Genomic DNA, 1153433 nt, shown 5'->3' on the forward strand with positions numbered 1-1153433 from the left:
GCCTATATGCGTAATGTGTTTACATTAAGGTGTCTAAAAACAATTTAAACAAGCAAAAAAAAAAAAAAAAAAAAAAAAAAGTACCCCAGGGTGGGCGAGAACCATCAACCTTTGTATTACAAGCCGCGTTCTCCTCCGACTTTTTTTTATTGCAACTTAATGTCAGTACAAGTCAATGAACAAAATAAGGGTGATACGAATGGGCAGATACAGGAAAACGTATATTATGCAGATAGAACTCTTAAAACAATTTGCAAATAACCTATTGCGCATGGCAAAAGGAATTTGGTTTAGCTGGGCATATAAAAACATAATATAGGAAGTATGAACAAGTTTCTGAGATTCTGCTAAGAAATATAAAACAGTGTTGCCAATCAACCAATTAACAGCTTGGTACTTTGTTCTCGGGAAAAAAGTAAAGTCGGAAAAAAGTATTAAGTCTATTGAAATAGCCGTGGGAGTAGTGCGGCACATGTGGGCCTTATAGCGACAGAACTGGGGCCACACCACTGTTGCTTCACCACATTCTGTAAGACGATGTTGAATAGTGTCCTTTACATTGCAAGAAGCACAAAGATCAGAGTCACTAAATCCAAGTTAATGTCGTCGGGCGACAGTATCAACAATTTGATGCACCAAAATAAACAATACGGATCTTGCACGGTAGTTAAATAAGGTCCGTACTTGTGTCTCATTACAATGATTGTATATCTATGCGATAAATTTCTTCCATTTTCGCATCCTGATTTTGAGCAACGGTGTGTAAAAGTACTCAATCTGTTGAGTAGAAGAAGAAGAAGAAAAGAGATAATAAGTTGTTGATTCTAAAATATAAAGAAATAGGATTTAATCATAGTAGCTGAAAATCTATGTTGGTTATAAGTGTATAAACCGTACTCCTAGTTACCGTCACAGTATATAGTTGTTTAAACGTTGCTATGACGACCGAAAACGATTATTATTAATGGAGTTGTGAAAAGAATAATAAAAAGGTAATAGAGATATAAGTGACGTGTCTGATTTAGAGTAATTTAATTGTGTTGACAATTTAAAATCTACACGAACTGTGGGCTAAATGTAACGTGTAAGAATAATAAGTTAATAATCCTTACATTATAATTAACACCCACTAGATTAAGTGAAAATATAAAACAGATTTGATGGCTGTCAAATTCACGCAATCTTGGTAGGTCATTATTTTTTAATATTTAGTAATATTAAATTAGATTATAGTTTAGCGTCCTTTTTAGGAGCAAAGCTCTATAAGACCTGAACCTACAGCTTAACGTGTGATTTGCAACACGGGAGCTTCTACCGGGAATCAAATCCCGGTCTCCCGCCCCGAAGACGAGTACTTTAACCACATAGCAACGGGGGAGCTCAATATTTAGTAATATGTATATTAAGTTGTAAAATTACATTTGCGTAACTTTCATTATTATAATCTTCACAATATAAAGACTCAGCAATGCGAATTACATTTATATATATATATATATATATATATATATATATATATATATATATATATATATATATATATATATATATATATAACCAGAAATCCCATCTCCTGTGTTTCAGTCTTAAGTTGGATTGCGGGATAATAGAAATTCGAATGAAATGTTTCTATTCTATTCTGTACAGTAGATCCGTTCCTTCATAATCTCCGTGTTTGATAAGAATAAGTACGAATAGAAATTTAAGTCACATTCAATATATTAAATGTTTGATTAAACTAGGGATGGTTGAGAAATGAAGTGTACTTGAAGGTACGCTATTTCGCAACTCAGTGGATGCAATGTGAATGTATTGAAAGTCTAATGATTTACACATCAAATTTAAAGTTTGTAAAAATATTCTCTGTGAGCAATATATATTTTTTTTAATTCGATCGCTAAAGAAGTTACTTTCTCTGTTCACCAGGTCTCAGTAATCGTTCAACATTAAGTAGTTTGCACAAATGTTCTCTCACTCTGTCAAGGCAAGTTTTTTTCCCTTCAGTTTAATTCCTGAGTTTATTTGTTTCATATATATATATATATATATATATATATATATATATATATATATATATATATATCGGGTGTTCTATACGCTGTTTGCTAATTTATTTCATTATCATTCCTGACAGCATAATTTTAGTTGTGTACATGATTACAATTAAAACACTTCATTAAAATAATGAATATAAGTAGGAGCTGGTCTTCAAAATTAGTTCATAAAAATAATTTGAAAATCTGGCATAATATAAGCCCGTGTTTGGCAAAATCGCGAGTCTCAACTGTGGCAACCCTAATTAATGGTGTCCACTGTTGCCACAGTCCTAGCTCCGGAGTGGGCTGAAAAATAGTACCAAATTGAAACAAAAAGGGCTGAATTCATTATTTTATACCAGTGTAATACATGGCTCTATAACACGAAACTAAAAGAGGTAAAGTTCTAGAACACTCCCCTCCCCTCTGCCACGAGTCCAAATCAAGAAATTCTTCGTCAATATGGCGTCACTAGTAAACAACTTATCTCGGTAAGCCGGCAACTACGTCAATGTATTTTTTCATTGCTATTATTTTTTGGTGTAGAATCTTTGCAACGGTACATAAATTGTAGACTTACTTGAGCACACGCTGGTCTTCTTCAGAATTTTCAACATTTCATTCAACGTTTTTTTTTCCTTTTTTTTAAGATTTCAAGCTAAAGTTTTCAGCACACTGCTTCTTTCTCATCTCCTTCGTGCGTCCATCTAGCGTCATTTATTTCCCGGTATAGTTCGAATTACGAATTTTCCACACAAAGTTCGTAGTATTATGCGGTTCAACGTTACTGAATGAATGTTCAACAGCATTTTAAGATTCCAACACACAATATGAGTAACGTGAGGTGTAGGAAAAGTCTTACTGAAACTTTTGAAAATGTGACAAGTATTTGTTAAATGGTGCTGAATTGGGGAGAATTGTACCAACTTTTTCACAAAAGGTGCTGAAAATGCCAACGTGGTACCAACGGGCCGATGAATGACAAAAAGGGCTGAATTTGGTACAATTGTACCAACAGTGGGTGTCACAAAATACCTAAAAGGGAATACTGAAAATCAAGAAAGCAAGGGCATAAAACACCCATAGCTTGCTTTCTCCAAAAAAAATTTCTTTATCTATGACGAAAATGAGTGAAATCCTTACATATTCTTTTTTTTTTTTTTTTTTTTTTTTTTTGTTCGTCGTCCCGTTTAAAGGGTTGTGCCCTTTCTTCGGGTAAGTGCTGTAATGTAGATCAATTGTCTCTATGTAAATGTAGGTGGTCTAAGGGTTGCCAGGTTTATTATTTCTTTATTCATCACATTAATATTAAACATACATGGATTGAAATGATTCCAGGAGAGAAAAAACATATATATATAACACAAACATTAATAGGTTAATGGCAAGAAGACAATATTGGCATTTATTACATAAACACTAATTAAAAGGAAAAAGTTGAGGGCTGCAGTAATATAATGAACAACTGTAATGAATGGATGAAATGCAGTGCTTTGGACGTCACATCACAAGGTTATGTTAGTTCAGACGAATGAGGTTATCTTCTGTTCCTGGGGCGATTCAGGAACTGATGAAGACGAAGGAGGCCCTTGTTAATAGGTATTACTGTGCATATGATGGATAGATGTGAGATGAAAGTTCGTGCGGTCGGTAGATTGTATAGATTTCGGGGTCCAAGATGTCATCATCTAACTGTAAATGATATAATGTCATGAAGTGTTGGAGAGGGGTGTCAATGAAAGTTGGTGGTGCATCGTTGTCACGGTCGTAGCGGAGTATATCAAGTATCATAGGATGGGGCTGTGCCATACGTTTGCTGATGTAACGTATACGAAGTTGTTCAAGATGCGTTAATAATGGCGGAAAATCGATCATCTCATAAAGTAAACGTGTTGGATGCGGTAGGCTTATGCGGTATGCTAGGCGTATAGCATGGCGTTCTAGTATAGCAAGTTTTTGATAGAATTTTAATGGCGCAGATGCCCAGGCTGTATGTCCGTAGGTTAATGTACTCCGCATGAAGGTTTTATAGGTATTGAGAACGGTACGTGCCCTTAATCCCCAGGTTGTGCCCACTAATCTTTTGAGAAGATTAAGTCGATTTTGCGCTTGACCTATGAGTTTGGTGAGGTGTGGAGTCCAGGTAAGATGAGTGTCAAAAATGACACCGAGATACGTAATAGTACTTGAAACTGGAATAGGCGTAAGATCAACCTGAAGGCGAAGTAGATTCGGGTTTCGATGCACTCGTGAACGGCGTCGACGTGGTAAGAAAACTATGGTTTGTGTTTTGGAAGAGTTAATATTTAACCTCCAAACATGACACCATCGCACAAATGAATCAATGGCTACTTGCATGGTTTTATTAAGTGATTGTACGGTGCGGCCAGATGTGAAAAAAGCAGTGTCGTCAGCAAACTGAAATATTGTGGTGTTATTAGGAATAACAAGATCAGCGACGTACAGTAAGTATAATAAAGGAGACAATGATGAACCTTGTGGTACACCTGATTGCAGCAAGATAGGATGAGATAGCGTTCCATTGATTGAGATGTAAGCTAGTCGTCCTATTAAGAAGGAGTGTATGAAGCGGATGTATGAAGTTGGCAGGAGATAGTTACGAAGTTTATATAGTAAGCCAGGGTGCCAAACTTTGTCAAAAGCCTTTTCCAAATCAAATGTTACAAGGCAAGAAGGAAAACCTGTATTGTATTGATTGTAAATAGCTGTGGTGAGACGGAATAATTGATCTTGAGTACTAAAATTTGGTCGAAATCCAGCTTGGTGTATTGGAAGAAGATTATGTGAGTGAAGATGGTCGTGCATGCGACGGACAAGGATTCTTTCCAAGATTTTGCATAGACAACTAGTGAGGTGAATAGGGCGATAGGATGTGACTTCTGATGGAGGTTTCTTTGGTTTAGGAAAGAGAAGCACTTTTGAGTATTTCCAGTCGAGTGGAATATATCCAGTGCGCAGAATAAATGTATAAATGGTGCTAAGAAAGAGTAGAAAAGAATGAGGCGCTTGTCTGATGAGTACATATGTAACAGAGTCAAATCCTGGTGCAGTATTCCGTTTACCTTTAAGTGTATTGCTAATAGTTTCGGGTTGAATCGGCCTGGTTAGAGGATTGTTTGGTTCTAAATCATGATCAGCAGACGGACGAAAGAAAGGAGAAGTTGCATCGGTATGGCGGTTTATAGTTGATTGCAAGCGATCTGGTGTATGCCAACCGGGTAGAGGTGTAAAGATATCTTGAAAATAGGAAGCAAAAATATTAGCCTTTTCTGCATCCGTGAGGACTGCTTGATGATTATGAACAATGGGGTAAGGCGTACGAGAAACTCTACCTGTTAATTGATGGAATTTGCGCCAATATTTGGTAGGATGTGTTTCATTAGCTAGTGTGTTGCAAGTTTGAATCCAGTGGCGTCTCTTGAACGCAACGATATAATTATGCGTGATCCTTAGGTACTGGCGATGAAGCCGAAGCGCTTCAAGGTTACCCGTAGCGAGATATTCACGGAAAGCTCTCCGGGATGCTGAAATAAATGGTAAATATTGCGGAGGTAACTTAGGTTTTTGTAGCTGAACTTCGATTGTTGGAATGGAACGTTGTGCTGCGTCTTGAAGGGCTGTAGTAAGTCCAGTGATTGTTCGATCGAGTTCGTATTGCGTACTAGGCATTGTGAGCGTAGTTACGGCAGTGTCTAAATCGGTGCGATATTGTTCCCAATTTGCCTTTTGATAGCAGTAGACCTTCTGAGGAGGAGGCTTCGGCTGAGTGTTGGGAGAACAATGAAGTTCGACTTTGATGGGGACATGGTCGCTACCTATGGAGTCAAGTACAGATATGTGAATATACTGAGATAGTGAAGATGAAGTTATGACTACGTCAGGAGTAGTGCGACTGATAGGACGTGTAGGTTTCGGTAAAGTATGAAATTCAGCTCGTGTTTCATTCCGAACAAAATCGAGAAAGTTGTCTTTGTCACGTTGGGAACGGCTATGAAAATTGAGGTCGGCCATGATAATGTAATGCCGGAAGTTGGTATCAATATAGCGGAAGAAATCATAGCTGATAACTCTGCCTGGACGATAGTAAATAGTAATAAAGGTAACCGTTTTGCCTCTAAAATAAATTGTCGTGATGTTATGTTCAGGAAGGTGAAGAGCAGGTGGAACAGTAACTGCACGATAAGGAAGACTTTGCCGAATGCCAATAGCTGTGCCTCCGTAGAGACGTGGTCCAGTTGGAGCGTCGTGTCGAAGTAAATTATACTTCGGTATATAGCATGTTAAATATGGTGCAAGGTAAGTTTCATTAAGAGCGAATGCGGCAATTTGTTCCTCCTTGAGGAGCTGTGTAAAGAGCAGTTGGTGCGTCAACAGTGATCGTATGTTAAGGAAAAGTAAATTGTAACTCATAATGAAAGTGAATATAAGTCCGTAGGTAGAGTTGTCCATATCAAACATAAACTTCAAGTGGTTGGATTTGGAAATGCACTGTTGGTCCGGAATACGTTGCATGTAGTTGTAGATTAAATAACAGTTTGGCTGCGTGCATGATTTGAGTTAGAATATGGTTGCGAAGAAATGGGTGGATGTTCTGTAGTGAAATAGTGAGAAAACGGAGTAGATCTTCGACGGTAACTGGATGCCGCAATGAATTTGCTGGTGGAGTTGGTGCATCGACCGAACGTATTGGAACAACTAGTTCAGGCTTTGCTGGATCAGGCTGAGGCTTAGCTTTACATTTATAGCTGTACGTTGGGTGACGTTCAGAACAGCGATCACAACGTGGTGGTTCTTGAAGGTTTGGACAGCTTTTTGTAGGATGTTCGCGGGAACAATAGCCACATTTGGTGCTGTTTGTGCATTCAGCTGTTGGGTGTGAGTTATATTGTTGACATTTCTCGCAGCGAACAGGTAGTGGTGCTGGCGTGCGAGATGGCTCAACCTTATATTTGCGTCTATAGATATATGCGCCCTTGGATAGAAGTTGATCAATCAGCTGTTGTTGATCAGTCAGCACTCGAACGAGATAAGTTGGTCCCTGGTTGTTCTTTATCCTAATACAACGCTTTATAGGTAGCCCTTCCTGATGGAGTTCAGCAAGAATTTCGTCATCAGTAAGATCAGGCTCTACACCACGAATAACTACAGACAGCATAGGAGGTCGCCGTGGTGGAGGAGGAGTTTTGCGTGTACTCGGCTGTAAAGTAGAAATCTTTGCTTTCGTCCCAAAAATTTCATAAGTTGCCTTGTTGCGAACATGCGTGGCGAAATTTGGGTTAGTGGATTTCAAAATGATGCCACGGCGTGTCTTAACAATTTCACGGATCTCAGGCCGAGGGACGTACTTGACTAACTGCTGGAAGACAGCACGAACAGTGTCATATTTCTGATCGTAGTCGGTTAACAAGAAGTTGTACACGGGATCTGACTGGTATTGCTGATGATGATTATCGGCAAAAGTGGATGCCCAATCCATACAATGGCTGTCAGTTGTAGTCTGATGAACATTGGGAGTAATTCGTTGCTTCTTTGAATCTAGCGCTTGTTCGCCATCAGAGAAAGATCGAGAACGAATTCTATGTCCTTTAGTGATGCAGTCAGCGTAGGTAGTCGAAGGAATAGAGTTACGGTCTGAACGAGGTGTTCCCGTAACAATCCTTGGCTGCGTCTTTTGGCGACCGTTAGGCCCGATGTTAAGTGGTGGAGGTTGTAATCCTAAATCCTGACCGATATTCGTAGGTCCGTTAGGTTTGCCAGTGTCTGTCATCGTGATAGAGTAGCCGAGGGCCGAAGCCCAGATGAAGATGAAAAAAAAAAAAATGAAAAGAATGTTAGATGAAGTTCAAAAAACAAGACACCCTCCGAAAGTGAAAACTTTCGTCAGACCCCTAAGTGCTGTAATTGTGCTATGCTCGCAAGTACGTATGCTATACTTGGTCCTCGCTGGCACAGTAACTGACACAAGAGAGGTTAGGTTTCTTGGTAAGGTATGCTTACATATTCCCTGGCTCTAACTCCAATCCAAGAAATAAAATAAGTTCCCAGCGGTTACTTGTAATTTTACGTTTAGTAAATGCAAATGTTTTGAAATCAGTCTAGTTTGAGGAAATTACTTTATTTCGCCATTTATATGTATTGAACTGCTTGCAATTATTGTACAAGATATGTACACCTTTAATTAGAGTTTACCAAAATAATTAACCAATTTGAGTGCTGCCATCTCTGGACATCTTTTAAACTATACAAATTTTGATGAATCTGACCACGCTCCCTAGTAAGGTACTTTCTATTATATTTTTGTATCTTTTCTTCTTTTTCCATCAACTACATGCATACAGAAACTAAGATGAAACTTTAAGTGCAACTGTGGGAGTCCTCTATTGTCAATTTTACAAACCAAAGTCAATATTGTTCTTTATTATTCTCCTAAATTTATCAGGGGTTCTCCAGGTGGGTATTGGGGCGCTGGAACCGTCTATTGGAAAATATTAAGTGCTAGCCATAGGCTACCTTCCTTTTAGAGGGCTCTCTTAGGTGGGAGAAGTGAAGGTATTATGGTAGAGAATCATGGGTATTAGAGGCATGGGTCGGCTAAGAGTAATTTATTTATTTATTTATTTATTTATTATTAGGGTCTACTAGAACTAGGATATTATGATCTTTTCGATCATAATCATACTTGAATGGTAGGTGCAGTTTTAATAACTTAAGAGCAGTAACATAATAACGAGTATAATTGAACACAACATAAACATAAATATAAATATGGTAATTGTAGAAATATATATATAAGTGAGAAAATAAAGCAAAACATGAGAACAATAGAAGTGCGAAAGGTAAGATGAGATAGATTATATAAATAGATGAAAGAAACGTTACATTACATACACATGATTGTTATGAATAGAAAAGAAATAAGGAAATAATCAGACAGTATATTATAAGCAAAGAACATTAATGATCAGAACGAATGATTAGGTATACCATGCACGATACGTATGATATAGTAATGGGCGTGAATGATATGGCAAGGAGCATCCACAGGACAACACGTGGGTGATATTAGTTAGACAAATGAGCTTATATTCAGCCTAGAGGCTGCTCTAGGCAATGATGAAAACGAATGAGGCCCATGTTAGTAAATAATGGTAATCACCAGGGCCCGGATCTTGTTGACAAGTCAACTTTTTTCTGTTACGCATAGGATAAGGCAAGTTCAAATAAAAACATTATCCATCAACTCTTGGTTCTAAAAATATATCTTTTTAGGGTCAACTTTTGGTCACTTTTTGCCGTTTTGAAGTTTCAGGTCAATTTTTAATATTTTAAGGTAACTTTTAGATCATTTATCGTCTTTTTATTTTTTTTCTTCTACATAAGGAAATCTTAAAATGAAAAATGTTTACGGATTTAAAAACAAGAAGTAAATGATCTTTTTTCCTGCTTCCTGATTATTGGAGTAGAAAAAACTGCATTCCTAACAAGTTAATGAACACTAAGCTGTAGCTGGTTGACGAGGGCTGGGAGTTCGTAAGTGGCCAAAGCAGATGGTTGTAGGTTGTTTACCACAAAGGATATGACTACGTGAATAACTAAAAATAGATTAGAAGACGTTCAAAGATTTTAAACAGGGTTTTTATCTATTACTAGCAGCGTTCACCCCGCTTCGCTGCGGTCACCCCGGAACGCAATAAACTTTGTTACTTAGATAATTTTTACTTTTTCGCTTTCAAGTGATATGATAAAAACCATAGAAGATTGCAGTAAATCTTAACATTATATCGCCTGTCATTTATGTTAACCCGCCCCGCTTCGCTGCGGTCATCCCGGTGCTGGCATATTGTAAAAGTGTCTGTAAAAATAAGCAAATCAATTAAAAAATTTTTAAACAGAAGATTCAAGCTATTTTCCGCTGTATATCGCCTGTCATTTATGTTAACCCGCCGAGTGACACGGTCATGCGGGTTGCATATAAATACGTTTATTTTTACCTATGATGAACTAATAACAAAGGATTTGTACGTTATGGACACTTGAATGGTCAATTATCTCAAGACACTGGTAATTAAAAATTAAAGTGATATGATAAAAACCATCTAGGGTCCAAATCCTAATAACCCCCCAAAAATAAAAGAAATTGGTTCAGCCGTATTAGCGTGATGAGGGAACAAAGGATTTTGTACGTTCTCTTTTATATATAAGATTATGGTATATACAATCTACACTTGCGAACTTTTATTCTTTAAGTGTGCTTCCTAGTTTCAACTCGAGAGTGAATTGATGCTTTCAGTATGTAGAATGCCGAGGTCTAAACCATCTATAGCTTCTCATTTAAGACAGATTGTTTCTGAATTTGGTGAGGATGATTTTAGTACTGACGGTACAGTATTGTTTTGCAAGGCATGTGAAGTAAAAGTGGCAGCAGAGAAAAGAGACACTGTACAAAAGCATATCAGGAGCGAAAAACATTTACGCGCAGTTGAAAACAAACATAAAACCAAATGTTCGCAGTTGTTACTTGTGGAGAGTGCTTCGAATAGTAAAGGCAAATCCTCAGTTTTCAAAAGAGTTGTGTAAAGTTTTTGTGTCTTCAAATATTCCTCCTTGGAAACTCAACAATGTGAAATTGCGGGATTTTCTGGAACGTCATACAGGTTGTTCCATTCCAGACGAAACGAATCTTAGAAAAAAATACATGCCAATGTGTAACGAGGACACAATAAGAAAAATAAGAGAGGAACTTTGGACTCAAATAATTTTTGTTTCTATAGACAGACTAGTGATGTGAAGGAACGCTATATAGTCAATATTATTGTTGAGGCAGTGAAAGCCGACGAACTTAGCAAAATATTTTTGCTAACTGACAAGTGTTGGAATTTGTCAACCATTTTACAATATGTAAACTTTTCGATAAATCGATATCCCTACTTTGGCCTGAAAGTGTCCAACATGACCATGTTGTTTTTGTAACAGATGCTGCTCAGTTCAATAAAATCGTAACAATGTTTACAGTTATCTACTGCAATGCTGTATGAGGTATGAACTAAATTTTCTGACGATTACAAAGTTCCTGAGTTAGTTTGTTGTATCACAGCTTATAAAATGTTTATATGTTACTTAACTGGATACAGACCTATATATTTGTAATTCAAATATGAAATGCTTAGCTATTTACTAAATTATTTAAAGTTTAGTTTTAATATTATTGCTTTTTTAAACCAAAGACACAAATGATCAATGGACTGCAACTAACTGAAACAAAACTTTTGAAAATTAGTGAGAAATGGTAATTAAAATCCAATAGATATTCAAAAAATATCAATGTTTTAATGAAATAAACGTTTAAAAAACTGCAAGTTTTAAGGTCAACTTTTGTGAATTTTAGGGTCATTTTACAGGAATTTTAGGGTCATTTTATAGGTCACTTTTTAGAAAATTTTAGGTCAACAAAATCCGGGCCCTGGTAATCACTGTGCTGGAAATGATGGGTGAATGAGAGGAAGATGTTCATGAATGACGTAATCGGCGATGATAAGTAAAGCTGGATCTAGTGGTGGTAGAGTATAATGATATAATGTGAAGAGAAGCGAATTTGGAGGATGATAGTAACGGTGAGGTGTTGGTGCATCCTGAAGTAAAGGATGACGATTTTCGAAGCGCTTGCTGATATAAGTGAGCCGCAGTTTTTCAATGTAGTAATTTAAGGTCGGAAAGGTAATTAGACGATACAGATCTCGTTTGAGACCAGGTAACATAATACGGAATGCCGTACGAAAGCATGGCGTTCTAGGATTAAGAGTTTATTGTAAAACTTTGGCGGAGCAGCTAACCAAGCAGTAAAGCCGTACGTGAGGAGTGACCACCTTTTGAACCGAGCACTTCGGTTTTCGGCTTTCGTCTGCTACTTGCAGAGGACTCTCTGAAAATCCCAGCGCTGTTTCACGACAGTGTATCCAAGGCAGCAACTTTTCTTTCAAGTCATCTCACGTTCACTGTGAGTCATGACATGAGTTTTCGAAAACTTATGTTTGTGACACAACAATTTGTAAATAGATTAAGGATATTATTGATTAACCTTCTATTATTGAAAATAATAAATACGTAAATTAAGGGGATTGTTGCTTCGCCATTTTTCTTTTCTGTAATTAAAACATATTTTCTAGTATTTATAGTTGCAAATAAGAAGGTACATAATATTATGATTTTTATAATTGATTTTTTTTAAATATGATAAATAATTGCAAGATAATTAATAATTTAACTTTTTACTTTGAAGCCCAATGAAGGAAATGCAATCAACCAACCCTGCAAATAATGACTAAGTTACTTTTCCTCTATAGGATTAAATAATTTACAAAGCATCATTTACACACAGTCTCTTAATAATTAATTGAATTAATATAATTTTTAGGGGATCAAGGAATTAAAATGAAATATAGCGTGTTTATTGGTAAATGAAGCTTTGCAAACTATTTTATCGTATACAGGAAAAGTAATTAATCGTTTCCTGCAGGGATGGTGCTTTGAATTTCCTTCCTTGGGCCGAAAAGTATAAACTTTAATTAGTGATTAATTATCTTTTAATTAATTAGCGCGTTTTAAAAAAATCAATTACAAAATTAATATTATGTTTCTTTATACTCAACTATAAATACTAGAAAACGTGTTTTAATTACGGACAAAGAGAAAATCAAAATGGCATGGCAAAAATTCCTTTAAGCTGCTCAGTGTTGTCGATTCCATTTCCATGGGTGTCAGCGGATCTGCTCTTTCGAAGTTTGTACAAGTCTGTACAATTACGGTATATTTAGTAAATCTGGTCAAGAATACCCTTTGCGTAGTAAGCTCAGGGGTGTAGCCAGCAGGTTTATGTTGGAGGGGCCCGTCATTTTTGAGGGGGGGCACCTACAATGTACAAAGCCAAAAACATTGTGTTGCAGCTAGTGTCTTGAGGTCTGAAAAACATGAATTTTGTGTGTTCCTTCCGTTTTTTAGCTAGTTTTCTTCTTCTTCTTCTTCTTCTTCTTTATTTATTTATTTATTTTACTTTTTCTCCATAAATTATATTCCAGATAGTTTTTACTATGTTTAACCCTAGAAATGGCAAGGTGAGTCTTTCAGCCTCATGACCACCATTTTTATTAAAAAGCTGCTTAATGAAAGTTAAAGATTTTAAATATTTTATGAATTCTCACAGCGCCTTCTGTATATTCATTCGTGATTGTCTCATTCAGCTTGAATGGTATTTTAATTACGTGTTTCATCTTTTTGTTTTTCATACCTAATCATGACAAAGTGAGCTTCTGAAGCTAAAATGAAAGGTCAGTACTTTTCTTTTAAATTCTTCATTATTACAATATTCAGTGGTCACTATACTGGATTCCACCTTTTCATCAGAGCACTTCGTGCCTCGATGCCGTTCCTCTTCCCCGACTCGACAACTTGCTGCGTTGCCACTTCGTCATAAACGCAGAATTAGTCAATTCGTGTAGTTACTCGTGCGAGGACGACCTGGCTGAGGCTCTGCTGTGCATAGAGTGATCGAGTTCGATTCAACTGTAATTTATTGAGCGCAATGATTTGAAACCCACTTTTTAGAAAAGTGCAGGTACTTTTCTTATGAAATGCTATGTAATGTTCGATAAGAAATTTAATTCAGTTACGCAAAATAAGACGCTATAAGGAGAATTAATTTTGGTTCTGAGAGCAAAAGCGAACGAATAAATAAAGCACCTTTTTGGGTATACCCACATAAAAGCCAATTTATAAAGTGTATATGTAAAGTGTTTATATGTAAAGTGTATATGGCAATCAGACTACTACAGTCAGTATATGGGAATCAGACACCGGGGAAAAGAGCGGTGTCCAGAAGGAATGGGGTAGACTCGTAGCGCGTCATGAGTAATTGAAAAGGGCATAAATATTTCACCTGATTTAATTTTCCGCCTAAAGTTACAAATATATATATATATATATATATATATATATATATATATATATATATATATATATATATATATATATATATATATATATATATATATATATATATATATTGCACGTTCATATTACAGTAACTGGTAAGAATAATGCAGCTGAACTACCTCAGCCATTACCATGGCGAGTGATTACAAATATTCAGAAATATAACGTTTGATTATTGAGGGGATGGCTCCAGGTGTGTAATAATATCAAGAGGTTAAGATAACGCTGTTGTTAAATTTTAAGAATCTATGGTTTTGCGATCTAAATAAAGATGTGTTATGCTACTCTCTTTCGCTCCAATAATAATAATAATAATAATAATAATAATAATAATAATAATAATAATAATAATAATAATAATAATAATAATAATAATAATAATAATAATATATCTACCCTAAATTCCTCTTAAAAATTCATGTACTTTCCGCCTTATAGTTTCCCGGGTAAAATTGTCATAAATGTCAGCACCAGGCCGGTAGCCAGCCCAAAAATGTAGGGGGGCCCGATCTAACCATATTATAGTTTATCACCATATTATAGTTCATTTGCAAGCCTACCGTGAAAATTTTAGGTGGACAGCGAAAATTTTGGGGGGCGCCCCAATAGACCCCGTGGATACGGGCCTGGTCGACACCTGTCATTCGCTTTTCACTTTTTCTGTCTTTGCGTGGGGTTTCTAATCATATACTGTAGATTTCGCAACGAGAGTGGCCGCAGCAGTTTTATCCACAGCCTCCCGTACGGAAGTTTTTCTTCCCCTTCCTGTTCTTGTGAGCGGAAATACAAATAAATGTTAAGAATAATTTGTCGCTCTCCACTTTTAAGAATAAGCTTTTTTTCCCCCTCCAATCCTATAACATTCGGGTGACTGCACAGATGTTGATGGTTCCATCATTTACAATTAACTTTACAAAAAAAAACAATACTATATACAAGAAGCACAAAAGGGGGATGAAACACAAACACGAACGCAAACACACACACACACAGCAAATCTTGAGACGATACACCAATAACCTAAACTCTGCAAATAGAACTTCCGCACTAAAAACAATAAATAATGTATATATACAGTACAATTGATATATTTACATAAATATTACTAAATATTTTCCACGGATATACGCAAAATAACGAGGCAATAGATCGTTTTCTCTAGAACAGTAAAGTGGCTCTTCAGCGGTCGTTGACGTTTGGCAACAAAGGTTGTCATCCTCCCACTGGGGGTGGATGAGTTGTAGTGTTGCTTACTCCTCTTCTTGAGATTTCGTATCTATGACCAATGAATCGAACGGGAGCCCCAAATGAATACAAGAAAAGATACAATTCTACTGTTCTTAGACATTTGGAATCGTATCATCAATTCCAAAATTTGAAAACAACGCTAACGGTAAGTTTATTACTCTCATAGCGCTAAATGAAATTCATATAGCAAATTCTTTATAAGACAACAATTCTCATGATAAGCATGCCACGAGGGAATACACTCTAAGGGAAAATTCGTTTGTTAGGTTTTTAAACGTCTTTACCCAACAGCAAGACTATATAGAGACTGGACTTACGGGTTAAAGTGCAACCCGCGGGCCGGACTCAGGCCTACAAAACATATATCACTTCGAACCCGGACCGGGCCGTAAATTTTTAAATATACAATAATATTTCTCGGGCCTCTTGGGGTCTAACTTTGTAAATGTACTGTACAACGATATTTATTGGACGTTTGGACCATTCTTTCTTAAGAACTTTTAAAGCAGAACTGCAAAATTAAACTCCTAATTGCTTTAAATTTAAAAAAAAAAAATACAATTTTGAGTAAATTATAAAGTTTATGCAATTCGGGTTTATTTCGGGCTCATTTGATTACCACAAGAGCTCGGGCCTAAATGCTAAAACATATTTTGGACTTGGGTGGGACCTCACATTATAAACTCACGAGCCGGGCCGGGCCCGGGTTAAAAATTCCGGCCCGTGCGCGCAGACCTCTACCACGTACACCAAAGGCGAGTGCTCTGAAGTAACGGGGTTCCCTTAGATGAGTTATTTTATTTCCTTATTTAAAAATGACAGAGTTATGGAATGACATTTTCTTTCACAACCGTTTCCACAATTTTTATTTATTTATTTATTTTACAAATTCATTCTCAAAGTAAACAATGATTTTTCACCGGGGGGGAATGGACACATAAGAGAAACAAGAGAACATGTTATAGATGTAAAACTATAGAAAGAGGAAAAGAGAAAATAATTAAAGAAATACGTCTCTTTCATATATAAAGCTTGTGCTGTGAAACATCGTGTTGACGTTGACTTCAGTAAAAATCTTGGTTTGAAGACGTCCGATCAAAAAGCACTTGAGCATCAGACAAAACTCTTCAAGAAAGAAAAAAAAAAAAAAAACTACAAGTTGAATCAATGCTTTCTTATGTAAACGCGATAGTGTAGATGCGTTTTTCGAACTGAAAGAACATTTTCATAACCAAAAGGACTTGATAAAAAAAATAAGACTTGAACAGCAAGGTGGTATTTCCTTTGAAGAGGGTATTAGCCAATAAGTATCTCTAAGAAATTTAAATTTAGAAAATAGGTAAGTAGGTTTATTAGATTTAAGTTATTTTGTATAAAATGATAAGAGCGTGAATACGAAGACAATATTTTTGCTGTGGATAACAGTGGATCTCGGAGCAAAAGGTTTCTTTATAAAGTGCGAAAAGTTCTGCAGAAAAATAAGAACATTCTCACGATAAAATCCCTTATCTGCTGAAAACCTGAAAACACGTGCAAAAAGGGGGAAAAAACGAATGGGAAGTCCAGGTGCATACTAATAATGAAACTATAAATGGAGTACAAATTAATTTTTCGTTGCTCAGTTGGTATAGCGGGCTCCCGTTGCTTCGCTGGTATAGCGGGCTCCCACGAGAGGTCGCGGGATCAATTTCCACCGGGCGCTCACCTTGAACGGAGTGGTTCGGATCGCACTTTCAACTGTAGGTCCATGTCTCTATATAGCCCCGCTGTTGAAAAAGGACGTAAAACCCTTAACAATTTTACATTTTAGCTGGTATAGCATTGGCTTAGCACTCAGAAGATCATGGAATTAAATCACGCGCCAGGACATCATGCATGAGGTTTTACTCACTCAGTCAATGGATTTATCTTGTGTCATTCATTCTGCACCCTTTGAAACCACATATGCTGCCGAAAAGTTAAATAATTTTAACTTCGTTGTTGTAATTTGAAAAGACGCGGAGAATAAGTGCTCTAAATTTGTCTGAGCTCTTAGTATTTTCGAATGTGCTGAACGAAAATTCAACCAGATGTTTTCCTCAGTAGTGGATATTGAGACAATCATGTTTGTCAACAGACGGAGATGCAAAGCTTTGTGTTAAAAAAAAGGCCAAACAAAATAAGAAACACATTTCCTTCAGGGTTCTATTTTCTGTAAAATTTGTTTTCTAACAAGCTTACTCAGGGGTGTAGCCATGGGGGGGCCATCGGGGCCAGGCCCCCCCAAACGATTTCCTGCCCCCCCCAAATGACCAGGTTTTAGAACATAATCGTAAGATTACCTCGCTTCAGTCATTTAAAAATAACAAAGTTTACATATAATTAATAATTCACGGTAAAATAGTATAGAGATATAAATTTTACCATATCGATCGAAAAATAATATGGTATGTCTTCCTTATACTGATCGGAAAATAGCATGGTAGATTTTTTTTTGACAGCAGATTACACAATTTACTGCGATTTAAATTTGACAGTTTGAAGACAAAGAATGTACTATAAATAATAACATAAACAATGCTGCTAAACTAATTTGTAAGTACATTACTTTTTTATATACTGTAACGAGTGTTTTTTAAAAACATTTTTATCAGATGGAAAATCTGATGAAAAACAACGTTCTTATTCAGTTTTTCAGTTTGGATTTCTTTCACTTTTTTCTACTTCGTGTAAAACAGGAAATGAGATATAGCTGTTATTAAAATAATTGTTTTCTTAGTCACGAATAATTAATATTTTTGTCAAGAAATCTTAAAGAAATTAAGTGCAATTTCAAAGAAAATCAATCATGCAAATAGGTTGTGCACAAGAGCTTAAACTGAAATAGTTATGCACAAAGGTATAACGTTTGGTCCGGGACAGTAGTTCTAGGCTAACCCTCGAAATGACAAGCTTATTTCATAACAAGTAAGCTTGCGATATTTTACGGTATAATGACAAGGTGAGGCTATGAGGCTTGTATGTATTTTCATTTACTATGCACTCGGATACTTGCAGGTAAATGTTTCTGTTTTATTATAATTGTGCGTACGTACTTGTTAATAACTCTATTCCTGATTACCACTGTTATAAATAGTGTTTACTCGTTTCTTTGATTAAACTTCACTTTTAATGGTAAATGATAAAAGTTAGCAATACATTACATAAATAATGTATAATGTTTTGATAGTATACATGTTTTTGGTATATATAGTTTAGAAGAACCTAAAGTTAATCACTCAGAGAGAGCGGTTCACTTCTTTTGTCAACCTACACAAATTCTACTCATCTTGCTGAGCTGTTTACAGACATTTTTCTCAGATATATCGAATGTTTGTTGATGCATTCTTGACTTTTTTTCGGATCACACACATGACAACTTCTATGCTTCTCTACCTTCGCTTGATTGTGACTTATCTGGCCACTCCTGTAAATTACGACAGAGTTCCATAGCCAATTTTGCATCATTATGTAAGCTAATGTACTACGTCAATGATCTGTTTTATCAATGTTTCTGCTACTGAAGTCAAAAACAGACACCTTTAGTCGGTGGTAGTTACATTCAGTTTTTGTGGCTGTTAGTCCAAATCATGTATGGTGCCACTCCAAAAACATCCAGAAGATTCATAAAATAAGCAAAATGACTTCTATACGTTTTCCCCCTGCATGTATAGTTGTGAACCAGTGTTGGGCAAATTTCAATTGAATTAACAATTAACAAATTTAATTTAATTGTTAATTGCAATTAACAATTGAAGTAAGTAATGGTTAATTGTTAATTGCAATTGGCCATTAATAATGGAGAATCAATTGCAATTGATCAATTGATTGAAAGTAATTGCAGTGGAAAGTAATTGCAATTGAATTCGGTGATCCAATTGCAATTGAAATTAATTGGCAATTAATTCAATTGCAATTGATTTCCACAGCAATTACTTTCAATTGATTGATCAATTGCGATTGATTTTCACTGATTAATTCTCAACACTGTAGTTCAGAGAGGGCGTGGGGCAATGAAAACTTTAGCCATGACCAATTGACTCACCACCCATCGTGACCCATGAGCCACCCTGACCCACTCTGACCCACCAGAACCACTCACCCACTATGACCCACAGACCCACCAAAACCCATTGTCGTCAACTCTGACCCATGATTCACGCCCTCTTCTCTACTGACTAAAGAGTTTAAACTTGTAATAAAACAAGCCTATGAAATTATCACTCATCGGAGTTTAAATTTCTACGATCAATCGCTCAAGCACCGCTCTTTTACTATAACGGCAGATCTGACCTTTCTAATACAAATAAAATAAAGAGTTTGTTTGTGTCTGTTTGTCTATCTGTGTGCGGCCTGAAGACCAGACGAGTGGACAGAAAGTTTTCAAAATTTGGTCACGGGTAGCTTGGTCTAGGCCCCAGATCAAGACGAAGAGTTTTCTTTTAAATTTCGAACTAGGGGGTCTCAGGGGGACGTTTACCGGGACCGGCCTGGGGACCAGACAAATTGACCGAGAGTAACCAAATTTTGGTCACGGGTACCTTGGTCCAGGTCCCAGACCAAGGCGAAGCGTTTTTGACAAAATTCGAACCAGGGGGTTTCAGGGGGCGTTTACCGGGTAAATGTAGTAGCAAATGACCGATATTAATGTTGATTTCATATTTTTCGCGGTCGCTGAGATCAATGGTGAAACTTCGATTGCATTAACTTTCAAATTCGCCCTATTCGGCTGCGGGTCGGGGAACAATGGGGGGTGGGAGGACACCGAAACGTAAAAGTAATCCAAAATGACCGATATGAGAGTCAAATCCATAGTTTTCGCGGTCGCTGAGATCAATGGTGACACTACCATTAGCGATGACTTCCAAATTCATCCACCGTTGTATGCGGGCCTTGGGTCACCAAAGGGGGGAATTCCGAGACATGTAAAAATAATCGAAAATGACCGGTATTAGTGTCAAATCCATAGTTTTCGGGGTCGCTGAGCTCAATGGTGAAACTCAAGACCGCGTTTACTTTCACATTTAGCTCCCATCAGCTAAGGAACGAGGGCATTATACAGGGGATCACGAGACATGTAAAAATAATAAAAAATGACCGATATTAGTGTCAAATCCGTAGTTTTCGCGGTTGCTGAGATCAATGTTGATATTTTCATTAGCGATGATTTTCAAATTTAGCCACCATTGTATGCGGGCCGGTAGTCACCAGGGGTGGAGAATTGCGAGACATGTAAAAATAATTGAAAATGACCGATATTATTGTCAAATGCATAGTTTTCGCTGTCGCTGAGATGAATGGTGATAATTCCACAGGCGTTGACTTCCAAATACAGCTCCCATCGGCTGCGGGCCAGAGGCGTTGTTTTTCCAAAATTGGAACCAGAGGATCATAGGGGCTTTTACCGGGATATGTAAAAAGTAGTAGAAAATGGCAGATGTTAGTGTCACATTCATAATTTTCGCGGTATCGGCTGGAGGCCAGAGATTTTTTTCACAATTCGAACCAAGGGTGTCTGAAGGGGCGTTCACCGGGACATGTAGTAGTAGTAGAAAATGACCAATATTTGTGTCGAATACATATTTATCGGGGTTGCTCAGATGTATAGTGACACCCCCGATAGTGTTTACGTTCAAATTCAGCCCCCATCGGCCTTCCCAAAGAAAACACATATACGTTGTTGGATATATATTCACACAAAATATATCCAATTTTAGAAATGTTTCTTAGTTGTTCTCTCGTTGTTCAGTTTGTTTACATTGATATTTTATCTGATCCGTGCGAAGAACGCGCACAACATCTAGTACGAAATGGTAAAGTGTTTTGTCATGGACCAAATTACAACGAATTCAATTATATAGGTAATTATTATAATTATCATTGATAATTATTTCCTTGTAGAATTATAGATACTTTTCAGTGGAAAAAAGAATAAAATTTGAAAGTCCCAAATCAACGTAAAGTAGACCAACGTAAAGGAAAAATGTATAAAATTTTCCATATAATTAAGCGTATCGTACAAACTTAAAATTTCCATGTAATTAAGCTAAATTTCCATTTTTGTGTCGTTTTGTGCGCCTACTTCCACGTTTTGTGCGTCACCGGAAATGGGTCAATGTTATCCTACAAATATGGCGGAACAAGTTAATGCTGTTCCGTCAGGGACGATTTCGAGGTCGTTTCCTTCACATCGTCTTGTGCGTGTTCTCTACCGTTTTGTAAGCCTATTTCCACGTTTTGTGAATCAATGGTAGTGGGTTAAAATGGGCATTCAATGTGGGAAGAAAAATGACCCACTCTCCCACCAGTATCGAATTTCGAGATCGCTATTTTCACATTGTTTAGTGCATGTTTTGTACCGTTTCTGCGTATATTTTCACGTTTTGTGCGCCACCGAAAGTGGGTCAAAGACGACCTACAAATATGGGAGAAAAAGACATTCATCCCACTTTCAAGGCCCATTTTGACCAACTTCCACTGATGCACAAAGCGACAAAAATCATGCATAAAAATGTGAAGGAAACGACTTCGACATTCGATGGTGACGGAACAACTTATTCCGCTATACTTGTAGGCCATTTTAACCCATTGTCGCTGTCGCACTAAAGTGGAAATAGGAGCACAAAACGGTACAAAACAGGCACTATACGATGCGAAAGAAACGACCTCGAAATTCAATAGTGGCGGAACAATGCTCTTTTTCCTCACACCTTGATGGACCATTTTGACGCACTTCTGGTGATGCTCAAAACGTGGAAGTAAGCGAACAGAACGGTACAAAATACATACTAAACGATGTGAAGGAAACGTCCTCCAAATTCGTTGGTGGCGGAACAGCATTAACTTCTTTCGTTATATTTGTAGGTCCATTTTGACCCACTTCCGGTGTCGCACAAAACGTACAAAACAGGCACTAAACGATGCGAGAAAAACGACCCCGAAATTCGATAGTGGCGGAACAGTGAGCCATTTAACTCCCACTTTAAAGGCCCGTTTAACTCACCTCGGGTGACGCACAAGACGAGGAAGTAGGCACAGAAAATTTTAAAAAAATAGGTACTAAACGATGCGAAAGAAACGACCTAGAAATTCTATAGTGGCGGAACAGTGGGTCATTTTCGTCACACTTTAGAGGCCCATTTTCACACACTTCTGGTGAAGCACAAAACGTGGAAATAGGGACACGAAACAGCACAAAACATTCACTAGTTAATGCGAAAGGAAGGACCTCAAAATTCGGTAGTGGCGGAGCAGTGGATCATTTTCGTCCCACCTTCGAGGCCCATTTTGACCGTCTTCCAGTGACGCACAAAACGTCGAAATAAGCGCACAAAAGGGTACGCGATGTGAAATTAACGATCTCGAAATTTGATAGTGGCGGACAAGGGTGCCGATCCTAAAGAGCCGAGGGAGCCCGGCCCCCCAAATCTCAAGTGGGCCCCCGCATTTTATTTATGTATATACAATATTTGGCATAATTGGAATTCAATTTGTCTTAAAATCTTCATATATGTCTCTTGCATCTGAATGCCTCCCCCCTCAAAGTTACAGAGAAATTGGCGCCCTTGGTGGCGGAACTCTTGGTCATTTTCGTCCCATCTTGGAAGCCCATTTTGACTCACTTCCGGTGACGCACAAAACGTGAAAATACGCGCTCAAAACGCCAAGAAACTGGCACTAAACGATGCAAAAGAAGCGACCTCGAAATTCGTTGGTGACGGAACAGTGATTCATTTTCGTCCCACCTTGGAGACTCATTTTAACCCACTTCTCATGACGCATAAAACGTGGAAGTAGACGCACAAAATGGCACAAAACGATATGAAGGAAACAACCTCAAAATTATTGGTGGCGGAATAGCAATAACTTGTTTCGCCATATTTGTAGGCCCATTTTGACCCACTTCCGGTGGCGCACAAGATGTCGGAATAGGCGCACAAAGCGACACAAGCACGCACAAAAGATGCGAAACAAAGTACCTCGAAATTCGTTGGTGGCGGAACAAGTTAATGACGCCGTGAGCACCAATATAAGTATATATTGTAGTTCTTATCACCAAGGCTGAGAACTGCACGGTCCAATTTTTTTAGCCAAAGAAGAAGCCCAACCGTGATAGTGATGTCAACCGGCTCGGCTCGGTTCAACTGAGCGAAAGCTTGAGCTGGCTTGGTTGGGATGACCCATCGACTGGGCTCAAATGAGCGGATGGCTTGAGCCGGCTTGGTAGGGATGAGTCATCGACTTGGCTCGATTGGAGCAAATGACTCGAACCAGCTCCGTTGAAACGAGTCCATAGGCTGGGTTCGAGTCAACTGAGCCGATGGCTCGAATCGGCTAGGTTGGGGTAATCAATCAGCTCGGTTCGGTTCGGCTCGATAAGTGAATGAGCTATGAGCGAACCGCTTGAGTCGTTGACAACCCTAAACCCAGGTCGAGCAGTTTTGAACATGTTTGGCTGGAGTCCTATAACTTTTAACAATTTTTGGCTCGAGCCCGAATACTTGCTCCTCCTGAATTCAAACCTAGAACCTCGTGATCGATGTCCTTTCCTCCTGGAAATTTCTTCACGACCGAGATCGACAGTCAACTAACTTTTTGTATTCAGATACAAACGGCCTATATTTCATGTTTATACAAGGTATTATAATAATAATTAGTTATAGTAGCAGTAGTAGTATTATTGATAATAATTATATTGTCTATGTAGAATACTTGAAGAGAGTAGTACTTGGAACCACACAAAGGATTTAGCTAGAATTGGCTCATTTTGGCTCCACTCGACTGGAAACTCGATCCGAATTCGAGTCGAGTTGGGGGAAATTTTTCGAGCCGAGTTCTCGAGTCGAGCTCTAAGATTTCTGCTTCGAGTCGAGTCGAGTTTTAAAGAAAACTCGCTTGAACTCGCTCGTGCCCATCCCTATTGCATGCATGACGGGCATATAGAGAGTAGGTGAGCCTGAACTTCTACACCCGAAAGGAAGAATGTTAACGGTACTTTACGTAATAATGATGTTCTAACATGGTTCTATAATGGATGTTGTCAGAGGGGGGCGTGAATTTGAATTGGTTTGATTTGAATTAAATCTGTTGATACGTCATTTTGTATCACGTACTTTCGCAGTAGTGATTAAATTAATATTTATATTCTCCTAATAAATTAGTCGGAACAAATAAGATGATTGAACAATATGTGAGAGAATAAAAGATATTCTAATATATTTAACGGTTCGGTTTTTATTAATTTAACCTCTCGTAATAAATTAGTCGGAACAAATAAGATGATCGAGCAATATGTGAGAGAATAAAAAAGATATTATACAAATGGATTTGACTAATAGAAACTTACATTGAGAAATATATATAACTTGGAAAAATGAAATATTTGAGTCCCACCTGTTACGCTAAAGGAGATGGTGATTATTTTATTTGTTAAAAAATAAGATGTTCGAACAATATGTGGAGAGAGAGAGAATAAAAGATGTGTAAAAGTTTATGTGATACGTACTGGGATCGAACCCGGGACCCTTAACACTATTGGTGAACGTTGCATTGTACGGGGATTGAATATGGGATTTCCAAGCACAAGAGGTGAACGTTGTATTGTACTGAAAATGAGCCTGGTACCCTTAGTACAAGAGATGAATGCTGTATTGTACTGGGATCGAACCCGGGACCCTTAACACTATTGGTGAGCGTTGCATTGTACGGGGATTGAATATGGGACCCTTAGCACCAGAGGTGAACGTTGCATTGTACGAGGATTGAATATGGGAGCCTTAGCAACAGAGATGAATGTTGCATTGTACGGGAATTGAATATGGGACCCTTAGCACCAGAGGTGAACGTTGTATTGTACGGGACTGAACTTGGGACCCCCAAGCACTAGAGGTGAACGCTGTATTGTACTGAGAATTATTGCAATCCTTACATGTAAATTGGCGAAAAAAAAACATATGGGAAATACGAAATGTGTGGTGTGTGTGTGTGTATGATTTGAATGGATTATTTATTTATTTATCGTTTTATTGATTTGTTTATTCATTATAGTTAAGTCCGTGTTTACAGCCAAGTTTGAAATACGGAGCGAGTGAATTGTTCTTCCGTCTCTGAGAGAAGGCGAGCTTAGAATGAACACAATTTTATTTTTGTAAATGCAATTACTTCCGGGTTGATGCCTTACACGCTTTCCCCTTGCTTTCGTTAGAACATTGAGTGGTGAGACAGATATAGAATGTCAATGCACTTTCTACTTTTATTTCCGCTTGTACTGAAATAACCTCAGACGCTTTCTCCTTGACGTTAGAAGTTTGACTGGTGACGTACTGAAATGTTTTTCCATTAACTATGATTGTCACTGCAATACTTATCGGCAGTGATGAAGAAGACAGATAGAAATTTTATGTTTCTTCCCCCTTTAGAAGATGTATTTTTGTGGCAATATCTGATTTTGGCAGAATATCTAATATCTGATGAACATGTAAGCATTTTCCTTAATTAGATGAGAACCGTACATAGCTACAAGGCTCATACCCTGTCTGAATGAGATTTCTCCAGCGGTTGACGAACTTGTAAATAAGAAATTTTTAGATGTCTTGCTGTAGCGGACATGATGCCTTTATTTATAATTAATGAAATCGGGTTGAAAACCTGATGCTTGGGGGAGGGACATAATGAAATCCTTATATATATATATATAGTATTGAAATAAAGTTTGTTATTATTGTTTTTACACAGCTCCATAGTGTGTGTGTGTGTTGATTTTTTGTGTGTTGAACTTTTTTTCGTCAGTGATTTTAACAGAGCGAACTCTGATTTTTTAAGGTGAGAACTTTTTAAATGCCATGTATTATTCACTTAATTATAATGAAAGTTTTTTGAATAATTATTGGAAAACTACACGATTTGCTTTTGAGAAACATTATCGGAGGAATAAACCTACGACCATTTGTAATCATGCAAGAGGGACATTATTATTATTATTATTATTATTATTATTATTATTATTATTATTATTATTATTATTAGAAGCTCATTCTTATTTGCATTTTTCATGCTTGGTACACAAGCTAATAGTAGCTACGCTGCGAACTATTAAAATATTTTATTGCTTCTTATTTTTATTGGATCGTATGCCAGAGCATACTCGTAATAGCAGCTACGCTGCGAACTATTAAAATATTTTATTTGTTCGTGTTATTTAAAATAACACTCGTTTTTAAAATAAGAAGCTCAGAACACTTGCAGTGTGAACCTACAAATAAAAGGCCTAAAGACGGGTCATTTACTTGTAGAGTTTTATTTGCTTAATTATAGGATGCTTAATTACAATATGTTTGATTCATTTGTTACGATTTTTAACTGTTATACCGAGCACTTTAAAATCAGTTATACCTAATATATATATATATATATATATATATATATATATATATATATATATATATATGTACGTTGTACAGATGGGACTTGAACTGTTTAAGTAAGCTCATTTGCCAATAGATGGCATAAAAGTACGCTTTGGCAACACAACTGATAATTTTTTAGGAAGGCAAATGTTTGAACTAAGACTAGTATTTGCAGAAAGAAATGTTTTAATCTTGGGGGAGCGCTTTTTTCCCAACATTACCGTGTTTTAATAGTAAATATTACTGAATGTTAGTTATTGGCCTGGATGCTAGCCACATAACACATACATTAGCTTTAATGTTAAGAAAGAAAATTTTACGGAACCCCTAAATACATTAGTTATTGAACACTGTCTTTTGATTTGAAAACTTGTTGTGTATCCTCGAAGCAAAATGAAATGATGTCCCTCCAACTAACTGGCTTTTGCATCTTAGATAGATTGCCTAGATTTTAGCAATATTATAGCAAAAAGAGAATTACGTACGACTATTGTAACACATAGCTATAACTGGCGGGGGCCATTTTCCTTAGTTATAGGTGACCCTAGATTTAAACAGTATTGTATTACAAGGAAGAAAAAAAAGAGAGAATTATGTACGCCTATTGTAGCACGTACCTATAACTGGCGGGTCCCTTCCCCATTAGTCACAGGCTTACTTAGAAAAAAAAATGAAATGAAATTTTTGAGTTTTACGTCCCACGGTTATGCCGGTTAGGCTAAAGGAGATGGTGAAGATGTGAGATGAATCTTTTATATTGCTTCGCTTTACAAAGAAAGCTCTTAAAAGTATATAGAAAGTGGGAGAAAACGGGAGAACCCCGAGAAAACCCACGCACACGGTGTTTGTTCACCACAATTTATAAAAAAAAATAAATCCAAACAATGTTTGTCATGAAAAATGTTGAAATATTTGGTGCGAGCTGGTATTGAACCCGAAACCCCTCCCTCTAGCACCAGAGGTGAACGCTCTACCACCGAGCCACCGCGGCCCCCAGGTTTACTTAGATTTTAACAGTATTATATTAGAGCAAAAGGAAAATCACGTACGACTATTGTAGCACCTAGCTATAACTGGCGGGGTCCATTAGTTACAGGTGACCCGAGATTTTAGCAGTATTATATTATAGCAAAAAGAGAATTATGTGGGGCTATTTTTTACCGGTTGAGGGCATGTTCCCCCATTAGTTAATTCCTACAATTGCGGTTTTTTCTGAATAGGTAATAACATGATGATAATTATGTTCAACTGAAGGGTCATATGTGTTGGTGGGTCCCCCTTAAGGATTTGTAATATAATGAACGTTTGGTGGTTTACTGATAGAAGAAGCAGTTATGCCCTCACAAACTATGTTTTATTAACAGAACACAACTGTTTTTGGTACTTATTTAATGCTATCAGTAGTATTTAATGGATAAAAAGAAATATATATCATACTGTACCTTTAAAATATAAATATATATTCAGGACAAATAATAAATACGTTAACACAGCACACGGTAGTAAACCAAACTAAAGTTAATTTAAAAGTTCTCCGACAGATGTCACTGTTAGTGGTGGGAGGGGGGAACACTTGATAGAACATGATATAACATGTATTTGATGTGTACGCTTATCATTTTTTCTTACGTCGGCGTGCGTTAAAGATCACAGAGAAAGCTTTCCTGATTATTAAACCTATTTTAATAGTATTAAATAAAGTATACAGGATTATCACTATATTTATTGAAGCCTGTTTTATTACAGACATTGAAGCTGTGCTAAGCGTTGTGGTGCTAGCAATTAATTAAAAGTACCGACTATCCCAGCTGAGATTTCTTCTTTTTCTTTTTTGTGGATTGTGAACGGAGAACTAAGCCTTGAAAGGTATGTATTTCTTATGGTTATTATGATTTTTTTTAAAAAAGAAAGAAATTATATATAGTTTTTTAATTGTACTTGACTTGTATTTAACCAATATTAATGAACAAAGAGAGACTCTCTCTCTCTCTCTCTCTCTCTCTGTGTGTGTGTGTGTGTGTGTGTGGATATTTTTAATAGAATAGTTTATAATTCAATATAAGTGAATATATTTACTGATTTTTCATAAAGTAACTTCATTGATTTCTATTTACATATTACTAATTAACTAAAGATGATTAATTTTTCTTTTATATGATATTATTATGTGAGCGTTGCTTAAAAGAATTATTTATTTGATCTTTTTTATTAAAGTGGTGTTGATTACTCAAAATAGTTTTTCTTTGTTTTATTTTTTAGATGGATTTCTTCTGCCCGACTGAAGAAATAAACCTTATTGATGAAATCTACCTGCAAGAGGTTTTGCGCGGTCTCAACGAGTACCCTAGGGTTTTTAGTACGTGGAAAGCCATTATGGAATTAAGCAGACTTGGCCATAGGGGAACGGTGAGATGCGAAGCCATATTGCGGACCCTTCGTGTCTTTGAAGGTAATGATATATTACTTCTCCAGCACTGTGTAAGCAGTGCTGACGTACTGGATTTGTTTGTGTACGGTTTTTTCCGTAGTAAAGAATCATATGAATTGGCTCTAGATAAAGTTATGTATTTATTAGCTTGTGGGGAAGGTCAGGTAGATAGGATAAATGATACAGAGTTATCTGAGTTTTCTGATTTTGGCTAGCGATTTGTTTTGGAACCATGCTTAATCCCATCTGAAAATAATAATAATGCCATAGTCATGACCCCTCAAGAAACTCATAACTTGAGTCCTAATAATTTATATTTGTTATCAAATGAAGATTTAGCTTTCCTAAAAGATAAAGCAGATGGGATTGGCAATCTAAATTCCCTTGAATTACCAATTGAAGAAGAAATGAGGAGATTGGTTGAAAATGCGGACAATGCTGTGGTTATACCAACGCAACAGGTCCAGGGAGAAAATCCTGTATACAACCCAGCTCAATATTGTGTACAGGATAATCATGACTATGGGAACCAAATGATTTTTTTCCTCAACCTGGACCGTCATCTGCTAGTGTCCCACCAATGGTTGTACATGGCAACATAAATAAGAATAGTGCAAGTAGTACTACTGGTAGTCATAATAGTGGTAGTACAAGTGGTAGTAGTAGTGATAATAGTCATGGCGGGGATAATCAAAGAAATAGTAATTTCGAAGTTGTAAGACAAAGCAGACAAAGGTTTCGTAAGTTTCATCTTACGGGCCATGAAATTGTCGTCAGACCTGTGGGTGATGAAAGGAATATTAATAACCCAGAGGCCTATATCGAAAGTTTAATTGATTTTGCGTTGGAACATGTGATCTCCAATGCACGCCCCATGGACTACATTGGTTTATACGTTGAAAGTAGTAATAGTACTAATAACAAACCAGTGTATGTGCCGTTTAGAAGAAAGGACAATTTCACTGCTAGAACAGTCCTCACTTCAATCGAACGAGTACTAAATTCGAATGAAGTGTTCCTTTTAGGGGAAGAAGTATTGTTTCGATTCCATATAGCAGAGAATTTGCACGGACAAGGAAGACCTAATGCAATGAGTGCTGTCCAAAAATATTGCAAATACCAAGATTACTTGGAAAAGCGATTAATTCGCATTGAAAATAAGAATATGTACTGCCTCCCCATGGCCATAATATATGGAATAACAAAGCATACCGCAAGTAGTCAAGTTTTATGTAATTTAAAAACAAGAGACTATGATAGTTGGATTCTTAAAGCAGAAGTTCTCTGCGAAATGGCAGGAGTTAACGTTCAAAGTAAGCAAGGTTGTGACATCTCTGATTTGGACCTCTTTCAAGCATATTTGAAAGGGGAATATCAAATCGTTGTTTATGAGGAGGTTGAAAAGAATAATCGGGAATATATAGTACGGTACCCGGGAGAACACGCAGAAAATAAGATTTTTATCCTATATCAAAGAGGTAACACTATTGGCCATTTCGAACCAATTCGCAATATTAGAAGTTTTCTCAAGGCACGGAAGTATTGTTATTATTGTTTGGAAGCTTATGATGAAAGATATTGGGTACATAAGTGTAAAACTCGTTGTACTTTTTGCGAACATACTCATGAACGGGACTATACTGCAAACAGAATTAAATGTAATGCATGCAATAGAGAGTTTGCTGAGGGTATTTGTTTTAACAGCCATCTGACATGTAATAAAGCGGCTAAATCCGTATGTGATAATGTAAAGCTCTGCATCGATTGTGGTATCATCTTTGATAAGAGGGGGCGAAAATCTGAACACATGTGTGGTGAACATTTTTGTTCAACATGCCGCGCGTATGTTGATACAAATCATACATGTTTTGTTCAGAAACAGCAACCTGTTCATACGAAAAGGTTTATGTACATTACCTATGATGTAGAGACGATGTTGAAGGCGCCGAATGAGCGCGGTGAAAGGGAACATGAAGTTGTACTGGTGTGTTGTCATCATGTATGTCACGTCTGTATAAGGAAAGGTATCGATGAGCCTTGTAAAACGTGCGGTGACAATATTGGAAATCGTTCGTTTTCTTTTAAGACAATGACGGATTTTATTAACCACGTGTTAGTAAAACGTCCTGTCTTTCAGAAAATCCTGGTGATCGCTCATAATGCATCCAGATACGATGGTCTCTTCTGTCTTAGAACTCTAATAGATGACCAGCATATTGTACCTAGTGTTCTTATTCAGGGTCAAAAGATTTTTAATATTAACATAGGTAACCGTATCTTTTTTCGCGATTTTTTCCTCTATATTGGTGCTAAATTATCCAAATTACCGAAAACGTTAGGCCTTAGTCAAAATTTAAAGAAGGGAGATTTCCCATATTTGTTTAATACTGAAGAGAATCAAAATTATGTCGGTCCCTACCCTCCGCTTAAGTACTATGACCCTGAGGGACGAAGCACAGAAGAAAGAAAACAACTGGAGGCCTGGCACCAAGAACGTGCGGAAAGTGGCGAGGAGTTTAACCTGCAGAAGGATATGTTGGCTTATTGTAAAAATGATGTTAGAATTCTAACAGAAGCGGTCATCAAATTTAGCGATATTATTGAAGAGAAAACGGAGGGTTTGCAATGTTTCATAACATCATCAACCATTGCAAGTCTTGCAATGCGTACATATCGTACCTTGCACTTACCGGAAAATACTATTCCTATCATTCCCGCGTTGGGATTTCATCATAAGACCAAGTATAGTACAAAAGCTATGCAATGGCTTATGTATATGGAAGACCAATTAGGGATAGAAATCCAGCATGCTAGGAGAGGTGGGGAAAAGTATATTGGTAGGTACAAGGTCGATGGATGGCACGAAGGACTCAACGCTGCCTTCGAGTATTACGGATGTTTTTTCCACGCCTGCCGCCTTTGTTTTCCCTTTAATCGTGACGCGGTTTTGCACGATGCACAAGATTCGTACAATACGATGGAAAAACGATATGAGCAAACCATGCGCCGCCGTAAGTACCTGAAAAGTATAGGTGTAAACCTATATGAAATATGGGAATGTTCTTGGGATAATAAGGTAAAGACGGACAAGGAAGTGCAAAAGTTTGTTCAAGAACGTTGTACTAATCTACCTGATTTTCTTATTCCTAAGAACTGTTACAACGGTGGTCGCACGGAGGTCTTTCGTTCTTACGTCAATTGTACGAGTGATGAGCGTATTTATTATGCCGATGTAATTAGCCTTTACCCTTGGGTAATGGCGCGTAAACCTATGCCGGTTAAATCACCTAAGATTCACACGGGACCGGACTTTCCAGATGTGGAAAGTATTCACGGTGTAGTCAAATGCACAATTGTCCCTGCAAAGGACCTCTATTTTTCGATCTTACCATACGTTGCGGGAGGTCGATTACTTTTCGGCCTTTGCCGCACATGTATGGAAGAAGAAAACACTAATGAATGTACTCATAGTGATGCTGAGTGTGCTCTCACAGGAACATTTTGCACTCCAGAGTTACACCTTGCTCTTAAAAAAGGTTACAAAATAATCGATATACGTGAGATATGGGAATTTGAACTCTTAGATCCTGAAGAGGGGAATTCAGGTGGGCTGTTCGGGACCTATGTGAATTCCTTTCTTCAGATGAAGCTGGAAGCCTCTGGTTTTCCTGCTTACTTTACCACTGAAGAAGACAAACATAAATATATCGAAGAATATTATGCTCATGAAGGCATACGATTAAATTATGATAATATTAGGACGAACCCTGGATTGAGGCAATGTGCGAAACTATACCTCAATTCATTGTATGGAAAGTGGGGGCAACGCACAGACATGTCACAGAGTATAATCGTTAGTGATGAGGTCACATTTCTTAGGTATTTAACTACGGCAAGGTATGAAATTCAAAGTGTGATACCAATTGATGATGACCATCTCATTGTCACATACAGAGACATTGAAAACGCAAACGTTCCGTTAGCGTTTTCTAATGTGATACTAGCCGCATTTATTACTTCGTGGGCTAGACTTAGACTTTACGAACTACTGACGACTGTAGGACCTGACAGAGCAATCTACTGTGACACTGACAGTATCATGTACCTACAGAAAAAAGATGAGGAACCCTTGTTACCACTCGGAAACTATTTGGGAGATCTTACAAATGAAATTCCTGAAGGTTGGGAGTTTACAACCTTTATAGGTCTTGGCTGTAAAAACTACGCAATGCGGCTAACAAATGCCCAAGGGGATGTTCGCGATATATTCAAAATTAGGGGGATAACACTAAACGATAGAACCTCTCAAAAAATTAACTTTGAGAGTTTCTATAAATTAGTGTCTGGACAATTAGAGTCCACAGTAATAGAAAACACAAACAGTATCGTTCGTAGACCGGGGTTCCGTATCTTTAGCTGTAGAGAGACAAAGACACACCGTGAGGTCAACAAAAACGAAAACGTATTGACGAACCTGACGTAACTGACGATGAACCAGTACAAAAACGTGCAAGTGTACCTTACGGTTATAGACCCACGAATGAATGAATGTGAGTTGTATGAATGTCTCTTTTTTTTAAACCAGCTCGTATGCACAGCATAACCGTTCTTAAAAATATTTAATTTATTCCTAATTTATTTTAATTTATTCATAATTTATTTTTTTTTTCATTTCAAGCTTTAATTTCATATACCAGTGATTTTTTTATTGGTTCGTATGCCAGAGCAGCTACGCTGTAAACTTGTAAATAATTCGTTTGCTGTGCAATTTTAGTTGGTACGCTTCTTGTAGAAGCTCATTTTATTTAAATTTTCGTTTCGAAATTCAAGCTTTAATTTTATCTTTTTTATTTCCTCACATGTTTGAAAATATGTGAATGTATGAGTGTGAGTGTGTATATAAAGCAGAGTCTTTATTGTATGCATTCATTTGATTACAAGATGTTAAAGTTTCAACATCCCTCTACTATTTTAATTGCTGGTCCTTCAAGGGCTGGTAAAACTTGTTTTGTAAATCGTTTACTTAATGAATGTGATCAAATGTTTAGTATAAAATTTAATGATATTGTTTGGTGTTATGGTGCAGTAATACCAAAATTAGATGCAAATGCAAAAATACGTTTTGTAGAGGGAATACCTGACATGAATAATTTTGAAATTAAAGAAAATTCATTATTAATACTTGATGATTTAATGTCGGAAACTAATGGCGATGTTGCTAATTTATTTACAAAGTATGCACATCATAAAAAGTTAACTGTAATATTTATTATTCAAAATTTATTTCCAAAAGGAAAACATGCACGTGATATTAGTTTAAATGCACATTATATTATAGTATTTAAAAATCCACGTGATAAATTACAAATACAATATTTAGCAAGGCAAATTATGCCTCGGTATAGTAAAGAAGTCGTGAGTGTGTTCGAAGAAGTAACACGGGAGCCTCACACTTATTTATTATTTGACTTGACACAAAAAACAAACGATGCATTGCGAATACGTACAAATATTTTTCCGAATGAAATCATGCATGTGTACGCTAACGTAAAAGACATGCATACAGAAATTTTTGTTTAGTCAGCATCAAGATGTTGAAGGTGAAACAACACTACAGCACGCTCCGTGCTCTGTGCAAATGCAAAAATGCAAAACGAAAACAAATTTTACAAAATGCTTCTGGGGATTTAATAAGAACAATATCTCAAGTAGCTAAAAACACAATAAAAGGAAACATTCCTTTAAATTCTCGTCAGAAGCAACGTTTACGTAGACATAAAAAGATTTTACGTGCTCTATCTCAGCAGCGTACTGCATTGAATAAAAAGAAGAAGTTGTTACTACAAAAAGGTGGTGCGCTTTTACCGTTAATCTTGGGACCACTTCTTGCAGCAGTAGGAAGTAGTATTTTCAGTCGTTAAATATGTCAGAGTTACGTAAAATGATTTTATTTCCTGAAAATGCTGTACATGAAATTCAATCATCTTAAATCCATAGATTCACATCAGTCACGTTTAGATGAAGAAATGAATAATATCTTAAAACGCCGTGATCTTAGTGTACAACAAAAGTGGAAATTATATCAACAAGCTTTGCATCGTTATTTACAGTATACATCTTCTTCTTCACATAAGCCTATTACTTTACCTATCATTCAAGAAGAAGAAAAAGAAGAAAAATTATCATCAAGTTCCAAACAAGATAGCAATACTTCTATTTTACCATTTGTATCAGACATTTTACAATCAGTACCGAAAACACTTCGTAGGAAAACAGATCTATTATTAAAACAGTTGACAAGTTCTGATAAAATTCAGTGGGATAAGTCTGGCATTGTACGTATTCAAGGAAAAACAATACCAGGTTCAAATATTATAGATTTAGTAAATGATGTTGTTCGTACAAGAAAATATTCAAGAAATCCTTTAGGTATTCATGAATTTAAAAATTTATTAGAAGATCTTAATGTTCCTAAAGAATTTATTGGTACACCTATTAGCACACCAGCATCAAAAGTGAATAGTAGTAGTAGTAGTAGTAGTAGTATTAGTAGTAGTAGACAACGTATTCGTAAAGTAAGAAAATCTACTAGTCCTGCAGTAGTTGCTAATTTATTTAAACAGTGGAAAGAGTATAGTATGTAAAAATGACAAAATTATCAAAAATATATTATGATTATTCAAATCCTGATTCTTTATCAAGTATACAAACATTACAACGCAAAACAAAGTTATCTAAAAAGAAAATTAAAAATTGGTTAGCTTCTCAAGATGCTTATACATTACATGCACCAGCTCGTAAAGTTTTTGAACGTAAAAAGTATTATGTTAGTGCACCAAATGAAACATTACAAATGGATTTAGCAGATATGCAAAATATTGCAAAGTATAATAATAATTATAAATATATATTATGTTGTATTGATATTTTTTCACGTTACGCATATTGTGTTCCGTTAAAAACAAAGAAAGGTCCTGAAATGGTAAAAGCAATAACAAAAATTTTTAAAAATTTCAAGTTACCCGTGTTTAACGTACAAACAGATTTAGGCGGTGAATTTTATAATCGTCATGTAAAACAATTGTTTAAAGAATATGAAATTAATCATTATAGTGTTCATTCTGAAATTAAATGCGCGTTAGCAGAACGTTTTATACGTACATTAAAAGAAAGATTGTATCGTTATTTTACTGCAAAGAATACTTATCGTTATATTAATGTATTAGATCAAATTGTAAAAAATTATAATCATTCATACCATTCAAGTATTAAAATGGCACCTACACAAGTAAATGATTCCAATGTAAATCAAGTGTGGGAAACATTATACGGAAATAAAAATAATAAAAAGAATATAACATGTAAATTTAATGAGGGTGATTATGTACGTGTTAGTAAGTATAAACATGTATTAGAAAAAGGATATTTACCTAAATGGTCACAAGAAATATTTATTGTTGACAAATGTATTAAGTCAGATCCTGTCACTTACAAATTAAAAGATTGGAACGGTGAAGAAATTAAAGGAATATTTTATGCACAAGAATTACAAAAAGTAATTATAAATTCAAAGAAAACATATCTCATTGAAAAAGTATTAAAACGTAAAAAAGGGTGGATGTATGTAAAATGGTTAGGATATCCATCAAGTATGAATTCGTGGATTAGATCAGATTCTATTCAGTCTGCAAAATGAATTCGAACTTTACACACGACTTTTACGTTACTCTTCCTTCAAATGCAAGTAGCAATCCTTTTGATAATAATACCACATCATCATTTCGAGTTAAATTGGCACAACCTATTGATTTAAGTGATGGGGAATGGGGTGTTGCATTAACACAAATTAATATTCCGTGGAGTTTTTACAATGTTGGTGAAAATGAAGAAATTATAATTACTAGTGTTATCGATGATAAAGTTGAACGCTTCCATGTTCGAATAACACCTGGATATTATTCATCAATTGAATCAATTCTACAATTAATTCCTGAAAATGTTCGTATGTTACACTATTTACAAAATAAAAATCAAGTTGTTATTAAACATTCTTTAAAATTAGAAGATCAATGTATGATTGGTGTTACACCAGGTTTACAACAGATTTTTGGATTTATTAATGAAAATACGCTTGATGTTAAAAATGTTATATACACAAAAGTTAAAAATGTTGATTTAATATTAGCACGTGGAAAATTTCCATGTGATTTAGATTATAATATTCCCAATACAATTAATGTTTGCATTGATATTGTAAAACAACAACAAAATATAGGTCCATTAGTTCGAAAACTTAGTGTATATAATGTACAACACGGTCATGTAAAATCTTTTGTGTTTCACACACCACATTATGGTAAAGTTGAAAAGAAATATTTTGATACAATAGAAGTAAACTTAAAAGATGAACACGGGTTAAAATTACCATTTCGTTTTGGAACTTCAAACCTAACACTTCACTTTAAACGAAAATGATTTCTGAAAGTATTGATGATAGTTTTTACATTACATTAGTTTCAAATGCTAGTGCTGATGTATATCCTACAAATAGTCCAACACATTTTATTAATCAATTAAAAAATAATATTCGTTTATCAAAATCCGATTGGTATGTAGGATTAAGTGAAGTACATATTCCATTAACATGTTATAATGTTACCGCAGGTGAAAATGTTATATGGTACAAATTTAAAAATGCAGAACCTATGAAAAGTAAAATTCTTGTTGGATATTATCCATCCATTCATCATTTACTAGAAGAATTAAACGCAATATCGAGTTTTATAAGATTTAGTTTTTCAAATGTTGTACATGTTGAATGTGATGAACATGTAGAATCAGTTACATTGTCGCCTACATTAGCTTTACAATTAGGTTTTTCTGAAAAATCAGATCTTGTAAAAGAATCTCATGGATTCAAACAACCATACATAGATATCGGATATCCACATCAAATTTTTATTTATACAGATATTATACAATATCAATTTTTAGGTGATACAAAAGCACCATTATTACGTATAGCAACAATCTCTGATATTAAATATGGAAAAGTTCAAACAATAACATTTGAAGATATTCATTATATGCCAATTGCAAAATTTTGTTTTAATACAATTGAAATACTATTAAAAGATCATGCAGGTCGAAATTTGCCATTTCGTTCTGGGACACTGACCGTAACACTACATTTTAAACGCTCTCCGGCATCTTCTAAATAATAATAATAATAATAAAAATGAGAGCAAGACGTGTTACTTATCATCGTGGGCGCGGAATTCCATATTTTTCAGGACCTGTATATCAAAGGGGACATGGTATAGGTAGTTTCTTTAAAGGATTATTTCGTTTTGCTTTACCATTTCTTAAACAAGGTGCAAAAACTGTAGGACGTCAAGCATTACAAACCGGTATGCAAGTTGCGGGTGATGTATTAGAAAATCGCCCATTTAAAGAATCGGTTCGTGCACGTGTAAAAGAAGCTGGTAATAGTTTAAAGACAAAAGCAATTAATAAAGTTGGGCAGTTGCTAACTGGTAACGGCAAGAGACGGTCACGCAAGAGGAAAGCTCCTGCAATTGTAAAGTTTGGACCACCAACAAAACGTAAACATATACAGGACATCTTTTCATAATGGCGTTCCTAAATTCAAATAGTTTTGAATGTTGTACCAATGAATTTGATTTCTTTTCTATACCAATGACACAAACAGCTATTGAAGCAACTACAAATGCTGAATATCGTCCTATTTCCACATTAACCTCAGAAGGACCTATTGAATTTGTTATTCCGGGAGAAACAGGTGAATTTATTCATCCTGCATATCTATATCTTTATGTACGTTGTAAAATTACTAAAGCTGATGGTACAACTTTAGCTAACGATGATGTTGTCGCACCCGTAAATAATTTCTTACATTCTTTATTTAGTCAAATTGATATTTCGTTAAATGATAAATTAATTAGTTCTTCATCAGGATCTTATCCTTATCGTGCATACATTGAAACATTATTAAATTATTCTCATGATGCTTCTCAAACACATTTAGCATGTGCCATGTGGCATAAAAATACTGCAAAAAATTTTAATAAATTAGATAATACAAATGCTGGTTTTCAAAAACGTGCTAATAAGGTGAAAAATAGTAAATCTTTTGAAATGTATGGCCGTCTTCATACGGATATTGTAAGTTTAGATCGTATGCTTCCTAACAAAGTAAGTTTGCGTGTAAAACTACATCGTAGTAAAGATAATTTTTGCTTAATGTCTGCTGAAAATACAAGTTATAAAGTTGCACTTGAGGAAATTATTCTTCATGTACGTCGTATTGATGTAGCTGCAGATTTAGCTATGCAATTAAATACACGAATGGGTTCGGAAACAGCCAAGTTACCTCTGATGAGAGTGGAAACAAGATCTTATACTATACCTGCACAAGTAAAGTCTTACAGCCTTGATAATCTTTTCCTGGGTAATGTTCCTAAAGGCCTGATTATTGGTTTCATCTCCAACACAGCCTTCAATGGGAAATCACATCTTAATCCCTTTGAATTTCGAAACTTTAACGTTAACAAACTGCAATTACAAGTCGGTTCAAAATCATTTCCTCCCAACCCCCTCACACCTGATTTTAATAATAATTTATACCTTCTAAGTTACTATACTTTGATTTCAGGTACTGGTATATATTATCAAAATTATTCACATACTGTTACTCTTGATGAGTATCCAAACGGATATGCTCTGTATGCATTTATTCTATCTCCAACAGGAACTTTAGATGATAACACGTGGGATGTAGTACGCGATTCCCCTGTAAATTTAAAAGTATCATTTTCAGAAACTTTAACTGAACCTGTTACATGCATTGTGTACGCACAATTCGATTCTTTAGCACAAATAGACAAAGACAGAAATATTTATACTGATAACACCTTCTAATTTATTTAGTTGAGTACAATGCGGGTTGTTGTTCACTTCTCGGCGTATCATGATAACGAAGATGAGTTTATTATAAAAGAGCTAGCCATTGTAAATCCTGACGTTCCCTTTTTTCAAAATTGGGTTTTTAAACCACCATTTCCTTTAAATAACTTATCTGAGCCAATCATAAGCACAAACAAATATCTAGGTGAGAATGTGTATGGCATTACCTGGCACGAAGGGGATGTAGAATATTCACATCTTAAGGAAATACTTCAAACATATTGTTCAAATACTACAACCATATACACATACGGAATAAATAGAAAGTGTTTTTTCTTCAAGAAATTCTTCAAAGAGAAGTTACAAATTTGGAAGAAATAAACTGTCCAAAGTATACTGCATTAAGTTTTCACGTTCATCGGTGTGCACATAATAAGCATCGTTTCGGACAATATAGATGTACTGTTCATGAAGCATTACTGTATAGTGAATATGTGAAAGTGTATGATTATGTGTTACATGTGAATAACTGTGATAATTACATACCTACTACAATTAAAAAAATAATCTTCATCATGTATAGTGATGAATTATTAAAAGTGTTAGTAACTGATAAAGTGACTGGTGCAAGTGTTACTGGAATTTACCCTATTGACAAACTTCCTGTAACGGTAAAACCTCCTGCAGCACTTGTGATTAATCTTGATACATCTGATTCTGCTGGTTCCCACTGGGTTGCAGTGTACATCAATAAGAAAAAACATGGGTACTACTTCGATAGTCTTGCTATGGACATTCCCAAGGAAATAAAAAACTTTTTGTCGAAAAATACTAAAATGTACTTTACAAATATTCAACAATATCAACATGATAATTCTGTGTTATGTGGTTATTTTGTCTTATATTTTCTGCATCATATTATTCGCACTCAATCATTTGAAAAGTGTTTAAAATTGTTTAACAAGAAAATTTTGAAAAAGAATGATGCTATTGTTTATAAACATGTAAACAAATTTTTAAAAAGAAAACACAAATAATTTTTTTTAATTTTTTTATTTATTTTTTTAATTTACATTTTTAATTTACAATAATTTTTTTAAACTTACACCCATGCATTTTATTTACAATTCCTCATTACAATCTTGATAATGCATTAGTTAATGCTGTTGATCTTTCATATTTCCACCAATAATTCAACTGTTGTGCATTACGATATGCACATCCTGATTTCTTTACAATACTTGTGTGAAAAGAACAATATTCATTAAATGTATTTCCACATAATGCATTTAATGAAGGACAATGTTTTGTTTCTAAATCAATGACATTATCTAATGCAAATATTCTTTTAATCCAAAGAGATTTCTCTAAACCTTTACAATAAAAGGTTGAATTCTTTGTGCATAATTGATATACAAGGTTTCGTATGCATGATACAGTATATCCAGTTTTGCTATCCCATTTCAATCCATGCAAATTTAATGTTAACCAGTCAATTTGTTTTTGACATCCTAGTGATAATAAATTATATTCAACTGGTGATTTTACCAAGCAATGGAAATTTACTGTATCATCGCATGCAGTTAAACAAAACTCACGAATAATAAATTCGTTATCAGACATTTTAAAACCTTGAATATCGATAATATACTGATTTACGCATGGTTAAATTTCATTTGTATGAAAAATAAAAAACGGAATTATCTGTCCAACAAATTCTGTATTTTGTAAAAGATCACAAGTTTTATGCATAAAGCATAGAAATGAAATTTCACTATGTTCTTGTTCAAACACTTCAAAGAGTTCACTAAGAGTTTTGTCAAGAGATAAATACTTCACTGCAAATGATCCAGTATTATGAAAATGTCTACATTCATGAGGAAGATGTAACTTGCATTCCACGCATTCCATTGGATTATTGTTGTGTAAGTATACTTTTATAGTTTTTAATACACAGTTCACATTAATGTTTTCACCATTACATAACACACATGAAACACTAGCACTATTCGAATACATTTTTTCAATCTGAAATATTCGCTTTCCGTTTGTCTTTTCTTATGAAGATCTCTAGTAATTCCGGTAAATAGTCTGTATCACTTAATAATTCCACATAGGCGTCATAAAATTTTTCTCTTGTTAATAGTCCGATAATATGGGTGTTTGCGTACAAATAAAACACATCATCTTCAACACTAGGACTTGCTATAATACTCCAAGCGCGGGTTTCCAATAATTCTGGACGCGTCGTCATACAATCATGATCAAAATCATGATTAGATCCTGTCGTACATCCCTCACATATTAGTGTTTCATTAAAATTCCATTTTTCAATAGCCTTCTTTATACATTCGCGATCCACTTTTTCACTATTACAGCAACAATCTAAAGCCCAAAATCGTGATGTTCTTGATAATACAATTGGAGATGATGGCGGTGTTGGTGAAACTGTTAGCGCTGGTGAATCTATTGCATCAAAATCAAATTCTTCATCTGACGATGATTCGTATATTTCTGTTTCAGCATCAGATATTGCTTCAATATTGCTATTGCAAAGATCCTTCTTCTCATACGACTGCATGATGTATCTTTATATATTTTGTCTCTTATAACATGTCTTTAAAGTATTTTCATAACCGCAAGGTAATCACGTGTTCGGCATTCCCAACATTAAAGTTATTTTTATTAGTTTGTCTCCAATTTGTGATGTTCTACGTCCGCAATCTTCCTTTTGTTCACCTACCGTGGCGCCAAAGTTATTTCTATTAGTCTGGCGGTATTCTGTAATGTTTACCAAACGTGTCAACGGTCTTCCTTTGTATTTAAATTCAAGTTTTAGCAACGCCCTGCAAGCACACATCATCACTCCTACCCAACCGGTTTTCCAAAAGCGCGCGAAAAGTTCAGTTCATGTCTTAAGTTCATCAGCAACAAGTGTACAAAAACCACGCTCTGTATATGTACCGGCATTACATATCATACCAAAGTATACATATTTTATACACGATGTCTTTCAGATTATTACCAACGAGTAATATTTTACATATTACGAATGAGTGAAAAAGTCCCGCATGAATAAATATTTCCCTCCCATCATACAGTGTTCACCAATAGTGTTAAGGGTCCCGGGTTCAATCCCAGTACGTATCACACACTGTAAGTGTTCTCACCTTCTTATTTTAAAAACGAGTGTTATTTTAAATAACACGAACGAATAAAATAATCACACTACAAGTGTTCTGAGCTTTTTATTTTTAAAATATTTTCGAAATTATTTGTAGGTTCCCATTTATAACATGTTCGCAAATACAATTTGCTCCGACTAATTTATTAGGAGAATATCTTTTTTTATTCTCTCTCCACAATTGTTCGATCATCTTATTTGTTCCGACTAATTTATTACGAGAGGTTAAATTAATAAAAACCGAACCGTTAAATATATTAGGAAAATATCTTTTATTCTCTCACATATTGTTCAATCATCTTATTTGTTCCGACTAATTTATTAGGAGAATATAAATATTAATTTAATCACTACTGCGAAAGTACGTGATACAAAATGACGTATCAACAGATTTAATTGAAATCAAACCAATTCAAATTTCCATTATTATTTTTAAAAATAGCCAGTATAAAGTCTCTACAGACACGCATACACACTCAAAAAAAGAGCACATGACCTTTCCATGTCAGCACAACTAAAAACAGAAATATAACAACTTTCCAACACACGTAAGCAGGTCATCAACCCATAATGACATACACGCCCCCCTCTGACAACATCCATTATAGAACCATGTTAGAACATCATTATTACGTAAAGTACCGTTAACATTCTTCCTTTCGGGTGTAGAAGTTCAGGCTCACCTACTATAGAGTTCTTTCGAGGGGGATAGAACCATAAACATAATATATTTAAAAAATACTTAGTTTCACGGGTTTCTTCCCAGGGGGGCGAAGGGATGGTAGTTATCGAGCATTTCTTATGAGTACCTTATTTGAAATATGCAAAACAGTAACAAGTGGACAGCACAATATACATACATCTTGCTATCTTCAGTTTTAATTGCTGATTTCAATTGCAATTATCAATTACAATTAACAATTACAAGTTTCAATTGTCAATTGCAATTAACAATTAAATGTTTCAATTGCACCCTTTGCAATTGACAATTAACAATTAAAAGTTTCAATTGCCTGGTGACCAATTAACAATTAACAATTGACGAAAATTTAATTTTATGATTGAATTCAATTGCAATTGAAATTAATTGTCAATTAGAAATTGAAATCAATTGCAATTAATTTTCAGAGCAATTACTTTCAATTGATTGATCAATTGCAATTGATTTCAATTGATTTTGCCCAACACTTTTGTGAACTATATAATTGAAGGAATCAACCTTTTTGTTTCGTTGTAATATACAGGGTATTTCAAAACAACACAAACGACGTTCAGGAAGTGATTCCTGACACCAAGATAAGACAAAAAGCAGACCAACCTGGGTGCATAATGCTTCCTTTCGGAGTTATAGGCTGCCGAAAACGTGAAAAAATGAGCTCTAAAGCTCCATAGCTCCAACACTATAGGATCTACCGTAGTCGGGTTAAGATTTCATTTAGGAACTACTTTGTGCCCTATCCAGATATCCATGTTTCAGAATCCTGCGGTATTTCCGCAGCAATTTTTATAGAGGTAGTTGGTGAGTGCTTCAAATTATATGCCCGTAGCCAAACTGCCTCTATAAAAATTGTTGCATGAGTACCGCAAGATTTTGAAACATGTATTTTTGGATAGCACACATTTTAGTTCCTAAATGAAATCTTAACCCGACTACAGTAAATCCCATAGTGTTGGAGCTATGGAGCTTTAAAGCGTATTTTTTCACGTTTTCGGCAACCTATAACTCCGAAAGGAAGCATTTATGCACCCAGGTTGGTCTGCTTTTCGTCTTATCTTGGTGTCAGGAATCACTTCCTGAACGTCGTTTGTGTTGTTTTGAAACACCCTGTATATTACAACGAAACAAAAAGGTTGGTTGATTCCTTCAATTATATAGTTCACAACTATACATGCAGGGGGAAAAAGTATAGATGTCATTTTGCTTATTTTATGAATCTTCTGGATGTTTTTGGAGTGGCACCATACATGATTTGGACTAACAGCCACCCAAACTGAATGTAACTACCACCGACTAAGGGTGTCTGTTTTTGATTACAGTAGTAGGGAGCATGTAAAACACGCCAGATACGTTGTCAATTATGATGGGGATGCTTAGTAACAATAGTAAGAGCAAGAGTCCAAGATTGGCGAAGAGCCGAATACATTTTTTTTTGACAGAGGGCACTTCGTCTAAATTATGATTTAACAATCGATAACAAGCCTCATACAAAACCAGTTTCAGATAAGTATATTGAGGTGGGAGATGTCCAAGATAGAAGGGGGCTTCTAATGGAACACGGTGTAATAAGTTCATGAGAAGCTGAGTGGTAGGATGCTCATGGAGTAAACGTAAACATCATTAGTCTGCAATTCGACATCTTTCAAATTTAATCCGCCGTTCTGGAAATCATTGCTCAAGATTTGGTAGGAAACACGAAAAATCATAGGTTTCCACAGAAAATTACCCACAATTGTCTTAACTTTTGCAAGATGACAGGTAGAAAAAGGCAGGACTTGGGCAATGTAATATAATTGAGATAACCCATACAAACGCACAAATTCTAAGCGAGATAAGAGGCTAAGGTTCCGAAATCGATGTTGGTCAAGAACATAAGAGCCGATTTACTGTAAGGCCAACATGGTAAGTAATAATGTAAATAATAATGTCCACCACACTAGAACTGAAGTCACTCCCAAGATTTTAACTGACTGTTGTAGCTGTCCAATGGAAGTAGTAGTAATATTGGTTGACTTACTCAGAAGCATTAAGTACGTTTTATTAGGGTTAAGCTTGGCTCCGGATACTGATTCGTAGAGCCGTACATGCTGTAGTAAAACGTTGAAGTTGGCGTGACCAGTCGTGAAACATGTTACATCGTCTATGAATGAGTAAACTCGCACAGAAGTATTACATATAGTGACACCATGAAGGGCATGTCGGATATTATATAGAAATGGCCCTAAACTTAGAATAAAAAAGCTGACTGCTCAAGGGAGCAAACTGTTGGATGCCATTACTAATGCGAAAGGCAGACCTGAGGTATCCATTAATTTTGAATTTAATTGTCCAATTACAATATAGCAGCTTAATCCAATTACAGAAGTCAGCGCCAAATCCATAGGCTTGAAGACAAGAAAATAAATACCTATGGTTCACTCGATCAAAAGCATTAGAATAGTCCAAGGCAACTAAGACCGCATCACATTGGTCAATATCTTGATGGTAGGTGATGACGTCACGCATAGCAGAAAGAATATCTTGAGCACGTTTATGTGGTAGGCCACTATGTTGGAGAGGCCGAACAAGCTGTGCAATAACAGGTTGTAATTGGGTACTAACACATCGACTAATAATTTTATAATCGCAGGTGAGTAAAGATTTTATAATCGCAGGTCTATAGTCCGCAACTGTACGGGGATGAGCCTTCTTCGGAATTAATACAATGACAACAGTCCGAGAGGATTCTCCCAAAATGCCTACTTGCAGTACATAATTCACCCATCCAGTAAGCATGGGCTCTATTGAATGAAAAGAAGTCTTATATAACTCTACCCCTAGTCCATCTATGCCAGGCGTTTTAGAATTCGGAGCTGTGAGGTCTTTCTTCACTTCCTCCTGAGAAAATGGTCGAGTGAGCGCTTGTCGTTGTTCCGCCGTTAATCTATGCGGTAGATGGGCAAAGTAGTCAATGGGGGGGTGCTGCAACAATATCCTGCAAACAAAAAACAATCTATCATGGACGAGCTTGTATGCGTGAAACAGGTAAAACCTGGGGAAGCTGGATGTAACGTAAGCCAACAGTCTTTTAAACCAAGGCCTGTTACAAACCTGTGCAGAGTAGCACAATAATTGTAGCCCGGAATTTGCTGTGATTGATGTATGACACAATTAAAATCACCCCCGATAATAAGACCAACATAATTTCCGGCACATTCCTGGGCAACCACTGTTTGGAAAAATTCGTTGCGGACAGCCCTTTGATTATTCCCCGAAGGTGAGTACAAGTTCAAAATTTTGACATCTCCTATCATACCACTAATTAAGCTACCAGATAGATGGTAAAACACATTGTCAAGACACCTGGACAAATACCTTGACGAACAAGAATGGTTGTACCTGTAGCGTTGTAAGGTGAAATTATTATAAACATTGTAACCGTGAATATTCACAAAGGATGCAGTACCAATTTCTTGTAAGAAGCAAATATCAATGGAATGACAATGTAAAAAGTTCTGTAAAGCAGTAAATTTAAAAATCCTGATAGATTTGTTAAATTTACGTGTTGCAAAATGAAAGGGAAACATAAGATACGGAGCAAAAAAGCTAGGGGAATGCACAAACACCAATATGTAAACAATATCTTGGGGAACGAGGAACAGAAAAGTCACTCGTATCAATACGAAAACAAAACACCAAAAACGTAAACACTATGGTTGAGTAGGAACTGTTGAAGTAACCTTGGGAGGCAATTGACCTTCACTTGGTGCTTCTGAAGAAGACTTGACACCGTCTGAAGTAAATACACGAGGATCACTTGACGGTTGGTTGGCTGTCGATACTTTTCGTTTCTTGTTTCGACCACCTGTGTCTTCGACGATAGGCAGCAATAGCGAATCAGCACAATGTTCACTTATAGAGTTGTCAAGGAAAACCTTGAGTTAGCAGACACATTACCACTAGTGAGGAGTAGACTTGATGAAGTAATAGGGAGGGGAGACACAGAAGCAGGCAGGGAACTCTCCGAAACTTCTGTAGGAGTGACACTGGTATGAATATCTGAACGTGGGATGATAGCACTAGTAATAACAGGGGATAACGCTTGTGAATCTGGTGGTCGTAAAGAGGATAAAAGTTGCACATCTTGTATGTTAGGAACACCTGGTTCAAGTTCGGTCATATCCACAGCTTCTGACGAGGTAGTGGTGGGACAAGACGAAGTAGAACTTGAGTACTGAGGAGTTTAGGGTAAAGGTCCGACGAACAACTCAGTCATCTGCAAAGTACCAGACGAATGTCGGCGAGGTAATTACGAGGCTGCCGTTTATTACAATGACTAAACATGCGAACTACTGCTACAATAGAAGCAAGAGGAGGCTGACCAGGATACATAACTGTAGCACGATGACTTTGAAGTGTCACTTTAGACGGAATATGCTTTTTAGAGTAATATAAACAACACGAACTCCATTAGGCACTGGAAAATGTAATTTATCAGATCATGGTTCATTGATTACTTTAGAAATAGATCCATAAGGACTAAATGTTGCGTGAATAACTTCGGGACCGAGTTCAATGGGCAACTATAAAACCCGCACTCGTGTGACATCTTCACTTTCGCTGGAAATATGGACGAAACTTTTTGTCCCATCGGAATGAGTAAAAATCAGCTTTTCAGGTGTTGAACGAAAAAAAAATTATCATAAGTACTAAGGGCACTAAACTTAACCTAAAGACAATAATGTTCGTTGTGCAATTGAATGGCTTCAACCTGGTCCAAGGTGAGCTTTACTTTCTCGGCAAGCCAGGTATGAACCTCAAGTGGGTCGGTCGTAAATGGCGTAAACCCTTATCAAACTCAAATTTGAATGTAATTATTTTTACGTATGGTATTCATAATTCACTGATTAACAAAACACCAACAGAGAACGATACGTCCTCGAGCAAATAGCTCGCTAGAGAATACTATAGAAACACACTCACAGAGTACTTTTCTCACGTCCCGCACAGTAAGACTGCTAGCACTCGAATCACTTGGCCACGGAGGCGATTTAGAGAACGTCGCTTGTAGAGGGATAAATTGTTGATGTCTTTTAAATTTGGCTAATCAGAGTGCTCCTTTAACCGCGTATATTCGAGGATAACCGTTTCGGATCAGATAAAATCTGCTCACCATGTAATTTTATAACAAAATGACGAGTGTCTATTTATTTTATTTCATGGTTTTTCCATATGCACTTTCAAATGATCGGCGACAGTTGTCATCTAATAAAGTTGATGCGTTTGTTGCTTCTAGTACACAATCGCTTAGAAAAAGAAGCAACAAATGCATCAAATGTGGGAGATGAATTTAGAACGCATGCACATGCCTAGCATATCTTGTGCTGTTATAGTATCTGAAATACTATGCACCTAAAGGACGTACCTAAAACATGACAGATATATGTCCCAAGTGACGACATAAAACAAATGACCGTTAGAGTGCGAAACTGAGCCAGTTATATAAATGCTAAATTTGTGGTACATAGTTGTAAATATCAATTAGGTGTAACAAGTACCTAAAGCTGTAGGTAGCTGAAGTACATACTTAGCACATGAATATCATATATGCCAAGTGTCGGGTACCTAAAAAGTAGCTGGGACATCTAAATGGCACATGCCTAGCACATCTTGTGCTGTTAGAGAATAACCCTCACAACTATACTGATGTAATCGAAATTCCCATTCTTGATATCTGAGCATTTGAGATTAAGAAATAAGCGCTTATACCTTGTTCTGACTGATCATATGTTTAACCCTGTAGCTGTAAGAGGTTCTAAATACAAAGATAGTTAAACAAAAATTCACTGTTTCTGGGTAAGGGAGACCGGGGCACGGTTTTTATAGGGACATGTTTTCCAACTGGCTTTAGTTCTGAAAGGATCCTGTAGATCGCTCCCGCGGATGGACTGGCTGAAGCAGCAATGCTTGGCACGCCATCTACGCAAGTTTCAGTTGAGTAGCTGTGTTGACGCAGGCAGATCTAGTGAAATCATTTTTTCGAAGATGAATAAAGTATCAGGTCTACATTAAAACTTAAAATAAATGTACTAGCGTTAAACGTACTACCTTGACATTGCGTATACTAAAGATGGTATTCTTCCTTTACGTAATGATGTGTTTGTTTTGGAAATAATATACACCATTACTCGTCAAAGTTATGTTGAAGTTCAAAAATGGCGATGGGGCAGGTTTACCAACAACATACGGGGCACGTATTCCAATATTTGTTCCGGTCTCAGTCAGTTTCTCTAATTGTAGTAGGACAATAGCAAATGCATGTAGAGCCTACTGTGTAAAAAAATCTTCGAAATAACGTATGGTACAAAATACGTAGCCCTTGACCAGGCTAAAACCCGGGGGGGTTGTAAAAAAAGTTAATATTATTCTATGTTCACTTTTTTGTTTTCTTTTTTTTTTTTTTTTTTTGCAAAAATGACGTCCGAACAATCTCCTCGAAATATCGAAATGGCTGTGGCCCTATCCCTCCCCCCCAAAAATACTGAATACGCTTGCCATTGATCATATAGTCCATTGTGAAAGAAACTTTAATTCTAATGATGAAGATGGTGAAGATTGTTTATGCATTTATTGCTTTGAACCTTTCTCCAACTCTCAGACAAAGGAAAAGTGGGTGAGGTGCAGAAAATGCAACAACTGGGCACACGAAAACTGTACAAGGGAAATGTTTTGTTGGAGTTTATTGCGATTCAGACAATGATGACTTATTGTTAACTTGTTGATTAGGACTACCATAATCTCACTTCCGTATCCTGTCCAAGCAATAAACAAAAGGTACATTTTCGGTAAAAATAACGATTTATTACCTGTGTTTTTAGCATGGAAGTAGTTGAAACACTTGCCTCTGTGTAGTTTTAGTAGGTTGGCCAACTTGCCCCGCATACGGGGCACATTTTCCAACGTCACATGATCACACTTCACCATTCATTGGTAGTGAAAATCAGTATTCATTTTGTGAAAAAATGCCTGTTCCACTTCGTTCATAAAGGTATAAGGAATATAATTATATCCTGTTTACTTCTAAATAGGTTTCAGATAAAATACCACACATGCAATTAAAAACAGTTGGCAAATGTACGCCGGTCTCCCCCTATAACTAGGTAATATTTACTGTTGTCTGGGTTTAACAAACGGTTCTGCGAACTGAAAATATTTTAAAAACCGGTTCTAGCGAACCGGCTGGATAGCGCCACCGGATCGCGGGGAATTCAATCGTAATAGTTAGAGTGCTCATTTTCGGCACAGGAGACCCGGGATCGATTCCTAGTGGGAGCTTATGTGGTTCAGATTCCACGTTAAGATATAGGTCCACGTCTTAAATTGCCTCGGCGCTGCACAGAATACTAGACTCCAAATCAATCCACCACCTAACCAATCGACGTCGGAATCGGGAGCGCCTTTCCGTCATAATTAGAGTATAGTGCATGGTGGCCATAGACATCCTGTTTTAGCCGGGACAGTCCCTTATTTTCAACCGTTGTCCCGTTTTTACTAATTCTCAAACGGGACGCCTAAATGTTCCGTTTTTAAGCGAACATGACCCAGGTGTCCCGTAATTAATATTCAAAATATAAATGGTTAATGCTAATTCTACACTCTTCCGTACCAACACGCATTGGGAAGGTTCAGCCGTGCCTAGAACTTCTGAATATTCAAATGAGAATTGAGTGTTCTGTGGTTCAAGTGGGAATTGAGTGGGAATTCTGAGTGTTGAAGTAGTTAAAAGTATTGTTGGGTAGTACTTAAGTTAGAAACGGTGTGTTATCATTCTCATTGTGTATTTTGTAAATTGAAAACACTGCTGAGTCCCAAAATGCAGCTACCTACAGTTTTAGGTACTTGTTACACTTAATTGATATTTGCAACTATATATCACAAATATAGCATATATATACCTGGCTCAGTTTCGCACTCTTACAGTCATTTGTTTTTATGTCGTCACTTGGGACATACAGGGGATTAACAAAAAATCTAAAAACACTTCATACAGGACACGTAAGTTTGGCCCTCTACTGTACAACACATGTCGCGGTTGCCGATCGTTTTTTGCTTTCAATGTGTCATGTGGACCTTCCTCTTCCGTTAACAGTAATCATTTCACCTGTGAGTGTCGTGGTGTGAAAGTGGTGAGGTAAAATGGGCGATCTGACAAACTTTCAAAGAGGCATGATCGTTGGTGCCCGTCTGGTTGGAGCTTCAGTGGCAACAGTGGCGAACATTGTGGATGTATCGAAAGGCACTGTGTCCAAGGTCACGAGGATGGGCAAACGACGTCTGCAAAGCACAACAGTGGTAGAAAGACAATCCTGTCAGATAGGGACCGGAGGGCATTAAAACGGATTGCAGCAGCTAAAAAGAAGACCACTGCAATGAAAATTACGTCTGAACTCAATTCCGGCCTACAGAACCCGGTTTCATCGAAAACAGTGCAACAGGAACTTCATAAAATAAAAATTTATGGCAGAGCCGCTATCGCCAAATCCCTGGTCACAGCAGTAAATGCGAAGAGGAGTATCCTGTGGTGCAAGGACACAAGGCGTGGACTCATGAGCAGTGGAAACACATAATGTGGTTCGATGAATCGACCTTCACCTTGTTTTCAACAACCGGTCGTGTTTACGTATGGAGAACACCATCGCATGCCTATGATACAGACTGTCTGCTCCCAACGGTAAAGCATGGGGGTTAGGGCGGGGCAAAAAAATTAATTGATGCAAATTTAATGAAGATCGCTGCTCTTGCATGTGCTAAGCACACTTTCAGTATGATTTCTAAAAAAATCACACTTCTACTGGTCGCAACTGGAATTTGATTCAGTAATTTTATTATTTTGTAATTTTCCAATTCCTCGCTAGATGACACCACAAATGTCAGTGTATTTTTGTAAAACAAAAGGTTCTGCGTGTAGTTGCAGAATTTCCTTACCACATATTTTAATTATAGTTTATACATATTTTCATTTTTCTCTTGTTTTGCTTAAAATAAATGTTTGTTCGATACAATTAACGCAGTTTTATCATAAAACTTGCAACAATCTTTTATCCTAAAACTTGTCAGTATCTGGAACAAAGCTAGCATTCCATCTTTACCTTTGAGCAGAACACAGCCTCTCTTATAGCTATTAATCTATTAGCGAGGATCAGGTGTAGCATACGCACTTGTGAGCATCACAGACATACGCTATTTAGGGGATTGACGAAAGTTGACACTTTCGGAGGGTAGCTTGCATTTTTGGAATATCATCATTGTCATCTTCATTATTATTTTCATCACTACTCTTGTCAAATCACACGGTTAGGTTGTGCTGGTCCTTGGACCAATGCACAGGAACCTACCCCAATTCGTGGGGCCGCCGGCTCCTAGCTCTTCTGCAGTAGAGCGTGAAACTGTATCTCGCTCCGGTCGTACTAGGCATCTTTCGTGGGGCAGTCAACCCAATTTACGAACAACTAGACCCAGAGATCGTAACGATTCTGGTGATTCTGTTCAATCAAGTAAGCGACCTCGTGATAGATCTCGGTCTCCTTTTCTGCCTACTAACTTGGACTCGGCTATGGATACTGGTTCTGGCAATTTATCTTTTTATACAGCCAAAGAAACAATCTATTCTTTTCTGGTCACAGACTTCGATACCAAATATACTCATCCTAAAATGGTGTTCTTACAAATAATCAAGTATCTGCCTCGAGCAAGTATGGAAAACATTGTTAAAACTAGAAATGGATTCATAATTCGCTCTAAAGACTCGAATTTTGGCATAACACTCCGAAACAAAGCATCCTACGAAATCTTTCGTAAAACAGCTAAATTAACGAAACAAGCAGATCGGAAGACAAAACAACCATCCCCTCCTCGAAAACCACCCATGTTTTCTGTTGTTATCCGGGGAGTGATACCAGAAATTAGCGATGAAGAAGTTCTTGAAGATCTCAAACTAGAAGGAATCGAGGTTCACAAATGCATTCGCATTAAAAATAGTACTGGCCCTACTTATATGGTACGCGTTTTGTCGCAAATCAGACCTCTCTTGACTATCTGTTAGCTCATGGTGCTCCTATTTATAAGAAACTTCATCGTGTCGAGCCTTCCAAGACATCAGGGCCGTTACCACTTCAGTGTGAAAAATGCCAAACTTATAACGCTCATTTTACAAACCAATGCCCTAATCCATCTAAATGTGGCTATTGCGGTCAACCTCACGACACAAAATCATGTAAAAATCAACAACAACCACCAAACTGTTCTACCTATAACGAAAATCACCCAACATACAGCTACCGCTGTAAGGGAAAACCTCGCGCAGAACCGGAACGACCAGAATTAACAGTGTCAGTACAAAGCTTTGACAAAGCAACTCCACCCTCACAGTCTTTCGCACAACCTCTCTCTGTCGAAGATCTTCTTCGTTACATCACAATTGTGTTACAAAATGTTTTTCCTTTTCAGCGTGAGCACATACTTCGTGTTGCCCTTTCATAAGCCAAATCTCTCTTTAATCTTAACTTTACTGCAACATATTCTGGACCTTTCGTTAACTTTCACATCGCACCTCTAGAAACAGCAGTCTAAAACCAATATGGCAGTACATATTATGGCTCTGACTTTACTTTTTCTCAACATCAGATCTTTCCATCAGCATAAAGTACTTCTAGAGCCTCTTCTGTTAGAAGAACAAATCGATATCGTAGCCCTTAACGAAACAGCTTTAAAACCAGGCTCTTTAGCACGACTTTCTGGCTACCAACTTCAACGATGTGATTACCACGATATACACGCACGTGCTCAAGGAAGAGTGTTAATTGGTTTTTCTCCCAAACGTCCTTATCGCCAGTACAATCCTACTGTATTTGCACACCTTCCTGAAAAACCTATTATTCTCCATATATTATCCTTCTCTTACAGTCAATGTAGCTACTATATATATACGCCCTGGTCATCCAATACCATTTACTTTCTTCGATTATATAGCCCATAATTTTAAAAATATAATCATCATGGCTGACATAAATATTCATAGCAGAAGCGCTAGAGAAAAACAACGTTTTACGGACTTTGTTTCCAATACATTACAACTTCACATTCATAATCTTCCTGCTCCCACTCGACCAGCTAGCCAAACAACCCCGAATGTAGTAATTACATCCCTCCCGCTTATGAACGACTGTGAGGTGAAGGTTCTTGACACGATCCGGAGCGATCACTGTCCCATCAAAGTCACCATCAAAAATATTCGTCCATCTCTACAAAAACTAGAATCTCATATTATCCACCGATATGATAAAGCTGATTGGCCTCAATTTCGACACACTGTCAACACCCGTGTCTCCACTTTTCAACCACCAACTTCAGAAACTGAAATGTATAATGTTGTCAACCATATCACAGACGCCGTACGTAGCGGTGCTCAACAAGCTATACCTGTAGAGAAAATTTATCCGTCTAAGCCAAAATTGCCTCCACATTATCCCTCTCTAATACACAAATCACGACAACAGTTTCGAGAATATAAACGCACGGGCAACGAAGAATGTCTTCATCAACACAGAAAATGGCAACGCACTGTTACAAATTATCTCACAGCATACAAACGTCGTACTTGGATCAGTGCCTGTAATAAACTCAACGATAAAGCCTCACCAAGCCGTTATTGGAAAACCTTCCATAGACTAACGGGCAAAAGCACTAAAATATCGTATCCTCTTTTGTACAAAACTGTTCCTTTATTTACAGACCAAGATAAGGCTAATGCTTTTCAACACAATTACAGTCAGTCTTTACGCCTGCAATATCACACAATCCTCGTCAACGCACATACTTGTCTTCTATTTTAGCTTTACAACCATCACTCTCACACATCATCGATATCGACCATCCTCTTACAGCACCTATTACTACCCATGAACTTCAACATGCACTTCATAAGAAGCGAAATACTGCACCCGGCATCGATCATATTTCGTACCGGCTAATTAAAGAAGCTCCTCTCTCTTTACTTGTACTACTTGTTGCACTCTACAACTTTATCCTCCGTACAGGCTTTTACCCTGTGGATTGGAAAGTATCCAAAATCTGTATGTTTCTTAAGCCTCAAAAGCCTGCACACGCCGTGACGTCTTACCGACCAATACAACTGACATCAGTCTTCAGTAAGCTGTTTGAGAAAATTCTTGTCCAGCGACTCCATTTACATATCCAAGAGCATGACTTACTACCCATACACCAAGCAGGTTTTCGACCGGGCTTTTCAATTAATGATCAGTTACTTCGGCTCTCTACAATAATCACAAATCAATATAACAAGGCTTTTCCATCTTGCCTAGTTTTAATGGATCTTGAAAAGGCTTTCGATAAAGTATGGCATTATGGCCTTATTCAAAAGTTACAGAAGCTTAACCTCCCGATATGCTACTTACGCTTTATATATTCCTTTTTAACTAATCGTATAGGATATGTTTACATAGGATCTGCTATTTCACACCCTATATTTCCATATTGTGGCGTTCCACAGGGTTCTGTCCTCAGTCCGCTCTTATATATCTGTATGCTTCTGATATACCTAAACCAATGCAAAACGTGTTTTTATTTCAATATGCCGACGACACGGCCTTTCTAGCTCTCGGCAAGACTATGCATCAGATCAGCACGATATTGCAATCCACTCTCAACGACTTTATGCAGTGGTAAAAAATTGGAAGCTTACTGTCAATAGCGAGAAAACACAAGCATTGGTCTTCTTACCCCCGAAGCGCCGCTCCAAGGTTCATCGCAATCCGCGAAACCTCAAAATTACACTAAATGATAATCATCTTCAACCTACCTCAACGGCTACATACCTTGGGGTTGTATTCGACTCCAAACTAAATTGGAAGGCTCATCTTGAGAAAATATCCCAAAAGGCTACTATCCGGCTCAATCTTCTACGTCGCCTAACTGGAACTACATGGGGCCTAAACGCGCCATTGCTACTAAATACATATAAAATGTTCCTTCGGCCCATCTTAACTTTTGGACACATAGCTTGGTGCAACGCTCCCACGAAATTCTATGACCGATTGTCAATACTCGAACGTCATGCCATTCGACTTGCGCATCGCATAAGGCTGCCATATCCAAACTTTCTCACTTATGAGCATATCGATTTTCCTCAACTGCCTCAACATCTCGCAGATATCCGTTTGAAATACATACTCTCTCGTCTGACTGTCTCACATCCATTTTTCTTGATACTTTACAGGCTGATGCTGAAACTGACGCCCCGTATAGGTACTTACACACACCATTAAATATCCTTCTTACGTTGTATCTCAATACTGAGCATCCTACCGCCGATGAGCGCGATATCTTTCAAATTTATCATATACCAGATCATCTTCCTCATTTGTTTCCATCTTTGCACAATATATAATTTCATCACTAACACTAGGCTTTCCCCCTGTCACCATCAGTCTCGAGCCGCCCCGAGACAGAAGAACTAATCTGCATTTGTCTTCTTAACACTGTGTCTGTGATTGTGGCGTGCATGCACTTCATTTCATCTTTCATCTGCATTATATTTATTCATCAAAACACAACTCTATACACTCTTTTCTCTACATAGTCATTAAAAAAAAGTAGCAACCTTTATATATGTATGTTTATTGTATATGCATTTCTTTTTTCTGCACTTATATTTAATGTTTTCTACACGATTTCATGTTTAGATATGTATATATTTTTTCTTTCAACCTTTTCATTTCACAATTGCACATAGTCCATCAACAAATGCAATGAAACTAATGTGTAATAACACCTGTGCCAAAGAGAGGGCGTAGCCCCCTAGTGGCTAGGGTTAGGAATATTATCACAATGACAACAAATGATGAATAAAGAATTCTCTAAATCCCTAACCCTTTACTATTACAATAAAAGCTAGCATTCCAACTGCTGTTTAAAGCCATGCATATGTTACTTTACATCATGGGGATTACTTTCCTTTTCGTTAATATTCGATCCTTTTCACAACATAAGCTGCTATTCGAAACATTATTATATGAGGAACATATTAATGTATTTGCACTTAACGAAACCGCCTTAAGACCGAACTTGTTAACCCATATTTCTGGTTATCAACTGCAGCGCCACGATTATCCCAATCATATGGCACGTGCTCAAGGCGGAGTTGCAATAGGTTATTTTTCCAAATATCCAGTAAGAGCATACACTCCTCAAGTTTTTGTCGATATGCCGGAATACTTATTTTATTCTATATATTTTCCATCATTAATAGTTAATTTTAGCACTATCTATATTCGACCACGCCAACCCATACCATTACAGTATTTTGAATACATAGCCCATAACTTTCGTAATATTATCATCATGGCGGATATTAATATCCATAGTCGTAGTGCTCGCGAAAAGGCAAATTTTCAGCAGTTCTTAACTAAAAATCTACAGCTGCATCTTCATGTCCTTCCTAGTCATACTAAACCAATCAGTCAGACTACACCAGATGTCGTCATCACATCTATAAATCTTATTAATGACTGCCAGCTTGAAGTTCTCGATTCCATCGGAAGCGATCATCATCCAATTAAATTAACATTAACTCGAGGACAACCGCAACGACCGGTAATAGCCCCGCGTAGTGTTCCTAGATTTGACAAAGCGAATTGGCCTCATTTTCGGCAAGACATCGAACACTCTCTTTCAAGTGTAACAGCACCAGCTACCGAGCCTGAGTTGGCTTCGTGTCTTACTACTCTCACTGAGACAATACGAACCAGTGCTCATCATAATGTTCCAACTGTTCAAGTAACTCTCCATAAGCCAAAATTACCACCGACGTATGTCACTCTAATACACAAGGCTCGTCAACATCTCCGTGAATACTATCGAACAGGGAATGATGTCTATCTTCATCAACATCGCCAATGGCAACGAGCGGTTCGCAACTATCTTGCTACATATAAACGTCGCAGTTGGATTAAGACTTGTAATACCTTATCCGAAGAAGCACACCCATCTCGCTATTGGAAGAGGTTTAATCAACTAACTGGCAAGAATACGTCAACAACTTATCCTCTAATTGCAGATGGCACTCCTCTCTTCTCCGACGAAGAGAAAGCTACCGCATTTGCTAGTCAGCTACAGAGCGTTTTTACTCCGACAGCTGCCTCTAAGATCTCTGAACGGATAGACATCTTTTGCATTCCTGCTTTACAACCTTCTGCCGATCATGCCATTGATCTGGAACATCCACTCCCCGCACCCATTACTACAGATGAACTCCACATAGCCCTCAAGCGGAAAAAGAACACAGCTCCTGGGGTTGATAGCATATGTTATCGACATATAAAAGAAGCCCCGCAATCACTTCTACTGCTACTGGTGGCGATATATAATTTTATTCTCAGAACTGGTTTCTATCCTCCAGATTGGAAAGTCTCAAAAATTTGCATGTTCCATAAACCAAACAAGCCAGTGCATTTTGTTTCCTCTTACAGACCAATTCAACTGACATCAGTATTCAGTAAAATATTTGAGAAAATTCTTGTCTGCCGTCTTCATAAGTATCTTGAGACAACTACTCTACTACCCATCCATCAAGCAGGCTTTCGGCCTAATTTCTCCATAAATGACCAGCTACTTCGTCTCAGCTCCATAATTACTAACCAGTATAATAAAGCCTTCCCTTCTTGCCTCATTCTTATGGATTTAGAAAAGGCTTTCGATAAAGTTTGGCATTACGGCTTAATTAAAAAATTACAATCATTTAAGTTTCCACTTTGCTATTTGAGGATAGTATATTCTTTCCTTACAAATCGCATTGCTTATGTTAAAGTGGGTAATGCTCTATCTTGGCCTATCTTTCCGTTTACTGGAGTTCCTCAGGGTTCGGCTCTCAGCCCTTTATTATATCCTTTATGCTTCTGACATCCCTGCAGTTCCACGTGATGTTTTACTTTTCAATACGCAGACGACACAGCTTTTCTCGCTCTTGGTAAAACTATCCAACAACTTAATACTCTTTTACAACGAACTCTCGATAATTACATCAGGTGGTGCAAGAGATGGCATTTAACTATTAATACAGAAAAGACGCAAGCAATCGTGTTCTTACCTCCGAACAGGCGTTCCATAGTTTACAGAAATCCAAATCTCTTGAAAGTAAATGTGGATGGGTACCGAGTACGCCCTTCCTCTACAGCTACCTACTTAGGCGTGGTCTTTCACTCAAAGCTCACTTGGAATGCTCACCTGAAAAAGTTAACAGCTAAGGCTAAAATTCGTTTAAATCTATTGCGTCGTCTCACAGGCACAACTTGGGGTTTGAAAGCTGAAGTGCTACTTCATACCTATAAAGCGTTCCTCCGTCCCATCCTCACTTATGAACACACCGCCTGAAGCAATGCTTCTGCGTCACATTACGAAAAACTCTGCATAATGGAGCGACATGCTATTCGGCTGGCGAATCGTATTAAGTTTCCTTACCCTACATGGCTTACATATGAGTATATCGACTTCTCAAAAGTCACAAAACACCTCGCAGAACTACGAATAAGGTACATAACTTCCCGTATACAAACAGGTCATCCGTTATTCTTGGACATTCTGCAGACTGATGCTCTTACTGATGCTACATTTCGGTATAAACCCTCACCTTTAAACATCTTAGTATCTCTGTTTGTTCAAAATGCACATCTGACTGCTGATGAACGGGAAATATATGATATTTACCTCATTAATGATCATCTTCCTCATATTTTTTCATATTAGCACAGTAATTCTCATTATTAACAAGGGCTTCCCCCTGTCCTCATCAGTCCCGAGTCGCCCCGGGACAGAAGATTTAACACTGCATCTGTCTTTCTAATACAACTATGTTTGTGTCGTCTCTGCACTTCATCTCATCCCTCATCATCATCGCTCTAAATTCTATTACTTTAGTTATACATTTTGTTTTCCATCATCTTAATACCTTAGCACCTCGTATACATATACAGATGGTGATCAGAAAAATGGAAACACCTGTAGTTGGCAACACGTCAGATGTATGGGTTGGCAGTGGTGTCGTGGCGCCAGCAGCGCCGGACCGCTGGTGGTGGTGTGTTAGGTCGGTCTCCATACTACGTCAGGCGCAGTGGAAAAGTAGTGTCCAGTGGTTGCAGCAGACGGAGATAGTGTAAAATGGGAGACCGCTCAGATTTTCAAAGAGGGCAAATTGTTGGTGCGCGGTTATGTGGAGTGAGTGTGACGGCAGTGGCTACTGTGTTGGGTGTGTCGCGTGGGACAGTGTCGAAGGTGATGACGGCCTACACAACGCATGAGAAAACCACATCGGGGAAGCGGAACAGTGGCCGGAAGAAAATCATGAGTGACAGGTCACGCCGGGTATTAAAGCGCATTGCCACGCAGAACCGTCGTGCCACTGCGGAGCAAGTGACGGAGGAACTCAATCAGCACCTCCTCCAGCCTGTTTCGACAATCACAGTCCACCGCGAATTACATGATATGAACTTACGGGGTTGTGTTGCACGGGCCAAACCGCTCATCAGGGACCATAACGCTTTCGCACGCCGCAAATGGTGCCGCGACCATGCAACTTGGACCGCTGAGGACTGGAAACGTGTGATATGGTCGGATGAGTCATCTTTCATCCTATTCCCAACCACGGGCCGTGTTTATGTGTGGAGAACGCCCAAAGAAGCTTATGATCTGTAGTGTCTTTGCCCAACTGTGAAACATGGCGGCGGCTCGGTAATGTTTTGGGCCGCCATATTATGGTTTTCATTGGGTCCTGTGGTCACACTTAGCGGACGAATCAATGCCAACGATTGTCCTAATTTTAGGAGACCATTTGCATCCTATGGTCCGGATGTTGTTCCCGGACAATGACGCCATCTTCCAGGATGATAATGCACCCATTCACACAGCTGCGTTGTTGCAGCGTGGTTTGAGGAACATCGGGATGAAGTTCAACACCTTCCCTGGCCCGCCCAATCCCCAGATCTCAACATAATTGAACATCTGTGGTCCGTCTTGGAAACACGACTCCGGCGACAATTTCCACCTCCATCCTCTCTCACAGAACTGGCCGATGCCCTGCACGAGGAATGGTGTAAAATTCCACTTGCTACAATTCACGTCCTGTATGCTTCCATCCCGCGTCGCATCAAGGCTGTTCTGAAGGCGAAAGGTGGCCTGACACCATATTAATCTGGTAAGTTGCAATTTCCTTAAGGTGTTTCCATTTTTCTGATCACCATCTGTATATTTTTCACATATTTATTCTACTTTTGATTTATTGTTATTATTGCTATTATTATTATTATTATTTATCAGTATACCTAGTTTTATATACTCACTTTTTCTCATGTTTATATAATTGCACTTTGACCATCTCACAATGTTTAACAATCAATGTATATCTACTGACACCTATGCCAAAGAGAGGGCGTAACCCTCTAATAGCTGGGAGTAAGAGTACCATCTTTACCAAAGCAGTACATAATTGATGAATAAAGATTTATCCAGTTCACTTCTTACCTGATTCCCATACCCCCCCCCAAAAAAAAATGCTAGCATTCCAGTCATTGTATATTCCAGCATTTTGGGCAAACTTTCAAAGCTCATACGACTTGCCCAACAGCTCCAAAAATATCCACCAGCAAAGCGCACATCACTTACATTCAAAGCGGACTTCAGTAATTTCAAACAAGTATTTGATATCTGTACTTGCAAGTGTGTTAGAAACAAAATAATGGACAGGCAGTTGTGTAAATGCGCCACAAAAGTACCACAAATTGAGTGGAATTTCTGGGTAGATCAGACTTCGGGGCGGAAAATGGTAATCGGTTCGATTGACAAGATTGTTTCGAGTTCACTTCAGAAAAAAGCAGAGAGGAAGGACCAGGAAATCGGTTTAGGAAAAAGCATTTGCAAAGCCTAACTACGACTAAAACTACTGCCTGTCAGTTCAACTTTATAGAAGAAAATGAAGCAAGTGATGCCTTGGAAGATGAATCACCTTATGAAGCAAACACATTCGAGTCTGAATATACAGATTCCGAAAAACGGTCAGCACAAAATAGGCATCAGTACCCAAACTTAAGCCAAATGATGGAAAGAACTGGCGTTAGTAACCGAGATGCTATCAAATTAATTAATCATTCCTGGAAGACCTGAAACGGATAAACCGGAAAATATACTAGAACCAACAAAGTTGCAGAGACAGCGAATTTATTGGAGAGACAAGGGAGCAGAATCTCGTTCGTTTGACTTGCGCAGGCTAATTTGTGTTGGTTTTGATGGGCGCATAGATAAAACCAGACCAGATGGAGGGCAACTAACAAAGAAGGAGGATCACTACGTTATTATTGCATATCCTAGTGAGCAATACGTAGATCATATTGCTCCACAAAGTGGCAAAGAAGAAGATATTTCAAATGAAATACTCTCTGTTATACGTGACACGGATTCGACAGCTACTTTGCGTGCTGTGGTATGTGATGGAACAAATACAAACACCGGCGAACATTCTGGAATTATACGTCGACTGGAAACAGCTTTAAATCGACCTTTACAGTGGTTCATTTGTATATTGCATCTGAATGAGCTTCCACTAAGAGAAATTTTTAAAAATATTGATGGCAAAACAACTGGTCCAAAGGGATTTTCGGGGCATATCGGAAAGATGCTAAGTTTTGATCCACGGGATGTTCCAATAGTTGATTTCCAGCCCGTCACTGGAAATCTCAAGGAATTTTGTGTGAATATCACAAAAGATTTTAGCGCTGATCAAAAGTATTTGCTGAAGGCTTGCATCGCAGTACAAAAGGGAAAGGACAACGCTGATGCTGCTGTTATAAAATTTTTACAAACTGCTTCTCCAGGTGCCCTTAATCACGCCAGGTGGTTGACGCTCGTCAATCGAACCCTTCGTTTGTTCATGAGCACACGAAATCCATCCAAAAACCTATTGCATCTTGTAACCTACATCGTTAGAGTGTATGCTCCAAGTTGGTTCGAGATAAAAACCCATTCCAACTGCACTGATGGATCACGTAGCTTCTATTTTATTTTGGAGAAAGTTAGAAATTTACCCGATAGTGAGATGAAGGAAGCTGCAATAAGATCTCTAAAGTTAAATTGTTATTTTGCCCACAGTGAAAATATTCTTCTTGCAGCTCTTGCAGATCCAGACATTGAAGTAAGAAAAGATACAGTAAAGAAGATTGTTGTTGCAAGAACGACCAATCAAGCTGGAGTGAGAAAATTTTGTAAATCAAATATTATGATTCATCTCGAAGCAGAAAACTACTACAAGATGATTGATTGGGATGCTTCCGTCACAACACCACCTTCACTTGTAAACTCAATGTCAGATGAAGAATTGCTGGCAAAGATTGAAATAGGACCACTGGAATTTACAGGAATTCAATGTCATTCACAAGCAGTTGAACGAGTCGTAAAAGAAGTTTCCAGGGTTTCCACAAAAGTTTTTGGTCATAAAGCCAGACATGGAATGATTGCTTCATCCGAGGAATCAAGAAGGAAATTTGGAAACTAAGCATGCGTTTCTGAAAGCAGATAATTAAGTAATACTTCTTTAGAAAAATAATGCATGTTTTAGAACAATAAACCTACTGAACAGAAAAAACTACTTTTTATCATATGCCAATAATAGCTTCATTGTTAACTCAAAGTTGGGACCCTTAAATCAAAAGATAAAAATCTGAAATTTTACATACGAAATTATCTTTACCTGTATCAACTTTTAGAACTAGAGACAAAAGCTTCTGTTTACATTTCTTGAAGTTCGCCCCGCCCTAATGGGAGTGGTTCTGTTGCAGTATGGGCAGTGATATCGTGGTTTTCTGCAGGTCCCATCATAGCCCTGTATGGAATGATGAATGCTAAGGCCTATGAGGTCATTTTGGGGGACCAGATTCTACTCATGGCTCAAATATTGTTCCCTGATGGTGACGGCATCTACCAAGATGATTTGGCACCCTGTCACCTGCAAAAACGGTGAAATCATGGTTTGAGGAGCATGACCAAGAGCTATCACACCTCCCCTGGGTCCCACAATCACCAGATCTGAACATCATTGAGCCATTGTGGTCTGGGTTAGAAAGGTGTGTTCGGTCTCATTACCCTCACCAGCATCCCTTAAGAAACTGAAGCATGTTTTGGAGGAACAATGGTACAAACTTTCACACACCACGATTCAGGAGCTGTATACGTCCATTCCACATCGGATCCAAGCTGTTTTGGACGCGAAACGAGGCCCCACAGCATACTAAATATGATTTACACACTTTTGCAAACGTTTTCGATTTTTTTGTCCATCCCCTGTATATCTGTCATGTTCTAGGCACGTCCATTAGGTATATACAATGCGTTATAACTCTCCTATTTGAGCTTTTTCGTGCGGTTTGTTTATGTTTTTCAAGTCCAGAGGCATTGTAGAAGACATTATGTATGGTTTCACACTTTCCTGCGTCGAGACATAGGAGGTGATGGCGTCAGAACTTTAAACAATATGTTTTCTTTTATTAAGCCTATGTTCATTATTTTTGCACGTAGAAGATTGAAATTTTGCGCAAACATTCAGTTCACCGAGTAGTATTTATCAGATTTTTTCCAGATTTCTGCTTTAGCAAAAGAGGGGTCAAGGGGGGGGGTAAAAAGGTTAAAAATAAAAGGGATATTTTTTTAACCAAAAGTTCCTTTTTCACTATTTTTACGCCTGATACATGATGGAGACACGTACATGGTACCGTCTGAAAGGCAGTTCTATTCTGAAGAGAATAATGTGCATACTATAATCCTAGGGTAATTAGGGATGTCTCAGGGAATTTTTACAAAATATGCTTCTGTATACGTTAATATGGGGCATTGTCGGTATATATATTTGGCGGGCTTACTTTTGCACCTAGAAGATTGAAATTGTGCGCAAACATTCAGTCCACCGAGTAGTATTTAACAGGTTTTTTCAGATCTCTACGTCTAAACAGGGGAGGGGGTCCAGAGGGACAAAAAGTTGAAAAAAGGAATATTTTTACCAAAAATTCCCTTTCTTCGGGATTTTCTCGCCTCTGATACATGATGGAGACATGTGAATGGTACCACCTGAAAGGAAGTTCTATTCTGAAGAGAATGATTGGCGGATTATAATCCTATGGTAAATAGAGATGTCTCAGGAAATTTTATACCTGAGATCAGGGTCTTTTGCGGTAATCTGGGGCATTGTAGGGATTCTTGATAAAATTTCTCCCGCCCTTACTATTCAAGATAGAAACTTGAAATTTATCACACACATTCAGTCTACCGAGTAGTATTTATCAGATTTTTTGAGATCCCTACGTTTACACAGGGCCGTTCCAGATGAGCGCTAAGTGTGAAAAAATGTTTCCCCCCGAAATTTTCCCTTTGACATCACTTTTCCCTCTCCTGGTATATGGTATGGGAATGTAAGTGGTACCATTTGAAAGCCTGCTCTATTCTAAAGAGAATGAGGTATGAACTATGATCCTCGGATAAATAGCGACGATGCAGTAGGTGCTTGACTGAAAGTCTAAAAAATACCCCAAAAACCCAAGATCCTAAAAAGGTTACGCATATAGACGATTTAACATATTTTGGGGAACTAATTTTGTGGTTCATTGACGCTTACGTCATGGGGACATAACTAGAAGATACTAGGCACGTTCCCCAGGTACATGTCAGGCATGTGCCTAGGGGCGGACATAGACTGTGACTATCACTTGCCATCCATGTGATTTCTCTCTGAGGTACATAAGGCACATACTGGACACATTCCCATGCACCTGAGGGAACATGATAGGCACATGCCTGCTATGTGATTGTGCTGTTAGCGTATAGAGCGCTAACTTTTGGTTTCAAGATCATAGGCTCATACTGTATAATTATCTGTCCAAATCTGAACCTTTTCTATACAACAGTTACGTTGGGTGTTGACACATAAGTCAGTGAATTACTTTAATCTTAAATGTGTTCCTTTGGGACTATTTGATCATACTTTACAATGGTCAGAGACATACATGAATATATTAAACAAATTATGCATCCAGGCCTAACACTTTCATACATACATAAATATTTTTCTGATTCCCTCTATGATACCAAAAAGTTAGATTCTTGAAATACGTCCCTTTAAGTAAGAAATTTTCAGTGTTCAAGGTTCATTATCGCCCTTCCCCTACCTACATAGTATGCGATTTACTTCAATTCGCTGTGGGGCCGCGGTGGCTCAGTGGTATAGCGTTCACCTCTGGTGCTATGGGTCCCGGGTTCGATCCCAGCCCCCGCCAAGTGAACTTTGTGGTGGACAAACTCCGTGTGCGTGAATTTTCTCGGGGTTCTCCTGTTTCCCCCCACTTTCTTCATTCCACCGTTTCATTCATTACTCATCATCACCGTCTAACCGGCATAACCGTGGGACGTAAAACTCAAAGATTTCATTTCATTTCAATTCGCTGTTATCGCAGTAAACCTTGAAAATTGCAACTACTACGCTTTTGAACATGTTTGCAGTTTTTGCGTCTTTCATATCCATTGCAGAATGAAATGACATCTTAATACATATATTTTGCTGTCTATAAGAATATGTATATACAAATGAATTTTTATATATAAAACCTATTTCTAACTCATACTTTTGTAATGTATATCCAAGTAAACCTTGCTGCATGATGTATATTTATAAAATAATAATGTGCAAACAACAACAACAACAACAACAATAATAATAATAATAATAATAATAATAATAATAATAATAATAATAATAATAATAATAATAATGTATCATCCCTTTGTTTTACGTACTTTGGAAGCGGCAGACAATATCTCGCAAGCAGCCAATTCAGTTTGATGGTCCTGATTTTAAACGAAAAATGTTGAATTTACTTGCGTGCATTTACAGTGTGCAAGTATTTTACGCTGTCAGATTGGATAATGTGCTTGATTGATAATACAATACTGTATTGTTGCTCTTTCTTTTTTTTTCGTAATGTAATTGTTGATGTTAGCTGCTGCAGACAGCGAAATTAATTTAACGCTAATTTTAGTCTTTTTCTGTAATATCTTGAAAACAAATAAAAATATTCGAAAAACAGATTTGCAACTGTAAAGCGTTTTTCACAGTTCTTTGCTCCCTTCAAAAACAAACCGCGTAACTTGATGTTGTATCACTGCGCGCACGACTATTTGCTGATTGGTGAAGAGGAAATTGTTTCGTCTTTTTCCCGCAATATTTCTGCTGCAGCACGTGCATGCATTTCTGTTACTGCGATGTGCATTACTCGTCTCACTCTCACACCATTGCCGTGATATAGGGTAAAATACCCAATACTATATAATTCCCCCTCCTTTAAGAGCAACTGAACATTGTTATTATTCTCCAAACTGTAATTATAGATGAAATTACAATGAGTTATGTCAAATCATCAACTGAACGATAAAGAGATGGCACTGATATGTAACAGCAAGCATATTTATCATGGAGATTATTTCTTTTTTTTTTATCTATTACCTAAATTATTACACATTTCCATGAAAAACAAATGGTACTGTTCCCCCTTAAATCCAATATATTGATGTGCTTTCTTACATTGTATAGCATACGAATGTACAAATATTAACTTCAGTACTACAAAGTAAGTAAATAAATATTATATGAGAACATGAAAATGAGCTATTATAGGTCTTAATTTTCTTTAAGTGCATTGAACAATGTTGATACCGTTCGATAAAGTATTTGCTTTTCTTCTCCAGTTACGGGTTTGCCTTGTTTATGTTTAACAGAATAACTCGGAGCAGCAAGTAACCTGCTGGCTTCCTTGGGCGACATCTTTAAATTATAATGCGCCCTTCGCGTGTTTTGTCATTTGTTGTAACAGTTTTTTCTTATAAATTCGATTTTGGTTCAAGATTTCGATCCCATATAGATACATACTTTGAGTCGGATCCTAAATGTTCTTACTGTGCCTTAACAATACATTAATTACCATAATACATTGCATTTGTTTTGTACTATTTGCTCATGGAAGAATAAACTGTTATTAGTCTCATTTTCAATGTTGCTAACTCAGTTATTTTTCAGTTTTTCACAAAGAATGGTTGTCAAACAGTGGTCATTCCATGAAAATGGGCTAAGAAAATAAAAAAGAGAAATCTAGTGTACTACCTGTTCTTATTGAACATAATAAGTTCTTTATAGTATTTCAGATTTTTGTTTGACCTTTCATTAGAGATGAGGAAATAGTCAATTAAAAAAGGAGAGAGAGAGAGAGAGAAAGAGAGTGAGGGGGATAAGAGAAGTTAAAGAGGATAAAATCTGTTCTAGTGGTTCATTACGAAGTAATATGAAGCTAATTTTTTCAGTTATAATTTGTGTATCGCCTTTTTAAAATGCGATCAGAATAAATTACCATTTAAAAGATACAAAAACCAAATATTCGGTGCTTGAAATGAAATAATATACAAAGGAATCTTCAATATTTAAGAACTTTATAATTTTCGATAGGAATGTTCATAACTTTTGAGTCTTATTTTTTTCTGGCTACAGTGAAATTAAGAGAAGGTACTATATGCATGTTAAATAATGTGTCTTTATTCTATGTACAATCCAAAAGGTTTCTTGGAAGATGTGGATAGTCTTCATACTCTGATGGCGTAACTTTCCTGTCAGATATCAAATGAAAGGATATGTCACGAGGATTCAAAATATATATTTTATAGGTATTTTATTACATACAACAAAGGAAATAAAATAATAAATTCTCTATTCAATAAATAAGTAAACTCAGTAGTTTTCAAGTTCTTGTAGAATGAACAATTGCTTGTTTCAAACACTCGTTCGCCTGTAATGGAAACGTACAAGGAGTTCAATTTTGAAATGAAATGAAATGAAATCTTTTGAGTTTTACGTCCAACGGTTTGATGATGAAAACATGAATGAAATGGTGGATTGAAGAAAGTGTGAAGAAACTGAAGAGCCCAGAGGAAACCCACGTACATGGTGTTTGTCCACCACAAGGTTCACTTGGCGCGAGCTGGAATCGAACCAGGAATCCCATGTGCCAGAGGTGAACGCTCTACCACTGAGCCCCCGTGGCCCCCAAGAGCTCAATTTTGAAGATAAGTCATGAGTACAACTGCACATGTTTCTAGATCTGATAATTAACTCTTTTGTGGCAATATTATCCGCGTACTCGTCATCGGGCGGGAGACCCGCCTTCGATTTCCGGAGGAAATTCATGTAGTTCGGATCACTCGTTCGGCTGTAGGTCCAAATCTCATAGAACCTTGTTGTTGAAGGGGATGATAAACTTTAATCCATCCATCCAACCATAGATCTGCTAGTAGGACCACTAAGTCATCATGTAGGACCACAAAGTCTGAATCAAAACATTTTAGGTAGATTCTTAGCTAGAGGAAACGTTAGGAGTGGGGATAGTAAGTTTTAGTTGAAATTTACACTGGTAGAAGAAATGCAACGTTCTGCCCTTCTTCCTCCTGGAGCGTGTCTGTGTTTACATAGTAGTTCAAAGATTCAAGAGAGCAGTGCGTACGCCACTGCAAACGAGAGAAAATTGTTCCTGATTCTCCTATCACAAGCCCACGCAATTTCATTTTTAATCTACGAGGGCTATCCAGAAAGTAGATTACGTTTTGGAATAAAAAATCAACAAAGTATAGGAAACAAATTTTATTATATACAGATGAAAGCCACACACAAATACTACTTTTCGACATAGTCACCATTCAAATTAAGGCATTTATCGTAGCGATGTACGAGCTTGGAAATTCCTTCGTCGAAAAATTCGGCCGCCTGCGACTTCAACCACTTTGTTACCTCTTCTTGCAGCTGTTCGTCGTCATCAAAACGCTGCATAGCCAGCCACTTCTTCATTGCTGGGAATAGGTGGAAGTCGCTCGGTGCCAGGTCGGGACTGTACGGCGGATGAGGAAACAACTCCCACTGAAAAGATTCAAGAACTTCACGCGTGACATTTGCCGTGTGGGGCCGGGCGTTGTCGTGAATCAACAAGATCTTACAGCTCAACATTCCTCTGCGCTTGTTTTGAATTGCTCTTCTGAGGTTTTGCAGAGTTTGGCAATACCTTTGAGCGTTTATTGTAGTGCCTCTTTCCAGGAAGTCCACCAAAATCACACCTTTTCTGTCCCAAAAAACAGTCGCCATCATCTTCCTTGCCGACATTGTTTGCATGCATTTCTTGGGTTTTTGGGGAGAACCTGTGTGCCCCCACTGCATTGATTGCAATTTCGTTTCACAGTTCACGTGTTTCACCCATGTTTCTTCACCAGTAACGATGCGATCGAGTAAAGAGTCACCATCCTTATTGTAGGCGTCCAAAAAGTGCAACGCTGCAGCCATTCGCTGATTTTTGTGGTCCTCTGTCAAGATTTTTGGAATCCATCTTGCACAAAACTTGTGGTAACCAAGCTTTTCGCTGATGATTTCGTGCAACAAACTTCGCGAAATTTGTGGAAAACTCAAAGAAAGTTCCGTTATTGTGAACTTTCGATTTTCACGGACTTTAACATCGACTTTTTCGACAAGTTCGGCAGTCACTTTGCTGGGTCTCCCACTTCAATCTTCGTCGTGAACATTGGTTCGGCCATTTTTAAATCTTATGACCCACTGTCGCACTCCACCTTCAGTGATAATGTTGTCCCCATACACTTCACACAGCTGCCGATAGATTTCTATCGGTTTACAGTTTTTTGCTGTCAGAAACCTTATTACTGCACGCACCTCGCAGCTCGCGGGATTTTCAATTAACGCAGGCATTTCAAACCGTCACAGTATCTTAACGGAGCACAGCACGAACCTCTCACTAGCACGGCTAGATGCCGACTGAGCTGCGCAACGCTCTGACCCCAAGATGGCCGCGCTAGCCCCGCCCCTAGCGGACACAGACGAAAACGTAATCTACTTTCTGGATAGCCCTCGTATTTGTTTTCCCCCCCTTCAGTTTGTTTATTCATTTCTTAGCACAAAATTACATATAATATTTTTTGTTTAATTAATTGGCAACATTTCTGCACTGCAGTCTGCATTGTTTACAAGGGGTACAAAGCTTCGTGAAAATCAGATTAGAGGGATTTAGAATATTTTGCGGGTTCTGTAAATAGCAGCATACCGAAAGCAAATAGGTGAATTGTAATAAAGGCATCACGTGCAAAATCGTATTGTCTAGTGCACTACGTTTCTGCTTTTCGAATATTTTTATTTGTTTTGAATAATTACATTACAGAAAAACTATAAAATTAGCGGTAGCTTAATTTCACTGTAGTGAAGACCCTTAAAGTCAAAACACGATCAATCGTTGACATCGGACCGTATTATCCCTTCTTTGACCGTTGAAACGAGGGATGAGTATACATGTTGCAGTTTTTTACGAAGTTGCACTTGCACTTAGTAATGTACAATTTAAGTTACTTACGTAAAATTCAAGTTAGTCTATGAAAAGGTTTACTAAGTCAGGAGTGTTATTACAGTGAAACATCTACTAACGGACACCTCTATAAAGCGGATACCTCGCTTAACGGACATATTTTGTAATCCCCAAACACAGTAATAGGAAAAAATATATTGGCAAACCTCTCTAAAGCGGACACTCTCTAGTACGGACACGGACAGTCTTTTCTGTCTCTTATAGTTATTATTTACCTCCGTATTACGGACACTTTCTCTAGAAATAAGTTGAAAAGTGTAGTAAAAATACATTTTTAGTAATTCATACACGTGTCACCAAGGAAGCATTGTGACAACATTTTGCCTCCTCAACTGTCTGCTCAGCAACCCAGATGAAGCATCTCTATTTAACAACACTCTTATGTCCTTTGCTTGCATCCCACTCTCAGCCAAGTTTAGACACAAGAGTGATTGACAGTTGCCCACCGTTAGGGATGACACGTTATGCTACTGTCCCGTTGGAGTCTCTAACCAACCAGAACACAAGTTTAGTATTTTTTGATCTCTGGTATATATATTGTCTCAAAAAGGACACTTCAGCACTACAATTACCCAACAAATTTAAGCGCCGTACTTTAAACGAAGGAAGTACTGATAAGTGTAAAGTGCAGAGAACTATAACATGTTATTTCCATGTGCCTCGAACATAGAGTATTGGATGATAGAGGATATTGCAGGTAATATTCGTAAATACGTGATTCATGCAAAATATTTTTTTCTAATTGTATATTATCTTGCTCACTAATTTACATAACAAAATACTGAAACATCTTGAAGGCGGACACCTCTCTATAGCGGACAATTTTTTATTCCCCACGGCTGTTCGTTTTAGAGAGGTTCCACTGTATTACTATTATAAAGTATTCTGCCTGTTGCCAGGTTCTGTGTAGGGTTGCCAGACGTCCGGTTTTTGGACAGAAATTGATGTCCGGCTTTGTACCCAAGCCGGACGCGCTTTTGTCCTCCTTTTCGAGTTTGGAGACTACTTAATGAAAGAGGTCAACAAAGTTTCAAGATGCATAAAATCTTTCCAGAATGGAGGTAAGATAAATAAGTTGTTAATACCATGACTTTATTAAATACCATGACTTACAGTATCATTAGTATTGCTGCCTGCTAGTGGGTCATCATTTTGTAGTTGTACTTTTCGTATTAGTTTACTTTAATAATGTATTGATTTCTATAATATTTTTTTCTTTTTGTTTAAAATGTGCTGTTTGTTATAATCCGGAAGCAAACTTGTTTCGGTAAAAACAATTTCTTAGTGAACTTTTTAAGTCAATGTTTCCTCCTTTTGGGTATGTCCACGGAAATAGGGACAAAAATTCATGAAAGAAATATAGTTATAATTTTTAGTCAAGTTGTTCTTTTGATAAAAAATATAGTTGCATGTAGCTGGCATAATTAATTTTTTTTCAGAGAATTACTATTTTCTTATTTTCCCCGTAGGTTACCTTTTATCTACTAAGTTTTAATGTTGCCTTATTTATTATTACATAGGTCTTACTTTTTTTCTGTCGGTATCCCAAGTAAAATTTCATATAACTGATGAAACCTTTTCTTAAAGTAAAGTTCAATGTTCAACTAAATTAAACTGTGCTTATTTCAAATTATTATAAATGTATGTTGCTTATACTTAATAATAAAAGACCGTTGACAAATGTAATGTGAGTTACCGTAACGTGAGTTACCCGATTCTGTGCGTATTCCACTAAAATAAGTAGTCATAAAATGTAAATAAAAATTTAATATTTTTTCCATAATTAAATTATGTGTGTCACTATTTTCACATAGTAATTCCATGCACATAGCTATGACAGAACAAAAGAAAATGTACTAAAAAATCACAGGTTCTGAATGTAGGGGAAAAATTTGTAACGTGAGTTACTGTAGTATTTTCTTTTCTTCTAGGTTTGCTCCAAATATAAAATGACGATATTTGATAATTATCTGTATAAATATGACAGCTTTCCTTTTTTCAAAAAAAAAAAAAAAAAAAAAGAGCTTTTAAGTTTATTGTGGTTAGTATCCTTTAAAATATACGTCATTACGTAACGTGAGTTACCATGGACATACCCTTTTTGATTTTACAAATCTGGCAACCCTAGTTCTTGCAAATCTTCCACGTTGCTCAACCTTCAACTTTCTCTTAACTCTCAATTTTTCTTCTATTTTTCAAATAATCGATCAGTTGTGTTCTTCCTACTCCTCGCTTTCTTTCCAACTATTTCTTTCTTCGCAAGATGCACAAAAGCAGCTTTATATTCTGATTCAAAATTTGGCTTCATATACATTGCTTACACAATCCAAATGATTGATCAATATCAATGATTATAATTGTAAATAAGAAGACATAGTAAGGTTATGAAATAACAAAAAAGTAGTCTAATAAAATATCGTAAATTTTTGTATTAATCATTTAAAAAAGAGAACATTACAGGGTTAGAATTACATATCTGAACCAACAGTAATGCAGTCAATGAGCTATTTTCTTAATAATAATATAGTCACTTTTATAAATGAACATTTCATAGAAAACAAGAATTAAAAATCTTTATATATTACTTTTTGGACTGATAAACAGTATAATTGTACATAACGTAGAACCCGTAAATCAACCACAGATCACCAATCATCATCACCAACAACATTCGCATTCATTTATATCACAAATCATTCGCTCCACAAATCACAAAAAAGTGTTTATTTTTCACTGTCTTGATAATGATTATGTTGTCACTCACTGGTTATGGAAAGTACTGTGTTATGTAATAGATGTACGTAATAGAATTTTATAGTTAAGAATTTTCCCTGAGGGCTGTATTGTTGAGCAATAACAAAAAGTCTAATGTTGTGAATTGTTTTCACCTCATCACAAATACTGCGATTGCCAGCAACGTCCACAGCGACAATTTTGCAATTCTTCCTACGGATGACGTTTTTCTTCTTTGTATCGCTGCGATTTTGTCACCTGAAAAAGTTAATATTAGAAAAGCCATGTACTATGCAAGCATCCCCTCCCTCGGGATGTTTATTTTCTATACACACACACAGGTTGAAGTTAGAGAAACAACGTCTAGGGTTAAGATATTGTTTATACGGTGTGTGATTTGAGGTTGAGTAACCCGTACCAGCAGTGTCCGTAGTGTAGGTGCCTTGTTACCGAATTACAAGAAAGCAACGTACTGCGTTCAGTAACAAAACACATGAAATTCCTTTTTTTAGTTACCTCTGAGTGCTACAACTTGACAACTCAGCACTTCCATGATTTGCTGTTTCATGCAGACTTTCAAAAGTGGTGTGAAATTTCAAAGTTAAGGCAGATCAAGTATTAATGGGCGCGTTGACCAATTACTCAACTGAAAAATCACACACGTGAAATAATGTGTTCAGATATTAATCCACTTCAGACGTTATTTCTGCAACCAACCCCTAACATTTTATGCATAACACAGTATGATTGAGACTTATACTAAATATTTTGGCAGATGTTAGTATTATTCCGAGTGAACAAGTACTGTAACAAAATATATCACTCTCAGAAAATATAAGAGTAACTGAATTTGAATTTCATCTACCATGCAAGAATTTATCTCAAGTCACAACTCATCGCAAAACTAATTCTCAAGAGCTTCCTGTACATTATATTCTTTCATACCTCTTTAAACACAAGCAATTCGTACATTTTTGAGGAAAAGTCATAATTATATATTTTTTCTTCTGGGTATATTGTAAGTTTATCTTTAACTAAAGTAAAAATTCTCATCACGTGCTTCCACCATCTATTTGGAATACTTTTGTAGTACAGTGTGTCCGTAAAATTGCGCAACCTAAAGTTTGATTGCGTATATCTTTTAATCGAAGAATGATAAATTCCTGAGACATATCGCAAATTTAACAGAAATTTTTGCATAAAAGCTCATGCTGTCAATTATGTGCAAATTCTCATTGCTTATCATTAATTAATCTAAAACACACCTGTTGCAGTAATTTTACAACAACAGTGTTGGCAAGGACCGCGTTTTTGTCAAAAACACCCATTTTACGGACTTGCATTAAATAGTCATTTTACATGGCAACATTGCATCAACTTTGTCACATTTTCGCACCAATTGATAAATGTTGATGCATACTGTACATATACACAGGAATTCACCCACAGGAAATCAGTTTTCTGCGACTGATTATTGATTTTCCTCATTTTGTACATTTTTTTTAAATTTTACAATTTCGGTAATTTCTTTCGTTACTACACAAAAACGTTACAAATTCCAGCATTGGTCATGATCTCGAAAATATCTATATAGAACATGCTTACATTTGTTTCAAGTCTCAGGTCTTTATCATTCTTGGATCAAAAGAGATACGTAATCAAACTTTGGGTTGCGCAACTTTACGGACACACTGTAGTTACATTACTGATAGAGGATATAAATTCGAATCTAGTATGTCAAAAGGCTATATTTTGAGATATTTCATTATGAATTTAATATTTGCTTTCTGTTGATACCTCGTACAATGCAAAATGCAAGTGACAAATAGAACACATATACAAAATTAGCAAATGATATTGCCCGAGTATAAAATTCATGCGTAGTTTTCGAGAAAAATGGAGAAAAAAACAATTAGTTTGTAAACCTAAGAATTGATTCTGTACAAGAACTATGCCACTTATTGTCATGAAATTGATACTAAAACATACCCTCATTAAACGTTTCATTGTGACACTAGTAGGACTCCAGTAATGAAATACAGGGTTTGTCCAAGAAGTAATGCGACTCAGTCTATAAACAGCCCGAATTTATTCATCCGATTTTAACAACTCCTCAAAATTCTTCAAAATAGTCTCCTTGGGCGTCGATGCACCGCTGCCAGAGCGATTTCCATGATCCATACCCTTCCTGGAATTCAGCTTCCGAAATGGATTTTAAAGATTTGGTTACGGCCTTCTGGATGGCGGCAATGTCATCAAAACGGCAACCCTTCAGGACGGTTTTCACTTCGGGGAACAGGAAAAAAGGCTGTTTTACTTTCTACGACCTCCACCATTTCACGGCACATGTCAACTCGTCGTTGCTTTTGTTCATCACTTTTGGTACCAATTTTGCACAAACTTTTCTCATGTTCAAATTGTCCGTTACAATGTTATGTACTGTTGATTTGCACATGTTAAGTTCTTCCGCTATTAATCGCAGAGTCAACCGACGGTCAGAGTCCAAGAGTTCTTTCATCTTTGACACGTTCTCATCCGAAGAACTCGTCGAAAGGCGTCCAGATCGATCTTTGTCTTCAACTGTCTCCCGCCTGTCTTTGATGTCCTTATGCCAGAGACAAACCTGGGCTTTCGACATGGCATTATCTCCGTAGGCCTGCTCAATCAAAGCAAGAGTCTTTGAAGCAGTTTTCCCCAAGCGAACGCAGAATTAGATGGCGTATCGCTGCTTTATCGTAAGTTCCATTTTTCGCTTTTTATCCCGTGACCAAAATAAAATAAACACTTTGCGCAACGATCGATCCCCATTCTCTCACTGCTCACAAGCGACTGCCTCGCGGTGCGATGCTTAGGTAAGAATCCCACAACCTATTGAGAACGCTCTGGTGGCGACTAGAGCGCTGCTGAGCGGCTAGTCTACTTCTTGGGCAAACCCTGTATAGCCGATAATTATCGTTAACTTTTAAATTTAAATTTCTGTTTAATTAAAACAATGACCACATGTAAAACATATATCAGTTGATGGATTACATCGAACTGAACAAAATAGCATTCTCATTTGTAGTTTCAATGAGATAAAAGACAGATAAAAGTAACAATTGTGTCGCTAAAAAATTACGTCGTTGCTAAAAAGTAATTGTGGGTTTTTACTAGTATTTTGCTGGAAGAAATGTTTACTTATTTATCTCCCGCATGTGTAAAAAAATACAGTATTAAATGGAAGATTCTTGTTTGTCTTTTCCTAACAGCAACACAAATATTCTTTACGAAAGCGCGTCGATTCTGAGAAAAGTATCCACGTGCCAAGTTAAAAGAACAAATCTTAAAACAAACAGCACGTGAGGTATTCCACAACGAGAGGGAACGACGCCTCCAACTCGAAAACAAAGACACTCCACCAAAGTCTGCTAAGGCTACTACTATCACCGCCGAGAAACCAACCATGTCTATTACGAGGGATTCCCGCTCTTCAAATAGTGATGTACAGATACTGCATCAAGATAAAACGAGCAATTTTCAAGAAGAACAGCACATCAATGACATTTTTACCGGAATTGAAGAAATTCTTGTTATTTAAAGGACTCAACCTTGCCAATATGATTCAAAAATCCAGAAAAGACATTCAACGCTTGAAAAAGAGCCACGGACGCTTTCGTCAAATTCCAGATATATGGACGTCATCGCCTACATTTTTTTAATGATGGCTCCGAATAATCGCATACTCCACCGCCTCATTCGCTTACTGTTCTGGAATGCCAATGGTACGTGATGACTCTATTTAAAGGAAGTCAAGTGGGCATAGAACTAATTCATGAAAGAAACTGAAGGCAGGGAAACTCTTCAAAATCAGGAATTAAGATGTGCTCCGGCTTGATCGACCCACACCTGGAGCAGGACTGGCCATCACAATTAAAAACATCTCCCCTACACACTACTGCTTTTACCACCTCTACATTTATTAGAAGCTCTTGGCATAGTTCTTCTAGCATTTAATTCTGCAATTAACATTATCTTAGCCTACAATCAATCGTTCAAGTTCTAAATCCGGATGATATTCTTACCCTCTGGAGTTTAAATTCAAGAACCATCATTGCCGGGAATCTCAGTGCGAACCATGTTCAGTGTAACTCCCGCAGTGGAAACCGATCTGGGCAGATGATAACCTCGAGGTGAGAAGATAGTGTTCAGCTTTAACGACTAGGCACATACTCTTGTGTCTTCGTAGATGTGGCTAAGGAATTTGACAGTGCGTGGCACGAGGTTATCATTTAAAAAGTGCACATGCAACAATCTCATATCCTTTCTTCATCATGGCACCTTCAAAATGAAAGTGAATCTATCCTTTATTTCTTGTTCCTTTCAAAGGATGAAATAACTTATGAAAGACAAAATAACTTCCTCAGCTAGCTTGCCTATTTTGTAGAATGTGTACCTTTTTCAATTGACTTATTCAATCTGCATTCTTAAGAACCAGGTTAACACCTTTAGCACCAGTGAAACCTACATATATCCCTCGTGCGAAAGATCTTCCGGACGTTTAGAACATGTTACTCTATAATGACGTACACTTGAGCACTCCACCCGAGTCAGTGAACACTTTATACTCAGACTACAATCCGGTGTACATCAAGTTTCAGCATGACCATACTATCAAAGTTCCCTTGTTATCTTGCATTCTGGATACAGAACGGGATTAGAACAGGACCATCATACTCGACATACTGAAACTTCGCATCCAACTGAATAATCCCGTCGAGCTAGATACTGCAACTGAAGATTAACGACCAGCATAAAAAGTGTACATCTCCTTGCTGTCACCAAGTTACAGCGATCCCAACCACCATCCATTGCTGAAGCCTGCCGTACTCATTTCCTGATAAACCTCAAACGCTGGATTTCCAAATTATGACTGGAAACGAGACACTCCTGTCTGAAAACATTATACAACTACTTCATGTCACAAGTCAGGAAACACATTTACCGCCTTAGGTAACTTCAATGGAACAACAAACTTGCAGGCCTCACAACCTTTACCTACGAGTTTTAGGCCTTGATCAAAACTTTCAATGGATCTAATGCCACCAAACTATAACCTCTCTATGGTCCACACCATTTGTTCTACATGCATGACAACAAAGCTGCAGTGTTCGCCGTGAGGTTGGAGGAACAATTTAATGTCAATTGCCATAATAAAGTTGTTAATGCCGTAATCAAGTGAGACACTTCCCCTCAAGCTGGGTGGAGGCCTGCATAATCATGCTGCCAAAGCCGGGAAGGGATAGCAAGTTTCCGCAACATCATAGACCTATCAGTTTCCTCTCATCCGAACAAAGTACTGGAGAGGATTCTGGAGCATCGCATCATTTCCTATTTTAACGACCATTCGATCTTGTCTGACCATAAATTTTGCCTTCAGCAAAGATTTCCGCTATGTGTTTCACCTCATCAGAATTGTAGAGAAAATAGTGTTCAGCTTTAACGACAAGGCATATACTCTTGTGTCTTCGTAGATGTGGCTAAGGCGTTTGACAGTGCGTGGCACGAGATTACCATCTAAAAAATACGCATGCAACATTTCCCAGCGAGATCAATAATCTCATATCCTTTATTATCGCACCCTCAAGATGAAAGTGAATGTATTCTTATTCGTTGTTCCTTTCAAAGGATGTAAGTACTTATAAAGAACAAAATAACTACTTCAGCTTGGTTGCCTATTTTCTAGAATGTGTACCTTTTTCAACTCACTTATTCAATTTCATCAACAATAGTTAAAATTAAAATACATATATTTAAATACAGTAATCATTATGTTGAAGGAATTGATTGTTCCATCCACTCTGCTATTATTGATTGTGATGAGAAAGCCGCTGAAATCTGAAAAGTTTCTGCTAAGATTTTAACTTTTAAAAATATTTAGAATATTATAGAATTTTCATTAATGCTGGCAATTAATACAATGTTTTTTAAACTAAAGAAGAAGAATTGTTAAAATGATAAAGTGAGTATTTCTTGTAAATGATGCATATGCTGTTTTTATTTACTCAAAGTGCTATTAGAAACTGAACCCATTAATCCATATTCGATTATTAACCTTGTGCACCAAACGTTGGAATAGCCATTAATAATAATAAACCAAGAAAAATTCGTTGTGTACTTTTCAACATACCCACAGTCACAGAGAAACTCCTCAAGTTTGGTTATATTCTACTTAGAACACAAAACGGATTGAAGAAAATTTTATTTATCAACGTGATGCAATTTCATGTGTAAACTGTAGTGATTATTTTCAAAGTTTGACATTAGACTACATCAGTGGCTTATTTAGGGGGGGCTTCCGGGCTTAAGCACCCCGAAATTTTATTTACTGTATTAATGTAAATGAAATATCTTGCAAGTTTTTCACATTTCCAGGAATAAAGTTAGCAAAGCCTCCCTCCTGAAACAAAATCGTAAAATACGCCACTGGACTACATTATTCTCGATAATATTAAAATATACACTAAAGTGTTTCGAAGTATTGGATATATCACGAAATGATTCACGAAATAGATTCTATTCAGGAGCTTTGCATTTTTTTGCACATGTTTATGTTATGCATTAACGTTATTTAACAAGTTCAATGCTTTTCGTCTTTCTCTCAGTGTTTTATTATACCCCTGAAGGCACTTCTGTTGTAGATTGCAATGGAATACTTTCAGAGGGAGGAAGTGCATATTGTTTTCAGCGTGATGATTTAACGTCTGCCGAAACCATAGAATAAAATAACTTATTGATTAACCAATAAAAAGAATTCTCTCTGAATTACAAAAAAATTTCAGTTTATTTTTGTAATAGTGTCGGTTTTGATATTTCTGTTTCACTGTTTGACCAAAATACTGCAAATTTATGAGATTTGATCCAGTTTCGAAAATTTTATAAAATTTTAGTTTCAAATTTCATATATTGAAACTACTAATTAGGTCATATTTGTAACGTAAAATGTTAACTATGGCTATCAAAATAGCGTCATTGTTTATAGTAACAGAAATATATTATTAGTGAACCTGGTTTCTTCTTTATGAAATATTGATACACTAGTTTCTTCTTTATGCGATATTGGTACACATCGAAAAATAAAAAAAAGTGGGGTTAATTGAACATAATTTTAACACAGGCCAGTAGTCCCAGCGTGCCTCCTACTTTTGCATGTTATTTCAACTCCAAGGTTTCGATATTGCGATTCACGCAGGCTGATTAGTGTTACAATTTGACAAAGAGACAGTTTTGGAGCAGTGTTACAGAACTAGCTGAATGAGCGAAGGAAGCGGAAATAGGAACAACGAAACAGTGTTCTTTTTATATACACACACACATCATGTGTTGTTAGTATTATTTCAATTTGCATAGTAAGCAAAACCCAAAATATACTTTTATTAATGACTGCATTTCACAGCTACCTCAAAAGTCTGCATTAGATATCGTACATCGATACGTAATTTTAAGCGTTCACATGGCATTCTCTTGATATCATATCTCGTAATGTGATTTGGGGTTTAGCGTCTCTTTTAGCAGCAAGGCTATATGAGACGTGGACCTGCAGCTTAACATATGGGACCGAACTAAATGTGTTCCTGCAACAAATTATGCCCTGAGCTCCCATGCTGTGCGTGCCTTTGGCGTCAGAGACCGGGGTTCGATTGCCGGTGGAAGTACATTTGGTTCGGATTCCACGTTAAGCTGAGATTGACGTCTCATATAGCCTTGCATCTCAAAGAGATGCTACCCCAACTGACAGTGAGACTTTGTATCACTTCTAAGCTTTTGCTATGACCAAAGCTTTGCTTGTGTACTTGACATTTATGCCAAGTAACGAACAACTTATTATAATCGTTCACAAAAACAGTTACGTGAACGTATGAATTTTCTGACATTATTTATGTGAGTTGAAAAGCTACCATCTATTGTTTCTATGTGCACTATGTTATTCTTCGATGCCAACTGTATATATTATTCCTCGTAACCACTTATAAATAACTTATGCCAAACTTTATTATCCCTTATAACAGTCATATACGTTTAATAAGATATATATATATATATATATATATATATATATATATATATATATATATATATATATATATATATTTGTAAAAGTAGTGTTTGGCAACTGCATATAAAATAACACTCAACAGTGTGTTATTACAAAGATTCCTCATTATGTCAGGTGGTGAATTTTATCAACTACCATTGTGAACTCTTTACTTCAAAGTGTGAGGCAGTTGAAGTAACAACAGGCTAGTATCAAAGTTTAAGACAAATCGGGTAACACAGAGCCATTGTGTTGAATTGACACAGCCATTTTTACTGTATACACTCCTATTGCATAACACAAATATAAACGTGCATCATATGTACAATGATGGAGATACATATAACAACACACAGTAAAAATTAACATTTCTGTCCAATGTTGGTACACAACGTTAGGCGATAGTGGTCTCAACATGTCATCCGTGAAGCATTCCGAACATGTTATACACGGCGTTAAAAATATTAGAGTTTATCTTAATAACACACGTAACCACTCCAATCGACCACACATCATAATGTTTCGCTGTAGATCTTGTGTAGGTCGACGATGATTTTTGCTGAATTGGCTGGCAGGTAGTCGCTGTGTGTCACTATGGTCTACACGTGCTCAATATGACTTAGGTCTGGAGGCCTAGCAGGACAAAGTAGAAGGCATACACCGAATAGATCACGCTGGGTTGCTTTGCCGATATACGGAGGCGCGTTTCCTGCAGGAGAATGAGGTTTCTCAAAGTGTCTGGATAAGGTCAGTCATATTATACGATGCATTATTCACACTCTGCTGAATGGGGGCCAGGTACAAACAGGAAATATTTATTATTGCCACTACATCCATTAAGTTCTATACAGTCAGTGCAAACATACGTTTGTTTGTTTCGTACTCTCACGTTTACGAACATGTACACGGATGTCACTATTTTAAAGACAGAAACTATTCTCATCGCTGAATACCACGATCCTCTGTTTATCATGCTGCTGAAATTCCTCCAGAGAGACTTAACAGAAGATGTACTCGGTGAAAAGTAGGTGTTAGAACTAATCGTGTGAGGGGAACACGGGGAAAACCTACCTACAACAACCGTAGTTTAGTTATCGTGTGCTCACAGGTTCTGCAGATGTTCATCGTTCGGTCAGCTAGGATAGCCAGAATGATCCATCTGTTTAGATGCTTCCGGTGCCTCGCAGGGATACTGGTGTGTATGCTCTGTTGTAGGAACATTCTGTCTTCTATCATATATATATATATATATTTATATATATATATACATATATTACTGATTGGTCATTGACACATTACGACTCACACGAGCGAGAATTCAGCGGAACGACCAGCTGAAATCTCGCAGTCTCACTATGAGGTTACGCTCGAAGTAATTCAACTCACAATAGGAGCACGATGTTCTCGATTCACAATAAATCGATTCACACATGCAATTACACTCATCCGTTGTATTATAATAATTATTCACGGTGAATAATTATTCACCGATTTGAAACAACTAGCAGCGTACCCTTTATACACACAACGACCAGCCTGCTCTCTACAGTGGAAGCGAGGTGGGAAGTTGAAACTAAGATTAGCCTGAGAGACACATTCTGTACGGAGAATTTTGTTCTAATCTGACGATGTATATGGGTGATTTCAAATGTTTCTACTAGTGTATAAGCCCTTATAGGGGACCATCATAAAAGTTACCTTATCTTTAACTCGAAAGTAATGAAGATCAAAATTTGGCAGTGTTACATTTAATTACAGTCCTTCATCAGGGGTTCATTTTTAAGTTAAGCATGTTACAATACTTCAATATATATACTGTATTTCTGTACAAATCATAAACGGAATTTTCATTTTCTTGGAGCAGCGCATTGTACTAACTTAGGACACCTTCCAATGAAGCACATATTAATTCAACGCTAGGCTCATTGAAGTAATGTAAAATAAAACAGTGAACTGCAAATTAACCAACACATAAGTAACAGACAAAAATGTAACATTTTTACTTACAAAGATAAACTATTTAAATAGTATTGAAAGCGATTGTTTTAAAATTTAAATAGTATTTTTGTCGTTTTTACTTGAATTCTAAACGATATTTTACGTACTAGAATGTTCTAGTTTATGAATGAAAATTTAGTATCTTTACCTGCAAATGAACCAAAGAAGGGCTGTTGCCTTTTGAAAATATTTTAAAATAATAAAACATTCTAAGACCGACGCTATTTGCGACAACATGTATCGAAAATATTTCATGTTTAAAAGAATGTACAACAATAGAATGTATCAGTGGCGTAGCACAATTTTGCGGGCTCCCGCAAAGTATAGAGAAGGGGCCCTAGTTGTAAAGCCGATAGAAGTAAGGTTGAAGTTCTACTTTATTCGTCGCAAGACTTCGGGGACCCCTATACCTAAGGGCCCCCCCGCACTGCGGGGGTTGCGGGGGCAGTTGCTACGCCACTGGAATGTATAATAAAATACATATAATTAGATAATTTGTAATAACAAATTGTGTGAAGAAAACGCGTAAATGAATAAACTGCCGTTTCTGAATTTTAAAAGAAAAAACTAAAATAGTAATTTATATTTTTCGGTATATAAATAGCAATTTATATATCTAAGGTAAAACAGAGAAAAAGTAAAATTCTTTGAAAAATTCTCTAAAACTTTAAATATTGGTCTCGATTTATTTAAAACTCTAGTGTCTTGGTTTCTTACATACAAACGGGCAAATATATAGAAATATCTTTCATGTTATTTTGAGATAACGGTAGTGTAAATCTGTTAAAATCTTGAGTTCGAGCGTTTCACCCTAACGAAATTTTCTTCATTCTTATGATCTATTGAAAATAAATAAATATATATGTATTTTGCAATATGAATTTCTTGCTTATATCAATCTGAAAGTTTGGGTAGGCTTTTGGTTTAAAGTGGCCTCACCTTCCGATACAAATACATAAATGGAAGCAGGCTCGGCATTGGCTGCTATGCATGTGTAGTTGCCTGAGTCCGTGTACTGAGCATTTTGTATCATCAGTCGGCTATGAGTTTTAGGTCCTGGCTCGGTCGCCACTTCTATCCCTCTGTGGTTATCATAATTGATCATTCGATTATTGTGATACCAAAACACATATTGAGGAGGAGTTGGGCTCTGAAACAGAATAAATTTAAATTCAATAAATGTACTATTGTAAGAAAAATCGTATACTTAGTGATTTACCTCACAATCAACTTTTAAAATTGTGTGTTCAGTGAATCAATAATGTCACTGAAGTATAAGTGTTGCTGCATTACACTAACTGTGGCTTGTTGACATTCTTAGTAAGTCGGTCACCATTTTTTTTTTTTTTTGCAAAGTATAAACTTTCTATGTACAATCATGTTCAGAAAACCTGATCATTAACTTCTCTTTGGAAAATCCTATATTGTCATACATACAAGGATTTGTATCAATCGAACAATAATTTTTCTAATCTTCATTCAGAAGTTCAATGTAGCTCTATAATTCAAATACTGTATCTATCATTCTGATATACATTATTTCGCTAAGAGAAGCGAGTGGGTCTTTTCTAACATGATTGTACACTACAACAGACTTAAAATTTGATATACCTTATAACAGGGGCGGATCCAGGGGGGCGATCGGGGCGATCGCCCCCAGAAGAGGAAGCTTTATTTTATATATATATAATCCATCCCAAAGTTTGGTGCTCTTAAAAGTAGCAGTATGACAACCCACCGCCCCCCAGAAGTCGGTCCTGGATCCGCCCCTGCTTTATAATTGTACTTAGCTTGTCTTTACGATGTTGTATATATATCAAATATAAATCTCAAATTTGATTCATACTAGTGATCGATTTCGCTTCAAGAACTCAACTTCCAACGCTGATTGGCCTATAGTTTCAATTTATTGCTTCAACAGAGAGATTTGTTGAGGTAAGAAATTAGTTTATTTCCCTTCCTGTTCTTATTATTTGAATGGAAGTAAGAAGCATCATGATGGCTTAATATTTAAGTCGGTGGTTTTTATAAGAATTTTCCTTGACGAAAAAGAAAATTGAAGGAATGGGAAATATTTAAACATTTTGGCACATTAACACAATACCTTCAGATGGAATAGTTGAAGAAACGTGAGAATTAAACTAATGTAGGGGAAAAAAGAAGGATAATTAACATTGAAGGATATATCGCTAGCAGTAAGAAACATAATAATCAAGAATGGATCTCGATATGAAACGAGAGTTTCTGAGTTCTTGAGAAAACTTGAAGAAAAGTGAGACTGGAGAAGAACCTTTGCTTTCCATGGATAGAAAGAAGAAACACAGATGTATTAACAATTCTTATTTTTCAGTTCTCTTTTCTTTGAAACTAATAGTGACTTTAATGTTTTGATTTTGCTGATTTATTCTTCAATTCTAAGTAAATATCTTTCCTTTGTCCAAATGCATTTGCGCTAAAGATACGAGAAGTGTTCATTATATCTAAGCCCAACGGTGGTGCAATAATCGTGGTATGATGAAACTTAGTGAAACTTGAATCATTCTTCCTTAGCATAAACACGAAAGTAGAAGGCGCTGCCATCTATCGTTCGGTTTTAGTAAAATATGGAACACAGATATTCCAGCAATGTATACGATACTTACAAGGGACCATTCCGATTTGGTGAATTCAAGTGCTGAAAATGGTTGCTAGCACTGGATTCAGCACTAAATGAAACAGAGAAAACGATGTTGTTTAGTGGCAGACCGTATACAGGGTGGGAGGGAAATGAGGGAAGTGCAAACATAGAACGTAGAAAATGTCTGGAAATGCCATGTTAATTTTGAAACGAGTATAAGGATTGAGATCAAATTTTGGATATGAAGAATGCATGTAGAGCTCCACTGAATAGGCGTAATGTGAACAGTCTTTTAACTGCCAATTGTATGTAACTGGTTGTGAGAAGAGTCATCAGTGTTACAACCGGCACGTTTTGTTGGAGGGGGTCAGTAATATATCAGAACCCTGAATGGTACAGGTGTCTTTGTGCAAGGTACCACACCAGCATTCATCCAGTGGAACTACTTCTCATTCCGTTACACGTTGCAAACATTCTTCTTGATGCTCCAGGATTCGATTCTATCTCTTTCTACCCCTCATGCGTACAACGTGTTCATGGACCGTAGTACAGGATCTCTAGTTCCTCATTCACATCACCTTTACGACAGTATTGATACATTGTCATAGCGTGGAACGCCTCTTGTTACAGAGGTCTCAATGTATTGGCCACTATCGATTTCAATAGACGGTGTGCGTCAAGAGCCATATGTCACATGACTCCTTTCCCGTATATTTTTCTTGCGCTAATTTCAATATGGCGGATATTTAGATGTCCCCTATGATTCACATTACGTCTATTCAGTGGATCTCTACATACATTCCTCATATCCAACATTTGACCTCAATCCCTATACTCGTTTCAAAATTAACATGGCATTTCTAGACATTTTCTTCGTTCTATCCTCACACTTTGTCCTCATTTATCTCCCATCATGTATACCAGCGTTTCCCAACCTTTTTCAACTTGCGGCACACTGCGGGACTAACGTGAATTCTCGCGGCACACTCATATATTATTATTATTATTATTATTATTATTATTATTATTATTATTATTATTATTATTATTATTATTATTATTATTATTATTATTATTATTATTATTATTATTATTATTTGCAAATATAAAATACCATAGTATTTTTTTCTGTGATTACTGATCTCACAAAGATGAAAGCTCGATCACTAGTTTTCCCCTATGCTAATTCATTATGCTGATTTTGTTTTATCTAATTTTAAAATAGAAAACAATTGCAGTGAAATATAGGACTCGGATTTTTTTTTTAATACGCTTTCTTTTTCGAAAACTGTATCCAACCTTTCACTAAGAACGAAGATCACTAAATAACGAACGAACAAACAAATGTCCTGTACTTTTAACTTTGCTGTTTTAACCAAAACCGGTGCATATTATTGCAATCATACAGTTTGCGATGCGTCGAAATCAAAACACACCTGTTGAACAAAGTGTTGTTCTGTCATTCACATGCGAATGAGTGTTCTACAAACGTTCACTTGACGCGTACCGTACAGGTGCTTCCATTTCTCGGTGTTAGCATGGCTCTCAATTGAAGCGTAACATAGCAGCTAACCGTGGAAATGTGTACGAGCCGAAATATTGTCTGCTACATAGTAATAGATGTACAATAATATATTACAATTACAGTAAGTTTTTCCATGGTAGAAATTCATAGTAATGTGAAATACAAAAATATACATTTTTTTCTGTCTTGCAATTTGCTTGCTATAGGATTAATAATTTTGTTTCGATTTCCTCGCGGCACACCAGCGGTTCATTGGCGGCACACCAGTGTGCCGCGGCACACCGGTTGGGAAACACTGATGTATACGGTCTGCCACTAAACATCTTCTTTTTTTCTGTTTCTTTTGCTGCTGAATCCAGTGTTAGCAATCATTTTCAGCAATTGAATTCTCCAAATAGCAAGCTGCTATTTTCAAAGCTGCTATTCAACAATGCGGATTCTGGCTTTCCTATTCTCCAGAATTTACCTCAAGTGACTTAATGTTTCAAAAACAAAAGAAACGCATGGTTCACGTTACAGCGACGACGATGAGTTAATATTAGTTATTATGCTGTCCAAGTCTGGTTTGATGAGAGTGGCAGAACAGTTTCTTATTGCTGGTATTCGACATTTTAGTCATCGCTGTGGTAAGTGCATTGAGATCAGGGAAGTGATGTAGAAATCTAAGTAAATATTTTCAAACATTCATCTACTCTTTATATGTTAGGCTTAGAATTTATCGAACGTTCCTCGTAAATTTAATATTACTCAAATTAAATTCGATTTATAAATATTAAAATTTATACGTAACCATAATTTGATTTTCACAAAGAAAGGAACATTTAATTGAAATTTTAGAAGAAATAAGTAAAATCAAAACATTAAAATGGGAGAATAATTTTGGAAAAAATAACAATAATAAAAAAAAAGGATAGGATAAGAAATGAACGCAAGAGCTTGCGGAGAAAAGATTAAGAGAAATAATTGGGAAATCCAAACTACAATGCTTCGAATACCTCAGAAGAATAGAGATTAACAGGATACCAAGGATCACCGAAGAATTATAAATGACAGACAACGAAGAAGAGGAACACTAAGAGCAACGTGGAAGGACCAAGTTATAAGAGTTGTACAGTAAAAGCAAGAGGTATAATGTGGCAACAAGTAGAAAATAAAAAGTAGTATGCAGTGGAAAAATATAAGATGGAGAAGCCTTACGAGTACCCAGACCCGGCGAGATACTGGAACGGAAGACCTTGAAATGAAATGAAATTTTTGAGTTTTACGTCCCACAGTTATGCCGGCTAGGCTAAAGGAGACGGTAATGATAAGAAATAAATGAAATGGTGGAATGAAGAAAATGGGAGGAAACAGGAGAACCACTAGGAAGCCCACGCACACGGTGTTTGTCCGCCACAAAGTTTACTTGGCGGGAACAGGGTTTGAACGCTGGACGCCATGCACCAGAGGTGAACGCTCTACCACTGAGCCACCATGGCCCCACGGAAGACCTTGAGTTTAAGTATTAATGTTAATGAAGCCAGCCTGAAATATGAAAGTAAACACCACCACATCATATAACGTATATCACATTTCGAATGTGTTTTCAGGTGAATCCAAAGAGCAGTCACTGGGCCAGAAGCATTCATGATACTAATGCTAATACTAGGCCTACTATTAATAATATTAAACTTCAGAAACACAATGCACTTAGTTTTCTTTGCATTCACAAGGTTCCTCTGAGTTTTTTTAAGAAGGAATTTGTAAATATTAGTATTGTTTGCAAACAGAATAATTGTTAATTAAATATACGTAGAATTATATAAGTAATAAATATACTTGCTATTATTTTCATTTATCTCTTACCTTTTCTATGATACAGACGAGATTAATGGTGCTACCCTTATCCACGTGGTATTCACCATTACCGAGAATAAAAGCCTCCGGAACAACAACGTGTATATTGACAAATAGCGATAATGTTCCCATTGGAGTGGTCACCTGAAAAAAGAACATAAGTAATAGGTAACAAAATACCAGGGAACATACGTATATTCTAAAAATAAATTGAATATTGCATAGATTATGTATTTCTTATTGTCAATACAGAGTCAGACATAAAAAGAAATGAAAATGTTCGTTTTCCCTTGAACTAGAGGTTTCCCAAAGAACAAACGGTAATGCCACGTGTATAACACGTGGAGAAATTTGGTTTGTATGGCGTGATAGTTTCTTAATTTATATTGAAACCGGAAGTGATAGTATAATTCTACCACTTCCTATTTTAATATAGTTAAGGATGGAGAAGAAATGTATTCTTGGGACGCTTAATCGTTTGCAAAAAAAAAAAAAAAAAAAAAAAAAAACACTTCTTGCTATCTGTTAAAGATTTTGCTCTAGAATAATCAACGTTAAAACCGAAAAGGTTGATTTCTACCCCTTTTGGTTCGAATATCGGGTCCAACAAAGAACTCGGTTCTTAAACTTTGATCTACATTCTATCCAAATTTGGTGACGATCCTTCAAGTAGCTCTAGAGATATTTTGTCTTCCGGATGAACGGACACAGAGATACGGTAGATGTGTAAAGGAGTTTCAGTAAACCAAACACCAAATAGATTACGCGAATATTTTTTTAAAAAATGTTGCTTGAGACCGGAAAATGTTGAAGGATTATTTTCCTTTATTGCTGGATTATATGTTATCCTGATGCCAGTAGACAGATATATTTATAACGGAAGTATTCTGTACGTGGATAAAAAAAATACTCTTTCATTTGAGAACAAAACTTATTTTGATCTGGAAATTCGTTAATTATGATGCAAAGAAGTTAATTGTCTGCACCATGGAATATATGTTGGAGGTTCAAAATTGCAATCGTGGATGATGGCTTAAAAATTCGATTTGAAGCTGGATTAATTTTTTCGTTATTTACCTTTGGATCAGTTTATTTTCTCTAATTTGATTTTATAAATATTACTTAATACAAGAAATTGACACATTCAAAATAAGTGATAAAACATTTATATAATTGGATGGTGAAACATCTAATAGTTTAGATTTTTATTATTATTATGATAATTATCAAATAATCTTCTACAAGACTAAAACAAATGCTTCAACATTAACTATCTGATATAGAATACAATTTTAAACATTAATGTGTGGTAAAATATAACCACTACAAATTATGTAATAAATGTCCAGCATATATAGGACTGTAAAAAGTGAAGTGCTAAAATGACAAAGAAAATGGATAATTACAAATCAAGCAACATTTAAAGAATAAGACAATTGTCAAGTAAAACAAAACTATGTAAGACACCTGGGTATAAATACATTTGTCATATTTTATGCCTTATGAATCTAATCAGGGAAAAAGTTCTGAAACACCTAGTATATCATCAGCTAAATACAATAGTTAGTTTTAAACATTTATAAGTTATTAGTGAATCAGATAAGTGGTGTGTACAGTTCAGTATTGCCCATCCCCCAATGGCTCATGACGCATTCCCTCAACTTTTCTGATATGTCTCCCAAATCAAGTAATAGTTTAATAAATGCTTCTGTCTTCTTTACTGTTAATATCTCCCCTTTGCTTGCAACCCATAATGAACGAAAATCATTCTTTTACTGATAATTATCCAGTAAATATTTCTGTCCTTCTTCCCCCTCCCTTTCAAATAATTTACGGGAGAATGCTTTGAAGCTTTCAGCAGAATTCACCAAACCTTTGTGGTATTTCGGAAAGAAAAACTAGAAAAGAAATACGGATGGAAGTTACCAACCATGCTCCCTACAAATCTCACTATCTCCCTCGGAATACTTTTAATCATTTTCAAGAAAAGAGTATGGACTGTTCTCAGTGAATTACTGTTAGTATTAGGTGGAAAGACAGATCAGGTTTTGATGAAAAGGTAAGTTAGATTAAATATTTTTGCCCTCTGGCCTCCAAATTGCAGATGTTGCTGAACATGAAAAACTTCTGTGGTTATCCAGCACCACATGGGTTCTCCTTAACCCTCAGCAATTCGCATAGTACCCGTGGATAGTTTCTACCATTCAGAGGACAAAATAAAATATTTCACGCCCTAATCGAATAATCATATTTTTATTAAATTATTAGTGAATATTTCTGTCCCCATGCAGACTGTTCCCCACATCTCATTTACGTAAGGTTCGAGGTGAATGATTCATTACTTTCTAATAAAATTTAACAGTGCTTTGGAACCCAGAATTTGAGAGAATGTTGGAAGTAATGACTTTAACCCCACTTCAAATCAAACATTATGAACGTTATGAATCACCTCTATCTTATATTTTCTCTGATAAAGGTGATTATAAAACATAACACACTGAGCAAGACTATGTGAGAATATGTAAAAAAAAAAAAAAATAAAAAAAAGAAAAGAAAAGAAAAAGAAAAAAATCACGTAACAGTTTCGACATAATAACTGTGTCTTCGTCAGACTTCCATTCCTTCTCTTGGAAGAGTGGAAATCTGATGAAAACACAGTTATTGTGTTGAAACTGTTACGTGACTGTGTGTGTGTGTTTTTAAACATATCACATAGCCTTGCTCAGTGTGTTGTGTTTTAGTACAAAATGGAAGCAAGGCTTGATAGAATAGTTATAGATGATTATAACTTCTATCAAAGAAAATATGAGGTAGTTCCAATGCTTTATTCTTAGTTTCAGATGAAATTATAACATAATTTTAGACAGAATATCAAATTAATTGAAATATTTCTCTCTCCAATAAAAATTACTCCTGACACTGCGCACTATGGTACTCCTCTCTGAGCACCTCTGGCCCAGTTGTGATATACCTCTCCAAGGAGATGTGAAAGTAACGTAAGTGATATTTTTTCGCATGAAGGATAGAGCAGAAACTTAATAAAGTTATATATAAAGGACGTGTAGGGGAAGATGTCCATACCGATGTATAATATCAGTGTATGGCGCTCTGGGAAGTATCACTCAACCAACTTATATGGTGGACACGCTGGTGGTATAAATGTATATTGTGATTGTGCGGAGAGCAAACTAAAGCAGTGTTGAGAACGAGATCCTGTAAAAGCACACAAGTTGTGTGTTCTATTTTTTTCAATGATTCAGAACAATATAATTAACACTACATCACTGTTGAATTTAACATTTTATTTTCAACAGAGGGTAATGTATGATCAAACAAATATCTCTATACCTAAATTCCTATACCTATGGTTACTGTAGAATGAAGAAATAGTCGATATTATAAGGATTATCTGTAAAATGACACTTTACAATTACGGACAGAAAGCGAGTATTTAATTGATGTTTTAAAGTGGATGAGAAATCAAAATCATGCTTTATTTAACAACGGTTTTGTAGAACAAAATTGACTAAATGATTTTCCTTTCCCTGTAAAGCAATATATATATATATATATATATATATATATATATATATATATATATATATATATATAGATAGATAGATAGATAGATATAGATATAGTTATAGATATATATATTGAATAAGCTTACCTAAAAAAAGAAACAGCCAATCTTCACTTTTTATATACAGGAGATATTGGCCAGCAACATAACAATGGCGGCTGAGACAGAGAAGACAAACATAATCTGTGCTTTAGCACCGATAGATTACGGCATATATTTCTCTTACATTATATTAAAAAAGAAAATAATACACCTACTGTTTGTTGAGAACAAATAAATTTATAGAATTTCTCTTTGATCATAACTCTTATTGAAGTTACGGATGTTATTCGTGAGAAAGGGAGAGAAAATAACAGAGGATAGAGACCCATTTTCCTGTGAATGTTTACTTTCCTCGTGTTTTATTGTGCTGGCGGTTTTTGCGGTGTTACAGCCATCCCATTCACTCTAAATTGTTTGCCATACTTGTTTTTTCCCTATTTCTTCTCCTACGATTAACTGCTCGATCTATTTCCTCTCATCCATCTAAATGTTGGGGAGGATTCATGCTTTTCCGAAGCGCCTTTGTGTGTGAGGGATCCCAACATGCTTTTGATAGCCCATTGTTACCATGTGGCATGTATCGTGGTGGGTTTTTATTCCCTTGTGTGCTATCTTTAAACATTTATAATGTGTTGTTTTCCTATTCTTTTATGTACAAAGAGGACATTTTTGATTTTTCGTTCAGCTGTACTATCTTTATAACAGCGCCAATCGTGTTTTGTTGCTTTTTTTTTGGAGGCGTTTTATACTACAGCTTTATTTGTTACAGTTTGATCAAACTTGTTTTCCTTCTGACATAGGGATTGCAATGATTTATTGCCTATTAAATCAAAGACAGAAAGTTGAAGTTGATATTGCTGACTACAGTAATCTATCATTTATTTAGACTCCTAAAAATAAGAACGTAATAGTTTATGTTTTCTTCTTTCGCATAATACCCAGAAGATCTAATAAAATATATCAGATAGTCAAAAAAAGCAGTGAGCCTTTTGCGTACAAATTAATGTAAATATTCCAAATCTCAAGGCTGGAGCGTACCCACATGGGGATCCACCGGGTTCGTACCGCCCCCCCCCCACAAAACTTGGTAACGCATTTGTGCACTTTCTCAATAAAACTATACTTGTTTAACAGGGAAGTGATTGATGTAGCATGAAAATTTGATTTTAGATTTCATCTGTATTCTTTCTCTTATAAAAGTTATCAAGTTCTATCATTGTTTTCTGAAAATATAAGTGGAAGTGTTTTAGAATTACTTATAGTTTTTTTCAGGAGACGTAGTGGCTTGCAGTATTGGATCCCCTCAAACCTTAGACCCCTCTCAACAAGAAATTCTGGATGCGCGTCTATCTCAGGGTATGTGAGTCACAGCTGGGTAGGCCTTGACAAATGATAGCTGATGCTATAGTTTACAAAAACTTAATGGGTTTCTTATAATCAGGCGCAAAGTATTACACCGTGAAGACGAGTGAACTGCGCTACACACTACAATTTTATTTTGATAAAGGTACACATCCTGCACAGACATTTGTTCTGTTTATGGGCAAAACACATTATCAAAAGCACCAGCAAAACATGGTTCAGTCGCTTTCGTTCTGTAAACTTCCATGTACAAGATGCTCCTTGTAATGGGTGACCAATCACAGCAAAAGTGGATTATATTCTTGCAAAAGTCGAGCAATACAGGCATGTAAGCAGCCATGACATAGCCATAGCCAATGACCTAAATATGCCAATGAGCTACAAAAAAAGCTCACATTTGGATGCCACATAATCTGATTCGAAACATTTAGTCGATCGAATTTCTATCTGCGAATCTCTACTGAAACGTAACGAACTCGAGCCATTTTTAAAGCTATTGATCATAAGTTGTGGAGAGTCGATAACCTCGTACAACAACAACGTGCGAAAAAGATCATGGTCAAAGCGAGGAGAAGCCCCACAGTCTGTGACAAAGACCATACTGACGCTCATGAAGGTTATGCTGTGCGTTTCGTCGGATTGGAAGGGCTTTATGAATTATGAGCTGCTGCAGCTGGGCAGAATGATAGACTCGGACCTGACTGTCGAGAATTAGCTCGAATGAACCTAACAATTAAAAAGAAACGATCAGAATGATTAACAGGAAGGGTACTATATGCCACGCTGACAACGCCAGACCTCATACATCTTTAACAATCCGCCAAAATCGAGAGAACTTGGCTGGGAGGTTTTAATGCATCAACCATATAGCACGAACCTGGCATTGTCAGAGTATTATTTGTTTCAGAAATCTCTGAATGGTATTAAGTTAGTTTCAAAGGAGGTCTATGAAAACCACATGCCATAATTTTTTTTACTATAAATCACAGAAGTTCCATAGCGACAATATTATGGCGTAACGGAAAAAATGAAAGATTATCAAACAAACTAATCCACGTATGGTTTCACAATTTTATTTTTTAATCCATAAATGTATTCTTAATTTTGTCTTTTTAAGGCTCAATAGCTCTATTTTTTTTAGACAACGTGGTATAAAACATGAGACTATACGAACTGGTATATTATATTAACTGTACAAATGCAAGAATGCTAATCACACTGATTGAGTTTTAAACGCTGTCACCTTTCTGGGTGAAAACACAATCTAAAACATGTTTTGCCAATTTTCCAGTGACAGAATTATAGGGAAAACATGCACCTCTAATCTAAAACTTGGTACTACTGTGAAAGCCATGTTACTACTAAATATTTGTAAGATACTGAAAACGTATTACAGGTCCAGAAATATTTTATGCTGTCAAACATTTAAAACTACTTCCTTATCCAATAGTAACTAGGGATAATCCTTGAAGTTCCAAACTTTGTGCTGGAATGGTTTGTCCGTGGTAGAGGGCTTACCTCTGGTATGTGGGGTCCTCTGGTTTGATCCGCGGCCAAGCAAGTTTGTAGTAGGTAACATCGTGTCTGTGGGTTTTTTGTGTTAATCCTGTTTCCTCCCACATTTTCATTTCACTTATTATTCCATCAATATTCACTTGTCTTAATCATCCTTTTCCCTTAGCCTAACAGGCATAATCGTGGGACGTTAAAATAGAAGATTTAATTTAACTTTTTCCAGTCTTTACGTTGATCACTAGAAGAAATCGTTTACTATGATGAGTCTGGAGTGTAATATTCGTTATAAAAGTATATTGACAACACAACATTGCTGCACGTCTTGCAAATAAGAACAGAAATAAAACACTGAACTCCTGAACAAGACTGTAATATTCATAAAAATAAATACTTTACATGTTACGTTTTGATCTTCTAACCAAGATCCTCATCAGACATACACTAAATCAGTATATAATGCAACCATACTAATATACTTGCACCTAAAACCTATCTGCTCCCTCATTTGTCGGAACAACTAGTCAATCAACAACACCCGTTGAAGACAGCCTAAGCCAATCATAGACACCCAAATCTATGACGACTTGACCAACGAGAGAACATCTCAAAATAACAAGAAAAACATCATGAAGCAGCATTAACATATAATTCCATGTGTTTGTCAATAAGCTTTTTCCATTCTTTATTAATACTCAAGCTTTCACTCCAGTTCATTAAGTTCTTATCTCCTTCTTTTCTTATCCACCATGCGTTCTTCCATTTCCTAGGCAACATACAAAAGTATATTGTGATAATTTTTATTTATATACGTCTACTTTCGCGTTAAAAATAATTTTTACTTTACTTAAATGAAGTAAAGGCCACGTCTGTATTGTTTAGGCCTGTACTGTATACGAACATATTGGGCTCCTAGACGTTCCGATTTACTTGGGATAGTCGCAGATTTACTTCTGTCCTTCAAAAATTGTCCGGGACTCCATATGTACCAGTTTCCCTCCAAAATATACGTCAACATCATTCGTGAGACATTTAAAAGAACCTCGCTTTTATTAAAGGTCATCGGTAATCAAGTGAAAGTATCAAGTGAAAGTGAATAATCTACCGTCTGCCTACTTCTGGTGAACCTATTACATAATTATTTCTCATATATTAGCAAAAAAAAGTTTCTTAGTTATCGTCTAACGATTATATCCTTTAGGCTAAAAGAGACGGATCATTAATGAACGTGAATAACCATGAGATTAAATTATTGTACCCTCTCACAGGGAATCGAACCCAGGACAACATGTATCACTAGGCCATTGGGGAGAGTTCCAGAAAAAGCAATATACTGTAGATTTGTCATAGAGTGTCCCGGATTTTTAGTATAGAAATATGTGATCCGTCCGTACATATAACATAACATGTCCACAGGACCTTCTCTAGACGTCAAACTGCTCCCTTAGAAGCTTTGAGGATAATTGAAATATCACAATTAAATATGATATTTCCCTTGGATTTCAATGACGTCTCCCTATCACCGGATAATACACGAATTTGGATGCCCAAAAGTTGTACTAGCCTCCAAGTAGCCAAAAAAAAAAAAAAAAATACCGCACAGAAATCCCTTTGCTTATAGATTAGCACAATATTTGGGAAAGAGGCTGAAAGTTAACTTTCTGTAATTTTAGAATCTTATCAAATTCTACCAAAATTTAGTTTAATAAGCACGAACACTAGAATATTTTATCTAAGATCTGGGGACCAGAGATGGTGTAGGTCAATGAAAACTTAACCCATGACCAACTGACCCATCTCTCATCGTGACCCACGACCCACCATGACCATTCTGACCCATGATCCACGCTTTCCTCTCCACTGACTAAAGTGTTTACACTTGTAGTAAAACAAGGCGGTAAAATTATCAGTAATCGTCGTTTAAATTTATATGGTCAATCGCTCAGCACCGTTCTGTTACAATACCGGTGGACCTGACCTTTACGATATAAAATGATAGAGTATTTGTTATGGACATATTACCATGAATTTCAATTTAATTATCACATATAATACTTTTTCCTTGTTGAATTATAGATACTTTTCAGCGGAAAATAGGGTGAAATTTGAGTATCAAATCAAGGTAAAGTGTAAAATTTGACTGTGTCTCCAAAGTGAAGTAATAAGTCTTATTGCTATTATTGCAGTTACAAATATCAATAAACAAAAATGCCTGAAATTGTTTTTTCATTCAGATATACTCATCTCAGATTAGTAAATAGAAATAAATGAAAAAGGACGAAAAATGGAGGGCTTGAAAGTAAAACGTAGACAAATTCACCGGTGTTCAGAAGATGCTGTGTACAACGCACTGAGCAAAGTGCGTCGGTGGGTCAGAGATGAGTCATGTTGGATCGGTTGTTCAAAGTGGGTCACGGTGGGTGGTAGGTCGCAGTGAGTTACGCTCTGTTGACCTACAACCCACTCACAAATCTTGACCCACGACCCACTGACCTACTCCATCTATGCTAGGGACTTGATATCCCTGAGTACGCTGGCTTTACCACTCCTCTAAGTAATATTAGACACCCCAGTGTCTAAAATCTGTTGAACACTCTGCCACAGAGCATGTATGTAGACATTATATTAAACACTTCATTCCAGTTTCCAAACGATTTCTTTTTTAAATAACCCTGTGCTGTCAGGAGATTTAAAAAAGCGAAAAATAATATACCAATTTCTATTACAACTCACTACTACTTATGATGACATTAATCGAATCTCATAACTCCACTGAGTTTGAAAATTTCGTAGTAATTATTTAAAAATGTTGACTTAACCAATGGATTCCGTCATGTTCTTTTGCAGGTAGAATTAATTGACGTGGTGTTAAACTGTGTGAAAAAAGGAGGCATCGCACACCACACCTTTCCACGAGATAAAACTCTTAAGTGCTATTCGCTGTCCACCAAAAAGATTGACTGTTTCTAATTGAAAGTTTCTCTATCTCTCTTTCCTTTCTTTGCTTTGGGATGGAACACGTAGAGATGGAAAGAGAGACTGAGCGAGAGAGCGTTAACACCAGAGGCAAATAGGCCGCGTTTCACTGTCTCGGACAGTGTTCTGTTTCTAGTTTCCATTAGGGACATTTTTACCCTTGAGGCATCAGATTGTTTTGATGTTAAATAGGAATTGATTGAAGTATGAATAAAAATGTTTTGGTTATAAATGAATGAAAAGGTATTATACACGTTTCCATGACATCTAAAAAAAAATACTTCCAGTACCGTCATTTAATCCTTTATACAAATGAGAATCTGCGGGTGATTTTTGTTTGGTTTCCAATTACATTACACGGAAATTTAATTTAAATACCTTTATCCATGAGGAAACATATTACCTACCTTAACAATAAACAAAATCAGAAAGCAGGGACACCTGCTGTTTTAGATGAGATGGCGTGCAAGTACCTATTTTAAAACCTGAAATAACCTTTTTAAAGTCTTAGAGTAGTATTTGGTTAAAAATAAATCTTTTTCCTTTCCAGTACACGACAATATCGATGCATCTAGCCAAGATTCATATAAAAAAAAAAAAGGTGAAAGAAAGAGAGCAATTTACGTTTATGGTTGCATGTGTGCTGCAACTACATCCAGTGACATAGAGCATATGTCAAAGAGCTTCTATTTCTTAAGATGGAAAAGCAAATTCCCATCTAAATGGTTCCTATCTTTCTGTATTGTCAGCAAGTAGTGGTAGTCACTCGAAAAACATCAACAGTTTACTCCCACAATATATAGTTTTTCAACTTAGCAACGCTTGACCCAAGTTTTATTTTTTTTTAATTCCTTGTGATCAAGTAAGGGAAACGTGGAAAGAGAGGAATGGTTAACAAAAATAAACACATTTTGCGAAAACAGCAAATATGAATGTGATGATGTTGGATACAATTTAATCAGATTATTAGATTATTTTCACGAGGGCAGAGGGAGTGCAGCCTAAAATATTCCATAATATATATACAGGGTCCACTATGAAAGTAATGCGCATCATTTTATTGTGATACGACTATCCATGGCAACGCGGTAAAATCGGTCGGGCAATGTGGTGGGGATCTGCCCTTCCAACGCAGTCGGTCGCCAGTTTGCTCCGAGCAGTGTGAGCGGAAACACGTGCCTCAGCGTGAAGTGTTTTTTCGACTTTGTAACACGGCGCGATGGCGAGTTCGCTTGAACAGCGATACGCCATCAAGTTTTGCGTGAAGCTCGGAAAGAATGCAACCGAAACTTTCAGATGCTTCAAGAGGCCTTCAAGGACGACTGCATTTCAAGGTCACACTCCGGGAGGTGACGGCGTTCAAGGAGGGTCAGGAGTAGGTCGCCGACGAACCCCGTTCTGGACGCTCAACAACGGCCAGAACCGACGAAAACGTGGATCGTGTGAGAGGACTTTTGCATTCCGACTGTCGATTGAGCATCCAGCAAATTGCTGACACCCAACGCATGCCCACATTTGCGGTACATGTGATCAAAGACACGGTCAAGCTCCACCATGACAATGCCCCGAGCTACACGTCCTTCATCGGTACCAACTTTCTGGCCCGGAGCAACACCCCGGTGGTCCCCCAACCCCCTTACAGTCCCGACTTGGCTCCGTGCGGCTTTTTTGTTTCTCCGACTGAAGAGAGAGCTGAAAGGGAAACATTGGGAGACCGTGGAAAACATCCAAAAGCATGTTACAACGTTCCTGAGAGACATTCCTGTTGAGAACTTTCAGAGTGCCCTCTATTCGTGGCAGACACGTCTCCGCAAGTGTATTGCTGCAGGAGGAGAGTATTTTGAAGAATTTTAAGCATTTGTACAGATCCGATCAATAAATCTATCTTTCCCAGAAAATGCGCATTACTTTTATAATGAACCCTGTATATATAATCCTTCTATAACAAGTCATTGTCTTAATTTATCGGAAGTGTACTCATTGCTTAAAAAAAAAAAAAAAAAAAAAGATTCTTTACCTCTACACACAGCCTTTGAGACTGTATGGCCTGTTCATTAAGAGGGAGATCTTTACTTTACTTGTGCTTTTAGGGTTTTACTTGGGCATTTCTTTTATTTTAACTATAAGCGGCACTCTTCTACTAATAATGAATATTACATAAAGTACCTGGTTTCTAGACATCGTTTTCCACCTGGAATTTATATGAATCTAATACTGATTCAAATGTTTTTTATATTGATTCATATTGAACATTGATTTGTCGCTATAATAAAATTGATCGAGTCAAATGATTCAGAAATATTGGGCAATAGTAATCATACTGAAAACATTTTAGGAAGGCATAACTAATTGCACAGATTGATCTCATTGATTGATCCAGTTTAAAATATTCTTACCCTATATCAAGAATGTTGATTGTGAAATAATAATGAATGACATACGTCATAATTGATTGAAGCAAATGTTGCTTCTAATCTGGAATTGCTAATTACGGTACGCAAATTATACTACTAATTACGCTTCATTTCTTCACTTTTCTATTTTTTCTGTAAAAAAAAAAAAAAAAAAAAAAAAAAACTTTAAACTTTTATATCACATCTTTTATGACATTATTCAGTATTAGGATTACAATTTTAGATTTCTGGGCTATCGACATTGATAGCCATGTTAGCCCGTCACGTTTTGAAGGGATGACGTCCCTCGGCGAGCACACTATTCGGGGAAAGGAAAGGAAGAAAGGATTAGGGAAGGAAGAAAGCGGCCTGGGACCTATATGTTAGGTACCACGCCCGCATTTGCCTGGTGTGAATGAGGAAAACCCAGGGAAATTTCATTCAGTATTACACTTTTTCGACCGAGTGCTCCACCGGGAATCGAACCCGGGACCCCTCGCATCGAAGTTGAGAGCGTTAGTGACTACGCTAGGCGAGGCCACAACATTATTCATATAATTTTATAATAAGTTTTTATTGAGTTTATTTTCCACTTTTAATTATTTAAGAACTTTTTTTTCCTAACAAATTTTCTAATACTTCCTCATTAGGTTTCCGTCCTATACAAATAAATGCATCCATTCTTTGTCACATATACATTTGGTATGCTTTCTCTCCTTTTTCTTTCTTTTTTTAAATACTGTACATAGTTGAGAATTTAGAAGGTAAAAACTGGGGGGCGTCAACCAGAACCCAGGCTATCATAGGTATATCAGAAGTTTACTATAAAGTTTCAACTTAAATTATTTTTGTCACCCAAAACTGGGAGAGGGGCCTAACCCCCCCGGCCCTGGGTTAGATCTGCCATTGACTGTCTATGTTTGTTTAAAAATACACAAAACTATTTTACTTGTGGAATAATATTTGTATAAGGGAGTAAAACACAAGAACTCAACCCAAACTTAAATACATTAATCCAACGACTTATGTTAATTCACAGAAATTACAATATGTCCGTATGTCAAATGTCATTTTAATATAGTTAATATATACTTCTATAGTTTATATCCGAGTAAAAACTTTGTGTGATGCATATATATAATATTGCAGTTTCGTAACGAAGTATAAAATTCAAGTTATTGTAAAAGTTTAGGGAATTTGTTACTTAAAGTAAGTCGGGTTTTTTATTTCTTGTTCAGGCGCAATCGTTTACTGAACTGTTAGACAAAGAAATGATAAAGTTAAAGGAAATCGATAAAACAACTAAAAATTTAGTAAAAAAAACTGTAAAATAGTAATATTAAATAACTGATGTTATATATTTATTTGTAAGCAACACAACAGGCAAAGCCCAGTGCCGGTGTATTGCAAAATAAATTTACAATAATTTTCTTGAACATATCATAGTTCATATTACAGATGTCAATTTTTTGTGTTCGATACATAATTTGTTATAAGAAGAACATATTTTCCAGATTAGTAATTTCAATAATACTTTGGTCTTTGCTTTTTTTTTTTTTTTTTCAATAGAACATGTCGGAGTTGTTAACACGAATTTTAAGTGTCGGGACATGAAAATTTAGTGTCGATATCAGATCCACACAGTTAAACTCGTTTTGTATTATCTTACGGAGAAAAAACAAATCTATCACATTTCGCCTTTATTCAAGCGTAGGGATACAGAAATTGTCTATTAATGTAAGATAGTTTTCGTAAGATGGCATATATAAGTTATCTTTGTCCTGTCGTTGAGTAATATCTGACCTCATGTAATTACGCTGTAATCAACATGTCCTCTTCCTCATGAGGATTTGCAAATGTTCTATTGTTATTAATAATTACACGCTATATTAATGTTAAATCTCTATGCCAAGTTTAGGAAAAAAATCACATGATTAGTGACACCAAGAGTGTTGTAATTGTTAATTTGCTTGCAGTTAATTATGGATTTACGACCACCTCGAAGCGTAGAAAATTCTGCTCCTGTTACAAACTTTGTATACTAATTAATGTTGCTTTCTGTATATTTCCCTTAGGATGAATGGCGAAGAGATCCCTTCAATAGGATAAGTCCAAAATTTATTCACGAAGTACGTAATATTAAATTTAAAAATAAAGCCTTTCTATATATGCTGTATAGTTATGTTCAAAAAAATACTAACCACCACCACTTAAAAACATTTTTGCAACAGTATGTACGTTACTTTTAAACAAGTGTCGTCACCATACGCACCATTTGGAGGAGTTCGTGGTAAATGTTTTTGGTAAATTATTGTCCTTAAAAAAGCTAAATGGTACCAAACCTAGGCTTAAAAATAGCATTTAATCTCAAAATAAAATACGAATACTTCAAGATGAATGAATACTTGAAAATAGAAAATATGTACCAAAGTCTTTAGATTTGTCAAAAGTAGAAAATCATTAGCTTTATTTTACCGTTACATTTCACGGATAGATTATAAATTTGGATCCTCAGAATTATATTAACATGCTAGATTCAATAGCACTGCGGGATGTCTATCAAGCAAGGATAATGTCCGTGATTATTCCCATAGGAATATATGGGGAACTAATTTTTGATTATCCATATTTTGGGATCAACCGGATGGATCACCTCTACCAACTAACTCGTTCCTAACTTTCAATCTTCTACACCTTGGCTAAAATTGATGGTGACCCATCAAGTAGTGCTTGAGATTTTGTCTCACAGATGGACACAGGGACAGACAGAGAAGTTTTATATACATTAATATAAACCTCTTGCTCTCCTCTAGCCAGGGGCGCCCGAAGAAAATTTTCTAGGGAGGGGTCCATCTTCATGGTTGCTATATTACGTCTGGAACTTAATATACGTGGTTTGCTATATTACATATACATTTTTGTGAGCCAGTGGGGTTCCCGAGCCCCACCCTGCTCTCCCCTTCGGGGGCCCATGCCTCTAGTGTCATTACTGGGGCAGGCAGGAGACCTGTTTTTCTATCTGGTACCTCTCTTTGAGGGACTAAAGTTTCTGAAACAAGTTGTGTTTCAATATGTCAACGGCTCGAAGGAACATCTATTTTATGTGGAAGGATATGTTGCATCTAATTGGGAAATTTCATGGCTTTGGACGGGAAATTTGCTATTACGTGGAATACAGACAACTGCTTCATCTACAAGATTCGTGGAGACACGGTGGATCAGTGGTGCCAGTCTGATGTAGTCGAGGAGTCTGAAGCGTTAAGGTGGCAATCGTGAGGTGAAGCCCATCGGGAATTTTTTTTAACTATCCTCGAAGCTTCTATGTGTGCATGTCCCTGTCGAGTTCGGTAGAAATGTAACAGTTGAATAAACAAAAAAGAAGTAGAACGCTCACCTTTGGCGCGGGAGGATCTTAGTTCGCTCTCCGGTCACGCAGATTTGTGGTGAACAACATCGTGTACATGAGATACCTCGGAGTTCCCACGTTCCTCCCACATTCTCATTCCACTTACTGCTTCACAATTATTCATTTTGACAATCATCTGTCTCCTTTAACCAAATGGAAAGAGCATAGGACGTAAAACTGGAGATTTCATGTTTTCAAGATTCGTAATATACACACAACACATCCAGTTAAAGCATGAAAGGAAGAAAATATTTTCGTAACCAGTATTGTAAAAGTTTGGTTATAAAATCAAGTCTTATTGCTATGTTATTAAGAAATTTTTCGAATAATAAATCTTTTTGCGAAATCTAAAAATTTCTCTATTTAAAAGTCTGTCGTAATTACAATAATAATAATAATACGAACAAAGGTGGACTGGTTCCCTGGGCAACCGGTCAAACGTCCGGTACATTAAAAGTACGATTATGGAGATCCCTAAAACCCTCTTATGATAATGAAAATAAGATGAATGAACTTTCCTGTAATATTCATACTATTTTTCTAGCAAAGTACACGTAATAATTCGGGCATTTTCTAAATCTTGGTTGGTAATAACCAAGGCTCGTGTGACGTTAGGTAACCTGAAGTTACAGTATAGCTCGTACTGCTGCGGTGCCTCGACTATATTCTGCAATCAAACGTCAAGCTAAAACAGCAGTTTTGTTTTAAGTGTCGTGGTTCAGAATTGTTTTATGGTTAAAAACTTATGTGTACAGTAAAAAAAAATGACTTTGTCAATTCAACATAACGGCTCCGAGTTATCCGAATTGTATTAAATGTTGGCACAGAAGTAGCGCTCACTTCCAGTACGATGGGTTACAGGTTCAATCCCAGCCCATGTATGTGGGTGTGGTATAATACTTAGTGTCTGTGGTGGGTTTTCTGAGGGCTGTCGTTTCCTCATTTTGTAATTTTAATTTCATTTTGTAATTTTAAAACATTCCAAGTGAACATTGTAAACATAATGTATATCTACGTCAATGTAACTTCTTATAAACAAATTTTATATATATTTAGCCGCGTCATTTTAGGTGTCAATTGCATCCCTCTCTTGAGTTTGAGAAATTATACATTTTAATCAATGTGATAATGTATCAACGAAAAACGTGAAACTTTACGTATAATGGAAGATCTGCCCCCCCCCCCCATAGACAAAATCTGAAATGACGCTGCTGCTTGAGACCAATTCAAAAGAGTATCAATTTTTTTCTTTGTATTTTAAAGTTCTGGGTTGACATTTCCACATTTATAGTAGCAGTGGCGTTTGGTACTAGCTTAAACTTTATATTCTTTGGGAATAAACCGTTTATTTTACTAGTCTCTTGCCACGGCTCTAATTGTTTAATGAAATGAATTACAATTAAGTAGTATTTCAGCTTTACTCGAATCAATTACAGGGAACAATGACAGAAATGCTCCCATCTTCAGAAGGGAATCTACCTTTTGATATTGTTTTTAGCTAAAAATTGAAAATATGTCTCCATTGCGAATCGAAATTGGGTTCATGTGTACTGCACGTTCGACAATGACTGATATAAACTAACAACCTCCCTTATAAATAAATTCTTCACTTGCTTCCATCATTTAAAAATACACGTTGAGCTTCCTCGTGGTTATGCGATTAGAGTATGCGCCTTTGGCATGGGAGATTTGGGTTCGATTTCTGGCAGGAGCTCATATGGTTCTGGTTTTCACGTTAAGCTGTAGGTCCGCGACTCATATAGCCTCTCTGCTGAAAGAGACGCTAAACTAAAAATCAAATCAAATAAAAAAAATATGCGTTATTTTCCAAAACAATTCCAAGAAATGAACTTGCTAATAAAGTAAGTCACTGTTGAGAAAGAAAGGAAAAAATGAAAAAAATATTCTCAGGAACTTTATTTCTCAATCATGGGAACAAAATTCACTTTACAAGTAAATTGTCGTCTATAGAGTCTTTAAAAAAGAGAGAGAAACAAGAAGAAAGATTAATACAATTTGTTTATCAAGTAAGTAGGACTGCATTTGAGTTTAAGGTCCCTTTCAGCAGCAAGGCTATATGAAATATAAGCATACAGCTTGACATCGGATCCGAACCAGATGAGATCACACCAGAAAACGAACCCGGGTCTCACACGTCGAAGATATATGCGTTAGCTATATAGTTAAAAAGGAGCTTTTTTCATCTATAAAATATCAACAAATTAGCTGGGTCGAGCGGAAAACGAATGTGAGGGCATTAGAAATGATGAGGGAAAAAAAGAACATTTTTAGATATGAAAAAAAGGAAGAGAAACTGGTTGAGACATTGGCTAAGAAGGAATTGTATTATGAGGGACTTCATAGAGGTTATGGTAACAGGAAAGAGAGCAAGAGGGCGAAGGAGGCTACAATTAATGGACGATATCAAAACGGAATAATCGCACGTGAAAAGGAAGAGATTAGCTGAAGAACGTGGAGCATGGAAGCTTTTCAGTTGCGGCAAATGACCTGCCAATAATAGCAGAATACCTATGTTGATCAAATGTCAACAAAATCGTTATAGTTGTTTCTGTGAACAATACGTATGTAGAGACCTGCACGGGTCGGGCTTGGGCGGGCCGACAGTGTTATTTCTTTGGGCCGGGCCGGGCTTGGGCTGGCCGACACTGATTTCTCTTGAGGTCGGGCCAGGATGGAGACGATCAATTGTAATTCTTTAATAATTATTGACTTTCGTTAAACTATAATTGGAATAAAGCCAAACGTTGAAGAAGTGTGTCCGTGAAAAATGTTACAAAGAATGCAATAGCTATTTACAGTTTGTGTTGCTTAGCGGCTCCTCTTTCACTATAGACGATTGCAAGCATTATGCGGTACATTGAGCTCTGACCTTGTCCTTCACTGAACTCAAAATATAAAAAGAAGGCGTGGGAATGTTTTGCCTGTCGCTAAACCATATTGCCATCTTCACTTTATGCTAAAAATCAATTAAGTTAGATTTTTGTTACAGGGAATGGAGTTTTTGTTCTCTCGATGACAGGCAAAGTTCTAGGAGGCAATGGCACCATTCGGGAGGCAAGCGTCAGGTTGTGAACCAAAGTTTAGAAAATGTTTCTGAGGGTTACGTCAAATCTACTACTAAATTTTGAGAAAGATTGGGGCTCGAGCTAATTTAAAAAAAAAAATTATCGGGCCGGGGTCGGGCCAAAAACTTTTAAAATTTATCGGGCCCGGGCGGGCTTGGGACAAGAATTTTGAAAAACTTATCGGGCCGGGCGGGCTCGGGCCGAAACTCTCCAAAACTTTTCGGGCCCGGGCTGGGCCTGGCCTAGGTACGTTCGGGCTGGATTGGGCTCGGGCCGAAAAATTCGGCCCGTGCAGGTCTCTATACGTATGTTCAAATTTTAATATATTAGAAAATTTTTCAGTATTTGAGTGTAGGGGAAAAGTACGATAAATTCTCCTCGGGAGTTAATCCTTTTTAGTGTAAGAACTCTGAAATTAATATTTCGTTTCATTACTTGAACGATGTTGTTTTGGAATGAGCCTCCTCGTGCCTATATAGTTAGCGTACGCGCCTTTGGTGTGGGAGATCCGGGTTTGATTCCCGACGGGACATCATATGATTTGGATTCCACGTTAAGGTGTAGAGCCACGTCTCATAAAGCCTCATTACTGAACAAGAAGCTAAACTCATATCCAATCGATCAAACGATTTTGTGAGGCTGTTGCACACAGAGACGAACAAATAAAAGTGTGGGCATTCAGGAAAACACATTTTCGGCTCGTAGAGGTCATGAAGTGTATAAAACCATTGACATCTAAAATTCGATTTCCTCGATCACAAGAAACATCATTCCTATGGCGACTTAAAAGTTGAAGAACCTTGTACGAATTTCTTTCCTGTGGCGACTTTCAACTATTTTTTTCCTGTTCTTTCTTTCTTGAAGAAGGGACGCTGCATGTAGGAAGAGCACCAGAAGTAGAGAATTAAACCAATAGGCTTACGTTCCGGACAGCTAAAACACTGCGAGCTTTCGCGTGTTAGAAAGAAAAAAAGAAGAAAAAGTCGCCCTCTACACGGACACATACACATAGAGAGAGAAAGAGGAAGACAGAGAGAATGAAAGAAAGAATTATTGCTGGTAGCGCGGGAAAGGTCATAATCGTATCAAAGGATCAAGGGTCGGAAGAAAAAGGAAAGAGCAAAAGAGGAAACGAATCTCCTTTCGTAAGACAACTAACTTGTTGACAAAGGTGTGCAAAGTCTGATAAGATCCACAACAGGTCAAAACCTCTCTCTTTTTTTTCTTTCTTTTGTTCCATTCACTAAGACTGTGGGTAGTAAATATAATATAACGGATCAGGTCAAATCAATACCAGTATAAAGGCAAACAAAAGAGTAAACGAGCTTCTATCGTTTATTGTTCTCATATGAGAAAGAAGTCTATCAAACTTTGTATTCTTCCTTTCTTTGTTTCCATAAACACATCAATTTCAGTGTTAAACACAGAAATTGGTTTTAATAATTCCCCTTTGCCATTGTCAATCTTAGAATACAGTAGTGTCGTTGTGGACATTTGTAAATCCTAGCTGCACTGGAATACCGCTTTTCAGTGGATCAACGAAGCCGAACAGTGCTGGGTTCGGTCAAAGAAAAGGTGGGTACTCACTAGATGGTGTTAACCTCGCGGCGTCCGTTGTGAGGACAATTGGGGAACTAATTGAAGGAAAGAAGTATTGAACTCCGCTCTAGGAAGCCAGCATTAACGTTGTACTGACCACACATCACTACAAAGGCATCAGTGTCACAAACCGTTTAGTAAACATTCGCTTCCTAAGGATTCTTGAGCCAGGAGTTTAATTTATAGAGTTGAAGGCATTTAACCTTGGTTGGTGTCTAGGATTTTATATTGTGAAATAAGCTTTGAAACTAAAAGGTTAAGTGCCTTCATATATATATATATATGCAGGCGCGGATCCAAAGGGAGGGCTATATGGGCTATAGCCTTCCCGTTGACGCTCAGTTATATACTGGATAAAATGGGCTTCAATCTACCTTCTTTACACTGAATAAAGCGGCAAATTATGATTTAGCCCCTTCCTTGATCCGCGGTTGCATTTATATAAAGCGGAAAAAGAATGAGATGGTGTTAGAGAGGGTGGGGGAGAAAAGAACAGTTTTAGATATTATTTGAAAAAAAGGAAGAGAAGCTAGTTGGGACATTGGCTAAGAAGGAATTGTATCATGAGTGACGTGTAGAGAATATGGTGTCAGGAAAGAGAGTGACGGAGCGACCGAGGCTACAATTGATGGACGATATCAAAACACAAAAATGGTACTTGAAGACGAAGAGGTTAGCGGAAAACGGTGGAGCATGGAAGCTTTTCAGTTGTGGCAAATGACCTGTCAATAATGGCAGAATACCTATGATAATGATGAACAAATGTAGTCCTGTTGGAGTTATTTTGAAATGTCACTATCTCATTTTTTAATTAGTCTAATCAGATGAAAGAAAAAGTAAACTACGAAAAATAGATAAGAGATTGAGAACAGTTTGATTTTCACTGAACATGCACTTTTACTGAACTGCAGCTTCAGAAGGGCAGGGCAAAGAAAACCCAAAATACACATATTTTTGTACACAAATATGGGACTTGTTGCTCTATCACGTGGAAATTATGTACACAACGCACGAGAAATCCACATAAATATATTTCTTGAGACACTGTAATAAGCTAATCGTACTACTGTTATATGATCAACAAACTTCTCTAGTAACCTATGACTTGAATGTGATAGTGCCGAGTCAGTGTCTAGGAAAGAGCAAACTTTCATATAATCATACCTATACCTGTATTTCGATTCGTAATTACCCTAGGCACATGAAATAACGTGCAGGATACTCAGAATAGAGCAGAGCTTTGGAACATGTATAACTTAATGAACATTTAACAAATCTCATGAATGTAAAGGAAATTGGAAATTTACATATTTTGGACAAAAATACGAGATTTGTCCCGCTATTACTGCAAAACTATGTGCACAACGCAAAGAAAATCAACATAAATACATTCCTTCAGAAGTTGCAATAGGATTTTAATTGTATTATTATCATATGATCAACAAAACTATGATAGTAGGATACAACTACAATATACTGGCGCTGGGTCAATTCAGAGAAAGAAGCACAGCTTCATACAGTTATGTATGTACCATTGAACCTATATAAGATATTAGCTTTTTGGAGTTGAACATGAAATCTCAATCACCGAGAATAAGCATAGTCTCCCGTACCAAAGAAGACAAGGTTAACCATTTTACCACAAGGTAACTGTACTGATTGAATTATTATGTTGCAAAGTTGTGTACAGTAATTTCAAATTCATGGTACCACACTCTTTAATTTTTTTAAAAAATGAAACCTTTCTTATTTTGTTTAAATGCTGAACAGTGTAATGAGCAAAGTTAATACAGTGCGTCCCATTAGCTTTCGAACCCGAAAAAAAAAAAAAAAAAACGTTATAATATCCGAACAAATGTAGATAAGAAAATAAATTCACAATACACGTACCTTGTTTCGTGCTAAACACGAGAAAGGGTTGAACAGAAGCGCACACGTCAAAACAAAGACGATAGGTGACGCCAGGGGAAGTGCTGCTTGGCGTAGTGCGCGTGCGTTAGTGTGACTCGAGTCGCTGCATCGCGAGGATGGTTCTGTACACCGTACAGGAACGCGTGTTCATTGTTAAAAAATATTGGATATCGGGATCGTATCAGACCGTTCAACGTGAATTTGGATGCCGTAAAGGACCATCGAAATCATCAATACATCATTTGGTGAACAAGTTCGAACAGGAACGTTACTTACGGGACATGGAGACGCGCGTCCACGGATGTCCGAGGAGACAGTACAGAATGTGCGACAACGTCTTTTGCAGTCCCCTAAGAAGAGCCTGCGTCGATTATCACAAGAGTCAACTGTACAAAGAGCCGCCAAATATTAAAGAATAAGTAGAGATAGTCAACATTGTTTGAGCAGGAGTCAAAATGTAGTTTGAAATGAAATCTTTGAGTTTTACGTCCCATGATTATGCCGGTTACGCTAAAGGAGACGGTAATGATAGGAATGAATGAAATGGTGGAATGAAGAAAGTGGGAGGAAACGGGAATACCCCGAGGAAACCTACGCACACGGTGTTTGTGCACCACAAAGTTCACTTGGCGCGAACTGGGATTGAACCAGAGACCCCATGCACTAGAGGTGAACGCTCTACCACTGAACCACTGCGGCCCCAAAATGTAGTTAGGAATTACATGAGTCATTATAGAAAACCTTTTCCTCGACGACTTTTATAAGTGTAAACGTTTGATGATTTTATATGTGATATGAGTATTTCTTACTCTTAAAATGTTTAAACTTTTAAAGGGTGTTCTCAGCTTTAACTCAACAAAATCATCACTTCATTCTTTAAATGGGAGAAAATACGACACCCAAAATAAACTAGAAGTGGTATTAAAACATTAAGGTATTAGAAGCATTTTAAATTTATTTTCTTCCCTAAGATTAATAAGTAACCAAACTAAAGTAAATTGAGCGAAGTAAAATTGAAAATTTTAACGCTTTGCCTAGACTATAATTTAGAATGTTTTGGTGTGCCAATATATATGATTCGCGAATCTAAGGTCGGCCACCGTTCAAGTAGAGGACAGTATGGACTTCAACAGGTTGACTGTACATATAATAATGCTTAGAAAAACCAAGACATAAAATTAAAGCAAGTGGTTTCCGTATATACGTTATGTTATCAGTAACTTTGGAATTTGTGTAGGGTTCTTTAGTATTTTATACAGAATTAAAATACTGTTTTCTACTTCAGGCAATTTGAGTACAATTTTCTCTTGCACGTTCTATGTGTTGTTACTATTCTTAATAAAATTTTAAATTATTTACTCAAAAGCTGATAATTACATAACAGGTATACACTTTTATTGACAACCTTTCCTCTTTAATGTAACTAACGGAAGGGAATACATTTATATGTATATAAGTATTTATATATATATAAGTGACTACCATGCACTTTGAACAAAACCATTACTTAATACAATAATCATGATAGTAAAAAGAAAATAAAAATGATTTAATTTTTAAACAAATTGTGACAAGTAATTACAGATTCTATATGATAGATATATCATTTTTTTTTGGAAAAAGTATTTGACATCAGTCAAAGATATACATTTTTGATTAGAAATTTGCATATATATTTTAAAATGATGAATGCACGTAATGTACGCACGTATCATTCAATCTTTCCTTACATGACAGGAACTATTTAATATAAGCGATGCAATGAAGATCGATAAACGCAGCTGGAAATAAGCACTGGCACCACTACTACCACTGAGATATAAAAAGGTCGTTCATTTGTCGATAATAAGTACTTAACGAGTTTTATTGAATGTGCACCGGCAGGAGTCGGATAACTTACTAAGCTCTTCTGCATTTCATCAATAAAACTCTCCCTCTCTCCCGTCGGACGTACATAAAAGTCAATACAGTGGTGTTGCTGCACTTTGACACAACATGCTTTTCAATCAACAGTCTTGTGCAAATGTCAAGCTTCATCAAAAATTATGATGTTGTTGACTCTATGATGAGAGCAATATAAATGTGCCTTTCAGTTTCATCATTTCCAACACTCATATATTAAAAAAATACAAAAAAAAAAAAACTATTAAATCCAACCACTCTCAATAGTTATGCATCCCAAAATACGTAACGTCATGTTTGGTTGCCTATATGGATAGGGGTTTCAATGTTTTTTTTTTTTTTTTGCTTAAAAGGTTATTTTTACTGAAAGTTCTACTACTCAAAGATCTTTAATAACCTTTTCAAGCCAACTAAATGTTACAAGTATAAACGATTATATTCTCTTTACCAAACTGCTATTATAACCAATATTCATAATAGCAGATAAGCATATTCTATTCTCCAATATTTTATTACACTATGATGTAACATAGGCTCGAACAATTGTAAACTCAATTTTAGGTGTTTTATAATGATGGAGACCATCTGTCTATTTTACCAATACTACTAATAGTGTTTTAATATGTGGTTAAATATTTCGTGTGGTTAAATATCCAAGTCTGTTAGTTATTCATGTTTGAGTTTCAGTAACTCTTATCCATTATATTATAGTTTAACTGAGAATGTAATATTAATAGGTCTGTGTACCACTTCATCACACCATTTCGGAGACACAATACATAAAATACACAATGATAATTAATAATAAATAGTATGTAAAGAGAATGTTTGAAGTAAATTGTATTAGTACACGTAGTTTGTTCAAATACTTTGATCCCGTCATCAAGAATGTTTTTAATATATTGTTCCACATTTAAGATTTACTTAACCTTTTACTTGCATAAAAACGTTTTCACAACTGAGTCAATCCATTCTAAGTGATCAAGCATGTGCCGCTTGACCATCTCCATAAGAATCTAATTTTTTCATGAATGTTTATCCTATATCAGACTACTTCCAAACCACAATTAATTATTTTTTACAACATCCCATGGTGATACAGGGGCTGGCGCCATTTTGCGTTTTGCTTTCGATTTTAGGCCTTTACGTTGTTTTCAATATCTCAGCATGTATTTGTCCTAACAAATAGAAACTTGCTGGACGTCTCCAACTCGAGCAGAGTTAAAAGTTTGATCTCTTAACATTTTTACCTGAAACAATTAAGGAAACTGAAAGTCCAAATATAATCCTAACTATCCATTATTATAATCTCGATCATCCAGAACGTAAGTTAGCTTCTTGATCAACAACATACGACATGTTATAGTTTTGTCTTTTCAACTGTCCATTTGCAAATTTATTTGTACTCCTTGCACATTTCATAGTAATACCCTATTGCTATTCTATTAACAATTTCAGAAAATAACCTATATTTTCGGCACATTTTCACAGTCCATGAGATATTGTATATTAATTAACTAAAAATTGTCAAAACTTATTGTAACTCAATTGTAAGATCCCTAATTTCCGTTATGTAACATCATGAGTTCAATCCTAGGGTGCTTCACCTGAGATTCATGAATAAAGAGTACGCGAATGATGTTTCTAAAAAGTATCCCTTTTACCCCATTTTATAATATTACCAATATCCTCATTGTCTTCCACTGGGATTTATTATTTTCTTTCATACATTGTTACTGATTTTCCACTACAACTTAACAATGAAATAAATATGATGTAATAGCATTGTGCGAAGTAGTGAGCAACGGATTTCGATATACACAAATGATATATGCAAATTTCAATTAAAATGAGTAAAACATTTCCCATTGCCAGTGATACTGAGATCCAAGTGAAGACATAGACACCTACTTTCACTTACATCTAAGAACACTGAATTCAAATGAATATAAGACATTTCATTATATGAATGTAAGTACTGCAAAATCACACTGCCAATTATATCCTGAATATTTAAACTTAAGATAAGTATAAGATTACATTTAAGATTGTCATTAAGTATTACATACTACGATCATCTTTAATATTTTATTTCATCAAAATTCTCTGTGGTCATAAACATCTAAAAATATTGGTAAGTTATTATAACAGTTAGATTATTTTCATATTAGGATCAAAATATAAAACATATTTGTTAGTGACATTGGGGAATAATTTTTACTTTTGAATTATTTCCATCTTTCTAAGCCACTGTTTTGTACTTCTTTATCAAATGGGCCCTCAATTGCCTCATGATAGTGGATAAAAACCGGCAAAATTATGATGCATTCTAATTATACGGCTTCGGAATTGAAAATTAATATTTCGTAGGCAGAGAGTGGTTAAGAATTCCTCTTATGAGTCATAACTACGGGAAATTAAGCATGAAATTTTACATTTTTTTTAAACTCCTACCCTCAATAAATGTACAAGAGATCGAAATATGTAATTGTACAGGAAATAATAATAGTTATTTAGGAAAATAAATAACTGATTCAATATTTACAATGAAATAACTCACTCTACATGTTTGGGCAAACTTATAAGTAATTAATAAATTTATTAAAAATATAATCAATATATAATTAATTTAATTCCTATGATAATGGCTATTTTATGCCAGTACTAAAATATTGAAACAAATTTAGCTGTATTTGTCTTATAGTATATAGTTTCCATAAAAAGAAAGAATTTAACTAACAACTTCCTTACAAATTGTAATTTTACATTATTTGTCTCGACTAAAATTGTATATAATAAATATGTATGAGAAGTATAAGAATGACATTATTATTTCGAGTATTTTACAATTTACACATATAAAAGTCAAAATTCTTTGATTTTACCGAATTTGTTTCCATAATAATAATAATAATAATAATAATAATAATAATAATAATAATAATAATAATAATAATAATAATAATAATAATAATAATAATGTGAGCAAGTATAAAGAAATTCCGAAAATTTAGATTTATTATATAAATTCCTTAAAGTACTTTATTCAAAATTTCTAAGTCATGTTAGAGACAGAACACGCGATAACTTGGACTGATAAGTAGTTGAAAAAATTAGGACGTAAGAGATATTTGAAATTCTACAACGTTAGCTTCTGCAATCTGTAGACCGGCCATACTTTATTACGATAACACAATCTTCAACATATTTTTTTCTACTTCTGATGAATCGAGTAAATGTCATCATTTTTGCAATTTTGAAGTGTTACGTTGAACTCTTCAAAAGACATAGAGAGCATATGCCCTGGTCATTGGAATTCAAAGAAACAGAACACAACTGCCAGAGAGGATCACTATAAGTTTAAGAGAAACAGACCGTAGAGAGTTATAGATGCATCGGTACACCGAAAACCTCATAATAGACTGAGTTTGAGTCTGAGGATAGAGTTTTCCGTCAGACCGGATGATGACCAGTTCAGGAAGTTGGGCCTTGTTCAACCACTGTTTTAGTACATTCAGATTTCGGAAAAGCACCCACTTTTGGTCGCATGTGACAATGCGTTTTAGAAACCGTACACAACGTGGATTTTGCAACAACCGTCTGCACGCATCTACATGTACTCTCCTCTGTGGCTGAGCTGAGATCAACTCATATGGCACAATGGAGCAGCTCCCGATGATTTTTCCGAGCTCGTGAAGGTGACGCACCACAATGCACTGGGATATATCGAGTTGGTTTAGCATAAATTGTGTTGGTGGATGGATTTTTCTCAATGTCGTATGATCTCAGAATCTCTTACCCTGGGGTGGCCAAATCTTGGCTGATCTGATACATTTTTACAACCTGCACGAAATTTCTGGAACCAACGAGTTTCTGTACTATGGTTTACTTACCTTCCTCTTTCGTACGACAAATGTTTTGAGTTGCTGCCGCAGTGTTATGCCCAACTTGGAATTCATACAGTAACAGTTCACGTATCAGAAGTTGTTGTGCACTCATCGTCACTACCATTAAAATATGACTGAAGATACTGACGGAGTAGCGGTCTCGGTGTTAAATAGTCCACTTGTCACACTATCTGTTGTGCAAATTTGATCTGCTTATGGTAGAATTGTAGAAATATTGCAAGATTTATGATTAATGCTTGTAATTGTATTTATATTTGTATAATAATAATAATAATAATAATACGCTTTATTTACGGTTCTAAGAACAGCGACCAGCCCCTGTACAGCAGTTGTCAAAAATCATGTATAAAATTTTTAAGAAAAAGAGGAGAAAAAATTGTTCGTATAATTATTACAACTTAGAATCTATCATACTTTAGAAATTGCCCTCTTATTATATAAACCGTGGATTCTTGTAAATTCATGAAATAAAATTAGTTTCATAGTAATCTACCTAAAATAGACCTACTATGCCTGTTAACATACTTTCATTCCTTGTCTTGTGTTAACATTGGAAACTTTCAATCCCAAGGAAGATCTTTGTGGTACCCCTGTTTGAATTGAGAATGTTGTATCTATCTTTACTTTAAACGTTCTTGTATTATATAAGTGCCAGACAATTTATTGTTTTCAAAGTTTGGTACTAATATCTGATCGTATAACATGCATCTGTTTTCAAATAAGTCACGTTTTAAAAGTATTACCGTACCTATTGCTTGTAATTATAAGCGTTAAATTTCTATCTATTTTTTAAGTATAAGTATTTGATAAACCTACTTTTTATTCGTTCAATTTTATTTCGAATGAACTTGGGCTATGGAGTCTATACTCTTGTTTTGGTCTTCACAAAAACTTGTACAAAGAAATATATATGTCAATATTACTAAAACTTTTGTATTGAGTTCATAGAAGTTTAGTGGAATCTCTGGCATGAAACAAAAGTTTTTCGTCAAATATTACTCCTTAGTCTTTTATATTTCTAACTTTTTCTAAGTTTTCTGGTCACCATATAGTTTATTTTTCTTGCTCGTGTATTTTTGTCTTTTTTACATTCATAGACATTTTGTTTTCATCAACCCAGTTTACTTCAACATCTACGTCATGCTGGAGACTCTGTATCATTATAATCTCTAATAATCTTGTGTGGTTGAATGTCGTCCACGTACAGTACATAACTATATCTTAGTTTTTAATTAGTTCCGGTAAGAATAAATATTAAGAATAGCAAAGGCCTAAAGAAGATCTTTGTGGTATCCCTCTTTGCATTGCTTCAGCATTAGAGAATATTAATTATATCTATCTTTACTCTAAACGTTCTTACTAACAGAAAATTCTGGAACCATTATTGAAGTCTTGTTGACAATTCTATATCTGATAATTTGTCTGGTAAAAGGGGAGATGTGACACAGAATCAACAAATATAAATATATCACATAAATTAATATAATAATAATAATAATAATAATAATAATAATAATAATAATAATAATAATAATAATAATAATAATAATAATAATAATAATAATAATAATAATATACCTGACATTCATAAGTTCCATTGTCTCTCCTTTGGACATACTTAATTTGGAGCGTCCAATCACCTTCTTCGGAATGTAACACAGTAAACCTTTCATCATTGGTGAAGGTGGCCAAACCAGATGTTAGAATATGCCAGTCACGTCTTCGAATCCAAGTTATCTGAAATGACAAAAGAGCAAGACTTTGGTTTTATTTTAGAAAAGAAAGTATCAAATGAATTAACCAATAGAATATAATTACGTAAACTTCATAAGAAATCAAATTCGGTGAAAGTCATAATAAATATAAGATTTTTAAAAAAGATTTTCAAGTTATGCTATGGTTAGCATGGAAAGTCTCACAGAAGGATATGTACCAATGTTTATCGACAAGTAAAAGCAAAAACGCTAAAACCTAGCATAAAATGATTTTCCTATGTAAATTCAGCATCTCGGGAAGAGATTCTTTCCCTGATCTTATTACTTTACTAAAACGGCCATGTGATAAAACGGGAAACTGTATGCGCACAATCATACTTACCATATCACAGTTCTTTCACCACTGACTTTACTCAACTGTATTCGCGCCAGATTAGGGCTACGTCTTCCTCCTCCACTCCTGCGCAGTTCCGTCTCGCCCTGAGCACTTGCGACATCTTGCGAGCACTTTCGAAACTTACTTTCTCGGTACACCTCTTAAATACAGTACTTACAGTATGTAATTGAATAAATGTCAATTTAAATGCCAGCTGAAGGGTTAACAAAACGAAGTAAAATTAACAAATATGGTAAATCAAAAATATAGAATTTCAATTTATTTCAAGATCGTACGAAGTAGAAGAAAACAATTTTGAAATGTTTAGGAATTGGAAGGTACTTCACATAAACTATTGTCGTACAAAGTTGATCAGAAGCGAGAAATTTAGCCATCTGATAAAAAAATGAATAAATAAAAGATATAAGTTGAAGGATAATAATATATATTTGAAGTGCATAACTATGTTGAGTTATTCTAGATAATCTTGTGTGTTGCATAAATATTTAGGATCAGGGAATATGTAACGTAGCTGACGAAAGCATTAACGTTACATTATTAACGAAGTGTTATTCGAACAATTATTCAGTAACCAAGACTTATTCACTAACGAAGAAATATTCGAACAATTATTCATTAACGAAGAAATTTTTGCACAATTATTCAGTAACGAAGAGATATTCGAACAATTATTCAGTTACGAAGAAATATTCCAACAATTATTCCATAACGAAGGACTGTACAACTTTTTACTAACAGTGTTACTCGAAAAATTAACCATAACAAAAATTTCCCAACAGTTATTTAGTAACGAAGAATTACTCGAACAATTATTCAGCAACGACGTATTATTCGAACAATTATTCAGTAACGAAGAACTGTTTGTACAATTATTTATTAACGTTTATTTGAAAAATTAATCAGTAATTAAAATTTTTCGAACAGTTATTTAGTAACGAAGAATTATTCGATTAATTATTCATTAACGAAAATTTATTCCGAGAATTATTCAATAATGAAGAATTATTCGAACAAGTATTCAGTAACGAAGAATATTCGAACAATTATTCAATAACGAAGAAATATTTGCACAATTATTCAGTAACGAAGGAATATTCGAACAATTATTTAGTAACGAAGGACTGGTTGTACAATTATTTATTAATGAAATGTTATTCGAAAAATTAACCGCTAGTAAAACAATATTCGAACATTTATTTAGTAACGAAGAATTATTCGATCAATTATTCAGTAACGAAGAATTATTCAAAGAATTATTCAGTAACGAAGAATTATTCGAACAATTATTCAGTAACAAAGAAGAAATTCAAAGAATTATTCAGTAACGAAGAAAAATTCGAACAATTATTCAATAACGAAGAAATACTCGAACAATTATTCAGTAACGAAGAACTATTTGTACAATTATGTATTAACAAAGTGTTATTCGAAAAATTAATCGGTAATAAAATAATATTTTAACAGTTATTTAGTAAGGAAGAATTATTCAAAAATTGTTCATTAACAAAGATTAATTCAAAAAATTATCCAACAACGAAGAATTATTCAGTAACGAAGAAAAATCCCAACGATTATTCAGTAAGGAAGAAATATTTGAACAACTATTCAGTAACGGAGAAATATTCGATCAATTATTCAGTAACCAAGACTTATTCAGTAACGAAGAAATATTCGAACAATTATTCAGTAACGAAGAATTTTTGCACAATTATTCAGTAACGAAGAGATATTCGAGCAATTATTCAGTTACGAAGAAATATTCCAACAATTATTGCATAGCGAAGGACTGTACAGTTATTTACTAACAAAGTGTTATTCGAAAAATTAACCAGTAACAAAAATTTCCGAATATTTATTTAGTAACGAAGAATTATTCAATTATTCAGTAACAAAGAATTATTCGATCAATTATTCAGAACGAAGAAGTATTCAAAGAATTATTCAGTAACGAAGAATTATTCGAACAATTATTCAGTAACGAAGAAGTACTTCGAACAATTATTCAGTAACGAAGACAAAATCGAACAATTATTCAATAACGAAGAAAAAATCGAACAATTATTCACTAACGAAGAAATACTCGAACAATTGTTCACTAACGAAGCAATATTAGTACAATTATTTATTAACGAAGTGTTATTCGAAAAATTAAACTATAATAAAAATATTCGAATATTTACTTAGTAACGAAGAATTATTCAATTATTCAGTAACCAAGAATTATTCGATCAATTATTCAGCAACGAAGAAGTATTCAAAGAATTATTCAGTAACGAAGGCATATTATATTTTTCTTTCCATTGGAAAACAAACAAGTTTATGAAAATAAGATTTGTAGCTTGTATCAGAATTTAACAAAGAAAGAAAAATCGTAGAGAACCTATGCAGCTTGCTTATCAATACCATGCATTAATAAGATTATACATGCAATATACTCGGTTATTTTTGAACTTTCCGAACAACGAATTGATGTTAGATTAGTTTCCGTCTCATCGCTCTCAGACACAGAAAACCGTTTCACGTGATTATAACGTATTAACATCTCATTGTTGGTGAAAACTAGCGATTAACGCATCTGACATTATACGAACTCAGCACTTTTGTTATGCATTTTTGTTCCGAGTGAAAAAAAAAAAAAATAAACGAAAAAAATGCATAGCTGTTTCAATCTGAATTTTATGTATATTCATAAGAACTTGTTTCATATGTAGATGAAGAGAATTTTTATTCTCGCGGTTGGTGTGATGTATATATCCGTTACATCTCCAGCTGGTATTTTTTTACCAGGGAAAAAGAAGGCAGCATACAAAATATCGTTAGCCGTAAGTAATTGATTTCGTGTCTATGTGTGAGTTTTTAACAGAGTGCTTTATCAAAAGACATAACAACTGAATTACAAAGTTTATCGTTTCACTTTTAAACAGTAACATTTCCCACTGTGTGCTGTTATTATTACTATTATTATTATCTTAAAACTTAGTCGGATTTGAAATGTTACCGGAGGGTAGATCTATGAACAGGATGTTCAGAAATAAAAACTTACAAAATCTTCGAAACATAATAAGGTGACTTTAAGTTCTCTTTATTATAACAGTCTCTGTTAGGATTATGTGCATATGTGTCACAGTTAGGAGTCTCTGTGTTATTGTTAGGGGTATTTATGTAAATGTTGGGTGTGTATGTCACTCTTAGGAGTATATGTATCACTGTTAGAAGTGTATGTGTCACTATTAGAAGTACATGTGTCAGTGTTAGGAGTATGTGTGTGTCACTGTTAGGAGTATGTGTGTCATTTAGAAGTATATGTGTCACTGTTAGAGTACGTGTGTGCTTAGGAGTATGTGTGTCACTGTTAGGAGTATGTGTGTCACTTAGGAGTATATGTGTTACTGTTAGAAGTATGTCTGTCACTGTTAGGAGTATTGTGGCACTTAGGAGTATCTGTCACTGTTAGGAGTAGCCTATGTGTGTCACTGTTAGGAGTATGTATGTCACTGTTAGGAGTATGTATGTCACTGTGAGGAGTATGTGTCACTATTAGGTGTATGTGTGTCACTGTTAGGAGTATGTATGCCGCCTTTAGGAGTATGTGTGTCACTGTTAGGAGTATGTGTATCACTTAGGAGTATTTCTTTCACTGTTAGGAGTATGTATGTCACTTAGGAGTATTTGTGTCACTGTTAGGAGTATGTGTGTCACTTAGGAGTATATGTGTCACTGTTAGGAGTATGTGTGTCACTGTTAGGAGTATGTGTACTTAGGAGTATGTGTATCACTGTTAGAAGTATGTGTGTCATTGTTAGGGGTATGTGTGTCACTAAGGATTATATGTATCATTGTTAGAAGTATGTCTGTTACTGTTAGGAGTGTGTCACTTAGGAGTATGTGTCACTGTTAGGAGTATGTATGTCACTCTGAGAAGTATGTGTGTCACTTAGGAGTATGTGTCACTGTTAGGAGTATGTATGTCACTGTGAGAAGTATGTGTGTCACTATTAGCTGTATGAGTGTCACTGTTAGGAGTATGTATGCCGCCTTTAGGAGTGTGTGCACTTAGGAGTATATATGTGTCATTGTTAGGAGTATGTGTGTCACCGTTAGCAGTATGTCTGTCGCTCTTAGGACTGTATGTGTCACTATTAGGAGTATATGTGTCACTGTCAGGAGTATATATGCCGTCTTTAGGAGTATGTGTGTCACTGTTAGGAGTATGTGTCACTGTTAGGTGTATGTATATCACTGTGAGGAGTATGTGTGTCACTATTAGCTGTATGTGTGTACATAGGAGTATATGTGTAATTGTTACGTAGAAGTATGTCATTGTTAGGAGTATGTGTGTCACTGTTAGGAGTATGTATGTCACTATTAGAAGTATATGTGTTACTGCTAGGAGTATGTATGCCGCCTTTAGGAGTATATGTGTCACTATTAGAAGTATGTGTGTTATTGTTAAGAGTGTGTGTGCCACCTTTAGGAGTATGTGTGTCACTGTTAGGAGTATGTGTGTACATAGGAGTATATGTGTAATTGTTAGAAGTATGTAATTGTTAGGAGTATGTGTGTCACTGTTAGGAGTATGTATGTCACTATTAGAAGTATATGTGTTACTGCTAGGAGTATGTATGCCGCCTTTAGGAGTATTTGTGTCACTATTAGGAGTATGTATGTCACTGTTAGGAGTGTATGTGTCACTATTAGGGGTATATGTGTTACTGTTAGGAGTATGTATGCCGCCTTTAGGAGTATGTGTGTCACTGTTAGGACTACATGTATCACTGTTAAGAGTATGTTTGTCACTGTTATGAATATATGTGTGAGTTAGCTGTATGTGTATCCTTGTTAGAAGTATGCGTGTTACTGTTAGGAGTATGTGTGTCACTCAGAGGTATATGTGTCCCTGTTAGAAGTATGTCTGTTACTGTTAGGAGTGTGTCACTTAGGAGTATGTGTCACTGTTAGGAGTATGTGTGTCACTGTGAGGAGTATGTGTGTCACTATTAGGTGTATGAGTGTCACTGTTAGGAGTATGTATGTCACTATTAGGAGGAATCAAATAATAGATACCTAGGTGTAATCTGCTGCTTAATAGTGTACATAGTTTCCAAAAACGAAAATGAAATTCAGTTTAACGTCCAGCAATTGTGTTCTTTATGGCTAAGGGAGACGAATGATTAAAGCAAGTGAATGATGGTTGAAAGTTTGGTAGAATGAGGAGGTGAGAGAAAACGGGAGTGCACCGAGAAAACTCACGAACACAATTTTGTCCACCAGAAACTTACGTGACCGGGGATTGAACCAGGGCTTCCACGCCCCAGAAGTAAGCGCTCTAACACTGACCCGCCATGTCGACCCCTTTTTATATAGCTTTCATATACACTAAATAACTAGATGAATGATCGACTAAAGCTGAATAAAATGCATCAACTCTCCTTAATTCACATTGATTTACTCTAGTCGTTAACATTACGTTGATTTAGTATAATCTTTGACACCACGTTGACTTACTCTAGTTTTTAACATCAAGGTGGCTTACTCTGGTCTTTAACATCACGTTGATTTACTCTAGTCTTTGACATTACGTTGATTTACTATAGTCTTTGATATCACGTTGATTTACTCTAGTCTTTAACATCACGTTGATTTACTCTAGTCTTTAACATCACGTTCATTTACTATAGTCTTTAACATCACGTTAACTTACTATGGTGTTTAACATCACGTTGACTTACTCTAGTCTTTAACGTCACGTTGACTTTCTCTGTCTTCAACATCACGTTGATTTATTATAGTTTTTGATATGTTTATTTACGATCTTATGGTACGATTTGAATCATACGGGTGTTTTCTGGAACTTTGCGTTATAACTCTCCTATTTGAGCTTTTTAGTCCGAGTGTTTTTGTTTTCCGGGTACAGAAGGATCACAGACTGTTTCTTTACGTTTTAGAGCGAATGCGTATGCCGCGTAGGTGTAGTGACTTCATATACGTCATCAATATAATATATTGTTTTTACTACACGGGAACTTTGCGTTATAATTCTCCTATTTAAGCTTTTTCGTCCGGGTTTGTTCTGTTTTCCCAGTCACAGAAGCATTGAAAAATAAGTTTCTTTGTTTTAGAGCGAATACGTACGACCCGTAGGTGTAGTGACGTCATATGGTCATCAATATGATATATTGTTTTTACTATCCGCAAAAGGGATTTTTTTCAGAAAATTTTCCATTTCGCCTTAAATTTCCCCTTTCTGGTATATGGTATGGATATGTTAGTAGCACCATTTGAAAGGGCTGCTCTATTCTGAAAAGAATGAGGTATGAGCCATTGTTCTAGGGCAAATAGCGACTTATTAGAAATTTTTACATTATGTTCTTAGTTTGGGGAAATTTTAGGCTTATTTTCTTATATGTGTAGTACGGAGGTAAGTATTTTCCCCGTTCTTTATTTTCAAGACATCGAATTGAGTTTTTGTATAAGTATCCAGTACATCTCGTAGTATTTTTCAAGAGATTTTGGGACCTCTACGTTTACACAGAACCAGTACAGAGGGGTCCAAACTTCGCGAAAGGGATTTTTTATCATACAATTTTCCATTTCCCTTTTGCGGTATATGGTATGGACATGTTAGTGGCACCATTTGAAAGGGTGCTCTACTCTAAAGGGAATGAGGCATGAACTATGATCCTAGGATAAATAGTAATTTGTCAGGAAATTTTTACATTACGTCCTTTGTTTGGGAACCTTAGGCTTATAATTTCATATGCATTTTACAGTGGTAAATGAAATGAGTTGCTCATTTTAACACACACACACACACACACACACACATATATATATATATATATATATATATATATATATATATATTGGAATGTAGTAAACTTATTCCATGCTACATTTATACATCCATGTTGAAATACTGTCATATTAAGAAAATTTCATTTTGAAGTTGAGGGCAGTCCTCCTCCACAAAATACAATTATTTCAATTATTTTTACAAGTTCAATTGAAAAATTCAAACGGAAAAAATTAGGTAAGGCAGTGTTGGCAACATAAATAGTTTTCTACTTCTTGAATATGGATTCTTCCTTCTTTGTGCAGAGTAAAGTATTTCAATTAAGGCTCAGTAATTCTGTATGTAAGATATATCCTGGATATACAAAAGAAAAAAATCATTGGAGGCCCCCAAAGCTGGAAGGTGCAAAATCTGTTTCGTTGCAACTGGTAATATGACTTCTCTCTTATAGAATTCTGAAGCCACCACTGACTTAAGCAATTTTTAAAATTTGAGTCACGTAAAATTCAAATTGCGTAAAGATTTACGGAACCACTGCTTACTGTAGAAGTTAATTAAAGCCGAATTTCCACTTAATCAGAAACGTATATTAGCTATGTGATTCTGTGAAAATTCAAGAGCCACGGTGTCTCAGTAGTTGAGCGTTCACCTCTGGTGCATGAGATTCCTGGTTCGATCTCAGCTCGCGCCAAATTAACTTTGTGGTGGACAACCACTGTGTGCATGGGTTTTTTCGGGTTCTCCCGTTTCCTCTCACTTCATTAATTTCTCATCACCGTCTCCTTTAGCCTAGCCAGTATAACCGTGTAAAACTCAAATATTTCATTTCATTTTTTGTGTCTATTCAAATAAAGCTAATTTTGAATGCCGTTAAAAATAAAATAAAATTAGCAAGAGCAAACATGTTTTACTCAACAAAAAGCGAATTTACACATGGACTGTTCAGTGTTCATGTATTATGTACAGATATATATATATATATATATATATATATATATATATATATATATATATATATATATATATATATATATATATATATATATATATATATATATATATCATAATACATAATATATGAACATTTTAACAATATATATGGTTTAATTACAGCAGGAGGAAATGCATTGCTTCAAAAATTCAAGATTAATTTGTTGTTGTGGTATTACGTGAAGCTTATTTTTGTGTGAAAAACGAATGGGATTTAAAAAGGCAGAAAAAGGATAACAACACAACAGAACACTCACGCACAACAGAGAACTAATTACGTAGAATATAAAATAGCAGTATGCATTCATAATGAGATAATTTGTTATAATACACCGGAGTTTAGCTCCATAGTAACGAAAAAATCTAAACTGCAGTAATATCAGAGTAACCCACATAAACTATATTGATCCATATTCCCAGTAAAACTATATAGACCCTGCTACAAGGTTATTTTCATTTCGGTGTTAAAACGATGCAACTAGGATTTCAAATGGCAGTAACTTGTGCATTATCTCTAGGGATTAGATTAGTTAATTCTCATTGAAAATTCTATTTGTAAATAAATATAGTGATCTTTCCTTTTTTAAAACTAAAATATTCACCTCTCTGTTGTATGATTTATTAAATTTATGGGCCAGATGAGAACAATATCTATTTCGAGGACAGTATTTGGAGCAAATGTTGAACATTAATAGCCTCGGGCACTCATGTCCTCAGTAAACACTTTAATCAATCAACCAATCAAAGTGTTCAACATGAGGATTCAAAATCCTCCGGGATCGTCTCGTGGCTATCGTGCGGGTCTTTGCTGCTCGTGGTTCCAGGTTCGATTCCTGGTGGGAGAGCATTGAAAAACATTAAGGAGGTTCCAATTCCACTTTAAACTGTTGATCAATTTCTCATATAGTTATAATACTGAAAGGAGCTTCAATCAATCATGAAAATTCAATATTTTAATATTCGTTAAAAAAAAACTCTAGTGTAATAATTTCTACAATAACTTATGTGAATGTGTTAGGTGGAGAGAAGATGTAAGTGGTTAGGATTTTAGCTTCCTAATTAGAAAAAAAACAGACTCATGTACTGCGTTCAGCTAGTCTGAAGTTTTTTCAGGTTTTACCCCAGTCTGCCAGCTAAATACCGTACAGTACATCTCATACAAATAACTTTTCTTGACGTCCAAGATTGATTTTCAACACTCAGAACCATAAAAGTAATCCCATCTTATTGAAAGCGTCGGGCAACCAAAAGATTAAATGACAATGTAAAGCTAAGAAAGTTAAGAATAACCCCATTCGGTTGGTTGGATTTGAATTTAACCTTCCTTTCAGTGCCGACGCTATGTGAGACGTGGACCTACAGTTTAAGATGGGATCCGCACGATTGTAATAAGTTCAAAGTTCAAGGCTCTTCCACCGGGAGTCAAAACAGGAACCATATGCAGAAAAGACACGTGTGGTCCGCTATACCAGCGGACAGGAGTTTACCTATCGTGCCCAGTTGCCGCAAGAGCTTGGTGGAGGCAATGGTTGTAATTTTCTACACTTTCGCACGTACAGGAGGTGACTTCTCTATTTTCTTTTTATTACGTTTCTGTTTATGAATCAAATCCATATTAGCCTAGTCATTAAGTATCAATATCATTCAATGTCGTTTTTACTTCCGAGCGACCAAAGGAGACAAGAAGGTACGGTAATCGTGAAAAAAAAAATCGATTTCGAGATTTCAAAGGATTTACACATTTCAAGGCCCATACATACCGAAAAGTGATTTTTCGACATTTGTCTGTGTATTCGTCCATTCGTTCTGATGTACCAAATTTAAAGTTAAGGCTTTTATGTGGTTCCCCAGAGGGGTTTTCGAATTTTCTTTCTACCCCTTAAACAAGGGTAATTTACTGAAGGGTGAAAATTAAAAAAAAAAAACAATTTTCTTGGAAAACTGCTCTAACGATTGTGTCTATATTTTAGAAATTAATTTTTCAATAAAAATACCATACTGCGATATAAGTCATTTCTCTGAGAAATACAGAGAAGGGGAAGTTTAATCTTGAGGGCGTTTTTTGGACGATATTCTCAAAAACGACTCACGTGATTTTGTTCATATTTCATAAATACATATTTTATTAATTACCTGACAATGTACAGTAGCATAACGCATTTTTCTTGACAAAATGTACGAAAAGTAGTTAATTTAGTTTATTCTTGGGATGTTTTTTTCGGACTTTTTTTTTTTCAGAAACTACTCAAGTGATTTTATTCGTATTTCATAATTATTTTTTTAAAATTACATTCGATCAGCCGCGTTACTGTCAGCCGGTGACTCGAGCATTCAAAACCGGCGGATTATCATCATTGCGATTTTTTTTCTTTATTTGGGATTCTTTATTTCTTAATTTGGAAGTAAAAACAGGAATACTGTTCATCATTAAATATTTTATTAACAACCTGATATGACGTAACTCGTTTGCAGTGCCGTGCCGTGGGGAGGGGGGTGAGCGGGGCAACAGCCCCGGGCACGAAGTAAGGGGGCGAAAAATTCGTGAGAAAAAAAGAAAAGATAAATATAAAATGAATGGAGAAAGTAATAAAAAGTGTTCAAAATTAAGGAAAAGCAGTGTTTATTTTTGAAAAGTTTCTTACGCTTCGCGCCAATCATGATGGTGCGTCGCGGCTGGTCTGTCAATCTCACTCATATGTACGGGGGAGCCGTCGTATACTCTCACCCTGGGCGCTGATTTTCCACGGCACAGCACTGATCGTTTATAAATTTGTATGTATCATATAACTCGTTTGTACGTTAAAACTTTAAGGTGCAGAATTGTGTACTGGTATATTTCGCCGATACTTAAAATTGATATTCATTGATCATCATTACAATAAAAAATTTACAACTTAACAAATAATTAAAGAGAAATTGTAAGAAAGAAATTCAATAAATTAAACAATAAAACTTCGTTTTAAAAGCTTGTAATGTCATTGCGAAACGCGGTCATTACAGGCTGTCTCTAGAATTTGGTCACGTGAACAATATCACCTTTACAAAAGACGTTTGTGTACAAGAGTTAAATGAATATAACAGATAGAAGATCAGAGTTCTGTGAATGATTTCAGAAGACACGAACACAGCATCCTAAACTAGAGGCTGATGTTTGATTCAGCGAAGAAGCTACTTTCCGTTTAATGGTACAGCCAACAGAGACATTGCTGTATACTGGTCTATTGATAACTCCCATATATTTGTATAACTCACCATTAAACTCACCTTCTAGTGAATGTGTGGTGTCGGATACATGGCAACGTTTGATTAGGCCCAGTTTTCCTGCCTGAAATGTTAACATCAGACAATACCTACATTATCTGGAGACCACACTGCAGCCGTATCTGCTTGAGATTCTCACGCAGCTGTATCTGGAGCACCGCCACGTTCCGGTCATACAGTACGACAGTGACTAAACGAAGTTCTTCCTGGTCGATGGATTGGTTGCACGGGTCATGTGGAATGGCCACTCAAATCACCTGACCTACGCTATTAGTAGGGGCATCTAAAGTCAGCTGTGTATCGAACCATACTCAGAATCATGGATCACCCGAAGGTGAATATCAGGCACGTACATAGGGAAATAATAACTGAAACACTGCAGTGTGTGAGTGTTAGTGTAAGACACATATCCACCTATGCTACTAGCAGGAGGGAAATCAATTTGAACATTTGTTGTAGTAGTGCCTAGGAGTGATGGATCTAGAAGGGTGTATCGTGCGATCATGAGATACGTAAATTTATTTTCAGTAACGTGCACAGTCTGTCCAACAAATTCGTAAGCAACAGTACCAGATGTAGTAATTTAACTGCATTTTGTACTTTGCACCTGAAATGATTTTCAGAACCAACTTTCAACTCGTTACGAATTTCATTCCTTTTATCCCCGTCCGCCTCTGCAACCCAAGATGCTAATGACTGTAATCGAGATTTGTAGTATTCTTGTTTCTTCCCTGCAACATAAATTTTACTTGTTTTCCGTTTACTTAATACGTGAACTAACGCTGCTATTGTATGTAACATTATGACTGGTAACGTAGCTTTCTCAATTACCAATGGGACGATTACCAATGTAGAGTCAAAACTGTTTGTTTGAGTTGAAGAATTCTAAGACTAAACTAGAAACATATCGTTTCCAGCAACTTTGCTCTTTTTACGTTTTTTCGTATCTGCACTCATAACAAATTGACCTATGGCAAGGGATTCTTGTTACTCCCTGTATATAAACAAAGTATACGTGGTTGGTTCACTAGTGGTTCTCTCGTTTCTCACCATTTTCTTTATTGAACCATTTCGTTAATTATAGAACTATCTCGTTGCTTATGATTAGTGTACTCGCCTTTGCGCAGGAAATCTAGGTTCAATTACTGGTGATAGCTCACGTATTCGGATCCCACACGTTTCCTATATCCTCGATGTTGAACTGGATGCTAAAGTGAAAATCAATCCGCCAACCAATTTCGTTAATTATCACCATCATTACCAACACCCCTTAGCCTAAGTACATAAAAGTAGGGCGTTGTATATATGCTAGAACGTAAAACCAAATGAAAACTTGTGATCAAGAACCTTCGTGTCTCGAGAACGTTCGTAGAAATTGCAGATAATGTAACGTCAGGGGCATACCGAGTTCATCTTTATAAAATAACTCTACTGTTATATTTGCTGCATGTAGCAAAGGTTGACACGGTACCGTAAATTAAACTACATAGAAACCGCAACAACCCAGAGGCAAAATTAATTTTGAAATGATTTGCGCTTAGCACTTATCATAATAGACTATTTAAGAAGATGCATTATATCACGTATCCTCAAAAAGCATTTAGTACCTAAGAAACTGCTATCAATTCATAGAAAATTATTTATATATTCTCAGTAGTTACTTGACACGAATAATGTTACTTCATGACTGTAAAGTTTTTTTTAGCGATGTTAAAGGAATTTTAATAACAGAATGAACAATTTTTCTAAGAATTTAATAATACCAATGAGTAGTAGTAGTACAAACCACAATGCAAATTTACAAGAATAATAGGGTCCCTTAAGTAACAAAACTGCTTTATTATTTTATATGTTATAATATTCCGTATTTGGAAGAGTAGTTATCCAAGCTAGTCTTCTGTTAGTTTCTTTACTCTCTTTGCAGGCCATAAAGACATGAGTCAGCAGGCGTTCTACGATTCCCACAGGAGTTAGCCAAATCTGTAGCTGTAGTTCAGAAGTTTCGTTCCTGATTTCCAAAAGAAACCAATCATGCGAAAGGTAAATTCTTAGTCATACGTAGCATCATAACTCACATTTCCTTATGATCTTGGTGGTGCAGCTAGAAATATCATCCAATATGATTGCAGGAATTCTATTATTTATATAATAACTTTGCATATCATTGCGCATATCCTCGAAAAATGTAAATTTTATGCTGGCGATTGAATATAGGTACATCAATGGTGGCACAATTTACAACAAATTTTACTTAAAATACACTAGTTTATTTAACCTGCCTTGCTTTTCCATGTTCTTTTCCCTTGCTTGCTTTTGCATCTTTTCTCGATATATTTCCCTTGCTTTCCGTCTTTGGCGCGGAAGACCGGGGTTCGATTTCCGGTGAGACCTTATATGTTTCGGATCCCACGTTAAGGTATAGATCCACGTTTCATATAGACTCGCTGCTAAATGGGAAGGTGAACTTCCAAACCAACCAATCTCGTCTGCTTTACTTCATACAACTATGCTAAAGTAGAATTCTTTTACTTTTTCTCAGTAATTACATATATTGATTACAATTCATATGGTCTTTCAGTATTATTCCACTTTCGTACTTTGCAAATATTAAGATACGAAATAATAATGATTCCGAAAAAAGATTTATGTAAAACAATATGGTCCTTGATTTGTTATGGAAGACTTCAACATAGACTTAACTTTTATTTCTGTCACATTTTCCTCTTCAAATATTACGCAAAAGACTCTCTCTAAGTATGGGTGTGGGAAATAATGGAAAAATTGACTAGGTCGAAGAAAAACCAATGAATAAGGGATAGAAACGGTGTATAAGCAAACAAATGTTGGATTGGATAAGTCATTGTTTAAGAAAGAACACACTGTGAAAAATCCGTTCTCCGGACAGCGATATATTTTACAAATATACGAAATCCTCTTGTTTACTATATAAATCAGTACTTAGCATACGTTATCCATATGCTACATACGCACTTCCCTTAGGTGTTACATCATTTCGTTGCAGGATGTCTGACATCTAACAGTTTTTCGTATATCACATACATATACTTATGTTACATTTCTCAGTCGTATGTTATATACGTCCATTTGTATGTAAGATCCTGACCGATTATATTGTTTCATACGGAAAGTACGTATAGATGGAACACTTATACGGAAAGTATTATAAAACGCGTTTTCAATCATAAGTCTGCTGTACGTTAACTCCAAAAACTACAGGAATTACGCATGTAACCTACAATTTTTTTCTTAGTACAGTATCCTGAGAAACATGATATAAAGAATATATGTGGGAAATAGAGGGATAGTAGAATAAGACCACAAATACTAGACAAAATTGAAACCAATAATTGCTACATCAAAATGACATCATTAGATGGAGACTTCAGTGCATAGAAACTGGTCGAAGTTCCTAGAAAACAGATCTCAAATGTGGAAGTTAAATAAATATAGAACCCTACTGAGGTCCTTTTTTCTCGTGACCCCATAAACAGACATGTTTAAAAATAATTCCATTGGAATCAGGATCCTTAAATTAGTATAGAAATCACAATTAGAAATTTATCCAATTGTGAGCGCTTTTTACTAATGGTATAATCAGGGTGCAAAATCCTATGGTAGATGATGGGGAATACCACCTTTATTAATAGTTTTGGACAAATTTACCTTTCATTAAACACTCAGTGGATAGAGAAATACAAATATTTAGAGCCGAGACATCACTTTTACGGCACCATTTTCGAAACGAGACAACCTCAAATCTTGTCTCTTGCGCATCAGTACGCATCGAGGGCACTTTGACGCAGACAAGGGCTACGAAAGAAGTAATTAATAACTAGACAACATTCATAGTGCCCGTTGATTGTAATAATACTTCGTTTTTATTCGATCGAAGGTATCCTCAGGTAGTCAGAGGCAACGAAAGGAATTAGTGATAGGTACATTTACAGCACCACTTGATTGTAACATTACTTTCTCCTTTATGCTATCGAGTAGGATGAACACGAGACGAGACAGAATTTTCTTGAAAAAATTCGAGTCGAGACATAGCTCTTCCAATAGAGACATATATATTTTTCGAATCGAAACATCACTTCTACAGCACATTTTCGAGACGAGACAGCCTGAAGTCTTGTCTCGTACGCATCCCTATTGACCTCAACAAGAAGCATGGTATTCATACAGCATCAATTTTTGGATTTACAAAGAAGTTATTTTTCCCCTTTTCTCAAGTACGTACTACGTATACTTACGCATATATTTTTGTTCAGTTTAATCAGATCTATCAATTAGTATGTCTCATCTTTTTTCGTTAAACTCTAGTGATACTCTAGAATTGTATTTGTAGTTAATGTAATTGAAGTGATATTGGTTTCTTTTTCTTCCCTTTTTCTTAAAAAAAAAAAAAAAAAAACTTTCAATAGTTCTTTGTAAGCATAATGCTTTCACAGTGATATTTAAACCCTTACATCTCGATCAATAAAACGAAAAAAAAACTAACAAAAAAGTGTGAACTGACACTTGCTAAAAGATTCTTCTTAGAATATTCGTTTTTTTTTCTTGTTCAAAGTTTGAAGGTATTCTTCTGGACGACAGATATGCTGGTACTGCTTCAATATTGAATGCTTTAGCTAAGGCGCAGAGAAATTACGTAAGACGTAGGTATATTAGAGATCATTTTATTTTATTTTATTCTTATAATTTTTAATTGATCTTCAAAATGTTATAGCATAATATCAAACTAATTATCGTATTTCTAACTATAGAATTCCAAGAACTTGTTAACGACTGAATAGAGGTACTACAATTTCTACGAAGTATCTTCGAAATTTTCGAACAATAGACAAAGTTTGGAAATCTCAAGTTCTAGCAAAGCTGTTAAACTTCTAAACTTTCACTAAAAGTTGCCCATATTAGCTATGAAAGAAATTCCTTGTGCACGATCGACTTCTGCAAAGTTATGACTACATACATGTATGCGTCTTAAAGTTGTTAGATGTTCTAGGAAAACAGGAAATCTATGAAAGCTCACATTAAACATCTCTTTTCCTAGACATTATTGAACACTAACAGCCATATGCTCACTAGTTGTTGTATACTTTTAGGAGTAGTTTTCTCCATTTACTCTTATGTAATTTTTTTCCTTCGGCGATTATTTCTCTATTGAAAGTATTACTCGATACTTTCGATTTCCCTAAAGCTGTCCACTGATGGTTAGAGTTCAGTGAAACCGTTTAGAAGAATGAAGGTGCAAAACCGAAAGTATCGAACTTTATTAACTCTTCCTTGTTTCTCTCGGAAAATAACATGTGCTTAGATCTATATGGCTACTCATATTTGCATTTCTTATAGTGTTATAATGGTGACGGGTAATTTGATTGGCCACAAATGACTGAACATTTCCGCGCAGTGTAATATAGTCATATGAAGAAACAAAGAAGAAAAGGATCGAGATTCACCCGCCATATTTCATCGTCATCAACGATTCTCAGCAATATTTTACACTTTGCTATACATAAGTTTGGGAAGGATTTACGATTTAGGATGTTAGATTTCTGGGCTTTCGGCACCTAAGGCCATTTTGCCTGTCACGTTTTGAGTGATGATGTCCCTCGGCGAGCACACTATTCTAGGAAAGGGAAGGAAGGAAGCGGCCTGGGACCTATAAGTTAGGTACCACCCCGGCCTTTGCCTGGTATGAATGAGGAAAACCCAGGAAAACCTCATTCAGGGTGGCTGGGCTGAAAAAGTGTTGTACACTTTTTCGACCGTGTGGCCCCACCGAGAATCGAACCCGGGAACAAAAGTTTCGAAAGTCTTATAGAATGGCTATGTCTCTCAACAGTTATCAGAGCAAAAGCGGTAAAAAAAATTATCGAAAAGCGGTTTCATGGAATCGATTCAGTATCCCTGGAATAGGTTCCATCTCTGTTTATCTATTCAAATTAGAAGTGGTAGATAACGGTTTCAACGTTATTCATCGTAGAACAAAAACGGTAAATTCAGCAACAAGCAGTTTTTCTGGAATAAATTGAGCGTCTGAAGAAAATACAATATCTTCACCCGCAATAATAAATCTACTACTACTTCCGGTTTCAATATTGATCACCATAGAGCAAAAACGGTAAGAGATGGTGACAAGTGGATTCATGGAATCGATTCAGGATCCGAAGAATATGTTCCATCTCAACATTATTCTGTAATGTGACCGAAAGTTGTAGAAATCAACTACTACTTCCATATTAATCTTCTTATATCAAAACCGGAAGAAATGACTTTTGATGTGTCTTCATTGTCTCAAGAATACATCTCGGACCTTATTCTTGCATTACAACTGGAAGTTATAGATCCAGTACGACCAGTTACAACATTGAGTTCGCATAGTGGAGTAAACTCCCGTAGTTTCACAATATTTCTACAGTAATTAAAAATACTATATTATAAAATAATCATTTAAGGAAAACTCAGGGATGTGGACGATTGGGATCTGAGTCTGCACCTAAAGATACAAAAACTCACTTGAAGTTAAAAAGTAATGAAAAAGACAACTTTATGTGAATAATACCTTACAATTGTTATTGTGATGTGTGTTTGGTATAATTACAAAACAATTATATTTCCACAAACTAAATACAACTTTCTTACAAGGCTGTCTATAATCTTTATTATAAATTAATTAGAAATGGGATATAGTATACAACAGTTCCTCATCGTTTACCGAGGACTCACAAAGTTCAGTCTTTTACGGATTATTCATTGAGTTTCTAGGAACTTGAAAATGGGGTAACAAAGCGACTTTCATTTACTTACCGACTGAAACTTGTACATGACATACCACCATTTCTGTGCTTGGTGCAAGAGTTAGAACTATTCTCGAGTACGGTGCACTTTATGTGCGCCTCTGTAGTGCCCTTGTACTTTATATTTCACTATGTGTGTGTAGGGAGGGGGGGGGACGAACGCATATTGCATGTCTTGTGCTCATGGATAGTTCTTACTGTTGCATTACGTACAAACGTGATGGTATTTCATGTAGAAGTTGTAATAGCGCACATATGAAACGCAGATCACAGTGTACTCATACTGCATATTCCAGTGTGAGTACAACATGATCTGGGTATCTTATATGTTCTATTACCACTTGTACATGACATACCACCATTTCTGTACGTGGTGCAAGAGTAAAAACTATCCTCGAGTACGGAACACGATGAGGAACTGTTGTATACTATTACCTAGAAATGTTACAGTTTCGGAAGTATATCACTTCCTTCTTCAGACTACTATTCCCTTAGTCTGTAGTCCGAAGAAGGAAGTGATATACTTCCGAAACTGTAGCATTTCTAATTAATTTATAATAAAGATTATAGATATCCTTGTAAGAAAGTTGTACTTAGTTTGTGTTTAAGATGGACACAAGCCGCCTTATGCAGAGTCGTTTTGACGTATGATTAGCATCATGCTAAATGCCTGAGTACTGCAGGAATCATATGTTAGTCGAACTCCTTAGTATGGCACTAATAACGCTTCAGAACGACTCTGCATATGGCCCAAGGCCTTTTTTTTTTATCATAATTATATTTCATTCGAGGTTCCTTGACAAAGCTTGATTGATTATTATCTTGCAGAACGTTTTAAGTATTTCCAACATTGGACTCTATATTATTAATGAACATACGTGTGTATCAAACATACATAATTTTATCAATGATACTAGTAATAATAAATTAATAATATCCATAATAATAAAATATTATCCTCATAAAGCGTACATGGTGCGTAAATATTCCACCATTTCTGGGCAATCAAATAACCAGTTACCATCACAGTGTTGATGAATGTAAAAATAAATAACGCAGCTTATCTGACTTTAGACGAACCCTTCGCTTTAGCTGTGAACTTGGAACAATCAAACCTATCTTCAGAGAATACAATATTCAAAATTTGATTTTCAAGCATAATATAATTTCATACATTAATCAAATGGGATGGCATTTAGTATCTCCCCCAACTCGTTTCATGATTCCAGAACCTAGTACCTTGTTTTTGACTAAATTGTGATAAAGGTAGAAGTACAAGGGCCCTGGGGGCTTCTAAGTCGCTTCGCTAGCTGTCCCTAGCTCAGCTATATTTTGTAAAGTAAGTAACACACTGTAAATCTTATATATGCAAGATTAAGGGAGATACTAAATATCAGCCATCAAATGCGCAAAATATTATGCTAAGAACTGTATAATTGTAATTATGATTACTTTTAGTTTAACGTCCTACTATTATGTTCCAATGATAAGGAAAACGGTAACAATGAACAAAATGGTGGAATGAAGAAAGTGGGAGGATTGGCGTTGAGCTGGAGTAGGATCATGGACCACACGCACCAGAAGTGAGCAACTAAAAAGTGCGTGTGTAGGTAGGGTTAGAAAGGCAGCAAAAGTCTGTATCCGAAGACTTTGCTCTGTTATCTTACTTATATAAGTTTGCACACAAATAGACCAATTTTTCCTTGAAGCCAAGACCTACGAAAGCAATTATTCAAGGGAAGAGAGTAGGCCAACTCTGGCAAATGGATAAGTGTAATGGCTGCAAAATTAGACTTATTCACAATTTGTATGTGACCCTAATGCCCTTAAAAAGTTTTATTACTTGTATGAAAAGTTGGTTTAGTTTACGAATACCTTTTAGCAAAAGCCGATTAACTATTTTTTTTTTTTGTAAACTAATATTTTATGAACGCAATTATTTGACTCTATGAAACTGTTTCTTACTCTCAACACGTTCGCCTCATGCTAGAACAGAGCACGAGGTCAAAAAGAGATGTGTAAATAAACGAAATATATCGGTCTGTCAAAAAAGCATATTTTATATTTACATAACTGAATGAAATGAACAATATTTTTCTATATAGTTTCAAAAGGATAAAGCAGTGAACGTAATAAAAAAATGGCTAGAGTACGTGCTTTCCCTTGAATGTGAAAGTGTTTAACAACAGAGCAAAAAACCTCATGTCAAACAAATAAATATTGCGGAAACCTAAAAACAGCTGCTAGACATTCTCTCCGGCTTATTTTTAACCTTCTTCATGTTTTATTAGAGAGAACAGAGAATAAGGGAAGGACTGGTGTGGAGGGGGAGAGGAAGAAGTTTTGATGTCATTTGGTTGCGTGCCAAATAGTGTTGAATATGGTTGAGATATGTTTCAACAGCAAGACATGTTCACTGCAATTCCTATTCGCTCTTGGTAAAGAAACACACACACAGACACACACACATGCTTTGGTTACAACAACAACGAAGAGCGGCCGGCATAAACTGGAAGCAAAGTGTGGTAAACATCATAGAAAAAATATATAGGTTAATGACCTTGATCTATGCGTATTTTCAGATAATGAAATTTAGAAGTTGATTTTTAACCAATAATATTCTACTTTAACATATGCGAGGCAGTATCAAAAATTTTCACATGTTAATGTAATAGATACTATACTGTAACAGAAGAAGAGATACTAAAAAAAGAGTTATAGAAATAATTAATGACAATTAATAACCACATTTTGCTAAGTTTCTGATAGTGAATTTTGATCCCAGATGACATAATGATAGAGAAATAACTCTAATCCGGGGTTAAGGATAGATGTATTAGATTTATACACCCAGTTCTATTGAGCATTATTGATCATTTAGGTACATGGAACTAATAATTATACCAGTCAGGAATTAAAACGATATTAAGTTATTGACTGAAACATTAGTGAAACCACTCAAGGTTTGAACCTGATGCTATATTGCACATTGCAATATTTATATGAATGTTGAGAATGCTAATCATCTTTTTGCTTGCTAATTAACTATAAAGCACTCCATACCTGTCGTCAAGTGGACACGACTACCAGTCCCCTCACACTGTATTTTGCACTCAGAGCAATATGTGAAAGTTAACGAATGTCACTAAGGCTATGAAAGAGTCTCCTCGCAGAAAGATCTCGACTGACAAATGAGTATTACATTGACGTGAACCACCCTTTACCTCTGTACGGGTTTCTTTTTATATCTATAAATATTCCAGTTTCTTGTTGATTATTGAGTACACTTTGTTTGTCATTTGTGCATTCTCTTCCTGCTTTCGTATTCTTGTTTTACGTGTCACTAGAGGATTGTTTTGGAACTAAGTTGAGTTTCTAATACGAGAATAGGCTTTTGGTATCGTAATTCGTTGTGTGATTTTGCAAAATTTCTTCATTAATTACTATTTTTATAAAATTTTCTATTCAATTCATGATCATGTTAAAATATCTTTTGATGTATTCGCATCGAAACAAAAACGCTGTAGTTTTGCTGAAATTTTTGTCAAAATGCTTCAAACAATAGAAGGTAGCAATTGCGCTTATCTGCTATACCTTATATTCCTCCTTACTTTAAAATTTATTAAAGTGAATTCAATATGGAAACAAAACACTGAACTCCTGAACAAAACTGTACTATTCATAAAAATAAATACTTTACTTGTTACGTTTCGATCTTCTAACCAAGATCCTCATCTGACATACATTAAATCAGTATACAATGCAACCATACTAATATACTTGCCACAAACACCTAGCTGCTCCCTCATTGGTCGGGACAAATAGCCAATCAATGACGCCCGTTGAAGACAGGCAAAGCCAATCATAGACGCCCAAATCTATGACGACTTGATCAATGATAGAACATCTCAAAATAACAAGAAAAACATCATGAAGCAGCATTAACATATACTGTAATTCCTTGTGTTTGTCAATAAGCATTTTCCATTCTTTATTAATACTCAAGCTTTCACTCCAGTTTATTAAGTTCTTATCTTATTTTTCTATCCACCATGCCTCCTTCCGTTTCCTAGGCAACATACTTTCTTCATATTCTAACACAATAACTTTTCCCAGTCCACCTTATGACCTTTTTCCTTGACATGTTTGAATATAGCATTCATTACTTTCACTACTATATTTTACATCATTCTTATGTTGTTTACATCTCTCTTTCAACAATTTACCCGTTTCTCCAATATATTTCATATCACAATCTAGACATTTTATACAATATATAACATCTTTTTCTCCTTTTTCTTTTTATCTCTTCCTTTACTTCTTACTAACTCTAACAACTTCCTACTGCCTTTTCTGTATACTCTCACACCCTGCTTCCTTAACATCTTTTTAAGAACTTCTGTCTTCTTCCCTCACCCAATAATACCTTTCCATATTAACCCTTTACCTTCCTCCACTTCATCTTTCCTGGAACCCATAGAAGCTTTAAAAATATCCTTTCTACTATAAACATTCTCATATAACTGTTTTTAAAACATTTCAATGTTCTTCTCTACCTTTTTGTTACTAATTTTGGTAATTCTTGTCATCATATTTCTTATAAAGTTAGATTTTGTGCTTTTGTCCACATTACTCTTCTTATTATTACAATGGAGAAGGGGAGAATAGGTACTTGTGTTGATGACTGTTTTGGGATTTGGGAAGGGTCTAAAGAAGAGTTGTTCGATTTTGTAAAAAGCATTGAGGATAAGGAAACAGGCATAGAGTTATAGCTTGAAATACAGAAGGGAGGTAACCTTTGTTATCTGAATATTTTGATGAGTAAAGAAGGGAGAAGAATTAGAACACAATGGTACCAGAAAGAATGCAATGTGGGTATTTATTGTAATAAGAAGTAATGTGGACAAAAGCACAAAATCTAACTTTGTCAAATCTAATCTATGCATTAGCATTAGTTCATTTTTCATAAATAACATATATAAGGTTTGACGACAAATTTCCAGGATTGATGCTGGTACTCTGTAACTGCTAATGACAAGAGAATTGTTTATCACGTTTAAGATTTTGATATTTTTCTTTTACAGGACATGTACAGATTTTTTAGAGAGAATATCTGAATCCTTATAAACATCGGTCATCGAAGACACTCTGATTTTCACTGTGATGAACTCTTAGAAATTCAGTGCCCCGACTCTACGGACTTAATTATCTCTGTACAGCACTAGACTATATGTGGGTTTCGCCCTTCAACCAAAGAATGAGGTACAAAATTTACATAAATTTGCCTTTTTCCCAGATTTTCTTTCGCGATCTGCCGGATCGTTAAATGGTTGATGTGCAGCACATCCTCCATCATGCGATGGTGCAGATGTTGACGGGCTCTACACCTAGGATCATCAGGTACGCCTCTACGTCCATCACTAAATAAGCCATACCATTCAAATACACGACCACGTGACAAGGCATTCTCGCAAAATATGTCTCATCATTTCGTGCTAATTTCCCTAACTAAAACCAAAATATAATGTTCGCCCTTTGTTCCATATAAGGATCCATGAGGACATGGACTAGAGTGCTTTTGACGACCGATGTCTAGAAGGACACAGATGATATCTTTACCAAATCTCCACATGCCCTGCAAAACAAGAACATAATGTATATCTCATATGATGAACAATTTTCCGTATTCTTCCAACTGGTGACCTACCCTACATTTATCTTCTATTATGAGCATAAATCATGTGATTTTGCTTCCTCATATCAGAGTGATTCAGTCCCCACTCTCATAACATCCGGGCCCGTCCGGAAAAAACAATCGGTGAAAGCGATCAGTCACTTGCTAATTGCGAGTGGTGCTATTAAGATTAGAACAGCTGAATTCTATCGTATAATTGCAACTGAGGAGCCTGCAATACAGTATGTTCGTATTCAAGGTCTACTACCCGACTAAATAATCTACCAGTATGTAGTAACTATAGTAGTGAAATGAAGGAAGTTACTAGACGAAAACGAGTAGCCAACGGGTAGCATAAAGAATATAGGAGTTTTGAAATGCAGAAAGTAAGCCATTCCAAACATATCAGTTTTTGCAGAAGACAAATCGATTTTTCACATACGCGGATCTAAATGGTAGATGTAATAGCCGCCTATCCATACAAGAAATTTTGGAGTTGGTTTATTATTGGTCATTTGAAGAAAGTAAGGTTAGAACAACACAATACACAGACAGAGCAGGTAGCACGGTGTACGACTGGTTTAATTTATGTAGAGATGTGTGTATTTCAATGTTTGATCGTCGTCCTCAAATGAATGGTGTGGGATAACGAATAGAGATTGATGAGACATTGCTTCGTAGGAAACGCAAGGCCAATTGTAAACGGTTGCTTCTGGAAGATATACCAGCAGAGAAATTATCATTCTCTGACTCAGATGGAAAGAACATATAAAACAATCGAAACCACGGACATGGCATTGAGCTCCTTAGGTTTTCGGTCTCTCATGGCATCATATTGTCAACGGTAATAATGTTGTAGAGAGACGATATTTCGTAGTTGAACGGAGAGATAGACAGACGCTACTTCTCATCATACAGATAGAAGTGGCACAAGAAACAAGTATTTACAGTGACGAGTGGCCAGCTTTTCAATAATACCAGCTTTACGGGACTCCAGACTATCACGGATACACACACCTGACGGTAAATCAGATAAATTTTGTTAATCGTACGATTGGTGCCAAAGTTCAGACAATAGAATGTCTATGAGATCATCTTTAAAAAATGAACGGAATGTGACAGGAACACCACCCGCGATACTGCCTTGTCACCTTGCTGAATTATGGTGGCGATCTGTCAACAATGGGGACAAATTTCTGGCCACCTTGAGGGATATCAGGACAGTGTTAGTGTGAATGAAAAATGGGGATGCCTATCAGAGCTGTGTTAATTGTGATTATAGTAGTAAAATTAAAACTACTGACAATGTGAAATTGGCTTGCTTTAATAGGCAAATGCCAAACAGGATCGCTTGAACTGCTCTTTTAATATATGTTTAAATTTCAGTGACGACCACCGAGGGATAATGATAGGTCCTCTTTAGGGCTACATCAATAAATTCTTCTGGTAATGTATAATTTTATCTACATTCCTATTGAACATATTGTGTTTGGTCTGGAAAATCATCTGGAGTAGGTCACCAGGCGGCTGCCAATAATCATAATCATATGCGCTAGATGTTGAAAAGTAAGTACGTATAATTTCTTTGTATTTCTTTATTTATTTATGTATTGCTGCTTTTCGTGAAGTTTAATACGGGAATGTTATCAGATGGTTCACGGTTCACGGGCGTTAGGTCATGTGTTAGAAGGATACCTAATTTTTTGTCATTAGCATTTACAGAGTACGAGCATCAGCACTGGATTTTAATTGTTAAATCTTGTAGTATTATTTCCGTAATTTATTAAAACATTGCATGTAATAAACATGTATCTCGATTTCTATTCGCGTATTACGAGTTAAATGTAAATTCAACATGCCAATTACCTACAAAATGCTACGATCATTATTCTTTTCTCCCTTTTTCCAATGATGTCAGATGCAGATACGATCTTTAATTCCAGGAAACAGAACATCCATTCTGTTCCGAGCGCCTCTAAACAGAGGAACAACAACGACGCCTTTAGTTGTGGATTCACAAACTTTCTTTCATTCAACCTGCTAATGTCGGTTGAATAGCAAGCTGTGGGATAAAGCAAGGAATTTTGTCGTTTTTTCTTTTCTTTTTCTAAAACTTAACAGTATTAGCTCTTTCTTCTGCAAGTGATTCCCAAAAGGAAATGCATCAAGTACGTGATACAAATAAAGGACAACTGCAACTCCAGAAGTGCGTGTGTATTGGACTACTAGATAAATGTCTTGAAATAGTAGGATGATATTTTGCGTTCTCTCCAACCTTAAGAGATTTCAAGATACGGAAATCTTATTATAATAATTACACTATCTACCCCGTTTCTTGCAAGAAGAGAGAGAACTACTTTCCTTTCGAGATATCTATTGCAAGTACGATGTTGCCATTAAGTAATCAAGTGTTCACACAGAAATGTATGTTTTTAAACAAATATATAATGTATTGCTCAAATTCATCAGTTTTGCCAATTTATAGATTCACTGCACATTTATACTGTTCCAGTCTCGTTTCTGATGTCCGAGAAAATCGCTCATCAGACATATTGGACTAAAATTTCTCTTCACAAGTTATACGGAATCATAAGTCTTGCAATATTTTGACAACTCAAACAGTAGGTACGTGTATACTAAGTGATCTACCGTAAGTACAAGGTCAAAGAGGCCCAAGAGCTACTGTGACAAGAGAACTATTTAACACTTCATCAGTATCTTTAGACAGTTTTTAGTAGCAGTGATGAGTGATCAACGTTTGATACGTGAACTGTTAATTTATGCGTTCGGACTCTGGCACACATCAACTCAAAACATTTATCATGTCAAAAGGGGAAGGTGCAATGGACCACAGCACAGCAACTCGTTGATTCCAGATATTTCGTGCAGGTTTCGAAGTTCAGTCAAGATCCGGCCAATCAAGGGTAACAAACTGAGGTCATAGGACACGCCATTGAGGAACACCTATGGCAAGGACCAACTTGCAGAACAGATCATCAAACAGGGCCGTTTCGACGTAAATCATATTCTATGTGTTTGGTAGAGCTTCAAGGGGGTAATTCACTTCGACTTCGTTTCTAATAGCCGTGCCGACCTTTATTTCGAACAGTTGAAGCGGATGTATGTTGTTGGTGAATCGGAAACGCGCCCTGCTGCAAAAGGCTAACGCGACTCGGCTCAAAAAAATGCAAGAAAAAATTCAGGAACTTGATGACATTGAATTGATGGCGATAATTATGAATTTGAGTCTTCAGATTGCTACCTGTTTCAGTCAAAGGTTTCCCCACAGTGGGTGCATCTGTACCCACATTAACTGAAGTCTTCATTTTTCCTACAACAAGTCATTCAGTTTAGAATATCTATTCTTTTCTCAACATCATCCTCTTTGTTCAAAAGTCGATTTCTATTAACATAAAGTTTGAAGATGTCATTTAAGAATTTAAGGCCATGGTTCCATTCAACAGAAAAATGTCGTTGTAAAATCTCTTCTTTTTGTACTGAAGTAGTTTCTATTGTGAAACGTGTACTCTTATATATATATATATATATATATATATATATATATATATATATATATATATATATATATATATATATATATATATGCATAAACGTATTTATTACGTACATTTAGTATTTTTGTCCTACTATGTCTCATCCATGTCCAACTTGCACCCAAATTGCCAAAATTCTGCATTTGTTACTGGTTTCGGTCCATGGCGCACTTCCTGAAGTCACGATTTGTCAGTAAGCAGCAGGAGCTGGAAACAGCAGTAAGTGACTTCTTAGCTCCTAAGGACAAGACGCCGTGGAATCGAGGAACCGGCAGGAAGACTGCTGCAGATAGTCCAACACGAGAAGCTATACTTTGAATGTTCAATTGTTTTTATTGCACTGTAATAAATACAGGTATGTTGTGTGTAAGAACATTGCATGACTTATGGCTCATTCTTGTACTTAGTATTGAACAGGATACGGTAGGAAATGCAGGTTTAAAAAATAGTGGATGAAAATAAAGGAAAACTAGCTGAACCTGCGCTCTCTACACAACGCATCATTCACATATGAGGATGAATCTCCTTGTCATTCCTCACAACATCTGTACATGTCCCTTTACAGACACAAGTGAAAGACGTCTTGATAAAAAAAATCGGCAAAGGGCACCATAAAGGAGAGATTTCTTCAATATCTCACACCGTTTGCAATATTTGAGCCTACTTCCGCTTGTAGTTTCTAATTCATGTATGACCAGTGCTTCCTTTCTTCAGGCAAAACACTCCAAACAATGAAGATTTGTCTTAGCCTGGAGAAATGGTCGTCCTACGTTTTTCATTATTTGACCATGAAACAAATACCTGAGAGATATACAACCCTGTATACAACTATGTTGTGTTGGAAAGTATAACTCATAGCATATAAAGTTTTTCTTAAAAAAATCAAAACTTCCAGTGTGCCCTTAAAAATGTAATAAATAAATAACGGCCAGTTTTGTGAACATTCAATTAGAACTGGACAATCTACATAAAATTTGGAATTGACCAGCAAGAACGGCATGTTTTTAACACTTGTGGTTTTCGAGATCCTATTGTCGAAAGGATTGGGGACAAACATATAAACTTTTCTTTGGAGACAAACATATAAACCTAGGATTTTAATATATGTATTAGCCATTATACTGGTAATACATTGTATTATTGGTCAACATCACTGTGTTTCAGTTTATCCTGACAAATTGTAATTGTGCCTGAGATACCAACCCTGCTTTCGATCAATTCAGATTCTAACTTGCGAAAAAAGAAATAAAAATGTCGGAGAATTTGAGGTGAATGTAACGAATTTCCTCTATTTTGAGTGAATCTAAAACAAAGAAGAGAAACAAAAATCGAGTCAGAACTTTCTAATTCACGTTTCGTTATGAATTCCTTTCTGAAGACACAAGAAAAAGACCATTGAACTCTTGACATAAAGACTCAGCACATATCTTTCCATAACTAAAGTATTATAACGGTTTGATATAATGGTTTTCCGCGAGATACGATGCCAGTGGTACTGGAAAAGATCTCTATGTGAAATACAAGCATGCCTGTAAGTGTTTCCATAAAACATAATGGACAAGAAACTTCAGGATACATAAAGAATTTCTGGCGAGTAAAAGTGCATGCATATGTGTTCAGTAGCAGAGTTGCGTATGCTTGCTTCATAAGTTTATGGGACAGAGTTACGTATAATGACATTTGTACTGCATGATGATACGAGGGTCAGTCGAAATGTTCCCGGAATTCTGTTCTAGCTCTTTGTTACCGCAATATACGTACACATTTATGTAAGGGCCTTCGAAGTTGGTATCTTCGGAACACACACATACACTTGCTCCACCGCTCCTGGGATTGATGGCAACACTGACGAAAGACTTCTTTTGGTATATTCCAAAGTTCAGCCATCATTTAGTTTTGATCTCTTCTACGTTGGTGAAACGGAAAAGGTTCATTTTTAACTTTGGATAGAGCCAAACATCCGATGGCACTAAACTGTTTTTAAGGCTATCAAAGTCTCTGAATAAAATTTTCTCCAAATTTGCACATGAACTTGATGTTTGCGCGTTGCTCGATCTGTGAAATTTCGCCGACTGATCACTACACACTCTTCCGTTCAAGTACTCTATTCATACATTGCCTGTTATGACCTGTTCACACTTGTCAGTTACATAACTAAGCAACCTATGGACTGCACTGTACAAGATTCATTGTTGCTAATAAAACTCCAACTGACCAAAGCAGTATATATATATATATTAAGATTATATATTTGTGTTACAGTTTCGGCCACGTAACATAGTCTTCCTCAGACACATTATGAGAGAAATATCCAAGTAAATATACTTTAAAGCAATAGCGGCAGTAGAATATTTTGACAGCTTATATACAATTTGAATGTAAGACACGCCCACTTTCTCTTTTTGCGCACGTGTTATGAAACTCTTAATTAGGTGTTTGCCACTTACACTTTCTATTCGCTATTCCCCATCTGCTGTTCTCCGTATTACACCTGCTCCAACAGCTTGTGTTGATCCTTTTAATTTTTTCTTTCTATTTTGTCTATCATCTTTTCCCATTATTCAAGTCCACTAGACCAATTCATCAACTTCTCCTCCCATATTTCTTAATCCACTGGGCTTCTTTTCATTTTCTTCATAGGTTTCATAGATTTTCTTCATAGAGTTTCTTCATAGGTGCACAAAAAGAGAAAGTGACTACACTAATTAAATTTTTCCTTTTTAGAGCCAATTAAAAGTTTACGTTTTGTAAAGAGAAAGTGGGCGTGTCATGCATTCAGATTGTATATAAGCTGTCAAAATTGGATATTTCTCTCATAATGTCTGAGGAAGGTTATGTTACACAGCCGAAACTGTAACACAAATATATAATCTTAAAATATATATACTGCTTTGGTCAGTTGGAGTTTTATTACGAATCTTGAATTTTCCAAAGCTGCAATGAATAATTTACAAGATTCATTGTAATTGTATCAGAAATGCTAAAACTACAACAGCATTCAGGGAACTTTTTGCCTGCTCTTCGTGTATCCAGTGTTAATATTTCTTTAAATTTCCCGTAGGGACTCTTTAGTGAAAAACAGATTTTAACTTACTTGTATGGAATTAGCGAAAATACTATTGACTACACTGTGTCATACATTGGTCAGTTGGAAATGACGGCTATGAAGTGTACTAACGCGGTTTTATTGAAACATGATTTAAAAAAAAAAAAAAAGAATTTGAATGTGTTATTTAAACTATGGCCATTATTAAAATAAATCTGGACACTAAAATGTAAACCCACATTCATTGTTCAAATAAATTTGATCAATTAGCACAGTTCTAATAAACATATAAATATCTTTGCATTTTCCTTCGAAATAAAATTTCAATTAATGCGATGATTTTAATTATGTATTCTTCAGAAGGTCAACAACTTCTTTTTATGAGCCAAATAAGCACATATTCAAAGCAAGATTGCAGGAATTTGTAGGTTTAAATAAAATTATTTAAAGTGCTCTTAATTTTTGTTTATAGCATCAAGAAAAACTAACGCCCATATTCACATACTTTGAAACGTAGCGTACATGTAATTTCATCAAGGGGGTCAAGCATATTAATATGTTTAAAAAAAAGAAATTGTAATATCTTGTACACTGAGGCGAAATTAAAACTCGAAACTTCCTTATGTACGCTACTGGTTTAAAATATATTTAATAGAACTAAAAAAGTTAAAGTCTCTGTTTTCTTAAATGTAAATTAACACCATAGTAACTCAAAAGTGTAAAATTTCATTTTTGACACAAAGGATCAGTCATCATTTGTAACTGGATACAGCGGTGGTCTTATATACGAATGACTCGGCGAGTCACACAATATCTGAAAAGAATGAATTGGTTTATATATGGTATTAAATTGTGAAATGCTATATATTATTTTGCCATTGAATACTCATCAAATAAAATTAACCACATGTTAAAATCTTAACTAAAGGCATCACTGATTCTTTTACTGCTTAAGTTTCAAACGACGACTTTATCTTTCCAAGCGTACGATAATCGATTCATTTCAGATGTTGCACGAAGATGGGAAGTGGAAGATTTAGAACTTGTCGTGATAAAGACAACTTCATACGTTTGGAGATTCTGGAATTTGGATAATATTACAAAAGATTCTGCATTTCTATTGAAAAATCAGTGTTGCCAGTTTAATTCTCGACATTATTATAAGACAATTCCTAAGGAAAGTATTCTTTAGACACTAGATATAAATCTAGTCGTTTGAGCTACTCTATGTTGTCATTTGTCCATCATTATAGTCTATATTATAGATTCCCTGGAATAAAGGCCTTTTGAATTTTATTCTCTTTACATACGCTACTTAAAAATACTCAAAAGCTGGAAACATTTGATATAAGTGAAAGGCAAGTGTGTAATTTTAAAGTTGAATTTCAATTTCATTTACGAATTTTCTTGACAGAAACTTATTCCTTTTCCACTGGGTTATAGTCCACTTGCAATACTTGTGTATTTAAACGAGAAATTAATATATATATTTAAAATTATCAATTCTCAACCTATGGCTCACAACTCACTAGTAAGCGTTGGGTAACGAAATTTTTGTATCAAATTAAACTACTTCATATAGTTTAATAATTTTTAAGATTGTGAGGAATTGACATTTTGAAATTTCATATAAAAATCACTTTTCAATATGTGATGGTGAAACAGGATTATGTTTTTTTTTTTTTTTTGGATTCAAGTGAAAACGCATTTTTTAGCATTAAGACTTAAGTAAATCGTCACTGAGGGGGTTTGCAAAGAAAAAGAAACTCGTATCATATTTGGCATATTTATTCTGTAAGTATAAAAATGTTTGTTGTGTGTCTAAAATCTCATAATAATTTTCGTTATTATTCTGGGTTTCGTGAAGCTTGAGCGGGTCTTGACTTGGGTGCCAATTCTAGCGGTCCCCTCCAGATGTTCCTTCTGCCCTCAGAATTTGGATATATGCATCTCGATCTTTCCTTGAATATATGACAAATACATACACACGCCTGAACGTTACTCCACCATACTCACAAAGTAATACAGAAATCGTCGCTACTAGTCACCCCCCCAAAAAAGTGAGAAATTCCGATATACTGGGTTGTAGTGAAACTAATAAAGAATTTTGAACAATAAGTGTAAGCTGTATAAGTTACTTGAAGCTGATCAGAATTAAATGAACCAGAAACCATAAACAGCACAGGGCTGTCTACTATAGAATCCCAGTAATATATATAAAAAAAAGCTGCGGTTCTGGCTGATACAGTTTGCATCATTGCAACTATCTTAGTTATTGCAGACGTGTCTCTACAATAACATTTCCAGACGATGGAAAAGGTGCAAGCCAGTCATGAGGTGACGGATGATGGATAGGGCAATGTTTCGTATTGCAATGGGGGTCTACATATCTTTTGCAGTGCTGTTTATTCATATTATCGTCATATAACTTAATTAGGTATCTGCTGTTGAGCAAAGAGTGGCATAGGAATTGTAATTTTTGGTATATTCCCACAATTTCATAAATTCGCCTGTGTTGAGCAAGCTGTAGAAGATTAATGCAGCCACGAAAAACACGAAACATCTCACAATCACTATAAAGTAATATTGAATGCAGCGTCGGCGTTGGAAATGTTTGAGAAGCAGAAGCGCGATCCAACAACTGATAGAATGTATCGATTGCCAAATAAGATTAAGTTTCTCTGGCATATGCACATATGTGAAATTCACAACTTTTCTTTCGCAGGAGCAACAGTGGAGTAGAGGAAAATTCAAAACGCTTCTTGTGTGCTTGTTCAATTTATCTATATTTTCACTTCTTTCAGTTTCTCCAAATGGTTGAATCATTAATGCTGAGTCCCTCTGTAACCCGTCGTGTCATTTTCCGCGAATCTACTTCGGTAATCACTTTTAATTCATAGTCGCCAACAACAGAACGACTCCCTTGACCATCGTTATCTTCCAGGCATGAGATTCCACTAAAGAATTTTCGGAACGACGTTGCAATATATATTCGCTCACAATGTCTTAAGTTAATCCACGCATTCGTTAATGTTTCGAACAGTTTGGGCTCCTCTGCGACCGAGTTTAAATACACGGAGCAAGTAGATTTTCCGAAAATCATGTTTTGGGGTACTATTCTCTAAGGCCTGAAAGTACAGAGATATTTCCTATAATGTACAAAACATGCGAACATAAGCTTTCGAATTATATAAATAAGCTATGGTGACGTGATGTTTTGCGGCCACAATTATGCATCAAAGTGAAAGAACCCAAATTCCTACATTAAAGTTTTCCAACTCAAACTAGCAGTAGACGGCAATATCCTATTATTTATGCAGTCCACCAGAAAATTAAATCCTGGCAAGCCCGAAGAAAAAGGGTAACTTTCTTGTGCATTGCGCAAGTCATGCTGGGTTTAGTCGCGGCCCACCAGTGATTGGATGTTAATTTGAAGGGTAAAAGGAAATACCTCAAATGGACTTCGAGCTACGAATCTGTGTGACATATAGGTTACATAATTTTCACAGTCCAAAGTCCTTTTCCCACCTGAGCAGTAGCGTGATTTCAAGTTTTGACAGGAGGGAGCAAGATCATTGTTACCGGACCAGGTCGTATTTTGCAGGAAATGTCCGTATTTATAAGGATCGTCCTGATGTCGGAACCTTTTTTTTTTCAACTTTTTAGAATGTCCATATTTTTGATCTACAAAAAAAAATTCTTTTAGTATGTCTTCTCGCTTATGCGAGGTCGACATTTTTGATTTGCTTCCATCTTGCTCGGTTCCAAACGCCAAACGCCATTAATTCCTTTTCTTCCAAGTTTGTAGTCACGCAATCTCTAAATGACATTTATATAATCTTATACTTCAACATTGCTTCTGGGTGTTTCCTCTTGTGCCAACTTCTTAAGATTTCACATGTAGTCAATTTTATGAATACCCAGGGGTGTATGCGCGGGAAGAATACCATGACAAACAATACGCTACCTCAAAATCCGTATCAACTGCAAATAATAATAATAATAATAATAATAATAATAATAATAATAATAATAATAATAATAATAATAATAATAATAATAATAATAATAATAGATATATATGTAAATGAGGTCTAGTGTGGTATGTTATTAATGCTTTCTCATCCTGAAACAGCACTTTCGGTTCACTTCTAGTAAGTAAAAGTCAGCCCCCTGTGAAAAGATCTTGGATCCCGAAGAAAAACTTGCTGAGTACACCCCTGTAAATATCGTTTGGAGAGGAAGGACTTACTGAATATGGCTGACTCGTCATAAAAGTACAAATAAGAAAGCACTATGAGAGTGATCACTGTATTTAATTTTGCACATACTACTGTGTGTTAATGGCTTCATATATTGGTAATGTATTATTTTGTCAATATTGCTGGATAAATGTGGTTGTCATGGTTTCTTAAATCTGCCCTATTTTCTGAATGTATTTGTGTTGCTTTATACTCATCAAAATATGGTAACCCTAGGGAAGATTGCCTACTGACATAAGAATTTTACGTTTTTTATTAGTATATAATTTATTAAAATGCATGCATTTCTCGATTTCAGGGGGGTACTTCCTTTTGCTTTCCCCAAATGACCCCTGCTCCTGAGTGTACACCGGCTGCCGCAATATCACGACATCTGTAGTTGCTCCTCTTAGGTATTGATTAATACCAATATCGTCTCTCTATAACTTATCGTTCACTAGATATTGGCCAAAAAATAGTTCCGATTTCACGTCCGTCAAGCTGGCCCGCACAAATTTCATATTCAAACTAAAACAGTGCCAAAAATGTGTACCCAATATGTACCAATTTGTACCACTAAAATTAGAATTTGTACCCCCACCAATTTCGAAAAAATTGAATTTCTGATGGTGAGTCAGCTTGACGTTAAGCTGGCCCGCACAATTTATTTTTTTTTCAATTCGAACAAAAACGGCACCAAAAATTTGTACCGAATATGTACCGAAATGACGAAATGGTTTCGAGGGCCGGATTTTGTCAGGGGCCTGCTTTTAACCGTAATTAAAACCTAAAGTGTATCTACAATAGTTGTAATAATTTTAACTAGATACTTAGTGTCCCCCGGAACTCTGATATGTTTTTAGTGGCTGACATGTTTTCCAGACATGTTTTTAGAGGCTTTTGGACCCCGGAGCTCTGTGAGTGCCTCCGGAGGAGACCAGAATAATACGTCTAATATAATAATAAATAGAACAGTACCATGTGAAAATAATAAGTGTTCCTCCGAATACCGTTGAGCCTCCCCCCCGAACATTATTTTCTGAAATAAACACTGCTCAGTGTCTATTAGTATGTCCGAATGTTCTTACATAGACTGGTGTCTGTACTACTAATAATTATGTATTCTGCGCATAACTTCGCATGTTCTATTGAACGTATCATTTAACTTGGGAAAATAACTGAGTTAAAAATAATAATTTCGCTCTATTATAAGGCCAGTCAGGAACAAAAAGAAAGAAAATACATCTACCACGTCTAAACTACTAAACAGATTGATTAAAGAATGGAAACAATACTCTGGGTGTAGACGAAATTCCTTCCGCATTAATTTTAGTTGGGGGGCAAATTGTGAAACGAGTTACAGAAACTCATTTTCCTCATCTGGAAAAAGGGAGGAATTGCCACAAGATTAGAAGGGATCAATCATCGAAAAAATTAAATGAACTCTTTAGCTTCAAGTTCCACGTTTATGCAAGCTAAGTGCTAAAGGAGACGGATGAAATTGTAAGTGAATGATGGAAGAAATGGTGGAATGAGAAACAAGGAAAAAACGAGAGAATCCCAAGAAAACCCACGCATACGATTTCAGCCACCACGAATCAATCATTGTTCCGATTCACAAGAAAGGCGACAAGATCGACTGTAATGATTATCAAGGCCAGTGGCGTATTTACGATTTTCTTTCGGGGGGCTCTTCGAACTGTACTGTTCACTGTACTTTCGGTACTGTTCACTACCTCCTGGTTTGTCCAAGAGAAGGTATAGTTTTAAAAATTAGATAAATCCAAATTTCTCGAAATGGGTGGAGGAACAAATTCTACTTTTCATGGTACAAATTGGTACATGTTGGATACAAATTTTTGGTACAGTTTTCATTCGAATTGGAAAGAAAAATGTGTTGAGCAGGGCAGATTGACGTCAAGCTGGCCCACCATCAAAAATTCATATTTTCGAAATCGGTTGGGGTACAAATTCTAATTTTGGTGAGGGGGGCGCGGTGGCTCAGTGGTAGAGCGTTCACCTCTGGTGCTTGGGCTCCTGGGTTCGATCCCAGCCCCCGCCAAGTGAACTTTGTGGTGGACAAACACCGTGCTCGTGGGTTTTCTCGGGGTTCTCCCGTTTCCTCCCACTTTCTTCATTCCACCATTTCACTCATCTCTCATCATCACCGTCTCCTTTAGCCTAACCGGCATAACCGTGGGACGTAAAACTTAAAGATTTCATTTCATTTTTTCTAATTTTGGTGGTACATATTGTTACATATTGGGTACAAATTTTTGGTAACGTTCTTGTTCGAATTGGAAAGAAAAATAAATTGTGTGGGCCAGCTTGACGTCAAGCTGGCCCGCCATAAAAGATTCAATTTTTTCGAAATTTGTGGGGGTACAAATTCTAATTTTAGTGGTACAAATTGGTACATATTGGGTACAAATTTTTGGTGCCGTTTTTGTTCGAATTGGCAAGAAAAATAAATTATGCGGGCCAGCTTGACGTCAAGCTGGCCCGCCATCAAAAGTTCAATTTTTTCGAAATTGGTGGGGGTACAAATTCTAATTTTAGTGGTACAAATTGGTACATATTGGGTACAAATTTTTCGTATCGTTTTTGTTCGAATTGGAAAGAAAAATAAATTGTGCGGGCCAGCTTAACGTCAAGCTGACTCACCATCAGAAATTCACTTTTTCGAAATTGGGGGGTACAAATTCTAATTTTAGTGGTACAAATTGGTACATATTGGGTACAAATTTTTGATACCGTTTTTGTTCAAATTGGAAAGAAAAATAAATTGTGCGGGCCAGCTTGACGTCAAGCTGACTCACCATCAGAAATTCACTTTTTCGAAATTGGGGGGTACAAATTCTAATTTTAGTGGTACAAATTGGTACATATTGGGTACAAATTTTTGGCTTTGTTTTTGTTCGAATTGGAAAGAAAAATAAATTGTGCGGGCGAGCTTGACGTCAAGCTGGCCCGCCATCAAAAGTTCAATTTTTTCGAAATTAGTAGGGGTACAAATTCTAATTTTAGTGGTACAAATTGGTACATATTGGGTACAAATTTTTGGTGCCGTTTTTCTTCGAATTGGAAAGAAAAATAAATTATGCGGGCCAGCTTGACGTCAAGCTGGCCCGCAATCAAAAATTCAATTTTTTCGAAATTGGCGTGGGTACAAATTCTAATTTTAGTGGTACAAATTGGTACATATTGGGTACAAATTTTTGGTACTGTTTTAGTTTGAATATGAAATTTGTGCGGGCCAGCTTGACGGACGTCCGATTTCGGGAGATTTAAGGAGTCATATCTCGGGAACCGTGTCATAGAGTGATGATGTTTTGCGAATTTTTGCGAGAAACAGAAGAAGGTGCGGGTAAAAAGATTTACTTTTACATGTAGAAACAATCACAGTTATACTTCCTGTTCTATATCTCCATTCTAAGTTCGTTCTGGCAATGCTCTTGAAGCATTCTCAACCGGTATTTTATGATGCAATCTGTGTCAAAAGGAAAAACTAACATTGAGGAAAACATTACAATTTTCCTTAGTTAAAACTATTTTTTAGAAGTTATTAACTAAGAACACTTCTTACTCGTATTATTCATTTTACGTTACTTGGTAAATAAATAAACAAAGAAAAAGTGGCGATTAAATTAAAAATTATATTTATTATTATTATTATTATTATTATTATTATTATTATTATTATTATTATTATTATTATTGTACAATGCTTCAAAAAGTTTTTCTCTAAAGCATAGTATAATAAAAATAATTGTTTATAGCATAGAAAATATTCTCTTTTTTTTTGTTTGATCGACAATCGCTTTCAATAGAGACATTCAAGCGTTGTATGAAATTGGTGGAAATTATATTCTGCTATATATCAATTTTATGACATGTCAACTGTTTCATTAGTTTCTTTGACACAGGTAAATAACATTATCGAGATGTACATCGAACAGGGTCAAATTATCTGTCCACTGTTTGTTATCAATCTAATATTGTTTCCAATCTACACATCATCAGCATTTTGCTATCGTACATCATATCCATGTAGCTCAAATTACAAGAAATTCATTGTGATGCGTTTCAATTCTGTTTATTTTTTCTCCCAGTGACAACTGTGTTCCACGAGTGGTTGTTCTCAGTTATTACTGCATCATCTGGAGGTACGTAAATACAATGCAAAATGTTCCAGTAATGTTAGAACAATTATTGACAGTTCTTATTGTTGAGAGTTATTGTAGTAAAAATTACTGTTGTTTAAAAGAGATGCTACACTCGAGACTTAATTGGGAGGACAACAATTAGGTTATTTAACTATTTCTTGATGAGACGAGCGGATAAAAGAAAAACTGTCTAGAGACTAACTTATAAAACTTGGAATTATACGTGGTATTGCGTGTACAGCACGTGATCAAGTTTCGTCGTATGGCACGATATTATCTCAATATTTAAACCGGAAGTGGCGCGATATTTTCTACAACGTCTGGTTTTCGTTTTAGTGGAGATGTAGCAGAGTGAAGATGTAACTGTCCTTACTCTATAACGATCAATGTTTAAACCGGGAATAGTTGATTTCCGCTACTTCTGATTTAATACACACAGAGCCCGAAGTATGTTAATATGGTATAAAAATATATGTCAAACCTGTCCGTAATAGGGCACACACACACACATGTCGGAATGATACTAAACACACTGCTAACAACGTGAATAATACTGTCACTAAATACACTGCAAGAAAACGCTAGAAATATTAAATTTAGTGGAAATAATGCTAGTTTAGTCACTAGACAACATTTAAAAGGTGCTAAATTTCTATTCTAACAATGATAAATGAACCAATTGTTTTTGATTAAAATATCCTTAAAAACTTCTAGATCAAGCGACAAAGTGCTACATTGGTAACACTGATAACAAGGGACAAATGACAACCGCCTCACGTTTCCGCGCATGTGTATACATTTTTGACGTACAAGTATATCATCTCAAACATTTCCCCAATGATCAAAACATAACATATTAAACCGTCAAAACTAATGAAAACAAGGCAGTAGATCATTTTGACATGCTATAGCTGCTCACATTTTTTATGTTCATGGCGGACATATCCGTAATGTCAAAAAATCGACATATTTTTGAGACGTTTCGGGCTCTGGGTGTAGAGGGATAAAAAGAAGGATAGTATCTATTCTTGGAACGATATCGATTTAAACAAAAACACTTCTCATTATCCCCTTATCTATTTTACTTTCTACAGACAAAGGTTGAAACCGGAAGTTGTAGTGAATTTATCACTTCCGGTCATAGGCGCCCGAAGGTGGGGGCAGGGTAGGGCCCGGGCCCCCCTCTGGCTCACGAAAACAACTTAAATTTCTTAAGATTTTCTTAATACAAATAAAAAATATCAAACGTAATATAGCAAGAAGGTAGATGGGCTCTTGCCTAGAAAATTTTCTCCTGCCTCCCATGCTTCCAGTTTTAGTAAAATGTTAAGGGTGGAGATGGAATATAGTCGTGAGGACGTTTAATCGATTGCAGAAAACCATTTTTCGCTATCTGTTGCCGTTTTTGTTCTATAGTAATCAATGTTAAAATTAGAAATGTTTATTATTACTTCCGGTAGTCGAATCGTCTTCATCAACCAACTCCATTGGTAGCTTTTCACCCTCTTCAATCTGGCCAAAATCGAAGGTGATATTGTTCAACTAGTCCTTAAGATTTTTCTTCCGGACGGACAGACAGACATTTTAGTCTCCCGGACAGACGGGCACCGGATGTCTGACATCTAACAGTATTCCGTATACGTATGCTATGTTACATACATCAGCTATATGTTACATACGTTTATCTGTATATGAGATCTTTAAGCCGCTATATACAGTTCTTTCTTTCGAGCGGAAAGTATGTTTGTTCGGATCACTAGTAGTAGAATTGAGGCTGGATAGACGGCCGAGTCAGCAAAAAAATATCTTGTTTTCCTAGAAATCGATACCATTTCCTGGAATTGGGAGGCAAGTTTCGACAAGCCTTTAGTTGCTATGGTCATAGCCTTTTACGGCTACCACAGAAGTGCGTGGGAAAATTTTGGTTTATTTGACCCCCCGTCACCCACTACTCCTCCTGGAAAGCCAAAGAGCATAAGCGATTTAGCCCCTTGATCCTATTCCCACGAGATGACTGTAGAATATGAACTGATAACATGATATTCAAATGATCGAAGCTTCTCAGCAGACTGTATGAAATTGGTCTTAGTTGCTAAGGTAAATATTATATGTCATGATTTTTTTTAAAAGCGTGAGATGAGACACACTATATGAGTCTCATAACGAAACACATACTCATGCAAAATCGTGTTGATTAGCCCCCTTGGCCCTATTCCCACAAAGTGTCTGTAGAAGACGTGATAGTCAAATGATCAAAGCTTCTCACGAAATTGGCTTAGTTGCTAAGGTAAATATTGTATTTCACAATTTTTTTAAAGACGTGAGACATGAAACCAGATATAAGTCTCATAACGAAACACATACCTATACACTCCTTTCCCCAGACCTCCTGCGAATGGATTCCAATGATTGAGCAAATTCTAATAATGGAAACTTCTCATAGCATATCATATTGTTTAAAACGTAGGGTGTGAAGTATGTTATATGAATATTCACATGACGATGTCTGCTATGATAAGTAAATCGATATCACTTCCTGTTTAGTTGTTATGTTCATAGCCTTTGAGAACATCATGTTGCTAGAAACAAGATGAAACATGCCTTTTAGGGTTACCATCAGCTATAGGTTCATGAAAAAACATGCCTTTTCTAGTCGTCTTGTATTGGTTAGCTAATTTGAATTCCCAAGCCCCGCCCCTCCCGTAAAGACTCTTGAACGTCTACCGGATCTTCATCAGAGTCCTTTCAGTTATCACGATTGAAACCTGCCAATTGATTGTGTTTTCAGCTTAAACTGTAGTGAGTGTTTTGTGCTTTAAGTTCTTACGAATAAATCCTATCAATTGATTGTGTTTTCAACCTAAAACTGAAGTGTATGTGTGTTTTGTGATACCGCTCGTTCTTATTAAAATAGGTAAGTAAAATATATATATATATATATGTTCTTTCTTCATTTAGTTATAAAGGCAGTTGAAAGAACAAGTGTATTTATTCAAAGTTCCGTTCATGTTCTAACATTTAAAAAAAAAAACACAGACATATGTGAATGTCTGTTTTGTTAGTCTCTTTCTTCCTCTGTTTTGTTAGTACATTGAACTACATCTTAAAATGGTTTAGTTTCAAGAGCAACAGATAAGATGCTATTCTCAAATGTTTTGATGATACGTACTACAACGAGATAACAAGACTGCCCTAGTTAAAAACAGATAAGTGAACTTCTATGAGGCTTCTAAGAAAAATGATAAGATGTAATTCTTGAATGTTTTCTGGTTCGCATTGCAATTGACGCAAGAAGTGTCTGTAGACTTGGTATTTTAATTTTGATAATATGATGTATACGTCTGTCTTTCTGTCTGTAAATGAAATCTTTTAAACAATGAAGAGTTTTACGTCCAACAATAAAGCCAACAAGGTCTGTCTGTCTTTCTATGTCGGCTATGCTAATGGAGGCGATGGTAATGAGTTGAGTTGATTTTAGTTCAGCGTCCCTTTCAGCAGCGAGGCTATATGAGACGTGGACCTACTGATTAACGTGGAATCTGAACCACTAAGTTTTACGTCTTACAGTTATGTCGGCTATGCTAATGCAGGCGGTGATGATGAGTTGTTGAGTTGAGTTGATTTTAGTTTAGCGTCCCTTTCAGCAGTGAGGCTATATGAGACGTTGACCTAATGATTAACGTGGAATCAGAATCACATGAGCTCCAGCCGGGACGATGGTAATGAGAAATGAATGAATGAAATGTTGCATTAAATTCACGTACACGGTGTTTGTCCACCGAGTTTTACGTCCTACGGTTACGTCTACTAGGCTAATGAAGGAGAGGTGATAATGAAAAAATGAATGAAATGATGTAATGAAGAAAGTGGAAGGAAACTGGTGAACTCCGAAGGGAAATCCACGCATACGATGTTTGTCCACCACAAAGTTCATAGGGCACGAACTGGGATCGAATCATGGACCCAAGCACTTGAGGTGAACGCTCTACCACTGAGTCCACCGTGCCCTCTGGAACGTGAAAATGAAATGATAAGGACGGTTTTCCGGGGACAGTCAATAGCATCTTTTCGTTAAGTTGTAAAGGAAGCAGGGGATTTGTGGTCACTAAAATTAATGACAAGTATATAGAAAAAAGACATGTGATTTGAACACGGGACCTCATGCACCAGAGGTAAACACTCTACCACTGAGGCACTCAAGTTAATTTCATAATTTTCTAATGTTAATAAGAGTGAAATCTAACGTTAAATACACATACATAAGTCAACGAACTGAGAGAGAGTTTCTGTATTGAACACGGGACCTCATGCACCAGCGGTGAACACTCTACCACTGAGGCACTGAAGTTAATTTCATAATTTTCTAATGTTAATAAGAGTGAAACCTAACGTTAAATACACATACATAAGTCAACGAACTGAGAGAGAGTTTCTGTATCTGCAATGTCTACTTGCAAAGAGCAGAAAAATAAGATAACAGAACATGTTTTGTATTTCAATGTTATTCTCCAGCTGTCGCGTCAACATTATCTTAGGTCATGGTTTCAGACAACACGAAGCGAAGATATGTATGTGTGTGTGTGTGTGTGTGTGTGTGTTTTAGGTAATATTAAAACAGTGTTTGAGATCTAATACTTGACAAAACTAGTGTTGCTTATACATCTCGGATGTCGTTACCTATGTACACATGATGTTGATTGATTTTTGAGTTTAACGTTCCGTTCAGCAGCGAGGCTATATGCACCACAAAGTTCACACGGTAAGAGTTAGGATCGAACCAGGGACCCCAATCACAGAAGGTGAACGCTTTACCACTGATCCACAGCACCCCCCGATTTCATCATGGGGCACAAATCTTCAAGTTAAAACAATTGTCTATTCTCAAATAAGAGAACATTTCTCCATTTCTTTAAGTTGATCTAGGAAGTTGAACTTTATACAGTTTTCTCCATATTATAGTCTAAGCTGTATGTGATATTACTTTAAAAGGACGAAAGTAGTTAAAATATTCCCTATTATTATCATCATTTCTTCTAAAATGCTCAGATTCCCGTCATAGAATTCGTATACTAGCTATGTACACAGGCGTGCATTAAGAAATTTTTTGTTGGGAGAGGTCCAAGCTTTGGGCGACGGAGCTCAAATACTACAAGCCTCTGTGTAGTATTGAACGCGTATTATTTTGCACTCGAAAAGACAATAAGTACTTGTAAAATACTTTCATCTATATTGTCATAGCGTCCCTTTCAGCAGCGAGGCTATATGAGACGTGGACACTAAATCACCAAGGCCCCCTATCGCATCACAAGTGAACGCTTTACCATTGATTCACCGAGGCCCCCCTAGTACTTGTAAAAATTCTTTCATCTATATTGTCATAGCGTCCCTTTCAGCATCGAGGCTATATGAGACGTGGGCACTAAATCACCAAGGCCTCCTATCGCATCACAAGTGAACGCTTTACCATTGATTCACCGAGTCCCCTTAGTTCAAAGTACAGTACTCATGTAATAATATTATCTAACATAAAGTTCACTTGTCGAGGGGCTCCCTGGTGGTAATATTCATACACGTAAAATATTTTAAAATAAACAATATTAGTACCGATTCCATAGTTTTCGAAGGTGCTGTATTCAATAAAGACACTTTGAAAATAGTAATATGCCATCTAAGGGGTAAAAAAAGTGGTGAGCTCACGGGGTCTCCCTGGGGGGTAATATTCATACATGTAAAATATTTTAAAATAAACAATATTAGTACCGATTCCATAGTTTTCGAAGGTGTTGTATTCAATAAAGACACTTTGAAATCAGTAACGTGACATCTAAGGGGTAAAAAGTGTTGAGCTCCCGGGGGTGATATTCATACACGTAAAATAAACAACATTAGTATCGATTCTATAGTTTTCGAAGGTGTTGTATTCAATAAAGACACTTTGAAATCAGTAACATGACATCTAAGGGGTAAAAAGTGTTGAGCTCCCGGGGGTGATATTCATACACGTAAAATAAACAACATTAGTATCGATTCTATAGTTTTCGAAGGTGTTGTATTCAATAAAGACACTTTGAAATCAGTAACATGACATCTAAGGGGTAAAAAGTTGTGGGCTCCCGGGGGTGGTATTCTTACACGTAAAAATAATATAAAATAAACAATATTAGTATCGATTCCATAGTTTTCCTACTGTTGATTCCATATCGTGACAGGATTCCAATCTGTGACTTCCCGTGCACTAAAGATGAACGCTGTATCACGTAAGAAAAAGAGATGAAATCTTTTAGTTTAAAATGTCTTCCCTCCCTCATTCACATGTTAAGGGGAGCATATGAATAAGACACATGTAGGAACGGTTTTCCGGGGAAAGTCAATAGCATCTTTTCGTTAAGTTGTAAAGAAGATAGCATTGAATTTGTGGTCGCTAAAATTAATGACAGTATAAAAGAAAGACGTGTAGAGAGGAGGAGGAGGAAATACGGATTTCGCGTTCACTAAAATTAACGATAAAATTCTAAAACAGAATAAGTATAAAAGGCCGTGTAATCTACATATCTTCATTAGTCAATACATTTGAAAGAGATTGTGAGCATACATTTGTTTCACTCCTCATCCCATGGAATAGGAAGAAAAGTTAAAAATATTTAAAAGGTATGATGAGAGATTATTTCATTGACATCATAAAGTTCTGTCTTATATAGTATATATTTATATATCTAATATATATTGATTTATAAGTAACAAAATTCATTTCTTTTTTATTTTAGGTTGCATACAAATAAAGATAAGTGTAATCCTTTTTCCTATTCCCGTTGATATTATTATTATTATTCCTTTTTAATTACTTATATATTACATTTTACTTATTCGTATATTCTTTTAAACACTTATATATCCTTTCAAAATATTTATATACATATATATATATATTCCATTTAAATAAGATTTATATATCCTATTATATATCATATTCATATACCGTTTACACATATTGCATTACGTATATACATCTGAGGAAGAAAAATGGCAAAAGAGAGTACGCAAGATTTACTGAAGGAGATTACGGTCTTCATTAATGACATTGAAGAAGAAGAAGAAGAGGTAGTGGGCGTAAATAACGAAACGCAAGTTCTTTTAAGTGAAATAAATGCCATAATCGGGATAGAAGAAGAAGAAGAAGAAGAAGAAATGCAAGAAGAAGAAGAAGAAGAAGAAGAAGAAGAAGAAGAAGACGCAAAAGAAGAAATGGAAATAGATCATCATGAAAAAATGCAAGAAGAAGAAGACGGAGAAGAACAAATGAAAATAGAAGAAAGAATAGAAGAAGCAGCAACAGCAACAGCATCAGCAACAGAAGAAGAAGAAGAAGAAAGAGAAAGAGAAACTAATGAAATTCAAATTCCAGTAGAAAAAGAAGAAGAATATGATGAAGAAGAACTATTACAAATATTGAACAGTGCTAGCAATAGAACGATAACAGAAGAAGCATCAGGCCGTATTAAAGAAATTATAAAGTGGTTACAAGAAGGAACAGAAGAAGACGTCGAAGAAAGGAGAAATGAAGAAGAAGAGCTGCTAAATTTCACGTTTTCCCAAATAATAGGAGAGGATTACAACAACGAAGAGATGAAGATAGAAGAAGAAGATGATAAGTTTTACACGAATGAACTAGAAAATTGGATTAACAATTTGTTTCCCGATCCCAGAAAAGAAGAAGAAGAAGTAATATATCCCTCAATTATGGAAATATTAGCAGAGGCTAGTGCAGAACAGGAAGAAATGGAAGTCGATTTAGACGACATAGAAAAAAGAATGGACGAGTTGCTAGTCGTATTTCAAGCACAACGAAATTCAAATATACAAGTAGGATTCGGAAATAACAACCGTAATGATGGACACAATAGATTTCGTATAATAGAAGAACGAAGAAGACAATACAGAAGATACAATATGGAGGGTAGAATGCTACGATTCCGTCTAGCCCCCGTGCGTGCAGATGAAAACCCTTTTACGGCAATTGAAGCAAGTCTACGGGCACTAATAGATTATTTGCTACGTAATGTGGACCAGCATGATTACGTAGGAATAACAATTACAAATGAGAGAGAAGGACACCGACCATTTTGGTTGTCATTCAGAGAAGCAAGAAATCTCTCAGCAGAAGTTCTATGGATAAGTTATGAGAAAGTACTGCAAAGTAATGCGGCTTTTCTTATAAATGAAGATTGCATCGTGAATTTTCATCATGTACGTATGCCAAGAGGACAAGGTGGATTAAAACAACATGTTATGAATACTGAAGAATATGTAAAGGCAAAACGTGGTATTATCACAATTAAGAATAAAGGCACAAGATGTTTAGCACATGCAATCGTCGTTGCCATAGGACTGAAAAAATACAAGGGAAGAAATCAAACTGAATATAATAGATATGTAAAACATCAAAGTAAATATATCATAGAAAAAGAAGCAGAAGATCTGTGTGAAGCTGCCGATGTAGATCTTAGTCATGGTGGTGGAATTCCTGAAATTCGTAAATTTCAGGAATATTTAAAGGATTATAAAATTACAGTGTATAGGGGCTTTTCAGGAAGTGATGTCATGTTTGAAGCACCACCAAGTGATAATGAAAGAACACCTTTAAACTTAATCTTTGTAGATAACCATTACAACGTCATTGAAAGCTTGACATCATGTTTTAGCTGTAGTTATTATTGCGAAAGCTGTCATAAGAAATATGAAAACAAGCATGCACATTTGAAACATTGTACAGCTGTATGTTTTCGTTGTCATCAGAAGCCACCATGTGATTTTAAAGAAACCCATATTACATGCAATGATTGTAATCGAGAATTTTATGGACAGTCATGCTATGACTATCACAAGTCAGCTCCGTATCAAAATGGAAAGCCTTTATGTTCCATTGTGAAATGTTGTGCCCAGTGTTTGAAAATTTATGTAGTAAAAGAGAAAGGTTCTCACGTGTGTGGAGAAACTTATTGCAACATTTGCTATGCTATAGTACCACCCAATCATGAGTGTTACATGAAAGTGAATGAAAGAAGAAAATCGAAAAAAGTCAATGAAAAAATCATCATGGAGAAGAAAGCTATGATTCTGTTTTATGATATTGAATGCACACAAGATACGAAAATAGAAGACGAGGACGCAAACATATATGAACACATACCTAATGTCTTGGTTAGTCAACATGTATGTTACCAGTGTTATGAAGATAACAACATCAAGAATGGTTGTGTCATTTGTGGAAAGCGAGAAAATATTTTTGACGGAGAAAATGTAATAGAAGATTTTCTAAAACATCTTCAACAACGTCGACCAAACATTAAATCAGTAATCTGTGTTGCCCATAATTCAAAGGGATATGACGCACATTTCATCATTAAGACCATGGTTGAGAAGATGAATTGGACTCCAGAAGTAATCATGAATGGAGCAAAAATTCTCTCTCTTAAAATAGGAAACATAACCTTCATCGATTCACTAAGCTTTCTTCCTATGCCCTTAAGTAAATTAAGTGGTGCATTTGGGCTTCAATCGTTCAAAGGATATTTCCCACACTTCTTTAATCGACGTGAGAACCAAACCTATGAAGGGCCGCTTCCAGACATTAAATATTATGGAGCAGATACTATGAAAGTAGACGAAAGACGCAAGTTTCTCCAATGGTATACCGAACATCAAAACGACACATTTAAAATGAAAGAAGAACTCATCAAGTATTGTGTACAGGATGTCGAGGTATTACGTCAAGCCTGTATTTCATTTATGAATACATTTGAATCTGAAACTAATGTCAATCCCTTACTTGAATGTATTACAATTGCCAGTGCATGTAATTTGGTATATCGTAGAAATTTCTTAAAGGAAAATACAATTGGTATCATACCAAAGAACGGATATCGATGGAGAGATGTACAATCAGTTGAAGCAGTACAATGGATAGCTTGGGAAGAAAAAACCAGAAACATCCAAATTACCAATGCTGCACGTAGTAAGGAAAAACGAATAGCATCAATGAAAGTAGATGGTGTATGGACAGATCCCAACACAGGAAGAATACACGTCTGGGAGTATGAAGGCGATTTCACACATGGTTGTATCTACTGCTACCCTAACGACAGAGATAAACCCATCTATAACAATGCTACAGATACCATGGAATTTCGATATGAAGCAACAAAGAAGAAAATCCAAAAATTAAAAGATTTTGGCTGTGAAGTGCATGAAATATGGGGTTGTGAATTTAAAAAACAATTGGCAGGAAATGAAGAGATGAAGAAGTATGTTAGTAATCATCCGTATACAAAGAAAACATCACTAAAACCTCGTGACGCTTTTTATGGAGGACGTGTGAATGCCATACGTCTGTATCATAAAGCACAAGAATCTGAAGGAGAGACCATAAAATACAAAGATGTTATTTCATTGTACCCATTTATCTCTAAGACTAAGAAGTTTCCAATTCGTCATCCTACTATCTACCTGCCTGGAGATTCAAATATTCCCACCATTGAAGAAGTAGAAGGATTAGTTAAGCTCAGTATTTTGCCTCCAAAACAACTGTTTCATCCTGTCCTCCCTTATAAATCAAATGATAGATTGATGTTTCCACTCTGCCGTACATGTTGTGATGAATTAAACCAAGCACCTTGTAATCACAACGATGAAGACCGAGTGCTACATGGAACATGGGTAGCAGATGAAGTAAGAAAGGCATTAGAAAAAGGATATAAAATAATAGATATTCATGAAATATGGGCATATGACGTTGTTCAATATGATGAAAAAACAAAAAGTGGTGGTTTATTTGCAGAATACATAAACACCTTCCTGAAAGCAAAAACAGAAGCTAGTGGATGGCCGTCATGGTGTGAAACAGATGAATTAAAGAAGAAGTACATTCAGCAATTTTATGAAAAGGAAGGAATACGTCTCGATGAGAACAAAATTAAACATAATCCAGCACTTAGAAGTTTAGCTAAATTAATGCTAAATTCATTTTGGGGAAAATTTGGTCAACGTGAGAACATGGGTCATGTCAGCATTATTAATGAACCCAAGGAATTATATGAAAAATTAACATCTCATGATATAGATGTTCATCAAATATTTCCAGTAAATGATGACATGTTATATGTATATTGGCAATACACCGATGACGTTCCTGTTTCACTACCAACAGTAAATGTTGTCATAGCCGCATACACAACAGCACAAGCAAGATTAGAATTGTACAAATATTTAGATCAACTACAAGAAAGAGTATTATTTTTGATACTGATTCCGTCATTTATACGCAAAAACCTGGTGAAAGTACAATTCCAACTGGTGACTTTTTAGGCGATTTAACAAATGAAGTCCTCGAATATGGTAAAGAAGCCTATATTTCAGAATATGTATCGGCGGGCCCGAAGAATTACAGCTTACGTATTTTTGATCCCAGCACGAAGAAGGAGTTTCAAGTATGCAAGATACGGGGCTTTTCATTAAACTATGAATCTTCAAAACACCTAAATTTTGATGTAATGAAGAAAATGATAGTAGATAGTGAAGAGGATGCAGAAGAAGAGGAAGAATCTCGTCCCACGGAAGTCAAAATTACCAATGAGAAAAAAATTTGCCGCAGGAAAGACCATACTATCGTCAGCATGCCCGAAACAAAAATTTATAAGATAAATTATATTAAACGACGTAGAATACCAAATTCATATGATACTCTTCCATATGGCTACACTACTTCCAACAAAAGAAGAAGAGAAATGTAATAAGGCCCTTTATAAATAAACGTATAAGGAAAGAATGATCATACTCTTTAACATGGACACGACGTGGAAACATCCCTTTTCATGTATTGTTGCTGGACCAAGTGGATGTGGAAAAACTTCCTTTGTAATACGTTTCCTGTCCAATTTATCACGTGTGGTTAATACATCGTTTCGTCATATTTATTGGTACTATGCAGAATGGCAAAATGCATACAGAGAAATTTCGACAAAAGTACAATTTATTGAAGGATTACCTCGAACAAAAGACTTTTTACCTGAAACTGGACCACATCTTATTATTATTGATGATCAAATGTGTGAAGTGAACCGCAATATAGTTGATTTCTTTACAAAGGGTTCTCATCATAGAAATCTTAGTGTACTATTTATTACACAAAACATATTTCATCAGGGAAAAGGAAGCAGAGATATGAGTTTGAATTGTTCTTATCTCGTATTATTTAAAAATCCAAGAGATAAATCACAAATTAAACATTTGAGTTATCAATTAACTCCTGAGAATCCAAAATTTCTTCAAGAAAGTTTCAACGACGCAACAAAGTTACCATATGGATATTTCTTTATTGATTTAAAACAGGATACGCCAGATGAACTTCGTTTTCAAACAAATATCTTTCCTGATGATATTTATCATTACGTTTATGTTCCATCGAAATAGAAGAAGATGTGTTTATAATGATTGTTTTAAACTGTGTTTCTTCATTCTGACAATATGTCTCCAAGAGTAAAACACGGAGATCTTCTTCGTACGCTGAGCAAAGCAAATCCTAAATTACGTAAAGCTATACTGGCCAATGCAGACTCTTCAGTGATTCGAAGTATTTGTGAATGTTGTTATAATGTATTAAAAGGGAATGTACCTCTTACAAAGACACAGAAAGCAAGATTAAAGCGATACAAGAGGACGCTTCGATATCTTGTGAAGAAAGGAAACTCCATCCAAAAGAAGAAGAAGCATTTATTAGTACAGCAGCAGGGTGGATTCCTACCGGCATTATTAGCTCCTATTTTAACTGGTGCATTATCAAGTTTACTATTCCGTTAGTACAATGGAACACGCAAAGAAGATGATTTTAGTTCCACCTGAAGTTCTGAATCGTATACAAACACCAACATCATCATCATCATCAGCCCTGGAGAAACGTGAATCTAATTTGGATCAAGAAATGCAAGAGATTTTACAGTTATCATCGCTTAGTGATGAAGAAAAGTGGAATCAGTATAACAATATTCTTCAAAAATATTTACATTTAATACGAAAACAAGAAGAACCTGTGACACTTTCAATTACGTCAACTAAATCAGAGAAGCCTGAAGTAGAAGAAGAAATATTATTATCTATACCCAAAATGTTTCGTAAAAGAGCTGAATTACTACTACATAGAATGAAACATGATGATAATATCACGTGGGATAATAAAGGAACTGTTTACATCAGAGGTGATAAACTAGAAGGATCTCACATTGTAGATTTAATTTCTGATGTGTCGCGACCCCGGAAACACACAAATCCACCGGGATGGGAGAAATTTTGTAATTATTTATCTTCTAATAACACACCTCAAGAACTTATTGGAAATCCAAAACGTTTGTCATATATTTTACGACGAACTAAAGCATCGCCAACAGCATCATCGTCAAGGGAAAAAATACCTCTGAAATCGTTTGCAGAAGACGACGAAGAAGCAGAAGAAGAAGAAGAAAAGGAAAAAGTAATATCTACTATAAGGAAAAGGAAACGTGCCTGTAAACGACCAGTATGGTCAAGGTGGAAACCGTAAACAAACAGTTAAGCAAGATTTACTACAACCCTTCACATCCTGCCTCGTTTTCAACTGTTAAAAAATTGTGGATAGCTACAAAGAAGAAAATTCCTATACATTATATAAGAAGATGGTTACTGCAACAAACAACATATACGTTACACAAACCTGTACGTCATCGTTTTAAAAGAGATTTCTATGTAGTGAATAACATTGATGATGAGTGGGAAAGTGATATTAATGATCTTCAATCTCTTCATAAATTTAATGATGGATATCGTTATATTCTTACAGTGATAGATGTGTTCAGTCGATATGCATGGGCTGTGCCATTAAAATCTAAAAGTACAAATGATGTCTTAAAAGCATTGCAAAATGTGTTCAAAGACAGAAAACCAATTACATTCCGAACAGATAAAGGAAGTGAGTTTACTAATAAAACAATACAGAAGTACTTAGTGCACAACAAAATAAAACATATTACAACTAAAAATCCTGATATAAAAGCTAGTATTGTAGAACGTTTTAACAGAACTCTAAAAGAAAAAATGTGGAAGTATTTTACAAAGTATCAAACGTATAATTATTTAAATGTATTACCTCTTCTTGTGAAATCATACAATGAAGGTTATCATTCAAGTATAAAGATGTCACCTGCAAATGTTTCTCAAAATAACCTATTACAAGTATGGCATAATCAATATGATAATAAAATAAAGAAGAAGAAGAAGAAGAATCCAAATTTCTCAAAACATCTTAAGATTGGTGATACAGTACGAATTAGTAAAACTAAACGTACATTTGATAAAGGATATATGCAAAATTGGACTTGGGAAATATTTAAAGTGAAGAAGATAATACCAAGAGATCCACCTGTTTATGAAATTGAAGATTTAAACAAGGAACCACTGGATGGATTATTTTACAGAGAGGAATTACAACCTGTGACGTTATCAAAGACATTTTACATAGATAAAATCATACGTACAAGAAGAAAAGGCAGCAGAAAAGAATATCTTGTTCATTGGAAAGGATATCCTTCTTCTTTCGATTCCTGGATACCTGCATCATCCGTAAAGAAGATCGAGAAGTACAATGGAACCTGATGGAGATTTTTACGTTACGCTTCCCAGTAATAGTTCTATGGAATATTTTCCTGACAACACCTTAACATCATACACTACGAAACTTCATCAAAGAATGGAATTCCATGAAAAGTGGGAAGTGGCTATTGTTGAAATTCATTATCCTCATTCAATATTAAATATTAATGACGAAAATAATAAAATTTTTTACAAACCTGCAAAAAGTGATGAATGGAAATTTATAACTATTCCTGTACGTTATTACACTGACATATCAGAACTGATAAAGATAATAAATACGTACAACAGATTCACAAATTTACATATTTCTTATACTCGTGAGAGTAATACCTGTTTTATACGACGTCTTCATAAAGACATAGATGTAGACGTTGCATTATCACCAAGTGTTAGTGCGATGTTGGGGTTTGATCCAAGCGTTGATTTAAAGGATATGCATCAAGGCCAAAGCATTCCAAATTTACGTTTAGGACTTCCATCTACAATGTATGTGTATTGTGATATAATTCAATCTGTATTTGTTGGAGATACAGTAGCACCATTATTACGTATCATAAATATGAATCCTGTGAATCATACATTTGGAAGTAGTGTTATAGAAATTTTTAATCCTCCACATTATGTGCCTATAGAGAAGATGCATTTTGAACACATCAAAATAGATATAAGAGATAGTACAGGCTCTCCACTGGCATTCACTTTCGGAACTGTATGCGTTAAACTACATTTTCGACCAGTGCGTCAACATCGACAAATATGAATAATCCATATTTACAATATTATCAAAAACAAGCTCTTTCTGGAACTGGAAACGTTTATGTTGGCTCCCCTTATCAAGTTGGACATGGTATTGGAAGTTTCCTTGGAGGATTATTTCGTTCTGTCATGCCACTAGTAAAACAAGGAGCTAAAACAGTAGGAAAGGAATTATTAAAATCTGGAGCAAACGTTATTACTGATGTCATCATCGACAATCAACCTATTAACGAATCCTTTCATCAACGAATGGGTGAAGCGAGATCCGTCTTGCAAGACAAAGCAAAAAATAAACTGAAATCTATGCTAGGATCTGGATATCAACGAAGGAAAAGAAGAATTACACATCATTCCATCTTTAACCCTTCACCATTACACATCATCAAGCGCAAGAAGAAGAAGGGCAAGAGGAAACGTACACAGAAAACAAAGAAAAATCAGTCTTATAAGAAGAGGAAGTTATCACACGATATCTTTGATTAAATCATCACCATTATGGCTTTCTTACATCATCAATCCTGCGAGTGTGTAAAAAGTGAACTAGATATTTTTTCTACAAAACCAACGCAAACCAGTATATGTCGTTACATACAAACCAATCAGTTCACTAGCTGATAATGCTCCTATAGAGTTTGTCATCCCAGGAACAAGTGATGAATACATAGATCTACCACATACTCTTCTTTACATCGAAGCTCAAATCGTTAAGCCTGATGGATCAGCATTTGGTGAAAGTGATAAAGCTGTGGCTCCTATTAATGACTTTTTAAATTCTATGTTCAGTGAAGTGGAAGTGTATTTAAATAACAAACTGATTTCATTTCCACCTCATAATCATCCATATCGATCATACATTGAAAAACTGTTAAATTATGATGATTCTGCTAAAAATACTCATCTTCAATGTGCATTCTGGTTTCAAGATACTGCTGGACATATGGATGCAACATCTAGTGGTAATAAAGGATTTCAACAACGTTATGAATTAACAAAAAAAAGTGCAAAATTCGACATGCTTGGACATCTTCATTGTGATATTTTTAATCAAGATAAATTTTTAATCCAAGGAGTAGAATTACGTCTCAAGTTAATTCCTGCAAAGCCAAACTTTTGTCTCATCGCTAGTGATGCGTCTGTTGAGGCTAAAGTGAACATTTTAGACGCTGCTTTACATATTAAAAAGATTAATGTTAGTCCTACAATAAAACTAGCACATAACAAGCTTCTACAATCAACAACAGCCAAATATCCTCTCACAAGAGTGCAAATGAAGTCGTTCGTCATTCCAAAGGATCTTCAATCAAAAACAATTGATAATTTATTTATGGGAGTATTACCAACTCGTGTGATTGTGGCGTTCACACAAAATGATGCCTATACAGGAACAATAACTTCAAATCCATTTCATTTCAAACATTTTGACATCAATTTCTTCTCTCTATACATTGATGGAAAACCTGTACCTTCAAAACCATTACAACCAATTTTCGAAAACAACCTCTATGTTTCCTCATATCATACCTTATTCTGTGGATCAGGCATTCACTTTTCCAATCATGGCAACAATATTCCTCGCCTTGACTTTCCTCAAGGATACACTATCTTTGTTTTCGACATTACTCAAGATGGAGAAGCCAGCGCTGTGCAGCATTGGAATCTTATACGTCATGGGTGTGTTCGTCTGGAAGTTCATTTTACGAAGCCTCTACCAGCACCTATCTCCTGCATTGTGTATGGAGAATTCCAATCTCTCTTAGAAGTGGATCATCAGAGGAACATCATCATGGATTTTTAAAGGTACGTTATTTAAATATCATATCATATATGTACATGTCTGCATTTTTATACATGATGTCCTCTACACTAGATTTATTGAATGCTTTGCAAACAAATTCTTTATTTCACAATCATTTCGTTGGCGTATATGCAGCCAATGAATTACCAGCACATGTTCCACTACCTGCAGCTATCATCATAAATACAGATCCCTCGAACAAACTTGGCACACACTGGATTTCCGTATATATTCATACTGATGGCCGTGCCCACTACTTCGATACATTTGGATTTCCTCCATATGTAATGCAACATATTCAATTTCTACGTAGAAATTCCACTTCTTATACATTTAATAATAAACAAATTCAAAGTGTAAAATCATCCCTATGTGGACATTATTCATATCTTTTCCTATGCTTCAAAGCTAAAGGAAAGTCCTTAAATGAATTTCATTACACTTTCTCATCAACTCCAGAAAAAAATGATCGTCGTTTGCTGTATTTACTTCTACAGGTAATCATATCTTCATTCTTCTTCTTCGTTTGTTTTGATTACTTTCTTTTCATATTATTGCAGGTAGCCATTTCTTCTTCTTCTTCTTCTTTATTATAATGTGTTTGTATGTATTATTATATGTTCATGATTATAGGTAAAATAAATTTTAAGTTTGTTTTTCAATTTTTTTCATTTCAGAGAGTAAAAGATCGTCATCGTGTGTATGGACATCATCTTCAATGTAAAGATTGACTTCTATCTACGTTTCATCATCAACATCAACAGCAGTAGTATCATCAGTGAACAGTATATGGCAGTTGTGAAGTTATCAACACGTGAACAATGGAAACAAAATCTAACGTTCTTTTTAAAATGTACTATACTTACCGTCGTTTTAATTGTGTAAATATTTTCATCAACAATAAACACTTTGTATTATTTTTTCTCTTTGAAAACAAATGTTTTATTTCTTATTTTCTCCGTTTCCTAATAAATAAATATGTTTTATGATCAGCTATGTAATTAAATACACATATCATAAAACATATTTTTAAGTCATTGAATGAAAGAATTTTAAAAAAAAGATTCTAAAACTGATTTTTAATTCAATGATGTAATCATATAACTACATAATAATAATAATGAATTCAAATACTTAATCAGTTATTCTTTCGTAAATTAAATCAAGTATGTGAATTCAATATTATTATTATTATGATAGGACTTTTGTTTTTTAAAATTTTAATATTAATTATTTTAGTTCCTTTTTTAAAATTAAAAAAAAAAGTCCTATCATACTTAAGACAAAGTTGTATAATAATAATAATAATAATAATAATTTCAAATACTAATTTTTATTTTAACATTCATTTCAAGAATTTGAATTCATTATGATTATTATTATTATTATTATACGTATCACTTATAATATACGAGGAAAAAATATGTTAGGATTTTTTTCTTATAAAAAACTTTAAAATCCTATCATATTGAGGTGTATGAAACGAACACAAAACACACACACAAATAAAACATTTCACTTTCCACTATATATATATTTTATTACATTTGATATTACGTTGTTTCGTATACATGAAAAAACAAATTAACTTTCTTCTTCTTTATGAAGAGTCGTTCACTTCATTGATACCCTCCGAAGGATGAGTTTCGGTTTCCCCCCACCATGGCTGTGTCGATACACTATCAAATAAATCAGCCATTATTGAATCTATAAGTTTTTGTTTGCAAAATACTTTCGTTTCCAATTTTAATCGTTCACCATCAATGTTCACATCACTGTTCTTATCAAGAGAGACACTTGGAAAACTGATGTTCATACCATTAATAATACTCTGTTCATCTACACAGGTATGGATTCCGGCAAGTCCTCTGCATGTAAGACACTGTAATTGTACATGATTACGAATAGTATCTGTACACAAGTCAAAATATTCACGTAGCACAACACTACAAACTTTACTGTTTTTCACAGCATGTTCAATACACGGTAATATTTCCAAGAAATAAAGCCAATCACTTGAAGATAAGTACACAGTGTTTCGAGGAGCATGAAGTGTTCCTTTCTTCTCTAACATCACTAATTTTTCACCCATTAGTTTTCGTACCACCAGTTCGTTTTTTCGACCAAGAGATTTTATAAATGTAATTTCCACTTGAGAATTTAAATAGTCCGTAACAAATGGGGTTAAATGTACAAGTTTCTCCCACTCTGCCAAATTTAACTCCACTCCAAACACAAGTCCTTTGCCAACACGAATCACTGGTTCAAATGTATCACTATCCAGTCCGATACAAATTAATTTGGTTTTCATTGAATTAAGTCCATATTCAACATTTAACAAGTACTCTTTCTTGGTATCCATAGTTGACGCACAAGCACTCAAAGACATGTTACTCCAGTCGCTGGTCAGCACAGAATAACGACACTATGCCTACAGATGACTGCGCATGCACGAAGAGGAGGGGCGAAGAGGAAAATTCATGTTTCATCTTGTTTGTACATGGTATCATACACTTACGATGAGTAAACCAGTTCAGTAAATTCAAGATCGTGCATGTTACGTCCAGATACATTAATCTTCATTCCTTTATATATTAAACAGACATTCCCACTTTGTAAATACGTTAATAATGCACCATTATCTGCTTCCAATTTTTCAGTACAACGTCCAGGTAAAATCACTTTTTCACCTCCTTCAAATGTCACACAGGCCTTCCTACCATATACCGTTGTAATTATCTCACAGTTTACAATACGAAATGGTACTCCAATCTCCAAATCTCGCATTTTTGTAAAGGGTACCATTGATGGCTTATTAAGCTTATCTAATAAACTCATTGACGATGACATCTTTAAATTTTTGACGTTTCTTCCTTTGCAACAGCTGCTAACAGAATGATCTACACAAGCACATACGTTCCGCTTACGCTCTTCGCAGGAGGGGTGAGGGGTTTGGGGATTCAAATTATTAACCAATAAACGACAAGAACACGAAAATTCATGTTTTATCTTGTTTTCTACATCTAGCAGGCGTCCAAGACTATGAGCATAGCAACAGCAAACCAACATTTTCCCACGGGCTTCTGTGGTAACCGTAAAAGGCTATGAACATAGCAACTAAAGAGGAGTAGGGGGTGACGGGGGGTCAAATAAACCAAAATTTTCCCACGCACTTCTGTGGTAGCCGTAAAAGGCTATGACCATAGCAACTAAAGGCTTGTCGAAACTTGCCTCCCAATTCCAGGAAATGGTATCGATTTCTAGGAAAACAAGATATTTTTTTGCTGACTCGGCCGTCTATCCAGCCTCAATTCTACTTCACTTATATGGAAAGTGCGTATAAAATATACATTTTCAGTTATACGTTTGCTGTACGTTAAGTCCAAAAACTAGGAGGGTTTACACACGTAACCTACGTTTTTACGTACGCCACATATTTTTTCTCAGTGTAGTCAACTGACCCATTATTTAATTTTTTATGCCTTAAATTAACGTTTAACAGGTTTCTTCCATGTACAGTGGACTTTTTTTTTAATTCGAAGTCCAAGGGGACACAAAAAAACTTCGAATTATCCAAAATTCGAATTATCCAACAACATTCATTTTCACATATATAACAACAAACAAACCAAAGTACTGTGCATCAAAAACATATTCATATAGTGTAGACTTTACCTTTAAAGCAGCTTATTATTTGCGTGATTGAATACCGAAAACTAATAAACGATATTGATTCCACATAATTCAAACTACGTGTACAATGGAAAATATATTTACGTAAAACACTACAACACACATTGAAGAGCCCAGACAATTAAACACCAGTAACAATTTGAATATTCTGTTCTCACTTTTAAGAAGTCGTAAACCTCATTTGCTTAACTTTGATTGTTTTTGTACGGTCAATAAATCTTGAATTTCATGTATTGCGTGGAATACGATATTAATAACATTTGGTTGACTTTATCAATAATTCATCTTAAATTTTCAACCAATTCTGAAACAAGATGAGATTGGCACACGTTCTCTATCTTTACTTCTTCCCCAACTCACCTTCATCTTTATCATTACATAGATTTTCTGTTTATCTTTTGTATTACTCTTTCCTATGGCTGCATCTGGATAACTGAAAACACGTTAAAACTCTATTTCTCTGTTTACATCTGTCCAACATCAAAAATTTTGAACTGTATTTACTTCGAATTATCCAAAACATAGGTTCAAAAGTTCGATTTATCCACGATTTTTTACTATTGTTTTCAATATACTTTTCAAGCGGAATTGACTTCTATTCGAATTATCCAATATTTCGAATTATCCAAGTTCGAATTAACGAGACTCCACTGTATTTCGTTGTGCTGAAAACTTATTAAAGATTTTTGTCTGTTAGGATTAACCTGAGTCTAAACAACTACTTCGATGGCTTATGATTAGAAAACAAAATGAAATTCCTAGTTTTACATCCCATATTTATGCCCTTTAGCTAAAGAAGACGTATGGTTAATGAAAGTGAATGACTAGAAATCAATTGGTGCAATGCCTCAGGAAGCGGAAGAATCCTGGAAAAAACTCATGAACACAGTGTTGTTCACCACAAACTTACATGGCCGGGAATCGAAACACAGAAACCTCGCTCCAGAGGAAAGTTCCCTATCAGTGAGACACTATTCCCCTAATCTGGGAAGAAAAGACCTCTGCACCATAATATTTGTTATACGTAATAAAGTTGTCAGGGTCCATTACCATACCAAGTTTAATCCAGATCGGATGTACTCGGTTGAAATCGTACGAAGTGTTACTGTACGTGACTAAACAAAAACATCAAATGAGGGATGAAAACCGGTCTTGAATTGAAGGGTTGAATGCAAGAACCAGGTAGGTCCATTTTTTTTTTTTTAGCGAATTTGAAATTTTCAATATTACAGTAGGAAAACAAAATCACTCTACATTGTGCGCAAGAATCATGTGGATCCGATTATTATATTTAGTGTTATGATGTTAAATGAGGTACCTACATACAGTGTTCATCGTGAAGTTAGAGCAAGAAGCAGGAAGCTCCGTAAGAATTTCTAAAAGTGAACATACCTTGTTCTTGCATCCAAAACTTCAATTTCCCAATTTTTACAATTTTGAATGACGAAGAAATAAAAATTGTCCCTCAAAGTTTTCTACTAGTTTAGTGCCCGGGTCTATACTAGGGAAATAAGCCAGTTATCATCTTCAAACAGAGTATTCGGACTGATAAGGACAGTGTTATAGTCCTAAAGTTTTCACAGGGTATATCTGTTTTGTCAACTTTCAATGATTGGCATATGACAATAGAGAAGATATTAAAAATACAATGTAAAATGCACATATTATCATTAAAATATAAAGGCTACGATTTTGTTTTATAGTCTAAAAGCATTTTGTACTATTTTCTCGATGATAATTCTTAGATAAATCATTCTATTAATAACATAAACTATAGTGCTGCCAAAATGTCGTGAGCCGTGGCAAAAATGTGAACTAAAGCTCACATCCTGGCTTTGAGCCAATAAGGGTTCAGCTGTTGCTAAGAGGGAGAGCCTTGCAGTCGTCTACGCCAAACGGAGTGGAATTCTTTCAGCTGATAGCAGTGCTTGGAATGGAAGACTAGGTGTAAGTCAATGTGGTATATTTTTAGTATAGATTCGCAGAAGGAACTAACATACTGCGGGAAGAAACAGAGAAAATCTAACCTGAAGCACCAGAAATAATTTTTAAAACATGCGATGAGCCATAGGGTGGAAACACGAATATCACATTTAAACAAAGCTTCCTTATTAATATTCACTGACCAAAACACAATAAACTTGAACGTAATCTTTCCAGTTTTCTTTCTCAATCTACCTGTCTCCCTTCTGTGATCTTCCCTGATGGTTTTATGGTTAGAGTATGCTTCTTTAGCACGGGAGAACAGGGTTCCATTCACTGTGATATCTCATGTGGCTTGGACTCCACCTTAAGTTTAGGTCGATGTCTCATTTAGCCTCAATACTGAAAGAGACACTAAACTTTAATCCTCTTTCGTGATCGCAGAGTAGTAAGAAAATACTGTTTTTTCGCATAATCAATATACTTGAACAGCTACTAAGAACAGGCTAGAAAAAAAGTTATTTAGATACTTTCTCATTGAAGCCAAGACCCGATTAAATACATACTGTAAGTAAACAAATATTAATGAAACAGAAATACTATACGCCTTGAAACAGAGAGTACACTCTAATGGCTAAAAGTAAGCAGAGAGACCCTCAACTACAGCCTTGGATAAGAGCAAATATTGAAATTGAGTACAAAATAACTACAGAGGAGAAAGAGTGACTTAATGGAAATTCAGAATTGTATCATGAATGGCTGTAGGATCTACGAATGAATTTCACACTTTTTTTCACTTCCGAGTGAAGAAAAGTGAGAAGGAAGTATGGTGATTATGAAAAAAAAAATGAATTCGACATTTCATAGTCCCTACATGCCTAATAAAGATATTTTTGGACGTCTGTCCGCCACTTCGTCCGTTTCATACGATGGTGACTCGCTAGAAGCTAAGCCGTTCAATGTATCGAAAAAATTTCTAAGCTTATTTTCTGTAAGGTTCTCAAGATTTTGCTTTTGATTTTTTTTCTACCTCCCAAAATAGGGATAATTTATTGATGAAAGAAAAATCAAGCTCTGCGATTTTCTTGAAAATAGCTTTAGCAATGTTGGTTGTATTTCATAAATTAATATACCATGAACAACCCCAAGTCAATTTTCAAGAAAAATTCTGAAGGGGTACTTTACTCTTGGAATGAGTTGTTCTTTGGACGATTTCCTTGAAAATGACTCTAATGATTTTGTTTATATTCCATCCAACTCTAGCAAAAGATAATTTACTCCTGAGGCTGAGTTTGCGCATATAGTTTTATAATATATAAAAGTTCGCAATTTATATAAAGGTAAACATAACGCTATTTTTTATTTGTTTAGATAATTTAAGAAGGAAAACTTTTATGTGTGTGAAAATTGATGAAATTAAATTTTTGATTTTCATTTTTATGTTTGAAGCTTGCAATATAGATATAGATAACGTTATAAATAAATATATAATATATAACTGTAATGTTGCATTAGTGGTTTCTGATTAAACGATGTGTTAGTTTACCGAAATTTACCGGATACAATCTAAAATCTTAAATTCTTTTGTATCTTTACTCTTAATCTGTGCCGTTCTATAATACATCTATCTCAATGATACTCCATAAGTACACTCATCTTGTTGCACATCAATCTAAAACTCTGTCTATCTGTTCATAAACTATCTCATAATCACTACAATTATAATCTGACTTCTATTATAATCTGACTCTTATTCTAACTTCCAACATAATCTAATTATTTTCAGATGCTATATTACTTAACTACCATAACAGCCTGTGTTTTATTTTTAACACTTTAAAAGAAACATAGGTCTCTGAAACCCAGTGGTAAATTTTAAAACACAATGGTGGCACTGGGTGCTTGTGAAAGTTTATTAAGCTCATGAAAGTATAAAATATAAGAGTCAAATACAATTAAACTTTCACGAGCAACCAGGGGTGCCATTTGTGTTTTAAAATTTATCACTGAGGTCTCAGACACTCATGTTTCGGTTAAAGTGTTAAACACTTTGTGCCCTATTTTCATATCCTACACTATGCACAAGAAGTAGTTTGAATAAGTAATACTTTTCTGACCAGAGTATATATTTATTTATTAAAGATAAAATAAGTCCTAACAGTTTCAATAATTTAACGTTGTCTTCATCAGACGGTAATAGACAGAAATATCTTCAGAACATTAAATTATTCTTTTGTATAATACGAAGAATAATTTAATGTTATCAAGATCTTTCTGCGTGTTACCGTCTGATGAAGACAACCTTAAGTTATTGAAACTGTTAGGACTTATTTTAGCTTTAATAAATAAATATATATACTCTGATCAGAAAAGTATTAATTATTTAAGTAATGGTTCTAGAATCAATATGGATGAAGTTAAAAAAAGGAGTAGTTTGCTCTTTGGGCTAGTTTTTTCGGATGATTTTCTTTAAAAAAACTATTCAACCAATTTTATTCATATTTTATAATTTAAAATTCTGTAAACAATCTATACTACGGCCTAAGCTATTTCTTCTTAAATACTCACGTGGAATAGTTCATACTAGTAGGGTGAGTTTTTCGGACAATTTTCTCAAAAAACTGATCAATCGATGCGGTTCATAATTTCATAAATGAACATTTCAATAACAACTCTATAATATGACATATGTTAGTCAGAAGAAGTAGAAGGGGTAGTTTCTTTGAACTATTCCGAAACTGCCTATTATAATTTTCTTCATATTACATAGATAAATTTGTATTAGATTTAAGAAATAAAAGTGATAAAGTTGAATACAGTGTTCCGTGCTTTTTATTTCTGTTTCTTTCTATGTATAGAATGTTTTTTCCCCGCAGATTTAAGATAAATATTGATCATGTTGATATGATATGTGTGGAACTAGTTTACTTTAAAAGTCACAGTTACATTGATTGGTATCCATGAATGACGTTCTGCAACATTCCGAAAGTAATTAAAAAGCAAAAAAACTGCTTTATTTTAGGAAACTCAATGCCATTCGCTACATTAATTGATTTTCCCCGTTTAATTTTGAACTGAATTCCTAGGCTTAATTGGCTCCAAGAGAACACGACATTCTGTTCATTTCCGGTAATTACACAATTCTGAAAGGGCTATAGCATTAGAAAATTGTGGAAATAACGGAGTTAGGCAGCCTTCATACGACTTTCTATTCAAGAGATATTTTATTTCTTAGTACAACTTTAATTGTTAATCATACGTCACCGTTGACCCTGGTGGAACAAAATGTACGCCACATGGAGTCGCTACAGTCGGGAGTAAACGTAAATAGTTCATTTTCCGTTAGATTCCAATAGAAGTGGCGAGGCCCTGTAATCTAACTCTTTTAGTGGCAAAATAGTGAGGTGAGGATCGATCCATACTTTGAAGGTTAATCTACTATGATAATCTGTGCACCGAGCAGGTTCAGCGAATTCAAGCCACGGCCATCGTTTAGAGCACACATTACGCCCTATGTTTGTAGCTTCTGTCCTCCATAACTTCGACGGTGCATAAGGACGTAAAATACTAAATCCAACTCCAAATATAAAGTCGTTTGTTTGTATCCAATAACACAGATAGTTATGAGTAGAGTTAGTAATTTAAACACAATTCAAGGGTACACGGGAATAACTATCTAAGTCCATTGTTTTGCGAATTTGAGCTGTTACTGTCGTTTTATACAACGAATAGTGATCTTAGATTTTAGTTCCTGGAATTTAGTTTTGAAAGGTTCGTGTACTTTGGAAAAATGAGCAAAGTCCACAAGTTCATCGGGAAAACGATCGAAGTCCCCAGTTTCATAGTCCCAGTGATTCAATGCAAACACGAGTTGATACACTGGATACTCTACTTCACTTTCGAAAGTCATACTGTGGTCCATGTAAAACAGAAAATCATAGAAACCCCTCAACTTTGATAATTGAAAGCAGATCCATTGCCTCCAATAAAGCAGGGACAATCGATTGGAATTTTCCGTACAAAATTTGAAAACTTCCAATCCTTAAAGCAATTCTGCGGCCAAGAAGCCCAGCAGTACTTCAGTTTATTAAGAACACTAGAAAATGAGGTGGACGAAGACAGTGAGCAAGTTCAGTAAAGACATCCTCAACAAACAAGAGACAAAGTGGAATATTATCTCTATGCAAGTATTGTTTATTCAAGAAAGGCTCTGTATTTTTGTTCTGTAACTGTAATTTTTTATTTGTAACTGTTAATTATTGTAATCTACACGAATGTAGAATTCAATAAGAAACGAAAACACATTCCATTCCTAGTAGCAGAGACAACTTGCACACCACTTGCTGTAAGCTTGCATTGGAAGTTGGCAAGATTGCATCCAGCTTGAATGAAATTCAAGCATGCCGCAAGCTGGATTCCAGTAACGAAGTTACATGGGGGCCTTGCATTCAGTGTTCCATTCAAGCTTGACGCAAGCGTTTTACGCTGGCGGTAAGTCAATAGCAAGTGGATCGCCAGCGATGCTATGACGCTCTGCGAAGGATCTAAAGTATCGTTTGCAAGTACAACAACAGGCAGATTGTATGAAAACACGCGTTGAAAGGGCAATAGTAGAAAGCCAAAAGGCAAGCACACGCCAACTGGTCGAAAGTTTTCTTGCTACTTGGAATAAGACAAAAGTCTCAAGGTGAAATATTATCTCTATGCATGTATTGTTCACTCAAGAAAGGTTCTGTATTTTTTGTTCTGTAACTGAATTTTTTATTTGTATCTGTTATCATTGTAATCGAAATGACTGTGGAATTCAATAAAACTGTCTATTACTGACACTTTAAAAAATAAAACAGCATTTAAACACTTTTAGTACTGATGTTGAGGGGGAAATATATCAAGTGCGTGTTTATAAAGTGTGCTTCGCGTGTTCAAAATAAGCGTTCATTCTCCGAAAACAGTATCTAGTGTGACAAATTTAAAACACTTATTGTCGGCAAACAGTTTGAAAACAAAGTAATGACATACATTTTGCACATTTTGTACATACATCTGGGACATACTTGGACAACACAGTATCTACAAGGAGTGGATATGTGTCATCTGGAGGTGTTCAAAGAGCGTTGGTAATTTGTACAGTGTCCTACTGTGTCTAAAAGTAGTTTCTGTAATTTTTTGCAGTGTAAGAACAGAAAATCCTGACGTAATAATTGTCGAAAACAAGCTGAAATTGGTCGTTACACTTTTAAAACGCTTTTTTCCCCCTCAAAATGTTTAAAAACGGATCTCAACCACTTTTCCTATGCACCCTTAAATTCGTATACACTGCAAAAAAACAAATCAGTTTTTGAATATGCTTTCGACATTTTTTAGAAACAACTTTTGGTTAGTGTTCAACATGTTCGAAAATGTATTGAAGTGTTCTAACAGTGAACAACAAATGTCAGGAATAAGTGTTCTAACAGTGATTAGTAGGAACACCCTAAGAGTATGCAAAAAACGTAACTGAAGTTCTGATTTGTCCAATGAGTATACAAGCACAGAAACTACCTGTAAATGTGTATAGTGCCCTGGCACATTGTTTAAAAGTCGTTCCAAGCCTGCATACTCATTGCAAAACATTCTAATGTGATGTCTATGTACATATATTGTATTAAAGCTAAGGTACCTCTAGTTACATACTGGGGCTACTATACATTAGTATAAGTTGAAAATATCATTCCCAAACATTCACATAAAGCAATTCCCTTAGGTCGTTTTTGATGCAAATTATACTTCCTGGGAAAGAGGAAATATGATATTGTATTATGCAAGTATCTTAAATATCTTTCACTTCTTTATTAGAACCAGAGTCCTCGTGAAGGAGTTCCGAAATCCGATCAGCAGTTGAATTGCTTGACTCCATTTTCAATAGCGTAATTGTGAACGTGACACGTATTCAAGTAAGCTTCACGTATGACTGTAATTATTTTTCAGCATAAGTATAAACGAAACATAATATTAACATTTAAAGAATATAGGCCATAGACAATAGTACTATTTAATTGTGTGGTAAAGGTTTTGAACTTCGAATTATCATCTGAGAAATATGACGTGTATCGCTATGCATATATGACATATTCCTTGAACAAAAGTAGAAGGGTCGTGACATATTTCCTAACTGAAAAGGAAAAAAAAGAAGAATCATGCATATTCTTTAGCTGAAAATAAAATGATCGTAACATATTCTGAAGCTGAAAATTGAATGATCATAGGACATTTGTCAGCTAAAGATACGATCGCAACATATTCCTTAGTTGAAAACAGAATGATCGTGGCTATTTCTTAGCTGAAAATAGCATGTCCGAGGCTCCTCTTTCGTAGCAATTTTTACATCATATGATGAAAAAGAATATTCAACTAATTTCAATACTGCCTTTTGTTTCACAGTTATTTTTTTTAAAAAATCCACTGATATTCTTTAAAAACAGTGCTTGCTATATCTTTTTTTAATTTATAAGGATTAAATTAAAGACTATATGTTAATTCACAACTATATTTGCTTAGTTGAGATAAACGTTTCTTTTTAGCAGTAAGACTATAAGACGTGAGTCCGATGTACAGATGGTGATCAGAAAAATGGAAACACCTGTAGTTGGCAACACCTCAGATGTATGGGTTGGCAGTGGTGTCGTGGCGCCCGCAGCGCCGGACCGCTGGTGGTGGTGTGTTAGGTCGGTCTCCATACTACGTCAGGCGCAGTTATGTGGAGTGAGTGTGACGGCAGTGGCTACTGTGTTAGGTGTGTCGCGTGGGACAGTGTTGAAGGTGATGACGGCCTACACAACACACGGGAAAACCACATCGGGGAAGCGGAACAGTGGGCGGAAGAAAATTATGAGTGACAGGTCGCGCCGGGTATTAAAGCGCATTGTCACGCAGAACCGTCGTGCCACTGCGGAGCAAGTGACGGAGGAACTTAATCAGCACCTCCCCCACCCTGTTTCGTCAATCACAGTCCGCCGCGAATTACATGGCATGAACTTACGGGGTCGTGTTGCAGGGGCCAAACCGCTCATCAGGGACCATAACGCTTTCGCACGCCGCAAATGGTGCTGCGACCATGCAACTTGGATCGCTGAGGACTGGAAACGTGTGATATGGTCGGATGAGTCATCCTTCACCCTATTCCCAACCATGGACCGTGTTTATGTGTGGAGAACGCCCAAAGAAGCTTATGATCTGCAGTGTCTCCGCCCAACTGTGAAACATGGCGGCGGCTCGGTGATGCTGTGGGCCGCCATATCATGGTTTTCATTGGGTTCTGTGGTCACACTTAGCGGACGAATCACTGCCAACGATTATGTCGCAATTTTAGGAGACCACTTGCATCCTATGGTCCGAATGTTGTTCCCGGAGAATGACGCCATCTTCCAGGATGATAATGCACCCATTCACACAGCTGGCGTTGTTGCAGCGTGGTTTGAGGAACATCGGGATGAATTTCAACACCTTCCCTGGCCCGCCCAATCCCCAGATCTCAACATAATTGAACATCTGTGGCCCGTCTTGGAAACACGACTCCGGCGACGATTTCCACCTCCAACCTCTCTCACAGAACTGGCCGATGCCCTGCACGAGGAATGATGTAAAATTCCACTTGCTACCATTCACGACCTCTATGCCTTCATCCCACGTCGCATCAAGGCTGTTCTGAAGGCGAAAGGTGGCCCGACACCATATTAATCTGGTAAGTTGCAATTTCGTTCAGGTGTTTCCATTTTTCTGATCATCATCTGTAGTCCCTCAGGGATCAAACTCGTGAACCATACACCAAACGCAAGAATGCTAACGACATGTCCAGGAGGGAAATATTTTAATTAAATTTATGTAGAAACAATACTTCCTGCAATGATGAAGGCTATTTCAAACTTTACTTAATTATAGCAAAATATATCTTATAAACTCATACTAAGATGTTTCTATTAATCACTCTAATTGATTGGCTACTATATTTCAATTATATATATAGTAACATTGGAATACATAAACTAAATATAATAAATTCTACTAACATAGTATTCTGCAAGAACGTATATCTTGAGTATAACTGATATTAGAAATATATGTAGGATTCGGTTTATTACACACACACACACACACACACACACACACACATATATATATATATATATATATATATATATATATATATATATATATATATATATATATTAAAATATCTAGTTTTTCTTGCAATAAACTATATATCTCATGGTTATGCAACAGCTTCAACACGTGCGCATACAGTATTGATCCATCTATCTAGACCCATTGTGCATGATATACAATGGCTGAACTAAATCTTCGTTCTTGTTTTCTTTTTCCTATCGTACGATGTGGGTTATCGTCAAGAGGTCTTTCTTTTTTTCTTTTAAAACTCTTTTTTCCTTTTTTTTAAAAAAGAATTTTTTTTCTCCTTCAGCAAATCGTTTCAGGTTATATTTTTCGGGCAATCGTCTACACAGAAAATAAGAATGAAGTGCTTGTTCTAAAAAGTATCTCGCTCATCGACTCTTCTTCTATTGCACAAACTTCACTATACTTCAAATGTATTGGAAGAGAACATCTCCTGAAGTAGATGTTCGTTTCTAAGAAGATAAACAAGAAGAGCGAGCAATAAATATATGCCCTAATACATTGCCAATTTAAAATCTGAAAATGAACAATGTAGATAATTATCTGAGTGGAACTAAAATAAATGAACAAGTATTGGAAAAACTAAGAATTAAGAGTACTATTGACGATAACAAAAGTGAGTAGAAAAAAAAGTAGTATTATTTAGAACTCTATATGAGAATTATTGTCTTTTAAGAGAAGTTTAAAAAATTTCAAGTTTTTATGAAACCCGAGTTTAATTATAAGCCAAGATGAAAGAAGTTTGGTTAATGTTTTTTAACAGACAACTTTGTTTATTTGTTTGTAATTTATCGTTTATTTTTTTTTAGCATTGAAGCTATATAAGAACAACTTTACAGTTTAATGAAATCCGAAACAATAACTAATCAGGCATATACACAGGAATTTATTTCGGTAGGGGTCCAAACCTTTTCGAAGGGTCCAAATTCAATGAAAGAAGAAATTATATTAACATCTATAAAATCACGCCTAAAATTAGACTAAATTTACAAAAAGTCTGGATTTCAGGGGAGTCCCGGACGCCTAGGACTCACTCTCTGCATACGTTTCTGCTAAATAAAGATCGTAAACAAAAATGAGAACGCTAGCTACCTAACTATGATGAAGCTTGCATTTTGAGCTATGTATAAACCATGACAAAATGAACAAATAAATGTTTGCGGAACGGGGTGATATTCAGATAACAAATTTTAGAAAAGTGAGTTACACAACTGCCGAAAAGGTGTCGTCCTACTTGCGACAGTCTTATGTGCGACAGGAACTGTTAACTATCCTATGAGCGACCGATTCGATCTTTTAACTGCCCTATGACTCACTGATTCGTTCATACTAAGATAATGGAAGAAGATTCCCTCTTCTTTAACTTGTTTCACGCAAGTGTATTAAAACGTACTATGAAAAATTAATGTTCCTAGAGGCCTCATTTCTTCCTGACGTTTTACAATTACAAGGGAACACACACTTAATAATTAACAATTTAAAAAATTAAACTTTAAAGAGATACCTATAAGAGAAGCTTCATTCGCTTCCGTTACTTTACATACCTTTAGAAATAAACAACATCTGGTTATAAACAATTTGTTAACAAACACCCTTAACATTAATCAGATATAAACTTACAGTTCATTAGTTTTCCTTCCACATTTTTTTAAAAATTTTTCTTACTTAATCATAAATTTCAGATGTAACCTTATCCTTATCATAAGTACAGGTATAAAGCTTTCTTGAATAAGCATTGCATGCATTTATGAATAACAAGCTATTAAAGAATATAATGTATATTTTTCCTTATGTACTTCTCAAGGCTTGGGACTGCCAACGTCATGACATTGGCATGTTTAAAAGTTGCGAAGAAGCAGAATTTGTCAGAATAAATAATCTCTTTAATGTATACACACACACATGAGCAACTGTCTTTTTCATACTTAAGAATTTATACTGACAAGAAACGGATATGAACATGTCATCCGGACATCCGAATCAAACCTAGTCCATTCGATAAACATAACAAAGATATGTGTTCATGCACAAAAAATTAGGTGCCATGAATACGGAGTAAGTCCCTTGGGACCATTAACCCTGTTAGTATAAAGAAAATCGTAGACTCGCAGTGAAATAGCTATTTCATCAACACTGTTCATTGGAAAGTCATAGTTTATGCTTTATTCTCTTCGGCATGAAACAAACTTTCCAGAGGTACTATGTATTGCGGCCCATAACGTATTTGAGCAAGGAAAATTGGAAGAATGTGGGGAAAATTCCCTCCAGATATCCATACCATCAATTTTGAACGCCTCTGGAGTGGCCCCGGGTAAAAGCACACAATTCAAATGTATTTCGAAAAATACTATAGGGGATAAGAAATGTGTGTACCAAATTTTGTATTGATGTATGAGGGAAAAGCTTGTATACCAATACGCACTTTCCCCTCATACCTGGGGCCGCGGTGGCTCAGTGGTAGAGCGTTCACCTCTGGTGCTTGGGGTCCCGGGTTCGATCCCAGCCCCCGCCAAGTGAACTTTGTGGTGGACAAACACCGTGTGCGTGGGTTTTCTCGGGGTTCTCCCGTTTCCTCCCACTTTCTTCATTCCACCATTTCATTCATTACTCATCATCACCGTCTCCTTTAGCCTAACCGGCATAACCGTGGGACGTAAAACTCAAAGATTTCATTTTCATTTTTTCCCCTCATACCTATTCTACTATCAATTCTAAACTTAGTACACCTATTTCTTATCCCCTATAGTATTTTTCAAGATACATTTGAATTGTGTGCTTTTATCCGGGTCACTCCAGAGGGATCCAAATTAGATGAGAGGGATTTTTGGAGGGAATTTTCCGCACATTCTCCCAATTTTCCCTGTTCAAGTACGTTATGGGCCGCAATTCATAGCCCCTCTGGAAAGCTTGTTTCATGCTGATGAGAATAAACTATAAACTATGACTTTCCAATGAACAGAATTGATGCAATAGCTATTTCACTGAGAGTCTATGATTTTCTTTATACTAACATAGTTAATGGGCCGCAGGCACTTAATCCCTTGACTATGGCACCTAATTTTTTGTGCACGAACATATCTTTGTTATGTTTATCGAATGGACTAGGTTTGATTCGGATGTCCGGATGACAGGTTCATGCCCGATCTTTGTGAGCAGTCTTCTGTCAAAATCACTTCTACATACATATGCCACCTTTGTGAAAATTATTAACTTATAGTAAGGAGTTTTTATCTAAAACATATCTTACAATACTGTGCACTGTACAGTTAACTTTTCACACTTAGAAAACTGCGGTAAGCAGTCTTTGTAAAAACTGTGGAATATATACACAGATAGTTTTCCCCGAAACGAGGGTACTCACCACTTGGGGATATAAAAGAAATCTAAAAACACGGAGTATCAGAAGAAATTATTACATAAGGATTTAACAGTTCATCTAGCTATAAGGAATTCTATCAGATTGCTATACGAGAAGCTTTTATGTATGAGTCAAAACAAGGGAGGAAGGCGAACTAAGCAATTAGTTTACGTTTAGGTAGCTTAGAACTGGGGGGGAGGTAATTTGAAGAGTTTTTTTTACGTCGTGGAGGGAATAGCCAATGAGATATAAGGAATCTCAAAAGCATTTTTTTTGTTATTGAAACGTTTTTCTCATTTTATTCATAGTTTTAGGAAGTCTAAAAAATAGATAGTTGGCAAACTTACAACACATTTAAGTTTTCTAAAATAAAATATATTGTTTTGCTTAATAAGTAAGTAGATTTGAATTAAATTAAATACATAAAACAAAGCTTCCGAAGAAAGGGGATATTACAATTGGATTTTCAATAATTACTTACATAGGAATATACTTTTCATGGAAATATCCCTGTTGTTAAGTTATTTGATATGGCGTGTGTCAAATCTAACTCAAAGTTAAGATAAGTTTTATTTGAACTCACAGTAGAGGGAAAATGTATTTGACGAACAGTATCAGTGGCACGTACATTTTTCATAGCAAGGTTGTTCGGATACTAATAATGCCAGAGGCAAACATATTTTATAAGAGAGAATCATATCATCTTCCATCATCTCAATGTAAATGGATCGGTCGCTCATAGGACAGATAACAGTTCCTGTCGCTAATAGGACTGTCGCTTCTAGAACTAAATCGCCGAGAATCCTTTCGATTTCTTTGGAATGTTACATAAGCACCATGTAAATTAGAAATATGGGTATTCAAAAAAATATTGTTTAAAATACTTCATGGGGCTTTAACTTGCTAAAAACCATAGTTTTCGGGTTATGATGCTTTAAATGTTTTTTAAAATAACTTTTCTGCAATTCTTAGGGCACTTTCTTGACATACGTTCGTAAAACTTTATTTTTATTTCATGTGAAATAATAAAAATTACTTCCAAAAATTTTGAGTGGTTTTACTGTACCCTATATGTACTACGTATTAATTGTAAATATATGTCTTGATTATTTTTCTTTTTTTTAAAAACTTTTTCTCTATAAATAACTGAATTTTCTTCTGCTATAATTTTATCTCAAAAAACGGAATCAATATACGCAAGAATATATTGTATATCGTATTTCAGAGCAGCGTGCAAAACGAATATGTGCTACACGGGGCTGCAACCAAAACAACATTGGATGGCATAGTGTTGCCTAGTTACTAGGCGTTTATCTCCATTAACGGCATGTTCTCTCATTGACTACCTAATTTATAGGTGTTAGTTTGCCTCTACGACCACATATTTCAAGCTATTTTCTTGTGTATTGTTTCCACATGCAGATCTCAACGCATCCAATACGTACACGTGCGAAATACGGAGGTGATAGTGATAAGTTATACTTTTATGTTACAGCGATTTACATAATAAAAAAAAGTGAATTACATTTAAAGAATGTTTTATTTTCAGAGTAGCAAGATTTTGCATACAAACATCCTCCTTTATTGGCTTTTATATTATATATTAAATCTATCTTCAAAGTCCACGCTCCACTTACAACATGGTTTCCCAAACCGACTTATCACTCACCTTCTTGAGCCTCAGATTAACTTTTATTATAGTGATCGCAAGGAATCGTGAAGCTTGACCTAGATCTACAAATTTCAGTACCCAATAGAACATGAGGTTGTGTTACAGTCGTAAACCTCATCCCATGAAATTTTGCCAATGTTGTCTCTAGCGCTATACGGAGAGCATCTCCTGAGGTACAGTGTTGTTGGATGCCCCTAACTTTCGTTTTGTTGTTGTTATTGTCGTCGTTATTTTAAAGTTTGCTATTATTATCCTTAAAGTTTAAATCGAATAATTGTTAGTGTTTGTGTTACAGCCTTTAAATGTTGTTTTATTTGCCACTCATTCACCATGTCTTTTAAATTCGGAAACATTGTTGATGCATTTCTGGTGTCTCACGTTTCCTCAAGTGTCCGTTCGGAAGGCAGCTCCACGAATTATACCGAACTCTTATCACATGTTAGGTAAAGCAGTTCTATGATTGGTGTAGAGTCCAAGCTTCACGATTCGTAGCGGTCACTATAACAGGATTGGTCCACGCAATTGGAGATGATGATGATGATGATGATGATTATTATTATTATTATTATTATTATTATTATTATTATTATTATTATTATTATTATTATTATTATTATTATTATTATTATTATTATTATTATTATTATTATGCGAACATTTGACTAAATCCAAAGTTTCATGCTCAATAACTCGGAAATCAAAGACCTGCATACCATAATGTGATATTTTATATGCGCGCAAAATCTACCACCATGCCAAGTTTGGTCAAGATCGTATGAATTTCGTCAATCACGTGCGATACATTACCAAGAGCTTAATTTACCAAAAAAAAAAAAAAACCTTTATAATATTTACTCTGCCTGTCCGCGTGACCAAAAGACATTAAAATGTCCAAAATCATTTGATGGATCATTATTAATTTTGGTCACAATATAGAGGGTCAGAAGTTAGGAATCGAGTTTGATGATCGAGGTGATCCATCCTGAAATACGGATAAAAAAAGTCTCTCTCTATCCTTCCTTGATAGACAACCCTCAGTGCGGTTCAGATTAGCGGGTTAGTATAATGCCCAGGATGTTAAACTCTAATCTGTCTGTGGAAGACAACGCTAAAATGAATCTAAAACCTTAAATATTTCAATTTTCAAATATTCATTTACCTTAAAGCACATTTCATTTAATTTGAGATAAAATTGTATATTTAAGTCTAAGCTTTGGAAAATTTACTTTTAAGAAGTTTGGTTTACCGAAAAATAAACCAAATTTCTTTAAGTGATCTACACTGTGACACTATTGCTTTTTTTCTTTCAAAAATTGAATGAAATACGAAAATACAATGTGACGAAAGAAGTAATAAATGGAATGACAATGTGTAAGATAACGGAAGAGTCCCGAGAAATTCTGGTAGATGACATCGTGGCCTGGATTTTTCGGAAAATTTTCTGTTTTCCCTCTTTTAAACATTATTCCCAATCTTTCACTTACATTTATATCTGACCTCATTTGATTTATTGGGCATAACCATGTGATTTAATTTCACTGGGTTCACAATAAAGATTAAAATCAAAATTGAACTAAAACCATCATATTTTGCTGTGTAGGTCAAGACCCACAATTTAAAGCGGCAGATACCATTAGTTCTCAAGTTATCTCACAGCCATCTATTGTAGTCCATTGATTGATTGATTGGAAAATAATTGGAATGTAAGTTCCTATAGTTTAGTGCTAGAGAGTGTGTCTTTAATATTGCCTGGCCAGCATAACGCGTTCAAATAAATAATGCTCTCTCACCAGAAATCGCAGCCGGGACACTGTGCCCGAAAGGCGCGCGCTATAACCACTAGATCAATAGGAAGTCCTAATGATAAAATTTATATGTTTATTATTATTATTACGTAGACTGCCTAAGAGGAGTTTTGCGTGTAACATCTAAACCTTTATCAAAGTTTTTTAACTTCTAAATATGACATTATATAGAGAAACGAAAATAAGTATTAACTATTTCTTTGTTTTAGCTGCTTTTGTTACACTAAAATCTTCAGTATTCCTTACGATATAATGAACTGTTATGTTAGAGTCAAGAAAAACTGACTTAGTTGAGGCTACAAGAAAATGTTAGGACTATGAAAATCTCCTGAAATCCTTCTCGTTGGCAATCTTTCGAAACATTCTCCAGTCTTGTCTTCAGCTATTGTCTTTTTTCTTCCTGTCTCCCTTTCTCTTCTTTGTAGCTCGCAAAAGACAGAGATTCGATCCAAACATCCTTCTTTTCTCCTACTACAAGGAAAATTGGGATGTTTCCTTCTAGGATGTGTCTGTTTTTTGAGAATTTGGAAACCTTGATATACAATTTGGCTCATCGCATAAAAATTTTAAGTTTAATTTTCCCTATATTTGTAGTGATGAAACATTTAAGAACAGAACAGAGAGGAAATCTCCTCAATAACGTGATTCACAGTCTCTCGTGTAATTGGTTAGAAAGTCTAGGTTATTGATTTCAGACTAATCTTAAGGCTATTACCTATAAATGCTTAAGGCAGAACTCTTGTAACCGTCTTAAAAATAATGGAAAGAAGAAGTTAAGACGAAGAAGGGATAGTTAACTAGTAAACACAAATATTTCAATAAGCTTTTATGGTAAAATTACAACTGTAAGATTATTAGACAAAATAAATAAACAAATATAATAATTTTAGGTGAGTGGGTATGTATGAATGCGTGTATTATTATTATTATTATTATTATTATTATTATTATTATTATTATTATTATTATTATTATTATTATTATTATTATTATTATTATTATTATTGTTACAGTGTCTCAAAAGTTCCCTGACATAGAGTAACTCTCTTATTATCAGAGTTACAACAAAATGTAAGAGGGGAAACCTTCTCTAAATATGATGTTTTCAATCTAAAGTGAAGGACTTTTTAAACCGGACGAGCCATTTGGGCTGTACACTCTTTATGCTCCCAATATTAAATGAAAATGCAACGTTGCCATTTACCTGGACCCACACCATAAGAGAATGAAGTTACTGTCTTTTACGCTAACGTGTAGCTGGCCAGCTCCCATTTGGAACATACCCCCATTCACCATACTCTTTCAAAATTTATCCATCTCCCGCCCAGCTCTGCCCTCCCTAGCCCCTCTATTAATGGCAACGTTGTATTTTCATTTAACATTGGGCGCATAACTTTAGATTGAAAACATCTTATTTAGAAAAGGTTTCTTCTCTTACATTTTTAAGGATTAGGATTAGGATTTAGATTTCTGGGCTTTCGGCATCTAAGGCCATTTAGGCCTTCACGATTGAGGGATGACGTCCTTCGGCGAGCACACAATCCGAAGAAAGGGAAGGAAGAAAGGATTGGGCAAGGAAGGAAACGGCCTTGGACCTATAAGTTAGGTACCACCCTGGCATTTGCCTGGTGTGAATGAGGAAAACCCAGGAAAACCTCATTCAGGGTGGCTGGCCTGAAAAAGCGTGTTACACTTTTTCGACCGAGTGGCCCCACCGGGAATCGAACCCAGGACTGCTCGCACCTAAGGAGAGAGCGCCCTCTTACATTTTGTTGTAATTCTTATAATAACAGAGTTACCCTATGCCAGGGAACTTTTGAGACACCCTGTATTTTACTGTTTTATGTGGATAGTAAATAATACACAAAACATCACAAACAGTAATAATAATGAAAAGCAACGCAAAGAAAATGTAACATCACTTGTATTTTTATTGTATAAATTGTCTAAGCAAGTAGCTGGTTTTAAATGTGTCCATACGGAGTTTTCTATGAAGTGCTGAACTTGTAGTGCTATCACAAAATAATTATAGTTATGAAATCTATACAGCCTTCATTTTTACGATAAAGATACAATAAGTTAATTTCACAAAAAATGTTCATTTCCTAACTAATATTGAACCCGAATGCTATACTCGAATCCAGTTCATTTCCCTACTTTTCTAAATGTTCTAAACCAAACTCTAATTTTCTTTCTCCATATTCAACGTAAAAGACTTAGCAAAAAAGAATATTATGTTAACCAATGCTATGTAACAATCAGATGCATTATTTACGAACTCCTTATTAGAGCTTGGAACAACTATGAAAACATAGAGGGGCAGTGAAGAAGGTACTGCTGAAGACGCGTGTGTTTGCTAGTGAATCTTTTTTCGAAACGTAAGATTGCCTATAGCAACTCGAAATCTTATCAAGAAACTATATTTCCAGAGTCAATGTAATGTCGCAATACACAAGGCATCTCTTTCGTAAATTCTATGACCAATTTCCAGTAATATGGTGTGTAGTCCGTAGTAGATGGTTTGCATTATTGAGACCCTAAAATGTACCTAAAGGGGAGAGGTTGGGTTTTCGAGTGCAGGGATATTTATTACCGAACGTGTACAATTATGTGCGACATGGAAAGAATCCTTCTGTGTTGAAGAAAAAAATAATGAAATGTTATTTTTTATTGCAAAAGTAGCTCACTTTGGTAATAAATTATAATCAAAAGTGTATCGGATTTTGCGATGCAATATTTCGCTTGCATTGCATTTTCATGATCATGTATCGTAAACTGCAATGCGATACCGCTTTTTAAAAAGACGCTGGTACGTAGGTATCCGTGATCTGTGTACTCACAATCTGTACCTCCAATATCCATTTACTATAATTCATAATTGAGTCCCCTCACATCTCCAGGAATACATACCTTACTCTTAATTAGGTCTAATCAATTATATAAAGCCAAACAATCATACATTTAATTCCAGATATATTTGCTAATTGCTTCCAGATATATTATCACTAATATAATGTACTATGTCAATAATACTCAACTATTTCACACATACATATTATCCAATATGAGATATCCCTTCCAAATCCATAAAATAACATGATATTATCCGGATTACTAAACCAACTTGCTATATAAACGATTTAACTTATTTGCACAGACTATATCCTAACAAAACATAATCAAAATACAGGCATGTATCATTATTTCGTAACACAACGATCTTAACAGCCTCATTCCATGCATGATCATTAACAAAAACAACGAATACATGATAACATACCAAGAAACCGTCGTAAAGTTACAGTGTAGCAAAACACGACGCATATATATATATATATATATATATATATATATATATATATATATATATATATATATATATATATATATATATATATATATATATATATATATATATACGTTCTACAATTATACACCGAGGCTAAGGGTGAAAGTAATGATAAGATGGATGATATTGGTGGAATGAAGGAAGTAGGAGGAAAGTAGAGAATCCCGAGGAAAATCCACGCACACGTTGTTTGTTCACCGTAAAATTCAGTTGGCGCGGTCTGGAATTGAATCAGAGATTCCTGTTAGGGATATGAACAATAATAAAATCAATATTATTCCTATTGATCTGATGTACTACATAATCGAATAAGCTCTACCCATGTTGACGTTGACTACGTGCGTAGTTCTTCTACTGCAAAGGCCATACCAGTGAAAACACACTGCCGACATCTTCACATTTTTGTAACTACTACTTGCGAAGCAGCACCAAGGTCATTCAGACCAGAGTTCTACCGCATGGCGTTACTATTATCGATTGATAGCAAGTAAAATATTATTTATCAGATTTTGTAATTCTTAGTATTGTTACAGTTTTGTATTCTTACTTAAATACAGCCACGGGTTAGCGCCTAGACAGTGTTCGTAGTTTGAGGGAAATTTCCTTAATCCAGAGAAATTTCGAAGGCAAATTTAACAAAAAGGGGAAAAAGGGGGATTTTTTTCGATAAAACGTGAAAAGCCAGGGAAATATTTGCGCTGAATAATAGACAATATAAATCCTTAAATTTTTCTTTGTTCTTGGGAATTAAACCAATACAATAGCACTAGTGTGTGTATTTGTGTCTGTTCAAAGTAGGATAGTTTGTACCTATTGTTGGTTGGGTGTATTTGTGTGTAGTTTTTGTAAAAAGAAGTGAAGGAAAAGGTGAAAATAATAGAAGCAAAAAGTAAATGAATAAAATAAATGTAGTTGGTACTTCCTTTAATACAGCTACATTAATCTTATCACGAGGGTCCGGATCTTGTTGACAAGTCAACTTTTTTTCTGTTACGCATAGGACAAGGCAAGTTCAAATAAAAACATTATCCATCAACTCTAAGTTCTAAAAATATATATTTTTAGGGTCAACTTCCGGTTACTTTTTGCCGTTTTGAAGTTTCAGGTAATCTTTTAATATTTTAAAGTAACTCTTAGGTCACTTATGGTCTTTTTATTCTTTTTCTTCTACATAAGAAAATCTTAAAATGAACAGTGTTTACGGATTTGAAAAAGATGGAGTTAAATCCATGCTTCCTGACTATTGGGGTGGAAAAACTGCATTGCTAGCAAGCTAATGAAAACTAAGCTGTAGCTGGTTAACGAAAGGTGGGGGTTGGTAGGTGGCCAAACCGGTAGTTTTGGGTTGTTGACCACAAAGGATGTGATCACGTGAATAACTAAAAATGGATTAGAAGGAGTACAAAGATTTTAAACAGGGTTTTTATCTATTATTCTCATCTAGTCTAAACTTGCGAACTTCTATTGTTTAAAGAGTGCTTCCTAGTTTCAACTCGGGAGTGAATTGATGCTTTCAGTATGTACAATGCCGTACAATGGGCATAAATGATCAATGGAGTGCAACTAACTGAAACAAAACTTTTTTAATATGAGTGAGAGACGTTAATTAAAACCCAATAGATATATATTTTTTAAATGTGAATGTTTAACGAAATAAACGTTTAAAAACACGCAAGTTTTAAGGTCAATTTTTCGCGAATTTTAGGGTCATTTTACAGGGATTTTAGTGTCATTTTATAGGTCACTTTTTAGAAAATTTTAGGTCAACAAGATCAGGGCCCTGCTTATCACATAACTTCTGACATAGGAATTGGATACTAAACAAACTAGGGGAAATTTGATAAGAAAAGGGAAAAAAAATGTGTCAGTTGAGGGAAATATTTTAAAGAAAATCTACAAACACTGCGCCTAGATTGCGAAGACTGGAACTTAGAGAGGTAGAATTTGGCTACCTTACGCTCACCTATATTACAGAAAAATTGATTTATTGTATTAGAAATTTAATATGTAGGCATTTCTTCATTACAGGTTAAAAAAAAATATTTTTCCCTTTTCGAGTAATCCTGTCATATAAACGTCCCACATAGCACACTACGTCCCTGGGATGTCCCATTTTGATCCCAATCATCCCATTCGGTTCCCGGGATTATCGGGACAAAGAGAAGACATCGCATGGACGTCCTGAAGGATTCCCATGTAGGATGTCCACGGGACGTCCCAGATGGGACAGGAGGTCCGAGGGAAAACAAATAGACATCCCTTCGTGGTCCCGTTGAATATTCCGTATCCCGGGATATTAGCGGACATCTGGATCTCCCGCGGATATCCTCTGGATGTCCCGGGAGCACATTCGGATATCACGGGATGTCCCGTCGTCCATTGCGGGCTCAGTCTCGGACATCCCGTGGACGTACTTGTGCTATGTGGGGTGTATTGAAGAATGAGATTTTGTGCAGCTGCGACTGAATGCTGGTTTCACTACCGGGGACAATTTGGTCATTGTAATTTACAACACAAGAATTACACTTTTTCTAAAAGATGAAATGTAAAGAGAAGGTCTGAAAGTATAGCATATTGCGTTAATTCTGGGCTGTTAAAATAATTGAATAAATTGAAAGAAAAAAATATGAACAATAAATTAGTTGCACAATCTTTTTAAAAATTTCGTATTAAAACTAAATTAGAATTGTGTCCACTTTCAACTAGAATTTATAGCTTTGCATTTACTGAAGAACTGGATTTTTTTTTTAAAGAAAGAAGAAAAATTCCGTAGTTACTAATGAGAATCGCCGAGGGCGGTGATAGTTTCGTCCATTAGGCACCAGAGTCTTTCCAGTGATTTTAATAGATACTGCATTTTTCGTATTAATTACTGGTTCATTATAATTTCACAAGGATGAAAATTTTTCACACTCGTATGTAGTTAGTTTCTTGGAAATGCTATAATGTAGATTAATGTAAATAGGTTGTTAGACTAATTTTACTCTGTCTCTGTATCAGTAAATTGGATAACTTTATTGTGTTGCCTACAATAGATGTATTTCTGTTACACAAACTATAATTCTGAGTAGTGATTTGATATCTTTCATAATATCTTGTCGAGAGGTTATCAAAGGAGCTAAAGAAGTGTCAACTCTTACAATTATATTACTCTCCTGTAAGTATTTCTGTTTTATGAAGGATGCCATCATAAATATGTCAAAAACTGATTTGTTGAAAGGCTACTAGTATCAATTATATTTCGGGAATGAAGAAATGAAGCAAGAATTTCTCTTCTTTGTGAAGAATTGAAACACTCTTTTTTCCTATTAGAATACACATTCCAAACAAAATCTAATGATAAAATCTCAGATCGACTCAAGTAACTATTTTCAATAAAAAGTTATTTTAAATAGTGTAGAGGCTCGTGGGGTACTCTAATTGTGGGATAAACGTTTGACACTCTCCCCGTATGGGAATTCCTCCTTCTCCTTTTAGAAGCCGAATTTTTCACACAATACTTAGAGAAAAAATATGTTGCGTACGTAAAAACATAGGTTGCATGCGTAAATCATGTAGTTTTTGGACTGAAAGTACGACTATATATAACGTCCTTCAGGAAACGTGTAACTGAAAACGTATGTTTTATAATATTGTCCGTATAACTGTTCCTTCTATAGGCACTTTCCGTATGACTGTATATAGACGATAATGATCTCATATACAGATAGACATATATATATATATATATATATATATATATATATATATAACACTACCTGACGTATGTAACGTACGTAATATACGGAAAGTTGTTAAATGTCAGACATCTTGCAGCTTCTTGATGTAACACCTAAGCGGGAAAAAAGTAGTACGCGTGTTGCATATGGATAACGTATGCTCCGTACAGATTTCCGTAGTAAACATATGGATACGTATATTTGTACAACATATCGCTGTCCGGATAACGGACTTTCCTCAGTGTGGGATACGTGGCAACTTTTTTTTTTTTTAAAGGAGCAGTTTTTGTACCGAGTTTTATTTCCCTAACTTTAGGATGCGTGTGACAGATTCTGTTTTCACCGTAAATTTTAAACCTATCCTTAGAATACATATTTTAAAAGAAAGCAACGTGATAAAGTCCTGTCCTGAGGCAAATTATTAATTCAGAAATTCCCTTCCAACGGAGACACTGTGTGGATATGTATTAAGCACAACTAAACAAATATGCAAACGTTCACTTTAATACGTAAGAAGCTTATAATATATCGCTTATTGAGTAAACCGGAAGTGGTCAAAGTAAAATGAAAATCATAATTGCATACAGAGAACCAGCATATCAATAAGAAACTTTAATAAATATTGTCCCCTAAAAATGATTGAGTCTAATGTTTCACAATAATCCGCAGCCATTTCAGTTTTGTGGCCTTCCTGATAATATTGCCATTAAGATTTTTTTCATTTTAAAGCTTTCTTTTGTTTGTCATTTTACATAGTTGAAATACATGAGAAGGATACATTTTAGAGTACCTATATGTTTTTGCCTTTTATCTCTTAAAAAAAAAGGTTTAACGAATTTCTAAGTTGTAGTCATTAAGAGAAAAAAGATAGTTCATTATTATTTATAGTACGGCCTCACAAAACTAAAAAATGTAATACCGTAACGTGTTAGTAGCAGGGATGTAAGCAGAGGGTGAAACCTACGGGTCTGTACCACCAAAATTCCCGACTTTTCTCTAAATGTAGTAAACTTTTAAGGGCAATTTTACCAATTTTAATGTAATTTATCCTCAATCAAACTGTAATTAATATAATTTATCCTCATATTGAATTTGAACTTCCCCAAAAAGATTTGGACCCCTCAATCAAATAAATTTCTGCATGTGTGCCTGGTTTGTTAGTTAGTATCGATATGGACTTCCAATATTTTTTTAAAAATCAAGGAATTTTATACAAACTTGTATACATACCTTATTATTTTAACCCTTTTAGGATATTTGGTAACTTTTGTTACCATGACGTAGTATCGTCTTTGACCGATTATTTAGATTCTATAACAGGTATTTAAGCCAGGCGCTTTTTATTAGTCAAGTCAAGGATGGACCAAAGAACACCCCAGATGCGTTTTGGAACCGGATGTTCAACTTTGCGGCGCCGAGTGGGGGCGGAGGGGCGTGGCTTTTTTTATTTTTTCTAAAGGCAAATTTCAAAAATTTTCACGCCTTTAGTTACACGATATCAAATTGAAACTTTGCACACAATTTGTATGTACCTTCAGGTATCTCTAAAAAATTATATGAGATTCCTATGTGAAACCGGGTTTGAGCACGATGGGCGCAAGTTTTCCGAGGGTGTTTTGTTTTTCAGAAAAAATCCGGTTATTTCCGATTTTTCCAGTTCAGATGTATGATACATACATGTAAGTGGTACCGTTAGAAAGAGTTTTTTATACTAAAGAAAATAACGTTTGAATCATGATTCTAGGCAAAACAGTAATGACGCAGTAAATTTTTATAATGTATAGAGAGCCCAAATTCAGACTTTCAACAATTTTTTCTGCCATTTATTTCTAATATACAAGATTGAAATTTTGTACACATATTATGTACATAACAATGTATTTTTAGAAAAAAGTTCAGATCCCTACGTTAACCCAGGCTTAGGCCAGAAGGGCAAAACATTTTGGTTGGATTTTCAAAAATACTTCCGTGTTTTCCCCTAATTATCCGGTTCAGGTGTATGATACGGACATGTGAGTAATACCATAGGAAAGGCCTTATTATACTAAATAAAATGTCATTTGAGCCATAACTCTAGGTCAAATAGGAATGAACGCAGTACATTTTTGAAGTATTACATATATATATATATATATATATATATATATGTTTGTATGTATATACATATTTGAAAAGTGGGTCACCTTCAGACTTTCAGAAATTTCTCCCGATCTTAGTTTTCAAGATAAAAACACGAAATTTTGCACACATATTATATATGAGGCGTATAGTTTCTAAATCCGCCATCTCCTTCATAAAAGATTTCGAGAAAAACTGGGAAAACTGATAACTCAGAGATTATGTGAGAAAAATTTTCTTTTTAAAAATAATTTCCTGCTTTCTGGACATTCATTATAACTACCAAATGACAAAAATCTCTCTCATCGTGTCGGGAATGGAAACGAATACCAGTAAATCTACTTATCTAATTTATTTTCGAAATTGGAGATGGCGGATTTAGAAACTATACGCCTGATATATAACAACGTGTTTTTTTTTTAAATTCAGATTACTACGTGAACTAAGGCCCGGACCAGAGGGGCACAAAAAATTCAAAAAGAATTTTTCGTAAAATCTACTAGTTTTTTTTTTTTTTTCAATTTTCTTGTTTCTGATGTATAATACGGGCAACAGAGTGGTCTTGTTGGAAAGCATGATCTATCCTTTTAAAAAAAAAGCGAGCTATGAACCATGATCCTACGATAAATAGTAAGAAAGCAGTAGCTGTTTGAGTGAAAGTCTAAAGTTTACCTCAAAAACTGGAAATCCTAAAATGGTTAAGAGAACTTTTCTTATACTTAATCATCATTATTTTCTAAATATTTCCATTAAAAACTATTCTATAAAGATAGCTACTCTTTATTCTCTTACGTTAAGACAAAGACTCATAAAATGTTTTACGTAGAGTCTTTTACTTTATATAACATGAACATGAACATTACGCAAAAGCGATGAAAAAAAGATTAATTTGCGTAATGTGGGTGTGGAGAAGAATGGGAAAATTAGCTGGTTCGAAGTAAAAACTAATGGAAAATGTATAAGGAGAAAGAACAATTTGAAATGTAATTGAAAAAAGTGAAAAAATATTGGAACATTGCTTGAGAGGGAATTTTATCATGAGGGACGTGGTAGAGGACACGGTCGTAGGAAAAAGAAAGAAATGCAAGAGATACACTACGAAAATAGAAAATTCTTACATGATGATGAAGAGGTTAGCTAAACACTGTGGTGCATAAAAGCTTCTTAGTTTGAAATAAGTGCATGCTAATAATGGCAGATTATCTATGAGGATGTTAGTGATGCTATTCTCTTAAGATGAAATTTCTTATATAAATGGTCTGTATATTTCTAGGGAAAAATTATTTCATAATATATATTTCTGTTCTGTTTCTGTTCTGTTTTGTAGCATAATTGGTCCTGTTATTTTAAGTAGCTGGTACTGTCAGCAACAACAGTTCTTTTCGTTTGATAAAATTAGTTTCATAAATAACTTCAGAATGGAAGGACAATTTGAGTACAGTTTTCAGTAAATTAAAAAAAAAAAAAATGAAATTTTCTGTAAGTTACATCCATACCACCATTATTTCCAAAATAAATTTTACCAACCGGAATTAACATTTATCGGTGACTGTACAATTCTTTCAAGAGAGTTTTTTTTTTTTTTAACTGGCTCATTCTTTTATGATAAGATTTCGTGCATAATAACTTGCTAGTTGAAAGTACATTTTAATAGTATTTCACTAACATCAATATTTTATTAAATCTATTAAATTTGTATAAGCAGTCCTTACTACACGTTTTCTTTTAATTTTTATTTTCAAATGTATTATTAACCACAATATTTTCATTCAAAGTACAGTTACTTAGAGGCAACCGATGTGGTGCAATAAACAGTGGTCTAATTTTTTATCCACCGTGAAGCAAAACCTATTAGGATTTGATTGAATTGGAGTTGAGCATCCCTTGCACCACCGAGTTTCATGAGAAGTGAACCTCAGTTTGAAGTGAAATTCAAACCACCATAATGCGTTCAAATTTTAAGGGTCTCTTACGAGTTGAACCTGGGACTTCGGGTAACAAAAGTTAGTCATTAGACAGCAGGAAAGAATGAAATCCATTACAGGTTTGAGACCGTCTAAAGAGCATGGACGCATTTAACTGTCCTCAATGTTTCTGTGTTTCTGTCCCCATTGAGTCTAATAGTCATGAAAAGTGTCCGAGAGAGTTTTTTCTTTTCTTTTTTTTTTTTTTAAATAAAAGTGGTGGAGCAGTCACCTCTAGTAGAAGGAGTCCCTGATTTAATCCTAAACGATGTCAGTTTGTAGTGAACAATATTGTTTTGTGCGTTTGCTTGGGGTTTTCCTGTTTCCTGCATCTCTTTCATAATCATTCTACCTTCTTTAAACTAAATAGTTTAACTGTCGGACATTATTTTCAGCGCTTTCATGTTCGTTACTACGAGCTCGTCTACTAAGAAAGATAAATTATTCATAATTAACAGGCCTCCATTTATATTTATCTCTGACCCTTGAATAACCTTTCTGTGGTACGAAAATAGCCTTTGAAGAAACTATATTAAAGTAGGTCGAGTAGAAGATACGAGATATCGAGTGCTTTGTATATAATAGATTATTCCGTTTTACCTCTCCATGTTCTCTGTGGAGGTAGATGCTTCACAGCGTGTGAGGGTTATGTTAAGAAACATCATTTCCTGTATGTTGATGGGAAGCCTGGATAGATTACCTTGCTTTTGATCTATTGTTTGTTTTCACTTTGTAACATCATAAAAATATCACAAGAAAAGAAGAAAAAATATATCATAACATAACATCATATCAAAGTACATACTAGCAACCACCAAGTTTGTCAAACAACTTTGATTATGCTTAAGTAAATAGACATTACTGAACAAGGAAATGACAGATATATTGGAAGGTAAACATTAAATAAAATAAACGGGAAACAGAAGGAAATATAGTATCTGAATTACATTTTCTATGGGAAACATATATGTTTTATTCTGAAATGCATATTCGAAACTGTCCAAAGTTTAGAAGGTAATTCATTACACCAAAAGTTGAAATAAACATGGTCCAAAGAACCACCGCTTAAGCTGCAGAAACTTTTAATTCAAAATGTATGCTCATACGGGATGTTATAGAAACTAAAAGAAAAAGCAAACTCTCTGTTGAATATACAGGGTGACTTTCTTTAAAACTCACGGATTTCATTTGGGTCTAGAATTTCGAGACCGTCTTGAGAAAAACAGTAAATATTCGCCAGAGTTTACCTTGCGGGATGGGAATGATGTGCGGTACGGTGCGGAGGTTTGAGTTTTCTCCGTTAGACAACAACCACACCAAGGTCAATACGGTGTACTCTTTGGAGCAAAATGTGTTTATCGTTAAAAGTTTCTGGAGAACGGAATCTGTTGTTGCTATGCAAATGGCATTTAGAAACAAAATTGTCTCACGTTCTGCCCTAGACAGGAACACAATATTGTCGCTAGTGAATAAATTGGAAGAAACAAGATCGCTTCTGAATGAAACAGGAAAATATCGGATCCCGTAGGCGGGTGTTGTAAAAGATATCAGTTATCGACTACTTAGATCGCCCAAGAAATCTTTCCGTCACCTAAGGAATATTTTTTACGTTTATGGGTGTTACCACTTCTCACTAACACTAACACTAACACTAACACAATTTGTGTTCTCACTAACACTTAATTTGTATTTGGGGTCCCGGGTTCGATCCCAGCCCCCGCCAAGTGAACTTTGTGGTGGACAAACACCGTGTGCGTGGGTTTTCTCGGGGTTCTCCCGTTTCCTCCCACTTTCTTCATTCCACCAATTCATTCATCACTTATCATCACCGTCTCCTTTAGCCTAACCGGCATAACCGTGGGACGTAAAACTAAAGATTTCATTTTTTAAATTTGTATTCTGCAATTCTGCTTCAAAAATCCAAAATCTCATTCCAATTGTAAGGTACACTGTGGATACTGTTGCCAGTGATTTACTGTTTTTCTTGGGGCGTGGCCGATATTACCCGCGATTTATTTAAACTAGTAAAAATAGTCCCATGAATCTCCCATTCCTCCTTGGACTTGTGCCAAAAAACCGCAAGAAAATCGGACTTCAGTTAGAAATTCTAGACCCAAATGAAATGCGTGAGTGTTTTCTTTTAAATATCCTGTATTATTACGAATATATATATATATATATATATATATATATATATATATATTTGTTGATGGTCATTGCAAGAATTCCATATAGAGCTCCTCGTGGCTAAGCGGTTAGCGTACGCGCCTTCGGCGTGGGAGACCCGGGTTCGATTCCCGGCGGGAGCTCATGTGGTTCGGATTCCACGTTAATCAGTAGGTCCACGTCTCATATAGCCTCGCTGCTGAACGGGACGCTAAACTAAAATCAACTCAAATCAACTCAAGAATTCCATAACAAAATTGTTATATATTTTAAGGAGTTTTGTTTTCCAACTGAGACTTCTTTTTATATTTATCGTGTCTGCCCGTATGTCCGTCCGTCCGCGAGATAATAATCTCAAGAACTACTTGATGGCTCACCATCAATTTTGGCTGGAATTTAGGTCAAAAGTTGATAGGTGATATTCAAAACGGAAGTGGTTGAAATTGACCACTTCCGGTTTTAATGAGGATCACGATAGAGCATAAATGATAGTACATAGCGAGAAGCGATTTTCTTGCAATCGATTAAGAGACTCAAGAATACATTTCATCTCTATTTCTTACTTCTCTACTACAACCGGAAGTCATAAAATCCACTACAACTTCCGGTTTCCATATTGATCTAAATACATCAAGAACGATAGGAGATGATGAAAAGTGGTTTTTGGAATCAATTTAGCTTGCTAAGAATATGTACCATTTTCTGTCTTAACTTTCTATTTAAACCGGAAGTGGATTTCCAGTTTATCCTTGATTGCTAAAGAGTAAAACTATAATAAAGAGCGAAAAGCTGTTTTTTTTTTTAAAAAAAATCAATTAAGATTCCAAGAGTACATTTGATCTCCACTCTACTAAAACCGGAACTAGTAGAAATCTACTACCATTTCGGATTCCAATATTGAGAATATATCGCGTCATGAAAACCAAACTTCATTACGTGGTGTACACGTGACGTTGCCAGTTATTTTTGGATTTCCAAACTAAGCTATGGATAAGTATGGGAAGACTTATAAAACGTCTATGTCCTTCCATCTGTCTGTCGATAGATATCAGAGCGAAAACAGTAAGAAATTGAAACAAGAATCGGAACGAAATCATTCCGTTTAAGGTCCCATGCCCTTTAGGCTAAGGGAGACGGATGATTAAGGGATGGAAGAATTGGTGGAATGAGAATGTGAGACGCTCCGAGAAAACCCATGGACATGATGTTGTCCACCACAAACTTACTTGCCCGAAAATCGGTAAGAAATAGAAAGAAAAGATATCTTTTTATATAAATTAAGCTCATCCTAAATAGGTATCATCTACGTTCTTTTCCCATCATTCTAACTGGAAATGGTATAAATTTATACTTCCGGTTTCAACGTTAATCGCAATAGACCAAAGCGCAAAAATATTGTGAGAGACGGTTTTTGGAATTTCAAAAATATGCCGTGCATACGTGTCGGAAGTCTTACACAACACCCGATATGTATATTAGGGTGAAGCAAAAAAACAGATTTTCAAGTATCGAATTCTAATAGGGCTCAAAAATTGCGTATTCGCTTGGTAATCAATGGGAAAATAATGAAAAATATCACGTTTGGGGGCTTCAATTCGCGCAAACGGTTTAAAGTTTGACAAAAAATGACAAAAAACACCAAAATTTACCTTTACATGAAAAAATCAGAATTTCGACTCTCGAATTTTAATAGAACTCAAAAGTTGCGATATGCACGCTAATCAATGGGAAAATAAACAAAATCACACTTTGGATCTTCAGTTCGCACAAACGTCCTAAACTTTGGAAAAAATAAAGAACATCAAAATTTACCTTTATACAAGAAATATACAGATTACTTCTTTTTCCATTTCTTTAGCATCTAAGTATTTTAGTTGTGTGAGGTCATGTTTGTTAATAATTCATTATTGTGAGTGATTTTACACGTTTCATTTTTTTAAATGATTTTCCAACTTTTCGCCCATTTCTCAACGGTTTTTTTAAAATTATGAAATGGCCCAGAACTCACCACGAGGAGGTGAACACAATTCCAGTTCCACCCACACCCTACCCAACCATCCTACTAATTTCAAGTTGAAAGATGTGTCAAATTTATCACAGAGTCTGCAGGAAACAATGTATAGACAAGAAAACAGAGATAGCTACATTAGAGAAACTTTGCTCTCAAGACTCACAATGCAAAAATTTGATAAAAAAAATCTGAATTCAAGGCAATGTCCTCGACTAAATCAACATAATTTAGCACACCCTAATTAATAGAATGGTTTGATACGGTGTAGGTGTAACTCAAATTGGCTCCACCTCCTTGTGATGAGTTCTGGACCATTTCATAAAAAAACCGTTGAGAAATGGGCGAAGAGCTGCAAAATCATTATGAAAATAAAACGTATAAAATCACTCACATTAACGAATTATTAAGAAACATGATCTTACAGAACTAAAACAAAGTATTTAGACGCTATAGAACTGAAAAAAAGTAATCTTTATATTTCTTGCGTAAAGGTAAATTTTGGTGTTTTTCATCGTTTTTTTCTTCAAATTTTAGGGCATTTGCGCCAAAGTGTGATTTTGTTTGTTATTTTCCCATTATTTAGCATGCATATACACAACTTTTGAACTATATTAGAATTCGATATTCGAATTTTTTCACTCCACCCAAATGTATATATATATATATATATATATATATATATATATATATATATATATATATATATATATATATATATATATATATATATATATATATATAGTGTGTGTGTGTGTGTGTGTGTGAACCTGTTCCATGCTTCATTTACATTCGTTTAGTATAGTATGAAATAAGAAAGTTTTGTCAGAGTTTAAATGAAAAAGCAGTTGCCCCTGTTACTTCACTATTGTGCTGTCAACATGTCTTGAGCCGTGGCAAAAATGCGAACTAAAGCTCACACCCTTACACACCCACGCGTTGAGCCAATAAGGGTTCAGCTGTTGCTAAGCGAGAGAAAGGGATTGGAATTCCTTCAGCCGATAGCAGCGCTTGCAACGGAAGATTGGGAAATCAAGTCAATGTGGTATATCTTTAGTTTCAGCACATTGATTTCAACTCTGATTTAACGTAAGTATACACTTAACAGTAGAAATAGTAGGTGGGTATGCATCGTACACTCCCAATACACCCTATTAAATCCCTGGAGGAAACTAACTATTTTGAGGCAATAGCTATATGAATATATATGTCCGACAACAACACCGTAAAATTCACTTTAATTTTTTCAGAATGGAGCTCTTATTGAAAATCCTTTTAATGTTGGAGCAGAAACAAACAGTATTAGCTTTACCTGTTTAATTGCTGCTTTTGCATGAAGAGTTAATTCATTTGAACGTTAAATTACAAAGAGCATTGCTTTTGCTTTTAATATTGGATTAGAATTAAATAGAGAAAATGAATTCAATGTTTCAACACTAATAACAACATTTGTAAACGGAAAGGTAATGACCTACAATTATGAACAGTGGAAATAGTTAATGTAATTGGCTTTGAATTGACTGCCAACTTCCTGATTCAACTCTTTCATAGAAACTTGTAGCACAAAAATTACCACAGGGTGTTTATAAATTCTAGATCCAGAATGGATGAACTACGAAACCGCAAAGTTATTTTCATGAAAAACTTTAATACACATGTCTATCACGCTTCTCAACATACTGTCTCCAATAATGTAACTTAGCAGGTAAAATATTGCCATATGGCTGTCATGCTTCTCAACGTACATTTTCCAACAATATTCTATAACTTAGTGGGAAAAGTATTATTACATGGGTGCTACGCTTCTGGACGTACTTTCTCCGACAATGTAACTTAACAGGAAAAGCACTAGTTTACACATGTCACGCTTCTCAGCGTACTTTCTCTAGCAATTTAACTTAACGAAAAAGTATTACCACTTGATTACCTCACTTCTTATCGTACTTTCTCCAGCAATATAACTTAACAGGAAAAGTATTCCAACATGGCGGCCATGCTTCTAAACGTACCTTTTCCAACAATAATATGAAGATGTGTCCAGCATGATGAATGATGTGATTTGAACAATAATAATAAGTTTTGGACATGTGATATATATTGGACTGTAATACTATGAAAACGACAAACATTATTTATTTGAAATCATCGATAGTCAATTTTCTTTATCAGCTCGATCTTAAAATTTTATTTTAATTTCTTTTTTTTTTCAGCGCAACTTACAGATGATTTATACGTTTTAAACATAAAATATTTTTTATGTTGTTTTGACGCTTTCCTTTCATGTATTTATTACAGATTGTTCCTTTGTCCGCGTTCCTAACGATTGCTTTATCTGATGTCAACTTACACGTACTTCATTTCATCAGCATGCCTTCGACCCATTGAACTAGGAATTCAATGAACGATGCCCTCAAACAAAATCACAGGGAACACGTTGTACAACAGAGTTGACCACCGACGACAATGTAGATAGGAACTCTCCGCGACCGCGACACTTTATTTTCTGCGCATAGACCTTACTCATGTTAATAGGGGTAACGCACATAAGTTGCGTATTCTTTTATAAATAGCAACAATAATTTTGTTACTTGGAGGCGAATGTATTCGAAGTTATTTCGCACTATAAGCTGATCTTGATTTTGTTGCCTCAGCGCTGAGTTTTATACAGACCTGTCTGGTCGTCCATAGCACAGACTCCATGTTCCATAGAAAAATGACAATACACCGAGAGGATAATCGATGAAGGATCGCCGGCTGTTCCTGGCAAATTCTATGTAGACTTTTACCTATCGAACATTTATTCTTTCTCTTTTCCCCTCTTTTCACCCTCTTTCATCACAATCAGTTTCCTTTTGAAAAGTGTTCAATTTTATTTTGTTAACACTTTACCTGCCATGGGGGTCATCTGGGACCGGCATAGAGCTTTCTACTCAAGCCGCGTCTGTCATATGTGACCGGCGTTTGAAGAATTATAATTGAAGGTTTCATTTGGATACATGTATAAGACCGGTGGTCATAGTTGTAGGCCGTATTTTCCGTTCAGGTAGACCGGCCGGTTGTGGAGCATGACTGCATCACGCATGGCCCGGAGAAAAAACTATAGGTACTTTTTAAGCTGAGAACTTTCATACGCTAAACGTTTTATTAATTTTAATTTTAACATGCATGGCGTGAATGACAAAATTTCAAAATTAGGGATGGCGGTCAAAAGCAACCCATGTCTCAATCCCATTACCTTTGCTCTAAAGATGTTAGTTTACAAAATCCTGGGATACGCCTGCCAGTTCTAAATCCCCAAACTCCTGATTTAACTTTTGTTACATTGAACTACAAGAACTGACGAGGCCATACTGTACTATATAACTTAGTGGGAAAAATATTACTAGAAGTCTGCCATACTCCTGAAAGTACTTTCTCCAATTAAAGTATCTTAATGAGAAAAATATTGCCATATAATTGTCACACTTCTCAAGTATTTTCTCCTACAGTGCAACTTAACGGAACAAGTATTGTATGCTTTGGATTCCCGTAACTTTTCTTTTTCTATTTCTTACCCAGCATTTCTCTTCCTACTGAGCTATAAGATTCCCCTCTACTTTCCCTTTTCTTTCTACATCAGAGTTTTAAAACAAAGGATGTCTAAAAAAGAAGTATCAAAGGCGAGCAACCTCACCGGGAATCAAATCATAGAGACTTTCCACCGACCTAGTACTTTCCTATTCTGCCATTCCCATTACTTGTTTCCTTTCTATATTATGCTTTTAGAATTCTGTTCAAGGCATCAACTATTATCTACACATCAGAATTTTGAAGCATAACATTAGATTTCAAAATTAATGTTGCAATGACTATGGGGTTTAAGTCAGGTAACATTGATGCCAATTCTACAAACCCCTTTCCCCAATGCAGCGTCTGGGAAACAAACCGTTAACCAAGGGAGTAAAGATTAAGTAAAGTAAAGTAAAAATAAATGGCGTTCTATGTTCGGGACAAGCTATAGAACGCTTAAGTGCTGAGTAGATGCAAGATTCCACACTATTGTGATTTCAACACATACAAGAGTAGAGCAAACAGAAGTTGTACGAGTACTGACAACCCAACCTCCAACGGAGAATGGAGTGATTAATCGAGAATACTGAAAATGACGATTAACCAATCAAGATGTCCAAAACAATTCTGAGATATCCCAGAATGGCTGTTATGTCATACAACTTCCATTTACTCTGATATAATGAGGCCATGTAAACACCATGCTCCAGACGCTTTAGCCTCCGATTTCCCCAAATACTCCCTGAACCGCATTGGAACTAGGGAAGAACGAGAAGAATTACTACTGCCACTGGGAATCGACCCGGGCCGTTCAACTGGTAGATAGACCATTACTAAATACATCACCACGGTTCAAGGCTCCCCAATGGGGCCCTTGCACATATAACGAAAAAAAAGAAAACAATATTGTTAGTAGTACCAGACTTTTATAGCCTTACGGTAAATTAAAATCATAGTGTCTTTCAATGGTTTTAGAGTATATAAATATTAAAATGTAAATAAATGTCCTACCATCTTTAAGTTTGTACACATTCGTTTAAAAATAAAAGTGATAGAACTACTATTATGTAATTTTCCTTTTTCACATGCTAAAAGGATTATAGTAGAAAACTCCCGCATGCAGACTATGAATTTTTAGTTGTTGAAAGTTCGTAACATTTGAAGTTACATTTCAACAAGTAATAAGAGGAGATAAGAAACGTAACTTTTATCTTTTAAATCTGAAATCTGTGACATCGTAACATTTTCATAAAATGTCTGGAAACTACTGGTACAAATCCTTTCTACATGGATAATAAAACGAAAAATAAAAACACTACAAGAAAATATTCAGCGAGTCGTATATATCTTTCAAACAATTCCCAGCTTGATGATTTAAAAAAATATATATGTATAAGTGGACTTACCGGCCTTTCGCCCAGATTAAGTACACGACAATGAAGGAACGCGGTGCCTCCAAGCTGAACCGTTATGTTCGTCACAGTGTAGTTACTTTTATCTGCAAAAGATGGCTCTGGGGGTTTAGGCGTTGTACGTAGGTAATGAACATGATCCCAATGTGCTCGCCAGCTCATACTTCCCTTGTGACCTGCGAAAATAGACAAGAAAAAATATTTGTTTTAATACCTTTACATCTACAAGTATAATGTATTTAAAGCAGGCTCTAGTTTTCGTTTACTGCCCCATTTCATGAATAGAGGAAGATGGGGAAACGTAGGGACTGCTTCCAGCTTTCCGTAACGAACAAAAGATGGCAGTGACATCGCTGTAACAACACAAGTGTTGATTTTTTGGTTCTTGTTTTCGTGCTGGAAAAGCGAGAGGGGGTGAAAATGTTTGTCTTGTGCAGACGTGTTAAAACTTCTACGTGTCGGGTACCAAATGACGATAGCAGAGAACATCTAGGCTGGACGAAATATAAACAGGAGGTGCTTCCCTCTGTTGGCGAGTTAGAAATGGACAATTGCCAGCTCTTCAAATTATAGTCGGTTCGTCCCTTTTGTTTGCCTTGCCCAGAGCGTAATAAAGTACATTACTTCATATGAATGTCTAAGTTTATTAGTGTACTATTATATGTAATTTTCAAGTCTATTTTGTGCTTACTAGACCAATACAAACCCTAACACAATATCAGAAATACTAAGAGCCCGCCTATTACGTCATTTAGATCTAAACATTTATTCACTCATTTGCTATAACTGCTATGTCAATGTAGGTTTTAGCTCCATACAGACGGAATTGACTTTTCTTGACTGACTTCAAATAACTCGTATTTATGGAACACTCAGAGATCTATAATTACAACCATGCTTGAGAAGAATTATTCACGAAGAATCCCTAACGTTCTACCCTAGCTATAATGAAACTTGAATATAAGGAAAACATAATAGCAGAAACTTGATATAATGGTGCTTAAAAGAATTATCGCAGCATACAATCTCGTCAATGTTAGTTTTATCGCATTAGATAATACCCAATAATATGAAGAAAATATATTTATACAATGTTATTATTGTTTGACTGTATTGTCGAATTAACTTCAAAAATAAGTAGATTGGAATTATAAAATATAAAATAAAATTGGGAAATTATAATTGTTCACAATTTTCCAGCATTTACAACACAAAATTTGGAAATCATTGTTGTCCACATTTTTTTTTAAAGTATTATGAACCATCCGAATTTGATTAATTGTATCATGTAATAACTAGGAAAGGTCATAATAATGAAAATTAGATCTAGCATTTAAAAAATTAGTCATTTTCTTTTTCTTTCTTTTTTTTTAACAATTTTTCCCACTTGATATACCTTTATGATTTCCAAATTTGATTTTTCGCAATATTGAAAACAGTTTAAGATGCATGTTTTGTATCTTCTATTAATGAACTTTTGAGGTCCATTTCATAAAATGTAAAACTTTACAAGGTATCTTTACATTTAATCAGTCTTATGAAATAGAAGGATTAAAAGATAATAAGAATCATTTGTAGATACATGTGCTGTTGCTTGTAACTGACATGTTCTTGTTTATTAGGGCCTATATATGCAAGTTCTACGCTATTATTACAAGATTCGTATCTTTTACTACACAGGCTCTTTAGGGTTGCCAGATCTGATGTTTTTCTGGCAAGTTTTACGTTATTCATTTTTATTATCCCCCATAAAACAATTTCTTCCGGTTTTTAAAATATATACAAGAAATAATAGTCCTGGATAGTTTTAAAATGTTTTTATAAGCTAGTGAAAATATAATAATTAGAATGATTTCTCATTGTTAGCAACGTAACCCAACAACGTATCTAAGCATTTAGACAAGTTGTGCTTTTTCTTTTTTTCTTTCTTTTTCTTTTTGCTATCTAACAGGAAACGACAACCTTATATTGAAGAAAAGACTTGATTTTAATAGCTTAGCCTTCGTCTGTTAACACTATTTTGATCATTTGGCAACTGATGCCAGGAACATAAGCTACTGTGAATTAAAAGCAAAACTCCAACTGGATGTGAATTTCGATATACCTTGCAAGGACCCTTTGAATGTATAAAAGGGGATATGGGACTATTACGAGGTGCAAAGTCTTCTTTAAAATACAATTAAAAGGTAATAAAATTCATTTAATATGTTTGGTTGGTGGATTTGTGTTTAACATGCCTTTCAACACCGAGGCTATATGAGAAGAGGACGTACAGCTTAATGTGGGATCCGACCCATGTGTGCCCCCCCCTGGAAATTGTAATATACTTCTTTGTGTTTTATAGTTGCAGTGAAACTGACCCAGTTTCCAAGTAAAATTATTCTAAGCTACTATGTAAAACTATATACGAGGAAGGACCCAATAAAACCGCAATCGTACTAATGCGCAACTTGTACTTGTAGTACGAGGTTGCGCCGCTACAGCGCTGTGGCAGGACTCCTCCTGAGTCAGTATGTCAAGTGGTTTCTCTGGCAGTCCTATGTTTGTATGCCTGTAATGCACTCGTGACACGATGAAATGGCAGATTCTCACGAACAACGTGCGGCTGTGAAGTTTTGTTTTTTACTCGGCAAGAATGCTGCAGAAATTGTTGTGATAATGCAAACATCTTATAAACAAAATGCTCTCAGTAAAACGCAAGTGAATGAACGGTTTGCTTGGTTTAAAAAGAGGGAAATGATCATTGAATATCAGCCCCGTTCCAATTGTCCTTCAAGTGCGCGAACCGAGGACAACATCGCCAAAATCCGTGATCTTATTAATACTATTATGGGATTAGTTTGAGGGTGATAAAAGTTGTATTTGAAACAAAGTTGTATTAAAAAATAAAATCCATTCTTTTTTCATGAAATTCCGGTAACTTTGCTCCCCTCTCATTTGTGTCTGTTCTATGCAAATTCTGAATATCATACATCTTACGTTTTTCTAAAAATCGTGAAATTTTCTGTTTTTCTTTGAGAAAAATTTGGCAACCCCAAGGCTTTCTTTCAATGATTGTCGAACTTTTATTCTCTTTCCATTCCATGTAGTTAGACTGAACTTCATTGTAAGAGAGTGGCCGGGGGCATCAGCTCTCTTGAAACGTTCCGTTGTTTGTTGATATATGAGTGAATGTAAAATTAACTCGATTTTTATTTGATTAGATTTGAGTTATCGTGCCTTTCCACAGAAAGGCTATATAAGATGTGGATCTAGAGCTTAACGTGGGACCCGAACCATATTAGCTTCCGCCATTAATCAAACGCAGATCTCCCGCACCAAAGACGCTTACGCTGTCTAAATAACCACGACGGAGTTCAAGATTAACTCAAGTTAGCCCTCTCCCCAAAAAGTTATCTCGCTCCCCTTGTCTTGAAGTTCTAGCTACGAGCCTGCTGTGCCGTGGGCCTTCAGCGCGTCTTTCTTGGAGGTAAAATAATATTGTGGTGAACAGCATGCTCTAAGCAAAGTGGTATTGTATGATGGCATGTACGTACAACCGCCAACTGCGACGGATTCAAGCCCCGACATAGACATACTTTGTAGCGCATGTAAATAGTAATACCTTCCTTCATATTCTCTATTGCATAAGAACGTAAAGCATATACTGTAAGGACGGTACATGGCGCATAAGAACGTAAAGCACAAAGCAATCAATCAATAATTAATTGTTTAGATAAAAGATGGCAAAAATGAGAGAGGTAATTACAATGGTTTTCTATCACAGTGTATATTTTCACGATAAATATAGGGGGTCTAAAAGTGTAGAAACACCCAAATAAAAGGCAGAATTACTAAAGTGACACTGTAGATTAGCAGCGCAGGTAAGGGAAAAAAATAGTACCTGTGATGTTGATTTGAGTCATTTTGAAATTCACCATTTTGAATCCACAAATTTCTGAAATGGAAACCATACATTGTGATATTTTGTTTTCATCTGAAATTTTCTTAAGAATTCAATGCTGTATTTGTTTTTTGTACATAAAATATATGTACATGGCGCTTCAAGTATCAAAATATATAAAGAGTAAATATTATTATAGTAACTAGTTATGAAGTACAGGTATGAAGCAAACACTAACAGTAATAGCAATGACAATAAAGAACATCCAAGAAGAAAATAATATTTTATAAACCACTATTTTATGATTACGAAACAAGATCTTCAGATATTTTGTATGAAGCATTATATTATGCGAGACAAAACAATGGTTCTGTATAATACAAACAAGAAAACCAGAAAATAAGAAAAATAAGAAAAACATACTACTAGATTAAAATTGTAGACATGGAAAAGAATGCAAAAATAAACAAATAAATAAATAAATGAAAGAAACAAATAATGAGAAAGGAATGGGTGAGTTGTAACAGAGAACAGTGTTGCAAATTTAAAAGGAAAGCAAATGAGTTTCATTTCAAAGAGTAAATTACAGTAGACTTCCAAACTATGCGGATTTAATACTCAAACTTGAAGTAGTGTATCCATAACAACTGATTGCAATAAAGGATTAAGGTAAAATATAGGACTGTTCTTTTAGCGCTGAATCCATGTAAAAGGCCATTATTCGCTATCCCCCACTTTTTTTTTTTGTTTTGGTGACAAAAATTGAAGCCAGAAGTCGTTAATTTGAAGCACTTTCGGTTTGAATAAAAGGTTAACGAAGTAGATGGAGCGTATTCTTTTGACACTGAATTGATTGGAAAAAACGAATCTCGATATTTGTTACCATTTTTGCTGTATGAAAATCAATATTGAAACCGGAAGTAGTAGATAATATCAAGCACTTCCGGTTTTGATAGAGTGTTGCGGGGTTTGATGATATGTTCTTTCGAAACTCTGAATCGATTGAAGAAATCGATTACAAGTTTTTTTTTCTATGGTAATAAATGTTGAAACCGGAAATGGTTAATTTGAAACACTTTCTGTTTAAACAGAGGTTTCATGGAGGATAAGGATCTATTGCTGGGCAACTGAATCAATTTGCTAAAAATAGCATCTCAATATCTCTTACCGTTTTTGTTCTAAGTTTGAAACATTTCTAGTTTTAGTAGTGGATAGTCATGAGGTGTTGTCTTGCAAAAAAAAAAAAAAAAAAAAAAAAAGCTTCTCGCTATCTAATATCATTTTTGTTCTATGGTATTGAATGTTGAAATGAGAAATGGTTAATTAGAACCACTTTCGGGTTGAATAGAGGGTTAGTGGAAGGGATGAAATCTATTCTTGGTACGTTGAATCGATTACAAACAAAAATACTTCTCGATATCTCTTACTAATTTTGCTCTGATAACTGTCAACAGACAGACGGACGGACGGACAAAGCCGTACTATAAGACTTCCGTCACTTGCGATTAAGGTTACTACAATATCGAGAATAAATTGTATTAGCAGGAATAAATAGAAACAGGAGACGGATTAGGATATTGTATGAGAGGAACTGAAGAATGTAATAAAAACAAAAGTGAAAGAAAAGTAAAGAAAAGGACTACGTTTTGCGAATAATAAATCATTTGTCACTGCCAGTGTTGGGCAAAATCAATTGAAATCAATTGCAATTGATCAATCAATTGAAAGTAATTGCTCTGAAAATCAATTGCAATTGATTTCAATCATAAAATTTGCAATTAAATTTTCATCAATTGTTAATTGTTAATTGGTCACCAGGCAATTGAATCTTTTAATTGTTAATTGTCAATTGCAAAGGGTGCAATTGAAACATTCAATTGTTAATTGCAATTGACAATTGAAACTTGTAATTGTAATTGACTGTTCATGGTGTAACTGAACCGTCACAACCAGTTAATGTGTTGGATATACTCACACCAACAATTGACCTTCACCTTATCTCCATTCGCATTCAATTCATGGTGTGAGGGCCCAATGGAACACAGACCTCCACAAAAAGAGACAGAACTTTCTTGGTTACCTTTATAACTATTTGAATATTCATCACATCATGAATATTCGAATATTCATTGTTCGAGGAATGATAATGAATAAAATTATTCGATTATTGAAAATGAATATTCAGATATTTGAATTACAGAGAAAAAATATTCTAATAATTTTAACATCACTAATTTAAACTACTACAATAATTAATACCAGTGTAGTCTAAGTATCTTTGAAGAAGTATAGCTAAAGTATTCTTAGAATAGTAAATTTTGTATTCGAAGCGTACACTTGTTTAATTTTCTCGTTATCCAGAAGAATTTGACGACGATTATTCGTGTCAAGTGAAGAGACTCAAGTGTTCTTTTCTAATTTACAAAAAGGAGAAAAATTGGTGCTTACTTAAAAATACCATGCATCAAAGAGATGTTTGTTTTCACTCATATTTAAAGCACCTATTTAAAAACCAACCTTCGTGACAAACATAATATAGTTATCTCTTACCTGCAAGCTAACCATTTGCAACATAGCTACATTGGAGAATATTTTCAGGCGATTTCTTTGTTCTCTATCAAGAGAGAGAGAGAGAGAGAGAGAGAGAGAAAGAAAGAAAGAAAGAAAGAACATGTGTTGGATTTTGAAGGAGAAAGAATATAAGTGAAAAAAAAGATAAAAATATCCGACCTAGCCTGGAGGGAGAGGTTAGCGAGTTTGCATGTTGTCGGCAAAAGGCGTGTCTCGGAAGTTGGTCGGTTTTCCCGGACTGACGCTGCGTGTTAGTTGCAATTAATGTTGAGCGGCTCTTATCCACGTGATCTCCTGCGAATGAGCATCATGAAACCGTTAGTTAAAGAGTCACTTTTACTAATTCGTTCGTTTGTCTTCGATTCTTACCGGGAATGTTTAATTAATTAATATTGCTCAGTAACAGCTTTAAGTGTTGTTATCAAACAATTGGTTTAGAGTGATATGTATCCCTCTGGGATGAGAAATCTATCGACAAAAGAAAGTCTCATTAAGGCCCATTCAAATAAAATTAGCCTTACGTTTCTATTTCTCAAAATAACTGAAAAGCAAAAGGCAAAACTGAAACTTGAAATAAAACTTCGAGCAGTAACAATGTCATAACCTCAAGCAAAGCTGCTGTTCAACACAGTCCCAATGTTGCCAACATTGAACTTGTTTTATCGCTAGGTCATCGTATGTTAACACTTAATAGTTGATAGATTTGTTGTTAAAGAAGAAAACACGACAACTCTACTAATTGGTTGATTGTTGTATAATATTCCATTTTAGCATTGAGGCTACATCAGATGAGATGTACTGCCTAAAGAGGAATTCTAACCTTTAAACGGGATTTTATGCGAGACAAATATTCCCACTAGGGTTTGAATCTAGGACCATGTGCAAAGAAAGCATGTACCTTACCCACACTGGTAAGGGTTACGCATGAGAGGAGATGAGACAGAATTTTCATGACAAGAGACTAGACAGCTATTCCAATAAACACAAATGCATTTTTCGAGACCAGATAGAATTTTCGCGGCAAGACATGGGACGAGACAGCTCATTCAATAGAAACATGTACATTTTTCGAGACGATACAGAATTTTAATTGTAATATCTGATACGAGACTGCTTCTCCAGTAGAAATAGATATTCTTTAAACGAGGCAGAATTTTCATGACGAGTTTACGAGAGAGAGCTATTCCAACAGAAACAAAATCATTTTTGGGGGACGAGACGGAATTTTCATGACGAAATTCGAAATCGAGACTAGACAGAGCTCTTCCAATAGAAACATATTTTTATTTGAGACGAGACATCATTTTCACAAAATATTTTCGAGACGAGACACCCTCATCTCTTATCTAGTGTATATCGCTAATTTAGCCACAAAATATCTATCAAAATTTGTAATTAGCGGGACACTTAATGAGTTAGTTTTACGATATTCTAATTTAATTATTTTGTATTCACATCTGTGAAAAAGTTAAGCGTGTATAGACCGGAGTTTGCAACAGAAGTTTCGAGGATAACCCAGTATTATGAGACAACTAAGTTTATACCTGCTGGAATTCACTTCTAACATCCAAGGTCAGCAGATAAGAGCCCTATTTATGTCATGTTCATATCTTATGCAGTACAATTATATATTACGAATTTATTAAATGTCAATGCTATAAACATGTCATACATTGCACAGTAGGAAGTGCGATAAAAGTTAATTTAATGGCTTAAGACGCTATGTTGGAAACAGTGATACAGGCATTTCAGAGAACAATATAAGAAATAAACAAATATTCCTCAGTGTAGCACGAGGACGCAATCAGATTTGTCGGCTACTCGTTTTGCAAACATCGTAGTCGTGTTAACGTTAGACTGGGACTGTTTTGCGTGTTAAAGATTAATACTTAACACACACGAAAATTAGAATGAAATTGATATACTGTAATACTCTAGTTTTTGACATGATATTTACAACTGTAAAATACGTTATATGTCATAAAATTATCGTAACGTATTTATTAGTTGTGCACATGTTGGAAAATGTTATAAATAGTACAGTAAAAGTATCCACATAATTTAGAGACTTCCGAAATTAATTTACTAAAGTAAAAGTACAATATCAAGAAATAGCCTGTTATATCCACTGCAAAGAATATGAAATGTGTAATAAAACAATGAAAACGTAAATCAGATGAACGGTAATCGCTGAGCATTTATAACTAAACTTATTCTATGGCATATGGAACCCGGACATTCAATGCCACATTCACAAACGATTTCCGTTGATTTGTGTTCGTAGCTAACTGAACCTAGTTTCTACTTTGTATTTCTATTTCTGCGAGATCCATCTTAATATTGTCCTCGAACCTGATCCTAATTCTTCCTTTTGACCTATTTTTGCTTAGGCTTCCAGTTGACATTTAAGAAATATTCTTACTTTTTTTCCATTCTGGCTACATAACCTGCCCACCTGAGCCTACTAGACTTCATGACCCTAACAATATTAGGTTAAACGGCATAAATTATGCAGTTTCTCATTATGAAGCTTTCACCCTTCACATTTTCCGTCCCTTTTGAGTCCGAATATTCGTCTCAGGATTTAGTAATCTATTTATTGTGAAACTGTTTGTTTTTCATGAAACAATATGCTAAATAATTCTTAAGGGGTAATGTGACGTTAAAATAAACATGTTGATAACTGAAACAAATTCTTAATAATTATAGTTAATAGTTAATATTTTGTAATAAGAGAAAAATCTATCTTGGTTATGACATAGTTTCTTGGTCCTTGCATTGGAATATGTGCAAAACTTATTTAATGATGTTTTCACATGTACAAGGTGGCCAGAAAGTCCCTTTACATCCAAACTAAATTCGTGTAACAACGTAAGATGTTAAGATATTTAAAATTTGAACCTCCTTTATAATCATTGATATGGCAACAGTGCTCCTCACGTGAATTGCCACGTGACAAGAGGTTTCAGCTGGTTTTCCCGCTGAAACTGTGGCGCCGCCACTCAAGGAAGTTGGGTACTACGAACTACTAAAAGTAAGAACGAATCAAATCATTCAGAACGTGTGAGTCGTGACAGAATTAGCCAATGATATACTTAGCTACTACCAGTAGCAGACGATGCAGTTTGTTACAGTTCTAGCCGGTAGTGTCGCCGAGTCACTTTTGTTGCATTGTGGGAACGATTTGAATTTCCATTAGGAATATAGGGAATAGTTCATCAGGGTAATCAGAGCATGCGACTGCCCGCGAAGGAAAGAGGATAAAATCTGTGCGTTGACCAGTTCATTGTCTCGCCTGTCCGTAGTTTGGTGAACAACAATGGCAGATACCAGTGACTTCTTTGGAGGAACGTTTAGTGTAAATTGTATGAGTTCATGAACAGAAGAACAACCACGAAAATATACCACAGGTGATGGATAGGTTTCGTTAATGGTTCGGTAAGGAGCCACCAATTTGTCAGACTTTGATCACGTGGGAGAAGAAAGCTTTTCGCCTGAGAAAAGTCTTGGATGCCCCTCGTTCTGGTCGTCAGTCAACACAAAACAAAACGTGTGCAGAAGTTAGTGCACCAGTGATGCATTGAGTTGAGTTGATTTTGATTTTAACTTTCTTTTCAGCAGTGAGGCTATACGAGATGGGACCTACTAATTAACGTGGAATCCGAACCATATGAGCTCCCGCCGGGAATTGAACCCGGGCCTCCCACGCCAAAGGCTGCGCCAGTGATGCGTTCACAGTGCAAGTCGACCAAAAGCATTCTACAGACTATATTAATAATGTAGAGATGAAATAAGTACAGGTGTAAAGGGACTTTCTGATGGCCACTCTCACAGGTATTTCGAAAGCCTGAACCCCCTTCGAAAATCCCATCACTTCTGTAGGCGGCCATTCTGTTAATCATTCAAATTATACTCATGCGAATGTACAAGGTATTTATTTCAACGTGAAATTCAAAAGATGATTAGTTTAATATCAATATGTATGTTATAAATGCACGTTATATGTTTTGTAAATTATAGCGGAATTGAGTAAATAATGTTACGTAACTTTATTGTAGTACAAGCCACAACTCTGCATTCGATTCCCATTCAGCTATTTTTCCTTTAAATTGGAGTTAAGACTCTGTGCTGAATTACCACCTAAGTTGTTCTCACATGATTGAAAGTGGAGTCATGCACAAGAGAGATGTGTGTCTAAACATTTTAGTTACACATGAAAAATACGAAATAGAATATTATCAAATAATCATTTAGCCTAGCGTATCTCAAACTGTAGTCTGGGGGCCCCAAATGGTCGTCGAGGTGTGTCCTTGTGATTATCCTAGATTAAACATTAGCCCAAGAAATAAAAAAAAAAGATGAAATGTGTACCACACGCTGCGAATTAAGAATCTTAAATAAATAGATATTATACTAATAACACTAGTTAACAAATTTAAACATTTTGTTTGTTACATGAGAAAAATCACCTGATCTTAAAGGAACTTTTTGCGCTGAATTCGAATATGCACTCGGTTTCTCTCCATCACGCACAGTTTTCCCGTAACAGAGGGATTTTCGGGAAATTCCCTGAAAAATTTCTCTTTTTCAGATATTTTATTCCCCTAGCTCCTGTCCCCTTACATATAGTAACATAGAAATTATACCTAAGTATACCTTGATTTATATTTAATAAACCCTAAAAGTTTCGTAAAAATCGCTTTGTTCTTTCTAGAGAAATAAATATATTTGTATGTATACTGTGTGCACTGTTTATTGCACCTGATAGTAATGCTTTCAGATCTCCTGAGTTGGGGTAAAAACGAATTGCTTTATTACTACAAACACAGACATAAAAATGAATATTTACAATAGTCAACAACACAACAACACACTTGTATTGCTCTCTGTAAATTAGAAACGTGTATAAAAATAGAATGTACTTCCAACGTATATTTTTTTTAAACGTACAGTATATGTATATCTTAATACATATATATACAATTCTCCAAGTTTTTTCGTTTTGTTCATGAAATGGTTATCAATATTTGTTATCAAATGTAACAGAATGCAAAAGAAAGAAAGAATGGAATACAGACTGGATGATTGTTATTTTTGTCTCACAGTAGTTAAGGGACATTCTAAAAAAAGCAAATACACAATAAGTTATCCCAACGTTAAATCCGCAATTAGACCTATTCCGCACGGGGATGAACTTCCACTTCCCGAGCCCCCTACCAACTGGGAAGAGATATGGCCAAAAGACTCTGATGATGATCATAACCTTGATGAACCATCGACATCAACATGTACATCCAAGGATCCAACGTTCATCCCTGACTGTGTTCGCGAGCCACATTTCATCCGGCAATGTGAACTTAATGACCTAGCCCGTGATTTGCACCTGACAAAACAAGAGGGGGAACTTCTGGGATCAAGGCTCCAGCAGTGGAACTTATTGAATGCAGAAACGAACATATCAGTGTACAGGAAAAGGCATGTTCAATTTTCAAGCTATTTCTCAATGCAAGATAATGTGTGCGTATGTACGGATATAAATGGGTTGATGGCGGAGCTAGGAATTCCTTACGTTCCAGAAGAATGGAGGTTATTTATCGACGCGTCAAAAGTCAGCCTTAAAGCTGTCCTTTTACATAATGGAAATAAAAAAACCTTCTATACCACTTGCGCACTCAGTGAAGATTAAGGAATCCTATGACACCATGTCAACTTTGCTAAATCTTATAAATTACAAGAACCATTGTTGGCAAATATGTTGTGATCTCAAGGTAGTTGGTATTTTATTAGGACTGCAGTGTGGTTACACGAAGTACCAATGTTTTTTATGTTTATGGGATAGCCGAGTTGATGACAAACATTATGAAGTGAAGGAATGGGAACCTATAGTGAATTACGTACCTGGAGAATGCAACGTCAAATACGCTCCTTTGGTAGATCCTAATAAGATATTACTACCGCCACTTCATATCAAGTTAGGACTTATGAAAAACTTTGTCAAAGCCATGGGCACATCTGGTGAAGGTTTCAAGTATTTGCGAGTTAAGTTCCCTAACCTGAGTGATGCTAAGATTTCAGCGGGAGTGTTTATTGGTCCTCAAATTAGGAAATTAATGCTTGATGATAGCTTTGACAGCAAGTTAAACAGTGCTGAGCTACCTGCCTGGACAGCATTTAAGTGTGTTGTGCGCAACTTTCTGGGCAATAACAAAGCTGTGAGTTACACAGAAATCGTACAGGACATGATACAGAAATACAAAGAGTTGGGTTGTAGGATGTCTTTAAAAATCCACTTTTTGCACTCCCACCTCAGCTTCTTTCCTGCTAACCTAGGTGCTCTCAGCAACGAACAGGGGGAAAGATTCCACCAAGATATAATGGCAATGGAGAAAAGGTACCAGGGACGATGGGATCCTTCAATGGTGGGGGACTATTGTTGGGGTCTTGTTAGAGAATGCAACATTTCTTACAAAAGAAGGAAGTAGTGTACGTTTTTGTAACTCAATGGAAGTTTCATATATTGTGATAGTTTTGATTGTCTTTTCATGACCTTTTGGTACATTTGTATTATTGTTTATTGTAAATTGTCACACTTGTAAATTATATTGTATTATATTTTATATATGTGTTTGTGGTAATAAAGCAAAACGTTTTACCTCAACTTAAGAGATCTGAAAGCATTACTATAAGGTGCAATAAACAGTACACACAGTATACATACAAACATATTTATTTCTCTAGAAAGAATAAAGCGATTATTACGAAACTTGGAGGGTTTGTTAAATATGAATCAAAGTATACTTAGGTACAATTTCTATGTTAGTATATGTAAGGGGACAAGATCTTGGGGTGTAAAATAAACGAAAAGGGAAATTTTTGAGGGATTTTCCCGAAAATCCCTCTGTTACGGGAAAATCGTACGTGATGGAGAAAAACCGAGTGCATATTCGAATTCAGCGCAAAAAGTTCCTTTAAGAACAGGTATTTCCTTTTATGTAACAAAACCTTTGTTAACTAGTGTAATAGATTAAAGTACTATTCTATAAGGTAAATAATATACACATTCTAATAGCTTATATAAATGTGTTACTATTAAAAATTCTTGATTACTTTAAATTATTTTTTAAAAAATAATATGCATTTTCTTACTTGTATGTTCATATCAATATAAAATAAAGGGAATTTTATTTAATGTTATTTTAAACATATAAAATTGTATATGTTCAAAATATTTAAAAAAAACGATAAATTTACTTTCAAAATGTCAAGAGTAGGGTAATCCATAGAACATTCTGACTAGTTAAATAGTCCCAACTTGAGAAAAGTTTGTGATAATTTGATTTAATCCATCGAATTGCATGTCAACGCTTGAAGATGTAAAATCTAAAAGACATTGACTCTGATGAATATCGAAAAGTTACTATATTGGTAACAAAATTAAGCTTTCTTAGTTATTTTTCAGCACAATTTGCCGCAATGGTTCCCAGTATATCACAAGTAAGCAAGAAATAGTCACGAAATTATTAAAATTGTGCCATATTTTATATTTATATTTATTGCATTGTAAATAAATCCCTAAAAAACATGCTTTTCAGCTTAACGTCCATGATAAACATTAGCTGAGAAGATATCCAGCCAAGTAGGGAAGCAATTCATGTTCTCTCTCGACTATCTTGTTAATATCCATCTGCTACTTCGTTTCGGCAAGCTAAGAAGTCACCTTGTCTACGGTTTCATCACGGTTTATACGACGACAATAGCGCAATAAAACCAACGTATCTTTAGTTTCGAAGAACGGAGGAAGAAAAAAAAACATCTCCCTCTTTGAAGTTCTTTCACAGCCATAGCTGCCAACTTATGTTAGCAATTTTCTTTCTTCTTAATATTACAGCAAAATCCTCACAGCATCAAATGGGATATAATACAACGTTTGACAATAAAGTTTCGGGACTGGTGCTAGTATTCTGTAGCTGCTAATGACAAAGATTTGATTATCATGTGAGGTTAATGCTATGATATTCTTGTTTTGCAGAACATGTGGAAATTTGGTAAACAGAGCAATACACTACTCTAAACATCAGTCATAAGACAACATGGTTCCCAGTGTTATAGATTTTTACATGGAAGAAAAGGCCAAACATTTAGTTTTCCATAAGTTTGCGAAGTCAGCAACAGAGGCTTACAAGATGATCGGAACTATTTATCGGGTGAACGCCCTATCTTGTCATGCGTTGAATGGTGTGACCAATTTTATGAAGAACTTGAAGAGGTCTCAGATTAGTTCAGAAGTTGGTATTTGTCAATAAGTCGTTCAGAAGATAATGTGGAGAGTGTTTGCGACCTGCTGCAACCGAACCGTCACATGACTATGCATCTGATGGATAATGTAACTGCACATCATCCGTAAGATGATCTGGTATATCAAGAAGGAAGATATGGGAAGAATAAGATTTGTGCATCGTTTGTACCTCATTTTTAGATTGAAGAACAAAAGCTTCAGACAATCGAGTGCTACACGGATTTGATTACGTACTTGGAGTTAGATCTTTCAGACGTCTCCCTATTCCCCCAAATTCAAACTGACACTGAAAGGGTAGCATTTTAGACTGTTCAGAATATTAGACATCCGTAATGGTACAACTCAATCCTATTGCAGAGAATGACTCCAAAATCAGTTTTAGAGACGTCGCGAACCTTGAATTGAGAAAAAGAGAAACTACTGTCCATAATGTATACTACAGTGTGTCCAGTAACTTCAATCTTCCAAATATCAGCACCAGTACTCGAATTTTGTTTTCCAACCTTGTATTATTACTAAGAAATCAGTTGATAACACTTGAAATCTTTTCAGTTATGTACATTTTCGTATTATACTTTGTATTTTCACCAGCAAATATGATTACGCACCCTGTACATATGTTTTCAATAACAGTAAAGGAAAATTGAATTAACATTAGTTTCTCATTAGGAAAATAATTGACAAATGAACATGAAAGGAATGTACACTATGGTTGCCAACAAGAGAAGAATTGAGGCTGTCTCTGCCCGAAAAGGTGTAATAAAAAGTACTGTGTAGTCTCGGAATATTGGAAAAGCTCTACACATATTTTTGCTGGAATCTGTATATTTACATATAGTAAGGGGGTAAACGGATTGGTGACTAGATTGTCAGGCTTCACTTCAGATCTGCTAGTAATATATACGTACTTTTCTGTTTTGACTCATGCTAATTCTATTGTTTTAAATTCACCTCAATTTTAAAGAATTGTTCGCTAGTACGCAAACAACTGGTTAGCTATACCAAGTCCACACACAAAGAAGAAATGAAACTACAATTTCGTGAAATTCGTCCTCGTTTCGTTTGTAAAGTCTCGATGAAGAATGAAAATATATATATTAAAAGTAAAACACAACGGAAAACGTAAAATTAAATGTGGTACTTTTCTGGTATATTAAAGAATTTTATGAAGGTAGTTTACTTTAGTGGAGCTAGCAGATTGACATGTCATGTTTTGAACCTAAAATGTCGCCTATAAATGTAACCTTGACTTAATGTTTCGCTGACCACCAAAAGTTTTCGTAGTTTGGTGAAGCATAGAATTCCTGGCTTTTGTTATATGTTTATGTACACGTATATAATAACCAGGAAACTGCTTTCTGTAGTAATCAAATATCTGTGCTGAAATAAGAAATGTGGTCTCAGTAGTGAATCCTGGGAGCGAGAGAAAAAATATCATATCCCCGTGAGAAGACGACTAGCCGTTCTGCTTAAGTTACAGGGCAGAAGAAACTGTCGTGTCCTTCTGGTTGTTCCAGAAACTCCTTAAGCGCATCACTCAAAAATGCCACTAGAATTTCTTGAAGGGGAAAAACCTGGTGTTGATTAAAAAAGTGGAAGATTTGGACCTTTGCCACAACTGGAGGAAGGTCTGCCATCATCTTCGCTTCGTTGCAGAAGCAGAAGAGGCGGATGCTCGCTCACTCATGATAAAACTTGTTTCGTACCATTTCCGTGACTTGGCCTGGAAAGCAAAATGGCAAAATAAAAATCCTGACTCCTTAAAACTGGAAGCACTAAAACTTGCATCTTCCAAGAGGGGAGTTCTTCATAAACAATCGCTGGAAATAAAACTAAAAAGTAGTATATATTTGTGTGAATAAAGTTTTGTCAAATGGCAGTTTTTTAAAACCCCATTTGCTTGTTACAACTAGGTGGAGCTTTAAGGACAATAACTCGAGGATAGAGTGTTCAGTTCATTTTCCTAGTGAATTAAGGAAATCATTGGAACTCTAACATTGAAACAGGGGGTGGTTAAATATAAAGAAGCTTGAATAAAGAGATAAAGGAGCAGATGAATCTATTCTGGGGAAGCTGAATCGATATCGAAAATCATTGCTAGTTATCTATTATTGTGTTTCCTCTGTTCAGATCCAATGTTCAAATCGTAAGTAATATATTTAAAACTTGCAGTTTCAATAAGGTATAATGACAGAGATGGAACCTATTTTCGGGACGCTGAATCCATGTCATAAGAAACAGTTTCTCGTTATTTCTTACTGTTACTGTCAGATAGACGGCCAGAGCTTTTCTTCAGCGTTTCCCACCCTGGAAGATATCATAGTTTGTAAGTATTAAGAAAACACTAACTTAAATAGGATAAATTGAGAATTATTATTTAAAATACTACGACGTGTACAAAAACTAAACAATTTGAGCTCCAACTAGACATATAACCACTTGCAAACGTCAATATGTTTCTGCAATACACGAAGCTTCGATAAGTCAGTCAACAAAATTTTTTAAAGAGATATAAGAACAGTAAGCTTACATACAGAAGAACAAATTTTAATCAAATAAGAAAACCTCCAACACACGAGTTTTTGATTTAGTCAATCAACGACATTCTTTAAAGAGATATCAGAACAATAAGCTCACATACAGAAGAACAAATGTTAATCAAATTTTAAAAAAAGACACCCAACTCATGAGTTTTTGATACAGTCAAACAACTCAATTCTTTAAAGAGATATCAGAACAGTAAGATTAAATATAGAAGAACAAATTTTTGTCAAATGAAAAAGAAACTCCAATAACGAGTCTTTGATACAATCAATCAACGAAGTTCTTTAGAGTCATAATAACAGTAAGCTTACATGTAGAAGAACAAATGTTAATCAAATACAAAAATCTGCAATAGACGAGTCTTTGATAAAGTCAATCAACGAAATCTTTAAAGAGATATAAGAACAGTAAACTTACATATAGAAGAACAAATTTTAATAAAATAAAATAAAAAAAACAATACACAATTCTTTAATATAGTCAATCAACAAAATTATTTAAAGAGATATAAGAACAGTAAGCTTACGTATAAAAACAAATGTTAATCAAATAAAAAGGAAACTGCTTTCCTTGTGTGTGTTTTTTTTTTAAGTATAGACACTTATTAGCACTCACGTTTATCATAACAAAATCAATATTGCTTAGTATTTTCATTCACAAACTAACAATGAAAGCACCCCCCCCCCACATTGTATCGGTACATTGTGATTGCTTCAGTTATTCCGATTCCAATTACCTCTTTAATTTTGATTTCCCAGTTTATTGTTTGGAAAACACGAGAGTGACTAATTAGTAAATATTAGTTGGTGAGAGAGAGAAAATTAATTTATAATTCACATGGCTTTAAGTTCGGTATGAGATGGAGTATTGGCAAGCTGTTTAGCAGAAAAAAAATTACACATATACAAGTTTTCAACAGCCGATGAGAAACTAGTACTGGTTCGAATCGTAGTAGAAAAATCAACACTTAAAAACTGCTTGATTTGAAGGTTTGTTGGGTTTGAACAATTTTTCATTCTTTTGTTGGTTTGCAATTATTACAAGAATGAAATCTGATATGGCATTCTTCTTTACTTCATTATAGATAATTAATCACTAGTATACAATGTGTGTCAATTAAGAAACGAAATGGTCTAAAAATAAATGAATAACAAATGCAGTCATGAAATTATCTCTGGGAGTAATATACTATAATGGTATTCAAGATCCTTGTCTCTGGTTTCTGGATGGCGGAAACATGGTAAAAAAGTCAACCTGTCAGAGATACTTTTATGTTTAAAGACAAAGAAAGTAATCACAGGGGGAAGATATGGTAAGTACGCAGCGTGCGTTCACACACAAATATTTTTTTAATCCAAAACTCAAGATAATTCACTGCATTGGGCACTGTGTGCCTGGCAAGGATAGACTCCTTTCAGTTTCAGTTTCTTCATTAAGGAATGGGGCATGAAACCTGCACACAGCTTCAGTTTCTTTAAATTCTTCGTTAATATGTGATGAACAATCTTCTTATTCACTTCCACGTAGTTTGATATTACCCTGGGTCTTAAATTTTTGTCATTCAAAATGATATCTCAAACTTTGCCAATCATTTCAGTTGTTCTGTCAGATCTACTTGTACTTATATGTTAGACCTGGACGTTTGGTATTTTCCACAGACTCTCTACCAGTACTGAATCTTTTCTAACATTCAGGAATACAGCAACGAAGAAATGCAATTGCCCCCATAAGTCTTTTTAACACCTCAGATGTTTCCATTGATATTTACTGTTTCATTGTTGAAATGACAATGAGATAATACAACACAAGTCTACACTTAGCCACATCACATGCCAAGTAGGTCAAACTGTAAATTTGAAATGAGTTCCTGTTTCGCAGAAAGAGTTTCAAACTGGTTTTTCACGCTCAGCGTTGTCATGTTTCGAAGAACAGAAAAAATCCAACGCGTGTGTTCCTGTTTCGCAGAAAGAGAAATTTTACTTTTTATATAAGTTTGTGGAAAGCCTGTACTGCACCAGAAGCACGCCGATATTTGTATTACATGTTGAGAAATTGATTCCATCGTAATATTGTAATCACATATACAAATTGTAACAAAAAAATTATTTCATAAATTATTGTCAAAGTCATATCGTATCTGAAAGGAACAAAAAGATAGTGACAATGGAACTTATAAAATTTATCCACATCTATTTCCATAGTTATATACATTGCACGGAAAGTATTTCGGCCATTTTTTCGACTCTCTTCTGCTAAATTTCAAAGCAAAACTCAGTCATTGTAACACTCATGCTTTAACAAATCAAGGAAGAAGCTGAAGATTGTTGCTTTCAGTTTCGTTGTAAGAATTTATGAATGACTTTGAACAAGCGGCAATAAACGCTACAAGAGAAACATTCCAGCAAGCGACATTACACGTTTGTTTCATTTTACCCAATCCATATGGAGAAAAGTACAAGATATTCGATTAGTTCTACTTTACAAGGCTGATAACGATATGAGGAAATAGGTTAGGAGAGCAGATGCACTTCCACTCGCTCCTCTTGAACACATTCCTGATTCATTTCCATATATACACGACATCCCAGAGGCAGGTTTTCCTAGACTATTTGGCGGACACCTATGTTGACCTGAATGCAACCTTCTACCCGTCAATACAGGAATATTTGAAATTTTACTTTTTTATATTGGATTGTTATTTGATTCCTTACGTTGTACTAATTATATTTTGATTAATGTTTCATGGCAATAAGAAACCAAATTGATAACAGCGATAAAAGCACGAACCATGCCAAGGTTTAGAATTTCAAGTTTGATAGAAAGTAGACATAAATCATCCCTATATATACACACACAGATTCATTCAACTTTTGGAGCAAGAATTTTGCGATAATGCGGCGGCTGGAAGCAGGCAATTTAACTTTTCGGAGAGGATTGTGGAGACGTTTAGACAGTCGTACTCGGGTTCTTAACAGTAGGTTTAGGTTTAGCGAGGTTGGCCTTATTCCGTACTTTAATGCAATACCTCATCGCATCCATTCGGATAATTGAAATTACAACCCAATAAAAAGAGGTGATATAAAGAGTCTCACCAGTATACTAAATTTATTAGGTAAGGTTCATGCTATTATTATTCATTGCAAAATATTTTTTATTTATGTGTGTGTGCGTTTGTAATTCGTTTTTGTTACAGTTAATCACAATTGCACTTGTGCGACAAGGTTTTATTGCGAGCCGCACCTCTTTGGATTTATGTTGGTATTTTGTTCATTTCATCAAATATTTCTAATATTGGGGTTCTATCAAAACTTTCCATGCGATTCTGCGAAACAGGAATGGGTAAACTTGACAACGTTGCATAGTTTTAAAGCATTCTGCGAAACAGGAGGTAGCAGGTGTTCACAAGGAAAATTCATTACCATGGAGAATTTGGGTGCCAAAACTAACTTCGCAGAAAAAACACAGTTTCATTTCTTAATTGCCGCATTTGTGTATAAATCTTTATCTGGGTTAGATTCTAAGTTATTAGTGTTCAATCTTAATGCCTTCATATTCGTAGAGGTTAATTTCCACTAAACTTGCACTTCCAAGTTATTTTAAATTTTACATGTGTAACGTATTTGTGATTTACGGTTAGGTACCAATTAGTTAGGTAGAACAAAACTGCAAAAAGTTCAACTAATGATGTCATTCCATAAAGATCTTTACTCACATGAAACATTCTTTTTAAATGAAGTCATAAACTTTAACCTTTAGTAACGTCGCACGTGGATGTCTTGTAAATTAAAGAAGATACACTGGAAAAACGACAAAAGAATTAATGGGCAGTAAAGTGGGAAAACTCCAAGAAAATTCACGAAAAAGATGCTGTCTATAACAAACCCAGACGGTCTAGGATTGAATTAGAATTACTTTGTTTTAAAAGTGAAAGTAAGTTTTGTTGAGAAATGCAACATCTCATGATTTATATACGCCTGGTTTACGATAAATTTAACTTTAAGATAATGTATAAATGCTTTAACACGGTGCTGGAAAGACTCAAGTAGGACTGGAAATAGCTTGAACGTAAGACAACCAAAAATCGTTGTCAGAAACTGAACATTTTTGTGAAATTACCATTAGATTCTTGATGTTACACCCTCTTTAAATCCTGTTAAACGCGCTACTGAACTTTCAAGGTCGTATTGGAATTCGCCGAAGAGATGATGCACGTATCTATCAGTTCCTTCTTTTGTTCTTTCTTTTTTCCCGATGCTCTTCCTCTGAACAGAAAGAAAGAGAGAGAGAGAGAAATGAAACTCTTTCAGCGTACGATGGAGGTTTCATCTCAATGTTTTGGCATCATCCAAAATGACATCCCTTCTTCTTCCCTTAGCTGAAGCTCATCAACCAAGTCGTGCATGGAAAGACGTCTGCTCGGGTGAAAGCACACCCACCTCTTCACTGCTACATTGTAATCCGCTCTGCTCAACGACGCGCACCTTCAAAGTTCTGCATCTTCATCAACCACTCTGTGATTTCACTCCTGTTATGTATTAATAGAACATTTGGAAATTATAGATTCTTTCTGACTCTGTTCTACTGTCTCATTACTTCGATTTTTTCTTTCTTTTACTTTTCGTTTGTTGCTATTTAATTACAACCATCAACAATATACTAGTCATACTCTCTTTTTTCTGGAAATAGTTTCCGTCCTTCGTTTGAGTTCTCTTTTCAAAATCAATCACAAGGGCAGAATCTATCCTACGCGATCTACAGAACTTATCTGAGGCAATGTTCGTAGGTTTCGTTAAAAAAATTCCCTCGACTGACAAAACATTTTCCATTTTCTTATCAATTTTTCCTAGTTTGTTCAATGTCTAATTCCTATGACAAAAGTTATGTCATAAGATTAATTTGGCTATATTAAAGGAAGAGCCAACCACATTTCATTTATTTATCTTCTTTTTGCTTGTATTTTCTTACCTTTTTCTTTTAAAACGTACACACAGATACACCCAGCAAACAGTTGATATAAATTGTGATACTTTGAACAGACCCCACCGCCCACACACACACGCAAACAATTGTTATCGTATTAGTTTATTTCTGAAGAACGAAGAAAAATTTAAACATTTATATTGATCACTCAGTCAGCATGAGAATTTCCTTGGATTTTCTAATCTTATCAAAAAATTCCCCTTTTCTCTTTTAGCTAAATTTACCTATGAAATTTCCTTAAATTAGGGAAATTTCTCTCAAATTACGAGCACTGATCTGAGAAGTCTGAAGCTAAAAGGAACTATTTTTTTCTCGTGCTGTAGAAAATTAGCCCTTATGGAAACAGTGAAAACTTGACACGAACTGCTGTCATTGGGAAAGGACATCACATGATTGTTCCATCAATTTCTATACTTCATTGTAAGACACACGAAACTTAAATGATTTCATGCTTAAACTCAGAAATCGAAGAAAATGTAGTTAGTGCAATCTGGTTTGCGTTGAGTTCAGTTTATCATCACTTTCACAATCGAGGTTGAGATGTGGACCTACTAAGTAACATGGAATCCAAACCGCATGAGCTCCAGTCGGGAATCGAAGCCGGGTCTCCGAGACTAAGGTGCGTACGCTAACCGCTTAGTCACAAAAGAGGGCTGCAATCTGGTTTCAAATAGCACAAACAATAATAGTATTATCGAGTATTATTATTATTATTATTATTATTATTATTATTATTATTATTATTATTATTATTTGTTTTCCTGCTTTACCTGCATATGAAATAACAAATAAAATCGTTTTTATGTATAATATTTATTTTGGCAGCAGTTAGTGTCAAGTTAACACTATTTCCGTAAGTGTTAATTTTCCTCAGCACAAAAAATATTGTTAGTTCAGACTGGCTTTATACAACTCATCCAATCTTGAACAAACTCGGAATGGGAGCAGATATTGTAATATTGTAATATCTGGCTTAATATTGTAATACCCAGAGCCTCCACCATGTAATATTCTGTAGGAAGAGTCAATAAAGTAAACGGGATTTAGCCCTGGACTTTTAATACAAAATGTCGTATATAATTATTATACAAAATCTCGATTAAAAATCTTCTCCAATTCTATAATTACTTTAAAATAAGCGTTTTCGTTACAGATAAAATGAGGCCCCTCTGCATACTATATTCCCTCGGATTGGTAGAATAGTGTCCTAGCCCAAAGCGGCCTCAGACAGTATCGGTATCTCCTTAGCCCAAAGCGGCCTTGAGAGTAGGTATTGTAGGATATGATCAGCACAAGAAACTGATGACTTCTCGGTCTCAAAGTGCTCTTTTATAGCCATCCTTTTGGAGGGAGAACCTGTGACGGAGTTGTCGGAGTCCTTCGTGGTTCTCCATGTCCTCTTCGTCTTTTCCAGAAGATGTGGTTTTCTTCTATCGTCTGCTACTATTTATTTAGAAATCGTGAAAAAACGTGTTGATAGTATGTGTGGGTGTACGGAACCTTGCAATATTATATTAAATATTTTTTTTTGTTTCCAAATTATTCATTAATGAAAGTTGCTGTTTGTACTTAGTCAAAATTTTGCAACAGCCCTCCTCACTTGTCAAGTGGTCAGTGCACATACCTCAATGGAAGTAATCCTGGGCTCGTTTGCTGGTACGATTCCGTCTTAAACTGTAGGTCCATCTGTTATATAGCGTCGATGCTGAAAAGGGATGCTAAATCTAAACTAAACCATAGACAAACAAAACAAACAAATTTTGGCAACAAGCTTCATTTAGTTGCTATTTAAAACTAATTAGAATAAATACAACAAAGTTGTTAAAGTGAATTTGAGGTTAAACTTTAGCCTGTTAAAATACACTGTGTACTTATAGACTGATAAAGATTGTCTTAAATTAATGAAAGACAGATTGTTTCCGCAACCTACCAACTCAATATTAGTTGTATTGATAGATATATTACAGAGATTTCAATCTTTTAACAACAATTGTCTAACTAACTAACTAACTTTATGGCCTATGGAACCCGGAGGTTCAATGCAGAGTTCACAAAAGTTCTCCACCGACTTCTATCCTTAGCCGACTGGATCCAGTTTCTATTTTGTATTCCTATTTCTGCGAGATCCATCGTAATATTATCCTCTCATCTGCTCCTAGGTCTTCCGATTGGACTTCCAGTTAAAACTTTGAAAGTGTTCCTACTTTTTTCCATTCTGGCTACATAGCCTGCCCACCTGAGCCTCTTATTGGTAACAACAATCGTCACAACTTGAAATATTGTTTGCTTTTTACCTTATAAATTGGTATATGAGGTGATACCAAAGTATGAAAATTCGAGTCTCCTTTCGAAGTTAATTATAGTTCGGGCCTTTACTGCTACTTGATTCATCGTGTACATATTGTATGAAGCTTGCAAAGTTCTTGTTCTGAGTAAACATGCCTCAAAATTTGAGCCATCCGACGGTAGCATCATATGGTTCTGATTTTGTCAAAATGACTCTAGACAATTCTATTCCCAAATTCATCAAACGCTAAAACGATTTTGATGATCGAAGGTTAAGACAATAAGACTTGAGTAATTTAAACAATTTTATAGAGGGATAAGAACCTCTCAGGGGTGACAAACGGTGAAACAGGCTAATAGGCAACCCAAAAATTTAGGGGGAGAGAGCGGTAGAAATTAGGGGGCCGATCCAACCATATTGTAGTTCATTTGCAAGCCTTCAGTGGGAAGTTAGGGAGCGCCCCTCATTCCCTCCGTGGATATGGGCCTGCAGTGAGGTCGATTATATATATACGGGCTCCTGAAACAATTATAAATAATGTGTGCAATTATTCTTTAAGATAAAAGTCACAGATGATTGAAAGTATTCATAAAGACATTGCTGAAATATTTTGGCTGTGTAAGTCCAATATGATTACAATATGAAGTATATTTCTACCAAAAAATATGTTAACAGAACATAACAGTTTCAGCCTGATTATGGCAACTCCATTGTTTTACCATGGTTTAACTTTCGTCTCGAAGTATGTGTGGAGCTTTAGAGGAAGTGTTATAGATGGCTCTAAGAATTCTTTTCGAAAGTACTGTGCGAAATGGAGTGTTTTAGGCTTGATTGAAGAGATTCAGAAAGAAATACGAGACGTTTTCAAAGAGGCAGCCACAATATTAAGCTTTGCATTGTGGTTCCATCACAACAATATCATTGAAAGCAAAGGTCTTCGAAGACAAGAAGTAAAACCAGAGTTTAGGATATTTTTCTGTAAGCTAACTTATTATTTTTGGTAGCAATCTGTATTACGTAAACAAGAGTAGAAAAAGTTAAGATATTAATTATAATACGTAAAACTTGTTAATAGATATTAGATAAAAGAGTTTAACTATGTTAACAAGTGTAATTGTACTTTTGTTTATATATTTTCCTGTAAATATTTTCTATTCTTCAGATATTCTTGAACTGACAAATGTTAAATATCGTTGAAGATGTTCTCCCGAGCCGCACCTAGTTTCCACAATAAAAAAAGTAGAAAGAAAGAAAAGTGTAAGCCAGTCTCGAACAGGAATAGAATTTGGCAAATCCCAATAAGATGTTATTGATTTTCAATATCATTTTGGTTTTTCGTTTCATTTATAGGAGTAAAATGTTTTCAAAACTCTTACTACAGCAACTGACAAAACTGAATCTCCAATGGTGATGCTTTTTCGCAAATTTTAGAAATATTTCCAATAACACAGGAATAGAAAGAAATGTAAGAAAGAAATAGGCACTGAAAAAATACAAAATATAAATTACTATCCGTAACGTGTCAATGAAAACTTTATTTTAGAATCGCAAATTACTTTCTATCTCTTGATTGTAAATTAAAACACATTCATTATGTTGCAGTGTTTTCTTAAGAATTCACAATTTTTATTGAATTAAAATCTCCTTTCTATGCAAATACATTTTGAAGGCTGTTTCAGCTAAGTAGGATTATTTAAAAAAAAAAGACTGAAAGCAGTTCTTTTTACGTAAATGATCTCAATTCAACTTGAGTCAAAATCAAAGAATTTCTAATGCAACATCACACATATAGGTTATATATATATATATTTTAAATGTGTTAAATGTTTTGAACAAGAATATAATTAATTTTGTATTTTTACCTCGGCGGATTGGAATATATTTCTACTCCCGAGTTTGCACTTTCATTACGAAATGTACTCCTTGGATAAAAATGTTAAAAAGGCGAATTTAGATAATAAATTTAGATGGAATTACATTGAGTGTTTAAGGCAATATATGAATTGACTAGGTGAAACTCCATATTGGAAATCTCACCGAAAAAGAACTTCAGTGGTATAATAAATTGTCTCTAATAAATAATTACTATTGAATTAAAATCCAATAGTAGTGAATTACTATTGAATTACTATGGAGAATCTTCTACCCTAGAAAAATATCTTGAAAACCACTCATTCTAAAACTTGTCTCTGTAAGAAGTGTATTTTATATAACACCAGAAATTTAAGATAATTTGAAATGATAATCTTGGGTAAGATTAGTCACTAATAACCATGCCTTAGTGTTGTTTGAGCAAGTGGTTCAATTTTCGGTAGAATACAACACGTTTCAGACTGGTTCAGTTCTTGAGGGAAATGGGACCTAAGACACTAGAATAACGTCATTACGGCAATAAGCGAAGAGTAATGGTTGGTAGAAAACCTGGAAAATAAAGAAGTTAATTTGTTAGAATTACTGAATTACTATCATTCTAGTAATACATTAACCTGCATATTAGAGTTGGTCAAACTAGGAAAAAATCAAATACCAAGTTCTAATAGTGGAAAAGATACGCGTTCCGATGCTAATAAAGGGAAGAATATTGAAAAATTCCTATAATTTATCTTCAGTTAGTGCCAAGAGCCTAAAGTTTGAGAAGAAAGTGACCAAGAGTACCAATTGTAGCTTTAATGCTCAAATTTTAAAGATTTTTGACTTCTAATAGCACGAAATTACTTTATTTCATGTGCTTATTAATGGTAAAAAGTATTTTTAAAGTTACAGCTGTACATTTAGGGTTCGCGTATGTGGCCTAATGTTAGTGAATTTCGATGCAAAACTGAACTTTTTAACAGTATTACAAACAGACATACTCTTGAATGAACAATATACACAAAGCTGTTTTATTACTTATTTGTTCTAGAGACTGTATTATTCAAATTTAATATGAAATTTAGCTTACAGCTTTTTGTCCATATGACTCAGATTGCACCATGTGCAGGTGGCTGCAATTCGAGTTCAATCCATGCCCTACCCAATCATCCAACCATTTAGAGCATGGTAAATTATATTCTTTCACTACTATCAGACAAGCAAGAAATCGGATTTCCGAGATTAATTTAGGCATCAAAGATTCCAATATTGCTCTAATATAGCCATCTCTGTTATCTTGCCCGTACACTTTTTCGGCGGATTTTGTCATGAGTTCAACACATTTTCGCATTTTTTGAGTGTGAAAGAGTAAGTTTATGACTTCAAAAGTCGGCAGAGCTTTATTTTACATAAATTATAAAATATTTTATTTTGTCAAGCTTTTCATAATTGGAGAAGAAGACAGCTTACATTTCGTCCAATTAATCAGTTCAATGGAATCTTTGACATCAAAATGTATTGAGGAAGGCATGGGGTCAAGGGGGATCCGGATCCCCCTTCGAAACCAGAAATTAAAAAAAGAAACTAAGGAAGGATGAAACAAAAAGAAACGAAAAAAAGGAGAATCAGAGTTAAAAATAAAAAGCTACAGCAAACGTTTGGTTACTCTTTCTTATGGGGAGATTTATATTACTTGCAATACGTGGTGGCGAATGAGCGGGATATCCTGGGAAAGTCAGAGGATTTGAAATTTCTAGAAAAGTTCTGCTACTAGTCAGGGAAATTTCAAGCATTCAAAAGCATAGTACCTTTCTGTAACATTGTAGACATTTTGTATCATAATTTTTCGTCATCACTTTTCAGCAGTATCAAACATGTGATTTCAGAAACAGTTTCCTACTGTTCCTTTAACCTGTTATTTGGAACATACAGTAGTTAACGGAATAATAAAAGCAAAACATTATGTGGAAAGAAAGTTCTGTTAACATTTGACTCAGCAGAGAAAGGAACGCAGATATTGTAAAATATTTTACAAGACATTATTGAATATGTACTTTTTATAATAGTTGAGGTCATAATGAAAGAAAAATTGTTATATTTGAATGAACAGAGGAGGGAACGTAAATGTTGTAAAATCTTTTTCAATAGATATTTTTTTATTCTTTTATTCGAGATTTCTTCATAGTTGTTATTAAAATACTTACTAACATATCCTCATTTTATTGTCCTAACAAACCAATATATGTTGCCAGTAAAGTAGTTTAGATTGACCGAGCTCCTTTCATATAACGGACCACCCCCTTTACTAAATCCTGGCTACGTGCTTGCATTGAGGGAGTCACAAAAGTTCTAATAGAGTTTCCCTTCATCTGTTAATTCCTACTTTTCAGTATTTTCTTGTAAACCAACTCTTGTATATGTTGTCCCTCAGTCACTATTATCGCCAAAAACATGTTCTCAGGATTAAAGGAGATCGCGTTTCTCTGAATCACTTGATCGATTATTTTACTAAAAATGTTTGGAAAATGTTTCACTTTTTGCTAGACCTCAAAGACGTTTTTTTTTCTACCGTATTTCACTGAGTGGTACCTCTTAACCTCTCAAGCTGGTATACAAATAATATAGATATACAGTAAAACCCCTCAAATCCGAACTAATTGGGGCTGAAGCCTGTTCGGATTTCGGGGGGTTCGGATTACCCGGGAAATAATATTACGTACTTATTTCGTCACTGAATTGGCGGTAAAATAACGACTGAGGTTAGACAGGGTGGCCCAGTGGTCGAAAGGGCAGTGACCTTAACTGGCGGGTGTACACTCATGTCCAAAATGATTGTCGCATATCTATAACTGTCTTCTTGTAAGAATATAATTAGATAATGATTTAGAATAAGCATTAAGTCTAAAAATGTTAAAACTAAATTTGTATGATTAAATCTATTTTTTTCATTTTCCAGCTGTAGTTATTTTTTCTCCTGAGAACGTGTTCGGATTTGCCGGGTTTTCGGATTTCCGGGGTTCGGATTTAATGGGTTGTACTGTACCACATTGACTTGATATTTAGTCTTCCGTTCCAAGCGCTGCTATCGGCTGAAGGAATTCCACTCTCTTTCGCTAAGGATCTCTCATTGAGCAACAGCTGAACCCTTATTGGCTCAACGCGTTGGTGTGTCGAGGGTGAGAGCTTTAGTTCGCAATGTTTGCCATAGCTCAAGACATTTTGGCAGCACTTAACTTCCCTATACTGCTGGCAGTATTGCAAACAGCTGCAAGTGAGACTTTAGAAATTTCGCTTTAAAGCATAACGAACAATTCAAAGATGCCAGAGAGCAATGCTGAATTGTTTACTACTCTGCATTTAGGGAGTGCGTGCTCGGAATCCCACCTAGACATTTAAATGACAATTTGATTCGATTTGATTTAATATCGAATCAGACAGAGGCACACATCTTTATAATGTAAGCGGCAAGTATCTTTAGCTCATTCTTAGAACTAGTTTGAGAAATAAATCATTGTAGGACCTGGTACAAATATCAACCATCGCAACAACTTACGCCATCAGTTCAAAAGAGAAACGCGTTTTTCTGTCATCCTGAAAACATGTTGTTTGCGATGATAAGGCTGAGAGACTATACATACAAGAGTTGGCTTACAGGAAAATGCTGAAAGCAAAGAATCACTGACGAAGGAGAAATCAGAACTTATATACCTTCCATAATACATTTTGATGGTAAGGATTGCACTAACGAGGAAAGGGCGCGATGTAACTCAGAGATAATTGCACTAAATTTGGTGTAGGATTAGGTAATGAGAATAGAAAAGAACGGGTGGAAGCATTTGTTTCGCAGGCGTTCGGAATCAGAAATAATGGGCCTACAGTTCGGAAGAAGTATGGGCTGTCAATCAGACATTGATGGAACGGAGCCTTTGCTTGCTGTTGTGACTAATGCAGAAGTTAAATAAAGTAGAATGAAAACAGAAAAGATGGGCTGAACAAAATATGCGTCATTGTCCGCCCTCAGTCCCACCAGGCGAGTACCGGGGTACTAAATCATCAATTGCCCTCGCCATTACCTACCTTTTCTCCATAAAGAGGAATTGATTAAAAAAAACAGTCCTATCTGTTTCAGACTGAACGTGCGTTAGTTTTCTTTTAGCATATTTATTTTTGAATATAGTTCCTGACACTATGTGTGCCTGTTATATCTTTTAATGCTTCTGTTAACAACTGTTTCATGGTTTTAAAAAATCAGTATATAACTCACTGTACGGTATATTAAGGTTAACTACGGTATTTTCTAATCCTGTTGAGACCATTTTGGAAGTTAACTTTACGAACATGTCATGTGTGAAGACAGTGAAAACGTTCTGTCTCATGTGTGCTAGGCAACAGAAGTGAAAAGCTCATGTTCATTTTGTGTTCACGCTATTAAGCTGCAGTGTTTGTGAAACATACCTGAGTTATATTTGGAGTCTTGAATGCCATTGTTATGAGGCTGTATCTGTCCAATACATTTTTGCTGCTTTCTAGTGGTGAGTAGATTAAATTCAAATATTTCCTTTATCCTTTGCGTTAACATAGTTGTGTTAATGCACAGTCTTGTATGTATTCAAATGGTTATTTTTTTAATGATCGTCCACAGTCGTTCCCATTTTAAACATTACCAAACTTGGCATGATGTTAGGCCTTATGGTGTGTTGATTTTTGGTTCCTCTATTATGGACTCTCAAATTTTGGGTTACATTTTCCAAAAAAAGAAGCAATCAACGGAAGTCGTCCAATCTTAATAGTCTTTGTCCTCCTATACATAGTTAAAAGTCACTCAAGATACCAATTTGATTACAAACGATCTCAAGAAGTTGGTGAAGATTGCTGTGATGGCCAGACTTCTTGTTTAGAAGTTGATTTTCAATACCTTCTGCACATCATTCCTCACAATTCTATTAAAGGTAAATGATTGACTTCCACAACATTCAAAATCATGTACAGTTACTAACTTTACGTAAAAATCAAAATCAAACGATGCGTAATTTACTTGGCTTTTGAGTTTGTGATAAGATGGCTCATACTTCTACGTCAGTGACCTTTGTTTCACCTTATGATCTGAACAGATGTGCATAATAATTATATTGTGTAAAATCATTGGACGGATACAGCATTATGAACCTGGTAATATTCTTGTCAGAAATTTGTATTTTGGAGGGCCTTAAATAGTTATGTATTTTCCACTACTTTCTTAATTTATGTCTGGACGGATTTAATTGGATTTTGGTTAGCGTAGTTACATACAATCGGAGAGGACCTGGTTAATTATTGAATTTAATCGATATCGTATTAGGAAGGTAATTATTTACTTAGGTACAATCATTACGTTAAAAAAAAGTTGTTCAAATCATAATTGATATAGAAAAAAGAAACTGCCATTATTACAGATGCGAGTCCGGATGAGATATTTTTATGTATTACGATCAACCATGACAGTTATCCACCTATCTAAGGTGGCAACCGTGTTTTCATACGTTTTACAAGCAAATGCTGATGTGATGTTCATTTGAGGTGACAAAAATGAGAAACAATCTTTAAGAAAGTTTTAAGACAATATTTTGATTGACGTAGTAAACTACAGGTTACAGTTTTTGTTTTATGTAATAAAAAGGCTGGATGCTATTGTTATTAGTGTTTCTTCTTGCACCTAGCGTAATCAATCAACCAGGGGACATGCAAGAGTTAAGCGTCATTCCGCTGAGACATGCATTGTCACCTTCTGTAAGGCACAGCTCCGAGGGGTAAAACCGAAAGGTCTCTCGGAATCTTTTATTGCCTCTTGAGGAACTTGTAAAGTATGTGTGGGTGTGGAGGACATGTGGAACAGAGAGACATTCCAATAGTGGGTTTGTATGTATGTGTATGTGTGTGTTCGGTGAGTGAAGTAGAGTTAAGTTTTTTTTCTGCTTTTCCTCAGGGAGTAAAGTGCCTTCGACCTTTCTTTCCTTCTCTTTTTTCATTCTTTGCTATTGCCTGTTGTTCCCCTTTTTCCTTCTGAAACCCGTGGAAAACAGATTCACCGAGTAAATCTTGTTTGCCTGGCCTGCTTCTGTTCGATCGGGAGACAACAAAACTTACGGGGATCTCTCATCCTTCCTTCCGTTGGTGACGGCCGAAAGGGAAGTTGATGGCAAAGGCGAAGAACCGTTCGATATGAAGAGGACAAGAAACGGAAAGGAAAGAAAAAGGAAAGATAGATAGAAGAAAAGTAGGACAAATGCATAAGTGGCATCCACTTGTGTTCAGTGCTCTTTGTTTGTTTTTGGACCTTTCGTGGTTATTTCACATACAGAGTCCTTTGATGGCATTTTTGATTCATGAAAGAACTGTTGAAAAAGAGGCTCATATCTACTTGAATATACTGAATTGAGATCATATGTATATATAATATTATGACAACACAATTTCGACGCAGATTTTTTGATCTCTTTTTCATTATTATAGTAAATACTTACATCTGTGAAAATATTAGCTAAAATATATTTATAAAAAAGTTTCAGAACTAATGTTAGTTTTAGGTCCTTATTTCTCATTAACCATAACACGTACGTTCTTTTGACTATGCCAAAATGAAAGATTTAATAAACTTTTATTGTTGACCGCGAACAAATGCGCTGCCCCTTTCCTGCACAGAAACTTTACTTTGTATCGTCATATGCGGAACAGTTCTTGCATCATTCTGTACCACTGAACACATTACGTACACAATAGAAGAAAGGGTCCGTTTCGGTCACCACCAAGCCAATCGACTTGGACTTCAGGTCCGTGACAGCAAAGGGATGTTTTCCGAAAGACAACTAAATGAATTACATTAAACCATAAACTATTACTTTTACACACCATTAATTTGACTATGTAATATAATTGAAAAGACATGTAGAAGAATACAATTAGACAACACATATAATGTTTCAGGAGGAAAGTAATAAATATTACATTCAATTACAACCTATAGTCCGCGTCACTCGAATTGGCGTGTGGCATCAGCCAATAAGCTCGCAGTGCGCTGTTACTAAACCTTAAGGGAGAAATTTAATCATTCATAATTGTCCACAAATACGAACAAAATCAATTATGAATGATTAGATTCCTTCTTGAAGGCTTAGTAACAGCGCACTGCGAGCTTATTGGCTGATGCCACATGCCAATTCGGGTGACGCGGACTATAGTTATGAAATTGTTAAGTCAACTGCGAAACAAATCAGTTCGATCAAAATATATTTCCTTATTAATTTTTTTTTCTTTTCAGATGCAGGAATTCCACGTTGAGACTACTGATATCAGCTACACGTAAACGTTTCTGCTCATTTCAGTTAAGTGTTAGTAGAATCTAGAATGTCGCTGAATCTGTTAGATGTGTAGGTAGTGTAGTGCTTTAGTATGTGTAGTTGGTAGTGATAGTCTCGTTGTAGCAGTAGTAATAGATAATAGGTTTGTAGTAGATTATAGTAGAATTCTAGTATTGTGTGAATTCACATTAATGTCTAGACTTCAAATTTAAAATTGCTTCCGGTTTATCAGAAACATTTGAATTGATAATTGTTCTAGTTTTTTACTTCTTCCGGTATTAGTAGAAAATGAGTTTAGGTGAAATCTATTCTTGACATACGTATTGAAAAAAACATTCCTTGCCTCCAAGTACAAGTTTCTCTCTATGGGTACCAACATTGGAAACGAAAGAGGAATGAACTAGAAAATGCTAACTACTCTTGTAGTATTGAATATATATATATATAAGTTGCTTCTCGTTATTGCTCACCATAACACCTTACATTTAAAAGAAAGAAATGTTGAGAAGAAACTTATCCTTGGAACGCTGAATCGATTCTTAAATGTTTTCACTCTCTCTCTTACCGTATTATTCTAATATCTGACAATATACAGAGGAACGAATGGACGGAAGGACAGTCAGACGGGCATAGGTGCGCTATAAGATTTCCTATTCTTATGCATAGCATAGTATAGATGTCTATAAAAATAAGAAATGAAGAGAAAGAAAGGAAAATGAATCAAAAATACAAAGAATGAAGAGCACACAGCAGAGATAAAGGATAAAGAAAATAAGGAGGATAGAGACAAGAGTTGAAATTAACGATGATAAAGAGAAAAGGGAAAAAGTTAAGTAAGAGATACGTTAGATAGTAAATGAAGGTGAAAGAAAGGAAAAAAAAATATGAAAATTTTCAGTTTAACATCCCACGATTATGTCCGTTAAACTAAGGGGAAGAAAGAGGGAATAGTTGAAGAAATTAAAAAGAACGAAAGAACTGAAGGTGGAGAAATGAAGAAGGAACGAGAAAGTTAAAAATTAAGATGATTGAAAAAGAGAAACAGAGAAGTTAAGGATGAAGAAAATAAAAAAAAACTAAAAGAGAGAAGAGTTGAAAGTGGGAGGAATGAAACGAAGAAACAAAAGTTGAAGCTGAAGGGAGTAAAGAAGAGAAACTATGACGAGTGAAGAAAGAAACAAGTGAGTGTTTTTTTTTTTTACAATGTAAAAGTACGGTAGACTTACAAATCATGTGAATTTAACAGTGAAACCCGAAAGTAATAGATCTTTAACTTTCAATAGAGAGATAAAGTCACAGATAGAACCTGTACTTACGGTACTGAACATATCTCAATAACGGCTAATTTAGGTATGTTGTCTTGAGACGGTAAATAAAAAAAAAAAAAAAAAAAAAACTACTTCTCTGTATCTATTACTGTTTTCGTTCTACGGGGAGAAAGGTTGAAACCGGAAATGATTGATTTTTTATCACTTTCAATCTGACTAAAACGTTAACGAAGATGATAGAGCCTACTCTTGGGATACTGACTCGATTGCAAAGAAACGCTTTCGTTATCTTCTACCGTTATCTCTTTATAAAAATCAGTATTGAAACTGGAAGTAATAGTCAATTTCAACCATTTTCGGTTTTGATGTGTGTGTATGGTATAGATATGTCATCTCGAGATGCTGAATCGTTTGCGAAAAACAATTTTTTTTTTCGCTATTTGTTACCGTTTTCGTTCTACGGTGAGAAACGTTGAAACCAGAAATGGCTAATTTGAACCACTTTCGGTTTGAGTAGGTAGTTAACGAATGAGATGGAACTTATTCTTGGGGCACTGAATCAATGCAAGAAATCGCTTCTCGATATATCTTACCGTTCCTGCTTTGATAGCTGTCAACAGACAGGCTGACGGACAGATAAAGCCGTTCTATAATACTTCCCAATCTTGTGCACAACATAGTTCTGAAGTCTTAAAAAGTGAGCATCATGGGGAGACAGAGGATAAAAAGTTATGTATACTAATAAGAAGAAAAGATTCGGAATGAAAATGGATTTTTTTCCTCTTTTAAAACCTTGTTTCAAATGAGGATAAATCTGGATAACACTCTGATATTTGATGAATCTCATTTGTGGATTGATCATTGTTTAATTTTGACTTCTATCATACTTCTATGATAATCTCGTTTTGATAGTGAATTATATTGACATTTGCCAGTTATATTGATCTAATAGCTCCACAATGTAGGAAGATAATTATTTGGCTTTTAAACTAAATGGTCATTTAGCGCACATTGAGAGGTAATGAAGATTCTTATCTTCTAATTGACAATTTACGGATTGGAACCATTTTCGTATTCAGAGAGACAACCGTTTAAATTCTCTGAGAGCATTACGTCGTAGTTACCTTTAATGGTTTGCCCAAATTGGGGAGGGGAGGGGTGGAGGATGAGATGAGATAATGCAGCAGAGATGACATTATTACACTTTTCTCAAGCAGCTTAATTAAGAGTTTTCACACAGTACTTTTTAAAATTTTTTTTAATTAAAAAAAGAACAGAGCTATAAAAGGCTATTTAGCCTTCGGCTAAGTACACTGAGAGGGAATTTTAGAGATAATTTTCCCTGTAGTTACCCATTGAGGGATTAAACTATCAGGTCAGTTGCATGATTAACCTGATGCTGTACCAGCTGATGAGAGAGAGGAAGTATCTCTCTGATTTTGAGCTCCTATGGGATGCTCTCTCTGGTCATCCACTTTGATGGATGCATAACTAACACAATTCTATTACCAGCTGAAAGGGGGAACGGCAAAAGGAAAGGATTGTAGTATGCCATTGATTGATTGATGAACAATTATCGAAATAGCTTACTGGAATTCCATTAGAGCAATACAAGAAGAGTCAAAATCATTAGATATTAAAAGTACAGAAAAATCCAGCTAATTAAATTATGTTGTTTTCATAATAGTTAACAGATATTCTTTAAACGAAAGCATGCTTTATGTAGGAGTAAAGTGATTTGAATTTCACGATAAGCTACATGTTGACATCTCATCACTTTATTGTTGAATAGAGACGTAAAATTCAAACCATTAAATGACTAGTGTAATCGATATCCTCTTTCTTTAGTATTTGGTAAAATAAAAGCAAATTCGGTCATAAATTCAAATTAAAATCATAATACAATCGTAAAATCAAAGTAAAATCAAAATTCAATAATAAATTCAAAAACAAAAATATTGAATCATAAATTCAAAGTAAAATCAAAATTGAATCATAAATTCAAAGTGAAAGCAAAATTCAATCATAAATTCAAATTAAAAGCAAAATTCAATAATAAATTCAAAGTAAAAGTAAAGTCAATCACTCAAAGTAAAACGAAAATTCAATTATATATTCTCGTAAATAAAAGGAACATTCTTTTTTGAAAAAAAAAATATTTTTGCACAAAAAATCCTTCAAAATTCGAGGGTACTCTTCCTCAGTTTGAGCAAACCCTGGGATAATAAAGATAAAGATAAATTCTACACATTTGTGTCAGGCCAATGGCTTACAGGTGGCGTGCAGTTAAGCCTCCATACTTCCATAGCTTGAACATATAAGATAGAGATGGGATAGGATGATGGATCGGCTGCCTGAGATTTCTCCAGGATTTATTTAACAATAGCTGAGAGAGTGTCAAACTCACCCATAGACGAGAGAAGAACTAGAGTATGAATGCCGATCCAATTGGTAATCAAACCTGGGCTGTCTGACTGGGATGTGGACCTCTTACCATTTATACCAGCGTTTCACAACCTTTTTCAACTTGCGGCACACTCATAGATATTATTATTATTATTATTTGTCAATATAAAATACCGAGGTATTTATTTTCTATGATTACTGACCTCCTCCTAACAGAGAAGAAAGCTCGATCATTGGTTTTCCATCGTGGTAAATCATTATGCTTATTTTTCATTCTAATTTAAAAATAGAAAACAATTGCAATGAAATATAGAACTCACGTTTTTAAAAATACACTTTCTTTTCCAAAGACTGTATCCAATCTTTCTCTAAGAAGGAAGAAAACTAAATAACGAACGAACAAACAAATCTCTTGTACTTTAGAACACAAATGTACGCAATTTGTGTGCATGTTTGCTTTATCGAAAGGATTGAATGATATTTCAAGTTACGAAATAGTCTGTAGCAATAAAGAAGCAATAATGGTCATAACAATGATAACACTTTTTATTTCAACATTAAAAATGTACAGAAAAGTAACACAGTATGAAACTTATAATTTCTTAACATGGTTAATATAACTAACTAACTAACTCTATGGCCTATGGAACCCGGAGGTTCAGTGCCGCGTTCACAAAAGCTCTCCACTGACTTCTATCCTTAGCTAACTGGATCCAGTTTCTACTTTGTATTCCTATCTCTGCGAGATCCATCTTAATGTTATCCTCCCATCTGCGCCTAGGTCTTCCTAATGGTCGTTTTCCTATGGGTCTACATGGTTAATATACTTTACAATTTTTAAATATTATATGAAGGTTAGAATTGCACAATAATATTAGTAGTGTAACAATTCTTCAATAATATCTATTGAAGGTTACGGAGACATCCAGTTCCAAACCGTCTCTTGACCATTACAGAAAATCTGAGAAAAACTGCAGGATCCGCATGTTTTGTAGAACTGAAAATACTTCAGTGTGTTCATGTCAATCACCTGAGCACCCTGTATATCGGCAAGAAAAGCAACTTTATCCACCAGGAATCATTGCTAAGGAAATCGGCATACTCACTTTCTTCTGACAGAAAGAATAGAAGTTGTTCTTTAATTGCATACAATCTTGACAATATGCGACCACGAGACAACCACTTTGATTTCCTCGCGGTACACCGGTTGGTAAACGCTGATCTATACTATCACAGCTCTGAATGGACAGGTAGATCTAGATGATCAGTTCGCTGCTAAGATGAGTTTGTTCGCATGAGTTTCTCGAAATAGCGCTAACAACTTTGTATGTATTTCGAAAATAAATACTTCTTTAATATCTCTAGAAGAGAATTATTTTAGGACTAAATTTTACTAAGCGCAGTTAATTGTAGGATTAATTTACCTTTTTAAAATAATATTTTAAATTTATTTTTAATAGTATTTTACATTTAAATAATTTATCCAAGAACTGCATGTTAATGCACCCTTAAGCATGTTACTTTTTTGAATTGAATGACATATGTGAATTTATAAATGTTTCTTTTTGGATTAGGATGAGGAATTAGATTTCTGGGCTTTTAGCATCTATGGCCATGTTAGCCCGTCATGCATGGGGAATGACGTTCTTCAGCGTTCACACTATCCGGAGAATTAAGCAGGAAGAAAGGAATGGGGAAGGAAGGAAGCAGCCTGGGATCATTATATCAGGTACCATCCCGGCATTTGCCTGGTGTGAATGAGGAAAACAAAAGAAAACCTCAGTCAGGATGATGGCTGGCCTGAAAAAAAGCTTTCACGCTTTTCCGATCGATACGAGTGTCCCCACCAGGAATCGACTCCGAGACCTCTCACACCAAAGGCTAGAGCGTTAGCTACTACGCTACGCGGGACCACCTCTTTTCATTAGAGAATCTCATTGTTAAACAAAATTAAAGTTTACGAGCTAATTATAATTTTGAGCTGTATGTCCTTAACCGTACCGTCTTGTATTGCCATTTCGTTATGAAAGGTTTTTTGAGGATATTCTTCAGCATCAGTTTGATTTTAATCAGTATGGCGGTTATCGTACAACATCAATGTTTAGATTTTGTAACTTTTTTTTTTTATCAGTTTGCATTTTCAACAAATTCATACTAAAGTGAAGCATTAGAGAGAATAGTTTTAACTACAGTGACTCGTGTAATGTTAATGGTTCTATAGAGAATTACAGAAAACAATAATATATATATATATATATATATATATATATATATATAATCATATCATATTGGTTTCCTAAAAGTTCATTGACAAGTTCTGGCAACTCGGTGAGAAACCGTGCAGTTGAAGTCTCATATCATATAAGTAGTAGATTTTACCGTTGGTGGAAGATATAAAACAGAGCTAAACCATGCAAATAGAAATTAAGCAATAAAATGTATTTTGTAGTTGTTTATGACGCGTACTGGAAACGTTATAAATGATTTAATTACATAAAATCATTGCTTTTAGGTGTAGGAACTCTAGCGTCAAAGTATCAGTATAATGGTTATATTGTGATTACAATAAAAAAAAATAAAAAAAACACACGCATTAATTTGAAAATTAGAATAGTTCTCTCCCTTTGTACAAACAACACCCGCAGTAACATATGTAGTGGGCAATTTGCGGATAAATATATCGTTTCCTCAACATTCCATTTACACGAATTGCTCATTTTGAGTGAAAGCCAAAAAAATAATAAAAAACATCAATTAAAACAAAATCGCAAATAGAAACAAAGTAGAGTTGCCATAGCAATAGGGGTTACAAAAAAACAAACATTTTTATTACTTTCTGATTTTGACATGTACTCTGTTCGCAATTGACATGTTAATATCCCACATATGTAATATATTTGATAATTATGTTTTAATTCTCTTCTCTTCAAGTTGTGCTGAGAGTGAGATCAACGAAAAATATAGAATATAATTAATCTCTCTCTACTTATCATTTAATAGTTTAGTACGTACTTGAAATATTGATTTTTAAAATGAAGAAAGAAATCAATAAAACACATGTTTTTAATAAGCACAGTCGATAATAAAAGGGTAGAATTGCTTGTGATACTATATTAGATGTATTTGCAATTAGTTTTCGCGAATTTGATGAAAGAGCTTGATTATTTGACTATTCACGCATACCTATATGTGTTTTCATAGGTACATTCATGTATTGACAAGATTATTAACAAAGAGTAAAGTGCTTAAACAAAATGAGATAGTGAGTACAAGACTGCAGCACTAACTTTCTCGCGAAAGCTCCTGATGACTTACTAAATTCAAATCACTCGTGAGACGCAGCTATTTAATTCCATGTAGTGTTAAAACTAGGTCAGTAAGCAACAAGAAAAATGAGAAAACATTGACTGTGTGAAAAGGGAGATCAAATAATAAATAACTGTCACTTTCACATCAAGGAGAAACTCATATCCCGTTCATAATCAACTAACAAAGTAGTACCAGAAATTCACAAGAAGACATTGAGAAAAATAAAACCACAAATAAATTAGTTATACATATAACTAAACAGAACAAAACCGAACTATCACAGAATAGATAAGATATTTAGGATAAAATGGTAGGAATTAGTGGCTATTCTTTTCAAGTTGATAAACCGTGAATGTTAAAATACCATCTCTGACAACGTGTCAACTCAAATTTGTTACATGTTTCACTTACAACAGATATATAAATTAAAAGACGTGTATAATAATTACAACTAATTGAAAAAAGCAGGTCAAGTTAAGGTTTAAAAGTAAATTTAAAAGTTGATATTGAGGTCTTTCTAGTATGATTCCAGGCCTTTGTATATATATACAGTATATATAATGAATTAAGTTTTTACTAGGACAATATTCAGAATTGTGACAAGTGATATCTACGAACCAAATTCTAAAAAGAAACTTGGATAAATCATCAGTGTTCATTGCTACAAACAAGTATTAATAAAAAACAAAAAGTGTCGGAGCTGATACGGATGTAAGTCTGCACATTCGTTATACTGTAGAACCGCAATTGATGTTGAAAAGAAAGGCACGTCATTTTCCTTTTTTTGTATATGTAGTCATGAAATGGTAGTGCCGTAAAGTTAATAGAATCCAAGTCAAACTGATGGATTCGATTTCAGAAATTTAATTCTGAAGTATAATAGACACATGTTATTGTGAGACATGTGCAAGAAAGGTAAGCTGTCAAAATCTTCTTCAAACATATCACAAATGTCCTACGTGGGCACCTGACGTAATAAGACACACATCAAGCCAATAGGCACATATGTCGTGCCTAACCTTTTGTAACATGTTCTGGTTAATATCAGGAAAGACTGCTGTGATGTAGGCGCCCAGGTTATCCAATGTAGTTGGAAGTAGTGGTACGTAAACACGATCCTTTACAAAACTTCAAATGAAGTAATCACATGAAGTCAAGTAATGTGCACACTAATCACACACGTATTTAGATGATAATCAAGCACACAAAAACATTTCTGCTCGCTTCTGACTCTTAGCGGAAGAAAGTGGAAACACTATATACAAACTGAACTTTGAAACTTAACCTTTAGAAGCACATGTCTCACAATAGTATATATTTATTACATTTCACAGAATGCATTTCTAAAATCGGGTCCATCATTTTGACTTGTCCTGTATATTAGAGGCTATCAACATAAGATCCACAAAGTGTACAGCAAGGAAAAATAACTGTGTTTTGAATGATATACGGAGGTTACGTAGATACATGACTATATGTGAAAAAAATGTGTGACCATAAACATAATAACAGGCTTCAAGAGTTATTATAGTGATACTAGTTCGCTAGCGTTAAAAATAGTTAAGAAATAATTAATTGCGGAGGCATCCCACTATCCAATCCCACCATGTTATCACTGAGGACCCTACTGTGTGGAAACTTCCCAGTTTGCAGCTAATGACCTTCGATGGTAAACTTCTTATGATGATGACGATGGGCTTGTAAAGAGAGAAACGATGTGTTAATAAACGGTTTACGTATATCTCCTCAAAAGGTAATGGTCCAATCCGTAGGCTTAATTGAATAGGATTAAATGAAGATTCTTCAGCTTGACTGGTCGCCATGTTGATTTACATACTGTTAACTAATATGATTCTAGTCTCGAGTCTCATTAATATTTTCAGCGCGTAATCCTTAATCGTTCGTTCGGAGTAGGTTTTAGGGCTTCTTACACGACGTTTTTTTATTGCTTCATAAAACAGCAATTTCAAAGAAAGAAAAAAAAGGAATCGTAGCATAAGAAAGAATTGATAGAAGAAAGCATCTTTTAAAAACAGACGAGATAAAGTGGGTAATCAGAAGCAATTTTATTTTTCATGTGATATCTACACGGCACACGTAATGAGCTTCGGCATTAAAATCAAAGGAAGAGGCGAAACTGAATTTAAAAGAAAAGATCTCGGTGTGATGCAGGTCTTAGGTATTTGCATGATGATGAGGTGATTACCAACAAGTATAATGAATAATAATGCAATTGCAAAGTTATTATTGGCATTCCAAACCAGTTTATGTTCCTGTTTTCCTAAAAAAAAAATCTACCTTTAATTTAAGGGAAGTACAGGAATTTTTCTTCTTAAAATTTTATATTTATTGAACAAATTCTCAGATACATCATATTTTTACATAGGGAAATGTTAACAAGGAGGATAAAAGAAAAACACAAAAAATAAAAATATACATCAATATCAAGAACACCAATAATGTCAACAAAGAGTGCAAAAATAATATTATTTGGTCAATATGCGTTTCATTGATCTGTCAAACACCGGGTAACTCGAAAAAATGTCCACATCTGTTGCTAGATGATTATAATAGTTTGGTATTTTATGAAAAAGAGACTTCTGTATAAGTATCATTATCGACTAGTGCTATTTTGTGAAAAGATGGATGTAGGATGCATTTGTGGTGAAAAACAGGTAAAGTGCTTTTTAAAATTGATTTTGGTGTGTTCAACTGGAATAGTTGTTTACCACGCTGGTGTTTGCCCTTTTCATGTTGTGGTGAGAAAAACAAAATGGCGGCTAAAATGTGAGAAAATTCCTTCTGTACGCATATGAAGAACTTAATTACTTATGATTTATCCAAAACAACGTTCTTACATTAATTTATAGTTATTCTTTACATTATAATAAGTATAGAAATAAGGTTTTCCAATATACAAAGTTTTCAGACTAGAAATACGTATCCTGCAGGTACATTTTAGATTATAAAGATGAAAACCGTTACAGCCATGGACTATTAATTGCATAAACATTTCATTACGTCTTCTTTACACCTTAAATCCATAACCACCCTTACAAATTAATTTAGTGCTCGAAGATCTACATTAATAATTCATACAATCACTTTCAGTAATTCTACAATTAACATATAGAAATAAACTTTAATTTTCCTTTCTTGCAGCTGCAGTTATTACATTTACATCTAGTAGAACAGCCACATGCATTCACTGAAACTTGGTATTGAAGCAAGGACAGTTATCTCGATTCAAGTTTTCCACCTTCCTTGGTCCAACCCATTTTCTCAGGTGAAGGCAAGTTGGGAATGTTGGATGCCGCCTGCTTCCAAACCATAGTTTGGTAATGTGCTCTTTGTATGTGGAATGTTATGCCGTCAGTTGATGGAGAAAGGGCTTTAGGAGCTTGGCATTTATGAAACAAATTTGCTCTTGCCTCATCACAATCTCTTGTTTTTGAAGATTATAAATTCTACATACAAACTTTTCAGACGATTTGATTGTTTCTACCCAGCTCGCGCCGTGTGGACTTTGTGGGGGACAAACACCGTGGTCGTGGGTTTTCTCGGGGTTCTCCCGTTTCCTCCCACTTTCTTCATTCCACCATTTCATTCATTTCTCATAATCACCGTCTCCTTTAGCCTAATCGGCATAAACGTGGAACGTAAAACTAAAGATTTCATTTCATTTTTTTGATTGTTTTTGCCTGAAGTGCAGCTTTATCAAGATTTTGCAGAAGATGGTAATTTTGACAGACTGTTATCCACGTTTTCTTCTTACCATGACCATCTATGTGGGAAACAGCATCACAGCCGTGTAGTGCCCTTTCTTACACCGTTCTGGTACGGCGCAGGCAATCCCACAATATGTGTTGCTTATTGTATGATCAGCTAGAAATATCGCTCGGTTAACATTAGAGCATCGGACTTCCGAGAGCTGGTTCGTTGCCAACGTAGGACAGGCTAACAAGGAAAAGAAACAGGAAACTAGAATTGAATAAAGTACATCAGGAATGAATACACAGTGCGTTCCATAAGATAAAGATGGAAATCAAATACAACCACGGATTATTGGGCTGCTTTTATTACCGTCACTGTATATAGCAAACTATTGTCTCATCACATCGGCTACAGTTGACATGGTTATACCAATACGATCATAATGATGCAAACATTTATACATGTATCCAAATTTCTCCACATTAAGTTACATAACAGCATTCCTGTTCTCGATATGAGTCATCCACCAATACATATAATTAATATTTTTTTCAGTATATGTCATCAATTGATCCTTTAAATCATCGTGTTTCATCATATACATACACTAATATACATTTATATTATATTTATACTAACTTCGTCGCAGAAGGATGATCATTTAGTACAGGAAGCAAATTTCATTCAACATGGCAAGCACAGTAATATATTAAACAAATGTACAGGCATCCGATTTGTTATTTGTGATGAACCAAAAATATATTTTTCCCTGATGTTATTTGTAAACAGAAGAGATACAATCCAGTTGCAGAATCCTCACGGATTCTAGACTATTTAAACCACTACGACAAATTCATGTTTTCTTCTCTTGATCAACACTACTATATATAAAGTTATTTCTATTTCAATCACTAATTGCGAAAACAAAACAGAAAATCTCAATTTAACAGAGGAAAAAGAAGATAGCTGGCTATAATTTCTCGGCCATTAACGCCAATACACCGGTGGCGCAGATTAAATATAACCCAACATTAACTTATATAACAAAATAACATAAATAATGGCATGAATGTAATATTAACAATAACTAATATGCCCTTGCAAATGGTAAAGGTAAACAATAAGGGCACATACAAAGAAAAATAATCTTATACTGTAATGGAGACCAAACGGGTCCATTACAGTTTGCCCCGTCTTCAAATAAAAAAAATATATACATATTTTTTTTTCTGATTGTCTAGTGCAAGGTACTTAAATAACCGGGTACACTAAAATCACAACACAAGACAAATACACATTAAACAATAATAGAGAAACAAGGAACGAGTGAGCAAAATTTACATGAACTAGGCTTCATTCACTACTCTTAACTTTCTTTCGGAATTTCCAATTCATCTCTTCTTTTCCTTTCTTCTGTTGCCGTTGGTCAATTTTCCGTTTCATCTTAAACCATACACTCACATTTACAAGCCTGATTTTCTTTCGTTTCTTCCTTCTATGACGGTTCTTCTTTTCCTCTTTTCCAAGCTTCCGTTTCCATGCTTTAGGTTTCCTTTTGTATTTCCAAGTCAAGATATCTCTATTCAAGTTTCTCCTCAGTTTACGGATCCCTTTTCGAATTTCATATACTTTTCTTCTCTTCTTTCGATGCACATTCAGGATCATTTCTTTCACTTTCTTTCCGTTGTTCTTCTTCCTAGTTTTGTAATTCATACAATTATTTGAAGTAGACCTGTGTTTCAATCTTTGTTTAATTTCGCTTTCAGCCTTAAGGTAATCGAAGTCTTCATCCTGTGACCCTTTCCATAGCTTTCGTACTTTTCTTACAATATTTGACACACATTTATTTTCTTTATTTTCTCCGAGTACTATTTTCTGTTGCAGGGTCTTAGTTGTCTTCCACCGTTGATTACTCTCATCATAATTCTTTTCAGATTCTGGCGAATAATCAGAGTTTGATGGTTCTTTCTTAAGCCTCCGATACTTATGTTCCCTACTACACTTGTGAACGAATTCTGAAAGCTTTTCATTTTCTTCTTGCAGCTTGGAGTTCTCTGCTTCCAAAGTCTCAATATGGACTTCCTTTGGTGTACTCTTGGATAGCACATCCCTAAGAGCTTGAACCTCCTGCTTCTCTCGGTCTAGTTCCTCTTCTTTTTGTTTCAAACTCACTTCAAACTGTGACAACTGGCCACGATTTGTCTTTAATGAAACCATTTCCGTTTCCTTCAAATCTAAAGCCTCTTTAATCTGTATTTGTAATTTTTTGATTTCAGCATCTTTTTCCCTTATAGCAACAGAATTATTACGTATAACAACTTCAGCACGTTCCAATTTTTCAGAATACATATTAATCTCTGCATTCCTTTCTTCTCTTTCTTTTGATTTTTGAGAAAGCATTTCCTTCAGTGAATGTTGTAATGAAGTTATCTCGTTTTCCTTCTTAGATATTTCTTTATGTATCGTATTTTCCTTTTCATGTAGCGTCTTTCGTAACTTTTCAACTTCCACATGCACATTTTCTTGAAGCTGCTGATTCTTTTTAAACTGCTTTTTCTGTTCTTCTAAATTATTTTCAAGGCTCTGAATCTTTTCGTTCTTCTCTTGCACAAGGGATTCCAAATCCTCCATTCGTGTTTGCAAAGATTCAATCTCACATTTGTGCTGTGAGGTCATATTGCAGTTAGCTTCTTCAAGAGCGTTACATCTTTTTTCCAGAGTGTTTTTATCTGCACGTAACGTTTCAATCTCTTGTTCATAATTATTCACTGACGACAGTAACTCATTCACTCTATCTGTACACATTTCAGTTTTACGTTTTAGCTTATTGTGTTCTGCATATTCGACTTCGAGAAGTCGCTGGTGCTCACATAGTTTTTCACTAATCACACCGAGTTCACTGTCTTTAGCACCAATAATACTTTTATAATCCGCTACACGCTCCTCATAAGATTTGATTTGATTCAATAAAGATTGTTGTGCATTTGTTACTTTTGTTAGTTTTGATTCCAGCTCTGTCACTTTATTATTAAGAGTGGAACACTTACACGCTTGAGTTCGTTCTTCAAGAGCTTTAATATTTTTCACCTTTTCAGCTATTTCTTTGTCCTTTTGTTTTAACCTGTTCATGACAGAATATTGGTCCGCTTCCATATCACTCATTCTTTTCTTCATCTCTTCAGACTTTGTTTTCTGTTGATCCAGAGAGAGTAAACAGTCTTGAAGCTTCTGTTGTAAACGATTATTCTCTTCGCGAAGACACTTCATCTCGTTCAGTTGAGAACTCGTTTCAGTTTTGATGTTCTCTTTCATTTCATCCAAAGCGTTAACATACACAGCTGCCTTGTGAGTATTTGGTGGCTGTGGTTCTTTCCTTGTGGCTTCTATATTCTGGCGTGATGCCTCTTCTCGCAAGCTAGATACCTTCTTCTGTTTACTTTGGCAACGGTCGCAAATCCAAATTTCTCCAGTAAAACTCATTTGTACACAGCTTTCAAATGTCATGTTAATACACCTAAAGTGATAGTAGCATTTACATTTTTCACATATAATTGAAGCCACTATTTTGCGTCCTTCCTTAGGCGATACTTTTCTGTTTATGCAGCAGGCATATTGCCAGTCCTTGCCTAAGTCTTTCTTCTCACTATTTTCTTCCATCATTTTCATATTGTCCAAAATCCAGTGATTCATCCGCATCTGGTCATCTTCTCATGTATGTATCCTCTCGTGTTTCTCTTCTTGTTACCTAGTCACCACGTCGTGCTTCAGTAAAACCAGACTTTACTGTGTCCTGGATAAACGGTCGCCAATTTTGTAGTGCCCTTTCTTACACCGTTCTGGTACGGCGCAGGCAATCCCACAATATGTGTTGCTTATTGTATGATCAGCTAGAAATATCGCTCGGTTAACATTAGAGCATCGGACTTCCGAGAGCTGGTTCGTTGCCAACGTAGGACAGGCTAACAAGGAAAAGAAACAGGAAACTAGAATTGAATAAAGTACATCAGGAACGAATACACAGTGCGTTCCATAAGATAAAGATGGAAATCAAATACAACCACGGATTATTGGGCTGCTTTTATTACCGTCACTGTATATAGCAAACTATTGTCTCATCACATCGGCTACAGTTGACATGGTTATACCAATACGATCATAATGATGCAAACATTTATACATGTATCCAAATTTCTCCACATTAAGTTACATAACAGCATTCCTGTTCTCGATATGAGTCATCCACCAATACATATAATTAATATTTTTTTCAGTATATGTCATCAATTGATCCTTTAAATCATCGTGTTTCATCATATACATACACTAATATACATTTATATTATATTTATACTAACTTCGTCGCAGAAGGATGATCATTTAGTACAGGAAGCAAATTTCATTCAACATGGCAAGCACAGTAATATATTAAACAAATGTACAGGCATCCGATTTGTTATTTGTGATGAACCAAAAATATATTTTTCCCTGATGTTATTTGTAAACAGAAGAGATACAATCCAGTTGCAGAATCCTCACGGATTCTAGACTATTTAAACCACTACGACAAATTCATGTTTTCTTCTCTTGATCAACACTACTATATATAAAGTTATTTCTATTTCAATCACTAATTGCGAAAACAAAACAGAAAATCTCAATTTAACAGAGGAAAAAGAAGATAGCTGGCTATAATTTCTCGGCCATTAACGCCAATACACCGGTGGCGCAGATTAAATATAACCCAACATTAACTTATATAACAAAATAACATAAATAATGGCATGAATGTAATATTAACAATAACTAATATGCCCTTGCAAATGGTAAAGGTAAACAATAAGGGCACATACAAAGAAAAATAATCTTATACTGTAATGGAGACCAAACGGGTCCATTACAGCCGGTAATGGCATGAAATTGAATTATAGAACTCAGATCTTTTATCACAATGGACAACTTCGCACTAAGTATGTGAATAGGTATACATTTTGGTTTTGCTGCTGTGCCCATTTTTAGCTACGGTTCTTTGCAATTTAGACGACTGTAATGTGCTATTAAAAGTACCAAAATATTAGTATATTATGCTAAAACAACATTAACAGCTTGAATACGTAGACAACGTAAAACAATTCTCATATATGCTTCTTCATGTTTGGCAACTAAGGAAGGGTCTGAAGATTTCACCATGTCTTTTTTTTTTTTTTTTAATTCTTCAGAAACAATTATGGTTTTGATTCCAGGAGCTGAAATAATTACCCGCCCCCTCTGGCAAGTGGAAAAGGTCAGTCTTATTTTCTGGAAGTGTCAAAAATATTTGCCAATTATTTGGTAAAGAAACGTCTCTGTTTCAAATCGATCTTCTAACGGGTTTAAGTCCTTTGAAGCGTTTCTGTCTTGTTCTTTCTTTTATGGATTGTGATTCTATGACGATCAAATTCAATGTCCATTCTGTCGAAACTGTCAACAAGATGAAGCTCCTAATTTACAAAACAGCCCGCCACATCATCGAAAGTTTTGGCACTACCCGGTTTCCCTATACTCAATAAAGAAGCTACACCATCAGGCCATAAGACACAAGTTACCTTCTAAAGTCACATTTGGGAAGCAGATTGTATATTTTGTTAATATATATGCAAGAGCTGCTTATTTCCAGTTCTGAGATTTTCATTTAATTCTGCTATGGAAATGGGCACTGACAATAATTCATGCTGTAATATTTTATTCATATTCATTACCCTTCCTGCTTGATACACTACAATTAAGCTATGCAAAATAGTTCTATCTATTTTTAAGACAACGTTCTTAACTTTCGGTTGTTTAACGGTATAAAAAATATCGACAAATGTTAGTGCTTTGTTCTTCTTTAGTGGAGAGTAGAAACTCTCATGAGAGGGGTTTTCTTTCGGTAGTATTAATTTTTTATAACAAATTTTAATGTTTGATCTTGAGTAATTTCTCGGTGTTGAGTAATGAATCTTCAATGTCAGACTTGCCATGTCCATTGTTGCAAGTACATGAAGATCCGATATTGCTTTCCATCGTTTAAACAATATCTACTTTCATCGGAATGATCTTTCATATGCCTTGCTTTAGCAATTCGTTTCTAGCCATTTGATCATCAAGTTAAGGAGAAAGCATTTCCCTTGTCTGAGATGCAAATTGTGCACGTAAATGGCACGATAGAGACCACTTACACAGTGCTGAATATGATTTTGTAATTCCAAAAATGCCTCCTCCTCTCTTCTCTGTTGCATTAAGCCATTCTTGGCTGTGATCTGGACCAATTTCATTGAAGGTTCCATTTGGTAAAAGTTTGAGCATGCCCTTAACAAGTGTCCAGTTCATTTATGATAGTGTTTGTTTCACATCTTATTGCATTAACATAGTATAATGTACTAGCTCATTTGCCCGTGTATTTACTTATACCAACCTTCGGTTCGACAGGAAAGGAAATGTCTTAATTCTATGTCTTTGGGACTGCCATCACTCAACTTAGCGACCCCAAAAACTATGGATTTGACTTAATATTGGTCGATGTAGATTATTGGTACGTGTCACCCCTTCCCATCCTCACTTCTCTCACCACCTTAGCTCATGTGGGTTAAACTTAGACTTCAAAGACATATGGAGTTTCACTATTTATCTCAGAGATCCCGAAAACTATGGGTTCGTCGTTTTTGCTTAGTTTTACTTGAAACCTCTTTCCGCTACAACCCGTAGGGGTGCTAGTAGTGTCTTACAGTATACGTTTCCAGATTGTATGACATTTGTGTATCAAGTACGGTTGTAATTGCTCAGGTTACGCTCCAGCGTTAAGCTGCAACACACAAACTCTTCCTGCCGTTTTAGTACTATTAAAATAGCGTTGTTTTCTCCTTCCACCCATCCCTCTAAAGAAAGGGGCTTAGGTAGGGATGACTAACCCCGACAGTATTCATTGTCTGGTAGTAAGGAATTCTTATGGCAAATTTTAATCAAAATAGGTTGTGTAGTTTAGGAGGAGATGTAGAACGTAACCATTTATATTAACATTGATTTCATGTTTGCTACCAATTTGTCTGAAAATTTTAACTATAATTTAGAAGGTTTCAAAGTAAAATTTCAGCTTGGTAAACAAAATATTCGAATTCAGCATGGTATAATTATGTTAAAAAACCTATTTACCTGCTTTTCACCAAAAATGCCTCCTAATCGATTAATATGCATCTTTTTGAAAATTGGCACCAGTCTATTATGACTAGCAGAACGTGTTATAGGGTAATCGTTAACATGGTATTTTGAAATAGGAGACTTTTTCAGAATAATTGTAATACTGTTAGATTTCCTGCTGTTAAGTTTCAATTGCCATATTTCACACCAGTGTGCAAGGTAATTTTTATGTCTTCCTGCAGGGCAATTGTATCATGGAAGCACGATATTTCTCTATATAATTTGCAATCGTCAGCAAAAAGTAAAAGGCCGCAAGGGTTAGCTGATAAGTACAAGTAGAGGTCTTCCATATACAGGACAAGTAGCAAGGGCCAAAGTAGTCTCCCCTGAGGCACCCCCGAGTCACAGGTTGGGGATTAGAAGTCGCCCCTGAAAGAACAACCTTCTGTTTAGGGCCTTCAAGTAGCTGGTGATTAAAGAGAGAAATTTACCATGTACATTAAACCTATTGGAAAGCTTATGGAGAAGAAGAAAATGACTGACAGAATTTTTCATTTAAATTAACTATAATGTTAGAAAAATAAAAAAACATGGTGATTGAAACGAAGGGATGGGTGTCTAACATGAAAGGGGAGAAAATAGAACAGGTGACTAGTTTTCGATACATGGGTAGTATTATTAGTGATGATATGGAAGTGTGAACGTGAAATAAAAGCAAGGATAGGAACGGTGAGAGAAGCCTTTAGGAGAGAGAAAATACTATTTTCTGCGATCTTGAATAAAGAGGTGAGGGAAAGACTTATAAAATGCTTCGTGTGGAGTATTCTGCTACATGGGTCAGAAACATGAACTTACGCAAAAAGGATGGAAAAAGACTGGAAGCTTTCTAAATGTGGGTGTGGAGAAGAATAGAGAGAATTAGCTGGGTCGAGCTGAAAACGAATGACAGGGTGTTAGAAATGGTGGGGGAGAAAAGAACAATTTTAGATATTATTAAGAAGGGGAAGAGAAATTGGTTGCGACACTGAATAAGAAGGAACTGTATCATGAGGAACGTGCTAGAGGAACGTGGTGGCAGGATAGAGAGGGAAAGGGCGAAGGAGACTACGATTAATGGACGGTTAAACGGAGAAATCTTACGTGAAGACCAAAGGGTTAGCGAAATACCGTGGAGCATGGAAGCTTTTAAGTTGCAGCAAGTGACCTGCCAATAATGGCAGAATACCTATGATGATGCTGATATCTACTGAACAACAGACGTTAGGTTTAATCCGCTTTAGTTTGCAACCTTCGCTCCATCACCCACTAACAAAAAAAAAAAAAAAGGTCGTTTGTAAATTGATTTTCTGAAAGGCGAAACATCATTCTAAAAATTAAGTCTATCTATGATTCCACAGTGTGTTCACGTTCAAGATTCACGCCAGTGCATTTACCATAAATGGGACAATTGATTTTCCGTAATATTGTCCCTCTATTGAAGCAACAGATTTGTGATTGTCAACCTCTATGCATCTATTAGAATTGCATTCCTAGCTTCAGAAATAGGTCTATACGAATACCAACAATAAATTTGATTGCAATGAGGCTGTTGATGAAGCTTCAAGCACGATGGGGATCTTATAGCATTATGAAGCCTCTAGATAGATGTATTTATGAACGTACTGAAAGAACCTGATTATTAGACTTCGAAACTGTAGTATGTGTACGTAATGGGAGTCTTAGGTGTGAAACGAAAATAATAAGAGACAGCGAAAAAGTACAGGGCGACCCAGTTTCTGTTTTCTACTTTTGATTTAACAACATTGGCAAGAAACGGAAGAACCAATAAATAATCAGCGTTGTCAATCCAACACAAGGTCATATTTTTAAAATAACATTCGCACTTCAAGTGAACATGTTAAAGAAAAACTTAGAATACCATATTTATTGTTTTTGTAGTAAACTAAGAACTCTAAAATATCACAAACATCAAAATTTTGAACACTCGATCGAAAAATAAAAAAAAATGTAAAAGCTTTTTCAGTTCATTCATCCTGAATGAGGTTTTCCTGGGTTTCCTTCATTCACAGTAGACAAATGCTGGGATGGTGTCTAACATACAGGTCTCAGGCCGCTTCCTTCCTTCCCCAACCTTTCCTTCCTCCCCTTTTCTAGGATAATGTGATCGCCGAGGATGTCGTCTCTCATACGTGACAGGCTAACATGGCAATAGATGCCGAAATGCAATTCCTAATTCTAATTCTAATAAAATTTTAGAGGCATATATCACCTTAACAGCACAACTATGATGGACAGGCAATGCACATTCAAAGCACTTTAGTGTTGGTAGCATGAGCATAATATGATGCACCTGTATTTCGAACGAATAGTGTGGTAACGAAGTTACATGGAGTTGAAGGTTTGTCTTTTTGGAGGCTTTATTTCGAAAAAAAAATGCTTACATGTAGCCCGTATGCTATCTACGTACTTACATAGTTTTTAATATAGAAACAAATCATTTTTCTGTAATTTGGTATTTTAAACAGTTCCGGAGATATGATTGAACATTGTTAAATTAAGGCTTAGATATGATACTTAAGTAAACAATTCTTAAGAATAAGGCTCTTCGAAAAAAAATCTTCAACCCCATGTAGAGTTGTCAACTGTCCAGTATTTTACCGGCAGATCTATATTTTTATCAGGCTCAACCATATATTTCAAGATTTAAAACACAATTATTCTTCATCTGTTTTGAGCATTATTATGAGTGTTCGCCAGTAATTTTATTTTTTCAGAGTTGGAAACCCTAACTCCAAGTATATTCGTTTTCCCATTTTTTAAATATATCATATTGTACTCATGATATCCAACACTAAGTTATTTTGTGTGTTGCATTAACCCGCCCATCTCGTCTTCCAAACTTATAACATTTATACCATTGCCCTAAGTTTGTTATTTTATAACTGGAACTAAGTAAAACGTAGTTTACTCACTAAATGTTCAATAATAATATTCAAGATAAAATATATTTAAACTGATGTATTCTTCGAAGTTTTTCTGTGTTTACCCTTTTATTTTTTACAAAATTCCTTCTTTTATAATTGATAATTCATCCACCATTAATGACTGCTTTACGTATTATATCAAAACTATCTAGAAAAACATGTTTATACATATTTGGCCACAAAACTTATTAAGTTAAATGTTCAGGTTTGGCCATACAGAAAAAGGATATACGGTACGGACTGTTGTCCATCTCAGCATATACATATTTATAAATATTATTTGTATAAACTTTGAATGTTTGTGATTCTCTAACATCCTTATTTTAAAATACTGAACAATGTGGTTTTTTAAACGTGCAGATTTGAAGCATGTAATAATCTGACTAGTGCCATTATAAATATTACTTCGTGTTGGGTTGGCAACACTGTTCATCTGTAGGTACTGTGGCATATACCAAAGAATTTCCCCTCTTGTTCGTAGCTTCGTACAAAATTTCAGCGTTTTTTATCTATTGGTTTAGAAGTTATACGGTTGTCTGTAGTTAAAAAACTCACCATGTAGTTTCACGAACTTTCCTGACGTCTTAACTCCATTCGTGCTCAATGTGGATCACTAGAACTTCGATATTGTGTCCTTCAATTGTCATGAAAATGTGTGTCTTAAAATCGACAACTTATACTTCTAAAAGTTAAAGAGAATAAAACTTGCTGTATTATGCTACAAATGAGCATTAGGTTTTAAAATATAATAATTTTTCAGTGAATTTTACTCAGTGTTTCCGGGTTCGATAATGGATTATGTCTCTTCGCCAGCTGCTGAGAATTTTGGCTAGTATTGCTATATGACAATGATTTTTTATACAATGATAGTGTATCGAAAGTTGCTCCTTCCTAGAGGAAAATCTACTGACATGTACAGAAGTCAAATTTCAAAATAAACCTACTAGATAGAAATGAAATGAAATCTTTAATTTTTACGTCCTACCGTTATGCCGGCTAGGCTAAAGGAGGTGATGGTGATGAGAAATGAATGCAACGATGGAATGAAGAAAGTGGGAGGAAACGGGAGAATCCAGACAGAACTCAGGCACATCACGTGTTTGCTCACCACAAAGTTCACTTGGAGCGAGCTGGGATAGCACGTAGAAAATGGAAACGTTTATGAGCGAGGCTATTATATGTAATAACAGTTCTTCTACAATTGTTTACTATAAAAATAACATTGTCTAACAGAAACATAGACACAATCAAATATTATGTGTATACAGAGTTAGCTGGGAAGTAATAACAAAAGCATATCCATCTCTCTCTCGATATATATATATATATATATATATATATATATATATATATATATATATATATATATATATATATATATATTAATTATACGTCTCGTCGAGTGAGTATTGAGCGGGAAATAGTCATGCAGTGTACAGAGCTCAATTACTGAAGATAGATAAATTAAATATACATATCGTCACACACATTACATGTGTTAAGACCACCTAACAAACATGGAATGTATTACTAGACATAAAAACAAACACATAACTGGGAAACGTTTTAGTACACTTTGCGTTCATAAATAACATATGCTATAATTCCCAGAGATCTTATTAATGTAATGAATGGTGCTTATGTAACACTTAGTTAAAATTGGCTCTAGAATAATTAACGTTAATTATTTCCTCAAGCATGTCTAGCATAACAATTATCTTTTTACTCATATATTCGTTTATTGGGGGAGGGGAAGGAAGTGGAGGAGGAGGAGGAAGTGTTGAAATATAATCAAACTGATTAATTAATTATATAACATTTACTCCTGTTATTTTCATTACTCTACTAGCTTCATTCAACCGACTTCGCTGAGATCGGCTTAAAAAGATAAAATTATAGCTGAAAATTTGAGAAGTCTATAATGAACATTAATGAAAATGCCTTAAACTGGTAAGAAAACAAAGATGAAATAAAAAGAATTGTCAGTAATAATGCAATAACGAAAAATTTTAGCATAGTGCGTGGCTCAATACGTGTCTCTTATAACGTTCGTGCGATTTCTAGGCAATTATAATAAATGCAAATGCGCAGTGATTATTTGCCAACCAACTAACTCTATGGTCCATGAAACTCGGAGGTTCAATGCTGCGTTCACAAAAGCTCTCCATTGACTTCTATCCTTAGCCAACTGGATCCAGTTTCTACTTTGTATTCTTATTTCTACGAGACCCATCTTAATATTGCCCTCTCATCTGCGCCTAGGTCTTCCTAATGGTCGTTTCCCGTCTGGATTTCCAGTAAAAACTTTAAAAGTATTCCTACTTCCTTCCATTCTGCCCATCTGAGCCTCCTAGATTTGAGACTTTAACAATGTTTGGTAAACCGTATAAATTATGTAGTTCCTTGTCATGAAGTTTCTTCCATTCCTCATTCCCGTTCCTCTTGGGTCCGAATACTCGTTTCAGGATCTCGTTCTTAGATACTTTGTCTACGTTCTTCTCTCAGAGTAAGCGACCGTGTTTCGCAAGCATATAGAACAGCAGGCATGATTATCATTTTATGTGTTTTAAGCTTCAAATTCCTCGACAGAATTCGCAACGACAAGAGTTTTTGAACTGAATAATACCATGAATTCTCTGCTTTTAGTCGATATTTAATTTCTTCGTGAAAATGGTTTTCGTCTGTTAATATTGATCCTAGATATTTGAATGTACTTACTTTATCAAAAGTAATATCTGAACAAAAACACCAGAGGTGCAACAAGTGCAGCCAGGTTCGTCAGCCTCAAAAAGTGTTGAGATGAGGATGGGTGAGCCAGGTTCCTTGACCATTGCATCAGAAACGAACATTGCAACTTGGTGCAAGGCGTCTAACATATTGGAATACACTAAGATGTCTGTTCCTAGTTTACGGCCGGGACATTTCAGCCCTAAGGTTGGTGGTCGCCCCAAACCCACCACGCCCACCACCAGTATCCCTAAGGCTCTTTAACATCATGTTCCTTGACACCTCACGCCAAGTTCCAGTGTTCGTTTCAGATGCAGGACCTTGGAACTTGGCTCATTCATCCTCATTTCAACACTTTTTGAGGCTGACGAACTTGGCTGCACTTTTTGCACCTCTGGTGGTTTTGTTCAGATTTCACTCTTTTTGTAGTTCATCATACCAGTATTGTATATTGGGATTCTCATTGTGGCATATTGTTGCATTGAAATTTAGAATCGTGCATTTTTAAAGGAGTCATAATGTGCCACATGCAACATCAGTTCCCAAAGGCTCTCTCACCGCAGAACCCTGTACAGCAAAGGTGCACATGCTAGCCACTAGACCAGCGGGGAGGGTTTCTTCTATTAAATATTTTTCAGAGAGTTATGTCCAATTGAAGTTCTAATTCAATTACCTGAGCTACAAAATCACGATCGCTAACATCTCATTTTTTATTATCTAAATACAAAGAGTATCAACAGGACCTCAAAACCCTTGATGCTGAATCCTTGATGCTACATCACTGGACATGACTCGTGTTTCAACATGCTTAGTTGTTCTCTACCCTTCCATATTGCAAAAATTCGGAGTTCATTAGGTGACGCGCATATTGCTGTTTCATACTTTTATACTTCTAGTGATACACCTTTTAAACAGCTTGTAAACTTGATTATATTTTCCACCAACATATCTCATATAAAAGTCGAACAATTGGATTTCTCATTTGTTGGAAAACTTGATTAATTCTAAATATCCCCACCTCTGCATTCTATTACTTATTAATTTAATTTCAATATCTATTTAATACCTATGACTGCAATAAAGGAAAGATATTCACCGAAAAAATAAAAAAATAGCTTTCCTTATCTGGGTTTCCAACCACCAAATTTACGGCAGTATGTACGCACCTTAGCTCCTCGACCACTCGGACGATTGACAACATTATCACGATGCATATCATGTGTTGAATAACGGAGTCGTTCCCGATTTCTGATTGTAAGGACAGTTTTTCGCCCATTAAAATTTCCCATAGTGAATTCCTCAAATTTCATACTCAATCCGTTATGAGGTACCTTTATGGAGAGTTTCACATCTTTATCTCATTAAGAAGCACCTAATGGCTACGGACAATTTATCGCCCACAAAAAACTCCCATAGTACATTCCTAAAATTTCGAACGTTTTCCATACTCAAGTCATTATAAAGTAGGTTCCTTTATGCATAGTTTTACGTCTGTATCTCATTGGGAAGTACCTAATCATTGATAAGTGAGTGAATGAACTGACCTCTCTTTGAGTAAAACGGTTTTTCATATAAAATCCATAGCACATTCCTCAAATTTCAGATACTTTTCATACTCAGGCCATTATTAGGCACCTGTATACAGAGTTTTACATCTTTATCTCATTGGGAAGTACCTAATGGCTACAGACAATTTTTCGTATATAAACAATTTCCATAGAATATTTCTCACATTTCGGACTTTTTCGTATTTAAGTCATTATAAGGCACCTTTAAATAAAGTTTGACATCTCTATCACATTGGGAATTAGCTAATCAATGTAGTGAGTGAAACGATTTTTGCTTGGCTAATGACAGTTTTTCGTCCAAAAACATTCCCATAGCATATTCCGCACATTTTGTACTTTTTCCATATTCAGGTCACTATGAAGTACCTTTAAGCAGAATTTCACATCTCTGTCTCATTTTCAAGTACCTAATTAATGCGATGAGTGAGCGAATAAACCGATTTCAGCTTGGCTAAGGACAGTTTTCACCTATGAAAAAAATCCCATAGTACATTCCTCACATTTTGGACTTTTTTCATACTCAAGTCATTATAAGGTGCCTTTATACAGAGTTTCACGTCTCTGTGTCATTTGCAAGTACCTAATCAATGTGATGAGTGAGTGAGTGAAACGATTTCAGCTTGCTAAGGACAGATGTTTGCCCATTAAAAAATTCCCATAGCACATTCCTCTCATTATGGACTTTTTTCATACTCAAGTCATTATAAGGTACCTTTATGCAGAGATTCACGTCTCTGTCTCACTGGATATTACCTAATCAATTTAATGAGTGAGTCAGTGAATCAGTGAGCTTGAAAACTGCATAATTTAGGGGTCCAGTATTCGAATATTCTTGAAGGTAGGAATGTGAGATTTGATGAGCATATCTCTCGGTTATATTCTTAAATTCTAAACCTCCCATTTCTACCCTTAATAGAATCGTTTCTACAGAGCCTCGAAATCGGCGATTTTACCCAAAACTCTTCTTCGTGTGTAACATGCTTATGGCAGTGCAGGACAGTTTTCATTTCCGACGAATTTTCTTCACGGAGCTTGGCTGCCATGCACTGCCGTGCGTGTTGATTTGACATTTTAACGTGTCCATAATTTGCCGTATTACGATCCCAACGAACTTCGTGTATTTAGTTTTCTCTGCATTTACTTCCTGCAATTGATACTACTTTTGCTTTCTGACAGTTGGCTGCGTGCACGTGGTGCTCAATGCTTTGTTGACAGCTTTTGCGTCGGATATTGAAACACGAAATTATTCACTGCAAGTAAATCTTAGTTTTATAAAATTAAATCACACAAAAGAGAACTAAAAAGAATGCTCTCAATAACCAGCAGGTTCACTACGCAATTTGACATTCAACTAAAACAATGTGCATTTGTTTATATTCAAATTGGCAACGTATGGAAAAGGTGGAATGCTTACCATTGCAGAACGAGAGAAATGAGCCACTATAATTGGCTGAACGTGCTGTTGCTATAGAAATAGATCTTCTTGGTTGATTGTTATGACCAAGCAACTGTCAGAAAGGATATATATATATATATATATATATATATATATATATATATATATATATATATATATATATATATATATATATATATATATATATATATCCTCCCCTCCCCTACATAGTACCGTCAGAATGAAATGATAAAAACCATCTCTCTATGTTCAAAATTTTATCCAGATAGTTCGGGGGTTTCAAGTGGTGCGAAGTTACAAACATAGTAACTTTCATTATATATATGTATAATAGTAGCAGGGTAGTACAGGCCACTTTCGCTAGACGTCATCCATTACCACCGCTGCAACACTGGTATTCTACATTACCTGATTCCCCCCCCCCCCCTCTCTCTCTCTCTATCTATCTATCTATGCACATGGTGTATCTTTAATAGTGGGTCAAACTTCAAGGGATAATGGAGAATTACGAAAGAAGTGATTTAAGATAAGAAGTTGTTATCCGAAAATGCGTCAGTTCTGAGCTATAGCCCGTCGAAAATGTACCCAAATAGAACCAACCCCAGTATACCCAAGCTTTCTCCAGCAATTCGTTCTCTCGTTCTCACTCGTTCGTATTAATCAATAGCAGTTTCGGCGGGCTATAGCTCGGGATTGCTGCATTTTCGAAATAGGGATCCGTCCCTCGAATTGCTTTCTGTGTCCTTTTCCATCCTCCCAGTAAGTTTTACCCAATGTTTTCGATCCCAACCAATGCTGTCATATGAGCCCCCTCCCCTGCGCCGACACTGTCTTTATCGATTTGTACCTGCATCGAATCTCCAGGTCAAATAATGCATTATTTCCTTTGATCCGACCTTTCTCTGACAATTCGTTCTCTAGCTAGTCCTATTCATTTTTGTTCTATTTGGGTACATTATATATAATTATGTTTGTGACTTAATAACTATCTAACCACCTGGCGGATCTCGATCAAATTTGTCACACAGATGAGGTTCGGGCCTAGGATGGATTCTATCATTTTACTCTGACGATGCAACTTACGAGAGGAGAGTGGGAAGATATTTAAAAATGATCGAAAATGACTAATATTAATGTCGTATTCATAGTTTTCGGGTTTGCTGATATGAACAGTGACACTTTCGATGCCGTTTATATCCAAATTTTAGCCCCGCAACTAGAGGGAGGGGCAGATACATAAAAATGATCGAGAATGGCCAATATTAGTGTCGAATTCATAGTTTCCGAGATTGCTGATATGAACAGTGACGCTTCCGATGCCGTTTAAATAAAAATTAAGCCCTTTATGTCTAAAATGAAACATATTCTCCCCGTGCGAAGAACGCGTATTTTGCTAGTTTTTAATGTTGTTGTGCATGAAGAAACAATTTCATTTGTATATACACACAACGTATTCGTGGGTAAACCAAAAAAGAAATTTTCTACGAATGAACACAAATTGTTTAAATTCGTGAGTAAATATATATATAAGAAAATAAATTTTCTACAAAGCGACACAAAATTGTTTAAGACGAAAAGAAAGTTCGTGTTTCACATCAGTAAATATATGAATAATACTAATATCCAGGTTATCGTACACAAATCAATTTTAGCGTATGCAATCAATAGTGGTGTAGATCTGTCAGCAAGAGATGTATTTCATGTTTGTAATAGAATGTGAATACCTTTTGCAGTAAAACAATTGATAGGCAACACGCAAACTATACACATATGTCGCTCCTTTACATTTACATATCACACGCAAAAGCACACGCATATGAAATACTATCAGATATTGGAAAAAATATTTGTTTTTATCATTCTCAGAGCTTCGAAGAAAACTTAACCGTTTTGAAAATTGTTTGCTAAAGGTAAATCAGTACTAAAAACAAAATAGATAGACGATTCTTTCGCTGCAAAACAATTTCAAAGTCGCTGCAAAACAATTTCCAATTAACTACGAAACCTCAAAGAAAGAAAAATGACTATTTCGTAAAAACTATAATATTAGTGAATAATTGTGTTTTGTAGTGCGACAGTGAAGCTAACACATGTAACGATCTGCGTAGCTCCAGAACATTTACTAAGGTTGGAGAAGCAAAATTCAATTTTGCCAATGCAAACTATACTTAATACAAATGGAAATGTTTCTATTTATTTTTAAATTTCCAATGCAACATTTGTCCATTTTTAACGGACTTGAAGAAAGAAAAAGAGCACGAAGAAATTTGCAATTCAACCCGTTTATACATATGCTCTGGATATGTTCACGCATATCTTCCACGTAGGTGCACCAATCTTGATGTTTTCCTTTTATTTGAAAGAGTATACTTTCCCAGTGGTGCCATCTTTTTATGATCTAATGGTAATTTTTGGAACTAGACTATGAAACATTTCATGAGGATGAGGATTGTTCTGTTAATTACGGTAAAGTTGCATGTTTATAGGCAACCATACATTCTTTGATGTGATTATGGTTACATAGCAGCACAGGAGTTGTACTGCAAAGTTTCGGATTTCTTTCATAGTACATTATACTGTTTTCGTTTGAAGTCTGTTAAGATTTTTTTTTTGTTTTGACAAAATGTTTTATAATTATACATCGAAGCTTTCAATGACCTAATAAATATTGTGTATAAATATATCTTTAACAGTGTTGACTACCTACACTATTTTCGTTCTTTATTTCATTTAGATGAGTAATTTCAATACTTTATTTTTTTTATGAAATGAATCGCAGTTTTAATAGTGTGAGTTTACTTTTTTTCTATTTCAAGTATAGTTAAATATTCTCTGCTTATTCGTATAAAAATAGTATCATATGTAAATTTAATATTGCTGTGTAACTCTCAATTACTTGAACTCCAGTTATCCACATTACCAAACATCTGGATTGAGTTTAGGATATATATTCTGAAATATTCTGTATTTTGTTCATTGTTTGATGTAGAAGTGTAGTAAAAGTAGTGTTGGAATATTCACAACTTAACTACGTGTACTGCCTATTAAACAAAAGCGATTTTAGAGATTTTTGACATCACAATATAACCTTTTTCTATTACCCCCTCAATTAACCAAATTCTTGCATATTCGGAGTACATTCAAAACTCACTAATCCGAATAATTGGAGTTTCACTGTAGTTAAATTATGAGGTCTTTTTTTTTCAACGTCCGTTTAACCAGCAGAGAGGAAACACATGAGGTTACGAAACAAAGATAAGACAAAGCTGTTCATTGGATGTTGCTCCCCTTCTCACCCAAATAGACAGAATCTTCCATTCAATCATTGTGCATACATATCTAGTGCAATCGGAACGCCCACTAAGTATGTACTAGATGATGTAATTCAATTGCTCCAGGCGAAAGGGTATAATACGACCGCAATTCATTGTCGAGTGAGTAAGGATTACGGCAGGAACTTTATAAATGATGGCTGTGTGGACGACTGCTGCAGAGACTTTAAAGGACTTACTAATGTCCACGATGAGAGTAACCAAAGATGAAAATCAGTGGCGGCAAACAATCTTGATAAACACGTGAATTATGTGGTTTGTAAAAGATGTAGATTACCATTTCTGAAGTCTCTATTGAGCTGCTTGGAATTTCCAGATTAGTGCCTTGAGAAATCAAATTATATTTGGCGGACACTTTGATTGTTATCGGTATGTTTTAAATTTTTCTACTCCACAATGGTTGAACGGCATAGTCTGTCGTCTATCGGTGTGGGGTGTAGGCGACATCCAATGAATAGTTTCGTCTTATCCCCGCTTCTTCATTTCACGCAACCCTTGTCTGGCGGCTTAGCGGAAGTTTAAAGAAATAACCCTCGTAAATTTAATTGCTAATTATTAAAATTAAATGTAGCAAAATTAATTTTCAAGAACTAAGCCACATCCAAATAGATTTGATGAACAAAAAAGTAAACTCAAACCGTTAATATTCTAGTTTGAAAGAAGACAATTCATATAAATCAACGGACTTACAAACAAAAGATGCAGATATTCAAGCAACACTTAAGCCAATTCCTTATGGTCAAAGTGGAAAAAAGGAATACGTACACAAATATTTTTAAAATTGTTCAGTTGGTTTTTTATAAAGTTACTAATCTGGTAACTGCCTGAGGTAGTTTGAAGTATGTGGTATAGGAAACAATATGGTCGAGGGATGTAAATTTGGTTTATGTTTCGTGTACTGTGGTTCGGGAACAGTGATGATTTCATAAAGTGACCCCGGAGCTACGAAGTTCCCCCCCTGGAGCAAATATTATATCGTGCTCAATAAGGATTACTAATATTTTTGCAGTATTATTTTAACCCGCTATATATTGAGATTACTCCTAGAAAAAATGTCTGAAATGATCAGTATTCAGGAATGTCTTGAAGAGTGTATAAAGAGAGGAGATTGCCATTGTTAGTGTATGTACAATCACATCAACAACTGTGTTCTGAAAATAGACGTTATGCTCCAGTCAATCCAATCAGCAACAGAACAATATGTGGTGCAATGTTGTGAATTTTTGATAAGTTTGTTATTATTGAAAAGATTAACGTCAATATTTTTATATCAGTTAAATTAAAATATATATACTATTAATAATTTTATAAATGCTTTCTTGTAACAAAAGTATTCTCGAGCTTAGAAGTAGCTAATTATGCTATTTCCAATATTACACGAATACCTTTCTGATCTCATAATTCTTATCTGAGCTTATGTCGCTATTTACGTATTTAAAAATATAATACGTGAAACGCTTGGTTGGAGTATAATATCCCTTTCAGCAACGAGGCTATATGAGACGTGGACTTAAGGTTTAAGGTGAAATTCGAACTGCCCCAATGCGTTCAAAGTTTTGAAGTATCGTGCTGGGAGTTGATTCCGGGACGCCGTATATCAAAATTTGAGCGCGCTAACCACTAGATTAGCGGGAAGGGCAGCATGTGTATCGAAGTGAAATGACCGGTACATCACTCAAATTGGTCTAGCACCGCAAACAGTAGGCCCCTCAGTAAAAAGGTCGGCCCTAAGTTGTAATTCATCATTTAGCCGAGGGTTCGCCAACGAAGCCAATTAGCAATGAACATTTATCGGAAAGTAAAATTACGATTGGGAGTGCGATATCGAAAGTGTCGGCTAAATCACGGAGAATTGATGGTTGGCCAAGAACACTTTAACTACATTCGGCCAACGTACTTTTCAACTTATTTTTTGGAATTTCCAATTTCAAACCATGCCGACTTTACGTCGGTAAGGCCCACAAAATGAGATGGTAGGGTGGCTATTGGCCTTCTCTCCGCAGAATAGTAATTTCAAAGAAAAGTTCTTACTATGGGGTTGCCAGAGTTTTACGGTTTTTCGTAAGTTTCTCTTTATCTAGCATGTTTTACTTTATAAGTTTTTATATTTTTCCCCTGAAAGGATTTCTTCCGTTTATTGATAAATAAAAAAAGTCATAGACCGAATATTTTATAAATGATTTTATAAGATTTTGATGATGTGATTTTTTTTTTTAATTACAGGAAGTGATTTCTCACAAACTGTTAAAAATGCAACTCAACGATGTACCTTAGTATTCAAAGAAAAGATACAAAAGGTTGCGTTTCTACCTCCTATCTAACCGGCATCCTAACATTAAGATTAAGAATAATATGGTTCTAGAATTTTAGTCTTTGATAACATCGTCTTGATCATATCTCAATTTCAATCGATTGTGATATACTGATATCAGGAACACAAGCTTCTGTCAACTAATAAAAGCAGAACTTCAAGTGTTTCTGAATTTCGATATGTCCTGCAAATATTTTTGAACATACAAGAAAGGATACGAGACTTTCGAGATGCGATCTTCATTAAAATACAATTCAAAGACAACAATGATTTATGTAATATACTGAGTTGGTTGGATTTTTGAGTATAGCGTCTCTTCCAGCACCAAGATTACATGAGACGAGGATATACGGCTTAACGTGCAATTAGGAGTACGGTGGCTCAGAGGTACAGCGCTTGCCTCTCGTGCGTGGGTCCCTGGTTCGATCCCAGTGCAAATAAGTTATGTGGTGGACAACGTCGTGCCCGTGGGTTTTCCAGGGGTACTACCGTTTCCTCCCACTTTCTAATTCCACCAATTCTTTCATTATCATTCACTTGCCTTAATCATCGTCTCTCTTAGCCTAATGGGCATAATCGTGGGACGTTAAACTGGAAGGTTTCATTTCATTTTTTTTTATTTCCGAGCTACATGATCTTCCACCGGGAATTGCATTTTTTTTTTGTTTCATACGTTACAATTGCTCTCAATGAAACTGGCTCAGTTTCCAGTCAAAGTTATTGTGTGTTAGTTGATTTAAGTTGATTTTAGTTTAGCGTCCCTTTCAGCAGCGATGCTATATGAGACGTGGACCTACTGATTAACGTGGAATTCGAACCACATGAGCTCCCGCCGGGAATCGAACCCGCGTCTTCCACGCCAAAGGCGCATATGCTAACCGCTTAGCCACGAAGCAGCTCATTATTCTGCGTTAATTCGTGAAAACATGTTTGTCATATGTGAATACTCAATGTCACATAGCGTCCGTCTCCCCCTTAAAATCATAAGATTTCCTTTTTTCCTCTTTAAAAAAAATCTGGTAGCAGCCCTACTTCTCAACTTTTTTCCTCTTGTTTTGTCATGTAATACAGACAAGAATACAAAATTTTGATGTATAGTAAAAGCTGTTTCGCATAAGCTAATCCAAGTTGTTTCTAGTTCCAAGTAAAGTACTATAAATGGATTGGTTTACCAAATATATCAATGAAATATGATGTGACAGCTACGTGATTATGATGGTAGAGCACAGGTGAATTTTGACGAGAACAAATGATTTGTAAACGAAACGTGGCATATGTGGGATGGAGCCTAAAACAGGAAACTACTTTTTTCGTTTCCGACTTCAGACACGAATGCAGAATATTAATTTAAGCATACGTGTATGCAGTTTGTAGTGTGTACCTACTATAATGATGCACGTTCATTATATATATAGAAAAACTGAAAGAAAAGGAGCAACTCTGAAAATTGTAGTTTGTTCAATGGTTCTTAAAGCATGTCGAGCAAAGGTTAAAGTGACTAATGCAGTTGAAAATGGAAATAATATTAGAACAAATAGCATAAGCGTAACTATTAGGAAACTGGACTGACACACCCAAAAATTTTCGTCCGTGGGGTGTGTGTGTCCAATGTTCTGGATGGGTCCAACACTACAAGACATTATGTCCATGAACTATTGAAGTGTTGTTATTCGACAGCCGAAAAAACGATAAGTAATTTTTTACTACTATTATCTATATTCTCTAAAAGTTGTAGATCTGAATTGTTTTTTTAGAAAAAAAATAATACAAATGGAGAGTAACATGAATTAATTAGACTACATCAATCATTTCTCTGCTAAAGCTAATACAGTAAAACATGTGTTTAGCGGATTCGAACGAGACTTGCAATTTCCGTTACAGGCAGGTTTCTGGTTAAGGAAGATAGACTATACAAAAATAAATAAATAAATAAATAAATAAATGCATATAATGGACATACTGAGATAAAAAAATGAGATGCTGTACATAGCTTAGTCAATTTCCAGTACGAATTAATACACACAAAACACAATGAACAGAAAAATACTGTGCACACACTAACTTAATTTTACCAATACTCTAGGAAAGTTTTCTATACACATCGCTGTTAATAAAGTTCCTATTATTATTATAATGTTAATAAAGAACGCTAGGAAAGTGTGTTCGACTTTCCACAAAGATTTTAGCCTTAAAAAACAAATTAATCATATCCGTGTCATTTTGAAGTAAGGTAGATGTTTCACTTCCTTTAAACAGTTAACAGAATCTTGATAAGCTTTTAGCCTACACTCTTCTTCCAACTCAATGCCATATTTCATTTCTTCCTCCACTTCCTCTTTCCCACTCAGACTTTTGGAGCATGTATATCCGTTGTGTCTGCTTCGGTTTGCACATCACTATCTGTTTTGCTAATATATATATAATATCTTAATGTTGCATTTCGAAACTTGAAATTTTCAGTTAGGCTTGTTTTGATTTCCGTTGTCCGCGCATAACGAAGGCAATTTAACACAATTTTCGCCAGTAAATTCATGGGACTCTGAAATATTTCCGTTTAATAAAGGGGTTCGTTCGAAGACAGGTTTTACTGAATTTATTAAGATAGTGATCAAATGTTTGTCGGGTTACGAAATTTAGGGGAGTACGTGGGGAAGCACCTAAATATGTGTGTCACCCTAAGAACAAAAACAAGAAGCGATACAATGTGCTATTTATTTTTATATATGAGTAGGACATAAATAAATAAACATTTTTTCAAATCGAAAAGAAAAAATACTATAAATTATTATCGTCAACGAACGACATACTTCGTAAGCACCATAAAAGTTTCTTTTTCTGCATTTCCTGTCTAATTACCGATGAGAACTTACTCTCAAGAAAGTGATTTTGTTCAGCTCGTTCTGATCTATCGATTGGCATGCTGTAGCTCTAATCCTTGGAGATAATAATTAACAAGAAATTGAAATTTAAAGAATTAAAATCATAATTTTAAGCTACAACTCGTTTACCACACTTTTAACTTTGTCATGCTCGTGTCTTAATGAAAGCTTGTCAAGTTATATCTCACAAGTCAGTATCAGGTTTATGTTAATAGGTTAGATGGCTATCGTAAAGCATCATGTTTTAGGTTTACGAAAAAAATAGTTTTTCCCGATTATCTTGAAAACTACACATAAGAATTTATATTCATCTCCATGGGCTCCATTGATAGGTATAATATGGCTCCTCTTTTAAGATTTGTTTTCAACATATCTTAATAGTATTTTTGAATTTTCATTTTATATATAATTTACTCACAGAAATGATCAGATTGGTACAGGAAGAATAGTAATATTTGAAAATAACGAAGCTGACTAGAAGAAAGTCTATAGCAGTGCTTCTGTCCTTCGCTGGGCAACTAACATGATGCGCGTTCGGGAACTAAACGTGGGCTTAAATGTTATCGGAACTGTCTCCAATCAGCTTGGTGACTCTGAAAACAATGAACACTAATCTATATCATTATGAACATTTTAAATTTTCATCTCTTCTCATCCTCATTCCGATCGAGGCTGAACTTGGACATTTTTATATGCAAGATTACTCTACAACTCTATCTATTATCTGCCTTAGACTGCAATTTTCAAGTTTCTTCTTACTCCTGCAAGCTCCTGAAATGTAACAGCTTTGGTTCGAAATTCATTGTTATACCCTCACTTTGAGTTACTCTGTAAGCTTATTTCTGCTAGACTATAGTGATCACGAGGAGTCGTGAAGCTGGACCTAATTTACCAACTTGACCACCGAATAGAACGCGAAGGTGTATCCCGGTCGTCAACCTGCACTAATAAGATTTTGCCAGTGTCGTCTCTTGCACTATACGGAGAGCATCTCCTGAGTTGGCAGTGTTATCGGATTGCCGCTAAGATTCGTTTCGTTATTGTTGTTGTGATTATTTTATATTTTTGCTATTATTATGGCTATCTCTTAATTTGAATAATTGTTAGTATTCGTGTTACAGTTCTTTAAGTGCTGTCTTTTTACACTCGTTTTCCAAGTCTTCTAAGTTTGCAAACGTTGTTGGTACACTTTTGCTTATTTTACTTCTTCTCAAGTGTGGGTTCGGAAGCCAGGTCCACGAATCGTACCGAATTCTTCCGATGCATCACACATGAGGGAAAGCAGTTCCATGATTCTTGTAGAGTCCAGGCTTCACGCGTCGTTGCGGTCACTGTAACATAAAAAATAACCAAAAATGTTCAGATTGATAATGGCTGTGGAGCAAATATTTTGAAAGTGAGATGTTTGATGTTCGATGATGTCCTTGAGAAAAAGTGAGTGTAAAAATTAAAAATAGCCATGTAGACATAATTGGAGTTATCAAGAAATCATTTCAATGAAAGTAGAAAGTGTTTAATGAGAAAATGCTAGCTTAAACTGAAATAATTGTTTTACAGTGAACGCTTACTTGGTGTTATAAAAATATGAATGGGAGACAATGGGAAATTGGTCGTAGAGTTGGGAGACATCTGTGTACCACACAGCAAAAATAAACAAGTAAATAAGTGGACATTTTTATAAACCACTTTTGGTCATTGTATAACATGACCAAAAATGTCCTCAAATGTTCTAAGGGTGAACAAGAAAAGTCTAGAATGCTTCCTAATAGTGATAAACATAACTTATCCAAAGAGTGTTGGCAATATTACTCATATCAAGATGAAACTGATAATCAAGTTCTCATCAAGCTTTTCTTAATGACATGACAGTACACAGTGTGGGTAAGGAGATATAGTCCAAATTATAATTAACTCTTAGAGACATATTTCAATCAATAGATCGAGCTGGAACAATATGAGATTATTGAGAACAATCAGATAACTTTTGGGAAAATTAAAATTTTGAATGACGAATTTTAGTGGCGCTAAAATGTATGACGTTCATTATCAATAATACAGGATATCCCATAAAAAAAATCAACTTTTGAATTGCTCGTCATTTCTGTTCTAGTAAGTTGGTAGCACTGAACGTTACACGATTTTCATTTGTTGTCTTTGTGGTTAGCATTAGTGGTCACGAAGAGAGACGAATAACGCATGGTCTGAGTTTTCGAACAGTCTCTGCACAACATTCACCACATTTGTAACAAGTTTTGACTATGACGACACGCTGTTCCGTCGTGAAGCGCTCCATTCCTACCCAGATAGAAAGCAGATAATGATCTGAGTTTTCGAACAGTCTCTGCACAAGATTCACCACATTTGTAACAAGTTTTGGCCATGACGACACGCTGTTCAGTCGTGAAGCGCTCCATTTCTACCCGTATAGAAAGCAGATAATGATCTGAGTTTTCGAACAATCTCTGCACAAGATTCACCACATTTGTAACAAGTTTTGACCATGGCGACACGCTGTTCCATCGTGAAGCGCTCCATTCCTACCCGTATAGAAAGCAGGTAACGATCATGTGCTAGACGGTGCTCCGTGACTACTAACAATAAAACCAACAGATGAAAATCGTGTAATGTTCAGTGCTGCCAACCTACTAGACCAGAAATGGCGGAAATTTCCAAAGTTGCGTTCTTTAAGGGAGACCATTTAATTAGTAATTATTTTGATGGAACACCCTTTTATTTATTTATTTATATTCTGTACACATAAACCAGCAGATTATATCTATATTTATTTGTCTTCTAATAGCAACATATATTCCTAATACTAACGCTTATACTACGTACTTGAAAGTAATTATAATAAAAGTGTAAAAGTGATTTTTATAATGTCTACCACGCACAATTTGACTGCTAATACATCATGGTTGTAAAAGAACGATTTGAGCTATAATATCCTATTAGCAATTCCAAGTTCCTATGTATGTGTTTTTTTTTCAGACGTAAAGGGTGGCATTAGCACTAGACTTCAATTACTCTCAGCCCAGTACTACTATCGCGAACATTGGCACCATTTGCACACGCCATTATCGAAAATGAGAGCCAAATTCCCTCCTCTTTGATTTTGCTCCTCGCTTTTAATCTATGATTTAATGTAGCACATGAATCACTTTGCGGACTATTTCTACCTCATTGCATTTTTTGAGTAACAAAAATAATCACAAAAAGGTAATGAAAAAAAAGAATCACATTATCTCCTTTAATCTTCGAAAATTAAGGACGAATTCTTGCGAGAAACGGAACGACAGATGGCGACACAGTAGATATTTGATTTTTCACAAGCCAGTCTTTATACCTGTTCCGGTGGTTAGCTAGACAATAGGCGGCATCTATTACCGAAAGGGACGAATAGATTATATATTTTTTGTTTTATTTTTGCCCCCATTCTCTCTCTCTCTCTTTTTTCTCTTGCTATGTGTGTGTGAGAGAGAAAGAGAGAGAGAAAGTACAATTTATCTCTGAAATAAGGACGTAAAAGGAAAAGTTTTTCAGGGAAGGGTATTAACAATGAACATGAGCTTATGTGAATCAATATATCGGATATTCTATAGGGAAACGAATAGTACAGCTTCAACCATGCAAAAGAGTCCGTTTGTGAAATAACCTTTTGATGTTTAAAGTTTATGAGAAGATTAAAAACACATTTTTAGTTTCCTTTTCTTCGCTTTTTCGGAACAACCTAGAGGGAGGGAGGGACAGAAATTTACCCCAGTTTCAACAAAAGAATTTCCACAAAGGAATGGTGAAAAAAAAATCTATTATGCACTTTTATTTTTTTTTTAATGCGCTTTATTCAGTTCAACCAGTGTACAGTTAAAATATTCTATAATGCCCATTTAACAATAGCTTCATAAGCAAGGATTACATTGAACGGTTTCATACTTTTTTTTAAAAAAGCATATAAGACCAACATTTATTGTGTCCAAGAGCATTATAGCTAAATAAATGCGTGTAAGCACAGTAATATATATATATACAGAGAGAGAGAGAGAGTTCATATATTAAATATTCATTATTATTACACTGCATCATATTAGGGATACCGCTAACCATTAGTTTCCCCATTAATTGTATACGAAATACATGTAATTATGTATGAATTGTTGTAATTAATTTGCAAACTTGTGACAGTAGTGTCACAGACTTTATTCACCCTCAAATAAGTTATTAGTAAGGAAATTCTTCTCCGTGCCAACAGGATTTTGTATCTTGTATATATAGAATATTTTAAATCGTTGCGACGTTCATATGCGTCTGAAAATGTTAAATAAAGACGACATTTCTCTTTCACGTTTTCATTTTTTTGAAATATCGAAAATTAATACCGCAAAAATAAACTATATTCTCTACCAAAACCGGAAGTGGTAGAGAATCTATCGGTATATTATAACTTACGATTTCAATATTGATTTTCGTAGAAGGAAAAACGGCCACAGAGGGAAATGGATTTCTGATCCGGATTTACCATCCCTGGACAATCTTATATAACAGCTATATCCGGCTACTCATCCATCTGTCGACAATAGGCTACTATCAGAGCGAACCGAAATTTCAAATACATGTTTGAAATTCTTAGTGACGCAGAAATTTATCATTTATCATCAAAGCCTAAGAACGGACCATTCCAGTCCATCCACCTGGAAGGCAGGCTTATCACTTCTTCATCTTTAGGTTTGTCCATAGATTTCATGGGGACGCAGACAAATTTTACGGCCCCCCACTATTACCAACTCCGTTTTTATGAAACTAGCCAAGTAACAATTCAAGACTTACTAAATTTCTGTATTGACAATGGACTAAACTGTATTCTTGTTACCTGAAAAGTGTTTAGAAAGTCGCTAAATCAATATTGTATTTTTTTTAAAAAAGGGTAAGGCTAAAAGATGGTACACGGAAATTTTGAATTTTTCCCAATCACCTTTTATTATAAACGTTTTTCCTTATATACAGCAGTAATAAATATTACAGATAAAATACCAGTTCCTTTTAGATATTTTGATGGTTTGTTCATGGGTTTGTAGGAATGAGACCAAGCGTTTTAGGACGATAGGAATCAAGGATCTTCTGGCCAAAGTTTGTGAAGGTACCTCTTAAAGGCAGGCGTACAAGAGAGAGGGATGAAAATCCAGAGGCTAGCATCTTAGGGAGTGGTGAGTTGTTTGCAGAGACCAGGCATGCTAACAAAATGAATTCTCAGAGACCAGACGTCCTAGAGAATGGTAAGGATAAAGGAGCTCTCAGAGATCAGGCGTCATGAAGGGTGGAGGTGATGATGAATAGGTGGAGATTGATGTCCTCTGCGGTGTGTTGGTTTCTTTCAGCAGAAATCTCGCTAATTTGATTAATCTTCATCATTTGCAATCGTGTACGATATGCAAAGTTTGGTTAAGATTGATGAGTTCTATAGATCGTCTACAATGTGCCAAGTTTGATCAAGATTGGATGAGTTCTGTAGATCGTCTATGATGTGAGAAGTTTGATCAAGATTGGATGAGTTCTGTGGATCGTCTACGATGTGAGAAGTTTGATCAAGATTGGATGAGTTCTGTAGATCGTCTACGGTGTGAAAAGTTTGATCAGGATTGGGTGATTTCTGTAGATCGTCTACGATGTGAAAAGTTTGATCAAGTTGAGTTGATTTTGAGTTTACGTCCCCTTTCAGCAGCGAGACTATATGAGACGTGGACCTACTGACTAACGTGGAATCCGAACCACATGAGCTTCCGCCGGGAATCAAACCAGGGTCTCAGGCGCCAAAGGCGCGTACGCTAACCGCTTAGCAATGGAGGAGCTCTAAAAGTTTGATCAAGATTGGATGAGTTTTGTAAATCGTCTACGATGTGAGAGGTTTGATCAAGATTGGATGAGTTTTGTAAATCGTCTACGATGTGAGAAGTTTGATCAAGATTGGATGAGTTCTGTAAATCGTCTATGATGTGAGAAGTTTGGTCAAGATTGGATGAGTTCTGTAGATGTAACTGTCCTTTATGATTCACTTTTTTTTTAAAAACTTTGGAGTTACTATGAAAGAAACTATGGTGATAGTGAGATTTCAATAGATTTCCATTGTTCCATGCATTGGCGGATCCAGGGCGAACTTCTGGGGGGGGCGTGGGTTGTAATACTGCTACTCAGAGCTACTTTTAAGAGCTTCAAACTCTGGGATGGGTTTTATTTATATATAAAATAAGAAAGTTTCATCTTCTGGGGAAGGGGGGGGGGCGATTGTCCCTGGTTCCATGATCCTACACACAGAAAAAGATATTTTTGAATGTTCCATTGTCCTTATGTAAATGTGATCAGTCACCTAGAAGGTGTACCATTGAAAGTATCCACATCAAATATTTTATAAGATTCCTTAGAGGAGCTTTTTGAATTTTCTCCCTCCTTTGCAAATTAAGGGTAGTTTACTGGAGGTTCAAAATTAATTAAATGCGACTTTCTCAAAACCGGCCCTAACGACTTCGTTTATATTTCAAACATCAATATTCCGCTAACAAAGTTATACCGTGGTATAGGCCTTTTCTCTTTTAAAAATCCAGAAAGGCACGGATACTACTCTTGTAGTGATTTCTTTTCGAATAGTTTTCTCGAAAACGATTTCTGCAATTTTGTTCAAGTTTCATAAAAGATATTTTGTTAATAACCTGCTAACATGGCATAACTCATTTGTTCTAAAAAAATCCACAAGGGATAGTTTTCTCTAGAAATGACATTTATTTGAATACTTTTCTGAAGAACAACTAAAGTGATTTTGTTCCGCAATTCATACTGTACATGATTCATTAATACCGCTACAAGGTGGGATATACATTATTTGTCATGAAAAAATCTGCTAGGAATAATACACTCTTGGGTTAATTCTTTTCGGACGATTTTCTTAAAAGCGACTCAGGCACCTTTGCTCATATTTCGTATATGCATGTTTCATTAATAACATTATAATACGGTAAAAATCTTTTCTCATTAAAAATCCACTAGAGGTATTTTACTCTTGGGGACGGGGTCACAATTGCTCAATGGTAGAGCGTTCACCTCTGGCACATGTGGTCTGTGGTTCGATCCCAGCTCACGCCAAGTGAACTTTGTGGTGGACAAACACCGTGTGCGTGGATTTTCTCGAGGTTCTCCCGTTTCCTCCCACTTTCATCATTCCACTATTTCATTCATTTCTTATCATCCTCGCCGGTATAACCATGGAACTTAAAACTCAAAGATTTCATTTCGTTTGTACTTATGGGGATAAGTTACTTTTTGGATGATTTTCACAGAAACGCTTAGGCATTTTTCTTCATATTTCAATAAATAAATATTTCAATACTAAACCCATAATATTACGTTAATCTCTTCTCATAAACATATGCACAAAGAACAAATTTACTCTTGGGGCTGATTTCTCTTCTTAAATTTCACGAAATGCGATTCCAAGGATTTTGTTGGTATTTCATAAACGAATATTTCATGAATAATCCTAATAATATTTCTCATCAACAAATCTACACAGGGGAGAGCTTTCCTGAGACGATGTTTTCCAAAAAAACGTCTTTTAATTTTATTCGTACTTCACAAATAAGCAAGGGCGCCTATCAGGGGGGCAATGTGGGGTGCTTGCCCCCTCCTAGAGGAAATTGTACTTGGGAATATCGAAAACCCAATAGAATTTTTACATTAGTTGCAGCAAAATTTGAAACTATATTTGAAACGTCGCTTATACTTGCCCCCTTGGAAACCACAACATGGGCGCCCTTGCAAATAAATATTCAGTAATAACTGTAGCATAATATGATTTACTTTGAGAACTCAGAGCGAGAAAGTTTAGTGCAGTGGCATGTACTTTTTTTTTTTAAAGGAAACCAAATGGAAGGCAGAAATAAAACTACAAAGATAAATAAAAAAGTAATCACTTGTTTATAGTGAATTACAAACTAAACTCATTTTTCTTCTCAGCAAACTGTTAAAAGAGCATTAGGGACGTCATTTGGGGAGGGCAGGAGGGGACAATATCTCCCTGAGTTTGAGAAGTATACATGTTTTTAATCTTTGTATAATAATAGACTAATAAAAAACGTGAAATTAGTATATCAGTGGATAATCTTGCCCCCTTCCCCTAGTAAAATCTGAAGTGACGTACCGGTAGCTAAAGAGCATTAAGCAACCATTTTTTTTTTTTTTTTTTGCAATATCAACTAATCGAAATACTACATTTGGCGGGTCACTATTCTTTGAATTATAAAAAAACCTTTATTATTATTATTATTATTATTATTATTATTATTATTATTATTATTATTATTATTATTATTATTATTATTATTATTATTATTATTATTATATTACAAAACAGATTATACAATCACTATTTACTAAATAAAATCTTATTCAGACTTCTAAGTTATGGAATGAAGTAAATAATCCATTGTAAATAATCCATAGCACAAAGCATTAACTTATAAGTACCCTGCTTAGTGCTTTCAACACCATTCGAACAGAATGCTAGAGATTAGGTTTACGGTTATTATGATAATTTGTTGTTTTAGCCTGTTGTAACAAACAATTGATACATGGTTCTCCTTTATGTACCCTGTTTATATTCGTATTTATATATTAATATTAGACAAATTTAAACCTAATGATTAGAGCTATTTTAGAACTTATTAAAAATTGTTATATTTTACTTTATATGAATCTGTTCTTACACTATAATATTTTTTATTGTACACTCATGTCCAAAATTATTGTCGCATGTCTATAAATATGTTGTTGTACGAATATAATTTGACAACGTATTTCTTATAATGGTAAAATGTATAAAATCAGCAAAGACATGTATGTGATAAATTTCATGTCGAAAGAGCAGTAAATAAAAACAATAAAGCGAAAATAAAACTACCTTGTCCATTTATGAACATTTTGTTTTAGTTATTCTATTTTTCATATTTATAATTCTTTTCCTATGAAATTTACCAAAATATACATTTCCCGATTATTGACATAGTATCAGTATTAGAACTACCCTACAAAACCATTATCAAATTATATTTTTTACAAGAAGACAGTTAGAGATATGCGACAATCATTTTGGACATGAGTGTACTTGTGTATGATACTTAACACAACATATTGAAATAAAATGAAATCTTTAAGTTTTACGTCTCACGGTTACGCTGACCAGGCTAAAGGAGACGGCGGTGATGAGAAATAAATGAAATGATGGAATGTAGAAAGTGGGAAGAAACGGGAGAACCTCGAGAAAATTCACGCACATGGTGTTTATCCACCACAAAACTCTCTTGGCGCAGGTAAATTCTCTACCACTGAGCCATTGCGTCTCCCTTAACATAGAATATTATACAACTTATACTTTATACTGGCATTGGGAACAAATGCATTTAATTAGTTTGTGTATAACAGTGCTATTCTGGCCAATACTGTTCATAGCACTTCAAATATATAATTGTATTTATTATTATTATTATTATTATTATTATTATTATTATTATTAAAATTTAATTTTATCGTAAATATCTCATAAAATTATATCGCTTGCACTTAGTTTCTAGACAACGTAACATCAATGGAGAATAAAGGAACAATAAAAATAAAATACGATTTCCGATCATAACTTCCAGTCGATGCATACGCGTATGTGAAGACGGAAACGCTGCCGAATCCACTAGTAACGCCATTACGGGAATGCGAATTATATTGATCATGATTTCTGGCAGAATGGGCTTCCAGGAGTGGGTATAGAATTTGCCAGAAGCGATTGCGAACATTATCTAGCTATTCATTTTCAATACGCAAGTGGTGGTAATCTAATATACATTTATTTACAGCACATATTGTGATCGTTTTACAATACATATGTAGTTCCGCTGGTAACTTTTTAACTGGTACATGTAATTATCCCTACCGCATTGGATGGTAGCCAATATACTTCAAATGTTCAAATTGTAATGGTTTTACGGCTAAATCAAGATTCTTCTCTTGATTTTTATATTATATGGGAGATGATATGTGATTAAATCTATTTCGTTTCATATTGCACTGACGACACTAAGTTCAGAGCTTTTCCTTTAAATATAAAAACTTTTTGAAGAGAGCCACAAATGAGGAAAGACGTTCTAGTGTCAAGTAAATCTATTTTTTATAGCTTAGTAATATGACACAATCGTTGTACAAGAGAAAAATTAGTGTTAGGCTAGGCTTGGAAGTTGAAGCTCTATGCAGTTTTGTGCGAATTAGCTGAAAGTACTACAGAAATTGATACTAGCCTTTGTTTTTTTTATATTTAGAAATGTTTTGTCTTTATCATCGCTGTAGAAAAATTGAGACTAGATGTCGTGAAGAGCTGTGTAAATAATCATGAAAAAAGGGAAACATATCTCTATAAAACACGAAACACGAAGAAACTTCACGAACAGTATTTCGCAATCTGTGGTCCCTGGGTTCTCCTGGGGGACGGTGAGAAATTTGAAAGGAGTCCCTACGATATTTTGTTTTCATTAAACTTCGTCTTATGAAGCTGATCACATCTAGGAAATCTTAGTGTAAATTACATAGGTTTCAACCAATTGACAAGAATAAAATACAAATAAAGATAAAAGAAATAACAAAATTACCAACTAAGACTAAAAGATACATGCAAAACACATCTCAACATTAAGACATAGGCTGCTAATATTCAAGCGGTAACAAGTACAACACATTCTTTCAGATTAATAAACTAGGTTAACTACATGCCGTATACCGTTCAAAATGAAAATCGTTCTTGCCTAGACAGTAAAAATGGTCAATTTTGTTAGGGTCCGTTCTCTAACGGCCTATTATTTTCTGCTCTTTGTAATAAACTGGGAAGTAATGAGGAAAATTCATTATTATATTGAGGAAATTGCTGCCTGTCCCGGCATGGAGTTCTGGCGCAGTTGTTTGAGCTACGGGACGAAATAAGTTTGTCCTTCATAAATTCTAAATTTGAGTTAACACAAATTTAAATATGGCTCTCGTCTCTTGCGTATTTGATGGACATTTTTATCATCTTAAATGCTTTTAATTTGAGCTTTCAAAATACATCTGTCAATGTGTTACATTTTATGAACATTAGGCAGAATGATCAATAATAAGAACGCCACTTAAAAATGTAATCACCCCAGTGCTTTAAATCTTACTTCCTTTTCTTCATTTTACCCTATATTTTACTAATAAGTTTTTTTTAGATAGTTATTAGTATATGGTGATATTAGGGAACGTACTATCAGTAGAAGGAATCATGAGAACGTTAGAAAGAGGATGTTTGAGGTAAAGGTATAATAATAATAAGATAGTGAATGTGAAGTGATGCAAACTATTGTTATTAGAAGTACATGGTGGGATTTTTTTTAGGTAATATTATACCTTTAATACTTTCGTAAGTCATTTCACATGAAACTTATAAGCGAAAGTGAACTTTTAATTTTTTTTCAATAGACAACTGGAATGATTATCTCGACCGACTACGTTAATGGAGTCAATGCCTTAAGGTCTTCACGGATAACGGGGACTATTCATATCCCGTTTAAAATCTATAACAAGAAAATAGAGAAGTTGATTAAAACAGTATTTGAGAAGCTAATAGGACGTTATATCTCCATTGTCTTATAAGGAAAGTGATCGAAGATATGGTGAAAAGTAGTAATGACGTTAATGCTTCCATAGTCAAATGGAGAGAAAAGGGGGTTGTACTATTTATTCTATCTATGTTGAGAGGAATACAAGTAAGTTATGAAAATGACGAATATTTTTTCTACAAAATAGTTTCTCCAAGAATCACATATCTCCAGTCATCGCTCAATAAATAAGTTGAGTAAATTTTAGTAATTTATTTATGTATAATCTTGATCAACGTGTTAAAAATTTGGATTTGGAATTGGGATCTGAAAATGTCATTTGTAATAATTTTTTGTGTAATCAATTTTTATGAAAAAGATTAGTACACTAAAAAGGTTCTTAGTTTGAAATAAGGGTCTCCTAGAATTTACTCAATACTTCTAATGATTAAAATAGGCACGTTTGTTACAAACAATTCCTCCCATTTTAAATACGAGTATTTTATGTACATGATGAAACATTTTCTCTTTTTAAATCTTGATTCAAAAAAATAAGTATATATTATACCAACTTCTATATGTATTTGCAAGAGAACTAAAGAATCAATATGATATATTGCAATAGCTAAGCTTTGTGACTTAAACCATGCAGCAGAAACTAAGATGCGATATGAAATTTAACGTCAATCAAAATAAGCGTATGAAAGAAAACGAACTGGCGATATCATATTTTGTTGAAATTTATTGTACATGAAAAAGCAATAATATTGAGGTGTGATAAATTTAGTCGTTTATAAGAGATAACGTCTTTTTGACACTTTTGATGCATATATATATATACGTAGTATATATAGTAAATATATCTCTATGGACAACATGCAGAAAACGGTTGGTTCTTATATATATATATATATATATTCCTTTCTTTTCACATTACTGTAGTTGCATACAAAGGGCTGACGTCATAACATTCCAGCCAAATCCGCAGTTTTAGCGGAAATGCGGTTTTAGAGAAGCGATTCCACCTCTGCCCTGCTTTTGCCTGGCTCTTTTTTTTAAACCCACCGGAATCCTTTTCTGCCTTGCCTTATTTGCAGTACCATTCTACCCCTCTTTGCCCCGCGCCCAACCTCTATATGCAGTGCCAAGAGATCTTCTGTCATAAAAAATTAACTTTAAAGAATACCAGCCTACTCGGGTATCATCATGCTTTTTGACCTTGATTTTTTTTTACTTTTATTTTATTGGTTATTCTTATTTCCCTCCTTTTCTCTAGATGGCTCTCACATCACCTATAGGGGATGAAAATAACAACAACAACAAAAAAAAAATGCATGCTACTTTTCAGATTACATATTGCAGAACGCGGCCAAATGTACTGATACGATTGCTTCTCCAGCGTTGTTGTGTCGGGGTTTTTACGGCTTTTTTAGTATCCAATTCGAATCGTCAATAGCGGTTTTTCGGAGCAACCAATCTCTTATCGTTGGTGTCAATATTCACTTGTTCTTTCTCGTGCTCCTTTATATATATATATATATATATATATATATATATATATATATATATATATATATATATATATATATATACTTTTATTCATAATGCAAATGCATGTAGACAAATGAAAACTGAATCTAATTCCCATCCCAAGAGTGAAATATGATTTTTTTTTAAAAAAAACGTGTTTTATTGCTTTTTTTCTGGTTACATATTTCACAGATTTGCACTGCGTAATTTAGTCTGCTAACGGAATACAATTATAATTTGTGTTTCGTAACAGATTTTCTTTCTAGTTAGCTTACATGAAATGAAATGAAATTTCTAATTTTAACATACCCTCGGTATAACCTTTTTGGTAAAGGACACAGGTGATTAATGAAAGTAAGTGATTATAAAAGCATTGGTGGAATGAAAATGTGGAGGAAATAGAAGAACGCCCAAAAAAACTCGCCGATACGATTTTAATTACCACATAGGGATTATTCGGTTTGCCACAAGCACCAGATTATGTCACGTGATAAGATCAAGAGTGTCGTTGTGTGCTAAATCGAGCCTGGAGATTCCAAATCAAGACGTGAGATATTTCAAACACTTAAACTCCACGTGGGGCGCCCTGAGTAATTTGCAGAAGATACACATACTTTATCTTTATTATTAATTTTACTCAAACAACGACTTTTGACATTGTTCTATCCATATTTACCTTAAGTGCTATACATCGTTTTCAAGCTCTTTATTATGCCTTTGCAAACAGTTTTCAATTAGCCATCTCCTTATTATAGCTTTTGAGATATGTAGATCAGTTCACTTTTTTTTTTTTTTTTAACTAATTTTCCATTGATTTTAATGTTCATGATTTGTGATATTTTTGGCTATGTTTCATCCATTTTAGGACAATGTGCTTTTCGAATATACAGCGTGCCCCACAAAGAAGCAGGGAATTTGGATTTTCTCCAATAAGAGCTATTGTATGTGCAATGTGTGTTATGTGAATTTTTGTATAGTTTTGTGCTGTAGAGACGAAATATGCACCCAGATGTCCCAAGACATTAACACAGTTATGGGTGATCACGAATGGACATGGCAACAAGACGGTGCGAAGGCAATACAGCAATTGATACTGTGACATGGATAAGAATTAATACTCCTGACTTCATCGAACCTAACGACTGGCCGTCTAAAAGTCCAGATCTCAACGTGATGGATTATTGCATTTGGGGTATACTGTTACAGAAGGTTCAAGAACACAGGAGAGACATCACAAACATTGATGGCCTGAAAGCTGTACTGACAGACGCCTGGAATAACGTTACACTTCAAACTATCCAGAATGCCACCGGAAATTGGTTACAACGTCTACGCTGCTGTGTGGAAGCCAAAGGGAATCATTTTGAGCACTTGCATTGATTATGAACGTTCAAGTGACAGTGTCAGTAAAATATAAATGAAAATATGTGTGTCCACCTCATATTACAGAATGTATAATAAATTTCCTGCTTTTTGTGGGGCAGCCCGTAGAATCCACATAGTTTGTTTTATATTTAAGTTGAATTTCAGCCATCTTCCTCATTCGGTTTTTGAGAAAAGTGGAGGAATTATTTGTTTTTCATTGATTTTCCATAGACATTAATGTTAATGTTTCGTGCTTTTTGACTATGTTCCATCCATTTTAGAACAATTTGCTTTTCAAATATAGAAAGTACATAGTTTGTTTTATATTTAAGCTGAATTTCAGCCATCTTCCCCAAAGTCTTCACATCATTGCAGACCCTTTGAGTGGCCAGTGGTCAAACCAGAGACATCTCTCACCAGTGGTGAAAGTTCTTGCACCGAACCACTAAATCATCCAATTAATTTATATGTTTTATTTACAAGAATCTTCTCAAATATCATAAATTGCTGTCTTGACAAACTGACACGTTTGCTGTTTTCTCGATCGAAAATTGAAGTTTTAATTGCCTTTCAAATTGCTCACAATTAAAAATTAACTTTACTGACTTTAGTGTGGTTTTCCAGAAAGAGTTTTGTGGAACGTATTTCTTGAAACGTTATACTGTCTTTTATACAGTATAATGATGCAGTAAAAGCTAAATTGATTGTGGTTTAACATTTGTTTTCAGCATCGAGATCATTTGAGACGGAATTGACTATTTAAAAAGGAATATAAACCACTATTGGGATTTATATAAGAAACAAGTACTTCCCCTGGAAATCGAAACAGGAATCACATACAACAATGAGTATGAGCCACAAGGGAGTACGATGGAATAAAATACAGAATGGCTAAAGGTTAATAAAACAAAAAAAGTAATGCAGATAGAAAAGTTGTTTATTCAAAAATATAAAATGGTATTAATGCAGTTTGTTTTCCTGTTTTGTTTTGTTCTTATGCTCTCCGTAAGAAGCTCAAAAGCTGCAGCGTGCTTCTTTGCAGAACGTTTTGAGGAGATTGCAAAACAGACTGTCTCACAGCCTCAATACTCTTAGGATTACGAGAACTTTTAGGTGGACTAGGATGGAAAATAACTAGTTTGAAAGTTGCCCCCTTTCTCCTTTTTACGAACAGAATTTGAAAATGTTAAAACTGATATCGTCTTATCTTGAGTTAAAAAATTTTAAATATCGAATATTACACATTCCAGTTAAACGAATTTTTACATATTCTGAATAAATAGCCGAAAATTTTCATATTTTTAGAAATTGCATACTTCCCTTTTTAAGAAGTGATATTTTCAGAAACGCTAAAACACGTCTTCCATTACTTTTAATTGAGAGTTTAAATACCAAATTTCACACCTCCAAAGTAAGCAAATCCAAAAATTTCATATTCTCTGAATACATAATATTTGGAAGTTTCAATATTGTAGAAATTGCTCCATTCTTCCCTTTAGTTTACGGAATTTTCAAAAAACTTTGAAGAACGTGTTCTATTATTTTTAGTGGGAAGTTTATATACACAGAGTTTCATTTTCTTAATTTCACAGATTCGTGAGATATTCTATTATAGACAAAAATAATGAAAAATAAGTAATAAAAATAAATGAAAGACCCCTTTATTCTCTTAGGACACATGATTCCAAAATTTCTCTCTTATCGCTATCTTTCGTGACAAGTGGAGTGTTCCGTTCAAATTTCAACAGACATGTACGCATGAGTTTGTTTCGGGGAGGGGAGCAAATTCAATATAAGAGTAAATTTTATTAGAATTTCTAAAAATCCTCCCTAAAAGTAGACTAAATTTCGGAAGGGGGTCCGGAGTTCCTGGACCGACTCCTGCATGTGTCCCTGACTTCAACCGTTTTGTATAATAGAGTATAATAATTTCTCATTCGATATATATATATATATATATATATATATATATATATATATATATATATATATATATATATATATATATATATATATATATTAGTCTTTCTTTATAAAATACCAAATTCACATTGCTTCTCTTTGAACAACTTATTTTATATATATATATATATATATATATATATATATATATATATATATATATTTGCAGAAATTATTCTTTTTAGCACATTATATATGTACAGTATATATAACATTACTGAAAAAGAAGTAGTGTGAATTTGTATTCCAACACGAAAAGTAGTATTTTTCCCTTCTATGTCCAATGGCCACACAATGAACGAAAACTAAAACTTTTTTTCGGGAAAAATATTATTTAAATTTAATTTAACGAAGTGTAAATATGTTATGTAAAACTTTTACAACAAACATTTCTTTTTGTTCATTGGACAAAGAAGCAAAGAATAATATTATTTCTTTTTGAAGATGCCAAATCTACAGTACTCCTATTTCAGCAACATTTTCTTTTTATCTTTTCAGAAATTATTATTTTTTTAGTTACTTAGGAAATATATATTGCTAGTTTCGTATTCATTCTCGCTGAAAAGGAGGAAAAAATGATGCGCTAGATGAGAACGAAATAAATCGAATTCCCAATGCTTACTGATATTTTCCTTATTTGCCTTTAGAGTTCTCTTTTTTTTCTAACTCGAAAAGGATGGAAATTAGATTTTTATTCAATAAGCACGGTATGTGCATTGATTTCCTATTTCGTTCTTTAGAACGCTGGGGAACGGTGTGGAATTTCATGTTCAAGATAATATTAAAGTGATATGTTTTTTTTTTTTTAATGTCGAACAAAATGATCACTAAGCAAATATAGTTAATATTTGCTACATGTTTTAATTATACCAAAGGGTTATCTATTCATAAATAGTTCTTAGTTGTGGAGGACATTAACTAACGATGCTGTGCACCGTAGAAGTGAGCATTAGGACATTAACTAACGATGCTATGCACCGTAGAAGTGAGCATTAGAACATTAACTGATGATGCTATGGATTGTAGAAGTGAGCATTAGGACATTAACTAATGATGCTATGCATTGTAGGAGTGAGCATTAGGACACTAAGTAATGATATTGTGCATTGTAGAAGTGAGCATTAGGACATTAACTACTGATGCTATACACTTAACTACTGATGCTATACACTGTAGAAGTGAGCATTAGGACATTAACTAATGTTGCTATGCATTGTAGAAGTGAGCATTAGGACATTAACTAATTATGCTATGCATTGTAGAAGTGAGCATTAGGACACTAACTAATGATTCTATGCATGGTAGAAGTGGGCATTCTTTTATTTATTGAAGATTTCCATCGTCATATCCTTTACCACTTCCTCCTTTTCCATAAAAATCACAGAAGTCCCACAATTTTGTGGATCATACATGTACAGAATCCATATGTTTACTACGGAAATCTCTACGGAGCATGCGTTATCCATATATGTTACATATGTACTGCCTTTCCCTCCGCTTAGATATTACATCATGTCGCTGCAGGATGTCTGAGATCTAACAGTCTTCCGTATATTACATACGTATACTTATGTTACATACGTCAGCTATATGTTATACAGGGTGTTAATGAACTAAACCGACAAACTGTAAGAAGTTATTCCTTACATCAAAATAAGAGAAAATGTTCATATGGACCTGTGGGGAAAAGTGCATAGTTTCAGAGCTAAGGCTGTCCAAAATCCCGAAAAGACCAAATTTCAACAGGCTCTATTTAAAATTTGAGAAACTGTGGACGGTGGTCTTTATCAGTGTAAAGGAAGTTATGCATATGCAATTCAAAACTGCACATTTTATTAATGTTCAATGGATGTACAGAGTATTCCCTGCAGGGCGAAATTCCCAGACATGCCATCAATAGAATTTTGAGATATGCTCTGACTTTAAGATTGGTCCAAGGTAGGTAAATGATAAGTGTTGATACCAGTGAACACGGAATTCTTTGGCACGACGTAGGAAGTGTTAAGGATCGTCAGCAGCACGATCTCTCATATTCGGGAAAACGTATGCTGCGATGTTTTCTTTTACGCTTATAAGTGAAGAAAACGTGAAATATACCTTGACAAATACTTCGCATCACACGCTATTTTGAATACAAAAAAGCATCGAGCTAGCTTTTCCTAACACTTCTGACTTCCCTCCAAAACATTGGATTCGATTGTTGTCAAGGCTTACCTCCGGCCTACTTTGGATCCTCCTTGAAATCAGGGTATATCTGAAAAATACTATTGAGAGCATATCTGGGAATTACACCCTGTAGGGAATACGATACACACCTATTAAGAATTCACGAAATATGCATTTTTGGATTGTGTATGCGTGGCTTCCATTACACTGATAAGGACCACCATCCACAGTTTCTGGAATTCGAAATAGGGTCTGTTGAAATTTCGCTTTTTCGCGAGTTTGGACAGCCCTAGCTGCGAAAATGTGCGCTTTTCGACATAAGTCCATATGAACGTTTACTCTTATTTTAATGCGAGGAATCACCTGTTACAGTTTATCGGTTTAGTTCATTAACACACTGTATATGTCCATCTGTATGTGAGATCCTGACCGCCTACACGCAATTCTTTGTTTCGTACGAAAAGTACGTATAGATAGAACGCTTATACGGAAAGTATTATAAAACATACGTTTCTAGTTATACGTTTGGTGCAGGATCTTACATAGGATTGTGCGTTAAGTCCAAAAACTACAAGATTTACGCATGTAACCTACGTTTTTACGTACGCCACATATTTTCTTTTCCATGACTTCCTCATTATTGGTCTTTTCAAGCATAAGCAATAGGAATTGTGGGGAAAGCCTCATAGACCATATAGCCTAAGTCATATAGTATCAAAATCGGCAATCCTCAGAGCAACTAAATATCTCCCCAACGCCACATCTACAATCATGCTCAATGTGTGTTACCAATACTTTGACAGTACTACCCTTCAACCTTGTATATTGAAAATCCCGCGGGAAATGTTTTGAAATCACCAATGTTTATACTAGATAAAATATTACTTATGACTTTTTATCTTACTGGACGAAAAATAATGTTTAACCCCTTTTACCAAATATGTATACAGAGTTGAGCTCCCTCGTGGCTAAGCGGTTAGCGTATGCGCCTTTGGCGTAGGAGACCCGGGTTCAATTCCCGGCGGGAGCTCATGTAGTTCGGATTCCACGTTAATCAGTAGGTCCACGTCTCATATAGCCTCGCTGCTGAACGGGCCGCTAAACTAAAATCACCTCACCTCACCAAATATGTATACAGAGAAATATTGCTCAGAAGTATGGACATATTACATTCTTTCTTTACCGAAAGTTTGAAACTTAACACAACGACATAATGAAGATTATGCTTCTTTAAAACTTAAAAAACTCTTTTAGAATTGTATAATAACTGATACTTTTCATGTGTGGATCCATAACGAATTGCGCAAAAAAAAAAAATTAAACATGTATCTAAGTTAAGACTTATTGTTTAATACATTACGTATATATTCCCATTCTTTCTGAAAATCTCAAAAGAATTTTTATAATTTCTTTTCAGCCTTATGAAAAACATCAATATATCTTAAGGCATCTTTTCCCATCTGTGAGCTTTTTCATCTATAAAATCTTGTATACATTTCTTTCCCCTTGAGTCAATCTCTGCTATTGATAGACTCATGAGTAAATCTAAAACCATCTTGTTGTTGTTGATAAAATAAGAAAAAGAGAAAGTTCAGTTCTAAATTTAGCTGCCGGCAACAGTGTTTTTGAAGGTGACAGTTCGGAATTTGTTCTACGGATTTCTGTTTGGTTTTACGATCTCGCTTTAAGGAAAGACTTGACCTAATTTGAGCTTCTTTAGTTATCACCGTTGGATTGGGTTCTGTAAACCAGTGTGGCATTAGGTTTAGAATTAATCTGTAAATAGATCCGAAAACATTCTATTTCTTCACTACTTCATAGCTTCCCCCTAGTACACTGAGAAAAATACTATATCCGGACAGCGGTATATTGTACAAATATACAGATTCCAGATGTTTAGTACTGAAATCTGTACGAAGCATGCATTATCCATATGCTACGTACGTGTTGTCTTTTTCCTCGCTTAGATGTTACACCATGCTACTGCAGGATGTTTGACATCTAACAGTATTCCGTATATTACATACGTATACGTATGTTACATATGTTAGCTACATTATATATACGTCCATCTGCAGTGTTTCTTCCAAACATGTTTTTTGGGAGACACTGCCCTCCCGGAGCTCTGAAAGTGCTTTTAGGAGGAGATCGAAATAATACGTCTATAATATAATAATAAAGAGCATAGTACCAGCAGTGCTCCCTGGATACTAAGTCCTCGGATCATTGTTTCTGAAAAAAAAAAACAAAAAAAAAAAAAAAAAAAACACTGTCCATCTGTATGTGAGATCCTGAGCACTATATACAGAGTTTTATCTTCGTACGGAAAGCAAGTTTGTTCAAAACACTTATACGGAACGTACGTATAAAACATACGTTTTCAGTTATACGTTATGCAATCCATTTATATAGCAGAATGTTACATAGGATTTACGCATGTATCCATCGTTTTTACGTGCACTACACACGTTTTTCTCTCAGTTTCCACACATTTAAAACAAACTTAGAAGATAATGCTGGGAGTTGGAGGTGAAGATGAACGAAATAAAAAAAACAAGAGGATTTTTCCCTTTCTAAAACTCACACAAGTACACAATATTTGATCTCTTCAAAATTTAAAATTCCATATAAAAATTTGAAAAGAGGTTCAACATTAAAAGTATATGTATTAGTAATGTATTGCATGTATAGTAATTTTGACATATTAATTCTAAAATGTATTTAGCTTAATTTATTGATTGAGAAGTAGGATTACTAAATGCTTCTTTTATCCGAGCATGCCATTTTTTTACAAGTAAATAAGTGTCCGGGGAGATTTTCTCTGAGAATGAGATTTTTCCAGGTTTCCTAACAATTTGAGAAAAATGGAAAGTTGAACTAAATAGCTCTATTTCGATGTTTGCAAATATTTGTATCTATTGGCCACAAAGAAACTGCTAATACTGCGCAAGAAAGAGACAGCGATATTTAAATTTGCTCAGCACTAACATCAGTAAACATATAACGGAAATTGATGTTCTTCCTTAAAATACGTATATTTGAAGTTGTATAAACCAGTAAAGGAGAGGTTATTCAAAAGATAAGAACAACAACGTACGAAGGAATTTATTTCGGAAGCGGTTCAAAAAATTTTGGGGTCTAATTTGAATACGAGGATAAATTATATTAAACTTTTTAGAATCACCCCTAAAGTTACAGTAAACTTAGAGAAGAATAGGAATTTTGTGCGGAAATGGACTCTCAGGACCCCTTCCCTACGTACGTCCTTATTTATACTGTTGACAATTCATAAATAAATGTTGTTTTAGATGCATCTGTAAAAGGATTTAATGAAGATGCCAACTTCGAGATTTTTTGTCCCCGTTGTGGAAAGCGCAATGGCCAGTATAATATACAGTAATTGTCCTAACACAGGAACAATCATAAGAAAACATAACTTTTAAACGAATGATAAGGAAACAAAAATTCGATAATGTATACAATAAAACAAAATAAGGGGCCCGGTGGCTCAGTGGTAGAGCGTTCACCTCTGGTGCTTTGGGTCCCGGGTTCGATCAGACCCCCCGCCAAGTGAACTTTGTGGTGGACAAACACGGTGCTCGTGGGTTTTCTCGGGATTCTCCCGTTTTCTCCCACTTTCTTCATTCCACCATTTCACTCATCTCTCATCATCACCGTCTCCTTTAGCCTAACCGGCATAACCGTGGGATGTAAAACTCAAAGATTTCATTTCATTTCATTTTTAAAACAAAATAAAAAGGATCAAAGAAGAAAGAACACAAATTGTGAACGAACAAATAACAAAATAGAAAACAATATAACAATAAACAACTAAAAATAGTAATAAAATTAAATAAAGCAAAACAGATAAGGCTTGAAATGTGTAATTTTTAATTTTTAGTGGTACAAATGAAAGCAAGAATATAGTCAGTAAACACAGCGTTATCCTCTCAAATATATCTGAAAGTATTTTCTGTTTTTCTATTCTGCTGATACGGAGCATTTGAAAAGTACTTTCAATTTTAGAAATGTCCTTGAATGACAGCTGATAGTACTAGAGGCAGCATGACGTGATAACTTGTACAGTTGTGTTCTAAATAACTGGTTAAGTGGGCGTGATAATTTAAAATACTGGAATTTGTAACTAGCGCAGTGAGTTTCTCACAAACAGTTTTTTTACAAGGTGACATCGGTTTACTCCTACGAAAAGGCATAGTAACTTCTGTGTATTTCTTAATTTAATAGTTTGTTAAATGCGCAGTGTGTTCCAAAAAATTAGAGAAATAAAGCTACATAAGAGATGAGTATTACAAAAATGAAATGAAATTAATTGTTTGAGTTTACGTCCCACGACTATGGTGTGTGGGCTAGACGAGACGGTGATGATGGGAATGAATGAAATAATGGAATGAAAAAGTGGGAGGAAACGGGAGAACCCAGATAGAACACGGACTTTGTCCACCACAAAGTTCACTTGGCACAAGCTAGGGTCGAACCAAGATGAATACTCTCGCACTGAGCCACCGCGGCTCCATGGGTATTATAATATAATTTGAAAACTTCGAGGAAATTGAAATCTTGGAGATTTATCGTGTAGTTGTAAGTTTGCAGCCAGCATGGAAATGCAATACATACAGTATACACAAATAAAGAATATGGAAAGGAAATACCGTATAACAAGTTTCTGATGGAATTACCCCGCTTAGCTTCCAGGATTCATCATGCACACTAAAACCGAATGTACTTGCTATTAGAGTGTTATAAATATATTACATTAGTTTCGTTCTACCTACTTTGCTGGAATCAGCTGAAATAAATAGTAGTCTAACTAAAATTTGCAATTTTTTAAAAATTGAAATTAACAGAAAAGCTGTAAAACGATAAGAAAATAAAGAAAAGTCTTCACTAGAAGAATAAATCCTGATGGATTAGCACCTAGGCCAAATCATTTAAAGCTAGAAATTTGAAATTTGGACATAATATAGGATCTGTGATGTAAGTTCCCACTAAGAAAGACTGTTTGAGAATTGTATAGGAAAAGAGAGGGGGCAATTATTATTTTAAAATGTCAATATCTCGGAATCTCTGAAGGTTAGAGACAAAAAAAAAAAGTTGGTGTATGGGCTTGTCATTTAAAATAATTAAACACGTCTTTCAGTGTTTCTTGATATTTGATCTAGAGGGAAAGAAAATGGATAGTAAGGGAAAAAGATGTCCGGAATTGCAATTATTGTAACAAGATGTTCATATTTTGGAATCTCTAAAGGTTAGAGACAGAAAATTTGGTATTTCGACTTCTTATTTTAAATAGTTGGACACTCTTTCCAACTGTTTTTGATGTTTGCCCTAAAAGGGAAAAATGGTGGGAAGAAAAAAGGGCAGTGTTAGAATCGTTATACTTGGATGGCCATGTCTTGAAATTCATTAAGGATAGAAACATGGACATTGGTATTTAGGCTCTTAATTACAAATAATTAAAGATGGGTTACAGCGTTTTTTGATGTTTCCCGGAAAGAAAAAAGGGTGGGAGTTGTAATTGTTAAAATAAGATGGAAAAATCTCGAAATCCCTTAAGAGCAGAGACATGTTAATCAAAGACGTGTTTCAGCGTTTTTGAAATTTTCTTCAGATGGGAAGAGAAAAAGGCGGGAGTTGAAATTGTTATAAATAGATGACTGTATCTCAAAATCCGTTAAGATTAGTGATATGTTATGAATATTAGAAGTCCTAAGCTGTAAGCCTAGCAAATTGGATAGTCTGGGGGCGAAGTCCCCAGCTAACCGAAGGCTAGTTCAGCAGACTGCAAAATGAAAAGAAAATAAATTAGTGGTTGGGCCAGTCGGTGAACCGAACTCCAAAGCTCCCGGCTTGCAAAGCTGCAGCCGAGCAGAGCCTGTCCGTGACCAAGCTAGGCCACCAAATATAGCGATATTTATTCTTCACACCATGGTTTTCATCTACCACGAAATTGAGTTCAAATCCAGTAGTTACCGAGAAATAAAGTTCCATACACACACAAGCACACACACACACACACACACACACACACACACACACACACACACACATATATATATATATATATATATATATATATATATATATATATATATATATATATAGATAGATAGATAGATAGATAGATAGATAGATAACACTCGGAGCAAAAATACAAACTCCCATATGCTTACGCCGGGAGTTAACAATAGAGAAAAATGTACACAGAGAAGATGAGCTAATGGTTGTTTCTTACAAGGTAGTGCAGTTTATTTCTTCTTCTTCATCATCTTCTTCATCATCTTTGGGTTTTACGTCCCACAATTATGCCGGTTAGGCTAAAGGAGACGGTGATGATTGAGTAATGAATGAAATGGTGGAATGAAGAAAGTAGGAGGAAACAGGAGAACTCCGAGAAAACCCACGCACACGGTGTTTGTCCACCACAAAGATCACTTGGCGGGGGCTGGGATCGAACCCGGGACCCCAAGCACCAGAGGTGAACGCTCTACTACTGAGCCACCGCGGCCTCTTCTTCATCATCATTATCATCATCATCATCATAGGTATTCTGCCATTATTGACAGGTCATTTGCCGCAACTGAGAAGCGTCCATGCTCCTCCGCTAACCTCTTCGTCCTCACGTAGTATTTTTCACTTTTGATATCGTCCATTAATTGTAGTCTCCTTCCTCTGTTTCCTGCCACCATACCCTCTAGCACTTCCTCATGATACAGTTCCTTCTTTGCCAGTGTTCAACCAGTTTCTCTTCCTCTTCTTAATAATATTTAAAATTGTCTATTTTCTCCACCATTTCTAATATCCTCTCATTCGTTTTCTACTCGACTCAGCTAATTCTCTCCATTCTTCTCCACACCTATATTTCGCAAGCTTCCAGTTGTTTTTAATGATTGTGTAATGTCCATGTTTCTGACCCATACAGTACAACACTCCACACGAAGCATTTTATGAGTCTTTTTCTCAACTCTTTATTCAAGGTTCCACAAAATATTCTTTTATTCTCCCTAAAGGCTTCTTTTGCCAATCCTATCCTTGCTTTTATCTCATGTTCACATTTAATATCACTACTGTAATACTACCCAAGTAACAAAAACTAGTCACTTGTTCCATTTTGTCCCATCAAAACTTATTGGAAATTAAAATAAATTGCAAATGCATAGGCGCCAGCCTCAACAACGAGAATTAGCTCTGTTGCAATACTATCACACATTAATAAATTACTTCAAGTTGTGGATAGTTGAAAGCGATAAGTCTAATAGAAACAGATCTCAACCCAATGTTAAGTATATTCAAAAATTAATTTCAAATGGTTGAATCATTTTATCGTGAAAAACCGATCGTATCAATCTGCATTTTGAAAGCAATATTAGCAGTTACGACTGGGTTATTATTGAATATAAGCAGACTATTTTTAAATGGTAGACATTCACAGTTAACCATGTACACCATAAAAGAATAAAATATTACGCCAATGTTATCACACTGAGAGAAATGCATAATCCAGTCGGCATGTAAATGCTGTTTTTACCAGGTTACGCGCTTCACCTCATTAAGTAATGTTGTTTCATCCGTAGTACTGTCTACACCACCGTCCAGCGAAAATTTTGTATTGTAGGACCACCATTTCAAATCTAGAATTAACGCCATACCCATTCCGACGGTGGTAACTTACGTATATAATGTTGTTACCACCTTCCTACGATTGTCCCCTCCTGCTTCTTTCTAAATCTGTGACTCCCTACCTTACGAGAGTAATAGTTTTCAACACGAAACCAATCATGTGAATAAAATTATCCAATCACAGCGAGTCTAGTTCGACGCCGAACTCCAGACTTGGCATGGTGTTCCCACTTGCTGTACTTTTATACATGAAATTACATTACTTAAGGAGTGCACCCGCGTAAATACGATGTATCCACACGGAAATCCTAGTCCTTTTTTTCTCAGTGCAGAAAAGTAACAGTGAACCTGAGCGTATGCCTGGCATGCCACGCTATGTCCGAGTACTTACGAACGCATTATTGATTACACACTGAGAAAAATCCGTTCTCCGGACAGCGGTATATTGTACAAATATACGGTATCCTCTTGCTTACTATAGAAATCAATACGGAGCATACGTTATCCGTATGATACATAGGCACTGCCGTTTGATGTTACATCATGCCGTTGCAGGATGTATGACATCTAACAGTTTTCCGTATATCACATGTATATACTTATGTTACCTTCGTCAGCTATATGCTATATACGTCCATTTGTATGTGAGATCCTGACCGCCTACATTGTTTCATACAGAAAGTACGTATAGATGGAACACTTATACAGAAAGTATTATAAAACATGCGTTTTCAGTTATACGTCTGGTGTACGTTAAGTCCAAAAACTACAGGAATTACGCATGTAACCTATCTTTTTAAGTATGCCACCTACAATTTTTTTTCTCAGTGCACATAAATGTATACGTTTTGTGTATGTGTTCATGTGGTGGTGTCATATATAATGTGTACACATGCCTTGCGGCAAACCTAGTTCCACAACTTTCATGTGAAAATGTGAATAAATTACTAAATTCACTTTCACTTGCCAAATATGTGTTGGTGTGTGTGTTTTACTTACATTTTGTTTGTTGAATGTTATCTACAGGATAGCCATGAATGATAATAAAAGAGACAATTCTATTGCAATTAATATTTGATTTGTCATGTTGTCTTGACAAAACAAGTTCGTTTGTTCACTCTCAGGCAACAACTACAATAATAATAATAAAAATAATAGATAAATTTTTCTCAGTAACATGCATTTTAATAATAAATTAGTAAGTAATTCAGAATGTACCTGATCTCATAGTCGATAACTGGAAATTAACATTCAACACAAAATATCATACAGAATACAGTAATTTTACTGTTTGAATGACATTGTGATATCAAGTAATTACACTTGAATGCGTGCAGTAAGTGTATGCAGTTCATTTGTAAATAATCTGATAGTTCACGTTTTCTACACATACAATAATCCAGCGTTATCAGGAAACTATTGGCCTATGATATTGAAACTATTTTCAACGCAGGTTGGCGTAAAATGGCAGAAGATAGAAATTATTCTCATGTTAGGACTAAGATACCTGTAATGATAATATTTATGTACATATACAGTCAAGTAAATTAAGTTATTTTAGGGATAAATACGATGTTTATAGATTTAACTCTATTTAAATGCAAAAGTATAGGAAGCTAATGAAAGATATATTGTGCAATAATACTCAACAGACAAACAAAATTAAAATGGAAAACGAAGGAATATTGAAAATGGTAAAGAAAAATCGAAATATGTTTTTCTTTGCTACCTCAGTTAACTATTCCACTAAATTTTGTTATTAATAGTTGTTTTCTAGGTAATCATATAAATTAATAGTTTACCCAAGTCCCTTGTTGGTAATAGTTTCAAAATTTAACTTATCATAAACTTGAAAATTGTTCTAGTCGAGATTGTTTCACTCTACACAGTCTAACTGTTCATTATTCCTAATCGTAAGAGATATAGATGAGGTAAATAACGTTCTCCGTGTTTAAACACTGTTTTTAATATTATATTGCATTACTTGTTATAATAATTAATGTTGTAAGAAATAATTGAATTAGTGAGTGCAATGGTAACAGAAAAGTCTTTCATAGTTTCCTTAATAAATAATTCTTTCTATTACATTCATCAAACAAATGAAATTAGTTAATTTATGTATCAATTTTTTGTGTTAAATAGCACGTTGAATTTATAAACATATTATATATTAAAGTTATAACAAATAAAAACATCCACTACTGGTACAATACCTATTGATTTTGTTTGATTTTTACACACTTAATAAGCCCAATAAAATGAACACATGAGAATGTTATGGTGAGAGAATTGATCTCGCTCGTATGAATAGTTGTAACTAAGCTTATAAGTGCCCTGGGATTGAACCAAGGATCCCTCGCATATCAGATGTGAGCACTTTACATTCTTACCTATGTCAATTAATATTTAACCGAGATTATTTGTGTGATGTAGTCAGGAAACCAGATCCTTTGAAAAGGTTCTTTAGAATCAACCAAATTTTTCCTTTAAATCACAGAAACCTTTGAATATATTAAATTTATAGTTAATATTGCTTTTCTCAACTACCAGAAAGTGGGTTATAATGGGAGACACTCAATAAAAACATGAAGAAGTGAAGAATGTCCTTCTCTATAGGATTTCCATGCATTTTATTATTGGTGTCCTACTTTCACAAGTACTTGCTAAACGATTTATAGTTACTGAATTGGAAATTGTCATTACTTTATAGCTCTTTCCTTAAAATTGATTACTGAGAGGTAATAAAATGAAAAAAGTGGAATTTTTAAATTCAGATTGACTAATAAAAGACGGTAATAAAAATAGGGAAAGCGTAAAGTATTGTATAAAAAAGAAAAAATGAATTCTTTATATTTTCATCAACCAAAACTTAATAAGATTTAACTTTTTTAACATTTTGTTCTATACAACGGGATAAACTCTTTATACTTTTGCATTGATCCAGTGTTGTGGAGCAGGGTGAATACAGAAATAGCATAATACAGGTCAACAAAGTCGAAAGTAGAGGCGTTAGAAGTCTTCTATTACGCTGACCACATGTCATTTCGTTCAACTTGTGCCAGTTGGCTGTTCAGTCTTTTAATTGGTTCGGAAACTACAATTTATTATTATTATTAGCTACAATACTCACTCTTTGTATAGGAAGAACAGGTTTATGGAATGTATTTGAACCACCTTCCTTTTCCTTAGGATTTGTATTTAAATCAAGGCGATAAAAAGTTCAGTTCCACCAAACTGGTAAATATGTTCAAATATTTATTTCAAACACTGTCGTTATTTTTTAAATAAAAAAAATTGATCCCCTCTCTCTTAGGATATGTATTTCAATCCAAGAGTAATGAAGATCTCATTCGTGGCTAAGCGGTTAGCGTACGCGTCTTTGGCATGGGAAAAGCGGGTTCGATTTCCGGCAGGAGCTTATGTGGTTCGGATCCCATGTTAAGCTGTAAGTCCATGTCTCATAGAGCTCTGTTATTTGAAAAGGGACGCTAAACTGAAAAATCAAATCAAATCAACCAAGAGTAATGATAAAGAAAACCCAAGTCGACTCAAGTGTTAACTATATAAAAATACACCTTATTGAAACCACGTTGAAACGTTTCCTAACATCGTCATCTTATGTATACAAAACGATACTAAAATGCTATAGAAATTGCCTTCCTTCCCCTTTAGAAGCAAAGTTATCGAAAAGGCTGGGACACGCTTTCGATTACTTTCAGTGAGAAGTTTAGAGACTGAGTTTCATCTCTCTAACTTGAAACGTTCTTGAGATACTGCGTTTTGGGCATAAATTCTAATTCTTCCTTTCCCCTTAAGAGAAGCACTTTATCATATGACATGATATAACCTCAATTACTTTTGTTTCAAAATTCATTTCAAATCGTTCAACAGTGTGGACACGTAAGTTCAGCTTTATAGTAACATACAAAATTGGTTTGCAATGATATAAATGATAGTAAACATAGACTTCAGTAGGCATCAGTAGGCGCTTTTGCTGTCTGAAAATTCTGTTGTGTTTAAGGAACATTTTCTGACATTATCACACCAAATGAGTAAATTGAATATACAATCAATCCCGGAATACTAAGATCGTTTGCATCGCTAGTAAAGCCAGAATTTGATAAATTTTGATTTGACCCATAACAAATGATACTATTTTCAAGAATAGAGGTAACACATGTCATTTTTAAGTATTAAGCTGTACACGTTCACTGGGCCGGGAGTATTAGGCTCCCAATTTTTTTTTTGAGTGACATAATTTAAGCTATTATTTATATATTTTTGGAAATTTATAGCAAACTCTTGATACACCTATCATAGCCTGATTCTGGCTGCCCCCTTCCCGTTTTTACCTTTTAGATCGCTACTGTACATGCTTACTTCGACTAATTCATCACATGCTACTTCCTTGACAAGTAACGCCATCTAACTGCAATATTTAGAATTGATAAACCGCGACTGAAAAAGAGAATACTCTTTTTTTGTTTACTTTGTAAATATTTTATTAAAACAAGTAAGTTTTCCGATTGAGAAAAAGTCCCGGTGGCTCAATGGTAGAGCTCATACCTCTGGTATGTGAGATCCTTAGATCGATACCCGGCTAAGTAAGTTTATGGTTCACAACATCGTCTTCATGGGTTTCTTGGGTGTTTATTCCACCAATATTTCTTATTCCACCAATATATCTTTCCTAATTTACTTGCCTTAATCATCTGTCTTCCTTGGCAAAAAACGTAATAATTGTGGGATGTTAAACTGTACGATTTTAGCAAATCTTTGCTCTAAGCAAACACCACGTTCATAACATAATTAATGAACGGCTTCATTATTTACTTTCCTAGGCTTCATATTGACGTCTAATAACAGGTTTATTTTATGTATTGTTTGTTCTATCTACAATATTTTTTCCCCTTTGAAACTTTGATTAAGTTTAAATCACAACTTTGACTACGAATAACTCGGGAACAAATGTTCTGAACAGTAAAATACATGGGCACTACTGGGAGGATGAAGTTTTCCCACTAATGCTAAGTTTGATGAAGAACGGATGAATTCGATACACACGTTCTTGTGTTATTAAGGAGATTGGTTTATACATTTACTCTTTCAGTTCTTGTGCTGTGGGGACACAAAATATGAATAGCAACTAGATGGATCACCATCAGTTTTGGTCAGGATGTACACTCATGTCCAAAATTATTGTCGCATGTCTATAAATATGTTGTAGGAATATAATTTGATAACGAATTCGCCCGTTAGTATGTGTATAACGACAAGGACATGGATGTGGTAAATTTAATGTCAAAAGAGCAGTAAATAAGAACAACAAAACGAAAATAAAACTTTCTTGTCCATTTAGCAACATTTTGTTTTACTCATTCTAATTTTCGTATTTATAATTCTTCTCCTATGAAATTTACCACAAATATACATTTCCCGATTATACACATAGTATCAGTATTAAAATTACCCTGCAAAATCATTATCATATTATATTTTTACAAGAAGACAATTATAGATATGCGACAATCATTTTGTACATGAGTGTACAAGGTCATAAGTTAGAACTTGAGTTTGTTGATGCAGGTAATCCATCCAGTTGATCCAAAGACATGGACAACTAGCAATCGGTTCCCTATATATTTCTATGGGGAAAATTACAGATATCACCTTCGCTTGATAGAGTACCTAAAAGCAACCCAAACAAACCACTTGTAACAATTAGGGATGGCCAGAACCGGTTTTCGGGTCTGAATGGATCCGGTTCTAGAAGATTCGGTTCCGGAACCGGTTTTTCGGATCCAGGTCTGGAACCGGTTCTTCAGATCCAGGTCTGGAACTGGTTCTGAAAACCAGATCTCCAAGAACCGGTTCCTCGCGAACCGGTTCCGCTGGAACCTAAACTTTGTGACCATCCCTACGCAAAACCCGAGCTGCTGGCAGGTTTTGAACGGTGTGCTAGATGAAATGGAAGCGACAGGCTGGCGCCCAGGCGGCGGCCGCTTGTCTCATTTGACTAAATAAACTGGGTAACTGGCAAACTCATTGGCTAAACAGGCAAACTGGCCAACAGCAACTGGTGGACCAAAATTTTTTTCTGGGTGCACAAGCCGGTCCGGGCGGGGAGGGCACAAGCGCATGGTCCTCGTTGCATTTTTTTGAAGGTGAACTTTGTGCCTCCTTTACGGGACTTTGGGGGCTTGATCCGGTTCTGGAACCGGGTTTTCGGATCCAGGTCTGGAATCGGTTCCTAAGATCCGGTTCTGGAACCGGGTTTTCGGATATCCGAGAACCGGAACTTTGTGACCATCCCTAGTAACAATCCTTTCTTCAGGACCTGAGTCGCTCCAACACCATCTGTTAACGACCGGCCGACCTATGTCTAGCCTAGCAATGGACACGTGGTCAACATGCCGTGTCGCTTTGTCTCTAATAGCCGTATCAGGATCCCTCTAGACTAGTAGCTATCACGTCTTTTAATCACGTAATTCCCCGGTTTGCCGCACAACGTTGGGTGGACGCTGAAAATTTGGAAAGCACCGGCCGGGAATCGAACCCGGGAGCACGCGGATGTGAGTCCAACGCTCTAGATTACGGTGTGCCCGGTGATAGACTACCTGCATTGATTTTATGATTAGCGGGTTAGTATAATACTCAGCATGAAAAATACTAATCAGTCTGTGGAATAAAACGCTAAAATGAAACTAAATAACTTTTATTCGACAAATGTAAAGACTTTTTCTATTTTCAAATATTTATTCATCTTACTATTTTTTTGAGTAGGAAACTGAGAATGGGGGAAGTGAAGAAATTCACACTTCAATTTTTCACGTTACGTATACTGTGAGAAACCAAACTTCTTCACGTGGTGTACACTATCAGACTGCTACTTGTTGCTTTTTATAAACGAAAAGTCCAGTGACGCATAAAAAAAATGTAACGCACGAATAAAGAAAATACAGTAAAGAAGTTAGTGTATTTATGTAAATCATAATTATTTAGATATCTGCACTGAGAATAAAAATTGTAGGTGACGTACTTAAAAAGGTAGGTTACATGCGTAATTCATGTAGTTTTTGGACTTAACGTACAGCAGACGTATAACTGAAAACGCATGTTTTATAATACTTTCCGTATAAGTGTCCCATCTATACGCACTTTCCGTATGAAATAATATAGGCGGCCAGGATCTCACCTACAAATGGACGTATATAACATATAGCTGACGAAGGTAACATACATATAAGTATGTAATATAAGGAATACTGTTAAATATCAGACATCCTGAAACGACATGATGTAACATCTAAGGGGCAGTGCTTATCAGGGCCGTGCCATGGGGGAAGCGAGCGGGGCGAAGGCCCCGGGCGTCGAAGTAAGGGGGCGAAAAATTCGGGAGAAAAAAGGAAAAAAGATAGGAAAAATTGCTTGGAATATATTTATGGGGGCGCCGTCGTATACTCTCGCCCCGGGCTCTGATTTTCCACGGCACGACCCTGGTGCGTATGTAGCATACGGATAACGTATGCTCCATACTGATTTCTGTAGTGCTCAAGAGGATTCCGTACCGGAAAACGGATTTTTCTCAGTTTGGGCAGATACATTAAGAGCACATGGAACTTTAGATGTGTAGTTACTAGAGCCGTATACGAAATTAAAGTTTTTAGTTTCTGGATCATTTTGACACAATCTTGTCGTCCAAAAGATGAAAGAATTTGTATTATACTGTTTTTAAGGAGAAATACTTAGACTTAAAAAACAACTGATTAATTTGTGTGTAACACACATAAATAAATGAATTGAACAAATTACTTTGATATAGAGAAATATACAATAAGTTATTGTTAATATTTTATACAACTGTATTAATAAAATCAAAAGCCTTTTACTGACTGTGAGCTACATTATATGGCAATATTATAAAAGCAAAGATAAGTTTAAGCTTTCAGCATAGATGATAACGATATAACGATAATGTTATGAGGAAGAAAATTTTTGAATATGCATGACGGAACTACACAACGTTAGCTCAGTTCATTTTCTGGAAACGAATTTTAAAAAAAAAAAAAGTTAGCATACAGGATGACATTAAGGACGGATCTTGTGAGAAAAAAAAAAGAACGAAATAGCTAAGTTGATAAGAGTAAATGTGATGTAAGAAGATGATATGCATGTAATATTGGTAAAGGAAAATTTAATAGATGGTGGGAAAGAAAGGAATGTGAAAAGAACTTGCGGGAATTGAGAAACGTTGTAAAGAAAAAAAAAGATGTTAGAATATGAAAACGTTTGCGCTTTTCATTTTTTTTTTTTTTTTGGGTGCGAAATAAAATATTCTAAAAAGCTTCCTTTTGCCTGGAGAGTTCATTTGAAAGTTATAAGGAAGATGCAGAAATCTCTCCAGGAAGATAATTTTTAAAAAAAAAAAAAAATCGAAAGAAATTTTCTGATCGAAATTCTGAGCTTCTTTCTGTCGTGTATAAACTGCAGTCCTTCCACGTTCTGGCGCTGTAAGTGTAACATGACTTCTGTATTCTACGACGTCCTTCTCTGGAGGTGTTCGTTGTCCTTCTACGGGAGCTGTTCACGCCTCAAACTCTTCTTCCTTCTTCTTTCGCAGTCGAAGCTATTTCAGGACATCTTTTCTCTTCTTCATTCCTGTCGGTAGTTGAGATTCTTCCTCCTTCCTCTGCGTACTCATTGCCATTTTTACGTTCCTTTCTTCGTAGGTATTTCTACTTTCGATCTGTCGTACCATGAAAAAAAGTAATCCAGTTGTAACGTAAGATCATGCACTACTTTGAGAATTGTAGTACGTAGGAAACCATCGTGCATTCTATGTACCCTATTCTATGCATGTATGTATTTTATCTATTCTATATATGTATGTATGTATTCTTTGTATGCATATAAGTATTCTATGTATGTATTTTATGCATGTATTATATCTATATATGTATGTACTCTATGCATGTATTCTATGTATGTATTTTACGTTTTCTATATATGTATTCTATACATGTATTGTATGTATATAGACTATGGATCTATTTTATGCACGTATTCTATGTATGTATTCTATGCATGCATTTACGCATGTATTTTATGTATGTATTCTATATGTGTATTTTATGTACGTATTCTACACGTATTCTATGTAGGTATTCTATGCATGTATTCTATGTGTGTATTCTACGCATATATTTTATGGTGTATTTTATGTATGTATTCTACACATGTATTCTATGTACGTATTCTATGCATCTATTCTATGCATGAATTCTATTTATGTATTCTACGCACGTTTTCTATGTATGTATCCTACACATGTATTCTATGTATATAGTCTATGCATCTATTCTATGCACGTATTCTATGTATGTATTCTATGCATGCATTCAGGACCGGATCCAGGATTTTCTAAGGGGGGGTGTACCAATAACTATCAGTACATCTGAATCAAATTTAATTTTTTTTTAAATGCCTTTAGGCATCTGCGATGTGTATGAGGAACTGACTTAAACTATTGTGTTTACCAAAACCACTTTCTTTTAAGCCAGAAACGCAAACATGACATGAAATTTTAGGAAAGTATTGCTATTTCCACTGCCAGTTTCTCACTTTCGATAGTGTATATTCAGAACGGAGGGAGGTGCACGTGCTCCGGTGCACCCCTAAATCCGGCCATGCATGCATTTACACATGTATTATATGTGCGTATTTTATGTACACTCATGTCCAAAATGATTGTCGCATATCTATAACCGTCTTCTTGTAAGAATATAATTTGATAATGATGTTGCAGGGCACTTTTAACACAGATACTATGTGTATAATCGGGAAATGTATATTTGTGGTAAATTTCATAGAGAAAGAATTATAAATAGGAAAATTAGAATGAGTAAAACAAAATGTTGCTAAAAGGACAAAAACTTTTATTTTCGTTTTATTGTTTTTATTTATTGCTCTTTTGACATGAAATTTGCCGCATACATGTCTTTGCCGATTATACACACACTAACATTATAAGAAACACCGGGCGTACTCGTTATCAAGATATATTCCTACAAGAACATATTTATAGACATGCGACAATAATTTTGGACATGAGTGTACGTATTCTATACATGTATTCTATGTACGTATTCTATGCATCTATTCTATGCATATATTCTATGTGTGTATTCTACGCATGTATTCTATGTGTGTATTTTATGTATGCATTCTATACATGTATTCTATGTACGTATTCTATGCATCTATTCTATACATGTATTCTATGTGTATATTCTACGCATATATTCTTTTGTGTATTTTATGTATGTATTCTACACATGTATTCTATGTACGTATTCTACGCATATAATCTATGGTGTATTCTACGGATTGAATAAATTGTTAAGGGAGGAGATGAAACCTACTCTTGGGAAACTGGATCTATTATTTTAAAAAAACAATATCTCGTATCTTTTACCACTTTTGTTCTACAGGAATCAGCATTAGAATGAGAGAAGTATAAAAAATATTAGTAGATTTGAACCACTTCCGGTTTTTAGTAGACTGTTGCGGGTTGTCCTGTATGTACTCTTGAAAGCCTGAATCAATTGTAGGAAAACACTTGTAACTATCTATAACTATTTTATATTATGGTGATAAATGTTAAAACCAGAAATGGTTAATTTGAACCACTTCCGGTTTTAATGCAAGGTTAGAGGAGGAGATGGAACCTATTCTTGAGATGCTGAATGAATTGAAAAATAAACTGTATCTCAATATCTCTTACTATTTTTGCTCTATGAAAATCCGTATTGAAAACAAAAGTAGTAGTAAATTTCAACCAGTTCCGGTTTGAATACAGGGTTAACGGAAGATATGGAAGCTATTCTTGGGATGCTGAATCAACTGCAAGAAAACGTATCTCGATATCTCTTTGTTCTATAGAAATTATTATTCAAAGCGGTAGTAGTAATAGTAAATTGCAGTCACTTCTTGTTTTGGTAGAAGTATTGTGGGTTGTGACGATATGCTATTTTGAACACTGAATCAATTGAAAAAAAAAAAAAAAAACGCTTGCCACTATCTGTGATCATTTTTGTTCTATGGCGATAAGTGTTGAAACGGAAAATACCTAATTAGACCACACTCGGTTTGAGTCGACCGGAAACTCGGTTTGACGGACGGACAAAGCTGTTTTATAAGAATTCCGACACTTATGGACAGCATAGTATGGAAATATAATAATAATAATAATAATAATAATAATAATAATAATAATAATGATAATGATAATGATAAAAATAAATTCTGAATAGATTAAGTTTAAAGCTCTAATGTCAAGGTAAACATTGTGAATGTAATATTTATGTGACACATATGTAAAATGTGTAAACTCTATTTACTTCAACTTAAAGAATATGTATCTCATATTGCTCAGAGCAAAATATAAAATTTACTTGGAATAAAAATTATGCCTTTAAAACTTAAAAAAATCACACATAGATGAAGACATAAAAAAAGCAAATATTGTAACACGTGTCTTGTGAAAACACCGTCTCTCTGCATTGTTGTTTAGTCTGTAGTGAATGTTTACCGTTCAACCTTCAAACGTTTAACCAACCACTTTGTCAGTAAAGCTTGCGGGAACCCATGGAGGTTTGCAATTACCACTTCCTCAACATTTCATGTGTCAAAATCTGCTTATTCGTTTGTGGTGGGACGGAGGTAATCTCGTAACACGAATTTCCATCCGAGCGGTGTAAAGCGTTTGAGGTGTTACTGTCTGCAAAAATTTATTAAAATTTGCAAGAATAGCAGTTTCAATAACAAAATTGCGTTATGTATTCAAAAGTTCTAAAAAATAAATAATGATTTGTAAAACGATAAAATCGACTTCTTTACGTTAATTGAAATGAGAAAAATGAGGGTGTGTGGTTTAGAATAAAGAGAATTTTCCTAATTGATGATTAAAAAATTGAAGGAGTGGGGATGTTTAAAAAATGTGGATCTTGTATGTCACTCGTGAACGTATAGTTCTTTTCTTCTTGTTCTCGTCAGATTTAGGTTCAGTCAGCTGCTGTTCTAGAGATGTGAGATTGTTGGTTGCCATTTCTTATTAAGCAGCTCTTTAGTTCAGTTCAGTAAGTGCATATGCTAACCTAAAAGAGCTCAAAATATGAATACAATACACAGGGGTATCTAAAAATATTTTACAACTTTGAAAAATCATACTGATTTATTAATTTATCTTAGAGACGTGGTTTTGGTGTCATTTTGTAGCAAAATACATCAAGGTTTGACAGAAACAGTAGTTCAGGAACCAGTCACTGCAAGAGCTAGCAGCAGTTGCAGCAAAGGTGGCTACCTTTGCGGGTCCCGAGCGTGCTAGCTGTGTGTTTCGGTTTGAAGACTCCAAGTTTGCGACAACTGTTCAACTTAATTTTCGTACAAAGCTTGGTAAAGATCCTCCCAATAGACTTACTATTTATCAGTGGCATAAATGTTTTATTGAAACTGGATGTTCGGTAAGACACATCAAATCTTCAGGTCGTTCCTGTACGTCTGAAGACGTTATAGAGCACATGAGACTTCATGGAAGCTACATTGAAGCCGCATCACCAATGGGAGCTATATTGAAGCTCTTTAGGTATAAGTTAAAAAACGTGATGCATTTTGCTAAAAAAAAGTGACACCAAAACTATGTCTGTAAGCTAAAAAAAATATATATCAATATGAGTTTTCAAAGTTGTAAAATCCTTCTTGTAACACCCTGTATAAGTAATTTCTTATTTTGTGTGATATAAATGTCATAACATTGGGGGTCAGATATGGAACATATGAATAACGTATTTATTGTTCATATGTTTAGAAATCTGCTTTCCTTTTCTTGGTGGGGGATGGAAATCCGCGTTCTACGTATATTTACAATGAAGAAATAAAGCAATCTTATTTCTATACAGATGTTAAATTCCTGAATTATGGGCTATGGAATTAAGGTTTGGATTTAGTCAAATTTGTAGCAAAAAATGCATTTATTGCTATTGTGTATGTACTTATAATAAAGATTTGCTAACATCTTTAAGTGCAACGAAGGACAAATTTTTTCAGCAATCGAAAACGTCTAGTCATAAGTTTTTACAGATATTACTTAACAGTGTCGGTTATATTAACATATACCCATTTTAAGGTATACCATAATATAGACATAACTCGAAAAATATACCAATAGAACTTGATGAAAAACAATGTTTTCAATTTTATGCATAATAAAGTTGTAAAAATACAATAATAACAACAGGAATTGTGATTAACTTTTACTATTTTAGTCAGTGACGCCGCCAGCTTTTATTTCTTGGGGAGCAATTGGAGGAGCAGGAACACGTTTTGGGGGGGTCAGTTATTTTTTTATACCACCGAAAATATTAGTTTTATGTGACTTAAAACACAACATGTCTGGGGGTGGTCTGGAGGGCGGATGATGCCACTTGGGGAGGACGCCCAACCGCTTCTCCTCTGGTGAAGTCAGAGATTGTAGTACGGTTTTATTTGTAAAAATCACTTGTAAACTTGTAAGTTTTTATGCAATTAGTCCAGTGATGAAATAAGCGTCTTATAAGCACAAGGATCTTATAAAATACAGGATCTGCCCTTACAACAAAATCTTGAAGCCATTCGTCACAGTTTCGCCACCCCTACTCTAGCCACTCCGCCCAATAGGATCGCAATGTTTTGAGCCAACAATCATGGCAGAAACGAGAGTAGCCAATCAGACGTGCCGATGCTCGGTTGTTTTTCTGGCTTCATCAATTTAATAGGATGAAGATACATATGGGCAAAGCCTCTATTTATAACATCCTTGTATAAGCATGATAAATCATAAATAGACACATTGATTCAAAATTGTGATGAAAGATATCATTGGTAAAATGACAAAGGATTAATCAAAATTTTTAATACCGTTAGTTCAAAAAAGTTTGTTGTAAGTAGGTTTTGTATATTACAAAGGTGGTATATATATATATATATATATATATATATATATATATATATATATATATATATATATATATATATATATATATATATATAATTTAAATTTATTATACATTTTATAATTTAGAACTGATTTCAAATACTTCTGAAAACCATCACGTTACAAGAAAACACGGTGGCTCACAAGTAAAATGTTTACCATTGATGCGATAGATCCCTAGTTCGAATCTAAACCATGTGAGATTACGGTGTCTCACATCATATTCATGAATTTTCTCTTGTTTTTCCGTCACATCACAACTCCACTAATTCTTTCATCATAGTTTTGTTTCATTAATTATCTATCTCCTTTGGTCCCAAGAACATGAGATGTTAAATTGATGATTTTATCTCATTTTCTTCCATGTGAGATCCAAAGCAAGTACCCTCAGCGAGAAGACATCCTTTTATTTCTATGACGATGAACTTTCTCTTCTTAATCCGTAGAATTATGTTAAACTAGAAAGAAATCTAGAAACAAGTAAGTTCTGCAGTGTGTCCATATTTACAGCCTTCTCAACATGTAAAAATAAGATTTAAAAAAAACTGTTTTAACTTTAGTCCCTTTTCTTGTTCTTTATATCTGTCACCCTATTTGCTATGCATGAATACACACACACACACACACACACACATATATATATATATATATATATATATATATATAGTGATCCAGATCACGATATGATATAGTAGAGGGTAGAAAAATCTCACATATTCTTCTCTTGCAAAAAAGAATCTGTGGGACAGTGAATCTCAACTAAGTGGGTCATAAAACGCCGAGCACATACTTTAAGGCTCTGCAGTGTTTGGGTAAGTTCATTGTGGTCAAATGCAATGCACCAGAGAAGAATATTGCCTCACCCAGTAGGTTCATGAACCTTAATTTCAAAGGCATGTTTTATAAATAGTAATTACATTCCTTCCTGCCTTTCCTCTTTTTCCGCCACAACTTGCATTGAATCAATAACACTGCAGAGCATGAGTATGTGCATAAAGGGACATTATCATTTCATGTGAAAGCTCCGCGAAATATGTAATACATCATCTTTAATTGGTTTCAAGGGGATTGTTTTTTTTAAAGTCACTTTTTCTTGAAAAAGAGCTAACGATTTTATGAATATTTTACACCTGTTTCTCAAAACAAAGAGCTAAAGTTCAAAATATTTACAAAAGGAATTTAAAAAAATGTTCTTAAACTTTAATGATCCTTTTTACAAGTATTTTTTTCTTCTATAATCTTCTGTCAATTTGTTCTGATGCTTGACCTCAGCTAAATCCTTCTACTTAAAAATAGCATTGTAGGAACATTTTCAAATCTTCGTACAGTATCAATATACGTCCCGTGAAAAGAAAAATCAATAACTACTTCCATGCTATATCACAAAACCGGATTCCGGTTTTTAACGTTACACACATACGAAGGATACAAAACAGTAACAGAATGGGGTATAAACTTCTTGACCTGGAGAGATAAAGAGTGACTCATACAGACTTAGTGTCCCGTGACCAGAACAAGCCCAGAGACTTTGAAAGATCATCATACACATTGTCATCATATGAAATGGAAAATATTATTATTATTATTTAACTAATAATAATAATTAGTTAAAAATTCCATTTGTTTTGTTTTTCAGTCAGAGGGACAAATATTTTTATGTATAGAGAATAAAGGAAATATGTCAAGGAGTTAATCCATTATGCCATTAGTTGTTGTATACAACATAAGTCTTTCAAGTAATTTAATTAGTTTTCACTTCCTCATTTCTGATGGGAAATTGTGCCATTAAGTTGAATAGCATGCGTAATCTTTGTTAATCTAATTTGGAAACAAAGTAATGTTTTTAGCAGATTATCATATGTTCGGAATCCCGGATTATAAACTATCTTGAAAAGCACCGAACATAAAGCACCCGGAAAACTTTGGTACACAGCAATTAGAGACCAGTTAGAGAGAGAGAGATGTTCATATACAGTTGAAAGGAATGGCTACTGATAAAGGATGCCACTGTATTCTTTGTTTATTTTATTCCTATCATGATAAACTAGTTTAACATTCGTCTACTAGCAAATAAGTTCTGCTAGATTAATTCTAAACTAAGATCTTTACAGCAATGAAAAGTTAAGTAAAAGTTTTTTAAATGAAAGTTGTAGAAATTTATTTAAAGACACTTTATTAATCTGAGTTTGGTATTTGTTATTGCTGAAACTGTCCTCGAACTAACGTAAGATTAAAGAGTATTAATATGGATACCATAATATGGCTAATATAATTCTAGTAATCACGATTCTACTTTCCTATTAGAGAGTCATTTAATTCTGTCTTCTTGTGTGTGTGTGTGTGTGTGTGTATTAAACAATTGCACTGTAAGATAACTGCAAGTGTATCAAAATGAAATTACGTGAGAATCACAGAATCGAAAATTACTTACTTTTCTTCTTGTAAGTGATGTCAAAGTGTAATCGAGGGAGCATATAAAAACTGTCATGTAGTATATAATAGATACCACTAAGTCAAAACAGTATTATGTTAAGTATTTTTATAATCCGTGTTTAAAGCCACTGTATTATTTTTTTTTAGCTATAGTATGTATGTCTATTCAGCTGAAGTGTGGAAAGATGAATAAAACATGAAGTTATATTTGAAATATTCAAGACTTGGTGCCTTGATAAAGAAATATTACGACCTGTATTATTACTAATACACAGAAAAAAAATATTGGGATAAAATCTTCCAGTCTAACGTCTCACAATTATGCTTGTTAGGCTGAGATAGACACATAATTTACACAAGTGAATGATGATGATGATGAAGGAAGAATTGGTGGAGTGAGAAACTGGGAGGAAATGGTAGTACCCCGAGAAAATTTACCAAAACTACTTGGCCGGGGATCAAGTCAAGGACCCCGTGCACCAGAGGTAAGCACTCTACCACGGTTCCCTCACTGATACATAGGAAGTAAAGTAACCTATGTTCCTGTAATTCTTATAATAATTATTGGAAATGCCCTCTAAAACCACACAGATATCGATGTGAATTTTATCGAGTGCTTCTGGGCATTTTATTTTCATAGGCTAATTTTTCTCTTAGTATCCATAACGAATTATGTTGTTCTCGATTTCCTATAAATACTGATGGAAAAATATAAAGTTTTGTTTCTTTTCATTTGCACCATGAAACATTCAAATATATTCCGATGTTTTGTTTAATTGGCTTCTGTTCTGAGAACAAAATTAACAAAGGTATCATTTAATGTTTTCTATTACAAATTGCAAACGTTTCCAATCGACATTTTTATTTGCGTAGTTAAGTAAAGTCGATAAACCTAATAAACCCTTTGAAAGCTTGTAAATTAATTGAAATAATAAAAACAAATAAATAGACATAATAGTGATGTTTATTCTGGTTTAAACATTCTTCCATAATTAGAAGTATGACATGAAATTACTGGAAGACAATTTATTTCATTACTTGTACAAGCGCAATCATTGTGTTTACTTTTTTAATAGATGAGACATAATAATATGTAGGTAAATTTCCACTCTTCGAATTTCTTAATTACAGGGAGTCTTACGTAAGAAATGAGTGCACAAATTTCTTTTAAAAAATCGTAAATAAATGTAATTATATATTAAATATCTGAAGCTTAATGACTGTAAATTTTCTTTTTGGAACTACAATGAAATTTGTGCTCTTATTACTAATATTTATTTCTCTTTGATAAACCAAAAGAAAACAATTTTAATATGAATTAATATCCGATCCATCTCATTACTTCATGCTATCTTTTTTAAAAAAAGTAGATTCAATAAAGGTGTATGGCTGATTTGGATAAGGACTCCTGTAACAATTTTGAAATTTTACGGAAAAAGTATTATTATTATTATTATTATTATTATTATTATTATTATTATTATTATTATTATTATTATTATTATTATTATTATTATTATAGTTTTTGTCTCCTCTTTAGCAAATACAGTTTTTTTTACTTAATTTGAATGAATATAGGCATATTCTTATTATATTCTATACTTTGGTAAGAAAATATACTTCTGTATGACTGTAATGGATACATTAATCCGTAATTATTTATCGTAAAACTGCTAACAGCAATAACTCTCAAATGCCACATGGAAGCTCAGTTGAGCATTCTAAGGTAGTATTTAAAAACTACTTGCAAATATGAGGAATCAGAAAGGCTTGAAAAGTGTAGCCGTGTCTCATATGCAACCCTTTTTGCATCTGAGGTAAATGGGTTGCATATGTGACAGATTTTAGACGACAAGTTTTCAGCTACTGTTAATCAGTTTAAGAATGAATTAGAATGCCCCTTTATTATAGCTTAATTGTAGGAGTTACTTTACCATTACAGTTGCTTTGTAACTTTAAAAAAAAAAGAAAAAAGAAAATCTATTATATCTAATGCACACGTTCTTCTGATGTTATTCTGCATTCAATTTAGTTTGTTATGATGAAATGCGTGAGCTTGAGTCTTCTATAACTATCTTGTTTCTCTGAGTTTCAGAGCTATTTTCGAGCGTTACTAATATTATTCAACTTTAGGTAGAAATATCTGGCTACTTGAGATTCCATATTTAAATTGTTAATGTTATCAACAATAAAATATTTTTCACAAAATACGAAAGACGTACATATAGAGAATGTACTAAGTTGTGTTACTAATTTTTCAAACGACTCTTATTTCCCATATACATGTAATAGTTCCTGAAAGATTTTAAAAATACAATTTATTTTACAAATTGTATTTTACGCTAATTCTGGATCCATCACTACTGATATGCTAGTTGTGGATCCATAACTAATGATACGCTAATTGTGGATCCATGACTACTGATACGCAAATTGTGGATACATAACTACTGATATGCTAATTGTGAATCCATGACTACTGATACGCAAATTGTAGATACATAACTACTGATATGCTAATTGCGGATCCATGACTACTGATATGCTAATTGTGGATACGTAACTACTGATATGCTAATTGTAGATCCATGACTACTGGTACACTTGTTTATTTCGTTCTCCTACGTCGGACTTTCATCTTCTTAAAGCTCGTACTTGTTTCTCACTGCCATTTCTCTGATTGTAAAACTATGCTTCTAAGCCATATATCAATCAGTTCGAGATATTATTATTCTAAAACAAAGCTTGGATTTGTTTTATGCGTGTAACTTCGGAACTATCTCAATACGATGTGTCGACATTAAAGTATCACAAATCGAATCTGAAACCACGAACACCAAAAGCATGCGTTAGCCGTCTGTTACAAACGGAAGGTTCCGGCATCGTCATTTCATATACGTAACAAAATATTTCCATAAATGAAGGTAGGTTTTGTCCTAAAATATCCAATTGATTTGTTGAAAGACTTTAACAGTTGTTTAAAAAATCATGAAAATAAATAATCTTTCAAAATGTTTCACATTTTGATATTTTATCGCTAATTTCTTGTTAATATCTTCAAGCTTCCCTTTTGTTTCTTTTAACGCTTCATCATTTATTGAAAATATAACGAGCCATTTTCTTCAAGAAGACGGATACATCTTGTATACACTTGAGTAGCAGTAATTTGTAACATAATGACCCTTTTTTCTCCCCTCTTTTCTACGCTTACAAATAGATTCAGTTAAAAAAAGATAGAATGGGAAGTGGTGATAATTTTCAAAGGCAATTTTGGTTTGTTTCTGAAGTTTCTCAAACATCAACACAAAAGCAAACAGAACTAACAATATAATACGGGCTTCTTCTTCTTCACTTTAACACAAAAGGGAAACAACTTCTTTGATAGTTATAAGGACTTGAAGGGTGTACTTAACCTCAACGCGGTGCCTCCTTATGTTTTAATATCATTGCTCGCTGTCACGTAATACAATCCGTGGCCACCGGGAAAAAACTTTAAAAAAGAAAAAATGAACGGTGATAAATGTATTCGCAACTTCTTTCTAGATTTTTTCGTGGCAGGATTGTTTTCTTTTCCATTCTTTCTTTATTATTTTTTTCCTAACCAACTGTAGGTCGGTTCTAGAAGAGATTGTGCGTCGTCATAGCAACCACATTGAATAAACAAAAGTCTGTGCTGTAAGCGACGAGAAAGAATTTTCGTCCTCTGACTACTCATAAACCACACTAAGGTTTCTCACACCATACGATCTCTGCCTTTTTTAAACTTTTTTTTTTAAATATACTATGCTTGCTTTTTATATACGCTATTTTCTCTATTCTATTTCCTCTTTATGTCTTTGTAAAAAAGGATAAAAAACAAGCAAGCATCAACACGCAATGCATTTTGTTGAGAACAAATTTCCGTTGAATAATATAGTTTGTGTACGGATTAAAAAATATAACACTACATACAATAGTTGTGTTTAAGTCCACTTTCCCAAAAGAAGTCTACGATTGACTTAACAAGAAACGAGGAGGCTTAGAGTAGAGAAAAACCACAACAAAAGAATCCACACAAAGAAAGAAAAAGAGAGGACAAGAAAAAGGGGAAAAAGAAAAGTGAAATAACGAAGGAAAACGAGTGTCATTTAATGAAGAGAAATAGTATATATTTTTAAGAGACATGAATGAACACTCAACCAATATAACAAATCACAATAAGAAATAAATCAAACAAAAATACCTTTACTGTTACACTTTGTTGTTACTTTTTATGTTATGCAGCTAGTAATTTTGTTTTTTGTATTACGTTAAAACTGTTGCTAGTTTTTCAATTCAATGGTGAAAAACAAAATACTGACATTTTTGGATTAACTCAATATGATATAACCAAATGAAGATAATATTTACAATAACGAAAAAGATATATAGAGAAGTACTTTCAGTGATTCACTAGTGAGACAAAGATACAATTTCAGATTTTATGCGATTTCAGTTTTTACACATCTATTGATTGGTCTATTGAAGAAATTGCAATGAATAAAACAAAATGGCATCTTTTATTTCATATTTCGCATTTATTTGTTTGACTTAAAATGAACATTAAAGATTTCTATTTTCTAAAGATATTACTTTCAGATTTTTTTAAAACTCTAGCGTAGAAATAATCTTTTATGAGTGTAAAGAGGATGTAAAATAATTTAACATGATACATATCAGTTTTTCAACTCTTACATGTTTTATCCGTTGAAATTTACCCTCTTCTGATAGAATTTAATAGATTTAATATGTGTTCTTACCATTCAAGCTCTAGCTATGTAAAAGGTGAATATGTAATTGAACACTGATCTAATCTGTAAATATTATAAAATATTAAATGGAAGATGTCGAGTTATAAACTCATTCAGCATGCATTACGTATCAGTTCATTCACAAGCAATTTGCCGACGTACTTTCTCAGGATTAATCCTTTCTTCGAGGATGAGACACATACTTGTAAGAAAGAAAAAAACGTAATTTTGTTTTATTATTAGTTAGCGACCCCGCAATGATTCGTATACTCTTACCGGAAGTCGAAGTCCGGATCACATACAGAAATTACGATTACTAATCCACTTACTAACAGAACCATTTCAAATGATAATTAGAAATTAAGATTTCTTTATGATTTATTTTTTTGCGTAATTTGATGGAGATATTCTCAGCCTATTTCATATAATTATCTTTATCACGTTCTCTTATCAGTGACCTGACACAAGTAACTTCCAGTTTGTACTAAGTTTTTTGTTACCTATCACTTATAGTCGTATTTTTATATTTTTAATGCATTTCAATATCCGGTTCTTCATCATTGTAATTTCTCTTTTATTATAATTTTGTTTAAAATTCTGTTTAATAAATTCTTTGCTGCATTTGACAATATACACTATATGGAAATGAACATATGCCTATCAAAATAGAAAATTAAAAAAAAATAAATATCTTTTTTCGCTACTAGGCTCTAATTACATTTGTTTTTAACCTTCCTTTACAATACCATGTATTTCTCTTGCAATCCTGCAGGGATATCGATCCCTAGCAGGGCCGGATTAAGGAGGCCTTAGAGGGGGCTATAGCCCTGCGCCTCCAGATGGACAGAAGCCTCCACTCTGATCAAATTTTAACTGGCAATCTAAAGAGAATCATGAAAATACAATCATCATCATAGAATAAAATATGACCAAAAATATGAAACATATTCCCTTAACTATGCTACTGTATTTCTACAGAAAAGTATTAGGTAAAGTTAGCAGGGACCACATATTTTTTCTAGCCCCGGACCTTCAGATGGGATAATCCAGCCCTGATTTCTAGCTTATGGAACACCGATATAATGTAATTTTTTGTGTATTAATGACAAGCTTTAATATAAAAAATATCTTTTTACTATTAACGAATGCGAATTGGTATTAAAATCCCATTAATTTCACCGTGCAATGTTAATTTTATCAGAACATTATTTTATAATGAATTCCTTACTTAAATAGTGTGCATTTTCATATTAATTTCTGTTATCTGCTCTGACAAGTAAACCTTACGTTTGGGTGAATCGAGTTGCTGACTGAGACACATATGAAAAAGTAGTACTAAATGTGGTCAGTATTTCAGTGAAATTGTAGGTGCGAAGCTCCAGGGGTTTAGGAGATACAGCTACCAGAACATCACATGGAAGTACAGAATAGTCTTCATACAGTTGGAGGTAAAAGCTCTGTAAGACCTCTTGTAACGACAAAAGGTGAATAACAAATATATGGGTACATATTAGGACTAGGGAGAAGTTATATAGTAAGGGTATACCTGACGGCGGCCATCTTGAAATCCGCCATTTTGAATTAAGGTTAAGTTTTTAAAATAGGAATAGGGCCATGTGATACACGATTTAAGGCTCAAATTTAATCAGAAGAACAATGGTGACGTTAATTTTGATTTACGCGCAATTGGTAAAAAGTTACAGGGAAATTAAATATTGTTGCAGCATACGTATTAGTCCTTTACCCCACCTTGTAAATTTTGTCTTAATGATAATAATTAAATAAAAAGCAGGTGGATAAATATTAGGTCTATGGTAAGAGTTGCCTTAATGGCGGCCATGTTCAAATCCGCCATTTTGAATCACACAAAAGTTTTAAACAAAACGCATAACATTCACACCTTATTAATAGCAAATTTTACCATAAATCCAACGGTATAACCATTTTTGCTTTATCATTAACCAGCATTTATTATCGCATCAACAAGTTTCTAATTTAAGGAAAAAATTCCAAAGTGGAATTGAGTCATAATTGAACTTGGGTCTTTCTTCCAGAAAAGTCCTCAATTAGTACAATCAATATGTAGTTCAGAAAAGAGTGCATGACTTGCACAAATGCTCTGCTCACAGTGAGCACACCTGACAAATTCAATCGAGTTACACTTGACATTTGTCGTTAACAATTTCGTCAAAGCAGCAGTCATAAGGAGCGATCCATTTAATTTTGTGCTGGTTAATGATAAAGCAAAATGGTTATACCGTTGGAGTTGTGGTAAAATTTGCTATTGATAAGGTGTCACTGTTATGCGCTTTGTTTAAAACTTTTGTCTGATTCAAAATGGCGGATTTGAACATGGCCGCCATTAAGGCAACTCTTACCATAGACCTAATATTTATCCACCTGCTTTTTATTTAATTATTATCATTAAGACAAAATTTACAAGGTGGGGTAAAGGACTAATACGTATGCTGCAACAATATTTAATTTCCCTGTAACTTTTTACCAATTGCGCGTAAATCAAAATTAACGTCACCATTGTTCTTCTGATTAAATTTGAGCCTTAAATCGTGTATCACATGGCCCTATTCCTATTTTAAAAACTTAACCTTAATTCAAAATGGCGGATTTCAAGATGGCCGCCGTCAGGTATACCCTTACTGTATAACTTCTCCCTAGTCCTAATATGTACCCATATATTTGGTATTCACCTTTTGTCGTTACATGAGATCTTACAGAGCTTTTACCTCCAACTGTATGAAGACTATTCTGTACTTCCATGCGATGTTCTGGTAGCTGTATCTCCTAAACCCCTGGAGCTTCGCACCTACAACTTCACTGAAATACTGACCACATTTAGTACTACTTTCTTATATGTGTCTCAGTCAGGAACTCGATTCACCCAAACGTAAGGTTTACTTGTGAGTACACTTCAATTTAGTTATTAGTTATTGTTTTAAATTTCACCTTTTAAAAATACATCCAATAAGATAGGAAATGATTTTTAATACTTGTGAAGTATTGGCATAATTAGGGGTCGTTCAAATATTTTGTGGTCTTTAATCTAAAAAATCCAATATATTTCATTCAATCAAACATTTTCTTGTAAGACTCATATATGGAGAACTACATATAGTGTAGCCAAACCCAAACTATGAATAACCTCAGTATGATGTGCTTATTTCGTAAAAAAAAATACGAAACCTCGATTTAGGGGTCGTTCAAAACTTTTATGGCCCCTAATCTAAAAACTTCAATAAATTTCATTCAATCAAACATTTTTTGTACGCCCCATACATGGAGAACGAAATATAGTGCATCCAAACCCAAACTATGAATTAACTCAGTATGATGTGCTTATTCCGTAAAAATACCAAAACTCGATTTAGGGACCGTTCAAAAATTTTCTGGCTCTGATCTAAAAACTGATTATTGGCCAAGATCACAATCTTTTGATTCAATTTTTTGGATCATTCCTAAAATTCTTGTTCTTCCCTTCTAAGGGAAACTTTAAAAAAAGTGACAAAACGCATATTTAATTATCTTAAATGGAAAGTCGAAATACCAAATTCTATGTCTCTAACCCTAACCAATTTTGAGATATGGCAATACAAATATAACAGTTGTAAACCTACCCTTTTTGTTCCCTCCTTATTATGCCATTCTAGGGCAAATGTAAAAAAAAAAATTGTGAAATACGTGTTTCATTATTTTAAATGAGAATTCCAAATACCGAATTTCATGTTTCTGACTTTAAGAGATTCCAAAAGTTGAACATCTTATTATAATAATTATAAATCTCAGCCACTTTTCTTTCACACCCCATTTTCTTCTAGCTCAAATATAAAAAACGCTGAAATATGCGTCTAATTATTTTAAACGAAAAGTCTAAATACCAAATTTCATGTCTCTAACCATCAGAGACTCCGAGATATGGTTATTTTAAGGTAATAATTAACACCCCTCTTTCCCTCTTCGGCGTAGAATTTTGAAAAATTCTTCCTTAATGGGTACTTACATCACAAATCCCATACCCTTTCTAAATTTCAATTTTATAGCTCGAGCGGTTTAATGTGGGCGTCGATTAATAGTCAATGAGTCAGGACTTCCTCTCTTGCATATATATATATATATATATATAAGGGTGTATATAAAAGTTCCAGGGCTGAATCTGTAAAGTGAAAGTTTCTTACCTTTGATGTTAAATTCCTCCATCATCTTCAAAATACTCCCATTTTGCATTAATACTTGGAAGCATTTCTGGAAGTCCTTTTTTGGAATAGTGTCAAGTATCCACTGCGATTCTTCTTGAATTTCTGGAATGGTGTCGAATATTCACCCCTTCATCCGAAGCTTCAGCTTGGGGAAAAGAAAAATGTCACAGGGGCCAGGTCAGGTGAGTATAGGAATGGGGAACCACTGTCATGTTGCTCTTGGCCAAAAACTGCGCCACTTTAAAGGACCAGTGTGCAGGTGCATTGTCGTGGTGGAGAATGAGGTTACCGTTATGCCATTTCTGTGTCCTTTTGCGACGCACATTTTCACGCAACCTTCTTTGGACATCACAGTAGAAGTCTGCATTGACTGTGCTCCCATGTGGGACAAATTCATGGTGTACGATCCCCTCTTGGTCAAAGAAACAAATGAGCATCGTCTTCAATGAGCATCATCAGCAGTCGATGTTCTGCCTTTCTTGAAACGTCCAAATCACTCAAATGTTCGGCTACGGCTCATGCACGAATCACCAAAAGCGTGTTTCAACATTTCATAAGTTCCACTTCTCGTTTTATCCAATGCCACACAGAATTTGATGCACACCCTTTGTTCTTCAACTTTGGCCATACCGCCGAGATAAGAAAAATCGCAGACGGCTAATACAACACACACCAAAACACGTGCAACATTCAAATGCTTCCACTTCAAACCACGCTACTCGGCACATTGGCTCACAAGGCACTACCGCAATACATCCTAGCGGGAAACTCGTGAACTGCAAGCGGTTTGCATGTTATGAGCACTGTCCTGGAATTTATGGATATATATTTGCTAATGATATACATATTTTCTCGATTTTCATAGTGTTTAAAGATCTTCTATCTGTGTAAGTCAACAAACGTGTTAATTTGTGAGTGGTAATTAAAAAGTATTAGTAGAAACACACGCTGTGTTTGCGACACAAAATCGAAGGGCAAGGACCAAACTAAAGCTTTTCACATCAATATGTATAAGCTTTTACACCTCGTTATGTATAAGATTTTACATTTCAACATGTATGAGCTTTTACATTTCAATACGTATGAGCTTTTACACCTCATTATGTATGAGCTTTTACATTCCAATATGTATGAGCTTTAAAATCAATCGGTAGATCATGTTGTTCACCTCATTATGACCTACCGATTGATATACGTTGTATGTCCCATTTTTGGACTAATTCTCCCACCCCCCGCATGAGCTTTTCGTGGTAAAGATGTGAATAGAGTTTTCCACGTGACGAGACGAAACAGAGCTCTTCCAATAGAAACATATACACTTCACATGATGAGATATTACTTTCTTCCAAGATACCTTTTCGAGACGGGGCAACACGTGAAAATGAATTGTGAATATTGTCGATAGAAGTTAATACAGGACAATTTTAATGATATGTGGAAGTCGTAACTCGTAAAACTGTCATTTATACGGTGTATCGTCTGATAGCAATAATTCCAGTGTCTTTTTCGTACACTGTGAGTGTAACAGAATCCCGTTTTGTAATAAGAGGCCAAAAGAGATCCTTTGTTTTAAAGAAACTAGATTTTATTAAAGTGTTTGGGACAGACACTGGCGACATTACTACTGGAAACGCATTGCGAAATCGAGCGTTAATTCTTTTTAGTGTGCAAGAGAATTTGTAATGGCGAGTTTAAAGTACTTTCATGCTGAAGGAAAGAAATCCTAATCAAAGATTTAGAAGCATAGTTAAAATATATTTTTCTTCCAGCCATTAAAGAGAACTGTTTGGCCAAAAACTAAACATACAGTTTTAAATGGAAAGCTTTATAAATAACAATATTTTAAATTAACCTCTAAATTAAAGGTATTTCTTGATTGCTAGACATTTCTCTCATTGTATAGTATTAGAAGTTACGACTTCTCCGTTGGCAGATCCTTTATTGATTTTAACAATATTTGCGTCACTGTTAGAAGTATGCACGTGTCATCGTTAGGAAAACAAATGTCAAATAGACACAATCTACTAGTAAACACTCTATTTTGCTCCATAAATAACAATTCTTCCAGTCAAATGGGAAAATCTACGTAAGTTATTATTGGCATAGGACAACAGACCTTTTAGCACCAAAATTGTTCATTGTTTTTTTATTTTTCGAAGACTACACATGATAATTTACCCTTAAGTATGTCGGTCTTGTTCAACTCGATATGATCTTACCGACTGACATATGTCTTATCATTCGACAATACTTCAAAGTAGGGTTTTGTCGTTTTTGCGAGAAAAGGGTTGCAGGGGCGATGCCCCCTTCGAAATGACAAAAGATCCCGCACAATCCTTACGGAAATTAGATTTCGGTGAAATTGCTTAAAACCGTGATATGTTGTAGAAATGGTATTCCTGAGAATAAGTCTCAATTGGCACAACCAAAAATCACTGACCGTTTGGTCACTATAGGGCCCCTCTTTTGAAAACAGCCGAAGATAACAACATTCTGGATTTCGTTAAAAATGACTGAAATCGTGATACGTTGTGGATATTGTGATCCTGAGAAAGGTCTTAATGGGAATAACCACCAATCACTGATCGTTTGGTCATTACGAGGCAACTTTTTTGGAAGCAGCTGAAGATAGTGATATTCTGGATTTCGACGAAAATTACTGAAACTGTGATATGTTGTAGATGTTGTGATCCTGTGAAAAAGTCTGAACAGGCACAACCATCCATCACTGACCGTTTGGCCACTATAGGGCCACTTTTTTAAACGCGCAGGAGGTAACGCTATTCTGGATTTCGGTGTAACTGCTTGAAATTGTGATGTGTTGTAGATATTGTGATCCTGAGAAAAAGTCGGCAACTATGGGGCCACATTTTTTAAAACAGCAGAAGGTAAGGATACTCTGGAATTTTGGTAGAATTGTATGAAACCCTGAAAAGTCCTATCCCACAACCCGGAAAACGGATGACGAGAGTAGTGGCCAACATCATTTAAGCATAGACAACATTCCGATGTTCATCTCGTGAGATGAAGGAAAACTCTGGAAAGACCTAGACAATTTTTTCTCAGAACCACGACATCTACAACATATCACAGTTTCATTCATTTACACCGGAATCAAAAATATCGTTATACCCCGCTGTTTTAAAAAGTCTGGACCTGTAGTGACCAAACGGTTATTATTCGATGGTTGTGTCAATTAACACTTTTTCTCATATCTTCAACATATCTTAGTTTTACTCAATCTTACCGAAATCCGAACATCGTTATACTCGACTGTTTTGAAGAAAGTAGCCCTGTAGTCACCAAACGATTAGTAATTTGTGGTTGTGTTCATTGAGACAAATATTACTGTTGAATTGAACCAAGGAAGATGTGTAAAATGTCCTCTCTCCAGGGACAGAAAGGTTCGAGCAAAATGTGATGTTTATGGCAGTTTTTTTTTTTTATTTGCAAAGATCACCCAACGAAGAAGATTGTATGCGAAGACTGCTAGTATATGCAATGATAAGAATAATCTTACATGTTTATGTATTCGAATATATAACTGGCAAGCCATTTTGTAACAAAATTAGAATATTGAATGTTTGCAGAGAAATATTAACCTGTATTTTCCACCAAATTCAAACTATACTGTATTTGTTAGAAAATATACGAATACATGTCTTAACATTAACTATGCCATAAAAGTTCCATTCTAACATTTATATAATATAATAATTAAACATTTTATCAAAAACAGCAATTTATGTGTGGGTTCATTTGTACCCCACTGGTAAGTTGGTAAAAAGAAAGTTAACTAGAAAATGAGTAAGTTTTTATTAATAGTGGTATTTTTCACTTTGCACATTGATGAGTATTTCTATATAACTATTTCTATCTACCTAATGTCTGTTTCTGGCCTAAATGTATGGTTACATTTTACATTTTAGTCGTCTATGCCTCCACATTTTCCATTAATACGTAAATTATATTGTAAGACAGAGGTAGGAATGTTGAAGCAGATGGGTATCTCGAAAGATGTATTGTACAGATAAGTATTCCCTCAACCCATTCTTCTCTTTAACGACAGTTTATCATCTCTTCCCTCTCTCTGTCTCTTCCCACATAGAACACCTTCAAAATCGAAATCAGCCATCTTTCCTCCCACGGTGAGCGACCTCCTATTTTCGCTCCGAAAATTCTTCTCCTCCTCCCCTTTCCCTCTGTTTCAACTCCCTTCCCTGTTCTCTTAACTCAGGCAGTCAACCGTGGAGACCTCTTCTTCTTCCTGTAATTGCTGTGCTTTCATCGCCACAGTCTAGCACCATGCTTCTTCCATCAACACTCGCTTGAAATTATCGCTTCCGAAATAGAATATCATTACTACCTAGCAGCTATCCTAACAGGTTAAACAAGGAAAGAAAATTAAAATATATATTTTTAACTCTTTTTCTTCTCTTTTCTAAAGTGCAAACACACTATGTGACAGCCTTAACCTTAGCCATTTTCCTGGAAATTTAACACTCTACGGAAGACATTAAACATAACTTGAAAATTTAAAACGTTGCTACATAGCAATCAAAATGAGCAACGGTTTGCAATTTGAATGACAGTATTACAAGATACGATAGGGCCAGCTTCCGTTTACCCGAAATCCCAAATTTACATTAAATTAAGTAGTGTTGCAATCCACTTTAAAGAGGGTTTTTTACTTTTAGGCAATAACATCTTCACTATTTTCTGGATACATTCGTTCATTGAAAATATTTAATTACAATTGTGGTTTACGAAATAAAACGTAATTTAATTGGCTTGAATCAAGCGCATCATTTAGGAGAGCAGAGCGGAAATTGTTGTACCCCTAAGTCTGAGGTTAATCAATAGCTTAGGAATTTACTAATGAAAAATGAGAAAATCTAATATATCAGCGTAGAACTTTATCGTCCCAAGCAAAAACTGAAATGATACTACTGGTTGAAATGTAATATTCGTTTTCTAACACCGTGCTCGTGGGTTTTCTCGGGGTTCTCCCGTTTCCTCACACTTTCTTCATTCCACCAATTCACTCATCTCTCATCATCACCGTCTCCTTTAGCCTAACTGGCATAACCGTGGGACGTAAAACTTAAAGATTTCATTTCATTTTCGTTTTCTAACGTCGAAGCTGTCATATTTTAAACAAAGAACAGCAATTTAACATTAAACCTTAACCACATGGTTTCCCATCAGGAACCAAATGCAGAGGCTTTACTGTTAAAAGAAATAAAAAATGAGATACATTGCAATGTTCTGTAGGCAGAGTCTTCACATTTTTGTTATGAAAAGAATGTCTTATACAAATTTTTACAAAGCTCTTGTTTGTTCCTTTTCTCTAAGCCTTTAAAGTTTCCAGTGTAGAATAAGTACAAAGTTCCCCGGCACACGATCTGGCCTCGGAATAAAGGATATTTGTTTTAGCCCACAGCGGCCTTAGACGGGGATCGGTTATACTCCGTAGCTCATAGCAGCCCCAGGAGTAGGTATTAAAGGAAGTCTCCGTAGCCCATTGATGCCTTAGAGGGGGATCGGTTATCTCTGTAACTCATAGCAGCCTCAGGAGTAGGTATTAAAGGAAGTCTCCGTAGCCCACAGTGGCCTTAGACGGAGATCTGTTATACTCCGTAGATCATAGCAGCTCCAGGTGTAGGTATTAAAGGAAGTCTCCGTAGCCCATGGCGGCCTTAGACGGGGATCGTTTATACTCTGTAGGAGAAGTTTCTGGCAGGTGAGCGATCAGTACTGGTGTGATAAATTTTTGGTACCGTCATCCTCTTTTTATAGCCATCTTCTTGGAGGAAGGATCTGTCGGTCTGTATTTTTGCAATTACGAACTACCAACTATGCAGACTATTAATCTACTCTTGGATAAATGAAGAAAAATTGTTGGTTGACCAACATACGATTTAAGTACGTTGGTCCCACGTACTTTAGAACTTTATTTTTGCAATTACACCATACTGACCATTAGTCTACTGTTGGGCAAATAGCGGGAAATTGTTGGTTGGCCAACATGGACTCAACGCTAAGTTGGGCAAGGTACCAATTGCCAACTATGTCGACCATTACCCTACTCGTTCTTACAAAGTATGCTGTTAAGAAGAGAATGGATTATTTCTTTTATCGAAAAGGAAAACAAAGGCTAAACTTTTCATTGTTATACATGTCAGGAGCGGAAACGAGAAGGGAAAATCTCAAAATCGATAGTTTAGACGCTTTTCATTTGACAAGTTAGGTCTGGAGACAGTGAGTAAGTAGCAAGTTGCCGTAACTTATACTGAAACTGGTACGGTCCTAAGATGTTTGTTCTTAGTATCCTCAATCGATTTTAAAATTTTAATGCTGATATTCGTTTTTCACTACTGTAATAAAATCTGGAAAAGATAATTCATTTGTCGCTCACCTTTATAAAAGGACCATTATACAAGAATAGAACTATACTTGACTACATAGTGCAGTGTCTTTTGCCCGGTGGTGGGATGGGTGTACATTGTACAACATAAGCTACCACCTTATCACTTTAATCTGGCTTGGGATTGAATTTCGCGTTGATTGCTTCGTTCAAGTTGACACTGAAGTAAAGAATGCGGCAGGAAGAACTCTATTGGGGAAGCTAACAAATTCAAATCCAAAGAAGATATAGCAATTGTCTTCTTATTTCTGGAAAGTACACATAATGATACTGTATATACGTGTTTAAAAATATATATAGATTCAAGTGGATACCTCTGTTAATGATATAAAGCGCGAAGCAGATGAAAAACGCATGCTGCTTTCCTATTGGCGAGCGACCATTTTTAATAAACTCCCCGACAAAAAAGGCACGATGTTCTCCCGAGTACTACACAATGGTCGGGACCAGTGGGGGCGGTTGGACGTTAAAAGTGAGGGGGCAAGACATGATCTGAATATTTGTATATAAATGTTAGTTTTCCTGGTTGTTTCTAACATTTTGTTTGACGCAAGGTTGTATAACTAATAGGATACTATGTTTTCAGTTAAAATACCGTATATCGTATATAATAGTTTATTAAGTAAATTGAGAAGAACAACGCAAGTAGATGCTAGCCCTTTGTACTCTTAAACAACGAAAGTGTAAGAAGAGATTTGATTCCTTGCTCATGAATATCTTAAAATTCTGTCTGGAAAATTGTGTGATCAGATTATTTAATAAATTTGCAAAACAAATAAATAGAAAGGATAATATTAATCATAGTAATGAATAATGATGCTTGTTTTGCAAAAGTTATATTGAAACTGAGGATTAATGAAAAACTTAATATTTAATTCTACACATGCTATTAAATGTATGTTATTACTCTTAGAAAATGAAAGACAGTAAATACTACAAGCATATGCTACGACATTTAAAGAAATATTTGCTTTTGCAACTTCTTGAAATATGTTCGTTGCCATTAGGTGCAGATTTCACTTTCTTGGAACACATCAAAACACAACAATACTTACAATCCACACTTCAGTTATACAAAATAAACTTAAAACCTAGAATTATGTTCAATTTGCTAAATTTTATTGTATATACACTCGTACATCCTTAAACACAACACTTCACTCGTATATTACACTACAAAACAATGGAAAAGGTAGAAGTTGTTTCTTATCACGCTCTTTTTAATCGATATTCCTTACTTTAGAAAGAAGAAAAGACATTTTAGGAACTGTCAATTTTTGAGCAATTAAAGAATAACTTGTGAAATAGGCCCTACTTTTTTGCATAATGTTCTTTCGATTAGCTTCAAAGCGGCTCACTAACATATCGAGCCCTTGTAAGAAGAAATGAAAGTATGCTGAAATTGTGCTCCAATAGGTTATTTTTTGGGGTTATTTTCTGTGGCGATTAAAACGCAATTACTGTAGCTTTCTTTACTCCACGGGAACACAACCAATACGTTCACGCAACAGCAAATATTATATGGCAGCATTTTTTCCCATTAATCAGTAACACATACAAAATCGTTACATTTCCAAATGAAACTATATACATTAATTGGTTACTTACAAAAAGTGCGGGGGCAACTGCACCCCTTTGCCCCCCTAATCGCCGCCCATGGTCGGGACAACATCGTAACTTTGTTGAAAAGGACATTTGTGATTTTAGATTCTCCCCAGGGGCACTTTCAATACACAGGGGTGAAAGTAGTACTGTGAAAATACCAATAGTCCATGTTGAGTACGACCATATATATATATATATATATATATATATATATATATATATATATATATATATATATATATATATATATATATATATATATATATATATCGCGGGCCACCCTCTGAAATCATCACTGGTTGAAGAGTTTATATAAAAAGGGTGGGTTGGAGGGTAGTAATACATGGTGCATTTCACGTCCGCTTCGTGTCTTTTATCAACGGTGAAGGTTATCGCATTAGTAATGTTTCCTCGAAATCTTGTTGATATAAAGTGGCAGTATAAGTACTTTTCAGAAGTAAGAAAATAATTGCGTGTTTTGTTAGGGGGAGGGGATTTGAATTTATGAGCCTTCAAAATAGATGAGTACTTCCTACCGCAATCTTTATGAAGTCTTCAAGAGAAAGGGGATAGGATACCACAGTTACATCCACTGACAGAGGGAACTCTCCTAGCAAATGGAGGCTTGTCTGCAGCTCCAGTGTCGATTCTGGAGAGTTAAAGATAGCTAACTTTCCTCATTTGGTGCAAAGGGAATTCTATAGCACATCGTACCGAATCCTACGATATGAACACAGCTTTGTATGGTCCAAGTCATGATCTGGATACTCCCTGGAATTCAGGGAGGTGTTCTAATCCCAGATTTGCATACTCAGACTACGACTGAGGTACCACGTGTAATACTGAAACGAATGACCCGAGAAATCCATCCATTCGAGAGTGGTCCGAAATTCTTCTTCCCCAGAAGATGTCTCTTTACTATTGTCTAACCGTGTTTAATAGAAATAAAGATGTTAACAGTATAGAATTTAATAGCAGAGAGCCTGACGACTGAAAGCACTACGAAGCTTTTCTTCTATCTTTACAATCTTCAGCTAACCTCGTCATCTTCACGTTCGATTTTTCTGTTTCGATATTGTCCATCAATTATATTCTCCTTTAACCCTCTCTCTTTTCCTGTCACCATACCCTCTAGTACGTCTTTCATGATACACTTCCTTCTCAGCCAATGTCCCAACCAGTTATTTCTCCTTTTCTCAATAATATCTAGGACTGTTCTTTTCTTCTCAGTTGCAACAAACGACCTGCCAATAATGGAACAATACTTATGATGATGATGATTATTATTATATCAGAAATAAGTAAGTAGAGGGAGTTTTCGCCCCGCTCGACCGTTTTAACAAGATGTTGATTCTGACTGGGTACAAGACACATTACACCAGACATACAACAAATATTTGGACAGTGATGTGCAGTTTACCGAGTATTCCAGAAATTTGTAACATATGTAGATGTCGCTAGTGTGAAACTATTTTCCTCCAATAGTATTATTCTGATGATCTATTATACTTTAGAATTTTCTACATATGAATTTCAAAATATCAAAACAATTGAATTTATAAAGAATAAATAAAACTGTCAGTCCATAACTGCTAGTACTAACCATTATTTATATGCTTTGACACTAACGCCATCTTTATGTAAATTCTATGAAGTATTTGAAGCTTGCACATCGCTGTTTCAACAGACTTTCCTCATTTGTAATATTGATGTAGACTGTAATTAACAGAGGAAAGTTTTGTAATTAAACTTCACAGAATATGTTTCACTGAAGATGTGAGAGGAAATTCTCTGACCAAGACAGCTTTATTTCGAGTTGACAATGAGTAGCTTAAGGGCATTCGAAGAATGCGTTTAGTCACTGATTACTGTTCTCTGCATTGATTTCTCTTAGGTATGTGTTTGGCACATACATAGGTACGTACCATTGCTATTTGCTGCAACAAGTTAACTAAGCTTTACCGTCAAACATAATATACATACTACAAACACCATAATGAACATACTCAGCATAACGACAACAGATGTCTACCTGTATTATTGTAACTTACTTTGAAATTCAGGCATCTATATTTAGAAAAAAAGTGTCTGTATTACACATTCTTTTCTATCATACTTTGGAAGTTCTTATCGGAAGCTTGTATTTATAGTTTAAGCAAGAATCTCTAGTCGGAATATTTTAAAACATTGTTGGGAAGTCATTATATCTATATTTCAAAGGGGAGGATTTCTAATATATATACGCTTACAAAAAGGCTTATCAGGATGTATACGGACGACTTGAATCGCGTGCTGCACCCAGGTACCGGATGTAGCGTGCTACTGTATGTTTTCCAACAGCAGGATCCGGAGTGAAGTTCCATGTGGCAGTTAAATAGCGCCAATACTAAACAGATATTATAAGAAGAGTAAGCCTATATACTTTTCTATACACAATTCAGCCAATAGTGATTTCCGAATATTTCTCCCGGGGAGAAGAAATTTCGGGAAACTTTCAATTCACAGGGTATAAAAAGAGGGAAAGTAGTATTTCGAAAATATAGTAACCCACATTGAGCATAATCGGACATAAGCCTCGAAGTGAGGAGGATTAGTGTTTTCACGGGAAATTTCCTTCCCTGGCCACACTGAAATCATCACTTAAGTTCAGCTATGAAAGAACTGTAACACAATGTAAAGATAACGGATTTAATATTTTAAAGACGTAGAGTAATTCGGGGGGAAGTGAACATAATAAGCATGAAAGTGAAAAACTCTTACACAGAAATGGTAGCACGGCTGACTGACAATTATATATGAATAGGACAGACCTTCTGCATTCTGAAAATAAAGTAAGGTTCATATCGTGTCTGAAGTAACGTGCACTGAAAGAAATGAATCATGCAAGGTAAATGATTCATTTCACCCCACACACGGGGGTGAAGGGTGAATATACATATGGGATGAAGTGGTGTGAGAAGAAGTGTCGTATTGACATAATATAAATAACAAGATATAAACTGCTAAATAATGAGTATACAGCTAACGAAGAACACCTATATGATGTATAGGTACATAAGCTATTTTGTTGTAGAAATGCTTAAGAAGCGAATAGACGTACCAACCCGAGATAGTGTCCAAAGTACAGTCTGGGGAGCATTGAGTTGTTTGACCTTACAAGAAAGAGCACAATATTTGACTTCCCAAAGGTCTTGAACTCAGGTTTCTCCTATACGAGACTGTGGTTTGGAAGACAGACAATAAATAGTTAGATGTAAATATGTTCTTTGGTCCATATTGTATACATGGAATGATTAATGATAAATGGAATGATTAACAGGACTATTCACATCACCTCAAAATATGTTAGTCACTTGACTCCACCTCGTCGTCTTTTTTTAAAAAAACATATTTTATATCTTTATGTTTGCAATATATTGTGTCTATCTATATACATGCGTACCTAATAATCGCCTAATGCTGCTGTGGAAGTATTGGGTACAACAGGATTACTTCAAGAAAGAAATGCCCTAGTTTCTTAGTGTTCCATATTGAAATGAAATAGTGTTCCATAGTGAAGTGAAATAGCGACAAAACTACAAATCTACTCACTTTTCCTGCTGTCCGTGCTCGCTGCATTCAATAGTTCGCTTCTTTCCTCTGTACACCACATTTTTCGTTAGTCCCAAACTCAATACTACACATACAGGGGCTTTGCTAAGTCAGCGTCGATCATGGTTTGTTGTCACATATCATTAACCTTAGCCCTATTCACTTCGCCCCTATGGTCACTTCCCCCCGAATTACTCTATGCACAGGTCATCGTGAAGCATGATTCACAACCAAGGCCAGTAGTTAAATATTCACCGACATAACACACCCAGAATAGAAATGGTCAAAGTGACGAATTGCAATATACGTCGGAGGAGGGATCAAGAAAATCCCGAACCAGTGCCGTCATTTGGGAAGGGTATGTATATTATAAAAATGAAATGAAATGAATCTGTCTGTTTAATGTCCTACGTTTAAATTATGTCCTATAGGCTAAGGGAGATGGATGATTAAGGCTAGTAAATAATGATGAGGAATTGGTGGACGGAGTATATGGGAGGAAACGGGAAAAGCAGATTGCAGCACAGGGTTACCGTGCAGTTTCCTACAAACAAATGGATAATCCGCACAATTCTCCATCTGTGTGAATCACCATTTTGCGGCGACCGCTCTACCCTTATATGAATACTATTGCCATTGTCGGATGCTACTTCCTGTCATCTATTGACTCATAAGTCATATCTTTCCGTGTCCGTGAGATTGTTGGGATTATATCAGCACTTCTTGAACGTCCCTGACGGTAAAATAGTGTAGCTCTCGATTCATGTTCATTAAACTTGTTTTCTTAATTTCATATCTATAATCACCTCCTTCATTTTGTCGGTGTATTGTTGTACCACCCCGTATAGGAGGTAAATATTCCTGACAGGACAACGCGCACAGAAAGCTTGCTTGGTAGTCACCTTGGGGAAAGAGGAACGTATAATACGTTAAACGATAATGAAAGCAACGATACATTCGTAATGATTATAATTGTTAATCATAATCACTAAGCTAGTTAGTTCCCTTGTGTGAATATAATATTTTTTCCATAAGAGAGGGTTCACAACACACTCTAATTGCGTTTTTGCTGATCTAGTGGTTAGCGCATATGTGGTGTATGTGCACGGAGTTACAAATTCGATTCTTGCTGGGAAAGAACTGAAATTTGAACGCATCGTGGCGGTTCGGATTTCTCCTTAAATTGTAGGTCTATGTCTCAGACAGCCTCGGCACTGAAAGGAATGCTAGACTCCAATGCAAGCAACTCATATATTGAAATACAATTAAACATTGTTAATCCGGACACCGATAAGCCGGATTTCGCTTAATCTGGTCAGATAAATAAAGACAGAATGCAATGTTTTAAATGTAGCCTGCAGTCAACAATCGCATTCGTGACATAGCCCCGTGACGGTCAAGAATACGAGTAATGTATTGTACTTTCCCACTGTTGGCAAATGCATATACCTCATACAGTTGGTAGTATACTGCATTACAGTAGTGGTGTATGTATTTAACCACATGTTTTTCAAATACTGACCATATATGTCCTCTAACTACAATGATTAAATTCTTACAAAATAGTGTGTTGATATAAACAGTTTAAACGCAGCGGAGCAAATCTGTCTTCAACATTGGGGGACGGGTAAGACCGTTCCCATGATCTACATTTTAAACGATGTTCAAGATTTATATACGAAGTTGAAAAACAATGCTGGGGAGCATCAGGGGGGCAGAGTTGTCTTCAACATGGGGAGGCAGCAGATATGAGGCTTATTCTGGGAGGAAGTTAATTTCATCTCATTTTCCTTTGTGGCAATCTGACACAAATCACCATATTTCTCCCTCAAAAAAACACATTCCAAATTGGATTATTGAGGGGACAGTTTCCCTAGTTCAAGATTGGTGTTGACATGTCCCCATCAAACCTTCAAGATTTGCATTCTACTGTTCTTTTCGGTTATTTCTGTTAACCCGGTCAACTTACACTACCAATTAATGCCGATTAAAGAGGTTTTACTCTAATTTCAGTTCAAAGTTCTAGAATATTAATTCAACTTTTCTGTTTTTAATTTCCTATGTTTTGAGAGCCAACTTTAATATTAAAAATGAATTCACTATTTATTGTTATCATGAAACTTTGTATTATTCTCCAAAAGACCCAAGAAAAGTAAGATTCATAACCTAAGGACAAGTTTATTGTATATTTAGTTCTCTTTATGTTTTCATTGAACATTCAGAGCTATTTATGCCTTGCAGTCACACAAAAATAACGGTATTATTCTTTATCATGCAAGAACAGTTTCTGAGATATGACTAATTTAAGTATTTTACAGTAGCAGCAGCAGCAGCACCAACATTAAATAACTAAAATTTAAATTTAAAATTTCCTTCCACAGATATTATCTTTTCTTTTTATAAATCGTACTTCTTTTGTTTTCTCTCTGAAAATACTACTCATTCTGAATTATTGTTTTTAATGTTTATATCAATGACCTTGTGAAGAAGTATACATAAAATATTTTAACATGTCAGATCAGAATAAGATATATATCAATAAATTATACGTTATGAGTTTTCCCCTGAAAAGATTAATGATATTAATTCTCTTATTGTTATATTTAGAGTATGCTTTTGTGCACATTAAAGATCTTTATATTTTTAAATTTAGAATACCATAAATTAAGAAAAATATTGATTTTCTTTTCTGATTAACTAATCCTTTCTTAGTATTTTGTGTAAAATAATAAAATATAACAAATTTTTAACCCCTTGCGTACCAGCGACATCAATGTGGATGTCATGAAAATGTATCCATTCTTTAGGATCGTATTAATCCTGGAGATGCTGATATTTGTTAGTGGATGCAAGGCAAGACTTAGTTCTACAGGGTGTCCAATATTCAATGCAACCCGGAGTTTGAGATAGTAGAACTTTTGACCCTGAGACGATACACAAATAATGGTTATAACAAAATGAAGCTTTGTTCATGCACATATTTTTTAAACTAAGAAGCAATGATTGAAGTACACTAGAAACCACACAGTGTTGCCTGATGTAACCAAAGGTGTAAATAATTTTTTTTACAAAACACATAAATTACTCATAACTCATACGTATGGATGTTCTGTAGTTAATTTTCAGTTTGTTTAGTTGGAGTAGCTTAGAAACTATGGAGCAGATAAGAGAAATTTTCATTTCCACTGATAACTAATCGGATGAGGCCTCTGTAAGACGGAACTAAGGAAATCGTAATTTTCATAAGTTAACACTCTAAATTGGCAACACTGCTGATGTTTGAGTACATCAAAAGGTGTGTTAAGTATGTGCGTACATTATGTAATTTCTGAAAACGATGAAAAATAAACTTTGAAATTATCATGATAAAACTTTCACTTAGATGCACCCGGCAACACTGCTATTAATACGAAATGAGTTATCAGCTCTACAGCAGATGCTAGATGTATCGTCTGTTTAGATTCAACACTGGTTCACCGTTTAATCATGTTGGCAACAACTTTACGAAGAGTAGAACTGTTAATGTTCTCAGTGCCATTGCGAATGTTTGTTTCCAGGTCTTGTATAGTTCGAGGATTGTTCTTTTATAGTCTACTTATTGATTTAAGCAACCCCTATAGAAATGAATAACAGTGGTCCCGGGTGTATGTAAGTAAAAGTTTTATCATGATAATTTCAAAGTTTATTTTTCATCGTTTTCATGAATTACATAATGTAGACAGATCCTTAACACACCTTTTGATGCACTCAAACATCAGCAGTGTTGCCAATTCAGAGTGTTCATTGATGAAAACTACGATTTCTCTAGTTCCCTCTCACAGAAGTCTCATCCGATTAGTTATCAGTGGAAATGAAAATTTCTTTTTTCTGTTCCCTAGTTTCTAAGCTACTCCAACTAAACAAACTGAAAATTAACTACAGAACATCAATACGTATGAGTTATGAGTCAATTTACATGTTTTGCAAAGAAATTGATTTACACCTTTGGTTACATCTGGCAACACTGTGTGGTTCCTAGTGTACTTCAATCGTTCATTCCTAGTTTAAAAATATATGCATGAACAAGGCTTTATTTTGATATAACCATTATTTGTGTATCGCTTCAGGTTCAAAACTTCTACTATCCGAAACTCCGGGTTGCATTCTATATTGGATAGCTTGTAGTATCCTTATGTGGCAACCCTTTGCTGACAGAAAAGACAAAAAAAAAAAAAAAAAAAAAAGTTTTGTCTTAGTAAATGTCAGGCCTAAGGGAGCATTCAATTGCAACACACATGTGTTTGTTTTGACGATAAATAATTTGCAACTTCGAGATCTATTTCGAGATTGGAAAGAGAAAAATTCTGTTTTTGATCTCCGGTTAGTGTTGCCAACACGAAGCAGCATAAAATCCCTTCAGAACAGAATTTCCCTTTTTCAGTCCAAATGTTCCACAATGCAAATAATAGTTTTTATCAGTAACGTGAATACTTTTCTCACACGCAAATAACAACTATACCCTATATAACGATCTAGACAGTATTTTAACAGTAAATGAAAACTAGTATTACAGCACGCACTGGTAGAAAAAATGACACCTTTCTTTTTAGTTCATCCTCCACAATTATGCATCGGAGCTAAGGGAGATGGTATTGATGAGGTGGATGATAATGATTGAATGACAAATTGGGAGGAAACAAGAGAATCCTGAGAAATCCCACGCACCATAGGTGATCGATCCAGCGCACTAGCTGATCTATCCACCTGGCAATACTGAGTCAGCGCTACTTTATGCCTGTAGTATGTAAGTATTAAGCAGATAGAAAATCCTTAGTTTCTTTTTTTCTTTTTCTTTTCTTTTTTTTTTAGAAAATTAAACATCTTCCTAAGTTTGTTTGTTTCATGGGATGTTTAATGGATGTGATGAATAAATTATTAATTTCTAATGGAAGGAACAGAGACAGAAAACTTTTCTCGTAGCTGATTCTGAAGCTGAGTTCTCATATTTTATTTTTTTTACAACCTTTTACAGATAAATAAATACAAGTGAAAATTAATATTATCTAACCTGTGCTTTTTAAATGTATTCACTGTATTCTTAGCCTGGAAGGAAGTTATACTTCCTCTAACGTATACGTGTAATATTCTTACCTAATGGATTGTTGTATTTAAAATAAATTGCCTATTTAAAAAAGAATTATATCTTATATTATTGAATAAAATGCGTATGTAATCCTAGATGTTTCTTAATATTGGAATTTCTGGTAGGAAACAATTTACTTATATATACTGTATAATTTGATTCATTAGTTCCACAAACAAATAGGCTTTAGTTTTCCTTAAAGTGCATTGGACCTAAAATAGAATAAAACATTCACCAAACCCTCACCTCAATTATATAGGGCTAGGATGAGCCAAAAGTCCCAATACGCTGTATAGATTAAATATAACACTGTTGCTATTTCAGATATTAGTTTGCACCTCGAAACTCACGCCAGTAAATCACCATTATTATTATTATTATTATTATTATTATTATTATTATTATTATTATTATTATTATTATTATTATTATAATTTGAGAGGATCCATCAAATAGAGGGTAACTCGCATCCATCATAATACCACTGAAAACACTGAAGCAGCTGATGTATGTAAATTTGTCTCAATCATGGTAGCAATATTACAGAGAATCATCTATCGCATTTGGAAGCTCATAATCATGCTATAAAAATAGTTGACATACATGTTTACTGTCTAGTGTATTTATTCGTAAGTTTCGTTAATACTTAATTCTTGATTACATCTGTTTATTAGTTCCTGCATTTTTACTTGTAAGATTTTGCATCATGATAGTCGTAGTGGTGTTTTCGGCTTACCCTGTGTATTGAATTTAGGTTATTTGTCACCTAGGTTGTACAATTTTCTATTTCGTAACTCAAGTAAAATAAAAGGGTTGAAATGTGATATTAGGCAACTCTGAAGAGCTCTGGAACATCTGATATATGACTATCTATCTATGAAGACAGTTGGAGTCACGAAAAATAATTTTAAAAAATAAAACAACGAAACCTCTTGTGTTGTTCCCCGTTAGCTTAAGAGAAAATGTCCAACTTTCATGAGTGCCTAACTTACTGAATAACAATATTTACATACGTCTTCGTGCTTCCACATATGTAGAATCTAATTATACCATACATCATTTTATGTATGTTGTCAATATTTCTATTTGAACGTTCACTAACCAACTCATTACAACCTACGACACCTCGAACGGCTTCAGTCTATTCTTTTGTGTTAAAGGAAACTTAGTGTGACCGTTACCAAGTTTAAATATGCTTGTTTTTTTAAAATAAGTGAAGTACTAGTTATTACTTGTAGTTTTCTGATTAGTCTTTGTGTATGGGACAGAGAAAGTATTCAAGAATCTTATCTATGTATTTTCTTTTGTCTGTATGTGTCTGCGTATGTGTTACAAAGACCAAATTTGCAAACACCATTAGTGACATTTGACAGTTTCAAGTTCGCGTTAGATCGTTTTCGTTTTAAGTTTCTGCTTTAACATGAAGTCGTCTAAAATAGATGGCAGAGAGTGATTGTGCTGTTTCTATTTTTTTTTTCGGATTAAGATTCTAAACTTGTTCTCAGCAAAATTTACTTGAAGAAGGTAGCCACGTAACAGACATAGCTAATTCAGCAAATTGCAGTGTACATATTCGAGGATGTTAAAAGTATTTATTGCCGATGAATATTTTACTACTAATAGAAAATTGTAGAAGTATCTATTGTGTTGTACATATTTCACGAAGTCACCAAAGAATCAGGGTTTCCAACAGCGTTCTTCAGAAAGTAGCTAAATGACTTAAAATATAGCTTAAACTGGCTAAACTCTTCTAATATTATGGCAAAATTTACAGTCAAGATAATTTAACAATGAAGAAAGCAGAACATTTCATTATTTTACTATACATTTCTAAAGTATGCTGGAATATTCTTCCAAATTCTGAAATCAAACATTTTACCCATCACTCAATTTAAAGTATTTGCAGAGCACTTTCTTACTTCATTGATCAGGGATACTAAATATCTTAATTTGAAATGTCTATAAATATAAATCCTCGATTAATTTAAGCACAACATTAAAAGTATACAGCAGCCTTAGCAAAAAATACTGTCGGAGCACTAACATGCAATTTAACCACGCATTTTTTCAGCTCCTTTAGCTTAAAAGGGATATCCGTAGGAGATTAAATTAAACAATTTCAAAATTTCATAACCAGGCCCTGAAATTAATTACTAGAAGAAAAAAATATCTGAAATCACTATTTACCGTTATAATGTGCTACGTAAATGAGAATAATACACGGCTGAAAAGCCCGCAGAATTTTTTTCCCAAGGGAAAAGAGCAAAAGATAGACATACAAGTGAAGTCGCGAAAATACACATCTCATTGCACATAATACTAGTATTGCATGTAAAATAATTGAAAATTACAAGGGGAAAAGGAGGCAAGTCAATTTTTTCTTATAAATTTACACAATTGCCCTGTTTTTCACTGACTTACTTACTTCTTCCTTGTAGGCAAACTCTTTAGCATTAAATTTCTTAGTGACTAACCTTCTTCTTACTGTGGGACACTTTTCAGGCTACATTACTCTGCTGTTAACTCATTTTTGATCATTTCTTGGCTTACCTCCTTTTTCCCCTGTGGTCTTCAATTATTATTGACACACAGTGCATTACTTTATATTTACGATCTGTATCTGGAAATTTGTGGTATTGAATATTTTAGTGGACGAATAAGCATATCTAATACGTTTTGACATGTACTTCGAAGAACCGAACGCGTTTTTAAAATCTAGTGGTGGGCAATTTTGCCCTCTTGCTCCCCACGGCAGACGCCCATGGTTACATGTAAGGTACATAAAATGCACTGTAGACTAGCAATTTAAGCAAGCACTACTATACGCAGAAGGAAGTATTGTATTTCTTTTTGTATTTTTAAACGAAATTTTGATTGATAAACCTGTATAATTATCGCTAAAGACAAATGACTAGAAATTGGCAATGATTTGTAAAATTGGCCAATATTATAGCGAATAGCTAAAGTATGTACATTTTTACTGCCTACATATCATGTGAAAATGGCTAAATATAGCCACAAAATGGCCCAATTGGCAACACTCCAAATAATAGAAGAAAGATTCAAAAATGCTTCGATTTCGCAATAACACCCGCAAACTTGCTTTTGCACACGCTGAATAGAAAGAAGACTTAAATGTTTCCTGTGATAACCCACATTGTCTTGTCCTAACGGTTATTTTGTTTTGCCTGACAAGCAACATTGAAATAAAAAAGCCCACTTTAATCTGGTATGAGTAATCACTTACCTTTGTCGTTGGTCCACGTAAGAAGTACAGGAGGCAGCAGAAGGATAACGAGCAGAACATGCTGCCTCGTCACGTGATCCATACTGGAAAATACAAACAAAGGTTTACGATTAATTAAATGTTATCAAGGTTTACATTGTTTAGCTTTATCAAAAATTTAAACATAAATATAGTCGTTATAAATTTCTTTATAGCCATCCATATTTGGAGGTTTGTGATGTTGAGAATGATCTCTTTAACTATGCTCCATTTAACACATTTCTTATTAACAAGTAAAGTTCCCTCGTGGTTAAGTGGTTAGCGTACGCGATTTCCGGCAGAAGCTTATGTGGTTCGGATCCCATGTTAAGCTGTAGGTCCACGTCTCGTGAAGCTACTCTCCTAAAAGGGACACTAAACTCAAAATCAACTGAAATGAAATGAAATCAAATCAAATGAAATCAAATCAAATCAAATGAAGTGAAATCAAATCAAATCAAATCAAATGAAGTGAAATCAAATCAAATGAAGTGAAATCAAATCAAATGAAGTGAAATCAAATCAAATCAAATGAAGTGAGATCAAATCAAATCAAATGAAGTGAAATCAAATCAAATCAAATCAAATGAAGTGAAATCAAATTAAATCAAATCAAATGAAGTGAGATCAAATCAAACGAAATAAAATGAAATAAAATCAAATGAAACCAAATCAAATGAAACCAAATCAAATGAAATCAAATCAAATGAAATCTTGTTAACAATTTTAGATTTAGTGTCTTAGAACTTAGGCTTCTTATGATCCAAACTTAACATTTGATACACACAATTATCATATACATAATAGGGATAGAAGTTCTGATATACCATTTCTGTTCTCATAGTCAGTGTTGTGTTGTTACCTTGATGTCTACAGTTAATAGTTGTAGTATATAAGGTATAAATACTACGGTAAGGATCGATGTTTTACCAGAATTTTGCACTTGTACATAAAGCAAAGATAGCTCAAAATGTTTTCGAGAAGGTATTTCTTTTTCTTTTCTATCTTTTTAGTTTAACGTCTCACGATTATAATCCGGGGATAAGAGAGACTGAATTGATTATGAGAAATGAAATGGCGGTATAAAAAAGTGCGAGGAAAAGGTAAACCCCGGGAAAACCCACAGTAAGTTGCCTACAACACAAGAATTTAGACTGTTTCCTCTGGAAACGGTGTCTTAAAAGTGATGTCTTGTCTTAGGGAATGTACCTGTCTCAATTGAAAGTATTGGAGGGGTTCTGTCTTCTATGCTATATCGTCAAGTAAATTCTGTCTTGTTTCTTCTCGTCTCATTGGCATCAGAGTTTAACACATTACACTATCTCAGAGTATGACGCATCAGACCAATGGCGGACTGGTGGCATCGAACTTCTAGATTGTTTCATTGTTTGAAGGTCAAAGTCCGATATAATCAGCATCCTAGCATTGCTTTCATAAAACGCATTCCGGAAGTACAATAGTAGTGACAGAAATTTCTCTTGATACTATGCGTCCTGGCCATTTAAAGAGTAGACATAGTACTCTTAGTCCTCTGTTGAAGAAAGTGGACAGTTTGAAGAAAATTACTATATTGTATACATTTATTTTTTCCTCTTGCTTCTGAGAGTTATCCATAACCATATGTATTGTACGAATAATGATTATCATTACTAAATAATCAGTAACAAAAACATACATAAATTTAACTTTTACCTTTATTATATAACATAAATGTACCTGCGAGTTACGCTAATTTTAATAGTTAACAATCGCCGCTCCGTTACGTTTGCTGCCTGATTTCCTTTGCCATGTTGCAATTACTTATATATTACCAACAATCATTTATTCCATGTCAGCCACAATATAATTTATTAACTAAACAACATGAACATGGTACATAAACTACAGACAATTTTTACCGTCTACTGTACCTTTAGGAAAATGCAATATTTAACAAGCTTTAACACCAACCGACATGTTTTAACGCACATTACGTCAAGCTTTAACACCAGTAGTACTATTAACACACTGTAACCATAATAAGATTTAAGCATTAATATTTGTGTAACTACATTTAGTTTGTGAGCAAACGAAAGAAAAAAAGTTAATTGTAAACAAAGACAACTTTTAATTAAGCAAACTTTTAACCTACAGCATACAACGAGCCAAAGGCTTTGGGGGATCAACAAGTATTTATAATTTGAAAAAAAAGGATAAAACTCTGCGCAAACCAAGTAACTTCACTGTTCAATCAAACTTTGAGTCTAATCTCAAATGGTATCCTAACATCAAATGTAACACGTTTAAATTAGAATGAATTCAGGAAGAAATATTTAAAAATTACTTTCATATAAAAGCAGTATATCCACAGACAGAAAGAATTACATTAAATGTTAATTTATCCTAGAACGCATGTGAAAGTTTACAAAATATGTAGTTATTCCACAAGCTAGTCAATAACAAAGTAGCGCGGTTGCACACAATTAGTGACAAATTCAAGTTGATCTTGGGAATCATGAATTTTCCTTTACAGATAAACCACAAACAAATATAATGATAAAAAGTTATTAACTGGAAGCTTAGACTATTCTACAATATCATGAAGAGAAGAATTGAAGGCGTGTCTAAAGTCTAGACATAAATTTTATAAGGGTTTTAATAACATAGTGCTGTATTTTTGCCAATGAACTGTTCACAGTACTAGAAATAAAGTTATTATTATTATTATTATTATTATTATTATTATTATTATTATTATTATTATTATTATTATTATTATTATTATTATCACCGTCTTCCTTAGCCTCGGTGGACAAACCATGGAACGTTAAACTCAAAGACTGTTCTAATTATAACCTTTTCTTTCCTCCATCCTTTTTCGTTTCATCTTACCTTGTACGACATCCCTTGGAATTAATTATCTTTTCAAAAACTATGCTGAACAAAATATTATGTTTTAGTGGCCTTCCATATTGTTTCTCCACCTCTACTATCTCCTCTATCTCTATTATCTTTTCATTTCTTCTATCCACTTGTCTTCTGTACTACTTACAAGTAACATTTCCGAAGTTTAACACTCCGATTTTGATCAAATTTGGCAGGTAGATACTACACATGAAATAAACGAATACGTGTTTCTTTTATTTTCTGCGGAAAATCGGTTTTAGGGGGCAAAAGTCCCCACCCAAAATTTTGAAAGTTGAGACCCGAAAGTCCAGAGGAAGTGAACGGAAGTGAATGAAATTGAGCACAATGGGTTCAAACACGAATATGGGTTTCGTATTTTCCTGCAAAAAAGAAAACCGTTTTGGTGGGACAAAGACCCCTCCAAAACATTTATAGTGATATATCAAAGGTGCTAATAACAGTATGTCAAAAGTGCTTAAAGGACATGAAGAATTGGAACGACACATTGTGTAGGAGCAATACGCAAAAAATAAACGAATACGGTTCTTTTTTATTTTCTGTGGAAAAACGGTTTTAGGGGGGCAAAATCCCCCACCCAAAATGTTGAAATTTGAGTCCCAAAAGGCAAGAAGAAGTGCACTAAATAGAATGAAATTGTGCACAGATATTGTAGACGTAAAATTAGGTAATTGGGTTTCCTATTTTACTGGAAAAAAGATGTTGAGTGAGGCACGGACCTTCTAAACCGTTGATTACGAAATATCAAAAGTACAAATAAGCATACGTCAGAAGTTCCTAAAGAATATGGAGAATTGCAACGAAACTTCGTATAGCGACAATTTGGAAAACAGTAAATGAAACTTGTTTTATTTTGTGCGGAAAAACAATGTTGGGGGCTAGGCACCATCCGAAAAAAGTAAATATTACCGTAACAGCGCAGGAAGGAGTGTACAGAAGCAAATGAAATTGTGTAGATATTGTATAGACCCTATGTAAAATAAGGCCTTTCGTGTTTCTCAAGTGTCCCTATCCGTTTTGCTTCAAATTTGGCACATCAACAGTAAACAGGAAATAAATCGACACGTGTTTTTGTTTATGCGGAAAAACATTGTAAGGGTTAAAGGTGCCTCCTTAAACACTATAAAATACACTATATACTCTTTGTGCTTGTTGTTGATCTGCCAAATTTCAAGAAATCGGATGAAGACACTTGTAGAACTTATTTTACATATGAAATATTTACATACAACTTCATTCACTTCGGTTCGCTCCTTCCGCCACTCAACGCCTCGGTCCACTCAAAAGTCTTTTTCTTTTTAGGAAAATACGAAACACGTATTTCCTCATCTTACCTCTTCAATATTTGTGCCCTTTTCATTCATTTCGGTCCACTTCTTTTGACTTTGGGTCGTCAAATTCTAAACTTTTGGACGGGGGCTTTTGCCCCCTAAAACCGTTTGCTCCCGAAAATAAAAAAAAACCGTATTCGTTTATTTTTTGCTTATTGTCCTTCACAAATTTTTGTTCTAATTCTTCATGCCCTTTTTGCTCATCTGACACATTGTTACTAGCACTTTTGATATTTCATGATCAAAAGTTTGGAGGGGGCCGTGTCCAACTCAACCATTTTTCCCAGGAAAATACGAAACCCGTATTTCCTCATTTTATTTCTACAATATCTATGCACAATTTCATTTACTTCGGTTCAGTTCTTCTTGCCTTTTGGGAGTCAACTTTCAAACTTTTGTGTGGGGGCTTTTGCCCCTTAAAACCGTTTTTCCGCAGAAAATAAAGAAAACACGTATTCGTTTATTTTATGTGTAGTATCTACCTGCCAAATTTTATCAAAATCGGAGTGTTACACTTTGGAAGTGTTACTTGTTGACTTTCTGCATCCTTTTTCATACCCACATTCCGACGAAGTTCCCGTTCTTTACCGTGATATCCATACGGTTCTCCGCAGTGCAATATACTACCTACATTAAACATTTGGTGAGTCTGTAACAACATCCGGAAACTTACTATGGAAAACATATCTGACTATTGAACTTTGTCTCTCTAAGAGATAAAAAATAAGAAGTGTTCGTTGTCTTTAGGGATCCTTAAATAACCCACAACAGTGTGATACGACTATTTTTTTGTTTTCTGGGCTTCAACTAAAGTGTGCAGATTTACAGTCGCTAATATTAAGAATGAGTATTGTTTTATGCACTAAAAATGTTTTTATCCATCTAAACTTAGTACACTTAAAACAATTGCACTGTTTCTGCTGTTGTTAGTTTTATATCCAGAACTTAGGAATTTACGTCTCCTAAATACGTGTTGTAAATTACACCAAGTAACAATGTAAAACATATGGTGTACTATTCTAAACTTTACATTCTCTCTCTCCTAATGCTTCTGTTGGCTGCAGGCCTGGATAGAGGATGTGACTAGGACTGAATGTTGTAAGTTTTCTTTTTATTTGCGGAAACTGGGAGAAGGGGAAGGGGGAAACAGCATTCTTTTTCTTAGAACTTCCGACACTGAGAAATAAAAAATTGGCGTGACTGAACGGAAGTGATTATTGATTTCTTCTGGCATTTAACTGCTGTTTTTCATTTGTTCATCTTGAAGGTGTATCTCTTCAGAAATGTTTGACTACAAAATATATTGCATGCTTCTTGACGTTTAACTTTGTTGATTTTTAACAAAGTCTTTTTTCTCCACTAATTTAATGTAAAAATATGACTTCAATTTACATTATTGAAATTCACAAGTAGTATGTGGATAAAGGCGTGTGCATGTCACCGATAGTAGAACACAAAGAACAATACGAATAATCTGCATGGGTGCCACAGTATTCTGAATTTTGCTGCATATACGCAGTATTCATAGATTCCCTTAAGAAAGTTCCCTCGATTGGCACAAAAGTTTCCGTTTTCTTGTCAAAATTTCCCTAGTTTATTGAGTGTCCAATTGCCCCCAAGGAAGCTCCCCGCCGTTTGAGGGGAAAACATTTTAAGACAAAAATGAGTCGTGGGCCCATTTCAGTAAGAAAAAGCCTAGGCTACTATTAGGGGCCCTAGAAATAATATTTATTCATATGGCTTTGAGATTTGTGAATATTGTCCCCTTAATTAATTTGTCATGTATGGAATGATCCCAGAGGCGTAACTAACGACCCCGCAGACTTTGCCGTGTGGGACGCCCACAGGCTCTGGGGAAACAACAAGAGTAAGATGTAAAGAGGGGGTCCAAGAATTACGAAAACAACTTTTTCTAGGGGTCCAAATATGCGTATTAATGCTTTTTCCCAGAGAAAAATCTAAGATACCTCGCTGAATTTAGCAATATTAAACGAAATGCCAACCGCATTCGTTTCATTCATTTGCTTTTTGCTTCTTTTTTACTTTTTCCTTCATCTTTTAACAACAAAAACAAAAATTACACAGAAATATACCTAAAAAAATAATGAGTGCAAATTATGCTACTTTAAATACACTTACACACAGACACACACTATTCCTATTGTATTGGTTTATTTCTGAACAACAAAGTAAAATTTCAGCATTTATATTTTTCAATTAGTTAACCCGAGAATTTCTCTGGATTTTCAAATTTTATCGAAAAATTATCTTTTCCGCTTTATGTAAAATTTACTTATGAAATTTTCCTTGATTAAGAGATTTACCTATGAAATTTACCTAGATTAGGGAAATTCCCCACAAACTACAAAGACTGCATATCTATATATATAAAAGAGAACGCACAAATCCTTTGTGAACTCATCACGCTAATACGGCTGAACCAATTTCTTTCATTTTTGGGGGGTTATTAGGATTTGGACCCTAGATGGTTTTTATCATATCACTTTAATTTTTAATTACCAGTGTCTTGAGATAATTGACCATTCAAGTGTCCATACGTACAAATCCTTTGTTATTAGTTCATCATAGGTAAAAATAAACGTATTTATATGCAACCCGCATGACCATGTGACTCGGCGGGTTAACATAAATGACAGGCGCTATAATGTTAACATTTACTGCAATTTGAAAGCGAAAAAGTAAAAATTATCTAAGTAACAAAGTTTATTGCGTTCCGGGGTGACCGCAGCGAAGCGGGGTGAACGCTGCTAGTACAGTATATAAATAAATAACAACTACTTCCAGCAACATAAAAATTGTCAGTTTTTTAAAAGCGTTTTTTCAATTTTCTGGAAAAACACAAGTGAAAATTTACCCCCAACCAATATTTTGTCTAGCTTAGCGTGGTGTATCGACTAGGTATAAAATATATTTGGACAATATTTTACTTAAACACAATTTAAAATTTAAGAGTTTATGATGATTTTAGGCTATATTTCAATAACTAATAATGGGACGTATAGTGCACAAAGGAAACAAGTCCACTTTTTCGGTGTGTGGGAGGGGTCATTTTGGACATATTTCACCTTTCAAGATCTCTATCTGAAACTTTTTTCCAGAGTTTCAAAGATTCAGGCCCGGATATTGTAAATAACTCTTTTGAGCAGAAACAGTGTAAGCTTTTTCCTGTAATTACGTATTCCGTACAAAATTTTTTCTCTCATCTTTGTTAATGTGACATGATTCTCTTGTGCTCTGAATGTCCCCCACATATACTGTCATCTTTCTAGTATCATAATGAATAGCTTAATGAGGATATCATGGAGGCACGGTGGCTCAGTGGTAGAGCGCTTACCTGTGGTGCATAAGGTCCCTGGTGCGATCCGCGAGCAAGTAAGTATGTGGTGGACAACATCGTGTCCGTGGGGTTTCTTGTTTCCTCCCACTTTATAATTCCACCAATTTTTCCATCATAATTGACTTGCCTTAATCGTCGTTTTCCTTAGCCAAAAGAGCATAATCGTGTGACGTTAAACTGAATTATTTCATTTCAGTTTCTTAATGAGGTTATCAGTTTTAGCTCAGTAAGTGTTGTTGTTCTCTACAACTATTTATGTTTAGATTTATAAAGAAATCAATTTTTCAAAGTTTCCTGAAAACTACGCATGAGGTTTCATACCCCACACACATTGTTTGGTTCAAGAAGATTTATTGATATATATATATCAATAACAAATACAGACAAAAATCATTCCACATTGATATTTCGCGCGTGTAACAAGTGATTCATAGCTTCAGTTGACATCAGCTGTTGATTTTTCAAACGTAACATTTGTTAAATTGAGATGCGAGCGTGGTTTGGTGAATGAATAAATTCCGTTTTTGTTTACATGTACTTGAAGCGAACACTGGAAAGAGGTTGGTAAATGTTTGAAAGAGAAGTCGAGCGGGCTCATTTGCTTACCTGACTTAACGAATAAAAGGCACATACTTTATCAAAGAAAATAGGACGGTTATTTTTATCTTTTTTTCTAAACGTTCATCTTCTGAATTCTGTATCTGACATAATTAGTACCATGTTAATTTAATTATGTGACCTCAAATTACTCTAATTTCTATACTTGTAGAATGAAGTTTGTTTGTACATTACGACACATAACATCGTAACTTCAACACTAATATTTACAAGCAGTTAATTTTATAGTAGTTGGTTATTTCTGAGAAATATACTGTTTGTGTTATTTTGCCACACAATTTCAAACTCTTAGTAGCAGCAATGCTACAAAATAGCTTTACTGTTGTAGATTTGTCGTCCTCTCCGTTGGTCTAGTGGTTAGCGTGAACTGTTTTGGTACACGGGTTCTGGGATTCGATTCGCGGTGAGAGAGCATTGAACCAGGGTCACACTCACATGCGAGGTTCACCGGGTCCGACCCACCCGAAATAACTTGGTAACTCGGCATATATTTGTATGGTATACTTTATTAGTAGAACTGTATTTGTTTAGTAGAGAAACGATTGATGTAGCCTACAGATTTTGACCTTACACTTCATTTGTACTCTCTTTTTCCTTATAAAAGCAATCCAGTTCTATTATTCTTTGCTGAGGATATAGGTGACTACTGCACAACTACTTACCACCTTATTGGGTGTAGAATAACACGGGTTCAATACTACATGGACGTAGTGTCTCGTAATTTTACTCCCCAAATTTGGACCCCTTCCAAGAAAAAAAAATTCTGGGTGCACACCTGCACTGGGTGCACATGTGCGTCTCACATAAATTCGATGTGCGTTTCACATTGAAATAAACAAACAAATAAGTAGGTTTGTAATGGCTGCCTGTACATAGTATCATGCTCAAAAGCTTAATAATCCGGCATAAATGTTGTTTCATCTATAAGTTCGGAAAGATTTGATCAGTGTGAGAACAGATTTTTTAAATTATTCTTTTAAAAATTAGATCAATTCTATAGTATTTCTATATTAACAGATTCAATAAATTATTTTCAAACTTGCGTACAAAAGAAAAGGCATGAGACGTTAATACATTTAGGAGTCTGATGATATATCCTTTGGTTCCATCGTATGCAACTAACCAATCTTGAAAGCAATATGTTGGCCCAAAAGTATATTTGGAACAATTTAATTTCATTTCACACTGTGAAGCTTTAAAAGCTACCCGAATTCATTACTAAAACCGGAAGTAGTAAATGTATAACTAATAGAGGAACACAATCAGAGGTAGCACCTGCCCTTCGGATGTTAAATTCATATTAAAAAACAGTCTCTCGGCATCTCTTTAGTATATTAGAACCAGTATTGAAACCGGAAGTTTTACTAGTTTCTACTACTTCCGGTTTCTGTAGAAGAATAAAAACTGAGGTGAAACTTATGCTTGGCATATTGGATGCATATCGTAAAAATGTTTCTTGTTATCTCCTACTCCAAGTGGTATTTAGGATCTAAAGATTAAAATTAAAACCGGAAGTAGTAGTATATTTTGACTACTTCCGGTTTGAATGGTGGATACGGAATCTATTCTTGGATACTAAATGAATTGAAGAAAACCGATTCTCGTTGTCTATTACTGTTTTTTGCTTTTTGGTGATCAACGTTAAAACTGAAAATTGTCTACTTAAACCACTTACGGTTGACGGAAGGAAAAGTAAGTATAATATTGTAGAGCAATTGTATTGTATTGAATGTCTGATGACGATTCACCGCACCTGAATTTCTAAGGAATATGCTCTCTCAGATTGATTATTACAGTAACAATTATCTCTATCAATAATTTTGAACAGTAGAGCGCTTACTTCTAGTGCATGGAGTAGATGGTTCAATTCTCCATAAGCGTTAAAAAAAAAAAAAAAAAAAAAGATTACGTCTAAAATACGTTATCACTTGAATTTTTAATATATATTCTGTACTGTACGTGAGTAGTGCCAACTTTTCTTTGGTTCATTTAATGGCTTTAGATTTGTGAAGAGGATAGCACCACATAACAGCTGCCAGATAACCCGTACGTGCAACAATCTACGCGATTGGGGAATTCGTAGAGGTACAAATGTCGTTGAGGACTGTGTCTTCATTCAATTTGCACGACCTGTGGGGCTGAATCCACTTTATGTGATACGACATCTATCTGGCACATTTCCCATGTCTCCTACAGTTGATTTCTTCATGAATTAGTGATGGTTAGCAATGCAAAATATCAGATAGAGTGAGTGGAATGTATATCTCCTAGAATATTCAAACTGTCAGTTATGATAGGGAAATATCTTGTAATTAATTGAATTGTGCTCACTTAAAGCTTTAAGTAAATCTAATGGTCCTGACTAGACTAGTGATAATGTTTATATGAATTTCAAGTTTGATCTTGTTTTAAGTACGGATATTTCTTACTACACGCTGTCGTGTTAGTATGAATGTACACTGGTCTCTTAAATATTGTTACTTCTATGGAGTTGGGAGTTTTTACTTTTTTTCATTCTTATAAAGGACGCGAGGTACAATTAACATGTGCTCAAATCCGGTGAAGTTGGCGGGTGCAAAATCAATCCTCAGAGTACAGGTATAAGTCGTTCCTCACCACTTCGCCTCTAAGAAAGAGATGGATTACGAGACCATACCACCGACTCAGGCTACATTTAATATAAAGTCAAATTTTCAAGTCAGACTCAGGGGCCCACGAACGGGTGGGCACCAGGTCCGGATCACCCAATTTCCTAACTCAACATACATTTGTGCACTTTCTCAACAAAATTATACTTGTTTAACAGGTAAATAATTGATGTTTGATGTAGCATGAAAATTTGATCTTCCATTTCATCTGTACCCCTTTCCTTATAAAAACAATCTATTCGTATCGTTTTCTCTGAAAATATAGGTAGAAGTATTTTATAATTAGTTATCGTATTTTCGGGTTCAGAATAATACCCGTTTAGTAGACTTAGTGGCTTGTAATATTGGACCCTCTAAGCTTAGACCCCTCCCAATAGAAATTTCTTTCTGAGCGCCTGGTCAGAATAAATATCTTTCCTGGAGCTCGGTGTTGGCGAAGTAAAATAATTTCAATCTCTATTTGTCATTTCGAATAAACAGTTTTCAAGGATTGGAATCATGTATAGGGTGGACGAAAAGTCCATTTACATACTAAAGTATGACGAGTTATTTTTCTCATTAGTATCTTTATCAATATTATTATTATTATTATTGGCGTGTTAATGTTTACATTAATGTTTATTCATTTATTATTAATAATAATTACTATTCTTATTGTTAATATTTTGTTATTATCTTGTTTCAATTAAGATAATGCCATGTTGACAGTGGTACTTGGGGAAGATATATCAGGAGAGAAGGCCTAACACAATGGCGGATACAATTGATTTCAGTGTGTTAAGGAACATTTGATGGTTTGGGTGCGAGTTCACGAACAGAGAAACGTCAATGACAGACATTATGAGGAACTGAAACTTGTAATATTTTTCTGTGTAAAGGGACTTTAAGCCAGTGTTATGAAGAAAGCCTGTTAGGATCTAGCTATTCATTCAGGCGAATTTCTACATTCACGCCAGATAAATTAAGCTATAATACATGTAAAGAGAGACTCGGCTGTTCATGTTCAAACTCGCAAGTTCGAAACTCGCTCAACCGGATTAACTTTTAAATTGTTGAGCCCCAGTTTCAGTGAGCCTTTCGAACACGAGTTGCAGTTAAGTTAATGCGAATTTGACATCTTTGTTCTTTAGCGCGTTTGTTTCACTAGGAGAGTGATATTCTTAAAATGACGCATCGACTTAGGATGGCTTTATCCAAAACATAATATGTTCTATTAAAGATATTTTCTAAAACGTGTGTGATAGATGGAGTTAGTATAAGACAGACATAATTAATTTCAAGAAAGCTCAATAATACATACATTTGTATATTGCAATAATACATAATACAATAATACAATAATACATACATTTGTATTTGAGGGTTTTCACCAGTCGCTAAATAGCCAGGATATCCCGAATTTTAAGAAAAGTTTCAGCTTCATGATTTACGCCTAAGAGGGACATGTTATACTGCGGGACCCAAAATTATCCTAAATATTTACAAAATATGTGAGTGACATTTGTAATTTTCGACTCACAATGTGTACCTACGGCTAAGGTTATCAGGCGTCTTTTGTTACACAGACATGTTCTCTTTATCGAGCTATAAAATTGAACAGGGCGGGTTTTAAGAAAAATGGGAATATTGGTGACAAAATAGGAAAATGAGTCTTCTTTTTAGGGGTATATACCACTCCCCGTATATTTGTAAATTATTGTTAATGTTAATGTTCATGGAATGTTCATTTTCCAATTAACTAAAATGCATCTAGCTGTAGGTGCGAAGCAAATATTATTTAACAGTTTCATAATTGTGTAGTGTAGGGTTATCAGACGTTTCTTATTATCCAGATATATCCTCTTTTTCAAGTTCTAATAATTGTCCGTATGACTGTCCTTTTTGTTTTGAATGGGAGTGTATATACAACTGCGTCAACTTCAAGATTTGTTAACGAACCTCGGGAAGTGATTCCTGACACCGAGATAAGGAAAAAGGCTTCTATGAACATATACCATGTTGGCAGAGTTAGCGAGGGCCAAAAGCATGGGAATATTAAGTTCGAAGCGGTAGATATCAAGGTGCAGAGAGACACAAATGTACGTTGGTCGGGCACATCATAGGAGACATTCAAAATGTCTATCATTGGCAAAAATGCATGTATGACAACATCGGAGCATGGATTGGAGAACCCGTTCGAAGATAACTGGGCAGTGGCGAACAGTTGCACAAGCGTCATGGTTACACTGCTCTAAGTCGTTGACACCGTTGACAAGAGTAGAATATACCACACTTTTAATATGTCCCCACAGATAAAAATCCAGTGGATTCAGGTCCGGAGACCGGGCAGGCCAATACACTGAACCGTCACGCTCGATCTTGGGAAGTTAGTGTTCAATTACAGGTAAACATTCACATTGAATTGCGCGGGAGCCCCTTCATGTATGCATCACATGTTGAGATGAATCGCTTGTGGAACATTTTCTAATAATTCTGTCATTGTGCTCTGCAGGAAGGTAAAGTATTGTGCTCCATTCAGTCTTAGGGATAGTATTGTGGGGCGATCAGTTGATTATTGATAATATCACACCATACATTGAGTTCAAATTGCTGTTGATGAGTGACAACCGTACTAAGGGGATGTGCATGTGCCCACGTGTGCGTGTGCTTTGCATGTTGGTGATACCATCCCTTCCAAATGTGGTCTCGTCAGTGAACAGTGCTGATATCTGAAACAGGATAATGGTTGTGGTCTGTTGAATGAACCACTGGCAGAATGCTTCATATAGTTGAAAATCTGCTTCTCAGTCCTTGCACCCTTTGCAGTTAGTATGTGTACATGGCTTTTCATGACGTATGCCACACAGTCATGTGATTAACATGCATTTGACGGCTAAGTTCCCTCATATTTTATCTTGCTTATTGTCCATAGATTCAAACACACGTTCGTCCATAACAGTTGTTCGTACACATCGGGGTAGACCAATATCAACATGGCCAGGTTGTACGGTCCCTGTTTTACACATGCGCCGATAAATTGCTGCAAACATACTGCTTGATGATTGGCGTCAGTTAGGGAAACGCTATTGATAGAATCGTACTGCTTCAAACCAGCTGCCATCTGCACGACCATACATGAATAGCGTGTCTTCCTTTTCGTGGTTTGAAATGCAAGATATTTTAGCCGAATACTGCTACTTGTCCTATTCAACGCAACACAATAGCCTCACTCCTGTACTGTAGAGTCTTGATGTGTGTATGATGTTTGTTACAATTATTAAGTTACACCCTTCTTAATTGTTGAACCTCTCATATTGCATGGAAGGCATCTATATTTCATGGAAGCTTGGACTTAAAGTTTTAACCGGAAATTTGTAACTAAACAGTTAAGCTTAAAGAATTCTAAATGATTTTGGGACATGACGGATCAGTGGTAGATTTCTCACCTTTGTTGCGACGATTCTCTTGTTTGATATCAGGCCATGCGATTTTGTGATAGACAACAATGTGTGTGTGTAGGGGGGGAGTTCTCAAGGTTTCCTTGTTTCCCCTCTAATTCTTATCCCAACAATACTTGTATACTTATTTACTTTCTATGCTCTTTTGCATACAAGACATAAACGTAGAACATTAAAATAATCAATGATTACATTTCTACAATTATTTTTTCGAAAAAATATGTATTTTATTTGTATATCCACTTTTTACAGTATATGTTTGGCATCCCCAATTGGCATATTTTCACCTTAAAAGTTACGATGCTTGTTCTAATTTACATGGTATACATTGTATATTTAGAACTATCACAGTACGTACTAAATCATGCTCAATAATCCTTAAACTCTGTTCACCAAGACTGAAAGTAATATTTCAACAATAAGTACTATAAATATCTTAAATGTTCTGAAAAAGAAAGAGTGAATGAATGAAATTTTTAACGCGCTGCTTTAATTTTCTTTTACCTTGAGATGGACTTGAAAAAATCTTGGTCTTGAGTAACGAATATAAGAACCGTTAGTATGTAATTCGAAAAGACATAAAATCAATATGTTATCCAGAAAGATTAAAAGAAAGAAAAATATAGTGTAATTTTATGTCCTTGAACTTAATATATCAATTACACGTCGAGTGATAACTAGTTAATTGGGATTTTCACAAGTTAATTGAATTCTCCTAAGATTTCGCTTACAAACAAGGATCTAATTTCACGTCAGCGTCATTTTCGGTAACGTTGAATGGCAAAAGCCAAGGTTTCTACGGTTTATTTATGATACGTATAATACTAGTAATATATTCGTGTTTGTAAAATAGTCTGCAAACAATATATCTCTATGTATAATAACATTAAACACTACAATATTATTACCTAGTAATATGTAATGGAAAAATTGTCCAAAGGTGGGACATGTACCAATTAATAGCTTTCATTGAGCTGAACACAATTATATGTGCGAGTGTAAATCCTTATGCGTAGTTTTTGAGAAAAACGGCATTTCTTATAAAGAGAAGAATGATTCTTTACGTTAACTACTCCATCTATTAACATGAAACTGATACTAAAGTATTCACTAACTTATCTTTTCATTATGACACTAGCAAGATGATACTATACAGCAGTTTTGAGCACTAATCAAGTAAAGTCAATTGCAATTAATCAATCTATTGAAAGTAATTGCTGTGAAAATTAATTGCAATTTTGAATTAATTGTAAATTACATTCAATTGCAATTGAATGACTGAATTTAATTACTTTCCACAACCATTACTTTCAATTGATTGATTAATTGAAATTGATTCTCATTGATTAATGGCCAGCTATAATTAACAATTGATCATTAATTATTTCAATTGTTAATTACAGCTAACAATTAAACTTACAGATTAATTGTTAGTTGTTAATATAATTGAAATTTGGTCAACATTGCTATTGCCAGTTAATGGGATATTTCCGGTAATTTTGATTAATTCTATAAAGTTTATTTAATTGCAATATTGTCTAACGATAAGGTACACATCAGTTAATTGATCATATTGAGCTTAACAAAATTCATACCTAAATTTGAATTCTCATGTATAGTTTTCGAGAAAATTGGGAGAAAAATTCAATTTCTTGGAGTAAAAAGGAAATGTCGTTAGTTGCCAATCTGGTGGAATTGATTGTATCCAGGCGCGCACCCAGAAATATTTGCTGGGAGGAGTCCACAGTATTTTTGGTGGGTCCAATACGCCTGTGCAATATTGAATCTACCTATTTTGCACCTGAAAAGACAATAAGTAATTGCTAATTACTACCACCTACATTTTGAGAAAAACATGATATAACTAGATTATTTTTATAAGAAAAGAAAGAGTACAGATGACGTGAAAAAATCAAATCTTTAGCCAAAACCGACCATTTCTCTGACAAACAAGTATAGTTCTGTTAAGAAAGTCTATAAATGTTAGTCGAGTTACAAAATTTTGGGAGTTTCGGGCCCAGTGGGTCCGCCCCTGATTGTATCTATTGTTGTTTCATTTTCCTAACATTGATACTTATATTCTCAAGAATGAAACACACAGTCCAAACAGCAACGGACACATTACTATAATAACGCAATAATCTTAAAGGTAACATACGTATTATTTTTATAAAATATAGCAGGGTATCAGCTTCATGTGTGACTTTACATTTGAAAACGTTGAGGGCGCAGGATCGATTCTATACACTATACTAGTAGCTCAAGATGTGTAAATCACCAAGTGAGCATTTGCTAATCTAAATTTACATTTCTTCAATATGAGGTTCTCAAGAAACGAGATTCTTAATATAAGTTAATAATAATAATAAAAAAAAGAAAGTAAGATTTGTGCCGCATCATGAAACTACAAGACTTCCAAAGTAAATTGTATCCCATAAGGAACGCAACTTTCGAAATGTTTGCCATTTCAGTTTCAATAAGTTGGCAGCACTGGACGTTATCTATGTGATTTCGCTTGTTATCTATGTGATTAGTAGTCACAGAGTGCCGAATAGCACATAATCGTTATTTGTCTTCTGTACGGGTAGGAATGGTGTGCTTCACGACGGAACAGCGTGTTGTTATAATAAAAAAATTTACTATAAATATGGTGTGTGTTCCATTGTTACCCGTACAGAAGACAAATAACGATTATGTGCTATTCGGCGCTCCGTGACTACTAATCACATAGATAACAATCGAAATCATATAGATAATGTCCAGTGCTGCCAACTTACTGGAACTGAAATTGCGGGCATTTCGAAAGTTGCGTTCTTAATGGGAAGTTATTTATAAAGATACAATATTAAAATCGCCAGTGATGGATCTCTTACCTACCACAAGGGCAACAGATGAAATTCGTATAGCGTTCAGTGGTGTAGGTTTCATTAGAGGAACTAGAGCTGGTATGCAATCAATTCTTTGAATCTATAAATAATCTCCCTCTATTGTAATGTTCTCGCACAATGGAAATAAAATGTTGAACCCGGTTTGAATAGAGGATAGAAATGACATGTTGAATCTATGTAAAAAAAAAAAAAAAAAAAAAATCTACTTTTTCCGCTTTTGCTCTAGGAAGATCCAACTCTTAAACCGGAAAAAGTACATTTATATCACTTCCGGTATTAATAGAGGAGTAGGAGTGCACACGGAATCTATCTATGGAACATTTAATTTGTAGTGTTTTTTTTTTTTTTTTTTGCTATTTCTTATAGAGTAACTTTCAATTATTGGCGGTCTTCTTTTTTGTGACGATAAATTACGGTATTAAAACTATCTTGTTAAAAAGCTTCAATCACACATAAAAAAGAGTTTTGCTTGTTTAATCTGAATTTAGTGTCCTTTGCAAAATCGAGGCTACATGAGAATATGAGCCTAGCGCTTAACGTGGAATCCCAACACATAAGATCCCACCGAGTTTTAACCCGGATCTCCTGAGCCGATGGTACATATGCTTACCAATAAAGAAGAGGGATTTTAAGACGAAAAAGCAAAAGCAGTGACGATTTTTTTTTTTTTTTTGTGAAAAAGTAAACCTTATAAACTTGTAAGTACAGAAAGCTATTATGTCCTTTATCGGCCATTTTGCGGATTATCCGCGATTACTGAGCTGCGAGTAATCGCGAGTTTACTATAGTTTTTTTTTCTATATGCACCTGTTTGCAACCTGAAGTAGCAGATTTATACTACTTCTGATCACATGTTTTTCTAGAAAATGTTAGGAGGAGGAGGGGCAAAATAAAAATATGAAGGAGATGTACCGGGATGATATTTGCTAAAGGGCATGTCCAGCATAAGAATGAGATATAATGGCAATATATATATACAGGTTGTTAATGCACTATACCGACAAACAGTAGGAGGTGATTCCTTATATCAAAATAAGAGAAAAAAGTTCATATGGAGTTGTGGCTGTTGGCTTTCTTTACGCTGATAAGGACCACCATCCACAGTTTATGGAATTCGAAATAGGTCCTATTGAAACTTAGGTTTTTCGCGATTTTGGACTGCCCTAGCTCTGAAACTATGCACTCTTCGCCATGAACTATTATGATCCTCATGAACTATTTCTATTATTTTGAAGTGAGGAATCATCTCTTTCAGTTTGTCAGTATGATTCATTAACACCCTGTATATATCTTTGCTTCGGGGGACGGTTGGCTAACGACGGAGGGGGGATTGAAACGGATGTGTACTTCGAAGAAAACTGCATTCACTTGAATTGAGTTATAGTGACGGAGATAGATAGTATCCTTATGACGCTGAATCCACGTAAAAGCGATCTCACTATCTGATAACAGTTTTTGCTCTGACATCTCTTGATGGACAGACGGTATCGTCCCATACTTAAGAATAGAATTGTTTGAAAGTCTAAGAACACAGTAAAATCGATGTTATTGTAATTTTTACAATGTTAGTATTCAAAAAATAAAACATGATAATTCAAGTGAAGTAGATAAATCTGCAATTCATTTATGAAAAAAAAAATCTTCACAAAAATCTCCTGAAGCTTTGCTATCATAAATATGTAATGTGTAGTACAAACCGGAATTTACAACCCCCACTCCAAAAATAGCACTTCTCTGAGTAACGTAATACAGACATTTAAAAAAAAAAAAGAGAGAGAGAGAGAGAGATCGATAAGAAGTTACATTTTGTACCTAGACACTACACGACACGGCTAGTTCTTGTCAATTCGTTGTCGAGTTGAAGACAATGTAGAAAACTGTCTTTTTGAAATAAAACAGAAGAACAACTTTGAACCAGAGGTCGTGCAAGTTATCAAGGGAAAACAAAACTCAGTCACACAGTTAGAAAGAAACAAAGAAAGTTTTCTAACAAAAAAAAAGTTTATTTGAAAAGAAACAGTATCTATCCATCCTTACTATTCCTTTCACTTCTCTTTTGGATATCCTTTCCCTACAGTATAACCTACGAAGAAAGGAGACAGAGAAGAAGTGAAGAAAAAGCAGGAAAGAGAGTGAAGAAAAAGAATCATGGAAAGTGGCAGACACACAGGCACGGAAAGGAAGACAACACCCTGACAAATTGTATTTCGACGTGATACTTTCAACGCGTTCTTGCAGCCACCTCAACTTTGCTGGTACCTTGTTGCCAATTTTCCTTTTATTCCTTCCTTCCAAACCGAGCAGGAGCTAAGGTAAGAAACACATCTAGCTAGCTTGATGTTGATGATGAGCGAGACTTTTTTCAATAAGAAAAAAAAAAAGATTCAACAAAATGGCGCAGTCGAAAATGGAAGAAAAACTTGTTGCAAACGTCCTATCTTTTTTTCTTTCTTCCTTTTTCCTCTCTCCAGCTTTTATATACCTTGAATGTTTCCGAATTCTCTTTTCGCAATCTGAGAAGAACGAAAGAAAGAAGTGACTGAGTGCACGTATGAGACTAATGACATTCTCACTGTTAGACAGTAAGACGAAAAACAGCCTTCTCGCTGCTTGATTTTCTTCCTTCCATCCGGAAGTCTTTTTCTTTGTTTACTTTTTTTTTTTTTTGCTGTTGTTGGCCTTCCATCGAGGACGTTTGCTTCGTCTGGGTAACATCAACTACATAAGAACTATACACAACAAAAAAAATAACACAAGCAAACAAACAAATAAACAAGAGAAAATAATAAGAAAAAAGACGGTAAGAGATAAAGAAAGGAAAGAAGATGATAGACAAAGTAAGAGAAAATGATGCAGAAGAATATTTTTGTTGCAGATGGCGAATGAAGAGGATGATTCTGTTAAAAGAACTGTGTTTCGTCTTTGGGGAATTTATTCAAGAAATCGATCCTTAACTTTGTTTTGCTTCTTTTCACTTGAAGGAAACAATCTTCAATTGTTTCAATTCTCTTTTATTTATCCAAGATCTTTCCTTGTTCTTATTACAACTGGTTGACTAGAGGAAAATAATAGGTCAATAAAGAGATTTGAGAAGAACGAATGTACCTAATGCAAAATGCATGACAAAATAAAGATCTGTTCTTACGATGCACAAAGTTAACGGAACGTAACCGTACTTTTAGTCTTTCAGGAACAAATGACATACTTGCCATGTCATGTGATAGAACCTATATTTTCAACGAACTTACAAAGTTTGATACTGAATTCTCTATATGTGAATGTCTGTTATTTGCGAATTTTTCAATTTTGAGCCCTCCATTCGATAGAGCCACTCTTACCATTCCCGAGATGTTGGCCAAAAAAGTTACGATTTTGGGAGATTTAAGAAGCCACATGTCGGGAACCCTGATTCATAGAGAGATCATATTGGTGTTGGTCACTACCTAAGAGGATGGTAAACATTTTGGTACAAATAGTAACCGGTGGCCACTGGCCAAATCAATGGCCAGTTGCACAGTGGCCACCGGTTACTATTTGTACCAAAATGTTTACATTCCCCTTAGGTATTGATCAACACCAATATTATCATCTTTCTATGACTTCTTGTTCCCAAAATATTGGCCAAAAAAGTTCCGAATTCGGGAGATTTAAGGAGCCATATCTCTGGAACCGTATTTCATAGAGAGACGATATTTTGCGATTGTTTCAATTTTGAGCCCTCCATTTTGAGCATGTGTCTTCGTAAAACAACATATAGTAGAACATTTTAACAGAACTGTTAAACAAAACATGTGGAAAAAATTAGTACTCAAGGAAATTATAAATGGGCAGATATATTACAAGAATTGCTTAATGAGTATAATAATAAAGTACATTGAACAATCGGTATAAAGCATGTAGAAGTTACTAAGAAAAAATCTTTTTAAGTTCATTCTGGCAATGCACTTGGAGCATTTTCAACTGTTGTTTCTCTATATCTCAAATGATTAATTGTATTCTAGAAATTATTTTCTAACTTCAATACAGTATAAGCTCCGGCTTGGCCATAAGATTACGTCCGTACAGTACCTTGGGAACAGGATTTCTGGTGAGAACTTATGTGGTTGAGATTCTAGGTCCAGTCGTAGCCTAGCTTCTAACAAAGGACGTGAATACGAACCGAACAATAAACCAATTAATTGAGTACTACACTATACGAGATCATCATCATCATCATCATCAAAAGCAATTTCATTCCCATCCGGAGATGGGCGGGCCACGGAAGGTTACGCCTTCCCTTCGGCCAGAGTAAATACAAAACTTATGGAAACAAGATAAGAGAGATGGTGAAAAAGGATGTGATTAAAGTGTTTGGCGTGTGTTATTCAGCCTTTGTGCCCAGCCGGAGTGAAATAGTTGATTATGTTTGTGACGCTAGACGAGGAAATATTTAAGGAAGTGCAGTTATGAGGGATAGATGGACAGATGGCTGCGATAGATGCGCCGAGCAGGGTTGTAATCAGCGGCATTGGTTTCCCGTTCATATATTGGTAGTAGGTGGTCCAGGGGTGGGTACGCTCTGCGTGGTATTGCCGGGGTTTGCTCCAATAACTCTGCGATGATGGGATGATTGCCGAGTATGTGTTGCACAATATAACGGGTGCGCAGGCGGTAGATATGAGCCAGAAGAAGAGTCATAGATGTATGATTGTATACAACGGCAGTGGATGTTCGTTCTGGTAAGGAGTAGGCGATGCGAATAGCTCGGCGTTCAAGGACTTGGAGGCGGTCATAAAAGTATTTATTTGCTGAGAGCCAGGCAAGATGTCCGTAGGTGAGGGCAGGACGGACGAAGACCTTGTACGTATATAACAATAATGAAGAATTTAGGCCCCATGTAGTCCCTTTAAGTCGACTCAGCAAATAAAGACGCCGGTGGATGTTTGTCTCTAGAGTTGTTAGGTGAGGTCTCCAAGTAAGGTGGCTATCGAATTGAACGCCGAGGTAGGTAGTACTGCTGCGGATAGGGATGGTGGAACCCATAACAGAGATGCAGAGACGGTCCGGATTGCGTGACTGACAGTACTTATTTTTCTTAGGCCCAAAGAGTGTCATTTGAGTTTTGAGCGGGTTGATTTTCAATTTCCACCGAAGGCACCAGGCAAGCAGAGTATCAATGGCAGATTGGAGCTGGATAGAAATTCGGTCAACAGAGGACCCCAAGGCAAGGTAGGCTGTATCGTCGGCGTATTGCAGGGCGTGGACCGGTGGTGGTGGTAAGGGCATGTCCGCGACGTACAGGATATACAAAAGAGGAGATAGAACGGACCCCTGAGGTACTCCAGCTCGCAACGTGAATTAGAAAAGAGGATATGTAGTGGTTTCATTCCCTGCGGTCTTGGATTCATGATTCCGGATCACAGTGAAAATGGAAATAAGTAGATAATCCGGAGTAGGTAGCAGCCATGTGAAGGTGGAATATGTCTATGGCGGCCTTAGTTGCATGGGTGAGAATGGCCTCCCGCTGATACGGAAACGTATTCTGCAGCACTAGGGTGACAAATTGTAAGACCTGTTCAACCGTCGGGGGCGGAAGGAGAGAGGTCTGCGTGCCCGTCGATACTTGTGTTGCAGGGTGAAGACGGAGTGGGACAACTGTTTCCGGCTTATCTGGTAGAGGTGCTGGTTTCTTAGTGCAGCGGTATGAGTAGGTAGGATGGGGCCCATCACAGGTGTTACAAGTGGCTGGCTGTTGAAGATTCGGGCAGTTCTTGACCTTATGTGACCCTTTGCAGTGAGGACAGATAGTGGGCAGGGTGCACTTATTTGTGGGGTGCGTATTATAGGACAAGCAGTTTTCGCATCGCAACGGAACTGGTGGTGGAGTGCGGGAAGGTTCCACGCGATGGTGACATCGATAGATATACACTCCGTTGCGAAGAAGATTGTCTATCAGTTGCTGGTCGTCGGTAAGGACACGCACCATGTGCGTAGGTCCGTTGGCGTTTTTGATACGTATAGCTCGTTTGGGATGAAGTCCCTCCTCTTTCAGCTCTTCTAGGATTTCTTGTTCCGTTAGTGTAGGCTCGACACCGCGAATTACCGCCGAAAGAAGAGAAGTGCGGCGTGGAGACGGCAGTGTTTTCTGATGAGAGGACGACAAGAGTTGGATTTTAGCAGTAGGGCCAAACATAGTAGGACCCACCTTGTTGACGAGATGGGAATATAGTTGGGCGTTTGTGGACTTCAGGATGATACCATTCTGGGTTTTAACAAGCTGCTTCAAATCCAGTCGGGTGCAATAGCGCATTAGGTGTTGGTAGAAGGCTTTGATAGTATTATAGGTTGGATTGAGGTTCGTAAAGAGGATATTGTAGACAGTGGTGGTGTCGGCGCCTTCGTCCATAAGATTCTCAACAGATGAGGCCGGGGTTACTTGATTGGAATTGGAGACGGATGGACGCTGTGATTGTTTCGGCGGACTCTTGAGGGCCTCCGTATAGGAGAGCTTAGGTGGTGAGTGAGATCGATTTCTGTCTCGAGGGGGTGAGCCCTCGGAAGATTGAGATGTGCTGAGGGGTTTGGTACGCTTTTGAGACCTAGGAGCCTCACGGCGTGCTTCACGTGGAGGTCCCATGACAGTTGACGGAAGGCCTTGATGTTTGCCTTTAGACGAGGAAAAATCCGGGGTCTTAGGCATTTGGTCGTCGTTAGAGTGACGTCGGAAAGGCAGAGCCTTTCGTCAGTCGAGCGCTACCCGAAAAGATGAAAGAGACCACTGAAGACGTAAAATGGATGTTATATATAACTCGACGTATCGCTAACACCGGAGTGTTACGTCACCAACTAGGGGAAAATTAGTATAATGCCTGACGTTTCGCAAAACACTAAGTACTGCGACCCGTGCAGGGTATAAGTGGACTGTCAAACCAAAGTTAGTAATCAGCAAGCCCTAACTATCTTGTGCGGCTCGGACCCGAAGGACGATGTCGATTGGAACAATCCTCCGCACAAGAGAACAACGAACTAAACTAACGAACAATTAGCCTAATATTAATCGCACGACTTATAGACTTTCGACTATAGTCGCCAGGTGAGTATGTATACGAGATTAGTTATTTAAATTAAATGGAGATATCTGCTAAAATTGTCCATTGTTGCTAATGTTCATTGACTAAATACCCGGCTTAAGCAACACTAGTAAAAAGTGTCTTTTTTGATTTTGTCGTCTTCATTTTTTCCCTTTTGGCCATTGGCCATTTTAGAGTACTTACTTCGCTTAGATATTGTTAACTTAATCAGAATAAGAAATAAACGTTTTGTATAAAGAAAGAACAGAGGGAAATGGATTAAAAAAATAATGTAAATGAACTAGAGAAAATCGAAGTTTTTTTCAGAAGAACAGAAAACCCTAATAAACGGCAGACATCTGAGTCTGTGTGTCAAGCTAATCCTAATAAGCTAATCCTAATCCTAAACAGTGATGTCAATAGATGTCACTACTTGAGCTATCACTTGCCTATTTGAAAGTTATGTTTTATGTTATAGTTAAAATCATATGTGGTTATAAACATAACATGAATGTCTATAAAAATAAGTATCTATAAATAATATAATATCTTGCTCTACGACCAATTGGTATGATTAGAGTTACCAACTAATCGATTTTCACCTGCCTGGTTCTGAAATATTAAAGCCGTGACCGGTACAAACTTCTTACCAGCTCCTTTCTGACCGCTTTTTTCAAACTTGTGTCTAGTTTGAAATATAGATTTGAAAAGTAACTTTCATATTGTAAATCCAAAACTATCACCTTTCTCATCTATCAATGTTTAATACTATATTTTGCTCATGTGTTTAGATAATTTTAAAGAGATGACAGAGACTGTATCAGGGAAAATTTGAAGTTTACTTATAAGGAATTTTATGCATTTATTCAGAGTAAAAAAGGACTCCTTAAAGCAATTTCCTATGCTCGAAGTATAAGTTTAACGAATAAATTTCATTTTCCAATTGTCAGGTAAAGATTAATATACTTTTGTTCATCTGTTCGATAATTTTAAAGAAGTGGCAGTTAATACAATAAAATGATCAATGCCGATTTCAGTTTCTCATTTATAGCACAATGTATCAATTAAGCTTATTAGTGAATTACCAAGGATATGCAGAATATAGGTGCTAGTACACTTTTGTTCACGATAGTATATTTCCTTCCTCCTGGATGGGTCCGAACAGAGATACTTCACACTTAGACCTATATCATAGGGAATTTTGAAAGGGGTGCCGGTTTTCTTTATTTTCCAGGGTTGGCAACCCTAGGAATGATACCTTCCCGATATCTATCTACCACCCCTTTCATGGAGTCCACCCAGGGTGACATGTACATACTTCTACATTTGATAACCATTTCTTCTGCTACTTTGTTATCTCCTATTTCAATATGACAATCCATCACTTACATCATCACTAACGCATGCAACTGTTTTCTTTAAGGTTTGAGCCACTTTTGAGGAAGATGACTAACATGTAAGAAACTTATTACAAACAGTAATGACAACAGTAATACACTAATAGTGAGAAACTTCTTTTGATCATGATTATCGTGTAATAGATATATTTTAATATTACAATCCCTCTGGCATTGTAGTTCTTTTCAAATAGGGAAACAGTCTAGGAAATATATGACGTAAAATGTGAGGCGCTTGGTTTATAATATCAGAACATAGTTTAAATAAATGATGGATATAAAACCAAAATAATTATATTATTCAAAATAACTATCTTTCTCTTCTAACATATATAACTATGAATCCATAATTATATATCTCTATTTTTATTTCAATTAATTTCTGTTAATAATAATGGTAGAGTATTATGTTCATTGTTATATGTTGGTTTATGGCAGGAGCGGATCCAGGGGGCAATCTGGGCGATCGCTCCCTCCAGAAGAGGAAACTTTTAAAATTTTATATATAAATAAAATTCAACCCAGAGTTTGGAGCTGTTAAAAGTAACTCTAAGTAGCAGTATTACAACCCCTCGCAGAAGTCAGTCCTGGATCCGCCCCTGGTTTATGTTCATAACAGTACAACATATTTGTCGTTGCATGACTAACGAAGAATAGACAAGATGGTGGCAAATCTCACCGTGTCTGAGATTTGAGTTGCATCGTGGAATGAAGTGTGACAATCACCAATACTAGTTTAAAGATGGCGGAGACAAGGCAAGAAAAGACACAACACTGGATGGGAAAAGAAATAAGAGACAACTCGTAAACTTGCTGCTCACTGTACTGGGCAAAAGTACCTTCATTTTGTGGGGTGATACTCTTCTTGGGGTGTACATTCTCTGTGACACGAGGAACACTGAAACGTAAGTGGATGTCTTAGAAACATTCATCTTATCGTTCTTTAAATTGGAAGGATGTGAACAATATGAACTCTATGCATGACGAAGCACTGCCCCAATTTCACTCTAAAATCGCGAGTTTAAGAATGCTTTTCCAAGAGAAGTGTTCGAGCGTCGGTGGGAGGCAAAGTGGTCAGTAAGAATCCCACACCTGACACGTTTGGGATTTCATTTGACGATACCTTAAATTAATATTTTGCACTATAGAACATATGTTATGAATAATTTGGAAACTATGGTTAAGAAAATGCGTGCATGGGTGCCAAGTGACATGTTGTAACGAGCTTCAACAACGCTAATCCCCTCCTGAAAAAATTTGTTGCTAACCGTTGTGCTTGAGTGAAAAACTGAAATGCCAAGGCTCATTGTAAACTCTACAAATGAAAGGAAATCTGTACTGCAATTGGCAATAGAATCATGCGACAGCAAAAATAGAGATATATCCATGGATCAATCTATACAATATACACAGGAAATGCAATCGAGCATTTCAATAAATTGAATAATCCAAGTCCTGGAATCCCATAACACTAGCCTAGTATAACAGCGAAATATACAGACAATTGCTTCTAAGTTTTCAAAGCAATAATAAAAGATCTAAACAGGTATACATTGAACTTTAGAAATGTGAGTCTTCCTATAGAGAAGTTGATCATAACATATACTGCATTCAAAATTATGTGCTGTTTGGAGAAAAATGTCAGCATTTGAATTGGATTCTCGAATAAACGTTTAACTTCTCGGATCATGGTAATGTTCCAATTCAGCTTGGCAACTGATTCGTGATGGACATTCATCTGAATTGAACGGAGAATGGAGACACATTTTTTGTCTCATTAAACCAAAGCGTACAATATGAATCTAGTGGAGCGATCATCTGTGTTCAAAGCGCATCTGGAACATAATGGGCAGGAAAGACATTATCACCAACCTGTTAACTTTTCGAACATCAAAGAGCGTATGTTATGCAATGTCAGAAGTCTATTAATACATTAAAATATACAAAAATATGTAAATAAATATTGATTTGATGTTTCAAAATCGAATTTACAATCGTTTTATTAACTATAGCATTTAGTTCTAGTGTTTAAGGTCCCTGGCCTTTGAGCTTGGTATTTGAGCTTTATTAAGATTCTTTCATTCCATTTATCATCTTTATTTCGCCATCAACCCTCACATGTTCAGTCTGTAACCCTCCCTGCTTCGTCTACTCTGCCAGAGGCAATAGCCGAGTGATGTTCGGCTTCGAATCACGAGGCATAGTCTATTGGGGGTTCGAATCTCTCTAAATAACTGGGTGTTTTTAACTGTCCTCGATATTTCTGTGTTTACATTTCTTTCGAGTCCGGTCGTCCTAAACAGTGGGGGAAAAAAGATAATGGAAGTTAGGAACGTAGATCCAGGGTTCAATTTCCGGTGAAGGAGCATTGAAAATTAGAATGAATTACGGTCGTTCGGATTCCACCTTAAACTGTAGGTCCACATTTCATATAGCCTTGGCGATAAAGAGGATGCTATACTCTACTGCAACCAACCAATCAATCTTTACTCTACAGGGATTCATCGTAGGATGTTAAGTATCTAATTTTATTCCTTCTAATGTTCATTCGGAATTGTCCGACTTCGACGTTAACTTCCGGTTTCCTTTAATGGGAATCGCGGTAACCATAGCGGTTCATCTCGCCACACAAACCCACATTGTACTTCATACAAGGAACTTGATCTCAAACTATATATGTCAGAGATAAGCATTTTTTCAAGTGTATTGTGTACGGACATTCTGATTGGTAGGTTACCTGGACCCTCGTTCGCGCGCTATCGTCAAAGCAGTATTGCTATCTATCTTCTTGTCATGTTGCTCGAAGAACCTTGAAAAACGAGTAGTCTTTTCCTGCTTGCTGAGTATTCATCACGTTCTCGTAGACCTAGAATATTCAATCCTTATTGGACATTTAGAACTGCCTAATAATCTTAACCTGGCATTTGGGAATAATGCTATTTTAAGGGATGGAATCCTGCCTTTATTCATGCTATTAAAGTAGTTAATGTTTTCTAAGATTTTTTCCTTTTAGCTTTTACCTGTCTTATTTTTATTATTACTATTCTTTTAGGCGGGAGCTCGTATGATTCGAATCTTACATCAAGCTCTAGGTTCATGTCTCATATGTCCTTCCTGCTGAAAGGGACGTTAAATTCAAAATCCATTCATCCGACTATTCCTTTAGTTGTTTTTTCTTGTTATTTGTTTTCCATTTTGTCATTGATTGTTTTCGATTTTTCACTACCTCCGTTTTAACTTTTATCTTTCATAGTTTATTAAAAAAAATATATATATATATATATATATATATTACGTTGTTTGATTTTATAATAGCCTTTGGCCAGCAGGGGACTTCAAGCCAAACAGTCGCACTTTATATTTCGGTGTTTTCCCCCGTTCTTCGCACTGCAAAAATACGTTTATAGTTTTAATCTTTGCGAAAAATTTACCGCAATCCTCTTTCCCCCTTAGAGTAGCCTACGTATTTCAACCAAAGTGAACTGTTAAAAATACATGTCAGATCAAGTACTATCTGTGCTTAAAAGAATCATTTCAAATGACTCAATTGTTTCCCAATTCTTTTTTCTTTTATTTTCAATTCTAATGAAAACAAAAAAATGCTGAAAGACGTCTTTAATTATTGTAAATGAATAGTTTAAATAAAAAATAATGTTTCTAACCTTAAAAGATATCGGGAGATGGCCTTTCTATTATAACAATTGTAACCTTACTCTTTTTCTTTTCCCGTCTCTTCCCTTCCCTTCTAGTGAAGTATTAAAAAAAAAACGCTGAAAGACGTATCTAATTATTAGTAATGAAAAGTCCATATACCAAATGTTATGTCTAATCTTCAGAGTTTCCGAGATATGGACATTTTACTATAATAATTGCCATCTCTATTTCCTTCCTTTGTCGTCAAATTTACAAAAAAATCTTCCTTTGTGGTACCTTACGTCACAAAGCCTATGCAATATCAAAATTTTAAGTTTGTAGCTTAAACGGTTTGGCCTAAGTGTCTATCAGTCAGTCACTCACTTACTTAGAACTTCTTTTATAAATAGATTTCATCAAGTATGTATTTGATTTTCCCTCTTTTAAAAGTCACGCTTTAATAATTATTTTATGTTGGCTCTTCTATGATATCAGCATGTATCGGTCACTGACCTTTTCGTGACGGGGACAAATAATTTTTGCCATTGACGTTCCTGTTAAACCTATAATTAATCAATCAATCAATCAAAACAATCAAGCATTAAAAATCATTTATATTGAATAAACAATGAATCTTAATGGGGATAGATACTTACAAATTCATTTTGTACATCAAGTTTAAAATAGCTTCCATTTTATTCTTGTAACAATGAAAAGGGAAAGAAGAAAATAATTTTTTGATGGAAGTCAGTCAATGCTTATATTGCTTGCTTGAAACAAAAATCAGGCACAAGTACTTACTTGGTCAATTTAGTAAAGTTATGTAGACATTGTCTTTTTTAAATATGATGAAACATTTCACATTGTGCATGACAGATAATATTTAGCAAACTCTAAGTAGTCATTGCACTTTCTAATTTCGAGCATGTGTTACGCAAATGCATAAATTAGAAAATGGTCTCTCATGGTTAGTATGGGTAACATTTTGCATCTTTAGTATAGATTTCGACTGAACTCGAAGTCTTTTACTAAATTTGAACACCTCGTATGGACATCTTAATGAACGACCTCACCCTTTTTCCCTTCTTATTTACATCAAATATCACAAAGCACATGTTTAATAATACCAAATTTCATGTCTATAACCATAAGAGTTTCCGAGGTATGGATATCATTATCTCCATTTACTCCTTTCCACGTCGAATTTCGTAAACTCCTTCCTTGGCGGTACCTTAGTCACACTGTCTAAATTTCAGGTCTCTAGCTTATTCAGTTTGGTCTAGACGTTGGTCAGTCAGTTAGGACTTCTTCTATTATACATAGAAAGATATATATACTTGTACATGCAACGTTCTCATTTAAGTAAATAGTACACTATCCTAACATTCGACTGGTTCACTGAAGAGAATTCTGTTCAAAAATAATTAGGATGTTACATGACCTCTTGATCGTGAAGTAAGAAATTAACTTTATATAAGATAAGTTGTTAAGGAGAAATTAACTTTTTTAAATTAACTTTTATAAATCAGTATAATAAGAGGGTTACGATGACTCAGTGGTGAAGCGGTTACCTGCAATATATGGTTTACCTGGGTTGGTTCAGCTTGTGCCTACTAGGCTTTGTAATAGACAAATATCGTATAAGTGGTTTTTGTCGCGGTTCTCCCGTTTACTCCTACGCATTTCATTCATTCTCACCATTACCTTTGTTTTAGCCTCGGTGCATAATCGTGGGACGTTAAACTGGGAATTTTATTTCATTTTTACTCGCTGAGTATTATTGCTTCGTTTTCCTCTTATTAATACTATAACTTCACAACACACTATAAAACCATTACGAAACGATTGCAACAGAATTTCCACGTTTCAATAAAGCATGTTTGCAACCTGAGCATGTGATTTTTGAATTCTGAGTTGATTAGGACAGTAACTACATGTGACAGCCCAAATTGAGTCTCGTTATGAGGTTTGGGTTTCGGTCGCTGTAGTAGTCCAGAGTTAATGAGGAGGTGAAGCTTGACTCCACGGAGCTCCGGGTCCCACGACAATGAAGAATTAAGTTAGGATGAGGCAATTACTGACAAATGCATCTCTTGAGATGCTGGTATGAAAGCAACATCAATGCCACAACACGCAAAGCGGGCTTTAAAATTGAATGAAACACGCAGCAGCTCACATTCATTTTGAATATTAAACATAAACGGAACAATGCGATCTTTTGATGAAGGTTTAAAATATGCTAGTACAAGATATAAATAAATTATACGGGGTGTTTCAGATAAAATGTATAGTGATTATAAATCATAAACTATTTCATATAAGGAATAAAAGAAAAAATAAATAGCGAATGTAATAAGAAACATCAACTTGAGTGATACGTTTGCACCACAAGTCCTCTTTCATAGGGCACTTGGTGGGAGGCATGAGTCACCCTTAAATGTTGAATGTGAAGATATGTAATGTTTTAGATCATGGATAAGGTCATGAATAAAAAAAAAACAGCAAAATGTTTTGCGTGCGGAGCGCCGCTTATGAAATGGCAATGATTTAATTGTAATTTTCATCTGGTTCTGAAAAAAGTGGACATTTCATAACTGGAGCCCAAACAAAGTTGTTCTTTATATTAAGGTATGAATTCACTAAAAATTAACAAGGCACCAACAAGAAATCGAGTTCATTTAAAAAAACTAAATAGGGTTTTCGAAAACCAAGATTTGATCTAAATTGCGCTTTTCTCTTATCGGCTCAAATAATGAACACTAATGGATAAAGGTCTGATCATTGAATTAAAAGAATGAATTGTATTGGAAGAATTCAGATAGAGAAAATATTAACTTTATACTTTTCAATGTGAAATACTACATTTGGCAGGTGACCATATAAAACACTTTTAGGAGACACTTCGTAGTTCGGGGTAATCTTCTAAAAAAGAAATCTATGTTCACAGCCGAAATAAAGGCGACATATGAGTAAATGCTTTAGTTCCGGGGTTATTCAATACTTGAACTCCCTCCTTCATATTTTTTGTAACCTTTATTTCCTTATTAGCTGGAAGTAGTTATGTAGAAAAAGCAACTGTCACAGTTTTCCATTCTGTATTTAGTTAGGAGTATTATGCTATAATGCATTCTAATACTCAGGTAAAATGTTTTAGCTTACTTGACTTAACATCTCTCTGGTGTAGGTCTTTTTGCTTCATATTCTGTGGTTTTTAGAACACTGCGTTATCATTGGCTAGGTTTGACCTGGATTATTGTGATCCTATTGATCCTTCATTTGTATGGTATATTTTATTATTAAAGAAATAATAAACACTTCTGACCAGAGTATATACACTTGTTTATTAAAAAGTAAATTAAAGTGTAACGGTTTCGACAACTTAACGTTGTCTTCATCAGACACTAACTCTCAGACAGAGTTAGTATCTGATGAAGAAAACTTTAAGTTGTCGAAACCGTTACACTGTAATTTAGTTTCTAATAAACAAGGTATATACTCTGGTCACAAGTGCTTATTATTTCATTAGTGAGTTCCAGAGTCGTGATGGATAGAGTTTATTATTCAATGGTAGTTTTGAGCGAATGTCGCCTTAGTTTCTCCTTATTTTTTATATTTCGAAAATTCTCTGTACATTGTTGACATTAGTTTCCAGTGATTTCGTGGTTTATTAACTTTTACCGGTAATTAACCGGTAGGAAATGTTTTTTCGCTAATTTTCTTTCATATAGTGCACGATTTCAAAACTTTTTACCCTGTGTCTTTCCCATTAGTAGTCATTATCACTGTGACAAATTGGGTCAGAATTGATTGAGCCGTGCAAGTGTGATTCCTATACAACTAATGCACGTTAATCGGGGACTGAACTAAGATCGCTAATGCTTGATTCGCTTCAATAACCAAGAAAATTTGATTTAGATATTTATTTATGTTGGTTGAAATAATACAGCTTTGTTCTTTTCAAACAGTCATGTTTTCTTAAACATGGCAATAATATTTGGTCATACGTTTAATAGGAATGAGCGTAAGTTTGGAAATTGATATATAAAAAAATAAGTATATCCAACATACCACTAGTTTGGACAATTTAGCAACATAATCATGTCTATTAAGAATCCTCTGCCTGTGAATTTAACCATGAACAAGGCATAGCAAATTCGAATAATGAAAAATGCAATTATTATTGCGAAATATGGTCGCTTCCTCTGAGGGTAAAACGCAGACTGAAAGTGTTTCAGAATTAAATTCTGAGACGAATATTCGGATCCAAGAGAAATGGGAATGAGGAATAGCGGAAACTTTACACGATTTACGAGGAACTATAATACATAATTTATTACCAAACATTGTTAGGGTCATCAAGTCTCGGAGACTCAAGTGGGCAAGTCATGTAGCCAGATGGAAGAAAGTAGAAACGTTTTCAAAAGTTTAACTGGATACCCAATCGTAAATAAAGCCCATTAGGAAAATGTAGACGTAGGTGAGAGGAAAATATTAAGATGGATCTCGCAGAAATATGAATATCAAGTGGAAACTGGATCCAGTTGGCTAAGAGCAAAAGTCAATGGAGAGCTTTGTGAACACGGCAGTGAATCTCCGGGTTCCATAGGCAATAGAGAGAGTTAGTTAGTTAGCAATCATGATTATGTCCTTTAGACTAAAGGAGACGTCTGAATAAATGAAATAAATGCTTATAAAATAGTTGATAGAATCAGTATTTAAAAGAAAAAAAAAACAGTAGAACTACAAGGAAATTCTTGAACCCACAAACTCTAATAGCTTGCGATAGAACCAGGGACCCCTAGCATCAGAAGTGACCGTTGTACTACTGAGGGAACGTGGATCGAAGTCGAACGGCTTATATATTACTATATTCGTTATGTATTTCTTTTAAACATGTTTCACTGTTAGAAGTATCTCTGCCACTATTACGAGAAGACAATAGATACAATGTACTACTTAGCAACATTTTTATATATGCGATACATAAATAAATAAACACTCTGCTCTAGCAGAAAAAAAAGGTTCTGTTATTAATGGTGACAAATGATAAATCTTTTAGAGCCAAAAACAATTCATTTTTCTCGGAACTACGCATTGACAATTTATACCCAAAAATATGTCATTTTGTTCATTTTACATGTCGTTTATCGATTGATATACGCTTCATCTTTCCATAATTTATAATTAAAGAAAAATTAAAGCTTAGGACTTAAATGATAATTGTGAATTATGTTTCATTATGTATCCCGTATACTGTTGTCTCGCTAGTGTCATAATGAAAAGCTTTATGGTCAGTATCAGTTTCCTCTTAGTAATTACGTGGTTATCATATTTAACCAAGTTCAATTCGTATTGATTTATATAGGTTTACAAAAAAAAAAAAAAAAAAAATCTGGATTTTGTCGAAAACTTAGCCTTGAGGATTTACACTCACCATAAGACTTTGTATATATTCTTTAGACATTTTTTTCCGTTACGAGCTAATAACATTCTAGAACTTGATCATAATTATTTTACTCTAAATCCATGTTACGTTGTGAAAAGATGGCACATAGAATGCTTGTACGAGGGACAGTCAAAATGCTTCTGCAATTTTGCTGTAGCTCTTTATTACCACTATATATATATTTACTTAAACGCTTTCAAAATGGACACTTTCGGAACATACAGTTGTTCCACCGCTCCTGCGATTGTTGGAAACAGCGACGAAAGACCTCTTTTCGTATCTTCGGAAGTTCAACCGCCATGTTGGTTTTGACCTCTTCTACGTTGATGAAACGAAAAGGTCCATTTTTAGCTTTAGGAAGAGCCAACATTCGATAGTGTTAAACTGATTTAAGGCTATTAAAGTTTCTGAAGTAGATTTTCCACAATTTTGCACATGAACTTGACATTTATCGTTGGTCGATCTGTGACATCATACCTACTGATCAACACACATTCCTCCGTTCAGCTACGTTACTCGTACACTGCCTGTTATAAACCTGTTCACAATTGTCAATTTCATAATTACGCAACCTAAGGATTGTACAGTACACGATTCCTTGGAATTGCATCAGAAATACCAAAACTATAACAACATTTCGTGAACGTTTAGACTGCTCCTCGTGTATACTAAGTACATTGAGTTACCAATACAATTGAAAAGTTCCGGATTCGATTCTCGGTGGAAGCTCATGTGGTTTGGATGTGAAGTTAAGCTGTAGATTTACATCTTACATAACCTTGCTATTGAAAAGGAGGCTAAACTCAAAATCAAATCAAATTGACAATTATTTTTAAAAAGAAGAAGAAAAAGTGGGATGTGCCTCTTTACAACTGGGTCTCTTACTTCTACTTTATCTGTGATTGAACTTCCTCTGTTTGTCGTTTATCCAGCTTTACTACCTCCACCTAATTTGAACGTATAGATTTTACGAGAAGTCTCACCAGCTCGTACTTTCCTCTGCAAGATAACGAGTTCCTAAAGTCATTGTTATTACTAGAACTTGTTGTTTGTTCCATTTTCTTATGTATGACTTACTTCGTAAAGAGTTCCCTCTTTGCAATTTCTATATATATATATATGTACGTATCATGTTTAGACAGTGATCCTCCCAAAGTTGAATAATACTATATTAAAACTGTAAGAGAATAACATGATCAGAGAGAGAAAGGAATAAGACAAGACATATTTTTCGACTTTTGTTTGGTTTTTGATAACAGTTTTTAAAAAAAATGGAAAACTGTTTTCTTCCGTCTGGAAAATATCATAACGATAAGAGATGCAAAAACGACGCACAAAGAAACAACAGACACAGTGAAGCAGAAGAAACACTAGAAGGAAGGAATTTTTGCATATGCTGAATGAAGTGGATGATGTTCAGCAAAGAGAAGAGAATATTCTTTTATTTTTACTCTGAACTTTATGAACAAAAATACTTTCCTTCGAGGAAAACGACTTAGAGCGTTGTGTTCGTTTTGCTCATTTTGCCATGTGGAAAAAGAAAATGTTGCAAAGTTTTACAGTTTATTTTTCTCTTCTTTGTTTCAAATGCTCTTTGAACAGTGAAAGCTTGGATAGTGAAGATTGAGATAATGATAAGTGAAGAAATATGGGAACGTAGTGAAAAGAAAGTGGAAATAATACTCTCTGCACATGCTGCACTGGCAACAGAGTAAGAATATACCATGACATAACAATCTGTCAATCAGATGGAAAAGATTGGAGATTTAAAGTTATGAAACAGTGAATGAAAGTAAATAAAATTTAACTTTGGTCTTTCTGCTAGCCCTTTCTGTTTCGATATTGATTCTCATAGAGCAGAAATGGTGAACTTTTTTTTTTAAATCAGGATTGTAAGAATATACTCCATTACAGATCCTATTCTTCTATTGAAACCAGAAGTGATGATAACAATAAAAAGTGTACGAGATAGCAAGAAACGGATTATGATGTGGATTTGACATCTAAAGTGCAAATTACACCTCTCTATAGAAACCGTAGGTGATAAATCTACCGTCTTCAATATTGAATTACCATAGTTCCCAACTCTACCGTACTTCCACAATGTGACACAAAACCCACTTTTTATTATACAATTACACTGATTAAAGATAGGTGAAAAATAACTTCAGATTCATAGTTCTGGTGAAATTCTACCCTAAAATCATGTGTCATATGACCCTTTCCCATTTGAAATATTGGATCCGAATTCAAAATGGCCGCTATGACGCAAAATAGCACCATCTAGTGCACTCCCACTCCAATTACCCACATCCAAATCTTCATCATTTTTGCCTCAAGCCGTTTCAAAAATACAAGGATAGTGCTGGATATTTGTCTTACCCTGTATTAGTACACAACCGAGAACGAACCAAAATTTATTCACAATTGTCTTGTAATTTTAAGAGGGTTGTTGAGAAATCTACTTTGAAGATCTAATATGTGTGTTTGTACAACCTTCGTACAACTGTCTTGAGTAGCAAAAGGTGCATCTTAAGTTTACTGAAATTATTTTGTATTATTAAAGCGAATAGCAAAGTCTTTTATCAGTCGATAGGACTCCCTGGTTCGATCCGAGATCCAGCAAAATGAGTTTTATGATGCACAAACACTCTGTGCGTGGGCTGTCTCTTAAGTTTTCATGTTTCCTCTCACTTCCTTTCATTCCACAATTTCCTTTGTTATTATCATCACCGTCCTCCTTAGGCTCAGAGAATAAATAGCAAGTTGAACTCAAAAGTAGGTAGTATGTATGTCCATCCTTATTTTACAAAAACGTCTCAGTCTTCGTATAATGCTTCTAGTTCACAGTCGGCATAATAGGTGTCTCTATTTGTACTGTCTTTAACTGCTTGCCTCATGGCAATAGATGGCGCAACTTTGCAGATAATTTGCAGATTGAAGTACAACTTGAAAACTGCATCATTCAATTTCATTATTTCTAAGTAGGACAAAGCATGATTTTAGCCTGTACTGTTCAAGGCTCCGAAGGTTTGGTGAGAAAAAATAGTCCATATTGCAATATTCCACATGGATCTGTTTACAAATAATCAACACATGTTTTTATTTATTTATAAACATCACCATATGCGTCCTACTACGAACTACTACAGTGGTAGCCGAGAGGGACACCAACAACACCGCCACACTCGAACCTCTATAAAACCAGGAGGACTTCCACATTTGGTATTAGTCCATGGCTGGTCACCTCCACTCCCTTAGCTTGCTTGGAGTTCTGGGAACTACCTAACCCAAAAGCCTCTAGCTTGCTCGGAGCTCTAGGCCTCCTATCCTGCCACTTAGTTTGCTCGGAACTTTGTGGAGATCTTTCCGTAGGCTGCTCGGGCCTTGGCATACTTTTCTCTGCCCAGTTATTAGAACATTATTTATACTATATTGATTTTGTATCATACTGTTTATAACAAGAAGAGTTTTATAATAAAATTCGACAATGGGAGAAAGCGTTCCCGTGTATAATTTGCTCTATCTATGCTCAAACCTAAGAACTTTACAATATAATCAAGATGAAGTGTAAGTTTGTGTGCTATTATCATCAAACAAGATGGCTAAACCGATCTTGATGAAATTTTATGTAAAGAGAGACTTCGGATCGTAGAATGTTTGGAGTACTTTATCTTTAATGAGCCAACTTTTACTTATAAACTAAAGTAAGTGATCATCAGTGTCCATTGAGTTTCTTAAGTTAAACATTTAGTTCCTGAGAAATCCTACTTATAAACGACAAACGTCTCAGTGTGTCATGCTAATTCATAATAATAAATAATCAGGTTAATAGATGTTGTTATCTAAACGATCAATTTACTACTTAGCACTAATAGATGTCGCTAGTGTGCAGGGAATAGTAACGATTCAATTGCAACTTAAAAACTGTATTGTTTCATTATTTATAATTATTTGCAAATGGATAGTGATGATATTGGACATAGACGTGCTTTTATGCTTACTATTAGAACATTGGTCTTAAATCAATTAATTAAGGGCGATTTTAACTAATAGAGTACAGCAGTCCGAAGGCTCAGGCACAACTACTTCCTAGTTAAGTTAAACGTTTATTAACTGGCAAACAAGCTACCCACAGTACAAAGTTGAATTGATGGTTGCATAACGTTCTAGGGAAAGTTTCCACTAGAGTTGAATCATCGTCAATTTTCTTAAAATTAACAATTACATAAAACGGAAATTTGAAAAGATTAGGAATTAGGATTAGGAATTAGATTTCTAGGCTTTCAGCATCTGTGCCCATGTTAACCCGACACGTATGAGGTATAATGCCTCTCGGATCACACTATCTGAGGAAAGGAAAGGGAGAAAGGATTGGGGAAGGAAGGAAGCGACCTGGGGCTTGTATGTTAGGTACTATACCGGTAGTTGCCTGGTGCGAATTAGGAAAATCCAGGAAAAACACACTCAGGATGGCTGGTCTGAAAAAGCTTTTGGTTTATTTTGACCAAGTGTTCCCACAGGGAATCGAACCGGGGATTGCTCGCACCAAAATTTGAAAAGATATACACAAGATTGGAACGCAGAGCTATAATATGATGTACTATACCTAGTGTGCCTTTAAACATTCGCTTGTTGGGAGTAAAAAATAATGAGATAAAAACAGATTTAGGTTCCAAACTTCTGAACTAATTGAATCCCATTATGGACGTGAGCCCAGACTGGGGTTCTTGGGGTTCTAGGTGACAATCTTTTCTCGATTCTTGAAGTTGGAGTTTGGCTTGATGGTGGTGTTAACCCTTTATTCGAGCTCGACTATGTTTGTACCTTCACGCCTTTGACTATCAGGTGGTTAAGCATAGACTACTTGTTCATGATTCGGAAAATTTTAAAGAAATTCATTCTGATCTCTCGGTGTTTGTGTACGAATTATAACAATGTAGTTGAATAGATCATGGTTTTTCTAATTTGGTTTAGAAGGATAAATAGAATCTCTCTATGTTTTCTTTCCTTTTCTTCTTGGTTTGCATGATACGAAACCAGAAAGCATATACCTTTCCAGGAGGAGAAAGCCTTCAACTTACAGTAATATATTTTTCGAAAATAAATAAATAAATAAAATAAAATAAAACTAATATTGCTGCTATACCAAAAACAATATTTAGATGATCCATAATTGTTATTTTTTCTCGAAAGCCATGTGAAATGAATCTTTTTATAAAGCATATATAAATATGATAAATTAATATATTGTTATGTTTTCTTCGTTAATTATTTTGAACTTCTGTGCATAAAAATTCTGTAGTTACATTTTACTGATTATTACACTGTATTTCATTTAAACATAAGTGAATAGAAGGAAACATGTAAAATAAATAAAAAAATTTAAAAAAAATAAAAAATAAAACTAATTGTTACAATTTTATTCAAATTATTGTATTTTTCTGTTATTCTGTTAGCAATTATTGTTCCATTCCTCATTTATGCCTGTTGTTATTTTAGTTGAATGTCGAATAATTTTGAATTGTAATAAATTTGTTGGTAAATTTAAACTAATTGATGAATAAATGACGAATTTCGTTAGTTTTATTTTATATTCGTAGCAATATGCCACTAACTACAGGAATGACTTCTCCTGAAAAATCCTTGAAAAATAGTTTACTGATAAGTGAAAGTTTAGTCTGCAAGTAATTTCTATCTTGATAATGACATGAGAATAATTATCCAATGGAAAATTAAAAATAACACAATTTTTAACAATTTTTAGCAATTTGATTGACATTTAGTAAACAAATGCCATTGTCTACTACATCATATTATTTATGGGTCTGAAAAAAAAGGTGTATTAGTTTTGTTTAATACTATAATCTGTGGAGGATGTGGTTCGTTTAGGAGTTTGTTTGAATCCAATAACAAATGCCACAATTTGTAGACTGGGAAACATAACCATTATTATTTATTAAACTATTGATCTGATGATTGACTTTGTTTGCATTTAAAATAAGGCAATATTTGCTTTTCTTATTGAGTGTGTTCTATTTTAGCAGACTTCAATTTTACAAAGCAAATAACAAAGAAAGCTGTACACACTTCTATGGAACTGTGGAAATCAGTTGATGGAAAAGTATTAAATAATTTACATTATTTGGAGAGAAAGAAAACACCAATGAAGAATTTTTTTGCCTTTCGTCTCTCCTTCTTGGCAGAAAGTGACTTTTGTCATGCATGTAGAGAGAGAGAGAGAGAGGTTGATCGCAAACGACACTCACGTGAATCATGCCTCATAAATATGGAATAGAGAGCTATTGATTTCTAAACATTTCGACAACAAAAAATTATTTTCCAAGAACCAAAAAGAGTGGTTTTCCTTGAGCAAATATGTCACAATGACAGGATCTCTACAGTAGAAATATAAAATCATAACGTGCACATAATGATTACTTAAGACAAGTGGATGTCAATATATTATATACGTATACGTATATATGTATGTGTCTACTATATTGTCTTCACTGAGGAAACTATGGAAACATGTCATAACGTTCAAAATATCTCCCTTTAGTCTGAGGTGAGGAATTATTCAGAAGAGTTAGACTTTAGCGGATATCTTATTGGGAGAAGTTGAAGATGAAGACGATATCATGACAGAACGAAATCAATACTGAATTAATTTGATTTCTTTTAACCTACTTTCTGTGAATAATAGGAAATGAAATTAAGATCTTAATGTATTACTCTTTCATTTTATGACTATTTGTCTGAGCTTCCTTATTGCATACGCCGTTGTATGTATTATGTGAAATTGATATGTGATACATATAATATATTGTTGTAACATATGATGCATAGATTATATAGTATATAAGTGTAAGAGGTAAATATAATATACTGCACTTACTACACACATAAGAGTAGAAATTATTGTTCACAGTTACATTTATAGGCTTGTAGCTAGGAAATAATAGGCTGAACTCCTTTTCTTTGAAACTTTTATTTGTATGTTAAGATCAATGTACGCTGGAAAAGATAAGCAATTAACAAACTCTTATTTTGTTGCACACAAAAGAGGTTCAATTTGATTAAGGTGTGAAATAAAGAACTCAATTTAAAATATTGGTATTTCTGGCCCATTGTTTTCTCAACAAAAAAGTAACATTGTATTGTTTTAACTTAACTGTCCTTCTACAATGAAAGTTTCATCTTTAATTAACTTGAGAACAATTCTTTGAATCGTTGAAAGAGGGTTAAATTTAAGTCAGTTTTTATTTTCACGAATCCAGACAGTTTTCAGAAGCTGTTTATAGTCACTCTTAACTGTGCTAATCGATTAATATAAATGTATTTCAAATGCTCTTGTTCCTCAGTATCTCATTAAGGAAAATCGTATTTCATAATAGATTTGATGGGCTTATATACTATCCTGCAGGGTCAGCCAAGATGAACTCAAGTTAGCCTCGCAAAAATTTATCTCGGCCCCCTCTGTTCTGACTATAGTCCGGTTTCCATATTCATGTTATATATATCACACGGGTCACAAGTTTACTCACAACTTTAAAAAAAATACTGATAAATACATATGCACCCACTATATAGGAGTTTCGGGGCTTAAGCGCCCATTGGAGGTTTTTAATGTGTTCTGAGCACTCATTGAACTTTTACGTTGGAGCTTCGAAATTACTTTTTGATGCCGTAGAGAAATACTATAGTGCATACGACTCCAGGATAAATTTCAATTAGGGATCCATATGTGTTAAATAGTCATTTATCAGTGCCTATTTTACACTCTTCCGGTTTATGGCATATCAAGAATCGAGCGATATAACATTACAACGATAATAATCATCCGTATTCACAAGCGAGTGTAATTTTGTATAGTTATTTCTTTAAAGAACTTGGAGTTTGATGTTTTCAATTTTATGTTTCTAAAAACGTAAAATGTCTTTTCATAAATTATAAGACAGTTGAAATATTTTCTCTTTTCACTCAAATTATCCTTAAATGTTCTAAAGGTTTGATTATAATCATTATTATTTTAATATTTTTCTATTTCCTTACTTTGACTAATATTCCAAAATATGTTTAAAATTTGCAAACAAAATCTTAATGTTCAATAATTTTGTTTAATATAAAGTTTAGGAAATCGTGCTAAAATAAATTATAATAAAATTATTTTTTTTAGGCTTTGCAAATTAAAAGTAATTTTACGGTTCATTTCATTTCAGCAAGTCTTGATAGTCTTTTTTGCCTCTCAGGAAGAATTTGGGAACTATTGGTATATTGGGTCTACTAAAATAATAATAATTAGGGACAGAATATTAAGGTGTAAAAATGTGGTAGGAAAAAGGGAATAAAAGGTGCTGAAAAATCATTCAAAAAGGTGCTAATAGTATATCTTTATTAAGTGCTATACAATAGGTTACATGAATATGGATTCCTGGTGAGAGTTCATGTGTTTCGGATTACTTGTTAATAAGTAGGTCCCGTCTCATATAACCTCTCTGCTTAAAGGGAAGTTACTCAAAATCCAATCCAATCAATCAATTTATTCATTACACCAGCAAATATTGGGTAAACCTTGACTTTAAACATTTGACATAAATTGCAAAATTGTTTTATTTTATTTTATAAGCTTGTACAACATTTAACATTCTTGTAATAAAATTGTGGTTAAACCAAGTCGGTATTGTAAAAAAAGAAAACATTAATTTAGCAATATTATGGCTTGAGAAACCCGTTACATACTACTGGATTTTCAGAAACTGGCTATACTTGATTATGCACAATTTTTCTATGTTTTCGAATGTTAATTTCTGTCGCTTGGAGCTCAAGAGATCCTTACTTTGCTCGACATCAACGGAAACCAATAGTGCATATCTTGTAAGCACATGGACAGGAAGTTCAGTTGACTTTGCAAAGGTTTCTACATCCGGATTGTTTCGCAAATTCAGTTCAAATTTGTCCTTAGCAAATATGTCAAGATTGCGTCGAAATTTATGGAATATTATGTGTAAACCAGATTGAAAATAAAACATATTGTTCTGTTTAAATCTTAAAAAGAAGAGAGAAAAAAGGACAATAAAGGTGCTGAAGGCTAAAAGAAGTAAAATAAGAGGGAAATTTCATTAATCTAGCAAAAAAGGTGCAACGTTCACGAAAAAGATGTAACAAAGTTTGTTCATTTCAGTTCGTTTTATGCCCGTAAATACATATTTTAAACTTTGGTTGTTATAACATTTTTAGAAAAGGTGCTGCACCTTAAAATAATAATAATAATAATAATAATAATAATAATAATAATAATAATAATAATAATAATAATAATAATAATAATAATAATAATAATAATAATAATAATAATAATAATAATAATGTGATGTTAGTGCTGAAGCCAGAGCTATCAACATCATTTTATATTTTCGAATAAACACATTTCTATGTGCAATATTTTTTTTTTTGTTTTATTAGCCTGTAAATTGTGGACGGTTTTATTGTGTCACCCTGTATTCTTCTTAATAAGTTATTCCATGTACTGTGCAGTCGCCCCGTGTCATTTTAAAAGCTCAGATAACATGTAAATGAATCGTGCATTGGGGATGTCATAACTGACAAGTTGCGCCCAGGATTTTGTAAATTCTGAATTTTTTAGGGCATTAAGCATGGGGTCTGACCTGGTGTTGCATTTGAATAAAATGGAACATTTACAAACAAGACAGATTGTGATGTTAAAAGGGGTTGAAATAGGTGTAAAGGGAAATAGCAATTAGGATTAGTTAATCTACTAGTACTCACTGGTACGTCTCGGCGTTCCTTCCCTGATGATTCCTTTCAGTGGGTTGACATTCGTCCATTTACCTCCTTGGTTTCCAAAGCGGTGAAGTAGTTGGGAATTAAGAGATAGCGCGATTCAAGCAGAGAAGCCAATGTTTTAGCGGTGGCTGACTTAACCAAGATTGAAGTTACTTTGTAAAAGACATTGTTACTTTTACACATTGTTATCAACAACTATACAACGTTAATGATGACAAATCCTCCTAGAGCTAGAGGAAGGTATAAATTCAGGAAAACTCAAAATCGTTGCTCGCGCTGTTACATCTTGCCTGGCTTGAAATCCAACTTCAACTTCCCCTTTTCAAAACTCTTCCAGTTGTTTTGTTCAATGTTCCTTCCAGGTTAATATCCTCCGTAGTTCATTGACAGTTTCTTCTGTCACGTTGAAAAGTGCAGACTACATAGATTAACCATAAGTGAGGTAGTGACAGGAATGCGGACAGGGAAACAATCTGCTGTTTTATTGATTAAGAAATTACACATGTAAGAGTAAGACGACAGACAGGAAGGAAAAAAGTTTGTAAAGTAAATGAACTTAGGAAAAAAGAATTGAAATGTGATTACAACAGTGATTAAACGATGATGCTTTTCATTGAGTTCAATTTAAAATAAAGTGCCCCAATGTTAGAAATAAAATAGCTCATAATGTATGTAAATACATAACAAATTCATATATCTTCACAGTACAAATTTGAGTACGAGGGGCCCCCGATATGTACTATTTGATACGGGTGTAATACTTTAGGCTTATCAAAAAGGTGGCAACCCTACACTGAATTCATGTAGAAAAGTATTTTATGTTATATCTTCCCACTTTGATGTGATACCTATCAGTTGAAAGACGGCTATTTATTCATATTATTTTTTTTAAATACTTATAAACTAGCTATCCAAAAATGTGGAAAGTAAATGAAATGAAATCTTTGAGTTTTACGTCCCCGTGTATGCCGGCTAGGCTAAAGGAGGCGGTGATGATGAGAAATGAATGAAATGGTGGAATGAAGAAAATGGGAGAACCGTGAGGAAACCCACACACACGGTGTTTGTCCACCACGAAGTTAACTTGGCGTTGTGGAAAGTATTATAGACGGTAATGTAAATAATACTTCCCACATTTTTGGATAGCTAGCTTAGAAGCCTTAAAAAATTAACATGAATAAAATTTTGAAACACCAAAGTCTGGTTATCAGTATTGAATTTTTCCGGCTATAATATTCACGTCTTCAATAGTTCGGTTACGATAAGAAAAACAGTCTAGTGTGTCTTATATCGCCAAAATATTACACTGTACGTAAAAAAGACATGCCTTTTCTTTCAATGTTTCCCTCCCATAAAATAATACCTCTTTTATACATGTAAGCCCATATATTAGCTAATGACTCCATTGAGAGGTAAAGATATTCAAAGGCAACAGGCTACAATAATGTAACAAGTCAAAATTAATATGCATGATGTGTACAAGACTGTATAATCCCATAGGAAAATTCTTCAATAAAGGATTACACAGCATGCTTAGTGAAGCTCCACGCCTATTCGTCTAATCCTATAAAATCTTTCCAACGGGGAGGAAGAACACTAATAGGGGAGGATATTAACTGTAATAGGAAAGGAAGGATTGGCTACCACTTAAACGAGATTTTAATTGGTTACTTATTATCTTAACCTATTCTGTCTTTAGTTTTTAAATCACTAATGTCACTATTTCGAATTCCAATCAGTGGCGGACTTAGGGGAAAAGATTTTGAAGATTCATTTTTTTTAAACTGTGTTTCTTTACCAAGAAATAAGGAGGGGAGTTCTTTGTTTTAGGCCTTATTTCTACAATATACTGTGGAAAAGTAAAACAAAAGAAGTTAATATATGAATACAAAATCACGTGTTTCTGGAGTGCGAATGCACTTGAAGTTTCTACTGCTGAAAATAAAATATCAGAGAATTCATGTTTTTCGAAATAATGCGATAGTGGTGCGAAGGTTAAACACAAAGCATCATAAAACGAACGAGTATTTCGCAAGATAAATGTAGAAAAGAGACCAAAAGCTGTTTAGAATTAGAGCTAAATGAAAGCTCCAGTATTTGCTTGATATACTTTTAGATAACTCTAGGGAAAAGCCAAAAGTTATTTAGAGTTAGTTATTTGTAAGGCTAAAACCGCATCTGTATTGGCTTCGCATACTTCTAGATAACTGTAGGGAAGAGGCCAAAGCTATACAGAATTAGAGCTAGAGTAAAGCTGAAACCACATCTGTAATTGGTTAGAATATTTCTGGATAACTGTTGGGACGAGACAGAAAGTTATTTAGAACTAGCATTTTTGTAAAGCTGAAACTAGGGATGGGCAAAACCGGTTTTTATAAAAACCGAAAACCGGTTCCTATAAAAACCGAAATCCGAAAAACCAACATTTCGGTTTTCTTCAAAACCGGTTCGGTTTTCTTCAAAACCGGTTCGGTTTTCACCGAAACTGGTTTAGGTGAAAACTTTTCGAAAACACATAAAACTATTTCTGTGAAAATGGATTCGGTTTCCGGAGAACAACGAAACACCATTCTGGTCAGAAATAGAACAAATTAAAAAAAAACGAAACCGGATCAGCTGAAAAACCGAACCGGTTTTGGAGAAAGCCGATAACCGGTTTCGGTGAAAAACCGAAAACCGGTTTTTTGAAAATTTTCGAAAACCGGTTTCGGTTTTTCTAAAAAAACAAAACCGAAAAATTGTTTTTTTTTTGCCCACCACTAGCTGAAACATCCATTGGCTTGCCATACTTCTAGGTAACTGTAGGGAAGAAGCCAAAAGCTTTAAACCCTCTCTCTCGAAATTCCGTGTACGGCACTGCTTGATAAAATAAAATTTATTTTAAATTCAAGCTTGTTTTACTCTATTTCTGCATTGGTATATAAGCTGCAATCTTTAATTTTTGTCTAGAGTTCTAAAGTTAAAAAAAAAAGTACTCACGTATAAGATATTACACTCTTTCACGAGCTTTCTTAAAAATCTGTTTTCTACAAGTCCTGCCTTTTGTCCTTAGAAGAAAAAAAAACATTTTCGTGTGCGTGCAGGATTTTTTAGTTATCACATGATTTACGAAAATTTATGTTTTAACAATCGACTCAACCTTTCGTTGTCGTGGTCTTTGTAGGCTCTTCTGCTACGAGAAAAATTAGCACTGACGTGATATGACATGCATAGCCCACTTCCAAATACTTATTTTTATTTTGTAAAAACATGATTTATGAATAGTCATCGTATACGATACACAAACATTGTAAAATATGAGTGGATTCCCTCCATTACAAACTAAATTAATTATTACAACTAGAATAAATGAAAATATTATGTTTGTTAGTTTCCTATGTATAGGCTTAGTGAAAATACCGATTAAGCCGGTAGATACCAGACAAAGTCGTGCCAGACTACCAAAAATAACCAGATTATAGAAAGATTATCTAAAACTCTGTTTCTCAAGCTGTGTTCCTCGAAATACAAGCAACAGTCTTCGAAGATCAATGTTTCTGTCCTCGTAGATTTGAACATTAATCGGAGGAAGGAGAAAAACAAAACTAAAATTCAAGTGAATTTGGTGTCACACACAATAGTTGAGAATCTCAAAAAGCAAGTGTATTTCATTTTCTCTCCTAGCAGTGTCATTTTATGAAACATATTACTGTATCTCCTCTATTAAACATTCTTGATAGCCTTCAGTTATTAAGGGCCACGGTGACTCAGTGGTAGAGCGTTCACCTCTGGTGCATGGGGTTCAATCCCAGCTCGCACCAAGTGAACTTTGTGGTGGACAAACACCAGGTGAGTGGGTTTTCTCGAGATTCTCCCGCTTACCCCCACTTTCTACATTCCACTATTTCATTCATTTCTCATCATCACCGTTTCCTTTAGCTTAGCCGGCATAAACGGGGGACGTAAAACTCAAAGATTTCATTTCACTTCCTCCAGTTATTAAAACAAATATGAATTTTCTTCAATTAATACCAAAATAACGTTAAGGGAATTTTACTTAATACTCATGCTTCTTCAAGATAAGTGAACTCTCTCTTAACAGTCTGTCGGGTTAACCACCCGTCTTCCAAGAAACAATTAATTTTCGTTATCAGTTATGCTTGGTGTTCCACAACAATATAGTTTTTTTTATTCGTTTAGTATACGTATTTATAAAGGAAAATACTTGGAATAAAATACTACTTTATTCAGCATTGTAGGTTAAATCTTATTATTATTATTAGTATTATTTTGTGAGTTTCCTCAATCAATACTCATACACTGTAAACAAGCGTGTGTTTGTGTAATAGTCTGGTTTGCTTTATTCAATAGTATTTCGTTCAACTGAGTGTCACTGGAGCAGTTTGCGGACTTTACTTCTGATTTTGTATTTCGTTCAACTGAGTGTCACTGGAGCAGTTTGCGGACTTTACTTCTGATTTTGTATTTCGTTCAACTGAGTGTCACTGGAGCAGTTTGCGGATTTTACTTCTGATTTTGTATTTCGTTCACCTGAGTGTTACTGGATCAGTTTGCTGACTTTACTTCTGATTTTGTATTTCGTTCAACTGAGTGTCACTGGATCAGTTTGCTGACTTTACTTCTGATTTTGTATTTCGTTCAACTGAGCGTCACTGGAACAGTTTGCGGACTTTACTTCTGATTTTGTATTTCGATCAACTGAGAATCACAGGAGCAGCTTACGGACGACACGGCTTAAATATGCACTACTTTTTATCCCGCTTAGATATTACATCCTGCTGCTGCAGAATGTCTGACATCTAATAGTCTTCCGTATATTACATACGTATACGTATATTACATACTTCAGACCACCTATATACAGTTCTTTGTTTCAAACGGAAAGTACGTATAGATAGAACACTTATACGAAAAGTATTATAAAACATACGCTTTCAGTGCAGGATGTTACAAGTAAATCCTGTAGTCGTACGTTAAGTCCAAAAACTACAGGATTTACGTATATAACCTACGTTGTTACGTACGCCTCATAAGTGTTTTTCTATGTGCTTAAAATGACAGATGCGTTTGAGAAACATCCATTGCGCATGTCATCCACATAAAAACATACACACTGAAACGATAAGCAGAGCGACTATACCCAAATTGCGGTTATTGAGTTACTGAGCTTCATGTAACTGGAATGCTGTTGTACACTGTAAGGGAGTGAAAAGAAGACATCAAACAACACAGAATAATTGACAAAACTTAAAAAGGAGTGTTGGCGTAAAAGGAGTGACTTACTTCATTATTTTTACTCATTCTCAAAGAAAGTTAGTTCTTATACGCCAGCAAATACTATGTGAAACAATGAATTTCTTCCAGGTTCTATTTTAATGAAATTTAGTGTCCCTTTTCAGCACAGAGACTACGAGATCAGATGGTAAGGGTTGCAGAACCTGCCGTGGAACGTGTATATATTATTTCATACAACCAATACTGCCAACAGATAGCACATACGGTGTACATCATGTTATTTCCGGCAGTTTTCATATCAGTTGATGCACTTGTCTCAGAGTGGGATAAGTTTGAAAATTCCCTCCTGGTAAAAATCCTGTTACATGTTCAGCCACGTTGTCACAAATTGTTTCATCTCCTCGTTTGAAGCGAAGCGACGGCCTCCTAGGTACTCCTTCAAGTGCGGGAACAGGTGAAAGTCGCTTGGAGTGAGGTCCGGGCTGTATGGAGGGTAGTTTATGATGTCCCAGGGAAACTGCTTCAACAGCATGCTAGTCTTCTGGGCTGTATGCGCTCCTCGTCGAAGACGTTTAGTCTACTAGCTGCAAACTTTCTACATCATTTTGAGACATGCTGACGAGACATTACAGTCTCTCCGTAAACCTCTACTGCCGGTAAATATCAGAAGCGGTTACATGTTTCGCCCACAAAAATTGAATAACTGAGCGGGATTCTTCGCGAGACTACTTTTCCAAACGAGTCGCTATTTGTGTTTGCCTATAAGTAACACCGTAGGTGGTGGGTGGCTGAAACTCTGCACAGTTGCTAACTCCAGATAATAAAATAACCGTACACTCCTCATTCCTCTATAATAGACGAAACTCCAGAAATATCGGTCTTGTAACCTTAGTTTCCGATCCTCCCTTGTAAATGAGATGTGGACCTAGATTTTAAGATGGAATTCGAACCATTGTAATGCTTTAGAATTTTAATGCTCTCCCACCGTGAACTGTACCTACCAGAACAATGAATATATTCACCTAAGATTAAAAAGAGTGAAATATCTTAGATTATACATAGGAAATTAAAATTTTGGTTTCGTGTCAAAAGTTTATGTCCTTTAGGATAAAGGAAAGATATATTTAAGGAAAGTGAATAATCACGAAATAATTAGTGGAATGATAAAAAGGGAGAACTCTGAGAGAAAACATACAGATACAATGTTCTCCATATATGTATATAAGATATGGAGACATTATGTACATAGTTAAATGAATTCAGCATATTTTGTGAAACTCTCATCACACACACACACACACAAACTGGAATTCTTCTCCATCCAAAAAATTCTTCTCCATCTAATTTCGATTCTTCCAAGTTATTTTTTTTTTACCGTGAAAAAATATACATTAATAATTCATATTTGCTATTTCTTCTAGAATGCATTAAAAAGAATACGATTTTCCTCTGACATTTTATATCTTTTTTTTTTTTTTTCAAGTAACCTTTTTCTTTTGTCTAACAGCTGTGTGGACCAATTTCAGCGTTAATTCTCCCGGAAAACATTTCCACTGACAATTGCTCTGGCAGGGTCTCGATGTTTCCGATTCGCAGGGACATTTCACATTCCCTATCTTCTACTCTCACCCCCCCCCTACCCTCATTCTACTATACCGATCTCGTTCAGAAACCTTTTTTCTTCACAGGCCGAGTGTCCAGTTTGAGTAGTAATAGTGTGTGTGTCCCTTGCGAATTACGTGACGTAATGTCCCTTTCACCCTGTTTTCCCCACCCACTCAATCCTGTCGACCCGTAAAAAAAAAAAAAAGAAAACTTTGTTCGTCCATTGCGGTTAAATGCAGCTAATATGACGGAACGGGTACTTGAAATGCTATCAAGGGAATGTAGAAACTGCTGTTTTCGGAATATCCCTTACGATGAGATGGAGAGAAACGTGATATTCTGGTCTGTTTTACTTGTAAAAGTTTTAACCACTTTTTTCTTCTTTCTAAATAGACATCCAACTAAAAATCATACACTTAACATTTTTTTTCTCAATTTCGTTTTCTTCAACCTTAGTACAAATTTCTTTCTTTGTATATATATATTATTGCACTTCCCTTATTCTTCGACTGTCCTGGTCTATCTCCCTGCCTGGTTGGTTTGTATATTTTCAGTCCAGAAAATTGTCTTTCTTCTGGGCAGAAACGTGAAATGTAATGAAACGACCATTTTTGGCAAAGGCAAGCCAACACAGCAAATGGAAATTTCGTGGCAAAATTCATTTCTCTCTCTCTCTCTCTCTTTCTTTCTTTCTTTCTTTCTTTCTTTCTTCCTTTTTCTCTTTGTTGCTGTATGTATATCTCTCTCTGTTATACGCACATTCGGGTTTGTTTAGTTTGCTGACTGTTTTCTCCATCAAGTGTTGCCAGAAACGCTGATATTTTATTCATACTTAACATGTATATTTACAATTTTCCTTTTGCTACGTACTTCAGTTGATGTTAGAAATTTAATTACCATAAATTGCTTGTTCATATAGACAAAAATAAGTAGCTTAGTGTAAATTACTTTCCGAAAGATTAATGAATGTAATTAAACCAAAATATTTCTGGTGAAACATATACCGCCTTATGCAGAGACGTTTTGACGTATGATTAGCATCATACTAAATGGCTGACTACTGCAGGAAGCAAATGTTAGTCGAACGCTTTAGTATGGTTCTAATCACACGTCAGAAAGACTGTGCATAAGGCCCATAGTGTCTAAAGTGGTCAAGGTTTCTGACTAGGCTATGAAAAATATTTCGCATCTCGTGAGTAACTTGATATTTATATTGAAGTATACGCGTTTTATTTACTTCAGTTTAGTTCTAACATAGTGTTGCTACATGTATAAATGGCACATTTTTTTCAAAATCACTAAACACTAAACAAAATCACTAAACACTAAACACTAATCATTAAACATTCGTGCGTCCGGTTTGACATACGAATAAGAAATACATGGTTACCCAGGATGTTAGTTCCGTTGGCCAATTAAAACTTGTAAAGGTAACAAAACACCTTATCGTTAACTGAAGTATAGATCTTGGACTGTCTTTAACCATAATTGAATCTGTGATTGCAGAAGGGGCTTAAGTCCATTTTGTGTAGCTTGGAGATATTAAAGAAAGAAAAACTGTTTAAACCCAGGACTGCAGACTTCCCTTGTGCTCGACCTACAGTTAAATGTTGCGTATTCACCGTTGTAACATCTTGCTACACTTGCTCTTCCTATACACAAAGTTGTGTGTACCGCTAGGAAACTGGAAAAGTTCATAAACCAAATTTTACTGTGACTTACGTCCTTTCTGCAGTCATCGATTCAATTCCAACCCCTGTTATGACATTTATCATAATGAGACACTGTATATTGTATCCTCATTTGGAAGAAAGATACCGGCTATATTTGGAGAGCGATGAAGAGGTTACACTTTCATGCTGTCATGTTCGCAATGTTCAGGAATTGAAGAAACTGGATAAAAATAAGCACACAATGTACAATACACGCTTTCGCTCATTTGTTGACAAAAACCACGGAATTTCAGTGTTTGATCATGTTTTCTTAACTGATGAATCGTGGTTTCACATTAGTGGCTACGTGAGCAGTTAACACACTAGAATTCAGTCAATTGAAAATTCACATGTGTTACACGAAACCCCCTCACATTCTTAGAAAATTGAAGTTTTGTGTGCCGTATCACGTCATCGTGGGCCCCGTTTGTCTTCGAAACTACCGTGAATATTGTTGTGTACTAAGATATTATTACACAGCTCATTGCATTTGTTGATTGGATGAAAATGACTGCTGGTACTACATGTTTCATATTTAACGACACCATGCATTTCTTGCACAAGTTTCTTTGCGAGCGTATTATCTAAAATATTATGGTTTTACGTTCGTCTGATTTGACGTCTCCTGATTCCTGCCTGTGAGTTACCTTAAAGGTAAAGTCTATAACAACAGGCCACACACATTGAAGGAACTAAAGATGAACATTAAAAATGAGATTAATAACATTAGTGTACGCCTGCTTCACAAACTGGCTTCAAATATGGTAAAAGAAGTTCTTATTTGCATTACTAAACGGGAAAGTCAGTTTGAGCGTGAAAATATACATTAACAAAAAATATAGAGGTGTGGAATGCCAAAGTGGTGTAACTCATTTTTTTTAAAAATAAGATTAAGTCATTTCCGTGAACTTGAAAACAATAACCTGTTGGATGACAAAGTTGCGTATCTCAGAGTTAAAAGACCAGGCCATAGACCAAAAGATGTCAGCACGAAGAACCGATTTTGTCCGTTTTTCTGTATCTATTCTAATAAAAGTCTCAACATCTCACAATATCTCAAAACTGAGTTAAGCCAGTTTGCCATCCAACGCCTCATATAATACTATATCAAATTGTATTAAGTAATATTACTTAATACTATTTGTAATATAGTTTACTTTTTCTTTGTTTATATATAAAGAAAAAGTAAACTGAATATAAACAAAATATGCAGTAGAGAATGATGTAACCTTTATTACATCTACGTCATGTGGATAATCTAACATTCCAGGTGCGTACATACAGTATTTTATTATTCTATTCAATGACTTCTTTATCGATCAAGTATCTCAACATGTGGATTGTTGATTATTATTATCAAAGAGAAATTATAAAACCCCCAGCTCGACTCAAGAGCTAATTATGATCAAATTTTGCTACGTCATAATTCTTAAACAATTGCTATTGTTTACGTTCTCCTTTTCCTATTTTGACACCGAAGAATCAGCCAATAGTAATAATTTATGGTTGAATAATGGCCCTGCGTCCCATTACTTACAGTAGGTCCACCCTTATGCCTCCTTTGCTGTTATCTTTCGTTAATTTTATTGTTTGACATACATTTTGTCCAGAAACATATTATGCAATTATAAGAGAAACTTAACAATTTTAGAATTACATTTTTCTTTATCGTGAAAAACATGGTTGTATTCGGGTGAATACGATATGATAAATTTTGGAGATGAAGCTGAATTTCATTTCACAATTCAAATAACAACACCGAAGAAAACTACAAAGGCATAACACATATAATTATTTTTTTATAGAGAGATGAAACACAGTGGTAACTGAAGACGAAAAAATAGGAAGTAACAAGACGAAAAGAGGAATTACACCAAGATTTTACAAGAGGAAAAACAGGAAGAAGTAAACGAAATAGAAAACAGATTAAACGGATCAAACAAGATCAGCTAAAGAAGATGAGATACTTCTGGAAGATTGAATTGGAAGCATTAAATTCCCTTGTAACAGAGTTTGAAAAAAAAGTTTAAATGGAGGTAAGGAAAGGAAAAAAGAGATGAAATAAAACATTAAAACATTCAAAATGAAAACGTAGAGGAAGATAAAGGAGAGAAAGAGAGAGAGAGAGAGAGAGAGAGAGGTAGGGAACAAGTACAAACAGACCCCGAAAGAGATTATTTCTCCATCAAACCGTAAAATTATACGCAAACACCAGTGGATCAGGAAAGATAGGATTGGATTGGTGCAGACGAAATTAAGTGGATATTTTTTAGCGTTGAATTGAGAAGAAAGTATTTACTGAAGCCAGAGAGACACAAATTCAGAAGCAATTTCAAAATACAAACCACCTCCTTGAAAGCAAGGCAGTTAACTATTTAGCAAGTCACTACCACGTGGTTAACCCATAGATTGTGTTCCGGTAGTTGGTTCTTTCAGAAAGTTAAGAAAGCAAAACAAAACAAAACAAAAAGAAAGAAATAAAAGTATAAAATAAACATTTTCAAAAATGAAGAACTTAATTTATTTAATACTGTATGGGAAACATTGATTTTGTGTGGGAAATGACATCGTGAAATGTTTTGACGAGATACTTTATTTAGATATTTACTGGTGACCTATCAAAACTATTTGCGTTTTATGAAGGTGAAATATTTTGAGCTAATTGTGCACATTTTTAACCTTTAACTATTAATGAATAAAAAGTAGTCTTAGCAATTTACATACAAAATGTGCAAATGCAATTATGTCACATAACAAAAAAGTGCTACACCATACCATTTAACTCTAAACCATCAACAAATTCATACTACACTTAATGTATTTTCGTAATTTTTAAATATCAAATTACTGTTAACATCAATCCATATTTTAAATCTGATATCTAATTACTGTTAATACCAATTATTCTAAGTAAATTGTTGTTAACTTCAAAATAACATCCCTATGTTTCAGGAATCAAATACGTACTCAGTCAACACACGTTCTTTCAGAAACACTTGCTCACTGGCCAACCCTCACGAATTCTGAATATAAACTTATCTATCGTTCATTGATTTTATTTTTACTCGTCATTGTATTAATGAGAGTATATATCATGTATATTCTAATAAATATATCCACCTATGACCTGTTCATTTTTACTATTAATTTCAGGATTCCATTGTAATATCTGGCCATGCCCACAAATGTACACTGTATCTGGCCCACGTATTGTTGACCTCAAAGCACATACACCAAAAACAAACATTCTCCCAATACAGCATGTGGTTCCAGCACGTGATTGATCACCTTCTGTTTCTGAATATCACTACAGTATGTATTTATAGGCTTACCTCTCAGATAAATGTGTAAAACGAACATACTATATAATCCTTGTTTCTGTGACGCATTATCTTGAATCCCCTGTCTCATGTACAAATATGTATATACAAAACCAATATCGAATACCATTTATTGAATACTACTAATGGTGACATGATTACTGCTTTATTGTAAATTGTTTTGTTATATCAACAACATCAGAAGTCATTCAACCATGTATCCGACTATGTAACAATCTATTCTAATAACGTGAAATACTAATCAATACATTTTACATATGTTGAACGTGTTTTACGCACAGCAATACAAACAACAGTTTTTATGTGTGTTCTGTTAGTTGAAGTCTATCGCATTCATAAAAAGTAATAAAAGCTACTTTTGAAAGAAATTTTGGGATCTGCAATGAGCTCATCAGGGGACTCATATTCAAACTGACGTTTGGTTTTGCGTGGTCGTAATTGTAACTCACTTGAAAATGGGGAGGGGGTAGATTTCGAGAGTCTCTGCAATTTCTCTTGCATCCACTAGTAGATCTACAAAGAACATAAATAAATAATACCATCTCCTCCTCCACTCTTTCTTCTACATGATATGTCTCCGTTTGTCGATACAGCCTACAGTGCTATGAAACTCTCCTCTTCCATGGTGAAATGGAAAAACATGATGTAATTGATGCTACTTTACAAGAATATAAACCAAAAGACGAAGGAGGCGAAGGAGACTGCAATTAATGAACGATATCAAAGTAGAAACGTCGTAAATGAAGACAAAGAGGTTAGCTAAAGACTGTGGAGCATAGAAGATTCTGAGTTGCGGCAAGTGATCTACCAATTTGCTCCTGAGTTTTACAGATAAAAGTTTGAAGAAACAAATCGATAAATAACCTTATTGAGTTGTTTCAGAACGAATTGCAATTAACGTAATTGCAAAGTATAATTTAAAGAGTGGCGACAGAGAGAATATAAAGATGTAACGGAAGAACATCAAAATATCATCCCAGAGCTGCAGGATTGCACGTGGCTAAAGCTGATAACACTGTATTTTTCCCTTGTGAAAAAAAAATCACTTTGAGACCATAGAGAAAACTCATTAGTAAGAATATCCATAGCTTTGGATTGATTATTTTAACAAAAGAAACACTGACCAAAGCTTAAAACACACTTTATTTTAAATTATAATAACAGTTTCGGATATCTAACATATCCTTCTTCAGACAATAACTATATATATGTCTGTTAAAAGAATTTAAATGTTTTGATAACAATGACTATATATATGACTGTTAAAGAATTTAAACTTTGTCATAACAATGACCATATATGTCTGTATTTTCATTTATTTTCGATATTGTCTGAAGAAGGATATGTTAGATATCCGAAACCGTTATTATAATTTAAAATAAAGTGTGTTTTAAGCTTTGGTCAGTGTTTCTTTTGTTAAAAGAAAACTCATGTTGGTTTCTGCCAGAAGAAAAGGACGAATGCATATTCAAATGGTTTAAGAAGCGATTATGTTATTATGGTCTCCATTCTCTCTCCAAAATATTTCACCATGACTGTAACGCACGTGCTGGTGCTCATGGTTTTATCGACAAACAAAAGAGCTGCCTCGTTACAAGATCCACCAAGTCTTTCTAGAGCTTACAGAGGAACTTTCCAAGATCTTACTTCCCACAATACAACATGCTTCCGGTTGAAGATTCACTACCCGTATGTTTGGGGAGTACAAAGCTTATTTAGAGAGGTTGCGAAACTCCAAAATTCTGCAAATTCTCAACAATATTATATATTTTTTTTTCTGGATGGCTTAATCCAATAGTTAGGGTTTTAACTTCAATACGTTTTCAAAAGTTTAAAACACTAATGAGTGAAAAACAGTTTGCGGGTACTAGAAGATACTGCAAACTTATTCTTAAGAAAATTTATACTAATATCACTGTAATAAAAGTCTGGGGGTGAGGTGTATAAGCATTTCATTCAACCAGCATGTAGATAAAATAACTAATGAAACCTCGGATTCGTAATTCGAAAGAGTAATGAACTTAGAAACGATATGACATTGAAGACTCCTTACTTTTCCTATGTTAGGGCTAACTGAGAATATGCGTCAGTTATCTGGAATCCATACTTAAAATCTGAATGCCAGAAAATTGAGCAATTACAAAATAAATTCTTAAGATATTTTACCTACAAAAAGACCGGCCTTTATCCAAAATTTGAGCACTATACCAATCTTATTGATAGTTTTAAATTCAGGACGTTAGAACAAAGAAGAACGCTAACTGATTTAATTTTTCTCTTTCGACTTCTGTATAATAAAATTGACTGTCCAGCGCTCAAGCCCCGTCCCTGAAAACGCGTGCAAAAAATAATAACATTTTTTTTTTTTTTTTTGCCGGAAAGCAAGTACAAACATACTGTATATGTCACCTACTTGAAGAATTGGTGCTGCTTACAATGCAATAAGTAAAGAGAACTACGCTTTGGAAGTCCTATGATTCATGGCTTATTTGTACACTTCTTGCATTTTATTTGTCTTGTCCTGTTATTATGTATTTATTTAAGTATGCATTTAAACTTATTGATCATCATTATTCTTACTGGTTAACTGGATATAAACGCTAAATGTTAACCTTCTGAAACTGGAGTTTTATACTCTGTTGAGGGTACAAATAAACAAATAAATAAAACAAATGTATGTATGGGGAATTTGATATACAGAATAGGAACATACGAAGCGTTCGGAGTAGTAAGGACAACTCAACAAAGCCTTCTTTTTCATAAATGTTATCTGAATGGTCAAAATAATCTTCCAGTTATTTTAAAATTGCACTTTCTATTGAAAAGAGGAACGACTTCCACAAACATTAGATATAGACACGAGAACTGTCTGCAATAGAACGTTTTGAGTGAAAACTCACTCACTTAGCATTCGAACATCTTAAATGTAATTTCCACCCACTCAGATTGCACGTAAAGTTTGTTGACTCTTACCACCCGCTACGCCTAATATCTTTACTTGCAACAATTTCAGAAATGAAGTTTAAAATAATAGCATAAAAGTTCAGTGAAAACAGCAGACCCGTTAATGCATCTGTATCAGTGAAATCTATATTAAAGTTATAATTTACCTTGTTATTAATCGAAAATCAAAAGGAATTGATTATTAATATAACAAGTTACAAGTTTAATATGTTCATAAAGCTTCCATCGACACAACCACATAAACGTATATGGTGTTTACACTGAACTATTGTCTTATTCCCCCCTAAGCAACTCCATAGACTCGAGATATTTATGGAACGTGGTGGCTCAGTGGTAGAGCGTTCACCTCCGGTGCTTTGGGTACCTGGTTCTTTCCCAGCTCGCGTCGTGTGGATTTTGTGGTGGACAAACACCGTGCTCGTGGATTTTCTCGGGGTTCTCCCGTTTCCTCTCACTTTCTTCATTCCACCCTTTCATTCATTTCTCATAATCACCGTCTCCTTTAGCTTAACCAGCATAAACGTGGAACGTAAAACTTAAAAATTTCATTTTTTTTCGAGATATGTAATGAACAAATTTTGTGCCTATATCAGCTGAAGCTTTTAATCCATACTAGATATGTTATGTCGCAGATACAAAGAAGTTATTCCGGAAAAGAAGGTATCTTTGCAAGTTGAAGAGATTGACTACGGGAAGTTGGAGAAGTGAACCAATATATAGGATTGTTTTGATTGAAGTTTAGCATTCATTTCAGCAGCAGGGCTATATAAGATGTAGACCCACAGCTTAACATGGAATCCGAATAATATGAACTTCCACCGGGAATCGAATCCAGATCTCCAGTCCCAAAGGCGCTTACACTAACCATATAACCACCAGGGAGCTTGTGTTGATAGAAAGAAGTACGAGTGGAACACTTACTAGCAATTCAAAGAAGGGAATATAACGTTTTCCTTTGTGAGATTTCTAAATCAAGTAGATCGCTGGCGAAACTGTTACACGTTAATAATTTTTACAGTAAATGTATTGTTTTGGTCAGCAATTAGTTTAGATCTAATTTTTTTAAAAAAATAGCACTTAACACTATTTTTACTTATTTTTTAACGAGGGCTGTGTTCATGCAGTGTAAGAATCACGACAGGCCAAAGCAATAATAATAACTTTTGCGTCCCCAATATCACAAGTAAAATAAAATATGTACATTTCTCTTCAAATCTACCAAAAGTTAATATTATTTTAAAATTCCATTAATATTTCAATAATTAATTTCGTATTACCTTATTCAGTCGTGGTATAAATTTCAGGTAAACTATGTTCAATTCCTACAAATAACTATTGATCTTATAAATAATTTATATGCAAATGTTCTAAGGTAAAATCTTGGCTACAAGCTAACTTAATCTAAAGTTTGTAACACACCCTATTGTGTTTTATCCAAGTTCGTAACACATCCTATAGTATTATTATTTGGTTTTATATGCATATTAGAACAAGATCATTTTCATCTTTAAGTGACGGCAAAAAAACGTGTATTTAAAAGTATAAAGTTAGAAGTTAGGATGCCGACTTATATGATCTTAGGTTTTACTTCCATTAGACTTAGAACCAGTGAAGAATATAAAACTGAACATCAAGAAATTATTCAAATTGTAACAAATCCAACTTCCAGTCGTTCCTCATATACGAGTAACTAGCCTATTCGTTTGTAATACCGAGGTTTTCATTACCACTTTTTCCCCTTGAAAAGATCTAAAATTCAACAAATAGCTACTTTTTAACATTATTCCGTACTTATCTGTGCACAGACAAAAGAATAGTGTCTAGACTGATCAACTGGAAAAAAAGGCATCAAATGATGCAATTACTTTTGAGTTTGCTGTTTGGAAGGTCACGCATATCTGACAGTTATGATCTCATTATTCCTATGAGCTAATGTTAAGTAGATTTATTGCAAATGACACTACTTTAAGCTCAAATGGTGTGTAATCAAGCATTTTATGTATAATAACTCCTCAGTGATAACCAAATATCATTCCCTTCTACGACATATAACACCTTCATTTATTGGAGTCTTCTATTGTTGTCTGGTGTTTATTGATGTGTTTTTGCTGTTTTGTTTCCTTATTTATATAAATCTAAATTCTGTACCAAAGTACAGGATGATTTTTGTGGTCTACATTACATACTAAATATAGGTTTAAAAGCAGCACTGTAACTTAGATATTTTTTTTTTGTGTGTGTGTGTGTGTGTGTGGAGGGGGGCAAGCATTAATACGTGTATTTGGCCCCCTACAAGAAGTTGTTTTTCTAATTATTATGTGCCCTCTTTCGATCTTTCTCTTACTCTTTGTGGGTCCCCCGGAGCCTGTGGGCCCTCCCGCACGGCAAGGTCTCCCGGGTTGTTAGTTACGCCTCTGGGCAGTTCCATACATTACAAATTGATTAAGGGGACAATATTGACAAATCTCAAATCCATACGAATAAATATTATTTCTAGGGTCCATAATAGTAAAGACTTTTTTACTGACATTTTTTGTTTTATTTACCTTTTGTGTGCTGTTTTCTTTATGTAATGTAGTAAACCTGATTTATAATTTCATGTGCGTGTCATATATGGATTAAGAGAACTTTGTCTTAAAATGCTCTCCCTCGAACGGATGGGAGCCTCCCTGGAGGCACTTGCCTCTTGCCCTCCACAAGGTACGGCCCTGTTTAAAAGAGTCAATATAAAACACAACTGAAGACCTGAATTGAAAAATGTTCCAAAGAACCGGAGGAAGAAAGAAAAAAACATTATAATGTTGAATATTTTGTGTGGAAATGCTTTTTAGTGGTATTAATTATGTACCTAATTGTCTCTCCTTAAAGTTGCAATAGCGTATATCAACGTGAAAAATATGTATATGTCTGCAAACTTGAGAAGTTTTTCAATTAAGGTTCTCAATTTGAAGTATGTTTATGTAGTTAAGTATCGTTACACGTTAAAATGTGAAAATTAGTTACACTTTAATATATTAATACAAACATGAAACTCTATTTTCCCTTCCCCAAACAAATCTTCAAATGACAGTACTGTGTTGTGATATGGTGATATCATTTATTTGTGATTGTTGTGATATTACGAATAAAAATGCACCAAAATCAAACAGCTAAAAAAGTACTGCCACACCGACTTCAAAGAGCGGCCGAAAGAGTCCAAGAATATAGTTATTAAACGTCTGAGAGGAGATTAACTTTGGTTTCTCGTTGTTTGCGATTAAGGTCAAATAAAGCCATATTATCAAATACCTAGTCATTCAAGTTTTGCATTGCAAAGACGCGATTCGTTCAAATGCAAATACTTCCCTAAATCCATCAACTGAATTGAATAATATCGCAAGTCAAAGGACTTGGGATGATGCAATTTAACAGTCCTTAGTACATAAATGAAGACGAAATAAAAAAAAAAAAACTGAAAATGGGAGGGGGCGAAAGTGGACTTAGGATGCTCTTCAATTCGGGTTCTCAATTTAGAAATTACAATTGTAAAGCCTTTCTCAAATATGAATGTACTAACATTACTTATTAACAAAACAAAACGTGTTTAAATTGGTTTCACAGGAAAATGTTCGAAGTTTATAATATAACTAGCTTTAGAGTATATTGATTAATTGATTGATTGGTTAATTATGATACTAGATGAGACAAGATGTACTGATTAAAACAAGATCCTCACCACTACGCTGGTTCATCCGAGACAAGCACTTCCATACAGATTGAATCCTCAACAAATTCACACAGGAACACTGAGCGCACAAGTCCAAGGGGGCGGAAATGTAAGCAAAGTTTCCTAGGCGACCGATTAAAGTATTTTCTGTGTCTACGGTTTCGTGTGATTCTAATCATTTTCCTCAATATGTAACGATTCCACAAATATGTAACAACATTATAGGTATTCCATGTTTTCACACCAATCACAAAAAGATATACATAATGTCATAATTTGTGTTCGACAATTTTTTTCAGAACTTTGATGTTAGAAATAAATACATAATGTTGAAAAGAACATAGCAAGGGATTTATAGGTATAACTAATATTAATTGTGTAATATAAAAATGAACAAAAAGTATTATACTCAAATTGACACAACGAACGAATTGCACGGAAACCTGACAACAGTGCATGGTAATCAGATGTCTTCCGTGCAACATAAGATATTAGATTTTGATTTAAAGTTTAGCGTTCCTTTCAACAGCAAGGCTATACGAAATGGACCTACAGCTTAAAGTGGGATCCAAAACAGTAGCTCTCACCTGTAATCGAACCTCATCTAGGGCGCGAACGCTAATATATAGTCATAAGAGAGCTATTTGGCTTGATAGAATAAGGAAAAAAAAGCACGATTCCATGTGTAATTAGCCACTTAGACTCGTCAGACGTCAGCTTTCGTCAACCGTATAGTAGTTAGAAATGCTTACTTCGGATACAAATCAGTGTCCAGACCCCAGTTTAACCATATAGCTTCAGTATTTAAAAGGTAGGCTAAACTTCTATGAATCAAGTTCACGACAGATCACCTGTTGATGTGGCCTTTGTGGTCTGGCATTTCAGGATGTCGTATGCGGTTTTCGTCACGTTCAGATAAGAGGAGATTGGTTCTGGGCTATTTCTGTCTTTTTCCTCTTTCTGTCAACCAAAGACTTACTAGTTCTATGGAAAGTGAAGAAAACAAGTTTATAAGCAAACGTTTCTGAAAGTCTGTGTTCGCAGCAGAGGGTGGTTCAAAACTTCCATTACACCTTTAATTCCTCCAAACTGATAAAGTTACGACAGATCCGACGTGTCTTGTATAAATCGAATTAGAAAGCCTATATTTTAGCGGTTTTTAAGATAGCGGTTATGATGAACCAGAAGTATCTGGAGCACTTAACTTCTAACCTGATTAACAGACATAAAATCAGATCTATCGTAATTCATCCGTTGTTTTTTTTTTAAATAAAAGAATAACTGAATAAAATCATTGATTCTCTATGCAAATATATGTAAAAAAAAATCTTGTTTAATAAATTTCAAGTTCTTCATTGACGTTGAGCAATGAGTTTCATTTTCTGGATTATTGTAAACATATGCAATAACAGTATTACGAATTATTGAAGATGAAATTATAATTATAAGTAATTCAAATAATTTGTAGGATTCCGCATCTTAGCTTTTTCAAAGAAGGTTCTGAAGATGGAAATGGTCGGGACTAGAAATTAGATAAACAAAGAATGTGTTAAAGATGTACCACATATACTCAAATGTTACGGTAATGTTATTGTTAGTCTGTACAAATATTGAAACGTCTGTTGAATAGATTTAGTAGAGGAATGTAGTAGATTGAGTATCCTCTTTGTTTGTAAGCAAAAGTTACACAGAGAGTGTGTATTCGCCTAAATTCAAAGCATACATTGGTTTCAAGAAAGTTGTGAGGAACTGTATTAGACCAGCGTTTCCCAACCGGTGTGCCGCGGCACATTGCTGTGCCGTGAATGGGCCACTGGTGTGCCCAAAAAACAAAATTATTAATTTTATAACAATCAAATTGCAAAACCTAGGGAAAAATGTATATTTGTATTTCACATTACTATGAACCTCTACTATGAATCTACAATTTTAAGTTTCATACCGTGTTACTGTTCTGTACATTTCTAATGTTGAAAAAAATGGTTATCATTGTTATGACCATTATTGCTTCTTTATTGTTGCAGACTATTTTGTAACTTGAAAATTTAAAATATCATTCAATCCTTTGGACAAATTACCTACATTTGTGTTTTAAAAGTAAGAGAAATTTGTTTGTTCGTTCTTTATTTAGTGATCTTCCTTCTTAGTAAAAGGTTGGATACAGTTTTTAAAAAGAAACCGTATTTTTAAAAACCTGAGTCCAATATTTCATTGCAATTGTTTTCTATTTTTAAATTAGAATGAAAAATAAGCATAATGATTTACCACAGGGAAAACCAGTGATTGAGCTTTCTCCTCTGTGAGAAGCAGATCAATAATCACAAAAAAAAAAAAAAACACTGTGTTTTATATTTACAAATAATAATATCTATAAGTGTGCCGCGAGAATCCAAGTAACATCCGTAGTGTGCCGCAAGTTGAAAAAGGTTGGGAAATGCTGGTATAGACCATGGATGCACCTATGGGGAGGACCGGGTCCAGATCCCTCCAATCTTCGTAAATCAACATACACCTATACACTTTCTCAATAAAACTATCTTTGTTTAACAGGGAAATGATTGATGTAGCACGAAAATTTGATCTTATACTTCATCTGTACTCTTTTTCTTATAAGAAGAATCTAGTTCTATCATTTCTTTCTGAAAATATAGGTGGAAGTATTTTACAATTACAGTATAATCCCTGTTAACCGGCCACTACGGGACCGAGCTTGGGTCGGATAACGAAAAAGTCGGTTAAAACGAAAATTGCAATTTTTTAGGCTTTCAATCATGTAATATGTTTATAATGCTTAAAAATAGGATTATACTATTAATTATGAAAATGTAACTACCAAAATCAGATACTTTAACCACAAACAGCTTCAGTACACTTGAATGAAGTACAATACTGTATAGGTATACTGTAGTACATAACTGTATTTATTAAAGCACTTGACTATCACCACTGTAAATCATAAAATACAAAATGAAATGAAATCTTTGAGTTTTACGTCCCACGGTTATGCCGGATAGGCTAAAGGAGACGGTGATGATGAGCAATTAATGAAATGGTGGAATGAAGAAAGTGGGAGGAAACGGGAGAACCCCGAGAAAACCCACGCACACGGTGTTTGTTCACCACAAAGTTCACTTGGCGGGGGCTGGGATCGAACCCGGGACCCCAAGCACCAGAGGTGAACGCTCTACCACTGAGCAACCGCGGCCCCCTAAATCATAAAATACAGTAATTTAAGGTGTGTTTGTATTGACTGAAGAAAAGTACAAAAGTGAAAAGTACGACTGAGTGAAAAATGCTGAATGGAATAAAATTAAGACAAAAACATCATTTGGTCGATTAGTTACGTATCTTTATTGTTGTACGGTACATTGTTGTTGAGCTCTGAGCGCAGCTGATAACGAAAATGAGCTAAAGAAAATTATTTATTAAAATGTTTTTCTTGGAAGATGGACGGTTAGTCCGAAGGGCGGTTAAGAGAGCGTCCACTGTACTTATCGTGTTTTGGGTAGAGACCTGTACGGGCCGGATTTTTCGGCCCGAGCCCAGCCCGTGCAGGTCTCTAGTTTTGGGTGCAGAATAATACCCGTTCAATACTACATAAACATAATGGTTTGTAGTACTGAACCCCTCCCAATAAAAATTTCTGGGTGCGCTTGAACACGCCATATTTTATACAGAAGTGGAAATAAAAGTATAAGAGAAGATATCTATCTGTTTAAGAAATAGATATACTTTTATTAGGATAGCTAGAGCGCTTATTATATCTTCTCTCTTAATATCTTCAAGAGTAATGGCGACTAACAGCAGTTACTTATATCTCATTTTCTCGTATTCGTTGAACAAAACTGTATAATTATTCTTGTCGTTAGGTGACAATACACATTCTCTAGCAGTATACATCTACTTTACAACATAGAAATAAATATACGTTTCGTTTGATGCTCATTATAGTTATTAGCACAGTTTATTAGTTACTAGTTTGTCTGATTTTGATTATTCACCTATAATAAAGTTTCAGAAATACTTGTTTATACCAGTATTAACCAGGGGTAAAAGAGGATCTGAAAAGGTAGGGGACGGTAGGTAGCGGCATGACGTCACGCCGTCTCCTGCATACTCTGCCCATTGTATTTTTTTAGAAACTGGGGTACGGCGTCCCCGCGTTCCGCCTCACTTTTACCCCTGCTCTTAACCAAAAAAAAAAAAAAGAAAGAAAGAAAGAAAGAAAAAAGTATGATAGTACTCTATCCACGATCTATCGCCACTTTCGGCATAAGAAAATTTTGAATGAAGTGCATTTAAGTTGCTGTACTGTATTAGGATAAATTATGATAACTATTCTGATCTCAATTGCAGTGGCCAGCATCTCTATTGTAATAAAACAGAAACTGTAATTCTGGACCATTTTGCTTTATTATTGACAGTAGCGACATCATGCGGCGCAGTTACAAAATTTTTGCTTTCGACGGAGTAGACAATAATACCATCAATGCTTAGGCAGTGGATCACTTCTATTAAGGAGTTCGGTGGACCAAAACTTCTTTATATTTACTCTGTCCGTTCGTAGGCGCGGGAGAGAAAATATCTCAAAAATTACTTGACGGATCACCATGAATTTTGATCAGAATGTAGAGAGTTGAAAGTTAGAAATCGAGTTCGTTTGTTGAATAGATATTCAAACCGGAAGTGGTAGAAATAAACCATTTCCGGTTTTAACATTGATCACTACAGAGCAACAATGGTCATAGAAAGCGACAAGTGGTTTCCTGCGATAGATTAGGCGTCCCATGATTACATTTGTTTGCACTATTAACTTAACTCTCTACTAAAACCGAAAGTGGTAGAAATATACAACTTCCGGTTTCAATGTTTGATATTTATATAGCAAAAATGATGAGATAGCGATATTTTTTTTTTGAATCGATTTAGTGCTGTGAGAATGGTTGCCATTTTTTCTCTTAACTATCTACTCAAACCGGAAGTGCCAGAAATCAAACACTTCCAGTTTTAGCGGTAAATCGCTAGAATGAAAATCGTAAAGATGGCAGGAAGTAGTTTTCAGCAATGAATTAAAAATACAGTACATTCTATCTCACGCTAAGGTATACTGCTTTTCTTGTGCAGTTTTGCTTTTGAGATCTTAGAATACACGAAGACAGGGTATCTGTGTGTATGCTAGTGCTGGGCACAAAAAACGGTTTTTCGGTTTTTAGAAAAACCGGTTCGATTTCCACCGAAACCAGTTATCGGTTTTCCCCAAAACCGGTTCGGTTTTTCACCGGATCCGGTTTCGGTTTTCTTCAAAACTGGTTCCGGTTTTTTTTTTAAAGTTTGTTCTATTTCTGACCAGAATAATGTTTCGTTGTTCTCCGGAAACCGAATCCGTTTCCACAGAAATAGTTTTTAAGTTTTCCAAAAGTTTTCACCGAAACCAGTTTCGATGAAAGCCGAACCGGTTTTGAAGAAAACCGAAACCGGCTTTGATGAACAATCGAACTGGTATTTGGAGAAAACCGAAATGTCGTTTTTCTAGAAACCGGTTTAAGGTTTTTTAAAAACCGGTTTTGCCCATCTCTAGTGTATTCCAGGCATCTAGTTTGCAGTCACTTAACAATTGAAACATTTTCTTAACAGGAAACAAAATGTATGCAATATGAGATGAGGCGGGTCACGTAATGCGAGATGAAGTGGGCATAGTTCGACTTCATTCATGTTGCTGGTACTAAATGAAAAGCTGTTTACATAATTTCATTGGCAAAAGTGCGCGTTGGTGATCAACATTTATTTAGAGATGAAAACGGAAATGCCTTCAAATGTTGGCTTCAAATCTTCAGCCAGAAATGTTTTCCTTAGGGAATACAATATACTCTATTTGTCGGGCAGCATTTCGTTATGCGGAATGGCTTTAAATGAAGCCTCCGTTTAACAGATAGACTTATGAAGCAGGATATTATTGTTCTCATAGTTTTCTGCGCCACTATCTAGAGCTTTCTATTTGGACATCTGTTGGATTTCACGGGCTATAACATCTGGTTTAACTCGAGAGGGTTATAGGTCGTAAAATTCATAAAAAGAACCAAATTTACAGGACAAAGTTGAATTAATTTTTGAAGTCGATCAAATCGTTTGCCCACTAATAATGAATCTGCGGGAACGATGTTATCCACTAGATAATAACGTGATGTAGTCTGCACTACGTGAAAAAAAAGCGAAAATATGACAGTGATTACCCGTTACCATGCAACTGGAATGTTTCTCTCATCCCTGTAATTTTGAAAGGTAAACGATTCAAAGTTAAATTTTTAGGTGGCTTATGATTGATTCTGGATTTGAAAACGATCCGTTCGGGTGAAATTCTTTGCAAACTTAAAACCACAAGTACTCTGTATACTTCTAATGAGCCCTACCGTAGCACGCACGACATCCTTGGAAATGATTAAGTACTACATTCAGTGTGACACAACAGCCGTCTCATTACCAAGTCATACGACTCATGCATTGCACTGTAGACAAGTTCTTTCTTTGACTTCTTAAGTATATTCTTCAACCAATGTTGCAATCAGTGAATCTTTAAACAACCAAGTGGAACAACAATAAAACACAGTTTGACTATCTACTCAGCCAAGTGTGGGGAAAAGCTGTTATTGTGGTAAACTGTGTCGCTGGCTTCATAGCCACTCGAATTCATCCACTAAACAGATTGACCATATGAGACGATAAATTTGTTGACAATCAATCTTTCTATGCAGATGAACATTAAATGCCGCCTAATGCTGTGTGGAAATAGCAGGACCCACAGATAGATGGAATTCGTCACGTCCTATCTTTGATAAAAGACAATCTTAGAGGACAAAGTGATACAATCTACGAAGGAATTAAAAATATTAACTTCCCGCGATTATGTTATGAAACACGAAACGGTTCACGTCCATCTTCAGCTGGAATCACGTGTCTAAGATACTTAGTCCGACACTAGATGTAAAGCGGGATATTCAATATTTTTTTTCTGTTTTGTTATTTAGTGTATTACATAGGCATGGAAATATATAAACTGGTCAGCCAAACATTATAGCCGTCCGCTACTTTTTGAATGAAGTCTTGAGCTGATTTAAATAATATTGGAGCACAGCAGAACCTCTCGCCAGACAGTGACAGGGATATCACTTGATCAATCAATGTGATGCTTGTGCCTAGAATAGAGAAGGCCAGAGATACGTCAGAGTTCGATAGGGGTCAAGTTGTTATGGCTAAACGCCTGGGAACGAGCATTGGAGAAACAGCGCGACTTGCTGGTGTTTATGAGCTGTCGTAGTTGGTGTCTTTCAAAGGTGGGAAAAGAACGGTGAAATCAGAACTAAACCTCATAGGGTGGGGCGGCCACACCAAGATTTCGGACATCGCTGACTGTCGGGATTGGTAGAGCAGGGTAGGGCGCAAGTGGTACAATTAAGAGCAGAATTAACCGACTTTTAAGAGTGGACAAAGCACGAATGTGTCTGAGCACACAGTTCACCGTACACTGTTAGAAATTAGCCTCCGTAGCCGACGTCCTAAGCGTGCACTAACGTTAAACGCACGGCATTGTCGACACGACTTGAATGCAAACATGCTCATTTTCATTGGGCCGTGCAACAATGGCACAACGTCTCATGACTCGATGAATCATCGCATCGACGGCCAGGTCAGAATCCATCCATCTTCCAGGGAAACAGCTCTAGAGACGTGAACAGTGGGATGACGACAGGCCGGTGATAGCTCCACTATGATTTGGGGAATCTTTAATGGTCATTCATGTGTTCAGTAGTGGATGTGGAAGGCACCATAATGGCTCCTAGCTATCGGCAAGTCTTTCCTGATTATGTGCATAGCCATATTTACATCTGATAATGGCATCTTACAGCAGGACAACGCTCCTTGTCACAAAGAAAACGTTGTGTTGCGGTTGTGGTTTCTAGGTGTGGCAATGGTGAATTTTAATTGTCGCAATGGTATTCTGACCTGGCCATCAATCTGATGATTCATCGAATCATGAGACGTTGTGCCATTGCTGCACAGTCCAATGAAAATGAGCATGTTTGCATTCAAGTCGTTATCGACAATGCCGACTTAACCGATTTTAACCCAATGGAACACCTTCAGAATATCATTGAACATCAGATCCGAGTTTAATGTACATCTCTGTAGAATTTACAGGAATTACGTAATTTATGTGTGCGGATGTTATGCGCCATGCCTGCAGCTACGTACGAAGTTCTCATTGCTTCCATGCCAAACTACATTACCAAATTATTTTGGTTACATTAAGCCAGAGGTGGACATACCGGATATTAGTTAGGTGGTCATTGTGTTCCGGATGGTCAGTGTAGATTTATTTTGTACTTGAAGTTTTAAAGTTCACGAAGTTTCTTAAGGTTCAAATATACACCAATTAGAACTTTATGCTCAAATTTCCGTGAAACTTACCCACTACACTTCCAGTGACTCTAAGCAAGAAAAATGTTCAAAGCGATAAGTCGGGATGCACGATACCTCAAGGATACAGCGTTCAACTCTGTTGCTAGGGGTCCTTGGTTGAACCTCAAGCCACATGAGTTTGTGGTGGACATTATTGCCCTAGTTTTTTTCGGATTCTCATCTTTCCTTCTACATTCTTGTTTCTCGAATTGTTTTATAAAATTTCTCGTTCATTTGTCATATGGCTGGAATTTAAATTAGAAATTTCATTATATTTCAATGGTAAATATTTTTTTGTTTTCTTTGTTAAATGTTAGCTTCTTTTTGAGCACCGAGGCTATATTAGACGTAGACTATAGTTTTCACTAGAACCTGAACCACCGTAATGTGCTCAGTGCTCTTTGAATCGAACCCGAGACAAAATACACCAAAGGCTATATTAGACCACATGCCAAAACCACATGCGCTAGTCACTAGACCAATGGGGAGATTTTCAATTTAATATTCCACGATTATGTACAGAGGCTAAGGGTGACGAAGATGATGAGATGAATGATAATGATGGAATGATGGAAGTGGGAAGAAAACGGGAGAAATCTTTGAAAATCTTCGCACACGGTCTTTGTCCACCACAAAGCCCACTTGGTAGGAGCTGAGGTCAAACCTGGAGCTCCACACGTCAGAAGTGAAAGTGCTACCACTGAGCAACTCAGTTTCCAAGTACTGATAAAGTAATAGAATATGTACAAAGCAGTTAGTATGACAAATGTGAAAAGTAAAGGTGACAATCGGATAAGACGAAACGTGGAAATTGGGAGGAAAATTCATACAATGAGATAGGGATAATTGTGCAGGCAGGCATGAGGTGAAAGTGGCAGAAAAGGGAAAACGTATAATATGAAACAGTAGGGTAAAATGGTCAGTACATATGGTCAGTACATGATTTATTTAAGTAGAGCATGTCTGTATGAGAAATGTAACTGTGTGGAAAGAGTCCTTCTTGATCCCCTTCCTCCACTTAGCACCACGTAGACACTATGTACACAAGACTATAAACCGCTTTCTGCCATAAAAGAGTCAAGGAAGGAAATTTTAATATTGAAATTTTCTTCAAAGAAACACAACGCTGGATGCAGTATGTATGTGCTTTCATGTTTCCTCTAATAAGTCTGCAGGTGTATTGAGCACTGAACAATACATTTACTATTATTGATGTAGTTCAATTTGAGAAACCTAATTTGAAAGTCTTCTTCAAGACATTGTTCGCGATAGTAATAGAACTCTCGTGAATATTATGTCTGGTTACAATGTCTTTAATTAAAACATTTTGATTAAACAACATATTGACTCCATACAGTTTCAGGATTTTAATTATCTTTAGACTACAGTACATTGGCAAAACACTATATTGGTGTTGTTCGTAAAAGCTACCGTTCGGATGTTTAATTTTCATTCTCTATAAACTCCAAGCGTCAATAGTAATTAGTTCTCGTATATAATATAACATTATTCCTAGAATTGCAACTTGAGGTTATATGTATCTTGAGGTTGATCGATTTCATAAGACGTAAATATGTAAAATATTTTCAATGAGTTTCCGTGAAGGTTTAGCTAATAGAAACTTTAAATTAATATTGTATACTCAACCTTCTACAAAAGCTAATGTAAGAAATTTATTGGGGTTTTGCTCATATACCATACTAAACTGGAACTTACAGTTAGATATAAGTTTAAGATTTGCACATAAGAAAGTATTCTAATGTCAAATTATTTCTGTCTATCTCTGAACTCTTCCACAACATATAGATGGACCTTTTGGTCCACACAATCCATACTAATATGTACACCATAATGCAACAGTACGTACTTGCATTCAAAGAGCTACTTCATAAAATACAGAGTGTCTCTAAAGTCTTCATTCGATTTCAGTGTTGTAACTTGATAACTGGTAATCGTATTTGAACATTGCAACCCCTCCAGTTCGAAAGACAATGTGTTCAAGTTGATACGTAAATTAGGATCATACATATATACACATATCATTCTATTTTCAAGTGCTGTATTGAGTTTAGAAAAGAAATACAAATTTGTTATAAATCACAAAATAATTGTAGTTACATCAAATTTTCAGTACACAATAATTTTCGATGTGGTCACATGATACACAAAGCGATAGTCGAAGTCTTCCTATACCTTGAACACTGACTGACGGGGAATTGACAAGTTGCCTGACGAATAGCAGGAGATTTCACTAGCGTGAATCGTTTCTCCATACTAATGACATCACCTGTCGCCAATAAAATGAAACTTGAACACTCCCTCCATCAAACTGTAGGCGTTTCATTCAAATATGATCAGCCGTTTTCAAGCTAACATTTGAAATCAAATGAAGACTAGAGACACTTTGCATATAAGTTTAGAAATACAAGTGTAGAATTTAATTCTTTTCTGGTTGTTTCTTTCATAAAATTAGAACTGGACTCGAAAAATTACAAGTATAGTAGTTGTAAATGTATTTCATTTCTTAATTGTGTTTGTTTTATAGTACCCGTGTTTGGTATGTTTGAAAAGGAACTTGTAAATTTTATGATAAAGGTCAACGAATCTTTCATTTACCTTCAAAACGCTCTAGTGAACCATAATTACATATATTTTGTTTCAAAGACTGTGATAAAGAAACTAGCAACATAACTTGAACATAAAAGTGAACGTAAACACATTTCTCTCATACTTTTCCTTACAAGAATTTTAAGCTCTGTTCTCCAGGCACTTTCCACCAAATGCAGCATCCAAATCGATACATGCCTGGAGACGAAGAGCAACGTTGTCGCAAGCAATTTGACAGACCCGTACTAGTATCCTGTAAAACTCTTCTGTGATAGCTTCCCGTAGTTCAACCAAATTGAGTATGTTATATTGGTACAATTTGTCCTATAATACATCCCATAAGAAAAAAGTTTGGTGGGAACAAATCGGGAGATCGAGCTGGCCATTTCACAGACCCACGTCGACCGATCCAACGTTTCGGAAAAGTTCCGTTTAGCCCTGCCATCCTTTCAGCATACACTAACGGTCCTTAGTCTAGTAACCACTATCTCCATTTTCAGGCTATACAGTGTTGCCATATAGAAATCTTTTGACCAGAATTACAAATACTACAGTCAGTCAAACATCATATACTTATTATGGGCCATCCTGTATATATATATTTCTTGTTAATGATAACATACACTAATATTAGTACAAAAGGATAAAAATTGACATTTATACACAATATAAATACACACTATTTTAACTATATATGGGATTGCCTTTTTATTCTTTAAGCTCCGGATTGTAATACTCAAGTAATGCTGTGCGAAAACTTGAAAGATAATCAATGCTTGCGATACAAAACTACAATGCTCTATATAAAAACCTCATTTTCCGAATATACTGCTTATTTTCATACTCTCAATGAATCTAACAACTAGGATCGGTCACGAGACGAGACGAGACAAAGCTTATCCAATAGAAATAGATACACTTCACGGCAGGAGACATCACTTATACGACATTTTAAGACGACACAGGCTCAAATCTTATTTCTTAGGCAACCCTATTAACAGCTTCTAGCAATAATTTTATATAGGTACTGTACTTCATTATTCTTAAGTGGAATGGAGTTGTTAAGAAGTGACGAAGGAAAATAAAAAGTGAAAGAAAAACTGAGTGTATAACGATAATAAGATGAAAAAGGAAAGAGAAAATTAGAATGCAAGTTGAGAGGAAGAACTCAAAGTAGCGGTGAGTTTTAAGTAATTGGAAAGTATAAATGGAAAAGATGGAAAATAGTAGTAGAATTAATTAGAGAGAGAGGAAGCGAATGTAATAGGAGGGGAGGATTTATCAAATAATAAGAGTCCTAATATGATTACTATAAATTCCAGAAAAATGTAAAAGATTATGCACGTTGTATGGCGGGAAACTTTTAAGGCATAATCTGCCAGTGCTTAGTAGTGGTTACTTGGGTGTTCGAAAGAGAAAACTCGTTCTGCGTTGAAAGATCATGAACACTATCACTAGTGGGTATAAAAACAGGGTTTTCTGTTCCTAAAGAAAATCGAAACCTTTCTTTTTCTGAAAACTTTCAAAAATCAGTTTTTCAAAACTGATTTGGTTTTCCATCAAAAATTGGTTTCGTTTTTTAAAACCAGTTCGGGTTCTGTAAAACTAGTTTTTGGAGAATACTGAAATCAGTTTCTGTGAAAACAACAGTTTTGTGGAGAAAATCGAAATGTTGTTTTTTCGGTTTTCTTAAAACCGGTTTCCGGTTTTTTTTTATAAAAACCGACTTTACCCATGCACAAAGGATATTTCTCCGCCTGTAGTCAGTGGAGTTTCACACCACGCTCAGATAAGAACGTGTGGACAGCTGTTCATGGATTTGTGTGCCTGTGATAATAGAGGAAACAGTTGGGCTGCGTGTGTAACTTAAATTCTGCTTTAAAACGGGAAAACCGAGGAAATATTGGTACAAATTTTAAGATCGTCAAGAAAGAAGGTTTCCAGGACTGCTCCCAAGGGTCGAAACGACGTTGGAGTCACTGTGCTCGGTCAGGAGGAGAGTATTTCCAAGAGTGCAATCCAAATAAACTGTAAGTAGGCCTACATAGTAGACTTCAAAGAACAAAGGAATAGAATGAGATACAGGCAGCAAAGTTAAAATTTCAAAGAAGTATGTTAGGAATGAACAAGGAGGTACAAAGTAAGAAATGAATCTGTGTGAAAGAGAGTGTGAGAGGATAGCTTGAAAAAAAGTTAACTTACTTTTTGATTTGCCTTCGTATATGAACATATGTGTTAACCAAATTTATAAAGCCTTTTATAATGATTCTAGATATGGTGCGGGAAAATTTAACACATTAGCGATATATGATTTTGGAAGAAGCTTATGTTCAGAAACAAACTTTGCAAATGAAACTATTTATTACCATCATAAAATTCATTTTTTTTCTTTTAGAGAGTTTCAGTCAATTACTGTCCAAACCAATTCTAATTGGACCTTTTGATTTTCCTCGAGTTCTATTTATAGAATGCTAGGAGCGACAGCTGGAACAGTAGTAGCAATTTAATAAACTAACCTAATTTTCCTGTTTATTTGAAAATAGCTGTTTTCCAACATGCCTTGCAACCCTGTTGACCCCAAGAAATAGCAGAGACAAAATACAGGACGTGCAATTTTGATGTCGCTTTTGTGGCGAACATTTGAATGCCGCCGTTAATAGCTGGGTCGGGGCACAATCAATGCACGAGGCATGAATTGTGTTTTGGACGACTCTAGGGGGTATAGAGGGAGGGAATAGGAGGTTAACTTTTTGGCGTTGCTAGTGGAACTCTGCCAGTAGGAGTCAAAGCCTGTGATGGTGGCAGCACTGCAAGAGAAAAGAGTGGGCAAAACGAAACGAAAACGTTGGCCTGGGCTGGGCGGCTCTGGGGCTTCGCCAAGGTCTCACCAGAAAGTCATTAACCATCAACCTCTTTCGGTTTCTCTCTTGCTCTCTTCATCTCTCTCTCTCTCTCTCTCTCTCTCTGGTTGCTCCTGTTGGGTAGTAGGGAGAGGAAGAGAATCTCCTTTCCATTAAGGCCACAATTCTTTCCTGCCCCGAGAAATGTAATCAAGAAAGCCAAGATTGAATCGGGAAGGCCGCACTTACACATTTGTCACTGAGCACAGCTTCTTTTGCAATATTCTCCTACTTTGGCTACATCATTTAGTTGTTCATATATATATATATATATATATATATATATATATATATATATATATATATATATATATATATATATATATATATATATATATATATATATATATATATGAAGAAAAATGAGTTGTGAGAGGTTATCAAGGTAATCAGGGATATCTTTTCCAAAACAATTGTGGCATTTTGTAATTTGTTTGTGAGATCCGGGCATTACATAAGATTTACTTTGTAATTAATGCTGCGTCATTCTTGAAATGTCCCCGTTGGGAATGAATATATGTGATTGCAGATCTAAACTGAAATGGAGATAAATTTTAAGTAATTTCTAGTTTGTTCTGCAGTTTATAAAAGTCTGGATTGAAAAGTGTGAATACAGGAAAGTTTTTATACTTATTTGTATTGTCTTAATGAATATAGAAGGCTGCACTTTTTTTTTGTTTCGCTTTAAATTCATAGCTTGTCTATATTTTAGTGTTATATTTTAGTTATATTTAAATGTATTTAGTATCTACGTGATCTAGGAAAGATAGTAAGGAAGGGTCATGATAATGAAGACAGTATTTCGGTAGGAGGTAGAATGATTAGGTGTACAATATTCGGTCGGCCAAAGGATATAACACTTGTGCCGGAGTCTGAAGAAAATTAAAAAGATATTAGTAAACTTGAAGAAAAGTTGATTTGAGTTTTAGTTTAGCATTCCTTCCAGCAGCGAGGCTATATAAGACGTGAGCCTAGAGCTAAACGTTGAATCCGAAGCACATGAGTTTCCGCTGAGAATCGAAATATGGAGTGAAAATAAAAGTTAGGGAGGCAAAAGCAATGTAGATTGGAACAAAACGGTCAGTATCAAATATAGAAATAAGAGAGAAAAATTAGAACAGGTTGGTAGATTTCAATACCTAACAAGGGAACATTCCGATTTGGTGAATTCAATTGCTGAAAATGATTGCTAGCACTGGATTAAGCACCAAAAAAAAAAAAAAAAAAAAAAGACGGTGTTTAGTTGCAGACCGTATACAGGGTGGGAGATAAATGAGGGCGAAGTGCGAAAATAGAACTTAGGAAACATCTAGAAATGACATGTTAATTTTGAAGCGAGTACAGGGGTTGAAGTCAAATGTTAGATGTGAAGAATGCCTGTAGAGTTCCACTGAATAAACGTAATGTGAATCATGGGGGCATCTGAAAAGGCATGTTGGAAATAGTGCAAGTAGAATATACTGAAAAGCGGTCATGTAACATAAGGCTTTTGACGCACACCATATATTGAAATCAATAGTGGTCAATACGGTACAGCTTGAGATCTCTGCTTAATTGCAATTGTTATGGAACTTAAGAATGATTGTGTGATTGATACAAAAATGGAGACAATAGTGGGCACATTTGAAAAACGATAAAGATGGACAAGTGGGCTCGTCACAGCTGTCTCCGGTATTGAAAGCAGTAGTCGTCAAGTGTCATGAATGCGCCAGGTGCTGTTTGCAAATATCCAGTTTTGTAAAAAGCGTATGTAATCTAGCTTGGAACCTTGGTGCTGTAAACTGGAAGTGGGTGAGCGATTGCAAGTTAATAAAGTTATCCCGTTTCATATTTTGAAGTCAGATGACGGAAAAACGGTGTATGTTATATATTTTACGAAATTCTTATAAGGATTTAAGAAGAACACATCCAACGGTTGTATGAGTGATGTGCAACCATCAAGGATAAGGAATCGGGTAAGTTCAACATTGTCCGGTTTCTGCACCAACCCTTCATCTTGATTGGTTCTCCATGAATCAACGAAGAGCATCAGTTTTATCTGCTCTATAAAAAGCCAGAAAGGGTCAGTCATGAACTCTTTCAGCTTGTCCTTGGTCACATTTGCATTTTTATCAGCATATGAACAAATATTGGGTGGATTGGGACGTTTGTTGGCTGGGAAGTGGCCTCATTCACGTTTGTGGTTGTCCCTAATTTACATTATCTTTACGACAGTACTCCTACATTGCCATAGCGTGGAACGCTTCCTGTTATAAAGATCTCAAACTGTATTGTCCACTATTGATTTCAATAGACGGTGTGCTTCAAGAGCCTCATGTCATATGACCCCTTTCCCGTATATTCTTCTTACACGAATTCCAACATGGCGGCTTTTCAGATGCTTCCATGATTCACATTACGTCTATTCAGTGGAGCTCCAGAGGAATTTCTCATATCTAACATTTGACCTCAATCCCTCTACTCGTTTCAAAATTAACATGTCATTTCTAGACATTTTTCTAAGTTTTATTTTCGCACTTCGCCCTCACTTATTTCCCACTTTGTATACGGTCTGCCACTAAACACTCTCTTTTTCTCTGTTACTTTTGATGTTGAATCCAGTGCTAGCAATCATTTTCAATAACTGAATTCACCAAATCGGCATATTCCCTTGTGAGTAGTATTGTTAGTGATGATATGAAGTGTGAATATGAAATAAAAGCAACGAAAGGAATAGCGGAAAGAGCATACGAGAAGAAGAAAAGTCTATTTCATGGATTCTTATATAACGTTAAGAAAAAGACTCATAAAATGTTTCGAATAGAGTATTGTACTCAATGAAGCAGAAATGGACATTATGAGAATCAGAGGTGGGTGGCTTAACTGGGTCAAACAGAAAGCGAATGAGAAACGGTACCGGAGTTTACACAACAGTAACGGAGAAAATAATAGTTTTAGATGTAATTGAAACAGAGCATGTAATTGAAAAAGTAGCTAATTCCTGGCCTGGTGGAGACATTGGCCAGGAAGGAACTACTTTTCTTTTTTTTTAAGTTTAAATCCCACAGTTATGATCTGAGGTTAAAGCAGAAAATAACAATGATAATGGACGAAATAGTGGAATAAAGAAAATTGTAGGGAAAGGAAGAAGCCGGAGAAAGTCCACGCACACAGTCAAGAAGGAACTGTATACCATAAGGGACGTGCTATTTACAGAAAGTAAAATAGGAGAAAAAACAGGAAGAAGGTGAAAGAGACTACCATCGAGGGACGGTGTGCAAACAGATGAAGACGAAGAGGTGAGCCGAAATCCATGGTGAATGGAAACTTTTCGGTTGCGGAAAGTGACCTTCTAATAATGGCAGAATACCTATGATGATTTTAATTACACTTCGAATTAACACCGATGAATTCGAATCTGAAGGCAAGAATTCTACCATTCATGCTTGCTTTCTCAGTATACACATTTCGGTAAAGACACGAAAAAGTTTTCCTATTTATTTATTTATTTGTTCATAATGTTGTCAGTAGATAATTGAAACTGGAAAGAGATTATTGACTGACGTAGCATGGTTCTCCTACGAGAAAGACTGGTCTGAGATAACAGTAAAACGTGGCTAGGCGGCCGGATGGACGTACCTGTGTGCTCTCAAAGGAATTTATCGTCCTTATCAATTCAAACACTATAGCTATGCTTATAATCAATTTAGTAAAACCCTCAGAAATCAAGAAGATCGACTGACGTAATCCAACAGCCTAAGGCATTAGGCTAGGAGCATATTGACCACAGGACAAGCCAGTTAAGCTGAGAAGGAGGGAGGCAGGAGAGGATGCGGAGGAAGAGGCCTAAAAGCCTGTCTCAATCACAACTTTGGAGAAGCCTGCAAGACTTGCCTGTTGCGGATTCGATTCCTTCTTAGGTCATGGGTGCTACGTGCTGCACTTTCGTCGCTTACTTCTTGTCTTAAAGGGAAAAACATGGGATGTAAAAGTTTTACCGCTTTTGCTCTATGAAGATGAGTTTTGAAACCAAAGGCAGTAGTAAATTTCAACCACTTCCAGTTTTGGTAGAGTTCTGTGAGTAGTGACGATATATTCTCTGACACGCTGAATCGATTGTAAGAAACTACTTATCGCTGCCATTTTTGTTCTATGGCAATAAACGTTGAAACCGGAAATTGTTAATTTAAACAACTTTCGGTTCGAATAGAGGTTTAACGGAGAAGATAGAACCTACTCTAGGGAAGCTGAATCGATTGCAAAAACCCACTACTCGATACCTCTTGTACCGTTTTTGTTTTATGGAAATCAGTATTGAAACCGGGAGTAGTAGTAATTTGGGATCGTTTCCGATTTCGGTACAGTGACGTGGATTGAAACGATATGCTCTTTTGAGACTCTAAATCGATTGCAGACAAGCCCTTGCCACCATCTATTAAAAGTTTTGTTCTATGGCGATAAGGGTTGAAATCGATAATAGCTGACTTCTACCACTTTCGGTTTGAGTAGAAGGTTAATGAATAAGAAGGAACCAATTCTTGTAACAGTAAATCGATCGCGGGAAACAGCATCTCTAATTTTTTACCGATCTTACTTTGTAAGAATCAGTATTGAAGCCGGAAATAATATAAAATTCCAACTACTTTTGGCTTTGGTAGAGGGTTCAAGATAGTCATAGTACGTTGCCTTGATACGTTGAACCGTTTGCAAATACCCGCTTCTAGTTATCTGTTACTGTTTCTATTCTATGTCAGTAAACGAAACAGGAAGGGATTAATTTGAGCCACTTCTGGTTTGAATAGAGAGATCGATTGCAATCCTAAATCGATTGCAAAAAGCACTACTCGATATGTCTTTCCGTTTTTAGGATTTAGGATTTTAGATTTCTGGGTTTTTGACATCTAAGGCCATTTAGACCGTCACGTTTTGAGGGATGACGTCCCTTGGTGAGCACACTATCCGGAAAAAGGCAAGAAAGAAGGGATTGGGGAAGGAAGGAAGCAGCCTGGGACCTATAAGTTAGGTATCACCCCGGCATTTGCCTGGTGTAAATGAAAACCCAGGAAAACCCAGGAAAACCTCATTCAGGGCGACTCGGACGAACATTCTTCAAAGCCGGTTCGATTTTTCACCGGATCCAGTTTCGATTTTCTTCAAAACCGTTTCCGTTTTTTTTTCTTTCCAAAATTGGTTTTATTTCTGACCAGAATAGTGTTTTGTTGTTCTCCGGAAATCGATTCCATTTCCACAGAAACAGTTTTATGTGTTTTTCAAAGGTTTGCACCGAAACCAGTTTCGGTAAAAACGAACCGGTTTTGGAGAAACCGAAATGTAGGTTTTTCGGATTTCGGTTTTTCTAAAAACCGGTTTCCGGTTTTTATAAAAAAACTGGTTTTGCCCATCCCTAGTTCAAACGTTCTATGCCTAGTTTGTATATACAATAAACTACATGTATATCTTGTGTGAGTAATATAAACAACAGAATGAAATAAATGAAGATTTTATTTAAGAAACAAAAAAAAATCATATAAAGTTCTGTGTCTGTTTTTATTGTTTGAACTATTTCCTCGCTCTTTCATCGTCCCAGCATTTCGTTGTTATCTCGCCTGGAATCGATTGAGTGACCCCGATATCCCCCTCTCTTGTCCGTTTGGTGGCGAGAGCTTTTTTTGTTTTTATTTGTACAGTCACTTCGCATTGTTACTACTTGCTGGAGCGCTGCTGAAGCAACGGGATTTTCTGCTGATGCCAAATCTGAAAGGATATATACTCAATTTCTATAAAAGTTCGTAATAAGAGAAATGAAGAGAAATAGAGAAAAAAAGAGATAGAAGCTAGAGAAGATGTCGATAAGTAATTGAATAAGAGAAGGAATGAAAAAAAAGTCCATTAGAAAGGTTGCATATTGATGTTCCGAATACATTTCGGTAATATTAAAGAAAAAAGGCATGACGCTGTTTTCTACGTAATATTCTTACATTACGTGCATGCGTAAGAGATACGAATCTGTTGGTTATTCTCGTATTTGTGTTTCGATTTAATTTTGTTTGTTATTAATTTAACGAAATTGTCCTCCAGCGATGAGGCTCAGCAGTAATAACGCCGTTTTTAATAATGAAATGAAGAGAGCTTCTACGTTCCTTATTTTTTTAGCCACTTTCTGCCTAAGGAATATATATGGTTTTCTATTATGACGCTCAGCTGTTTTCTTTTGCTTTCTTCCTTTTTCTTTCTGGTTATCTGAAATATTTCTATTAAGACGATGCATTCTTCTGCACAATTTTTTTTTTTGTTCAACTTTGTAAATTACCCTTAATTAAAATTTAATATATTGCATTATGTATATCTGCCTCTACTAGTATTAAAATTCAGAGGTGAAGTAATGGAATATTAAAGATGTATTTTTCCTTATACAAGTTGCATTATAACTATACGTAGGAACTTGCATCATTTCGTGCTTTCTCAATTTTCTTGTGACTAAGGTGGCGGTAGAGCGTTCAATTCTGGTATATAAGGTTCCTGCTTCGATTTCAGATCGCGTCGTATGCGCTTTGTGGTAGAAAAGCACCGTGTGTGTGGATTTTCTCGGGGTTCTCCTACTTCTTCTCATTTTTTTCATTTCGACATTTCATTCATCCTTATCATCACCGTCTCTTTTAGCCTACACGCAATAAACGTGGACGTAAAACCTCAAATGTTTGTAATTATTTTTTAAAGTTTTCTAGACAGGAATGAGCTTTTCTTAACTAAGCTGATTTCTCTAACGACTCACGATGATGATTCATTGTTCAAAATTCATAGCTACGTTTTAATTCGAAGAATTCCTCTTGAGATTGAAACCAGTCACGAACGAAGGGTGAATTTGTCAACTTCCGACAAAAGAAATCACTATAACTTTCGTTAAAGAATACAGTAGGACGTCGATAATCCGAACGCGGTCCCTGGAAGCTTTTTTTCACATTTTATCTTAGTGTTAGCGATAAACAAACAATAAGGTTATCCATCGGCGTTGTGTGAAGTCAGTGTCTTTACAAAAACTGATTCATATGTAATCGTTTGTCAGACATATTTTTATTTTTATTTTCCCTTAGGCCTATACAAGTTAGGTTTTAAGTGTGAGTTACAAGAACAGTGTAATTTAGTACGAGTAGGTTCTTCAGAAACATTAAATAGAAGTAGCCTTACATTACGTACGATATTGTAATTACTGTACGTACTGCATAACCACTGTATCGATATATATATATATATATATATATATATATATATATATATATATATATATATATATATATATATATATATATATATATATATAAAACATATTACCGTAAAGTATATTTAAGCAAATTCTTGGTCATTTTCGAAAATCCGAACAATTTGAAAACCTAACTGCCTGTGGTCCCAATTAGTTCGGATTTTCGACTTCCTATTATAAATCTATTTAGGTGCAATATAGCCTTGTTTGAGACCACCCAATCATCCTCATAATTTGGGGTTGAAACTTGCCTATATTGTAGGAATGTATTTACTCTTTAAAAACAAATAAGTTAACGCCAAAAGTCTGTAAAAGTTCTTCGATTTCATGAAACGATATTGTGTGTTAGGAATTAGATTTTTGGGTTTTCAGCATCTATGGTCATATTAGTTCGTGACGTATGAGAAATGACGGATTCAGCTTCCGAAAAACATGTTCCATCTCTAACCTCATCTCTGCGTGAGAGACCCAGGTTCGATTCCAAGCGGATTCTTATGTGGTTCGGATCCCACGTTAAGCTGTAGGCCCATGTCCCATACAGCTGAAAGGAAGGCTAAAGTCAAAAATCAAAACAAATCAAATCAAATCTTAAATCTCTGTTAAAATTGATTTTGTAGATCTACTACTAACTAACTCTATGGCCTATGGTACCCGGAGATCCAATGTCGCATTCACAAAAGCTCTTCATTGACTTCTGTCTTCAGCCAACTGAATCCAGTTTCTACTTTATATTCCTATTCCTGCGAGATCCATCTTAATATTCTCTCCCTATTTGCGCCTAGATCTTTTCAATGGTAGTTTCCCGATTTGATTTCAAATTAACTACTAGTGGGGGCACGGTGGCTCAGTGGTAAAGCGTTCACCTCCGGTGCTTGGGGTTCCTGGTTCGATCCCAGCTCGCGCCGTGTGGTGGACGAACACCGTGCTCGTGGGTTTTCTCGGGGTTCTCCCACTTTCTTCATTCCACCATCTCATTCATTTCTCATCATCACCGTCTCCTTTAGCCTAACCGACATAACCGTGGGACGTAAAACCGAAAGATTTCATTTCATTTTTCTCAAATTAACTACTACTTCTGGTTTTGAATATTAAACTCTTAGCTTGGAAGTCTACCAGAGTTTCATAATGAGAAATGTAACTCAACTTTCTTTACGTATACGCACAATTACTGGTGTCCTTTCACTCAAAAACAAAACCCAAAATATAAAACAAAATGTCAATTTCTAAAATTAGAAACTGAAACCCCTCGTGCTATCAACTAAAATAATGACACGACAAACATCCAAAAAAAAGTTCAATTTTTTTTTATAGTTATTGATTCAACATGTCAATCCATGTCCAAAAGAATCGATCTATGTAGGCAGTAGTTACTTTTTTGTGTGCTTATATGCGTTTACAAACAAAGAACGGACAAAACGTGAGGGATATTAAAAAAAAAAAAAGAGTGACATTGACAAGCTTTTAATCATGTGGACTGGTGTCTCCCACAAAGGGAATGTTTGACACAAGAGGTCACTGTGATAAGAGATTTATCTCCAAGGAGTACAGAAACAACACAAATCTATAATAGCAGCACGAACAAATACCTGTCACGGAGTTCCTGTGCCTCGAAAACCAATAATGACCAAAGAAAACGAAAGGAAATTAGAAAGAGTAACACAGAAAAGAAAACAATTTTTTTTGTCCTTGTTGTTGTTCAAACAAAAAAAGAATGAACACGATGTATATTTTCAAACAATATTTTGAATTAAAGTATACTATAGAAATGTGTTTAACTTTTTAAACACATTTGTTATCTAACTTTTCCAATTGACTGGTACCGTAGTCAATATTTTGCGTATCAAGTTATGCGCATTACGCATATTGAATTTAAGCAAGGGAATGGAAGATTTATATTCTCTGACATTTTTTTAAAACCTTTGTTTTAAATTTTTCATAAACTACCTTTATAAAATTAAATAATGTGAAAAATACAACCCACGATAGCTATAGTTAGGTAGCTAAAATTAAAATTAAGATATATTTGGAATTTGTTTCTCTTAATTCAATCTAGACAATTATATAAAATTGCAAGTGACTATGTTTGTGATTTCATAACTCTTAAATCACCCGGCCAATCTCTATCAAATTTTCAACATAGATGACGTTCTGGACTGGGATGATTTTTATCATTCCACTTTGACTGTACAACTTTGGGGAGGGGAGGGAGATATTTAAAAATGATCGAAAATGACAGATATTAGTGTTGAATTCATAATTTTCAGGATCACTGAGTTGAACAGTGACATTTCCGATGTCATTTAAATCCAAATTCAGCCCAGCAACTTAGGGGAGGATATATATATATAATCGAAAATGACTGATACTAGTGTCGAATCCATAGTTTTCGGGTTCTCTGAGATGAACAGTGACACTTCCGATGCCGTTTAAATCCTAATTCAGCCTGTATTGCTCTTTATGTCTGAAATGGAACTATTCTTTCCGTGCGAAGAACGAGCAATCTGCTAGTGTTTCATAAATAGGAATTTCACTTGATTTAAAGCCTATAAAGACTAGTTTTTGGTGTAATGACTTATTTATAACATTTTTACTATTAGTTTCTCTATTCTTAGCCATATTTGTATATTTACATATTTTCTTCGATTTTTTTGCTTTTGATTTTGTATTTTATTTTTGATTTGAACTATTAGATTATATGTAGTTTATGTCTGTTGACGAACTTGATGTATCGAGTTTAGAACTGGTTGGTTGGAGTTTCTTGTCCCTTTTCAGCACTGAGGTTATAAGAGATCTGGACCAGTAGAATCTAAACGAACCTTCAAATCTCAAGGTTTGCTCACCAGAACTCCGTATATCAAAGGTAGTGTAATAACCGCTAAACCAACGGAAAGAATATTCGACTCATAAGAAATTAACAAAATTATGTTGGTTTACGGCCGTGTGCACCAACGAAGTTCAACTGTTGAACGAGGATCATAGCCAAGTTCAGTGAAAATGTCTGTTGCACCAACAACGTTCAAGGATAAGTCTCGGTCAAATGGTGGATGAACTTGTTTTTAGCTTGAACGGCCGAATTTGGGGGTTTAAACTTCGTTGATCCAAGTCAGTCTGTTTACATTCAATAATGTCTTTGTATTTTCCACTAATGAAATTACAATTCTCGTGATCGGAGAAATTTTCTGCTCATGGTTTCATTATTTTTCACTTGATATAATGTATATCAATAAAATGAAATAAATGTTCTGAAGTTTAGGAATACAGTTCTTTTTAATTTTCAGGTAAAGTCTGTTAACTAGCAAAAAGAAATAAGGAGGATATGTAGCTAGAAAACCTGCGAGGCTGTAGCTTTATAATAGAGAACCCACTAGAAATAAACTACTATGCGTTTTTTTATTTTTTTATTTTATTTATTTATTTATTTATTTATTTTTTACAAAATCAGCTCAGCATTTTCGACAATGTATTTTCTAAACAATTTTCCAGTAAAGATTAACGTTAGGAGGGCATAAAGTTATGTCTATAAATACAATATTTTCTTGTCAAAATTCCATGCAAACAGCGTAGAACTTATCCAGTTATTCCTCGTAAAACTCATTATCCAGTTATTCCTAGAGTGTTATCAACCAATTGCGTACAATTGTATAAGACACACAGAAACTTAGCTACTATAGTGAAAGCCACACGTCTCAAAACCACGTACCAAACTTCGCAAGCTACTCATTACAAGCTATTTTTGAACCTATTACGGTTTACGCCAAGGTGAAGCTGCTGGGCTATATTCGAGGTGCGTTCGTAGTGAACAGGCAAATTTGCTATGGTAGGTATACGTGTAAGCAAATTAATGGTTCACTTCAGCAGGCAGTTCTACCAAATAGAAAATTTATAGGTAAAAACGACGTGAAATATTTTTCATGAAGGAATGAAAGTGTGAATATAAGTAATTACCATCTATCACAGCATATTGAAGTTAATTATTAGTGATAAAGAAGTTATAGTATGGTAAGTGTGCTCTTCCACTGTCCTCGTTTATGTGTATACCCTGTCGCTGACGCGCCTGCTCCCTATGGACGCAAACGCTCGGGCCTCCCTACTGCGCTCCTACTCTAACTAGGTTAGATAGCATTCGTGCTTTTTAGTGGCCACCTAGCATAACTTGGTTTGTGTTTTATACACAGTAGTTTTTATGCTATACGTCCACACTTTATTTATACATTACTGAGCCAACCTAAAGTAATGGAGCTCATAAGTTCTAACGACTTCAGGATGCTCTGGTAAAAGAAAGCTCTAATCTAACCTGAAAATGTAAAAAAAAAAAAAAAAAAAAAAGCGTTAAAATTCGGTAGAACCATCTGCTGAAGTTATGAGCAAATTAGTACAAAACATACGTACCAATCTGTAGTATGTGCTCACTACAAGCTAGTTTTGCATTATAATTGCATAATTATGAACAATACATTTTAACGCTGTTTCTATAATCACAGATTACTTACATGTGTAACGAATGTATTTTGAGAAATTGCACCGCAAAACAGGATATTTTAAACAGTGGTCTTTTCTTATGCCCACACCACCATCGCTAATGTGCCTGCTTTCGCGGACAAAGTCATGAGCGATCCCTCAAATTGTGCCCTGCTTCGAATCGGAATAGATACAAACTTCGGTTGTTTTGGCCATTTAGCACAGATTCGTGCGTGGTTTTTGCACTTATTGTATTTATAACATATAAAATGAAATGAAATGAAATCTTGAAGCTTAACGTCCCATGGTTATGCCGATTAGGCTAAAGGAAACGGTGATAATGAGAAATGAGTGAAATGGTGGAATGAAGAAAGTGGGAGAAAAAGGGAGAACCCCGAGAAAACGCACGAGCACGGTGTTTGTCCACCACAAAGTCCACACGGCGCGAGCTGAGATCGAACCAGGGACCCCAAGCACCGGAGGTGAACGCTCTACCACTGATCCACCGCGCCCCCTTATAACATATAAGTTTGCAAACATATTATAAATGTGTGCGTAGCTGGTGGACAGGTGAGAAACTAAAAATGCATAAGTCGTTAGATCATAAATGGAAAGAATAAATGGTAGCGCTCCTCAACTTTACCTACGCTAACTAGAAATTGTAGGCAAACACCAACAGGGAAAAGAATGTAAAAGGCATTAGAATAACATTTTCTCGATTAAATATGAATAACTGTTGAATCAATTTTCCCCATCAGTGGATTCCAGAAGTTTTTTCTTTTATTATTTTCTAGTGGTGGCGAATTTTAATATACTGGGGATGGAATGTATTAGTAACGAAAATACTAGGAATCCACATTGAGGATGATAGGATATATGGTCGATATCGAGATGATAGGATATCGGCAGCATCGTGCAGTCTTACTCTACGTATCCATAGTATAAGCAGTAGTAATAGTAGGAACGGGTTAGACATAAAATGAACAAATTAAAGACTTGCCCATATTTTTCTATACATTTTACAATCTGTGTATCCGTATAGTAAAACTGCACCGAGAACAAAACCTAACAAACCCCTGCGGGACTTCTAACCCTTTCCTACTACTACTAGTACTACTACTTATACTATGGATCCGTATAGTGAAACTACATGCTACAATCTAATCTAAAATATACTACCAATATTGCAATACCAGCTATCACTCGTTTATTTCATTACAGGTATAATTTATTAGTTCATTGTTTGATGTTGTGTTCACTCGAGATGCACACAATCTCGAAAGTCGAAAACCCCGGCACGCGGTATGCTTTCTTCATTTGTCACTTTGTTAAACGAAGGTTAGAGACAAAAGATGACAACCAATCAGAGTCGATTTTACAAAATGACCGAAGTTTACTTAAACGAGGTTTACTGAACTTCGATTTTCAATGGTGCAACAAAAGTCCGGGAACCACGTTTAAACTTGAAAGTTTAATTTTGAACGCGTTTAAGTGAACGCTCGTTTAAACTTTGTGCACACGGCTGTTAGAGTCTGTAAAATTGAGTTAGTGTAAAAAAAAAAAAAAAAAAAAAATGTAGCTGTTTACAAATTATAGACGCAAATGTTATAGAATTTTATCACAAATATCACTTATACTTAAGTATATCTTAATTTTCACTTTTGTTTTACTGTATCACGTGTAGGTGGAATATGATAGCTCAGTGGCAGAATGCTTACCTGTCGTCTGTGGGTTTCCGCAAAGGAAGCAAATTCTCCAACATTATTAGTATTTGAGGAGACAAAAATGTCCAAAGATGAGACACATACGAATCGATAGATGTTTTGAGCTGAACAAATGACATGGGTGAGAGTAAATTATCATGTGTAGTTGCCGAGAAAATGAAGATTAAGGATATACAGTAAAACTTGTCAACTTGGCTACCTCTCTAAGTTGGCCACCTGCTCATCTTGGCCTGGTTCGTCTTGAACGTGCATTTTCCCATAAGACATTGGTTTCTCATTACTCTGTAAGTTGACCACCTGTCTATCTTGGAAGTTGGCTGCACTAAATGAATGTTTACCGTATGATGATAATGATAAATTTACTTGCATATCTTGGCCACGCCAAATACCGTTTTGTTATTTTTCTTAACTCTTTCGTATTCCCATATGAGGAACAGATGTCCTGTATTTGTGACTGAAGGCAGGGAAGCATGGATTCCCATAATTTGTTCTTGGAGGTCAATGGTCAAAACACCACCCTGATAAAGAGGTGGTGGAGGAAGATGCGAATAAGAAAATACACGTACAGTAATACAGGAATAGTTATACGTATTTCTTTACCCTGTCTGTTTTGGTAAAACCATTAGTTATATCGGCTCCTTTCAACACCGAGCAGCTTTAGTAACACCGGAAAATTCTCAAGGTTAAAGCTAACCATCTCAATTGTCAACTATTGGCACCTGACGGCTTGTCGAAAGGTAGCAGAGGTTTTGAGATATGAATTCCCTCAAAAGATTTTCTCAAAACTTCTTTTGCTCCCAGGGAAACACTTGTAGCTCATTAACAGGAGGTAGATGATACTATACAAGAACTACAAAATTAGAATAAAATAGAAAAGAACATTAAAAACTAAAAGAAAAAATGGCATATAAATTGCATATAAATTATTCAATTTATAATTTTGATTTTCTTATTTTCAATCTGAATAACTCAGTGTGCTACAATATCAATTTCAATAAACTTCGTAGATATGTTTCTATTTTATGATTTTTTGTGTTATTGTGTTTTCAATCCGAACAAACTAGTTTTCAGGAAGAGAAAGGTATGTATGTATTAAACATAGTGTAGTAATTTTTCTAGTATTTTATATTGTTATGATTACTCTATATGCATTATTTAAAAAAAAACTGTCGTCATATTGAATATTAAAATTTTACAATCAAGTAATAATAGAAATCCTATTCTAAAAATATACCAATCACACTTATTTTCTGTAAGTTGGCCAATTTTCAATGGAACCAATGGTGGCCAACATAGACAGATTTCACTGTATATGTTTTTTTTGTAACCATAAAAATTGATGTGTCATGACAACCATGTCAGCCCGTTAAGATGAAATTGATAGTGGATTACACCTGCATTAAGTTTTCTTTTTATTATAACACTTAAAATAACAGTACAGTGTATGGTTAAAGTTATATAGCCCAAAACTATTGGCGTTTTTCAACTGTAATGTTTGTTAAACTATAACATTGTCCAAAGAAACTATATTAGTTGGATAAAAATACCTAATATATATTTCAATCAAACATTTTCTTGTAGGCCTTATACCTGGAGAACTATATACAGGGTTTTCATAAAGTCTGGACGGATTTAATTTGCTTATAATTTTCATAAAAATGCTCATAATGAAATCCAATTAAGTGCAAACGGTAGCGGAAGGATTACATTTTTAGTTGGCAACACTGTTAGATAAGCGGCAACTCTGAACACGTTGAGAGGGGGAGAGGGAGGGCAAGGGTCAGTTTCTTACCAAATTCCATCCATTGTTGTTTTCATTGTTGTTTCAATGTTGACTGTTAAAAGTAAGTTGTAAGCTGTATGTGTGTGTGTCTTTTAAAGAAATAAATAAATGAAAAACTCCTCTGAGATTTGTGAGGTCTGTGGCTAGCATTTCGGATCAAACACGGCGGAACGCTGTGAGTGGATTCCAGCGCCGCCTACGCGAATGTGTGGACGTAAATGGCGCCCAGTTGGAGGTGTGGTGGTGAATGAACTGAGCTGGTGCAGATTACAGGTAAAAATTTAATCCTTCCGCTACCGTTTGCACTTTATTTGATTTCAATATGAGCATTTTTATGTAAATTATAAGCGAATTAAATCCGTCCATACTTTATGAAAACCCTGTATATAAACCAAACCCAAACTATCACTTAACTTAGTATGATGTGCTTATTCCGTAGAAAATACGAAAACTCGATTTAGGGGTCGTTCGAAAAATTTTGTGATCCCTGATCCAAAAACAAATTATTGGCCAAGATCGCAATCCTTTGATGCATTTTTTGATCATTCCTAAAATTCTTGTTGATAGAACAAATGAAGGATAAGAGAAAAGAAGAAGGAATGTCACAAAACTACATTTTTGACAAAACGGCTTTTTAATATTGAAAACCGCATACAAAATGAATAGGGTTGAATTACACGAACGATCACTTAATAAAGTTAAATGTTATTGTTCATTCGTTATTGTACGTAATAAAATAGTACCAAGAGTCACCAACAGATAGGTCAAAGCACTCGTTAAAGCACACACATGGACATTCCTTGTTTTTTTCCCCTTACCTTTCAAATTGAGCTGAAGAAAATGTGATGCTTCTGGACAAATTTTTATACGTAGGTATGGGCAAAATGAAGAAAAGCAATGTTTATGACGGTACAAAGAAGGTAGTTCGTTGTCAATGTTTTTTCATTCTGCTGAAACAGATTGTTTTATTTGTTTTATTATTTATGTACTGTATATAGAATATATGGAATATACATATTAAGAAGCATATTGTGTCTATTGTTGTCTGTCCTCTTCTAACATTGACACAATACTCCTAACAGTGACGCACGATCTACTTGTAATAAAACCTATAAAAAATAGAAACTACATTTTGCCGACTTTGCAGCATGAAGATTTTTTTGCAGTTATCTTCTGAATTAGTTAAGATTCATTTCCAGGATATACAAATGGATACGTGTCACAGACATACACGTGTACGATGCATTGCTTCAAACCCTGCTGCTTCAAAGCAATGAAAGCTATTATTATTCTGTTTGGCATGTCCGCAGAATTGGTTGGCCTGTAAATATGGATAATATATGTGATTTATTCACAGTAAAAGTAGACCATACGTTTTAGATCCACAGGTCATGGAGAAAATTATTAATCCATCATGGGAGATATATATAATATTACTTTTAGGTGTTGGAAGCCTTTGCAGCGAACATAATCTGGTATATTTTGTAATGTAGACTCAAGATCACGTTCTAAAATGTTAATATTTTTCTTTGCAAAGACTATTCAAATGTTCTTTATCCTATTAGTAGGTACACTATCATGTTAGTTTATTATAAAATCATGCTCCGTCGATGTTACAAACCTACTGACATGATTGAGCAGCCTATAACGTTAGGAATCTCAAGGTCTTCCTGTCGTGGATTTGACTTCTGCTTGGGACAATGGCCTTATGTATTTGTACTTCAGTCGTCTGTTTCCCATCATCTCCTTTAATCTAAAGGGCATAACAATGAAATGTAAATCTCTGAAATAAATAAATATGCCATGCTGAGTAATGTTTCCTTTTACAATAAACTCTTATGTTATCGTTGACTCTTTTACGTTTTAGTACAAACGGTTTTAAACTAGTAAATTCGATGCTCCTTGTAGCCAGATGGTTAGCTCACATGCATTTTATAATATATAAAGCTGCATTTCCACACTGAGATTCTATTAGACGTGGATCTACTGATCAACGTCGGATCCAAATCGCATAATCTTCACTGAAAATCAGACATGGATCTCCTATGTCAAACATGCGTATGATAATCCTATAACTACAAAGAATATTTTGCATCATACTTACCGATATGCCTAGTTTCTCCTGTTTTTTTTAAACCTTTCGCCATAATATTATTAAACCACCAATTGGTAGTTGCAAGTATTGTGTTAATCCCAGAAATCTCTGAGTGCAGTTTATGCTACATTAATCACGCTCTCAAATTTATACACTTTTCGAAACATCTTGTTAAGTAGATACGATAGTCCATTTAATAGCATTTTACAAATATAATCCAAAATTGTTACATTGTCCGTTGTTATTCAGTTGATTACAACTGTACGTTAAAAAAAGATTCGATATCGCTAAGCAGGTTGCTAATGATTCATAACTACATTGGAGGAATTATATTTTATTAGAGATGCGGAAGTAATGAACCCAACAAATGCACACTATCTCAGTATTAATAAAAACATGGGCAAGTCACGTACACTCATGTCCAAAATTATTGTCGCATGTCTATAAATATGTTGTAGATATATAATTTGATAACTAATTTACCCGGTATTTCTTATAATGTTAGTGCGTGTATAGTCGGCAAAGACATATATGTGGCAAATTTCATGTCAAAAGAGCAGTAAATAAGAACAATAAGACAAAAATAAAATTTTCTTGGCCATTTAGCAACATTTTATTTTACTCATAATTATCGTATTTATAATTCTTTACCTATGAAATTAACCACAAATATACATTTCCCGATTATACACATAGTCTCGGTATTAAATGTACCCTGCAAAATCATTATAAAATTATATTCTTACAAGAAGACATTTATAGATATGCGACAATAATTTTGGACATGAGTTTACATACAGTACTCCGTGTGTAAGTAATTCCTTGTCCTGTTGATGAATATGAATGTATTTTGTGCTCTCTATATGACAGAAATGTGTTATTACTTGAATAATTTTTTTCCAATGAATTCTTTTGTCCTTACTATTGATGATAATTCTATTTTTATATAGTTCTAAAATTTGTGCAAACAGATAGTTATCAAGATATTAGAAACATCCAGATACTACAACATGTTAGCAACACTATTCGTCAGTTACTAGCACTGAATATTTGTGCATGGAGATTTTTATTATTACTTCTATATTGGGTGATAGTGAGTAGCACGCTAAGTAGTATATAGTACGGATTTGTGCGCAGTAGATCGGGCGTTGGTAGTGCAAATATCGTTCCGACTTTCAAAGAGAGCAGAATGAAGGTATGTGATTAGTTAGAGCAAGTATAACCAAGACTTCACCAGTTTATGGAGTATGCTGATGTAAATTTAATAGGGGATGATAGGAGAACAATAGAAAGAAATGCAGAGGTCTTATTAAACACTTGCAGGGACTTTAGTTTAAAAGTAAATGCAGAGAAAACTAAATACATGAAAGTTCATCGAGATCGTAATACTGCAAATTATGGATGCGTAAAAATATCAAATACTATTTTCGATAAAGTAGATACTTTCAAATATCTAGGATCAATATAAACAGACCAAAACCATATTTACGAATAAACTAAATATCGACTAAAAGCAAGGAATCAATGTTATTATTCAATTTAAAATCTTTTGTCATCGCGAATTCTGTCGAGGAATTTGAAGCTTAAAATGTAGAAAACGATAAGCATGCCTGTTGTTCTGAATGGCTGCTAAACATGGTCGCTTACTCTGAGGGAAGAACGTAGACTGAAAGTATTTGACAAAAAAGATCCTGAGACGAATATTCGGACCCAAGAGGAACGGAAACGGTAAATAGCGGAAACTTCATAATGAGAAACTACATAATTTATATTGTTCACCAAACATTGTTAGGGTAAAAAAATGGTAGGAGGCTCAGATGGGCAGGTCATGTAGCCAGAATGGAAGAAAGTAGAAACACTTACAAAGTTCTAACTAGAAATTCAATGGAAAACGACCATTAGAGAGACAGGCGCAGATGGGAGGACAATATTGAGATGAATCTCGCAGAAATAGAAATACAAAGTAGAAACTGGATCCAGTTGGATAAGAATAAAAGTGAATGGAGAGCTTGTTCGAACCTGTCATTGGACCTTTGTGTTCCATAGGCCGTAGAGTTAGTTCGTTATAACCAAAACTTATAGCGTGTTAGCTTTATCAAGAGCAACATTGTTTCAGATGTCATATTAATATCGTAGAAATAAATTGTCAGAAAAGAGGAATAGTTAATGGAAATCAAACTAGGTAAGAGGAAGGAATCACCAAATATTGAGGATACATAGAGAATTGTAGAGTGTAATGGAGATCAACTGATGGATGTGTAGCTTTAATGAAAGATATTCGCCTGGAGACTTATTCTTTTAACTGACTTCCAATTTGGTATGTATTTGTTTCGCAATCTACTGGGAAGCACACGGGCCTGAGTGAGCAAAGGCAGTTTGAGTAACAAAAGGATTAGGACAGCTAAGACACTGTGGCGGACGCTATTTGAAGTCACAGAGTCTTATACTACCTTTGACAAGCGCATATAATATAATTAAGGGTAGATAATGCTTATGTAGTACTTCTCTTGCGGACGTGTATACGATAGTCACGAGTACGTATATAATGTGTTATTTCCACATTATTACTATATACATAGTCGGTTTCGTTGTTTGCAAGAAATGAGTTCCTTAGATATTACTTTCCTTCTCTACGTAATAGATTTTCAACATAAAAATTTCCATTTTTATACTTAGTTTTTCTTAGTTTGCACCGAAGTTCTACTTTTTCTTGTTTAAATGTAATTTATTAAATTCATAAATAAAGATTATTTTTTGAGACAGTATTGGTTAGAATACGGATATTCTCGAGTCAGTGGTGATGATGCAGCTTTACAGATAGGAGTAAGCCTACTCTTCAGTGAACACACAAATCCTAAATTATGAAGAAAATGAATTTTCTCTTAATAGTATAAAATTTTTGGACATGATAATCACATTTGTCTTCTTTTTATTTTTTTAATGTAATGGGTTTCTTTCTTGTCTTCGCTCACCACAAGATTTTAATTTGAATAACGAACACCAAGTCCTCTGCTGTCACTAATCTTCAGTCCGAAAAGTGGTGTTTCTGCTCTCATAGTTCTGAGTTTCAATTATCGAAGTTCCTCTCGCCTCTTTTTTTGCTTTTCCTTTTCATTTTTTGGAGAGAGGAGTTGGCGGCCGGGGGGGAAGGTAGGCGAGTGTACTAGATAGAAGAAGAGGATATGCAGTGGAGCTCTTGGAATCTCTTGTATGATAGAGGTGTTGGATAAGGTGAAATTTCCATTATAGTCCCTATTCCTGTGATCCCAAGAGATTTGTGTCTGCGTCCTCTCTGCTATGTAGGATATCTCTTGCTCTGCAGAGATGGGTTCACTCTTTTTAGCTAGATCATTTATCGCTCCTCCTATGGTCTTTTTTGGGGGTAGGAGGAGAGGTCCAAAAAAAAGAACTCTTTTCCCTGCAGTAATCTTTGTTCACCATTAACATTCTTTTTGGCTTTAGTTTCATAAACTCGCGGGATTTAAAGAGATGCATGAATCTACGTTTATGCGTGGTGTATATGCGCTCAGACTTCTGGCTGTAAAAGACTATATGGTCCTACATGATAAGTTTTTTTTTAAGTTACGTGACATAATACTTGTATATACAATACACTTATCGTACATATAGGAAATACACAATTTGTCTTTGAGATATGAGCGGCTTGAGTGAACATAATGGTATGAGATATAAGCGGATCGAGTGAACATAATGGTAAGCTCCTCTTCCGATGAAACTGAGTTATTAGATGGAATGGGTTGTGATCGAACCACAGAGGAGTATGTAAGTAGTTTAATTTTGGAAATATACCTGCAGATGGCAGAGAAGTTTTGATATATATAGTCGTTTGTTTTTAAAAGTCTGAGAATATAGTTGATTTTCAGAATTTTCTAGACAAAATACACTGTATTTTTATAAACATCGTTTTGTTAGACTTGTTTGTCAAAATAAACATGAATGTGCACATAAGGAATCGAAATTACACTGACCTATTTTCATTGAGGCAAATTTATTGAGGATGTTTGCGGTTTTCGAATATCGAAATGCCTATTCTTAGCCTTGAGAAGAGCTTTTCGAATTTCAAACAAATGCTTGATCAATTAGTCCAACTTTTGTGAACCTATGCGAGTTCATAAGTTTTGAAGAACCTTCCAGAGGTCTTCAGTATTTGCTGTCATGGGTTTACTGTGTGTTTACGGACTGTCAAGTTAAGTTCATCTCACAAGAGCTAGATGGGTGGCAAATCCGGACACTGAACCGGTAATTCCATTTTTGTAATGATGTAAGCTTCCTTTTTCCTTAGGATATAAATATTGCATAACTTGGATGAATATTGGGATAGTTATGGTGTTGCAGTACGAAGGTACAGCCCAAAATCCACCTTTCTAATGGAATTGCATGCCTCCCTTAAATATTGATACACGTTTTTGTCTATTACTCTATTAGTTTGAACTAAATCACCGATCTGATTGCCTGTAGAACATCCCAACACAATAACACTACCTTTTCGAGTTTGACTGTAAGCATTATACAGTCGGGATAAAAGTATTTACTGAAAGGGCGACGCACAAACATTTGTCGTTGGGAATTGAAAAGTTGAAACTTAGATTCATCTGTCCAGTCTATATTTTTTCCCCAGGACTATCTTTTTACAATGTTTTCTGATCGAAAGGGTGATTTCTTTAGTGCGAGTGTACACCCAAGATCGTAAGTCTATGGGCTTCGGACCAGTGTTCTATCAGACACCGATTGAAATGTGCTCTTTATTAGCTTTGTTATTACTTGCGGAGTTCTTTAACGTCTATTTCATTTGCTTCTAGCTCATATGTACTTGTTCGTATGAAAAGCAGTTATTTCTGTATAACCAGTTTGTTTCCGTGTAGTATTTCTACCAGTTTGTGGCTGTCCTTCAAGAGTCTGAAGCACTGAACTATTTTCTGCAGAGAATATTTTTCTTGTCTTAGAACTACCACGTGAGCACGTGATTCGACATTTAGTTCACAATTTTTCTTCCGCATTTTATGGTATTCCCACGTTCTTTACACTATTCAGCTGGGCTTACGCGAATGAAAATAGCACGATCGCATGCCACAGATTCGCCCCGAATTTTATCCATATACGACACAATTGAATAGCGCCTACAATTGCATGGAAGCGAACAGACAACTCCTGATGGGGTTCATACAAACACCACTATATGTCGTTGAAACGAAGCATCACCAGGCAAGGCGTGACGTTAGTTGTCTATTCGTTAGCTATGTGTTTACTGCAAAACAGTTTTCCACAATAAATGTGTCTTAATATAAACAGGATCATGCAATTTCATATCCTTATATGAATAACCTTTTAACAAGTCCAATAAACACAGTTTTGAATACACATAATGCCCTTTATTTGGAAAATTCTGAATAACCAGTAGTGTGCTCAGACTTGTGACAATGACTGGATATATATAAAGTGTTTTTTAAAAGTGGCATCGAAACGCAGTTTGCTACACGAAATCATAGAAGTGCGATGCATCTACTTAGTTGTGATGACCATTTCCTTGAAAAGCTGACACTTCCTTTTGGGTGCCTCGCTAGTTCTCGGTAACATATACGAACCACTATGGATTACACACGATATTACTGGAGACTGGCCGAAGAATTGATAACAAACAGATCATTCGACGTATTATGACATATGGAAATAAAGCTCCTGACTGGGCTTAAAGAGTGCAAGAAAATTAGATAACTAGCTGAAACACAGGACTTTAGTAGTACACTCTTTCCTAGTGTCCTGTTGTAAGCAGTTCATAAATGACACATCTGCATTGTTACATCTTAAAGGAATATTCTTCTGCTACATTTTCTTGTTTTTTACTGAAGTGGAAAAAAAGTAGTTTTCAGTTTACAACTTTAAGAAAATGGAAAAACAAAATTGATCCGCGCATCGTCTGGCCAGATGAAATGAAGTTATTTCGTTTTTGTTATAAAAGTATAGGTTCACTTCGTGGTCAATGTAATGCTAATTCCTCGTTTCTTGACGGCATTACCGACTCAGCTCTTAGTTAAAAGTTATATGTGGACATATTTAACAAGAATTTTAGGAACGATCAAAAAATGCATCAAAAGATTGCGATCTTGGAAAATAACTAGTTTTTGGACAAGGATCTGCTCATATGTATCTTCATCCTATAAAATAAATGAAGCCAGAAAACAACCGAGCATCGGCACGTCTGATTGGCTACTCTCGTTTCCATCATCGTCTGATTGACTACTTTCGTTTCCGCCATGATTGTTGGTTCAAAACATTGCGATCCTATTGGGCGGAGTGGACAGAGTAGGGGTGGCGAAACAGTGACGTATGGCTTCAAGATTTTGTTGTAAGGGCAGATCCTCTATTTTATAAGATCCTTGTTTTTGGATCAGGGGCCACAAAATTTTTGAACGTCCCCTATATCAAGTTTTCGTATTTTTTTTACAGACTGAGTTACATCATACTGAGTTAGGTGATAGTTTGGGTTTGACTACACTATATGTAGTTCTACAGATATAAGAAATACAAGAAATAGTTTGACTGAAATATATTGGATCTTTTGATCCAAAACCAGATTCCATCTTACGAGGAAACCGATTCAAGTGTGACACGATATTGTGGACAATTTCATTCGCAAACGAAATGTTTTTGTGTACAATTAAACCTATTAGAGGAAAAATCCTCGATCTCAACCATTCCGGAGATATAGAGAAATAAGTGGAAGGCTGGTGTTCCGATATTTTGCGAATTTTTGAATATGTATCGTTAGTACAAGTAAAAGAGTCTTTTAAAAATGAACGATTGCTTCATCCAGGAAACTGTAGTAATACGTCACCTTAGACATGAGGGTTGCAAAACCGAAGAATCCATAGGCGTGTCAGGTATCTATGTTCAGGTTTCTTGGTACGCTGAATAGAATAAAGGTATAATCAGTCAAATAGGATGAAAAAAAAAAAAGGTGGCCATGCGAACTTTCCAAAACATTTATAATTTCTACAATTATTAACCGATCGGAACTGTATGTGATATACAGTATAGAGGGCGTACCGGTTTTTCCTTTTTTAAGTTGATACTATTTTTGCTTATTGATCCATACATTGTGTTTTAATATACGTCACACAACTACACACTGTCGTACTTAGTTTGCAACAATATGTGTTTATTATTCATATTATTTAATTTGTTTTTCTATAGCACTTTTGCACAGAATATAACATTGTATTTTTGTTCACACAATAACGTCTCTGTTCCTTTGGCAATGTAATTAATACATTTTTTATATCACCTTTTCTCATTTTCTACGAACTAACGACATGATAGTAATACCATACAATTTTGTTCTTCGTTTCAATGGCATTTGCTATTCCTTAAGCTCCTTCTTTTTCCGGCCCCGGGTAAAAGCTACGCCACTCACCTCAACATTCAAAACCACTTCTATTCCACCCTGGGGCATCTTTCGTAACGTTTCAATGCAATTTTCAAACATATTCCCTTGCAACATAGCCGAAAATTAGCAAAATATCGGAGCACCAACCTTGCCCTTATTCCTCTATATGTTCGGAACGATTGAGATCGAAGGTTTTTCCCTCTAATGGGTTTAATTGTACACAAAAACACTTCGTTTGCGCATAAATTCGTCCACAATTTCGTGTCACACTTGAATCGGTAGTCAATTTGTAGAATGACAGAAGTTAGTGCTTAAAATGAAAGAAAGAAAGAAAGAAAGAGGATTGTTGTTATTTGTTCATCATTTTGTGTGCTTTTTGTATTTATAAACATTGTTTATATTTATTATTATTTTATGTTCACGGGAAGTAAATTTTCATTGCCGCCGAAAATGCTATACAAAGATCAAAATTTTTGACCCAAATTTAAATTTATTTCGCAATTTTCAATGCTAATAGCAAGACGTAAAAAAACGCTTACGAAAGAGGAAATCTGCGCTAAACTTGCTGCTCGAAAACTCTCAATAGATCTTCAATACACTACAAAAAATAAATGAGTGCTAGTGTCATATTTTAGAAACGGGTTTTGGTTATTGTTTAACATGTTCAAAAATGTCCTGAAGTGTCCTATTAGTGGACAAAAGCGGTCAGCAATGCGTCCTAACAGTGGTTAATAATAACTGTCCTAACAATGATCAAAATCAGTGATCACTAAACCGCTGATCGCGAACTACTAGAGCCTTTCTGTTTAATCTGTGCCCCTTCTGGCGCTTCAGTCTATGTGTGCTTTCCAGTACCTCCCTCGAAAGAGGAGGGAGAAGTTGTTGCGGCCGAGATCTTTCAATTCTTAGATGCAGAAGCGTTGCCAAAATGAATTATTTCACGGACTTCGCTGTTCTCTATCTTGTTAGCCATTCTAAGTAGCCTACGATCTTCACTCTTCAGACCAAACGACTGAATGACAAATTGGCAACCCAGCTGAGATCATTCAGTTCTTTACCGTAAACAAAGGGAGAATTTCCTCTGCCAGAGGGTGGCGGCGGTGGGGCCGAAGTATAGTTCGCATATTTTCCGAGGGCATAGATGTAATAGACAGGCTCTAGTAGCTCACGGGGACATTTTTGGTAGATCGTGTTAACACTCCGGTTGGCTAACCTAGATTTCTCCACCGAGTTGACGCTAACGACAGGGGGTGCTGACGACAACAACTGCTTGTTTCTCCTGGGCAAATGCCATTGTCAGCCTTATCTCACAGTTGATTGTATAAGCGTAAGGTTGTGCACGTTATGTTTTTCGTATGTATATTAGACGTTTGCTAACTTGGATACTTTGATATCATAGTTACTATAAATGAAAGTTTATAGGCAATAAACAAATATAAGATTTCTTTTTTTTTTTTTTTTTAAATAAAGGAAGTTGGTAGTCCTTTTTTTGATGGTAGCTCACAGTAGAATTTAAAAACGGTATGGTAGCTCTGAAGCTTCATGAGCTTGGCGACCACTGATCAAAACGTACTTCAAGTTCTGATGTGTCCAATGAGTATACTAGCATACAAGCGACTTCTAAACAGTGTTAGGACGATGTACATATTACCACTTATATATAAGTCCATTCTACCAACATATCCTTATCAAACAAATTTACTAAATTCGTCTTCATACTAGCATATAAACTTAGCTGCAACTTATTCTTTTATTGTACCAGTGGAGTATTTACGATTTTGTTTCGGGGAGGGCTTTGCTAACTTTCGGGAGGGGGGGTTGCCTGAAAATGTAAAAATTTTGCAAGATATTTCATATACTTTACTATAGTAAGTAAGATTTCGGGGGGGGGATTAAGCCCGGAAGCACCCTCCCCTAAATACGCCACTGTATTGGACACACCAGAAGTTCAGGTACATTTTGAACTGTCTTTGAGTACATATTAATAACAACTGTTAGGATGAATTTAAGCAGTTTCTGTTCACTGATAGGACACTTCAGGACATTTATGGACATGTTAAAAAATGACCAAAAACTCTTTTTCTAAAATATGACACTAGCACTCATTTATGTTATTTCTTTTTTCCACTGCGTTGAACATATATGGAGAATATTGGAGCAGCGAGTTCAGCGCAGATTTTCTCTTTCATTATTGAGGTCGCAACTGAATAATCACAACATAAAAAAATCTTCTGTTATTTTTTCCTGTGAAAGGTGATTCACTAATTAACATACCTTAATTCCGTTACGAATCGTAGTTGTACTGCAGTCTATTCAAGCTATATTAATCAAGTTAATTTCACTTTGTTAATGTTTACAATATTTTGTTAACTACTGTGTGTACATGTGCATTTAAAAAAAAATCTTCATACGTAACTGGAAAGCCAAAAAGAAAATATTAGGAAAAACCGACAGGACTATCATAGTAATATAGAACAAAGTTAAGTAAAATAAAATAAAGAAAATAAAGATAGAAACTAATTTCGAATACGAAATGTAAAAAACGAAAAAACAAGGAAACGAAAAACAGCTAATATCCGGATATGAGAATAAATGAGCCAGAATAACATTTACAGGCGAGTGATTCTAGCAAAGTAAACAGAAAGAATGAGAATTATTCAGGAGAGAATAACAAGAATGCAAGGAAAACACGAAAAACTCTCATTAAAAGAAAAGGAAATAGTATGAGGCTACGTGGAAGAGATTGAACCGGATGAAGTAAATTACAGGAAACCACGAACAAATAAGATAAACCATAAATTGTAGGATTAAGAAAAAAAACAAATAATAAATGAAAAACGTACATATAAGCAACTGGTAATTGAATATAATGGAGCATGGAGATTGTAACAGATAATGTGGTCTTGAATAAGGTATATATACAATGATTATGCAGTAGATTTCTTTCACGCTTTCAAATTTAATCCATTTTTTTTTCTGTTAAGGATAGGCAAATATATAGACTCTCTACACTCTGCACAGCATGGTTATATTTGAGCTAAAAAATCTAATATATAAAATTGAAAGTGACTTAATAACTCTTGAACTACCCGGCCAATCTCAATCAAATTTTCAACACATATGAAGTTTGGGCCTGGGGTGGTTTTTATTTTTTCACTTTGATGGTTCAATGTAAGAGAGTGGTATGTAAAAATCAATATATTTTTGTAATAAAAAATGAAAGTGACTATGTGACTACCTAACTCTTGGACCACAAGACCGATCTCGATCAAACTTTCAACATAGATGATGTTTGGGCCTGGAACGCTTTTTATCATTTTACTTTGACGGTGCAACTTAGAGGAGGGGGAGGGGGAGATATTTAGAATTGATCAAAAATGACCGATATTAGTGTTTAATCCACAGCTTTCGGGGTCGCTAAGATGGACAGTGATACTTCCGATGCTCTTTAAATCCAAATTCAACTCCGCAACTTGGAGGATGGGGAGATATATAAAAATGATCGAAAATGACCGATGTTAGTGTTGATAACAGGTTTCGAGGTCGCCAAATCGAACAGTGACATTTCCGATCTCATTTAGATCCAAATTCAGCTCCCATTGCCCTTTATGTCCAAAATGAAACGTATTTCCCCGTGCGAAGAAAGGACAATCTGCTAGTAATAAATAAATACATAAGAAAGGGAAAGATAATGTAATATTTGATGTGAAACTCCAGCCAATGAAATTTAATGAGAACTGGAACACCCAACAAAAGATTCATAACTACATATATGGTGCTCAGTGCACAAAGCATTCAAGTCCAATTTTGATTATTTTGGACATATTTTATAATTAAGGACTCTATTTTGAAGCTCCTTTCACTGGTTACAAGAATCATCTCTTGATATTGTAAAATAACTGTTGACTTTTCCATGTATTTAAATGGAGGGTATAAACTTTATATCTCCTTCTCCTACGTTTGGCAATTGGACTTGAATCTCCTGTACTCTGAATGTCCTGTATCAGAAAAAAAGAAATGATTACTCTACAATGTCTATACATGGAGGAATATTGTTACTTAGTGTTAGACAGAAACATGACAAACAATGAATAGGTGAAGACAAGACATAAAATCTGGAATAGTACAGTCGAAGAAGGCATTTAAAGGAAAACAAATTCCTAACTGGAAATGTGGTTATTGAACTGGTGAAAGGGCTAATAGAAGGGTATGTATAGGGTGTGGCGTTATGTGGATGTATGAGGCATGGACTTAGAAAAGAAAATGAATTAGCAGTGCCATGTGTACACCACGTGAAACAGTTTGGTCTATATGCCATTATATTTTCTGCATTAACATTGAAATCGGAAGTAGTAATAAATTTTGTACCACTTTCAGTTTCAATAGAAAGATTAGAGTGGAGATGGAATATATTCGTGGAACGCTTCATTGATTGCAGAAAACCGATCATCGATATCTATTACTGCTTTTATTCTATAGAGATCAACGTTAAAACCGGAAGTAGTTGATTTCTGCCACTTATGGTTTCAATGGAGATTCTTAGGACACTTGATCGATTCGAGGAAATCAATTCTATTTGAAGGTCATGCATTAAGTAGTTGCTGAGATTCTTTTTAGTTTTCCAGATGGATAGACAGGGAATATAAAGGAACTTAGTATATGAAAATGGAAAATGTGGCTTTGAGTGGAAAGAATGAAAGCTGCGTTAAATCAGTTGAGAGATTGGATATCCAAAGAGAAGGCCCTTCTTATCTACCACATTTAGTTACGTGAGGGTAAGTGGGCTACAGCACTCAGACACGATAGAATTAATTACTTGTATTTATATACGGTATCTATCACCTGTTTATACATATCAATGACATTGGATTTGTAAATTTTAAAAGTAAAGACACCAAGAGATACAAGTCATAAGAGAAATAAGAGCCTCCTGGATCCAAGTTCCTTCTTTACTTCTGCACATATTTAAGGTGATGTAGTCAACACAACGCTCACAGATTTCCTCAGATGTTCAAAGGATAGATGAACCCCTGAGTCCCAATAGAACGAGGGTAGAACGTAACAAAATCCCCTCCGTCACCGGGAATCAATACGAGTATAGGATATGTGACATAAAATTAAAGATTTTTTTTTCTTTTGTAGATTCAGATTCTTTTGGTGCAGCTATTTATCCATTGCAACGACCCTATAAATCAAACATATGCTTTAGCTTTGGGCAGTGTCATACAGTAGTTAAACAAGTTTGAAGATTAAAAAAAATAATTTTGAGTTAAGTATCATTTTCTACAAGTGTTATAAAGAAAAGCTTAACCAGGGGCATACTCACTAGGGTCCACACGGTCCTGATTCTCCCAAAAACTTTCTAACTCAACAGAGGAATGATTGATGCAGCATGAAAATTTCATCTTACACTTCATCTATATTCTTTCTCCTATATAAAACAACCAAGTTCAGTCATTCTTTTCGAAGATAAACGTAAAAGTATTTTACAATTACTTGTCGTCTTTTATAGAGTGCAGAATAATACCCGTTCAGTACTACATAGTCATCGTGGTTTGCAGTATTGGGCCTCTCCCAACAAAAAAAAAAAAAAAAAAAAAAAATTATGGGTGGGCGACTTAGATGGATTTATTGTATACTTTAGTATCAGTTGCATCTTAATAGATGGCGTTGGTGTCGTACAGCATCATTGTTATAGTTTTTGAAAAAAAAATGGGGCATAATAATTCGAAAACTATTCATGAGATTTTCACTCACTCATATCACTCTGTTCAGCTCAAAAAGATATATATTTTTTGTTTTTGGTATGTGTGTCATCTTTGAGACAATTTTGTTCTCATTAAACATTAATAATATTGAAAAAGAAATTAATTTTGTATGAAAGCTATTTCCTACTTTCATTACTGGAAAGTGATGGAAAGAAAAAAAAATTACAAATTTCGCAAATCGACAGAAATTATATGGATTAAAGAAAGAAAGAAAGAAAATAAGAAGAAAAAGAAATAAATTCCTTTTCAAATGATAAAATTGTAGCACGTAACATTACGTACATAACAACGATAGCAATAAAAAAATATATTTTTTATTTTACTGTCACATCTGCAAATTGTTCATCAGTCTCAAAGTTATTTTCGTAATGAGTGTTGTAATCATCCTTAATGCTTTCGCTACAAAGAAAGAAAGAAAGAAAGAAAGAAAGAGAAAACGTAAAACAGAGAGAAAGAGAGAGAGGGAAAGATTCTTTCTACTTCTCAGAGAAGGTTCCGAGAACAAGCAGCCTGATTCTTTTTTTTTTTCCTCTTTGTTTCTTTGAAAGAAAAAAAGAGGAATGCAAGAAAAAGGGATAAAACATCTTTCCCTTGTCTTTTCAAGAAAGAAAGATCGATGTATCTATCCCTTCGTATCTATTCTTAATTTCTTTGAAACAGCGACATTAAAGCAATCAGTTACGATCTAAAAAAAAAAAAAAAGCAAACAAAAACTTCGCAATGAAGGGATGTGTCTCTCTAAGCAAACGAAAATTGGAAAACTAAAATATTTGCTACATAAAATGAATTATATTGGATATTTGTAAGAAGATGAAAGCGGGAGAATCATCATTTTAAGGCAATTTAATGACTAAACATATAGTCACTGTATAGTCACTGTGTGGCCCTGCGTAATGTTCGATTCACGGTGGGGGCACTCGGTCGAAAAAGTGTAACACGCTTTTTCAGGCCAGCCACCCTGAATGAGGTTTTCCTGGGTTTTCCTCATTCACACCAGGCAAATGCCTGGGTGGTACCTAACGTATAGGTCCCAGGCCGCCCCCTTTCTTCCCCAATCCGTTCTTCATTCCCTTTCGCCGGATTGTATGCTCGCCGAGGGACGTCATCCGTCAAAACGTGAAGGGCTAAATGGCCTTAGATGCCGAAAGCCCAGAAATCTAAATCCTAAATCCTGTATAGTCTCTGTGGTTAAATCGGCAATGTTCGAGCTTTTGGAGGTGGAGGCTTGGGTTCGTTTTACGGTGAAAGCTCATGTAGTTCGGAATACACACTAAGTTTCAAGTTTACATTTCATAATACACTGTTTGTCATTTAAAATGCAATACTAAGAAGGAAGACCAAATTTGCAGAATATGTAGAGCATGGAAGTGTAAACAATTGATTAGCACGACACCTCCGGGTGCGCCATCTAGTAACAGTAAAAACAAGCTGGCCAAAAATTCACAGTTCAGTGATAGACGAAAGTTAATGTGACGTAAGGATACGGTCAAAAGATGCCTTGTCGTGGCTTGAACATACCTTTGATGCCTCGTCATGTTGCAGCCGTTTTGATAGATAGTGACTGTGACCAGATCTGCCTCACTGTCACCATATTGTCACATGTCATACAGAGCAGTAAGTTTAGTCATTTACTATTGAGTTCATACAAAATTAATGAATCAAGTATGTCTGTTCATTAATTTTTCCTTGCAAGGACACTATATATATATATATATATATATATATATATATATATATATATATATATAAAGTGTTATATATAGGAGTTCAATAAAACTTACCCGATATGGTTCAAGCTTGGCATGGTGGTAAACATTAACCGAGTATGCTAACTTGTGAAATATTAGGGCATACAGACCTTTAGTTCCTATATTATACCTAAAATAAACATCAAATGAAAGATGTCTTTCTACGAGTATGCATAAGTTTTACTAATTAGTAGTATCCTGTTCTTAAGCTGTATGTAAAGGCTTGACTATCGGTAGCAAATGGCAGCACGTATTCCTTATCTTTCAAATGTGTTTTGTATCTATAATATTCAAAATAATTGCATTAACTTCGAGAGATGTATATTCAAACTTTGTTCAAAAAATATTTAGAATCATTAATGCGTGTATTTTTTGATTATTTCATTTTATTTATTGCACAGAGCACTATTTTTTTCCGTTTACCCGGTTAAAGGGTTTTGCCCTTTCTTCGGGGGGAGTGATGCATAAACATTTTGAATGTCATAATATTGTAGTGGATCTAAGTAATTTGTCTTTATTCACTAATTATTTAATAATTCAAACATACAATCAACAGTAATACAAATCTAAGGAACTATAACTGAATAACAAAAATAACAAAAAAGTAATGTGTGCAGTAAACGAGTATATAAGTGAAATGAACAACAATAATATATATGCATGAAGGCTAATGAACAGGAAAGAATGCAAGTAACGAATAGAAAACATAATATATAAACTGAAAAGAATATTATTAAGTAATAATAAATGAATTGCACTAAACGCCACTTCACTAGGTTTTGTTAGCAGACAGATGCAGTTATCTTCTGTTCCTGGGGCCACTCAGAAACTGACGAAGACAGGGGAGGCCCATATTAGTTGGTAATCACTGTGCGTATGATGGGTAAACATGAGGTGATAGATGACGTGGAGGATCCAACTTGAAATGATACAGTGTCATATAATGTTGCAGCGGAGAGTCCAAGTATCTTGGTGGTGCATCGTCGTCTCGATCGTAGAGTAGGATGTCCTGTAGCATTTCATGGTGTAACTCAAAACGTGTAGTAATGTAGCGGATTCGCAGTCGTTTCAAATGTGGGAGTAAAGACGGAAAATCAGTAAGGTTGTACAGGAGCCTAGTTGGACTTGGTAACTTGATTCGATATGCTAGCCGCAAGGCATGTCTCTCCATGATACACAACTTTTGATAATATTTGTCACAACAGAGACCGCATAATCATAAGTTAAGGTACTTCTCATGAAGGATTTGTAGGTATGGAGGACCGTAGATGGTTTTAAGCCCCAACTTGTACCAACTAGCCGTTTAAGCAAATTGACTTTATTTTCGGGTTGAGCGACAACCTTCTTAAAATGTGGGATCGAAGATAGTTTACTGTCAAAGACGATTCCAAGGTAAGTCAGAGTTGAATGAAGCGGAACAGGTGTATGTTCTACATGGAGACGAAATAAATTCGGGTTTCGGTACACGCGCCGTCCTGGTGGTAAAATACAATTGAATGTGTTTTCGCAGAGTTAATACTCAATGTCCATATATTACACAGTCGACAAATCTATCAATAGCAGGTTGCATAAGTCAATTAATTTGCTGAATAATACGGGCTGTTAAAAGAAAAGTTGTGTTGTCAGCAAACTAATAAATTTGGATGTTGTCTGGTAATCTCAGATCGGCAAAGTATAAGAGATAGAGGAAAGACGACAAAGACGAACCTTGAGGAACTCCAGAGTGTAAGAAAATCGGATGAGAAAGAGCGCTGTTTATGGATATGTATGCCAGACGTCCTGCTAGGAAGGAATTGATGAAGCGTATATAGGAAATAGGTAACATATACTGATGTAGTTTGTAAATAAGCCCAGGATGCCAAACTTTATCTAATGCTTTTTTGAGGTCAAACGTGACTAAACAGGAAAGATGGCCTCGGTTATATTGGTTATAGACGGAGGTCGTGAGACGAAATAGCTGATCTAAGGCGCTGAAATGAAGCCGGAAACCAGCTTGATGGATTGGCAGATGATTGTGACGTCGGATATGATCATGAAGTCGGTAAACAAGAATCAGTTTTAAGATTTTACAGACGCAGTTAGTTAAATGAATTGGTCGATACGACTGAACATCCGATGGTGATTTCTTTGGCTTGGGAAATAATAGAACTTTAATCAAGTGGAAAGAAACCACTTCTGAGGATAAAAGTATAAAGATAGCTGAGAAATAGGAGAAAAGTAGGAGACGCATGTTTGATTGTTGTGATACAATCAAAACTAGGTGCAGTATTGCGTTTGTTTCGTAGACTTGTGGTGATATCGTCTGTTGTTATAGGCTGCGTAAGCAGATTATTTGGTTCGAGTAGAAGATTATCCGACGGTTGTAAATGAGCTGATGTCGGATCAGTTTGGCTGTTGATGATGAATTGAAGTCGTTGTGGAGTGCCACCCAGGTAGCGGAGTGAATATATCTTGAAAAAATAATACGAATGTATTTGCCTTCTGAGTGAGTAGTGAGAGCTGAGTCAGTAGTGAGAGCTTGATTGTTGTAAATGAGCGGATATGGCGCGCGTAAAGTTGTGCCAGTAAGTTGATGAAACTTATGCCAATATTTGCTGGGATGAGTTTCGGTAGCCAGATTATTGCATGTACGGATCCACTGTAGTTTCTTGTACGCAACTACGTATTGAAGTGTTATGCGTAGGTACTCGCAATGTAATCGAAGGGCTTCCAAATTGCCGCTCAGTCGGTACTCTTGATAAGCTCTACGTGACGCTGTTATTAATGAGAGGTATTGTGGCGGTAATGTAGGCTTATGAAGATGTGCGGTGGTAGTAGGAATGGATCGATCAGGCGCATTTTGAACTGCTTCAGTTAGTGCAGTGGTTACTAGATCAAGGCCATGTTGTGAATTAGGCACAGTGAGCGGAATGATAGCATCGTCAATTGCTGAACGGTATTGATTCCAGTCAGCCTGATTGTAACAGTAGACTTTCTTGGCTGGCACTGAATGTGAGGATTGAGTTGTGCAGCGTAACTCTAACTTAATAGGAACATGATCACTGCCTATAGAGTCCAATATCGAAATGGTAATAAACTGAGTCAGAGAAGATGAGGTAATAACAACATCAGGAATAGTGTTACTAGCTGGCCGTGTAGGTTTAGGTAGAATATGAAATTCGTCGGTAGTGGTATTTTGAACAAAATCAAGAAAGTGCTGTTTGTCTCGCTGGGTACCACTATGGAAATTTATGTCTGCCATAATGATGTAATGCTTAGAGTGGGAGTCAATGAAGCGAAAGAAATCATAGTTGAGTTGTTTTCCGGGTTGAAAATAGGTCGTAGCATAGGTGACGGTACGGCCTCGAAAGTAGATAGTAGTTATGTTATAACCACCCGGGTGTTCGGGTCGCTGTTCATGGTTCGTGGTCCTACCAATAAGTATTCTCCTGAGATCTGGATTTACCTGGATAGGGCCATGAAGGACCTCTCCAAGAAGGGGTCACAAATTGTTCCCAAATCGCTCGTCGGTCTTAATAATGAGGTGAGCATTAGGTGCCGAGAGGTTCGGATGTCTCGTCTCGGAAACCTCACGGACGATCAGACGGTCATCCAGACCATAACGCACACATACATCATTCACAGAAAGAACACACTGGATTAAATAACACTATACTTATTTATTAGAATACTAATATATAAAAAAATAACGAAGAGGAATGAACACAACACTTAACACAGAATATGTATAATAATCTTCATTACTAAAATCACACTTCGCCCTTTTAATGCAATGTAGCCCTTTTTTTATCACTTTTATATATAAGATTATAATTCAGATTTCACTGTAAATGCTTCTCTCACACCATTGACGCACTTGGGGGATTAGCACTGGGAGAAAAGTTGCCTGGATAATCCCACGTAGAAATCCAGTTGTTGCGCCAAACAATCCTGAAGAGTTAAGATGAATCTTCAGTAAAATATTACAGTTTCCAAAGTGGAATGCTGATGTTGATAAAACTTTTTAGGCGCACAAGGTTTGTGAACCTGGGACTTCACTAGTTGGGGCTAGCCGTTAGAAAATGTCCTTCACCGGCTAATAGCTTGTGCCCTTTAACACAAAATCATACTTAATTCCCGACGCAACTTGCGTGGTAGCTGCACACAATTCCGGAGTCAAACTTCCCGAGCTCAAAAGTTTAAGATGCAAGCTGCAATGGTTGACTGAAGAGTGTTGGCAGTTCATTCCAAAAACCACTCAGTTAACTCACCTGTATGCACATACAAACAGAATACGGAAAATAAATTATGTTAATTTTAGTACTCTGGCCACGATGCATGAGACATTGCGATAACTCGGGCGTGAGAAAGTATAGATAAGGAACTACAAACGCAACGTGACTGGCGTCACGCTGGTCACTCGAACATTAGGTCAGCTAGTATTTCCATAAATGATTAAAGAAAGCATTTAATTCAGTTCCAAATAACTGCAGAACATATACTGTGCATAATAATAAGTCAGGGAGAAACACTGAAAAGGTTCGTAGCTTACTGAAATGTTCTCACCAAAAAGCAATGTTTTAAATATATATATATATATATATATATATATATATATATATATATATATATATATATATATATATATATATATATATGAAAAACAATAAGAGACTTCTTTGTCCAGTTGCGTGGGAAGGAAGCAATTCCCACCGAAGAAAGAACTTATTTGCGTCGCAGAAGTATAAATCGAAAATATGATCACTGTCTTTACGAAATATACAGAGCGTCCACAAAAAATACTTCTATGATTTGGTAGCGGTTATAATGTTATGTTCAGGAAGACTAATATTATGAGGTGCTGTTACGGATCGATATGGCACGCGATTGGAGATACCGATAGCCGTGCTACCATAAAGACGTGGTCCTGCAGGCGCATCGTGACGGAGTATGGTATATTTCGGCATGTACCGTAGCAATTCAGGTAAGGAGCTAGATGTGTTGCGTTCAATGCAAAAGCTCTTATTCATTCTTCTTGTAGTAATTGCGTGAAAAGCACTTTGTGCATCAGTAATGAGCGGATGTTCATAAAAAGTAAGGTGTAAGCCATAATAAATACACAGAAAAAATTAGAGATGAATTTCGCCATATTAGACATCAATTTCAAGGGGTTGGATTGGAAAGTGTATTGTGGGCCCAGAATAGGTTGCATGAAGCTAAATATTAAACAGTATTTTAGCTGCGTGAATGATTTAAATAAGTATGTGTGTCCGAAGAAACAGATGAATATTTTGTAAAGTAATGGTGAGAAAGCGTAGTAAGTCTTCAACAGTAAGTGGATGAAGTAATGAGTTGGCAGGTGGAGTCGGAGGATCAACGGAGCGAATAGGAGCAACCAGTTCCGGCTTTGAAGGTTCAGGTTGTGGTTTGGTTCTGAATTTGTAGGTGTATGTCGGATGTTTTTCAGGACATGCACTACATTGCGGGGGTGCCTTTTGATTAGGGTACTCCCTGGTAGGATGTTAAATGGAACAATAGCCACATTTAATGATATTAGTGCATTCCGACGTGGGATGTGAATTATACTGCTGGCATCGCTCACAGCGCAATGGAAGAGGTGCCAGTGTACGGGATGGCTTGATCTTATAGCGTCTGCGATAGATATACGCTCCTTTAGAGAGAAGTTGATCGATTAGTTGTGGTTGGTCTGTAAGTACTCGTACAAGATAGGTTGCTCCTAAGTTATTCTTTATTCGGATGCAACGTTTTACAGGAAACCCTTCTTGATGCAGTTCCTCGTAGATTTCTTCGTCTGTAAGATCTGGTTCTACGCCCAGGGCCGTGCTGGGATACTAATGAGGGCGGTGGACAAGTCTACTAAAAGGGCGCCGATACAAACGGGAATATATATATATATATATATATATATATATATATATATATATATATATATATATATATATATATATATACTTATATATATATATATATATACAGTGACGGATCCAAGAGAGGCTATAGCCTCCCCTTGACGCTCAGGTTTACCCTGGATAAAATGGGTTTCAATCCAGCTTTACACTGGATAAAACTGCAAACTATGGCTTAGCCCCTCCCTTATCTTGGATCCGCCACTGTATATATATATACTTTGAAAGAAAGTATGGATGCCTTTCTATATCAAAATCACCACCAAATTTGTTTTAGTATTAACGTAAATAGCTAATTTGTGAAAACCTTGAATCGACATCCTCTTTACTAGAGATTTTTTTTTTTAGTTCCTCTAATAACATCTCTGTCAAATAAAAAGAAGCTAAATGTATCAACAATTTAATATGGCTCTATGGCCTATGGACACAGAAGGCTCAGTGCCGCGTTTACAAAAGCTCTCCATTGATTTCTGTCCTTAGCCCACTGGACCCTGTTTTTACTTTATATTTCAATCTCTGCGAGAACAATTTTAATATTGTCCTCTCATCTGCGCCTAGGTCTTCTTAATTTTCGTTTTCCTATTTGGATTTCCAGTTATAACTTTGAAAGCGTTTCTAATTTCTTCCATTCTGGCTACATAACATGACCATTTGAGCCTTCTAGACTTGATGATCCTAACAATGTTTTTGTAAATGGTATAAAATTATTCAGTTCCTCGTTATGAAATTTCCGCCATTCCCCATTCCCGTTCCTCTTGGAGTTCGATAAGAATCTTGTTTTCAAATACTTTCAGTCTGCGATTTTCCCTCAGATTCAGTGACCATATTTCGCAACCATACAGCACAACTGGTATGATTATCGTTTCATATCTTAAGCTACAAATTCCTCAACAGAATTCGCGACAACAAAAGATTTTTAACTGAATAACACGAAATCCCTGCTTTCAGTTGACATCAATTTTTTTAGTGATTATGGTTTTGGTCTGCTAATAATGATTCTAGATATTTGAAAGTACCCACTTTGTCGAAAGAAAATATTATTTGCTATTTTAACGCATCCATAAAATGCAGTATTACAATCCCGACAAACTTCCATTTATTTAGTTATCTCTGCATTTGCTTTTAAGCCCATACCTCTGCAAGCGTTAAGTAAGATTTCTGCATTCCTTTCTATTGTTCTATCATTTCCTATTAAATTTACATCATCAGCATACGTCATAACCTGGTAAATACAATTCAGCTCTAGTAGCTGATTCCTGTCTTTGATTTTCCTTATAGTGTTCTCCAGAGCAAAGTTAAATAATAATGGCGACAACGCATCTCCTTCTTTGAGGCCATTCTCAACGTGAAAGCTCGTGAACAAGAATTTCTCTACTTGAACCTTACTTTGGGATTCATTTAAACATATCTTAATTAATCTACCTTTTTCGGTATTGCAAATTCTGTAAGCATGTTGTACAATGTTTCCCTCCTACCGTAGTCTAAAATCAATAATTGATGTGCCAGAATATTGTATTCCCATTTCTTTTTCAAGTATTAGTTGAATAGTAAGTATCTGGTGGATAGTTGATCGATTTTACCTACATCCGCTCTGATAATCTCCAATAATTTCATCTGCGTATGGAGGCAATCTTTCTAATAGAATGTTTAAGAGGATTTATTGGATGTTGACGGAAGAAAAATGCCTCAATAGTTATTAAATCAGTTTTGTTGCTTTTCTTCTGAACTGGAACAATGATTGATTCTTTTCACTCTTGTGGTAATTCCTCCTTGTTCCAGATAAGGAGGTTGAGTTTTGTGTATCTTGCTCTACAATTTTTCCCCTCCAGCTAAAATTAAGTCAACCAGAATTTCGTCTACACCCGGAGATGTGCGTTTCTTTAATTTTTAAATAGCAATTTCTATTTCTGTCTGGTTAGGTTCTGGAATATACGGTTATGCTGTATGCATTTTACTTTCTCCGCGCACATTGGGTTTTGGCTATGTGTTAAGCAAATCGTCAAAGAAATCTTTCCATCCATTTAAGATGCTATCGTGATCAGTGAGAACTGTTCCTTTAGATTTATTTAATATATATAAGCACGAAATTGGTAGCCTTTCTTAAGTCCGTTAATGCATTTATACATGTCCCGAATGTTTTTATTTTTACTATTATCTTCAAGTTAATTAATCTTAGCTTTCAAAACTCGCGTTTCTTTGTTCTAAAAGTTTTGAAATTTTTCTGCCAGGTGACAGTGAAATTTTATTTAGTTTTTTCGTTCGGATTGTGTAGCCAACGCTGTTTCTTCTCTTTTCCCTTCTCTGCTACTTTAGTGCATTTCTGGTTGAACCATGCTTTGTTCCTACGTATTTCTGCGTGACCCAATATTTCTTTTGCTGTAATCTTAATGTTATCTCTAATTTCAACCAAATATCCTGAACACTAGTGCACTCCGAACCTTATAAAACCGAGAATCTATTCGACACTTCAATCTGGCTCCCCTCTCCTCTGAATTTCCTATAATTTCTTTAAATTAAACCACTTCGTTTTCAAATATTGAATATTTCTTTTATTCAACGATAGTCTCTCTCTTATTATCATAATCAACTCCTCTGGACGACCAAACATCAGTTGTGCTAGACTGTTTTCTTCTATCTGCTAAAACGTGATCGATTTGATTATGTGTTTTCCCGTCTGGTGAAGTCCAAGTATATTTATGAACGTCGCGATGTGGGAATTTTGTAATCATCACGATAAGCTTTCTGGATGTTGCAAAGTTTGCGAGTCTAACGCCGTTGTCACAACCTTCCTTATGCAGACATTTATTCCCTATAATCGGTTTGAAAATACCCTCCGGTCCTACCTTCGCATTGAAACCGCCTAACAGAATTTTCATATGGTATTGCGGGAGATGATCAAATACCCGTTTTATTCTTTCGTAAAAAACTTTTTTTTATTGTCATTCTTATTTTCTGTTCGGGCATGTGCATTTAAAACAATAATATTACACCACCGACCATTAAGAGAAGTAAAAGAAAATCTATCATTAACAAATTCAACCCATGTAATTTCTAGTCCCATCCAACTAGGATTAGGACTTTTCGTTTGTGAACGAAAAGTCCTAATCCTAGTTGGTAATTTTTAATTCGTTCCCCGTAAAAGAACGTAAAATTTTCTGACTTGACTCCTCCATGTCCTTCTCATCTAACTTCCTGATATCCCATTAGGTCCATCTTCTATTTCCAAACTCATTCGTTACACATTTTAACGCGCCTGCCCTATAGAGGCTTCTTATATTCCATGTTCCAAATCTCATGTCGATTTTACTTCGCTGAGTTCGTGCCAAGTTATCAGTTCTGATCCGAGGATTCTGCGAATATATTGAACATTTTTTTTACAGGATGAGTTGTTAGCCCCACACCAAATCCCCAAGCTGGAGGATCACCCCTTGTCTGCCCGTGACTGCTTAATCAGTATATTCGCAGCTAACCTCTATATCCCAGAGGCCTTCTCCTTGATCCACAAACTGAGGACGCGCCGTGCCGTGGTGACAGGAAGACCACATTTTACGGATATAAATATAGCTATATTTTAGAATTACAATAGATACTGATTATCCGAACACTGATTTAAAACACACAATAACAATCAATATGCTCGGATATATGGATGCATATTAAGACTGTGAAAGCTTCGATGGAGTAAAAATCGTAAATTAGAGACTAGTGTCAGTGTAGTATTTCATTAATACATCGTACGTTTGACTATCCGAACTATTCTTGATGTGTTAAATTGTTTCGTTTTGTAGCTACATAACTTTATAATATTTTTGTAAGTGATTATATTCTTTACTTGTTCTGCCAATAGCAACTGTATGAATGTATAATACAAAACTGAAATACAAAACTATATCTATATCTACAGGGTGTCCGAGAAGTCCTTCCCTGATTACAGAAATTGATAACTCAGGCTAGAAATAAGATAGAAATATGAAACTGGTGTTGAATTGTTTACAAACTATAAAAGTTTTGGTCACATCAGTACACTTCCACATGAGCACCCTTGGTAGCACTAGCACATCTAGGCGATATTCAATTTCCATCCACACATTAGCCAACATCACTGGAGGGATCGATGCAATGACTGTGGTTATTCGTTGCTGCAGGGTTTCAAGATCTGGTACACGTGTTCGGTAGACCTTATCCTTGACATAACCCCTCGTCTGAGATAACCATTATCGTCCTCAATACGTGATAGCATTTCGACCGCAAAGTCATATCGACGTGTACCGTCGTCGGGCAACAAGGCCTGAACGAGTTGCACTTTGTAAGCACGAAACAATAAACGTTTGTGTAAATGTCATGGATAGAGCTTTTTGGCATCTGTAATTCACGTGAGGCCCTGCGCACCGATTTCTTAGGACTTCTCAGAAAAGACTGCCGCACAGCCTCCACCGTGTCTGCTGAGGTTCTTCGTCGACCAGACCTTGGAAGGTCAGCAACCGACCCTGTGTTCTTGAACTTCTCATACCAGGCTTTAATGCTCTTGACATCAGGTGGAGTCCTCCCAAATGTTGTCTGGAACTGTCTCTGCACCGTGGTTGGTGATCGTGTCTCATGGTACCACAGGACACACTGTGCCTTCTCCTGGTTGGTTGGCATGGCTTCTTACTTACGTACTACAAACCTAAAACAAAAAAAATTGAGACTTGGTAAAACAGAACAAACCTAACACAGACAAAAATCTTTATAGTTTGTAAACAATTCAACACCAGTTTCATATTTCTATCTTATTTCTAGCCTGAGTTATCAATTTCTGTAATCAGGGAAGGACTTCTCGGACACCCTGTATATCTATATCTATGTATGTATGTATGTATGTATGTATGTATGTATGTATCTATCTATCTATCTATCTATCTATCTATCTATCTATCTATCTATCTATCTATCTATATATATATATATATATATATATATATATATATATATATATATATATATATATATATATATATTAATGCGATATTTCACAGGGCATCTCATGGAAAGGGCGCCTTGTTCTTCACAGCTTCTTTATTAACAATCACTATTCGAATTTATTATACAAAGTTGGCACACAGGATAACTAAAACTATTTATCTATAATGTGATGTTTCGTAGGGCGCCTTATGTAGAAGGCTCACTGTACCTTTCACGGATTCTTTACCAATCAAACTGTAAGAATTTATTATTAAATCTTGTACCTTTATTTATACTATGATGTTTCGGAGGGCGCACCGGGACACGTCCCGGTGTCCCGGTGGGCCAGCACGGGCCTGTCTACGCCACGTATGACCACCGATAACATTGGTGGACGTTTAGGAGGCGGAGGTGTTTACGTGTGATAGGAGTTTAGGCATAGAATTTTGCTTTAGGGTTAAATATTTCGAAACTGGCCTTATTCCGGATATGCGTCGCAAAATTAGACCTGGTTGATTTTATGATAGTGACTTTACGTGTTTTGATTATTTCATGGATCTCAGGTCGTGGTACAAATTGGACTAACTGTTAAAAGACGACACGCACCGAATCGTATTTGGTGTCAAAATCGGTTAGAAAGAAGTTATAGATGATGCCTTGAGTAAAGGTTGTTGAGGTATCTGATCCATTACTTCTTGAAGCCCAAACCATGTTATTTGTTTGCTAGTTGTCGTCATTACTAGTGCGTGGCCGTTTTGGAGGATCAGAGGTAGAGTCACGCCCGTGTGGTGATCTAGAACGAGTTCGTTGATCTCTAGGTGAGCTGTCTCCAGTATCAGTGTTGTCACCTTTTTGTGCATTACTGCTTCCCTTAGTGCCAGTAACAATACGGGGATGAGTTTTCTGACGTCCGTTCGGTTCGATATTAATAGAAATTTGTTGATCGAGATACAGTGGTCCGGAAGCGTTGCCAAGGTCCATAATGATGAGAATAGAGCCTAGGGCCGAAGCCCAAATGAAGATAGAAGCGAGATGAAAGATGATTAAATGATGTTCAAAAAGCAAGCTTGCCCTCCGAAAATGAGAACTTTCGTCAATCCTCTAAGTGCGTAAGTATGCAATGCTCACAAGTACGTTTTGCAATGCTTGATTCTAGCTGGCACAGTAACTAACACAATAGAGGCTAGGCTTCTTGGTTGAGTGTGACAGAGCACTAGATTTTACACTTCAGAAGCATATTTCCAACAATAAAACTCTGTCAAGAACGAAAGAAACAAAATACCACAAAGGCGCCATACCATTCTCTAATTAATTTAATTTTTCTTTTGACAAAGTTTGAATATTTATCCTTTCAATGTGATTGAATTATTTTGAATATTTTTCGCTCCCTACTAAAATACATTGTGAAGATATTGGAAACGTGCTGCCATATGTTGGTGATTTGTGCACCTTTAAACTCACCTTAATAGAAAAGCCCATGCTAGACTGGATTTCTTTTTCTCATAATTTCTCATACTATTACTTTAAACCTCGCCTAGCATAGAAAATAATTCCAACACCTGATTAACGGAGTTTAATTGACCATAATGCAGTGACCCCAGTCTCTTCTAGCTATAATTTCCTAAGTACCACAATTCCTTGCGATTAGTACTAATAGAAGTATGTCATAGGATGTGTGGAAGCATGATTTGAAATATTTTAGTTTTATGTTCCATGATTATATCTTGCAACTTCTAATAATACGTTGAAGCAGAGGGATAGAAATTCCATCCCATACCTCCCTGGAGATTTTCCATTGACCAGAGTGATGGCGATGTTATAAGTGTAGTGTTAACATTCCAAATGTGTAGAAATCTGTTGAACTGGCGTCAGGGCTATTTACAGGAATATTAGAAAGGAAATAACATTGATTTCTGTTTCCTAGTTCATGTCAAGATAAATCCGGAAGGGATGACTGAACGCTTTCTTCATGTGGATTCCCGACTGATTCTTGTTGAATCTATACTAACGAGGGATGTCTTTCCGTTAGATTGGAATTACAATGGATTTTTGTAAGTTGGCAGTATTAACCGTCACGCTTTCGTTCATCGTACATACCTCCAACTTGTCCTCCTAATTATATCTAATGACAACCATGATTCTTCGCAAGAATTTTCTCGGTACAGCGGAAAAACCTCGTTACGTTCATTGCTAGGGGTGCCACGGTTTTAATTTCCTGAATAACACCATTACGAGTGAGGTAAGTGTAGGCCTGACCGAACGCGACAATTATTTTCCATTTTGACTCTGCCAAGCGTCCTTCGTACAGATTGCAGCAGTTTGTCTTACTTTCTGCAATGTGGCGCGTATTTAATCCGGTTGCTGTATACAACCGGAGGTAAAAGCGGCCACAAATGACAGGACTAACAGTAGACTGCATCACATTTATTCTCTGCCCTGTGCCACGTTGAAAGGTAGGTTCTTTTGACCTTTTCGTCGAATTCTACAAAGTACTTCAGTTGATACTTTCACTGGCAACCTCTAACCTTTTGTTGGCGAAGTTCTGTATGGGTCTTATTTATGTTCACCTGGCCACGATATCTTTAGCTGTAGTCACTCCAATGGTAAGCATTTTCTCGATACTGTTTTACTATTCGGAGGTACGAAAAAAATGCGTAAAAAGAGGCATGCTATATCCCTCCCAATCATGGTTTACTTTTAGGAGCATTTCGCTAGCAGTAACAATGGCGCTGACAATAATCCTCTTGAGTTCCTTAAGCCTTGAAATTATATTCAAATAAATGAAATGAAATATTTCAGTCTAACGTCCTAACCGTTTATGCCCTGTTACGGTAAGGGAGACGATAATTAAAGCTAATGAATGATGATGGAAGAATTGGTGAAATGAGAAACTGGGTGGAAACGGAAGTACCCCAAGAAAACCCACGGACACGATGTCGTCCATCGCAAACTTACTTGACCAGGGATCGAACCAAGGACCTCACGTATTCGAAGTAAGTGCCCTACCACTAAGCTACCATGTCCCCCTGAAGTTATTTCATAAGAGACTTACAAGGATAATCTCTTAAACATTTATCCACTATTAAACGTTGTGAGTACGATACAATCAAGTATATGTATACCAATAGATATAATATACAGGGTCTCCACATGAAACTTCCTTGATTACAAATATTAATCATCTTAAAGAGCAACTCAAACAGTTTTTGTCTATATATGCACTTCTATATGGGCCCCGTTAAGTAGTTCTCAGAATCTCCACTGCAAACCTGGTTCGTTTTGGCAGGTCCTCGTGCTATAGCGCCTGTACGATTTGCACCTTTTACGCATACAAACGCAGTCTTTTATGGAGCACCTTACGGACCGTTGAAGTGGGATATTCAGCTCGCGTGACGCTCTGTGAACTGACTTTGTTGGGCTTCTAGTGAGAGTCTCCTTGATCTCATCCACAGTTTCCTCAGACGTTCGTTCTTTGCCCGAGCCAGGCTATCGATTGACACTCTCCGCGGCCAAGAACTTCTCAAACCATGTTTTAATGATTTTGACGTCTGGTGGGTCCCGTTGGTACTTTCGTCTGACGATCCTTTGCACGGAAATTGTGATTTAGTCTCAGCCAACCACACCACATACTGCACTCTCTCTTGTGCTGTTGACATCTTTGTTTATGAACACCTGCAACAAATAACAAAAATTCAAACAAACTTTGTTCCGAACACCTGTCACAAATAACAACAATTAACAATCAACAACAAAAAATTGTTTGAGTTGCTCTTCACGATGCCGCAAACCGTTATTCTCTGGCACTAATAGTTTCCATGCAATTAATATTTGTAATCAGGGAAGTTTCATGTGAACACCTTGTATATCATAGAACATGTATTTTAAATTCCTTTTTACGAATATTCAGTATTTGCATAATAATAATGATAGGAAAACCATGAGATGGAAATACATACAGAGAATTAATATTTCAAAAGAAAAGAGAATATGGAAAAAGGAAATATGAAAAAAGTAAAGAAAACAGTAAGACCATCAAAGGAATACACACTAAGCTTCATAAAAATGAAGCAACTAAATGAAGAGCTTATGAGGAAAGATGACAGAAAAGATAAGTTTACTAATAGAAGTTTTATGACAACTCAAATGTAAAGAGAAAAGAACTTTTCGTGTATATATAAAGAAACAAATTTTTTTCAAAGAAAAAGTCAAATTTCTGAAACAGTGGTGGATAGTTTTTCCCTCTCTTTCTTCATTCCTTTCTTAGGAAACGAAAAGAAAGTAAAAAACGAAAAAAGTGAGAGAAAAGTAGAAAGTTGGTGAAGTAGGCAGTGAATGAACCGAGTTTTAAGAAACATACTAAAAAGAGAAGAAGAAGAAGAGAGAGAGAGAGAGAGACTTAAGTAAGTGACTGCAGCAGACAGATAGTTAGGCCAAAAGAAGTGAATTAAGCAGAAGGAAAGAAAGAAAGAAGGATGAAAAGGAAGAGAGAAACATGAGAAAATGAAAGAAATCTTTTTTTAAAAAAAAGCTAAGGAAAAAGTAAGAGAACAAGTATGAAGAGTTAGAAAAAGTAAGAGATTTTTTTTGGAAGGGTACCTCTTGCATCAAAAAGTGCCTTTTAAAAACGTCGTTATCTTCGTTTCTTCTTCTACTTTTTTATTTTTTCTTTATGGCGATTTTAGAGAGAGAGAGAGAAATCTTAGAAATAGGCGCAATACTCACCCAACTTCAATCATGTTGATAGCTGCATTTGGCCATTGTGAATTTTTACAACCAGGCAGTCCAGAAAATTCCACACATAGACCCTTTCCCTTCCTTTTCGCAATGCTTCTCTGTTATTTCGCAACGCATTCAGAAGTAGGACTCGATATATTGATTGTGCATTTACAATAAAAGAGCAAGACGAAAGCAAGGCGGAGAAGAGTGTGTGAGAAGGAGACTGTAGAGGAAACGACGTATAGGATTATGAATTCAAGTTCTGACTAGTTTAAACATCCACTTGAAGCTAGTATGTATGTACCTTGTGCTGATGTTGTAGTACCTACTCAGCTAGTGTTGCCTAATACATTATTAACTTAACACGAGAATATGGTTACTCAATTTTTCAAGGATGGAAATCAAACTTCCACTATGTTTAATGAAAGAGTGTTTTAATTTCATTTGTGACGCAGTAGATTTTATAGGTGATACGTCATACTATTTGACTAAAGTTTAATGTCTCTTGGAGCAGTAAAGTCTCTTCAAGACGGACTGTTCTGTTCAAAGTGCGGCGATCTGAAAGCCTTAGTTCCGACTCCAAGAATCGAACCTAGTAAAGTGAACACAAGTCACTTATTGTAAAAGGAGCACTATCATAGTTTTTGTTGAATATAATGGATGAGAATTTGGCGGAAAGATTATAATTTACCAATCAGAAACGTGAAAATTAACTTATATCGGGTGTCTTGGCTCCTCCATAGGCAAAATGTAAAATGTCACTCTAACTCATGAAGATTGTCAATTAAATCGCGAAATAGATGTTGCTAATGCATACATACAATACCTTAAGGTCTCATATAACAAATCGAAGTATGATCTTGATCCTTTATAACATCATATTTATTCAGTTTATTCTTGTATTTATTCATGTTGAAGTGGGAGAGATCATGAATACCATCAAAACTCACCACCTGACAACATCCCACCACCAAGAGTTGCTTACAATTACTAAATATCTATTACAGTCAACATATAGCAAGTTGTAACTTATAGAACAATAACAATAATCTCTGCAACGCCCATCAAAATGATTGAACTAACTTTTCAGACAAGCCAGGAAACCAAGTAACTAATCTTGCTGAGTTCTAATACGTCCCTAGCAATTGAAATTGATAATAAAAAAACTCAGTAGACACAATTTCTACAGACTTCAGTAAAGCATTTGATGTCATGTAACATGATATCTTCTTGGTGAGAATATAAATGACATCTATTGAAAGAAAATGTCATTGATTCTTCTCAGCGTGCTTGTAACATTTAATTTTTGCTATACCTTACGTGAACATTTATAGTCATATCTCCGTCAATGGAAACATCGTACACTACTGAAATGTCTTGACTTCTGAATTTATAGTTCATTCAGATGTTCCCCCAGGGTCCAAACTTTCAACCTTTGCTATTTACATTATATATTAATGGTTTATGTGATGTAATGGTGTCATAAAAGCTGCTCTATGCAGATAATTTAAAATGTTACTCTATCATATGTTCACAAAAAGTACTGCGGCAGTTTGCAAAACGAAATGATTTCACTTCCTAATTGGCGTAAAATATACAAGCCACCGTTAAACACTGAAAAGTACAGTGTAATGTCATATACAAGTGTCCGGTGAGGAACCGATAGAAGGGAACCGATAGAAGGGAACCGATAGAAGACGAGTCACCCGAAGAGGGCCTATATAAGAGGAAGCACAGAGGAAGGAGGCATCAGTTGACCACTGATCGCTAACTCAATACTGCTCTGGAGGTCGCTTTGGACTAAGGGACTCAATCTATCCTAACATCCCTGGAGGCTGCTCTGAAGCGAAGGGGATTCCTCAACACGATACCTCACGAGGCTGCTATGAGCTGAGGTTTCCTAGGACCATAATCTGAAGTCAGTATAAGACACCCCGGTGGCTGCTATGAGCAAAAGGATTTCTGTATGAAACGATATTTCCTTCAACCTTGATCATAAAAGAGATTCTGTTATAAGAACTTTGTAAACACACAGACAATTTGTATTTTTATAAATAATAAATAGATAAAAGGCTAGATTCCTCCTTCGTTATTGACTCTACCTACAAAACTTTTCAATATAAATGGGATACAAGTCTGAAGAGTTGACCATATAATCGATCTTGGATTTTGTGGGGAACAAAAACCATATATACGTTGTTTCATCCGAGTTTTTAAGTTTACTATCACTTTCTGCACTCCACTATTTTGTTCATTATCATCAAAACCGCCTCGGAGATTAGTCGTGGAATGTTAAATTACTCGTAAAACCAACTTGAACTTAGCGTGTTAAAATCAAATCTCTCGTTTAATACTTATCTCAATTAAATTTTTAATGAAGCTAACAGAACTCATACCTTTTCAAATGAGATTTGGAAGTGAATTTAAGAACACTAAAATGTTTAAAATGCTCTATACTGCATATGTATGAAACAAACTAGAATACACGTTCCTAAGATGAATCTGTAATGCAAAAAATACGTACACTAATTAGAATTTATTCAATCAAAAGTTGTGTATTAATATATCAAGACAAGTCCGTAGCCAGCCCAAAAAATGTAGTGGGGCGGTAGAAGTTAAGGGGGGGGGGTGATCCAACCATATTATAGTTCATTCACAACCGTACCATGAAAATTTTAGGGGGCAGTGCAAATTTTTAGGGGAGGTCCTGCCTCCCTAGACCCACCTGGATACGGGCCTGTATCAAGATACAGGGATATATCCTTGACATGAAAAATATGTTGCATTTCTACCAATTTATTCATTCCATTCTCTTGAGACAATAAAAGTTAATTTTCTTCATTGTTTTTGAATAAACTTATACACAATGAGATAGATTATTACTCGAAAGCCCCTTCCAAATTCTGAATAGGAAGATGTGCTTGCGGCGACGAATACTTTACAAGCCATCACAGTGTAGTAATGTATTGGATATATCTTTTATTAGAAGAATTTGTACTTTGCACAATAATGACCAAATAAAATACCCTACATTGTACATCTGTTTTAAAATTTAAAAACATATTCAAACATATAATTTAGTACAGAAGAAAGATGTAAGAATTATAACTATTTATAAGATTTGATCAAAAACAGACCGGACAAATCGTGCAATATCTAAACCTGCAGGAAATACAATCCGCAGACACCAGTAGAGCTGACTAGTGGCAACCTTCACAACCACAACACCAAGTCACGCGATGCCGTACTCTTTCTGCAGATGGAGCTGCAACTATCGAAATGAATACCGGTACGTGTATTAACTGCTTGGCGTAGTGTATGCACAGAAAGGTGAAGGATTTGGATTAACAACGGATGTGTTTGAAATTTGTTATAGACTTTTAAAACTGCGCTGGAAACGTGACAAATGCCACAGCAAGGGTTTGGCGACGATTGCATGAGTCGATTGCAGTGTTTTGAATGGTAAAACAATTCAAGACAGAAACATCATTGACTGATAAAAATCTCAACACCAGTCGCCTCAATTGATCGCCTTACATACCAACTTATAAAACTCGTATGTGTGCTGTTCGTGATTTATAAAGGTAACCAAGGATGTTCTGTTGCTTTCTGTGGAGGTCGGTGTTCAGTTGACCCTCACACCGTGAGTTGAATGCGAATGGAGATAAGGCGAAGGTCGGTTGTTGGTGTGGGTATATCCGACATACTATTTGGTTGTGGCAGTAGAGTTATATCGTGAACTTGCATAAGGACAGAGTGCACATGGAGCTCCATAGAGCGTCATAAGAGCGTGTATGCTGTACGAGTTCAAACAGAGATCAAACGCTCGCCGCTACAGGGGGCGGAAAATATGCAAGGCCTTTGGTGGGAGTGTCGTGACTACGCGGACAGTGGAGTGGTGGTTTAACAAGTTTAAGAACGGTGACGAAACACTCGAAGACGAACCACGTTCCGAAACATCAACACATGTACAAAATGAAAATCTTCAGGCAGCAATTGAGGCAAACAGTAGTTAGACATATGAGGTTTGGGACTACAATTTAGTGTGAGTGGAGAAACCATTCGGCAGCACCTCCGTCAAGTTGGGTCGATGGGTCCCACATGAATTGAATCCGGGCCACAAAGCAACACGAGCAGACACCTGTGTTTCCTTGTTGTCTCGTCTGTCTCGTCTTCTGGACAGAGTGTTGACATATGATGAGAAGTGGGTTCTGTACAAAGCTCCAAGGCGCCGTCAACATTGGTTAGCATCCCATGAACCGGTTCCAAAACAGCCGAAACCAGCACTGCAACAGAGGAAGGTCATCCCTGTGTTTGGTGGATTGCTCGCGGCATCGCGCATCGGGAACTGCTACCAGCTGGTCAGAGCATCATACTGCCGGTAGTTGAGCCGAGTTTAAGAAAAACTCAGAACTCTGGGGCACCAGCACTTCTCAATCGCAAAGGAGTCCTCCTGTTACAGGACAACGCTAAGCCCCACGTGGCTAGCATGACCCAGGACATAATTCCACGCCTTGGATGGGAAGCACTATTGCATTCACTATACTCCCCGCACATTGCACCGTCCGATTATCACTCGTTCCATTACTTGGACAATCACTTTAGAGGACGTCAGTTCAAATCTCTAGTATAGGTGCAAAATGCACTTGATACTTTCGCTTCACGGTCCACCAAGTTCTATCATAATGGAATCCATGACCTTCCAGAACGTTGGCAGAAAGCCATCGATGATGATGGGGACTATTTTTGATCTTCCATTTACGTCTTAGGTGACATATCGATGTTCGAAGGTGGTGGGTTGAAAGGCGACAAAACTTTCTTGATTACCTTTATAGTTGTCCAAAATTGATATTTGACAATCAGAGAGACTGCGGAAGATGTAGGCATCAGCTTTGGATTGTCAAGTAATTTTACCGAAGAACTGAACGTGCATCGCATCAAAGCAATGCTAATGGCACATGTGTAAACCGAAGAGAAGATAGAAAATAGAGTGAAAATCAGTGAGAAAGTGCATCAGAATACAAATGGAGATGTAAACATTTTAAAAACCATCGTAACAGAAGATATAGATCTGGGTCAACGGTTACAGTGTTGAAACTAATGCGTAGGCATCACAGTGTGTTGGGAGAGATTCACCCAGAAAGAAGAAACCACAGATGAGTGGATCAAATTTGAAGCTGCTCTTGATTTTTGTGACTGCCAAGGCATAATCCACCATTAGAATGATCCATATGGGCAAACAGTACATCAGCACTATTACGTAAAAGTTATGAAGCATTTGCTGGAATTCGTATGCTGAAGTAGCCCTGTCTGTTGTCGAACCAAGAGTTGGTTGTTGTACCACGATAACGCGTCAGCTCATTCATCACTTCTTGTCCACAATTTTCTGGCGAAACACCAAATGACAGTTGCACCTCAGTCACCCTAATCTCCTGATTTGACTCCAACAGACTTTTTCTTCTTCGGTATGTTAAAAGCAACCTGCCGTTTCGATATATTTGAGGAGATCATTGGAAATTCAACGAAATATTACGTGCTATACATATGAAATGTTCCAAAAATTGTCCCTGGACCGGAAGAAATGTCAGCATCTGTATGTTGATATTTAAGGGCAGTACATTGAAGGCGATACATTTGAATAAGTTGTATCTGTGAAAATACATATTTCCGGACAACAAATCGGTCTTTTTTGGGTCAAACCTCTATGTACCGTATGTACTGTATGCTACTGAACACTACTAATAGGTGTACACCTGTTGTGTTCAACATACAAAACTAGTCATTTAGTTAGTAAATATATAAATAAAACATGATTTACGTTTCTTTGGTGTAATCAAATCACTCTTGCCTTCTTGATGTTAATTGATCATGGCGAGACTATTGTAATCTAATCTTGGAAAGTAGAAATTGTGTGCGATCACCAACAAGTTCTTTGTATATTTACTCTGTCAATCCTTGTGTCCATTCGGGAGACACAAAATAACAGGAAATATTTGATGGATCACCAAGACGAAGAAGATCAAAAGTTATTAAGGTTGGGAATCGATTAGTATTAGGATTAGAAAAATGAAAATGAAATGGCAACGTTCTACGATTATGCTCTTTAGCCTAAAGAAAACGAATGATTAATGCAAGTGAATGATGATAGAAAAATTGGTGGAATAAGATTATGGGAGGAAACAGGAGTACCCCGAGAAAATTCGCGGGCACGATGTTGTCCACCACGAACTTACTTGGCCGGAGATTGAACCAGGGACCCCACGCACCAGAGGTAAACACTTTATCACTGAGCCACCGTACTCCTTTAGGATTAGGATTAGAAAGTAGATTTTTTTTTTAGAGCTTTCAGCATAAATATACTCCATAGTTCTGGATAATCACAATAACATTTTAAAACACATTTTTCTGACCAGAACAAAATGAATTATTTAATAATTATACGATTTTTGTAATAGTTTCAAGGACCTAACGTCCTCTTCATCAGACATTGAGAAAAGACAGATCTCAATGTTTCAGCATCTTTCTTTCAGAAGCTTTCAGCATCTATGGCCATGTTAGCCTGTCACGTATGAGGCACGACGTCCCTCGGTGATCACACTATCCGAGGAAAGGGAAGGAAGAAAGGAGTGGGGAAGGGAGGAAAAGACCTGGGACCATTATATTAGGTACCATCCCTTCATTTGTCTAATGTGAAAGAGGAAAATCCAGGGAAACCTCACTCAAGATGGCGGATCTGAAAAAAAGTTTTTTAAAACAATTTTTCGACAGAGTGTCTCCAACCCAGAATCGAACCTGGGAAAGTTTCCATCGAAGGCGAGAATATTAGCGACTACGCTATGCGAGATCAAAAATTAGGAACCGAATTTATTGATGAAGGTAATGTTGAAATCAAAAGTGGTGGAAATCAGCCACTTCCTCATTTTACGTTCATAACTATAGAGTCTAATAGATAGCGAGATTTCCGCAATCAATTACAGTGAAAGTCATAAGTATTCGTACACCGACTGCAAACTATAAATAAATGCCTGAAGCTCTGTTTTCCTTGGAGATAGAGCATTGAAACAAACGGCACTGCATTCTGCATTAAGTTCTTTAGTATTTATAAAACAAACGTTCCGTGAATGTGGAAACATAGATAAATAATAGCAAAAGAAACAAAAGTGGACATGGCTTTGATATGTCAAAAGTATTCGTATACGTACGAAACGTCCAGAAAGAAAATGACTGTGCATGATTCAATACTTGGATGGGTACCCTTTGACCCTAATTACAGCTAGAAGGCACTTCGGCATCGAGTGCGCCAAATGTCGAGAATCTTCGACTGTTATAGAAACTCATTCCTCTTCAAGTGCAGTTTGCAAAGAACGTTTACTCGTAATGCTGCGATTGCGGAGTTTCTGTTCGAGTCAGTACCATAACACTCAATCGGATTGAGGTCAGGCGATTGATGAGGAATGGTCAGTTGCTTTGGCACATTGTATAGTAACCAGAGCCTTGTATTATGTGCCGTATGTTGGGAATCATTATCCTGTTGAAATATAAAGTGGTCTTGCTGGCCCATTTTATCAGCACTAGGACGTAGATTTTTCTTCAAGATATCAGTATACATATGCTGGTATATAATACCGTCGATAATTGTCAACTTTCGCACTCCCGAAACACAAATGCGCCTCCAAACTAGCACTTCTCCACCTCAATGCTTGACGATTTGCTGCAGATATTTCGGGTTCATCTCTGTATTTGGCTTCCGCTACATTATTTTTCTATCATCGGAACCAAACACATTAAATTTACTATCATCTGGGAATATAACTTTTTCCCAAAAAGCTACATCTTTATGCACGTAAGCTTTCGCAAACCCGAACCGCTTCTTCCTATTCATCTCGGAAGCAAAAATTTCTTTCAAGCAACGCGTCCATTATAACCTTGTTTGTTGCATGCACGACGCACAGTACTTTCCGAAACTAACATACCTGATTTGGTTGTTTTGCCAGCATCTGTGGAGCACTGATTCTTGGGTTCTTCCTAATTCAATTCAGCAGTATGCGCTCACATTGTCAAAAGATCTTCTATTATGTGCTATACACTATGACACTGTTACTTGTTCCACTACCCTCAATTTTTCCATCACCATTCACGTGTACTTGCTTGACTCTTCAGGAGACATACTTAGAATAATAAACTTGCAAATTTTATTTCGCCGGAGTTGATGTGATCTTATCAACTTCTATTGAAGGCAAGATACTGTGATGGGGAACAGTAGTAGGTCCTGTATTTTTTAACCTCGGTGTTGCATAAGATCACAAAAACCCACATTCAAACTTTTATTGCAGACTTTAAATAAAAGTTTAAACTTTATTAGTTGCAAACTTTAATTTTCTCCTACAGACAATAACTCTTCCATATACATGATTTATTAAGAAGTTCTTACCCAGATATTTTATGTAATAAATCACTCTACTTCAGTTTGCAACATTGCTTCATAGTGCTCCCCAATCTCCCATTGGCAGAAAAAGGTATACATTTCTATACTCTATCAACTACCAACTTTTCTCTCTCGATCTGCCACTCCTACGAACATATATCGAACCCCTCTTTCTCTCTGGATAGCGTGCTTAGGTATCTGGACTCCATTTCGTCTTTATATATATATGTATGCAGTTTTTTTTTATTATTTTTTTTACACACTTTCCATTTGGAGCAATAAAATCGATGCAGGAATACGAGTATTTCAACTTCTCCACTTTCTGGACTGTAGGAGCATGTCCATTTCAGTCTGTAGAACCACACATAGTATTTCCACCTAACCGCCCATTGTCTAATTTCTCTTATATTCAACGAGAACCTAGTGGTCCTGTTGTTGAGTGGACGATAGAGTAATAATAAAAAGGCAAATCTATTGTCCGAGAATATGTTAAATTTTTTTTAGCTTTTATTGTCCCTTTCTGTCTCTATACACTCTCTGTTTTGCCGTTTGGAGTGCTTGTTTCCTTCCAGCAATTGAATAAACTATCCAACATTGGTACAGCGTGGTACTCTCATTGAATTTGCTGAACAAACTACTGACCCAGAACTAACATTATAGATTACTCCCAAGAGCTTTATAAAACACTCTATTCTCCGTATGCGATATGCTATGTTTTTCTACTTTTTTCTTTTTTTTCAATGCTTATGGTGAAAAGCTGCTTTCTCGTTGATATAAAAGAATATGTCCAATAAAGTCATTTAACAATCCATTTGCATAAGTATTATAAACATTTAATGGATCACAGAACAAGTATTCTCTTTATCTAGCAAGCTTCAAATAGAATGTGTCATTTCGAGGTTTTTTTTCTAAAAGTACCAAGAAAACTATTATTCTATCAAAAATAATATCATCGTCATCAGTTGGGGCTTTTGAGGGAAGTCAAAGGAAACTTATGATTAAAGTATAGGAATAAAAACATTAGATGAGATTTCTTCCCTTAGGGTACGGTTATACCGAAATTTTACTATATCATCCTTCCTTTTTACTCCTTCAACGGGATGGAAAAAGTAACCAAATACATTGTACTAAATGGAACCTGGTGATACAGCATGCTAATTCAACCTTCATATCTCTTTTCCTTTCTCGAAACAAATAAACGTATTTCATTTTTGTTGTGGACCATCAGGTAGACTGATTGGAGACTCTTTCTCTCTCACACACACACACAGCAGTTCTGCTTGCTTAGAGAGGTTTAAAATACGGCTGCAAGTGTTTCCTTTACATAAATGTGCTATTGCTGTCTGAGCCACAGAGAACACTAAACATGTTTCCTGCCTATTCTGATTTGAATCTGTGATGAGTAAAAAAAAAAAAAAAAAAAAAAAAAAGATTGCTAAAGTCGGCATATACAAGCTGTTCTATGAAGGATGAAGGGTGATTCGAGATAAGGAAATTGAAAAGGAGAATATGAAATAGGAAAAAATTCTTGTATAAACATAACCTTAGTGTGAAGCAATAAAAAAATATCGATGTGACTTCTTTCGAGCATTTTCATCATCATGAGAATTTTATTTTCACTGACAGATCAGTTGTCGTGAACTCAGAAGTTTTCAAATACTGGGGGTTCTCAAGGGCCTCTTTATCTTCACATACCAGTTATCTGCTATTGGTCTGTATATTTATTATAGCCTTTTTATCTCTTTGCCTCACTTTACCCTATATGAACATTTGCACTGAAAGCTCTGTAAAGTCACAGTTTTTCTGCTCCTCGTCTCGCTAGACCATACTGAGAGGAGAAATACATTTTGAGACGAGACGAGATACTTCACGAGTCTCATGAGCAATAGTAGTTCACCCAAATCTTAGAATGTTTTAGTGTTACACGATTTATACAAAAAACTAAAACTGATGAAGTAATGAACACATTGACGTAATGACGTTGTATGAACACAATGAAGAACATTCAACAACGTTTACAGATACACAAGTCATTTCACAATATATTGCTATAATAATAAATATATTTTAAGTGTTGTTATATCAGCCCTTCGTGAATTTCTCCTGTTGAGAAAGGATTCTGATCAGGATCAACCAATTGAATTAAAAAAAAAAAAACGGAGCAAAAATTTTGCACACAAATTTACAAAGACACTATGAAAATTTCCGAGACGAGAAAAAATTTCGAAACGAAACGAGACAATATCTTTTCCGAAAAAAAAAGAGACAAGACAACAAATAATTCTTCAACTGAAGCGACGGGATGCGACGAGAAAATCTTATTTCTCGTCTCGTCTCGTGAAGAACAATAGTGGGCATAATACTCGTGAATCAATGACTACGCGTATACTTTCTCATCCCATTGCTCAAAATCATTCCTTTCCCTCCATTGCTCAACATGTTTCTTGCGGCTATATCAATGATTATACAATCGTGAACCTGGCCTCGTATATTGTACAGTTAGGAACATGGTTGTTAAAAACCCAGGTTTTTGAAATAAAAGGGCCCAACTCGGCGGGTTTGATGAGTAAAATTGGGTTTTATTGGACAAAGTTCGGGTTTATTTGGCAAAATTGGGTTTTATTACAATTTGTTCGTATATTTAAAGCCATATTCCTACTTAAAATACCAGTTAAGCATTCATATTATATTGTACACATTTGGAATGAAACTATGGAATTCCCTTGTCGCACAAAATAAATCCGTAAAGACCAATCCGCATTTCGTGGAACACACTTTACACTCGCTTATATTTTGATCTTTCGAATGGATGAAGCAGAATCTATTACACTCAGCATTCAAGGGTCCCCGGTCCTGACAGAAGATTTTTTTTTAACTTCCCTCAAAACATGTTAGGCAAATAGTAGGATAGTACCTCAAGTCAGGAGCTAGAGATGAAACAAAGTTTCTTTACAAACCCTTTTGTCATAAACATTGTGTCACACACACTTATCAAAAATTATCTTCCCCTACAACCAATATCCTTGCTTCAAAGTGACTTTTTTTTTTTTTTTTTGTCTTATGTCCAAAGCGTATGATGTTATAACAAAACGCATTTTCCGCTCTTTGCGTTTGATGATATAAGGTGATGACGTCCCTTCAAGCTTGGGCTTGCAACGAAGCCACGTGTTTTGGGCTAGCGTAGAAATAGGGAAGGAGAAGGAAGGAAAGGTACTTACCTTTCGGTACTTTCGGTCCATAGTTCATACGCATATATTAAGAAATGAAGATCATAGCATTTTACCCCTTCCTCTGTCTCTCCCCATTCCCCTCCTTACATCTAGAAAATTTTATATCATTTAGTTCTGAGCCAAGCAAGGGAAATGAATGCTCTTTTAGCTGCTATTTATGTTGTTATTTTGCATTTTGATTAGAGAATGGGTGGCGTAATTTGACTGTAATGCGTGGTGGTTGTCACTGGGTTCGATTCTCTAATAGTATCTAATTTGTATTGTCAAACAGGAATTTTCCCACGTAGCTATTCTAGATATTGTAACGAAATTTGGCATATGTATTAAGTATAAGACATAGTATATTTCAAGGAAGATTATATTCAGGTACTTATGGGCAAGACTGCTTCAGGGCGCCATATTTCCAAAAGGGGGAAATTCCCTATTTATCCGAAATTTCTCTTTTCTCGTAGATTACGAACACATGCGCATGATACCATTTACAAGCTTGTTCCATTCTAAAGATAATTACGTATTAACCATGGTACTCGAATAGTTTCGTGTTTGGAAACTTCTTTGTGTATATATATATCTTACTTTTTCCCTAATTATATAAATACAAGATGGTTCAAAAGTGTGGAAACACCCAAATAAAAGGTAGGATTTGAAAAGAATTGCAAAAGTAACACTGTAGGTTAGTAGTACAGGTGGGAGGAAAACTTTTAGGACATATATTGTCAATGGCACCATCTTGAAATCCGCGATTTTGAATTCACTTTCATTTTCTTAAATGGTAACCATATCTTGTTCTCATCTCATATTTTCTCAGGAGTTCAATGCTATATTTGTATTTTCTTTATTACGTGCCATAACGAAGTTATGACTGTTTTTTGTTTTCGTGGTATCGTTTCAGGTGACCAAGATAACATGGTTATGACGCAGGCAGAATTCATTCAGATCATTTTGATGTCAGGAAAGCGAAGCACAAAGGTCTTTGCTGATGATTTGAACAACCGTCACCCATTAGCCATACAACAGTAACTAATTTGATCAAGAAATTCAGAGAAACAGGGTCAGTGGCCAACAAAACGAAATTAGGCAGACCATACAAGGTGACTGACGAAACAACTCAATAGTAGTGTTGACAGCATTTAGCAAGAGTGCGAATTGAAGCACTCTTCATTTGTTCCAGGAAAGTGGTGTTATTCGCACAGACATCATGCGTGTTTTCCCCGCATAAATGGCACCCCTACAAGCTAGAAATTCATTACCACCTTAGAGGATGACCCCGATCGTCGGTTGGAATTCGCAAAATGGGCAACAGGGCAAATATACCAAAATGCCCGTTTAGGCTATGACGTCTTATTCACAGATGAACTTTTACGCTTCTGCTGAGGTGAAGAAACAAAATGTTCGTTACTGGTTGGAGACCAATCCCCATTTTTGTGAAGCGTCTGCTGGCATCCTCAAAAGCTAATATTTTGGTATGGTGTGGGGAAGACCTGTGTTATAGGCTCTTTTATTTATCAACGATATCTTAACAGCAATCGAGTATAATCGAATGTTGAAAGAACATATCTTGCCATCTCTCTTATCTGAAGATGGAACATTCCCAGTCTTTTATCAACACGACCATGCCTTTCCGCATTATAGAAATTGTATTTGTGAATATTTGAATGTGCAGTTTCCTAGCCATGTTATTTGAGTGACTTGCAACAATACCAAGAAAAAAATAAGCCATAACTTCGTTACGGTAAGTGATAAAGGAAAACGAAACACGGTATCTAAAATGAAAGCAAATTATCAGAACATATGGTTTCCATTTAAGGAAATGAAAGTGAATTCAAAATGGAGGATTTCAAGATGGCTTTCATCGATTTTGCCATGTTCTAAACGTTTTTCTTCTAGGTGTACTACTAACCTACAGTGTTACTTTTGCAAATCTTTTAAAATATTACCTTTTATGTGAGTGTTTCCACTTTTGGAGCACCTTGTATATTTGATATTATCAAACATGATTGAAATGAAATGAAATCTTTGTGTATTACGTCAGACAATTATGCCGATTAGGCTAAAGGAGACGGTGATGATGAGTAATGAATGAAATGGTGGAATGAAGAAAGTGGGAGGAAACGGGAAAACCCCGAGGAAACCCACGCACACGGTGTTTGTCCAATACAAAGTCCACTTGGCGGGGGCTGGGATCGAACCCGGGACCCCAAGCACCAGAGGTGAACGCTCTACCACTGAGCCACCGCGGCCCGCGCAAACATGATTGAGGAATACTTTTTCTCGTAATTAGTATTCTAGATATACCGGTAGTAATGAAATATGACACGCATTACGTAGATAGGAGTATTTTCAAGGTAGATTATGTTACGGTAACCATAGTCGGGGCCGCTCCGAGGAGACACCATTATTATTATTATTATTATTATTATTATTATTATTATTATTATTATTATTATTATTATTATTATTATTATTATTATTATTATTATTATTATTGGAAGAGCATTTCTCTATTTTAACCCAAATGTCTGTTCTTTCGTACATTATACACACACGAGCACGATACCATTTGAAAGCTTGTTTTATTCTGAAAATAACAATGTATCAATCATGATACTTGGATAAATAGTACAGAAACAGTAGCTACTTAACCGAAAGTAAATAATTTTCTTTATAAAATGCAGAAAACTAAATGGGTTGATTTAGTGTTTTTTTTAAAGAAACTGAAATGCAAGAATTTTTCTTTAAATCTCATATTCAGTTGCAAATTTGCTTTCTTATAATATATTTTACGAGTAGAGGACCTGGGTAACATGCTATAATCGTACTATACATCACATATTCCACCAGACACACAAGAAAAATTCGAGAGTTAACCGATCTCCTTTTTAATACAACAATTTTTTGTGTGTAGTTATCCATGTGTGGTGTTGAGAAAATAGAGATTGATCTTAAATAATTTCCTTTTAGAAGTGAAGCATTTGTAGTGTCTTTGATCCAAATTATGGTATTAGGAAAAAAGTCTGATTCGTGTATTTGTAATTATAATAAGAGATGATTTTGTTTCCTTTTTAATTCAACTCTTTTTTTTTTTTTCATTTGTATTTGTGTAATCATCCAAATGTAGTGTGAGAAATCCTTTTGTAAGTGAGGCATTTTCGATTTGTAATTAACTGACACATGGAAAGAAGATATTTTATGATTTGTTTGTAGTAACACACGAGTATGTATTACAAAAAACAAAGGGAACATAATCGCATTGCGTTTTTGTCCGAGATTACAGTTGAACACCGTTACAGCAAATTTGATCGAGCGTGAATTAAATTTGTTATGCATGATTCCCCAAACATTTTTTTCAATAGGATTGTGTTTTGGAGATCTCCTTTTAATAAATACGTATTTAAATTAAATTCAGAAACTAGGCCTGTACTACGAAGGATGACTGAAGCAACTAATTATGATCACATTGAGGTTGTCATTTCAATCCAAGTTTTCAAGACTTTTATTGTGGATTTTTTTAAAGGTTAGTTTTACCCAAAAGTACCCACTGGGGCTTAGGAAAATTCCAACAACTCTGGGTAGGAGTGACTGCCATGCATTCTACAGAAAACGGTTTTCATTCAGTGTCTTATCCAACGTTTTTTCCTTTACTATTTTAATTTATTTTTTTCCTGTTATTTACAGCACTTTATCTTTAATTTCCCTTTCTCCTAAGTTTGACCAAGATTTTCCAAACTCACGTTTCTAATAGTTTTCATAGTCACTTCCAGTTCTTTTTTCTCAGTGCCATAAAAAAGACGACACTGGTACTTACTATGAACATGTAATTACAGCAATTTTCATACTCTTTTAACATGTCCTCTCACATACCCTCATTTCTAATTTAATTTCAGATATTATTAATGAACAAAGTAGCTGCACGTATAGAAGAAAAAGAATAGTTGCAGATAGGATAGTTTTTTTTTTTTGAATAATTGCGGTAGTAATGCTCAAATCGGACAAAATTTCTTGGATTTATACCATATCGCATCCTGAACGGAGCACATATAGCAGCCACGACTATTTCATTTCTAACTGAAGCTGATATCGATATGAACAAGTTAGTTGATCAGGGATATGACAGCTGTTCAATTATAATTGGTAAGGAAAATGGAATGCAAAATCTTATTAGAGGTCAACATGATTTTTCATTGCAGTTCACATAAATTAAAATACTTGTAAATTATCTTCAAAGTGTTCCAAAAATACAAAACTGTGTTTGTACCGTATCTTTTTTATTTCCTTATGTTTTAAATATTTTTTAAAAAAGAAAGTCCAATTCAAAGAAAGTTGATGCAAAAAATACTCTTGCTTTGTGAAATTAGGTGAGTTGCTAAGTATAAGTCAGTTCGATTATTAGCCGACAATTTTATCCTTATTATTGAAGTTCTCCTATTCTTGTCACTTAGTGACAGAGATAAGAATTGTACGGTAATTTCGTTACCTGTACAATGCATGGTCAAACCTTGCTACTGTACTTCAAAAAACAGCAATTTTGAAGTCGTAAATTTGATACATGATTTGTATTTTGTATAGAATGATGTTTATTTCTAAATAAAGGGGAGACATAAGGGTAAAATCATAACTTGTAGAAACATATTATGATGATTCACTAAGGAGTATGCAAGGATAATGCTTTAACCCATATGTATTCTGAAATAATAATACCCCAGTAATTTCAAAGAAATTGTTTAATAGCATGTCTTCTAGAATTTCAACAGTTCAGATTTATGTGATTTGGAAGTGCGTTCTGCAATCTTGATCTGGTTAACACTTTCTGTTACGAGACACATTGTAGAACGATCATGCAGCACTGTCCGTCACGTAAAATCTTGCCTCCGATCAATTATGCCCAGCAATGAATGATTGAATAGGCTACATTTCCATAGTGTTCTCCGTGAACAAGTAAACACAAGGATAAAAAAAAAGACTTTTGTGGATGAAGTCATTTAAAAATTCGCTTTTCCAGCTTACCGCCATTAGCTCTCATTCACAGCAATGGGTGAGTAAAACTAAATATCAACTATATTTATGCTCTCATAATAAAGTATTTATTTCTATTTCAAGGATTAGGATTAGGATTTAGATTTCTAGGCTTTGGGTATCTAAGGCCATTTAACCCTTTACGATTTGAGGGATGACGTCCCTCGGCGAGCACACAATCCGGGGAAAGGGAAGGAAGAAAGGACTGGGGAAGGAAGAAAGCGGCCTGGAACCTAGAAGTTAGGTACCACCCCGGCATTTGCCTGGTGTGAATAAGGAAAACCCAAGAAAACCTCATTCAGGGTGGCTGACCTGAAAAATCGTGTTACACTTTTTCGACCGAGTGATCCCGCCGGGAATCTTTCTGTTTCAAATTGAATAAGAGGACTGAAAATGTAAGATATTGAGAATTTAAAATATAATGTTACAAAAATATTAATTTGTAAGAAATAAGTCTGATTGTCGTCGCTCGTACATATAATTATTACAAATATGCAATTGTAATCAAGTTTGAAATGACTTGGCTGAGTTCTTTTAATAGCTTAACGGTAATAAAGATAGTCGATATTTCAATGACTGAATTTGCCATCCCTTTGAGAAACATTCTGTTGACGCCCATGTTCCCCAGCATAAGAGAAATATGAATTATTCATGAGATGCTAAACTTCAAATTTTTTCTCCGGGAAAATTTCAATTTTGAACTTAGGTGACTAGTCATCCAAACAGTCCAATTATTTCATAATTATTCACTTTACTCAACCACCCGTCTCCTCTAGCCTAAAGGGCATAACCGTACGACGTTAAATTAAAGATTTCATTTCGTTTTATTGGAGAATTCGGTAAATAATGACAGTTTAATTACAAAGCCACTACAGAATATATTTGATTTAATTCCTTTCGCAATAGCAAGAATTACAACACTCCTATCGTCAATCGAAAAGCAATCAGAGTTCAGAAATTTACAATCACAGGAGAATATGAAGCTTTTTAGTTGGGTGGGGTACGGTGGAACACAGATTTTTCTCTAAGTATATTTGTTTCGTCATGTTTAATATATCAAGAGTGTATATATTTTCCTCCTGAAAGGAATTTAGGGGTATCTCATCATAAGTAAAAAATTGACACTAAAATGGTCTTTACTTTATTATGAGCCCTTTCGGATACTGTTACATAGTACATGTAGCTATACACTAATCTTCTACCAGACTAGAACGTATGAATTCAAGGAATTGTTTTCTCTTATTTTACAGAGTTACACCAACAAAAAAACTATGTACATATTCGCTTAGGGTAATTAGCAAAACCATCCTCTTGTGGTACGCTTTCTCTCTTTTTTTGTGTGTGTGGTTACACTGACCGCTAACCACGTAAAAGAGTAAACAAACATCTATCTTTTGGAGCTGTCATGACTTACTTTCGAAAGTGTTCCTTTTTTAAAATGGCATGTTCTTCCCTCTAAATATAGATCCTAGGTTGTATGCAAATTAATGCATTATTTGTTAAGCCTACAAACTGTCTCATAAAAAGAATCTGTGTTAAAAGTATTTACAATATACTACCTCATATATTTAATGCAGAAACAAGTAACACAAGTAACAAGTATAAATGAAGTTATAATTTGTTTATAAATTTAAGACGGATCTTTTAATACACCTTTGTCTTTATATTATATATTTCTACGACCCGCTCGGGAGAGTAATACTCCCGGAAGTACGTTTCTTTTCGCGCGCTACTCTAGCCAGCTGTTTTACGCGCTATCCTAGCCAGCTGCTTTAAGTTGGTCATAAAATTTATATCATGGAGGGGTCAAGGTGGAATGAAACGAGCCCTGATTGGCTTCTAACCCGCTCTTCCTCCTCCTCCTCCTCCTACTACTACTACCACCACTACTTATCTGCTGAAAAGTAAGTGAATCACTTTTTTGAGTATTATTTTCATCTTCTTTTAATGAAAAAAGTGTTGTGAAAATTAAAAATGAAATTTAAAAAAACTTCCCTTCGCCCGAGTCTGAACCCACACCAAAAGCGATTAAAGTTACTACCACGTAGCTCTTGCACGTTCGGTCACGAGGGCCGATTTCTGCTATATGAATGCTAACTGGCAAGAAACGGATAACGCCAATCAATCAGAACTGTGTATTTCGTTCCTACTTCCGGGAGCATTACTCACCCGAGCTAGTCTAATATTTCTTTACTGCATAAGCTAAGTACCTACTTTTGCCCAATAACAATGTATATACATAATAACAGTACAAGGCTAAATCCAGGTTCATTTTCTATACCGTCGAAATTTCTCCGATATAAATCAAGATAGCTTATATGAACTTTATTAATTCGTTGTTTGTTATACATCAAAATTTATCCCGTATAAATTGAGAAAGATTACATGAACTGTAGTAATTCATTGTTTGCTATAAATGAATATTTCTCCGGTGTAAATTAAGAGAGCTTACATGAACTTTACTAATTCATTGTTTGTTATATTTCAAAATTTCTCCGGTATAAATCAAAAGAGCTCACAAAACTTTATGATTCATTGTTCGTTATACATCAACATTTCTCCGACATAAATCAAAAGAGCTCAGGCAGAACTTTATGACTCATTGTTTGTTATACACCAAAATTTCCACGGTATAAATCAAGACAGCTCACACGAACTTTATTAAAGGGGCTGGCTCAGTGGTAGAGTGTTTACCTCTGATGCGTGGGGTTCCAGGTTCAATCGCATTTCGCTCCAGATGGGCTTTTGTAGCGGACAGAAACCGTGAGAGTGGGTTTCCTTGGTGTTTTTTCCGTTTCCTATTACTTTCTTCATTCCGCCATTTTATTCATTTCTTATCATCACTGTCTCTTTAAACCATCACGGCATAACCTAAGGACGTAAAACTGAAGGATTTCACTTCATTTCAATTTCAGGAACTTTATTAATTCATTGTTTGTTATACATCAAAATTTGTTCGGTATAAATTGAGAGAGCTCACATTGACCACATTAATTCAGTAACGCAAAACAAGAATAAATTGCCCAAAGATAAGACATGCCAAACAAAATATCTTATTGAAGTCAATAAAATGAGATACCTGAGAGTAAATATATCATGCGTAGTTTTCTAGTAAAAACATTATATATATATATATATATATATATATATATATATATATATATATATAAACTATGCCTTAGTTTAATAATAATAATAGACAGTCTTTTTTAATATTCTGAAACAGATTCTTTATTTATGTGCCATATATGAGGCGTTCAGAGCACTAGAGATTCAAATCCAATTTACAAAGTTATGCAAGAAAAACACAGAGCGGAAAAACACAGAGTTTGCTCTGTTTAAATGCATGAAGAAGTGAACACAGTTATTTACAATATCTGGAGATGATTATTTTGAAAGGGAGCAGTGAAAGGAGCTTCAGAGAAGCGATCTAAACTCTTTCACTGCCACCTTGATTTCAGAATCCCAACCCAATGTGTCACCTATACTTTTGGCCTTTTACAACAAGGTAGCTACATCTAGCGAAAACCAAGCACACTACAGAAAATGACCAGGTCAACACTATGTACCACAAGAGTATAAAAGCTCTATAAATGCTAGAAGTCTGCACGGGCCGGAATTTTTAGCCCGGCACCGGGCCCACCCGTGAATTTATAATGTGAGACACGACCCGAGTCAGAAATATGTTTTAGCATTTAGGCCCGAGCCCGGCCTGAGCTCGTGTGATAATCAAATGAGCCCGAAATAAGCAAGAATTATAGAAACGTAATCATTAACGCAAAATTGTATTTTTATTTACAGCAGTTGCAAGTTTAATTTTTCAGTTTTGCTTTAAAAGTTCTCCAGAAAGAAAGGTACAATAAAAATCGTTGTACAGTATATTTACAAAGTTAGGCGCGAGAAATATTGTTGTACGCGTACATTTAAAACTTTACTGCTCGAGCCCGTTCCGGGTCAGAAGTAATATATGCTTTGTAAGCCCGAGTCTGGCCCGCGGGCAGGGTCGGGCTTACGCCCGAGGGCTCGGACCCAGCCCGTTCAGACCTCTAATACATACGTTCCATTTTACAGAGAATGTCTAGAATAAGAACTACCTCTTGACTCCAAATGGCGTCAATGGCACACAGCAATAGGTATGAATGACGCCATATGGCGTCAATGGCACACAGCAATAGGTATGAATGACGCCATATGGCGTCAAGTTGCAGCGAACGAGTTAAAGGTAAAATATGTCCAAAACGACCTAAAGAAGACTTGATTTCTTTGTACACTGAATGTTCCATATGTAGAAAATACATCATTATCTAGCAGATAATATTTAAGTACTGTTATTTGTGCTCTTCTGATGGTGACACAGATATTTCTAACAGGGACTCACAAACTACTAACAGCAAGCAGATACAACTTCTAATAAGTTACATTTCAAACTGTAAACCATAGTTAACTACTAAAGCTGCTCAATGGAAATTTGTTCAGCTTTTTCCTGCCGAAAATGGTTACATACGTAAGTACTGATTTTATTTATTTATGTATGTGCAAGCTTCGCTTTATTTTTCGGTGTTATTTTGTTTTCTTATAATATAATATGGATGTTATCTTGACGCAGAAAGAAATTTGGAATAGTAGTGACTACTGGAGAAATTTCTCATTATATTCTAAGTTATTTTGTTAGGCAAATGAAATTAAATGAATAAAATCTTTAAGTTTAACGTCCCACTGTTATGCCGGTTAAGCTAAAGGAGGCAGTGATGAGAAATGAATAAAATGGTGGAATGAAGAAAGTGGGAGGAAACGGGAGAACCCCACAAGGTTCACACCGCTCGAGCAGGGATCGAACCAGGGACGACAAGCACCGGAGTTGAACGCCCTACCACCGAGCCACCAAAGTAAAAGCTTCCACTGCAATCATTAAAGAATCCAAAACTATGCGTTAGGCATAATTTTTAGCCTTTCCAGGAATTTCCTGGAGTCCAGGGACAGACGAATAAAAACTGTAAGTATTTAAACATGCTATATTTTGAGCGAAGTCATAGTAGGATTGACAAGAAATTTTGGAGTGTTACACAACTTACCACATCAGTTTCTTCATGATGTTGGACTTTTTGACATATAAAGACTAACTTTCCGGATGTAAACCCAGGACTAATCACTCAAACACAACTCGTCTGTTAATCATTACGTCTACCGAAAAGACGACAACAGTTGAGTCTCATCTTAAGAGTTCATCAGAACTCAGAACTCACATCCAAAAAGTTGCCAATGTAAACTGGAATTCGAACCGGAAAATAAACCATAACTATAACACCAAGTATATTTTATAATATCTACACGTTATTGCAGAATATTTGCAAGTCCTTTCGCAAAGTTAAGTTTTTTGTTATACGAATAAGTAACATCAAAATTTATTATTTGATGTTTTGATTGTCTCTACTAACTAAATTACTTGAAAGTTAAAGTTTAGAACTGGTCTTGATTTATAAGTTATGAGCACATTAAAATTGTAAAAATCTGAAGAAATGCTATGCTTACTTTGGCTTTTGAGCTGTCATACATTCTACTTCTAAAATCTATACAATATTAACAATCGAACATGTTAAATTGGATGTAAAAAGGGTTTTTAGGTAATTATTCCTCTAGAATGTCTTTTTATTATTAAAATTTAAAAACAAATAACCACATAAATCATATTACAAGGGATTAAATTAAGAATTTATAAGGTTAACTTCCTTTACAACTTAAGTGCAAGACATACAGAATAGAGACAAAGACGAAGCAAAGTTGACAGTAAACAAGGTGAAAACAATAAGTTGTAGTTTGAAAATGAGATTTTCAAAGTGTAAACATAGGAGCTGGCAACTCTGTCGCTGTAGTGTAAAAGCGAACGGGACAAGCGGGTGTGGTGACTAGGGAACAGAGGAAAAGAGGTGTGGAACCGAAACTGTCAAACTTAATTAGCTGAAGTAGAGGAAGGGAAAGACATAAGCTCCAGTTTGCAAATCCTAGACTAAGTAAAGCTCTACAGCCAATTAGTGTCTCAAGGCTCTTGTTCGACCTCTTTCTCGCCATTTTCGTCACTTCCTCTCTCTCTCTCTCTCTCTCTCTCTTTCTCTCTTTACCTTGTCCAACCCTCTTTCCGCCAACACATTCTTTTGATCCACAGAAAGCGCACTTTCAAGTAAGTGCAGCAGCTTTAACTCTGCTTTACTAAAACTTAGTTCGTGACGTCATCTGCAGAATATCAATCTAACTTTTCTTTTTGTCTTTTGAAACTTCTCCACTAATTTTTCATTCTCGACCTCTTCCCATACTTTTCGTAATTTCCTTCCTCTTTCTTTTACTTTTCATCTCTCTCTTTCTTTTCCTCTCTCTCGTTTCCTATTAAGAATATATGTGCCTCTCTTTGAGACTCATACCTATGAAAGAACTGAGAGTACTCTGGGTAGTACTGTCTGAATATGTTTCTTTCCTACAAAGATTCATTAAGAAATAGATTTGCTTTGAATAATACTGTCTGATTATGTTGCAAGTATACTCAAACACTGAAATAAATAGCCTATACTTTAAATAGTACTTTCTCTATATATATATTTATACTTATACATACTCTGAATATTTCTCACACATTTGTTATACTCGCGATGCAAAATGAAGTTATATTTTTTTTTCTGGAGGCTTCCAAGCAGATAATATTCTGACGAATTGGAGAATATCCCCGAGCTTTATTGGGATGGTTGCTTAAAATTAATATAGAAATTCAGGTACATCAAATTTAATACATACTAGTGGCCATAAAACATGCTGGCTGTATGCCTTGTTAATATCGTTCGAAAGCATATATTTAGCACTTCACATACGTCGTACCTCATAGTTTTGTTGGTACATACGTCACAGGTAATGTATCTGTACGTACATCCATTTTCACACCTGAGGAGCCAAAACAATTCGAAATATTAATGAAACTGAGGCTTAAATGAAGGCAAAGTGGGCGAACATACTACAATGGAAAGTTGGTTCCGAAAGATCTCTCGTTGTGATTTGCGCTTGAAGGATAAGAAAGATCAGTAAAGCCGTTTGGTTTTTGGAGATTACGAATTGACGCTAATTCCCAAAGCAGGTCTTCGGAACACGACACGATATTTTGCGGAGAAACTAAGCGTTGATCATTCGACAGTAACATGACATTTGGAGAAGCTAGAAAAGGTGAAAAGACAGGCAAATTGACCGAAAACAAAAGATATTCCACGCTTTGAATCTGCTCTACACTATTGCTGCTACTTCTGCGCTACGAAAGCGATTCATTTTTCGAACATATTCACATATCTAAGGAAAATTAAATCTTGTACGGCAACCAACATATGCTACCAATCAGTCATACATGAAAAATCGACTTTTATCTAGAATTACCTTTTTTCAAAGAATTTTGAAAGGCTGTTTCCAAAGAACGAAGAATTTTGAACATTTTTGTGACATGTTTTCCGAACCTTTAACTTTCTTTTGGGGACCATTGGTATTTGTATATGTTATATGTTTCAAGTTACACAATCATGTTTATATCAATTTGAAAATACTATTATTCAAGTTGCTTTTCTTGTCTGTTCACTGAACATTCAACTGAATTCTATAACTATTTCTGAACTTGCATTTAAAATTCACTTATAGTTATAACTAATGTTTGAAATTTTTTCTTCTGACCTACGCGCCAGTTCTAAAACCGAAGTGTCATAATAATACAAATCTAATTTGATACATTGATCTATATATTTTGGTAGTAAATTAGTAAGATTTCAGATTCATATTTCCGGTCACCATGGCGGGAATTTTTGAGCCATAACCTTAATACTGCAACACAAATACTAAAAATATTGTGGGGCCGCGGTGGCTCAGTGGTAGAGCGTTCACCTCTGGTGCTTGGGGTCCCGGGTTCGATCCCAGCCCCCGCCAAGTGAACTTTGTGGTGGACAAACACCGTGGTTTTCTCGGGGTTCTCCCGTTTCCTCCCACTTTCTTCATTTCATTCATTACTCATCATCACCGTCTCCTTTAGCCTAACCGGCATAACCGTGGGACGTAAAACTCAAAGATTTCATTTCATTTCATTTAAGAACATTGTATTAATACACAAGCAACAAAAGTCACTCTACTTCTATTAAGAAATACTCGTGATACAAGTGTAATGTAACACACATAACGACTTCTACAGAACTTAAAGAGACGACTGCTTGTATTAGGCAATAAATTGCAGGTTAAATAGTATACTCAATGGTATTAGGAAGGAGAAAGGAACTCAATGTAAGTACACAACAAGCAAAGCAATTACCTATTTTTCTTCTATGTCTTTGATATTCGATGAGTATCGAATATAAAGTAGCATTTTCGTGTTATATCTGGTCTACAAAGCAATTTTTGATTTATTAAAAAAAATGAATATATTTTTTTGAGAGCCGAGACGAGACGATAGTTTTTCAAGAACCGCTCGTCTCTAATTTGAAAATGCACTTCTCATCTCGTGGGCAACACTACTGTCGGCGGAAAATGAGTGATATAAATCTGGAGTAGCGTATAAAAGTTTCTGATGAAATGTCGGGCATCATTCGACATAATGATTTTCCTGTTTCGTTCTGCTGTCCTAACACGATCATCCAATACGCTCTTTCCTTGCGTTTGTTAGCCTCCCCAATATCAGAACCTGTCCGCCGAGCTTCCTAATGTAGTATGGACTCTCATACATTTGATTTCAGGAATTGAAATATCACCTTGTGTTGCTTTTATAATTCCTTCTTAATCGGACTGTAAGCACAAAGACGCTGTAGCTTTAATAGCAGTATCTGGATGTGTTTCAGTTTGATGTCTTCATTCAATTTTCTCTTCGATTTATTTCTTGCTTTTTTTAAATTTAACGTTTCAACAATTATGTACCGAGGCTAAAGGAGACGGTGATTATTCGATGAATGATAGTGGTGGATTGAGAAAAGTGGGAGGAAATAGGAGTCCCCCCACAAAGTACACACTTGGCGGGGACTGGGGTCCAACTAGTGATCCCATGTACCAGAAGTGTGCGTTCTACCACTGAGATACCGTGTTCTCCTTTCTTTTTTGTTATATGTGTTACGATTTTCATTAATGTTTTTCCAAATTATCATAACTCATTTTAATTAAAAGAATTAACTTTTTGCAGACAAAGAGAACATAAATCTAAGTAGTGGCGGATTCATGTGGGGGACGGAAGGGGCAACTACCATCCTAATTGTTTCTTTTTTCCTTCCAGTAGTATTTGATTAGAGAACACGAATACGATATTTATCGGCAAATCTAGTTTGTGTGACATGCAAGCATCTCATTTCAATTCTGGATATTTCTTTCGCTAATACATTGGATCGGTCGCGATATAGCTCAAATGTACCTCAAGTATATAATTTACTCTTTGCATGAACAACTGTAGAAAAGCAGGTAAGATTACTCAAACACTTTAACTACATATTTGAGCGTCTCGGGCGAACAGAATGATAAGTGCTAATTCCGTTGAAATTGAGTTATTAGATGGAATGGATTGGGATTAAACTATTGAACAGTATGTAAGTAGTTTAATTTTTGAATTGTACCTGTAGATGGCAAAAAAGCTTGTATGGCGTATGTCATTGCATTGAATTGCATGGTAATTGTGAACCTGTTTTTACAGTTTACTTGAAAGTTAGAAAATGGGGCATACCATTCTCTTCGCCACTCATTTATATTTTATCTTTGTATCAAAGAAAAGGTTACAGGATGACATAGAGGGTTTGAGAAATGAGATGCGCAAGTTGTTTCGCCTTAATTAAAAAAATAGAAAAGAACAAGTGGTATAGTTTTCAGCGGTCCTTACTGAAAGAATATGTTGCAGAATCTGAAATTTTGGAATGATTGACTTATATTTACCTCCGTTATCAACACCAATGCTATATAGTATAAGATCTAGAGTTTAATATATAAAAGCTACCGACAAATTAGATATATACACGTATACATTACCGTATATACACGTATACATAAAATTTTATTCTGTCTTGGTGAAAAATCGGGTATACATTCATCGTCCACGAAGCGATTCGCTCTCTCCAAAGAACTATTCTGGATCCGCTATAGTGTGACCAAGGTGTCAGAAAAGCTCTACTAGCGTTGCCCACGTGACCACAAATTTGTCGTCTCGTTTCGTATCGAGTATCATCTTGAAAACGACATCAGAGTCTAAACCAGAGGCTTTTCAAATTCGACACGACACAGCACAAGTAAAAGTCAATTCTCGTCTTGTTTTTGAGACAAGAGAAATTATATAAGTCTCGTTGCTAACACTAGTTCACCCAAGTCTTAGATCTCAAAACAGGGGCCGCCGTGGCTCAGTGGTAGAGCGTTCACCTCTGGTGCATGAGGTCCTAAATTCTATCCCAGGTCTAGCCAAGTGAGCTTTGTGGTGGACAAACACCGTGTTCGTGGGTTTTCTTGGAGTTCTTCCGTTTCCACCCACTTTCTTCATTAAACCATTTCAATCATTTCTCATCTTCACCGTCTCCATTAGCCTACCTGGCATAATCGTGGGACGTAAAACTTAAAGATTTCATTTCTTAGATCTCAAACACTGTTTTAGGGTTACATAATTCATAGTATACAAACTATAAATTAATAAATTGATGACATGGACACAACGAAGAGCATTTACCAACGTTTAAAGTTACGTAAGTCATTACACAATATATTCTAATATAAAATATGGTTTAAATGTTCCCACATAGCACACTACGTCCCTGGGATGTCCCATTTTGATCCCAATCATCCCATTCGGTTTCCGGGATTATCGGGGCAATCAGAAGACATCCCATGGACATCCCTGCATGGGACGTCCTGAATGATTCCCATGTAGGATGACCACGGAACGTCCCAGATGGGACAGGAGGTCCGAGGGAAAACCAATAGTCATCCCTTCGTGGTCTCGTTGAACATCCTGTATCCCGGGATATTAGCGAACATCTGGATCTCCCGCGGAAATCCTGTGGATGTCCCGGGAGCACATTCGGATATCCCGGGATGTCCCGTCGTCCGTTGCGGGCTCAGTCTAGGACATCCCGTGGACGTACTTGTGCTATGTGGGATACTATTCGTTAACCTCCCGTGACGCACAACGTCCCGTGAACAACATTCGTAAACCTCTGGCTGCTTTGGGCCGTTTAGATTAACCTACTATGTATGGATTCATTAGGCAGTGAAGCAGTTCTATCTTCTTGGCTACGACGGGCAGAGAATATCCTATCTAGTTGCGTTGAGCTGGAGTCTTTTATTTAATTAAACTACTCTGGTCGGCTGGGCTGGGCTGAGAAGCCTCCCGACATAAACCCCTTAAGAGAACCTTAGGAACAAAATGACAGGAATAGCGAACACAAGTTTGTCTCTGGACACTCTTTATGTTAACGTTACTGTACTTAGTGTTTTTCTAATAACAATGTAAAGGGATAAAATTCAAAGATCTCGCGTACATTGACTCTACCGATCATGGTAATAAACACCATTTACAATACATTGATTTTTGGGATATGGTGAACCTATTCCTCTTTCAATATCCATATTCGTATTGTATCATATAAAGTACGAAAAATCCTGAAATGGGTACCCTCTCGAACGGCGTGGAGCTCAAATGGTGAGACTGCCCTGCCCTCAGACGTTACAGCACTTGTAGAATCCAGAAATTTTATAACCTAACACAATGATTCGTTACGAACAAAAAGAGAAATTCTGGGTAAAATGAACGTTCTGGGTTTAATGTTAAAATATAACGTGTTAATTAGTGTCTGATTCACTTTAAATCTATATATGTATATATAGCATCCTATACCTTTTTTACTACTTATGTCATATCTCTATTTCATTTGAGTAGTTTCATTTTCTTTCAAAATACGCAAAGATCTAAAAATATATAAATAAACAAGAAAATATGTTCAAATTAATGTATGTACTCACGAATAACTAGTACGATTCCAGTATCTTCTATGCACTTAAATTAATGTTCATTTCTTGCGCTCTTCAAACTTAGCAATAATATCCCGAAAATTGTTCACTTACCTAGAAAAGAAAATAATAAAACATTATAATAAAATCACATAAAACATGTTTAGAAAACGAAAACATAATAATGATGTTCGTTCATTAGTGTCATGGTCCATTCATTTCTTTACTTCACTAAATTATTCAAGTGTTGCTGCATTGTAAGTGAACATAGAAACAAGAGTAATAATAAGTGGATTTTGTCTCAATATAATGAAAATGCTGTAGACTTTGAAGGAATTGGGAATTCAGTATTGAAGCCGGAAATAGGATATATATCCTTCCAGTTGCAAGAGAAAGATAAAATCGAAAATGAGACATATTCTTGGATTAGTGAATCCATATCAAAAAACAGTTTCTCGCTCTCTCATAGTTTTTGCTCTATAGAAACCAGTATTGAAACTGGAAGTGGGTCTAGTTTTTGCTATTTTCGATTTCAATAAAGAAATAAGAACTGAGGTAGAATCCATTCCAGTAATCCTGAATCGATATCAAAGAACCATTTGTCGTCTTCTATTACCATTTTCGCTCAACGAAGAGCTCAATATTGAAACCGGAAGTGGTAGCATCTTTCTGTCACTTCCGGTCTTAGTATAAACAAGATGGAAGCTATTCTTCGGAAACTGTATCCATATTTAGAAGAAAAAGATGTTTCGCTGTGTCTTATCGATTTTGTACTATAGAAATTAATATTGAAATAAAAAAAAAAATGGTATTCTCTGTGCACCATTTCCAGTTTTAGTAGGGGTATGTGAACGAAGATGGAACCTACTCTTGTGAAGCTAAACCCACTTAAAATACCACTTCTTGCTGTCTATTATAGTTTTTCTCTATGGAAATGGAACTTGTTGATTTCTACTACTTTCTGCTTCAATCTATGGTTAAAGGAAGAAATGGAACCTATTCTTGGGATAATCCATATCAAAGAATTGTTTCTTGCTATCTTTCTTTAAATGTTACGTCCCACTATTGTGCCGGCTAGGCTAAAGGAGACGGTGATGATGAGAAATAAATGAAATGGTGAAATGAAGAAAATGGGAAGAAACGGGAGAACCACGAGAAAAACTATGCACATGGTGTTTGTCCACTACAAAGTTCACTTGGCGCGAGCTGGGGTCGAACCAATGACCCAATGCACCAGAGGTGAACGCTCTGCCACAGAGCCACCGCGGCCCCTCTAGCCAATAGTGTTACTGGGATTCCCAATAATGGTTTGACCCAATCCGCGGGAAATATTTGACGATAGTGCATTCTCATTTATCTGGGGGTTACTATAGGATCGACGAACAGATTTGTAAAATAAATAATAAATAAATACATTATTCTTAAAAACAAATCAAAAATCAACTAAATAAAAAACACTAGAATTCTTCTATATCTTTATTCTTAATCTGTGTCTTTCTGTAACACAGTTCCCTGTAACTCTCGTACTGCACGATTCTACTAATCTTGTTTTACACAACAACCTATATCTTCAATCTAGACGGTAAGGATGAGAACGAATAAAATAATAGAATGAAGAAAGTGGGAGGAAACGGGAGAACCCCGAGAAAACCCACACACATTATGTTTGTCCATCACAAACTTTCTTGCTGTAGATTGTTAATAATTCCAGGATAATTTGGTCTCATAAGCTGTACCTGGAAGCTCATTAAAATAAATAATAAAATGAATGATGAAAGAACATTATATAGACAACTTCTGATGTCAAAAAGGGGTGTGACGACTTAATATGTTAACAGACTTTTACTCGCTAGAGGAGTTGCCTCCACCAGTAGATGTGATAAGTCGATCAACCTCGATTCCCCACACTGATGAGCGTATCCCATTACATTTCTTCGGAAAGCGTCCGTTTTTCAAGTTTGCAAATAAAGACCGAGATATGGCGGTTAAGTATCGGTATGTAAGAAGGAGTCTGTCCAGTGTATCACGGATAAGGATTTCACCAACATAAAAAGACATATTCGAAAACGCGACAGACAAGTCTAAAGTCATTCGACCATTCCTCTATGCTAACCGGTTCGAAACATAGTCTTCAATGTAATTTCAACAAAATACGTACTTTAGAACATAAGAGAAATATTTTTAAAGTGATAGCATTATTTTAACAAAGAGTAATTTATTATTAGGACACGTTCCTTTCAGAGTAGAAAACCCGAGCGAGTAAGTTAGCAAAGCTAATATGTACCCTTTTCTAGGTAAATTTACAGCTTTATCGTTCTAAAATTCTATCTGGTAGGAAAACAGAAAAAAAAAGTTTTCTAACTATTTAATTCCAACCCATTTCTTAATCTGTGGCCAATTGCTTCACTGCTGTCTGTGTAAATCTCTAACTCGTATTCTGTTCTAACCGCCCACGAAAACATTCATTTGTAACTCTCCTCCTCCAACCATTACTAAAAGCAGCCAACTTACTTTCCATTCTCTCATGGCTGCCAATTTGGCTGAGTTTAAACTCTCTTATTCAACCGTTGGCTCCAAAATTAGCTTTTAAAATAAAAAATGCAAAACCTTGGATTCATGACTCAAAAATATACATCGTATGAGGTCAATACGTTTCCATCGGTTTGGCTATAGCATTCTCATTAACCACTCGTTCTAATCAACAATTCTTCAGAAAATGAATATTGAATTATTGATAGTTCTTCGTCAGTTCAATCGTTTCTAACGAGAGATGAGGAAATTGTTGAGTTATTGGTACGTACAATGGGTGCCAACACCAATGATAGAAGATATTAGAAGCCAAGATCATTTTAAAGATACAGCAAAGCGCATTAAGTACCCACAAGAAAGGTCTGTCGAGTTTCAGTCCTACAAAAGGAATGATAATAGCATGTTCATCGGAAATAGTCTACATCTGCAGGAATAACTTGTCTTCGACGCTCAGGATGAATATGGATCCAACTGTGATAGAACTCAGCGGAATATGTAACAAATAAGTGTAGCATGTGAGTCACCTCGTACAGAGTTCAGAGCCACTTATCCTCACAGATTTTTGTCTAACGAATGGAATAAATGGTATTCCGACGATGTAACAACAAGAGAATATGGTGTACGCTTTGTATGTTGAAGTTCAGCGCCTCTTTCCAATACTGACGTAATAGGAGACGGGAATTAGAGTTTAAGATAAAATCTGAACAAACATGATTCATTCAAAGATTTCCTGCTGTCCCCACCGGTAATCGAACATGTGATGTCGTGCACCAAAGGAACATTCGTTAATTATTAAATCAATGGGGAAGTTAGGGTGTACTCAACTTAGTGTTTTCCAGTCAAATCGGACACCAGTACAACGGAAGACCTAGCAATATGTAAATTTAAGTGTTTTTTCGGCAGAATAATACATATATGACTAACAAAATGCTGGGTTCATGGCTTCTTATTTTCCATACACGTGTTCCCATTGCTTCAACTAGATATTTGCATTAATCATCTGTCCAGGTGTAGCAACTGGTGATTCATGATATATCACGACCTGATTAGGAGAGTAATACGCTAAAAATGACATTTTACTACTAACAGATAACACAGAAATGCGTGTCACAAGAGGAATTGCTTTAAAGAGAAATTGATTCAGATAAGATAGCTTCATATTTAGATGCAAACAACCCCACTTTTCTATTTGTTACGCAACTGTAAATGACTTTAAGCGTAATAGTACGAATAAACAACGGGTTTAACATGTTTAAGTTCAAAATAAGTGTTTACGATATACGTGTCTGTAAATTGTACTAAAATTGTTTTCACAATATTCACGCAACAAGACACATAAAATCCTTCTTCCTTTTCCTTCGCCCCTTACAAATTATAGAGGGAGGCAAGAACATTTGTGGGCTATAAGGCACTTTTTCTAGAATGTGAAGAATATTTACGCATCAACAAATATAACACGGATGAGTTGAATGTAGGGCTAAGCTTCTAGAATGTGCAAAATATGTAGGCATCAACGAACATAACACGGAAAAGTTGAATCAATGCTTCTAGGATGTGCAGAATATGTAAGCGTCAACAAATATAATATGGATGAGTTGAATCCAGATATTTAGGATGTGCAGAATATGTACAAATCAACGAACATAACACAGATAAAATAAATCAAAGCTTCTAGGATTTGCAGAATATGTATGTGTCAACGAACATAACACGGATAAGTTGAATCAATGCTTCTCGGATGTGCAACATATGTATGTGTCAACGAACATAACACGGATAAGTTGAACCAAGGCTTCTAGGATTTGCAGAATATGTATGTGTCAACGAATATAACACGGATAAGTTGGATCAATGCTTCTCGGATGTGCAAAATATGTATGTGTCAACGAACATAAGATGGATATGTTGAATCGAGACATCTAGGTTGTTCAGTATATAGCGCTTACATGGGAGGTAGGCAGTAATTTCTTTAATTTTGAAGTGAAATCCTTCTACAAGAAAAATATTTATGGATGAAAAGAATAGCTTGGGAGGATATGCTGAGTAATAACAATTCTGATTGACACAGAGTCGAATCCATTAAAGAGATTCTTACGTTGGCGTTTTTTTTTAAATTACTGACTGTGTTAATTATGTTAGTAACTGTTGAATAGAGATCCACGTTTGCGTATTAGATAATACAGCGATATTTATTAAAGAATTTAGTTAATCAAAACCCTCTTTATATCTTTACCTTGTCTTTTTTTATGTTCGTCCTCCTGGGAGACAACAAATCTCAAAAACTACTTGAAGGATCACTTTCAATTTTTCCCAGGAAGTAGAGGATCAAAAAATAGGTTTCAATTTCGTAGATGCAAGTTGTATTCAAACCGGAAATGGTAGAAATAAACTATTTCCGATTTCAACGTTGATCACTATGGATCAAAACCGGAAATAGATAGTGAGAAGTGGTCCCCTGCAGTAGATTAAGCATCCCGATTTCCCGATTATATATATATAACCTCCGTCTTTCACTTTGTACTAAAACTGAAAATGACATAATTCATTACAACTTCCAGTTTCAACATTGAGCTACATAGAGCAAAGACAACAGAAATAGCGAGAAAGGAAAGACTTATTTGTGGAACGATTTAGCGTTCTAACAATAAGTACCATTTTCTCTCTTAACCTTCTGCATAAACCGAAAGTAACACAAATCTATCACTTCCGGTTTCAACCCCTTGGATACCAGTGACATCCATGTGGATGTCATGAAAATATATCCCTTATTAGTCTTGGAGATGCTGAAATTTTTTAATGGACGAAATGTTTGAATTAGTTCTACTCTTTTTCCTTAGGTGAAAGCACCTTACTGACAGAAAAGAAAAAAAATCTTATTTTAGTAGATGGCAGGCTTAACGGATCATTCAATTACAACACACATGTGTTTGTTTGTTTTGACGATAAACAATTAGCAACTTCGAGATCTATTTCGAGATCGGAAAAGGAAAAAAAATCTTTGATCTTCGGTCAGTGTTATCAACCTGAAGCTTCATAAAATACCTTCACAATATCAGAAATTCTCTTTTTCAGTCCAAATGTTCTACAATGCAAATAATTGTTTTTATCAGTAATGTGAATGCTCTCATCACGCTCGCACAGTAACTATGCCCTATATAATGGTCTTTTAACAGTAAATGAAACTGACATTTCAGCACACATATAGGAAAATGATACCTGGAACGCAAAGGGTTAACGTCGATCGCTGAAGAACAAACACAACAAGAAGCTGTTTCTTGTAGTGAACTAAACGTTCATATAAATTCCATCTCCACTTAAACCTCTCTACTAAAACCGGAAGTGGTAGAAATCTACTACCACTTCCGGTTCTAATATTGATTAAGCAAATATCGGTCTTTCATATGAAGTAACGTGACATTTTTTATTTTCACCCTTAGTCTAAAGTGGCTCAAGGGCTCATAATGCAGCTTGTGCCAAATGGGTAACTGAGAAAGACGAATCTCAAGTCGACCGACCCGTAGTGCTAACTAGTATATTAACCTCTTGTTCGTGCCAAAATCAAGAAAATGAGGAGGCTTCTGCATTACCTAAGAGCCAGATCGTCCTATCCCGAATAGAAGACACACTTTTTTCATTTTTTAATTTCTTTTTACTGTTGAATAGTGTGGTAGCCAGCGATATGAAGTTGCAACCGAAAAAAAAGAATCTTTACAGTATACAAAGTACCAAAAAAAAAAAAAAAGATTCTCAATTTTTCACCGCCACTAGATTTTTCTTTTATTTCTATGGTCAATGGGAATAATAATAAAAAAGCCAATTCTTGCATTGAGTGAACTCAAAGAAAATTTTTACGCACGACTCATAGCAGTATTTCCAATAGCAAAACGTGTCTCCAAGAAAAGCGCTGAAGAATGAAGTTATATTCTATTCTAACGGGGTGGGATGGGGGTGAGCGTTGCGTTTTATTTTCTTCTATTGAAGCAAGGCGCAAAAGTAACCAATCCAAGCTTAAAGAACAGTTAAAGACAGTGAAAAAGTATTTGTATATATATATATATATATATATATATATATATATATATATATATTGTGAGCGAGAAGGGTAGAAAGAAACAGGAGGGAATGTGGGACCACAAGGAAAAGAGCTTTGATATATTTTACTGAATATTTCAGAGGCTAAGAATTCCTCAAGTGCACTTTGACTAATGCTGCTGGGCGGGTTGAATGCAAGCGTTTCTCCAGAGAAAGGGGTTTCGGATATCCTCTAAAGCTCTACACAAGAAAACGAGAGAACGAGCTTTACTTAACCGTCAATTGAAAGCCTCTGCGTGTGAGCGAGCTGTGAGTTTGGTGATCTACCCCGTACTTCTTTTTCTCTTTCTTTCTTTATCCTTCACAACGTGTGTGACGTAGATATATTAAGATCCTAGGAGGCGGTCAAATAACTATCGAGCCTAGCGTTGTTGCTCTGTGTGTGGACATCCTGTCGTCAACCATGTTTCACCTTTTCTCTTTTATTCGCGCTGCTTGACACCTCTCATCCAGCTCGCTCTCCCCACCTGCCACCCCCACATCGCTCCGCGTTTTTAGTTCCTTTATACCTTCGCCTCTTGCCCTCTTTCTTCCAGACATACCTTTTTCACAAAACCCCTCACTGTGACTCGGAGAATGTTACTAATAGGCGCACGGCATTCTCCGCATTGAAGAAAGACATGTTGCGAGAGAAATACTGTTTTCAACATAGGTATGAAGATTATCAGGCTTTTAAAATTCATTTCTTGTTTAATAAAATACCGATAAATTATATACTACAACAAGAAGGTCGAGACAAATTGAACGAGCAAAAATTACAATTTTAGTAACCTTTTGTAAAGCTACTTAAGACATCTGATACAGAAAAGAATAACAATGAACCTCAGCATGTAGTAGTGATAAAATCGTAATTCTTACCGATTTGACTTCAATCCAGGGTTGTCACTGCTTTTACCTCTACTAAAGTGCACCAATTCATCAAAAATTAACGTAAACAATAAATAAAAAGAAAATAGAGAACTTAAGCCAGACATGTAGATGTGCTCTCAAATGGTTAGAGTTGAGTGCCTTTGGTTTCAAGCAGGAGCGTCATTTCAGATTTTGCTTTGGGGGGGGGGGGGCAAGACCTCTTGATAAAAGTAAAATTTCGCGTTTTTCACTGATTTACTACTATTCTAATGATAAAATCTATATACATCTCAAACTCAGGGGGGGGGGGCAAATGCCCCTCCCTGCCCTCCCTAAATGACCCCCCTGGTTTCAAGTTTGATTTTTGCTAATAGGCACAAAACTTTGATTCTACTTGTATGGCAATTAATTAAAATTAAGAGATTAAAATAAGTTACTGTTTATATGTCACCCATAAATTTATTTTGTTGGACAAAGGCCGTCATAAGTAAAATAATTTATTCATTGATGAATTGTGATATTTATTTTGGGTGTTGATGACACACACACACACACACACACACACACACACACACACACACACACACACACACACACACACACACAAACATACACACACAGAAAGGTTATGCGGGATGGTAACATTCATAAATGCTCAAAAACATGAGCAAAAGTTCTAAATTTTAGCTATTTAGTTAAGTACTTGTGAATCTAGATGATTTTAAGGACTCCTGTAATTTAGGACTTATATGTAGCTAGAAAACTTTAAGGACTTTTACACGTAGGACTTGTGAATCTTATTTTCAATACAGTTTAGGATTTACACACTATAGAACTGTCACGTGCCCATGAAGGACGTAATTGTTACTAAAATGAGAATTTGAACCTCTACTTTTCTTTTTTTGTAAATTCGAGTCACTGGATTCCCAATTTAATTTTAAAATATTTATTCAGAGGGTTTAAGAGTTTGGAAATATTTATTTTAATTTCTTTTTAGCATATTATTCTTACAGTTTAACGTGGAATCTCATCTACCCATATTGTCATAGGAATCGAACTAGAATATACTCTCGAAAGTCAAGAAATTTAAATATTTGTTCATCAGCCAATCACTGGTATGACCTGCAATTACTACAGTGACAAAGTAGAACTATCATTTGCGTTTGTATTCGAGACTAACATTATTTTGCAAACATCTGTATTCCTTTTTAAGATATGACATTAAACTGTCAGTTTATGTCATATTTAAATAAAAACATAGTTTAAAATAATAATAATATTTGGTAGACAGGAATTATTTCAAACGCTATTTGTTGTTGATAGTGAATAGGGTTCATAACAATTTTTTTGTTTTAAATTGTCGCTGGATTTCCCTGTTTGTTTTCATTTTGAAAAAAAAATATTAGCTTCTTTTTCTCCACATAGTACATACTATAAGAAATTTGAAGAAACATTTTTTTTGGCACGTTTTATAGTTGAATTAAATATCGTATGTCTCCAACAGCGTTTGTGTTGGCTATGATTTTCAATACTAATTCTAGAATTGTTATAAATGTAACTCTATTTAAAGTATTTATATCCGTATATGCAATGCATATCACGAAAAGTCTCTTCACTCTGTATCATGGTACAACTGGATATAAAATGTGACACGCACCGTCTTCATTGCGCAGTATGTGTCTGTTGAATCTTAAAGTTTAATCTCGTTGATATCCATTTCAAACATTCGTATATCACAACATACACATATACTGTATAAGGAGAAAAATGTTACTTCAAACTTTATCTCACAATAAGAAGTACAGTATCTACCTGTACATCCACTGTAGAGACACTTTTGTGTCAGAAACAGGTATCTGCATCAACTGTGGAGAGATTCTTTTTTGGACGCACGTTATATAAGAGGGCGTTTTAACGTCTACATCCGAAACAACTGAGCATTTACGTTTTAGAAGAATTACCAACATTAAAATCTCTTTCGTTAGTGTTATTTAACTTTCTCAATTCCCATCGAATCCTACCGTTTCATTTTATATCATTTATTATCATAAACAGTGGTCTATCAAAAATATATGAAACAACATACATTTTGCTTATCACACTGCAGTATATACTGTTGTAGTCTATATAAAAACTAAGCATCTTGTCATATGTGGTTCTCTTTCAGTTACCTAAACGAGTCAATTACATAAACGAGATGAAAGATGATATTGAAAAGAATCAAGAGCTCAAGTGATACTCCAAGTAATGTAAGGACATGCGGAAAAAATCGAAAATTCCTTACAAACTAGGGGAATACGAGAAAATATTGTTAAATCACTATTCAAAAGAGAATCAGAAGATAGAATAACATTCATTATATTCAAATGGAATTTTTAATAGGATTTCCTTAAGAAGTTGAGCACAAAATGTTCATTTTTAATATGCCAATTAGGGAGATTGAAGTTGGTAAATCGAAACAGAAATACTACAGAAGCTGATGTGATTGGATCGGAACAAATTGAACTTGTTACCTACCTAAGATACGTATTTCCATTCAGTCACTATTGAGCCTGCCCCATGTGATAGCCATCGGTATGGACCATTGCACTACATTGCAGTTTTCAGTGCAGCAGATTTCGTTGCAACTGCACTCCTACTTGTAGAATTTCCAGAAGCCATTTACGCGTACGAATCCCATGTGATGAAAGGTGTCTTTGTGAAGTACAGTACCAGAGAAATCCATAGTACTTGTATCTTGATTCTATACGGAAATATTTTTGAACGAAATATAATAGATACCAGTTACAGCTATCATGCGTTGGTAGATAGAGAGCGATGTTTCGGCCATACGACTTGAAGCTCTGGTGCATTTTCACAAGATAGGCATCGTCACCACACAATTTTATATTTTGTCTATGTTAACTGGGGATAGGATATGTTTCTCGTAATGTTTTTTACGGTTTTTTGACCTTTCAAATCTCGAAATTTCCTTTATAGTAAAAGCTAGTAACAACCACGAAATCTTTAGAGAAACTTTCTTTGCAATGGCGTAGGAAGTCGCATTGGTTATTTCTATGAACGCATCTACAGGTGATGCCCGAACTTTTACCATAGGCCCATACTTGTCACTTGTTAGAACAAATTTCCAACTGACACCGCTTAGGGTGGGCTTGTTCAGCTCCCTGCACTTGCTCTTTCGTTCCACGATACGTGGTAATGTTAACGCATGTACGCTGTCCTTGCGAACAGTTTCAAATCTCAAATTTGTGATACATTGCACGATTCATAGTTGATTGAGTTACATATTTCGTTATAACAAGTTGTGTTGATGGATTTTAACAGGTCACTATATCCTGAATCTTTAGCACAGGTCTTATGAGTTCTACTATCTCAATCTTTGGATACGATTTCAATTTCTGATGTGTGCTGTGCAGGAGTCTGCTGTGCATAACGTTTAATTATAATACCAACAGCGGCATGTCGTATTACAAAACTATTGTTCCGACACTATTTTACTCTGTGGGAAATGATAAAGTTTGCATCGAAAAGAGCTGGAACGTACCCTTTCCAAAAGCGATTATTTTTTCCTGTCATTGTGGGTACTACGAAGCCTTCACTCTGTAACAACAATTGAAACTTATATAAGGGTACGTACGGTTTTGTTTCTCTGTGAAACCTGGTTTGACAGGTGTCACTGTCTGAAAGTTTTCCCGATACAAATGGATCAGCCTGTGCATATTTATTTCCAAACTTTTCCTTATCTTTTTCTCTGTGTCTCTTCATGGCTTTTATATTACTTTTATCGAAAAAGCAAATAGTCACTGCGCTTCGAAAAAATCGCTGTGTGTGTAAATGGCAAGTTTCTTTTAACCTCAAAGAAACCTTATAACCTTAAATCAATTAGTAAATTCTAACCAGAGCATATATTTCCATGTATGGGATTATGGATAGCAATAATTAAAATCGCCGCTACCCATGAAATCTTGGAGGACTAACCTCATGAACGCACTCACCCGCGATAATTGTTCTTTCTATCTATTGCGAAAAAAAGGATTCAAGAATTCACTTTCGTTCAAGTTTTATCAAGTTGAGTAACTGACGGACGGACCGACTAGTATTACAATGGTATAAGCCTCACTAGTGTGATCAAAAAATAACAATCCGATTGGATTTGTAGTGTATAGGATTCGCTAGAAGAGCTTTCTGTTTCTGCGGCGATGAATCTCTGAGTTCCTTTTATCGTAGACTTAGTTCTAGCTATGCCTCAATTACAAATTCCTCTAACAGACTTATAATAATACCGTTTGTCAGATTGACTAAAAAAGAAAGACGAAAAGTCTGTTTAATAAGTTTCATTTCCTTTCCGTCTTCATTAAAGATTACATCAGATACTTGTTGCGTCCTAATTGGCTACCCAGATTTCATTTTTTTTTTTTTCGTTTGTTCTAAACTTGTACTGAGGATTACTGAACTACATATCTCATTCCAAACTTGCCCTTTACAATGTTAATTAAACTGATTTTTTTAAAGAGAAAAAAATCTTCCTCATTCCGTTTATTATTAATTAAAGAAGATTGCTTTGGCAGTAATAAATGTTAAGCTTTATCGCTTGTCAAAATGTCGGAGAATTGCATGAGTTAGATTTTCTATTTTATCAAGCTGACACAAGAATTTTTTTTCTTAAATACTGTCTGACTTAACAAGCTAGTTCATTAGATTTTGATCAAATTTTAATTGTTATCTGCTGAATATTAATTTGGGATCTATTTTACTTAAGACTCATTATCGGTATATATATATATATATATATATATATAGATATATATATATATATATATATATATATATATATATATATATATATATATATATATATATATATATATATATATATATATATATATATATATATATATATAGATAGATAGATATAGATAGATAGATAGATACAGATAGATATATAAATATAATCTGTTTTGTTACACAGATGTGCTTTGGAATATATGCTACTAGAGATAGGAATGGATGTTAAATCCAAATTCAGTATTCATATGACATTTTTCATTACTATTTAGGAAGCTTTATTTATCAAAACCAAAGTATACAAAGCGCTTTTACGCTGTCTGTTCTTGTATTCGTTCGTCCGGCTGGAAGATAAAAAAATCTTAAGTAGCGCTGAGTAAATGCAAGACCTAAACAGATTGTGTATATATATATCTATGTACTGTCTATGTATAAATTGTGCTGATAAGTATCAGATCGTGTCTGCTCCTAACAGCAATGACACATATACTCCTAGCAGAAACACACATACTCATAACAGTGACATATGCACACCTGTCAGTGATACAAGTACTTCTAACAGTGACATACATATCCTTAGCAGTGACACATGTACTCCTAACAGTGGTACACATACTCCTAGCAGTGACATAAGTACCGATAACAGTGATACATGACTCTTAACAATGACATACATACTACTTGCAGTGACACAAATACATCCAACAGTGACTCAATACTCCTAGCAGTGACACATGTACTCTTTGCAGTGATACATATACTTCTAACAATGACACAATACTTCTCGCAGTGACAGAAATACTCCTAACAGTGGCACACATACTCTTAGCAGTGATACACATTCTCCAAGTAGTGATACACTTACTCCCTAGTAGTGACACATGTACTTCTAACAGTGACATATGACTCCTAACACTGACACACATACTCTAGCAGTGACTCATGTACTCCTAACAGTGACACAAGTACTCCTAACAGTGATACATATACCCTAACAGTGACACATATACTCTTAACAGTGACACAAGTACTCCTAACAGTGATACATATACCCTAACAGTGACATATATACTCTTAACAGTGACATACATAACCCGAACAGTGACACACATACCTCTAGCAGTGATACACATACACCCTAGCAGTTATGAACATACTACGTGTAACAAATGAAGTAACTAACATTTTATTTATTTGTGTTGTTAAAATATTCAGTACACATTTGTACGTATTATAAAATAACATTATAAGGTCAAAAAGTGTATATATATATATCATATAACTTATTGCTTTTTTCCTTTCAAAAAATATTACATTTAAATAAATCTTTTGTAATAAGACAGTCACCAATAATACATTGGAACAGATTTCCAATGGAATTTCGCATTAGCTTCCAACAGCGTCTCACTATTGGTCCGCCATGCTACCCGTGCTTACAAAGGCATCTTTTGTGTGGCTCAAAATTTATGTGCTAATTTGAAAGCAACATTCAACAAGTGTTACATAATTCAGTCACGTGATTTATCTCTTATATTCTTAGCGAGTAGACATCACCGGAAACTTTTCATTATCTATTCGGTTATATTTCTTTGGTAAATATAATTTATTTGAATAACGAAGGAAAAAAAAAATATTATCATATTCGACAGTTCGCCCTACTTTGGAGGGGAAAAATATTGCTTATTGATTTGTGGAAGGTAGATGAGGGGGCAGAAGAGATGGATTAAGTTATGGAAATTTTTCCTACAGTGTTGCTAACCTGTGATGAAGAATTTATCATTGATAATTGTAAAGTTTGGCTTTGGATTTGATATTGATTACCCAGATCAAAAGACAGGATGTATTCGTATTCTCAAACTGGGTCTATATTTACCTCTTATTATACAGGGTGAATATAAAATTTATTAACGGTCGGAGAAGTTACGAGCAACACTTAACAAAGTTGAATACCTACACGATCTTTGTAGTTAACACTTTGAATATTAATATCAAACTATTACTTAAATGTCTAAGATGGGGTCATTTCTACCTCATAGGTTTCTATAACGTCAGAACAAGTAAACTGGTCAAATAATAAAATTTTGATGTAACACTGGCAATGAACACTTATTAGATTGGCAAACATAATTTTCACAACATTACGAATGTATAAATTAGCACCAAACTTCAAGTAAAAACCATAACGAAAACATTAATGTTTCATAAGAATAATTGGTATTTATCTAACTGGCGACCTACCGGGCTATATCTACAACAATAACCTAATCCTAACCTAAACTAAACTAAACTGTGCCTAACCTAAACTAACCTAACCAATTGCAAGAATACCTATTAGTTTAGTTTAGTTTAAGCTAGGTTAGGTTAGATTAAAAACTTTCATTTATTCTCTAACTACCTAAGATGGGGTCAATTTGATCCCATTCGCCATTTCTGTAAATAAACAAACAAATTAAAATTTACGAAACTTCCTAATTATTAAAGAGAAACTTATAGAAGAATTCCTAGATCATTTCAGCATATATTTTTTAACACACAAAAACATACAAAATGCCTCTCTGGGATCAAATTGACCCCATTCTTAGTACTCAAAGGGTTAGGTTAGTTTATTTACATGAAAAGGTATTCCTCTCTTTCCTTTAAAATGAACTGGAATTTTTAAAATTTGATTTATACTGATTTCCCCTTAAAACCTATTTATATGTTCTTTACTTCCTGAAAATTAAATGTTGTTTTATATGATTTTAATATTTAATAATAATTTTTAATGTAAACAAAGCTAAATTTATGTATAATGCGAGTTAACTCTGGATAAAATAAAATAAATATTTAAAAATATTCTTTCTTTTAAAAAAATTCTTAACAAACATAATGAAACAAATCGTACTAAAAAGTAAAAAAGTAATTGTTTTGAAGGAAATTACTTTTATTAAAAAATATTAATGTATGACTAGAAAAAAAGCATGAGGAGCTCTCTTATTAGTATCACTAAAAAAACGCATGAGAAGCTCTCTCATTAGCATGACTAAAAGGAAAAGCATGAGGAGTTTTCTCATTAGCATCAATAAAAAAGCATGATGAGCTGTCTCATAATCAGGACTAAAAAGAAAAGCATGATGAGCTTTCTCATTAGCATACTAAAAACAAAAGCATGAGGAGCTCTCTCATTAACATGACTAAAAAGAAAAGCATGATGAGCTATCTCATTAGCATGACTAAAAGGAAAAGCATGATGAGCTATCTCATTAGCATCAATAAAAAAGCATGATGAGCTCTCTCATTAGTATGACTAAAAAGAAAAGCATGGTGAACTCTCTCATTAGTATGAGTAAAAAGAAAAGCATGATGAGCTCTCTCATTAGCATGAGTGAAAAGAAAAACATGATGTGCTCTCTCATTAGTATGACTAAAAAGAAAAGCACGGAGAGCGCACTCGTATACAATCAATTCAAAAATTCTTCAATTCTCATGTAAATCAAGTGACTGTATATGAGAGTGTTCCCCATGCTTTCCTCTTTAGTCGTGTATTAGTATTTTTTTAAAAAAAGTAATTTCGTTGAAAATAGAATTATTTTTACCTTTTAGTACGATTTGCTTCATTTTGTTTGTTATTTTTTTAAAAAGAAAATATATTCATAAAAATAATATTTAATTTTTTACTTTTAATACAGTTTGCTTTATTTTATTTATTTTTAAAGAAAAGAAAGTATTTGTATTTTTTTAAAAGTTTAATTTTGCTGTTACTAAAAATCGTGAAAAAAATGTAAAATTTTGTTCGAAGTTGTGAATGTTAACCCGTGTCCACTAGATAATTCCCAGCTTGTACATCCTGAACAGTAAAGCTGGTTGCATCCGAAAAGGCTGATATTCCTATTTAGAATCAAACAAGAGATCTAACTTTAAATATATATAAATCTATCTATCTATATTCACATAAATACATATATATATAGATGTAGATGTAGATATAAATATAAGTATCAATAGAGTATTGTGTTGTTACTTGACATATGCCGCTGTTCAAAAATGTCATCGTCATATGACGTCAGGATATGAGTTAAATAATGGTTGGAAGATTTGGGTTACGGATTAGGATTAGGAATTAGATTTCTGGGCATCTACGGCCATGTTAGCCCATCCCGTGTGAGAGATGACAGATCATACTGTCTGAGGAAAGGGAAGAAAGAATGGATTTGTGAAGGAAGGAAGAGGCCTGGGACATATCCCATCAGTTGTCTGGTGTGAATGAGGAGAAATCTCACTCAAGATGGCTGGCATAAAAAAACCTTTTACACTTTTTCGACCGAGTACCTTCACCGGGAATCCAATTCAGGACCGTTCGTACTAAAGACAAGAGCTATAGAGACTACGCTATGCATAGCTATGTTTAGGTTACGATTAAGCCATTGTAACTTAAAGAAAATTAATATGAAATATTTCAGTGTAACGTCCCGCGATTATACCCTTTAGGATAAAGGAGACGATGATTAAGGCAAGTGAATACTGAGGGAAGAATTGGTAGCATGAGAAAGTGAGAGAAAACGGGAGTACCTCGAGAAAACCCAAGGACACGATTTTGTCCACCATAAAATTACTTGTTTGGGATTAAACTAGTGACCCCACACACCAGAGTTCATTATAACTTAAGGAAAAAACTAAAAATGCAATTACATATAATTAAGTTTGAAGAAAGTAAAGTGAAACAACATAATTAAAATCCTAATGCATATTTAAAAAAACAGAGAAATAAATCTCCACATAAATCAATGAAATAAACAAAAAAAGAAAAGAAAAAGAAAAAGATGGCGAAAGGTAGTCTGCTTTGAAGCAAGATTTCCAACCAACATTACAAACCAGAAATAACTTGCTTTGGAATATTTTATTTACTTAGTAAATGGACAAAAATTTAGTGACATGCTATTCTTCATCACCATATTTTATATATATATATGAATTGACTAGCCAATCACCACTTACAAAAGAAAAGGGGAAGAAACATTTTGTATTTCTTTCTTTTTTTGGGGGGTACATTAAAGAAAAGCAAAAAAGCCGCCCATTTTGTTTTTGCCAAAAAGGAATTTGCAAAACACATAATAAAACAAGAAAATTGTAGAGCATGCTCCTGTTTCCCTTAAAAAAAAAAGTGATTACACTATATAAGTCTATCATTGCACGGTAAACGAAGAAAAGAAAGATAAAAAAAACATCCTGGCAACAATGGTGAGTAAAACATTCTACAGCAAGAAAGAAAGTTCGGTGGAGGGAATTTCCTTTCCTACCTATTCCCCGCTGTATATACCGCTCCTGAAACCTGGTTGCTTTGGAATCACTGAGTGAGTACGTACTTGAGACATTGAGCGAGGATGATCAAAAAGATGAAGGTGTGTATTTTTCTTTTGCGGGGAAACGCTTATATTCTACAGCAGTGCTCAACTTCCATATTAGAAATCTCTTCACCCAGTTTGCAGTTTAATATATGGTCTTCTATCTTACTCTAGATTGGATGGAAATGCGGTTGCAAAGAGGGTACAAAGAAACGAAGAGTAAGGTAAGGGGAAAAAAGGGATTTTTTTCATGTAAAGATGTATGAAAGAAGGGGGAAATTTTCAAGTAGAAATGCGAGGTACTAGCAGCAATGTAAATGAAATTTCTCGGAACAGTATATAAGTGGTATGAAGAGAAAGAGAGGAAACTGAGAATAACGCAGTAGAAAAAAGAAATATGGAGAGAGAGAGGAATGCTTTTGAGGCGCACAAAAGCAATGTCGTTCTCAAGCTCTGAGAAGCACGAGAAGAAATGAGTGTAATCTCCTGCTCATAGTCAAGCAAAAGCGGATAGGATGCAGGAAAATCTCCTTTATTTTCTTCACCTCATGTGAAAAGTAAATATTCCGTAATGTCTTAGGAAGCTGTGTGTTTTACCGTCAATGGAATATATAGCTATATGTATATGCATAAGCCTTTTGAGAAGTCAGATGATTTCGTGGTAAGTCTGAGTCTAAGAGGCTGTAGAAATTAGGAGCCCGTAACAGATTAATCTCTTCACAGCCAAGACAGTTGATGTAAAATTAAAATATTTGACAGAAACAATGAAGTTAATTCTACGAGTGCATTTTTACTGTTCTCTGAATTACACTTAGTGTGCTTTTCAAAACATTCCTTTAAATATAATCTTGTTTTCTCAATTCTACTTAGATAAGTAAGAATAAGCTTTAATTTTGTTATTGTTTTTGTTCCTTTCATTTACTGTAAGATAAAATATATTTAAAAGTACTTTGTATTGAAAATAAGGTTAAAAATTTGTCCTATAAAATTTGCTACTGTTAGACGTAACTGATCAATTATTAAATGATCTATGTGAATAACTGTAGTGCATTCGAAAGCTTTTCAGCTAGGAATCGAACCCAAGGATGTTATAAAATAGAGGATCTGCCTATATCTTCATCCTACTAAATCAATGAAGCCAAAAGACAACCGAGCACCGGCACACCCGATTGGGCTACTCTCGTTTCCGCCATGAATGTTGGTTCAAAACCTTGCGATCTTATTGGGCGGAATGGGCAGAGTAGGAGTGGCGCAACTGTATGGCTTCAAGATTTTGTTGTAAGGGCAGATCCTCTATTTTATAACATCCTTGATCGAACCCGAGACTTGTTCAGCAAAAGCACATGCGCTAGCCACTAGAACTAGGAGATAAACTATAGGAGATAAGAAATGTACTCTTTTCCATAGCGTTCTCTTTGTATGCACCTTACCAGAAATTAAAGAAATCAGAAGAATATTTTTTTCTTTTTTAAAAAGACGTAATTTATAAATCATATTTTCCCACATGTATTCTTTCACAGACATGTTGAAAAGTTCTTGTATTATTAAGGGATATCCCATTGTTCATGTTCGAACAGCTTTTTTAGACAAATATTGCACATAAGTTTCCAGGAAATATTATATTCTATTAGGATAAATCAATCACAAACGTTGTTTTTCATAGAAACGTGTATTGTATAGTATTTCCACATATAGTTCTAGATTAGATTCCATGTGAAAGCACACGGTTTTCCGGTGTTGACCCACGTTCTTCAAGATAATTGGGGAAATTTTTGTATTACATGTTCAGAAATACTGAAAAACCAACTAAAGCTCATACGGGCCATATACCTTAACACTAAGAGTCCGCATCGAATATTGTAACGTTGAGTCCGCATGGGGTCAAATTCGACTCACACTTATTTTCGTAACAATTACGTTTGGTTAGTTATTTATTTCACTGATTTAGAGTTAACTAAAATATTTTAAATAATAGTAAGACATCTATGCGCATAACCCATATAATTACCAATATTTAATACAAAATAACAGGATTCTATAAGTATTTTACTGTGAAATTTGAAATAATGTTCTACTGGACAACATACTTTTGATTTTATATCCTATTCCAGACCCACTCTTTTATTTATAATTCCAGGAAAATAAAAGGTGTTTGCAGTTTTGAAAGTTTCGTGAAGTCCGTTTGGGGTCTTTTGGGACTCCAACACACAGTTTAACACAAAATTTGATTTCTATTTCTAAGTTTGTTGCTTTGTTTGAATAAAAATTATAAAATTATATACAGAAAACTCTCCAAAGCAAAGTCACAATAAAACAGAACAATAGAACTAAAAGTGTAAGAAATATAATAAAATATATCATGTTGGGGTCAAAAAAGACCCCCAAGCTGACTTCTAGTGTTAATAGTGTGTGACATCAGAGAGTTCGGTTTAGTTTGCAGTAAAAAGAGCTCACATTGCATATTCGTAAAAAAAAAAAAAAAAAAAAAAAAAAAAAAAAAAAAAAAAGAGGTTATATCTGTAGCTCAAATGTATACATAGCTTTACATCAAACAGAACATTTCAGGTGTATGGCATATTTTTGTTTTTCGTGTTTTCTATTTGCTTCATATCAACTTGAAAAAGAGAAGATTTTTTTAAATACCTTCTAGACATGCATAAAGTCTTTCATGTCGTCGTGGCAGAAGGTCTGTCGTTTTTGAGAGTAAACATTCAAACATAGAGTATCTTCTGCACGAAATAGCTAATCTGCAGATTGATGAAGGAAAAAAAAAAAAAAAAAAAAAAACTAACATTTTTGGTTATCTTTAAAGCTTACATGGAAAATTAGGTAAACATTTTAGTCAAACTAGACTGATCGAATTCCTATGATATAGCTTTGTGAGGAAAAAGATAAAGAAGTTACCCAACTGGATTTTGTAACTTTGATTTAACTTCAAAATACGTTAAAACAGCGTTTCTCAAAGTGGTTCGTGGACAACAAGTGATCCTCGAGGTGTGCTCTTCTGACTCTTTTATACTGAACTAACTTACTAACTCTATGGCCTATAGGACCCGGAGGTTCAATACCGCGTTCACAAAAGCTCTCCACTGACTTCTATCCTTAGCTAACTGCATCCAGTTTCTACTTTGTATTCCTATCTCTGTGAGATCCATCTTAATAGTGTCCTCCCATCTGCTCATAGGTCTTCCTAATGGTCGTTTTCCGATTGGTCTTCCAGTCAAGACTTTGAAAGCGTTTCTACTTTCTTCCATTCTAGCTACATGACCTGCCCATCTAAGCCTCCTAGACTTGACGACCCTAACAATGTTGGCTAAACCGTATAAATTATGCAGTTCCTCGTTATAAAGTTTCCGCCATTCCCCATTCCCGTTCCTCTTGGGTCCGAATATTCGTCTCAGGATCTTGTTCTCAAATACTTTCAGTCTATGTTCTTCCCTCAGAGTAAGTGACCATGTTTCGCAACCATACAGAACAACAGGTATGATTATAGCTTTTTATATTTTAAGCTTCAAATTGCTCGACAGAATTCGCGACGGCAAGAGATTTTGAACCGAATAGTAACACGAATTCCCTGCTTTAAGTCGACATTTAATTTCTTAGTGAAATGCTTTTAGACTGAACATTAATTCAAAAGAAGAGAGAAGAAATACTAATAAATTAAAGAAAAAAGTGAATTTTGTATCGCACAGACTATAGTTGAAAATTTCAAACAGGTATAGATTATATGGGTGTTCAGTGCACAATTAGATCTCTACTTGAAGCTCGTCTTAGTGCTTACAATTTTCATGTCTTAATTTTCGTATTATTGAAATACAGGGTTACCATACATGATTCATTCATTTTGGAAAGGGTATATTTTCAAAAATATTACAGTACACACATAAAAGTATTGTGTGGCAGTACGAGTTCATTATCTTTCTAACCGGCTGTGGCAGTGTGACAGTACGAGGTTAATACCTGGCAAAAATGGAGGGAAAACAAGAAAAGAATACATCATCTGGACGTGTGTCGTGTCACCAAAGGGGTACATACTGAACATTTGTAAGGGGTGTATAAACTTAGTGAGTTTATGGTTCTTTTTATATATTTTTCATATGTATTTGTGTAATACTTTTGAAAATATAGCCTTTTCAAAATCAATGAATCATTTATGCTAAGCCTGTAGATTTGGTTTCTTTTTAAAGACTGCACGGGATTATTGTTTCTTTTTAGAGCATTGAACTAACAAACTAGCTCTTGGGTTTGAAAACAAGATCATTGCTGCAAAACCAAAGCTCTCAAGTATATAATAGGGCTAATAGTCTTTATCATACCAATTTTAATCAGATATATTTCACTCATTATTTCGTTCTCGGCCTTCCCAAAGATTTTGTGTAGCAGAGGGTACCAATTAACATTCTGTGCATATTTGTCAAGCTCAAGCTCATTTTAAACATCAAGATTTATTGTAGTTATGGTAATAATATTCGGTGGCGAGCATATACAGGTAGTTAGTTATCAAAATAATGGAAAAGCCTTTAAACACATAAGTTATACAAGATGATAACACTGAGGATACATATAATTCTGAAGATGCTGTGAACCTCAGTATCATGGTATTCCGTGGGAGTGAGATAACGCTCACAAACGCATTACTCTTACCGGTTACGTGAACATTTTATTGAGTCAATTGTTCACTTGTTGTTTCCAGTCAATGACGCAATTTCCTAAGATAACAATAAAAGCTGTTGAATCGTGGTTTCCTGAACACCGGGATAAACTATAACATCAGTCCTGGCCGGTTTGATTCTCAGTTGTCAACATTATTAAACACCTGTGGTCAGTTCTAAAGTTCCGTCTCCGGAGCAGATGTCTTCCTACATTCTTGTTGACGGAATTGAGTACTGCCTGCTTGAAAATGGTTTCAATCTTACTGGAAACATTCATAACTTATATGTCTCAATTTCACAACAAATCAGAGCTGTTCTACAGCCAAACTATTATCCCACCTCTGTATGAATCAGATAAATTCCATTTTCTTCAGGTGTTTCATTATTTGGTTAACCATCTGTACTGCGATGTTCATCACTAGGTAACTTTTTAGATTTACCATTTTGTTCGATATTTTGAATAGAAGTACAGTTTTCTGAAGATTCTATTTTTGAAAAGCCTCTGCTTATGTTTATTCCTACAAGTTGGCATCATCCACATTTTGTATTCATACACTGAGAAAAAATTGTATGTGACGTACGTAAAATCGTATGTTACGTTTGTAAATCCTGTAGTTTCTGGACTTAACGTACAGCAAACGTATAACTGAAAACGGATGTTTTATAATATTTTCTGTATAAGTGTTCCATCAGTACGTACTTTCCGTATGAAACAATATAGGCTGTCAGTATCTCACATACAAATGGACGTGTATATATAGCTGACGAAGGTAACATACATATATGTATGTAATATAAGGAAAACTGTTAGATATCAGACATCCTGCAACGGCATGATATAACTTCTCAGGGCAGTGCCTATGTATCATACGGATAACGTATGCTCCGTACTGATTTCTGTAGTAAGCAAGAGGATTCCGTATATTTGTACAATATACCGTTGTCCGGAGAACGGATTTTTCTCAGTGTAATTCAATATGCATCAAATATATCCGAACTCGCGAGCCCAGCTCTCAATCTACCACGAGTTCAATAATTAAGCGTGAGCACGTTATCGATAGCAACCCAAAGTATGAGTTCAAGTTAGCACGATACCCAATTAGTTAGTGATCTCGACCAGAAGAGAGTGCGAGTGCTATTGAGCATAGGGAGCCCGAGTCCTTAACAAGCGCGAACCCAATGAGGTATTTGGCAGAAGATCAAGATAGTCTGAACCTCATTCAGGATTGCAAGCAAGAGCTCGACAAGTATGAATCTCAGCTAGCTTGAGCCTTACTAAGTTTAATAAGCGCGAGCCATTTTGAGAAAAGCGAATTCGAGAGAACGAATTTGAACACAACTACATTCATTGAAAAAAATGTAATTAGCACGCAAATGGTCCATTGATGGCATCATGAAGTCCATTCATTGCAACCTACACCTATAAATCGATCACTTATTTCGCTTAATCACATAGTTGGTTTACGTAGCTTAAGGATCTGCGAGTCCCATGAGGTAATGGGTCGAAGATCGAGCTAGCACGAGCTTCATTGTTGACTGTGAGCCCCAGCTTGAGCGAGTGTGAGTCTACGCTACAGTGAACTTCACTAAGATTAGTGAGCACAATCCCTTTTAAGGATAGCGAGTCTGCATCCCGATTACAAAATTGGCATCACTGAAGTGCATTGGTTACAAAAGCCGCCACAGCTGTTGAGTAAAAAGAAAACAAAGAACGCACAAATCATTGTCATTTCCTTCCAACTTGTAATGAAGTAGGAGGATAAGGAAATCCCAGTGTGGTCTGTGAGAAGACTAAATATTAGTAGTACTGAACGAGAAACCGGAAAGGAAAAGAGATAGGGAAAAGAAATCAAAGATTTAATTTCTTTGCAGCTGTCTGTGTCTCTTGAGGAGTAGACTAAGTTTCGCCTCCTGTGCTATTGTTTCACTAACTACAAACATGAGAGAGAGAGAGAGAGAGAGAGAGAGACAAAAGGAACAATGGGTTTGTTTAATTAAGGGAAAACAGAGCGGGAGTAATCTGAATACTAATGAACAGAAAAATAAACCAAGTGGTGAGTTTTAAATATTTAAGACGTCGACCAGAACGCATAAAAAGGGGTTAAGGAGAAACAGAAGATAAACTAACAAAATGTAACTACTGCTACTACAACAACATACAGAGAAATTTTTGAAACTCTTGAAACGGATTTTACACTTCAGAAGAATACACTCAAACTATCCAGGAGATGTAGTAAAGCTACGTAAACTAACTAAAGCATTTCTATTTCAACTGTGATTCCGCTGGCGTTCTTGTTGATGTGTGTTTTCCTGTATCTCCCTTGAAAGAGGATGGACAAGTTGCTTTGGCCTTGATCCTTCATTAGTTGCACCTGGACAGGGTTGCCACATTGAAATGTTCCGCATTATTTTACAGGTTTCGCTATGGAATGTCTTGTTAACCATCCTAAGTAGCCTACGATCTTCACTCGCCAAAACCAAACAACTGAATAACAAATTGGCAAACACTTCTTTCACTGTTGGTCATTCACTTCTTTCGCTAAAGCAAAGGGAAGGTTTCCTCCTTAAGAGGATGGTGTGAGTAGGGCGGAAGTATGTTTACAGCATGTTTTCTGAGGGAACACTTGAAATAGAAAGTGTCTATATGATTAATTGAATTGACGTTCTATTTAACGTCACTACAATAGTAGCGTTATATTCGATAATTGAGCTTTAATATTCTAAAGCGAAATAAGTGATCAATTTATAGGCGCAGGTCACAATGAATGGACCTCATGATTCCATGAATGGACCTTATGGTTCCATTAATGGCCCATTTGCGTGCTAATTGCATTTTTGGGAATGAATGCAATGTTGTGTTCAAACTCGTTCCCTACAAATAAACTATAGAAATATAGGGTGATCTCCGATGAATCTCGAAAACAACACTACACAAAAATTTTGAACTTTTTAAGCTCGGAATATTATTATTACTGATAATTATTTTAAGTTCCGAATAACAAACTGAAACCAATCGACCGCTTTTCTGTGATATTTTGCTCTCGTATGACACTATGTGGACCATTTGGAAATCCAAAAAAATAGAAAAATTTACTAATACCATATTCACTTCTATACATGGGTATCTATTTGTCTGCCAAATGATTTATTGTAATTTATTAAACTGTAACCTATATAGATATGGTTTTGGTTGTCAGTATAATAGTAATATGAATTTTTCATGAGCTATTGATCTTTAAATTTGTCTTCTGGAATATTTCGATTTTGGATTTAGGTCACTTGACATGCAACTGGTCCATGTGTGCATACGTGCTAGTCTGTAATACAAACCTACATACACGCACTATTTTGTTAAATATAGTCCTAATCTATTCATTTGACCAGTCCAATATTAGTAACTTTCCGCTTGTATGTGTATGTGTTTGTGTGCCAATTACAAGAAAGGAACTGGGCATTTTCTATGATGGACGACCATTCATTAGTGATTTATTGGATGATTGAGAGTTTACTATTCCATTTCATTAGGCCTAACTTTATGAGACGTGGACTTTAAATTTAATATGAAGTCCGAACCAGATTAACTTTGACATGGAAATCGAACCCAGGTTTTTCTTTTCGAGGGCATATGTACTAATCATATTGTATCTTGGAAGCTTTGAATAGACTCGTTCATTGAGACATTAGTGTATATCATGCAATGCATCAATCAGTTCAGTTTGCTTTGTTAAATTTAATTTTCCTTTTTAGTACTGAGGCTATATGGGTTTACAGTTTAATGTCGAATCCGAACTACCATAATTCTCTCCCACTGAGAATCGAACTCAGGATCACGTGCACCAATGGAGTTTCCGTTAGCCACTAAATTAGCGGGAAGGGATAAAGAAAACAGTTCACAAAATGCAAATACATATCAAATTGGGTCACGAATCTCAGACAGGTTACTATATATATATTTTTTTTTTGTATAAACTCTGATAGCCGCGAAACTAAACCCCGAGTAGCTACGATAAATGTCCTGCAGAAGTGTAGGTATGAGAGACATAATGAGAATACATCTACTAATTGATCAAAGACATTTACCCCCTAAAATGTACAGAACATTACAAAGGTACCTACATGTTTTGTGTAGTTGCTACTATTTGTTATATGTGGAAAACAATGTACATCAACTTTATTGACAGCTCAAAGTCTTGCTTTGAACTCTAGCAAACAGTTTTACATTAATTGGAACGTAGGAACAAGGCCACATTCAGGGTCTATCTTGGGCCGAAATAACTAACAGAAATGCTAGAATATGTAACTTACAGTCCATTGCCAAATTGTATAAATTATAATTACAGAGTAATGCAGTACGGGTACGTCCATAAGGTACTCGAATATATTAAGTCTATCAAAACAAGTGTCTGCTTACTTTAGGTAAGCAGTAGGCCCTATAGTTGTTCAGAGTAAATTAGAATATGCATCCATGATATGAACTCCACATACCAGTAAACAATGTCAGCAACTTGAGCGAAAAAAGAATCAAAGTTCTCACAGACAAATAATCACATTAATATTCAAAATTAAAAAAAAAAAATGAAATGAAACCTTTGAGTTTAACGTTCCACGGTTATGCCTGTGAGGCTAAAGGAGACGGTGATGATGAGTAATGAATGAAATGGTTGAATGAAGAAAGTGGGAGGAAACGGGAGAACCCCGAGCAAACCCACGCACACGGTGTTTGTCCACCACAAAGTTCACTTGGAGGGGGCTGGGATCGAACCCGGGACCCCAAGCACCAGAGGTGAACGCTCTACCACTGAGCCACCGCATGCCCCCATTCAAAATTTGAATCCTACCCATCTATTAACCGAGTTCGCGTGGCTTAGAGGTAGAAAACTTCTTTATAATGTTCTTTGTAATGTTTCCCTCTGGTGCGTGGGGTCCCTACTTCGATTCCATCTTCCCCCATACGGACAAACATAATGTGTGTGGGCTTTAGAGGTGTTATCTCGTTTCCTCTCACGCCCTCCATTCCACCATTATCATTCATCTCAACATCACCGTCTCTATTGGTCTCGGTGCATAATCGTGGGATGTTAAACGAACAAACAAAAGTGATCTATTAGCTAACTATAGAATGTCATCATTAAAAACCCAGAGAACAGTGGAGGTAGCGACAGTTACGACCTGTAATAATTGGGACTTAGGACAATTGCGATCAGCAACGAAGTATTTATTTTACCCTAATCTGAAGATCTCAATGATAATTGGGATCAACTGAAAGTGTAAAAATATAGATATGCTTTAATTAAAAAAATATTATTATTAGTGGTAGTAGTAGTAGTAAGTAATATATGGACATAGCAATTACCAATTTCGTTCGCACTTTTCAGAAGCCTGACACTGGGAAAGCAGTTAGAGTCCCAATTTAATGCACAATTGATTTGGGCTTGTTTAAAATCAGTGTTTATCTTCATTTTGTACCATTTTTCTTCTTTTCAACAATTGTTTTTCCTAGTACCGTTATTTTTTAAAATACCATTTATGAGCAATGAGGTATGAACTTCATTATGGATCGTCAGTTTTGCAGGACTGCATAAACTGCATAAACTCAGAAGCTCTCAGACATTTTTTGAAATCACCAGTAACCTCGTACTTCTGAATGATTCAGTTCTCTCATCCATCCCTTGTCCGTTCATTAAGTATGCATAGTTTATATCTTTTGATCCCTTTTAGGATAAATTCCCTTCTCATAAACATCACACGTTCATGCTTTTTGTTTCCGATTTGAGGCAGGAAATCAAGTCCTGAACTCTCGAATAGGGTCTATCTACTAGTTAATTTACTTTATTTCATCCTTCTACTTTATTATTAGTCCTGTGTCTCCCACAGGAATCTCTTTATTTTATAGCCACCTGTTATACGAAATAACTCAAGAATTATTCTTTTTTCTACTGCAAGGAAGCCAGAACCAATTATCTTCAACATTTTCCAATATGGAGAATTTGCGCTTCTTTCAACAGCATTGTAAAATATTCAAGTCAATAATAAAATATACAATTGATATAGTGAAGACAGCAAACGGATTCAAAAAAATATTAATTGTGAAGATACTCGTAAAAAATTAAATCTTTGAGTTTTACGTCCCACGGTTATGCCGGCTAGGCTCAAGAAGACGTTGATGAGGAGAAATGAATGAAATGGTTGGAATGAAAGAAGTGGGAAGCAACGGGAAAACCTTGAGAAAACCAACACGTACGGTGTTTGTCCACCACAAGGGTCACTTGGCGCGAGTTGGGATCGAACCAGGGACTCCAAGGACCAGAGGTGAACGCTTTACCACTGAGCTACCATGGTACCCCAAAATAAGTGCTTGTGTGTAATGAGTTAGAACATAGTAATAACTGAGTGTAACGGCCATAGCGTACATTTCAATAAATAAATAAACAATATATTTCACAACAAGAAAGTTTGATGGTTCTAAAATAATCTCCATAATTTGATCGAGTCAAAAATAAACAAGAAACCACACATAGAATTAGCTATTGACAAGAAAGCACATGTAGGATTAACTGCTGACATGTAGGATTTGTATGGTATTAACCAAGTTGATGTATATCCGGTAATTATACCTGCAGCCTTGGCTGTACCACGACATATATTAATAAGACGAACCACAGAAATTACAAAATCAATAAATTGTTTTGAAACTGCAAAAAATACTTTGTTTCTAATGACAATATATAGTGGAAATTAGAGGAAGGAAAGAATGCATAGCACCCAGTATTCAAACTAAATTTAACGTATATAGTATTAATATAGACTAATAATACTACTAATACAATACGATATCTTATCAGCGAATAACGGGAAAACATATCCAAAGACATATACTTGTCAATAGATCTAATTATACTGAACAAAATATGAGTGAATGTGAGTCCTTATGTGTAGTTTTTTAGAAAATCCAAAGACTAACAAGTAACCCTTATGTGTCATAATGTACACCACGTGAAAAAGTTTGGTTAGTTAGATAGATAGATTTGAGTTTAACGTCTCTTTTATCAGTGAGCCCATGTGGAACGTGGACTTACATCTTAACATGAAATCTGAACCACATGTGCTCCCTTTGGGAATCAAACTCGAGCCTCCCACGCAAAAGGTGCATACATTATCCACATAGTCACGTGTGAGCTCAAGGAGTTTGGTTTATCGTGACATATCCTAAACTTAAGTAGAAATGGAGCTACTTCTACACTTGAATAGATTTTATTGCCCTCTTAATTGCTTTTATTGCTTTTATGACTGTGTAGATTTGATGTCAATATGGCCGTGTCGGCCTTGGGGAGACCGGTCCCCGGGCTTGGGGGAAGTTTCTGGGGGAAGTGGTTTTATTAGTTGTGCAATAGAGGTTGTTTGGAAAAGTGGAATGACCTTCTTTCTTGTTGAAACACGCTCCTATACGATTCTTGAATCGAAATTATAATCAAATTAGAATTAAAACTATGATTTAGATAATTAGAGCATTGGTATACGGCTTTGAATGCGATCCAACACGATTTTTGATTGAGGATACGGCTTTGAACGCTGTTCCTAGCTTTAAACATGATTTAATACGATTTTTGAATCGAAATTATATTCAAATTAGAATTAAAACTACGATTTAGATAATTAGAGCAGTGGTATACGTCATTGAACGCAATCCCTAGCTTCAAACGCGATCCAACACGATTTTGATTGAGGATACGGCTTTGAATGCTGTTCCTAGCTTTAAACATGATTTAATACGTTTATTGAATCGAAATTATAATCAAATTAGAATTAAAACTATGATTTAGATAATTAGAGCAATGGTATACGTTATTGAACGCGTTCCTTAGCTCCCACAAGTTTTTTCCCCATTAATTTAATTATGATCTGACTTGTAAAGCTCGTAACTAATTGAACACTCTTATTTGAACTAGAAAATTATGAATAATGAATATGATTACACCCTTTAAGCTCCAATGTTTAGCAATGATTTTTAATGGTGCGTTGTTTTACGGAGTAAAGTATTAAGATGGGAGGGAAAAAGGAAGGAAAGGAAGAAATATTTATTTATTTTCATCTATTTTTTCTTGTTGCGAACTGCACTTCTTTCGTTTAGCTTGCTTGGCTCTTAAATGACAGACTTAACTCTGCTATTTTTCAGCGTTGCTCAGTACGAAATTCGCAGATACGCAAGGTTCTGTGTTCTCTCAAAGCGCCATTGCAATACTGAGGGTGAAGATTGAAGTTCAGTTTCTCACACCCTATGCAAACAACCTTGCGATATGATTGGCCAGGAAAAACCAGTTTGCTCCACCTCCAATGTTTAACCATGGGGACCAATCATTCCCTCTAGTTTGAGTGAACGGTAGAACCAACCCTTCCCCCGCTTCTCTTTCCATCATCAATGTCTTGTGTGAACAAGTTTCTACCCGCTCCCCACCCTTCCCCCGCATCTCTTGACCGCATTCTGTGTGATCAGGTTTCTACCCTGCGACAAGTGACACACATTTTTTCCCCACCCCTCACTGCCACTCTTTGGTTGCATCCTGTGTGAACATGCTTATACCTTTTCTCCCCCCAACGGCGATAACTGACACATTTTTCCTCACAAAGGGTGTTTTTCAAACCAGTTCTGGTGGATGGTTTGCGGACAACAACCTCTTCCCCGCCCATTTAGACAAACAAACAAGTAGGATGTCCTTGTGCTCATTGCCAATAACCTGATGAATAAATGGTTGTCCTTCATTTTGACTAGTGCAAAACAACACACACACAAAAAAGAACCTGTAGAATTACAACATACAATAATTATGCTGTTCTTTTCGGCAAGATACAGGTTATTGAAACAGTTGTTGAAATGATAGCTATCTAGCTTACTGAATAAAGCCGGAATTTTAAAATTTAGGAACATTGTCGGCTGAACCCAACTAACGAATTTTATTGCTTGGTAAACAACTATTTGCTGTGAAAAATACGACAATTTGGCGTCTTTAAGGTATGAATTGAGACATGCTGGCGATGTTTTTTTCAAACTTTAGGCATTGTGTGAAAATTCCTTGCTATTACCTCTATAGAAAAGAAATATTTCCTTCGATTCGGCAAGAGACCGACAAAGGAATTCTTTTTGATTCTTTGCAGACTGAGGCAATGCTGTATTACAAGGCAAATTCATTTACTTTATTTTTTCTCCCCCTATTCCATTCCCCTTATGTTAATGAATAAATAAAAAATATATTATATAAATGGAGTACACATTTCCTGTATTAACAATTTTGCTCGTGAAGGCTTCTGCCTTGCTTCTGCCTTGCTTCTTTAAAGTGTTTTTCTGGATTTTTCTGTGTTTGTTCAAAGAAGAAGATAATATATTCAAGTAAGTTTTATATCATTATAATTGATTAGATATATTTGCATAAGTATCGAATGGTGGGACTCCTCCTAGAAAATTAACACATATTGTTTTTTCTTATGAAAATAATTAACACGGTGTAGAAACGAGCTATGAGTTTGCCAATATGTTTCAACTTGTGGGGAGCATAGCCCCCCCAAACCTGAGGGAACCGCGTTTGACTTACATTCCCTTACGTGTTTGCCAAACAGGGGAAACCATACATGGGGGCATAGCCCCCCAAACCTGAGGGAACCGCGTTTGACTTATATTGTTTTATGTGTTTACCGAAAACCGAGGGGAAGCATACATGGGGGCATAGCCCCCAAACCTGAGGGAACCGCGTTTGACTTATAACGCCTTATGTGTTTACCGAAAACCGAGGGGAAGCATACATGGGGGCATAGCCCCCCCAAACCTGAGGGAATCGCGTCCGACTTATATCGCCTTTTGTGTTTGCCAAACAGTGGGTTTACCAACACCGGAAAAGCTAGCTTCCTGAACGGTCACCACGAAGGAACGAAATATATATATATATATTTTTTTTAAATTGTTTGAATACTATGTTTGAGTTTTGATTCCGTTTCGGTTGTGTTTTTGGACAAGTTATCCACAGGAAAGAGTGAAGAATGGAACTAGCATTATTATTATAGTTAAGAATATGTGGGGACACGAAAAATATCTTGGCAGTGTTAATTTTTTAGAGAAAAAAATGCGTGGTGACATCCCTTAAGAAAACGCCAATGACGGATGGACTTATAGTTTTAGAAATGCGTGGTGACGTCCCTTAAGAACCGCCAATGACGGTTGGACTTATAGTTTTAGAAATGTATGGTGATGTCCCTTAAGACCCGTCAATGAGATACTTTACATAATAGTTGGTATTTTAGAAATGTTTGACAATCTACCTTAAGAACCGCCACTGATGGACTTTACGGCAAAAAATCAAGTGTGCAATTTCTTTGAATCTTTATAACTGAAATTGTGATTAAACAGAATTGCGTACTGTCCAGTATGTTGATGGTAGATTTTATATAAATACATTGTGTCTGAATGATTTGTCATGAATCTGTATTCATATTGGATTGTCTATTCGGAAAATAAGCAATTTACACATAAAGAACACTTTTAGAACAGATACATATTCAATATTTACTACAGATAATGTTCAAAATATATTGTTTAGTGTAAAATAATTAAGTTCAACAGAAAAGATAGACATTTGTCTTGCTTGTATCCCCAATATTTAGAAAATCAGTCAGTATTAAGTGTACAGATGTATTCACAAAGTGTTCAGAAGTGAACAAAAAGTGTTTAGATCCGCGAAAAAGTGTTTTAATGTGTTTTCACACTGAAAAATGTACTTATATAAAGAGTTCTTAGTTGTAGTGGATGCAATTTCCAAGATACATGTGAATATTGCAATTTTTACGTAAATGTGTAGACTTTTCTTTCCCACAGTTAGACTCCAAAGAAAAGAACTAGGTTCATTGATTCATTTTGGATCATAGCAGTGGACTTCTCCCTTTGAATTCGTGTTAGAATAGCTTGACTATCACGAAACGTAGTGAATACTCAAATGGATCTTTTCCAAGACATGACGAATAAACGAATATAATTAAGTGAGAAGTGTTGGGAATATATTTGAAAAATGAAGTTGCGTATTTTTAACATGTGTTGCAGTATTCAGAATCTTAATCATATGGTAGTCACATGGTTTTTGTACATACTAACTCTATATTAAGCAAGGTAATGAGTGAGAAAAATAAATATTGGCTTTGTAAAAATGAAATGAAATACGAAATATCTTGTTAGGGGATGCAGAAAGAGAATCCAATGCAGTGTGAACGCGGTCTTTTGCGTGGAGGAAGCGGGGAGCTATACCCGGAGTGAATTTCCCCTCATAACTTTTCCAAATAGTGAACGCGCTCTGTTGCGTGGTGAAGAGGGGGGGGGGCTATACCCGGACTGAATTCCCCCTCATAACTTTTCCAAATAGTGAATGCACTCTTTTGCATGGAGAAGAGGGGGGTACTATACCCGGAGTGAATTTCCCCTCACAACTTTTTCAATTACTGAATGCGCTCTGTTGCGTGGAGAAGAGGGGACACTATGCCCGGACTGAATTCCCCCTCATAACTTTTAATTACTGAATGCACTCTTTTTTGCGTAGAGAAAAGGGGCTATACCCGTCCTTAAGAGTAATGCCACCCATTATTGAACGTTACTTGTTTTATATATGGATTTGGAGTGAGAGATCTCGGTTTTATCCCGTCTTTTTTTTTTGGCACTAGGATTTCAATGTAAATGTATGCAGCAGTACTAGTAGAGGGGGTTATCCCCCTGAAAGACTGGGGTTCATATCCCAGAAATGATGTGGTACCGCACCACTTAAGTAAATACTTGTTCTGTCACTGAAAGACATGGGTTTATATTCCTTATTTAACCCAATAGTTTTACTTATATGCGTTTGATCTTCAACAGTTTGATAGAATATTAAGACCAACAGAATATACAAGCATGTGCTATGGTTTATTACACATTGAAAACATATATACTATACTCACCTGAGAAATATACGGAACTTTGTCGCACACGCGTCAGCACTGCGGAACTTTCAACGCACAACTAATCTTTAATTATGACTTTTGCCGATAGGTGTCACTAGTAGTAGTGGTTGTGCAATACATGATAGGACACGATATAACATGCATTTGGTGTGTAGGGGTATCATTTCCTTTCACGGCAGCGTACGTGTAAGATCAAGGACAAGCTTTAGCACATCTTAATTAATTAACTATATAGTTTTAATACTATTAAATAAAGTATAAAGAAATTGATTCAAGCCTATTGTATTCCAGACATTGAAGCTTTGCCGAACCTTGAGTGGTGGTAGCAGCACAAATAGAACACCCAAACATTTTTGTTTAGCCTTACAGCGACACAGAGTCGACATTTTTTCTTCTTTTTCTGGTGTTGTGAACGAACAACTAAGGCTTGAAAGGTGTGTATTTCTTCACTTATTGTTTTTAAAAAAAGAAAGAAATTATACATATTTGAGCTGTATTTAACCAATATTAATGAACAGAGAGAGACTTATTGTGTCTGGATATTTTAAAAGAATAGATTACATCTGAATATAAGTGAATATATTTTACTGATTTTTTTTTCATAAATTGAACAAATTGTTTTCTATTTACATATCATTATTTGACTATAGATTGAAAATAAGTGAATGCTTTTTATTTACATATCATTAAAATATAACTATAGGTTGAAAGTAATTGAATGTGCTCTCTCTCTCTTTTATATTCAAGTGATATATTAACGTCAACTTGATAACTCAAAATAGTTTTTTCTTTGTCTTATTTCTTTCAGATGGATTTCTTCTGCCCATCCGAAGAATTGAATATGGTTGATGAAATTTATCTCCAGGAATTGGTGCGCGGTTTCAACGAGTACCCGAGGGTCTTCAGTACCTGGAAAGCCATCATGGAATTGAACAGGCTGGGATATCGGGGCTCGGGGAGATGCGATGCACTCCTACGCGCCCTTCGTGCCTTCGAAGGTAATGATACATTACTTCTCCAGCACTGCGTAAGCAGTGCTGATATAATAGACTTATTTTTGTATGGATTTTTCCGTACATGTGATACTTACGAATCGGCGCAGTCAAAACTCTTTTATTTATTATCATGTGGGGAAGGTCAGGTGGATAGGATAAAAGATACAGAGTTATCGGACTTTTTTGATTTTGGCACGCGCTTTGTTTCGGAACCGTGCTTAATCCCATCCACAAATAATGCCATAGTCATGCCCCCTCAAGAAAATCATAACTTGAGTCCTAATAATCTATATCAATTAACAAATGAAGATTTAGCTTTCTTGGATGAAGTAAATGGGATTGGCACTCAAAATTCCGATGAAATACCAGCTGAAGAAATGAGGAGTTTGGTTCAAAACGAGGACAATGCTGTGGTTATACCCACGCAACAAGTCCAGGGAGAAAATCCTGTATACAATCCGCCTGAATACTGTGTACAGGATAATCATGACTATGGGGACCAAATGATTTTTACTCCTCAGCCTAACCCGTCATATGCCAATGTTCCAGCAATGGTTGGACATGGTAACATAAACAACAACAATAGTACAACTGGTACTACTAGTAGTCCTAATAGTGGTAGTACAGGTGGTAGTGGTAGTGATAATAATAATAATGGCGGGGATAATCAAAGAAATAGTAATTTCGAAGTTGTAAGAGAAAGCAGACAAAGGTTTCGTAAGTTCCATCTTACGGGACATGAAATTGCCGTCAGACCTGTGGGTGATGAAAGGAACATTAATAACCCAGAGGCTTATATCGAAAGTTTAATTAATTTTGCGTTGGAACATGTGATCTCCAATGCACGCCCCTCGGACTACATTGGCTTATACATAGAGAGTAGTAATAGTGCCAGCAACAAACCAGTGTACGTTCCATTTAGAAGAAAGGGCAATTTCTCTGCTAGGACAGTCCTCACTTCAATCGAACGTGTATTAAATTCGAATGAAGTGTTCCTTTTGGGGCAAGAACTATTGTTTCGATTTCATATCGCTGAGAGTATGCACGGCCAGGGAAGAAATACTACAACGAGTGCCGTTGACAAATATGCAAAATATCAAGATTACTTAGAAAAACGATTAATTCGTATTGAAAATAGAAATATTTACTGTCTCCCTATGGCCATAGTATACTGGATAACCAAGCATACATCAAGCAGTCAGACTTTGTGTAATTTAAGAACAAGAAACAAAGATACATGGCTTCTTAAAGCAGAAGTTCTCTGCGAGATGGCAGGGGTTAACGTTGAAAGTAAGCAAGGTTGTGACTTTTCCGATCTGGAACTCTTTCAAACATATTTGAAAGGGGAATATCAAATCGTAGTTTATGAGGAGCATGAAAAGAATAACCGGGAATATATAGTACGTTACCCGGGAGAACCGGCAGAAAATAAGATTTTTATCCTTTATCGGAGAGGTAACACTATTGGTCATTTCGAACCCATTCGTAACATTAGAACTTTCCTCAAGGCACGAAAGTATTGTTATTATTGTTTGGAAGCTTATGATGAAAGGTCACGCACACACAAGTGTAAAACTCGTTGTACTTTTTGCGAACATACTCACGAACGGGACTATACCGCAAACAAAATTAAATGCAATGCATGCAATAGAGAGTTTGCTGAAGGTGAATGCTTTAATAATCATCTGACACCTAATAAAGCGGCTAGGTCTGTATGTGATAATGTAAAGCTCTGCATCAATTGCGGTGTCATCTTTGATAAGAGAGGGCGAAAATCTGATCACATGTGTGGTGAACATTTCTGTTCAACGTGCCACGCATATGTTGATACAAACCACACATGTTTTGTTCAGAGACAGCGACCTGTTCATACGAAAAGGTTTATGTACATCACCTATGATGTAGAGACGATGTTGAAGGCACCGAATGATCGCGGTGAAAGGGAACACGAAGTTGTACTGGTGTGCTGTCGTCATGTTTGTCATGCCTGTATAAGAAAAGGCATCGATGAGCCTTGTAAAACGTGCGGTGATAATGTTGGAAATCGTTCGTTTTCTTTTAAGACAATGACGGCTTTTATTAACCATGTGTTAGTAGAGCGTCCTGTCTTTCAGAAAATCGTGGCAATCGCGCATAATGGTAGTCGCTACGATGGTCTCTTCTGTCTTAGAACTCTAATAGAAGACCAGCATATTGTACCTAGTGTCCTTATTCAGGGTCAAAAGATTTTTAATATCAGCATAGGTAATCGTATCTTTTTCCGCGACTCTTACCTTTATATTGGCGTCAAATTATCCAAATTACCAAAAACGTTAGGCCTTAGTCAAAATTTAAAGAAGGGAGATTTCCCATATTTATTCAATACTGAAGAAAATCAAAATTATGTTGGTCCCTACCCTCCGATTGAGTACTATGACCCTGAAGGGCGAAGCACAGAAGAAAGAAAACAACTGGAAGCCTGGCACCAAGAACGTGCGGAAAGTGGCGAGGAGTTTAACCTGCAGAGGGATATGCTGGCATATTGTGAGAATGATGTTAGAATTCTAACAGAAGCGGTCATTAAGTTTAGCGCTATCATCGAAGAGAAAACGGAGGGTTTGCAATGTTTCATAACATCATCTACCATTGCAAGTCTTGCGATGCGGACATATCGTACCTTGCACTTACCGGAGAATACTATTCCTATCATTCCCGCGTTGGGATTTCATCATAAGACCAAGTATAGTACAAAAGCTATGCAATGGCTTATGTATATGGAAGACCAATTAGGGATAGAAATCCAGCATGCTAGGAGAGGTGGGGAAAAGTATATTGGTAGGTACAAGGTCGATGGATGGCACGAAGGACTCAACGCTGCCTTCGACTTTTACGGGTGTTATTTCCATGCCTGCCGCCTTTGCTTCCCCTTTAACCGTGACGCGGTTTTGCACGATGCCCAGGACTCGTACAATACGATGGAGAAACGATATGAGCAAACCATGCGCCGCCGTAGGTACCTGAAAAGTATAGGTGTAAACCTATACGAAATATGGGAATGTTCTTGGGACAATAAGGTAAAGATGGATAAGGAAGTGCAAAAGTTTGTTCAAGAACGTTGTACTAATCTACCTGATTTTCTTATTCCTAAGAACTGTTACAACGGTGGTCGCACGGAGGTCTTTCGTTCCTACGTCAATTGTGCGAGTGATGAGCGAATTTCCTACGCCGATGTAACATCGTTATACCCTTGGGTGATGGCACGTAAACCTATGCCGGTTAAATCACCTAAGATTCACACGGGACCGGACTTTCCAGATGTGGAAAGTATTCACGGTGTAGTCAAATGCACAATCGTCCCTCCAAAGGACCTCTACTTTCCGATCTTACCATACGTTGCGGGAGATCGATTACTTTTCGGCCTCTGCCGCACATGCATGGAAGAAGAAAACACTAACGAATGTACCCATAGCGATGCTGAGTGTGCTCTCACAGGAACATTTTGTACACCAGAGTTACACCTTGCTCTTAAAAAAGGTTACAAAATAATCGATATACATGAGATATGGGAATTTGAACTTTTAGATCCTGAAGAGGGGAATTCAGGAGGGCTGTTCGGGACCTACGTGAATTCCTTCCTTCAGATGAAGCAGGAAGCCTCTGGTTTTCCTGCTTACTGTACCACTGAAGAAGACAAACAAAAATATATCGATGAATATTATGCCCATGAAGGCATACGATTAAATTATGACAATATTAGGATGAACCCGGGATTGAGGCAATGTGCAAAGCTATACCTCAATTCATTGTATGGTAAGTGGGGGCAACGCACAGACATGTCGCAGAGTATAATCGTTAGTGATGAGGTTACCTTTCTTAGGTATTTAACTACGGCAAGGTATGAAATTCAAAGTGTGGTGCCAATTGATGATGACCATCTCATTCTCACGTACAGAGACATTGAAAATGAAAACGTTCCGTTGGAGTTTTCCAATGTGATACTAGCCGCATTTATTACTTCGTGGGCTAGACTTAGACTTTACGAACTACTGACGACTGTAGGACCTGACAGAGTAATCTACTGTGACACTGACAGTATCATGTACTTACAGAAAAAAGATGAGGAACCCTTGTTACCGCTCGGAAACTATTTGGGTGATCTAACGAATGAAATTCCTGAAGGTTGGGAGTTTACAACCTTTATTGGTCTTGGCTGTAAAAATTATGCTATGCGGCTAACAAATGCCCAAGGGGATGTTCGGCATATATACAAAATTAGGGGGATAACACTAAATGATAGGACCTCTCAGAAAATTAACTTTGAGAGTTTCTATAAATTAGTGTCTGGACAATTAGAGTCCACAGTAATAGAAAACCCAAATAGCATCGTTCGTAGACCGGGGTTCCGTATCTTTAGCTGTAGAGAGACAAAGACACACCGTGAGGTCAACAAAAAACGAAAACGGATTGACGAACCTAACATGACCGACGATGAACCAATACGAAAACGTGCAAGTGTACCTTACGGTTATAGGCCCGCGGATGAGTAAATGTGACTTGTATGAGTGTCTCTTTCGTGTAATGAAACCCCGAACCATCATCGATTGTAAAAATATTTATTTTTTAATTTATTCTTAATTTATTCCTAATTTATTTAATTTATTCTTAATTTATTCCTAATTTATTTAATTTATTCTTAATTTATTTTATTCTTTTTATATTTTCGTTTGCTGTGCAAACAATGTATAATCTAGTCACTTCAGCTTTAATCTTATATCCCAGTGATTTTTTATCCATTTCATTACTATGTATACTCCGAACAATCAACGATTGTAAAAATATTAAAATTCAATGTATGAGTGTGAGTGTGTATATAAAGCAGAGTCTCTATTGTATGCATTCATTTGGTTACAAGATGTTAAAGTTTCAACATCCCTCTACTATTTTAATCGCTGGTCCTTCAAGGGCTGGTAAAACTTGTTTTGTAAATCGTTTACTTAATGAACATGATCAAATGTTTAGTATAAAGTTTAATGATATTGTTTGGTGTTATGGTGCAGTAATACCAAAATTAGATGCAAATGCAAAAATACGTTTTGTAGAGGGAATACCTGACATGAATAATTTTGAAATCAACGAAAATTCATTATTAATACTTGATGATTTAATGTCAGAAACTAATGGTGATGTTGCTAATTTATTTACAAAGTATGCACATCACAAAAAGTTAACTGTAATATTTATTATTCAAAATTTATTTCCAAAAGGAAAACACGCACGTGATATTAGTTTAAATGCACATTATATTATAGTATTTAAAAATCCACGTGATAAATTACAAATACAATATTTAGCAAGGCAAATTATGCCTCGGTATAGTAAAGAAGTCGTGAGTGTGTTCGAAGAAGTAACACGAGAGCCTCACACTTATTTATTATTTGACTTGACACAAAAAACAAACGATGCATTGCGAATACGTACAAATATTTTTCCGAATGAAATCATGTATGTGTACGCTAACGTAAAAGACATGCATACAGAAATTTTTGTTTAGTCTGCATCAAGATGTTGAAGGTGAAACAACACTACAGCACGCTCCGTGCACTGTGCAAATGCAAGAATACCAAACGAAAACAAATTTTACAAAATGCTTCAGGGGATTTAATAAGAACAATATCTCAAGTAGCTAAGAACACAATAAAAGGAAACATCCCTTTAAATTCTCGTCAGAAGCAACGTTTACGTAGACATAAAAAGATCTTACGTGCTCTATCTCAGCAACGTACTGCATTGAATAAAAAGAAAAAGTTGTTACTACAGAAAGGTGGTGCTCTTTTACCGTTAATCTTGGGACCACTTCTTGCAGCAGTGGGAAGCAGTATTTTTAGTCGTTAAATATGTCAGAATTACGTAAAATGATTTTAGTTCCTGAAAATGCTGTACATGAAATTCAATCGAATCTTAAATCCATAGATTCACATCAGTCACGTTTAGATGAAGAAATGAATAACATCTTAAAACGTCGTGATCTTAGTGTACAACAAAAGTGGAAATTATATCAACAAGCTTTGCATCGTTATTTACAGTATACATCTTCTTCACATAAACCTATTACTTTACCTATCATTCAAGAAGAAGAAGAAGAAAAATCATCGTCATCAACAACTTCCAAACAAGATAGCAATACTTCTATTTTACCATTTGTATCAGACATTTTACAATCAGTACCGAAAACACTTCGTAGGAAAACAGATCTATTATTAAAACAGTTGACAAGTTGTAATAAAATTCAGTGGGATAAGTCTGGTACAGTACGTATTCATGAAAAAACAATACCAGGTTCAAATATTATAGATTTAGTAAATGATGTTGTTCGTACAAGAAAATATTCAAGAAATCCTATAGGTATTCATGAATTTAAAAATTTATTAGAAGATCTTAATGTTCCTAAAGAATTTATTGGTACACCTATTAGCACGCCAGCATCAAAAGTGAAAAGTAGTAGTAGTAGTAGTAGTAGTAGTAGTAGTAGACGACAACGTATTCGTAAAGTAAGAAAATCTCCTAGTCCTGCAGTAGTAGCTAATTTATTTAAACATTGGAAAGAATATAGTATGTAAAATGACAAAATTATCAAAAATATATTATGATTATTCAAATCCTGATTCTTTATCAAGTATACAAACATTACAACGCAAAACAAAGTTATCTAAAAAGAAAATTAAAAAATGGTTAGCTTCTCAAGATGCTTATACATTACATGCACCAGCTCGTAAAGTTTTTGAACGTAAAAAGTATTATGTTAGTGCACCAAATGAAACATTACAAATGGATTTAGCAGATATGCAAAATATTGCAAAGTATAATAATAATTATAAATATATATTATGTTGTATTGACATTTTTTCACGTTATGCATATTGTGTTCCGTTAAAAACAAAGAAAGGTCCTGAAATGGTAAAAGCAATAACAAAAATTTTTAAAAATTTCAAGTTACCTGTGTTTAACGTACAGACAGATTTAGGTGGTGAATTTTATAATCGACATGTAAAACAATTGTTTAAAGAATATGAAATTAATCATTATAGTGTTCATTCCGAAATTAAGTGTGCGTTAGCAGAACGCTTTATACGTACATTAAAAGAAAGATTGTATCGTTATTTTACTGCAAAGAATACTTATCGTTATATTAATATATTAGATCAAATTGTAAAAAATTATAATCATTCATACCATTCAAGTATTAAAATGGCACCTGCACAAGTAAATGATTCCAATGTGAATCAAGTGTGGGAAACATTATACGGAAATAAAAAGAATAAGAAAAATATAACTTGTAAATTTAGTTCGGGTGATTATGTTCGTGTTAGTAAGTATAAACATAAATTAGAAAAAGGATATTTACCTAAATGGTCACAAGAAATATTTATTGTTGACAAATGTATAAAGTCAGATCCTGTCACTTACAAATTAAAAGATTGGAACGGTGAAGAAATTAAAGGAATATTTTATGCAGAAGAATTACAAAAAGTAATTATAAATTCAAAGAAAACATATCTTATTGAAAAAGTATTGAAACGTAAAAATGGGTGGATGTATGTAAAATGGTTAGGATATCCATCAAGTATGAATTCGTGGATTAGATCAGATTCTATTCAGTCTGCAAAATGAATTCGAACTTTACACACGACTTTTACGTTACTCTTCCTTCAAATGCAAGTAGCAATCTTTTTGATAATAATACAACATCATCATTTCGAGTTAAATTGGCACAACCTATTGATTTACGTGATGGGGAATGGGGTGTTGCATTAACACAAATTAATATTCCGTGGAGTTTTTACAATGTTGGTGAAAATGAAGAAATTATAATTACTAGTGTTATCGATGGTAAAGTTGAACGCCACCATGTTCCAATTACACCTGGATATTATTCATCAATTGAATCTATTCTACAATTAATTCCTGAAAATGCTCGTATGTTACACTATTTAAAAAATAAAAATCAAATTGTTATTAAACATTCTTTGAAATTAGAAGATCAATGTATGGTTGGTGTTACACCAGGATTACAACACATTTTTGGATTTATTAATGAAAATACGTATGATGTTAAAAAAGTTATATACACAAAAGTTAGAAATGTTGATTTAATATTAGCACGTGGAAAATTTCCATGTGATTTAGATTATAATATTCCCAATACAATTAATGTTTGCATTGATATTGTAAAACAACAACAAAATATAGGACCATTAGTTCGAAAACTTAGTGTGTATAATGTACAACACGGTCATGTAAAATCTTTTGTGTTTCACTCACCACATTATGTTAAAGTTGAAAAGAAATATTTTGATACGATAGAAGTAAACTTAAAAGATGAACACGGGTTAAAATTACCATTTCGTTTTGGAACTTCAAACCTAACACTTCACTTTAAACGAAAATGATTTCTGAAAGTATTGAAGATAGTTTTTACATTACACTAGTTTCAAATGCTAGTACAGATGTATATCCTACAAATAGTCCAACACATTTTATTAATCAATTAAAAAATAATATTCGTTTATCAGAATCCGATTGGTATGTAGGATTAAGTGAAGTACATATTCCATTAACATGTTATAATGTTACTGAAGGTGAAAATGTTATATGGTACAAATTTAAAAATGCAGAACCTATGAAAAGTAAAATTCTTGTTGGATATTATCCATCCATTCATCATTTACTAGAGGAATTAAACGCAATATCAAGTTTTATAAAATTTAGTTTTTCAAATGTTGTGCATGTTGAATGTGATGAACGTGTAGAATCAGTTACATTGTCGCCTACATTAGCTTTACAATTAGGTTTTTCTGAAAAATCAGATCTTGTTAAAGAATCTCGTGGATTCAAACAACCATATGTAGATATCGGATATCCACATCAAATTTTTATATATACAGATATTATACAATATCAATTTTTAGGTGATACAAAAGCACCATTATTACGTATAGCAACAATCTCTGATATTAAATACGGAAAAGTTCAAACAATTACCTTTGAAGATATTCATTATATGCCACTTGCAAAATTTTGTTTTAACACAATTGAAATACTATTAAAAGATCATGCAGGGCGAAATTTGCCATTTCGTTCTGGGACACTGACCGTAACACTACATTTTAAACGCTCTCCTGCATCTGCTAAATAATAATTATAGAAAAAAAAAAGATGAGAGCAAGACGTGTTACTTATCACCGTGGGCGCGGAATACCATATTTTTCAGGACCTGTATATCAAAGGGGACATGGTATAGGTAGTTTCTTTAAAGGATTATTTCGTTTTGCTTTACCATTTCTTAAACAAGGTGCAAAAACTGTAGGGCGTCAAGCATTACAAACCGGTATGCAAGTTGCGGGTGATGTATTAGAAAATCGACCATTTAAAGAATCTGTTCGTGCGCGTGTAAAAGAAGCTGGTAATAGTTTAAAGACAAAAGCAATTAATAAAGTTGGGCAGTTGCTAACTGGTAACGGCAAGAGACGGTCACGCAAGAGGAAAGCTCCTGCAATTGTAAAGTTTGGACCACCAACAAAACGTAAACATATACACGACATCTTTTCATAATGGCGCTCCTAAATTCAAGTAGTTTTGAATGTTGTACCAATGAATTTGATTTCTTTTCTATACCAATGACACAAACAGCTATTGAAGCAACTACAAATGCTGAATATCGTCCTATTTCCACATTAACCTCAGAAGGACCTATTGAATTTGTTATTCCAGGAGAAACAGGGGAATTTATTCATCCTGCATATCTATATCTTTATGTACGTTGTAAAATTACTAAAGCTGATGGTACAACTTTAGCTAATGATGATACTGTTGCACCAGTAAATAATTTCTTACATTCTTTATTTAGTCAAATTGATATTTCGTTAAATGATAAATTAATTAGTTCTTCATCAGGATCTTATCCTTATCGTGCATACATTGAAACATTATTAAATTATTCTTATGATGCTTCTCAAACACATTTAGCATGTGGGTTGTGGCATAAAGATACTGCAAAAAATTTTAATAAATTAGATAATACAAATGCTGGTTTTCAAAAACGTGCTAATAAGGTGAAAAATAGTAAATCTTTTGAAATGTATGGACGTCTTCATACTGATATTGTAAGTTTAGATCGTATGCTTCCTAACAAAGTAAGTTTACGTGTAAAACTACATCGTAGTAAAGATAATTTTTGCTTAATGTCTCCTGAAAATACAAGTTATAAAGTTGCACTTGAGGAAGTTATTCTTCATGTACGACGTATTGATGTAGCTGCAGATTTAGCTATGCAATTAAATACACGAATGGGTTCGGAAACGGCCAAGTTACCTCTGACGAGAGTGGAGACAAGATCTTATACTATACCTGCACAAGTAAAGTCTTACAACATTGATAATCTTTTCCTGGGTAATGTTCCTAAAGGCCTGGTTATTGGTTTCATCTCCAACACAGCCTTCAATGGGAAATCACATCTTAATCCCTTTGAATTTCGAAACTTTAACGTTAACAAACTGCAATTACAAGTCGGCTCAAAATCATTTCCTCCCAACCCCCTCACTCCTGATTTTAATAACAATTTATATCTTCTAAGTTACTATACTTTGATTTCAGGTACTGGTATATATTATCAAAATTATTCCCATACTGTTACTCTTGATGAGTATCCAAACGGATATGCTCTGTATGCTTTTATTCTATCTCCAACAGGAACTTTAGACGATAACACGTGGGATGTGGTACGCGATTCCCCTGTAAATTTAAAAGTATCATTTTCAGAAACTTTAACTGAACCTGTTACATGCATTGTGTATGCACAATTCGATTCTTTAGCACAAGTAGACAAAGATAGAAATATTTATACTGATAACACCTTCTAATTTATTCAGTTGAGTACGATGAGGGTTGTTGTACACTTCTCGGCGTATCATGATAACGAAGATGACTTTATTGTAAAAGAATTAGCCATTGTAAATCCTGACGTTCCCTTTTTCCAAAATTGGATTTTTAAACCACCATTTCCTTTAAATAAGTTAGCTGAGCCGATCGTAAGTACAAACAAATATCTAGGTGAGAATGTGTATGGCATTACCTGGCACGAAGGCGATGTAGAATATTCCCATCTTAAGGAAATACTTCAATCATATTGTTCAAATACTACAACAATATACACCTACGGAATAAATAGAAAGTGTTTTCTTCAAGAAATTCTTCAAAGAGAAGTTACAAATTTAGAAGAAATAAACTGTCCAAAGTATACTGCATTAAGTTTTCACGTTCATCGGTGTGCACATAATAAGCATCGTTTCGGACAATATAGGTGCAGTGTTCATGAAGCATTACTGTATAGTGAATATGTAAAAGTGTATGACTATGTCTTACATGTGAATAACAGTGATAGTTACATACCTACTACAATTAAAAATAATAATCTTCATCATGTATAGTGACGAATTGTTAAAAGTGTTACTAAGTGATAAAGTGGCTGGTGCAAGTGTTACTGGAATTTACCCTATTGACAGACTACCTGTAACGGTAGAACCTCCTGCTGCACTTGTGATTAATCTTGATACATCTGATTCGGCTGGTTCACACTGGGTCGCAGTGTACATCAATAAGAAAAAACATGGGTACTACTTTGACAGTCTTGCTATGGACATTCCCAAAGAAATAAAAAACTTTTTGTCAAAAAATACTAAAATGTACTTTACGAATAATCATCAATATCAACATGATAATTCTGTGTTGTGCGGTTATTTTGTGTTGTTCTTTTTGCATCATATTATCCGCACTCAATCATTTCAAAAGTGTTTAAAAATGTTTAACAAGAAAAATTTGAAAAAGAATGATGATATCGTTTATAAACATGTGAACAAATTTTTTAAAAAAAGAAAACAGAAATAATTTTTTTTTAATTTTTTATTTTTTTCTTATTATATGTTTACAATTTTTTTATTTTTTTATCATATATACAATTTTTTTTTCTTAAATTTTCAATAAATTTTTTTTTTAAAACTTACATCCCTGCATTTTATTTACAATTCCTAAGAAAAACATTACAATCTTGATAATGCATTAGTTAATGCTGTTGATCTTTCATATTTCCACCAATAATTCAACTGTTGTGCATTACGATATGCACATCCAGATTTCTTTACAATATTTGTATGAAAATTACAATAATCATTAAATGTGTTTCCACATAATTCACTTAATGGTGGACAATGTTTTGTTTCTAAATCAATGACATTATCTAATGCAAATATTCTTTTAATCCAAAGAGATTTCTCTAAACCTTTACAATAAAAGGATGAATTCTTTGAACATAATTGATATACAAGGTTTCGTATGCATGATACAGTATATCCAGTTTTGCTATTCCATTTCAAACCATGTAAATTTAAAGTTAACCAATCAATTTGTTTTTGACATCCTAATGATAATAAATTATAATCTATTGGTGATTTTACCAAGCAATGGAAATTTACTGTATCATCGCATGCAGTTAAACAAAACTCACGAATGATAAATTCATTATCAGACATTTTAAAACCTTGAATATCGATAATATATTGATTTACACATGGTGAAATTTCATTTGTGTGATAAATGAAAAACGGAATAATCTGTCCAACAAATTCTGTATTTTTTAAAAGATCACAAATTTTACGCATAAACCATATAAATGAGATTTCACTATGTTCTTGTTCAAAAACTTCAAAAAGTTCACTAAGAGTTTTATCAAGAGATAAGTACTTCGTTGCAAATGTTCCAGTATTATGAAGATGAGTACAATCACGAGGAAGATTTAACTTGCATTCCATGCATTCAATTGGATTGGTGTTACGTAAGTATACTTTTATAGTTTTTAATACACAGTTCACATTAATGTTTTCATCACTGCATAACACACATGAAACACTAACTCTATTCGAATACATTTTCTCAATCTGAAATATTCGCTTTCCGTTTGTCTTTTCTTATGAAAATGTCCAGTAATTCCGGAAGATAGTCTGTATCACTTAATAATTCCACATACGTTTCATAGAATTTTTCTCTTGTTAATATTCCAATAATATGGGTGTTTGCATACAAGTAAAACACATCTTCTTCAACACTAGGACTTGCAATAATACTCCATGCACGGGTTTCCAATGACTCTGGGTGTACATTCATACAATCATGCGCAAAATCGTGAGGGGATCCTTCTCTACATCCATCGCATATTAATGTATCGTTGAAATCCCATTTTTCAATAGCCTTCTTTATACATTCACGGTCCACCTTTTGACTATTACAACAACAATCTAAACCCCAAAATCGTGATGTTCTTGATAATACTGCTGGTGATGACGGTGGTGTTGGTGAAACTGTTGTTAGCACTGGTGAATCTATTGCATCAAAATCATATTCATCATCTGACGATGATTCGTATATTTCTGTTTCAGCATCGGATATTGCTTCAGTGTTAACCTCGTAGCGTTCTTCTTTCTCAAAGAGATGCATGGTGTCTCTATATATATTTTCCGCTATAGCCCGTATTTAAAGTATTTTCATAGCCACAAGGTAATCACGTGTTCATCATTCGCCGCGCAAAACTTCTTTTCTATTACCAATTAGCATAGGGGCATGATTCAACATGTTTACCTGCCACAACCTCAATCCTCTTTGTATTCTTCGCCGACAATGTCTTGTATTCACCTACCCTGGCGCCAAACTTGTTTTTATTACTCTGTCGGCACTCTGTGATGTGTACTAAACGTGTCGTCGGTTTTCCTTTGTATTTGTCTTCATGTTTTAACACGCACCTGTTACCCAACAACGCCATCTTTCCCTGTTGCACAACCAGTTTCCAAAAAGCGCGCGAAAAGTTCAGTTCATGTCTTAAGTTCACCAGCGAAAGACGTACAAGAACCACGCTCTGTATATGTACCAGCAATGCTTATCATACCGCACTATACATATTCTATACACGATGTCTTTCAGACGGAAAATCCACAGTGTTCGAGAAAATAAAGATACGATCCGTCAAATTAAAAAGTCCCGCATGAATAAAGTTTATTCCCTCCACCATTTTAATATGAATGCAAATGGTCAAATTAATTAATATAATCACAATCAAATTTAACAACAAGCGTTTCTAGTATGCTCACATATTGTTCGAACATAATATTTTTATAATAAGCTTCTAATGATGCGATCCAATAAATAAGGAGCTTGCTTAGCAAGCAATCCAATACAAATTGTTCCAATTAATTTATTAAGAGAATGCAAATAAGAATGAGCTTCTAATGAACCGAATTAATTAATATAATCACAATCAAATTTAACAACGAGTTTGCACAGCAAACGATCCAATAAATAAGCAGAGTATGCTTTAGCATACAATCCAATAAATAAGGAGTTTGCTCAGCAAGCAATCCAATAGAAATTGTTCCAAGTAATTTATTAAGAAAATACAAATAAAAGAATAATTAATTTGATCATAGCATAGCTGTTAGAAACAACCCTATCAAAATCATGTCCTTCAACCTCTTTTCTAGAAACTACTCCATCCCTCCTAACACTCAACCTTTTCCAGGAACCCGTCTAACCACCTAACAAACAGGGTAATAAAACCACCTCCCCCTAAACCTCCCCAAGGCCGACACGGCCATATTGACATCAAATCTACACAGTCATAAAAGCAATAAAAGCAATTAAGAGGGCAATAAAATCTATTCAAGTGTAGAAGTAGCTCCATTTCTACTAACTTATCACTATATAGAGGAGTTTTGCATATTTGCATTCTTTCCTAATGCAATATCAATTGCTGTCTTAATATCTGTATATTTGTGTTACGGCTCATTTGTGGATGAAATAACTAAGTTTTGTAGTGCATGTAATGCATATTTGGGAGATTAGTGTATATTTCTATTATCGCTGCATATAAATGCATAATTCATAGAATTATTTCATTCGGTTATTTAATTAATTATTCACTAAAATCACTGTGCAAAGAAGAACTGAGAGTTCATAGTTAGTCAATGGTCTAGATTACAAGTTTTAATTCTTTACATTAGTTGAAATATCTCCGCTAAAGTTCTGTTCTGCAAAGAAGGGAAAGGGTTCTTGAATCATATGTTAAGTCAAGACTTGTTTCCTCTTTATCGGGGGGCGTGACGCATCTCAACAGCAATATTTTTCTGTCAATCAACGAAGCTGATGACAAAATTGTTCTTAATATGTGTTATGCATTGAGATCATGATATCAAAAGAGAAGTTTTCCACATTGTTCCACTTCAAACTGTGAATTGTTATTAGAAGAATCTTTATCAATTGATGGAGAAAAAGTATTCTTTACAGTTTGTGCTGAACAAGTACAACATACACCAGGGCCGAGACGTTTATCCCCTTTTTATTTTTTCAGAAAGTAGCAGACATTCTGATGGCCGAAACATGTACACCTCTCAGAGACCAAAGGTCAAACATTTTTGAGGATCAAAGTCATAAAGTTATGGCCATCATGTACCCAAATATTTGGAAGTCCAAAGGTTATTGGTGAAAATTTGGTATACGTACCTATGGATAAGGTATTTTCCAAAATTTCAGGGAGGGTGCTTTTAGAACCACTTTTACCCCTAAAATATTGGGTGGGGTGTGTTTCCATGTAAAGCTACAAGCATGTGGTTTGGAACTCTCCACCGCATTGGAACTGTTTCCATTAGTAACAACACAAATTCCTCCCAGCGCAATTGAAAAGTATTTATGTGAAACGCAGAGTCAATTGTGCGAAAACATTCGGGTCTGAAGTTTATATGAGATGTAAATCAAGTGCTTCAAGAAATAATATATCAAAAAATTTTCAATTTTCTCAGCAAGTGATATCTTATCATTGAAATGTCCTCTAAAAACTTTTCAGAAAGAGTATTTTATGTGTGTAAAAGTGTGTTAAGCGACAGGAAGGGAAAACTACCAGAAAATAATTTTAAAATACGTGGACGTTTATTCCAACTCAAAAAGTCCGTAAATATGCGCGTGAGTTTCAACTTAAATCTTTTCGTTAACAAAATAGAGACAAAATCCTTTATATTAGTTTATATTAGTGTTCTGTCCACTTACATTAGCAAATGGAATAAACTCAACAAAAGGTAGAATAAGTTTATTGTATAAACTCTTTATTGTATATCTCCACAATATTTAGTGCATGGTTGCATGTATATTTTGACATTTTTTTAAAGTGCATATCTAATCCGAACTCAATAATTATCAGGATCTTTTAAATTTTAATTTCTGTACAAGTAAGAGATTAGTAGAGATAAGATATACTGGTGTTCTAAAAATGGCGCTCACGGATTACAAAGAACTATTTTAGACGTCAAAATAAAGCGAAAACATACATAATTGTATACCTTTCGGGTTCTCGTCTTGAGACGCGAATTCACTATGTGACAGTGTTGCAGATAAAGAACCATAGTGTAGTTCCACCAATCCATCAAACAGTTTCAAAATCAATAGAAGAAGTTGAGAGGAAATCTGACATTTTTATGGACAAATTAGGAAAGTGGTTAATAGCGAATAGATTAATTATACATCATGATAAATCGGTTCTCTTACATTTTTATTTTCCACGAAAACTGCGTATATCACCTATAATAAAAATATCTTCTCACTTACTCCAATATTCTTGCATGACAAAGCTTTTAGGTGTAACCATAAGTTACCATCTTTCATGGTCTGCTCATATCTCCACTTTAAAACAAGAAACTAAGTAGCGTGTGTTTTGCATTATACAAACTTCAAGATACGGTGTCGAAAGAAGCACTTCTAAACTTTTACTACGCCTAGTTTAATTTCATTAATTGGCTTCGGCATAATACATTGGGGAACTGCTGAAAATAGTTTAAGCATTTTTCTGATTGCAAAAGAAAGCGATTAGAATACTTTTTGGATTGCCCACAAAATCAACTTGTAAAAAGGTTTTCATTGGAGCAAAAATTTTAACACTCCTCAGCTTATACATCTATTCTATAAATTTATTCTTTTTCCTGTAAAAAACATATTGAAAACTATTTTACTGTGATGCATAAAAAATATGCTAATATAACCAAAACCGTGTACATGAATTATGTCAGGTTGTATAATAAACTTCCTCTGTACTTGAAGAATATGACCAATTTTTTCCATTCTTGGTAAGATGTTATTTAATCTACTTGCTGAAAAGTGCTATTATATCATTAAAGAATATTTAAATGATTTATTAAGTGAAGAGTTGGTAACAGATACTTACTCGTAAGAACATGCCTGGTGTGGTAAAAAATGGTTACCTAATTACGATGTAAATTGTCAAGTTTTTATATTTGATATATCCTATTATATGGTTATGTATTTTAGAAAGACAAAATACTGGTACTTGACAGTATTGTGTGTTTCCCTTTTTTTGACAATTGTAATGCTTTGTAATGCTTACATGAGAATTTCTCGTGCCTTGTAAGCTAATGAAACAGGCAAATAAATGAAATGAAATGAAAGTTACATTGATTCTTTCAAGATGGCAGCTACAGACGATGGGCTTTGACACTAACATGACTTATTAGCGTATTCGATGTAAGTACTTCATGGATTTATAGAGCAATGCTTGAGGTACCAACTTAATCTACGACGTTGCCACATTGTGACATTGTTTGACTGCTCATAATGGCTGGAGGAGGCCTCGTAGGGTATACAATTATGCAGCATTTTCGCTTTATTTTAACCAAAAAATAGTGCTCAGTTGTCCGTGGGTGACATTTTTAGGACACCCGATATATTAGTTGACAGACCGAATCAAGCTGAACAAAATGTCACGCCTGTAATTAATAGTTTCTATTCTGGTTGAACAGATTGTTTAATTATTTATTAATAAGCTGTATATGTAAACAATACTAACTAGCAGATGATGTCTGTTTTTGTTGGTCTTCTACTAACGGTGACGTGCTTCTAACAATGACAAACTCGTAACAGTGAGGCACATACTATTTGTAATTTAATGGTAATAAGTGAACATTCGGTTAGACACCTAGAAATTAACAGAAACTAATAATTTGGACATTATAGTTTATTCAAGTTGCCTAAATTACACAATCTATACTTGCCGTTCATTCCCTTACAATATAATACATTAGTAGTCCAAAAAGACATAGATTTTCCATGTTTCTTGTTCTATTTTTGAACGAACATGTAATGTCAGCAAATGATGAGGGCGTATGACAGAGAAATGCTTACAAGTTTTCTGTCGATTCAGCTGGAATGGTAGTAGCAACAAAATTGCAGTGCCACTCCCACATCCTATTATTACCCTTCGTCCCCCCCTCTATTTCTCCCTCTGTCTCTGCCCGTTGGGTTCTTTTGTGACAAAAAGTCTTTTCTTTGACGTTTGAGCCTCTCGACCAATCAGTCGTTGGTTCCTATTCCTTCAGCTATTGCAATTCAAATCCTTTCTCTTCTCCCTCCCTCCCCAGTCCCCTGATCACGAGAGAGAGTTCATACCCTCTCTCTTCCGCTAGTCTAAATGACAGAAGCCTTCTCATAAAGTTCGATATGAGTTTCTTCGTGAAATACTGCTCCCAGGATGACTACTGCGAGACGAAATCTGTCGATTTCTTTCTTTTGCTCTTGCTTTACGACATATCGAGATTAGATGAACGTGTACATCAAAATTGCTAATGTGTTAGTTTCTAGTGCAATGTTATGTTTTATGTTACTTTTGACTTAATTCTCATCTTACTGGATTTACCACTAATGTTTTTAGGTAAACAGTAAATACTGTAATCTTTCTTTTAGATGCAGGAACGCTTTGTACGTTACATGTTGTATTCTATCGCGTTTTTTTTTTTTTTTAAATTACAAATAGGAGAAATCAAATAATATATATATAAGCTGCTCCTTAACAGTAACCGTAGGCAGACGCACACTCAGAAATTTTTCGTGGGAGAGATCTAAGCTTTGGGGGAACGGAATTTAATACTACAAGCCACTATGTATATGAGTATTGAACGGGTATTATTCTACATCTGAAAAGACAATAAGTAACTGTAAAATACTTCCACCTATATTTTGAGAAAAAAATATAAAACTAGATTGTTTTTATAAGAGAAAGAGTGCAGATGAAGTGTAAGATCAAGTTTTCATCCTACAAAGTTTTATGGAGAAAATGTACAAATGTATATTGATTTAGGAAGATTTTTTGCGGGTTCTGGACACTGTGGACAACCCCAAATGTATCTCGAACAATACTATAGGGGATAAGAAATATGTGTACCAAGTTTTGTATTAATAGACAGAATAGGTATGCGGGGAAAGCGTGTATTGTTATACAAGATGTTTCCTCATATCTATTCTATCAATACAAAACTTGGTACGCGTATTTCTTATTTTCTATAGTATTTTTTTAAAAGATACTTTTGTATTGTGTGTTTTTACCCGGGACCACTCCAGAGGGATCCAAAGTTGATGGGAGGAATTTCTGAGGGAATTTTCGCGACATTCTCTCAATTTTCTCTGTTTAAGTACGTTATGGGCCACAATACATAGCACCTCTGGAAAGTTTGTTTCATGCTAAAGAGAATGAACTGTAAACCATGACTTTCCAATGAACAGTGTTGATGCTATAGCTATTTCACTGCGAGTCTATGATTTTCTTTATACTAACACGGTAAATGGGCCCCAGGGACATACTTTGTTGTCCATAGCACCTAATTTTTTGTGCACGAACATATCTTTGTTATTAATCTAATGTTCTCGGTATTGCTGCCAGAGTGAGTGTTGCTGTGCTGAGCTTTCGTTACCATACAGCGGCAACATCTTCAGAGCTATGTGTTGGAGTGTGCTGGTCGTACAATTTATATTGTAGTCTTTAGGAATTGCTGTGTTTCTATTGGTTGTTTTTGTTGGCCAATGGCGTGCTCTGATTTTGCTGGTGGAAACTGCTCTCTGATTGGCTGATGGTTCTTTTCGTACTGAGAAGCTGGATCCAGATGTCTGGCCATAACCAATAGAAACACAGCAATTCCTAAAGACTACAGTATAAATTGTACGACCAGCACACTCCAACACATAGCTCTGAAGATGTTGCAGCTGTATGGTAACGAAAGCTCAGCACAGCAACACTCACTCTGGCAGCAATCCCGAGAACATTGGATTAATAGTAGACGCCAACAAAGCTTCAAGATCATATCTTTGTTATGTTTATCGAATGGGCTAGGTTTGATTCGGATCAGGGTTGCCAACTTTTCTGAAGAAAAAATCGGGACGGGACAATCGGTGTTGGACCCCCTTTCCTATCCCCTTACCCGGAGACGACTATACATGTACAGCGAGTAGATGTAAACAATGTAAATAACCAGCTGAATAACACAAACTTGAACGAATGCGGCACCTTACTTTCTTATTTTCTCACTCATTGCTCATCAACAAATTCAAACCAAAACAACTGCAATGTATTTAATATAAACAAAATTTAGTGAAAAAACTTTATAGAATTTGATAAATTGATTCTATACAGAAAAGTGTGCGTGTAAAAGATTGTAAAAATGGCGAAGTAAAATATATTAATTAACTTTGAAAATCGATAAATTGGGAAAATATGCGTCCCGACAGTGTCCGATAGGGACGCGGGACGAATCGGTACAGTGCCGACAGAATCGGGACGGTTGGCAACCCTGATTTGGATGTCTGGATGACAGATTCATGTCCGTTCCTTGTTAGTATATTTTAACAGCATAAAAACCAAGTTTAAACAAGTCTGGCCATAACATTTGTTATCATAAGGTTGCCTAAGAACTACATACATAAACTTTATCGTTGCATTACATACACCGCATAGTTCAGCCAAATTCCATCAAAAACGGGTCAAACCTAGACCTTTAGAATATAGAGAGGGGACCTACTGGAATTTGTTCGTGATCTCTTCCTCATTAACCTCCAGAAAATCCCAAAAAATCCAGTTGCGAGTTTTCCGCCATTTTGAATGAATAGTCGGCCATCTTGGATTTCTCACATGCACTTACTTTATGCCACATAAATTCTAAACTATTTAACGTAGAAGGATCATTCTTTCTTTATTATACTTCTAATATTATAAGCAATGTAACAAGTTATTATCATTTTTCTCCGAGTAACCATTTTTGCATAACTTTAGGATAAAGTGAAAAATTGGAATCTGTATTAGGGGTCATATTCTTTTCATTGTCTCATACAACTTAACAGAGTAGAAATATTAAAAAAGTGCTCGAATAAAAGTTGTTTGAAATGTCATAAGCTTTAAAGCGATGTATATATTGCCACTATATACAATGTCAGAGATGCGCAATGAAGCTTCAAGCACCATTGAACTGCGCACAATTTCTGTTGAAACATATGAATGAATCATTTAACATGAAGAAAAAGAGAGACTATTTTGTAATTTGAGACGGCCTTTCATTGCAATTTCCGGTAGGTATCAACAGGTATGGAAGTCCGGCTAATTTAATAAATAGTTCGTATACAGAGGCGTCGGCAGGAGAGTGCGCAAGAATTCTGAAAGTAGAATTTCGTACTATCTTTGTGTATGTAAGCCTATGTATCCATTGAAATTAGTGTTTGAGATAAACGTTTCAAAAAGAAGATTAAATCTATTGAAATATGTTTTACTGATTTTATCCTGCAAAAAAAATCTAGTTGCAGGATTTCCGGCTGTTAAAATAAATAGCTCAATTCCAGTGCAATTACGACAAAAATTGATGAAACGTAAATACTTCTTTGTTTTAAAAAAAATAAACCTGTCAGAATGTGTTATATGTATTGATATTATACTAAAAGAGTTCCAAAACTCTAGTTGTTGGTTTTCCATATTTTTTTTGCGACCAATTATATGAACAAAACACTATGGTAAATAAATTATTGTATTTGATGGTTATGATGGTCGACCTAGCGTAAATGATATAAAACACTGAACATGAACAAAGAAACCATGAATACGCGTAATCGTTGAGGATAACATCGACGTTGTTCGTTTATCTCAACAGAAATTTGTTTCTAACACAAAGAACAAATCCGAATTGATATCACTTCTGACGAAATATCTAGAGAAATCTAGTTGTACCGTACATCAATCACCTGGAGATGCACATACATTAGTTGTGTTATTCGCAACAGTTCTTGGAAAATCTGGCTCGTCAGTAATAGTGGGAGAAGATTCAGATATTTTGGCTCTGATGGTAGCACTCGCAACAGCTGAGACATTTTTATTTCTGGTTCGAAGCCACGACATAAGATATATAGCAGTACCAAACTTCAGAGAGCATTGGACGATATGGTGAACTGCATTTTATTTCTGCATGTATTTACTGGTTGCGATACGACTTCTACTCCACACAGTAAAGAAAAGAAAGTTGTGTTCAAAATACTGCTAAAAAATGAAGAACTGCGTCGAGAAATGGATGTTTTCAACAACCCAACATCATCTGCTGATGATGTGGCAGCTGCTGGAGAAAAAATGTTCTTAGTGTTATATAGATGTGCAGAGAAAGAAAATCTGGATTGTACAAGATTCTGCATTTACAGAAAGATTATATCCAAACAGTGCATTAGTGACACTTCTAACTTAGCCTCAAACAACAGCTGCTGGAAATCACCATAGTCTCCATGCGTTCTATCAAGTTCAGCAGTGGAAAAATCAAGAGATGATTCCAATTGAATGGGATGGAGAATTTGTTGTGATTGTTTTCTTTCTGTACCAACATTTGAACAACCTGTTCCAGAAGATTTGTTAAAATTTATAGCATGCAACTGCCAGGCGAGCTGCGGAAACAATTGTAGGTGCAAAAGAAGAGAGCTAGATTGTACATCATTTTGTGGGCAGAGTAGTGGACACGGATGTGGTAATAGCACTACTTTAATTGAAGATGAGATGACGGAAGTGATTATGAAGCTGTCACCAAAACCAACTTCTTTGAAAAGGAAGTTAACAAAAACTGTGGACATTCAACTGCAAAACGCCATCGAGAAAAGTAAGTCTCAAAGTACACTGGTATATTTGGAACTTTTGTTTAAGTTCATTTATCGTCCCAAGGCTTTTTACTTTGCCATATACACTGATCAGCAGTTGAATTAGAGACAGCAGGAAAGTTGCAGAAAACGCCCTGCAGATGCTCCACCAGTGTATCTGAATAAAATGCATCGAGAGGGTACTTCATGTACTGCCGTGTACTCGGTACACGGTACTGCCGTGTACTTAATCTCTCGGTATCCGTGTCAGCGCAGTGTGTGATGGGCAAGACGAAGGACCCGAGCGCACTTGACCGTGGTCAAATCGTAGGAGTTGAATGATTGGGTGGCTCGATTTCAGAAGTGGCTGCAGCACTCGGATATTCAAAGGCAACTGTGTCAACGGTATATCGTGAGTACTTGGCTTCCGATAGAGCCGCACCCACACGGGCAAACTGCCTCGGTCAGGGGCGCGTCGACGACAGGGATAGGCGCTGAGTGACCCTCATCGTAACAGCCGATAGACGGGACACAGTGCGTCAAATCGCGAAGAGGTTCAATGCAAGACAACAACGCCGTGTCAGCAGCCACACAATTAGCACCCACCTGCTCGCCATGGGGTACAGAAACCATCGACCCACACGAGTATCCTTTCTAACAACACCACACAGGAAACAACGTCTAGCATGAGCAAAGAAACACTGCCTCTGGACCGGGGAAATGGTTCGCAAGACAGTTTCACATTGGTATATACCGATGAGCCGGTAAGAGTGCGTCACCACCGCAAGAGGAAATAGATCCATCGTGGCAGCATGGAACTGTGCAGGTCGGTGGTGGTAGTATTCTCACCTGGGACATGTTAACGTGGAGTGAAATGGGTCCCCTAACACTTGTAACACAGTCCTTCATAGGTAAAGGCTACCGCGATATTCTGGACTACCATGTCATGTCATTTGCTCGGGTACTACATCCAGGTGGTGACCTCATCTTGTGGGAGACTTTGTAGCAAATATGGATTGAGATTCCATAACAACACTTCAGACGCCTCATGAAGCCCATGCCGCGGCAGGTAGCCTCTGTTACCAAAGATAAAAGGTGTTACTCGCTATTAGATAAGTGTCTATAATTCAACTGGTGATCAGTGTATATTGTCTTCCTTTTTATAACTACAATACTTTTAAGTTTAGCAGTTTAATAGATGCGCAGAAGAATCTAAGCACAATTATAAAGATAGTACGTATAGTGAACTAGTGAAAATCATGAAACAGAATATGATGGTATTTACTGTAAATGGGATACAAAACGCACCTCAAATAATTCCGGTAAGTATATTTTCCTTCATTTTTAATAATTAATCCCTTCTTTAAATTACCATTTCTAGTTTTTCTAAATTTATATTTTCAAGCTCTAATCGATTAATCTTTAACATACACTGAACTTTTGTTAACGCCAAACGCGGAGAAAGTGATCACTTATTATATAACCTATAACCTATAATATTAGAAGTATAATAAAGAAAGAATGACACATTTACGTTTATTGGCTTAGGAGCCATAAGCCAAAAACTAAGTGCCGGGAAAATTTCAAGATGGCGTACTACTTATTTAAAATGGCAGGAAACCAGCAACTAGAGTTTTGGAACTGTTTTAGTATAATATCAATACATATAACATACTCTAACACGTTTATTTTTTTTAAATCTTTGTTTGATAGATTTTTGTTGTAATTGCACTGGACTAGGGCAATTTATTCAAAAAGGCGGAAAACCCGCAACTGGATTTTATGCACGATAACAACATCAGTAAAACATATTTCAATAGATTTAATCTTTTTGAAACGTTTATCTCAAACACTAATTTCAACGGACACATAGGCTTACATACAGAAAGATAGTACAAAACTCTACTTTCAGAGTTCTTGTGCACCCCCTGCCGACGCCACTGTTTACGAACTATTTATTAAACTAGCCAGACTTCCAAACCTGTTGATACCTACCGGAAATTGCAATGAAAAGCCGTCTCCAATTACCAAATAGTCTCTCTTTTTCTTCATGTTAAATTATTCATGAAATTTCAAACAACTTTTATTCGAGCACTTTTTTAATATTTCTACTCTGTTAAGTTGTATGAGGCAATGAAAAGAATATGTCCCCTAATACAGATTCCAATTTTTCACTTTATCCTAAAGGTATGCAAAAATGGTTACTCGGAGAAAAATTATAATAACTCGTTACATTGCCTATAATATTAGAAGTATAATAAACAAAGAAAGATCCTTCTACGTTAATTAGTTTAGAAGTTATGTGGCTTAAACTAAGTGCATGTGAGAAATCCAAGATGACAGACTTTTATTCAAAATGTCGGAAAACCCGCAACTGGATTTTTTGGATTTTCTGGAGGTTAATGAGGAAGAGATCACGAACAAATTCCAGAAGGTCCCATCTTTTTATGCTAAATGTCTACCTGAAACCTTATTTTGACTGCACTATGCAGTGCTATTCAACCTGTGGTACGCATACCCCTGGGAGTACGGGAATACATTCCTAGGGCTACGTAATCCTACAATAAGCATATTTCCAATATTTATTGAATGATTCGGGCGCAAAATTACAAGTCAGACGCACTCGCCAATCCAAAAATGATGGTCACCAGTATCTGTGAGGTACAAATTATGTTAGACCCACTTCCCTTCCGCACGACATTTGGTTTGACAAAGAAATAGATTAGATCAGGGCATAAATTTCAAAACCAGGCAGTTAGATTCAGGGTAATCAGTTTTGAATTGGACAATTCATATACATGTTAAAAAATATCTTAAGATTTCACGTCTCTGTAACGCTTTCTCTCTGCACTGAAGTATCAGTTGTTGATTTCAGTTTTCGGATCCAAGTCCTTAAGTGAAGGGCGTTTGATGGAAATTGTCTGCAAATTATCTCATATATCAGTCTTCAGTGAATTCCTGTAGACAGTCTTAACTCTGAGACTGCTGAAGTCTCTCTCACATGAAGCGGTACTCAGAGGTAAAACTGCACAAAATATGACGACTGGAAGTAAAGGATCCCGCTCAGAGCTTATGGAAATTCGGTTTCCGTTAAATTGGCTGATATTGCAGTATGTTGTGTATTTTGGTCCCCTGATGAAAAGTCTCAATGGGCACGAAGCGCTAAAACCCCACGTTTTTGAGATATTCGCTGATTATTATCGTTATTCAAAGGCACATACTCCATCGTAAACTGCAAATAATAATTAAGTCAACATTTTATCTATTAAGTATGAACGAGTTTCACTGGGGTACACTAGAGTTTTTGAGGTTGCTGATTCCGACTCCGAGGTCACTTAACCTCCATCACATCGGGTTCAAGGTCATTTGAAGGTCAAATAGAGAGGGAACGTTGCAAAAAATCTGAACAAAACGTACGTATATATTTTTGAGACACTAGATTCAATTAAGTCTTGTTCTTGACCCGACAAGGTCATTTCAAGGTCATTGCAGGGTCATTTCAAGATCAAACTTGAAAAACCGTCCGAAAAATCTGAAAAAGTCGTAGATAGGTATATAGGACAGTGGCAGATCTAGAAGGTAAAAACTGGGGGGAGGGGAGCCATAACCCAGATTATGATAGATATATCATAAGTTTACGATACACTTTTAAAGTTATATAAATAATAGCTTTAATTATTTTTGTCACTAAAAAATACTGGGGGCCTAGGCCCTGTCCCCGGGCTAGATCCGTCACTGATTTAGGGTAGTTGACTGCGAATCCGAGGTCGGTGCTAATCGAATTTACCATTAATATTAATATTGTCCGTTTAGTTTTCCAGTCAGTCATTTACAGTGTCTTCTTCAATAAAGATTTGTTCTGCATCTCAAATCTCATCATTCTTGAACTTCAGCCTCCAGTATATCACCTTCATTTCCATCGTTGTTCACATTACGATTACCAGCATCTTATATGTATTCCAGTAAACCTCGACTAGGGTATTTGATTTGTTATCAATGTTGAGCCCATCCTAAAAATCATATGACACTGGCTACATGTGCACAACCTAATGTCCTAGCACCTGGCTTACAAGTGAAATAATACCATAATATCGGACTATCTTCTACTTCCATGGCCGGCAATTCATCATCATTCACTGCAAAGAGTAATCCAAAGCTGATATCGAGTAGCCTTCCTAAATCTTAAAAAGATTCTAAGATGTAACAATTGGCTCACCGTAAAGCCCGATCTATGATTTTTTTTAAAGTTTTTCCGACTGTTTTTCAAGTTTGGTTTTGAAATGACTCTCCAATGACCTTGAAATGACCTTGTTGGGTCTAGAAAATGGCATAACCGGATCCAGCGTCTCAAAAACATTTAAGTACGTTTTGTTCAGATTTTTGCAACATTTCCTCTCAATTTCACCTTCAAATGATCTTGAACCCGACATGATGGAGGTTAACTGACCTCGGATTCGGAATCAGCGACCCCCAAATCCCTAGTATTCAGCTTCAGTAAACAGCTTCAGGGGTGACGCCAGTGAAACTCGTTCATACTTCATATATGAAATGTCGACTTCATTATTATTTGCAGTTTACTATGGAGCATACGCCTTTGAGTGACGATAATAATCAGCGGATATCTCAAAAACGTGGGGTTTTCTGGCTTCGTGCCCATTGAGACTTTTATCCAGGGGACTAAAATATACAACATACTCCAATATCAGCAAATTTAACGGAAACTGAATTTCCATAAGCTCTGAGCGGGGTCCTTTATGAAAGGAGGGGTGAATTACAACGTTGTGAAAACTTCAATTTCCATGTCCGTTGTGAAGACTTCCCATTCTGCATTTTCCCTCACTCAGTGACAATTATTTTCGTGCGAAATGGAAATTATACAGCCCTGGGACTTCAAGCAGAAACCATTCCTACTGAGCACTGGTTGCCAGCCCTAAATTTCTAGTCGCCGATGGCGACCTGGCAATTTTGCATCCTGGAATGATCATAGTCGGAGAATTTTTTTTCTTTCCAGTGGTCGATTTTCGAGATGACGTCACGCGCGTCTAATATTTCCAAGTAATCGGTTAACATTTATTGCATAAGTCTTAGATTTTTTTCTACATACATGAATCCACTTTATACACCTCTGTAAATCATCCCACGGTTTTGGATACTTAACAAAAAATACCCCAGTCATGTAGTTTATAGTCTTTATCATTAGACTACAATTGAAAGAAAGTCTGCTGGAAATGTCTGTTGACAGTTCACTGCAAATGAAATTCGATAACTTGTCAAATTGTAGCTTTTGGATTTATGCTTGAAAAGAGCGCAATGAAAATAGTGACAATGCTATATCACAACTTCATCCATTTCCATCAACATGTTTATGTGAACAGGGTTTCTCTGTATTAACATCAATAAAAACGAAGCATACAAAATCCTTGAATTAAGAATCAGCTCTGATTTTCGCACTCTGAAAGATTCGACCTAGAATCAAGGAGTTGGCGTCCCAGAAACATGCTCAGTCATCTCATTCACAAGCTCAGTCATCTCTCAGAAACAAAGTTACATTTAGTTTTTGAATTTTTAACATTGTTCTCAGTGTGCGAATTATCAGGGAGGATGAGGGGAGGGTAGAACTGGATGTCTTCCATATTGAAATTTCCCATGTTAATATTTTTTTGGATGTGCACATTATCCCCCTGTAAATAACCTTTTGATTGGCACACTCATTGTCCTTTTGTTTTGTCTCTATTTGTCCCCCTTTTTAATTATCATAACATGTGTATTAAATTTAATAAGTTCATTTCGATTTAATTTCTTTAAAACAGCTTCAGGGGTACAAAATTGGATGGCGAACTGAGTCTAGGGGTACGCGAGAAAAAAGGTTGAATAGCATTGCACCTTTGTTTCCTCGGACAGTACTAACAATTCAACGTTCGAATCGACCATTTCAGAATTGTCGTTATCCATACAGGTGCGTGAAGTTGGCAGGACCACTAAAAGCTCAAATTCTGAAACTCGGTGCAAAATTTGAGTAGAATTTGAGCTCTCAGAGAAACCAACTCCCAGAATTTGAGCTTTCAATTTAAAGGCTCTAAGTCCATTTGAAGGGTGGTCCTGCCAACTTCACGCTGCAGGACCACCGAAAGCTCAAATTCTCAAACTTCGTCCAGATATTCACTAGAATTTGAGCTTTCAAAAAAACCAACTCCCGGAATTTGAGCTTTCAATTTAAACGGTCTAAGTCCACTTAAAAGCTGCAATTTTGAACACATCGTACCAGGACACATACAGCTCAAATTCTGAAACTCCGTGCAGATATTGAGTAGAATTTGAGCTCTCAGAAAAACCAACTCCCAGAATTTGAGCTTTCAATTTAAAGGCTCTAAGTCCATTTGAAGGGTGGTCCTGCCAACTTCACGCTGCAGGACCACCGAAAGCTCAAATTCTCAAACTCAGTCCAGATATTCACCAGAATTTCAGCTTTCAGAAAAACAGACTCCCGGAATTTGAGCTTTCAATTTAAAGGGTCTAAGTCCACTTAAAATCTGCAATTTTGAACACATAGTATCAGGAGAAAAACAGCTCAAATTCTGAAACGCCGTGCCGATATTGAGTAGAATTTTAGCTCTCAGAAAAACCAACTCCCAGAATTTGAGCTTTCAATTTAAAGGCTCTAAGTCCATTTGAAGGGTGGTCCTGCCAACCTCACGCTGCAGGACCACCGAAAGCTCAAATTCTCAAACTCCGTCCAGATATTCACTAGAATCTGAGCTTTCAAAAAAACCAACTCCCGGAATTTGTGCTTTCAATTTAAAGGGTCTAAGTCCACTTAAAAGCTGCAATTTTGAACACATTGTTCCAGGACACATACAGCTCAAATTCTGAAACTCCGTGTAGATATTGAGTAGAATTTGAGCTCTCAGAAAAATCAAATCTCAGAATTTGAGCTTTCAATTTAAAGGATATAAGTCCATTTGAAAGGTTGTCCTGCCAACTTCACGCTGCAGGACCACTGAAAGCTCAAATTTTCAAACTCCGTTCAGATATTCACTAGAATCTGAGCTTTCAAAAAAAACAACACCCGGAATTTGAGGTTTCAATTTTAAGATTCTAAGTCCACTTAAAAGCTGCAATTTTGAACACATCGTACCAGGACACATACAGTTCAATTTCTGAAACTGGGTGCAGATATTGAGTAGAATTTGAGCTCTCAGAAAAACCAACTCCCAGAATTTGAGCTTTCAATTTAAAGTCTGCAATTTTGAACACATCGTACCAGGACATATACAGCTCAAATTTGGAATCTCCACGCAGATATTGAGTAGAATTTAAGCTCTGAGAAAAAACAACTCCCAGAATTTGAGCTTTCAATTTAAAGGCTCTAAGTCCATTTGAAGGTTGGTCCTGCCAACTTCACGCTGAAGGACCACCGAAAGCTCAAATTCTCAAACTCAGTCCAAATATTAAGTATGATTTGAGCTTTCGAAAAAACCGACTCCCGGAATTTGAGCTTTCAATTTAAAGGGTCTGAGTCCACTTAAACCTGCAATTTTGAACACATGGTATCAGGAGACCAACAGCTCAACTTCACGTTGCAGGACCACCGAAACCTCAAATTCTCAAACTCCGTCCAGATATTCAAAAGAATTTGAGCTTTCAAAAAAACCAACTCCCGGAATTTGAGCTTTCAATTTAAAGGGTCTAGGTCCACTTAAAAGCTGCAATTTTGAACACATAGTATGAGGATACCAACAGCTCAAATTCTGAACCTCCGTGGAGATATTGAGTAGAATTTGAGCTCTCACAAAAACCAACTCCCAGAATTTGAGCTTTCAATTTAAAGGCTCTAAGTCCATTTGAAGGGTGGTCCTGCCAACTTCACGCTGCAGGACCACCGAAAGCTCAAATTCTCAAACTCCGTCCAGATATTCACTAGAATTTGAGCTTTCAAAAAAAACAACTCCCGGAATTTGAGCTTTCAATTTAAAGGGTCTAAGTCCACTCAAAAGCTGCAATTTAGAACACATCGTACCAGAACATATACAGCTCAAATTCTGGAACTCCATGCAGATATTGAGTAAAATTCGAGCTCTCAGAAAAACCAACTCCCAGAATTTGAGCTTTCAATTTAAAGGCTCTAAATCCATTTGAAAGGTGGTCCTGCCTAATTCACGCTGCAGGACCACCGAAAGCTCAAATTCTCAAACTCCGTCCAGATATTCACTAGAACCTCAGCTTCCAAAAAAACCAACTCCCGGATTTTGAGCTTTCAATTTTAAAGGGTCTAAGTCCACTTAAAACCTGCAATTTTGAACACATAGTATCAGGAGAAAAACAGCTCAAATTCTGAAACGCCGTGCCGATATTGAGTAGAATTTGAGCTCTCAGAAAAACCAACTCCCAGAATTTGAGCTTTCAATTTAAAGGCTCTAAGTCCATTTGAAGGGTGGTCTTGCCAACTTCACGCTGCAGGACCACCGAAAGCACAAATTCTCAAACATCGTCTAGATATTCACTAGAATTTGAGCTATCAAAAAAACCAACTCCCGGAATTTGAGCTTGCAATTTAAAGGGTCTAAGTCCACTTAAAAGCTGCAATTTTGAACACATCGTACCAGGACAGATACAGCTCAAATTCTGAAACTCCATGCCGATATTGAGTAGCATTTGAGCTCTCAGAAAAACCAACTCCCAGAATTTGAGCTTTCAATTTAAAGGCTCTAAGTACATTTGAAGGGTGGTGCAGCCAACTTCACGGTGCAGGACCACCGAAAGTTCAAATTTTCAAACTCCGTCCAGATATTCACTAGAATCTGAGCTTTCAAAAAACCAACTCCCGGAATTTGAGCTTTCAATTTAAAGGATCTAAGTCCACTTAAAAGCTGCAATTTTGAACACATCGTACCAGGACAGATACACCTCAAATTCTGAAACTCCATGCCGATATTGAGTAGAATTTGAGCTCTCAGAAAAACCAACTCCTAGAATTTGAGCTTTCAATTTAAAGGATATAAGTTCATTTGAAAGGTGGTCCTGCCAACTTCACGGTACAGGACCACCGAAAGCTCATATTCTCAAACTCAGTCCACATATTCACTAGAATTTGGGTTTTCAAATAAACAAACTCCCGAAATTTGAGCTTTCAATTTAAAGAGTCTAAGTCCACTTAAAAGCTGCAATTTTGAACACATCGTTCCAGGACACATACAGACTCAAATTCTGAAACTCCGTTAAGATATTGAGTAGAATTTGAGCTCTCAGAAAAATCAAATCTCAGAATTTCAGCTTTCAATTTAAAGGCTCTAAGTCCATTTGAAAGGTTGTCCTGCCAACATCACGCTGCAGGACCACCGAAAGCTCAAATTTTCAAACTCCGTCCAGATATCCACTAGAATTTGAGCTTTCAAAAAAACCAACACCCGGAATTTGAGCTTTCAATTTAAAGGGTCTAGGTCCACTTAAAAGCAGCAATTTTGAACACATAGTATCAGGAGACCAACAGCTCAAATTCTGAACCTCCGTGGAGATATTGAGTAGAATTTGAGCTCTCAGAAAAACCAACTCCCAGAATTTGAGCTTTCAATTTAAAGGCTCTAAATCCATTTGAATGGTGGTCCTGCCCAATTCACGCTGCAGGACCACCGAAAGCTCAAATTCTCAAACTCCGTCCAGATATTCACTAGAATTTGAGCTTTCAAAAAAACCAACTCCCGGAATTTGAGCTTTCAATTTAAAGGGTCTAAGTGCACGTAAAACCTGTAAGTTTGGACACATAGTATCAGGAGAAAAACAGCCCAAATTCTGAAACGCCGTGCCGATATTGAGTAGAATTTGAGCTCTCAGAAAAACCAACTCCCAGAATTTGAGCTTTCAATTTAAAGGCTCTAAGTCCATTTGAAGGGTGGTCCTGCCAACTTCACGCTGCAGGAACACCGAAAGCTCAAATTCTCAAACTTCGTCTAGATATTCACTAGAATTTGAGCTATCAAAAAAACCAACTCACGGAATTTGAGCTTTCAATTTAAAGGGTCTAAGTCCACTTAAAAGCTGCATTTTTGAACACATAATATCAGGAGACCAAGAGCTCAAATTCTGAAACTCCATGCCGATATTAAGTAGAATTTGAGCTCTCAGAAGAACCAACTCCCAGAATTTGAGCTTTCAATTTAAAGGCTCTAAGTCCATTTGAAGGGTGGTACACCCAACTTCAAGCTGCAGGACCACCGAAAGTTCAAATTTTCAAACTCCGTCCAGATATTCACTAGAATCTGAGCTATCAAAAAAACCAACTCCCGGAATTTGAGCTTTCAATTTAAAGGGTCTAAGTCCACTCAAAAGCTGCAATTTTGAACACATCGTACCAGGACAGATACAGCTCAAATTCTGAAACTCCATGCCGATATTGAGTAGAATTTGAGCTCTCAGAAAAACCAACTCCTAGAATTTGAGCTTTCAATTTAAAGGATATAAGTTCATTTGAAAGGTGGTCCTGCCAACTTCACACTACAGGACCACCGAAAGCTCACATTCTCAAACTCAGTCCACATATTCACTAGAATTTGGGCTTTCAAATAAACCAACTCCCGAAATTTGAGCTTTCAATTTAAAGAGTCTAAGTCCACTTAAAAGCTGCAAGTTTGAACACATCGTTCCAGGACACATACAGCTCAAATTCTGAAACTCCCTGCAGATATTGAGTAGAATTTGAGCTCTCAGAAAAATTAAATCTCAGAATTTGAGCTTTCAATTTAAAGGCTCTAAGTCCATTTGAAAGGTTGTCCTGCCAACTTCACGCTGCAGGACCACCGAAAGCTCAAATTTTAAACCTCGTCCAGATATCCACTAGAATTTGAGCTTTCAAAGAAACCAACTCCCGGAATTTGAGCTTTCAATTTAAAGGGTCTAAGTCCACTTAAAACCTGCAATTTTGAACACATAGTATCAGGAGAAAAACAGCTCAAATTCTAAAACGCCGTGCCGATATTGAGTAGAATTTGAGCACTCAGAAAAACCAACTCCCAGAGTTTGAGCTTTCAATTTAAAGGCTCTAAGTCCATTTGAAGGGTGGTCCTGCCAACTTCACGCTGCAGGAACACCGAAAGCTCAAATTCTCAAGCTTCGTCTAGATATTCACTAGAATTTCAGCTATCAAAAAAACCAACTCCCGGAATTTGAGCTTTCAATTTAAAGGGTCTAAGTCCACTTAAAATCTACATTTTTAAACACATAATATCAGGAGACCAAGAGCTCAAATTCTGAAACTCCATGCCGATATTGAGTAGAATTTGAGCTCTCAGAAGAACCAACTCCCAGAATTTGAGCTTTCAATTTAAAGGCTCTAAGTCCATTTGAAGGGTGGTCCAGCCAACTTCACGCTGCAGGACCACCGAAAGTTCAAATTTTCAAACTCCGTCCAGATATTCACTAGAATCTGAGCTTTCAAAAAAATCAACTCCCGGAATCTGAGCTTTCAATTTAAAGGCTCTAAATCCAGTTGAAAAGTGGTCCTGCCAAATTCACGCTGCAGGACCACCGAAAGCTCAAATTCTCAAACTCCGTCCAGATATTCACTAGAATTTGAGCTTTCAAAAAAAAACAACTCCCGGAATTTGAGCTTTCAATTTAAAGGGTCTAAGTCCACTCAAAAGCTGCAATTTAGAACACATCGTACCAGAACATATACAGCTCAAATTCTGAAACTCCATGCAGATATTGAGTAAAATTTGAGCTCTCAGAAAAACCAACTCCCAGAATTTGAGCTTTCAATTTAAAGGCTCTAAGTCCATTTGAAGGGTGGTCCTGCCAACTTCACGCTGCAGGAACACCGAAAGCTCAAATTCTCAAGCTTCGTCTAGATATTCACTAGAATTTCAGCTATCAAAAAAACCAACTCCCGGAATTTGAGCTTTCAATTTAAAGGGTCTAGGTCCACTTAAAATCTGCATTTTTAAACACATAATATCAGGAGACCAAGAGCTCAAATTCTGAAACTCCATGCCGATATTGAGTAGAATTTGAGCTCTCAGAAAAACCAACTCCCAGAATTTGAGCTTTCAATTTAAAGGCTCTAAGTCCATTTGAAGGGTGGTCCAGCCAACTTCACGCTGCAGGACCACCGAAAGTTCAAATTTTCAAACTCCGTCCAGATATTCACTAGAATCTGAGCTTTCAAAAAAACCAACTCCCGGAAATTGAGCTTTCAATTTAAAGGGTCTAAGTCCACTTAAAAGTTGCAATTTTGAACACATCGTACCAGGACAGATACAGCTCAAATTCTGAAACTCCATGCCGATATTGAGTAGAATTTGAGCTCTCAGAAAAACCAACTCCTAGAATTTGAGCTTTCAATTTAAAGGATATAAGTTCATTTGAAAGGTTGTCCTGCCAACTTCACGGTACAGGACCACCGAAATCTCATATTCTCAAACTCAGTCCACATATTCACTAGAATTTGGGCTTTCAAATAAACCAACTCCCGAAATTTGAGCTTTCAATTTAAAGAGTCTAAGTCCACTTAAATGCTGCAATTTTGAACACGTCGTTCCAGGACACATACAGCTCAAATTCTGAAGCTCCGTTAAGATATTGAGTAGAATTTGAGCTCTCAGAAAAATCAAATCTCAGAATTTGAGCTTTCAATTTAAAGACTCTAAGTCCATTTGAAAGGTGGTCCTGCCAACTTCACGCTATGGGACCACCGAAAGCTCATATTCTCAAACTCCGTCCAGATATACACTAGAATTTGTGCTTTCAAAAAAACCAACTCCCGGAATTTGAGCTTTCAATTTAAAGGGTCTAAGTCCACTTAAAAGCTGCAATTTTGAACACATCGTACCAGGACAGATACAGCTCAAATTCTGAAACTCCATGCCGATATTGAGTAGCATTTGAGCTCTCAGAAAAACCAACTCCTAGAATTTGAGATTTCAATTTAAAGGATATAAGTTCATTTGAAAGGTGGTCCTGCCAACTTCACGCTACGGGATCACCGAAAGCTCATATTCTCAAACTCAGTCCACATATTCACTAGAATTTGGGCTTTCAAATAAACCAACTCCCGAAATTTCAGCTTTCAATTTAAAGAGTCTAAGTCCACTTTAAAGCTGCAATTTTGAACACATCGTTCCAGGACACATACAGCTCAAATTCTGAAGCTCCGTTAAGATATTGAGTAGAATTTGAGCTCTCAGAAAAATCAAATCTCAGAATTTGAGCTTTCAATTTAAAGGCTCTAAGTCCATTTCAAAGGTTGTCCTGCCAACTTCACGCTGCAGGACCACCGAAAGCTCAAATTTTCAAACTCCGTCCAGATATTCACTAGAAACTGAGCTTTCAAAACAACCAACTCCCGGAATTTGAGGTTTCAATTTTAAGATTCTAAGTCCACTTAAAAGCTGCAATTTTGAACACATCGTCCCAGGACACATACAGTTCAATTTCTGAAACTGGGTGCAGATATTGAGTAGAATTTGAGCTCTCAGAAAAACCAACTCCCAGAATTTGAGCTTTCAATTTAAAGTCTGCAATTTTGAACACATCGTACCAGGACATATACAGCTCAAATTTGGAATCTCCACGCAGATATTGAGTAGAATTTGAGCTCTCAGAAAAACCAACTCCCAGAATTTGAGCTTTCAATTTAAAGGCTCTAAGTCCATTTGAAGGTTGGTCCTGCCAACTTCACGCTGAAGGACCAGCGAAAGCTCAAATTCTCAAACTCAGTCCAAATATTAATTATGGTTTGAGCTTTCGAAAAAACAAACTCCCGGAATTTGAGCTTTTAATTTAAAGGGTCTGAGTCCACTAAAACCTGCAATTTTGAACACATGGTATCAGGAGACCAACAGCTCAACTTCAAGCTGCAGGACCACCGAAACCTCAAATTCTCAAACTCCGTCCAGATATTCACTACAATTTGAGCTTTCAAAAAAACCAACTCCCGGAATTTGAGCTTTCAATTTAAAGCGTCTAAGTCCACTTAAAAGCAGCAATTTTGAACACATAGTATCAGGAGACCAACAGCTCAATTTCTGAAACTCCATGTCGATATTGAGTAAAATTTGAGCTCTCAGAAAAACCAACTCCCAGAATTTGAGCTTTCAATTTAAAGGCTCTAAATCCATTTGAAAGGTGGTCCTACAACTTCACGCTGCAGGACCACCGAAAGCTCAAATTCTCAAACTTCGTCCAGATATTCACTAGAATTTGAGCCTTCAAAAAAAACAACTCCCGGAATTTGATATTTCAAATAAAGGGTCTAAGTCCACTTAAAAGCTGCAATTTGGAACACATAGTATCAGGAGACCAACAGCTCAAATTCTGAACCTCCGTGGAGATATTGAGTAGAATTTGAGCTCTCAGAAAAACCAACTCCCAGAATTTGAGCTTTCAATTTAAAGGCTCTAAGTCCATTTGAAGGGTGGTCCTGCCAACTTCACGCTGCAGGACCACGGAAAGCTCAAATTCTCAAACTCAGTCCAGATATTCACCAGAATTTGAGCTTTCAGAAAAACCAACTCCCGGAATTTGAGCTTTAAATTTAAAGGGTCTAAGTCCACTTAAAACCTGCAATTTTGAACACATAGTATCAGGAGACCAACAGCTCAATTTCTGAAACTCCGTGCCGATATTGAGTAGAATTTGAGCTCTCACAAAAACCAACTCCCAGAATTTGAGCTTTCAATTTAAAGGCTCTAAGTTCATGTGAAAGGTGGTCCTGGCAACTTCACGCTGCAGGACCACCTGCAGCTCAAATTCTCAAATATCGTTCAGATATTCAGTAGAATTTGAGCTTTAAAAAAATCAACTCGCGGAGTTCTGACTTTCAATTTAAAAGATGTAAGTCCACTGAAAACTTACGCTACTAATAGCTCAAATTCTGAAACTCGATGCAGAATTTGATTAGAATTTGAGCTCTCAGAAGAACCAACTCCCACAATTTGAGCTTTCAATTTAAAGGATCTAATTGAATTTTAAAGGTGTTCCTGCTAACAGTAGCGTAGCCAGGATGTGTGTCTGGGGGGGGGGGGGCAAGTGCTGTTATAGGTACATACAGAAAAATTACAAACAAAAAATATATAAACATAAAAATATATAAAAAATTACAAACATCAAAGTACCAAGGTACATTGTCGGACCTCTTTGGGGGGGCGGCCCCTCTGGGCCCCCTTCCCTATGCCACTGCCTGCTTACTTCACGCTGCAGGACCACCGAAAGCTCAAATTCTCAAAATCCGTCCAGATATTCAGTGGAATTTGAGCTTTGAAAAAAACCAACTCGCGGAATTTGGGCTTTCAATTTAAAAGATGTAAGTCCACTTAAAACTTGCGCCACTAACAGCTCAAATTCTGAAACTCGGTGCAGAATTTGAGCTCTCTGAAAAACCAACTCCCAGAATTTGAGCTTTCAATTTAAAGGTTTTAAGTCCATTTAGAAGGGGTCCTGGCAACTTCACGCTGCAGGACCACCGAAAGCTCAAATTCTCAAACTCTGTCCCGATATTCAGTAGAATTTGAGCTTTCAAAAAAACCAACTCCCGGAATTTGAGCTTTCAATTTAAAGGGTCTAAGTCCACTTAAAAGGTTCAATTTTGAACACATCGTACCAGGAGTATCAAAAGCTCAAATTCAGAAACTCGTTCCAGACTTTGAGTAGAATATAAGCTTTAAAAAAAAATCACTTTGTTTCCAAACCACTTAATTTTGTTGTAGTTAAGTGAACACTTTTTTGGAAACCGGGAATTTACTTCTTCTTACCCAGGAAATGTAAAATTCCTAAAAGCGTGGATTACTATATGTGCAGTTACCTCGAAATTTGTATGAGGGGTTCTGCCCAATTAAAATACTTCCTTGAGTATTTGTAAACAGTGTTTGTAACGAAACGTGAGCAGTTATTTTAATCTTTTGAATGCATGAAGAATATGTTTTAAACACACTTCGAAGCTTACAAAAATATGCACGTATCGTCACGGCTTCAGCACATTATTGTGTACAAATATTGTAATACGGCAACTTCAAATAGGTAACTGTCAAGCTATCTATTTAAAGTACAAAATGATTGTAATACTACTACAATTTAGATTCTACGATATTTATTTATACTACAAGCAGCAAACTAGACTTTTTTTTTTTTTTTTTTTTTTTTTTTTAGAATTACAAGTTAGAAATTACAATTACAAGCTACAAATTTGAATTGCAGCCAACAAATTTCTACAAAGGCTTTTATCCAGTTCTTGAAATTTCTTGTAAACTCATATCGACTAATAATAAATTATACAATTGTGGAATATGGCTACGAAAACATTTCAGAAATTTAGTACACTCTTATACTATATAGTTTTATATGTACACTCTGACTTGATTCGGTCGCAGCATACAAATATTCTATCTTCACCGGATTATCATCACTGGCATAAGTTTTTCTGTCTTATTTTTTATACATTATACTTAGTGGTGCGATTGAAAATGTTAGGGGTTAGAATAGGTCTAAAAAAGGGAACGATAAGACGGATGGTACAGGCGAACAAAACCATGAAACACAATAAGAAATCCAGATTATAAACTATATTTTAAAATTATATTTGCCTCTTTTTCTTTGTTTATCTCGAATTGTTGAATCTTTAGTTACTGTAGGCTACCATTACTAGTTTTTATTTATTCTGCTAATTTGTAGTTTAAATGTTTATTATACTTTCGTATTTACTTACTAATTCGTTAAAATTTCTGCCAACAGAAACACTACTCATCTAAACATTCCTATACTCTTTGGTCACTCATGCAGCTACGTTGCATGGAATTTTAATGTGTCAAATAATACCTCTATGCAAAGATACTATTCTAAGGACATTGTGATTTTAATTTACAAAGCAAATAATTCGTTTATCCTTTATTTGACCTATACCAAAAACATGTACACAAACATCGAAGCAGCTGACTTTTATACACAATGCATAGTATTAAATAGATTTATTGTTGTAGAGGAGTCTTTTGAAGGGGTTATTTATTTTTATCATTAACTCATTACATATTCCACACTTTTCATTGTTTCATCTACAATATGCAATATAATAATGTAATGCCCCATTCCTTTTTGATTGGCATTGACAGAACGGATTGGAATAACTCCACAGGCAAAGACAAACACTAAACAGAAAGTGAGAAATCCAGACTGAAGTTATGTAAATATATATTGCTTTTTTACCTTGCTGTTTACAATTTCCATTACATTAATTTCTAGATTTAATTTTGATTATACTATAGTTTAATTTTTGATTTTGGGATGTACTATCTTTTTATTTATTTTCGTGCCAGTAGAGTTAATACACATCCAAATATTTCTCTACACTTTGACCACACACTTTCCTATGTCACATCAATTTTTGATCTGACAAACAATACTTTGGGGCAGATACTCTTCGAAGACCATTGTGTAGTCAGTCTAGGTGTAACTTTCGGAAATGACACTTTTACTATATTAAAGTGATATGTTTTCCAAGTAATCTTGTTCTACCTAGTTTCTCTAGTCTGAGACAATAAATACAGTTGCCAACATTAATACTACGAAGCAGGCCCGTATCCAGGGGGGTCTAGGGGGGCCGCCCCCCCCCTAAATTTTTACTGGTCCCCTCTAAAATTTTCACGGTAGGTTTGCGAATGAACTATAAAATGAGATGAACTAATATTTTTGGATCGGGTCTCCCTAACTTCCACCGCCCCCCCCTCCTACATTTTCCGGCTGGCTACGGGCCTGCTACGAAGTAGCATGTAGAAATATAAAATACTTCCTTTTATGATATTTGATACTTCTATATATGCTCCATTTCATGCCGAAAATGTAACCACTGTTATATCTTAAATGTTCTTTTTTCTCCAAACATATTTGATATTTTTACATGCCCCTTTATAGTATTAATGTTGACACGTCTTAGAGTAAAATAATAGAATAAGATTTATTTGTACAAAAGTACCCTGTAACAAGTAACACTGCCATCTACCTAACACATTGATTGGCTGCATGGTTAATTCAAAAAGCAAATAATTCAAGAGTTTACCCGTTCTTTGATCGACACCAAAAAATTTGCACAAAAACAATTAAGCAGTAGACTTTCCTTATATAGGTAATACACTATGTGACCTTTGTAGATAAAATTGCAGGTTTTAAGTGGACTTATACCCTTTAAATTGAAAGCTCAACTTCCGGGAGTTGATTTTTTTGAAAGCTCAAATTCTAGTGAATATCTGGACTGAGTTTGAGAATTTGAGCTTTCGGTGGTCCTGCAGCGTGAAGTTGGCAGGACCACCTTTCAAACAGACTTAGAACCTTTAAATTGAAAGCTCAAATTCTGGGAGTTTGTTTTTCTGAGAGCTCAAATTCTACTCAATATCTGCACGGAGTTTCAGAATTTGAGCTGTATGTGTCCTGGTACGATGTGTTCAAAATTGCAGCTTCTAAGTGGACTTAGATCCTTTAAATTGAAAGCTCAAATTCCGGGAGTTGGTTTTTTTGAAAGCTGAAATTCTGGTGAATATCTGGACGGAGTATGAGAATTTGAGCTTTCAGTGGTCCTGCAGCGTGAAGTTGGCAGGACCACCCTTCAAATGGACTTAGAGCCTGTAATTGAAAGCCCAAATTCTGGGAGTTGGTTTTTCTGACAGCTCAAATTCTACTCAATATCAGCACGGAGTTTCAGAATTTGAGCTGTTGGTGTCCTGGTACGATGTGATCAAAATTGCAGCTTTTAAGTGGACTTAAACCCTTTAAATTAAAAGCTCAAATTCCTGGAGTTGGTTTTCTTGAACGCTCAAATCCTAGTGAATAACTGGACGGAGTTTGAGAATTTGAGCTTTCGGTGGTCCTGCAGCGTGAAGTTGGCAGGACCACCCTTCAAATGGACTTATATCCTTTAAATTGAAAGCTCAAATTCTGGGATTTGGTTTTTCTGACAGCTCAAATTCTACTCAATATCTGCACCCAGTTTCAGAATTTGAGCTGTATGTGTCCTGGTACGATGTGTTCAAAATTGCACGTTTTAAGTGGACTTAGACCCTTTAAATTGAAAGCTCAAATTCCGGGAGTTGGTTTTTTTGAAAGCTCAAATTCTAGTGAATATTTGGACGGAGTTTGAGAATTTGAGCTTTCGGTGGTCCTGCAGCGTGAAGTTGGCAGGACCACCCTTCAAATGGACTTAGAACCTTTAAATTGAAAGCTCAAATTCTGGGAGTTGGTTTTTCTGAGAGCTCAAATTCTACTCAATATCTGCACGGAGTTTCAGAATTTGAGCTGTTGGTCTCCTGATACTATGTGTTCAAAATTGCAGGTTTTTTTGAAAGCTCAAATTCTAGTGAATATCTGGACGGAGTATGAGAATTTGAGCTTTCCGTGGTCCTGCAGCGTGAAGTTGGCAGGACCACCCTTCAAATGGACTTAGAGCCTGTAATTGAAAGCCCAAATTCTGGGAGTTGGTTTTTCTGACAGCTCAAATTCTACTCAATATCTGCACGGAGTTTCAGAATTTGAGCTGTTGGTGTCCTGGTACGATGTGATCAAAATTGCAGCTTTTAAGTGGACTTAAATTAAAAGCTCAAATTCCTGGAGTTGTTTTTTTTTTGAAAGCTCAAAATCTAGTGAATATCTGGACGGAGCTTGAGAATTTGACCTCTCGGTGGTCCTGCAGCGTGAAGTTGGTAGGACCACCCTTCAAATGGACTTAGAGCCTTTAAATTGAAAGTTCAAATTCCGGGAGTTGTTTTCTTTTGAAAACTCAGATTCTAGTGAATATCTGGACGGAGTTTGAAAATTTGAGCTTTCGGTGGTCCTGCCAACTTCACGCTGGAGGACCACCGAAAGCTCAAATTCCGGGCTCAAATTGCAGGTTTTAAGTGGACTTAGACCCTTTAAATTGAAAGCTCAAATTCCGGGAGTTGGTTTTTTTGAAAGCTCAAATTCTAGTGAATATCTGAACGGAGTTTGAGAATTTGAGCTTTCGGTGGCCCTGCAGCGTGAAGTTGGCAGGACCACCTTTCAAATGGACTTAGAGCCTTTAAATTGGAAGCTCAAATTCTGGGAGTTGGTTTTTCTGACAGCTCAAATTCTACTCAATATCTGCACCCAGTTTCAGAATTTGAGCTGTATGTGTCCTGGTACGATGTGTTCAAAATTGCAGGTTTTAAGTGGACTTAGACCCTTTAAATTGAAAGCTCAAATTCCGGGAGTTGGTTTTTTTGAAAGCTCAAATTCTAGTGAATATCTGGACGGAGTTTGAGAATTTGAGCTTTCGGTGGTCCTGCAGCGTGAAGTTGGCAGGACCATCTTTCAAATGGACTTAGAGCCTTTAAATTAAAAGCTCAAATTCCGGGAGTTGGTTTTTTTGAAAGCTCAAAATGTTAGTGAATATCTGGACGGAGTTTGAGAATTTGAGCTTTCGGTGGTCCTGCAGCGTGAAGTTGGCAGGACAACCTTTCAAATGGACTTATATCCTTTAAATTGAAAGCTCAAATTCTGGGATTTGGTTTTTCTGAGAGCTCAAATTCTACTCAATATCGGCACGGCGTTTCAGAATTTGAGCTGTTGTTCTCCTGATACTATGTGTTCAAAATTGCAGGTTTTAAGTGGACTTAGACCCTTTAAATTGAAAGCTCAAATTCCGGGAGTTGTTTTTTTGAAAGCTCAAATTCTACTGAATATCTGGACGGAGTTTGAGAATTTGAGCTTTCGGTGGTCCTGCAGCGTGAAGTTGGCAGGACCACCCTTCAAATGTACTTAGAGCCTTTAAATTGAAAGCTCAAATTCTGGGAGTTGGTTTTTCTGAGAGCTCAAATTCTACTCACTATCGGCACGGAGTTTCAGAATTTGAGCTGTTGGTCTCCTGATACTATGTGTTCAAAATTACAGGTTTTAAGTGGACTTAGACCCTTTAAATTGAAAGTTCAAAATTCCGGGAGTTGGTTTTTTTGAAAGCTCAAATTCTAGGGAATATCTGGACAGAGTTTGAGAATTTGAGATTTCGGTGGTCCTGCAGCGTGAAGTTGGCAGGACCATCTTTCAAATGGACTCAGACCCTTTAAATTAAAAGCTCAAATTCCGGGAGTTGGTTTTTTTGAAAGCTCAAAATGTTAGCTAATATCTGGACGGAGTTTGAGAATTTGAGCTTTCGGTGGTCCTGCAGCGTGAAGTTGGCAGGACCACCTTTCAAATGGACTTAGAGCCTTTAAATTGAAAGCTCAAATTCTGGGAGTTGGTTTTTCTGACAACTCAAATTCTACTCAATATCTGCACCCAGTTTCAGAATTGGAGCTGTATGTGTCCTGGTACGATGTGTTCAAAATTGCAGGTTTTAAGTGGACTTAGACCCTTTAAATTGAAAGCTCAAATTCCGGGAGTTGGTTTTTTTGAAAGCTCAAATTCTAGGGAATATCTGGACAGAGTTTGAGAATTTGAGCTTTCGGTGGTCCTGCAGCGTGAAGTTGGCAGGACCATCTTTCAAATGGACTTAGACCCTTTAAATTAAAAGCTCAAATTCCGGGAGTTGGTTTTTTTGAAAGCTCAAAATGTTAGCTAATATCTGGACGGAGTTTGAGAATTTGAGCTTTCGGTGGTCCTGCAGCGTGAAGTTGGCAGGACCACCTTTCAAATGGACTTATATCCTTTAAATTGAAAGCTCCAATTCTGGGATTTGGTTTTTCTGAGAGCTCAAATTATAATCAATATCTGCACGGAGTTTCAGAATTTGAGCTGTATGTGTCCTGGTACGATGTGTTCAAAATTGCAGCTTTTAAGTGGACTTAGACCCTTTAAATTGAAAGCTCAAATTCCGGGAGTTGGTTTTTTTGAAAGCTCAAATTCTAGTGAATATCTGGACGGAGTTTGAGAATTTGAGCTTTCGGTGGTCCTGCAGCGTGAAGTTGGCAGGACCACCCTTCAAATGGACTTAGAGCCTTTAAATTGAAAGCTCAAATTCTGGGAGTTGGTTTTTCTGAGAGCTCAAATTCTACTCAATATCTGCACCCAGTTTCAGAATTGGAGCTGTATGTGTCCTGGTACGATGTGTTCAAAATTGCACGTTTTAAGTGGACTTAGACCCTTTAAATTGAAAGCTCAAATTCCGGGAGTTGGTTTTTTTGAAAGCTCAAATTCTAGGGAATATCTGGACAGAGTTTGAGAATTTGAGCTTTCGGTGGTCCTGCAGCGTGAAGTTGGCAGGACCATCTTTCAAATGGACTTAGACCCTTTAAATTAAAAGCTCAAATTCCGGGAGTTGGTTTTTTTGAAAGCTCAAAATGTTAGCTAATATCTGGACGGAGTTTGAGAATTTGAGCTTTCGGTGGTCCTGCAGCGTGAAGTTGGCAGGACCACCTTTCAAATGGACTTATATCCTTTAAATTGAAAGCTCAAATTCTGGGATTTGGTTTTTCTGAGAGCTCAAATTAAACTCAATATCTGCACGGAGTTTCAGAATTTGAGCTGTTTTTCTCCTGATACTATGTGTTCAAAATTGCAGCTTTTAAGTGGACTTAGACCCTTTAAATTGAAAGCTCAAATTCCGGGAGTTGGTTTTTTTGAAAGCTCAAATTCTAGTGAATATCTGGACGGAGTTTGAGAATTTGAGCTTTCGGTGGTCCTGCAGCGTGAAGTTGGCAGGACCACCCTTCAAATGGACTTAGAGCCTTTAAATTGAAAGCTCAAATTCTGGGAGTTGGTTTTTCTGAGAGCTCAAATTCTACTCAAATTTTGCACCGAGTTTCAGAATTTGAGCTTTTAGTGGTCCTGCCAACTTCACGCACCTTATCCATACGTCCTTCATATGCAGAGAAATCAGGAAATATACAACAATGTTTCCTTCTCTTTTAAACGTATCTGCTGTTAGAATGAGTACAATACAGTTTGCTTTTATTCTTCGTCCCAGAGAGAAGTCTTAGGAAAGGGTCCAAAACAAGAAATCAATAAGAAATCCTTGTTTGTAACAGAGAATCAATTAGATTAGAATGCCGTAGAAACTACCAGAGAACGCACAGATTTATTTGATCTGAGTCCACCATTAACTGTACACTGAGAGAAAAAAAGCTAGCACCGTTATCTTTTAAACAGGAAAACCAATCGCTTGGAAGTATCAAGAAATTGGTAAGGGTATTGGGAAGGTTGTATAGAAATGTCGAATAAAAGCATTTTGTAGCAGGAAAAGTCTATTTTGTGGGTCATTGAATAAAGAGTTAAGAGAAAATGACACACAAAATGTTTCGTGTGGAGCACTTGCACATAAGACAGTAATATAGAGAGTATGTAAAAGCTTTTTTTTTTTAATCGAGACTTTTTGTATGAAAATGTGGAGAATGATGGAGAAAATTTGCTGGTTAAACGAAACAGTAAACGAATGAGCTACTGTTAGGAATAGTTTTAGAGAAAATAACAATATTAGATGTATTTAAAAAGAGGAAGAAAAACTGGTTTTGGACATTGGCTAAGAAGGACCTGTATCATGAAGAATGTGATAGAAAGTACGGAGCAGAAAAAGAAAGGAGAAGGCGAAAGAGGATACGATTGATGGACTTTGTTAAAACAGAAAACTGCTATGGTCAAACGAAGAGATTGGTGGACAACCATGGTGCAAGGAGCTTAACAATTTGCCACAGGTGCCTTGCCAGTAGGGACAGAATACGTATAATTATGATGATAATTTATGAATTACCTCAACAATAGTCATGGTAAGATAAATTGCAAGGGTTATTCGGAAAGTAACCGCCGTTTTAGCGTGGAGCTAATAGTAGTCGGAGGAGCGCTACCGATGTTACGTCACGGAATCTGCAATTCTGCAAGCTTTCAATTGTGCTAGTAAAAGCATCGTACTGCCGCGCATGTGCTGGCTATAGCGTCAAAAAAGCGCACTGCCACAAAATGTAATATACGCAAAATGATAAGATTTCTTTGGGCAAAACATTTCTCAACTGCAGACATTCATCGTGAATTGTGTGCTTTATACGACCCAAACATTATGAGTGAAGATGTGCCTCAGTGGATCAGATTTTTTCAAAGAAGGAAGAAAAGCATTCATCATGAACTGAGGAGTGGTAGGTCTTTTGTAGTCAGCCAAGATATTGTCAAGTAAATTGACGACAAAGTTCGTGAGAATCGTCGATTCACAATCTCGGAACTTCTTGAGAAATTTCTGAACACTCCCAGACTGTTTTGTACAAGATAGCCACCATAAAATTAGGCTACCGGAAATTCGTGCTCGGCGAGTACCAAAAATTTTGACGAAAGTCAACAAGGCAAATTGAATGGACTCTGCATTACATTTTATTTCCAATTACAATAAGGAAGGGGAAAAGTTTTTAAGCAATGGAGACGAGACTTGCGTATTGTAAGTGAACGCAATGGTATGGAGTCATAAGAAACCGAGGAAAGCCAGTCAAACGTTTTTCAGCGAGGAAGGTTACAGCCATTGTGTTTTGAGACCTTAAGGGATTCTTGCTTGTCGAAATCACGGAACGTGGTACAACAATCAATTCTGAAGTTTACTGTAACACTTTGAAGAAACTGCGGAGAACCATCTAAACAAAACCTGATATCTGGAGTTGTATCCTTGCTTGGCAACACATCCCTCTCACAACACTCTGCAAACAAAAGATCTTTTGGATCAACTGAAATTTGATGTGTTTAATCACTCCCGTACAGTTCTGATTTTCATTTGTTCATTCACGTAAAGAAATGGCTTGAGGCACAGCACTCTAATGTCGATGAGGATCTTCAAAATGCTCTGACAAGGTATTTGAATACCTAAGCGGCCGAGTTTTATGCAAAAGAGATTTGTAACTTGGTGTAACACTATGACAAGTGCCTGAATTTACATGATCACTATGTTGAAAAATATAGGAATGACGAAACAACATCTATAATGTAGGTATATTCTGAATATTTAACTATGTGTATTCTAAATCTGCCACATTTTAATATACTATATGGAGCAGACTTTTGGAACACACTGTATATAAGGCCAACCCAACCCAACCTCATCTTGTTCATTATTTTTTATTGCCATATTTTCCTGAAAGGATAGGAAATAGGGTGACATACACAGATATTTCCTTTTTCTGTAAAGAAAGACTTCTTTACTTTTCAAAAAGACTAACCTTATAAAGAGATATAAGAGGAAATGAGGAAAATAAAACATCTCCTTCTTTTGCTCTCTTGTTCATATCGGCAGCTATATTGTTTTGACTTTCTTCTCTACCTATGCACATTATTCGCGCCTCAATGGATTTCTGTTCTCTTTTATTTTATTTTTCTTCTGTACTTCAATCAAACAGTGGAATCCTTCCAGCTTATTTTCCGCAAGAAAAAAAAATTCTTTTATATCTTTATTTCTTTTATACTTTCTTCTATTTTTCTTACAGAATACCAGCTTTTGCTTATTAAGTGTACAAACGCATTCATATACCACCATTTTGTGGATTATTCTCCGAACTTATTAGTTAGTGTATGCTTCTCAGAATTTTAAAATTAATATTTATTTATTTACGAGCATAATTCCAGATACAAATGAACACAAGTTTACATTGGAATATTTAACAAGTTTAAGAGATGATAACATAATGCAATAATAATAATAATATCTAAGTGATACAGTAGAGTACCGAAAACTCGGCCTAATGTGGATTGCAGGGTGGCCGAGTTTGTAAAAATGCCGGGTTATTGGGAATGGGGTTAAAAAAGAATGAGTGCGAGTGTTTCCTCAGAAAATACAGTACTGTACTTGTATGTTTTGGTGGCTTGAGAATACAACAGAGAATAAACCGCCCAATTACCCTTAAACAAAAGAAAAGTACGAACTTTATGAAAGCGTAGAGCCTCTACTTTACTTGAAAATGAAAATTAATGAATACACACTACAATAATTTACCCGATAAGATAGACCTCAGAAAAAATACCCGGCAATGACCTTGAACGAGTCTGCGCGCGGGCTTTTTTTTTCCTGTCAGTGTGTGATCGAGTTATCTGAACTACCGGGTTATCGAGTGACGAGTTTTAAGGACTCTATTGTAACAAGAAAAGTTAACAATAGCTGACTAGAATTTATCCATTAAAATGAGTTGTGGTGCAGAGTTATAATGAAGCATCAGAATTAAATAAATCTACGGATATATCGTATATGACATTTCGTTGTAACTTAGGAAACCTATAGAACAGAGAGTATTCAACTATTGACAGTGTAAGTCGTGCTATATGAAAAAGATATGTCACGTGTTTGTCTCAACCGAATTCGGAAATACTGGGAGTAGTGTTTCGGACCTGAGTAGGTCATGTGTGAATTTGAACAGATACCGGGTGTTCAGAAAGTAACTATGCAGTGCCATGTTGTAATGTGCTAAGTGATGACTGATATGATTGCAATTAGTAATACATCATTTTCCATTGTTTAACATATTTGAACCATATTTGAACCCTATTTGACCAGGTATTTGTACTTGTTCAGAGATCCGGTTTGATTGAAGACCAACGTCTTGTGTGATATCATTGTGATCCAGGTCATCATGCTGACGATTGAACAAAGAGTGTTTGTTGTGGAGCATGTGTTCCGCAATGGAGACAAGTTTACCTCAGCAGTAGAAGCTGCATTTGCACTTCTTGCCTCCACCGGATTACTTTCTATAGGAAAACGCCTTGAAGGCAATCCGCACACCATACAAGAACTCCAAGCTGCACTGACGCGTCACATATGGAACATCACTTCCGATGTTCTGCACAACGTCTTCAAGAACGTGCAGAAACGTGTGCAACTGTGTCTTCAAGTGCAAGGGGACCACTTCCAGCATCTCTTATAACTTTCATGACATTAACACTAGAACGGCGGCTGGGTCATTTTTGACCCATTTCGAACTTTACGTTTTAACAACTTTTCTATTTTCTTACGAATCGGGCCCAATTTTTGTGACTTTTACTCGTTCTCTTGAAGAAATATTTGTACTAAGTATCACTCTTATCCACACTTTACCTTTCGAAATAACAAACAATTATACTAGAACGGCGGCGTGGGTCAATTTTGACCCATCTGTTTTGTTGCATTGTAGCAAGACTGCTGGCTAGCGTCTTTATCTTGCGACCGTTCTTTCTCATAATACTCTCCCATTCCACCTCGTGTTCATGACCAGCTTCTCAGCAATTTTGTCAGTTTAGTTGTAGTTAGTAATACTTTAGAAAGTCTGTTGATTAGGAGAATCTCATTATTTTCGGACTGATGTGCTATTTCAAACACTCATTATGAGCAAAAACTGATGCCACTGAATGAAAACCATGCAAATTTCAATGATATAAGTGAGGCAAAGTCTGACGCTGAATGCGTTGATATTTCTTCAGATGAAGAATACCTGCCGAATAACAACGAATATGATGATTCGGATGAAATATTGAAAGAGGAAGAGATAAGCACAGAAAACCATACTTCTGCAAATAAGCGTCGTAAAATAGGTAAGACTATTATTATTATTATTATTATTATTATTATTATTAAACCCAAATTATATGTCTTACATCGTAACAAAATATTCATAATAATTTCAATCATTTTAACAAAAAAAAAAAAGGCAAATAATTTGCATCTTATTGTGAAAATATATAGCCAGTTTTTTTTCTTTGGTATCACTATGTTGAAATGTTTCATGAGAAGACATTTATAGCACAAATAAATAATAATAATAAATAAACCACAGCCATATTCAATCCACTATTGGATGAGGCCTCTCCCCGGAGGGAGGACTTGGTCTACTGCTCCCACGCTGACCAGACGGGTTGGGACAAGGTTCCTATATACTAGACGGGTTGGGAGAAGAAAGCCGAAGTGCTCACTGTGATTGCCACTATATGACGGCCCCGCTGGTCTAGTGGTGAACGTGGCTGAGCACGGATTGAGGGATCCCGAGTTCAATTTCCGGCGCTGCAAAGAATTCTTAGACTACTAGCCTGTGGCGTAACCAGAAATTTCGAAGCTACCGAAACCAAAAAGTTTAGAGGTCTAAATGGGAGACAACTTACTTTCTCGTATGTTTCGATAAATTGTATTTCAACCAAAGAAGTAACATCTCTAACGGAGTTGTTCGAAAGAACAGGTAGTTTACCATTCTTGTCATGTCAGAGCTTTCATGATTAGAACCTAGCTTATCTTATTTATAAAACAATCACTCTATACTGACTTTTTCTGGTTTGAACTACTGCAAGTTTACGACTGTGTATGCTATTTTAGGTTATGTGTTTCCACAAATGATAAATAGGGAGAGGAAAGTTATAGAAATGCATAGATGCGTATTACAACCATATTAGTAAATATTTTGTGTGTAATACGTCACGTTTTTATTTGTGAAAAATGTTTTTGTATGACCCTTCTCCTTGTAAAGGAGTGACTGAACTTTGTTCTGCGTAAGACTGCAAGTTTAGATTGTGTAGATTAGATTAGTTTAGTTCAGTTAAGTCATGCGCTTGAACAAACTATCTAAGAATAATAACTATGTAGGAATTAGAATGATATATAACATTACTATATAATAAACTGACATTGTATATAATACATTCAATAATATCACTCTAATAATATTATATTCATAGAAAATAGCATGTTTTTTAAATTTGTATTATTGGCAAAAAACACATTGATGAATAAATATTAAGCTAGAGTTCAAAGAAGTTTTTTTGTTTTATTGAATGAAAGTCACGTTTTATTATGCAATAAATGTTATTGGTTTAAAATACAAATATTTAATAAAAATGGAATGGGTCATTTTTGACCCACTCCCGCCGTTCTAGGGAGTATCAAAAACACCGCCGTTCTAGTGTTAAATCACTTCGAGTCACTTCGAGTTAATTTCAGTTGTTTAAACTGGTTTATGGAAAATAAAATACGGCAAGTTATGAATTGCATAGTTACTTTCTGAATACCCTGTATTTTCGATCACTGATTTTATGATGAGTGTCATGCAGTTGAATATATAGTGTTCCTAACAGTTCGTGTCTTGTCATAGCACATGTGCGAGGTACTCTGAAACATACTATTGCCAGGAAGAAGTTTAAAACTGAATTTAGCCGGGATAAGTTTGTTGGAGGTGCCATTGTCCAGACAGGTGATCAAAAATACGAAAGGCACGGCAAAGTACAATATATGGAAATGAAATAGATGTTTGATGTTATCTAAGAGACAATACGACACACAGAATAAGGTTTTCTCATATTGTCTCGTAAATTGTGTAGAAATTTCGTCTCGTAAATTATCAAAGGATTATTTCTTGTCTCGTCTCCATTCTGGGGGAACATTTCTTGCCCCGTCTCCAATATTTATTGTGTCGTGAGTATCATTTATTTCATTTTATTCCTATTTCTTAGTCTATGATTTTAATGAATTTTTAATGTTATATTTCCTGCCAAATTCTTTCGTTTAGTTTCAGAGTTAAGATTAAAAAGATCCATCAAAATTTAACAGACTTTAAACAATTCCTAGCAATCCAACTGTAAAAACGATTATCGAAATTGCTAGTAAAATATACAAAGTGCAAGGAAGAAAACTGATAAAACGCACACATACAATAATAATAATAATAATAATAATAATAATAATAATAATAATAATAATAATAATAATAATAATAATAATAATAATAATAAATTTATGGTTCAAGAAATTTACTAATCCCGGGCTGAGTTAACACACTACTCTATTCTATCAAATCTATTTAGATATACGTTATGTCGCGAAAAAAAAGGCAGATAATTTTCACGTAGTTTTGACAACACTCGTGAAGTCGAACATGTGTAGAAGCATGCCCTAGTATTCTGTGTTTCAACAGAGATAGAATAGTCCGACTCAGTGGTGCTCACCCCCCCTCATGTCCATGACGCACCCCCCCTCAATTGTCTATCCGTAGGTGTTCTTCCATGAAAAAAAAATATCTTTTCGATTAATTTTTATACAGCCTCAAACATATTTATATAGATTTTACCCCCCCCCCAAATATTTCAATGACGCAGTTTGCGTCATAGCCCCCCCTTGTGGGCACCCCTGGTCCGACTGGAGTTGCGTATGTGCGAGTAGCAGTAAGATGAAATGACTGAGATGATACAAGATCCCATCAAATGTGAAGTAAGATCTATTACACGATTTCTGAGCTCCAAAGGACAGAATGCAGCTGAAATCCATCGGGGGTTGTGTCTATTTATGAATCGACAGTAATGCATCAAAAGAAGGTCAAGCAATTGTACAGAGGGCAATTGTGTTTCGGAAAATTGGTTTAAATGTTCATGACGATAAGCGTAGCGGAAGACCTGGTATTCAGACGGACGATCTGATGGAATGCATTAACTAGAAAGTGCGATCCAGTCGCTGGTTCACAACAACTGAACTCGTCATAGAGTTTCCATAAGTGTCTGCGAAAACAGGACATCGAATCGTGACTGACAAGCTGGGCTGTCACAAACTATACGCAATATGGGTGCCAAAAATGCTGACAGACGCTCCAAAGAGCAAAGAATGACAGCTGTACGTGATTTTTGGCACTCGTTGGAAAGAGGATGGGGATGACCTCTTTTCTCACATAATGATGGTGTGTGAAACCTGGGTATCTTTCACTACTAGGAAATAGAAGAGCAGTCAATACAATGGCGGCACTCAGGTTCTTCTAAACTGAAGAAATGCAAACAAACACCATAAGTTCACAAAATCATGTCAACAGTGTTATGGGACCAAAAAGATGTGATTCTTCTTGGAACCAGGACGACCAATTACAGGATATATGTATTGCCAAATTTACCAAACATTGTTAGGGTCATCAAGTCTAGGAGGCTCGGGTGGGCAGGTCATGCAACTAGAATGGAATAAAGTAGAAACGCTTTCACAGTTTTAACTAGAAATTCAGCGGGAAAAACAACTATTAGAAAGACCTAGGCGCAGATGGAAGGGCAGTATTAAGATGGATTTCATACAAAGATAAATACAAAGTAGAAACAGGATTCAGTTGGCTAAGGACAGGAGTGAGTGGAGAGCTTTCGTGAACGTAGCATTGAACCTTCAGATTCGAAAGGCTATAGAGTTAGTTAACTAGTTTGAGTAGCGTATTACCAAACACCGAATAATTTGCTACGTGCCATCCAAAGTTGGCGGAGAGGAGCTATGCTCTGGAATTATTCTGATCCAATGACAACGCCCGCTTACATATAGCTGCTCGTACTGTTGAGACTAGAGATGGCTAAAATTTTCCGGAATCCGGATTCCAGAAAATTTATTTTCTGTAATCGGAAATTTCACTTTTCGGAATTCGGGAAAAAATCCGGAATTCAAAAAAACCCGGAACTTTTCCGAATTCCGTATATTTCCGAAATCGGATTTTTTTAAATTCCGGGTTTTTCCGAAATGGGAATTTCCCGAAATCTGAAATTTTTCGAATTTGAGACAATTCAAAGATTTCATGAGAACTATTCAATCATTCTCCGTACAGCCTCGACTTTGCCTCGAACGGTTTCTTTCTTTTTCGTCACCTGAAAAAAAATGGCTTACATTGAAGCGTTTTGAACGGCAGTGAAGTGCCCAAGAGAGTTCTGGACTGGTTATATTATCAGCTGGCAGTTTTTAAGGCAGAGGGTATGCGGAAGCTTGTGCCACACTACCAGAAATGCCTGGAGGTTCATAATGACTACGCTGTACAACAGCCAAGGTATGAACTTGTATGTGAATCACAATAAGTTTCTTCTCCTGTGATTTTCTTATTTTTTTTAAAAAAAAAGATATTGGTATTTATTTTTTTAAAGCGCCTAGTATATAAGTTTGATATTTAATAATCACATTTAATTTCAATAATATTAAATATGTAATGCAAATTCATTTTTGAAAACAAGAAGTTTTTCAATAGACTAGAATGAAAAATAATTAATATGACATTTAAAAGAAAAAAATCTACACGAAAAGATGAAGCTTCGTAGGTACTCAACTCTGTGAAGTGTGAGATGAATTGTCAAATCAATCTCTTATCGTTATCGATTTTAATATCAAGGAAGGAATGCCTCTTAAGACCCAAGAAAAACCCACGACATATTTTAACCAACATTGGACTCGCTCCTTACGCAGCAAAAAGACTGATAGTGTTAAAAAAAACTCGATGTTAACACATGCCAGTGGTCACAGCTTGACGACCACATTAGCGTGTTATGTCAACAACCAATGGTCTGATATTACGGTAAACACATGCCTGACCTTACAGAAATAACCTGCGGCAGTGTTACAGAATTATGTGATTGAATGAAGGAACATGGAAATAAGAACAAAGTCATAGTGATCCATACCATGTGTAGTTAGTAATATCTAGCTCACATGGTGAACGGAAGCCATTGATATATTAATATAACAACTGTATTATTCGTCAATAAATCAGCTTCAATTTTCATTTACTGACAAGAATGACTTAACAAAAGTATCCAGAGTCCCCACAAACACATCATGTGTCAACACAAAAACATGTGATAGATACACATCCATGCTGTAATTTTAAGTGTGCACATTGCCTTCCAATGATGATGTCATACATATTTAGGAACTGATTATTTTTCAAGGATGATCTATTGAGTAACTGACAACGAAAATTTGTATTTTATATTTTGTTATGAGCAAAGTTTTACATGGTATATTTCGCATTTATATCAAGTAACGAACAAAGTTCGTATTATATTTCCTGTAGTTGTTCATGAAAAATCGTTTTGTGAGTATATGAATTTTCTGACAACATTTACATTAATAGAAATACTACTATCTACTTTTCCTATCATGTAACATGAAGACACTATGTCTGCTGACCATTGATAGATATTTGCAGACAATTTGGGCTGCATTTCAACGAGTTTAGGGTTAGAACAATCCACAGTATTTTTTTTTCGACGAAGAAATGTATGATGGATCGTACACTCTATGAGTGTAGCAACGCCTTTTGCAGGTAGAGGGATGGTTTGTGTGTTGCTGAGGTGAGTTTCCTACCAGATGTCAAATTGAATTGAATTGAATTGAATTTCTCTTTATTTCAGCTGGCGAGGTTCAGCCGGAGGCTGCTCTGCCACCTAACCCTTGTCATCGTTACAAAGAAAAGAAAGAAAAAAATAAAGACACAAATAAGATACAAGATACAAATAACAACATAACATGATACATTCAATAATAATAATGATAAATAAAACAGTAAATGTAAATGAAAAAAAAACTATACTCATACTGCTAGTCCAATTTCATACCAATTTCAGTCCAATTTCAAACTGTAGTAAACCTGTCATGTGTGCCAATACTTTGTCTCTGATCTCTAAATAATAATGTTTGGAGTGATGATTTAAATAAATTATACGGTTTGTCATTTATTGACTTTGGTAGGGAGTTCCAGATTCTTACTGCCGAGATTGAAAATGCCTTCTCTGTTATTTTTAAAGAATGCCGGGGCATATTCAGCTTATTACTTCCTCGGGTATTGTAACGGTGAATTTCTGATCTACATGTTAATTTATGATGCAAGTAAGGTGGTGCTTTATGTGAATTTATTTTGTATAGTAAACAACAGTATCGGAGATATCGTCTTCGGGACATGGTTAGGATATTGTTTTCATTAAGTACCGGCAGAATACGCTGAGACTTCCTGTAATTGAGAGAGAAGCGTATAGAGTAATTCTGTATTTTCTGAATTGCTCTAGTATTTTGAGTGGAGAGAGAGCTACCATATATTGAATCGCAGTAATCGAACAGAGGCAAAATCAGAGTGTTAACAAGATATAGTCTTGTTTCTTGCGATAATTAGCCTTTCAATTTATAAAGCTGTCGTAAGATGCGCTTAGCTTTAATACACTGTTCAGAAATGTGTTTATTCCAGCTAAGCCCTTGGTCTATTATTAAGCCTAGATCTTTTACAAAGAGAGAAAATGGAATACTGGAATTCACTACAGTTACTTTTAGGTCATCAGGGTTGATTTTGCTCAACTGATGTGATGTTCTCAATACAGTGAAAACACATTTTAATGGATTAAGTAAAAGACCATTCTTAAGGCACCAGTTGCTAACAGCTGAAAGATCCGTATTAAGTAACTCTATTGTGTCCATAATATTTTCAGGCGTACTACTGATGAAGATCTGGGTATCATCCGCATAGAAGTGAACTGATGAATGTTTTATGACTGTAGAAAGATCTGCTGAAAAGAGTGAAAATAATAGGGGACCTAATATTGAACCTTGCGGAACTCCTGCCTTTATCAGGGATGGGGTAGATACCTGAGTCTTATCTCCTCTTAGTATTACTTGTTGCTGTCTACAAGAGAGATAGCTGTGGAACCATTTAATAACTGATTCCGAGAAGTTGTAATATTTCATTTTGGCCAGTAGGAGTTCATGATTTACTAGACCAAAAGCCTTCGAAAGATCCAACAAGACCAAAACTGTTACCATTGAATTTTCTATTGAATTCAAAATTGAATCTGTAATTTCTAAAAGGGCTGTGGTTGTGCTATGTTCTTTACGGAAGCCGGATTGAGTAACAGGCAATATTTCATTTTTATTGATAAAAGTTGTTAATTGCTGAAATGCTACCTTTTCTAGCACTTTGGAGATAATTGGAAGTATACTGATGGGACGAAGCTCATCAAGCGACTGTACAACTGTCTTCTTGGGCAGTGGAACCACCTTCGCTCGCTTCCACAGTTCTGGAAAACAACCTTGAGTTAATGGGTAATTTACTATGTAAGTAAGAGGAGTTAAAATAAACGGAACAGACAGTCGAAGCATTTTTCCTGTTATTCCATCAAATGCACATGTGTTGGATTTAATACTGTGTATTGCAGTTTTAACTTCTGTTTCGTTTACAGTGTGAAACTTAAAAGTTTCAATATTGCTATTTAGTTTACGCGATGAAAGCCAATGCGTTTGTTGATCAAGTACTTCAGTGCTTGTCTCAGACATTTTATAGACACTTGTGAAATGTGCATTTATAGCTTCAATGTCATTTACATCATCTGGAAGAATCAAGCATGAATCGCTTTTACCTACACCAAGATCACGCAAAGTTTTCCAAATGTTACGTACATCATTAGTAGATCTCATACGATCAGAAAAATACGCAGTCTTTTCTTGTCGCACAACAGTAGTTGTGAAGTTACGCAAACGTCTGTAATCCTCCCAATGCAACTGATTCTTCGTTCTTTTATATTTTCTGTAAGCACGGTCACGCAACTTCATTAAAAGTTTTGTGTTACTTGAAATAAAGGGAAGAGTGTTCTTAGATAGCCTTTTCGTTTTGAGCGGTGCATGGTTATCAAAAATGTTAAGTATAGAGTTTTGTAAAAATTCAACTTTATTATCTATTGTTTCCATTTGAATAATATCATCCCAGTTGTAATTTTGTGCATCATGATAAAACGATTCGGTATTAAATGAAGCGTAAGTACGAACTGAATTACTCTACTGGGAGTTTTGGATATTGTATGAAGCTTGAGAGTGACGTGAATTACGCTGTGGTCTGATGTTTCAATGGGTGGACTAACTCCAAACGAGTGTACCCGTTCCGGGTTGTCAGTAATAATTAAATCTAGCAAAGATTCGGTAGTTTCAGTGACTCTCGTGGGTTCATTTATTAACTGTGTGAAACCTAATATGTTAATAATAGATTTCAAGTAAATAGTTTCTTGTTTATCTGGACAGAGTTGATCGCAATTGAAATCACCAACAACGAATATTTGGTCGACTTGTGGATATAGTTCCAATACGGCATCTTCGATCGCTGACAATTCCCTATATGGTATGCTGGGAGATCTATATACAGCAGTAATACCAATTGACAAGTGGTTCACATTAACAAGATTTAACATTTCTATATCTTGATAAACATCGTTAGATTGAAAGTCAACAACTTTCACTTTAATATGTTTTAAGTAGTAAATCAGCATGCCTCCACCCCTCCCTTTGTCACTGCGAATGACTGAATATCCTGGAATCTCAATTTGCCCTGTACTTATAGAATCGTCCAACCATGTTTCCGATATAATCAAAATGGAACATTTTGTGGAGACAGCGAGTAGCCGTACTTCGTCAATTTTAGGAAAAAGTGAACGGACATTTGCATGCATAATCTTAAAATTTGACGAAGCAGCAGATTGAGTAAGGATCTGAAACCCCACATTGTTTATGTTTGTACTACCCATATTCAAATACAAAGATTATAATTAAAATGTATGTAAAAAACACAATTAAAGCAGTAATTGAGCCCTGACGAAACTGAAAGGCTACATTGGCACACATGACATGATTACTCCCTTTTGTACCGATAAACATAAAATAAAATACCCTAGAGCATAGATGACTAAACTTACAGTAAAGAAGAAATAACAGTATGGGAAAAAATGCCTTATAAATGCAGTTCTAACATAGGCGTTTTTGTATTTATCACTTAACGCACACTTAATAAAACAGTGCTTAAAATTTAGCATTTTCATCGTGTTGTTAAGTTGTTGACTTCATCGTGTCCAGTTGAGATTTGTAACGTGATGGGTAACTAACTTACAACATTGGTACAAGTACATTGGTTCAACTTCTATATCCACTAATATATTATAAATTTGTCAACTCACGGTACACAGATAACAAAAGAGCAAAATTGATTTCGACTTACCATAGTTGTTCTTTAAAGTATAAAATATATTTCTAACATAGAACAGAACAGATAACTGTAACATAAATACACTTTTGCACTACCTGCAAGTTACACACTTTTGCACTGCACACAAGGTCATCATTCACACACTGTAGAGTGCATACTTTACAGCTCCTGTAATTGAGAAGCGTTCGTAACGTAGTTCTTTTTGCCATTGATGACGACAACAATTTTTCCGTCCCTTGTATACACATTCTTGGGGTCAAACTTCTTAAGTGCCTTTTGCAGTAGCTGCAATCGTGAACTACATAAATCTTCTCTTATTACAATTCCAGAGTTCTTTAGCTTCCGTTTCTGATTAAACACTTCAGCCCGTGAGCGATAACTAACAAATTTAACAATAATTGGCCGTGTACTACCAGGCTTCTTCTGTCCTACTCTATGAGAACGGCAAATGTCCCTTGTACTTAAATTTACGCCCAGTCTCTTTTCAAAGATTTCCAGTGCAAGGTTGTCTGTGTTTTCATTTATCTTCTCAGGTACAATAAGTTTTTTTTTTCAAATCGTACAATTCATTCGCACGAACCTAATATTGATTGACAGCTCTTGAAGGAAATCATAAATGAGGTAATTTTCTTCCTTGTTTTGAAATAATAAAACTTATTTTCTTCTTCTTCTTCTTATTTTTTTTACCAGTATGACCCCTCACGAGCTGGCACTATATTATTAGCAAAGAGAAAGAAAAAGTGTATGTCCAAGAGGGATGTACATTTCTGGTTTCTCATCATACTTTTTCTTACAGTTAGTAAAGCATATTCATCAATACTTACGAAAAACTTAGAGTTTTATAGATAGATTTTCAAAAACTAACTCCATCGAAGAGGAATATTGACAACTTAAATTTAAAACTTTCAAATAGAAAAAAATGTGCTATGACGGACTTTACGTTTCTATTGGAACTAATTTTATGGCAAAATAAATCGGGATTTCGGAATTTTATTGTTGTTTTAGAGAGAAACTTTTATCACTGATGGATCTTCTTCCTATCTATCTAGGAATAGTCAAACAACAAACAAAAGTTATTGTTTAATCAAAGGAACAAGTTTACGGTGTTTCGAAGCTTCCACCACATACCAAAAACAAACAAAATAACAAATGGAAAGCGATCGAATCAAATACATTTCGTCATAGATCGTTGATCTGTATTTGTCATTTTTCACCATTTTGCTACCTAAAAATGTTTACACTTTGTCTTATATATCAGTTGGCTGTTTTGTGACCCTTTTCTCATACGACACAAGTTTCTCGGCAGCATATGTTACGCGGATGAATCGTACCACTATTTTTATTTATTTATTTGGCTCTTTCTTCTCAGAGATGAGAAAGCATCGTACATTTCTCAGGGGAAATGTACCACATTCTACTCTGTCAAGTTTTGTGCCGTTGTGTGGAAAAAGGATAGGAAACAGAGTGGCACAGAAGGACGGATAAATACACTCTAAGTCCAATCGAAATGCAATCTATCATTGGAGCCATTTTGTGAAAAAGGAAATAAGGTTGACTTATAAACAGATATTCTCTCTGCTGTGAAACAGCGGGGGATTTTTTTTTTTTTTTGTTCACCAAAGAATGAGTTCAGTATTTTTCTTTTTTTCGGGTGTGGGTAAGGTGGGAGTTGGGAAAAATGTGGGAGGAGTAAAAACTCCTTGAAAGAAAAAAAGTACTCAGCAAACCTAGTAACTTTTTCTTATGGGCTTTTCCTATCTATATATTATTCCCGCCTCAATGAATTTTCTTCCTCACCCTACACTACACCACTACTTTTGCTATTTTTTCTCTCTACCCTTTCTTCTTTTTTTTTCTGCGTTCAAGAAACTTTTTACAACGCATCTTTCGGCTTATTTTCTTACAGTTTGCCTTTTTTTAAGACTATTCCTTTTTTCGCTCTCCCTTATACGACCAACACACAAGGGACTTTTTAAGAAAAGGAAAATTTTATTTACGATCACGACATATTGTCTTGTGAGTTTTGTTGTGGAGAGGGTTGGTGCATGAATGGATGAGTACGAATAACGCGCACACACTTTTTCCACATACTCAGGGTTTAAAAAGGAGAAAAAGAAAAACAGGAAAAAAAAACTGAGGTGGAAAATGTGTGAGGAAAGGCCCCTAAAGAGAGATTAAAAAAAGAAACAAAAATCGAGCAAAGGTTTCTTTCTTTTTTCCTTTCTTCTTATATTGGGTGAAAAAGTGTTTGCATAGTAGGGAAAAAATGTATCGTTGAGAAAGACGAATGGAGAATAGCATAGAAAGTTAAAAAGATAGCAATAAGTTTTTTCTGTTAGTTTTTTTCCCTTGTGGATTACAACGAGGAGAAAAAATATTGTTTAAGACAAAAAGGCAGAATTTAAACCAAGTTTCTTTCCCTCCTTCTTCCCCCCCAAAAAAAGAGACTATTTGTATAAGATAACAATTGAATACTATTGGATAGTTATTTCCTTTTAAAGCTAAAACGGTAACGCTTAGGAAAACGAACAATATATTGTAAAATAATAATAATAATAATACTAAAGGATTAGGAACACACTTAGGCCTGATCCTGAAAGTACCTTAAGAGATTAGGTAACTTTCCTAACACTAATAATATTAAGATTTTAAACCGCAAGATGCGGGAAGCTTAATATATGTATACTCACATATCCTCTATCGTTGTTCTTCTTTCCTTCTTTTATAACATATCTTTTACAACTGCGCGTCTATTGTCAACTACTGTTGCCTTTAGTAAAATTCTCTTATTTTCTACTTTTACAAGGCTGCTGTCGTACTTTTAGAGGTTATAAAATGGAACTAAGACGCTAATTCTGTTTAAACTCAGTTCAAATGACAGGTTTAAGCTATACTTGCAATGATATGACTTCTCAAGTGCTGTCATCTTCGTGAAACTTGTTTTCGTGGTGTTAGTTAATGTCAGGAATTCAGTAGTGGTGTAGCAGTTCCGACTCATTCTCTAATAGTGAAAGATTACAGTGGCGAAGCGTACTATGAGGCTCTGAGGCCGGGCCTACCCTGTTTTCTACCTTATATTTTTTTCTTTGCTTCCTTATAAAATAAAGTCAATACTTCAATATTTCGTTTATTTTTGGAAATAAAATAATAGGTTGGAAACACTTGGAGAAACTTACGTCTGACAAGTAAAGGGTGCAAATGGATGAATCTAGTTGCGGAACGAAATATAGTGCGCCTGACAGAGGATGTGAAAATATGTATATCTGCAAAGCTATAGCGGTTGAGCGCCATAAGAAACTGAGGGGGAGGTATCAAAGTTGGTGGGACAAGGGCTATACTATGTTATAGAAATGCATCAAATAAACTGTTGAATCGTAAAAATAGTGAAAGATAGACAATGCAAACTGTGATAGTTTTACATATTGGCAAAAGAAGAATGGGCAGAGTATGTCAAGAACCTCCGCCGCCATCTTGAAATCCGTTATTTTGAAATCTGTGATATTTTCTGAAATGGAAAGGTAGTCATGCAACACATGTGTTAAGACTGTGTTATGATCAGGAATACAATGCTACTGTCCATTTTGTCTTATCACTAACTATTGATGAAATTATGAGATGTTTTATCCCTTTGGATACCATCACAACACATACTTGAAATGACAACCCTGCGCAACAATGGTGTATGCTACACGTCTCTTCTATTATTTATGCACAGCCAGCCATGTTTTTGGAAACACAAAAGCACGTACATCCTCAATCCGCTGCACGAGATGTGATAAATTTCGGATCTTGACGGAGTAACTATGGACTGAAGGTTGCCCCACAGGTAGAAGTCGAGATACGGAGAGCATGGTGGCCACTTCACGGTTCCCGATGCCCGTTCCACCTTCTTGGAAAGTGTTAATCCAGGTACTCCCCGCACGCCAAATCTGTAATGGGAAGGGAGTCCATCCTGCTGGAAGAACGTTGGATATGAACCGTCCTCCGACAACACTGACGGAAGGATATCCTCGTCCAGCAGCCGTAGGTATTGGTTGGCTTTCAGAGTGCCGTAGATGAAGAATGAGCCAATGACCTCGTGCCAAAAAAACCGCACCATAACATAACATGCTGATCACCAACTATCCCTGACGTATCACTCCAATAAGGGTTATTGTCATTCCAGTAGCGGTGGTTTTGTTTGCTTACTTCTCCGATGACGTAAAAATTCACCTCGTAATATAACAAAATGGACAGTAGTATTGTATTTCAGATCATAACACAATCTGAACACATGTGCCGCACAACTACCTTTCCATTTCGAAAAACATCACAGATTTCAAAATGGCTGATTACAAGCTGGCGGCGAAGGTTAGCAATCTACTCTGACCATTCTTCTTTTGCCAATATGTGAAACTATTACCGTTTGCATTGTCTATCTTCCACTATTTTTACGATTCAACAGTTTATTTGATGTGTTTCTATAGCAAAGCATAGCCTTCTCCTGCCAAATTTAACCCCCTCCTCCTTCGGTGCTCAGCCGCTATAACTTGGCACATATATATATTTTTACATCCTCTATCAAGTGCACTATGTCTCATCCCTCAACTCGATTCATCCATTTAAACCCTTTATTTCTGAGCCTCACTAGCTTGCTCGACAGGCTTACGGGCTATGCTGCTCAGAGAGCGAAGCTATTATCACTGGAGATTGCACGCATTGTTGGGAAGGTGCGAGGGCTCGCCTGTGGGAGTTTAGTTTTAGTGTTGAAGGCATCTTTCAATGCTAATAAGTTATAAAATGATTTCCTTAACACAGAGTAAGAAATTTCAGTGTTGAATTATGTATTTCTATTAGTGATAACTTGTTTAATTTAAGTATATACTCTCAGGAATTATTCAGATTAGCCGTTTTTTTCCTATATGGGGCCTGGTCCATAATAGCTTGTAGAATATAATCTGATACATTAAACATATGTATAAATTTACCAAACGCTACCGTACAGGATAAAATAAAAATATTTGTGTGTTATTTTAGTTGAGCTTTCCATTTCATAAAATCAGTGGGGTATTTAGGATTTTGTTTCGGGGGGCTTTACTTGTTTCGGGAGGGGCTTTGCTAACTTTATTCCTAGAAATTTGGAAATTCTGCAATATACGTAAAACAATAAAAAGTTGCGAGAAAATTTCGGCGAGTGCTGAAGCCCGGAAATCACCTCCTTAAATATGCCACTGCATAAAATACAGTATTAAATATCTTGGGCTAATTCAAATGAATTTTTTTCTGAGCATTTCTAGTGAAGTCATTATTACATGATTCATTAATTAAATGCAGTATTGTATTTACTTTAAAGTGGGAGATGCAAGTAACAAACGCTTATCCCAAAATTTCACAGATAACTGTAAGAATGAACTTTCTTTTTCTCTCCTTCCATTTTCAAATATGCAGGAAATGAAAATGAAAACAGCAAGTTAGGAGGAAATTCCCCTCATCCCCCCTGCAAATTCCAGACAGAAGAAAATATGAACTGCACTTCAAAATATTTGTAGAGTAATAATAATAATAATAATAATAATAATAATAAACTACAAATATTCATTCTTTCTTGTTAAACAAAAACTACTATGTATACATGCACATAAATTTAACTTTAAACAGTATTCGAAATACAGCGAAGAAAATTCTTTGAAATAAATAGATTTGGTAGTTTTTTTTGTTTAACTCAATGAGGAAAATAGAATTCTGGCTATAAGTTTGAACATTTTATGAAACACTATATGTTGTTTGTGTTATTAGTTTATTGGGCCTACCCTACTTGCGGGACTACGCTTCCCCACTGGATATACGAGGTTCGAAACTCATGTTTAATCGCAGCCAGAGACGTACGCAGAAGGAGAGTCATAGGGATCCGGCTTCCCCCAAACAAAATCCTGACTTTTCTGTAAATTTATCTAATTTTTAGGGTTATTTTACAAATTTTAATATAATTTATTCTCATAATGGATTTGAACCCCTTTCCCAAAATAAGATGTTGCGTACATTCTTGACTACAATATACCTGTATTTAGGCACAGGTCTCAGGTTTCCAGGAGTGTCATCTTAAAAAGTTAGGGATTCAATGAAAAAAGGAGGCTGTCACGTGACATAAATTTAAGGGAAATCTATACTGAAAACAATATTAGTAGTACTAGTGACGACGCTAAGGAGGGATGAGGGTTGGGGGCTACCTTTGCCTTCCAACTGCCCCTCAGACATCATTTTCAGTATATATATTAGAAAATAGCTGCCTGCCCCCCAATAAACTGCCCAGAAGTCTGCCCCCAAGAAATTAAAAGTGGCTTCGCCACTGATTAGTTTCACAGTGCAACTGAGTGTTCTCGTTACCACGCTGCTGGTACTTAAACGATCTGAGGCTATTGCTTTCTAGCTGTTAGTGTAATTAGAGGGTGGCCCAAAGTAAGCGTCAGCGGCAGTGTTGTTTAGGTCTATATTGAAAACGATCAAATAAGAGGGGTAGGATACAACATCTTCTTGGGCCCAGAGAGAGGGACGTAGATTTTTGTTTTGCCCACTGGCATAAAATATCTAGATACAGGCCTGAGCTGCAGGTTCATGTGTCATATTAGCTTTGGTGCTCAAATAAACGTTAAATTCCAAACAAAGAACAAGAACCCAATTTTAATAATCAGAAAAGCATATTTGCTGATTCACTCAGATTGCTTCATGTAATAATGGATTATCCTAAAACATTCTGCGCTCTCAACTGACGAAAGTAAGATAATTCACGCAGGTATCATATACCAACTTTAACCAACATAAGAACTACTATATTGAATCAACAGTACCATTTCAGATTTTGCTTAAAAGAGTGCGAAAGCTTCTCTACTGGTATAAAAGTTTCAAGTTTTTTGTTACTATATTACCACACAAATCTTGTTTTTCTTAATATTTATTTCTGAAATTCAGGGGGACAATAACACCCCTGAATATCGCCCCTGAATATCACCCCTGAATATCACCCCAAAATAACGCCCCTGCGTTGCACATAGTTTGTCAAACGCGACTTAAGTTCATTTATGGCTTTGAGATTAAAGTTCGCAATTCTGGAATCAACTAAAGTCCTGGAAGGCACTTTGCACGGTACCTTAGTCTTGCGAAATTACTTTTCATCAATGAAAGTGTCTAAAATCCAAGAGAAATGAAAATTGACAGGGGAAAGACCAAGAGAATAGGGAGGGTAGGGAAGAATTTCAATGCCTAACTGCTGTAGTTTTTTTTCCACAATCATTATTGCAAACTTGTCTAGTTTAATCATGTAAAATGATCAGATTTCTTCGATGGACTAGTGCTGGCCGTTGTAAAATCAATTTTGGATACACAATGTTAAATTCATTACCGTGATACTCTGTTGTGATGCCGGAGCACTGTCGCAGGAAGCTGCAGTGAATTAAACTTGAAGCTTACCATTACATTGTAGCCTAATCTTTTTGGGAGCAGATCTGTTTTATGCATATTTTCGGGTCTCATATATGATCAATCGATTAAAAAAAAAAAAGCAACAACAATGGGTTTGTAACAGAAGAAAAGAGGAAGACACCAACCATTTCAGAGCCTGGTTCTCAGCCAATTCACATGGAATCTACGTATGCATAATTTTTTAAATTTGTTTTCTCATTGCTTGCAAGTGCACTAAAACAATATTTGGTGAAACCTCAAGGTATCTCTAACTCATTACAAGATTTTCTAAACCATATGTTTAAACTAATCGTTAGGAGTGTGAAGTTTCCGTTTTATTTTATCCCTGAAATCGTTGTTATTTTTTGCCCAAAATCGGTTATTTTTAGCGATTTAATACTTCTGTACAAGCAAATAGGGTTATTTGCTTTATTTTGTATCGGTTTTGAAAAGCAAGTATATTGTAAACCTAGAGAACGTGGTCTGTGAAAGCTAATTAAAATAAAATATAATTTTAAAATTAAAAGAATATTTTTAAATTTTGACGTCTTAAATTTAAAACAATAAATTATATTTTTGGACTCACAATCTGAGAAAAAAAATGGCTCAATATCCCTCCTAAACTTGGATTTATTTAATGTATGATGTGAATACAGATACCGACTGAAATCCACACTGCAGCGTTTCTTAACATTTTCTTCACTTTTAAAAAATCAATTCACAATATACTTATTTAAAACGCAATTCATACCATTATCAACACACAATTTCACTTAAAGATGAATTTATAGTTTCTTCGGTGTTTCTTATTTTTCGATGGACAATAGCTTTCAGAAACAACGTTGGAAGCTGGCAAATATATTGCTTCAAGAGCACAGGCAGCAAAAACTCAGGGGCAAACTTTCACTAACCAACTGGTCTAAAAATAACAGGACTGATGGTCTTCGGTGAATCACATTTTGTTACAATGGAAACTTGTGTTATTTTATTAGTATTACTGGCCAACATGGTGATTTCGCGAATCTATCGCGTTATGCAGTGGATTTCGGTGTTATTTTGAAAGTAACAAATTCGCGTTATTTCGCGATTTAAAAACACTAAAAACGGCCTTCTATAATATACTTAGGTATACCTATATACTTTACTTTGCCTTTTTCAAGTTTTCGATGTTATCGTTAAAACGAAAACTTCACGTCGCTACTAATCGCCAATTCGGGTCGAATGCTTCCGACTGTGAGAAGCATCTTGGAGCCTCATATTGGGCAGATTTAAATTTTACAAGTTACTCATATGTTGTTCATGTTTTATCGCACCATCTTCGAATACTTATGTCAAATTTTGAGCTGCCTCAGTTGTACTTTGCTAATTTGAACTCTTGGAAATGGTAATAGACAAAATTACGATTGTACAATTTCAGATTCTGCTTTAAACAAAGTGACGGTAAGCGTCACCTTAAATAACAGTGGATCAAACAAAAATTCATAGCTGCTACTGACTCTCCAGGTGTCTCTTCGCAGAGATGTCAACACATTAGCACGTTTCTCCATCAGATCAAAATCCCAAACCACCACAATACCACTGGAAAGAATTAAAAACTACTAGAAACTCCATCAGACAGAAAAATTAAAACTGCAAATTTCTCATACGAAATGGACTTTGGTTTATTGGAACTTCTATTACGTAACTATAAGTAGTGTTCATGCAATTGTAAGTGGTGTAGAGTGGATTTTACCTAGATAGAACCGCATAGCGTAGTTGCTAGCGCTCTAGTACTTGATGAGAGCGGTCAAGGGTTCGATTCACGGTTGAGACACTCGATCGGAAAAGTATATATATTTTTCTTCATTCACACCAGGCAAATGCCAGAATGGTAGTTAACATACAGATCTCAACCTATTTCCCTCCTCAACAATTTCCCAGGTAGTAAAACCCGAGGGACAAGGGGGGGGGAATGAAATCAGATATGATATTCAATGATATCCCAAAAGTCTTCAACTAGGTTAAGATTGGGCGAGATTGGGGTTATTGCACCAATTAAATTTCATCACTTTAGAGCAACGTTAGTCTTGTGACAAGGAGCGTTATCCTGATAAAAGATGTCGTTCTAAGCTGAAAATATGACCCACATAAATTGTTAGTATGGTGATTGATTATCAGCTAAGATGGCTTTTTCTTACCGAAAATATCTCTCCCGTTTGAAAAAACACAAATGATGTGATTTTATTCGACTTTTGCCCTAGTTAGAAAATAGCAACTCTGAAATCGAATTTGGTAGCTTTTATGTGCTTTTTTGATAAAACCTACTTACTTTGGCTATTTTTAAAACGTCTAATATTCCTAATTAAAAATTACCGTATTCATGGAGTAATTAAAGCAGAAGCACATCGGTTTGAGGAGGTTATAACCTGGGTGTTCACTTATGACAGACAAAATTATGCTTTGTATATGATATCGCATCTTGATGATTTAAAATGTCTCTTACAACAACATAATTATGTGTATAAGTCATTTTACCGACGTTAATTCTCTGTACAATTATCTGACGCCCAACTATTCAGTTCCACTGAAGCTGACTACGGATGCGCACGAGACGAGTCGAGACAAGATTTTCCTGACAAAATTCGAGTCGAGACACGGCTCTTCTAATAGAGAAATATACATTTTTCGAGTCGAGACATCACTTTTACACCACATTTTCGAGACGAGACAGCACAAATCTTGTCTCGTCCGCATCCCTAAAGCTGACAGAGCAATTGAATCTACTATAAATAAAGATTACAAGACAAGGGGAGGTTATATAGGGTTCAGTGTAAACTTTGCTGCAAATCAGAGATGGATCCTTAATAACCACAGACTGTCAACTTACTAGCTGTTACTCGAGAATATAGCAGTGTACAAACCATGCAATGCTAAGCACCAAGATCTTGGGAAATCTCTCATACACAGGGATAAAGGAGAGGTTCAAAGCATTGTGAACGTTTCTGAATCTTCGTTTCAGAATCCTTTGTTTGAAGGACCTTTAAGGAGTATCTTTACAGGTTTGTTAGCTATTGAAGAAATAAAGATTTGATGCAAGCTTGTGAGAAAGGAACGAATGCTGTATCCAGATTCAGCTTTAACGATGTAAAATCTTCTCCGAACCATTTAATATATTATGACTGGACATATCTTAGTATAAAACGGGCTCCTACCAAGAAAATTGAAATCGCTGTTACAGTAAACTTATGGTTTCTTGCCAAACTTGTTATAATCAGACAAAAAAGGAAATGTGGACCTGAGAGTTGTTTTAGAATAACCATTAGGATCAGTTCCTTGGGATGTAACGGGAACCCCAATGAAAACTGTCAGGAGTCAATTATGTCACATCTTGAAGAAACATTTCGCTGTTGAACCTGGCTATTCAACTTGCTCTGTGTCTATTATTGATGGTATATCTTTACTGAGAAAACTTAGAATCCCAAACGGAATGACCTTTCATGAAATTGGACAAACTGTCTTCCTGAAACTACTCCAATATCTTGGAAACAGGACTGACATATTTTCTTACGGGTACAAGGAAAACTTCATCAAATGCTTTGAAAGAGCCCACAGACAAGCAAATGTTGACACTTATGTCTATGGAAACCTCAAAGGGGAGAGGTTTAAAGTTAACTCGTGGTAACATTTCCCCATTTTGAGTTAAAAAAAAAGATAAAAATTCTGTAGAAGACAACAAAACATATCAGAGAGATAATAAACAAAGTACTCTTCGTTGCCAGCGATGAGCAGTTTTGGAAACTATCTTCTTCAGTAGCAGTGGAGTGTCTCGAACTTGCATGTAATCATGAAGAAGCTAATTAAGATTCCCTCTTCATGTTGCACATGTAGACAAAAGTAACATACCATAGTTGTATCAGTTGTAGTTTTTGCATATGATATTTACGTGGTGTTGCTGATTTTTCTCCTTTCGAAACTTCAACTGAATGGATATGAACATATATTGAAACTTCAGAATGTCATTAAGGTACAGAGACCTTAATTATCTAAAGATTGTTCTATAAAGGAGTACCTGGAAGCTCTTCTTGGATATCAAGTCTCAAAGGACGGGATAAGATTTTCGTGTTTAATGGAAAAGGAAAGATATTACTATTGAAAATTCTGAAAGCTTCGGTCAAACATATACATATAACGCTGTATGTTCAAAGAAGTAGGTCAAGAGTGGCGTTAGCCCCAAACTTAAGGAAGATTTGTAGAAGTTCATTTGCCATGTATAGTCGAAAAATCACAGAAAAAATGAACAAATTATGCTATGAATGCTCTTTTCTATTCTCAAGCAGGCAAAGCACAGCCTGAGTTGTTACCTCCCTGCAGCTCTAAATTGTAGCTGCACATAAAAAGAGCTAACTACCAGGCAGCAATCTGGCTTAGATTTCACTCATACTTTCAAATGGTTACACCGCCATATGACTATGGATGGTATGAAGAAACTGGAATTATTTGTATCTATTGTCTGAAACCGGCTTCTGTAGAGGTGTTAGAAATCATTGTTTGTTCATGTAAAGAGTGCAAACAGAATGATCTTGCTTACAAGGAGGGTGTCCGAAGTGTAAATCTGAGATTTTAAATATGTTTGTGCAGATCGTTAGGGGGGCTCATAGATTAAAGACCAGCACAACAAATTTCGGCGGAACCCCATATTTGGGTGGGGCAGTGCCCCATTTGGGATTTTCGGCTTTCGTAGTAAAAATCGGCCTTTTGATTTGAAAATTGACTTATTGTTGTCGACAATCGTTATCATTCGTCTTCATTTGCATAAATATACTTCAATTGTGGGTCAGGGATCCCTATGTGTGTGGGGTTAGGGTCCGCCTCACAAGTATGATACATGTTACCCCTTCATTTTGACGAGCTGAATTCAAATATGTCATTAAAAGTATTTTGTAGAGCACATGTGCGGCACAGGTCTCCATCTAGTTTCTGGGATGCTGAATCACAAGTTGAAAGAGAACTGAAGGGCTTGAAATAGAAGTTTAGCAGAATCAGTGCTTACTCTATGGATTGAAGCCAAAAGAGATTTCATGCCTGTACATGACATGGATGTTCGGAAATGGGCAATTGAAAAAGCGAAAGAAAATAATCTTGAAAACTTTAAGGGTCCCAAAAGTTGATGCACCAGTTTTAAACGGAAACATAATATTATGTAGCGAGAAATAACAAAATTCGTGTCCGAGCAGACGTTGACACTTCAAACAGATAGAAACTTCAGCCATATCCTTCCAGCTAGAAATCAGGGATACGTTACCGGAATTCGATATAGACAATAATTATAATTCCGATCGAAGTGTTTCTGCAATGAAACTGCACTATAATCGTATGTTAGGTATACAAGGTGGGAAAAAAAGTAGAAGTTTCTGTACAATCCAAAAATGCCTTATCTCATAGCTATACGATAATATCCCTTATGTCTGCCTGTGGAAAATTAGTTGGGCCATTATAAATTGTATTCCCAGAACCGATAGGAAAATTTGGAGCACAGATCAAGAAAACTTTATTCCAGCCCCCAAATGTTAAGGCTTCTGAGTCAAAATCTGGAAAGATGGGTAAGCTACATTTGTAGGAGTGGATCCGTGACGTTTTGGTTCCTAACATAGGGGACAAAAGTGTCTTGCTCGTAGATTCATGGTCATCTTTTAACGAGAAAGAGACGCAGCAACATATTCCGGCCGAAAAAAAAAAACGTTATGTAAACAGATTCCACCGGGAGCAACTTGGGCTGTACAACCACTGGATATTTGGGGCTTTAGAATCTGCAAGAATTTTGCACGGAAAATATGAGATTTCGTAATTTTATACCAAATTGATATACAACTTCACAACGTAACAACATTATAAAATTGCAATCGCTAGTCTATGAACAACTATCATCGCCAAGGTACCATGATGTGTTCAAATATAATTTGTATAAATCCGGATATGTAAATGCGAGGCCGCCAGAAGTTGTTAATCCAGTGAGTATCTCATTTTCCTTAAACGACACTATCATATGTGATGAGTGCGAAGATATAACACTCCTGAAATGTAGTTTGTGCTGCAAAAGTCTTTGCGCGGAACACTTTTTCGACCAGTTTCATTTCTGCAAAACATACAATACAAAAAGTAAGCACGAATTCTGCCAAACTTCTGCCCTTCAGTTCTATTTCAAGTCATTCAGTTATCTTTCAACTTGTGATTCGGCATCCCAGAAACTAGGTAGAGACCTGTGCCGCACATGTGCTCCTCAAAAAACTTTTATTGACATATTTGAATTCAGCTCGTCAAAATGAAGGGGAAATATGTATCACACTTGTGAGGGGGACCCCAGTGGCGGATGTAGCCCGGAGCTGGGGAAGCAGCTCCCTTTTTTTTAGTGCCAAAAATAATTGAAGCTATTATTTATATATTCTGAAAGTTTATAGTAAACTCATGATATAGTATCATAGCCTGGGGTCGGCTTCCCCCAGTTTTTACCTTCTAGATCCGCCATGAGGACCTCCACACACAGGGATCCACGACCCACAATTGAAGTATCTTTACGCAAATGAAGACGAATGATAACGTTTGTCGACAACAATAAGTCAATTTTCAAATCAGAAGGCCGGTTTTACTACGAAAGCCGAAAATCGAAAATGGAGCACTGCCCCACCCAAATATGGGGTTCCGCCGAAATTTGTTGTGCCGATCTTTATTCCATGAGCCCCCCTAACGATCTACACAAACATTCTTAAAATCTGAGATTCACACTTCGGACACCCTCCTTGTTAGACCTATGTGTTATGTGTACAGATATTTGCACTTGTGACTGTAAAAGGGATGAACTTGAGAAAGAATATGAAAATATGTAGTAAGTAGTCATGTCAAAATAAGCAGTTTTGTCAAAAAAAAAAAAAAAAAAGAAAAAAGAAAAAAAAGAAAGAAAGAAAGCTACCAAATTCGATATCCGGGTTGCTAGTTTCGAATTATACCAAACAGTTGAATAAAATGACATAATTCGTGTCTTTTTTCGGATAAAAGAGACATTTTTTCACCTCAGCTGATAGACTATGAAGAAGGATCCAAGGGAACACCATGCTGAACCGGCAATGCTGCTTTCTCATTTAACGTAAGGCACCGTTCAGTGTGGAGCCTAAACGGCTGGTGCGGATGGAAACATTTCAACAGTTGAGATTGAAAACCGCCTATTTCCAACAAAACTGTCCTCTCTTACGATTTCTTCGTATTTTTACTCACAGCATCTCAGATATTTCTGTTAGGATCACACTATCACATATTTTCATATATGATATCTCTTCTTACCAGTTATAACTTAATTTTGGAATTATATTTCATCATCATCATCACCATCTTATTATTATTATTATTATTATTATTATTATTATTATTATTATTATTATTATTATTATTATTATTATTATTATTATTATTATTATTATTAATTGTAGTGGTATTGTAAGAAATGGTTTAATATTCGGAACTAAAACTTTATACCCTTAATTTTCTTAGATGCAATTTGATTGAAGCTAGGTTTGATGCTCAGACTCCCTTTTCAGCTGGGATCGTTTCCTTGCAGCACTATATGTACACACACACACATATATATATATATATATATATATATATATATATATATATATATATATATATATATATATATATATATATATATATATATGTGTGTGTGTGTGTGTGTGTGTCTGTGTGTGTGTGTGTATAAAATTAAGGAGAAATACTTTATAACCTTACCGTACATACTTCAATCAGAGAATTTAAATTAATGAAAGATATAGAGACATCATTTTTGCTAGAACATTTAAAGTTTAAACGTTTGCTCCATTAAAATAATAAAAAAAGGACGTACGATAGAGACATTTTAGTAAAATATGTCATGCTACTCTCTGAACATCAAGAGCCTTTTGACAACCTTTCAACAAACAAAGAATATCAAACAATAAAACGTTCGACTCTCTAGTAACATAATAACCATAATGAGCGCATTAATGAATTGACACCAGAATCATTTTCACGAAAGACTTAGTTTTAATTAACATAATGAAACACGTTTGTTTGAATGAAAATGTCAGCAAATAATAACGAGAACAATATTTTACATGATGACTGTTAGTTACCATGTATTATTCATAAATATATATGTAGGTGTATATGCACACACACACACACACACATATATTGCTTTTCATTTGTTTAGGCAATGAGGCGGTGAAGCCTCCAATGCATTATGAAAATGAGTTTTTGGAAGGAAACCAAATATGTCCATAGTAACCACCGAGAAACGACTGACTGCATACGCGAATGGAAGGGATTCCGCAACACTCCTTCTGATCCTCTCCAGGGAAAATTAACAGAAAGTAAATTCAAGCAAAATTATCCTTAATTAAGGCTGATTGTTTCAGCAGAAATATCACGAACTGGGTACAATTTCTAAAATAAGAATTAGCGAATACAAAATACCATAAGAATTTATTTTGGTTTTCTCTATTCTTTTTACTGATAAATGCTGCATCTCTAAATTTTATTTGTACTGCATTGCTATGGCAGACCACAGAAATACCTTGCTTCCTATTCACTCGTACACATGTAGGGTAGAAATTAATGAAATATGTTTGCAGAATGCCTATACTGCTACAATTACAAAATTTTGTGTCTGTTTGTTAAATGTTTGGGAACATTACATTATCATATTAAAGATTCGAACACCTTTGATAAGCTTGTATTAGACATTGGTAAAATAGCCATTCTGTTAACAAATCTGTACGTAACATCTAATATGTTCGGTATCAAGGACAACCTCATTTATTTAGTTCATTTTTGTAGTGTGTACTAAAGACGATTTTAGTCGTTTCCAAGGGTTAGATTCAAGAACGAACGGGTTTAGCATCACTTTTATAGAAGGAACCATTAGCGACGTAACTAAGGGGGCAAACTGGACTTGTGCCCCGGGCACCGGATTGGTGGGCGCAAAACTGGGCCAATATTTATTTTCACTCTAAGACAAGGAAAGGAGTTTTAGCAAACTAAAACTCATAAAAGAATTACCTCAGAAACTTAACAGGACGACTCACTAACCTTAGAATAATATCCATAGGACTAAGTTAGCTTCAAAGCCATGTTTTGAGAACATTGTAAAAACCTTTGCAGCCAAAAGATCCCGCAAAATTAAATTTTAGTTCCAGCTTTTTGTGTTTTCATTTAACTTACAGCAATTTAAGAGATTTGCAAAATGTCCGAGTATAATACTCGAGACAACAGCTTGTCATAATTAAATATTCTATTCTAAAACTACAGACTATTGATTCATTCAGCACATATACACATTCAAAAACATTGTGATTTGCTATTATTACGATAAGACTATAAGGATGTGTCAAACATGCTACTCTCAGGTTATTTGGCAATCAAATACTAATTAGCTTGGTATTTTGTCTTGAACTAAAAATTAAATTATGTAATGCAACCAAGCTTTACCACTTGAAGAAAACATGGAATAGGAGAAATACTGTATGATGACAATGTCAGATGCAGTAGGGGTGCATGTTGGTTTGATTAGTCAGGGGGGGGGGCGATAAGGCTCAGAGCAACAACTAGCCTATTTGCGTCGCTGGGAACCGTGACCCACCACCAAATTGCTCACTTAAAAGTACAAACCATTGATACATGTTTTTTAGTAATATTTTTACCAGCATCATACAGCTATGAAATGCGAGTCATCTTGTTGGTATAGGTTGGCGTGGTATAGGTATAGGCTTACTTATGTTTGTTCTCCTCCCTTCTAGTAATGCTTCTGCCCTGCAAGCAGTGTCTCTTCCAGGCATACTTTCAAGATTCATTCCCTGGAGATATCGTGTTACCCTCTCGGAGAAGAAGAAGAATATCAATAAACTACCATGTCAGGAATGGTGTCAAAACGTCTTCCTTTTAGCACTGTTTTGATTTTGGGAAGAGCCAGAAGTCGTATGGGGTTATATCCGGAGAGTACGGCTGATGTAGACAGACATGAATATTTTTTTCTGCCAAAAACTCGCGAATCAAAGGCGAGATGTGGGGTACGAAATTTCACATTCACTCTTCTCATTTGAAATTGGTGGTTGAAATGCTTTGCACGGATCCGTTGTTTAGTTCATCGGAAAGCTCTCGAGTAGTCACTCGTCTGTTTGAACGAAACATTTGTACCATTTGTTTTTGCACGTTTCAATTTGTTTCTAACGCCGAAGGACGTCCTGACCATTGCTCGTCTTCAACCGAAATATTGCCGCTTTTGAATCGCTGATACCAGCCATAAACAATCTTTAGTATCATCGCTTCATCGTCGTACACTGATTTTAACATTTCGTGAGTTTCCTTGTCACTTTTTTGCAGCTTAAAACAAAACTTAATATTGACGCATTACTAGAAATCCTAGATGCGCGACAGGCAATTGTATTACGTCCTCACTCTTCTACCTCTGAAAGCCATGTCACAACTCTTTCAATTTCGATACACACTGTCCAAAAGGTAGAGACTACTGGACTAACTAGTTGAAATGGATAAAAGTTGATAGATGGCGCTGTGCAACTATAGTCACCGTACTTTTTGATCACACCTCGCACATGGACAATCAGTTAAACGTTTACTTGAGGGTAAACATTAGTCTGTTACGTTAAGTAAATGCAGTGTATACTGACGCTTTTTTTAAAAAATAATAAAAGACGTTTTAGCTCTCCACCCTCCCCCCTCAATCGGGATTTTCTTTACTCCCTAGATACATATGAAGCAAAACTAGGAACATAGTGAGAGTTCAAAGCCACGTGGAGAAGATTGAGAATGGAGTTTACGTCACGGGGCTATTAAGCTCACCAAGAGGTGGGCCAATCAAAAATTCTTACTGGTATTACAAGAGGAGAGTTTCTAATGAGAGCGATAACAAACTTGCAATGCTGCCGTTTTGTAATACAAAGTCAGAAGTGTTTGCTAGCCAATGTGGAAGAAGCCTCAGCGAAATATTCACGACATGGCAATATGTCACACATGCTACTTGAGTTGCCAGTTCTTTCTCATTTTGCTCCACATTTGGTTGTTATCCTTTTCTGATGGAACATGGACGTCCACGCAAATTCTTGTGACATTCTTTTACTGAAGTGCTGCAGTTCAATTTTACGTTGCTTTTAGTCTTGCTATCTTGCATCGTATTTGATACGGTCAAGAAGAACAATTTGATGAACCTGTATTGACATTTCATCACACCAGAATAAGTAAACCGTTGTACGTACTTTAAAGGCGAGTAAGAGCTAGTAACAACAGCAGGGACAGAAGTGTTTTACATTAAAGATTGCCCAGGGATAGTGTTTGTTTACAAACGAGAGGAAAAAGGGGAGAGAGACAGGCAAGGCAGGATGAAGACTGTTTACTTAGCTTTACCGTTCTAGACGAGGTCAAAAGACCAATTCACTCTTCAGACACCGTTTTCTTTGGTGCTTCTCAGAGTTAGTTCACTTCCCTTATAAACTTACGAGGCTCTAGCTGTCAGCTTTCAATGAATATTTATTGGATGTAGATTTAGTTATTCTATTTTGTTACGTAACTTGAAACTCTGAATTTTTATCTTTTATCTTTTTTTTTTGTTGTTCACCCAAGATTTTTGCCTATTTTCTCAGCACTGTTCTATTGTAAACAATAAATGTTACAGAGTTTTGCAATGGTTAATTGACATTTATTGGCTCACGTCTAAAACTTTTAGTACGTATAAACAAAGTTAGAGAGGAACAAAGAAAAAAAGAGGGAAGAAAAGTTAGAGAAGATAATGATAATATACGGAATAAGAGACAAATTACATAATAATATATGACGTATTTATTCTGTAGGCTATAGAGATTATGAAGTCTACAAGAATGAATTATGAAATATTACATGACATGTTTCCGAAGTTCCTGAAGTAACTAGCGCTCATGCTAATGGTAAAAGTGATGACGTTTATATAAATATCCAAATGCGCTTCTTATACTAATTTTTTGAACGCGGACTTTAATAGAACTATTTTTTAAAAACACATATCCGTTCATAGCATTCATGTTGCCCCAATATAATATTTAAGTAATAAATATAATCATTTTCAATAAAAAAAATATTACCTGGAGAGAAATTATCTCAAAGTTGGGATATTTAAATTTATTTTTACCTCAATTTTGACGTCATTTTTCTCGCATCGCCACGGATATGTACAGAAAATTGTTTAATTGGATTTCGCCTCTTTAAATTAGTACATAAGCGCAAGTAGAAATTTATTCAAGGGGGATACTTTATCATCTGCATGAACGATAGTTCTTTATTTTTAAATTTTAAAGTTTCATTCTATTTAGTTTGTAGGGTTATTACAGTGTATATATATATATATATATATATATATATATATATATATGTGTGTGTGTGTGTGTGTGTGTTTATTATTTATTTACTTTTTTTTTGCCAAGTTTAACTATATACCGAGCCAGTGTAGACTAATGGTTACCGGAGTAGTGAAGTTGAGTGGTCTGAGACATTAGGCTTGACGATTGTGAGGTGAATTCATCAGGGGTTCGAGCCCCTCTGAAAAGCATGGAAGAATTTTTTATTTGTCCTCTAAGTTTCTATGTTCTTGTTCTTGTCAGATACGTAGAATTACGTGAGCTGTCTGAAACTAGACCGAACATTTTTTTTTTTCGTGCTGTGGGAAATAGGTTCTTATGGAAACAGTGACTAAGTGACACGAACTGTTGTCCTTGGAAATGGGCTTTACGTGACCGTTGTGTCAATTTCTACACTTAATTTCTTGTGGCTGCATAAGATTTGGTGTTAAATAGGCGAAACGCAAATTATTTCATGCTTAACCCACAAATCCCGAGTGTATCACATGTGTCACATTGATTTCCTATTGACCTTATAGTTAGTTTCAAACGTTTTACACAAATACCCATTGCACTTTATAAGCCACACATAAGTCTTTGTAGCAAGCTTTGTTTCGTTCCTTTTCTTCAGGTTTTAGCAATTTTATTAAGCTTTTCTTGTCAGTAGCTGCATGTGGCTCATGAAGTTCTCGAGCGCCTTTCAGCTTCCGGATGGATATATTTTATTTATTCCTATGATAAGTAAGTATTTAACTCCCTAATAATTTATTTTTCCTGTATCTAAAAGAGTCAATAATTACTCTTTTACAATGGTAATTGTTCATGTACTAAATTAAAGTTGTAAACTACGTCCGTTCCTCGCTGAGTCACAGGTGTCACATTGGGTTTCCAATTCATTCCAATTCATTGGGCATTTCTATTATCTAAGACCCTCATTTAGTGAACCATGAAAGTTTTGTTCAAAAATTATTACTTGAACAATGTTTGGGTTTTTGTGGGTTAAACTCAGAAATTGTGGAAAATATAATTGTTTCAGACAGATTAAATATTAGAATGAAATGAAAGAAAATATTAGTTTAACGTCCCATTATTGTATTATGTATGTTAAAGGAGATGGATGATTAATGAAAGTGTGTGACAGCGAAATAATTTTTGTGCTCTCCTACCGAGAATCGAACCCAGGACCACATGCTGTATAGATGCACGCTCTAGCAGCATTTATAAAAATAATTTATTGGACATCACTTACTGTTACAACTGCGTACAATGATATTACATTGCTTTAGAAAAAGATACTGTATTTAAAATATCACAATATCATCTCTAGAAAATTAGCAACGTCAAGATTCAGTACTTTTTTCTTTTTGACTGTATAAGTATGAGCATATTTCACAATATAAACGGTATTCCTTGACTGTACACTTTGGCTTAGAATACAAGGCACAATAAATAGTGTGTCTAGTAAACCAATTAAGAGCATTGCGTTTCGTACACGGATGCCATACGTAGTCTAAGAAAGAAAGCAACGAAATGAAATGAGATCTTTGAGTTTTACGTCCCACGTCTATGCCGGTGAGGCTAAAGGAGACGGTGAAGATTAGAAATGTTGAAATGGTGGAATGAAGAAAGTGGGAGGAAACTGCAAACCCCGAGAAAACCCAAGAGGACGGTGTTTGTCCACCACAAAGTCCACACGTCGCGAGCTGGGATCGAACCAGGGACCCCAAGCACCGGGGGTGAAAGCTCTACCACTGAGCCACCGCGACCCCTTGAGAAAGAAAAAATACATCGGTCAAAATATTGATGCGATTTATGACACATCACAGCAAGTATAGCACATAAAGAGGTCCAGATGGGAGCTGTATCAGAAAGGATACCCAGTTGACCGCAGAATATATAATTAGCAGAGACAGATCGAACATGCGAAATAGCACTTTGAGGTGATGTACAGGGTGTCAGATATACAATGCAGTCCGGAGTTTGGGTTATACCAAAATCAAGCCTTGTTCATGCATATATTTTTAAACTAGGAAGCAACGAAGTACACTAGGAACCACACAGTGTTGCCAGATGTAACTGAAGGTGTAAATCATTTTTTTTTTTTTTTTGCAAAACATGTAAATTGACTCATAACTTATACGTATGGATGTTCTGTCGTTAATTTTCAGCTTTTTTTAGTTGGAGTGGCTTGGAAACTATAGAGAAGAAAAAAGAATTTTTTATTTCCACCATTAACTAATCAGATGAGGCCTCTGTAAGGGGTAACTAGAGAAATCGTAGTTTTCATAAATTAACACTCTGAATTGGCAAAGCTGCTGATGTTTCAGTGCCTCAAAAGGTGTGTTAAGGATCTGTCTACATTATGCAATTCCTGAAAACAACGAAAAACAAACTTTGAAATTATCATGATAAAATTTTTACTTACATGCACCCGGCAACACTGCTATTCATTTCTATGGGGCTCTTTAAAGTAAGAGGTATACAAGAACAATTTTTGAACTATTCAAGACCTGGAAACGAACATTCGCAGTGCCATTGAGAACATTAACAGTTCTGATCTTCGTAAAGTTATTGCCAACCTCGTGAAACGTGTGAAGTGGACGCTCGTAGCATCCACTGTAGAGCTGGTAACTCATTTCTGATAGTAGCAGTGTTGCTGGGTGCATGTAAGTAAACGTTTTATCATGATAATTTCAAAGTTTGTTTTTCATTGTTTTCAGAAATTGCATAATGTAGACAGATCCTTAACACACCTTTAGATGCACTGAAACATCAGCAAAATTGGCAATTTAGAGTGTTAATTTGTGAAAACTACGATTTCCCTAGTTGCCCCTTACAAAGGTCTCACTCGATTAGTTATCGGTGGAAATGAAAAATTCTTTTTTCTGCTCCATAGTTTCCAATCCACTCCAACTAAACAAACTGAAAATTAACGACAAAAAAAAAAAAAAAAAAAAAAGATTTACATCTTTGGTTACAACTAGCAACACTGTGTGGTTCCTAGTGTACTTCAGTCGTTGTTTCCTAGTTTAAAAATATATGCATGAACAAGGCTTCATTTTGGTATAACCATTATTCGTGTATCACTTTAGGTTCAAAAGTTCTACTATTCCAAACTCCGAGTTGCATTGTATATTGGACACCCTGTAGTATACAGCACTGTTGTTGACAACCATAATGTTGAATGTGACTGGGAGACATAGTCTCATGCTTAAACAAAATCGCGGACATTTACAGGACAATGAGGTAAATATTGAGAATATGGAGGGTTATTGTCATCTAAGGAAAGTAATTAATTGGGAAGTGTGAGAGTCAGTACCAAGAAACAATTCAAGGGCAGTACGGACATAAAGAGCTGGCGTTTTGTCTCACAATAACAAGTTGCAAGCCACCTTCAAAATATGAGCAATACATAATATTACGTGGGAATCGAAAATAAAATCAAGCCCATGAAAACCAGCCAAATAAATAGTCATTTTTCTTCGCATAGCATTCAGGCAAAGGAAACAAGGTATGAGCTTTATACCACAATTTAGAAGGGATGTAAGTGTTCATAAAACCAAGTTCATTATGTCAAATTGAAACACCGATATTTATGTTCTTTACTAAGTAGATTCAATGTCTGAAGAATATGATCTCAAATTAAAACTGGCTGAGCGCCAGATCGAATTGTAAATGTAATATCATAGGTTATCTTGTCATTCGATTAATAATGATGGTCAGTATTAAAGGAAGATGTTATCATGGAAGCATTATATAATAATAACTGAGATCATTCATGTTGGTCTTTTCACCACTCACTTGTGTAAAAGTCTGAAAATACTGTTCACACTCAGTAAAGAGGATCGTCACATCGTCAGCATAGGTCTGTGCATTGATAGTTTGAAAACGATAAACGAAAGGCGAGTGTAGTGACACTAGATGATACAAGACGTTTCAATTTATCTGTCTACTCTGAAAGTCAATTTACTTCCCCTTAGGGGGGCAAGGATGTCCAGCTGTGGCTACCTCAGGGTGAGATATATGAAGGGTTGGATGCAAGAACCAGATAGGTCCATTTTTTTTTTTTTTTTAGCGAATTTGAGATTTTCACATGTTCCAGTAGGAAAAAATCACTCTGTATTGTATGCAAGAATCATGTGGATCCGAAGATTAAATTCAGTGTTAGTATGGACCAGTAAAAGTGGACCTACCTGGTCCTTGCATCCAACCCTTCATATGATGTTCATGTGGTGCACGAACTCCAGGACAGTTGATGGGGTTCTTGAAGTGTAGCTGTGTTGTTTGAATTCTTAAGGAGAAAGGCAATTGGTGGTCTGTTGCTTCAATGATCAACGAGGTGTTACTTGCAGTGGCTTTGCTAAGGGCTGAAGTGCGTTAGTTCCGTTGTGGTTGAACTGAGCAAAGCTCACAAATCTTGGGATTTACTTGAGAAACAGGAGGTGAGGTATTGTAGTTGAGTCTTGCTTCCTTTTGGATAGAAGAAGACAAAGGTGTCTCCTAGAGTAGATGGTAATGTTATTGACTGGAGATGGAAAATGTGTAAGGTAGTTCACGTGATTTCCTGTTTCAGCTGTGGAATGTTGGTCACACATCTATCAAGAACACTGGTAATAGATTATAATCTAAGTTACCATCCTCTCGGTGAGAGAATCAATTAGGGAGAGAGGCTGCTTAATTTCAGTTCCCTGTTTCTTGAAGCTACTATGGAGTCAAAACAATAAACATAAAAAATAAAAACTTCGTAGGGACACATTCAGAAACAGCTACTAGCTTAAACAACTCGTAAAATATCGAAGTTAGAGCTTTTAAAGAAAATATAAATGCCGTTATTTCCCCCCTTACTTTACTTTTCATTATCATAATAATTTGTCATACATAAAGTTCATTATTTCATGTAAAAGAATAAAATTAAACAAAAACCAACTAGATATTATTATTATTATTATTAATAATAATAATAATAATAATAATAATAATAATAATAATAATAATAATAATAATAATAAATGTTTTCTTTCGCTGCTGTCGAAAATACGATACAAAAGTTCTAAATTGCGATAGAAACTTAATTTTGTTTCGCAGTGTGCTATATATACATGTATATCCTCCTATGAATGTATATATATATATATATATATATATATATATATATATATATATATATATATATATATATATATATATATATATATATATATATGTATTTATATCCTCCTATTTTGAAGTCGGTTAAAATATGGGGGGCGCGGTGGCTCAGTGGTACAGCGGTGCTTGAGGTCCCTGGTTCGATCTCAGCTCGCGCCATGTGAAAATTGTGGTGGACAAACACCGTATGAGTGGGTTTCTCCAGGGTTCTTCCGTTTCCTCCCACTTTCTTCATTCCTCCATTTCACTCATTTCTCATCATTACCGTCTCCTTTATCCTACGTAAAACTCACAAATTTCATTTCGGTTAAAAATATAATTCCGTTTTATAATCCAAGTCTACATGACTAAAAACTAAGCAAACAAAAAGAGTTTATCTAACTACTGCTATAAGTAAAACAAAACATCCTCTTGAGACTCGTCATTAAAAATATACCATGACCTGGAAATACTAATTTTAAAAAATCCAGTTTTATATAACTTCGAGAAGAGGAACTTTGAGATCTTCACAGGGCGAACGGAGAGACTTTGTGAAAATAAAGACTAATCTTCAAAAACAATAACTCTCTTGTTATATACTCTTTTAACGCCGAGATGTTCAACTTTAAAAGATAGCAACGTTCAATGGCTGAATAAAAAGTTACGATTGTTTGGACAATGTTAAGAGAAGTTCAGTTTTTCTGTGTGAGTAAATGTTACCCATTTATATAATAAATGGGATGTAGTGCAGAAAGAGGGCGCGGTGGCTCAGTGGTAGAGCGTTCACATCCGGTGCTTGGGGTCCCTGGTTCGATTCCAGCAGGCGCCGTGTGGACTTTGTGGTCGACAAACACCGTGCTGTCCGTGCTCGTGTGTTTTCTCGGGGTTCACCCATTTCTCATTATCACCGTTTCCTTTAGCCTAACCGGCATAACCGTGGGACGTTAAACTTAAAGATTTCATTTCATTTTTCTAGTGCAGAAAGTTACAGTGTGGTTTCACAGTCTCTGCACTAACTTTTATAGACCTCAATTAATTATTTGTTAATCATATAGCCTCACTGCTGAAAAAACGTTAAACTCAAAATCAACTCAACTCATTAATTATTTCTTACTGTATTGGTTATAGATTATTTTCTTCTCAATTTACGTAAGCTCAGGTCTATATTGAAATAAATGTTATTTCAATCATATTCCACTTAAAAAAAGTATCATTTTATTTCTTCTCCCTTTTACATTAACCTAGCTCTGTGTTAGTTATTGGCGTAATCATAACGTTTATTCTGATTTTACGCAAAAATTAAATTATATATTAACATTACAGCATTACGTGCATTGAGAATTTTGATTTGAGTTTAGCGTCTCTTTTAGCAGAGAGGCTATATGAGGCGTGAGTCTACAGCATAACGTGACATCCGCACTACATGAGCTTTTGCCGGTAATCGAATCCAGGTCTTCCGACTCAGAATCGTACTACATTCACATAGCCACGAATATAAAGCTCTCCGTGTATCAAGAAGTTCCAATATACCGATCTATACAAACGGACCAGAAGAAATACAAAGGTAATACCAGGTAAATTTCTCCCCACTGTCTTTTCTGAGTTAAAATTTTCGAACTTTTTTCCTAAAACTCTTCCCTTACGTCAAAGGACTATAAAAGTGACTCATTCGAAAGGTTGTACTGTGTTGAAGGGAACGGCATATAAATCGTTAAGTTTCCAATGATTAGGATAGAAGTTCATTCATAATTCCTTTTCGGGCTCTACACTTCGACAGGCCGTATAAATAAATTTGTACATAATAAACAAACAGGGATATATCCGAAATTTGAGAAGTATGAAGATCTTCGAAACAAATATTCATTACAATCACTTGAAAGCAGGAGAACAAAATAATTCATAGTGCAATAGATTCACAATATTTGTTATCAGAAATCAAACTTCACACATAGAGCAACGAGATCCCATACTGGCATATTCCATCTCTCAGCGCAAAGGACTAATGCATTGGATGTATCAGTTATCAGAAAAATATATTTATTGTATAATAAGATGTCACAAGTGCACCCAGATATAGACAATTTTTAGTTATAGATAAAATTTTATTCTAGATAAATGAGCTCATGCTATACATGTCTTTTAAAGTATAAAACGTGTATTTGCTATCGTATTATTATGTTATTATATATGTATTTTAAAGTATATTATTATACAGTGATGGAAAACTGTAATTAGGTATTTGCCTGTTGTTTTCCGAACTAAATGAATAGGACATTAACAAATATATTATAATTAAACCAGTTGCCAATATAGTTGATAATTATAATTTTTACCTTAAATCAGAGCTAACTGCAGGTATTTTCAAACTCGCAAGTCGGGCTCTTGAGTTCAATTGGTATCGAGCTTAGTAACTGAGTGCAACTGAGCGCAACTGCTAGAAGCGCATAGCGAACCAGAGAATAAAAGCGAGCGAGAGCGAGCCCCTATTAGAATAGTGAGTACGAGCAAGAGCGAATACAAGACACATTGAGAATAGCGAGCCCAAGGGTAGGATCTAACTAACTCTAGCTGCATTGAGAATCTCGAGCGACTGAGAGTCTGAGCTAGCGTGAATGTCATTAAAACTTGAAATGAAACGTCTAATTTTTTGTCCCACGCTTTATACCCTTTAAAGTGCGGAAGGTATAACATTGTTGGCTTCCCGCGAAAAGTTGTAGTGACGTTTATGGGGGAGTGGCCAGCTTGCATACTCGTGGCTCGCTAAGCGCAGTAGACGGTTGGTGGTGATTGGCTAACCTCTTACCACACCCCCAGTGACGAGCAGGTCCAAGTGCGGGAAGCCAACGACTTTATACCTTCTGGACTATAGGCGAAAGGGAACGGATGATAAATGAAAATGAGGGATTATGAAGAAAATGGTAAAATATCGTTTAGGATTATGAATTAAAATTCTGGGCTTTCGGCATCTATGGTCATGTTAGATCTTTACTATAAGGGATGACGTTTCACGGAGATCACACTATCCATTCGGGAAGTGGGTAGGAAGAAAAAAAATGTGGAAGGAAGGAAGCTAGGAAGGGAGGACCATAATATTAGGTACCACTCCACGATTTAACTAATAGGAATGAGAAAAATCCAGAAAAAAATCAATCAAAATGGCTGGCCTGAAGAAACTTTTACACTTTTTCGACCGAGTGTCCTCACTGAGAATTGAACACGGGATCGCTCGTACCAAAGGCGAGAGCGTTAGCGACGACGCTACACGGGGCACGAATTAGTAAGCATATGGGAAGAAAAAGGGTCCACAGTGACTCAGTGGTACAGCGTTCACCTCTGGTACGTGAAATACCTAATTCGGTCCGAGCTCGTGATAAATGAACTCGGGTGCGTGGGTTTTCTCGGGGTTCTCCCGTTTCCTCTCACTTTTTAATTCCACCATTTCATTCATTTCTTATTATCACCGTTTCTTTTAGCTTAACCGGCATAACCATGGGGAGTAAAACTGAAAAATTTCATTTCATTTAGGATTAAGATTAGAAATTAGATTTCTAGGTTGTCGGCATCAAAGGCCATTTAGCCCGTCACTTATATGAGGGATGACATCCCCCGGCGAGCACACTATCCAATGAAAGGGAAGGAAGGAAGTGGCCTGGAATGTTAGGTACTATCTCGGCATTTGTCTGGTGTGAATGAGGAAAACTCAAAAGAAACCTCACTCAGGATGGCTGGCTTGAAAAAATCTGTTACACTTTTTCGACCGAATATCCCCACTGGAAATCGAGCTCAGACCGCTCGCAGTAAAGGTGAGAGAGTTAGCGACTACGCCGCTAGAGACCACTTCATTTCATTTCATGAAGAAAGAGGACAACCCCAAGAAAACCCCGAGATCACGATATTGTCCATCACAATTCGAAATTTACGTAGCCAGGAATCGAACTAGGGATCCCTCACACTAGAGGCGAACTCTTCACCACTGAGCTACGGTGTCTCTCTAATGAGGTTAAGAGTCTTCATCCCGGGGAAATTAAAATACCGCTAATTTTACAGTAATTATGTGATATCTTCAAATAGATAAAAGATAATCGAAATGTGGAACAAGAACACCCTAGACAATATTATTTTACATGAGAAACCGTTATCACGACTCACTTATCTGCTTTCGATTTCGAGCAATTTGGAAATCGGCATTTATTTTCGCGTTTCTAAACAGCTGAAAACGGAAAGCCGCTAGGTGGCTTGTGATAACGGTACCTCACGCAAAATAATATTGTCTAGGGCGCTCTTGTTCCATATTTCAATTATATTTTATCTATTTGAAGATATCACATAATTACTCTAAAATTAGCGGTATTTTAATTTCGCCGGGATGAAGACTCTTAACGAGCCCAAGCGTAAGCGTGTTACGAGCTCCATTGAGGATAGCGAGACAGAGCTACTACGAATCTAAGCTAGTGTGAAACTCATAGACAAGTTCAATGAGATAGACGAGAGCAAAATCAAGCTAGCACTAGCTTCATGATGGATAGCGAAACCGAACTGTGTAAGTGTGGGTATGAGTATGATCTGGTGTAAGTCTCATTGAAATTGGTGAACATGTGCCCTTTGAGGATACCGAGCCTGGAACCGAGTAAACCCCAATTGCAAGATGGTCGTTTTTAGAGCTAAGTAAATCTGAATATATTCTATGACAATTATACAGGACGAAAAACTGAATTTGAAAGAAAGAAAGGAAAAAGGAAGGCGAAAGAAGTCAAATGGAACACTGTGTGCCGATAACAAAGAAATGCAATTGACTGTAATTGATTGAAGATTCCCCTGGGATGAGATTTAGTTTATTCCGTCCAGTTCAATAGACAAGTCAAGTTATTATAGACCAATAAAGTAAGCGTTCTTTTTCTTTTTTACTCTCTTCCTAAAGAAAGAGAGAGGAAGAAAAGATCAGAAACTCGTTCTCCAGCTCTAAAAATAAACCTTTTCTCTTCAACACACACACACACACAGATACAACACGGTTCTACATACTCACCCCTTCTTTCACATTTGCTTCGTACCAAACGCACTCCACAAAATGCATCGTTGCCCATTTTCAGCAATTCGTATAGCAATTTCTCCAGCCTTTAACGGCCTGCAGCTTCTTTTTTTTTTTTTTTTTTTTTTTCGTCGTTCTCCCGCCCCGGCAGTCAGCCCTTCAGGAGAATCTATAACCTCACAGTTGACATCACAAGATCTGCCAAGTTCCAGAAAGATTTTTCGCTGAGAAAAGTTAAAGTCTTTGCAGATGCGGATAGCTTGAGTATACAGAACGTTTCAAGAGAAACATTAAATACATTTGGAACATTCCTTTAAAAACGAAATGGGATAGAGAATTCTGATTTAAAATATAGTCTATTTTTTAAAAAAAGGAAAACAGATTTAAAACTCTACAATTCATGATTCTTTTCTTCACCTTTTCCATTGCAGTTTTCATTTGAGTCTGTTAAGTGATAAGTAGATAAAAGTTGTAATTCTCTCTGTGATTTAAATGTTTATAGACAATACAAGGCATATCCATTGTTAAATTCCATATGTGATACATTTCTTGGGGAACAAAGGCTGTGGAAGTACATCATACTTAACCCACCCACCCTAAGACCCAAATGCTTTCTCATTACATTTTAGAATGAGTAAATCGAAATTGTACGAGTCATACCACCCCATTGTAGAATCGTGAATGGAATGGCCAATGAAGAAACTGATGATTAGCCAACCAAAACGTTCGAAACAATTCCCAGATATCCTCAAAATGGCTAGTATGCATATTTTTTTCACGCTCGACGCTAAATACACGTCTTTGATTGGTTGCATTTTGCGATTCTCGAAATCTTCTGGTGTATGTATTGTCTATTATAGTAATGGAAGAAAATTGTAACTTTGTTGAAACTGAAGAAGCAATTGAAGTTAAATTTATATCATGGGGGTCAAGGTGGGACAAAACGACCCCTGCGGGGCTTTTATCCAGTCCCTACTCACACTCCTACTCCTGTTCCTCCCCCTCCTCCTCCTACTATTACTACTACTACTTACACTATGAATTCGTATAGCAAAACTGCACACGTAACGTAAATAAATAACCTTTCTGAGTATTATTTTCGTCTTATTTTAATGAAGAAAGTGTTATGAAAATTAAAAATAAACTTTCCTTGGGCCGGGTTAGAATCTACGCCAGAAATGATTACTATTATTTGCCTGTTACGCTAGCATGCTCAAACACGAGTACCGACAGTAGCAAGCGTTTGATTTCTGCTATATGTATGCTACGTGGCGAGAAATGGATAACTTCAACCAATCAGAACCGCGTATTTAGCTCCTATGGCTAGGGTCAAGCGTGATTTAAAATATGCGGCTGCTATATCATTACTCTTATAACTTCCATTTACTCTGTTTCTAAGTTGATCAAATTGCCATCTGGTGATATAATTATGAACTATTGAGCCCCTCTTTTTTTAAAAAAATGTTTGAATATATTTCACTGGATATCCATTGGTATTGGCATCATATTCCTCAATAATATGTTTTATTATCGTTAAAATTATTTTGAAACATTCTATATGCATTCCATTTATAGTTTACTGAGACTGAAACATTTATGGTTTATTGGATTGGGATTGATCTTGTTTAAAATGTATTGTGTGTATTATCCTGGTTGAATCACCTGCAGATACAGCTAATCCTGTTACTGAAATCCACGTATGTTTGTTTCTAGTGATCGATGAATGCTTTACATTATTAACAATAGAAAGCTCGAAACTATTTATAATTGGAAATTTAAATGAAGATGTTGACAATTGAGGGGAAAGTGTACAGGCTTGTGATATTATTATAATGGTGATTGCAGTATCCAGTGCTATACATAAACCATAATGATCGATAACATTTTAAAGATGATATGGTGGGTGCATATAAAACAATTACCTTTAGCTTTTAATGTTGTAGTTGGAATTCCATACCTTTCTTAAAAAAAAAAAAAAAAACTCTTTAATGTTATTAGCGTTTAACGAAAAAAAAAAAGATCAAAAATGAGACATATATACCAAACAATAGATCTCATTGACTATTGGAAAAGAAGAGTGAATATACAGGGTGTTTCAAAACAACACCGACAACGTTTGGGAGGTGATTCCTGACACCAAGATAAGACAAAAAAAGTATAGACCAACCTGGATGCAAAAATGCTTTCTTTCGGAGTTATAGGCTGCCGAAAACATGAAAAAATGAACTTTAAAGGTCCATAGCTCCAAAACTGTGGGACCTATCGTAGTAAGATCAAGACTTCACTGAGGAACTAGTATGTGCCCTATCCAAATATCCAAGCTTCAGAAGCCTGTGGTACTTTCGCAACAATTTTTATATAGGTAGTTGTTGAGTACTTTAAATTATATACCCGTAGCCAAACTCCCTCTACAAAAATTGTTTCGTGAGTACCTTAGAATTCTGAAACATGGATTCTTGGATAAGGCACATATTACTTCCTAAGTGAAGTCTTGATCCGACTACGGCATCCATAATTTTGGAGCTATAGACGTTTAAATTTCATTTTGTCATGTTTTCGGAAGCCTATAACTCCGAAAGGAAGCATTTGTGCACCCACGTTGGTCTATACTTTTTGTCTTATCTTGATGTCAGGAATCACCTCTTAAACTTTGTCGATGTTGTTTTGAAACACCCTGTATAAAGGGTGATCAATAAGGTGGGTAGGTATTCACCAAAGCTAGTTATATGGTAAAAGTATAGTTGAAGCAAGTGAAAGACTGACATTTACTTATTTTACAGATAGTAATACTACTATGTCAATGGAAATGGAAATAGTAACCTTATTTTAGGTTCAATTTAATTTTCCAGCAATTACATGAAACTTTATTTCAAACGAAATTAAAGATCCTTCTATATCAGCAACCACTTATAAAACATTAAAAAGTGTCTTACATGTCAGCTTAGCAAGAAACTACGTCCCCAATCTGAAATAGACGACCCACTTCTGACTTTCAGGTGCGGGAAGCAGTATGCTACACACATACCACTCGCATCTGGTCTTCAGTCAGGGAAGTCTGACTAGCTCATCAACGTTGTTGACATCAGTAATTCTGTTGTTCGACGTTATCTCGACATTTTGCACGACTCAATCTTCTGAAACTCTGTCTTCACTCGTTACACGTCTTCTATCTCGGTCTGGTAGATCTCCAGACATAAATCCTGTTAAGCACGTGGGTGACGTACAACAAGATGTACTGTACGGTAGCTAGGGATACAATACCCCACCAGATAGGCATTGAACATCTGTATGATCGTGTTCCTTCCCTAAAACCATTGACCACTTAGAGTAGTTTAAGTGCTATTAAAGTGAATGTTAAATGATTTTTGAACACGCTGTAAAATAAGTTTACGATGTTCTGGGCGGTATGTACAGAACATTACAACCTACAATTATCTTTTTCTTCCGTATCAATTATGGACCAGATCAGTGAAATCCTATTAAGGTTCTTAAAAGCAGTTCTATTATCATTGAATAGGTATTCTGCCGTTATAGGCCGCAAACTAAGAAACATTCATACTCCACGGTCTTTTCTCTTCTGCTTTTCAATTACATCCGGAATTGTTCTTAAGCTATCTCATTTCTACATGGTTAGCATACGCACATTTGTTGCGTGACACCCAGGTACGATTTCCGTTGGAATGTCATATGGTTTGGATTCAACGTTGAACTACAGGATCACGTCTCATATAGCTTCGGTTCTGAAGGGCACTAAAGTACAACTAACGAGATTTTTTTTAAAAATTGTTTTTGCTATTTGTAACAGTAGTATTTTTATTCTACTCGGCTATTTTTTCCATTCTTCTACACAGTCACATTTCGAAATCATCCAATCTGTTTTCATTGGTTTTGCACAACATACACGCTTCTGTCCCATAGAACACAATACTCCATACGAAATAGTTTTGTTAACTCTTCAGTTTTCAAACACCCACAAAATAAACTTTCCTTCTTAAAAAAAAAAAAAAAAAAAACTTCTTTCGCCATTCCTATCCTTAGGCAAAATTTCACGTTTAGACTTCATGTTCACAATAATAATACTAATCAGGCATCGAAAGCTGGTCTCCTATTTTACTTTTTCCCCTCGTACTTCCTTTAGTCAGAATTCTCTCAACATTTATGTGTTACATAAAGATTTTAAGGTTTGAACAGTGGTAGAGAGATAGAAAATATTACAGAATTGTTATTGAGCAGTGGGAGAATATGAGTTGGTAAAATGTAATATGATTGGCTGATATTGAACTCAAAACCAATGACCACGTCATGTATGTGGTATATATGTGGGAGTAGATAGGTGCTTTTGATACGTGAGCAATTTCATGTTTATGAATCGTTATTGTTGATATATGTGAAGAGACTAAATCAATTCTATATACATATGCCATTTGACCCAGTTTTTCTTTTTTTCTTTTTCTTTCTTTTTTTTTTTCAATTACAGATCCGCTCATCAGTGGTCTTTTTCAAATGGCTAATCTATCTACAGCAATCTTATTGAAACATTTCTTTTTTTGTCCCTATTATTACTATGAGTGATTCAAATCACGTAATCAATCATAAAACAACATTATTTTATAATAATTTAGGATAAGAGATATTCTAAGTCAATATTGAATTAATCATAGTTGTTCTTCAAACGAATAAAAACTAGCCAATACTATAAATGAGAGAAATATTTTTAGCCTTGCTGAATCAAAATCAATAAAGATAAAAAAAAGTGACCTTAACAGTGAAACTTTTAAAATTTCCTTTCGATATCCGGTACTAGTGTTGTGTTAATAGACATACCGCCAAGAGTAACACCGTTATTTTATATTATAAAGTAGATTTTATTTTGAATGTTTGCTCTGTATATAAATCCATAACTTTGGTATACTTCTAGGTAATTGTACGGAAGATACTGTAAGTTATTTAGATTGCTTTCCAGTCATTTCCGAAAAAAACATCAACTTGTTTTAATTGTTGTTTATAACGGTTTCCCATGCGAATAATAGGCATTATACTAGTTGCTTTATAACACATTCTTACTTTTGATGATGATGATGATGATGATAATTATTATTATTATTATTATTATTATTATTATTATTATTATTATTATTATTAGTAGTAGTAGTAGTAGTAGTAGTAGTAGTAGTAGTAGTAGTAGTAGTAGTAGTATTAAGTATTTTGCATAGTGCCAGGACTAATGAATTCTCTCTCTTTTTTAAAAATATTGTTTTGAGCCTCGAAATGTTTCTTCCAGGTTTCTCGATTATCGATCTGGAATTGATAAAGTAGTTAGCTAACCAAAACGACAACAGTGATAAGTTGGTTTGCATAACATATCCTTATAGACAAAAACTGAAATGGCAATTTAAAACTCCAATCAAGATGACATGCATTGGACCCAACAGAACTCAAAACTAATTTACGTTGTATAAACAATTTCTTAATTGTAGAATCTACTACAGGAAAACAAAGGCAAAAACTGAATAAGAAAATCAGTCCCTCACTAGAAAGTTAAAAATTTGACGTTTTCCTCAAAAACTGACATTTCATATTAACCTCTATCCAAAAATTTTATAACAAAAAATTCTTCAAAATATCAGTTTTCGAAAAGAATGTTTTTTTTTTTTTTTTTTTTTTTTTTTTTTTTTACTGTATGAAATGACAGTAGACTTTCCAAGCTATGCAAATACAATACTCAAATTTGAAATAGTACATCTAAAACTACTTGAATAGAAAAATAATATCAAAGACAAATCGATCAGATGGATTCAGCATCCTATTCCTTCGACGCTGAATCCATATCAAAAAGCCATATTACTCGCTCTCTCTTATGCATTTCCTCCATGAATATTGATGTTGAAACCGGAAGTGCTAATTGATGTCTGTCACTTTTTGTTGCAATAAAGGAATAAAATCAAAAGTAAAAGATACTCTAACGGTACTGAATCCATATATAAAAAGCACTGCTTCTCGATAACTAATTCCGTTCTATCCATTATTCTATGTATCCATTATTCCGTTCTATTCATCTTATGCGATCAGTGTTGTAACCAGAAATCGTGAATTTTCATCACTTTTGGTTTGAACAGATAGATAGCAGTAGAGACAAAATTCATTCTTGGAACGCTGAATCTGTGTCAAAATACCACCCTTCGACATCTCTCACAGTTTTTGTTCTATGAAAATAAGTATTAAAACTGGAAGAAACTATAGTAAATCTCAACCACTTTTGGTTTTGGTAGACTGATGCGGGTGGTGGTTATTATGTTTTCTTGAGATGGTTACTTGATTGCAAAACGGCTTCTCACCATCTATTATCAATTTCGATTTTTAGTGACCAGCGTTAAAACCGGAAGTAGCTGATTTCTATTTCTTTTGGTTTGAATATAGGGTTAACGGAGGAGATAGAACTCATACTTAGAAACCTAAATCTATTAAATAAAAGGTTCTTGGTATCTTCTCTGTTTTCGTTATATTTAATTCAGCATTGAGACCGGAAGTACTATTGTATTTCAACCACTTCAACCACTGAGAAGATATCAGTAATGCAGGTAGCAATGGTATGTTCTCTTGAGACACCAAATCGATTGAAAAATACGCTTCTTGTTATGTTACCTTTTCTGTTCCATGGTGACCAACGTTGAAACCGGAAATAGATGTTTCCTACCATTTCCGGTTTGATATAGTGGACTTGACGGAGGAGATGAACATATTTTTTGGAGGAACCTGGAACGGCTACAAAAAACACTTCTCGATATTTTTTTCTGGTTTATTGCACTATGGAAATCAGTATTGAAACCGGAAGTACCTGTAAATTTGAACCTCTCCCAGTTTTCGGAAAGTATTGAGGATAGGAATGCTTTTTTTTAAAACTGCTTCTCGTATCTGTTATTTTTTTAAAAAAATCTATAACAATAAAGCTGAAACCGTAAATTTGAACTGCTTCCGGACAGAGCAGAGTTAAAAGAGAAGGTAGAGCCTAAGCTTGGGACGTAGAATCGATTGCAAAGAAACATTCCTTGATAACTGTTACCATTTTAGCTTTATAGGGATCAATATTGAAACTAGAAGGAATAGTAAATTAGAAGAATTTCATTATTGACAGACTCTTATGGATTGTAATGATACATTGTCTTCAGACGCTGAATCGTTTACAGAGAACCGCTTTTCGCTATCTGTTACCGTTTTCGTTCTATGGAGAAAAATGTTGAAACTGGAAACGGTTTATTTAAACCATTTCGGGTTTGAATTGAGGGTTAACATAGGAGGTGGAACCTAATCTTGGGACACTAAATCGATCAAAAACAAAAAAACACACAAACAAACAAAAACTTCATAATATCTTTTACCGCTTTTGCTCTCCGGAAACCACTATCCAAACCGTAAGCACTAGGCTAATAAGTTTCAACTACTTCCAGTTTCTGTAGGTTATTGCGGATCGATTCTTGAGATTCTGAATCGAATGCAAAAAAATCGCTTGGGCTGTCATCTATTACCCTTTTAGTTCTATAGTGATAAATGTTGAAACCGGAAACAGTTGATATTTACTACTTTCCCTTTGAATAGAGGGTTAACAAGGAAGATAAATCTACTCTTGGGATGCTGGGTTGATTCCAAAATAACCGCTTCTCGGTATCTGTTACCGTTATTTCTCTGATACCTGCCAACAGACTTTAATAGAGTTTCTATAAGACTTTCAACACTCATGCAGAGTATAGCTTGAAAGTCTAAAAAATTAACTCTATCTCAAAATTGTCATATTTTTAATGGAAAACAAACCTCTATCCTCGCAAGAGTTGGCTTTATGGAAAAGATCTCCCCTCCTTCCCAGGAACCAGATTTTTGCTTTAAAAAATACTGCATCACCAAAAATAATCTATATTACAGAGGCAAGTTTGAAGAAATAGTTTGCGAATTGCTTTTGAGGCCTCATCACGGTGAAATCAAAATACCGCTAATTTTATAATAATTATGTGATATCTTCAAATAGATAAACGATAATCAAAAAGTGGAACAAGAGCTTGGTAGACAATATTATTTTACATGAGATACCGTTATCACGACTTACTTATCTGCTTTCGATTTCCAGCCATTTAGAAAATCAACATTTATTTTTGCGTTTCTAAATGGCTACAAACGGAAAACTACTACGTGACTCGTGATAACGGTACCTCATGCAAAATAATATTATCTAAAATGCTCGTGTTCCACATTTTGATTATCTTTTATCTATTTGAAGATATCATATAATTACTGTAGAATTAGCGGTATTTTAATTTCACAATGATTAGGCCTCTTAACGACCAGAATTTGAACCATAATCATGTAATGTTCTAGCATGTGCACCAGCAAACCAACTACAACCATTCTTCAACAACAGCAACATCAAAAGAGAGAGAGATTAGAGAAGGATTTGAGCCGCATTTGTCTTTTGGTAATAACTTCACAAACACCCTGTGTTGAAATTTCGTGGATCCAAGTTGTTTTTCTTTCCTATAAAATTATTATTATTATTATTATTATTAATAATAATAATAATAATAATAACAATAATAAAAGCACTGCGCCATCTTTTTTTTATCATTTGATTGCTAGAATCTTCTTTTCCCCGCGTTCGAGGTCTCATAATGTTGTTTTGTAAGTATCACAATAATTCAGATCTTATTGACTCGCTGAAGGGAGAAAATATATTGACGTATCAAGTACTTTCGTCTTATTTTCGCGCCTTTCTTCCTTTTCTTTTATATTCCCCACTCCCTTAACTCACACTGCAAAGCACACACAGCTGTAAAATTTAGCAGCTGAAAATCGCTTTCTTTTTTACCCTTTAGCAATCGTAATGCAATATTTTTCTGAGCCAAATAAGAAGAAAAGAAGAGAGTATTTTTTTTAAATCTTTTTCTGCAGTAAGTCTGGATTGCTAGAAAATAAAAGGAAAAACAAGAAAAAAATATATGTATAGCTATAGACGAAGGAAAATAAAAAAAAGTGAATAGTGCAAAGAAAGGACAAGAGAGGGCAGTAGTGTGTTGGCGACAAACGTGAACAGGAAGTTGGCATTGTGAAAGGTATGATAGGTACGTCAAGAAAGATGGAAGAAAACAAACAATCGCACGAGTGAAAAAAAATTGAAAGTAGGAAAATGATAGAAGAACAACAACAAGAAAAGAAGACAGGCAAACAAAATTTTCTTTCGGAAGAGCTAGAATAAAATTGCTCAAAATTTCTCATGCTGTTTAAAACGAGAAACCATTTTTTTAAACTTATTTATCGATCTATTTATTTGAGAATAATAAATGTTTCTTAAAGAAGCAACTCCTATTTATTTTCATATGTTATGAACTGTGCATAACTCTTTTTTTTTTTTCAGTAAACTCAACAGTGAAAAATTGTAGTCTAAAATACAAATCGAGCCAAAGCTGTCTCTGGCTGATCTCGACCGCAAAATGTAGCAAGCTTTATTTGTTAGAAGATGGGCCCAATCAGAGTCGGCTAACCACATACAAGATGTGCCGAGCTGAGTCGATCCCGGCCACCAATTATAGTCATCTTTTTCCATTGACCATGAGTGACTTGCCCATCAAATTTGGTTCAAATTCGGCCAGCAATGACCGAGAGATAAAGTACCACGCATACATACATGGAGTGAAACTGTAAGTTCTCTATGCTTGCACCAGAAGCTACTAAAAATGAAGGCAAAATAGAGATAGAAACTTGAATACTACAGTACAACTCAATCTTCAGGCATATAGGTAAAAAAGAAAAGTATTAGTAAAGTTGGGATGTTGTACAAAATACCTCTTTTGAATGTTAAATACATTAAAAAAAAAAAAAGGTTTTTCAGTTTGAATTACATTGAACGAGATAATTCGATTCAGTGAATCGACACATTCTTTTTTCACCCTGATCCATGAAAACGATTCAATAGTTTGAATCTATAGATGAATACTCAATAATTAGAATCTAAAGAGACTAGATTTGTGACTTAATAACTCTTGAACCACTCGACTGATCTCGATCAGATTTTCGACAGAAATGTATGATTCGGGACTGGGATAGTTTTTTTTTAAATTTCACTTTGAAGGTGAAAATTGGGGGAGGGGAAGGACGAGATATATAAAAATGATTGAAAATGACCGATATTAGTGTCGAATCAATACTTTTCGGGGGTCGCTGAGATGAACAATGAGACTTCTGATGCCGTTTTACTACAAATTCAGCACCCATTCGTACCCCCTAACGGGGCATAGTGATAAGAAAAAGCAATTTGAAATGATCGATATTAGTTTCGAATTCATAGATTTTGGGCTCGCTAAGTTGATTAGTGACAGTTATGGTGCACGTTATATCCAAAATGAAACGTATTCTCCCCGTGTGAAGAACCAGGCCCGTAGCCAGCCCGAAAATTTAGGGGGGGGCAGTGAAAGTTAGGGGGCCGATCAAAAACTATTATAGTTTATCACCATATTATAGTTCATTTGCAAGCCTACTGTGAAAATTTTAGAGTGGCCAGTAAAACTTTAGGGGGGCTCGGCCCCCTAGACCCCCCATGGATACGGGCCTGTGAAGAACGGGTATTCTGCTAGTCTCTGATATTAATTATTTAGGTTTTCTTTTTTTGTGCAGAACAGTTTTTGATCATATGAATCCGTGGGCAAGTGCACTTTGAATATAAGAAAGAACTTAAGAACGATTCATCAAAAGAATTTATTCGTTTTTATAGAACGAATCATGAGTAACTTTATTCATGCTATGATTTAGATTGGATGATTGAATCGTTCATGAAGAACACGGTACTTGTTTCAAACAAGGAATGAGATTGAAAGCAAGTGAGGGGAAAGCGTTTTAACCTCGTAATCGAGAGAAATAGATGCAACGCCCAAAGAATAGATTCTATCACCATCATTATCCCTTATTGAAATCTTCCCCGTTAGGATTCGCTCTCTAATAACAGAGACATAAGAATCAAGCTTGAGGTAGATATTATGTTTCAAAATTCACTTCAAATCGGTCAACTGTTTCCCATGATGCTATCACAAACAAAAGGTAACGTTGATTTTGGACATGCTATTTTTCTCTTCATCTTACCTCATGCCAATGCGAACTGAATCTGAACTTAAACTGCATTGGCAGTGTTATTATTCATCTTGACGAAATCGAAAATTATGGATTGAACATTAAAAGCGGTTGTCTCTGAAAATTTCTACATGAGAATTAAATGACTGAACTGAGAATTAAATGACATCTGGAGTGTAAATATTCATCTTAATGACCCCGAAAACTATTGATTGGATACTAGTATTATGTAAATTTAAATAATTTTTAGGAAATCCCTTTCCCATCCTTTACGACTGTGTGACATGATAAGAATTCAGTTTCAACTAAGCCCTATGTTCCAAAATTCATTTCAGGTGGGTCAGCTATTTTCCCGTGATGAGGCCATAAAGAGATAGCCGCTGATTTTGGACAGTTTATTTTTAACCCCTTCTCACTTTCTATGTCGGTGAAGCTTGGATTTAAACTGCATCGGCTTGTCACTACTCATCTCAGCGAAGGTTAAAACTATGGATTGGACACTAACATTGTTTGTTTTCGATTATATTTACGATACCCTATTCCACCATATGCCTTGTTACTTCCCACGCCTTCATGCTGCGTGTTCGATTGGAACGGCATCGAGGGCGTCACTATTTATCTCAACTACAGTGTAAATTTTGGATTGGTCATTAATATGGATCATATAACATCTTACTTCCTACGCCTTGTCATCTCCATACCGATAAAGGTTGAACTTGAACTCAAATGGCATCGAGAATGTCACTATTCATAACGGAGACTCGAAAAATATATATTTGACACAAATATTGACCGTTTTTCATTACTTTTACATCTCACCCTATTCCTATCCACCCCTACAGGTATTCTTGGTACCTTACACAGCATCAGGGCTGTTACTATTCATTTCAGCTATCTCAGAAACTATGAATTTAACATTAATATCAGTCGTTTTCTATCATTTTTTATGTAAGTCCTTCCCACTTCTCCAAGGAGTTTTGGGAGAGTCTTACCCCGATAGAACCTTTTCCTAGATTGTAAATAGTATAAGTACAAAGTTGGGTTAATAGTGCTTTAAGCGTTCCAGAGTTAAACAGGAATATATATATATATATATATATATATATATATATATATATATATATATATATATATATATATATATATATACTAGCAGCGTTCACCCCGCTTCGCTGCGGTCACCCCGGAACGCAATAAACCTTGTTAATTAGATAATTTTTACTTTTTCGCTTTCAAGTGATATGATAAAAACCATAGTAGATTCCAGTAAATGTTAACATTATATCGCCTGTCATTTATGTTAACCCGCCGAGTCACATGGTCATGCGGGTTGCATATAAATACGTTTATTTTTACCTATGATGAACTAATAACAAAGGATTTGTACGTATGGACACTTGAATGGTCAATTATCTCAAGACACTGGTAATTAAAAATTAAAGTGATATGATAAAAACCATCTAGGGTCCAAATCCTAATAACCCCCCAAAAATGAAAGAAATTGGTTCAGCCGTATTAGCGTGATGAGTTCACAAAGGATTTGTGCGTTCTCTTTTATATATATAGATATGGAAATGAAAATGAAATGAAATCGCAAAGTTTTACGTCCCACGATTATGCCGGTTAGGCTAAAGGAGACGGAGATGATGAGAAATGAATGAAATGGCGGAATGAAGAAAGCGGAAGGAAACGGGAGAACCCCGAGAAAACTCACGCAGACAGTGTTTGTCCACCAGAAAGCTCACTTGGCGCGAGCTGGGATCAAACCAAGGAAACCATGCACTGGAGGTGGACTCTCTACCATTGAGCCACCGAGACCCCTCTCTCTATATATATTATCTGTATATACGATTAGTCTTAACATCTTATGTTTAATATGAATTTACAAGAATGTGAACAACAATTAGCGAAGCCTTCATGCTGCATTTTCGATTAAAATCACCAGGTGTTCGGGATAAGAAAAATTGTTGGAAGAAGCTATTGATGTTTGATATATGTTACAAGTAAAGATTAAAAAATTCTTATCTCGGTGTAATAGCATTAAATTTGATGCCCACATCTTATATAACCTCGGTGCTGAAAAGGGGACACTGAAACTTCAACAAACAAACAAACAAGCAATTAGCGACTGAATGTACTATGGATTGGATAGTGTGGGAGTATACTGTGTACATGCACATGAAATCGTAAAGCGATTTGAAGATAGCTACTGGATAAAGTGAATTTGATAGCTTTGGAGGTGGAGTTAGTGAACGATTGAGTGTTATTCAGCATAGATCTGAAGTCTTCGCAATATATTCCATTAATGTTGTGCCTCTTTCAATTTATTATTCCTCGGAAGAAAACTTTACTAACAATATCCTCTATCAGTCTCCAAATATCTACCCATGGCTTTTAACTAACATTTAATACCAAAGGCAATTTCTAAAGAAACCATCATCAGTAAGCGAACCCCATACAAAAGGATTTTTTTTTTGAAGCTTCATGTTTTATCAATCTAGTCCCTCTAATGAAGTACTATTGATCGTACCGCTCATTGTTCTGTGTCACAGACAGCTCACAAAGATAGTATCTGCAACCTTCCTTCTTTTCCCCACACCATGCACAACCAGTCACAATTATTTCAGGGAAATATAGCTGATTAGAGCTGCTGGTATACTATTTCGCTTTAGTTATCTTTTAAGAGAAGAAAACCACAGCATAAAATGAGGGAACACATTCTAACTCTTGTGGTACACTGTATTATAGTAATGTAAATGAGCTGAAAATCACCAGGTGTTCGCGATAAGAAAGGTGATTTCGAAGAAGGTATTGATGTTTGATAGAAGTAACAAGTAAAGTTAACCAGTTCTGTTTTGCCGATACGTAGAACGTAGCCTGCAAATAACACGAGTGAATCTAGAATTGAACGAAAAGTAATATCATTACCACTCATCGTACGCATATTGAAAGTTTGAAGTTAACTGGAGCAGCTTCTCTTATCTTGTCATTATTAGAACAAGCAACTGGAAATAATATTATTGTAATGTCAGTACATCAATCCTTCCGCTAGTCCGTTACTCGGAATTCTTGAACGAAAACGATTTTCTTGAACTCTGTCTTCTGCAATTGATAGCTAGAGAAATTATCTCGAAAAAATTCGTTAAGTTGATCAAGCTGTTAACATCTTAACTGGTAACGATGTCTTACGACGGTCCGTTACTCCACACGATCACTCTTGAACTAATTGTGAATTTCTGAACCTTTTTTTGCAATAGATAGCTTGAGAGATTATATCAGTAGAGTTTGCCAGTAGAATCAATCCGCTAAGATATTAACGGATAACGTCGACTTTAACGGTGGGTATCTACAGCCCATATCCCAAACATATGAGGAAATTTTTGAATTCTGTCTTTTGTAATACACTAAACAGCTAGAGCGATTATCTCAGTCGAGCTTTTTAGTGGAGACAATCCGTTAATATATTAACGGATAACGGCGATTTCAACCATGACTATCTATGGCACATACCCCTTACATATAAGCAGTTTTTTGAATTCTGTTTCTTTTCAATAGATAGCTACAGTGATTATCTCAACCTACTTTGTTAATGGTGCCAATCCGTTAACATATAACGGATAACGTTGACATTAACGGAGGCATCCCAAACATATAAGAAAGATTTTTGAATTCTGTCTTTTGTAATACACTATCTCAGCTGAGTATTTTAGTGGGGACAATCCATTAATATATTAACGGATAACGGCGATTTTAGCTATGGTTATTTATAGCACATATCCCATATATGTAAGCAATTTTTTGAAGTTTTTTGCAATATAGTAAACAGCCACAACGATTATCTCAGTTGTGTTTTTTTAGTGGAGAACAATTTCTTAATGTAATAATGGATACCGTTAACGGATAACGACAATTTTAATCATGGTTATCTATAACACATATCTCACACATTTAAGTAAGTTTTTGAATTCTGTCTTTTGCAATACACTAAACAGCTACAGCAACTATCTCACTCGCGCTTTTTAGTGGAGATAATCCGTTAATATATATGATAACGGTGATTTTGAGCATGGCTATTTATAGCACATATCCTATACATGCAAGCGATTTTTTCAATCATGTTTTTTGCAATAGACAGCTAGAGCAATTATCTCAGTCGTTTTTGTTAATGGTCTCAATCTGTTAACACTTAACGCTTAACTGTGACTTTAATGGTAACTATTGGATATCCCATACAAATATTTAACCCGACTCTCTCTACTTTCTTTACCAGAGTTTATTCTTTCTTATTTTAAATACTGGATAATTGGTCTTTAACAGACTAGCATCTTACTCATTCAAACTTTTTCTGAGAGATAGTGATGATAGTATGGTAAAAAAAAGTACGATACTGGAATACTAATTGTCGCATGAGTACCAGAAGAACGTAACTTCATTTTTGTAGGTTTACAGGCAAGAGAACAAAAATATTTTCTTAGAAAGATGTATTTTTAATAAAATGGTAATTGAGCTACATTACAACAGATGATTAACAAGGAGAACAGATGGCGTTACGTTCTATTTACACGAAGTGGGGCTGTCAAAATTGTGCCCAAACATGAAGAACACGAAAACCGCATTTTTGGAGTTACGTTCCTCTGATTCTCATGCAACGTAATGATGTATATCTTTTGAATCAGTGGTTCCATCCTTCCAGGTTATGACAGCTTCTATATTCTTCTGACATATCTAGGCTCCTCAGAAACGAAAATTTGCTTTTAAACTCATACTTTAAAACAAGTTAACATACTTGTGGCCTGGGGTATATAATTTGAGTTTACCTTACATACATACCATGAAAACTGAAAGATTCGGAGGAAGTTGAAGTCGCAAGAAGGCTTAACCTCTGCTGGCCACCTCTACCTAAGAGCAGCAGCCAGGTGACCACGCCGTAGCTACAGACCTTGTTTGAAAATGTTTAGTTTGAAAAATTTGGTATGAAAATCTTAGTTTGAAAATTTTGGTTAGAAATCTTTTAGTTGGAAAACTTTTTTAAAAATATTTTAGTTTGAAAATTTTGTTTTGCAAAAAAAGAAAAAAAATGTGTGAAAATTTTGGTTTCAAATTTTAGTTTTAAAATGTTCGTTTCAAAATTTTTGATCATTTTTTAACTTTCCTTTTGTTTGAACATCTTTGTCTAAAATTTTCAAACTTGAAGATGTTTTTACACTGGTTGATAATTTTTGATTAAATGTTTAAGTTTAAAAATTATTTGCACTTGTTGGAAAGTTCTTTGTTTTAATTTTACTTTGAAAATTTTGTTTAAACTTTTCATTATCTAAATATTTGAAGATCACTGAAAAAAAATTACAAGTGTAAGAAAATAATTGGGATAACTTAGAATAATTTTTTGAAACAGTAAATATCTGTTCTTCGGTACTTTGTTCCCATAATGTTCGGCAGGTAATACTAAATCTTCTGTTTTCAAAGGCTCCAACCTCTTATGTTATGTCACTGTCTTGACGTTCGGTACAGCATTCATGCCGTAATTTTTCATATAAACTTATGGACTGTGAGCTGTCTCTCCATACTCCTTGCTCGGTTGCTACATAAATTGATGCACCGATGATGTCTGTTTATACTCCTAACCTCCCTTCTTCGCAATTAGAGAAGAAAGTCTTCTTCTAGCTCTTTACTAGTGGGTAACGTTATTATATTTTATTATATATTATATATTATATATATAATATAATAAGAAATATTATAATACTGTTCACAAAAATTTCATCATCGCGACGCAATCATACTTTTATATGATGTAATTGTGTCATGATACCGTCCTGAAAGTTCTTTTACTGGTTTCAAGTAATTTTCTCTCAAGTCATAATTTCAGTGACGTACTTAGCATCATCACATTTGGGTGGGACCAACATATTGATATTATTGATTATGTATTAATAATATTGCTTGTAGAGTGTGGCTCCTACTAAAATGAGAAAGTAAATTGAAAGTAGTTGTGGTGAAAAAAAAAAAAAAAAAAACAACTCAAAAAATTTTAAATACGCATTCCGTTTGGACACTCATCCGTTTATTTCAACATTTGCTTTTTCTTCTTTTTTTAAAAAACTTTCTGCTTGGAAGTTGTTAAGTCATGGGAAGAAAACGTGCCGGTGGTCACACTGCGCCAACCGTTTCTGTTCCCAGCTCTTAGTGGTGATGTTTTTCCATTTTTGCTCCCGTTTCCTTTCGTTTTTTTTCTTTCTTACTTGTGTTGTGGATAAATGAAAAATGGTTGTGTAATTACCTTCTGGGAGGTCTGTGGAGAGAAAGAGTTAGTTTGTCTGTGGGTAAGACGAGAACGCATATACAGGTCCCGTTTTGGTCGCCTGTCCCCTACTATTGCTGTCTTGTTAGTTCTCTGTTTTATTTCTGTCTTTTTCATTGTCCTGTTCTCACAGAATAGCGCAGTGAGCGGCCGAGAACAGAAACCAGAAACAGTTCCCAGAAGGGGTTTTCATACCGAGAAAAAAAGAAAGAATAAGAGAAAAAGATGGGAGCATGTGCTTTACGGAAAACCAGAATTTGTAACCAAATATCAGCAGTGACGGTCAGGAAAGGAGCCAGAGGCATCAACCGCAACAACGACATTAGAAATTCATACACGCAGTACCCTTTTTCTTTCTCTGTTTGTTTCCAGGAATGTCATTCCAACAAAAATGGTTGGCATTTTGCTTTGTATAATTAGAAAATATTTAGGATTTTTTTAAACAATTTGAGACACACACACACATACATACATATACACATATAGACTCACATCCACAAATGATAAGACAAGCCCTCTCCCCTGGTTTAGTGATTAACGCGAGAGTACCTTTTGTGAGTGTAGTAGTCCCATGTTCGATTTCTGGTGTGAAAGCATTATATGTATCACGATGTTTCGGATTTGACCTTAAATGTAGATCCACGGTTCATATAGTCTGGGCACTGAACGAGGCGTAAACTCCAATCCTAGTAACCAACGATAAAACAACAAAATAAGCTGGATAAAATAACCTGGTATTCTTCTGACACCTACATCTAGCCCTGCTCGCTGGCTTAGTGGTTAGCGAGCTTTTTTTCGTTTACATTTACTATATACCTACAATTACGAACAGACTCAATGAAATATTTAATTGGATTTGTTACTTTCTTGGACATGTTGTTCCAGGGTGGATACAACATGCTGCAACAAATGATAGTAGCTATTATTGTAAGTTTAAAAAAATTACTACAACTCATATATCCCACCTCAGTAGAGTAGGAGATACGAGTGTGAATTTGACGCGGTGAACATTACGCCACATTAATGCACAGTCTGTGTCCAGGATTAGGACTCGAAATGGAAGATGCACTGTGTCGAGTTATGTGGAAGTCTCCATTAATAGTAGCTGATTAAACAATTTTGACTTCACGAATCATCAGGCACAAGAGCATCGGGTACGGTTACGACCTTGATACGAAATATCTTCTTCAGTACATTATGCTAGTATATAATAAAGAATAGTGAAGGCAAATTGCGGCTTTTCTAAGCATTGAAGTCCTATTGGTGCTAAGTTTGTTCCAGGATTATGGCTATATGGAAGAAGCATTCTGTAGAACCCCGTGAACACATTATCAACAGGAGTTGGATTACCAATATTCATGACACGACTCGTTAGTTACTAAAGTGCATTCAACGTAAGAACCACACCTGAGATAAACTCCGCGTCAAGCACGTGCTTCACGGTGAGATTTCTGCTTCGGTCAGCTGTTCTTTTCCCGTGCGTTCCTCGATCTCAAAAGCAAGATATATCTCGGTTATAAAGAAAGCATAGCTAGAAGGTAATTTCGGGGGAGGGGTGTCCGAGGTTCTTCCCCCGGAAAATTTTTGGACGAAAAACGCGATTTTAGGCTTAATTTTAACAAGTTTTTCAAATTTCGGGGGCGGGGGGCGGAACCACCTCCTGGCTACGCTACTGAATGGAATTAAGTAATAGCGCTAAGTAAATGTTATTATCAACTTAAAGAAATAAGCGATAACATAATTATGAATTACTCACGTTAATCTGAGGTTTCTTCTGAATCACTCAACACAGTAACATGCAGGTCTTCATCAGAAGATTCATCAGATTCGTTGTTTATGTTAATTACAAGGCAATCCACCAAGGTGTCAGAAAGTCCATCCAGTTTCCACGTTTTCCCTTCTTCCTTCAGCACATGACGAATATTGTTTTTCCACATATCTTGTGTCACTTGAGTCAAGGCAGTTTCAAGTAGCAGCCGAGCGTCACGTAACTTACACGTGGTATTGTTTCTGGCTACAAAACCCTTAACAAACGCCCACACAGTTTCTATCGGGTTCAAATTGCTGTGGTAGGAAGGCAGTCTCTCAATCATTTACGTTTAAAACAATTCGTTTTTTCCCGCTCTTCAATGGTTTTCATTTTGGATGTTTCATAACTTGACACTGAACAAAAGCAGTACATGTAGCCGCCATGTTTTCAAATTGTAAGGTGACTGTTGGGGGCGGGACTTAAAATGACTGTTGCAATTTCTGCGTTTCTTAAGGACAGCCATTACACTTTTTTAAAAACGTTTTTTCTTTATTATGGTTGTTAAGAGCAATTCAAAATATATTAAATTTGTGGACCTTATACACCAAAGACAAACACGTTAGTAACTAGACCAGCGAGAAAGCTTACACGCTATCACGATATTCCAACAAGTAACACCTTGTTTCGTATCTCGCTTTGTTTGTCGTTGGACAACCTTATAATTTCACTCACAACTATTTAACTCTCATAATATGCATTTCTATACGTATTTGTAGATTTTGTGCAAGAACGAAAATAGCATCTCCATTGTAAATATATGAGTGTTCTTTTATCTAGTGATTTACTGTTGTATTTAGACAGGAAAAAAAAAAACTTTAACACGGTACGTAAGACTAGGCATAAAGAACACGAAGCTCCTTGAGCCTCCTAGACTTGATGACCCTAACAATGTTTGTGTAGTTCCTTGTTATTATGTTTCCGCCATTCCCCATTCCTGTTCCTCTTGGGTATGAATATTTGTCTCAGGATCTTTTTCTCAAACACTTTTAGTCTACGTTCTACCCTCAGAGTAAGCGACCATGTTTCACAACCATACAGAACAACAGACATACTTATCGTTTTATATGTTTTATGCTTTAAATTCCTCGACAGAATTCGCGACGACAAGAGATTTTGAACTGAATAATAACTGAATTCCCTGGTTTTAGTCGACATTTAATTTCTTCGTGAGTATGATTTTCGTATGCTAATATTGATCCTAGATATTTGAAAGTATCCATCTTTATCAAAAGTATTATTGATATTTTAACTCATTCATAATTTGCCGTATTACGATCCCGATGAACTTCCATGTATTTAGTTTTCTCTACATTTACTTCTAATCCCATGTCCCTGCAAGCGTTTAATAAGACCTCTGCATTTTTTTCTATTATTCTCCTACCATCCCCTATTAAATATACATCATCAGCATACGCCAGAACTAGTGATGAGCAAATGCAAGATCAAGACCAAGACCAGGGTTGTCTTGGTCTTGCACTGGAACCCTTGGTCTTGGGCTTTCACACCAGTCTTGGTCTTGGTCTTGTCTTGCTTACAAAAGTCTTGCAAGTCTTGCTGTTTAGAAATCTTATGCATTTTGTAGGTAAATTTTACTCTAGATATAAGGGATAATAAATTCTACAATGCACCAATACTAAGGGAAGTACAATGTATGTTTCTGAATGTAATATAGTTTAACTTCATGTAGATATGATGATAGTGTACAACTTAAGCGATGATTTTTTTTCTATAGGTGCCCACGCTTCACTACTTATAAGATAAATCACAACGTTTCGTAATATTTTTATATATTTTTTAACATATTCAATAGTCCATATTGGTTCCCTAACTAGGAAGGCTACCCCTGAGATGCATGAAAGAAAATCAAGACGGCACAGATTATTGAAATATCATGAGTTCCAGAATTATTTTTACACTCAAAGGGCGTCATATTTTTTCTTTTCAACCACGATTAGTTAATCTTTGTATTGAACAAACTTCCAATTAAATATTGAGATTTTGTTTTACTGATTCCAAATATATACTCTATGGGGCAGAAACATTGACATTACGCAAAAGCGATGAAAAAAATTGCAGGGTTAAAAAATAGTGATTTATGATTTCAGTTGGAGTAGTAGTCTGAAGAAGGAAGTGATATACTTCCGAAACTGTAACATTTCTAGTTAATTTATAATAAAGATTATAGACAACCTTGTAAGAAAGTTGTATTTAGTTTAAGATAGACACAAGGCCTTTTTATCATAATAAACTCCAAATCTCATAGCCAATACTATAATTACCTTTATACACATAATTATAAGATAATCTACTGCACCATATCTATTCAACAAATATCCAACAAGGGCTCGCGGTGGCTTAGTAGTAGAGGGTTCACCTCTGGAGAATGGGGTCCCGGGTTCAAACCCTGCTCCCGCTAAATGAACTTTGTGGTGGACAAACACCGTGGGCGTGGGTTTCCTCGGGTTTTCCCGTTTCCTTCCACTTTCTTCATTCCACCATTTCATTTCTCATCATCACTGTCTCCTTTAACCTAGCCGGCATAACAATGGGACGTAAAACTCAAAAATTTCATTTCATTTTTTCATTTCAAATATCCTATAAAACGGTGCAGAAATCTAACTAACGAACTGGACCACACCTTTTCTCCGTTATTATTAATCACTAAACCAACATTATTGACAAAATCCATAAATTTAATAATTACCCTTAGTAGCAGAGACACCTTGTAAACCGCTTGCTGTGAGCTCGCATTGAAAGTCAGCAAGCTTGCATCTGCTTGCATTTGCTTGATGGAAAGCGTGCAAGCATGCCGTAAGCTGGATCCCAGTAACGAAGTTACATAGGGACAACCTTGCATTCAGTGTTACATTCAAGCTTGACGCAAGCGTTTTATGATGGCGGCAAGTCAATAGCCAATGAACTGCCAATGATGCTATGACTCTATGCGAAGGATCTACAGTATCGCTTGCAAGTACAACAAAAGGCATATGAAAGCACACGTTGAAAGCCAAAACTTAAGTACGCGCCAACCGTTTGAAAGCTTTCTTGGGTTGATTTAACTTTAATAATTTATATATTTATCACCCAGCAGTCTCGATTGAACCCAGTTCTCCTCTATCAATGACTAGAACGTAATTATCCGATATTTAGCCGGGGAATGGAGGTTTCAATCCACTTGTACCATGCCGCTATGCTTGTTTGGTTTTGTTCACTTCTGGTTTAGCGTTGCTTTCAGCACAGAGACTATATTGGACATGGGTCTACAGCTTAACGCCACAAGCACTCCCATCAGGAATCGAACTCGGGTCTCCTACGTGAAAGGCGCGCACGGGCCACAAGGAAGCTCATCCAATGTACTTACGCGTGCAAGTACATCAATAAATAAAAGCTTTGCTTATCTGCCACTGTGCTACCCCGTAAGCTGTCATGCACGGTTGAAAGCAGAATTTGAAATTACAGATTGGTCTGAGCCCTGGAAAGCGTAAAAACTAATAATTAAACATATCGCATATACATACTCTTGTGGTAACATGAGAATAAACGAAACATCTCTTCAAAGTGATGACGTAATTTCAACTGATCAATAACTATTTTTTTCTGCTTCTTTATATAAACTTTTTTTTCTCCCTTTTCCTTTATAAACCTAGCTTTTACCGATCTTTGCGTTACGAAATAGCAAGTATGAATAATTCAGCACAAGAGCACTTAATTACGGATGTTTGAGTTCACAAAACACTGCACTCTGGACTAAAAACAAATGATCGAGATAATGGAATGGTTCCGTCACTGGCTTTAAGAGCTCCGTACCACGCGATCTAACACTTTTCTCGTAAGCATCGACGACGCCAAACGAAGCTTATAACATGTAAAAATAGAAAGGGCAGCGAAAAAGGCATCTAAACACTTTTAAAAATATATCTTTATAAAGTGAGAAAAGACTGAAGAAATGCGATACGACATCGTCGGTTTTACGAACTTTTATTAATATTAATACATCGTTAATAATTCTATCTTGTTAACATAATTCACTGTTATATGCAATTACATTATTACTCATCAAAATAAGATTTAATGACTATCTAAATATTATAGAATTGTTAGCTAAGCAATCGCATAAGCCAATGTTGGTGAAACTGGTGTTAAAATCTGAACAACATATCAAATAAGCGTCAAACGATTTTTTTTTTCTCTGATGGTGTCGTGCACCGTAAAATTGAGCGACAGATATTTAATTCACTGGAGTTTTTAACACCAAACCTATATATATATATATATATATATAAACAATAGAAGTAATTTTTGGGTCTCCAAGGAAATAAAATATTACGTAATTTTGATAAACAAAATTTACTCTGAAATAAATTTTCAAAGTAAATTTTGTTTATCAATTTAAGCCGTTTAATCCTGAGACGAATATTCGGACCTGAGAGGAACGAGAATGGGGAATGGCAGAAACTTCATAATAAGGAACTGCATAATTTATACCGTTTCCCAAACATTGTTAGGGTCATCAGGCCTAGGAGACTCAGATGGGCAGGTCATGTAGCCAGAATGGAAGAAAGTAGGAACACTTTCAAAGTTTTAACTGGAAATCCAATCGGAAAATGACCATTATTAAGACGTAAGCGCAAATGGGAGGACAATATTAAGATGGATCTCGAAGAAATAGGAATACAAAATAGAAACTGGATCCAGTTGGTTAAAGAGAGAACTCATTGGAGAACTTTTGTGAAGGCAGCATTGAATCTCTGGGTTCTATTGGCTATAGAGTTAGTTAGTTGGTTATAGGTGTTCAAAGCTCAAGACGGATTGGCCCAATAGTGTCAACCCCAAACATTTCGCCATTTTCTAAAATCTCGAAGAAAGCACATGCCATGTTTCATATACACGGATATAGAATCTTTCATTTCTAGGAAAGATATACTTCAACATTTATTTAGATTGGGCTTTACAAAAGCTCATTAATACCATATTGGTTGACTATCTATGGCTTGAATTGGTAACAAGTGTGTGGCTGGCAATTCTACACAATTTGCGGCCACTACGGTGTTTGCGTTCTACATTGATGCGGACTGCTGTGAATTGTTTGAACCGTCTTTTGACCATAATTACCTTCCTTCATGTCATTCTATCCATACACTTTGCATAAGTGCCGGTGGATCTCTGCCGCAGACAGCTTCTTAGCATGGAGGAACCTTATTATTGTTCCTACCTCGCGCTCAGCAGGAGAGTATGTTGACAGTCGTGTTTACCGTAACAGAGTTTTATCACCACTGATTTTTTGGTATCACTATCACTTTCGCCGAGTTAATAGCTATATACTCTTCTTTCACTCCAGCGCAAGTGTATTTCGCTCTGACTACTTGTGCCATCTCTAGTTAATTTTGGAAACTTATTTTCTGGATGCGTCTCGTATAAAGTAACGCATGTCTCTTAGAAGGACAAGCTGTATGTTGCCATTAAATCACAAATGTGTGGAATACTAAGGTTTACTTGCTAAGAGTAAAAGATTCTAAAGCAACTGTAGAAAATTTCATTCTTCTTTAGGTTTGTTTAAAAGAAAAATAGAAAAGAAAAGAAAAAATCATGAAGACAAGCCTCTTTAAAATATTGTGGTGTGTAGGTCTCAAGTTCACGATCTATGAGCCACCAAAGTTAATGATATATCCCCCCCCCACAAAAAAACTCATTAATTGCAAAATAGAACCTAAATACACGGAACAACCTTCTTATTAAGCGATAATTTGAAGCATAAGAAAGTACAACGAGATGAGACGGGTGATTATCCATGTGTACTTATAATAAAAATTTGCTTTATAAAAATCAATAAAGAAGAATTATCTTCCCCGAAAAGAAAACTTATTTCCGTCTTATGCAGAGTCATTTTGAAGTATGATTAGTGTCAAAATACTGGCTTTACTAATGCAGGAAACATATGCTATTCGAACTCTTTAGTATATGGCACTAATCACGCGTCAAAACGACTCTGCATAAGGCCCATTATTTTTAAATACAGCTTACTGTACTATTTGAAATGCTTTTGGAAGTACAGTGAGCCTCCTAATAAGGGATGTAAAATTTGATACAATTATTATTTGAAAGCAATGTTGTGTATAAGTCTTTTAGTTGGATCGACTTTCTTCGATAGCTTTTTTAAAATAGTTTTGCAGTAACAAACCAAGTTGTAGTGCACCATTCTACATAAATTCTTAATTCCTTTTCGATAATCAGGAAAACAAACGACAATATTAACCGTAACCATTAGTCTCTTCAATATACGTATTATTGCAGACAGTAAAACCAACATATTTTGTACAGCATAGAAATATCCTTTGGGAATTTAATGTTTACATAACTACAAACTAGCCAGTCGCTAAATAATTCTCGTTTGACCACACATAATGATTTATTGCATAAATATTTACAAGTAGGATATATATATATATATATATATATATATATATATATATATATATATATATATATATATATATATATATATATATATATATATATGTAGGGATAAAGAGCGCACCATAGTGAGCCACGCATTTGAAAATCGATTCTATCTGTTATGTTAATGCAACCGATAACCGCAATTACCAAGGGAGTTGGATACACTCGTGTGTGTAATTTTTTTTTCAAACTTTAGTTTTATTAGTATTGAAGCTACCGACTGGTATTCACATCCGAGTGGTTTAACAGGTCTCCAATTTCCTGTCTCTCAAAGGAAATGTAGAACGGTGGCGGCGTTACTTATAAAGAGAAACACACGACCTAGGACAGCCTTTCTATATTAAGCGACACTATGAAAAAGAGGATGGGTGTAGTTGGAAAAAAACGGTGATTGCATTATTACCCTTTATGATGGCAGTGGAAAGTTGAAAATTTTATACAATTTGAGCACAACGCCTCTTCCTCTCTGTCTCTGTCGCTTCTCTGTTGATGTTTTTAGTCACATATAAGCGCATGTGGTAAACATCACAATGGAGTCAGCTTTATGTTAAGTACATTCCGTTTAACACATAAGCTATTTTCTATCGCTTGGCTTTTTATTTGCAATTTTTTTGGGGGTGTCAATAGAAGATAATTTTGTTCTTTGATAAATTCAAAATTCCTACAATCGAAGAGGAAATGATCCAATTAATAGAAGCATACCCATAACGAAATCCTAATTATGAAAGGAAACATAGGAGCCTGTACGTCACGGTATCCTGGCACGTTATGCAACGTTGCTAACGATATTTGTAATGTTGGTTGCATAAAGACAAGGGCACAACCAGAATTCATTACAATAAACCATACGCATCCCACAGTCGTGTGTACCAATGAAGTTTGAACGAGCGTTCACACAAACGCGTTCAACATTAAGCTTTCAAGTTAAAACGTGGTTCCAGGACTTTAGTTGTACCATTGAAAGTCGAAGTTCAGTACATCTCGTTTAAGTAAACTTCGGTCAATTTGTAAAATAACTCTGATTGGTTGTCATCATTTGTCTCCAATCTTCGTTTAGCAAAGTAACAAATGAAGAAAGCATACCGCGTGCTAGTCTTTTCGACTTTCGAGATTGTGTGCATAGAGTTGTGAGTAGTCTAATTTCAGTGATCGTAATTGTGATGGAAAAAAATAATGAAACCACGAGCAAAATATTTTCCCAAACACGAGAAATGTATTGTAATTTCATTAGTGGGAAAATACAAAGACATTATTGACTGTAAACAGACTGACTTAGATCAACGAAGTTTAAACCCCCAAATTCGGCCGTTCAAGCTAAAACCAAGTTTATGCACAATTTGACCGAGACTTAACCTTGAACGTTATTGGTGCAACAGCCATTTTCACCAAGCTTGTTTATGACCCTCCCCTCGTTCAACAGTTGAACTTCGTTGGTGCACACGGCCATTAGTGCATCACGGAAGAATTGAATAATAAATATTCACACTGTAGATGTCGCTAAGTGTGCTATCACTGCTGAGAGACACTAATAGATGTCGCTACATAGTATCACTTCACTGAAAGATGTGTACTTGCGAGATTTTTGTGCATGACGAAATCCTTGAATAATTGAATAAATAATATGGAATAGAGTTTGGAATAATTGGTGAGAAAATTGTAAAAGGAAGTTAAATGTACACAATTAAAGCCTTTAATTAAGCCGATTTTAACACATAGTGTATGACGGGCAAAAAGGCTTGAGCCCAACAACTATTGTTGATATTTTTTTTTTAAAAAAAAGAAAGAAATGATTTTCGCTTTACATTATCAATCTCAGTAGGCTTCCGAACTACAGGGGTCCAATGATCTAAATGGAGCTGATTTATCAGTTCCAGTTTTAGTAGAAGGATAAAGGGGCGACGGAACCTACTATTTGGAGATTGGGTCGATCTCTGTATATATAAAACAATTTTTTCGTCGTTTCTTACTACTGTCATTTTTTGAAAACTAAATATTAAAACCGGAAGCGACATATTTTCGCAACTACCGGATTAAATAGAGAGGCTTTGGAACTGAGATACAAATTATTCTTGGAAGACTATGAATTCATATCAGAACACCATTTTTCTGTCTATCTTACAGTTTATCCTCTGTAGCGATCAATGTAAAACCAAAAATGATAGAGTTTATGCTACTTTCGGTTAAATAGAGAAATTAGATCAGAGAAATTTTTGCTGGGAAATTAGTTTCATATCAGAAAACTATTTCTTCACCATTTCTTACCGTTTTTCTCTAAAGCCATGGGTATTGAAACTGGAAATAGATGATTATACCACAGCCGGTTTCGATACAAAGACTAGAACACGGGAGAAAACTATCATTGCGATATTAAATCCACAGCAGAAAACCGTTTCTTACTATCTCTTACAGTTTGGCCTCTGTAACGATCAATGTTGATACCGGAAATTGTAGATATATACCACTTCCCGCATCAGTGTAGAGATTGAAACTGAGGTTTGTCCTATTATTGGAACATCAAATACAGATGCACAGCGTTTCTCGCTATCTATTACGTTTCTCCTCCACAGCGATCAATATTGGAATCGGAAGTGGTGTTAGATTTCCATTACTTCAGGTTTAGGATTTAGATTTCTGGGCTTTCGGTATCTATGACCATTTAGCCTGTCACGTTTCAGGGATAATGTCCCTCTGCGAGTACGCTATCCAGAGAAAGGGAATAAAGAAAGGATTGGGGAAGGACGGAAGTGGCCTGGGACCTATATGTTAGGTACCATCCTGGCATTCGCCTGGTGTGAATGAGGAAAATCCAGGAAAATCTCATTCAGGATAGCTGGCTTTAAAAAGCTTTTACATTTTTTCAACCGAGTGTCCCCACCGGGAATCGAACCCGGGACCGCTCGCACGGAAGGCAAGTGTGTTAGCGACTACGCTAAGCGAAGCCATTTCCTTGAGGTTTCAATAGAGGGATTACGGTTAATACGAAACTTATTCTTCTATCCCTAAATCCACACCAAAAAGAGTTTCTCGTTATCCTTATTTCTTTTTTGGGATAAATATTGAAGCCCGACGTTGTATTAGAACTCCAGTACTTACGATTTCAATTGAAAGACAATTACAAAGATGCTATCTGACCCTGGAATGTTCAATCCATTAAAAAAAACTGTCTCTTACTATATCTCACAGTTCTTCATTTATGCCGATCTATGCTGAAACCGAAAATGATATAATTCTGCCATATTCGGTTGTAATAAAGACATTAGAGCCTAAATTGAACATATTCTTGGAACACCTAATTCAGAATAACTTGATTTCAATCGGGATCAACATTGAAATAGGAAGTTGCAGTGCATCTTATCCACTTCCTGTTTCAGTACTGTGATAAAGGCAAACAAGGAGCCAAACGTTTAATCTATACTTGGAAACTGTTCCTCGCTATTATTATTATTATTATTATTATTATTATTATTATTATTATTATTATTATTATTATTATTATTATTATATCGTTTTGGCTCTAAGGTTGGAATAGAGCAGTTACTGAATTGGGGAGCGTGAAGAGCGAACAACAGGGGTGCAAGCTGCTGACAGATACAAAGTCAAATCATCCAAAAGAAGCAACTACCGTACAAACACAAAATAACTATTCCGTAAGAATTTTAGGTCCACTGAGAACAAACCTGGTAAAAATGATACTAAACTAAAATGGTATTCTGAAAAAATAAGTTTTCCTGGAAATATACATAAATTGGTAAGAAATACAATATTTTATTCAAGATTTCAGAATTAAATGCTGTATATGAAATCGCCAATAAGTTAGACCAACGAGCGTCATAGACAGGAGGGCATGGATGGAGGTTGCAGGCAGTGTTTCTTCCAGACACATTTTTGTGGGGGCACTGCCCCCCCCCCGGAGCTCTGAGAGTGCCCCCTCGGAGGAGATCAAAATAATACATTTATAATATAATAATTAATAGAATAGTACCAGCAGTACCCTCACGGAATACTCAGTCTGCTCCCCCGGAACATTGTTTCTGAAAGAAACACTGTTTGCAGGAATCACGAAGGGGGCGTGACGTATGCAGGGTTCATAAAAAGACCGCTAGATTAAACAAGATTGGGAATCACTAGGAAAGCGGGATAAGGACGAGATGTCATTTATTCTTGAGGCGCTTAAACTATATTAAAAAAATCGTTTCTCACTCTTTCTTCTTACAATTTTTGCTGTGATACTTGTAGACAGACAAACAAATGGACGGACACAATTCTATAATACTTCCAATAGTACTAACGCATATCACAGTATAGTTTGAAAGTCTAATAAACATACAAAACAGACGTAGAAATCGGTTTAAAATTTATGGCAATAAGTTGTCTGATCAGATATTGAAACAGCAATTTTCTGCCCGATGCTAGTTGTTATATTTTGCTTTCCTGCACTTGCAGTAAACAAATGGAACAAACATGAGGGGCAGATTAAGAAATTGGAAAGAGTTTTGCATAGCCAGTGTTGCCAGGCAAAACAAAAAATAGAAATCAAAGTGGCATCATTCGTGGATTCCTGACAACTCATACACTGCAAACATTTCTCTACATCTTTCCCCTCACGTAGTTTTCTCTCAACTTTGACTTCTACTGCTTTCGTTTGTCGCTTTTCAGAGCGTTAAAGTGTCGTCTGACATTATACCTTGGGCAGAACTAAATAAAAAAGGAGAAGAGGAAGATATTACTGAGTAATATTACAGAGAACAATTTTTATACCAAAAGAAAGAACTGGAAAGCTTCCATCCACTATAATTTGGGATAAACTCTTTAATGTGATGTGGGAACCATCTTCTTTAAAACTGTTTATCAATTGTTGTCGTTTCTTCTCCTTCATATTCCTCCCATCAAACCCTTTGCCCATCTTCTAGACTACCAATATATTTTCAAACACGGCCCTAATCCTTTCGTCTTTTTCAATTATCCCCAAAATTATTATTATTTGCAATAGTTCCTCAGTTTTCCTTCCTTTCAGCTATCTTCTGCCCTCTTATCCATATTAATATTTAGGAATTCTTTAGTTCTATTACATTTGTTTCGTCCAATGTGTCTGTTCCTGCTCCGTACAGCAGCTCGATCCATGACACAAAATATTTAATGAGTGTTTTCTAGTTCTTCTTGTTTAAAGATTTCTTTCGCAAATCAGGCTTTTGTTTTTATATTATGTTTACACTTCACACGTTCACTACTAATATTATCTACTTGCCCTACATCACACTTGTTACATGGGTTATTGATTTCCCATTTTTATTGCCTTCATGGTTTTCTTCCTCTCTCTCAGTGTCACTTTAAGAGTTGCAGTTTCTGTAACATTCTAAATTGACTAACATAGATTTAACACATTTGGTACAGTCACCCACATAAGTACCTGGACCCCTTACTGTTATAATTCCATTACTTGGGGTCCAGGTACTTATGTGGCTGACTGTACATGAGACCTGGGTTCGATTGGATTGGATTCGAGTTGAGATTGCTGTTTAGTAACAAGTCTATATGAGACGTGGACCTACAACTCAACGTGAGTGTTCAAACCCGGAATCAAACCCGGGTCTCCCACGGTACACTATCCTGTGAATATTTTATTCTATATTATTCAGTGTAATACTCGTTTTTTTCTCTATGATAGTTAATATTGCAATCGAAAGAGGTAGTAAACTTATTTTAATTCGGATTTTAATATAGAATCTACAGATAAGAGCGCAGATAGAATGTATTCATTGAGTCTATTAATCCATATAAAAATACAGATTCTTGCTATCTGTGACTGTTTTAAAACTCTATGTCGAAACCAGAAAAGGTTGATTTCATTCACTTTAGATTGAATGCAGATATAAGGAGGAAACCTATTCTTGAAACGTTGTATCCATATTGTGAAGTGACTGTGAAATAATGTATAATTGTGTGAACTTTTGATTTAATTTGTTAAATTTAATTTTATTATTTTATCAAACAACGTTTATCCACAACTAAATTTTAACAGAATTATGAACTCTTAAATTTCAACGAAACAAAATTTTTATTTATGATGTACATTTGCAGACGGCTTGGATAAACATGTACAGTATTTCTTAATGGTAATTACTGAAACTGCTAATAAACACGACTGGTTCCCCTTCCTGCTTTCTGCATTCCCTTCCGCCTAGCCTGATGCTTCCTAGTTGACTGAATGTAAGACTCATCGTTTTTCCTTGGAGGAATCTGGATACACTACAATCAGCCAACAATTGGATCCCAAACCTGTTAAGCTACTTGGGGCGTCGAGTTCTCTCTTCACGATGTGTCTTTAACGATGTTCTCCTTCATCTCTGTTTCACTAGTTAGTTGTCTAATTCAAGAGAATCTGTGGCGATGAACCTACAGAATGGTATTACCAAGACATGGAGTTGGTAGATCTCCAATAGTGCGTAGTGCTTCTTGTGACGATCCTGCACCTACCCAAACCTCATGGCTAATACCCCTTGTCGATGTGTCCTCCGTGGTTTTGTTTAACAGAAAAACGATGAGTCTTATATTCAGTCAACTAGGAAGCACCATGCTAGACGGAAGGGAATGCAGAAAGCAGGAAGGGGAACCAGTCGTGTTTGTTAGCAGTTTCAGTAATTACCATTAAGAAATACATGTTTATCCACACAGAGAAAAATCCGTTCTCCGGACAGCGGTATATTGTACAAATATACGGTATCCTCTTCTTACTATAGAAATCAGTACGGAGCATACGTTATCCGTATGCTACATAGACACTGCCCTTATATGTTACATTATGCCGTTGCAGGATGTCTGATATCTAACAGTTTTCCGTATATCACATGCATATACTTATGTTACCTTCAGCAGCTATATGTTACATACGTCCATTTGTATGTGAGATCCTGACCGCCTACATTGTTTCATACAGAAAGTAAGTATAGATCGAACACTTATACAGAAAGTATTATAAAACATGTGTTTTCAGTTATACATCTGCTGTACGTTAAGTCCAAAAACTACAGGAATTACGCATGTAACCTATCTTTTTAAGTATGCCTCCTACATTTTTCTCAGTGCAAGCGGTCTGCAAATGTATATACATCATAAATAAAAGTTTTGTTTCGTTGGAATTTAAAAGTTCATAATTCTGTTAAAATTTAGTTGTGGATAAACGTAGTTTGATAAAATAATAAAATTAAATTTAACAAATTAAATAAAACGTTCACACAATTATACATTATTTCAGTCACTTCACAATATTAAAAAATCTTTACCCATTATCTCTTACAGCTTCTGCTCTAAGCTCTCCATTGATTTCTGTCCTTAGCCAAATGGAACGATTTCTACTATCTGCTTCTATGTTTGCGAGTTCCACTTATCCTCCCATCTGCGCCTAGGTCTTTCTAATGATCATTTTCAGACTCCAGTAAAAACTTTGAAAGTGTTCCTACTTTCTTCCGTTCTGGTTACATGGTCTGCCCACTTGAGCCTCCTAGACTTGATAACTATAACAATGTTTGGTAAACGGTATAAATTATACAGTTCCTCGTTATGAAGTTTACACCATTCCCCCTTCCCGTTCCTCTTGGGTTCGAAGATTCGTCTCAGGATCTTGATCTCAAATATTTTCAGTCTGCGTTCTTCCCTCAGAGTAAGCGACCATGTTTCTCAACCATACAGAACAATAGGCATGATTATCGTTTTATGTGTTTTTAGCTACGAATTCCTCGACAGAATTCACGACGACAAAAGATTTTGAACAGAATAATAACACGAATTCTTCACATTCTATGTTAATAATATATTACCGTCATCTGTAAGTTTGAAGTTCGCACATAATCTTCCTAACCCTACAAATAATCTTCGAATTGAATAATTATTTAAACGCCCTGCTTTTAGTCGATATTTAATTTCTTCGTTAATATAGTTTTGGTCTGTTAATATTGATCTTAGATATTTGAAAGTATTTACTTTGTTGAAACTATTATTTGATATTTTAGACACATCCATAATTTGCGATACTACAAGCCCGGCAGCCTTCCGTGCATTTATGTTTCTCTCCATTTACTTCTAAACTATGTCCCTGCAAGCATTTTCTGCTCTGTGATAATCAATATTGAGACCGGGAGTATTGTAGATTTATACTAATTCTGTTTTTAGGAGAAAGATATGATGCGAAATGAACAGTTTCGTACACACAGAGTCCGAAACGACTCAAAACGACACAAAAATGCTTGTCTTCAAATTTGGACATACTTTAATGTGTACAAATGACTTACCTTCTAATGGTGGACATAAGGAAATATGTCGATTTTTTGACATTACGGATATGTCCACCATGAACATAAAAAATGTGAGCAACTATAGCATGTCAAAATGATCTACTGCCTTGTTTTCATTAGTAGGTTATGTTTTGATCACTGGGGCAATGTTTGAGATGATATAATTGTACGTCAAAAATTTATACACATGCGCGGAAACGTGAGGAGGTTGTCGTTTGTCTCTTGTTATCACTGTTACCAATGTAGCACTTTGTCGCTTGATCTAGAAATTTTTAAGGATATTTTTATAAAAAACGATTGGTTTATTTATATTGTTAGAATAGAAATTTAGCACCTTTTAAATGTTGTCTAGTGACTAAACTAGCATTATTTTCACTATAATTAATATTTCTAGCGTCTTCTTGCAGTGTGTTTAGTGACAATATTAATCACATTATTGGCAGTGTATTTAGTATCATTACGACATGTGTGTATGCCCTATTACGGACAGGTTTGACATATATTTTTATGCCATACCTTGTCCTTCGGGCTCTGTGTGTATCTGGGAACATCTTTTCTCTCGAGTGATCAAGTTTGACACCGGAAATGGTAGCGGGGCCGCGGTGGATCAGTGGTAGAGCGTTCACCTATGGTGCATGAGGTCCCTGGTTCGATCCCAGCTCGCGCCAAGTGAACTTATGGTGGAGAAACACCGTGTGTGTAGGTTTTCTCGGGGTTCTTCCGTTTCTTCCCACTTTCTTCATTCCACCACTTCATTCATTTCTCATCATCATCGTCTCCTTTAGCCTCACCGGCATAACAGTAGGACGTAAAACTCTAAGATTTTATTTCATTTTTTTGGAAATGGTAGCAATCTAGCATTTCCGATTTGACTAGAGGGAAAGGGGTGAAACCTATACTTTGAACGCTGATGTCATATCAGAAAATCATATCTCGCTATTTCTTACCATTTTCGCTCTTCGAAATTCAACATTGAAACTGGAAATGGATGATTTCTACCACTTCAAATTTGAGTAGAGGATGAAGGTATGAGATGAAACGTATTTTTGGAACATTGAACCCAATTTTCTTTATCTTTTACCAATTTTGGTAGTTACCGACAGAAAAACAGACGGACGAATATAATTGTCCTACAAGGTTTTTAATACGCGTTCAGATCACAGATCATAGTTTGCAAATCTAAAACAGCCGATATAAATATCACAACTAAACTTCGTCTACTTTTTTAGCTTAATGTCCCGCGATTATACAGCGAGGGTAAGGGAGGTAAGATGGAAGGTAATGGTGGAATGATTCAAGTGGGAGAATTCCTTAAAAAAAAAAAAAACGCACAAAGTGTTTCTTCATCATAAAGCTCACTTGGCAGGAGCTAGGATTGAACCAGGCACACCACACGTTACAGATGAACGCTCTACCACCGAGCCACCACAGCCCCTTAAATTTTGTCTATTGGTAAATATAAAATGAACATGTCTTTTGGTTGTCAATCTCTACAGTATATTTTGCTGTTTACGATTTATAATGTCCTGGAGAACAGGAGCAATTGTTGGCACTCAAATAATGCAATATGCATGCAGGTTATCGCCATTCATGCAAAGAAGAATGCATTTATTCATAATGTAAGTTACAAATTTTGCGATACGCTCTTCCACCTGTAAATCATAACAAAATATGACAGTAATTTTGATCTAAATTTTCATCACAAGATAGTTACTCAACCTCAATATATATTTATTTTAAATTCAAATGTGTTCCCAGCGTAACCGAAATGTATAATTTTCAAATTTTAATGCAGCTATTACCCACTTGTGTGAGTTAATGTACTAATTTTCTTTTACTTCGAGCGAAAAGAAACAATTCAATACAAGGCTATCTTAACAGCATTTACGGATAAGAACAAAGAATTTGGCGAGTCGCAAAATATAGGGAGTACGATAACAAATGCTTATTCCAGTCCAGTCATAGCCTATATATATATATATATATATATATATATATATATATATATATAAAGGAAATTCTTGATCAATCATTTTATTATTATTATTTGAGAAGAATTTATCCTGTTACTTCTGACTGACTTCAATTCGAAGCAATAAAGTACGGGGGCTAAGTGGTAGAGAGTTTACCTCAGGATTGAGGCATTCCTGGATCGAATCTATTTCATGTAGGTTTGTAAAAGAAATGAAATGAAATGGATTCTATTATTTAATGTCTCACAATTATGTTCTTCAGACTAAAGGGGACGACATAATTTATACGGTTTATCCAACATTGTTAGGGTCGTCAAGTCTAGGAGTTTTAGGTGGGCAGGTCATGTAGCTAGAATGGAAGAAAGTAGAAACGCTTTCAAAGTCTTGACTGGAAGACCAATCGGAAAACGACCATTAGGAAGACCTAGGCGCAGTTGGGAGGACAGTATTAAGATGGATCTCGCAGAGATTGGAATACAAAGTAGAAACTGTATGCAGTTAGCTAAGGATAGAAGTCAGTGGAGAGCTTTTGTGAACGCGGCATTGAACCTCCGGGTTCCATAGTCCATAGAGTTACTTAGTTAGTTAGATTAAAGGGGACGGAATGACTAGTCAAAGTGAATGATTACGAAAAATATAATGGAATGAGAACGTGGGAGGAAGAATCCTGAGGAAACCCAAAGAGACGATGCTATTCACCACAAACTCAGGCTATGATCGATCCAGGAACCTCTAGCTCAAGAGGTGAGCGCTCTCCCAATTAACTAAAATGGTTCGTTCAACGTTGGTATTTGGCTGAGTTGATTTTTCGCGCGCAAAACAAATTTGGGTACATTTTATGGTAGTTAGCCAACACACTTTCACTTTTAACCCACGTACAATTTATGGTTAAAAATTTCGTTTAGTTCAAGCAACTAATATTTTCTGCATAACCAACATTTATTTTTTTTATAGTTAAATTGAAAACTTATCAATTTGGTTGGTTTTCCAGTGAAAATTGGTTGGTTCAAAAATACTGCAACAAAGTAGATATCAGCAATATATCAGTACCATTGAAAAGTGATGATCATAATCAAAAAAATCTACCATTGACCAACACTCATTTGCTTACTTAGGCTACCACAGAGTCAACGTTGCTGAATTATGGTGGTTCAAAAATAAAATGAAATTTTTCAGTTTAACGTTTCACGATTATGTCCTTTAGGCTAAGGGAGACGCTGATTAAAGCAAGTGAATGAAGATGGAAAAATTGGTGGAATGATAAAGTGGGAGTACCCAAGAAAACCTAGGGGCATGATGTTGTCCACCCCAAACTTACTTGCTCGGGGATCGAACCACGGACCCCACTCACACGTCAGAGGTAAGCGCTCTACCACTGACCCACCGTGCCCCCATGGTGCATCCGTATCATACCCAAACAACATGATTATTTCCTGAAATTGATAGAAGTCGTCAAAAATTGACTTTTTTTTTTTTTTTTTTTTTTTTTTTTACGACAGTTACTATAGAACACTCACAAATGGCAACTCAGTTGAATGGTAGAAACTCCTTTACGATGGCTTCAATTAATCAATACAGAGTGTCTGAGAAGTCCCAATACCTCAAGATTTAAGTATCACAGAGAGCACTTTCAGTGTAAATTTAATTGATTGATTTATTTAGTACGTACTATAATTCAGTACCTACATTTACAAACTTGTATCCAGTTAATCTGTATGCACTTCATCGTGTTGCTCACATGTCTTCTTGCATCCACTATGAGGCCTGTCTTTGACACATCCGTTAGCAAACGCACGTTTCTCTGAATCAAGGAAGGTTGGTTTACAACGTAGATTCTTGTCAAAGCTATCTCTAAATGCAGTAAATACACCCACACACATGCCACTAACCTTTTCTGAACTATGTATAACAGTAGGCACTCACGTCATCCACTTATGGCTTCACCACTGAAATCTTCGTTGTGACTTTCAACGCAGCAATACCAGCCATTACTGTCTATTACCATGAAAGCAATGTTACCAACACAACAACTAATAGTACACTGATATTGTTCTCCATATTAATCAAACCTAGTGAAACGCACACTTCTTGGACACCCTCCTTGTCAAAGCGATATCTAAACGCAGCCATTACCTTTGTCGATGTTTTCCCTGTGTGTGGTCGTTCATACATCTACACACATCGCATTGACCGTTCCTAAACTATGTAAGAGGCACTCACACCATCCACTGCTGGCTTCACCACTGAAATCTTCGTTGTGATTTTCAACGCAGCGATACCAGACTGCACTGTCTGATATCATTACAACAACTATTATACTGACATTGTTCTCATGGCTGTCAAACATAGGGATATGGGAACTTCCCAAACACTCTTTACAAGCTTACTTCAAGTCGAACCGGAATCACGCATGTTAAAACATTTATATGATAGTTACCTAATAAAGAGGAAGCAGAATAAACAGAATTCAGGATAAAGTGTTATTAACCTGTATTTATATAACTTTTCTCACTGTAAAAGATGGTTAAAATGTTACTATGCATATGATGCTGAAATCGATCCATAAGCAACTCGGATTAACGCACGTATATTTCATATCTAATTTGGCCTCTCTACAGAAAGAACCTTAATTAAGAGTAGCTTGAGACATGGAAGGGAAAATAGAGAAAGCTACCAGTTTCTCTATTTTCCTTGTCATGTCTAACGTAAGAGCAAATTCGAGAAGCGTCTAATGTAGATGTTCTGCATCAAGAAACCGGAATTTTGTCCCTACCTCAAATTTAAGTCGTTGGTTAACTCAGTAGTGGAACGCTTATCTTTGGTGCGAGAGTTCCCTAGTTCGAGCTCAGATCATGTCAGTTTGTAGTCATTCCACCAATTATTTCTTAAATCATTCATTTTCACCAAACATCCATCTGGTTTAGCTTAAAAGAGATATGCTAAATTTTAAAATTTCATTTCATTTCATATGTCGTTGGTTGGTTCAGTTAAACTTTGACTTTCTCTTACACCATCGAAATTATGTACGACGTGAGTCTACAGCTTAACATATTATGCGAAACAGGAGTTCCCATTCGGAGTAGAGGTTATGTGTTCTGCGGAGAAGTCATTAATGATAACCATGTAGCCACGAGGGGACTCTAAACGTTAATTAATTCACAACTATTGTACAGGCCATACAAAACGAATACTTTTAAACATTCTGCTAAAACATTCACAAAATTGCATTAATATTCTATTATTATTGTAAGGTGTAGTGAATCGATATTTTCTTGCACCTACTTATGCCAAAGTTTTAATACCAGATGTAGCTCAAGAAGATAACTTGATTGCTAACAGAATTGGAAGCTAAAGTTGAAATGAAATTTGCTAAAAGAGACAGTAAAGAGGATCATACAATTCCATATCGTATTATTATAGACAACCAACATGTTGTTACTGTGCAGGTGTTATAGATTTTAAACGAGGTATGAATGTCCACTGTTACCTTCACCTTTACCCATGAAGATGTTAACGGATTGACTCCGTTAACGGAAAAGCTAGGTAATGTTATAGAGTTTAAACGGGGTATGAATAATCATCATTAACGTCATTGTTACCCATGAAAATGTTAACGGATAGGCTCCGTTAACAAACAACTAGGAAATGTTACAGATTTTAACGAGGCATGAATAACCACCATTAACGTCACCGTTACCCATTAAAATGTTAACGGACTGCCTCCATTAACAAACAACTAGGGAATGTTATAGACATTTAAACGGGTATGAATAACCACCGTTATTGTCACCGTTATCCATGAAAATGTTAATGGATTGGCTCCGTTAAGAAGCACCTAGGGAATGATAGATTTTAAACGGTTATGAGTAACCACCGTTAACATCACCGTTACTCATGAAAATGTTAACAGATTTGCTCCGTTAACAAACAATTAGTGAATGTTACAGATTTTAACGAGGTATGAAGAGCCATCGTTAACGTCACCGTTACCCATGAAAATGTTAACGGATTGGCTCCGTTAAAACACCTAGGGAATGTTATAGATTTTAAACTGGATACGAATAGCCACCGTTAACGTCACTGTTACCCATGCAAATGTTAACGAATTGGCTACGTTAACGAACTCGGTCGAAATATTTTTCTAATTGCTATTGCAAATAAATAAATAAATAAATAAAAAGATCGCTTTCGCTCAAGAGTTCTCGTGTGGTGTAACTAACATACTTATCATATTAATTATAACTAACATATTAATTATATAATAATCCATTACATAGCCATATACAAGATATACATAGGTAAAGATGATTTATTCTAGATAAATTATTTTAAATATATGGCTATAGTGGGTTGCATTAAGCTTACAAATTTAAATAATTTCGGTCTCAGACATCAAGTAGACTGGCCTATCCGGTGTAGTCTTATTACCACCAACCGCGTAAAATTGTCGTATGTACATGGAGTGAGAAATCATATGCAACTATATTGCAGTAACAAGGAACGTATAGAAGAAAACTGAAAACTTACTAAGTACCTTTTTTATCAATTCTTGATTTAAAAGTTTGCTAAGAGATGTCTTCAGAAGCTTGATGGATCAGTGTTACCCTCCCATTTATTCCAGAAGGCTTTAAATATTTCTCGGTCTTGAAGAATAATCAATTGATTGGTTTGTATTTACGTTCTTCGTCAACAAAATTTGTACATAGGATACAAAGAACGTGCAGTTTAAAGTTAGATTTGTACTGAGGGGAGAAAAAACTATGTGATGTACGTGAAAAAGTTGGTTACATGCATAAATCCTGTAGTTTTTAGACTTACGTACAACGCTATGTAACTTTCTTCAGCATAGGTATAACGGAAAACGTATGTTTTATACGTATTTTCCGTATAAGTGTTCCGAATAAACGTACTTTCCGTACGAACGAAAGAACTGTGTATAGGTTGTCAGGATTTCACATACAGATGAACGTATAGAACATATAGTTGACGATCTAACTACGTATACGTATGTAATATATGGAAGACTGGTACATGTCAGACATCCTCTAGCGGTATGATATAACATTTAAGCTGGAAAAGGAAATTACGTATATATAGTAAACATAAAGATTCCGTATATTTGTACAATATACCACTGTCCGGTTAACGGATTTTTCCGGTGTGAATCACTGCAATGAGTTCAATGCTCTAATTTAATCCGAGATATTATACACCAAAAGGTATTCATCTAACCTTTAATTCAACGCCGAGGGCTGTTAGACCAGTCAAAGAAATAAATCAAATAAACATCGTCATGGGTTTGGACATTTCTGTTTCTTCAAACCTGTTACCGTTTTTGTTCCATTCTCCACAGAATATTCTCCGTTCAATTAACTGTTCCAAGTACGTTTACTTATTTCGAAAACAGATGTCAAGCATGGTCGTTCTGTATCCCTTCATTTTCTTGTTTTTATTACCTTCCATAAACAATAACTTGGCAGAAAGTCTTGACAATACTCAGCAATAACACTTAATCCCAATATTAACCTATATGTTTTCTCTGTCCACAATTCTAGGTCAATTTACTATAAAACCATGTGTGATTCGGATCCAAGTTAAAATGAATCAACTCCGCTTTTTATATAGTCGTCATTATCAATAGAAACACATGTTAATATCAAAGCAAACAACAGCATCAATTTACATGTTTTCATTTATAACAGATCAATTAAGTATCTTTATTTCTCGTGTACAAAACAAATGTTCTTCACATTTTCTCTACACGTAGTGATGCATCATGTTAATATGTTAAATGCCATATATGAGTTGCAATTAACTCAACGCTTATTTTGAGCTCAGGGCTTCGTAAAGAATTACTAACATTTCTGTTTACTTTGGTAGCAGCGTGGTGCAGGAAACAAATGTCGCAATGCTGTAGTAAGTGTATGTTACATGATGAGTGTCTGTAGGCAAAATTCTCTTGTTTGAAATGAGAATCTTAGTTTTGGAATAAATTTCCTCACTAAATATTATATAACAAAAGAACTGTTTTAAGCCCGAAATTTTAATTCTGTTTTCGCAAGAAAAAACTGCAGGTTCAAGTATTTTCTTTTAGTATGGGAATCAACTCATTAAACATGCTTATATAATATGTTCATTTTCATACTAATTAAATTCTTAGAGTTGTACTATTCGTGCTCTCATCTTTATCGCGGGGAACCGTATTCGATTCTCAGTGAGAGTACACTTGGTTTGGATTTCATATCAAACTCTACTTCCGGGTTCCACATATTCATGTTGGAAAAGGATGTCAAATCCACAGCATCACATATACATTTCGTCATATGCCCTTCCAGATACTTTAACAGAAGAATTAATATTGTGCACATGAAACCTGTTCCGTACAAAGATTCTCATTTTATATATATATCTTTTAAAAAATTATGTTATTTATAAACATCAATACTATATATATATATATATATATATATATATATATATATATATATATATATATATATATATATATATATGTGTGTGTGTGTGTGTGTGTGTGTGTGTGTGTGGATATAAGCGTTTTAAAGTAATATGAAATGAAATATTTCAGTTTAACATCCAACGGTTATGCTCTTTTATGCTAAGGGAGACGATGATTAAGATAAGCAAATGATGGTGGAAGAATTGGTGGAATGAGAAAGTGGGAGGAAATGGAAGTACACCGTGAATACCCATGGATACGATGCTGTCCACTACAAACTTACTTTGCCAGAGATTGAACCAGGGACCCCACGTATCAGAAGTAAGCACTCTACCACTGAGCTACTCTGTCCCCATTTTTTAAAAAAGTAATAGTTTATTATAATGTTTTGTTTTGCTGAAATGGAATTTTGATCACATCTCTAATTCAGCCAGTGGTATACGGAAGGGGGTTTTCGGGATTTAACCACCTCCTTTGAACAACATATCTTATAAAGATAAACATTTATCATATTAAAATATGTACACAAACGCCAGAAAATGTATGAACTTAGGGGTTAATCCCTTTTGACATATTCCTGCATACATCACTGCATTCAACCTTTCCCAACTGGTGTGGTTTAGCACAATAGTGTGTGGCAAAGCCAAATGTGGTGGATTGAGATCTTAAAAGTAAGAAACTTTATACCATTCAGAAGACCTATAAATTTAGGCTTTATACCACAATTTTTTTTCCAGGGAGATTTTAATAATATGAGAAGTTAATATCAATTTTGGGACAGGAAGTATCAATCAATGCCTGAAACAACAGCAAAATGCTGAATTTTATATAGAGACAATAGTCTAATATGAAATGAAATCAAATCTTTCAGTTTTACTTTCCACAATTATACCGGCTAGGCTAAAGGGACAGTGATGGTGAAAAATAAATAAAATGTTAAAATGAAGGAAGTGGAAGGAAATGGGAGAAATCCGAAAAAATCCACGAACACGGTCTTTGTCCACCACAAAGCCCACTTGGAGCGAGCTGGGAAAGAACCAGGAATCCCATGCACCAGAGGTGAACACTCTACCACTGAGTCACCGTACCATCTTATAGTTTTAAATTATTATAATTTATGTTATTCTATCGTGATGTGAAATATCAAAAATTTTGTTACGTCGCAATGTCGTGAGAGTTCAAGTGTGTGTCACCGGCAAAAAAAGTTTGTGAACCACTTTTAATAATACTCATTACTATTATTAGACGTTCCGATTAAAGAGAACAAGAACAACATTGTTGCGCGCTATCATTTAATCCAATGGCTAGAGCGCTTGCTTGTAGTGGACAGGTTCTCAGGTTCAAATCTAGTTGGTTGTTGCTGTGTAGTTTAACATTCCTTTTTAACATTAAGGTTATATGATATGTAGACCTATAGCTAACCACGGGATCGAAACCTCATGAACTCCTGTCAGGAATCGAATCCGGATCTTTCACACCGAAAGAGAGTACGCTAATTATGTTGTTACTACTAAAAGTATAGCATCTTGCGTATAGCAACAAAAATTCAAGTAGAAAATTATGTATCTTTTAACGTGACTCTCACACAAATCATAAAACGCAATAAGCAATAATCCATAGGTATTTTGTTTTATAGGTACTATTATCGTAGTACAAAAAGTTTTGCAATGTTGAGAAAAATAAGATTTTTTCCCTTTGTTTTGTAGGACAAAAGTGTTTACTTTTCATACACATGGAAATTTCTAGAAATATGTATATTTATTTAGTTTCTAATATATCGAATCTATATGAAACATATTGGACTTAACTTTAAAGTGAGAAGTGAACTATACGTGTTCCCATTGTGAATCGAACTGGAGTCTTCCATATCAATGGGAAGATGAGAAATTTTTCAAAACTTTAAAATTTTTAGAATATTATTTCTGGTTTATTTATTTTACAATGTACTTTTTTATTTATGATTTGAAACCTCATGTTGTCATGGGTTTGTAGGATGGTACACTAAGTGCTATTTATACAATGAAAGAAAATCGCTTGAGCTATCACTGAAAAATTTGCCCCAGCGGGTAAGTTTCTAGGACTGGGTGCAGAAATCAAAGTTTCCTCTAGAAACTGTAAGACAATTAAGGCTTACATTCATGTGAAATATTCTCTCACCATAATGTTCGCGTACTTTGTGAAACCGAACGTGTGAGTGGAAAGAGTCTTGGAAAAATGAACTACATGTGTATGTATATGTCACAAGCAGTGGTAAGAACTTGTCATATGCACATATTTCATAAATGTTCCACATACTTAAAAACGGAAGGATTAGAACTTCCATCTAAATTTCACATGAATTGCAAAACGATTCAATTCTCACTATTTCAGGAACCGGTATTTAACAGATTATGTTCCTTCCAGTAGATAGTTTCAGAAATGTATTATCTAATGTCAATTGCCAGAGTTGAACTTCCAATCTACAATGTAATATGTATAAATGCTACTAGACCTACCAAATACATTTTAATGTTGAAAAATGAAATATTTTAGTTTAACGTGGCGCGTATATGCCCTTTAGGCTAAGAGAGACTATGATTAAGGCAACTGAATGATGAGGGAAGAAATAGTGGAATGAAAAGTGGGAGGAAACGGAAGTACCGCGAGAAAATCCAAGGACAAGATGCTGTCCATCACAAACAGTCACCAATGAGTGTTCTACCACTGAGTCACTGTGCGCCCTACTTTCACGTTGAATAAGTTCATTCATTCGATGGTAATCATGGAAATTATGTTGTTAGAAAATGTGTTTTGTTGATAATAATTCCCACATTATAAAATGCGCTATCGTGTAACCAAGTGATTAAGTGATATGCGTGTTTTCTGTGTAAGTAATTATAGGTTTAACTCCCATTATGAGTACTTCCCACAAATAAAAACTATAGCACTGTTTCAAAGCCCAATTTAAATAGAATATCTCGCCTCATACAGTCTTAATTCTGCAAAATAATGTTGAATCTTATATATAAGCCATTATATATAAAAACCACTAATCTTATAAATAAACCTCTAATTTTTGAAAGTTCGGAACAAAAACAAAACCTAATAAATCAATATATATTATAGTGAAGACATTCGCAACAGAATTTAACAATGTGTTCCTAGTTCTTTCACATTTGCTAAGAGAGCAAGAAAGAAAGAAAGAGAGATAGAAAGGAAAGGAAGATACGCTACTAAATTCTCGGCGGAACAGTGTATAAGAGATTGCGGTAGAATGTCCATTTGCCACACCCTCCTATATGAGTGAAGAATCCAACATACAAAAGTTCACATAAAGTTGATATTAAAAATGTATAATTAAATTATGAAAAATGAGGTATTTCTGTACATCGTAGAGATGGTTGATGGAAATGACATGCAATAGGTAAGCATAGTATTATCACTTTAGGACATATATAGCCTACCTGCTGTGGAAATAAATGATAATTACAAAGCAGTTTGCCACATGTAATCGATATATAAAACTCTATCTGATACTACAGCACTAAGTGCTTTGTGCTGTTAGACACTCCTTAATGGGGTGATGCATAGTCAAAACATCAGGTGTTATTGCCAATATTTGTTTCTTTCTAGATCGGAATTTGCGATCCGTATAATCAAGTAACTCCCCGTTTCCCCTAAGATGTTATGTCAATTCCGTAAACTTTGTGCTTCAACCGGGAATTGAACCCTCTTCTTACAAAGGGTACATAAAAATAATGTTACTAAAATAGAATCAAAAGTTAAGTTTGAACAATCACAATTAGAAGGAAAAATTTGGCGATTAATTTGGAAATGAATTCTTTATATTAACCAATGATACTAGTGTTGTATCTGGTTTCGTTTGATATGTTAATAACTATGATGATCGGAAATTCTATATGTGGAAGAAACATATTTGACAATTTAATCTAAATTGTAATTATTAGTGATATCTGTGTCGTAATAGTCTTTAGTTTGAAAATAACATTCAAAGCCTATAAATTAATACATGTATACTAAAACCAAGTTTATTTTTTTATCTATTTACTTAGATTAGATTACATTAGATTTTTAGTGTAGCTTCCCTTTCAGCAGCGAGGTTACATGAGAAGTAAACGTGCTAAGTAATCGAGGTTATATGAGATTTACAGTTTGACGTGGAATCCGAACCACATGAGCTCCCGCCGTAATCAAACTCGGGTCTCCTACGCCAAAGACGCGTGCGACAACCGCTTAGTCACGAGAGAGTTCTTGTTTAGAGTTTTTAAAAACAATGTTTTCAACCTGAGTTGTACAAGATAATGAAAACCAATACTAAATTCTGGCCAATTTTGAACCTAATATTATGAAAATCAGAAAATTTAAGTAAAGATCAGGCTATGCAAAAATTTACCAAATTCATTGCCTTGCCTTTAGTATAATACAAAATAATCATGCTCATTAGTGTTTGTCCATATTACACTGGAGAAAGATCTAAATTACAACTTGCAAATATTTTCAAAATATTTTTCGAAAATTTGTTGCAAAATTAAAATTGGGAAGAGTTGTGAGGTTTAAAAAATAAACACGTCATTAGTTCAACTTAAAGAAACGGCTGATCGAGGAGTTGTAATGTATTAATAAATAGACTGAAAGTGTTTTAGCCCGTATTTGCTTATGTTTGAATTAATTTTAAAAATCCAAATGTTTTTTTTTTATCTCTAAGCTCTAATATTTATTACCAGTTCAAATTTAAAATTTATCCCAATGTGAAATGATATTACTATTCAATCTCGTGAAAAAGCTTAAGAAATGTTATGTTTCTTCTTATCTTATGAAAAAAGTAAACTAATTATTTAATTACTTAAACGATACAGTTACTAATTTAATTGTGAAGCCTTTGTACTCCGATGATAATTGATAGTGAAACAAGGGAACGACGTTTTTCGGAAGTACTTTTTGATCAGAGTCTACACTTAAAGGAAGCAGGCGGGAATTCAATAAGTGGAAATGAAGAGAAATCCCGAAAATTTCCGTCAGAATGCCTTACATCGGGCTTCGAACCTAAGATCTTTCGACTACCGAATGAGAAAGTTAACTACTCATGTATACAGCTCTCTTACAAAATACAATTCTTTTGAGTAAGTATTCGTCTTGTTAAGTTTATTATGGACTATTTCATCACGAAACATTTTGTTCAGCGTTCTTAATCATTTTCACTCAGGAACAATTTTTGCTGTCAGAAACTTGAATTTCCATGACTTCTTAAGTTTCTTATAGAGAAATATGTTTAAAAAGATTAACAAAAAATTACATTGCATATATTTGTTGAAGGAAAGTAGATATATCATTATTTTGTTAGTATTGATTTCCATAAATATTATAAAGACATCCAGATATTTATTTTAATAGTTTACCTCTCGTTAAGAAAAACAAGCTTGTGTATAAAGCAACTTAAAATGAACGGGACAAAAGAGTAAATTTCACTCAACTGCGTGCATTTATTTGTAGATTGATAATGAGTGTAGATTTTAAAAGAATGAATCAAAGGTGACAATTGTACACATTAAGAACATTGTGTCATCTTAGTGACGTGTAAAAGAGATCAAAAATGAAATTAACAATTAAATTCTATCATAAGATGCATATTGCTGCATAAAACAATGGTTAATATACTTCGTTGGGTTCGTTTCATTTATTAGATCACCAAACATTAAAATTTTAATTGAGGATATTAAAACCTAGAAATGGCAATTAAGTTTCAATGCTCATGAAAGAAAAATATGACATGTGAAATCCAGTAATTACTGTTACTTAGGCAGATTATGTTCTTACATATTTATTTCTTTTTACCACAAATAATTCAAAGGTAAAAGAATTACGTACTGAATCGAGAGATAGAGAGAAACAACCATCACATTCCACGATAAAATATGACATCAGTCTCGAAAATTAAAAATAATATTTTAATCTGGGAGAAAAGTTAGGTTTTGCGGACAGATAAAATTAAATTTCGTTGGAAAACGCTGAAATAATTCCGAAGTTGTAACAGAAACTGATAAAACTCTTGAGGAAGTTTGTTGAATAGTTGTGTTAATAATTTTCTGATGAATACTAATTAAAAATACTACTATTAAAAAGATAAAAATAACTTCATAATGATATTTTAATAGCTTAAAATATATTTAAAAATATCTGTAGTTACCTGCTGAAGGGAAATATATATATCTTTTAGCGATCTTAGCATTAAAAAAAAGTTTTAGAAAAAAGTATAAAACATCTGTCTTTGACGAACGGGGTAACAACGGTTCCGAATCACGCGTAGTACGTGAATTGTCTAGCGCGCGCCGACGGGAAAAACTTCCATCCATTGGCTAAAGAATAGTAACACTCACTGACGGTTTGACGTCTAAAGCGAATTTAGCATTTAAAAAAATCATCACTTTCTTAAAAATAAAAAAAATCACAAGAAAAAGTGGTATCTATTATTTTGTCTATAAAAATTCTTTCTTTTTTAAAAAACAAGAAGTATCAGAAAGCGCGGTTAACTAGGAAAAGTGGGAGAATCGTTCCTTACCTGCTCCACTGTTAACGTCCCATAGCACAGAACTGCATTCAGTACCGAAATCCTCCGCTTTACCAGGGAGGCGCTGCTGGTTGATCAGGCGCGTTGCAGCCCGGGTCACAGGTCACCTAGATCAATACAGTCCGCTGCTTGGTGTACTGGCACACACATATACGGACTGAGCGCTAGGGTCATACCAAGAGTACGGAAAAATCATCGCAGGCACGCAAAACTAGACTAACTCCACGTACTTAACAAAAATGCCTTCAATCACACCTATATGTACTGCTACACGAAATACGAGGTATAAATATGTATCAGCATAACTTAACGTAAGATTTTGCGCGTATGAAGACTTCTATTTGTATATATAAGCATATAAATATGCTTGTTTCTGTGAATATGTAGAAAACAATAGAATGCTTGTCACGTAGTCTGACTATGTGCTGGGAGTTTTCTCCACCCCTAAAAATCACCTGCTATATTATGTACCATTATATGGAACGCTTTTACGCGTGGTATATCTACTTTAAAAACCCAAAAGAAAGAAGCAACTCAGCTTCCAATGATTCTGCGAGAACGTTTACTAAATCCATTTGCCTACCCACACAATTCTGCCGAAATATTATCCAAGCCAGTTTTGTCTCTGTTTTATCGTGGATTTTTTTGCAGGGGGGTTAAGGGTTACAGAAAACAGAAAGAAATGTATATATATATATATATATATATACATATATATATATATATATATATATATATATATATATATATATATATATATATATATATATATACAGTCTGCAATGCAGTATCAAGTTTTATTTTAAAAAATCTCATACCTATTTTGATATCTCTGAACAAAATCAAAAAGCCCTTTTAATATATATATATTCTTTTGTTTTACTAGAATTACGTATTTTATTTATTTATTTATTCTGATCGATAGATTAATTTCATCTTGAAGTTAAATATATACGAGAAGAATGCAGATATTAATTGTGTTTGGGAACACGAAAAGAAAAAAAAGTCATGCACAGTTGTTTCAGAAGAAATGCATATCTGAAAAATTATGTAAAAATTCTTTTGGTAGAAAAGATTTTTTAAAAATACATGTTGCTTTATTTTTTTATCCTTTTTGTACAAATATAGGCTGGCGACACAACCACAAATCATGCCGATTTACTGATTTCTCTCTCTCTCTCTTTTTTTTACTTAAAAACCTCTAAAAATAAGAATACTATGTGTATATCTTTCTAAAGGCCTATCTGTGTATTTGAAATATTCCTTACAAAGGTCTAGTTTTTACTGTATAAAATGTATTTTTACATAAATAGCTATTATGGAATATTACAAAGTGTTATTGCTTTTGAGTTTCCAATTCGTCCTTGGGGGCGCGGTGGCTTACTGGTAGAGCGTTCACCTCCGGTGTTTGGGATCCCTGGTTCGATCCCAGCTCGCGCCGTGTGGACTTTGTGGTGGACAAACACCGTGCTCGTGGGTTCTCGGGGTTCTCCAGTTTCCTCCCATTTTCTTCATTCCACCATTTCATTCATTTTTCATCTTCACCGTCTCCTTTAGCCTAACCGGCATAACCGTGGGACGTAAAACTTAAAGATTTAATTTCATTTTTTCCCAATTCATCCTTGACTTGAACACTTGTTACTATGTCTTTACTGAAGTATCAATTTTTTTTTTCGGTTTTAATATTAAGTTTAAATAATATTTTTCACCAAATATTTTTGTGAATAGGTTCTCACTCCCGTAGTGATTTGTCTGTAGTAAATCATTGTTATTTAATATAGAAAAATTGCAATAAATATTATCATAAAATTGTAATATTTCTTGATAGTGGTGATTATCAAGAGAAAATTAACTGCTAAACCAAGTATATCTCCCTGGAAACTCCTGTATGTTTTATTCCCAGTTGAAACTAAATGAAGCAAACATAAATATTCGCTTATTAATTGACAACATTATTTCAAGCTTCAAAATGAGCTCCTTTGTGGTGAAACGGTTAGTGTACGCGCTTTTGACACGAGAGACTCGGGTTCGATTCTTGGTAAGCGCTCATGTGGTTTGGAATCCCATGTTAAGTTGTAGGTCCACGTTTCTTATAGCCTTGCTGCTGAAAGGGACCCTGAACTTCAAATCAAATGAAACTTCAAAACTTTTTTCTTTTACATAGGTTGCAAATATATGTATGTTAATAGCAGATAGAAAACTTTCTAGACTTTCTAACTATGCAATGCATAAGTATGGGAAGTCTTTATAGAACTGCAACATTCGTCCGCCCATTTACCTCGTCCTTCTTTTAATTTTTACTGTTTTTTCTACCTTTAATTGCTATTTAAGTATTATTTATTATTATTTTTTGTCTGTCCAAAAATAATCTTTAATTTCTATTTAAGATTATATATATTATATTTTTCTGTACAAGCTTGATTTTTAATTGCTATTTAAACAGTATTTATTATTTTTCTGTCGAAGATGGACCTTTAATTGAGTAATATTCATTATTTTTATTACTTTTTCTATCCAAGATTGTCCTTTAATTGCTATATAAACACTATTTGTTATTTTTCTGTCCAAAACTGATCTAAGATTGTTCTTTAATTGCTATATGAACACTATTTGTTATTTTTCTGTCCAAAACTGATTTTTAATTGCTATTTATGTAGTATTTATTACTTTTTCTGTCCAAGATTGACCTTTAATTTGCGATTAAGCAGTTTCTATTACGTTTTCATCACTCCCAATGAATTAATTTAGATCTTTGATTGTGCATGACTTAAGAACTATAAGCTTGTACATAATAATATTTCGTGTAGTTTGTATCTATATAGCAGACCAAAAGTCTACCAGCATTGCAAAGTTGAGTCCCAATCGTAGGAACTCGGTGTATGTTTCTTTCTTCTAAAAATATGACTCAAAATATAACCACCTACAAGTCCTCAGAAACCAAAAGTCTGCTACAAATTTCACTGCTTATATGAGCTGTCTGAAACCAGACTGAACTATGTTCGTAGTGTGAGAAATTAGCCTTTTTTTTGGGGGGGAGGGGAATCAGTGACAACTTGACACATGAACTGCCACCATTGGGAAATGGGGGTTACGTGATCATTGCGTAACTTTCCACACTTATTTTGGTTGCGTAAGGCTCGTATGGGATTACAGTAACTCATATGATTTCGTGCTTAAGCTCAGAAATCTGCAAAAATGTAGTTACTTCATTCTGGTTTCAGACAGCTCAACTAAGTACAAGCATTGAGAAGCGATATAAAGTAGACTAGCTTTTCGTCTATGATTACTTATTTCCTATCTACGTAAAACAGTAAATCAAATAATAATAATACTAATACTACTACTACTAATAATAATAATAATAAAATACTTAGTTTTACTACTATTATTTAAGCTGTATGAAACTAGAGTGAACTAACTACATTTTCGCAGATTTCTGAGATTAAGCATAAAATAGTTTGATTTACGGATATTCCATATCGAATTTTATTCCATAAAAATTAAGGCAATGCCAGTGCTACAACATGTAAACTTTCACCAACTTAACTTTCTACACAAAAAAAAATGTTTTTTTTTTCTGTTGTGTATTCATCGTCTAGTAATGTGAAGAAAGTTAGTAATTATTAATCCTCCATCAGCTCTTGGAAGATTCTTGTAACAGCTCCCAATGTGATTTTTTTTGTTAGCAAAGGATATTCCCCTCAGGTACATCGGTTTGCACATCTGCACAATGTGTCGAATCTTTCTTCTCAGACATAAGAAGTAAACTGTTGTTATACGAATTTTGTGTTTTATTCTGAAGCGCATTCACTAGAATATTTACAATTACAATGCAAGACAATTTAGATTCCGAATCTTGTCTGCACCGAAGAAACGTAACACATTCTAGATGTTTCTGATAATTAGCGTAAAATATATTATTACAAATCTGAATGCATACTTACTCTCCATTAACGTAAATGGAAGAACACAAATAATAATTTAATAGGAAGAACACAAATAATAATTTACTGTATGTCTCAAAAGTTAGCTGACATAGGGTAACTCTGTTATTATCAGAAATGAAAATAAAGTGAAATGAAATCTTTGAGTTTTATGTCCCACGGTTATGCCGGGCAGGCTAAATGAGATGGTGATGATGAGAAACGAATTAAATGGTAGAATGAAGAGAGTAGAAGGAAACGGGAGAACCTCGAGGAAATCCACGCACACGGTGTTTGTCCACCTCAGAGTACACTTGCTCTAACTGGGATCAAACAAGTTACCTCGTGCACCAAAGGTGAATGCTCTACCATTGAGCCATTGCGGTCCCTGTTATTATCAGCATTTCAACGAAATGTGAGAGGGAAAACCGTTTCCAAATAGTAAAGGATCTTTTTAAATCGGGAGAGCCGTTTGGGCTGTAAATTCTTTATGGGTCCAATGTTAAAAGAAAATACAATGTTGCCATTTACAGGAAGGTGGATAAATTTTGTAAGACTATGGGGAATGGAGACATGTTTGAAATGAAGGCTGGCCATCGACACGTTAGCATAAAAGACAGTAACTTCATTCACTTATGTTGAGGGTCCAGGTAAATGACACCGTTGTATTTTCTTTTAACACTGAGCACATAAAGCGTGTACAGCCCAAACGGCTCGTTCAATTATTTCAAAGTCTTCACTTTAGATTGAAAACATCATATTTGAAGACGGTTTTCCCATCTCACATTTTGTTGTAACTCTGATAATAACAGAGTTACCTTATGTAAGGGTACTTTGGAGGCACCTTGCATATTCATAAAATATAGTCAAGACTACTTACATCTAATCAATAATCCTTTTCTGACCGCCTACACATAGAAACTAGATACAGATCCAGCTAACAGCTCGTTTCACCTCTAATTAACGTAATCTGTGACGTATTATTCCACAACGAAGTTTATATCTTATGTTATATGAGAATCCTATTTTTGTTCTGATGCATTCTACCTTGCCAAGTAATTTGACGACATAACATGTGTTAACAACTTTTGACCTGCATCCACCAGATTAATATCAATTGTGCTATCCCAGGAGATTAAGATTGCAGTTATTATTGTTTATTTTAATTTTAGAAGAAGACCGTATCTAGCATACTCAGGAACTATCCAAGTATATAATTAAAAATGCGTTTTATTGAATATGCATAAAATACTTGCATAATCTGAGCTCCTGGCCATTAAACCAATTTTAACAATCTAATCGAAATTCATGAAATGTTAGTCCGAATTCGTAGCAAGATATCAGGTTTATTGCATCTATATTTAACATATTTGTAGCCTTTTTGTACGGGAATATTTATATATTTTTGTTAAAAACCCGGTTGAGAACATATTTTACTGCAATGGTGCTTGCTTCTACCAAAACTTTTGTGTTCCCTTCTAGATTGATTCATCTCTCAGACTGCGGAAAGGCTTGTTTATATATGCTGCTATAATGCACACATGACCAAACTTTATAGACGCGTTATATCAAGCTAGTGGATGGTATATACTTGTGAGTCAAACCTTCTTTCCTTTCACTCAAACAGGTTCCTTAAAACGTCATATAAACACTTGCAGTTACATGACTTATGGAGATTCACTTCATTCAATATTGATTTGCTTCCAACACGTTTAGAACGGAACTTTAATAATAATGTCAATATAATGTTAAGTCATATACAGGGTGGATGGACTAAATAAAATTTTCCACCTCATTTAGTCTCAACTCGTAGCTTGTAATGCAAAAAATATATGAATTTCTTTTTGTAGGAGGAGAGCTCAAGATAATGTTTAGTTTAACGGTACAACTAAATTAAGTGCGGACGACTAGATTGATATTTGTAATAGAAAAACTGGGCATGTCTTTTACAGTGTCTCGACTACCTAGCTTGTGTGCACATATATGTGAATGTTTTCTTTTTTAGTTTCTTTACATTTACAAAACTAGTTGAAATAAAGATATTGAACATGTTGCATGGTGTATTGAAACGAATGAGCGGAATTGCTAAATTTGAAAGACAAATGCTGAAGTTAATATCAGTACAGGATGTTTCAAAATAAATATTGGAGTTTTAATACGTTGTAGTATTTATGACAATTAACTTACAATCATTAATAACACATCATATGAAAGAGCAATCAGCTTTATACGCACACATGCGCACGCACTGTTTCCTCTGTCTACCGTTAGAAAGTGATAGTAGTAAAGACTGAATCAGTAATTACAGCGCAATCCTCAGTGTGGAGAATTTTAAGGAGGCGCTAACAACTACGTCCTTGTCGTTTTCAGTTCCTACAAGCTCTATAGATTACGGTTTGCATGCAAACTTTGCAAATGAAATGCTACTGCAAGACGATGACGATTTTCTGAATCATGTCTTCAGTGATGAATCAACGTTTCACCTAAGTGGCGATGTTAACACTCACTCATAATGTTCGCATCTGGAGGTCATCAAATCCGAAACGAGATGGTACGGTTGCAACGAGATTCCCCTAAATTGGATATATTATATGCCATGTCACGACGGAAAGTTTATGGGCCTTTCTCGTCTATCGACTCGATGTGTGCCGTGTGACGAATGTTGCTCACATGGAACACTTGTAGTAAAAACTATTTGAGTTGCTCTTTCACGTTGAATGTAATAAACACTACAAAAACTTAAAATCCCAATATTCATTTTGAAACACCCTGTATTATGAGCAAATAAATACAGTGCACAATATAATCAGACTTGTAGCCAGTTTCCTTACCCATACCTTTTCAGTACATTTCCATCGGAATGCTCCGTTGACGTCACAGTTTGCTGTTAGCCTTTTTTAGTAAGAGGAGAAGGAGTTGCTAGGTAACCTGACGTCGATAGAAAACACAGTGGTGATAGGCAAAGAAGAATATCGGTAACGTAGTCGATGGGTTTTTAGATACACTATTCATGTACCCATAAATACGCATACACTGCCAACACTTCTTATTCTATTCTCGTACTTCCTCCCCCTCTCCTCCTTTCCTCATTGTATATCTCTTTGATTTTTTCAGATTGTAAAAACAGGTTCCTACGTCATACATCGTTCACTTGGAAACGATTGGTGTATACAGTATATACGCAAGTGTATGCTTGAAATGACGTAATTGATAAATGTACTGACATAAGGTGTGCGAAATATTAAATGACATTATGTAAGTATATGAGAAGAGATAAGCAGCTTGCGAAAATACGAGTATCACGAAGAATAGAGAGAACTTGTCGTGTGTAAGGCAAAACCAATAAAAATGTTGTGAGTAATAGAAGGGATTAATGCTAACAGATCAAAACCATATTCACGAAGAAATTAAATGCCATCTAAAAGCAGGGAATTCGTGTTATTATTCAGTTCAAAATCTTAATACGTCTCGAATTCTGTCCAGGAATTTGAAAAAACTATAATCATGCATGTTGTTCTCTATGGTTGCGGAACATAGTCACTAACTCTGAGAGAAGAACTTAGACTGAAAGTATTTGAGAACAAGATCCTGAGACGAATATTCGGATCCAAGAGGAACGGAAATGGGGAATGGCGGAAACTTCATAACAAGTGTGCCGGTGCTGTGTCATCAGTTATAGCTCAGAATACGAAATAAATAAATGCAACCAAATGGGGATGGAACTGATGCACAACACGGTACTTAACTGTAAAATTGTGGTTGAATTTAAATAAAATTCAAATGTTTCTAATTTAGAAAATGACTAGTTGGGGAAAAGGGTGAGAGAAAGAGAAAGGTTATGACTAAAAGATAAAGGATGAGCACTAGCCTGATAGATCCAACAGGGCTGGCGTCGTCCTGGTCATCTGGCACGATGAAAGGTTTGCCGTGAAGGAACCTGGATCTTCTGGTAACAGCCAACAACTGGAATTCAATCCTGCTGGACTGCTAGGGGCGTCGAACTCTCTCTGTGATGCGTCTCTGGAATAATGCTTCTTTAGGATGTCCTCTTACATCTTCATTACTCTAATCACAACTGACCAAAGTGTCTGCGGCGATGAACCGGCAGAATGGTATTCCTTAAACTTGGAGTCGGTGGTCCTCCAGTGGTGGGATCCGCTTCTCTCCGATGATCCTGCACCTGTCTGAACTTCGTGACGAATACCCCTTGTTGTTCTGTTCCTCGTGGTTTTGATCAATTCAAGAATGATGACCTAATCGGGAAGTATCAGGCTGTGCTTGAAGGTATGCGGAAAGGAAAGAAGGAAGCTAGTCGAGTTTATTTAACAAATATGCATTTACAACAGGTGTCTGAGAATGTACACTTCTAGTCAAAGTTTTCTTTCATAAGTTTTCAAAAGTTCATGTTTCTTTATATCCAATACATAGTTACTTCACACAAGGAACTACCTAATTTATACGATTTACCTAACATTGCTAGGGTCATCAAGTCTAGGAGGCTCAGGTGTGCAGGTCATATGACCAGAATGGAAGAAAGCAGGAACAATTTCAAAGTTTTAACTGGAAGTCCAATCGGATAAAGACCATTGGGGAAGATCTAGGCACAGATGGGAGGACAATATTAAGATGGATCAAGCAGAAATAGGATTACAAAGTAGAAATTGGATCCAGTTGACTAAGGATAGAAGTAAATGGAGAGCTTTTGTAAACGCGAGATTGTATCATAGAGTTATACTTAAAGTAGAAGGAAAAAGAACGATATATCAAGCAACTAAAAAGAGGAGAAGAAACTGGTTATTAATCTTTCTAAGATGAAGTTAGTGATTTGAGGGATGAATTTGAGAAGTCATGGCTGAAGTAAAACAACTAAAAGAATAATGCATTCACCTAAATTAATGAAAAATTTAAAATGGTTAATTCTATGCCTTACATTTGTTTTACATCCATAACTACAACAATCGTACACATCTCTTAGTTGAACATAATTTTCCAGCAAACACCCCAATTGTCTAACGAATTCAATGTTTCTAGAAACGCAAAGATACAAATGCTCTCCCTCACTGCGTAGTGACTAGTGCGCTCGCCTTTCAGTGGTAGAGCGTTCACCTCCGGTAATTGGGGTCCCTGGTTCGATCCCAGCTCGCGTCGTGTGGACTTTGTGGTGGACAAACACCGTGCTCGTGGGTTTTCTCGGGGTTCTCCCGTTTCCTCCCACTTTCTTCATTCCACCATTTCACTCATTTCTCATTATCACCGTCTCCTTTAGCCTAACCGGCATAACCGTGGGTCGTTAAACTTAAAGATTTCATTTTTTTCAGTCATGTGGCCCTGAGTTCGATTGCCGGTACGGCAATACGATTTTTGGGATTCCACCTTAAACTGCAGGTCCACATCTCAAAGCTATAAATCTGAATATTTCAATATGCATTTTGTTCTTAAAGCGCCAAATTCTTTTCTGAAGTATTAACTTTTTCAACAAATGTGAAGCTACTAATCCCATTGTTCAAATAGGGACTCAAATCTAATTGAAATGGAATTGGTGTTCATGGAAACCAAGTAATATAGCACGAAAAATTATTTCTTCCCGCTTACCAAAACCAAGCTTAATAAGTGTGAAATATACAACATGATCTCTTTAATTGTGAGGATTCAGCCTCCAGCTCTCAGTAGATATTTCATTCATTTCCATTATGCTCGATTTTGTAATAAATCTAACCCTTCAATAAATGCAAAACTACAAATCTAACATTTATAATATCCACTCAATTCTAATTTAAATGAGATCTCGTTCATGGCTACGTGGTTCGTGTACTCACCTCTGAAGTGGGAGACCCGGGCTCGGGTCTCGGCGGGAGCTCATGTAGTTTGGATTCCACGTTAATCAGTAGGTCCATGCTTAATATAGCCTCGCTGCTGATGGAGACGTTAAACTCAAAATTAATTAACTCTATCTTAAGTGAATCCATCTTCACGCAAAATAATTTAGTGTATAGTACAGGTGTTCACAATAATAGAAACACCTGCAGTTGGAAACACGTCAGATGTCCTGGATGGTAAAGGTCTGGTTTCGACAGCAGCATTGAACTATTAGAGGTGGTGTATTGGAGCAAACTCCGTACTGCGTAAGGAGCAGTAGAACGTCAGTATATAATGAATTGAGCAAAGGAAGATTACGTAAAATGGGAACCTCTCCAATTTCCAAAGATGGCAAATCTTTGGTGCTCGGTTCTTTGATGGAAACTTGATCAAAGTAGCAAATGTGTTGGGAATGTTGCGAGGAACAATGTCCAAGATGATGACGACTTACAAAACTCACGGCGAAATCACATAGGTGAATTGGAACAGTGTTCGGAGGAAAGCCCTCAGTGGCAGGTTCAGATGAGCAGGCATATCTAAACATTCCTCTGCAAGCATATCAAGGAAAAGTGTGTATCATAGGAAACAAGTTTTGATCGATTTTGTCTAGAAATATTATAGTGTAGCTTATGATCTAGAAACATATTGTAGCTTCATGAATCGTAAAACTGACTCTTGAGATGGTAGTGGAAGTATTTGTAAAACCACTAAGTATTTAAAATATCACTTTTATGACAATAAGTCTATTTTCTAGACAAATTGCTACGTTTCTTATACATCTACTTTCAATCAGTACTAGAATGAACGTAGAAATGAAATATCTCTTATATAATGGAAATTATTGTATTACTACTCTGGTTGTTCTATTGTGTCGATATATTATCAATTTAGCGATAAGGAATAGCCTATTTAGGAACATTGTACATGTTAAGTGTGTTTTTGTGTACATAGTGTCATATACAGAACACTGACAGGAGCTCCAATAGGTTTTCAAATTGCACTTACCTAATGAAAAGGAGTATCATCACTTGTACAATCGGACCATCAGCATTATTGACTATTGCTCAACAAACATAGGAATTTACAGTCCGCATGTATAGAAATCCACTGAACTGATATGAAGGTCTCTTACGAGAATGAAATGATAAAGATTAAAACTAATTTCTGTTTTCACCTCCACTTCATGATGAAACCGGAGGGAGTGATCAGGATGAATTTGCAGCTGGTTCTTGTTGGTTCCCTACAAACGAGGAATACCTTTCCGATAGATTGAGACATAGTGGATTCCTGGATGTAGGCAGCATTCACTTTCACTTTTCTGTCTACCTTACCGTATCTCCGATTACCTCTCGTAATTCGCATCTGTCGACAATCTGATAATCGAGATTCTCTGCCTAATCTTCCTGGTATGTACCTTGTCAGAGGTTTCACGGTACATAATTTTACGGATGATACCATTACACGTGAGATAAAAATGTAATTCTAATCTAATATGACAATCGTCTTTCATTTCTATGCCACCCAGTCTCTTTGTTCACGAATGATGTTGGTGAGAGAAGACTGTGTTAAATTTAATCTCTGAGCCTTTCCACATGTGAGTGACTGTGTCTCCTAACCTGCTAGTCGACAAATTTCACTAGGAGACACATTAGAAGACACTTTAACTGGTAACCTCAAATGGATCCCTTCTGTTGTCAAGAGGTTCTACATGACTCCGTTTGTGTTTGACTGGCTACATCTTTAGTTGTGGTCATTGCAATTATTAAAATATTTTACCCACACTCGGTTGTATGAAAATGTACTTCGAAAGAGCCATGGTGTGTCTTTCAAAAAGACAATTCACTTTAGGTGACATTTGGTAAGCATCAACTCCCGTACTTCTAAGTTGAGATACCACACTCATCACAAAGCCAGTTTTATGGTTTTAGTGGCACTATACAGGTGACACACACACACACACACACACACACACATATATATATATATATATATATATATATATATATATATATATATATATATATATATATATATATATATATATATATATATATATGTAGTACATTCGTGACGGAATAAAATATACGATGTACTTCACATAATACATAGCTTAGGCCTATTGTAATTCCAGTGTTGATAAAGGGTAGAATACATGTAATTCACATAAAATGGTTGAATGATAAGTAAAAATGGTTGTTTTGTTAAGGAAAAATGTATTCAGAATTCTCAATATAGTAGTCACAAACTAAAATATCAATAATAAACTTAAGAGTGCTGGTAACTAACTGGTTACTGATCATCCATTTGATAGACAATTAAATCTCATCAATGCACTCTTCTATCTAAATCTGCTTTTATTTAAATCTGTTTATATCCCCTAGGATAGATAGGGCTCAGCCACTGAGTGTTTTACCTAACGTTTTTCGTTAATCAAGTTAATTTTGTTGAGACAGATGGGATCCATAACGGTTTTACAGGAGAGGGAGAACAGATCTATGTATTGAAGGCGGGTGCTGCTAGTCCTGTTCTTAAATAATTTAATAACTCGAGTGTCACTGTCAATGATATATATTTCTTTAGGTCTTCCAATATACGTTTTACACTCTTCTTTAGTTTGTTTATTTTTTTCTCTTTATGTAGAAAATATCTCGTACATAGAAAGATATGAGGACATATTTTTCTCAAAGCAACTACGATGACATTCTGTGTTCATAGCAGACGTTCCGGCGGTGTTATGTGGTCGACAATGAGGTAGCCCAAGTGATAATATTAGTATTTCTATAATCTGAGTGACTATTTCCTCTGCTTGTTGGAATATTTCTTCTTCAATTTCTTGCCTCGCAAACAAAGTGTTTTGTTTCTCATTATGATCTTATTGTTTGGCTGGTTTCACGTAACGTCTGATGCAAAACTTGATTGCAGTGTGAGAGTCCCAAGTGGTCGGTTTACCTTCTAACAGTTCATTTCGGTTCTTTGTAGGGTCGTTCCTTCAAAGTTCACATCGGTTAATGTTTTTCTACCTAATTAGCATTGAGATTCACGGAAACTGTCTCTAGAAAGAACTCAACTGAAATATATTTTCATCAGTATTTTCTCAATTTGCCTTGTAAGTGGTAAAAACATCTTGAGAAGGGAAGCACTTGGCTTATTGGTGATTCAACATATCGATAGCAAACAAGCTTCCTCATACCTCGGTAGAAATTATTCAGATTGGGAACAATTCAGCGAGACATGTCATTGGAGCATGTTATGACTCAGAAATCATACGACGGTGCTTTCTAATGTAAACTTCATGCTTGATAAAATTGCGAACTCAGGTAGAATTTCAGAGAATATACAAGTCAGTTATGTAGGATGATTGAACGGTTGTATTCCCGTGAGCTTATAGTACTTGTTGAGGTTTCAGACCTCCCATAGTTTTTCGATATGCGCTTCCTGAGACACTCCAGTAGTAACATACGAAAGTAAAAATATCTTGTGTTGTTGAGGCAGTTTATTCCATTCTGTGATAACTGTGTCTTTTCTGTTGGTATCTTATTTGATGAGTATTTAGAGTTATTGTGACAGAGCAGTAAGAATGTCCCCTCTCCTATGTATGTCTGCCTTGTTGTGAGAGGTTTGTAGATACTTGGTCAGTATATTAAACAATGTGAGTGCTCTCTATAGGTGCCTGGAATCAGATTTCTTTGTTTGTGTGTGAATCTTTCGGTCCTTTCTGTCTTCTATCCTGACCTTATGTTCTTCCTTATATTTATTCTTCAAAGCCAGACAAAGACTAAAGGTGTAAACGTTATTACCGGCTACCGCAAGCGCAAGCAGTTGCCGCAACGAACATTCCGTACTAACAATTGTGGAAATAATTGCAAAATAACCAAACGACCAACAAAAGAAACTTTGTATACACTAGACTATCCACAATTCGGTCCTCAGCAGTCCGTCCTCTGAGTAATCCGTTCCTACATTTGGTGTCTGCCGCATAAATTTATCAACAAGTGTAGCTTCGAAAAAAAAAAAAACATATACTGTGTCTTCCGTTTATTGTTGCTTGTAAAGAAGTTGCGTGATAATGCAAGTCACTGTCGAGCATCTCCATTGCTTCAACTGAAAATTTGGGGCATGTTTCACAATAAGTGAAAATCTAAGCAATAAATTTCTCCATTTTCTCTGTGATAATGTATATAACCTTATATTTAATAAACTATAGTGTTGCATGTATTAAATTCAATTTCAGACTCTCAATAACCGGGCACTTTAGCTAATCCTGACCTCCTCTTTGCAAGATGTGGCCGGATTAGCAAGAGTCTAGTGTAGTTATCTTTCTATACCAACAGAAACTACAACAGACACGTAGCCAGGATTTCGGAAACGGGAGGGATCCGTGACATGAAATACTATGGTCATCACATCAGGGCTCGATCAATCTAAACTACTTTACTGGCAACATATATTGTACTTTACTGACTTTACTGACAACATATATATATATATATATATATATATATATATATATATATATATATATATATATATATATATATATATATATATATATATATATCCTAGCAAACACACTGTTTGTTAGGACAATAAAATAAGGATATGTTAGTAAGTATTTAAATAACAAACTATGAAGAAATCTCGAATAAAAGAATAAAGTATTGAAAAAGGTTTTACAATATTTAGCGTAAATAATTTACGTTCTTTCCTCTGTTCATTCAAATATAACAATTTTCCCTTCATTATGACCTCAACTATTATAAAAAGTACATATCCACTAGTACAAAAAATTACATATCCAATAATGTCTTGTAAAATGTTTTACAATATCTGCGTTCCTTTCTTTGTTGAATCAAATGTTAAGAAAACTTTCTTTCCACATAACTTTTTGTTTTTATTATTCTGTCCAGGGCCGGCGGAAGGGGAAAATATCACCCGGGCAAATAATCCATATGGCGCCCCCTACAACCCGAGTTTAAATTTGCTATGCTACCTTACATATAGCTGCTTTTAAAGGATAACTCCTTGAACTCTATAACTATAACTATAAGCATCAATTATCAAACTGAGTAAGATCTTAACTGTTGTCAGTTAAATACACAGAGTAAGTTTTGGTTAACGATATACGAAACAATTATTTACCCATGAGCATGCAAAATATTCTACGTCACTGATTAGAAATTTACAGAATGATTCAATAAACAACGATTTATATAAAATTAAGATTGATGATGCGATACAGCATTTATTTACACATTTTTTCTTTTGCTAACTGTACATAAAAATTAAATTCTCTCCGTATTCATTAACAACTTTGTGTTGTGAAAATCATCAAGAATCAGCGCATTCATAAAATAGATGCGAATGCATTCAAATTAGCTGCCCAAGCCCGAACACTTTTTTTTTAAGTCACGTTAACCATATTGGATAGAAACATAATCTATATGGTATTACACTGGTACATGTTACTTATTTACGATAAGTTTATGAAATAATGGGTCTATTGCAAAATTTGTGATAGCGAAACTCCACGGGGATATGTTAACTCTAATAATCATACATTTTAACTCTTCAGAATTCTAGTTAGTAGACGATACTACTACTACAATACTACTACTACTACTACTACTACTACTACTACTACTACTACTACTACTACTACTACTACTAATAATAATAATAATAATAATAATATTAATAATAATCACTGGCACGGCAGACCAATAGATCCTGGGCCTGCTCCAATGCCATCTGATAGCGAGTGGTAAAAATTCATCCACCTGGGTAACAGAACGGGGGTCAGCCAGTCGTGTCACTAGCCGCCAACAGGCGTATCAGGAACTTTGCAGGCCAAGTGACCGTCATATCTTTATTTATGTGACTCCCCAGTTTCCCTGCCGTTGAAAAGCAGAAAGTCCGGGGATTGAACCCAGGAGCACATAGACATGAGTCCAACGCTTTAACCTCTAGACTATGGAGACCCTCTACTTAATTAATAGATGAATGATTGAAATACAGCTAAATTTGGTTAATACACATCTAACGAGTAAAAGTCTTATCGCTTTGGTACATGTATCAAGCATCAGTGTTGGTGTAGATTGTAATTATTGCTACTTATATCAATGGGGAAAGAACGTTCTTTGAGCTTGGAGTTCACCGCCTATCTGAGAGGCCGCCACCCTACCCACCCCAGCCTGCTAAGACGCTACGTGTGTAAACACCTCTTCTCTATTAAACGTAATGAAACGAAATTACGTTACGTAATGTAGGCCTACTTACCTGTACTGTGTTGTTATCTTCTTGAATATTTTTTGTTTTCTTGCTGGTTTCCTCATTCTCTGGTTCTACGTTTTCATTTCCATTATTGTCTGTTTCAGGAGTACGAAAGAATTTCTTTAATGTTGCTGCCTGTTTCTCATTATCAGCCGCGAATTGTGCTCTTCTTTTTCTGTATACATTTCCAGAAGGCTTCTTTTTTTTTTCGACATGTTGATAAAGAACACATTAACGCAACGATTCTTCTACTAAGAGTCGACATTCAGGAGACAAAATAAGAACACGTACACCATGAAGCCTGCACTACATGTATGTACATGACTTCTGATTTATAATTTTCTTTCACGAGACATTTGGCAGTACAAACAGGACTAATTTTTTATTGGCTGCCGATAACTCAATATTGTTTGTGTGTATTGTTAGAGCGGCCGACATAGCTTTGTCGCAAGGAGTGCAATTGTCGGCACCGCGGCGGTTGTAAGTGTCAGAGCGTGTTATTGTTGCTCAAAACTCCCAACTCTCAACAATAGCCTTTAGCTTTGTCAGCGGAGACTTTTTTATAGACAAATAAGGTGAAGGGATGAAGGGATTTCCTTTATAGGAGATTCAAGAAGAAACCGGGGTTGTTATAAAGAGTAAGGCCTATGGCATGAGGTAGTTAACCAATGTTGCTACACAATTTATGAAAAAGTTAATTTTTAGTTCACCGTTTACAATAATATAAATTTAGCAAGGATTTTGGCGCCCCACAAACTCCCCTAAAATTTGGCGCCCCGGGCGGTTGCCCGGTTCGCCCGGCCCTTCCGCCGGTACTGATTCTGTCAACTACTGTACGTTCCAAATGACAAGTTAAAGGAGCAGTAGAAAACTGTTTCTGAAATAACATGTTCGATACTGCAGAGAAGCGATGACGAAAAATTTTGATTAAATATGTCCACATTGTCACAGAACGGCACTATGCTTTCGAAGGCTTCAAATTTCTCTGACTAGTAGCAGAAATTCTAAGAATTCCGTAATTTTTCTAGAAATTTCAAATTCCCTGACTTTTTCAGGATATCCCGCTCATTCGCCATGTATTGCAAGTAATACAAATCTCCTCATAAGAAAGAGTAACCAAAAGTTTGTGTAGCTTTTTATTTCTAACACTGATCCTTCTTTTTCTCGTTTCTTTTTGCTCCATCGTTCCTTAATTTTTTCATTTCTGGCTTCGAAGGGGGGGGGGGTCCGGACCTCCAGCCCCTCACGCCCATGGATACATGACTGACAACAAGATATATATATATATATATATATATATATATATATATATATATATATATATATATATACATAAAAGGTAATTCCGAGAGTGACACAATATACAGCAGGTCACTCTATTGAATAATTTACATTATTTATAACCACAACTTAGTGTTTCTTCAGTATACCTAGAATGTAAAGAAATAGTTACGTTTAGTTATTTAAGTAAGTAATTCGTAAACAAAGAAACATTTTGCACAACTCTCCTGACTATTCGGAATATACAAGTACAAGTCATTCAATGGGAAGTATTGATAGTCGCTATATTTTTGCTAACAAAAGTCAAGTATGAAAAAACTGGGTGTAATTGAAGGTGTGAGAAAAGGGGAAATGACTAGGTACCTTTGGTAAAACTAAGTGGAAAATATATGAAGTGTATGAACAGTACTTTAGACATGTATCCGAATGCAACTGTGACATATCACAAGTATGTACATACACTATATATTATATGTAGAAAGAAAAAGAAATGTTTTGTTTCATGAATAGATATTACAATATACAGTACATGCTTGTAGTTTTGTGACAGTTGCTCTTTGATATACACTTAAAGTACCCTACATGCGCATACTAACTGCTTTGTGTGTGTATGCGTGTTTGTAGGTGATATACATGTATATATATATATATGTGCTTTTTTTGTGTGTGTATGAGTTAACTTACTTTGCTTGGTATCAGTCACGGCTACCAATACCAACTTTAAAAATATTTAAAACAAAACAGAGGGAGAGAAATAAACGAATAAAACAAACAAAAAATTGTTAACTAAATCAGTTTTTGTTGTGTGACCCTCGTTCTCCATCTCTCCCTTTCATTTTGCATGTGTGAATGTATTAGTGAGTTTATGTTTTGTTTGTGCGCTGATAGTGTGTGATACGTGTGCAGAAACATGAAATCAAGAGACCAAAAGAGGACTATGTGGAAACAATTTGGAAATAGGAAAGTCCAAATATATATATATATATATATATATATATATATATATATATATATATAATGTGTGCGTGCATATATGTAGGGCAGAGAGAGAGAGAGAGAGAGAGAGAGAGAGAGAGAGAACAAAAATAGAAGGGTAAAGCAGGACATGACCGAGTCGGAAAGTGCAAGAAAAATGAACAAAAAAAAAAAAGATTAGAAGAAAAAATACACACAGAGGTCAACGTTAACTGCAAAAGGAAAACAATTTACCCAACATATACGCACTCAAATTGAAACGCACACAAGCCCTCTCCTCCCCTTATACACTCTCTTTCTCTTTATCCCCCTCTCTCTCTCTCATTCACAAATAGTTTCCCGACACGAAAATACGAAAACACCCCAAACCATTTAACATACTTAAAATACCAAAAACGACATATACTGTACTGTACAGGATACTATAGACTAATGGACTACGGAGATAATTTTACACCTCTGTTATATTCATTTTTTGTAGGCTATTGTGGTTACTAAGAGTGCACATTCTACCCCTATTCTTAAAGATATTTTTTTTAATTACTAAAATTCCATACCTTTTACAATTAATTGTTTTTGCGTAGTTGTAATTTAAATTCGTGTTGTATGAGGTAATTCTTTTATCCTGTTTTGACTGTTAATATATACATATACTTTGTGTTATGTTGATATTAAAAACAGTTTCAGGTATTATTTTTTTCGCTTCGATATGAATTGATTAAAAAAAGCATAAAAGCTTGCACAAGCACTGCTGATATTGAAAAATGCTGTACCTAGAACCAAATCTTGTTTTCAAATACATATAGATTTTTTTCCCTTCGCTGGTATGAAAACAGGATAATATACTTAACGTTTGCTTTTAACGGTTCACCAACAGAAATTAAATAAAACTGCTTTGTTATCTAAATGATATATATAGAAAATTTGAACACAGATATAAGTTAGGGATACATGTCTGAAACTGAAGAAACTAACCCTTATAAAAGAGCATTCAAATTTTCTCGTAATTCAATTTTGTACTCATAAACTTGAGAATTACAGAGGAATCTAGCTTCTATATCTCCACAGATATGGCCTTGAATTAGAAGTACGTACTTTCTAACTATTTAATTAACTTAAGAAGTAAGTTAAGTATGTACATTCTACTATCTAACTAATTCTATGGTCTATAGAACCCAGGGTTCAATGTCGCGTTCTCAAAAGTTTTACAGTGACTTCTGTCCTTAGCCAACCGGGTCAAGTTTCTACTTCCTTTTCATATTTCTGCGAGATCCACTTTAACATTGTCTTCCCATTTGCACCTACATCACCCTATGGCCATTATCCGATTGGACTTCCAGTTTAAACTTTGAAAGCGTTCCTAATTTCTTCTATTCTGGTTACATGACCTGCCCACCTGAGCCACCTAGACTTGATGACCAGAACTTAATTTGGTAAACGGCATAAATTATGAAATGTTCATATGTACATTCTACCCTCGTCGTGCTCATATTCAAGCATAATATTGACTTTAATTCACATTATCATCATCTTTCATTCTTGTACTCAATCAATATTAACTTTGAATATAGTTATCTTCTTTCATTCATGTATTCAAGCTTAATGTTCCTAATCATCACCTTGATATCCTAATATTGATATTCCTAATCATCACCTTTCATTCTCATATTCAAGCACAATTATTGACATTGATACACATAACTCATCAGCTTTAATTCTCATACCCAAGCACAGCATTATTATATTTCTTTATCATATTCAAGCAGAATATTTACTTTGGTAATTTGTCATATTCAAGCACGATACTGACTAAGCTTCATCGTCATCACATCACTGGTACGGCACTGAACTTAATTATAAAAGCTTCTATGCACCTATTCTCTCCTCATTTAGATGATTTAATAAGGTAGGGTTTACTGTTCAGATGAAGAAAATTAGAGGAAATTACTAAGTGAAAAACGTTGGCGTCGTGGTCAGGGTAGTTAGGTTGAATAATATATGTATAAAAGGAAGAGTGGTAGGAGGTAACTGCATTAAAATGATTCGATGATTCTATGGAAATTTCGGTTTCGCTTTTTCCAATTGTAATTGGTGTTTATTCTGGTAAAGTTCAGTATGCACCTAATATGAAGTGATTACAAGCGGACGAGAATGAAAGGAAAGAAGAAATTATGTTTATCAGAGTCTCTTTTGAAGTAGGAAGCTTGCTGTAGTAGGCGATATGGAAGGTAGGCATGCGTTCTAGAATTCTTAGTTCTTCGTAGGATGAATATCCGTGTAGTAAAATGGATTCGAAAGTTAGTTTGACAAACATCTTTTTCATATTATGAACAATTTTTATTTTGGTGTTCCATAAAATACGGGATGAAAATAAACGTTTGAAACACAAAAGTAACATTGATTCGTAAGAAGTGGCCGTTATCAAACATAGGAGTAGGAATAGACAAAGTAGAACATGTGACTAGTTTTTGATACTAGATACTATTATTAGTGAGAACATGAAGTGAAATAAAATACAGGAAAGGAATTGCGAAAGAAATATTTAGAAAGAAGAAATATCTACTTTCTGGGTCCTTGATTAAAGAGATTACAAAGGGACTAATAAAATATTTTGTACAAAATATTGCACTCTACAAGACAGAAACATGGATACTATGCAACAACTATGGAAAAGACTGGAGGTTTATTTATTTATTGAAGTTTAGATCACTTTTGAGCATCGAGACTATATCAAACGTAGGCCTACCATTTAAGATGGAATTCGAACCACCGTAAGCCGTTCAAAATTTTCCAGGCTGTCACACCGGGAAACGAACTCGGATATCTTCACCTTCACCAAAGACTGCGCGTTAGCAAAAAAGATCGGACGCTTTCGAATTATAGATGTGTTGGGAAATGCAGAGAATTAGCTGAGTTGACCCGAAGACGAATCACGAAGGGTTAGAAATAATAGCAGACAAAATAATAATTTTATATGTAATTGAGAAGAGGAAGGAAAACTATTTGCATCATTGACTGAGAAGGAACTGTATAGTGAGAAATGTGCTAGAAAGTGTAGTGGCAGGAAAAAAGAGGCTACATTTGAAGTATTAAGACGGAAACTATGTGGAGACGATGAGGTTTGCTGAAGACCATGATGCACGGAATATTTCAGTTTGTGATAAGTAACCTGTCAATGATGAGACAATACATATGTGATGATGATGATAATTCAAGGCGTGATAGGATTCGATCAACAGTAATCTTTACTAGGAATTGGATTGAAGCTTATTTCCAGATTAGATGGCTATGTACAAACATTTCACTATATGTATGACGATAATTAAATCTTGATATATGTAACGTTCAGTAGAATAGCCAAAATGCCTGTTGATTTCCTCTTCAAGAAAGCTATTGACAGCAGCTTGCACAGAAAAATGACTCTTCTTTGTATCAAGAAGTGGAATGTTATTTGTTTAATGGTAGGATTAGAACAGCAAGAAAGTAATAGGAAATCGGTAACAAACATCTTCACCAACAAGACAATAAGAATCACTGTCGACCTCGGTAGAAATAAAAGTTTTATTGCTGCACTACATGATGTCGTCATTTTCACTAATAAATGTAAATAATGCAGAGTTGTGCGAATGATGTTGCTACTAGTGCTCTCAACGGGTCGGGTCGGGTCGGGTTGAAGACCGACCCAACCCGACCCGTGACCCGAATTGACTGACCCGACCTGATGACCCGACCCGACCCGACTGACTTGAACCGTAATCGGACCTGAATGACCTGACCCGACAACCCGACCCGAGCTGACCCGGTTAACCCGACCCGACAACCCGACCCGAGCTGACCCGACTGACCCGACCCGACAACCCGACCCGAGTTGACCCGACCCGACCCGTTTGAGAGCACTAGGTCACGACACTGGGTGGACGCCAAAATGCACTCCCATTGGGAATTAAACCCAGACCACGTGTCCCGAAGTCTTAGCGTGTTTGCACACGATTCCGACAAAATCGGAGGAAGGCCCGATAATATCGGTGTCGGTGTACTTTGCACACGTCGCCGACAATATCGGTAGAAGCCCCGACAATATCGTTGCCGGTGATGAGCGAAATAAGCGACACACACACACACAAAAAAAAAATCTTCTCCATATATGAAAACAAATAAAAAATAATAATAATTGGGAAAATTATTTTTTAAAACAAGGACTACAAAAACTGTTCTGAAGAGGTGTGGAGGACGGTACAAAACTTAGAAAAAATAGTCCTATGCCTAAACATGTTTAGATTTAACAGTGCCGTTTTAAATAGATGCCGTAAACATGTTGTTTTCGTTTCGATGAGAATTGATGCTGCGGTACATTGCAAACTATATTAGTTTAAATTTTTGTTGAAACACTGTTACATATTGTATGTATATTATTTTGTTTTCCATGCAATTAATACTAATGTCATAGTAGGTTAAATGATAAGATTCGAATTAGTAATTCTGTTTTACATTGCTCCATACATACACTGGCGCAAATCCCAGGGAGATGAAGGGGACGTGTCCCCTCCAATCTTGGAACTGGGGAGATTCTCCCCGCCCCCTACAATCCGATTTGAAATATGTTTTTTGGGAGAGAAATTTGATTATTTGTGTCCGATCGTCAGAAAGGAAAGTGAGATGAAATTAATGTCCACTCAGAATAAGCCTCAAATCTGCCCGCCTTCCAATGTTGAAGACAACTCTGCTCCCCTGTTCCTCCACAACATTGTTTCTCGAGTTCAGAAATATTTTGAACATCGCTATACATACAGGGGCGGATCCAGGATATGATCAAGGGAGGGGCTAAACCATATTTTGCCGTTTTATCCAGTGTAAAGCAGGATTGAAGCCCATTTTATCCAGTGTATATCTGAGCGTCAAGGGGTGGCTATAGCCCCCCTTGTATCCGCCACTATATATATATATATATATATATATATATATATATATATATATATATATATATAATATGGGAGCAATCTTACCCCCCACCCAATGTTGAAGACAGATTTGCGCTGTTGCATACATACCTGTCGTTTCTCGTTTCTTTTTGTCCATGAACTCAAAATCCTGGAAAGGCTTGCATAAACTTCTCGCCATGCTTTTTGCTTTTCAATTCTGCCCTTGAAAGAGTCTGTTATCTTATCTTATGCAAGGTCTACATTCCACAAGTTCAATAAGGGTTAAAATATCGAAATGGAAAAACTCCTGCCATCTCTAAAAATCTAAGCAAAACTAGAAAGGTAAGAATGCAATAATACACAACCTTTTCATCCAGTCACTGTAGCTAAACTGTAGAACTCCATCAGGGGGTCGAGCCCGGTACAAAGGGGAGAGGGAAAACTTGGATACATAGCTTTGGTCTTTGTTTTCAATTGCCATTCCAGAAATTATTTTTTAAAATTGGGGATTTGGGATAGTTTTGGAAGTTAGAGAAAAAAACTGCAACAAGTGAAGCACGAAGTCACATCCCTATTGTTGAGATCACAATCAAGAAAATGCGAAATGAGTAACTTGTCCTTGGAGCTTTGGAAAGAGTGTTTGATTGTGCTGGTTTCGTTTCAAAATAATAATAATTCTATTTTGACTTGTCAACAAATATTCTATTCAATCATTTCTTATTGAGTGGGACCGGGAAAAGTGATCTGCACACAATTCTGATGAAAATAAAAGGAAGTAATAATAATCAGGATTGTTTCCAGTATCTGCTAACAGTTACAGTGTATCAAAATGTTAACAGTGTATCAAAATTTGAAAATTACGCTTAAATTAATTTCCAGAATGTATTAAATTTAAATGCATTAATAGATTAAAAAAATATACCATCAAAGAGTGTGTGTGTGTGCGTGAGAGAGAGAAAGAACAAAAATAAAAGAAGGAAGTGGAAAATAATCAAGAAATTGGTTATTTAAATTTCCTATATTCTATTTGGGAATAGCTATTTAGAGGGAAACCAGTACTCTTCAGACTTTCCACATTTTATACATATTTAATAAAGGGAATTAGCTACTACAAAACAGAGACTGTAAAAAAATAATAAGCTGTTCCGAAGTTTTTTGTAGGACAAGATAATAATAACATTATTATACAATCCTAATAGCAAAAAATGGAAACAGCAAAATTCCAAAGACAAGAAACGAAACAAAAATACACAGCGCCTTGTCACTCACTCTCTTCATCTAACCCACTGGCCGGCCGACATTATCGGCCACATGTGCATCCAATCATAAGAAAACATTGCTCTCGCAAAATCGGTGTCGGCGATACCGCCGACATTATTGGGGGCTTGGGCGACAGCATCTGCGTGTCGGAAGGTCGGCCATTATATCGGTGGCGTGTGCAAGCTACGATTTGAGTACATTGAAGTCGATTTCACCGCCGACATTATCGGTACTTCCACCGATATTATCGTTGCCGTGTGGAAACGCACTGACACGTTAACAACTAGCTAGATCAAGCGGGGGATTTGTATATGCATCTTAATGAATATTTGACACTTTTGAGGTTTGGTTATTTCTTTTTATTGATACCAATGTCCGACGTGGGAGAAAATTTTTTTTCTTGCTTTAGTTCTATGCGTCGACATTTTTCTTCAAAGTCAGTGTTCTCACCTGCTCGGACGGCAGGAGGTCTTCTCGAAAGGCAGTAGCCAGAGTCTCTTGGCGGAGACAAAAGGAAATCGTTTAACTACAATGATAAGGGTTGAGGAAACAGGAGAACACATGTGATTTTTTCCAATCCTTCAACTTTCATTCCAAAATAGGTTCCTATGATTCCGGGACCCGTGCCACTTTGATTTTTCTTTCTCGGTAATTAAAACGTATTTTACAGTATATATAGTTGCAAGTAAGAAGATACATAATATGAATTTTGTAATTTAAAATTTAAAAGTACAGTATGATAAATAATTATAAAGTACTAATTTTATTTCATCACTTTCAGCCCAAGAAATGAAATTTATAACGAAATATTGGATAGGTTAATAATTACCTGTACCTTGGGTAGAAAGTGCTCATACATAAGCACTATACCTTATAGAATGTTAATTTAATAATAACAAAAGAAGAAGGTTTTTAATATCTGTAAGATATGTAAGGAATATACATTATTGTATAGTTCGTTGCTATGTAATTGTTTATGGATACCTAATTCTCGTGTATGTGCACGACAGTGTGAATGACAAATACATTAAAAGTGTATTAACTAATAAACCATTTAAAACCGTTCATCTACTTTATAATTCTGATAGATAAGGTGAGAATAGTATTATATACATAATTATAAAAAAATATTTTTACATGAAAACAGTTACTACCACTCAAGTTCTTTATATCATCGATCGAACCAGGTTGACGACTACCCTTGGTGAGTCATTATAAAAATTTTGGTTTACCTCACCCGGGACATCTTGTAAATTCGCTACCCGAAGCAAAGTAAGGGTGAATTTACTTTTGTAATAAAGTTAATGAATACAAATTTCACAAGACTGAGAAGTGGTAGAATAATAATAAGAAAAATGAACGGTAACGCTATGGAGAATGAACCCAATGATAGTGACAACGGTGAACATAGTGTAACACCAGGAATGACACTAGAAGACCGAATCTTGTTAGCCTTACAGCGGCAAGAACAATATCGGAAAGACGATTCGGAAGCCATGAAGCGACTGGAACAAAATTTGGTTCATATATCCAACAAACAATACGAAGAATTGAAACAGACGATAGAACAGAAGTCCGAAGAAAACAACAAACAATACGAAGAATTGAAACAGACGATAGAACAGAAGTCCGAAGAAAACAACAAGCAATACGAGGAATTGAAACAGACGATAGAACAGAAGTCTGAAGAATCCAACAAGCGAATGAGGAATTAAGTAAACGAATGGAACAGAAGTCAGATGAAACGAAACAATCAATTATCCAGGCGATGGATGACATCACCTCACAGTTCGAGGAAAAGTTAAATAGAATATCTGAGGATTGTCAGGATAATCACGACCACATTATACAAGAAATCAGTGGTGTAAAAAAGGATTTAGAAGTAATGGAATCTTCTGTTCGTCAGCAAAAGGTTCAGGTCACCAATAATTCAAACAACCTACGTGCAAATACACAACTGATAGCTACTCTACAGGAGGAAATGAGGAAGCTACAGGTCAAGGACAACGCACACCACAATAATACGGTCAGTGATCATTTGGAGTTTCCCCATTCACAAGAGATGACCTCGCCTCCACCCACATCTGATGAGGACCTTATTTTGGAGGAAATTCATCCGAAGAGTACTGAGGGACGGATAAGAAACGGTACAACAACACATCACGTCATGGATAGGAATTGTCACCCAATAAGTACTCGGAACGATAAAAGGAAGGTAAAGTTAAGCGTTAAGATGAGTGAAATACGTGCCATGAGTAAATTCAGTGGTAAATGTAATGAGAATGCTACTTCGTTCCTGGAAAAATTTCAGGACGAATGCAATATAATGTGTATAGATAGATCACAATATATGAAGCTAATCCCTCATTTATTACTCCCACCATGTTCCTTATGGTTTAAGGCAATACGTGATCACATCAATACATATGAGGAATTCAAGGCAGCGCTGATCGCCAATTATGAAAATGATTTTTTTCTTGCAAATAGAGATGCCACGATTAGAAATCAACATTTCAATCCACGTTTACACAAATCTGTTGTCGAGTTTGTTGTAAATACCTACAACGAATTAAAAGTTGTCAATCCATTGCAGTCGGAATCTAGAATAATAGCATCCATTCGAAATTTGCTCCCATTTAAGTTACAACAAATCTTGTTTTCTACACAGTGTATGAGTTTCAACCATTTGTTAATGCTCGTTCAATGTTATGAAACTCAATACCATGCTTTGAATCAACAAGCAAGTGTGAGTAAAAGTAAGAATAATTCAGATCATTTTGTACCTGTTAGGAATCTAGATATCCGTAGTATGAACGATACGGAATACAACCGAAGCCGAGTAAATTCTAGTAATCCAAACGAGCAAAATAGGCAGAACTATGTAGGGAATACACCTAACCTAATTAATCGTGGCAATCCTTATGTTAGACCATATAGTCAAAATAAATTTAAAAATCGACGAAATACATGGCGAAATTCCAGGAATACAGGACACTACGTGGATAGACGTAATCGGGGGTCAAGAGATGACACTTCGCATCAAGATCCAGGTATTGAAGTAAGCACTGTACAGAACAGTAATACGGGGCATAATCATGATTGTGCTGTACAATGTACTTTATTGGAACCATACACGAGTATGAATTTAAACTAATTGCGGCTGATGTGGTAGGGGTTAAACCCATATCAGCTGTAGATTCTCATGAACATTTAGCTACAAAGTTAAGTGATAATGTCAAATGCACGTCAGATACTGATTCTTATGAACATTTATATTCCAACTTACATATTCATGTTAATGATAAAAATGAACTTTCACATGATGTCTCTGTAAATAATTATTCGGAAATAGCAGTTAATAGATGTCGGTACCAATTTATGCCTGTAGTAAATCGTTGTTGGTTCAAAGATGATATTGTCAATGATGGTTTTGATATTGAAAAAAATTTTGTATTTTTAAAATCATATAGTACAGCTAAAATACCTATCAAAATCAATGGGTTAAGCACTGAAGCTTTACTTGATACAGGAGCAAATGCCTCCTTATTATCGTATTCGCTGTGGAAAACAATTACTAGTAATTATTCGAATCCTAAGTTACAAAAGGCTGAGAATCTTATTATAGTTGATTTTACCGGTAAACATAAAAAGAGAGTAGCTGGAATTACTCGTGTGACAATAACTATTCAAGATTTTGAAATATCAATCCCTATTTTAGTAATAAAGGAACTGAATGAAAAAGTGATTATGGGTTTAGATTTATTATCGCAATTGCGTGTCATGCTCGATTTTAGAAACCAAACGTTGACGATACCTGGTTTACCTCAGGAAATCGTTCAGAAACTGCTTCCAAAATTAGATAATATTGCTTGTCAATATAATAATATTTCTCATGTAGTGAATAATGTTTCTGTTCGTTCAGAAAGTGGTCAATTAAATGATCAACGAATGGAAGACACACAAAATTTGATGGATTTAAAAGATGATGTATTATTTTCTGAGCGTGTTAAGTCACTCGAAAGCAGTCTTGATTTTACAGATAATACAGTAAAAGCTGACTTTAAGGATATTCTATACAAACATAGAAATGTCTTTTCAGAACGTCCTGGGCTTTGTAAGGATTTTATTTATTCTTTTAAAGTTAAAACAGACAAACCCATAGTGACCAAGCCTTATATAATCCCATATAGATACAGGGAAAATGTACGCCAGCAAATTACGGATATGCTAAGAGATGGGATCATTAGGCCTTCACGAAGCATTCACCTTAATCCATTACATGTTGTTCCAAAGAAAAATGGTTCTCTACGTGTGGTTTTAGATTTGAGACTCACGAATTGTCACATTGATCTGGAACAAGTGAGGTATCCCCCTGTGGAAGAAATACTAGCCTCTTTACAAGGGAATGCAGTCTTCGGAAATTTAGATCTAGTAATGGCATACAATCAGGTCGAATTACATGAAGATTCAAAACCGTACACAGCATTTAGTTTTGAAGGTCACTTATACGAATACAACCGTGTAGTTTTTGGGCTTATTAATGGTAGTGCGGCGTTAGCATCCTGCTTGAACAAAGTCTTGGGTCAAGACTTACGTAGCAACGTGATAACTTACGCCGATGACATCTTAATCATGGGGAAAAATCCACATAAATATTTGAAGTACTTAGATATAGTTTTAGACAGATTGGAAAGTTCAGGCCTTACTATCAACCTACAGAAATCAAAATTTCTGCAGAATTCCATAGAATTTCTTGGATACCAAATTGATGCCTCTGGTTTACAATTCAGTCAATCTAAAGTACAAGCCATAGAAGATCTGCCTGCACCGTTAAATGTGAAACAGACACGGCAAGTATTAGGACTTTTCAATTGGTTTCGCAAAGCCATCCCACGATTTGCTGAGATAGCCCAACCTTTATTTATGATTATAAAGAAAGGAGTACCATGGCAATGGGGTCCTATTCAAGAACACAGTTTTAATAAGTTGAAGGAGTGCGTAAAACGAAACATCCATTTGAATCACCCCCGATATGACGTTCCTTTTTATGTACAGTGTGACGGTTCTCAACTTGGAATCTCTGCAGTACTCTGGCAACCTAATCCAACTATTCAGGAACCAGCTGTCATTCATTGTGCTAGCCGTACTTTAACGAAAGCTGAAAAAGGATACACCACGACAGAAATCGAACTTTTGGCTGTACGTTTTGCGATACAAAAATTTGCTCCATACCTCAGCGGATGTCATTTTATAGTACTTACCGATCATAATTCGTTGCGATACCTTAACAGCATACAGGGATATAATAACAGACTACTTCGCTGGTCGTTAGATCTTCAAGCTTATGATTTCGAAGTACGACACATTAAAGGGGTAGATAATGGACCCGTAGATACATTATCACGTCTGTTTCCCGGAGAAGAACAACATGTCTTGTCCATCAACGAATTTAAGATCTTACAGGATGAAATAGCTACCATTTCAATAGAAGATCTACGAGAACATCAAATGAAGTATCATGAATATAAACAAATCATGGAACATTTGTCTTCGTGCAGTGAGGGATGTAATTGTCCCAAGCATTGGAATTCCAGATTCAAATTATCTAACGGAATTCTACTTATTAAAGATTTTAAATTCAAATCTAGAAATAAAATTTGCATTCCACCTACGCTAACAGCACGCATATTAAAGGCCTATCATGACGATTTCGGTCATTTTGGTTATGTAAAGGTATGTGCCTTGATAAATAAATCCTTTTATTGGAAGGGAATGAGAGCTCAAATAAAAAATTATATCAAGGACTGTATCGAATGCATGCGAATTAAGCATAATTACCAGGCTGTACAAAAACCAATGCTTTCAATAACGCCTGAGAGACCACATTCGTTTCTGTCAATCGATCTATATGGACCTTTACCAAGAGCAGCTACTGGAGAAATTTATTTACTAACAACCATGGATATCTTCTCACGTTATGTAGTAGCTTATCCTCTGCGTAGAGCCACTTCCGCTGCTATCATAAATAAAATCTTGAATGTATATATTCCACATTGTGGCCCTATCGAACACATATTATGTGATAATGGTTCGCAGTTCAAAAGTGATGTGTTCCTCAAAGCTATGAACAAGGCTAATATTAAAATTCATTTTGTAACTCCGTACCATCCTAGTAGCTCTGTGGTAGAAAATGTACATCGCAATTTTGGTATGCTGTTTCGACACTTTTGTAAAGATAAACATGCCGAATGGATCAAGCATGTCAATCAAATCACGTACCTTTTGAATCATTCTATATCAGATACGTTAGGCGTGTCTCCTGCGAATGTACATAATGGTTCTGATTTGATTTTCCCTGTGGAACAACATTTTGATGTCAAGTTAGAGGATTCAACAATCATTGATTCTTGCAACTTAGTGAATATGGTAAAAATCCGAAGACATAACAAATTTTTGAAACGTAATTCTCAAGTAGAGTCTTTGCAAGAAGGAAAATATCGGATCAAGGTCAATGACTTAGTTTTTGTTAAACAACATCCACAAAGTAATATGTTGTTAAAGAAGATTTATAAATTTTGTGACATTTTCTCAGGTCCTTATTTATGTTTTAAGGAAATAAACCCTAAAGTTTTTGAATTATTGAACGCTAAAACGGGTACGTCAATTGGACTTCGTAATATAGATGAGTTAAAGGTTTGGAAACCTACTCCGTATACAAAAGAAAAATGGATGCATCTAGTGAAAGAGTTAGTCGCGCCTGACATTCTTGCTCAAATAAATAGGAATTAAGAAGACTAAAAACAAAAAAAAAAAAATATATATATATAAAATGGTGTCCTTTGCTTGTGTAAAAATAGATTTTATTTTCTTCCTTTTGCTCATTCAAACATAGGTTATGTTTAATTTTTGATTTTTATTCAATTTCATTTTCTTTGATTTTCTTTAACCAACGATAAGTTTCTAATGATTTCAATTTTTTTCTTATTAACGTGAAGGATTATAATTTAACTCATAATTGATTAAACACAAAAATTGTTAACATTATATTAATTTTGTGTTGAAACTTTATTGTTAAAATTATAAGTAGTAATGAAATGAAAGATTTGTTATAAATGTATATATATATATATATATATATATATATATATATATATATATATATATATATATATGAAATGTAATGAAGATATACGAGGGGCGATCAAAATGTAAAGGACATATGTAATGTAAGATCTCTATTGTAAACGGACCAGTGATTCTTGAAGATAAAAGCCAAGTTCGTTTATGACTTTTATATTCAGTCCCATCGTCGGGCGACATTTTTATATAACGAAATATTGGATAGGTTAATAATTACCTGTACCTTGGGTAGAAAGTGCTCATACATAAGCACTATACCTTATAGAATGTTAATTTAATAATAACAAAAGAAGAAGGTTTTTAATATCTGTAAGATATGTAAGAAATATACATTATTGTATAGTTCGTTGCTATGTAATTGTTTATGGATACCTAATTCTCGTGTATGTGCACGACAGTGTGAATGACAAATACATTAAAAGTGTATTAACTAATAAACCATTTAAAACCGTTCATCTACTTTATAATTCTGATAGATAAGGTGAGAATAGTATTATATACATAATTATAAAAAAAATATTTTTACATGAAAACAGTTACTACCACTCAAGTTCTTTATATCATCGATCGAACTAGGTTGACGACTACCCTTGGTGAGTCGTTATAAATTCAAACAATTCGCACCCTGGATCTTGGTCATCAATACTGCGTCTTATTCTTTGTCTTGCAGACAAGTCTTGGTCCTGCATTTCGTAGTCTTGGTGGTCTTTCATGCTATACAAGAGCCAAGAATGCTCGCCTCATCGGTACAAATGAAGACCAAGTGTGATTTTGATTATGGTCTTTCATACTATACGGAAAGCAAGAAAATACGCTCATCGCTACTTGGTGATCAAAACAAGGCCAAGAGCAAGATTACTATGCACTTCGTCTTGCATATCCAATCTTTATCTTGTTCTTGTATCGATGTTTTGGGCTTGGTGAAATTCAGTTTAAGGTCCCTCGATTCTGTACCGAGGCTAAGGGATATGGTGACCATGAGAAATGAATGAAATGGTGGAACGAAGAAGGTGGGAGGAAACAGGAGAACCCCGAGAAAGCCCACTACACGGCATTTCTCCACCACAAAGCCCACTTAGCACAAGCTGGGATCGAACCATGGACACCATGCACCAGAGATGAATTCTCTACCACTGAGCCACCGCGGCCCTGCTTGGGCTTGGTCGTCCATATCCAATCTTTCTTTTGGCCTTGCTTAACAACTTCTAGTTTTGTTCTAAATCCAGACTTCATATTGGCGTAGATATTAATATTACAGTCGATTGGTAAAATCAATCTTCCAAATTTAAAAATTAAAGTACACACAAGTAGAAAAATAAGCATTTACCATAAAAACACTAGCTGCAAGTGTTCAAAATAGATTTATGGTTTCTATAAAATCAATGGAAAATTGCTATTTTTAATTAGACAGCTAGTGAAAAACAGCAGCTTTCGACTCTAACTGACTTTAAGCTCAACCTAAACTCAGTTGAGCAAAGTGAACTGACCCGACCCGACTGACCCGACCCGACAACCCGAAACGACCTGACCCGACTGACCCAACCCGACAAACTCGACCCGAGTAGCCTGACCCGACAACCCGACCCGAGCTGACCCGACTGACCTGACACGACAACCCGACTCGAGTTGACCTGACTCAACTCGACCCTGCTGACCCGGGTCGGGTCGGGTCGGGTCGGGTCAACCCGACCCGTTTGAGAGCACTAGTTGTTACTGTAGTAGTAGGTGTGAATGAAGCACAGTTAAAGATCTCGTTCTACTCCAATAGAACCTATGTTGTATATCCTAATAGTTGATAGTTTAAAATATAGTTCTTTAACATACTTCTTTAAATGTTTATTATTGAACTTAAGTTAAAATAGAGTGAATATTTGAACGGCGATTGTTTGCAGAATCGAAGAGCCTTTACTAGTTATCTATAACAAAGGAGAGAAAACAGATCCCTGAGGTACACTAAAAACTATGGGAAATAAAAGTGTTGTTGATAGTAACACACATAAGGCGACAAGTAAGAAAGTTAATGATTATACAATTAAAAAATAACCAACTTCAAACACATAATCCACTTGCTTAAACACTTACATACAACAGATACAGTATATGTTTTATGAGTGTTTTCAGTACAACCCCTGTGCTGTTATGCAACCACAATCACTGTAAGGAATATATGGTTGCCTATAAGTACGTTATTTTGCCGCAATTAAGGCAGCATCCGTTGACGTGTTTTGTAGTTATTTCCAAACATTACCATCAGATTCTAAAGCAATTTATATCGGGACATCGGAAGATGTGTTCTTTCATATAGATTTTTTAGAATAAGGATAACACCTTGTCAATGACCTTTTACAGATTAAATAGGTACAAGAAATATCTTATAATGATTGGTCATGTTTTTTGATGCTGAATTTATTCGGTTACAACGTTTTTATTGATGATGTTTACACAACTATGTTTACGGATTCGATATCTTCCTGAAGTACTTTCCTCGAATATAAACCAGAATAAGAGTTCGGACACTACTTTGAGCAACAAATCCGGTCTTATAAAGAATATTATTAAACAACATTAAAAATGTGGGAAAATTAATCCACACACACAAAAAAAAACAAGTAACAGTGTCCTCCCTAACAGCGCAATTACATAGCAGGCATATGCCTATCATGTTCCCTCAGGTACATGGGAATGTGTCCAGTATGTCCCTTATGTACCTCTGAGAGAGAAATCACATTTGTGGCAAGTGATAGTTATAGTCTATGTCCGCCCCTAGGCACATGACTGACATATACTTGGGAAACGTGCCTAGTATGTTGTACGTATGTTCCCCATGCTGTAAGCGTCAATGAATTACAAAATTACTCTCCCAAAATATATTAAATCGTCTATATGCGTAATGTGTTTATATTAAGGTGGATCTATATAAAAAAAACACTTTAACAAGTAAAAAAAGGATTGCCCCAGGGTGGGCTCGAACCATCAACCTTTGGATTACTAGCAGCGTGCTTTTTCGACTTGCCCACGGAGGCGACAAACAGAACGTCCCTTGTAGAGAGATAAATTGTTGAATTTTAAAATTGGGTAATCAGAGTTAACCGCGTATATTCGACGATAACCGTTTGGGATCAGATAAAATCTCCTCGCCATGTAATTTTATATAAAAAATGACGAATGTCTATTTACTTTATTTCATGGTTTATTCATATTCACTTTAAAATGATCGGCGATAGTTGCCACCTAATAAAGTTGATGCGTTTGTTGCTTGTAGTACACAATCACTTAGAAAAGAAACAACAAATGCATCAAATGTAAGAGATGAAATTAGAACACCTAAATGGCGCATGCCTAGCACATCTTGTGAGGTTAGGGCTGTTAGCAGAAAAACAAATGACTGTTAGAGTGCGAAACTAAGTCAGGTATATAAATGCTATATTTTTGGTACATAGTTGCAAATATCAATTAGGTGTAACAAGTACCTAAAACTGTAGGTGGTTGAAGTACATACTTAGCACATGAATATCATATGTGCCAAGTGTCGGGTACCTAAAAAGTAGCTGGGACACCTAAATGGCACGTGCCTAGCACATCTTGTGCTGTTAGGGCTGTGTGCACTACGTGAAGAAGTTTACTTTCTATGATATGATATTTTCTCACTTATTACCGAAATCGGAAGTTGTAATAAACTTTTACCATTACTGGTTTTAGTAGAGAGATTATAGTGTAAATGGAATATATCCTTGGGACGCGTAATTGATTACAGAAAATCTTTTCTAGTTATCTTTAACTGTCTTTACTCTATAGCAGTCAACGTTAAAACTAGAAACGGTTAATTTCTACCTCTTCTGGTTTGAATAGAGGGTTAAGGGAAAATATGGTATCTATTAGTAGGATGCTAAACGAACTCAAGATAAATGTTTTTCGTTATCTCTAATCTATTTTGTTGTATGTAGATCAATATTGTAACCTGAAATTGAAGTTGATTTTTTATCACTTTCGATTTTATCAGAGAGTTAACAATAGAGAGGTTGTGTATTCTTGTGATAATTATTCGATTGCAGGAAATCGCTTCTAGTTACATTGTTGCTTTATAGTGATTAAATTAAAACCAAATACGGTTGATTTCTGCCACTTCTCCTCTGAAAATCAGGTCCATATCTCGAATCCGAGCTTTTGACGTTCTATATTCTTATGAAAATTGATGGTTACTTATCAAGTACTGCATTAGGTTTTTTTTTGTCTCCCAGACGGACGGACGGATACTCAGTTTTTGCCTTACGGACGGACACATGGACACATAAGGTAAATATATTAAAGAGTTTTAGTATACCTAACACTCCTTAATTATGACCTAGATCAACATGGGTGCGTAATCTCGTTATTTCGGATCTATAATCAACCGAAGATTGAAAAGAATGACAAGATTGAAATGTCGAATAAAAATCGCGTAGAACAAATAGTGATTATTTTGAAAATAGATCACATTAATGAAGCAGTGGATATGAAAGAAGGGTGGCGATAGTTTCGAGGCATAGAAGAACCATTTATAAGATTTTTGGAGAAAAAAGGAGATCTTGAATACCAAATTATACTTTTCGATATCCACTGGTGTATTTATAAAATCCAAGCTTACAGCAACTACTTTCATTCTAGAGTTTAATATCCTTTCCATATTCTTCCGACCAATTTTTGGCGGATTATAGCTCTGAAATGATGAATTACTGCACCCATATTGGTCTATAGTTTTCATGTTTCTCTTTTATTTTTCAAAGGATTATTTTTGATGTTGCTTTCGAACACTTTGTATGATTTCGGCGTTGAAAAGGGATGTTAAACCCTATGAAAATCAAATGAAATGAAATATTTCAGTTAAACGTCCCACTCTTATGCTCTTTTGGCAAAGGGGGACTGTGATTAAAGCAAGTGAATGATCATGGAAGAATTGGTAGAATGAAGAGTGGGAGGAAACGGGAGTATCCCTAGAAAACCCATGGAAACCATGTTGTCCACCACAAACTTACTTGGCCTTGGACGGAACCAGTGACCTCATGCACCAGAGGTTAGCGCCTCTACCTCTGAGCCACAGTGCCCCTCTATTAAACTCTAGTCAAGCAAGTACACTGACTTAAAATCTTTATTTTAATGTCCTATAGTTATTCATATATATGTGTAAGAAGATAGATGGTAAATTGAATTGAGTGATAACGATGGAATTGGGGAAATAATGAAAATTAAAAAGAAACAAGACAACCGCAAGACAAAATTGGACGCGATGTTGTGTACTCACTTCACATTTCCAAGCAAACGTTTCGAACATTTCCTGTAACTGTATTACAGTACGCAAAAGAGATTCCGTTGTTAATTCAATTGAAAAGGCAACCGGAATATTGTGGCTGATCGATCAATACAGAATGTTCGAAGATAATTTAATTATTTTGGTGGCTACTATATTTTCATCAGGTGTTTACACAAAGAAAATTAATTTACTTATCGGCATTTGTTGCCGGTAAATTTTGACAGCACATTCATTAAAATTGTGATCATCTCTTTTGATTTGTGTTAGGTATGTCGCTTAAAATGAGTTTAATGAATATGGATTCTGTTTTAATTTTTTATCTTTTTAGATTTTCTAACTACGCTATCCATAATTATGGGAAGTCTTGTAGAACGGCTATGTCCGTTTTTCCGTCCGTCTGTCTGTCTATTGACAGATACCAGAACAAAAACGGTCAGAGATACGGAGAAAAGATTTTCTGATTTGAACTTAGGATTTACATTTTTGAGCCTTCGGCATCTATAAGCATGTTAATCCGTCAGGTATGAGGGATGACGTCCCTCGGCCAGCAAACTATCCGGGGAAAAGGAAGGAAGGAAAGGTTCTGGGATCTATGTTAGGGGCCATCCTGTCATTTGCCTGGTGTGAATGAGGAAAACCCAGGAAAACCTCACTCAGAATGACTGGCCTGAAAAAGCTTTTCACACTTTTTCAACAGAGTATCCCCACCGGGGATCGAACCTGGGACCGCTCGCACCAAAGGTAAGAGCTTTAGCGACGGCGCTACGCAGGGCCCCTTGAATTTACCTATTCTTGCTCCAAGAATAGGTACCATGTCCTCCCTTAACTGCCTATCCAAACTGGAACTGATAGAAATCTACAATGGCCTCTTTCATCATTGATTACCACAAAGTGAAAATGGTAATTGATAGCGGCAGCAGCATTTTCTTTTTCGAAATGGATTCAGCGTGCCAAGGTAACTATTATATCTGTCCTTATCTTCCTGCAAACTGTAGAAATCTGCAGCAACTTTTGATCCTAATTCTGATCTCTTTACAGCAAAAACTATTGTAGGCAGTGAGAAATTGTTTATAAACATGTATACATATACATATACACAGGGCTGGATTAACCCTTCTGGAGGTCTGGGGCCAGAAAAGAAATATGTGGCCTCTGCTGACTTCGCTTAAAACGTTTCTGTGAAAGTACAGCAGGAAGGTTAAGAGAATACACGTAGTTCTACGATATCAACCATGCCATGCATTACCTGATTGAGACTGGATATTCTACAATATACATGTGACTGTAGAACATTTCGATTCAACGAGAAAATATGAATCACGATTATCATGCACTATATTGGATCTTTTTTTGAGTGATTTTTGCTAATTTATTAAGACGGTGGATGTAACAAACGAAGGAACTTGTTTCATATTTTATCTTGTGATGATGATTGTATCTTGTATGATTCCTTATAGACAATTATGCTGTTACGGCAATCAGGTAAGTATTACTAAAAGCAATACTAGTTGGTTAGATAGGCTATTAATAAACTGTATGACGTGTATTTTGTAATTGACGAAAAGAGTATACTAAATAATGCGATGCTACAGTGAACATACATATTAGTCTTATTCAGTGAGTATACAGGTAGAATACCATGGAATGAAAATGAGATATTATTGCAATCGAAACAATGAGTTTTATGACATACAAATCTTTAATTTTAACGATACAAGCTGAATATGATCATGAAGATGCAATTGAACTAACAAACGTTAGAAATGACTTTCATTAGCAGGACCTGGATTTTGTTGACAAGTCAACTTTTTTCTGTTACGCATAAGACAAGGCAAATTCTAATAAAAACGTTATCCATCAACCTTAGGTTCTAAAAATATATTTTTTAGGGTCAACTTTTGGTCACTTTTTGCCGTTTTGAAGTTTCAGGTCATTTTTTTTAAATATTTTAAGGTAACTTTTAGGTCACTTTATGGTCTTTTTATTCTTTTTCTTCTACATAAGGAAATCTTGAAATCTACACTGATTACGGATGTGAAAAAGACGAAGATAAATAAATCTCTTTTCATGCTTCCTGACCATTGGGGAGGAAAAATTGCATTCTTAACAAGCTAATGAAAACTAAGCTGTTACTGGTTGACGAAAGGTGGAGGAGGTTGGTAGGTGGCCGAACGGATAGTTTTGGGTTGTTGACCACAAAAGATGTGATCATATGAATAACTAAAAATGGATTAGAAGGCGTACAAGGATTTTAAACAGGGTTTTTATCTATTATTCTCATGTAGTCTACACTTGCGAACTTTTATTGTTTAGGAGTGCTTCCTAGTTTCAACTCGGGAGTGAATTGACGCTTTCAGTACGTACAATGCCGTACAATGGACTAATCAACGGACATAAATGATCAATGGACTGCAACTAACTGAAACAAAATTTTTTGAATATGAGTGACAAACGTTAATTAAAATCCAATGGATATTTAAAAAATGTCAATGTTTCACGAAATAAACATCTAAGAAAACGCAAATTTTAAGGTCAATTTTTGTGAATTTTAGGGGCATTTTACAGGAATTTTAGTGTCATTTTATAGGTCACTTTCTAGAAAATTTTAGGTCAACAAGATCCGGGCCCTGTTCATTAGCTTCCAAATAACGAGCAATTCTTGTGGGATATGTGTGTTGTATGATTTCCAGCTCTGCTTCTTCAATAGCTTGGAACGCCGTTGCATTTTCCGTTCCGTATCTGCTTTGCTTAATGACATTTCCTGATAAACAATGTCTTTTATTCGTTCCTAGAAGTAAAAGTTCATACATGTTAGGTCAAGAGACAGTGGAGAATATGCTACCCACTCCACCGGCCAAGAAATCTTACGTCTAATTTTACGTATAATAAAGTATTTAGTAGAGGATACAAGCACCACCTAAACTAACATACTAAATATTAATATTGCTGACATTTAGGGGAGAAAATTCAGGCAGTAAATCATAATCTTCCAACTTGGGGTTGACATTATGTAGGAAGCCATGGATAAAGAAAGATATGTAAGTGAGAAAAAGCTAGGTCGTACTTCAGAAGCAACCTGCATACCGATTGCTTTAAGACCGCAAGAAGTGTTGATGGGCTATCAATTAACGATGGACGAAAGGGGTTAAAGAATGAGTCCAAAACACCAAAATAACAGAAGATTAGAACAGGAGAGTGAAACATTGGAACCTTGACACACCAGAGCTACGAGTCATTGAAGACGCTGGCAAGAAGAGGAGTAAGTATAGCATGCACACAGGAAATTAAACGGAAGGGTTCAAGATCTTAGGAAGTAGATGATAAATACAAGTTTATATACACGGGTAGCAACAAGAGAAAGGATGACGTTTGAATTATCTTGGATGAGAATATGAAACAGAAATTGATGAACGTATAGAGAGTAAGCGACAGAGTTATTATGGTCGAGTTTGTGCTAGAAGAAAGTGAAACCTTGAATATAATAAGCATCTATGGCCCTCAAGTTGAGTGTGATGAAGAGGCAAAGCAAGAATTTAGATGGAGCTAAAGAGTATTCGCTAAGAGAAACAAAAGGAAGAGACCTCGTTGATAAGGAAACGGGGTGATGGACTAAAGAATTCATGCAGTTGTGAAGGAGAAGAGGAAATGATACGAAACATGACTGAATTCTGGCAATCAACTAGATCTGAAGGATTACAAAGAAACGAAGATGAACGCCAAGGCATTCTTATGATAAGTTGTACAAGAACCTGGAACTAAAAGAGAAAGAAAAGATGATATACAAGCTTTCGAAGGTAAGAGAGGAGCAAAAGAAACATATTTCACTTGTGCGCCGCATCAAGGATGAAAATAACGAGGTTATGACAAATGAGGAGAAAATAAAGGAAAGCAAGGAAAAGTATTTCCAGGAACTTCTCAATGAAGAAAATCTGAATGAAAATTGCGAAAATCTACCTACCAATCAGGGACTGGTTCGGCCTTTGACCATGGTAGAGGTAGAAAATGCGATAGAAAAGATGAAAAGTGCAAAAGCCCCAGAACTGGATAATAACTCTATCGAAGCATGGAAACGTTTAGAGAATGGAATGCAATGCCTTACTTGACTTTTTATGCATTGTAAACATGAAATATGTCAAAAGAATGGAGAAGCATCTATATTGTAACGGTTTTTCAAAACAAAAGAGAAGTGCAAGAATGTGGAAAACTACAGGGGAATAAAAATTATAAGTCATGCAATGTAGCTCTGGAACAGAGTGTTAGATACAATATTGAGAAAGCAGACCGAAATAACAGAGAATTGTTGTGGTTACATGCGAAGGCAGTCGACAACAGATGCAATATTTGTACCTCGGATTGTAATGGGAAAGTACAGAGAATACCAGAAGGACCTTATGGTTTTCATATGGTTTTAATACTACATGGTTTTCATCTATCTAGAGAAAGCGTATGATAGAATCCCAAGATCTTATTTGGTGGGCACTGGATAAGGAGTGTATTCCGAATATATACGTACATCTATATAATTGAAGGTACATATGTATTATGAATGCAGGACAGGACTTGAAAGCGAGTGAGGAATAACGGAAGTGATTGTAGTTAAAGTGGGACTTCCTCGGGGATCTAGTCTTAGCTCATACCTTTTTGCAATTATGATGGACGATCTTATAAAGAATACCCTTGGAATAAAGTTAGCACCTTGGAATATGCTATTTGCGGACGACATCGTCGTTAAGTGAGACATAGGCAGCACTACAAGAGAAATTAGCTTCCAGAAGAGGAACATTGAAGAGCAAATGCCTTAGAATTTGTAAAACCCAGACAAAATATTTTCATCGTTCTTTCAAGAAAAAAATGTAATCGAAAATATAAGAATACGACTTGAAGAAATACTGTAACAAAAATGCAGAAATAGAAGATGTAACAGTAGAATTAGCTGCGGTTGGACAAAATGGAAAGAAGAGGAAGGATTGTTGTGTGACCCTAAGATACCAATACGTCTTTAAGGAAAAATTTACAAAACTGTAGTGAAACCTGCTATATTATACAGAGCAGAATGTTGGGCGGCGAAGAAGAGAGAAAAGCAGAAGTTGCACTTTTGTTTGGTCAAGATATTTTCAACAAAGTCAAGTGGAAAATATAATAGATACGCTATTACTGCAATTGCAATTGTCCCGGTTATTCTGGCCTAGAATGTTTGTGGACCTACTTTACTGCTCGTTTAAAGGTTGAGACGTTTCAAATGATATGTCACTTAGACTATCTTCCTATCTGAAGTATCGAAGTTATGTCCACTTAGAAAACATAACGAGGAAGCTGTTTCAGTCCCAATGAGTTGCCCACATCTGTTTTTGTTCAGATTTTTGTTTGATTACGATAGCCTCAACGAACTCGGGGATACGACCAGTGGACGAAGTTACACATACAACAAAATCGAATCTCAGGACATACCTTATCGTTTAACATTTTGAAATAACCACCCAGGAAAATTACATATTTAGAGAGCCATTAAGGGCAAAATTGCTCTAATAGATGCATTCCCGGATGCTCTCCTATCTCGGTGTTTCCCTTTTTATCTCCAACCTTTTCTCTCTATGTTTTACCTGAAACACATTCTGTCAAATGGTGGCCGTTTCGTAAACGGTGACCCGCACGAAAAGCAATGTTTCCTACAAACGCAAACCAATATATATATCTTTCTAATGGTCATTACTGTGCCTTTGATTGCATTTAAGGTGACTTGAACAATTCTTCTGACCAGGCGTTCAATGACACCCAGTGGGAAAAATGGAAAATTATCTGTTGAAAGCATTTTCTACCCTTCATCTTATCACATTACCAATGTGGCATTGACGCTGACCCAAACAACGAACTACTGCCACAGATTATGCTCTGGTGACAGGTCACTGTATGATACAGAGATTGCTTTCTCAACCACAAAGTCCTCAAAGCTGTGGGTACGTCAATATATCCATCCAGTCTGTTTACGACATGGTTTAAAAAGCATCAGAATAGACTTTAGCACTTCCTCTGGCACGTTCAGTTTCTTGGCTTGATCCATCCTGGATGACGCAACTGAGTATTGCATAGCATGAAGAACGAATCACTATTCCTCTGGAAACGTTTTCCGAATAATATCCCTCAACTCCGTAGTGAATATAAGCTATACAGATAAGAACTATAGTTGAAATAAATAGAAATAAGAGCTAACTATACCTTGGTAGTGAGAATAGAGGTAAAAGCTGTAGTATAAGTAAATAGATATAACGTATAAATGGTGTAGTGGCAATAAGTATAGGTAACATGCGTAGTAGAAATAAACAGGCATAAGATCTATAGTAGTAATAAGTAGAGCCATGAATACCCCAACGAATGTACGAGCTGTGAATGTGATCTCAACCAAACTCTACACGTCTCTTCGAATATGGTTAGGAATATAGTTAGAAAGAATTTCTATTAAAGCTTGGAAATAAGATAGGTAGATCATTTATGTCTGAGGCCATTATCACTTCTGCGAGAAAGTAGAAAGAAAATGAAACAGAAAAGATATGAATATGGGGGAAATTTTGTCGCAGAGAGATAAGAAAATCTAGTTCTAGAAAAATAATAAAAATATCTTTATCAAATTATGTTTAAGAGGCTAGCGTGCGCAAAAAATATGCTATGTAATATTGGCTAAAGATGGTTCAATATTCCGTTAGTTATTTAAGTTACGTTTTGTTAATTCCTTTGATGACTATGTTTGTATGTAGCAAGGTGATAACATGATGGCTTCAAATTATACTTATTATCTTTCAGTAGGTTTAGTGGTTGTTTGGTTTATTGTTTGATCCTACGACGCGAGAAACCAGGGTTGTATTTGTATTCCCAGCTAGAGCTCATATGGTTTGGATTCAATATTAAGCTGTAGGACTACGTGTTATATAGACTAGATACTGAAAGAAACGGTGAACTCTTATTCAAACAATCATAAGTTGATTATATCTAGTTGAAGTTTCAATGTCAAAATCAAATTAGAATAAAACATTATTTTACTGTTTTATCAGAAACGCAAGGGGCTTCAATGGCCCAGTGTGATACAGCGCTCATTTCTGGCACACGTTGTTGTTGGTTCAATCGGACAAACACTGTGTTTGTGAGTTTCCTTGGAGTTCTCTCGTTTCCTCCCACTTTCATCATTACACTATTATCATCCATCTCAACATCACAATCTCCTTTAGCTTTGGTGCATAATAGTGGGACGTTAAAGTAAAAGGAAAAGTAACATGACCAGGATCTTTCAACCCAGTAAAGGTGGAGTACTATGGATATTATTTGAACATTGTATTGAAAAATGAGAATTGCCTAATGTTAGTAAAAGAATTGTTTTCTTAGCACTAATAAGCACATACGATTGCACATTGTACGAATCGATCAATAGCATCCTACAAGACATTTTAAATTATTCGATATTTTTTTATATGTCAGTACGGCATTTTTGTACATGACACAGAGTAAATGGTCGATATTATTGGTCGATAACTGTGGGAAATAGGTCGTGTGAAAGATGTACAACAACTAATTTAAGGCACAATACAATAATAGACTAGACAAAGTAGCATTTGAACGTAACGAATTCTATTTGTTATGAAATTATAGATCAGTCTATTATATTCTAGAAGATGTTGGAACATATAGAGAGATATATTATATCTACGTTTTGTAATGGACTTTGTCGAAAGAGTTTTAATATATCAAACAGCAGTAAGCATCATGGTTTTCTTTTATTATAATGATTTTTAATACACTAGCTGTGACTAATAACGACGCCAAGGGGGGGGCACGGAGGCTCTGACTCCCTCCCTTCAAGACATGGTGTATTTTAATGTAAGTCAAGTAATGTAATTTTCGGTACACAAAAAATATCTGCCCGCGTCAAAAGTCTCTTTCCCTGAGCTTGCACCCCCCAAAAAGTAATGCTGGCGTCGCCACTGGTTGTGGCTAGCCGGAGAAGATTATCATGAACATTGAAACATTGTCAAAAACCTTCATTGCTGGTTAGAAAAAGAATACAAATATAACGAATAAGATATAGCAATTTGATAACTTTTTTTTTTTTTTTTTATAAATTCCATGTTACCTTGAAATACAAACTTACTGTTCTATAATAGAACCCTGTTCGAGTTTCAAGATCATTTTATCCCTTTAAAATGATAGAAACAGCATTCATCGTTCATAAATCCCACGAACACGAATTTTGAAGAGCTCCTTTGTGGCTAAGCGGTTATCGTACGAGTCTTTGGCGTGGGAGACCCGGATTCGATTCCCAGCGGGAGCTCATGTCGTTAGGATTTCGTGTTAATCATTAGAACACCTCTCGTATAACCTCACTGCTGAAAGGGATGTTAAACTCAAAATCAAAATCAATGAATTTTCAAAATTATTTTAATAGTAAATATAATAGATTTTGAAGGAAAATATTAACAAATAATAATACGTGAAATAAAATGAAGTTTTTTTAGCACGCATCCGAATACACTAGATCGTGATATATATATATATATATATATATATATATATATATATATATATATATATATATATATATATATATATATATATATATATATATATATATATATATATAACGGGGAAAAAGACAAAAGCAAAAGCATGCAATTAGCATAGAAAAATCACACAAAAATGCTTTGGTTCCAGCTTCCGACAACAAACTGACGACAAAACAGATAGGTGACGTAAGCACAGGGGAAATGTATACAAAAACACAGACGAAGAACGTGCTGAGCGTTCGGATTCGAAAGCAGCGTTCGTATTCCGAGGGAAAATTTACTACGAAATTTTCGTTCGTATTCTTAGTTGTTTGAGTTTTGGGAGTGTTCGGATTCCATAGTCAATGCTGTATTTTCCTTTATATCTATTAGTTATATTAGCTGCTATGAATTCATTTGTTGAGATACTTACTTGGGTTCGAAAATACCAAAATTTATGACTTTTCAACTCGAGAAACTTATGCATGACGTCTGAAATACGAAATCGTATAGCATAGGAAGTGTATGTAACATAATTGGAGGTTGTTGCTGGATGTAGTCAAATCCTGGGTCATAGTTTTGCTTATTTCTGAATATTTAAGGGACATTTAAGTAGAATTGAGAAAGAAATCAGTAAATTCCCATTATTACAGTTCCAGTTCATTTGAGAGAGAGACAAAGGACAATTCTAACGTAGATTAACTAGATGAAATGCCCGTTCTTCGCACGGGAAGGCTGGATTTATGGAAAATATTAGAAACGTATATTTGAACCTCTTTTTACCTCCTTCGGATACGTATTTACATCAAAATAAATGGATTATAGATAAGCTCATCCAAAGCTAAATATGTTAACAAGTCAGCAGTGACATAGTGCACATCACGTGAAGAAGTTTGGTTTGATTTCGAACAAACCAAACTCCTTAACAAGTTAAATTTTACGAAGTCTATGCTTAAACGTAACATTTTACCTCAAATTAAATTAAGAATATTTTATGATAAGTGAATATTTGAAGAGAGAAAATATTTATGTCTTTAGATTTCTTGAGTAAAACGTCATTTAGATTCATTTTAGAATTCCATTTCCCGGACAGATTAGTATTTTGTATCCTGAGCATTATACTAACCCGTTAATCTTAACAGAACTGTAAGTAATCTCTACATCAAGGATGAGATCAATAGTTTCTCCCATAGGAATACACGGAGAACAGATTTTTGACTGTCCCTATCGTGAGACCAACTGAATTTATTACCATCATCAAAGAACTCAATTCCTAATTTTTCACCCTCTACATGCTTGCCCAAAACTGACAATGACCCATCAAGTAGTTCATGAGATTTTTTGTCTCCTGGACGGACAGGGGAATTCTGGTTGTACTAAGTTGTTTAAAAATTCATTTCAAAGAGTACAGCAGTTATTCTTTGCGGAAAAATTAAACCTTCTTTCCCTTAAATTCATATTTCAATTAAAGTGTGCTGATAAAAAAAAAAAAAAAAAAAAAAAACCGCCAACCCAAGTAATAATTATGTTCAAAAAATTCATTTTATACGGTTCGATCGTTTCTTCACTTTTGCCATTTCATAAATACGAAACGGGAAATTAGGATATTATAAAAATTGCTCACTTTCTCCCTTCAGAAGCAGAAGTTTTTTTTTTTGGGGGGGGGGGGGACGGAAGCATTTGAAACACACATGTCAACTTATTTTTTTTATTAATGAGTTTATATACCTACTTTTACTTGTCTAACTTAATAATTAGACATTTTCCTTTCGACATAATTTTCAACCCACTTCTTCCTTAGGATACGCATTTTAATCAAAGTGATATGTTAAAACCAGGTTAGAGCTAAGTGCCAACTATGTTGAAAAATTCATTTCAAACGGTTTAGCCATTTTCCTGTGATGAAGAAACAGATAACGTTGATGTCATTTCTGTATACTGAGAGCTACTATAGAAAATGATCTTTCCTCCCTTCCCCGTTACAAACGCTATTTTCGCAAACCCTGGAACACGTTACCGCTTATTGTAATGGTGAACTCATATACTGAGTTTCGTCTCCCAAACACAAAGAACTCTCGAAATACTCTATATTTAGCTCCACGGTGGCTTAGTGGCAGAGCGTTTATCTCTAGTACATGAAGTCCATGGTTCGATCCCAGCTCGCGTCAAGTGAAATTTGTGATGGAAAAACGCCGTGCGCATGGATTTTCTCAGGGTTCTTTCGTTTCCTCCCACACAATAAAGAATGATTGTGTTAATTCAACTCAACTTAACATAGGGCAGTGGTTCCAAAGCGACTACCACTATGCGGTGTTAGTTCAACACAGACCCCGCGGTGTTAGCGTTTAACACAGGGGGTGTGTTACGTCTTTAACACACAACCGGTGTTAACGGGTGTTAAATTCGATATCTGTATTAGTATTTTCGGTGTTGATTCGACACCATGTCAGGGTCGGTAGTGTGGAGAAAAGTGTTGAGTGTTGCACCAACACGAAGAAATTAACACAGTGTGTAGGGTGTTAATTATTTTTTGTGAATATTACACCATGTCAGGAATCAATACAACACAGTCCCTGTGTTACTTCAACATCATTTTATTACTTCACCACACAATCTGTGTCATAATTCAAGGTCAAAACCGTATAAGTAACACCGTTTTGGTGTTAATTCAACACGCCCTGTGTTAATATTTAAGGTCAGACCAACAAATTAACCCCATTTTTGTGTGTTACTACGACACTTATTTCGGTGTTGAAATAACTTTGTGTGTGGTGTTGATGTAACCATTTTTCTGTGTTGGAAAACCATTTGATGTGCATGCTTACGCTTACCGAAGATTCTAATTGTAAAATAAGAATAGTAAATTAGAGAACACTTCATATAGAAAATCTTCATAAAAAATTTTGTCGTCCTTCCCAAAATTTATTGTGAAGTATTTCTTGATAGTGCGAAACAGAACCTTCACCATCTTGTTCAAGAATGATAGGAAACTCTTACCTATATCCTTATAATATGTTTGCCTCTTAATCGTGATTCTACTTGTTTTCCGCCATTTTTGAAACATAGTCCTCAGTATTGACCGGTGAGCTCTAGTGCAGTGTAGAAGTGGCACAATAATACGATGTTGTTTCTCGCTGTTGACATATTTCTTCAGAAACATTATGTAAAACAATTGAAAACACATCGCGCGGTTTGCATGTTGAAAGTTTGCGTATACCTGAATTTGTTTAAGTATTTCTTTCTACTGTGTTTGTCTGTAGCTTAAATCCTTAAGCCTTTATAATTAGATGCCTAACATATTTGGCAATCACGCAAAAAACAACACCGAAGATTCTACACTTGTGTTAATTTAACACACAAACTGTGTGTCATTTAAACTACCGGCATTAGAAACACAACTTCAAATGGAGAATGATTTGTTCTAACAGCCTGTTTGTGTTATATTTTAACACAATCGTGTTAACACATAGGCATGTCGTTGAAATAACAGGACGATTTTTTACAGTGACTTTCTTCATTCCACCATTTCACTCATATCTCATTATCACCGTTTCCTTTAATCTAGCCGGCGTAAGTATGGGACGTAAAACATAAAGGTTTCATTTTCGTTTCTATTTTGGCATAAATCTTAAACTACCCTCTCTCCTGTGAATTTTCCTCTTTCCCCTTAGGATACGGATAGAATAAATCTACATAGTCTACAGTCTTTCCTAGACTATGGTCTCTTCTGTACAGTTAACTAGAATTATGCAAAGCCAATGATATGGGTTTGTATAAAGGACAAACATTTATTTTTAGCTCCTGGGGTAAGCGTATTCATGCTTACAATTCCACCCCAGATGTATATATATATGTGTGTATGGTATGTGTGTATATTGTTTCTTATTTATCGGAAACTACTGCTCGAATCTAAACCAAATTGGTGGACATATAAGAAGAGCGCTATATTTGGTGACTGGGTGGTACTTTATTTCTCGGTAGGTACTGGCTAGATCTGAATCAAACTTGGTGCGCGAGTAGCCAATCGCGTAAAATATAAAGACCGCAATATTTGGTGGCCTAGCGGTTAGAAACAGGCTCTTCTTGGCTAGGCTTGGCCACAGCTTTGCACGCTGGGAGTTTCTGAGTTGATTCACCGACTGTCCCAATCACGTCATATGCAAGATTAAAAGAGTAATTAAAAAAAGAAATACAAGAAGAGAAAAAATTAAAATACGAAAACCATTAATTTTTTATGGCGAATTAATGATTCGAATGATACATTAAATGTTAAATAATGCAAACGTTCAAAATAATTTGAGTGATTTCAACTCCTAACAGTTTTCTTTATCAAGTGTGCGAATTATTTAAAATTTTACTCATTGTCCGAGTTTTATTGATAAAACTTACAGTACAGTAACTCACAAATGTTCCATATGAACTTCCTTTGATATTCTGCTTATATCAATTCGATAATCTAATTCCTTTCACACCATGTTTGAAAGATAGCATGTTTTCATCAACAATTTACACTCCAGCAATAACGTACACTTGCAGCTCATGAATATCTTGAGGTAAGAATGGTTTGTACACAATGTGTTTGAGATGTCCCCCGAGAAAAAAATCTCAGTGGTGATCTTGGTAGTGTTTTTTCTCTCTCTCTGTGGAATTCTCTCGACATCTGCCTCAGACGTGGAAGTCCTATCAGTCTATTTTCACTTTCAAATATATCCTGTTATCTTGAATAACTAACCCTATTTGCGAATGGAGTTGTTTGATGCTGGTTCTTTATAAAATTTTGTATAAACGAATCCCATCTCGAACACTCACTACAGGCCGATTAACGTGAAGTTGTATGACACAAATTGTATTTGGACCATAGGCAGGAATATTGCAATGTGTCACTGTGCCACCTGGCACAAGAGTTTTGAACCACTAAATCGTGCAAAAAGAAAGAGAAAAAAGAAAATCTTTAAGATGAAGTCTAAAGTATTTCAATATAAGTTTAATCGATTTAATGTTCAGGGAACGATTTCTTATGGTTCAAATGACCACTTTTGGTTTAACGTCCCACGAATATGCACCGAAGCTAAGAGAGATGATGAGATGAGATAAATGATAATGGTGGAATAACAAAAGTGGGAGGAACGAGTTGAGTTGATTTTAGTTGAGCGTCCCGTTCAGTAGCGAGGCAATATGAGACGTGGACCTACTGATTAACGTGGAATCCGAACCACATAAGCTCCCGCCGGAATCGAACCCGAGTCTCCCACGCCAAAGGCGTGTACGCTAACCGTGTACTCAAAAAAAAAAAAAAAAGAGAAAGAAACACGATGTACATAAGATTTTACATTTTCCTTTTCTTCTTTTAACTTTATCAACTTACGTTCTTTTTCCTTTCGTATCATTTTATTTCCATTTTTCCCCTTGAAATGAGAATAAAAAAGAAACATCTAGAGTGTAAAGAAATAATAAAGTACATTATATGATATGGAAGTATTCACAATTGAAAAGACGGCATTTGTCGAGTTACTGTCCCTTCCAGCATCGAGGTAATATGAGACAAAGATTTACAGGTTAACGTATAATACGAATAACAAGCTCTCAGTGGGAATCGAACCTACGTCCACGGACCGTATAGTCACGATGGAGTTCTGTAAGGAGTATCTGTGGCTCTTTGAAGAGTATATATGTCACAGTTAGAAGACAGACAATAACAATCTGCTACTTAGTGTATGGGTGTTTCTAAACAACACCGACAACATTTGGGAGGTGATTCCTGACGCTAAGATAAGACAAAAACTATAGACCAACCTAGATGCACAAAGCTTCCTTTCGGAGTTATAGGCTGCCGAAAACATGAAAAAATGAACATTAAAGGTCGATAGTTCCAAAACTATGGGACCTACCGTAATTGGATCAAGACTTCACTTAGGAACTAGTATGTGCCCTATCCAAATATCCAAGTTTCAGAATTCTGTGGTACTTCCTCAACAATTTGTATAGAGGCAGTTGGAGAGTACTTTATATTATGTGTCCGTAGCCAAACTCCTTCTGTAAAAATTGCTTCATGAGTACCTTAGGATTCTAAAGCATGAATCTTTGGATAGGGCAAATTTTAGTTCCTAAGTGAAGTCTTGACACGACTACGATAGGTCCCATAGTTTTGGAGCTGTGAACTTTTAAAGCTCATTGTTTCATGTTATCGGTAGCCTATAACTCCGAAAGAAAGTATTTTTGCACCCAGGTGGTTTATACTTTTTGTCTTATCTTGGTGTTAGGAACCAACTCTCAAACATTGTCGATGTTGTTTTGAAACACTCTGTATATATATACCGGTCCGTGGTTCCTCAGATGTGAACAGTTTCTTCGTGCACATAGTGCACCGTCAAAGTATGTTCCTTCGCCTTGATTTGCAATTGCAATGTAATCCATATTCTCTAAGGAAGTGGGATACGTGCACTGCTAGACCGGGTGCCTACCAGTTCACCTACTAGTCAAGGCGGTTCTGTTAGGACTTCCCATGCCCTGCAGGCATGGTGTCCGAACGTTAATCCAAGCTCACTTCCCGCCCGCGCGTTATTTAGATTCCTGGAATATGCTCACATAAGCTGCCGAAGTCCATGGTATGACCGCAGCCCTGCACAATCCAACCCAATCTGGGAGCCCCAGTAATACCCGGAAAGGTTTGTTCAATCAATCTCGGCCCTGCCTACCTCTGTACGTTCACTGACTACCCCTTCCGCGTAGAGGCATCGCTTGTGTTAAATCACCATTTTAGTTTAGTGCCAGCTCCTTATTCTGCAGAGCTTTATCCCTTTTACTGGGATCAGAAACCATTATTCAGATACCTGGGATTGGCATTTTCCCCTGCAATGAGTAAACTGACATTCCCTTCTCGGTATGATCGTCCAAGCAATACGGGACTTCCTCTAATTACGGTAGGGGGCATAGTGGCTTAGAAGTAGAGCGCTTAGCTCTGTTGTGTGGAGTCCCTGGTTCCATCCCCGGCTACGTAAATTTCTGGTGTAAAACGTTGTTCCCGTGGATTTTCTCGAGGTTCTCCCGTTTCCTCCCACATTCTCTCACACCAATTCTTCCTTCATCATTTACTTGCCGTAACCATCATTTCCCTTAACCTTAAGAGGATAATCGTGGAAATGTTAAACCGAAAGATTCTTTTTCGAGCTTAAGTCCGCTGACCATATAGTCAAAATGAAGTTATGTAAAGGACAAGCACCAAAACCGACATACCATTTTGTTTTTGGCTCATAAAGCTGAACTGAAGGACCGCGATTATGAAGTAAATGTATTCCTTTAAACCAGCAACAGTACTCAATAAAATAATCACTAGAAGGACCAAGCCATCATTTTGACGGCATTACTTTAAACAGTTTTCTATATATCATATATTTATTTGAGTTACGCAACCAAACTTTAGGACTTTTATTACTTTAAGGAGAGGTTTGATATAGCATATAAATATTGTGTGTCTGTTTTAAATAAATACCTATTTTTGTGGTATACCCCTGGAAGGGCCAGACCGTCAATTTGACTGCCTCAATAAAAATTTACATTTTGTTGTTAATTTGGACAGTTTTATAGGTTGTACGCTATATGGTAGTATCTCTGTTGGAAACGATACATTTTGAAATATTTTACATTATTTTTCCAATGAATTTGCTATTTTATATATATGATTTATTTCTGCTTTCCGTTGCTGTAAAGGTAAAGTATATGGCACTTCTTTGAATGATATTCTTCTTCAATAATGTTCGTATCTGTTTGGTAATACTGTTCTCTGTAGAAATAAAGGTTTTCTTGAAAGTACATACGAATAATTACAAAAACAACATGAGACCTGATAAAAAGTGACGTGACTAGGGATGCACGCGAGACGCGAGAAGTCTCGTCTCGTCTCGCGTCTCGTCTCGCATTTGCGAGACGAGATGCGAGACGAGACTGAAAATCTTATGCGAGACGCGAGACGAGACTAAACCATGCGAGACGAGACGCGAGACGAGACTCGGTTAAGTCTCGCACGAGAAGTCTCGCGAGACTTCTCGCAGTCTCGCAACATTTATAAATTACATTTAATTGTATATTTAGTGATTTTACATTTATTGAGTTTTCTAAGTTGAGCGTTAATGTCTCCAGGAACAAAAAAGTGATTGGGGCAATAGACATTTTATGAGATTTATTATTATTCAAGGTTGATTTTCAGAATTAAAGCCTTCTTTAGTTTCTAAACATCATTAAAAAAGAAAAGCTTTGTAAATTGGAAATTTATTACAGCATCGATTTAGGACTTTATTTTGCGACACAAACACATTCACGCAGGCGCGCACGAATACATGAACAACTGTTTTTGGTCTGAAAAGCGAATAAGACTCCCTATTGCTGCGAAATGTGATATTTCTGTTGTTTCTCACTTTTTCACATTACTGCTAACGATTAATATTGGGGGATGGCGGGGAAATTCCCTCTCGTTAAAGTTTATCCCCGGTCCGGCTCGCAGAAATAACATGATATTTTTACATGGAATAAGTATTTTCTTTCTATATATTTATCAAAAACATCCCCCTCTAGTTCAGAAGTTTAATTCAAATACTGGTTTGGTAGGATGGCCCTATAGGTTTGGTGGGAGATGGTAGGAATAGCCCTATATCTGTCAGTAATTTTATTTTCTGCAACACTATATAAGTTGAAAGCGAAAGTTGATAAAATGCGATAATGCAACATTGCTACAAGCGCGAACGAATCAAAAGAATTGGGTCGTATGGTGTTGTGAGGAGTTCTTTTGTTATCTACAAGCGTTTTTGGTGGTATAAAAACATCTTTATAATGGAAAATCACCCTTCAAGGAAACGACCAAAACGTGTAAATGTTGATAGTGGCGACGATATTTTAGAAGAGCCAAATGGGGATCCAGTTGAAAGTGAAACGGATTCAGGTACTATTTCTGCAAGTTCGAGTCTTGAATCACCCAAAACAGCAGGGCGTAAAAGTAAGTTCCAGGATTACTTTGAAATTGCGACGAATGCTGAGTTGGCTATTTATAAAGTATGTAAGCCTAAGAAGATAGAATTGAAAATGCATTCTCGTAATATAACGGGGCTGAAGAAACACTTGCAAAATATTCACAAGAAAGAGTACGCGATTCTCTACCCCGACAGCGACAAAGATCAGAAGAGTAGCTACAGGAAGGAGGATATAACAATATATTTCCCTCAGAAGAAGGAAACTAAGGTAAGTTCATAGCATATTTGACAGTGTCTAAAGTGTTGAAAATTAATTATCACTATTCCCCGCGGCACTCCGGTTGCGAGCCATTGATTTATAATTGTTATTAGCATTTTGGGGATCCTATGATACAATTTGTACCATACGGGTGTTTCATGGTACATTGCGTTATAACTTCTATTTGAGCTTTTTCGTCCGTTTTTTTTGTTTTGTTTTGTTTTTCAACTCCAGAGGCATTGTAGAAGACCTTACGTATGGTTTCACACGTTCCTGCGTCCAGACATAGGAGGTGATGACGTCATAATTTTAAAAATATATATTTTCCCTTATTAAGCCTATGTTCATTATTTTTTGGCGGGCTTATTTTTTCACGTGGAAGATTGAAATTTTGCACAAACATTCAGTCTACCGAGTAGTATTTATCAGATTTTTTTCAGATCTCTGCGTTAAAACAGGGGGTATCCAGAGGGGGAAACAGTTGAAAAAAGGGATATTTAGACCCAAAAAATCCCGTTTTTCGGGATTTTCTCTCCTCACATACATGATGGAGACACGTGAGTCATACCGTCTGAAAGGCAGTTCTATTCTGAAGAGAATGATGAGCGAAACATGACCCTAGGGTAATTAGGGATGTCTCAGGATTTTTTTCCCTGAGATCATGGTGTTTTGCGGTAATTTGGGGCATTGTGGGGATTCTTGATAAAATTTCTCCCGCCCTTACTATTCAAGATAGAAACTTGAAATATGGTACACACATTTAGTCTACCAAGTACTATTTATCAGATTTTTTTGAGTTCTCTACGTTCACACAGGGCTGCTCCAGAGGGTCCCAAAGTTTGAAAAATATCCCTCAAAATTTTCCCTTTGACATCACTTTTCCCTCTCCTGGTATATGGTATAGGCAAGCAAGTGTTACCATTTGAAAGCCAGCTCCATTCTGAAGAGAATGATGTATGAACCATGATCCTAGGATAAATAGTGACGATGCAGTAGTTGCTTGACTGAAAGTCTAAAAAATAGCCCAAAAAGCCAGGATCTGGATAATTATGTTGTATATCAGTTATTTAGGTTAGTATATTAGTATATGTTATCCACAAGTCCGTTGACACAAGTAATGTTATTCCTTGGTGGCTGGTGTAAAGGGAGATAGGCGACAATAGATAGCAGCACTGTTCTCCTACACAAGTAACGTATTGTTATATTTTCTCTGCTGCTTCCACAAATTTAATGCTAGAGAGTTTAAACTTTCTGAAAAGAAAGTTCAAAACTATTCTAAGGGAACAATCCGTGTCAATTTTGGATATTATGACGTTAGAGCATTCCTCGGACTAGAAGCAGGCAAAGACAAGGCTGAAATCCGGCTAAATAAAGACGAAGAAATTTACATATAGATATAGTAAAGGATCCGGGTTTGGTTCAATGAGTTCAGATAAACATATACGGAAACGTTATATTCTTTATATCCTAATTACATTAGCGACTTTTTTTTCGGGGCAAAAATGTGCCCGCATTTCATACTGGAAAATATTGCTGGAGACCTCTAAGCTGGAAAACAGTGTTGGATCCAGCAACAATTTATGCTGGTTTTGCAGTAAATTATGCTGTTAATTTGACGAAAATTAATGGTCCAGCAATCAAATTCCAGCACAACTTTTCTTTTAATTTGGGGCGGAGGGGACACAAATTCGGATACATGTTGAACTCTAGGTTCCGTCTCCTTAGGATGTTATGAACATTCATCCCATGGAAAGCAATGGCAACCAGCATGGGTTCACCTCGCCAAGGGACTTTTAGGTCAAATACCTGCCTTCGGACAGAATATCACATCATCATTCATTAACAGCCATAGAATAACACATTACAAAATTTTAACCCAGGATATATGCGAGACTGCGAGACCATGCGAGAAAGTCTCGCGCGAGACGCGAGACGAGACTCAAAATTTTATGCGAGACGCGAGACGAGACTTCACATTTGCGAGACGAGACGAGACGCGAGACGAGACCAACATTTGAGGCTGCGAGACGAGACGAGACTTTTCCATTTCTCGTCTCGTCTCGTCTCGCGTGCATCCCTAGACGTGACTTCTGGCGATTTGAGTGAAAATGAATTTCTCTTGGAAGAACAACAGTGGTAGTACTTCGATGAAGGCGGCAGTAGTAGTGAGAATGCAGTGTCTGAAGTTGCTTCTTCGGATAAAAGGAGGAAAACAGATAAAGAAGCTTCCAGAAGTAAAGATGAAATATCTTTATAGCAGCTGATAGGACATGCTGGATAACAGTGGACAAACAGAACAATGGCGTACTGCCTCACACAGCATCCTTCGCGAGAAACGTGTTTTTTTAAATATATTATGCGTTACATCATATTAAAGATGGTGATTTTGTTAGTGATTTTCGCTTGTTCATAGAAGAAACAATGTTGAGAAACATTCTGAAATGCACCGTTATTGAAACTCATAGACAGCGTAAGATTCTCTTTGGCTGCTGTCAATTTCTGAACCCGTTTCATTTCTAGCAATATTGATATTTCGTGTAGTTTCAGATATACTCGTAAAGGAACTATAGAATGAAAGCTCCCCAGTGTTCTACAGAAAGATTATGGGAAGAACAAGGTTTGTTGAATTAATGAAGTATCTTCGGTTTGATGAAAAGTGCCCTAGCAACTCAAGGCTGAAAGCCGACAAGTTTGCTTCATCATCTGTGTGGAACTTATTCATTGAGAATTGTATCTGACAATATAAAACCCACGAAAGTGTTTGTGTGGATGAACAGTTATTTCCTGCTAAGATGAGATGCAAATTCAAATAATCCAATATATCCCTGACAAATTTGGATTAAAATTTGGCTACTTGCAGATGTGAAGTCAAGATATGTACTAAAAGGCATTCTCTATCTAGGAAAGGACCAAGAACGACGTAGGGACTTACAGTTATGCAAATATTTTGTTCTGAAGACGATGGATCCTTTTCTCAACAGAGGACTGAATGTTACTTGCGGTAATTTTTCTTACAAGTTAAAAATTAGTCGAATCTTTGAAAAAGAAACAGATGACCTTGGTTGGTAGTATGCGTCCAAATAGAGGAAAACATCCCAAAATGTGCTTGAATCAGAAAGAAAAGGATATGTTCACTACAAATGTTTATGGATATCAATCAGGAAATTCACTCACAGTACACAAGTGTAACCGCAAGAAAAATGTTGCTGTCTTTTGTTCAGTGCATAAAAGTTGAAATAAAAATGTATTGAAAACTTAAATTCACTTTCATGTAATAAAAAAGTTCGAAATAAAAATAATTATTTTGGTGTATTATACACAAGGTCTGCTATAAAGAAAAGTAACCCAGCCAATGTCTACAGGGTAGCTAGGGTGATTACTTGACTGGTAAAAAAAGGATTTCATCCGTAGAATATAAGTATTATTCCTTTATTTTAAATTTTTGTCATTGTCCTGAGAGTGAACTTACGATATTAATATTATATTTAATATATTGGCGGGGTTTAGTGGTTCACCCTGTATCATATCACGACAACAACTTACATGAAATATAAGCTAGTCGACAAAACACATTACCTAGGTAAATTAAAGTTAAAATGACAGAAATATAAAGAAAATATATATATATCTCTTGCAATTAAATAGCCGTCAAAATGACGGCTCGGGAGGTAAAATTTTCCCTACTAAGACTACTAGGGAGTTGATCCTTCTAGTGTTATGTAACCAGTTTTAAAAATTGCCATATATTGCCACAATTAAGACGATTTGTTCAATTATCTCCGAATCATATTTTTAGAAACCAGGCCCCAAAACCGACATACCTTCAGAAAATTATGTTGCAAAATGAAAAGAAGATATCTTTTTAAATTTGTATTTTTATATTCTTGTATAAATTCTGTTACGCACAAAAGTAGGTTTACTTGTCACATACTATTAGATCTGCACCATACGTTGCTTATTAAAAGTATAAATAAGTGCTGATAGAAATAGTCTTATCGTGGTATTAGGCACAATTCACAGTTCTAAATAGTCTACACATTATGGGTATTTTGTAAGTTAAGTAAGCATTAAGAGCGAGTATTGCTATGGAATTACATATTCAGTCTAGATCAATGACAATAATCGCAGATATAAAGGTCCCCTTCAATACTGACACATTCTGTGTGTGCCCAGACCTCACATGATATACACTGAACCCATTTTTCTCAGCTAGTGTCTTCCGAAAGGAGTCTTTGAAAAAAATATTAATAAAAAAGAAAAACGGAATGCATCATTACTCTCTGGTACACTGGACACTAAACTTTAATCTGATGATGAGTCATTGTCTGCTTGGTCATACCTTAGCGTTTTCCTTAACCTGGACGTAGATTAGGACTTAACCCTACTTGCATTTCCTTTTGAGTCTCCTTTTCTACCTGCGTTCAGTTTAGCTTCTCTCTGCACCTTCTTCTAAATCATAGGTAACAGTTCTCTTTTATACGGTGACGAAGTTACCACTGCCGTTTGAGTAGCTTTACGGCCTCTGACAGGTTTACAGACTTGTAAATGAAAGGGTATGTCGGTTTATAGAATAAAGTACTTCTACATGTTTGCACATGTTTCACTAGCAAAGAGTATCAGTTCTCACAATAACCACGGTGATTTGCAAACTTAATAACTTAAAGAATAAAAGTATGTAATGAGTAAATCATCTACCTCTAAATAATTATCTATTTCTGATGATAAAATATCAACAGAAATTTTAGCATAACGAAGAACAAAACAATGCTCCTCACACACTAATCCACCCTCACAACTGCTTTAAACTGCACTTACTCCACCTAGTGGTGAGAGTAGAAACTACTTATAATGTCTCGGCCAGAGTGCAGCGTGTTCCAGCCTAAAAAAAAGGCAGTAGGTCGGTTTACGGACCTATGTCGCTTTTGGTGCTTTTCCTTTAAGTAATAAGTGTGGCATTTTGAAGAGTTTGTGTCACAGCTAGTAGACAAACAATAACAACAAATGCAATCTACTCATGAGTATTTTAAAATATAACCCAGAACGTAAATACATAATTAATCCGTTCCAGCAGAAAGAAAAAACTTACACAGTGTATCAATGGCAACTAACGACACATATATCAGCACAATAATTATTTTTTTTTTCTTTTGTGAAAACTACGCATAGCAATTTACCTTCATAGCTCGTTAATTTGTTCAGATCGAAGGCATCTTTCAATTAATAGTGTCTCACCTTTGGACAACACAATCATCATCATCAAAGGTATTCTGCAAATATTGACAGATTACTCACTACAACTTAGAAGCTTACATGCTCCACAATCTTCCGCTAACCTCTTTGTCTTCACGTACGATTTCTCTGTTTTGACATCGTTCATTAATTGCAGTTTCCTTCGCCCTCTCCCTCTCTCTCCTGCCACAATACCCTCTAAAACGTTCGACTCAGTTAATTCTCTCCATTCCTCTCAACACCCATATTTCGAAAGCTTCCAGTCGTTCTTCATCATTTTGGCGTAAACTCCATATTTCTTCCCCATAATGTACAATACTCCACACGAAGCATTTTATGAGTCTTTTCCTCAACTCTTTATTCCATAGTTAATCAAAAGTTATTTTTTTGAGTTAATTATAATCTTGGAGTGCATCTCATTAACTATACTGAATGCTGTTATATTGTGCATTCCATAATGAAAAGTTTGATGAGAGTGAACATTTGAGTCTCAGTTTCACCTTAATAGATGGCATTATTATCATACGTCATCTATATTTACGAGGGCCAGTCAAGAAGTTCGCGGAATATAGTTGCAGTTTTGGCATTTGTGACGCATTCACAATGAAACTTGTAAAGTGCAGTTTATAAGGTCCCAGTTTATGAATTTGACAAGTGCGAACACGTCATAACAGGTAATCTGCGAGTAGTGTCGCTGAACTGTAGAATGTTTGGTGATCAGTTGGCGCAATTTGGCAGGTCGAGCAACACGCTAACATCAAGCTCATGTGCGAATTGGAGAAATCTGCTTCAGAGACTTTAATACACTTAAGAACAGTTTAGCATCGTCGGATACTTGACTCTCTTCAAAGCTAAAAATGGACTTCAAAGGTCAGAACCAACGCAACGACTGAACTTTTGAAAGATACCAACAGAAGGAGCAATGACAGGAGCGATGGAGCAAACACATGTGTTCCGAAGGTGTCCACTTTGCAGACGATTAAGTAAGTGTGTATTTATGTTGTTGCAATGGAAGAGCTACCACGAAATTCTGGGAACGTTTCGACTGTTCCTCATATGTTTACAAAAAGTGTTTTTTTTTTTTTTTTTTTGAATTTCACAAAAACTATGCATGAGTATTCACTTTCATCCATATATCTGTACTGAGTTTTGAAAAAACGAAATCTTGTCAGTTTAACGTCCCATAATTATGCCTGTCAGGCTAAATGAAACAGAACGATAATGGAAAAATTGGTGGAATGTACATGTGGGAGGAAACGGGAGTGCCCAGAGAAAACAGACAGACACGCTGTTGTGCACCACAAACTTACTTGGCCGGGAATTGAAATATAGACCCCACGCACCAGAGGTAAGCGCTTTACCACTGAGACACACTGCTCTCCCTTGTTTTGGCTTTAAAGGGCTGTGTTGTTTGGTACATGTCTCATTTTTGGACATTTGTTCCTTTATATGCCAATAATATGTTGTAAAATTTACGAATCTCAAGTTAATATTACGGAACGTTTAAGAAGAAGAATAGAAATGTTTACTGACGCAGCCACTTCTCACAACTTGCGTCAGTTGGACGTCAGTGGTTGAGTGAGAAGTTCATAAAGCAAAGTTCTTGTTGCTTTCCAAACTCCTGTCACCTGGAAGAAAAACCGCTACCAAAAGCATTAACCGCAAAATTTCTAACATATTTGTAAAAGCACGAAAACTTCACAGACATTGTTCTGTCCAGTAATTGGCTGAAGTATGCGTATACACATTAAAGATTAACAGTTTACTAAAACACGTTGCTCTAACTACAGCTTATTTAAAAAAAAAAATCATTTTCATAAGATTAAAGGGATTAATTGCGTCACTATACTGTGGAAATACAAATAATATCCAAGCATAAGCCGAATAAATAAAGATGGTGAATGGAAATTTTATTATACGTTTTACTTCTATATATGGGATAGAACTAGGGGTAAAAGTGAGGGGGAACGTGGGGGGCGCCGTCCCCGACCTCGAAAATATTTATACGGCGTCCACTTAGTTTCTTAAAAAATTACAATGGACAAAAATAGGCAGGGGGACTGCTTGATTTCATGCCGCTAGCTACCGTCCCTCTACCTTTTCAGATATAGTTTTACCTCCGGATAGGACAACGGCTACATGCTTCAACTAATCTCCATTTTATCATTTAACAATTTGTAACATTAACTGCAATTATCACGAACGTCATATTGTAGGATGTAAACATTTCGTTTTAACGTCAGCAAATACGTGTCTACCTTGTATGATGCGGGTGATCGGTTCCAAGAAATGTCATAGCTAACAAAAAGCACGTTGTTCAAGGTCTACTCACAATGAGTTTAATTTGAATTTGTTCATAAAAAATTAAAACGTTAAATAAATTGCATGCATAGAAACATATCAACTAAATGGTCCATCAATTCTTTTAAATATACACAAGTTATGATACAATAATATCTCTTCAAGTGTAAGGAAAAATTATAAGGTATCTCAAGTGTAAGGCTTCTGTAGTTATAATGACAGGTTTAAAGATTTCTGTAGTTATAATGACAGGTTTAAAGATTTCTTTAGTTATAGTGAAAAGTTTAAAGGTTTCTGTAATTATAATAATGACAAGTTTTAAAGGTTTCTGTAGTTACGATGACAGGTTTAAAGGTTTCTATAGTCATGATAATAGGTTTAAAGGTTTCTTTAGTTATAATGATGACAGATTCAAAGGTTTCTGTAGTCATAATGGTAGGTTTAAAGGTTTCTGTAGTTATAATAATGACAGGTGTAAAGGTTTCTGTACTTATAATGACAGGTTTAAAGTTTTCTGTAGTTATAATAATGGCACGTGTAAAGGTTTCTGTAGTTATAATGACAGGTTTAAAGGTTTCTGTATTTATAATGACAGGTGTAAAGGTTTCTGTAGTTATAATGACAGGTTAAAAGGTTTCTGTAGTTATAATGACAGGTTTAAAGGTTTCTGTAGTTATGATGACAGGTTTGAAGGTTTCTGTAGTCATAATGATAGGTTTAAATTGACTAAATGCTTTGTATGTTACATTATCAGCCACTGATTCCTTTTAGGTTATATGTGGATAACCACCTCGATGACCAAATAATATAGATAATATAAACCATGACAACTAATACAGTATATAATTAGGTAGCAACATTTTAGTATTTAGGTAAAAGAAAATACCTGCACAAATATGTATTAGGTTCCTATTCTTTTAATAAGTCATCGTTAATTACAACTCTCCACTTAATATTAAACATTGTATAGTTTTCGCAGGTCAAACTCACTGCTAATTAAGAATACATGTAATCGTTACAGTTATATATTACACTAATCTATACCGATACATAATAACACCAGAAGGTCGATCAGGAACTACGCTTTCTTTCAGCTACTGTCTAATTTCCTAGACTTTTACTATTACTAGGAATTTTGCTATTACTAAATATCCACAGATGTAACCGTTTTATGTCCAATAGTTTCCTCCGACACAGGAATGTCCTTAGTTCCATCTAATGCATTTGTTAAACATCTGTTCACAATTCACTGGATATGCTTGTCCAAGCAGTCTGGATCCATTCCAAATGTAGAGATACTAAAGGTTTTTTCAACTTTCCTGTTGAGATCGCTGCATAATCACCTACAGAAAACAGTTGTTTTACAGCTGTCTCAGATGATCGTTAAATTGCATATTTACCACTACATCTAATACTTGTAGTTGCAAAGTCATTCCTCAAGGTATGTGTTTCATTCCAGGATTTCTTAGTTCACTGATAGTGTCAGATGCATTTTGAAAGCATCAAAGATTAACATTCACGTTTCTTCAGAAGAGTACCTGGTGCTCTAGACTCTGCGGAGCCAATCTATAGCCAGCTCATTGCTCATCAACCCTTTTCTGGTAAAGAGATATGGCACCAGGCGTCAGCTGTTCCTTTGGGACAGCTTAACGATTAGATGACGTAGGGCGGCATGTTTTGTTTCATCTGCAAGAACGCACAACTTCACTGTGATTCATGATTTTTCGTTACCCATAGTGCAAACCAACTCACTTTTGGCGCTTTTCTCTTCAACTGTTGTACTGGATGGCATGTTAAAGTACTATGAAGCGTCGTCTGTATTTCTAATTTGCCATAACAAATAATTATGCTTTATTTTAGGATCTATAAGGTGTTGCTGATACTCGATCAACTTCTCCTCATACAATGCTGTAAGATACTGAACAAGAGGTATTCGACATCGTAGTACAAGTTCGTTGCGTCGCGTCAACTATGTAGAGCACCCAGGCTATACGTTGCACGCCCTATTATTGTTCAAACTCACGTGCTTTCATTTGTATGATATGATGAGAAACAGTTAGTCCTTCTTTAAGTTTTTCACACACAAATCCCACTGCATCCATCTTAATATTTCCGATGTATCCGGCTGGGGAAATACTGAAAGATTTCCTAGTCTATTGAGCATTGTTTTCGCATCCTTTATCCTTTTGTCAACTCCGAACACTGGCTTCTAGATAAATGTTTCCTTAGTAATATGCAACCTAACTGTATTTAGACGTTAAATAGGTTGTATACTATTAAGTTGATTTCAATATTCTAATCAAACTCCGCATGGTAAATACATGACGCTGCTTCTTGATATAAATCGTAATGTGTGCTTGGTTCGAGCTTAGAGACTTACTTTAGTTTAAGGGTGGAATAGAAGAGGGCAGTAAAGGGTCGCCCGCTTCTATAATGCATAGTATCACTAGCAATAATAATAATAATAATAATAATAATAATAATAATAATAATAATAATAATAATAATAATAATAATAATAATAATAATAATAAAACTGTTTAAAGCAGGAAATTAATATAAAACATAATGTATATGAAAGTCAATTACGCTGAAATAATTCCTCGTCAACGCTATTAAAATTGGCAAGAGCTTTATCTATCTAAAACTAACAAAGGAAAGCTAAGAACAGCAGTCTTAAAATTACATTCTACCTTAATCAGTTGGATCTCGTAAAATTTTTACTTCGTAAATGCAGTAAGTCTAAATTTATATGCTTAAAGAATCTGTCAATCTTTTTTTTAAAAAAAAATCGCATTTCTAATATAGAGGAACTAAAGTTGTGCTATTCCTGTGATTTTGTACTTTAAAACCTGTTTTGTGAACAGTATTCATTAGTACATTATCTAATACCTTTTGTGTGCATATTTTGTCAAAATCTTTTTTCTATTCGTAAGACTCTCCAAACGCCATTAATCATTCCAATATTCATAGCTATGTGTATAATAGCTCATTTTGATTTTAAAATATAGCAGTCGAATATTGTTGCACAGGTTCTGTCTTGCTTGCCAAAGGTTTAGACACGCCGTTCCGTATTACCGGTGCAAATTCCAGTTTGGGCCTTACAAGTAATTCATATAACAAGTATATACATATGTTTTATCTCCTTGAAATACAGGCCTCTATTTAAAAATAAATCCTATCATTCTGGATCCTTATACAATAGAATTCATGTGGTAACAACTCTTCAACTGACTGTCAAGTGTAATACCTAGTTCTTTAATAATATTTATTTTCTCTATCTGTACACCGTGAACCTCATATTTACTGACATAATGGTGGATTTTGTTTGTGTATGATAAGAATTCTTTTCTTACCATTAATTTTTAGTAAATTGTTTCTACAGCACGTATTTACTGCAACTAAGTCTTGCTGTAGCAAATCGTCAGCGTAGAACAGAATGTTAGAGTATTTGAATTTTTGTGGGTGATAATTTGAAAATATAGATAATAAAAGGGACCTCAAGGGTGACCTTTGGGATATCCCGTTATTTATATGCCTACATAAGAATGTACAGACCTAATTTTAACTTTGTATGTTCTATTTGACGAATACTTTTTAAACTAGTGTATGTACAAGGGTGATAGATCAATATTTGATTAACTTGCTAATAAGATACATATGATTGACAGAATCAAAAGCTTTTGAAATATCTATGTATATTATCAACTTGCAATTTATTCTTCAGTGCGTAGTATGTAGTCTGTAAAATATATTAGATTGGTTACATTTGACTTACCCTTATTAAAACCATATTGAGACTCATTTAGAATCTTTCTTACATTAAACTATACGTGTTTATGTATAATCAGTTCAAATATCTTCGAAAAATGTGTTAACAAGTGTTATTAGCCTGTAGCTCTCGGCATTTTGTCTATCAACTGATTTATGTATCAGTATGATATACTCTTGCTTCTATTTTGAAGGATATACACCTGCATATAATAAATTTAAACATACTTACCAAACTAGTTGAAGGTTCAGTTACAGGAGTTTTTATTTATACACGTATAGGATATTATATGTACCTGGAATGGCGTTTGGTTTAATGGCTTTCATTAAATCTAAATCAGTGAGGGTAGTAATCCTAATTATAGAACTATTACTAACAAGATATTGAGGCAATACATATTGACCTAAGTTAAAAGCTTCATAAAATATATTCTTAAATGCATCATCAATTTCGATAGTGTCTTGAATTAGCATACCAGCATAAGTTATTTACCTTGGAACTTGCTTACTATCAGACTTTTAAAACATGTTTGAGAAGTATGAGCTGTTCTTATAGACAGTATTTTCTAAGCTTGAATAATAAGATGACTAATGTCAATAATAAATGCGAGTGTATAGTCTGGTGTCCCAAAATGTATCAAACAGAAATATTTGACTAATTTGTAACACGAACGTATTAATGTATCGTAGAAGGTATGATCACATACTTTCTCGATTTTATACCATTATCGTTATAACTAGAGACAATCTCATTTCGAAGGAAGATGTTGTACGTAAATTTTCTCGCGTTTATAGCTAAAGCTACACAATAGATTGTATACTTCATTATTAGGTGTTAGTTCTGACTTTCTGTATAAAATGAGATTTTTTGCACTTTTTCTTTTGCTACACTATTTTGCATTGCCGTATTTGATATGTATAAATCAGCATTTTATTTATTTCTTCGTATGAATGCGATTCTTGTATTATGTAACAGTGCAGGTGATACAACGTTGAGGTTTGCTACCGATTGGGCATAAACTTTCATGTAATGTCTTTATGAAAAGTTTTTACGAGAGACAAAAGATTCTCCCGACAAATATCAAAGGCTTTTTCCCCTCTCACACATTTTAACCTCTCTTCCTCCAATAAAGAACAATTTCTGGTACTACACTCATATATCTTTTTCCGTCACACAAATATTCTCTCTCTTAAAAAAACGTTTCAAAAGAATCGCTTTGCTCTAGAGCATAACATCACACTAACCAAACGTTGGTAATGAGGCAAAGCTGTTGGTCTGCTGCTAGGAGACAGAATTGCGTTAATTATTTACACACTTTGTTTCATTGTAATCTTAGAGGGTTTTGATAGCCTAGTTGGATGGTAGGCAGTCAAGGTGGAAATTGGTTTCCCTATTGTGTTTTCTGCTTACGTTGTATGTGTATACTTGTGTGCGCGTTTGTGTGTGAGGTTATCCGTATGTAGAGTAGTGGGTGACCAGAGCATTAAAAGAACTTCGTTTTTTATTTCTCTCATATATACCAGAAAAAGGTATAACGCAGTCAATAATAGAGATGTAAAAAATTTACGCTAAAGGCAAAAAAGTAAAATGGTCTATTAACATTTCCTAACTTGTCTTAAAATTAGATTGAAAATTAATTCACAACAGCGATAAAATTGTTAATTATCAGGAAAGTGTTAAAATGCAAATAATTCAGCAATTATTAAAGAAGATAGCAAAGAAGAAGAGTTTAGACTCAGGAGGAACACGTTTAGAAAGCGAAATATAAAGCCTGTTTCACTAATTATGTTCTTAACGTTAATGGCCTAATTTATTTTGTAATTATTGAAGAAAAATCTGGATATTTGAGTGTTTGATTACTATTAAGAATGCCAGTCCTTTTCTTGTAACGACACGCAACCAACATAGAACCAGCACCTTTTTATATACGTTTCTTTAGTTGCGTTTTCTGTAGCTATTTCTTTATTTTTGTATTTATAATCTATTCAATGAACTTAAAAATTTTGTTATTGAATTCTCTATGTCAATGTCTTTGTGTGTGTATGTGTCTGTTATGTTTCAATTTTGAGCCTCCTATTCGATAGAACATTAAAAAGTATCTAAGAAAATGATGAAATTTTTCGCGTCACTCTTACCGTTTCCGATTTCGGGAGATTTAAGGAGTCATATCTCGGGAACCGTAAGTCATAGAGAGATCACATTTGTATTGATCAATACCTAAGAGGATGGTGAACATTTTGGTACCAAATAGGAACTGGTGGATATTGGTTAACTGGTGAACGTTCCCCAGATAGACCAAAAAGTTTGGATTTCGGGAAATTTAAGGAACTGTAGTCATAAAGAGAGCCATTTTGAGAATTTTTCAATTTTAAGCCCTCCATTTTGACCATGTGTTTTCTTCAAGTAACATATCGTAGAACGTTTTAACAGGTTTCCTCCTTCGTATAAGGTAATCACTTTCTCACTTTCCCGATTACACTGTTCCAGAAGTCTTCTGGCTTGTTGATGTGTGTCCCCGCAAACTCTAAGCGAGTGTGTATACATGCATCTATTAGTTTGAACTGCAAAGCATAACAACTAATATGAGTACAGTTACATGTCTCTGCACTGTATTCCAGACCTAAAGTTGTTTTTTTAGGTTTTTTGCAGCAGCGAAGGGTTAGCTGCGTTAGCTTGAATAATTGAAACATTTTCTTCTTCCGTTGTCACTTGCGATCTACTCAATTTCGATTTAGTTTGTAATCCCTGTTCCCCTTATACTTCGAATCATTCAATTCAATATTTTACTGTTTTAATATCCAGGCTTATGGCTCGAGCAACTTGCTCTTTTAGGTATTTCAGCTTCCTATATGCAATTATTCTTCCACTAATTATAAGAGACAAATAGCCTACCATCTTTGTTTTATATATATATATATATATATATATATATATATATATATATATATATATATATATATATATATATGCAATATATAAGCAATTTTCCGTAGACAACAAACAGGTTTTCTTAAAGGTTCGTTCTGGCAATGCTCTTGAAGCATTCTCTACTGATTTTTTCAATTTAAATAGTTCTCCTCCTTCACGAACTTGCCAAACCTCATACGGCAAAAGCGACTAAATAGGTGATCAAATCATTAGGCTGGGAAGTTCTACCTCATCCATCATATTTCTCGGACATCGCCCCATAGGACTATTACCTGCTTTTGACCATGGGTAACCACCTTCGGAAACAGTAGGTGCATGGGATCCTTAGTTCGACCCCAGCTAGCGCCAAGTGAACTTAGTGGTGGACAAACGCCGTGTGCGTGGTTTTTCTTGGGCTTCTCCCATTTTCTCCCACTTTCTTTATTCCACGATTTCATTCATTTCTCATTATCACCGTCTCCTTTATCCTAGCCGTCATAACCTTGGGACATAAAACTTAAAAGTTCAGAGTTCACAATTTTTGGACTCCAGAAAAAAAAGGAGTTTTTTCAAAAAGGCATTTATAACATTGTGTCTCGTTGGGAACATGTCATTGAAGCGAATGGTGATTATTTCGAAGAATACAATGAGTGTTTAGGATTTTGTGGGTCGTGTTTAATTAGTAACGAAAACTGCATGAACTTCTTTGATTACCTGATATAACAAAAGAGAAAAGGAAAGATAATAATTTTGAGTAAAGACTGACTCGTTTCTTATCTATTGATATTTTATTATGAAAATCATATAGTGATAATCGACTGAAATAGTTGGGAACTTCTTTACTTTAATAACATTAAATCATATTCTAGTGCGGAGGAAATGTTACCGCACAACGGAAATATTACAATTATACTATTTAAGTGAGTACTAAAACTACCTAAAATGTAACAATTTGCATTACCACTTTGAATCATATCTACCTACAAAATTTCGTATTTCTACGTATTCTAGGTTTGAGGTTTGCCGTTCTGATTGTGAAACGAACTGGCCACCTTTTGGGAGATTCTCAGACACATCATATTAGTTTATCCCTTCGAGCAATAGGCTAACAGCCTACCAAACTTCATCTTCCTAGAACTTAGGGATGTTGCTCCCCAGATAAAGAACAGTGGAAAAGACCATTATTCAATTTTTAAATATAAATATGCATCAACCCCTAATCGTAACAAAGTCCATGAAAATAAACTTAATATTATCATTACGTACAATGTAATTCTGTTAATTGCTATTGTTTGGATCAATATCAACTCGTATATAACAGTACAATATTTAATACAAGATTTAACAATATTGTGATCCACAATGATCGAATATAATTCGTTTATACGGAAAAATTTTCGCACGTAGAAATATTTTATTATACACAAATCTGCTAACTGGTCGTAAGTTACAAGTAAGTTATAGATTAAATTCAGCTCCATTTGGACACAGTTGAATCACTTTGACGGAGTTCGCTTAAGTTTTGGTTAGCCAATAGTAAACGAAACCACGTTTCAAACCCTTTGGCTCGGTTTGACGACAGTTCAGTTCGGTTTCTAAACGATTCGGTTTGTGAAAGGTTCGGTTCGGTTTGGAAACCATTCGGTTCGGTTTCGGTTAACCGTCCCAAACCCGCTTAAATGGCAAACCAAAACCGTGATTTACGTTTTCTGAAACCGTCCACCCCTAGCAAGATAGAAAATTCTCAGAACCTCACGGAGTCGGACCGTATATCGTACAAGAAGGGTAAATTATTATATTTGTGGGGTGAAGAAGACCGTGCGTGTGGCAACTATGCTCAGTGGTTTTAGTTTCAGAGACATCAGTACATGCTGACACGTTGATCGTGACACACCGACGTGCTGCGATGGTTTTCGGGAAAACTTTTATGGACTTCGTGTTATTCGCTGCTGAATATCACGGATAGCCTCTGGTGTTCGAACAATATTTTGTTTCCGCCTACTCGCATTCCCTACAGACCCAGTTTAACTCCACTTTTGTTTCTGGTTCTAAACACACTTTTACACAGACTGTTTTGCTGGATACCTATCACTGAAAGTATTTTGTGTGTTGTTAATTGAACACATCCACCCATATTCTTCCACCATCACAGTCCTCTGCTGCACTTAAATACACCATCTTTTCGATATGACTTGTTTTCAAGAACTAAATTGATAGGGAATTCCAACTAAACAATTGCACATCACTCGACCAGTAGGCGCCATATTGCGGCATCAGACTCCAAAAATGATAAACAAATTGCCCATCAAACTGCACACTGGCGTAGGACAGAATTACTCAGAGAATATACAGAATTATATTCTCGCCTCTGGTATTACTTGTACGTGGACCACCCTGTATTACACAAGAAGTAATACAAAATAAACGCTAGGGATTGCTTTGTTTGCCAGTTAGTGATTGAGACAGAGGGAAATAGTAAAGAATTCTGATAATATATGCATATTTGTTACTAAACTAGGAGAACAATTAATACAAAACAATATTCTACGGAGCATTTCATTCTTTCTGCACGTATAGACGCCGGTTCTGCTATAAGTACAAATAACACAGAAGAAACGAATTTTAGTTATCAAAAAAATCCGAGACAAAAATCCCTGAGCTGAGATAAAACTCACTTCATAGTTAAGCGAGGTGAAAACCCCTGAACTATACACATATGATTAGTTACAGCTAAGCAAACACAAGGGAGGTAGCCTTATTACTCGTTCTACGCTGCACACACACACACACACATCAAAAGTTGAAGTAGAAGTTGTAAACTATATTAATTAAGAAACTTGGTCTTTAACGTATGGTTTGTAACAGAGCGTTAAATGTGTGTAATTTTGATGAAAAAGTTTGATTTAAAACAAGTCCACAACGGTTAGTTCTCCTACCTTACTCGTTCACTTTTTTTTAGAAACAATTCCTCTTTTTGTTTTTGTTGTTTACAGGAGGAAGAAAAAAATAAAACTGAATACGTATCATGTAACAGAACCGCAATTACACACGTAGGATTGGTTTTAGAAACTTCCTCAAGCGTGAGTGTGTGTGTGTGTGCATATATGGGATTTAAGTGGGGGAATTTTATTACCTTAACTTACGCAATTTTGCAGTTGGCATACGAGTGTTCTAGGAAAAGAAAAAGGTAGATTGTAAAGTAATTTCTTCTTTTTTATTATTCTAAAAAGTTTAATATCAGAATTCATTACGTTTTTCCTTGCTCATCGAACTAGCCATTTTTTTTAAAAATGATAGTTTCAAACTTCAATTGATTTTGTTTTAGAACTGAAGTGCAGTAAGTGGATACCAAAAGGTATAGCTTACCACAAGTTTCCCGAATACAATCTTCATCTTCTTTATTTGTGGCATAATGCATAAAAACGCTCCTCTGATGTTATGTCATACGGAAAAAGTTCACATATCATATTGAATAAAATTAGGAATTGTTCTTGTAAACTCTGTATTTCAGGATACCTGGATTTTGATTCAGCTATTATAATACAGCCCAAAATATCTACCATTCAATCGGTATTTGTGTGTATGTGTATCCATCTGTCTATCTATAGCACTATAACTTTCGTAAAATTTGTCAAACTTTAATGAGACTTGCTTTGTACTCCAACTTTACGTAATTAGCCTAGCATTGAAGTGTGGCAGGAATACCGAGTTATAAATCTCATGTTTTAAGTCCACACTTATAATTTGATAACGAAACAAGTTTCCAGCATGGTTTTTGTAAAATAAAACTGATTTTGACGCAGTATGGCGTATATTTTGGATAGAATTTTTTGATAGTTTAAGTTGCTTGTGGTTGAAATCCATTAAGGACAAAGGATATAGAAGTCAGTAAATTCACTAGCAACTTGAAAGATTCTCATATAAATAGTGTAAGAAATTTATTTTCCATGATACATTTCCTAAATTTATTCGATATTCATTACACGGTAAAAATTTCTCTGAAACTTGTCATATCTATATTGCTTGGACTTGTAATCGACAGAGAATAAAGAAGTTTTTAAAAATACATATCATATTTCATGATAAATTTCGCAAAAATTTTACGGTCATTGTGGTACATAGCGTCTATACTATTTTAAATGTAAGATTACTCCAATATTTGAAACTGAAATTAGTTAACAACGCAAGGTCAATTCATCCCATCTTGAAGAAGAAGTAAAACCAAGTTAAACTATTACAACTTATTTGGAAAACATTAGATTTTTATGAAACTTCTTAAAAGACAACTATTCGCTTTTGATACGCTGTAGTGCGTATCTTCTTTAGGGGTTCCCGATCATTGTGTTGGCTTGCAACTAAAGGACATTGGGTGATATCAATAAAAATAAGTAACTACTCCTGAGAAGTCCTGCTCGAGAATCGGAGTAACTACACCTGGAGTAATCTCCTCCCTCAATTTCGTATCAATAAAACAAGCCACTACTAAGGTCTAGTCTGCTCCAGATTTATGAACGTTTACTTGCGCTTCCTCTGCACGTAGCACTGAGTCAGTATCAATAAAAGAAGTGGTTACTCATCTCTCCCATCCGTCGTGCGGTCATTTCGTTGTTTTTAACCTATGGCGTAGTACCTAAACGCCATGGAACAAGCAAGTAGCAACGACAGTTTTAATTAAAGTGCATTTGTGGATATTATAAAAGTTCCAGTGGTACTTTCAAAGTTACAGTTACCACAAAGTAAACGAAGGAAAGCCGAAGCTTTGAAGGCAATTACAGTGAAATGCAACGAAATATCAAATACATCTACAAATGAGACACAAATCCAAAAGAGAATCTTTAATATTCGAGCGAGTATTAAAATAATAATAATAATAATAATAATAATAATAATAATAATAATAATAATAATAATAATAATAATAATAATAATAATAAGAAGAAGAAGAAGAAGAAGAAGAAGAAAACGGGAAACAAGAAAGTAATACTGAAACCATGGGAACGAACCTCTTGTAGCTGATGGATGTTGATTCGAATCCAGCAATATCAAGATTAGCACGACAAGTGCATATCACGTGTTGTCCAAGGTCTTGTCCAAGACTGTTTGGCTTTAAGAACGAAATCAGACACTTGGCCCCTTTGTTTCCTTTTCTTAAATAGTCCAGCCAGTCACGTCATAAAGCACGTCCATCTGATTACGTTTTCCACACCATACGTGCCCCCTTTCACCTTGGCATAAAAAATATACATTCTCATGTATACACCCTTCCTATCAACGTTGAGTTGAGTTGATTTTGAGTTTGTCCTTTTCAGTAGCGAGGCTATATGAGACGGGACCCACTGATTAACTTAGTTTGCTTGGAATCCGAACTTGGAATCCAATAATTAACTTGGAATCCGAACTATATGAGTTCCCGTCGGGAATCGAACGCGGGTCTCTCATGCCAAAGGCATGTACGCTAACCGCTTAGCCACGAAGGAGCTCTTCCTATTAGCGTACTCGTCTCCAAAATACTAGGTTTCTTTATTGCCACGTGTGTATAGTCAAGTGCTCCGATAGCACCCGGAAATGTATATTGTTCTTGCCACTCTGCCTTTGCTGTTTGAATATTACGCACACCTCCGGAAACAATCAATTTTCAGATTTCGCAATAATCGGATCCATTGCACTTGTAGTAGTCATAGACACAGTACTTTGAGCCACAACAGAATCCCCTGACATTCCGACCTGGAATCCCGGATCACTCACGTAACGCAAGAAAACTCGCAACTTTTCGTCATTACGTAGTGCACTACCCCAAATTTCGGTTGATTCTCCTAAAAAATGTTGTGCTAACCACTCTACATTTTCTTTCATGAACCTATGTTTTTTGTAATCTCCATTTGCAACATTTCTATGTAATTTATAAGTTTTGCTACATAGCAAAACAATCATATACTCTGCCATATTTCGCACGGAGTCACCTATTTAGCTTGCTCCACAAATTTGGAGAAGTTACTAGCATCACAAAGGAGTCTTTGATTTTTATTGATATCAAATGCGTAGTAGTTACTCGGCGCGAGAATAGAGGTGTGGTTACTTCAAAAGGGCGGGGCTTCTCCGAGGTCAGCCGAGACGACTAGTGCTCAGTTCTCTTTTTATTGATACCAACGCGAGTAACTACTTCAAAATTGGGCGTAATGAGTAACTTCTCCTTTTTATTGATATCACCCATTGACGAGCCCATCTCAACTTGGAAGTTTCGTGATACATTTTCCTCAATAACTTTAGTATGCTTGGAGTTGAAATCGATTAAGAATGAGGGAAATGTAAATTTATTTTGGAAATTTACGTATGTAAAAATATATTTCACGATAAATTTGTTAACATTCTGCGATTATTATTAAACGTAGTATATCTTTATTTAAAACTTAAAAACTTACTCTGATTGATTGTTATTGAAATTGCCCACAGGCAAAAGGGTTAACTTACTCAATCTATTAAATAAATGATTGTCTACATCGTTTCTTGAAATGAATATATTTGGGCCAAGTATGATATGTGCATTCTTCGAGACTTCCTTACTGAACGTTTTGTTTGGGATTAACATCAATCAGGGATGAGGGCGTAATTTATGTATTGTTTCGAGTTGAAATTTCTCGAAATTGAGACGGCAAATTCATCCAAAGTTTAGAAACATACGATAAGCTTATTTTGAAAAAGGAATATTTCCATTTCTGTTTTCATTCGAAATTCATATTTAAGGATTTCTGAATCTTTACGATAAACCCTATCGGATAGTACATACGGGTTTTTGCAAACGAGAAGACTTTTGGTAGAAATCATAACATAATTGTGAAAATAAATAATTGTGAAACATTTAATTTCAAAGATTTAGAAAATTAGTAATTGTGAAACATTTAACTTCAAAGATTTAGAAAATAAGTAATTGTGAAACATTTAACTTCAAAGATTTAGAAAATAAGTAATTGTGAAATATTTCACTACAACGATTCAGAAAATAAGCAATTGTAAAACATTTCACTCCAAAGATTTATAATCAAAGATTTAGAAAATAAATAATTATGAAACATTTCACTTCAAAGATTTAGAAAATAAGTAATTGTGAAACATTTCACTTCAAAGATTTAGAATATAAATAATTGTGAAACATTTCACCTCAAAGATTTAGAAAGTAAGTAAATGTAAAACATTTCACTCCAAAGATTTAGAAAATAAGTAATTTGAAATATTGCACTCTAAAGATTTAGAAAATAAGTAATTGTAAAACATTTCACTTCAAAGATTCAGAAAACAAATAATTGTAAAACATTTCACTCTAAAGATTTAGAAAATAAGTAATTGTGAAACATTTAACTTCAAAGATTTAGAAAATAAGTAATTGTGAAACATTTAACTTCAAAGATTTAGAAAATAAGTAATTGTGAAATATTTCACTACAACGATTCAGAAAATAAGCAATTGTAAAACATTTCACTCCAAAGATTTAGAATCAAAGATTTAGAAAATAAATAATTATGAAACATTTCACTTCAAAGGTTTAGAAAATAAGTAATTGTGAAACATTTCACTTCAAAGATTTAGAATATAAGTAATTGTGAAACATTTCACCTCGAAGATTTAGAAAGTAAGTAATTGTAAAACATTTCACTCCAAAGATTTAGAATATAAGTAATTGTGAAACATTGCACTCTAAAGATTTAGAAAATAAGTAACTGTGAAACATTTCACTTCAAAGATTCAGAAAACAAATAATTGTAATACATTTCACTCCAAAGATTTAGAAAATATTTAATTGTGAAACATTGCACTCCAAACATTTAGAAACCGTTATAAGTGAATTTAGAAAAAAAATGAAATATTCCATTTAAAAATAAGCTTCTCGCATATTTTACGATTAAGATCGTAAAATATATCCCATTTTTAATAAATAGTAGCTTGTGTTCTGTTTAAGACTTCTTATATTTATCCCTTTTGTTGTTCTGTTGAAATTATTCAAAGACAAGCAATTACAATTATCACAGCATACGAATATATTGGGTACATCACCTATCAGAAGAATGTATAATTATATAATAGTGACCGAATAAGAAGTCCTAGAATAGATATATATATTTGATGAATGTGCAAAACAGTACTTTGCATATATGAATAAATGATTGCAGAATGACCCTGAATCTATTTTTCATGAAAGTGGACTATGAACATTTTCCGATTCTCTAGGGATATACGAAACCTTCTGTATAGAAGAAACTGAAGTAGAAAGTCTCACAACATTGTAAACACAATGTTGAATTATATACGTAGGTACTCTATAGAAAGATGACTATTGAAGGGATTCAAATAATTTTTCTTTAATATCTCAAAACTATACAGAATGGATTCAGACCCCTTTCGGAATGATCGATTCATATATGAATCGTTGAGTTCGAAAAAGGGACATCTCCAACGAAGCTAATTTGAGAGGAGTGACAAACAAAAATAAATTAATCAATATGTATCAAAAATGTACATTTTTGGCAAGTAGAAAAATGTCAGTTTTAAGGACCGAAAAAGAAAACAGCCCCATATGTCAGATATATATTGACTAATTTAGTTTTGTTTGTCACTCCTCTCAAATTAGGTTCGATAGAGATGACCGGTTTTCGAACTCAACGATTCATATAATTTAGCATATATACAATAAATAAATTCACACCATCATCTTGAAAGAACTTACATTTACTGATAACATTTTTAAAATTACCAATTTTCATGAAGCATGATGTGCGATTTCTATGAGGTTTTACAATGGAACCTATCTATTGCTTGTGGTTTGAAATCCATAAAGGGAAAATAGGAAACCCTTTAATTTCCTCTGTTTGTACTTCCCTACTATTTATAACTCATTGCTTGTGAATTTGAATATTTTCTAATTCTTAATGCTACATTTTCAATTCTTCAATATGTACCCAAGTTTCATAGCTTTCTACTAGAAACATTTATTACAATTTACCCATTCGTCCCACTTTTCTTCAATTTGAATTCTTCTATTTGCTCGTGTTTATGCTACCCTTTTCTCATGTATGATGTGATTGGCAAAATACGTCAATATCAGATCCTTTTTGTTCCCTTTAAGCTTTTTCTTCTTCTTCTTCTTTTTCTTCTTCTTCTTCTTCTTCTTCTTCTTCTTCTTATTATTATTATTATTATTATTATTATTATTATTATTATTATTATTATTATTATTATTATCCATTTATGAAAAATTATTCAGTTACTATGGTTTCCATCAATTTTTGCTAATAAAGAAGGTGCTGGTGCATTGTATAATTCCTATATAATTGTATAATTTTTGTATTGCATTGTATAATTCCTGAAACATATTTCGCATGGAGACTCCATGTTAATAATATATTACCGTCGTCGCTAAGTTTGAAGTTAGCACACAATCTTCCTCACTCTACAAATAATATTTGTAAATTTGGTATCTATAGGGTAGAAACTATAATGGCTAGTAAATTCAGTTATATGTTATGACATGTTATGGAGAACAATAGAATATGTACAATTTGGCGAGTAGTGGTTTCCTTCTGATTTATTTGTTTATTGAAGTTTAGCTCCCCTCTTCAGCGCTGAGGCTATTTGTAACATAGACCTACAGTTTAAGTTGGGATACAAGCCACTATGGTGTGTTCAATGCACTTCCAGCTGGAATAGATTCTGGAACCCTGTGCACTAGCAACAGGACTATCATGAAGGGTAGTTGCATCATGATATCATATATTAGAACTAAATTATAGTTTCAGCCTTAGTGAATTCAGGTGTCAGGCAACAAAACTATCACTTATGCTATAAATAATAGTTTCTTTTGCGTTTTATTTACTTGTTTATTTTTAGTCTATTTGTGCTCTTTGTTACATTTGAAAAGCAATTAAATTATCACTTAAACCCCTTCCCACAATGGAACCCAATAAGATAATATGTGTTGCTGGTTGCCTATACGACTGGGGCCAAGAGAAAGTTAATGATTCTTGTTTACGTAACGTTTGGTGGTATCCATTTAGACAACGCCACCATCTCTACCGAATTTCACCACAATAGTCTCAATCGTTTCTGTACAAAATATTTTTTAAGATATTTAAAATTAATAATCATTAGTGCATAGTTTGTGTACCTTTATGTCCAGATAATATTCTTTTGTATACAAAAGGAAGCGTGAGGTTTTGGCGTATCTCTTGCGGCACCATTATTCTCTAAACAAACCCATTGACGCTAAAATGGTCTCGGTTAGGTTTCCGGCTCTTGAGTCTACCGTAGAAGGATGGGACGATTTATATCAAACTTGCGGGATTCATAGCTCTTCGGCCTACGATTTAAAAAAAAATCTTTTTTTTTTTTTTTTTTTTTTTTTTTACATATATGGCGTATCCGTAAAATTTTGCAAATAGAACATAATTTGTAGAATTTACTCTCAATAACATTCTGAACAATCAAATAACTTTAAATTTTTCTTTCCGTATTTGGTGGGAACAGGGGGAGCATATCCCCCCTATAATGCCATTGTATTCCATTCGGTCAAATTTTATGGATTATGCCCATTCTGGTTCCCTTGTTTGTAAGTAGACAAATTTATTGTTATTATTACAATAATTATGTTTTTAATTGTCGATCAAAAAACTATGTGTCCTGTAAGTTGGTTCCAATTGTTCTAGTTCTATGTTAGTCCCAAGAGCCAAATCATGTCATTACATGGAGGAATATGCCCCCTCTGCTCCCAGCAAATAGGGCAAGGAAAACGTAATTTTTTACTTCTCAGTATGTTATGGAGAGTAAATTCTGCACATTTTGTTTTGTTATGACAATTTGTTTGGACTATGCCCCTGCTCTCCTTTTATTTATTGTAGGTATTTATAGTAACAGTGTTCGAATCTACGAACAAATGGTACTATGGTCAACAAACTCCCACCGGAAAGCAAAGCGAGGACTACGTCAAACAATGGCGTGGACACTAGCCAATCAATTTACGAGGAGCAAATACTATAAGGTGATGCAGTTAATTCGTACAATGTCCTTAACCACACTTGCATTACACACAGAATTTTGAACAGAAACTTGCAAGTTAAGTTGCGTGCAGTTGTGGTGTTCTTCAGTTTACAAAATACACAAAAAGTTAAAATTTTAAAATGAAATATGCTAATTATTGAATTAGTTTTTAAAACTACAAAATAATAATTTTAGTTTCAAACATTTTTCATATTCTTTCCCTTCCCTTTAAGAAAATCATTAAACGTGTACCTTGTATGTTAAGTTATATCTAGATATGTTCACGAGAGTCCTTCAAGGGACGCTTTCATCAATAAATTTTCAATAAATGCGATTATTTTTCTGTGTACAATTTATATTTCAATGAAAATTCGACACCACGTTTTGTCAAAATCAAAAATAGGAGGTTGCGCAAATGAATAGAGTAATTTCTACTTAGTTATTATAACACTTAACATTTTAACAAAAATTACTTTTCTCACTTCGTGAGTAGTATCTTGTGGGTAAAGCTGTTCCAAATTACGTTTTTGTTGTTACACTAAGCGGAAATAAAATGTAATGAAAAATTAATAATACAAAATTTATACACGGTAAATAGAGAGAAAGAGAAGATAGGGGAAAGAGAGAAAGAAGACTAGAAAGGAGTAGGAAAGAGGGAGAGTGAGAAGAGAGAGAAAAGAGACAGAAGAGGGAAGTAGAGAATGAGGAGTGAAAAAAGAAAGAGAAGAGGTGAAAGATGATAAAGAAATGAAAGAGAAAAGAGAGAGAACAGAAGGAGCGAAAAGAAATGAGAAAGTGAAGATAGAGGAGTCATAAAAAGGAAAAGAGAAAGAAAAGACAGAAGAAAGGAAGGAAAAGAAAAGAAAATAATAAAAATCGAAAATTTAGAGAAGAGAGAGAAAACAGAGAGAAGAGAATGAAACTGTAGAGAGAGATGAGGGAGAAAGAAAGAATAGCAAAGAGAGAAGAAGAAGAGAGAAAAGGTAGAGAAAAAGAGAGCTGAGTGTTGATATAGAAAAGATTGAGTAAATTGACAGAGGAGGATCAGAAAAGAGAGAGAGGAATGAAGAAACAGAGAGAGGAAAAAAGAAGCGAGAATTTATTTTAATATTTATTTTGAAACAAGGAAGTCTCTAATTCGTCACCAATAACAATGGATATCAGCGATAGGTTCCGCCTCCTGAGAGTATGGATTTAATTAGTTCCGTAATTTCTTCTGTTTTTCGCTCATGCAATATGTAGTATTTTTTCTCCTTTTTCTATCTCCATAGCGACAAATAATCTTGTGGTCAAACCATGATTGCCTACAATTACCTAAAATATTTAGAAGACATAAGGAAAATTGGAAAAAAAAGGAGAAAAGTCTATTCTTTTGTTCAGACAAAGTACTCGAGAGTGGCATTGCAATTTGTGTTACTCGAGACCTAGCTTCTTTTCTTCGCCATTCCTCCTGGGAGTCCATTACATTGATTTTGTTAGACAAACCGTAGGAGGGCCAATTAGCAAAAGAGACGCAGAGAGAATCGCAAACGGCCTCCTATTTTTTCCCCGGACTTCCTTTCTTCTGCGGTAAGTATACAAAAACAACTGTTCTCTCTACCTTTTGTTCGCTTACTTTGGCTTTTAGAAAAAAAATCCTTTCAATGCTACAACCATCTCCTTTTTCTAAGTAGAAATTAAGTATGCAAACAGCGTAATGTTAATGTGTACTATGGAACATTTCTAACAGGTTATTTATATATTATGTTACAAATATATTTATTTTATTTTTCTTTCAAAGAATCGATCGTATGAACGGTATATATGGTACACAATCTGCACAAGTAACACGATTACGATCAAACTTGAGAAACTTAGTATACATTTGAAATATTTTCTTGTGGATACTTCGGGCACAGTTGTTTGCAATCAAAACTGGAGTTTAGACTTATAATATAAATTATATGCGACCTAAAGCACCCGGTGGGATCTCATGTACTTCAGAACCAGATTAAGTTGTAGGCTCATGTATCATATAACATAGTTGCTGAAAAGGACGCTAAACTTAAAATGAAATCAAATCAAGTCTAAAGCGTTGGTATTGAATCATTTTCCGCGGATCTCTAACAATACTTCTCCATCCAAACTCCGAGACGTGCGAATCTTATTATAATTCTGGCCTTGACCCCTGCGCATCCTTGTCAAATTTCCACAAATTCTTCCTTAGTGGTATCTTAGATCACAAATGCTATTTACAAGTTTCTAGCTTAACTGTTCAGTCTAGGAGTTGACCAATTATTCAAGACTTCTTCTTTAATACATAGAGAATTAGCACCCACCCCTTTTCATCCCATCCCTTTTCTTTCCTTCTAGGTGAAATATTTTTAAAAAAATGGTAAGACATATCTTTGAATTATTTCAAATGAGAAGTATAAATACTAAATTTTATTTCTTTAATCACCTGAGAGATTTTAAGATATACATTCTTATTATAATAATAACAATTTCTACTGTTTTCTTCCCAACCTTTCTATTCACTTTTAAGTCAAGCTTTTCTTTAAAAACGATGAAATAGGTGTCTAATTATTTTAAATGAAAAATCTAAATACCAAATTACATGTCTCTAACCTTGAAAGATTCTGAGATATGGACATTTTAATATGATCATTTCGCTCCTGTTTTCCCTTTCCTCGTCAAATTTCCGAAAATCCTTTTTTATGGTACCTTACGACACAAATCTTAAGTAGTGTCCACATTTCATTGTTTCGCGATTTCGTCTGGGCGTTGATCAGTCAGTCAGTCAGCTACTCCAAGACTTCTTCTTTTATATAGACAGGTTAATTAAATAAATCAAGTTTATTATAAACAGAAGAATAATGCTATAAATTTAGCACAACTATATTGCAGAATAGAATTATATTATTTTAGGTTTTACGTATCTGCTAAGAAGTTATCGCGAACTCCTGCCGGTAGTTGTGCTACAGGTTGATCAAGATTGATCTGCAGAAGTCATTCAATCTGTACTAAACTTGAATTGCTAAGTATATTTTCGTAATATCATTCTGTGCAGAATTTCGATTTTTAGACACTATGCTTCTAAAGTTGCGGTTTGACCCCTTTTCAAATTTCCCGAAGAAAATTTACTAATTATTATTAAGAACAATATCTAAGAGGAAAGTACATAGAAGAAAAATTGAGGATGGAAATAATATTGACATTATGAATAAAGTTAAATAGGCACAAAAGCACGAGCCTCATTTAGGATTGCGAACCCGAATTTGAGAGAGTGAGAGTCTGAGTTAACGTGAATCTTATTGAGAACTAGCTGAATATGCCCATTCTTCGCATGGAAGCTGTATTTGGAAGTGAACGCCTGTGGGAGTATCACTATTCATTTCAGCGACCGCGAAAACTATGGATTTGACACTAATATCGCTCATTTTGGGCTATTTTTTTTTACGTGTTTCGGTATCCCCCCCCCCGGTGACCCTGGCCCGCAGCGGAATAGGGTGAATTTGGAAGTTAATGCAGAGTTTCACCATTGATCTCAGCGGCCGCGGAAACTATGAATTCGACATCAATATCGGTAATTTTCTACTACTTTTACATCTCCAGATAAACGCATTCCTAAGCCCCCCTGGTGCAAATTAAAAAAAAAAGCACTTCGCCTTGGTCTGGAACCTGGACCAAGGTACACGTGACCCAAATTTGGTAACTCTCGGTCCACTCGCACATAGACACAGAAACACATAGACAGACAGGCAGGCACACACACACACACAAACAAACTCTATTTTATTTATATTAGATAGTGAGTGCAAGCGTTATTGATGATAATAAACCTCATATCGCGGGAGTTCGAGTGAATTGGGATTATATATATATATATATATATATATATATATATATATATATATATATATAGTATGTTCTTTAAAAGTTCCAAAATGTAATGTTACACGTAGTAACATATTCTAGAAAATAACCTCGAAACATATTGTAAAGATGAAACTACTGCCTATCTGAGTGTTTAGAAGTTTATACAGTTTACCACAGCAAGTTCGGTAACAAGAAACATTTGTTTTACTAGTCTGTATTGTATCAAATAATCAGAGAAGAAATAATTACTATTTCATTATTAGTTAAAACTGTCCCAATTTAAAACACTTGAAGCCATGTGGTGAATGTTCTTAAAAAAAGTAAAAACTGATATTAGTAGCGTATTAAATACATCAAACAAACTCTAAATTCGATTCCGTTCTTTCTGAAAGCAAACAAAATCTAGAGATAGTTAGGGAACTACTACAGTTCACCAAATTTGTAATTTGATTAAATTTAGTAAAAATTTTACAATATTATTTGAGTTCAATGAGAAAAAAGATGTTCAAATACGAGACATTTACTAATTGATAGAACTTATTAATCTAAACAGGACATGCGTGAGTGTAAAACTTTCACGCGTAGTGTTTCGAGAAAATTGAATAAATATGAATTCCTTTAAAAAAAAAAAAAAACGTTAAAGTTAATGCTGTACGAATACCGTACCTCATTAAGCTCTTCATTTTGATACCAGTAACCAGTGGCGTATATTAGGGGGATTTACGGGCTTAAACCCCCCTTCGAAATTTTATTTATTATATTAAAGTAAATGAAACATCTTGCAGCATTTTCACATTTCCAGGAATAAAGTTAGCAAAGCCTTCCCGGAAACGAATTCGTAAATATTCGTAAATAGAACTATAACAATGCGTTCTATGATTAATGAGATGTACTCAAAAATTATACAGTAGGACGTCGATAATCTGAACGTCAAAAATCCGAACACGATCCTTAGAAGCTTTTTACATTTTGCCTTAGCCCCAGCGATAAATAAACAATAGAGTTGTCCGTCGGCGTTGTGTGAAGTCAGTGTTTTTACAAAAGTTCATTCATATGTAATTACTTGTCATACATATTTTTATTTTTATTTTCCCTTAGGCCTATACAAGTTAAGTTTTAAGTGCAAGTTACAAGAACAGTGTAATTTAGTGTACGAGAAGGTTCTTCAGAAACATTAAATGTAAGTAGCCTTACGTACGGTATTGTAATTACTGTATGTGCTGTATAACCACTGTATCGATAAAACAGCATACCGTACAGTACATTTAAGTCTAAGTGGCATTTTCTTGGTCATTTTCGAAAATCCGAACAAATTGAAAATCAGAACTACCTATGGTCCCAATTAGTTCGGATTTTTGACTTCCTACTGTAATTAACTCTTAAATTTTATGTTTATTTGAAATATTACATTGAGATAAGAATATAACATTCTATAGATCATATCAAAGTGAAAAAATAACATATTTGAGGGTAAATTTTCATACGTAGTTCACGAGAAAATCGAAGAAAATGAATTTTCATGGCACTGAAAATTATTTCGCTCTCTGCTATAAGTAATTGATTTTTTTTTAAATTGCGTTGTAGAAATTATTACGTATTTATGTCTTCGCAAAATACAGTGTTAAATAGCAGAGATTGTATCGATTCAGCGTTGCAAGAATAGGTTTCATCTACTCTTTTAACTCTCTACTCAAGCCGAAAAAAAGGGCCGCGGTGGCTCAGTAGCAGAGCGTTCATCCCTGATGCTTGGGGTCCTTGGTTCGATTTCAGCTCGCATCAAGTGAGCTTTGTGGTGGACAAACACCGTGTGCATAGGTTTCTTCGAGGTTCTCTCGTTTCCTCCTACTTTCTTCGTTCCATTATTTCATTCATTTCTCATCCTCACTGTCTTCTTTAGCCTAGCCGGCATAAGCGCCGAGCGTAAAACTTAAAGATTTCATTTAATTGTTTTCAAACCGGAAATGGTAGAAATCAACCGTTTTCTGTTCCAACTTTAATCGCCATAGAACAAAACCGGTAATAAGTAGGGACAAGCTGATTTTAAGAATTGATTTAGTTTCTCAAAATTGCATACCAACCCTTAACACTCTACCAAAATTGAAAATAGTTGTGTTGACTAGTATTTTTGGTTTCAATATTCACTTTCACAGAACAAAAACTGTAAGAGATGTCGAGAAGCGCCTTTCTTCGAAATCGATTCAGCATCATGAAAATGGATTCCGTCTCCTCCATTAACCCTCAATTCTAATCGGATAAAGTAGGAATCAAACATTTTCGGACTGACAAACAGCTGTTTGGGATTGATTCAACGTTTCAAGAAAGAATAACATATCCAATCATATTACTTTACAAAAACCAAAAGTTGTAAAATTTCTTAGTATTTTTGGTTCAATCTTGATTGCCATACAACAAAAATGGCGGTAAAATATTTCGAGAAGCGGCTTTTAGAACCGACTCAGCATGTCAAAGAAAGATACCGTTTCTAGCCATATTACCATATTAACACCGGAAGTGGTAAAAGCTACTAATACTTCCGGTTTCAATGTTGATCGGCACAGAACAATCATCGTACCAAATATCGATGTCTTCAATTAAATGTCTTAAGAAAAGGTAATAACATTTCCATCCATAACACTACAAATATTGGAAATGGTGGAAATTTCCAAGTGTTAATATGTTCAATATTGATATTCATAAAGTAAAAACGGGAAGAGATATCGACAATCGCATTTTCTAAATCGATTCAGCGTCCCAAGAAGAGATTCCGTTTCCTCCATTAACATTCTATTCAAATCGAAAGTGATTGAAATCAACTATTTCCCGTTTCAACGTTGTCATAGAATAATAAAAAAAGGTAATAGATAATGACAAGCGATGTTTGGAGTCGATTCAGCATTGTAAGAAAACATACCATCTCCACTCGTAAGACTTTCAACACCGGAAGTAGTTAATCTTTATTAATACTTTCGGCTTCACTATCAAATTACAAAGAGAGAAAAAGGTAAAGAGATATTGAGACGAGCTGTTATGGAATCGATTTGGTGTCCAAAAAAGAAAGTTTCGTCTCCTCCATTAACCCTATATTCAAATCGGAAGTGGTAGAAATTAACTATTTCCAGTTTTGATCCGTGATAGCAATAGAATAAAAAATATAATAGATGGCGACAACGGTTTTTGGATTGAAAATCAATAGTGAAATCTAAAGCCCTATTACATTTGTACTATATCCAGTTTCGGTAGAGTTCTGAGTTTCAATTCTTAAGACACTGAATAGGTTCTGAGAAACCTCTTGTGACTGTCTATTACTATTTGTTGTTCTATGGTGATCAACATTGAAACCGGAATCAATTCTTGTTATTTACGGTTTCAAAATTGATCTCTGTAGAACAAAAGTAATACGAGACATCAAGAAGAGACATTTTGAATCGATTGAGGGTCTCAAGAAAATATACAATCTCCATGCGTATTACTATACTTAAACCGAAAGTGGTAGAAATTTACGAATACTTACGGCTTCAATGTTCATCGTCACGCAAGAAAAATGGTAATAAAGAGTGACAAGGAGTTTCTTGGGAATCAATTTCGAATTTGAAGAAAATATGCCATTTCAAGCATAACATTCCACTAAAACTGGAAGAGATAACTAGTAAATTATATTTCAAAGTTGACTTCCACAGAGCAAAAACAGTATGATATGTCGAGATGCAGTTTCTAACCGAATTAACGTCCTAAGGATAGATACCATCTTCTGCATTAACGGTCTATTCAAACCGGAAGTGGTAGAAATGAAGCATTTTTATTTTCAACCTTGATAGACATACAACGAAAACAATAACACATGACGTCAAACTCTTTATTAGAAATTGATTCTGCATCTCATGAAAAACATACACTCTCTACCTGTAATACTTTATTAAAACCAGAAGTAGTAGATTTTACTTGTTCTTCCGGTCTCAATATTGATTTTTATAAGAGCAAATCTGGTAATCGATATTAAGAAACGGTGATTGGGAATAGACTCAGCGTACAAAAGAAAGTTTCATCTTCTTCGTTTAGCTCTCCAATGAAATCGGAAGTCATAGAAATCATCCATTTCAGGTTTCAGTATAGAACAAAACCGGCAATAGATAGCAAGAAACTGATTCTGCAATCGATTCAGCGTCTAAAGGAAAGATTCCACCTTGTTCTGTATTTCTCTACTAAGATTCTACAAAAATGATGGAAATTTACTATTTAGTAGGTTTGATCTCTGAGTATCCCTCTATTATAACACGAAGTTAATATTGAATTCAAGCACTAACTAACTAACTAACTCTATGGCCTATGGAACCCGGAGGTTCAATGCCGCGTTCACAAAAGCTCTCCTCTGTCTTCTATCCTTAGCTAACTGCATCCAGTTTCTACTTTGTATTCCAATCTCTACGAGATCCATCTTAATATTGTCCTCCCATCTGCGCCTAGGTCTTCCTAATGGTCGTTTTCCGATTGGTCTTCCAGTCAAGACTTTGAAAGCGTTTCTACTTTCTTCCATTCTAGCTACATGACCCACCCACCTAAGCCTCCTAGACTTGACGACCCTAATAATGTTGGGTATGCAATATAAATTATGTAGTTCCTCGTTATGAAGTTTCCGCCATTCCCCATTTCCGTTCCTCTTGGGTCCGAATATTCGTCTCAGGATCTCGTTCTCAAATACTTTCAGTCTATGTTCTTCATTCAGAGTAAGCGACCATGTTTCGCAACCATACAGAACAAAACGCATGATTATCTTTTATATATTTTAAGCTTCAGATTCTTCGACGGAATTCGCGACGTCAGGAGATTTTGAACCGAATAGTAACACGAATTCCCTGCTTTTAGTCGATATTTAATTTCTTCCTGAATATGATTTTCGTCCGTTAATATTGATCCTAGATATTTGAAACTATCCACTTTATCAAAAATATTATTTAATATTTAAACGCATCCATAATTTGCTGTATTACGGTCCCTACGCATTCAAGGACTAACAGGACTGAATATTGAATTCGCATTGTTTCTACTGTAGTTTCGCAACCGTGAAACGAAACTCACTTCTTTATGTGCACCTTACCACTGTTGTGCGTTCTTGGCTGCGTGTTGGCGCGGCGTAGAAACACTTGAATATGCAACACGAATACCTATTGTGCTCACTGAAAAAAAATGAAATAAATAATGCGAGATGGATTGGCCTCCAAAATCCTTCGAAACGATTTTTATCTGATTTAAAAAGTAGTTGTAACCTTGTACTAACTACACGTAACATTCATTGTTCACCTTGAATCGCATTAATTGAATGCGTCCCCAGAAAGATTTAAAACGCAATCTTACATGTAACAGAATTCAGAAGCAGTAGAAGTAACACTTTTACTTATGGTATAATAGTTTACTCCAAAATTATAGTAGAACAGTGACAAATATACTGCCGCCACATCGCTGTGAAATTATAATGAAGACTACCAAAAGAATAGGGTTGATCCTTATTAGCGCATACATTTTCTGGAAACTAGAATGTTTTCAGGCAAGATTTTAAAACTAATTTTTCACTAAAATTGATACATTGCACTGTATTTTATAATAATTTACTGGGAACTTTCACTAATCCTGTAATAATAACAGAATCCTGTAATAATAATCCTGTAAATTAACATCCTGTAATAATAATGTTTTCATAAACGTAAATGGGAAAACTATTATGGAACATGTTCTATATAAGACTAAGTTTAAGTTTTATGTATTATGTATGCTAACATTTTTGTTACTAGGAGAGAAAACGTAACGGAGGGAGGTAAAACTAATATTTTCATAGGTCTTCCTTGTGCCCATTTACAAATGTATGGAATTTTTCGGTAACTCTGCGTCAATGGGTTAAATTAGGTAAGTAGGCTTTTAAAAACCAGAGTTCGGGCGGAGCAAAGAGCTTGTTCCTAAAAAGTTATGCAACATTAACAAAAGTAATGCATATAAGGTTGCATGTGTCATATGGCACATTACATTATTAACCTATATGGAAGAAATTGATTATGTCTCTCTGGTACAGTTGACCGGATTAACTAGAAAAGCCTAAAAGAACTGTAAAAAAAGTTCTTTAAAATTCCGTGTGCAATAAAGTGTTACTTATAGCAACAAAATACATTTTGTTATAGTATTTAAAGAACATAGGCCTAAATACATACTACAGATTAGACATAGAGTGGTCTACAACTGTTCATTTGGCCTATTTTTTTAAAAATGGCGACGTTGAAACATCTTGTCCGTTGTTCTTCCGTTCTTCGACTTCTATCATCCTCATATACAATTGCACTTTCAAGGTGTGTCATTCGACCTTGATTCTCAATTAGCTGTGCGACCTATATACATACATATTGAGGTATCACACAATTTATTCTCCCGGACCCAAGGATACGACCTAGTTGCCAATTTTAGGGGTAGGGCGAGAGTCCTCATCTCCGCCGCTAGGGACGACAGTTAACACTACTTACCTCGGTGAGGTCGTGATAAGGTCGCAAGTACTAGTCGCACTGGTTAGTCGTCATTTGGAGATCCGGCTGAAGAATTCATTCCCTAGTAGGTTGTTGTTAGGGTTTTGGAAATGCCTATAAATGATGTAGTCGTTAGTCCCCTTGATATACCGAGAGTAACGTGTTTGCATGCACTTCTTGAGGTCGAATCTTCCCCTCACAAACTACAGGCCATACATTAATCGGAAGACCTTCCTATATCAGAGGATCTCCTCCCACTTTTTAAAGCACGTGCTTGAGATCGGCCATAGCGGGGCTTTATACAGTACGTACAGTTTTGTCAAAAAAAATCTTGATACCTTCCTTACTTTAAAAGTCATAGTATGACAACCGCACTTGGAAAATTATAGTAGTTTGTCTTAATAGAAGATCTGAACTGGCCAGCGGCGCAAATCTGTCTTCAACATTCTGGGGGGGGGGGGTAAGACCGTTCATATAATACATATTATTTTTAAGCGATGTTCAAAATATTTATGAAGTTCAAAAACAATGCTGTGGAGGTCAGTGGAGCAGTATTGTCTTGAACATTGAGAGGCAGGCAGATTTGAAGCTTATTTTGGAGGAATATCAATTTCATCTCACTTTTGTGGCAATCAGACACATCACATTTCTCTCCAAAAACATAGTTCAAATTCGATTATTGGGGATGGGGACAGTCCTCTCCAGTTTCAAGATTGTTGGGGACATGTTTTTCTCATCCCCTCATTATCTGAAATTTTCAATGTCACAATCAGTCCACGAAGGGCGTCTTATAAAACGTTTAAACCACATTCATCATTGCAAACCTCTAATTTAAGCGTTGATAAGTGCTCCTCATTGTATTCGTACTTATTATCTTTTTATAGTTTTTATACTAAGATAATTCTAGGTATATACGCCAGTGTAGCTAAATACGCCAAGTGTTCAGTACTGGGACGTTTCCGACGAAATCCTCTAGAATGCACCTCCAATATATGCCACAGTCTCGGACAAGACCAATTTGACTAATAATCCGGAAGACACCACTGAGACCGCCACGGTGTGCAATATTGTTTGCTTCGGGAAGGTTCCGTGGAAGGGCGTTAATATTTCAATAGAAGTAAGAATCCGTTATTAGTACCGTGCTAACTCAGAACATTGCCGATTTTTTACAGTAATATACACCTTATTTCCTGTTCGTCTAGGAACACACTGTTTTGTAAGTGTAATTTTAGTATTTGTGATTCATGGCTACTAAATCAATACCAAGTATGGCGCAACGAAATACGCCAGGGCTTGTGCAGGACTGACTGCAGAAGACAAAGATGTTTTCATTTGTCCCATATGTTCCACGAAATATCGGTATAGTCTTTTTAAGTCACTGAACAGCTACACTGTTTATCTTCTTGTGGACTTAAACTTTCAGTTTGGAACTTCATTTGAACTTTGGAGATTATCGTTTTTACATTTTATCTTTTTATGTTCATGTTGCATTTTGGTTATTCTATTTTTTGCTTCAGCCATGTTGTGTAGTAATATTTAAATTCGTTTTATACAGATGATGTAATCAGTTGCAAGATTTATTACATGTTTCTAGTAATATCCTAGACTTGGCGTAATTACATGCACGTGTTGGTAAATACGCCAATTTGTAACACATTTTTCTTTTACCCGCGGTACAAAATAGAAGTGAGTCGCATCATTGCCACATTTTTTCTACACGCGGAAAAGACTACTCTGTAACGCACATGCATTGTTCTTTGTGTTTCATGGAAATAAAGACCATAATAACTGCAACATCTTTAACATGGCGTATTTACCTGCACCTATCTTACGAATAATGTAACATTAAAACAGTCTTTGCGATCTTAGACTTCACACAACTGGTGTCATCCACGAGAATTGTAAAATTTCTCGTCTGTTCAAGAATTTAGAAAGGTATATATCACCTCATCTCATGAGTAACAGAAATTAAAGTGTTTGGATTTAACTAGAATCCATAATAACTCTTCGTTATTGAAAACTGATCTGTGATTTCTTCTGGATAAATGTCGAAATAGCTCAAATGCGGCATGTACGTTAATGCAGCTGTACCGATGAAAGATTCATTTGACTTGATTTTTAGTTTAACATCCTGTTCAGCAGCGAGGCTATATGAGAGGCGAATCTACAGCTTAGCGTGGATTCCAAATCACATGAGCTCCCGCAGGAAATCGAACCCGGGTCTTTCACGTCAATGTCACGTACTGTAACCACTTAGAAAAGAAGGAGCTCCCGATGGCAGTTTCATTGTCATATTAGAGATGTGATTTATTTTATTAATAAATCGATTTTTTTTTTTTTTAGAATTTTCATCCAAAGGTACTAACGCATTTTACTCTTGGTACTAACGTTTTTCTAACGGACGATTTTCTTTAAAACAACTAAGGCTTCGTAATAACTGCAGTATGACTCGATTATGGGAGCGAGAATGTTTAGTATGGAGGTTCATTTCTTATTCGGTATCTCCGACAGTTTCTGTTCTAACATCTATTAATAGATAGACGGTACAACACAATTCTTTTTCCAAAATGTGCAATATATATATGCATAGTATAGTATTGTGCAGGTGCGGGATGTCAGTTCAATTAGCTTAGATATTGATTTATGATTTATTTATGAATTATTATAAATTACTTTAACAAAGTGACGTAAATGGGCATGAAAAAATGATAATTTACACGCAACTGTTGTAATGAAAGGTTATGCTATAATGCATAAATGAAACTTAACACTTTTAAATGATAAAATAGTGAGTATATTAAGTAGAAGGTAAAAGATGATGAGAAAAAGGGAATTAAGGATAATAATGAGTACTTCCCTTAATTGTTTTTGATGGTGCCGTAGTCGTTTTATTGGTGAAAAAGCTCTTTGAAGCTTTTGCGAAACCTTCTGGCTTGTGAGTGATGAAACAAAACTAATATTGACAATTGTATCTCGTCAATCTGCTGGGGTGATGAATGGTTGTTGTAACTTAGCTTGATGAAATAATCTGGATGATGGCTTGGACTTACTTTTATGGACTGCTTTTGCTACGATGAACTTTCAGCTTTTAAGTTCGGGACGGCTTGCAGAAGGCTTTAGCTTTCAATTGTGATTATTTTATTTTATTATTATTATTTTTTTTATTACACAATCTACCTTGAGAAGTGTGCTTTAACAGTTTTGATGGGAGAGGACAATGACTTTTGGATTATGCAGTCAAGAAGGCTCGTCCAATGTGAAAGAATGTGGTGTGATGGAAGGAATACTAGTTTAAAGTTTAAGTAGCTATTTTTATAATGATGAAATGAATGTAATCATTTTACAAATAATCATTTGGCAATATGCAATCAAGATAAATGTTTTTCAAGGCTAAGTTCAAATGCTTGTCTGGCAATGTACGATCAAGATAAATGTTTTTTTTTAAGGCTAAATAAAAATGCTTGTTTAGCAATATACAATCAAAGAAATGTGTTTTAAGGCTAAATTCAAATACTTGTTTGGTAATGTACAATCAAGATATTGTATTTTAAGGCTAAATTCAAATGCTTGTTTGGTAATGTATAATAAAAATAAATATTTTAGAGGCTAAATTAAAATACTTGTTTGACAATGTAAATCAAATTAGGTGTTTTAAACGCTAAATTCAAATACTTGTTTGGCAATGTACAATCAAGATAAATGTTTTTAAGACTAAATTAAAGAATTAAATGAGATTTAGAAAATACTTTAAAAGTATTCGATTTTAACAATACTTTTAATAGTCTAATTAATATGCAGTTGTAATAACTTTATAGTAGTTTTATAATTTAGCAGAATACTGGACAGTATGAAAGTGTTAAAATGACAAGGAATCCTGCCATAAAAATAACCTTCACATCGAACATTTTTTAAAAATAAGTTTTTATTTGTTCTTTAAACCTTACTTTTCGCTAAAAAAAAAGTGCGTTTCTCGCATTACTCAATTAGGAGTGACAGTGCATTTTGTCATGCTCTAAATATTACTTTATTTTCTTTTTTTATAAGTTCAGCTATGTATAGATATACGTGCATTACAGAACACTATACGAGAAACATTCTCTGGAAATGTTTTTTTAGAGGAAAAAAAACTAAGATAATTGGAAATACAAGTAATGTGTATGTGTGTTTTGTTCCTCATATCTTTATTATTTTGCTCTTCCAAACAAACGTGCTGCAAATGAAGGTCACAAATGTTATCAAAAGAACGCAGAATGGTTCGTTTGGAGCGCTTTTCTTGCCTTTGTGTTTGTATTTAGAGGAGTTTTAAATTTAGATATACAGTGCGACCGTCCATTGTTTATGTTTTCCCTGAAAAATGTACAGGAAAAGTTGATTAATTAAAAAAAAAAAAAAAGGACACTGACATTAGCATGGATGTTGTTATTCTTTTCTGCCTCCTTATATGCTCGTAGTGCAACGACGTAATTATGTATAAAATGTTGCTTATAACTTACACTGCTGTCTATATATATATATATATATATATATATATATATATATATATATATATATATACATATATATATATAAACAGCAAGAAAGGCATGTGAGTGAAATGGAATTTATACCATCATTTCAGATCTGTATAACATTTCTGACGTTGATAATCAGTGTTGCATGAAGTCTCTACGTAATGTAATCAGTGCTTTTCTACGTCGTGGAATCGAACGAAACCGGTATTGGTTGTATTATTGAGGAATCGGCTCTCACTGCTTGTGGACGAGTTCGAGGAACGTGAAGAAGTAGTGTCAACCATGAATATTTCATATATGTGAGATGGTCGAAATATCTCGTGACTGAGCGTACTAAATGTCTGCGTAAATTAGGGTCTGCGGTATAGGGTCTAAACGTGGTCGAAAATTGTGCTACTGAAATTTTGCGTCCGGAGTTGTCTGATGAAAGGATGTGACCTCAGACTCTTGAACTTCCATAATTTAATTACTGGTGACTGGTGAAGTACTCAATTCGCAACGTAACATCTGAGTTCACATATTACGTATACCCAACAGCTTCACGTACTATCGAATCGCAGTATCCTGCGGTTGCTTTTGGCATTCAACAATACGTACTGACAGATTGTGTACACCACTATAATGACTAACGCATATCCCATTTTTACTGTAGAACAGTCTGAACTGGAAGCTCATCTGTAGACACTATCATCCACCATCCAGAGCACCAACGTTGGAATTCATGCTTCCATTGTAGCAGGTCGTGTTTGTGGTTTTAAATCAATAGAAGTCAAAGCAAAAGCAAACATACGCCAATTCTTGGTTCACCAGACGCCGTCAAACCATCAACGCAGACAAATCCATGTATAAGTAAGCACGTCTTTAAATTGATTATTGTTTAAATAATAGAATGTAGTTAAATTGAGGAGCTTGAAAGCAAATAGCACAGTTCATAATTTTAAAAAATCAGAAGAAAAGAAACTAATAGCTCCGAAACTGTCATGACTTAAGTAAACTGCTAATGGCATATGTTAATTAAAGTACTACAAGTTGAGATGGAATGATTATAAAGATCAGTTTTTCAGTAACAGCCGAGGTATTGTTAAAATCATTTTGGACAAAGTGCATTTTAATGCAAATACACCGAAAATGATGTATCTGAGTCTCCATAAATGAAATATAAAAGCATATTTTGAGCACATTTTATTTACAATGGTACACATAACAGTATAGGAGGCATGTAGAAGTATAATTCTCTCTGTGTGTGTGCGGATATTAAAGGGTTACACGCCATAAAACGAACACTCATTCTACAAATTGAAAACAATGAACTTTTTCTATAAGAATACATATACTCATTAATATGCTTTGGAGTAATGTGCTCTCAATTTCGTGTTGGTAGTCGCATTCGGACACACGTTTGTTTCAGTACAACGTGCAGGCGGTGCATCCAGTGCGTCAATATAGAACTGAAGCTCAGATTCGCATCTCCAGTGATCTCCGAATCGGGTTTTTCTAAGATTTGCAACGTCAACTTTTTTTTTTTTTTTTACCGGTGATTCAACTTTCTAGGGGTAGTACTGGGGCATCTGGTACGCTGGCAACCTTCATCCTTCGTTTCAGTGGTGACACATACTGTTTAGAAGGATCCTCAAAATTGTACGTTGGTTCCATTTTGAAAGCAATCCCGGGACATTCTTGGTGCAAAGCTTTCTTCGGGAACACTTGTTTCATGTCACTGATAACTGTAATTTTTTTTTATAGGGAATTGGCTAACAGTTTCACATCCTTCAAATGTCAGTCAACGCCTAGAACTCTCACAGTCCCAATTTCACGGTACATTACAGTGTAACTGTGAGGGTTTCGGAATATTTTCAAAAAGACTTTTCTAATACTTCAAATAATAATCGGTGGACGGAGAGATAGGAATACCCTCGCACTGGAATTTGCATACTAGTAAAATTCTTGAGAAAGAAGATCTTCACAGCAACCACATGATTAAGGCATGTACATGTACACAGCGCTTACGTCACTCGTATCCTGCCTATCGCCGTACAGACGCCAAGTGATGTCAACAACGTTTCTAACCACAGTAGACTCATTCATACTGATAACACGCGAAACAACTTGTGAGCTGATGTGACTAGACTTTTCTTCAATGTCAAATAGTGCGTTCTGATCCGGACATGGTGAACATAGCGCTTTCTGCATCAAATGCTGTATTTCACGGTCGTTTTACAAAGTGACATAGTGACTTTACAACCAAATGGGTAGCACAGATCCCTTCAGCTGGGATATTTAGAAAATCCGTATCAAAAAGTACGTAGTCCGCGGATGGACTTAGCACGTTTTGATTCGGAGCTCCTCAATTATAAAACATCATACTTCAATATCAGCTCGCCAAACAATTTTAATTTTGATTGATAATAAGAGATGCAATACCTTACGTCAAGCACTTTAGAACTCTTTACTTGAAGTGAATTCGTGTTGCTATTTTAATTGAGAGTTATTACTATTGGGTGCCCTTCGAATTCAATAAAAATATCAATGCGACAAATGTGCTTTTCTCTCTTGATGTAAAGTCACCTCAAAACAATTGCAAATTTCCCTCGTCCACAATGGTTACAAGAAAACAAAGGAAGTGGAAATTATAGTTGTACCGAGGATGCTTACTTTTAGGAAGATTAGTTCAGTACCGTCTTCAGGATATACTTGAGGGAATTACACCTGAACTTTGTGTAGAAATTCAATCCAGAATGGGATATTAATTTGAGTGTAATTATCACTGCTATAGTAATCTTAGTACCGTTTCCGAGTATGTAACCATATTTAAAATATCTTATTGGTTGAGGAGGGAGAATCGATCCTTGGGTTCTTCTTGGGCACTGTCTTGATATTAATGACAGAGTTACGAACATGCTAAGAAACAACGTAAATAATATTCATATTTTCATTTCAATGAAATGGACAAAGAAAATCTAGCTTTAGCAGTAATGGTAGTTCAATATGGATGGTGGAAAGTACAACTTTTCTCGCTTGTCAGAAAACACTTCCTGCCTATCAAGAAGCAAGAAATATTCTAGAAATTATTTTTTACAATAAAAACATCATTTCTAGCATAAGAAAGGTCAATTAATTAATAGAACATTTCAACATTCCTGGAAAAGTGTCAGAGAAAATTTCTCAGTCAATATTTAATTTACTTTAATTTTTTTTTGAAACAACACCGTCAAAAACACTTTCTTAAATCTGAGAATGAGAAATAAAGAAAATTAGATGAGTCTCTATAAAGCGAAACGAGAAAATATACTGTTACTTCCGTTATGAACGAGACTTGCCAAATCTCATTTCTAAGAAAATACTGTCTCGGTGCACACATAAGAAACGGTTTCTCAGATTTAAGAAATTATTTTTAACAGTGAAAGAAGAAAATCATGTAGATGGAGAATCAACAATTGAGAATAAGATCAGGCACGAATGCTCATTGCAAAGATTTTGTTTTAAATCTATACAATGAAAAAGAAGTTTAAAAATTCAAGGATACCCAGGACATGAATAAAGGACAGAGAATTTACAAAGATTTGCGTACGCGCTGTCAGCAGACAATGAGGAAAAAAATGATGGCATGTTTAAATGGAATGAAGCAATTACTTTGCTGCAAATTTTCACTGTAAGAGAAAACTTACGTTAGGGAGATGTGCAAAAAAGAAAACAAGAAAATAAAGATCATAATAGATCACCTGAAAGAAGAGGAGCAGAAATGATGGTATTTAGGGAGTAAAGTAAGAAGCAATAATACTGTAGACAAGATGTAAAATCCAGAATAGCTTAAGAGAAGGCATTTGAAAGAAACAACAGTTTCTTACTCATAATATTGCAAGGGTAATGGAAACATATGTATGGATTGTGACTTTGTATGAATATGAAGCACAGACTCTAAGAAAAGAGGAAAAACGAGGAATGGAAAACTTACAAAGTTGATGCTCTAGAAGGATATTGAATATTACATGGTTGGTTAAGGTATCAAATGAAAGTATTGGAAATGGTAAGAGAAAAGAGATGAAGAATATGTCGCAAAGAAAAGATAGCATGATTAAAGATACAGATATCACTCTGTTAGCTATGAGGCAGTGACAGAATGAAAAATACTTAAAAGAAGATCATAATTGTAATATACGGACCAAATAACGCAGGATCTAGGAACGAGAAACTACACCGAAATAAAAAGTCTAGCTCAGGATAGGGAAGAGTGGAAAGCTGCGTAAAACAATAATACAAGATGTAAGGAACTAAAAGTAAAGGAAATGAAAAGTCTAGCTCAAAATAGGGAAGAGTGGAAATATATGAAAAACAATAATACAAGATGTAAGAAAGAAACAAATCACCGAAATGAAAAGTCCAGCTAAGATTAAGGAAGAGTGGAAAGCTGCGTCAAACAATAATACAAGATGAGGGAATAAAAAGTATAAGGAAATGAAAAGTCTAGCTCAGAATAAGGAAGAGTGAAAATCTGTGTCAAACAATAATACAAGATGAGGGATAACAAGTATAAGAAAAAAATCTAGCTAGGAAAGAGTGTAAAGCTGTATCAAATAATAATACAAGATGTAGGGTAAAAACTGTATAAGGAAATAAAAAGACTAGCAAGAATAAGGAAGAATGAAAAGCTGTATCAAATAATAATACAAGATATAGGGAAGAAAAGTGTAAGAAAATGAGAATTCTAGCTCAAAATAGGGAAGAGTGGAAAGCTATTTTAAACAATAATACAAGACATAAGGAAGAAAAAGTACCCCGAAATTAAAAATTTAGGTTAGAGTAAGAAATAGTGGAAAGCTACGTCAAACAATAATACAGGATGTAGGGAAGAAAACTTATAAGAAAATTAAAAGTCTAGTTCAGAATAAGAAAGAGTGGAAAGCTGTGTCAAATACAATGCATGATTGAGTTGAGTTTTTTTTGTTTTTTTCAGCAGCGAGGCTATAGGAGACGGGACCTACTGATTAACGTGGATTCTGAACCACATGAGCTCTCACCAGAAATCGAACCCGGATCTCTCACACAAAACAACAGGTAAGGAAGAAAATCTATAAGGAAATAAGAAGCCTAACTCGATTAGGGGAGAGTGGAATGCTGTATCAAATAATAATACAAAATGTAGGGAAGAAGAAGTGTAAAGAAATAAGAATTCTAGCTCAAAATAGGGAAGAGTAAAAAGCTATAATAAACAATAATACCAGATGAGGAAAGAGAAAGTATAAGGAAATGAAGAGTCTAGCTCAGAATAAGGAAGAGTAGAAACTGTGAAACAATAATACAAGATGTAGGGAACAAAACGTATAAGGAACTTAAAAATCTAGCTTACAAGGGACATCACCCAATTGTCCGGCTCCGATTTCAATGAAATTTTTGTTGCTGATAGAGGATATGTATTCATTACTTGAGATGACAGAAATTTTTGCCATGGTGCATGTTTTCTATTTTTTAATAATTTTTAAAGGTTGTGATGTGGTTAATAGAGATTACTGCAGAAGTCCCTTACTACCCTTTGTAAAAGGAGTGTTAATGAAGGAACAGCTATGTAGATACGTATAGAGCCTAGGGGGAAGTCGTATGGTACATATGACATTGACGGCAGCCATCTTGAAATCCGCCATTTTGAATTAAGGTCAAGTTTTTTAAATAGGAAATAGGGTAATATGATACATAATTTCGGGCTAGAATTTAATCAGGAAGACAATGATGAAGTTAGTTTTAAGATGCGCTCATTTGGTGAAAAATTACAGGCATATTAATTGTTTATACTTACTATGTGCGTAAGTCCCTTACCTCCGCTTCTAACCCGCGTATTAATGATAATAAGTGGATAAAGGTTTCGGTAATACATATTAATACAAGTTGTAGGGAAGAAAACGTATAAGGATATAAAAAGTCTTCCTCGACTAGGGAAGAGAGTGAAGCTATATTAAATAACAATACAAGATGTAGGGAAGAAAAGTGCGAGGAAATGAGAATTCTAGCTCAGTCAGAACAGAGAAGAGTGGAAAGGTATGTTAAACAATAATGCAAGATGTAAGGAAGAAAAAAGTGTAAGGAAATGATAGTAGCTCAGAATAAGGAAGAGTGGAAAGCTGCACCAAACACTAATACAAGATGTAGGAGGAAAAAAGTATAAGAAAATTAATAGTCTAGCTCAGAATAAGGAAGATTGGAAAGCTGCGTCAAACAATAATACAAAATGTAGAGAAGAAAATATAAGGAACTGAAAAGTCTAGTACAGAATAAGGAAGAGTTAAAAGCTGCGTCAAAAAATAATACAAGTTGTAGAAAAGAAAACGTATAAGGAAATAAACATATAGAGAAGAAAAAGTGTAAGCAAATGAGAATTCTAGCTCACAATAGGGAAGAGTGGAAATCTATGTTAAACAATAATACAAGACGTAAGAAAGGAAAAATACATCGAAATGAAAAGTCTAGCTCAGAATAAGGAAGAGTGGAAAGCTGCGTCAAACAATAACACAAAATGTAGGGAAGAAAAAAGTATAAGGAATTTAAAAGTCCATCTCAGAATAAGGAAGAATGGAAAGCTACGTGAAACAAGAATAAAAGGAAGAAAAATATAAGGAAATGAAAATCTTGCTCAGAAAGGGGCAGAGTGGAAAGCTGTGTCAAACAATAACACAAGATGTAGGGATGAGAAGAGTATTAGGAAATGAGAAGTTTAGTTCAGGATAGGGAAGAGTGGAAACCTACGTAAAACGAATCGAAAAATTGCTGACCTAAGAGGGAGATTCGCCCAAAACTGATATTCATTTCTACAGAATGCTGTCTTGAAGAAAATTAGAAAACTCTATTTGTCTAAATATTTTCTGTTGATTGTAGTCGGACCTCTCCTTATTTTCTTTTTAAAATTATTATTATTATTATTTTGAGAAATTAGCTTGAAACCGAACAAAGATACTTCTTTGACCTGTTTTGTTCCTAGATAGTGGCGTAAGCACAACTCGAACCATTAAAGACTTAGCAATGACAACAATCTTATGGATAAAAAAAAAATGCTAACCATCACGATCAATGCGTAATTCAACTGTCGTATTATACTTGAATATGGGTTTGAAGAAGGCCAATTTCTACAGTTATATTAGCGTTGAGCGGGAAAATATTACCAAAGTCGATACACATAACAATCGATAGATGATGTTATGGAGATTAACAAAATGATATGGTCGAGTGTAAATTCTTATGCGTAATTTTTGAGAAAATCGACAAGAACGATTTTTTGTAAATCTACAAACTCATGTTGATCGATAACAACAAATTTATTAATTAGAAAAGATTCAGTAATAGCCTGTTCACTTATAGGAGGAAGTTCAACAATTATTACCCCTGACACAAGATCTGTCATTTTTCACATGGTACCCCTCACTATAATGCACTTCTCCCACCTATGTTTTAGAGTACGAATACAAGTTTCAAAAAAAAAAAGAAAAGAAAAAAAAGAAAAAAAAAGAAAAAACTTGATTTCTGTGCTTGAAGCCATTCTTTGACAGCCTGCATAACATACTTATCGTTGCCAAACTTTGTACCTCGCAGGTGCTGCTTAGGCTTGCGGAAAAAGTGAAAGTCACTTGGGGCAAGATCTAGAGAGTTGAAAGGGTGTTGAAGTATTTCGAACCCGGCATCAGCAATGAGGGCGGTGTTAAGGTGACTTCTATGAGCAGGAGCATTGTCCTGCATCAGTAGCACTTTTCTGGTGTACCATCCCTCTGCATTTCTCCTTAATTGCCTCGCTATCTTTCGGAATCAATCATGAATAATGGTCACCTGTGGCTGAGATCCATGGTACCGCCCCTGCATACTCTTTTGCTTGAGATCTGGATCTTAATGATGTATCCAGGTTTCATCTACGGTCACACACCTACAAGAAAGATACCCAAATGGGGCCGCGGTGACTCAGTGGTAGGGCGTTCACCTCTAGTGCTTGAGGTTCCGGGTTCGATACCAGCCCCGCCAAGTGAACTTTGTGGTGGACAAACACCGTGTGCGTGGGTTTCCTATTGGTTCTCCCGTTTCCTCCCACTTTCTTCATTCCACAATTTCTTTCATTATTCATTATCACCGTTTCCTTTTGCCTAACCGGCATAATTGTGGGACGTAAAACTCGAAGATTTAATTTCTTTTGTATCTAAAATAAAGCCAAATTTGTCTCTGAACAACGGAATCGTATAAGTTTTCGATCAATAGTTAACATTTACTGTATCCATCGGGCTGATACCTTATGCATCTCCAAGTGTTGGTGTAAAATTTTGTCTATTGAACCGAGTGACAAGCTGGTAACCTCAGCTAACCTCCGTATAGTAAGTCGCCTCTCAGGCATTATTAGGTCGCGAACCATGTTGATATTTTCTGGTGTGTACACTGTTACTGGTGGTCCTGGACCTGATGCATGTTCACAGCTCTCCCTGCCGCACTGGAAGTTACGTCACCAGTTCCTGATGATTTAGTATTTAGGATCACTATCACCATACATTCACTATGTCTTCATGAATCTCCCTCGCGAGTTAATCCCCTATTCTCAAGGTATCTTATGATTCATTGTTCAGATTTATCCATTTTCTCAATCGTCCCTCGCCCTGACTTGAAAAACAAAAAGAGAACATTAACATTATACAACCAACATGCCTGAAATTTTGTCTCTAAGCATTCAAAGGATACATTATGCCGAATGTACAATTTCATCTATCTCGGATAACGCATTCTATATCAAAATAATAATTGCTGAATGCTTCTTCCAAAGCTTTTGACTATGATACTAGCAGGATGACAAACGCAGTGTGGTCAATGACATTCCAAAAAGTGATTCACTCTTTAATTTTAAATTTTGTTTGACTAAAATATTGTTCAGAAATGAGCCATACAATAAATCAGACAATAGATCTCATCTAGTTTAATAAAATGAGATATTTGAGAATAAATTCTGATGCGCACGTTTTGAGAAAATCGATATTTTTTTAAAGGTTCTTCCCTAAGAGCATCCTCATAGTTTTTGAATTTCAGTGAATAACTTAAAGATAATGAAGAACACCAAAACAGTAGAACGTGAGCCAGGCGGTATCTACAAAATGATATTATATGAACTAGTATAGTAATTGGTCTTCAATAACCTCCGTATAATGTGTAATTTTGGGTGCTCAATAATATTGTGACGTTATAAATTGCACACACAAATTTTTGACTTATAAGAAAAGATCTGGAAAATGGTTATTACTCAATTTAATAGCGTTTTGTAGATAGTATCTGGCTCAGTTTCAAAAGTTTTGATATTCCTCGTTGTATTTAAGCTATTCATTAAAATTTTGAAAACAAAAATATGGGGGTCAGCTTAGCGAAGAGTATTAAGAACTGTGTCGTTCATTTCCAATAATAATTGATAGATTTTTGCTGCAATAGATTGCTTATTTCTTTGTGTACAGATGCATATGATTGTTTGTTTGAATTTTCGTTTAACGTCCCTTCCAGCAACGAGGCTATTTTTGACTCACTGTAGTATTTGTAATTCTGAACAAATAATTTTGATATGGCAACATTATGCAACCTGAGCGTGAGGATAAGGGTCACTGGACTTAGAACCATTAGTGTATGCCATACAAGATTTCGGAACGGTTGTCTCTGACACAGTATATGCGTCATGTGCGTTTGTATTTTGCAACAAACAATTACGCGAAGGTGAGCCGAAGCTCGATCTCCCGATTTGACACCACCTAACTTTTTAAAAGGGGATGTTTTAAAGAACCAAGTGTATCGACATCACATACGCAGTTTGGCCGAACTACGGGAAGTTATCACAGAAGAGTTCCACAGGATACCAGTACAAGTCTGTCACAAGCTTGGTGCAATGGTGGACAGAGACTAAAATTTTTGTAAAGAAAGGTATGAGGGTAATGCGTTTATGTCCCCAAGATATGTTCCTAGCTCCTTTACCACAGTCTTTGTAACATCATTGCATAATTAGGAACCACCCTGTACTCTATAAATAAAAATACATTGTTTAGTAACACATTAGATCCATTGTTATTTGACTGTTCCCAACAGTGACACACATACTCTTGACAGTAACACACAACTTCAAACGGTGACGCTCATACCACTTCTTAGTTTGAGCTGAAAAAAAGCGGATAATTAAAATCAAGAATTCAAGCTTCTGTATCTTTTCACAACATTAGTTACTTTACCAAGAACCTCATTAAATTTGATAGTGTGTAGAAACTTCTAAAAGTTTCGTAGAATAATAATATTAGAACAAAAAAAATCGATCAATATTAATTAGGTGGTTATGCATTACAGAACATGGCCGTTATAACAAGAGCCAGTTACGTAAAATGATAGACACGTCTATCTGATATCTCAAGAGCAAGTTAGAAGCAAAGACAAACATTATGTAAGACGGTAGAATCTCTACACAGTAAGGATGCCGAGGCTATCTATCGCTGCATCCGTTATCAAATGAAAATACCTTATATAGAAAACTTGCTTGCGATATATACATCCCCCTGTCGTCTGTAAGTTGAACGGAGGATTCTGCTCCACCCTTAAACTTGTGCTTGAACGCTGCAACATTTCCGTAGGATGCGGAAGAACAAACACACCGTGAAACAACTAACTTGACAACTCGTCGCACCAAATCAACTTTAAACATGAAGCGTGCTTGTTCCCATCGTCCTGGGTTTCCACCAAAAAAACGAATGGGAAAAAAGAACAAAACTAGGAAATGCAACCACATGCATTAGTTGGGACAATACCTAAATTTATTCTATAAATGCAGTTGCAGAACTCAGGGGAGTTGGTAAAAAAAAGTTACATTGCATACGTGACCAAGATTTTAAAGCATAGGAAATGTGAAGACCGCATTGATATTTTTAAATTAAAATTAAATGAATGAGTAATGAATGTCGGATATACAAAAGGTTCTTCGGTTTATATTTGATCGAATTTCAAAATGTATTTACCCTATGAAAAGCAGTGGCATTACCACGAGTTGAGTTCTAACATCCCACAATCGTAAAGACTAACACACAACATTGCATTTTCCACCGAAACACATTTCGTTTGAGCACAGGCAGATATAAGGATTTCATTACATTATTTGTCGCAGGTTTTCTATAGGCACTGAAGGCGATGTTGTAGATGTCCCAAACGCACAGAAATTAATTAGGCTGGCATCAGAGCTTGTTTTTTTACAAGAATGTTCGTGAAAGATAATAATATTGATTAATGTTTCCTACTTTATGTCATAATAAAATCCGATTGGAAGGGCGAAGTGATGCTTTGCCCATGTGGGTCCTCATCTCGTTTGTGTTGGTTCCATACAAACAAGGGATATCTTTCAGATAAATTGGGATCATGACATATAGCTGGAAGTAGACAACATCTACCTTTACGGTTTTGGTTTGATTCCCTGCCAAAAACTTTCTCTGTATTGGCAGTAAAATTCGGTATATTTAAAGTAAGTCCTTGTGACTGGTGTCACGGTTCGTACTTGCCAGAATGTTACATTATGCTTGAGATCATTGAATGTGACAACTGTCTTCTATCTTGATCCCTCCCTCCCTTAAATTTTCTTTCCTACTGTCTGAGGTAGTTGGCCTTATGTTCAGCATTGTGACATCTGAAGAAGTTATGACTCACAGTGGATTGGGCCAGATATTATCTTTAAGACATGTCACGTTCAGGTGATGGGTTCCTCTAGTCTACCAGTTAACGAACCTAAAGAAGCACTTTACGCAACACGTTTGCTGATGATGGCTTTTGTTGGCAAAAGTTTCTGCATTGGCTCCATTTGTGTTTGCCAGGCCACGATGTAGACACTACTGTAGGTAAACGTTTTCTCGACACTGTTTCACTATTCGATTGTAGAAAAAGTGTGCGTGAGAAAGAGCTTCTCAATAACGTTCTCTTTCGGCACTGTTCACAAGAACCAACACGACACTCCGGCATCTGCAAGCTAAAACACACCCTGATAACACTTGTTTCATGTTTCCCTTGTAGCTTTGATTGAATCCATATCTATAGACTCGATTGGACACACAGTTGCTGTCAAAAGTCTGACTACACTACTGATTTGTCACAGATGAATGCAGACAACATACATTGCATCCATACAAATCCCTCTTTGTTGGACTTGTTTCTCAAAATAAACATAATCGTTTACACAATGAAACGAAAATACATTGTTCTGTTTCCAATGAGACAAATTTATTGAGGAAGTTTGCATTCATCGAAGTGCTAATCTTTAGCCTTGATAAGACTTTTACAAATAGGGCTACTAAGCATTTGTTTAATACATTTATCCAACTTTTGCGACTTCAACAGTTATGAAGAGTCTTTCATAGATATTCAGTATTCGTTGGCATATGTTCACCAACTGTCATGTGAAGTTCATCCTATAAAAGCTCGATAGATGACAAATCGTGAGACTGTGGCAGCTCTTTCATGTGGCAGCTCTGTGATGATGTGAGCCTGTTCTTTGTTTTGAATATAATTACTGCATAACTTGGGGCAATGTTTGGGATTCTTATTCTGCTGTAGATAAAGTTAGGGGTCAAAATCCGCGTCTTTAATATAATGACATGCTGATTTAAATCGTCAACTTGGTTGGCTATAAAACATTCTCGCACAATGACACTACCCTTTCTGTGTTTCACTGTAGATATTACACAATCGGGATGAACGCACTTTTCGGAAGGGTGACGTCTGGCGTTGAAAATCGAAAAGTTGAAATTTTGATTTGTCGGTGCAGAGTACCCTCTTCCATCGTTTATCAATCCAGTCTTTATGTTTTTGAGCAAGAATGCATTTTTGCAATGTTTGCTGCTGGAAGAAGTGGTTTCGCTCCTGCAATCGCATTCCCAAGACAATAAATCCGCAGGTTTCGGACCATCTCCCATCTGACATTGATTGGGAACGGTTCTTCCGTAGTTCTGTTGCTACTTACGAAACGGCTAAACGTTTTTGCCATTTGCTTGTAGTTTGAACTTGACCTTACGAGAAGTTTGTTATTTCTGGACGGCCAGTTTGTTTTCGCGCAATATTTAAACCAGTTTGTGACTGTTGTTTAAGAATCAGACGCAATGCCCCGACTGATATCTGCAACCACTGAGCGATTTTACGCAGAGAATACTCTCGTCTTTCAAAATAACAACGTGAGCACGTTATATAACACTTAGTTCACAGCTTTTCTTCCGCATTTTATAATACTTTCAAGTTCTTTATTACTAGGTAATTTACTAATTTACGCCAGTGAAAGCATCACGATCGCACGGCACACATTCGCACCCAACTTTGTCCATTTAGTGTACGACACGGTTGATTAGCATACACACACACACAATTGTTTGTGGTAATAGACAGACAACCACTTATAAGGGCTCTGTAACGTTCCGTTATAGAAAGGAGGTCGTTACTCGACACGGCTTTCACACTAGTTGAGACCCGCCACCTTTAAGAATAACTTTGTAAAAGTTAAATAGTGCGTTGTAAAAGTTAAATAGTGCGTAGTTGGTAATAATATTTCTAATTGACACATTTTTTCTATATTGAATATAAAGACAATGTAGAATTCCTGAAAATGATAGCAATACAGCATTTATAAATAGCCCTGAAAAGAGGTCGAAGGCGGCTATTCAACTTTAGTTCAATAATAAGTTATGTAATTAAAGCTTTACAACAAATCAATCTGCATCTGCAAAGGTTTACAAAAGAATATGTTAAACTTACAGCAACCAAATGTCTTCAGACTCTATGTGAATTTAATTTAGTATCAATAAGAATCAGCTTAACCATGAAATATACAATGATTTGAAATCATTATAACAACATCTATTGCGTTATCTACCTCGTTCAAATATATAGTTAATGATTTCATTAGAACATGTAGAGACTTATTTAGGTAATGAAAGGAGATTAACTCACCAATATAATGAATATATAACGCATCCAACCTTATAATTCCAATTTAAGGTCACAAGTTATTCTCACAAAATATAACAATTTTATAATTTAACTCAATTATTGTATCCTAGGTTATATAGAAACACTTTACAATATTAAAGGCTCGTCGAGTACGATTTCCAGCACACATCTAACAGCTTAGCTGAAGTCAGGCCTGTATCCAGGGGGACCTAGGGAGCCGGGCACCCCAAGTTTTTACTGGCCCACCCTAAAATATTCACGGTAGACTTGCAAATGAACTATAATATGGTGATAAACTAAAATATAGTTGGATCGGCCCGGCTGGCTGGCTACATTTGTGGACTAGCTACCAGCCTGATTGAAGTGCTGGCTAATATCGCAGAAAGTCGACAATAGAGGAGCTATAATAAAAAAAAATTGACAAAATATATAACCAAAGACCAAATAATGGAATTAATTGGGATATAATCAAAAGCTGTTACAACTTTTTCCCAGTAACTAACAGAGTGAAATGTTCATAGAAACATCACCAGACGTCGTTGAAATGATGAATCGTCAGATAAAGCGTAACATTAGTTGTCTGTTCGTCAGTGCCGTGCCGTGTGGGGGGCGAGCAGGACAACAGCCCCGGGCGTCGAAGTAAGGGGTTACAAAATTGGGGAGGAAAAAAGAAATGAAAAGAAGGAAAAGGAGAGAGGAATAATATTATTTATGTTGTGAAAATCCATGTGCACATATATAAAATGGAAGGAAAAAGTAATAAAAAGTGCTCGAAACCAAGGAAAAGCAGGTTTACTTTTGAAAAATTTCTTACGCTTTGCGCCAACCGTCTGTCGACCTTCCTCATATGTATGGGGGCACCGTCGTACCTCTCTCCCAAGAGCTGATTTTCCATGGCACGGCAACAGGCCCGTAAGCAGCTCAAAAATGAGAGGGGGTCAGGTAGAAGTTAGGGGGAGTGATCCAACCATATTATATTTCATTTGCAAAGCCTACCGTGAAAAATTTAGGGCCCAGTAAAAATTTAGGGGGGCCGCCCCATAGACTCCCCTGGATACGAGCCTGCACGGCACTGCTGTTCGTTATTTATTTGTTTACCGCAAAATTATTTTCCTCAATAAATTTGTCTCATCAGTATAAACAGAATCATGCATTTTCATATCATTTTGAACAATGTTGTTTGTTTTACAAAATAATAGTAATCATTATACAAAATAATATGTATATATACAATGTCTTTTAATTCGAAAATATTGAAAAGTCAGTAGTGTGCTCAGACATTTGACAATAACTGCATATAGCGTGGATTCAATACAAAGAGAATGGAAACTACAGTACTTAAATACATATGCTTAAGAATAAAAATAACGTGTTAATATTAAATTGTACTTATAGATGAAATTAATATATTAACTTAAACATTAATAAGTTAAATTATCATCTAAATACTCCCACTTACAATAATATAAGAAAGATATAATTAGTCAATCAATGTAACCTATTGTCTAACTAGCTTTTTTAAATCTAAAATCTAATCCACGTACATTATATTCTTGTTTAAACATTTTTAAGAGGCTGTCAAAATTCAATCCTTATTTCTCGTTTCGTGCAATATTCTCTCCTTATTTGTGTATAGTACAAGCATGATTAATCTTCTTCTGCCCCCTTCCTCTGCCCCTTTGAGAGCTAATTCTTGGTATGTTCAGAGCGAGAGGTAATCTGAGAAATTCAATTTGTGAATTGGTAATTGCATGTCAGTGGTTGAGAAAGGGTCAGATTATGTTTCAGTTACGGGTTAGGAAATGTTCCTTACCTAGGTAATCTTGGGAAATCTACACTGTGGATATATATATTTCTTTTTCGTAATAAACGTTGTGATTTCAGGAAGTGATAATATGAAAATTAACTGTTTCTAGGAGACTGACGTAATAATATAAAAAGTGTATCACCATAAAATATTTCTCGTAGTCACATTATGTTCTTGTTAGAATATTATTCTTTCTTGAATAGCTAGTGGTTTGGATGAAATCAATATTAAGTTCAGTTATTTTTGAACGAAAGCAAACACTATTATTCAACTTACCGATGTTAAAATTATGTATTGGGTTGACCCATAAGTCCTGTTGTTTTTTAAGGTGAGAATTTTGCATGAAAAACAAAATGTTTTATGGTATTCGATAGGGAATTATGTGTCCTACAAAATAGTATGTTTAGTTTTTTTAAATTTAATTTTAATAACTGTGTGTTAAAACTATTTTGTTTATTACAAACTAAATACAACTACTATTTAAAAAGTAGTTCACAGATACCAAAACAAAATAATACGTAATCAAATGCAATTAAGTTCGTTCCTCTAGTAGCTGTCTTAACTTAGATTTTAGGATGAATTGCAATTCTGGCAATACTGTAATTTTTATAGATAGCAACACTGAACATTCTTCATATTTTCTGTTGTAAAATAACATTATCTATGATCGTGGTAAGTTGCATTTCATTATCTCCTTCCACTTATGAATAAACAAGCAAAAGAAAATTGGCAGGCTCTTAGTATGGTAGGCTCTTAAACTGCAATGCTAAGCTGAAATAATTTCTGCTGTTGTTACCAGATTTTCTCTTTAGAAAAAGAACTTCGACAAACCGTGTGAATTCCTGACACTAATAAAACCATCTTCGTTTTTCGAAGTACACGGAGTTTGCACTGTACGTTTGCGTTCATTTTTTATGTTAATTTTATGAACACGTAATATTCACTCGAAAATACAATCGTCCATTTGTGAATCCATTTTATCTGTATTCTGTCAACCATTCAATCCTGAACATTAAATCCGTTTCTCCGGGGATGCTAGTGGTATGTGTCCTGGGCTTTGACAACGACATTTTCTTGTAAAATTCTTTATAGCCCTGAGGTTTGCAGAAAGCAACCACAAATCACGTACTTGAAGTGTCGCGAACGCTTCTGACGCGGCACAATCACTTAACTTCCGATCTCACCAAATCCCTCACAGTTTACATTGCGAAATGCGAGTACAACACACTGAGAAAAATCCGTTCTCCGGACAGCGGTATATTGTACAAATATACGGAATCTTCTTGTTTACTACAGAATCAGTACGGAGCATACGTTATCTGTATGCTACATAGGTCCTTAGATGTTACATCATGCCGTTGCAGGATGTCTGGTATCTAACAGTCTTCCTTATATCACATATATACAATGTATGTTACCTTTGTCAGCTATATGTTACATACGTCCATTTGTATGTGAGATCCTGATTGCTTATATTGTTTCATACGGAAATTACGTACAGATGGAACACTTATACAGAAACTATTATAAAATATGCGTTTTCAGTTATACGTTTCCTGTACGTTAAGTCCAAAAACTAGAGGATTTACAAATATAACATACGATTTTACGTACTCCACATAAGATTATTTTTTTCAGTGCATACTACCGGCTTTTTGTAATTCTCGAAAGTGTTCTTCTTTTTCTGTTTCTAGCACACGTGAAATTTATGTTTTCAGCTTGTTATCACTCTTCATCCTTCTTTTACACAGAGCTAACTGGAACAGCCTAAATAATAATAATAATAATAATAATAATAATAATAATAATAATAATAATAATAATAATAATAATAATAATAATAATAATAATAATAACCTCTCGATTCCCGATGCTATGATACAACTAAGCTATATTGTCAGCAGAACAGAGGATGGGAAAGGCAATTGTCCTGTTTACATAATTACATAGGCATTGTTTCATTTGAGCAAACTCTGCCAAACTTTAGGATTGTGATAGTTTCAAACCTCTATATTTTATATTAATTCTTGTGTAGTCAGCGTATTTTATATTCATTATTCAAGAAATGGAAGATTGGATTGCGGGACTTCAACCGTCTTGACGAACAAAAAGAATTCCTCCGGTACAAGTAGGGTTGCCATCTTTCCAAAGCACAATGTCGGGACGCTTCATGTGATTTGCTACCTTTCCAAAGCAAAATTTAGAAACATTTCATGTAGAATTCGTAGGGTGTGGCTATCAGCGTGTCTTGTTCTGTATTAATGTAATATAAGTCTTTCTGCAGTGAGGAGTGAATAATATAGGCCTATATATATCTAATTGACAATTAAATCATACAATCCCTATGAAATATAACATATAATAACAAGAATTTTAGGAATGATCCAAAACAAAAATGTATCAAAACATTGCGATCTTAACCAAAATTTAGTTTCTGGATCAGGGGCCACAAAATTTTTGAACGGCTCCTAAATCGTGTTTTCGTATTTTCTACGGAATAAGCACATCATACTGACAAGTAAACCTTACGTTTGGGTGAATCGAGTTGCTGACTGAGACACATATGAGAAAGTAGTACTAATTGTGGTCAGTATTTCAGTGAAGTTTTAGGTGCGAAGCTCCAGGGGTTTAGGAGATATAGCTACCAGAACATAACATGGAAGTACAGAATAGTCTTCATATAGTTGGAGGTAAAAGCTCTATAAGACCTCTTGGAACGACAAAAGGTGAATAAAAAACATATGGGTACATATTAGGACTAGGTGGAAGTCATATAGTAAGGGTATACCTGACGGCGGCCATCTTGAAAGCCGCCATTTTGAATTAAGGTTAAGTTTTTAAAATAGGAATAGGGTCATGTGATACATGATTTAAGGCGCAAATTTAATCAGAAGAGCAATGGTGACGTTAATTTTGATTTACGCGCAATTGGTAAAAAGTTACAGGGAAATTAAATATTGTTGCAGCATATGTATTAGTCCTTTACCCCAGCTTGTAAATTTTGTGTTAATGATAATTAAATAAAAAGCAGGTGGATAAATATTAGGTCTATGGTAACAGTTGCCTTGATGGCGGCCATCTTCAAATCCGCCATCTTGAATCAGACAAAAGTTCTAAACAAAACGCATAACATTGACACCTTATTAATAGCAATTATTACCATAACTCCAACGGTATAACCATTTTTGCTTTATCATTAACCAGCACAAAATTAAATGGATCGCCCCTTACGACTACTGCTTTGACGGAAATGTTAACGACAAATGTGTCAAGTATAACTCGATTGCCTTTGTCAGGTTTGCTCACTGTGAGCAGAGCATTTGTGCAAGTCATGCACTCTTTTCTGAACTACATATTGATTGTACTAATTGAGGATTTTTCTGGAAGAAAGACCCAAGTTCAATTATGACTCAATTCCACTTTGGTCATTTTTCCTTAAATTAGCAACTTGTTTACGCGATAACAAATGCTGGTTAATGATAAAGTAAAAATTCTTATACCGTTGGATTTATGGTAAAATTTGCTATTAATAAGGTGTCAATGTTATGCGTTTTGTTTAAAACTTTTGTCTGATTCAAAATATCGGATTTCAAGATGGCCGCCAGCAAAGCAACTCTTACCATAGACCTAATATTTATCCACCTGCTTTTTATTTATTATCATTAACACAAAATTTACAAGGTGGGGTAAAGGACTAATACATATGCTGCAACAATACTTAATTTCCCTGTAACTTTTTACCAATTGCGCGTAAATCAAAATTCACGTGACCATTGTTCTTCTGATTAAATTTGCGCCTTAAATCATGTATCACATGACCCCATTCCTATTTTAAAAACTTAACCTTAATTCAAAATGGCGGCTTTCAAGATGGCTGCTGTGAGGTATACCCTTAATATATGACTTCCACCTAGTCCTAATATGTACCCATATATTTTTTATTCACCTTTTGCCGTTCCAAGAGGTCTTATAGAGCTTTTACCTCCAACTGTATGAAGACTATTCTGTACTTCCATGTGATGTTCTGGTAGCTATATCTCCTAAACCCCTGGAACTTCGCACCTATAACTTCACTGAAATACTGACCAAATTTAGTACTACTTTCCCATATGTGTTTCAGTTAGCAACTCGATTCACCCAAACGTAAGGTTTACTTGTGAGTTAAGTGATAGTTTGCGTTTGCCTACATTATATGCAGTTCTCCAGATATAAGGCCTACAAGAAAATATTTGATTGAAATATATTGGATCTTTTGATCCAAAAATATGACCAATTTGAATAGTATATAGCCTATGAATACGCCCATATAATACGTACTTAAATATATACAAAGTAAAAACAAATAGAAATAGTTAACTTTCCCAATAGTTTAATATAGTTTTGTTGTAGGAACATTACCGTTTGTTGTTGTTATTGCTTCATTTACTGCCACTTCCAGGTCTACTGCTGCTTTGCTCACATTTGTAATACGAGTATTTGCTTTCCTTTCCATTTTGAGAATATTAACATTAGATATATTTTTCATTTAAACTTAGCCTGTATATTGCCTATATTTGAAATGAGAGAAAAACAATAAGTTACACGTAGCTTATTTGCTGTTATTAATTTCTTTTAAAGGTGAGTATTTTTCAAAAGTAATTTTTAGTTTGCAGTTTGTTTCCAAACTGGTATTGCTAATCGGTATCTTAAATGAAATATAGTTTGTGTGAGTATAAACGGAAATATACTTCGCTCAAGGTGACCAGAACTTTTACTTTCCAAAACGGGACTCATACAAATCGGCGACTGGGGGCAGGGGTATATATTTGACTTCCACATTGCATTTTGGGACTCAGCAGTGTTTTCAATTTACAAAATATACAAGTAAGAATGATAACACAGTGTTTATAACTTAAGTACAACTCAACAATACTTTTAACTATTTGAACACTCAGAATTCCAACTCAATTTCCACTTGAAGCACAGAACACTCAATTCCCATTTGAACATTCAGAAGTTCCAGACACAGCTGAACCTTCCCAATGAGTGTTGGTACGAAGAGTGTAGAATTTGCATTGACCATTTATATTTTGAATAATAATTACTTGACACTTGGGTCATTTTTGCTTAAAAAGGGTACATTTAGGCGTTCCGTTTGAGAATCAGATAAAAACGGGACAACGTGGCAAAAAGGGACTGTCTCGGCTGAAACGGGACATCTGGTCACCTTGACTTTGCTGTCACAATTTAAATTCAGTTTATTTGCATAAAAAAACAACTGTTTATTATAAAACATTAACAGATAGAAAATATGATACTTTGATTAATATTTGTGTTCCATTATCTATGTTGAAATACATTTAATATAATGAATATTACAGCATAATTTTCGAAAAGATTAGCCATAATTATTAGAAAAATAAATCATAATGTGGATTGCTTTATCGTAACTAACTTAGCTCCTATATAATGTTTCAAAAGCAAGAATTAGAAGGGAAGGGAAATACACAGTACATAATATTATTACAAAAATTGTCTCTTTGGAAGTCTGCTTCTGGTTTCGAAAGAGGACTCTGAAATATCTTCTCTTGGTAATGAAACTTCGTGACACGAATAAAATTTAAGTGAATATTAATTAGGAAGTGGTTATGATGAAAAATTAAAGATGAAAATTAAAATATATTGCAAAGGATTAGCAATATTCAAAATTAACTATTACATATTAGAGTGTATATATGAAACAGACGTAATTTTTGTTGTTGATCAGTACACTTAAGATTTGTAATACGAATGATCCTAAACAATCCTTATGTATACTGGTACTTCTATATCCATACACAATGTTGAAACAGAAATGTGAAGCATGGTCGGTGTGTTGGAGATATGAATAGATGAGGGACGAGAGAGGGGGAGGACGGAGGAATGATGGAAACATTTGCAACATAGAGAAGTATGACAATAACCAAAGTTAACGATTTTGAACAATGGAACGTAAACTAATTGTTATCTGTCTGGAAAAGAGAAAAAGTACTTTCTGTCGGTGTTATGCATATACATACATATCCATATAGTTATGCGTGTATGTATGTGTGTGTTCATAAGCGAAAGTGTAGTGGAATATGTGTGTATGTATTGCCTGAGTTATGCGATCGTTCTGTACACCCATTACGAACGGTTGGTGGTCCATATGGACTGGTAGTGATGGACTGATATTTGTCTTCGCGTTTTGATGGAGTACCAACTCGCCCGGTTGTTAACATCTCCACTCACTTCATCACACGAGCCATCAACTCACGTCCTCAACACGTGACATCAATCACACCCGTTTTCCGGTCCCAATGCAGAGAATGACGTAATTCACATGCCAACAGCATTGTGGGAGTTTGTGAAAAAAATTCCCCTTTCTCCCTCCTGATTCTATGTTGTCTTTTTTCCCCCTCTCCATCATCAGAGTACAATTTTTCGTTCATTTCTTTTGGGGATATATAATAGTTCCATTGTTGGGGAATCTCTGGTATATATTGCAGAATATTTTTTTTTTGTTGTGGTTTTTGATTATCTATACATACACGCATTTATTTAAAGAGAATCTATTTTTATATTAATATTTACTTTTTTGGTGTTATTCAACCTAAAACACACGAACCCCTGGGCATATAGTGAAAAGTACAAGTGCACATTATAGTAACGGAATGACATTTGTGCTTACGTCCCATACTTATACGTATACACAACACAAATAACTAATATAGCCTATTTACCAATGCCGAACTTGTACTTTCAGGAATATCGTCATTACTTATTATTCGCAATTATTCTTAAAAGGGGTCACAATTTGATACACCTTTTTAAAAGAGGACATTTTTATATTTCACAGGAAGGTTTAAATTACTCAAGGTATTTGTTAATGTGGGCATAGCGGCTCAGTGGTAGATTGCTCATCTTTGTTGCAAGAGGTCTCTGCTTCGATCCCAGACGAAATGAGTTTACGGTGGAAAAATATCATGTCCGTGAGTTTCATCAAGCACCTCTTTCCACCAATTCATTCATATTTATTAACCATCCGACTCATTTGGGCTAAAGAAAATAATAAGTTTAAAAGATATATGTCGATGGTATAACAAAATAATTTATTCAAGTAAATTTTATGATAGCTCATTATTAAGTGACTTTCTTTTGCGATTTTAACTGTATATCTTCCTTGGAAATTGAACATTGCAACAATATTAGCATCAAAGATTATTTTCGTACCTATATCTTTCTCCAGGCAGTTTTCTGTAATCCGTCCAAAAAGAGGGCATTTCCTCGTTTTTCTTACAAAAAACAAACAAAAAATAGCCTTCGCCAATTTTACTCATAGAGCCCGAAAAAAAGGATATATCCGGGTTTAAAGAAGAACATTATTCTTATTTAACCATAAATTATTATCGTTGAAGCTGTGTACGTCTTTCCTTAAGAAAAGAAAATAGACACGTAGACATCAGCCGCAAATATAGGATACATTCCAAAACAGAAATATACAATATAAAAGCATTTTATAAGAGCATCTAAGTAAGCGAAACTCAGAAAGACGAAACTTAAGGTTGATTTAAAGAAACGAATTTTGCCGATAGATGTCACTACAGTCTTCGTATCTCTCTCATGAATTGTTTTACCTTTCACGAAAATTCAGGATTTCTCTTACAAATTTCAACCTAGAGACTTCAAACTTTTAGACAAAGAACTTCATTACCTATCGAAAGAAACAATCCATGTCGATTTTTTATTTTGAATTTTTTTCATTTTTGGGTTAACTTGATTGTTGAAATGGATATTCAAACCTTTAACATTACAACTTTTTCAATAATGAAACAATTCTAAATAAAAAATCCCTGATTGTTGCCTTCGATAGGTTATGAAGTTCCTTCTCGAAAACTTTGAAGTCTCTAGGCTGAAACTTGTAAGAAAAATCGTGAATTTTCGTGAAAGGTAAAAACTACATAAGAGAGATACGAAGACTGTAGTGACATCTATCAGCAAAGCTTGTTCCTGTGATTTTTTAGGTACCACAAGTTGAAAAAAATGCATATTGAAATTGAACTGTATGTAATTTTATGCCTTTTTTTTTGTAAAATAAAACAATTACTTATATTACTACTTCGTATAGTTTTAAATAGAAATGTAAGATAAAAAGTTTATCACATTCGGCACAGAAAATAGGAAACCTAAAAGTTGGGTGGAAGTAAGGTACGGTACTCTTTCGCACACCTAGTACGGTTCGGAACATTCAGGAGCCATTGTGGTAAGCACTAGTGGTGGAAACAAAAGCCAGATTTTTGTTTTAGAGGAAAGAATTCGGTTTTCTATCGAAAACGGTTTCAATTTTAAAACAGGTTCTGTTTTTTAATCAATAGTTAGATTCAATCATGAAACAAGTTCGATTTTCTATCAAAAAATGGTTTCAATTTTAAAACAGGTTCGGTTTAATGCCAAAACTGGTTTCATTTTTAAAACAAGTTCGGTTTTCCATCAAATCGCTTCAGGTGAAAAACTGAACCTGAATTCTTAAAAGAAAATAAAGAAAGAAAAAGAAAAAAAAAGAAATGTGATCATGGGATTGGATCGTCCCTAATAATCAGCAAGCTTGAACTATAAATACCTTCTTTTCAAGTTACTCCAGGCACCTATTTTACAGAGGTTGAGTGAACTCCTGAATATCTTTCAAACTAGGATAGAATGATATATATTAATATGACTCCCCGGAGTTAGAACCATCCAGTTGGTTAATAGACTCCTTACCAACTACACCACCACTACTATACGTATTATAAACGTAAAAATAAAAAGTAGCAGTGTCACATGTACACCACGTGAAGGAGTTTGGTTTATATGGCGAGGTATTTTTTCAACTAATATTGAAATTGGTAGTAGATTTTTACTACTTCCAGTTTTAGTGGAGAGTTAAGTATGTAGATGGAATGTATTTTTAGGACGTTCCATCGATTGCAAGAAACTACATCTCGCTGTCTATTACCGTTTTTGTTCTTCAGTGATCAAATCTAAACTGAATATGATTGATTTCTACCTCTTTCGTTTTAAATATCATTTCCATTGCCGAATTCAATTTCTTGTCCCTCTATATCCTGGCTAAAATTGAGGGTGATCCATCAAATAATTCTTAAAATTTCTTTTTGTGTCTCAGTTGGACAAGACAGACTAAATATATAAAGAAATTTTGCTCTGTAAATCAAAACCCTTTAAAATCTAGAATAAAGTGGTATTAACGCGTAAGTGGTTATTGAGATACTTTTCTTTTATTCTTTATAACGTATAGAATGCGCACGAGATAGACTTTTTGCGACAGGCAGAACTTTTTCAATAAAAACAAAACATATTTTCGAGATGAAATATCACTTCATGATGCATTTTTGAGACGAGATAGCTTGAACTCTTAATTTTTACACATTCCTAATGCCATGATGTATACGGTCTCTTTGTAATGGCGAAACATCTTTTCGTCTCATAATTACACCTCCTCATATGTATTTTTTCCCAGTTCAGAGATCAAAATACATCCAACCATACACACACACACACACACACACACAAAAACCACATTTTATGACGTCAATTTTAAAAAGAAAGATCAGATTTGAACATAATGGTATGCAGATGTAATATGTGTTATAACTAGACTTTCCGGGCCAACATGATCGATACTTCATAACATTGTCACACACAGTTCGGTGGAAACTACTGATTTACGAACAGTATGTACGTAAAGAGGATGTGTGTGTCACCGTTAGATTGATTGATTGATTGAAGTTTAATAGGGAAGTCAACATCAAGGCTATTTGTCCCCATGTGTCACCGTTAGAAAAACACAAATAATAATCTCCTAGTTATCAAGTAGTAGCATTGATTACCCGCTTCGCAGGATTTAAATAAAAACTTTAAATGCAAAACTTCTTTATAGGCCTATATATTTTTTCCTCCCCACACCCCAAGTTGCTGGGCTGAATTGAAATTTAAACAGCATCGGAAGTATCACTGTTCATCTCTATGACCTAGAAAACTATGGATTCGGCTTTAATATCAGTCATTTTTGATCATATATATATATACACACACACACACACACATATATATATATATATATATATATATATATATATATATATATATATATATATATATATATATATATATAAAGGTTCGAACCTTTGCTAGATATGCGAAACATAAATAAATAATAATTTCTTACAGCCAAATAAATACGGTCAATTATTATTGGAAACGAGTAGCATGTCTTTTAACCCAATATGTTACTTAACTATGCTGGTTTTTTTTTTCAGGTCGATATGATCAATCGACTACCAAATGTCGTTTACTTGTACAATCTTTTAATTCAATAGAAATTATAATATAACAGTTAATCAAAATATTTGGCTATATGTCATTAACCATGCCATACATACTATCATCTTTCTAATAGCATAATAAAGAGCTTATTCAACATAATAAGTGGTATGGTTCTCAAACAGTATCAGTTTAGAAGGTTTATAAATATTTATTACTTTTTAATTTTCTCGTACACTCTCCAACACTTTTATGTAGGTCAGTAAGATTTATGGATTGATATATATCTATATCTATATCTCTCCCTCTCTCTCTCTCTCTCTCTCTCTCTCTCTCTCTCTCTCTCTATATATATATATATATATATATATATATATATATATATATATATATATATATATATATACAGTGCGTTCCACGAATAACACTAAGGTCCACCTCCTGAAGAAACCAAGACAGATAGAAACATGAAACCTTTTGGTACCTTCAAGGGACATAAAAGGCAACATTATGCTGAGAAGGAGAATCCCCCACAAGCGGGGGGGGGGGGGGCTAAAGGGGGTTACTGAGGGTAACTCAACAATTTTGAATAGCAACCCCCATCGTGTGGTACCTCGCTGGAAAAGTAATCGCGTATAGAGACCAGACCGTGTCAACAACAAACTCTAAAGTCTAACGTAGGTCTAGTTCGGAACGAATGCACAATACACATACCACACAACTAACACTATAACAGTATTGCAAATATAAAACATGCAAATTGAACTGAAACCGATAGAAAAGAGAGTACGATAATATTATTGAAAAATCTGAACCCTCCGAGGCTCGAACCCCGGACCGCACGTGTACTGAACCAACACTTTACCATTGCGCTACTGTCGAACTGCTACTCTTACGAACGAGGATATGTAGTTCATGACGACGAGTCGCCCGTGGTTAGTGTTATTCGTTGAACGCACTTCGACCGTCCTTTACGGATGGCCGCCATGTTGACTACGGACATGCTAGCGACTTACAATTTTCACAAGTGGTCTTAATCGTGATTACCTTTCAAACGAGGTACAACACGATGGGGGTTGCTATTTAAAATTTTTGAGTTACCCCCAATAACCCCCTTTAGCCCCCCTTGTGGGGGATTCTCCTTCTCAGCATAATGTTACCTTTTATGTCTCTTGAAGGTTCCAAAAGGTTTCATGTTTCTATCTGCCTTCGTTTCTTCAGGAGGTGAACCTTAGTGTTATTCGTTGATAGATATAGATATATCCCATCTTTGGACAACTATTTTCTTCCATATTCTTCGTTTGATTCCCGGCGGGAGCTCATGTGCTTCGTGTATTGCGTTAAGCTGTAGATTCACGTCCGATATAACCTGTTGAAAGATACGCTAAACTGAAATCAACTCAACTCAATATTGAGATATTACTATTTCAATTTGGTAGTAGTACAGTATTAGTAGTTTGCTAGAGAGACTGGAATACAAAATATTATTTTGGCAGTGGAAGATCAATCTTCTTCAAGATAGGCAACCAGCAATACTGCCCTAATATGTAAATTAATCCTTTTTTTTTTTAAGTGACTGAGCTCTTGGTTACCGACAATACACACTTAAAGGAAAATTTGTTTTTACGAATACTGAGCTTTATCGTAATAACTTATTGCTACTAGATTTGTGTCTTTTTTCAACCTTTGGGTGATTGTCTTAAGAAATACTCGACACACTATTTATGATTATGAGTGTTTATTTCTATTATTTGTATAATTAGGCTATATGAATACCCTATACAGAGAACTACATTACAAATGGAGATTTAAAGATTTTTTAAGAGAGAATTTAGATACCTATAAGCCAAAGCTATGAAATAGTTGTTACGTTAATTTTAATGTATAATTAATTAAATTGATTAAAATAAAACAAAATGATAGCTAGACAATCTATAGGTCATTTAGCGGTGATTTATGAGAGTCAAACTTATTTTAGAGTGAAATAAACTTCTTTTAGAGTGTATCCTTTAGAATTTAGAAGTTTAAATTGCAAGGATTACTTACATTGGCCGCTTGGCTTGGTCACAGCCTCATGAAGCACACGCGAACGGAAATTTATTCAATTCGCGCACTAATCATAATATTTGTGCTTTGGGTGATTACGTTACAAAGTTTCTTCAGAAGCTCTTTGAGGGATTGAAGATACTTTCAGCAAATTACCTCCTCTGTCCTCTGTGGTGACATTCTGTTAACTCCTTATTTTCTGGTGGCCCAAACTGCTACAGGCAGAGTGGCTGAAGTCCATAAACGAACCCAGAACCTCTCGGGTAAAAGTAGTTGTATAGCACACCAGACTTAGTGCATGGAGTCGTCTTGGAGTATAACAAGTGAAAATTAACGCATTTCGTCTAAAAGCCTCTTGCCGTGGATGGCTGGTCAAATGATGAATTCAAGTTTTGAATAATCTTGAAGATTAGGGCATCGTCACACAACAACTCCACGCACAATATGAATATTGGAAGTGAGAACTCTTGACCCACATTCTCTTAGTTTATATAGTTGCCGTTTGCTGAACTCTACTTTCTAGCAAACGGATTTCTATTTCAGATTTAGCTACTGAGAGTAAAAGAGAATGCTGAATCCTGGTTTCTCTTTCTATCTGGACTACATACCCAAGAATAACCTGTGTTAACAAAATGATGTTTTTTATTTTCCAATTTTTAAATAAAATGAATTTAATATTATTTTAAATATTATTCTGGTAATGTACGTGGTGATGTTAAATATTCATCACAATATTGTTAGTGTTTTAAATTGATACTAGATGAATGCTCGTTCATCGGACGGGGAGAATATGTTTTATTTTGGATATTAAAGACATCAACACTATTACCAATCACTTTAAGAACCAAAAAATATGAATTCGACACAATATCGGTCATTTTCAATTATTTTACATGTGGCTACCACCGTAGGAGAATTAAAGAGGGATGAAATTGGATTTAAACGACATTGGAAGTATCACTATCTCAGACCCCGAAAACTATGGATTCAACATTAATATCGGTCATTTGTGATCATTTTTATACATCTTTCTCCTCCCCCTCTCCTAAGTTGCACCTTCAAAATGAAATGACAAGATCCATTCCAGGCCCTAACTGCCATGTTAAAACTTTGATGGAGATCAGTCGGGTGGTTCAAGAAATACGAAGTCACAATCATAATAACTTTCATTTTTATGTATCTATATGGAATTGTTTTCATTTTTCGAAAACTCTGCATGAGTTTCTATACTCACACACATAATTTTGTTTAGGTCAAAAAGATTTATCGATTGGTATTCGGACTACTATTTCCGTCAATGTTGTTCGTTAATTAAATTGATATTGCAGAATATGTTTGTTATATTGGATGTTTCGATAGAAACATTTTTTTTTATATGAAAAATTCTTATATTATCTTTAGTGTGTTCTCTCACAATTTTAAACATTCAATATTTTCTGTAATCTACACTTTATTTACCATCTTTGTGAGCTTGTTTAGTAATATTAAAAGCTGCTCATAAAACAACGACAAAAAAGGTAGTTGCGTGTTCTAAACTTTGTTATGAATAAATAAGATTAGACTAATGTTGAATGTAGTCACGTTTTAATACGCCAGCAGATTAAAGCTGCCAGTAGCAAGTGTTCTACAGCAATGCGGGCCCCCCCCTTAACTCTCAACAACTTTGCATGTGTTTTCTGCCCCTATCACAGCCTCCTTTTATACACGAACATATGTATGTATACCATCATACACATTCAGATGCAACAAAAAGAAAGAAAGAAAAAACGATACAGAAAAAGAAAAAAGAGGAAAAACCTGGTTCTTTTTCCACCTTAAAAACTGTAAGCAATAGAGCTTTGCTATTAGGTTTAGAAAGTTTTTCTGTATTCTCTGATTCATTTTCTCACTAAATTTATATTAGTAAATTCCTAAAATGACATTATAATTGTATATAAGTGCTGTTATTTTGACTTTTTCTTGTGAGTATACACAGTGAATGTTTTTGCTAAATATTACCTGCACAAAAGAACCAGAAAGTCATTTATGCGAACGTAAAACTACCATTTCCATCATTCTAGGTAAAGAACACATGAAAAGAAAGTTGTGTCACAATTTAAAGGTTTTTAAAACCACGATGATCTACAAATTACCATCTTACATTAAATATTGTTTTTAGTTTAACGTTCCACGATTATGCACTGCCTCTAATTGAGACGGTGATAATGAGATTGATGATAAAGGTGGTATAATGGAAGTGGGAGGAAACGGGAGAGTCCCGAGGAAACCTGCGCACACGATGTTTGCCAACCACAAAGTCAACTTGGCTGCAGTTAGGATCGAGACAAGGACCCCCCGCGCGGTTGCTCAGTGGTTCCTGTATACAAATTATGAATTCATTAGTAGAGCAGCTTTATCCAGACTAGATTAGTGTGTTTAAATATACACTGCTCCACAAAACTTAAGCAACTCGAAGAAAGTGGCAGAAAATAAAACGACACCATTACTGCACCAAGTATAATAAACAATCAGACGATCCAGATGCACAATGCAACAGAAATGAAGACGAACAATACAGTTAGGATGTACAGAGTGACCAAAAAGTTTAGCACAACGATACCTCAACAGGTGAAGCTGGATTGTGCGAGAGCATAGGCAGTCAATATGGCGTGTGACCACCACGAACAGCTATACAGGCACGACATCTGGCCTCCATGCTGCAAATCAGAGTGTTGGTCAAGTCTTGCGGCAGATGGCGCCACTCCTCGAGGAGAGCTGTTTGCAGGTCAGGCAGAGTGCGTGCTGGTGGACTGCGCTGCACTATTCGCCGCCCAAGAGCATCCCACACATGCTCGATGGGATTAAAGTCCGGCGAATATGCAGGCCATGCAATACGCGTAATGTCTTCGCTCTCCAGGTACTCGGACACAAGATGTGCACGGTGTGGGCGGGCATTGTCATCCATGAACAGGAAGTCTGGGCCAAATGCTCCGCGGAAATTGCGCTCATATGTATTGAGAATTTCATCCCGGTACCGTTGTGCTGTCAAAGTGCCATGTTGCACAATATGGAGGTCCGTTTTCCCATCCAGCATAATTCCACCCCACACCATAATGGAACCACCGCCATAGGACGGCCGTTCAGCAATGAAGTTCGGATGATAGCGTGTTCCTGGCTCTCTCCACACTAAAGTCCGACCAGAATCAGACGACAGGCTGAATCTCGACTCATCGGTGAACATGACACGCGCCCACTGGTGTTCCCCCCATGCAACATGTTCCTGACACCATGTGTAACGCGCACGTTTGTGCTCCAGTTTCAATGGCACACACAGCACAGGCCTTCTTGCATACAGTCCTGCTCTATTGAGCCGTCGACGAACAGTTTCACGACTCACGCGTTGTCCTGTAGCCTGAAACAACTCATTGGCCAGTTCAGAGCATGAAGCTTGACGGTTACGTTTGGCAAAAATTGTAAGAAATCGGTCCTCGACGGCCGACATCTTCTTCGGACGGCCTCCTCCATGACGTCTACTGACTTCACCTCCATTTTGGAAGCGACTCCACAGCCTCGACACAACACTTTTTGTTCACGTTGAATTCCTGCGCCACTTCCACTTGCGATCGGCCCAATTCCAACCGTCCAATTATTCGCCCGCGGTCAAAGTCACTCAAATGTCGTCTACCAGCCATTGCAAGGTGTGTACCCCACACAAGAATCACTAACTCAATGCTTGGAGCCTCGGACACTACTGGGCTGTGGTGTACGCCTCATGGCATAAGTTGTTCACCGCGCTTGCAACGGTGCTGCTTATGCGATAGAGTGGGTGCTCTCCTTGCCTGTGTGTCTCTGTGTATGTGCATGCCACTAACCAGTGTTGAATGGGCCTTACACGTCACTTATACCAAGTTCTCTTGAGTTGCTTAAGTTTTGTGGAGCAGTGTATATTGAATTTCTGACTGCGGAAGATTGTGCGCCCAGAAGCATTCATCGCCGGTGACGAGTCGTGGATACACTAAGCAAAAACAATAACTGTCCTTAACACACACACACACACACACAAAAAAAAAAATCGTCGCAAAACTATTAACGGCCACTGTACGAAAATCTAACAGTCTTTGAGTGACGTCACAATCGAAAGAAAGGGAAGAAGTAGAATCTTCGATGGAAATACGTCTGAGCGTCCTCATTACAAGACGGAACCAAAGCAGTGACCAAGTTTAAAAATATCAAAAATAATATTCGGCCAAAGGGGAATAGGATACACGACTATGACATAGATAGATAAACAGATAGAATAGTTCTGTAAACCTTTCCACAGGGTGGATGATTTCAGGAGGTTTCCCCAGCGGGCAGATTTTCAATCCATGAGGTTAAAAATAGTAATGTAAATATCAATATACTGCTAATCTGCATTGAGAAAATGGCTCTGGAAAGGAATTTTGTAGTTCCTTGTGTGTGGATGAAGAAAAATTTCCCTCCGGGATAACACCTCAAATCATCCCTGCATTTTATACGTAGTTTGGAAACTATAAAAACCTGCCATCCACCTCTTTATGAAAGTCAATGTATTATTGTTTATTTCGTTTTCACTCGTTTTGTTGTTTTCGTCTCTTCGTTATCTCAAGTAGATATCATATCATTTTCCTCCTGAACTATGCCGTTTCTCGAAGGTTTTCTGTGTTCAGGTTCATTGATTCCTCAATTCCGTCAGTCCTTCTTGTTTTCTGCAATTTCCTTGTTTTTCCTTCAACCTTTCCCGTCACCAATGATTTTTCAGTGAATCATATCTCTTCATTATATGACCAATGTATGATAGTTCAATATTTTGCTCTCCAGACTGTGGTTAGGTTTCACTTCCTCCAGCATTAATTTAATTATCCTACTCGCAGTTCATAATATTCTCAGACCTCCTCTCCAGTACAATAATTCAAAGGAGAATTTCCGTCTATCTGCCTTTCCCGATGTCCAACTCTCAGATACATATATGACTACTGTAAAATTCACAGATTCCCATTACTTCATCTTCAGGGTGATATATCGGCTGTTAATGATTTTACTAAGTTTTGTCAGCCTTTCTCCCAAGAAGTAAGTGTTTCTTGATTTTCTGGCTATAATCTTCATCGACCGAGAATATCGAGTCCAGGAAAATAAAATCAATTTTCATTTTAATTTCTGCTACCTCTACTTATCATGTGGTGAAAGGATGAGTTGTCATGATCTTGGGTATTCTTGATATTCAGCCTTAAGCCAGCTTTTGCACTATCCTATTTCATCTTCAAGAAGACGTTCTTAGATCATCTTTACTTTCTGAGAATAGAGTGGTTACCTCTTCATATCTAAGAGTATTAATGTTTCTTCTCCCAATTCTAATATCCATGCTAGTTCCACTCAACTTGATTTTAGTCAAACTATGTTGTGTATAGACTAAATAAATCAGTTGATAGTGACCGTCATAGTAAGCATCTGATCTAGCTGGAAGTATTGGCATAGAATGAAGAAAAGACCGAAGAAACTGTATATATGGTATGGAGTGTGGCATTGTATGGATGGGAGACGTGGACACGAGAACAAGACGAAACACGCAGGATGGAAGCCTATGAAATGTAACGCTATAGAAGAATGTTGAAAATAAGGTTAACAAGGTATTAAATGAGAGAATATTGGAAATGTTAGGAGAAAAAGCAGAACACTGAAGAATATTTTGAAGAAAGACAATGAAATAGATCATTGGACACAGTATGAGACATGAAAGAATAAAGCTAGTATATATGAAGAGAATTGCAGAAGAAAAAATACTTCTGTATATAACTGTCACCTTCTGATTCTTAACGATATTATTATCGTTGTTATTTGAGCCACACAATGAGTAAACTAAATTGACATAATGCAAAATGTATTTTATTGTTCACCTTTCTTTTTATAATTATTACAAGGTATTGATTCTTACAAGGTATTTAACATTATATCCAACCTTACTGCGGTTACCATAGTAATAACTAAATATGTCGTCTTGGTGATAACAACAACACATTCATTTTATTTAATACATTGATTTTATCAAGGATCTTATAAAATGGAGTATCTGCCCTTACAACAAAGTATTGAAGCCATACGTCACAGTTTCGCCAACCCTACTCTGCCCACTCCACCCAATAGGATCGCAATGTTTTGAGCCAATAAACATGGCGGAAACGAAAGTAGCCAATCAGACTATGGTGTAAACAAGAGTAACCAATCAGACGTGAAGATGCTCAGTTGTTTTTTGCTTCATTATTTATTAGGATGAATATATATATATATATGGCCAGATACTCTATTTTATAAGATCCTTGGATTTTATATTATATATTTTCTTTTCTTCTTCTTCTTAACCTAGCTGGCTAGTGCATATTTCATAGACAAGATACGACATTTTGCTCAAAGAATGTAATTAAAAATAAAACATATCGTTGTACGTAATTATTGAAATAGCAATTGAGGAAAGCAAAGCAAAAAAGCTAGAAATGTGTGGCTCAGGATAGCGAAGGGTGCAGAGCTGAGTCCAACCAATCAAGAGGCTGCTGTCCTGAGATGATAATGATGATGGAGGTGACAGTGTGCATCCTTGTGAGACTCCTTTCTTAATCTTAAACCATGCAGTTGTTCTAAATTTAGTTCTTACTATATCTTCTTGGTTCATAGATATAATTAAGACAAACAAATAAAAATCGACAATTTTTCAACTCCAAAGCCTCTGCCTACCGTATAATTATAAATGTTGAAAACATGCGGCTTCTATGTTTTTAAGGCTGTTGATTTATACAGGGACCCAATGATTCTTTTTTTTTTCCCTCTGAAGTAAACAGGATACCAGTGGCTTTATTGATTTCTTTCTCAAATCTATTTAAATATCTCCTTGCTTTTTTAAAAATAAATCATGTGAAACATAATTTAAATAGTTTCACATTTAAATCACATGATAGTAAATTTATCTGTAATACAAAATCATGTTTACCGAGCTAGGAACATAGCTTGGATCTAAAAGTACCAATGTCGGTTTTTGGCGAAAATGAGATGTTTGTCAATTTTAATGTCTCTAAATGCATATTTTCCTTTGCGAGAAGGGCAAATATCACTACTATGGAATTTGACATTTGCCCCTCTTGCACAAGAAAATATTCATTTAGAGACGTTAAAATTGACGAAATCCTCATTTTCGCCAAAAAATTGACAATAGCCTTTCTATATCCAAATTACACATTTAAATGTACAGCATGTTCCAAAAGAATCGGTATGTTTACTACACTGTCTATCTGTCTTTCACGAAAAGGAATTTCACATTACTTCATATGTAAACATCGCACAGATACATATGACTTAAAAAGCATGTGTCACCATGTTATTAATTTTATTTGAATTTCCTATGTAAACTTTTTTTCGGTTCATAATTAATGCTGGAATTGCCATCCACCAGCATTCAGGCATCACTGTGCTCGTAATAACATGTTTTGAGAAACAGGCAAGCAGGGTCGTCTGCCCTCCGTTCTTTTTGTACAGATCTTGAATTGTTTTGGTTGTGGGAGGGGAGGGGGTTGACGCCAGTGTTTATCGCTACAAACATTTCTTTAGTCTCTTTAATGGTGTGAAATGTAAAATTCTACAAATTCAATTCGGCGTTCAATTACAAACTGTACCATTTCTCTACTTGTAGAACATATCCACGATAATTACTTTTAAACTGCCGAATTCCACTCAACAATCACGTCTTCCTAGAAGTAATGCGATTATATTAGCCTGATCAGCAGTGAGGTCAATACCCATTTATTTATAAACGCCAGAATGAAAGTAAGACGTACTGGTTTTTAAGTAAGGTACCCAATACTTGAGAGAGGAGACAGTAGAATGAAACTATTAGAATTCCAGTTTATTTCAAAAGAATTAAATTGGAAGCAGACTTTCTCATAAAAAATGGGTGAAAAACCAAAGATAGTGCAAAATTGAATAGCTGTAAGCATTGATGTTAAAATATATAAATAAGACGAAAAGTGAACTTTCATTTGCATCAATCAGTCACATCCAATATTTTAAATCTGTTTTTAAAGCGCAGCCTACACATACCATACTTAAAGAATAGGTGGAATAAGAACAAAATTGGGGGAAGCACAGGGGCACCAACAATGAGTAGCATACAGTTACATCGGAAATACCCATGGTAAGTATAGATGATCCTGAGAACCCATGTATACTAAATAATGCCAACAACTATGGATAATCTTCGACAAAAGATTATTGATGAAGTTTCACTTATTGATCCGAATGTCATAAGGAATGCAGTATTTGGTTTTTATTTTTGAATTGGTCACTGTCACATCGAGAAAGGTGCGCAGTTTAAGCACGTACTGTGAAACGTTAGCTACATTTGTTCATCAACAAATCTTATAAAGAACCAGTACCATACCGGTGGGGGGGGGGGAGTGAGGCGACGGCCCTGGGCGCCGAAGTAAGGGGGCTCAAAATTCAAGAGAAGAAAGGAAAAATTACTTGGAATATATGTATGGGGGCGCCGTTGTATACTCTCGCCCCGGGTGCTGATTTTCCACGACACGGCACTGTAAACAACAAAATCGTGAGAGGCAATAGGACATACGTTAATCTAGTACTTCGAAAAGAACGGGAAGACAGTACGTGGCTGGTAAATCTGATGTGTGTAGTTACACATTCCGCCGCTAGGTCTACCGTAAATCAAAATGGCAGGAAACGAAGATAGGACAACATTTTGTATTGTCTAATTTCATGTAAAATGGACTTTAGTTAATGTTCAACGAAGTTAAAGATATGTTAAAAAAACAAATGTGTCAGCCAGCCCTGTTACCTGAACTTTAGGCACGCATTCAAGAAGCAGTTGGATTTACTGACTTTGGGATAATGGAAAGAACGTGCCAAGAATTAGCACATCAGATTGATGTGTGCCGAATTACAAAAGGCACTCATATTAAGTATCTCTGACGTGCAGCATGTAATTAAAAACAAAATCTTTCCATGTTTTTTGCCTATTTAGCATAAGCTTCATGTCATTACGACTAAATAAAGGTAAGTTACTAACTTTTGAAATCGGGAAGATCATTTACAATGTCTCTGTATATCAATTAAATTTCTTTTTCTTTGTGCTTTTTCCACGTTTTGTAAAGTTCTTCTCTGTGACACCGCCTTTGTTATTTGTACTTTTACGTGTTGGGGTAAAATAATGATTTTACTTACAGATGTGAGAGTCTCAAGTGATATTTAACAAGCATATTTGTTTACTTCACCTTCATAATTCGAAATCATAATAACTTCACTTTTCACATAGTAACGGTTTACCATGGTTCTATTCAAACATAAATGAAAGCATTGGACGTGTTTCGTGATTATTGAATTTCAAGCGTATTTCTCCAGATATTTAGTTTATTATCAAGTAAGGTACCATGATATTAACTTTTTATGCCATTATAGCGACATCTAGAAGGATAACGAAAAGGTACTAGAAATAAAAGTTGCGTATTTTTGGCCACAGAATCCGATTCTGTCATAAAAATAGGGGATTTCCATTTAAAATTGTAAAGTTGGGGGAGGAGGGGAACTTAATTTTATGTTAGTTGAATAGATCTTTGTAAGATACTGGACATGTGTATCGTGATTTTTGAATCGCAAGTGTATTTATCGAGAAATTCGATTGTCTCGACCTTTTTGTTACACACTATATACAGTTTATATATATATATATATATATATATATATATATATATATATATATATATATATATATATATATATATATATATATATTTAGAGAGAGAGAGTATATTGTACTCCTACACATACATGTTTAGGACATAAAACACATAGTTTACTCAGCTGTAAAAGTGAATCTGAAAACGTAGGAGACGGAAGGTAGTGGCATGCCGTCACGCTGTCCCCTTACCTATCTTTGCCCATTGTAATTTTTTAGGAACTAGGGGTACGCCATACATATTTTTGGAGGTGGGGGACACCATCCCCCGCGTTCCACCTCACTTTCTTCCCCTGGTTTTAGTATAACAAAAAGAATGTAGTTTAATGGGAAGTCTAGAATATTTTTGAACGTAATATTTTAAATTGCGTAATATAAGGACCGAAAATACTCTTTAATTACGTTATAGACTTTCCTTGTGATTTGTTTCTTAATCTGGTGTGACGGTAGAAGGTACAGTCTTTTCTAATTAGGTACATAATGAAGACAGTAGATCTTTTAATGTTTCTACGCCAATTACCAAACCGATGACGGTAAAGCAGGCTTTCTTTCAAGCTATTCATCTCATGGAAATTGATCTAATTAATAATGAACAAATAATAATGGGACCGTAACAAGTATACTGTTACTGTTTGAGAAGTAACTGTACATATAGAAATTTGATTCCACTTTTTTATAAAAGCTTTTCTTTCAAGTTAAGATACGAATACTGTGCGTGGCTACATAACTTCTTAAAATAATATTGGTTGTTATATGAAAAGAAAGTGTTGATTACTAATAGAAAGATTAAATTACTTTTAAATGCTACACACTTGAATTGCCATTTAAAATTAATTAGTGCTTAGAAGTGTCTCCCTTTACTTCAACTTCATTTATTCTATATAATTTTTAGTGCCAGTATCGGAGGATTATACGTAAAAAAATGAAAATGAAATGAAATCTTTAAGTTTTACGTCCCACGGTGAGACCGGTTAGGCTAAAGGAGACGGTGATGATGAGAGATGAGTGAAATGAAAAAAGCGGGAGGAAACGGGAGAACCCCGAAAAACCCACAAGCACGGTGTTTGTCCACCACAAAGTCCACACGGCGCGAGCTGGGATCGAACCAGAGACCCCAAGCACCGGAGGTAAACGCCCTACCACTGAAACACCACGCCCCCCTGATTATACGTAAAAGACAGATATTATAATGGAATGAAATCTTTGAACTTAATGTGCCACGATTATGCGTGTTAGTTTAAGGGAGATGATGATTAAAGCGAGTGAATAATCATGGAAGAATTGGTGGAATGAGAAAGTGGGAGGAAACGGGAGTACCCAAGAAAACTCATGAGCATAATGTTGTCAATCACAAACTTACTTGGCCGGGGATTGAACCAGGGACCCCACGCAACAGCGGTAAGAGCTCTACCACTGAGTGACCGTCACATCGATCTTTTAGATGAATAGATGTACTGTTCGCTACGGGCCTCAACATAGATTGTTTAAATGATTATATCTGCTACTGACTACGAGCCTTCATATCAATTGTTTACATAAGCAGCTCTACTGAATACGGGACTCCACATCGATTCCTTAGATGAACAGACTGTCTACTAGCCACGAGCCTCAATATCGATTTTTATATGAACATACTTTCTGCTGACTATGGATCTCCATATGGAGTGCCTACATTAACAATATTTTTACTGGCTATGAGTCTCCTTATCTTTTACTTCCATGAACATATTTACTACTTGCTATGGACCTCCACATCGATTAATTACATGAACAGATCTGCTACTGACTGCGATCCTCCATATAGATTGTTTACATACGCACATCTGCTACTGCATACGGGACTCCGGGACTCCACATCGATTCCTTACATGAACAGACCATCTACTGACTCCACGGAACTCCATATCAATTGCTTACATGAAGAGATCTGCTTCTGACTACAGGTTTCCACAATGATTCCTTACACGAACAGATTTTTACTGGCTATGATCTCCATATCGATTGCTTACATGATTAGATTTGTTACTTGCTACGGGCCTCCACATCGATTGTTTACATGAGTAGATCTGCTACTCTCTGTGGGTCTCCATATCGATTGCCCTCATGCTTAGATGTGGAGTGGCTGCGAAACTTCGTATTAATTGGTTACTGAATAGACTTGTTACTGGCTACGGGCCTTCATATAGACCACATGAATAGAAACAGCCTGTTGCTTACCGCAACGTCCGAAAGACATTAAAATAATCCTGCTTTGTTAAGCGTCTGCATGCTATAAGATAATCTGATTCTTTTTTTCATCTTTTCTTTCTTCTTTTCTTACAAGGAACCCTAGGTATCTATCAGAGCCCGATTTTCATGAAACTTTGTATATAGAGAGAGTACCTCGGGAAACTAGCACAGCCAAAATTGTAGCTGCAGAGTCCAAGACGTTGGGACACTAGGGCCCGAGAAAGATCGAAAGTGGAACGTCAGTACATTAAGGACATGGTGAGAAAATGCACGTTTTTCTTTAAAACTAATCATTGTAGCGACACGAAATGAGCATACATGGATACGAGATGGTCGATATGGTCAGTTAAAAGTTATGAAAAGAATATCCGCCATCTTGAAAGAGGCTATGTTGAAACTGGTGCGATTGGTGTAAATGAGAAGAGGTTCATGCGATGCATTAATTTGAATGTAAATAGCAACAAAAAGCTGTTGGTGAAGTCTGTTGTGGGATTACATTATTCATGTGCTTCTGGTAGAGTAGTTTAGGTACAAGATGAGTAAAGTGTATATCATGACACTCGAGCAGATGCAGAGTATGGAGCGCTATAGGTGGACCAATATGACGTTCTGATTTCTGTTCGAATTAATTTAAGTCTAATAAAATGTTAAAAGTTAATGTCAACCATGACATTATTATGAAGATTGAACCCATTATATCAGCATATCCACAACAATTACATGTTGACTGTGACACAAATGTTGTAGGGCTAAAATTATATTTCGCTCGGTTTTCTAGTTCCACTGATCCCACTCATAGCGCTCCATAATCTGCATCTGCTCGAGTGTCATGAGATACACTTTGCTCATCTTGTATAGTTTTCTTGTTTTTATGTATGTGTTTTTATGATAAATAGTGTGAGAGTAAGACGGGGGAGGGGGTATGTAAGGGAGCATATTCGTGTGTAGGGATATTTATGTGTGTATATACATATGCATTAATGTAGCAATTGTAATTTTTATGGATTTGACGTCAATGGTAGTACGTATATCTTGTATACATTTGAGTTGGTTGAGTGTAAGAAAAGGCAAACATAGCCTTAACTCTGCCGTTAAATAAATAAATAAATAAATAAACCACTCTACCAGAAGCACAGGAATAATGTAATCCCACAACAGACTTCACCAACAGCTTTTTGTGGCTATTTAGTTCAAATTAATGCATCGCATGAACCTCTTCTCATTTACACCAATCTCACCAGTTTCAACATGGCCTCTTTCAAGATGGCGGATATTCTTTTCGTAACTTTCAACTGACCATATCGACCATCTCGTATCCATGTATGCTCATTTCGTGTCGCTACAATGATTAGTTTTAAAGAAAAACGTGCATTTTCTCACCATGTCCTTAATGTACTGACATTCCACTTTTGATCTTTCTCGGGCCCTAGTGTCCCAACGTCTTGGACTCTGCAGCTACAATTTTGGCTCTGCTAGTTTCCCGAGGTACTCTCTTTATATACAAAGTTTCGCGAAAATCGGGCTCTGATAGATACCTAGGGTTCCTTGTTAGAGCCTGGTTATCATCTAAGTTCAACGTTTGTACCAGTCGATTGACACATAGAATTCAAAATTGAGTTTATATCAAAATACATATGTTTTGGTTTATTTTATTGGACACAAATCATTCAAATCATTCAATTATCTTTATTTAATATTAATGTTCTTAAGCTTAAACATAGTATCATGATTAATATTCCACTCTAAAGATTCAATGTCTTATTCAATTCCAAGATAAAAGATTCAATTTCTATCTCTTTTTGAGTTTCAAAATTATCGAGATACTCACCCATATGAGAAAAATAATAAAAGAAAATGAAGTTAGTGAAGTTAAGATGAAATATTGCATGCTAGAAGAGATATTGCCCAATAGGTAAAGTTATGTCGACACAGTTTTGGAAAGTTGAACTGAAGTTTGTGCGTTGGGACATGGTAACTGAAAACTCTTTTGATGTTTCTGAAATGGCTGCAGAAGCTTCTATCATATTCATATGTCAAAAGAAAGTCTTTAAAATAGGTGGACAAATTTACTGAGTGTTGTAGAAAGTAATTGCTTAAATATTTATAAGTATAGATCTACTAGATGAAAAGTCTGTTGTTCGGGAAGAATAAGGTTTTAGTAAATATTTGAATCTTCTCCCTCCTTAGAATATGTGTTTCAGTGAAAATGCAATGATAAAAATATAGAAGATAATTTACTTTTGACATAAATTTTGAAACTTTATACTCTCACAGAATACGCCCTTCCAGAAAATTGATATGATTTAAAAACCGAGCTGCTCCGTGGCTAAGCGGTTAGCGTACGCGCCTTTCGCGTGGGATACTGGGGTTCGCTTCCCGGCGGGAGCTCATGTGGTTCGGATTCCAAATTAGGTCCCGTCTTATATAGCCTCGCTGCTCAAAGGGATGTTAAAATCAACTCAACAATGATTTAAAATCCCAGGTATCAGCTATATTCCAAATGACATTTCAAACGGGTCTTCCGTTTCCTCAACCACGAATATTGTGAATTTTACACTAATTTCAGTAATTATTTACATTATGTATTTCACTCTTTCTTTTTAGATCTTTTGCTGATGAGGCAGCACTTGAACTTAAACTGCATTTGGAGCGTCACTATTCATTTCAGTGATTCCGAAAAGTATGGAATGCACACTAATATCTGTCATTTCTGATTATTTTTTTTTATCACCCTCTCCCACTCCCTTCTTACAAGAAGACTTATGGAAGTGTCATTCGCCGATTTGAATGAAACTTTGCACACTTTTAGAACATCAAAAAATAATCGACACGTACTTTTTTGTTTCAGCAATGAAAAAGATTTAAGGGTGGAAGCCACCCTTTGAACGTTACGGGTGGTCCCCAAGCGTAGACCGAAAACAATCATTTACTATAGAAGAAAATTACTGCCAGGGGGGGAGGGGGAGTTAGGACAGCTGATTCAGAATCTGACGTCAAAATTACAAAAGCCAAAATGGCGGATCAAATATAGTGGATACAATTACAAAAAGTTTTCTGGTTTTAAATTATCTGCAGTTAGTCAAGAACAATTATAGTTGACAGAGATTATTGCGAGGAGGTTGCAGAACAATTTGAAACCCCTTTCTGTACTTATTTTAATGAAATTGATTAAAATGAATCTCTGCACCTCTCACTATAGCGTTTATAGAAACACAAACAGTAGAAAGTGTAGAACAGTCAATAAATCTATGACTCATAGCTACACCATACAGCCTTTACTTTCTGAAAATGGTGTTGTTAACACCGTTGTTAATTATTTTGCAGGAAAAGAATGGAACATTTGACCCTATAGTCCAAAACAACCTCTTTTAATCTGAAAATATCTCTGTGAAAGCATTAAATTCGGGAAAATTAACATCAGGTCTTCTGAGATCATAGTTTAAAGAGGTTTTCCTCCCAATGCATAATGTAAAGTCCATTTTATTATTAGATTCGTGAAGTGGTTACAATTCATAAACTTTTCAACCTATTTTACGAACAAAGAATACCTCAAAATAGAAACCACTCTGCACTAACAACTGGTAGGATTCAGCCTCTTGATGTATGAGTTGAGTGGAATCAAGATTATGATTGTTTTCCCTACGCTCTTTAATGTTGAGCTGTTGTTATTGGGCTATATATTACACAGGTCTGCAAACATAAAACAATGCTAAGTTGTTTCGGTTTAGTTAACTGATCCGTATGTGTCGGGGTGCGCTGAATCCAGGAATGACAACCGTTTTGTTTTGGGATGTCTGGGTTTCGAACAAACGCGTGGTCATTATTGAAAAAAAAATATGAACACAAATATGCGATTTACAGAAACACCATTCACACCAAACACACACACACACACGTGAAGGCAAAAAAGTAATACCACCCTCAATCAGATTGCTTGTGAAATCGACTTTTTTTTAAAAGGTTAACCTTCATTTGGATCGTATCCTTTTGTAGGTAGCTGCCTGAAGATCCCTAAATAACATCCAGCAGTAATCTGCGATCATCGTAACACTCCAGTTCCCCTGATACCGTCATTTCATGGAAACGCTCCCCCTGCTCTTCACTCACTGCTCCCACATTGTCAGGAAAGTAGTCAAGGTGGGAGTTGAGAAAGTGGTCTTTAAACTCATGGAGCAACCAAGGGTTCGGGACTCGTGCAATATTCTTTCCACCATTTCCTTGTACCATGGGTCCTTTCGGTTTCTCAAAAACGTTTTGATGACCACAGTAATGGCAACCCAAGCCTCTTTTTGAGTTGAAATCATTGAACCGATGAAGTCTTTGTGGGATATGAGTTTCCTGATATCAGGGACAACAAAAATCCGCTTACTCGCGTACTTGTAGTAATTGACCAACAAACAGTGTAGCCAGAACTACTTACGAACGTTTTACAAATCTAAGATGTAATCTTACTAATTTCGTTTTATGAACAGATTTATTGTTCTTGATTTTTCTTTGTAATCTCATACTCTCATGCATGACACATTACAATATGTGTCAACGATCCCCATCCTGACCAATATACATGTATTTTAATGTTTCGGGGAACAAAAATACATTTAATCTTCCATGTTCATTTTTATTTTCGTGTGATGCATTTGCAATTGAGCTGTTTCCAGCTACCTGTTTAACCAAGTTGCATTTCGATTGTGCAAGAGCTTGACGTCCCAGGAAGAAACGGGGGCCATTTTCGACTTCGGTACACCCAGAAGCGTAAAGGTCAGCTAAACGTATGTAAACAGCGTTTTGGTTGCAGACCTGTGTTATTTTCCGGATATTAATTCAGAACCTGGAAATAAAAAATAATAATAAGCAACGGTAATTGCCAAGTATCAATTCAGAGCCTGGAGAAAAAGACAGAAAGAAGAAAGTGTGTATTCCAAAGTCCGCGTATTTATCCTCTGTTGTCATGTACGATCGCAGAACAACGATGTATTGTGAGTTGCATACAGGGAAGGTGTTCTAAAAAAATAACTAGCGAAGAAATGTGTGTACTGTAACTATTGATCTTCCGAGATTCCCCTTTCAAGGCGAAATTAGAAAAATATGACTTCATACATGATTAGATCTGGTAGAAACCCCTCTGTGTACAAATTTTGGATCTGTAGGTTGCTTCAGGTGAAATTCTGTTCACAGACACATTCTTCGTATATGTGTGTGTGTCTTCAGATTTTCGCATAGAAAAGGATGACCTAGAGCTACCAATCTTGTGTGCACAGGTTGATCTTCATCATATGTAATCGCGTACGAAGACTTTTTTAAAGCTTGGATGGGAATTGGAGCCAGGTCATCATACCTATGTATTTACAAAAAAAGGACAGGATAAATTTTTGGACCTTCGGATATTATTGGTGGTGCATTCCAGTTTAGCGTCGCTTTCAGCAGCAAGGCTATATAAGATGTGGGCCTATAGCTTAACAGGAATCTAAATCACATGAGCTGAAGCTTGGAGTCGAACCGAGTCACCTGTGACAAAGACACGTAGGCTAATTATCCGGGAAGAATCCAGAAAGTAACTAAACCACACATCCCATAGCTAGGAAACTGTATTTTGCGCAAAACGAATGCATGCACGTAAGATAGTAAGGTCTTATCATGGTGCATACGCCAGTGGAACTTGCCTAGTGCTCTCAGTAGCGTTGTGGCAGTGATTGAAAATGGACATTACTATTCCAGCTCCCGAGTGAATGCACAGCTCATAGCGCCGATTGAAATCCATCGCAGCTGTAACGTTGGAAAAATGTCAATGCTGACCCGGGAAACGGGAGAACCCCGAAAAACCCACAAGCACGGTGTTTGTCCACCACAAAGTCCACACGGCGCGAGCTGGGATCGAACCAGAGACCCCAAGCACCGGAGGTAAACGCCCTACCACTGAAACACCACGCCCCCCTGATTATACGTAAAAGACAGATATTATAATGGAATGAAATCTTTGAACTTAATGTGCCACGATTATGCGTGTTAGTTTAAGGGAGATGATGATTAAAGCGAGTGAATAATCATGGAAGAATTGGTGGAATGAGAAAGTGGGAGGAAACGGGAGTACCCAAGAAAACTCATGAGCATAATGTTGTCAATCACAAACTTACTTGGCCGGGGATTGAACCAGGGACCCCACGCAACAGCGGTAAGAGCTCTACCACTGAGTGACCGTCACATCGATCTTTTAGATGAATAGATGTACTGTTCGCTACGGGCCTCAACATAGATTGTTTAAATGATTATATCTGCTACTGACTACGAGCCTTCATATCAATTGTTTACATAAGCAGCTCTACTGAATACGGGACTCCACATCGATTCCTTAGATGAACAGACTGTCTACTAGCCACGAGCCTCAATATCGATTTTTATATGAACATACTTTCTGCTGACTATGGATCTCCATATGGAGTGCCTACATTAACAATATTTTTACTGGCTATGAGTCTCCTTATCTTTTACTTCCATGAACATATTTACTACTTGCTATGGACCTCCACATCGATTAATTACATGAACAGATCTGCTACTGACTGCGATCCTCCATATAGATTGTTTACATACGCACATCTGCTACTGCATACGGGACTCCGGGACTCCACATCGATTCCTTACATGAACAGACCATCTACTGACTCCACGGAACTCCATATCAATTGCTTACATGAAGAGATCTGCTTCTGACTACAGGTTTCCACAATGATTCCTTACACGAACAGATTTTTACTGGCTATGATCTCCATATCGATTGCTTACATGATTAGATTTGTTACTTGCTACGGGCCTCCACATCGATTGTTTACATGAGTAGATCTGCTACTCTCTGTGGGTCTCCATATCGATTGCCCTCATGCTTAGATGTGGAGTGGCTGCGAAACTTCGTATTAATTGGTTACTGAATAGACTTGTTACTGGCTACGGGCCTTCATATAGACCACATGAATAGAAACAGCCTGTTGCTTACCACAACGTCCGAAAGACATTAAAATAATCCTGCTTTGTTAAGCGTCTGCATGCTATAAGATAATCTGATTCTTTTTTTCATCTTTTCTTTCTTCTTTTCTTAGAGCCTGGTTATCATCTAAGTTCAACGTTTGTACCAGTCGATTGACACATAGAATTCAAAATTGAGTTTATATCAAAATACATATGTTTTGGTTTATTTTATTGGACACAAATCATTCAAATCATTCAATTATCTTTATTTAATATTAATGTTCTTAAGCTTAAACATAGTATCATGATTAATATTCCACTCTAAAGATTCAATGTCTTATTCAATTCCCAAGATAAAAGATTCAATTTCTATCTCTTTTTGAGTTTCAAAATTATCGAGATACTCACCCATATGAGAAAAATAATAAAAGAAAATGAAGTTAGTGAAGTTAAGATGAAATATTGCATGCTAGAAGAGATATTGCCCAATAGGTAAAGTTATGTCGACACAGTTTTGGAAAGTTGAACTGAAGTTTGTGCGTTGGGACATGGTAACTGAAAACTCTTTTGATGTTTCTGAAATGGCTGCAGAAGCTTCTATCATATTCATATGTCAAAAGAAAGTCTTTAAAATAGGTGGACAAATTTACTGAGTGTTGTAGAAAGTAATTGCTTAAATATTTATAAGTATAGATCTACTAGATGAAAAGTCTGTTGTTCGGGAAGAATAAGGTTTTAGTAAATATTTGAATCTTCTCCCTCCTTAGAATATGTGTTTCAGTGAAAATGCAATGATAAAAATATAGAAGATAATTTACTTTTGACATAAATTTTGAAACTTTATACTCTCACAGAATACGCCCTTCCAGAAAATTGATATGATTTAAAAACCGAGCTGCTCCGTGGCTAAGCGGTTAGCGTACGCGCCTTTCGCGTGGGATACTGGGGTTCGCTTCCCGGCGGGAGCTCATGTGGTTCGGATTCCAAATTAGGTCCCGTCTTATATAGCCTCGCTGCTCAAAGGGATGTTAAAATCAACTCAACAATGATTTAAAATCCCAGGTATCAGCTATATTCCAAATGACATTTCAAACGGGTCTTCCGTTTCCTCAACCACGAATATTGTGAATTTTACACTAATTTCAGTAATTTTTTACATTATGTATTTCACTCTTTCTTTTTAGATCTTTTGCTGATGAGGCAGCACTTGAACTTAAACTGCATTTGGAGCGTCACTATTCATTTCAGTGATTCCGAAAAGTATGGAATGCACACTAATATCTGTCATTTCTGATTATTTTTTTTTTATCACCCTCTCCCACTCCCTTCTTACAAGAAGACTTATGGAAGTGTCATTCGCCGATTTGAATGAAACTTTGCACACTTTTAGAACATCAAAAAATAATCGACACGTACTTTTTTGTTTCAGCAATGAAAAAGATTTAAGGGTGGAAGCCACCCTTTGAACGTTACGGGTGGTCCCCAAGCGTAGACCGAAAACAATCATTTACTATAGAAGAAAATTACTGCCAGGGGGGAGGGGGAGTTAGGACAGCTGATTCAGAATCTGACGTCAAAATTACAAAAGCCAAAATGGCGGATCAAATATAGTGGATACAATTACAAAAAGTTTTCTGGTTTTAAATTATCTGCAGTTAGTCAAGAACAATTATAGTTGACAGAGATTATTGCGAGGAGGTTGCAGAACAATTTGAAACCCCTTTCTGTACTTATTTTAATGAAATTGATTAAAATGAATCTCTGCACCTCTCACTATAGCGTTTATAGAAACACAAACAGTAGAAAGTGTAGAACAGTCAATAAATCTATGACTCATAGCTACACCATACAGCCTTTACTTTCTGAAAATGGTGTTGTTAACACCGTTGTTAATTATTTTGCAGGAAAAGAATGGAACATTTGACCCTATAGTCCAAAACAACCTCTTTTAATCTGAAAATATCTCTGTGAAAGCATTAAATTCGGGAAAATTAACATCAGGTCTTCTGAGATTATAGTTTAAAGAGGTTTTCCTCCCAATGCATAATGTAAAGTCCATTTTATTATTAGATTCGTGAAGTGGTTACAATTCATAAACTTTTCAACCTATTTTACGAACAAAGAATACCTCAAAATAGAAACCACTCTGCACTAACAACTGGTAGGATTCAGCCTCTTGATGTATGAGTTGAGTGGAATCAAGATTATGATTGTTTTCCCTACGCTCTTTAATGTTGAGCTGTTGTTATTGGGCTATATATTACACAGGTCTGCAAACATAAAACAATGCTAAGTTGTTTCGGTTTAGTTAACTGATCCGTATGTGTCGGGGTGCGCTGAATCCAGGAATGACAACCGTTTTGTTTTGGGATGTCTGGGTTTCGAACAAACGCGTGGTCATTATTGAAAAAAAAATATGAACACAAATATGCGATTTACAGAAACACCATTCACACCAAACACACACACACACACGTGAAGGCAAAAAAGTAATACCACCCTCAATCAGATTGCTTGTGAAATCGACTTTTTTTTAAAAGGTTAACCTTCATTTGGATCGTATCCTTTTGTAGGTAGCTGCCTGAAGATCCCTAAATAACATCCAGCAGTAATCTGCGATCATCGTAACACTCCAGTTCCCCTGATACCGTCATTTCATGGAAACGCTCCCCCTGCTCTTCACTCACTGCTCCCACATTGTCAGGAAAGTAGTCAAGGTGGGAGTTGAGAAAGTGGTCTTTAAACTCATGGAGCAACCAAGGGTTCGGGACTCGTGCAATATTCTTTCCACCATTTCCTTGTACCATGGGTCCTTTCGGTTTCTCAAAAACGTTTTGATGACCACAGTAATGGCAACCCAAGCCTCTTTTTGAGTTGAAATCATTGAACCGATGAAGTCTTTGTGGGATATGAGTTTCCTGATATCAGGGACAACAAAAATCCGCTTACTCGCGTACTTGTAGTAATTGACCAACAAACAGTGTAGCCAGAACTACTTACGAACGTTTTACAAATCTAAGATGTAATCTTACTAATTTCGTTTTATGAACAGATTTATTGTTCTTGATTTTTCTTTGTAATCTCATACTCTCATGCATGACACATTACAATATGTGTCAACGATCCCCATCCTGACCAATATACATGTATTTTAATGTTTCGGGGAACAAAAATACATTTAATCTTCCATGTTCATTTTTATTTTCGTGTGATGCATTTGCAATTGAGCTGTTTCCAGCTACCTGTTTAACCAAGTTGCATTTCGATTGTGCAAGAGCTTGACGTTCCAGGAAGAAACGGGGGCCATTTTCGACTTCGGTACACCCAGAAGCGTAAAGGTCAGCTAAACGTATGTAAACAGCGTTTTGGTTGCAGACCTGTGTTATTTTCCGGATATTAATTCAGAACCTGGAAATAAAAAATAATAATAAGCAACGGTAATTGCCAAGTATCAATTCAGAGCCTGGAGAAAAAGACAGAAAGAAGAAAGTGTGTATTCCAAAGTCCGCGTATTTATCCTCTGTTGTCATGTACGATCGCAGAACAACGATGTATTGTGAGTTGCATACAGGGAAGGTGTTCTAAAAAAATAACTAGCGAAGAAATGTGTGTACTGTAACTATTGATCTTCCGAGATTCCCCTTTCAAGGCGAAATTAGAAAAATATGACTTCATACATGATTAGATCTGGTAGAAACCCCTCTGTGTACAAATTTTGGATCTGTAGGTTGCTTCAGGTGAAATTCTGTTCACAGACACATTCTTCGTATATGTGTGTGTGTCTTCAGATTTTCGCATAGAAAAGGATGACCTAGAGCTACCAATCTTGTGTGCACAGGTTGATCTTCATCATATGTAATCGCGTACGAAGACTTTTTTAAAGCTTGGATGGGAATTGGAGCCAGGTCACCATACCTATGTATTTACAAAAAAAGGACAGGATAAATTTTTGGACCTTCGGATATTATTGGTGGTGCATTCCAGTTTAGCGTCGCTTTCAGCAGCAAGGCTATATAAGATGTGGGCCTATAGCTTAACAGGAATCTAAATCACATGAGCTGAAGCTTGGAGTCGAACCGAGTCACCTGTGACAAAGACACGTAGGCTAATTATCCGGGAAGAATCCAGAAAGTAACTAAACCACACATCCCATAGCTAGGAAACTGTATTTTGCGCAAAACGAATGCATGCACGTAAGATAGTAAGGTCTTAGCATGGTGCATACGCCAGTGGAACTTGCCTAGTGCTCTCAGTAGCGTTGTGGCAGTGATTGAAAATGGACATTACTATTCCAGCTCCCGAGTGAATGCACAGCTCATAGCGCCGATTGAAATCCATCGCAGCTGTAACGTTGGAAGAATGTCAATGCTGACCCCATGCGCATTACTTTCTGTTCTGGAGTCAGTTGCTTTACCAGCAACCTGGCACACGACTTCTTGAATAACAGGCGTTCTGTGACAATGGTGTGCAATAAGGAACGGGAAAGCTGTGAGAACTGATCGCTGAGTTCCGTTATTTTGAAGTGACGATTCTGCATGATGCGTTTTGCCCTGTGCATTGAAAAACTTTATCACTGCTTGCACTTCACACGGGAGCTGGAATAAGAAAATTCATCTTCAACCACCACCACGACGCTACTGCGAGCACTAGGGAAGTTCTGCTGGCTCATGCGCCATGCTAGAACCTTACTTTCTCACGGGCAAGTAGTCGCTTTGCGCCACATACGGATTCCTGTCTATGGGATGCGTGGGAATGTTACTTTCTGGATGTGCCTCATATATCCATAAGGAAGTTCTCGATAAATATTAGTTTCAAGTCCAGTTTTCGGGGTCGCTAAGGCCAATAGTGACAATCCTGACGCCGTTCATGTCTAACTCTAGCCATAATCATCGGGCGGCGAGGTGAAAAATAACATGTTCAAAATGACCGCTATTGCTGTTGATTCCATAGCTTTAGGTATCACTAAGCTGATTGGTGACAGTCCTTATGTCATTTAGGCCAAGTTTTGGCAAGAAAGGGTATATTTTCTAGCCTGAAAATCAATAACAGAAGCAATTTTAAAGACGTTGTACTTCGTTAAATATTAATTTTACTGATTTTGCTAAAGTAGGTGCTCTTTCATATTTACGTATTTATTTCATTCACTTGTTCAGCCGTTTCTCTGGTTTTCGGCTTGGGAATAGCCGAGGCGATCTAAATGAAGGTATAAACGGAGAGTACAAATACACTGGACAACTTATATCAGTGTTGAAGACATACCTTTCGGAATCGTTGAGATGAATAGTAACACTTTCAATGCCGTTCAAATCCACATTTAGCTCCCACCGTTATCGAAAAGGGTGAGGCGGGGTGAAAAATAATTTATTCATAATGAGCGATATGTTGTCGAATCCATAATTTTTGAGATCACCTGGTTGATTGGTGTCAGTGCTGGCAAGATTTAACCCTAAATTTAGGCAAAAGATGACGTGTGACCTGACCCTGGAATTTGCACGGATAACACCAAAAGAATTTGCTCTTCGTTGTTTATTTAACTCATATTAACAGGAATAACGCTAAGGGAGTTGCACTTCGTTGCTTATTAAACACATATTAACAGGGACAACGCCAAAGGAGTTGCTCTTCGTTGTTTATTTAACTCATATTAACAGGGATAACGCTGAAGGAGTTGCTATTCGTTGTTTATTTAACTCATATTAACAGGGATAACGCTAAAGGAGTTGCTCTTCTTTTTTATTAAACTCATATTAACAGGGATAACGCCAAAGGAGTTGCTATTCGTTGTTTATTTAACTCATATTAACAGGGATAACGCTAAAGAAGTTGTTCTTCGTTGTTTATTTAACTCATATTAACTGGGATAACTCCAAAGGAGTCGCTCTTCGTTATTAATTTAACTCATATTAACAGGAATAACCCCAAAGGAATTGCTCTTCGTTGTTAATTTAACTAATATTAACAGGGATAACTTCAAAGGAGATGCTCTTGGTTGTTTATTAAACTCATATTAACAGGGATAACGCCTAAGGAGGTGCTCTTCGTTGTTTATTTAACTTATGTTGGCAGGGATAACACCAAAGGAGTTGCTCTTCGTTGTTTATTTAACTCATAATAACAAGGACAGTGCCGAAGGGGTTGCTATTCTTATTAATTATTTTATTAACTTCTTTGCTTTCAAGTATGATAAATTGCATAAGCCTTATCCTTTCCAGGCGAAAAACGGGTATTTCACCTGGTATATATAAATATATTTATGTATATTTATGCATCCCTATTATGAGTAGAAGCGTTATATGGAATATGCACGAAACAGTATTACTAATATTTTCGTTACTCATAATTGTACAATATTGACACTTTCCTAAAACCTCGTAATGTGTTGTAAATACGTTAAAGTATATTTTGTGATTTGATAAATGTTTTCATATGCGTATACTAGTGCTTTTTCAATATTCCTAAAACATATTGTTAATACGCTGGAACTTTACTCTTGCTGTTTTACAAATATGCACCATAAGGATGAAGTTTTTTGCACCTTCCTCGTATATTCTCGAAAAAAACAGAATATTAAAAGCTAGAGGCTCTAAAGAGTAATTTCCAATATTCCTCTTCGCTTTTGGAAAATCCGTATCGTCTTTTAAGAATATCATTCTGTTGTAGATAACTGGAAAATTTTCTTCCAGCATAATATTACATTTCTTCGTGTGGGTTTCATCTTACGGAGAGAAGGATAGGGCAGTTAAAAACTTTAGGAAGTTTCCGAGAATCAGCCAATATCTTCTGCAACCTTGGACTAGTTACATAAGTTCTTTAATGTTTCCAAAGCAGACAAGAGAGTTCATAAAATGTCGAAGGATATTTGGTTTTGCGATAAGAAGATATTCTAGTTCTTTAAAAAAACGAAAAGAAAGATAACGAAAAAAAAGAAGTATAAAATTTTATTAGCTTCCTATTTCGAATTGGCCTCTTGATTTCTCGAGAAATGTAATATTTTTGGGGACATTTTATATCAAAATGTTAACACTCTTTTAAATCCTTCTAAGCTCTTGAAATATGCAGTGTAATGCAGAGAAGTCGGAAGATGATAATGTCTTTTTTAAAAGAATTTTTCTTCTTTTATACGAACTTCGTTTTTCCCAGGTTCATGTCTGAAACTTCAACAAAAGGGAGACTGACCTGTCTCGTCTCTCTGAACAAGTGACTGTCTCCATTGATCTGTCCTTCTCGGCTGTGATTGATGTTCACAATATATGAGAGTGCATGCATATTTTAAAAAACTCAGCACAGATTCTTTTGTAACCTTTTTTTTCTCTCACAAGAAAAGCCAGTTGACTCTAATCTGTATTGTAGAGTTAGAAGGTTAAGGTGTTTTAATGTTTTATACATGCATATGTCTTGACATGACTTACATAAAACGTCTTCAAACATGCAGTAATCATTTTTCATGTTTATCAAAAAGACAAATTTATCTTTATCACAGCTCTGAGTATTAGAATTATATTACAAGTTGAACTAAGTAAGGGCTATCTATTTTAAGTTTAGTCATCATTTTAAAAACAAAAGAAAAACAAAGAATATAATCGAACAGTCGTAAATAAAGTGATTCAAGACTAGGAAATCTAGTACTATGAAACGCAAGGAGCCTGCAAGTAGGAAAGTAAATCATCGTAGTACTAGTAAAACAGCACTATCTAGAATAGAAAAATAAAGCAGTACAGCGATAAGGAAATCAAAAGCCTTATGCAGAGTTGTTTTGACGTATGATTAGCGTCATATTAAAAGCCTGACTACTGCAGGAAACATATGTTAGTCGAACTCTCTAGTATGACACTAATCACCCGCCAGAACGACTCTGCATAAGGCAGCAAGTATTTTCGTCAGTGGCGTACATAAAGTGTCCATAAAAGGCTAATGAAATAAACGGAATAATGCATTAATGTAAATCATGATTTTGAGGAATCTTTGAAATTTTTCAGTATAACGTCCCATGGTTATACTTATTAGACTAAGGGAGACGGGTGATTAAGGCAAATGAATGATAATTGAAGAATTGTGGAATGAGAATGTAGGCCATGGACACGATGATGTCCACCACAAATTTACTTGAGCAGAGATTGTATCAAGGACTCCACGTACACAGGTAAGTGCTTTACCACTGAGTTGCCGTGCGTCCAAATAATGATTTGAGAATACAAAATGGAAAATACAATGAAAATCTTACTACAAAGTAGTCATCAAGTGAGAGAAACCAATTCCGTTTATATACACCTTAGTTGTATATATTCTGCGTCTATATGTTATACTTGTGAGTATTTTGTGTCTCCTCACGAAGGAGCTGGGTTTGATTTCTGGCAAACCAAACTCTTTAACAAGATAAATTTTACGAAATCTAAGCTTAAACATAGCATTTTGACTTAAATTAAGTTTACTTTAGAATAAACGAGTTTTTTAAATAGAAAACGGCTAGTTCTTTAGATTTGTTGAGCACAAAGTTCATTTAGTTTTATTTTAGCATTGTACTCCACAGACAGATTAGTATTCTGCATCCTGGGAATTATACTAACCTGCTAATCTCAACCCAACTACGAGTTGTTAGTCAAGCAAGGATGATATTCGTAATTACTTCCATAGGAATCCATGGAGAACTGATTTTTCATTGTCCATATCTTAGAATCAATTGCGTGAATTACGTCGATCAATGATCACGATTCCTAACTATTGATCTTCTATATTGTGACCAAAACTGATAATGGTCCACCAAGTAGTTCTTAAGATTTTGAATCTCCCGAATGGATACAGTAAATATATAAAGAAGTTTGTGGTACACTAAACAGAACTACATAACAGAAGAATATGAAATAAAGAAATAAACAAATTAAATTGGAGTACCAAGCTGAGTGTACCTTATACGTACTGAGTATACAGTGGTGTCATTCAAATCATCCAACAACCGGTTCGAAAAGATCATAATTAGTATGATAATAATCAGTATTTTGATATGCTCTAGTATCCCTCATTGACACTGATGTTGAAACTCCATTGCTCTAGCCATGTAACACCGGACATTGTCATGAAAAGTATCAGGAGTCCGTGTCCAAACACACCTTTCTCAAAAGTGCAGGTCGGAAGTGTGGCCGCAAGAAGTTGCAGTAGTAGGCTGAATTGCCCATCTTTCCGTGAGGTACAGCATTGTACAAGATGACTATGGATGTTGTAAGCCACAATAAACACCACTTTCATACACCACTGTGTGCAGGGCGTATGTTTTTGGGACAGAGAACCGGGATGTTTCCATTCATTAGATTGCCGCTTCAACTGAGGCTCATATAATCAAGCTCAGGTTTCATCCATATTGTCCATCCTTCCAAGGTAGTCTTCACCCCTCCATTGGTAGCGGTTAAGCAATTCCTATGCATGTGTATATTGATACCATTATTGTACCTCGGCGATTTGATGCTGTATCTAACGAACTACAATTTTGCGGAGTCCAAGAATGTCGTGTAGAATGAATAGCACTGTTTTGCGGCACACACCTTTCTCCGCAACTAACTCACGCGTAGTCCATCGGCGATCTGCATGAACTAGAAAACCAAGAAAACCAAGAAGAGTGTTGTCATCCGTTTGGGGTCATTCCGAATGGGGGCGATCTTGAATGACATCCCTGTCTTATCGAAATACTTTCACCCATCGTGTCACCGTCCGATACGGCAATTACGAACTTCATGTAAACATTATTGTGTACTTTACCCACGTATCACTTCAATCTTAATCCAAGCACGTTATTCGTCTTTCCAAAACATACTGTTATTGCGCTTCCACTTCAAGGCACTGTTGCTTTTGACTGTATACCACACAGCCGCTACCACTTGCTACTGTTCCTATTCTCAAATTCCTTTACCACCCACAGAACTCCTATAGCGCTGAGACACATGCCTCTGACATAGAACACTGTTGACATTACTTTTTATCTTACATCAGGGTGTTCATTTATTATGTAGCCAAAATCCACGGGTGAAATCCTCACACCAAAACAACAAAAAGAGTCAAAATGAACATAATGCGAAAAACGACCTGTTTTAAAGTTACGAGATGCCGAAATCGAAAAAAAAAAATCATGTTTCAGAGTTGAGTTGTGCCGCCGCACATGATTTTAGAAAGAGAGATGAAAGAGGGGAAGCCATACTGCAGCTCCCTCTATAAAATCCGTCCCAGCTCTGAAACATGGTTATTTAGATAGACAGTGTACGAGTTCCTCTAATATTTCTTTAGCCGCATTTGATATCTCTCATAGTTTTCGAGCTAGGCAGCATCAAAGTAACAATTTTCTCGATTTCAGCATCTCGTAACTTTGAAACAACGCGTTTTTCGCCCTATGTTCATATGGATTTTTTTAAAAAAAATTGTTTAGGTGTGAGGATTTCAGCAGTGGATTTTGGCTACATAATATATGAACACCCTTTATACAGTATCTCACCTCAAACTATTTGAGATGCAAAGGGACCAGAAAAAGAGAGAGAGAGACAATGAGATCGAGAGATGTAAAATAACACGAACACGAACAGTTATTCGAATAGAACGGTAGCAATAATAATAGCAAAAATATGAAACGAGACAATAATAATAACAAAAATATGAAACGAGACAATAATAATAACAAAAATATGAAACGAGACAATAATAATAACAAAAATATGAAACGAGACAATAATAATAACAAAAATATGAAACGAGACAATAATAATAACAAAAATATGAAACGAGACAATAAAAATAACAAAAATATGAAACGAGACAATAATAACAACAAAAATAAACAAAACAAAATTAGCTGCAATCCGAAAACACTGTAGATTGTTTCCGTAAAGCGCAAGAATCGAGACTGGCAAAACTTTATGGATTGGGGTTGAAGATCGAAACAAACCCTCATGTTCTATTGGATGCTTAAATTGGTGTGTCTAGGTGAAGCTTTACGACTCGTTGCGACTACTATAGAAATAAAAATCCGATTAATACTAGAAGAATAAAGTATCTTAGTACTTCGAAAATTAAGTGGACCATTATTGTCATATATAACCTTACAAACAATGTTGCAGCGTTAACAAATTCATTTCTCATCTAACATTATCACAATTTACACCGCCAGCAGCGTAAATTATTCAAGTCTCTCACAAGCTATCAACAGTTTGTTTCTTGTTCTTACTACAGGGTCAGTTTCCAATATGATGCCTCACAAGGAAACCGTCCCAACCTTACACGTCCGAATTGGACGAAATTTCGTATAGATACTAATTTGAGGTTGGTGAATAACGTGAGAATAGTCATTCGATTCGCTTTTGCGTATTTTATGAGATATACAGGGTGATGCAAAACATAAGACAACTATGTAATCCGAGTCAGAATTGGACGAAATTTAGTATAGATACTAATTTGAGATCGGTGAATAACGAGAGAATAGTAATTTTATTCGCTTTTACGCACTTTACGAGATATACAGGGTGATGCAAAAAAGAATGCAACATAAGACAACTACGTAATCCGAGTCCAGCAAGAAATTGTAACCAGGGATGTTGACATTCCGTTTATCATCTGTTATGACTTATGACTGTCGGCGGACATTAAGGTTTCATTTGTTAATCACGTGATCTGCGTGCACATCTCCAGCGGTGATTTCGAATGTACTTGCATTAGCCTGTCGTATGAATCTGGTATTTGTGGGTAAGAGAGAGACTTGCTATGTTTGAATCGTGTATGCAGAATGACATTTTGACATTCACAGCTAGCGTCATTGACAAGCAAGGCGCGGCGTGCCGCAAGCGAACATGTGAGTTGGGCTGTTTCTTTTGCCAAACTTTGTTACTGTTTACAGTCGTTGCAACCCAGTTTCCGTTCTAATGTTGACCTTCCAAGGTGCTACTTCAATTGGTAAACGATGCGATTTCAAAGACTTGTACTTCTTTCCAGAATCTCGACATTGAACAGTGTTTCTGCTTTCATTTTCATGTGGAACCCCCTTACTCAACATGAGATTTTCCTGCGACGCCACTGCGTTCCTTATTATAGACATGAGATTCCTCATATTCATTTTGGTATCCACGTATGGGCTTTCATCGTTCTATACCGGTAAATTACAGAATCCTTCTATGTTATTTTATTTTCTCATCACCCTGCATATGTTGCAAAGTATTTAAAAGCGTATCGAATGGTTATTCCCACGTTATTCACCGACCTCAAATTAGTATCTATACGAAATTTCGTCTAAGTCGGACGTGTGAGGTTGGGACGGTTTCCTTGTCAGTATATATTTGTTTGCTTGTTGAAGCTTAGCAACCTTTTGCAGCTCTTAGGCTACACGAAACATGAAACTACAAATGAAGATGGATCACCGCATGAGTTCAATATTATGCGACCAGAAATCGAAGCCAAAGTCACGTGCATCGAAGATGCTAGGATTAGCCTATAGATCGACTAGCAAGAAGAGCTGTCTCAGCAGGAGAAATGGTAAATTTAACAGCTTTTCGAGATGTTAAGATCTGTGTATACACTTCAAAGTGAATTTGTATGCGGTTTAAGAAAGCACGCCATCCAAACTAAAATAGCCAGGTGCTATCAACAGTTAGGGAAAATAAAGGCACCAGGAGTAGGAGAATACATTAGCTTAGTATTTGTTAAAGGTATAAACACTGTGAAATAAATCCATATAGTACTAAGAAAGTAAAGCCTTCTAATATTAGGACAATAAAGTTAGATTAGCATTTGGAAAAGAAAGTAGATCAACAGTATGAAATAAATTAATATAATATTAAGGTAAGAAACTAACAAATATAAAAGACGCGACTACTGTGAAAATAATACATCGCCCTTTGTTTCGAACTAAAAACTGGAAAACAATTTTTCAGTTATTAATATTTAATTAGATATTAAAATGGCCTTAAATCGGAGACTTCTCTCGTTATTAGTATAACCTACATCTAATAGATCTGAAGTCCTCTGATTTAATGCTATTTTTATATCTTATTTAATATCAACAACTGAAAACTTGTTTCCTAGTTTTCAGTTCGGAACAATGGGCAATAATTATTTTCACCGCATTGAGACCTTTTTATTTGTTAATTAAGTTTTTTGTTTGCTACTTATCAATGTATAGCATTAATTGTGAAGTACCTACTAAAGGAAACAAAAGGTATCTGTTTGTTAATAAATTAATAATTGTTTGTGTATTATAGATGACTGTCAATGATAAATTTCTTCTTTGTCTCTTCAATGTATTCTGTAAGTTTGAAAAGACATTTGTAGCTTAATAAAGTCACATGTTTACACATATTATGAAGGTAAAAACAATTAAATAACTGGAAATAAGTTGGCATAATGTCAGATGTGTATTTATGGTAAAAAGTTACCGTGTTTACAACTTATTCCCACGCTAGACTGATGAATCCCTCATACTATACAGAAGCCACTTTATTATATGTAGTATAGCGCAGCATTGTATGTTATCTAGTACAAAATATTCAGTACATTCAATATAATATGATATATATAGTATAGTATATAATATGTAATACAATGTAACTAATTCTATAGCCTATGGAACCCGGAGGTTCAATGCCGAGTTTACGAAAGATCTCCACTGACTTCTATCCTTAGCCAATTGGATGCAGTTTCTACTTTGCATTCCTTTTTCTGCTATATCCATCTTAATATTGTCCTCCCATTTGCGCCTAGGTCTTCCTAATGGTCGTTTTCCGGTTGGTCTTCCAGTTAAGATTTGGAAAGTATTTCTACTTTCTTCCATTCTGGCTACATGACCTGAGCCTCCTAGATTTGGTGACCCTAACAATGTTGGGTAAACTGTCTAAATTATGTAGTTTCTCGTTATGAAGTTTCCTCCATTTCCGTTTCTCTTGGGTCCGAATATTCGTCTCAAGATCTTGTTCTCAAATACTTTCAATCTATGTTCTTCCTTCCGAATAAGCGACCATGTTTCGCAACCATACAGAACAACAGCATAATTGTCATTTTAAATAGTATATTGTGCAAAATAACAAGAGGATAAAACTGGTTAGATATTATTTGAGTAGAAATTGTTTTCTAAGGAACGTGATATAAGATGTGGTGGAAGGAAAACAAGGAAGAAAAGAAAATTGATTATGTAATTTAAGCAGATATTTTCTGTGTTAAGACGAGAAAATTGGCTGAAAATCGTGGTCATAGAAGCTTCCCAACTTGAGAAAAGTTGCCTCCTAATAATGAAAAAAAAAACATATATGTTGGTGAAGATAAAAATGATTACATTTTATTATTGTACCCATTACATATTCACACACCCTTATCTTGTAATATAATGGAATCAGTATTAATTATTAGTTACGAAAGTACATCAAGTAAAAGCATGCTACTCAAAGTCTCTTTGCTGATCACAAACTATTCATGTTAAAAAGCTATATGTTATCCTTTTTTCAATGACGGTCCATAAATGAAAGCCGTTCTCAAAGCTTGTATAGCGTACAATGTATGCAACGCGAGCTTCATGATCTCACCAGTGTGATTTTTATTCTCTCGTGTTTTCCATCAAATATCTTTCTTTTTTTAAAAAAAAAAATCATTTTGTGGCCGTTTAAATATAAAACAGCTCAGTGTTTAAAAGTTTCATTAATTATGACTCTAGGAATTAAGTTCGTTATAGACCGTAGATATATGTATATATGTTCATTACGCAGATTGTATGCGTTAAGCACTGGTTGATACTATTGATCCAGAGGTTAATAACCTTATTTGTTATTTATTACAATTAGTAACATGCATTTTACCCACAGTTTTTATCAGGCAGGATTTATTATACGAGTATGTGATTGTTGAAAATACAGTCGAATTAAGTTTGTGATTGGACTTGATGCTGACGTCTCCATTAAACCACCAATCATTTAATCAATCATTCTAAATTAAATCAAATAAAATTGTTATGCTTAATGAGATCTAAGGTAAAAAAAGTACTTTTACACGTATGCATATATATATTCGTGAGTGTAGCTTCTTACGATATTGAATCAAGGATAAGGGAGACGGTAATGATAATGAATAAAATGGTGGAATAGAGAAAATGTAAGGAAACGGAAGCATTCCGAGAAAATCTACGCAGACGGTGTTTGTTCACCACAAAACTCACTTTTGGGATCGAACCAGGGTCCCCACGCACTAAATAAGCGCTGTAATACTGAGAAAATGAGGCACTTCCATGAATGATTTAAGCATGAATCAATGATGCATACGCAATATAATGTAAATACAGGATGGCTCACTTCTTTATGTATATTTTGTTTGGCTGACTGTAGCTTTTGTAATTCTGAACAGAAAGTTTCGATAGGAAAACAACCCTGTATAGCCTGAGCGTGGGAATAACGGTCACTGGACTTAGAACCGTTAGTGTATGCTAGACAGGGTGACGGAACGATTGTCTCTGGAACAGCGTGTATGTTTTGTGCGCTTGTATTCTGCAACAAACAATTACGCTGAGGTGAGACGGAGGTTGACAGTCCTGACTTTTACTTATGGGGTGTTTTAATGCACAAAGTGTATTAACATCACATCGTAATTTTATTTAACTACGGGAAGCTATCACGGAAGAGTTCCACAAGATTCCAGTATGGGTCTGTCAAGCTGCTTGTGACAACGTTGATCTTCGTCCCTAGGCATGTATCGACTTCGATAGTGTATTGGTGGACCATATAATGGAAAACAGAGATTAAAATTCTTGGAAGGAAAGATATGAGGATAATGTGTGTATGTTAAAATTTATGATCAAGTTATGTTGCTAGTTCCTTTACCGCAGTCTTTAAAACAGAATATACATAATTATGATCCACCCTGTATTAGATGTAAATACGCTGTTAAGCCGTTGAGTGGGTAGTTTGCGTATTTCTGTGCACGTGTTTTGATTCTGAACGGTAATGTGAAATTTTGAAAACGAATTGAAATTCCAGGTTTCATAAATTCTACAGCTTAAACGGAATGATATGTGCAATCAATTAAGCAATCGAACAGGAATAAATAAGCCTGAAAAACTCAATTTAAGATGGCAAAATATGGAATTAGAACCTGCGATCTTCCAATTTTAAAGCTACAATATTACTACTGTAATACTCATATGTAATTAAAAATTGCGGCCCAAGTTCGTTTAAAATTACTTTTGTATCCACCAAAACTGACCACTATAATTATTTTAATAAATTAAACTATTTTTGTTCCTTTTAAACTTCGTATTTCCTTAATATTTATAGTTCATTTCACAGAAATTAAAAAAGACATTTGCATTAACTATGTCGTTCTCATTTATTATATCTTTAACAACATAAATAAAACAAGTTTAAACAAGTTTGGCCACAAGCTCTGTTATCATAAGGTATCGGACTACTGCCCTTGTTGCCCCATAACTAAATATACTAAACATTATCGTTGCACTATTCACAGAGTTGACAGTTCTGAAAATCTCTTTAGCTTATTATTTATTAACGGGTCATAAAATAGTTTTACTAAAACTATGAAATAAGGATTTAATTGAAAACCTAACCTGCTAACACTTACACAATACTGAAGGGATATGCTTAAAAATCAATGACTCTGGCATGGGTGTCTGCAGTGGGAGGAAGGGATGGAAATCGTCCTCTCTTGATTATCGAAAGAAATTCGGTTCTTCGAAATACATATTATCAAGACGTATTAAATTTTCTTACTCATCCACTACATTGTTTTATATATTTACTGCAGTTAATAAAGTTATGAGATGTGTGTCAATGATAATGGTTTCACATGAAATATTATCGATATCAAGGTGTGCATATTGCTACTTCACTCGTGTGTCGAACTCTTGCTCTCAGCCCCCTTTGAAAAATGTTCTACAGGATTCTACAGTTTCAGCATATATTTTCACAATGTTAACATCGATTGCATTGCCTCACATTAACTTCCTTTGTACGTGGTAACTCTTTCCTTGCATAATTAATAATCTCTAGATCTCTAAACTCGTTACATCTATGCCACCAACTTGCACACAAGACTTAGCATCATTAACACATTGCAAACTTCATAGAAACAATGAGCATACACAACCCATAATATTACAAACAAGTTATCTTTCTCGTATTCTCTCCCGTAACATGTTTAATTATTGTATATTTACTACCCAAAGAATTTCATTATACTCACAACAAGCCTATGAAATGTGAGTTTCTGAGTCAGAAAGTTGAAGAACAGTATAATTCCAAAGGTCAAATTCTGAGGTATTTCAGTTAATAAACTATACTACTATATTTCACTTAAAATTGATTTTTAAAATCATCTACTTTTTTATTTAAAACATTGTTACACCAAATCATATGAACCAATTGCTTTACGGTTCAACATCTTATCTTGACTTTAACTAAAATGGCATATTTCGTATTCCATCTTCTTAACTTCAATATATTATGTACACTCATGTTCAAAATGGTTGTCGCATATCTATAACTGTCTTCTTGTAAGAATATAATTCGAAAATGATTTCGCATGGTACTTTTAATTCTGATACTATGTGTATAATCGGAAAATGTATATTTGTGGTAAATTTCATAGGAAAAGAATTATAAATACGAAAATTAGAATGAGTTAAACAAAATGTTGCTAAATGGACAAGAAAGTTTTATTTTCATTTTATTGTTCTTATTTACTGCTCTTTTGACATGAAATTTTCCACATACATGTCTTTGCCGATTATACACATACTAACATTATAAGAAATACCGGACAAATTCGTTATCAAATTATATTCCTACAACTTTATATACATGCGACACTAATTTTGGACATGAGTGAACCTTAAAAAATAATTACAGAAGAGAAACTGTCAACTCTAACCCTGCTCTGCTGGTATTGAAGTTAGAAGTGCCTTCGGGTAGAACAATCAGGTAAAGATAAAAGGTGTAAAAAAAAAAAAAAAGAAAAAGAAAAAAACCCTAGCTCTACAGGTTACTCGAGTAGGTCAGAGTATCACAGAGAACAGTTAAATTTTAGTTGTAGTATTGGTAATAGTCCTATCATGATCACAGACAGCATAGACTGATATACCTGCTTTCACGCACTCTCCTGTATCCTGTACGTTTAAGGTCAGGTGGAGCATTTCAGTTGCGAAGTATTGAATGAGTAATTCCAATTATAAAATCGGAACGGTTAGTGGGTGCACGAACGATCACACGCATGGGATAAACAATGACACAGGTAAATGATTACGTTTAGAGACCGCTTTGGAAAGAACTGACTTCGTAGAGCAATATTGCTTGAATGAGGGATAGTGTGCAGGGATCCTTTTGAAAGTTAACTCCTCAATGCTCCGCAACGTGTCAAGGAGGAATGGGGACCTTTACATCTGTGTGTACAGCATGATGGAGTCCATACAAACCCACTTGATATATAGTTCGTATGCCTATAGATTCAACTATAGTGTATTGTAAAGTTCTTGTTGGTCAGGAGTAGGTATTAAAGAATATCTCCGTCGTTCATAGCAGCCTTAAGAGACGGTTTTAAAGGATTACACTCAACAGCTCATAGCAGCCTTAGGAGTAGGTATTAAAGAATATCTCCGTCGTTCATAGCAGCCTTGAGGATTACACTCAATAGCTCATAGCATCCCCAGGAGTAGGTATTAAAGGGTCTCCGTAGCCCATGATGGCTTCGGGAGAAGCTTTTGGTAGCTGCGCGATCAGCACTGAACTGATAATTTCCTTCTTTTATATCCATTTTCTTGGAGGGAGAACTCATGAAGGGGCAGTCGGCTTTCTTCGTGGTGTGTTCCGAATCTTCTTTGTTTTTCGGTGGAGATATATTCTCCTTCCGTCGTCTGCTGTTGTTTCTTAATCATTGTGAAAACACGTGTTTGTAATAAGAAAACAAGTGACTTGCAATGTGTGTAGTGCCAGTGAATTTACAATGTGAGGACCGACCCGAGTCCGAACTATGCTTTAGCATTTACACCCGAGCCCGGTACGAGCTTGGGTGATAATCAGATGAGCCCGAAATAAACCCGAATTACAGAAACTTAATAATTAAAACAAAATTGTACTTTTATTTACAACAATTAGAGCTTTAATTTTGCAGTTCTGCTTTAAAAGTTCTCCAGAAAGAATGGTGCAATATACAGGGTGATCCTTTTTAATTTTTCCACGGAAATATTTCGAAAACGGTTGAACATAAATGAACTGAACAAAAACTTAAATACGAAATGCCATGGGGTAAATCGAATGTTGATGTCGCGGTGTCCCCCAGGGCCGCTCTTCAAGGGGGCCGAGGCCCAAATTTAGAAATTTTAAACAAAAATATGGGTCAAATGATACCTCGTTCGATAGATCTTCATACACCAAACAGTATTGTGGCAAAAGATTCTTCATATGGGTCACTGTTTTCAAGACATGGTGCCTGTATCTGATAAAACGTCCAGTATCAGTCATATGAAAACGGTTGGAGATAAATGAACAGAATAAAGATCGTATAGGAAATCACAGAGTTTATTTATAATTCCACGCCTCGAGAATAATCCAACAGAGAAAAAGATTATTAAAGTATAAGTGACATAATGCAAAAGAGGAATTCTAATTCTTAGAAAATTATCTTTCCGATCTCCCTCCGTAAGCAGGTGAAGCGGGAATGAGTGGTAAAATCTCAAATGAGAACCCCACTTTTACCTGCAATAGGTATGGTTTGTCTGAAACACTTGGGTGTACAAGTGATAGGTACTGTAATGAACTAATATTGTGCAGACGAATTTTGAGCAAAACCAACGTTTGTAAACATTGTTCTAAAATTGCATTGTTTGACAAATTGGTTTCGCATTTCAGTTAATTCATTTTTGCACAAATCGTTGCCTACAATCAAAATGGAAGGTACCATTTAACAATAATTTTACCTACTTTCTTGTTTTTTTGATTACAGACATCTATCTCTTATAAAAACAAATTTCAGATAATTTTGTTGTGTAGATACAATTTGCAAAAACTAAGGTTCTCATTTGCAATTTCACCGTTCCTTCCCGTCCCGCTTCACTTACGGAGGGCGTTTGAACGATGATTTTCTATTAATTAGATTTTCTCCTTTCCATTATGTCACTTTTACTCTAATCATCTTCTTTGTTGCAACATTTTCGAGCCGTGGAATGATAAATACCCTCTGTGATTTCCTATAGGAGTTTTATTCTGTTCATCCGTTATTATCTTCAACCGTTTTCATATTAGTGATACTGGACGTTTTATCTGATACAGGCACCATGGCGGCCATTTAGAAACGGTGACCCATATGAACAATCTTTTGCCACAATGCTGTTTAGTGTATGAAGATCTATCGAATGAGGTATTATTTGACCTATATTTTCGTTTAAAATTTCTAAGTTGGGCGTCGGCCCCCATGAAAGGCGACCCTGAGGGACACCGCGACAACATCATTCGATTTGCCACATGTGTCAGTCGCCCCATGTTTCCATTTAAAATTTTAAAGTTGGGCCCCGGGCCCCCTTGAAGAGCTGCCCTGGGGGCACCACGACATCAACATTCGATTTGCCCCTTGGAATTTCCTATTTAAGTGTTCGTTCAGTTCATTTATGTTTAACCACTTTCGAGATATTTCCGTGGAAATATTAAAACGGGACACCCTGTATATTGTTGTACAGTATATTTACAAAGTTGGCCCGAGAAATAGGGTTGTATATTTAAAAATTCACGGCCCGAGTACGGCCCGGGCCCGAAGCAATATATGCTTTGTAGGCCGGTTCGGGCTTAGACCCGCGGTCTCGGCCCGAGCCCGTGCAGACCTCTAGTGTGTGGGGATATGGATTCTTACAGTATACTAGATAAATAAATTAAAACTACAGTGATATTGATCTCTGTGACTGAAATCGAGGGATAAGGAGAATTCTCGGACACTCTGTAGATTTTTTACTGGTAATTCGATGTACACTTATTTAAAAATTTTGACCACTTACCTTATTGAAAATGCCTTATTCTAGCAAGTGTACGTAGGAAATTCTGATATCTTAACTTCAAATAAAGATCTAAATTGGTTTTGTTAAATTTAATTCCGACAATATGTAAGAGTTAGGGCTTTCCCAAGAGACGTGAGTAGACAGTTGTTTTTAAACAAGACTATACATTATACATATTTATCATGATTATTAATAAACTTAAAGTTCTAGCACGAATTTTGTATTTCGATATATCACATTCAATTTTGAGTAGACTATGCACATAATATTTCTCAACATTATTGACTGTGAGCACGAGAATATGATAGTCCATAACGTGGGAACATTATTTCACTCTGAAAAGGTTACAAGCAGCGTAATACTGTTTCGTCAGAGAATAAAGCTTCAATCGAATATAATGTTGTCCCAAAGGAATCGTCGTGATGAGAGATATGGACAGATTGCAGTTTAATAACAGGTCGTTCTACTCGCTCGCGAATCAGAATTGCCTCCGGATCACAGCACATATTTACATTTAGAAAAGACTCTTTAGATACCAAATTTATGTTATTTGTGCAATAAAGAAATAGCATATTAGGCTTTAATAATCCGTTTCCAGTAGAGTTTACAAAATATTAAATACTAATATAAGTTTATTTTTCAATACCATCTTGAATTAAAATTTGGCATTATTAAAACCAAATATTTACACTTTTAGAGAACATTTTAAACGATTGGTGATGTACCAGGCTGTGCAGAATATATACATCAAAGGCGCACCCCTCCCTTCGAATCTTCGTAACTCGACTAACGTTTGTTCACTTTCTAAACACAACTATATTTGTTTAACAGAGAAATGAATTGATGTGGCCTAAAAATTTGATTCTACATCTAATCTCTACTACCTTTTTTCTTATAAAAGTAATCTAGTTTAATCATTTTCTTCTGAAAATGTAGGTGGTAATAATTAACAGTTACTTATCGTATTTTCGAGTGCAAAACTACACAGGGTTAAATATTACATATACAGTACGTAGTGTCTTATACAGCAATACAAAGGGAAAAGTTTCAACATAGACACATTTTTTTTTTACAGTAAATGCTCAAACTACACAAGTGTCCAAAACTTAAGCAAAATGCAAGAAGTTGCATGTAAAGTTCGGGAAGGACATCTCGAGCACAGTAATTGTGGTGGATAGCGTGTATTGTTTGTGAGGAGCATTGAACCGGCTATGACAAATATCCGCCTGACCTCATATGGGAAGAAATCAAAACTAGTGCTTGGATTCGATATAAGCGCATTCCATGTGTGTAGTGAGTGCAGTGTTCTAGTGAGCGGAGGATACTGCTAAGTTGAATGTGGCAATAGATTAATGCAATGTAGCACAGAGACGACGTCATTTGGATGCGTTTACTAAAGGCCGGATCATCGGGCGTTAGCCACCGGTAACACAAGCCATAAATGTGTCACAAAGTATCGTGTCTAGGGTGTGGGAACAGTTTATCGACACCGGAGACATCAGCCGTTGGCGCGGTGGAGGATGTCCCCGAGTGACAACTTCACAACAGGACCGATACTTACCTGTAACTGCGTGTCGGAACCGGACCATACCTGCAAGACAACTGTCAGCGGAACTTGCAGCCGGCTCAGGGATGAGAGTGTCACGTCAGACTGTGTACCAGAGACTAAGAGCCAGTGGTCTGTATGCCCGAAGACCAGCATGATGCGTTCCACTGGCTCAGGCACACACAAGGACCCGTTTACAGTGGTTTCGAGAACATCATCAATGGACCCCCACCGAACAAAGAACAAACATTTCGGAAGAATTGATGTTCGTATTTGATAGATACCCCGATACACCTACTGTAAAAGATGTAACAAGACAATCAATCTGCTCAAAGTTGGAAGTATTAGACGCCTCATTTAAGATGGAGATACCTCTTTACCTTAAAAAAATGGGGAAGCGATTTATCAATAACTGAAGATAAAAAATCTATATTCCTGGCTAAGCAATTCATTTCTAATGCTACATATATGCCTGATTTAGATTTTATTGTTGGAGGACTGCCAAAAGTAAAGCTTTGCATTCACAGATCTAAGATGTATTGTTGCCAACAAGAAAAAGCTGATACATTATTTCGCACAGTTCACATGCACTACACAGAGGTCATTCGACAATAGTTATCCAGTCTGATGGCACTGATGTTCTTGCCTTTTGATAAGGCATGATTTTTCTCCAAATTGTGTGGATGCAGGGAAGTAATCCAATTAGGCACATTAATATACATGATATTATTCTTAAGTTGAGAGGTGCAGTGAAGAATTTTCTGCTTGGTTTTTACAGTATAACAAGGTGTGGTACTGTCAGTCAATTCCATTCAATTATCATTAAACAACTAGATCTGTTAAAATGTAAAGGACTAACTAGTACAATCGTTTTCCATGATATTGAAACATTTGTTTGTAAATTGTATAGTTCATCCACAACTATTATAAGGTAGAGCCTTACAAGTTCATCTATTTCAACAAGATAAGCCACTTAATACGCTACCTCCGACCAGGATGCGTTTGAAGTTACATGCACAAAGTACTTCATATCAAGTATTGCTGTGGGCTAAAGCTGAAGCTCCAGAACAGAATCCTTTCTTACTAGCTTCTACTGACTGTGGTTGGAAGCTAGAAAATGGTGCTCTCAATCCAATTTTTACGACAAAAATTTCTTTCCCAAAACAAAACACCTCCACATGTCAATCAGGATATTTCAAGAAGAAGTACAAATACTTAAAGAAAAATTGGAATGAATGACTGTAGTTCCATCCCAGCAGTCAACGCAACAGATTTGCAACTTTAAATACCTGGGATCCAGTTACGTGAAGAGGATTGTCATCCCTCAGTATACATACATACATACCACTGAGGAATTCGTTTCTGACTGAGAGTGAGGGAGAAGAAACAAGATTTATACAAAATATGAATTCTCATCTTCATGTGCAGAAAGATATCCCAACTCATGTAAATCATAGTAGAGTAAAGTATTCTAAATTTCATTTTAAATTTAGTGAAGTTCGATCCACGACTAAATTTAGTGGTCGACCAGATGATATATCAGCAACTGTTTTCTTGAAAAAAAAAAGTGAGAAAGAATGTGACTTAATTGGTATACCTAAATCACAATTTCTTAAAATCAGGCCATATATTTCGTTCCCACCCTGTTCTGCATGGTATAAGGCTATAAAAATAAATTACATGGGTACGCAGATTTCTAAATCGGCTTAATATACAACTTTGGGAACGATTTTCTATGGCCAATCATGAGACGCAGGTTAGGAATAGACGCTTCGACCCTAAAATAGACAAAAGTGTAACCGATTTAGTTATTTCATCGTACCATGACGTAATTAGTAAGGGAATGAATAAGTGAAAAGCTGCAACCAGTAGGCTTTTCTTTGCTACAAGTGACAATCATTGTTTTTATGTTTTCTAAAACTGGTTTTAACAGGAAATTGCGTTTGCCACCCACCAATTTGTTGGAGACACCAGAAATCAAAGATGGCGGACAAGATGGTCCCTAAAAGGAAAGTAATCACATCCCGTAGGCTTTTCTTTGCTACTAGTGGCAATTATTAATTTTATGATTTTTAAAACTAATTTCAACAGAAAACTAACAAACTGAAAACTAATTTCAGTTGCCACCCGTCAGTTGCCACCAGGAATCCAAGATGACCGCCGAAAACTGAAGTAAGTTCAAATTGTCATATGGCATCAAGCGTGATAACGATTTTCATGCTTTTGCGGCTGTTGAATTAAAAAATATGTTGAAAATATTATCAGGTATACACAATGGAAGGTATTTACATTCAGTAAAGTAAGCTGGATGTGAGCATTTAAAAACATTAAATATCTCCAATAGCATGTATTCCAGAAACAGTATAACGAATTTTCTTTAATACAAGAAATACTGTAACTATGTTGTTTAATACTAACAATGTTTCAAGTTTTAAATTTACAATGTATATACAGGGTGTGACAAAAATTTGTCAATATTTTTTAATAGATTCCTCTCATCAAAATAAGAAAAAGTTTATATGGACCTATGGTCGGAAGTGCATAGATTTGTAGTTGCAGGGCACCGAAAATATGAAAAAAATGAACTGTAAAGGTCCATATTTCCACTATTATAAGACCGACCGTAGTCATGTCAAGACATCGCTGAGAAACTAGTATGTGAACTATCCAAATATCCATCTTTCAGAACATCCGGTACTTGCACAATCATTGTTAGAGAGGCTGTTTGGTAGTACTTGATCACTCTCTCTAAAAACTGGTGTGCAGGTACTGGAGCATTCTTAAGAGCCTGTCTTACTAAAAATGATACAAATTTTACCATTTTTCTTTTGCTTGTTTATTCATAAGTGAATGGAGATAACAAAGTGTAACTTACCACAATCATATATAATGCTGCTCTATAACAGATATTATGAACCTGAAGAATGTTCAGTGTTGCCATCCATAGAAACTACAGTGTTGCCAGAATAACAATTCCCCTAAAATCTAAGTTAAGGCAGCGACTAGAAGAACGAACTCAACTGCATTTGATTACATATCATGTTGTTTTGGTTTTCTGTGAACTACTTTTTAAAATATCATTATTATTTAATTTTAATAACTGTATGTTAAAACTATTTTGTTTATTATAAACCAAATACAAGTATTATTTAAAAAGTAGTTCACAGCGAACCAAAACAACATGATACGTAATCAAATGCAGTTGAGTTTGTTCTTCTATTCGCTGCCTTAACTTAGATTTTAGGGGAATTGTTATTCTGGCAAAACTGTAATTTCTATGGATGGCAACACTGAACATTCTTCAGGTTCATATTTTATGTAGTATAATAACATTATCTATGATTGTGGTAAGTTGCGTTTTGTTATCTCCTTTCACTTATAAATAAACAAGCAAAATAAAAATGGTAAAATTTGCATTATTTTTAGTAAGGCAGGCTCTTAATATGGATATTTCACATACCAGTTCTTTAGTGAGGTATTGACCCGACTATGATAGGTCCCAAGTAGTGGAGCTACGAACTTTTAACGTTCATTTGTTTCACGTTTTCTGCACCCTATAACTCCGAAACTATCAACTTTTGAGCAGGGGTCCATATGATTTTTTTCTTATTTTGACATGAGGAATTTGTTCTCAAAATATTGTGTCACACTTTTGTAACACCCTGTATACGAAGTGATGTAACAAGTCTTTTGTTCTATTTTGAGTTGTTGGGTTCATACTTCAACTGCTGTTATGTGCCCTGCGGTTACTAAAGAGCATTCGACTTCCGAATCTCAATCGCATGAACAGTTATGCAAATAAGCCAATCATTAACTCTAAGGCCCACCACATTAAATTTAAGAATACGTATCCATAACAATTTTTGTTCAATACCATGCCTCAATCTTCCTATATAACTAGACCGTTATTCCTGAATCATAACGAAGTTAATAATATAACTTATCATTTCAATACCAATCTTAACGAATATATCTTTAAATAGTATAATTATTCAATTTCACATTAAATTCAAAGAGCACCAAATAGTCTTCAATACTATGTATTATTAACAAATGATGTATCTTAAAAATCACTACTTCTTCATATTAAAAATACAACATAAGTAGAACTACAATGTAAACCATATTTGAACCATGAACTAAAGAAAATAAATAAAAAAAAAGCCTCAGCTTAAAACTATTCTTCACATAGGCTCATTCATTGGAAAAACTACAAGCAATTTTATGTACATACTCGAATATAAACCAATATAGTATTAACACACTAAAGTATAATGAAAGGTTCATATTGGAAGCAATTTTAAAAGTATTCTTCATCATTTGCTTCGTCATAGTATTTTATAAATATATTCAAGTATTTTCTTGCAAAACATGAGCAAGCTGGAATACAAATTATTTCAGCAATCTTGCAAGAACATGAAGCCTCATCATTCTGTTCTAACTTTGGAGTTACATGTTCCATCCGGGCAACATTTTGTTCTAACTTTTGAGTTATGTGTTCCATCCTGTACCATTTTGTTCTAACTTTTGAATTATGTGTTCCATCCCGTACCATTTTGTTCTAACTTTTGAGTTATGTGTTCCATCCAGGTACCATTTTGTTCTAACTTTTGAGTTATGTGTTCCATCCCGTACCATTTTCTTCTAACTTTTGAGTTATGTGTTCCATCCCGTACCATTTTCTTCTAACTTTTGAGTTATGTGTTCCATCCCGTACCTTTTTGTTCTAACTTTTGAGTTATGTGTTCCATCCGGGTACCATTTTGTTCCAAGTTTTGTGTTCAATTGAGTTCAATTGTTGTCCTAGTTGTTGAATCATATCGGCTATACTAGATATTGATTCTGTTGATAACATACTGTTTTTTTCTACTCTATCACAATAATTTTCATTATAATTTTGAACATTCATCATAATAGGTTTGTACTCCTTTTTATTTCACAGTATCATATATTATTTTTTTAATTATAAATGTAGGACTGGCGTACTTAACTTCCAACTAGTCTCGAAGGTTCCCTGGAGTTCGGTACCATAAAATATATAACCTTATAAATTGCACAGTCAGTTATATATTTGTCCTAAGTTCGTTAAAATGGAACTACCGAACTCCTTAAATAGTAATTTACAATAAATGTCCATATGGTGCCACACAGAATAAAATTACTTTTAAACTTATGTATATTTCGAATACTTCTGGCTTCTACAAATTCTATGTCACTATACTTCTACATTGTATATCCTTATATCTTTACAAATCAATTATAACAATCTCATCACTATAGCAACTATAAAGAACGAAACATATTCTTTGTCCGAATAAGTAGTAAACAATAGCAATCTATTTTATATCATTAAAACACAAGCAAATCAATAGTAATTATTACTTTTACTTCTTCTTCTTCTTCTTTCTTCCTGACTCGTGCCAGTTTAAAAAAAAACATTTGGGCCATGAAGATTAAAAAGATTTAAACTTTATCATTTCAGTATATTTCGGCGTTTCAAAGATATGAATTATTGAATAGGAGGCTATAAAAATTTTTTTGAATTAGATTAAATGTTTTCTTTCTGTTTGTAAAGCACAATTTGTGCTTCAAGAAATGGATTAGTCCGGTTTCTCCTGATCATGATAAATCTGTCTCAACAAATTATTTTTTACATTATATTAGCAGATATGTGACACCGAATTAAAGTTTAAAAATAAAAAACCAAAGTTTAGAATTAGGGGTGTCATCTATCGAAGGCATAAGGACAATTACATCCCTTTGAGTTTGAAAGGCACACACTTTTTTAATCATTGTCCGGGCAAATTATTTTTGTAACGTAGACGGCAACTGGGCCCTTACCAACTCGATATGTTCATGACTTTAACTTCGACTAAAGATAGAAGAATTCAGAATTTTATGTCATTGAAATATTTATGGTTATTGAGAAATTCGAAGACAAAATATGAAGCTACTGGGCCTGGGAGGCCCCGCTTACCCGGATAAGGGTTTATAAGTTGTATACTAATATACTTATAAAAACGTGTAAGTCTTATGTCTCTCTGGCAAAACCTGAAATAATGCTACTATTTTGAATTATTTTATGATTTTTTTACTCTTTGTAGGAACAAAACATGACTCAAAATGTTGACAAAATTCTACTTAAAATTAAAAGAAAAAAGATAGCAGTCTATCTAATCTTAGTTCTCTTCACTTATGGAATCTGAAATTTCATGTGAAATTACAGGCTAAACGAAAATATTCCTCTAGAGTCGCTGAACAAACTTTGTCGCTGGTAAGTACTGATTCGTCTTCTACAAATCTCCTATTTTCTGAATGTTGATCGGAATCTGACCAGATGGATAGAATCCTGTTATCTGAAGAATGGTGTCCTAGACTGGTGTCCGAGAATGGTGTCCGTTTCCTAGACTATTTTAACGTCTATACTAACATTCACCGATAACACTTTAACACATAAGGATACATATGTAACAGATGTCGCGTATTTGCACCTACAGTTCTGAGAAACGTTCAAGGGGAAATACGATTAATCCTGGACTAATCGGTTTTCTTTTTGTTTCAGTCCCGTTACATTTCGTATGCACCGCATAAGTCGTTTATTGCTTAACATCACCAGACTTAGTATTCTAGATGCTATTTCAACCATAAAATAAAAAAAAATATTCTTTTTTGATCAGACAGGTTTCTCAAAGGACTAATTTAGTTGTCAATAACTACACAGGACATGACTCAACAAGCATAATTCAATAATAGTTAAAGGAAATAATGAAACCTGGCGTTGTGAATTATGATTCGATTCAAGTCTGTGTGAGTTTGTAGTGGATAAGCTCTCGAGGTCCTTTCTTTCCTCTCACATTCTCATGGCACCAGATTTTTCACAATCACTCACTTCCATTCAGTGGCGCAAATCTATCTTCAATGTTGGGGGAACGGGTAATACATTTTTTTAAAACGATGTTGAAAATATGTATGAAGTTGAAAAACAATGCTGTGGAGGATCTTATGAGCAGAGTTATCTTCAACATTGGGAGGTGAGCAAATTTGAGGCTTATTCTTAGGGAGGGGGAGATGACACTCACTACGGTAGATGAATCTGATTTCTGAGGTAAACCTGTTGTACGGTATAATTATTATATATCAGGCAGTGCAGATGAAGTGGCAGTCGGACACAAATCATCACATTTCCCCATCCCGCCCAAAAAACACATTTGAAATTGGGGGGACAGTCCCTTCAGTCCCAATATTGAAGGAAACATGTCCCCCTCACCTCCCTGGGATTTGCGCCAGTGCTTCCATTGATAATTCGTATCCTTTAGCCTAAATGGCAACCATGGGAGGTGTTTCTTTAAAGTTTAGATGATGAGATGGACGTTAACCATGGAATGACGAAAGTGAGAGGAAACGGAAGAGCCTTGAGAAAACCAAACCATATGGTGTTTGCCCACCACAAAATTCACTTGGCGAGAGCTAAGATCGAACAGAGATGACCACTCTACCGCTTAGGGACAGCGGCAACCCATGTGAAGTAAAACTAAAACATACTGGTTGTTAATGAAGACAATATAATTTGAATAAGATATGAAATGATTACAACATTTAAAGCATTCTTTTCATATAGAGCGGCTTTTAAGTATTTATTTGAAGATATATAACGCTGCAACTTAAGGATAGGGTAGGGGAGATATATATTTAAAAATTATCAAAAATGACCGATATTAGTGTCGAATCCATAGTTTTCGGGTTGTTAGCATGAATAGTGACACTTCCGATGCCGTTTAAATCTAAATTCAGCCCCACAATTTGGAGGAAGGGGAGAGGAAATATACAAAAATGATGGAAACTGACTGATATTAGACATAGTAAAAAATGATTGACTAACGGAACATATTACTCATTTATCTTATTTTAACCAGCAAAGAGAATAATTGACTCTAGTTTACAATAAAAGTGAATATACAATGTATGGGCAAATTCCTTTTGTGATGAACTCCTCAAGGGTATACGCACTCTTGCTTGTGTAGCCGGTGCCCAGAAAATAAAACCGTAGAATGATTAGATGCATAAGATTTGCAGATGATATGGCGCTTGTTGCAGAATCTGAAAAGAAACTCAATAACATGTTAGAAAAAATGAGAAAGGGCTTTGAAGAATATGGGATGAAAATAAATGTTAAAAAGACAAAAGCTATGGTGATTGGAACGAAGGGGTCTGTGTCAAATATAAAAGTAGGAGGGGAGAAAATAGAACAAGTGAATAGTTTTCGATATCTGGGTAGTATTCTTAGTAATAACACGAAGTGCGAACGTGAAATAAAAGCAAGGATAGGTATGGCGAAAGAAGCCTTTAGGAGGAAGAAAAGTCTGTTTTGTGGGACCTTGAAGAAAGAGTTGAGAAAAAGACTCATAAAATGCTTCGTGTGGAGTGTTGTACTGTATGGGGCGGAAACGTGGACATTACGTAAAGGTGATGAAAATCGACTGGAAGTCTTCGAAATGTGGGTGTGGAGAAGAATGGAAAGAATTAGTTGGGTCGAGCGCAAAACGAATGAGAGTGTTAGAAATGGTTGGGGGAGAAAAGAACAATGTTAGACATTATTAAGAAGAGGAAGAGAAACTGGTTGGGACATTGGCTAAGAAGAAATTGTATCATGAGGGACGTGCTAGAGGGTATGGTGGCAGGAAAGAGAGGGAGGGGGCGAAGGAGACTATAATTAATGGATGATATAAAAACAGAAAGATCATACGCGAAGACGAAGAAGTTAGCGGAGGACCGCAGAGCATGGAAGCTTCTCAGCTGCGGCAAGTGACCTGCCAATAAAGGCAGAATACCTATGATGATGATGATGATATATATATACTGCCTTGAATATAAAATCATTATCTCGTTAAAAAACTTTCATTAAATAACCACAACAATTGTTTAAGTAAGTACTCGTTAGAATTTTAAATACCTTGCTAACTGAAATATGCATAGGGATACTAATACATTTGCAATACCGTCTGTTTTTATTGTTAAAAATTAAATAAAATTTAAAATACTTTACATTTCAAAAGCGTTTCTAAATATTCAACAAACAGTGCAATTTACATAAAATTAAAAGTAAATGTTCGTATTTTTATAAAAAAAAAAACATAGTACCAACCAAATTAATTTAAAGAAAAGCTTTTTAGCTCAATTTAACCGAATATTTGATAAAAGATTTTCACAACTCTTGCTTGCCAATCAGAATTTGTTTCCCATTACTTAGCAACACTTAAAGCTCCAAATATTACTTTCGAGGCTTGCTCCGTTATTAAAAAACTAAAAAACACTTTGTCGTTCCTTACTCTGTCTGAGTGTAGATCCTTCCCACTCCTTATTTTCCGCTCGGCGATTTCCTTTGTGTAATCATTCCAAGCACGGCGACCGTATTTCAGCGGCTCTAACAAATGCGAGGCCGCGCTTTCATAAATATGGATGGGGATTAAACTACGAAAAGCAGAGAAAGAGAGAGAGAGAGGGGGAGAGAGTATGTAACAGCGAAGATAGGAGAGGGGGATCCTCGTACTGTCCCAATTCTATCCACGGCACTAATTCGTAGCAAAAGCAAAATGTACAGATGGGAAGCTATACAAGAAGTGCACTGAACGCGCCCATTACTACGTCATCATATCGAAGACCACCCATATGCTTACTTTGTATTCCTAACTAGAAACACCCACACTGCTAGAGTCACTTAAACATTCATAATATGCTGCAATGTGTCTGTAAAGAAGGATTATATTCTAGGCTGTTTTCAGCACATTTCCCTTGAATATTGTACTCCGGAACACTCTTACGAATACCTATATATACTATGGTCTCTTGTAATGGGAGATAGTACATCAAATAGGTGAAAGCTTTTGCCAGTTGTAAATCAACATATTAAGTTAAATTATACACTATTGCACTTTTCTTGTCATTTAGGAAAAATACCTTATTTTTAATTTTTCTGTTCTTATATTCTTGGTCAGACGTACTCAAATAGAAAAGAGAACATCAAAAGCGCAAGATACAACTATATCCGGTAAACAGGGTATTTGTTATGACTGCAACATGTAGGTTTGCAAATCGAAATAACAAAAATGGATATGAATAAACTATCGAAACTTGATAGATATTTCGAAACATCCAAAAATACCGATAGTGGTATTTCGATATATTTGGAGTTATCAATTGATTGGTTGATATATGGAAATTTTGCTTTGCCTTAATGTTTTGCTATGTGACCAAAGTCTCGTCTTGAGGGAAGAAGGGGCCCGAAATTCTACATTTTTAATTTTAATACCATATTTTCATTTTATCAATTTTGTTATCATTCACTTGAACATAAACTCTTATCCAGTCTTTCGGATATGATTGTGGTACTCTATGCCAACTGATCACAGCCCTTTATATCTTTGGTATTCCTTTTAATTCTTTTTTCACAGACTACATTCTATTTAGATAAAACTTTTTCTTTAAGAATTGTCCTCGTATTTAATATTTTTCCTCCCACAAAAGTTCTAAACAAATATTTTTCAAAATTTGAAACTATGTTTGACGATTGTCGGATATACGATTAATGCTAACTTTTGGACTGTTCATGTTTATTAGGAATGTTTCAAAATGTAATTTAATTTTTCCTAATTCTAATGACTATAGATTGTTTAGATATACTTAAAGGTAACAGATGTTTTCGTTCATTATCAATTATTTTTATCATAAATCTGAATGATCCAATGAGTACACCCAGTAAATAAGAATCTCAGGTTTGGAACCGCTGTTATTATTATTTTTTAATCAATTGAACTACATTCAATCCACTATACTCACCAACAGGGTAATAAATGCAGGAAGTGAAGAAGATGCACTCCTGAACCTTTTAAAAACTAAAAGTTTTCTTCTATTTTGCAAGTAGAGTTTCGTAGTGTAAGGACTATCGATGTAGAACAGGGGAAATCATAGGAACGAAACTAGTACACATCCTTCAATTACAGTCTGGCCATAAATTCTGTCCCAATGTTAAAAGATAAGATGAAGTTAAAAATAAATATAGACAAAAAAATGTTTATAGACATACATACAACATATGATAATGAATTAGATTAACATTTATTTAAAATCGTGGTCCACGTCTGGATAAAGGGTTTGAAACGACGAGGCCACTCGGTCTATTTCAGGAAGTGCTTTCACCAAAACAGCTTTAAATATTTCAGATTCAGGTGAAATTTATCACGCACTTTCCCTTCCAAATAGGAGCATACATTGTAATTCATGCCTAGGTTTGGCGAAAACCATTCTTTTGGGGTAATAAACACAATGCTATAGGGTCGAAACCATTCTTGAACCGTCCTTGCCTTGTAGGCTGGTGTTAAGTCTTAATGATTACGCAAGACTTATTTTTTAACATTGTTGCACCAAGGGGTTTAACTATCTTTTCGGGAAAGTCTTTTTGGTATACGTTAGCCCCAGTTTTGACATTTAAAAACAAAAATTTGAGTGCTACGTACACAACACAGCCAAAGCATAAGAGGCACCTGATGGGCTTGCTTGACTAGAGGAACTTGTTCACACGTTACAGAGCTGGTGGTTGCACGTTCTCTATTATTCTTCTTGTTTGTACAGGTACATTGTTCAACTGTGAAGATTTTCTTATTCTCGAACGCTTATTGTCCATGTATTGTTGCAGGACAAATTTCGATGTTTCATGTCGCACTTTAATCGAGCGTAGCCAACATTCCTTGAGTCCTTGGTATTCATTAGTCGCTCTCTTTAACGATTCTCTGGACGAGTTCATTTGCATAGTCATGAGTTTCTGCTTTCAGACAGGATCAGGGACAATTCAGGCCTTCAATGATTTAATAACTGCTGATACCCCATCGTACTTACACTTTTAGACATGATGTCGCGTCACTATATCTATTAATCGAGCGATAAGCAAACCTCTGCGTAATGTTAAGCTTTTCCAGTGATCTAGAGATTTGCTGGTGTATTCTGTCTGGATTTATGTAGTACCAACATTGCCACATGATCTTCTCCCGTTCGATCTCCCATTCCCAAGCACCATACAGTGAAAAACGTAATGTTGTGAGAGTAACCAAGAACACAATTTCTCAACAATAAATAAATAAAAAATAACAAAAAAAAACTTTCATACATTTCTTGTATCATAGATATTTAGGCACTGGTTTGAGATAGACCTAATAGTAGTGAGTTTTGCCTGAAATCAGTTTCTACTCCATTTATTACTATGGGATAACTAAGCGAGCGGATAGTTATATGATGCCAGTTTCCCTCTGGTTCGACATATACTACATGACAAACTGGAGATTAGGAAACTGGGTTATTGGAATATGTTGAAAGTTAGAATTGGAATAGGACCATACGAATGGCCATATAATCAGAATTGAGTAATTGTGGCATCATTATGATTTAAAAGAAACAGAGAAAAGAAATAATACAAGTGAAATTTGTTTCACAATGTAAAACTATGATAGATTTCCAAACTATGTGAATTAATATTTAAACTTGAAATAGATATCCATAACTACAGGTTGCAATAGAAGAATAAGATTAAAGATAGAACCTACTCCTCGCACGCTGAATTCACATCAAAAAGTCATTATTCGTTATTCGGCTCTATGGAGCTTAACATTCAAACTGGAAGTGCTAATTGATCTTCATCACTTCTGTTTACGATAGAGGAATACAATCAGAGATGAAAGATGTTCTTGCGGTACTGAATCTTCTATATTTAAAAAAAACTAAAACTGCTCACCGATATATATTTCCGTTTCATCCATTACACAATAAGTGTTGTAACCGGAAATGGTATGTTTTCACCACTTCTAGTTTGAACAGAAACATAGAAGCTAAGTCAAAACTGATTGTCGGGATGGTGGCTCTGTGTCAAGAAACCACTTTTCTATGTACATTACCATCTTTACTCTAGGGAAATAACCGTCTCCTTTAGCCTAACCGGCATAACCGTGGGACGTAAAACCCAAAGATTTAATCTCATTTTCTAGGGAAATAAGTATTGAAACTAGAAGTACTAAATTTAAGCTACTTCCGGTTTTATTTTAGAGTATTGTTGGTGGTGATGTTATATTTTCTGGAGTCGTTGAACCGATTGAATCGCTGTTTATTACCGTTCTTGTTCTACAAGAATCAACACTGAAGCCACAAACGGGTGATTTATATCACTTCCGGTTTAAATACAGAAGAAATTGAATCTATTCTTGGCAAGCATAATCAATTCCCAAAACACTTTTATCAATATTAAAACCAAAAGTAGTAGTAAATATTAATACTTCCGGTTTTTATATAGTGTTGTAGGTGATGATGATATGTTGTCTTGAGAGACAGAGTCGATAACAAAACCGCTTTTCACTACCTTTTACCGATTTTGTTCTATAACAATCAACTTTCCAACCCAAAATGGTTGATTTCTATTATTTTCATTTTAAATAGAAGGTTAGTAGAGGATATGGAACCTACTCTTTAGATGGTAAATCGATCGCAAGAAAATGCCTTTCTACGTCTCTTAGTATTTTTGCTCTACGAGTGAAAATCAATATTGAAACCGGGGGTAATAGTAAATTCCCAGTGCTAGTGTTTCGGGTGCTGATGGTATGTTCACTTGAGACGTTGAATCGACTGCAACAAATCCTCTAGTGCGTCCAGTAAGAGAACGTCTCTGACAGCTCGTAGTGACATTGCCACTACTCGCGTGTCAAGTTTTTTTTTTCGGTGTAACTGTAGTGGCAATTTAATTAATGGTATAAGACAGAGTGATCGTAGTTGGTAACACTGGTATCAAAGTAGGGGCTGCAATGTCACACCGCATGTGGTAAGAAACGTCAGAGACCATCTCTTGTTGGCCGTGCTATAACACCATCTATTAGTTTTCGCTCTATGAAGATGAATGTCGAAACCGAAAGCGGTTGACTTCTACTATTTCCGGTTAAATAACGAGTTAACGGAGAAGACTGAACCAATTCTTGGAACACTGAATCGATTGCAAAAACTGCTTCTTGATGTCTTTTCTGGTTTTTGCTGTATAGAAAATCAATATTGAAGCCGTAAATTCTAGTAAACCGTAAAGTGCAACTGCTTTCGAGTTTAGTAGATTGTTGCATGTGGCGATGATATGGTTTCTTGGGACATTGAATCGATTGCAGAAAGCTGCATGTCACCCTCTAATAATTCTCAACAGACAGACTTACGGACTGACATAGCCGTTCAACTGAGTGTCCCATTTAAAACCGGTACGCGTCACTTCCATTTTGGCGTTCATAAATAAATGGGTGTTATTTATGAACACTATAAGACTAGTGTACACTAAAATATCGGATTACTTCTGGGAAGACGTTGAAGTTCAGTTCGACAGTTTAAAAATAATTGTCGTGTTAGTGTTGTGGAGAAGTGGTGCTGTTGTCAATTGAATACCGAATTGATATTGTGAGATTTTACATAAAGAGAGGTTTCATTAAAAGATACTAAAGAAGTGTTTGTTGTAAAATACCCTGATTTCACGCTTATTACAACCAATACAATTCAAGATCTATTCAAGAAATGGTGGACTACAGGAACCATTGAAATTGTAGCGAAGAGAAAGTGTCCGACAGTGAAGATACCTGATGAATAATGAACAGAATTCGCAGTGACATATTGAGAAACCTCAATAAATCGATAAGGAGATTATTTCAACAAGTTGATGTATTTCGCACAAGCTGCCATCAAGTGATATGTATGCACATATGAAGTAATGTAAAATGTCTTTTGAGTGAAAAACAGATAGACAGTGAGTCATGCCGGTTTTATGTGGGACACCCTGTATAAGGCTTCCGAACCTTAGCATAACAAAGTTTGGAAAGGTAATAATAAAACTCAATCGCGGATATACTTTAGCGTACGCGCCTTTGGCGCGGAGGGCCCGAATTCGATTCCCAGTGGGAGCTGATGATGTTCGTATCCCACATTAAGCTATAGGTCCACGTCCTATATGGCTTCGGCGCTCAGTGGGACGCTAAATTCCAAATCATAATAACAATAACAATAATACTAACTAATTAGTAGACGAACGTTTTGTTGAGATCGCCTTTAGCAAGGTTTAAAATGGATTTTAATCGAAACAAGCCTATGTTTAGTTAAATACGCTCTTACAATCCGTAACGCTTCATGAACAAGCAAGGTTTATTATTTAACATTTTCTTAACCTTATAAATTCTACAGCAAATCTTTCAGAACAAACCATTACGGAATTTCAAATACTGAAGGTACGTGGCAACTATCTATGTTTTTGTGATATATGAAATCGCTGGAGAAATCAGGGGATGGCAAATAGCCAATGAGCTAGTGAAACAAATAACATTGGAATTACCTGGACGGATCATCATTAAGATATGGTGTTGTTTACAATTTCTATTATTGACGTGATGACGTTTTTCATAAATCATTATTATTGACGGATTTGTCAACGAATGACTGACCAAAAACAACAACAAAAAAGAAAGAAAACGTTTTTTACCTTTTAAAATAATCTTCGTGTACTTATCAGCAACTTGCAAGCGCGTCACACGTACATTTATATGCCAGGACATATCACAGTTGGCACAGAGCAGTGTATGGAAAAGCTTGTTGGATGACAACGAAGAGAGTGCGAACCAGGAATGATTCAGGAAGATCATATCACAACACATTTCCCAGGTAATTTTATCTCAACCACGTCCGTTATTTATCCTCTCTTTTACCCAATGAAAGGAGAGTTCTACGGATATGTTTTTTTTTCGTAGAAAAACAAAAACTAAAACACAACAATTGACTAGTTATATTGTGTAAATGGGCCTGAATTCATATCCACGTTTTTCACTTTTATCAGTTCAAGCACTGACAACTTTAAGTGAGCTTTATCAAGAAATATGTAACTACTATTCAAGTATTCCTTTTTTTTTACCAGAATATTTAGTAAATAGCTTCTAATAGAATTCTTATGTGATGCTTTCAACCTAATTTATGTGCTACATAATCTCGTGTTTCGTTAAATAATTTCTTGTACAGTCTGCGACAAAAGTACTTTCAGATTGATGAAATTACTTTCGTTAATAACTTCAGAATGGAAGGACAATTTGATTAGTTTTCAGTAAATTAAAAAAGTTGTAATTTTCTGTCAAGCCATATCGCCGTTATTTCCAAAATATTTTTTTCTAAACGGAATGAGCTTTTGTTGTTAACTGTACATACAATTTTCATCTGCCTGAATATTACTTTTGCTGAATAACAATGAAGCTTTATTGACATGCAATAAGGTAAAATCACAAGCTTAACGTAATATATGTATGTATATGTATATGTATATATATATGTATATGTATATACCCCCTAAATGAAGAATAATAATGTTAAATCCATCTAAAGATAATGAAATGATAATCGAATAAACAGGAGAGCCACAAGGAAACATGTTGGTGCGTGGCATTTCATACAAATGAAACGATTACAACCTTTACCTTTAAATCTATAATTACGATTAGTGTTTTATTTTATTTTGCTTTCTGAGTAGCACCTTCTGAAACAAATTTCAATTTAAATCGCAATTTATAATTTTTGTTGTAGTATTTTCGACAGCAATTGAAATGAGAATTGTTTATTTTCTTTTTGTACGTAGGCAGGAAATAATAAAAAGTAAACAATTTTTGAATATAACAAACACGTATTGTAATGAAAAGTAAATAGAGACAACACAATGATTTTTTTTTTCGAAAAAAAAAAAATAGTAACTTCTGTCATTCCATAGACTGCACAAGATGGAATCTCGTTTCTGAACGTGTTCACATGGAACTTTTTATGAAGTGCTGAAGCCGTAATGGTATTAAGGAATGGGGAATTGGCATTACGGAGCCCCAGGCTTCCATCCAGAAATTTTTTGTTTTGATGTCTAATACTACAAGACACTACGCGTATGTAGTATTCAACAAGTATTATTCTACACCCGAAGAGACAAGTAATTGTAAAATACTTCCACCTATATTTTCAGAAAAAATAGAACTAGATTGTTTTTTTATGAGAGAAAGAGTATAGTTAAAGTGTGAGATCAAATTTTCATTCTGCATCAATCATTTTTTGTTAAACAGCTATAGTTTATTAAGAAAGTGAACCAAATGTATGTTGAGTTATGAAGTTTAGGAAAGGTCTGGCCCCTGTGGAAGCTTTCCCCTTGAATGTGCTCCTGCGCAGCTCACGATTGTGATCCACTGGTTTTATAACAAAAACAAAATTACTTAATTTCACACAAGTATTAATATCGTAACTCATATTCTAACCAAATGATGCCCTGACCAAGTTCATTTTCCCATTTTTTTCTTTCGTTCTTCATTTTGTTTTCACCTTTCTTTCGTCATTTTAGTGAAAAAAATAAATGAAATTTAATATTTGAGTTTAACATCTCTCGATGATGCCTAAAGGAGACGATGATGAAAGCAAGTAAATGATGATGGAAGAAAGAGTGGAATGACAAAGTATGAGGAAACGAGAGTACCCCGAGAAAACTCACAGACACAATGTTGTCCACCACAAACTTACTTGGCTGGGGATTCATCCAGGGACCCTATGCACCTAAGCGCTCAACCAGTGAGCTACTGTGGCCCTCATTTTTGTAAAAAAAAAAGAAGAAAAAAATAAAAAAAGAAAAAGAAAACTTAGCAAACGAATATTTCTGGGAACATACGTGTCATTCATGAACTCCTTATCCCATAACTTGAACAAAAATGAAATAAAATCCTTCAGTTTTACGTCGTACATTATGCCATTTAGACTAAAAGATATAGTGATCATAAGAATGAGTGAAATGGTGGAATGAAAAAAATGGGAAGAAACGGGATAACCCCAAGAAAAGACCCACACACGGTGTTTGTCCATCACAAACTCCAGTTGACACGAGTTGGAATCGAATCAGGGACATCTACCATAGATACTTGAAACAATAGAAAAGCAGAAAAAGAAATACTGTTGAAGTCCCTTGATTTTGCAAGATATATAATTTTTCGAAAAGTAAACTGAAGTCTTGCATTTTGTAAGCCCATTAAGATGCCTTATTCCAATATACTAAAATGTAATTTCACATTTTCCTTTTTTCTTTTTTTCTTTCTTTTCTTTTTTTTCTTTTCTTTTTTTTGTATAAATAGTTCATTTCGGTAAAAGAAACAGCGTTTATAGTTATATCGCATTTTACGAGACATTTTTTTTTTGTTTGCATCCAGTTTTATGATTTTCTCTAGCAAACTGTGATACGATCCCTCTTCAAACAAAACAAACAGTATTACCAATATATATGAACCCACACAAAAGTCTATGGTGAAGAACGTCCAGTTCTGGAAGGATTGATTTTGCATATTGTTATGTGTATCTTACTGTTTGAAGATATAATCATTTGTCTCAGAAGTAGCACTTCCGAAGTATAACACTCCGATTTTGAAAAAACAATTTGGCAGGTAGATACTACACATGAAATACGAATACGTGTTTTTTCATTTTCTGCGGAAAAACGGTTTCAGGGAGCAAAAGATCCCACCTAAAATTTTGAAAGTTGACGCCCGAAAGGCAAAAACAAGCGGACCAAAGTGAACGTAATTGTGCACAAATATTGTAGATGTAAAATGATGGAATACGTGTTTCGTATTTTCCTGAAAAAAAAAAAAGGTTGGATGGGGCTCGGACCCCTCCAAAACTTTAATCACCAAATATCAAAAGTGCTAATAATACTGTCAGGTGTGTGTAAAGGAGATGAATAATTGGAACAAAACTTTGTGCAGGGACAATACGCAAAAAATAAACGAACACGGTTTTCTTACATTTGCGAAAAAACGTTTTTAGGGGGTAAAAGCCCCCACCCAAAATTTTGGAATTTGACGACCGGGTCAGAAGAAGTGGACCGAAGTGACTGAAATTGTGCACAGATATTGTAGACAGAAAATGAGGTAATACGGTATTCGTATTTTTCTGGAAAAAACGGTTGGGTGGGGCACAGTCCCCTCCAAACCTTTGATCACGACATCAAAAGCGCTAATTACAATATGTCAGATGTGTGTAAAGTCATGAAGAGTTTTAACCAAAGTTTGTGTAGGGACAATGCGCAAAAAATAAACGAACGTGTTTTTTTTAATTTTCTGCGGAAAAACGGTTGAGGGGAGCAAAAACCCCACCCAAAAATTTCGGAACTTGACGCCCGAAAGGCCAGAAGAATTGGACAGAAGTGAATGAAATTGTGCACAGATATTGTAGACATAAAATGAGGGACTATGGATTTCGTATTTTTCTGAAAAAAAAATTGGTTAGGTGGGGCACTGTCCCCTCCAAACCTTTGATCACGAAATATCAAAAGTGCTAATTACAGTGTGTCAGATGTGCCAACTATCGAAATTTTGGGTGGGGTGTTTTGCCCTTTAAAACCGTTTTTCCACAGAAAATAAAAATGCGCCCTATGACATTTTCGTATCTAAGTTTTTGTTTCATCTTTTTATTCTCAGCCGTTTCGGATTTATAAGCACTGGACGTTTTATCTGAAACACCCTATATATATATATATATATATATATATATATATATATATATATATATATATATATATATATATATATGAAAAGTGGATATCCTACATCAACAATATGCGAAAGATATCATGAACGAAGATGCACCACAGTCTTTGACAAAGTCAACACTATGCCCAGGAAGGATATCCTGTACGTTTGGTAGGATTGGAAGGGTCGTTCATTACGAACAACTGCTCGGGGCAGAACGGAAGACTCGAGACTGTACTTTCGACAATTAGTGCGAATGCACCTGGGAATTAAAATGAATCAACCGGAAGTGGTGTAAAGAAAGGATGTGGTATATCACGCTGACAATTGCAGACGGAGAACATCTCTAATGATACGTTAGAAATTGAGAGAACTTGGCATGGAGGTTTTGATGCATCCAGCGTTCAGCTCGGACCTGGCACTGACAAATTATTATTATTATTATTATTGTTATTATTATTATTGTTATTATTATTATTATTATTATTATTATTATTATTATTATTATTATTATTATTATTATTATTATTATTATTATAGTTACTATTATGTTTCGGGTTCTGCAGTACTCCTTGAATGTTGTTGAAATTTTGAAAAAGGCCTGCAAAATCATGTGTCAGAGATTTTGGACCAGAGACCACTGAAGTTCTATTACCAGGGAAATGGCAGAAGATAATCGAATAAAAATGGCAGTAAACCATTGAACAATATGATGAATATGGGATTTCATAGTGTTATTTTCAAATCACAATAAATGTATTTTCAACCTTGACTTTTAAAAAGTCAATAAATGGCAGAAACCATTGAACAATATGGTAAATATGTGGTTTGATAGTGTTATTTTCAAATAACAATAAATGTATTCTCAACTTTAACCTTTAAAAGCTCAATAAATGACAGAGAAACATTGAACAATATGGTGAATATGTGGTTTGATAGTGTTATTTTTAAATAACAATAAATGTATTCCAATCTTATCTTTAAAGGCTCAATAAATGGCAGAAAACCAGTGAACAATATGGCAAATATGTGGTTTGATAGTGTTATTTTCAAATAACAATAAATGTATTCTCAACTTTAACCTTTAAAAGCTCAATAAATGGCAGAAAAACATTGAACAATATGGTGAATATGTGGTTTGATAGTGTTATTTTTAAATAACAATAAATGTATTCCAATCTTATCTTTAAAGGCTCAATAAATGGCAGAAAACCAGTGAACAATATGGTGAATATATGATTTCATGGTGTTATTTTCAAATAACAATAAATGTATTCTCAACCTTGACCTTTAAAGGCAAAATAAATAGCAGAAAACTATTAAACAATATGGTGGATTGAGGTTTGATAGTGTTATTTTTAAATAACAATAAATGTATTCTCAATCTTACCTTTAAAGGCTCAATAAATGGCAGAAAACCATTGAACAATATGGTAAATATGTGGTTTTATACTGTTATTTTCAAATAACAATAAATGTATTCTCAATCTTGACCTTTAAAGGCTTAATAAATGGCAGAAAGACATTGAGCAAAACAGTGAATATATGGTTTCTAATGTTATTTTCAAATAACAATAAATGTATTCTCAACCTTGGCCTCCAAAGGCTCAACATATATTAGGTACCGTGATATTATTTATCATCTGTTAGCCAAATCTTACATTTGTTAAAAAGAGTGACTTAACAAAGGCATCATAGTCGCTTCAAAATTCCTTGCATCAAGTGAATACAGCTAAACTATAATTTTCAACATGCACATTGCAATGTACGGATATTAGAAATATCTTATTAACGGACATTGGGAATTTGCGTTAGTTTTTAGTTTTATCTACAAACAAAACTTTACGCAGTATATTCAAAATTTATACCAAGTAAGAATGAAATTTATACCAAGTAGCGATGAAATTCATATGAAATAACGAATACACAATACTTTCAGTAATTTTTCATTTAGGCTATGAATATTTTTGTAAGCATGTGTACGTTCCGACATAATCTGCATGAGCAGAATTCCTCCCATCTATTTTCGATGTTCTTATACTTGTTCTCAGAGTATTTCAGCCAATAAAAGCCAAGTGAAGTAGTTGTTTAAGGCACTACCATTTTAATAATTTACTTCAAACATCTGATGGAGTAGAACTAGCTCCAGCTATGTATCAACATGTAATAACACGTAGGGCAAGCACATACATGACACAAAATATAATAGGACAGGCTTTTGTAACTTATTTCAAATCACAACCTTCATTTTGTCACATCCTCCTCTTGACAGAGATCTTATAAGTAATTTCCATTTTTTAAATAAACGTTTTGGTTGTTGCTGCTTATAGCTTACAGTTGTATATGAGTGTGTAAGGCTTATACAGGAATAGGAAAAACTGTTTGATAATAAGTATGCAGCTATCAAAATAAGAAATTCAAAATAATCTTTACAAAATAATACTTTTCCGGTACTATAGATCCTAATGAAATTTATCTTTTCACCTCCCTTCGTGATCCTCATATGTTCTTCTCGCAGTCCCCTAGGGGTCTGACCTCCAGGTTGAGAAACTCAGATATAGGGTAACACAGAGCAATTGAATTGAATTAACAGAACGATTTTTTACTGCTTACTGTGGAAGGGAAAAGTGGAAACGGCGAAAGAGGGTGCAATTAAAGGCGATATCAAAACAGAAAATTGATGCTAATTGAGAATAGAGTAGCTGAGGACCGTGGTACGTAGAAGCTTCTCAGTGTGACAAGTTACAGGAGAATACCAATGACGATGATGTGCCTCCAATTGTTCGTCACATATGCGTGGGATGTACGTGATTCAATTACAGACGCTGCACAAAATGTTCGATGCCGAGTTACCATTATGAGATAATTGCAGAGCTACTTAAATTAGTTCAACTAAGCAGTCGTCAACCAATAAATTGAATGTGCTGCTACTTTAGTTTTCCTCTTCAGGCGAATAACATAAATTTCTGATATGCTAGTACTCTCCACCATTTACATTTAAGTATGGTTAAAATAACATTTTCCTCTCCAAACTCAAATAACAGATAAGGAAACTACAAGAATGAACTAAAAGTAGTATATGTATCACTATATTTGTGCCTCTTAAAGCAAACAATAATAGATAAATCTACAACTCCACATTGTACTGTTTTTTTCTACATGTACCGTATATATGAATATACTTATGGAAAAGAATAAAGTAATGCAACTAATTGTATAGGGAAAGTTAGGCTATAAATTTAGAAGAGTGTTCGCTTTATACCAGACCATTTTTGACGGGTACTCATCTTAAGAGATATCGGGCCGTCATCTCCGATCAAATTCTATTGGACGCCCAGTATTGTGGACTAGCACACGGCATTGCAGTTTTTATTGTAGCAAGCTCTGGCGCAGGACTAGCACGCGAATTCTGTCCCGAAAGTATTATGGCATGTTTTCCATATTCCATTCAGGGTGCGCGGGCGTCGATGTTGAAGATGACATTTCAACAGTCCGAATGCGCAAAAATTCACTGGACTCGCACCTGGACTTTTCACAGGAATATCTTCAAACAGAATGACACAAATTCCTAATTCCTCTGTCATTTCCTGATAACAATGTAGTGAGGTTTTGGCAGTATGACTCGAAGCCTTGTCCATATGGATTATCACCTGGTTCGCTTTCATTCTATACAATTGTGGGATGTGCCTCCTATTGATAAGTGTCAGAATGTATTCTTCGAAGTATCTTGCATTCAAATTCATGTTTTTGGCCACCTTGCGTATCAGCAACTGACCATTATATCTGAATCCCGTGACAATCATAAAGCCATAACAGAAACTTTTCCTGCACTGACGAACAGAGTTGCTGCGCCCCTCAATGTCACGGTATGTAATCGCCCGAATGTGACCACCAGCAGTGAGATGGACATATGATTCATCCATTGTGACAACTTTCTTCGATTTGAAACGCGTCAGATATATTTCATAGAATTTCCTGCAGTTTCTCTTATGTTAGGCAATGTGATGTGCTAGCAAGTGTATACTGCTTTCAGCATTCACTTCAACCGGGGGCGCTTGCGAATTGTTTTATTAACAGTTGACAATGTGAGGTGGAATCTGTGGCCCATATCACGTTACGTTGGGGGATTTTCTTGGCACACCAATCGACGGGTCACCCTTAGCACTACGGGTGTCACTTTAATTGCAGTCCTTCTACTGGTGATTTTCAATGCTGAGTATTTCCCTGTTGTGTATAACGGGCCAAAATAGCTTTCGCAGTAGGCAAACCGATTCTTAACCCATTCTTCCTACATTGTTTCACAATGCGTACTTACGAAAACTTAACATGGAAAAGGGCCATTACGTAAGCCTCCCAACACTGGTTGATTTTCGGCCCCATTTGATGGCATTCACTAACAATACTCACGCACCTACAAGGTCAGACACAACACTGCTCGCACCAGCAAACTCATAGTTCCAACATGATGCGCCAGGGCAGCACTGAATCAAAAATTGTCGGATATACAGCGATCAACCTTCTGTATATACTTGAAATATTACTTTTTGCAATCGTTTTTCCGCTGTCTAAGGATTGAAAAACATGGATATTTAGATGGAACTCGTATTAGCTCGTGTGTAATTCCATGACCCGCTTGGGATAGGTGCCATACTTTTTAAGTAAGGCGTTTCAAAAAGTTGTTTTTCGCATTTTGGGGGGTGTATATAACTAAATGATCCATGCATATTGAATATTTCCACCTTTTCATTTGATAAAAAGAGTTACCTTACCGAATTTGGTGGGGGTATTTCTGCACAGCCTGTGTATAACATACCATAGCCCCCTCCCCACAAAAAGTGGACTTCCCTATTTTCATAAAATCCCATCCGGACCATTTTTTGGTCTGAAAAAGACGATATGTCCCGATAAAAGAGGTGACCGTAACATAAATACCAAATAAAGAAGTAAATAATACATATATACCTCGTAGGCCCTCTTAACTTAAAAAAAATATGTTAATGTTTTCCTTGAAAGTATATCCCCTTTAAAGGAAAACTGTCCAAAGATGAGACACATATCAATCCATTAGTCTTATTAGGTTAAACAAAATGATATAAGTGAATGTAAATCCTCTTGCATAGTTCTCGAGAAAATCACGAATTGTTATTTTTTGTGTACATTTAAAAATTGATGTTGTACGACGACCACGCCATCTATTAGGAGGAAATTGACACTGACACCTATAAAGTTTTTACTATGACACATACATGTCCAGTAGGCCTATATACAATGATTAATGAGTACAGCCCGGATTTATATGCAAAATGCATGTTTATAGTAACATGGACAAACGTATGGAAAGTATTTTTTTTTCTTTCTGACGGACTTGTAAGGATTTGTTTGAGACGCATATGATAGCGCATATAAGTGCATATTTTGAGTGAATATCAATGTGCATACATATTTCGTAAACTGTGCAGGATACTACATATTTTAGAATTTTATTGCTGCATAGTAACATATTTCAGAGTATATCATAAGAAATTGGTTATAGTTAAAGTGAACTGAATCACTTTGTAAATGAATATATAGAATAAAACGTTGTATAGAATAATATAATACCTGGCTTCTCTTGCACACGGTCTTCATCGTGTAGCAGAAACAATCAGATGACAATATCTGGAAGTAGGTGCGCTTGTATCAAATATAAAGAAAGTATTTGTGAAAGCTCCATCGCATGTACGTATCTTTCGCGAAGTTGCGAAAAATGTTCGACTACCTCCGCAACCAGTTTAAACTTAATGGGGCTCGTGAGTAGAAGTTGTGTTGTATTAATGCAGAAAACTTAAATCATCAAGTGAAGACAATTGTAAACTCACTAAATCCCGATGATGTAACCGCTATTTATATGTTACAAAAACGTTTCTCTACAAATGGCATTGAGAACAAAATTAAGTAGGCCCTACATACACAACCACTTCTCGAGAATATCTGAAATTGTGAGATAGTTGGAATGCCATAACAATGCTTTGCTGCATTCACTCTTCTTGTTGGATGAATTAGCGCAGACTTTGTCCAGTGAAACTCACGGTGTTGCGAAAATACCGTCACATAAACTTTGCCAAGTACGCAAAAATCCCGGGTACAAAACAATCTGTGACATTGCAAATATACTTAATTGTGAAAACATGGAATTGAAAGAGGATCTAACACAGGAAGACATTTGGTGTTTTTCGGTATTTTTCACATGCATCACTGACTTCTGCTGATGTAGAAAGGAACTTTTCGATCTACAAAACGTTTCTCACTGATAAACGTAGAGGGTTTACAGAAGAAAATCTAAGGAAGATGTTTTAAGAGTTCAAACAACAGAGGTCATTAAGATGTGATTTTTTAAATAAGAAATTGAAATTTTATTTTCTTACTGTATATTTCAGTGCATATGTTAATATTTTTATTGCATATTTTTCGTGCATATTTCCAAGCATATCTTGGGGTTTGTTTGTGCATGGAAATGCGGGCTCTATTAATGAGATATAGATAATATAATTACGGTGGCTACAAAATCCGAATGAAATAACTACACCAAATTTCGCAGATATCAGGCGGGAAACTTCCAAACCTTTGAGAACAAAGAAACGGGATTTTTTCAAAGCTAAAATTAAGGAACTTGAAGATAATAGTAAAAATAAAAATATTCGGGACATGTATAAGGGGATCAGCGAATTTAAGAAAGGCTATCAACCTCGTGCTTGTATATTAAAGAAATCCGACGGGACAGTTCTCACTGATACGGATAGCCTCTTAAATAGATTGAAAGATTTCTTTGACGATTTGCGTAACACGCAGCCAAAAACTAATGTGCGTGGAGAAAAGGAGATACACACCGCAGAACCGTATATTCCAGAACCCAATCGAATAGAAGTGGAAGCCGCTATAAAGAAATTAAAGAAACACAAATCTCCGGGTGTAGATGAAATTCCGGCTGAGTTAATTTTAGCTAGAGGCGAAAAATTGTGGAACAAGATACACAAACTCATTCTCCTTATCTGGAACAAGGAAGAATTGCCACAAGAGTGGAAAGAATCAATCATTGTTCCAATTCACAAGAAAGGCGACAAAACTGACTGTAATAATTATCGAGGCATTTCTCTTCTGTCAACATCCTATAAAATCCTTTCAAATATTCTGTTAGCAAGATTGACCCCATACGCAGATGAAATTATTGGAGATTATCAGTGCGGATTTAGACGAAATCGATCAATTATCGACCAAATATTTACCATTCGCCAAATACTCGAAAAGAAGTGGGAATACAATACCCCGGTACATCAACTATTTATTGATTTTAGAAAGGCTCACGACTCGGTTAGGAGAAAAACATTATACAACGTTCTTACAGAGCTTGGAATACCGAGAAAGCTAATTAGATTAATTAAGATATGTTTAAGTGAATCCCAAAGTAAAGTCCGGGTAGGAAAATTTTTGTCCACGAGCTTCCACGTCGAAAATGGCCTGAAACAAGGAGATGCGTTTTCGCCATTATTATTTAACTTTGTGCTGGAATACGCCATAAGGAAAATCAAAGATAGCAGGGCCTAGAGTTGAACGGTATTCACCAGGTTATGGCATATGCTGATGATGTAAATTTAATAGGGGATGATAGGAGAACAGTAGAAATAAATGCAGAGATATTATTAAACGCTTGGAGGGACATGGGTTTAGAAGTAAATGCAGGGAAAACTAAATACATGGAAGTGCGTCGGGACCGTAATACGGCAAATTGTGGAGGCGTTAAAATATTAAATAATACTTTTGATAAAGTGGATACTTTCAAATATTTAGGATCAATATTAACAGATGAAAATAATATTCACGAAGAAATTAAATGTCGACTAAAAGCAGGGAATTCGTGTTATTATTCGGTTCAAAATCTCTTGTCGTCGCGAATTCTGTCGAGGAATTTGAAGCTTAAAATATATAAAACGATAATCATGCCTGTTGTTCTGTATGGTTGAGAAACATGGTCGCTTACTCTGAGGGAAGAACATAGACTGAAAGTATTTGAGAACAGGATCCTGAGAGGAATATTCGGACCTAAGAGGAACGAGAATGGGGAATGGCGGAATCTTCATAACGAGGAACTATATAGTTTATACGGTTTACCCAACATTGTTAGGGTCGTCAAGTCTAGGAGGCTTAGGTGGGCAGGTCATGTAGCTAGAATGGAAGAAAGTAGAAACGCTTTCAAAGTCTTGACTGGTAGAAACATAGGAAAACGACCATTAGGAAGACCTAGGCGCAGATGGGAGGATAACATTAAGATGGATCTCGCAGAGATAGGAATACAAAGTAGAAACTGGATGTAGTTAGCTAAGGATAGAAGTCAGTGGAGAGCTTTTGTGAACGCGGCACTGAACCTCCGGGTTCCATAGGCCATAGAGTTAGTTAGTTAGTTAGTTAATATAATATAATATAATATAATATAATATAATATAATATAATATAATATAATACAATATAATATAATATAATATAATATAATATAATATAATATAATATAATATAATATAATATAATATAATATAATACAATATAATATAATATAATATAATATAATATAATATAATATAATATAATATAATATAATGTAATACATTATAATATGCGAGAGATGATCAGAAAGTAAGGTTACAAAGCCTACAATGAAACGTGTTCATGTTATTTCATACAACCAATACAACCACAACAACAGATAGTACATTCATTAGGTTATTTTTCGACATAGGCGCCATATAAGTTGAAGCACTTGTCGTATCGTGACAACACACAGCGTACACAATGTGACGAACGCTTCCGAAGGACAATCCCAATTCTGCCTTCGGATTCCGTAAGGTGATCGTCCTGTTGTTCTGAATCAGCTCCACGCAAGTTGTGTTCAAATGTGTTAAAGCCGTGCTGGGTTGGTCACTTTGCTTCTTGTTGGTGAAGTTTTGTCTACCAGCCGCAAAATTAACATCACCATTCTGCGACATGCTGACGAGACCTTACTGTCTCTCTGCAAACCTCTATCAAATGCAGATTAATTTCAGCCAAGGTTACATGTTTTGCCCACAGAAATCGAGTAAATGAGCGGACTTCTTCGCGAGATAAGTTTTCCAAACGAATCGCCATTTGTATCTACCTACAACTAGCGCTGTAGGTAGCAGGTGGCTGAACTTTGCACTGTTGCCAACTCAATGTATTAAAATTACAGCACCATTCTCATTCCTCTCTAATAGACGAATCTCCAGAAATATCGGCTTTGTAACCTTAGTTTTTGATCTTTCCTCGTACTATACAATACAATACTATACTATAATACGTATAATATAGTATATATATAGTATAATATAAACATATATTGCGAGATATAATTATTTCAATTTTTCTTTACTTACAATTGTGTCCAAAGATAATATATTAATCGATAGGTCATATGGAGCTTAACATAATGCAATACTTCAGGACAAATTCTGATTCATAGTTTAAAAAAACGACAAAAAACAAACAAAAGAGTGTATTGTTCTTTGCCAATCTAACGCAGTTCATAGTTTTTTTAATTTACTGAAATAGATTATTTACTTATGTATTAACTTGTTTATAAATATACAATATTTATGTTTTATTGTTTGATTTCCTTCATGCTCCCGCCAAGTGAACTTTGTGGTGGACAAACACCGTGTTCGTGGGTTTTCTCGGGGTTCTCCCGTTTCCTCCCACTTTCTTCATTCCACCATTTCATTCATTTCTGATCTTCACCGTCTCCTTTAGCCTAACCAGCATAAACGTGGCACGTAAAACTATAAAATTTCATTTCATTTTTGATTTCCTTCAACAATGACACACACACAGCTAACACTGACACACAGAATCCTTACTGGACGCACATACTCGAAATACTAACATATAGGAGTATTTCGACCCACGTAGGAACTCTGACGCATGTTCTACACGTAAATTGAAAGCATCACACACATAAGTTCCTTTACATGTTATCATCCTCAAGCACTTTTCTCGCTTCAGCATATCATTAATCAGTTTATAATTGCCTCTCTGAGTTTCATTGATTCATAAAGCTGCACGGGAGTTAATAATATGGTATTGTTACGATAGAAATGTAAATGGTTCTATTCTTGCAACAAATATAGATGTTACACGCACTCGGAATTATTAAGGGAATACTCCTCTGTCACGGGGAATGAAGTTGAGCTTGTACTTTAGCATAATAATATTCTCGTTTGATATTCATGGCAATCCAACGAACAGGGAGAGTATGATGTGAATTTGAAATATGTGCTCGCATATAATAGCGTGCTTCACATCTCCGAAATTTACACATACATCTTTCTTGACCTAGTCATATGATCATGTTGTGTGCTGCTTTACATGAATATTATTCACTGCTATAACTGACTGGCTGTATTTGAAGAATTTGAGGTTCATTAATACCAACCTTCTTTTGCATATATATATATATATATATATATATATATATATATATATATATATATATATATATATACCACGGGAAACCGTCAAATTTATCTATGGTAAATGAACTAAAAAGAGATTAGTGTATAATTGTTTATTAGTGTATAACAAGACATAATGTTTAAAGGTCAGACATAAATTTGTAGATATATTAAGTATATATTTCAGTAATCCAGGCTTTTTAAAAGTCTATTTAGTATCTGAATCCCCTTCTCTTGCCTGGGACCTCCATAAGTAATTTACAGTTTGTAAAAAGCTTTTTTTTTCTTTTTTTTTAAATATACTTGCTTACCGCGTTTGCAGCTTAGTGGATCATACAAAGACTAAGGTTTCATACTAGAATTAATTTTCAATTATATTTCAATACTATTGTCAATTACTCGCTTCGCTGGGTTAAAGTAGGAAAAATTACTAATACGTTAACGGAAAATCAGAAAAATAATATATAATCTATATAAATAAAATTAAATATTACTGTTGTGGGCTGAATTTGGATGTAAGTGGCATCGGAAGTGTCACTATTCATCTCAGCTACTCGAAAAGCTATGCATTTGACCCTAGTATCGGTCATTTCCGATCATCTTCTAATATAAATAAAATAAAGAGTTTGTTTGTGTTTGTCTGTCTGTCTGTCTGCGGCCTGGGGACCAGACGAGTGAACCGAGAGTTACCGAATTTTGGTCATGGGTACCTTGGCCTAGGCCACAGATCAAGACGAAGCCCTTTTCTCAAATTTCGAATCAGGGTCTCAGGGGGGCTGTTAGTATTTTTCTTATTTCCCTTCCAAAATAGTGTGTTTTCTTGGTCCAAAGATGGATGGCATTGTAATGCATTTTTTGTAAATAGTACCAGTTTCCAACTTTCACCCCAAAGACAACCGTTAAGAAAGGGAGAAGGGGGAAGAAGTGTCCTCGCCAAGCGAAGAGGGTTCGTCGCGAGGAACAGAAGTGAGCAGAGATGGAGAGTGCGAGTGCGCGGTGTTTGTTTAGTGCGTAAAATTAACATCCAATATTCACATAAACAGCATTGCAATACAACAATAATTGCTTATCAAGAACAATCAGCATAAATGATTATTTGGCACTCAAGTGCAATAGTGCAAGACAATGTGTTTTATCACTTCAATTTCGTGTTTCAATTATAAGCAATCTATCAAGTGAAACAATAGCTTCAAGTTATTTAACTTTATTAATCTAAACTTAATATGTATATACTGCTTTAACTGACTTATATCTTTATTCAACCTATATATGTGATAAATTAAACTACTATTGAATGCGAATGCGATCATTATTCAACTCGCGTATCCGTGGATGAACCTCCTATGAAAATACAGTTCTGTTATAATTTAACAGTGGTCCTCCAACTATTGCGCATCAATCACACATACCAAACATAACAAACATTGGTCCTACCAGGGCCGGATACGCGAGTGAAGAAAACTAGTTAGTGTGTGGACAGTTTAGTGTGAACAAATAAATTCAGTGACAGTAATAAATAGCAACATGGCGGCGTACGTGAGCGTCGGGTAGAGCATTTCCCGCACGTCAGTGTCAGTGCAGTGGTGCCACATCACATCCAGACAGAGAGAAGAGGTCCAGGATTGCAGCAGCAGAGCCGTATCCAGACAGCAGCTTTGCAACCAAAGGTCAGTAAGTATTTATCTGGCTCATCCTTTATTTCCTTGCTTGTTTAAACCAAATTTAGAAATGATTGAGACACAACGCCTGTTACGCCAACGCGCTGCGTACAAAGGGAAAATTTCGCGCATACAGACATTTATAAATTAATTTGATGAAGCCCAACAAAATGTGGAAGACATTAAAGCACGGGTGGAGCATCTGGACAGGGTGTGGTTAAAACTGCAAGAAATACAAGATGCCATTGAAATCGAGCAGAGGATGACACAGACAACACAGGGGTAGAAATCGAAAACTTGTATTTCGGTGTAAAGGCACAATTACAAACGCTTCTGTCGAAACAAGAACACAGAAATCAGTCTTCAGATCATGACGCATCAAGAGCTAATACACACACACAAATCAAGTTGCCCGCGATTCAGATTCCTCACTTTGACGGGGATTACAAACAGTGGCTTCCCTATGAAGACACATTCAGATCACTCATACACAATAATAAAGACATTGCCGCAGTATTCAAAAACTGCAGTATTTGAGATCATCTTTGAAAGGGGAAGCGCTAAAATTGGTACAAAATCTGCCCATCACAGAAGCAAATTACACTGTAGCATGGAAATTACTGTCAGACAGGTACTCAAATAAACCGCTAATAGCTGCATCGTATATTCAAGAGATCCTTAACATTCGTCGGGTGCAAAAAGAAAACGCAGCAGAAATCAGGGAATTTGTAAACACCGCGGCAAGCAACATGAACGCATTACAAGCGCTCAAAACAGATGGTCAGCTATTAGATATAATTCTTATCCAAGATTTTGTGTCACGATCAGACAGTAGCAGTAGAAAAGCATGGGAGCTACGCAAAACTGAAACACCATTTCCCACGCTTGACGAATTCCTGTCCTTTTTGGAGAAAAGATGCCAAGGGTTGGAAACAATGAATGCGAACACAAGTGAAGTAAAGGGGGCAAGAATACATCAATCGCAAACAAAGGGTGTTAAGGGTAATCATACGAAGGCGTATGTGTCCACAGTTTCTCGTGCATGCCAGTTTTGCAAGGAAGCTCATCCTATATTTGCATGCCAATCATTTATTAAAGCGAGTGACAAACAAAAGAATGAGTGTGTTCGTAAGAATAATCTCTGTATTAACTGTCTGCGGGAAAATCATCGAGCAAGCGAATGCAAATCAACTTCGTGCAAAAAAATGCGGCAAGAAGCATAATACATTTTTGCATTATAATAAACAATCAAGTGGATTATCGTCTTCAGAGGGAAGAAAGACAGAGAATAACAGAAGCAGCAACACGCTCAATGGAACTTAAGAGGAACAAGATAATGTCCAGGGTTCATATTGTACACTTAAAGGGTTGCATACGTCACAGGTGTTACTCTCCACGGCCATGGTCAAGGTTAAGGACAGCAATGGACAGTGGATTACATGTCGGGGCCTCCTGGACAGCGCATCCCAGAGCCACTTCATTTCGGAGACATTGGTCCAACGTCTGCATCTCAAGAAGCACAGAAGACACATGCCCATCCAAGGCATAAACGATGCTGTGTCAGAAGCACGGTTTTGTGTTGACATCGCACTACAGTCAATGGTGACGTCATATCAGGCAAACATCAGTTGTTCAGTGTTGCCACGCATCACTGGAAATTTACCGGCGGAAAAAGTGGACTACAAAAATTGGAAAATCCCGAAGAATATAGCACTGGCGGATCCCACTTTCAACCTTCCAGGGAAAATCGACTTGTTGTTGGGTGCTGAAGTATTCTTCAGGACACTCAAGGCCGAACGGAAGTTGCTGGGAGAAGAGCTTCCGGTACTACAAGACACACAGCTGGGTTGGGTCATCGCAGGAAGCATCCCATCAAAATGCCACAGAAACAGTCCAGTGACGTCATTCTTCACCAGAACCGAAGACAATCTTCACGATCAACTACGTCGTTTTTGGGAGCTGGAAGAAGTGTTCACCAACCCTCGGACCGCCGAAGAGTCAGCATGTGAAACGCATTTCCAGAAAAAATTTGTGCGAGACGAGACAGGCAAATTTGTGGTTCGTTTGCCATTGCGTGAAGACAGATATGTACTTGATGACTCATTTCAACAAGCAACAGTTAGATACAACAACTGGAGCGGAAACTGAAGCGTCAACCAGAGCTACAAACGTCATATGTAAATTTTCTTGAGGAATATGAGCAATTGGGACACATGAAAGAAATTCAAGAATCGCAGTTAAGAGAAGAAAACAAAAGAGCAGCCTTTTACCTACCACATCACGCCGTGTTGAAACCCAGCAGTACCACAACGAAGGTCCGTGTAGTGTTCGATGCATCCGCTAAATCTACAAGTGGCAAGTCACTAAGTGATATTCTCATGGTGGGTCCTACGTTGCAGCAAGATCTGCTCTCCATCATATTGCGATTTCGTGCCCACCCTATAGTGTTTACGGCTGACGTAGAGAAAATGTACCGCGCCATTAGAGTACATCCCGATGACACATCATTGCAACGTATTCTATGGAGAAGATCACCTGAAGAAACAATTCGAACATTCGAGCTTGAGACCGTAACCTATGGCATGGCTTCATCATCATTCTTAGCCACAAATTGCTTGCAACAGCTGGCTGAAGAGAAATCACATCTATTCCTTCAGGCATCGAAAATATTAAAAGAAGATTTTTTCATGGACGATCTCGCAAGCGGTGCGAGCAGCACAGAGAAGGCCTTAAGGCTACAAGCAGAACTCATTTCTTTGCTTCAAGGGGGAGGATTCAACTTACAAAAATGGTGTTCAAATAGTGCAGCTTTGTTGAAAGCCATTCCGCCAGAAAATCGAGAAATTGAATTTCCCGTTCACTTTCAAGATGTGGAGGGCGTCAACACCTTAGGCCTATCCTGGCATCCAGGCAAGGACAAATTTTTCATTAAACATCGGCCATCAGACATCGTTGAAAATTCAAGTAGCATCACCAAGCGCCAGGTAGCGTCTGTAGTAGCGACCATATTTGATCCACTAGGTTTGATAAGCCCAGTAGTAATCACATACAAGTGTTCTCTGCAAAGATTGTGGTTAGAACCAATCACATGGGGTGACAAACTACCTCAGGAACTTCAGACAAGATGGCAACACTTACAGCAGCAATTAGCATTCATTAAAGATATTCAAGTAGATCGTTTCGTTTTAGTGGAAGGAGAACCAGTCAGTATTGAACTATGTGGGTTTGCGGACAGCAGCGAAGCAGCTTATGGAGCATGTATCTACGTACGATCAACGAATTAAAATGGTCAAACAAAAACACAATTGCTGTGTGCGAAATCACGAGTAGCACCACTAAAGAAAATCACATTAGCCCGTCTAGAGTTGTGTGCAGCATTGGTACTCGCAACTTTACTTCACAAAATTCTACCTGTTCTACAGTTCAAGATAGACAACATTTATTTGTGGTCTGATTCCCAAATTGTGCTTGCTTGGTTATCGTCACCGCCCACAAGATGGAAACCATTTGTTGCGAACAGAGTTGCCCAAATACAGGACATGACTCAAATCAGCGACTGGCAACACTGCAGATCAGCAGACAACCCTGCGGATATGATCTCTCGTGGTGTCGAACCTGCTTCCATTCAGGACCGAAAGATCTGGTGGGAGGGGCCTCCATGGTTGTCACAGCCCAAGGACTCATGGCCTTCTTCAAGAAAGAAATCCAGCATTCAAGACGTTCCCGAAGCAAGAGAAAAAACAGTCGTAGCTTTGACTACACAAGAGCCTCAGGATGACGTCATCAGCAAGTTTTCCGGACTATCGAAGCTAGTGCGAGTGATAGCTTATTGTCGCCGTTTCATTCACAACGCAAGAAGAGGAAACAAGCGAAAGACAGGCAGTCTATCAACGAGTGAACTAAACAATTCGCTACAGCTGTGTATCAGATTAGTGCAACAAAGGGAGTATAAACAAGAAATCAAGGATATCAGTGCAGGTCGTCAAATCTCAGTACGTAGCCCTCTCAAAAATTTGTGCCCTCTACTGGATGAGAACCAAGTGCTACGAGTGGGTGGAAGGTTAGAAAACAGTAACCTTCCCTATGAAGGAAAGCATCCAGCCATTATTCCTTCAAATTCGCATCTGGCAACACTGATTTTGGAAAATGAGCATAAAAGGCATCTTCACGCTGGGTTACAATTATTAGTATTCTCTGTGCGTCAACGATACTGGATACCTAAGTGTCGTCAATTAGCAAAGAAAATTATTCATCATTGTGTGACATGTGTTCGTCTCAAGGCGTTACCCCTAACTCAACAAATGGGACAATTGCCATTTCATAGAGTACGGCCGGCACCAGCGTTTTTAAATTGTGCCGTCGATTATGCAGGGCCAATAAACATCAAATCAACTTTCAGAAGCAAATAGCTCAAAAAATGTTATATAGCAGTATTTGTTTGTATGACTACAAGAGCCATACATTTGGAAGCGGTCAGTGACCTCACAACCAAATCTTTCCTTGCAGCCATGAGAAGATTCATAGCAAGAAGAAGCAAATGCAATAATATCTACAGCGATAATGGCAAAACATTTGTAGGTGCAAATAATGCGCTTAAAGAACTACAAGATGTTACGAGAAGATACATTTCGTAAAGGGGTGGAGGAGTTCACATCTTCGGAAGGAATACAATGGCATTTCATCCCGGCGCAATCTCCGCACTTCGGGGGATTGTGGGAGGCAGGTGTGAAATGTATGAAACATCATCTCGTCAGAACTGCAAAGGGCGCGACATTGTCCTTTGAAGAACTTTGTACGCTCTTAGCGCAAATTGAGACGTGTCTCAACTCTCGTCCTATAACAAAAATGAACGACGACCCTAACGATACAGATATTTTAACCCCTAGTCATTTCCTAATAGGCCAACCTCTCACCTCTATCCCTGAGCTAGACATAACTGACCTCCCTAACAACAGACTAGACCGTTGGCAGCAAATGCAAAAATATTTACAAGTGATTTGGAAGCGGTGGTCGAAGGAATACCTGAACGGGCTCCAGCAGAGAAACAAGTGGTATTTCAAAAAGAACAATATAATTCCAGGTACTATCGTGTTGTTGAAGGAAGCAACCATTCCTCCTTTGTCATGGCGCTTAGAAGTGCATCTGGGTAAAGACTCGCTAGTGAGAGTTGTTACTGTACGAACTGCAAACGGCATCTACAAACGTGCAGTGAATAAACTGGTTCCATTACCTTCCCCAGTTTCTTCCCATCAGTGACAATTATGTGTGAAAGTGTCTCATTGTTTGTTGGTCGCTATCCGACCAAGAGGGGGGAGTATGTTAGTATTTTTCTTATTTCCCTTCCAAAATAGTGTGTTTTCTTGGCCCAAAGATGGATGGCATTGTAATGCATTTTTTGTAAATAGTACCAGTTTCCAACTTTCACCCCAAAGACAACCGTTAAGAAAGGGAGAAGGGGGAAGAAGTGTCCTCGCCAAGCGAAGAGGGTTCGTCGCGAGGAACAGAAGTGAGCAGAGATGGACAGTGCGAGTGCGCGGTGTTTGTTTAGTGCGTAAAATTAACATCCAATATTCACATAAACAGCATTGCAATACAACAATAATTGCTTATCAAGAACAATCAGCATAAATGATTATTTGGCACTCAAGTGCAATAGTGTAAGACAATGTGTTTTATCACTTCAATTTCGTGTTTCAATTATAAGCAATCTATCAAGTGAAACAATAGCTTCAAGTTATTTAACTTTATTAATCTAAACTTAATATGTATATACTGCTTTAACTGACTTATATCTTTATTCAACCTATATATGTGATAAATTAAATTACTATTGAATGCGAATGCGATCATTATTCAACTCGTGTATCCGTGGATGAACCTCCTATGGAAATACAGTTCTGTTATAATTTAACAGTGGTCCTCCAACTATTGCGCATCAATCACACATATTAAACATAATAAACAGGGGCGTTTACAGGAAAGGGCTTGGGAACCAAACAAATTGACCGAGAGGTACCAAATTTTAGTCACGAATACCTTGGTCCAGGCTCCAGGCAAGAGTTAAACATTTTTGTCAAAATTCGAACCAGGGAGATCTCAGGGGGGCGTTTACCGGGACATGTAAAGGTAGTAAAAAATGACCAATATTAGTGTCGAATTCATAGTTTTCGCGGTCGCTGAAATCAATAGTGAAACTCTGATCGCATTAATTTCCAAATTCACGCTATTCAGGTCCGGACCGGGGATCACCGGGGGGAACTGATATACCGAGACATATAAAAGTAATCCAAAATGACCGATATTAGTGTCAAATCAATCGTTTTTGCGGTCGCTAAAATCAATGATAACATTTCCATTAGCGATGACTTGCAAATTTAGTTACAACCGTATGCGGGGGGGGGGGGGGAATACCGAGACATGGAAAAAATAGCCCAAAATGACCGATATTAGTATCAAATCTATAGTTTTCAGAGTCGCTGAGATCAATGGTGATACTCTCACAGGCGTTGACTTCCAAATACAGCCCCCGTGCGAAGCAGGGGTATATTCAATTAGTCTTTAAATATATGTATCCTCTCCCCAACCTTTGGGTTGCAGCGTTAAAATGAAATGATAAAAACTATCCCAGGCTCAAACCTCATCTATGTTGAAAATTGCATCGAGATCGGTGAGGTGATTCAAGAGTTATTAAGTCACAAGCTTAGTGACTTTCATATATATATACACACATACACACCCACCCACCCACCCACCCACACACACACACACACACACACACACACACACATATATATATATATATATATATATATATATATATATATATATATATATAGATAGATAGATAGATAGATAGAGTTTGTTCTGTTGGTATTTTCTTCTATTTCAAATATGCAGTTATTTTTATAATTTTCATTGCTTTTTTATTGAAATTGTTTTCTCTTAAACAATTCTTTATTTGTTTTATATTCTTTTTGTATTGGACAGTAAACATGGAAATGAAACGTCTATCAAAATAGAAAAAATATTAAAATATTCAAAACTTATTTTCTCCCTCGTAGTTTCTATTCACAATCTTCCTTCGTGACCCCCCAACCACATAATCGTCTCACAACCTCCCTAGGAATCGAGAATTCCCAGGTTGAGAAATCCTGCATTAAACTGATCAAAATTATACCGATGAATGTAGATCATTATGCATATTTAGAAAGACCAATAAAATTATTATTATTATTATTATTATTATTATTATTATTATTATTATTATTTGTTATTCTAAAAGCTGATGCTGTACAATAGCCAAACTGATGTTGAAGTAGTGCTCAGAATTTTCGGATAAACGGTACCCGACCGCCCTCTCACTACCTGATGCGTTCAGTTTTAGACACCCGGTGCTTTTGATTTTATCCGGTTGACAGAGCTCAGGATCGTTTGATCCGTTTGGGCCGTATAACTCGTTTAGACTGTTTGATCCGTTTTGGCCCCTTAAAACCGATAGACCCTTTGTACCCGTTACAACCGAGACTTCTTAAAACCGTTATACCAAATAGACTCATTACGAATCCTTACATGCATAATACACAATTATGTGTTATAGGAACAACTTGAAACAACTTTATTTTCTGAATAATGACAAAATACATATTCCTAAGTATTGTATCCATTAAACATAAGTCCATATCTCACAGTTTCGATGCTATAAACAAATGTTAAACCCAAAATAATCAATTTGCAATGTATCGGGCCCAGAGCTGGACTGGCCCTCAGGGCAACCGGGCAATACGACTTTCCTTTTATGCCCATCCTCGCAAAAAAAATTATTTGATAAAATACGTTTAATAAATTTTCCTGAAACATTCACACTATCTTTATGCAATAATACACAAAATAATTAGTGTATATTGTGAATCTTTTTTGGTATCAACTTTTTAAGATGCGTGTAAAATTTGCTAATTTGAAGTTGCAGGAGAAATTTTGGGGTCAGTAGAGGAAACTTCTTTGATTAACTGAGGAACTTCACGTGACCTGATCTCGTGGTATGACGTCATGGGAGTAAATGCCCTCTTGATTTCTGATAGGGATACCTTGGCTCACCAGCTAAATCTTAGAAATTGCCAAATTTAAAAATTTAGTGTGGTAGTATAGGATTGGAGGTGTGTACCTCTGTGCGTTTGGAGGGTCCATCTCGTTGTCTTTCATCCCGGTGGGGATTCTCGGTCGAAAAAGTGTAACATTTTTTCCGGTCAGTCATCTTGACTGAGGTCTTTCCTGGGTTTTCCTCATTCACACCAGGCAAATGTCGGGATAGTACCTAACATTATGGCCCCAGACCACTTCCTTTCTTCAACAATGCTATCTTCCTTCCCTTTCATCCGATAGTATGTACGCCGAGGGACGTCATCCCTTATATAGGTGACGGGCTAAATGGAATTAGATGTTGACAGACTAGAAGTCTTATTCGTGATTCCTAATTCGTTCCCTTTCTTGGGTAAAAAGTTGCTAAAATTGTAAATTTTTAAGATTTTGACCTCTTGTATTCTCCTTGATGAGACTCTATTACCTTTTATGATTATAGAGATCAATTCCCTAGGTACGTTGATGTTCAATTCAAATTTTGGGAGGGGTACATAGGACCCAGTGTCGGATCCAGGATTCTCTGAAAGGGGGGGTGCACCAATAATTACCAGTACATTTGAATTAAATTCGAGTTTGTTAAATGCCTTTAGGCATCTATGATGTGAATGAGGAATTCCTTTGAAAATGCTAAGTGTCTGCTCTCGATGAGTTATTTTCCTTCAACCTTCAGAAAATCGACTTAAACTATTGATTTTGCAAAACTCACTTCTATATTCTCACTTTAGGTAGTGTATATTCACAACGAAAGAGGGTACACTGCATCTCCCCTAAATTCGGCCCTGATAGGACCATTCCTTAAATGAAGAAATTGTCAAAGAAACAATATTTGGTAATTGTTCTGTAGGACGCGAATATATAGCACTTTATATCTGAGTGATCTACCTTTTTCTCCTTTTATACGTTTACAATTGCCAAAATTTAAAATTTGGAAGTTTTGACCTAATTTATTCCCTTTGTTGAGAGTTTATCACGTTATATGATTGTATAATTAAGTATAGTAGTCATTTCTCCTTTATAAACCATGAGTTCATTGATGCACCCCTTTCAAATTTTGGGATGGTACATTGGCCCACCCCTTGAATTTGGGAATTGTAAAAAAAAATTAAACTTGTTAAATGTTGTGTTGGATCTAAATATATAATATTGTAAATTTCAGTGGTTTTGTTCGAAGGTGTTTTTGATGCAATCCGTTTGGTTAATCATTTCAATATCTTCGTTTCAATCTGTTTTGAAAGATTTTGTTTAAAATTTTACTTTGAAAATATTTAAACCTATTATTGTAATTACAATTCATAGCCTAAGATCATTGGTGCAAATAACTTTATCCTTGATGGAATCTGATTAACGAGTCACTTTGAAATCTATATTTATTTTTTTTAAAACGTTACAAACGTTTGCTCAAAATTTTTCAGTCAGTGTTTGAAGTTTTAAAATTTTAGTTTAAAAATTCTTCCTTAAAGATTTTTAGTTTGGAAATTTTAGTATAAAAATTTTGATTTAAATTTCTTATTTTGAAGATTATGAATATTTTTTTTAGTTTTACTATTAGAATAAAATAGAACTAAGTCATCTTTACCGTATAGAATTTACCCGATTGATTCCTTTAACGAATTCGATCGAGACAATTGTTCTACCTATTTATTCCGAAGAAAGGGTTCAAAAACTCTCTTTCGTTTGATATTTGTCGTGTGTAATAACGTACGTATTATTATTACAATTGCACATTTGCATGATCGTAATGTAAGTACGTAGTGACAATATTCTAATTGTTCGTTGATATTTCTAGAGTAGTTTACAAAATCTACATGGAATGAAAGAAACATAATACCTTGAACTAAATATAGATTTAAATTATTTATTAGTTTGAGCTAGAAACAAAGTGTGTTTATGATGTCTGGAAATCTAATTTGAGTATACAAAATATTCACTGCTACACACGGTCCTGCCCATGCAATGTCGTCTAGTTATACTTCCTGAAGGAGATGCTTAATTAATATGGACAGTAACCTTTTCTGTCTGGTAAGAGATTAAACGGTAAACATTGCTTGCAATTTATTGCAAATATGAAATATTAAGGTGTGAAAGGCCCTGGTCTATGAGTTTTGAGCCATCAAAGCTGAGGTTTCGACTTTCCGTAAAGCTTTATCGCCAATCAATGAAACTCATCTCATCAACAAACTGTGTATGCTCGCATGCCGTGTGGTTTCCTAGTTATGAGCAATGACATTTTAGGCTTGGATTTAGCACTTTTTCGCGAAAAAATCTGTGATTGCTACTTACAAGGAGAAGGCAGAGTTTGGTAAGTGAACTTCGGAGCCATTTTATGCGAGGTGGCAGTGCACATTTAAAGAGTTAATATTACAAACTGGGGGAGCGCAATGGCCAAAAATAACGGAGAAAAACCGTCTTTAAGTTTTTTACTTGCCGCATATATCGTACGACGCACGAATTTACCAATTAACGGTGTGGCAGAGTGAGTAAAATTTCTAACTTATGTGTAAAGTGCCCGGGTTCGATTCCTGTTCGAGTCATACATATTTTTTGCTTCAAAAATAGATTAAATTTTATTCCTACCGTAGTTAACATGGAACACTGAAAGATTTTATAAGCGATTTGAGAATTTCTTTTGTTTTATTCATTATAAACATATAGTGAATTAATATTTTACTTATACTTACAAATGGCTACTTTCTTGGTTGAAGAAAAAAATATGTATGACGACAGGAATCGACCCTTATACGCTTTACTCATGAGTCAAAGATTTTTCTTACTTTGCCACGCAGACACTTGGTAAATGTGTGCGTCGTACAATATATGCATCCAGTAGAAAATTTTAAGACGGTTTTCCTTCGTTATTTTTGGCCATTGCGCTCTCCCAGTTTGCAATATTAATTCTTTAAATGCGCACTACCAACTTGCAAAACATGGCCCCGAAGTTCACTTACCAAAGTCTGCCTTCTTCTTGTTAGAAAAAAGCACATGGAACAAACCTGTTACTAAACCTTTAATTGGGGCATAAGAAGGTAAGTTGTGGGACAGTTGATCAGCTATGTTGTAAACGCAGTGTGTATTGTGAAAAGCGCCATTTACTCTAAATTCCTAAACTAGGGTGCTAACTTGAAACAAGCCAATCCTGGCTGGATAAAGCCAACTTGAAAAGTGCTAGGTTAGATCCTGTGCTAGGTCATCAACTTGAAACGCTACAATTTACAGTAATTAGAATTTTTGCTGGGTAAGTAAACTCGTAACGACCTTAGAATCTCGTGACTAGAAAGTCACCGTTATGTTGTACAAGTTGCACCAATTACTTACACCTTTATTCATAGCTGACGTTAGGGGAAAGGAAGAAAGAAAAAAATATTGGGTCGCCGATATTATTCCTTTCTTAAGCTACAATTATAGACCAGTGAGCACAACGCTATTTAACTCCAGACTCTTGCACACTAATGGCATCGTCGGTACGGAGAAAGAGGAAGATAAGAAAAAACAATTTCAGAACAACACCACATACCTTGCAATCATGTTTATTTAACTCTCTTGTAAATAACGTATAATATTGAAAATATCATCGACATTAGTGATCATGGACAGCTAAACTCAATTGTCAGAAAAAAATCATATGTATTCAGTCTTTAAAGATTCCAGAAAACTTCTAGCGCCAACACAACTAAAAGATGAGTAACAACAATGTTTGAACATTATCCTTAGTAACAGTAGAAAAGTTGTTTACATTTCTCGACCAAATATTAGGACATAATCTTCGGTAGGCTGCATCACAGCGAGTGAAGGGAAATTACCAATTACATTACTGTATACAAAACATCTCACCGCAGAGGGAGTAAGCATGTGGCTGTGTCGACTAACCTTCCTCCCTAAACACATAACGTTTCCACTACTCTCCGCAACCAACTGTTAAGAGGGCATTTCCCTCGACATAACTTACAATTTAACAGCGGCGGTAATAATAATACATACTGCAGAAACATTATAGGAAGCACCAGACCAACCAGTAAATTAGACTCTACCCCTGACACCATCACATCAAAGTGTGAGTGATATCGCAATGCCCACCTTCTTCGACGCGTCCTACTGAACTAGTAAGTAGCATTATAGCTAGAGATATGACATGAAGACAACTCGAGGATTTACATAGATTTTTGTTAAGTGGCAACTTAATACTTAGATTATGAACTATATATATATATTGTAATAACCAATACGGAGTGTCCACTACCGGACAGACATGAGCTAGCCGTCGCTAATCAAGCTTTTACTTCACCAAACATAGTACTTGTAAAATAGACAATACGGAGTGCCCGCTAGTGGACGAACATAAGCTAGATGGTAGTGAGTGATACTTTATACATCTACGCAACTCGGGAAATGATTCCATTCAAAGCAAGAAAGAAATGGTGTTGATATCAGACTACCCCGTCGGCGTATGATTCGACTTACTGGATAGAGACTCACTTCCGTCTACTCAAACATGTTATGGATAAGATTTACTTGAGACGATATTGTAGACATTGTAGAATCGATATACATATAGTATGTAAGTTCACTAAGTAACCAATGATATATATATATATATATATATATATATATATATATATATATATATATATATATATATATATTGTTTTTGCTTTATAAACCGATTTGAGACAATAGAATAAACACACGACAGCGATAATACAACACTGAATATTATAAACAGAAACAACTTGAATGAATTATATGAACGGCGGACAATTCTTTAGTTTCCAGGACGACATTACTCCTTCTGTAGATTGAGGTAGAAAAATAGTGAAACAGAGTTACCTGAAACGGAGACCAAAGCTCACCCAAAATTTTGACGCTTACTAACAAACAACACTGGCACCCCAAGCCAGTTCAAAGGGCTCAGTTCGGGCAGCATCTTCGGGCGGCGACTTCAATGACCTCTCAGGAATCTCACCACGTAGTAACTGTAATCATAGCCACAAGTGCAGGTTGACCAAATGGCGACCTTGCTTTCGGTTAACAGCAACCAAGTATACTTCATTAACTCTCTCACCAGATGAATGAGATTTCACCGTATAAGTTGCTGGAACACTTACGTTCACAACAACAACCACAGATGAAGATTTCACTGAATGATACTCTTAGGTCCCACAGAAGCAGGCGGAATCAGCCGGCAAGTAACAAGGGATGGAGTCCCAAATTAAGGAAAGGCGGAGGACGGAGAGTCACTACTTCAAGAGGAAGAGGCCGTACACAAGATCGAACTTGATCCAAGAGACAGTTCTCGGTGGGACTATCAGACTTCCACTTACAACACAGCAAACGATTAACAAGTATCAAGCCAATCCCAGTAGTATCCGGAACGAGCACGAGCTGAATATTCGTAGGTGAGTTATTGTATTTCACTACACGTACACTGAATCTATTATCACTATTCGGTCATGGCATCTCCTATTAAAAGGTTTGTAATAGAAAACCATCACTTTGCTGCATGGCACGCAGTAATTCATGTCTAAAAGACAGAACGAAGAACTACGCCTCCATTCTCACCACCACCATGTTTGTTCAGTGCGAAGAGCTAAGACAAAGGGAGCGCTCGTCTGCATCCCGCTCGTTCTCTAATTGGTCGCTTCTCACTACGCATCAGAGCGTAATACCGAAACGAGAACTTTAATAGTAAAATATATACTACTAAATAAAAATAGAATTTACATAAATCAATGTTTATATATGTACGTTTATAACAAATCCCTCCGTTTAAACGAAACACAAAATTTTCAAATTATTTCAAGCAGTCAGCGCCATCTACCGAGACTAAGAGACATTCGCTCGACGCAAACCATAGACATACAAAGAAAGTAGCATATTTCAACTACACATGCTAGTCCAATTGTCGACCATCTTGAATCCTTCATGAGGGTCGAGAATTGAGAAAATATAAAAGAAAATAACACTAACTAAGAGCTGATTAAACATCTCTACGAATAATCTCTTTGAGAAAATGTAACGCTCAAAGAGGAACGTTACAATTGATAGCAAATGTAAATGGAATATAAACCTGTTATTGAACGTTAATTTCAAGCATAAGAAAGTAAGTGATGAGACAGTTGATCAGTTATGTTATAAACATAGTGTGTACTGTTAACAAAGATAAATGCAATATAAACCTGTTATTAAACGTTAATTTTAGGCATAAACATGTAAGTGATGAGACAGTTGATCAGCTATGTTATAAACGCAGTGTATACTGATAACAAAGATAAATGGAATGTAAACCTGTTATTACACGTTGATTTCAGGCATAAGAAAGTAAGTGATGGGACAGTTGATCAGCTATGTTGCAAATGGAGTGTCCACTGATAACTATCATAAATGGAATATAAACTTGTTATTAAACATTAATTTCAGGCATAAGAAAGTAAGTGAAGAGTAAAGCAACCCCAAAACATAAAAAGCATAATAGTAATTTAGACATATGGATGGTACCTTGAACATGGTTAGGATTATTTAAGGGTCCAGAAGAAACTAATTTTAAAAGCATAATAAAGCATAATTTGAAAAAATAAAGCATAAAGCATAATTTAAAATACATAGCACAATTTTTAGAAAATTCTGTATAACTGCAAGATTAACATACTATATTAATATTTTTTTGAAAAAAAAAACAATATTTACAAAGCAAAATCATTGAGAACATAACAATGCAACAATGAAAAGCTAACTTTTATTCCTGTAACCTTTTTGGTGTTGTCCTTTGATGTGGACAAAAAGAAGGAAATGAAGAAAACTTTCCTCCAACAATGAATAGAACACAAGAACTCCACACTATATTGTTATGTCTACCTCTTGAACTTGACGACTTTCTGTACTTTTTGTGGTACCTTTTACTTTCCATTTCTATATATATGCACCTCTAAGGCGCACACAAGTCAAACAAAAACTGACTCGAGTAAAGCATATTGCTTTACAATGCCTTAAGTAGAAATTTAATTAAATATGAAAGAAACTGCTTGCATAAAATATTAATAAATAGATCAAGATATTTAGAATGTTTAATGTATAGTAAATATTTTACACTATACACGATTAATATAAAATAATGACTGAAATTAACAATAAAGCAAAATAAAGCATAATTACACAAGAATAAAGCATAATGTGGGTTGCTCTAGTGATGAGACAGTTGCTCAGCTATGTTGTAAACGCAGTGAATACTTATAACAAATACAAATGGAATATAAAGCTGTTATTAAACGTTTCTTCATTAGCAACTTTTTATAAGACTTTAATAGCGCCCAAGATCGAATACTGCTCTCCCATATGGGCCATGGCAGCACCTACACATCTCTCCAGACTTGATTTTGTTCTCAATTTCTTCATCGCTATAGTCCGTTTTCGTGTTCCTGCACTTCGAATATTATCTAAGAAGGAGCTCTTGCGACATCTTAATATTCAGACTCCTGAAGTACGTAGAATTATCTCTGACCTGAAATATCTACATAAAATAGTTAATGGAAGCTTAAGATCGGAAATATTACTTCAGGAACTATCCTTACGTGTCCCTTCCCGCATCACCCGAAATACCCACCTATTTCATCTTGCCCGTCCTAGGTTGGCTGTTATACAGAGGTCTCTTTTTTATAGAATACCAAACTGTTATAATCGAGTAACAACTGATGTGGACATTTTTTCGAGCTACCCAGTGTTTGAAAGAGCAATTAAACGAGCTTTAACGGAATAGTTTTACTTTTACACTCTTTTTTCTATGTTGTTGTTATTGTTGTCTTGTTTTTTTCTTTCTTTTGTTAGCATGTCCCTGTGTAAAATAGCAAAGTTATGCTGTATCTGGGAATTTGTTCAATAAATAAATAAATAAATAAATAAATTTCAGGCATAAGAAAGTCAGTGATGAGACAGTTGATGAGTTACGTTGCAAACGTAGTGTGTAATGATAACAAAGATAAATGGAATGTAAACCTGTTATTAAACGTTAATTTCAGGTATAAGAAAGTAAGAGATGAGACACTTGATAAGCAATGTTGTAAATGCAGTGTATACTGATAACAAATATAAATGGAATATAAACCTGTTATTAAACGTTAATTTCAGGCATAAGAAAGTAAGTGATGAGACAATTGTTTACATATGTTGTAAACGCAGTTTGTGTTGATAGCAAACATAAATGGAATATAAACCTGTTATTAAACGCTAATTTCACGCGTAAGAAAGTCAGTGATGATACACTTGATGAGTTACGTTGCAAACGTAGTGTATAATGATAACAAAGATAAATGGAATATAAGCCTCTTGTTAAACGTTAATTTCAGGCATAAGAAAGTAAGTGATGAGACAGTTGATCAGCTATGTTCGAAACGTAGTGTGTACTGATAACAAAGATAAATAAAATATAAACCTTGTTCTGTATGGCTGCGAAACATGGTCACTTACTCTGAAGGAAGAACATAGACTGAAAGTATTTGAGAACAAGATCCTGAGAAGAATATTCGGACCCAAGAGGAACAGGAATGGGAAACTTTATAACGAGGAACTACATAATTTATATGGTTTACCCAACATTGTTAGGGTCGTCATGTCTAGGAGGCTTAGGTGGGCGGGTCATGTAGCTAGAATGGAAGAAAGTAGAAACGCTTTCAAAGTCTTGACTGGAAGACCAATCGGAAAACGACCATTAGGAAGATCTAGGCGCAGATGGGAGGACAATATTAAGATGAATCTCGCAGAGATTGGAATACAAAGTAAAAACTGGATGCAGTTAGCTAAGGATAGAAGTCAGTGGAGAGCTTTTGTGAACGCGGCATTGAACCTCCGGGTTCCATAGGCCATAGAGTTAGTTAGTTAGTTATTAAACATTAATTTCAGGCATAAGGTAGTAAGTGATGGAACAGTTGATCAGCTATGTTGCCACTCAGTGTGCATTGATAACAAAGATAAACTTGTTATTAAAGGTTAATTCCAGGCATAAGATAGTAAGTGATGAGACAGTTGATCAGCTATGTTCTAAACGTAGTGTGTACTGATAGCAAAGATAAATGGAATATAAACCTGTTATTAAACGTTAATTTCAGACATAAAAAAGTAAGTGATGGGACAGTTGATGCGCTATGTTGCAAACGCAGTGTGCACTGGTAACAAAGATAAACCTGTTAGTAAAGGTTAATTTCTGGCATAAGATAGTAAATGATGAGACAGTTGATCAGCTATGTTGTAAACGCAGTGTGTGTTGATAGCAATAATAATTGGAATACAAACCTGTCATTAAATGTTAATTTCAGGCATAAGAAAGTAAGTGATGAGACAGTTGATCAGCTATGTTCTAAATGCAGTGAGTATTGATAACAATGATTTGCTAAAAAAATGAATGACTAACTTCTTTGTCTTACAATGCGCTTTTCCAATTTAGTCTACACTTTTTGCATTGTTAGTATTAATATTTTTGATCATATGCATGATATTTCCCAAACTTTAATTTAGAGGATCAGGAATAAATGAATTTTTATTATTAAGCTGCATACGTAGTACTGAAAATGTTGTAAACGAGTTAGCATAATATTCATAGACGTTTCATTAATACAAACTATGAATACCGTATACGGAAAAATGTTCATATTACCTTTAATGGATCGTTGAATCAGGCAACCAAATAAATTTTGTTTCTTGACAGATACAAAAGTTTGTGTTCAGAAACCATCTCGTTGCTAGTTTCACTGAAATCACCATGTGAATATATGTGTTATTTGCTGTCATGCTATATGAGTAACTAACGATAAATTCCAAGTGTGAAGACCCTCCCCCTCCTCTGTCTCTCTCTGTATATATATATATATATATATATATATATATATATAGACAGCATAATTTCGTTGAGCAAGTTATGCATATATCTATGTATGGTTATCTTCTTAGCAAGTCAGTACAGTTTTCAAACAAATTGCTTCATTTAGATTAGTGTCACAGCGGATTTGCATAACATAAATAACTCCAACATTTTATTTTTTTAGAAACCATTTGAAGAAAAAATATAATAGAGTTAAACAGTATTCTTGCTTGTTTTCTTCCTTCCTCATTTTATCCACAGAGCAAACAAAAAAACAAAAACCAAATGAAATACAGTACATTCTTTTTTTAATGTGTGTGTACATTACATGCATGATAACGACTCCTTCCTTTTAACACTATAATTAAAGGTCACAAGTCTTTTTTTATTTTTGTTTCCTGAGGAATGCTAAGCCTATTTGGCAATGTTTGCTTTACATTATAAACTTCTCACTCTTTTAAGTCTTCTTCAAATGCACAAGTAATATCTTTAAATACGTAGTACATACGCCCATTGCTAAATACCTTTCAACAACAGCTGTTTTTTGTGAAGATTGAGTAAAACAAATTGAATTATGAAGTGAATATTCAAATTCTGAAAACATTTTAATGAATGACACAGTTTCTGACTTTTTACGGACACATATATATATAACTACAATATTTTTTAAAATAAAAGATGTATATTATTGTAAATGAGTGTATTCAGTATTAGTGTTTTTAAGTTCATTTACTTGTTCACTGCACACAGTTCAAAGTCATTCCTTTAATCACATTTGCTCAGAAGTTATGTGACCACGTAAAGAAAAGACAAACAAAAATCTGCTAGTTAAGAGGATATACGCTACATATAGAGCATATAAATAACAATTTATTTTAGAAAAAATAAAACCATCCAACTGTTACTGACAACAAACGACATATCCTACTTTGTAGAGTTATTTTTTTTCGATTTTCTCAAAAGTTACACATAAGAATTTACAATGAAGCATACTGTAATATTCCGGACATGGATCTGTTTACAAACAGCCAACATCTGCTTGTATTTACAAACAGCACCATGTGCGTTCTACTACGAACTACTACAGTGACAGACGACACGAACACCAGTAACACTACTTAACCATGTGATGAAGAAGGACCATCAGCGCCACCACCACATTGCAGCAGCTATAAAACCAGGAGGACTTCCACATTTGATATCAGTTTACGCCTAGTCACCTCCACACTCTCAGCTTGCCTAGAGCTTTGAGAAGAATCTAGCTCAAAACCTTTAGCTTGCTCGGAGCTCTAGGCTTTTTCTCCTGCTCACTTAGTTTGCTTGGAACTCTGTGGGATTCCTAACCTCAGCCACTGAGCTTGCGTGAAGCATTGGGGATCCTAAATCTACTCCACTTAGCTTGCTCGAAAATTCTGTGCAGATCCGTTCCTAGGCTACTCGGGCCTTCGGACACCTTTCTTTAGGCAGTTGTTAGAATATTATTTATAATAGGGTTATTTTGTATCATACTGTTTATAACAAAGATTTTTGTAATACAATTCGGTGGTGGGAGAATATATTCCCGAGTATAATTTGCGCTACCTATGTTCTACCTAAGACGAACTTTAAAATATTATCTTGTTAAGCTCGATGTTCACATCGACTGATATATATATATATATATATATATATCTTACATTTAGACAATATTGTAGTGAAACAGAAATCAGTATGTAAGAGGGTATATTGCATTAACCATACCACCTACCATCATCTTGCTAATATCATAATGAGGAGGTATAAGACATTAGTTTCTCCGTAGTAAGTGATGAGGTTCTCGTATAGCATCAATTTTTGAGTTTACAAACAATTTCCTTTTTTGTCTATTTCCTCGTAAACTACAGATGAGCCTTTAACTCAATCTTATAATTGTATTCAGCTCAATGGATTGGCATGTTATATCTTTATACAAACTCGTTTAATGTGCTTATAATATAGTAGAAATGATGGCTGAAACAGTGCGCTTTATTGTATGTTATATGTTGCGGAAACCCAAAGAAACATACGATCTGCAGAGTCTTCAAATTTCAAACATCAGAGCAGTTGATACTATGGACCGAAATATCGTGATTTCTCAGTGGGTCCTGTGTTATCTTTTAATGATTTCGTCAGTTTTTCCAATCAATCCGTCAAATTTAATTTTTTTCCTCGGATCAATTCATTCTTAATTTTGTTCTTACGCACCATTTCACATATCCACCACAGCATCTTCATTCCAGCAACATACAACTTCTGTTATTCTCTCATTTTCGCCACCAAACATTTTACTCCGTATAATATAGTAGGTCACACTATTAATTTGTGAACGTCTTCATTAACGTTCGTTGGTACCCATGGTCACACAAGATACTTGCTGCTTCTCTTTATTTGATCCAACCATAATTAATTCTGCAGTTTACATCTTCCTCTATTCTTGCATTTCTCTATAATGTTGATCCTATAGTTGAATTTCTTCCTCATTATCATTCTACATCGAGTCGTATTCCTGGATTTCCGATTTTTCTGAATGGGCAATTTATATATTGTGTCTTGGTTTTACTAATTCTAAGCCGTTTGCTCCCCAATGGCCTCTCTAGATATCTAATTTATTTTGCATTGCTGCCTGCCTTGGTCTCAGGACAATGTCGTCCTCAAATAGTATATTCCACTTTTACCAATGCCTATTGAAATATTTCCTTCATCCTTAAACTACTATTGCATACCACACAATTTCTCTTTAAGCAATATTAAAACCATTCCTTTACCGTTTTAATTATATATTTATATAATAGCTTTGGTTAACTGGAGGCTCCGTCCCCAAACCCTTGTCTTTACTCGGTCAACGGAATCGCACCTCTTAAACCCACCATTCTACCGAATTTCAAGTTTCTTTTCGTATTTCAGCTACCTAAAAAATAAAATTTTGTATCCCAAGAGAACGCCCATTTAAATAACATGGAGATTTTCATTTCCTCTTTAGACCTCCTAAAAACTAAAAATATTCACTTTTGGCAATTTTCCTAGAAGTTAGTCCCAGAAACCTACAATCAGTCCAAATTTCATCATTGTAGCCCTACAGCAAGTGTCCAATAATTTTGGGGAGATATATATCTTCCGTGCGGTATTAACAAGCTTAGTACATAAGTATTCAAAAATGAAATTTTAAGTGAAAGAAAGACCTCTTCGCTTATCCAATGGATAGCGCTAGCCTTTATGCATCTCGTCCAGCTATAGATGCCTGAAAAGAGAACATCGAACGTATTATGGTTTTCCGCACTCCACTTTGAATTTTACATCCATGTCTCATATAGTATAGCTGCTGTGATGAAAAGGGACACTAAACTTCAATAAACAAACCAACGAACATCTTAAGCGAAAGAAAATAATACAAGTATCAAAGCCAATATATTATAGTATTTCAAAATAGGTATTGTATGGCATACTTCATCGAGCATCCTCCGCTTTAAAAAAAATGCATGATTTGGCACACATGAGGTCATTGGTTATAATAACATTTTCAGCCATCAAGTAATAATATTAATTTGAATTTATTTTCATATTAAATTTTGATTCAATCTAGAACACTAGTACTAATCAGGTATAATGGAATGACCAACGACCATAACCTCGCAAGCGTAATGTAAAGCAAACATAAATAAATAGAAACAAATTTCAATTAGCATTAATTATCGTATAAATAATAGCATTTATTTGAACAACGTACAAAAGTAACTTCCTTAAAAATTGAATTTAGGGTTCGATTACCAATTAATATACGTGTGATTTCTCAAATTGGGGGTTCATAAGGCGTTTATAAACATACTGTTTCATATAAATGAAACATGATGTAAAAAACATTTTCTCAAATCAACTGTTCACTTTTCTGTCATTTTGTACAGTCACCAGCAGAAGTATCTCCCCCTGCCCTGAGTACTCTAATTACATTCTTCGGTGCACAGAACATTTGCAGTTGTGAAAATGCCTGGACAGATGTAATTCAACTTACATATTTTTTTTTTCGACACTGACAGTAATTGATAGCACCGAGCCAGGTGTTTATCGCCCATCATGTGGCAAATATTACCAAAGATGCATACAGAAATCTTGGGTTTCTTATCAGAACGACCAAAGAATTTATAAATGGTAACACTTTAAAATTGCTTTATTTTTCTTACGTAAGATCAAAAATTGAATATGCCTCACTTATTTGGAACACTTCTGTGAAAACACCTAGCCGAAAAGTAGAGCAGATACAAAGGAAATTCATAAGTTTTCTCACGTACAAGAGAACAGAACTTTCGACAAAATACGAACCGTATGATAATTTACTTGATAACTTTACACTTCAGAGACTTGAACAAAGACGGACGTTGAACGATCTCCTTTTCTTACACAGACTTTTACAAAACAACATAGACTGTATAGACATAACTACAAAAATAATGATACAGGTTCCATCCATCAAAACACGCAAGGGAAATAGTGGCCTATTCTACTGCAGAAAGGCACGTACAAATGCACTGAATATGTCACTTACATGGAGAATTTGTGCTACATACAATAAAATCATTAAAGATTACAAAGATGTAGACAAATTTCAAAAGACTTGTATTGAGTGTTCTGTAATAAAAAGGTAAAATGTATTATTTTAATTTAGTATTCTGTGTTCAAGCATCAGGTTCATTATATATATATATATATATATATATATATATATATATATATATATATATTCAAGTTTATGTTATACTGTAACATTATGTATTTATGTTTCCCTGTAATATGTATTGCCGGTTGTGTTGATAAATAAATAAATAATTGTAAAGTACGTGACGAAAGAAGCAGTTCTTCATTCTAAAATGAATCTCTAAGGTTTGGAGTGTGTCAACCAATGAATACCCTATATTAATATCAATATTGCTGCGTACGTAATGTATTATTTTATTATATGTTGTATGTTCAAAGTAACAAAAACACTAACCACGCATGAATCAGAAAATGCTTGCAAGTTGATGGAAACTCGAATCTACAGTAGAACAATTACACTGTTTTACAAGGGTTGTATTTCTGAAATTTAATTTTGTACTATGAAAGGAGTGTGACATGGAAGTTCAAATGAGACATCCGATTTGATCCGTCAGGGATTGTTTACGAGTATTTTAAAGCATTCATGTACTACATATGTTCATATACATGCCAAACACAGTATATGGTGACAAAAGGGAATTTGGAAAGTAAGACCTTGCAACATTGACAGCTTTCATTTTTCAGAGGTTGGCCAAATTTACCCGACAGTGTTTTGTTGTTGCAATGTGATGTGGGGAGTAGTTTGTGACTTAAGCTGAGCGTGTGAACCTGGTATTTTATCGAGCGTTAGTACTACTTACTGTATGTAAACTGAATGCTGTGGATTCATTTTGTTTGTGTTTAAGTGAAGTAAACAAAATGCCTTGCACTCGTGGTTGTAGGTACGCAGCTAACAACTTCTGTTATGTTTGTGGCGAGTTCACCTTCGTGAGGAACAGGAAGAAAATCACACCCATCATCAAGAGTGCATATAAGCAGTACTTTGGCGTCGGAGCTGGTGATTTTGATAAGTGGTCACCTAATATGTGTTGTGCTACATGTTATTGTAAATTAATTAAGTGGTGGCAAGGAAAAAAATGTTTTATTATTTGCTGTACTGATGGTTTGGAGGGAACCAAGGAACCATTTGACAGACTGTTATTTCTGCTTAACCAAAATTCAGGGATTCACGAACAGCAAACCAAAGAAACATATTATTTATCCGGCAGCAAGATGACCTGTGGCACATTCTGAAGCTTTAGCAGTTTCTCCAAGGCCCACAGATATAGAACAGATGAGTGATAGTAAAGAAAGTAGCACTACAGAACTTACATCTTCTCCGGAAACAAGAAGGGATCCCCGTATCAAGGCACGAGTACGTCCACAACACGTGTATTACATCAGGATGATTTAAATGATTTAGTGCGAGACTTAGGACTCAATAAACAGAAAGCAGAATTGTTAGGCTCCAGGTTACAAGAATATAACCTTCTCCACGAAACAATCAACATAACTTTCAGGAACAGAGAACGTGCTTTTGTGTCTTATTTTGCCAGTGATACTTCCGTGACATTCTGCAATGATGTTCATGGATTAATGACAGCCTTGCGCATAACATACAAACCTGGTGAATGGAGATTATTTTTGGATGCTTCAAAGAATAGCTTAAAAGGTGTATTGCTGCGTACCGGGAATAAACTGCCTTCAAACCCAGTTGCATATGCCACATTTACCAAAGAGAGTTATGAAATTTTCAAAAAGATATTGACCTTAATTAAGTACAGTGAACATAAGTGGAAGTTGTGTTGTAACTCAAGGTAATAGCATTATTATTAGGGATGCAACAAGGTTACATGAAGTATGCATGCTTTTTGTGTGAATGGGATAGTCGGAAAAGAACTTCCCAAGAACTTCCCACTATGTGGAAAAGGAGTGGCGTAAACGCAATTGGACAGTTGGTGAAAAGAATGTGCAACGGGACACTCTTGTAGATTCTAGAAATGTTCTTGTTTCACCCATACATATAAAACTTGGACTTATTAAACAGTTTGTGAAGGCAATGGATCCCAACGGGCCAGCTTTTGCATATCTTGCCGAAAAATTTCCTCGACTGTCAGCTGCAAAAATAAGAGAGGGTGTGTTTGTAGGTCCGCAGATACGAGAACTGCAGAAAGATAGAGGTTTTGAGGCATGTCTCACAGAGAAGGAAAAGCGTGCATGGATGAGTTTTACGAAAGTAACTCAAAACTTCCTTGAGAGAAGTCGGGACTCTAAATACAAGGAGATGGTGGATGAAATGCTTGCATCTTATCAGGATTTAGAGTGCAAAATGTCCTTGAAGGTGCATATCATGGACTCACATCTGGATTACTTCCCCAGTAATTGCTGTGACATTTCCGATGAACAAGGACAAAGATTTCATAAAGATGTTTCCACCATTGAAAAACGCTATGAAGGGAAGTGGATGCCCACCATGCTGGCAGACTATTGCTGGTGTATCATTAGAGACAAGAGAGACACTCAGTACAAAAGAAAAAAGTAAACCATTATGTACGATCGACAGCTGTTTCGGATAGCTACAATTGTATGTAATATATAGTGTCAACAATATATAGTAGTGCTTTACAAACACAAACATTACGCGCTGATTACTCCAAAACTATCCTCGATGCAGAAAAACTAAAATCAGATTTGAATTCAGGAGTGAAAATCTTATCAAAATCACTACTTTGTTACCCAGAAATATAACTTTTTATTCTTATTTTTTGAACAGTGTTACAAGAAATAAGTTTGTAAATCATTGTCTCCATTGACAGAGCTTCTCCAGTTCGACTCATTACAACATCTTTTTCTTTCTGGAGAGAAGAAGATCTTGCTTGTCATATTGAGTATGCATTCAAATTGAAATTGAAGCATTTGAAAAAAAAAAGGACATTGCTGGAATAGAACCTGGGTGTCCCAAATATCAGTTTATTGTGTTAACCACTAGCCTACAACGTCACTTTATCTTGTACAGAAAGTGTTAGCTAGTTAAATCGTTTGATGTAAGACTATACACAAGATAATAATGCCTGTATGAAGAGACGTTCTTTCGTGCGTGACGCATGAATTATAAATGACGTTCTTCTATAAAGAAATGAGTTATATAGACTTTGTAGAAATATGAAGCCCAATGTTTATCTTTCGTAACTACTAGTTTGGTTTATAAGCTTTGCATAAGTAATTTGTTGCGCAATGGTAAAGAACGAGATTATAGCAAGTGCACTCAGGTTCGATTTCCATCGTAAAAGTTGCTTTTTGTTCGATTTATTCAAATATTATGTTAGCTTTATTATTACTATTATTAGGATTGCAGGGTCAAGACTTGCCTACATATTTTATATGAAGTTTTCTTTTCTTTTCTTTTTTTTTTTTTTGTGGGATTTCAAGTCTCTTTTTGAAGAATTAACATACTTCACTGTAAGGGATTAGGGGATGAAAATATCATCGTGTTTCTTTTTAGAAAACTTATTTGTTACTTGTAAGCTTAACCAAGCCAAATTTCACCTTTCTGTGTCTACGGGAAGTACCCAAAAGGTTTTGATGATCATAAGACAGTAACTGAATAAGTGACGAGATCAATGAATTTCGCGTATTAACTTCTAAAGTAACAGAACCATCAGAATATAATTTAGTATATTTTTAGGCATGATGACTATCTTATCCCGAAATAGTATCCAGAACGAAACGCTCAAAAACATATCGAATCGCTTCAAGAAGAGGTATAAACAATAGCGCCATTCGAGCTCAACTTGGGAAGGGACGATGTGCGACCCCAGATATTGTGATGCATTCTGATAATCCAATTCAATATATTGCAATGTATGTGGAATATCCCTATTTATTCATTAAATATTACCTATGTATATAAAAAATGAAAATAAATTCACGTATAAGACTCTGTCCATTGACATAATGGGCATAAATTCATATACGATCGTTATATTTAATAACTTCAGTATTTCGCAACAGCCAAATCACGAAACTCTCTTATAGTAAGAAGTGGAGGCTCGTACTTCTCTTAGAATGAAAGCATTGAAGTTCGTGTAGAAGGAATAGACCTGACTCTGAATGATATTGTTTTAAGAATGATCAAGGAGCGACAGAGCAATTTTTTTAAACGAAATAATTTTGTTGAAATGATTTATTTTTTAATAAAACACAGTATAAATTAAAGTTAATAATAATAATAATAATAATAATAATAATAATAATAATAATAATAATAATAATAATAATAATAATAATAAAAGAATAACGGAAAGATACATACTAATTAGGTAAACAATACATTCCTATAAAGGAAAAAACAATTGACACGACGGAACTCAAACCCGTGTCTCTGCCATAGGAGTTTCTGCTTTATCACTACATCACAAATTCCTCATATAAAGCTAAGAAAAGAAACTAGTAGTAGCTAAAGATAAACACACACCTTTATATTTCTATAAGTGTTGATACAATTCCAAGAATGTGGAAGTAATGTCTGTCATATTTTCTTCTTTAGAAATTAGGAGTTAGTGGACCAGCGTAGCGTAGTTGCTAACGTTTTCGCCTTCAGTGCGAGCGGTCCCGAGTTCGATCCTAGTTGGGGGCATTCGGTCGAGAAAGTGAGAAAATCTTGTTAAGGCCACCCATCCTGATTGAGGTTTCCCTAGGTTTTCCTCATTCACACCAGACAGGTTCTATCTAACTTATAGGACTCACGCTGATTGCTTTCTTCCCCAATCTTTTCTTTCTTCCCTTTCCCTGGATAGTACTCTCGCCGAGAGATGTCATCCCTCATACATGACGGGCTAAATGGTCATAGATGCCGCAAGCGCAGAAATCTAAATCCTAATCCTAACCCTAAATTAAAAGTTAAGGTGAGGAATAATTGTAATGTAAATCAGAACTATTGTTAAAAATGATGAGATAGCCTCAACTTAAAAAACGTTCGTGATATTTTCCTAAATGAGGAAGGTCTATATAACTTGTTTTTGAGTTAGAGAAGGAAATCTCGAGTAAGTCATTTTGACACTCACATAAGGAACTTCTCTTTATAGGAGCACTAGTATCTTGTGTACAGTCTTACATGAAACGATTTAATAGGTATCAGTCTCTGTGTAAGTAAAGTGACACAGTAGGTTAGTGGTTAGCACAATAAATCGTCATTAGGAACACCCGGGTTCGATGTCAGCAACGCTCAATTTTCAAATGCTTCCATTTCAATTTCAATCCATACTCAACTTGTCAAGCAAGATCTCATGTCCAGAAAGAAAAAGATGTTGAAATAAGAAATATTGGAGAAGGTCTTTCGATGGAGACAACGATTTAAAACTTACTTACTGCACTTGTTTTAGATTTGACATTTTCATCTACTTAAAACATTTCTGATTCATACGTGGTCAAGGTTTTTATTTTTTTGAACATACAGCATATAATTGAAATAATACATTACATACACTGTAATATTGCAATTAATATGGGGTTCATCGGGCAACACACTCCAAACCACAGAGATTTATTTCAGAATGGAGAACTGTTTGGTGGTCATTTACTTACTTACAATTTTGCTTGCATAAAAACCTGACTCAGTGCTACCAACTACTGTCCTTATGCGGAAATGTTTCTCGTAAGTTGGGTTGCATTTGTCCAGGCGTTTTACAAACTGCAAATGATTTGGACACAAGGTAATGGAATTAAAACACTCAGTGGGGAGATACTTCTGCTGGTGACTGTACCTATAAACTCGTGTAAACTATAAGCTTAATTTTAATTTCCAGATAATACAGCCGTCCTGTATATTGTCTATTTCCGTTTCACCACTCATTACCCACTCATTTCTTTGCGTATTCTTTAGCCTAAAGGACAACACTTAAAACTTAAATAAAATAAATAAAATACATTGTACTTAAATGCTTTTACAGTATGAAATGTCGAATTACGCTCTACATTATGTATATAAACATTAAATTCACGTTCTGTTTTCTGAAACTTAACCAATGTATCTTATTATTATAATCAGTAGGGTAAAGTGAGGTATGTTCGTGATAAATCACTATAAAGTCGATATTTCTACTAGGCTGCATATAGATAGTGTGTACATTTCTTTATACTGTTCCTCTGTATTGTTTATTCTGCATAAATCTGTAGTGTGTATCAAGTTAGTTTATAAAATGGATACATGCAAGGTAACTTCGTGAGAGGTAAGGAAAGTTCGTGATAGTGGGTAGGTATATTCGTGATAACACTGTAATTAGCACAATATAATAATGCTGATTAAACATAGGAATGAAATATTAGCAGAAAAAAGCGCCTTGTAGTTATAAAAAGTTTGATACACAAAATACGCTAACTCTAATCAATAGGACTACCAAGGGCCTATCACTATGATGGGTATGTAAATATGCCTCATCAATTCTTAATAGCAAATCATAAATAGAAACAAACACACATATTAGGTCCATCACAAACAAAAACTAAGTTCATTTGAACAAGTTCGTGTAACAGTCAGTCCTCATCAGAACTTGAAGGAGTTGTGCCACAAGAATCACACATAAACATATGAACACATCCGACCTGTCGTCCTGCTTTTGACAACGCACATGGTATGGCACTAAACAGAAAGAACATTGGATCCACTTATCCCCTATCTTATCATGCGCATTGTCTTCATAGGTTTCACCATACACATCACATTCCCAATCATCATCACGAATTGCCTGTTTCTAACGGATAGGCCTCGCTTTATTGTTATAGGAAGATCGTGAAGTCTAAGGTTGATCAGTAGAGTTATTATTTTGCACGTTAGTAGGGTTAGAGACCGAGAGCTTTCCCGGTTGACCGACTTGTTTTCTGTCAGTAGTAAGTTCATTCAGACATTTTGCGGATGAATCTCTCTGCTTTCGTCTTTTGGACGGAACTCTCAGATTTAGTCCGTATCTTTTCTTGAACTCACCCCACCACCATTTATTTGCACATTCACTTTCAGTGTTTGCGAAAAGTTTTTATTCTCCCTGCTAATTTAGCAAACTTGTATGCGAGACTCCTGATTTGCTTTACTGTAAGTCCAAAGCCAGCTTCCTGCATATTATCGATAAAGTAGTGATAAACTTTTAATTCCAGTTCAGGTGTCAATGCAATAGGTCTTCCATTTTCGGCACTGCAGCATATGTTTCATTTCCAATATCAGCTAGGCCTTTTCTCTTGAGGAAATCCTTTAGGGTATAGCACGGAATTTTCATCTCTTTTGAGGCTCTTCACACAGAATAATCTCCCCAAGTTCACCATTTTAGATGCCGTCACAAAGTATTTCTGCTCACATGCTTGGTATTTTCCTTTTGTGGGTGGCATCTGAAACAACCTAAATAGGTCTAGCTATTCACTATGAATAAATGTAAACATAATATTGACAAAATGATATCATGGACTTTTACTAGGAGCGAAAAAGTCAAGATAAGAAGGACTTTGGTCTATAGACTTATTGGAAGGAAAATGGACCACAGTCGAGGTTAGTTGATATGGCTATAACCGTGTGTAAGCTTTAGGCAATTATTTATCGTTGATGGAGTTTTCAATTACGTGCGCAGTTAATTTAATATGTGAATAGTGTGGACGAGGTATTTTTATTGTCATGAAGGACAGGTAATTGCGTTACAGTAAGGTAATTTCGTGATAGCCTCTACACAAGAATCATACTGATAATTACACGTGATATTTATTATACTACTATCCTGTAAGGCGATAACTAAGAAAATGTGACCTTCTTAGCAGAAATGAAGCCCTGATTTCAAGCTACTTAGGACTTATCCATAGATGCAAATGTTCAATAAGAATTTTAAATGTGTTCTTAAGAGTTTAAAATGTTTAAAAGGCGAGATACAGACACACTACTACCGCAGAAAATTAAATTAATATATCAGTTATGAAACCAAACACCAATATTTACGTGCCTTGTGCTACTTTCGTTGTTATCTCATGAAAATAACAGACGTGACACAATCTTCCGCAAAATGAAAACAATACTCCTTCCTGTGTCTTGTTTGTTTCCCTTCAAACCTATTTGTGCACATGACCCAGCGGCGTCGGCCTACACATGAAACTGGATCTATGCTCGATCTTGTGGCAAGAAGTGGAAATCTTACTGGGATAAGTTTCTTTGCTACAGTTGCTTTAAAAAAAACTACCACGAAATTACTTATACCACGAATATACATTACTTTATCCTATATCATTAATGTCCTAGTGTAGCAGATTAAAAATAGAAGTCCAACTAGATAGTTATTACGCATACGCGGCCTTTCTGAGAAAATCGACTCTTGATACCTTCAACATTAATATTTTATAGGTGACGTAGCATTTCTTGGTGTAGTTTAATTTTAGAAAATTATGGCCGTAAATAGAGCGCTTGTTTGACAAAAATAGACCGAAACTGCCTGAAAACTATTTTCCACTTTTTGTAAAGAACTACACAAGAATTGCGTACAGATTTATAATGTGTGTACCAAATGATATATCATAAAAACGATTATTCTTTTCAAAAAGTAGTACCACCTGTGCTAGGGGACACTACAAGCTAGAATTGTATCTATTCAGATTTTGTGTAGCGAGAAGCTTCTAGATTCATAGGGATCAGAAATGATAGAGATAGTGGAAGTGACCGTAATCGAAGAAAAATGCCAAAACCGTGCTCCAACTTCTACTGCGTGGTCTCTACACGCTTGTTTTAAAATGGTATTGTACTTTTAACAATATTTATATCTTTTCACCTGATTGACACGTTTTGTGCGTTTATAAAAAATCCTTAAATATCATTTTTAATTTTTAACGAAAAGACCATATTTTGCAAACTTGAACATGAAAAAAACACATGTGAACAGAAAGAAGTAAAACATTGTACATTATTTTTCTTATGCAGAATTGAATCATACACTTAGTTAATATGTTTTTTACTTCTTCAGTACTATCTTACAATCGCCTGCGTAAGTTTACCAGTTACGTGTATAACAGTCTTTCGCCCTTCTTTTTCAGCATTGAGGCTTGTGAGATGTGTATTTGTAGCTAAGGATGGAATCCAAATCATTGTAATCTGTTCACGTTTTGAATGTTTTTCCACGGGATATCGAACATGGTACTAAATGTACCAAGGACGCACGCATTAGCAACTGGTTCACAAGGGAAACTTTCGTTCTATGTTAAAATATTTCTTTTCTTTATTTTGGAAATACCAAGATTTCTAGATTTCTGAACTTTCTAACTTTCGCATAAAACAGAGAACAGATGGAAAGTACTGCGTACTGCGCAATTATGTCCTTAGAGATGATTTACTCGTAGAGATCGTTGACTTCTGTCATGTGATTTCTTCTCTGACCCAATGTTTTAGCCGCAATAGAAATACCGCTTGTGGTGAGATCAGAGAAGTGAAGCAGTGTGAAAACTGGTCAGAGGTGTGGGACCCACCAGATGATGTTGGCATCGCAGCATCCACTCAGCGTTGTGAGGACAATCGAGTAGGCCTAACCACTTGAAAGAAAGAAGTAGAAAGCCAGCATTAACCGAAAAGGGAGCCAATTTGCTGATTATACACCAGCGTAAAAGCATGAGTGCTACAAGTCGATTGATAAGCTCTGGCTCCCTATTGCGCCATTTCATCTCTTTTATTTGTTTCACAGGTATGGTGCTTGTATAATTTAACTGTTCTTACTTATGCAACACTCTTCCGTTGTGGAATAACATATTTCATCTATACTATTGCAAATACTCGGGCGCTTATTCTATCCTTACCATCCTTGTAATACTTGTGGAGGTAACATGAATAGAAGGGAAATTAACGATATATTAACTATTCTCTGGTTAAATAAAATTACAATCTGCTTCAGTCGCGTCAAACTAATTTGTCTTTCCCTTAAGGACTATGCAAATATAAGAGGCATAGTCCTCTATATTCAACTATATTAAACAATAGTTGAATACGTTATGTTTTATGAGACTTTGAATGACAAGTTGGAAGGCTTTAAATAAATTAAACATTTAGAAAATGAAAACAAAAAGAAAATGTTAGTAACAATACGTATTCCTTTATTTCGTTGCTTGTTTAAACGGAAAATCTCATAGACCTTATACACAGTACAAATAGATCCTTGTCCAACTCTGCAATATAGTACGTTGTACTAAAATTTAGTTCATATACTGTTCATATATGTACAGTAGTATATATATTTCACAATTTTAGTCTCTTGAAACAAATTTCACTTTGTTAAAATATTGAGAATTCTTTTAATGTAGTGTGCATATTAGCGATAGCTTTTCATGAGCTTTATTTCTGTTATGTGTCAGCAATGATGTCATTCAATACACTTAACAATCGGTTCAATGACCACTTAGTGATAATAATATTACTATCACTAAGTGATATAAAAAGTTCACTTAGTGATAATAATATTACTATAAGACTTTATTATCATTATTAGAACTGATACTAGTAATAGTTAAGTCATATACCATTTCTATATTAATGTTTTGAACATTGGGTTTCTAAAACAGTACGAGAGAATTAGTAATCTTTGGCGAATACTAGAGACAATTTTAATTATTGATTTCTTTAATATGAGAAATCTTAACAATCGGTTCGATTGAATCGGTGCGAACAGGTTGAATGACATCACTGAGTGTCAGTCACCAGCTGAACAATTCTATATAATTAGGATGAAGCTGGTAAGTATGAGTGCCAGCCTACCTTTGTAACACTGATATTACCTTCTTCACACGCTTCCGATCTACTTACGTGATAGTGATCTCCCGTTCTTCACATGTTTCTGACCTATTTATGTGGTAATGACTTCCCCTTCTTCACATGTTTCCGACCTACATACATGGTAGGGCAACCTTTTCTTCACGTGCTTCCGACCTATCTCCCTGATAGTGACCTTCCTTTCTTCACATGCTTCTGACTTTTCTAAGGGATATTGACTTTCCCTTCTTAACATATTTCCGACCTACCTCTATATTAATGACCTCGCCTTCTTCAAATGCTTCCGACCTACCTACGTGATAGTGATTTTCTCTTCTTCACATGTTTCTGACCTACCTACGCGTTATTGATCTACCATTCTTCACGTGTTTCTGACCTACCTACGTGACAGAGACCTCCAATTATCCACATGTTTCTGACTTACTTACGTGGTAGTGATCTTCCCTTCTTCAAATGTTTCCAACTTATCTAAGTGATAGTTATCTCCCATTCTTCGCACATTTCCAATATCAATACGTTGTTGTGATTTCTGCAGTGCCATATTTGAAATGGCGTAACTTCTCAGTTAATTAATATATCCGGATTGAAGTTTATCGTTCTTAAAGAGGATGAATGTGAGTTAGGAGTGCAAAGTATAAATGTTCAGTGTCAAGTATCGATTTAAATACAAGCGTCTGTGGATAGATAATCCGAAAGTAATAATACAGACATTAGTTTTACCGTACAGTGCTTTTCACTTTTCTCTGAAACAATGATAGACGAAGTTGCATTAAAACATTGCATCAAATGTTGAACGGAAGCCAAAATTGTATATGTATTTCCTTAGCTTCGTACACACTAAAAAGTGACTTGATGTAATCCTTGATATAGTATATGAGGGAAAATAAGGTTATGTCTAGATTGAGAGAAATAACTTTTGACCTAAGTTCGTACATTAAAATTGTGTTTTCTTCTTGTTTAAGTATTACAATATAAAGATTTAGGAGTATTGAAAACTTGAAAATGGACTATTAAATATATTGTAGGCTATATTGCCTACAAAAATTCAGTTCAGATTATATTGATTTTTACGAGTTGATGCAGGTCATTGCAATATAAGATATACAACTTCTGCATATACATATACTATTCATGTAGAGCTATATGTTCTTCCTGTCTGTGGGATTATTACAATTCCAGTGCGAGATCCAAGTGAAAATCTCCTTTGTTTATATGTATGTATAGCGTTTAACTTCACGATGGGTAGAAATATTCTGTCAATATATTCTCTGTATCAATGCTATTAGCTACGCCACGGGATCTAATTACAGAATAACTTCATTTAGCCGCGTGTTGATTTATCAAAAGCGTTTGACTTTGTGCCATTTATCTGTTTGTATTAAGTCGCGGTTTATTTATGCACTTTTGTTGGTGTCGCAATAGATTTAGCCCTCAAATAGAGCTAACATCCATGGTTTTGTTACTCGGAGCCAAATCGGAAAAGCTTTCAAATTAAACAGTTGACAAAGGACAAATTAGACTTTGCCCTGTGTTCCCAAACGTTCTATAAATGCATCCTAACCTTTCAGTTAAGCACGGTCTGCACGATTTTTTTTGCGGCGTGCTAATGAAGAACGAAACTTCAAAGGATGCTTTCCATAACAACAAAATGGGTTGTTTTACTTATGCTGAATTTGAAGTTTAAAATTTTTCGTCGCTACTTTAAAATGGATCTTCGTCTTGTAAATGCACTTTCTTCTCGGAAAGATTTCCCTGAAGAATTAACAATATAAACAGTGTCTAAACAAAAGTAATTTATGCTGTTAAAATATCTTTTAAAATTATATTAGTACTATATACACAGTATATTCAGAAAGTATTCTCGTATTAACACACTTCAAGTCTGTTTATAAAGTTTATTCAAGAGAATATTATTAAAACGCTTAATTTCTACTTTAAAGTTTATTATTAAACATATATAGTTTTTAATTTATATTATTAAGACACACAAATTCTGTTTAAGTATATTATTAGGACACGTCGAGTCTATTCCAAAAGTATACATATTAATACAGAAAAGCCTGTTCAGAAAGGATTTCATTAACACATAAGATATATTGAAAAAGTATATTATGAACACGTATAAAGAATATTCCAAAAATATATTATTAACATAAAAAGTTCATTCGAAAATAATATTACTATCACACACAAAGTCTTTTTAAAAAGTATACTATTAACATAGTAAGTCTACTCAAAACGTGTTCCTGGCGGTACACATAGCCAAACTGTCTAAGGCATAAGAGGAATTTCAAGAACTGTCCGCCGAAGGTTCGATTTTCTGGGAGTGGATGTTTAGTAAGTATTACTATAATTTGTTTCATTATCAAATTCATTTCTCATCGTCTTCTTCATCCTAAAGAATGGAACAGTTGGAAAGAAAGTGCCCGATATCCTAGGCAACAAAAGTAGAACTATTTACCTTGCAACTCGGAAAATTTCCCAGCCCTTCTCGCTGGTAAAGTCGCTAGCCCGCTTGTCTTTGATATATGAGATCCTAGCTATGATTTTCAATGGGATAACATTGAACGCACTTCAGTGGTTCAGATATTACTTTAAACTGTACGTCTTGTGCTCGTAGTATCTCTGCTGACAAAGTACGTAAATACATATCAGTATTAATCAAAGCTTTATTTCCTTAGAAAATAGGCCTAATACCCTTGCAACTTCACATATTACTCCTACTAGTTAGAAGCATTTCTGGAACGCTTCTTTAAGGATGGCATATATTTTGTCATTGCATTGCGCATCTTATCTTTTTGTGACTCAAATTGTATCACTTTCAGCAGCGTTTTCAGCTTGGAGAGCAGCCAACACTCATAAGGAGCCATGTAAGGAGAGTTGAGAGCAAGACAAACAAGAAACGTTGTTTTCGTAAGGATGCTTGAACCTTTTCAGAAGGGATTTTGTGAAATACTATCTGTCTTAATCCGAATTGTTTGTCAAATTGGAATGTAACAAAACAGTACTGCTTTACGCATATCATCCGAAAATCCATGGATAGTAGCTTGACGATCCTTTTGGACCGCAGTTTGCGCTTGACCAATCACTTTACTATTTCCTTTCCTATTTAGCTGATCGGAAAGTTCTATCATTTTGGGAGTATTTCATGAATGAGTGTACCACGTCTGGCTGCTTGTAATCACTATTGTTAGACTTGAAGTGTTAGAGTAATGTTTCAGTAAACATAAATCTTCGTTTCTAGCTTACGACAATATTGATGCATCTTTCAAGATCTCATATAAAAAGAGCCGAAAGAAAGAGAGATTTGTACGGTTGTAGTTTCATGAGTACTGCAAATATATTCTGCAACATTGAACATATAGCAAAGATTTCGTAATTCTTAATATTGAAAAACACATTGATACCTGCATCACTCTTCTTTTCTAGTACTATTTACAAGCGGTTGTAGTTGCTTTACAAGCACCAGCAGCCTACATCCATACTAGTTACGAATTTCTCTACTTTAGTAGAGCTTGATTCTATTATTATTATTATTATTATTATTATTATTATTATTATTATTATTATTAATAATAATAATAATAATAATAATAATAATAATAATAATAATAATAATAATAATAATAATAATAATAATAATAATAATTGTAGATCAGTAAGGGTGAAGTGAGAAGAATGGGAAGAATGAATGACGAAAACGTTTCACAAAAACAAATATGAGCATGATGAAGGTGCATACACTTAAAGTCGAGTTCTCTTCGCAGGTAGAGGAAGTGTTGTTTAAAATGTTCCGAGTCTGTTTCCAATCTACCTATGAAAATATAAGTATTGTACGTTGATTTTTCCTTTACAAATATGCCTAGAGAATGTTGGAGTATTGTTTTGGTTCTCAAGTCCATTAAATGAATTACAACATATATAATTACTGTATATAATTGTTAAAGTACGCTTTATTTCTTGAATTCAAGTAGCTATGTTCAAGAAGTCTATAACTATTCTATCAGGCCTTGTTTCCATTTTGTACTAAAACACAACACAGTGAGAAAGGTTATGTGAAAATATGTAAAAAAAAAAAAAAAAAAACAATCACGTAACAGTTTCGACACAATAACTGTGTCTTCATCAGACTTCCACTCTTTCTGGCTGCTTGGGCACAACACACTAAGCAAGAAGTCTATATACCTTATGCATTACTAGTTTCATTTTCTTTCCATATATTTCATTTAATTTTAATACGGTACTGAAAGCTGATGACAAGTTTCAAGAACTAGCTCCAAAGCCTTATATAACATTCTTTTAACAAAAGAAACACTGACCAAAGCTTAAAACACACTTTATTTTAAATTATAATAACATGGATAGTCTTACTATATAACATTTTTATGAAATTTATATGGAACAACCGCGGAAACCTTAATCTGTGAAACAAAAAATGAAATCTTTCAGTTTAAAGAACACGATTATGCCCTTTAGGCTAAGGTAGGCGGATAATTAAAACAAGTGAATGATGATGGAAGAATTAGTTTATAGATAGTGTGGAAGAAAACAGGAATACACCGAGAAAACCAATGTTGTCCACCACAAAGTTTCTTGGACGGGAATCGAATCAGAGACCCCATTCTTTCAAACCAAAAATAATAACAAAATTTGTGCAGCTATGCCGAAGTTATGCGTAATCATACACACAATTATAGAATGAATACTGTTAATTTATGAAGAATTTCATAGTTTAGCTCCAAAGACTATTGTTAGAGTCTCATGAAGTCCATACAGGACCACCAAAAGAATAATACTCTTTCAAACATTCGATCAAACAAACAAACAAACAAACAAACAAGAGTGGCCAACATTTGTATACCTATCTCGAAGTTATGCCTGAATATACACACATTAAAATCAGTTCACTAAGGTGTTCACACTGCACCCGTTGATGTATTTCATGACCTAGCTCTGAGGACTATCACTACATCCTTATAAATTTGATACTGGACCACCGGAAAATTACGCTTCTTCAAATAAAAAATGATAATCAAAATCGATCCAGCTGTGTCAACCTATGCGTAAACATAGACAAAACATGTATGTATACTAAATACGATTCAGTACTACATACGTTATACTCTCTATTATGATTATGTGCCCAACTGTCCAGGCTTTACATCACTCTCAATGCTTGCTGCGGAAGTTTGTTTGAATACAAGTCTTTGTTCTGTTGGGAGTGTTTGGAATGTAGTATCCACAATAATGAGCAAATATAATACTGTATTCTTAACCGCTACGGAGCTATATGACAAATGCGATTGTTGACTTTAATGATATATAAAAGCTTGCATTGTCCTTTTTCCTCTGATACTGGTAGGAAATATGTTGGTAAGACATGTGGTTTTTAGAAGTAACGACGATAGAGTGGGGCAAGGGATCGAGGGTCTTCTTGATGACTACGTCTACCTGTTGGATATTGGATATTGGAAGATGACACAAAATGCTTACAAATACGACACAGACCGTTATATACTTAAGAGAGATAGCATGTGCAAATAAAGATAGATAGTTTATGGAATAGATTGAAGTGTTATGTTTACTAGGGAGACTATGAAGAGATAATTAATGTATGTACGATTTAGTAGATATTGTTTATTCAGTAAAGAATACTTGGATAGTACGTGTGGAAAGTGTATACCATAAGTAGTTATAGAATAAAAGTTAGCATAAGTGCAAAAGTGTGTTAATGATTTGGACAAGACGATAGTAATATAGTGGACACACTTGAGGCATTTCTTAGATTATCAATACTACTCACCCCAGGTATTCTGTACTGTAATAGGTCAAGTAATATAAAACTGATTTTTGGTATACAAAAAATAGCCCAAAAAGTTTCTCTACTCCTCCGATGGCCTCCCTCCCCAAGAAATGAAAGCTGTCGTCGTCACTCCCTTCATGGGTAACACACAGCGTGCAAACATATTACTAGGTGAGCCAATAAATTAAAAAAAAAAGAAAGAAGTAGTTACTGACAAATATCTGACAATACATTGATATTAAAACCATTTTAAATATCTCAAATATTCTCCTAACATTCGCTAATATTCTACTCTACTCTACCCTAATATTCTCTACTCTTTCCTCTCCTAATCTGCACTTGAATGCAAGAAACGTACATTGAATTTAAGAGAAGACAGTATTTGTGTGAAATTTAGCGTTTTGTAGTCAAACATTATATAAGAAAAGGGGGGTGTCCCCGAAACCCTACCGTGCATCAAAATGTTGCTTGAAAGATAGATAAAGAAGTGTAGTCTGTTAGAACAGTTCTAATTTTTATTTATTTATTTATTTATTTATTTATTTATTTTTTACTTTTTGCCTTCACTATCTGGATTCTATATATAGTACATTATCCATATCTGATTTGATTTGATTTTGAATTTATCGTCCCTTTTCAGCAACGAGGCTATATAAGACGCGAACCTACAGCTTAACGTAGAATTCGAATCACATAAGCCCTCTTTAGCGGATCTCCCACGACATCCTACTTATTCATAAAACAACACACATATCCACAAACTATGCTCCCCTATATGTTCTGAATTATCAGAAATGCAGCTTCCTTTTTCAGTATTTGATATGGCTTCTGCTTTTCTCAAGGATATGTTTCTATTTGACCACCATCATTAGGACATATTCGCCCACAGAGGAGTAAATTTCGCTAGCTTGTTTGCCATATCTAGTACACTACATGCTACGCGAATCCGTTTTCAGTTGCTACACGCACTTTTAAGCCAATCAAACATATGATATTGGATGACGTCATGTCGTAAACATCATAGTCTTATACAACTTACGATTACTCGTAGATAAGTTAATCCTTTCTCACTAACTGTTGGTGCAGTGATGTAGAGTTCATATCCAAAAATAAAAATAATCAACAGATTATCTTATACGATCCTCGATTGGTGTAACTGAGGATCAGTGTACTGTTTGTGCAAAGTAAAAATCCATATGTTATAGACCTGCACGTGCCGAATATTTCGGGCCATGCTCAATTTAGCTCGAATATACTTAGGACTAGCCCAGCCCGGGTCCAGAAAGTTTTTTTTTATCTCGAGTGTGTCCCGGTCCGATAAGAGTTTTTAAGTTCTTGGCCTGAGCCCAGCCCGGTCCGGTAAACAAGGCGACGCTAAGCAACACTATCTGTAAATATTATATTGTTTGTAACACCTGCGTGCACACAAACTTCAAGATTTGGCTTTATTTTAATTATCATTTAGCGAAAATCACAGAACTGGAATTAATGGGCCCGTGCCCGACCCGAGCTCAACAGAAAGCAGTGTCAGCCCAACCCGAAGAAATAACGAGGCTGGCTCAACCAAGTCCGACCCGTGCAGGTCATTACCACCTGTAAATATGCATAAAAAACTTTCAATTTAGAGTTTAAAATATATTTTATAGAAATAGCCTACTCAACAAGACTTCAGTTTTAGGCTTCATTTTACGACACGAATATTAGTTACAACGTTGTCAAAAAAGTGGAGAATGTATGCTTCCTGGTCCGAAGACACTTACGCTTATATTGTTATATACTGACTCCATTTCAAACCAACTAGAATACTCAGGAGAAAATGAAGTTCATATTTTGATAACTCAAACTATATATAAACGTGTATTCGATTAAGTTACCTCACAGGCGTCCCACCCACCACTGGGGACGTGTCCCCCTATATTTGTAAAACTGTTTTCCCCCCAATATTTCAAGTATCTTACGTCAACTATTATCCAAAAAAGGGCTCCACCATGTAGCAGTTTGCTACGTTCACAAAACAATGTTAGACAGAGCTTGTTTCCAATTGTGAAAAAAAGACAATCAGTTTTTGGCCCTATGAAGGTGAAGGTGGAATAAACTTAAAGTAACAAACTATTTTTGTTTAGATAGCGAGCAGCAAAGCGAGTTTAGTTTGGCTAAAAAAAAAAAGTTAAACAACTTTTTCAATTATACATTGTTGAGCCTCATTTACAATAGTTATAGGCTTATAAGTTCAAAATTTGTTTCCAAAACGTTATTGTTTCTGAGCATTCACTTCACACTACCTTTCATCATTATTTTATTTTTGACATACACTTGGTGTCATTTAAGTGTAACTAAAGTTGTAAAACAATGCTGAATGTTACTGTTTGAATGAACAAAGCATGTATGTTTTTCTTTGTTTTTTTAGTAACATAAAAAACTAGACTATCAAAGAGAAATAAAACCAACAATGTTTAACTTTTAGTTTGCTTTTAAAATTTAAAAAATGCTTTAAATTGCAATGTACAAAGACTATTTTTCAAAATTTCATAGGAGAGGACTCCGAACCCCGTCTTTTCTGCTGATATACACGCCAGTCACCCGGTAGTCTGACTCCCCCTAAGTTTACGTGATGCTTTTACGCCAATGAGTTACGGTAACCAACAGTTTCTTATTATTTTATCCTCCCATTTGCCGTGAGTTAGTTGTAGGAAATTTTTCTATCTGATCTTTTGTCTTCAAAATTATTAGCTAATGAACCCAAATATACCTATTTGCTTCCCAGAAATCGTTTTTGACGATACTTTTACTAGTTTTATGATACTTGATTTTGAAAGAGATTAGCTTATATTTGAAAGTGAAGTTTCATATATTTTCCACTTTTATTTTGCAGAGGCGGCACGTGCTGGAATTATCAAACGCTTTCAGCCCACTTCCTAAAACTACTGTATATGATACGGATGTTTAATGTGGAAAAAATAAACAGAATGTTACTGAAAGCTGTGTTATTGATAGGGATGCGCACAAGACACGATTTGTGTCTGTCTTGTCTCGAAAATGTGCTGTAAAACTGATGTCTCGACTCGAAAAATGTATATTTCTCTATTGGAAGAGACATCTCGACTCGAATTTTGTCAGGAAAATCCTGTCTCGACTAGTCTCGTGCGCATCTCTAGTTATTGTTTACTATAATAATTAAAACAATTAAATCGAAATAAATTAGAACAAAACAAGAGTATTATAATTATTTATGTTGAGTTCCTGGAATTTAACCTCGTATGTGCATCGGAGATAGAGGTCTGCACGGGCTCGGGTCGAGCCCGCGGCTCGAACTCTGGCCTACAAAACATATATTACTTCGGGCCCGGGCCGGGCTCAGGCCGTAAATTTTTAAACATACAACCATATTTCTCGGGCCTTTTCGGGCCTCACTTTGTAAAAGTACCGTACAACGATATTTATTGGACGTTTGGACCATTCTTTTTGGAAAACTTTTAAAGCACAACTGCAAAATCAAACTTCTAATTGCTATAAATAAAAATACAATTTTGTGTAAATTATAAAGTTTCTATAATTTGGGCTTATTTCGGGCGCATTTGTTATCATACGAGCTCGGGCCGGGCGCAGGCCTAAATGCTAAAACATATTTCGGACTCGGGTGGGGCTTCACATTATAAATCCACGGGCCGGACCTGGCACGGACTAAAAATTCCGGCCTGTGCAGACTTCTAGTCCGAGGCATGATGGTGAATTAGATATGCATCATGAGGTTCTACACTAGTGTTTTTCTTTTTTTTTCTTTCTTTTTTTTTCCTAAACGTTAATAATTCTGTAGAATTTTACTGAGAAAGACAATTTCATTTTTCTTTGGGATCATCTGTACAGTTTAATGTAACATAGTTAATTCACAGACATGATCTGATAATAACCATCTTATTCTATATGTTTAGTATATCATTATCTTATAGAGGATGTTCTACATAACAATTGCAGAGACAGTATTTATGTATGCATTATAAAAATAAATGAAATTGAATTTCTAATTTTATGTCCCATGATCCTCATAGACATGAAGTTATCCAGCACAAACCCACACATTCCGAGTCGAATCTGGGACCCTCACGCCAGCAGTATGTGTTGTAAAATATCAAGATATGAAATGTACTGTGAACTATTGTGTTTTAAACGTAGTATCATGTACAGGAAGATTTTAAACAACACCGAAAACATGTGAGAGGTTATTCCTGACACCAAGATAAGACAAAAAGTATAGACCAAGCTGGGTGCATAAATGATTCTTTTCGGAGTTATAGGCTGCGGAAACATGAAAAAATGAACTTTAAAGGTCCATAGTTCCAAAGCTATAGGTCCTACTGTGGTCGGATCAAGACTTCACTTAGAAACTAATATGTGTCCTATCTAAAAATCCATGTTTCAGTATCCTAAGGAACTCACGAAACAATTTTTATAGAGTGAGTTTGGCTACGAGCACATAATTTGAAGTGCTTATCAACTACCTCTATAAAAAATGTTGAGGAAGTACAGCAGGATTCTGAAAAATGGATATTTGGATAACATACGTACTAGTTCCTAAGTGAAGTCTTGATCCAACTACGGTAGATCTCATAATTTTGAACCTATGAACCTTTAAAGTTCATTTTTGATGTTTTCGGCGGCCTATAACTCCGAGAGGAAGCACTTGTGCACCCAGGTTGGCCTATACTTTCTGTCTTATCAGGAATTGCCTCCCAAAGTTTTTCGGTGTTGTTTTGAAACACCCTGTATAAGTTGCGATAAACATATACAGATTTTCAAGATACGCCATTGATCCTTCTTAATCTATATTATAAAACTGAAAGTCATTATGGTTGTGACTTTTAATCTATTGAACCACCCAACCGATCTCGATCAAAATTTCAACATGAAGAAGGTTCGGAATTGGGATCGTTTTCGCCATTTCACTTTGCCGGTGGAACTTAGGGTAGTGTAAGATATGTAAAAATGATCGAAAAGACCGGAATTAATGTTGAATATATAGTTTTCGGGGTCGCTCCGATGAACAGTGACATTTGTGATCTAATTTAAATCCCAGCCCTGCAACTTGACGGAGAGTGGATATATAAAAACATGATCAAAGATTACCAATATCAGTGTCAAATCCAGTTTTCGGAGTCGCTGAGACGAACAGTGATAGTTCCGATTTCGTTTAAGTTCATGGCACTAAAGATAAGAATAGCATATTTCACGGGTACCAAACACATAAGATAAAAGGTTGTGCATTTAAATCTTTTATCTTAACCCAACGAAGTTGATAATCGGTGCTAGTTTATAATATAGCAAAATTATTATACGTGATTTCCTTTAGTTTACTCAATCCATTACATAGCAGGCGCGACTGCTGCTGTAAAGTACATATTTGTGCATCAGCCTTTTTCTATCACAAAATATTTTTGAAGTGTCAGAGTAGTATTTGAGTAAAAATAAAATTTTGCTCTTCAGAGCAAGACAATATTAATTTATATAATAGCTGAAAGAACTATTATATAATAATAGCTGAAAGAAAAGAAACGTTTGTTTATATTTGTAGTTGCATGACGACTGCAACTACATCCAGTAACATTGAGCATGTGGCACGGAGCATCTATTTCTTAACATGGTATAATATATTTATACCTGCATCGCTACTCGTATTTCCTCGTATTATACACAAGCTGTTGTAATCACTTGACAACCAATAGCAGTATACTGTGATAATAGTTTTGAATTTGTCTCTTATCATCACTTGACTCCACTTACTTTTATGCCTTGTAGACAAGTAACTGAAGAATAGGAAGAAGAGGAGAATGTCTTGATTGATAAACACAATTTCACTAAAAAAAAAAATTAGCATGATGGTTGTGAACATAATTGAATGCGAGTTATTTTCAGGAACGCAGAGGCAGTGATGTTTAAAATGTTCCTAGTTTCTTTTTAATCCCAATATAAAATACAAGTACCACACATTGATATCTTTTGTGCCTAGAGAATGTGCCTAGAGAATGTGGGTATATTGTTTTTATTTTAGCTCCTAAATGAAGTGGAACATATGTAATTATTGAAATATTATTTTATGACTTCAGTACATGCTATGATTTAATTACTGTTTAATAAGGCTGACAAAGAAGTTTTGTAAACAAATAAATTTAAAATTGATATTGAGAAATAAATATTCATTATATTTGAAAGTGAGTACTACTTGAATACTATAGTAATGGAAGCGAATATAACCTTAAGTAGAAAACTATGAAAATAGGGAACAATATAGGCTATTTTCGTAACGGAGCTCGAATATGTGTGCTCGCATCCTTTTGATATTGCAACCACTCCTTTCACAGGCCAGGGTACCATTTCTTTATTTACATTGTAGACATGATATCAGAGTCGAAAACCTGCAAACTGTATCGGACAATTTTCACTTTGGTATTACTATTAGCCTGACTATAACGCATTAGGAATTAGCGTGACGGCAGACTGAGGTGTCTTGGATTTTATAATAATCATCCAGAATATCTAAATATTTTATGTTTGATGTTTATGTTTATGTAACCCGCAACTTTTAAATGTTTTGCAGTTTGCATATTGGCGTTACTCACAGACTGATACGTTTTTGTTTTATACTAAGGACTACATTAAGTCGTAGCTCTCTTCTTTAAAATTTAGAAACGGAGCCATTCAATATGATTAATTAACGAAGAAAATGATGAAAATTCAAAATTTTAATATGCGTTTTTAAAAATGATATTCATGCATTCATGAAACTCAATCTAATAGTTAAATCTAATAGTTTGTATTTCGACATCCAAAGTGTTGATAATATAAGTCATATCGTAACCAGTAACGAATGGTAGGGTCATGAAGTGTTTTCAAAGTAGAAGAGCCATTAATAGTAGTACCGAAAAGCAAAAGTTCGCCAATTATTTGCTGATTTAACAGTGAGGCTAACAGAATTCAAGTTGGACACACAGGAATGTGTGTGCGAAATCACATATTTCGAGATTGTACTTTCGGACAATCTAGAGAACCTGTACGGCCTATGAAATTTGTATTTCACAATCAACGTTATAAATTTTGTTTTTTGTAAGAACATTTTTACGTAACCAATTCCAATTCAATTTTCCATGACGTATACCTAACGCAACTTAAGTCATTACTGGAAAATACTCTCCAATTGGTCAGTTTGTTGTGAAGTCATTGATAAAATAATTCTAGGATGTATGTTATATACACATTTCTGCTGGTGACTGTACAAGTGTCAGTTGATCGTGAACAATATTGACCGGTGAATGCGAAAGAGTGTATTAAGGCAACGAAAAATGAGTACAGTTTTACTTTTGTATGAATCTGAAACCGAATTTCCACGGAGCATTAGCTCTTTGTTAATTACTTTGTTTGGTTCATTTAGGAAAATGTCCACTGTAGGTTGCAAAGTTTAAAGAATACCCACTCTAGTTGCAAATACAAATAAAAAGTAAAATGGAAAAGGAAGACAAATCACAGCCCTTTCTTTACATCACAAGATTTAATTATAGCCGGAGGTTTAGGCATTTAATTTGTGTAAATTATGGGATGGCAAAATAGGATTTAAAGTAAGTCAAAAAGGCACTAATAGGTAAAATAAAACTATTACCTTTTTTATTATTTAAATTGTACAATACATTACAAATTTCGTTCTTTTCACAAGAAGAAAGGCAAAATAAAACTGCTCTTTCTATTTAGACATTCTACAATTTAATATAGTTCTCATTTTCTTTTTAAATACCTTATTTACTTTATAAAATACTTTATATTATTGATATACAAAAAGTAGTTAAATTGTGGTTAAATATTGTTACATATATCCATCAATGCACTGAGCAAACAGACACACAATACAGAAACACTGATTGAAATACAAAATAATAAGCTACATAATGTAGATAAGTAGGAAACCACGAATAGGATATTTTGCATATACACAGAAAAAACTGAAAACAATAATAGATATTTAGTATACTGCTTAGGATAGTGAATTTGGAATTAGGATAGTTCTCATTTTCTTATGTACAATGGCAAAATTAACTCATGTTTTCCTTTTTTCTTACAAAATAAGACCCAATAAATTTGTTACATCATAAAATTCAGAAATTATGCAGCGCCTAACAGTACTTCGAACGAGTTTTACATGGAACCATTGAATGAGTTTTACAATAGAAAATGATCTTTCCACTTGAACTGAAGTAGCTGGTTCACCTGATTTCAAGTTCACAATTTTCACCATTATAAGAACATCACGAGTTTTTAATTGTTTTAAAGTCCTCGTTAGCAGTCAAAACAGGTTAGCACTCAGAAACAGCCAGTTCCTTTCCACAAACACTTTCATTAGCTAGTCAAGTGCTTCCTGAAAGATCTGTAAGAATGCAGCAAGAGATTAATCTCTTTTCTGTAATAATCATCTTTGGCAAATTACCATAGTGCACTGAAATGAACGCAAAATCAAAAACGCAGACAAATTTTCATAGCTCAGAAGTGGAAGCAGCGTTCTATTTTGTTAAATGCTCCATCACAGCATGGGTCGTTTCAAAGTTATTTGCGTGGTATACAAGAGATGAAATCTAAGTCCCTTACCTAGTGACAGCCGACTGTGGTTACTTTAAGGTACATCAGTCATATCTTCTCAGAAATTCGATGTCCCATACACTAGACATATGAGATGAATTACATTGGGGGATAATAGTCTCAACGTCCTTGCAGCCTTCTTCTTACATGAAACTGCATCAATAACAAAAAGGACAACATCGTTACATGTTTCTTCTGGCCAGAATAGAACAAAAGAATTTAGAATAACTGAGCTGACTAACCATTAGCCTTTCTGAGCTTCTCTGATATCAGAAGAGATGACAAGGAGGAGAATAGTTCTAAAAGTACATTAATGATGTTGACTAAATACCTAACATTAGCGTCTGTAGTCTGAGCTGTAGAAATCCAAATGTTCTTCCCACCAACTTTGTCACGAATCTTTAGCAGAGTTTGTCTATAGCAAACATTTAAATATGTTATCCTTAACGTAGATTCCGATTATACAACTTGGTTTGTATATATTTTTTTTAGGAATTCTTTAGTGTCTCATCTCTCAGCAACTAGAAAGTAATAATTCATGATGCCATAAAAACCTTGAATACTTCAAAAAATTGTAGTTGCATAGATGAAGAGGTAATTGTTGAAATAAATGGGAACAAAGAAAAACTATCAAATATTCATAATAATATTTGGAATTATTACAAAGAACAACTTCTAACGACCGCATTCTAGTATTCACCCGTGGATCAAAACAACAACATTTATAAGTAGGTGTGGCAGTTATAGCTCCTCAACTCTCAATATAACGAAAATACAACTTACCTAAGAGTACCTCCATCTTTGAAGCCGAAGCTTTCGGGATAAGACAAGGTGTACTTTTAATGAAACAATTAAGGATAAAGAAAGCATGTATTTGTACTGATGCCTTAAGTGTAATCTCCGAACTCAACCATCAAAAATGGACAACCGCGACGTCAGGGAATATTATGTTAATTAAAGCTTCCTAGCAGGGCCGTAACTTGTGGGGGACAGGAGAGGCAACTGCCCCCAGCGGTGCTCCCCGCTGTTCGAGAGGGGTCCAGTTTAAGACCTTTTTTTTACTCCATATACGATACGAACATGAAATTATAAATGAAGCATCAAAGAAGTTAACTACATTACATAACAAAACAGCACACAAAAGGTAAATAAAACAAAAATGAGTCGTGGACCCATTTCTGTAAAACGTGTCTACAACTATTAGGAATAATATTTATTCGTATGGCTTTGAGATTTGTCAATATTGTCCCTTTAACTAATTTGTCGATTATGGAAACGGACCAGGGGCGTAACTTAAGGCCCCGCAGACCTTGCTATGCGGAAGGGCCCACAGGCTCCGGAGCCCATAAAGAGTAAGAGAAAGACGGAAAGAGGGGGGTCCAAGAATTAGAAACTAGGGGGCCCAAATACTTGTATGAATGCTTGTCCCCAGAAAAGAATTTAAGTTACGGCGCTGCTTGCTCCGATACTTTAAGAATTAAAAACTATCAAATAACTTTATTTTATACTAAAGCACATGTTGGCATTAAATTTAATGAGTATGTGGATGACTTATTTTGGAAAGCACGTCAGAAATACAAACTAACATAAAACTACCATATAATACTTTTAAATATAATCAAATGTTATCATATACAACAAATTCTATCATAAAAAAAAGAGCAAGTATGGTCCAGGTCAGAATTGTTGGGACATACGGAATGTCACACACGATAAAATTCAATCATTATCGAATCCTCGTCAAGATCGAAGTGTATATTAGTACTTAGAATACTATTACAGACTACCTTAGCTCCTAGAAAGTTATGGTAGATTAATCGTGAAGATTCAGATATATGCTTATGTGGTAAAACAACTGGAATAATTAATAACTTGGCATTTCAATGTGAATTATTTAACAAAAATCGAAATAACCTTATAGAACAAATTGTTAAATATTTCCATAGTTTACCAGACAATGTTAACTTGTTATAACAACCATAATTGGAGAAAAAAAATGAAATGAAATCTTTGAGTTTTACGTCCCACGTTTATGCCGGTTAGGTTAAAGGAGACAGAGATGATGAGTAATGAATGAAGATGGTGGAATGAAGAAAGTGTGAGAAATAGGGAGAACCCCGAGGAAATCCACGCACACGGTGTTTGTCCACCACAAAGTTCACTTGGCGGGGCTGGGATCTAACCCGAGACCCTGAGGTGAGCGCTCTACCACTGAGCCGCCGCGGCCCACATATCTTCGTACAGTTTCTGCATCAAAAGAATGTAAACATTATAAAAGTAAATAAATAAAATGTTTAATGACATATTCTGATGGAAGTTTTCAAAGAATACTGGATTTCAAGATTTCTAGTCAAATAATTTCTCGTGAAAAATGAAGTGAAATCTTAGAGTTTTACATCCCGCGATTATACCGGTTAGGCTAAAGGAGACGGTGATGATGAGTAATAAATGAAATGGTGGAATGAAGAAAGTGGGAGGAAACGGGAGAACCCCGAGAAAACCCACGCACACGGTGTTTGTCCATCAAAACGTTCACTTAGCGGGGGCTGGGATCGAACCCGAAACCCCAAGCACCAGAGGTGAACGCTCTATCACTGAGCCACCGCGGCCCTAACTAATTTCTCGTCTAATAATTTGTGTTTGTTACTTTTAATTTAAAGAAAGAAGAATCCATTGTTCGTCCTCAGTTTATTCAACAAAGGACTTGTTACCAAGACTTATTAATCTCAATCCCAGGACCAGTGCCTATGTATTGGGGGGCTAAGGGGGCTGTAGTGCCCGGGCCCTGAGCTTCAGGGGCCCCCTATGTAATTGCAAATTTTGCATTAGGTTTCCTACATATTCTGTTCTAATCGACTTTCAAAGATTTAGTACGTTACATACCTACACACTAATAAAAGTATTTGCGGGAATTGTCTGTTTAATTCTTCATTCAATTTGATTTCTTTGAATTTTGTTCATTTTCATGTAAAGATTAAATTAGATTTTTTTCGTAACTTTATAAAAAATTAAAAAGAATATTTATTTCTCTTATGCTGTCGATGAAACAATAAATACTACATGTTTTAGTTGTCTTTTCGTATGGTTTCAAATAAAAGAAAAAAACATTTCTATTGTTCAGTAGCAGTAAAAAAAAATATATTAAAAGTATGCAACAATGTATTATTAATAAAAAAGTGTCAATCTCCTTGTTTTTCGTGTGAGCCGCATATGGCTCACAGAGCCTAGATGTAAATTTGTTCCTCTGAGACCCCGTGACCCCGTGACCCCGTGTGGCTCACGCATTTTTTCCGCCAGGAGCCAGATCTGGTTCAAAATAACTTGGAATATTGAGGACTCTAGGTACGTATTATTTGAATATCGCTTCGTGGCCTGGGGGTGACCATAAGGCAAACATATCTTGGTGGCATGGTCTATCCTAAAAAATAACCATGGGCAGTCAAAGTGTTAAGTAATTACAACCTTATTTACCCTTAATACAGCACTTGTCTTAATAATAAAGAACAAAGCACATTCATATTCAGCATAATCACCATGCATTTTAAAAGAGAGGCAGGCAGCGAACGTAACGGAATGGCAATTGTTAACTATAGAGGAGTTAACGTTACTCACAGACTGTACTACCATGAGCAAAATAAATGACGCGTCTCTTTATTTTGAAGTTTTTTGAAAATATCTCCGTTTTCTTTATATGTTCGAAATTTCGGAAGGTTTCCCCAGCAGGACAGGTTAATAACAAACCCGTTTTTAATATTTGTGTTAGATATTAGCTTAAAATAAAGAAATTAGAAGCAAAAAACATTAAATCGACAGAAATCTCGAGAATTACCAACTCTGCTAAAGTGGGAAATTTTCAAGAACACGAGGGAATTCTGCATTTCAACACGAAGCAGCGACATCTATGTCATTGAGAGAAATGTGGATTAAATCTACAAACTAAACTTTTAACGAATATTTCTAGTATGTCTTATTATATGCATTATCTGCAAACTTCAAATATATGAATATATGCTAAGTATTAACATAAAGATAGAGCAAATAGTGGAAATTATCTATGGAAAAGGACGAATTGGTAGGACGATCGTAATGAAATATAGTCTTTACCGGAACAGGCTCAGTTCACGTAAAAAAAACAAATAGCTCAGTTAGTTAAAGCAACGAGTCTGTATGCTGAAGGTAGCGGGTTCGATCCCGTGGAAGTGCCGTTATCATTTTTATCACTACACTACGGTTATTTTTTTTATTTTTTTATTTGGGAAAGAATCAAATTGTAACGTATGTGTAAAACTCATGACGGTACCATAAAAAGAAAAAAATGCTGTTGTCGCACTTGCATTAGCGTCCCTAATTTTGTTTGCAAACAGTTTCGTAATTATTTCCCCTGTGCTCACTGCTCACCATATGCTCGCTGGCGCATAACGAATGTTTCCCAGTAAATGTTAATTCTAATTTGGAGAATTTTATAAAGTTTCACAATATTTCTCACTAGATAGTCTTCTATCTACGTGTTTGGATATTTTGATAACAGATTTCCCTATTAAATGTTTAATTTTCCCTAGATGTTTAATTACGGAAAAATTTTACAATGTATTTATATTGAATTGAAATTGTTTTGAATTTACTACATAAGGTAAGTAGACCGAAGGAGGAGAACTCAAGTAATTGATATTCTACGTAAAAGCAACCTATTGTAGAATGATGATACTTCTTACCTTCAGCACATAATCTTTACGTTAGAGAGTCAGACAGAGAAAAATCCTGGTTTTTCCTCCTCTATGACCACCCATCTTAAACCTCTACATATCATTGTTCGTCTCACAAAATTTCGGTGCTCCAAAAACATTCAAATAATAATAATAATAATAATAATAATAATAATAATAATAATAATAATAATAATAATAATAATAATAATAATAATAATAATAATAATAATAATAATACTAATACTAATAATAATAATAATCCTGAATATGCCATCCTTACATAATGTGGGATATCTTAGTTTCCTAGTTTAAATCTTAAATATCTTAGTTTAAAATGCTTTCTTTAGTACTTATTTGAGCAACCATGTAGGAGGGGGTACGACTTTTTATTTTGCCCCTCTCATTTCAGTAGCCTTCCAACAGAAAGTAATTTTTGATAAGCAGGACAGACAAAATGAATAAGAAATATATTTACAGCATCCTCTCCCCTTTCATGATTGGAATATCACGTAATATTTTTTATTCTACGAAAGATGGCCCTGTGCGGTTACGGGTAGGTAACTAAAAAAATACCTAATATATAGCGCCCCTTGATTGTAATATTACCGCTTCTTTATTTGTACGAGGGAGCCCCTACACAATCAAGGGTGACAAAAAGAATAGGAAGAGTGTCTATTGATTCCAGTGGTGGATCCAGCACGAACTCCTGGGGGAGGGGAGGGGAAGTGAAACATTCTTTTGATGATGTGAAGCTGTCACAAATTACCAGTTAACTAAACTAAACAATAGTGGGGGGAACTGGAACCCAATCAGTTTAAATTGATGTAAAAGTTTAATTTCTGGATTCATATTAAAGTTTTGGTTTCAAATAAGAATTTCAGTCCAAGTGGTCAATGATCAAATCTCGTGGGGCTCTTCAGTGTAGGCTAATACGGCCCCCTTATGAGAAAAGGCAAAATTATTAACATGTTTATAACTTTCGAATTTTTCGTCTATTTTAAAGAAATATTTTGCTTCGTATTAAAGTGTTGGTTCCAAATGACAAACTCAGTCCGAGTGGACAATGATCAAATCTCCGGGGGGTCTTCAGTATAGGGGGCTACGGCTCCCTTATGGGAAAAGGCAAAAATATGAAAATGCTTATCCGTCTATTTTAAAGAAATTATTGGCTTCATATTAAAGTCTTGGCTTCAAATGACAATTTCAGTCCGTGTGGACAATGATCAAATCTCGGAGGGCTCTTCGGTGTAGGGGTTTCGGCTTCTTTATGGGACAAGATTCACGTAGTTGATATTGCAAAATTGTTTTGTATATATAAGTGGAAACTTGCACCATTTGGTTAATTTTACCTCTTATGTTTTGCAGATTCATATTCCAAGCAATAGTTACTTCGCAGAGCTAAAAGAAGGCACTTACTAGTTTCATTAAAATGAAATGTCTTTTATGAGAGGAGCAGACGAACGAACAGGCACCCAAACGTTGGTTGAGTCGTACGGTTGAAACTCGTTAAGCTCGCTTCAATTATTATTATTATTATTATTATTATTATTATTATTATTATTATTAATAATAATAATAATAATAATAATAAAAATAATAATAATAATAATAATAATAATAATAATAATAATAAAGCATTGCAGGGACCTTTGGTGCAGGGGGTCCGTGGCTCGATTCCACTTCGTGCCAAGTGAAATTTGAGGTGGACAAATAGCGTGTGCATGGGTATGTGTTTTCTTGAGATTTTCCATTTTCCTCCCACTTTCTTCATTTCACCATTTCATTCATCATCATTCTCCCTTAGCGTAGGTGCATAATCGTCCAACGTTAAACTAGATATTGCAATTTCAATAATAATAATAATAAAAATTAATTCAACTGAAAGGACTGTAATTTATGTGGACAGCAATTATCATAAATATGCAACCATTATAAAAACAATGCTTTGAGTAGAAAGATAATCCTTCCCAAGTGTTAACGAATCCGCATGAGATAAGACATGTCTCGAGAAAGAGACAAGACGCGCTTTGTGACATCCAAGATAATACGAGGCAAATGTTTTGGACACGAGATAGCTTGTAAAATGTCTCGACTTGTCTGGAATGTCTCGAAAACAAAAGTCTAAGTTTTAAAATTATTTCTCAAGATCTATTCTCTCAGAAGTAGTTCTCTGCCTTAAAATTAATAACGATATTTGTGATTTAAAAAAAGATAAACAATGCCTAAAGTTAATAGTTAACTTTTCGAAAAGAAGCTTCATTAAGGGTGAACCTGAAAGATGTCCACAAACTTCGGGAGGTGATTCGTGACATCAAAAGGAGACAAATGGTCATCTTGCAGTTTTCGAATTCAGCTTCGTTGTCGAGATACAGGGTTGCCAACTGGATGTGTTTCAGAAACTCACTGGGAATAAATTCAAGTCCAAGAATAAACTACTACTCATATATTTTTCAGGTCAATTGACTTATACCATGTTGTAAGGTCAAATATTTATTTATGAAGTGTGTACAAAATTTGCCAGGGTCTTTTCTGAGAAAATCGTCGAGAAAAAGTCACCTCCAAGAATAAACTACCCCTCGTAAATTTTTCTAAGAGAAATATCTGATACTGCAATATAGGGTTGTTAATTAAATATTGATTAATGAAAAATAAACAAAATTGTTAAAACCATTTTTCGAGAAAATAGCGTTTTTCGATTTTCGGCTGTTTGTAAACTACAATTATTTTAGGTGGTAGGAAAAAATGGAAAAGCTCCTGTAAGAATACTAAGTAAACCCTAAGTTTTAAATTTGGTGTAGATAAGTTGAACGGTATGGCCTCTAGGCGAGTGCATATAAAAGTGTGCCGAACGGACGGACCGGAAGGACGGGTGTCGAAAAGTCACATTTTCGGTATGTAGACGCCATGAAACATGTAAATCCGTTGAAATCTGAATTTGATATTATTTTCACAATTACTATATTTTCTTCTCTCTTTTGTCGCTCGAAAAAGAAAAGCCTGAGTTTACCACAAAAAGCTAGGGAGTTTCTCAAAAAATATTCAATTACAGGGCCACCGCACTAAACTTTTTCAATTCAATTTGTTAGGCCGCAGTTGTTACTGAAGTGTGTATTTGGATAATACGAATAAAATTGTCGTATTATTCAAATACATCGAATGTCAGATTATCGAATAAAAAACTTCGATTGAAGAAAATCCATACTACAAAACTAACTCAAACTTTGAGCACATTTTCATTAGACATATAATAGACCAATTAATGCAATCATTGTTTATGAAATATGAAAAAAATCAAATGAGTCACTTTGGGAAAGTCGTTCAAAAAGAACACGTCAGGAGTAACCTACCTCTTGTGAATTGTTTCGAACAATGAGTTAAGATATACTTTTGGTTATTAATGAAATATTTATTTGCGAAATTTGAACAAAATCGCCTGTTGTTCGAGAAAATTGTCGGGGAAAAAACCTTGACCCCAAAAATAAACTATCCGTTGTAATTGTTTTTCATAGAAATGACTTATACTAAAATATAGGGTTATTAATGAAATACTTATTTATGAATTATCAATAAAATTGTCCGAGTAATTTTTGAGAAAATCGTGAGGGAAAAATAACTCCCCGAATAAACTATCTCTTGAGGATTCTTTCAGGGTAAGCGAGTTATTCCATATTACTAGGTTTTCAATGAAATATTTATTTCTGAGTACGAACAAAATTGCTTGACTCATTTTTGAGAAAACCGTGGAGGAAAAACACCCCCAAGAGTAAACTACCCCTCGCATATTTTTTCAGGACAAACGAGTTTTGCCATATTGTTCGGTTATTAACGAAATATTTATTTTTGAAATATGAATAAACTCTTTTGAGTCGTTTTTGAGAAAATCGCCCAGACAATACTCCACCAAGAATAAACTACCCCTCGCATTTTTTAGGACAAACGAGTTATGCCATATTGATAAGTTATTAATGAAATCTTTATTTATGAAATATGAACGAAAACATTTGAGTCCATTTTGAGAAAATCATTGAGAAAAAACTCACCCCCTTAGTATAAACTACCCCTTGTAGATTTTTCTCAGATAAATGCCTTATACCACAAAATAGGGTTGTTAATTAAATATTGATTTATAAAAAAAGAAAGAAAACAAGATCGTTAGAGCCAGTTATGAGAAAATATCTTTTTTTTATTTTCATCTACAGGAAACTACCCTTGTTTTGGGAGTAGGAGGGAAATAAAAAAAACTATAGGAAATACTATGAAAACCTTAAACTAAAATTTGGTGCAGATAAGTTGAACATACCGTAAATTTTTCAACTAATTTACGGTATGTTCAAGTATGGCTTCTAGGCGAGGTATGGCTTCAGGTATGGCTTCTAGGCGAGTGCACAGAAAAGTGTAGCGAACGGACGGACGAACTGATGGACATGTATCGAAAAATAACTTTTTCGGTGTTAGGGGCTATAATACGTGTAAATTCGTTGAAATCTCAAATTTGATTTTTTTTTCGAACACCATACTTTCTTCTCTCATTTGTCACTTCAAAGTAAAAGGAACTCAGAACTACAGATAAAAGACACCTACTTTTACACATAGACATTTATTGATTTAAAACTGTTTTAGTTTGTGTCATTTCACTTCCAATTGAAAGGTTTTACAATGATTAACGGCATACCAATGACGAGACGGAAGTTTTCAGGAAGTAAATGCATTCAGAAGTCTAGACTGCATTACAGCCTGTTTTTATTTCTGCAATTGTTAACAGCTGTAATTTCGTCCAAACGCTACATGAAATAATTTTTGGTTGACGTCATTGTATTACTATTTTAGTATTGTTCTCTTCAGACTTGGTTGAAGTTTTGTCTTAACGGTTATATATTTTTTCTTTCTTATTTCATCGTTACACATAAGAACAAAATGTTATGGTGAGTGGATAGATTCGAACCTACGAACATTGAGTTTATATTCTTCCAACACTTTACCAATGGACCAAGCTTTGTCTTCACGTTAACGCCCGGTTACAGGGTTTACTACGATTTAAATAAAATGGCTGGCTGTTAGAATTCCCTGCTCACATATTTCGATAAATAATTTTCATTGCTTCGTAGATACGTAGAGCAATGTTTAGATACACATTTTAGGAGAGTGAATTTTGGTGTATATAATAATTTCATGCCAGGTAAAAGCTAGATAAGTTTTGATAAAATGTTTCATATGTAGTTCTCAATAATAAGCTTGCGGTTCGGAGTGAAGTTCCAAGGTTCAGCATTGCCTAGCAGTTTTTGCTATTAATATCCCTTCTAACAATATTGGCAGTGGACAAAAGTTAGCCCGTGTTGAAGCTTTTTGCTCCTAATTTAGTTATTTTACTTATTTAAGGAATATATTGAAATTTGTCAGCAGGCACGTATGCAGTAATTTATTTCGGGAGAAGTCCGACTTCAATATTAGGATAAATTATAATAAAATTTAAAAGATAATCCTTAAATTTAGGCTAAATTTACAGATAAGTTGGGATTTCAGAGGGGAGTCCGGACCACCTGGACCCACCCCTAAATGTGTCCTTGTTTGTCAATAACGTTTCCTCATTTTGAAACCCTCAAAAACTTCGGATATATAAAGGAAAACGAGTTATTTTCGATAAAATATCTCTTCAGAAGACGCGACAGTTTTATTGCACATGGTGGTATCCCAAGTTCACAAGGGCAAGAATTCATTAATTTTGATTCTCTGTCATTGTGCTCTATCGAAAGGTTAGGTTCGTAACATATTACTCCTACGAACAAGCATGACTGGCAGATAGGAATACTGAACACAACTCCAGAGAAATGCATGCTGAACTTAAGTTTATAGCTACGCTTTGGTGATTTGCCCTCAAGGTCAATCGAGTGGTAATTCAGTTCCGTCCCTGTTCTTAAGCCATGTTCGTATTACTTCGAACAGTTTTGATAATGAAAAGCATGCCTCTTAATATAAAAGACTTCTTTCGCGTAAGAAATCGAAACTCAGTTGGTCAGAGCAACTAGTCTGTAAGAATTAGGTTGTTAGTTAGTTAGGAGCCCAGTACGAGTAAGGGTTTTTATTACTATTGTTCTTATCTTTTTTATGTGAGGAAAAATCAAATTGTGACATCGCGATATCAAATTTATTTGATTAGGTAGCTTTGTCTTAGCTAAACTTTAAACATAAGTAACCGTCGAAATTATTTCACCAACTGATCACTTACTGAACATTTCAAACACGTCAAACCAGTGGCATAACATGAAGGTTAACCTCTTCTCCGCAGTCCTTAGTTATGCGTCCGTACTTTCAAGGGCGGACTAAGGGCCGGGCGACTGCCCGGGGCGCCAGAGAAAGAGGGGCACCAAAACGAGCCTCAAAAAGTAAATTTTATAATGTGCTTTCTACTGACGTTTTTGGTTTATATTCTTGTAAAGTAGTGGCAATTATATGATCTTTTTCCATTTCACTATGGAAGAAGAGAGTTTCATAGTACTAAGGGGGCTGTATCGAAATTGAGAGATGGCATGTAGAATAAAGAGTGCCGGGAATTAAGTATTGTTTGTTTGTTTGCTTGAGTTTAGCGTTCCACGGTTATGCCTTAATGGGCAAGGGAGATGTGGATACTAATTATAGTGGAATCCGAACCACTTTTATCGTTCAACAGTAATCCACCGGGAATTGGACCCGGTACCACAGAAGGCAGGCGTGCTAGCCACTAGACCAGGGGGGGTGGAGTTGGTATTGTTTATAGCGGGCCATATTCTTTGTGAACTTTTTCTAGGTAATGGATTTCTTTTTGAAAATGGGTTTAAAACAGGGGCATCATTTAGGGAGGGCAGGGAGGGGCATTTGCCCCCCGTGAGTTTGAGATGTATATAGATTTTATCATTAGAATAGTAGTAAATCAGTGAAAAACGCGTAATTTTACTTATATCAAGAGGTCTTGCCCCCCCCAAAGCAAAATCTGAAATGACGCTCCTGGTTTAAACTATTAAAAACACTATGATAAAGTGTAAAATATAGGCTACTACTAGGGGAAGGGCGCCAAAAAGTCACTTTGCCCGTGTGAAAATTTGGCCTGCTCCGCCCCGGCGTACTTTCTGTATATTTTTTGGCCTTGCAGCTTGTGCGGTCCCCACGCCACATTGTTGCGGGGGCGCTATTTACGCCTACCCTTCGAACGTAATTCAATAACTGTTTAAGAAATTCTACCATCAGCGTGAAAACGGGAATATATTTTTCTAATAGTCCCATAGAACTTTCACTCAGAATGCCAGATGCAATTTTTCAGAGTGGGCTCTGGCTAAGTAGAAGGAAGATCTGTTTCCTAAGTAAGTTCCTTTCAGAAAGTTTGCTATTTCTTTAACAGTGATGTAAATAAATATACTTATCGTTATTAGCTCGACACCAAACCATCCTGGACAAATCCCTCTAGAACAATGATCGGCAAAAGTTATTCTGCATAATTTTATAAGCGACTCAAGGGTGAAACACTTGTTAACGAAAGCAATGTTGTGTATATACTGCCTTGTTTCTGACAAAATATAAAGTCTTTTGTAATCTTTAGACACTTTTCCTATTCTTTTTGTCACCCTTGATTGTGTAAGGAAGCCTCGAACAAATAAAGAAGAGGTAATATTACAGATAAGGGGCGCTATAAATATATTAGGTATTTCTTTTGTTACCTAACCATAACGGCCTAGGGTCGTCTTCACTAGAATAAAAAATGCTACGTGATATTACATTCACGAAGGAGGAAAGGATGCTCTAAATATATTTCTTATTCATTTTGTCTGCCCTGCTTCTCAGAAATTATATACCTTCTGTTGGAGGGTGCTGAAAAGAGAGGAGGTGAAATAAAACGTCGTGCCCCCTCATACATTTTAAATTTTGTGACGTGGTTGCTCAAATTATTACTAGAGAAAGCACTTTAAACTAAGATGTGTAAAGTTACAACATTATGTAAGGGTGGCATATTCATTAATAATAATAATAATAATAATAATAATAATAATAATAATAATAATAATAATAATAATAATAATAATAATAAATATGAATGTGTTTGGAGAGCCGAAATTATGTGAGACGAACAATGATATGTAGAGGTTTAAGATGGGTGGTCATAGAGGAGGAAAAACCAGGATTTTTCTCTCTCTGACTCTCTAACGTTAAGATTATGTGCTGAAGGTAAGAAGCATCATCATTCTACAATAGGTTGCTTTTACGTAGAATATCTATTACTTGAGCTCCCCTCCTTCGGGCAACTTTGCTTATGTAGTAAATTCAAAACAATTTCAATTTAAGACAAATATTTATAGAGAAAATTAAACATTTAATAGGGAAATCTGTTATCAAAATATCCAAACACGTAGATAGAAGACTATGTAGTGAGAAACATTGTGAAACTATAAAATTCTCCAAATTAGAATTAACATTTACTGGAAAACATTCGTTATGCATCAGTAAGCACAGGGGAAATAATTACGAATCTGTTTGCAAACAAAAATTAGAGACACTAATGCAAATGCGACGATATATTCTCTCTCTCTCTCTTTTTTTTTTGTATCGTCATGAGTTTTACACATATGTTACAATTTGATTCTTTCCCAAATGAAAAATAAATAAAATAACCTTAGTGATAAAAATGACAACAGTACTTCCACGGGATTCGAACCGTCTACCTTCGGTATATAAACTCGTTGCTTTACTTAATTGAGCTATTTGCTCTCTTACGTAAGCTGAACCTGTTCTACAGTAAAGACGATTTTTCATTACGATTGGGCTAACAATTCGTCTTTTTCCATAGGTAATTTCCACTATTTGCACTATCTATACGTTAATACTTAGCATAGATTCATATATTTGGAGTTCGCTGATAATGCATATAATAAGACATACTAGAAATATTTCGTTAAAATTTTCGTTTGTAGATCTAATCCACGCTTCTCTCAATGACATAGATGTCGCTGCTTCGTGTTGAACTGCAGAATTCCCTCGCGTTCTTGAAAATTTCCCACTTTAGCAGAGTTGGTAATTCTCGAGATTTCTGTCGATTTAATGTTTTTTCTTCTAATTTCTTTATTTTAAGCTAATATCTAACACAAATATTAAAAACGGGTTTGTTATTAACCTGTCCTGCTGGGGAAACCTTCCGAAATTTCGAACATATAAAGAAAACGGAGATATTTTCAAAAAACTTCAAAATAAAGAGACGCGTCATTTATTTTGCTCATGGTAGTACATTTCCCTTTTATGATAAGGATTGTCATCTCTGCAAGAAATAAGCGCTCCGCAGTGCTATTTTGAAGACAGTCAATATTACTTTGAGATAGTCAAGATAGTTACTTTGAAACAAAGTATCGTGCTTCAGCTCCGTCTGTATCTGTTAAGTGTCTGCCATTTTAGTTTCAGAAGGCACATCTCACGAAAGGAACATTAAAAGTTAGACTGCTTTAGAATTCTGTTTCGAGCGGTGTAAATTCAATCTAACATAAAACATAAAGCAAAGTTTCTGAAAGTAGTTGTAAACAAAATAACAGTAAAGGTCTTGAATACCAACGAGAGGTGAGTTTTATCTTCCTTTCTTTCGTATCGTGTAACACGGCTTAACATAATTTATAGAATGAAAATGGATCTTTAGGTTTCATCTAATTGCTTGGGTTGTAGTACCAGTAATGGTTCACAAGAAACACTGATATGTATCTAGGTTAACAAAATACAGTGAAACCTGTCTTCAACGGACCCTTTATAGAACGGAAAACTGTCTTAAACGGAAATATTTCACGGTCCCATGAATTTTGGAGAACAAAACGTGTAAAACTCCCTTCATTAAGCGGAAGCTGTGTTACGCGGACAACGGAAAGAAAAATAAACATTTAACGGAAAATTCTGAGTTCCGGACTACAGCGTTTAGATGTTTAGACATTCTGTGAGAGGGTAAATAGATACATTACATGTCTGCGATAAAATGTTCGTTCTTTTGTTAAATATTTCTGGACAGTGTTGACTTTCCGCAACCACTACTCATACTCATCCCCACAAATTGTTCTTAATCTCCGCAACTTAATCAAGAATAATACGGAATGTCGGAAAGAAGATAACGAGATAGAGGAATAAGAGGAATACGATGCCGAGTTCCAAGAATAGTGTAGAATAAATACATATCAAGATTCTCTCAGAAGGTTAAAGGAGCTGCAAAAATTTGCCTTACGAAAAAATGATTCTGATTCACTTAGTATAATTTCTCAGGCTAAAGTGTATGAGGAAAGTCAAGCAGCCAAGCAGCAATGTATACAGAAAACCCTGCTTAGCTATTAGAAAAATAAAGGAAACGTGTGCATAACATATTTTGTATTCATTTTATTTTTTTTTGTGTGTGTATTTATTCGTAGGAGAAAGAAGTACTGTAATCGAACAATGTACATACAGCAATATATTTTCTCAGTATGCCCCTTTATAAGCATGTATTTTTTTTTTAAAGAAAGGAAAGGTCTACCTCCACTAAGCGGAAACCTGACTTTAACGGAAACTTTTGCAAGTCCCGCTCGATTCCGCTAAAGACAGGTTTCACTGTATTAATAATGAGCTAATGATTTAACATTCAGTCCTATTTGTGGAACTGAGATTAAAAATGATATCCTAAGATGAAAAATTAAATCTTTCAATTTAACATCCCACGATTGTGTCGTTTAGGCTAAGGGAGACAGATTATTAAGGCAAGCAAATGATAATGGAAGAATTGATAGAATGTCTGAGTGTGGGAAGAAACGGGAGTACCCCGAGAAAACCCACGGACACGATGTTATCCACCACAAATTTACTTGGTCGTGGATCGAACCAAGGGACCAGACACACTAGAGATAAGCGCTCCGCAACTGCTCCACTGTGCTCCTCATGGTACTAAATATTAAAATCAGGACCTAGGAGGAGAAATGGCGAATCCTGAAATTGGAGTGTTGGGAAATCAAGCTGAAAGATTTGCAACTACATTATAGATAGCAAGGGCGAATCTTTGTTTACCTTGAAACTGTAAGAAAACTATGGGCGAAGCAAGGCAAAACGCGGTATCTATGTGTTGTCCAGACCTGTTCGCTGTGAGAAAAAGAAATCGATTTTTCGGGTTCACCCTTTCTCTTCCAAGGCATTGATATTGTAAATAAATGGAGACAATGTTCGAATATATTTGTCACTATAATAATTTGGAGAAAAATAAAAGAGCATATTAAGTGACCCTTTACGGAAATGCTTATAGAACTGATTAAATTTTGATTAATTAATATCTGCATAACTTGGAACATGTTAATAACTTTAAAAAATCATGCAATTCTTTTTTAAAAAAATAAAATAGTTCCTTCTTCGTCTGATGGTAAGACTATCCACTTCAGGTATATCTGTTTCTGCACAACATTGCCCAACTTTTAGAAACTGATACTTTAGCGCAATAATTTCCAACAAAGTAATCTGTGATGTCGATGCATTTTTTTCTAAGATAAAACAGGAGTGAGGGTGTTGTAGTCTTAATAATTCGGTAGTTATTGATTATTCCTATGTATGCTTTGAAGTGTAAACAAGACATATTTTCGGCATATTTTAGGCTGTATACGATACAGATACTAAAGGAAGCATATCATCTTCATAACAGAAGTATTTAACCCTTATTCGGGCAAGCGGGACCTCCCAAGCCCAGTGGCTTCATATTCTTTTTTCGAATTTCTCAATAACCATAAATATTTCGATGACATAAAATTCTGAATTATTCTATCTTTAATCAAAGTTGGTCATGACCATATCGAGTTGGTGAGGCTAATAGAGTTGGTAAGGCCCCAGTTGCCGTCTACGTTACAAAAATATCTTGCCCGGGCAAGGGTTAAGAGAAAACAAATATGATTCTGGCCGTAGCAACAGATCAACAACACCCAACTTTCATAAGTCTACTCAACTTTCATAAGTCTAAAGATGATCATATACTAATTACACTTATACGTCATAGACATTTCCGTTTATTATAAACTAGCAGCGTTCACCCCGCTTCGCTGCGGTCACCCCGGAACGCAATAAACTTTGTTACTTAGATAATTTTTACTTTTTCGCTTTCAAATTGCAGTAAATGTTAACATTATAGCGCCTGTCATTTATGTTAACCCGCCGAGTGACACGGTCATGCGGATTGCAGTAAATGTTAACATTATATCGCCTGTCATTTATGTTAACCCGCCCCGCTTCGCTGCGGTCACCCCGGAACGCAATAAACTTTGTTACTTAGATAATTTTTACTTTTTCGCTTTCAAATTGCAGTAAATGTTAACATTATAGCGCCTGTCATTTATGTTAACCCGCCGAGTCACATGGTCATGCGGGTTGCATATAAATACGTTTATTTTTACCTATGATGAACTAATAACAAAGGATTTGTACGTATGGACACTTGAATGGTCAATTATCTCAAGACACTGGTAATTAAAAATTAAAGTGATATGATAAAAACCATCTAGGGTCCAAATCCTAACAACCCCCCAAAAATGAAAGAAATTGGTTCAGCCGTATTAGCGTGATGAGTTCACAAAGGATTTGTGCGTTCTCTTTTATATATATAGATAAATCCCCTTCAACGATCCATTATACAGTCTTATCCAAGATTATTGTCGCATGTCTATAAAAATGTTGTAGGAATATAATATGATAACGAATTCGCCCCGTATTTCTTATACTGTTGGTATGTGAATAATCGGCAAAGACATGTATGAGGCAAATTCCATGTCAAAAGAGCAGTAAATAAGAACAAAAAAACGAAAATAAAACTTCCTTGTCCATTTAGCAATATTTTGTTTTACTCATTCTAATTTTCGTATTTATAATTCTTTTTCTATGAAATTTACCACAGATATACATTTCCCGATTATACACATAGTATCAGTATTAAAAGTACCCTGCAAAATCATTATCAAGTTAAATTCTTACAAGCAGAGTTATAGATATGCGACAATCATTTTGGAGTGAATGTACGTAATAGCTTTCAGTTACAATATACGACTTCTAGTTTTTAAGTAACGTCCGATTGTTAATACAAACACAACTAGTAAAGATAGTTACATACAGTTTTGGTTATTTATTCTGTACATATTAAGCTATTATTTTACCTAGTTACCATGTTTGTTTATAGATTTATCATAGCGTTCGACAAGTTTTTGTGTGCCTACGTTCTAGAAATCACCCGCCTGTAACCGAAGCCAATTTTCAACCGTTATTTTTACTTCTTCATTTGTGTCCAACATCTTTCCGGCGACAAACTGCTTCAGGTAGGGGGACAGATGATGAACATTATTCCTCGCACATTGGGCGTCCAATAGCTCCTATCCAAAATATCTCATTAACTCTTAATTGAAGCAGCAGAATGAGTGCATGCGTTGTCATGCAAATCACTAGATGACAGTAGGTCACGGCGCTTATTCTGTATAGCATGACCAAAATTTTTCAAGATCGCGCAGTGCACGCTTGAGTTGATGGTTGTTCCTCGTGGCATAAACTCGACTAACAGGACACCATGACGATCCCAGAATACGGTAGCCACAACCTTGCGTGTAAACATTCTCCATTTGGCTTTCACTTGTGATTGGAGATGTGTGTCGCCATCCCATTGATTGCTACTTCGATGATAGAATCATGTGGCAAAACGGTTTCGTCCTCTATGACAATGTGCTCGTCTAGCAGAATAAAATAGAATCAGTTGTGCTTTGGAGGGATTGAGTTCAAGTTTCTAAATTTTGCACCATTTCGAGAAAATAGAGATTTGTTTACCTAGATGAAAGAGAATGTAGCTTATACTCGTGCACACAGTCGAATAGGCGGTGTGGTCTTTATAAATTCTTTTATATGCCATTGACGAGTGTCATTGACGTATAGAAGATAAATAAGAGGAGCAATGATGGTAGATCCTCGTGGAACTCATCGTTGCATGTAAACGTCTTCACATAATAAATTGTCCAATTTGATTTTGTTAGTCCAGTTTTGCATCAAGTAGAGCAGCCGTCTTAAGGTACATGCTGGGAGTTGAGGATGATAAAGTAGTAGCAAGAACCTATCATGCCAAACGGTGCCGAAAACAAAAGTAAGGTTTATAAAGCCTACACCTCTATCGAACTCTTCAATGAATGCTCTCTGATTATCATTGAGAATGAGAATAAAATGGTCTTTAGTGGAACGATGAACGCGAAAACCAGCAGGATAAGAATGTTGTTTACAGAGTTGGAAATAAGCATGGGATCTATTTACAAGATTTTTTTCCAATAAGTTTTGCAAGATGTTTGTAAGATTGATGGATGTACGTAGATTGGCTGATAAACTGGAAAGCTTCTAAGTGTTAGGTATGAGGATAGTGTTACTTATTTTCCAGTGAAATGGTCACCAAGTTTTGGGAATAGCAATAGAAGAAAAGTCTTAAGATATTGTAATATGACTTTATTAGGATCAGAAGCTGAGTTTCGATGGTGCTTCATAACATCTTCAACTTTGGTAGACTGAACAGGTCCAGAAGTAGCTCAGAGGGTCCAGGATGATTATCCATCTTACCCGCTTCCAAGGTATTTCAAGTCTATTCATTTAAGTCTAAGGTATAATCTCTAATATATTTGATTTATTGGTCTCATATTGGATCTGAGGAATGCATACAAATTTATTAACTCTAATTTGAAGACAGAAGGTCAATTTAAATTCAGCCAATTAGAAGTTAAAAGGTCTGTGTGAGTGAACCAATCAAATCGAAGATTACAATTTGAAAAGAGGAACAAATCTATCACGAATACAGAAGAAATATTGTCATATTTCTCATGAACTTCTCTAAGAGCAAAAACTAATCCAATATTAAGAAAACAAACTGGGTAAAGTAAGTATACTAGGCTCCCTTCGGAAACTAAACGTTACCAATATTTGTATCAGTACTATGTAACAAGCTAATTAAAAGGCTGAAATCCATAACGACATAAATAACATTTTAGTCAAAATTGAAATATTTTCATAAATGGCAACTGCACACAAGGAAGTTCTTGTAATAAAGAGATCTAAGCAGAATAACGTTATTTGTATTTGATATAGTTGTTTGTAATAGCACGTTTTTTTAAAAAGAAACTTAATGAATCAGTCAAACTTAAACGCATTTTTCTCGGAAATTAGCTTATGTAACTATACCTTTATATCTTTCATCTATTCAGTTTATAGTACGCAACGGAAATTTGAAAAATAATGCAGTTTGTTCACGGTTTGATTTTTTTTTTTTAAGAATTACTCATAAACGTGATTTCATTGAAAACTATTCTATTCTGCGACATCAAGTGTTCAACGCATTGACCTAGACTTTGAAGGTTAAATAAACACAGTTAGCTTAATGGTAAACAAAATGAATGTTCCTTGAGAAGAGAAGAGAACAGGTGCATCGTATTAATTCTGCAAGTGTTGAACTATCTGATGCACGAGATGACTTTAACCTTACATAAATGTTTATTTTCTTCTGTTTCCAATCAATTTTAAGAAAGTAAACATTGAACATATTAAATAAATCAGAGATATATGATTTCAAAAAAAACAGTATTTTTAAGCAGACAAAATAAATGATTGCCCTAAAACGTTAACTATTTATAGCCCTGTTTATATAGAAACTACAACACGGATAAAGATCAATATTTATATTTTAACCTTTACATTTCTGTACGACGTTATTTGTTTCATTTCCAGGAATAGATCTGTATTCATTAATTCGTTCACTGAATCTACTGTTTATTATTGGTTGAATTACGTAGAAATTTCATTTAGGATGTTGATCAAGATATGAATTTCATTAGCAATGTAAACAGCGTATATTAGTACAGAAAACTGGCGTAGTATGGACAGTGGTATCGACTAATATTACTGTTTGTACGATCACAAGAACAACATATTTTCTGTACCGAAATGGAAGTAAAAGTGGCATAATTTTTTATTTTTTAAAGACATATATAATTTAATTTGATAGAGTAACTTATCTTCTGGTAATTCCTTCACCATCGTAAGTAAATGAGGTTAAGATTTGCCATAATTTCAGGAATATATGGAACGTGACGACTCTTGGTTTTGATGTTGTCAACTATAATAAAATCATTTCATTATGTCCCCTATACGAGGAATCAATCCTTGGGGTCTTCCCTCTTGTCTAAAGCCGTTATCGCAAAGCCTCTGTTGCTTCTAACTTGTTCCCAACATGATTAGAACGTCCATTTTCTAGAACACGATCTACCATATTTCAAACTGGTGCATTGAAACACTGAACAATCTTAGGCAAGATGTTAGAAGAAAGAAACTGATCAAGAACCTTAAATCGATCCATATTTACCACGGCAATGCGCGATGTTAATGAATAGGAAATATCAATTACAAAATTCTATTTCATCTGCCATTGATAATCCCTGTTCTAACGTTTCTCCCTTAGAATCACAAATCTTTCATCGCCACCAACATTATCATCCTCTCCAACAAAGGTTATTAGAATTATCTTTAAAACACTTATCCTAAATCTAGATTGAAGAAAAGATAGTATTGTTGTTTGATTTGTTTCAGGCTTCCATACTGTTTTATGCATATTGATGGAAAATATTTTAGAACGAATACTGTTAAAAATACTTTCTTAAATATAATAAACCATTTCTTATCTGTGCACCGAGAATATTGTAAGGTTCCGCATGTCTTCACATCATGCTGTAACCATATGTGTACTACATGTGTTGGCAGTAAACAAATACAACGCAGATGACATTACCGATGAGGAGTCGCCCACAATCGCCAGCAGTCGGCAAGACGGAGATCACCAAAGGTAGCCGACATTTTAGGATAAAAGTCACCGGCACGCCTCAAGAAAGCATCAATATCCACAGGTTGATCAAACCACCAAAATCCCTAAGGCGCCTGGCCATTGGGAACAACTTACCCTCTCACGACGCTTGGTCAATTGAGAGATACCCTTCCTAAAAGCCCTACGACGCTTGGTCATTGGGTTCCTTTTCTCTCTCACGACGCCGGGTCACCGAGAGACACCTAATCACACAAATTTATCCCCTCTCACGAGGCCTGATCAAAGAGAGTAATCTCACCTACAAAGCCCTACGACGCTTGATTGTTGGGTTCCTTCCACTTTCTTACCTAATATATTACAAGAAACTACTTATTGTAATATATTTCTGTATTTAAGAGGATCTTTTATAATAAGTCCAATCTCCCGAGTACGATAATTGCTCTACCTTACATAAACTGAGAGAATTTTACAATATCTTTTCTTAGAAACAAGAGTTTGTAACTCTCATTAATTAGAAATGAAGAAAAGTAGATGAGGTTGTATAAAGCGGAACAAGAAAATGTACTGTTACTTTCCTTATGAATGAGAATTGTTAAATCTCATTTCTAAGGAAGTGTTGTCTCGGTGCACAGATAAGAAGCGGTTTCTCAAATTTAAGAAGTTATTTTTAACAGTGTATGTCTGTACATATGATGACAGGTATCAGAACAGAAGCGGTAAAGGATAGCGAGAAACGGTGTTTAATATAGGAATAGGTTTCATCTCCTCACTCAAATTCCTATTCAAACCGGAAGTGGTAGAAAGAAACCAATTCTGGTTTCAATATTGATTTTCATAACGCAGAAAACAGTAATACTTAGGTAGATAGTGAGAAGTTTTTTTTTTTTTTAATTCAGTATCTCGATAATAAATTTCATCTCTACTTTCATTATATTGTATAACGAAATACTTTAGTTTGTATAATATTTACCTGTACCGTGGGCAAAAAGTGCTCATAAATATGTAATATACTTAGTAGAATGTTCATTTTAAAATTAACAGAAAAGAAGAATGTTTTTAAGATATGTAAGAGATTATTATGGGATAGTTGTGGCTATGTAGATGTTATGTGTTGACCTAGTCAAGTAAATTTATGTATTTTACGGTCTTAAAAAGAATATTTAAGACTTATCAAGCAATAAAGGTGAGACTAATAATCTTTGAATATCTGAATTGATTTTTGCATAAAGAAAAGTAATTATCGTTTCGTAACTGATATTTTACAAGACGGACCAGGTTGACGACGCTTTTCTATAGAGTCGTTATAAAAATTTGGTTTACCAAACCCGGGACCTTTTGAAAATTCAGTTCCCGAAGAAGGAAAGTAGGGCTGAATTTACTTGGATATTACCATTTATGAATACGAACTTAACCGTATTACGAAGCGGTAAGGTCATCAAAAGAAAAATGGATAGTGAAATAGTGCAACAGGAATCTAATACCAGTAATCCAGGTGAAATTAGTGCAACACCAAGTTTGTCATCTGAGGATCGACTTTTGTTAGCTGTGCAGCGACAAATTATGCAAATGACGACTGAGATAAAACAAACCATGGAACAGAAGCTCAATGAATCTAACACAAACATGGAACAGAAGTTCTATGAAGCTAACCAGACCATGGAACAGAAGTTCTATGAAGCTAACCAGACCATGGAACAGAAGTTCTATGAAGCTAACCAGACCATGGAACAGAAGATAGAACTGAAGTTCTATGAAGCTAACCAGACCATGGAAAAGAAGATAGAACTGAAATTTAATGAAGCTAGCAAGCAGTATGAAGAATTAAGTAAACGAATAGAACGGATAGAACTGAAATCAGACGATACGAAACAAACAATCGTCCAGGTGATGAACGACATATCCTCGCAGTTTGAAGAGAAGTTAAAAAGGTTAGCCGATGAGTGTCAAGAAAAGCACGATCATCAAAATCATGAAATCTGTGCTGTAAAAAAGGATTTAACGTTAATAGAATCTTCCGTTAAACATCAAAAGATCCAGTTGGCTACTATGCAGGAAGAAATTAAAACGTTACAGGCTAGAGACACCATTCATCGCAATAATCTGGGCAGTGATCGCTTCGAGTTTCCCCAATCACCGGATATAAATACGCCTTCGCCGGAATCTGAGGAGGATATTATATTAGAGGAAAATTGTCCGAAGATCACTGATGAACGAAATATAAATGGTATCATGACACAGCACGCTACGGACCGGAACAATCACACCACAAGAACAAGGAGTGAGAAAAGAAAGGTAAAGCTAAGTGTCAAGATGAGCGAAATCAAAGCCATGAGTAAATTTAGTGGTAAGTGCAATGAAAATGCTAGTTCTTTCTTAGAGAAATTCCAAGACGAATGTAATATAATGTCTATCGACCGATCACAATACATGAAATTAATACCCCATGTATTACTCCCACCTTGTTCCTTATGGTTTAAGGCAATACGTGATCACATTAGTACATATGAGGAATTTAAAGCGGCATTGATCGCGAATTACGAAAATGACTTTTTGCTGGCAAACAGAGATGCCACTCTTAGAAATCAACATTTCAATCCTCGATTGCACAAATCTATTGTAGAGTTTGTTATAAATGTCTATAATGAATTAAAGGTTGTTAATCCCTTGCAATCGGAATCAAGAATAATTGCATCGATTCGCAATTTGCTTCCATTTAAATTACAGCAGATCTTATTTTCCACACAGTGTATGAGTTTCAGTCATTTATTAATGCTTGTACAATGCTACGAAACTCAATACCATGCTATGAATCTAACACAATCAGGAATGGGTAAAAATAAGAATAATTCAGATCATTTGGTCCCTGTTCGGAATTTGAATATCCGAAGTGTGAATAATAATGAACCGAACCTAAGACGAGTATACTCTAGCAATCAAAATGAACAAAATAGACAAGGTTATGTAGGGAATCCGCCTAACCTAATTAATCGTAATAATTCCTATGTTAGACCATATAGTCAAAATAGGTTTAAAAATAGACGAAATGTATGGAGAAATTCCACCAACGCAGCGAACTACGTGGATAGAAGTAATGGAAGGATAAGAGATGGCACTTCACATCAAGATCCAGGTATTGAAGTAATTTCTGTACAAAACAATAATACAGGACATAATCATGATTGTGCTGTACAGTGTACCCTATTGGAACCCTACTCGAGTATGAATTTAAACTAATTGCGGCTGATATGGTAGGGGTTAAACCCATGTCAGCTGTAGGTTCTCATGAGCATTTATCTAAAAATTTAAGCGATAATTTCTATGAACATTTATCTTCCAATTTACCGGTTCATGCTAATTATGAAAATGATCTTTCCTATGACGTTTCTGTGAATAACTATTCGGAAATAGTAATTAACAGGTGTCAATATCAATTTATACCTGTTGTAAATCGTTGTTGGTTTGAAGACGATACTGTCAATGATGGTTTTAATATCGAAGAAAATTTTGTATTTTTAAAATCATATAGTACTGCTAAAATACCTATTAAAGTCAATGGATTAAGTACCGAAGCTTTACTCGATACGGGAGCAAACGCCTCTCTATTATCGTATTCATGGTGGAAAGTAATCACTAGTAATTATTCGAATCCTAAGCTACAAAAGGCTGAGAACATTATTATAGTTGATTTTACCGGTAAACATAAAAAGAGAGTAGCAGGAATTACCCGTGTGTCAATATCTATCCAAGATTTCGAAATATCAATCCCTATTCTGGTTATCAAAGATCTTAACGAGAACTTAATTATGGGCTTAGATTTACTATCCCAATTACGAGTCATGCTTGATTTTAAAAACCCAACTTTGACGATACCGGGTATACCTCAGAAAATTGTTCAAAAACTGATTCCAAAATTAGATGATAGCGCTTGCCAATATAATGATCTGTCTCCTATAGTGAATAATGTTTCTATTAGTGAAAAAGGTGATAAATTAAATGATCAACGATTGGAAAAGACACAAAATTTGATGAATGTAAAGGATGATGTAGTATTTTCTGAACATGTTAAATCTCTCGAAAGCAGCCTTGATTTTGCTGATAATACCGTAATAGCAGACTTTAAGAACATTTTATATAAACATAGAAAGGTCTTTTCAGAACGTCCTGGATGCTGCAAGGATTTTGTTTATTCTTTTAAAGTTAAAACTGATAAACCTATAGTAACCAAGCCCTATATAATTCCATATAGATACAGAGAGAATGTACGTCAACAAATAGCAGATATGTTAAGAGATGGGATCATTAGGCCTTCGAGGAGCGTCCACCTTAATCCATTACATGTTGTTCCAAAGAAAAATGGTTCTCTACGTGTGGTATTAGATTTGAGGCGAACTAACGGTCACATTGATCTGGAACAAGTGAGGTATCCTCCAGTAGAAGAAATACTAGCTTCTTTACAAGGGAACGCCGTATTCGGAAATTTAAACCTAGTAATGGCGTATAATCAGGTCGAGTTACACGAAGATTCAAAACCATTTACAGCATTTAGTTTTGAAGGTCACTTGTATGAATACAATCGTGTAGTCTTTGGGCTTATCAATGGTAGTGCAGCATTAGCATCCTGCTTGAACAAAGTTCTAGGTCAAGACTTGCGTAGCAACGTGATAACGTATGCTGATGATATCTTAATCATGGGGAAAAATCCACATGAATATTTGAAGTATTTAGATATAGTTTTAGACAGATTGGAAAGTTCAGGCCTTACTATCAATTTACAGAAATCCAAGTTTTTGCAGAATTCTATAGAATTTCTTGGGTACCAAATTGATGCCTCTGGTTTGCAATTCAGTCAATCTAAAGTTCAAGCCATAGAAGATCTGCCTGCTCCAGTAAATGTGAAACAGACACGACAAATATTAGGACTCTTCAATTGGTTTCGCAAAGCCATCCCGCGATTTGCTGAGATAGCCCAGCCTTTATTTATGATCATAAAGAAGGGTATACCATGGCAATGGGGTCCGATCCAGGAACACAGTTTTAATAAATTGAAGGAGTGCGTAAAACGAAATATCCATTTGAATCACCCCAGATATGACGTTCCTTTTTACGTACAATGTGATGGTTCCCAACTTGGAATCTCTGCAGTACTCTGGCAGCCTAACCCAACTATGCAGGAACCAGCTGTTATACATTGCGCTAGCCGCACTTTAAAGAAAGCTGAAAAGGGATACACTACAACAGAAATTGAACTTTTGGCTGTACGTTTTGCTATACAAAAATTCGCTCCCTATCTGAGCGGATGTCATTTCATAGTACTTACTGACCATAATTCATTGCGATATCTTAATAGCGTACAGGGGTATAATAACAGATTACTTCGCTGGTCGTTAGATCTGCAAGCTTATGATTTTGAAGTGCAACACATTAAAGGAGTGGATAATGGACCCGTAGATACTTTATCACGCCTGTTTCCTGGAGAAGAGCAACATATTTTGTCTATTAATGAATTTAAGATCTTACAAGATGAAATAGCTACCATTTCAATAGAAGATTTAAGAGAACATCAAATAAAGTATCATGAATACCAACAAATCATGGAACATTTATCTTCATGTGGCGATGGATGTAGTTGTCCCAAGCACTGGAATTCCAGATTTAAATTAAATAACGGAATCTTACTCATTAAGGATTTTAAGTTCAAATCTAGGAACAAAATTTGTATTCCACCTACGTTAACAGCACGCATCTTAAAGGCCTACCATGACGATTTTGGACATTTTGGGTATGTAAAGGTATGTGCCTTGATTAATAAATCTTTTTATTGGAAAGGAATGCGAGCTCAGGTCAAAAATTATATCAATGACTGTATCGAGTGTATGCAAATTAAGCATAATTATCAGGCTATACAAAAACCAATGCTTTCAATAACACCGGAGAGACCACATTCATTTCTATCGATTGATTTATATGGACGGTTACCCAGAGCAGCTACTGGAGAAGTTTATTTGTTAACAACAATGGATATCTTTTCACGATATGTGGTAGCTTACCCCTTGCGCAAAGCAACCTCCGCTGCTATAGTGAATAAAATTCTAAATGTATACATTCCACACTGTAGCCCTATCGAGCATATATTATGCGATAACGGCTCACAATTCAAAAGTGATGTGTTTCTCAAAGCCATGAATAAGGCCAACATTAAAATTCATTTTGTGACTCCGTACCACCCAAGTAGCTCCGTAGTAGAAAATGTACATCGCAATTTCGGTATGTTGTTTCGGCACTTTTGTAAGGATAAACATGCTGAATGGATTAAGCATGTCAACCAAATTACGTACCTTTTGAACCATTCTATATCAGACACTTTAGGTGTGTCTCCTGCTAAGGTGCATAATGGCTCTGATGTAATTTTCCCTGTGGAACAACATTTTGATGTCAAATTAGAAGATTCGACAATTATAGACTCATCCAATTTAGTGAACATGGTTAAGATCCGAAGACACAACAAGTTTTTGAAACGTAATTCGCAAGTAGAGTCGTTACAAGAAGGAAAATATCGGATCAAGGTCAACGATTTAGTTTTCGTTAAACAACATCCGCAGAGTAATATGTTGTTAAAGAAAATCTACAAATTTTGTGACATTTTCTCAGGTCCTTATTTATGTTTTAAGGAGATAAATCCTAAAGTCTTCGAACTGTTAAACGCTAAAACGGGGAGGTCAATTGGACTTCGCAATATAGATGAGTTAAAGGTTTGGAAGCCTACTCCGTATACAAAGGAAAAATGGATGCATCTAGTTAAAGAGTTAGTAGCACCCAACATTCTTGATCAAATAAATAAGAATGAAAAATAACAATAATAATGAAAAATGTGTTTATTTAATAACAAAAAGGTGTCTTTTGTTTCTGTAAAATAAATTTATTTACTTCCATTTGATTATTCAAACGTAGGTTATGTTTAATTTTTATTCTTTCTTATTAATGTGAAGAATCATAATTCAATTTATAATTAGTTAAAGGCAAAAAAAATTACTTTATATCAGATTGATTTGTGTTTAATTGTCAAAGATTATGTTAAGAATAAGATCCATTCTATAAAATCCATTATTCAATAACTACCTTGAATGAAATTCTTCATTATTTATGACATCTTAGTGCTACTATGTATACATTACAATTGCAACACCTAACTTATTTGTTATACAATGCGCCCGAAAAGAATAAATATTATTTGTCACATCATCGTTTGTAATAATGATCGAAACTAGTAATCTTGATAATTTGTGTTTCACCCTCGTTAATTATATTTCTAAGCGACGATGTTTTTAATGATAAAGAATAAATAATAATGTAATAAAAGAGAAATATTAATGAAATCAAAGATTTATTGTAAATGTATTTATGTGAATGATAATAACTAATATTTTATATATATATGAGGGTTAACAAAAAAATAATGAAGATATATACGAGGTGTGATCAAAATATAAAGAACATATGTAATGTACGAACATTAATCTAATCAGACCAGTGGTTCTTGAATATAAAAGCCAAGCCTACTCATGACTTTTATATTCAGTCCCTTTGTCGGGCGACATTTTCTATAACGAAATACTTTAGTTTGTATAATATTTACCTGTACCGTGGGCAAAAAGTGCTCATAAATATGTAATATACTTAGTAGAATGTTCATTTTAAAATTAACAGAAAAGAAGAATGTTTTTAAGATATGTAAGAGATTATTATGGGATAGTTGTGGCTATGTAGATGTTATGTGTTGACCTAGTCAAGTAAATTTATGTATTTTACGGTCTTAAAAAGAATATTTAAGACTTATCAAGCAATAAAGGTGAGACTAATAATCTTTGAATATCTGAATTGATTTTTGCATAAAGAAAAGTAATTATCGTTTCGTAACTGATATTTTACAAGACGGACCAGGTTGACGACGCTTTTCTATAGAGTCGTTATAATTGTTCAAACCGGAAATGTTGGAAATCTAAGATTTCCGATTTCAACACTAATCGCGTGAGAGAAAATGCGATAGTATATAAGTGATTTCCCGAGAAGGCTTCAGTGTTTAAACAATAAGTTCTACCACCAATTCTATATCTCTACTAAAATCGGAATTGGTATTTTTTTCCGTTTCAATATTTATTCTTCGTGAGCGAAAACGCTAATAGGAGGCAGCAAATATTTTTCTTTTATTTTTTGATGTTTGCTCTTATTTTTATTTGAAACCTGAAGTAGAAAAAAAATAATTACAACTTCAGATTTTCTTATTTTTTCTCTACTTCAGGTTTCATATATTGTTCCAAAATGGCGCCGGAGGACAACAGAGCTCTATTCTACAAGATAAAATAAAGCGAAAATATTATATGATGGCCTCTTTCAGCCGCTATGGGAAATCAAAATTTAACTTTGTGGTAACGTCGAGATGATTAACTTGGAGTCATTAGCATTACGCTACCAATATAACAAGCAAGTGAATCGATAGCTACACTAATAAGTAGAGATGCAAAAAAGCCGGCTTTTTTGAATCGATGGTTTTTTTCACATAAAAAGCCGGCTTTATTGGGAAGAAAACGAGAATTTTGGAAATTTAGTTTTTTTCATTTTCAGGATTTTTCTATCTAAATAGCTTTCTTATAGTATATTCTATAGTTAGATAAGAATTGCAAGATCTAAATGCCATATTTCGCTCAGAAATTCACCATCAAGGTGAATGGAGCACATGTTTTACGAATTAAAGCTAACATGAAGAATGTAGTATTTGATTGCAATTTTAGAGGCTATTTAACTTTTGAGTTATCGACATTTTTTCTTCTGTAGATCATTATAGTTTGTCATCCGTGTTTCATTTCTAAGAGCTTAGTGCTCTAGCTTCTAGCGCAAAAGTTAAACTTATGTTTTTCTATATATCCGTCAAAGCGTACGTTTTTTTAACATATCCGTCAACTCATACTTCCACATTTCTGTTATACTGTAGCTGTGCAACGATTTAGCAATAATTTTCCGGATACAATCTTGCAGTCTTGGGAAGTAACGTAACGCAAGTAATGCGTTATTTGTAACGCGTTACTTTTTAAGTAACTTTCCTAGTAACGCGTTACATTTTTCCAAAGTAACTGTAACGGTAACGCGTTACAAATTTTTAAATAACGTACCTAGTTTGCGCTACTTTCTTCGCGTTACATTTCGGATGAGGAACTACAATATATGTATATATTTTTTTCGGAAACAAATGTTTCTTTCCTGTAAGTGAATTTCTCAGAATGGAACAATGGAGCATGAACGATGTCAGTGACCGACGATTCCTGTACTGTTCGTTTTTCCTTATGGCCTCTAGCAATGAAATTTGCATGTAAAACCTGTTATCACTTTTCGTCTTAATGTAAGGTGGAACGGGAAATCTCGAGGTGCATTTTCCCGTTTCGCCTTACGAACTTTATGTTGGTAGGCTTGTAAATAAATTCATAGATACAATTTGATTTGTTTATTTATATAACAAAATATAGTACCACTTGCTGTTTTTTGGAACATGAGGACAGCCTCAGGGAAATAACGTGTACTAATTTGCAAGCACCTGGAAGATTTGTCTTAGATTTTGACAGCTCCAAATCAATACATTCAGTGAGTGAACTACAAGTGCAATGGTACTGGTAGTCTATTTTACTTTGATTGGTGTTGTTTTTATAAAGATGGAGAACGAAAATATTTTATCTTTCGAACATTTGAAAGAATAATTTTTCTTAAAAGCTGAAGATGACGGTGAACAGAATTTAAAAGTAAAGTGGTGCCACGGCGGGAAATATTTATCAACGACTAGGGTGCCATAATTAACGACATACAGTAAGGGGTTAATATGAATAAACTGTGTTCTGATGAGCAAGCCTGCTTTATTGATGTAATGTTTTGATGGTATGTAATATTGGAGTTCTCAGTTTGCGTTTCCTAAAGTCCGGTTGATTATAGAGTTTGAAACAACTAGTTTTAAAAAGCATGTATCGATTTTAGAGTTATTGGCAAGTTTTGATTCACTTCCAGTCCATGTGTTCTCATTTTGTCAGTTGTAGTGTAATGTTTCTCTATATTCCGTATTTTTAATTTTACATAGCAACATTGTTATTATTATATAATTAGTTTAGCAAAATAATAATAAGCAACCATTTTTTTTCTAACGCATAGGGATGGGCACGAGTCAAGCTAAAACTCGACTCGAATCTAACTCGAGTTTCGAGTCGAGTCAAAAGTAATATTCTCGAGTCGAGTCAAAAGTAATATTCTCGAGTCGAGTTCTGAGCCGATTCACTGTTTTTGGCGTCGAGTTTCGAGTCGAGTTTGATAAATGGCTCGCTCGTTTCAACTCGTTTTGAAATCATGACCTGATTACACTGGAAAGCGAAAGCCATGAGAAATGTAAGCTAAGCAGTAATATAAAATACTTTTAGTGTTGCTCACGAGAGGGGACACTGCTCGCATCTGGTCTCGTCTCGATAGCGAGACTACAAGAGATTTTTTTACAACAAGCTTAGCTCGGCTCGGCTTAACTGAGCCGATGGCTCGAGCCGACTCGCTTGGGGTGAACTATCGGCTCGAGCTGGCTTGGTTGGGATGAGCCATCTGCTGGGTTCGACTCAACTGAGGAAAGGGCTCTAGCCGACTCGGTTGGGTGAGCTGTTGGCTCCGCTCACTTATCGGTTTGGGTCGATAGTGATTGAGCTGTGAGCCGATCTGCTCGAGTCGTTGACAATTCTAAACCTGGCTCGGCTCACTTCTCGGTTTGGGTCGATAGTGAATGAGCTGTGAGCCGATCTGCTCGAGTCATTGAGAATTCTAAACCCGGGCCGAGCAGTTTTGAAGATATTTGGCCAGTGCTCTATAACTTTTAACAATGTTTGGTTCGAGCCCGAATACTCAACCTAGACCCTCAACCCAAATTCAGAAGCTCGTGAACAATGTCCTTGACTCCTAGACTTCACGACTACCGAGGTTGCCAATCAATTACTTTTTTAGTATTCAGATATAAACAGCCTATCTTTCATATTTCTACATAGTGTTGTTATAATAATAATAATAATAATAATAATAATAATAATAATAATAATAATAATAATAATAATAATAATAATAATAATAATAAGTTGTAGTAGCAGTAGTACCATTGATAATAATTATATTGTTTATGTAAGATACTTGAAGAGAGTACTCGAAACTATACACCAGATTTAGCTCGATTCGACTCGAAACTCGACCCGAATTCGAGTCGAATTGGAGGAAATTTTTCAAGCCGAGTGCTCGGGTCGAGTTCAAAGATGTCTGTTTCCAGGTCGAATCGAGTTTCAAAGAAAACTTGCTCGAACTCACTCGTGCCCATCCCTACGAGTAACGCAGTATGGCATTTTAGTCAATGTTACATTACATTAAAATGTTCATATAGCTGTCAAGTAAAAATTTGTCCTTGCATTTACATAAATCAATTCAGAACGTGCAATAATAATAATAATAATAATAATAATAATAATAATAATAATAATAATAATAATAATAATAATAATAATAATAATAATAATAATAATAATAATAGCGGTAGTAATAGTAGTACGGAAAACTGAAGTAATAAGATTTTTTCACATATTCAAAGTTTCGGACCTAAAAGTAACGCCTTATTTTCGAAGTAAAGTAAAAGTTACTTTTTTGAGGCAAGTTACGCGTTAGTAACGCGTTACATTTTAAGAGAAAGTAAAGTAACTTGTAACGTGTTACATTTTTACAAGTAACTTACCCAACACTGAAATCTTGAATACTAATTTACACAAATAATCAGTAGCGGATTGAGAAAAGTACTTTGGAGGGGTTTCTCTGATTGTTTCATTTTCTAAAATGTCCTAATTTTATTTGGGAGAAGCTTGAAGTTTATGAGTACAGGCATAATATTTCGTTTCGTTTATATATTTAACGATAATCTTCCGAATACAACCTTGAAGATCATTTAATTCTGAAAATCAGTGGCGGATTTAGAAGAGTATTTTGGGAGGGGTTTTTCTTACTAATGTTTAGTTTTTCTAAACATTCGTATTTTTTATTTGACGGGACCTTAAAGTTTATGAGTAAAGGCATAACTAATAGATATTTCCTTTGCTTTAGACATTCCGTAATTTTGGGGAACAGGCTTCAGCCCGAAAGACCGCCCCTCTAACCTTCGCAAAGCCGTCACTGCTGGTGATTAGTAATAATGACGAATTAAAAACAATAAGAAAGGAAGTTGGCCAACTCACAGTACACGCAGTATTTCTACTTCACAGATGGAATGAAGAAAAGCTTTGTCAGAATGGTCGAATGCTGGGTTGGATCCGAACTTCCCGATAGAAGCGCAAAAGCTCCACTTAGTCATGTTTGTTGTGCAGTTGTATTTATCTTAAATATATTCCGTAGTCCTTTTTTTTTTTTTAGTGGTGGTGGGGTGGGGAGAGTTCCGTAATGATATGAAGGGTGTAAGCCAAGAACATGGTAACCAACAAATTTTCAATTGCTGAGTTACGCAGCACCAGATAGACAGCAACGCATACCGCTTCGTTTAATCCTTTCAGTATAGTCTTATGTGATAATTCAGCTTTCCGACTTTCAAAATGGATTATGCAGCAGAAAATCTCTAATTTCTTAAAATAGTAAAATTGTGGGTTACCATGTTCTTGCCTCACGCCCTTCATATGTTGAATCCCTCTTGTTAAAAATTCAGAAAACTTGAGGACTGAGTAAACCGTGATGATGGTTATATAAAACTATAGAATTTCAAGAATATACAAAACCAAAAGCTCTAGATGTGCAGCCTTTAAGTGCATCATATAAATCTAAGTATTTCTCTTATATTTTATTTTAATTTTATTTTGTTCCAAAAAGAGGGCATGCAATATTTTGAAGTAAAAATACTACATAGAATTTTAATAGTTATTTGTGTATTTTTATAAAAGAAGTATTTACTTTTAGGGTTGGCTTGTTTACACCAGGTGTTTTTTTTTTCTTTTTTTAAATAAACAACTGGTTTAAATAAAAAAACGAAAAATGCGAATCGTGTGAACTTCATGGTGACGTTTCCACACATCAAACAATCTGCATTAGTTTTATTTCCTTTTCATCTTTTAATCAAGGCGTCCCATGTTCAATTCTCGGTCGAACCACAACCCTTCTTTCATGCGTAAACAAAGTAGCGGTTCGGATGTAACTTTAAGCGAAAGTCTTCTTCTTGATAACCTCGGTATTACGTAAGGATGTTATGCCTAAACTACGAAACGAAACCAAATTGTATATTTTATATTTCTGCATGCCTGAATGCCTGTTGTTTTATAAAGAAGCCAAGGTTGCTTAAATATATTGATAGAAATTGGCATAATTTATCGATTGCCTACGTAGCTTCCAACATTAGGTTCGATTGGACTTTCAATAATATGTACGTACTAAATTTGTAATTTAATACCTCAGTTTTAGCGTACTGATTATGATATGTTGACCTTTAAATTTTACATGCAAAGCAAGAACAGGATTTTTCCGTTATTGTTTTACATTTAGAGTAATGACGGGATTTTCCCGATGGCTAGGGCGGGAGTTTCCCAATTTAAGAAATTTACTGACCGGATTTCTTTAAGCTTATGTGACCTCTTCCAGCATAACCCCGTTGTTGCATAATAACACCAGGGCGAAACAAACTTATTTCTGTCACTATGTAATATAAATACATAAAGCAAAATATCTAAACCCAAAACACCTGGTTTAAGCCAAAAAAAGCCTAGTTTAAACTCCCCCCAAAAACGGGTTTTTCGCATTAAAAAAAAAAAAACATGTTCTTCCCAACCCTGCTTACTTTTGTATATAGGAAGTTAAAAGAAAAATTATATACATTGGTTAATCCTTTGGAATTCATAATGTAAATATGTTGAGAAGTAAAATTGTTTGAAATATCTTTTCGAAATTCATGGTTTATTTTCGAGGTTTTATATTATTATCGGCATCAACCACTAATTAAATGACTTTTTGTTATAGAGAAGCAAAACAAAATCTGCTTTATCAATTTAAAGCAGAATTTTGAAAAAAGCCCAAAATTTCCCAAGCAAAAAACCGAAGCAGAAAAAAACGAGTTTTTTTTCAAAAAAGCTGTTTTTTTCCCGGGCCCTTGCATCTCTACTAATAAGTAATGATAGTGTCAACCAATATCGACTTTAGCTGCCATCTGGAAAGAATCGATAAAACTATTTGATAAATTAGTAGATCTAATCTGTGGTTCTTTATTTGCGACGTTGCCACATTTTGCAATTTGTGTCTCGAGACGAGGACTCGAAAAGTATAGAAATACATATATTTTTTGCTTTATTTTGACTTGTAGAATAATGCTCTGTGGTATGTGGGCGCCACTGTTAGAACACCCTAGTTCGATCTCAACTTGTGCCAATTGAACTTTATCAGTGCATAAAATAAGGTATAACTAGGCGACAAAAGTGCCGCCTGGCGGCGAGTTAGTGTCGCCTAGTGAATAGCCATGTCACCTAGTGTCGCCTAGTGAACAGCGCATAGTGCAGGCAAGTCGGCATCATCTTTGATTTAAAAAATCACTTACTCCTTGTTATTTTCTGGAGCAAAAGAGTACGTACAATTACCCATAAAAGTGGATAACGTTTACAAAATGTTGGGCTTTCGAGGGCCATGAAGAAAGGCACGACAGGAATATATGTATTGGAAATTTGCACGTGAATTATCTGGAATCCTCACAGTTAAAACCGAAGAGCATGAACACTATTTTCCTTATTCATTTCAACCATAAGCAGAAGCATACGAGCAGTCACCCTCCCACACAATAAATTAAAAGTACTTTTTTTCTTAACAATACACAACAACTCTCTACCTTGACGGTAAATGAAGCAACAGCATTATTTCACTATACCAACGTACTCACACTAAATTCACATGTAGAAGGCTAATACAAGCTAAAAACTGGATTATGGGTTTGAATGAAAAAATATCTCTATAGGAATATTCTTTGTGTATGGTGCATTATCCACCGAAAGGATTTGGTTCTGATTTGGAATCATCAATTTCAGAAATAAAAAATTGGAAGAGTAATATGAAGTCAGTTGCTACTTATTATCAAGGATCTGCTCTTCGTTTTGAAGAGCTGAGAAAATCAACAAAGAAACAAATGTTTCAATTGTGCATTTTCCTGCTTATTTCAAGGTGCGGTTTGTCGAACATTTGATAAAACTGAATCAAGCTATTTGGAACAACTTACCATTACATGTATGGCAAAAGCATGGGACTTCAATCACTGAAAATGTAGAAGCAACAAAGTAGAAAAAGCTACTGCCAGAGGATTCCTGCGTCTTTGAAAAGATGGTGATGAACATCAACATCTCACTTGTCTTATGATGGTCCTATTGAGACACCTTAAAACGCTTCAAAAAGAATGTCAAAACAATGATAACCATGATAGACCTTGTGTAAAAGGAACTGTCATACAGCGTCTTACTTTAATAGAAGAAGGACCTTATCCTGGTGGACTAGAAGAAGGATTGCTCAATAACGATAACGCTACAAGTGATGAAGATGACCCATCTCATTCTGGCTTAGAAGCTCTTCCCAAAAGAAATGATGTCAACTGCCTTGTTCTCACTAAGAGGTGTTGGTCCCCAATAAGAACAGAAGTGGTATTGAGTTGCAAAGAATTTATTTCCGAAAGACTTCTTCGTGATGAGCAACAGGGAATCCTCAATTCAATAAGTGCACTCGTCAAGGCAAGAAGCGTGAATGAAGTAGTTCGAGGGTTACGCGTCGCAGCTGAAAATTTATTTGGAAAAAGTGCAGTTTCTTCTTTAACAGACGATGTTATAAGTTTATTTGCTGTGAAAAAACTTTCTGTTTCTTTGAATTTCAGTAACTTTACGACAAAATTATATCACTATTTAAAGGTGTCCAGACCGTGTCTGTATTTTCAAAATTGGTGCAGTCTTATATTTGTTTGACCCCACATTAGAGTGGACTGAAAAAACTCATTTTTTTAATTCAAAGTTGTAATTGCGCGGAAAAGTTGCGAATTATATAGACAAAGAAAAATAAAAAAAAATATCAAAATCGGTTGACATCTTCCAGTCGCGCATAGACCCTAAAGTTTGACAAAATATGAAAAAAATTATTTTTGCGATTATTTTTTAAAATTTTTGAATTAAATGTTTTCGAAATGTAATAGTTTTCAACGTCTTCAAATAGAGCCTAAAAACATTGTATTTTAATTTGGTTTAGATCAGTTGATATCTTCCGGTCGCGCATAGGGAATAAAATTTGTCAATCACCTGTTATCACCCATCATGTCACAGGACTATCATTTTTAGGTACTGTTTTTCTATAGCATTGGGATCATTGCGCAATGGGAAGTTGTTAATTTATTCGCATCTTAATAAATCACAATGTTCTTATGTTAAAAATAAAAATACTGTAAGTATTATGTTTAAAAACAGTATATTAAACATATTTTTAAAAACTCGTAAAAATGTAACATTTCAATATTTTGACAAATTTTAGGCCCTATGTGCGACCAGAAGATATCAACTGATCTAAACCAAATTAAAATACAATGTTTTTAGGCTCTATTTGAAGACGTTAAAAACTATTACATTACGAAAACATTTAATTCAAAAATTAAAAAAAAAAATAATCGCAAAAATGATTTTTTAAATATTTTGTCAAACTTTAGGGTCTATGCGCGACCGGAAGATGTCAACCGATTTTGATATTTTTTTTATTTTTCTTTGTCTATATAATTTGCAACATTTCCGCGCTATTACAACTTCGAAATAAAAAAATGAGTTTTTTCGGCCCACTTTACCCCACATAGCGCTGGGCCCGAGAGAGCAATATCACTTCATACAATGTTGAAAACAAGTAAGCAGTTGAGTTATTCAAGAGAAAGTCTTAATGGTGTTGGAGCAGCATTTTGTGATCGCAGGTCTGCTGTGCTAAACTGCTTCATATTTGTTACATCTGTGTTATATGCAAAAGGCGTTGTATATTTTCTTACGGAAAATGCACAACTATGTGTATCTAAGTATGAAAGAACAATAGGTAGACTATGTAGAAAACATTCAGTGTTGTATTGTATGTCATTTCCAAATTTTTATTTTTTAAATAAAATCTCTGAATTTGATTTATGTGCGAATCATTGTTCTAATCATTACTCCTCTTTAAGCATTTGTTGGGCCCAATGTGATTACTTTTGGCACTTTATATCATCGGTCATCTTTAGATTAAGAGGATTCCGGTTAGTTAGTTAGTTATTCGTTGACGATGCCTAAATTCACCTCATTTTCCGTGTCTTCTGAAGCATTTAGACCAGGGCTGTCCTATTCATAGATGTTCATTTTACTCCGACCTCACTCACCCTGGCCCTCAAAGTGGCAGTTGGCCCTCGTCCTCGTTCACCCTCGCCTTCGTGCAGGAAACTTGTTCTCGCCCTCGCAGTGAAAGTTGGTCCTTGCCCTCGCGATGGGAGTTGTCCATCGCCCTTCCTCGACCTCGCCCTCGTGCTGGAAACTTGTCCTCGCCCTCGCGAAGGGAGTTGTCCATAACCGTCACGCACCCTCACCGTCGCAGTGAAAGTTGTCCCTCGTCATCGCAAGAATGGTTGTTCATCACTCTCGCTCGCCATCGTTCTCCTATTGGAAACTTCTTGCCCTCGCGAACCCTCGGCTTCGCAGTGACAGTTGGCCCTCGTCCTCGCGAAGGGAGTTGTCCATTGCTCTCGCTCACCCGCGCCCTCATATCAGTGAGGGCGAGGAAGCCCTCGCGAGGATGTGATCCTAGGGCTAGGATTTTCCAGCGTACTTTCTGAATTATTTCCTTAACATACGTCCTAAACAAACAAACAAAAAAATACACACCATCGTATAACTTACTCCGCATCACCTAAAATGGAACAAATCATTGACTACTCCACGCTTTATATTATCATGAATATGTTCAGAAAAAATTTGAATACAATTTCGTTTACATCTTTCGGTGCAAACTAGTGTTGATCATGATACGAGACAAGACGAGAAATAATGTATATCATATCGTCTCGTAAATTTTATGGAAGTCTCGTCTCGTCTCAATTCTCAACACACAATACATACATACATACGTACATATGGCTCGCAGTGACGTTTGGCTCTTGCCCTCGTTCACCCTCGCCCTCACGAAGGGAGTTGTCCATCGCCCTCGCTCGTCCTCGTCCTCGTACTGAGAATTTCTCCTCGCCCTCGCGCACCCTCGCCCACGCTGTCGAAGCTTGTCCTCGCCCTCGCGCACCCTCGCTCTCGCGTCATTGAGGGCGAGGGAATTTGAGGGTGAGGATGCCCTCGAGAGGGACACCCTCGCGAGGGTGAACATCTCTGGTCCCATTACAATAATCCCGAAAGCAATAACCAGGTTAACCTAAAATATGAAGGGAAGCAGGTCGTTAAACTCTTCAACAAAAGTAATAAATAAAAACGTCAATAAAATATAATATTATATTAAATGACAAATCATTGGGGCGTTTGTGAGTCACACAGAATTGCTTCTACGAACTGCGGACCGCCTATTGGACAGCCCTGATTTAGATCGTTGTTTTGTCTTCCGCTGATGTGAAGATCCATCTTTGGATCTTCTAATATTTTTCTCACTCTCGGTCAAATGTGTGTTAACGCATTCTAATGTTAAAATCTCATTACCTAATTGATTGTTTCTAAGCTACTTTAGTTCCTGCTTCTACTATGCTAGTGTTTCATTGTTTCATTTTAAATATTCTGAATTTCATTCTTGTTGGGTTTCATACAAAAATTAGTCAACTTTATAGATAAAAATATGGAACTTCGAAATACCAAGGTTTTAATACGACAGTAACCATCAAATGGTTAAGCCATTAACCGTTAAAGATTAAACGATACATTAAATACAGTGTCACTTATATTCAAGGGTGCCCAAAGAAAATTCTCTAGGGGCTCATCTCCATGGTTGCTATATTTATCTGGTATTACTGATATTTAATATACGTAGTTTGCTATACTACATATACATTTTCGTGAACCTGGGGGGCGGTCCCCGCCCAACCTTACCCTCCGGGCGCGCATGCTTATATTTTATGAAATATATTAGAGAAAGTGCAATACTAAGTGTGACATTCCCAGTTCACATGTTCCTTCTAGGCGATGCGACTTGAATGTGACACAAAATTTTAGCGCGTAAGGGGGAATTACGAAGACTTTTAATTTGATACTTCATATCATGATGCAAATTGTTTTTAAGTTCTAATGTCGCTTAGTGAAAATATCTTAAAATATGCACTGAACTTTGTGGTGGACAATCACTGTGTTCGTTGGTTTTCTCGGAGTTCCCCCTTTTCTTCCCACTTTCTTCATTCACCATTACATTAATTTCTCATCATCTCCGTCTCTTTTAGCCCACACGGTGTAACCATGAGACGTAAAACTCAAAAATTTCATTTTATTTTGTACTGTGATTTCATTTTGTAAAGCGAAACCTATTTGCTTGTTATTTTTCGAGATTAAACCTTTGGAATTTCTTGGTTCATCACCTCCCGCCAAAGTTTCAAACTTATTAACACTAAAACATAAGCCAAACATTTCAAGCACACCATTATAACAATCAAAACTATAAATAGATTATATTATGATAATTTCAAAATGAAGCTAGAGAATGCTACACTCTACCACGTAGATCTGAAATCGTATTGCTATGTATAGTGATCATATATGGCTTATCTTTCACCGAATTAGCATTCTAATGTTTACACATTATCTCTCCTTGTTTCCGCATATAAACGCATAGCGCTCTGTGTTCACAAAGCGACTACCAAGACTAACATAATTAACAATTGTAAGATATCTTATAAAGATAGAGTCATGTTGTAAGTTTCACAGGGCAAGAACATTTCGATCAGTTTAATAGGTGTAGTTTATAGCGTCAACGATGAACTTAGTCCATAGTTAAATGGAATGTCTCAAAGTGCCATGTTTTCGCATCACTACTAATGTAAACTTTCTCTTAAGTATTAATAAACTAAAAAGGATAACTACAATTTTTGTCAGCAGCAACCTAAAATTAAGTCATTATAATCGTACATGTGGTCATGATAACCAAATATTTTGATACGTTCTATGCATAGGGGAGAACGGGGCTGGTTGGCAGCAGGGGCTGGTTGACGAACTGCATATATAACCCCTTCATTAATTAACATAATGAGCTGTTGCTGCTGTCATAAAAGAGCGACCTATGGATGCAGCTGCCAGCTTCATATGGAATTTGTAACTTGCGGATTATGGCGTCTATTAGATAAAGAGTGTTTTTGGAAGTCTGAAGTATTTTTTTTCAGTTCTCCGTTACAACATCACAGAATCGTCACTATTTGGAGTACAGAGGTAAGTAATATAACATTAGTTAGATCTGAACTTTGTTTTTATGGATATTCAAACAATAAAACGTAAATGCCAGACAATTGCTGAGTAATTACGACTTTGTTGCACAACATGATCCTTGGGTTAGTTGATGTATAGCATTTGGGGTTGGTTGGCAAGTGCGCCGAACAACCCCGTGTGGAATTTTATTTCATTTTACTTTTATTGTTACTTTGTTTGTTTATTTGTTATATTGTTTACAGTTCTACCAATCTTTTACTTCAATGTTATAGAATACCATGCACGTATTGGATTACTTGCAAAATTTAGAAATCGAGATAAAACTCTGAATTTTCTGAATAGGCCTAATTCTCAGGATCAAGAATATTTTATATGTGATCTTTTGTTACAAAAATAGAGGCCTAGCTATTGCTTTTTCTTTCTTTGTGGAAAGTAGGAAATGAACTGCATTTCTCGATAATTCAGCTAAAACATATATTAGTTTCTCTTAGCTACTTTGTGAACAGCGGGAAATAAACTACGTTTCTTGATAGTTCGGTTATTTTAATTACATTTTGAAATAATATGAAGAATTAACCTACACCAACTGTCGTTTGACAATCTTGCAGCTTTCAATGTCATGACAACCAAGCTAGAATGAAAGGAAGAAGTTTTCATATGTCATAATGCTGATTCTTTTAAATGTTGTGAATAAAAGTAATTTCAAACTTCAAATAGCCTACTTCATTGCAATCTATATAATAGAATTTAGAAAAATAACGTTTATTTCTAATAAATCCAATTTTTGTTTGTTTTGCTACATTTAAAATGTATGCCAACTAGTCCCACAATATCAGCCAACCAGCCCCTTGTTATGGGTCGGTTGGCATACTCCGTTTTAAAAGAAAGAAACATTTATTTCTGGAAAACTGTAAGCAACAAAACAAAAACAAAAATTAAATTTCTTAGAGGCGGGCCTGTATTGATTGTGTTAGAAACTTCAATAAAATCTGTGAGGAAACAAAAAATGTAAATTAAAAGACGAGTTTGTGTTCTATAATTATCGAGTTTGTGATAATTATATAATCTCGGAAGGAGAAACTAGAACGAATGACTAGTTTCCGGTATTTATAGAAGATTTACTAATGGACATCTGAAATGCAAACTTAAAATAAAGGAGGACACGAAAGAAGGATAAGAATGACTTAAGAAACCACATTTTTGTAAAAAAAAAAAAAATATATATATTAAAACGTGTTTTCTGAAGTGTACCAAAATATACTTTTGTGCAGTGTTGGGCAAAATCAATTGAAATCAATTGCAATTGATCAATCAATTGAAAGTAATTGCTCTGAAAATTAATTGCAATTGATTTCAATTTGTAATTGACAATTAATTTGAATTGCAATTGAACTCAATCATAAAATTTGCAATTAAATTGTTAATTATTAATTGGTCACCAGGCAATTGAAACTTCTAATTGTTAATTGTCAATTGCAAAGGGTGCAATTGAAACATTTAATTGTTAATTGCAATTGGCAATTGAAACTTATAATTGTTAATTGTAATTGTTAATTGCAATTGAAATCAGCAATTAAAACCGAAGATAAGAATATGTGTGTATATTGTGTTGTTCACTTGTTACTGTTTTACATATTTCAAATAAGGTACTTATAAGAAATGCTGGATAACTACCATCCCTTTGCCTCCCTGGGAAGAAAGCCGTGAAACTAAGTACTTTTTTAAATATATTATGTTTATGGTTCTATCCCCCTCGAAAGAACTTTATATGCCCGTCATGCATACAATAGGAATGGGCACGAGCGAGTTCAAGCGAGTTTTCTTTAAAACTCGACTCGACTCGAAGCAGACATCTTTGAGCTCGGCTCGAGAACTCGGCTCGAAAAATTTCCCCAACTCGACTCGAATTCGGATCGAGTTTCTAGTCGAGTCGAGCCAAAACGAGCCAATTTGAGCTAAATCCTTTGTGTAGTTCCAAGTATCCTACATAGACAATATAATTATCAATGATACTACTATTACTATAACTAATTATTATTATAACACCGTGTATAAACACGAAATATAGGAAGTTTGTATCTGAATACTAAAAATTAGTTGACTGTCGATCTCGGTCGTCAAGAAATCTTCAGGAGGCAGGGACATTGGTCACGCGGTTCTAGGTTTGAGTTCAGGAGGAGCAAGTATTCGGGCTCGAGGCAAAAATTGTTCAAAGTTATAGGACTCCAACCAAACATGTTCAAAACTGCTCGACCCGGGTTTAGGGTTGTCAACGACTCAAGCGGCTCTCTCAAGCTCATTAACTTATCGAGCCGAACCGAGAAGTGAACCGAGCCAAAAGCTCATCCAGCCGAGCCAGCTCCAGCCGATGGCTCACACGATCCGAACCGAACCCAGTTGATTGCTTACCCCAACCGAGTCGGTTCGAGCCATCGGCTGAGTTGAGCTGACTCGAACCCAGCCTATGGATTCGTTTCAACGAAGCTGGTTCGAGCCATTGGTTCCAATCGAGCCAAGTTGATGACTCGTCTCTACCAAGCCTAGTCGATGACTCGTCTCTACCGAGCCGGCTCAAGCCATCGGCTCAATTGAGCCCAGTCGATGGGCCATCCCAACCATGCCAGCTCAAGCTGTTCGCTCAGTTAAACCGAGCCGAACCAGTTGACATCACTATCTCGGTTGGGCTTCTACTTTGGCTAAAAAATTGGACAGTTCAGTTCTCAGCCTTGATGGTAATAACTACAGTATATACTTATATTGGTGCCCACGGCGTCATTAACTTATTCCGCCACCAAAGAAATTTCGAGGTACAATGTTTCGCTTCTTTTGTGCGTGTTTTGTGTCGCTTTGTGAGCCTATTCTCACATTTTGTGCGTCAACGGAAGTGGGTCAAAATGGGCCTACAAATATAGCGGAACAAGTTATTGCTGTTCCGCCACCAATGAATTTCGAGGTCGTTTCCTTCACATTGTTTTGAGCCGTTTGGTGCGTCTACTTCCACGTTTTGTGCGTCATGGGAAGTGGGTTAAAATGAGTCCCCAAGGTGGGACGAAAATGAATCACTGTTCCGTCACCAACGAATTTCGAGGTCGCTTCTTTCTCATCGTTTAGTGCCAGTTTCTTGCCGTTTTGAGTGCGTATTTTCACGTTTTGTGCGTCACCGGAAGTGGGTCAAAATGGGCTTCCAAGATGGGACGAAAATGACCAAGAGTTCCGCCACTACCGAATTTCGAGGTCGTTAATTTCACATCGTGTACCCTTTTGTGCGCCTATTTCGACGTTTTGTGTGTCACTGGAAGACGGTAAAAATGGGCCTCGAAGGTGGGACGAAAATGACCCATTGCTCCGCCACTACCGAATTTCGTGGTCCTTCCTTTCGCATCGACTAGTGAATTTTCGTGCCGTTTCGTGCCCCTATTTCCACCTTTTGTGCGTCACCGGAAGTGGGTCAAAATGGGCTTCCAAGATAGACGAAAATGACCAAGAGTTCCGCCACTATCGAATTTCGAGGTTGTTAATTTCATACCGCGTATCCTTTTGTGAGCCTATTTCGACGTTATGTGCGTCACTGGAAGACGGTGAAAATGGGCCTCGAAGGTGGGACGAAAATGACCCACTGCTCCGCCACTACCAAATTTCGGGTCCTTCTTTTCGCATCGACTACTGAATGTTTCGTGCCGTTTCGTGCTCCTATTTCCACGTTTTGTGCATCATCAGAAGTGTGTCAAAATGGGTCTCCAAAGTGTGACGAAAATGACCCACTGTTCCGCCACTATCGAATTTCTAGATCGTTTCTTTCGCATCGCTTAGTGCCTTTTTTTAAAAAGTTTTCTGCACCTATTTCTCGTCTTGTGCATCACCCGTGGTGAGTTAAAGAGGCCTTTAAAGTAGGAGTTAAATGGCTCACTGTTCCGCCACTATCGAATTTCGGGTAGTTTCTTTTGCATCGTTAATGCCTGTTTTGTACGTTTTGAGCATCACCAGAAGTGCGTCAAAATGGTCCATCAAGGTGTGAAGGAAAAGAGCCATTGATCCGCCAATATCGAATTTGAAGGTCTTTCTTTCGCATCGTATAATGCCTGTTTTGTACAGTTTTGTGCTCCTATTTCCACTTTAGTGCGACAACGAAAATGGGTCAAAATGGCCTACAAGTATAGCGGAATAACTTAATGCTGTTCCGTCACCATCGAATGTTGAGGTTGTTTCCTTCATATTTTTATGCATGATTTGTGTCGCTTTGTGCATCAGTGGAAGTGGGTCAAAATGGGCCTTGAAAGTGGGATGAATATGTCTTTTTCTGCCATATTTGTAGGTCCTCTTTGACCCACTTTCAGTGGCGCACAAAACGTGAAAATATGCGCAGAAACGGTACAAACATGCACTAAACAATACGAAAAAAGCGACTTCAAAATTCGATACTGATGGGACAGTGGGTCATTTTTCTTCCCACATTAAATGCCCATTTTGACCCACTACCATTGATTCACAAAACGTGGAAATAGGCTTACAAAACGGTAGAAAACACGCACAAGACGATGAGAAGGAAACAAACTCGAAATCGTTCCTGATGGAACAGCATTAACATGTTCCGCCATATTTGTAGGATAACATTGACTCATTTCCGGTGACGCACAAAACGTGGAAATAGGCGAACAAAAGGACACAAAAATGGAAATTTAGCTTAATTACATGGAAACTTTAAGTTTGTACAGTACCGGCACGCTTAATTATATGGAAAATTTATACATTTTTCCTTTACGTTGGTTTACTTTACGTTGATTTGGGACTTTCAAATTTTATTCTTTTTTCCACTGAAAAGTATATATAATTCAACAAGGAAATAGTTATCTATATAATGAATTCATTGTAATTTGGTCCATGACAAACACTTCACCATTTCGTACTCGCTGTTATGCCCGTTCTTCGCACGGATCAGATAAAATATCAATTTAAACAAACTGAACAACGGGAGAACAATTAAGAAACATTTCTAAAATTGAATATATTTTATGTGAATATATTTTCAACAATGTAGGCTATATGTGTTTTCATTGGGAAGGCCGATGGGGGCTGAATTTGAACGTAAACACTATCGGGAGTGTCACTATACATCAGAGCAACCCCGATAAATGTGGATTCGACACAAACATTGATCATTTTCTATTACTTTTACATGTCCCGGTGAACGCCCTCTCAGACCCCCTTGGTTCGAATTGTGAAAAAAATCTCCTCTGGCCCTCAGCCGATACCGCGAGGACTATGAATGTGACACTAACATCTGCCATTTTCTACTACTTGTTACATATACCGGTAAGAGCCCCTATGATCCCCTGGTTCCAATTTTGAAAAAAAAAACGCCTTTGGCCCGCAGCCGATGGGGGCTGTATTTGGAAGTCAACGCCTGTGGAAGTATCACCATTCATCTCAGTGACAGCGAAATGTATGGACTTGACACTAATATCGGTCATTTTCCATTATTTTTACATGTCTCGCAATTCTCCACCCCCGGTGACTACCGGCCCGCATACAATGTTGGTTAAATTTAAAAATAATCTCTAATGAAAGTATCACCATTGATCTCAGCGACCGCGAAAACTACGGATTTGACACTAATATTGGTCATTGTGGACTATTTTTACAATTCTCGTGATCCCCTTTATAATGCCCCCGTTCCTTAGCTGATGGGAGCTAAATGTGAAAGTAAACGCGGTCTTGAGTTTCACCATTGAGCTCAGCGACTCTGAAAACTATGGATTTGACATTAATATAGGTCATTTTCGATTACTTTTACCTGTCTTGGAATCCCCCTCTGGTGACCCAAGGCCCGCATACAGTGGTGGATGAATTTGAAAGTCATCGCTAATGTTAGTGTCACCATTGATCTGAGCGACCGCGAAAGCTATGGATTTGACACTAATATCGGTCATTTTGGATTACTTTTACGTTTCGGCATCCCCCCGTTGACCCCCGGCCCGTAACCGAATATTGTGAATTTGGAAGTTAATGCGATCGGAGTTTCACCATTGATCTCAGCGACCGCGAAAACTAGGAAATCGACACGAATATCGGTAATTTTCTACTACTTTTACATGTCCCGAGAAACGCCCCCCTGAGACCCCCTAGTTCTAATTTTGTCAAAAACGCTTCGCCTTGGTATGGGACCTGGACCAAGGTACCCGTGACCAAAATGTGGTTACTTTCGGTCAACTTGTCTGGTCTCCAGGCCGGACCCGGTAAACGTCCCCCTGTGACGCCCTAGTTTGAAATCTGAAGAAAGAAAAAAAAACTCTTCGTCTTGATCTGGGGCCTAGATCAAGCTACCCATGACCAAATTTTGAAAAGTTTCGTTCACTCGTCTGGTCCACAGGTCCCACAAAGATAGACAGACAGACATAAACAAACTCTTTATTTTATTTATATTAGAAAGGTCAGATACGTCGTTATTGTTATAGAGCTGTGTTTGAAAGATTGATCGTAGAAATTCAAACTCGGATGAGTGATAATTTCATAGGCTTGTTTTATTACATGTTTAAACTCTTTAGTCAGTAGAGAAGAGGGCGTGAATCATGGGTCAGAGTTGATGACAATGGGTTTTATTGGGTCTGTGGGTCACAGTGAGTGAGAGTGGTTCATGGTGGGAAGTCCGTCAGAGTGGGTCACGGTGGGTCGTGAGTCACGATGGGTGGTGAGTCAATTGGTCGTGACTAAAGTTTTCATTGCTGCACGCCCTCTCTGAACTACAGTGTTGAAAATTAATCAGTGAAAATCAATTGCAATTGATCAATCAATTGAAAGTAATTGCTGTGGAAATCAATTGCAATTGAATTAATTGCCAATTAATTTCAATTGCAATTGAATGACTGAATTCAATTGCAATTACTTTCCAGTGGAATTACTTTCAATCAATTGATTAATTGCAATTCATTCTCCATTATTAATGGCCAACTGCAATTAACAATTAACCATTACTTATTTCAATTGTTAATTGCAATTAACAATTAAATTTACAGATTAATTGTTAATTGTTAATTCAATTGAAATTTGCCCAACACTGCTCTTGTGGAATATTACTCGTACTTTGTACGGTTATATGAAAAAAGGCAACAGAAAGCGATTGGAAATCTTCGAGATGGAGATATAGAGAAAATAAACAAAAGTTATACATCCAAGTTTTGAGTAAAAACGGAAAACCAATACTGAAATGTAAGGATTATAAGGGGATAAAAGAACAATACTGGAAATAATTAAAAAGAGATAATGAAATTTGTAATAAGATTTCCCAAGAAATTATATTCTGAGGGGCATTAATAGATGGTATTGTAGGAGAACAATCAGACGATGTTAAACAGTGTGTGTTAGGTCGAAGTAAGGAAGCTAACTACAACCAATATGTGCACCTTTGTAGTTCTTTGTGTGTTTCGTGCTAGTACTCTCGAATTCGATTCCCGTTGGGGATACTCTTTACAGTTTGGAAGGTAAGTTTTTGTGTTTCACCAGCAACACCGTAGTTATGAAGAATTTGACTTATTATTGACGTGTGCTTCAAAACGCGACGACTGGAAATTAAATTCGGTGTAGTTGCCCGATAAAGAGACGATAATGCATTTGAATCCTTACAGTATAGGCAGCTACATTTGAAAGAAAACGTAAAAAAAAAAAAAAAACGAAGATAAGCGCAATGTACTGGAGAGGAGTCGCTACAAATTAATTCTCTTTAACGAGGGCGATTACGAAATATCACCTACTAATTGAAATCTTGATTATGTTCCAATAAAGTAAATTTCAATAAACTTTCTTGTTATTGTTAATTATCCCATATCGGACTCCCGAAGAATCTAAACAACTTATTGACCGTGCCAATAGCGACTACTCTCAATCAGGACTCCGTTTTCTATCATTTAGAAATAGAAAAGAAAGAGAAGAAAGTAGAAGGGTAAAAGAAGGAGGTAGGAAAAGAAGAAAGAAAAGAAATAGGGTATTTTAATAAGAAACAGATTACTGGATAATTCCGGAAATATAGTAAAAGGTCGGGAAAGTCGTTGAAAGATGAATCATTCTAAATGTTATTAACAACTAATCAATTTTGGAATGCTTCGGAATAGACACATGTTCCCTCATACCACCCAGACCTAGCTCCAGGCACCACGACCGTGGGATTGCCCAGACCTAGACCTGGAAACGAGAAAGGTGAAATCATTCTTTGTACTGTTATTCCAACCGGTGATTGATAACCATCCAGCATCTGAACTCTGTTCTCTAGGATCGACCACACATATGAATTAGCCAAGAGGAAAAAAAATCAGACTTATAAACTCAATATAAATTTAAGCATCGTATCAATAAGAATTTCAACTTCCTGGAAGAAAAATGTATTTAGGCTCATCCTGCTATTTTTGTTTCACTCCTAGAGCCGATTTAAACCATTAGTAGCGGTCCTTCATGACCTAGGTTATTTACCTTAACACATATATTAAAACATAACACATATATTACAGATGTTAATATGACAAATGATATCACTAAAATTACTTAAATTAAATCTATCATGCATTCACACGCTCACTCACTCAGGACAGTGTATATATGTTTAAAGGAAACCAACTAACTACAAGGGTACAAATAGTTTATTACATCCATAGTGAAAAAAAAGACAAAACAAATAATTATGAAGAAAATATTAAAAGCACAAATTCTTGGTTATATATTAATAGAGTACATAGTGTTATATTTTAGTAAAATTTTATATATTCAATCATATTGACAAATGGAAAGAAAAAAAATTACATGTATCATATCTTAGGCATGCTAAAGCAAAATTATGATTTGCGACATACGCAAAGAAGACACTTATTTCACCTTTTTAAAAAAAATTGGACAAAGAAGAAAGAAAAGAAAAAAAATTTTAGGTGTATTAGAACTTATATGAGTCTCTACCTCACATTGATCAATAAAATATTAATAATTTTGAGCATTCAAATCACAAATCACGCACTAGTCGTAGTGTCCAAAACATTTCGCTCCATTTAACTTAGTTTGTGTTATATATATATATATATATATATATATATATATATATATATAAATATATATATCTAGTGGTTTACAAAAACCATTCATCGACTATATTTGGTTTGTAGCTCTTAACAGTTTATATCTGCAATCGCATACTGCTACGTTTATACCCATCTAGGGATTTCGAAAAAATCACTTTCACCAGAGGATGTTTCTCCTCTTAGACGGTCCATTTCCAACCTTATTAATTGAATAATTTCAAGTTATTTATTCAACACTGGGACACGTCACGAGACCTTTCCTTTAGATCACTTTTATATATCTGTATACATGGTTCGGATTTAAAAAAAAAGAAAAAAACAATCTTCCACAGGTGTACGGAGTATGATGGTTCATATTGAGGATGAAAAAAAACTGGTCAAGTCACAGGATACATATGCAGGTGAGAAGGATTCAAGATGCACTTTCCACAATGATTTTATGTTAGTAGTTCAGGGATAATATTCGTTATGATGCGGGTTACGTTTAGACCTGCCGTTACTTTTCAATACATGCCATTACATAATTACAGAGGTTATCATTTACATTGATTCAGAAGAAAAGGAAAATTACTTGAGTGCACGGCGGTATTCTTGACAAAATCTACATTCTTAAATTTGTCGGAAAACTTACTGGTAAACTATAGCAACCAATACACGTTTAGGGGGACGGACACGAGCGCTCTTACATATATTCATAATACATTTAATATCATACTTTCACTTTAAAATCATATTCACATACTAATTACATATACATTTCGACGTATTCATTTCTCTCTCTCTATATATATATATTTATAATAAATGCGCACATATTTAAATTAATCACCCCAACAATAAATTTTTTGAAAAGGTTGCAAGTACAAGAAAACAAATGACTTCCGACATTACATATGAAAAAGAAAATTGATTTTTTCACCTGACACCGCGTGTCTATAAATTTTAACTTTTATATAATCAATTCGTGCTTAAATGATAAAAAAAAACTTTGTGAGGCAGGCACGTAACATAGAACATTCCTAAACATATAACTAGATAAATCAAAATACAATTTCTGAGCCCAGATCAACTACAAGGTAATCGAAAACCAAAACAGAAAGGAAAGTGACCAACGGATTAAAAAAAAACTTAAAGGGACGACGGTGAAAAAACGTAATTGAAGTGTCGTCAAATATGAAGTCTTTGTTCATTTTGGCGATAGGTCAAAATGTGATGGAGGACCCAATCACTATCTACTTTATCCATGAATCGTGTCTTGCAACGTCTCAGCTGGTAATTTCAGATCAGAGTTGTACGTTAAATAAATCGTAAGCGACAAGTTCAAAATCGGGGGGGGGGGAGGTTGAAAATTTTAAAAAAAACTTGAAGAAATGAAGACAGAGAGAGAGATAGAGAAGAAGGAAGACGAAGAATAGGGGCGCCAAAGACCTAAGTGAGAAATAACTAACGCTACAAAGATATAAGTCGAATTTCGCTCTCAACAAATCCATAGCCAAAATATTCTTAATATCCCAAAAGGGTGGTCTACTCAAATACGTAGACTCAAGGGGCGCCCTGCTGCCAAGGATGCAAGTTCTGTGTCCATCAGATCCCAATCCCACAAGAGTTTGTTTGTAAGATTGAAATCCGAGCCCCGTATCCGGCCCAGACCAGCAGGATAAAAGGAGAGGGGGAAGGGACCAGGTAACTGCGTCCCCAATTTTGAAATCTCTAAGTAAGAAAAAAAAACATTCGACCCCTCAGAAGAACTAAGAAGGTTCTAGGACAGTAATGAAACTAGAGTAATAGCTAAGATATCCCTAATTAGTGATTTGCCAAAATAGAAAAACATTAAATAAACTGAATTTCGGATCGGTGATTTCTATGGCCAAACCTCACCGATAGCTCCCCTTCGCAGAATGCGCTAAATTCTGAGGCATCGAATAATTTCCATCACTATCTAGTTTGAAAACTAAGGAAAGAAAACGAAAATATTCAAGGGGGGAGAGGTCGATGCCCGGGTACGGGATAATAAATTTCAATAATTAATTGTTTTGATTCTGTAACCCTATCAGAACCGTCGCCTCCATGAACATTATAAGCTAGCCCGAGTAGGTGACGTGAAGAAAAAAAAATCTCACGGAGTGGTACATTCTATTTTTAAAACCGGCCAGAAGATATGATTCACTACAGCCCTGTTGTATAACTACTATTGTCTTTTCATAATTTATTATTCAATATGTCTAGTCAACGATTATATGATGCTACCCATTCTATCAGATGGTATTACTATGGTTGATTATTATTATAACCCATAAAACTACAAAGTATTACCGTAGTCCGACTATATATCGCCCTCCGGTCCGAGTGATATTATGGTGCAGGGGTCAGAACCTGAGATGTTTGTAGCTACACGTATCTATTCAATATCTATATATCAACACGCAGCGAAGTACTCACTGGGCTACTATATATTTAACTATATGGGCGTTCTATCTTCTATATTCATTTACTACAATATTCATACACTTTCATATTCATATTCGTATTAATATTCATATCATCATTCCTTTCATTTACTAAGACGCTATATTTTACAAACACCCTGTTTCCTCTATTTACGCCCAGTCTATATACACATTTCATCATAACACTTTAAAATCTATAATCACTACAAACATTTCCCATTCCGATCACCGCACGACAACCTCACTCGAACTCAAGACTCTTTCACCACACACACAATACTATGTAATACTCGGTAGCTTTATTAAGAAGAAAGAAAAAAAATTATACGTATGTTCACTGAAAATAGAATTATCTGCGATAATGTTTAATGTTTATGAAATTCTGCAGCAACAATGAACTTCTGCAGCCACGAAGAAAAAATGGACATTTATTATAATTTCAAAGCGAAGAACTAGCATCATATCGCCCGACTTCTGTTAAAAAAATTACGTATTGTTTATTTACTTAAATATTTCGATTTCTAGACTAGGCAGAATGTTGAAATTTTCAGGATATATTAATTTTGGGTCACTTGACCTAACTGTACATTCATATGGGCTGTGAATTATACCTTCTAGGTTTTATTTCGGAAAGAAAGGTCAATTTCATGAAAACTAAATCACTAAGCACCTCGACAGAAGAATGGCGGTTAGTACTGACTTTTGACACTAGGGCTAGCGACGATATAATCAACCATTGAACAACTGAATGTGACCTTGTACACGAAATTATTATACTATATTACGTTCACTTTTGAATATTGTGTATGAGTTCACTTAATGACGGAATAATAAAAAATTTATCGCATAGTAAATACTACACTGTCCATATTTAATTATCTCACACACTCTTTCATCGCTTAACTACCACTACCACTGATACTACATTACAAATATTCACATACTACTCAAACTACAAGACACATCATGCCAATACACACCAATCATCACTATCATTAATACATGTTATACTAATAAATATACACAGAAAACATTCATATTTTACCATTTTAAATCGGCTCGAAGGGAAAAGGAAAGAAAGGGACAGGGCCAACTGGCCCTTGTATTTACTAAATCACATTCTTTACTCAACCTGTTTAATCAATGCCCCGAGGGGACGTATCGAAGTATTAACTAACAATAGGATGCCAGCCCTGAAGGGGCAGGAACCCGGAACAAACTAAATGTTCAACTCATCCCGCTGGAAGCCGTACTCCCAATTTGGGAGTCAGATAGGAGCCCTTATTGTAAATTTACACGTGCATTATGGTTACTATCCTAACTACAGCAAAATTGAATACCGCCATGTATGTTAAAAAAAATCACTCGGTACCTACATAAACAAATCTATATATGGACAGGTCTTGTAACCCTCAATTAGCAGGAAAATTGGAGGTGAAAATATCAGGGGAAAACACTGATCTTCAGAACCGGTTTTAAGAAAAGAAAAACGGAAATCACACTACTTCTGAATCCTGTCCATAGCGATCGGTGGATGAAATCATGGCGTCACTATACTGCACTTCCTATTTCAGCTTTTTAGTTCAGTTTTTTACTATGGAATTTAATAGCTCATGGCTCCTCAAGACTTCCAGTGATTTTAGGTGTTAATGAAATCCAAATGTTACCTTGTTTGCAGCTTTTCTAGCTCCTTTTTCGACTTTTTGATCGAGAAGATCAGGATCTGGCGTCTTCAGCGAGACTTCCCGGCATGGAATGGAATAATTGCGCCCTAATATCATAGCGTGGGTTTATCATCCAATCAAAACAAAGCATTTTGGCGGTGGGGTTTGAAACGAATAAAATTTGGTAATATCTGGATCAAACTAGATTTTAGAAGAACCTAGGTATCTAAAAGAGAGGTGAAGGGTGGTCCTGAAAATTCTGTCGAATTTTAGATTGGTTATTTAATCTGAAGAGTTCCGTCCAATAGTGGATCTATATTTTCAGATAGCACTGACACCGTAAGAATTGTAATAATCCATTTACATATCCATATACAAGACTTATAACTAATTTAATATATAAATAAAGATATTGATTCCCAAAACTATAATTCGCAATGAATTTTTTACAGTTTTCCATGTTAATTTGAAATAGAATAACAAATAAAATTACGAATTATATGAACAGCCAGAAATTTTTTGTTAAACATCAAGTACAGTCGGTGCAAAAAATTTCGGGCACCCTCCTATTAAGAACATAATATCATTAGACTGTAATGGCATATTACAGTTCCCCGGCGTCGTTAAAAAAAATTTGTTTGAATAACAAAATTTTGTTGAATAGAATTAACATGTATTAATACTAATAAACTAACTACTCACTCATACTCTCATACACTCAAATGAGACAGTGTAGCATTCACTTTGGGTATTGAGATAGAAGTTCCCGTTTTTTGTCCTCGGTACAGTTGAAAAGCTTAAGATTCTGGAAATTGGAGTTCACCTTTTAGGTCACAGAAAAACACGAGGTAGTCCGTTAGCAATGTTCCCATCGAAAGTGGGAAAACGTTCGATGTCCCTCAGTGAAACCTTAGAACCCATACTAACATAAGCAGGGGAATAGTTACTGGGAATTAACATATTATCCTGTACAATCGGGGTCGTCACCGGATTTACCACCGACGACGTCGTAGCGGTGTTATAATTACTCATGTAATTGAAAGGGATTCTATTGGTCGTATTGAATATGTTGGGCTCCATCCCCGGACCAATCGCACCCGTGAACAACGACTCAGAATGGCACCCATCTCCTCTTCCCGGAAACACGCTATGTGATTGTATACCTCCATGTAAGGAGGGAGCACTCACGCTAGTGACCGTAGTCGTCACAACACTCGACTGATTCGGCACACTATTGGAATTGAACCACGACTTTGGGTCTGACCGATGCATGGGGTAGTGCGTCGCAATATCCCGTGCATCAACTGACGTTAAATTTTCTTTTCCTGCGCCACAGGTAGTTGTTATAGCGGGTAATATTTCTGAGGAATCGCTACCGGGGAAAGGATAGGTTACCTCTGATTTTTCGCGACTAGATTTCGTCATTTCCTTTTGAATATTTACCATCTCGTTTTGAATTTTCGAAATTTTCTGGTCAGTTACTTCCAGTTTGGTTTCCAATGATAAGTCTGACAAGGTTGACTTTAAACTATCAATTTCGGCCTGCTGTGTTGTTAATTTATTGTTGATTTTATGCAGTTTGGTATCTATTTGTTCAATTTCAGAATTTACATGAACTAATTTACCCTCAGTCTCCTGCTGAAGTTGCTTTAGAGATTGCTGAGCCTCGCATCTGACCAAATCAATTTCAGTAGACGTTTGCTCCCTCAATGTGGTTATTGAGGAAGCAAAGTCCGAAAATATGTTGTCGATTTTCTGGGTTAATACCTCGAATCGAGATTCGGTTTCTCGTTTCGAGGTGTCAAATTTCTCATTTATTTCGCGTCTCATTTCCCGGCTATTCTCATCTATTTTTTCATTTATTTCATTTATTTCGTGTCTCATCTCCCGGCTATTTTCATTCATTTCACGTCTCATCTCCAGGCTGTTTTCATTCATTTTTTGTAGCATTTGTTGCAACGAAAGGAGGAGGGCGTCATTATTAGATAACACAGTCTTCCTTTGCTTTTCTTTGGGTTTATCACCAATTGGATCCCCATCTTTTTCATCATCATCGAGGTCAGATATCTCCACTGGAGATATTTGGCCTCGGTTCTTCGGGGTACTATACCCTCGCTCACCGTCCGAATCGGGATGTTCATTTTCTCTCTCAGAGGATAAACTCATGGGTTCACGCGACTGGTGGAGCTTCCCCTCACATTCTTTACAATATTTAATTATCTCACAAGCCCGGACCTTTTCTGCATTTTCAGCAGTATCCTCTAAATTAACACAATTGAAATGAATCCATTTCAGCCCACATTCGTGACACCTCACTAGCCTACGAGAGACGCGAGCTCTTTTCTCACTACTTTCTAAAGTACATTGTGTACATGAAACTTCCGCGTTCTCGTGTGATACTACTTCCCTATTGGTTGCCATAGTTTCCATATAAAAAGACACAATATAAACACATGCAATTATATACTTATAGACTAACAATACTTATTATTCAGGTACTATTCATAAATTAAGGACTCCTATCTAATTCCCTCCTTGGGTCAACTTCCAGCATTTTCAAATTTTAGAAGTCACTTTAGCAAATTCCTTCATTTCCCCCTTTCTACAGAGAGAGACAAAGATAGCAGAACAGCCAATGACTATGATTATTTAATCTCACTGTAACTTTTTAATTATGCACCTTTTGTGGCCAAGTCAATATGTGCTCGATCCTAAACAGTGTTTAATAAATAATTTCAGATCCGTTACCAGGGAAAACAATTGTTTCCATGGTAACTATCCTGTCACGGTCGCCAATTGAAAGAAAACGAAAAACGAAGATAAGCGCAATGTACTGGAGAGGACTCGCTACAAATTAATTCTCTTTAACGAGGGCGATTACGAAATATCACCTACTAATTGAAATCTTGATTATGTTTCAATAAAGTAAATTTCAATAAACTTTCTTGTTATTGTTAATTATCCCATATCGGACTCCCGAAGAATCTAAACAACTTATTGACCGTGCCAATAGCGACTACTCTCAATCAGGACTCCGTTTTCTTTCATTTAGAAATAGAAAAGAAAGAGAAGAAAGTAGAAGGGTAAAAGAAGGAGGTAGGAAAAGAAGAAAGAAAAGAAATAGGGTATTTTAATAAGAAACAGATTACTGGATAATTCCGGAAATATAGTAAAAGGTCGGGAAAGTCGTTGAAAGATGAATCATTCTAAATGTTATTAACGACTAATCAATTTTGGAATGCTTCGGAATAGACACATGTTCCCTCATACCACCCAGACCTAGCTCCAGGCACCACGACCGTGGGATTGCCCAGACCTAGACCTGGAAACGAGAAAGGTGAAATCATTCTTTGTACTGTTATTCCAACCGGTGATTGATAACCATCCAGCATCTGAACTCTGTTCTCTAGGATCGACCACACATATGAATTAGCCAAGAGGAAAAAAAATCAGACTTATAAACTCAATATAAATTTATGCATCGTATCAATAAGAATTTCAACTTCCTGGAAGAAAAATGTATTTAGGCTCATCCTGCTATTTTTGTTTCACTCCTAGAGCCGATTTAAACCATTAGTAGCGGTCCTTCATGACCTAGGTTATTTACCTTAACACATATATTAAAACATAACACATATATTACAGATGTTAATATGACAAATGATATCACTAAAATTACTTAAATTAAATCTATCATGCATTCACACGCTCACTCACTCAGGACAGTGTATATATGTTTAAAGGAAACCAACTAACTACAAGGGTACAAATAGTTTATTACATCCATAGTGAAAAAAAGACAAAACAAATAATTATGAAGAAAATATTAAAAGCACAAATTCTTGGTTATATATTAATAGAGTACATAGTGTTATATTTTAGTAAAATTTTATATATTCAATCATATTGACAAATGGAAAGACAAAAAATAATTACATGTATCATACCTTAGGCATGCTAAAGCAAAATTATGATTTGCGACATACGCAAAGAAGACACTTATTTCACCTTTTAAAAAAAATTGGACAAAGAGGAAAGAAAAGAAAAAAAACTTTTTAGGTGTATTAGAACTTATATGAGTCTCTACCTCACATTGATCAATAAAATATTAATAATTTTGAGCATTCAAATCACAAATCACGCACTAGTCGTAGTGTCCAAAACATTTCGCTCCATTTAACTTAGTTTGTGTTTATATATATATATATATATATATATATATATATATATATATATATTTACATCAGCTAATGCTTCTGGCAACAAATACTATTAGAAGCTTTCTTGCACCCACCGGAAAACGTGAAGTATATTAATATTTATTTGCATATATTGTTATTGTAGACTGTTCCCATAATGCCCACCGACTTCGATTTTACAAAATTTGAGAAATAAATTTCACTTTTTATTTAGTGGTCAATTTGAAGGCATTTTGTTATACTACCATTAAGAAACCCATATACAACATATTACGAATCAATCATTATGGAACAATCTCATGTGTGACACGCAGCAGTGGTACCAATCTTTGAAAGTTTCATTTACAACTTTTTTCTTTTCTCTTTTTTAACTGATTTTGTGAGTAATGGTGCATTCAGTATAAAGGTACAACAAGATATTCTCTTTCTCTCTCTCTGTCCCTGTGTGTGTGTGTGTGTGTGTTTGTTTCTAGTTTCCGGCGTAAGCGTGTGGATACTACCAGGTACACTTTCGTGTGTACAAATGCTAGTGTGTGTGTGTGTGGCGCGGGTATATGAACTATTAATTGGGATCGTGTAGTGGAACTTATCAATATTAGTACGTACAGACAAACGGCTGTTACTTCACACGATAACTTTGGACGAATGCGAATTTTTAAATTCTGCTTTTTGCAATAAATAAGTAGAGTGATTCCTCTCGAGGGAGTTCCCCTAAATGGTAGCCCCTACCATGTCCAATTAAATCACAAATTGCCGCAATCGTTTGTACATTGTTTGTACAGAAATGTACTGGCCAAATTTTCGTTTGTACACTATTAGGGGCGCCGCCAGAACGAAAACAAATTGGGGCTGTTTAACTGGTACCCCCCCCACCAACATGTTCTATTCAATCACTAATTATCGCAATCGTTTGTACTTCGTTTGTACAGAAATGTGCACCCGAAATTTTCGTTTGTACATAATTAAGGGCTCCGCCAGAACAGAAAAAATGGGGGCTGTCTAAGTTGTAGCCCCCCCAAAACCAATTCAATCACAAGTTGTCGCATTCGTTTGTGCATCGTTTGTACAGAAATGTGCAGGGGAAATGTTTGTTTGAACAAACTTAGGGGCGTCGCCAGAACGAAAACAAAGTGGGGAGCTGTCTGAGTGGTAGCTCCCCCCACGATGTCCAATTGAATCACAAAGTATCGCAATCGTTTGTACATTGTTTGTACAGAAATGTGCAGGCCAAATTTTCGTTTGTACACTATTAGGGGCGACGCCAGAACGAAAACAAATTGGGGGCTGTCTAGCTGGTAGCCCCCCACCAACATGTCCTATTCAATCACAAATTATAGCAATCGTTTGTACTTCATTTGTACAGAAACGTGCAGGCGAAATTTTTGTTTGTACACAATTAGGGGCGCCGCCAGAACAGAAAAAAATGGGGGCTGTCTAAGTGGTAGCCCCCCCCACCATGTCCAATTGAATCACAAATTGTCGCAATTGTTTGTACTTCATTTGTACAGAAATGTGCAGGCGAAATGTATGTTCGCACGCAATTAGGGGCGCCGCCAGAACGAAAAAATTGGGGGCTGTCTAAGTGGTAGCCCCCGACCATGTCCCATTCAATCACAAATTGTCGCAATCGTTTGTACTTCGTTTGTACAGAAATGTGCACGCGAAATTTTCGTTTGTACATAATTAAGGGCGCCGCCAGAACAGAAAAAAATGGGGGCTGTCTAAGTGGTAGCCCCCCCACCATGTCCAATTCAATCACAAGTTGTCGCATTCGTTTGTGCATCGTTTGTACAGAAATGTGCAGGCGAAATGTTTGTTTGAACAAACTTAGGGGCGCCGCCAGAACGAAAACAAAGTGGAGGCTGTCTAAGTGGTAGCCCCCCCCCCATCATGTCCAATTGAATCACAAATTGTCACAATCGTTTGTACTTCGTTTGTACAGAAATGTGCAGGCAAAATGTATGTTCGTACACAATTAGGGGAGCCGCTAGAACGAAAACAAAGTGGGGGACTGTCTAACTGGTAGCCCCCCACCAACATGTTCTATTCTATCACAAATTATCGCAATCGTTTCTACTTCGTGTGTACAGAAATGTGCAGGCAAAAGTTTCGTTTGTACACAATTAGGGGCGCCGACAGAACAGAAAAAAGGGGGCTGTCTAAGTGGTAGCCCCCCCCACCATGTCCAATTCAATCGCAAATTATCGCAATCGTTTGTACTTCGTTTGTACAGAAACGGGCAGGCGAAATGTTTGTTTGTTCACAATTAGGGGCGCCGCCAGAACGAAAACTAAGTGGGATGCTTTCTAAGTAATACCTCCCCACCATGTCCAATTGAATCACAAATTTTCGGAATCGTTTGTACTTCGTTTGTACAGAAACGAGCAGGCGAAATGTTTGTTTGTACACAATTAGGGGCGCCGCCAGAACGAAAACTAAGTGGGGCTGTCTAAGTGGTAGCCCCCGACCATGTCCAATTCAATCACAAATTGTCGCAATCGTTTGTACGTCGTTTTTACAGAAATCTTCAGGCAAAATTTTCGTTTGTACACAATTAGGGGCGCCGCCAGAACGAAAACAAACTGGGGGCTCTCTAAGTGGTAGCTTCCCACCAACATGTCCAATTGAATCACAAATTTTCGTAATCGTTTGTACATCGTTTGTACAGAAATATGCATGCGTAATTTTCGTTTGTACACAATTAATGGCGCCGCCAGAACGAAAACAAAGTGGGGCTGTCTAAATGGTAGCCCCCACCATATCCAATTCAATCACAAATTATATCAATCGCTTGTACATCATTTGCACAGAAATGTGGAGGCGAAATTTTCGTTTGTACTCTATTAGGGGCGCCGCCAGAACGAAAACAATGTGAGGGTTTGTATAAATGGTAGAAGCATTAAAAAAAATGTGTCACATTTATGGAGTATTTTTCTAACAGGACTTTGTTCACACTATTGTGTGGTTTGGTTTGTTCACACTATCGTGTGATTCACTATATTGATCTTATCCTAACGATGATGGAATTAAATGTTTGTTTTTTTTTGTTTTTTTTATATTTATATTTATACTTACAATCATTATTGCTGAGTTAGTTTTTCACTCCTCGGCTCTTATTATTAAACTTATTCATTATTTCTTACGTGAACTGAATCCTTATGAGAAAAATGTATTTTTTTCTTTCTATCTTGCGCAGAAACCGTTATTCTCATCTCGTACAGGAAATTGATAAGTGGAAGATATAACAAATCCACAAAGTAGACTGTTAAAGGGAAAATTATAACACAGTATTTTGTTTTATATGATCATCTTCATTAAACTCATTTTGCAGAAACTATAGAATGCATGGTGAAGTATTTTGGTGCATTCAGCATTCTGATTTACGAGTAGAGTTGCTAACTGGCCGGTATTTGCTGTAATTTTGATTAAGGCCGGTGACCGGTACAAACTTCTTATTAGACCCCTTCTGACCGGTATTTTGGAATCTGCAATCCAGAATATAACATTGAACATCGAAATTTTTCAACAGTGCCTTTACAAACACAAATTTCCGTTGTATTATACATTATCGATATTTTTTTAACGTATGGCAGTTTTTTTTATTTATTTAACATAACAAATTTGATAACACTTATATTTTATTGTAAAAGAATTTTATTCATTTATTGAGAGTAGAAAATGACTTTTTAAAGCAATTTCCTTTGTTTGAAGTGAAGTTTATAGAATAAATTTCATTTTATGAATCAACTATTGTTACATAAAGATTAATATCTAGTATTATTCATCTGTTTCGATAATTTTAAACAAGTGGCAATTGCTGGTAAATACAATAACGATCAATACAGTCTTCAGTTTCTCATTTGTACAGAGAATTTTGAGGGTGTGCCGGTAATTTTGTTTTCCTGAGTTGGCAACCTATTTACGAGGTTTTGTTTCAACTCTGCTACGTAGTGTCTCCGTACTGACACTCCGCATGCAAATAAGTATGTAAGGCTACCATACGCCCCGGTTTCTTAAAATTTGTCCCGGTGTGCAGAAATTTTCCTTCTTGTCCTGTTTTTTTTCTTTATTATTATTATTAATTACATATCAAAATTTCTGAAAAGATAATAAAATCGACTTATTCCTTTTGCTTTCAATTCCGACAATACTATAGGAACAATTTCATTCTAATCTTTATTATTATTGCAATCGCTGCTTCCCCGGATATAACATGCAATGTTTAAATCCTCCTAAGTAGCACTCTTATCACTAAAAGTAAGAATGTATACCCCGAGGTGGCAACAAATTCTTGTGACGTTGCAGACCAGCCCCGAAAACACATTTTTTTTCTGCTTCAGAAAAACAATTATGCAAATTGCTTTCTTTTAGTTCGCATTTTAGGTTAACAACAATAAATTAGCCTATTGAAATTTTGAAACAACTTCATAAATCTGGATATTTTTCTTTATAGACATGTAGAGCATGTAAAGGTGGTATGCGTAATAATATTGAAAATTTAATTTTTGCCTAAATATTGTATGTTCACTGATTGCGTTTATATTGTATTACAGCTTCTAGCTTCTATAATAATTTTTAGCACTGTTGATTAAGTATGGACAGTGGCGTATTTACGATTTTGTTTCGGGAGGGGCTTTGCTAACTTCCGGGGGTCCTTTGCCTGAAAATATGAAAATTCTGCAAGATATTTCATATACTTTACTATAGTAAGTAAGATTTCGGTGGGGGGCTTGAGCCCGGAAGCCCTCCCCCTAAATACGCCACTGAGTATGGACTATATTAATACATTATTTTAAGTTGTATAACTAGTGCGATACTGTAGTAAAATTCGAAAGATAAAATTAATACAAAATGCAATATTTATTACTAATTTGTAAGATGTCCCGTTTTTTCTGTTTTCAAAAAGTATGGTAGCCTTAAAGTATGCTAAACCATACAAAATAAATTGTACTGTAAATAGTACCCCTCTGATAGTGCTCTCAAACGGGTCGGGTTACGGGTCGGGTTGTCGGGTCGGGTCAGTCGGGTCACTCGGGTCGGGTCGTCACATTCTTCACTTATTTTCTATATGGAATACTATAAAGAGCTTTGTTGTGGAATTCAATTCGAAGTTGGTGAATGAATGATAAATGTGACTAATTGAAGGTGAAATAGTAATAAAATTTTAATTTTACCCTATATTAACTAATTGGTATTGTAATTGTAATTAATATTACTACTGACTTTTTTCCTTTCTGCGTTTCTATGTCAAGTTAAATGTCACATTAAGTGAAATTGAAAGGAAATATCTAGTTAACGTCCCACGTTATGCACCAACGCTAAGAGAGACAGTGATGATGAGAAATAATTGAAGTGGTTGAATGAAGAAAGTGGGAGGAAATGGGAGAACACCGAGAAAACCCATGCACATGGGGTTTGTCCACCAGAAAACTTACTTGGTACGAGCTGGAATCAATACCCATGGACCTTCGGATCAAACATCTGCCTTTGGGCAGGACACATTATTATTATTATTATTATTATTATTATTATTATTATTATTATTATTATTATTATTATTATTATTATTATTATTATTATTATTATTATTATTATTATAACTTTAAGAGTGCCCAAGAAAGTTCCGCCGCCTTTTCACCAACACCTTCGAACATTGGTATGTAACCTAAGACGTACCTGGAATATCAAAAATCGTCTCCATCAGCCTCGACGACCTTCTGAAAACGTTCTGGAAGGCCATGGATTCCATCGCAGTCGAACTTGGTGGGACGTGAAGTGAAGAAGATATCAAGTGCATATTGAACCTCTACTAGCTGTTTGAATTGGCGTTCTCTAAGGTGATTGTCCAAGGAATGGAACAGGTGGTAATCGGACGGTACAATGTCCGTGGAGTATGGCGGATCCAATAGTGTTTTCCATCCAAGGCGTAGAATGATGTACTGGGTCATTTTAGCCACGTGGGGCTTAGCGTTGCCTTGTAACAAGAGGACCCCTTTGCGATTCAGAACTGCTGGATCCAGACAGTACACAGTGACAGTACACAGTTGCATTGATGATCTGACCAGCTGGTAGCAGTTCCCGATGGACGATACCTCGAGCAGTCCACAAAATGCACAGGAGAACCTTATTCTGGCGTGGTGCTGGCTTGGGCTGTTTTTGAACCGGTTCATGGGATGCTAACCAACAATGACGGCGCCGTGGAGCTTCGTACAGGACCCACTTCCCATCACATGTCAACACCCTGTCCAGAAATTGCTCCTTCCTCAGACGAGACATCAAAGAAACACAGGTGTCTGCTCGCGTTGCTTTCTGGCTCCAAGTCAAATCATGTAGGACCTATCAACCCAACTTGCAGTGCTTCCCAAGTTGATGGTGGTGGTGCAGAATGGTTTCTCCACTTACACTGAAAGGTAGTACCAGTTCCTCACATGTCTGTCTTCGCCTCAATTGCTGCCCGAAGATCTTTATTTTGAACATCTGTTTGTCTTCCGGCACGTGGTGCGTCTTCGAGTGTTTCGTCACCGTCCTTAAACCGTCATACCACTGCACTCTCCGCGTAGTCACGACACCCTCACCAAAGGCCTGTCATATCTTCCGCTCCGCGGAGCAGCAATTTGAACTCGTACAGCAAACAAGCCCTTATGACGCTCTGTGAAGGCCCCATGTTCACTCAGTCCTTACGCACGTTCACGGTGCATCTGAACAGCCACAACCAAGTAGTATGTTGGATATACTCACTAGTGTTGCTCACGAGACCTGGTTTGGGGCATTCTCGTTTCGAAAATGTGTCGTGAAGGTAGTCTCGTCTGGAAAAGTGCATATGTTTCTATTGAAAGAGCTCTGTCTCATCTCGTACCCTTTCATGAAAATTCTGTCTCGTCTCGTCTCGTCCAACAACTGACCTTCATCTTATATCCATTTGCATTCAACTCACGGTGTGAGGGCCAATTGAACACAGACCTCCACAAAGAGACAGAACTTTCTTGGTCACCTTCAGATTATTATTATTATTATTGCTGGAGTAGTGATTTGACTTTCTCCGCAATAAAATACTTGCTAATTTTATATAACGTTGCAAATATCTTCTAGATAAATTAATCAAGAAAAAATAAAAGGTAATTCCCTACAGAATGATATTTCAGTGCAATTAGTTCCTTATGATTCTATCAGACAGCAACGCTGTTTTTAAATAGAAAAATCGGAATGTTAACGTGATGAAATTGTTGTTTGTTACACAGCAAAAAATATTAAAAGAAGTTCTATATACATTCCTTACTAGAAAATAATGTTGTCTTCAGAACTTTTATTCTTTTAGCCTTCAGAACTTGTCTTCAGAACTCAGTCAAATTTTATTTTGACTTTTGAACTTGATTGCCTAAATTTTAACCTTGGAAATTTGGATGTGGAGTAAAATAAAGAAGGTTAGCAGGGTAGAGAGGAAAACGAATAAGGAAATGCTGAAAAAATGCAAGAGACGAGAGCAATATTAGACGATATAAGGAAGCGAAAAATGGACGGATCACAAGTTTTGATCTTGCTAAGGGATTGCATTCTGAGGGATGTAGTAAAGGGGGTGATATCAGGAGATCGAGAGTGTGTAAGAAGGTTGGAATTGATAGATTGTAATAAGGAGGGTGGTACTTTATGTTGGGTTGCGATTCAGATATTAGCGGGAAATCGCAAAAATGGAAGCTTCTTACCTAATTCACGGAAACTGGCCTGTTTATTAATGGGAGAACACTGAGGAGGAGGAGGAGGATAATTATACTACAAGTAAAAAAAGCCGAAACAATGGTTTATGCATAAGAATTGGTCAGCATTTTTTTTTCTGGTGGCAGTTTTGTAAAGTTCTAGCTCTCTCAAACTGGTTAGATTGTAAGTTCAAGTCACTCGGGTCGGTTGTCGGGTTAAGTCACCTCGGGTTGGTTCACTCGGGTCACTTTGGGTCGGGCCCATCGGGTCAGCTCGGGTCGGGTTGTCGGGTCGGGTCAGTCAATTTGGGTCACGGGTGGGGTCGGGTCGGTCTTCAACACATAATTTCCACGAAAATTACAATATACCACGGTTTATACCTCATTGGACTTCCAATAAAACGTTTTCAATGATGTGTACACCATGTCACCATTTTTGTATGAGGGAATGTCTAGAGAGATTTTGTGGGAATTTGATGGAGTGTAGATTCCTGTGTGTGTGTGTGTGTGTGTGTGTGTGTGTGTGTGTGTGTGTGTGTGTGTGTGTGTGTATGTGTGTATGTATGTATGTGTGTGATACCTTACAGGATACAAGATGTCGAGGAAGTGTGTAAATAAACCGGACAATTTCTGTTATGTATGTGGGGAGCTGATATTTAAATCACAACGTCGATGTTTTACTCCACTTGTGAGGAAGTGTTATCAGTTATATTTTGGTTGCTGTGTAGGAGACCAGGATAAGAACTGGGTTCCTCACTACATTTGTTGTACTTGCGTGAAACGTCTGACTGGGTGGGCAAATGGTGGACGAAACATGTACTTCGCAGTACCGATGATCTGGAGGGAACCAAAAGATCATTCTTCAGACTGCTACTTTTGTATGACACAGATAAAAGAAATAAGCAGTAAATCTAACCACACAGTACAGTACCCTAATTTGCTTCAGCAATTAGGCCAGTTCCACACAGTGCAGAATTACCTGTACCGGTACCTCCTCCTCATCTTACGGTAAATGAGGATTACGTACTTGAGGCAACTATTGAAGTTCCAAATGAAGATGATGATCCTACTTATGTAGGAAGCACATCTACATTGGATTCCCATCTGATAACTCCGGGTGAACTAAATGACCTCATACGGGATTTAAAACTCTCCAATACACAGACAGAACTTCTTGATTCTAAACTTAAGGCTGGAATCTGCTCCATCGTGACACTAAAGTGTGTATTTTTCGAAACCTTCATACAGAGTTTCAAAACTACTATTCTCAAGAAAATGATTTAGTGTATTGTAATAATGTCTGTGCTGTGATGGATAGACTTGGACATGCACATATAAGTACAGAGTGGAGATTGCTTATTGACTCTTTGAAAACTAGTTTTAAGGCTGTCCTTTTGCACAATAGCAACAAATTTCCTTCAGTGCCTTTGGCTTATGCAACTAATATGAAGGAAACCTATGAAAACATCGAAAAAGTGTTAGAAAAAATTCAGTATGAGAAATACAAGTGGACCGTTTGCTGTGATTTACAAGTCATTTCTTTGTTAATGGGTTTGCAGCTTGGTTATACGAAATATTGTTGTTTCCTCTGCGAATGGGACAGCAGGAACAAAGCGGAACATTACATCAAGAAGGAATGGCCAACGCATGTATTAACTCCTGGACAGAAGAATGCTGTTTATTCCTCACTGGTGAGCCCTGATTAGATAATTCTACCTCCTCTTCACATAAAGTTGGGGCTCTTCAAAAACTTTGTTAGGACAATGGACAAAAGTAATGCAGGATCTTGTTACCTCAAGGAAAAAATTCCTCGGGTTAGTGACGCTAGGGATTTTTGTAGACCCCCAAATAAGATGTTTGATTCGTGACCAAAAATTTGAGGATCTCTTAACTCTGGTTGAGAAAGCAGCTTGGTGTCCATTTAAATGGTTAACAGAGATTTTTTTTAGGAAACAAGAAAGCCCCAAATTACCGTGAAATTGTGAGTGATTTCCGGCAATCATTCAATGAAATGGGTTGCAACATGTCCCTTAAAGTTCACTTTCTAGACTCCCACCTGCATTTCTTTCCTGAAATGCTTGGTGCTGTTAGTGATGAGTATGGGGAACATTTTCATCAGGACATTTCCTCCATGGAGAAGAGGTACCAGTGACAGTGTAGTTCAAAAATGCTAGCTGATTACTGTTGGACACTTAAGAGATGTTCCACAAACCAAACACAGAAGAAAGTCGACAACTAAAACATATTAGTTGAGGTAAGTAAGTGTCCATTTATTAAGAAGATACCACTCACTTCTTTTGTATTATTTATTAAGTAGATATAAAATGGTGACACGGTGTATACATCATTGAAAATATGTTTTATTTCAAATCCAATAAGATATAAACCGTGCTTATATTGTAATTTTCGTGGAAGTTATATGTGATTTTATCTGCACTAATGAATATTGTAAAATGAACAGTACACATAGCATATTTTTTATATAAATATGTTTATTTCTCTAGATAGAATAATGCTATTCTTATGAAACTTAGAGGGCTTACTAAGTATAAATCAGGCTAACATACAATATAATTTGTGCGTTTATATACCTAAGGTACCCAAGCTACAAGTATGAAAATGGTTTTAAAAAAAGAAAAAAAGAAAAAGAACAGAAATTTGAGGGGAAATTTTCCGAAAACACCTCTGTCATGGGAAAACTGAGGGTGATGGAGAAAAACTGATTGCAGATTCGAATTCTACGTGAAAAGTTCTATTAGAATCAGGCATTTTCTTCCGTGTGTCAGAGAAAAAGAATTTTTTTTCAACTAGTGCAATAGGAACCATTTTCAAACTCATCAACCGTTATCCAAACCGGTTAATGTTGATCGCAGATATTAAAAATACTCACATCCGTATATTATTTAATACAAACGAAAATTTTACCTGCACATTTCTGCACAAACGATGTATAAACGATCGCGGCAATTTGTGGTTCAATCGAACACAACTGGTGGGGCTAGCACTTAGACAACTCCCCTTTTTTTTCGTTCTGTCCAAGCATCTGATAGCTTAGAAAAAAATTTCGCCTGCGCATTACTGCTCAAACGATGTGCAAACAATTGAGATGATTTTCTTTTGAATGGGACGTAGGGGGTGCTACCAATTAGGTAGCCTATACTTTGTTATCGTTTTGGCGCGCCCGCAATTGTGTACAAACGAAAATTTCGCCTGCAAATTTCTGTACAAAACCGTAACAAACAAGTGCGACAGTTTGTGGTTGAATTCGACATGGTGGGAGGCCTATCAATTAGAGAGCCCATAGTTTGTTATCGTTTTCGCGGGGCCACATTTATGTGCAAACGAAAATTTCAGCTGCACATTTATGTACAAAGGCGTACAAACAAGTGCGACAGTTTGTGGTTGAATTGAACACGGTGGGAGGGCTAACATTTAGACAGCCCCCACTTTGTTTTCGTTCTGGCGGCGCCCCTAATTGTGTACAAACGAAAATCTCGCCTGCACATTTCTTTATAACTATATTCAAACGATTGCGACAATTTGTGATTCAATTGCACATGGTGGGAGGGCTACCATTTAGACAGACCCCCCCCCTTTGTTTTCGTTCTGAGGTCGCCCCTAATTGTGTACAAACGAAAATTTTGCCTGCATATTTCTGTACAAACGATGTACAAACGATTGCGACAATTTGTAATTGAATTGAACATGGTGATTGGACTATCACTTAGAAAGCCCCCCACTTTGTTTTCGCCCTGGCGGCGCCCCTAATTATGTACAAACGAAAATTTTGCATGCACATTTCTGTACAAACGATGTAGAAACGATTGCGACAATTTCTGACTGAATTGGACATGGTGGGGGGCTATCACTTAAACAGCCCCCACTTTGTTTTCGTTCTGGCGGAGCCCTTCATTATGTACAAACAATAATTTAGCCTGCACATTTCTGTACAAACGATATAGAAACGATTGTGACAATTTGTGATTGAATTGGACATGGTGGGGGGCTACCACTTAGACAGCCCCCCCTTTGTTTTCGTTCTGAGCTCGCCCCTAATTGTATACAAACGAAAATTTTGCCTGCATATTTCTGTACAAACGATGTGCAAACCATTGCGACAATTTGTGATTGAATTGAACATGGTGATTGGGCTATCACTTAGAAAGCCCCCCACTTTGTTTTCGCCCTGGCGGCGCCCCTAATAGTGTACAAACGAAAATGTGGCCTGCACATTTCTGTACAAACAATGTACAAACGATTGCGATACTTTGTGATTCAATTGGACATCGTGTGGGGAGCTACCACTCAGACAGCTCCCCACTTTGTTTTCGTTCTGGCGGCGCCCCTAAGTTTGTTCAAACAAACATTTCGCCTGCACATTTCTGTACAAACGATGCACAAACGAATGCGACAACTTGTGATTGAATTGGACATGGTGGGGGGCTACCACTTAGACAGCCCCCATTTTTTTCTGTTCTGGCGGCGCCCTTAATTATGTACAAACGAAAATTTCGCGTGCACATTTCTGTACAAATGAAGTACAAACTATTGCGACAATTTGTGATTGAATAGGACATGGTCGGGGGCTACCACTTAGACAGCCCCCAATTTTTTCGTTCTGGCGGCGCCCCTAATTGCGTGCGAACATACATTTCGCCTGCACATTTCTGTACAAACGAAGTACAAACTATTGCGACAATTTGTGATTGAATAGGACATGGTCGGGGGCTACCACTTAGACAGCCCCCATTTTTTCTGTTCTGGCGGCGCCCCTAATTGTGTACAAACGAAAATTTCGCCTGCACATTTCTGTACAAACGAAGTACACACGATTGCGACAATTTGTGATTCAACTGGACATGGTGGGAGGGGCTACCATTTGGACAGCCCCCACTTTGGTTTCGTTCTGACGGCGCCCCTGATTGTGTACAAACGAAAATTTCGCCTTCACATTTCTGTAGAAACGATGTACAAATGATTGCGACAATTTGTGCTTGAATAGGACTTGTTGGTGGGGGGCTACCATTTAGACAGCCCCCACTTTGTTTTCGTTCTGACGGCGCCCCTAATTGTGTACAAACGAAAATTTCGCCTTCACATTTCTGTAGAAACGATGTACAAATGATTGTGACAATTTGTGCTTGAATAGGGCATGTTGTTGGGGGGCTACCATTTAGACAGCCCCCACTTTGTTTTCGTTCTGACGGCGCCCTTAATTGTGTACAAACGAAAAGTTCGCCTGCACATTTGTGTGCAAACGATTGAGACCATTTCCGATTGAGTCTGATAAGGGGGGGGGGCTGTCTAAATAGATGTCTCCTTTTCACCTCTACTGTAATTAAATTCTTCCTCGAGAAAATCTGTAATCAACACTGTCGGTAGCTACGTCCTCGACTAATATACCTTAACAAGTACAGCTTTATTTTCGTATATTTTTCAACAGTTAACCAATTTAAAACTATCGCAAACAAGAATATGTAGTCAACTTCTTAAATACTTCGCTCGCCGAAACCCGTTCAGCGCGTGCAACAAGCAAAAACAACATGTTTGGCGTCTCACAAATGGAAAAGGGGGAAAAAAGAGAAGGAAAAGCAGCACGGCAGTGCCTTATCGCATTCAGAGCTGACAACATAGTTTCGGTCGTCACTAACGCGAATAGACCTACTAGCGGTGTACAAGAGTTATACAGTTACAATATACGTCGTGCCACAGTAGCGCTACAGGCGGAATGTGCACGAACTACAAATGAATATGTTTCCTTACAAGCATCAGTCACTGTTGCACCCTCTTTACATTCTACACATCCTTTTTTCTCCCACTTTTTGACCTTGACAAGCAGAAGTACCAGGCTTTCCGAGTTCACAACCATAAACTGTTTGTGTACAGAGTACGTTTTCAGTTCTTCGAATGACTGTGCGCGCGAAGAACAAGGGTGATGATCGGGCTACCGTATACGGAAGTCAGTAACACCCGGTTGCAATAATAAATGTAAAATACAAATATAGAGCCTTGACAATGCCGTGAGGATGAATATATATATATATATATATATATATATATATATATATATATATATATAAATATATATATCTAGTGGTTTACAAAAACCATTCATCGACTATATTTGGTTTGTAGCTCTTAACATTTTATATCTGCAATCGCATACTGCTACGTTTATACCCATCTAGGGATTTCGAAAAAATCACTTTCACCAGAGGATGTTTCTCCTCTTAGACGGTCCATTTCCAACCTTATTAATTGAATAATTTCAAGTTATTTATTCAACACTGGGACACGTCACGAGACCTTTCCTTTAGATCACTTTTATATATCTGTATAAATGTTTCGGATTTAAAAAAAAAAAACAATCTTCCACAGGTGTACGGAGTATGATGGTTCAAATTGAGGATGAAAAAAAACTGGTCAAGTCACAGGATACATATGCAGGTGAGAAGGATTCAAGGTGCACTTTCCACAATGATTTTAGGTTAGTAGTTCAGGGATAATATTCGTTATGATGCGGGTTACGTTTAGACCTGCCGTTACTTTTCAATACATGCCATTACATAATTACAGAGGTTATCATTTACATTGATTCAGAAGAAAAGGAAAATTACTTGAGTGCACGGCGGTATTCTTGACAAAATCTACATTCTTAAATTCGTCGGAAAACTCACTGGTAAACTATAGCAACCAATACACGTTTAGGGGGACGGACACGAGCGCTCTTACATATATTCATAATACATTTAATATCATACTTTCACTTTAAAATCATATTCACATACTAATTACATATACATTTCGACGTATTCATTTCTCTCTCTCTATATATATATATTTATAATAAATGCGCACACATTTAAATTAATCACCCCAACAATAAATTTTTTGAAAAGGTTGCAAGTACAAGAAAACAAATGACTTCCGACATTACATATGAAAAAGAAAATTGATTTTTTCACCTGACACCGCGCGTCTATAAATTTTAACTTTTATATAATCAATTCGTGCTTAAATGATAAAAAAAAACTTTGTGAGGCAGGCACGTAACATAGAACATTCCTAAACATATAACTAGATAAATCAAAATACAATTTCTGGGCCCAGATCAACTACAAGGTAATCGAAAACCAAAACAGAAAGGAAAGTGACCAACGGATTAAAAAAAACTTAAAGGGACGACGGTGAAAAAACGTAATTGAAGTGTCGTCAAATATGAAGTCTTTGTTCATTTCGGCGATAGGTCAAAATGTGATGGAGGACCCAATCACTATCTACTTTGTCCATGAATCGTTTCTTGCAACGTCTCAGCTGGTAATTTCAGATCAGAGTTGTACGTTAAATAAATCGTAAGCGACAAGTTCAAAATCGGGGGGGGGGGAGGTTGAAAATTTTAAAAAAACTTGAAGAAATGAAGACAGAGAGAGAGATAGAGAAGAAGGAAGACGAAGAATAGGGGCGCCAAAGACTTAAGTGAGAAATAACTAACGCTACAAAGATATAAGTCGAATTTCGCTCTCAACAAATCCATAGCCAAAATATTCTTAATATCCCAAAAGGGTGGTCTACTCAAATACGTAGACTCAAGGGGGCGCCCTGCTGCCAAGGATGCAAGTTCTGTGTCCATCAGATCCCAATCCCACAAGAGTTTGTTTGTAAGATTGAAATCCGAGCCCCGTATCCGGCCCAGACCAGCAGGATAAAAGGAGAGGGGGAAGGGACCATTATAAGCTAGCCCGAGTAGGTGACGTGAAGAAAAAAAAATCTCACGGAGTGGTACATTCTATTTTTAAAACCGACCAAAAGATGTGATTCACTACAGCCCTGTTGTATAACTACTATTGTCTTTTCATAATTTATTATTCAATATGTCTAGTCAACGATTATATGATGCTACCCATTCTATCAGATGGTATTACTATGGTTGATTATTATTATAATCCATAAAACTACAAAGTATTACCGTAGTCCGACTATATATCGCCCTCCGGTCCGAGTGATATTATGGTGCAGGGGTCAGAACCTGAGATGTTTGTAGCTACACGTATCTATTCAATATCTATATATCAACACGCAGCGAAGTACTCACTGGGCTACTATATATTTAACTATATGGGCGTTCTATCTTCTATATTCATTTACTACAATATTCATACACTTTCATATTCATATTCGTATTAATATTCATATCACCATTCCTTTCATTTACTAAGACGCTATATTTTACAAACACCCTGTTTCCTCTATTTACGCCCAGCCTATATACACATTTCATCATAACACTTTAAAATCTATAATCACTACAAACATTTCCCATTCCGATCACCGCACGACAACCTCACTCGAACTCAAGACTCTTTCACCACACACACAATACTATGTAATACTCGGTAGCTTTATTAAGAAGAAAGAAAAAAAATTATACGTATGTTCACTGAAAATAGAATTACCTGCGATAATGTTTAATGTTTATGAAATTCTGCAGCAACAATGAACTTCTGCAGCAACGAAGAAAAAATGGACATTTATTATAATTTCAAAGCGAAGAACTAGCATCATATCGCCCGACTTCTGTTAAAAAAATTACGTATTGTTTATTTACTTAAATATTTCGATTTCTAGACTAGGCAGAATGTTGAAATTTTCAGGATATATTAATTTTGGGTCACTTGACCTAACTGTACATTCATATGGGCTGTGAATTATACCTTCTAGGTTTTATTTCGGAAAGAAAGGTCAATTTCATGAAAACTAAATCACTAAGCACCTCAACAGAAGAATGGCGGTTAGTACTGACTTTTGACACTAGGGCTAGCGACGATATAATCAACCCTTGAACAACTGAATGTGACCTTGTACACGGAATTATTATACTATATTACGTTCACTTTTGAATATTGTGTATGAGTTCACTTAATGACGGAATAATAAAAAATTTATCGCATAGTAAATACTACACTGTCCATATTTAATTATCTCACACACTCTTTCATCGCTTAACTACCACTACCACTGATACTACATTACAAATATACACATACTACTCAAACTACAAGACACATCATGCCAATACACACCAATCATCACTATCATTAATACATGTTATACTAATAAATATACACAGAAAACATTCATATTTTACCATTTTAAATCGGCTCGAAAGGAAAAGGAAAGAAAGGGACAGGGCCAACTGGCCCTTGTATTTACTAAATCACATTCTTTACTCAACCTGTTTAATCAATGCCCCGAGGGGACGTATCGAAGTATTAACTAACAATAGGATGCCAGCCCTGAAGGGGCAGGAACCCGGAACAAACTAAATGTTCAACTCATCCCGCTGGAAGCCGTACTCCCAATTTGGGAGTCAGATAGGAGCCCTTATTGTAAATTTACACGTGCATTATGGTTACTATCCTAACTACAGCAAAATTGAATACCGCCATGTATGTTAAAAAAAAATCACTCGCTACCTACATAAACAAATCTATATATGGACAGGTCTTGTAACCCTCAATTAGCAGGAAAATTGGAGGTGAAAATATCAGGGGAAAACACTGATCTTCAGAACCGGTTTTAAGAAAAGAAAAACGGAAATCACACTACTTCTGAATCCTGTCCATAGCGATCGGTGGATGAAATCATGGCGTCACTATACTGCACTTCCTATTTCAGCTTTTTAGTTCAGTTTTTTACTATGGAATTTAATAGCTCATGGCTCCTCAAGACTTCCAGTGATTTTAGGTGTTAATGAAATCCAAATGTTACCTTGTTTGCAGCTTTTCTAGCTCCTTTTTCGACTTTTTGATCGAGAAGATCAGGATCTGGCGTCTTCAGCGAGACTTCCCGGCATGGAATGGAATAATTGCGCCCTAATATCATAGCGTGGGTTTATCATCCAATCAAAACAAAGCATTTTGGCGGTGGGGCTTTGAAACGAATAAAATTTGGTAATATCTGGATCAAACTAGATTTTAGAAGGACCTAGGTATCTAAAAGAGAGGTGAAGGGTGGTCCTGAAAATTCTGTCGAATTTTAGATTGGTTATTTAATCTGAAGAGTTCCGTCCAATAGTGGATCTATATTTTCAGATAGCACTGACACCGTAAGAATTGTAATAATCCATTTACATATCCATATACAAGACTTATAACAATTTAATATATAAATAAAGATATTGATTCCCAAAACTATAATTCGCAATGAATTTTTTACAGTTTTCCATGTTAATTTGAAATAGAATAACAAATAAAATTACGAATTATATGAACAGCCAGAAATTTTTTGTTAAACATCAAGTACAGTCGGTGCAAAAAATTTCGGGCACTCTCCTATTAAGAACATAATATCATTAGACTGTAATGGCATATTACACATTTCACAGTATCTTGCCTCTAGGATTGAGCTGGATTACTTTATGAAGATATTGGGCCTTAGTAGATGGGGCCAATTGACTGGGATACAAATTAAGAAATGTTCGGATCTCATTTTAAACAGTGAAAACCTTGTCATTAACTTCGATGCAGGAGAAGAAACTTAAATTCCCTTCTAGCTATACAGTCAGCGTAGAAACCTTCAGCTTGGAACAGCCTGGTCCAATTCCCCATGTAAGCTCATGTGGTTTGGACCCTACATGAAGGACCCAACGTTAAACTCCTAATTAGCCAACCAGACTACTAACGTGAGCCTAACTAACTCTATGGCCTATGGAACCCGATGGTTCAATGGCGGGTTCACAAATTCTCTCTATTGACTTTTATCTTAAGCCAACTGGATCTAGCTTCTACTTTGTATTTTTATTTTTGAGAGATCCATCTTAATATTGTCCTCCTATTTGCGCCTAAGTCTTCCAATGGTCGTTTCGACTTCCAGTTAAAATTTTGAAAGAGTTCTTACTTTCTTCCATTCTGGCTACATGTCCTGCCCACCTGAGCGTCTTAGATTTGATAACGCTAATAATGTTTGGTAAAACAAATAAATTATATAGTTCCTCGTTATGAAGTTTGCGCCATTCCCGTTGCTTTTGAGTTCGAATATTCGTCTCAAAATTTTGTTCTCAAATCTACTATGTTGAGCAACCATACAGAATAACAGATATGATTATTAATAACATATATATATATATATATATATATATATATATATATATATATAAAGCTTCAAGGCAGAATTTGCGAAGATAAAAGATTTTGAACTGAATAATAACACGAATTCCATGCTTTCAGTCGACATTTAATTTCTTCGTGAGTATGGTTTTCGTCTGTTAATATTGATCCTAGGTATTTCAAAGTATCCACTTTATCAAAAGTATTATTTGATATTTTTACGCATTCATAATTTGCAGTATTACGATTCCGACGAACTTCCACGTATTTCGTTTTGTCTGCATTTACTTCTAAACCCAAGTCCCTGCAAGCCTTAATAAGACCTCTGCATTTCTTTCTATTGTTCTCCTATCATCCCCTATTAAATTTACATTATCACCATACGCCAGAACCTGATGAATACCATTCGGTACCAGGTCGTGGTTGCTATGTTTGATTTTCCTTGAGACTGAGTAAATGTAAACTTATGAATTTGACCAAAAAAGCGTACCAGGGTTGATATAGTGCGTTTGACAGTAGTACTATACATAGTCGTCAAATTACTGTGTAATAACAACTATTTATATCTTCTGTGTATCTTGTTTGAGAAATAAATTCCAAGCCTATTGATAAACATAATTAAAGGGACTAACTAAAACTAACTAACTAACTCTATGGCCTATGGAACCCGGAGGTTCAGTGCCGCGTTCACAAAAGTTCTCCACTGACTTCTATCCTTAGCTAATTGCATCCAGTTTCTACTTTGTATTCCTATCTCTGCGAGATCCATCTTAATATTGTCCTCCCATCTGCGCCTAGGTCTTCCTAATGGTCGTTTTCCTATGGGTCTACCAGTCAAGACTTTGAAAGCGTTTCTACTTTCTTCCATTCTAGCTACATGACCTGCCCACCTAAGCCTCCTAGACTTGACGACCCTAACAATGTTGGGTAAACCGTATAAACTATGTAGTTCCTCGTTATGAAGCTTCCGCCATTCCCCGTTCTCGTTCCTCTTGGGTCCGAATATTCTTTTCAGGATCCTGTTCTCAAATACTTTCAGTGTATGTTCTTCCCTTAGAGTAAGCGACCATGTTTCACAACCATACAGAACAACAGGCATGATTATCGTTTTATATATTTTAAGCTTCAAATTCCTCGACAGAATTCGCGACGACAAGAGATTTTGAACCCGGAAGTAACACGAATTCCCTGCTTTTAGTCGACATTTAATTTCTTCGTGAATATGATTTTCGTCTGTTAATATTGATCCTAAATATTTGAAAGTATCTACTTTATCAAACGCATTATTTAATATTTTAACGCCTCCACAATTTGCCGTATTACGGTCCCGACGCACTTCCATGTATTTAGTTTTCTCTGCATTTACTTCTAAACCCATGTCCCTGCGAGCGTTTAATAAGATCTCTGCATTTATTTCTACTGTTCTCCTATCATCCCCTATTAAATTTACATCATCAGCATATGCCATAACCTGGTGAATGCCGTTCAACTTTAGGCCCTGGTTGCTATATTTGATTTTCCTTATGGCGTATTCCAGCACAAAGTTAAATAATAATGGCGACAACGCATCTCCTTGTTTCAGGCCATTTTCGACGTGGAAGCTCGTGGACAAAAATTTTCCTACCCGGACTTTACTTTGGGATTCACTTAAACATATCTTAATTAATCTAATTAGCTTTCTCGGTATTCCAAGTTCTGTAAGAACGTTGTATAATGTTTCTCTCCTAACCGAGTCGTAAGCCTTTCTAAAATCAACAAATAGTTGATGTACCGGGGTATTGTATTCCCACTTCTTTTCGAGTATTTGGCGAATGGTAAATATTTGGTCGATAGTTGATCGATTTCGTCTAAATCCGCACTGATAATCTCCAATAATTTCATCTGCGTATGGGGTCAATCTTGCTAACAGAATATTTGAAAGGATTTTATAGGATGTTGACAGAAGAGAAATGCCTCGATAATTATTACAGTCCGTTTTGTCGCCTTTCTTGTGAATTGGAACAATGATTGATTCTTTCCACTCTTGTGGCCATTCTTCCTTGTTCCGGATAAGGAGAATGAGTTTGTGTATCTTGTTCCACAATTTTTCGCCTCCAGCTAAAATTAACTCAGCCGGAATTTAATCTACACCCGGAGATTTGTGTTTCTTCAATTTCTTTATAGCGGCTTCCACTTCTGTTCGATTGGGTTCTGGAATATACGGTTCTGCGGTGTATATCTCCTTTTCTCCACGCACATTAGTTTTTGGCTGCGTGTTCAGCAAATCGTCAAAGAAATCTTTCCATCTATTTAAGAGGCTATCCGTATCGGTGAGAACTGTTCCGTCAGATTTCTTTAATATATAAGTACGAGGTTGATAGCCTTTCTTAAATTCGCTGATCCCCTTATACATGTCCCGAATATTTTTATTTTTACTATTATCTTCAAGTTCCTTAATTTTAGCTTTCAAAAAATCCCGTTTCTTTGTTCTAAAAGTTTTGGAAGTTTCCCGCCTGATATCTGCGAAATTTTGTGTAATTGTTTCATTCGGATTTTGTAGCCACCGTAATTTTGCCTCTTTTCTCTTCTCTGCTAGTTCTAAATTCTTGGTCGAACCATGGTTTGATCCTACGTATTTCCGTGTGTCCCAATTTTTCTATTGCTGAACTTTTAATGCTATCTCTAATTTCAATCCAAGTATCCTCAACACTAGTGCACTCCGAGTCTTCTAAAACCGCGAATCTATTCGAAACTTCAATCTGGTATTCCTCTCTTACCTGGCTCTCTTCTAATTTCTTTAAATTAAATCTCTCCGTTTTCGGACATTGAATATTACCTTTATTCAACGATAATCTCTCCCGTATTATCGCTACTACCAGGTAGTGATCAGTGTCACAATCAGCCCCTCTAAACGACCGGACGTCAATTATGCTAGATTGTCTTCTTCTATCTACTAAAACGTGATCAATTTGATTATGTGTTTTTCCGTCTGGTGATGTCCAAGTGTATTTATGAACGTCGCGATGTGGGAATTTTGTACTCTTCACGATTAGGTTTTTGGATGTTGCAAAGTTCACGAGTCTAACACCGTTGTCATTACTTTCCTTATGCAAACGTTCGTTCCCTATAATCGGTTTGAAAATATCCTCTCGTCCTACCTTCGCATTGAAATCCCCTAATAGAATCTTCATATGGTATCGCGGGAGTTGGTCAAATATATAACAAAATACTTTGGATAGGGTAATAATTACCTGTACCTTGGGCAGAAAGTGCTCATACATATGCACTATACTTCATAGAATGTTAATTTAATAATAACAGAAGAAGAATGTTTTTAAGATATGTAAGAGATTATTATGGGATAGTTGTTGCTACGTACATGTTTATGGATACCGAGTCAGCGAGTTTGTGTGCTTGACAGTGTTGAGGAAAATATATTATAAAGTATATCAACTAATAAACCATTTTTAGCACTGTTTATCGACGTTATCATTTTTATATAAATGGTGAGAACGATAGTATATAATTATTAAAGACTACTACCACTCGAGATTTGTATATCACATTTCGACGAACCAGGTTGACGACTACCCTCGGTAAGTCGTTATAAAAATTTTGGTGCCTTCACACCGGGATTAGATAAAAATTTTGGTTTACCTCACCCGGGATCATACCGCAAATTCACATCCCGAAGCAGAGTAAGGTTGAATTTTCTTTTTGTCATATAATTAATGAATACAAATTTGACCATATTACGAAGTGGTAGAACATTTATAAGAAAAATGGACAATGAAACAATGGAAAAGGAATCCCATAATAGTGACAATGGTGAACATAATGTAGCACCAGAAATGACATCATCAGAAGATCGAATCTTGCTAGTATTACAGCAGCAATTGATGCAGATGTCTACTGAGTTAAAGCAGACGATGAAGCATAACTCTGAAGAATTAAGTAGACGAATAGAACAGAAGTCAGATGAATCTAACAAACAATACGAGGAATTAAGTAGACGAATAGAACAGAAGTCGGATGAATCTAACAAACAATACGAGGAATTAAGCAAACGAATGGAACAGAAGTCGGATGAAACAAAACAATTAATTATCCAGACGATGAGCGATATCACCTCGCAGTTCGAGGAAAAATTAAAAGGAATATCGGAGCAATGCCAGAGTAATCACAACCACCTGAGCCAAGAAATCAGTAATATAAAAAAGGATTTAGAAGTAACCGAATCTTCTGTTCAACAACAAAAGATCCAAGTCATCAGTAATGCTAACAACATACGTACAAACACGCAATTGTTAGCTACGTTACAGGAAGAAATTAGAATGCTACAGGTTAAGGACCACACATACTATAATAACCCGTGTGATGGTCGCTTGGAGTTTCCACACTCACCAGAGATGAACCCACCTTCGCCAGTATCTGATGAGGATATCATTTTAGAAGAAAGTCATCCGAAGAGTACAGATGGACGAAACATAGATGGTGTAACGACACATCACGTCATGAATAGGAACTGTCACCCAATGGGTACATGGAATGATAAAAGGAAGGTAAAATTAAGTGTTAAGATGAGTGAAATACGAGCCATGAGTAAATTCAGTGGTAAGTGTAACGAGAATGCTACTTCTTTCTTAGAGAAATTCCAGGATGAGTGTAATATAATGTGTATAGATAGATCACAATATATGAAATTAATCCCTCATGTATTACTCCCACCTTGTTCACTATGGTTTAAAGCAGTACGTGATCACATCAGTACATATGATGAATTCAAAGCGGCATTGATCGCGAATTATGAAAATGACTTTTCGCTGGCAAATAGAGATGCCACCATTAGAAATCAACACTTCAATCCTCGATTGCATAAATCTGTTGTAGAGTTTGTTGTAAATACATACAACGAATTAAAGGTCGTTAATCCATTGCAATCGGAATCGAGAATAATAACATCAATTCGAAATTTGCTTCCATTTAAGTTACAACAGATCTTATTTTCCACACAGTGTATGAGTTTCAACCATTTATTAATGCTTGTCCAATGCTATGAAACTCAATACCATGCTATGAATCAACAAGCAGGAATGGGTAAAAATAAGAATAATTCAGATCATTTTGTGCCTGTTCGGAATTTGAATATTCGAAGTGTGAACAATACGGAACATAACCTAAGCCGAGTAAATTCTAGCAGTCAAAACGAGCAAAATAGACAAAGTTATGTAGGGAATCCGCCTAACCTAATTAATCGTAGCAATTCATATGTTAGACCATATAATCAAAATAGGTTTAAAAATAGACCGAATGTATGGCGAAATTCCAGGAATACAGCGAACTACGTGGATAGACATAATTGGAGATCAAGAGATGGCACTTCACATCCGGATCCAGGTATTGAAGTAATTCCTGTACAGAACAATAATACGGGACATAATAATGATTGTGCAGTACAATGTACTTTATTAAATTCATATGCAAGTATGAATGTAACCTGATTACCGTTAATGAAATTAAGTTAAATTCATATCAGTTATAGATTTTCATGAACATTTATTTTATTTTTATTCAATTTAATTCTCTTTAATTCTCATTAATCAATGATAATTCTCAAATGTTTTTAATATATGTAAGAATTATAATTCGATTCATAAATGATTAAAAGCAAAGGTTATTTATATTAGATTGATTTGTGTAAAAAAACTTAACTGTCAAAGATTATGTTAAGAAGAAGATCTATTCTATAAAACTATATATTCGACAACTATCTTGAATGAGATTCTTCTATGTTGTGATGCCTTATTAATCTAATGTTTATTTTAAAATATCACCTAAAATGATTATCATATAATGCGCCCTGACTATTTGTAACTCATGTTTGTCCCTTACGATTTTTGAATTCGCACCCTTCAACGATTAAATAAATGAGCGACGATATTTTTAATAAGAAAATATAATAATAATATAATGAATGTAATTAAAAATAAGTATTGATGAAGTGTAATATTTGTTATAAATATATATATATATATATATATGAAATGTAATGAAGATATATATGAGGTGCGATCAAAATGTGATGGACATATGCAATGTAAGAACAGTATTGTAAACGGACCAGTGGTTCTTGAACATAAAAGCCAAACTCGCTTATGACTTTTATATTCAGTCCATTTGTCGGGCGACATTTTATATAACAAAATACTTTGGATAGGGTAATAATTACCTGTACCTTGGGCAGAAAGTGCTCATACATATGCACTATACTTCATAGAATGTTAATTTAATAATAACAGAAGAAGAATGTTTTTAAGATATGTAAGAGATTATTATGGGATAGTTGTTGCTATGTACATGTTTATGGATACCGAGTCAGCGAGTTTGTGTGCTTGACAGTGTTAAGGAAAATATATTATAAAGTATATCAACTAATAAACCATTTTTAGCACTGTTTATCGACGTTATCATTTTTATATAAATGGTGAGAACGATAGTATATAATTATTAAAGACTACTACCACTCGAGATTTGTATATCACATTTAGACGAACCAGGTTGACGACTACCCTCGGTAAGTCGTTATAAATATTCGTTCCACCTCTTCGTAAAAACTATCTTTTATATCGTCACCCTTATCTTCAGTTGGAGCATGTACATTTAAAACAATAATATCACAACACCGTCCCTTAAGAGTAATAAAAGAAAGTCTGTCAGTAACAAATTCAACCCGTTTAATTGCTGGTAATATTCGTTTGTGAACGAAAAACCCTGTTCCTAACTGGTGATTTTTATTTCCTTCCCCGTAAAAGAACGTAAAATTTCCGGAATTCTCAGATCCATTTCCTTCCCACCTACTAAGTCCATCCTGTATTTCTCTAACTCACTCGTTACAGATTTTAACGCGCCTGCCCTATACAGACTTCTAATATTCCATGTTCCAAATCTCATGTCCATTTTCTTTTGCTGATGTCGTGCCAAGTTATCAGTCCTTGTCCGAGGCTTTTGTGAAAGTTTCTGAACAAGTACCTTTTTTTACAGGATGAGGGTGTTAGCCTTACCCAAACCCCCAAGTTGGAGGACCACTCCTAGTCGTCTGTCCGCGACTGCTTATTCAGTGTATTCGCAGCTAACCTCTATATCTAGAGGCCTTCTCCTCGATCCGCAACCTGAGGACGCGCCATGCCGTGGTGACAGGAACCCACGTTACACGGTTAATTAAAGGGACTATCTTGCTAAATTAATTACATCACAATCAATTGCATTACACACACACATTAAATTTCGTTTTATGCCTTTTCCTGCTTCTACAATTTATCTAAATTTATTGGATCCATTCTCCTGTGGTGTATACAGCCTATATATATATTTGGAGTTATCCATATGTATGGGAATTTCCCATTTACCTAGTTTGTAGTCTTGAAAGATTAGCATGGTTGCATATCTTCTCGTTTCTGTAAGAATCTGGGCGGGAAAACCTTTCTCTTCTAGGAAAGAAAACTTATACATCTTTAAGTACTTGGTTTTGATCATGTTTTCCTCCTTTACTTCTTTTTCCCCTTTCCTTTCCATTTCATTTAAATTCGCGACGACGAAAATGTATGCTAATCAGCTGTAAATGTATTCCTGTACCTTTTAAACAGCATCGTTCGAATTGCATCCGTGAGCCGCCAATTGAAAGAGGGGGAAAAAGAAATAAATAAAAATTCCGGCTGTAAATTCGTCGTCTCCGCAAAGAATTTGTTCATGAATTCACATGTACTTTTTATTATCATTTTTCTTAAATTCTGCTTCTTTTTTTAACCAAAATAAAATTTTAAATGGATAGAATCGTTTGAAATGTGAAATTCTTAAGAATATTCATTTTTCGCATGCAACGTTTCATATTTTAGATTATTTCAGATTAATAATATTTTTAAAAACTGCATTTTGAACATGACATTTTTTCTCAATGCGTTATTAAGTTTTACTTTATTGCTCTTTGTAACAAAGATTAGGTAAGAAAATAGAAGTGCCAATTCATTGAAAATAAAAACGTTATTGAAACATGCAATAAAGAAAAAATGGAATATTTCAAGGAATTATGATAATATTTCTCTCGTATGCCTACATTACGAAACAAAGTAATGAGATCTAGTTATAAATCTATAAATATAATAAATGCAAAATACTATCGACTGGCTGATTATTGTATCTATCTCTGGGTCTTCGTTAGAAAGAAATTATAAAGAGAATCTTAGAGGTTTGAAAAGGGTTTAAGCTTCCAATAGAAGTATAATGTTACGCATTTTCTCATTTCAGAATTGATAGGATGTTTATGTTAGGTATATTCACTACAGTAACGTATTAGGAAACCAAAGAATGGTCCATTTTGAATTCCTTAAGGACATTAAAGATGTCAAAATTTAAGAAAATACCACGGTATTCCATTTGACGAGAGCATACTTGTGTTCACGAGAAATGAATTTCTTTTAGCAGGAAATGCAATCTTACTGCCTTAGAAAGTGTTTCTTAATTGAGCAATTGTATTAAGCGGTGCAGATTGTCTTTTGGGGAACTGTATATAAATACAGTGTGTAGACATGTGACATGAATTCTACAGTGCATGAAATGAATTACCTTTAACACACAAACCAAATTGTACTATTAAAAATCACGAACACTATCTAACTGAGGCTATAAGAGACGTGAAAGTACAGTTTAAGGTAGAACTCGAACTACCATAATCGCTCAAATTTTATTTTGCCACCGAAAAGGGGCCAGGTGCATCAAAAGCAGTTGCACTAGCCCTTAGACCAGTGAAGAGGATTATCTAACATTCAATTAAGTAGAAGTAGTTAGTACGGTGAGTTTGTCTAAAGGGAACCTGCTTATGCTACAATAAAGTTATGTGTTCAAATTGTTACCACTTCTTTCTGCTCTCTCACTAAGACCGACCGTAAAGTATAAAAAACTTCTCATAAAACAGGTCAATTCACAATTTAAATTGCGAGGGGCGAAGGGTAGCCGATTTACAAAATGCCTTTCCAACAAATTCAATTTAATTTCAATAAACTTTTAAAGGAACAGATACAGACAACAAGAAAGATCAAATGCACTCGCCACAACATTCATAATCTAAGCTTACTGAATGTGAAGTAATTTTAGGAGAAATATCAATTCAATGTTGCATTTCGTGAGTACCAGAAATGATATTATTTTCAGATCTTTTCAGGAAGCTAAAAAGTAAGACTTAAAAATACTTTTTAGGTTAGTTGGAGATGATATATACAAAATTGTGGGTAAATTATAAAGGAGAAACTTATAAACCAATGTGGCTTAATGTTTGGTGTATTGATTTGACAACGCACAATATACTTGTATATACACTGACCGATTTTAATATATATATATATATATATATTTGCATGACCTGCGGACGGTGTACATGTTTCAACATTCATCCACAAATCAGGAATATGTAACTGCAATGTTTCTATAATAATTCATGTTTGTCCTTCAGATAACTTTTCTAACAAATAAATAAATCATATCATATGAATTAATATGAGTTATATGATCTCGTCGTATATCGCACTGGTTCTGAACGTAAACGCTAACGCTACCCTGGGGTGTTCTCGTTTCCGAAAGGGGTACTGGAATAAAAGGGAGTTATTGGGGAGCATTTGAGATACCATGACCCGTAAAACGTTTTCTTATTATATGACGAAAGCCATTACTCATTTTACAAATTATAAAAAGTTTAAATATTTATACAAATAAGGTACTTACGGCAAATAAGACCCACCTAAGAAAAATTGCTTCATTACGTAAATACTTATAATGTAATACGTAGAAATAAATTGATATGCATTTTATATGTCAATGTTTCATCTATCTTATGATATGTTTACTTTAACTTAAACATTGAGCTAACTGTATGAAAAACGTATTGAAAGAGAAATACCTGAAAGAACATTGGAACTCAATTAAGACCTCATATTTTTACCGCACTTTAAATACTACTAATAAAAGTACATTAAGTAACAATACGGATATGAAATAATAAGGATACAGGTAATCTTTCATGTGTTATGCAGTCATTAGTTAAGTCGTGGCAACTAACTAAATTAAAAAAAAATAAGCTTGGACATATAATAAACAAGTCACCATTGAACAAATCACATTTCACACTAACTTTCAAGAATGTTTACATTTGATAACACTTGTAGTAAATGAATTCCTCATCATCGGCGTCGACCAAGACAATGCATTCGTCATATACCCATACACCGCACCGTTTACAGCTTCACATGTCACCGATCCATTCTTTGGCGCATAATGAACCATATCACGATATCTCGAAAGCTCAAAACCGCACGAAAATATACCCAAAAACAGTGGTACGAGTCATTCGTATGCATTATAATTAGAGATTTACATTATGAAAGACACCAAGGTAGAACTCAAACCTGCAAACCCCTATGGTCAACAACTAGGCCCGAACATGAAAGACCGCCCTACTACAGAGGCTATCATTGGCTAAGAAAGAATAACAAACTAACACACATTCAAGTTGCCAGTTTCTAAGTATTTAACTACGTATACATGTTTTGTAGGGTATTGAAGGCCAGTAGATTTTTGCTGGGTTTTATTTACCGATCATGTACTCGTCATTTATAAATCATTATTTACAGACATGTTTCGGACTGAAACGAAGTAATTACTATCCCAAATACTAAACACGATGATCATCACAAATATGCAAGATATTTCACGTTAGCTTTATTCTACACACAAAAGATGAATTTATTTTGCCTCCGTAAATTATATCAATATATGGAAACTGACTTCGCTCTGATTCAATACTGCCAGCGTTCCGACTAACCAGAGCTCTCGCAAGCAGGCATTGTCTGAGTAATCGCTACTTACGACATTGACAGATTTCTCCTACAATGCTTCTAATATAGTAAATCTTGCATTACAACTTATTTGCATCCGGGCCTTATTTGCCGCAAGTACCTTAATAATAATATTAATAATTTTACTACTACTACTACAACTACTAATTATTAATATTATTAAGACAAATTACAGAAACATAATTTTCTTTTAGTTTATATATATTCTTTAAGGCTGATGTTAAGAATTGAAACCTTTTTCTGGTTCTTAAACTGCTTCGTCCAAGTTTTACGCTCAGCCTTGTGCACAAGTGCATTATGTTAAGATGACTAGAGGCACTGAGGATATAGCTTAAATTCAAAGGGACGCTAGGCTCGAAAAGTTTGAGAACCACTTGTATATCGAATAAGATCGATTAAATTTGATCAAATTTTCTAGGAGAGTAGGACCATACAAGCATAGTACGCATACGAAATATGTTCCGGCATGTCGTTCGATGAACTATGGGTTATTAAAGTTGGAGTTAGGACAGTCAAATTTTGGCAAAAAAAAAATCTAATTGCTATTCGCATTAACAATACATGAAATAAATTATTAATGTTTATTAATCTAGCAATGCATTAATTCTATGTACAAGAAAGGAAATGAGAAGATGAATCATTAGCTATGTTGGAATTCTATGTGTAATAAAGATTTCGCTCAAAAAATCAATGTATGATATTTTTCAGAACAGGGAAGTTTTAAAAATTCTTTTTGAAACTGTGTAAACGATAAGACGAGATTTCGTATTTTTGTGTGAAAGATTTAACTTTTTTACGAAAATTTTACGTTGCCTTTAATTTGCACGAATTCAATGCTGATAATACAAAAAGTGCGTTGTGAAATATTGACGCTGTGAAATGAGTTGATTGCCGTACATATAGTATAGCCTACAAAAATATTTTTTAACTGAATGGCACAGCTCGGCCTCGCACATTTCAGCTGACCAACGGTGTACTTGAAGAGAAGAACACTGCTTTCATATCGGATATAAGCTTCAAAAATATCACATGGGACAGATCAATGTTCAAATCTGAGAGTTAATTTTAGGTAAGAACCTTCAATGGAGTATTTCTTCATTTATTTATTTATTTAGGTGCTTTCTCCTAAGGATACCTTTTGAAATTATCTAACGAGAGTTCATTCTTAGTTTCCCTGTCAATACCACGGTTTCTAAATAATTGAAAACCTCTTACCTTTTGTCGTTATTATGAGATAAAGAACTTTATTATTATTATTATTATTATTATTGTTGTTAATAATAATAATAATAATAATATATATAGGCCCATTGTGTTGATTCTGTTTTAACTTATTTGACAAAAGATTCGTTATTTTTGTAGGCATACAATGTTTTCCTACAGGATATTTTTTGTAATGGCAACTGATTGTCATATGTTGTTTTCCATCATATCATATGTTGTAACTTTTTGTATGGAAATTTTAAGTGACAAGTTAATAAATAATCTATTTTATACACGATCATGTATTTTTTTTAAAGAAAAAGTATTCATTACTCACTTGTTAATATTTCTTTCTTCGATCGTTTTGTGAGATACATAAATAGGGATACGCCTTGTCTTTCTCTACAATGTACCACAATGAACCAACAGAATTTGGTTCATAGAAATTGCGAGCACTATTATGCATTCCGTAATTTTAGTAAGTTGAAATGGATTTCACTTTTTTCTAGAAAGTCTGAGAATACTTTTTGTGATGTAAGCATACTATAATAATTTCACGTGATCTTTACTTTTGCTACGTGAGAGACACCTCTTATACATAAATTTACAATTCTACGTCAGTAAAGATGAACGTGATAAGAAGGGATATTCTAATCCGTAAGTGATCATGAAGACTTGAAAGCTCTAGAATAGTAACGATAGTGAATAATTTTTAGCAACAAAGTAATAAGCTTAAATAGAATTTGACTTAATCTCCTTCAAAGTACTGTCCTTGGCTAGCAATGCACTTATTCCAATGTTGAATTCGTGACTGGAAGCATTTCTGGAAGGCTTCTCTTGGAAGGGCGTTCAACTGTTCTGTCGTGGTCCTCTTAATGTCAGCAATGATGTAGAAACTTTTACCCTTAAGCACGGTTTTAATTTTTTGGGGGGAAGAGACATATCTCGTGTCATGTTATATCTGATGTGGACAAACAGGAATATTTTTTTTTCCGCCAGAAACTGCTGTTCGTCAGTCAAAAATCTGAGAATGAATTTCGCACTTACTATTCTCATTTCAAAATCGGTGGTTAAAATGCTTTGTATGGACCCATACGAGATGCTTAGTTCTATGAAAAGCTCTCAAATAGTTATTCGCCTGTTTGAACGAAAAATTTTTGCCACTTTTTGCACGTTGTTTTTCAGTTTTTGAGGTTGATGGATGTCCCGAACGTTCCTCGTCTTCTAACGACTCATTTCCGCTTTTAAAAGGCTCATACCACTTGTAAATGGTCTTCAGACTTGCACAGCATTATCACTATACACCAATTTCAACATTTCATGAGTTTATTTGGTACTTTTTTGCAACTTGAAATAGAACTTAATATTCATGTGTTATTGATGCACGATAGACACGATAAACACAACCTCATTCTAGCGCAGGGTTGCCAAAATAGTTGACAGAAAAAGTCGCTAAATGTGCGCTGAAATGACTCCGATTTGGGGTGAAAAGTCGCTAAAAATTAAGCAACAATGTTCCGAAAAAACACAAGAGTCAATAGTTTACGTAGAAGAAACTTACACCCATTTCACCATTTACTCAACTATTTGTGCATTTCAACGGAAGCTTTGCAAACTAAATTATTTTGAAGGTTAAAATTGTTCTATATTAGAGGACAAAACGTAGCTTATCAGGAAACAAAGCTGAATTCTGGAGATTTTATACATTATATAAGCTGCATATTTGCCGTACTCACTGACGCTTGGTTCAATTCAAATAAGTACAAAGAGAGCGAATATACAAATGTGCTTCCGACTAATAGTGCTTGATTTGTTCACAGCACAAAAGTCGTTATATTTGTAATTATGTCGCTAAATTGTCATTTAAAAATCACCAAAAAAGTCACTAATCGGAAACCTTATTTGTTGTCACTATTCTAGAAGTAGAATACTCTAGATTTAGGGACTTTTGCCCCGAATTGGCAACACTGGTCTATCCGCGCTGGACGCTGACTAACAAGTCAGAACATGTTCCAACTTAACTCTGCCTGTCTCGGCGGATTAAACCATCGGGCAAATTACATCAAATGTCTGTAGCATCATCAGTTGCTGCTAAAAGAAAAAAACATCCACCGTATTTTTTGATCACAGCTTGTATTTTGAATTTCTTGGTTCAGTATATTCTACGAACCTTTCTCTGTAATGATTGAGAGTACCCGCGGATAAGACAAAAATTTCAGTTCAAATAAAGCAGAATTAAGACTTGTGTATACTGCTTAATTTTTTCGTGTCTGAATCTAACAATAATCGTGTACTTCGTTGGTCTTCCAGAAAACTCATGTTAGTGCTATCTAGTGGTATCATTCAAATTATTTAATAACGGTTCTGGGATTAGTATCGTAAATTAACTAAGTAATAATATTATTACTATCTGATTGCATTAGTACATAAGTATTTATGATTATTATTATTATTTATTTCGTAGAGTAATATCATTTTCAAGCTAACACTAGAGAAGCTTTTCTTCTTTCCTTTTTCTAGAGCAAAAGATTACGGGTTTACCTTATACACATTGTTTTAAAACGTACACATATTTAGTAATTTTTACATCTTTAGACAGAGTTTTGGGTTGTAAGAAGTGAAAATACTCCAATTGCTCAGTTAATCCGAAAATAATACTGTTGAATCTCTTCTTATATGTTGGATTTGTAAAACACCAAAACTAAAGATGATATTTGGTTCTGTTCTCTTGACACGTTTCATTTATAAAAATAGTCAATAATAAACATACTTATTTACTGTCTAGGAAGCAATTTAAAAGATAGAAGTGGAATATGTTTCAAGAAAAAAAAAACTTAACAACTACTAAAATTTGAGTAAAAAATACAGACTAATGCGTTTTTAATGTTACATATAATTCTGTTAGGAAAAAAGTAAACATTTTATTACGTAAAAATAAATTTTGCAACTGATACAAAAGTATTCTAGACATAATAAAATTTATTCTGAGAAGCAATTAAAGCAACTTTTAGAGGAGGATTTTTTTACTTTAAAAAATCAGGTTTTAAAACATTTCTGAACAGTAATAAACAGACGAATATAAAAGGCATGAACGCACCACATGCATAGGCGAAGGGCTGTGTGCTTCTTTAACACAGCTATAAGTTTTATAGATTTCCTTTTTCTTGGTGTTATACACTCGTAAATATCTGGCTGTCCAAACATCAGCCGAAGCAATTCAGATTTACGATCCCTCCCGCCGTCGCCCCAAACAAGAGAAGCGTAGCGGCTTTAGTATAAATGAATGGATGGGCGGATGCAACGAGAGCGGAAAACGGATCGAACAGAGAGAGAGAGAGAGAGAGAGAGGTCGATAATCGATTCGATAACACGAGTAATGATTTCTAATTTCTTTGCTGAAAAATCCCAAGAGTGCTGCCATTTGGTTCTTGATATCGACACCGACAGACTAATCTCAACGGAATAACGTTATCTTTCAATTTCATTCATTTGTTCTCCTCCATCTATCTAGTTTAAAGAAAAGAGAAACAAGTGAGTTTAGGTTCACAGTGTTAAACTTCGATAGCTATCCGAACTATACGGATTCAAAACTGAAACCGGAAGTGGTAAATCTGTTAGTTCCGCTTGCAATATAAATAACGTCAGAAATGAAACTTGATCTTCGGACTCTGAATCCACATCAAAAACAATTTTCTTCTATTTCTTACGATTATTGTTACATACGCATTAATATTGATACCTGAAGTTGTAGTAGGTCTTACAACTTTCGATGGAGACAGAAATAAGAGTGAAGTAAGATCTATTGTAATATGTAGTAGATAAGCGGTACACGGATTTTCCCTCATCTTTTTATTGTAAAAGTTTCTATATAAGTTAATGTACACTAAACTACAAATAAACTGATGTTTCTAATAATCCTTTCTCTATGAGTTTGGACCTCCTGCCCAGTGCAGCGTTAAGGTCTTATGGTTGATGGTTAGGAATCTCCTGCTCAATGCAGCACGAGGATTTGAAAGGAATCTCTTTCCCGTAGCAGCGCAGAGGTAGGTGGTATCTCCTGCCCAGTACAGCGTGGAGATCGTTAAGGTTATTGAGTCTCTCCAGCCCAAAGCAGCTTGGAGAGAAAGGTTAGAAATAATCAGCTGGTATTAATGTCTTCTACCTCTTGATGTGTTCTTTAGTAACCAGTTTTAGAGACGGAGTCTTTGGTGGGATTGTAGGGGTTCTCTTCGTGACCCTTCGTGTCCTTCTCGTATTTCGTCGTGTCCGCCTTGTATTTCTTTGGAGACGGCATCCGTCGGTTGCTTGCTGATCCTTGTGGAGAAGCACGTAGTTTTCTTTACAAATATGAGCAAATATTCTTGGAATTCTGAGTCTATATCAAAAAATTGGTTTAATTTTCCTTTATTATAACTTGCGTTTTTAGAGGTAATATTGGAATCAAAAGTAAACTTTTTTGTCTCCCGATTCATTTTTTTCCCACCACTTCCGACTTTCGAAGGAAAAGTCGATGAAACCTATTCTTCCAGTACTGAATCTATATGAAACAGCTGCTTTTCACTATCTATTAACATTTTTCACCATGGCGATCAATGTAGAAACCGGAAAAATTTCCATTGCTTCCGGTTTGAGTAGACGGATAGGACAGAGATAAACCTTATTTTCGGGATGGTTAACCCATATTAAAAAGCCACTTCTTATTATCTCTTATCATTTTTTTGCAGTATGAATATTGAGAAAAGAAGTGGTAGTAGTAGATTTCTACTATTTCCGGTTTTAGTAGAAAAACAAGAATGGGAGAGAAGTAACGACGTTGAATCGATTTCAAAAAGACCAATTCTCGCCATCTATGGCCGTTCTTTCTCTACAGTAAACTACATTAAAACCGTAAATGATTGATTTCTATCACCTCTAGTTTGAATAGAAGGTTATGGGAGGAGAATAGACATAAACCTATTATTTATTGATTTTCTGATATCGTAATTTGATATATGTATGCTTGATAGACATCGAAAAGGAGAAAGCAGTATGTTTGGTCTTCATTTAAGAACCCATAATTTCCTTTCCTTCACGTGATTGGATGCTGTATTGAAGCAATTTTTTCAAATAAATTCTTTTGAAGAAAAAGTCAAATATTTTCAATCCTTTGAGAATTTTTTTCATATTTATTCTCAATATGTCGTATCACGACGTATTCGACACTACGGTACTTTCATTGTGCATTGTTCCACTCATCTTATCTGCGCTATAACTGCTTAGAAGCATATAGTTTGGTTGTTATAGATGTTTATAATAATGTAGCGTTCTTAGGTGGTAACGCTGAATGACAAGAGTGATATTGTGAATTTTCGTTTAACATGTAAATTTGAAATATGTAATAACTTGCCATATTACCAGTTAAAAAGAATAACTTTGTGGTAGGTTAGCTATACTGTTAACCTGGCTGTAATGCAGAGTCATACAATGCCTCCTGTTGACATTTGCAAGTTACAAAGTTTCACCGAATTTTATCTATTAGTTTAAAGATTATGATGTTTAAAAATAAATGGTATACCCTGTATATATGCTTGTGTACACACCTAGGTATATACAGGGTGATTCACAAAGTCTAGGGCCTTAACTTAGCTCCTAGTGAACAGAAATCCTTGAAAAAAAAATATACTAATAGCAAAGAACATGTGCTAAATAACGTGGGATGTTTCTGAAATCATGGGCGACTCAGGAACACCTCTACAAGGGTACAACTTCAAAATTTTAAATATAAACAGGGGTTGATTTTGCCCTCATTGAAACAATTGCTAAAGTTTGAACAACTTTGCGAGGAAACACTTTTCCATATCTCTTACCGTTCGGCAGCTTCACGAGCTCATTAATAGGTCAATGCACGGATTTCCACATGCTGCAACTCAAAAGAAATAGCATATAATTGTTTGATCCAAAGCGAAGTACAAAAGTGCATATGTGGAAACAAACGATAACATTTCGGAAACAGTGAAGTCTCGGGAACACCTACATGGGAGGCAGCCAATTTCAAAATGTCAAATAGAAATAAGGGTCTATTTTGCTTGCGTTATATTGACACCATATATGTATGTATGTATGTATAGATAGATAGATAGATAGATATAGATATAGATCGTGACACTATTTATAACACTAACATAATTACGAACGTAATGAAAATTTCTATGAAGGTCAATACGTACTCTTTGAGAATTAGTAACACTGAATATATACGTGCACTGCAACCACCTCATATTAGTGATGTGTTAAACTATAGAAAATAGTATGCGAGGTAATAATAGTGGGAACCGGTCAAAACCCCCACAGCCAAAACACCCACACTCAAGAAATGTCAAAACGCCCACACAAACGGTCATAACCCCCACACAAATGGACAAATCTCCCAAACACACGAACGGTCATAACCCCCACAGCCAAAACCCCCACACTCAAGAAATGTCAAAACGCCCACACGATCGGTCATAACCCCCACACAAATGGACAAATCTCCCAAATACAGAAACGGTCATAACCCCCACAGCCAAAACCCCCACACTGGTAATCGGTCATAACCTCCAACGGTCATAACTCCCACACAAATGGACAAAACAGCCACACATAGCAACGTTCACAATCCCCACATAAATGGACAAAACCCCCACACAAGTGGACAAAACTCCCACACAATCGGTCAAATCTCCCACACTCTGAAATGATCCTGGTTGTATGTCTTGCTCTTGTACTTTTTAATAACATTTTTTATTCCACTTAAACCGATGTTGCAACTATTTTTCTTGCACTGTTTTGTAATGACAGAAACACTAAAGTGGGCGTCGTAAAGAGCCGCAACAAAGACGTGCAATCACGACATTTTCAGAGTGTGGGGGATTTGTCCGATTGTGTGGGGGTTTTGTCCATTTGTGTGGGGGTTTTGTCCATTTATGTGGAGATTGTGACCGTTGCTATGTGTGGAAGTTTTGTCCATTTGTGTGGGGGTTATGACCGATCGTGTGGGCGTTTTGACATTTCTTGAGTGTGGGGGTTTTGGCTGTGGGGGTTTTGACCGTTCGTGCGTTTGGGGGATTTGTCCATTTGTGTGGGAGTTATGACCGATCTTGTGGGCGTTTTGACATTTCTTGAGTGTGAGGGTTTTGGCTGTAGGGGTTTTGACCTAGACCCATAATAGTACTTGTGTGTGTGTGTGTGTGCGCTGGTGGGTAATATGCAAGACTTAAGGTGAGGGAAAAATGGAAGCTCTTTCCGCTTTTCAAAGAGGATAAATTGTGAGTATGCTGTTAATTGGAGCAAATGTATCCGAGACTGTCGATGTGTTAGGCTTATCGCAAGTAATAGGGCCTAAGTTGATGATAACAGACAAAACTCATGGCAATGTCAACAAGACTGTCGACACAAACCAAGCTTAGTTAAAATGGATCTCTGTATATTAAGGAGAATTGTGACAAAGAATTGTAGAGATAATGAATTGAGTGCAGACGTCAATCCGTATCTATGATGACTAATCACAGTCCGATGTGCGAGAGACTCAGATTAGTTCCCGATGGGAGCTCATGTGGTTTTTTATACTGCGTTAAGGTGGAGATCTACAGGGTGATCCAAAAGTAGGGATACAGTACCATACTGCTCAGCAAATTACATTTTATACCATTTCTTATTGTTATCAATCAGGTAGACTTAGTTTCTTTATTATTTGTTATTAATATGTTTTTACTTACATCTTAAGGTCGGAAGAGCCGAAGCAAAGGAACCCATAAATTAGAATGTTATACTTGATCAATGTAGAGGTGTATACCTACGTTTGGACTACCCTCTATATATCTCATATAGCCACTATGGTCAAGGGAATGTTAAACTCCAAATCAACTATGATAATGATAATTTCGTTTTCTTTTATTGATTATTTCTCTTATACTTTCTGTCGCACATGCATATATTAATTTTTGAATTAACTATGTGCAGTTCTTGCACTGAAGAAAAACATATGAGAAAAGAGGAAATGCATCTGCAATTCAAAACACCACTGTTTATTGAAGAAGTATTGATCAACCATCGGGTTCCATTATATACAGTATATTAGCAAGAAAATAAAAAGCGTCACGAAAACACAGTATGAAATACATTAATATGCTATTTAAACTAACAGTAATAAAAGTGATACAGAACCTCTCCTTCTTAGATTGTTTTCTCTTAGGGAGAGAACAGAGCTTCAGTCTTCCTGAAACCGTGTTTCCATTTAGTCCTGTCTTATCCGGAGTGCCTCAAGGGAGTATGTTGGGTCCACTTTTGCTCTTATTGTATATGGATGACTTACCTAGCATCTTTTCGACTTCTTCATTTAGTATATTGCTTTTCGCTGATGGCTGTAAACTCTTCAGAGTCGTTAACATTGTAGACGATGTTTTTTTCCTGCAAGCTGACATAGATATGTTATGTAATTGGTGCTCTACCTGGAATCTGTCTCTAAACTCCAACAAATGTACTACAATCTCTTTTTCCTTAAAAAAAGAATGTTCTTAATCAGATACTTATTGTTAACAATGTTCCCATCAAACGCATTTCCTCTCGAAAATATCTAGGTGTTATCTATGACGAAAAATTCTCCATTGCGGATCATATCAGTTCCATCTCATCCAGAGCTATGAAACTACTTGGTCTACTCTTTAGAATTCCGGAAACATAAAGTCTCCCTGCCCTTGCGATGTTCCATAAGACTTTTATTACTCCGATCATTGAATATTGTTCTTCTGTAGGGAACGTGACAGTACCTACTAATCTATATGGCATTGACTCTGTATTAAAGTTCTTTCTTGCCATTTGCCATAGTTAGATTTAGAATTCCAGAAATATAAAGTCTCAGTCTCCCTGCCTTTGCGATATTCTATAAGGCTTTTATTACTCCGATCATTGAATATTGTTCTTCTGTAGGGAACGTGGCAGTACCTACTAATCTATATGGCATTGACTCTGTATTAAAGTTCTTTCTTGCCATTTGCCATAGTTAGATTTAGAATTCCAGAAATATAAAGTCTCAGTCTCCCTGCCTTTGCGATATTCTATAAGGTTTTTATTACTCCGATCATTGAATATTGTTCTTCTGTAGGGAACGTGGCAGTACCTACTAATCTATATGACATTGACTCTGTATTAAAGTTCTTTCTTGCCATTTGCCATAGTTAGATTTAGAATTCCAGAAATATAAAGTCTCAGTCTCCCTGCCTTTGCGATATTCTATAAGGCTTTTATTACTCCGATCATTGAATATTGTTCTTCTGTAGGGAACGTGGCAGTACCTACTAATCTATATGGCATTGACTCTGTATTAAAGTTCTTTCTTGCCATTTGCCATAGTTAGATTTAGAATTCCAGAAATATATAGTCTCAGTCTCCCTGCCTTTGCGATATTCTATAAGGTTTTTATTACTCCGATCATTGAATATTGTTCTTCTGTAGGGAAAGTGGCAGTACCTACTAATCTATATGGCATTGACTCTGTATTAAAGTTCTTTCTTGCCATTTGCCATAGTTAGATTTAGAATTCCAGAAATATAAAGTCTCAGTCTCCCTGCCTTTGCCATATTCTATAAGGCTTTTATTACTCCGATCATTGAATATTGTTCTTCTGTAGGGAACGTGGCAGTACCTACTAATCTATATGGCATTGACTCTGTATTAAAGTTCTTTCTTGCCATTTGCCATAGTTAGATTTAGAATTCCAGAAATATAAAGTCTCAGTCTCCCTGCCTTTGCGATGTTCTATAAGGCTTTTGTTTCTCCTATCATTGAATATTGTTCTTCTGTATGGAACATGGCAGTACCTACTAATCTATATGGCATTGACTCTGTATTAAAGTTCTTTCTTGCCATTTGCCATAGTTAGATTTAGAATTCCAGAAATATAAAGTCTCAGTCTCCCTGCCTTTGCGATGTTCTATAAGGCTTTTGTTTCTCCTATCATTGAATATTGTTCTTCTGTATGGAACATGGCAGTACCTACTAATCTATATGGCATTGACTCTCTATTAAACCTCTTTCTTGCTATAGTTAGATTCAGAATTCCTGAGTTACGTAATTACTCAAAATAAGAACTAATGCTTCTAATGAATTTATGTTTCCCTGACAAACGACGACGCGGAGCTGATTTACTTTATCTGTACAAGATCATCAATGGCAAAATTGATTTTGAATTCTTAGCAGATTAACTTTTGTGCTCCTCGACGGCGAACTCGCTCTCTCAATTTGCTAACTTATGAGACACGTAGGGTATTGATTGTAAAGCGCTCCTTGTTTTACAGACTAGCCTACTGTTAACGGGATGTAACACTTTTCCCTTTGTGAGCAACTTTAGGACTCAACTTGATGAGACCCTTGTATATTGAGAGATGAACCTTGTTTCTGTGTTTTATCTCTGTTTTTTCTTTGAAATGAAATCTTTAAGTTTTACGTCCCACGATTATGCCGGCTAGGCTAAAGGCTAAAGGAGACGGTGATGATGAGAAATGAGTGGAATGGTGGAATAAAGAAAGTGGGAGGAAACGGGAGAACCCGGAGGAAATCCACGCACACGATGTTTGTCCATCACAAAGTTCATTTGGCGCGAGCTGGGATCGAACCAAGGACCCCATGCACAAGAAGTGAAAGCTTTACCACTGAGCCGCCGGGGCCCTGATTTGTTTTATTTTCTTTTGCCTATGTTGTACAGTCTCAGCTAATTGACCAAGTGCTGTATGAAACTTTTGACATGACCTGGGATTCTTAATTTACACGTAAATTTCAATATATTGATTCAAGAAAATATTTAGAGACAATTTACTAACTGCTCAAGTCTAGTATTACTCCAGAAAAAGTGCTACAAATTTTCCCTTGGCTGTGCCCTGAAGCGTAATTAATATAAGTTTTGCTTGTAGTGATCTTCTTGCTTAGGTTGGTGCGTGTTTTTTGTACTTGTCGATTTTATGGCAAATGAGTGCATACACATTGTAAATCTATACGCATTCGATGGATAGCGTTTTTCTGAAGTTGCATAAGAATTTTTTTGTAGGATGTTTGCTTCGGAATTTAAAGAAAAAAATCGCTCTGTTTATAGAGTTAAAGACAAAACAATCCTACTTTGAACCTGCACCGTGGAATACAACGCCGCCTACAAAAAGAATAAAAAAAAGACCATTAAAGGAACTTAGAGTAAATTTAGTGATAAAGTAGCCTATATGTATTCAATTTATATATTTTTTCCTATTGAAAAAGTTCACTCTTATTTCTTCATAATTAATCCTCTTTTATTAAATCATCCATCTCTTTAGTGTACAGAACACAAACGTGGACGTAACATAATATATTTCATTACATTTTCACAAGTAAAACAAGAGTTATTTAAAACATCTCAATGTTGTGCAATAAAGAAGGAATTCACACCGGCAATATTTCTAGTTTCATATGTAAATTAACTACTAATAGTTTAGTTAGTTAAAATCTGGGTTTTCCTTTTCAGATACAATACTCTTCAAAATGTCGAAACTTAAATTTATGTAGCTTCTCCATTTTGACTTTCGCGTCAAAATCAGGAAATCCTCTATTATCGCGTGCTCAATTGTAACGTCAAGGGACGCCCGCGGAGTCTCACTCTGCAATGTTTATTTATCTTATTTTAATGTATATTTTGCTTTGAAGCGATTTTAAATGTTCTCTTGCAATGTTTCTAATAATTGCCTACGCATATTTTACAGCACAAACTCCTTTAACAGTTCTAAGATTTTATTAACCTGACTTAACTTAGCCTAATCTAACCTAACCTATTCCAACCTTACCTTTCTTAACATTTTTTTAAAATTTCGTAATTTTAGTGATATTTCTTTTTTGTCCTAAACAAGACGGATGGTCAACTGTCGGAATAAATGTTAGAAATTTAACTAAGGCTGTATTTCCAAAGGCGGCTCAACCAAGTGGAAACTTTACAGGTGGAATAGAGTGGAATAAGGAACAGGAATTTACAGACTTCATGTAAATGTACAAGCGAAATATAAATCTGATTTCCAATCCCAGTTGTTCAGTGTCGGTTACACCTATAACTCTTGGCAGATATATAAGCAAATCACATCGACGTCTTCTAACTCTAAGATTTTTTAAAGTCAGAATTCGCCACTTAATCCGACCTTCAGCAATGTATAATTTATTTGTGTTACTTGTGAATTCGCCTTCAGCGGTAGTAGGTACGCCCTCGAGCACTAGTCCCGCCTCATTAGTCTCAAGAACAGGTTCATCAATAACAGTCAGTTCGTTGATTGCTTGTTCTGTAGCTTGTATACTCTTTCAAGTAAGTTTATGCATGTTTTCTGCGGGATAGTATCTTGCCCCTTGCTGCTATGAAAATAAAATACTACACATTGACCCATATCATTTCGCCAGTAGCTTCCTATTTGCTCACCAGTTAAAACAGTATTCCTGGGCATCGTAACAAAAAATGTATTTGCCTTTTCGTGCATTCTGCGAAAAACACAGTGTCAACGCAATAAAAACGTAACAAGGAAAATAAATACAATGCGATGTTAAGTGCTTGGACTTTTTCCACGAATCACTCAATGTAGAGCGCTTCCCTTGCAAGCAGGACTTGAACAAAAAAACAGTTTCTCTGCTCTGACCATTCTCCCTCGTAGAGTATTTGATAGCAAGGTGGTCTGAAGATCTTGTAGTCCACGGATGGATTTCCGCGCACGCAGAACCATTTTTATTTCTTCACACAAGTAGAAAAGGAAAAAACAAAGGAATCGAGACGCATGAAGTTAAAACCTAACAAGTAAGACCGAAGCAAAGGCCTGGATCATTATGGGATTTGTTTAAAGAACAGGGCGGTAGCCAGCCCAAAAATGTAGGGGGGATCGATCCAACAGTATTATAGTTCCTTTGCAAGGCTACCGTGAAAATTTAAGGGGGGCAGCAAACATTTCGGGGAGGCCCGTCAACCTAGACCTCCTGGATACGGACCTGTTAAAGAAGAGATAAAATGAAGGAAAGTTGTTTTGTCTGTGTCTAGAAATGGAGCATAAACAAAAAAAGAAAATATCCTTCTGTCCAGAATTTCTGTCGCATGTCTTTCAAAATTACATAAATAGAAATAACTCTTTTTCTCGTTTTAAATGTCTTCTTAGAAATATGCAGAAAAAGGAAACCATATATTTCTAAAAAAATCTGTAAAAAAATAAGAAATAAAGAAGTTATAATTAATAAAAGAGATCTCCGAAATCCATCGCCAAATTCTAAGTTCCATTTTCCTAAGCGTGGCAACGACTCGGCGAAATTTACAGAGAGAGAGGGAATTTTATGCTTTATTAGCAACACAATATAAATCTTTCATAATGTTAGTTACTATACATATTGCACAGCTCTAATAATAATAGATATTAAACATTGCGTACGTAAAGAAACAAATAAAAGAAAATAAGCCACAAAGTATGCGAAGCGATCAGGAAGTTTGTGGTAGTGATTTTCTAATATGCGTTTACTAAGAGAATGAACCTTAACATACCTTTGTACAGTAGACGGTTAATGCACGCTCTCTGAGTATTTTGTATTTACCCACGATCATCAGTTCGAATCCCATACCCTACGCTGTCTTTTTTCTTTTCCTTTTTTTAGACGAGCTTGAGTCTGTTAATTTCTTAAACAGCAGTGTTTGGTTCTAATAATGTTGCTTAGTATTATCGTCTTCATTCTAGTTTATTTGAGTATTTCCAAATAATACAGAATTACGCCCTTTGAATAAAGTATTACAATTATCAAGAATTTTATAAAGAGAGGAAACTTCATTTTTAATCATTGTCCTCAGCGGAAGGAAAAAACATAAATATTTGAAACGGTAATTAACATATGACTAAACTTTAATGAAACATTACTAAAGTAAAACATTTACTCCGAAGTCTTTGCAAGTAATTTGTTGAAAATAGACAGAAATAATGAACATAAACTATTAATTGTCAATTAAAAGTGTGGTAGCGATAGTTGTAAACCCAAGTAGAATATTCACTCTTTGCTTCATGAAAATAATAAACATTTTACAAAAATAATGATCTTTTTGCTGTATCGTAAATATTTTAGTAAATAAATATATAAAATACATATGTATAATTTAATCACCGTGACTAGATAGCTGATTGAGAGGGTGATGATTATGAATATTACTACAAGCTATTACAAAGTTAGTTGCCGTAGTGGCCCAGTGGAAGCCGGTGGCTGTAGCTGAGCAGCCTGAAGTGTTAGACTGTAGTGTTGTCAACGGCTCGAGCGGCTCGGATCACGGCTGAGCCACCACCGAGCCGAACCAAGAAGCGAGCCGGGCCCACACCTCACCCTACCGAGCTGGCTCGAGTCCTCGGCAAAGTTGGATCTATCCAAGCCTAGCGAATGGCTCACACCAACGGAGCCGCCTCGAGCCGATGGCTCACCTGACAATTTGCGGTGGCCCTACTTCCGTTTTGAAAATTATACCACTAGCGGCTCACCAGTGGTAGAGACACGAAAAAACGCCAATCAACCACAACATTATTTCCTATATCGTGATAAATCTTACCGTTTTTGCTGTACGGAAATCGGCATTGAAACCGAAGTAGTAGTAACTTTAAACCATTCCCGGTTTTGGTAGAATGCTTTGAAACGCTGAATCGTTTGCAGAAAACCGCTTTTTATCTAATAACCATTTTGTTCTATGGAGATAAACATTCAAACCGGAAATGATTAACTTGAACTACTTCCGATTTGAACAGAGAGTAAACAGAGAAATGGAAACCTATCCTTGGGATGGTGAATCGATTGCAAGATCCGGTATCTCTTTATCTTTTTTCGTTTTTCTATGATACCTGTCGACAGACGGACGGACGAACGGACACAGCTGTTCTATAAGTCTTTAGATACTTATGTATAGCACAGTTTTTAAGTCTCATCCTAAATTGAACCTGATTCCTTTGTTCATTGAATACCAATTTTGAGTATAAAACACTAGGTTCTGCCAGCAATCAAAACTGAATAATAGAAGTTTGTCTGTAGTGAATGACGTGTGAAAACTTTGTCGTATCTAAATACAGTCACCTATATTTGATTTGTGTAATAGACTTCATGTAGAAAGGAAAAGATTGCTTTATTCGTATTAAGACTACTGGGTTAAGCACAACACAGAACACTTAGGCACGAGCTACAACTGCACGCAGGTAACTGCTTAAAGGAAAGACAGCTTGACAAAGCAGTAGGATAGCCGACAGAATAACACAAACAAGCATTCAATCTTTGAACAACCACAAAAGGACCACATTCAAATTCGGAACAACTGTGAGAAGCGAATTGCATACATATGGTAACATATAGTACGATCGCAACAATTGATGACTGAGACAATGAAATCACTGAACAATATTGAAAGGGAATTATTTAGTTTTATGTTTCACGTTTATCCTTCAGATTAAAAATGATAGACAATTAATAAGAGTAAATGGAAAGGTAATTATTTTTGTCTTTTGGCGGGAATAGAACCCGGAACCGCATAAACCAAAGACGCACGTGCAACTCGCTAGACCAATGGGAACGGTTGAAAGCTAATCATTTATTTCAGGATAAAAAATTCTATTCACAATTATTTACAGTACTTTACTTACAGTCATTTAACCTAACAACAAAAAGAATAAGCAATCTAAGTTTTACGTCCCATAGTTATGGCGACTAGGGTAAAGGATGCAGTTGTTATGAGAAACCAATGAAATGGTGGAATAATGAAAGTGTGGAAAAACAAGAGAACCAGAGAAAAAAAACACACACCACACCGCTGTCTCCACCACAAAGTTCACTTGGCACGAGCTGTGATCGAACCAGGGACTCTGTGCACCAGAAGTGACCGCTCTACATTTTTTAACTTCCTGGCTTATTCTCTATTTCAATCACATTTCAGGACTCCTAGAATCAACAGGGACATGAATTCAGAAACATCCAGGACAATCAAAATTTTTCCCTTCCTAATACAGAGGGACTCGAAAACCTCACGATCGTCAGTCTAATAATGATGTCAACCGGTTCGGCTCGGTTCAACTAAGCCAACAGCTCGAGCCGGCTCCGTTCAGCTCACCTTAAGTGAGCCATCGGCTCGAGCCGGCTCGGTTGTGATGAACCACCGGCTCAGCTCGGCTCATTCACTATCTTCACCCTCGCAATCAGCTATCGAGTCACGGTCATTAAATTATACACGTGTATTTTATATATTTACTAAAATATTTGCAATATCTCCAAAAGATCATTATTTTTGTAAAATGTTTATTATTTTCATGAAGCAAAGAGTGAATATTCTACTTGGGTTTACAACTATCGCTACCACACTTTTAATTGACAACTAATAGTTTATGTTCATTATTTATGTCTATTTTCTACAAATTACTTGCAGAGACTATTCGGAGTAAATGTTTTACTTTAGTAATGTTTCATTAAAATTTAGTCATATGTTAATTATCATTTCAAATACTTATAAATTTTCCCTTCCGATTAGGATAATGATTAAAAATGAAGTTTCCTCTTTTTATATACAATTCCTGATAATTGTAACACTTTATTTAAAAAACGTAATTCTGTATTATATGGAAATATTCAAATAAACTAGAGTGAAGACGATAATACTAAGCAACATTCTAGGAACAAAACATTGCTGTTTAAGAACTTGACAGAATCAAGCTTTTCTTTAAAAAAAAGACAGCGTAGGGTATGGGATTCGAACTGACAGCCGTGGATAAAAACAAAATACTCAAGGAGCATGCGTTAACAACCTACTCTACGAAGGTATGTCAGGGTTCATTCTGTTAGTAAACGCATATTAGAAAATCACTACCACAAACTTCCTGATCGCTTCGCATACTTTGTGGCTTATTTCCTTTTATTTGTTTCTTTCTGTGTACATGTTTAATATCTATTATTATTAGAGCTGTGCAATATGTATAGTAACTAACATTATGAAAGATTTACGTTGTGTTTCTAATAAAGCATAAAATTCCCACTCTCTCGGTAAATTTCGTCGCGCCTTTGACACGCTTAGGAAAATGGAACTTAGAATTTGGCGATGAATATCGGAGATCTCTTTTATTAATTATAACTTCTGTATTTCTTAATTTTTTACAGAATTTTTTTTTGGAAATATATGGTTTCCTTTTTCTGCATATTTCTAAGAAGACATTTAAAATGAGAAAAAGAGTTATTTCTATTTATGTAATTTTGAAAGACATGCGACAGAAATTCTGAAAAGAAGTGTAGCTTCTTCTTTTATTTATAGTCCATTTCTAGACACAGATAAAAACAACTTTCCTCCATTTTATTCTTTCTTTAAACATATCAGGTACTGGCCAATATCTTTGGTTCGGTGTTACTTGTTAGCTTTAAAATTCATCCGTCTCGATTCGTTTGTTTTTTTCCTTTTCTACTTGCGCTGAAGAAATAAAAATGGTTCTGCATGCGCGGGAATCCATCCATGGACTACAAGATCTTTAGACCATATTGCTATCGAATACTCTACGAGGGAGGATGGTCAGTGCAGAGAAACTATTTCTTTGTTCAAAAGACATATGTACATTACTCTGGCTTCGTTACCTCGATCTATGTGCGAATGTACATAACTAACTCGGACTTCAAATGTTACACGTGATTTCGCTAACAAGTTATTATTAGCTTCAACGCTACCTGCAACGTTGATAAAGCATTAAAGAAATAAGACAAATTACAAATAGTGATCGAACTTACAACTCTAGTCAAAGAAGGATTCTATTCAAGGTGTCATCTCACCTTCCTATCTAGCAAAAAGATCCGGGTTCGATTCCCGGCAGGAGCTCAAGTGTTTTGGATTCCCACGTTAATCAGTAGTCTCATCTCATATAGCCTTGCTGCTCAAAGGGATGTTAACTCAACCTATCTAGATGAAGGGCGAAACAAAATTCATTAATGCTACCAGCTAAACATATTTATACTCTATTTTTTGTTCTCATAACATAATAATTCTATCAGTCAATCCATAAATGTAATAATATTATTACGCTCATGTGTAAACCTACAAAGAATCTGACATAAAGTATATCTCTTCTGTAACTATCAATAGCTTTGACTATGTGTCTTTTTCTTTCCTTCTTTTGTCATTTTAGTAATAATAATAATAATAATAATAATAATAATAATAATAATAATAATAATAATAATAATAATAATAATAATAATAATAATAATAATAATAATAATAATAATAGACACTATTTTCCTCAGTATCTTGCGACTTTAAGATCTACAGTGGAGAGGTCTGCCGACGACAATACACTCGACATTGTTTATAAAAAGACCGAAAAACATTAATTGCTAACTTATTGTCTACGGTTTCAACTGCAATAAATTGTCATATTTCTTCGCGATAATATGAATACAAAAGTGAAATTTTGTGTTTTTACACAATTTCCTTTTCTCGAATGACTGGATAGTTTTAAAAAACTTACATTTTTGTAAAGAAAATGAAAAGTATGTCTTCAGGGGGAATCGATCTGAGGACCCCGTGAACTTGAGCGCACCGTGTTTCCGATTAAACCATCAAGACCTGCTTGCAAGGGAAGCGCTACATTGAGTGATTTGTCGAAAGAGTCCAAGCACTTTACATTGCATTGTATTTTTTTCTTGTTTCTTTTTTATTGCGTTCACTCTGTAGAATGCACAAAAAAGCAAATACATTTTTCGTCACGATACCCAGGAATACTGTTTCAACTGGTGAGCAAATAGGAAGCTACTGGCGAAATATGGATCAATGTGTAGTATTTTATTTTCATAGCAGCAATTGGCAAGGTACTCTCCCGCGGAAAACTTGCATAAAATTTCTTGATAGAGAATACTATACTTGATGTGCACGTGTCGCGGTGGCTCAGTGGTAGAGCGTTCACCTCCGGTGCTTGGGGTCCCTGGTTCGATCCCAGTTCGCGCCGTGTGGACTTTGTGGTGGACATACACCGTGCTCGTGGATTTTCTCGGGGTTCTCCCATTTCTCACCACTTTCTTCATTGCACCATTTATTTCATTTCTCATTATCACAGTCTCCATTAGCCTAACCGGCATAACCATGGGACGTAAAACTTAAAGATTTCATTTCATTTTCCTACTTGAAGTGCCCTGATCTACATATTTATGTTCATCAGCCGATTGCTCACTTTCGGAATTGTGGTCGCTTTCTTCGACTATGTCTGTATTACTATCATCTGAGGCAACTCTCTCATCTTCTAGTATACAAAGTATCCGTTCTTGTTTCCTTTCGTCCATTTTTGCGTAATCCCAGTGGTTAAATTAACAAAAAGACATAGATCGCACACAGGCATACATCTCAATATGGAAAACAGTTAAGCACGCACGCGGAGCAATACTCCGCAATCAAAACTGTTTGCGCACAGCAAACCACCAGAAGACTGTTGATGCAATTCGGGTTTCGGGCTATCAGGTGTGCGCGTGATTGTAAAGGGGAAAGCCACACGGCAGGTTACTCCTGGCGGTGGCGCACCAATTTAAGAAAACTAAAATTTCTCTATCCGTGGAGTGTGACTCCGCGGTGCGTGCTACGGAGGGTTAAAATATCGAGGTAAAAAAAAAAAAAGACCTTTCTTTTTCTGTAACTTCAAGTAGAGTACGGTCTCATTGATTGCTATGTTATTTACAGTGACATCATTAATCCTTACTAGGTACGAAATGCGTAAATGCGTAGGTTACCATGTACGTAACCATTACCATACATTTTTGATCCTTGGGATTTTGTACTTGCTTAAATATAGGTTGGATAATAGAGGCTGATTTATGGTTATATTTAGCGCTGGTTTCAGCCTAAAGTAATGTGGATTTAGTTAAGCGGAGAGTGTATTATGAGCGATGTCCCTGTTCGAGCAATCAGATATGAGGCGCAGCTACCGACGATGGATACTATTCAAGATACACTTATTTTTCTCCTTCCACTAAACATTGCTGTCTGTCTATCCCAATAATAGTAATGATATTATTAATTAACTATTGGAGTTACATTAATAAATAGTCATTGTCCTTTGAACATACTAAAATTTGATACATATAAGTATCATAGAAATATATGCAATTATGTAAGATATGTGCTACGCACTTGAACACCAAACAACACAATTTATTCTACTAAAGCATATTATTCATTGTAACGCTATCAGAAAATAAACGAAATAGTGATTACACTATGTTCTTGCAATAAAATCTTAATAATTCTTGCACAATGTTTAGCAGAAGGGTCCAGATATATATTTTTTATAAATGTTACAATTTCTGTAGTTTCTGTTCAAATTAGGTTAGTTTAGGTTAGTTCAGGTTAGGTTAGGCAAGTTTCGGTAAGTTTGTGTTAGATTATATTAGGATATGAATCCAGCATAATTTTCCAAAAGATGATAGAATTTCGCTTATTTCTATTAATATTAGGTTAGTTCAAGTTAGTTCAGGTTAGTTTAAGTTAGTGTAGTATAGTTTAGGTTAGGTTTGATTAGGTTAAGTTAGGTCTAAGTACTTGCATCTTCTATTTCTCTCGTAAATTTTATATTTTTTACGTACTTCTCGACCCCTTCTGCTAAACGTTTACCTGATTCTTTATGTATTATTCACATATGTCCTATGAATAATACGGTATCATAGCGGTATTTCCGGGGTTTTGTGAAATGTTTCAATCAGACACTTGCAATAAGGTCAGTTTTTTTTAAAATTATTTTTGTACCTTTGTGGTACTGTAATTGTTTTCTTGGTGACTGACAAACAAAGTTGTTATGAAGACTTTAATGTCCTTTTTTTATTTTTTTTATTTTTAATATTTACTGTCGAATTACATACGCTAGGTAGATACTTACTACCGTACTCAAGGGGTTAAAGTTTTTATTTTTTAAATTGAATTGAAAAAGGCTTTCACTATAGCTCGCCAATTACGACAAGTAACAAGTTCAATATTAAATTAACAAAAAACAAAGTTCCTTTTATATTAATGAAATTGAAGTTTAATATTGAGCATATTTTTTAAAGATATTATTTATTCTGTCCATTGATAACTACACTACTTCTTTTTAACTAAACAATTTGTATTTTACCCACACACAGTAGGCAGTTAATACCTTGTAATTTTAAAATTACCACATTACTTACATATAACAAACCTTGAAATATGTAATCTTCTCCTTCAGTCCTTACGAGTGTTGCCAACAAGTTGACACTAAATGGGAAGTGAAATGACTCCAATTGTGGGTGAAAAGTCACTAAAAAATTTATTCCTGGAATCCCTCTCTCTCTCTCTCTCTCTCTTTCTCTCTCTGTCTCTCTCTCTCTCTCTCTCTCTCTCTCTCTCTCTCTCTCTCTATATATATATATATATATATATATATATATATATATATATATATATACATATACGTGTACTTAAAATGCAATTGAAAGAGTGAATTATATGTAACACAATATTTTCTTTTTTAGTGCAATATATATCTTTTACTTTGTGACTTTATGATCAATTACAATTCAACGAGTCGAAAATGAGTTTAAAAACACGAAGAAAAGTAGAAGTCTGTAAAGAAAGAATCTTACATCCACCTTACTTTTACTCATGCTTCTGAAGATAATCAGCTTGTTATCGGTAATGTATTCTTTGTGTCTCTAAGTGGAAGCTCTGCAACTCAAGGGCGTTAAAGGTTGGAGGTGATCTCTGTTAGAGAACGAAAGGTAACAGCAATCAAGCGGGAAAATGGAGATAAATGCTATGTACTCCCGAGCGATGTGCATGAGCCGAGACATGTCTGGAATCTCAACTCGAATTCGAGTCGAGATTTGAGTCGAGACACACTCTGTAAAATTCTAGACGAGTCGAGACAAACGTATTCTCGACTCGAATTTTCGAGTCGAGTCGCGACTACTCGTAAAAATCTCGACTCGACTTGAATGTCTCGAAAATCTTTATATACTTTTCAATATTATTTTCAAGAAAGTATTCACTCAGAAACACTCGGCACGAGAATTTCGGAAACTGTAGGAATGTTGGGTATTCGAGGACTGCTGTGGTGAGTGTCTTCAACAAGTGGCGAAACCATGGGGAAACGACGTCCAGATCTCGAGGGGTTGGGCGCCCCAACTCATTACAAATGTCAGACGTCGTAGGCCGGGCAGAATCGTTAAACCGGACAGGCAGCGAAATGTGGCGGAAATTACATCAGACCTTAATGCTGCTTAAAGTATAAGTGTGTCTGAACACAGCCGACGACCCATCCATGTGAGAATTTTATCACCACGACATCGGCAACTACGACTGAAATTAACACGTGACCATCGCCACTTTACCTTGGCGCAGTGGCAGAGCATTGCATTGTCTAATGAATCCCTATATCTTCTTCGTCATGACGATGGGAGGGTGCGAATCCGTCGTGTTCCAAGGGAACAGCTCCTTGACACATTACAGAGGGACGGAGACAAGCTGGCGGTGGCTTAATTATGCTCTGGGGAACATTCACGTGAGCACCTATGTATTTAGTTGGCCTCAAGCAAGGAACCATTATGGCCGAGGCGTATCGCACACTGCTTGCAGACTACGTACACGCCTTCATGATGACCATGTTTCCCAACGATTGTGGCATTTTTCGATAAGATAATGCAAAATGTCACAAGGACATGAGTGTGATGGAGTGGTTCGAGGAAGACAGGAGGCAAGTTCCACGCGGTGTGCTGGTCCCCCAACTCGCCGGATCTGAGCCCAATCAAACACATCTGGGATGTCATTGAACGTGACGTCACAGTGCAATGCTCCCTTTCCCGGAATTTACTTGAATTACCTGTGTGTGCACATGTGGTGCCAACTCTCTCCAGTGAGCTACCAAGGATCATTGCGTCTATGCCCAGACTCGTCGCCGTCGCTATCCGCGCCAAAGGTGGACATACTGACAATTAGGTATGTAGTCATAATGTTCTGGCTGATGTGTGCGTATGCTATATTTTAACCCGTATATTTTGTCTCGACTCAAATTTCGAGACGTCTCGTCTCGAATTCGAGTCGAGTCAAGACAGAAACATATTTTTGAGTGAAGACACGAGTCGAGACAACATTTTTTCGAGACGAGTCGAGGCTTAAATCTCAACTCGACTCGACTCGTGCGCATCCCTCCCGTCCAACGAACTCGTCAACACTTGCGGTGATTCGAATAAACAAAAATAAAATAAACATATATCTCAGCTGATTCAAGCTAATAGTACTTGATTACAGAAGGATAAGTTGTTTGCAGCACAAAAGTCCCTAGATTTGTAAGTAAGTCACCAAATTGTCGTTGAAAAATCACCAAAAAATTCACTAGTCGGGAACATTATTTTTTATCGCTATCCTGAAGTCGAATCCCCTAGATTTAGCGACTTTTACCCCAAATTGTGAACTCTGGTCCTTACTTTCCTTGAACCACTCCAAATACTCAACTCTGCAACACAAGTTTGAGCACACATTTGTTCAGTTGCAGTCACAGAAGGAAAGAAAATATCGGCTATGACGTAACGAGAGCGTCATAAGAGTGTGTAGTGATTCCTTAATAAATCATTTCCTTGATGTTCAAATATACATATATGCCTTGTCTCAATTTATATTACTTTGTTTCAACTATTACCATTAAGATTTATGCTCTTGGAAACAACAGTTGGATCGATGTTTGTATAAAGTGCCTAATGCAGGAAATACTCTAAATATATCATAATTTTAACGGAAAGATTTGATAACAACTTAAATATATACAGGGTAGCCACAAAGCCCCCTTACGCCTGAAAATAAGTAACATAAACCGCTAAACATACGTAAATAACTACATGGGAAGAACTGCATGACACGAACAACAATGCTTTCGATAAGTTTTAATGTGATAAGAAACACTAAATTTCCAGATGATTAATCTATCTACCGTCATTCTCATGACAATGGACAATACGCCATCGACTTTTGAGCGATATATTGCGGAGCATTGCAGTGTAACTTTAGTGAAATCTTGTTTCACAGCTTCTTTCAGTTCGGCAGTGGTATCGTAATAGTTTTGTGTAACGATATCCTTTATAAAGTCTCATAGCGCATTATCGCAGGTGATGAGGTCTGGGATTCATGGTGGCCAGCCAAATGTTGCGGGCAGATCCGAGCTGTCACGACTGGAAGCATCAGCCATCGTTCACACAATTTGAAAAAAATCGAAAAACTGACATTACCATTTATAAAGGAGTAACGGGAAACTTACCTTAGCATTTATCAAGGGGTAACGAGAGTTCGTGGCCATCCTGTATATCATCTACATCAACTAACGAAGATAATCAAGTTAAGAGGTTCTAATGTAATATGTATTTTAAATGTAATAGTCATCGTATCTCGCTTATTTACTCATTGTAAGTACCTAGTTGAAAACATTTCAAACCGTAAATATTATATAGCAAAACAAGAGATATTAAGCAGAATGTTTCGGAAGGAAATGAGCTCAGAAATGTTTAAAGGTACAGTCCTAACATTCTAGTGGTCGAATCCTACAATCAAGAATATCAGTAGCGAGATTCAAATCCATTATAAATGGATAGGAAAGAAAAATAATAACCGATCATCAATTCCTATGATGTCAAATATTTGGATCTTTTCAAAAATAATAATGAAAATTAACGGTTTCGCTGTGGAAAAAAAATACGTAAGTGAATCCTAAACGGCATTCAAATTTTACACTCAAATTTTCTCTCTATCCTGTAGATAAGTAATGTGGCCTCATTCCGTCTCTTTGACCTATTTTCATTTCTTGAAAATCCATTTATACATATATAATAGATCTTGGCGGTAATAACGTAGAATCGTACAGACTTCTTAGTGGTTGGTTTATCTAAATTAGTTTTGACACCACAAAAAAATGGAAACAGTTCCACTACTGTACACGGTGAGTGAGCTCATGCTAATTGTTCCATTAATCACCGCCGCAGCATTTCCTGCAAAAGCAAATTGCTAATTGTCTTAGCACCGGAAACTTACTCTCGCTCGCTCCCCCTAAAACGTACAATTATGATCGACAGAGAAGGAGCGTTCATTTGTAACAAGCGACAGGCCATTCTGGGAGGAGAGGTACAAGTGGGAGGGGAGTAAAGAGGTGGGTAGGTCTAAAGCGAGAAAGTTTTCGCCATGACAATGACAGATCTCATCATTATGTATTCAGTGGAGGTTTTCGGAAACAATAAATGGTGTTAGCGGTTTCTCTTATAGATACCACAATACAGACAGAAACAGACACTGTTAGGCAGAAGTAAAGAACGGTTTTCGGCTTTGAACGACATATGAAATATTTATGTAAACTTCTTTCAGTGCTTTCTTTCTAGTTAGATTACTGAAATGGAATGTTTAATGTTTTAATACTGTATTATCCTGAAAGGAATAGAGTTAAGTTAGATTTATACAGAATTTAACAATCTTAATTTAATCATCTAGAGTAAAATTTTAGCACTCATTTATGGATAGCTGTAAATGTGTTAAATTTTTAGGAAATCACATGCAGCAAATAACAACAAAAATGAAATGAAATCTTTGAGTTAAAAGTCCCAAAATTATGCACTTTAGACGAAAAGAAACTATGATTAAAACAAGTTAATGATGATGGCAAAATTGGTAAAAAAGAGAACTCTGAGAAAACTCACGGACACCATGTTGGCTACCACAAACGTACTTAGCCTAAGATCGATCCAGAGACCCCACACTTTAGAGATTAGCGCTCTACCACTGAGTCTTCGTGCCCCCCCCCCCTAGCATATAACAACAGTTGCATTACGCAAGTGTTGTGATGTTATACAGGTGTTCGGAGGAGGAGACCTGGGTTAGATTCCCCATAGGAGCTTATGTGTAGGCCCAGTCGTATTTGGGCTGTAGGTCCAAGTCTCATAAAGCACACGTGCTGGAAGGTTAGTTCAGTCCCATACTCATCAATCATCTCTTATTGGTGCAAAGTTATCTAACATGAAATATTTCAATTTTCTTGATTCAGTTCTTTGTTAAAAAATTTCTAGGCGCAATTAACGAGATGAAACAGAAATTTTTCCAAATTTTATCATAAAATGGTCGAAAGAACTTGGAAATTAAATCACAAATCGTGTTGTGACTACAATACCTTAAATATGAACTCGACTATGTTCAGACCGCTTTATCAATAGATTCTATCTGTTATGATACCAACACTGAATCATTAAATATATCACAATTAATATACTCACTATTACATGCTTTTGTCAATTTCTTTCCCTCTACCAACATGGTGATCCAATCAGTGATTAGTAAGATAGCCAAGCATGTTATTTCTTATTTGTCCTATTATCTTCATGATCTGTCGTCATTCATTAGCTTCCTTTAGTACATCTTCATTCCTTTTCCTTTCGGTCCATGACTGCATCACCATATTGATTGAAGGAAAGGCAGAAGGAAAACCGGGAAGAGGAAGACAAAGGATAGAATATCTACAGTAGATGCAGTCACGAAGAAGAGACCTTATCGAAGTATAAAATAGCTTTCCCAAGGGAGAGAAAAGTTTTAAAATTCTCATGTTGCCCACCAATCTATGGTTGGGTACAGAAAGATTAGTTTCTTACCTTTTACGAAATTACCAGAAAACTAGCAATGAGATGTGTTTAAATATTGCAATATTATTTTCTCAATAACTTTTGAAGATTCAAAAATGAAGTAGAGATTTTGTAATATATGACTACATTTATTATACTATCTTTATACTAAAGATACATGAATTGAAATTAGCTTACTTGTTCTGAAGTTATTGGCATATATCTATCTATCTATCTATCTATCTATCTATATATATATATATATATATATATATATATATATATATATATATATATATATATATATATATATATAAAGGGCAAGATTTATTGGAGGCGCACCGGAGCACGTGCACCCCCCTCAGAAAATCATGATCCGGTCCTGGATATATATATAGGGAATATGTACTTATATTTACTCAGTGTGTCATATAAAGAATATTAATTTATTCTATTTCTTTTTAAAAAATAAATCATGATTCTCTAATTTTTTCTGGGATTGTGCAGCATGATTAATGACAATTTATTATATTTCCTTCTAAAATAATAAAATATTCTTTCCCCGAAATACTTTTATGTGACATAAGGGTTGGTAATTTACTTTATTTCCTTTTTAAAATAAAATAAGATTCACGGTTTCCAGTTCTCAAATGAAGAAAGTGTAAGTGTCCCATTTATGTTTCAATGACTATATAATCCTGCTGCATTACATGTTATTTTAATTGAATAAGAGAATGCATTATCTAGGTTAATATTAATTATATTGATTATTGGGTCTTCAATTAAACAGTTTGATGAATATTTAATATGTTACAGTAATGATATTCGTGTTGATATCCTCTTGTAAAAAGAATAAAAATGTTATATTTTAATCATTAGACCAATAAACTTCACTGTTGCGGAAACAATTGTAGTTTATTGATTTTTAAAAGATTTTATTTTTAAATGTAAATACACACTGTAACTATGACAGCTATTTCAAAATGTTGTCATTTACTTTTTCTAATCATTTAATTGTTTATGCTTGAATATTAACGTTTTATAGGTTTTCATTTATTTTTGTTCTTAATAAAAAATATTTCATGTATTTTTGTTTTAAGTGGCAATTATTTTATGTATTTTGTTATAAATAGCAATTACTTCATATATTCTAGCAATTATTGGATAGTAGTATTTATTTTAAGGATAAACATTTAATTTCACTGCTATATCTGATAATTGGAGAGAATAATCGATTGTATGTCACATTAAATATGCGTGATACATGATGAAATCCATCAGTAGTAACATGAAATCATTTCCTCTATTTAGCATGTAAATCTATCAGTGGTGTTCTGTGGTGTAAACACTGCTTTCAAAGTGAACTCTTTTAAAAGGAAGAAAATTCTATTAATATTTTAAAAAAGCTGGAAAGGAACGTCCAGTCCAGAGACAGTACAAAAAAAAGTGAACATTAGCTTATCTGATCATTCTGCACTACATCTAACACTGATATGCGAAGCAAACGAACACAATCCGCCGTGTACTATGACAACCCATGACGTCACGTTCCAAGACCGATGGCAGCGCTATTCACACACGACGACACTGATTCCGCCCATCGAGAGTGTTGATTGGTTCTTTCACTGTGCAGACGATCCAAACTGATTTCAATAGCGCATATAGGAAGTTGTAGTACAGAAGAGCACCTAACACTCAAAAACGCTCAGGCACTGCGCACGCAAAATCACTGTTACCACATCACATATCTTTCTTATGCAAACTAAAGGCGTGTTCATTATGTTGATAACCATCTGTAGTTGTTTAGGAATAATTTTGAAATTCAATTATAATATGGTGGGTTACAATATTTCATATCAGTAAACTGAATTGTGAAACGATTCGCCACGCAAAAGTTCATATACTGTCATGACCCAATCAAAATCATGGGTTAAATAAATAACTATCAAATTATAATATTTTTCTGGTTCGTTTTCTATGTAATCATTTAATTTAATAAAAAATACATTTAAATCGTTGAGTTCGAAACCGATGACCTCCATCGTAGCTAATTTGAGAGGAGTGACAAACAAAACTAAATTAGTCAATATGTTTCTAGCGTATAGGGCAGTTTTCATTTTCGGATCGTAGAACTGACATTTTTCTGCTTTCCAAAAATATAAATAACCGTATATGTCAGATACATATTGATTAATTTAGCTTTGTTTGTTACTCCCCTCAAATTAGCTTCGATGGAGATGAACGGTTTTCGAACTCAACGATTCATTTTAAAAATCCAGTTTACTGTTTCCGTACAAGTTAATGTTGATTAGACACTACAAGAAGATTACTCCAAACTTTGAAATATATATACCAATTATTACCCTTTTATTATATCAAAATGCATAATAAGTATTACTATGAAAAATAAAATATTGCATTAATAATTTTTAATCCAATTTATGATTTCCTTCCTCTTCTAAATCACATTTATTTTGAAATATATTACACTGAGTTTCAGAAGATATATATATATATATATATATATATATATATATATATATATATATATATATATATATATATATATATAATTCATTTTCACTTCCACATAACTGATTCAATTTATTCTTTTTAACTTTATTTTGTTGATAAGCCTTTGAACTTTTCATTTTCTAACACAAATAATTTAACGGAATTTTTACACACACACACACACACACACACACATATATATATATATATATATATATATATATATATATATATATATATATATATATATATATATATATATATATATATATATATATATAATTTCGTTAAATTCTTTGTGTTAGAAAATGAAAAGTTCAAAGGCTTATCAACAAAATAAAGTTGAGGAATAAATTGAATCAGTTATGTGGAAGTGAAAATGAATTACCTTTTTTTTTTTTTAAATATTATTAAAATTTAATTGAGAAAAGTGTCTGAAGATGTGACACATATCAATCTATTGATGTAGTTAAGCTGAATAAAATTACTGGCATGTTAGAAGTTGATATATAGTTCTCAAGCAAATCGAATTACTCGTAAACCTAATATTGTTCCTGTACCATGATAAAGGAAATGACAAGAAGGAGAAGTGGTCGCCATCTTGAATACTCAATAATAACATATCGTAAGTTAATAAATGAAGTGAATTGATTGATAAATTTAATATTTACATGTATTTCTTTAGTTGTTATTCAATATCGGACTTTCAAAGATAAAACGAATTAAACTTATTGACCGCGCATATGGGGACAACTCCTAGTTACGACACATGTTTCCCCATACAGTTTTAAGAAAATAGAGAAAGAATAAGAGAAATATAGGGAAATCAAGGGGAAGGTAAAGGAAGAAGAGAAATAAGAAGAATAGAAGGAAGAGGGTTAGAAAGGACTTCTAGTGGAAATATTTTATCTCAGAGATAGTAAAAAGCAAAAGTGCAATGTTATAGTACAGGTGTATTGTATGTACAGGTGGTTTATGATGAACACAGAAGAAGATAAAAGAGGGAGGAGAAGAAGATATAAGGACTAAGAAAAGACTGGTTAATCATCGAAATATAATAAAGAAATTTAAATAAGTACGAAAGATTCTTTATATTCCCGTTCTATTACTTGAGAATCGAGTTTGAACTGTTTGTTGTAAAACACATGTTTCCCTATAGAACTCTGACTAACAAAGCTTATTATTTCACATTAAATTTTAGGGTTCTCTACTTAAGATTAGAATTACTATTCATTTAGTCGCGTATTCATACCACATTTGACAATGTATTAACATAGGTAATAGGTTAAATACCTAGGTATTGTTTTAGAAGGAAAACTATTACCTAACTACAGTTTTACAATATTTATTACATCTACTGATGACAAGAAAACATGAAAAGAAATTAGTTATATCTGGTTATATATATGTATAATCCAACAGTATTCAGGTTACGAAATGTTTTATACCTTATTACGTAAGTAAGACATTCATAACAAGAGATCGAATCTCTTTCGCTGTAGTCTCAGAAAAAGAAAAAATCACTATACGAGTCTATTTTCTCGTTGCTTTAAATATCACTTATTTAGCGTGGGCATGTTTTCACTCATCAGGTGTCCACGCACGCTGTATCTTCCTCCAAAGTACACATACTATAATAATTTAGTTATCTCGTAGCTGATCCTTATTACGTAGACATAGTCATTAAAATCTATCTATTAAAATGCTACAGTACCAATTAAGAGCGTTTTTTTCTTTTTTGTTAGAGTGGTGGGTAGTAACAGTACTTTACTTATTGAGTTGGAAGGTGATGAACATCAATTTAAGTAGAACATTTGTTGATTGATAAAGAACTTGGAATCAATGGGTGTAAAGAAACGGCCACTAGAGGGTTTCGCCCTCTCTCTTGGCGAGGGGTGTGGGAGCATCAATTATTCTTTATTAAACTCATAGTTGGTTAAGGAGCTGTGAAACAATCATTGTTATTATATACTAACAACAAATCAAAAAATAAAGATATTAAACAACAATAACATTAATAATATATCAATAATAACAAACTAGTAATGAAAGGTGCACATAGAAAAAGATAACAAAAGGTGCGGAAAAAATGAAACTAATGAATAACGTAGAAAATGCATAAATGGATAAATGATGATGAGTGAGGTGCTCGTAACGCCACAACACAACATATAGATGTTAGTACAAACAAATGCAGAATAATCTTCTGTCCTGGGGCGTCTCAGGACTGATGAGAAACATGGGGTAAGCCCATATTAGTGTTGTAGAGAGACAAGTGCTATGTTGGCGGATGAGTTGGTGACGGAAAAAGATGGCATGATGGTGATCTGCTGGAAGGGTGCGGATGTATATGGAAAGCAAAACGCTGAGTGGTGTATAGCAGTGCTTAGATTGAGATTCTTGTTGTAAATCAGTAAATATGGTGTCAAGAAAGATATCTTTACGATCATGGAGACTGGTAGTTATGAACTTATGAGGCAATTGTGCTATGTGTTGAACAAGCGGAGGAAAGGTAATTTTTTCATACAAGTCAGTATTATGATACGGAAGTTTGATCCTAAATGCAAGACGAATGGCATGTCTCTCTAGAATTTCAAGCCTATTGTAAAATTTCGGAGGCGCTGAACACCAGGCTATGTGTCCAAATGTAAGTATACTCCGCATAAATGCTTTGTATGTGTTAAGCAATAATTTGGAATTTAGACCCCAGGTCTGGCCAACCAGACGACGAAGAAGTTGTAAACGGTTCTTTACTTTGATAGCAAGTTTCTGAAGGTGGGGTGCCCATCGCAACTTATTGTCAAAAATGATTCCTAAGTATGTGACAGTTTTTGCTGGCTGAAGAAAGTGATCTCTCACACGTATCTGTAGTAAATTTGGATTTCGTCTAACTTTGCTGCGGCATTTAGGAGGTAAAATAACAAGTGATTGTGTTTTGTCTTCGTTAACTGAAAGTCTCCATTTACTACACCAATCCAGAAAGCTAGTAATTGTTGTCTGTAAGTTTGTATTAATCTGCTGTATTGTGTTTTCCAATGTAAGAAAAGCTGTATCATCAGCATATTGAAAGAGATCGGTGTTCGGTGATGGAGATGGTAAATCGGAAGCATAAAGTATGTAAAAAAGAGGAGATAGACTAGAGCCTTGCGGTACTCCTGTGTATGGGAAGACTGGATGTGATAATGAGTTGTTTATGCTGACATAGGCTATTCGGTTAAGTAGAAAATAAAATATGACTCGGAGGTATTTAACAGGAAGACCCAGTTTAAGAAGTTTATAAAATAATCCATAATGCCAAATGCAATCAAAAGCTTTTTCCAGATCCATTAAAACGAGACATGACGGAAGAGACTTATTATAATGATTGGTAATAATGGTAGTTAGACGAAGTAGTTGATCATTTATGCTATAATGAGGTCGAAATCCAGTTTGATGGAGGGGTAGAAGTTGTGGATCCATAATGTATGGGTGTAAAGGAGATACGAGTATTTTTTCAAAGACTTTACCTAACGTGGAAGTTAACTGGATTGGACGATAGGACTGTACGGAATGCGATGGTTTGTTGGGTTTCAGAAACATGCAGACTTTAGATACCTTCCACTCAAGAGGATAGAAACCAGTTCCAAGCAGAAATGTATATATCGATGCTAGAAATATGAAAAAATTGACCGAACATTCCTTAAGTAATCTGTAAGTTATTTGGTCAAAGCCTGGGGCAGTACTACGTTTCCGCTTGATGATGGACTGTATCTCCGCGGAGGTGATTTCACGAGTCAAAGGATTATCCGCTTCCAAAGGGTGCTGGATGGAAGGTAGAAGTAATTGTGCAATTGCCTCTTCAGAAACTCTAGGGCTAAATTGACTTGTGCAAGGCGGAGGTGTAAATACTGACTGAAGATGTGTGGCTAAAGCGTCTGCTTTATCTTGATCTGTATCTAGAGATTGATTATCCTGTATGAGAGGATAAGATGAACTAACTGTCTGTCCAGTTAGAAGATGAATTTTTTTTTCCAGTATTTAGTGGAATGTGACTCTGTATTCAATTGATTGCATGCTTTGCTCAAGGTAAGGCGTTTATGAGCAACAATATAGTTATGAACTGTCCTTTGCAATCGTCTTGCTTGAGTCAAATACTCTCGATGCCGTGTTTGTTCGTATTTTCGAAAGTAAGTGCGAGACTGTTTGACGAGAGCCAAGTACTGCGGAGGTAGCATAGGTTGGTATGTTTTGCCTCGATAAGTAGGTATGTTTTTGTTGGCGCTACTGGTAATAGCTGTGCTAATGCTATGGACGGTATTATTAAGGTCGGTCTCTGCTGTCGGTGGTAAAGAGGAGGCAAGAGCAATATCTATATCAGTACGAAACTGATCCCAGTTCGCCTCGTCGTATAACATGATAGTTCTCATAGTAGATTCAGATAGTTGTTGTCTCTGATGGTTGATAACAACTTTCACCGGAAGATGGTCGCTGTCGATACAATCTAGTACATGTATGTTACATTTATCGACCATAGAGGCAGTGCTAATAACAACATCGGGTGTAGTCTGACTGCTTGGTCATGTATGTTTGGGTAATTGATGGACATGCCCATTTAAATTAAGAGTTATATGATCGAAAAACTCAGCTTTATCACGGGCAGAGCGACTGTGAATATTAACGTCGGCTAATATGACAAGATGTTTAAAGTGGTGAAACAAATAGGTGAAGAAGGCAAGAGGAATGATATGACCTGGTCGAACGTATATTGTAGCTACTGTTAATATAAGCTGAGGAACGTAAACTGTTGTCACTACGTGTTCCGGTAACTGCATATGCTGCGGAACAGAGTTGCATCTATAAGTGAGTTTATTACAAACTCCAATTGCAGCGCCACCTTGGGCTCATACGTTATTGTCTGCGTAATAGCAGCGAAGAAATTGATATCGAGGAAATCGGACATAAGTACCAGGTTTGAGTGCAGTCTCATTTAGTACAAATAAATCGATATTTTCCTCCAACAGTAACTGCTCAAATAGTATTCGATGTTGCGCTAAAGAACGAATGGTCAGAAAAAGAAGTGTAAGAGCCATATTCATACACAAAATTACGGAGTTAAACTGCTGTGTCTCGTGGAGCAATATGGAAACGAACGTATGGTCCAGAATATGAAGCATATAAGTTAACTTGAAATATATCGGAGGCTGCTGCAATAACATGGTCTAGTATAAGTTGACGTTGGAATGGGAAAATATTTTGTAATATGAGTGTTATGTAGCGGAGGAAGTTTTCCACAATAAGAGGAGAGGTGATAGACTGTGATAAAGACACGTTAGAATCTATGGTACGTAGCGGTACCGTCATCTCCGGTGGTCAGGAGGTGGGTTCCGTTTTCCTTTACATTTATAACTATACGTTGGGTGCTTGTCACTGGAACAGGTCGAGCATAGAGGTGGTTTTCCTGTATTCGGACACTCTTTAGTATCATGGTTGCCAGCACAGTAGCCGCATTTTACGACATTGGGACACTTAGCCGTTATATGTTGGTTATACACCTGGCACTTTTCACATCTAATGGGAAGAGGGAGGCTTGTTCGGGATGGTTCCACCCTATGACGTTTCTTAAATATGTATGCGCCATCTTGTAACAAGGCATCGATGGAGGATTGAGAAGTAGTCAGGACTCTCACCGTATATGTTGGACCGTTATTATTTCTGATACGAATACATTTGGTCACTTCAATTCCCTCTGCTTTTAGCTCCTCAAGCACCTCATCATCTGTTATTTCAGGTAAAACTCCGCGAATAACTACGGACATCATTGATGTTCTCGAAGGTGGAGGAGATTGCTTGATTTTGTCAGGAAGCTTAGACAGTTGTGCAGCTTTGCCAAAAATCTCGTAACTGGCCTTATTACGTAGAGTAATGCCAAAATTTTCGTCCTGAGATTTAATAATAACACCGCCCCTGGTGAAAACTATCTGTTGGATACTGGCTCTTGGAAGATAATTAATAATCTGATTAAAGATATGGCGGGTGTTACTGTACTTTGGGTCGAAGTTAGTAAGAAGAAAAGAATGCAATTTAGGACGAGAAAGAGTGGCTGCATATGACGGTTGTAATCCAACAGTAGATGTGTTATGATCCCCATTGGCCGTCTACATTGGTTCTGATTCTTCCGGCTTGCGAATGTAGGTAGGAGAGCGAGATCTGGAACGCTTATCAGCCGACTCTAAACTACCCTCCGAGAGCTGACGGGTACGTCGATTGGTTCGCGGATCGCGTTTGGCATAAACCACTGCTTTATTTGTGGGACCTTGAACTAATCCCGGTAGCTTATGCATGGTGCGATATAAATATGCACCACATAAACTGTTGTAAACAGCAGCCCTTTCAGATAGTTCTACAGGTAGCCCTAACAAAGCGACAAAATAGTTGGTCAAAGTGTGATAACAAACAATGACCTTCAAAATTTAAGTTAAACCCTCCAGAAGATGAAAATCCTGTCAATCTCCTATGAAGGGTATCTGCACTGATCTCACAAGTACGTTTGCAATACTTGATCACGGCTTAGTACAGTAACTAACTACAAGAGGAGTTAGGTTCGTAGTAAGTGAATTAAGAGCATTTTTTTGTTTTTGCTAGCCGAAGGCTAGCTCCCTTGCGAGGGTTACGCCCTCTATCCGGGGTGAGAGGTGCAGAGACTGGGGAAGCAATTATATTGGAGGTGGTCTATGGGAAGTAAGGTTAATCTGGAAAAATTATTTACTTTATTGTAGATCACAATGACAGTTTATGATTTTATTACATTTTATTCAAGTGCGACGGACATTATGAACTTTGTTCATAATCATGAGGACAGGAGGAAATATGACAGTGAAGTGCATATCACAGGACAACACAAGGAAATGTTAGTTAGACGAATGCAGATTATCTTCTTGTCCAGGGGCTGCTCTGGACAGTGATGTAGACGAGTGGAGCCCTGTTAGCACAATAGGTTACAATAGGTATATGTAGGTGATATATGAAGTGGAAGGTGATCAGAAGAATAAACTGAAGCGACAAAATGATCTGGATGGTCTGGTGGAATTGTTTTGAGATATAAAGAGAAGAGTAGGGATAGAGGGCAAGTAGAAAATTTATACCCTAAATCATAATGGCGGTCGGCGTCCATAGTTTCCAGAAGTAATGGATGACGTTGTTGAAACCGGTTAGTAATGAACCTTACTCGTAACTGTTCAAGATGACAGAGTATGGTAGGGAAAGTGATACGGTCGTAAAGCTCCTGTGTCGGACTGGGAAGCTTGATTCTATAAGCCAAACGAAATGCATGTCGTTCAAGAACTTGTAATTTCTGATAGAAAAAAGGTAGTGCAGCAGTCCAAGCGGAATGATCATATGTTAGAACTGGGCGTAAGAAGACCTTATACGTATTAAGAATTGTCGTGGGTTGCAATCCCCAGGTGGTACCAACTAGACGTTTTAGTAAATTAAGCCGAGCATACGCCTTGCGGATGATCGCTTGAAGATGTGGCCGCCAAGTTAAGTGATGATCGATGATGATACCAAGATAGGTGACCTGTTTTGTAGGTGATATTCGTGTGCCGTGAACCTCGAGATTGAGTAGATTGTGGTTTTTCTGAACTCGAGAACGTTTTCGAGGTGGTATGAAGACTATAGCTTGAGTCTTAGTCGAGTTTATATGAAGACGCCACTTACTGCACCAGCGGAGAAAAGAGTCTACTGCCAGGCGGAGAGCAGAATTGATTTGTTGAATAGTTCTGGCCGTGCAAAGAAAAGCAGTGTCATCCGCATATTGAAAAAGATGAACAGTGGGAGGAAGGGTTGGCATATCAGCTACAAACAGAAGGTAAAGAAGAGGCGAGAGAGCGGAGCCTTGCGGTACACCAGAATGTATAAAAATCGGATGAGATAAGGAGTTATTGATAGTAACATAAGACAGGCGGTTAGAGAGAAAATGGAAGATGAAGCGAAGGTAGGACAGTGGTAGCCTAAAACGGTGAAGTTTGAACATGAGAGCTAAATGCCACACATTATTAAAAGCCTTCTCTAGGTCAAAAAGAATGAGACATGAAGGCCGAGCAGTGTTATAATGATTCGTGATGAGATTAAGAAGCCTGAGCAATTGATCATTGATACTGAAATTAGGTCTGAAACCAGCTTGCTGTACAGGCAAGAGATTATGTTGAGAAAGATGGTGATGTAGTCTGATGACAACGATGCGCTCAAGAATTTTGCTAAATACGGAAGTTAATTTTATCGGACGGTAAGAAGCAACAGAATCTGGCTGTTTGTTGGGCTTAAGAAACATAAGAGTGGAAGAAGTCTTCCAGTCACAAGGTATGTAGCCGGTCCGGAGAATAAAAGAGTAGATATATGAAAGAAGCAGAGAAGACAATAAGGAGTCTCTTTGATATGACGATCCGGTCGATGCCAGGAGCTGTGTTGCGCTTGCGATTTACGACGGTGGCGATATCAGATGTAGAAATCGGAACTGTGAGAGGATTGTCGTCTAGAAGAATGTGTGCTGCACTGGGTTGTAGATATGGAGATGATAAATTCAGGCGATCAGTAGGATGTCTTTGAACAAAATCAGGTGAAAACGGGGTGAAGGTAGTCTGCAGGTGGTCTGCAAAGGCGTTTGCTTTCTTCTCATCTGTGTGTAATGGTTGGTTATTAACTAACAGCGGATATGGTGTGCGAGTAAGCTTCCCAGTTAACATATGAAATCGCTTCCAATACTTAGTGGGGTGTGAAGTTTCGGCTAAGTTGTTACACGTCTTTACCCAGTTGCGAAGCTTATGTGCCTTGACGTAGTTACGCACAGTGCGCTGGAGTTGGCGATGATGACGAAGAGCTTCGAGGTTACCAGTGCGCTGATATTCACGAAAGAATTCGCGAGAACGATGTACGAGAGGTAGGTAGTTTGGCGGTAAACGTGGTTGGTACCTGGAGATTTCAGTTGTGGGTATATGAAGGTCAGAAGCGTGATGAATGGAGTGAGTGATTTCAGAGACCCGTGCGTAGAGATCATCTTCGGTAGTAGGAGGCTCGATGGTTACCAAATCTTCAGCAATAGTAGTGCGATAATCATCCCACTTTGCTTGATCAAATCGTAGAACGCGACGAGGTTCAGGTAGCAAACGAAGAGTAGGAGCCTGTGGTTGATCGATATGAAGTTTTATGGGAAGGTGATCACTACCTATAGAACCGAGAACTTCGAGAGTGCAGCGCTGGAAGAGATTGCTAGAAGAAATAACTACGTCAGGTGTGGTATTTGTGATGGGTCTGGTTGCTTTAGGTATATCAAAAATATGACCGGTGGTATGAGTAGTAATGAAGTCAAGGAAGCTTTGTTTCTGATTATTCGGACGGCTGTGAATATTGATGTCGACCATGATGATATAGTATTTAAAGTGATTGGAGATGTAGAGAAAGAATGAACGTGGGATGGGGTGTCCAGGGTGTACATATATGATAGCTACGGTAACGTAAAGGGAGTGGAAGTACAGACTAGTAACGAGTTACTCTGGAACATTAGTCAATGCAGGATGATATTGGCGGTGACTTATCGAAGGATGGAAGCCAATGGCTACTCCCCCATTTGCTCGGCGTGCTGCGACGGTAGAATCAGAACGGAGTAGGGTGTATCGAGGTATCCTGAACGTCATAGACGGGGTAAGAAGAGTTTCATTCAGAAGAAAGGCTTGAGTAGTTTCTTCGAGAAGTAGCTGTTCGAAGATAGTGTACTGGGAAGTAAGTGATCGAATATTAAGAAACAGTAAAGATTTTACCCATGATTAAGGTGCAGCAGTAGTGTTGGAAGTGGCGGAGGAGACATGTAAATCCTCAAGACAGGTGGCGTGAAAATAAACGTGAGGTCCAGAGTAAGTAGCTTGAAAAGAATATTTAAAGATAATGCGGGCTGCATGATTGACCATCTGGAGAATATGCTGACGTAGAAACGGGTGAATGTTTTGCAAAGCGATGGTAAAGAATGAAAAGAGTTGCTGTACGGAAATTGCTTCACCAAGAGGTTGTGGTGCTACATGTTGTTGAACTTCTGGTAAGACGGGTCGCAACGGAACAGTGAGCTCCGGATTCAAAGGTTCGGCCGTTGGCCTTGCTTTGCACGTAGAGCATTGAGGTGGCTTCGTTAGGTTAGTGCAAGCTTTGGTTTCGTGGTTTCCGCTGCAGTACCCACACTTGCTCGGCTGGGTGCATTTCGATGTTGGATGTGAGTTGTATGCTTGGCAGCGCTCACACCTCAATGGTAAAGGTGGCGGCGACTTTGATGGCTCAACTCGATGTTTCTTTTTATAGATGAGGGCACCATGAGTGAGGAGATCATCAATAGTGGTTTGTGAATTTGTCAATACTCGTACCATGTAGGTAGCTCCTTGGTCATTTTTAATACGAAGACACTTTAGAATAGAGTGTCCCTCAAGAGTGAGCTCTTCCATGACTTCGTCTTCTGTTAGAGAAGGGTCAACCCCTCTAATGACAACCGAGAGCGCCAGTGTTTTGCGTGGTGGCGGTGCTTGTCGAAATGCCTTAGGTTCGAGTCTCTTCATATTTGCGTGCTTTCCAAAGATTTCAAAACTGCACTTATTGCGCACAGTAGTTAAGAAGTTAGAATCGTAAGATTTGAAAATGATTCCGTTGCGAGTGCGAACTATCTGTGCTACAGAAGCGCGTGGCAGATATTTTAAAAGCTGTTGGAAAGCTAATTTTGTATTTTCAAACTTTGTGTCAAAATTGGTGAGGAGAAATGAGTACAGACACGGTTTGGTGGTATCCTGGAGAGATGAAATTCTTTGTCGTCGTCTAAATTCATTGAACTGACAGATTGTTCAGAATCACATACAGTATGATGGCGTTTAGTCGGTGGTTGATGAGAAGTTCTGTTGGCTTTATCCGGAGTACGAGAGCGGGATCTACCAGTATTTTTGCCTTGAGATGTAGTTTGCTGTCTGCGGTCGACCCCCTTACCCACCGAGGTAGGTTCGATAGACGGACCCGGAGGTAACGGCGGTAGTCCCGGATGGCCACCCGATGCCATTCCCTTGAGATGTTAGACGACTCTGACAATGAAGATGAGAGGAAATGCAATGAGATGAGGTGCTAGGGGAAGCCCACTGTGGCTCTCACTTGAGGCTGCAATACGTCCTCGCGGAGATGTCGGTCAGTGCGATCACTGGCCCTCCACAAAATAGATGATGAAGAGAATAGGTGATGATGGCCACGGGCTCCCACTTGAGTCAACAATACGGACTTCAAGGGGATGTCGATTGTCTGTAGCAGAGCAATCCTCCCTGAGTAAACAAAAATAATATTAGTAGCTCACAGAGCGTTAGTAATTCTTCTCAGACCTATGAATCGAAGATCGATTCTGAATTCTGAGTTGACTAAGAACACGGTCACGGTCACGGTAATGTTGAAGTTGTATGCAGAGTATCGAGCCAAAGCCCCTGACTCTATGAGTAGAATGAAAGAGATCAAAATACAGAGGTACAGGTGAAAAACTGGGTATTACTATTGAGTTGGTAGGTATGGTAGGCTACATCTGCAACTGTCGCAGAGTGGCTGATGGTGACCTTAGGCGAGCTTTATAGAGTCATTATATGCGTGGCATGCGATGGACGTTCCGGAGAGCGCATTTGGTGCCGATATTAGCAATAGCTGGGTTAATATGCCTGGGTAAGGTACGCCAGAACTTATGGTGGAGATGGCGTAAAACTTCTCTAACAGAGGGAAGCTCTAGATCTTCCAGAATTTGGCGGTTGCGAGTATATCTGTCGTGACCAGTGATGATACGACCGGTTCTAGTTTGCACACTTTCGAGTGTCTGAAGGTGACTGGATGAGGCATGTTGCCAGGCAGGGCATGCATAAGTAAGTGTGGACAGGACTATCATCTTGAATATGTGCACTCGGGCCTCATGAGAAATTGAACTGCAGCGAAAAATTGGATATAATGCTGTGATTTTGCGTAATGCTCTTTGCTTTATGTCCTATATGTGCGCAGCGAATGTTAACCCACGGTCTAATATCACTCCCAAATATTTAGCATTTGTGGCGTGAGGAATGTATGCGTTCTCATATATTAGATTTTGACGGGTGCGTATACGTCTTCTACTGTGTATAACAGTACAACTTTTGTCGGTATTTACTTTAATCCTCCAACGCCTGAAAACTGTTCAGTTGACGTTGCATATAGATGTAACACTGTATAAGTGAACTGCTTGTTGTGAAAAAGGCGGTGTCGTCGGCGTACGTTGCTAAGAAGCAATGTGGTAGGGTTGGAAGATCGGCTGTATACAGATTATATAAAAGTGGTGAAAATACAGCGCCCTGTGGAACATCTGCTTTAATTGGTCTGGATGAGGATTTGACACCATCAATAGACACATGAAATTTCCTGCCAAAGAGGTAAGAACGGAGTAAATGCAGAATACTATCCGGAAGACCTTGGTCGTGTAGCTTATATAATAGTCCTGCTAACCAGACTGCATCAAAAGCTTTTAAGACATCCAGGTACACACCAAGATTATGTTGTTTTCTGTTGAAAGCCACAGTTAAGTGATCTACTACTCTTACGAGTTGCGTAGTCGTGCTATGTTGAGTACGAAACCCAAATTGATGGAAGGGAAGAAGATTACTATTGTCAACATGCTGTTTCAGTCTCCAGAGGAACACACGCTCAAATAATTTACTCAAATGGGACAGAAGACTTATCAGCCTATGATTTTCTGGAAGCAGCGGATTCTTTCCAGGTTTGAGGATGGTGATGATACGTGCTTCCTTCCAGGTCTTTGGGAAGTAGCATAGTTGAAAGATGGCATTAAATAAATATGTCAAAAAGACCAATAGTCGGGTTGGATGTTTTAGTACCTCACTTCGAATCCCATCAGGCCCAGGTGCTCTTTTTGCAGGCAGACACTTGATATGGCGTTCTATTTCGCGTGGTGTTACTAAGGTGATGTCATGTGTAGGTTTTTGATTACTCATGCGATATAATATAGTTCGGAAATGCTGTCGGAAATTGGGCTCAAGACGTGCTCTATTGGGCTGGAACTGTGCTTGCAGAGAGTCAGCGAATATGTCCGCTTGCGACTGAGGGTCTTGAGTCAGTCCTTGTGGTCCCTGTAGGACTCTTGCTCTGGAAGCATTTGAGGAACGTTGAAAGGATTTGGAGTACGTCCAAATTTTACGGTCATTTACGGTGACATTTCTAAAAGTGTCTTCCCAGTACTGTTGATTTTGTCGCTGAGTCAGCATCTTGAGCTTCCCACAAAGTTTATTCCACAGAGTCTTGTATGCAGGATGAAGTGTGTGCTGCCATCTGCGTCTAGCCCAACGTTTTAAATGAAGATAAAGTTGCAGATGTAGACTGTCGCCTTGACCTGTGTGTGTTGGAGAGATTCTGGTAGTGGAGCTAGCTGCCTCCGCTGTACGAAGTGCTAATGTAATGTGAGAAACTGCTTGGTCGATATCCTCAATGGTGGCGGGCCGATCTCAGAGGTCGATCATAGTGTTTAGTTCTTGTTTAAATACATCCCAATCAGTTTCTATTTTCTTGAATATAGGGGCAGAATGGGCGATGCTTCTATGTGAGACGTGAAAAATGACTGGGTCGTGATCAGAGTCTAAATCCGAAATAACATAAGGATGGACAGTAAGACACATCTTTGCAAAGAGCGACATCAAGCACATCGGGCTATCCGCCAAATTTTGGATGATGAGTAGGATCTGGTGGAGCACTGATGATGAAGTTGGACGTGAGTAGATATTCGTGTAAAGCATCTCCATCAGTGTTTGGAGTAATGGAGTCCCATTCTCCATGCTTAGCATTAGGATCTCCAGCTAAGATGACTTTTGGCCCTAAGTTAGCTATGACATCAAAGTCTGTGGGTTCTAGTTGTCTGGCGACTAAGAACGTTTTTTTTAGGGGTACGGGAATAGGGTAACCTAGTGAAATCTTTATTCATCAATTAAGTTTCATCATGTAGAAAATAAGTTCCCACTCCCAGCCATTAGAGGGTTACGCCCTCTCTTTGGCATGGAGTTAAGAGTATCACTATTGAGTTCAAGGTAATTATATATGGGCAAAGTGCAGTAATCATAAATTATTAATTCATAATTAAATCATAAATCATATGCAAATATTATTAAATGCATAATCAATTCATAAATTGTTTCTGAAATAATATATAACACAAAAGTGCAGATATATTGTTGAGGTGCTAAGATACGAATAGAAATCACAATACATAATAAATATAATAGAATAAAGAATAATGATGATTATGAAAAATGAGGTGAGGTGCTTACACGTCACAAACAGATTTATATTAGCAAGACAGATGCAGGGTTAAATCTTCTGTCCCGGGGCGGCTCGGGACTAATGAACACATTGGGAAGCCCTTGTTAGTGATGAGGATCTCTGTGCTAAGATGGAAAGAGATGAGGAAGATGATGATCAATGACATATACTTCATATATTTCCCTTTCAGCCGCAGGAAGATGTTCGTGTTTCACATATATAGATATGAAGATATTTAAAGGTGAGTGTTTGTATCGATATGCTGCGTCGGTAAGTGAGTCGGTGTGAAGTATATCCAAGAATAGCGGATGGCCTGTTTGGATGCGAGAGGTTATGTACCTAAGGCGAAGTTGTGCGAGATGCTCGGTGATCTTAGGAAAGTCTATATATTCATATGTGAGCCACGTCGGATATGGAAGTTTAATTCGATACGCCAGTCGAATAGCATGTCGTTCCAGTATGCTGAGCTTTTCATAAACGGAAACAGAAGCATTGCACCAAGCGGTATGCCCAAAAGGAAGGATCGGACGGAGGAATGCTTTGTAAGTGTGAAGCAAAATATCGGCTTTAAGTCCCCAAGTTGTTCCTGTGAGGCGTCGCAAAAGATTTAATCTAAGATTGGCCTTGTCCGTTAGTTTTTTCAAGTGAGCATTCCAGCTGAGGTTTGAATCGAAAACCACGCCTAGATAGGTAGCAGTGGTGGAAGGGCGTACAGGGTAACCATCAACAGTTATGCGTAAGAGAGTTGGGTTTCTCAAGGGCTTTGGAACGACATTTAGGCGGTAGAAATACTAGAGCTTGTGTTTTCTCGGAGTTTATCATTAAGTGCCATTTCTTACACCACTTGACGAAATTATCGAGTGTTGCTTGTAAAGCAATGATAAGCTGATGTACAGTTTTGCCGAGTGCAAGAAAAGCTGTGTCATCAGCATATTGAAAAATAAATACGTTGCGGGGTACAGAAGGAATATCGGACGCATAAAGGATATATAATAAAGAACTGAGAGCTGATCCTTGTTGTACACCAGTTAGAAGAAAAATCGGCCAGGAGAGTGCCGTACCAACTGTAACATAAGCTATACGATTTGAAATGAAAGAATATATTAACCTGAGATAGCACACGGGAAGTTTGAACGACTGCAGTTTTTTAATGAGGCCATAATGCCAAACCTTATCGAACGCCTTCTCTAGGTCCATGAGAATAAGACATGATGGTAAAGCTTTGTTATATTGGTTAGTAATTATTGTGCAGAGACGAAGTAGGTGGTCATTTATGGAATATCCAGGACGAAAGCCCGCCTGATGGATAGGTAACAGACAAGTTGTGTCAAGGTACTTATGGAGTCGGCAAACGAGAATTTTTTCCAGTAACTTACTGAATACTGAGGTGAGCTGAATGGGTCTGTAAGACGTTACTGAATGTATAGGTTTATTAGGTTTGTGAAACATGCAAACTTTGGAGACTTTCCTATCTGAAGGGTAGAAACCAGATTTAAGGATGAAATTGTATATTGTTACTAGGAGTAGCAGGAGTGATGGCGGAGCTTCTTTGATATGTCTGTAAGATATCGAATCGATCCCAGGTGCTGTATTTCTTTTCCCTGCTAGTGCCGTATGGAGTTCATTGACTGTGATGGGTGAAGTAAGAGGATGATTTGGGTCAATGACATGCTCCGTGGAAGGTTGTAAGGCAGGAAGACAAGATATATCTGTCCGTTCACAACGTTTGGAAGCAGGTGATGGTGTAAAAACGTCCTGTAACTGAGCAGCAAATGCATTTGCTTTTTCTGCGTCAGAATAGAGAGGAGTACCGTCAGCTATGAGAGGATAGGTTATTGTAGTGCTTTTGCCAACAAGCTGATGAAACCGCTTCCAATAGCGAGAAGGATGAACTTCCTCGGATAGGTTGTTACAAGTTCTTATCCAGTTTCTACGTTTATAAGCAACAAGATAGTTACGAACAGCTCTTTGCCATTGATGATGTAGGCGTAAATATGCATCATTACCGGTTATATAATATTCTCGAAGATGTTTTCGAGCTTGCTGTATAAGTGGAATGTAGGTTGGCGGTAATTTCGGCCTGTGCGGATGCACTTGTTCTGTCGGAATATGATCCTGAGCACTAATTTGTATAGCTTTAGTGATAGTGGAAACACATGAAAGCAACTCAGTTTCATTAGTTGGAGGCGTTTCACAATGAAGAATGCGTTCAAGATTCTGCCGGAAAAGAGACCAGTTAGCCTTATCATATCTCGGAACATGACGAGGGGCGATTTCTTGGCGTGGACGTTGTCCTCGAGTTAGTGTGAGTTTTACTGGATGGTGATCGCTCCCAATCGAGTCCAAAACTTCTAGTTGACAGTCTGAAAGAAGATTCAGAGAAGTAATGACAACGTCAGGCGTGGTCTGACTGATAGGTCTAGTGTGCGAAGGAAGGACATGAAGATGAAGATGGAGATTATTAGTTAAATACTGTTGAAAGTCTGTTTTTTCACGATCACTGCGACTATGTATATTAATGTCTGCCATGATGATAATATTTCGATAGTTATGGGCGATGTATTGGAAATATTCTAGCTGGATAGGTTGACGTGGTCGAATATAAATCGTACTAAAATTGATGATTATAGAAGGAAAGTATATGGAGTAAAGGAGATATTCCGGGAAAGTACTAAAAGCTGGCGGATTATATGGCGGAGGAACTGGATATTTTGGAGAAAAGCCTATTGCAACTCCTCCCTGCGCATGAGCCAGGTGATCATGATAGTCATGACGTTGTAGTTGATAGCCGGGAATGCGGGCTGGCACGTTCGGTTTTAAAGCGGTTTCGTTAAGTGCAAAGATATTGATACGTTCCTCCAATAACAGTGTTTCTAATAATAGTTTATGCTGCGAAAAGGACCGTATGTTAACAAATAAGAAAGTAATACCCATGATGAATAATACTATGCAGATTATATTAAACAGCAGTTTCCAGAGATCCAATGTGAAAATGAACATAATTGTTAGAATATGTTGCATGTAGATTGATGTGAAAAATGGATTTTGCGGCTGAGATAATGTGGTGAAGGATTATTGGCTCGCTGAAAGGGAAATATATTTTGGAGCACCAAACTAATGTAGCGGAGAAGATCTTCGACTGTTAACGGTGGTAAGATGGATTGGTTGAGTTGAGTTGTCGTGTCGGTCGTTTTTAGGGGAACTGTTAGCTCCGGGTGTTCTGATTTTGGTACTGGTTTCGCTTTGCAACGATAGCTATACGTAGGATGATCCCCACTGCCACAGGTGTTACATTTAGGGGGTCCTCGTAAGTTGGGACATGCTTTGGTGTCATGTAGCCCCGAACAATATCCGCACTTAGATGGATTGGAACAAGCTGCTGTAGTATGGTCATTGTATAGCTCACATTTTTCGCAGCGGATAGGTAATGGTCCTTGTGTTTTAGATGGTTCTACACGATGCATTTTCTTGTAAATAGGTGCACCAAAACGTAACAGGTAATCAATAGTATCTTGTTGTTTAGAAAGTACACGAACCATGTACGTCGGACAATTATTATTTCTAATTCGAATGCATTTATCCACTGAAATTCCTTCTTGTTTCAGCTCCTCTTGGATTTCTGCATCGGTGAGCTCTGGGGAGACACCTCTAATAACGACCGATAGCAATGGTGGTTTTCAAGGTGGTGGAGGTTGTTTCTGCCGCTTATCGGTTAACTTTGTTAGTTTAGCGCTCTTACCAAAGATTTCGTAGGAGGCTTTGTTGCGAATAGTAACTCCAAAATTTGGATCTTTAGATTGTAGGATGTAGCCGTTCTTAGTTGGAACAATCTGAACCAGAGTATCCCGTACACGTGGAACATATTTCAAGATTTGAAGAAAAATCATTTTGGGATTGGTGTACTTCGTATCGTAATCAGTGAGAATGAAATGGTAAAGAGGATCGACATTTGACTGTATTGAGGATGTACCTTGAACCCCAGTAGCAATATTAGTATATTGCGGATTGAGTTCTACATCCATTGATACCATTGGGGACCGTGACCGTATGCGTTTCGCTGACTGTAGAATTACTTGAAGGATGTCTATCTCTACATACAGACGATATTGGTTGACTTCCCCAAGAAAAGTGCCGAGTGCGGTTGGAAGGTGCAATGGGTGCCGTTTGTGCAGAGCGCGTGCCTAGGTTGGTAGAAACTATAGCGGGTAAGCCGAAATGTTTTCCGAGATTCGATTGTCCGTCAGTGTTGCTAGAGTCCGCCATCTTAATGAAGCTGTCCAGGGCCGAAGCCCAAACGAGGATGAAAAAGATGAACAAGATGATGAGATGAACATCAAAAAGCAAGTTTGCCCTTCGAAAGTGAAAACTTCCGTGAACCCTCTAAGTGTTGTGTGTGTGCTTTGCTCCCAAATGCGTATTGCAACACGTGTTCCTCGCTGGCACACTAACTAGCACAAGAGAGGTTAGGCTCCTTGATTCAGTCCGACTAAGAGCGTGTTTTTTTAAGTGTGCGGGAATAGGGTTAACTTCATAATTCTTTATTCATCAATTATTTTATAGGAGCAAAGAGACCTCTACTCCCAGCCATTAGAGGGTTACGCCCTCTCTTTGACATAGATTCTTGAAGGATTTCTATTGATGATAAGATAAATAAAGATGGGCTAAGTGCAGAAAGTATGAACATAAGGAATAGTAATCATAATAAGTCACAATTTATATTGAAGTTGAGTGCAGGTATATGATTGAGGTGCTAAGGTGCTAATAGGCATTCAAATACATAGAATAAAGAACAATGATGATGATGATGAATGAGGTGAAGTGCTAACACATCACAAACAGAGTTTGATTAGTGAGACAGATGCAGGGTTAAATCTTCTGTCCCGGGGCGACTCGGGACTAATGAACACATGGGGAAGCCCTTGTTAATGGTGAGGATCTAGTGCTCAGATGGAAAAAGATGCGGTATATGCTGATCAATGACGTATATATCATATATTTCCCTTTCAGCAGCAGGAAGGTGCTCGTATTTAACATATAGAGATACAAAAATATTTAAAGGTGAATGCTTGTATCGATAGGCTGCGTCAGTAAGAGCGTCGGTGTGAAGGATGTCCAAGAAAAGTGGATGGCGTGTTTGGATGCGAGAGCTGATGTATCTCAGGCGAAGTTGTGCGAGATGCTCGGTGATCTTTGGAAAGTCTATATATTCGTATGTGAGCCACGTTGGGTATGGAAGTTTAATTCGATACGTCAGTCGAATAGCATGTCGTTCCAGTATGCTGAGTTTTTCATAGAAAGAAACAGAAGCATTGCACCAAGCGGTATGCCCAAAAGTAAGGATCGGACGGAGGAATGCTTTATATGTATGAAGCAAAACATCTGCTTTTAGTCCCCAAGATGTTCCTGTGAGACGTCGTAAAAGATTTAATCTAAGATTAGCCTTATCCTTTAATTTTCTCAAGTGAGCATTCCAGCTGAGCTTCGAATCGAAAACCACGCCTAGATAGGTAGCAGTGGTGGAAGAGCGTACATGATATCCATCAACAGTTAGTTGTAACAGAGTTGGGTTTCTACGGACTTTGGAACGACGCTTAGGTGGTAGAAATACCAGAGCTTGCGTTTTCTCGGAGTTGATCGTTAACTGCCATTTCTTGCACCACTTGACAAAATTATCGATTGTTGTTTGTAAAGCAATGTTAAGCTGATGTACAGTTTTGCTGAGAGCAAGAAAAGCTGTGTCGTCAGCATACTGAAAAATAAAGACATTACGTGGTACAGAAGGGATATCGGAAGCATACAGTATATATAGTAAAGGACTGAGAGCTGATCCTTGGGGTACTCCGGTAAGAGGAAAAATCGGCCAGGAGAGTGCCGTACCAACTGTAACATAAGCAATGCGATTTGAAATAAAAGAATATATTAGCCTGAGATAGCATATAGGAAGATTAAACGACTGCAATTTTTTAATGAGGCCATAATGCCAAACCTTATCGAATGCCTTCTCTAAATCCATGAGAATGAGACAGGATGGAAAAGCTTTGTTATATTGATTAGTAATTATTGAGCTGAGACGAAGTAGCTGGTCATTTACGGAAAAACAAGGTCGAAATCCCGCTTGATGAACAGGTAGCAGAGAAGTGGCGTCAAGATACTTATGGAGTCGACATACTAGAATTTTTTCCAGTATCTTACTGAAAACTGAGGTGAGTTGGATTGGTCTGTAAGAAGCTACTGAATGTACAGGTTTATTCGGTTTATGGAACATACATATTTTGGAGACTTTCCAATCTGAGGGGTAAAACCCGGTTCTGAGGATGAAATTATATATTGTGACGAGGAGCAACAAGAGAGATGGCGGGGCTTCTTTGATATGTCGGTAAGATATCGTATCGATTCCAGGTGCTGTATTCCTTTTCCGTTTTAGAGCAGAATGCAGTTCATCGACAGTGAAAGATGAAGTAAGAGGATGATCTAGGTCTATGATATGCTCCGTGGAAGGTTGTAATGCAGGAAGACAAGAGATATCTGTCCGTTCACAACTTTTGGAAACAGCTGTAGGGGACTAAGAGCTTAGCTTAGCTTAGCTTAGCTTGAAAATGTGGTTTTGTGTCGAGTATCGGACAAAAGTCCCTGACTCGATGACAGCTATAGAAAAGAAAATGATTAGACCTGTGGGGGTGAGTTAGAATATGAGATACGACGACGTCATGTGACCTTCAGCTGCAACTGTCGCAGTGTGGGGGAGAGTGTGGGTAAAGAGTTATGCTACAACCGTGGCGTTCTGTAAGTTCGTCGGTGTGTATGCGCTATGCCAATGGCTGCTATAGCGGGGTTGATGTGGCGGGGGAGGTTGGCCCAAAAACGAGTATGGTGTTGATGTAACACGTCCCGGATAGAATATATGTTTAAGTCCTCTAAAAGTTGACGATTGCGCGTATATCGGTCATGGCCTGTTATGATACGAGCTGCCCTGGTTTGCACACTCTCGACCGTGCGCAAGTGACTGAGTGCCGCATGTTGCCATGCTGGACATGCGTAGGTGATTGTGGACAAAATTACCATTTTAAAGACGTGGAGTCTTGTTTCATGACTTAAGGCACTGCAACGCAGAATAGTATAGAGGGCAGACAATTTTCGAAGGGCTCGGTGTTTAATGTCCCTGATATGAAGACCAAAAGTAAGGCCTCTATCTAATATAACTCCCAAGTATTTAGCATGCAGACGGTGCGGAACTTCAATGTTGTCATAGTATAAACGATGGATGGCTCTGCTGCGTCTCTTGCTATAGCAGACTGCAACGCTCTTATCCGCGTTGATTTTTAGGCGCCAGATGGTAGCCCAACGTTGAAAGACATTGAGTTGGCGCTGCATGTAGTGGTAGGAAAGACGAAGATTGCTGCTGTTCGTAAAGAAAGCAGTGTCATCGGCGTATGTTGCAGGAAAACAGTGTGGCACAATGGGTAAGTCAGCGTTGTATAAGGTGTAAAGCAGAGGCGAAAGAACCGCGCCTTGAGGCACACCAGGTTGAATTGGTTTGAGAGCAGACTTGGTCCGTCCCACAGAGACATGGAAAAAGCGATGAAAGAGGTATGAAGTGAGGAGTTTGAGATAAGGTAAAGTGAAGCCTTGTAAGCGAAGTTTATAAATGAGGCCTGGTAACCACACTTTATCAAAAGCCTTCGAAATATCAAGGTATACACCCACAACATATTGTCGATTAAAAGAGGTAGTCAGGTGGTCGACTACCCTCACTAATTGGCTTGTTGTGCTGTGGTTAGCACGAAAACCAAATTGATGGTGGGGGAGTATATCCAGAGTGGTGACGTGCTCGTGAAGTCGGGCGAGAAGTACTCGTTCGAAGAGTTTGCTCACATGAGATAATAGGCTAATTGGTCTATAGTTTTCTGGGAGAGTCGGATTTTTACCTGGTTTAGGGAGAAGAATGACTTTCGCTTCTTTCCAAGCACGGGGAAAATAGCAAACCTGAAGGATGCCTGTAAATAAAGCAGCAAGATAGAGGAGTGGCTTCCGTGTCCCATGTTTCAGTAGTTCTGGGCGGATCTGATCAACTCCAGGCGCTTTTTTGTTGGGCAAGTGACAAATTTGACGCTCAACTTCTCTTGGTGTTACGACCTCAGGCAGGGGAAGTATTGGTTGAAAATGGAGCATGCGCATGGTGGCCCGAACGTCCTGCCGAATGTGAGGAGCAACAGGAGTCGCATTAGGTGTAAACTGGCGCTCTAGAGATGCAGCAAATAGGTCTGCTTGCCCTTGGTCGTCATGTATGACCCCATGCGGACCTTGCAGTATTTGAGTTTGACGAGAAGTCTCTCGGCGCTGGAAAAGGCGGGAATACTGCCAGATTTTAGTGTCATTAAGTGTGACCCCACGAAAAAGTGTCTCCCAGTACTGCTCGGTTTGTCGTCTAGTGATGGTCTTGATTTTGCGGCTTAAGGTGTTCCATAGTGTTTTGTAGAGTGGATGTCTGGTGCGCTGCCAAGTACTTTGAGCCCAGCGTTTGAGATGGATATAAAGACGAAGTAATGGAGAGTCACATTGTGGATCGGACTGCGAGTCAGGAATTATTGATGTGCTGAGGGAGTCAGCCGTACGTAGAGCAAGTGTGAGATGGGCGACCGCCTGATCAATTTCCGCAGGAGAATTTGGACGAGCGGCTATGTCGAGCAAAGAGTTTAATTCCTGCTTATAGACATCCCAGTTCGTAGTTCGGGAGATATGAGCGGGTGCAGGACGGGATATATTACGATGCGAAATTTTGAAAAGGACCGGATCATGATCTGAGTCCAGTGCTGAGATCACGTAAGGACGTGTAGCTAAGATGGTATCTTTGCTTAGAACTATGTCCAACACATCCGGTTCTCCACCTGCTTTAGGATGGTGAGTTGGATCAGGTGGCCCATAGGCAATGAATGGAGATGTGTGCAGATACCGGTGTAATATTCGTCCGTTTTCGTTGGAACGTCTGGAGTGCCATTCCCCATGTTTTGCATTGAAGTCCCCTGCCAATATGATTTTGGGACCCAAGTCGAGATGGCGTCGAAATCATTGGGATCTAAGTCATGTGCTGGAGAACGGTAGCCCGTGACCAATATGACAGGAATCCCGGGGAGGAAGACTTCTATAGCAAGAGCTTCTAGTGTGTGTAACGGGGGTAAAAGGAGTTGTCTAGCCTTGAAACTTCGTTTCAGAGCAATCACTAATCCTCCTTTCCGTCCTTGAACTCGATCGAGACGAAATAATTGGTAGTTTGGCAGTCTCCAGTGTCTAACCTGGGCAGTGAAGTGAGTTTCCTGTATGAGTATGATATCTACCTGATGTTCTGCTAGAAAACGGATTAGGAGACGCTTCTGGTCGGTAAGACCATCTGCATTCCAGGTGACAACAGTTATGGTGTGATGAATGAGTGGTTGGTTAGAAGCAGCCATCAGCAATCATGTCAGCGAATGTCTCTATGACGACAGCAGCCTTAGACGCAGGATCCGTGGCTTCCCGAAGTCTAGTAAATCCCTTCTTGAGATGAGAGATAATGCGGCCAAAGTTGAAGGTTTTGATGTAAGTGAGGAGTGAGTGGAGATTAAAGTCATTAACGGATGGTGTAGACGCACTATCTGGTGTGCTCGACGTAGAGGGAGCATCCTGATTTGGTGGTGAAGGACGGTCGCTGCGAGGTGCCTTATCGTCCAGTGAAGTTGATACAGTAGGACCGGAGCTGCGGCTAGAAGGAGTTGATTTCTTGAGAGTATCTGAGTAGGAGCGAAAGACGGGACAACCGCGATAATTGGCTGTATGGTCCCCTCCGCAGTTTGCACAGGTTGCTGGCGTGGATGCATCTGGTTTGGCACAGGCTTTTGTAAAATGACTTTGCCCACACTTGACACACTTAGGTTGAGCTTTGGAAGTGTCCTGTGAATGACCAAGGCGTTGGCACCGGTAACACTGCAGAACACTCGGCGGTCGATACGGCTCAAGTGTAACTTTATAATGAAGCAATGCTGATATGTTGTAGATCTCTTGTATATTTAGAGTTTTCTCGAGGGAGATGAGAAAAAGAGGCATGGGAACCCTATCTCCACCAGTGGGGCCCCGACGAGACATTTGATGAATCGTGAGTGGCTTAAAGCCTAAGGTGAACAGTTCAGACTGAAGGTCAACGACGCCTGTATCAATAGGCAATTTGCGAACGACAACCTTTAGGGGTCGGTCACTTTTGGCGATGCCAGTAGCGTATTCAGTTTTCGTCTGTTCGCAGTAGTTTTTTATAGTTGTGAAGTCGTCCCTAGAAGATACCTGAATCACGATACGTTCTTTGTTATGCCGAACCTGAGGCGATTCTCTGAGGGTCTTGGAAAGGCTTTTGGTAAAGTTGTCAGTGTTTTTGATGCCGTAAATGTAAATAGGAGGTGGTTTAATCTCTTTGGTGCTTTTGGGACGTGGCTCTATCACAGGAGACTCGTCAGCTGTGAGAGTAGAGAGAGGCTCAAATCGGTTGCTCATCGGTAAAGCAGGGAAGTCTGTTGAATGTTGTTGGCTCAGTGTGGACTCCAAGGACAAGCGACGTCGCTTGGGTGTAGTAAACAGGGTAAAGTCCATGGCATTGTCCTGCGGTGGAGCAAGGGATGGAACGTCTGTCGTCGACCGGTTAGTCGAGGATGATCGTGACTTGGCAGTAGCGAAGGAGGTGGAGGGCCGCCCCAGCGGAACAAGGAAGTCCTCAGGCCGGTATTGAGATAGGCTTACTATCTTCGTTGGGATTTTGGTCTTCTTTTTCGAGATGACTGGCTTGGACGTAGCCATCATAGGAGCTCAGATGACGAGTGAAGCTGAGATGTCAAATGTATAAGCTACCTTCCGAAGAGGAGAGTAACTTAAGAAATCGTTTAGCCAATAGAAATTGCAAGGTCGTCAACAGATAATATCAATGTGGTGCGTTAACCTCCGTGGAGGTATTACATATAATTCGACGGTTGTTTCCTCAGCCTCAAAGAGGCAAGTAATCCAACCGTATGTACGAAGATTGCGACTAAAATAAACCAATGGGGATAAATACTTAAGTGACTTGGTTATTTTTCTCCGCCAGCTACGGATACCCTATTTTTTTACCTGGTTAGAGATTCCAGGTGGCCAGTTCACTAAGAGCGTTTTTTTTTTGCTAGCCAAGGCTAGCTACCCGCCCGAGGGTTACGCCCTCCATGGGGAAAGAGAAGTTTGGGAATTGGGAGGAAAGGACTGGGAGATGGTCTAAGGGAATTTTCATTATTTTATTATCACTTTATTTCATAAAATTTATTATTATTCATCAGGTGGATATTGCTATCTTTGCGATAGCAATCATGAGGTAGGGGAATGTCGGTATTGTATGATTGATTGATTGTGAGATTGGACAATACTTTCTATATGGGAGAAGAGAAGAATGAGATGACGATGAGATGAGGTGCACAAGACAACACAACACGAGGGTGATTGTTAGAGGACAGATGCAAGTTAATCTTCTCGCTTGGGGGCTACTCCAAGCATTGATGAGAGACAATGGGAAGCCCTGTTAGTAACAGAGGACTACTGTGCTGAATATGACGGTGTGATATGAGGTGGAGGATGGTCTATGAGAAAAGTACGAGTCAATGGAAGATCGGGGTGGTCGGGTGGTAGAGAGTAATGATACAGTGTGAAAAGGAGGGAAAGAGGAGAATGTGTGATGGGATGTGGAAGATCGAAGTTGGTATGAGCGTTGATAGTATCTCGGAGAAGCGGGTGATGAAGAGTGAGACGTCTCTGAAAGTACTTAAGGCGAAGTTGTTCGAGATGGAATAAGATGTGAGGAAAAGGCATTCGGTCGTATAGAATCTGAGTTGGACTGGGAAGCTTGATGCGGTATGCTATACGAAGGGCGTGTCGTTCGAGAACTTTAAGTTTGTGATAATAGGAAGGGGGAGCTGCAATCCAGGCAGGATGGCCGTAAGTCAACACTGGGCGAAGAAATATTTTGTAGGTGTTTAAAAGAAGTTTTGAATGAAGACCCCAAGTGGTACCAGTTATACGTTTAAGTAAGTTAAGTCGACGGTAAGCTTTTGCTGTAACATCCTGCAGGTGTGCTTTCCAAGAAAGGTGTCTGTCCAATGTAAGTCCCAGATATTTGACTGTCTTAGAAAGCTGAAGACGAGTGTCGTTAACTGTGAGATTTAATAGAGATGGATTGCGGTGGACTTTGGAGCGTTTATTGGGTGGTAGGAATATTGTAGTTTGTGTTTTACTGGCATTGATCTTAAGCCTCCATTTATCACACCATAGGACAAATGTATCTATCGCCTCCTGCAGTGCTGTGTTGAGTTGGTGAACAGTGCGACCTACGGCAAGAAAGGCAGTGTCGTCGGCGTATTGAAATAAATGAACGTTGTGAGGAAGTGGAGGCATATCTGCAACATACAGCAGGTAGAGTAGGGGAGAGAGCGAAGAGCCCTGTGGTACACCGGAATGTAGGAAGATAGGATGAGATGATTGTTGATTAATGAAAACGTATGCGAGGCGTCCAGACAAGAAATTATAAATGAATCGTATGTATGCGAGGGGAAGGCGAAAATTGAGTAACTTAGAGAGAAGTCCTTTATGCCAAACTTTATCAAATGCCTTTTCCAGATCAAAAAGGACCAGGCAGGATGGTTTTGCCGTATTGTAGTGATTAGTAATGTAGTTTAGAAGACGCATGAGCTGATCGTTAATACTGAACTGTGGGTGGAATCCTGCTTGGTGGACTGGCAAGAGGTTGTACCGTGAAAGATGGAGATGAAGGCGTTGTACTATGATTTTTTCCAGAATTTTAGTGAAAACCGGGGTTAGCTGAATCGGACGGTAAGAGGATACTTGGTCGGGAGGTTTCTCTGGTTTAAGAAACATAAGAACTTTAGACGTTTTCCACTGAGCGGGTATATAGCCAGTACGAAGGATAAAAGTATAGATCAGGGCAAGAATATTTATCAGAACAGGTGGGCTTTCTTTCACATGGCGATAAGAGATGTTATCGATGCCGGGTGCTGTGTTGCGTTTGCGGGTAACTACATGCTTGATCTCGATAGGAGTGATGGGGGCAGTGAGAGCTTTGTGAGAAGAGACTGTGTGATGCACGTTTGGTTGAAGATGTGGAGACCAAAAGTTAAAGTGATCTGTAGGATGATGACGAAAATGACGTGTAGCTGACAAAGGCGTAAAGATATCCTGTAAATAGGTAGCGAAGGCATTAGCTTTATCTTGGTCTGAGTGGAGTGCTTGATCATGATGAATGAGTGGATAGGATGTTCTGGTGAATTTTCCGGTGAGGGCGTTGAAACGCTTCCAATATTTGGTAGGGTGGGATGTATCAGAAAGAGAATTGCAAGCCTTGATCCATTGTCATAATTTATAAGCTTTAACATAGTTTGAAACTGTACGGTGGAGGGCTCGGTGATGTTGAAGAGCTTCACGGTTACCAGATCGCACATATTCTGTATAAAACTGACGGGAGCGCTGTATGAGAGTAAGATATTGTGGGGGTAGTTTAGGTTTATGGGGTGAATAGGTAGATTTAGGAATGAACTGTTCGGATGCAACTTGTATATGTTTAGTGATATGATCTAGGATAGAGTATAACTCATCTTCCGTAGTGGGAGGAACGCATTGCTGAAGAGAGTGACTTAAATAAGTCCGATACTTCGACCAATCTGCTTTATCATAGCGGGGGATTAGTCTGGGAGGGGGTGGTGTGTTGGTGATAGAGGTAGTGGATAATCGGAGGCTGAGTTTAATTGGGACATGATCGCTTCCTATTGGATCTAAAATATCGATGTGAATACGGTGTGATAAAGAGGATGAAGTTATGGCGACGTCAGGAGTAGTATTGGATTCCGGGCGGGTGGGTTTAGGTAAAGGATGAATTATACCGGTCGTCGTTGTGACAATGAAATTCTTGAAAGTTGTCTTATCTCTATCAGAGCGGCTGTGAAAGTTAATGTCTGCTAAAATGATGTAATGACGGAAGTTGTTAGAGATGTAGTGAAAGAATGATAGTGGAATTGTGTGACCGGGACGAACATAAATGGTGGCTACTGTTACACATAATGACTTATAATATAGAGTAGTAATGAGATGTTCTGGTAGGTTTTGAATCGGAGCGGAATGAGTACGATGAGGTATATGAGGTGAAAAGCCTATGGCAACGCCACCATTAGCACGGCGGGCTGGTATGGTACTATCATGGCGAAGAATGTGATATCCTGGAAGGCGGCAAGTGAGCTTGGGTGTAAGATGAGTTTCATTCAGAAGGAAAGTATTGACTTTTTCTTCTAATAGAAGTTGTTCAAACAGAATTTTATGAGTGAAAAATGAGCGGATGTTGAGGAATAAGAATATGAGAGCCATGATAAAAGTCATAGTGAAGATAGATTTAGACAGCAGTTGTAAGTGGAGTTGCATGGAAATGTACGTAGGGGCCATTATAGGTAGCATGGAAGTCAAGATGGAAAAGGTTGCGAGCGGCATGTTGAACATGCTGTAACATGAGTGGCCGTGCAAAAGGTTGGACATTCTGAAGGGTCAAAGTGATGAATGCTAATAATTGATGAAGGGTGACATATTGATTGGGTTCCAGTGGTGTATCCACTGTTTGATTCTGAGCGTCGTGAGTACGTAATGGTACTACTAGCTCTGGTTTAGTCTCTTCTGGAGTAGGCCGAGATTTACATTTATAACTAAGTTGGATGAGATCTTTCGTGGCAAGTATTACAAGTAGGAGCTTGTTGAAGATTAGTGCAGGTGCGAGTTGGATGTGGTCCAGAGCAATAGCCGCATTTGAATTGGTTTGTGCAGCGATCAGTGGAGTGCGTATTGTATTCCTGGCATCTTTCGCATCTAAGAGGAAGTGGTGCTGGTGATCGTGACGGTTCTACACGATGTCTCTTTTTGAAGATGAATACTCCATTATCTAGTAGATCGTTGATCGTTTCTTGTGAAGTGGTCAAGATCCGGACCATATAGGTAGGCCCCTGGTTATTCCGAATACGGATACATTTTTTGAAGGAATAGGCTTCCTCTCGTAGTTCATCTTCAATCTCTGCATCTGTTATCGACGGATCAACCCCGCGGACCACTACCGACATGGTAGGTGGTTGGCGTGGGGGTGGGCGCTGTTTCTGCTTATTGTTAGCGAGTGGAGAAAGTGTTGATGTTTTTCCGAAGATTTCGAAGCTATGTTTATCTCGGATGGTTGTAGCAAAGTTTGGTGATGATGACTTTATGATGAAGCCGTTCCTGGTTTCTACTATTTGTGATATCTCAGAGCGTGGTCGGTATTTCAGAAGTTGTTGAAGAAGAAGTTTCGAATTCCGGTACTTCGGATCGTAATTTTGAAGAAGATAGCTATAAATGTCCGGTTTCAGCTTTGGAGGAGGCAGAGGAGGAAATTCCTCGTCAATGATGAGACGGTCATCGTCGGAACTAGAGATGCTGTGGGCATCTGTATGGTATTTCTTGGATGGTGGCGATCTTGACGACGGTACTGGGCAGCTAAGAGAGAGCGAGATCGATCTGGGCTTGTTTCTGCTGTAGACTTTTCCCTACGAGGCTTCCGCTTTTCCGCATTCGTCAAGATAGTAGAAGGTCTGGAAGCTGATGGTCCTGAAGCCTGTCCGGTATCCATAGCCAGATACCATAAGCGATGTGAAATTATACACTGCTAACTGTGAAGTGATGGAAGCGAAGCGAAACGAAGGAGTCATAATTGATGAGCAAAAAATACACAATAATAGTGTACTTCAGCAGGCTTCCACTTGGGTGAAACCCTCGATCTCTCGTAACCTGTCGCCCTAAACTGAATTCCGATCGCCGTGCGTCCACACGTACGCAAAGAAAACAGTCTAGACTTGTTACGAAAGCTGTACTGCGCCAGATGGTAAAGTGACTAAGAGCGACCGAGCTCTAACGTATAACCTTACCTTTCACATCTTTAAATTACGGTTATTTGTGATTTCACGTTTATAACAAAGATAAATATTTTTAAAAGAGTGCACTTTAAATAAATTACTTAAAGAAATATTTTTCACAAAGTTTATCCTTTTAAATTATTGTTCAAAGGCCCTTGCCTTTAATAAGCCTTCTCCGAAATAAATGCAAATGAATTGTGCTGCCATCTTTGGAGCTCTTTTAAACTACGTTTATATGTTTGTGGCCAATCCTTTCAACAATGAGATCTCGGAAACTACAGGTTCTAGAAAGATGACGTTTTCACTGATCGATTGCAAATTTCATGTAGATTGTCCAGTTCTAATTGTATATTTTAAAAACATCGGCACTGTTTCTTTATTATATTTTTACGGGTACATTAGAAGTGTTGAAATTAAAAAAAAAAAACTAAAGCATCACATCCTAAGCATTATACATTCGAACACCACACCGTTGTGTATAGGGGTTGTATATGTCTCAGACGTTTGTTTCATGGCCAAATAATAATGGAAAAGGAAGGATAACCATTTCTCTAGTCTAAGATGAACCTTTTCTTTGGGAGTGTTTTGCCCAATGAACACGATATATAGCTGACATTATAATTAATTGTGTATGTAATGTATTTGCTTATTACATACTGCATGCAAGAAGAAAGAAAACACTGGTCATACATGAATTAGAAACTCCAACTGGAAGCAGGCTCAAATCTTGCAAGCGGTGCGAGATATTGAGAAAAAATAATCGAAAACAGTCTCCCCTTTATGATACCCTTTGGTTTTATTTAATCAATACGTCTTTCACTTGTGTCTGTAAAGGGACATGTAGAGATGTTGTAAGGAATGATAAGGAGATTTATGCTCATATGCGAATGATGCGCTGTGTAGAGAGCGCAGGTTCAGCTAGTATATTATATTAATCTTTAAAGCTACTTAGTTCCCCCAATTAGGTTCTAAACAGAACCCCAATTAGGTTTAGTTTATTTTCGTCACTTATTTGGGCATACAGTCAAAGTTGAGATATATTGACAATTTCGAAAGATCAAAGTTAATATAATTTAGAGCACAAAGAGTTGTGAAGACCCTTTACTATGAGGAATACCTTAGGTAGATTCGTCACAGAAAACTTTCAAATTATATTGTTAAAAATTACTCATCACTGTTACGAAACAATCACGATAGCTTCTTTTGGATGAATGACACTATCTGATTTTGAAGATTCATAAGTCACGGAATGAAAATAGAGATGTAATTATATCAAAGAGTTTAGATTTCACAATGTTTTATGGATACATACAAAGTTAATTATGAGTCGCGATAGTCTGCCTCTTGCAACATCCAACGTGCAGTTAGTAATGTCACACATAGAGGTGTTAGACACTCATATATGGGTCCGATTCCATCACAAGGGAGAAATAACACTTATTTACAAAGGTGGTATACTCTACAAATTCAAACTTTATATTTGTTGAAGTTATGAATGCAACAGCAAGAGAACGTATCAATTATATCGCAACCGGTCGGGAAAAGTAACGAAACCCTTAGTTACATCCAACTGACGTATCTTAACATTATACTTCACTCTTCGTAATAAAACTTACGTCTATCACATATTTATATTTCAATATACATATATTTAATCATCTTACACAATTGGCAGTTAATTTACTCCGTTCTCTAAAATTCCAAGATTGCGTAAACACATCACATACAAAAGAAACGAAACCTCGACGAATGAAATGAATAGCATGAGAATGAAAATGAAAATGAGCACCAAAATATGTTCACATCTTAAACAACCCTTAATGATTTGGAATTTGTAAATAGCAAGAAGAGCAGGCAGCGTGACCGCGAAATATTATACACTTTGCAGTATAATAATGAATAGGTATTGCAAAGTTGTTAGCAGTACTGAAAATTTTGAAATACACAATGCATAATGACAAAGGTTTAAAATAATAAAGCAATAATTTCGTGGGCCCACGGAACATGATCAGTAAAGATTCATCTGTAATGTGGTATTGAAACAAAACTGAATTCAATGACCCGGACAGTTGGTAGGACCGAAATCTCACGTACTGATATAATGAAGTTAAAGAATGAAATCTCTAAAATATTTTCAACTTGCTTCGCCGTATAGAAAATGAAAAATGAATAAATCATCCACCGCATAATCGTTCACGACTAAGGCAGGCAAAAGCTGCCTTGATGGTAAAGTATCTCTCGGCATACAACGGAGGTATATAACCCTACAAATTATAACTCAAAACATCTCGTGCAAATCAAAATATCCAGAAAATACCTCTCGGTTCAAATCTATATTAAGTAGTAATATAAATTATCATTTTTGGGGGGAAGGCAAATTACAAAAAATATTAATAAAAACTTGAGAGAAGCAATAGAAGGATAATTAGAAGAAGACAGAAGTTTACAGAGGGAGGTAATATAGAAAAGTAGATACTACAATAAAGATAGTCGAATCTAGAAAGAGGGGTTGAGGAGGATTCCTTCTGATGGAAAGGAACCTTCACGTCATTATTCAACTCATATTAAAGTTTTTAGAAGCTATGCCAAATACAAGTAAATAGGAGTCCCTACTGAAATTTACTCGCACATTTTAGAAGTTGATTTTACTAATCCAAGAAATATGTATACAACCATGTCCCACACTTTACACTGACACCACTCGCACTAAAGGGACTACATTGTAGACAGGTTGCCGGACCCAACCCTGCAACAAACGGAAAAGGAAAATCTTGAATTTGAATCTCCAAATGTCAATTTGCAAAGCTCACAAGACAAGAAAACCAATTCACCAGCACCTCAAGCCTGTCCTGGGATGCTTGCGACCTCCAGCATTGCGATCACAGCACAAGACTTCATATTTCGCAGCTTTCTGCTTGTTCCTTAGGTAAAATTCCAATTATTCAGGACTCCACTTTGCTTCTAAGTTTATTTAACTATTTAAACTAGCATTACCTGGTTTTTTTTTGTAACTTTTCTCAAAATTTGTCAACTCTTTTTACAGCGATGACGTGAAAAATATTAACTGGATGACTGTTCTTGCAGCAAAGGCATCGTAGAAACGCGTCAGACCACTAAGGTTGCATCTAATTTCCAATCACGACCCAGAAGTTTCGCGCGGCGGTATTACAAAACGAATAGAAAATTGTTGAAACTGTATAAAACAAGATATTGGAAGGATATGGATATCTCATCCGGCTGAAGGGAAGGTCTTAATTGTCCTCCTCGTTCGGATTGGTGAAAAATCTGGAAGAACTTGTATCCAAATATTAAAATATGAATTACATTAAAGTAATAATATATATTTTTATAATTATCCAAATGAGATACCCAAACACGAGAAAATTATGAAGAAATAACAATGTATAAATGGAAGAAATTATTTCCTGAAAACTTACATACTTAATTATTCTAAAACTTCTAAACTAATTTTATTTAAACGAAGACAAAACGGATTCAAGATGTAAACTGAAGAAATTTATACAGTAAAACACGATCGTGCCTTCTATTGTTATACAGTATAGTTCAAAATTATTGGGACAGGTACCAAGGTTTAAAAGAAAACAATACTACATACACTGCAACTGGAAGGTTACAGCCATAAGCACTTATTAAGGTGAAACTAATACTGAAATATACTATTATCAACTTTTTCATTATGATACTACTAGGAGGATAATACTTCATATTTTTAATGAGATATATTTCAAAATTATTATGAACATTAATATTTCGATTTTTGATTAACTACAATGATATACGAAGATGAAACATACATACCCTATGAAGGATCATATCGGGTTCAACAAAATTATGCTTAAGAAAAAAATATCATGCGAAGTTTTCGAGAAAACGAAGAAAAAAATACTTTTTGGCATTAATAGGAGTATTGTTCGTTGTCTATCTGATGTAGTTGATAGTTTTTTTTTTATTTTGGTAGACCAGATGTATTTATCATTTATTTATATACTGTATACGAACGATATACCCTGTCAATTAGCAGATTGTATCTGTTGTTGTAGTTCTTTGATTTCCTCTAACAGCGTCTTATAGAGTTCTAACAGTAACACATATAATCCTAATAGTGGCATATATATAGTTCTAACAATAACACATATAATCCTAATAGTGGCATATACATAGTTCTAACAATAATACATATAATCCTAATGGTGGCATATATATAGTACTAACAATAACCCATACAATCCTAATAGTGGCATATAAATATAGTTCTAACACTAACACATATAATCCTAATAGTGGCATACATATAATCCTAATAGTGGCATATAAATATACTTCTAACACTAACACATATAATCCTAATAGTGGCATATATATAGTTCTAACAATAACACATATAATCCTAATAGTGGCATATATATAGTTCTAACAATAATACATATAATCCTAATGGTGGCATATATATAGTACTAACAATAACCCATACAATCCTAATAGTGGCATATAAATATAGTTCTAACACTAACACATATAATCTTAATAGTGGCATACATATAATCCTAATAGCGGCATATAAATATAGTTCTAACACTAACACATATAATCCTAATAGTGGCATATATATAGTTCTAACAATAACACATATAATCCTAATAGTGGCATATATATACTTCTAACACTAACACATATAATCCTAATAGTGGCATATATATACTTCTAACACTAATACATATAATCCTAATAGTGGCATATATATACTTCTAACACTAACACATATAATCCTAATAGTGGCATATATATACTTCTAACACTAACACATATAATCCTAATAGTGGCATATATATACTTCTAACACTAACACATATAATCCTAATAGTGGCATATGTATAGTTCTAACAGTAACATTTATAATCCTAATAGTGGCATATATATACTTCTAACACTAATACATATAATCCTAATAGTGGCATATATATACTTCTAACACTAACACATATAATCCTAATAGTGGCATATATATACTTCTAACACTAACACATATAATCCTAATAGTGGCATATATATACTTCTAACACTAATACATATAATCCTAATAGTGGCATATATATACTTCTAACACTAACACATATAATCCTAATAGTGGCATATATATACTTCTAACACTAACACATATAATCCTAATAGTGGCATATATATACTTCTAACACTAACACATATAATCCTAATAGTGGCATATATATAGTTCTAACAATAACCCATACAATCCTAATAGTGGCATATAAATATAGTTCTAACACTAACACATATAATCCTAATAGTGGCATACATATAATCCTAATAGTGGCATATAAATATAGTTCTAACACTAACACATATAATCCTAATAGTGGCATATATATACTTCTAACACTAACACATATAATCCTAATAGTGGCATATATATACTTCTAACACTAATACATATAATCCTAATAGTGGCATATATATACTTCTAACACTAACACATATAATCCTAATAGTGGCATATATATACTTCTAACACTAACACATATAATCCTAATAGTGGCATATATATACTTCTAACACTAACACATATAATCCTAATAGTGGCATATGTATAGTTCTAACAGTAACATTTATAATCCTAATAGTGGCATATATATATATATATAGTTCTAATAGTGGCACATATAATCCTAACAATATGATACATCGTTCTAACAGTAACACCTATTAGGCGCCTCGTATCAAAAGCCGCCAAATTCCATTTTTTAACTGAAATTGAAAAAATTAAATGAAATCTTTAAATTTTACGTCCCACGGTTATGCCGGTTAGTCTAAAGGAAACGGTGATTATGAGAAATGAATGAAATGGTGGAATGAAGAAAGTAGGAGGAAACGGGAGAACCTCGAGAAAACCCACGAACACGGTGTTTTTTCACCACAAAGTCCACACAGCGCGAGCTGGGATCGAACCAGGGACCATAAGCACCGAAGGTGAACGCTCTACCACTGAGCCACCGTGCCCCCACTTACTGAAATTGAGTTATATATCGTTTGTTATATATTTAGTATAAAGGAATTCCATGGAAACAGTACTTTACATTAGCATATCAGTAAAAAACTAGTCAAATATGGGATTTTGTAGGCGTATACATAGAGATTCACTGCACGTTTTGCAAGATTACTCGAAACTAAGCTAAAATGAATGTGGCGGATTTTGATACTAGGGGTCTCATGCAATCTAGCAATGGCACACATAGTTCTAACAGTGGTTAGAACTGCATATACCCCTAACAGGGACACGCATACACACACACACACACACACACTCCTTACAATGATTCACATATCCCTACCAGAGACACACATATTCAAGTTGTTATGAATATGTGAGAATATAGTTGAATATTAAGTCGAATTATGTTGTATTCAATGAATGCTGCTTTAGAATTCCAAAACTACGCTCTGCATATGGATCGGAAGATTTATAGAATGATAATATTCCTCCTTTCATCCGCTCGTTTGTCTGTCAAATAGTATTAGAGTTCAGTAAGAACGATGAAAGATAGGGAGAAACGTTTCGAGATGTGTACTCAGTGTTGTTCGGTTCTTCTTCTCCATTAACGCTCTGCTTTATTTAAAACGTAAATATGAAAACTTGACCATTTGCCGTTTCGACGGCAACCATCGTAGAGCATGAGCAGTAACAGATAGCAAGAAACGATATTTTGAAACGGATTAACGTCCGATTAATAGCTATTTCCATCATTATCTTTCTATAAAACTGAAAGCGATAGAAATACACCGACTTACGGTTTCAACATTAATTACTACAGAGCGAATATAAGGAATTGATTATATCTGCCTTCTTAATTTTTTATTTAAAAAAAGAAGTAATGGAAATGTATTATCAGTCCTGGTTTATTTTAACATAGCTGATCCAGTAGTAGGACGTAATAATTTTTTATATGGATTCTGTTGGATTCGATCTCTGTCCGCTGCAACTGAAATTATACATCCATACTTCCGGTTTCAATTAATAATCCTCAAAGTTTGGAAGTATACACCGCAGTTTCACACTGTGAATAGAAATTCACTTAGTCATTTGTTCTTACCTATGCATTAATGCATCTATGGATAATATCAATTACGATTTTCCATCCATTCTGATATCAATATAATTATTGATCCAGATCAGAGAGAGATGCAAAATTTTGGAATCAACTTACTGTCTAACAATAGGTTTTATCTTCTCAACTAATCTTTTTAATCAAAGGAGAAGGAGTTCGAAATTTAACAATTTCCAGTTTGAACATACAACAAAACGGTAACAGATAGCGAAAAGTAGTCTTTAAGAATCCATTCAAGAAATTGTACCATCTCTCCCATTAACCCTGTATTAAAACCAGACATGATAGGAGTTAGCCCTTTCTGGTTTCAATCGTGACGATAATATCCTTATCATAATCGATTCGGCGTCTCAAGTAAAGAGATAGCATATTCACTAGAATCACTAACCAAATCACGAACACAGAAACATTGACGACAGTTAAAAGTTGCTCATGTTCTATAGAACAACTCAAAATCCCAATGAATTTCGATTTACGATTATCATCCTAATGATCCACACCACCACCGCTGAGACACTATGTTCCCCTCGATTGCTATTACAATATTGAATATTATACATAATTGTATGGGCCTGATTCTATTTGTGTGAAGCATTTAACAATTAGCACTTTCTATATTACAAATTAGTATAAAAATACTAAGTAATTCTATGTTATTTCACTTGAATAGATATAATTGTACCCATGATCATTGTACACTAAAAACAGTATAGTTGGAATAACCAGAAATATGATTGAATGCAAAAATATGGCTCCAGCAATACTTATAGCTGGAAGGACGATATTATATAGTTAAAAATGTAGCTAGATCAACAACACGTACTGCTGTAGCAGTCATTTTTATGATGTTAACAACTATATCAATTATAATACTTGTAATTATAAAATTGTGTGATGGTCTTGGTATTTACAATTATGTGATTATTTTATAATTACAAGTACCATAATTGACATATTATTACCATCATAAAAATGACTGCGACAGCAATACATTTTGTTGATCCAGGTATATTTTTAACCATATAATATTGTCCTCCCAGGTATAAGTATTGCTGGAGCCATATTGTTGCATTCAATCATACTCCTGATTGTTTAAACTATACGGACTATATTAAGAATATTGAATTAAGGAAAATATAAGAAGTGAAGATAATATAAAAAGTGAGATAATGAACAAAAACACATGCACACAAAACGAACTCGTATAATTTTAGTTTGTTTAGAATGATGATAGAACAAGCAGGGCCACAGAATATTGATAAAACCTGCAATAAAAAGTGCGTTTGTTTCAGTAAAAAATTCATATATTACTAATAATGTCCATACCCACTGCAAAATAAATGTTTCTTTACGATTCAGTCAACATAGGAAAAACATCTATTTGTACAACTATTACACGGGGAAAATAACACTGTTTATACAATAGGCTGAAGGTGAATTGAATGGAGTACAGTAAAACAGAATCAAAGTTATTTGGAATTAACAAGAAATAAACAACGATTTATGACATATATGTATTAAAGCAGGATGTTTTTTCTGCTCGAATATGTGTCATATATATATATATATATATATATATTGTATGCTCACCCTTTACACATTTTACTTGCATAAATGTATTAGATCGAATGCTTAATAATCGCTTTAGCACGAAGCAAATAGGGAAATGAGGAGAGGAAACGCAATACCCGTCACATTTGATGATTTTTTTAAAAAGAAATGTGTGAAAAACATTTTAACACCTCAACACCAACATAACTCCCTTTTGAATATCTTTTACTTTTATGTGAATGTATATGTATGTGTTCAGAAGCTATCATCACTAAAATACCTTTCTTCGAGTCAAAAACGCGAAATATACATGACCTAGTAATTATTGCATCATCAGAGGCGAAATTTCAGCCTTTTGAATGCAATCACCATCAAGAGGGGGTGTAATGCAATTAAAATGGGATACGGGAGAGTGAGCAGGATATATCGATAGGGACACATCAAGAGAAGAAAAGAGAGAGTTTTCATGAAAAAAAGTAGTAGTAGGAACGAATTAAAAATTGGGTTAGGAAAGAGCAATAGCGCAGACACATACAGAAAAAAGAGGGATATTTCTAACATCATTTGAAAGTGTAAGTATTAATTTTTCGTCACATCAATAAATTGACTCTTGTCTCTTACAGATTTTTACGCGCTATCGTTTCCTTTACGATATATAAAACAGAATCAATCCTTGATGTTTTCATTTTTTTATTCTGTAAACGAGAAAAAAACTGGAAAAAGAGTAATATTGATAACGAAGTTAGTCAAAATAGCTTTAATATAATACTATTTCTTTTTTTTCGAAACAAAATGAGAAAACATTATTACATTTTGAATTTGATACGTTTGCCCTATATATATATTTTTTTTCAATTCTGTGATAGCAAATATCTATTTCAAAGTTCAGAGTAGAGAGAAAATGTTCCACTTCCATGTACAATTTCATCAATTAGAGTTTCAATAGAACTGTAAAATGTAATTAGAAGTTGTAACTGTAATCGATTACGAATCATTGGAATAAACTAGTGCACAAACTCTCTAACTCTATATATCTTTTTTATGTTATTTTTTTCGAATTAATAGAGCGTAATTTAGCTTACAAATTGAAAATCTTTGCTTGTTTCAGTGTTCATGTTGATGAAGTCTTCCTTTAATGAAGTATTGTTAATTAGCTATTAAAATAATCAGAAACCAGTTATATTCAATTTCAAGTCTTATAAGGTCATAGTGTGCTTCTTTCATTCTCAGTAAATAACATGAAAAGTCATAAGAAATAGTTAAATCTAGTTATTTCCAACTCATGCTCCGTAACATCATACTTTGCTATTCTTACTCTCAGTAGATTAAGCAAGTATATATAATGAGTAATTAAAGCTTATTATTCCAATCAGGTGATTAGGTGAAGAAGTTAAGGCCAGTTATTTCCAATCCAATACTTTTTGACGTCATATTTTACTTCTCTCGTCCTCAGTAAACCAGACAAACAGTCATAAGAAGTTTGTTCAAATCTCCCATTCTCAATCAGATGCTTCGTGACATTATATTTTTCTTCTCTCATTCTCAGTAAACCAAACAAACATACATAGGAAGAAGTTAAAACCAATTATTTCTAATCTAATGTTTTGTGACGTCATATTTTGCTTTTCTCGTTCTCAGTAAACCAAACGAACAGTTGAAACCAGTATTTTCAATACGATTCTCTGAAACATCATACGTTGGTTCTCTCATTCTCAGTAAACCAAACGAGCAGACATAAGAAGTTAAAACCAGTATTCTCCAATCAGTGCATTGTGATATCACACTTTGCTTCTCTCGTTCTTAGCAAACCAAACGATCAGACATAAGAAGTATTTGAAATCATTAATTTACAATCCAGTGCTCTTTGTCTTCATATTTTGAATGTTATTCTCAGTAAACCAGACAAATAGACATAAAAAGTGGTTTCCAATCCAATGCTTTGTGACATCATATTTTGCTTCTCTTGTTCACAGTAAACCAGACAAATAGATATAAAGAGAAATTAAAACTATTTATTTTCAATGCAATAATTTGTGATGTCATACTTAGTTTGTTTCATTCTCAGTAAGTCAAACAAACAATAAACAGGCATAAGTTGTAGTTAAAATCGTATACTAGCAAAGCAACACTGTGTTACAACTTTCTCTTTCCTCAGTCCCTACTTTCCTTCGCATATCCTCTTGCCTTTGTCGAAGAAATCGTTCTCCAATCTCATTCATGAAATTATTGACAGTGATTGGTTTAAACTAGCCTTTTATTTTAGGTATGATTCCTAATCAATATATCAGAGAAGTCACGGCGATTTAGTCGGTAAGTCATGTGTCTGTCAAGTAGAAGCCTCGGTTTTGACTCTATCGGATTTTGATTCCATTTCTCTTTATTTTGTTTTCCATATGCGATTAAGATTCACCAACCTCTGGCAAATGGATACTGAAGCTAACATTGGTGTAAATGTGGTCTGAACGTTGTGTTGGCCATTGTACACAGAGTGTGGCAATTTTGGAACGAGACAGGGTATGTAAAAAATAATTGTATGTTTTTTGTTTGTTTGTTGAAGTGTAACGTCCCCTTCTAGCACCAAGGTCATATGATACATGAATCCACAATTTAAGGCGGAATCCGAAACATTATAATGCATTCAAAATAATGCATTCAAAACTCTTCCCTAGCGGGAATCGAACTCTGGACCACCGTGCAAAGCATTCGCAGACCAAACGTGAGACCTGGGGCCGATTTCCAACCAGTTCAGCGAACAGAATTTTCTTTGTTTTTCTAGCTGTAAATATATTCTACACTGTAAGTATAAATTTCATCTATATAATCATCTTTGTGATTTAAAAAATAGTTGAAAAATAAAATAATTGATCACACTCTTGAGCTAAATGTCTGAAGCTCTCATGCATGTAGTTTTAACTTTTTAGTAGCTGCTCGCCTGTAAACTGCATAAGCTAAATTTATCAAATTTTGAACAATGTCAACATGGATAGTAGGATTGAAAAAAGGAAAGTTTGTTAACATCAGCCGTATTCTTGAACAGTAATGATCAAAAACAGTACATATGTTAGTACTGATTTTTCCAAGGTAATATGGTAAATTATCAATCATTTCATTAGGTTGTAGTGAATGGAAAGTAAATATGTGAAACTCGCCTCAACAACTCAACGCAAAAATGGATACAAACATCTAACGTCACAAAATCTGTATATAAGGCTGAGGGACCCAGACAAGAGGCAGTGTGTTATTGAACAGGATCGTATGAAAGTGCATTAAGAAGAATATACTATTGAATGTGATTTTTTTCAGCTCCCTTGAGTCTATATGGTTAGCTTACGCGTATTTGGTGCGGACGACTTGAGTTCCCGTGGTTCGGATTACACGTTAAGCTGTAGGGACACGTTCCATATAACCTCGGTGCTGAAAGGGACAATAAACTTGAAACTAACAAGATGAGTCATTTCTCTTTACCAATTCAAACTGAGACATTCTACGCAGCAAGCCACCAAAAACATTAACAATGAATTTTGGTCAGGAATTGTGAATGAACGCACCGTTCTCCGTTGACTTACCAAATTTATTTCCAGCATCAAAGCATTGAAAAATAAACTCCGTGGGCACCTAGAAACATCGTGTTTGGAAGAATTTTTCAGAAACACAATGGAAACAGATCCTCGGAAAAATGGTTTTGCCATTGCAGATGAGTTAGACATATATCACTGTCAATCTAACCGTCGCTCGGCAGCTCCGTGCAATTGGTAAGGTAAAAATGTTGGAATCACGGGTGTCGTATGTGTCAACAAGAATCGACATTTGGACGCATGCAGTTCTCTGAGTGTACGGAATAACCTGGAAAGTTTCTTGCAACGGAATGTCACTTGAGATGAAAATGAATCTGTTATAACAGTCGTAAAAGGTCGGGATACTGACTGAATCATGATCAGTCCTGGCAAAATGGTTTCCTAAACCACTTTTCTACCCACAGAGGCCTTGTTGCTGGTATAATTGTTTATGGTGGAATGACCCATTCGACATTTTTCTATTCTAACTCTATCAGAAAATATAGGATACGTTCAAACCTGATTAGATAAAGGCCATATAACAACACAGGAATTCCAGTAAATTGATTAATTTTTTAATGACATTTCAAGCTATATTATATTACTCAGCTCATTTACTATATAAAATTTGAGTTGAGTTGATTTTGAGTTTAACGTTCCTTTCAGCACAGAAGCTATATGAGACGGTATTTAAAATTTGAGTTGTTCCCCGCGACGCGACTAGTTCAATTTGATTGATTTAAACTCAAATTAATGGAAAAACAGATTTCTTTATCTCTCGCAAATAGTTTCTGACAAAACGAACTGAAGCTTTTTCTCATGTATAGTAAGTACGTTTGGGTGATTCCGGACAGTCGCTCAAGACCTCGAATCCAGACATCGTAAGCTTACGATAATACTGTTCTTCGCATGTGTAATGTAGAGACTTGTTGTAATGCCTATTTGAAGGAATGTTCCTTCCTCCAGTTCAGTGTTGAGTACAAAGTGCAAAGAGTGTTATACGTAGTTTTGACGGTGGAGAAAAGGAGAAGAAACAAGAAAGTTCATGCACGTTTTTTGACCTGGTGTAACTTTTTAGTGGAACATGTTAAGTTTTTACACAGAAGTGGTTATCAGCAAACAGTTAAGTAAGACACATATTGAAGCGAAGACCCTACTTTACTCTTGCATATTGAAATAATTCTATTACTTTGCGAGTGCCTGCTCAATGCGTACACAACTTTACAGTGCTCAAAACGGGCGAATCCGGACGTTTAGGGAAGGGTGAATTCGGACACGTTTATTACGTTAAGCTGAATCTGGACAATGTGATTAATGAACTAAGAGGATTCAGAACATTCTCTCCTCTCTCACTTTGCACGTTTATGAGTGTGAAATAGTACGTGAAGTCTATTGTTTATATCTAGCGTCTATTCATTTTTGCCATAAATGAACTCCGAGGAATCACCAGAAAAAGCTATAAAATTATCTTAGGAACCACAAACATAACTAAATTACAAAAGGCTAATTACAAGATGTTCAAAAATTGTACACTACTAAATGGCTACATCATCTGGTATATTTCCATTTGATACGCAACAAGTTCGGGAACATGAATTTCTTTTGTCGAATGAACATGATCCGCCAGTAGCTGGAAACAATTCCTCTTCTGTGTCATCAGACTCATTCTCAAAACATGTCTCAATCGCCTTCAGAGTCCTCAGTTAAACAGTTCCTATCTTTTCCTGCTGTTGCTTCTTCCAAACCCACATCCCAAAGGCCAGGTATTGTTAAAAGATTAAGTGTGACGAATTGAAGTTTGTTTCAAACTGTCTCCTCAAACACAATCGTAGGTATTGATGAACTGTGGATTTTGTGCAAAGAATTATTATGCACCATCATCAAGCAAATACGATTCCTGGGTGTCCTGTACTGTGTGTAAGACCTAGTTTCATGAAAGATGTGTGGCAGGTGATAAGGAACTGTATTTTACCTGTGGATGATGTGTCTGAATTATGACTAGTGTTTCACGAAACTGGCAGACGTCATTAACGTAATAATAATAATAATAATAATAATAATAATAATAATAATAATAATAATAATAATAATAATAATAATAAATAAATAAATAAATAAATAAATAAATGCTAGTCTCAGTGCACACTTAAGGTACAGGACAAAAATAAACGGCCAAAATCTTCATTAGTTTTAATGGCATTTTAGGTCGTAGGTGTATTTATTATACATTTTGCTAATAATATAGTTGTTGCTAGCAAAAAATAGTAGTACAATGTAGTTCTAATGGAAACAATTGTAATTACTATGTTTAAACACTATAGTGATAGTTACACTACTGTGAATTTAGCTTACAATTTTAACAGTAATTAGTATAGAAATTACTATGTTAGTAATTTGTATGTATTTATCATGTATTTGTATTTATGTTCTATACCTATCATGTTAGACTGTTAGTGTGGCAAGATAGTAAGCTAAAATATACCTATCATGTATATATCTTTCTTCAAAGTTCAGTGTCCGTAATCGCCAACCTACTGTCTGGATTCACCCTTCCAAATTTGCAAATCAAAGATTTTGTCAACTTTCAGAAAATTATTTTTTATTTCTTAACATGCCATTCCAAGAAAACTATTCCAGTTGTACATGCATACCAACATATCATTAAATAATATGACGAAGTATTCGATATTTTCGTTTAGCGGGGTAGTAGTAAAATAAAGAAACATCAGAACTGTCCGGGTTCACTCAAACTTATCCTATATATTGTATATATTTACATTTTTTTATTGGCATTCCCATTACTATTTGATTTCGTATATAAGCTTCTGGGAACGTATTATCATTAGCGTCGTATTAAAAATTTGGCTAACGCGTGACTATAATTTCCGTACTCGAAAGCACTCTTATCATATTATTTACGACTTTTATCGGAAGATGCAAGTCACTACCTTTCCACAGGGTTGTCCAATTTCATTACGAGAAATAAGGCAAGATAGAAAGGCCATTAATATTCTCTTATTTCCTATCTGATATATGTTTGAACACTCCTACGAAAAGGTCGTCGATTACCTCTATCGATGTAGGCATTAGTTATGAATAACATAATCAAATTGTTCCTCAATACAAACATTATAATCAAATGTTAGTCAAACCCTTAGTACGACGCTAATCACACATAAAATCATTTCTTAATGTTTCCTGAAATTTTTGCACCTCGGAAGTAAATTCTAAATTTAAATAATTCCATTAAAAACGGAAAACGTATCAGTCTGTGCGTCACGGTAGTAGATGTCTTTACCTGCGCTATTTCTTGCCTGCTTCACGCTAATAGATGTCACTACCATGCAATTCGATGTTAAACTCTACAGGCAAACTTAAAACTATTGTGACGATTTGATGCAGGCAGATTGCCGATTTAAAACTATTGTGCAGAGTTGATGAAGGCAGTTTGCCGAATTGAAACTAATGTGACGATTTGATGTAGGCAGTTTGCCGATTTAATACTAGTCTGGCAATTTCATGCAGGCAGACTGCCGATTTGGAACTATTGTGACGATTTGATGTAGGCAGTTTGCCGATTTATAATTATTGTGACAATTTGATGCAGGCAATTGGCCGATTTAAAACTATTGTGACGATTTAATTGCATCTTAAAAACTGTATTTTTTCAATTTAATTATTTTACAACAGGGCAAGCAGAGCTGTAACTATATTTAGATTTGTGTAGTCGATATTTAGCCACCTATTAATCTATTTGCATGTACTTGGTAGGAACATGGTTTGACTATTACAACCACTCTCATTTTGCTATTGGATGCAGAGCAAAATACTATTTAATTTATCCTTTGGGCTCATACTTATTTTGATGTATCGTTCGTTGGTTATTATTTCTTTGGATTCGCACCTCCTGCTCTTCGATGATACATTGTACATTAATATGTTGTGACTATTCAGTTGCAATTTAACTGTATGATTTCGATTTTATTATTTCAAAAAGGACAGTGATATTTCTTGTTTATTATTAATATAGAGGTAACCAAGAAAGTTCTGAAGCTCTTTCACCCACCACCTACGAAAATCAATATGTCACCTAAGACGTACCTGGAGGATCAAAAATAGTCCCTATCAGCATCGACGACCCTCTGCCAGTGTTCTGGAAAGCCATCGCGGTAGAACTTGATAGACCGTGAAACGAAGAAGGCATCAAATACATTTTGCACCTCTACTTGGATATGAAGTGGCGTCCTCGAAGGTGATTGTCTAAAGAATAGAAAAGGTGATAATGGGACGATGCAGTATTCGGGAGTATGGCGGATGCAATAGTATTTCCCATCCAAGGCGTAGAATGTTGTCCCGGGTTATGCTATTCACGTGGGGCTTAGCGATGTTCTGTAACAGGAGGACCCCTTTGCGATTCAGAAGTGCTGGCTCCAGAGTTTTGAGTTTTCTTGAACACGGCTCAACTGCTGACGGTACACAATTGCATTGATGCTCTGACCAACTGGTAGCAGTTCCTGATGCACAATGATTCGAGCAATCCACCAAATATACAGAAGGACCTTCTTCTGGTGCAGTGCTAGTTTCGGATGTTTTGAAACCGGTTCATGGAATGCTAATCAATGATGACGAAGCTGGGAGCTTCATAAAGGATCCACTTCTTATCAAGTGTCAATACCCTGTACAGAAATGGTTACTTCCTCAGGCGAGACAGCAAAGAAATACAGGTGTCTGCTCGCATTGCCTTCTGTCCCGGAGTCAAATCAGTGGGATTCATCGACCCAACTTGTAATGCCTCCCTAGTTAATGGATGTGCTACCGAATGGTTTCTCCACTCACACTGAATTGTAGTCCCAGTTTCTCACATGTCGGCCACTATTCGCCTCATTTGCTGCCTGAAGATCTTCATTTCGTATATGTGTTGCTGTTCCGGCACGTGGTGCGTCTTCGAGTATTTCGTCACCGTCCTTAAACTTGTTAAACCACGGCTGCAGTGTCCGCGTTGTCTCAATACCCTCAACAAAGACCTGCCATATCTTCCGCCCCGCTGCAGCGGCATTTGACCCCAGTTTGAACTCGTACATCGTACATGCCCTTATGACGCTTTGTGGAGGTCCATGTTCACTCTGTCCTTACGCAAGTTCATAGTGTAACTGAACGGTCACAACCAGACAGTATGTTGGATATACCCACACCAACAAATATCCTTTGCCTTATCTCCATTCGCATTCAACTCACGGTGTGAGGGCCAATTGAACACAGACCTCCACAAACAGCGACAAAACTTCCTTGGATACCTTTATAGGACAATGACAAAATCTTTAGCCTATAGTTTATAGTCGGAATAAGTAGCAAAAAATAAAATACATTATTATTAGTATACATGTGTTCTTGGACTTAAATATCGCTTGGTTTATTTTCTTCCACACAAGTGTGGCATCAAAAATGAGGGAATAGCATTAGGTTCCGAAATCTTTTTTCGGCATATCTACAAATTTATATTTTAAAATCCCCTAGTAAAACGTGAGCAGACAGTACAAGAGCATTATACAAATTAAAAGTGACCTTTTTGTTACAGCGAGAAACCCATATTCGGCGAAGTTTTTTAAATAGCTTGTTTGCCTTCTCTTGCTTGCTCTATTATTACAATGAACTGCAGCACAATATTAAGATGTCTTTTACTATGCATTAAACAATATACTAACTACCGTAGGTATTTAAGCAGTATTTCACTTACTGTTCTCTTGAACGATACCTGCCTATGACATCATCGATCGCAAAGTACACTGGGGTAAAAAGCCGAGTAGCTGGTTCGAGAGACCTCTAGGCATTTGTTACAAGACTCGACGAAGCTTTAGTGATACAAGAAAACCTAGACCGAAGAGAATAGTTCAATAATCAATTCTCTCATCACCAGCCTCTATGAGAGTCTAATTATCAAGTCACATGAAGGTTATTTTGGGAGGGGGGTGCAAGTATCATAGTATATTTGATCTAGGAGTTTATGATAATTTACGAATTGCTAAGCGCAATATTGACAAAATCTGTGGAAGATGTAGAGGATATTCAGAAGAAATTATCTCTCACCTGATAAATTTCAAAATCATTTCCCTTGAAATCCACTTGGGATTAGGGAAGCTGTAAACAAAGTCATTAAAAGGCCCTTTGAAATGTTGCTTTATGTAGCGACTGTGTTGATTCAAACTTCGACGAACAACCACATACTGTCAATTTAGTGGCACATAAATGACTTTAGCTTTTAAAGTACTGTACTGAACTAGTTATAAAATGGTGTCCGTAGATCCCTAAGGATACGTGTGGTTAATCCAGTTGTATGTAACTTGTTTTCGGTATATTTAGTGGCTAATATAAAATGATTTGGAAAGTAAAATGTGATTTTCGTGTAAAAGGCACGTTTCCATCTACCTTTGTGATTAGTGCTATGTTTGTTCACTGCCAATCCTCTCTCGAAACAATAGTACGATATGCAACTTTTATCTCATACGGTATGGTATTGCAATACATGCAGACATTCGGTTCTCATTCATCACACTTGAGATTACGTATTTTGATATTTAATGTGGATACGTATTAGTATCTGTAATATTTCTTTGGTTTTATGCAGAGTAATAGTTCGTATGCCACGTCAGGTACTTTTACATTTTTATACATAACATACACATAAACCTGTTTATTTAAATCAATAAGCTATGTATACATTATCAGTTCAAAATCTCCTGTCGTCGCGAATTCTATCGAGGAACTTGAAGCTTAAACTATATAAAACGATAATCATGCCTGTTGTTCTTTATAGTTGCGAAACATGGTCGCTTACTCTGAGGGAAGAACATAGACTGAATGTATTTGAGAACAAGATCCTGAGACGAACATTCGGACCCAAGAGGAACGGCAATGGAGAATGGCTGGAAACTTCATAACAAGGAATTACATAATTTATACGGTTTACTAAACATTGTTAGGGTCGTCAAGTCTAGGAGGCTTAGGTGGGCAGGCCATGTAGCTAGGATGAAAAAAAGTAGAAATGCTTTCAAAGTTTTAACTGGATGACCAATCGGAAAACGACCATTAGGAAGACCTATGCGCAGATGGGGGACAATGGGTGTCGCAGAAATAGGAGTACAAAGTAGAAACTGGATCCAGTTGGCTAAGGATAGAAGTCAGTGGAGATCTTTTGTGAACGCGGTATTGAACCTTCGTGTTCCATATGCTATAGAGTTAGTTAGTTATATATACATTAAGCACTGTGATTTAAGTAAATCAAGTTTTAGACTTACGTTTTGTTCTTTGTGCAAGTGATAGGTCAATATCTCAGTAAATCTAATGAAAGACTCCTGTAAGATAATCGTATTATTTTGTATGAAACCTATGTTTTCGAATCTGAACATGCTATATTTGGCTACACATTGTAGTCTAACTTCTTGATTGGTTGGAGTTTAGCATCTCTTTTCAACACCGAACCTACTTGAGACGTGGACCTATAATTTAAGGTGATATTCGAACCAGTAGTGGTTTGAAATCAAGGAACAAGAAAATAACACCAATATACTGACTCAAAATCTGTACGGTAACAGATAGCGAGAAACAATCCTTTTATACGGAGTAATTTCGGTTCGAATGTTGATTCTTATAAAACGAAAACGATAATGGAATGCAACAAACTTTTTAAAAATATATATGTTTAGTACCCAAAAAAAGTACTTCACAGTTTTTATTCTTCTACTTATTCATAATTAGTAAAACTAGCACAACTTTTGATTTTCGATATTGATTTTTAAATAATAATAATAATAATAATAATAATAATAATAATAATAATAATAATAATAATAATAATAATAATAATAATAATAATTGTAAAAGTTGGAAAGAAATTGTATTTAATATGGACCCAGTATCCAAAGAACAGGTTCCATCTCCACTATCATCCCACTATTCCAACAGGAAGTTGTAGGTCTTTTATTTATAGTTTCATTATTCAGTTCGCATAATTTGGTATCGTACTGTAGTTTGTCAATATGAAACGGAACTCGCTGTTTACTGTAAAAACTGCCTCTAACTCTAACCTTAGACATTACACGAATTCAATTGACGAACTCTAAAAAAAGTTGTGTAGGCATATGATTCGTGGTGGACCACACCCTTGGCGTCGAAGAAGACTATGAGCATGGCCTGCTCATTCGAACCTCTTTTGAAGAGAGGATGCTGCTGTGTGCCATTCGACATTTTGGTGTTTTGTCTCTGGGTCGTATTCAAACATTCACGTTTTGTCGCTGCTAATTACATTGTTTAAAACTTTTACGGAGCTTGAGACGGAGGAAAGACATTGTTATACAACAAGCCGATAACGGAGGAGCAGTAGTAGTAATGGAAGAAAAATGGTACAAAGAGAAATTATATGAATTATGCGACGAGACATACGAGGTGATAGGTGAGAGAAAGATGAAAGAAGAAGTAAAAGAGGAGATAATAAAGAATGCGAAGAAGGCAGGCTTTAGAAAGTTATTAGACGAAAAAGGAAGAATTCCGGATATGAAAGGATTCCCGAAGATACACAAAAAAGAGGTAAAGTTGAGAGCAGTAGTGGATTGCAGAAAGAATATCTTTCAACCATTAGAAGAGGAAATAAAGATAATAGCAGAGGAAATAAGGGGGAACAAGTAAGTAATAGAGTTAAGAATACAGAAGAAGTCAAGAGGATGATAGAGAAAGTAGGAAGAAGAAATGAGAGAACACTGATGTTTAGCGTAGATGTCAAAGCAATGTTTCCCAGCTTAAGAAGGGATTATATTTTGAAGGTATTGGAAGAAGAAATGGAGAATAGAACAATAAGGAAATGGAAGAAAGAGAAAGTGATAAAAGCATTAAAACTGATATGAGAGAACAGTGTGTGTACGATAGGAGAAAAATTAGTGAAAATAAAGGAAGGACTAAGTATAGGATTGAAACTAAGCCCAGTGTTATCAGAAATTGTGATAAATAGATGGGAAGAGAAAGTTAAGGAAAAAGGAGGCGAAAGACTGATTATGTTTTGCAGGTATGTGGGTGATTGCTTAGGTATTTGGAAAGGAACGAAGAGACAATTCGAGCAATTTGTGGGAAGGATAGATGATAAAGAAAAAGGAATAAGCCTGGAGGTAGAATTAGAGGAAGAGGGGAAAATAAACTTTTTAGATATGACAATAAGGAAAGTAGGAGGGAAATTTGAAACAACATGGTGTATAAAACAATGTTCAGCAGGTGTTTATTGCCATAGAAGAAGTGATGTAGATGAAGGAACTAAAAGGAACTTTATTAGAAACATGGAGAGAAGGATAAGAATGATAGACGGTGATGACGAGAAGAGAAAAGAAGACATAGAGCAATTTCACAGTTTATTAATGCGGATGGATATAGTGAGGATAGATTGAAGAAGAATAGCAAGAAAGAAGAGGGCAGAAGGCAGAAGGAAGTGAGAGAAGATAGAGAAGAAGAAAAGAAAAGATGGCTCGGGATAGAGAGCATAGGAGAAAAAACGGAAGTCTTAAAAAACTTATTGAGAAACGGAGGAGTAAGAACGTACAGAAAAGGTAGCAGAAGAATGTTAGATGCGTTGCGAACGAGGAAAAGGAAGGTAACAGAGATTCAAATAAGTGATGAAGGGGTTGTATATAGAATTAAATGCAAAGAATGTCATATGAGTTATGTAGGGGAAACAGGAAAGAGGTTACAAGAAAGGATCAAACAGCGCAAGGACGACGTTCGATTGAAGAGAGATAGTAACGCTATATATAAACATGTAAGGGAGACAGTACATGAAATAGACTGGGAAGGCGTAGAGGGGCTGGAAAAGGAGAAAAGAAGCATTATAAGAAAATGGAAAGAGGCAGAATAAATAAGAAAGAAAGGAAGCGAGAAACTTATGAATTGGAATGGCGGACTAAATATACATGATGTATGGAGAAAGATATTGGATAAAACAGAGAAAAAAGAAGAGGTAAAAACAGGTGTATTGAACAACGGATAGACAATTAAAAGTTTATGTTTTTCAAAAGTGAAAGTTATTCATACACAGGTGTGCCAATTAAAAGTTTAGGTCTTAAGTGAAAGTTGATCATTAAAAGTTGCATTTGTATTAATTAAAAATTGTTAAAGGAAAGGACGAATATGATTGTTTCATGGAATACCTCCTCTCACTTTAAGAAGTATATAAGCTGTAATCTTAGAAATTGTATTTCATAATGTGTCTGATGAAGGCAAAGTTAATTTGGCGAAACTGTAACGCTATTATTTATTAGTTAATATATGCTTTGGTCAGAATTTGTCTGTTATATATATATATATATATATATATATATATATATATATATATATATATATATATATATATATATATATATATATATATATAATATAATCAATCTATCCATAACTTGGTCTGTATATTCCAGTAAAAAATATTTGTAAACGACTTTATATTATTATTATTATTTGAAAAAGTTACGAATTGTCAATCTTTAATTTCAGTTTGCCTCAACTTTTTATCTTTGTTTCTTCAGTTTGGCTTTAAGTAAAACTTTTTGATTTAAAAGACTAGAGCGTACTAAAGCTTTCGAATTTAATATTTCTGCTGGTTGATAAAAAAGACAGGCGAGAATACTGACATAAAGGATGGAGGCCACAGTAGAAATCTCAATCACCTTGGAAGGACGATTTTAATAAGCACATCTAAATTGCAAGCTCAAAATGGTCATATTTGTGTAGGTAATAAACATTCAAATGATAAGAGATGATAGGAGAACAATACAAAGAAATGCAGAGATCTTATTAAATGCTTGCAGGGACATGGGTTTAGAAGTAAATGCAGATGAAACTAAATACATGGAAGTGCGTCGGGACCGTAATACAGCAAATTATAGATGCGTTAAAATATTAAATAATACTTTTGATAAAGTGGGTAGTTTTAAATATCTAGGATCAATATTAACAGAGGAAAATCATATCCGCGAAGAAATTAAATGTCAACTAAAAGCAGGGAATTCGTGTTACTATTCGGTTCAAAAACTCTTGCCGTCGCGAATTCTGTTGAGGAATTTGAAGCTTAAAATATATAAATCGATAATCATGCCTGTTGTTCTATATGGATGCGAAACATGGTCGCTTACACTGAGGGAAGATCATAGACTGAAAGTATTTGAGAACAAAATCCTGAGACGAATATTCGGACCCAAGAAAAACGGGAATGGGGAATGGCGGAAACTTCATAACGAGGAACTACATAATTTATACGGTTTACCCAACATTGTTAGGGTCGTCAAGTCTAGGAGGCTTAGGTGGGCAGGTCATGTAGCTAGAATGGAAGAAAGTAGAAATGCTTTCAAAGTCTTGACTGGAAGACCAATCGGAAAACTACCATTAGGAAGACCTAGGCGCAGGTGGGAGAACAATGTTAAGATGGATCTCGCAGAGATAGGAATACAAAGTAGAAACTGGATGCAGTTAGCTAAGGATAGAAGTCAGTGGAGAGTTTTTGCGAACGCGGCGTTGAACCTCCGGGTTCCATAGGCCATAGAGTTAGTTAGTTTAGTTAGTTAATAAACATTCAAAGCAGCCCTGAAATTTCAAACTGTATCATAGGCATGGAAGGGATCAAAATATTTCTCCTTTTCGTACATGAATTATTCAAAAGGATTTGTGGTAGGCCTTGTATATATATTTTGTTGAGATTTTCATGTATAACTGTGGAATCGAAAGTGCATTTGCATTATCTATTATTGTTTTGAACAGATGTAGTCATTACACTGTTAAAAATATTTGGGAAACTGTCATATCCAGTGAAACCACTTTATACACTGCTACTATATGTACGTTTCAATGGATTTAAATGCGTGTAGATACCTAAGGTTTAACGATCTGTGCAACAAAGCTGCACTGGATGAGCAAAATAATTGTGATGTAAGTGCAAGATGGGTTTCTTAGCCCGCAAGGATCGCATGGATCAGAAAGATAACACGAGTGACCGATATTACCATGAAAATAAAGGTGCTGAAGTGACAGTATACTGAACATATTGCTTGAAGAAATGATGATCGATGTAAGAAAAGTAATTCTTGACTGGATGCCAAGAGACAAGGAATGACCTATAAAAGGTCCTATACATGATGGTGTGACGAAATCGAGACACACTGTGAAGTAACTTTTAAAAAAATGCCCAGAAGATAACTTCCGCCACGAGTGGATTGACAATGATTGACTACATATAACCAAATGGCCGAGATTTAATCTGTATACTGAATGTCATAGCAATATTAGGCCTAAACTGTAATAGAAAAGCAGTAAATGGCTGAACAAGTATATTGTTTTCTACTATTTGTAGTGACGTAATTACGGGGGAAGATGCCACGGGTATCGGATTGGGAGGAGAGGGTAAAACTGGGCAAATATTTATTACTAGTATAAGGCAATTAAAGGTTTTAACAAATTAAGGACCATAAAGAAATTACTTCAGAAAGTTAACAGGACAACAACGACTTACCAACCTTAGAATCATATCCATAGAGAATGAGTTAGGTTCAAATCTTTCTTTAGAGGACATTGTAAAAATCTTTGCAGCCAAAAGAGCAAGCAAAGTTAAATTTTAGTTCAAGCTTTTTGTGCTTTTGTTTAACTTACATCGATTTAAGAGATTTGGAAAATGTCCGAATATAATACTCTACACAACAGTTTGATTGTTCGTCATAATTAAATATTCTATTTTAAAGAAACAGACTGTTGATTCATTCTACACATATGTACACTCCGATATATAATTATAAAAGACATTAAGATTTATAGTCATTATGATAAGATTTGGGAATTTGACAATCCCCCAAATACGAATCAATTTGGTGTTTTAACTTGTACTAAAAATTAAATTATGTACTACAATTTTGAAATCAAGCTTTATCACTTGAAGAAAAAAATGGAAGAATGGCATGCAATACATTGTACATGTTGCTGACACTTATTGATTGCAAGACTTAGTTTTCACAAGGGAGGGTCACGAAGTCGCTCCGCTGAGATTCGAACGAGACAATTGTGTTTGTATTTGATATGTTATAACTAGACGAATCCCAAAGTTATACGTGCCACCTGATGGGATATCGTGAGTTACAACATATTTTGTAATGTAAAAGCTACCAAAGCTGGCAGAATAGTTTGAACCGGGTCATTTGTTCGGAAACTGTTGGGTAAATGAAAAGCTCAGCGAACACGTATCCCATCATTTTCAAGGACACACTTTTTGGGATAAAAAGTTTGCCCCATGGTCCCACACCGGGTCCTACTCTAAATGTTTAAATGACAAGAGGAGTTAAGTTGCATGTCATTTGAAAGCTGTTGTAAAATAAAAGAAAATGGATGAAGTCTCGACTCTCTGTCAGCCCTCTGCAAAATGGCGGCGGGAAAGTGTAAGCAAAAACTTAATTGAAAAGTCCGTGGCCACCCCTATAAATTGGAAAGGGTGACAAATGTGAAAACAGCAAAGGAAATGTAGCATTATTTTCAAAGTACAACGATTTAAGTTAAAGTGTCTTGTCCCAGGGCCCCCACAGGGTCCCCTCAGGTGGGGTCCAACTACAAAGTTTCAAATGGTAAGATGAATTAAGCAGCACATCGTTTGAAAGCTGTTCTTAAATGACAGAAATGGAGCAAGTCTCGACGTTCTATGACAACCTTGTGCAAAATGGCGGCAGGTGAAAATGTAAACAAAAGCTTAATTGAAAATCTAAGACCACCTTGAATCCAAGATGGCTGCTTAATATCCATGCCATTCATAAGAGTAGAAATCTAAGTCTCTATTTTTCTCTATTATGTCTTTAGAAGCAACAGGAAGACTAAAGAACAATTGAATTTCGATTCACTTCAACTATTATTTCATTCCGTAACAACACATATATGTTTTGTTCCTAATGCAAGTTCGTCATGGTTCTCTCGATATCATTTACGTGAATATAACGAATATGCGATATACACACAACTCTAGCTTCCTATTCATACTGCTAAATCAAAGTTGAATACCTTCGGGTATTTGTCTAATTTTATCATACGTAGTTCATACATAAAGCAGTGCTTCACCAGTCAGGTTGGGGGTTCTATTGTAACGTATTCGTGATGGTTACATTTGTATGCCATTAGTTGGTTTGATCGCAATATTTCAAGCAATACCAAATATATAAAAAAACGTTCATTTACAAAATTGGAGAGAAGTGCCAAAACACGTGTAAATCAATTCAGTACATCGAGCTGCGCAAACTTTGTTGGTTTGTCACAATATTCCAAGAAATAGCATATTTGTATACAAATTAATTTTTCACGCTGGCAGCCATACTGGATTACAGATGATACCCTTTAATATTTTGTGGATATCTGCTATAAACCGTAAACGTAAATACCACATTTCGCTTCTCCAACACCAGTGGTTTGAGCTGCACATGGGTTCGAGGCGCCACCTATACTTACTGATAAACAGAAGTTTTGTATTTCTATCCTTTTAATACAGATTTTAAGAGACCATATTGGATTCAAGGTGGCCATGGATTTTCAATTAAGCTTTTGTTTACACTTTGACCCGCCGTCATTTTTCACAGGGTTGTCGTAGAAAGTCGAGAATTGCTTCATCTTCTTTCTCTTAACAACAGCTTTCAAACGATATGCTACTTAACTACCCTTTGCAATTTGAAAATTTTGAGTAGGGTCGTCTTGGGTTCTGCGGGGGACCCTGGGGCAAAGCTTTTTTACCCCAAAAATTTGTCCTTGAAAATGATGGGATACGTGTTCACCGAGTTTTCCATTTACCCAACCGTTTCCGAACGAAACGACTCGGTTCAAACTACTCTGCCAGTTTTTTTTTTTTTTTTTTTTTTTTTTTTTTTTTTTTTTTTTTTTTAGCTTTTACATTACAAAATATGTTGTAACTCACGATATTACACCCGGTGGCACGTATAACTTTGGGATTCGTCTAGTTATAACATATCAAATGCAAACAAAATTGTCTAGTTCGGATCTCAGCAGAGCAACTTCGTGACCCTCCCTTGTCAGTAAAATATTATTATTTGTAGTCCTTTGATCTTAAATTATTCAAAATATCAGAAAAACAGCAATAATGAGTTAGTTACAGCTTTGTTTATTTTTCCCTTAAGCTCACATATGCGGAGGGGATTCAAGAAAAATGGGATGAAGGGATTAATATATTTTCCATAAATCAATTCTTCCCGTGCAAATAACGTTCATTTCAGCTAGTGTATATATATATATATTATAATACACACTAGCTAGTGTGTACATATTATAATTAACGTTTGACGTGAGTTCACATTTCCATGAATTTAAAAAGATATTTCTCTTATCGCTGTTTTAACGATTTGATGGTTCAGCTTTTGATATCCAATCATTAATACTACCTAGGTAGAACACGTCGAGAGGGATTACAGTAAAAAAGAATTCAACCCATTAGAAAATGCTTAACTCTTAAATTAACATTCCCCCTCCGAAACTTACCATACCTTAAAACATTCATATGCTTTTCTCAATAGATATAGTATATCGACTTTTATATTTTTTTCATTCTTTCTTCGTTTCTTCTTCATAAAATCAAAAAACTCAAGAGTTTCTTTCCTTTGCTTCCATGAATAGAAAAATAAAAGAAAAACGTTACCAGAGTTTTCCCCAAGATAGCTTGACGTTTCCGTAATTATTACATCATCAGGGCCAGAAATATCAGGGGTTGAAAACGAACATCAAAGTTGGAAGTTGCGAGAAAAAGCAATAAAAATAATGCAATTAAATAGGGAAAAGACGAAAAGTGTCGTTCACAAAAAAAAAAAAAAAAAAAGATTGAGGAAAGAAAAAATTGTGAATAAAAATAGCGCGTAAAGGTGGAAAAGGAATGAATTTGAGAAAAAAAAGACTATAAAATTGAAAAGAAAATGTAAAGTGTTGAGATCTAAAAAGTGAAAAAGAAAGGAAGAAAAAAATGAATCTTGAGTGGAATTTTAAGATTTTTAAAGATAAATGAATGGAATATTAATTTCTGTGCTGCTCAACAGATAGCTCACATTTTCTGCGGCGTTTTTGTTGTCTATTTAAAGAAATTTTGAGATGAAAAGATCAACGAACACTTGCAGGATTATAGAAAGACAAATTTTGCCATTATCCTAATTCTAATCCTAACACTATATATAAAACTACATGAACTGACTCACTGACATAAAATAACGGGTGCTTCCGTTTGACATGGAAGGATGAAATTTGGCATGATTATAGCTCTTCAGGACTAACCCACACGAGAATTACCAAAAGTGAATATTTTTTAATTTTTAGGGGGTCAAGAAGGGGCATGATGAAATTCCCCATGTTATTTAAAAATGGACCATTTTTGGACGTATAACCTTATGCTTTAGATATTTTGAATTGGAATAGAAACTCGAAATTCGGTATACGGGTACGTTTTCGTTAACGTTACCTAATTAGATCGCCAAAAATTAAAATTTCTAAATTTATTGGGGTTTTATGGACAATTGAAAAATCTTCCCCATGTTATTTATATATTCGTTTTCTTGGAATATAAAATCTTATCTTTTAGATAGTTGAAATAAGCAAAGAAACTTGAACTTCGGTGCAATTGTGGGTGTAAGAGGTGCGAGGTCGTAGGCTGAGCAAACGTGGGGGTCTGGGAGCAGATCGCCGATTTAGCCGAAGGCTATTCTACAGGATCTTCCAAAAGTCCTGCAAAAAAGTAAAAAGCTGTAACTTTGTAACCATTTATTGTATTTATACAAAGCTTTTAGTGGACTTGTAAGAAAGTCTGAAATTTTGTTTCCAAGCATTGTTCTAACGCCAAACCTCCAGCTGAGCACCATTTACGTCCAAACATTGCTGAAGTATTTTCGGGAATCCAAGAATGGAATTTCGACGTTCACTGAAACGGCACACCACACATTTAACTTTGGAGAATCACGAACATGTGTTTCAAATTCGTGTGGATTCTCAATTCCCCAGATTTTACAATTTTGTCGGTTTACCTTACCAGACACATGAAACGTGGATTCATCTGAGAACAGTAACTTTGAAAGAAGCCCTGGATCACTGTTCAACCCTGCAAGCATCATTTCAAAAAACTCACTTCTTATGTCAGTCTTCTTCCGTCAATTCCTATACAAGTTTCGACTTGTAAGGCTCTTTATTTTCTCACGAACGATATTGTGTAGCGTTCTCATTGGCACTCGCAGCTCCAAGGATCTGCGTTTCAACGATTTCTTTGGACTTCGCAACACGCTTCCCTGCACGGACTGAATCACATCAACACTGGTTGTTGGCCTTCCTCTACGAGGCAAGTTCAATACACTTCCGGTAGCTAGGAACTTATCGTACCATCTCTTGATACTTGAACCTGCAGGTGGTTGTTTCTGATATTTTTGTCGGAATTTTCTTCTCACCAAAACACTAGATTTTAACTCACAAAGCCACGCCACACACTGTGCTTTCTCTTGAGTAGACGCCATCTTTGTCACGTGATTTGCGGTTGTGGCGTCAACGTTTACATTCGCTCATTGTTGCCAACAAAAAAATTTTATATTTCCGCTAAACATTACAAACAAAATACAAAATTGTAAGTAGGACTTTCAAAGTTACAGCTTTTTACTTTTTGCAGGACTTTTGGAAGACTCTGTATATATAAAAAAGACGTCCTATGGGAGTGTCTGACTGATTGCTCAAAGCCCATGCCAAACAGCTTAATCTAGAAACTTGAAATTTTGTCAGTGCATAGGATTTTTAACGTAAAGTATCACTAAGGAAAGATTTTTGGAAATTTGACGCTCAGGGGGAGAGGAATAAGAGTAGCAATTAAAATGTGTATATCTCCGAATCTCTGAAGGATGGGGGCATGAAATTTGGTGTATAGACTTTTTATTTAAATTAAGTAGATATGTGCTTAAGCGTTTTTTAGAAGGGAAGGAACAAGTAAGAAGAAAAAAGGGGCTGTAATTATTATAATAAAATGTCCATATCTATTAGAGATGTGCGATATTAGAGACATATTAGAGATGTGCAATTTATATATAAACTCTCCTTATTCAATTTGAAATGAAGTTTAAAACACAGTTATCACAAAGGTCGACATAGGTTACTATCATTTCACTTTGATTGAAGTGCGTATTCTAAGGGGAAAGTGGTTTAAATTTTTCGTAAAGAAAAATGCCGTAAACACATTCTTACCGTGCGGAGAACGGAGGGAAAGGCGGAAATATGAGGTGCGAGACTGTTGGTCCAGCAAATTTGGTGGTCTTGGGACGACGTCTCCAGTTAATCGACGGGAAAATCGGATTGGCCCAAAATAACCCCATCCTAGAGACATGAGAATTGAAGTTATTTCATTACCGCTGTGTGCCATGTGCTATCACATCTCAGAAGAAACTATCACTACCAGAACGCATTATTTGCTTAGCGTCAGACTGTTTGCTTACAAGTAAAGGGTACGATATCAGGACTTGAGTTACGCAATAAGAGTTATTTATCCTTAAGGAGCATCATGTAGTTAGTTAATTACCAGGTTATTAGATGCAGTCCGCCAATACGGAAAAAATGGTGGGACTTCAAAAGTAATATTGAGGCCTATGGCAAACACAAGAAAGAAAGAAAGCGTTTTTCCCGTCCCTCCTATGTATTTGGGAAAGTTGATAGCAATTCAAACGACATATGCAAGCCACACAGTTGATGTGTAGAGTAGAAAAGATCGAATGATCGAATCAAAAGCAGTTTGTACAATGTGCACATCTTACAACAACGAACAAAGACAACGAGCTTTCCGAATAATTTGTTCCTGCGAATATCACATTCACGAAGAAACTGATCCCGGATGGATGCACAGGACTACTGCAGCCCCTGGACGTGCTTTCCCGTCTTTCCAAAAACTTCGTAAATTCGTCACTGACACAATCTCAGAATATGAACCTGTGGCACCGTGACAAGTGTTTGAATCTCAAATCGTTTACGCTGTATCAATTTCTGTGCTCCCCTGTTTCGCAGCATGATTCGATTTGCTTTCTACAATGCAGGATACATGGATATCAAACCGGAAGCATTCCAAACACCAATTCAAGACTCCTTCGACTCCCTTACCACTGAATTGTGTTATGACCCCGAGTTCATGGCCATTGTGAGATGAGCACATACTGCACAAACTACTTTTGTTTGGATCATTTGATCCTTTCTACTCTCCACATGAACTGTATGGCTTTAACATGTCATTTGAATCGCTATTTCACCTTCCCAAGTACATAGGAGAGACGGCATAAACGCTTTATTTCTTATATTTGCCATTGGCCCCAATCTACCTTTAAAGTCCCATATTTTTTTCCTATTGGGGGACTGCAGCTAATAACTTGCTAATTAACTAACTATTTGATGCTCTTTAAAGGTATATATACCTCTTATTGCGCAACTCGAGTTCTGATATGCTTGTTAGCGTCAGATCAGTTTCAGACCGTATTGTCTAAAGAAGCGTGCTTTCGGGACCCAAAAAAAAAAACAGCAAAGAAAAACATTCGTTATTGTAATATAAGTTTCTTTCGAAATCCATTTTTTATATATTTGAATTTTAAATTTCATTTCATAACATAAACTGTATGTGATATTAAATTAAATTAAATACTACAAAATTAAAGATTATTTACAAAGATATATTTCGCGGTAAATCGGATCATTGCATTTATCATAATTTCATTCCGTTTCATTTACTACAAATGTAGGACGTCTTTGAGAAGTAGTGAGAAGTTAGGGACTCTTTATCCTTGTATGTGTTTATGATCAACAGTTTCCAATTGCTAGCATAGAAGTTAGCAGCAATAGTAGTAAGAGATAGTACAGAAAGATTAGAATTGATTAGTCATCCATTCAATCCAATCATTACTCCTTCAATCCAACAGGTCCATAAATGATTTCGGATCTGAACAAGGATGTTATAAAATGGACGATTTGCCCATACAACAAAATCGTGAAGCCATACGTCACAGCTTCGCCACACCTACTCTGCCCACTCCGCGCCACTAAGATCACAATGTTTAGAGCCAGCAATCATGGCGGAAACGAGAGTAGACAATCACACGTGCCAGCTCAGACGATGCTCGGTTTTTTGTTTTTTTGGCTTCATTGAGTTCATAGATCGAAGATACGTATGGGCAGATCCTCTATTTCATAACATACTTGGATCTGAACCCAGCGAAAACACGTTGATCTCTGTATAGTCATCAGGATGTTCCGTACAATATAGCTCATGTTCATAAATGATAGAAGCTAGCAGCAATATTAGTAAGAGATAGTGCAGAAAGATTAGAAGTGATTAGTCATCCATTCTATCCAATCATTACCCATTCAATCCATTGGCTATACTTGATACCAAGCTTGTAAGAATAAGAAACAACTCTGGCATTTCTCTCTCGCTTTTAACTTATCAGCCTTCCCTAAACAATCCTAACAATTCTTCATGAAGTGGCTTAAAGGGAAGCCAAAGTCTCATACTCTGAAAATAAAAGGTGTCAAAACCATGACAATCCGTATATTTACTTCCTTTGACATCACCCAATGAAAAAATAGGAAGGAGAAAAAAGGTAAAGGAGGAAAATCCAGAAAAAAATGCTAGTAAAGTCAGCTACAAAAGTAGTTTTCGTTTGGTAAAATTTATTTTAGGAATAACGGTTGTATGACTGAAACGTACAACGACGATATAGCTGGAATGTACAGGAAATTACTGAATTCTTTTTAATTTACCGAAAATAGTACTCAAATTGTCCTTTCATTTTCAAGTTACTTACGAAACTAATTTCATAAAACGGAAAGAAGTTTTGTCGCTGATTGTATACTCCACATAAAAAAATTGCGACAGCTAACGCCGTACAGTTACGCCACCCAATATCCACATTCTTATCCCATAATCATCTCAGGTAAAGAGACCCCCTGAAGAAGAGAAAGAGAAAATTGAATGAGTGCTATTATACTGCTAAATTTCTATCAGAAATACCCTATATTAAAAGTCCAAACTGAATAGTAATGAAAAGTTAAAAATGTTCGAAAGGAAAAGTTTGTGTTCCTCATAAAAGTAGCATGTTTCAAATTTCAACGTGAATAAAACACATTGAATTATAGGATGGAAACAAATTTTGTGTCGAACTAGAATAAATAAAATTTTGTTTTCAAATAACCAAAGAAGTTACCATTTTCTACTCTTCTCCGAAGATTTATCTGTTGCAAACATCCAGCACAGCATTGATTTCATCTTTTGCGAATGTAACGTAATTTGCACAGATGAGCACGCTAGAATAAACACGCTAGAGCTCAAACGGATCATCGTGTCAGTCGGATGATGTTGGTTACGTTATAGACCACCAGTGGGTCGAGGATTCAAACCCGTAGTGACCCGGTAATTCGACTGAGACTCGGTAACCCAGAGGATAAAAAATAGATTTTACTTATTCCCTTGCGTTTAAACACCGTTTCTGTCAGAGACGATCAGGACTGGAGATGTTATCCCCAGAGCACGAAGAAGACGACGTCGAAGTTCTCAGTTAATTAGATTTTCTTGCTCCGTTTTAACTTTGGAACATGCACATGCACATGAAGTGCATGTATGTGTGAGAGAGGGGGGTGAAGTGAAAGATGCAAAGACAAGATAGGGAAACGTCAGGAAAGAGAGAGATGAGGAACGAATATAAATATGAAACATACTTATCATTACAGTGTATGATATAGAACGCACAAACTGTTTACTCGAGATATCGCCAGTAATGCCTTGTATGTTCTCCATCAGAAGATATATCTATTTGCAGCTATAATTTTATGCGAAAAAATCATATTACCTAATGGGGAATCGAACCAAGATCTATTTGGAAGTCTAGCACGTTACCAATACACCACCTTTTTTTAAAAAAATCTTCTTTATTGAGAAGCAACAAACAAAAAGTACATGAACATATTGTGAATTAAGAAAGAAAACATTACAGTAAAAAGTAATGTTAAAAAACACTATGAATGATGAACAAAGGCGATGCATATATACAGAGGTGTCTGCACAGGCAGGCAAGTTACATTATCAGCAGTAGGTTTGGCATGAGTTATATCTACATTATCATTAGCTGAGGTGATAAAGGTATAGTACTTTATTGTTTTGTATTGCATGCGTGGAAAAAGACTCTTTAAGAACATTTAAATAATTCGCAAAAATTTTCTTTTTCGTGCAGAAGAGATAAAGCTGGCTTGATATTTCAGATATTGTTTATATAATTCTATATGATAAAGCCGATTAGTATACAAAACAAACAGGATAACCTGCATAGTGAACCAGACAACAGCATTATTTTTAAATGTCGGAAAGTAATTGAAATCAGGCCACAAAATAAGTTTTGTCACAGTAAAACTATGAGGTGAAAGAAGACAAATTTTACTAAGTAAAGTACAAAAATATGTCCAGATGATTGCCACGTTGAAACAGGCATGAAACTTATGTGCTAGCGTATCGATATTGTTGCAGTATTTGCATATATTACTATTTACAATACGTATATTGTGAAGTTTTTCTAATGTTTCATATATATTATTGACTATGATATACCAGGTGGTTCGTTGGTTGGACGTGAGAAAGAAAACGTTGATGTTTTCCCATATAGCATTCCAATTTCTGTGTGGGTGCTTTAACACGAAATTCGGTATACTAGTAACCCACAAGCGAACATAGCGCCAGTAAAGGTTGTTGACCAAACCAGTTTCAGTAAGATCTTTTGCTAGCAAGGCGTATATCATATCAAGTATGACATCAAAGTAAATGAGGAAATTAGTAGCTCCAAGGAAACACGTGTAGTGGCGCCTGAAGGTCTAAACAGTGGATGCAGACATTGATAACGGCAGCCATAATCGAAGTCTCGTGTTCACAGACAAGTTTACAAATTCCATGCATAAGCAGGGCACGTGCTTGTGCTTCTATATGTGAAAAGGCTATGCCTCCTTCAAGTGAGGACAGATAGATATGGTTCTTGGTAACGCGTAGGATTTTGGAATGCCATAAGACTAGTAAACTGGTTACATATTTTAACTGGTATTGGTAGAATCTCTGCAACGTGGCTTAAAATACTAAAAAAATCGGATGTATTGAGAAATAAGTTTCTACTAAAAATGTTCATGATTCGCTGTCTATGAGTGAAAAGAACACTTCGGATTTTATTTGCTGTAAGGTTATAGGAATGTTCTACGGTTTGGTTGATATTATTGAACAACCATGCACCAAGTATTTTGACACATTGAACTGCGTCATAGTAGTTGCTATATGAATCACTGTATTTTGAGTGAATACATCATATTTTTGTTTTCCTGTGACTGAGTTGCGCTCCAAAAGTCTGTTGATACGAGGTTAACAACCGTTGCAAACAAATCATGTCGGTCGGATTTTGTAAATAATAGTGGCAATCATCGATGCAACTTTGTACAGCTGTGTTGGTATTGTATATAGAGGCTCCAGGGAGTAAAAATTCCGTGGCATACATAAGTGGGGCAAGGGACAAACTGAATGATAGACTTGACATTGGATCACCTTTCAAAATACCATTATTGACGTTTATTGGGTTACTTAAGCCATCACTAACTTTAACTTTTGTCAGTCTATGCGTATTAATTCCCCGTACAAGAGAAATAAAGAAGGACCCAAAACCATATTTCTCAAGGACTTTGAATAAATATTCATCGTTAATCCTATCGAAAGCTTGGGAGTAATCTTAGGATTTAGGATTTAGATTTCTTGGCTTTCGGCATCTAAGGCCATTTAGTCCTTCATGTCTTGAGAGATGACGTCCTTCTGCGAGCACACTATCCGGGGAAAGGGAAGGAACAAAGGATTGGTGAAGGAAGGAAGCGGCCTGGGACCTATAAGTTACGTACAACTCTGACATGTGCCTGGTATGAATGAGGAAAACCTCATTCAGGGTGGCTGGCCTGAAAAGGCGTTTTACACTTTTTCCACCGAGTGATCCCACTGAGAATCGAACCTGGGACCGCTCGCATCCATGGCTAAAAGAGCAACAGGTAAAGAAGCAGTGGATTCGTGGTAGGAAATGAAATCTCTAAGATTTGATAAAGCCTTATAGATCGGGTTGTTTTGACCAATTCCGTATTGATAGGAACTTAACAGTTTGTCAATAAATACTTTTATTCGTGCAGTAAGACAGCGCGTCAAAAAATTTAAATCCCTACACAGTAGCGAAATAGGTCTTAGATCATGAAACCTGGAAGTGCGAGAATGTTTATGCACTAAAACTGTAACACCTGTACGGAGAGATTCACCTAGAACAAGAGACTGTCTATATTCATTGAAAATGTTTGTAAGAAAGGGTGCTAATATATCAGTAAAGGTTATGCAGAGTTCTAGAGGTAGGGAATCAATCCCCGTAGATTTTCCACGTCAGCCAGAAGCAATCGCGGATTTAACCTCGTCTACTGAAAATGGACTAGATAGATATTCTCGATCCTGTTCCTGTGATACTGTAGGAATATATTTGAGAATTTCAGGACTGTCATAGACGGAAGGAGACTTGGCATATAGCTGTTTATAATAATTTGTGACACAATGTATTACTTGCTCACGTACAAACACGTGGTCTGTGGAATCTTTAAGCTGAGATATAAATTTCTGCTTTCCGCGCATGACTTCTTTTTAGATTTGTACAATTCCTGGAGTTTCTAAGTAGTCATATTGATGTATTTTACTGCGAGTTGTGAAACCTTGGATGCGGCGTTTGTGCATGGCTAATAAGTAGACTTTATTTTCTTGAATTTGAGGTCGAATATTGCTACCTTGAAGTTGTTCTTTCATGTAGTATCTTAAGAGATTGGTGTAACATTGATACTGAGTACAATATGAAGCATTCCGATCTCGACAATATTCTTGAGTAACCACTCGAAACTTCGGTTTGACTTGCTTTTCAAAGAAATTCATAAGGGACCCTTTGGAATATTGATGACGGTGCAAAAGAGCTGCCCGTTCTTCGTGAATAGAAAGGATGTAGTGAGGCCCTTGTAGGATGGAGGTATTAAAATACCACAACCCACTTCGTTTTAAACATTTTGAGACGGGTAGATTGATGGTCATTGTAACTACCAGGTAGTCACTAAAGCAGGTGGGTATTATTTGTACATCTCGAACCCTATGAAGAAGTGGTTTACTGATGTAGAACCTGTCCAAGCGAGATGAAGACGATTCAGCCATGATAAAGGTATGTCCTGGTTCATTAGGATGAAAATGGCGAAACACATCCAATAGGTCATAAATTGCTATTAGTTGACGTAGAGCAGACGAATCATTGAAATGAGGATAAGCATCGAGGGAGGAAAGTGTACAATTATAATCGCCAGCTAGGATACATGGGAATCGACTATTATACAAAGCCGGAGGGAGTTCACTGGCAAAGAAATTATTTCGTTCTCGTTTATACAAAGAACCAGACTTAGCATAGACAGTGCACAAACGAACATCTTGCAAATCTCCGGTGGTAATACGCTCACTGGGATGTTGTAAAAGTGCCACAAAATTGAGATCCCTGCGGTAAATAATGGTTGTTCTCGAAGCTGTTTCACTAATACTGGTAACATGAGAATGATTAGGTAAGTAATGAAATTCCGTGACTGCGACTTCCTGAGCAAACAAAACGTCAATTTCTTCTTGATGTATACATTCACTCAGGGCATATTGCTTAACTAAAGAAGTAAACTTATTGAGATTAATAGTCGCTAAACGAAAAGTAAACATAACAACAAGAAGGAACAAGAAATATTTGCGAGCATAGCAACACGTAATAAATAGTAGGTAATATTACTGCAGAAGGAAGAAAGAAAACACAATAGAGTATTATGATGCCACTACAGTTTTAGATATCCCTTCCTTCGGAATTAACCACTGATTTGAACTTTTTGGTGATAGCTCGCGTTTAGTTTTTACTCCATTAGTATTTGCGTTTATCACTATGAATATTTTCAGTATCTGAGTCATTTGTGTAGTCATTACCGCGAGAGCGTGATGGTTAGTTAAGAGGTAATCCTGGTGGAACAGCTTAGAGTACGGTCTGAGATACGGAACAAGTGTCTTCGACTAAACCACTGTCACTTACCGTACAAACCAATGAGACGATTCTTGAAAGACCTGGTGCGGTGCTGGGTGGTATGGATACTGGAACAAGTGTGGGATCCTGATTTTCTTCCACTTCCATGGTATTAGAAGGCACAGATTCTGCAGGAGCCTGGTCAGATTGAATGCAGGGATCTGCTGACTGGTTGTCTGCTTCGTTCGATGGGTTTGAAGAAGTTGATTCCGGAACATCCTTAAGAAGCACTGGAAAAACAATGTAACTACCGGTGTCAGGAGCTGATGGATCAAGTGGTAAATTATGGGGTACTTGTACACTGGGAGAAATGGAATTGTTTGCTGTATATGGCACAGTAAAACGTGAATTACTTTTCTTTGGACACCCCTGAGCAAAATGTTCCTGTGGAATGGAGTAAGTTTGAATTTGACCAGCAAAACTGGTAAACAAACGTAAACCACAGACTATGTTAAACGAAGGATGTTTCATTTAATAGTCATTTTAACAAGCTTACGGCCCGTTTGAGTAGCATATACGTGTTCCTTTGAATATTGTTCGTCGACAATACTAGTGCCGTATTGGGAGAGCACACGTGTTAATTGCATGTCACTAAGTTTCATGGGGCAAAAGTACACCTTGACTATCACCACAGAGTCATCCGCCAAATCAATAGGCAACACATGCACCCTATTATTATCTGAATAGGTCACTACTCCATTAGTATTTGCTAGTATTTGTTCACATAACAATTTATTATTAACTTCAGATATAAGTTCTAACGTATAAAGTCCACCTAAATGGACAGTACCTGGTCAACCGTTAACTTAAGTACTTTGCGGATCCATTCATGAACAGCAATAGACGTGAGCTTTTCACTCACCGTGACAAAGTTGGTGCGCAATGTATTAGCTCTTATGCAACTCATGGCAGTAATTCGACGATAAACGTAAACAGACTACCAAGAATAGTAAATATGCACTGAAAATCCTTATTAAGCTATAACATTTAAAGTAAAAATAGGTCACACACTGAAACTTAACTTCCCACAAAAAAAGGCAATGTAAACAATTACTCGAAACTGTAGCGATGGCAGAGGCGATGTTACTCGCCTCGTCGTGAGCGCTAAAGTTACCACCGATTGCTCTATCCAAACATTATTTAACTAATGTTAAATTGTTTCGTTCTGAGAACGATAATACGAAAATTGTATACTGCAGATCAATGATGTGTTTGGAATGTCCTGGTAATTCCCTTGCACTTACCCAACGAACATTCGCAAATTGTCTCTATCATGATACAAGTGTTTGATTCCACATACTTAAGTATTGCTTATCCAGTATGATAAGTCGATTCTTCAAATCACTTTGTAAAAAAATCAACTGTGGCGTGAACAGGATTGGAACCTATGTTAGATAGCTGTGTTATTCATTAGATCATTACATTACCTCTACACTATCATGTCACCTAAAATTACAAGCAAAATGTTACTTGCTTTAGCCCTGATCTTTGGAACGAACCCGCTACTTCCTGTGAGGTTATTTGCACCAAAGTGCACAAGGAAATGCATTTATTCCACGGCCTAGAGAGATATTAGTGCCTACTAATAAAGGAAAAACATACATCGAGGAAAAATTACAGAAATAAAACACATTTTATAGTAATTTAGATGTGCAAATTAAAAAATACGCAAATAATAATAATAATAATAATAATAATAATAACCTATATTTTAAAATTAAAAGTAACTCTGTGGCTTATAATCTCTTGAACCACCAGACCGTCTCGATCAAATTTTCAACATAGATGAGGTTCGGGCCTAATACGGTATTTATCTTTTTACTTTGACGATATGACTTAGGGTTGATGGAAGGGAGGAGTTAAAAAGAATAAATAAAACTTGATAAGTCCTGAACCAAACGATCAATTTCGATCAAAGTTTTAACATAGATGAGGTTCAGGCCTCAGATGATTTTTGTCGTTTCACTTTGACGGGAGAACTTGGAGAGGGGAATGGGAGAGGGAGATATATAAAAATAAATAAAACTTGACTCTTGAACCTCCAAACCAATTTCAACCACATTTTCAACCTAGATCAAGTTCGAACCTGAGATGGTTTCTGTCATGTCATTTTGACGGTGTAACTTAAGGGTGGGGGAGGGGAGCGACATTTAAAAAAGAACGAAAAAATGTCCATTTTTAGTGGCGAATCTATAACTTTTGGAGTCACTGAGATTAACAGTGACACATCTGATGCTGTTTATATCCAAATTCAGCCCCTCAACTTGGAGGAGGGGGAGGCATACAAAAATGATCGAAATAACCAATATCAGTGTCGAATTCATAGTTTTCCGGCTCGCTGAGATGGACAATGACACTGCAGATACCGTGCCCTACAATATAGGATGGTGAGGGGATATATAAAACTCATCGAAAATGATCGATATCAAAGACTGCTTTAGTACTAAAAAGTGACTGAGTAACGGAACATATTACTATTTTTTCTCAATTTAAGCCAACGAAGCGGGTAATTGATAATAATAATAATAATAATAATAATAATAATAATAATAATAATAATAATAATAATAATAATAATAATTTACAACTACACTATAATGTGAACATTTATTATTAGTATAATTATAATTATTATTACTAGTAGTAGTAGTATTTGCGTACTTTTGAACTTGCATGGCGAAATTACTACAACAAAATATATATTTCTGTAATTCTGTGCCCGTTTATTAGTGGGCACTAATTTCTGTTTAGGTCGTCGAATAAATAAATTTCGTTGAGCATTTTGGTTCGTTTCAAAGATCAGGGCTAAAGTAAGTAATATTTGGCTTGTAAATTCAGGTGGTATGATAGTGTAGGAGTAATGTAGTGACATTATAAATAATACAGCTATCTGATATAGGTTCAAATTCTTTTCACGCTAAAGCTAATTTTTTTACAAAGTGATTGTGAAGAATCGACTTATCATACTGGACAAACAATACGTAAAAATGTGGAAGCAAATACCTGTATCACGATAGAGACGATGTACAAATGTTGGTTGGGAAAGGGCAAGGGAATTACCAGAACATTCCAAACACATCATTGATTTGCAGTTTACACTTTTCGTGTTATCGTTCTCAGAAAGAAACACTACACAATTTGTTAAACAAAGTTTGGCTAAAGTAATCGGTGGTGTAGTGGTAACGTGCTAGACTTCTAAATGGAAAATCCTGATTTGATTCTCCATCAGGTAGCATGATTTTTTCGCATAAATAATTGCTGCAATCAGAGATTCATCTTCTTATGGAGGACTTACAAGGCATTACTGGCGACATCCCGAGTAAGCAGTGTGTGTGTTCTATATCATACACTGTAATGACAAGTATGTTTCATGTTTGTATTCGTTACCCATCTCTCTCTTTCTTGACGTTTCCCTATCTTGTCTTTGCATCTTTCACTTCACCCCCCTCTCTCACACACACACGCACTTGATGTGTATGTGCGTGTTTCAAAGTTAAAATGGAACAAGAAAAACTAATTAACTGAGAACTTCGGCGTCGTCTTCTTCGTGCTTTGGGTTTAACATCTCCAGTCCTGGTCGTCTCTGACAGAAATACTGTTTAAACACAAGGGAATAAGTAAAATATACTTTTTATCCTCTGGGTTACCGAGTCTCAGTCGAATTACCGGGTCACTACGGGTTTGAATCCTCGACCCAGTGGTGGTCTATAATGTAACCAACATCATCCGACTGACACGATGATCCGTTTGAGCTCTAGCGTGTTCATTCTATCTGTGCAAATTACGTTACATCCGCAAGAGATGAAATCAATGCTGTGTTGGATATTCGCATTAGATAAATCTTCGGAAAAGAGTAGAAAATGGTAACTTCTTTGGTTGTTTGAAAACAAAATTTTGTTTATACTAGTTCGACACAAAATTTGTTTCTATCCTATAATTCAATGTGTTTTATTCACGTTGAGATTTGAAACATGCTACTTTTATGAGGAACACAAACTTTTCCTTTCGAACATTTTTAACTTTTCATTACTATTCAATTTGGATTTTTAATATAGGTTATTTCTCATAGAAAGTTAGTAGTAAATAGCACTCATTTAATTTTCTCTCTCTTTCTTTCTTTTTCGTTTCGTTTCTTTTCTCTTCTTCTTTTTTGTTTTGTTCAGTTTGCGTTTGTAGTCTGAAATGGAGGCTATGACCAACGCTATCTTTTGGGTTTAATAGAATGTATTTTGGATGAGTTCGTCGAAGGAACACTACCGAATTTGCAATCGAACCACGGGGAAACAAAGCATTTGTGTTAAACTTTTGACATTATCCTAGATGTATGTCGATCTACAGTTCTACTGGTAATTGAGTACGCTATCGTTTATAAAAGTGACATAATGAATGTTTAAAGCATCCTCTATATATTCGAATAGTTCTGAAAAATATGTAGAAACAAACGTTATTTCTACATTACTGTGGATTTCTGTAAACGGAACTTTATAATGTTAGGTTCTTCTAGTGTTGCGAGCTCAGTGGAGACCAGTGTTTTTTCCAAGAACAGTTTGAATAAGTAGTCTATTGAGAATCCATGTCAATTGAGAATGAATCCGGACGTCTTGGAGCAATGTCCTGAACTACAAGGTCTTCCAGGTCTGGATGTGTTGTATAATTGTCATGGTTTTGTGAATTGTCCAATGTAATCGGAAATATTTTATGGAAGATACGTCAGATGCCCTGTTCATGTAGCGAGCAAGAATGGAAATAAGATGGTGCTGTAAGATTACATAGATAAAATTGTAATATTTTATTGTTATTATTATAATTATGGATATGAATATTAAATTAATAAAATTAGACACTCACCTCTTATAAGAAAATTAATATACAATTAAAATGTTATTTATATTAAACTTGAGAAATCGTTAAATTTGCAAAATTTGTGTATTTTATGAATAGGATAACGACTGACGACTTTCGTTTTTTTAACTAACGTGAGTAGTGGGGAATATAGTAATGAATGAAAGAGTGTTTGCATTTTGTTGAGATTTTTTTCTTTAGTTTTGTTTTGTTTATTTGAAGCGAATGAGTTTGGTGAGAGTAAGTTAGTTAGAAACAGTAATTTACGTAGATCAGAGGTGTTTTATTAGTAACAGAGACTGACGAGGACCAACCCGAAATTCAATTCTAATTGTAATTAAGATCAATTAAGGTTATATAATTAAGATCAATTAAGGTTATATAATTAAGATCAATTAAGGTTTATTGCAAAATTTGTAATAAAAAGTTGTTCCAACTTTCTATTGCCGAGTAGACAATGTGTGTTACGTGCCGAACTTTTATCCACATTAAAAAAAAATATCTTGGAAGGTATTGCCTGAGGAGTATGCAACCTGACGTATTTTTTCAGCGCCTCTGGCGGAAAGTTGTGAATTACGTACATTCGAAGGTGCTTGGAGAAGATGGCTTAGCCATTCGATCACTACTGTGAAAGTGGGCACTATCTGTTCTATTGTAGTTAAGTCTAACGTAATTATATATTACTAGTGTCAGAATTAGTGAGTTTAACAGTTTCTTCAATACAGAGAAATGTATATAATTTCAAAAGCATTGTTACATAACTACAGAAAAGTTTAATTTTGTCTACGATATTGTGTGGTTACAAATTACTGTAATGCTGCATAAAATTATTAAATTAGAAGTGAATATAGATATATAGCAGTTTTTGGCACTAGGTGAGTTTTTGTATTTGTATGTTATTTTCTCTCATCGAAAGTTTTCATGTATTGAGGACTAAATATATATCTATTTAAATTATTTAGCAAAGCAATATTGGAATGTTTTTAAATATAAATTTATTGGAAGTAAAATTACATTATTGCATTGTATTAGAGCATATTTTTCAGGTGTGTTAAACTTCTCAATTAGACTTCTCAATTAGACCTACTGCAAGAACAGTTTTGGAGTCTGTATATATATTTCAGGATTTCAATCAACTTACTATTATATATTATTATTCTTGTCAAATCAATTTCCAGTTTGTATTACTCGATTGCTTTATTGCTATAAAGTTATGCATTTCATAGATATATTAGCTTTCATTTCTATAACCTTATATTACCTCTTTGGTTATTGAAATATAGGTTTCTTTTTTAATAGTCTGAAATACACGTTGATACGATATGCAAGAATTGCGATAGAAGGAACTTCCATTATTTTCCCTCATTTAACAATTATCATCGTAAGGCTTGTCTCCCTGTATAGATACTTGTCCTGGTCATTAAAGGCCGGTGGCCCACGGCGGAGCTATACCAAGGCACGTTACACATATTACTAGGAAGACATACAGGTGTTGTATTAATTTTGTTCCAATTACAGTAGGGTATTCGAGTCTAAAACCATGTTATTGTAAATGTGCACATTGGAATCGAACAGTTTTATAACGATACGTGTATTTTTCTCCTTGTATCTTAACATCTTTGGGCAGGATGTACTTCAAATTGATGCACAAACAATCTAAGAAAAGGAAGAAGAAATATATAAAAAGAAAAGGATATATAAATGTAATTGTTTTGCTGTTGAGATACGTTGATGTTTTATGTTAAGATAAAGATTCGTTGTCATAGCAACGAAATATAAATATAATATAATTCCAGAAGCATCTTGTGTAAACTACATGCACAACTTTTAAGGTGTATAAATGTTTAATTTGTTAGGCGATATAATAAAAGGTATTATCTAGATGCAGTGTACGAAATGGTTTTAGATGAATTAGTAACCTAGTAATTACTATATAAATTTATATGAACTATGGGATTTCGTTATTATATTATTTGGTGATCCTCGCTGCAGGATTGCTGGTATAGTTTCATGTTGTTCACATGTCGCTACAAATATGTATTACCTTTCACGTGGTCGAACTTTCCTAAGATATTGATGAGTCTACAGAAATTTTAAGAAAATTGTGTGTTGGCTGTCTTGTCACTCCAATAATAAACGCACATAATGCTGAAGACTGAAGGTTCCACATAACGTGTTCTTTATTTTCCTTGTAATGTTTTCTAATATGCAAAAATATTTTGAAAATTTTCGTTCCATGATCATCTTGTGCATTATAATGTTTTGTACATTATATATGGGCATACATTATATGTAGGGATAATCAAAAAGATTTTCTGAAAAATCATGATTTAAAATATTGGTATCCTACTAAAGCAGACTAAAAATCAATGGCACTAGTACTTTCACGCTGCTTCTGAAAGAGATATAATTATGAGCGTTATATTGGAACGTAGAACCATTCATAACGAGTCAGAAACTCGACTCAATCATCTTTGACTTCTGGCAATATTCGTGCAGGCCAAAACATTTATGATGTAACGCGGGTTGCTTTCATCTCAGACTTTGGTTTTCCTCATTTTACACCAAGATCCAGTATCAAACCACGATCAAAATATATTATAGGTGGATTTGTGCTGTTTCTATAGTGGAAAATAAAAGGTGGTCACTCAAACATAAAGCAAAATTATTTGAATTCGAATATTTTTGACGCGCTCTTTGTTAGAAATTTGAGGAGCAAAATACATTGTTTCTTGTTTTCGGTATGGTTCTTCAAACGAAGTACAGTATAATCATATGTTGTTTCCCCCTCGTAACTTAAGTCGTTTCCGAGATATAGACATTTTTTTATTTTCGAATTTTCTGCAATACTTAGATGTTTGAAGGAATTTGAAGTTGATTTTCTGGCCAAAGTTATCTTTGGTTATGAGGTACCTGTGGTATAAATATTACAATAATCTGTGTAAGTGCACTTTTCACCACCATATCGAGCTATACCTATTGTAATCAGTGAGTTGCAAACTTCCACTATACAATCTTTTTTGTTACTTTATTCCACTTTTTCATAACTTGATCCATCATATTGGATCCGCCATTTTGAAGTTTTCATTTTTTATATTAACTTCTAGATCAGTGAGATCAAAAAACCCAGCATGCCCATTTTTGTGCACTTTGAAAGAGCTTTTGAATTTTGGCTACGTTTTAAGCATTTCTTACCACTTTGTGACGTATCAAATACAACACTTTCCTAATTAAATTTTTCGGGTGAGCCCACAGGGAGCCAAGATAAGGGGTTCTCTGGCAAGCAGATTGCTGAATCCGATGCATCCTCTTACGTTCTTCAATCACACCTTTTGTTATCTTTTTCTTTGCCTCCCGTGGTTTGTAATTAATAAGTACTGGACATTTTTATCCGAAAACAGCTGGTATAGCTACTTGGCTACTTGCTTTATAGTTAACTAACAACTATCACTTGTTCCACTTGAAAGCCTTCAGTCAGCCGTACTTTTGAGGTCAAATTCGTGCTTAAATAAAAGTTCTAATTACTTTAAGTTTTGTTTGCCCATCAAGCAACCTGAACTTTATACCACATTGAAAGACACTATTATTAGCATAATATTCAGTTCTATTTGTAAAGACGTCCTAAGTTATCGTGGAATTGATAATGCTCCCGACAGTATAGTACTCTTGTCGTGTAAGTGTTTTTAGCAGCACGAACACTAGGTTTTTAACATTAATAAGCGAGTTAGGCGAGCAGTATCATTATTCTAGATCAATTATTTCATTTCACAATAGATTTAGTTCAATAATATATTAACACCAAGTTAACGCTTAAACTGGCGTTGATCCCAAAGCTCTTAAGTATGTTTTAAAAAAGAGGCAAAGCGGCATGTGTCTATAAATACATTTATTTACCATAATATTTGGAACGTTTTTTAAATTATTTCTTCAATTAAAATACCTGTACTACTAAAAGAAATGTTTTAGCGAAATAAATGTTTGGTTAAATAAAGTATTAAGTAGCATGAAACAGTAATATCTCTTCCAGCTTAACAAGTAACTAAAAACTCATCACTTAATCTGCTTTTTCATTTGAGACCAGTTTTAGCTATTCAAAACTCAATGCAATGCGTGTTGAACCGTAATAAGGCCCCGTTGATACATACATTAGTACAAGTGAAAATTGCCTACGTTCATTGACAATAACATGATTTGTGTTAATGTGATGCAAGTCATTACCTAGTCGCATTTCGATTTCAGCTCTCCCATCCACAAAGGCGCCAATGCCTAAGTCATTCTCGTATTCAACTTTGAACCGTCTATCTGATTGGGGTGTTTGTTTGCACGTACTGACTCCAATTACACATTCAGTAATAGGACATTTTGTCAAGTGTCGACGCCAATACATATCAATGGCTGGGACGACATTGATGTTTGTCGCAATGTAAACACGTTTGTTGTGTATTAAATAGCAGGGAACCAGAGAACACAGATACTTGTTGCTTGAATACTGAGATTTTGAGATAATTGGCACAAACGTCAATTATTTTCCATTTATGTTCAAATAAACAGTGTTTATATTCAGTAATCAGCATCGGAGCCCGAAACAAACAACATCTTCCGAAACCACTTGTAAAATTTATGCCACAATTAAAAGGGAACTAGAACCGTAAATATTAAAGTGTATATATACTGCAGTCCATGAAACAGACCTCCTTCACCCCTCTTGTTTTTCCTTCAGCCATACGTCCTATAATGTCCCTCATTGTACAGTTCATTCTCACTCAAAGTCCCGAGTTTCTTTTTCTCTTTCTAAGACTGCATGTAATATTGTTCTTTTCTCCCCTGCTATTTTTAATATATTTTTTCTCATAGATGTTCTTTCTCTTCCAGCTCATATTCATAAATCTCAATACGTACATTTCGAAAGTCTTCAGTAGGTTTCCTTCGCTTTTGTACAATGTTCATATTTCTTCCTCACAGAATGCAACACATCACACGGAAAGCTTTAAGTTTTCTTTTCATAATTCTTTATTCAAATATTTCTTCTTCCTAGATTCATCTTTCGCCATTATTGCTCCTTCTTTTATTTCACGTTGGTAACTTAAGTCTTCACTAACTTCGGCACTAGCCACCTCTTCCATTTCCCCTTCTTATTCTAAATTTTGATACAAACTTCTTCGTTCCAATCAGTATTCTTTTTGCTTTTCTAACGTCTATTTTTTCACATACTTTTCACACTTCTACATCAAGCATTTTATTATTTTTTTTTTCAGATTTTAAGATATGCGAAAAATCATCTGCAAACAGTAAATGCCTAATACTCCTACCGAAATATAGCCTATATAATGCAGACCTTTTACCCTATCTTTTCTAGATAAATATTAAATAATCTTAGTGAGATGCAACACTCCTCTAGATCTTCTTTTCCAATAGCAATTGTCTGTCATTCCGTAACCTGTTCTAACACTTACTTGTTAGTTCATATGAATCGTTGAGTTCGAAAACCGGTCATCTCCATCAAAGGTAATTTGAGAGGAGTGACAATCAAAACTAAATTAATCAATATGTGTCTAGCATATAGGGTTATTTTCATTTTTGGCAAGTAGAAAAATGTCAGTTCTACGTTCCAAAAATGAAAATAGCCCCATATGTCAAATACATTTTGACTAATTAATTTTGTTTGTCACTCCTCTCAAGTTTGCTTTGATGCAGATGACTGGTTTTTGAACTCAACGATTCATATATAAGTTTGTTGTAAGTTTACGATTCCTCTATTCTCCAATCCAATCTTCTTTAGTATCGTCATAAACAATTTCCAATTTTCTAATCAAAATCTTTTTTTAAATCAATGAACACAACACACACATCTCTCTCTCTCTCTCTCTCTCTCTCTCTCTCTCTCTCTCTCTCTTTAAATAAACGTTTCACCGATTACTCTTAAGTAACCAGTGTTAGTTCCTGTACTCTTACCTTTACTACATTCTAGCGCTGGTGCTGAAAATTCAGTTCTATTTCCGGTGAGAGATTATATAATTCAGATTCCTCATCTCATATAGCGTCCTTTGAATGAGTCGTTAAACTGCAAATCAACAATCCGATCCTGCTTGTTCTTTATTTCTGCATCTTTTAGTATTCGAAATTTGTGATACTCGTAGCTTGTGATATGAGACTAATACTTCCGAACCTCTCACATGCTTTTCGATTTAAAATTTTAACGGACGCATCATTATCGTCCTCAAAGAATCTTTTGGTCACCTTCTCATTTCATACGCTTTACTGTAGAGTCGGATCAATTATGTCTTACCTTTTTCTCCCATATTTGTAATGAACTCGATTGGTATACGGCTATATTTTTGTCCCGTATATCGAAAATAGCTTATCCAAACTCGTCCCGCAGTATTGTAATTCCCTTATTATCCTCGCTTACTGTATTTTCATTTTCAACATGTTGGTTACGCTATTCATACTCTTACACTCTTACGCTATTCACACTATGAACAGGATGACTTAAGTGCCTGCAGTGGAAGTAGCTAAAACCCGTCGGATTCAGAGTTGTTTTCTGATACAGAAGATGTAAGTTTAAAAGTTGAATGACAGTATACTAATGTAAAATATATGTAGTCTTTGTGCGGAAGCGCTCAATGATATTCTATCGGATAAATGCACGTATATTAAAAACAAGCTCTTGCGTATAATATTCGATATGGAAGAAAGAACATTATAGGTAATTAGAATGGCGAAATGGCCCAAAGACGAAGTAAATAGTTCGGAAACGCGTGTGCATAGTGTGGGTTACCGTTATATTGCAGAGACTTTTTTATTGTGGGTCACCATCGTCTTGACAGCATGGTATCCCACATTTGCTCATGGTATTCCACAGAGTGTTGTAAAACGTCACTTATATTTTTATTTCAGCCAAAAAAAATTACCAAGAGAAGCAAAACAATGATGGTACCCATCATTTCCGACACAGCAAGTACTGCTCAGCCGTTTCAACGCCAATCTGCTAGAAAGAGACAAAGAAAAGAACATCAAGAACAATGGAAACGTAATGAGAGAAAGCGAAGGAGAAACAGTGGGATGTCTTACAGGGCCACAACAGGAAAAGAAATGGCAGCAGCTAGCATTGGGTCAACATGGGGTTGTATAGAAAATTTTTTCAAAGAATATCGAGTGACGAGAAGCAGAAACTGTTTAAAGACTTTTGGGCTTTATCGGACTTTGATCTCCAAAATGCATATTTGACCGACATAATGAAAGTGTGTAATACGAAAAGAACATACAAAAAAGCAGAGGAGAGCAGATGAAGCCAAACGTTCCAATATTTTGTTAAAACCAAAGACGGGGTGATATATGTATGTAAGAAAGCATTTCTATCAATACAGGTTTACAATGTCAGTGTTTAAGAGTTGAAAATATACAAAAACATATGGACATGAAAGGAAGTCCTATAGTACGGAAAGATCAAAGGCGACTTCATGGAACGATACCTAATAGTCTGAAGGATAAAACCTTAAACTCTGTACGAAGACGCATTGAGAGCATTCCCCTTGTGAATCACACTATTCTCGTCGACAAGGTGCAAAGAAACGACGGTTCCTTGGGAGTAATCTCACTATCACAAAACATTATCAGTTGTGTGTGAAATGGTGTGAAGAACAAGCAATAACACCCGCATCTAGTTGTGCATATCGACTAGTATTTTGTAACGAATAAAACTTTGATTTAAAAAACTTGCTGCAGATAAATGCTGTTTCTGTGATGAGAAGCGCGTGTTCCTTGCGTCTTGCTTCGATGAAATAGAAAAAGAACGTGCACAAACAGAGCTAAATGTACATCTTGCCAAAGCCGATAGTGCTCTATCTAAATTGGCAGAACTTAGAGCTGAATGTAGATCAAATCCCCATAATCTTCAAGTTTTAACTCTTGATTTACAACAGGCCCTACCTACGCCAAAGCTGTCAACTAGTGTCGCATTCTACAAACGAAAATTATGGACATATAATTTGGTAATTCATGATTGCTCCGAATCAAGGATACGTGTTTGTATGGTCAGAATTTACAGCTAAACGAGGTACAGACGACATTGCATCGTGCTTGTTGAGTTTCCTCAAAGAGTGTAACCGCCGAGGAAGACATTTGTACCTATTTACTGGGAACTGCATAAATCAAAACAAGAATGTAACAATGATTGTTCTCATGGTGGCTATTATAGCCAATGGGATGTACAAATCTGTTACCTATATCATGTTCATATTCACTAGTGTTTTTCATACATATTGGAACTAAAATACACGAGATATTTTGAGTTGTAGAGTTAGGTGCATAAGTACGTAATAGTGTTCCTCACTAGTGTTCCTTTTCATTTATTATTTAATAGATGATTTTATATACTCACTAGTGTTCGTTTTCATTTATTATTTAATAGATAATTTTATATACTTTCACTTTTGTAAGGAAGTAATAAATACCTTGCTCGTTTTCATATTTAATCTTTTTTGTTTCTGCAACAAAATGGTAAACTGTACCTCACTCTTCCTGCAATATAATGTTAACCAACATTTGGAATATCTGATGAGGCTTCCGAATATATGCTTATTGCTTTGCTCTACAGTAACCCACATGCTTCATAGTGTTATACTAAGTTGTTAATACATCAGGAATGCAGTTTCCAATAACAAAGATTGCTGACAGTCGCAATTACGAATTGTAGCAAATCTTGAAATTTTCATTCGCGTTTTCTCGAAAGTGCATAACCATTAGCTTGCCCAAAAGGCTGAAATGATACTCCTTCCCAATTTTCCATATAGTTTACTTCTTTGTATATTCCCTTATATTTCTATACTGTTTCTGATTCTTCTATTTATTCATATTTTTGTTTAGCAAAATTCTTTCCTTGCTCTTGCAGTGTCTCTCCACAACTTGTGCATTTCCTGCAGCCAGAAGCATACTAAATTTAATGTACTCCACCGCCCATCAGTACTTGTATCTATTCTTTCAATGCTTTTTCGTATTCTTATTTTTGAAATATCCAACTTGCGTTTTACTACTTTATTTCTGAATATATTTTTCATTGGAATACCAACTTATGTCAACACAATCTGATAACCAAATAAAATGCTGGAACCAATGGAAAGATATTTTCTCAAATACGAGAAATAGTTACGAGTTCTCGTAGAGATCTTGTTTGAACCTCTGTGTACAGAGAAGGTAATTTAAAGACAGTTGTAATTACATATTTTAACATGCAATAAAATACTGTATGTAAGAGGGAAGAAACACTTACTTTAATTTAATTTTGAATGTTGAATTCGTCTATCTTGACAATTCTTCTAGACGTTTATTATGGTATTAGATCTTCATCTTGGGTTACAGGAAAATTTATGTTACTTAATTCATGCATATCGATCATTATCAATATGTTGATTTAATTTTGTAATTGGTGGTAAGAGCAGAACCCACTGATTACACCACTGTCTTTGATACTTATGAAGCTGCTATTTATATTAGTTCATTGTAGATAGGAAATACGAGGCAAGTGAAAGATTTGACTAGTAAGAGTACTACACAGAAAACAAGATTTTTCAAATAATATCATGCTTGTTAATTTTTTGGTAAAAGAAAAGTAAATATAAACAAGTACTGAATGCAGTTAGGTTCTATTTAATACCATTTTCAACTCGCCGATAATGTGACGTAGGAATGTGATTTTAAAATTTGAGGAAAGCAAAGAGAAATACAATGAAGAAGGGAGGGGAAGTAATGACGGAGAAGATCAGGTGTTAGCAGTGTACGAGCAGTCATGCTTTCGAGAGTATGACGCGTGAGAAGCCATCCATTACACTATATTTGCCTGTAACCACTGTCTCTTATCAATGTTACATTACTTGCGCCCCCCCCCCTTAAAAAAACTTTAACGTCGAATTGCATTCAGTTTGGAAATTGTTAATAAAAGAAACTAGAAAGGTATGTGGAAGAAATTTTGTGTGTGTGTGTGTCGAAAATTCTTTAAGTTTTACGTCCCACGTTTATGCCGGTTAGGCTAAAGGAGACGGTGATGATGAGAGATGAGTGAAATGGTGGAATGATGAAAGTGGGAGGAAACGGGAGAACCCCGAGAAAACCCACGAGCACGGTGTTTGTCCACCACAAAGTCCACACGGCGCGAGCTGGGATCGAACCAGGAACCCCAAGCACCGGAGGTGAACGCTCTACTACTGAGCCACCGCGCCCCTTGTGTGTGTATCGAATTGTAACATACTGTATTCATCTACCACGGCGTTTCGTTTGCGATGATGTTATTATTAGTTTAATATGATATTACATTTTTACACTTCTGGTCACGAAAAACTTGATTATCTTCTAGAGTGTAGGTCCAAAAAGTTGAACCTAGATCCTTACGTCCCTCAGATCTTCTTACAAGAGAATCTATTTTCCCTCCATTCTATCACAGAGCAACATATGTATTTTCCAAAGAAAACGATCATCTAGTCATTGCATCCAAGTGAACCAGGCCTGCAACCATAGGGGGGCTTGGGAGGATTTGCCCCCTAATCTTTTCGTGGCCCCTCAGAGCTCAATACAAAAAACACAATTTAGATATCTCTAAGAGAATTTCTAATGACTTGGCCCCCCTTACATATTCATGCCCTCCCCCGACTTCTGTGGTTGGTTTCGGACCTGAAGTAAACATTAAGTGACATGTGGAAAACAATTATAAAATATGACAAAAATAATTAAAAAGTCAAACGCAGACATACTACATGATACGAGATTCAAGCCTGTGGAAAAGACACGGTCAACAGTGTTCATGGACTGTATTATTTTGAACACAAAGTTTGTTGCACAATATACTATTTATTATATTGTAAACACACAACTAAATACAATAATTGCTATGCATAAGCAACTACACACTATGCAGTCACACACGCCACGTTGACACTTATAAAAAACTATCAATCGTCCAGCGTTGCCAGATACAAAACAAAAGAATAATGAAATGCGGCCGAACATACCGCCCACCTTGAAATATCATTTCAACACTACATATAATTCTACACATTACTCTACACTACACATTCTACGTATTATTCTTCATTAAATGGAAGAGGAGAAATTTTCACAATTGGTCGTTTGAAGACACCTTTGCTAGTTTTAATAGTAACAGTTCTAACAATATTGTCTACACCAGGATGAACAGCAACTACTCTTGCTAAATTCCAATGTTGAGGAGATGTCTTATCTTCCTTCACTAATACTAAATCATTGATCTTGATATTAGCATGTTTACACCACCACTTTGGCCTTTGTTGCAGCCGAGACAAATATTCTGTTTACCAACGGTTCCAAAAATGTTGCACCAATCTTTGAGTTAATTGCCAGCGTGACAAATGATTGATTTTTAATTCACACAAATTTGGTTCAGGTATTGCTACTAATGAATCATGAATTAAAAAATGACCAGGGGTTAATACCTGATAGTCATTAGGATCAGAAGATAGAGCAGTTAATGGTCTAGAATTTAAACAGGCTTCAATCTGACACAAAACTGTATACATTTCTTCAAATGTGAGTACAGTGTTACCAACTACACGTCTCAAGTGGTACTTGACAGACTTTACACCAGCTTCCCATATGCCTCCAAAGTGAGGTGAGGATGGTGGATTAAAATGCCAATTTATAGATTGCATACTGAGGTAATTACATACAGACTCTTTTGAATCACCATTCGTTACAAGTTTCAGTAAGGATTTTAATTCTTTGTTTGCACCTATGAAATTTGAACCACAATCACTGTAAATATCAGTGGGTATTCCCCTTCTAGCTACAAAACGTTTCAAAGCTGCAATAAATGACTCTGTTGAAGCATCACTTACCAATTCTAAATGGATTGCTTTGACACTGAAACAAATGAAGAGTGCTACGTAACCTTTGAATAATTTTGAATTTCGACTTTTCATATTTTTTAACATTAGTGGACCTGCATAATCTAAACCGCAATGCAAAAATGGACGAGTTGGTGTTACTCTACCAACAGGGAGTTGACCCATTAATTGAGAAGCTGTTACACTTGACTGTTTGTGACATGTTACACAACTTTTTACAATCTTCCTTACAAAGTCACGACCACCAATAATCCAAAACTTTTGTTGCAAAACAGATAAAAGTACCTGTGAACCTGCATGAAGATGCTTTATATGTTCAGATTTTACAAGAAGTTCTGTAATTCTAGCATGTTTTGGAAGTAAGATAGGATATTTGAAATCATATGTTACACTAGCATTTTGCAAGCGACCTCCAACTCTCATGACATCATTTTCATCAAGAAATGGATTTAAACACAATAGTTTGCTACTATAAGGCAGAGGTTTTTTCATACGTAAGTATTTTATCTCAAGTGGATATTCTGATTCTTGAGCTTGTTTTATCCAATGTATTAATGCATTTGACAACTCCTTTGTAGTTAATGGTCCACTACATCTTAACTCCTGTTTACTTTTACTATTCCTAATAAATCTTTTACACCAAGCAGTAACACGAACTAACCTAGATAATGATGAAAATTTATCTACTATTGTACAGTCAACCTTAATGTGCATGTTAACAGTTAAAGACTTTTGCTCACATTGAACAGAATCTAGATTTTTGCAATTAATATTTACAATAGGTAACTCTGATTCCATCAACCACTTTGGCCCATTCCACCATAGTGAATAAGACTCTAATTGTGACGGATTCAAACCACGAGAACTACAATCAGCTGGGTTGTCTTTGCTCGATGTGTGCGCCCATTTAATAAAAATTGATTGTTGAATCTCAGATACTCGGTTAGCCACAAATGTTTTCCATTTACTCGGACATGAAGAAAACCATGCTAACACAATAGTAGAATCTGTGTAACAGACAACCTGTTCAAACTTGATTAACATTGCCTTAATGACCGTATTGACTAATCTACATAACAATACTGCAGCACACAATTCTAACCTAGGTATTGATATTTGCTTTATAGGGGCAACTTTGGTCTTTGCAGCAATCAGGTATACTTGCACATTTCCAGATGTATCTATACAACGTACATATGCTACTGCAGCATACGCCTTTTCACTAGCATCTGAGAACCCAATTAGATCATATTTCACAATATTTTCAGAAGAAATACACCTTTTGATCTTAATCAGTCTCAACAATGGCAATTCTTGACAATATGCTTCCCACGAGCGAGCAATATCATTCGGAAGTACGTCATCCCATTCAATTTTTAATTTCCATAATGATTGTAGCAACAATTTTGCAACAATGGATACTGGAGATAACCAACCAAGCGGATCATACAATTTTGCAATATCAGATAATAACATTCGTTTTGTCATTACTGACTTATAAGTGGGAACAACAACAGAAAATGAAAATGAATCACTTGATGGATTCCACTGTATACCTAAAGCTTTTACATTCTCATCTTCATTAAAACAAATTAACGACTGAGTTTCTCTTAAGTGAGAAGGTATACTATTTAACACATTCCTGTCGTTAGTAGACCATTTTCTTAATTCGAAACCACCTTTTTGTAATAATGCTGTTAATTCTGAGTACAATACCATTGCCTCACTACTATCAGCTGCACCTGAAACTAAATTATCAACAAAGAAATCATTCATGACTAATTCTGCAGCTCTGGGATAACAATAACCTTCATCTACAGCTAACTGTTGCAAACACTTTACAGCGAGATATGGAGCCGAACTGGTTCCATAAGTAACAGTTAACAGTCTAAAATCACTAATAGGTTGGTCAACTGTTTCTCTCCACACTATTCTCTGGTAATCAGAATCAGTTTGATCTACCTTAACTTGTCTGTACATTTTTGCTATATCAGCACACAATGCAATTGGATGAGTTCTGAACCTTAATATTAATGGGATAATATCATCTTGTAATTTTGGACCTACCATTAAGTTGTCATTGAGAGATATTCCATTGCTAGTTTTAGCACTACCATCAAATATAACTCGCAATTTAGTGGTAGAACTACTTTCATTTAAGACACAATGATGCGGCAGATAATAAGATTCAGATACAAGCTTATCAAGTTCTACATCAGGAATTTTTTCCATGTGACCTAAGTCTAAGTACCCCTTCATGAAATCACAATATTGTTTACATAAATCAGGATCTTTCTGTAACTTACGTTCCATCTGGCATAATCGCTTTACTGCTGTGTCCCGTGATACACCTAGAGGCTCAACATTTTCTTTAAAAGGCAATTTTACAATATATTTGCCATCAACATCACGTTTGTAAGTTTCAGCAAAATACTGCTCACATTTTTGCTCTTCAACGGATAAATGTTGTACAGTTGGCAACTCCTCTACTTCCCAGAATCTTTGCAATGTTTTATTGAGATCAACAGAAACAAAATATGACTGAACACTTGATGTGTTATTCGTTAAGTTAATCTGACCACACAATACCCAACCTAACACGTTTCAATGGCAGACGGAGCTCCATTCGTACCTACGTGTCTCCCACTGAGCAACAATAATGGGAAAACATCAGCACCTAACAACACATCAATAGGGCCACTTTTATTAAACTGTGGATCAGCTAAGTTTACTTGTTTCACAATTTCCCAATTACCTATATTTTGAATAGTTACTCTGGGTAAGTTACTTGTGATTCTTGGGACTACTATTGCTTTAGTATGAATATTATTATTACTGTACAATGACTGAAAACACAAATCAACTATTGCATGAGAATTTCCAACGTTAGAACCAGTAACACCTGATATGCTCATGTTTATTTTCTCTTTGTTTATGCGTAATTTCTGGACGCAACGTTCAGTTACAAACGATAATTCACTACCACAGTCGATAAGAGCACGAAATTGTATCAACTTATTTGCATTATCTTTGATATTTATGACAGCGGTGGACAACAACACCTGAGGAATTAGTTTTTGATTTATAGAATGAGAACAATTTACTTGATCTACTTTATCCTTCTTTTCAAAATGCAATAAAGTATGATGTTTTTTGTTGCAAGTGTGGCAACCCTGCTTCACATTACACTTATTCACGGAACAATTTAAGGTCAAACAATTGAAACAAAGCGAATTCTTTTTCACAAAACTATGCCTATCATTCACTGACATATTTATGAACTTTTGACACTTATATAGCTTGTGGTTATTTTTACACATGATACATGACACAATTGGACTTGAATGATGCACTAACGTGTTGCCTTTTTTGTTTGTTTTTAAAGCAGACGTGTCTGCCGGTGACCTTGCACTCACTGCAGCTAACGCTTTGGCACGTTGTAATATGAACTCTTTCAGCTGGTCGAAAGTTGGTTGTTCGTTTTTCTTCAATGAAAGCTCCCATTGTTTTCTGGTGTTCTTATCTAGCTTCTCACCCACATGGTAAATTAAAATCACATCCCAATGTTCCACTGGAAGGCCCAAGGATTTAAGTTCACACACACACTGAACACTATTGTCAACCAATCTTCGTAACTCACCTGATGACTCATTCTTCACAGCTGGTTGAGTAATCAACTTGCTCAAAATATGATTTGCTAGCTCCCTCACATCTTCATATCTTGATTTAAGTAACTCCCATGCTACTTTATAGTTATCATCAGATATGGAAATAGACTGCAACAATATAGCAGGTTCCCCTGATACAGCTGTCTTCAAATACTGCAACTTTTGAGCATTTCCTAACCGATTGTTATTATGAACAGCAGCAACAAATAAGTCACGAAACGATAGCCAATCTTGCACTCTACCACAAAATGTAGGGAGTTCTAAGTCTGGCAACTTCACATCTGTGCACTGTTTATTTGATGTATTTACCTGTTCAGTATTAGGTGACTGCATATTGTACAAAATTTCTAAGACAGAGTCCAACTTATTTTGCACTTCATTAAATTCTCCATCATATTTTGCAAACTCACTTTCACCACCCACAGAAATGAACTTTGTAATGAGCTCTGTGCAATCGCCATGTAATTGCGTAGCACGTTCAGTGTACAGCTTGATACTGAAGTTAGGCTTGTTTTTATTCTCGTTCACTTTATGTATTAACCTTGTCACTTCACGTTTAAGTACAGTTTTCTTACCTATGAGTTCTTCCATTGTTATAATTCTGCACCACTTTGACAATGCACTACAAAATGAAGATACTGCGCCACAAGTTCCCAAACCATGCACATGCACAACTGGAACAAAATCCGGTCGGTAAGGACCACTTTAATGTTCATGGACTGTATTATTTTGAACACAAAGTTTGTTGCACAATATACTATTTATTATATTGTAAACACACAACTAAATACAATAATTGCTATGCATAAGCAACTACACACTATGCAGTCACACACGCCACGTTGACACTTATAAAAAACTATCAATCGTCCAGCGTTGCCAGATACAAAACAAAAGAATAATGAAATGCGGCCGAACAAACAGAAGAGTAACAGACAAAGAGGTTAATAGAATCACCCTTAGTCCAGTAGATAATGCAATAGATTCGCGAACCAATGCGTATTTTAATCCTCTCTACACAAGCTGCTTTTTTAAAAATAAAGAATCTACATTTGAATAGTAAATGGTAGCACTAGTGCTCCTATTCGAGACACATGCTCGAAGAAATAAACACCCCTTTCGTACCCCACTAGCCACAGATGCCAAATTTGCCTTTCTTATTGCACTTCTGCTGTAATGTTAGGAATTGCACGATACGGCTTGAAGAACTCAAAATAATTTTTAATACAGTTAAACCTGTCTTTAGCGGAATCGAACGGGACTAGCAAAAATTTACGCTAAAGGTAGGTTTCCGGTGAACGAAGGTAGACCTATGCAAAACAAAAGTGCATGCATATAATGGACATACTGAGATAAAATAGGGTGCTGTACATGCATTAGTCAATTTACAATGTTTATTTCTAGTACGAATTAATACACGCAAAACTTATAATAAACATGGAAACTATTGCACTTACTTAATTTTACCAATAGTCAAGGAGTTTTTTTTTTTGGTACACACTGATGCTTGTCTGTTCAACTTTCCACAGAGACTTTAGTCTGGGAAAACATACTAAGCGTATCAGTGTAATTTCATGTTGCAGTTCCTTTAAACTTTTGACAAAATCTTGATAAGTGCACTCTCCTTCCAACTCAATGTCTTATTTATCTTCTTTCTCCATCTCCTCTTCTCCTTTTAGACTTTCCATATAATTTTCAATTAAAGCACGCATATCCATGTGTCTGCTTGCTTTGCACATCACTGTCTGTTTTGTCAAAAAAAATATATCTAACCTCTCATAGAATGTCTAAAAACAACCTAAATGACATTCCGAAGCTTGAAATTTTCCACTAGGAGAAATAGTTTGATTTCCGTTGTCCGTATAATACAAATTCCGTTTAATAAAGTAAATTCGCCAGTAAATTCACAAGAACGTGAAATATTTCCGTTTAACACAAGTTTCCGTTTAATAAAGAGTCCGTTGAAGACAGGTTTTACTGTATTATTAGTAATTCAAATAATGGATCTTATCATTTACGATGAAATTATTTCCTGGAACATGTCGGAATTTATTTTTTCTATTATAGTATGACCAATAAAATTATCTCTATAAAAATTGTTGCAACTGCCTTCCGCAACTACCTATAAAAATTGTTGCGGAAGTACTGCAGGATTCTAAAACTTGGATATTTGGATAGGGTACATACTAGTTTCTAAGTGGAGTCTTGACCCGACTACGGTAGGTACCATATTTTAGAAGCTATGGACCTTTAAACTTCATTTTTCATGTTTCCGGAAGCCTATAATTCCGATAGGAAGCATTTGTACACCCAGGTTGGTCTATATTTGTTTGTCTTATCTTGGTGTCAGGAATCACCTCCCAAACATTGTCGGTGTTGTTTTGAAACACCCTTTCACCTCCGGTGCTTGGGGGTCAATGGTTCGATCCCAGCTCGGGCCGTGTGGACTTTGTGGTGGACAAACACCGTGCTCGTGTTTTCTTCGGGGTTCTCCCGTTTCCTCCCACTTTCTTCATTCCATTATTTCATTCATTTCTCATAATCACCGTCTCCTTTAGCCTGGCCGGCATAAACATGGGACGTAAAACTCAAGGATTTCATTTCATTTTTGAAACACCCTGTATATATGTATCATTAACCCAGTGGAACTTTAAGGTGAGACAGCAAGGAATATAATTAGTAACACAAACCACCAAAGACAATTCCAAACAAAAACATTCAATATAACAATGATTTTCTTCTTTTTTTTTAAAAAAAAAAAAAACTCCAGTGGACTTCGAAGTTTTTAAATTCAGATCTTCATGAAATGAAATCTTTGAGTTTTACGTCCCACGGTTTTGCCGGTTAGGCTAAAGGAGACGGTGATTATGAGAAATGAATGAAATGGTGGAATGAAGAAAGTGGGAGGAAACGGGAGAACCCCGAGAAAACCCACGAGTACGGTGTTTGTCCACCACAAAGTCCACACGGCGCGAGCTGGGATCGAACCAGGGACCCCAAGCACCGGAGGTGAACGCTCTACCACTGAGCCACCGCGCCCCCCAAATTCAGATCTTCAGTTCTATATTTACCTGACCAAAAGTATCTTCCCATTTTAAAGACGTGTTCAAATTATTAGACTCACGCTTGAAAAATTCAAAGTTGATGTAGGAGTCCAAATTTCAGAGTTCTAGAACATTTAATTTAATGGTTAAACCACTAATATAGGATCCTTCATTTATTTACTATACAGTTGAAGTGATGATATCACCGTTGAACAGCAAACGGTATTAGTGCGGTGGGAATTCGGAAAGTAGTGTTTCAGTTGTAGATAGCTATTGTGTTCCTATCAACAAGCTACAGTTTGAAGTGTTGTGGTTGCTGTCGTAAGAAGTTACGACATTCAAAGCGTTTAACAATTCGAATGGGCCAGTTTAAAATGATCGTGACGTGTTTCCTGTATCGATCTTTTATTCTGTGAAGTTCTGTAATCGCAGCATAATGGGGAAAGCAAAGGACCTTTCTCCGCGTAAAGTGGAAGTTAACAAAATACTTTTGGTGGAAGAAAGATATACACGATGACACATTGCTAGTAGAGTTGACATAGAACAAAAATCCGTGAGTAGAATCTCTGTTGGAATAAACACGAGCCAAATAGGATTGGGAAGTGTGAACAAGAACCACAGCTATCGCTAAGAGGTATCAGAAAACTAAAAAGATTGGCTCTAGGATACAGAAGTGCAACTTCTAAGAGACTTAAGCAAAGAAATGGCTGAGTATGGCGCAGACATCTGGCCTGAAAGTGTTCGAAGGATTCGTTGTGCCCAGGGAATAAAAGCACGCGGTCAAGAAATAAAAGAGAAATTAGAGTCTACACCGATCATAACAAAGAATTGCCTTGAATGTGCATGAGGCCTAGAATATTGGACTGCTGACGATTGGAGAATAGTGTGTTTCAGTGATTAATCATGTGTCTTCGTGTCTAATGTTTACAAAATGTGCGATGTCGACCCGGGGAGGAATTCAAGTTGGAATGTCTCCAACAAACTGTGAAGCATCTTACTTCAGTCATAGTCTGGGGTGTGATCTCTGTCTTCAAGCCTGAAAAACTGTGTATAATAGAGGGGACAATGAAGCACGACCAATACCTACAAGTTCTTCAAGAAGAACTGCTTTCCCAGACAGTCTGGTTTGATGACATACAATTCATCTTTATGCATGATGGAGCCACATGCCACCAGGCCAAAGCTGTGACAGAATCCTTCGAGAACAGCGAAGTTAGTGTTCTTCCGTGGCCGGACACTAGTCCTAATATGAACCGTGTGAAAGCTTTGGAGCTTCATGAAGGAAAAGCTAAAGTAGAAGCACGTTACAACCAAACATAAATTGGTCGAGGAGATCAACAATTTGTGGTATCACGATGCTAAATTAAAGACAAAATGTGCTAAACTCGTACATAAGATGCCACAAAGGAGCATCTTACTTCAGTCATAGTCTGGGGTGTGATCTCTGTCTTCAAGCCTGAAAAACTGTGTATAATAGAGGGGACAATGAAGCACGACCAATACCTACAAGTTCTTCAAGAAGAACTGCTTTCCCAGACAGTCTGGTTTGATGACATACAATTCATCTTTATGCATGATGGAGCCACATGCCACCAGGCCAAAGCTGTGACAGAATCCTTCGAGAACAGCGAAGTTAGTGTTCTTCCGTGGCCGGACACTAGTCCTAATATGAACCGTGTGAAAGCTTTGGAGCTTCATGAAGGAAAAGCTAAAGTAGAAGCACGTTACAACCAAACATAAATTGGTCGAGGAGATCAACAATTTGTGGTATCACGATGCTAAATTAAAGACAAAATGTGCTAAACTCGTACATAAGATGCCACAAAGGATAAAAGACTTAATAAAGAATAAGGAATTTCATAGGAAATATTAATCATTCTGGGAGAGATAATTTTCTTGTAAGTATTCCATTTCATTTTTTGTTTCCAATTTGCATACACACTGTATACTAATTATATTTGAATGTCACGTACGCATTTGTTTTATTGATATTGAAAATCATATGCCACACCCACTAGAAATTAGGACAGTGTTACGAAGTAGTAATTTGGACTAGGTTCGAACGTATTTTCTCGCGTAATATTGTAAGAATGTTAAAATATTTAGAAACTGAATGTTGAGTCTAATAATTTGAACACGTCTGTACCTTGCTGTTTAACACAAAATCCACGATCAGTCGTTTTATCTCTCTTTTCAGAATTTCTAACTTACGTGGTATATTTAGATTCCTGACGTTCCGTTGTCCACTTTGTATTGTCTGTACTAAGTGCTTTCTTGATATCTTTCCTATTTTTTAAAAAAAAAAATTGACTGTCTTTGCGGTATGGGATTCTTAGTCTATTACTCAGTTCATTCTTTTGGGGTAATTCAGTTCTAAAAGTTACCATTCTCATGCTAATTTGAGAACATGTGTTCTTGGGAAAGATATAGTGATGGTTCTCCGTTTTTATTCACCATTTAGGAATGCAGGTTTTTGCAGATACTCTACTGGGTTTCGTCTACTAATAGGTTCATATTAGCTTCGCTGTCTTAAATCACTTGAACTAGAAACACAATTCACTGAATAAAACAGCATATATTTTAAAATAATAACTGTGTGATAGTTTCGCTAACTAACTGAACATATTGGCTTCAGTGTCTGATGAAGCCAAAATGTTCAGTTAGTTAGCGAAACTATCACACAGTTATTTTAAAATAAACGTTGATTTGTTCAGTGATTTAGTTTCCGTAGTTGGTACTGTTAGCGTAGGCACATCTAGATTTTTCCTGCAGACTGGAGCTTTCCCTACCAGGACCACTCTATAGCTGTCTTAAATAACTTGCCTATGAACACAATTCACTGTCTGATGAAGCCAAAATGTTCAGTTAGTTAGCGAAACTATCACACAGTTATTATTTTTTTAAAAAAACGTTGATTTGTTCAGTGAATTAGTTTTCGCCGTTGCCACTGTTACCGCAGGCACATCTAGATTTTTCTCGTAGACTGGAGCTTTCCCTACCAGGACCACTCTACAGGCTGAAGTATCATTGCCCAGGAATCGTCCCTAAGAAACGTGTGCAGTGTCCTAACACACCTGCGTCCCTAATAGCAATTATTATTATTATTGTTATTATTATAATAGTCATAATATTATTATTAATAATTCATACTCATCGGTAAACTAATTATTCTGAATTTTCAACAAAATTACTTACACGATATTGTAAGGTTGCTGTTGAAATTCTTTTGAAATATAAGCAGATTTGTCTTTGGGTTTCTTTGTAAGAAAACTACTCGAAATTATTTCCACGAAATTATCCCTTCATACATTTTCTAAGTTAACTAACATACTGTTGTTGGGTTTTCAAGAGTATTAACTTATGAAATATGAACCAAATATTGTTAGCGGTTTCAAAAAAAAAAAAAAAAAAAAAAAAAAGTCATACAATTCTCACAATATATCAATCCTAGAGCCCTCCATTCGAAATTATTTTGGTCATATTGCAAGGTTTGTAATGAAATATTTATTTCTGAAACGTACACAGAATCGTTAGTGTCATTTTTGGGGAGAATCGAATTTTTAATTGTCGCCTTCCATTTAATTTTCCTCATTTTAATATTAGCAAAATTATCTTTTCAATAAAACGGAGAATCTTATGAAAGATCTTAATTTAAACTTAGGAACCTTAAATGGTTTGAGTGATTGTATATTGTATTCATGTACTTGGTCAAGAGTGATGGTATGACGAGACATACAATTTAAGTCATGTTATGATCCACTGGAATGCGTTTTGATACTTTCCTATTGAGAACCACACCAAGGATTTCGTGTTTTACTTAAACAGTCACGTGCTCTAGTCACTTTTGTTTCGTTAACCAGATTGTTTCATATCCCTTGCAATAAAGATAAAGCTATGAATGGTGTGATCTTTAGGAATGTAAACGCACCTCAAGATGAAGGAAGGATCTGAAAAGCAGACGGACAGAAGTCCAAAATTACATTTTTTTCGACATATAGAAGCAATGATACACGCAAATCAATCGAAATCTGGAATTCTATTTTAATTTCCACGATCAGCTTTTTGTACCTATATTCTCCTCGAAAGTAAACACAAACAATAAACAGACACAGAACATTAACAGAAGCTACCAATTTATATAATTACAGCATTTTATGCAATTTATAAATGAAAATATTGCCACAGAGTTAGAATAAACAAACTTTTAATTATGACATTAAAAGTTTAGGATTTAATTAAATAATTTTACATTTTGTTTTTATTATATTTTGAGAAATATTATTTATAAAACTCAATTAACTTAAAAACATATCAGCAAAGGAAATTTCCATGATTTCAATTTGTTTAAATAGAAAACACTAATAAATTGAGTTTACTGGTTGAAATTACTAGTTGCTTCTTTGCTAACTCTGAAATATTATAAATTAACTAAAGCTATTTATTTATTTATAACTATTTACAATGTCAAAATATCCATTATCTTCATTTTTCGCACACACAATTTTGAGCCTTTAACAACAATTACAATGTTTATTCACCATCATGACGTTTTGAAGAATAACTTCGTTTTCAAACTATCTACTGTAAAAGAGAGCGAATTATTTTATTAAAATGTCTGTCTGTTTCACGATAAAGTTCGGAAAAATATTAGATTTTAAGGATATTTAACATGTGATTTCTTTCTTCAATCTTAGAAAATTGTGTTGTTTATTGGAATTGAATATGTCAGGAATAAGCAGATTAAGGATACAAAATGAACCGCATGTTGCAAGTATTCACATATAGAGAACGGGTCTTTCACTCGAAAATAACCAAGATAGTATTAATTTGCTGTTGTAAATATTTCAAGGATTTTGTGTTCAATTGTGCCAGAATGTTGGTTCTGTAGTCCATGGGAAAGTAGAGGCGATAAAATTAAAAAAGAAACTAGATATTGGAAGGACTTAACAAATATTAAAAGAAGTCTATAAGAATTAGTGTATATGAATAAATATCAAAATAACATTAAGAAAGTCTACAACTCAATATATAGCAATTGCTTTCCTTCTTGCATTACTACCTCTTTAGGATAATGTAAATTACGTTGGTTTATATCTGAGACAAGTGATATTCTCTAGAATACTTTAGTGGTTATCCGGTAGAGGTCTGCACGGGTTGGAAATTTTAGCCTGGCCTGGACCATGAATTTATAACATGAGGCCCGACCCGAGTCCGAGCTCGTGTGATAATCAAATGAGTCCGAAATAAGCCTGAATTACAGAAAATTAATAATTAACGCAAAATCGTATTTTTATTTACAGCAATTAGCGGTTTAATTATGTAGTTGTGCTTTAAAAGTTCTCCAGAAAGAAGGGTCCAATGAATATTGCTCTACAGTATATTTACAAAGTTAGACCCGAAATGGCCCTAAATATATGGTTGTATATTTAAAAATTTACGGCCCCAGCTTGGCCCTGTTTCGAAGTGAAATATGCTTTCTACGTCCGAGCCCGGCCCGGGGGCTCGACCCAAGCTCGTGCAGACCTCTACTATCCCTTCGCCAACTATATATATATATTACAATAAACGTATTGGGTCAGCAAAAGTTTAAATAGGTTTTAAGTTTACTAAAGCCAAGCTTGTATAAACTACTCCAAAAGTGCATTACCACCTGCAATTCTAGTTTTCCTGCAATAGTAGGCAACCCCAAAAGCTCGGACGTTGGGTTGGTTGAGAATTCGAAAGACATTGGACCAAACCTCAATTTCTTTTACAAATTTATAAGTGTGGCAAACTGCAAATAAGGGAATAAAATAAATTGTTAAGAATGACGGTTTTATTATTGTGAGGGAAATTGATAACACAAAAAGTTACAAAAGGAACTTACTTAACCAGTTCAAACAAGGTGAATGGTAAGAAAAAGATATCAGAGGAAAGCAGTTTCTTTCCTTTTCAAAATAAAAACTCGTAGAAAAAGAAAAATATGTTACATAATGTAAAGGTTTAATATAAACACCTAACAGCACAATAACAAATATCCACAAAAAATGGAAAGAGAGACAAGCACAGACGAAGGGACACCATTAGCGTAGCAGACTTGCGGGCCTCTCATAAAGATAAAGAGACGGAACTCTACTTGTAAACCCAATAATAATAATAATAATAATAATAATAATAATAATAATAATAATAATAATTATTATTATTATTATTATTATTATTATTATTATTATTATTATTATTATTATTATTATTATTATTATTATTATTGAAAACTCGTTTCGTTTTCAAAATCTCTGACTATATCTAAGAGCATGTCTGCATATAGCGGTCATGTGTACAGTTTTTGTCAATGAGCGGTCTCAAAGGCCAAATGGGATGGAATTCTCCGAGAGAGAGGAACAAAGAAAATTTCTTATAATAAATTCTAGGTCAAAGTAGGAAGCACTTGTTTTTAATAGGGGCTTTTTTCTTTCTTTTTTTCGAGAAAAGTTTTGCCACCTAAGAAATTACAGTATATAATATTTCAAATTGGCAAATGGATTTATTTACATTGCTATTTGTTGTAATAAAGAAATTGTCATTGGAAGACATTATTGTTAAAAGTAGGTTTTGTTTTGTCATCCATCGCAAGTCTTAGGGGCCACCCATCCCTCGCTTGCCTCCCTAAAGATCGATTTCGAAAATTTAGGATATGGATATATCGATGTTGATATATTTGCGATATTGAATGTCGATATGTGTCAATATTGATATCGGCGATATTGATATATCGACATATCACTCAGGCTTAGAAACAAAAAATGATCCTTGAAATATACTGGAATCAATAATCAAAATCTAAAAATGTTTTGCATTCCGTATCCAAGGTAGAGGGGAAGAGGGTGAACCAGAAGAAATATATCAAGCCAAAGGAGTGTTAAAACAAAAGTAGTTAATTCCCCCTTGATTGGAAACTATTACTATTTATCTTTTAATTCTGTTTCTGATTGTCATTAGAATAGCGACAGTAAATATACTTTATATAGTATAGCAACATATTCTATAATTTTTCACAAATAAGCAAATCGAAAGATGCAACTCCTGTGATAATAAAGTGGAATGTTCTACGAAATAATCATAATTCATTGTATTTTGTCAGTAATTTTCACACAGACTCAGAAATACAGGAATAATAGAACTGGAAATCAGAGATTTAATTCCTTTTTTTCTTTCACACTAAAAGACGTCTTCATTTTGCAGAGATTGTGAATTTTTAATATATAAGTCCCCTATCCCCAGCTAATTCTGGCTACCGGAGTTTTGAGGTAATCGGTTCTGGAGATTTCACTATTCATGTTGTTATTTCTTCGTTATAAAAGCATTTCTGATTAACTGTGTTCATGGTGAATTACTGAACTTATGCAGTACGCATAAGAAAAAAGCGACTGCTAACACTTTGCAGCTAGGCCATCCAATATATACCTTCTTAATTGTTTCTTGTTGAGAGACGCCCTCTCTTTCTCTCTTTCTCTTCCTTTCCTCTCTCCCACATTCAAATCAGCAACAATATTAGCACAATTCTAATTTGAAAATATACATGTATTAGTGTCAATAAAGTGAAAGAATAAAAATGAGACGAAACGAGATTCATAAGTTAATGTAGAGAGAAACTTAAATATATCTCAATGAAAAATTGAAACCATTTGATATCTGTTAGAAGTACAGAAGTGAGGCAGAGAGAGAAAAGGAGATAGAAGAAGAAAAGAAAAGGAAGCACAGATAAAATATTGGATTTAAACAAAAGAACCTAACATTATAAAGTTCCGTTAAGAGTAATCCAACAGTAATATAGAAATATTTTTTTTTAGTTTTTGTCAGAACTATTCGAATAAATACGTAGAGGATGCTTGAAAAATTAATTAAATCACTTTCAAAATTAATACCAAACTTGCTGATCTAATTAAGTACTCAATTTCCAAGGAAACTGAAAAGTTTCCAGACACATCTAGCATCATGCCCAAAGTTTAACACACATCCTGTCTTTCCGCGTCATTCGGTTCCAAATTCTGCAGTGTTCATTAAACGTACAGACCTAGTGAGTAGCGTAGCTTAGTAAGAGTGTATTCAGTCTTCATCATACAGAGTAATGATAAGTAGTTTACATATTTATATTTCTCTCTCTTTCTCTCTCTCTCTCTCTATCCATCTTTCTTGACGTTTCCTTATCATGTCTTATATCTTTCTCTTCTCTCTCACGCACATACACAAATACACACACTCTATGTCAAGAAAATAAGTGAAGTCTCTTTTCTTCCCCGTGGGTTACCGAGTCTCAATCGAATCACCGTGTCACTGCGATGACCCGTTTCAGCTCTACTGTGTTCACTCTATCATTGCGGATTACAACGTTATATCCGCAATAGGTGAAATGGAGAGTGGATGTTCGGAACACACGAATGTTCGGAAATGACTAGAAAATGTCCCCCTTTTTCGGTCATTTCAAGAGAGATTTTATTTATGTTAATTTGACATAAAATTCGTTTCCATCCTATAATTTAATTCGTTTTATCCACACACGAAATGCGAAATATGCAAGATTTGCTACGTCTATAAGGAACCAACATCCAATTTTCCTTTTAAACATTTGTAACTTTTCATTATGATACGATTTAGACTTTTAATGTAGGCTCTTTCTGATAAAAATTTAGCTGTAAAATAGGACTCATTCAATTTTTCTTTCTGTCTAGTTTCTCTCTTTTTCTCTATCTCTCTCTCTTTGTTCAGTTCGCATTAATAGTCTGGATGGAAGCTGTGACCTACGGTACTTATTTATTTTATTATAATGTATTTCAGATCTGTACTTTTAATGAACCGAACCATGCAAAAGGACAGGATGTGTGTTAAACTTTTGGTATGATCCTAAATGTGTCTCGGAACTTCTCAGTTTCACTGGAAATTGAGTACTTAATTTGACCAGCAAGTTTGGTATTAATTTTGAAAGTGACTTAATGAATTTTTCAAGCATCCTCTACGTATTTATTAGAACAGTTTTGACAAAAAGATTAAAAAAGTTATTTCCATATTACTGTTGGATTTCTGGAAACGGAACTTTATAATGTTAGGTTTTTTTTTATTACGTTTAAATCCAATGTTTTTATCTGTGCTCCGTTTTCTTTTCTTTTTCTATCTCCTTTTCTCTCTCTGTCTCACTTCCGTACCTCCAACAGATATCTATTGGTCTCAATTTTTCATTGAGATATGTTTAAGTTATTCTCTACATCAATTTCTGAATCTCATTGAGTCTCATTTCTATTCTTTCACTATGTTGACATTAATACATGTATATTTTAAAATTAGAATTGTGCTCATGTTGTTGCTGATTTTAATATGGGAGAGAAAAAAGGAGAGAAAGAAGGGGTCTCTCAACCAGACACGATTGTGGGATTGAAGGTATATATTGGATGGCCTAGCTGCAAGGTGTTAGCTGTTGCTTTTTCTTATGCGTAGTGCATAAGTTCAGTAATTAACCACGAATATAATTAATCAGAAATGTTTTTGTAAGTAATAACATGAAATGTGAAATCTCTTTTAACAAACTGTCGAGATTTGAGAGTCGAAAACTTTACACTTTTCGGTACCGATTACCTCGAAAGCCCGGTAGCCAGAATTACTTCGGGATAAGGGACTTATATATTAAAAAAGTGGCATTCTCAGCAAAATGCAGATGTCTTTCAGTGTGAAAGAAAAAAAGGTATTAAACCTCTGATTTCTGGTTTTATTGTTCTTGTACTTCTGAGTCTGTGTCAAAATTACTATGAGATAAGGACAATGAATTATGATTACTTTGTAGAACATTCTAGTTTATGACACGAATTTCATTTTCCGATTTGCTTAGTTGTGAAAAATTATAGAGTATATTACTATGTAAAGAATGTGTACTGTCGCTGATTTCAGCTGACAATTAGAAACAGAGGTAAAAGATAAATTACCGTAGTAGTATTCTATTAAGGGGGAAGGATAACTACTCTTATTTTAACAATTTAGGCCTATTTTGGCTTAAAATGTTTGTTCTGGTTCACTCCCTTTCCTATCAATCTTAGGTATGGAAATGGAAGAACACATTTAGATTTTGATTATTGATTCAAGTATATTCCATATCCTAAATTTTCGACATCGATCTTCCGTGGGGGTAGTTATCGAGGTATTAGGGGACCCTAAGACTAGCGATAGATGGAGTAGTAAAACTTAATTTTTACAATAATGTCATCCAATGACAATTTCTTTATTACTGCAAATTGCAATGTAAATAAATCCGCTTGCAAATTTGCAATATTATGTACTGTAATTTCTTAGGCGTAAAAAATTTTCTGTCTCCTCCCATAAAAAGAAAGAAAAAAGGAAAAGTATAAGCCCTATCCAAAAATCCATGTTTCAGAATCCTAAGGTATTCAAGAAACAATTTGTATAAAGGGAGTTTGGCTACAGGCATATAATTTGAAATACTCACGAACTACATCTATAAAAATTGTTGTTGAAGTATCGCAGGACTCTGAAACTTTGATATTTGGATAGAACACATATTAGTTCCTAAGTGAAGTCTTGACCCGACTACGACAGGTCCCATACCGGTAGTTTTGGAGCTATGGACCTTTAAAGTTCATTTTTTTCATGTTTACGGCAGCCTATAACTCCGAAAGGAAGCATTTGTGCACCCAGGTTGGTCTATACTTTGTGTCTTATCTTGGTGTCAGGAATCACCTCTCAAACGTTGACGGTGTTGTTTTAAAACACCCTATATATTGGGACTGATTTAGGGGGTGCACGTGAACCCCCGTTCCGTGAAATTATAGAATACTTAAAATGAGAAGCCTGCAGTGAAAATAGCTATACTTTTCCAAACTTTATGCCATTATTTTTTTCCGTTTGGGGCTTCAATATTCTGAATGTTAAAGGAAAGGGATTCACCAAACAAAGCAATATAACATTTGTCAAGTAGGGAAGAAAACAGAAGCCAGGAGGAGAGAAGAACATTTTTTCTGCAATCACTTGCGACTCTCTTGAATTACCCCCATCCCCCCTCCGGTTTAATGTATCAGTGTTGTCATGGGTAAAGAATATTGTTGCATGTCACTTTGAAGACTTTCAGTGTGATTGGTTCTGATAGTTAATGGTGCACCCCCTCAGAAAATCCTAAATCCGACCATATATATATATATATATATATATATATATATATATATATATATATATGCCGAAATTTTCATTTAAACTTAGCACCTAGAAGTAGGTATGTGTGCCTCAATACTTACACAAATATGTGATTTAACTGTTGTAAAGTAATTGGTTAATTATCTATGAGTCGGGATTTATGATTGTGTTAAAATAAAAAGTAAAAATATTAATTATTGTGATAGATGAACATATTTTAACCCAAAGTAATGTCTTACTAAGTAGGCCATTTTTTCAATTTTAATATACATTGGGTGCGTTACAACAACATTGAAAATATTAATATTGAAATAAAAGTCGATTTTCATTTGTTTCTATATCGTTGTTTTATTTCTTCAACTGTTTAAATATGACCAAATTGGCTTGGATGACTAACTTGACTTCTCCGTGTTCGACAAACGATTGTGCTGATTTTTAGGTTTCCATCTCAATGTTTCCTACAGTTATTTAGCTTGCTTCACTTTTTTCTGTATTCGTGTCATTGTTGTGTAGAATTACGTAGAATACAAAATCAAATAAAATTTTTAGTTTAAGATCTCACAGTTATATACCAAAGCTGAGGAAAGCGGTGATGATACTAATGAATGAAGTGGTAAAATGAAGAAATAGGGAAGAAGCGTGAGAATTCCAAGAAAACCAAGGCGCACAGTGTTTGTCCACTACTAAATTCACTGATCGTGAACTGGTATCAAACCAAGGATTTCACTCAACAGATGAGAGCGTTCTACCACTGAGCCAACGTAACTCGTAGAGTATGGAGAGAAATAACCATGGAGACGAGTGTCCGGGTTGGGACGAATTTTTAGAAAGAAAATAATAAACAAATAAATAAAAATTGGCTCGCACATGCATCTTTGATGCATTTAGTTCCAGATTCAATTTCCTGTAGGAGAACATAAGAAATTTGAATTCATTAGGGTTGTTCGGATTTGATCTTAAGCTCCACGTCTCATATTGCCTCAACGCTGAAAATTGACTTAGTCTTCAACAAAGAGACAAACCGAGACAAGTAACCAAAGTAATAATTGAACCTAATATTACATATACAGTCAGCGACAAAAGTTATTTCCGTTTGGTAGGATTTGTTTTAGGAATAAACGTGGTATGTATGGAACATACAGAAAATTGCATTATTTTTAATTTACTGAAAACCAGCGGCGTATTTAAGGGGGGGCCTTCTGGGCTTAAGCCCCCCGAAATCTTACTTACTATAGTAAAGTATATGAAATATCTTGTAGAATTTTCATATTTTCAGGCAAAGCCCCTCCCCCGAAAGTTAGCAAAGCCCCTCCCGAAACAAAATTGTAAATACGCCACTGCTGAAAACTATATTCCAATAGTCCTTTCATTCTGAAGTTGCTTACGAAACTAATTTCATCAAACGGAAAGAATTTTCGTCACTGATTGTATATACAATGGCAACTAGGTTACGAAATGACACTAGAAGTTACTAAAGACTCTACTCAAAATGATCCGCTAGTTC

General features: G+C 35.7%; 9 protein-coding genes across 11 annotated transcripts; 6 read left to right on the plus strand and 3 right to left on the minus strand.

Moving 5' to 3' along the window:
• Positions 1-74921: 74921 nt before the first annotated feature.
• LOC145673351 (neurotrimin-like) lies at positions 74922-685559 on the minus strand. Of its 3 annotated transcripts, XM_081742981.1 has the most exons (8): positions 685498-685519; positions 511779-511880; positions 358290-358372; positions 217743-217924; positions 120540-120698; positions 91291-91425; positions 86243-86453; positions 74922-75492 (listed from the first exon to the last, which is right to left on the minus strand). In XM_081742981.1, exons 3-8 carry the CDS (start codon positions 358369-358371, stop codon positions 75386-75388), a joined length of 876 nt encoding a protein of 291 aa, XP_081599107.1. In that variant the 5' UTR covers position 358372; positions 511779-511880; positions 685498-685519; the 3' UTR covers positions 74922-75385. The 3 variants fall into 3 exon arrangements, with proteins under 3 accessions (XP_081599107.1, XP_081599108.1, XP_081599106.1); XM_081742982.1 differs by lacking the exon at positions 511779-511880 and having other exon boundaries at positions 74922-75477; positions 685498-685559; XM_081742980.1 differs by lacking the exon at positions 511779-511880 and having other exon boundaries at positions 685498-685559.
• LOC145672798 (uncharacterized protein F54H12.2-like) lies at positions 176048-177764 on the plus strand. The gene is made up of 2 exons (XM_081741956.1): positions 176048-176845; positions 177521-177764. The coding sequence occupies exon 1, from the start codon at positions 176061-176063 to the stop codon at positions 176841-176843; it is 783 nt and encodes a 260-aa protein (XP_081598082.1). The 5' UTR covers positions 176048-176060; the 3' UTR covers positions 176844-176845; positions 177521-177764.
• On the plus strand, positions 546015-742425 carry LOC145672571 (uncharacterized). Its single transcript, XM_081741729.1, has 4 exons — positions 546015-546395; positions 546770-547520; positions 739833-740170; positions 742288-742425. The coding sequence occupies exons 2-4, from the start codon at positions 546770-546772 to the stop codon at positions 742423-742425; spliced, it is 1227 nt and encodes a 408-aa protein (XP_081597855.1). The 5' UTR covers positions 546015-546395.
• Positions 742426-882967: 140542 nt separating this feature from the next.
• Positions 882968-883714, plus strand: LOC145672572 (uncharacterized). Its single transcript, XM_081741730.1, has one exon. The coding sequence runs from the start codon at positions 882968-882970 to the stop codon at positions 883712-883714; it is 747 nt and encodes a 248-aa protein (XP_081597856.1).
• Positions 883715-883779: 65 nt separating this feature from the next.
• Positions 883780-884850, plus strand: LOC145672573 (uncharacterized). Its single transcript, XM_081741732.1, has one exon. The coding sequence runs from the start codon at positions 883780-883782 to the stop codon at positions 884848-884850; it is 1071 nt and encodes a 356-aa protein (XP_081597858.1).
• Positions 884851-885105: 255 nt separating this feature from the next.
• LOC145672574 (uncharacterized) lies at positions 885106-885975 on the plus strand. Its single transcript, XM_081741733.1, has one exon. The coding sequence runs from the start codon at positions 885106-885108 to the stop codon at positions 885973-885975; it is 870 nt and encodes a 289-aa protein (XP_081597859.1).
• Positions 885976-886153: 178 nt separating this feature from the next.
• On the plus strand, positions 886154-886822 carry LOC145672575 (uncharacterized). The gene has a single exon (XM_081741734.1). It carries the CDS (start codon positions 886154-886156, stop codon positions 886820-886822), a length of 669 nt encoding a protein of 222 aa, XP_081597860.1.
• Positions 886823-1133496: 246674 nt separating this feature from the next.
• Positions 1133497-1136361, minus strand: LOC145672576 (uncharacterized). The gene has a single exon (XM_081741735.1). It carries the CDS (start codon positions 1136359-1136361, stop codon positions 1133497-1133499), a length of 2865 nt encoding a protein of 954 aa, XP_081597861.1.
• Positions 1136362-1136642: 281 nt separating this feature from the next.
• On the minus strand, positions 1136643-1138307 carry LOC145672577 (uncharacterized). Its single transcript, XM_081741736.1, has one exon. The coding sequence runs from the start codon at positions 1138305-1138307 to the stop codon at positions 1136643-1136645; it is 1665 nt and encodes a 554-aa protein (XP_081597862.1).
• Positions 1138308-1153433: the final 15126 nt, after the last annotated feature.

Source organism: Thermobia domestica, chromosome 16 (assembly GCF_964235325.1).
Source record: "Thermobia domestica chromosome 16, izTheDome1.hap1.1, whole genome shotgun sequence".
In the NCBI taxonomy this organism is placed as follows: Eukaryota; Metazoa; Arthropoda; class Insecta; order Zygentoma; family Lepismatidae; genus Thermobia; species Thermobia domestica.

Coding starts and splice junctions, on each gene's coding strand:
- LOC145672575 (XM_081741734.1), top strand. CDS start 886,154: ATGCGCTTAAAGAACTACAAGATGTTACGAGAAGATACATTTCGTAAA.
- LOC145672577 (XM_081741736.1), bottom strand. CDS start 1,138,307: ATGGAAGAACTCATAGGTAAGAAAACTGTACTTAAACGTGAAGTGACA.
- LOC145672798 (XM_081741956.1), top strand. CDS start 176,061: ATGCTTGGACATCTTCATTGTGATATTTTTAATCAAGATAAATTTTTA.
- LOC145672576 (XM_081741735.1), bottom strand. CDS start 1,136,361: ATGGAACGTAAGTTACAGAAAGATCCTGATTTATGTAAACAATATTGT.
- LOC145672572 (XM_081741730.1), top strand. CDS start 882,968: ATGGTCAAGGTTAAGGACAGCAATGGACAGTGGATTACATGTCGGGGC.
- LOC145672574 (XM_081741733.1), top strand. CDS start 885,106: ATGACTCAAATCAGCGACTGGCAACACTGCAGATCAGCAGACAACCCT.
- LOC145672573 (XM_081741732.1), top strand. CDS start 883,780: ATGAAAGAAATTCAAGAATCGCAGTTAAGAGAAGAAAACAAAAGAGCA.
- LOC145673351 (XM_081742980.1), bottom strand. CDS start 358,371: ATGGATCACGTGACGAGGCAGCATGTTCTGCTCGTTATCCTTCTGCTG. Junction 217,925..358,289: donor TACGTGGACCAACGACAAAG/GTAAGTGATTAC, acceptor CTATTTTCGCAG/GTCACAAGGGAAGTATGAGC. Junction 91,426..120,539: donor ATGGAACTTATGAATGTCAG/GTATATTATTAT, acceptor TTCTTTTTTCAG/GTGACCACTCCAATGGGAAC.
- LOC145672571 (XM_081741729.1), top strand. CDS start 546,770: ATGGATTTCTTCTGCCCATCCGAAGAATTGAATATGGTTGATGAAATT. Junction 547,521..739,832: donor TCCAGCAATGGTTGGACATG/GTAACATAAACA, acceptor ACGATATTTTAG/AAGAGCCAAATGGGGATCCA. Junction 740,171..742,287: donor CTCAGAAGAAGGAAACTAAG/GTAAGTTCATAG, acceptor TTCTCTTGGAAG/AACAACAGTGGTAGTACTTC.